Source organism: Manis javanica, chromosome 2 (assembly GCF_040802235.1).
Source record: "Manis javanica isolate MJ-LG chromosome 2, MJ_LKY, whole genome shotgun sequence".
Taxonomy (NCBI): domain Eukaryota; kingdom Metazoa; phylum Chordata; class Mammalia; order Pholidota; family Manidae; genus Manis; species Manis javanica.
This window is the reverse complement of record NC_133157.1, coordinates 64,467,759-65,538,285: the sequence shown is the minus strand read 5'-3', so window position 1 is coordinate 65,538,285 and position 1,070,527 is coordinate 64,467,759. Positions and strand designations below refer to the sequence as shown.

At 40.4% G+C, this 1,070,527-nt stretch overlaps 3 protein-coding genes, 2 long non-coding RNA genes and 1 pseudogene across 15 annotated transcripts; 4 read left to right on the top strand and 2 right to left on the bottom strand.

Moving 5' to 3' along the window:
* The first annotated feature begins 51,501 nt into the window (after window positions 1–51,501).
* DMRT1 (doublesex and mab-3 related transcription factor 1) lies at window positions 51,502–143,905 on the top strand. The gene is made up of 5 exons (XM_017674328.3): window positions 51,502–51,982; window positions 55,369–55,552; window positions 85,582–85,865; window positions 109,049–109,193; window positions 142,710–143,905. Exons 1-5 carry the CDS (start codon window positions 51,635–51,637, stop codon window positions 142,862–142,864), a joined length of 1,116 nt encoding a protein of 371 aa, XP_017529817.2. The 5' UTR covers window positions 51,502–51,634; the 3' UTR covers window positions 142,865–143,905.
* Window positions 143,906–151,085: 7,180 nt separating this feature from the next.
* On the top strand, window positions 151,086–165,355 carry DMRT3 (doublesex and mab-3 related transcription factor 3). The gene is made up of 2 exons (XM_036991353.2): window positions 151,086–151,915; window positions 163,671–165,355. Exons 1-2 carry the CDS (start codon window positions 151,447–151,449, stop codon window positions 164,633–164,635), a joined length of 1,434 nt encoding a protein of 477 aa, XP_036847248.1. The 5' UTR covers window positions 151,086–151,446; the 3' UTR covers window positions 164,636–165,355.
* Window positions 165,356–218,910: 53,555 nt separating this feature from the next.
* Window positions 218,911–921,041, top strand: DMRT2 (doublesex and mab-3 related transcription factor 2). Of its 11 annotated transcripts, none has more exons than XR_012127744.1 (8): window positions 218,911–219,326; window positions 220,126–220,694; window positions 222,290–222,392; window positions 230,786–230,860; window positions 371,257–371,346; window positions 540,625–540,737; window positions 746,437–746,555; window positions 916,403–921,041. XR_012127744.1 is itself a non-coding variant. In XM_073228610.1 (7 exons), the coding sequence occupies exons 2-6, from the start codon at window positions 220,170–220,172 to the stop codon at window positions 540,716–540,718; spliced, it is 888 nt and encodes a 295-aa protein (XP_073084711.1). In that variant the 5' UTR covers window positions 218,911–219,326; window positions 220,126–220,169; the 3' UTR covers window positions 540,719–540,737; window positions 667,554–667,675. The 11 variants fall into 11 exon arrangements, 8 of the variants coding, with proteins under 8 accessions (XP_073084711.1, XP_073084709.1, XP_073084710.1 ...); XR_012127746.1 differs by lacking the exon at window positions 371,257–371,346 and adding an exon at window positions 229,240–229,330; XR_012127745.1 differs by lacking the exon at window positions 916,403–921,041 and adding an exon at window positions 864,892–864,927.
* LOC118967059 (protein yippee-like 1 pseudogene) lies at window positions 303,193–303,966 on the bottom strand (annotated as a pseudogene).
* A 61,274-nt stretch (window positions 921,042–982,315) lies between the features above and the next one.
* Window positions 982,316–1,019,128, bottom strand: LOC140845042 (uncharacterized). The gene is made up of 3 exons (XR_012123667.1): window positions 1,018,526–1,019,128; window positions 1,017,964–1,018,034; window positions 982,316–983,267 (listed from the first exon to the last, which is right to left on the bottom strand). It is a non-coding gene; the product is annotated as an uncharacterized lncRNA (long non-coding RNA).
* A 35,498-nt stretch (window positions 1,019,129–1,054,626) lies between these two features.
* LOC140847695 (uncharacterized) lies at window positions 1,054,627–1,065,180 on the top strand. Its single transcript, XR_012127743.1, has 3 exons — window positions 1,054,627–1,055,024; window positions 1,060,520–1,060,632; window positions 1,064,979–1,065,180. It is a non-coding gene; the product is annotated as an uncharacterized lncRNA (long non-coding RNA).
* The last annotated feature ends 5,347 nt before the right edge of the window (window positions 1,065,181–1,070,527 follow it).

The window sequence follows — 1,070,527 nt, the reverse complement described above, 5'->3', positions numbered from 1 at the left end:
TCGCCATGTCCTCCTCCTCCTGCCGCGGTGATCACAAAAGTTAAGCGTGGAGATGGGACCATCCTGGGACCACGAGCTACTGCGTGGGGCAGGGCTCCCTTGCCGACCTGTGTGATGGTGTATTACGGCAAGAAATTAACCTTATCATGCTAAGTTAGGGAATTTGCAGGTTTTGTTACCACAGCATAACTGAAGTTTGCTTTACTGATAGAGAAACTGGTTCACGTAAGTGGCTGCTCCTGTAACCGAATGGCTTAGTAGGTGATTTGTGGGCAGCAAGGACCCTGGCCTTTGGAACTTGATCACAGGACATGGAAAAGCATATGATGCTTTCCTTAATTCCCCTGAGGATGGCACACTGTGCCGCCCCAGATGCCCCGGCGAGAAGGTTACCTAGTACCTGGCTGCCTCAGGACTTGAAGGACTGAGCCTCGTTGGGAAGGAAAGGCATTTCCTGTGCACCTTGTAAGGCAGATTGTATCTATCTTACAAACCTGTAATTCCCAAACTGGAGGACACATCCAAATCCCCAGGAGAGTTTGTGGCAGCGCAGACTGCTGGCCCCACCCTCAAGTTTCTCATTCTTAAGTCTGGGAAGAGGCCTGGTAACTGTCCTTTCTATCACGTTCCTGGGCGATGCTGCTGCTGGCCAGGTGGGGGCCACACTCTGAGAACCACTCCTCGAGGGGAAGGAATGTTGGAAGTAGCCTTTCATCTCAGCCGCAAGTATTTGCTGGGTGGAAAGGTGTCCTCCGGGTGTGTGTTCTTTCATCTTTGAGGGGTGGTGTTTGCAGTTTCTGTGAGTGAGCCTTGTACTTAACCTGTTCCCAGTGAACTTTTTGCTCCCCATTTCACAAACTGAATTTTACAAGGATGCAATTGCCTAATGGCAAATCTTGCCTTCTACAGCTTGTATAATATATCAAGTGTCTATAAGTCCTGTATTCATCCAGAGCAGAGTTGTAGAATTTGGCCAGATGACTTGACTTGAATCACAGCAGTCTTATAAGAAAAATGACCCACACATCACTCTTAGAAAGAAAGAAATCTCTATTTACGCTAATCCCACTGAGTCTGTCTTTGTGTGGCTCACTCTCTCATGAATGCTCATTTAAAAATCATGGTCTCCTCCTGAAACCCCAGTGAGGCACAGAGGAGAATGTGCTATGTCACTGTCCTCTCAGCTGCCACCTCTGAATTCCATCTCTATGTTCATCTTCTGCCATCGGTCAAGGATGCACAATGGTTTCCATTTGCAGCCAGGACAGTGGTCATTCTGGATGCTCATGCCAAGGTCGGAGAGACAGAGGTGTCTGTGATGGGAGGCCACCAGCGTCCACGGGCCCAGGAACCAACTCCAGGGATCTCCCTGCCTGGAGGCACGTAGTATGGCTCTGGAGCCCTGGGGTCAGGCAGAGTGGAGATGAGAAAGAGGAGGCAGGAGAAAGCAGTGTCTCCCTGGGAAACTGAAAGCAACTTGTTTATATCTTCCCCCACCTATAAATTAATCTCTGAGTGACAAGACTCACTTGCAGAAAGTACACTTGCTGAACTGATTGATGGCAGGCCTTGAATGGCCAGAGAACAGTAATGAAGTTCCTCCCTGTGCTTCATTCAGTCGTTGTTAGGATAGATAACCAAATATATAACCAAACAACTGGAAGCTTGGTGTCTTTCTTACAAACCCTGCTATATGTTCTGGTTTGCATAATATTTAAAAATGTAGAACAGAGCACTTCTATTTGTCTTTATGTGTCAGAGTTCAGTGACTCCAGCTCATGAGGCCAATAATCCTGCTATGGCTAGAGCACAACCGACTTGGATTCATGAACTTGTTTTGCCAGATTCTTGTCTGTGCTTTTTATCCACAATGAAACTGAAACATGTCTGTAGAGCTGGAGACCAGTGAAAGATACTCGGTTTGGGGCAGTGCAGGCAAAGAGGCAACCTGCAGGTATGCATTTCCTTTGAAGGTGCGTGGTGGGCAGTGAGGCGGCCCTGCTGACCTGGGCTGTCTCACCTGCTGCTGCCAGCTGATCTGGGCTGGCTTTGATTAGGTGGCTGGTGTGATTCGGCTCTCTTCCACATGACTCCCATCTTCCAGCTGAATAGCCCAAGCATGTTCTCATGGCCCTAATGAAGACACAAGACAAGCAAGCAGACAAGCCTTCTTCTTGAGGCTTAGGTTCAGAACTGGCACCTCACCATTCCTGTGGCATTCTGTTGACCCAGGTGTCACAAGGCCAGCCTACATTCAAGGAAAATGAACAGATCCTGCCACTTCAGTGAGAAGAACTACAAAGCCACATGTCAGAGTGTTTGGCTAAAGGATTTGGAGCAATAAAGTTTAATAAATCTCATAGTGAAATCCTCCCCAATAATAGTTCTGCCAGGATCTGGGGGTTGCTCAAGAGATGTGCTTCTGTCAGCTTCCTTAAATACCTGTGGGAAAGTGTGGAGAGAAGTAAACTGGTCCTCCCTTGAGGCTAACTAACGTTTGCAGAGCCTCCTCCACTGTGGAGGCCTTCCTGTGTGCTCTCCACCCTGCACTGCCACTACCAGGATTGTCACCATGGGGAACCCCCAGTTACTGGCCACAAAGCATCCAGTGACATGGACTTGAGCAGAGGACAGAATACGCTGGCTTGGAAGTCATGGGGGTGGTCGCCCAAGAGCAGTTGGCAGAGAAGGGCATCGTCACACAAGAGTCTTGGGAGCTGGTTTCAACGTGCTGTTTTTGAGGACGGTCAGGGTGAAACCCTGAGGGAGGAATTGGATTCTCCAGCCTGTTCTCCCTAAGGAGCTGACACCCAGAAGCAGCGGGGGGGTTGATCGCCACAGCCTCCGGCTTCCTCCTGACAGAATCACAGGGCACTGGCATGAGTCATGTAGAGTCCCGCAAGCTCGTAGCTGGCAAGCATTACTTTCACCACAGGCCATGATGACTTCCTGTAGCCAACAGGGCAAAGCTCCCCAGTGATTTCCGAGTTCTTGTCCCTTAAGTTGCTCTGAGGCAGTCTTACCAAGTCAGTCTGGCTCCAGCTCTGGGCAGTTACTAAACAGCACCTCCCTTGCCTTTTGGTGGCTGATCCCAGTCTAACGCATCACATGGAGCTTGGATATTGGTTGTGCCAAGGGCCGGGAGGTGCAGGGGAGGTATGTTGAGGCTGGGGTGGCAAAACGGGCAGAGAGGGGAGCTTTTCCACTTGCTAATGAAATGAAAGGAATTCTTCATTGCTTAAGGACATTCCTAGTCTTCTGGTTTGCTCTGGATATAAGCTTTCTACTGAATCTACTCAAAATACTGAAGCATGTATGCCCGGGTCCCACTGGGAAGGCGGAGCAGCCTGCTCCTCACTTCGGTGGAGCATCACAGGGCCAAAAACATCCTTATGAGAGCAGGTGGAGTTCATCGGAAGAGCAAAGAGAGCAGCTGTGTTCTTATCAAGCTATCAAATACTTGTGAACCAGTGACGATGATTTAGTTAATCAGCCTGAGGCCTGACCCTCCGTTGCTCCCAAAGGAAGGCCGAAATGCCTGATGGCCTGTGGCTTCTCCCTGCAGACAGGCACTGAAACTGTGCTGGAGCTAAGACAGATGACTTCTTGCATCTGCTTCAGGAAGAGAGCCCAGGGCTTGCCGGGGAGTCCTCACAGCAGCTGTCTGCAGAAGCCGTGGAGATTCTCTCTGCGTGGGGTCGAGGAGCACCAGGGTCAGGCTCTGCTGCTGCTTCAGTTCCCCTCCAAAGACCCCCAAAACCAAAAGGCAAGCGGAACCAGCCTCAGCTGCTGAGGTGAGAGGAGGGTGCCTGGCGTAGAGAACCTGCCCAGTGAGGCGGATTCTACGTTTTCCAGCAAGTCTGCACTGGCCTGGTCACACAGCTGAAGGGCAGTTGTGCAAAAAGGGAAGAGATGAGACCCCTTCTTCTCCAAGAGGAAGAGGGTTCAAGTACTGAGCAAAAAATCCAACAACCAGCACCCAACAGACTATTTAAATGGCTCCCCCGGGAGAGCGTGAACCAGGAAAAGTTAATTCAACTAAATCAATCAATCATTCAACTACCTCAACTAAATAAAGTCTGAATGGGCACCTCTGGAGTTAAGGGGTGTGAGAGCTGCATGGGCATCCGGAGGTCCCCACCCGCAGGGAAAGAGCTTCCTCCAGATCCTCTAAGACCATCCCTCGCTTTATTCCTCTCGGCAGCCTGACCCATCAGCTCCCCCTAGTGGCCAGTGGTGGACAAGCCCAAGCATGAGCTGGTGTTTTCCAAACAGGGAGTCAACGCATTACAAAATCAATGTGACGACAAGCATTTTTAAAATAAAAAATCAGAAATTTCAGAGTGTACCACCTATAGTAATGGTATCATGTCATGAAACTGTGTGTGTGGTTTATGTTCTGGGTCACAAGGTAAGATGTGTTTGTTACGTGAATAGAGTAGAAGTTTAAAGGTTGCAGAACCCAGGTCCAGACATGAGGCAACCAGGTCCTCCATAGTTGGAGTCCCTCATGGTAAGAAATACTGGGAGGAATCATCTTCAAGCGCCCATGCCAACGCATTCTGAGTCAGAGACTTGCAGGGACGGGGCAGACAAAAGCAGGAGAAGATAAAGTCTCTCTTCACGGAGGGACAAACTATATAGTTGGCAAACAGCCACATACAAGTAAAGAAAAGCAAGGTAAGCAGCAGGTGCCCGAGAAAGGATGGGACAGGTAGTGCCAAGCGCAGGCAGCAGAACTGTGGGGGCAGAGAAGGGGCTGGGAAGATTTGTCTTGATCTGTGTCACTAAGGTAACAAAGAGCCCGAAAGTACGAGGGGAAAAGGGACGTCCACCTCACAGCAGCCTGGAGCCAGGAAGGATTTCCAGGCCAATGTGTTTGCCGCCTCATTTTTTCCTGGTAATCCTTATTTACAGCCTCATGAATTACAAAAGTTTCGTGACAAGTGCCTTTCTCTATCAAAGTCGGCTCATTTCTTTCTTTTTTTTTTTACTTTTCCTTCTTATTATGTTTGATTTTTTTATTGTGGTAAGATATACCAACTGTGAGGTTAGCCATTTTAACTATTTTTAAGGGTACAATTCAGTGGCATTAAGTACATTCACCATCTTGAATACCATCACCACTTTCTATTTCTAAAACTTCATCACCCAGAATAGACACTCTCAACCATAGAGCAATGACTACCCGTTTCCTGCTCCCTCTCATCTCTGGTAGCCTCCTTTCTGCATTGTCTCTATGAATTTGCCTCTCTAGATATCTTGCCTAAGGGAAATCAGGCAGTGCTAGTTTTTTTGTGTCTGGTTTATTTCTCGTAGCATAGTGTCTTCAAGGTTCACCCGTGTACCGTGTGTCAGAACAGTCCCTTGTGTATATATGTCACCTTTCGCTTTTCCATTCATCTGCTGATGGACACTTGGGTTGTTATCACCACCTTGTTCTAAAATGAAGGGACTGGAGGTCTGAGTGGCTCAGAGTTACCCTGTTACTTAAAGGGAATCAGAGAGACCTTGTCTCCTGCTTCCTAGGCCAAGACTGCCACTCCTCCAAGCTACTGAGTCTAACAGGGACACCCTTTTATTTCACATTCTGCTCTCACATAGTGAAAAATAACAACAAATGCTCATATTGTGCTTTTGCTGCTACCAGGCTTTGAGCATGTTAAGTCATTTTCTCACCACAAATCTGTGAGGTTGTTGTATTCCATTCTTTCCCCATTTTACAGATTAGGAAACAAGCATAGAGAGGTTAAGTAACCTGTCCAACATCACACAGCTATAAAGCAACAAAGCCAGACCAAGAACTCAGCTCCTGAGTCTCTGCACTTAATCACTCCACCACACTCAAAGCAATACATTCTGGTGGGATTATATTTCTGGTGTTAGATACTCAAATTCTAGAGAGGAAAACAAGGTGCTCTTTCTTTGAGATTAACTCAGGAAGACAAGTATATCCCAGGGAAAAGCCTACAAATAGAGTTATAACTGCCTTTTACACAAATATCCATGGCCTTGAACTCCACATGAGTCTCCAGTCTCTTCCCCTGCCCAGAATGATCTAGGAGCTACAGGGCAAATGAAAATCCTTCAGGCCAGAACTGGTTCCCTAAAATATTCTAGACTCTACTCAATTAAAGACATAGAGGCCTAATGTTGGGGATGCCGTTTGCTACTCAGTGCATCGACTCAGGTTTCCGAGTCATCTGAGCCCCACTCCAGCTGACCACAGTCACTATGTTAGGGTTAGGCCACTAATCTGCAGACCCCAGAAGAGTCAACAAGCACCCAACGACTCTGCCCTAGTTATTTAGGCCATGTGACTTGTTGACTAGGAAGACAGAACTTTCTAGAATGAAGCTGCTTTCTCCAGGCAATTGATGAAGAAAACACTCACCCAAAAGAAAGAGAAAATAGGGAGGCCTGCTGGCTCCAGCAAAACAAACAAGGACGCTTGATTTCCAGGCACTGCCAAGAAAATGTATTATTATAGAGGTCTGAATCCAAGGGACGCTGTGTCCTTGCAGCGTGGCTGGCTGAGACCTCTAGGTTGTGGTTTCAGCCCGTGTCTAAGCACTGCAGTTGGTCGGTCAACAAGAACAGAAGTTACTCACCTGCCCCCGCACATGGGGCTGTAGCTTTGATAAGACTGGCTCCCTGGCTTCTGCCACTGCCTTTGGGGGAGCCACAAACTGCTAACATAGCAGGAATGGGTGCAAATGCCCTGCTCTTTTCCATGAGAAGGTTCTTCTGAGCAATCTGCAGCCTGTCTTTGTGGGTGTGAGGAGGAAGGGGACCCGTAGGAATTAGGATCTGCTCTGAGGCAGTGCCAGGGCTTCACTCACTCCTGTGTTCCTCTCAGCATTGGACTCATTCTGCCACTCTCCGCATTGCACTGTCTGTAGAATGTCAAGAACTCCCCTCCTCTGGAACAGCCTCCTCTTCCATCCTCCCATACAAGAGCAGCTGACACCCATTAGTTTCTTCCTGCGGGCCTGATGCTGCGCTAAGCACCTTACATGCATCACGTCATCAAATCGCATTGAGCAAGTGGTCACCACGTCCTCCCATTGCACTTCCCTGACTGCTCTCTCCTCCACTCTTCTACCACCGCTGGGGCCTTAACTCGGGTCACATGACTGGATTGCTGCGAGAGGGTGTGAGTTGGTCTCCCCACTGTGGCCAGCCTTACCCTCTGCAATGTGGTCATGTCTGTCCCTCTTTAAAGCCACTTGACAGCCCCCTCACTGCCTCAGTCGTTCACTGTGGGCATTATGAAGAGATGAGCCTATTTTTGCCTACAGTTGTAGAAACAGGACATGATTTCAAGTCTTGGTACTAACATTCTAAAATACTGTAAGATTAAAATAATATACCACCCAAGTGGACTTCTTTCCTATAAAATGAGATTTTCTCATCCCATAATTAGAAGAAAGATATTCCTCCTTCCAGTGAAAATAAAGAGAACTTAAAGTAGTCTAGTTTCTTTCCAAACTAGGTGGGCATTAAAATACCGTTTAATAATAAATTCTTGCAATGTTTCATCCAAATGACCATACTCTAAAAAGGCCATTTTAAGTGAATGTTTGCCTCTTAAAGAATGTTGATACGTATCACTGCTCTCATTTCTTTCTCTCCACGTTTGCTTTTCATTTTTTAATCCTCCCTCTATTTCTTGCAGTAAATTATGAAACATTTATCATTTGGGTATATATTTAATAGTTGCATGTGTTCTTTTCTTAATGTAAAAGCATGCAGGAAGTGAGAACTATTCCCAGCCCAGGACCAGGGAGAAGAGTGCCCAGGGGCTCTCTGCCACCTTGTGTCGACATCCGGGTACTGCATGAGCCTCTGTTGTAGAAGGATGGCGTCCCCTCCCGTGGCCACCATCACCTCTACAGAGACAAATGGGTGTGATGTTGTAGTAAAGATCAATAGAAATAGCGTAGATAAAGTGGCTGCAAAGCAGAGACAAGTGAATGATTTCTGAACAAATGGAAGAATGAATAGAGTAGCTGATTGAGCAGACTTGGGAAGAAGCCTGATGCCATCAGTCTAACTTTCTTCCCAATGCTTACGTCCCCTCTTCTGAGGAACCCAGTGAGATGAACAACAGGCATGGAGGTTGCTAAGGGGGACCGTCTTTCTGTCACCCTGAGGCTCTTGGAGTCCCACTTCTGAAGTCCTAAAGATAAGAAACTGATTGGCCTAGCTGGGTCCTAGCTCCAGGTCCAGACAACTGGCTGGGGGTCTACTGTGTTAGTTACAAGAGAACAGGAAGACATTGGTCCTTGTGAATGGTATTAACATTCTGGAGGCCGTTTCCTGCACCATGTGAGCACCTGAACTAAGTCACAGTGGCAAGAAGATGTAGGTGGGAAAAAATCATTCTGAAACCCACTCTATACAATGAACTTCTAGAAGGCTGAATGGATGTGGATTAATTTATCTCATCTATTTGCCTCTAAAGAATCAACTGATACAAGTATCCTTTTTATTCCCACTTCAAATATACAAAAATTGAAACCCAGAGAAGTCAGATTTCTTGGTTGATATTACAAAAATAATTTGTTCTAAGCCAGAACCTGTGTTTTCCACATGCTGGTTGAGGTCGTCTTCCAACACAGCATGGTAGCCCCAGGCCAAGGACAGCCTTCAGAGGAAACGCTGCTGGATTTCCTGAGAAGGGCAACCACATGAAGTTTGATGAGCTGGGCAGGAGGCGTCATGCTCTAGACGTGGCCTGGGCAGTGAGTATGTTTCCCATGATCTTTAATCCTTGGTGACCTCCTGACTACTTGAGGTAAGGGTTCAAACACATCAAGCCTAATCTTTCCCTTCTAGTTCCTTGTATCCTAGGCAAATACCAGTAGCTGCATTGGGCTTGGGCCTCGACACTTGTGCTCTTTATCAGCATTCAAGATTCTGAAGGCAGCTGCATACAAGGGGAAAATTGCTGAAAGGCCAGTCTTCAGCAAGAATGTCTGACCACTCTTCCTTGGTACACTCTAACCCTGATGTGTTATTACCACCCAGAATTTTGTTTTTAATCCCTTAAGAACAGTTTATTCACATCCACAAATAATTTCTTTACCAGGAGGGCCAAGCTCACAATGTGGACATTCTTGCTGACTGAAGGTGGAATGTCCTTGGTAAGACTACAAGTCATGGGTTGCCTGGTTTAGAACTCTTCCGTGGCTTCCCACAGCCCAAGAAATGAAGTCCAGTCTCCTGGTCTCGGCATATGCAGCCCACAACAGTCCGGCCCCACCCACCTTTCCAGCCTTATTGGCCCTTCCTATTCACAGACTGTTCTTCTGCCCGAGTTTGCCCTCAGAGCCTCTGTGCACGTGGTCCTTCTCTCTCATTTCAGTATGTCTAAGCCTTACTTATTTCCATTCACATCTTAACCTAAATATTCACCAGTCTATCAACATCCAATTTGAATCTCATCTCAGCCATGAGCCCTCAAGGATGAAGTGACCCCTCTGTCCCAGTACCTTCTCCTCCACCTACAATCTCTTTATCTTTGAGTTATTCCTGCAATACACGTCCCCTTTACTATTAGCCACAGTGAAGTACAGGTTGGATATATTTTCTGAAATATTTCCCTTAAGATATTTATTATAGAAAAGAATAATACATTTGAGTACAATCCACCATGTTCAGGAGACTGTACACTCTTCTTGGCTAATGAGCAGTTATACTGTGAATGTGTTTAGTCAGTGGGAGCTCACACTGCATAGAGACCACCCTGCGGTGCAGTGTATGTTATTTACTGTGCTAAAGCCTCTCTTTTTGCCACTTTCTTTGTGTCCCAGCAACTAGTTTTGGGATAGCTGATGTTTTGATGAGTATAGTAATAGACCTGCTACAAAGAAGAAGAGAATAAGGCTAGATGTTAAAATGCAAATTTGACAGTGACTTGAGGAATCTATATGGGAATAGTTGAGAAAGTAGAGGAAAGGGATCCACAGGCAATTATAAATTAGTAGAATGACTTTGACATTATTAAGGACATTGTGAATTTCTGGGCAGCCCAGAAACAATAGCCAACAGCCAGAGGGACAGTAGGTGCCTGGCAACAGTCATGAGCAGAAGCTTGTCCTGTCTTCAAACGTTCATGGGCAGAGCACTACGAGGTGCATGCGGAGCTTGCATCTCCGCAGGGACGAGGCCGTGTAGACCATTTATGGGCTGATATAAATAGCACTCCTGTGTTCAGGAATACATCCTTCATGCAAAACAGTAGTTCAGTTACAATACTTTCATTTCTATTATTTTGTTTATTTTCCTTCATCAAGTAGTAAGCGACTTAAAACCTGAAAATGTTCTAATTTGCATGCTACTACGAAGGTGGCAGTCAGTGAAGAGCTTTTGAAGCCATTTCTAAAATATCTAAGTTGGGTGCCTTGCTCTGGGTCTGGCAGATGCTTACAGGACAGTTTCCTTTAAAAGCTGATTCTGCTCACCCAGAGTAACTCGCACAGCTTCTTGAGTCACAGCTGTTGTGAGAGTGTAGTTTACCCATTGTTTACTTGTGTGTCTTCACTGTCTGATTGGGCGGAGCTGTGGATCAGTTAGGGTCTCAGTAGGAAAAATCCAAATTGGGAGACTCCAGAGAGACTTAATAAAGGTCAATTTACTAATATAAAGGCCAGCAGTTGGAAAACCACAGGGAATATACAGTACCCAGAGTTAGGAAGGCCTGAAGGGAGGGAGCCTTGTGGAAAGAGCCTCCTTCATTTGAGGGATATGACCAGCCTGAGTCATCCATGCAGGGAGAGAGCCAGGCAGTCAACACCCCACCCTCACTCCCCTCCTGCCTGCCAGTCTCTGCCAGGGCTCCCTACTGGCTGAAACAACCAGAGGGTAGGAGCCCGTGGATGTGGCCTTCTGGAGAGAGCAGCGTTGAGAGGCTGAAGAGTGGCTCTGACTGGGTGAGTGGAAGAGATGCAGCACAGTGTGTGTCCTCATTCTTAAAATCTATGTGCCTCAGGCCTGGAACAACCCTTAGTCACCCAAGATTTACGTTCCTAGTGCCCAGGAAAATCCTTGATACTTGGGGGGAAATTGTAGTTATATTTCAACCATATTACAAGGCTCTAGAGATATAAACATAAATGTTAATAACCATTTGGCTGGAAGGAAAGCATGAAGAATGAGAGAAGAATGTCAGATTAACTGAAGGGTACAAGCCTATAGAACTCCAAACCTGGTCCCTGGGGACTGAGTCAGCTGCCCCAAAGGTGGGGGTTGGTTTGGGTAACTCAGGAAGAATATTCAACGTGCTTTATTTTAAATAACAGTACAATGTAACCCATCTTCAACTCTCCATGGGTATCAAGGTAAAGTGAGTTTTGCCAGGTCCTCGAAGCTAAGCTAGTTAATAGTACTATGCATCAGGTATGCTATACAAACACCATGAAAATTTCAGTGGCTTCTTCCAGGTATTTACTCAAATGAATTAAAAACAGAGTCTCAAAGAGATATTTATGCATTTATGTTTATACCAGTATTATTCACAATTCTCAAAGAAAGAGGTAACCTAAATGTCTATCCATAGATGAAAGGATAAATAAAATGTGGTCTGTACAGATAATAGAATATTATTCAGCCTTTAAAAGGAAGATAATTTGGTCACCTCCAGCATGGATGAACCTGGAGGACATTATGCTAACTGAAGCAAACAGGTCTCCAAAAGACAAATACTGTGTGATTCCACATGAGGTCCCCAGAGCAGTCAGATTCATAGATGCTAACGTAAAATGGTGTTTCTCAGGGTCTTGGGGGAGAGGGTGCTGGGAGTGACTGTTTAATGGGTAAAGAGTTTCAGTTTTATAAGATGAAAAGAATTTTGGAGATGTTTGCACAACAAAGTGAATATACTTAATGCTACTGAACTGTACACTTAACAGTGGGTAAGGTGGTAAGTTGTATACATATTTTACCACAATTTTTAAAAGAATTTTTACATTAAAATCAATTAAGTAGTTTAAACCACAACAGTTTATTTCTCAGTCCCACTACATTTTCCTCAAGGGTTGGCTAGGGTAGGGGCTCTGGTCCATGTTAATATTGTTCTCCCTCTGGACCCAGCTGGCAGAGCACCCACCTCTGGAACACTGCTGGTGTCCGTGGCTAAGGAAAGAGACTACAGGTGAGTTTATTCCACCTGAACGTAATAAGTTCAAGGTGCCCACAGTTACATGAGGTCAGAGACACGGGGGCAAGAAAGCCAAGAACTAATGAAATCTAGAAGCATATCTAGAAAGAACCATAGGTATGGCTACTGGCACAAGAAGCTGACTAGACTCAGACACATAAGAAGTTGACTGTGTTTTTAAAAGAATCACCAGCCTGACCTAAAAGTGTCTGTAACTGTGGGATTTAATGACCCTCAGTCCTCTCAACCACCTTTGGGGAGCAGGCAGGCTGGGAAGCTGTTCATCCCCCGAGGTCCTTTACTAGTGCTCTGCTCAGATCCTATCAAGGAGGGTGATGAAAAAGCAAGCAGAGCCAAGGGAACACAGACAAGGGAACTACCTCCAGGAAGTGGACTCGGAGCTGTTCAAGAAATACACCCTCTCCGCAGGGGTGGAGGGGTGGAGTCTTCTCAGAATGTCTGTCTGCCCTTAGTCAATTTTAGAATTGCCATGGACCAGTGGCTTTCGTGGGACCCCCACTTCTCCATTCCCGATAGAGTGTTCAGTGTGTATGTCCCATCCTTGCTCAGCCATCACATATGGGGTGGAGAGACACATGTTTCCAGTTCACTGGTTTCTAGATCAAGAGGAGCTGTAATCCCAATCCGAATGACTGCACCTCTTTCACTAAAGGAGAGACTATCGTCTGTCATAAGATCCTGAACTTTGAGCTTGATACGGAAACTGGACTTTGTGCTCACGGGGGAATGAGAGAGGGATGAGTACATTATGTGCATAGAAGGAGGGTGAACTACATATGGGTCACTACAGATGGGTGATTCTTGCAGCCTTCAGTGATGTTCACCAAGCATTCCAGATACACAGTAAGGTTGCCCTTTCTGCCCCTCTTGTAGTTGGAAGGGAGTGAGTGACTAGTTCAGTTCTTGTTTTCATTGGTAACACATGTTCACCAAGAAAGTGGTCTGTGAATCGACATTTTAGAAACTACAAACATAGGTTTGAATTAAAGGCACATGCACACAAAGAAGGGAGATGAAATCCCTGGTGTACTAAAGGCCTGCAGAGGATGGGAGAGGATGCTAAGAGTCAGGCCAATGTAGGCACCAAATGCAAAGAGGGCCACTTCAGCCTCCAGGACCGGCAACAGGCTGAGAACTGGCGGGCTGTGGTGCTTTGGTTCATGTATCTGCTCACTCTCGCAGTCTCTTGCCCACAGCTGACTCTCCAGCAACCTGCAGGAGATGGTGTCAACAGTGATCCTGTCAACAGCTAACTGTGTCCTTGGCCGTGACATTAAGGCTAAGACTCTGTAGGATCCATAGCCTGTGTTTGGTGCTGCTAATGCACGGTCTCCAATCCAGCGTGGAGTCCCAGACCTGGCAGCCTGTCCTGGAGGAACGGGCTCATTAGAAGGACCCGCTGGCCAGCATTCAGACATAATAGATTTTGTTGATCCAAACCTGCGACAGAAACATTTTTAGATGATTTTATAGGAATCTGTGATTTTAAAGCTATTCTGGTGGGTGAGAAAGATGTGGGAAGGAGAGGGTTATGATGACTCAGGACAGTGGTGATGGCTCCACGATTACCAAGGATCCGTAAGGGGTAAGACAAGGTAGATTGGCGGGCCGGCGCCTTGATCCAAGGAGGCAGCAGCACTATGCACGGCCGCCCTGGCTCCCCCCTTGGGCAGCCACCCTGGTTCCTGCCCTGGAACTCAGAAAACTCTTTGTAATCAGGAAGCCAAACACCTTCGCAGAGCCCAGAAAGGGGCAGCTGGCTTTCTTCCATGAAATTTACCAGCCTTACTGTAAACACGAGAGGATTCGTGAATAATGGTAAGTGCCTGGCTCTCCATCCCTTAGTTTCTCCAATCACACACACTGTGGTCAAGTCGTCTCCTTCTCCATCTCTGTAGTGTTCTATCCCTGAGTCGTGCATCTCTTGTTCAGCCTCCCCAGCTTACTTTCAGAAGCGGATCTCTTCCAAATAGGATATCACCACTCAGTGGTGCTCAATAGCAAACAAATAATGCATGCCAGACGCTGCAAGGTTCTTGTAAGCAGCCTGGCTGCCCTGGTCGGGGGGTCAGCTCCACAGCCCATGTGGATATCCTCCTGGCCAGGGCACATCCATAAAGTGGGGCAGCAGGTGTGGCTGACACCAGGGCACTTGGTAACACACTGGGTGGTGCTGGCTTTTTGCTGGGCACTCAGTGTGGTCGGGGGAGCCCTCTGCCGCCTGCCGTCTTGGGAAATGCAGCCATTGGTGGTGCTTCTGCTGGAAAACCTTTCTGAGTCAAGAGTGACTGATGCATTTTCTGTTGTCCTCCATCTGTTCTCATGCCTGATCCTCTGATAAGGTATCAGCTACAGACCATTTTTCAAAACTCCAAAGTCTTGTTCTCTTAATCCTATTCATGCTAAAATTTCCAAGAATTTAGCTAAAGACAGGGACTAAGGCCCACCAGACACAGTGTGGTCTCCATAAAGCGACTGCATTAGTTTCCTAGGGCTGCCGTAACAAACTGCCACCAACCGGGCGGCTTAAAAGAAGAGAAGTTTATTCTATCACCATTCTGGAGGCTAGAAGTCCAAAACCAAGGTGTTGGCAGGGCCATGCTCTCTCTGAAAGCTCCAGGAGAGGGTTCCTGCTTGTCTCTCCTAGCTTTGAGTGGTGGCCAGCGATCCTCAGCATTCCTTGGCCAATGGACTCATTGTTCATCTCCGCCTCTGTCTTCCCATGACCATGTTCCCTCTGGCCTGTGTTTTCATGGCGATCTCCTCTCTGCGTGCCTGTGTCCACATTTCTCTCTTCTTGCAAAGACTCTAATCATTGATTTAGGGCCCTTGCCAGTATGACCTCACTTTAACTTGACTGATTGTATCTACAAAGGACCGCTTTCCAAATAAGGTCACATGCTGAGGTTCTGGGTGCACGTGAGTGTTCAGGGAACACTAATCAACCTGGGTCAACCCAGAGACTAGCCACAGGAATGGAAGTCTTTCTGTCTGGGGGCTGGGAGCACGTTGCAGAGTGCTGGTTAGTTCCCTCTGCTGAGCGCACCTTCATGGCAGCCTTTGCCAATATAGCCATCACAGTTGAGCATTTCCTCTGGGTCAGGCCTTGTATCTAAAAGGCAGTAGCTCATTAAAATCTCCAAGAGGCTAACAGCACCATCCTCATTTGACAAAGGTGGACACTGAGGGCCCCAAGAAGTTAAGTGAAGTGCAGACAGACCCCACCAATATATAAGAGCCCCTCTGGGCCAAGTGTCTTTGACTGTGCCCTGTTCAGATCCTGAAGACACTCTGCCGATCTCTGCTTTTATCTGTATCAAATAGACGTCAGAGCATTTAGGTCTGGACAAGGTTTGCTTTTGTCTGTTTATTTTGCTTTCTAAAAAATGTAAAACTAGATACATGGGAAAATATGATGTTAATGCCCAAATTTTTAAAATAATAAGAATATTTGACAATTAACCAAGATAATTTGAACCACCATCTACCAATGAGAAAACACCAGCCTACCTGAAAAACAACACAGATCTCTCCAAATGCATCACGCACAGAGAATTTAAGCCAAGTCCCAGGGTTAGGCACCCTAGTGCTGTGAGCTGGGCTTTTTTCTCAGAAGCAATGAGCATGTCTAGCAGGCACCGGGTCTCCTCCCTGACTGTGATGGCACTGACAGTGTGCACTGTCAGGAACAGCCGAGAGCAACAGAATGAAATCCTCCCTAACTGGGCATGTGAGGGGGGCCTCCCTCCCAGCTGTGCCCTGGAGTCTGCTCCGCCTGTCTCTGCAGAGACTGGACAACCAGGCATTGAACAGGTACCTTGTTCCCTAATACTGCCTCTCCCACCAGCAGGGTAAGCAGGGCTTCCCATTGCACTCCAGCGATGTGGGCGCTGCAGCCACGAGGCCACCCACATCCACTTCTCACTCATTCCACTGGAACCTGGTAGGAAAGCTGTGGAGAGACTATGGTGACAGATGAGCAAGTCACTCTCCTCATGGAACCTACATTCCGGTGGGGTGACAGGCATTGAACACATCAATGTGCTCATTTCAGAGAGTAAGAAGTGCTGAGAATACAGCGACCCAGGGCAACGTGCATGTGGGGCGCCCAGGAAAGCCTGTCCGAGGAGATAGTGTTTTACCTGAGAGCTGAATCCTGCAAGGGAGGCCTTTGTCAGGCTGCAGCAGGCCTGAAGAGCCATGGAAGTGCATTCATCCACCCTGGTCAGCCTCAAACTCAGGGTCCAGCAGATCCCACCAAAAATACAACTTCTGCTATTGGTATTCAGAGCCCGGAGATACCTTACAATCTGTACTCTTGTAGCAAAGTCATTTAATAGGACGAGTGTGAATTAAATAATAGGATTTATTTATGAAGATCTTGCTTTGTTAATCTAAGTGTAAATGAATGTCAACTGCAAATAGATGTCATTTTACTAACTGTTCGGTGTTGGGAAGCAATGCCCTCCATCAAGGTAGGGAAGGACACTTTCTTTAGAACAACTTCTACTTCAACTCACAATTATATAATGGGAGCTAGGAAAGAAATTATTTTCTTTAATTCAATTAAGGCCAGTTTGTCATTCTTTTGTAACCATTACCGTGAGCCAAGACTATATTTGAGTTGAGGTTCTTTGAACCCTGAGAAAAGTCTGGATTCTACACAGTGGCTGGGGTAGAGCTCGCAGAACCAGAGTGTGTCCATCCTTTATTGGGGTGGGGCTGGGTGGCCAGCCTCAACAGCTTGCATTTTCTACCCACCTCTCCTGTAAAAGGCTGGCTAATATGCAGAGTCATCAGGTATCCACAGGCTGGTTGCAGATAAAAAAGTTTGGCTCTTGCAACATCTGCTCTAATTGTGTCTAGCTTACTCCTGTAATAAAACTAGTCTGGAAAGCTAAATTGCATTTCTTGGTGTCCTTTGTAGCAAGCGCACTTACAGGTAATATGGTTCTGGTTCTACCTAGAGGATGACTTACGTGAGTCCCTGCATTGGAAGTGAACAATGTGAGGCAGCAGCCATGTGCAATGGAGTGAGAGCTTCTGGAAACACACCGGCAGACACATCTGGCTCTTCTGGGGCTGCTGCAGCACTTTTGGGCACCCAGGCCCTAGTGTCATAGTCACCAATGAGTGGGGAGAAACAGCCAAGGTGCTTCTGCTAGAAGCATTTATAAGCCAGTGGTTTTCAAACTTCACTATACATCAGAATTACCTGGAAAACTTGTTAAAGCACAGATTGCTGGGCTTCATCCCTGGAATTTCTCATTCATTGGGTCTGGGGCAAGGCCCAAGAATTTGCATTTCTACCAAGTTCACATATAATGCTGCTGCTGCTGGTCTGGGAACATATTTTGTAAATTACTGTTTCGAGGTCTGATCTCTTATTTCTTCTGGCTGCACTATCTGTGGCTGCATTGTTCCCTTGTATACCTTCCAAGCCTGTGTGGCCTTCCTGGAGAGACTGTGAATCAATTAATACCCTTAGGTAAACCCCTTTCTGCTTAAACTAGCCTGGGTAGATTCTGTTGTCTGCAACTAAGAACCTGATCCATATAGGGTCATTGGCGTTATCTACCAATGCTCTAAACATTCCTGTAAATCTCTGTGGAATCCTCCCCTTCTCCTTGGTTGGATGCTCATATAAGTTCTCTATCCCTGACTCTAGTTCTTACAAAAGTCACGTGCCTCATGCTGACACAAGCCCAGTCCCACCAGATGGCCTTCCATTTCACTGTCATATCGAAATAATTCCCCCTTCTTCTGCAACATTCCCAATCTCCTGGCTTTCTCAAAAAATAATCAAAATGGGACTGTTCACTGAAGAGCAGGGCTAGGGTCTATTGCCTCAAAAGCAAAAATGCCTTGAATTTAGCACTAAAACTGAAGTAGCCACACAGAAGGAAAAGTAAAGTTTTATGAAAGTCTTTGTATCTACCAAAGGGGGAAAAAAAGTCAAATGCCAGATGTCTGCTTCATACTCAGTTTTTTAAAGATATAATCCCCTTTTTTCTGGCAAAGTACCTTAATGTGGAATTTAAAATAAAAACAATCTAAAAGAGCCCTCTTTGAAGGGTATGAGAGTGGAAAAGATTGATAAAATGGCATCTCACTAGACACGTTATTTAAAAAGTGGTTAAAAGATATTATTTACCCAATGAACCATAAAGGCTCAAAAAATAAAATAAAACCCAAACACAATAATAGTCCCTCAGGTAAATGCCCTTTCAGACAGTTTTTTAAATGTGTATCATTTATTTGATAAAGCATAGCAGCCTATCCAGAGAGGAGTTCTGGTCTGCTGCATAAATAGGCATTTGGACAGCTTTAAAAATACATGCTCTTTACACCTAAATGCCGAGCAAAAATCTCAACGTGAAGTGGTTATTGTGAGCAAAGAGCAACCGATTTTCAAAACCAAGAGGTGATCTGGCCAAATGGTGTCTTTCAAACTTTTTTTGCCCAATGGCTACATAAAACATCTTATACTTATTTAAAGGACCACTAGTCCCTTCTGGACCTGGTGAAAGTGGCTTCCCAGTAATAGTGAGGTAGTCCTCGCTGAGCTCAGACTACTCTATGTTCTCACCCTTGTCTGCTCACCAGAATCACTTGGGAGCCTGTCCAGGCCCCACCCCAGAAAAGCAAGCAGACAAAATGTTCTAAGAGCACCCCAGGTGATTCTGATGCACAGGTAGAGTTGAGAACCCCCAGATTTCATAAATAATTAGAAACCCAGAGAAGCCAAGTAACTTGTCTAAGATCACACAGCAAACCTGGGAGAGGCCTGGATCCTAGGCTTCACTCTTGCTGCTACTCCACATTCTCTCCTCTCCTTGTAGAGAGTGAACCTTTATGGTTTACTTTTATTATGAGTTTATGCTTTCTTTGATTATATCTACATTTCAGGCATATAAATAGTGTACAGTAGTTACACAATTACATTAGCAGACATTTAGAAAACCAGGGGAAAAACTATTTCCATTTCCCAAATGCCAGTTGGATTAGTACCTTTGTAATAATTGTACTATATTCCTTTAGATCCTGTTTTCTTTTCTCTATATTTTTCCCATTTATAAATGTGAGTTATTTTTGTATATTTTAAAACTTTATACCCCAAGTATTCTACTTTACTATAAAGTCTCTATTGGCTTTATATTAATTTTTTTTTTTCAAATGGATGGATTTTATTTGGACCTGGTTTTACATGCCAAGACCATGTAATCTGCCATCCAACTGTTGAGCTGCCAAGCTGAATACATCAAATCATTGGAGCATGTGAGGTAAATGTTAACAAGGAATCAGAGTATTCCAGTGTATATTTTAAAAATGCTTTTCTGTATTTCCCCCACCTTATCTTGCTTTATATCTGATCTCTTCATTTTCTAAATACATTTGTTTGTTTCTGAAATAAAAAAACCTCAAAGACAACAAACAGGATTAGAATCTAATACAAAGGTACAAACATTACCTTTCTTTCTATAATTATCCCCATTGTTTTTTCCATAATCACAGTAAAACTGATTTGTTTGCATTAAATTTGGCCTGATTATTTACATAAGTGTAGCAAGAATACTGATTGACCATATATAAGCTCTCTTAAGACTGCTTTGCTGAAACTTCTCATAAGGAATCTCAGATTAAACTTTTTTTTTTTTTTTTGAGAGTGGGATCATAAATTTTTTTTTTTAACATTTTTGGTGTATTTCATTTTATCTTTTTTGTACAGAGTTGAAATTTTACTTTAAAGGTAATTAATTGTGATTTTTTTTTTTGAGAGGGCATCTCTCATATTTATTGATCAAATGGTTGTTAACAACAATAAAATTCTGTATAGGGGACTCAATGCACAATCATTAATCCACTCCAAACCTAATTCTCAACAGTCTCCAATCTTCTGAAACATAACAAACAAGTTCTTACATGGTGAACAAATTCTTACATAGTGAATAAGTTCTTACATGGTGAACAGTACAAGGGCAGTCATCACAGAAACTTTCGGTTTTGATCACGCATTATGAACTACAGACAATCAGGTCAAATATGAATATTCGTTTGATTTTTATACTTGATTTATATGTGAATCCCACATTTCTCCCTTATTATTATTATTATTATTATTATTACTTTTATTTTTTATGTTTTTATTTTTATTTTATTTATTTTTTTTTTGAGAGGGAATCTCTCCTATTTATTGATCAAATGGTTGTTAACAACAATAAAATTCAGTATAGGGGGGTCAACGCTCAATGTACAATCATTAATCCATCTCAAGCCTAATTCTCGTCAGTCTCCAATCTTCTGAAGCATAACGAACAAGTTCTTACATGGTGAACGAATTCTTACATAGTGAATAAATTCTTACATGGTGAACAGTACAAGGGCATTCATCACAGAAACTTTCGGTTTTGATCATGCATTATGACCTATAAACAATCAGGTCAAATATGAATATTCATTTGATTTTTGTACTTGATTTATATGTTGATCCCACATTTCTCCTATTATTATTATTATTTTTATTTTTAATAAAATGCTTAAGTGGTAGGTAGATGCAAGATAAAGGTAGAAAACATAGTTTACTGCTGTAAGAGGGCAAATGTAGATGATCAGATGATCAGGTGTGTGCCTATGGACTAAGTATTAATCCAGGCTAGACAAGGGCAGCAAGACATCCACGGATGCAGAAGATTTCTCTCAAAGCAGGGGGGGTGAGGTTCTGAGCCTCACCTCTGTTGATCCCCAAATTCTCACCTGATGGCCCCCCTGCGATTGTGCCTGTCTTAGGTTGTTCCTCCCTTGAGGAATCTTACCCGTCTCTGGCTAACCAGTCATCTTCCGGGGCCATACAGGGAAATGTAAAGTAAGTGAGAGAGAAGCCATATTGTTTGCAAAGGTTAGCTTTTTACTTCTTTGCAGATTTATGCCCTGTGGCTTCTATGCCCAGCACTTGTCTCGAGGTATCTTTACCACCTGGAGGAATTATGATACTCGGTAAATTCGATATGAGGCACGAATTCTATTTAAGGGTTGTAATTAGGAAGGAAGAAGAAAAGCTATAGATGTAGCATATGAAGGAAACATGGGAGGATTGATTATTTCTTTGACATATCTTCTTGTATAGTACCTTAAGTATGTATAGGTTTTAAACTACTAACTAATTTGCACACACATATTAACATAATAGGAATACGGTGACATAAACAAAGCAAATCTATAATTACCATCCATCTCCAGTGAAGGCTTTATATTAATTTTAAAAGTACTAGATATCCCATGAAATTTTCAAAGAATATAAACATGCACAATACAGAAAATGGAAGTCCCTAAACCCTCCTCTTCCCAGTTTCTAAAAGAAACTTTTTTTCTATACATATTCTGAAATGGGATTGTATGATTGATGCAGTTCTGTCATTTTTTTTCTTTTTCTACTTAACAGAATGCTTTGGGCCTCTTTCCATGTTAATACATACTGATTGACCTCATTCATACTATTCTATTGAGTGGATATTATGTAATTCAGTTGAGCCATTTCCTGCTGCAGCATTTTAAAGCCTTTTTTATCAAAAACCACAAACATACAAACAAACATCCGAGTGAATGTCTGGGCTCCCTGGTTCCGCTGCGCTCCGGTCCCAGCTGCCCCTCCAAGGGGCCCCTCCCCGACGTCTGTGTCCTCGTGCACACACTGTACTCTGAAGACAGAGGGCTGGGGAGGGCTCCTGTCATTGACTCCCTGACCCGTGGTAAAAAAAAAAAAAGCAACCCATAAGGAGTGACACTGATAATTGGTCTCATATTCAAGGCAACTCACGGAACAGGGAGGCCAAACCCAGGATGCACCTGATCTAAATGTGCTTTCAGAAATCCCCAAAGCTGCCATCATTCAAGGACTTCAGGTCTCCTCTGCAGACTAACCTTTGTTCCCCGGGTCCCTCCTCCTGCTGCCTGCTCAGGGATAGGAGGCAAAATGTAAATGGAGCCATTCAGCTACAGTAACACAGGTGTTTTTGCTTTCTCTTTTTGTTTTTAAACATCAAGGAAGGAACAGAAGTAGATTCATTGCCAAAAGAGTGACTTTTGTAAAAAGCAATATAGCAATGTTTCATGAGCCTTAGAAATGCTGCTGAAACTTTGATCTGGAGATGCTGCTCCTAGGCAATCTATAGCTCAAGGAAATCAGATTTTTGCAGATTTTAAGAGCCCAGACCCTGGAGTCCAAGCACCAGGGTTTGAATCCTAGAACCATTCTTTCCTGGCATGTGACTGGATAAGACACCTCTCAGAGCCTCTTCCCTCATCTCTAAAATGCAGATCATACTTGCCCTGCCTCAATGGGCTCTTGTGAGGATAGAGTGAATTAAGCCATGTAAGCCATTTAGAAAAAGACCTGGAAAGCTTTGCAAATGTTGGCTGTTACTGTTGGTCATGGCAAAGACTGATAGGGAACTAGTTAAATAAATAATGGAATAATAGGTAGTCATGAAAAATCACATGAGAAATGCTCATAGCATAATGTTCATTGAGAAAGAAAATGAAAAATAACATAACATAAAATATGTTAATTACATAAAATTGACACAAAACATTAGTTATGTCTAGACTGTAAGGTTGTGAGCATTTTTATATTTTTGCATATCTTATGACTGTCTATAATAAGCATTAATAACTTATAATCAGGAATAAATAGTTCTTTAAATGTCGTGTGTGTGTCTGCATACATATATATATATGCACACACACACATTCCCAGATACTTTCATATATCTATATATATATAGATAGATAGATAGATAGATGAAATATAATCTTTTTCCCCCAACATTAGCACCAATGCTACCTCAAATAAAAGGGTTAAGGGTCCTCTGGGTCTCTCTCATGTGTGCGGCTCTTCCCTCACCACGGCTTCCTTCATTTCAGTGTGCTCAATTCTCTCCTCTCTCCCTTACTTGGCTTCCTCCTGGAATAGGATCCTATGAACCTATTCAGGCTCAACTACAAAATGCTGTCAATGCTTAAAGTGTTATGCTTCCCATGAGAATACATGTTTTCCCAGGGACCAAAGACATAGGATGAAATCCCTAAGGGTAGAATTTTTGCAACATCAAGACAATGGAGGAAGTTGTTAAATAAACGAGAAGGAAAACAGTTTCCCCTAAAATCAAACCCTGGTGATTCATTAGGCCAGCTCAGCTCAAAACCAGACGGTTCAAAGTGAAAAATTCTTGTCTCTTGAGAGGTACAGACCTTGATCAAATGAACAGGAATGAATAAAGCAAGTTGCAGGCAGTGTGGAAGAGGGCTGTAGAAAAGGCCAGGTCACCCAGGAGAGAGTTTTGCAATTTTTAATATGATGCAGGTTTTTAATGAGGCTCTATGTTGTCAAGAAGGAATCCCAGGGGATTATGCCAATTCCTCAGTGAGGGCAAGAGAAACGCCAGTGACCTCCAAGAACTAGACGTGCCTGACTTTTTGTCTACTACCACAGGTAGAAGGAAGGAAAAATGAGTGCCCTTCCCCATTTAAGAGGGTGCCTGTGCTGGGAAAAGGAAGTGATTAGAATTACATTGTTTGATCCCAGGTTTTTAACAAAGAAATTGCTTCATAATTTAAAAATTATTCATTCCTGCCTATGCTGTGGCCTCATTCCAAGAAGTAGCAAGTCAGCTGTATCCAATGAAGGATTAACTATAATAAATAAAAGAGTAGCGATTAATTGTGCATCCTGATTTAAGAGGTTGGGCTGCCTCGGTCATGCTTGAATGGTTTATCAAATTTAGCTCTATTATGACTGTCTTGTATTTCAATTGATGTTTGTGCTCATGTCTGAAGGCACGTGTACCGTGAAGCCTCTCAGATATAAAAGAATTTAAATGTACAGACTGTTAAAGGATTCTATCATTCTTACAGCATGAGGTGAAAGTGTTGAAAATGGCAGTTTAATGAGTCATGCAAAGCGGCTCTGTATTCAGAGTCACTGATTCAATTATTTTTCCCCCTTCAAAGGCCATTCTAAGCAGAGTGATATGGTTGTTTTCTAAATGTCATGGTTCTAACTTGTCTTTTTGTAATTCTTGGTGATTTCCTTGCTCGCTGAAAAGCAAAAGTATTCCAGGGGCCAAAACTTGAGGTGGTCAGATAACCAGAATCATTGTTGGAGCCAAACAAGAAAAAATTCAACAACAAAAAACAAAAGGTTAGGAAAGGGCTGTGGGGAATTCCTAAGGGTGCTGAGCACGAGCTCTGGCCCTCCCTAGACTGCAGGAAAATGGGGTGAAAATCCCTTCTCTCCCGCCACCTCTGTGTCCTTGGCCGAAGCCTGTGAAGGTGCCCCCACAGCCCCCACACGCGGACGTGTCCCTGTTTGACCGACAAATCTAATTTTAACAGGGCGCTACTGCTTTCATTTGCTGCCCTCCATGTTTTCATCTTGAGGCCATAATTTTACCTGCCAACTCAGGTAAATAGTCTTTAATAGGGCACAAGTTTTGAAAGGTTATACTGTACTTGATTTTGTGCTGAGATTTTGTACTTTCATGTTGAGTCCTCGTAAGAGAGATTATGTCAGATGAGCCAAGTGTCAGCGTCCCCTAAGGGTCACCTCCTTATGGTACTTTGGGAGGAGAAGGGTGGTTATATCTGCTCCTTCAATCTATGCTTTCCTCCTCCTAGTTGTGAGTGGACTAGAGAAGAGATAACTGTCCCCCTTGCTGGCCACCTCTCATCTCCCTCTGTAATGTCACTGCACACGGTTGAGCAGTGACACGCTGAGGACAGCTAAAGGGAATGACAACTTAGGAGAGAAGGATTTAACACTGAATGGGAATATGACTTTTCCCATAATACAAAGGAATAGCTCTCAAGAGGAAAAAGGAACAAAATTTGAAGTCATTATCCTGTACTGTGTTATGCAGGAATCAAGTTTAAGAACATGAAAAACCCACAGAAATACAAGCTTACCAGGACGCTTACATTCAGGCCTTAGCGTCCTACAGCAGCATTATATGCGGCAGCTCCGTTTGTCTGTAACACACCCTGCTTGGGCAGACAATTGGGGCTTTCCAGAGCCCCACAGGCTTTAATAGTTGGATTTTAGGAAACTTTCATAATTTGTTTTTTGGCAATTTGTGACACTCGGGTCCACAGCCACATACCAGTTTCATATTAATATTAGGTAGCTTGTGGGCTTAAGGAAAATTGTTATACATTTTCCCAAGGCACAGTCGGATTATTTTTGACTTCTTAGTTTATTACATAACCAGCAGGCACAGGTGTCTTATTAGTTTGATGGGCTGCATGCACAGTACCACAAAGCTGGTGGCTTAAACAACAGAAACACGCTGTCTCACAGTGCTGGAGGCTGGAAGTCCCAGACCGAGAGGGGACACACAGAGGCAGGGTCCCTCCTTCTGGGGCTGACGAGGGGTCCTGCCCAGGCTTCTGGAGGTTTGCTGACGATCCTCACTGCTGCTGGCTTGTCACACATCACTCTCTTTTCATCTTCACATGGCATTCTCCCTGTGTACATGTCTGTATCCAAATTTTCCCTTTTGATTAGGATGCCAGTCACTGTGTTAGGGTGCACCCCACTTGTCTGGTGTCACCTCATCCGAACTAATTACACCTCAGTGTCCCCCACTTTGTGAGAAGGCCACATTCAGAGGCACTGGGTGTTAGGAACTCCACACATGAACTCTTGAAGGACACACTTCAACTCATAACAGTTGCTTTATTTTAGGGAAAAATGATTCTGTGGCTCATTGAAATCTGCCATTATGATCGTGGCCTTTGTTCAACAAAATGTGTAAGTTAATTTAAAAATAAAAGGAAAATATTATGTTGGACTTGTTAAAAGGAAAAGAACGTCTAAATCTTAACTAGCTGGGTGACCTTGAGTGAGTCCTTTAATCTCTCTGGATTTTATTTTCTCATCTATAAGAATGAGGAGTTTGGGATAAGCTTTAAAATCTTTTCCAGTGTTGAGATCTAAGCCCAAACAGCACAGAGGAGAATTTATAATTTATATTCACAATAAAATGAAAAATGCAGTTTTACAATGAACTGAGGTCAGATAATAAAGGCATTTCCAAATACTCTAAAACAGGTGTTATGTAGCTGCTAAAGCAAGATGGCTGGCTTCTGCAGGTGTGATGCATACAATTTATTCTGTCCAGGATCCTAAGTATTCAAAAGGTTCTGACCCCCTGATGGATACCTCACTCTCCTGGGCTCTTTGGCACAGCTTCCTGTTGGTTAAGCAGTCCTAGGAGGTGACCATGGTCAGAAATAACAACTAAATTAAAGCTAATAATTAATGCACAGGTCACTTGTGAAGATGGGTCAGCCCTCTCACAGTGAGCAAATACTTATGTATTCTATTGCTAAAAACCACATTCTTTCTTCCAGGTCACAAAGTAAGCTCCCGAATAAAACTGTTTCTAAAACAATCATGTAAAGAGGACCATTAAAATACCAGGATCTGTACCAGCATTATTTTAATCACCTAACAGAACATGGGCAAACTGCTCTTTACTATTGACTTCTATTTTCTATATATAAAAATATATATAAGGTATATATAAATAAATATAACATATAATATATATAAGTCTATATATTTAATTGAAGCATAGTTGATATACAATACTATATTGGTTTCAGATGTACATCATAGTCATTTGACAATTATGTACATTATGAAATGCTCACATGACAGATGTAGTTACCACCCGTCACCATACAAATTACAGTATTATTGACTGTACTCCGTATGCTGTACTTTTCATCCTTGTGACTTATTTATTTTATATATAAATAAGTATATATATGTATATATGTATATATGTATATATATATATATATATATAGAGAGAGAGAGAGAGAGAGAGAGAGACCTCACCTATTTTGTCCATCCTCCACCACTCTCTCCTATGACAACCAACAGTTTGTTCTCCATACTTATAAACCTATTTCTGTTTTTTATTTGTTCATTTGTTTTATTATTTTTAGATTCCACATATATGTGAAATCATATGGTATCTGTCTTTATCTGACTTATTTCACTTAGCAGAATACCTTTGAGGTCCATCCCTGTAATTGCAAATGGCAAGATTTTTTTGTGTGTGATTGAGTAATATTCCATTGTATATATGTGTCACACTTCTTTACCCATTCATCTATGGACACTTAGGTTGCCTCCATATCTTGGCTCTTGCAAATAATGCTGCAATAACCAAAGAGGTGCATATATCTTTTGGAATTAGTGATTTGTTTTCTCCAGGTGATTACTCAGAAGTGGTATTACCAGGTTGTGTGGTATTTTTATTTGTAATATTTTTGAAGAACCTCCATTTCCTTTTCTATAGCAGATGCACCATTTTACATTCCCACCAATAGTACATGAGGGTTCCTTTTCTCCACATCCTCACCAACACTTGCAATTTCTTATCTTTTAGGTACTAGGCATTCTGACTGGGGCAAAGTGATTCTTTCCTTCTATTTTTGAGCAAAGCAATGCTAGATTTCTTTGGTTTCTATGCTGAGTACAGAAGTACAGATTCAAGCTCACTACATCAGGATGTTTTTCATTCTGCCTCTATGAAAGTAGTGTTCCTGATTTTAGCCTTCTATGAATAAAGATAACTGCAGACAGGGAAAAACTGAAAGACTATCTCCCTATGAGTTTTTTGCTTTGCTCTCTCTTCACTATGCTTGGTCTTAAAATGACAGAATTGTCTAACTTTGCTTCACTTTTACTCACTAAAATGTAAACAAGCAAATGCTTCAACTGTGTACTGTCTGCAATGAACTTCCTTAAAAGGAGGGTCTCTCTTAACTAACTCAGCAATAACTAGAACCAATAACTATCAAGCACCTTGTTTAAAATAAGTAGAAATTGCAAGAAGTACATATTGCTACCTGAGGATATTTGTTAAGAGGCCATACCTTTCATAGGGAAAATAGTTAAGTAACTTATTAAAGTTCTACTTGGTGGGATTTCATGTGTTGGTTTTAAATGATGGTTTTATAGTCCATGTAATGACTTTAGGAAAAGTATATTAATAATGTGGGGAAAAATCAAGATAATAAATGTGTTCTTACAAATGTATATATAATGATTAACAGAATAAAATGTATGTACAATGATTAACAGAATATACAGTGATTAACAGATGAACTCTTGCCCAGGCCTGCATGCTCTGGCCCATTGGTGGGCTCTCTGACCACATCTCTCTTCTCTCTCCTAGAACGACCCAGCACCTCTTTGGGTTCCTCACATACACCCAGCTTGTTTTTACCACAGGGCCTTTGCACATGCTCTTCTCTTTACCTGGAATGCTCTTTTCTTTCTTTCTGACAATTCAAGTCATGTCTCAACATTACCTCTTTGTGAGGCTTTCCCTAAGCAACTGATCTAAACAAGAGACTTCATGTCTTCTTAATCACTCTTGGATTTTCTCCTTAGTGCTTGCGAAGGGCTGAAGTTATCCTTATTTTGCTTATTCATTAATTGTTTTTCTTGTTTACTCAGTGACCAGAAGATTTACTTATTGTTTATTACTGGATCCCCAGGTCCCAGAATAGAAGTTAGTCAGATACCTTTGTTCTATTGAATGAATGAAAATTTGCATAAAAGGAAGACAATACATCAAATTGCCAGCACTTTCTACAGAAGTGCTGGAGTTAAGGGTGATTTTTTTCCCTTCTTCTCCTTATTTCATATGTTTTCTGTTATTCTATTTTATAATGAAAAAAGAAATTATTTGCCTTCCAGAATGCCCGCATGAACATAAAAAGGACAGTCCTATTGTATTGTCCTGCCAATGGGTTTCAGCTCTGGGCAAGTTCACTATGGATTCAGTGTGACCAAAGAAAATTGACAGCAGAATGCTCTTTGGGGTGAAAGGGTTATACCCAACTTTATTTCCAGGTGGCAGGTCAGTCACTAGAATCCCATTCACTCAGAGCGAGTCTGCATGCAGCAAGCCTGTCTCTGCCTCTGGGTGCCTCTGTCCGCACAGCCGTCCTCTGGGCCTCTCTGCACAGTCGTCTCACACAGCCATCCTCTGGGCCTCTGTCCTTGGCGCTGCCACCACTCCAGCCTCTGCTCTGCTCTCCTGCAGCCTTGCAGCCCTGCCACCGTGTTGCACACAGAGCACTGGGTGGAGCTCTTTATATAGAGTCAACAGCCATGTATGTATTGCCCACAGGTGTGCAGTGAGCTAGTCAACCAGGGCCAGGTGAGAATCCTGGCCACAGGAACTCTCATTTTATCCACATGTATATACTCCAAACTATGATAAAATCATAATTTTTTTCCTTAGTAAACCAATTCCATGGATCCCAAAGAAAATAAGAACATTGCCTCTGCTTTTAGGAAGTTTAGATCTAATTTAAAGAGAAATGATCACATTAAATCATTCAAGAATATTCTAGTTTTTTTGTCTTGGATTCAAAGTTTCACCTCAACATAATTAACCTTTCTGTAAATACCATGGTCTCATATTTGCATTCAGCTTTCTGCAAAGTGCTTAGTTATTATATCAATTGTAAGTACTTTTTGTCTTGATTTTTTAAAAAATCTAACTCATCAAATAAAGAACATATAAAATTTCTTATCACTCTACTGGTAAAATGGACAGAATATTTGGTAAAATGGAGGTTGATATAAATAGAAATCTCTGGAAACCATGAATTTGGACCAGAAAACCTTGGGGGAGAGGGGATAAGAAAATAACAATAATACATTTGAATTGTTCAATTCATCTTTCAATAAGGATTTTTCTGGTTCTGTAGTTAATTAAGGAAGTTAAAAGGAAAGAAAAAAATTTACCAAATCTCACAAAAGACAATGGATGAAAGGAAGTCCCTCCAAATGAATGGCCTGTATGTGCCACCTACTGGATTCTTGTTGCACTGCTTGGTCATGCCCTGATTTCAAGGGAGGTTGATTTCTTGTCCTATGACTATCTACAAATCCCCTAACCTCTTTTATCTCCAATTGGACTTCCTTCCTTCCTTCCTTCCTTCTTTAAAGGCCTGGGACTGTCAACTGATGTTCACTGGACAGGAGTTCAGGCTCTGTCAGTAAGCAGCACCTTCTGAGAGTCGATTCTTCTACAAGAACTGGCTCAGCGCTCCTCCTCGACACACCTCAGGGGCAGAATTAGCCCTCCTCCTGAGAGGTCACCTCACCTTGTACTGAGAGGGCTGCTGTTTCTGTTTCCCTCCAGCATGTGAGGACCCTGGGGGTGCATTGCTTCTTTCCATGTGACTGTGGACCTAGCATGTGATAAAGATGGTACTAATGGAGGTCAACTCATTAATCTTCACAACCACCCCTGGGGAGATATTCTTACCCTTATTTCATGATGAGGAAAGTAAGGCACAAAAAGATTAAGTAACTTGTCCCAGGCCACCAAGAAAGGAAGTGGCAGGCAGTCTAGCACCATGGTTTGTGCCCTTCGTTGCTGTTTCATCAGCCACTCGGGGAACATTGAGGTGCCCTGTGTGCTTCATTGATGACACTGGCCCTGTGTCCACCTGTCACAGAGGGCCACTGCCCTCCAGGCCCCACTTGGCTCTGTGTCCTGGGATTCTGCCTCTGTGGAGTGCCCTTACCCTCTGGCTTCAATTTGGGTGAGGCCAGTGGGAAGCGTTCATCCAAGCAGAGAGGGCAAGAAAAAGACAGGAAGTACTATTTCTTTCCTTGGTTCTCTCTGTTGGGTTGTCAGAGACTGGCTTTGGGTCTCTATGGAAGCCGCAGCTCCTGCCAGGATGCCTCTCCAAATCTTCAGCAACTCTTATGGGTTTGTGCGACCTTCCATCCTTGACCCTTCAGAGCTATGGTGGCAATGGCTCCTGGCTGATGTCAGCCCCAGGGTGCTACACCATCCCATACTGGTTTCTCTTGACCCTGCTCACACCTCTGGACTTGTGCCTTTATTCACTTCTCCTCTGATCCCCACCTGAGGGGGCCATCAACTTCTTGTCAGTACCCTAAGTAGGCCCCCAAACACCTCCCCATCTGCTGAAATTCCTCCCCAGCTGAATCCACCATTTAGCTTTGCCAGTTAAGGTTTTTTGTTTCCAGGTGCCCTTTGTTGAAAGGCAAATCCCAAACTGGGAATCCCAAACCAGTAGTAATAGCTGTTTGTCAGGTGGCTTCCCCACCCTGACCGAAGAAGGACAAAGTTTTGCAGTGAGCAATAGGAACAGGGGAGTTGGGAAAAGCAAGCAAGGGGGGTGAGAGGGGAAAGGAAGCTGATACGATCCCAAGGAAAACTCTGCCCAGATCCTGCAGACATCTTCAGAGAAGGCTCTCTACTGCAGTGGTTACAGCTGGGCCCCGGCGGGAACGGGCACAGGTAGGAGTCACAGCTCCACTACTTAAAATCTGGGAGCACTTACTTCCAGAGCCTGTTAATGTGTAAAAGGCGAACACTCAATAGAGTATGCTTCCTAAGTTTGTTATGAGGATTAGGTCAATATGCAAGGCAAACTCTACCACAGCATCGACCAAGTGTTCCCTAACCCTGTTCCTCTGAGCAGTTGTGGACTCTGTCAGGGAAGCATTTTGTGTTCCCAATGGTTTGTGAGGTTTACCTAAAGCTATTTACTTCGTGTTCAGAGAGCTATGGGAAGTCCACTGAGGGGAAATAAGTGCTGTCTGGAAAGCAGGACGCTGTGGAGTCAGGAAATGCTGGATTTAATTTTGGTTCTGTCAATTCCGTTACATGACCTCTGGCAAGTTTTACTTAAACTTTCTGTGTCTCAGTTTTCTCATCTACCGAATGCACGTGATTATACCCACCTCACAGAATCATTGTGAGGGTCAAATAATAGAGGAATAGAGATTCCATAAGAGAGAGTCAATTTTATTTTCTTCCTTTTAAACACAGATGATTTTGGTTATATATCTCACTGAGAGAGAGAGAAAGAGAGGGAGAAATAGATTTATTTTAAGGAAGTGGCTCATGCAACTGTGGCAGTTAGTGAAGCAGAAGTCTATAGAGCAGGCCAGCAGACTGGACCCTTCCATAGGATTTCCATGTTTCAGCCTTTAGGCAGAATTCCTTCTTAGAGAAAACTGTGTTTGCCCTTAAGGATCTCAACTGATTGGGTGAGACCCATCTACACTAAGGAGGAGGGTAATCTACTTAAAGTCAGCTGCTTGTAAATATTATTACATCACAAAAATACTTCCACAGCAACATCTAGAGTAGTGTTTGACCAAATAGCCGAGCCAGGTTGATGCATAAAATTAACCCACACAATGACCATTTGAGTTCCATTTAGTATAGTCCTTTAAGAATGCAGCATATTGCAGCTCTGTGATTTCTGTGTGTATGTATGGGTGTTTCCTTTCTGCTTCTCCTTTAGGTCATGTGTTCTCAACAGGAGGAGAGGTAAAAATTGGTTCTTGGGAGACAAAAAAATCCTAGATAATATAATGGTTTGTGGTCTTCCAAAGTCAACCCCTATCTGACAAAACCTTATTCTTTAGTATGTAATTTCTCTCATTAGGAAGAAATTAAATTAAATTACATCTTACGCATTTCATATTGTATAATTTAACTTTAAGCTTAATTAACTGGTTTATATTTGTTAAATTAAAATATTTTCCTCAGGGGGTGATAATAAACAAAAATGAGGAACTCTGCTCTAGGTCCTTTTATGAAACATTTAAAACATTTCTAGCAATGAAAGGAAAGGCACACCACAGTGTTTTTCATTGACTAGGTTGGTCCTTTTTTTGCTGTTCCATCTTTAATTTTATGAATGATGAGAGGAGTTGGTGTTCTTTGATTTAGCCAATCTTTAGAAAAGAAAGTGGCCATTAAGCTGTACTAACTCAATATGAAAAGTAATTTCCATAGAAATTTGTTCTGTTGTCAATAGCTGTGGCGCTCACACCGCATTACTCAATTTCTGACAGTGAAACCTGCACACTCCTCAGCAGCACCTTTGTTCATTCTGCCCAGAAGCAGCTTATTACAGGCCTGATGAAGCAAGCGTATTTATGATGATGACTTACAGTCAAATCTATAACCAGGACCTCTTCCTCCTGCACCTCTGTCCTACTCAAAATGCCATTTATTTTGAGGAACTGCTAAGTTATTTCTGTGGAGCGTCAAATGAGCTGCCAGATTGCTGCCTAAAGTAAAACCACTTGTTTCTGGGAAATTTCAAAGTTTCCTTTTTCAACATGAGCTACTTGACCAGAGCTCCGCCTCCAGCTCCATCCCTCTTTAAAATGGGTGGCCGGGGCAGGTAACTGCACAACTCAGGGCCTTGGTTCCTTCATCCTGAAGTGCGAAGACTGATACCAGCTTGTCCCACTCGAGGAGAACACTCGGTAAACCTAGAGGCGCCACCAAATGTCAGGTCTTATTATAACAAAGCAAAGCTCCAGTGTTTTCTGCAAATAAGTTTGTTACTAAGACCAACTGCACACCCTCTGTTCCCTCCTGGGAACTGACTTTGGTCTGACTACTCAGGCTCGCCTTTCAGGTCTCAGCCTAGAGTACCTCCTCAGAGCAACCTGCCTGGATCCCCCAGCCATGCCAGCCCCTGGTTGTAATCTGTCCCTGCATTCTTTAATGGATGTTCATTCCTAACACTGCTCACAATCTTTACATGCACAGTTATTTCTGTGGTTATTTGTAAAACGTTGTCTCTGCTTCTGAAACAGGGAGTTCCAGAGAGCATGTTCTTCGCCTGCTGTTTTCATAGTTGCAGCCTGGTATCTCGTACTGGGCCCAGCACTTAGCAGGCATTGAACAAATGTTTATTCAGAGTGAATACATATGTCTATCTTCTTTCCCAAAATTTGAAGGGAAAAAAGGGGGTTTGTTTTCTCTTCCTAATTTGCCCCAAAGGACCCTTTTTCCTTAAAAAAAAAAAAAAGAGAGATTAACTTCTGTTTACACATTGCTAAATCTTATCAAATCTTTAGAGAAGTTATCAGTAAAAGATGATACTCAAGAAACTCCCTCCATATAAAAATCTGTAAAAACTGGGACAGGATTGACAGAAGCCCTTCTCTTGAGCTATGGTGACCTTGAATCACAGTGATCTGGATCTGGACAACCCCTTCCCTTTCTCTGGGCCCACTGAGCAACCCACTTAGGATGTGGCTTTCCTGAGCATCTCTCCTCTTGAATCTGGCTGGTCCTCCGTTCATCTTTCCATTAAAATGCTCCTATCTTGTGCTGCCTCCCTCAGGAGAATGAATTTGGCATCAGTTTGAAAATAAGACACAAATCCATTATCATGTGGTAATGTGTTGTCTCTTGGGAATAGCATGGACATTCACACAACCATTATTTATGTCTGAGCACCCTGCCTCTGAATGGCACCATGTTGGGTGCTCAGGAAAAGGCAAAGGCTGATAAATGCCCGGTCAGCTGACTTCCATTTCAAAAAAACAGCAGGATAGATACTTTGAGCAACTTCCTGCAACCAAAGACTTATAAATTTGGATAAAATGTTATAAATACTTTAAATATTCATAGCCAATAAGAAAATAATAGAAATCTCCTAATGTCAACAATGAAGAAGCAGCTAAAAATTGAGGGGAAGAGAGCAGACTCTTAGGGTACCTGGTGTGGGTTACACCTATGCTAGTGACCAAGGGGCTTGGCTTTCTATTAAATTGAAGAATAGTTGACAAACAACATTATATTAGTTTCAGGTGTACAGCAGTGATTCAACATTTATACACATTACAAAATACTCACCATGATAGGTGTAGTTACCAACTGTCACCATATGAAGTTATAATATTATTGACTATATTTCCGATGATGTACTTTTCATCCCTGTGACTTACCTATTTTATAACTGGAAGTTTGTACCTCTTTATCTCCTTTATTCTTTTGTCCATCCCCCCACCGCTTCCCCTGTGGCAACCACCACCAGTCTGTTCTCTTTGTTAGTCTGCTTCTCTATGTTTGTTCATACATTTGTTTTGTTTTTAGAGTCCACCTATGAGTGAAATCCTATGGCATTTGTCTTTGTCTGACTTATTTCACTTAGTAAAATACTGTCTAGGTCCTTCCATGTTGTTCAAAATGGCAAGATTTTGTTCTTTTGTGTGGCTGAGTAATATTTCAGTGTGTGTGTGAGTGTGTGTGTGTGTCTGCCATATCTCCACTACCTATTCATCTACCAATGGATACTTAGATTGCTTCCACAGCTTGGCTATTGCAAATAATGTTATGATAAACATAGGAGTGCATACATCTTTTTGAATTAGTGTCTTTGTTTTCTCAGTTAAGTATCTAGAAGTGGAATTACTGGGTTCTATTGTATTTCTATTTTTAATTTTTTGAGGAACCTTCATACCGTTTTCCCTGATGGTGGCACCATTTTACATTCCCACCAGCTGTGCTGTTTAAGATACTCACTGGGCCCAGAGACAAGGCCTTTGGCTCCCCCTAAACACTGAGGGGGAGTTGACACCCCAACACAAAGCTGGGGCTTTCAAAAGGATGCATCTGAATGAGAAAGTGGACTAGGAAATCACAGCCCTTGGTCAAGACGACAAGGAAGCTCATTGACCTGGGCCTTGGTTTTGGCTGCAGGAGTGGGGTGTGGGAAAGAGAGCTTCCATGAGAATTTGTAACCACAACCAGCCCTCACAGACTTTTGGAGTTAAAGTTTACATTATCTGTGAGGCCTGGGAACTCCCACGCAGAAATATTAATATCAATAAGCAGGGTTAACACCCTTGGAGGTGTATGGCAGGAGCAAAGGTACATTTCTGGAGGAACGTACCCTCGACCCAGGCTGCTGCCTTTTCTATAGATGAATCCCCACAGACCACAATTCCAGAAGCCCAAATTTCCAAACACATGCAAAAATAAAATATGGTTTCACCCATCTTGGAGTTTGCACTAATTTAGAAAGACAAGACACACAACCAATGAAGTGTTATGCTGAGGTCAGTTTCACCAATCCCTTTGCAGAGATCTTGTTTCAACCCAAAACATGTGCCTCTTGGAGGCAGAAATTTCAGGTGCCATAGAGAGCTAATGGAAAATGCTTTTGTATAGGCAAGACCTTTTCTAGGGCCCTGAATATCAGTTAAGACTTGTTGAGTGCCCAGTGAGCTCGCAGCCAGTGGCTCAGAATCAGAGGGCTGGTACCTGCACAGCCAGACAGGCTCTTTGGAATCTGGAACCAGATGTTTAAGTATTGTCCTCTCTGGGGTCACTGAGGATGGGCTCTTGATTCAGATTGCCTGGTTACAATCCTTACTGCACCACTTTGCATATGCCTTCAGTGCCTAAGTTTCTCCATTTTCAAAGCAATGATAGTAACAGTGCTTAGCTCACAGGTTTGCTACAAGGATTAAGTAATATTCATCCATTTAAGGAATTCAGCCAAGTGCCTGGCACTGAGTGTTCAATAAATGTGGGCTATTATTATTCTCATTGTAAACTGATTACCAAATCTAAATGATTTCTAATCAGATAGGAACTCAAGTACTTACCTCAAAAAGCATTCAGAAAGCTAGTTCTAAAATCACTTCAATACCTAGAAATGTGGCCTCCTAGTGTGAGCATCTTATCATCCCTTTTCCAGCTGGATGAACCATCTCTCCCTTTGAGCTCGGTGAAGAATTCTTTGCTGTAACCCCCAAGACACAATCCATAACCGAAAAAAATTGATAAATTGGACTTCACCAACATTAAAAACTTTTCCACTTCCAAAGGCACTATTAAGACAATGAAAAGACAAATCACATACCAGGAGGAAATACTGGCAAGTCGTTTGTTTCATAAAGGACTTGTATCCAGAATAAGAATTCCTAAGACTCAATAAGAAGACAAATAACTCTTTTAAAAAATAAAGCAATTATTTGCATGGATGTTTTGCAAAAGATGGTATAGGAATAATCAATAAGCACATAAGAAGATGCTCAACATCATTCAGGGAAAAGAAAACTAAGACCACAATGAGATACATTTCACACTCACTAGGATTGCTATAATAAAAAATATAGACAATCATAAGTGTTGACAAGGATGTAGATAAACTGGACCCCTTGTACATTGCTGGTGGAAGTGTAAAATAGACTAGCCACTCTGGGAAACAATTTGGCAGTTTCTTAAAAAGTTAAACATAAAATTACCATATAACCTAGCTATTCCACTCCTAGGATCTATCCAAGAGAAGTGAAAACATATGCATTTACAAAGACTTGTATGTGAATGTTTGTAGAAGCATCATTCACGATATTTCAAAAAAAGAAATAATCTAAATGTCTACCAACTGGTAAATAAAGTGCTCCATACATTTGAATATAGTGGTGTTCCACATGGTTCCATACAGTGGAATACTTTAGCATGGATGAATGCCAAACCATCATATTAAGTAAAAGAAGGCAGATTTAAATTTCTATGAACTGTCCAGGAAAGGCAAATATATAGAGACATAAAGTAAATTAATGGCTCCTTGGGCTGATGGTGGGAACGGTGAGTGACTGCCAATGGGTAGGAGAGATTTCTCTGGTGCCATGAGAATATTCTAAAACTGGACTGCAGAGATGGTTGTACAACTTGCATATTTACTAAAAAGCATTCAATTGTACCCTTGAGGCAGGTGGATTTTACAGTTTATAAATTATACCTCAACATGGTTGTTTAAAAAAGCTAGGGTCTGTCCTGTTAGTCTGAGTTTTGCATGAGTTCTTAACAATGGAAAATTTACATGTTTTTTATATTGTTTTAGTTTGCCCTGTAAAATAGAAATGAAAGAACTTCATGTGGAAAAATATATACAAGGAAAACAGAATCAGTGTAGAAGATACTGATAAATATTGATACAATTGAAGAAAAAAATCATTAAAAGTGACAAGGAAAGATATTTGACACTCCATAAAAGGTAAAATCCACTGATAAAATGGAGTTTTCCTGAGTTTTTATGCCCCAAGTACCATGGCTTCAAATTATACAGAGCAAAACCCAAGCAATACAAGAGATGAAATTAACAGATCTATCTTTGACACACTTATCTCAGAAATCAACAGATCAAGCAGACACCAAGTAAGGATGTAGAGTATATGAAAACAAACTGAGCTTGACTGCATATATGTGTGTGTAAATACAATTTTGCATGGACCAGAAATAACACAGTCTTTTTAGATAACTGTGGAACATACCCCAAATTGGTTGTGTAAGTCATACAGAAAAGCTCAATAAATTCTAAAAACCAGAATTTATTTTTAGGCAAACAAAATTACATGCATTTTGCTGTGGCCAGAAAGCCCAAAGAATTCACTTTGAAAACCTGGCTTAAGTCCCCATAGACTTGATTTGCCAGAGGAATTAAGCATTTGTGTATACGATTACATTTACTCCTTCCTCTGCCAAGAAAGCTAAGAATTTAAAATCCCAACATATTCCTTGCTTTCCCTTTATTTTTGTCAGATTTTATTTTGCCTCATTCTGATTTAAAGAAAAGACTTTTTCCTCATATTCTCTGGGCAGTTCTACCCCATTCCTTCTAAGTGTTTGCTTCCCATGATTTTTTAAATTGATTTGTAATTGACATACAACATTATATTAGTTTCAGCTGTATAATATAATGATTTGATATTTGTATATATTGCAAAATGATCACCACAATAAGTCTAGTAAACGTTCATCACCACACATCATTATAATTTTTTTCCTGTGTTCTCCTGCTTTAGAAAAAAACACTCCCCTAAGGTTTATTTCCTTCTTTTCCAACCCATCTACATACCTGGGTGGCAAAGCACCAGCCCTGGCAGGTTGCTTTGAATAGGTGACCATTTCCCTGGCGACCCTCCCTCCTTCCTTGGCCATTTTCTCCAGAAACAGGCCTTCTAGCTGGTTCCTCTAATGCTTTGCTTTGTGGTTCTTGACTGTTTACCATGTGCCAGACCCTGGAGGAAAGCTCTGGAGCAACAGTGGTGAATAAAACACATGGGCTTTGGCAGGGCTTCCAGTGAAGGTAAAAAAAAAAAATGCAGAGAGCCAATTTATAGATAGAAAAGTTGTAGTTGATCAGAGCTGATTTTTGTGGTTTTTTTCATTTCTTCTGGATTTCCTGAATATAACTGTAATCTCTTCCTCTCTCTGGGATTGATATGGTCTTTCTCCCATTTTTCTTCTTCAGGTTTCCTTCATTATCTATTTCCCCTGGTTTCTTACTGGCCTTTTCTTAGTCTGATGAATTATACTCTAACTCCCATGCTTCATCCTTTACCTGCAACCAGCCCAAATTGAAATACTGAAAAAAAAAAAAAAATGGTGAAGGGGATCAAAAGGAACAGACTTCCAGCTATAAAATACATAAATCCAGGAATGTAATGTACACATGGAGACTATAGTTAATAATACTATATTGATAGTGTATTTGATAGTTAGTAAGAGAAGAGACCTTAAAAGTTCTATAACCGTATAGTGAAGGATGTTAACTAGACTTCTTGGGGTGATCATTTCACAATATATACATTTATAGAATCATTATGTTGTGCACCTAAAACTGGTACAACTTTATAGGTCAATTATATCTCAATAAAAAAATTAATGAAATTTTAAAATCTGAAAAAAATCACAGGTTAATGTTAACTTTATTCAGCTTTCAGCTTCTGCTACAGAGAGAAAAAATACGCTAGGAATGTTGTTTGTAAGCCACCTACAGAGCCAGCAGACATTTTTTCCTCACTGGTGGGCATAGGTTTGAATGCCTTACCCAACAAATTAGCTGTCAGCAAGTAGCAAGTATCTCTGCATTCTGTTTTGCAGAAAGCTTGTCACCATCAGCAGTGATTTTAGAGCACATTCTAACAAGAACTTTTCAATCAGTGAACTGGCCCTGGAACTTGAGACAAGGGGATTCCAGCCGGCTGTAGGAAAGCAGACCTTTTGCAGAACAACGTGTTCACTGTCCTAGCACAGTGCCTTCCTGCTCAAGTACACCAGGGACTTGAACCTTTAGGAATGAAACATTGAGATACTGCCTATGCAATTTACGAAAACACCTAAGCTGTTTGAAAAAAGACCATTTTTTTTTTCCTGAGCAAAGAGTTAAATTTAGCAAACACAAATTTATAATTGACGGGAAGGGGCAAGAGGGAGGGAGCCTTCTGGAGTACCCTTAGTGGTCTACAGCTGGATGGCAGTTGTATGCATATATACAAATGTACAAATTCATGGGAGAGAATATTTAGGACTCTTTCAAAACAGAGATGAATGCTGGTGATAATTGGATAGCAATGTGAATGTACTTAATGCCACTGAACTTTACATTTAAAAATGCTTAAAATGGTACACTTTTAATGTGTATTTCACCACAATTTAAAAAATATGCATACTTGAATACAGTCCAGTATCATATATTAAAAGATGCTAATTAACCTTACTGATGATAAAGTTATCCTTCTAAACAAATGGAAAACTACCTCTTTGCCTGCAGAATTTGTCTTGGCTCTGCATTTATTTTCCCGAGTTGTTTCCTTCCCAAGGTCCATAATCTCTACTAGAAAATGGAAAAATATCTGCGAGTGCCTCCTGTCTGGGCTGCCTCATGACCCTGACCCAACCCAGCCCCCACACTCTCCCCTGCCTGTGTGGACTTTTAGGGTTGGGGAAGCTGAACAAAGGCCTAGGGTTCAAGGGGAGGACAGGGTGCAGAGCCCGGCTCAGAGAGGAGGGGAGAGGCCCAAGCAGTATCTCTGCTTTCCTCTATCTGTGGCTTCCCCTCCCTGCTCCTCCCCAAGCCCAGTGCGGGAGGCAGACTGTAGACTTCCAGATGGGAAAGACCCTAGGCCATCAAGTTCCACCTCCTTATTCTTACTGGATTTTACTTTATTTTTTAATGTGGGAAAGAAAGCACAGAGAGGTGAAGGGGCTTTTCCAAGGTCACACAGCCAGTTGGTTGAACCAGGACTAAAGTTTAGGCCTCAGGTCCCATTGCTGTCCTAGACCTGCATCTTGAGTGCAGCCCTTTCTCTCTGCTGCTTATGAGTCCAATCCCTTCTTCCTCTTCCACCTCATCTTCCTGCCAGGGCATTTTTAGTAACAACTTTATTTAGGTATAATTCACATGTCATAAAATTTGCCTGTTTAAAGTGTACAGATCAATGGTTTTTGGTATTGAGTTGTGCAACCACATCAATTTTACATTTACATTTAAAAAATGAACTTTACATTTAAAAATGCTTAAAATGGTACACTTGGTATTGAGTTGTGCAACTACATCAATTTTTGAACATTTTCATCACCCCAGAAAGAAACTCTGCCCATTAGCAGTCACTCTCCATTTCTGCCCAGTTTTCCAGCCAGAGAGAAGCATCCACTTGTCTGTGCATTTCATATAGATGAAATTCCACAATATGTGGTCCTTTGTGATTGGCTTCTTTCACTGAGCATCACATTTTCAAGGTTCATCCGCATTGTAGCGTTCTGTTCCAGGTCATTAAGTTGTTTTTGGCGAGGTAGGTGGAATAAGAGGATAGAAGGAATGAGAAAGAGAATTCTGAGGATCACAGCACAGCAGCACGATAAAATGAAAGCAAGAACTGATTCTCTCCTGTGTTCCAGGCATGCTGTCTATCACCTCAGTTAACCTAATCTTCATAGCCGGGAGCATCACCACCCCCAATTCAGATGTGAAAACTGAGGAATTCAGTAGCTTTTCCAAAGGAATGCAGGTCATAAGAAGCAGAACATACATAAGGATTCAAGTTTTCCCCAAAGCTCATTGCCCTTCAAGCTACCAGGTCACCCCTGGAGCCGTCATAGTTTGAGGGTGGGTGTTTCACAGCCATGGTGGTTGGATGACTTTTGGCCAATCTAAAAAAATGGTGATGGCTGTGCTTTCAAGTCATTTTTCTTTCTAGCCCAGAGTGTCCCTATTCAATACCCACACATTTGTCATTGCAGTGCCGCCTCTAAGAACACAGGAAGAAAAAAGACAAACATGCCCAGTGCAGGGGACAGGATAAAATGTGGTACGTGGATGAGTGTACACAGCCATAAAACTATTGGGATATATATATACCTATTCATACTGATATTCCTATATACATGTGCAAAAACCGTGAGCCCAACAGTGTGTATCTATACTATTCTTTGTATAAAAAAATGTGTGGAGGGAAGTGGAAAATAACACACACACATATTTGCCTGTGTACACACACAATAACTGGAAAAAAATCTCAAAAAATTTCAAACCTGATTGTGCGGAGGGGAACTGGTGACTGGGGACAGAAGTGAGAAGAAACCTCATTCTTCAGCTTTTTTAATCTTTTAACTTCTGAACTATGTGACTATACTACCTATTCAAAATGCGTATCTATTTTAAAATTCACTCATTCATTCAAAAAATATTAATGATCCATTAGAGCATAATAGGTCCTAGTCTATATGCTAGACATACAGCTGTGAATAATACCAAACAAAAAGATGGAAAAGAATCTCACAGACTTGGTCTCTTTTGTTTCTGAGTGTCCAAAAGACCAGCTTAAAGGCCAGCTCCGCTGACATCAGTCATAACTCCTTGATAAACAGGAACCTTCCTCTCCTTTCCTCTCTGATTTTCTAGTCTGCCTCACACTTAACAATTAATTATCTGCCCCTTTGTTTTGTTTGCTGTTGCTTCAAGAGTGCTTAATGTAAATCACCCTAATTAAGTTGCTGTCACTGTTCACACTGTTAACCTTAAACATAAAACTATCAGTTATTTTACCAGGAAAAAATTGGTTTATTTGGGAACAGCAGAGAATTGCAACTCAGGGCAGGCAAGCTACAGCAAAACCATGTGCAACTCCCAAGACCAAAGGAGAAGTACCCTCATTTATAGATGAGAGCGGGGAGTTGCAGAAAAGCCCACTGGAGTGAATTGGGAATTCAAAGTACAGTAGCTTTTCATTGGCTGAGTTGTGACAGTCTCTCATTGGCTGGGCTGTTGCTGGGCAAGAAGAAAATCTTTCTTCCTCCTGCTGGAGTAGTAGAGTATAGGCTTCTGCCAGTTAGGAACGCTAGTTTGTTCTTTTTATTGGGGTCTGCAATGGTCAAGTAGTGGTAGGACATGAGAGCTCTCCGTCAACATCTCTCAACTCCATTTCAAATGAGGTTTCCTTTTATTAATTTTCACAATAAACTTAGCGGTCCAAGACAGTCCTAGGAACTGAGAAGTAGCCCACCTCTCCATTCCTACAACCCACTTGTCCCCCACTGTCACTGTCTGATGGACAAGAGAAGAGTAACCAGACGTTTCTTCATGTGACTGGCAGTATGAGTTTGCATTGACCTCATGTTCTTTTTTTCAGATCAGGCAAGTCACCTGACCTCTGTGTACCTCAGATTCCTCACTGTGACAGGACCTATGTTGAGGGGCATTGTGATAATTAAATGAATTAATATAAAAAGCACGTATAATAGTGTTGGTAATCCAGAAAGCTGTAAGTGAATTTTGATAAGTGTTGCTATTACCTTGAGTCATTTCCCCCACCTGCTTTCCCCTGTCCCTTAGGATCAAACTTAACTTTTATTCATTTCTGGAATGTATCATACTCTTACATGTATTTGTACCCCTATCTTCCTGCTGGGCTCATATCAGTGCTCTTGCCTTCCCTGCCTGCCTGGTAAGCCTAGGCCCTTGGCATAATGCTCCCTTTTTCTTTAGGCTTAATATGCTTCCAGCACAACCCTTTATTTATAGGCCAGTCTTCCCCTGGTAATCATAAGCTCTGTCAAGAGAGGACCTATGTCACAATCTTCCTTTAAACCACCAGCAAGCAGGGGCCCTGTAGGAAGGAGGGAATCTGAGGGGCAAAGACAGACAAACATTTTAGACAAAGCCTGTCATTCACAAGAGACTTTGGGCAAGCCTCCAAATGCAGTATCCCATTTTGATAGATTGTCATTAAAAAAAAAATCATACTGGGAGCCTCAAAAAAATTGGAAGCCTACAGCAGGGATCCATACACTTTTTAGGTGAAGGATCAGGTAGTAAATATTTTAGGCTTTGTGGCCCATTTACATAAAGGAATGGGTGTAGCTGTGTTCCAATAAAACTTAATTTATGGACACCAAAATTTGAATTTCATATAAATTTCATGTATCACAAAAACTCTACTTTCGAATTTTCGTCCAACCATTTAAAAATTTAAAGCCCATTCTTACCTCACAGGCCATTAAAAATACATGGTCAGCTGAATTCAGCCTACAGAACTGTATGTAGCTGGAGGACCTCTGGTCCAAAGGGTTGTTTTTCTGCTTCTAAGAGGATTTGGAGAAATGGTCTTTCTAGGGACCCAAATTAGAGTCTCCATATTTAGTGAGTAAAAATACAGAACACCCAGTTAAATTTGAATTTTAGATAAACAAGAAATAATCTTTTTTTAATACAAGTGTGGCCGATAGAATATTTACATATTTTATCAGGCACCCCTACTTCAAAGAGTATACTAGTGCTAAGTGTAAGAATACCAATCCTACCCTTTCCTATCACCTCTAACACCACCACTCAGTGGGTGCCTGCCAAAAGAGTTATGTGTATTTCCTATTTCCATGTGGCGATCCCTTGCAGAGTCACATGTTATGGGGAGGGGGAAGGGGGAGGTTGGACACAGATACTTCCTGCCAATCACTGTGAAGGGGGAAGATCTTCCGGGCAGGAAATCACACCTGATAGGAGGTAGGAAGAAGCCTCCCTGCCCCACGTGGGACCCTTCCCACCGGTGCTTGTGCAGAAGACGGTGCCTGTTACTTGGGGGTGAACCTGCAGGATGGGGAGGGCACTGTGTAAAGATGGTGCCTGCTTCATGGGGAAACTTGGCTGTGGGCCAGGAGATCCCCAGCCAAGACCCTTCTCCTTGGGGTCACCGGGAAGAGGAATAAGAGATCACACTTTGCAAGCCAGGGTGTGTCGATTCACCATACTCTGTGATTATTTCTTCGATTTTCCCAGCTTTTATTAGTATTAGTAAGTAATAATAAATAAAAAATACTCCAGTCTTGTCTAAGTAAATTTCCTGGAAGCAAAGGAGGGCTTTGTATTCCTCCTGAGCCTCTCAAAGCAGGAGGAATACCTCCCCTAAGGCCGGTGTAGGACAGCAAGGAGTGACGACAGCACTGCAGGGGCGAGCGCGTGGAGGCTGGGCAGGGTCCCCATCACGAGACAGGCCCAGGGCCCCCATTGGGAGATGGAATTCTCATTTGTATCAGTTTACAGTCCTTCATGATTTGGTTCATTAATCCAAATACTGCCATCCTATGAAAGTTTGCTTCTTCCAGGAAGCCTGCTTTCCCCTTCCAATTCTCAAGTGTTTTCTCTTTTAAGTGAAATTCCTTAAAGCTTAAAGGCACTTTTGAACTGGCAATGTCTTCCAATAACTGGAGACATCTCTTGAACTGAACTATCACTGATGTTTTCTATGGTGAAATATTTCACTTGTTTGTCTTGCTTTCTGAGTACTGTCATGCTTTATACAGTGTTCTTGAAGTCATGTTTGCTTATGGGTATTTTCTCTGACAATAACCACATAATCAGCTTCAAACAACACTTATCAATAGCGGGATGGAAATGTATAAATGAAAATACAATTAATTTTTTTGTCCTTTTGTAGTTGCAGGTGGTGTTTAAATATTTGTGTCAATAATTGCAATGATTAAGGTTAGTCTAATTCTTGGCATGAAATACCATAATCATCCTTATGGTTTTCCTTCTTGGCTCATTATTCTTTTGAAATTGGGCAAACTTTGTTTTTATAATGTGTCTCTAAAATTCAGTGTGGTTTTCATTCATTTGTTGGTAAAATGGAAACCTGACAAAGCCTTTTTAAAAAAAAGCTTTGTAAAACACATAACTGATATAAGTACCTATTGAAGGTTTCAATTTTTAAACTCTGAATCAGCTGCAAAACATTCATTTTACTATCCCCAACTCTCTACTTCATGTAATAACCTATGGTTAAAACACAGGCATACTTACACTGTTATTTAAACTTGCAGTATTAGCACAGCTTGTCTGTCTGTCTAGTTTTTATTTGTTCCCAAATTGAGAAATCAGCAAGATAGTGGCTATTGAACCCAATGGGTGATGTATCTGAGCATCTTTGTGGGTATATATTTTAATATCCAATTCATTTGAAACTCGTAAATGAAATTTTATTTCAGAATTTGTTCTCACTGTTTCTTCTGTTCTTTTAAATCTATTACAGCAGAAGGCACAGGAAACTCTTGAAAGAGCCTCAAGGTACCAGAGCATCAATTTTTAAGAAAGTACTTAAATAGATGATAATTTGGGGTGGATTATTAAATGTAAAAGTAATCGTTTTTTGTTTTTAAATGGTCAATTAAAATAGGGCATTTGTAAATTAAAATCTAAAATAGCAATTTGACATTTGTTTGCTATTCACAAATATCAAACAATAAAGGTATATTGTTATCTTTTGCCCCATCAAATTAAACTTGGTAAAATAAATGTTTTTTAACCAGATTTCTTCTTGGAATTTGAAACAGTTGATCCCACAAGAAAAACTTACAATGGTGAGGCATTTCTTCTTCTTTAGGTTAATGGAAAAGGGTCAGTAAATGGCTGATAATTCAAAACAGCAATTAATACTCAAAAGCCATCTACAGTTATTTTTAAAATACACTTTTAAATTTATGTAAACTATGAGTATGGTTTTTGGATCACTTCATTCAATTCATATCATGTTCAGTGGTATTTTTTTCTAAATAAATTAAGCTTTGCCCTGTGTTGTAACTTTTCCATTTTAATGACTTTTATTGGGAAAATCATAAAAGATTTATACTCCTAAACAGAGATAGGCAGCTGAACATGATTTAATCTTTTGTTGATAACTCATGAGGCATTGCTCAAGAAAAATAGTCATTGTACAATCTTACAAAACAGTAATGACCTGGGGGCCAGCAGTAGGCAGAAAGCGTCTCTCCTGAGCAACGCAGACCCTGGCTTCCTTGCTGTGCTTTCTCCTCGGTCCCATCAGCTCTGGCCTGTGCTTTGTGGCTTAACATGTGCCCCACTAGTGTGCCCTTTTGTCTTTCTAAAGCCTGAGAGTGGCTTATATGCTCAGATAGTGTGGAGATGTTCTCTGTGACAGAAGTTTGCTACTCAGAAATTCTGTCCCTTTTTTCCAGGTTTCAGGCTATAATCCAAACAACTGACCTTGTTGGGAACGATTTACTGGGGAGGAACTAACTAGCACACTGCCCAGATACTAAAACCTGCCTCCTAATCCATTCCCCTCATCTTCAGTCTGTGCAAAATTCTTCCTATAGAATTCCAGAACGAGAGTTCACATTTATATGGTGCTTATTTTCTTGCAGGCACCAATCTAAGCCCTTTTACATCAGTCATTGCATCTTTACAATTTTCAGGTTATAGCCAATTTCCAAAGGATGAAAGGGAGCCACAAAGATAGTGAAAGTAGTGCCTAGCAAGTGTTTTTAAAGATGTGATAATAAAGTATAAGTACCATAGAGCTATGGTAACTGGAAAGCAAACCATATTAATACTTTATTGTGAAATGATCCTGGGTTCCAAATTCTAATGGTTAAGAACACTGATAAGCTGGAGGTGATCACAGGGCTGAGGCTGGGTCAGCTGAACCCAAACCCAGATGTCAGTTCTCAGCACATGGCCACAGAGGACAGAAGGGAGGGCACAAGGATGAGCGCTTGCTCTGAAACACAGCCAGTAAGGAGACTATCACCCCCAATCCTATAACCCACGGAGAACGAAATAACCCACTCAAGCAGATAATAAGTACACATCAGTTCCTATTTTAGAAATGGAACCACCCTGGACATCATGGGGTTTTGGGGTGGTATTTTTTTTTGTCTTTTAGTTCAAAATTTTAAAGAACTTCATTGAGGTGTAATTTATATACCAAAAAAATTCTCTTGTTATAAACATACAAATAAATGTAGTGACTTACAAACTTCTATAGCTATTACTACAATCCAGTTTTAGACCATTGCATCACCCCAAAAGTCCCCTTATCCCCATGTGCACTTACTCTCCATTTCCACCCCTAGGCCCTGGCAACTGCTCATGTCTTCTCTATTAATTTGCTTATTCTGGACATTTCATATAAATGGGAACATACAGTCTGTATTATTTTGAATCTGGCTTCTTTTACTTGGCATAATGTTAAGGTTCATCCTTGCTGTATCATGTATCAGAACCCCATCCCTCCATCAGTACTTAATGTATATACATACATTTTATTCATTCATTTGACTGTTGATAGAAATTTGGATTATATCAAATGAATAATGCTGCTACAGATACTCATGCACAAAGCTTTGTGAAGACATATGTTTCCTTTCTCTGGGGTACGTATGTAGGAATGGAATGGTTGGGTCCTACGGTAGTTTTTCAAAACGACTATGCCATTTTATATTCCCACCAGCAATATATGAGGATTCTAGTTTCTGCACATCTTGGACATACTTGTTACTTGCCTATGTTTTTGATGATGGCCACCCTAGTGGGTGTGAAGTGGTATCTCCTTGTTGTTTTGATTTGCATTTCCCTAATGGCCAATGATAGCGAGCTTCTTTCCATGTGCTTTTTGGCCATTTGAGTATTTCCATTGGTGAAATGAGTATTCAAAATTTTGCTCATTTTTCAGTTGAGTTGTCTTTTTATTATGGAATCACAATGTGTGTATTCTAGATACAAGCCCTTTATCAGATATATGGTTTCCAAATATTTTCTCACAGTCTGGTTTGTCTTTTCACTTTCTTTATCGTATCTTTAGAAAAACAAAGGTTTTTAATTTTGACGAAGTTAATTTCTCAATTTTTTATTTCCTGTGCTCTTGGTGTCACATCTAAGAAGTCTTTGCCTAACCCTGCCACAGTTTAGAACTGACTTTCCCGCAACACACACTTACCAGCATGTCTTAGCTACCTTTCTACTTTAGTAAACACAAATCTGCATCATCCTTCAGAGCTTTGGTTTCTGGACAGAGGGGAGAGAAGTAAGGAGACGACAGAACCAGGCTACTCAAAATAGCCTGGGATGACTCCATTCAACCTTAGGTCCTTCCTCCTTCCCTTTTGGACTATCTTGTTCTGGTACCTTCTCTGTAGTATGTGAATAAAAACTTTATTAGGCTGTTAACTTCGCAACATTTTATGTTTTACTACTTTGGTCGCACAGATTCCTAGCCCCAAATTTTCTGTAGGATTAATCCCCTCCATCCCAGATTCTAGCAATGGGATGCTTATAAGAAATAGGTGACCCCCTGTAATTTGGGGTTTGACAGCTGCTGCTTCTGGAGTTCACTTCATTCTCTAAAACTGCTTTAGGAATGACTCAGCTCTAGTTAATGTATGAAAATGTAAATGTGGAAAAAGGGAAACAGTAGATAAAAGCAACTGGCATGCATGCTATAATAGAAGACCTAGGGATATTCCTGAACAAAATAGTCGTTGTCATTTAGCAGGTGCCTGAATGATCTGAATGCATCCTGGCCTCTGTCAGGATCAAAGCTACACTGGCTTAATCAGTAGGATGTGAGATATTGTATAAAGCTAGAAGCTTCTTCAGGAAATCATTTTCAGACAGAAAACCCTAATGGAGAAACTCCTGGCCAATGGAAAGAGTGAGGGAGGCCTCCAAATAGGATTGGGAAAGGGAGATGAGAAGATTTCAGAGCTCAGTGCTGAAAATGTGGATCTGCTGAAAAGAGAGGGTTACTGGATGACCATTTCGATGAGAAGACACAAGTGTAGCTGCCATCCTTTGGAGGCCTCAGCCCCAGCATTGAGTCCCAAAATTTGGAACCTGGGTACTAACGCTGGGGAAAAGGCAGGGGAGTTGGGGAGAAATGTAAAGCAGCCCCCTGGCTGGACATTGGCCATTGCAAGGTTAGGGAAGTGGCTGAGCAGAGAAGCATGTAAATATCTTGCCCAGAGGAGCTCCTCCTTGCAGATAGGTAACCACATTAGGGTGAAAAGTGCAAAGGGAGATCATTGGAAGCCTTTAAGATGCAGACTTAGGTCTTTAAGATTTGTTTTTCACATGGAAAACAATACCAAGCCACTGCAGGTGCCAGCTGCTGTGCTCATGGAATACACTCTAAGACTAAGAAATTCAGAGACCGGCCAGAAGCTACTGCAGAGAGATACGACAAAGGCTGGCCTTAAAGGGACGCATGGGTGTGTAGGAAAAAATGATCCGCAGGCCTTAGGGCTGGATTTGCTGTGTGAGTGCAGGGAGAGAAGACAATATGGTTGGGTGTGAGTGTGTGTGGAGGGGAAGGCTGTAAGATGACTGAGGGATTCTTGTAAGTATAATTATACTATATATTTAATTATATATACTATATATTTATATATAGTACAATATATATTTATATTATATATATACTATATATTTATATTTATATATAGTATATATATATATATAATAATACATATATATTGAAATACACAAATCTGAAGTGTGGAGTGAATTTTGACGTATGCCCTGTCCTTCCCCAACAGAGGTTTTTTAAAGGCTGAGTTTCTCTCGTGTGCAGCTCCAAGTTGAAGCTGCCTGAAAGGAAAGACGCTATAGGCACCTGAAGTGCAAATCAAGGGCTGGGATACATATTTGAAAGTTATCTGTACCTAGCGTGTAGAAATCGAGCAAATAAACACAGGTACAGGACAGTACAGTACAGGTACAAGCACAGTTCTTTCTGGAGAACAGAATAGCCCAATTTTTGGTGCATTTGAGCCCCCCACACTGCGGCTCTTATTTGCTGATACAAGTGCAGAAACTTCTCTTTCCTCAGGCCTTCAACTTTATATTTAATTCTCTTAAGTGAGATACAAGCTATTTTTCCAGCTGGCTTCTGCCAGCGTCTGCCCCAGCAAATTTGCAGAATGCTGTCCCTGGGGGGAAGGGAGCTAGAGAATCTTACAGGGTGGTCCGCATTCCCTTCAAACAGCATGCAACACTATGATGCAGGATACATTCTTTCATCTTCCTCGTGTAACGTGCTCTGGCGGCCCAGCCTCTGCCGGCACCTCGGAGTACAGGGTATCACACTACCTCCGGGCACTGTGTGCCTCTCCCTGTTTGCAGCGGCCCTGCAGGTTTGCAGCAGGTGCAAGCTTGCGTGCAGCAGGAGCGCCTAGGCTGGAGTTGGGGGACGGCGGGCGTGGCCGCCTTCCCTCCACCCAGGCAGTCCCGGGAACGTTCTGAAAAGTATCCAAAAGTTCTGCGCTGCGCGCGCGCGCGCGCCAAAAAAAAGCACAACCCCCACCGCTCAGGGCGGTGCGCCACCCGACCTCGCCGCTCGAGCTGCACCGCCGGCTGTAGAGCACACGACTCCTGCGCCCCCTCGCCAGGAGCCTCGCCCTGGAGTTGGCTGCGTGCTTCCTTTGCAGCCATTTCCACACCGGAGAAGAAGGCGGGAGTCCTTGCGCTTCTTGGGGCACCATGCCCAACGACGACACATTTAGGAAGCCCTCGGTACCGTCGGAGGCCCCGCACGTTCCCGGGGCACAGATGCAGAGCAAGGCCGAGGGCTTCGGCAAAACAGCGGGGATGCTGCTGGGGAGCGCCGGCGGCTCAGGCTCCGAGGGCGGCGTCGGCGTCTCGGGTTCCGGGGCGTCGGGCATGGGCGCCACGAGCAAGAAGTCCCCGCGGCTGCCCAAGTGCGCGCGATGCAGAAACCACGGCTACGCGTCGCCGCTCAAGGGCCACAAGCGCTTTTGCATGTGGCGGGACTGCCAGTGTAAGAAGTGCAACCTGATCGCCGAGAGACAGCGCGTGATGGCCGCGCAGGTGAGCGCGGGCGTGCGGGAACCGGGGTTCAGTCCCGAAGTTTTTGGATAAAGTCCACGCGGGGCCAGGGTTCGGGAGGTTGGGGGGCGGCGGTGCTTGCGGACGGCCGCGGGGCGCTCGGGGGGGGGGGCGCCCGGGGCTCACGGCCACGCGCCGACGCCACTCTCGGAGCGCCTGATTCGGCTCATCCCGCCCGCCGCGCCTGGAGGTGCGGGGTTTGCTCGTTCCGGAGGCTCGGGGATTCTTGATCCTCACTCCCGCAAAGTTGTGGGGTTCGTTCTTTCGGGAGTCCGCAGGATCTCAGATCCCGCCTTCAGAGTGGAGATTTGACGGGTTCGCTGGAGTCCCGGGATCCCTGAACCCATCCTCCTGAAGAGTGCAGAGTTCACTTTGTTGTGGGAGGGTCCCCGTAATCTTCGATCCAGCGCTCCTAAGAGAACTAAGGGGTTCGCCCCTTCGGGGGTTCCCGGGATCTTCCGCGCCCCCAGCAAAAAGTTGCGGGGTTTGCCTTTTTGGGGGTCCTCAGGATTTCTGATCTCGCTCTCTGAGCGGAGAGTTGGGGGGTTAGAGTTCCCCGAGGGCCCCAGACTCCGCCCCTGAGCGAAGAGTTGCGCTTAAATTAGGGAGGGTGCGGGCGCGGACTGCTCCTGAGCGCTGAACCGAGACCCCGCCGGGGGGCGTCTCTTCTGGCTCATCCGGGGATCGTGTCGGGAGGCTTTGCGTTCTGGAAAGGTTTCTAATGGAAGCCGACGTGGCGTGGTCCTCGCCGTGCCCTTGGCGCACTTTTCGTTTTCGTTCCCAGCAGGTCCAGGCCGAGCGTCTCAGCCATTTTGAGCGCATCGGAAATTTTATTAGCATTTTAAACTTTGCTTCACTACCGAAGTTATTCGAGTACAAATTACTCTGAGTATGTTTTAAAGCCTACTTAAGGAATTGAAAAAATAAAAAAACATGCGCAGCGGAGAAAATGCAGGGATTATTTTTGTCGTTCATTTTTTTTAAGCGTTATAAACAGGACAGTAATTTAACATCTTAACGGAAATAGTTAACGTCGTTAGTACACGTAAAGAATTTTGGGAAGACAATAATATACATTTTTTCCAGCTAAAAGTTCTTTCGTCCTCTAAAGACAGGTTATTTAAAATGAAAAGATACCAAATTAATGTTTACTAACGAAGTGCGACTTTTGATGAGGAATGTGTAAATGTCCATTGAAAGTGGTTTAGATGAGGGCGTTGAACATGCACAAATACTTTAAGATTATACTTCTGATATACTGCCCATTTTTAAAAAATGTTTTAAGCTAGATACCTTTTGCCTTCACAGATTTCGAGTACAGTCATGAAAATTGAAAGTAGAGGTTCTTTTCCCCTTAGTTTCTTAATAGATTTTTAGCCTAATCTATAAAGTATGAGAAAAATACAGGGATGTAGCATTAACGTGCATCACAGTGAGCTTACTGAAAAAAGAAACTGGTGGGCATTTAATTGCATTTGTAGGCAGAAAATATTCTGAACTTCGAGTTGTTGGCTTAAATATTTAGTGTGGAGAGTTTGCTTGGGATGGGGGGAGGTTTTCCTTAAAATGTAGTAAAACATTTATCCAAGTGGGACTGTTAACTTTGAATAAGCTTTATTAGTAGGGGAACTGACTTCGAGAAAGGCTGTTTGCTGTGTTAAAAACAAAAGCAACTCAGGATTTCTTTTATAATATGATACTTCAGTATTTTTCACACCAGAAGGCTTGTGCTGTGCTAGGTGAGATAATTTAAGATCCATGTAATGGCCTTTTTGTAGTTTTTCTAAAATAGTTTGAAATTGATCTTAAATGTGACTCTAAAATAATTGCATTTTTCATCAATTTGCCAGTTTAAATAACCTTTCTTAAGATTTAAATAACATAACCTTTCCTGTTTAAATAACATTTCTTAAGACTCCTTGAGAGGTCTTTGTAAAAGTGTCTTCTGTTTATGCAGTATATAATAAATGACATGTGCATTTTGTACATACATGGGATTTGGGTAAATCAGGGTATAAGTATGCATTGACATTTTGTGGGTATTTTTTAAAAACTAGTATTTCTGGTCAAATCCTTAACGTTCTGTTTCTAAACTTCTAAATTTGGTTAAGATTCCTCTTGTTAGGGTAAAATTACTTCCAAATTAATCAGCTTTCTAACTTTGGACTATAGTTTTCCTAAAACAAATTAACTGTAGCTGTGTTTTTGATTTATCATTTTGATTTCAACTTTTGGCTTATATTTGGCCCTCTGAGGTACAGGTACTTAACTTTCTCATTTCACTATCACTGATAGTCCATTTCAACAGACTTTTTTGTAACATGTAGTAAGCAAAAACACTTTTCTTTACACCTCTTTTTTTCTATCTTTAACAATGTGATTTAAAAGAAGATAAATTGAAGAGGGATCATGAGGAGTTTCTTAGGTATATCAGGTCCTTTTAAATCCCCACTTCCATCTCTTTCCCTCCTGCCTGGAATGTCACACCTGTCCCCTCCCTGTCTGTCCACTTCCAGCCTCTCCCTTCTTCAGGGACTTCAGCACCACATACCAGCACCTTTCCCCCATTACTTCTCTGCGTGCTCCCTGCACCCGGACAACAGGGCGCTGCAGGTCTTCCTAAGCAGCCCCTGCCTTTCCTGTCTACCTTGATGCCTCCTTGGATGGTGTTCTGAACCCTCATCTTTGCCTGTCCATGTCATCCTCATCCTGTTCTTCAAGGCCCTATTACCACACCAGCTCCGCTGACTGTCACACTTAGAGCCGTCTCGGCCTCAGTGTCTTCTGTAGGGCTGGCGGGTACCTCTCCTGTGGTGGTCACTGCTTTTTGTCTTAAGTTACAGTTGGGTGTTTGCCTGCCCCCTGTTGCTCCTTTTAAACAGGGGGACATCTTGGGATCTGATCTAATCTCAATGTATCTTGCTGGTCACTGTCCTGGTACAGTGGCTTTTTACAAATTTGTAGAATGAGGGAGTGAGTGAACTCATTCTCCTTCCTTATCAGTATCAATGCTCACTACTTCTACCCTTTATTTATGCAACTCCTATGCTTGGGTGCTTAGAGTTTTTCTGGATCCTCTGGAACCAGCCGGATTTCTTGCTATTCTCCATATTCATTTGTTTAATGCACGTGTTGTGAGCACCCACTGGGAGCCAGACACCCTTACTCTGACCCATTTCTCAGCGTTGGCTGCACATCACAGTTGCCTGGGGAGCTTTTAAAAGAAACCAGAGATTCTCAGAACTAACTCCTGGAGCTCAGGAATCATGAGCTGGAGAGGGCTGGGCTTCAGTGCTTTGGGCAAAGCTACGCAAATGCACCAGTGTTTCTGGAGTGCTGGAGAATGACTAGCTGCCCTGTGCTTCCAGGTGGCCCTGAGAAGGCAGCAGGCCCAGGAGGAGGAGCTGGGAATCAGCCATCCCATCCTGCTGCCCAGCACAGCTGAGCTGCTTGTCAAGAGAGAGAACAATAGCAGCACCCAGTGCCTGATGACTGAGAACAACGGCTCCTCACAGGCCCTACCCGCCAGCGCTCCCACCACAGCAGCTTCAGGTTAGCCAGGGGGTGGGGGGCAAGGGGAGCAGGGGTTCATGTGGTGGCTGGCCCTGACGAAGGAGAAGGGCCAGTGGCCCCAAAAAGCAGATTCTCAGGCCTTGTCCTGATCCATGTGTCCTGTTTAGAGAACAGGGTCCTCATAAAGGATTCTCTCCCTGACGGTCTGTGTTTGGCTGCCTCACAGAGTCAATTGGCCATAAATTCTAGAATTGGAAGTTCAACAACTTCCCTTTCCTGTTGGTTATTAGCCAGGCTCAATCTGGACAGAGTCAGAATCACAGAATGTCAGAGGAGTGAGATTCCAGATTTCATCTCAGTCTGCCCCTCCATTTGGGGTCCTTTCAGTGGGTGCTTATAGATCCTTGTGTCCTGAAACTGGAAGTCCATTTCTCTGGCAAGGACTGCAGTCCGTTTTCCGGAAGTGTTTGAAAAGGGTAAATCCCAGTTGTCAGTGTCAGTGGGCACTGGGAAGTGTGAGGTAAGGCACGTCCCATTGGCTTAAACTCTCTCCCATGGGTGTATACTTATTCGTTTTATTCTCAGAAGGAGGTGTTAATCCTACTGACACATGTGAAAACCGAAGTGTAGGATGTTTAAGCGACTGGCTAACTCTACAGAGCTAAAAAAATATCTGTCGTGGTCCCCCTGCATCCAGTGCTCACTGTGCTGACTCCATCAGGTCTCCAAATGACCTCAAGATTCATGATGGATTAGAAGCTGCACTGTCCAATATGTGAGCCCCTAGCCACCTGTGGCTATTTAAATTTAGCTTAATTACTAGAAAAATTAAAACATTCTTCTAAGAGGATAGGCAAATGGCCAATGAACCCATGAAAAATGCTAGACATCACCAATCGTTAGGGAAATGTAAATGAAAACTTCAGTGAAATACCACTGCCCACCCATTAGGAGAGCTACATTGAACAAACAGAAAATAGCAATATTGGCAAGGATGTGGAGGAATTAAAACTTGGTGTGAACTGTTGAGGGGAATGGAAAATCGTACAGCTGCTATGGAAAGCAGTATAGTGGTTTCTCAGAATTTATAAATAGAATTACCATATGATCCAGCAGTCCCACTTCTGGGTGTATCACCTGAAGAATTAAGCAGTGTCTCAAAGATTTGTACACCCATGTTCATAGCAGCATTACTTATAACAGGTAAAACGTGGAAGCAACCCAGGTGTCCAACAACATAAGAATGGATAAGCAAAATGTGCATACATACACACACACACATGGACACATATGTGTGTGTGTGTATAATGGAATATTATTCAGCCTTAAAAAGGAAGGAAATTCTGACACATGCCAGAACATGGATGAGCTTTGAGGACATTTTGCTAAGTGAAAAAAGTCAGTCACAAAAGACTTATCTGTAATTCCACTTATACACTTAGAGTAGTCAAAATCATGGAGACAGGAGGTTGTAATGGTGGTTGTCTGGGGCCAGGTGATGGGGCATGAGATGTTGTTATTTAATGAGCATGAAGTTTGTTTTACAGGATGAAAAGACCTCTGGACATGGTTGATGGTAATGGTTGTTCATCGTTAGGAATATTTAATACCACTAAACTGTGCACTTAAAAATGGTTAAGATGGTAAATTCTGTGTATACTTTGCTACAAAAGAATTTTAAAAACTCAGTGGGTCCGCTGCATTAGCCTCATACCAAGTGCTCACTAGGCACATACAGCCAAGCCCTACCGCATTAGAGAACGTGCCTTTCCATTTCTCACCGAGTCCCATTTGAGGGTGCTGCTCTTGGATGCAGAAGCTCTAACAAATCCACCAAACACAGATCTGTGAAATCCTGTTGGCAAAAAAATACATGTATTACATATTAAATAAATATGCTGAGATTCACAGCATGTCTTCAGGGTCTGCTAAGGCTCCACAAAACATAGCCTTGCAGTGAAGTACCTCTTTTAAGTAAGCTTTTCACTAGTTCCTTAGTTTGTTGTACTTAACCACTGGGCTAAAGTTGCTTAGCTGCCTGCCATTAACTAGCTGTGCAACTTTGAACAAGTCACTTGAGCTCTCTGGGCCTTTTGTTCCCTCTTGTGATAAATGAGGGAGGAGGGCTTTGAGGGTTTTGAAGATTCTGTGAGTCTTGATGATTTATAAAGAAAGAGAAGGTAAGCAGGCACCAAAGAAAGCAGGTGGGAGGTGGATCCAGCATCTCTAAGTGGCAAGTGGGCGTGTCTGTGTCTGTGACCTGTGAATGTGACTGGGGCTAGAGAGTCTGTAGTTGACAAAGGAAGCAGTACTGTTATATGTTTTTGACTTCATTGCTCATTTTATATGTGTATATATATATACATATAAAAAATATATATATATTTAAAGCAATTTCCAAACTCCTTTTCAAAGGAAGGAAGGAGTAGGTCTATCAGAAATATTACAGTCAATCTAAAGCCTAAAGTTAATTACCAAATAGTACTGGGTGAGGATGGGAATGGGGGTGTGTCAGGACTACAAAAGCACATTCAACAAAGGAGTAAAGAAAAAAACTCATTTGATGTTCACAAACATCTTAGGAGGTGGGAATTATTATTCCCATTTATAGGTATGGAAACCAATGATATGGGAACTGCTTCAGAAGAAAGCTGAGTTGAGTTGGGACTCAGTCCAGGCCTGTCCAGTCCCAAAGTCCATGGATTTTCTATTTCACCTGCCTTTAGAAGAGAGGCTGTGAAAACAGTTGCCATGTTTCCTTGGAAAATGGACAGCTGTGATTAGAGGCCATGTGTCTTGGCTATATGCGCCAAATCTTCAGAAGGGATTTAGGGCTAATGGGCAAATAGGAACAGTGTTAGGGGAAAAGTTCCTGCCATTCTCTATGACACAGAAGGCTGCAGCCACTGGTTAAATGTCAATTAAGGGCATTTTGTAGGACACCACAGGTGAACTGGGTCTAGCCTGCTGTCCGGGATTCCAGCTTAGCAGAAGTTAAGTCAGAGTTTGTATGTGTACCCCAAGGTAAGGGAGATTTAAGAAGGATTTCAGGCTAGGTAGAGTTCAGAATGACAGGTTCTCACAGGGTCTTTCAGAGTGCTATAGGAAAAGATACAAATAAAAGCAATGGGAGAGCAGGATGGAAGGTTCAGGGTCAAGGAGAATGTGATCAGATCTCCTTCTTTGCCTCTGGAGCTGATAGACCCTGGAGTCATTTGGGAGTCTTGAACCACACTCAGGGGGATGTGGAAGCCAGCAGCGTGTTGTGCTCAGGTGGAGGTGAGGAGGTATTGTTGTGGAGGTCTACCTGCCAAAGGAAAGTGGGCTCTCCGCTAGCCAGCTCAGCTCTGGGGCAGGGACTCGGATGTGTCGTCTCACTCACAGGAGTTCTGTCAAAGCTCTTGACTTGGGCTTGATAACTTCTGCCCTGGGCTGGGGTGTGAACAAGAGACAAACAAACGCTAGTAGAATTAAAATATGATTAAAAACATAAATAAATATAGAGAGGAAGAAAGAAAGAGGAGGAACCAGAGAAAGGGGAGGAAGGGAGTGAGGGGGAGAGAGAGAACCAGACAGAGACTGAAGAGTGTCCCTCAAGTTTAATGGCGCACATGGGACTGACTTTGTACGTGGCTCGCTGCTAACAAATATATAGCCTAAATTTCCAGAGATTAGGATTTATTTGAAATGACATCTAACTTAACAAATAAATGGTAAACATTTATGGAGTAAAAAAGCATATTCATTGAAAGGTCATTGTTTTCCAGTCCAAACCTGGAGGTCTCTTCTGTTTGTCATTTTAGGGTTACTCTCTGTATGTACACGCTTATGTGTCTGTTTACCTTTTTAATGTATATGTGCATATAATTTTTATATTTAACATAATGGGAATGTATTGTTCCCACTTGTGTGTAATTAGTTTTTTTTTCTCTTTCATTTAAAACCTCTCGGAATTTTGTAATGGCCTGGTATTCCATTCTATAGATGTGGAAGACTAGGATTTGAAATGATTTATGGAGAGATGAGGGGTGGGTGCTACTGAGGAATGGCAAAACCTACCAGCCTGGCTCATGTGGGGACAAGTGGCTGACTTTTTCTTCCTAATAACTAATATTTAATGTCTACAGGGCAGAAGTCTAGTGAAGTTCAGTAGATTTTTATGTCCTTGAAGTTTCTTGGCTGTCTCCATGGCTCTTGAATGTGCCAGAAGTGCGAGTTAGAAATGTCCCAGAATTATTGCTGAGATTATTGGCTGAATTTTGAGGACACTGTGAAGGAAACTGGGTTTATTAAGCCATTTCATTTATTGGAGAACTGACCCCCTGAATAGGATAAAACCTTAGATGAGAGCCTCTACAATCCTTAGTCAGAGGTTGGTTAAGACTGACCAAAAAACACTGACCAATACTTCGTCAGTGGGCATGAAAGGTTTTTGTTATTTTCTTCTATGATTGTGGTATTACTATGGAAGAAATAGCCTTTTGAAGAAATGCCCTGTTCTTTACTCTTTCTGATACTAGCAGGATCAAATTTTATAATCAAATAATTTCTTCTCAGCCATTTTTGGGGCACCCAGAAAGAGAAAGGTGAGCATTTTTGGTTAAGAATGACAATGAATTCGTAGCAACTTCAGCATTATCGCTAGGGATTTACTTAAATTTTATCATAAAATATATATTGCCTTTTATCAGAAATTAGCAACTAACTTTAAGAAAAAAAAATTTGTGTTTTTGCTCTTTGAAATCTGGGCTCTTCTTTGTTTCCTTTAATGTTCAACTTCATGTGCAACCCAGTAGAACTCTTTTTTTATCCAGTGCTTTTGCTAAGGTCTGCATAATTCTTGGCCTCTCCTTTCAGGGCAGAACTGTCAGATGAAGGGTTGCATTGTAGATAATTTGGTTCTGCATATGTGTCCTTTGTAAGTACGGACCTGAATGTTATCTCCCATGGGGCCCTCCCTTCTGGAGTGCCCTGGACTTTCACACGCATTCACGTGCACACTCCCCCACATCACACCACCTCCTACCGTCTCAGCCATCCTGGCAGCTCAGCTTCCTCTGGCCACTTTCACTCACCTTTCCCCTGATGGAAGGGCCATGCAGGTCTGTGTGTGATAATGGTGAGACCGCCCCGCCCTTCTCTTCTCTAGCAATAATTCTGTTTAAGCATGTGCGCTTGCACGTGTGCGCGCGCGCGCACACGGGGTTGGGGGGGAGAGAAAGAGAGAGAGAGGAGGGAGGGAAGAGAGTGCTCATAGGGGAACACATTGTGTGTTTTCTAAGTGCTTCAGTGCTTTGCTAACATGAAATACGGTGGTTTGAAAATGGAGTTAAGACCCCATTGCAGTTTCCACTGTAAGAAATGTGGCTGATGAAAGATACTGAGTTCTTTAAATTAAAAAAAAAAACTTTATGCTTTAGGGTAGTTAGAGATCACAGCAAAATCTAGAGGAAGGTAAGAGACTTCCCACATCTTTCCCTGGCCCCACATCCATGCATAGCCTCCAGCGTTATCAACATCCCCCACCCGAGTGGTACTTCTTTTCCAGCTGATGAACCTTTACCGACGTGTCGCCATCACCAAAGCCTGTAGTTTGCACTAGGGTTTACTTGGGGTGTTGTACATCCTATGGGCTTGGGTAAATTTATGATGATATGTATTTACTATTACAGTATCACTCAGAGTACTTTCACTGCCCTAAAAATCCTCTGTGGGTATTTAAATTTAAAATAGCATTTCAGTTGTTATCTTTCCAGTTTTCCAGTATTCTACAGAAAGAACCAAATGAACAACCAAAACATTCTACCCAAACTGGTTGGAGAGTTTATTTTTAAAGGATTCTGGCCGCTTAGGTGAGATGAGCTCCCTTTAATTTTAGACAGAGCTCTCAATTTCAGGTAGAATAGAAAATGTAGATAGTGGTCTAAAAAGGCATTCAGATAAAATTTTATTTCAGTGTCAGAAATTTCCAGGATGTCTTAACAAAACAAAACTCCTTAACCTGAAGCAACAGTTGGAGGTTTGAATGAGAGAACACACTTCAGAAGAATGGTACTGATCATTTAGATAGCCTGTTGTTTTAAGTAGTTCTCAATCATGCCTATTTATTTCAAGGTCAGTCTTTGCTTACATGTCAAATATGGTAATGAATTGGCCTGATGAGCTCCTCTGCAGACAGTATTTCCATAAAGCTTTTACAACAACAGTGTACACAGGAAGAAGCTGATTGGTCTGTCTCCCTTTAGCTAGAAAGAGATTGCAGAAAACATCTAGAGCCAAAAAGAGGTAAATACAGAGTTTGAAGTCACAAATTAGTTTTGTAGCCGCATATTTAAAAGACATAAAAACATTTGATTACTTTACATTTATATCTCTGTGGTGAAAATGTAATCTTAAGGGCAGGGATTGCATTTTAATCATTCTGTTCATGTGCATAGCACAGTACATGGCTTTGAAGGGATGGTCAGTAAACCTTTGCTGAATGGATGAATAATGATGGTTAAATTTGAAGTTGTGTTTCAGAACACTTGATTAGTGAACACATACCCACCTGCAGATATCAGAGAGTAAAATCATTGATGTCCAATGTGCGTTTTTGTGTTGTCAGAATTTTTTAATGTATCTGAACATTTTAAATGACTAAAAATTCTGAAGTAATTTAACAGCTTAAGGCACAATTCATATACTATCAAATTCATTTATTTAAAGTGTACAGTTCATTATTATTATTATTTTTTAGTGAGTTCACAGAGTTGTGAGGCCATCACCAGAATCTAATTATGGAACTTTTCATCTTCTAGAAAGAAATTCTGTACCCATTATCTACTGCTGATGCCAGTACTATGTGATCACTAATATATTTTCTGTCTCTATAAATTTTCTTATTCTGGACACTTCATATAACTCTGGTATTTCATATAAATGGAATCATGAGGTACATGACCTTTTGTGTCTTCTTTCACTTAGCCTTATGTTAGCAAGATTTATCCCTTGGTAGCATGTATTAATGCTTTTTTGTGCTTTTACTAAGTAATATTCTATTACATGGATGTCATATTTTTTATTCATCAGATGATGGATATTTAGTGCTTATATTTTTGGCTATTATGAGTAATGCTTCTGTAACATTTTGTACCAGTTTTATATGAATATAGGTTTCATTCTGAAGAGTGGAGTTGCTTGTTGTATCACAGGTAACACTACATTTTTTAACCTTTTGAGAAACTGCCAGAATGTTTCCCAGTGAGGCTGTACTATTTTACATCTCCACAAGCAGTGTATGAGGGTTCCAGAAAATTCAAACTTAAGTTCTTTTAAATTGAAAGGTTATGATACCTTCATCCTGGCGCAAACTGCAAATATAAAACCCAGTGAGAATCTTTTTGATGACCAGACATTTAGATTATGGAAGATTCTCAAAGTTTTCATTTTATTATCACTAGAAATATGTTAATATTCAGTCTTAGGAAATTTTTCCTCTTTAACCTCATTATCACATATAATTGGTAGTGAAAGGAACAGTGTTGAAGGAAGAACACCATAGAAGAGCTGACAAGGGGCTTTCTTTGTTGTATTACTAGCCAGAGGAAGTATTGGTTTGTTTCTGAAGGCTTAAAGCAACTTTTTAGATCCTGGGTGACAAGCATTTTTCAGAATGGAGGAGAGGGAATTCTGTTACCCTAGAAACTTGGCAAGAATAATTTTTATTCTTGGTTTTCTAAAAATGGAAGACCACCATCATTTGTGGAGAGCAAAAGAAAAGAGAGATCCTAAGAGTATGTGAAAATGGACGGCTGTCCTCACATTAGCAATGGGATGAGGGTAGTTCATAGACAAAGAATTTCCTGCCATCAGCTGGTTGTAGCACTGGAGAACTTGTCTAGATGGGAATACTAGGTGTTGTGTGATTGTGCCAAAATACACATAACATAGAATTGACCATTTTAACCATTTTTAACTATACAATTCAGTGGCACTAACTACATTTACCTTGTTGTGCAGCCTACACCACCATCCACTAGAACTTTTATCCTCTTTCTGAACTGAAAGCCTGTACCCATTAAATGATACTTCCCCATTTTCTCCTCCTCTTTAACTAACTTTTGACTAAGGACAGCCTCTTATGCCAGCCCTGCTTTCTTCAAAGCTTCTTGGCCTTTGAAATCACCTTGTAGACCCACATGAAATGAGATGATTCCTTTTATCTCTGTCAGCCTCCTCTCCCTTCTCTCTCTTCTTCTCCAAGTTCCTAAGTCTCTGCTTTATTGCTGGCTTTTTTTGTTTTATATGCTGGTCTAATCTGTGCCTCTGGTGTAAAGAGGACTCTGAAATTTCTCAAAGGACCGAGGTTTGTAGGAAAGAGGGCCCAGGGGAATGTCATCTTAACACCTTAAACAGGATACCATAAATTCTGTACCTCTGCCAGGTGGTCTGGCCTCCAAGCCTAGGAGTGCTCTTTGCTGTGCCCAGGAGGTTGGGAAGGGCTGCCTGTTGCCCCCCTGTGCCTCTACCTGCTCTCACTGGTTCTAGGCTTGTCAGGGTTCCATTTCCCATGGTCACAAATAACTGTGTAAGTGCAGGTCAGCAATTCTGTCTCAGCCTGAAGTTGTCTGTCTTTTCAACTTAGCAAAAAATTCAGTATGACCACCTTTTTGATTCCCCTAAGAAAATTCACATAGATAACTGACCCCTATCACTGAACCAAATTCCTTTTCAAACCCAGTTTACCCCTGTTTTCTTATGTCTGTTGGCCGACTTCGCCATCACTAATGTGGTCTTACTGTACAATATCACTCAACATGCTTTTCAGAAAAAATGTGTAAGAAACTCTTAAAGCAGACTGTAAATAACTGGTTTGTTGTCAAAGGAAATACCAATTCAGTATTATAGTAATAGCAGATTTTCTGACGTTTATTGGCCGTTAGAATTATTAGATACTGCTGCAGCTGTCCAGTGTTAGTTCAACCCACTGTATACTAATATACATGACTCCCAGTATTAATTTCAACACTTAGAAAGTTACTCACTGTTTTTGCACCACCCCTTAACTCTGGTCCTGAGGTTTTGGAGTTTATCTAAAATACAGCATGTGCATTAATTCAGGGAAGCAGGTTGCACTCATCGAATACCAATAAATATTTGCTGAACCAAACTGAATCAGTCTTTGCTGGTGAGTCTGCTATCTGAGCAAGATGCCCTCCCTCCCTTCTTCCTTTTCTTCCTTCTGTTTTTGGATTTCACTTTTCATTCATTCAACAAATAGTCATTGTGTGACTGCATTGGTTCGGACCCCTTCCAGACATGGGATATACAGCAGTGCATAAAACATATGTCTTTCACGGATCTTATATATCCTTTGGGGAAGATGATTGATAAACTAGTATACCACTAAATAAATACAGATTTTTCACAAAATGGTAGATGCTATGAAGAAAGACAAAATGATATGATGGCTGTGTGTAAATGGACAGTGGCTGCTTGATAGAGTAGTTAGGGAAAGAGGACCTCTCTAAGGAGATTAAATTAGAGCTAGTCCCAAGTGATAATGAGCCATTGCAATCAAGATTTGGGGAAAGAGCCTTCCAGGCAGAAGGCATGGCAAGGGGAAACCTCACTTAGAATAGGAAGGAGGCCAGTAATGCCGGAGAGCTGCAAGCAGAGACTGATGTCACTGGGGGCTGTATCTCGCAGAGCCTCGTAGGCCAGGGAAAATGTTGGGATTTTATCATGAGCATGAAGGGAAGTCATTGGAATTCTGAGGCAGTGAGTGGTGTGATCTTATTTACTTTCTAAAAAGATCTGCTGCTACTGTGAGTATAGGAGAGATGAGTGAGTCGCAGGGGAAAGCCAAGGCTTTGCAGGTTCCCAGGCAAGACGTGACTAGTGGTAGTGGAGATGAAAAGTTGGGGGACAGGGGGTCTGCTTGGGGGGTCAGTTTCCATGTGGCTTCGGTAGATACTGTCAATGGCACTCCCTCCAGAGAGTGACTGCCACAGCACTGCCAGCACCAGGTGCTCGTGCTTCACTGGCCTGCAAGGTAAACTGCACGCTTGTGTGGTCATTTAAATAGTGGCCCCCCAGATTGGTCCAGACCCCAATCCCTGGGGCCTGTGAGGATGGCAAAAGGGACTTGGCAAATGTGATGAATTCAAGGATCTTGAAGTGGAGAGAGAATCCTGGGTTTTCCAGGTGCGTCCGTTCTAATGGCAGAAATGCTTAGAATTGGAGAGCTTTTCCTCCCTGCCCCCAGAGATGCCACAACAGAAAAAGATGCAGGAGAGTTTCAAAGCAGGAGAGAGGCTTGACCCACTGCCGCTGGCTTGGGGATGGAGAAGGAATACAGTAAGTAGGCTTCTAGAAGCTTGGAGCAGCCCTCTGCTGACCACCAGCAAGGAAACAGGACTTTAGTCCTCCGGCTTCAAGGACCTGAATTCTGCCAGATGCCTAAATGAACAAGGAAACAGAACCATTCTTAGAATTTCCAGAAAGGCGTGCTGTCCTGAGGACACCTTAATTTTGGCTGGGAGGGACTTGTTTCAGATGTCAGGCCCACAGACAAAAGATAATACATTTGTGTTGTTTTAAGGTGCTACATTTGTGGTAGTTTGGTATACAGTGATGGAAAACAGATATAGTTGATATAGTTTATACTCTGTATTTCCTTTGTAGTAAGGTTGAACATCTTTTCATAGGTTTAAGGGTCATTTGTATTTCTTCCTGTGAACTATCTGTATATGTCCTTTGTCCATTTCTATTGAATTCCCCCACCCCCTTATCTAGGAGTTCCTTATTTATTATGAAGATGGGCCCTTTGTGATATGAGTTATAATACCCTCCTCACCCACCAACTTGGTATTTCAAGCCATGAGACTAACTGGCAATGCACAGCAGAGAAGCTAGGAGCCCAGGGACTGAGCCCCATCACTGTGCTCTTCAGAGGTCAAGCTGAGGAGCAGACACCTATGGCTTTTCTATTTCCCTATCAGCAGACCCTTAGCCAAATGGAAATGGCCATGGAATGGCTAACCGTGATGTGTTCTTCCAACTTCTACTCCTCATTTCAGTTTAACCTCCAGGAGATCTAAAGTTAAGCTAATGGCTGCAATGGCTCAACCATGCCATGTCATTACATCCGGTGTGGTGGTCTAGAAGTTTCATCATTACTGTTCGGTGTATAGTAAACTGGTATGGCCATGCTTGGGGAAAGGGATGTGCTGTCTAGTCGCATACTCTGGTTACTGGAGACTAATCTTATTCTTACCAATGCGACGTGAAATTAGAATGTTATTCATTCCATTCTATTTTATATGTTAGTCATCAACTATTTCAAAGTGATTTTACTGCTTGCTTTGGTTGGTGTGGACACGGGTCGTGCTTCCCTCCGGTGACTTGTTATTACTACATGGCTTCCATGGCAAGGCCAGGTTTCCCCGAGAATGGTGTATGGTAGTAGAAGCTTGAGCAAAGGTCTTGAAGACTGAAGACACCTGGAAAAAGAGTTTTGCTGCTACCTTGGTCACTTTTTTTCTAGGGAGGAAGCTCCACCCAGTCATTGAAAGAGCCCAAGATCTAGAGTCCCAGAGCTGGGCCTGGTTTCTTACCTCCTCTCTGATCTTGAGCAGTTTTTTTTTTGCCTGGCTCCTCATCTGTGAAATGATGAGATAATTATGCCTGCCCAGGTTATCCCACAGAATTATTGTGGTGTTCAACTAAGATATTTATGTAAAAATTACTTGTAAACATCAAGTGCAGAAACATGCCATAGAGCTCACATTTCAGTTACTAATATAAGAAGCAGAGCATTCAGCCTGGATATGACCCGCCCTGTAGACAGAAACTAGTGTTCTGCAAAAATGAAGCTACATGGACTGACATATAAGAATTAATGTTCCCGGGTGAGGGTTATGTAACCCATTTCTGTAGCCTCCACCCCCACCCACACCGAGCAGGGAACCTGAGCACTGCGGCTGAATGCTCTCACACCCTAAGCGTCATGAGACCGCATGCTGGAGATGAGGAAGCTGGCCCCTTCTTTCCTTGACCTCACTTTTCTTTTTCACTTATATCAATGTTACTGATGCTTGTCTCTAGTAGTAGCCATCTCTTCTTTCTAAGGGGAGTGGGGAGTGCCGTATAACCACATAAACACTCAGGCCTCTGAGATGAGGAAGTTGCCCTCAGCAAGGAAGGCAGCTCCACCGGCTCCTGCTGCTACAGAAGGCACGCTTTGTAGGAACCCCGGGCGTGCGCGGGGTGTCAGCAACGACCTGTTGTGGCAGGGCAGACACTGCCACATCACCACTTCCCAGAAGAAAGGTGAGAAGGCTGACCTGGGCTCAGTCAATATCGCTGCTGCTCACTGTGAAGTGGGGTCTACCTAGTGATGAGGACAGTATTTTTTAAGCCTTTAGTTGTAGAAGTTTGCATTTTTAAAAACACTCCCAAACCTCTACTGAACATAGACAGTTTTTGGACAGCAAACAGTGTTTGAACGTAAGCAGCGTCAGATTTTTCATTAGAGGCAAAGCAAAGCATCAGCAGAGCGTCAAGGACACTGTCCTAGGGCATTCCTATCAAATGCAGCGTGGGGCGGGAGGGGCGCACGGCAGGAGTGCAACGGGTGGTTCTGTTAGTGCCTGCGAGCTGCCTCTGCGCCTGTCCTGGGCCGGGACACCCAGCCACCCGCGTGAGGAGGGTGCTGTTCACGTGCCTTATCATCTTCTGCCTCCATTTTTATCTGAGGACGGAATTATGAGTTACAGGCGAAAAGGAGTAAGAAGCACATCAAAGAACTTTCTTATGGCTTTTGAGGAGGGGGCCTTGCTGGCTTGGGGTTGGTTAGCTCTGGGTGGGCTGTTTTCATCATGGAGCACCTGGGTTTGTTTTCCTCTAAAAGATGTAGATAAACTAGACAAAATCCAGGGAAAGGACAACAAAAATGATGTATTGCTCGGAGAGACGGAGAATAACAGTCTATAAATATTTGAAAGGTAATATGAAAGTGGGAGAGAGATTATTTACAGCAACGGAGAGGAGTTTGACAGAGAACAAAGGCTTGTATCTAGGAGCCGGGGAAAATTGGGTAGAACTGGAAAAACAAAGCATAGTAAGGGTGATTAAGCAAAGAAATGTAATTCTCACATTTGTTTACATTGCCTGAAGTCAGACGCAGATATAAGTGATGTTTCCTGAACTGAAGATTCACGCACGATTGTGAATAGCATTTTCCTGATTCTTTTTGTGAGGGGGAACAGGGGCCACTGTTTTATATTTTCCCTTCTGAGTGTAGTTTAATTCTCAACTCTTTGGCATTATGTTTTCAGAGGTGGTAATAATTCCAATGCTACTAACTGGTTGGCTGAGCATCTCCTAATGCCAGGTATTGTCTTAGCTGCTTTGTTATTTATATTCTTCTTTAATCTCTACAGAAACTCTGTAAAATAGGAACTAGCTTTCCCATTTCTGAGAAAATCGAGATTCATTGATGTGCTGAAGATCGCATGTGTATTAACTGGTGGGGTTGAGATTCAAACCCAGAACCGTGGCTCACAGCCCATGCTCATGCCTGATACTGGGTTCCGCCACCCTGGTCACAGTAGTAAGTTCGGACCCACTGTGCAGCCAGTTATAAACCAAGTAAATGTTTGTATCCACGTATGGAGGAAGTAACAGAATTCCTGTCCAGAGCTGCCTTTGTTTTTCTTCTCTCGAGATGTATTTTCTCAGCATTAGTAAGTGCTATGTTATTATTACACTACACTTTTTCTTTGTGTAAGTGCAATCTTACCATAAGCTTTTAGTCATCCTTGTAGTTATATGGTGATCTGTACAATCTCAAATGGGAGAGAAGTTTTATAGGGCAGGTATAAGCCTTGACCCCAGATGCTAGTTTTAACAGGGACTCCTTGGCCATCTTCTGTACTTCCCTTGGCTTTCTGGCTCTGATTTTTTATAGTGTCCAGTGTATTCATGAATAGTAAAAAACAAAGTTACAGAGAATTAGCTACTGAGAATAGAGGTGAAGGCTGGGTTTCTGGCTTTTTAATGTGATTGCAGGAAGGTACCAGACCAGTCATCAACAAGCCTGGGTCTAATCTAGACCCCAGCTACAGCTGTATTCCTGTGGACAAGGCACCTTCCTAAACCACCTGCAGCTCCTCTTTCCAGGGAGCAGAGCAGCTTCTTGCTCAGCTGCCGTCAGTTACTGTGGGTTTCTATCCACCTGAAAGAGTTTATGTACACTGTAGAATGTTTCATAAATTAAAGACGATATCAAAGTTAAAAGGTGGCATCATTTATGAAGCAGCTCTTTTTTTTTTGCTATCATTAATGTACAATTACAAAAACAACATTATGGTTACTAGACTCCCCCTATTATCAAGTCCCCACCACATACTCCATTACAGTCACTGTCCATCAGCGTAGTAAGATGCTATAGAATCACTACTTGTCTCCTCTGTGTTATACTGCCTTCCCTGTGTCCCACCAGCTAAATTATGTCTGCTTATCGTAATGCCCCTTTTTCCCCTTATCTCCCCCACTTCCCACCCATCCTCTCCAGTCCCTTTCCCTTTGGTAACTGTTAGTCCATTCTTGGGTTCTGTGAGTCTGTTGCTGTTTTGTTCCTTCAGTTTTTTCTTTGTTCTTATACTCCACAGATGAGTGAAATCATTTGATACTTGTCTTTCTCTGCCTTGCTTATTTCACAGAGTGTAATACCCTCTAGCACCATCCATGTTGTTGCAAATGGTAGGATTTGTTTTCTTCTTATGGCGGAATAATATTCCATTGTGTATATGTACCACATCTTTATCCATTCATCTACTGATGGACACTGAGGTTGCTTCCATTTCTTGGCTATTGTAAATAGTGCTATGGTAAACATAGGGGTGCACATGTCTTTTTTAAACTGGGCTGCATGCTTAGGGTAAATTCCTAGGAGTGGAATTCCTGGGTCAAATGGTATTTCTATTTTTAGTTTTTTGAGGAACCTCCAAACTGCTTTCCACAATGACTGAACTATTTTAATTTACATTTACATTCCCACCAGCAGTGTAGGAGGGCTCCCCTTTCTCCACATCCTTGCCAACATTTGTCGTTTGTCTTTTGGATGGTGGCCATCCTAACTGGTGTGAGGTGATATCTCATTGTGGTTTTAATTTGCATTTCTCTGATGATTAGCGACGTGGAGCATCTTTTCATGTGCCTGTTGGCCATCTGAATTTCTTGGGAGATGTGTCTGTTCACCTCCTCTGCCTATTTTTTAATTGGATTATTTGCTTTTTGTTTGTTGAGGTGCATGAGCTCTTTATATAATTTGGATGTCAACCCTTTATCAGATACGTCATTTATGTATATATTCTTCCATACTGTAGGATGCCTTTTTGTTCTACTGATGGTCTCCTTTGCTGTACAGAAGCCTTTTAGTTTGATGTAGTCCCACTTGTTCATTTTTGCTTTTTTTTCCCTTGCCTGGGGAGATATGTTCATGCAGAAGTTGCTCATGTTTATGTCCAAGAGATTTTTGCCTATGTTTTTTTCCTAAGAGTTTTATGGTTTCATGACTTATATTCAGGTCTTTGATCCATTTTGAGTTTACTATTGTGTATGGGGTTAGACAATAATCCAGTTTCATTCTCTTGCATGTAGCTGTCCAATTTTGCCAACACGAGTTGTTGAAGAGGCTGTCATTTCCTCGTTGTATATCCATGGTTCCTTTATCGTATATTAATTGACCATATATTCTTGGGTTTCTATCTGGGCTCTCTAGTCTGTTCCATTGGTCTATAGGTCTGTTCTTGTGCCAGTACCAAATTGTCTTGATTACTGTGGCTTTGTAGTAGAGCTTGAAGTTAGGGAGCATAATTCCCTCTGCTTTATTCTTCCTTCTCAGGATTGCTTTGGCTATTTGGGGTCTTCTGTGGTTCCATATGAATTTTAGAGCTATTTGGTCTAGTTCATTGAAGAATGCTGTTGGTATTTTGATAGGGATTGCATTGAATCTGTAGATTGCTTTCAGCAGGATGGCTATTTTGACTACTAATTCTTCCTATCCATGAGCATGGGATGTGTTTCCAGTTATTGGTTGATTCTTTAATTTCTCTCATGAGTGTCTTATAGTTTTCAGAGTATAGGTCTTTCACTTCCTTGGTTAGGTTTATTCCTAGGTATTTTATTATTTTTGATGCAATTGTGAATGGAATTGTTTTCCCGATTTCTCTTTCTGCTAGTTTATCGTTAGTGTATAGGAATGCAACAGATTTCTGTGTATTAATTTTGTATCCTGCAACTTTGCTGAATTCAGATATTAGATCTAGTAGTTTTGGAGTGGATTCCTTAGCATTTTTTATGTACAATATTATGTCATCTGCAAACAGGAAGAGTTAGACTTCTTCCTTGCCAATCTGGATGCCTTTTATTTCTTTGTGTTGTCTGATTGCCGTGGCTAGGACCTCCAGTACTATGTTGAATAACAGTTGGGAGAGTTGCATCCTTGTCTTGTTCCTGATCATAAAGGAAAAGCTTTCAGCTTCTTGCTGTTAAGTATGATGTTGGCTGTGCGTTTGTCATATATGGCCTTTATTATGTTGAGGTACTTGCCCTCTATACCTATTTTGTTGAGTTTTTGTCTTGAATGGATGTTGAATTTTGTCGAATGCTTTTTCAGCATCTATGGAGATGATCATGTGGTTTTTGTCCTTCTTTTTGTTGATGTGGTGGATGATGTTGATGGATTTTCGAATGTTGTACCATCCTTGCATCCCTGGGATGAATCCCACTTGATTATGATGGATGATCTTTTTGATGTATTTTTGAATTTGGTTTGCTAATATTTTGTTGAGTATTTTTGCATCTATGTTCATCAGGGATATTGGTCCATAATTTTCTTTTTTGTGTGGTGTCTTTGTCTGGTTTTGGTATTAAAGTGATGCTGGCCTCATAGAATGAGTTTGGGAGTATTCCCTCCTCTCCTACTTTTTGGAAAACTTTAAGGAGAAAGCGTATTAGGTCCTCACTTAATGTTTGATAAAATTCAGCAGTGAAGCCATCTGGTACAGCTGTTTTGTTCTTAGGTAGTTTTTTGATTACCAGTTCAATTTCTTTGCTAGTAATCGGTCTATTCAGCTTTCTGTTTCTTCCTGGGTCAGCCTTGGAAGGTTGTATTTTTCTAGAAGGTTGTACATTTCTTCTAGGTTACCCAGTTTGTTACCATATAACAGCTCTTACTACTTAAAACCTAGGATAGTTGGTCATGGTTGAGACTTTTGAGAAAGTTGAATTATTCAAAGGGGACAGTGTCAGATTTTTATTGGGGATGAAATGGAGAGCATCAAGGGAGCTCCAGGGACACTTCTAATACCACAGCGGTGGCTCTTCCCTTTGCCCATGGTGGTATGAAGTGGAGACCACACTGCATCTCCCAGCCAGAGGGTGATGGCATAGAAACCCAAAATGTGGCTGAAGGCACTGGCATTTTTCACATATACTTTCCACCTTCTGATCCTCTCTGCTCTGCATAGGAAGTATCTTCCCTCGAGTTGTATGCCTTTTTAAAATAGTGTGTTGATTTCTATCCCCATGCTGTTCTCCTCATAGCGGTCTCTAGTGCTCTCCCTAAAGTCATTCCTAGATTACTTGTACTGTAAACTGTATTGATTTTACCTTGGTCATATTTCTCCCAAGGTCTCCTATCTTGGTTACTTGTAAGGCTGCTCCTCCCCTCTCTTTTTCTCTTTGATCTTTTATAATTGGCTTAAACCTCTTCTGTATTTAATCTGCAGTGACTTTGTTTCTCCTTCCTACTTTTGCTTTTTCAGTCCCTGAGAATTTAATAATCTGTTACTTATTATTTTCTTAGTTCTTCCTAAGGTGTCATATATTCTGTCACACTGTTTAATAGTCTCTTCTCCTTGTCTTCACACCAGTTTTATTTTAACTATTAATGCAATTCTATACTCTATGTTTTGGCTTGCAGTAAATAAAGTCCTGCATATTCTGTAGAGTTGGTGGGCTTCCTAGGTTCCAAAGTTACCTGCGTATACATGTATACATACAGTATTGTCACAACAAAATGACCTTCCTGCCTTGGAGATAAACAGTTGGGCACCCAGTTGGTATTGAATGAATGAATTTGAGTTTTTGAGAGCTTTTTCTCCCCAGCCAACCTTTCTGGGGCAAATGGCCATGAGTGCTCACCAGGTATGAAAGAACAGCTCTCTGCCTCCTGTGTGGTTGACTTTGGTGAGTCCTTCTGTGACAGCAGCTGTAATGATCTTTCCAGAGAGCTCAGCTCTTGCAGCTCTGAGATCCTCTCAGCCACCGCTTTGTAGTCTCTTTGCAGAAGGTCAGTCTTGTTGTACTTTTCTGGTCTGTGTCTAGGCTAGGGGTGAGCATAGAGACCCCCCCAGGTGCGTCTCAAGGCTCTGCCTTTTGTCTTCCTTTCCTGGAATTGGGGGGCAGAGACAACTTCACCTGAGAAGTGTGTGTTTGCAGGAGCGTAGGCTTCTCTGTTATTGGTGTTCAGATACCTCACTTAGCTTTGCCTCACTGTTGATTAAAACAAAATCTTTATTCTCTGACTTGGCAATGTAGTATTGTTCCTATGATGGAACAAACCTTGAGAAGCACAGGTGAGGCCTGTGGGGCAGGGGGGTTGCGTAGCCACAGATGACACCAGGTGCAGCCCCGGAATCACCCACTCATTTGCTGCAGATGGGGCTCCTTTTATGCGGGCCTTGGTTTTAGGGTTTCTGTATACTCCCAGTATGCCGCGGGCTGCAGCCCACTGCAGCGATGTTCCCAGGCTCTGTGTTTGTTTTGAGTACTGCCAAACATTCTTGATACTGAAACGAAATTTCTCTGGAAGGGGATTTCTGAAAGTATGTTAGATTTCCAGTAATCCAAATGGACGAAATCTTTACAACACAGGTTAGTAGCTAAGGAAAATAAAAGAGATGTGATGCAGGTGAAACCATAGTTGTGAGCAGTTGGCCAGTTACATAGCTCCTGTTGGTATGTTCTTAGTTGCTGTGGTAACATTTTAGCTGATAGCCTCAACTTGGTTGTTGGTATAATTTTTATAATTTCTTTCAGGTAAGATTTGACTTTTCACTTAGGTTTTCAATTGGGTTATGGGTATGGATATAGATACAGATAGAGATGCAGCTATAGGTACATCTGTGTGTGTGCATGTATACATGTGTATCTATATATACGTGGGTATGCATACATATGTGTTTCTGCATGCATAGTTACATATCCCAAGCTGTCAGAGCCTCCAGGGCCTTCCAGCTACTGCCTCTGCCATTTTGAAAAGCCAGAAGCTTCTGACTCCAGCCAGAGAAAAAGGAAAGGGCCTTGTCATGGCTGAGGTCTCCTTGGGTGATCTGACCAGCGGAGCTTTTTTCACATGCTTAGGCTCTCACTGCATGGAGCCTGGGAATTCAAGTTCTGGCCCCTCTATTGGGAGGCAGGAATTGTCACAACTGTGGTGTTTTTGCTGTGTCATCCTATCTGTGTGGTTAGTGACATCTGGTGGGACAGCTGTGAGGACATAATGGAAATAATGGAGGAGGTAATAGAGACACATCTCGTAAGGCTGCAGGCCTTGGCTCAGAGTGACTTGGGTACACTCTGAGCACAGCACAGCAGCTGGCAGCGGCTGGCAGAGTGCTGAGCTAAGGAGGACCTAGGGCTGGAGCAGGCTGCTGCAGCGAGGAGTCAGAAAAACCACAAGTTAGGGGCTTTGGGTCAGTGTGACGTGCTCTTGGACCAGATAGTGACTCTCAGCCCCTGCCCTGCCTGACATTTCCCAGTGGAAAGGATGAGGTCCTGACCATCTTGGTCTGTCTTTGGAGCCTGAGAGCTCCCTCCACTTCTGTGTGTAATGTTCCTCCATGCCAGCATTTAAACAGTGAGTAGTTATATTCACCTCCGGGAAATGATGAGTGTTGACTCTCTGTCAGCAGCAGCAGGTGTCTTTTAACTTAGGATGTTGATTGGCCATATCTGTGTGGCTTGCTTTTCCCTTAATGACACAGCCTGGTGGCAAAATGCAAGGTCTCAGACGGGGCCTCAGCTCAGGTCGCATCGCCAATCGCAGACATCCTTAGACTCACCACTTCACCTCCAGGTGTCAATACTAGGCATAAAATTAGTTCCTAGGCCTTCCCTGTTATCAGATGCCATGAAAAGCTGTTAAGTTTAATTCTCTGTGGTTTCCCCTACGTGCTTTTGGTAAAAACGATGGTTGAAAGAATGAACTAGTGTTTATTTTTAGAACTGACTTCTTTTCATTCCAGAGAAGTTTTATTCAAAAGGCAGGAAAGACAGACGGGAAAAAAAGACCACAAATGCAGAGTGCACAGATGGAGCAGATGCTGGGGGACAATCTCAGATTCTAGGGGACAATCTCAGATGCAGTGGCAGGCAGTGGCCACACAAAAATGAAGTGGTTTCTTTTCTAGTGCCAGACTCTCTTTCGGACTTTTTTGTGAACCTTGTAGTAGCGTAGCTGTATCTCTCCCATCCTCACACCTGAGCTGTGCGGCTGGTACATCTGAAGATGGTGATGGTGGAGAAGACACAGAAATGCCAGCGAAGGGCTAAACATTTTGGCACCTCCTTGTGCAGCCAGCAGTCCCTGTCTGTGTTCTTTCCTGCTAACATTGGAAAGTGAGATAAGCGTAAAGTGACACTTTGGGATGCATCAACAAATGCCATTTCTAGAATTAATATTTTAAGGGCACATGGAATCCCTAAATCCTGTTTTAATCACTGACTTGAACATCGTTCCTCTTCCCACTCAAAAAACACTAAATGTGGGGGAGTATATACTGAATTTAAGATGTAAAGTTTCTCCCCTATTTCCACCTTCTCCCAGTAGCAGTCTTAGAAAGCATTATACAACTGAATAGCCAAATCAAAGAAAAGGGAGTATAAAGGGCTTCAGATAATTCCCAGTTGGGGTTGTCAGCCCCTACATAACAGAGAGTTGATTATCCTTTATTTTCCTGTTATTTGAGGAGAGGTTAAACCTTGTGGAGGCAGAAAAGGTACATCTGGAAGAGATCTATTTGAGATGTATGTGCTTGGAAACATTCTAATGTCAGCTTTGGAATATACTATCAAAGTTCTGAATGAAGGTCAGAAAAGCTTCCTTCACAAATTTGGTTAAGAGGGAGCAGTTTGGTCTAACCACCCTAGAGGTCACAGACCAAGCTGGGTGACATGAATATGCATGATAATGGGCAATTACAGATAATGGCCTTCTGGGGGTTGCAGAAAATACACAGTCCCACAGTCTTGCTTGAAATGAGCATTGAATAGAACATTAACTTTATAGCAAGCTAAAAGTGCAGCCCTGGGACAGCAACCGTCCCCCCAAACAAATAAATAAATAAAATCCTGGTCTTAGAGGAAGCACCATAGTAGCTACACTTCTCAAAAGCAGAATTGAATGCACCGGGAGGAGGGACTGGGGAGACGGAATTTAGGGAAGGGAAGGTGTGGTCGGCTCTTCTTCACCTGGCCGTGTCTGTCTCCCTGAGCAGAGATCATTCTGGCTTGTGGCAGACACACAGTGAGGAGGTTGTCTGCTTCCCTGGCGAGGTTTGTGTTTCACGTTTAAAATAGCCCTGTCATGATTGCCTTGTGGGAGAAACAGACTGTTCCCGCATTTCCTGATTATGACTTTAGGGAGTGATATCACCGACTGCACTCAAGGCTACTGTCTGACCTCAGAGAAGGCCAGGAGTGGAGGACTGTGCTCCTTCCCAAATTCAGTGGCTCTCAGGAATCTCTGCCAGGTGCAGCCCAGCCCTCCTGCAGTACCCTAAATACGAGCATTTGGAACAAGGATCACTTTTTCTTCCCCTCAGAATTACTTAGTGGCTCTCTTGCTTGAGGGCAAAGAACACCACCAGTGTGTTGTGATTGTGATAGTAACAGTAGCTAACATTTATTGAGCATTCACCGTGTGTCAGGTCCTTTCTCAGCCCTCTGAGTGTTATCCCACTTTACATATGACACATGGGCATGGAAGGCTTAACGTAACTGGATCCAAGTAGTAGGGCGTTAGATTCTAGATCAGATCAGGCGCTTTGTCGTGGGAACTGATGCTGTCAGCCCGACATGCTGCCTGGCTGTGTAGTGGTAAATGTTGGTTTCACTGGCTTAAGTTCCAGGCCTAATGGTAACGCCACAGGGGCCTAGTTGGGACCTTACTGCAGACTGCTAACAATGCAGCTCAGGGAGCTAGCTCAGAACGAGACGCTGACTCCAGCTGCTCTGAAATCAGTCCCCCTGGAATGAGAAGAGCCTGTGAGACAGAGGTTCTCAAACTTGTTTTTGTGGCAGGATCCCTTTACACTGCTAAAAATCATTAAGGACCTCAAAGAGTTTGCTTCTGTGGATTACATCTATCACTATTTATTGAATTAGGATCTAAAACTGAGAAATTAAAAATATGTTTATTAATTCCTTTAAAACAAATCCACTACTTGCTAACATACGTAAAATATTTTAATGAAAAATAACTGTTTTTCCAAAGTAAAAAAAAATCAGGAGGGTGGTATTGTTTGACATTCTGCAAATCTCTTTTATGTCTGCCGCAGTAGTACATGGGGGGCTTCCCGTATCTAGTTCATCTAGTCTGTTGTTTCGGTTGAACTGCATGAAGAAAATTCAGCTTGCATAGATGAAAAGAAAAGGGAGAGAAGGGTTTGAATAGCCTTTTGAGATCATTGTGACTGTTCTTTGATACTAGAGTAAAACTTGACAAGTGATAATTTCTTAAAGATTACTTGCAGTGTGGTGTTGGAAACCATGTTAATGAGCTTTCTGTACTCTGTTAAATTAAAACTCGCTGCCCTTTAAGTGGATCTTTTACCTGTGCATTGTTTTGTAACACCATGCACTGGTCACTTGAAAAATAATTCATTTGCTGAGTTGGGCACATCTTCTATATGTTGGCATCTTTCATAACAAAATACCAGAAAACCCCACTCATGAATAATATCACCACTGATCTTGTCGGAGAGTCTTTAGGTTTAGAAAGCCATCAAGCGTATGGTGGCAGACATTGAGTTTTCCCAAACTCTTAATTTTTACTTGAAAGCTCACATTTTTGGCAAATACTGTCAGTTCAGTTGTTCTCTTGGAAGTCATGGGCTCGATTGGTTCATTTTCAAGATGCTGTCTGCCAAATACCACATCTCATCATTTTTCAGCACTGTTTGAAGTGTACATCGTATTCTACAAAAGCAAAAAGCCTTGAGTATAGCTCCGAATGCAAACATTCGCCGAAGTGCTTATCTCTTGGAAGCCACTGCTGGGGCAGCCAGCAGGAGAGTTTATGAGTCCCTCCCACCTGGCCACAGTAGTGAAGACTGCCCTCATAGGCAGAGATTTAATCAAGGGTTTGTTTTGTGCTTCATCAAGGACATCAAGCAAGATCGACATGAAAATTCTTGAAATGATTAAGTATTTCACTTTGTAGCAGTGAAGAGTGTGGTGACTGACTATGAGTGCCATTTGCTGGACGGCTGTGATTTGTCCTAAGACACTAGTGGTGAATTGCTTCTGCATCATCAGTGCAAATGTCAACCCAGTGAAAAAGGCAAATAAGCACAGTTATGTAACTGTGCAAGTAGTTTTGACTTTGTGGATCCTTGAAAGGGAATTGGGGTGGGGGTGGGGTGGCACCAGTGACATTTTTGGAGTGCTGCAGTAAGTGTAAAGGTGTAACTCCCAGGTGTTAAAACACCAGCTTCTGATGGGTTTAAAGCAGTTCTCAACTGGCTGTTGCTGGCATCACCCTGGGCTGTGAACAGTTCTGACGCCCGGGTCCCCCTCCATAGGCTCTCCTGTAAATTCCCAGTCTTGAGGAATTTACCCCCCACCCCCCACCGCAGCCAAGAGCTTCTGGTTTAGAGGCCAGTTCTGTTCCTGGGGGACCCAGCCCTTCTCAGCAATTGGTAAGGTTACTGTCCATGATGACTTGAAACAGTTTACAAGACAAAATACCTGACTGAAAAGTAAGGATATCAAATTGAACTAGGTATAATCTTAAGTTGACTGAAAGTCATGTGAAACAGTTATGATTAGTCATTTTGTTTTTTAACTCCTCGCATTTACTTAAGCATCCACTTTTTCACTGCAGGTCACTGTCCTGGAGGAGAAAAGATCAACATCTATGATCTTATTTTAAAAAGAAAGTTACAGAAGCAGAATCTAAATCCCAAACCTCAAGGGGGCTGGCCACATGCAGACTTAAACCCAGACACCTCTATAATCAGCATGCTTCGGACCTGAGCAGAAAGACCCTGAGAAGCTAAGCCCCTGCATCTCAAGTTCTCTGAATACAGTTCAGAGCAGACCTTTCCTGTGGACCCAAGTTTATGTACATCAGTCAGAAATGCTCCTCATTTAAAAGGTGCTCAGTAGGAGAGAGTAAAAAGATTCGAGAAGGGATTCTCCATGCCACTTCTTCCAGAAAGAGCACTGTGGGGAGGAAACAGTCACCCTGCTTCTCTCGCCCCTCCCGACTCCCACTCACCTCCAGCCTGTCTGTCGCAGGGCCTGCTCCATCTGCTGGGAGGTGTTGACAGTCTCAAACTGTCTCTGGCATCTTGCCAGTGATAGGAAATTCTGAGCCGGCCTGGAGAAAACCTCTTTCTTAGCCGCCAGATAGGCTTTCGTGACCATGAGACATTTTCTCACAAAGTCAGAGAAGTGACATTTTCTCCATATCTGCCTCCTGCGGTAGGGCTAACGATTTTCCTGGGAACAGGACTGCTGGTAGGTGGGCAGGTGTGTGAGATGGGCATTGCCACGATGCTGTCAGCTGCTCCAGGTGATTTCACCTTGGAGCAGAGTCCAAACTCCATCATGCTGTGCTGGCGGTGACCTCGTTCTCATCCTGCCGGGGACTCTGGGCTCCACCTGCCCCACTCTGCAGGCCTCTTGGCCATCCCAGAAACTTTTTTTGTGCTGTGTTACTTGGAATGCCTTCCAGCCCTCTCTGCGTTGTGTGTGTGCGTGTGTGCACGCCTTTGCGTGTCTTCTGCTATAAAACCTTTTCTGATCCCTCAAATTCTCCCTTGTTCTCTATGCCAACACAGAGTCAGCTCCTTGAGGGCAGGGGTTGGCTTTTGCTTGATTGTTGGCTTTCCCTCCCCCCAGCACTGTGGGAAGTGCTGCACAGAACAGCTGTGGTTGTTACTGACTAGGCTTTTCAATGGCCTCAGGGTAGCCTGTGTCAGATTTTAGCAGCTGCCTTGGAAGGCCTGTACTGCTTTTCCCCCTTTATATTTTCTCCATCTTCCCCCAATATCTCTCTAATATGGTTTCTTAGACCTGGCCACCAACAGTCTCTCTCTCTTTCTCTCCACTTAAAAAAATTACCCAGGTAGAAAAGGAGAAACGGGCTCACACATATTCAGTGCCGTGTGAACTGGGCCATGTTAGTGAGCCGGCAGTGGCACAGCTTGTACACTGAAGGTTGGACTTGATCCTGTGCTCCTGTCCGCCCAGCTCTGTGTTTCCCGCAGCCGTGGGCAGTTTCTCCTGGGTGTGTGTTTGGGGTTCTCCCCTTACCGATGAGCCCTGCGGCCTCAGGGACTCTGTCCTTTGTCTCCCAAGGTACGAGACAGGTTGCCATGCACACAGTGGGTGCTCAGTAAGTTTATTACATCGAACGTGAATTGTGTCTCCAGCAGGGGAAGGTGACAGTTGTTGTAGTGTCCGTCTCATGATCTCAGTCACCAGTTAGTGTGGTGTGAGCAGCAGGCACACTGCCACCTCGGTGACCAGGCCCTTCTCCGCACCAGCTCTGCTTCATCTCAGAAACCACACCTGTTCCCTTGATCGGGATGCCGAGCCTCTTTGGGGTTAGCTGAGTGTCCGGAGGGCCCCGGTGTCCGCTCACATCCGCTCTTCTCCCCACGTCGCTCTCACCCGGTCCTCTCCCTCACAGAGGAACCGTCCTGAGGCACCACATGGATTTTTCGGTGCTTCCTAAGTCTCAGAGGTGCAAGGGCCGTCTACGGGGACACAGGGTTGCCCTGCGAGGAGAGTGCTAGAAGCAGGGAGCTGACTACACCTCCTTGTTCCAGCGGGATTCCGTCATCCTCCAGATTCCACGACATGTCCTCATCACACCACTTAGTCTTTTTCCTAAGACCTTAATTTCCGTTGAAAAAAAAAAAGAAAGAAGGGGGAAAATGACTTGTACTTTTTCTGTGCCCTCTTTGCACTCAGCACAACTCTTTAGTTGACGGCAAACAATTTTGAGTTCTCAGACTTAGTGGTGACCAGTTTTGCCTGATAGGTTACTCTTAAAATCTAGAAGCTAAGTAGGACAGGCACCAAGCAACGTATGGGATTACAAGGAAAAGTAAAACCTGGCGTAATAAATTAACCATTCATGTAAGTAAGGTCTTGGTGAATCACAAATAGCCTTATTGTTTGTGAATTGTTAATTTTGGGGTCATCTGTGTTCTTTCATGTAAGAAATGAGGGGGATTGGTTTTGTCATTACAAAGGGAGTATGCCCCTGGGTTTGGATGTAAAGGACTCAAACTGCAACAACTCTGGGAATCTTGACACTAGAGAAGAGTGGGGAATAAAAGCCTTCACATACCTTAAAATGAATTACTGGTTAACTACTATTAATATGCCATGGGCCTGGAGACCAGCATATAACACTGCAAGATCAATAAGGGTATTTATCATGTGTGGGTATCGATCTGTCATGAAGGAGTGAATCATATTTCATGCTGCCTAAGTTAGTGCAAAAAAAGTAGCAGAGGGACTGGGAAGCCTTATTGGAGAACTGGCGTGTAAATGGTGAATGTACAGAGCTGCACATACGAGCATTGGAATGACAAGTGATCGAGTCTGCAAGCTCTGTCTCTGTTCGATGAGGCTGTTGGTCATTTCTCCAGATACATGACTTCCCAGTTCCTGCTGCCTTTCCTAGCTATTGAAACCAGTCCTGCTGATCTTTTGTCTTGTTGCGCATATTAGGACAGTAGCAGTTATGAACAGCAAAATTTAATCCAACTTTGTACTTCCATTTGGAGGAAATAAAATATGGGCAAATGGAAGAGTGATGACATTGTTAATTAGCTACAATCAGCTGTAGCAAAACAGATCCTTGCTGTGATCTGACGTAGCATTTTATTGGGCTTTACTATGCAGTTTATTGCGGCCATTCTCTTGTTAACTTGACAATTATTACTCACATCAATTTGTTGCTGGATAAACTGAGGCCTGATAAAAGGTCCTGAGGTTTGATGCCAAAATTCATAAACCTGTGCCCTGATTCTAGAATGCTGGTGTCCTTGGGTTTCTATTATATTCTTTACCTATTGCTATATATTTTTTTCTTTATTAAGAAGCTTGCTTTTGAAGGGCAGACCCTATGGGGTATCCAGTTTTTTTCCACTGTAGGGACAGGAATAGCATCTAAAATGTCTTCCTAAATGTCTGTGTATGAGATTGAATTCAGATGTCCCATTGATGCTTATGACTGGGTGGTAAGAATATGTCATTCATTCCTTCTTTGATTCATATAACTTATCATTGTTGTGAAATTTGTATTCCTTTTGTAATCAGGTAAACAATAAAGACATTACTTTGAGAACAAAAGAATTAGATACTGAAAGTCACATATTATGGCACTCAATTGGTGTTTAAAGATAGGAAAATGACCCATGGGAAAGTTCAGGACGAGAATGACATGTACCTTCTCCAGATGCACTGTGCAGTAATGGAACTGGAATTTCTCATCTCAGTAGAAGAGAAGGAGGCAAGACAGGAAAGAAATATAAGGAAATAGTGGCTTGACAATGCATTGGCACATGGCTGTATATGGTATCCTTTCAGAGAAAAGAGACTAAGTGCTGATTTAAAAATAAGCCTGTAAAAATACATTTTACTTTGTCCTCAAGCAAACCTTCCAGAGTGAGTGTCTGTCATGCCTGCCCCTGTCTATTTTCTCTCCTTCCACACATTGAGCCCATGGACACTTTCTGAGCACTTGCTCTGGGCCATGCATTGATTGTCCTGGGAAACTTCTCTCTGCTAGCTGCTTCTCCCTGCTTGCATATGCTCAACCCTTCTCTATGTTTTAAAAATGAAATAACATCTTGTTACTCCTTGGATCTTCTGGGTTTTTCCTCACATTAATTTTGATGCCAGGCTGCTTGAAAAACCACTATCCTTTGATCCACAAGTATTTACCACCAGGCAGGGAGCTGGGAGGCATAGGCCTCTTGCCGATCCTAGTTCTGTTGGGAGAGAAGGCCCTCCACCATGCTCATCTCTCTTTCCTCACTGCTTCCTTGTTCCTGGATTTCCGGCAGGCGTCTGCTCCTTCCGTCAGGGTAAAACCACAAAGCCCTCACAATCTGCATCCCCTCTGGCCTCTGACGCTGTTCTCTCCACAGGTCTCCATGATTCCAGACTTGGTGGTCTTGTCTTTTCTCCGAACGTGCTCTTCCCTAACAGCTCCGTCCCCCTCTCCCTGGATGCAATGAGCATCTCCCATGAGTGTGTGTGTCAGGTTTCTCACCCACGTTTGCCTTCCCCACTCGTGTGGGCCTCTGGCCTCCTGACTAAGCAGAACTCCTTACCTCCCTCTCCTCTGCCTTGCCCAGGCTCCTGCTATCCCCCAAATGTGTTTCTTTGCCTTCTCCTGCTTCTTAGTTCCTGACATCCCATTGGTTCCCTGTTCTGCCGAGCTTTGTGTCCCATGTGTCCCGGGCACGGGTCGTCCTGTTCTGTTTACAGGCCCATGGTTCTCCCACTGGCTGCCTAATGGGCCTCCTACCTCTGGTCTCTCTTCCCTTCACTTGTCTTAAGAATCGCCATGAGATAGCTCACCCCAGCACACACTTCTGACCCACTGTGCTCCTTGCTCAGAAATCCTCAGTTTGCTCCACTCCCTGAAGGGTTCAGAGAGCTGGACCAAGGCTTTCCCTCTCCAGGCTCCTGCCCATCTGGCACACTGGACTTCTTTTACCCTGTAAGTGCCCAGCTCTCCAGCCTGACTGCCCTGCCCGTCACTCCTAACTATCCTCCTGCTTGATTGCTTCCATTACTTCGTCCTGCCTGCCTTTTTCTCATGACTCTTTATCATTCCTCACCGATTTCCTGCTCCACTTTTAAAGTGCAATTCAGAGGCACTTTTTTCTGTGAAGGTCTCTGTAATCCCTTTCTAGGCTGCAAGCTGTCTTTCCAGCCTTAGAATTTCCATAAAAGTTTATGGGTATTCCTGTGCGACAATCCCTGTTAGTATTTGTAAACCTATCATATCTTTTATCCTAGACTGTAGACTCCCTGCAGGCAGGGCATCCTGACGCCTTGCCGCCATTTCAGGCACCTGGTTCAACTCTTTGAACATCGTTTAATGCTCATTAGGAGTCCATTTGGTTGTTTATTTGCATCAACGCACTTTTAAAGTCTTAGACCCAGGGTTGGCAAACCACAGCCTGTGGGCCATTTTGGCCCACAGCTTGTGTTTGTGAATAAAGCTTTATGGCAACAGGATCACAGGTACAGCCGGTACATTCTGCAACTGAATGGTCCACAAAGCCTAAAATACTGACTAACTGGCCTTTTACATATCTATGTGGTTGTCATGGTTTGGGTGCTGGGATTTTTTCATTAACTTTATTTAAAGTGAAATGAATTTTGTTGTAAAAATGTTGCAAACAGCCAAGTTAACTAGATTTGATCTCTAATTTCTTGACATTAGAATAGGAACTTCTGGTTAGGAATTAGACCCGGTCAGGATTTATGTAATTAAAATGACTCCTGATATGTTTTTGGTATTCTTAATAAAAGCAGACACCAAGAGTCGGTCAATTGTGCCACCAGAGAGTTACACCAACCTCAGGGACCCTCCTTCATCTCCACCACAGGAGAAAGCAGTGTGCTCAAGGGCCTTGCCCTGAAGCTCTGCAGACTTGAAGAGAGAGACCATACACTGCCGAGTTTAGAGGTAACATTTTGTAGACCTCTACGTTAACACAATGTTGTTTTTCTTTTTTTTTCCTTTCCAGAGGGACGTATGGTCATCCAGGATATTCCCGCTGTCACCAGCAGAGGGCACATGGAGAACACGCCTGACCTGGTTTCTGACTCCACCTACTACAGCAGCTTTTACCAGCCGTCTCTGTTCCCGTACTACAACAACCTGTACACCTACCCGCAGTACTCCATGGCCTTGGCTGCTGAAACCTCTTCTGGGGAGGTGGGAAGTTCCCTGGGGGGATCCACTGTGAAGAACAGCCTTCTGAGCCGCCCAGCACCTTATGTGCCCGGTCAGGCTGGAAACCAGTGGCAGGTAAGATGTTACTGGAGTGTGAACTGGATATGTGAAAACCACACACACACACAACTCGGCACATGTGTGTGCACATTATACAATATGTGTAAAAAATCTTTGCTCTACACATAATGTGATTTACCCCAGAAGTTGGCTGCAGTTGGAAAGAAATATGCAAATATTTGTGTTTTCAAATTTTACTCTCCGTATTTTTCAGTGTCATTTTGCATAAACACCCAGTTGGCCAGAGTCAGATTCACAAGTGGCTGACTGTATAACCCCTTCCAGCTTTGCCCCCATTTTCTTTGGACAGCTTAGAAAATGCTGTATGCAGCCTTCTTAGAGGTGAATTTGCACCCTGAGAGAGAGAAGTGCTGTAATCTGTGCGTTTTTGTGGAAGAAAGGTAAGGAAGGAATTAGATCACTTGTGCTGGGCTGGTATTGATGCATTTTTAGCTGGAAATGGAGGTCAGTCGTTCATGCTCTTCAGTACAGATTTTTAATTTGTGTGCAATCAAGAGCTTTTAACGTTTGGGGTAAAACAAAGCATTTTGCATTGTCAGTGCTTATGTAGGGCTTCTGCTTCCTCAGGTTTAATCATTTCCATCATGCTGGTATATTAGCAGCAGATTGAAGGCATTGAGAACATTCACAGGCTGGAATACCATGTTGTGGTAATGTGTACATGTATGCTTAGACTCAACACCTCCAAGCCCCCTTCAGCTGAACGGTGTGATTCTGTGAGAACTTCTCATTTGGATACATTTACTATGCTCAGGCTTTCTCAGCTTGGATTTGATTCCAACACAATGTGATGTATATATATGAGGATTTAGGGCAAATCTTTGACCTTCTTAGGCTGCTTTTAAAAAAAACGTGAGTTGAAATTTTCCTTTGAGCAATTGTATTCAGTTTGGCATTTTTTAGGTGTGAGGAAGTTGTTTATATTTGAGTCAGCCCACTTTTGGATTCTCGACTACCATTAGGGTTCTGACTTCTTTGGAGTGTTAATATGTCAGCAGCAATCCACTGGGCTTACACAGTTTCATAAGTTTTCCATACGTTTTGTTTTTAGAATCATGTTTTTTATAAAGGGAGCTTGAAGCATATTGGTGTTAGAATTGGGAAATAATATGAGCATAAAGGAAATGCAATGATACTTTGGATCTTCAAGCTGGATCCCTACAGGCCTTTCAAAGTGCCAGCTGGATTTGATGATTTGAGGAAAGTTTTAGGTTGATTTCTGTTAGAGACTCTCCTCTGAAAGGAGAAAGAAGCATCTTGTAGTTCTAAAAACCCCAGCTCATCCTGCAGACTCCCAGGCACCAGGGACTACAGTTGGAGTGTCCTGGTTTTCTGGTTACTTCCAGGCTTTAAGCATAGAGTAGGGAAGGTCTTACTGGCTTCAGAGAAAGGAAAATCTTAGGTGTTTTCTGAAAGAAAGGCAGCCCATGATCAGCTTTACAACAGAGTGAGGAATATCCTAAATTAATCAACCCTCCTACTTTGTCAAAATTTTCCACATCAGGTGTGATGCTTGACACACTAATGTACATGAAATCCACCTAGAAAACCTGGGAAGGATATGGCAAGGTCTTGGGTTTCCTTGGAGTCTCCTTACCAAAGTCCACCCTCTTTCGGACACGAATTGTCTTGAGCAGCAGCATTACCTGGTCTTGGAGACCTGTCTCAATTGCTGTGTGCCAGAAGAGATGCCCCTGAGAGCATGTTCGTGCACCAGTGCTAGTAAAGGTGGGGGCAAAAATCTTGCCCAAACTTTGTCAGTCCTGTGGGGAGCATGTTTGCACCATCTTGTTCGACAACCACCACTTACTACGCTGGAGAGAGGTGCCACTGCTTAGCCATCCCTAGAGACTGTGAGGCATCATTTAATGTATGAGTTTGTTTTCCCCTAGGGCTGGGCTTAAGTTTTTCTATTTTTTAGCCACCTTCCATTGGTAATACATTCTCACATAACAAATTATTTTGCAGAAACAGGTCCCTCCCTGCCACTGTAGGTGATGCCCATTCTTCTTCGGCATAACGCTGAAATTGTAGCTACTGTTGATTGCCCACTGATCCTCGCTGCTGCCCCAGGAAGCAGATGGTTTCCTTCTTACAAGGGAGGACACTGAGACTCAGAGGGCCAACTAATCCAGAGTCAGACAGCCACCAAACGGGAGGAGCTGGAGTTGGCATCTGTATCTGTCTGACTCTAAGGGTGCTTCTCAGTGCTGCCTGCTTATCAGGGGGTGCAGAACTGCCATCAGCGAAATACAAATTCTGAAGCCCTCTTCCGTTCTGTAGGGCTTGGAATTCCTACCTACATCTTTTGCTTCTCACTGGGGATCTTCTTGGAACCTCTTCTGATTGTCATTATTTACTTGTGGAGGTTGGAAATACACAGAAACTTCTAGAATATGGTTACTTCAGATGGCTGAGAATGGGGCCTCCAGTGCTTTCCTGAAAAATGCCTTCTTGGCCATTGGTGTTTAAAATATATGCTGAATTCCTTATTATTTGTAAGTTGCATTTGGAATTTGCATACAAATTTCCTGTGAATGTGATAATCAATAAAACATATCTAGGCACACCTGCAGTGTGTATATAATGTAGAAAATGACCCTAACAATTAAGATGAGGGAGCTTGACCCCTCCATCCCTTCTAAGTCTGACATTTTATGAGTCTGTGGATTAATCTTACAACCAAGTATAAATGCAAGCTTAACTTAAAACCTTATAGTCATGCCCACAAAAAATTAGTTTTCTTGGAAATCAACTCTTACATTAAAAATACAAGAGCCAACATAGTTTTAAGCTGTCAATTTACAAATGACAGGTGCCCACTGGTCCAGTGATTATCAGAGCTAAAATGGTTCCTACAGTGTTCTAATTCACCCCCATTCTGCTGCAGAGAAAACTGTGGTCCAGAGCTAAAATGATTTATTTGCTCAGCACCCACATCTAGTTGATGGCAGAGCCTGAAGTTGTAACCAAGCCTGTTTATTTAGGGGAATGATACGATGAGCTTTGGGGAACATGGACTCTCTCACTTAAAGATCCATATTCAATTCTAACTGTGGTTTAACTGTTCATGCAGCTTTGAGCAAAGAACTGAGCCCTCTGAATCTGGTTGTTTGTAAAGTGGGCAGAGTACCACCTTTGTAGGATTGTGGCATGGATGGTTACATAAGGCAGGGTAATATCTGAAATGAGATGATTACTATTAGTAGGACTTTCTGTGTACACCAAGAAGTGTTATGCTGATAGTAACTGCAGTAAATTATTTGATTAGTCGTTATTTTCATTTGACTCTGCTTTAAAAAAAAAATCTATTCAATTTTCAGCTTTTTGTTCTAATGTATTTTAGTTAGCTACCTCAGATCCCCTCTGTAACAAGATAGGCTATACATAATACACAGCTTAGATATGAACCACTAAGGAATGATATGTGAATATGGGCCAGGTATGAATGTATATGGAATAATTTTTATTGTGGTTAGAGAAGAATTTGATCCAATCAGGAAATAGAAACCTGAAAACATAGGGAAAGGTTATAATGTGCAAAATACGTTTACTATGATGTATGTGTTATAAAGAAGTACTGTTTAATTAAATGGTGAGCCCCTACAGATAATACTTGAAACCAGTAAGTGTTGTTATTGATAAGGATTCAGGTGGCCCACTTTTTCACCAAGTCATCAAGACAGAGTGTAGGGCACAGTGGTCTGGCACAGGGCCTCCCCCAGCCTTGCTGTTCCTGCTGTGTAGGAAGGTGCCCTGGCTCTGCTCTTGGGGCCATGCCTTGCCCCATCCTGGTGGAAGCTCCCTGGGGATGGTCGCACTGGGGCCATCCTCTCAGGTGTTGCCGTGCATTTCTGTCGCAGCTGGTGTCCCACAGCTGCACCAGGAGAGTGCTGTGCTAGTCCCTCCTGACGGATCCTCTCTTAGTCTGACCCCAGCTCGACCTGTAGGGCTGGAATCTTAGGCAGCGTCTCCTCTATCTACTTTTTGACTCTTTGTCACTGAGACCCAGCATAAATGTTCACCAGAGCGAGTCATTGTTTTATAAGTCATCCTTCCTCCCTTGCTGCTTTGAGTATCGGTGTCGTTTAAGGGAGCAGCACAAATATTTTTCAACCAAGAGCTTTCTGATTCCTAGGAAAAATTGACTTTAGTGGAGAGCATTATAATTTTTGAAAGCTAGACCTTACTTACCATTGACTTTTTATTGTAGGGTTGAGACTTCCTGTCTCTCTACAAAATGAAGCAAACCACATGTAATTTTTGAGCACACTAAGTGCCAAACCTATATTTAAAAAATAGAGCGGGGCACTGGGTCCACATCCCAGAATCTCAAGGCTCTTTTGTGTTAATGCCCTGCATGCTGAAAGCTGCTTTAATCGCTTTTAGTCTGTCTCCAGCACTGGAGATTTGTGGCCCAATCATAGATTCCTGTCCTGTTGTGAAACAGGAATAACATTTGTGACACTGGAACAAACTCACGATGAATGGCTGGTTCCACTGACCGGCAGCTCAATTTCACTTCTGCATTTAATTGCCTGCGAAAGCTGTTTATTGCCTTGTGCACTCCTCCACGGCAACATTATCTCTTAAATAAACATGTTGTACCAGGTTGACAAGGGAGAGGTGCATATCGAGTGAGCAGAAATAAATACGGGAGGACTCGGAGCCATACCTGGGATCCCCTTCAGGCCCTGTGGGAGGCGCCCTTGTGATTGCGTTTCAGAAGCTTGTGCCATGGATATGTAGACTCACATTCTGGCCACAGCCAGGGTGTGGTTGCAATGGCAACACAGGTGATTGTATTCCTTCTAGTGGCTATTTTAGTCTCAGTCTAAGGTGTCTCATGGTATGGTTGCCCATTTATGATTATGCACCTCCTGGAGTGTATCCATTCATTAAATAACCATGCATGGAAGTCCCACTAAGCGCTAGGGATCTACATTGAACCAGACAAAAGTGCAAAAAGTGGGTCTTGGGGGATGTCTGCTGTTGTCTTGTGGGAAATGAGCACGAGAGTTGGGGATCATCTAAGTAGCCCTGATTTTGAAGCAGATACAGGTAGGAAGGCAACCAGATTCTAGCAAGCAGGCCTCAGGGCACAGAGAAAGGAGCTCCCTCATGAGCATTCCTGGGGTGGCCTGCCAGCACTTTTGACTCTCTGCATAGCCTGCCTGTAAGGAGTTGTTGCTCTCCATCCTCTAACATGCACCCTGACCAGGCCCTTGTTTTCACACCACTTCTCTTTTTATTAGCATGGCTCAGCATCAGGACACCGGGCATGCCGAAAGCATACAGAGATGTGACTACTTAAGCATGTGCTGTGTGCCGCTGCAGCCCCTCCCCATCTGGGGCCTGGAAGGCCCGCAGGAGCGTCCAGCAGTGGGGGCGTGGGGATATGATGATTCATAGTCTTTTAAAAGAAATTCCTAAACTTAAAAAATGCTTTGTCAGGGAGAAAATCTTAGAATGCAAAATCCACTTCAATTTTTAAGATGAAGTAGGAGGCTTCAGAAAACTTTCTCTGTTTGCCTCGGACCGCTGAGTGGCACTGTCAGAACCCAAGATAATGTGCATGTGGCTACCTCAGACCAGGGTGTGGGTAATTCCCAGCTGAGAAACCAGAAGTGACTGGTGGAACACAGCTGGTTAATGGAGAGCCAAGCCCCAAACCCGGGCCTTTTTTCCCTTGGTCAGGTAGGTGCTCTGCCTACAAACCATCTTGTGATCTGCTGAGCTGCCCGCTCCAACCCCATGGCCCACATCACCCACAGATTAAACTGGCTTCCCTCTTTAGACCAAACTGTTACTGGCCACTACTTATTCGTGGCTGGACGTTAACTGGCTTTTTCCTCCAGAAAGAAAAATAGACGAAGTTTGCAAGAAGACAGAAGAGGAGTTTACAAGGACAGATTCTATTTAAAACAGGTGAAGCAATTTCTTTCCTCAGGAAAAGGTAATTAAAATAGATACTGCCTTGGAGTATTAGGACTAACAACTCTAATTTGGTTTCTTAAGGGAGAATTATAGAGACTTAATGCTTGTTGATGGAAAGGTTTCCGAGTTCTGTTGCTGTGATGGGAGGCTTTTATTTTATATCTGACCACTTTTGTGAACTCTATTATTGTAATATTTTTGTAGTTGTTTATTGTGGGCTATCTAGGTTAGACGTAGACAAATGTTGGTGCTGACATTTTTCTCCCCCACAAATACCTCTAGTTCTGGTTTGTGTTCTTACTGTTTTATTCAGTTTAGATTCCAGCTGCGGATGTTGGTGGTGGCTTGTTCCTTATTTTACTGGGAGTGTGTCTGGCAGGATGTTACTGTGCTGGTTTCCAGGGAAATGAAGAAAGTAAGAAGTGACTTTTTCTTAAAGCCACAGTATTCGATTCAAAGGCCTGTTTTTATTGAGACCGTACCCTTTCATTTATTAAAAAAATAATGATCCTCTTAGGTGGCAGAGTTTCTTTTGTAAATGCCCTTACACGGCAACATAAAATGATGGCAACACTCTCCCATTGTCCCCTGCCTCTTTTTTTTTACGTCTTAGTGAGCTGAAGCCCAGAATCTAAAAACCTCTGCCTCAGTCATTGAAGACCCAGCATTTTGTGGGACTCCTTGACATGCACTCCAAGTAGGTCCTGCCATCTGGTATGGTAAGGGTTTAGGGATTGGGCCTGCTAGGTCACAAGGCCAGTCTTGGAGAATTTTCTGTCTAAAGAAACATAGAAGTCACCATAGACCACAAGAAATTAAAGCCAGTGACATAAAGGTGGTTTTGGGCTTCTCCACGTTTGGAGGTCACATTTCCCCTACTATGCATTTTCCTTTACGTGGCCTGTTAAGTCTTTGCCATGTCTTCACTTTTCTCTTCTGAAGCATAATACCTCATTATGTTCTTTTAAGGAGAATTAATAAACCCACATCTCTTGAGCCTCTTGAGCTACTCATATTCCTGCAGGGAGAAAGCTTCTGTTTGCCAGCCGGCACCGTGAGAGCAGTTCTCATTCATCCTGTGAGCCACTCCAGGGCCTTGCAGCCTGAATGAGTGCAGTCCTGGCTTTCTGTTGCTGAACTGTCACCTTACGTGCACTTTGACACAGGAATTACGGTTCTGTCTCATTCTGGATGCTTACAAGTGATGGTCATGACCGCCATCTTCTGAACTGCATCACAGCTTTCCTTCAAGGAATTGCTGTTTTGTTTCACAAATTATGAAACTGATTGTACACCGTTGATTTCTGCAGCAAGGGCAGTTGTTTGTAAGAGTCGTTCCCTGTGATGACTGTTTTCTTGGTGGCCCTGCTTCTGGAACAAAACTGGGAAGTGATGGGCATTTTAGAAGCTGAACCCAGACAGTTGATGTGACAGGGGCTGAGGCTATGTTTTAAGTAGAGCATTGCAGAGTGGAGACATTTTTCAGAGTATTTTGGTAAAAACATGTATGCCAGAAGAAAGTGGAACTTGCTTCTGGAAATCCAGGCCCTGGGGACGGTAGCTCTCACTCCGAAAGAGCACCTAGGGTCAGGGGCTGAGCCCCCAACCTCCAAAGGGACTGGTTCCGCAGCCTGGCTAAAGTGGCCCAGTAGCACCCCAAGAAATCCAGAGAGAGGGTCAACTCAGGTGTTTGGGGACCTTGGGGAGGCTCCAGGAAGTCCTGGGCAGTCCTTCAGGTTCATTTCCATTCCTATGTGAGTTCAGTTTACCTGGACTGAGTTTGGAAAGCCTTGGTGAGGGCCAGTCCTCTGCAGGGATGAGTCCCCCATTCTGTGGCATCAGGAAGACCTGCATTATCCATCTGTTTCAGGACTGTTACACAGCCTGATCTTGGACACACTAGTATCAGGTTAGTAAATAACAGTCATTTGGGGTTCTGTAATCTGCTTGCAAATTCAATAATTAGGTCACAGTTTTTGAAAGCTGTCAGATTTGATTTGTTTGAGCTGGTAGCCAAATGCATATCTATTTATATTTGCCCTCATAATGTCCTTTTCCCCCTAAGCAGATGTATGTGACATAAAATTAGTTGTTCCTCAGAATGTTTAATTGCATGTGGGAGTGATGCTTAGATTTCTCGGGAGTCCATGTTTCTGTGGATTAAGTGTCCCTCAATGATTGAATAAAGACCAAAATCAGGGCAATGTGTAACAGGCTGCTTTGCTCTAATTCTTAAAATTGCAGTAGGAATATTATTGTAGAAAAATAAAAAGAACAGGGTTACAAAAAATCTCTAACATATTACAGAGTATGTGTAAGAAACTCATTTGTGCATTCATCATCACCCATTCATTGAGTGCCAGCTCTGTGCCTAGCACTGTGCTAGGCTATCCTGACCCTCAAATCCTAGTGCACAGTGGAGTGGATGAGGGGAGAATCAAAGGACACATAATTCTCTAATTGCCATTGTGCTCAGTCTGGAGGTTCCCTGGGGAGGACCGAGGAAGGTGGGCCCTATGCAGTGGTGTACCAAGGGGTGGGGTGGGGCAGGGTGAAGTCCAAGTCTCAGTCACTGCTCTTGTTGAGAGTTGCCACTGCATAGTGATAATTAAATGCAGATTGACTTAATGAGTTTTATCATTTCTTTAAAATTCTCTATAGAGCACACCCCTTTATTGCCTGACCCAGGGCAGGTTCCTTCCAGTGCCCCCTTCTTGGTACCAGCGACCCTGTGGACATTGTCCTTGAGATGCACAGCCTCCTGTGGAGTTTGTTGGGAGGGGGGATGTCATAAGACTGAGAAGTAGGAGAAAGGGATTGTCACCTTGTTTTATTGTTCATCACCTTTTTCTTCACCTTCCTCTTAAAAACACTCTTTCTGGCAATTCCCAGTTCTTATCAACCAGTGCTGGGAGAATAAAGGCAGATATCATAATTCCATGTCTTGGAAACCAAAAATGTGAGGGAACAGTCTTCTCTCTCTCTCCCTTTCTCCCCCAGTCCCTCTCTCTGTGTTTGGTAGTAGCAATGTAGGATCTTGAGTTGGATTTTTTTAACTTTAAAAAATTCTTAGAGAATGGATTTTTCTTTCAAATACCAAGCAAAATGTGTATGTACTTAAAATATTGAAAGTATGTAGTGGGAAGATTTTTCTGTCTCCTTTCTTACTAGATCCCAGACATACCACTGAGAGGGCTCAGAGCCCCCTAATAGCAAACCCAAAAGATGGGTCTGTGGGTGTGACAGCCACCATCCCGCTGATGCTCCCACAGCAGGGGGGCGGGGAGGGGCTGGGAAGGGTGCCACACAAAGTTGATGCCGGGCACTTCGCATCCGATACTCTGCCTAGCCCTTCACCACAGCCCTGTCAGGCACTGCTACCCCTTTTGTGGGTGAGGGAACAGAGGCTTGGGGAGATGAACAACTTGCCAGTACAACACGGTTGGTAAGTAGAAGGTGTGGGGGTTGGAGATGGAACTGGGGTTCGCCTGACCGCAGAGGGCACATTCGTTGCCATTAGACCTCTGCCTGCCTTGTAGGGCCACACACATTTCTGGTTTTCCTTGTATGAAGCCTGAAGAGGTGTTGTTGGCCACCCCCCTGTCACTCCATTCTATGTACTTCAGGTAAACAGATTTTTGGTCATTCTCGTGTTATTTGATTACTTAGAGCAGACTCTGTCCACTGTGGTTTTGGAGTGGGAGGGGCCTTTCCATACCACTAACACACCATGAGATGGGTCAGCCCCTCTCCGATCACTAGCCTGCATCGGAAGCTTTAGTACCAGTTAGGGTGAAGTGTGTGACTATGTGCATGTGTGTGTGCTTACACTGAGAAGGGGGTCCAATCTCACCTTGCTCACCAAGCAGTCTATCATGTTCAGTACTTATAAGATACCCTTCACACTGCTGATTTATGCTCAAAGTATCCTAATGTTTCTGACAGCTCATGTGTGACATGAATATAATCCATATTTCTTAGAGCAGCTAATCCAAGTGGCTTATTTCCCAATACTGCTGATGGGGCTATATCTCTTGATGTCACAGCTGTTGAGATTCTGATGGTAACATATTGTTTGTGGGTCACTAGTTTTGTCTAAAACAATAGGTTGGAACAGAGTAGCAAAGGTTAATTAAGTTTGTCCATCAAGATGGGAACAGCGATGGATGCCTCCCGTACTTCTGGTCCTAAAATCAAAGGTCCTGGATATGTGGTTATAGTCATCTTTTCTTCTCATTTTTGAGACGGTGCCCACCCCGACCTGCCAAAGTTTCTTACTTGATCTTGAAGCAGTGAAAATGTGAAGAGTTGTTAAAAAATTAAAGGTAGTGAGTAGTGCTTTATGATAAGCAGATATCTTAATTCAAATGGGAAAAGTGGCTTGCTTTAGTACAGAGATGCTTCTGAGGCCAACTTGCTTTGAATCCTGCGTTCTCTGCCTAGTCCCTTTGTGAGCAGAGCCCAGTCATTTGATTTCTCTGAGCAGTTCTCCAGTGTTAATGTTTATTACATCATGAGGACTCGATGAGATAACAGGACCTGTCTTTAGAGATCTCTCAATAAATGCTCATTTTCATCCTCTGAAATTGGGTGTAGTCAGCATTTTCTCAGGAAAGTTACTGAATGTCACCATTACAAGGCCCCTCTGCCTATTTTAAGAGGTGTCACTATACTTTCAGAGACTTAACAAGTGAGAATGAGTGGAGAGTCCTATGTCTTGATAGTTACTAACCCAGTTTTAAAAATACAAACTCTTTTCTGCCCTTTGCCACCACTATTTTACTGAAGTTCTTCCTCCTGTTGGCTTTGATATAAACGATGCTTGCTTGCATTTCTGCCTAGCTCTCTATAACTTCAGTTTGGAAGTCAGGGTTTGTGTTTTAGATTGATGAACCAGACAATTGAAAGTTTTTGATGTAGGAGCTAGAAAATCCTGCATAAATTTGTGACTTGATGACATGAGGAAGGCACTGGACTAATTCTAGCCAGAGACTGTCTGAAGAAGGACCACTCCTCTCTATCTTGTTGGGGCCCCTAAAATGCATCAAAACCCCTCTAGGTTCTAGGAAAAGAAACTGTCTTTTCAATTCATCTTTCTCTTGCTATGTACCTATTTTTTAAAGTCCTTTCTTCCCTTTACCTGATTTATACACCAATGTCTTCCAAATGTTTTAGACCCAGACCCACAGTAAGAAATGTTTTCTATTGTGATCTAGTATATATTTACACATAATATAAGCAACAATTGAAAACTTTAATGAACAGTTCTTACCCATACTATATACAGTGAATTTTCAGATTTCTGTTCTGTTTTATTCTATTCATATCTATTGTTCTTTAAAAAATATGCTAAGTGCACCTGCCGAAGTATTTTTGGGCCACTAAATGGTCAGGCCCAAAATGCTGCAGCGTTGATGACGCTGCATAGAAGAGTAAAACTTTGTTCTTTTGTGCTGCAGGGGCAGATGGTGAAAACAACTAATTTAATATGAGCCAAAAACATTTAAGTTGGGTTTTTTAACATATGAAAATACACCTTAATTTTTATAAATAAGAACAAACAAAATGGACCGTTAATAAATAAAAGGGTAAACCTGATATCATACAGGGTTTCCAGCCTATAAAGTTGATACGAGAGTAGTGTGAATCCCTAGGCTGTATACTCCCCAGGATTTCTGGGAACTGGGGGAGGGCTTGCTGTATGTCTCATCAGTATTGGTTCTGTATTTCCAAATGACTTGCTCATTTGGCCATGGTGCATCTTATGGCTATTTTTTTTATTAAGGTATGATAGATATACACTCTTATGAAGGTTTCACATGAAAAAACAATGTGGTTACTACATTTACCCATATTATCAAGCCCACCTATACCCCAGTGCAGTCACTGTCCATCAGTACAGCAAGATGCCACAGATCCACTATGTGCCTTCTCTGTGCTACACTGTTCTCCCCGTGATCCCCCACACCATGTGTACTAAACATAATACCCCTCAGTCCCCTTCTCCCTCCCTCCCCACCTGCCTTCCCACAGCCCTCTCCTTTGGTAACCACTAGTTCATTCTTGGAGTCTCTGAGTCTGCTGCTATTTTGTTCCTTCAGTTTTGCTTCATTGTCGTACTCCACAAATGAGGGAAATCATTTGGCATTTATCTTTCTCCACCTGGCTTATTTCACTGAGCATAATGTCCTCCAGCTCCTTCCATGTTGTTGCAAATGGTAGGATTTGTTTCTTTCTTATGGCCAAGTAGTATTCCATTGTGTTTATGTACCACTTCTTCTTTATCCATTCATCTACTGATGGACACTTAGGTTGCTTCCATATCTTGGCTATTGTAAAAAGTGCTGCAATAAACATAGGGGTACATATGTCTTTTTGATCTGAGAAGTTGTATTCTTTGGGTAAATTCCAAGGAGTGGGATTTCGGGGTCAAACGGTATTTCTATTTTTAGTTTTTTGAGGAACCTCCATATTGCTTTCCACAATCATTGAACTAGATTACAGTCCCACCAGCAGTGTAGGAGGGTTCCCCTTTCTCCGCATCCTTGCCAGCATTTGTTGTTCCTAGTCTTTTGGATGTTGGCCATCCTAACTGGTGTGAGGTGATATCTCATTGTGGTTTTAATTTGCATTTCCCTGATGACTAGTGATGTGGAGCATCTTTTCATGTGTCTGTTGGCCATCTGAATTTCTTCTTTGGAGAACTGTCTCTTCATATCCTCTGCCCATTTGTTAATTGGATTATTTGCTTTTTGGGTGTTGAGGCGTGTAAATTCTTTATATATTTTGGATGTTAACCCCTTGTCGAATATGTCATTCCCCCATACTGTAGGATGCCTTTTTTTTCTGTTGATGGTGTCCTTTGCTGTACATAAACTTTTTAGTTTGATGTAGTCCCATGAGTTCATTTTTGATTTTGTTTCCCTTGCTCGAGGAGATGCGTTCAGGAAGAGGTTGCTCATGCTTATATTCAGGAGATTTTTGCCTATGTTGTCTTCAAAGAGTTTTATGGTTTCATGACTTACACTCAGGTCTTTAATCCATCTTTAGTTTACTTTTGTGTATAGGGTTAAACAATAATCCAGTTTCATTCTCTTGTATGTAGCTGTCCAGTTTTGCCAACACCAGCTGTTGAAGAGGCTGTCATTTCCCTATGGTATATCCATGGCTCCTTTATCATATATTAATTGACCATATATGGTTGGGTTTATATCAGGGCTCTGTAGTCTGTTCCATTGGTCTATGGGTCTGTTCTTGTGCCATTACCAAATTGTCTTGATTACTGTTGCTTTGTAGTAGAGCTTGAAGTTGGGGAGCATAATGCCCCAGCCTTATTCTTCCTTCTCAGAATTTGCTTTGGCTATTCAAGGTCTTCTGTGGTTCCATATGAATTTTAGGATGATTTTCTCTAGTTTGTTGAAGAATGCTGTTGGTATTTTGATAGGAATTGCATTGGATCTATAGATTGCTTTAGGCAGGATGGCCATTTTGACAATATTAATTCTTCCTATCCATGAGCATGGGATGAGTTTCCATCTATTGGTATCTTCTTTAATTTCTCTTAAGGGTGTCTTGTAGTTTTCAGGGTATAGGTCTTTCACTTCCTTGGTTAGGTTTATTCCTAGGTATTTTATTATTTTTGATGCAACTGGGAATGAAATTGTTTTCCTGATTTCTCTCTCTGCTAGTTCATTGTTAGTGTATAGGAATGCCACAGATTTCTGTGTATTAGTTTTGTATCCTGCAACTTTGCTGAATTCAGATATTAGATCTAGTAGTTTTGGAGTGGATTCTTTCTGTTTTTTTATGTACAATATTATGTCATCTGCAAACAGGGACAGTTTGACCTTCTTCTTTACCAATCTGGATGCCCTTTATTTCTTTGAGTTGTCTAATTGCTGTGGCAAAGACCTCCAGAACTATGTTGAATAAAAGTGGAGAGAGTGGGCATCCTTGTCTTGTTCGGGACCTTAAAGGAAAGGCTTTTACTTTCTCACTGTTAAGTATGACATTGGCTGTGGGTTTGTCATATATAGCCTTTATTATGTTGAGGTACTTGCCCTGTATACCCATTTTGTTGAGAGTTTTTATCATGAATGGATGTAGAATTTTGTCACATGCTTTTTTGACATCTATGGAGATGATCATGTGGTTTTTGTCCTTCTTTTTGTTGATGTGGTGGATGATATTGATTGATTTTCGAATGTTGTACCATCCTTGCAGCCCTGGAATTAATCCTATTTGATCATGATGGATGACCTTTTTGATATATTTTTGAATTCAGTTTGCTAATATTTTGTTGAGTATTTTTGGATCTATATTCATCAGGGATATTGGTCTGTAATTTTCTTTTTTGTGTGGTGTCTTTGCCTGGTTTTGGTATTAAAAGTGATGCTGGCCTCATAGAATAAGTTTGGAAGTATTCCCTCTTCTACTTTTTGGAAAACTTTAAGGAGGATCAGTATTAGGTTTTCACTAAATGTTTGATAAAATTAAGAGGTGAAGCCATCTGGTCCAGGTGTTTTGTTCTTAGTTAGATTTTGATTACTAATTCAATTTCCTTGCTGGTAATTGGTCTGTTCAGATTTTCTGTTTCTTCCTTGGTCAGCCTTGGAAGGTTGTATTTTTCTAGAAAGTTATCCATTTCTTCTAGGTTATCCAGCTTGTTAGCATATAATTTTTCATAGTATTCTCTAATAATTCTTTGTATTTCTCTGGTGTTTGTAGTGATTTTCCTTTCTCATTTCTGATTCTATTTATGTGTTTAGATGCTATTTTTTTCTTGATAAGTCTGGCTAGGGGTTTATCTATTTTGTTTATTTCCTCGAAGAACCAGCTCCTGCTTTCTTTGATTCTTTCTATTGTTCTATTCTTCTTGATTTTATTTATCTCTGTTCTAATCTTTATTATTTCCCTCCTTCTACTGTCTTTGGGCCTCATTTGTTCTTCTTTTTCTAGTTTCGTTACTTGTGAGTTTAGACTGTTCATATGGGATATTTCTTCTTTCCTGAGATAGGCCTATATGGCAGTATACTTCCCTATTAGCACTGCTTTCGCTGTGTCTCACAGATTTTGCAGTGTTGAAATATTGTTGTCATTTGTCTCCATATATTGCTTGATCTCTGTTTTTATTTGGTCATTGATCCATTGGTTATTTAGTAGCATGTTGTTAAGCCTTCATGTGTTTGTGGGCTTTTTCATTTTCTTTGCATAATTTATTTCTAGTTTCATATCTTTGTGGTGTGAGAAGCTGGTTGGCACAATTTCAATCATTTTAAATTTGCCAAAGCTCTTTTTTGTGGCCTAGTATATGATCTATTTTTGAAAATGTTCCATGTGCACTTGAGAAAAATGTGTATTCTGCTGCTTTTGGATGTAGAGTTCTGTAGATGTATATTAGGTCCATCTGTTCTAAAGTGTTGTTCAGTGCCTCTGTGTCCTTACTTATTTTGTGTCTGGTTGATCTGTCCTTCAGAGTGAGTGGAGTGTTGAAGTCTCCTAGAATGAATGCATTGCATTCTATTTCCCCTTTAAGTTCAGTTAGTATTTGTTTCACATATGTAGGTACTCCTCTGTTGGGAGCATAGATATTTATAATGGTCATATCTTCTTGTTAGGTTGACCCCTTTATTATTATGTAATGTCCTTCTTTGTCTCTTGTGACTTTCTTTGTTTTGAAGTCTATTTTGTCTGATACAAGTACTGCAACTCCTGCTTTTTTCTCTCTATTAGTTGCATTAATTATCTTTTTCCATCCCTTCACTTTTAGTCTGTGTATGTCTTTGAGTTTAAAGTGAGTCTCTTGTAGGCAGCATATAGATGGGTCTTGTTTTTTTATCCATTCAGTGACTCTAAGTCTTTTGATTGATGTATTCAGTTCATTTACATTTCGGGTGATTATCAATAGGTATGTACTTATTGCCATTGCCGACTTTAGATTTGTGGTTACCAAAGGTTCAAGGTTAACTTCCTTACTATCTAAGAGTCTAACTTAACTCACTTAATATGCTATTACAAACACAATCTAAGGGTTCTTTTGTTTTTCTCCTCCTTTTTTTTCTTTCTCCTCCATTCTTTATATATGAGTATCATATTCTGTACTCTTTGTCTATCCCTTGATTGACTTAGGGGATAGTTAATTTAATTTTGCATTTGCTTAGTAATTAGCTGCTCTACTTTACTGTGGTTTTATTACCTCTGGTGACAGCTATTAAACCTTAGGAACACTTCCATCTATAGCAGTCGCTCCAAAATAGACTGTAGTGATGGTTTGTGGGAGGTGAATTCTCTCAGCTTTTGCTTATCTGGAAATTGTTTAATCCCTCCTTCAAATTTCAGTGATAATCCTGCCAGATAAAGTAATCTTGGTTCCAGGCCCTTCTGCTTCATTGCATTAAATATATCATGACACTTCTGGCCTATAAGGTTTCTGCTGAGAAGTCTAATGCTAGCCTGATGGGCTTTCCTTTGCATGTGATCTTATTTCTCTCTCTGACTGCTTTTAACAGTCTGTCCTTATCCTTGATCTTTGCCATTTTAATTACTATATGTCTTGGTGTTGTCTTCCTTGGGTCCCTTGTGTTGGGAGATCTGTGGATCTCCATGGCCTGAGAGACTATCTCCTTCCCTACATTGGGGAAGTTTTCAGCATTTACCTCCTCAAAGACACTTTTTCTATCCCTTTCTATCTCTCTTCTTCTTCTGATACCCCTATAATGTGAATATTGTTCCATTTGGATTGGTCGCACAGTTCTCTCAGTATTCTTTCATTCTTAGAAATCCTTTTTTCTCTCTGTGCCTCAGCTTCTTTGTAATTCTCTTCTCTAGTTTCTATTTCATTTATTGTCTCCACCGTATCCAACCTTCTTTTAATACCCTCCATTGTGCTCTTCAATGATTGGATCTATGACCGGAATTCATTCCTGAGTTCTTGGATATCTTTCTATACCTCCATTAATGATTTTTATTTTGAACTCCCTTTCAGGAAGAGTCATGAGGTCCATGTCATCTTTCTCCTGAGTTATATTAATTTTACTCTGGACCAGGTTCCTTTGGCGTTTCACATTTGTATATGGCGCCCTCTAGTGTCCAGAAGCTCTACTCTGTGGAGCTGCTCAGCCCCTGAAGCAATGTCGGGGGTCACAGGGGAGTTGTATTGGTGCCTGGGAGGAGGAAAGAGCTGTTCCCTGCTTCCCGCTGCTGTGCCTGTCTCCAGTGCCTGAACTAGTGGGCCGTGCACACAGATATAAGCTTTTGTCCCAGAGCAGCTGGATATGGATCCCTGCTTTCCACAAGCAGCCGGAATTCCAGTCTCCCCAGGAACTCTGCCTGTATTAACATTCCAACCCGGTAGTCATGTGAGTCTCATGAAAGCACCATGAAATGTAGGTTTGTGCTCCCAGAGCAGATCTCTGGAGCTAGGCATTCAGCAGTCCCAGGCTTCTAGTGCCTCCCTGCTCCGTTTCTCTTCCTCCTGCTGGTGAGCTGGGGTGTGGGAAGGGCTTGGGTCCTGCCGGGCCACAGCTTTGGTATGTTACCCTGTTCATGAGGCCTGTTCTTTTCTCCAGGTGTATGCAGTCTGGTGCAGTCCTCTTTCCTGTTGCTCTCTCAGAATTAGTTGTATTAATTATATTTTCATATTATATGCAGTTTTAGGAGGAAGCCTCTGTTTCACCTCTCACGCTGTTATTTTTAATCTTATTGCTGTTTTTTAATGTTTTTGAAATGTCCTCTGGTATTAATGCAAACCTGGAACTTAGTTCCTTTCTTGAAATCCTTTTCGGAAAAGTCCACCCACACAGGTTTTATTTTGCTTTTGCTTACATCAGGCTTTTTGAAGCTATGGGAAACATGGGGTTCATGACCTCAAACATCTCACATGTACCATTTATTCTGTGATCAGTCCTCGTGGCTGTATCGCATGAGTAGCCTCTTTCTCCTGTCTTCTCTCTCTTTTCCCTCCAGTCTCCTCTCTGGGGAGGGGAAGCATTCTTTCCATTTCTGGATGGACAGCTCTTAGGTTCTCCAGCCACTAAGTGCTGGGGCTCATCTCAACAATTCCCCCTTGGCTCATTGAAGGAGCACACCCCTCGCCCAGGCTTTGGGGGAGTCTCTTACCAGGGCTGGAGGCCTCACAAAGCCAGTCTCCTTCTGTCTCCTTGTCATTTCCTTCAGGGAGGGGAGTAGAGGACATTCTATACTGTGACCACTTAGGAGAAAGCAGGTGAGCTCAGTGGAGGAAGCTAACGAGTTTAGGAGAGAGAAAACTAACCCCCAGAGGGCCACAGGGACAGGGAATGCTGAACAGTGGCTGTAGGATATTTGCTTTTATCACATGACTTAGCATTTGTCCCTGTAATGTTTTGGTAATCTCTGAAATGGGTGCACAATGGCAATCATTTTTAACCTGTTAAAATATTAGCTCCAGCAGTGAGGTGTGGCATCTCAGAGGATGAATGAGGTGTGTATTTCAGGAGGAGAGTGGGCATTTCAAGGAGAAAGGTAGTTTGGTACAGCTCCTGGCACAGGTAAGGTCTGTGGACCTAGCGGGCTCACCATGTGATTATGTGAGTGTGGAAACAGGCATCCCATTCAGAAGGTTTGAAAAGAAGCTTCTACTAAAACTAAAGAAATCTTTTCATGAGGGCAAAACTCTTAGCATCATCCAGAGGCAGGATTCCTTAGTGTGCAAAGATCCCTGCCTTTTATAAAAAGCTTTCAGTTCATAAGTCCCAAATGTGGCTTTTGCAAGTTAAAAACTGTGAGCCACATGTTGATGCCAAAGGAATGGTCACACTATATGTTTAAACAGCAGAGTTTGTGAGTCAAGAGTTTTATCCGATACAGTCATTCTGCTCATGAAGCACATTTCCTTTGTCCCCACCACTGATGCTCTACAGCTGAGCCGTGCTTAACAAACAGCTCTACACTGATTTGGTCTTGCGAAACTCTTTTGTCATTACCTGCCTGGAGTGTTCTGTTCAGTATAAGAATAGACTCTTCCTTTCTGCAGCATTAACAGACAACCACTGAAGAGTATTTAGAAGAATTTTTGTTGCAGGACGTGGGGTCTAACATTTTTATGTTTTGTTGAGATTTTACTATTACTATAAAAAAGGGTGACAAAGGTATATAAAAAGGACACCTATGGTTCAGATTTATGGCATTGAATGTCATCAACAGTTTAATAAAATAAAATCAAAAGCTCTTAGGTTTTCCTCTGGGGTTGATACTAACACTGAGCACGTCCTCCACTGGCCCACCTGCCATCTGTAGGTCATACTCTGGTTCAGAGACTTGGGGTGGGTAATAAGATTATAAAACATGCCTCTTGCTTGCCAGCTACCACATGCTAATCATAATAGTAGTCATAATTCACTGGGGAATCCTAGGTTTTTAGGGTTTACTCAGCCTGTTTAAAGGAATGAAAAATAAAATATTGAAAAGAAACGAGGCAGCATTAGATAATGGGAAAATATCACATCCTTTTAGCAGAACTGAGCAGTTCCTCTGATTTGAGTACAACTTCTCTCCCTTATAACATTGCTGGTTTAGCTGGAGCTGAGGGGCTGAGCACAAGGGATAGTATTAGACTCATTTAAAGCAGCTTTTCTCAGCTTTGGCACTATTGAAATATTGGGCTGGATACTTCTAAGTTGTACAGGGGCTGCCCTGTGCATGGTAAGGTGTTTAGCAGCGTCCCTGTTCTCTACTCATTAGATGCTGGTAGCACACACACACACACTAGCATGCATGTTCACACACACATAAATACAGCAGTTGTGACAGTCAAAAGTGTCTCCAGATTTTGCAAAATGTTCCCTAGGGCAAATTGTCCCCAGATGAATTCTATTGACTTAAAGTCAAACAACAAATTTCAAAGATGTCCTTATTTACACATTTTGTCTAAGCCACGGGTAGCAGCACTGAAATTATTTTAAGTTAGAAGGGAGCAAGAAGTGAGCTACCATTTTAAATTGCATCCTGCCACATCTTTTCTGGGCTTTCTGGATGGATCACCATTCAGTTTTAACTTCATGTTTCAGATATTTACATACACATGCTCTCTGAAATACTACATAGAACTGTCCCCCTTTCTTAGGTCCAAGTTGTCACATAGATGGTTATTAGTGGATATTCTTCAAGTTGGTTGTAGCTGAAGTGATCAATGGCCTAATAAGTTCACGTTTTAATAACCTCAAACGATGTCTGGCCCTTTGTATCTTTTTCTTCTTTTGCTGGAACTCTTTCAAAGTTCAATAATCTTGGGGATTCATTGGGGGAAATTGAATGTCTGAGTTCAGACAACTCAATTCCTATTTCCAAATAATCTGATGCTTTCTAAAAACAGAAAAAGGCTTAAGGGGAAAAATAAACACATGTTTGAAATCGTGTTTATTTTTTGGTAAGTTTTACTTAACAGAAAAAGTGAAAAGAACTCTACAGTTTATCTTAATCTCTTTTCAAATAATATACAACTTGATAATGGCAGCAGTTGGCTAGTCTGCTAGACTTAACTTTTTGCATTTTTTAGTTCATACTGGGAATGTTGGTATCTCAGACTTCTCAGGAGTGTGGGAAATATGTCAGTAATTCTAGAACACTGGTTTGCTATCTTGGTGTCACATCAGAAGTACCTGGGAAGCTGTGAAGTACCCCAGAGCCCAGGCTATATCCCAACCAGTGAAACCAGATCCTCTAGGGATGGAGCCCATTGTTGGGTCCCCTCCTCCCTTTATTCCAGTAGGAGTGAAGCATTGTGCCTTTCTATAAAGTTTTATTAGAACACAGCCATGCCCACTTTACCATTTGTCTAGAGACCCTATGGCTTGCAAAGCCTAAAGTATTTGCTATTTGGCCATTTGCCAAAAACTTGCTGACACCCGCTCTAAACTAACTGAACATTTTTCAAACATTTTGAAAAAAGGCTTTATACAAGCTTCAGAGTAAAAGAAAAAAATCCAGCATTTTACAGAATCTACAGGCTCAAATCCTGTCAGGTGTTTTGTACATCGGGAAAATAAATATTTTCCTTGAAGAACTGACTCAAAGAAACAGTCAAACTGGAAGGAGATGTGACCAACTCAGCACCCAGAGGGAGGCTCCGTCATTTATGTTATGGCTCTTTGCATAGAGAAGTTGGCATTTGGCTTCTAATTCGGTGTTCATTACTTTGTGTAACTGACTTGAGGGATGTCTGTGGAAGCAGAAATGGCTCTTCTATTTAATGTGTATTTGAGTTTGTTACCATTGCAGCAATTCCAGATGGCAGCAGACCCTGAAAAAATCCTTTAGCTTTGGGGAATCTAATGTATAAAAAGAAGAAAAATGACCAATTTTAAATGCTGTTTGTGTCATTTCCACCCTGCCTCAGTTCAGGAGGAAAGTTTGTGGTTATGAACAATAGGTCAAAGAGTTTTTTAGAGGGTCTTATTTAGTCACAGGCTCCCAAAGGTCCTAAATAAAAGAGAAAGGATCATTTATTCTAATCCTCTGTGAGCAAAGCAAGGTCTTTGAGCTAGAATCAGCATTTCCTGGGGGTGTGTTGACTCCGAGGCCCCACCTCACACTCACTGACTCAGAATCTACTTACAGCATCCCCAGGCCATCTGGGAGAGCCCTGGGATGTGCTGGTCTAACTGACAACGGTTTTGTACAGTAAATTTGACTTTGACTGTCACCTCTCTGTTCAGTGATTGCACAGCCTCAGGGTCTCCCCTGACTTGAGCTCACTCATTAAGGGCAGCCAGTTTTCCCCTTTGGCTACTTCCAAGCATAGCTTGCTTGTACTCTTATGTAGTAAAGATTTATATGGCGGTGGGAAATGACAACTGGGTGATTGAACTAGAAGAGCTACCATTTCATATGCTTCAAAAACAAACTAGAAAAGATGAAGGGAACTTGCCACAGAAAAGTCACTTGAAAGAAAATAATTGAGTATAATGGAGTCCTCTTTGCTTCTCCAGGAAGAAATAATCTACCCATCAGAGCTTAAATTTGTGCTGGGGAACAGTGAGAGGGTCAAAAACGAATCCTTTCAGCAACACAGAAATCAGAGACATGGTCCTTTCCACCAAACAATGCAGTGATATTCAGAGTACACTTAGGTCTGGATTAATTGACAAATTGTCCAAAATTTAGATGGTCATAAACAATCCTGAGGACACCTGGTACCTAATTTTACTCTGCTATGCTCTGTCAAATTACTACTATTTTCTTTATCAAGTAAAATTGTTGATTGACAAACATCCTTAATTAGTCCTTAGTTCTTGAATATAATTGGTTTATCCCAAACATTCCCTAGATGGACTTTTTAAAAATAAAGTTAGTACCATGTAAATTATTTTTTAAATGCAGTGTAAATGATTGAAGTCCAGCTGTTCTTGCTGTGGAGTTGGAAAGGCCAGGAAAGCAGAAGTAGGGGCCCCTCCTGAGCCTTCAGGTCCCATCTCCTTAGCTTTGAACGAGAGGCCGAGAAGAGCTGCTCCTTACATGAAAGCGCCCCCTGCAGTTCCAAAGGCGAGGTCTGATTGCCAGAAAAATGCATGACTTCTGAGCGTCAGCTCGTTCTGCCGCTGGAGGGCCAGCACGTGTCTCCCTTCTGCCTTCCAAGTCTGACCCCATGTCCTGTTAGCAGAACCCACCTCACTCCAGAGCCCTGATAACAGGAGAGTCTGGGAAACAGTGATCCCAGACTGACATCCCTTCTTACAAGGAAAAGCATGTGAGGGGGTGGGAATGGACACCGTGACAATATCCAGCATGGCATCACACTAATGATAGCAGCTTACGCTTACACACATTTTGTATGTTGTTGTTTAAAAAGTATTCTCTTTGTATGGACACTGAGGTAACTGAGGTAAGATGCCAGTTTGGCACCTGAGGGAGCAGGAGGAAATTAAGTGACTTACCTGTGGTTGAACAAGCTAGTCAGGGCTATAGCCGATTGTGTTGCTCTTAAGTAGCACTCTCTCCTCTACTGCCTCTCTTCTGGTACTTGTGAATTGAGCATTATATGGGCAGAGGGGATTTTGGGGGGGGTCCTTACCAAGAAAGAAGAGGTACCTTAAGGATGCACAGTTCTAGTATTTCTAGGGTCAGTACCCTGGAGGGGCACATTTTGATTGAGGATACCCTCAATTTTAATAAGACTATTCCCTTAATTCAAAGAATTGGCAATGATTGTACTAATTGTAAAACACAACTTTGATCTTATATATTCTTTCTTTTTTCTTGAGCAGATGAAAAACTCGGAGAACCGCCATGCAGTGAGTTCCCAGTACAGGATGCATTCTTATTATCCGCCTCCCTCCTACCTGGGCCAGAGCATGCCTCAGATCTTCACTTTTGAGGACGGCCCCACTTACCCGGAAACCAAAGCAAGTGGTAGGTGTCTGGTTATGCAGACAGGCCATGGGGTGCAGTGCTGGTGAGTGTCCTACCGTAGGTCCCCAGCCCTCTGCAGCACCATGCCTCATAGGAGCTGGTGGAAAGTTTGCTGCTGTGTGCCTCTGAATGTAGGTGTCCTTTAAAGTAGTTAGTTAGGGAGTGATTTTGCTTTGCTAGAGTGATCATGCCTCTCTTTTCTACAATGAAAATAAGATGGGAGACTCCCATAAGAAGCTAAAAATGTGTTTTCTGAAAGATCAATATGAAATGCAGGTTAAGTGAAAATTAGTTCAAATCCTGGTATGTTTGGTGAAGCAAATCTCTTATATTAAATACTCCTTTTCCAAAACTTTTCTATTTTAAAATAGAAGGTCTATTCATCTTTTGGGGGAGGAAATAAAATAACTTAATAAAATGCTTTTGAATACAATAGATCTCAGAGTTCACTCAGTAGCGATGCAAATAGCTCTGATATAATGGGTTTAAAATAAAAAATGACTGTTTAATGAACCAAAGCACTTTGAAATACACAATTCTTCAACTTCAGTTTTAACTTCCTCACCAGCATTTACACTATGGTGATAGGCAGGTGTTTATGGCTACTGTGTTTCCAGGCCCTGTTTTTTGGTACTTGTATTTAAGCATCGTCTTGTAATCTTAAGACAGACAGAAGCATACGTAATCAAGGCAGTAAGTGGAAGTCAGGAGGATAGCGAGCGACTTGGAGAAACTACTGGAACTTACCCTGCACTAAATGAAAAGAGAAGTTTGTTTTCTAAATAACTTGACTCACTATTAAGAACTTATTTCTTTATAAAGCAGATGTTTTGAGAATGAAAATCAAAACCATGCTTTGATTTCCATATTCAGAACAGTAAAGTCTTAACAAGCTGGGCAAGTTATGCTTTATTTACCATATACTAAAGTAAAGTAAGGGATCTCATGGAATATAAAGGTCAAAGGATCTGTTCAGTTTGAACTGTAGAGAGACGCAAGTACATGTTATTGACTTTTATAATTAACTACTTTTTGTTAGGGGTGGGCAAATCCAACTCTGTATTATATATTCATACCATATAATGTATGCTCATATGGTCCTTCTTTCATATTGCCTTTGATTTTATATATTCAAATGCCAAAAGACTGTAAGCTCCTCAAGGACAGAAAACACATCTTATACCTTTACCTATTATGTTGACTTTTGTTTGTTATTCGTTGGCTGAGTGAATGAGTGAATGGACAATGAATGAATAAATGAGTCAGGTATTCTTTTTTAAGGGAGCTTGCTCTGTAAGAAACACAAACCTAAAAGGTCAGCCTCCTAACTCATTGTCCCATGGAGCCAGTGCATAATTAAGAATCAAGCAGTTAAAGAAACGTTTGTTCAGATAGAAAACTAGGAATGAAATCTACTTTCAGGAAGAAATTGCCTGAGTTTCTTACTCCAGGAATAATAAAATGTTTTTAGAAGCACTAGATTTCTTCAGACAAAGGTGTAAATTCAGTTCAGGGCAGTAAGACAAAAAGATAAGAGGAAATTTATTAGAGCAGAGAGAAGGAATCTGGAGAGGAGCAGTGGCATTTGAATTTATGGCAGGAAAGGAAAAGACTGAGAAGGGAAGAGGTTACAGTCCAGGAAAGGGAAGACTGGCTGCACCACGGCTCATAGGGAAAGGTTGGGATGATGACTTAACTTTGCTTGGGAAATCAGTGTTTGAAAATGTGAGTAGGCTTCAGGCTTAATGTTTTGGCACTAATAATTAATTAGGAGGGTCAAGCATGACAGAGTTAGCTAGGAACAACTCCAGTGAAATCTCAGCAATATCTACTTTGGGATTGTCATGGAGGAGAATGTGAATGAGTAGATAATCCAAATCTTAGCTAATTTTTTGAAGTCGTGTGACTTTATGACTTCCAAATGTATGGTATCTTGGGCTTCTGCATTGCATGAAAACTTTTACAGAGCAGGTAGGAAGGAAAGAGGGAAGAGAAAGTTGTGTCTGGGGATCAAAGAAGGCACTTGAGGGGTCATCTCTTGGAGCACTGGAGACACAGTTTTATCATCAGCAGTGATGTAAGTGGGGAGCATTTTGGGGGCAAGTTAGGCCCTTCTGCTAAGCAGCTGAGGCTAGTGGCAGGGCCTAGAGGGTGGGGACTTCTAAGTAATGTGGAAAACAGTGTTTTCAGTAGGTTTAATGATTTTTTTCAATTCTTAAGTATAAATTTGTCCATTAAATCCCTTTTTATTCAGTTTCTTCAAAGATAAGCCTACCTTCTCTTTCCCATTTAAAGAAACAAGTCTAAGCTGAAGGTTTTCCTCTGGTTTTGCTGAAGATTGCAACCTGAAAATAGACTGTATTGGGGAAGGAATTACTGGGAACGTTTTCCTTTGGACATGTTGCTACCATTTAATGTTTTTCTTTGTAAAAAGGCTAGGAGCCATTCCCTCCTCTTTCCATATCCTGAAATGTCTTAGGAAGGAGATCAGAGAGATGGTGGGGTCTGGTCATGTAGGGCTTTGCAAGCCACTGCAAGCACTTGGCTTTTATTTCAGATGATATGGGAAGCCATTGGAGGGTTTTGGCAAAGGGTGACAAGTCTGTCTTGTGGCTTTTAAGGATCATTCTGGCTATTGTTTAGGAATAAACTGTACACATACAAGGTGGAAGCAGGGAGACCAGCTAGAAGGCTATTGCAATAATTACAAAAGCTTTAGTGGCTTAGTCGGGCTGAGAGTATGAATGTGACGACAAATGGTTGAATTCTATATATATTTTGAAGATAGAATAAAAAAGACAAGCTGATAGATTTGACAAGGGCCAGCAAGGAAGGAGTGAAGAATGACTCCATCATTTTTGACCTGACCAAATAGAAAATTGAGGTTTCCTTTTAAGGTAAAGGAGCCCATGGGAAAACAGGTCTGTGGGATTAGGGGCTGAATTTTGCACATATTAAGTCTGAGATGTTTATGAGTCATCCAAGTGGATTGTCAAGTAGGAACCAGATATACAAAGTCTGAAGTTGAGAGCAGGTATCCCTGCTGGAAATAAAAACTTGAGAGTTCAGTGCATAGATGTTATTTGAAGTCAGTGTGAGGAGATCCCCTAGAGAAGTGAGTTCAGTGTAACAGAATGAAGGACCAAGGATTGGGCCCTGGGGCCCCCAGTGTTTGGAGGTCTGGTAGACAAGGAGGACCAGCAAAGGAGAGTAATAAGGAGCAGCCTGTGAGGTAGGAGGAAAACAGGGTGAGTGGAAGCCAAGTAGAGAAAGCACTTTAATGAACAGAGCCAGATAATGCTGCGAGGTCAAGTGAGCTGAGTACTGAATTAACCAGTAGCTGTTCCAAGGTAAAAATGATGGCTGACCTTGACAAGTGGCCGCTTTGAAGGGGAGGTGGGACCAAAGCCTGCCCATGTGTTCAGGAGTGCATGGGGGAGAAGACTAAGGCACTGGCTATAGACAGTTCTTGAAGGATTTTTGCTGTCAATGGAGAAGTGAAATGGGGGCAATAATCAGAGGGGGAAGGGGGGTTTAAGGATAGTCCTTTCCTCTTTTTGTAAAGAAGGGTGATAGCATAGGTTTGTATGCTGACGGCAGTGATCCAGTAGAGGGAATATTTACTGCTGCACCGTGTGGGGCACAGGTGTCAGGGCCACTAGCAATGTCTCTGAGTACAAAAGACAGGATGGAGTCCCCAGAGTGGGAGCTGAGGACTGGGGTGGGTCTGGGATGCTTTGTTACTGGCCTAGGAGATAAGTAAAGGAATGAAGAGTAAACAAAAACTTTATAGCAGTTTGAAAGAACAATTTTTTTTTTGCCCCTTGAATCTAATTTAAAAAATTGGGGCTTCTATTTTTTTGTCTTCCAGTTTTCTAGAGATGCATTTTTTTATTGAATTAAAATCCACCTAACATAAAATTAAACCATTAACCATTTTAAAGTGTACAATTCAGTGGCACTTAGTGCCTTCACAGTGTTGGGCAGGCATCACCCCTCTCTCACTGCAAGACACTCCGCTCACCCCAAAAGGAAGCCACATACCCAGTAGCCGTTGCTCCTAGCCTCCCTTCCCCCAGCCCTTGGTAATCGCTAATCTGCTCTGGCTCCCTGGGTTTGCCTGTTCTGGATGTTTCATGTAATGGGACCATTTAATATGTGGTCTTTGTGATAGTGGCTTCTCTCACTTAGCATAATATTTTCAAGGTTCATCTAAGTCGTAGCACCTGTCAGTACTTCATCCCTTTTATGGCCTGAGACTCCACTGCAGGGATGAACCACGTTTGTTTATCTGTTCGTCAGTTGATGGACTCTTGGGTTGTTCCCACCTCTTTTTGGCTATTGTTAGTAGCTTGGCTATGAATACTTTATAAAAGTTTCTGTGTACCTGTTTCCTGGGCATCTGGCTAGGAGGGGAATTGTTGGATCATGGGAATTCAGTGTTTAACTTTCTGAGGAACTGCCAAATTGATTTCCCCCAGTGGCTGTACCATTTTATGAGTTCACCACAGTGTATGAGGTGAATAAAACACATCTGGCTTTCCTTAAAGCAGGGAAAGAAAAGGGTCAGTTTCTCTAGCCAATACTTGTTATTTTCTATTTTTAACTTACGATTGTAGTAATCGTTTTTATTATATTATTACAGCATCAGACCATGGTGGATTGGAAACTGGAAAAAGAATCGTAAACAAAACAAGTCCCTCCCTACAGATAGTTTGAAAAAAGCACTGAGGAGGGTCCGCTTATATACAGGTGTGGCCATTTGATAGTAGCAGATGCAAGTTGTCCAGAAGGTGGTGGTAGGAGCATCTTGGAAACAATGCTTCCTCAGCTAGAGCTCCAGAGGGAGACTTCCATAGCAGTACCTCTGTGTTAATATCCTCATGTGGCATTTCATATCTGTAAACAGGAATCTTTCTCTACATGATGAGTTCTTGAGTATAAGTTCTTGGCTTCTATGTGACCAGACAACACCTGCAAAAAGGTTTCAATTTCAAATGAGAAAGATAAATCTACTTGGATCTTTTTGTCTGTTTCTTTTTCAACCTCAATTTGAAAGTTAGAAATGAGTGCATCTTATTCCTTCTGGTTTTGGCCTCTTCTGGCTTTGGGACTGTGGCAGGCCCTGTGCAAACTCAGCCTCCACATTCAACCTCCACTCTTTCCAGGAGAAAGAAATGCTCATTTGAGGAGCTTTTTATGTATCACAGCTATTCTTGCATTATTCATCTAACGCACATAGAATGGCAACAGCTCTGTGAGACCAGGTATAGAACCTTTACATTTTACCCAAGGTCAGGTGGCCAAGGTCAATGGATGGGCGTCCCTGAGGTGAAGGCCTCATGTGCTTTCTGTGATGTCTGGGCAGCTCGCAGAGGCCTCTGTGTTTGCAAATACAACTTCCTGAATCCATTCAGCGTCAGCAGTTTTGTAGACCAGTGACTCTTGAAGTGCCTGATTTCACTGAGGGCATATGTCCCCCCTCCCCAACAATTGTCATGACTAAATGCAAAATGGTTAAGCTTTTACTCCATGGAATGTTCCACTAATGCTTCACATTTACAGTGGATTCTGGCAAAGGCTGAGCCTTCCAGTTTCTTAGGTGAGAAGAATGAAGTTGTGAGGCCAGTTAGGTGCAACCTCAGCTCTCGTCACTCACCCAAAGCTGCTTTCATGCGAGGTGATGTGACATGCTGCCCTGAGCAGCTGGGTGGGAGTGAAGACTTTCTGTGCTTATCAGCCTCTGGGTGGAGCCAGGGCTCATCAGCTGTGTAGCCTTGGAAGCACAGACACTTCTCAGGACTCTTGGTGTCCTCATCTGTTAAAGGAGATAAGGCAGTAGGTGCCGTCGGACCCACGCAGGTGTTGTGAGGATGAAATCATGTCCTATATGGAAACAAGCTCTGTAAATCACTAAATATAAGAAGAGACAGCAGGATACTAGTCTTAGATTCATCATTCCTTTCTGCAAGGTGTGTCAATGGTTTAGGCAGTTCTTGTCAGGGAGAAAGACGTTCTGGAAATGTAGCTTTGCTCAGACAGGAAGGAGAGTAGGCAAGGAATCTGAGGGCTGTTCCTCTGTGTCGATCCTGCTCTCAAGTATATGGTGATCCTCGTAGGAGAAACATAGACCCTTTCTTTCCCTTGCTTTAAGGAAAGCCAAATGTGTTTTATGCCACATTTATAAAATGTTGAGTTTAAAATTTGGCACTTTAGGAAATGACTTAATCATTTGCTGAATTTCAAAGAAAGGAACACTTGGCTGCAACGTGTTTTCCTTATGTGACCTTTTTATTCTCAGCTTCAGCTTTGAACAGAGAGGTAAGTGGGGCATTCAGTGGCAGTGACCGTGGAGGCCAGTGTGTACAAGGGAATGAATCCCGTCCCAGGAGAGGACGTCTGGCTCAAACTCCCAGCTCTGGGCAGGATTGTAAGATGCTCAATTAATCTCTTAGAGCTTCAGTTCCCTCATCTGGGAAGTTGAAAAAAAAACAAGTTTACTTATTTATATATAGATCACATTATATGTGGATATATTTTATATATATATTATATAGGTTTATTTTTATATATGGATCACATTTAAAGATTATGTAAAAGCAATGCAGATGCTGTGAACTCCTTTATTCTCCCATGAAGACCTGTCCCCATGTCTTACAGATCTTTCTATTTCAGCAAGTGCCTGGCAGCTGGCTGTACAGACGTAAGTAGCTGTGATCATTGAGGAGGGCTTGTTTTTTTGGTCCTGCAGGGACCCTGTTTGAAACTAGCTGTATGTGTATCATGATACTCAAAAGTAGCTAGGCATCGTGGTCTGCTGCGAGAGGACGATGAAGCATAATGATTTTAAGCGTTTGATAAACATTTAGATACAGCAGCTCTGAAGACTCATTTTTAATATACCACATATATGATACATTTGCTAAGTAAAGGAAAGGGAACAACCAGAGAAGATGAGGGTATCAGGACACGTGCCGGTCCCTTTATAACTAAAGAACAGTGTAGGAAGCCGCCTGAAATGCTCTTTGAGGAGAACACGCAGATTTCTGTCTTTAGTTCCTTCTTTCTTCCTCTGTGGAAAGCACTGCCTTTTGACGTGGTCAGTCAGCACCTGTCTAGAAACAGCAGGCCCTTCCCGGGGCCCTCCTTGAGGCAGGGCAGGCCCACTCCCGTGAGGACAGAGTGCATTTGCCATGGCACTTGAGCAGTGAACTGTCAGGGTGTGCTCCCGCACCTGGAGGGCAGGGGCCACACTCACTCCACTTTGCATTCCTCTGGGTACCTGGCGTCCCATTGGTCTCACAGGGCTCCTGGGGTGGTACAGGGTGTCTTGAATGAATAAGAAACTGACCTCAGAATCCTTCCTGTTGGTGCCTCATTGGCCCAGAGTTAGGCATGCTGGTAATGCACTCAGTGAAATAAATCAGACATGGACAAACTTCGGGCACTACCTCCAGGACACCATACATCCTGGATTTATGTAGAACCTTCCCTTTGAAAAACTCGAATTTTAAAGACTTAGTTCTTTACATAGGACTGCTTTTTGTTTAATAAGACAGCCCTCCAAGAGAAGTTGAGAGGATCTTAATCACTGTGCACTTAGGAGAGGTTGCGCGGAGCGGTGGGCAGAAGGCTGTGACATCTCTGAGCTCTCTTGCTGGTGTTTAAGAGGAGCCAGCGAAGAAGTCAGGTTCTAAACCACTTGCTGGGGCGCTCTTCCTGCTTGTGTGTCCTGTGGTTTGCTCTTCCCTTCCCTTCCTTTGCCTTTTCTCACAAACAAAGTTCTGAGCACTTTATGGGGATAACTTACTTAATTCTCATAGTAGTGTTATGATTCCTATTTTTACAGATAAGGACAGTGAGGCATGAAGCCAGTGCCTGTGACTTAGGAGGAGAAGGGGTCCTCATTTCCATGTGGCAGGTGGAGAAACTGAGACACATGGTGATGACTTAACTTGTCTAAGGCTTCACTGGGCAACAGTCTGACGTTCTCATGTTTAAAATATCTTCAAGGAAGTGATGGCTACGATGAGGGGTTGAAAGTGCATTTGGAAATATTCTATCTGCTGGGATTAAAAATATGGATACAATAGTACTTCTTTTGCTGTAATGATAAATTCCAGAACGCATGTGCAACATGCGGAAATACCCCTACCTAGGGGTGTCTTTCTATACCATATTGGTGCCACAGCAAAAAAACAAACAAAAAACAGCCTTCAAAAAACCCACCAGTGTAGCAGGTGTAGTATTTGCACTGCCATTCCCAAAGCTAAGTGTAGACTCTAAAGCACCTTTATGACTTGATTAACATAGTAAGGTCACTTAATTTTGTGGTTATATATGAATTTCCTTTTTATTTAACAGGAGGGAGTAAAGTGTTAATATTTGACAAAGGCAGTCATTGTAAAATTTAATAACTAATGGTTAGCTTTGAAATTGTAAGTGCAAATAGAAATACAACTTTTTTTATAGTTTTTTTTCTTGTGGACATGAGCTGTTACTTTAAATTTGGTGTGAATAAAAGGCCTGCCAATTTTCCCCAGATGATTTTTGAGAAAGATATATTATACTAAGCTAATCAGTCAGTGACTTATTGTGAGGTTGCTTTTACATCGTTAACTTACTCCTTAAAAACTCTTAAGTTGAGTATACAAGGTACCTTTGCAGGGGTTTTCCTGTGGACACAGGACACAGAAAGTGAGCTCTGCAAGTAGCACTGTTGGGAAAGTCTTGAGCGTCCTGATGTGACTAGGGTGAACATAATTGCTAGACAACATCACTTGCCCATGTTTTCAATGCTGATTTTATCTTGATGGGATTCAGGCATGACTTTTAGTCCCCGACCTGCCTGCTCAGTGCAGGGAAACGTCTTTAGTGGGCAAATCACACATCAAGTCTGCCAATTTTATTACTCATTCAGCCACCATTTCTACTTTAAAATCCCGAAGAGTTAGCACCCACTTGGTCATTAACTTAGGCACGACAGTATAGCCACGCTGGTTAGAGAGAGCATCCAGCATCATACCACATGTGATTTCTTCATTTGACTCTGACTTGAATCTGCTGGGCCTCAGTGATGTTCCTCGGGCATGGTGTGGAGCAACTCAGGAGTTTATTTTCCCTTCTCGGCTCCTCAGAGGCATGGCCCAGGCCAAGTACAACTTGAATAACCTTCAGGAAAGCTGTGCTGTCCTTCTGTCGGCCGCTGTCTTTGAAAATTGCCTCCAGAGTTAGTGAGCAGGAACAGTTAAGATTTACAAACAATGATGAAGCTTGTCATGCATCTTTCACCATTCATCATCCAGGTGCCGTGCCTGGGCGGTGAAGTGTTCTTCATAAAAACCAGCTCAGTGTGAAATACACCTCGCTGCAATGTTTACTGCTCTGAAGCTCGTCAGCGGCCCTTTATAGTAAATCCAGATTGCGATGTGACATTACAGTATATCATTGCCCGGCGCGGTGGGGTTTACACTGGGAATGAGTGCAGTGCACACCAGATGAGGTGTCCAAATTGAGTTATGTCAGAATTTGGCTGTTATATGGGGATAGCTTTTGTTTTCCAAACACTGAAAGTTAGCTTTATATGTATTTATATTTATATATAGGCATATACTTCCCATCTTGCACATATACATGGGTATACAATATATGCTGAGGTCAGGTTCCATCTGGGCTTCTGCTGTAAAGAATGGTGACCAGCTTTTATGTTCCTCCTGACTGCTGTTCATTGAAATTGGCATAGATGGAACCTTTTGGGGGAAGTAGAGTAGATGGTTATTTCCTCGTAGAAGTGGGCTTCATTTTGCCATGTGTGAAGTTGTCCTATTACTATCCTTTCATACAAAATCCAGGAACCCACTCTCCTGAGATTAGTGTGGTACACTGGGATGACCCCTTTGATACAGGGCAAAGAGAAAAAACCCTAAGGACTGTTCTACCCACTGTCAAGCACCTTGCCTGTCGGGCTAAGCCATGCACTTGGGGAAGTCTCTGAAGTCAGTTGCTTATTTATTGTTTTTTCAGTGGGTATCAAAATCCTACTGCTGCCTCTGTTATCTTGAAAGATGCTGCTTCCAAGAGAAGATTTATGATGTCTGAGCTTAAATCTGCAAAATAAAAGAGCACACTGAATTTATTGCATGATCAAGTTTATTTACATTCACCCTAAAAGCGCTGATATTAAAAATGAGCTCCATAAAAAGATAATATTCAGAGGTAACAGCAGGCCCTGCAATCCCATGATCATCATCTTAGCACATATATTTTTAAATTCCCTTTTCAGCATAGCAGGGTTGTTAGGAGAACCGTTTTGTGGTCTTTCCACATCTCGTGCTACATTGAATCCAGGGTCTCTGCCCCACTTACACCAACTCTGGGGTAAGGGTTCCTCTCCACTTTAAATGCAGAGGCATACAAAGCCCTCCTGCCATGGCCCTCTGCTCTTTCTCTGGCCATGTTTCCTCTCAGTTGCAATGTCTTCTTACTGGAGACTGATTAACAGTGCCACATTTGAGCTTTCTGAAGCAGCACCAGACACAATTACAAGTGCATGGTGCTGGCCTCTAGGGGTGGGACAGGGGCCAGAGACTTCCATTGGCTCTTGCATCAGGGGAGGGAGAGAATGCCCCAAGTCAGCCCAATGCAGTCACACCATAATAGTTGCAAATCAAACACAGAATGGGCAAAGTTAAATTTCAAATAAATTACAAAAGTTAATAGAAGCATGTCCACAGTATTTTAATGTACCAAAAATTATTTAGTTTCTGAAGTTTAAATTTAATTCAGCATCCTATATTTTTATTTGCTGAATATGGCAACCTTATGTAGGTTTAGTCCAAGTCTTCTCTGAACCACTATTTTAGGGCCCTGGGGTAGAAGGAAAAATGAAAAGTGGACAGAGTAATACTTTCTCTAAGCATATTCAGCAGTTTTAGAGTTTTATTTCATTTATATTTCTCCAAAATAGCCCAAGAGGTGTGCTGATCACTCTTGGAATGGTTTCCTATTTTGGTTAAAGCCATTCATGAGTTTTTCTGTAAAAGGTTTCTGGATTATAATTTATCCTTGCATGTATTAACTGTTGTTTCTTCCTCTGTTTAGGTAATCCATAGCTTCACACCTTTCTTTTTTCATGTTTTATAGGTTAGATCCATTCATGTAACAGTAAATAAAAATTAACTCATGGCTACTCAGAGTTGAAATGGAAATTCACACTTTCCTTGGATTTGGTTTAGCTGTCCCTTGTTGCTTTGCCAGGCGAAACAGCGGCTCTCGAGGCTCCTGGCAAGACCAGTTCCTCTCTGTCTCCTTTTTGAATCCCTCCACCCCCTCAGGATATAAACTGATGGCTTGGTCAATAAACAAGTAATAAATGCACTGAGTGCCAATTACGTGTCTGTGGACCTGGCATTACGCCTAGGAGATGAGCCATGGCAGAGAGCGGGCTGCAGGGATCCTTGAATGTCAGCAGATCTTGGGGACACACAACCTTCCTTTTCCTGTCCACCAAAGAACAGACACCTTGCCTCTGAGCCCCTGAAGGCTGTGGAAGGGGACAGCCATGTGTCCAGCTGCCTTGCTCTTATGCAAGACTTAGTTGAGGTCTTCCCTGTAAACCTAAGAGAGTTTCCTTCTCACGTTAGGATCACAACCAAACTTTGTGAGTAGCTATTCCAAGTAGGTAGCCCTTTCCAGTCTTGCTCCATCTTTGTTACTTCTGTGGCTAGAGAGATGGGGTGGAGCTTGATGTATTTACTTGTTCGTTTGTCTATAACAGTTTTAATGATATAATTCACATACCATAAATTTACCCCTTTAAAGCATACAGTTCAGTGGTTTTTAGTATATTGACAAAGTCCTACTACTATCTAATCTATCACCGCTATCTAATACCAGCATGTTTCCATCAGTCCCAGCCCCATCTGCCCTGACAAATCCCCACATGCAGAGTTACCCCTCATTTCTACCACCCTCCCAGCCCCTGGAAACTACTGTCCTTTTCTGTCTTTATTGATTTGCCTGTTTTGGACATTTCATATAAATAGAATCATACTATATGGCCTTTGTGTCTGCTTTTTTCACTTAGCATGCTGTTTTTGAGGTTCATCCATGTTGTAGCTGTAACAGTGCTTCATCCCTTTTAGCAGCAGTGTTTTCACTAAACCAGAAGTTCTCCAAATGCTGCCATTAAGAGGTTTTCATGGAGGCCTCATTACTAAGCATGATTGATTAAGTCATTGGCCACTGGTGATTAGCTCAACTTCCAGCCTTTCTTCTCTCTCTGGATGTTGGAGGGAAAGGCTGGAATTCCAAGCTCCTACTCAAGGCCAGGTCTTTGTGGCACTCAGCCCCCCTCCAGGAGCTGTCTAGGGACCTACCAAGGGTCACCTCAGCACCAAAGAGGCTTCTGTCACCCTTATCACTCAGGGTAATTCCAAGGGTTTTAGGAGCTCTGTGCTGGGAACCACGGTCAGATATCAAATGTCTTTCTGTGAATCCACAGGTAGGTAGAGCCCCAATCACGGGCTCTATTTTAGAGTAGAGTGAACAGGTGGCACAGCTGGGAGTGCAGCCAGATGGTGGTGTCTCTCCTGACTCCACATATCCCCGGGACACTGTCCAACCTCAGACTGCCACACAAATATTGAAACTATTGTCTTTAGCCTGTTGTGTCAGACCTGCACTGTCTAGCGCAGGAGCTTCTGTACACATGAGGCTGTCTAAATCTTAATCAATTAACATTTAAAATCAGTTTCCTCTGTCACTAGCTACATTTCAAGTGCTCAGTAGCTACCTGTGTCTAGAGGCTACCATATTTGAGCACAAAGAACACGGCCGTCATCACAGTTCTGTTAGACAGTCGTATCTTAGACAAGTGGGAGAAGGCTGTTTGGTTACAGACTCAGCCCAGTGTTTAAACCTGAGACAAAGGAGTGATACAAGTACATGTTCAACAAATACCATTTTTAAAGTCTAACTTTTGTGAGAACCTGAGCCCTTGTTTAAATAACCTATCCAGTTGAGAAGAACTATTGAGGATGGAGTAATTAAAGGCTGGTAAACATTAGCTGATGTTTGGGCCTAACCTGTGGTGCATGCTCTTTTTTTTCATAGCAGGTGGAAGTTAGTGAATAAACCAGAAGTACTTGGTCCAAGAATGATAGTACTTACCCAGGGTGGAAAACTTGTCTTCTGGCCATGGGGCAGTAAATGAGCCATGGGGACTTGCCAAGGATTGCTTACATTAAAATCAAGAATAGAAAAGTAGCATGAATGCCTTATGAGATGTATTATTTGCAAATATTTTTTCCATTGTGTGGTTTGTCTTTTCAGTCTGTGGATTGTATTGTGTCCTCTGATGCACAAATACTTTTCAATGTGATGCAAGTCCAATTTGTCTATTTTTTCTTCTGTTTTCTGTGCTTTTGGTGTCAAATCCAAGAAGCCATTGAGGCCATTGACAAATCCAATGTTATGAAATTTTCCTCATATGTTTTCTAAGAGTTTTATAGTTTTCATTCTAATGTATACATTTTTGATCCACTTTTTATGGGGTTTAAGAAAAGGGTCCAAGTTCATTCTTTTGAATGCGGTTGTCCAGTTTTCCCAGCACCATTTATTGAAGACTGTTCTTTCCCCACTGAATGGTCTTGGAACCAAGAGCAGAAAGTAACAGGGGGTTAAATTTGACACTTACCTGTGGCCTTTATCTGTGATTATTAGAGAACATTAGACATTGAATGAAGATTCCACCAGACAAGCCTATAAAGTTGCCAGTTGATGATTCACTATCCATGGCAAATAGATTTTTCTCCATTATTTCAAAATTTTGTTTGTGTGTGTCTCCCTGGTGCCTCAACTGTATCTTTTTCCTACTCCATACTACTGAGTAATAAAGAAGATCAGGATACCAAGGGAAGGAAAATCCTTCCAAAATCAGGATCACGGTAGAGCAATGGGAATAGTGGCATGTGTAAGAGACTAGTCATTTTTCCATTTTTCTAATTGGAAGTCACTTAAGTTTTTCTAATAGAAAGTAACAAATGTTAATTTTTCAAATACCCAGTTCTTAAGGGTCACCTGAAGCTGCTTATATGTAAGAGATGGTACAACTTCTTTAGGTAAGCTGCAGTGGGAAAGCCCTGAAATCCTTTGGTGTCCCATAGAAATATCCCTAAGGAAAGACTGCTGGAGCTGAGAGCTGATAAGCAAAGCAGGGCAGATGATAATGCCTGGCTGGCTGCAGCCCAACGTTGTCAATCACCCCTTAATGTTTACAGAAGTGAAAAGTCAATGTGTAGTTGTATTAATTTGACACACTCTTGGGTTGAGAGAGTGTAATCGCTGGAGGGGACAGTTAAGTGGCTGTGCTCCTTGTCAGCTGTCTGGGTCTGATTCCTGTGCTAAGCGCTTTTCTGATGAGCAATAGATTGGGTTAAATACCTGCATAATTGCTCGCTACCACATACCGTCTCACAATGCCTTGTACTACATTTCTATCAGCACTTGCCTGAGGCTGTTGGGGCTTATGCTACAAAGAGAGTCCATATGTTCATTTTCATGAATCAATGTCGGTTTTTGAAAAGCAGTTGTTAACGCGCTAAGTGGACTGAAATAAATTACACCCCCTCCCAGACCCATTGGAGTAAATCAGAACTGTTTATATCTAGCCAAGTGGTCCTTTGAGTATAGATAACTTTTTGTTTATTTATCAAACCAAATGTTTGTCTCCAGGAGACGATGGCAAATGATTCGATCATTTTTTAATCCTGTGATTAGCACTTTGCTGCTGTTAAACCAGAGAGGAAATTCTGTGTATCATTAGGTAGAGAAGTCTCCCCATACAGTAAATGAAATTACCCCAAAGTCATTGTCAAGTCTTGAGACAATTTATTGTAATCATACCAACCCTGGGTGTCCACCTTGTCTCAATCCACTACTTACTATGTGCCAGTAATGTGCTGAGCTCTGAAAACAGCACAGTTTCCTGTCCCAGAAGTTTCTTAGCAAAGAAACTGAATTTCTTCCCTTGGATTGTTTGGCTCTGTTTCTTTATGAAGGATGTGTGCTACCTGATACTTATTTACTTTGGTGGTTGAGAGAAAACTGTTGAAATGGCTGCATTCACTCCTTTTGCAAATTCAAGTGACCAGAGGGCTGACCTTTTGGGGCTGGGATGCAGATACCGGAGAGTTTGACTGTGGTGCCTCTATTATGAAAGAAATACCTGTTTCACATTTAATACTTGTTGAAAGAACTAACTCAGATTTTCTTTTTTCTTTTCGGCTGGGTCATGGTCTTCCATCTGCTCCATAGGGCTTACTAGGCCCTGTCAGTATCTCTCAGGAGAGAAACAGAGTGGTTAGTAGGGTCGCACTTCTGTCATTTCTCGTACAACGTCCCCACATAATAAGGACACATATGCATATAAGACATTTTCTTACTTCAGTAGCCCCTCCCCTCTTGCCCCACTCTCTTTTGAGAGAAAACGATTTGATAAATAACGTGGTAAAATAATACTGATTTTATATCTTAATCCTCCTGATTATTTGCATTTTAAAAGGCCACTGGTGTTTATTCTGAGGAAGTGAATCTTTAAGGGTAGAATTTCAGATATTTTGGTCTGTGGGTGGAAGGTATATTTTGAGGGCAGAATCTGTTGTCCCTTCAATTTCAGATCACTCGCTTATAAGTAACTACGTCTTTTGTGTACATGGAGCCAAGTCTGATTCAAGCATCTCAGTTTTTGAAGTGCTTTAAATTTGGCTTTCTTCCAAATACTGCTTTGTGTGCCCCTGTTTAATATCACACACTTCAAATAACAAGCTATGTGTCATAAAATACTACTGTTTTGTAGTATTTCAGAGACATTGCAGTGTATTTTTATTCCAGTTGTCAGTTGTTTACTTTGTTTGTGACTACTTACCAAGTTAACAAGGTAATTTAGTAAGTCTAGTTGCCTAAAGTACACATCGCCGAATGGCTAAACCCAAAGAATTGACCAGATCTCTGTTAAAGACCTGCTGCTGCATTCTAACAACCTGGTGATAATAATGAAATGTACTGCAAATCGTATCAGCAAGTTACATCTTTGGCAAAGTTGCATTTTCAAAAATTAAAAAGGTTTAAAGTGGGTCAAATGAACAATATAACTTGACTCTAGTTAATGTGTTTTTCTTTCATAATAATTTGCAATCAGACGTTTCATACTTTCATCAAGATGAAACTTGCTGTACAAATGTCTTTTGTATTTCATTAATCTGCAAAGTACCTTTTAAGCCAGAGATTTAAAAGAGAGCAGTTAAGAATAGCCTTGGAAATCTGGTTTTTTCAGAATATGTTTGTGAATGTACAGGCTAAAATAACTACTTTTTCTTAAGGGAATAGAACATTGCTGTTTTTATGTCCTGTAATTCCTGGAAAGATTTATTTTTTAATACACATACATAGTGTTTTGCCAGTTGTGATCTTGGTATGCGTGGCCTACTTTTCCCTCATTTTATTGAGCATTTGCCTCAAGAGCTAAACTTTTAATTTATGTAATTTCAGACTTTTTGTTATGATGTCACATGCAGATATGTGTTTCTGAAGAAATACTAGTTTTCTTGGCTTTTTAACATAAGTGGGATCATAGTGAACATGCTATTGCTCAAATCTACTTTTTCAGTCAACCTTTGGTCTTGGAGCTTTTTCATGTTAGTGCACGTATATCTGCTTTATTGTTTTTAACCAGTATATAACAGTTCCATGGTTTGGATGGATCCTAGTTTCTTATTTATTGAATCATGTTGTATAAACAAATGATACAGTCTCCTTGTACAGACATGCTGGTGTTTTTCTGGGGACATACTAAGAAGGGACATTTCAAAGAAAGCCTGCATTTTATTTATTTATTTATTTATTATTTTTTTTGAGAGGGCATCTCTCATATTTATTGATCATATGGTTGTTAACAACAATAAAATTCTGTATAGGGGACTCAATGCACAATCATTAATCAACCCCATGCCTAATTCTCAACAGTCTCCAATCTTCTGAAGCATAACGAACAAGTTTTTACATGGTGAACAAGTTCTTACATAGTGAATAAGTTCTTACATGGTGAACAGTACAAGGGCATTCATCACAGAAACTTTCGGTTTTGATCACACATCATGAACTATAAACAATCAGGTCAATTATGATTATTCGTTTGATTTTTATACTTGATTTATATGTGAATCCCACATTTCTCCCTTATTATTATTATTATTATTATTATTTTAAATAAAATGCTGAAGTGATAGGTAGATACAAGATAAAGGTAGAAAACATAGTTTAGTGCTCTAAGAGGAAAACCTGCATTTTAGATTGCATTAAATACTCCCAGATAACCCTGGTACTGACCTGCACCCAATTACTAGCAGCAGCCTATGAAGTACCTTTTTCCCTGAACCTTTGCTAGTTATTGAACAGGTATACTTTTGTCACTCTGGTGGAGGGAAAAGGAGCCTAGCAGTGGTTTTCTTTTTCAGCAGAGATCCAGAGTACCTCTTGAGTGGTCTGGCAGTAAGGGAGGTACCCACATCCAGCATCTGGGCAGGGCCTGAGTTACCAGGTGATTGGACCATTTCAGCCACCACTGCTCTCTCCTCTCCCTGCAAGAAAAGTACAGGAATGGGTCACAGGTCACAAGCCAAGCCCCTCCTGCCTTGTCCATCTCTGCCTAACAGCCAGCTTGTACTGAATCTCAATCAATCTCCACGTAAAAACACAAGCTCTTGTTCAAGCAGAGGTGCCTGTAAAGATCCTAGGATTTTCATCTCTTGTGGCTGCTTTCTCATTACTAGAGGGTCTAATCTGATAGAAGACTGCCCAAGAGACAGAAAGGAGAAGGCACTTCCACCTGCTTTCTCGCTGACATAGCATTAGGACAGCTGTGTTTTCAGTGTGGCTGAACATGTGCTGTCCCCTTTGAGGACAGGCTGGGGATATGTCCCCTCTGTGCTCCTGGGTGTGCGTCCAGAGTAATGGATGCTCCGCCGAGGACTGGATTCATAGACTGGGCCAGTCGGGATGCCAAAGAACCAACAGTGTTGGGAAATTGGTTGAGAAAAGTTAGCTGAAGATCTGGTTTCCACCAGGTCATCACAACAGGATCAGCATTTGATTCTGAGGCAGAGGCTGTCACATGTCACCTGAAGTCACTTTTTCTACAACAGCACAAAGATGGAGGAATTGGACCTGCTGTTCACCTGCTGAATCTAGTGATTGGAAAGAGCTTAGTCCATATTGACAGAAGACATTCATGTCTCTAGTAGGGAAGAAAAGGTCTTAATTTCTTGCTTCAGAAGTAATCACTTTATGTTAAATTACCCAGCTCCATTTTGTACTCAGTTAATTCTGATTTTGAGCAGGCACCTAAATCATTAGAACTTAAAAGAAATGGAGATTAGAGAAACCCTAATACAGTGAGAAATCATAACACAAAGACTTTTTTTAAAGTATCATTAATGTACAATCTTACATTGGTTCTAAATGTACATCACAGTGGCTCAGTGGTCCCCAAGATCAACTTACATTGTGATTGTGAATTACTGTGCCCCTTTATCACCCTCCCCCAACCCATCCCAACTCCTCCCCCTTGGTAACCACTAGTCACCTCTCAGTGTCTATGAGACTACTATGGTTTTGTTCCTTCTGTTTTGCTTTGTTTTTATATTCCAGAAATCAGTGAAGGCATGTGGTATTTTGTCTTCTTTTGCCTGGCTAATTTCACTGAGCGTAATAACCTCTAGACCCATCCATGTTGTTGCAAATGGCAGGATTTCTTTTCTTTTTAAGGCTCAGTGGAGGCTCTGTTGTGCCTGTGTACCACATCTTTATCCATTCATTTATTGATGGACATTTAGGTTGCTTCCATATCTTGGCTATTGCAAATAGTGTGGCAATACACATAGGGGTGTATATATCTTTTCGAATTAGGGATTTTGTTTTTTTTTGGGTAAATTCTTAGGAGTGGAATCACTGGGTCAAATGGTATTTCTATTTTTAGTTTTTTGAGGAGCCTCCGTACTGCTTTCCACAGCGGCTGCAGCAATTTACATTCCCACCAGCAGTGTAGGAGGGTTCCTATTTCTCAGCATCCTCACCAGCATTTGTTGTTTCTTGTCTTTTGGATAGCGGCCATCCTAACTGGTGTGAGGGGATATATCATTGTGGCTTCAATTTGCATTTCCGTGATGATTAGCACAACACAAAGAATTTTAATTCTGGGGGAGAAGTTAGTCATTGAGCTCAACCCTGTCACTTTATAGATTTAAAAACTGAGGCTCCAAAGTTGACTTGCTCAAGAGACAGGAGAACCTTAAAGACAAACACTGAATGAGCCTAAGAGTTTATTATTGCACTACAAACCATGTCCTGATGCTGTGGCTTTAGACTGGAGCATGAACTGGACTCCGTGTTAGTTTGATTGATTGATAGACTTTTCCCACCAGTGGCCCGGGTCAGGCATGGCCGCATTGCTGCCAGATGTATCAGGAGCCCTTGATATCCCTGACCGTGAGGTGCTGGAGCCCGCAAGGGGTGAATTGGTTCATTTTTCACTCTCCATCCTGACTTCATGGAAGGTCACATGAGGCAGAATTGAGTAATTACTTATCTACTCTGAAAACTCACCTGTATGGATTTGCCCAGAATTCAGCCCTCTGGTGCTTCTTTGTGCTCAAAGAATATGGTGGTGAGCAGGAGGCCTGTGGGGTGCATCCTGCCTTGGTACCTACTGTCCCCGCTCTCCTACCTCTGTTAGATATGTGCTGTGCTGAACAGCCGTCATTATCTTAAGTTGAATGAAGGGAAAAGCAAAGTTTTCACATGAGGAAGGGTCTTCTGTCCCCGTTTCCCCTCCTCTCCTGAGGTATCTGTACCTTGGGAAAAATAAAATCCCTTGCATGCTCTCTTTGACATCTCAGTGTCTGGGAGCTCTCAAATTCCCAGATCCAAATGTTCTGATTCAGACTCTCCTACCAGATGCTCAGGGGTTCTTGGTGGAAATCGGCACACTCTCTGTGGCTCCTGGCAGCTTCCCTTCTGGCCCTGGACAGACTGTCCCTCCCTGTCCTCTGCTGTTTCAGGGCTCAGAAGGCTCTGCAGCAAGAGGCTGCTTTTGAAAAGTATGCAGGGTTCTGCCAAGTGACTCCTTTATTTTCTGAAACACTGAGATTTGATAGGCAGCAAAGATGTACGTTGCCCCCAACCCCTTCATTCTAGTGACTCACATGATGCATCCCTGAAGTCTTCTCTCCTTGGAGAGTAGATTTAGAAGCTTTGGGAATTAGGGTCCCTTGGGCAGCTGCTGCATTCATTTTCAGGAGGCAAACCTGCAACTCAGGTGGTCCCTGGCTTTCAAAGCTGTCTTTTCAGCGAAATTGTGGCTTGCTAGAGAGGAACTCAGACAGCAACTTCGTGAGTTGTGAAGATGAGGAAAGCTTATGACCCAGGGCTCCCTGGATCCTGTCAGCAGTAGGTAGGGACGGAAATCAAACCAGCAAAGTTGTAAAGTACTGTGACTTCATTGTTCAAGTCCCGAGTTCAAGTCCTGTGTACAAATTCTGGCTCTGACATTCAGCATTTGTCTGACCTTGGCTGGTAATCACCTTCTCTGAGCCTCAGTTTTAAAACTCTGTCGAGTGAGTTTATTAATTTGCAGCTCCCCAGAGGTCTTTTATGAAGATGACGAGTAAAAGTACAATGCCTGGAACATGATGGGGGCTCAGTGAGGGAGCGATTATTATTAATAATTATGTTAATAAATAACGTGGGCTGAACCTCATTTCTCAAGCCTGCTAACCTGAGTCAGCACTTACCAGCTCCTGCCTGAGGCCAGTAGTCTAGCCTTCCTAAGACTGCTGTTTCATTCCCCAGTGCCCACCAGCCCGCACTTGTTAAAGAAAGCAGTTCACTCCTACGGCTCAAGGGAAGAGAGCTGCGCTTCACGCAGTGGCCTCTGGTGTCTTTTATCCTGGCTTTCTATCTTTTTACCTTGCCTATTATATCACTGCAAAAATAATACATGATTAAGAAAATTAAATTCTTTGTTCTTTGATAGTTTATTTTGACACAGAAGGTTCTAAATACTTTTTAAATAGATGGAAAATCTTGATTAACATTATAAAATTGTGCCCCCCTTAACTAGCACACACATTTGTTAGCTAATGCTAATATCTGTCTTTTCCTTTTCTCTCAATTGTATCTGGTTTAGTATTACAACTAGCAATATTTCCTAACAAAAATAATTAAAAGTTCATTTTATTCAATGCTCTGACAAATACTTCATTAGCATTCTGGAGCTTCATCAAAGCAGTAGAAAACGTGAGAGTTACAATTAGCAGAAAATAATTGTCCTATAATTTCTGTTCTTCAAATAGCAGTTGTTTTCTAGTTAGCCATAGGACTGCAATTTAATTAAGCTCCTGGAAGCCAAAGTGAAGGGGAAGCTGATTATCTGCTTGAGATTCTCTCACTGGGAGATGTTTTAAAGGCTGGGACTCCGTTCTAGGGTGGGGATGCTTACGGGGCATAGACTAAAACCTTACACAGCAAGAATGTGTCTTTTTTTATAAATTACAAAAACCTGATGGAGTGAGAGTGAAATTTGAGGATTTACCCATTTAATAGCAGTGCATTCTGTATATATACAACATACTGGTATAGACAACACTTTGAAAATTTGTCTTATTCCCAAAGATTACATCTCTTCAGTGTCTAGATGCAACCTCTTTGCAATTAAAATATCAACGGAGAGCATGAAGCCTGTCTTTACCTCTTGGGTGAATTAGTTTAGTTGGATGGTCTTCATCAAATGTTTCAAGTGGTATCCTGGAAGAATAGAACTGTTTCTGGAATGAGTTGAGGGGAGGGAAGGGTTAGGGATAATCTGGTAGGAGGGAGACCAGGGCAGAGGGACCAGAAAACACAGGATACCTAAGAACAGAAAATAAGTGCATAAAGGTAAGGGGGACACAGAGGATCAGGCACATATAGCTGGGCAAAAAGGTCACCTTCCTCCTGATTTTGCTTCAGATTGAAGCTCTTACTGATTATCAGCTCTCTTTTTTGTAGAAAGAGACAAGCAGAGGAAGAAACTAGAGTTGACTGAACACTTGGTATATTTTATTTTTAATTACCACAGCCTTTAACATTGTTTTTCCTTAATGGAAGAGGAATTGAGGTACAGAGCTATTAAATTATTGTCCACAGTTGCAGCGCTGTAAATGGCCCGGCATAAAGTGCGCCTAGATGTCTCTGATGACTGGTGTCCGGCTGTTTTCCTTGTGAGAGCAGACACTCCGTTTTCCTCCCAGCTGTCATCCCTGTATCTCTGGGCACAGAGCAGATGCTCAATAAACATTCCAGGAATTAAGTAACCATTTAGCACCAGACTGCCTTCCTTTATGCTTAAAAAGAGTTGCAGCTAGTCCAGAGGTAGATGAAGAAATAAAGAGGACCGGTAGCCATCATCATGTTCTTGAGAATGAGCTCAGGTCCCTCAAAGGCCTTTTCCAATCTTGGACCTGAAATGAAGTGTGTTCTGAAATTTATGCTTTAAAAATTATGGTGTAATCCAAAGGCTAGGCAGCACAGAAACTTGACAGTTTATGCAATTTAAGTAACATTTCCGATTCCCAGGAAGCTTGCCGATAACTGGGGAAAGCATTTCCTCATGTAAATTGGTCACTTTTGAGATGAGCCAGTCAGTACCTTCTGAAAATGAGCCGATTACTTAAGCTTGAAGGTGCTAAGGTCACCAGTTGTTATTTGATTGCTCTTTGCTCTAAGCTTCGAGGGCAGCTGATAATGCAGTGAGTGCTGGACTTTCATTCTTGTTTTCAAATTAAAGATTTAATTACAGTCATCACTGAAGATGAACCAAGTGTGAAAATACCTGATCTACTTGGAATGTGGAAGCGAGGAGGAGTGTGTGGGTTGGAGTCAGTGCCCAGGCATTTAAATACTTTCAACAGTAGCATTAAGGGTGAAATCAATTATATTGTGACCAAGTGCTAGCCTGTTGGTTAGTCGGCATCATTGAAATTTATATTCTTTCTTGTTTATCATTTTTTTAAAGCTGGAAAGGTTTTTTCCTTGGTAGTTATTCTGATAGACTGCAGACTTAAATCTCCAAGACTTCAAAGGTTTGAAAGATGTACATCTTTGAAATTTGTGGAGACTTGTTATGGACTGGTACATGGCCATTTTGTTTGAGTGTTTGAGGTGTGCTTGTGAAGAATGTGATCTGCTTATTGGGGGGGCCTGAATGCTATGGGTGTCTGTTGAAATAAGCTTATTTATTATGCTGTTCACATCTTCAGGCAGTCAGTCAGTCAATCAAAAATACAACCAATTTATCCAAAACCTATCTGATAGTACCACATTTGCTAATTTTTTAGGGTAGTTTTAATACACTGCTTTAACTTGGGAGGAAAATATGTGTACAGAGTCAATCATTCTAATATTATAGAATATCCAGAATGAAGTTATATCCATCTAAGGACTGAGTTGAAGAATAGATTCATGATGTCTCATTAACTTGCCATCATTGAGAAATGATCTGTTTCATATAAACGAAGTTTTCAAATAACTGATAATTTCTCCTTCAAGTGCCCAAGTTCCCTGCTTCCCTACCTTTGATGACAGGGACAGTGATAAAATGGATTCTTCTCTTGCCTTCCGGATGCTGAACTTCCTTGAAGGTTCGGGTTCATTTTCACATCCGTTCTTGTTCTCCCAGCTCTGTTGGTTCCCCCACTATCGGGTTTTCCTCTCCCCTCCCTTGACATGGGGCTGGTGGCCATCACTTGCCTCTTGTCATTGCAGCGGCCAGTATTGGTTTCCTTCACTTAGCCCAGAGCTGAGCTTGGCTGACCAGTGCTGCAGGCCCTGTCTGGGAACTTCTGGCCCAAAGAGACTGCAGGTGGTTATTCTAGAACCCCTTAAAGAAAGGTTACAGTTAAGCTTGGCTTCAGACAGGATACAATTGGGTAGAAAAAGGAAAACCTTTCCCAGAAGGAAAACTAAAATGCTTGTCCAAACATGTCGTCTTTTCTCCTGAAACAATTAAAAAACCACAAACACCTAGAGAGAGGAAGGTACAGTCACATTCTCTGAATGCCTTATACCACTCACAGAGTAACCTCTTTAGTTAGGGTGGAAGCCCTTTTTAGGGGGGCTAATTGGAAAAATGGTATTTTAAATAAAGTGTTTTAAGATGTACATATGTTAAATTTTTTAGCTATTGGGGTCTTGCACAAAGAGTGGAGAAAATCTCTTGGGAAAACAGGTTTGGTGTTTTTATTTTATTTCTGTTCACGCTTAACATGAACCATGCCAAAATTGTTTATTCTTGCTCTTGTAATCTGAACTGCCTTATCTGTCCATGATGGCTATGGTGTATTTAGGTGGTAAAATGACTTGTCTGACTGTGAGTAGGCATGTATTCTCCTGTCTGGAAATGCCTGGAATTTTCTATCCTGATTGAGTTCATCTGGTATATGTTTTATTTATATGTGACCTGGTGTTTGCTTCCTTCTTCTGTATCAGAGAAAAATATTAATAATTACTAGTCTTGAATTTCTTGTAATGGTAGTTAGAAAGAGAAGGAAAAGTTGGCATAATATGATAGTCTGATAAAATTTTGTATTTGCTTTTTGAAGAAGACTGAGTCTCCTGGTAATAAAGATCAAATAATTTATCTGACATGATCTTCTACCCTACTACTAGCATATCATTTGGAGCACAATATTTATTTTCAAATTATAAGCTGCAAATTTTATAAAAGTTCTATTTGTGAAATGGCCCATGAACATTCTCTTGTATCTATTTAATTGCAAGTCTCAGAATATTTTTAAATGAAAGACTTCCTTAAAATAACATAGCTAAATCAGCATATCTTAAATATTTGGTTAAACCGTATGTTTTATTGAAGACGTAATTCCAAAATGAAAGGCAGGCTGGTGGATTAGTTGGAAACTCAGCTCATTTAGGCCATTCAGGTTAGAAGGCAACATTAACTCTCCTTGTGACCAGCTCCCCTGGCTGTTGACTCTAAAACTTTAATCCTTTATCTTAGTTGTCACTAGATGTCCATCACAGTTGAGATTGCCATAATATATTACTCTTTAAGGTGGAAGCATCTGTGATTCTTTCTAATCAGTGTGAAGAAAACTATCTGCAAGGCTACCTGATAATTTTCTCTTTTTGCAAAATATCTGGATAGGCAGCCCTAGTTTTTAGGATGGGAAAAGCCTCCTGCAGTCTGTGTCGTGGGTATGATTCCTTTTGTGTCAGGAAACAGCCTGGGAAATCCATTCCAGAGATGACTTGTAGAGCATCTTGTTTGCCTGGCCTGCTTTAGTTTAGTTCATGAGATTAAATCACATAGGTATTTAAACTCTGTTTTTACAGGCAGCTGCACGTGTGAACAACCAGCCGTGGCCCTGTTCATGCACTTGAGCAGGGTTTCCAAAGAACATGGTCCTGCATGCTCCTTAAGAGCCAGGCTCTTTGGCCTCGGCCTGGACTGAGACCCTGGTTGTGCCACTTGTCCTACAGTGGGTGTGATGTGGCTTTTCCTTTGCCTTGGTGCCCAGCTTTACAGTCTCTGTGCAGTAAATACAGATGCACTTAATAAATCCCTTGCTCTTAAAATCCCCAAACTGGTGGCTTGTGATGCTCCGTGGCAGTGTGTGGGTTCCCAGTTTGTAGTTGCAGCATGTCTTGTGGAGACAAAATTCCATGGTCTTTCCCACTCATTCAACTATTATTAAACACCTACTATGTGCATTGCTGCACTGTGCTAGACAAGGTGTGGTAGATGTTTTCAGCCCAATTTCATATTCCAGGTGTTTGTCTTTTACCTTGTAGACATTCCTTCTGTTTCTGCCACCAGGTGGTTTTCATTGCTCTCTGCCCCAGCCTAGTACAGCCAAGCCTTCCTCCTGTCGGCCCAGCCTCAGAAAGTGTTATGCCTAACTGACATCCTGTGCATAATGCTGTAAAAAGCACCAGATAATAGGCTTGGATTTCAGTTTGGAATCCATCTTCTCTTTTAGGCTTTTAGTGTGTAAAGAAGGATGAACAAAATAAAAGTCACCTTTCCTTGAACATCACACTTGAAAACTGAGAACATTCAGGGATGTTTGAGCTGTGTTGTTGTTAATTATTTTTTTTCTTTTTTCAACCAATGTTTAATAAAGTCATTACTTTCTTGGTCCTGTCTCAACGAAGTACAGAGACTGACTCATGCTACCCTAGAGAAGTATTCAGGCTCACACTGATGGAGAGGTGAGGCAGTGACTGACAGGTGTATAGGGTCTTGAAGTTTACAAACTATTTTGTCGAATGTCATCTTTTCGATCCTCAAAGCAAGTTTGTGAGATGCATAATTATTATCCTGCTTTTACAATGAAGGAAACTGGGACTCAAAGGTGTTTACTGTAGTGCTAGTGTCTGGTGACAGCGCTCAGGGTCTTCCCACACTGACTCTCCCGTGGTCACTGTAGCTGGGCTCAGGCTAAGCACAGCCTAACAGAAGCTCCGAAGTGAGCAGAGGCAGGACCCCCTAGCCCTCCTGTCCGCATCAATGCATTTACACAGTGGGGAAGCATTCCCTCCCCAGGGATGAGAAGCTGGACCAGGAGCAGCAGCTCCTGCTTTTCTGACTGCTAGCCTGGCAAATGTTTAAGAAAGATGAGGCAGAGCAGGAAAGGTGTAAACGAGGCAGTGGAGAGAAGGATAAAGGCTGGGAAGTGATGATACAAATGGGGCTCAATTCTGACAGCATCCAGTGCTAAGGTGCCATGGTTTCCAGGCCACACACATAGATGACCAAATGGTGAGGCTATGTACACGGTGATGTGGGCTTTCCAATAGTGTCAGGGTTGATGAGCCCCAACACTTTGTGTAGAACCATCCCAAGTGCTCTGCTCTGTCCCGCTTTTTTACAGATGAGGAAACTGAGGCATGGAGAGGGTAAGAGACTTGTCTGAGGTCTTCACATAGTAAGAGATGGTCCTCCTGCAGAACCCACACACCTTACCCTAGCTCTGCTCTGTTGCAGTCTGACTGAGGGCCAGCTTCTGGCACCCCGGCAAGCCTCCTTTAGGCAGGGCTCCAGGTACCCAGTAATTGTAGAGTAGGAACTGAGGAGACTGTTACTTCTTGTGGACATAGAAGCCTGTGCCAAGAACTTTAGAGTTCCCAACTTTTAGGACAGACATAGGCTCAAAAGGAGGAGATTCTTCCTTCTTCCAGTATTGCTGTCTGGAGGGATGGTTTGCTTGATCACTGGACATTAACACTATTTTTTGTATGGTTTATAAAGCATGTCCACAGACATTCTGTTGTTTTATTTTGATTTAACTCAAGCCACCTTCTTACTTGCCCTCAAAAAATGAAAAAGGGCAGAGCTTATATAACAAGGGACCTATTGTCCAAATGGGAAATAGGTTAGATGTGCCACTCTGGCTATTTTATATAGGCCCAAAGTGAAGTAAACGTGTATTCCTGGCTCCAAGTGCTCTCAGAAAGGCACATAGAGGTGTGGCTTGGAGTAAGTAGATCTTGCACTAAATCCTGATTGCATTCTGGGACCTTCAAAAACAAATCTTGTGATTGTCTGACATTGCAACCTAACAGACAACAGAAGTGAGAAAACTAATACGTGCTCGACAATTACCACAGTGACCTGTTGCCAGCCCCATTTCCTAGGTGGGGATACCGAGGCCCGGGATGCTTAAGTCTGCTGCTGGGTGGTATAGGAGATTTCTTCCAAGACTGCTGTGTTTTTTTGAAGAGGGAAGCAGAGCAGAGTTGACCAAGGTGAGGATTTTGGGAATGAGTGTATTTCAGTTAAAACAATGAATTAGATGATCTCTGAATGTTTGGATTATCACCAAATGCCTGCCTCCCTGGATGAGACAGTTCAACTAAACCAATAATAAAGAATTAACCCCTCACGTACACACTTCCTCACTTCAGAAAGGTTTCAGGAGGAAGTAAGTCAGTGAGAAAAAGTCCCCACAACTGCCGGTGACAGCTTGGGAATGAGGGAACAGCCAGGAGTGTCACCACTGCTGATGGGCAAGAAGGTTTTGGGGAGTTGAGATAATTTGAGGTTGCTGAGCCCCTCCCAGGGTAGGGCTGCTGTTACAGACACACCGCTCATTCTCCAGCTTGCTTGGAGACTCCAGCTGGTTTGGGGGACCCCCTCTATGAAATAAGGAAGGTGGGACCCTGATAGTTGCCATGCTGTAGCCAGGAGGGTCTGTCTCAGGGGCTGGGGTTAGGGCTGGAGGAGAAATATCTGGCCCTAGGATGATTCTGCCTGGGTCCCAGGTGGGGGGTGGAACGCTGAAAGGCATCCCTTTTCTCTTTTAACTTTTTGTGTGCTATATTAAACGAAACAAGATTCTCTGCTTTGTGTTGAACTCCAGGTGGGTGAGGGTAGGTTCGATGCATTATCCCTTAGTTTCCTGAACGGTGGGAAAGCCAGTGTGCAGCAATGGCCCGGCCACGCCGTGAGCCCAGGTCCTCTGACTCCCAGGCCAGCACTTTCTCCAACATACTACCAAAGGGCACTTGATAGGCTTCTGTTTATTTTGAGAATTTAAAAGTTATAGTCTTATTTTGTGAGTCATCTATCTATATGATTTTTAGAGAGAAAGAGAAACTGTTACTATTGCACCTATATATACTTTTTGTTATAAGGTCACTTTGTTTTAAAAATGGCAATTCATAGTGTTTACAAAAGTTGTGATAGTTGTATCCAGGAAGAAGCACTGATAATGTACCTGATTCCTTCAACAGAGACTCATGTACCACAGCCTGGCCATTTCTCCCTACAATATGTAAAGTGTAGAGCTGGCCCCTCTCAGATCTGGTGTTAGATTTTAGGACTGACAATTTAGATAAATTTTCAAGGAAAGCATAAGCTTACACAGCTTCTTCTCTTGTCACTACTCTTTAGTTACACTTAGGCAGAAAACACACGTTTAGTTGTTTCAAAGATGATTTTTTTCAAGTAAATATCTAGTAAATGGGAGAGATTAATAAAGGGCTATTTTTTCGCAGCTTGTGGTTTCTAATTACATCAGTTACAGCTTAGCCTTCCTCTTAACTAGAGTGCAGGCATGAACTGGAAAAGAATGAGCTAATCCATGATAGAGCAGGTTGAATAAAGATCTCCATTCATATCTTTACCTTTTATCCCTTGTTCTGAGTGCCAAGAATTAATGCTGTTTGAAAGTATAAACTGAACCTGCCAAGCTTTGGACAGCTAAGATAATCCTAATTATTTTAAATGTTAGTGAGAAGGGCAGCAGTTCCACTCCGGAATAGAGTTCTATTGTGAAACATTAAATGTCTGCTAAGTGGTACTGATTGGACATGATTTTATTTCCAAACACTATGGTTATCATGAAGCGGAAGAATTTGTTAAGAAATTTTCATTAGCTTTCCATCAGGCTCTAAGGCCTGCAGACTCTAGGAAACTGAAGAGGCCAGCAGTTCTGTTTTCTTCCTGTCACCATCTAGGGGAAGAATGCCACTTGCATTTTTATTTTTAAGGGGTCTCTTAGTGGGAGTTTTATAGTATTTGAAATATAAGGAAGACAATTTTTTTCTCAAGCATGAATATCCTGTTTTCTCACATCACTGGATGAGAATTATTCATTCCAGTCCATTGACTTCCAAAAGATCATTCAAGTTAAAAGTCAGGGGTCTTTGCAGTGTCAAAAGATTTAGCAGTTAGAGTGGGTTTGTTTTGTTTAACAGAGAGGTGGGTTTTGGGGGGCAGTACATAATATTTTCCAAAAAGAACTCTGATGGTCAGATGGCATCACTGAATTCATCTTGTGTTTTTTTTTTTCAATATTGGCTAGGAGTGATTATGTGTAAGGTTTTTTGTTTTTAAATAATACTATAAGAAAGGCCTTTAGCTTCTGTAGACAAATAGGTTACTTGAGAGAAAACAGATCCTGGGCTTACTGGTTCAAACAAGGGTCAGCCTCGGAGGTTTACCCACCTCTCATTGTAACCGGAAAACCACGCAGATGAATGGGCAAGTTTTCCTTCATTCTTTTTTTCTTTTTCTTATGTCTCAGTCTCTACTTTGGTCTCCAGAAGTCATTTCTTCCTTTTCTGTAAATGCTGGGAGCCTACCGCTGATGACAGGGTGGCAAGATCCTGAATGCTTCGTGAGCCCCAACCCAGCACAGCTCCCCACTCCTCCTCCTGGCCCAGCACCTGAGCACAGCACTAACATCTTCACTGATGCAAATAGTGGTGTGTTGAGGATCTCTGAGCCAATTATTCTTTCTTTGGGCTTATTCCCCTGAGTGGAATTACCAGGTCAGAGGGTATGAACAGTTTTATGGTTCTTATTACATGTCACTAGATTGCTGTCTAGAAAGATTGAGCCAATTTCGAGAGCTTCCAACAGCATATCTTTCCACACAATCCTGCTGACACAAGACATTAGCATTTTTTACAAACTAATCAAGAGAAACCTTTCAGTCGAAATTAGCCTTGTGCAATGCTTGTCAGAATCAACCTAAAGAGCAAAAAAGATAATTTTTACTTTTGAATTTTTAATTGGTATAAAATGATTTACAATGATCAATTATTACCCCTTCTCTGCAACATTTAATGAAACTGCATTAACATGGAGAAAGGTACCTTGCAGAATGATAGTGAAGATGATTTTGGACATTAGACACTAAGATGATCACTTAAGAAACCTTAGTGCCCTTGGAAGTACTATTATGAAGTGGGTGCTACACAAAATGACTTAAACAGACACTGTCCCTAACTTCAACAACCCATTATTCCAAGACAGTGTAAGCCTTGGACAAAAAAAAAAAATTACATGGGTTTAGGTTTTGAGTGGAGGCACTCTTTAAAAAAAGAGGTGTTTTTCAAAAGAGGCTGAGTTCAATTATTTGCGTCTTCTCTGGAGTGCAGTTACGCATTCAGCATGCTCAGAGCCTCTCTGGTCCATGCTGGGGACACTGCATCTATTTGTAGCCCCGTTATAGGAATGCTCTCTAAGCCCACAAGGCAAGTGTGGGCAAAAGGGAGCCACCCCCAAATTCCTTTCTTTTGCAGAATTCTTGCCTCTCCCTTTCTAGTCCCCACGTGGTTAAATGGGCAGAGGAAGGTGTGTGGTGCTGGAGGGGGGATGCATCTCCTAGGTCAGCTGCTAACTGAAGGCAGAAGGCAGGCCTTCTGAAGGGGTGGGGAGTACACTTATGATTCTTTTATAGTGTCTGGGTTAGTCTGACAAGGGTCAGTTATTTTGCCTCCTTAAACTCACAGAGATTAGGAAGGTTCAGTGGACAGTGACTAATTGTGGTACCCAAGAGTCGGATGTGTGGGAAAGAGAACAAGGCGGACGGTCAGGCTGGCCAGTGCCACATTGCCCTTGGCAGCTTCCACAGGGTCTCCTATTGCAAATGTGGAGAATGATTCTTCTAGTGAACTGAGGATTAAATACCTCATGAAAGTATGTGGTGTACTGGAATTACTCAGTCAGTGTTCACTCCCTTCCTCAGAAGTACAGAGGAACTTCTGTCACTAGTTTGACATGGGGAGAGGGCTGAACAGATTAACTCACGGACTCTAGGGCTGGCTCTTAGCTCTCCAGATCTGTGTAGAATAATAATATGTCAGAGCAAAGTCTACTGCCTTTGGAAAACATTTTCTGTGTAACGTACAACATTCTTGTACATGTAACACAATTATAAATCATTTTGGATTTGCAGGGAATTTTTAATCCATATAACAATTAAAATTTAGTAAGAAACCTTTTATGAACTGCTATAAAATAAAGGCTTCAGATTTTGTAGGTTCCCAGTTTTTTTGGTTGCTACTATGTATAGATTCATGTGCACACCTTTTCGGCATCTGTAAAGTATTATTTAATAGCTCTTTCCTTGAAAAACAAAAAAATAGCTTGCAAACTATTACCCTTGCTCTTTAAGTTACTAAATAAATCACTATCACTATCAAAAATAATTATCAGGAGATTGCCTGAGTTGTTTTTCGAATGTATTCACTTACTAAGTTTTCAGATCATGCCTTTGCTTATTTAATATTGAGGTAGCTCTACAAAACTATCCTTCTGTCTGTCCATCCATATGTCACATTAGAAGAAAGGGGCTTTCTGAAATAATCTGGCCCAGTGGAGTGGTTAAAGGTCTGCTTCTTAAATCCCAGTTCTGTTCTTTTATTTCTGTGTGGTTTCACTCGCTGCAGCAAACCTTTTCCAAACCCATAACAAGCGTAAATAGTGTTCTCTTTTCAGCATGGTAATATACCTTATTAAATTCCAAACATAATAAGTATTGATGGCAAACACATCAGGACCCAGTATAGCTTCTGTGATTTAGTTCTCTACAAATGACTTCAGCACTCAGCTCCCAATGCATTTTGCTAATTACATCATAGATTTCCCTATTGATGAACACAAGCTGAATTAACACAGGAGCACTAATGTACCCTTTCACCATTATTGTTGTACAAGAAGCCGTGGCAGATGCTGGCAGTTAGTTACACAAACATTAGTATTAACGATTGGCCATTTGGAATTGGTGACAAACTACTGCCCAGCAGAATCCTGAGGCTGAAACCAATCAGGAAGTTAATGAGGAGAGAAATTACCACTGCAGCTTCCCCTTAATTACATTCACACTAGTCAGGAAGGGAGTTCTGGGGGTGGATCTGAACTCAGCTAAGGTTAAGAAGGTCAGAGACCCTTTTGCTTAAATTTTGTATCTACTGTGGCTTGTAAGGTTGCAAAAATTGTTCAACACATTACTTTCGCATCCTTCATATTTAATGTCGGTTTTCTAGTGGAGTTTCATGTTCACAAGTTTGCTTTTAAAATCTTATCTGACTTCTATTTTAGTGAAAGTAGTTTACTTTTTACATATTTAAAGTTGTTCCCTGCTCCCCACTTAGTGCTTTTTTAGTTTTTAAAAGTTATATATGCTGACCTCTCCCAAGTATTTGTCCCCCAGTATCCAAGAGAGAGAACAGGAAAGTTGGTAAGCTGTCACTTTCTCTTGCTATATTGAAAAACTTAGGGTTACCTGTCAAATGGTAGAAATACATGGGCGGGGTCTTGTTTGGGGTTGTGGGCTGGATCATTTGACAAGACAAGTTCTAATAACATCCTTAACAAAAAGGGGAGGGGCTCAGTGAAGGGTGGCAATAGTTTCCCCTAAAAAGGTGGGAGCAGAATTTTTTTTAATGGACAGAAAACTGGAACTCTGTTACATAACTTTCCCCTTTTGTTAAATAGAAACTGAATAGATGTGCAGAAATGGTCTTTTTATTCTAAAATAGTGCTGGAGATTTTAATGAGTGCTTGTAAAAGCGCTTGCCTTTATCTTTGTTGGAACCTAATTGAATACTGAAAATAGAGAGACTAGCCAGTTTTAACATACTCTTCTCCCTCTGTCTCTCCCCACTTCCCAGTATTCTCACAGCACAGCAGTCAAGATTCTGGCTTGGTTTCCCTCTCCGGCAGCTCTCCTATTAGTAGCGAGAGCACAAAGGGAGTGCTCGAATGTGAGTCTGCCTCGGAGCCCAGCAGCTTCACGGTCACTCCTGTCATCGAGGAGGACAAGTAAGCAGCGCCCTGTGCCTTTGGCCGTTCACTTGGAATAGCAGGCTTATTCCATTTATACACAGGGTTTGTTGTTAATATTTTTCTCTTGACTATGCTTAAACTGTTGAGAACATGTTTGGTTTATTATACTAAGAGCTTAGCCCAGAGGCCAGAACACCTTTGGAATAGTTTAAGATCCGTGACTAGCACCTGCAAGAATTAAGTACTTTTGCTCACAGGGTTAAATAGTAGAGTCCTTAATTTTTTTATGACACTGGTTTACATGTAGTTTTCAAGAAATACAATAATTCACTCAAGCAAAGCAGTATGTTTGCATCTAAATGGGGTCTTAATTAGATGGTTACTTTCAATTTTAAAATGAAATCTTAGATGCTTTAGATTTCTTTAGTATTTTAATAAAACTGCAAAAATATAAATTTAGCCAAGTACCTGACCAGTGAGAAGAAAAGAGCAAACTTAGTGATTATTTTATAAATCTGCAGGAGGTCGGAGTAAACGAAAATACTGTGTTTGTGTTACTGTTGGAAAAGCCTAGCCCTACTCCATTCCCCAAATCCAAAACATAACTGAAACACAGTAAAAAAAAAAGTTAAAGCTCTTAGGAGTTGCTACCTTTTCTGTAAAGGGTAATTTGAAAATAATACAATTTAAAGTAATTCCAGTAATGCAGAGTTCCTGGGTGTTGTTTCTAGAATAATATAACAGTTTATATCATACACATTTTTCTACTACAAGAAAAAAAAGGATGCGATCTAGACTATTTTGTAACCTTAGGTTGTAATCTGACTTGAAAATAAGTACATCTTTAAAAGTTACTACGGATTTCTGAGTTCATTATTTTGTTAAAAATTGCTTGTGGAAGTACTTCCTTATGTAACAGAAGCCATCCTGAAATGAAACTAGTCTAAAAAAAATTCATTGTTTTGTGTAGTTGCAGCTGTACCTGAAATAAAAATGTTATTGATGATTGAATTTTCTTGTGTGTATATTTGGTGAGCGATATTAAACAGGAAAAAAGAAATTACTTGTATTTTCTTCGCTCTGTGCTTTGAAAACATCTATTTGATTTCACCCCCATATGTTGTAATCAATAACCTGACCATCTTGTTTTTTATTAAATGCACTTACTCTTAATTTCATCCACCAGTGGTTTTAGAGAGAATAATGTGGAGTTACCTATATAGGTTTGACATTATAAATCACTTCTTGGGGCTGAATCGTATAGTGGTATCGATTGATCCTGATATATCACAGAAATTTACTGTCACTTCTGTTTTCAATTAAAGATACAATCAGTCAGATAATGACTTAATTGGATTTTACAGAAGATTGAGTTTTATTGCCCAGTGCTTTACGAGTTTAGTTAAGGAAGATCATTTTATCACACTTGTCAGGCTGCTACTGCAGCCTTGTGCCCTTCCGGGCGGCTGAAGCTGTAGCTATTGTGACGGCGACGTCAGAAGGCTGCGGGGTGCGCAAGGAAGGGACCGGGCCTCGGAGACGCAACCTCCTAGGCGTTAAAGGTGGCATTTGGGGAGATGAAGAGCCCTCGCTCACCCGCACATTCGCTGCCCACTACTCAGGTCCCCTCCATTTCTTTGGATAATCCTGGCTTGTGCGGATCCAGGATTCTTCCAGTTACTGCCGTTCCATTGATGATCCCAACACAGAAATTTTGCCAGTGGTTTTACTGAAACTCGGCATCCCCCACCAAATCTAAGGATGCTCCTTCCAGGCACAGCCCCCTTCAGTGGCCTTGTTATTTCTAGAAAACCAGGCGGGGAGCCCAGATCAACGCGCCACTTTGTCCCGGTGCTGAATGAGCACCGTTCTGGGTCCTTGCTGCGTCCCTAGAGCTGGGCTCCGGCCTCTGAGTCAGTGCGCTTCCCAGTCTCCTGACACCACTGAGTTCGACTCCCGGTCGCCGGCGCCCTGGATACCAGGCCTGTCCGGTGTGCAGCACCCATCCTCCGGAGAGGGTCCTCTGGACTCTGAGAGTCCACCTGCCGCGCCTGATGCTGATTAATTCTGAATGTGGCAGCCACCGCGCGCAGATCCCGCCCCAGAAGGGCCACTCCCAGCGCGACGGCCCGACATCAGAACTACGACGGGCTCAGGCGGAGTCGCGGGAAAGCCTGGCATCTCTGCCGAATAGCTCCATGAAAGATGGACCTGGCGCCTTCCTCCTGCCCCTGGGGGTTGGGCGTGGTCCTATGACTCCCATATTTGCTACTCGGGTATTTATTCTTGACTGCTGGGGAGGAGGGTGCCAGGCAGGCCCAGATCCTGGCCCAGGGGGACTGTCTCATGAACTTACACATTCTGAACGCAAGAGAGCCCAGACAGGCTTGGCTGATGGATTTTAACCATATTTTAATGCACACAACCCAAGGGGCGGTCAGTTTGGCAAAGCTCTGCTGCTTGGGAACTCAGAGACCCCTGATGGCAAGGCCGTTTCCTCTCGCGGGTTGTATCCACGCGATGTGCGGTACACCAGTGCGCACGGCATGTGTATGCATGTGTGGGTGTGGCGGGCGTCCTGCACGGCTCTTACTGACCCTGCTACACGCGCTTCTGCAGCTTCGGCACGGGGAAACCAATGCAGGCTCGCCGGGCCTTCTTCTCCTGGGCGCTGGGCAAGTTGCCACCAAGCAACGCAGGGCAGTGAGCAAAAGAGGCGCGCGCCTGTCCCTTAGGCCGCCTCCTGGGACCAGGGTGGCGATTACCTCCCCAAGGCTGACGCCCTACTAGTGTGCTGCAGACCCCGCGCGGCGGAACTAGGGCCTTGGGGAAAGCTGCCAGCGGGGACTCCTTTCAAAATCCTTGCACGAAACCGCAGTTCGGTGCAGGAGCGTGAGCCAGATCCACCGAGCCTGCACCGCGGTCTCCCATGCACCTCGTGGCATAAATATCGAGCCCTTCTGTACTTCACGTAAACTTCAGTGCTGGTTTCGCACGTACATGTATATGGCCCCGCATCTTGACGTTTTGCATCAAGTGGTATTAAAAGCTCTTTATGGAATGCGCTTCGCCTCTCAAAGAACTCTGGTAGGCAGCCGGGCTAGGGAGAGGGATTTCCCTGGACTCCCCGTGCTTGGCCCTTGTCGCCCGGCCGGTGGGGGTGGCACCTGTCTGCCTGCCCGCGCGCCGCTGGGCAGTTTGCGCGGAAACCTGCGCGGAGCCTTGACCCTCTGTTCTCGCTCCACGCGCACACACTCGGACTAGGCCCGAGCTCGCTGCTGCGCCTGGTGCCCTTGAAGCCCGATCGCCTCCTAAGACTTGATTCTCTCTTTTAAAAGACGCCTCCTCCTCTTCCAATCCCCTCACAGAAAGGCGAACGGTCTTTACATAGCCCCTAGTTCAGTAAGTTCCCCACAGAAAACAACTAGCAAACTTCTCAGCAGTTTAAAGCTGCGGTCTGGACGGCTGGGAGGGGGCGGGGCGTGCAGGGCTGGGGGCGGGGCACCAGGTGGCTGGGCGGAGCCCCGAAGTGCTCCGGAAGTTGCCCGCCCAGGAGGCGCCGAAGCCGGAACTTGGGCCGAGGGTCTTGGCCTAGATTCCAGCGTGAGGGCCGCCCCTCGGGTTCCCTAACCCCGGGCGGTTGCGGCCCGACTCAACGCCTTGGCTTCACAGCGTTACTCTTGCGCCTCCGGTCGGGCTCCCTGCCCCTGGGGTACGAGCAGGGCCGGCCTTTTCCGTTCTCCCCTGGCCCCTTGAACCCAGCTGGGACTTCTTTCCTGGAAGCCCGCACATCTGCCTCCTTTCCCCGCAGCAAGGCTTTGTTACGAGGCCGGAAAGGAAGGCGAAGGCGGGAAGGGCGAGACAGGTCTGGAAAAGTGGTTGGTCTTTGGGAAGAGGAACAGGAGTTCCAGAACAGGAAGGACCGATCACCAGCCTCCTCCCCAATGAAAGCGAACTTTCTGGAGAGAAGAATCATTGTCCTTTGAATGTTGTTCTATTTACTATAAGTGATTTCTTGGCCTGTTTTGTTTTTAATTGTTAAGTCTTAGGGGGAAATTATTTTAAAGTTCGTGCTGCTCTCATTTTACCTCGGGAGATTCGTGGTGTGTGTTTTCCTTTGCGCACGCAGATGGCAGACAGCGTCCGCCGGCCGCCGCCTGCGATCTCTTACTCTCCTCGCAGGACGTGTACGTCTTGTAGGTGTAAGGATGTGATCGCGCCTCTGCCATTCCACGCCCTCCTGCTGCCGGGCGGCTGTGTCCGACTAGGCCCAGGAGCCCCGAGCACCCGCTCCTGCGTGCGGTACTCCAGGGCCCGAGGGACCCCTCCGGGCGGCGGACACACCAGGGCCGCAGCCGCTCCCCGAGTCCGAGGCCAGAGTCGCGAGTCAGCGGCTGCACTGCAGCCTCTAAAGAAAGCAGGCCTGAGCTCCAGGCCTTGGACCAGTGGGGAGCGCGCCTCGGGCGCTCTTTTCTAGTGCCCCCATTGGAAAGCGCAGGGCTGATGTGGAACCCCTCAGGCGGAGCAGTGCGGGAGCAACGCCCCAGTCCTACTCTACAAGATGGGGGCCGGTGCTGCCTTGTGTCTGGGCTGAGTCTAAGGAATGCACGAGTGGGGAAGCACTTGCTCCAGGTCTAAGAGTTCCAGAACAGGAAGGACCGATCAGCAGCACCTGCCTGGTCTCACAGGGCCTGTAGGATTGCAGGCAGTACTACGTCCTCGCTTGCTCTCGAAGGCCTCGGTCCCTGAACCCTCAGGGCACCCACTGCCAACGTGGTTTGGGGATATAACAGTCCTGGGTCTTCTTTCTGCTCAGCGACGTCCCCCGGGTGCGCCAGACGCAGGTTCAGTTCCCCCACAGGCCTTTGCCCTCCGCCTCACACTCCAGAGGGCAGCTTCGGCGATGCGCTCAAGGGTGCGCACGAATCTCTCCCCATTTAGTTGAAGGAGAACAAGGGCATTGTTGTCACCTCAAGAAATAGATTGCTGGGTGTCCCACCTCCTCGACAGATGATTGTTCCCCAATTTGAGACTGGCCACAAAGAGCGATGCCTTAGGGGCACAAACGGGATGAGAATTGAGAAGTTCTTGCCCCGGGAGAAGTGAGCTCATTTTCATGCATTTACAGGGCTTCCTTTATGCCCTGGCCTTCCACGTCACGCTGATTGCCATGAAAACGGCAAAATAGGAACTCTGACCTCCCTCTCCATGCAGATCTAGTAAAGCAGAAAATGTCCTGATGTATTTACATCCGGGTCAGTATAAAACTGTCCTTTTGATTAAGTGTTTTTTTTATAGTGAGGAGCACCGACCACAAGATTTGGAGATAGAACATCCTCAGTTTTTCCGTAAGAGCACCTGCATTTTGAGCTTTTAGATAAACACACACCGTGAGATTGTGTATGCGCCCAAAGAGAGAGAGCATATGCACCTTGTCTTTCATGCTTTCACTGTTAATACCTGTCACAATTCTACCTAGTTAACTGTGGTTTGAAAACGCACAAACACATACACACCACCCCAAAGCAGAGCGCGAGTGGAGCCAGTCTAATGAGGTTACATTTATTTCTAATCCTCTCCCTCCCTTTCCAATTTCTTTGATGATTTTTCCCACAAATGTATAAGCTGTCGGGAGTTAGTAGAAGCAGGCTGCTCCTCCTAAATGTGATTCGGACCATATGCTTTCTACATTCATTCCTGCTCGGGCTTTTCTTCTCCACACTAACTGCTAACACGTTATAGTCACCTTGAAATTTCCTCTGCTATTTTCCAATTAAAAGCTTAATAGCCCTGGAAACGGAGTTCATGTGGTGAAGTTTACCATAGCCCCTTGTTCTGAAAGGCTTTCTGCTGGGATCCCATTATGTGCTTGAATAAACCCTTTCTGCAAACAGAAATGGGACTCGGAGTTGTCAGGTGTTGGGTTACAATAGACTTTGAGGCAGGGGACATTTTACCAACATAAATACAAACCTGTTCCTATAGGGAGATGTTGTCAAATACTGGGATATGGAAAACATTCCCATCAAATATGAGAAAAGGATTATTGCACTATATCAAATGAGTATTTAGATCTCAACACTCCGTCTGCACTGGAGTGAAACAGAGCCTGACCAAATAATGCCAGACTGTTTGAGGGGCAAAGGGACAGGGTGACTAGGTGACTGAGGGAGGAAAGGGGGTTGCCTTGATAGTGTAAATGCCCTCCCCCACCCAACCTGGTGCAGAGCTATGCTGCTTTCCTTTAAAAACAAATTATTTACTCCCAAGTTCATTAACTTCGAGGTTTCTCTGACCATTTGGAGAAAATCAGAAGAAATTTGGCATTGAAAAAAGTCCATAGTCCCCACATTCCTAAGAGACCTGGAGATTTCTGAGCGAAAGTGTCATTTTAGACCCTCTAGGTCTCTCCTCACGTGAAGCGACTCACTGCCAACTTCCCACCTTCCGGCCTCTGGCCCACCGGGATTCGGGTGCCCTGTGCCTCCCATCCTGGGCGCTTGTGCCGTTTCTTCCTGCTGTACTGTGCTAGGGCTTGTTTTCCCAGTGACGGTTGGGAGGAGAGGAGGTTGAAGTGGGGATAGTGAGAGGGAAAGGGGCAAGATCCAGGGGTCCTTGCCTGGCAGCGGCTTGGGAAAAAAGCCTCTCTGGATATGAGAAATCCTTGGGGAGAAGGTTTCCTGCCCACTCACCCCCAGATCAGCATCTGTCGACCCTCAACTTCCCCATGGGTCTGAAACCGGATGGGGTGGGGTGCGGGTGGGGCAGCTAAGGGCTTCAGGGGAAATGCACACAACTGGGCTCCATTTTCTAACCGTCCTCATCTCCTGGAATTGCCCTTCTAGGAGGAGGGTTGGCTGCTAGAATGCCTGGCAGTGCTTTCGTTGAATATACAGCAGGCAAACAGAGGGACAATTTTGTGTTGCCTGTTTGCTTCTAAGTGCAGAAAAATGTGGCCTCCTCCAGGGGTCAAGGACCACCGGGCAGCTGAAGTGTTGGCCTTTGCAGTGGACTCGTCGTCTATGCTCACCTCTCTCATTCGATTTGCCCAGACAGCCAGGAGAGGAGCTCAGTGTCCACTTCCAGGAGCGAGCAGACCAATGGCTGCGGAACTGACATCATCCCTAATTTGCACAGAACCATTGTGCTACCGTCGCTCCTTGCATTTGTAGGGTACTCTGTGTTAGGTCAAAACGGTATTCATATATTATAAAATGGAAATAACAGTTTAAACAAAGTTGTATGCTGTCAGCTTGTGCAAGGGCCCTCTTCCACTTCCACCTTTATCCAAAGACGCTGGGGGCAGGGAGGGCAGGCATCCCTTATCCATTAATTAAATCACTGATCCGTGGGAATTTCACTTGGGTGACGCTGACACCTCTGTTTCATCGTACAGTGCCTGTTGGGCAGAGGGGTGATCATACCCGGTAACTTTGGAGGCGCTAATGTGGCTCCCTCGTCCACTTCTCTGGAAGTTCAGACCCAGCACTTAACGCAAGTCCTCTACAAGAACACTTCCCAGCCTTTCAGGACAGAGACTTGGGAGGAGGGTAAAGAAATAAACTGAGCACCAGAGTGGAAGGATTGTTTTTCCCTTTGAAAGAGCCTGCAAAATGGGTTGTCATTCTTGGGCTGGCAGGTTTTCAAAGGCATTCCTTTTCTTCTACAGCAGCAAAAGAAAATATGTTGCTGAAGGAAATTAAGAAGCCAAAATTTCCGGAACCAATTCCACTGTCTTCCCCCAACTCCACCCGCCAGTGGCCGCGACGCCCAGCTTGCCCCAGCTTAAATCCCTTTCCACCCAGGCCGTGTCCCTAGTGCATCTGCAGTGCTCCGGTAAGCTCTGGTTCTCGTCCAGCCGAGTTTCTGTGACCAGTGTCGGGATGAAAGAGGCCTCGGACTCTGCGCCGCCAAATCAGGCGTGGGATTGCCTCTGGGCACCTCCACCCTCGCTCCCGCTGGTCCTCCCTTCCCCGCCCCGCCTGCACCGCCTTGTCCCGGAGCGCCGCAGTCCCTCCCGCCGCAGGCAGGGAAGCCAGGAGAGCTTGGAGGAGGGGGCCGTGAGCGCCCCCGCGAGAGTGGCCCAGCTGCAGGTGGCAAGGAAGGTGAAGTGCAGGAACTCGAGGGGCACGAGCAGGAAGGAAGGAGGAAGGCGTGGAGAAGGGTGGGGAGAGCGTGGAGACTGGGCCCCGGGGGTGGGGGTAGTGTTGGAAGGGGGAGGAGTGGAGGAGGGCGGCGGAGGAGGTGCTGGGCCCCGCCAGCGCGCGCGGGAGCTGCAGACGAGCTGGCTCAGACTGTAACCAGAGCTCTTGGCGGCTCCTTGCAGCCGCAGCAGCGCCTCGGCGAGGGAAGACTCGTCCGCCAAAGCTGCTGTTGGCTGAGCCGCGATTCGCGTGGGATTGGCGGACCACCAGCAGGAGGCTGAGGCTGCGAGCGCCCCGGGAGAGTGAAGACGGCTGCTGCATCTCCGGCCCTCCCGGAGCCCACGCGGCCGCCGGCGCCCCGGGACCAACGACCGCGCCGCCCAGAGGCCGCCCGTGAGCGGGCCTCCCAGCCCCGCTGTCCATCGCCCCCTGGCCCGCTGCCGCCGCCAACCAGCCAGCTCTTCCGGGTGTCCAGGACATGAACGGCTACGGCTCCCCGTACTTGTACATGGGCGGCCCAGTATCGCAGCCGCCGCGGGCGCCCCTGCAGCGCACGCCGAAGTGCGCGCGCTGCCGCAACCACGGCGTGCTGTCCTGGCTCAAGGGCCACAAGCGCTACTGCCGCTTCAAGGACTGCACCTGCGAGAAATGCATCCTCATCATCGAGCGGCAGCGGGTCATGGCGGCTCAGGTGGCGCTGCGCCGCCAGCAGGCCAACGAGAGCCTCGAAAGTCTCATCCCGGACTCGCTGCGCGCCCTGCCCGGACCCCCGCCGCCGGGGGACGCGACCGCCGCTCCGCAGCCGTCGCCGACCTCGCAGCCGGTTCAGCTGCCGGCGCCGCCGCCGCCACCGCCGCGCCCGGCCGCGGAGTTGGCTGCTGCCGCCGCACTGCGCTGGGCCGCCGAGCCCCAGTCCGGGGCACTGCAGGCGCAGCTTGCCAAGCCAGGTAAGAGCGTCCGCTGTGCGGAAGCCCGGCTCGGCCACTGAGCGAAAAACCTTATGAGCGGCCGCTTCGGCTTTGCCTGGGGAGGCCCGGAGACATGTTTTGGGAAGTTGGCCTGGCCTCCCAAACTCCTGCCAAGCTGACTCTTCAGCCTGGATCCCGTGCAGGTAGAACTTAGGCGCCCACGGGAAAGGCAAGCCTCGGGTGCGTCAAACTGCGGGACTCTGCGTCGGGCTCGCCCAACGCCCTCCCCAGGTAAAAGGGGAACGTGACCATTTCAGCGGGTAAATAAAAAAGTCGAAAAAAGAGGTCGAGACCGGACCTAATTAAAAGCCACGGCGACACACACCACCTTAACGGCCGGGCTTTTCGGGCTGCGGGCTTTCAGAGGGGCTTGCGATTGGTGGTAGGGACTGGTGTGCACAGGGAAGGAGCCAAGGCCACCGGCTAGGCTGGCTCCAAGCTGCGCGTGCTTCTCCGCCTGCGGGACTTGGAGAGAAACCGAAGCCTTTTTAGTAGCGCCCAGTGGCCCTACGCCTCTTCTGATTTGTTGAAAGAAGCCCTATTTGGAAGCAATAGTAAAAAAGGGCCAGAAATGCCCCTAAACTTAAAGTAGGGACTCAGAATCGGGTGCACCCAGAGTCGACTCCTGTGGCAGAACTGCTCAGGTTCGTTAACACCCGCTCCTCAGGCCTCCCTTCCCGGCTGTCTCTGTGGGTTAAAGAAATTCAAACAAAATTTGACCTAAAGCGCTGAAGGCCCCCTCTGGTGAGCCTTCCCCAAATTTCCGGCGGGTCCGGCCCTCAGGCTGCTAAGCCACAGATTTGGAGCAAAGGCTCTCTGATTTCCCTTCCCCTCCTTCTCCCCTCTCCACTTTTGCTGTGCTCCCAAGAGGTTAGGTCTGCCTTGAGCCACAGGTGAGCTGATTGCCCCCACCCCGCTGCTTCCATCCGGTTCCCTTCTCCAGGCCTCGGGAGCCCTCGGGTCCCAGTTGAATCTCTTTCCTCCTGGGGACTCTCTAGCTTGCTGTCCTGCACAGCCCAAATACTCCTTTGACTTTCTTTAGGTTCCTGTATTGGATTGGATGAGCATGTGTTGGTATTTTGCTTTACCTGGGGGAAACGTTCGAAAGAAAAAGCTCATCTCAGCGAGAGGGTTGGGGGACTACTGAAATTGAGAGAGCGAAGGCCCTGGAAGGCCCGTAGCCCAGCTGTAAATGGAACTCGGGCAGAACTTCTGCCTGAATCCCCCTATTAAGGCTCCCGCCCCCAAGACATTACCTCTGGCTCCCGGATCTCTCCAGTAGGCTGGCTCCCAGGGCACAGAACTGCTGTGCAGAACTGGGGACACACAGATTCACTGGTTTAGGGATGAGTTGAAAGTCAGCCTGGCGGCATAGTTCTGCTGTTCTGTTGCTCAGTTATGCTCGCCAGGCCAGAATCTCTGAGAACACCTTACGTAAACAGCAGAACTGGGCGTTTTTGAGGACAGAAGAGAGTTTGCTGGATGGACATGGATTTTGTGGATATTTAATCCAGGGTAGGATACAAGCATTGTCTGTTAGTCTGATCTCTTCATATTTATAGATTTGCCGCTGCGGAATAGGAGGTGGAGAGAAAGAAGATTCTCTTTTTTCTCCTTTAAGTTAGAACAAGTAACTATGAGAGGTTTATCTCAGTTCTACAAGTTGATCTATGCTGATAACTTTGCTTACTTCCCTTTTTCAGCTTCCATGTCTCCATTTCCCCCCCACACCAGAACAGGAATCCGAGTTTATGTCAGTGGTAGCATTATGCAGTGGCTGTCTGCCCAGCAGCACCCCTGTAATACAATACTGAGTTCTGGGGTCCTTGTCCAAGAGGGGATTCTCTCACAGCCTATGTTCTTTAAGCCATTTTTTGGGATGGCCAAAGTTCATGGTTTCTAAGGAGTCACAAAACCAAAAATGACCTCAAGAAGGGTGGGTAATGGAGGGCAGGAAGGAAGGTGGAGTAGTAGCTGCAGCCGTGGGATACATGCTTTGGTGGAAGAAAAAAGGAAGACTGACTTCAACTGGGCAAACCAGACCTGGTGCTCTTGCTTGTACAGGGAACCAAGTATTCAGGGACAGCCTGAGCCTTTCAAATTGAAAGCAAGTAATTGCAAAGGAGAGTAAGATATACCATGAGAAGAGGTTAGAGTGATGGCTTTGGAGACTGAGCCATCGGGGACGAACAGTTCAGGTTCTGGCTGGTCATGCTGCATATCTGGCACATTCATATGTGTAACTTTTGTTTTTCTTTCAGTTGGTTGAACCCAATAATTCCATTCTTAAAAAACAAAAAAGCCAATTACCAATCAGATGGTAGGGGGAGACAGGATAAGAACAGATAATTGTTTTCCATTAGGAAAGCAAGTTTATAAGTGGATCCGTTCTGTACAATGTTTTGTATGACTTGTACAGAGAAAGCCTATTTGGGATTTAAATTAGGGAAAACTTGCCTGGATGCGATTACCAGCTGCTAAATGTATTATACCTTTTTTTGCAATGTATTTGTACATAACATACCATCCCTATGTAAGCTAGAAGCAAAGGGATACTCCTTGGTTAAGTAACTCACCACTTGAGAAGTAGAAAAGTAAGTGAAGCTCCATCGCAATGATAGGTACACATGTACAGTAAGTTCACAAACCATTAGTAATCTCTAAGTAGCTGCTGGCAAATTATGGAGATCTGTTTCTATGTGATCTCTGTGTCAAAACCATGGATGATCCTTTTATAAAGGGCATACCTAGCTGTAGAGCTATATGGGTTTTTTTTGTTTGTTACAATGGTGGTTCACAAACACACAGAGTCGTTTTCTCCTCTCCATAAATACTCTTGAGAAAAGCACATGCCCTAAAGAAGGGTATGTTTGCTGGGCACCACTGAAGAAAAAACACCCTATTCAGGGAGTGACACATTAACACCAAAACTCAGTTTTGTGCTGAAAGAAATCTCTTTCCCAAATTCTGTTTCAGAGACTTTAAAAGAATGGGGGTTATTGTATCTAATAGTATAGTATGTTGAACATCTCTTTCAGTGTGGCTGTGGCTTTAAGGATAAATTTCATATTTTAATGTTATTACTTGCAACTATGGGGTTGATGTACTCTGTACTCTTGTTTCCTTTGGGTGTAAATTCCCTGGGCTCTTGGTTATCATCTATGACTGGCCAAGAACTATAAGATTTAAGCTTATATATATATATATATATATATATATATATATATATATATAATTGACTGACTTCTAAATTCCCTCTTCATCCCCCTCACACACCTTTCCCTCCCCCATGAAGATATCATGGCAAGTGTGAACATCTTTCAGCTCCTAGTGTTATCTGAGTCAGCAGCCTCAACCAGCCAAGCCAGCCTTTCAGGACTGGGCTCCAGAGCCGACAAAAGTTAGGGGTCAGGACCAAGGTGAGAAGCTAAAGTTACAATCCTGTGCTCTGTCTCCCTTCCCCAACCCCCAGCTTTCTGGCCAGGGGAGTGTCTTGGTCTCCTCAGGCTATGAGAGGAAAGCTCTGTGGCTATAGATTCTTACTAGATCTACATCTGCCATTAAAATAAATATGTACACAGTTCTTTAAAATGTTCTTAAAGAAAAAAGAATTTGTAAACATCATATTGTTGCAGAAATAGGAGCTCAAGATCAAACAGGAAAGGAGGAACTCCTTTCCTGTTTATTTCTCCTGAAATGGTACACACAAGAGACCTATAGGGACAGAAGTTAGGAGATTTTGAAAAACTGCCTTTCTTTAATTTTCCCTCCTGGCCCACACCTCCTAGCATCTTTATGCTTGCTGTGGGCTTTTCAGCTCCAGCTTGATTGGGTCCTATCCCATCTGCTTCCTAATTTTTTGTTTTACTTTAATTAAAAAAAATAGATGAACCTGCAAGTATGATTTTTGTTACGGGATCACAGGTCCAAGCCAGAATGGGAAGCCCTCTGTGATTATAGGCTAGAAACAAACGAAAGAGTGGGAAAGATTTCACAGTCTTTCATGAAGTGTAGCTATGAATTTAAAAACGGGGTCTGGTTATTTAAGATGGCTTAATATGGGGCGAGGGGCCTGACTCAGAGTATTTGCACTTTAAAACAAAAAAACCAGTCAAATGAAAAGGAATAAGCGGTTCTGTACTACTTACTGGTCCCTAGGGGATGGGACGCGGGGCACATTCACAGGTCCTGGTCTTTCCCCCGACGCCGGGCGATTCGCGCGCCGGGCTCCTGGTCCCCGCGCGCCGCCGAGCTCTGCAAGTGCAGGGCGGTGCGCGAGGACACTGGGTCCGGGACGAGGATCGAGGGCCCCGGCGACGCCCGGCCGGGAGCTTTTCAATGCCAGGCCAAGGTGCGGGAACCCCACGAAAGGCGCGGGCAGCGGCGGCTCCCTACTGCGGCCCTGGGCCTCTGTCCCCTGCACCCAGGCCCGGGCAGGCTGCGGTTGGGCGGCTGGGCGCCGGCTCTGGGGCCCGGCGCTGCCACCCTCCGCTTGCGGGCAGCTCCTTCATCGCCCACTCTGGGCACCCTGGGAGGGCCCAGTGTCGGGGAGCCAGACGGAGCCGCGCGCGCTACACCGGCCGCCTTCCTGGCTTTTCCCACTCACGCCTGGGTGGCCGCCCGCTCCCTCCTTGCTGCCTCCCAAGCCTCCGTGGGTTGCCAGATTTAGAGGGGGAAAAAAGGGTGCAAATAAGCAAGAACTTGTAAGCCCGACATTGCTTACTGTAAACAATTCGTTATTATCTGAAATTCAAATTTAACTGGGCATCCTGCGATTATACCCAGCAACGCTAGGCCACGTCCTCCCCACCCAGCCCCCATTCCTCTGCAGGGTGCCCATTGGGGTGGGGGTCGCTCCTCTGCATCTCCCTGCTTCTTTCTGTGTGTGGAGCCTCAGCTGCCCTGGGCAGGCGTCGGAGAGGCACGGGTGTCCATCTTATGGATCTGAGGACAGGCTCAGAAGGAACGGGACCGTTTTCCCGGTCTAGGAACCAGAGTTCCACGGCCATCGGGAGAGAACCCCCACCCTCCAGACACACTCCTCGGGATTATAAATCTGGTGGATAGCCCTGCTCTCCACTTACACAACCAACTTTTCTTTTCCCTGATGGATGAACTCCTGGGTTTAAAAGATTACAGTAATCACAGGAGGACAGTGTAAATCGAATCTGATAGCAATAACTTTTGTGGAAGGTCAGGCTCAAGTGAAATGTTACCAAGCAACAGGCATTTTGTTTTGCAAAATACAATCAAAGAGCATTGATGAGAAATTCTTTGCTGCAGCCAGTCAGCACTTTCTGCTAACAGCTTTACAGAGGGAAAGGGAGTAAATCTTCATAAATCAATGTCCCTGGAGGACTTGGAGCCCCTTTCTGGAAATGTTGCACTCCTTTCTGACAGGGAGGAGGATAGAGCCTAGTAGAAATCTATTTGCCTGCCTTTCCTTCGTTTCCTCCCTTCTTGCTTTTCTCCTTTCTTTGGCTTTTTAACCTGTTGCGGCTACTCAGACATTAGCCACTGAGGTTCCTAGCCATCTAGTCTGATGTGGCTCTGATGGCACAGCAGACCTTGAACTGGGATATGCATGGTAGAGGTTGAGGCCTGGGTGCCGGGACAGCTGGTCATCACTGGTCCCTCACCTTGACATTATGTCGTGCTCCTCTCCCAGAGTCTTACATGGCTTTAATCAATCACCCCCTTGTCTGAGCACTGCACCTTACTGTTAGCCAGAGAAACCAAGGAAAAACAAACAAACAAAACCAGGTGGCTTTCCCCCCATTTTATTGTACAATCAAGCATCTAAATAAATAAATAAATAGAAGAGGAAAACCAACTACTGAATAACAGTACTACAGAAAACTTAACATTCAGAACATCGGTTCTTTACTGAATCTCGAATCTCTTTTGATTAGGCAAACATTCTACAAAGCTGAGATCAGTGTTCTGCTTTTTTTCCCATGAGGTTTTTTTTTTTAAAGTTCAGTAGGAATATCTGTTGCACCCACAGTTTTTACATGCGGGTTTTTACAATATTCCCTCTCATGAATACACCATTGCCAAGCTACTGGTCTGAGTTACTTGTGTTTCAATGTAAAATATGACCAACTAAGTAGATAACTTGGAAATTTTGCAAAACACTGGTAAACTGTAAGCTTCTCAGTGGCCAATAGGCACTGCTTTAATCACTATATAATCTTAACACAGTGCCTGGGCACACAGTGAAGGACTTTAGGGTATTTGTTAAGTAGATGGATGAATGAGTAGCCAGCTGCATTTGCAAAGTATCAAGTAAACATGATCCTTTATAGGTAGATTTATAGGTAATGCCTCTCCTGCTTTTTGAAAAATGTTCCCTTCTAAGTTAAGAAAGGGGTCAAAACTAAATTTTTGCAAGATGTACAAAGTCCACAGTTATGAACCACAGTTCCTTAAATCCAGTCCCTTCTACTCCAATATTCTCCAAAATATTGGTTCCAAAGAGTCAGCCTGATTCCTTCAGACATGATGAAGCTAGTGTTCTTAGTGATTTTTAGAAAGAAAAGCATGACTCTTTGTACTTTTCACAATTTTTCCCCCTAACGAAAGAAAAGGAAAGATTTTAGACTGACATTCATTCCCCGCTATACCTTGTTTTTAACCATTTAGTTTTTCTATGATTCCACACTTCTAGTGTGTGATAAAGGTAACAGTAATGTAAAGAGTGTGTTTCCTGTTAGAATTCTGTGTGGATGGTCTTTTTTGGACACCCCATACTGCCTGGGCTCCTTCCCTGCCATTGCTGTAAGATTTGTGTGCCTTGAAAACAACCCATCAGGGAACAGTTGTTTGGAGGTGTGTTCCCCAAACCTCAAGGGAACAGAGGAGGACATGACCATCCATGTTTCAAAATGCATGACAGGATTTCAAAAGAAAGAAAAAGTCCAGTGACATTGCTCTAGGAAATACTCCTCTTTGCTGGTGTTTTTGTTTTCATTCCAGATGTAAGATATTTTGTTAAATAGATATATGATAAAATGGATAAAACCCACCACATCAAAGTCAGAAAGATTTTCCATTTTTATATGTCTTGGGCAGTGTTTTTTTCACATATGTCCCAGGCTTTCTCAAGATATTGAAATGAATATTTAGAAATTTTAAAAATTTAACTGAACTTTCATATGAAAAAATCCTGTAAGTTAAATTCTGCAAATTGTGATTTCAGGTTGGAAATAAATACCTGTGTGTGAGTATTCATTATTTCTCCTTCAATAAAATCTTGTAGCAAAAAGAAAAAAAAAGTTTTGTAGCTATGTTATTGCATACATAGTTTCTGAAATTGGTAGCATCACTATACATAGAAAAAAATCCTTCTTAATTGAATATCTGCTTCTTTTAAAAACCTTTACCATAGTGAGTTTACTTCAGAGGTGGCTGTGAGCGTTTCTACATCATGAAAAATATAACATTGAAGAGTGAACATTTGGTAAGATTTTCAAAGTACCTAGATGTTTAAGCATTAGCAACAGATCGTATCATTTCAATAGGTGGTTTGTAATATCAGATGAAATTGATTTCTTTCTACTTTTTGTCTAGGAGTTTTGGCTTTTTGAATTGATATATAGGGGTAAAAATATTATCCGTTGAAATAGACTCTTACCCTTTATGTTCCAGGAATTAGGGTGTCAGTTTCAAGAAGAAAGAGGGTAAAGTGTTTGGGGAGTTATTTCCCTTTTCATTTTTTCTGTTGGCAGTTTCACATTTCTGTATCTAGAAAGGCCTTTGTGTTTTAAACCAACATGAACAATTTATAAGGTTCATTTAGAAAAAAAAATCTGGAGATGTAAAGAAACACCTATTATTAAATTACACTTTATCACTGGGCTCAAAACTCACCCTCTATAATTACTTGTGAAAGTCTGTATTTATAATAGAATAATTTATAATACATTTAGTTTAGGTACAACAAAACAACCAATACTAGACACCAGAGTGCCACAAAATTGCAGGGACTCTGTATTGTGCCCTTCAAAAATTACTGTTGGGTTATTATTGGCTCGAGGTGGGAGAGTAAGTAGCTCTGCCGAGCTTGCCCAGCTCTGAATCGCCACCAGCTCTGGGTGCTGAATGGGAATCTGCTCAACCTAACACTCCTTAGCAAGACTTGATGTTGCTGCTCAGGTGTGTGAAAGCCACAAGTGTGTGCCAAGTCATTGCTTCTTCCATGTCTTCTGTCTTCCCTTTGCACACAGTATAAACAGTGCTGAGCCCCATTTGTTGGAAGGCCCTGAATTTGTAGATTCGATTCCTGTGACATCCTGTTAGCTTGTCTCACTTTTGGCCACAGCCTGGGTACTGAGTTGGAGAGGCTGATCAGCCCAAAAGCCTGGTGACAGTGTATAGATGAACCACCACTCCTTGAGAAGTAACCGCATGCTGCCCTGGGCATGTCACAGTAGCAAAGGCAAAGGGTAGACAAGAAAATAAGAAAGGGGATTTTGCGGTTGGGGTGCAGCGGGAGTAGGGAGGTGGTCACAATTCGTGAACATGCTAGCACCTGTGGGAGATTCCATGGCAGCCTGTTCTGCAGAACAGGAAAATAGGTACTGGAGTGGAATTTTGTATTGTCACATTTATAATCCTGCCATCCAGTATCCAGTTGATTGGGAGAGTACATCTTTGCCATCTTGAAAAAATATTTTTTTCCTAATGGTAGCTAGTGTCAGGTTAGCTAGAGCATCATTCCCAGGTTCCCTTTGGCTAAACTCCTGCTCTTTGACTCACTTGCTCCTGGAACCTGAGCAGTCTGTGGAAGAGTGAATTTGGTGACAGATCTCAAAATGGTGCCCTTAAATGTTTTCAGTGTTTGCAATTCATCCAGGGTGTGGATTATGTTCACCCATTTCTTAAAAACAAATAATTTTGAGCTTTATAGCTATATTTATATATCCTTTATTTCCTGGAAGAACCAGTTGTTTCTTAAAAATAATCTCCCCATCCCTTATATGGCTATGATTCTGTGTCATATTTCTTTCCCTTTTTTCTTATTGTGGTAAACTATACATAACATAAAACTTAGTGTTTTAACATTCTTAAAGGGTACCATATAGTGGCATAAGGACATTCACAATGTTGTGCAGTGATCGCTATATCCATCACCTCAAACTGAAGCCCTGTACCCATTAAACAGCAAGCCCCATTACCTCTTTCCCCCAGCCCCTGGTGACCACCATTCTACTTTCTGTCTCTATGAATTTGCCTATTCTAGGTATCTTATATAAGTGGAATCAGAATATTTGTCTTTTTATGACTGGCTCATTTCACTTAGCCCATTTTCAAGGTTCATTGGTATTGTAGCATGTATCAGAATTTCATGCCTTTTTGAGGCTGAATAATATTGCCTTGTATGTATATATCACATGTTGCTTATCCAGTCATCTGTCCATGGACACTTGGGTTGCTTCCACCTTTCACTATTGTGAATAATGCTGCTATGAACATTTGTGTACAATGGGTGTCATGTTTGATGCTTAGTAAATTCTGCCTGGCTGTTTGCTTTTCCCCCTGCATCTGGATCTTACCTTCCCAGCTAGATAAGATCCAGAAATTGGGGGCAAGTCTTACACTTCCTGGTATTTTCCATTCCCTTTTTCCTGTCTCCTTTAGTATTCTTGAATATCACAGGGATGCTAAGTACTTGATGCTGACAATAATAGATAATGCAAGCTAAAGTTAAAGAAAGAAAAAACCTTTTTAGAATGGCATAGTATTTAAAACATTATTTTATGTCCATATTTACCTCGGGAGAGTATTTGATTTGTTTTCCCAAGCTCCATTGAACAGGTGCCAAAATCCAATTGCTTGTTCAGTTCAGTGCTGAGTTAACAGACTGTCGCTGGCCACTCTTTTTCAAGTGTTTAATAATAAAGTAACAACAGCCAAGGGGTCACGAGTCAGGAACACTGAGCAGAGTCTAGCTGATTTGAATGTAAATCCAGAGAAGCTTTTTCCTTGTTGTGTTTCTCTTTTTTTGCATTAAGCATAAACACCACGTTAACTCAGGAGATGAACTGCGGGTCTCCAGGCCTGGGAAGTTGCAGGAGAGAATATGTCAAATTTCTCTGACAGAAATAGGTCTTTTGTACATCCCATAGAGTTGATACAGAAAGCAAAGATGGCTTAACACATGCAGGCTACAAGTGATCCTCACATGGAAACCTTATATTTTGTAATGGAAAGGAAGCAATTTCCTTAAAAATGCCTATTTGGGATAAGCATGGATTTCTATCAGATTTATGTTCAAAAATTGCACTGATATGGTTTAAGCATATTTAAAAAAATTTAGAAGTACCTGTTCATGCTTGGCATGTATTTATTGCTTTGTGAAAAACCAAAGTTTTGTTCTTCAATTATATTTAAGATACATTCTGGGTTAGAACAATGTTCATAAGTGGGCCTTTGTTTAAGGCTTTTAAAGTAAACAACAACAAATAGGAGATGTATTTTTAGAAGCTGCTTTGATGAAATTTCACCGGCTGGCTATCTATATAAACTAAGGTGTGCCCACAGAGAAGGCGACAATGAGGTTATTCAGGCAGGGCTGTAGAAAACAGGCAAACCGATTGTTTACAACCGGACAACTGGGTCATTAATAATTTTCATCTTTAGATCAGTTACATTGGCTTTGAGTAGAACCAGTACATGTTTTAAAAAGGATAAAAATTTACTTATGTACAGCTTTCTAATAAAGAATATACCCCTTTATTATAAAGGTTTGTTAGCATTCATTACTGCGGGCAAACCAGCCTTACCCACCCGTTTCTGCCTGTTCCGTGTTGTAATACTAGCCCTGGAGGTAATGTCTTAGGTTGAAATGTTAAGTTTGCAGCTGGTTTAGTTCACAGTAAATATCTGCTTTGTTGGGGAAGCTTTTTTTCCCTTTTAATACAATTTAAGAAAGTATCTTGAAGTCCTGCCCATGTGCTTTACTAATAAAATGGTTCATGAAGGCATCTTGACCTCTCACATCCCACGGCCCTGGAGTTATGGGCGCATCGTGTCATTCGTGGGTCACGTCATTTCAGAGATCCCTCCAGCTTTTTCCTTCTTCCTCCCCTGCAACCTGTCCCACCATCAGGACTCACAGCTGGTTTTGTTGGCCCTCTAGGGTAAGTTACAGGCAAATGAGCCTGCCAATCCCTGGCTTTTCAGAGAGATTTCAACATATAGAGATTTCTTTCTTTCTGGCAATCATATTGACTAGTTACTATACATGGCAACCTGATAAAACATAGTGATGACTAGTTCATAAGATATCCTTCACACAAAATCCGCCTCTGTGTAAATGGATTTAAACATTACATTTCCCTGTGGTCATATGGGTCGTGCACTGGCCCACAGTGTCCCTAGGTTACATCGTCCACCTCATTTGCAGATGAGGAGCCGAAGACAAGCCTGAGCTCATTTTCCTTTCTTCCCTGGGCTCTGTTTATTCCAGCTCCCCAGAGGGTCCCTACGTCATGACAGCCACATCTTCTCTGGTTATGGGTAGCGCACAGACGGTCTGTGGCTGAGGCAACCTGCACCCATCATTCTGAGTGACCACTCTGCTTTCTAGATCCTTATCTTGCTGCGTGTTACAGCCCCTGAGACGCATTTTCCCTTCCCCACAGCCTGGCCCGGCCCCTCGTCCTAAGCACATCAGTTCCTCTTTATGCAAACCAGGAACGGATTAATCCAGCTATTCTCTGCTTTTCAGACCTGACTGAAGAACGGCTTGGGGACGGCAGCGCGGGGGACAACGCGGAGACCTTCAGCGACAAAGACACTGAGCACAGGGGCTCCCCGGATGTAGGGAAAGGCAAGGGATGCTTTGCTCCCGAGAGCCCCGAGGTCGTGTCGGTGGATGAAGGGGGCTATGCTGTCCAGAAAAACGGAGGCCACACTGAGAGCCACCCTGACAGCCCCAAGTACCACGGGGAACAGAACCACCTGCTGATTGAGGGCCCTTCGGGGACGGTTTCTCTGCCCTTCAGCTTGAAAGCCAACAGACCGCCACTGGATGTGTTAAAAAAGATATTCCCCACCCAGAAGCCGACGGTGCTGGAGCTCATCCTGAAGGGCTGCGGGGGGGACCTGGTGAGCGCCGTGGAGGTCCTGCTGTCCAGCCGCTCCTCCCTGTCCAGCGCAGAGCGAACGGCGGCCGAGCCAGAGAGCCTGGTGTTGCCTTCCAACGGGCACATCTTTGAGCACACCCTGAGCTCCTACCCCATCTCCTCTTCCAAGTGGTCTGTGGGCTCGGCCTTCAGAGTCCCAGACACGCTACGGTTCTCCACGGACTCCGGCAACGTGGTCCCCAGCCCCTTGGCTGTGCCCCTGCAGCACCCGTTCCCCCAGCCGCCCCGGTACCCCCTGGTGCTGCGGAACACCTTGGCCAGAAACCAGTCGGGGCCCTTTTTGCCCAACGACGTCACCCTGTGGAACACCATGACGCTCCAGCACCAGTACCAGCTGAGGTCCCAGTATGCCGGCCCCTTCCCCAGTAACTCTCCCAGCGTCTTCCGAAGCTCCCCCGTCCTGCCTACCCGGGCCCCCGAGGACCCCCGGATCTCCATCCCTGATGATGGGTGTCCAGTGGTGTCGAAGCAGTCCATCTACACCGAGGATGACTATGACGAGCGGTCCGACTCCTCGGACTCCAGAATACTTGGCACATCATCTTAAGTGGTTCTGGACGGGTGGCGACCAGGGGACATCTCTGGGCGGCTGAATCCCAAGGCTCCCTTGAGGAGAGGCCACATCCTGTGTATACCCCTTCCTTCTGTTTGACAAAGTGACTGTGCTTGATTCTATCCCTTAGCAATAAAAACATAACTTATTTAATTTCTTGCACTTCACTGGAAAATGCCAAATAGCTCTGCTCTGTGGCTTTAGTGCTGAATGTGTATTGTAAAAGAGAGTCTAATGCTAAGAATAGTCTTGGGAAAGCTGGGTCCACGGAAGATTTATTTGGGGATATAAAGCTGAAAGTCAGCATTGCTCCTAAACTCAACCTGGAATGTTCCATAAAATAGTATACTTGAATGCCGTTTTGTAAAAGAGGATTCCTCAGGATATGTGAAACCTAAAGGAAGTGGTTGGGTTGCCAATGAACAATAAACAGGGGCATTATATTCTTATGCTAAAAATCCTTCTTGCATTTTAAAGAAAGACTGCACCTAAGGATAGAGTGTACAACTCACATGCTTATGTAAGCTTGGACAGTTTCAGAGACAAACTCCATTAAAAATCATTCTTTTCACATGGCTGAATCGAAACATGTGTAACATCAGTGTGAACACAATCACAGCTGTGAATTGCATGAAATGTATTGTGAAATGAACACAAGATTAAGCATTGTCAGGTTATTGTAGCATGCTAAGGACTCTAGAAAAAAAATAAACTAAGGAGATGATCTTGGTTTATGTCATTTCTGCTTGTGGAAAGAGGATCTTTAAATACAGAAACCTGATGTAAAAGCTGCTTCCTAGTTCATGGACCAGGAAACAAGGTATCAGTTAAATGAGGCATTCCTTGAGAAATATGAATGATAAAGTTTTGGGGCTACATTCAAAAAGAATTCATTGCTGAAGAACAGAACGAATTCAATCCCTCCACCCATTTACTTATTTCTTTAAGGGATACTTATTGAGTGCCTACTATGTGTAAGATGATGCTCCTTGTGCATTATTGGCCAAGTTACCTGTCATGAGTCCAAGGTAAGTGGGGATTATGATGGAGAATCCCATTAACAGAGTAAAAATGAAGCAGTCTGCAGGGTGGAAAGTAAGTGAGGTGCTTAGCATGGTGCCTGACAGGGAGAAAGCACTCAGTAAATGACAGTGGTTACTCCTATTCACTAAGGTCATTAGCTTTACTCTCAGGATGTAAAAGTGAAGTCCCCCATTCTCACCTAGAGAATATGCCATTCTGGCTTGAGGGAGGATCACAACAAACATGGAAAACCAGGGCTTTTCCCCTCCTTTAAAAGCATTTTTTGGGGTGCTACATTAGGCAACCTTCTTAGGTATTTTAAAAAGTGAGTTTTCAAATAATAATGCTCAATGGCGTCCACACTAGCCTCTTCTCTTACTGTTGCCATTCTTCAAAGGGCTTGAAAGGAAAAGTGACTGCTTATGTCAGACAATAAACATGTGTAGAAGGGAAAGTAAATAAGCAAATAAAATCCTCTACATGACAAGGATGCAAAGAAAGCTCCCAGTGTGGGAAGTCTTACAGGGTTCCTCAGTCTCAGAGGGAGATGGGAAAATCCTCTTGGCCTGAGATGCTCCCTCAACTGAGAGACAGCAGTTACCATCATATCCTGCCCCTGCCACCCCTACCTTGAATGGGTCCCAGGAGAAAAAGACATTTAAAACAAAAGAGCCATCCCATTTTTATTTCTCTCAGGCACTTTAGGAATGAGAACTCTTTGAGGGGAAAAATTCCTTAAGTTAGTTGGATTAATGTGTGCTTAATTGATATAGTTACATATCTGAGTGTTTAAAAGTGAATATGATTTGTTGTTAGCGTTATATTTAAACATCAGTGTTTATATAAAAGAAGAAAGTGAGGGAATACAGAGGAGAATAATTTGATCCTTGATTCTAAAGACACATGTCCAGAACATTTTATGTGCTAGTCATGAGTTAATGTCTGGGCCTTCCTAGGGCAAATGTATTTTCAAAGGTATCTTGATCTCAAAAGTTTATCTACATTTATTCAACAAGCAGCCATGGTAACAGGTTCCATGTGAGCTGATTGTGCTACAAGGTATGTCTTCAGCTGTTACTTCTTCAGGTTGAATGACCTGGCTTGAGCAAAATGCAGTTTAAGACGCAGTGTTCTTAAGCTTCATTTCACCCAGGGATCATCAAAGCCATTGATTCTTTTTACAATGGCCAGCAAAATGGAATTACCTGGACAATAGCTTATTCACGGGCTAGTGCAGGTACGTTTGACCCTCAATATCGTCTTCTGAAGCAGGAAATGTTTACTCCATTGGTAAGTTAGGGGTCAGAAGGAAGAAATTGGTTGTTAATATTATGTCCTGCTCCTAGTTCAGTTTTGCAGTCTTGACAGCTGAGCCCCCTCTGGTTAAAGTGGTGAGACCTCAGACTATAGCTCAGCTCTTAAAGACCATGGGCTGTAACATGTAAACTTCAAGGGAAATGAACACTCACCTGCTCGTGGGCACTCAGTAACCCATATGTAATTGAACTTCTGGAGGAAAAGAGAAAAAATCAGCCAGTTCCTAGTTAAATCCCATCTGTCATACAGACAAAATATCTGGGTTCCTGGCTATAGACTTGCAGCTGATTCAAACCAGCCTTACAGGAACTTAATTCATCGTAAACCACAGTGCCTCTCTCTCCTTCCTGGGAGGACCTGTCAACCACCAGTCTTAGAGTAAATGCTTTGTTCATCTAAGATGTGAGCAGTTTGTCTCAAAGTACCGTGTAGGCACCCAGATACTTCATTTCACCTTCAGATTCCTGGGCCCCACTTGCTGAGTTTGGAATACCTGGCAGCCTGAGCACCTACATGTTTATCCTCTCCAGGTGATTCTTAAACTTGCCAAGATTTGAGAACCACCTCACTGTGCATCGCATCCTTGGGTTTTCTCCTTAGATCTATGCCAAGAGAGGGAGATTTCTAAATCCCTCCCCTCCTATCTACTTTTCTGCAGCAAGGGGTAGACTTCATGCAAGCAGTCTTTGTACATGCCCTAGATCTGGTCCACATAACTTTAGTGTCCATGTTAATGATCAGATTGAGTACACATTTGGGATCAGAAATGCCTGTGTCTGGAAACTTCTGGTGGTAAAGGAGCAGTTATTAGCATAAATGTGCTATCCTTTCCCCTATGGGGAATGCTGTATATAAGGCTCCTCAGATTTTTCGATGGTGTTGATTTTTCAATGGTGTTGTTCCATGATTCCCAGTTTATTAGTGACACCTGGAAATAGGTTTTGCCCTGGAGCTTTGAGTTTTAAGATCAACAATTTCTCCCTCACCTCCCAGTTTATTGAGATATAATTGATGTGTAACACTGTGTAAATTTAAGATGTCCAGTGTGATGACAGGATTTATGCATGTATTATGGGATGACGACCGCACTAAGGGCAGCACATCCATCATCCCCTCACAGAATCGCCTGGTTTGGGTGTGTGGTGAGAACATGTAAGGTCTGTTCTCCCAGCACTACCAGGCATAGCCCAGAGTATTGTAACCTGTGGTCACCGTGCTGTATATTCGATCCCCAGAACTTACTCATCGTGTAACTGGAAGATCATACCCTTTGACCAAAGTCTCCCTGTCTCCCCAACCTCCCTTCCCTGATAACCAACATTCTACTCTCTGTCTCTATGAGTTCAGCTTCTTTAGATTCCTCTTATAAGTGAGACCATATAGCACTTGTCTTTTTTGTTGCTGGCTTATTTTACTTCGTATGTAACATGACATTTTCTCTATCCATTCACCCAGCGATGGGCATGGGCTGTTTTCATGGCTTGGCTGCTAGGAGTAACTCTGCAGTCAACATGTAGTATAGGTACCTCTTCTAGACAGAGACTTCATTTTCTTAGCATAAGTACCCAAGTGTGGAATTGCTGGATCATATGGTCATTCTGTTTTTAATTATTTGTCTTTTGGTAACAGCCCTTTGAACAGGTGTTGGGTGGTAGCTCATGAACTCTGAGCACTCTTGATGAGGGGAAAAACAAAAGTAGCTTCACAGGTGTTTTGAGAAGCAGGGAGTTTGTGAGCCAGGCACGTGGCTCTGGTGGAAGCTAATAGTGGAGCAGCCTGGAGGGGGACAGGTCCCAGGAAAGAGGGGCAGTGATTCTGGATCACTGGCTCAGGATGTCACAGTTAACTGGCAGGCTTCTAAGAGCCTAAGAACATTTAAAGTTTATAAAAAGAAACAGAACTAGAGCAAAGGGTATGCAGAGTAGCTGTCATATTGTGGGGTTCCCTCTTAGGGGGCTCATCCTCCCTCCCCTGGTTGCCCTATGCCTGGACTGGTGGGAGGCATTGGGATGGGGGGCGTCATGGAAACATTTGTGGAGTGCCTAGAACACAGGCACAAACTGCATTTTGAACTGACATATTTGAAAAATGAACTTGATTTCACTGCCTACTGTTTCAGTGATTCATTTTTTCTATGTGCTTTTACTCAGCAGAAGTGAGTTGAAAATAAGATGGATGTTAAATTTATATGTTAATTTTAATATTGAAGCTATCCTGTATTTGAGGAATAAGATCAATGCTTCAATTTCATTTCTTATGTGGTACTGAACATTGTCATTACTGGAAAAAAAAATCATTTCTGAATGCATCCTCCCTAAATTCCAATCCCAGAGGGCAGAGGAGTCTCAGAAGAGGCAATCTTGCCTTTTGCTGATGGTCTATTCAGTGGCATGCTTCTATTTTCCCACAGTATCATTTACTATTTCAGTGTGAAGGGTAAATAGCAAGGGTGGTGGTTAGTCCTTACATTACAATGGAGTTTATTTACTAACTGGATTTTGAGTTTGCTGGGGGTGCTAACTTGTGCCAAGAGTTTTGTATATCCCACAGGCAAAGTCACTGGACTTAGACAAAAGTAAACTCAGCAGTTGTTTAGAGAAATTATCCCTCCAAAAGACTGGGGTCACTGCTTGGTGGTTTTGGACCATGATCTCACTTATACTATAATTAAGTGAAAGATTCCAAAGGTCTGTGGAAGGTTCTTTGCGTGGAAAGAAGGAATCTGACCCCCAGGCAAACATAGCGGAACCAGATGTGTGACAGCCTCTATGGAGGAGGCGAGCGAGTTTGGGGACTCAGTGCTTTTCCAGGGCCAGGCTATTGTGGTGACACTGCTGGGCTCTGCTTTCATCAGCCGACTTTTGGCTCTGTACACAGGCCCTGCCCTTTCTCATTGGCTTCTGCCTTCAGGGATCACTGGGTGACACTGGCTGCTTGGGTGGCTGTGCATTTAGTGTATTGCACCAAGTGGCTCAGCCAAGAAGGGCAAGTGGGGGCTCAGATCCAGAATGAGTCTTCTTTCCTAATTTGCTGGAACAGATAGGGTGTGGTTTTGCACAAAGGTATAGTAAGGGACCATGGAGAATGGTAAGGAGAAGGAAAAAGAATGAATGACTTGCAAGAGAAGAGCTTGAGCATTAAAAGAGATAGTTTTGAAAGCTATTGATAAATCTTGGCATCCATCTCCCTCAGCCTGTCCCCTTTGAGGAAATAGGAAGTAGTTTCAGTTCACTTAGAGTTTCCAAAAATCTCACCTGCTGGAGTTTAGATAGAAATGCAGCGAGATGGTGGAAAGGGAGGTAGGAGAACTAGCTTTCATTGAACGCCTGCTACTTGCATTTGTTATCTCCATTCTGACCTCAGTACAGCTCTGAGGATTGTCCCTGCTGTAAAACCAGCTCAGGGAGTAACCAGCCAGAAGACTGTCATCTGGGGCTGCCTGAGCAGAACAGCAGTGCATGGGAAACAAAGCTGGTGGATAAATGGTACTGCTGGCCACCAAGAGGTTTGCAGTTTCCCATCTCCAAGAGAGCTCCATGAAACCGCCTGTCTGCATATCCCCAATAAAGTAGTATCTGTGATTCACTACAGCCCCTAAATCTTCAAGAAATATGCTGTCTCATGGGGTTTAGTATTAAAGCTATTTTATTATAAAAAGTTTTGAAAACTGGCAATTGGACATGATGCATACATAACTGCCTATTAAATGGAATATTTGATTTGCCGAAGGCCCTGTATGTATCTGTCAGAGACATGTTCTATGTATCTGTGTTTATCTCCATAGAAGAAATCTTCCTTAATTTGAATGAATCAGTGTCGGATTAACAGGTTTTTCCTTATGGTTATAAAGCACCTGTTACATGTTATTAATTATTTAGAAACATCTATCTCCAATCCAAATGCAAGTTAATTTATTAAAAATGAATGCTTCCCAGAACCCAGCATTTCCCAAAAATGATTTGGAGTTATGTGTGACTCAGGAGCAGTTATAAAGTCCATACACTATGCTAGCCATTGTTCTAAGTGATTACCATCTCTTAACTCATTTCATCTCTCAACAACCACATGCGGTCAGTAGTATTACTGTTGCCTTTGATAGATGAGAAAGCAAGAGGCAGCTTGTCCCAGAGCAACTACCTGGAAGAGGTGCTTGCGGGTTTCACTCAGCAGTTTGAATCCATTCTACGGGCTGAGAGTTCACAGAGGGTTTTTTTTAGAGCTTCTGTGCCTTTCTCTGCCCAGTCTCCTGTTTTTATGCTGGGTTTCAGAGATGCCTTCATCATGAGTGGGAAAAGCGATTGTGGCTGCAGAAATCCTGGGCATGTCAGCACCCAGAACCCTCCCTGTCCTCGTCCATCAGCGAGCCAGTCAAGTACAGCTGGACAATGACCTGCTGCCTACGTTAATGAATGGTCTCCCTGACTCTGCTGCCCCTGGAGGTCAGGGAGGGTGAAGTGGATGAAATCGGCGTTCTCCCTCCGCTCCTTGGTCATGATCAATCCCTTGGCCAAACAAGAAAGGCGTGAGGCTGTTTCAAAGGCGTCTTTGCCATGTTCTCTTTCACTCAAATTCTAGGACCTCTCTTTCAACACATCTGTGACTAGTGACCGAGGCCTTCATAGCCTCTGGCCCAGACCTGCAAGGGAGCATTCCGTTTCCAAATCTTGCCCTGGAGCAGGGAGGCATTTTCCTTGGTCCTAAAAGTCTGGGGTGACTGGCGAACCTGATCAGGTTGATCTAAGGTGTGGGGGCTCTTTCTTGCTCCCCTTCCCCTTTTGACCTGGTTACTTGCCCCTCAGAAGGGATGAAGTGTGACATGGGACAGGTCCCTGACCCCTCCCTCAGGGTCTCTATTTTCATCTCTAAAATGAGAGGGAAGCTAATCCATGTTTCCCAACTGTTTTTTTGGTACCAAGAATTCTGTATTTTCAACTTTCGGCCACTGTGGATCTGATGTTCTGAAAGACCTTGTTCACCCAAGCAAATGACATATACTACTGGTGTCACCACACCTCATTGATCAAGTTCCCTCTAAAAGCAAAAATATTTTGTAAGCTCATGTAACCTTACTGGAAATACATTCAGGTCCCCCACTGCCATCTTTAGAGTCACTAGGGGTTGGGGGCCATATCAGTCAGGTCAGACTAGGCTATGCTGTGGTAACACACAAAATCCAAAATTTCAGTTGCTTAACACATAAAAGTCTAAGCCCACGCAAATGTGCCCTAGGCTCGGCAGCTCAGAAGGCAGCGCCGTAAGCACTTGGTTCCCTTCTCCTCTGTGGCCTCACACTTCTCCTCTGTGGCTTTTGTGGCAGGGGAAGATGTTGCCGATGGGATTCTCATGTACCCTCCTCTGCTCACATTGCATTGGCCTCCAGTCCCATGGCCTCCCTAAAGGGCAAGGGGCTGGGAATTAGTTTTTGTGTGTCTGGGAAGGACCAGAGACGTGATGTAGTGAGCCCTGAAGGGACTACCCCAGGGACACGAGAGGACCACTGAGGCCCTTTCCAGCTCCAAGAACCTCCATCCTGTCATTTGTCAGAGCGCTCATACAGTGTGGTTTGTAGATGTGCTGGCTCACCCTTTTGATGACTATCGCCATCATGCAAAACAGATGCCACAGATATTCTCATCTTCAAGTATTTCCAAGTTGCATCTTTTTCTTCCTTTAACTCTATGTACATTTATTAACAAGAGCCCTGCCAGGTAGATAATATTTTATTTTTAACAGGTACGTGTTTTATAGATTTTTAAAAATAGGCACTATATTTGAACTGACATATTTGTAAAATGCACAGTGTTTCTGTGATTTACTCTTTATCTGTGCATTTACCCAGCAGAAGGCCCAGAGTCACTGAGCAGCTTCCACAAGGTCACACAGCTGGTTGGAGGGGACTGGACTTCCTTCCCCGAGAGCTGCCTCCAGAGCCCAGCCCAGCCCAGCCCAGCCCTGACACACATCACCAGGCTTTGAGGCTCTGCCAGGCCCAGCTAGCTTCCAGAGTCCCCTTCTCGGGATTTCAGAGACCGTCTCATCTGGAGACTTAGCCTGAGTATAAGAGGAAACTGCTATTAGTTTGATCGACTGTGGTGACTTGGCTTTAATTTGATTTAAAATGGATTATATTTTGCATTACAGGGAGCTTGAACTGTGTTTTGTTCTTTTAGCTGCCTGGTGGCCCATGTTCCAGCAGATACATTTTCCAGCTCTCTGTCTCAGTGTAGCCCTGAATCCAGGTAATTACTGTTTCCCTTTAAGCTTGGCTTGAAAGTCAACTGACTCCTTTTTGGTTTTTGTTGTTACAAAATTATTTTTATCTTTAATTTTTGTACAAGTCATACTGTTATAGAGTTTAAAAGTCAAGAGACAATTCCCCCTTCTCCCAGTTACCTGAAGGCAACCAATATTAGTGAATGGTTTGGGCATCCTTCCAGAAATATTTTATGCATACACAAGCATGCTTTTTTCCTGTTCTACACAAATGATTGTACACTATATACATGGTTGCTTTATCTTGCTTTTTTCTCAATATATCTTGGAGATAGTTTAATGCAATTATAGAAATGATTTCCTCATTTAAAAAAAGTACATAGTATTTCATTATGTATGGCTATTCCATCATTTGTTTAGCAGTCCCCTTCTGGTAGGTACTCAACATTTTCAAAGCATCTACTATTACAAGCAATATGGCCGTGAATAACATTAGATAAATTTAGTTTAAGGTGGGAACAAGTGTAAGTTGGAGAAATTCACATAAGAGTAATTTCAGGGCCAAAGGACAATGGCATTGGTAGTTTTATTAGATGCTTCCAGATGGTCCCCCTACAGTTATTGTTGCAGTTTACACTCTCACTAATGAAGTGTGAGAATATGCATTTCTCTACATCTTTAGCAAGTGTGTTTGCAATTGTTCTGATTTTCACAACCTGTAAATCTCATATTTTAATTTGTATCCCCTTATTATGAATGAGGGTGAGCATCTTTCCTACATTGTAGAGCCATCTGCTCAGTGAGCATTTCTTATCATTCTGAAGGAGCACTGGGCTTTGAACGGGTCCCTGACCCAAGCTCAAAGCTGGCACAACACCCTAAGATTTAGGTGAAAGTCTTCCGGAGGAAGTTATTTGTAGTGCATTCCATTGAAAAGGCTTGGAGGCACCGTCATCAATCCTAACCAGGCCGATGGCGCCATCTGTCCTTCTGATCGAGATAAACAGAATGCAATGCAGTTTGGTAAGGGGGACATTTGGGTCCTAGCTTAACTGTGGTGGAGCTCTAGTATCAGCTGTGTGTGTTCCGTCAAAAATGAAAGTGATCTCACTGACTTGCTGATTTTCTTGTGTCCTACCAAACATCATAGAAGTAAGCATGCCTCTTTACTTCTCAATTATTTAAAAAAGCCTTTTAGGAAACTAACATGCATATAGAGAATAGTGAACGCCATAGACACGTCACTAACGTTAGGCCATTATGAAGGTGCTGCTGCACTTGACTCCTCATACATCCCATTTGCACTCTCTGCCTTTCGATTGAGATTTTCAGGCTAAAAATGTTATTTTCCCCTATTCACTCTAGTAAACATCTCTAAAACATGGATGTATTCATAACTAGAATGCAATTATTATGTCTGACAAAGTTAGCAGTAACTTCTTGATATCATCAAATATCGAGTCCTTATAAATATTCCCCAATTGTCTCAAGTCTGTCCCTTAACCACTGGTGTGTTTGATTCAGGGTCTACACGTGCATTTGGTTCTCCTGTTTCCTACGTCTCCTCTATTTCAGAGCTGACCCACTCCCTCTCTGTGAGGAAACTGACTCTGCTGCCGTTCATTCTGCAGAATGCCATCCATTCTGAATTTACATATTTGCTTCCTTGTGGAGTCATTTAATTTGTTCCTGTATCCTCTGTATTTCCTGCAGAGTGGAAACTAGCTCTAGAAACTATGTGATACGTGTTCAGATATTAGGGTGAGAGTTCATAAGACACACTGGGCACCCCTTACTATGTGAATTCGGAAGACACATAGTGGGTCATTTGTCCTACTAAGCAAGATCAGTGGGGTCAAGTGATGTCAGCCAGACCCCTTCACTTTAGATTTCCCCTCAGTCTTTCCCCTTTAACCTTTCACATGATGGTTTCATCTACCCACTCTGTTGCCTGAATCAGTTAATTCATTAGGGGGTGAAAAATGGAGACTTTTCTAGTTCTATTGTTCCTTTCACATTTATAGTCTAGTTTTTTTTTAATATGAAGAAAATCAGAACTATTTGGTCACCCTGGAAAAGCTGATAGTACTCTTAAAATGACCAACCATTCCCTGAGGGTTCTTTGCTTCTTCATTAGTATATTTTCTAGTTAGGAAAAATAAAATGGAACTAGCCTAGGAGAGAGCTTCCTTCTTAGCTTTACTTACTGGTATTGAATGTTCAGCACTGTGTGTATACAATTTCATAATTACTAATTCTTTATAACTGCTGGTCTTATCCTTTCTCCCTGCCTTTTGTCTTTTCTTCAGGGTCTGTCTCCTTGAATAAGCAAAATGTTGAGATATAAACAAGTATGTAGATGGAAATATCATCACTGAATATTCTTTTAGATCTAAAGCCAGATACCTCTTGTTTAGATAGTTTATTGCAGTGACTATCAGTCATATACACTTTAGTGAAAAGTAATATAACCAGCTTGTGGTCCATTCCACAGGTCAGCTTATTGAGGGAATATAAATTTAGTTGAGAGTTGGTGGGGAGAAATAATCCTGGGAAGGAAGCAGTGAACAGAGGAAATTTAGTTACTCTGTACAGGGCAGTGTGTAGGTGGTTGTGAGAAAGCTGACTTGTGGGTTAAAATAGGCAGCTGAGGACAGAAATAAAGTAGTGCTAGGAAGTATGGCTAGTACTTTAGTAAAGTTGTGCTAAAGAAGTAAAAAAGTGCTAGGAAGGAAGGAAAGAGACAAAGATGTTCCAGGAATATTTTATTGCTCAAGAATGGGTTAGGTGCCCCTGTTTTGGGCACATATATTTGCCTTTCTTCTCCTATCACACTGTAGTACCATGTAAGATGGCTTTGTGGCAAGTCACAGGATACCAGATTAAGAAAGACCACTGTGTGGACCTGTGTACTTGTGAATGAGTATTGATTGGGAGGTAATATATAGCACAGTGGTTAAGTTCACAACATTTGGGGACAGATCAAATTGTGTTTAAGTTTTATCTTCATTATTTGGGGAAGCTGCTTTAATCGCGTCTGCCGTCAGCTTCTACACTTGTAAAATGGGGATCATAATAACGCTACAGGGTTGTAATAAAGATTAAGTGAAAAATGCATTTAAAGCACTAAACACATTACCATTTACATAAGCCCTCAATAATTAGTGACTCTGAAAAAGCTTAAAAACAACAAATAGAAGGGTTTTTCATTTTGCAAAAGGATTCTACTATTGTTTGTAGAAAAAAGTGTCCATTTTCACTCATCCAGTGGCACACAACTCCCAGGATCGTTCTGTCAGGTAAATAAGAGTGGCCTGGTCAGCCCCTGACAGCTGGATGCTCCTTACAGATTGCTAGATAGTTCCAAATGTCAACGGCTCCTGGCCTGATGAAAAGCAGCTTCAAATAGCCCTGATTTTTCACCCCTGTCATCTGCATTCCACTTGTCTAAGGATTGTTCCTTGAAGTGGGGATGAAACAAAACGTCACTCTCCACCTTTGCAGACACTTTAAGTTCCTTGAGCCAACGGCGCCATCTTGTGGTGCTCTTATGCTAACACACAGTTTGGCAGTGGTCCCAGGTTTTGCATCCACTCCGATTTTACCAATAGCGTTGTCGAGAATCACTGTTTTTGTGACATCATCTCGTTTTTCACACATAATAGAGAAAATGCAGTCAGGTGACTGGGTTATATCAGCTCTGGAGATGATGGTAATATTGCTTACTGTTCCTCTCTTTCTGGGTGCACCTTACTCCTGTGGCCCCTCACTGTGGGGCACCACAGGCAAATGCTATTTCTATTTGTGTGGCCCCATTTCTGCTTGGGAGAGTGATGTCAAATGCCGGGTACCTGGGTAGAAACAAATTAAGTGTTCCGAACTAATATTTGGGGGGATTATTTTATCTCTTACATATCCTTCTTTGAACCCTAAGAATTTGAGAATTTCCAGTCTCTGTAGTTAGAACTAACTGCCACACAAGTCTGGAGCACTTTGAAAAGTACTGTCTGTATCCATGTATCCTGCTTCAGGAGGGCATCCGCTGCTGCACTGAGAGGATGGCATGAGGCCATTGTGTCAGAATGAGAGTATCCAGGTTAAGATTATCAGCCAAGTAAATTCCAAAACTTTGCTACAAGGTGTAGTCCAAGGGTCATACTCAGCAGCAGCAGTAGCATTAAAAGCTAGTCAGCAGGGCAGACCCTTGAGTGGCACCCTAGACCTTTTGATTCAGAATCTGAATTTTAACTAGATCTCTAGTGCTTGGCATGCATATTAAAATTTGAAAAGCCCTGAGCTATAGCAGTGGTTCTCACCTTTGTTGCACATTAGCAGAACCCAGGGAGTTTTTAAAGATACTGAGAGTCAGGCCTCACCCCAGACTGATATGACTATATAGTTATGGACTTCACCGTAAGGATGGCTCAGGGAAGCTGGACCACAGAGCCTTCCTCCCTGAAGACTTCACACCAGGAGCAAAAAGTGTTAAAAACCAAAACAATGCTCTAGTAGCAAATAAAGAGGGGCAAATTCTTGCTAGAAACTTTAAAATGTGGTGGGCAAGAAAACAAATGGGAGGTTCTGGTGTGGAACAGAGAAGTACCAGGCTGCCTCAACCATCCCACCAGGAGGTGTTTCAAGGAAAGGAGGCTGGTGACAAAATCCTGAGTACTCTCATTTCGTCCATCTATAAGTGGGTGGGTAGATGGGTGCGGGGAGAAACAACCTTAGGGTTAATCTTTTGAGTTATTGGGATCTCAGCAGACTCAAGAAACCCAACACATCTGGCTATTTTCCAGTGATTGATCAGAATAGGTGACTGGCCCCTGAGGCTGTCCTCTCATGGGAATGAGATTCATCTCCTGTACAGTATATGTGTAATAATACCTGATGAAAAAGGAGCCCAGGATCTTCAGCAAGGACCTACATAGCTCTAGCAGAGCTCTCTGTGCCTTTAGGCTGGGAAAAGTGAATCATACTACATTATACTACATTAAACTACATTACGCAACCTTCCAACAGCAGTTTGGGCTATGGATGGCCAAGTCTCAGGTCAAAGTAAAATTCAGATAAAAGAGGTCACAAGTGTTATAAACACAATTGCCTGGGCCAGACAGATGCTGTAAATAGTTCATACTGACTAGGTATGAGACATTACAGGGAGTGGTGTGGTCCATGGTAACTGCCTAGCAAAAGCTTTATCTCAAGCAGTGATTCTTAAGGTGTGGTGGTGTCCAGATCAGCATCATCACCTGAGAACTTGTTAGAAGTGCAAATTTCTTAGAAGAAACTCAGAGAGAGCAGCCTAGGAAAAGCTGTTTTAACAAATCCCCCCACATGGTCCTGATGCTCACTAAAGTTTAAGAGTTGTCAGTGTAAAAAGTCTCTGGCTGATGGCTGCTTCAGAGAATGTAGGTCCAGTATTGATATATCTTTTGATTTTTTTCCAAGAGAATCTGTAATTCTGATTCAAAAGACTTTTGAATGATGGTGACACATTTGCATTTTGTAGAAAATACCGAGGGGACCAAATAAAATACATGTTTGTTTCCCAGGGTGCAAGTTTGTTGGATGTAAAACGTCTGGATGAAATTGTGCATGTTAAGCATGAAAAAGATGAAAAGAAATGACATGGCAAATATACAAAATATTACAGAAAAGAAAAGGAATGAGACAGAGCATGCAAAGATAGATAAATAATCCTTTCTAGATGGAAAGAACACCCAAAGGAAAAGCGAACTCAGAAATGAGATGCCGAATTGGCAAGAAAATGGAGTATCATACTTTGGAGAGAGTGGAGACATACAGGTTTCCCCTGCTATCCAAAAGCAGATGGTTCCTATGAAACGTTTTCATACCCGGAAATGGCATATAGTGAAGAGGATCGCCCATTTTCTGGAAATGTGCCTTATGCCGCCTGGCTTGCAGGAAAGACCTACATTAGTACCTGTGTTCAGTAACTGAAAGTAATCTGAAGAGGATTTTTGCCTTTATGAAAAAGTCTGCTATGGTACAAATCCAGGTCTTGGGTAGGAGAAGTGGCATAACTCCAACTTCTGGAAAGTAGGAGATACTTGGATGCTTGGCTCAAAACCCTGTCAAAAGGTCAACAACACTGGAATTCAATAAACACGCATTTACAAGCCTACCAATCAGTGCCAGCAGCCTCTTCCCTGAAAGTCAGCCAATCAGAGAGGGACTCACTGCAGGAACCGCGCTGAGTGCCAACCGATCAACAACAGGCTCACTAGGTGACATCATCAACGCAGGCCCCTAGGCTCCACCTTCCCCCCAAACCTATGAGATCCATAGCTGTCTCTTCTGGGAGAGACCCTAAAAACACAGTTTTTTAGGTCCCGGTAACTCCAGAGTTGTCTTTTTATTTAAGGTACTGAATGGTGGGCTCATCCTTTGACAAATTCAGGAAAGAGAGAGTAAATGAAGAGATCTGTGGTAATTGAATAATGCAAATCAGAACCAAGAATGAAACAACTGTGAGTTTGTGATTATTGAATAGGATGCAAGTATTATAAGAATAGGATATAAATATTGTAAGACAGAGTAAAACAGAATTAGCAACAAAAACAGAAGGTTGGGAAAAGGAGGTAGAAGAAAGCTGAAGACGTTTAGTTTCCTGAATTTTTTTCCCTGATTGTCATTTAACTATACCTAAAATTCAGTCATGCATTGAAAAGATGATTCAGATATATTAATAACCGTCTCCCATGTTTTCTTAAATTATTTTTACTACAGTATAATTTAAACATGTACTAAGATGCCTAGATATCTTCTTCAAATCCTCGTATTTGCTATACAAATTAAATACAAACAAAACTAGTAAAACCCAGATTAGCAACAATTTAAAAATAGTTTCTGAATATAACAGGTACAGAAAATAGCACAAAATACTGGATAGCAAAATGAATTTTCACAACACGAACACATCCATGCAATCAGCACCTGGAGCAACACTTAAAACATTGCCAGTCCTTCAGTGCACCCTTATTCCTCTTTCCAATCATCAGCCCCCCAATAAAGATAACCCCTAATCGGATTTCTAACACTAGATCCATTTTGCCTTTTTTTAACCTTAAAGAAGTGGAATCATACAATGTGCCTGCTTCAGTGACTGACTTCTTTTACTCAGCGTTATATGTGTGACATTCACCCATATTGTTACATAAGGTTGTAGTTTATTTTCATTTTTGCACAGTATTCTATTGTATGAATTTAGCTTATCCATTCTACCGATAATGGACATTTGAGCTCTTTCTGGGTTTTAGCTATTAGGAATGGTGCTTCTGTGAACTTTCTTACACATGTCTTTTGGGGACCATATGTATATTTATCTGTTGTGTACATTCAGAGTGGGGTTGCTCAGGCAGAGTACACATATGTTCAGTTTAAATAATGCTGCCAAACAGTGATCCAGAGGAGTTGTGGTAGTTTATATTTCAACCAGCAGTGCATGGAAGCTACAGATGTTCTATATCCTTGCCAACAGTTGGTACTGTCAGTCTTTTTAATTTAGGCCATTCTGGGAGGTGTTCAGCAATTATCTTACCCTAATTTTATGTGCATTTCTCTGACAAATAATGATGTTGAACATTCTTCATGTGTTTATTAACCATTTGGATATTCTCTTTTATGTAGTGTCTATTCACAGTTTGCTCTTAAAAATTGGATTACCTTTCTTTTTCTTATCGGTTTGCAGAACTTTTCATATTTTGTGAATTCAGGTCTTACTGGATATATTAATAACAGAAGTTCTTAATTTTAATGAACCCAAGGTATTCTATGTTTTCATCTAAGAGCCTTACTGTTTTACTTTTTATATTGATATTTGCAATCCATCTGGAATTGATTTTTGTGTATGGGATGAGGTAGGAGTCAAGATGCATTTTTTTCCCCCATGTAGATTTCTAGTTGACCCAGCACGGTTTTCTGAAAAAACCATCTTTTCTGCACTACGTTGCAATTCCATCAGAAATCGAATGACTATATGAAGGTTTGCTTTTGGATTATTTTTAGGACCATTGGTCAACCTGCCTATCCCTTTGCCAGTATTTACAGTATTGTTTTAATTACTGTAGTTTTATAATCAGTCTTGATAATATTGTCATAAATCCTTTAGTTCTTGTTCTCTAAGATTTTATTGACTTTTTTTGGTCATTTGTATTTCCATATAAATTTTAGATTTGGACTTTCAACTCTTCAGTGGGGAAAAGTCTTTTGGGGTTTTGACTGGCATTACATTGAATCTATAAGATCAAGTTAGGGGAACAGATATCTTTACAATATTGAGTCTTTCATTTATTTAAGCCTTCTCTAATCACACTGAATAATATTTTGCAGTTTTCTATATAGAGTTTGTATATGTTTTGACAGATTCCCAGACATTTGATTTTTGATGCTGTTGTAAATGGTGCAATTGTAAATATTTCATTTAAAAATATTTTCTTACTCACATATAGATATATATAGAAATACGGTTAGATTGTGTACCATGGCCTTTTATCCAGGTACCTTGCTAAATTCACTTACTAATTCTAATAGTTTAATTAGTCGATTCTTTTGCCTTTTTTTTTTTTTTAACTTCTACAGTCATGTCATTTGATTCTGGCAGAGGTGAGCTAGAGGTAGCTTACTTTATCCAATCTGTATCTGAACTAGCTAGAAGCTTGATTTCTATATTTGTGAGAGCTGGCTTATTCCCACTGTCCTTAATTCTAAAATGGAGGCTCTCAGGGGTCCTAACAAAACCTGGGGTTTTTCACAGAGCTTCTCCTCCTAAACCCCAACTTTATCTCCCCACCTCCAAAACTCTCCAACGCTAAACTCTGCTTAGCTTTCCAGCCTCTGGGTCACCCATTATGTATTGGAAAATGCCGGAGGGCAAAAACGAAGCTGCAGGTCAGGGCTAGCCTTGTCATGCCTCTCTTCCTTCTAGGACCTTGGCTCCAGAAATCTCCACTTCCTTTCTATTTTGGTTTTTAAAATTATAACCATCTTAGTGGTTGTGAGGTGGTATAGCTCATTGTAAATTTGATTTTCATTTATTTAATGGCTATGGATATGGAGCATCTTTTCATGTACTTACCAGCTATTTGTACATCTTCTTTGGAGAAATGTCTCTTGGTCCTTTGTCTATTTGAAAATTGTGTGGTGTTTTTATTATTGGATTGTAAGAATTCTTTATATATTCTGGATGCCAGTCTCTTACCAGATACACAATTTCAAATATCTTCTCCCATTCTGTGGGCTGTTTTTTTACTTTCTTGGTGTTATAGCTTGCAGCACAAAAGCATTTAATTTTGATGAAGTCCAATTTATTTATTTATCTTTTTGTTGCTTGTGCTTTGGGTGTTGTATCCAAGAAGGCTTTGCCTAATGCAAGGCCACAGAAGTTTATGCCTTTGTTTTCTCCTAAGAGTTTCATAGCTTTAACTCTTACTTTTAGCTCTACATTTAGGTCTCTGATCCACTTTGAATTAACTTTTGTGTATGGTATAAGGAAGGGGTCCACCTTCTTTTTTTGCGTGTGTATATCTAAATGTGTATTTGTCCTACATCTTTCTTTTTTAAGTATCATTGATACATAATCTTATGTTGGTTTCAAATATACAACACAGTGGTTCAACAGTTACCCATATTATTAAATTCTCACCCCCTCCAGTGTGGTCATTATTTATCAATGTAGTAAGATGTTACAGAATCATTAACTGTATTCTCCATGCTGTACTACCATCCCCGTGACCAAGTTATATTGTGATTGTGAATTATAGTGCCCCTTTATCCCCCACACCCACCCCAACCCTTTCCCCTTGGTAACCACTAGTCCCTTCTCAGTGTCTATGACTCTATTGCTGTTCTGTTCCTTCTATTTGCTTTTGTTTTTATACTCTACAAATAAGTGAAATCATTTGGTATTTGTCTTTCTCCACCTGGCTTATTTCACTGAGCATTATACCTTCTAGATCCATCCATGTTGCTGGGAATGGGAGGATTTCTTTTCTTTATATGGCTGAATAATATTCCATTGTGTATATGTACCACCTCTTCTTAAACCATCAATCTATTGATAGACATTTAGGTTGCTTCAATATCTTGGCTATTGCAAAAGTACAGTGATAAACAGGGTGCGCATGTCTTTTCAAATAGGGGTTTTGTTTTCTTTGGGTAAATTCCTAGGAGTAGAATTACTGGGTCACATGGTATTTGTATTTTTAGTTTTTTGAGGAACCTCCATATTGCTTTCCACAATGTTTGAACTAATTTACATTCCCACCAGCAGTGTAAGAGGGTTCCCATTTCTCCGCAGCCTCCTTAGCATTTGTTATTTCTTGTCTTCTGGTTATTTGCCATCCTAACTGGTGTGAGGTGATATCTCATTGTGGTTGTAATTTGCATTTCCCTGATGATTAGTGATGTGGATCATCTTTTCATGTGCCTGTTGGCCATTTGGATTTCTTCTTTGGAAAAGTGTCTGTTCAGGACTTCCACCCATTTCTTAATTGGGTTATTTGTTTTTTGGTCATTGAGACATATGAATTCTTAATGTATTTTTGATGTTAACCCCTTACCAGATGAGTCATTTATGATATTCTCCCATATTGTATGGTGTCTTTTTGTTCTGCTGATGGTGTCCTTTGCTGTGCAGAAGCTTTTTAGTTTGACATAGTCCCACTTGTTCATTTTTTATTTTGTTTCCCTTGCCCGAGGACATGTGTCCAGGAAAAATTTGTTCATGCTTATATTCGAGATTTTTGCCTATGTTTTCTTCTAAGAGTTTTATTGTTTCATGGCTTACATTCAGGTCTTTGATGCATTTCAAGTTTACTTTTCTATATGGAGTTAGACAATAATCAGGTTTCATTCTCTTACATGAAGTTGTCCAGTTTTCCCAACACCAGTTGTTGAAGAGGCTGTCTTTTCCCCACTGTATATAAATGGCTCCTTTATTATATATTAATTGACCATATATGTGTGGATTTATATCTGGGCTTTCTATTCTGTTCCACTGATCTGTGGGTCTGTTCTTTTGCCAGTACCAAATTGTTTTAATTACTATGGCTTTATAGTAGCTTGAAGTCAGTGAGCATAATCCCCCCAGTTTTGTTCTTCTTTCTCAGGATTGCTTTGGCTATTTGGGGTCTTTTGTGGTTCCATATGAATTTTAGAACTATTTGTTCTAGTTTGTTGTAGAATGCTATTGGTATTTTGATAGGGATGGCATTGAATCTGTAAATTGCTTTGGACAGGATGGCCATTTTGACAATATTAATTCTTCCTATCCATGCACGTGGGATGTATTTCCATTTATTGGTGGCTTCTTTAATTTCTCTCATAAGTGTCTTGTAGTTTTCAGGGTATAGATCTTTCATCTCCTTAGTAAGGTTTATGTCTAAATATTTTATTCTTTTTGATGCAATTGTGAATGGAGTTGTTCTCCTGATTTCTCTTTCTGTTAGTTCATCATTAGTATATAGGAATGCAACAGATTTCTGTGTATTAATTTTGTAACCTGCAACTTTGCTGAATTCAGTTACTAGTTTTAATATTTTTTTGGTGGAGTCTTTAGGGTTTTCTATTTAAAATATCACGTCATCTGCAAATAGTGACAGTTTAATTTCTTCCTTAGAAATTTGGCTGTCGTTTCTCTCTTTGTGTTGTCTGATTTCTGTGGCTAGGACCTCCAGTACTTTGTTGAATAAAAATGATGAGAGTGAGAATCCTTGTCTTATTCCTGATCTTAGAGGAAAAGCTTTTAGCTTTTTGCTATTACATATGATGTTCACTGTGGGTTTGTCATATATGGCCTTTATTATGTTGAGGTATGTTCCCTCTATACCCATCTAGTTAAGAGTTTTTAGCATGAATGGCTGTTAAACGTTGTCAGATGCTTTTTCAGCATCTATTGAAATGATCATGTGAGTTTTGTTCTTCTTTTTGTTGATGTGATGTATTATATTGATTGACTTATGCATATTGTACCATCCTTATATCTCTGGAATAAATTCTACTTGGTCATGATGGATGATCTTTTTGATATATTTTTGAATTTGGTTTGCTAGTATTTTGTTGAGGATCTTTGTGTCTATATTCATCAGTGATACTGGTCTGTAATTTTCTTTTTTTTGTGGTGTCTGCCTAGTTTTGGTATTGGAGTGATACTGGTCTCATAGAATGAGTTTGGAAGTATTCCCTCCTCTTCTCCTTTTTGGAATACTTTAAGGATGGGAATTATTAGCTCTTCTCTAAATGTTTGATAAAATTCAGCTGTGAAGCCATATGGTTCAGATATTTTGTTTTTAGATAGTTTTTTGATTACCAGTTCAATTTCATTGCTGGTAATTGGTCTGTTCAGATTTTCTCTTTACTTCTGGGTCAGTCTTAGAAGGTTTTATTTTTCTAGAAACTTGTCCATTTCTTCTAGGTTATCCAATTTATTGGCATATAATTTTTCATAGTATTCTCTAATAATTCTTCACATTTCTGTGGCATCCATTGTGATTATCCCTTCTTTGTTTCTGATTTTGTTTATTGTATATGCTCTTTTTTTTTCTTGATAAGTCTGGTTAGGGGTTTATCTATTTTGTTAATTTTCTCAAAGAATCAGCTCCTGGTTTCATTGATTTTTTTCTGTTGTTTTTTCTCTATTATATTTATTTCTGCTTTGATCTTTATTATGTCCTTCCTCCTACTGACTTTGGCTTCATTTGTTCTTCTTTTTCTAGTTTCTTTAATTGTGAGTTCAGATTGTTTATTTGGGGTTGTTTTTGTTTCTTGAGATAGGCCTGTATTGCTATGTACTTTCCTCTTAGAAATGCCTTTGCTGCATCCCACGGGTTTTGGGCTGTTGAGTTGTTGTTTTCATGTATTTCATGTATTTGTGTCCATGTATTGCTTGATTTCTGTTTTAATTTGGTCATTTATCCACTGATTGTTTAGAAGCATGTTGTTAAGCCTTCATGTGTTTGTAGGCTTTTTTGTTTTCTTTGTGTAATTTATTTCTATTTTCATGGCACTGTGGTCTGAGAAGCTACTTGATACAATTTTAATCTTTTGAATTATTGGTGGCATAGTATGTGATCTGTTCTGGAAAATGTTCCATGTGTACTTGAGAAGAATGTGTATCCTGCTGCTTTTGGGTGTAGAGTTCTGTAGATGTATATTAGGTCCATCTGATCTAATGTGTTGTTCAGTGCCTCTGTTTCCTTACTTATTTTCTGATCTTTCTGTTGATGTGAATGGTGTATTAAAGTCTCCTAAAATGTATGAGATGCAGTCTATTTCCCCTTTAATTCTGTTAGTATGTTTTACATATGTAGGTGCTCCTATGTTGTGTGAATAGATATTTATAATGGTTATATCCTCTTGTTGGACTGACCCCTTTATCATTATGTAATGTTCTTCTTTGTTTATTGTTACTTTCTTAGTTTTTAAGTCTATTTTGTCTGATAGAAGTACTGCTACTCCTGCTTTTTTCTCCCTACTATTTGCATGAAATAATCTTTTTTCCTCCCTTCACTTTTAGTCTGTGCATGTCTTTGGGTCTGAAATGAGTCTCTTGTAGGCAGCATATAGATGGGTCTTGTTTTTTTTATCCACTCTGCCACCCTGTGTCTTTTGATCGGTGCATTCAGTCTATTTACATTTAAGGTGATTATTGATAGTTATGTACTCGTTGCCATTTTATTAAATGTTTTGTCCTCTACCTTTTAAATAGTTCCATCATCACGTTCTCCTTAGTGATGCCAGGACCCTCAACCCTACATGACCTCATGCTTGCCCATGGACTGCTGGTTCCTGGGACATTTCCCTTATGATACAAATGTTCTTTATCTTTATCTCCTGAGGACTTGGAGTAAATTAGAGATTATTTCACCCAAGAATTTTGGCCTTGCTATCTTCATGACTTTAGTGCAGAGTAAGAAGTTTGGTGTGGAAAATATGAAATTTCATGGAAAGCTGGGGAGAGGGTATTGGTCAGGCTGCTATATTGTAAAAGAGACCCATCTTACAGGTCTGCCGATTTCCTATGGTGGAAGAAAACATATGGTCTGGCAGTCAGAGATTGCTGTGCTCTAACACCTGTAACATTGTGCTTTTTCCTGAAGCCCTGGTATCCAAGCCTGATCCCCCATTGTGGGTTCTGATGGGGTGCTGACTCTTGCCACTCTGGTCCTTAAAGCAAACTGACTTTTTCTTTCTCAAAAAGAAACATCATGAATACAACCAAATGCCCAGCTTTCCTGGGTGTCTAGTGCCCATCCACCAGGAGCCCTGCTTTTCTAATACTCTTTAGAAGTTTCCACATAACTTTGAGCATGCCACTTCTATTTGTCCTAGAAAGTGGGGCTTTTTAGTCTCTGTCTTTAAGTATAAAGACAAAAATCTGAAATCTTGGATAGAATCCTTGAATCTGGACCATCTTTATAAAGTGTATAGAGGTAGGTATCTGGATGATAACCTGATGAATATGAAGAACTATTTTTGTGCAGTTTCCTTTCTGGCCAGGGTTCAACAATTGTAGCTGTAAATGGCTTCTCCTCTGGAAGATTCACAAATACTGTTCATGTTAGGAAGGACTTCATTCACTTTCCTACTACACTCTCCCCACATTAAAAAAAGTGGAAAGCAGAACTGGCACTAGGAGGGAGTGTTTAGCCACCAGAGGGAACACTTTCTGGGCAAGGGTCTTTGATATTCTGAAGGCTCAGGGCTGCTCAGGCTTGTGAGCTGAGCAGTGGGGTCTATATCCCATGTTGCTGTGTCTCTAAAGAATACAAAAGGAAAAATAATAAGAAACTTAGATAAATCATGTGTAACAAGTTGAAAAATGTAAATGAACTGTAGCTTTCAGTGAATTCTCTATCTAGTACCTTACCTTGTCTTGAACTGCCAGTGAAACTTCATATTAATTCAGTTGTTGATTTGATCAACAGATATTGTGTACCTACTGTGTCTCAAGGCATAGTGCTTGAGACAGCAGGGGACCAAAGAGTTCAGCTGCCATGGAACTTACAGTCCAGTGGGGAAATCTGGAAATAGATATAAATCTGAAATTAAATATAAATATAGATAAAGATAAGCTACAAACTAGTAACTGTTAGGAAGAAAACAAAGGGTCCTATAAAGCATAATAGCAAAGAGCTTGATTAATTGGGGGAAGGCTTTTCTGAGTGTAATGGTTAATTTTTTGTGTCAACTTCATTGGGGCTAAGAGAAACCCAGAGAACTGTTAGAACATCACTCTAGGTGTGTTTGAGGGTGTTTCTGGAAGAGATTAGCATTTGAATTGGTGAACTGAGTAAAGCTGAAAGGCCTTCCCATAGTGGATGGGCACCACCCTGTTCCTTGAGGGCTGAACAGAACAGAAAGACAGAGGATGAATTCACATGTCTGCTTAATCTCAGATATCCATCTTCTCCTGCCCTGGGACAGAGGCGTTGTGGTGCTCGGTTGTTAGGACTCAGGCTTACACAGTAGCCCTCCATTCTCAGGTCCTTGAGCTCAGACTGAATTACACCACTGGCTTTCCTGGGTCTCCCTCTTGCAGGCAGCAGATCATAGTACTTCTTGGCCTTCCTAACTGTGTGAGCCAATGCTTAAATTTCCTTATATATATATTAACACATATCCTATTGGTTCCATTTCTCTGGAGAACTCCAATCAATACACTGAGTATGCCACAGATTTGAAATAAAGAGAGAACTGTGGGAGAAGGAAAATGTTGGGAAGAGGGAATGGCAGGTGCTAAGGGCCTGGGGTTGGAATGAACTTGGTGTGTTTGAGGAATGTTGAAGCCAAAGTGCCTGGTTGAGCATGCGGAGAGCAAGGAGGTAAGCCTAGAAGGTTTCCTGAGGATGTGCTAAATGTGCTTTCTATCCTAAATGCAGTGGGAAACCACTCTAGGGTTTTCAGTAGGGGAATGACAAGATCAGATTTTATATGCACATTTTGAGTGTCTGCATGAGGACAGTAAGCTCTATAAAGCCGAGCCAGGATCTTATGTTTCTATATCTGCTTCACAGAGACAGCACTGTACAGTGCACATTGCAGGGGCCTGGCAGGGTATGTTGTGATGGTGATTCATGTAGGAATTCATTTAACTTTAGGTTCAAAGGTTTGTTTGGTTGCACTAGAAAAAAATAAAATATCTGTGTTCCCTGTAACACAGTAAGGGAAAAGTAGGGTTATTTTAATATACTAAGTGGATAAATGCCTCTATCTTTATATACATACACACACACACACAAATACACACACACAGATGTATGCCTGTATATGTACACATCATACATATATGTGTGTGTGTGTATCTATATATATATATGTATATACACATGTATATAATTTTTTTCAAATAAGAGGCCATTTCTTATCACTGGAAAGACATGCATGATTTAGTACTTTTCTTAACCCCTCTTGATTTCTACTTGAAGTCTATTTCTTTCTTCAATTCATCTAAAAAATTGTCCAGCTAATAAATAGGTTCAAAGGCAGACAAAAGGAGCTTCCCAGGTTATGAGAAAATGCTGGGCTCTCGAAAGACCTCCACAGATACAGAAACATAAATCTCAGAAAGCTCTTTTGAAATGTCATTCACCTTCCTTTCTCATAGGAAATCAGGGCCCAGAGAGAAATTAACTAACGTTACAGTTCATCTGGACCTTGTTACTCAAACCAGGATAAGGATGGTAGGGAGGATGGACCCAGCAGAAGCAAATCCATTTGGAGTTTTATAGTTTTCCATTAAAAAAAAAAAACATCTTGAGTTTTCTAGTAAGACAAATGTATTTATCCAACATTCGGCACCTGGAAAATATTATTCCCTGATGACAGTCCAGAGAGCTATCTATTAGCCCATGTTAGGATGGCAGACTAAGGATGCAGGAATAGAAGTAATCATTTGATACCGAAGCAATGGGGCCTCTAGGCACATAAAGCCTGGATGCTGAGGATGTTTGAATGACACAAGTAAGGCCTTAGCAGGCTGGGGAAGTTTGCTTCTTAATATCACATCTGATTTACTACCACTGGTATTTTAAGAAAATACGGGTTCATTCATATCCACTAATTTTCTTCATTCCCGCCTCTTTCCCTTCCTTCTTTCTTTCTTTCTGTCCATCAGGTATGCTCCTTACTAATGTGTGGGAGAGGCTGAGGTGGATGCAGTGAAGTTTAAACAGGGTCCGCGCCTTCACAGAGTTTTCATTCTGGTGGGAAATAAAAGATACACAATGTGAGCAAGATGGAATCTGAAAAGTACCCCTAAGATGGTAAAAAGTTGTTCCCAGCAAGGGCACCCCCCCTGCCAGGTTGGTGGGAAGGAGGCTGTTAAGGGTGATTAGGTAGTTGTGACTCCAGACTTAGAGGACATAGAGGTTCCAGGAGGTCCTCCTGCTTATTCATTTGCTTTGGGAAGGGACCGATTTGTCCTCATGCCTAGCTTGTGGAGGAAGATTTCTGAGGTCAGGTGATTGTTTTGGATGTTATGAATGACTCCTGGCACTGATTCCCAGCCTGCCTTGATCCCCCTCTGTAGGGATTCACCAGAGAAGCTTTGCATGCTCCTGCCAAAGTGGGCGTCTGCACAGGGAGGAGCTGCCAGGAGCCACCTCTTTTAAAGCCATCCTGGCTGTTTTCTTCATCCTGAGGACCTGATGGGCCCTTCATTTCTCACTGTTTTTTCATGCCCCTTCTAGGATTAACTAGTATGTTGGCCCAGGTGTGTATCTCCCTTATCCAGGACACAGATATACCTTCTTATAACTGCCAGCTGAGGCAAGGGGTGTACAGGGGCTTTCAGGAGTTATTTGAATCCATTCTGACTTCAGAAAAAATTTCTTGTGTACAGAGTTGTCCATTCCCTTTAAAAAAATCTCAGCAGGAAGACCTATGTACCGCTGTTGGGAAGTGCTGTCTCCCATCTAGAGCTTATGTTCCTAGGAGATCTGAGTAATTCTAGGAATTTTAGGTCTCTGGGAGCGAAATGCTATCTGCTCCAACAGGCGGTAAAGCAAAGAGGTTAAGGAAGCAGATTCCTGGAGTCACACTGCCTGCATCCTGCCAGTGAGACATGTACCGCCTGAGGCATCCTCTCTCGCCTCGATTTCCTCACCTGTGAAGATAGTACTGGATTGTACCTCATGTGCTCCTGGGAGGATTAAATACCTGACCTGTCTACAAAGAGCCCTGGCACAAAATTAGTATCATGTAAGTTTTCTCTATTTTTATTTCAACTTGGATATTTAGAAAATTCTATTCTTAGATTAATTCTCATTAGGAACTTCTATTTCTTATTTAGTACAAAGAAATATTGACACATACTCCTATAACTAAAGAAGTGCATAGGTTGAGAATCATTGACTTTCTTATACCCTTTCCTGGTCAGTCTTTCCCCATCCTCGGCCCCATGCAATTGCTGTCCTGCTTTCTGTCACTGTGTATTAGATCTGTCTTTTCCAGAGGGTCATAAAAGTAGATGCATACAGTATGTAGTGTTTTGTGTCTGACTTAGTTTGCTTAGTGAAATGTTTTATAGGTTCAACTCTATTGTTGTACATATCCATTTATTTTTATTGCTGAGTAGTATTCCATGGCAAGGATGTATCTGAGTTATTCATTCACCTATTGAATGACATTTGTTTTACTTCCAGTTTGGGCTATTATGAATAAGGTTACTATGAACATTCATGTAGAAATCTTTACATAGACGCATGTTTTCATTTCTATTGTGTAAATACCCAGAAGTGGAATTGCTGGGTCATATGGCCAGTGTATGTTTTACTTTATAAACAACTTCCAAAGTGTTTTCTAAAGTAGCAGGTCTGTTTTTCATTCTCACCAGCAGTGTATGAGAGTTCCAGTTGCTTCACATCACCAACACTTGGTATTATCAAATAAAAAAAATTTTTTTAAAGCTATTCTAATGGGTGTGTAGTGCTACTTTATTGTGGTTTTAACTTGCTATGTATTTCCCTCTTAGAACTGTGTTTGCTGCATCCCACATATTTTGAACCATTGTGTTTCTGTTTTCATTTGTCTGCATGTATTGTTTGATTTCCTCTTTGGCTATTCAGGGTCTTTGGCTATTCAGTATGGGAGGATATATTTGCAAATGAAATATCTGATAAGGAGCTAATATCCAAAATATATAAAGAACTCATACAACTCAACACCAAAAACCAACTAACCCAGTTAAAAAATGGGCAGAGGCCTGAACAGACATTTTTCTCAGAAGACATACAGATGGCCAACAGGCACATGAAAAGGTGCTTCACATCAGTAAGCATCAGGGAAATGCAAATCAAAACCACAATTAGATGTCACCTCATGCTAGTCTGAATGGCCACTATCCAAAAGACAAGAAATAACAAATGTTGATGAGGATGTGGAGAAAAGGGCACCCTCCTACACTGGGTGGGAATGTAAATTGGTGCAGCTACTATGAATGGTGGGAATGTAAATTGGTGCAGCTACTATGAAAAGCAGTGTTGAGGTTTCTTAAAAAACTGAAAATAGAAATATCATATGACCCAGTAATTTTACTTCTAGGAATTTTCCCAAAGGAAACAAAACCTCTGATTCAAAAAGATATATGCACCCCTATGTTTATTGCTGCTTTATTTACCATAGTCAAGATATGGAAGCAACCAAAGTGCCAATCAACAGATGAATGGATAAAAAAGATGTGCTACATATAGACAATGGACTATTACTCAGCCATAAAAAAGATAGAAATATTGCCATTTTTGACAACATGGATGGACTTAGAGGGTATTATGCTAGCTGAAATAAGTCAGGCAGAGAGAATACTGAGAGAATAAGTGTAATCTAAAAACAAAACAACACAAAACAAACAAAACTCAAATAGACTCATAGACACTGAGAAGTGACTGGTGGTTACCACTGGGGAGGGGTTTGGGTAGAGAGGGAAATAGGTGAAGGAGATAAAGAGGCACAAAATCTCAATCATATATAAATTAGTATGGGGATGAAAGTATAGCATAGAAAATATAGTCAGTAATTCTGTAACATTCCTCTATGTTGACAGATGGTAACTGCACTAGTTGGGGTGAACATCTAATAATGTAGATAACTGTCAAATCTACATTACTGTGTGTTGTATACTTGAAAGCAATATAATATTGTATGTCAACTCTACTATTAAAAAAGTAAAATAAAAAAATATCCTCAGAAAAAAAAAGTGTTAACTTAAACTCAAGTAGTCCCAAATCCCTTAAAGAAACATCAAGTAATTGCTTGCCCCTGTAACCTGGTATTTCTTCCATTCTTGGAGCTAACTGTTTACATTTGGAGTTGAAAAGACACCCTGTGTGAGCATAGAAACAGCATTCCATCTAATGCTGTCAGAAAAAACAGCTCTCAGACCCAGCATCCCCAAATCTGTAAGATGGGACAAACAGATGTTATGTCCGTCACAGGAGGAGGTCTATCACATTTCTGAAAAGTTGTCTTTTTCTTCTGAAGCATCCTGGCTTTTATTAGTGAGTAGTCTGACCAGATGGGCTATCCCTGGCCTCTTTGATTCTCTTCCAGCAAAGATTGAAGTTATCTAAGACCTGCAAGGTGGGTCATGCCCATGGCTATATAGCCTTAGAGGATGGACACTGGAGGCCACTCCAGCCCCACAGGAGTGGGACCCGGGAGGTATTTATAAGACCAGGAAAATAAACCTCTAAGCCAAAAGCAACTGAAGGAGAAAGTGGCGGTTTCGGTAGTCAGGAACCTTCTAATTTCCATCACTCTCTAACAGATAGTAAAATAATAAAAACACTGGCTAATGTTAATCAAGCACTTTCCAGTTGCCAGGCAGTGTGCTAACAGTTCACACAGATGTTCTCATCCAATCTTTGTAAGAACCCAAACAGTTAGACACTTTTATTATCCCCGTTTGAGATAAGGAAATGGAGGCTTAGAGAGATTATATAACCAATAATGGTAGAGCTGGGATATTAACTTATGTCTGACACCAAACCTGTGCCTTGAGATATTTCAGAAACTTTTTCTCCTCCCAGACAAGGAGTTAGTCATTATTGTTAGCTTACACTTTCTTTTTTCTTTCTGGTTGCCTTTTCTTTGCTGATCTGAAAGTTCCCAGAGGAAGGCATAGGGCGCATTGCTTTTTTGACCCTTTCACTTAGGACTAAATTCCTGGTTGGCGGGGGTTGGGGTGGGGGTGCTTACTGACTGATCCATGCATATTGTACTTGAACACAGCTTGCAGAACCAAATCTCTTATCCCCACTCATGTTAAGGATATATTTCCTGGTTTCTTTATGATAGCACGAGAGAAAGCTGACCTATGACATTCTAAAGATACATTCCAGGACCCTCATGAGAGCCCATATGTATCTAATCCTTTCTTCTTCCGTAAAGTGCATTCTTGATTTTGAGAAAAGAGCTACACAGCTGAGCAGAGATGTACACACTGGGTGCTCAGCTAGCCTCACTCACTATAATTAAGGAGCTCACTTCTATACCAGCCATGCAGTGAGTCTGATTCAAGTTTGTGCCCCAGAAAAATCACACATTTCCACATGTCCTGGAAGTTGCTTACAGTTGGAACCGTGAATGTTAACACCGGGAATGCCAGGGTTCACACTACTTAATCCAAGATAGTCCATGATTCTGTGCCAAATAAACTGTCCATATCCAACAAATTAAATTAAAGAAGGCTTTAGGAAAGTTCAAAAGTGAAAGGGGAAGTATCCCAGTCCTGAGCAGAAGCTCAGGAAGGCCTTGGCTGTGTCCCAAGACACCTCTCAGTGGAAGTCAGGGGAGGATATGCTTTTCAGCAGTGAGAATCAGGGAGGAGGCAAGGAGAGAAACCAGAGAAGGAAAGGACGTGTGTGTGTCCGTGCAGGTTCACCCACCAGCTGCCTGGAGGGCGGGAGGTGAGTATGCTTGAGCAGTGGGTGAGGTGGTGTGGGGGTGGGGCCATTGCAGATGACAGGTTAGTCTTAGCTGTGTCCTGATCTGGCTCCTGGCATGACTGAAGGGGTTTTAAATATGAGGAAAACCACTTTGGGAGCCCTGCTCAGTAGCCTGGAATCATGGGAATCTGCTAGGTTTTGGGGTAGCTTAGCTTGAGGCTGTCCATTAATGCCCTAGCCCTGTTAACCTCAATAACAGAACCCAGTACCCTGTTAACAAGTTCCCTTTCCAACCCCGAGCTGTATAGATAGGAGTTTTGTTTTGTTGAGATTAGCTTAGTGGTTTTAAGGTTTTGGGGGAGGATAAAACCGTAATTATTTCCTTTAAAACAATAGGTCAGTATCTAGATTAGTACCTGCTTTCTTTTGCTTTTGAAGAAGAGGAGGGAGAGGTAAGGTGTTTGATTCTGGGAAGGAACAGGGCACCCAGACCCAGTACTGGCAAAACCATGAGGTCATCAAAATGTGTTGCCTGAGCTCTGATTCTGATCAGCACCCCATGTCATCCTCTGGGCAGTCAGTTTCTCCATCATCTCCAAACTGCTTTCAGGAAGGGTCTGTATATCAACCATTTACCCACACTATAAATTTTAGTGATTAGTTTCTTTCTAAGAAGTCAGAGTGGTGTAGTGGTTAATGTACTAGAGCCAGCCTGCCTGAGTCCAGATCCCGCAGTACATGAATACATCTTAGCTATTCGCTACTTGTTACTCTTTTTAGGTTTCCTCCAGCTTTTCCCATGTTTCATAAAGCCACCACAAATGTATTTGTGTATAGATACTCTCATTCCTGTGGGTTAATTTATTCCCAGAAGTGGGATCGCTGGATCAAAAGGCATCCTACTAGTGTGTGAATGTGGCAAGTTACTCGAAATCTCTAAAGTTTCCTCGTGTGTAAAGTGGGTTTGAAAGTGAGAGTACTTTCCTCCCAGGTTTGTTGTGAGAATTAAATGAATTGCTATATGTAAAACACTTAGAGTAACATCTGGCACACAGCAAGTATACTTAATACTTAACTTGTCATTATTATCTCTGCCAGGGGCAGCAATTTGAAGTATCATCTCCAGTTGTGAAATGAAGGGTTATTCCTTATTGACAAAAACATTGTAGGCTTTAGGGAATAGCGGGGAAGTGGTGGGTTTACAGGGATGCATCTCAGCTGATACCGGGAGGCAGGTGTTCAATGCAAGCACCTGGGGCCACCCTCTCTGCCAGGGAGATGGGTGCTGCTCTGAGGCCAGTGACAAGTGGTGCAGCCCAAAGAGCTCTCTTTGCCTGGGCCCACCCACCAGCACAGGGTCTGAAGGCAGCCCAGCTTCTTAGACCACGGCATGCTTCCCTCCCACCACGTTCGGTGTTCCCTGACTCTCCTCCTGGACTGTCCTAGAGCTACCAGAGCTGGAGGGGCAGTGAGAGGCACTTAATAAGGGCTGAGGGGACATGCTGGAGAAAAGGAGCCCCCCTGGGGAGTGAAGCCGTTTCGTCACCTGCTCCTGCCTGTCATCTCCGCTGCCCCAGGACCCAGGCTTCACGTAGATGTTTACAGGACTCTTTGAAGGAAAGTGGTTGCCCAGGCCCTGGGGCTCCAGCACACTTCAGTTCAAGTCCTTAAAGCAGTGGATTCTGAGCTGCTGGGAGCCCTTGGCATAGCTGTCTCCCATGACTTTCCCAAGGCTCACACATCCAGATACTCTTTAATATTACCATCAATATCCTTGATATTTTCAATGGGCATTTTATTAAAACCATTTTACCTTTAATTTTTATGTTTTCAAAGCTTATTGATATATAATTGACCTTTAGCACTGTATAAGTTCAAGGTGTACAACCTGTTGATTTAATACACTCATCTATTGCAAAATGATTACCACCATAGCATTAGCTCACCTCCATCATGTCACATAATTCCTATTTCTTTTCTGTGGGGAGAGCATTGAAGATTTACTCTCTTAGTGACTTTGAAGTATATATAAGATGGTATTATTAACTATAATTATGATGCTGTATATGAGATCACCATAACTTAATGCATCTTCTAACTGGAAATTTGTAACCTTTGACTAACATCTCCACATTTCTCCTACCACCCCACCTGATAACCACTATTCTAGTCTCTGTTTCCAAGAGTTCACCATTTTTAGATTCAGCAGAAAGGTGATGTCATACAGTATTTGCCTTTGTATGTCTGACTTATTACACTTAACGTAATGCCCTCAAGTTTTATCGATGTTGTTGTAAATGGCAGGATTTCCTTTCTCATGGTTGGATAATATTCCTGTGTGTGTGTGTATATGTACATATAATATAAAGAAGATGTGATATATATATATCCATTCTTCTGTGGATGGTCACTTAGGCTGTCTGTATATCTTGGCTACTGTGAATACTGCAGTGAGCATGGGAGTGCAGTTACTACTTCCACATTTCCTTTGAATAAATCCAGTAGTGGAATTGCTGGATCATAAGGTAGCTCTATTTTTAATTTTTGAGGAACCTCCATACTGTTTTCTATAGTGGCTGCACCATTTTACATTCCCACAGTGCACAAGGGTTCCCTTTTCTCCACATCTTCACCAATACTTGCTATCTGTTATCTTTTTAATGATAACCGTCCCCTAATGGTACACTGAGCATTTTATTCCTTGATAATTTGAAAGTGATATACATGTCAATGGTTCACTGAAGGCAGACAAAGCTTGATTTAAAGGGAAATAATCTAAATGTATATTCTGCCTCACATATATAGTATGGATTACCTGTAGAATTTGACAGTAGGAAAGGAGTGATTAGCACATGGAGGGTGATTAATAAATGTCTGTTGAATAAATGGATGGGTGGATGTACTATAGTTTTATTTAATTATTCCCTATTGTTGGGCTTTTAGGTTACTTCCACTTTTTAAAAATGACAATGTTACCTTGAATATATTTGTGTATATAGCCTTTTCTTTGTCTTATTTCCTCTTTTAGAAGTGGGGTTTCAGGGTCAAAGGGTATAAACAATTTTATGGCATTTGTTTTGTGTTTCTATAGTTCCTTGTCCAAGGGTTGTACCAATATTGAGTGCTCCCCATCAGTGTTTGCATGCCAGTTCGATGCTACCCTTATTGGGCATAAATTATTTTTTGCTACTTTATTAGGTGAATAATGGTATCTTGATGTTTTAAATTTCACATTTCTTTGATTCCAGTGAAGTTGTTTTTCTGAATTCAGTTGCTAGTTGTATTTATTATTTCATGCATTTTGTTTATTCCTGTGCTCTATTATCAATTAAATAATAGTTAAGGTATCAACTTCTTATCCTATTTGCTGCAAATGATTTTCCTAGTCTACTTTTCCCTTTTATCCTTCTCTCTTCACCTCCCCTTTTTCCCTATATCATTTCATTGTTCAGGTAGTCAAATCTGTTGTTCTTTTCCTTTGACGTCCTTGTTTATAAGCCATAAGAAGTGAGTGCTAATAACAGAGGGAAGTCAGGCACCTGATACATAAGGTGGGAACATTCCTCCCACTTCGTGTTAATGGCTAGTTTACCTCACCCCATGTTTACCTTAGGAATTTGAGTGATATGATCAGTATAAAGTGTGAGGGGTATGATACAGTTCTGGCACTTTTGGCATTATGGGATTTTAGGAACAAACAGGCAGTAGACTCACTTTCTTCTTTCTCCCTCCACACTACACCACATTTGTGGAGACAATTAAGATGGCAGGGAAGGAGAAAGGCAGCTGGTTGACGGAGTTTGAGGGAGGAAGAGGATTATTAGAGTGAAATGGGTTTGGAGGAGCCAACTACCTTTTAAGTGAGAAATGTGAAAAAGAGGAAGGATGGATTCTGTATTTCTTGGCTCAGGCAAAGCTGGCTTTTAGGGGTGAGTTAGGGGGTCTGTGTACAGTGGGAATGTTTGTGCTGGCACAGGTGTGCAACTGAATTACATGAAAGGGAAGAAAAGTAACCATTAAAAATAAGGTGGAAATGTTGGGGCAGGCCTCCTCTAGGTATATCTGAAGATCAGAATATTGAGGCTCTAGAAAGGTCCATGGAAAATCTGAAGAGCCTGTCTCCCCGGGGCTTCCCATCTGGGTTTTCAATACTCAGCTGTGTTTCTCGTGGTTGCTGAATGCAGGGCAGGGATGGTTGTTACATAATCAAACAGAGCATGTGTGCCAACTCCCCAGCCGCCGGGAACTTCTGTTCCGGAAGTTCACGTGGGAGTTATGGGGGCATAAACATTCTGTTTCTCAGTTAGTGAGTCCTACTTTCTCTTGCATTATTTTATGCATTAAGCTACCATTGCCTTATGGCCTGACCCCAGGATGTGGCTGTGAGACATATTTTAGCAAAAAACAATTACTTGATGTAATAGCATAGTTGACCTAAAAAGTCATTAAGAATTAGGCATTTGTACCTCTCCTCTTCGTTTTGCAGTGAACACAGTGAGCTTAGAGCAATTAATAATTGTAATGAGAGATGAATATAAGGAGTTACACAATTTTGAGCTGTTTTAAGTGTAGTTAAAAATGCAAAATGGGAGGTGTATGAAGAATTAGTGACACAGAATATAAATTATGTTCTTCATTCAAGAATCAGTCATGTCTGTGCCAAGAAGAGTCCCTACCAGCCCCTGTCATGACCAAAATATGTTAATGCTGACCAGGCATACATGTGATCAACTACTGAAAAATGAACATGCTGACTCAAATGCCTGATGGAAGGACAGTTGCCCTTTGGGGATTTCTTGTCTTGGCTGGTGTCCCAAGAAAGCAATGCATTTAAAAATTTTTCCTGTTCAATGTCTGTGCCTTTTAGCCTTCCTGATCTTCATCTTGCAGAACTGGCTCACAGTAGACACTCAGATGGGTTTTATCTGTTGACTGACTGATGGAGGGAGCAGCATTGGACAGTGGATGTTCTCCTTGTTATTCCTTGTTTGAGGGTCACTGAGGTTCCTCTTAGATCCTGAGGAGCCCTTCTAGGATAGTGTGTTCATTCAGGAAGGCCCTTCAGTCTATGTGGCATGGCTTTTTTTTTATAGGCAACAGCTCTGATCTTTTAGAACTGAGACTGGTAATAGTCAATGTTTAGTGGATTCTAGGCACATACTGAAACCCTAAGGGTGGTGACTCTCCACAAGTGTGGGCTCTGGCCCAGCCCCATCATCAGCTGGGAATTTGTTGAAAATGCAAACTCAGGCCCCACTTGTTATTAATGTACATTCCCAGGTCCTAGCCAAGACCTACTAAATTGGAAACTTTGGGGGTGAGGCCCAGCCATCTATGTTCTAGCAAACTGTCTAGGTGATCCTGATGCACACTGACATTTGAGAGTGTACTAGGTAAGTTATTTAATCCACTCAGCATCCCTATGGAGTAGAACCTGTTTAAAAAAGGTTTCTGTTTTGTAGACAAGGAAAGAGGCAAAGGAATACACTCAAGGCTACCCAGCCTCAGAACTGGGATTTGAACCAGATACGCTGACTTAGGGCCCATGATCTTAACTACTACACTGAGGGGTGTGGACCGGAACAGAGTGGAAGGCGGAGGACAACCTTGACAGATAATGAGAAGCAGGGGTGATTTTGTTTAAGTGTGTTTATCCAGCTTGTAAGGGTGTACAGGAGCCTGATCCTGTTGACTTGCAAGAACCAGTTGGGAATATCTCTTTCTAACCCTGCATTTCCTGGTATCAGGTTGGTAGCCTGAATTCAGCCATGGTAGGCATGTTGATGCCACAGTGACTATCAGGTCCATCAAAGCAGCCAGTTATTAAACATTTACCAGCACACCACTGCCCAAATGTATATATGCATTCTGTATTCTTTACCTATTATATACCAATTATACAGACTAATTTAAAGCAAGCACCATTCAGGAATTAGTAATATTTTAGCCACATCTGTATTTTCTCATGTCTACAAAATTGTTTCGACAACATTGAAACTCCAAAACCTTAGAGTGAGAAGGGAGTTTGGAGTTTATCTTCTCAAAGTCCTCTTAGGTTTCCAAAAAAATAAAAGAGGGCTAGCACTAATCACCTGCCTCAGAGCAGCACCCGGAGTTTAGACATCTCTGGGCCCTTTCTGTACCCACTGGGCTGAGGTGGGGGTGCATACAGCTGGTCTGGGTCTGAGAGGCAGCAGCTGGTGGAAAAAGTGATGAGAAGGAGGGCAGAGTGGGAATTCCCTTCTCTGAGGCCTGGCAAGGGTGTGGGAGAGCTGGGGTTGAGGGTTCCCTGCTTCTGGAACAGTGTAATGAATTGAAATGTCAACACAGAGCCTTCTCTGAACTTCTGTCTCAGAGGGATTCATGTAGGAACAACTGAGGATTTGAGATTTCAGGGTTCCCAGGCCAAGGGGGCCAGGGCTTTCTGTAGTTTCCCGCCAGCCTCTCATTCCATCTCTGTCTTGGATGACAGGTTACACCACTCATGGGCCGATGGGGTGTCCTTCTCCCCAGACAGTATCAGGAATGAATTAGCATGTTTCCCTCTTGTAAGTGATCCTCTTTTTGAGTAAACATCCCCTGGGTTTCTGTGATGTGTAACTAATGGAGTGCTAAACTCTCAGGGCTGGTTTAAGACTCAGAGCACACACGTGTTGCCAATCCATCATGCTCCTAATACTAATTAACATAGCAGGGGCACAATAAAGCCACAGATCCTACACACATTACCCGGCTCAGGTTACCCTCCCATAACAATCTTGCTATTGACCCAACGAGGACACGCTTTGGGAAAAGGAGCTCCGGCCTCTTCTCCCTAGAGAGACCTGCCCCACCAAATAAGAAATGCCACTGTGCATCATTGTAAACATGGTGCCCACTGGCCACTTGGTGTTTCAGGGACGGTGCCCGACTTCACAGAGTGGTGGGGTGGGGCTCCCCAGCTGTGCTTGGCCGGGAATATTTCTTTAACACCTGGGCTGCTGTTCTTCCTGGGAACAGTACTGCTGTTCTTAACGCAGGCCCTACACGGTTCTTAGCTCTTCAGTGAGTCTCTCAAGAAGACTTTCTGTCTGACTGAGCTCTGGCTTACACATGGTAAGCCATTCTCCCCTTAACCCAAAGTCAGACAAACAGAAATGTATCTACATATTGATGGGTGTACTGGGTGCACACATTTATCAGAAATTATCGGATGGTACACTTAATATCTGTGCATTTCATTGCATAAAAATTCTCTTTCAATGAAAATGTTAAAAAAATTACCTTTTGCAGCTACCTATCTGAAAAAATCAGGAGTTTCTGTAAGTCTTACCATTAAGATAAAGAAGCAGATGCTGAGGTTAATATGGTAACAGGTATGTGCAACCTTGTATGTCAAATCCCGTGGTTGTTACTCTCTAATAACATTATTATTCTTAATTTAAATGATTACGGATGTAAACTTATAAATGATTAGAAAAATAAGAGGAAGGGCATGTTCAAAGTCCATTCAGAATGGAGGTGCATGGTCTAGTAGTGGTTGGTGTGTAAGATATTAAACATTCCTGCTTTAGAGGTCTCCTAAAGGGGTGATCCAAAGGAAACACGATACAGCATTTGTAGTCTGGTGTTGAAATGCTCAGCAAACAAATCCTGCAAATACAGCACCCAGCTAAGCCTCCCTTTCCTCGGTTTCTATGATTTAGGGACCAACAGGCTGGGCAAGGCTGTGGGAAGTGGAGAAGCCGAGAAGCGCAGGGCCCCTGCTCCTGTGTCAGTTCAGGGGGCTCAGAGTTTAACCATTTCACATTGGGGCCCTCTAGGATCTTTCTTTTCTAGAATGAGTACTTAAACTAAAATATGTTTGAAAATCATTTGAGTAAGTGACCTCTAAGGTCTCTCCCAGTTTTCCATTTATTGTATCTATCATTCTATAGCATAATAAAGGAGATGTTTGCATGGGTACATTTCTCATGTGAGATCTTCTTCATTATCTTCCCAGATGCACAAAGCTTTACATGCTGAAGTATGCCTAGCATATAATGTAGAAAAAAATCATGGCTTTTATGCATAATGTAAGATGTTATAATATTTTTAAAGATGCATATACTTTATTGTTACATGAAATAGAAAATAACTATGCATAACCTAGAATATTATAATATTTTAGAAATTATATATAATAAATAGTTCCATAAATAGGAGAAAGATCAAAAATAGTTTTAGGAGTTGTATTGCACAGAGAGACAAAGATGACCTAAAAATGGTTTGTGTCCCTGCCTGCCTAAATATTTGTAAAGATCAGGTAGATGATAGCTTCTTCACCTATCCTCAGCCTTCTGCAACAAGCGAATATTAAAACAAACCAACATTAAGCCTTGGGAAAAAAGGCAAAAACCAACCAACAATGTGCTGTCAGGCCCAAAACCATCAGAGGAAGAAGCTAAAAGCTCATAATAGAGACTAGCTAGCAGTTAAATATGCGAGCCATTGGATTTAGAATAGCAGTGTCAGCACAGTGACAATTTGGTAATTAGCTAATTATTGATGACCTTAATCCAGTTATAAGAAAACACTAAAATACAGTGTATCATTAACTATGATATTTTTGATAAACCACTGGATAATCAAATTCACCCTTCCTCTTAAATATTAGAATTATTAGGTAAATTCATAAATAATATTAAGAAAATGGACTTTGTTTGGAGCTCTCATAGGATATTCCTATGGTTAAATTGTGAATAGATGGATCTTTACCTGTTAAATATCAATGTTGATGTTTCTTGCAGTTCCATTTATTTATTGGGTCAGGTAGAATGCCTTTCTCTAACATGATACTCTTCCACTTAACTCTCACAGAAAGCGTACTGTTTCATCTGTACACTCCTCGTAGACGTTTCTAATCCATCATTCCACTCTTTCCTGCCCAGCCTCAGAATCCTTTTCATGGCGCAGCGTTCCTGCCAGCCACAAGCCAGCAACCCGAGTTGGTGCTGAAACTGAAATCTATTTGCCATCCTTCCTCTGACCACTGCCGCTTTCTGATTCAAGGACCCAGTTGGCCAGGGGTCCCTCTCTTTGCAGTGACAATATTTCCTATTCACTCACTGCTTATTAGAGTAACTGTCAATAGCTCCTCCTTTTACATATGCAGATTGAAACACTGAGTCTAGAAATTCATCAGATCAACACAATATTTTATGATTCTAAAGTGAATAGGAAAAATGGAAAGAATTTTCAGATAAATATTTGACAAGCAAACCTTTCAATTCTTAAGTCAGAGCTGGACAAATTCGCTGGTTATTGTGGCTTTTACAGACTGTTTGAACCCGTAGGTCAAGGATTCTTAATCTTGGATGAGTGGGCATCAGAGTACCTGGTTCCTGCTTCAGATCTGCTGATTCAATACCTGCTGGCCTAGGTGCTCTTTTTGGGGGTGAGGGAGAGCCAACTTGTGCAGGTGGTCTCCATCTGTTCCAGCAGTTGACAACTCTGCCCTTGGGAATAGGTGCAGTATTCGTCCCTTTGTGTGGTGTTCAGGCTAGTAGAGAGGCCGCAGTAACAGAATGCTGGGGCTGGATGCTGAGAAGTTTCTAAGTACAGGACTTTTACTCTCAGGCCTCCATACAACTTAGTTCCATGACAGAATTGCTAGTAATACTTTAATGGCAGTTAACCTATCTCACTTATATATGTAGTACCACTTGACAATAATCTATATGCAGATTCTCATGTCAGAGATAGTAGAAGGGGACACTCGTATAGATGACATTAGCTATTTTGTACATTAGTCATTTATACTCAAGTATGATGTATGTTTGAGATTACTGACATTTCCATGGATGGTGGTTAAGGGAATGGGCTCTGAGGTTGGATCTACTGCGGTTTGAATTCCAGGCCCACCACTAATTGGTCAGATGTGTGACCTTACACAAGTGCCTTAAACTCTGTAATTCTAAAAAAAATGTTCTTGATGTTTGACTCAGAACATTGTTTTGAGAAGTGGATTAGATAATCTATTCATGCATCTGGCCTAGGTGCATACACTATAAATACTGGAGTTTTTATTTTATGCAAATAGCTTGAGTGCTAGTCTAATCTCAGACACTGGCATTCATGCTGAATGATACAGACTGCTTTCATGTTTTACATTTCTGTTTATTTAAGCTCCTTTTCTCCTTCAGAATGAGAGCTCAGGTCCTCTAGGCTCTGTAGGATCTGTTCCTTCCCCACCTCTCATATACTCACAACCACTGTCTCTCTTACTCACTGTAATACATCTGTGTTTGCCACTTCTTCCTTACTATGTCAAGCACGTTCCTACCTCAGGGCCTTTGCACTTGTCATTTCCTCTGGGAGACTGCTTCCATCAGGTATCACACCTCCTTTAGGTCTCTGCAAATCCCTTATCAGTGAGACAACTCTATTTAAAATAGCACCCTACTGTTAAAAGAACATATGGGATGTGAACAGTTCCCAGGAATGGGTTGTTTTAATTTGTCTGATTTCTCTCAGCCTGTTCAAGTACAGTTGGACAATATCCATCGTATCATAGATAAATTTTCACAAATGCAAAAAAAAAAAAAAAAATAGCACCCTACCCACCAGCCAGCCCTTATCCCTCTGATTCTTTCAAGGTTTTCTTCATGGCACTTATCACCACCTGACATATTATTTGTTATTGTCTGTCTTTCCTCTGTGAGGCTACGGAATTTTGTCTGATTTGTTAACTGCTGTGTCTCCAGGGCTTAGAACTGTGCTCAATACATGGTAAGTATTTAATAATGTCTGTTAACTTAATGAATGAAAGACCTTTATTTGCCAATCACAAAGTAACAACTTAACCATTATTCAACAAATATCTAGTCATCACATATTTTCTTTAAGGGGTTTTTCCAGGTGCTATTGAGAACATGAAGTTTTAAGTATGGTCCTTCCTCTTAAGGAACTTACAGCCCTGGTTTGGAAAAATGACAGACCAAAATGTTAAAAACCAAAAAAATAATATAAAAATAACTAAAAATATGAAGTGGTAGATTATAAAGAGCACAGACATTGAGATAAATTAGAGGTCAAAGGAGGAGCGTTTTCCTTGGATGGGGTGGGGCAGAGAAGTTTCTTCATAAACACAAGATCTGAACATATCTTTAAGAGATGTTAGATTGTGACTGGTGGAGAGCTGATGGTCTTGCAAAAGTGGAGGGATATGGAGAAGCTGTCATAAAGACCTACAGGTATGTTAGAGGGCAGCAGGTAGCCTAGTGTGGGTTCCCTCCTATAGGTAAAAGTGGGAATTGAGGTTGTGGATGGCTTTGCAAGCAGGTCAAGAATTCAGGCTGGTGGCACTGGACTGGGGTACTGAGGAGGGAGTGATAGTGTTAAAGAGTGTATCCCAGTAATCTTGTTAGATGATGCATCTGCTGCAGGAGAACTGAATTTGGGGAGGCTTCTAACAGAAGAGGCTGGGGAGACAGACGGGGCTGAAGGCCTGGGAGACTGAGCCACACACCAGACAGGAAGCTGACCTTGAAAATGAACTTTTGATTACCCTGGTCAGTTAGACAGCTTGGGGATTATCTAGGCCTAATGTCACTTTTGACTTTATATTAATGTTCAGTTTTTTGGCCATATCTTGGCTCACTGGCCCCTTTAGATAAGAAGGGTGAAACTTATTCTTTTAAAACTTTTCTCAACCCCCGTTTTAAAATTGGTTTGCAGAGGGGTGGAGACTTGGTTCTAGGGCTTTTATAAACATTCAGAAAATCAGATGAACATCACTTTTAATGTTTTATAAACATAAATTACACGAAGATGCATGGTTAGTAGGATTAGTTCACATCACTTGCCCATTCCCGGGCCAATCTCCCCAGATGGAGAATCGGGGGCTCCTTCCTATGAGCTGTTCTGGTTGTCTTACTGTAGAGTTCACAGGTGTGTTTTGCTTAGATACTGCTCCATTGGCAGGACTTAAATAACAGTGGAGTTAAACAGACATTTTGTTGGTCTCTGAGGCCCTGTCAGGTCAATGGACTACTGCTTATGCCTGTAAGAATTGTCTGTTCATGTCTGTTTGGAGACATGGCACACTGCCCCTCCACGGACCAGCAGGCTAGAGGCAGAGAAGGCTGAGTCTTGAAATAACTTAGTTTGTTGCTTCAGTTGTACTCTGGTGTTCTTTTGGTAATGGTCTGTGATTGATGTGACTTTAATTTCTCTGACACACTGGAATGATCTAGTCATGACTTGGAATCTTGAAGAGCCATCAAATATGGACTTAAAATTCCTCTAAATTTAATTGACAGTTGCATAAAAAACTCATTGCATACAAAGGAAGGATACTTCTTTAGTGTTTTTCACTATTATGTAGGTTGGGTGATAAGAAATAATTAAATGGAAAAAAAGGCATTCATGGAAATGCCTTTTAAAACCCATTAAAATCTGCTTTCACAGAGGCAATGAATGGTAGAGTACGGTGGGTATTATTTCCCTCTGTTCTGTTTTTTTCTGTAAGCAGCTGCCTGGAATTTCAACATGACTCTGCTAAACCCTAGTAGGACAGACTTGGGTTGAGCTTAATTACCTCTTGGTTGCATGAGATTCAAAACAAAGTTAGGACTGGGATCAAGGTCCCTGAGAATTGTTATCAAATGACACAGTAGCATAAGGCAAGTGACATTACATGAAAAAGACCCTTGCCTGTTGCTCCTGAATAACTCTAGTGCCTGTAATGAATTGTATTCCTGACTTCCTTTGTTAGAGTATTCTAATTATTGGATAATTTAAAATAGCTTATTTTGGCTATTTTCATTAAATAATTTGTGAACAATTAGTACAAAAGAGTATGGCCAGCACAATTGGGATGAATCTCCTCCCCTAAACCAGGCACCACAGACTTAGTATTTTTCATTTCAGTTTAATTAGTTTTATTGTTTTTAGATAAACTAATGTTACAACAGAAGTAAAAGCTAATTGTACTTAAAGCTTTTAAGTTATATTTCTAATTTGTACCAAATATGAGAAACTTGGTTAATAAAACTTGAATTCTTTACAAACATAGAAAAACAAATGTGAGGTTAATCTCACTGTAATGTAAATGTATCAAAATTTATAGATAAAATTCCATATTTAAGAATTAATCTTCCCAGAAAATATTATGTATATACAATGTGGATTTTTAAGTGAATATTCTAAAATCTCCTGATATTTATTTTTTCTGTGTATTATACAGCATAATCAGTTTCATCTATTTCCCCTTGCTTTTTTCTTTTAAGTAGGAATTGTTAAATAAACAACTGGAACTTGAGCTGTAGCAGTAATAAAAACATGATAGTTATTTATCTGAGTTTCCCAAATACACATATCCCTGTAGTAATGTATGCTTATAATTATGGAACTTTAGAAAAATGAAAAGTAATTCTGTCATGTTGTAGAATCTGTAATCTAAAATGATTATAAACCACTCTTGCCTTTACTAAATATTTGGTAACTTCTAAAAGACTCGAGAGCATTTCTTATCATGGGCTACATGCATGGATTCTTCTCTTTCAAATTTTAATTATCAACACAGTCAAACCTAGGTTTAAAAGCCAGTATATATGTTACCTCCCTCAAATGACTAAGAATTGGTTTTCTCAAACTTTCCTTCAAAAAACGTCTCTGGTTGAGCTGAGTTTATGCGTGAAAAATTTCACCCCAGAAGGATAATATTTTTGCAAAGGAGTAAAAACAGGGCTTTGAATGAAAGCGTGTGTATAACTGTAAGGGGAGGGTGGAAAGGTTGTAATTGACAAGTCCCTTCTGTGGTGCAAAAGTCACCATTACCGTAACATTAAGCTACACTCAGTTAGGCAGTTACTCTCCTTCTTGCCTTAAAAAATGTTTGAAATTCAGGAATTGTGATCCTGTAGCCAGAAAGGAAAATTGAAACAGGTTAAGCAAGGGAGTTCATTGATTTTAAAAATGTTTTATCTTCATCAGGACTTAAAAAAAATGTTTTAAGACACCAACAATCCACAGGGACAAATGAAAAAAAAAAAGGGACAACATTAGAATGAAATTCTACATCTGGTTGACATTTCAAGCTGCCACAGTACAAACAAATTTCGGGACAACAACTCTAATAACATTTTTAAAAGATACCGCAGAAAAAAGAATATTTGGCTGAGCAAATCTTACTGCCACATGTAAGGGAACCATCAACATTGTTACATTATAGATTGCCAAATGACACAGAGCATCTGGGAATACTCTGGAGAACGCTATAACTGGGACTTGATTATGTTCTTTCCTATATTGGACTGTGTACTAAGGCCAGATCTAGTTCTTTTGTAAAAGATAAGTGAAGTGTACTGACATTGTACCTTTAAAATGGATAAAAGTTAAGTGTACAGATGTCTGCATTTACCGTGCAAAGAGGGATGAAGAAAAACTGTAGAAAAGAAAACAACAATAACAAAACCCCTGTTCTTTGAGATCCTGGGAGGTTGTGAATGTGCATGTGATGCAGGCAAAGCTGTCTAAGGCTGGGCTCAGAAGTATTTTTACTCCTGGGCAAAGAGTAAAATTCTCTGGTGGGGAGGAATCCATCAGGTTCATAGTTCTAAACCCAGGCCTGAGGTAAACTCTGTGCTAAAGGAACTAATTCCAGGCTCTTACAGTGTAACAGTCCTATACCTTGAGAATGATTAATTACTATGAGTTTTAGAGAAAGTCCCCCAAGTTGCTTAGAAAAGCAGGCTACCTCAAGTCTACCACTAGTTATCTGGACTCTAGAATCCAGAGCCATGATCCACCTCTGCCATCTGTATCCCTGTCCCCAGTCCACTGGCATCAAGCCCATGTTGCATCAACACAGAATATTGAGTGTTTTGTTGGAATGATTTGTCATAAGGTTGTGAATTCTAGAAAGTATCAGATCTAGGCCCAAGAAATTTCCTCCGATTAGTATAATTAAATCTTCCCAACTCAGTCAATGGGGTTGTAACTTTAACTGACAGAAATGTAATGGGCTTTTTGTAGCATTCCTCTGAGCAGGGAGGGGCAGGAAGGATGGCCCATCCATTTAACACTGTTAAATCTGGCTACTGGATATATAGATAATTGGACTACTTTTCTGCATTGTTTAGAATTTCCTTTATTAAAAGTTTAAGTTAAAAAAAAGGAGAAAGAAAAGTGCTCAGTTCCAGGGGGGATCCAGCCTTAGCAGACTGAGATAAGAGAGATGAAGATGAACTGTCTTCCCCACACAATAGCAGTTTCTTTGGAAGAGAAACAAAAATCATTTGGGTCAACCTGTTTATTTAGCGAGGTTTTTATTAGCTTTATGCATCCCACCTGCTTTTCAAAGTGAGAATAATAATTCCTCAGTGTTTTCACAGGGATAAAGAAATCTGTGCAAGGGAGTTAAGGCCCTGGATTTTATATTTGGCCAATTAAGGAATAGGATGCCAGCTTCGTTTGAGAGAAGGGCATTGTGTGAACAATCATTAATAAAGTGGCACCTGTATTTCCCTTGTGGCCGTCTCACAGCCATCATCCTGATTTGCAAGTGAACAAAGTCAAGGGGGACCTACTTAATACTTTATGCTCAAAATGCTTTATAATTTTCAAAGAACTCAAATTTTTTCCCTCATTTTGAATTTAGACATTGAACTTAGGTATTAATGTAGGCAAGGATTAGTATCTATTATCCCCATTTTACAAATGAGCTTCTGAGGCTTAGAGAGTTTAAGTGACTTGTCCAGAACTTCTCAGGGGCTCCAGAAATGATTATGGGTCTTCTATGCTTTCAGAGCCCTGGCTGCTCTTCACAGATTCTTGTAATCTTTGTGTTATATAGATTTGCCTTGGGTCATTTCCTGCCACCAAATTTTAGCCTTCCTCATTGGCTATAAAGTGAAATTCTGGAGAACCGTTCCTTACTGAAAATTATCTCTGCTGCTTAGGGCAGTTTCTGCATGGTGAGATTTGCAAAGTTGAAGCGGGAATGGAGAGTATGGTGTAGCAAAGAACAGAGGACAAGGATATGGTATGGGAGAGGGCCAGTTATGATAAGAAAAGCTGCCTAATTTGTGCTCATGGAGAGTCACTTGGCTTGTTCTGGAAGAAAAACCTTGAGGTTTGGGAGGGTAGGGAATTGGTTTCCGGCGGAAGCAGCTGGGACCTAGGTCCCTCTTCATCCGGGCTGCCCTAACTAACTGCTGATGGGAAGCGTGGTGGAATGAGATGGCTTCAAATTCCGATCTGGGTTCTGTTATCCTAGCCATGCACCCTGGCTAGGACAGGCCTTTGGAATCTGCTTTTTTAACTGTAAAACGAACTGTTGTGAGAAGTCACTAAAGCTCAGTTGGAAGAATCTGGCACAGAATTTCATAAATGATGAGTCCTCAATAATTGCCTTTCCTTCTTTCTGTTTCCTTGCTGATTTCAAGATCATTCCAAGAATCTGTGCAAGAGGGGCCCCTCTCTGTTCTTCGTAGTAGGCTCTTAAAGGCTGGAAAGAGTAGGAATCAGAGTGCCTCAAGAGTAGCAAATGACACCCACAACCTCCCCGTTTTCCGCTGATGACTCTTCAGACTTCCAAGTCTATCACTGTTCCCTACCGACTTTCAACCCCTTTTAGGAAAAGGGGGCAGTGGAGGGAGAGGATCTAATGCATCAGGTGCTGCTCAGTTCGTGAGGCCGGACCTGGGCCACTGGGTGTCAGGCTGAGCCCAGGTCGGCACGCCAGCCCCATAGCGCCCTCGCGCGGCCTCTTCCCGCCGGGAGGACGCACCGGCCACTGGTTGAGGGGAAGCAGGGTCCTCAACCTTCCCTGGGATCTTTGGTGTTTGGCAGTACAATGGGCTGGGGACTACTAGGCATTAGGGGAGGATCAAAGCATTCTTGCGAGGCCTGAAGTGTCCAGGGTCGCAGTTTTGTTAGCCTGGTTTCACCTTGCCAATAAATTTTCTTAGAAAGAAGGGGCAAGGGTGTGGGGCTAAGCGGTCATGGTGTCCAGGAGGAGGAGATGGGAGTTTCTTGCACCTGCGCTCCTGCTCCATTAAATCAGTGTGAAGCAAGTGACATCTCCCCCTTGCTTGCCCCCTTCGAACTGCCCATCTTCTTCTGAACACCCGCCGGATCTCTAGGGTCAGCGTTTTCAAAGAGAGTATTTCCTCCTGCTCTTAAAGTTTATGTAGCACTTTTTATATGGGCTGCTCCGTCAAGCTGGGCTTTCGTCTCTCCCTGCCCCCTCTCTCTTCCCGGCACACCTCAGTGGAGTAACCTTTACACAGCCTCTTGCATGTTCTCATCCCACCTAGAAGCATAAAATATGTATATAAAATATATATGTATATATATACATGGGAAAGGACTCCAGAGGTGATTTGATTCAACTTCAAGTCTTTCCTGTTGCAGAGCAGCCGATCTAAGCCTAAAGGAGTGATGGTGAATCAAGTGGCCAAGAAGCAAGGGTTACCTGAGTTGGTAAAACAAGGAATAGAACAGGGGAACCCCCTAGAGGGTCTTACTAGTTTTTTTTCACTACTTATTTCTTAGAAGGAAAGAATCCCAGAACTCTGTTTTAGGCAGGTCAAGTACTTTGTAGAGGTGTCTGTTTTAGCCAACTGACTGTGCACACAGCCAGTTGGCAAAAACACAGTCACACTTCAGTCACTCGTGTGTATGGATAGTTGCTTGCTATCCATGTGAAAGCAAAGACAGAGCCAAGTACAGTTGGATCCTCTGTTCTTACCCACTCCCACCACATCCCAATCTATCATGATCATGACTGACACTGGAGCATCTGTGTGATGCAAGTCACTCTGTTGAAGTCTTCTCCCAGGATTTGGGTAAAGCTTGAGCATAGGGATGCTTCTGGTAGAAATTGGGAGGAATTCATCCTGCCAGCAAGGACACTTTTCAGAGAGACCTCCCGGGGCTAATAGCAAAGGAAATGTGTTGGACCTCCCCAGAGCCCAAATTCAGACCCCAGAAGGAGCACATCTCACAGGGCAGGGCTAGGGAGGCCTGTTTAAGTGGCCTGGTTATTTTTTGCTTAAAATCAGGCTAGAATAGGTCTAACCTAGAAGCCACGGGATCATGCCACCTTTGGAACTTGTGAGAGCCCTCTTTGCCATATTTTTTTTTTAGTAGGATTTTGACCAGATAGGATCATTTGCAGAACTATGGAGGAGCAGAAATGCCACCAAGATGTCAAAGTCAACACTGTAATTGTCTCTAATCCTTTTGTCCTTCTTGGACTTTTTCTTCATACTTGTGATCTTGTCACTTGAGCCATGAGTCCATCAAACAGGAATTAAAATGTGTGATAGCTTTCAATGTTAGAGAGAACTTGGAGTCACCGAATTGTACTCCTTCACTTTATAGTCAAGGAATCTGAGACCCAGGAATGTGAAAATATTTGCCCGACACCTCCTACACATGAGTGAAATTAAATTTTCACCACACATAGTGCTTGACCCAATGCTTTGCTTACCCCCTCCTCCCTTGATTTCTCTCTAGTTGGTATTTGGGCTGTTGCAAAAATATGGAGAATGATTTGAGTATGGATAAAATCTGCTCCCTAGAAATGTTATACCCCAATATGGGGATGGGCACAGGGTGGAAAGTTCTCAGGGATAGGGGGTTACTGTTTCACTTATTCATGAGGCTCTCTAGGGGCTGCAGGAGGTCCAGAGAAGGAGTCATGTGTGTATGTGTCTGGCGTCCTGATGTGGCAAGGAGCCATAATGTGCTCAGATGGCTGCCTTCCATAGCAAGGACACTGCCTCTGAGGTGGAACCCAGATCCCATTACAACCCTGAGTCTCTGCTTCCCCTCAGGACCATTTGGAATGGGTACTGAGAAATCAAGAAGGTCTGAGCTTTCTTCATCTCCTAGCTGCTGCATGACTCCCAAGTGAATTGAGCCACAGTTTACAGCACGGAGGTGGACGTTGCTGGGGCTGGGGAGGCAGGCTGACAGATCCTTCAGATATGCTAGGGTAACAGGATTGCTTCACAGTCTGGGCATCTCACTCCATATCCCACTGCAAAGGGCACATTTTTTGGTTGTGCTAATTCTATGAAGGCATGGAGCTGGAGGAGGAATTGTGGTCCCCTCTAGAGGTCCTGGCAGCCACTATGGAACAATGTGTCTTCCTAGTAAGTCCCATGAACTTCTCTAAGCCTCAGTTTCCCTTACTATTTGTAAAACGATGGGTGTGGACTAATTGGGACTTTCAGTCTTAAGTGCCTGCCATTTAAACCCTGCTTCCCACCCAGAAGGGATGAAGCCCACATCACATTGCCTTTTGTTCAGCTTTTTTCTGGACAGGCAGAGCAGGGAGAGAGAGACTATTAGCCTCCCGGGGAGGTGCCTGCTTCCCCACCCCAATTGCTTGTGACAGGTCGTATATTTGATTACGAAAAGCAGATTGGGAAATCATATTTCTGCATTCCCATCTGGGATTATTTATTTAGTCGAGTCCACAGCCGGTCAAAGTTGTGAGACCATGCAATGTTAAGAGTAGCTTTCCGCGAGAGGAGGGTTCGAGGTCATGTCTATAGAAATCCGCCACAGCAAAGCATTACTGAGATGTCCATTAGTTTCCGAAAAGTAATTCACCACCCCAGGCGTTTGCGGCAGGTTGATTTAGCGAGGTGACTCAAGATGGTGGCGGAGGGCAAGGTTCCTACCGGCCCCAGATCAGCTCGAAGCGTCGGAAGCTAGAAAGTCGGGTGGGGTCGTGTGGAAACCGGGTGTCAAATTTACCCCTGGATCGGGCTTTCTACTTGCCATTTCCCTGGGTTAAAATAACAACAAAACGAATCTACACTATTACTTTCAAATACCCAAGGTTCAGTAGGGGCGGGTCGCCGTGCCAGGGGTCCTACAGCATCGTAGCCTGTAAGGTTGATTTCACTTTGCAGGTGAGGAAAGTGAGGCGCCAAGGGAGGTTAAGGATCCTCCTCGCTGCCCCTCACCCGCAGCCGCAGAGCGCCAGGTCTAGCGTTTTGAACTCCCAGATGTGAGCTCCGAAACCCAGGCCCTCGGCCTCCACACCGGATTGCCTGCACCGAGTCAGGACCCAGAAAAACTATTCGGTGCACACTCAGCTCTGGCGGCCGGGGTCTCAGTGACCCGGGAGAGGTGCCGGGCCAGGATGGAGAAGCAAGGCCGCAAGCTGGTCTGAGGCGGCTTGGCCACTAGAGCGGGAGGGAGGCAGGCAGCGCTTGCGGCTTGGCGTCGGCGGACCAGTTGGGATTTGCAGCGAGGAACTGGATGTGTGAGTGGGAGCCAATATGGCACAGGCTTCTCTTTTTTTGGGGGGGACGGGGCAGTGCTTTTGAAGAAAAATGAAAGCTACCCTCATCAAGAAAAGAAAAAGAACTCTCCTCCCTTCCTGCTTTTTGTTGGGATTCCCTTGCTTGACTCAATGAAGGGGGTGTTTCCGCCCGGTGGGTTCCAGCTGCACAGGAACGAGGAGGGGTGCGGGTGGGAGAGATTTGGGGGCAAGGAATTGGGAAGCGGGGAGGGAAGGATGTCCTCCGCGCCGGCCAGCTAGGAGAGAAGCAAACCCCGAGGGCCGCTTCCACCAAGCCTAGCGCGCTGAGTCAGCCGCGGGCCCGCTGCTTTGTAATTTACAAGAGGGAGTCCGAATCGCACTCGGTAATTTGTTGTCGGTTTACAAGCCAAAAGGACTTATGTTTCCTCACCCAAAACGTCCTCAGTCACGGCCTGACCCCTTTTAAGAAAGGAACCTGGAGAAAGGAGCTGGATACCCTGCGCCCCGCCTTTCAGACAAGCTTGTGAGGCAGGGGGTGACCTACTCACACTGCCGCCTCTGGAATAAAGGAGCGCTCTTTGAGCTCAGACTCTGTATAGACTATCCTCATTAATACTGAGTCTTCACACTGACCAGGCCTTTTCCCATTTTGCAGCTGAGGCAGCTGAGGCACAGAAAAATAATTGACCAAGGTTATGTAGTCAGTGGAACAACAACCCTGGAGTCAGCCCAGGCCGACTCCCATGCCTCCGAATATTTAATTTACTAATCAGTTTGTGAGGTCTTAGATTCCTTTTTCTTTTCGCAGAAAAATACAGATAACTTCGCATTTAATATTGGAGTTCCTCATACTTCCTGAAGCTCATCCCATAATAAAAACCTCCCTTCTCGCACATCCTCTCCCACATCACCTCCTTTCAGTAATTGGTGAGATCGTGATTCCGCCGGAAGTTGGGGTGGAGACAGGCGTTGGGGAATGGAATGTAATTCAAACTGGATCACGATTACAGCTGCAGGCCCCCAAGTGTCAGGTGGGGTGCAGGTAGGGTAGGAGGGGAGCACGTGGACATGGGCAGGGAAGTCAGGAGGAAGTGGGGTCCTCCTATAGCTTTTTGCTAGGGGTGGGGAGAGAGTGCCTGGGAGGGACTGGTGCAGGGCCCAGTCCCTCTAGGAAGCACGCAGGTACCGCTTTCCCCACATCTGGCCAGACGCTGCGCCCGGGAAGGTTATTCTGGTTCTGATCCACGTTCTGAGGACCTTGCTCTCCTCCTAAGCTCGGAGTCCCAAGAGCCGGCTCCACTATCCTCGGGCACACCCCCATTCCTCCATCTCCTATCTCCAGCTGTGGCTTCGCCGGCGTGGCGTGGTTTACTGTACACAAATCCTACTTATTTCCTCCTTATCTAGCAGTTTTTTTTTAAAACTACTCGAACTAGTTAAAGGGCTGTCTGTCCGGTTTATTTTCTGTTTAGGAAACAGCTGCCCATGCCCCTTTTCACTCCTATTCCCTCCCGGTCCTCCTTCCCCTCAATCTAGTTACCCAAAATGAGCAAACCTACTTTCTTGATTTCGTTTCTTAATATTAAAAATAACCAGTGAAGGCCTAATGATTTCATGCCCTCCCCCATCCCTCCCCCGGGAAAGCAATAAATAAAATAAAAGCTCAGCCTGCCAATTACAACTACCGTCCGTGGAGAGGTTTATAGTTTGCTTGCACATCTCCTGGCTGAAGCACTGAAATGCCTGCCACAGCAGAAATGCAGCTAGTAGGAGGAGACGCAGAAAAAAACAATGAGTTGATAAAAACATACCGTGTCCTGTTACAGGGGGGAATAAAATAAAAATCAGGAACCCATTGTGAGTCTTTCTGACGGGGAGCGAAGGGCTCTACGAAGTTTCTGAGACTCCAGAGCAAAAGCCGATTTACGATCATGCTGCTCACCAGCCCAATGCTCTCCCTGAGACCACTGAGTGACCCAGAGTTCCTCTTTGAACTGTAATTTCGTCACAGGAAAAATGGGGAAAATAACATTTCTGCTGCGGTCAAGAATTCAAATGCTTTAACGTAGGTGAGCAAATGCGTTTCGATGGGGATAAACAAGTATGCAAAAAGTAAAGCTCACTGGTGTTATTAGGTAGTATCAAGCGAGAGGCACCAACTGCGCGGCTTTGTCCCACGTCTGAGGGTACACAGCTCCTAAAGCGCCCCCAAACGCCTCCCCAGACACCCAGAGCAACTGAACAGGCTGCAGGAATAAGCAGCACTGCTTCTCCACTTCCTTCACTGGGCTTCGTAAGCGGCTCTCGGAAGAAGCACTCGCCCGAAGGGAAATCCCGGTGCCTAGTCATCAGGCAAGAACTTCCCAACATCGCCAAAGGTTTAAGAATACTTGCTTGCCCAGCCTATCACGTTAGTTTCACAGATTCATAACCTGCCTTGTTCCCACCGCTCGGAATTTGCTTAACTTCTAACTTTACAATGGGATCCGAGAAAAGAAACGTTAGAATAAGTTCTGTAATTTTTTTTTTGTCCTTCAACAAGTATTTATTGCGGGCCTACTATGTGCTCAGTGCAATGGTACTCAATTTCCATATTCGTCCCCTAAGCTGATCCTGAGAGGCATTGTGTAACTAGAAAAGCGTTTCAGTGATTTTAAATTTAGTTCAATAAATAGAATGTAGCCTTAAATTAGAGGACTAATTCTTTCAACATGTTGGAAATTTAATTTATCAAACATTTATGTAAGGGGCTTTTGAGGGAGACAGCAGAAGGTTTTTTTTAAAAATAAATACATTAATGCACACAAAAAATCATCTTAAAAAGCCTCATTTAAAAACATGCATAGAGTGAATATACTGTACTTAAATCTCTTACTGGCATGTATTTCCGTTTCCCCAAAATCAACTGTAATAGTAATTAACGTAGCAGAAAAATAGAACTGACGCAGCTGACTTGGCGACCTGCCTGCCTCATAAGCCTGCTGAAGGGTTAACGGAGAAACGACTTTTTTCTTCGAGGAAAAGTGGAGCTAGCCGGAAAAATATCTACAGGTCATTAGTTCGATAACCTGGCGTTGTGGTGCAAAGTAACCATTGAATTAGTCTTGCAGGAGAAAGTAGGATACTGCCGTGACCCGATTAGAGAGGCCTCATTTCGGCGCCCAACTTTGGGAGATGATTGAGTCGAAGAATGCTGGTGATGCTGGTAGAGACCAACACTAGCCTTTCAGACCTCTGCCTTGTCTATTACCTATCTTGTGGACAACGCAATTCGTAAGAGTGTGTCTCTGCTTGATTCGTAGTCTCTGAGATCAATGGCGATTTCACCCCAGCAGGCACCGTCACACTTCGGGTTTAGCCTGGGGACATTAGACCCGGCTGCACCGAAGACCGGGAGGGAGGATTCTGGCAGAACGCCGAGGGGAGGAGCGCGGCGATGCGAGGAGGTGGAGAGCGCCGCCGGCGCGCCTCGGCCAATCGGCTTCCACTCCGTCTGACAACTGGCCAATCAGAGGGTGCGGAGCTCGGGGCTCGGTGCTGATAATACTAGAAAAGAGAGCAGAGGCTGACTACTGCAGCGAGGGGCGCTGCGCTGCACGCAGCTGCGTGCGCCCTCCCGCCCCGGGAGTCCGCGGTCGGAGTCAGGCCAGGGGCCCAACCTTCCCGCCCAGCTTGGGTCAGAGAGAGCCGAAAGAAGCCTCAGCGAGGTGAAGAGCCTGAGGCAGTGGAGGACCGGTCAGAAGTTTTCAACTTTGGGCCGTGCAGGGCGAGGCTGCTGAGGACTTGACTCACCTTCACCCCTACCCCTCTCCACTCCCCAACCAGTGAGCTCCGGGCCTCCTGCTGTCAGGCCCCGATTTTGTGGCAGGGTGTGGTGACCCGATTTCTATCTGCAAGCACAGCCAGCAACCCAAGAACCAGGTCCCAAGGCTGGATCACTTTTGCCTTGGCTGCTAGCCCGGGCCTCAGAGTCTTGGTGAGTGCTGTGATGTTCTCGGGGTGTCAGGGAGGGCCAAATCACCTTTCCTTATCGTTTCTATTTTAGTTGGAAGTCTTGCCTTACAGTGCAAATCATGCCCGATATACATTGATCCCGCGCTGCTCAGCCCTGAGTTGTTCAAACACCACTGATGCTGACAGGCATCTGAAGCTCTGTGCCCATTGTTCCTATGGGGTTCGAATGACAGCAGGACAACTTTAGTTTTTTTAGCTCATTACTTGTTGGGGTGGGGAGGTGATCTCTCCAAGCCCAAGAGGGGCCCTTGTGCTTTAGGAGGATGAGAAGCATTTGGGAGATGTAGTGTGATGGCTTGCTGGGTCCAAAAGATCCCTTGTGATAAAAAGGAAAATAATTCTTCCATCGACACTTTTATATTCATCATGGCCATTCTAGTTGGGGAAGCCTGACAAGTGGCCTCGGCCGGCCTAGTCGGTCGCGACGCCTTTGTGTATGTGATGAGTGAGTTACCCATGGACTTGTCCCAAACTCGTGTGTAAAGCCAGGGAGAGCTATGGTTAAAGGTTAGGGGCTCGCAGAACACTTAGAATTAATAGATAAAAACCTTCCTGGATCTAGATAAAAAAAAAATTGGGGACCTCTGGGGGTCCTTAAGATATAAGAAAGTCACGTGTGGCCTGGATGTGAGGTGAGGGACGCGTAGAGAGCCGGGCTCCTCCAGGCGCAGGATGCGGGCAGACCAGGAGCTGCGGGCCCAGCGCCTGGGGACGGTGCCTGAAGGCAGTCCGTGGGTCTGCGTCTTTTCGTGTCTCTCCAGGGCACAGACGCCTGAGCAGAGGCTCGAGAGGAGAGTCGCGCGCCATGGCCGACCGGCAGGCGGACCTGGTGGCCGGGGACTGGGAGATCGACGTGGAGAGCCTAGAGCTGGAGGAGGACGGCCGCGGGGCGCCGCTGCCAACGCTGCCCGGGCACAGCCCGCGGGCGGCGGATGGGGACGGCGAGGACGACGACGACGAGGTTGAGGACGACGAGGACGCGGAGGACGAGGGGGACGGCGAGGAGGCGGGCGCGTCCCCGGGGGTGCCAGGCCGGCCGGAGCAGCAGAGGGGACTGCCGCCGAGGCCGCCTCCCTCCCTGCAGGCCTCGCAGGCCTCGGCTGGGCCACCGGAGCGCGGCGCCAACGCGGGCGGCGGCGCCGAGCCGCGCAAGCTCAGCCGCACGCCCAAGTGCGCGCGCTGCCGCAACCACGGCGTGGTGTCCTGTCTCAAGGGCCACAAGCGCTTCTGCCGATGGCGCGACTGCCAGTGCGCCAACTGCCTGCTGGTGGTGGAGCGGCAGCGCGTCATGGCTGCCCAGGTGGCGCTCCGGAGACAGCAGGCCACGGAGGTGCGTACTCGCCGGGCTGGGGGTAGGGTGGGGCGTCCTGGGCTGCCTGCGGGTCGAGAGTCGGAGACGTGGCTGCTCCCCAAACATCTGCGCTCAGGGCCTCGTGTCACTTAGCACTTGATCGTAAGGATGATGATGACACTTCTCTATGCAGGCCTGCAGGGTCAGGTGGTGGTGAGGAAGCCGTAGGCATTTCTGGAGAACTTGGCAGGAAAGGGTGCATGAAAAAGTGGGCAGAGAGGCCTTGAAATTGGTTAGGCCTGTTATGGGAAAGACATTTTATTTTTATGTTTTATATTTAAAAATTTATTTTGCCAGTTTGCGGGGAGGACAGACAGCGGTTGATGCCGTGCACTGCGGCCATAGCGATGCTCCTTGCGGGACGACTAGCGCTGGTTGGGTAAAAGACCCACGCAGCACGTAGCGCACGCACTGCTTCCGCTGTCACAGGCCATTTAAGATAGGCAAGCTGTGCTACCCATTTTACAGATGAGACCAAAAGTGGCCTGGGAAGTTAGGTGACCGGCAGCCAAAGTCTTGCAACCGGAAGCTTCTGCGCTTTCCCTGCCCCCAGCTTTACCAAAGGGCCGGCGGCTGCCTTTCACCGTGGAGCTCCAGCTGTGAGGAAAGCCAAAGCTTTCTTTACGGGAGAGACTCTTCTTGAACTTTGGACTTAATGTTTCCAAGTAGTCCTGCACCTGGGGAGCTCAGAGCCAGGGAAGCTCCGCAGGCCTCGCTTCCAGACTCGGGTCGTGCGAGGATTTTCGATTTTACTTTTTGGCAAGGACGGGCTAGGGAATGGATCACTATACACACCGAAGGCTGTGACCCTAATGGAAAGCCTCCCAAGGGCCCCAGAGAGGTGCTGGACTCAGGAGGTGGCCTGACCATGAGCTCGGCTTCCTCCCGCTTCCGGCGTGTTTCAGCGTGCGTTCTGCGTTTTTTCGCGTTCTTCACCGCTTGCTGGGCTGAACGCTGGCATAGAAGGACCCAGAAACCCACCGAATACGTGAGGTGGTGACTCGGGAGCGAAGGCGGGGTGGAGGGATGGGGGTGGGGTGTCTCTTTGTCTTGTATCCACGGAGACTTCCGAGGATTTTGTTTGGCTTCATGCGCTCCACTCTCCTAGTGAACAATCAGGAGTTTTTGGCCAGGCACACGAGCTTTTGAGAGAAGCACGCTCAAGTCTCTCCCTCAAATCCCTGCACCTGGCCCTACCCGCCCTACTGCAGGGAGAAACCAGCCCCACATCACTGCCCAAAGGCAGGCACCTTCAGCCCTACTCTGGGCAGCTGTCTTTAGGGGCCGACCTCCTACTGTATCCTCGACAGTGGAGCTCACCTTCCTTGGTGATGTCGCCCTAATTCTGACTGCCCGGCGAGCATGGGGAGGCTCAAAGGAAAGCGGCCCCAAGCTTTGGAGAAAGTTTCTAGCTCGTTGTCGTGGAATTAGGGAGTGCTGATATTAATTCGTTTAGAATCATTTTCACATGGGATGGGAAAATAATTTCATTAGACTGAGTAAAGTTGCTGATGCGCTTGTCCCTCACCTTTTCTTTCAAGGCATTATGGATTGTATGTTTCTTCTGTTTATAGGACAAGAAAGGGCTCTCTGGGAAACAGAATAATTTCGAGCGCAAAGCCGTGTATCAGAGGCAAATCAGGACACCCAGTCTGCTGGCCAAAAGTATTTTAGAAGGTAAAGCAAGACCCAGTTATCCTTTAGTATTTTAAACCAAGTTTTGAGTGATTCTCATCATGCAGGCACATGGCATTTTTATTAACCTGCGAAGGAGCATTCTGAGGGTAAGGTACTTTTTATTAGAAAGTTTTCCTCTAGGAAGAAAATCAGGAGGTAGGAAATTAGTCTTGAATACTTCCTGAGGTTTTTGTCACTGATAATTTTGTTGTCTGCTCAACAGTTAATTAACATGGAGTGCTAATGGGTTAAATGAAGTTTGCCCTAGGGTGATGGATGTACAGAGATACACTGCTAAGCGATCCCCCAGCAGATGTCCTGGAGGGAATAAATTGAAAAAAAAAATTTAGTTGTAGTTGGAGCTAAAGAGAGGAAGTCAAGTGAGGAGTTTAGCAGCTACTCACACCAATAAAAACCTCTAGTCTGGGCGATCCAACCTCTAAGCCCACTCTATTTCTTTTACTACTTTCCTCCCTGGATTATCTACATAATTGTTTTTTTCTCATATAATTGTACCATCTTTGACAGTTGAGAGTGAAGACTGGAGAAGGTTTTGAATCAAACAAGGGAAGTGGAGACTAAATTTGAACAGTGTTTCTCCATGTTTTCACTTTAAAGCCTGGTGATACATTAATTTTTCTTACTGATTTTTCACATCATCTCTGTTTGGATATGAACTTTATTGACTTGGATAAATAATATGTTAACTATCTTTTATTATATATAAAAAAGGAAAGTTTATTGGCTATAATCACTGCTGCTTCATAAGATTCAGGTTGAAAAGCAGATTTTTTTTGGATATTTGAATTCTTTTTTTTGTGTGTGTGTGTAGCTTCTGAATTGAGTTGGTTCTGGACAGGTTTTAAGTTTTTTAGTATCTTACTGTATGCTGTGTGCTTTTGACCTTAAAATGGTTTCATGCATCAAAAATGAATTTGGTTACAAACTGGGTAAACAGATTTATAACCATAGGGACCACACTGATAAATTGAAATTGTGCCAAAGCAACTTGAGAAGTGGGAGGACTAAATGGAATACTAAATTTAAGTAAATAACTTCCTGGCAAAAACTTACCATAGAAATGGAAACGTTAATTTTCAAATTTTATTTTATTTGCAAATGAGTATGATGGGCTTGTCACTATGTAAACACAAACATCACACAATGGATCCTTCAAACAAATTTGATAGTGCTGAGTACTTGGGGATTATGAAATACTCAAAGTATCTTATGATGCTAGGAATTCTATTTACATTATGGTAATCTTTGTTTTTGACTTTGTTCCTATTCATAAAATGTGCGATGACTTAATCTATATTCTAATGACTGCTTGTTTGACTATTCTGGTATCTGGTCAACATAATTAGAACTTGGGAAAATGTTTTAAACCAGTTGTTTTCAATATAGCAGGGGACCTTCCCCCCATGCCCTTTGTTTGTTGGTTTGCACTGGAAGACAGGGGCAGGGGTCTGATGAAAAATTGTTCACTGTGGGGTCTGTTTGACTAGTTAACAGCTCTTTTCAATTTTCTATGCTGCTCTGTTTCCTTAAGTCTTCTCTCTTTTTCTCTTCACTAATCTACTTTAACTTTCTCTTTTTTCGTAGTTCTCCTTGGATTATTCTACAACTGTAACAATGTGTACATAATGAGCCATCTTTAGAAAATAAAAGTGACATCAGCTCTAGGTATAGATATTTTTTGAATAATGGGAAAAGATGACCTGGATAGTAATAAAGCATTGATTGATATAAGATGAGCAGATTTGTCTCTTACCGTATAGAAGAATATTAAAATTTCAGCCAGTAAAGGATGCTGTACAAGTAAACCAACAAATGTATAAAGACAAAAAAAAACACACAGAAAGTTACAATATGAATATCCTTCCTCCCAAAGGGAACTATTTTAAATGGAACCTATAATTTGTTTTATATATAAAATATTTAGTGATGTAGAACTGTAAATGCTTGTTCTGCCAATTTGCAGTGTTTCTGATGCCTTCTGGATTTCTAGATTTTTCTTCCCTAGATGCTAATCTCTTTCATGTGCAATGCTTGCTTATTTTAGGCTACCGCCCTATTCCAGCTGAGACTCATGTGGGAGGGAGCTTACCTCTACCTCCCCCGGTAAGTGACCGGATGAGGAAAAGGCGGGCCTTTGCTGATAAAGAATTGGAGAACATTATGCTGGAGAGAGAATATAAAGAGAGGGAGATGTTGGAAGCTTCCCAAGCTGCTGCCTTGTTCCTGCCCAACCGCATGGTGCATGGACCTGAGTACAGCTCCTACAAAAATGCCTACAGTCCCACCACAGTGGAACCATCCAATAAAGACTTCTGTAACTTTTTGCCCACGTGCCTTGATCTAACCATGCAATATTCAGGGTCTGGGAATATGGAACTAATCTCTTCCAATGTCAGTGTGGCTGCGACTTATAGACAATATCCCTTATCCTCAAGATTTTTAGTTTGGCCCAAGTGTGGCCCCATTAGTGACACTCTTCTTTACCAGCAATACCTGCTAAATGCCACCACCTCAGTTCAAGCTCTGAAACCTGGGGCCAGCTGGGATTCGAAGGGAGTTCGAATTCAGGATGGACTTGGTATGGAACATGACATGGTGCCACCAAAATTGGAAGGCTGTCTGGTGTTGCCTCACAGTCATGAGGTCCAGACCTTGGGAAGTGACCTTCAGGGTCACCAGGCCATCCCAGAGAGGTCCCTGTTCTCCCCACCCCAAGGGAATTTCTCTCCAGTTGTTGACATGGACTCTTCGGCAGCTCAAGGGCACATCTTAACCAAGATCAGCAAAGAAAGCACGAGGCACCCTCTGCCACTTAAACATAATCCATTCCACTCATTATTCCAGCAAACTCTTCTTGACAAATCAGGTCCTGAGTTGAAAACGTCATTTGTCAAGGATGCCTTTGAAGAGGCCCCTAAGAAACACAGAGACTGTTTAGTCAAGGAGAACCAGAAGTACACATTTACAATAGATAGATGTGCAAAAGACCTTTTTGTAGCCAAACAAGTTGGAACAAAACTGTCTGTGAATGAACCGCTGTCATTTTCTGTTGAGTCTATTCTTAAGAGGCCTTCGTCTGCCATCACTCACGTCTCTCAGTGAAAGACTGCTTAAATGGAAGGCTGGATTTTCTTCAGTCTCAGAGAGTTCTTACCTGTTGCTAATTTTTTGTTTTTAAAAGAAAGATGTATAAAGAAATTTCTAATGTAAATGATGATGATTTTAAAAATTATATATATTCATATGCATGTACTTTTTTTGCCACATAAATATATTTAAACTTAAATATGGAAATTGCTTATGTGCATATTGTAAAGTTCCATGTTTTACACAGTATTTCTAAAAGCAATAAAACTGACACTGTCTTCCAAAAGACCTAGTATTTGCTGAAGTAAATAGCTGTGTCTGTCTAGATGAAAAAGCTAGTGTTCATGAAGTGTGTTCTTTTTTTTTTCTATGACTCTGGGTGTTTTCAAGCACTCTTAAAGATCACGGGGATCACAGGAAAACCCTTGGTTTTGTATTTTGGAAGGCAAGTAACTTTAGCTATTCTAGATTGAGGCAAAACTAGCTTTAAGGAGATTATAGAGCAGATCTGCTATTTAATATTATGTGATTGGACAACTTTGAATTAATTTGAAGGGAAATCAAGTTGAACATCTCATTTATATTATGGACATGGGTTCCTGGAATTGACCTCTTTTAGCTCTCTGGATCCCAGTTTCCTTCCCTGATGGGGATGTGTATGTGGGGCCTCAAGCTTCCTTTCTAGATGGAACATTCTATGATTGTTAGGTTGCTAGCAGCCACAGAGCAAGTTCCCTTGTAAGGTGCAGTCAGTTCAATATGATAACGCATGTGTTACGTCACTGTTTCTGAAGGCCTGGTGACAGCAGGCATTTAAAAAGCAGAGTCAGAACTCTCAGCTGGTCCCTGGGTATCAACTTTACATGTAGTCCCACATTTTTACCAGTGTCAAAGGTTTTCCGTGTAGCTCTTTTCTGAGATAAACATTTACTATTCAGAGTGCTTCAGCTGACATTTGCTGAAACTGCTGATGTTTATCACAGCATGAGGGTGGCTTTTGGAGTCTTAAACCTTTCCCCCTGTTTTTGAGTTCGTTATGACCTTGTTTTGCTCAACAAAATGTTAGCTACTGTTCTATATAGCTGATAAAATGAGAATAAGACTTTTATGAGAGTATTCGATTTATCTCTGAAGACCTCATCTCTGGACCCCAAATGAAGTTCTAAGATGTTAGACATTTCAACACAGAAAATCAAGAGCCAAATACCTCGCCTTTAGTTTTGCCATGGAGCGAGTTTTTACTTCCAACTCTGCTCTCATTTGAGTAACAAGAACTAGGTAGGCACATAGAATGTGGAAAGAAATTTGGTAGCAAGAGTTTTTCTTCTCTGGAAAACTTTTAAAATTATTTTAAAGTGAGTTTGCTACTGATGAGCTCTTGTAAACCTCCAGGGGCTCTCTGAATTGTGCTTAAAATTAGTATCAGTTTCAAAAGCAGCAAGCCAAACCTTAGATTGATTTTCAGTTTGTACTTGTAAAATAATACTTGGTTTTGTTGAGTCAAATTTACTTACTTATACTATTGTAAAAGCCAGAGCAAATGGAAGCCTGCCAGAGGACTAGAAAATGAAAGTGGGAAGAGATCCCAACTGTTGAAGATTATCATAAAAATGTTTTCCAGCCCTGAATGTCCTGGTGTCAGAGGCAAAATCTAACTGTAGTTGTTCCTCATATTCCTCCACCCCATCATCTTTGCTTTATATAGTTCTTATATCTTGCTATCAGGAATTAATTTTTTTGTTTTGAGTGTTAAGAATAAATAGGATTGACCCTAACTGCTGCAAGAGTTAATGGGAAAAACACATTAGAATAAACCCACACAAAAAATCCAAAGGAGAAGGCCTTCTTAAATCCAAACATGGTTTTTTCTCTTTCTTACTCTAATATTTTGAATGTTTATGTTTGTCACTTTTTTCCTTTTTGTGGTTAATATTTTGGGACATCCTTTCTGTCCTCTATATCATTTTAATCTTAAGTGAATCCAGGTGGTTGGTTGTGGGTATTAGTAGTTTTTCTCACATTACCAGTAGCCAGAATTTTATGATTCTTGAACATTTATAAGGGTCAATACTTTCCTTGGAAATTGTGTTATTATACTAGGCATTCATTTTGCTGTAATGATGAGCTCTTGGAATTTCAGACCTACCAAGTCTTCCACCAGTCATTCAATGAGAGCTTTGTGCTTGGCTCTTTGTTTCTTTTAATAATTTCACTTCCATAAAAGCTATTATTTGTTTATGTAGAGTCTTCAAAGAACACTATCATTGACATTAATCGCATAGTGATTTCTATGTTCAAGACAGTAGATTTGGCTTTAGTCATTTTTAAGGATGTAAAAGATAGTACAACATGGACCTTGTCCTAAATTCGCAGTACAGTAATGCACCTTTAATGACATATTTTTCTTCCATCTCAACTAACCAAGCATTCTTACTTTTTGCTCAGTTTGCAGTTTTATATAGTTTTCAATAGTGCTTCTCAAACATTAATGGACAATGGATTGACTGGGAATTCTGTTAAAAGCAGATGTTAATCTATAGGCCTGGGATGGGCCTGAGATTCTGCTTTTCCAACAAACTCTCAGGGGTCTGATGCTGCTGGTCTTCAGACCACACTTTGAATAGCAAATGTTTATAACAGTTCTGTTATTTTAATGCACATTTAATACACTTTTTTGTGGATTTTAGATTCTAATGCAATGGAGTTATGAAAAATTTCATATACATGAATAATTTAAGAACATTTCCACAGAATGGGAGCAAAGTCAAAGACTGTACGACACCAAGAGTGAACAATAATGTTAACTGTGGGTTTTGGGTGATGGTGATGTGTTAGTGAAGGTTCAGCAGTTGTAACAAATGCATCACTCTGGTGGGGGATGTTTGTAATGGGGAGGGTACACATGTGTTGGGCTTGGGGGAATATGGGAAATCTCGGTACCTACCCCTCAATTTTGCCATGAACCTAAAACTGTTCTAAGCCAGAAATAGTCAATTTAAAAAATTCCCCCTTTTCTAACCCTTTGGTGGCAGAAATAGGACAAGACCCAGGCATCGTCATAAAGTGGACTAATTGCTTCCCTTCTCTTTTTTTCCTCCAAACTTAGAAGTTCTTTAATTGGTTAAAATACATATTTTTAATTGTGGTAAGATATATATAATACGAAATTTACCATTATAACCATTTTAAACTGTACAATTCAGTGGCATTAAGTACATTCACCTTGTTGTGTAACTATTAGCACCATCTATCCATCTCCAGGACTCTTTTCACCTTGCCTAACTAAAAATCTATACCCATTAAACAATATCCCTTCTCCCCAAATCCCCTGATAGCCATCCATCTACTTTCTGTCTGTATGAATTGGACGACTCCAGGTAATAACACCTCAGATAAGTGGAATCATTGTTATTTGTCTTTTTGTGACTGGCTTATTTCACTTAGAATAATGTCTTCAAGGTTCATTTATGTCATGGCATATGTCAGAATTTCCTTCCTTTTTAAGGTGGAATAATATTCCATTGTACACATATACCACATGTTGTTTATCCATTCATCTGGACATGTGGGTTGTTTCCACTTCTTGGCTATTTTGATTAATGCTGCAGTGAACATGGGTGTGCAAATATCTCTTCAAGCACTTCTCACTCCCTGATTTCACCTTCTTCCCATCTTCAGGAGCTTCGTTTTCTCAGGCATATGTACCCCCCACCCTAACCTGCCTCCCCTCCTCCCACAGCATGTGGACCATCTCCTTTCCTCACCAAGACAACACCACTCTGCCAAGAGAGGCTCCAGTATAAGCTGTGCACCTTTGAATGTGAGATTAAGTGAGTGTGTTGTATCTTCTGCATTTGAAAGCTTAATTCTAATTGTGAAATGAAAGACTTGTATTAACTTGGAATTCCTTCTGCTAAGCCTCAGCAGTGCTAAGGAGCAAAGGAATGGCAAGAGGTCAAGATGAAAAAAGGGGAGGCCACAATTCCCTGTAGAATAAGAAAGACATCACTTAGAATCAAGGCTGGGTCTTTAAACAGGAGTTCTTACTGGCCCAACTAATTTTATTTATTTTTGGATTAACTTTCTTTGTTCCTATTCTAGGTCTAGCTCAGGCTTATTTGCTTGTTAGTTCCAATTTGTAGGGCTGATAGTTCTTGAGATGGCTGGATTCTTCAACATATAAACTTTGGTGTGTGGTATCTGCTTATATTTAGTTTAATGATTAGACCAAGCCTATAACACATTCCACCACCCTTAGTTATTTTGGTTTTAACTTGCTATATAAATACATTAGGGCCTGCTGGATGGAGATACCTGCAAATAGGTTGGCATCTGGTGTGATAGTAAATGTGTCATAATAATTAACATGTACTATATAGTACCTGCTAATTTGCAGAGCACATTCATATTTATTAGCTCTTTTGTTCCTCATATAAATCACATATAAAATTGACAAGTGGCCATATCAAGAATTGACTCTACATCTCCATCTTTGTGTATGCAAAGTTGGGTATATTTTCCCCAATACATAACATGAATTGATACAGCCTAATCTATCTCTAAGATTTTTTATGCAAATGTTAAGTATATCTAAGGCTTATATATAGTATATGTAACACATTATATATGTGTATTAGCTGCATGACTATAGATATCTCAGTGTACAAACATTTGCATATCTGTCCTAACTTCATAAAGTTAACACACACACACACACACACACACACACACACACACACAATCCCATGGTGGTGTGAGAACAGTTGAGATAAAGAAGAAGAAAGAGAACCTACTGGGGAAGCATAACTGACTGACAGCCCCAGCTGTCACACCTTTGGATCCTCTGGCATGTTCACGCCATGGCCACACTTTCCCTGCGCTGCTTCCAGCAAATGAAAGTAGAGCAGGGTTGCGGGAACAGAACCCTTTCTACCCCAGTATGGGACCCCACTAACAGGCATCTTTGGCTGGGGAACTCTCCATCAAAGTGTTTTGTTATGGGTGTTTGAGAAACCTAAAAACTAATATGTCCATTACATTCCCAGAGTTCAATCTAGAGATAAGACAAAGGAGTTGGCATTTGGAGGTTAGAATATACCTGTTACCTTTATTATTGATTATGATTATATTGGAGAATGACATATCCAGTAGCAAGGAGACCATTTGGATTATCTCTAACACTAAACCCCAGAATTAAACAGACTTACCCTCTTAGACCAGACAGCACCAGCCCACCACACCTTTCCTACATGCACAGTGATTATGTGTCTATTCTCTGCATGCAGGTTGGCTCCTGAAAGGAAGGGGAAGGAACAGACAGCCACCCAGGCTCCATTCCCTATCCCAACCTTGCCAGTTAGGTAAGTTACTCTGTCTCCAAACTTTGATTTAACATATATCTTGTTATTATTTTCTTTGTTTTGAATTAAGACCAAAAGCCACAAACCTTTGAATTTGATGTTGCGATTAGAGTTTAAGTTGAAGATCAAGCTAAGGGATGGGCAAATGGAGTAATTGCTTTATATGTACTGATTAGACTGAAGACTGTGCAACATTTTTAGAACAACAAAGACAACCAGGAGAAATGACCTCATTTACCTGAGGTGGACCTAGGACATTAAATATAGTAAGCTGGCTAGCATTTTACTGGTAAGTACATCATTTCCTATTATTGAGTAGCATGGCCCATGGGAATTCTGCCTCTGTTAGCCATAACCAAAATGTTTTAGTGGGGTATGGTCATGCAATGTTATCACAGGAAGGTACGTGAGATATTGTGAAGCTGTCAAACCAAACTATTACCATGTCTTTTCTTTTGACAGGGTTACTAGAAAGGTATCAGGGGAATGTCATAGGCAAGATAGGTCTCAGTTCAGCAAGGTATTTACAAAGTCTTTCATGAAAAGGAATTCTGGATGAAAAGCAGTAAAGTCAGGTGAATTTGTAGCTGTTTGAGCTGCTAATTTCAAAAGGTATCAAGTAATAAATCCACACAGTTCCTAGGAAGGTCTTTAGTCTTATAGCTCATGGGTCTTCTTGTTTTGGATTGTATCCTGGCTAGTGTGTTATCGATCTGTGGATGACGTTAAGTTGGGAGTTCTGACCACTCTTATTGATGGCAGAATTAGGCTTATACTGTGACTGTATATCAAGGGGAAAATCTTAAATTTGGATTTTGAAAACAACTGCCACCCAATTATGAAACTATATGTTGAGAGATTTGACTTGATGTTAGTTTGGATGAAAATGATCTGGGAGTCATAAGGGATCACAAAGCTCAAAAAGGACCACAATTGAGTCATGGCTGTAAGAAATTCTCCAGTACAAGGGGAATGCTAGCTACCATGTTCTCACCCTGACCCTGCCATCAGATCACATCTGAGAATTTATGTCCAGTCCTGGGCATTGCAGTTTTAATGGGGTTGGTGATGGATTTGGTTCCATAGGAGGAATGGAACCAAAGCTGAGGATGGCGAAAGGTCATCAAGTCTTGTATGTTACAGACAGCTAAGGACACTGGGGATGACCTGGAGAGGAGGATTTGTAATTCCATTTAGAAGGAGGAATTAAGGTCCGTTGGGTCTGTGTATGAAATAATGAGAGCTCATAAGTTGTTACAGGGAGTGAGATACAGCTCAGTAAAAGGGGGATCATCTTTCAGTTTGGGTTGTCTCTAAATGGATGGGTCTGCCTTGTAAAGATGTAGTTGGAGGCCTTTGTGTGGAGCACAGGAAGAAACCTTGCATTGGACATGGGTTTGAACTAGCAAGCTGAGATTCTTCATTTATCTTTGCATCCCAGGTCCTAGCACAGAGTTGCATCAAGAAAATTTGCTGAATGAGAATGTTTTTCAACTCCAGCAATTCCTGGTTTTATGGCAAGTTACTTCTGTGGAGGATTAGATGAAATATTTTTTCCCTCCCAACCAAATTCTTTAGAAAATCATACTACCAATTTGTTCTTTTAATTTAAAAGATAGCAGAAGGAAACAACTCAGCTTAATACCTTAAATCAGACACAGCTGTGAATAACAGAATTATGTCTTCACTCTGCATAATCCCAATTTGAGTAATGAAATTCACAAAACGTCTAGATTGGACATATGTCCTAACTTTGATTTTTTTCCATTGTGATGTTTTGCAGCGTGTAAAGTCCTATTATATATAAGCAGTTGGTTCAGTTTTGAATACAATTAATTTCATATATGAATTCATGGGATTAATTAGGTTTAGGATATTATCTATACAATAATAAATAATGAATTCCAAAATAGCCTCTCCTCTGTTTTAGCCTGTGGTCAATTTTGATTGAAAATTATATTTAATATGATTAAAAAAGTAGATTTGAGATTACTGATTTAGGTAAAGCCCAAGTCTGTTCAAGCATCATGAAATAGAACTTCAGTTCTACTTGCTATTGTTTGGAAACACCATAAACCTGGCTCTTTAGACCTAAATAGTGTTTTCATTTAATATGACAAATATTTATTAAGCACCTACTGTGGGCTGGGCAATAGTGAGCTCTGAGAGGTGGAGACAACCAAGATATGGCTTTCAAATATTCATAATCTAGGAACTGGATGTAGATTACACTCCCTGCTTCTCTCTCCATTACACTTTGTATAATGTGGGCCACCCTCCTGTTTTTCAATTCCTTTCTGCTGCTTGGAGATATTCCACGCTTATTTCCTGTCATTTCAGGCACGTGTGACTCAGCTCGCTTTCATTCTCCCTCTCTCTATTTTTCATTGCAATCAGAGATTTTTTTAAATGAAACTTGGAGATATAGGAGTTTCCTGCAAGGAAGTAGTGGGTTTAGCCTCAGTTGCCCCAATTTGCTATGAAACTCAAGCTTGGTGACAGTGGGCATGAAATCAACAAAGGACCGTCATTCTTCAACTGACACACTAATGTAGGGAGGGACCCAATGTGATCCACAAGACAGAAAGCACCTAAATGCTTGCTATTAAAGATGACTGCATAAAATGCTAGCAACATCCCAGTGAAAAACTAACACAAAAGCCCCAGCATGTCTTCTGAGATAAAGCATCTGAAGACTCAGGGCAGGCAGAGAGCAGTTGGGTAAGTGACAGAACTGTGTAATTGTGTGATTTTTCATGGAATTCGGTTCAGTTTAATGAGCATTTACTGAGAACTTTCTGTGTGCCACATATATGCCAGTAATTGGAGCAAGGTGTTATTTAGGTTCTTTAAAGGTAGAAAACAACCCCAGAGGCATACTGAAGTTATTTTAAAAAATAAGAGCCCATTTTAAGGAACGATAAAGAAATAAGGAAGATGGAAAGCTAGCTACCTAGCAGGTATCACAAAGAATGGAACATGGTCTGGGTAATACAAGGTGGCTCAGCCCATGTCTAGCAGCCTTACTTTCTTGTTCCCTTGGCAGCTAGATGGGTGACCCAGGGAGAGTACCAGAAATTGCTAGTTGATTCTTCAATATGCACTCGTCTCTTCCTTAGTAACAGGGCCCTGGTTTTATTTGGACTGCTGACATACCCAGCTAAAAGGCAGCACTTACCAGCCTAGTTTGCATCTAGGTGTGGCCATCAAGATGCACATGGACAGCCATGGTGAGACTTCAGGAAACCTCTTCTAAGGGGACTGAAACAACAGGGAGGATCACCTTTGGAGTTTCTCTCTTTTGCCTTCTTTCTTCCTGGAATCTGAAACTCCAGTAGCAGCATCTTATGACCCTGAGGTTGGCAGCCATGAGGGTGGAGCAGAGAACTAAGGGCATTGGATGCCCATTCTGTTTGAGGATTGGCTGTACCAGCCTTGCACTGCTTTCCTATTTGTTCATGTTCTGTGGGCGGTAATAGTTCTTCGTGCGCATGAGCCCTTGTCATTGGGTCTTGGTTACAAACAGCTGAATGTAATTCCTCTTGATAAAAGAGGGCTTCTCTGTTCTGAGGAAGTGTCTACTGTCTGTACCTGCTTTTCCTCTGGTTACCATCTATTTTTTCTATTCTCCTTCCCACCATGGCTGCTCTTTGCTGTTATCTGTATGTGCATCTTTGGCTTCTTTTGCTATTACCTATTGTCCTCTAATACTGCCTGTCCTTCATTCAGACTTAAGAGTGAGTTCTGATGAGTTCAGTTAATTCCTGCTGTCTGCTTTGACTGAGCATTACAGGTAAGGTACCTGCACTTGGTCTCTGTGGGGAGTTGTGTGGCATAAGCCATGGCAATCCCCCATCTGAACATCTCATTGGATGCCTTGCTATAGTGGGCTGTTGGAATGGAATAAATCCCTCTCCCAAATTACTTTCAGTGATGAATAGGACATGGTCCCTGCATTTGAAGAGCTCAAAGACTACTGCAGGAGAAGCATCCATATGTTTAATATATTTTGTTATGTATTATGCCAGACAATAATAATAGGAAACATTTATTGTGTTCTTTGTTTTTTGTCTGACACTTTGCATGCGTTATTTCATTAATCCACACAAAGTTTTAACTTATGAGTAGGAATAATTGTTATCCTCACTTTACAGATAAGGACACAAACTTAGAGAAGTAAAGTGTACAGTGCCATATATCTGGGAAGTGACTGAGTAGAGAAGAATCTCAGGTCATTGGAATTTCAGTGTTTGTACTCCTATTTAGTGTCTTAACACTACCTCCCAAATGAAAAATGACTCATTTTCATGGCAACATCTTTGTGTAGGAGGCAGCAGAAGGGATTGAGGGCTGGGAGATCTGAGTTCTGACCCAATGCATCCTGTCTCTGCTTTTGTTTCTCTGGATCTCAGGTTTATTTCCATCTATAAAACAAGAGGAGTAGATGAAATAGGCCTTAAAGACTTGGCTGTTGAAAGGCCTAAGTTTAAATGCTGGCTTGGCCACATGCTTGTCACATGGCCGGACTCCATCTGTAGCATTAATCCTTTAGAAAGAGACTCTTTAAAAAATCTACTTCATGTAGAATAGAGCTAAATTGTCTAGGCGGGCATCTGAGGCATGAATCAGAGGATGTCTTTTAAGATGCTTACCCTGATGCTGAAAAGCCTGCAACCGGAAACAGACATGGCTCATAGCAACTAAACCAGCTCTAGTTTACCTTTTATATGGCATTTCCCCTCCTTTCCCCACTCACATAAATGACCAATATTCTTAATATGAACCTGTTCCCTTAGATTACTTCCAGGCGGCAGCATGGTAGACAGGAATGCACATGGCCTTGGAGTCAAGTTAGACCTGGGTTTAAAACTCAGCTCTTCCCTGGCATGTCATCCCACCTCTCTGAACTTCTTTTTTTACTTCCATGTGATGGAGAAATTAACAGCATGGAGAATTGTTAGAAGGATTGAATGAGATAAATGTATGTAAAGTGTTTGATATATAATTAAGTCACTCTCCTCATCTTTGATCTATGGGATTCCCAGAAGGTATTTCCTTCTTACCAAAAACCTCTAACTTCAAACAGCCTACAAGGAGAATTGAGTGGTTTTGATAACTAATTATTATGCTGGAAAAATTTAGCCTTGCAATTCCACAGAGTTGCAGCCTGTGCCATTTAATTTTTTAATATTATAATGAATAAAAAATTATTACAAAAGCAAACCAGGTGTAGGTGAAAATACACTAAAATGAAAAGTAGGCATTTTGTAACCTCTTATAATATACACTTCTTTTCTAGATTTTAAATTATTAAAATAAGAGATGAATGCATATGGTATAGGACTACAAAAGGTACACAGGGAAAAGGAAGTCTCCCTCTTCCTGTATCCCAAACCCCCTCTCCAATGGCTGTTGCCAGCTCCATATGTATCTTTGCAGAGATAGGCTGTGGGCACACATGCAGGGAGGAGGTCCCGTGGGCACAGGTCTGCACCCTACCCTTTTCACTTACTGCCGTGTCTTGGAGCACTTTCTGTGCCAGTTCATACAGAGCTGCCTGAATGTGCACTCAGACTGTTGGACTCTATGTCCTGGATAGGTTCTTAGAGATGACCCAGGACAACACCTCACTGTACAGATGAGGCCTTGTGGTGCACAGACAGGGACAGGGTGTGAAATTGTTCAGGTCACAAATCCCTTGATTTTTATTTCCATGAGCTTTCTGTGTCTCCAAGTTGTGACGAGTGCAGGTGTGGGCACAGACATGTGTGGGCATACTGGCAGTGAGCTAGCTAATATTTACTTACTGCTTATGATGTGCTAAGTTTCATTTAAAAATCATAACAAGAGTTACAGATACAAGTGAAGAGAGTGAGGCTTGAGTAATTAAACAACTTGCCCAAGGTTTCTGATTTTCTCCTACTCTAGAATCCATGCCCTTATGCACTGTGTCTTCCTCTTGGAGGGGCAGGATTGGGAAAGTGGGGACAAAGGATGAGAAGTGGCGTAAAGTGAGTAGATCTTGATTGAATATAGAGTACCTCCAATGAAACAAATGACTGTCGAATCTTGCTGGAAAGGCACATTATGTTGTACTGGAGAGGGGAGTGTGGCTGAGAAGATTCGTCATTAGAACATAAATAGTTGCCTGCAGATGTGATGAGAAGAGTACAGCTTCATGATGCAGCCCAGTCATGTGGGTGTTCTTAGGGAGACACTGCTGACTGACCTCATGTCCAACCTGGCTGGCGTCCCACTTCCTCATTTTAAACCATAGAACATGCCACCCGGTTTCATCTGTTGTTGTAAAACCTTCTCTGTTTTCCCAGGAAGGTGCTCCTTTCCCTGCACTTGGAAGACAGAGTCACTTGGGCTGTCCTCTCTCTGTGGCAGCCCTGCTCAGAGGAAAACGTCCTTGCATTTCTTATCTGTGTTACAGGGTCAGGCTGGTTGTTCTTAATTTACTGTTACTCATATCTTGCCTCTTGGATGGAAAACACAGCCAAACACCTTTACAAACCGGATGGTGATTGGTGGCCTCTCTCCAGGAGGGTGCTTGGGAATGAGCACAAGCACAAAGCTGTTAGGCCATCAGGTACTGCCGTGGCTGGGACAGGTATGCTTTGGAGGCCACTTTATTTTATGAGTTGTGAATTACAGAGATGTATGACTCTCTGGGTATTCTGTAGGCAGAATGAAGAACCTCTATTGAGTCACCTGAGTGCTTCTTCTCATTTCTTGTAATGAGTCCAGAGAAGGGCAGAGGCAGGCCCCCAAGAAGGGGAATATTTGTCCTAGGGCATATCTTGACAAGATTGTAGCATTTGGGGAGCACTGAGAAAATCAAACTCATCCTCACATTTTCCTTTGTTTCCTGGCCACCCCAGCAGAGGTGGGCAAGGCCGTGGGGGGTGGGGAGAGGAAGTAAATATCTGGTAAACAATGATATGCTCTACTGCTGGTGGATAGAGCCAGTCAACATAAGATGTTTAATGTTGAGAATGAAGTTCCTATTTGTTCTACATAACGTGCTTAATTGCCCTACTCCATCTTCATTATTCTCAGGTCTTTAAAAGAAGTAAATATACAGCAGCCTTTGCAAATAGTGCTTGGGCTGGAATGAAAAAGAGAAGACAGTTTTCCATCCTACAGTTACATGGACTTAAAGAGTCAAGAACAGTGATTAACAGCCAAAAATTGGTGGCAAGGCAGGTGGAGTTAGAAAATATAACCCTTTACTCCACATTTAAACCCTCCTGGAATCCTTAGAGTAGAGGTGTTCAGACTTTTAGGTATATGAGTGTTTGTGTTCGTAATGCAGTTTCTAGGATGCTGCTCCCAAGATTCAGATTCAGCAGGTCTGGGGCACAGCCCAGTAACCTACAAGTACCTTTATTTGTACAAGTACCTTTGATGATTCCAATATAGGTACATGCAGACCATACTCTGAGAAATTGAGGGAAATACTGAATAAGGGCTAGGAGTGTAAACCAGTTTATTTGCAAATGAATGCAAATGCTTGAGGACTTGGAGACATTCTGGCATAGAATCTTGGGTTTAAGAAAAATTATATTCCCAATTCCTACTCACATCCTCTCAACTGTATGGGGCAGGGTCCATATGCAGGCTGGCCTACCACTGTATCCGTAGTGCCCAACACACAGCTAGGATGCATGAGTGAGCTCTGCCTTTGGGTAGCATTGTGACCATGGACAAATCACTATACTTTTCTAGGTGACATCTTCCTCATCAAAAAAACTAAAGCCCTAACATCTTATCTACTTACTTGTATTAGAGTTCTCCAGAGAGAAACAGAACCAGTAGGAGAACCTATATACACATATACATATATATACATATATGGTATATATATATATATATATATATGTATATATAGAAATTTATTATGAAGAATAATTAGGCAGTGATTACAGATGCTGAGAAATCACATGATCTGCTGGCTGTGAACTGGAGACCCAGGAAAGCCAGTGGTGTGATTCAGTCTGACTCTGAAGAGCTAATAGTATAAATCTCAGTCTGAGGGCAGGTGAAGACGGGATGTCTCAGCTCACTGGTAGGTAGTAAAAAGGGGCAAATTCTCTCTCTTCCACCTTTTGTTCTAATCACGCCCTCACTGGATTGGATGATGTCCACCCGCATTGGGAAGCACAGTTTGCTTTACTGAGTCTACTATTCAGATGGTAATCTTGTCCAGAAATAATGTTTAATCAGGGCACCCAGGGCCTCGCCAATACGGCAAATAAAATCAACCATTACAAATCCACCTCTTGTCAGCGTGGCATCCATGTGTATCCCCTTAAAACATCTTAATCTCTAGATAAAGACAACAAGGTCATAATTCTGCCTAATTCATGCCTAACTGTCCTGTGTACAACCAAAAACACACTAATCTATTCCTCAGAAGGGGAGGTAAAGTCCTAAAGTGATGTTTATTCTTCTTGATATCCTGTAACTTCAATGCTGTGATGTAAAATTAACAACATTTAGATACTATAAGATCAATACTTCTTATGTTACATGATAAGGGAATAAGAGAGGAAGGAACACAGAGATTATATATACACATATGGTTAGGCACAAATGTATTCATAGCAAAATAAGGAGGAAAGACGCTACTCTGAGCAGGGAGGGCTGCCTTCAGCCTGTCACTGATGGCCAGCCATGTGGCTGGGGCCGCTTTACCACATCCTCTACTGCTCATGATCCCCTCTGCTATGAATGTAGCATTAGGATGCACTGTGCCTCCAGTATTGCAAAGCAGGTCCTGCGGGAGTCAGGGCATAGGAAATCAGGCCAGGGTGCTGGAGGGCATGGTGGACTTGAAGTCATGTGAGCTGTACTTTTTTCTTCCAAGCAGCTTTATTGAGATATAATTCACATACCATACAATTCACCCATTTGAAGTGTATAATTCAATGGCCCCATGCTAAAACGTCATTGCAACAGTCACTACAGTCAATTTTAGAATGCTTTTATCAGCCCCAAAAGAAATGATGGACCCCTTAACTGTCATTCCCAACATTCCCATTCCCTCAGCTCTAGTCAACTATGAAAAAACTTTCTGTCTCTGTAGACTCGCCTATTCTGGACATTTCATGTGAAAGAACTCATGCATATATGTGGTCCTCTGTGTTTGGCTTCTTTCATTTAGCATAGTGTTTCCTAGTTTCATCCACGTTGTAGTATCTATCAGTTCTTTATTCCTTTTCATGAACTAGTAAAATTCCTTTGTATGAATATACAGCATTTAGTTTACCTATTCCTCAGTTGATAGACATCTGGGCTATTTCCACTTTTTGGCTATTATGCTATGAACATTCATAAACTATTTTTTTGTGAACATATGCTTTCATTTCTTTTGGGTATACACAACACCAGTTCTTGAGACTTATTTCCAAGAAGCCTATGTTTTATATATAAGACCCTGTGCTCCTGAGCAGCTACCAGGTTTGAAATAAGAATTGCCTGCAAGAATATCACCTTCTTTCCCAGTGATGCACTATTGCTGCTGTTCCCAATGGCAGCCCCTCAAACATAGATGTGAGAATTATCCTGCACAGTCTTAAGCAGAAATGAACATAGGCTAATCAAAGCAGATCCTGCTCTGCTTAGCTTCTTAGAACAAGCAATTAGGATAAATGATTCAGAGACTTTCCTATTACTAACCTCTTTATTGGAGTGTTAGCCCCTCTCTTGCATCAGAAACCCATGGGCACAGTTAAATTCCACAGAGAAACGAGCTACTAGGTGGTTAGTTAGAATGATCTGTTCCAGATAAGTCTGCTCCACTTGTACACGCACAGCTCTCCCTTGCCTGAGCCCTTCTCTCACCACTCCCCTGCATGACCACAGTCTATGCCCAAACTGCCTGTGCATGGTGTTCCAGTGTTTCTGTTCTCATAGAAGGAAACAAGGTTTCTTTTCTCCGATCTGAGTGAAAAAGGTCTTCTTTGCAAATACATGATTATTTGTTGGGAGTAGTTAACATTTGTAAAAGACTATACTTTGTTGGCCAGCCTTTGAAATGAATAAATAGGAGGGTAGAGAATTAGGGAGAGAGTGAGGAGAACATTTCTGAATCTGTTGAGTGTGTTCTGATGAAAAGCCATGAGGAACTTTTCAAAGCAATGGTACCATTTATTAGGAATAATGTGGACAAAACATGATCTGTTCTACTAGTAATATTACGGCTAATATTCAACATGTAACTTGTCTGCATCCAAACTCTTATTTTTTTTCTTGGGAGAAATACTAGGATATAACTGAGGCCATGCAGAACACTTATACCTCATAAAATGCAGAATGATACTGAAATGAAAATATATAATCATTGAACACAATTATTGGCTACCTGTTTTATATCACAGTTCAGATCAATATATCACAGAAATGTCAGCTAATCCATGCATACATATTGAGTACTCTATAGATGGCAGTAGACTAGATACTATGGAATATAGAGAGAAGTATACACGTGGATACCAGGAGGCATGCATAAGAATATTTACTGCAGCATCATTCACAAAAGCAAACAACTGAGAAAAAAAAATCCACATGCATATAGATAAAAATGGATTAAAATATAGCTCATTCAAATTATGGGATTCTGTGCAGACTTAAAAATTTGAGCTTGACATATGTGTACAAGCATGGAAAGATATCACTGGGGAAAAAAATAATGTACAAGAAAACATACATTATTACATATAGGTTAAAAAAAACACACCACAGAATGCTATGTATTTGCTAGGAAACATGTGGATAGAAGAGCAGAGAAATAGGTCTAAAAGGACACACACTAACCTGGTAAGTCACCTCATCTCAGGGAGAAGCTGAGTGAAGCAATAGGGGAATTTTAACCTTAACTAAGTCACCTCATCTCAGTTAGGGAGAAGCTGAGTGAAGCAATAAGGGAATTTTAATTTTAACTATAACATTTTGTTTTACAAGGCGAAAGCATTAGTGTATTAGTAGTGAAATTTCTATTAGTTTTAGTAGTAAAATGAGCTTTCTTTGAAAAAATACAGATGGCAATTTTGACCTAAATTGAAAGACAAAATTTTAAATAGTAAAATGATACCTATTTCTATGAATCAATAAACTACTATAAAAGTATCTAAAATATTAAATAATAAACACCTTAAATGTCCTTAGCCACTTCGGGGCAATTAAAGAGAAGACAAGAGGCAAAAATTGTGATTTATATCCAAATCAATGGTAGAGACAAAGTGATTACAGAAACTGAGAGAATGGATATAAGATAACAGATTATTCAAAGAGACCATCCTTGATCCCAACAAGTTCCAGGACAAGACTTGGTACACTGTAGATAGTCAATATCAATATATTACTTATTCAATTAAAATCTTGAATATGTAATACATTGGTTCAAACTCCAAAGCATAAAAAAGTGTATGTATACAATGAAAATTTGCCTTCCTACTCATGCCATTTGGCCACCTGCTCCTTCCTGCAGGTTGTAATTAGTGTATTTCTTCCAGAGGAATTTAATAAGTACTCACAGAAGATACATGTAGATATTCTTCTTGCTCCTCTGCAATGCAAATGGTAGCAGATGATTCTCTCTCCTTCATCTTTTTTTTTTCACCTAACAATATATCGTTGAGAACATTGAATATCAGCACCTAACATGTATTATCTTTCTTTTACTTGAAAGTACCAGTTTTTAAAAATGGTCCACTATCGATGCACATACAGACTATTGGCATTATTTTCCAGGATAATCAATACCTTCTTTAACTTGATTGATCCTCAATGGGTGGTGTCCTTATGTTCCACACTGGGAATCTGTATGGCCAGTTTTTGGTCATCAGGTATTTTAGGATTCAAGATGTGGATGGAGTTTCAACAGGAGCTCTTGATTAACTAAAGGAAAGAAATGATGAATCTTTCTGAAATAATAAGGCAGCTTATCAGATGCTACTGAAGTTTACCCAAGCTGTGGGTAAAACTAGAGTGACAGAAAACAGATCTGTGGTTGCCAGGAGCCAGGGTGGAGGGAGTTAATTGATTGCAAAAGGGAACAAAGAACATTTTGGGAGTGATGGGAAAATGTATATCATGATTGTGATCGTGGTTATTAAACTGTATACATTAAATGTATACTTAAAATTCGTGAATTTTATTGTTGTAAATTATACCTCAGTAAAGCTGATTTGAGGAAAAAGGAGGTTTCATACCTTCCCACTGGGTCAAAGCAAAGACACATTTTTCCAGAGTAACAGGTCATTACTGTTGTTTCCTGTACCCCCAAAAAGTGAGAAATCAGCCTCTGAGGTAGTTCTATTCTAGTGAAGGAGCTGTCACTGGACTTTAGAGGGAAAGGACATTTGGCAATATTCCAAAAGTTAGCATTATTTTCTTGAATATGTAGCAATAATGTGTTATCTTATATCCATTCTCTCAGTTTCTGTAATCACTTTGTCTCTACCATTTATTTGGATATAAATCACAATTTTTGCCTCTTATCTTCTCTTTAATTGCCCAGAAGTGGCTAAGGACATTTAAGGTGTTTATTATTTAATATTTTAGATACTTTTATATTAGTTTGTTGATTCATAGAAATAGGTATCATTTTACTATTTGATTCCTCCTAATCAGATACAGTAGCCATTTTAAAATTCAGTTATGACATCTAATTCCTCTTTAAATTGAGATCCTCATAAATCACAACTTTTGCTGCCTTCCCCCACCATTGGAAAAGTGTTCCATTGGAGTTTGAAAATTTAACTTCAGAGCTCTGTTTGCCTTTGGTTCATCTCCTACAGGTAGTGATCAGCTATGGTCTCATGGGCCAGAGAGCCCCCGAGAACATGGGTTAGCACGCTTCTCCATTCAACTAAGGGGACTGATTTTTCATAAACATCTCATTGGGATTCACACAAGTTCTGTAGAATTTTGTGTAAGTTACTCATATTCTATGCTCCTTAGTTCTTGTCTGTAAAGTGAAAATACTTATTTACACCACAGAGATGTCACAGAGATTAAATTAGGCCCTATATTGTGTGCACTCAATAGATATAAGTCAACTTTGAATAGTTACTATTTTCTATGTCTGTAATTTTCCCCAAATGGATTTCCTTGGTAGCTCTATTGAATGTTCTAACCTGCCTTTTCTATTTGTAGACAAGTCTTTCAGCTTGTAACCCATCTTTTTGATCAAGGGAGATAAATAGGCTCCCAGTTCACTTCCAAACATACTACTGACTTTTAAACAGACATGTTGTCTTGGAAAATACTGTTTTAAAACAATCAGAATTCTTTCTGAGAAAATATAGGATGAAATTTTTCCATAATTCATCAATAGAAAATGTTGGATCTTAAGGAGCAGCAGAATAACTCCATTTGTTTCAGAACCCAACATTCTGCTAATAAATTAGTGATTTAAAATGGGCTACAATCAAGGTAAAACCTACTGAGAATGAGAATGCCAGATATTAGATGCCAAATCAGGACAGGATGGAAATGTATCCCTTATCCAGACTTCTAGTATAATATTTAGGTCTTTTATTCATGGGAAGACCCAGATACTACGAATACAAAATAAACTGCACTGAAATGAAGGGCAGGGGTAATGAGGAAGGCATATTCATGATCCGTTCATGCTTGTTCTCAAAATTCAGTCTATATTGAATAATTTTGACTGCATTATCCTGCAGATTTAGGACAAATTACTTTCTACCATAGTATAGATTAGAGGTTCAGGTTAGTAGAAATACCACCACCCTCCATAAGCTGATATGAGACTGGAGGAATATCTGTGCACCAATTCCTGCTTTTGGCTTCTGTATTGGGTAATATGTTAGAATACTTTGGGTTGCAAATGACAGAAGTCTAACCCTTAAATACTAAGTTTAAACGTAAATGGAGAAGTTTTGGAATACAAGTGTTTTTCATACAATTGAAGAAGGATTGATAAATAAAATCCCAGGAAAAGCAGAGAAACATCTGAGCTCCTGGACCAATTGGAGCCAGGACCTTTATTTCTGTGCAGGATTCTCTCTCTGTCATCTGTCGTCTCTTGTTGATGCATTTCTGCATCATTCTCTCCCATTGCAGAGTAGGTCCCTTGCAGGCATCATATTTCATAGCTTTCACCCCTGAGAATACTGAATTCCTGCTCTTGTCTCAGTTAAAATTCCTTGGAAAAGACTGATTGGTCAGGCTTGGCTAAGGTACCATCCTGGATCAACCAACCTTGGCCAGGAAGATTGAGACCCAAGGCATAGGCAAGGCTCCTGGAGACCAGAAAAGAGACTCTTGAGTCAAGTAGACCCTCATTTGGTGCCCATCACAGGGCTCTGGTCTTAGGTCTCTGCTTGTACCCAGGCATCTTGTATTTTCTGCAAAAACTCTGTGTACCTTCTGTGCTGATCTCCAAGTGTAGAAACCTGGAGGAACTCTGGGTGATACACCTGGAGACCACACACAAATCTCTGGCTAGGGAAAAAGATTCTCTTGGCCAAAGGAGAAGGTGTGGGAAAGGTGCAAGGGAATTTCTTGTGTCATACATCCTAAGGAAATGCACATCTCTTAGAGTCAGGGGTGAACATGAGCACTTAGACATTTTCCTTTCCCCATGAAAATACATGTCAAACTACTAGGTGATTCATTTACCTTATCACCTTTGAAAAGACTCACCCCACCCCTCCATCTGAGATGCTTAATAGAGATACTCACTGGGTTTTATATCACAAATAATTTGTTCTTTTGGATGAAAGTGTTTGCTGAGGCAGCAGGTTCCCCTGATTGATTCTTTAGTTGTGCATTACAGTATAACAGGTCTGCTGTTTTAATCCTGGACTGGCAAGGCTATAAAGGGCATTTGATCTCAGGGTCATGGTGGAGCTCTTCGGTCTTGGATAGATTATTTCTGAATAGGTGCCCTTTGCCCTGAATTCCAGCCAGTACTCCAGGGTAAAGATGAGCTGTATATCCAGAGATGAAAAGACAGTTGTTTCCCTGCAAAGCCTGATAACTCAGTTTCATCATCATTCCTGTTTGTTTTACTTTTTCTGGCACGACAACACTGGGGCTGCTCGATGCATTTAACTGAAAATATTTGTGTAGGGCCTTCGGTCTTCTTTTGTGATGAAAAGCATTACCTCAGACAATGAGCTGATAAACTGAGAGGCAAAGTGAAGTGAACGTCCACCCAGCACTGGGCTCAGTGAATCTAACATCTGATTGTACTTAGTGGGGAGGAAACTTAAAAAAAAAGCAACCCAACTTTCATTTCTTGCTTCTTTTATCCTTAAGCTCAGCAATAAACTAGCACTCTTTGGTTAAAAAGTCAAGGGAACAGATGTATAATTCTGGTGCTTCAGCATCTATATTTCAGGTGGGGCACGTAAATTACGAGAACGCCTCTCAGCGCACAGCGGGAGAAGCTCGAGGAGCATGCGGGGCGCGGTTGCCTGTCATCCAGGCATCCTGCCCATCCTGGGAAATAGCTGCTCCTCCCAGGTGGCTGGCTCAGTTGACTGGAGCATGGTGCAAACACATCCTCCTATGGAGGCTGGTGATTTCACAGAAAGGGAATCAGATTGAACTGCACAAAACTGAAACACTGGGGTTTGACAGCTGCTAGGTCACAGGCAGGGCCTGCAAAAGATAGTGCTGATAAGTAGAGACAAACCTCAGAGGCAGTTAAAGAAGGCACGCGCAGTGTAAGATCTCCCGTACTGTTCCCAGAAGGCGTGGGTTGTGTTGCACCTGGTCCCTACTAGTTACATGACAGTGGGGAAGGTTCTTGGCTTTCTACTCTGAAAACTGGGCATATCCATGCTTATTTCAGAGGACTGTTGGGAGGACGAACAAGAAAATAATGAGTATGAGTATTAAGCTCATGCTTCAATGTAGGTGTCTTTTTACAAAAATTAGAACTCATTACACAGAAGAAAGTTAGAAAAATATTGAAGTTTCATTCAAATTTCAAATTCAAAAGCTGGAAAAGACCTTTAAGCCAGGTTCCCATTTTGAGATGGACAGTGAATTTTTGCAGGAGCTGATAGGTAGAATAGGCTGGAAGAGGCACATGTTTCAGTCTTAGCTTTGGGCTTCATCTGCTACATCATACTACTACCAAACTCTAAGCAGTCTGATTAGGGCAGGGCTCCAGGTGTATTCAGCACCTGCCATGGTGCCTTGGCAGTCAGTGAAGATTTGTTCAATTGGCAAAGGAAACATGCTAGACATGTCACCAGAAAAGATCATTTTTTCACTGTGTTCAGCTTCTAGGTCTTTCTGAAGAGTCAATGAGCATAACATTGTGACATGCTAAATGCATGGCACAAGTTACTGATCAGCTTAATATGTGAACTGAGGAAAAAATTGGTATATTTTAAAGGAAAACTGCTAATTGATGTAGAAAGCAGATTTCAAACCCTAAGTCAATGTTCAGCAGTCAGAAAATAGTTTTTTTTAGATGCCTACTTCACACCTTGGATTAAGTTGCATTAAATTAAGTTGAGAATAGAGGTTAAAGAATTATGGTTTCTGAACATCCCACACAGATGATACACTCAAACAAACATACGAACGAGAAATCACACTTCTCTCGATATTCACAAAATGCCTTTAGAAATTAGCAGTGGTCCACCCAGCTTTCCTAAGAATTGGGGTCAGATAAAGACACTTATACCTCTTTTCAAAAATATCTTTTTGTAGGGCCAGGCCAAGATTCTTGGCCTGGTTTTATGCATAGCTGTGCTAGCTTTGCTCCATTAGCAAATGGAATCCATACAGGAACCCTTGACCACCTGCGTTCCACTGCTTCTACCTCTTTCTGCCACATCAGGAAGGATGGCCAGATGAAGGGCACAGGAGGACCCTGAAGGCCTGGCACGTGATGGGAGTGCCATCTGGGTTCCAGAGTTCTCAAAGGGAGGAACTTCTGTAATTCTATCCTGGATGCAGAGCCAGACAGGAACAGATAACTCCTAGGCAGTCTAAAAACTTGGTGCCTTCATAGAGCTTAGTTTGTCCTCTCTTTTCTCAAATAACTTAAATCCAGCTCCAAACATGCTTATCTAATGTATGAAACCTTGCATTCTGGCTGAGTGGGGTATTTGTTCAACTAAATGGTTAACTAAACTTCCTAATGAGGCAGTTAAAACAAGGAAACAATGGTCTTGCAGGACATACATAAATGACATTGTGCACAACTTCACAGGATAGCCTTGTGGCCCTGAGTTTCAATAACTCCTGTTATTATTTGTGTATTTCCTTGAGAGAGGGGCCACACACAATTTATAATGGGATTCCTTCTAACCTTGCAAAGTACTCTCTTAACAGCAGTGCTAGGAAAAATAATTTTTTCCACTTTGCTATAATTCTGGTGATATTTTTAGCACCTCTTAAATATGAGTACTCCAGCAACTCCTGTGTGACCCAACCCTTAATCTGGCTCAGCATGGAATAATATAAAAAAAGAGGAGGGGAGAAATTTGTGGAAATGAGAGATCACTGGAAATATTTAAAGCTCATAAAACAGATGCACTTCCAATGTGCAATACCTAGCCAATGTGTAAATCACCATTTTTCAGAATTCACTCACGATCCAAAAAATTAGGAGTTAAATCTATTTTGGTTCATTTTACTCCTTCTCAAATGAAGGAAATAATAAACTGTAAGCTATAAAGCTTTATGTCCTTTTAAGAAGTTTTTGAATGGATGATGTCATTTCTTTTTAACCAAAGGTACAAACTTCTAAGTTCCTAATATCTTATTGTCATTCATCATTGGTCCTTCTAATACCCTTCTTATTTAAAAAAATTTTTTTCCCTTTAATCCCCAACCTCTGTTTCTAGTTCCCTCTCCCAGAGAAGTTTCCAAACTAATATGTGCGTAATGAATCTTTAAAGATGCATGCATCCTAGTAAATATGCTTGGAATGTGTATGTGTTTTTAACTTTTTTAATCCTGTTTTTAAGATTGTATGGCTATAAATACAGATACCTTAATATATTTAACTCCTGCAAGGTAGCATGCATCCACTGTATTTTTAAAAATATTTAAAAAATTGTGATAAAATACGCATAGCATAAAATTTACCATTTTGGCCGTTTTAAAGTATACAGTTCTTTGGCATTAGTCACATTCACCTTGTGCTATGGTCATCACCACTACCCTCCAGAACCTTCTCCTCTTCCCAAAGTAAAATTCTACAACTATTAAACATCAGTTTCCCACTTCCCCTTCCCTCAGCTTCTGGTGACCACCACTACATCCACTTTGTTTCATTATTACCCTACTGATGTACACTTAGGTTGTCTTCAAGTAATGGTACCACAAACCACTCCCTGGCCACTGACCTCATGTGGATCCCCTGTGAAACTATGCAAGAAATTTCTCTGACTTGTAGAACCAGAGTAGGATTTTGGAGTTGTGGAGGGTTGTTTTCTAGAATGACTGTACAAGTCTATAATTTCCCCTAACGTATACCAGAGTTTCCACGTTGCTACATTCTGCTATCCCTGGAATGGCCTACCTTTTAATTGTTTCTATCCTAATAATCTTATGTTCATTTGAATTTTTTTGTTTACTGAAGAGTCTGAGCATTTCTTAATATTCTTATTAGTTACTAGGGCTTCCCTTTTGAGAATTGCCAATGCAGTACTTAGCTAATTTTTAAAGTTGGGTTTCCCACTTTTTCCTTCATTGATTTTCAGGAATCATTTGCATACAATAGGCATTAAGTTCTTGCTGGTTTTGTATGTTACAAATATTTTCCCCTAAACTCTCATTTAGTTGTTATTTTGTATATGGTGTTCTTTAATTTGATAGAATCAGATTCACCAATTTGATTTTTAAAATCATAGCATTTGTGTTTTTAGGTCTTTTTCTAGAGGTCTTTCTATCACCCCCTAGGTAAAAACCATACTGTTGTACCTTTTCTTAGAAATTTTCTTTATATTTTTTCCATATTTTCCTTATAAGTTTGACCCCTCAGATTTATGTCTTTAATCCATCTAAAGTACACCTTTTTGTAGTTTCACAGAAGTTATAAGGTCCAGCTTTATTTTTTGCCTCATCATAGTGATCCACTTTCTCATCACAATTTATAAACAATCTGTTCTTTTCCCATTGTTTTGTGGTGCAGACTTTATCTTAGATGGCGTTCTCATACATGTGTGGCACTGCTTCTGAGAACTTTCCCTTCCAGCAGTCTATTTGCCTGTTCCTGATTCAGTACTATGTGGTTTTTATGGCTTTGTAATATGCGTCACTGTCTGGTGGGGTGAGTATCCCCTTCTTGCTTATCTATTTCAAAATGGCCTTAGCTATTTGTAGAATTGTACTTTCCCATATGAATTTTAGAATGAATTTATGGGATTCTTAAAAAAAATCCTCTTGGAAATTTGATGAAATTATCTTGAATGGGTAGAATTATTTGGGGAGCACTGAGATTATGCTGTATAAGAACAATTCGTAGTTTTCCATTTATTCAGACTTTCCTTTACATTCTTCAACAGAATATTTTTAGTGGTTATTCTATAAAGGCTATAAGCATTTTTGTTAACTCCTAGATACACTGTCATTTTTGTTAATGGCATCTTGTAAACGGCATCTTATTTTCTAGTACATCATTGCTAGCATATAGGAATATTATTGTTTTTTTTAGTAAATTTATCTTATAATACAACAACCTTGTTAAATTCTTATAAGTTCCAATGGTTTATTGATTCTCTTGAATTTTCTATGGGGACAGTACTATTATCTGGAAACAATAAATTTTACCTTCCTCATCTAATCTTTACTCTTATTATGTATTTTTCTTGCCATGTAGCATATATAACAAGTCAGTTCCTCTTATTAAACAAAGTGATAACAGACATTCTTGGTTTGTGTTCAGTATTAGTGGAAACAAGTAAAATGTTTCTTCCTCATATGTGATGTTTAATGTAGGTTTTGGGATATATAGTCTATTTAAAGTCCAGGAAATTACCTTGGTGTTTTATAATTCTCTGAGATGACTGAACTTTATCAAATGCTTTGTCTGTATGTTCTTAAATAATCAAGGGATTTTTGTCCTCTGTACCACATTGCCTCTCATGCTAAGGAACAAAAGGAAGGGAAGAGAAGGTAGGATCCCTAAGTGTCCACCGTATGTCATGGAGTCCTGATAGGGCAAAGTGAAAATTGGGGATTATGAGAAGATTTCAATGAACAATACCAGGGCCAGGTAATCTGGTTCTCCAGAGTTTCATAGGAAGCAGCTAAAAGGATTGTGAGAGGGGAAAAAGTCCTATTAAAATTGTATAATGAGGGGATTAAAAGAGTAAAAAGTAACCTAAATTTATTGAGTATTTACTGTCAGGCTCTGAGTTGGGTAATTTTAAACTGTTATATTTCTAAGCCTCATAATAACCCTGTGAGATAGACAGCATTTCCCCTGTTTTGGAGATGAAGAAATAAGGGCTTAAAAAGGTTAAATGACTTGCCTGATTTCCTGCAACTAGCAAGTGATGCAGCCAGTGTTCAAACTCAGGTTTCTTTCCAAAGCTCATGTCTTTCCCACATGCTGCATTTTATCCCTTAAAAGATTTGTAATGACAATATGAAAGAGATCTGAGTATGAAACCCAGTCATCACAAACAAAACAGTTCTATCTCAATATGTTATAATTTTGGGAAAAAAGGAAAATGAAGTAGAGCTCCTTTGAGAAATAAGTGATTCCAGGACTGGAACAGAGAAGGTACAAGATGAGCTTGGAACATGTTATGATGCCAGAAAGTAAAAAAGTCCTCATTCTGTCAAAGGATAAGAAATCAGCTTGAAGGGCTCCTGCTGACCAAATCTGGAAAAATGAGGGCTTCAAAAGAAATAAAAAGAGTAATTAATTGTAAGCCATCTAATAAACTAAGGATCCATGGTTCTGTACTGATAATAAATAGAAACATCAAAATAGGAGAGAAAAGAGGATGCTTTGTTAAGGTAAAATGCCAACTGATAAACATGGAGGGAGAGGTATAGTTGGAAAAAAATCAGTATTTTGTAATCATCATAGAAAGATTGGTTTAGGCTTGAATCATCAATGGACGCTAAGTCTAGCATGTAAATTCTGATGTGGAGCAGAGTATTTGCATGGTCTCAAAATGTCTCCACATACATTATTTATTAGGAGAAAGGAGGGAAGTAAATATATAATGAATATATAGTGGAGAACTTGGGCAACACTTTGACCTAGTAATAAAAGTTAATATCAACAATGATGGACTTGTGCTCCTCTAGAAATGATACTTTGAAGATACAACAGTATGTTAGTATTCAGCTGAGTATATGTAACCAGCTCTAATCACAAGGGAACATCAGCCAAACTCAGACTGAGGCATAGTCTATATAATAGCTGACCTCTGTTGAAAGTCTGAGAACCTGTTGCAGATTTAAGGAGACTGAAAGGAGATGACATTACAATTCAATATAAAATCCTGACTGTACCCTGGACTGAAGAAGGAAATGTTATAGATTGCATGTACAACTGACAAAAATGGATTATGGAATGTAGAGGAGATAAAACTCTTATATCTCTATTAAATTCCCTGAATTGGGTACCACTGTAGCACGTGATTTCCTTGTTCTTAAGAAATACATGCTGAAGTACTAAGGGGAGGGCCACTCTCAGATGGTTCAGAAAAGCAATAAATAACAGAATGGATACAGGTAGAATGAGACAGCAAATGTTACAATATGGTAAAAATTAGTGAACCTGAGTAAAGTGAATATGGAAATTGTACAATTTTCACATCTTTTCAGGCAGTATGAAATTATTTCAGAATTGAAGAAACTGGGGAAAATTCTAGTAAGTATGGCCTTTTGTCATAAAATACTGATGAATTCTGGCAGTCAACTTTTGAGCCATGCCCTCTCTGTTTTCCCACAAGAATGGGTTAATAGTGCTCCCGACGGGCATATTTCTTCCTTAGATAGACTCATCAGAAGCAGACACCTACTTGTTGGTTAACTGCCTTCTATTGCTTGGAGTTTAGTGACATTAACATGAGGAAAGGAGGCAGCTGTTGGTGAGCAGAGGGTTTTATCTTTTTCCTCTACTGAGAATGGTGTATACCAAGCCAAACAGTTTCAGCCTTGTCAAGACTATCACATTTTTGTTTCCCACCTTGATATATTTATAACAATAATTTTTAAGAAATCACCCCTCAATGACACCCTGTACCTGAGGGGACTTAAAAAACACTTGGTCTTTCATTTATTCTCCAACTGCGATTTCAAAATTCAATAGGGAGTTCAGAATCACTTTCGGAAGTGGTTTGAATTGTACCAAGGAATTCACCCTGATTGTTTCATCTCTAATATTTTGCTAGCAGAAGTAACAGAAATTTTACAAGTTGAGTTGAATTGCTCTTTTACATCTTAAAATAAATTTTACAAAATGTGGTAATATAAACTAACATAAAATTTACCACCTTAAGGATTTTTAAATGTGCAGCCCAGTGGCATTAAGTACATTCACATTGTTGTGCAATCATCACCGTCCATCTACAGAACTCTTTTTATCTTGAACCACTGAAACTCTGTACCAATTAAACAATAATTCCCCACTTCCCTCTTCCTCCAGACCCTGGCAGCTACCATTCTATTTTCTCTCTATGAATTTGACTACCCTAGGGACTGCATATAAGTGGAATCATATTGTATTTATCCTTTTGTGACTGGCTTCTCTTAGTATAACTGTCCTCAAGGTTCGTCTATGCTGTAACATGTATAAAAATTTCTTTCCTTTACAAGGCTGAACAATATTTTACTGTGTGTATATGTTACATTTTGTTCATCTATTGGTGGATATTTGAGTTGCACCCACCTTTTGGCTATTGTGAATAATACTGGTATGAACATTGGTGTATATATATATGTATCTATTCAAGTCTCTGTAATTCTTTTGGGTATATGCCCAGAAGTGGAATTGCTGGATTATATGCATATCTATTTTTAATATTTTGAGGAACTGCCATCCTGTATTCTATAGCAGCTGCCCCACTTTACATTCCTGTTAGTAGGACACAGGGCTCCAAATTTCTCCTTGTGCTTTGTCACATTTGTTGTTTTGTTTTGTTTTGTTTTGCTCACAGTCATTGTAGCGGGGGCAGGTGATATTTCCATTTGAGTGATTTGAGTTTTATTTCTTTTCAACATGAACTCCCTTGAGAAGGAAAAACAGAAATAGATATCAGTACTCTATAGTGAATTACTTTGTAAGATTTTCTTTTTTTCTCAAAATGACAGCCCCCCTCTGGAATGAGGCAGTTGACAGGTGTGTCTGAAAAGAACATACTTATATGTGGGAAAAAGAGCCTTAGGCTTATAACCAGAAGGCCTGTCTCCAAAACATTACTGTAAGGCCTTTGAAAAGTCAATGTAATCCCCAAAAGCCTCAATTTCTTTATCTGAAAAATGTACATAATACTCTATAGCAATGGTTCTCAAACTTTAGTACACATTTGAATCACGTGGAGGGTGCAGATTGTTGCAAAGTTTCTGATTTGGTGGACCTCAGGTGTTTCCCAAGAACTTGCAAATCTTCAGGTGTGCTGTTGTTGATGGACTAGGGACTGCACTTTGAAGGTCACTGCTCTAAGGACTTGTTTTAGGAGTGACATAATGTAAATAAAACAATTTCCTACAGTCGTTAAGCACCGTGAAGTGCCAGAGATTACTTTAATCATGTGAGGATTGAAAGGTCTCCTAAAATAAGCAGGGGAATCTAATTGAGTGGTACTTTTCAGGACTGCACTACAATCTCTGGGACTTGAATAGACCAAGAAGTGGGCCAATGAGGAGAGAATATCATGAAGAAGTAGAAGGATTTTGGGAATGCAGCTGGGGAGGTATCATCAAAAAGTCATTTTACCTAAGGCATATGTCCAGGACCAGTTATAGCTCCTCTTTGAGATTTTTGTATCAGTAAAGAATTCTATTTGGCTGCCAAGGAAGAGAAAACTCAAAGAATGGGCATAATACCTGCTGAAACAATTAAGTGCTTATCTTTTCCTCATGCACCAAGTAATATAGAGGTAGAAAGTTTTGGTATTGATTCAGTGGCTCCAGGATTTTAGTACTGATGTCTGCAGTTTTCTTGTTCTGTCGTGTGCAGTGTAGCTGCTGCAGGTCCAGCCATTACATCTGCTTTCCACATAGGTGTAAGTGGCAAAAGACAAGGAGAAAAGGCCAATGTTTATGTCAAGAAAGCAGAATTTTTCCAGAAATTCTCAGCAAGTTTCTGTTCATGCCTCAGTGTCCAGATCTGTCCCCTGGCCATTTATAGCTCAAGCGTGGCTGAGAAGTGCTTCAATTGGGTACATTAATACCACAAACTAAGTTAGGATTCTGTTAGTAAGGTGCAAAATGTCTTCCCAGCTTCATAATTTTTTCTGCCCCTGGTGATTTCAGAGTAAGGTGGTCAGGCCAGCACAAGCAAAGCTGTTAGAGTTCTCTTATCCTTTTTATATAACTTAATTTTTTCTGTAGTTGTTGTCATCTAATGATGGCAATATTTTAATGCACATGGCAAATCGAAGCTTGAGAATGTTTCACTCATATTATCTCAGTTTGTCTGAGTTACCTTGGGAGGTCTTTTCAGTCCTATTATGTACAAATGGGAACAGCGGCACCTTTTCCACTTGTCTCTCTTCTGCATCCTACCACTTTATCCCTAAGTGTCTGTAGCTGTCACCACTCTTTGCTTTCTCCCAGGAAATGGCATGCTTTCCAAATTTTCCAGTCAAAATCCTAGTCTTTTCTGTGCTCCATTGCCCCTGGGAACTGATCTAGCCAATTGGGTGGACTGATTCATGGAAAAAACACATTAAGAGGTTAAACCTGAAAGTGAATGTTGGCTGTCACTATATGGAAAAGTTTTCAGTCTGTGCTCTCAACCAGAAGTTCATGATTTTCTTAGCCTCCTAATCCAGTCATCTGAAGTAGAGACACTAATGAAGTCCAGCTCATACGTTCTTGAGAAATTCCTTGGAAATATGCTTTGTGGACATGAAATAGTATACATATGTGGTTCCTCTTTTTCATTTTTTCTTGTGAGCTTGAATGGGGAATAAGTAGAGAAAGAAATGATGTCTTACCAGGTAAATGACAGCCATGAGAAAGGTGCCAGCTCTGGGTGCTGTGGTCCAGGGAGGAAAGTGGCAAAGGAGACAGGGAGACTGATTTGTGGGAGGCACAGAGCGCCTAGAAGGGATATGATGTTCCCTAGAAACTAGGGCTCTGGGGAGAAGTGAGCCACTGCCCCCATTGTCTAGTTTAACCCCATTTGAGTCCAATTAAGAAAACATTTACTGAGTGTCATTGGTGGAATAATCCTTAGCCCCAAGCCCCCAATTTTTTCTCCATTGCTTCATCCCTGGAACGTGTGAATAGTTTATACTTTGCTGATAAAGTTAAATGAATGATCTAAAAATGAGGAAAGTGTTCTGGATTATCCAGGTGGGCCCAATGTAATCAGGTGGGTCCTTATTAGTGAAAGAGTGGGTGGGTGGGGTCTGCGAGTTGTGGGCGGGATGGGGCACGCAAGGAGGGAGGGTGAGGCTTGGAATGCTCTTAGCTTTGAAATTGGAGAAAGGGGCCACAAGCTGAGGAATGCAGGTGGCTTTTGGAAACCAGAAAGGAAAGGATACTGATTCTCTTCTTCAGTCTCTAGAAGCAAAGCAGCCCTGAGGACCCCTTCACATTAGCCCAATGGAACCCATTGTGGATGACCTCCCAAACTGTAAGACAAAAATTTAAATTCAATTTATTTATATTTAAAGTCAATAAGCTTGTGGTAGTTTGCTACAGTAGCAATAAGGAACTGATATTGTTGAGCAAGTACCACATGGTGCTATGGAGAGGGGAATACAAAGATAAATATAGGTGCTAGCCTTTAGATGATTAGCAGCCCAGAGATCTAAGTCAGTGATTGTGATGTGTTTAGAAACACCCCCAGGGGATCCTGTGGAAATGCAGATTATGACTGACTGGGTCTGATTTGACTTTGAGATTCTACATTGCTAAGCACCTCCCAGGTGATACCTGTGCCGTTGGTCTTGCCACCACACTTTGCTTACTAAGGATCCAGGCTGTAACTCTGTTCAGGAGGCTGGACAGTCGAGAACGGGAAGCTTTTTAGTTGTTATGAAGAAAATGGTTCTGGTTTTGAGCACAGAAAATGGTCGGAATGATGATTTGACTTCAAAGATTTGAAACTTACTCATAGAGAGAACTTGGGGCTCCAAACTCTTTTAAAGGGTTGTTGTGATAAACAGCATGACAAATGAGAAAGCATTAGGTAATTTATAAAGCACTATGTAGAAATATTAGTTATTGCTTCAGATGTCAGATGAAAGCAGATTTGGCAAGAAAGTACAAGTATCCTTCTGGACTCATAACTTTCCTTGCTAAACTGAAGTAAAAGAAGAAATATTTGGATGAAAAAATATCTCCAGGTCTATCCTGGTTATTTAAAAAATTTTAAGTCCTCTGTTTTGCTATAATTTTAATACACATGTGGAAAGGAACACTTAAAACAAAAACTTACCGTATAAGATAATAGTCACCTGTAACCTCGTAATTCAGAGATAACCAGTAACTGGAGCTTTGCAGGACCTTAGGTTGACCTGATGTTTTTTGAGAATCTTTGCAGACTTTTGTCTCCTTTAATTATAAGAAGCATGATTGTGTGCTCTTATGTGGTGCAATGTTACTGATTCTTTATAACTCTATTGTGTATAATCATTCCACTCACTCTGGGTAGCACTTTACCATAGTGACAGTACTTACATGGGGAAGTTTTGCCTTCCGGGAAACTCTCACTGTCTGGAGATGCTTCCGGTCAGGACTTGGGGTAGGTCGCTACTGGTACGTAGTGGGGATTGGCCTGGGATGCTGCCAAACATGGTCCAGTGCACAGGGCAGCCCACACTATACTTACCTGGCACGAAATGTCAATAGGGCCAAGTTTGAGTTTTGGCTGTAAAGCTGTGTGTTCCAAATTTTACTGGTCACCAGAATCACCTGGAAGGCTTGATAAACCAAAGGATGCCCCACGCCAAATTTCTGAGTTAGTAGGTCTGCAAGGAGGCTACAAATTTGCATGTCTAACAAGTTCTCAGGTGATGACATGGGTCTGGGAGCTGTGCTTGGAGAACTGCCATAGGGTTTAATAAATATACAACTATAATTGATTTTGTATAAAGTATTAGCTTCATAATCTGTGTCCTCACTCATGTTTAGTTAGGCTTATCATATCTCTGGAATGCTGTATACATCTCTTGGCCACAGGCCAGGTCTCCTCCTTCCTTGGCAAGTCTGAGGATGCTGAGAACAGGCCTCTCATTGCTGTGGACCAGATGGTTTCATATGGCTGTGTGGACATGGCACCATGTAAGACTCCAAAGATATATAAGGGAGTTGCTTGGGGGAGATTGATGGAGAAATGGGTGGGGAGAGACAGAGTAACTGAATGTGGAAAGAAAAGGAACCACCATTTTTCTTGTGCTTAAGTGTCCCCAAAACTCAACACACCTGTGCATAGCTTTGCAAGTCCTTAAACATGAGTCTTTTAGTGTAAATGGTAGATGCCTGACCAAACATGCTATCTTATTGGTGCTGGAGTCAGGTTACTTTTCACTGTCATTACACCAAGAGGCCCTGAAGAGGAGATTTATCACATGTCCCTGGGTTCATAAGCTTTCCTCCAAAGTTCCTTCCTCCCACCCTGTCCCTTGTCCATTCAGCTCACCCACCTCTGATGTATGTCACATTGAGATCTAGGGACAGAAGTGGTGACTGGATTCAACATGAAAAAACTGAAGCAAGGTTAGAATGAAAGGCTAGGGGCTGGAACCCAGCATGGGTTGGATCAGGAAGTGCCTGGGGCCATAGGTTAGAAACCAAGGAATACATTGACTGGTGCTCAAAACGAGGCAGAAGGTGGGGAAACTGGGTTCAAGGTTAGAAAAATGCTGGGAATGAGAGAGCTCACAGTGGAGTGAGGCCTATCTTTAAAGCCTCAAGAGACTTCTGCTGGGCCAATGAATAAAACAGGTGCCAGTTTTTAACGTGTTAAACTGGTTAATCAGGTTGATGGGGCTGACTTGAAGGCAGAAGAACAGCTAACAGCCTCTAGGTGGAGGCTGGGAAAGGGCGCACAGGGCATTTCAAAGAATTGTAGTCTTCTTTTCCACAGGCGGTGAATACCAACATTTATTCTATAATATATTTATATTTATCTATAAACGTAAACATTTTCAATATTTTAATTATAATTTTATAATATTTATGATTTATATTCTACAGTGTTCAATAGCTAACGATTAAAGAAAGCTCAAAGAAGACATTAATTAGCATCTACTATTCCTCAGTAATGCTGAAGGTCATTTGCACCCCCTTTTAGAAATAAGGAAATGGAAGCAAGAGAGAGAGGGTCATTTACCCAAGTAAGGGTAGAGCTGGAATGTGGACACAGTGCCCTCTGTCCAGGCCTGCACTCTTTACACTAAAGTATGAGGCAATTTGGGTCACAGTTTGTTTCCTAGGTTTCCTCCTGGTCATTCTGGGGTTCTCCTTCCATGCAGGGGGTCACCCTGTCTCACAATAATGGGCTCAAAAACTCTTAATACTTGAGCTTGCTAAAATTTAGCCACCTCTATAGGGAAGTTTATTTTTAATTGGTTTTCCTTTAAATATTAAAAAATTCTCAAACTATAAAGACATCAATTCACATCCATCTTAACCTGCAGTGTGGGGGAAGGAGAGTTGATTTGTGCAGCTCTGGAAATTAAATTTGGTAGTATGATAGGTCATTCTGATATTTGTCACGACTCTGCCTGATGGAAATGAGCTGCAGTGCCCGCAGAAAGCCTCCTGATGAATCAGGCATGCATCTGGCCACTGATGAGTCCCCTCTTCACCTCTGTAAGGGAGAGTCACACCAGAGTTTCCTGTAAAACAGTGCTACATCATTCAAAACTGTTCCACCCTCATTCACATGACTTTAGTAGGGTCTGCGTGGTACTGTAAAACTAAGTTTATAGCGCTGATGAGTCCAGGAGAAGGAGAGGTCTGGGTGGCAGCTGCAGCTAGTAACAGAACCAAAGAGAGAGGCAGGAGGTGGACACCACAGTTTAGGGGTCACAGGGGCCTAGGGGTCACAGATCAATACCCACATCAGGGTACCCTGGGGGATCACAATGTCCTAGAAAGTTAAGAACAAAGTGGACAGCCCAGTCTGTCAGTTTTTACAGGACAAACATAAATAGAAAACCAGGGGACTTCCACAGGAACACAGAGTGTATATCTTTTTTTTTAAAAATAGTTTTTCCTTCTGAAGCCCAGAAGTTGGGATGTGATAAATTTCTCAGATCTTGCTTAAAATATGGTATTTTAAATGTGTTCTTTAAAAATACTTTTTCATCTTCCCAGCTTATGTCAGGGCAACTTAGCACCCAACATTTGATTAGAATCCCTTGCCCCATTTTGTAGCCGGCCTGGCCTATCCTCCCTACCACGACTGTTTTGTGGTAAAATAAGGTCTTACTGTTTGCAGCTGGGCGGCCAGACGTCAGGTAGCAGTCCTGTGGCGAGTGCCTTCAAGGCCACTTGCCTCTCAGCAATGCCCACTAGGTGACGCCTGTGAATGGAATAGGCTTTCCAGAGTGTAGGCTTCCTCTGTTCTTCCTTCCCAGGCTCACGTCTTGCCCAGAAGATACTTTACCTTAAGAAATTATTCTGCGCCTAAGGCTCGAGGGGGCAACTGAGGGCCTGTCAGCTCCCTCTCTCTTGACTGGGATAGTGAGATTTCTGCTTATGTGATGTGTGTGTCTATCATGGTCTAATTATAAAAGCAGGAAGAAGATTAAACCCTGCATAACCCGAGAAGCTTTAAGTTTCTGAGTAGGTTCATAACTGCTTTGCAAATGCAAACTAAATTTTTCAAACTAAGGTGACTTCCAATGGTCCTGGGCAGTAAGCCTAATAATATGTGAGTGTTCTGGAAAGAAGATGGGAGGCTGACGTCATTAGAGGCAGGAGCTGGGACATTGTGGGGGGGTGGTGCAGGGGGTGAGTGAACCATGAGTCAGTGTGAACAGAGATTCCCTCTTAGCTGTAGTGAAGTCACCGCCACTTTACCTTGTACAGCTTTTCAAAGAATGTCAGCACATTGTGCTGTTATTAAATAAATTTACCAGGCAGGGATTGGTTACATCTAATGGCAAGTCAGGGACAAATATCCAGGCAGCTGGGTCATTGCTGGAGACACACTGAGGTGATTTATTTAAATTTGCTTGATTGTTTTTCTAGGAGGGAAATGAAATGTTCTCTCTGTACCGCAGGTGTTCAAGTGCTTTTTTTTTTTTTAAATTGCTAAATATTTAAAGTGACATTCAAGTCAAGGTTAAACAGGTTATCTGAGAGCACATTCACAGCCAGTGGTGGCTGAAGGTCCCAGCTGAAGCTCCTTTGGTTCTTCATAAGGGTGAGAGAGGGTGTGTAGGTGTGCACAATAATTATTCCTATTACGCCCCAAACCACTTGAGGTGTGTTTTAGTGATGCTCAAAGTGTCCTCATGTGACATAGCCTTTTTCTAGAGATTTCTGGTTGTTTTTGACCCTCCTCCTACCCCCTTTTTCCCCTAAGCTAATGGTTCTATGCAGCATAAGAGGTTAGTCTGATGATCTGTATTCCACAAGTGAGGACTGTGGTCCAGGGCAGTTAAATGATAAGCTGAAAGTTACTGGGTTTAGTATCCAAACTGGAAACAAGAAGCCCTAGGCTTTAGTTTCCACACTCCACCTCCATTTTTTCACCCCTGCCTTTCCACCTGGACTTCCTCTATCACAGCAACTCTTGGGAGAATTTCCACCAAGTTTGCTGTAGCTGTCTGGTGCCCAGTTATTATTGGGGTACCCTGAAGGTCTGGTGTTGCCCTCCCAGACTGAAATATCCATCTTCAGACTGATAGCAAGGCAAGCAGGCCTTTTCCTCTCTCTCTCTCTCTCTCTCTCTCTCTCTCTCTCTCTCTCTCTCTCTCTCTCCTATAATGACCATGAAATACCTTCCACAGGAACACAGAGTTTGTTCTGTTCTGTTTCTAATTTCAGAACAATAAGTTTCCAATGTACCACCGCCCACCGGAAAAAGAGCAACCGTGACTGGCAAGGGGAGGTCTTTGTCTGGTAGTATTTCAAATCTTGTGCTTTCTGAAATCCCTAACACTTTGGTTATAAATCACTGAAAGGTGAATGTTCTTTCAAATGAATTTTGCATGAAATGTCAGCCAAAGTCTAGGGAACAGCCTCGATATTTACGACTGGTGGTATTTCTTAGGGGAGGTAAAAGAAAGTGAAGCCCATGGAGTTGAGGTTTGTACTGGGAGCAGGTAAAAAAAGGAAAGACAGCAAAATTCTCTCTCACTCAGATATTTTGTTGCTGCCATTTTCATTGTACCTCGTGCACAAAACCAGGGGTTTAGAAGCTTGATCCCTATGGGTGAAATGTGGGCTAGAGGAATGTGGGCAGCTGTGCAAGGGGAAAATAAACCTGAAACGACCATGGGGATGCACTTGTTAATAAGGAGATTGTTTTACCAAGTCCTGTTATTTCTGAAATAGTTCTATCCTAGTCACAGCTCTTGGTCTTTTGCCCTCAAAAGGATACTGCTCATATTTATTTGGGGGAGGAAATGTTGTACAGATAACGTAATATCCACGTGTCCCCCCTAAATTGACAGGAAAACATCTCTGTCATTTGAGGGCCTCCAAGTCTGACACTAACTTACCTTTTCAACATTTCCTCCTACTAGTGTCCTTTGCTAACTGTAGTCACATGGGCCCTGTGGGTATTTCTGTCCTTAGGTCTTTGCTTGAAAACTCTCTACATATGGTATATTCTTTTCCTCTCTCTCTGCCCAAGTGCTGCTTGTCTATTAAAAAAAAAATCTTCCTTGAGGGAACTGTTTTAATTTAGGCTGCTGTAACAAAGTATCACACACTGGGTGGTTCAAACAACAGACATTAATTTCCCAAGGTTCTAGAGACTGGAAAGTCCAAGTTCAAGGTGCTGGCAGATTCTTTTCCTGGCAAGAGCTCTCTTTCTGGCTGGCTAAGGGCAGCTTTTTAGCTGTGTCTTCACAGAGCAGAGAGAGAGTGTGCTCATGCTCTGGATTCCCTTCTTAGAAGAACATTAGTCTATCATGGAGGCTTCACTCTCATGACCTCACCTAAGCCTAATTCCCTCCCAAAGGTTCTGCCTCCAAGTACCATTGGGAGTTAGGGCTCCAGCATCAGAATTATGAGAATTACAACCAACATCTAGTCCATAACACTCACAAAGCATACAATTCACCAGTTTATATAATTTTTTTATCATATGCAGTGTGTAACTATACCATCATTCCATTTAAGTCTAGAACATTTTCATTACTCCCAAAAGAAACCCCGTGCTCATTATCATCAGCAGGTTGTATCTAATGTATCTGTGTATCTTGATACACAATTCCTCTATATATTGGCCTATTTTGGATATTTAATATAAATGGAATCACACAACATAGATGGCCTTCTGTGACTGGCTTCTTTCAATAAGCCTGTTTTTAAAGTACCTCCAAGTTGTAGCTTGCCTTAGCACTTTGTTCCTTTTTATTGCCAACTAATCCATTGTGTGGGTATACCATGTTTTATTTATCCATTCATTAAGTGATGGGCACTTGGGTTGTTTCTATCTTTTGGCTATTTTGAATAGTAGTGCCATAAATATTTGTGTACATGTTTTTGTGTGGACATATGGTTTCATTTTTCTTGGATGTATACCTAGAAGTGAAATTGCTGGGTCATGTAATACTAACTGTTTAATCCTTTGAAGAACTGCTAGACTGTCTTTCAAAATGAACCATATTACTTTCTTACCAACAATGAATGAGAGTTCCAATTTCTGAGCATCCTTGCCAAACACATACTATTGTTGTGTCTTTTTAAGTTTTAGTTATCCTGATGGGTGTGAAATGGTTTTGATTTACATTTCTCTTGAGGACTAACAAATTGACTAATGAAAGTACTTTCTCATTAGATATGTTTTACTTGTATGGTGTGAGGTAAGGGTCTAATTTAATTCTTTTCCATGTTATCCCAGCACTATTCGAAGGATATCCTTTATTGAATTGACTTCCTACCCTTTTCTAAGACCACGGGACCGAAAATGTGAGCACTTATTTCTGCACTCTTATTCTGTGTCCCTTGCATTTCCATGTGAATTTTAGAGTCAGTTGTCAATTTCTGCACAGAAGTCAGGTGGGATTTTGAGACTGTGCCGTCTGTACATCGATTTGGAGAGTATTGCCATCTTAATAATAATAAGACTTCTGATCTATAAACATGATATGTTTTTCCATTTATGTAGGGTCTTCTTAATCTTCAGCAATGTTGACATTTTCACAATATAAGTTTTGCATTATTTTGAAATTAAGTTTTATATTCTTGACATTATAAACAGAATTGTTAATGTTGGGGTTTCTCATTGTACTGTGTAGAAATAAAACTGATTTGTGCATGCTGATACTTTATCCTGAAATCTTGCTGAGCTCATTCATTAGTTTTAATAGCTTTTTAGCAGATTAAATAGGATTTTTCTGTAGACAAGATCATGTCCTCTGTCAATAGAGATAATTTTATTTCTTCTTTTCCATTATGGATACTTTCTATTTCACATTACTGCATAATTGTCCTTGTTAGAATCTCAAGTAGTGTTAGGTAGAAGTTGTGTGACACTTTTGTCTTGTTTTTTTATCTTAACAGTGAAAGACTGAATGCTTTCCCCCTATTAAGTTTATATGTAGGTTTTAAACAGATGCCTCTTACCAAATTGAGGAAGTTTTATATTCCTAATTTGTTGGGTTTTCTTTTTTTATCCTGAAGGCATATATAATTTTGTCAATGTTTTCTCTGCATCTGTTGAGATGATCATACAGTTTTCGTTATTCTATTGATTATGATATACATTAATTGATTTTTGGATGTTAAATAACTTTACATTCACGGAATAAATCCCATTTGATCATTGTGTATAATCCTTCCTATATGTTGCTGGATTCATTTGCTAGTATTTTGTTGAAGATTTTTGCATCTCTATTCATAAGGAATATTGATCTGAAATTTTCTTTTTTATGGTATCTTTGTCTAGAAATGGTTTGGTAGCTGGGAGATATGGGCTTCATAAAATTATTTGATAAATATTCCCTCTCATTTCTTTGGAAGAGTTTGTGAAGGATTGGTATAAAATACCTCTTTAAAAATTTGATACAACTTGTCAATGAAGCCATCTGCACCTGGGCATTTCTTTGTGGGTTGTCTTAAAATTAATAGTTCACTCTCTACTTACTATGCATTACTTGCTGTCTTTGTAGGAATTTGTCCATTTTACCTCAGTTGTCTAACACAGTTCATTTTAGAGTCCGTTGGCAATTTCTGCAAAGAAGTCAGGTGGGATTTTGAGACTGTGCCGTCTGTACATCAATTTAGAGAGTATTGCCATCTTAATAGTAAAACTTATGATCTATGAACATAATGTTTTTCCATTTATGTTCCTTTCCATTTATTTTCCCTTATATCCTTTTCTTTTCTGTTAGTAATGATTTTGCCCCTTTCATTTTTAATTTTAGTAATTTAAGTCTCCATTCTTTTTTTCTTTGTCTAGTTAAAGATACGCAAATATTTTTCTTTTCAAAGAACCAACTTCTAGTGTCATTGATTTTTTTTCTCTATTTAAAAAATTCTCTTTTATTCATTTCTATATTAATCTCTTATTGATTGTGCTGGATTTGGGTTTAGTTTGCTCCACTTTCAGTTTCTTGAGGTAGAAGATTATATTGATGCCATTTTCTTTTTCAATACAGTCTATTACAAATATATATTTCCCTCTAAGCACTGATTTACTAGTGTCCAATACATTATGGTACATATTTTTTTTATTCATCTCAAAATATTTTCTAACTTCCCTTGTGGTTTCTTATTTTGAATTAGTGGTATATTGTTTAATTTCCACATTTGTGAATTTCTTAAACTTCTATTTGTTGTCGATTTCTAATTCCACTGTGGTTGGAGTAGATACTTTGTATGATTTTAATCCTTTAAAACCTATTCAGGATTGTTTCATGGATCCTTATCAAATGTTCCAGGGATGCTTGAGCACAATGTGTATTCTGCAGTTGGGTGTAATGCTGTAGAAGTCTCTAGATGTCTGTTGGCCCAGATACTTTATAATGACTTTAAATGTTCTATTTCCATATTGACCTTGTTATTACTTCTTCTATCTGTTATTGGAAGCAGAGTATTGAAATCTCCAACTCTCAATGTTTAGTTCTCTATTTCTCCACTTCTGTCTTTTCTGCTTCGTGTATTTTTGTGTCTCTGTTGTTAGGTGCACATATACCTATAATTGTTACATCTTTCTAATGGGTTAACTCTTACTTTTATGAAATAAACTTTACCTCTAGTAAAATTTTGTTTTGAAGTCTACTTTGTATGGTATTAGTATATCTACTCTAATCCTCTTACTTGCCTCCTATTTGTATATTTGAAAGAAAAGTTTATCTCCTATAAACATATAGTGGATCTTGATTTTATTTTTTAAAACCACTCTGGTATTCTCTGCCTTTAGATTGTTTAATCCAACTCCATTTAACATTAATAATATGATTAGATTTATGCCTGCTGTTTTACCTTCATTTCCTATAAGTCTCATGCCTTTCTCCTATGTTTATCCTTTCTTTGTATTAAGTGGATTTTTTCTAGTGTTAGTAGTGTAATTCATTAATAATTTTCAATAACAAATTAGTTTTTTGCATTGTTTTCCTATTTCTGAGTTTGTGGCTTACCCTATACATATTAAATTATCTAAATCTGCTTCATAATAATTCTAGTAAAATATGGAAAATTTATTCCCATGTAGTTTCATTCTCTCCTCCCCTTTTTATACTACTGTTGTTATACCTATTATGTCTATATATATTATCTCATGATACACTATTAAAATATTGTATACAATCTCATGTCTTCTAAAAATGCTAAAGGAAGGAAGAGCAAATATATGTTTGAGTTTGTTATACTTCTTGTTTTTCACCATTTCTGATCTTTCTCTGAATTTGAGTTGCTATATTGTGTTATTTCCTTGCTTCAGTACAGCTTTGGTGACTGTCACTTCCTCAAGGTACTACCATCATCAGGGATTCCCAGACTTCTGGATTTCATGGAATAAGATGTCGAATTTATTTTGGTGGTTGACCTAGTGCTGCCAACTTTTACTTCGTAAGTAAGGGCATTAAAAAAATACCCAACCAACTATATTTTATCATCATTTTATTTAAAGGATAGGATGTTTTACCTAACACACTTCAGGCCAAATAGGAAGGCTATAATTCCAGAGACAGAAAAATCCTTCCTGAAGAGAAGACAGCTTAGAAATATTAAACTAGCAATTTTCCAGCAGACTGATAAACTTAGTCACAGATCAGCATTTAGGAACTCTGGGTTTATATAAATAATAGCAATAATGTTATTATCTTCATCATTAACAACAAGGACTAATTTTATCTCATGTATATTATGTGTGAGTCAGGCATTGTACTAAGTACTTTTTAAATGGACTTATTTACTAACATCGTGTGTGAGATGGCTATGATTATCATCATCATTTTAGAGTGGAGAAAACTGAGGCACAAAGAGGTTGGGTAACTCACCCAAGGTTTGAATCCTTGCTTTTGTTTCCCTTGCTTGAATCCCTGCAGGATTCAAATCTTAGAGTTCTGGCTCCAGCATCTGTACTCTAAGCTTCTGTAGTATGCTATAGCAGGTTGACTGAATGTCCCCTACGCAGTGATGGGTTAATAGAAGTAACTGTCCCTCAGTCACTGGTTTTGTTAGGGACAGTGAAAAATGAGGTTCAGTGGTGTGTTCCAAAGAGGGAAACTTGGACCTTGATTGTGTGAGTGATACATAGAGTCAGGCAACAGATGATCCCATTATGTTCACTGAACCAGAAAGCATAGTGGTTATACAGAAATACTAATAGAACACAGCAGGTTTGCTACCCAAAGCCAAAAGTTTGGATATAATTTTTGACATTCACTCACACATATGACCTGTCAGCCACTGAATTTTATTAATTCAAGCTCCTAAATATATTTCATGTTTATCTACTTATCGTTTTCTTTTTCTTTAATTTTTTATTAAGGTATCATTGATATACCCTCCTATGAAGCTTTCACATGAAAAACATTGTGGTTACTACATTCACCCATATTATCAAGTCCCTCCCATACCCCATTGAATTCACAGTCCATCAGTGTAGTAAGATACCACAGTCACTACTGTCTTCTCTGTGCTACACTGACTTCCCCATGACCTTCCCTACACACACCATGTATACCAATAATAATACCCTTCAGTCCCCTTCTCCCACCCTCCCACCTCCCCACCCCTCCCATTTGGTAACTGCTAGTTCCTTCTTGGAGTCTGTGAGTCTGCTGCTATGTTGTTTCTTCAGTTTTGCTTCATTGTTAGGCTCAACAAATGAGGGAAATCATTTGGTACTTGTCTTCTCCACCTGGCTTATTTCACTGAGTGTAATACCCTCTAGCTCCATCCATGTTGTTGCAAATGGTAGGATTTGTTTTCTTCCCATGGCTGAATAGTATTCCATTGTGTATATATACCACCTCTTCTTTATCCATTTATCTACTGATGGAAATTTAGGTTGTTTCTGTATCTTGGCTATTGTAAATAGTGCTGCAGTAAACATAGAGGTGCATACGTCTTTTTGAATCTGAGATCTTGTTTCCTTTGGGTAAATTCCTAGGAGTGGAATTCCTACAAAATGGTATTTGTATTTTTAGTTTTTTGAAGAACCTCCATATTGCTTTCCACAATAGCTGAACAAATTTACATTCCCACCAGCAGTGTAGGAGGGTTCCCCTTTCTCCGCATCCTTGCCAGCATTTGTTGTTCCTAGTCTTTTGGATGTTGGCCATCCTAACTGGTATGAGGTGATATCTCCTTGTGGTTTTAATTTGCATTTCCCTGATGATTAGTGATGTGGAGCATCTTTTCATATGTCTGTTGGCATCTGTATTTCTTCTTTGGAGAAATGTCTGTTCATATCCTCTACCCATTTTTTAATCGGGTTATTTGCTTTTTGGATGTTGAAGCATGTGAGTTTTTATATATTTTGGATGTTAACCCCTTGTCAGATATGTCATTTGTAAATATATCCTCCCATTCTGTAGGATGTCTTTTTGTTCTACCGAGGGTGTCCTTTGCTGTACAGAAGCTTTTCAGTTTGATGGAGTCCCATTTGTTCATTTTTGCTTTTGTTTCCCTTGCTTGAGGAGATGTGTTCAGAGAAAAGTTGCTCATGTTTATATTCAAGAGATTTTTGCCTGTGTTTTCTTCTAAGAATTTAATAGCTTTATGACTTACATTTAGATCTTTCACCCATTTTGATTTACTTTTGTGTATGGAGTTAGACAATAATCCAGTTTCATTTTCTTACATGTAGCAGTCCAGTTTTACCAACACCAACTATTGAAGAGGCTGTCATTTCCCCATTGTACATCCATGGCTCCTTTATTGTTAATTGACCACATATGTGTGGGTTTGTATCTGGGCTCTCTATTCTGTTCCACTGATCCATGGGTCTGTTCTTGTGCCAGTACCAAATTGTGTTGATTACTGTGGCTTTGTAGGAGAGCTTGAAGGTGGGGAGCATAAAACACCATGCTTAATTCTTCGTTCTCAGGATTACTTTGGCTATTCAGAGTCTTTTGTGGTTCCCTATGAATTTTAGAACTATTTGTTCTAGTTCATTGAAGAATACTATTATTGGTATTTTGATAGGGATTGCATGGAATCTGTAGATGGCTTTAGGCAAGATGGCCATTTTGACAATATTAATTCTTCCTATCCATGAGCATGGGGTATATTTCCATTTATTGGTATCTTCTTTCATTTCTTTCATGAGTGTCTTGTAGTTTTCAGGGTATAGGTCTTTCACTTCCTTGGTTAGGTTTATTCCTAGGTATTTTATTCTTTTTGATGCAATTGTGAATGGAATTTTTCTCCCGATTTCTCATTCTGCTAGTTCATCATTAGTATATAAAGGAATGCAACAGATTTCTTTGTATTGATTTTGTATCCTGCAAATTTGCTGAATTCAGTTATTAGTTCTAGTAGTTAGGGTACATAAAAAATTCTAAAGAATCCACCCCAATCATGTCCTCTGCAAACAGTAACGATTTAACTTCTTCCTTACCAGCCTGGATGCCTTGTATTTATTTGTGTTGTCTAATTGCCATGGCTAGGACCTCCACTACTATGTTGCATAAAAGTGGAGAGAGTGGGCATCCTTGGCTTGTTCCTGATCTTAAAGGAAAAGCGTTCAGCTTCTCACTGTTAAGTATAATGTTGGCTGTGGTTTGTCATATATGGCCTTTATTATGTTCAGGTACTTGCCCTCTAATATCCATTTTGTTGAGAGTTTTTATCATGAATGTATGTTGAATTTTGTCAAATGATTTTTCAGCATCTATGGAGATGATCATGTGATTTTTGTCCCTTTAGTTGATGTCATGTATGATGTTAATGGATTTTCAAAAATTGTACCATCCTTGCATCCATGGAAAATCCTACTTGATCATAAATATTTATAATGGTCATATCCTTTTTTGGACTGCCCCCTTTATCATTATGTAATGTCCTTCTTTGTCTCCTGTTACTTTTTTGTTTTGAAGTCTATTTTGTCTGGTACAAATACTGCAACTTCTGCTTTTTTCTCCCTGTTAGTTGCATAAAATATCTTTTTCCATCCCTTCACTTTTAGTCTGTGTATGTCTTTGGGTTTGAAGTGAGTCTCTTGTAGGCAGCGTATAGATGGGTCTGGCTTTTTTATCCATTCAATGGTTATGTCTTTTGATTAGTGCATTCAGACCATTTACTTCTAGAGTGATTATTGATAGGTATCTTTTTGATGTATTTTTGAATTTGATTTGCTGGGATTTTGTTGAGTATTTTTGCATCACTGTTTATCAGGGATATTGGTCTGTAATTTTCTTTCTTTTGTGGTGTCTTTCCCTGGTTTTGGTATTAGGGTGATGCTGGCCTCTTAGAATGAGTTTGAGAGTATTCCTTCTTCTTCTACTCTTTGGAAAACTTTAAGGAGGATGGGTATTAGGTCTTCACTAAGTATTTGATAAAATTCAGCAGTGAAACCATCTGGGACAGTGGTTTTGTTCTTATGTAGTTTTTTGTATACCAATTCAATTTCATTGCTAGAAATTGGTCTATTCAGATTTTCTGTTTCTTCCTGGGTCAGCCTTGGAAGGTTTTATTTTTCTAGAAAGTAGTCCATTTCTTCTAGGTTATCTAGTTTGTTAGCATATAATTTTTCATGGTATTCTCTCATAATTCTTTGTATTTCTGTGGTGTCCATCATGATTTTTCCTTTCTCATTTCTGATTCTGTTTATGTGTGTAGGTTCTCTTTTTTTCTTGATAAGTCTGGCTATGGGTTTATCTATTTTGTTTATTTTCTCAAAGAACCAGCTTCTGCTTTCATTGATTCTTTCTATTGTTTTATTCTTCTTGATTATATTTATTTCTGCTCTAATCTTTATTATGCCCCTCCTCCTACTGACTTTGGGCCTCATTTGTTCTTCTTAATCTATTTTTGTTAATTGTGAGTTTAGACTGTTCATTTGGGATTGTTCTTTTTTCCTGAGATAGGTCTCCTGTATTTCAATATACTTCCCTCTTAGCACGGCCTTCACTGTGGCTCACAGATTTTGCAGTGTTGAGTTATTGTTGTCATTTGTCTCCATATATTGCTTGATCTCTCTTTTTATTTGGTCATTTATCCATTGATTATTTAGGAGCATGCTGTTAGGCCTCCATGTGTTTGTAGGCTTTTTCATTTTCTTTGCATATTTTATTTCTAGTTTCATAGCTTTTGTGGTCTGAGAATCAGATTGGTACAATTTCAATCTTTTTGAATTTACTGAGGCTCTTTTTGTGCCCTAGAATATGATCTATTCTTGAAAATGTTCCATGTACACTTGAGAAGAATGTGTATCCTGCTGCTTTAGATGGAGTGTTCTGTAGATGTCTTTTAGGTCCATCTGTTCTAATGTGTTATTCAGTGCTTCTGTCTCCTTACTTATTTTCTGTCTGGTTGATCTGTCCTTCAGAGTGAATGGTGTGTTAAAGTCTCCTAAAATGAATGCACTGCATTCTTTTTCCCCTCTTTAATTCTGTTAGCATTTGTTTCACATGTGCAGGTACTCCTGTGTTGGGTGGATAGATATTTATAATGGTTATATCCTCATGGTGGACCGCCCCCTTTATCATTATGTAATGTCCTTCTTTGTCTCCTATTACTTTTTTTTGTTTTGAAGTCTATTTTGTCTGGTACAAATACTGAAACTTCTGCTTTTTTTCTTCCTGTTAGTCGCATGAAATATCTTTTTCCATTCGTTCACTTTTAGTCTGTGTATTTCTTTGGGTTTGAAGTGAGTCTTTTGTAGGCAGTGTTTAGATGGTTTTTTTTTTTTATCCTTTCAGTGACTCTATGTCTTTTGATTAGTGCATTCAGACCATTGACATTTAGGGTGATTATCAATAGGTATGTAGTTATTGCCATTGCAGGCTTTAGATTTATGGTTACCAAAGGTTCAAAGGTAAGTTCCTTACTACCTAACAGTCTAATTTAACTCACTTAGTATGCTGTTACAAACACAATCTAAAGGTTCTTTTTTTTTTCTCCTTTTTCTTCCTCCTCCATTCTTTATATGTTAGGTATCATATTCTGTACTCTTTGTCTATCCCTTGACTGACTTTGGGGGTAGTTGATTTTATTTTGCATTTGCTTAGTAATTAATTGTTCTACTTTCTTTACTGTGGTTTTATTACCTCTGGTGACAGCTATTTAGTCTTAGGAACACTGCTCTCTATAGCAGGACCTCCAAAATACACTATAGAGATGGTTTGTGGGAGGTAGATTCTCTCAGCTTTTGCTTATCTGGAAATTGTTTAATCCTTCCTTCAAACTTAAATGATAACCTGGCCAGACAGAGTATTCTTGGTTTGAGGCCCTTCTGCTTCATTGCATTAAACATACCATGCCACTCCCTTCTGGTCTGTAAGGTTTCTGCTGAGAAGTCTGATGATAGCCTGATGGGCTTTCCTTTGTATCTGATCTTCTTTGTCTCTCTGGTTGCTTTTAATAGTCTGTACTTATCCTTGATCCTTGCCATTTTAATTATTATATGTCTTAGTGTTGTCTTCCTTGGCTCCCTTGTGTTGGGAGATCTGTGTACCTCCATGGCCTGAGAGACTATCTCCTTCCCCAGACTGGGGAAGTTTTCAGCAATTACCTCCTCAAAGACACTTCCTATTCCTTTTTCTCTCTTCTTCTTCTGGTACCTGTATAATGTGAATATTGTTCCATTTAAATTGTCACACAGTTCTCTCGATATTCTTTCATTCCTAGAGATCCTTTTTTCTCTTTGTGCCTCAGCTTCTTTGTATTTCTCTTCTCTAGTTTCTATTTCATTTACCTTCTCCTGTACTTCATCTAATTTGCTTTTAAATCCTTCCATTGTATGTTTCATTTCAGATACTGAATTCTTCAACATTTGTGTCTCATTCCTGAATTCCTCCCTGAGTTCTTGAGTATTTTTCCATAGCTCTGTGAGCATGTTTATGATTTGTATTTTGAAATCTCTTTCAGAAAGATTGATGAATTCAGATTCACTTGGCCCTCTTTCTGGTGTTTGTGAGATTTTGGTTTGAACCAGGTTCCTTTGACATTTCGTATTTTTAGGTGTGCCCTTTAGTGCCCAGAAGATCTACACTATGGAGCTGCTCAGCCCGTGGTGTGATGGCAGGGTCGCAGGTGAGCGGTGCTGGTGCCTGTTGGGAGGAGAGAGCTGTTTCCTGCTTCCCAGCTGCAGCACCTTCCTCCACTGCTAGGGCCAGTCAGCTGAGCATGTAGGGAGAAGACTCTGTGCTTTGCACTTATACCTGCTGTAGGTGGGTCCACCCTGTAGCTGACCTGGTGCAAAGGCAGGGGCATCTGGTTTACAAGCTGGTGCTGGTGTGGAGGAAGGTGCAGCCACCTGCATATTGCAGTGGGGGCCTCATAACTACATAGCCAGTCAGGGGGATGGGGCACCTGAAGCTTCTGAAAATGCCCAACCTGCTGGGCTGAGTGTGCCCTAACAATTTTGTCCACCTGTCCTTTTTCCTGAGCATCAAGCTCTGTGCAATCTTTGCATTTTTTAGCAGCCCTCTTGCTGTTAGGCTGTCTCTGAGACTGCCCAGCTTTCTTTTTCCCATCAGTCTTTGCTTCTGGACCCAGGACAGTGCTGGGAACCAGAATGCTCTCATCAAATAAATATTCTTTGAACAACTGTAGACATATTACTTGAGAAGTAGAGGTGTAGCTTCACTGTGGCCAGGAAATTCCATTACAGTGGGCAATAGAGTAGAAAAAGTGCCTGAGTGATGGGCATGTACTGCTTTTTTTTAAAAAAAATTCATATTGCTTCTTCTAAATACTACCCTGATTTTTATGTAAGTTATACTCAAGTGGTTTTCCAAAGCAATATTCATAATATTTCCATTATTTATTAAGAGGCTGTTTTTAGATTCTAATTGAATGTGAAAATTCAAGAAAATTAAAGACTGCTTGAGACAGATTGAAAGGGAATTAGATTTTTCTAGGCCCACCTTTTTTCCATGGTAAGCCCTTGAAATTTTTCTTTTGTCTCTTTTTTAAAAATGTTTTCTTGATTATTTTTCCTCCCTTGTTGATTCATTTCTCTTTTCCTTTCATGTAAAGCACAGTTGTCTCTGATCATGCTTTCAAACTCCCTAGACAAACAGATGAAAATGCAATAGGACTTGTGAGAAGGCTGGATTTACTTGGAGCAAATTGGGACAGTTGTTCAGAGTCCTGGGGTTTTTTCCCTCAATCTTTGGTACTGGGGAATAGACAACCCTCAGGGAGGCAGTAGGGGTTGGGGGCTGCAGGTGGCTATTCCAATTCCTGTTCAAGTGACCTAAAGTGCTTATCTGTGAGAGTGCTGTGACTTTCTGTGGCTGATTTTTTAACAAATGTACAGGAACCCTTATGCCCATGATAAATTCTGTGCTTAACATAATCAAATGACTTCTCATTGTTTTTGGCTGCCCAGCACTAAACTTTCCCACATGCCCCCTGGACTACCCCCAGAACTGCAAGGACCAGACCCTGCTGTTCTCTCTATGGTAGCTCCTCTCAAAAGAGGCCATGAGAAATCATGCCTCCTAGCATGGGAATGCTTACGTCTCTTGGAAAGCTTGCTTTTGGAATGCTTCTCTGAGAACCAAAGAACCATGTTGTGAGAAGCTCTAGCTCCATGAAGAAGTCATGTGTAGTTGTTTTGGTTGACAGCCAGGGTCAGCTGCCAGCCATGTGAGTGAGCCACCTTAGATGTCCATTCAGCCCACACTTCAGGGGACTTCAGCCCTAGCTGTCCCAGGAGAGCAGTGCCCTGCTGAGCCCAGTCAGCTCCCAGGGATGTGAGATAATAAACACTTTCTAAGCCACTAAGCTGGGGTGGTGGTTGTCATTTATAGGCAGCAATTGATAAAAAATGTCTCTTCTTCTGGCTTTAAGGCCTGGGAATATGACTTATCCGTGCACCCAGGCTTGGCCATGTGGGCACTCCACCCAGACTTTAAATTTAGAACAAATGATGTCAAGATGGAAGGACAGTGGAGAGCTCACCATGGAAGACGTGATGGCTGTAGGAGCATCCAGTGTCTGTGGCAACAGCATGTGTTAGCTGGCTATTGCTGGCGGCAACATTCTTCTGTGACAGTTCCCAAAGTGTGATTTTTTGACTCTACTCTGGCTTCCCAGTCTTTCTTGTTCCTGACTATTTTCTGATCCTGACTCTCCAAACTTCCTAGGAGTTCTCTGAGCTATGCTGTAACTTCTCAATCAATTCCTCCTCTGCTCAAATCATCCAGTGTCAGTTTCTGTTGTGTGCCTTAATTGACAGTCATACTATTCTTTGGCATGACTGTAGAATTGAAAGCACAATCTCTTAAAACTTGTGAGCTATTTTCACCTTAAAGGAAGATTTGGTGTTCAGAAGTGGCTCAAACCAATTGAAAGGAGGCATCATGGTGGGATGGTGGAGGGGGGAAACACTGAACCTCATAAGAGTCAGGAGATGCATGTGTATAGCCCTAGGGCTGCAGGATTTCACTGTTGGTATTCAGCATTGTTGCTTCCTCTTTGGGTCTCAGTTTCCTCATCTTTACAGATAAGAGCTAGATAATATTAGATTATTCCTAGTATTCCTTTCAGTTCTGCAATTTTCCAAGATTACCCTGTTGTTCATTTCAAGCAGATGTTCATTCCAAACATGGGTAAGGAGATCGATGTGATCCACTCTGGACCTCACAACCCTCAGCATGACCCTAGGGAACTGAGCAGGGAATATTACAGATGCTAAGTAAAAGTTGTTGAATGAAAAGCTGGTGCTAGTCTCCTGGGCACTGGGGGTCAAGGATAAACCATGATTCCAGAGAAGCATAGACAAATAATTGCAACACAGTGTGATAAACAAATGTATAAAGCTTGAGCGAGAGCTTTGGAAACAGAAAGATGGGGACCACTTCAGTGAACTGCTTGGGAGAGGTGTGTGCAGTGTTGTGTGAGTCCAAAAATGCTGGGGTAGGGGAAAGTTATGGGAAGTCCTCACAGAGGAGGCAAACTTTATGCTGGAGAAGTACATGAAGGGAACTCCAGGTAGAGAGAACAAGAGTGATTAAAGCCCCAAGACCATAGAGATACTTGGAGAACCTTGAATAAGCAATTCACTATGGCTGGAGTACAAGATTCTTCACAGGATCAGGATGGGAAGCAGCGGGATGTGAGGCAGGGGTTGGATCACAGTGGGCCATCTACAACAAGTTAAGGAGGTTAGTTTTGATTCTGTGGGCAAATGGGAGCCATAAAAGTTTTTAATGCTGGATGTTTCTTGGTCAGATCAAAACCCCAGGGCTGATTTTTGGTCAAGATGCTGGCAGCCAAGGGGAGTCCCTTCTCCCCTATAGAATAAAGAGATGCTTTTGGGGATTATGACTGGACAGAGGCTTGTAAAATGACCCAAATCTGCCTCTTCAAGGAGCCAGAGTTCAACTTCTGAAGCCCCAAGGAATTAAGGAACTTCATAGAACCAGACACCCAATTTCTGTTGGTACAGGAACATATTTCACTGGCTCTGTAAAGGTAAGACTATGAAGCACATGAAAAGTATCAAATATTTTAAAGCACATGTGGATTAAGTTGGTGAAAGATGAAATTTCTCTCTTTCATGAGTTAATAAAGTCTTCTTTTAAAAAATTAGAAACTTTACCAACGGTGGTGGTGGGGACGGTTCTAATACTTAAATGTCCATATACGCATGGTCAAAGTGAGAAAAGACTTGTTTTCTTATCTGAATACAGTGACATCTTAAAAGGGTTTCTTTGTTACGTTTTAAGTTGTATGTCAAAAATTTATTCTCTGTATACAGCTTATTTTCTATTTATTCAATGTTACCATTCAGTGATGTTGATATAGAGTGAGAGCACACTTTCAGGTTTTAAACTACAATTGTTGGGTGAGAATCTTGATAATGCCAGACTAATCTCTTTTGATTGGTACTGTATTGATATGGGCTGACAACATAAACCCACGCTGGAAAATTCTAATCCATCACCTGGCGTAGGACACATTTTATTTTGTGCTTTATGGAAAGAGACTCCGTTTGCATCTGTGTTTCAAAGTGAGGTTTCTCTAGGGGCATGAATGTCCCAACTTGCCACCATCTTTTTATAAGGAGTAATCACAACAGGCAAAGTTGAAGTGAAACAGCAACATATTTCTGTACAGGTATCTGCACTTTCATTCAGAACCACATTTACCTCGCTGCCTTTGAAATCTTCCCTTTGTGTTATGTTTCAAAACTTGATCTCCATCACATGGAGAGAGATCTGGGCATAGATGAAATCTGCACAAAATGGCCCTTACCAGAATAATATAATTTTTCCTTTGAAATGGTCCTTGTTTCTTGGAGGAAATGGAAAAAAAAAAGACATCAGAGTCATCCTGTGTGTGCCTGTTAGAATTCTGACCTGCAGAATCCATGAGCATAATAAAATGGTGGTTATTTCATGTCCCTAAGTGTGGGGGATTTGTTAACAGGTAACCAGAGTGGGTATTATTATGATTGGTTCCTGGATGATCTTACATGAGCTTTCTGACATTAAAGTTAAGTTTCATCATGTTTACATGGGGCTAATGATAGTAATATTGATCATCTGTCGACTGTCTTTGACTTGCCAGGCATTGACACACACATGCACACGCACACACACACACACGTACTTAGATACACATTATATGACACACCCATCCACAGGTATGCAGTAGATTTCTAGTTTGTGAGTTAGGTCATGGGTAAGTATAAAGTTACAGCTAACCCTGAATTTACAAGTACTACACACTGGTTACTAGAGGAAATACAGGGCTAGGTTCTAGGACTCTCTGGTTACAATGCTTTCATCAACCCATCATTACATATCCTCATTTTATTTGTCTTTGTTTATAGATGTCTTTTAAAATATGTATTGTTGATTCATTAACACTGAACTCATGCCTGAATGAAGCTTTTCTAACACATGTATTTTCTCTGTGAGGAATGCCTGTTTCTTGGGCATGGGACCACTAGACAGCTCCAAGACACTGGGCATGAGGGCTATGCAAATGGCCACATTGCCTACACAGATGAAAACAACATGGCACTAAATATACCATGAAAAGATACTTGTTTTTAATATGAGAGCTGAAACTAGAAGGCAGAGCATGGTCTTGTTTGACCTCCACTGGGTGCATGTGTTTTGGGTGACTTGCACAGCTCACCTCCGCATGATCCATGAATGGCTGCCGAAGCATCATATTACCTTTGTTGCTACAGCTACATTTTTTTGTGAGTAGGGAGATTTGCAAATATGGGATATACAAATAAGGATCAACTGTACAAACAATCCCATTGAATTCTCGTTATGGCTCTATTGTGCAGGATTATATATTTATGTTTATTGACCATTCCATTATGCTATTCCACCAAAGCTTTTTAACTTTCTGTTCTGTGTGTATCAGAACAATGTTACTTGAAATATAGGTATCTGACTTTATTTTGCATCTTTTAGGGCATGACTTCTCTTCTCTGAGGCGTCCATTTGCCTGAGGGAGGATGGAGAAATCACAGGAGAGATCAGATACAGAGTCAATAAAGCAGCCATCACTTTCATAATATATACTAGCTGCTAGGAACTGTTCTCTGTGCTTTACATACATTCATTCAATCCTCATATCCACCCTAAATGTAGGTGTTATTATATTATGAACCCAGGTAGTCTGGCCAAAGGGTCTCCTGCTTACCCTTATGCTTTAGGGTAACTGTCGATAGTATTTGACATGCAGAGTAAGATTTTATTAGTTCAAAGCAAAACAATATGCTTGAATAAGTACAAAGAAGGCATTCCCCAATATCGCTGCTCACATACTAAGATCTAAGTTTGGTGACTAGATATTTCCTTTGTTATGTAGGAGGTTAACCCTTCACTTTAGTACATGTCATATGCATGAAGGTACAGGATGCAGTGTAGGGGGAGTGCAGTCAGATAGGAAGAAATAAGTCTTTTTTTCCTTGGTGTCTGTGGGAAGGAGAAAGGAGACAGAGGCAGGCAAAAGCAGAAAAGCATTTAGTCAAGTGGGTGATGGCTCTGCACTTCCTCCCCTATTGCTAATCAAGGCCAAAATCCTGAAGAAGGTACATACTAGATACTTTGAAAGGAAAGTGGAAAGAAGAAGAATACAGAGGGTATTAGAGAAAATTGTCCCTGTGGTGGAGTTTGGCAGGAGACCCAAGTCAGGGTCACTGAACACAGCTGTTGACTTGTTCAATGCACAGGTCACCACCCACTTACACTTTGATGGGAATTCTTGTCCCCTTGAGTTGTGCTTTGAGGTGGCCCTGGTCTGAGTTGGCTTTCTGGAGTCTGTTTTGGCTCCTGTGTGTGGCATAGAAATGCCCAGCAACTCCCCTGTGCCTTGTGGAGATACGTGAATGGTGAGTGGGGCGCCACTTGGGCAGCACTCTCAGAATGGGTATTCCAAGCCTATGAAGCTGGAATGGGGGGCTGCACCATAACTCCCTGGAATAGAATTCAAGTGGGAGTCATGCACAGACCTCAGGGGGATGGACTGTGTCAGCAAGATGCGAGGGAGGGCCTGCCGGGCCTGATGGAACCAGATGGAGGGATGCCAAGCTCTCTGGTTGCAAAATTCGTGAGCAGGTGCCTGCAGGGTGAATGGTGACCGAGTCAACACAGGATCCCGTTGCTGCCACGTTTTGAAGGGACAAAGCTGAGGACCTGCAATACTTTGGGTTATAACGATGAATAAACTGTGGGTGTTGCCGTCAGATTTCCTAGCTCATGGGAAAGGCAAATTGGAATAAATAAGTGCTAGTGAAATTTGATAACATGGTATTAGAAGTGTGCCTAGGATGAGGTGGGGCACAGGGGACAGTGTGATCTGCCCAGGGCAGAGCAGTCAGGGAGGACTGCACAGAAGAGGTGATGCCCTCAGGTTCTGAAAGACTGTTGGAAGTTGGGCAGGCTGTCTAGGTAGGAAGGGACTGAATGGAAGGCACAGGGCCCAATATATGCTCAGGCCTGGGGATGAGAGGGAAACTGGGCTCTGAGCTATCCAGACCTGAGTAGGATCCACTCCTTGGACTTGAACACCACACAGACGTGCTTGGCATTAGATGGTCTGCGCTTGTTGTTTTGATATTCTTAGTCATCTTTTATCTGAAGTCATGTTTTGTAAGTGAAGTAGAGGACTCTGTGTGCTAGGGATTCGGTGTGGTGGCTCACCTTGCTCTTGCTTCCCACAGCCTGCCGTCCTGCCTCCCTAGAAAGGGGCTCTTGGCTACCAGCTCCCCGCATCCACCTGACCAGCCCCCTTCTCCCTTCCTCCCCCTGAGCCAATGACCACTGTGGCCCTCTGCTCCAATGGGGGCCTGCATGTGGGTCCATGAGGTGGGCACATGTGCCCAGTTGCATTTGAGAGCTGGGTGTGGTGGTGGCCATCCCTGCCCTGGTCGGGCAGCACCACACTGCATTTTGCAGGTTACTTGGCCTGGGAGAGCCTCTTGCCCTTCCCTGATCCAGATACCTATCCCATCCTGGCCCTGGGCTGCCCATCCACCCTGGGCTGCAGCCTGTGGGCAGGGGAAGTACCCAGCTAGACTTTATCGACCCTGCCTGCAGTGTAGCACTTCAGTCCCACAGTGGCGGAAGGGGAAACTGGCAGCCAGGGGATGCGCGTGCTCCAAGTCACCCTGGAACTTGTGGGGCCTGGAACTCTCCCTGCAAGCATTCCCATTCCTGAGGGATCAGGGCATTAAACAGCAAATAAAAATCATGACAGGTCAAGAAAAAGACCACGGCACAGAAAAGAAAATTCCCTTTATTTCAGAACTTTTAATACATCTTCCCTTCCTGCTTTTGCAAGGGGCCTTCATTTTCAGTTTGCACTGTCTTCTGAAGTTACATAGCCCGCCCTGGGCATGGGGGCGGCAGGGATGGATGGCTGGGATGGAACAGCTCTGCATATAGACGTTCTCCTGGTCCCTACTTGGGTGTTAAGTAGCATTACTTCACAGGAACCCTGTGTCAGTTCTTGCTTTACAAGTGAATAAGGATCAGAAAATGATTCTAGGTCACATGGAAAACTGATAAGAGAGCCCATGTCAGAGGCCCCAGCTCCAGGATTTACCCTGCTGTTATTCCTGGAGGCACCTGCTCATTTGTAAACCTCGGGGGCCAGAGCAATGGAAAACACTAGGCAGAGCACAAGGAAAGGACTGTTGATTTATTGATAGGGACTGTGGTAAATCGCACCCTAGTGGCGTAAGAGAGTTAATACACCTTCCAAAGCAGGTAATTTACTGGCCAGTGCCTGAGAGAAGACAGTATTGGATTGTAAAACGTTAGCCCTGGGGTAGCCGTGGTGGTGGGGACTTTCCGAGATTATATAGCCCAACTTTTAACAGACAGTGAGACTTGAGAGGTGAAATGACTCATCCAAAGTCACAAAGCTACTGCTTCCGTAGCTGGACTTGATTCAGGTTCCCTGACCTCAAGACCAATATTCATCCAGGTCTCTTCCCTCTGAATCCAATAACTAATAAAAGTGACCATAAAACATGTGGCAAAGAATTAGTTTGACATTTGTACAGCACTTCACATTTGTAAATTCAGAGTGGTGGTTTATCTTTTCTTTTCCTTTGCACAAGAAACTTCCATGGCCTAATAGCTATGTAGAACAGTTTCTTGAGGGTGACATTATGAAGCATACAAAACTGGCTTCCATCAACAGTTTCCTAGTCTGGATTGGAACACATGCAGTAAGAAAACCAGCCTGTTCATCTTGAAGTGTGACCTTCTGATTCTTGCAAAAGCAACAGCACATGGATGCAGTGAACTCGGCTGGTGACTTGAAATAGGATGCAAAGGATTCACTGGCATGGGCCAGAGACGAGTTGAGAAAATTGCATCCCTTCCTGGAATAGTAGTGCAAAGAAAAAATGGTCTGGCAAATCATTCCCTCCCAATCTGATGTATTTATTGTAACCTTGGGGTAGTTTTGCTTGCTTTCTAGGGCTGATGTTTTTCTCTATTAGGCCAAAATATGTAGTTGGAACTATACAGCCACAAAATCCCAGCTGAAGAGAGTGGATGGATGATATTGTAGTTCAACACCCATGGATAGGTGATAAAGTGAGATGTAAAGTGAAGTGGATTATTTTTCACAAAGATTGGTCTTCTCCCGGCCAACTATGCCAGTTAATAAGTCCCCAGCTGCTTCTGGGATCTTGAATGAGGTGTACATACATGCTTAGACCTAAGAATGTTCTCTCATTGTTGGAGTCATTTCTCAGATGAGATATGGGAAGAATTACATGTCATGCATGCCCTGATGTGGAGTTTCTGGGTTGGCTAGTTGCATTCTGAGCCTCACTCAATGTTCCTCTGATCCCTTCCTTTTAATGCCTTGTGCTAGCTGTATGCATTACAACCTGCATAGAATCTTAAGTGTATTATAACTTGGAGGAGACTTTGGGGCCCCAGTAATCAAGCTCCTCATTATATAGATGGGGATGCTGGAACCAGGTAAATTTCAAAATTTAGAAATTAAGCCACTATTCCAAGAGACCTACTTTGTTAGTAGGTAGATGTGGGTATAGAACCCGTATTTCTTTCCACTATGCCATGCTACCTGGACACATGCTTGTAACAAACTACAATCATTTCCGGAGAGATTCCTGAAATAGTAAACTTGGCTTTCAGCAATAGGACATCAAATAAAACTTTGGAAGTCTATTTCCAGTGATTTCCCATGGACTCTGGTACCTAATTGCCACAATACTGTTTGTGTGCATGTCATGGGATTGCTGTGGATGTGAAATGGCTAGGTGGTTTGGTGGCTTGACTTATTGGTTTTCCAGTGAACAGAAGGAAGAAATGTCTTCTTAGGGACAGGATCTTGGGTGTTTTGTTTTTAATGTCCCAGTGCCTAGCAAGTGCCTAGTGTAAAGGAGCTACTCAAGTTCATGGATTTCTGGGCTGTGTTAGCAGACACTTTCATCTATTCTGATGCTAAGTAACTAGTTAAATGCTGTCAGTCAGAGGACATGCTATTGATCAGCAAGTGTCAGAGTAAAGAGAACACTAGAGAAAAGATGGCTTTCATACTTCTTGATCGTGGAGAATTCACTTAGCTCTTCCGAAGCCTTATCTATAAAATAAGAGACTGGATCATTAAATTTCCTTCATGTACTAACATTACATGATCCAAAAAAAGCGTAGAATTTTCAATAGTAGGAATTTTGAGTGAGACATTGTACGTACATATGTGGGTGTTTGGCTTGCTCTATCGACATAATATTAGGGGAGGTGATTTTTTTTTAGTTCTGGAAATCAGAAGCACAGGGCTTTAAATGGCTCTTCAATCGTATAGGCTAATCATTTCTTCTTGGCCTATTGAACAACAGTAATAATGCCATCATAAAAATCCAGAGTTTTTCAGTGGCTGGCAGAGAAAACAACCAACAAAAAAATTAATCTTAAAATAAAAATTGAGGATGGTATTATTTAGTTTGAAAGGTACATTATGTCTATTTATTTGGAAACTCCACAACTTATTCCTCTGTCTGCCATAAACCATTGTACAGTGACAACCAAGATACTGGATTGCTCATTGTGCTAAAGCTGAAGATACTATAACTTGCATTCAGAGTGTTGGATTGGGCTCAGGTTCTAGGGATTGATTTATAACTTGAGGTGAAACCATGAAACCACATGGACTGTTGTCTGAGAATAAGTATGACCAATTGCACCTGTATTCCTTAAAACAAATGCTACTAAAATCTCAACTCAGCATACTTTTACTCTCAGTAGTATTCAAAAGCTGTTAATCATACACTGCTCCACGGCAAGAATTCATTTAAGGGAAATTGACAACACTGCTTTATTTCTCCAAAGTCCATGCAGTAGGGGTCCAGGAATCAGAGACTCTTAAGGGTGGAGAAAAGACCATTTAATTCAACTTTCTTATTTTATAGATAAGAAAACTGAGACCCAGGAAGGCCAAAGGACTTGCTTAAGAGAACACAGCTAGTTTGAGACATAGGAGGCGTGTGTTTTAGTCCTGACTCTCAGGCCAGTACTCTTTCCTCTACATCTCTGAACTCCTTAGTGTTACTTAAACTCTAAGATTTGTCTGCCCTTTATTGTTTCCTATGAGCACTTTACACGCTTCAAGTTATTTAATGCTCAGAGTAACTCATTTTACCATCGAGAAAACTGGGCATAGAGTGGTTCCTAACAACATGGTAGGGTCACATGGCTACCAAGCAGTGGGACCAGGATAAGAATTTAGGCAAGTTAATTTGGAGCATAATCTAGGGTATATAGGACACTGAATTAAATTTGAATTTCAGATGAGCAACTCAATTTTTTGGTACAAGTAGTATGTCCTGAATAGTACATGGGATGATTCAAATTTAACTGAACATCCTGTGTTTTCATTTGCTAAATACAGCAATCTTTAGCCCAAACAATTCTAGGGTTTTCTATCCCATGGTTGTTTTGTCTCCTTGGCTTTGGAAAGAACTGTGCTAGGGTGTTTTTTTTTTTGCTGCCATTTCTCTGATCCCATCATTTCTTGAAATTAAAAGCATCCTTTGCCACTAGTTTACATTCTGAATTCTTGAATTTGGTCTAAGTGCATTGGGATCTTGGTGCTGAGAAGAGATGTGACTGGGAGTGAGATGGGACAGAATGCTTGTGGGGACAGGATTTCACAGGTACTGGTCACAGTACTGAGGCAGCTGTGCAAGCATTGCTTTAAGTTGGGTGATTTCTTTCCCTGCATATGATTTCTGTTGGTGTAAGTTATCCACAGGCTTACTTTTCCCTCTTGCGTCCCCCAAAATAACACTACTTAATGGTAAACTCAGCCCATGACCTTTGCTATTCAGAATCAGAAACCAATGCAAATATATCGCAGGAATGCAGGGAAGTCTCACCACTAGGCGTTCTTGGTAGAATTCACCATTTCCCCCACAAGATCATCTCAGTAGACAAGATTGTTAAAATTCAACACTCATTCAGTAATCTAAGACAAGAAGGAAGTTTTTTCAAACTGGGGAAAAAACATACAAGAAACCTATAATCAACAGCTTACTTAATAATAACATATGAAGAACATTCCCATTAAAGTTATAAGGCAAGGATTCAATATTTTTATGGAGGTACCATTCAATGTAATGAATGAGGAAAGAAAGAAGAGATCAAACTGCCTTTACACATCAACTAATTGTACAGTAACAAAACCCTGGACAACCAATTGGAAGTTATTAGAATTAACAAAAAGGATTCAGTAAGGTGTTCAGATATGACTAATGTGCACAAACTTATAGTGTTCTTATAGTTTAACAATAACCAACTAGAAAAATGAGCATAAAAAAGCCCATTAAAAACAGCAAAAAAAAAAAAGAAAAGATAAAGGCCCTCAAATATCTTGGAATAAACTGGAGAAAGAATTGAGGACTTATATGAAGAAAATGTACAATTTTCTAGGACAAAAGCCCTGAATAAAATGAACATATATTTCCACATAAGAATACTATGTAGATGTTCATTTTGTCCAAAGTAAGCTTTAAAATCCCAACAAATATCCCAAGAGGGTTTGTGTAACACTATGAGCTAATTAAAACATCATGACATAGGTTAAAAAAAAAAAAAACTAAACACTTTACAAACCAACAAGAAACATATGCCAATAACTCAGATAATATGTAAATTAAAAGCAACAATGAGGTGCTTGCTTCTGAGAAGAGATCTGATTGGGAGAGTGAGAAGGTTCTAGAGTCATGGGGTCCAGGTTTTTCTTCTTCCACGCTTCTGTATTGTCAGAATTTTTTGTCACAAAAATATTAAAAACAGTGAAATTCAGAATGAAGTCATGTTTCATTTTCACATTCGCAGTTTCAAGGACTGGAGTGGAGAATTAAGGGAAATAGAATGAATAGGGGGCTAGTTTCTTTTAAGTATCCTTTATCCTTGAGCCATGAGAGGTATGAAGAATAAACCTGTGACCATTTGATATAAAATTTGTCTCTTTAGTGACAACTTCTTGCCAGAGCCTGGTAAACAAACTGGGGCTTCATGGATTCTTCTAGAAGCAGAGGGAAGAGGAATCAAAGTTTCACACAAACTCTTGGTGAACCTTGTAAAATATTGGCAGTTCTTTAGGTTGAGGAAGATGTGACTTCCATTTGTCTTTTATATTCTAAATATTTCCCATGATTTAAAGCCTTCATTGCTTCCTTTTGCTGTCAAGGATATGAAGGAAACACATTTCAGTAGCACTTTCCTGAATGTACTTATCTTCAGCTACTGCTATAAATATGTAGTGATCAGATTCTCCCAGTGCCCAATAAATCAAGATCTTTGGCAAGAACTTAGCTTGTGTCCTGTGAAGAAATAGTCTCCTCCCCAAGTTATATTATGAATTTTACAGTAACTTCTTCCCTCGGGACAGAAAGTAACCAAAGGTAAATGTGGGTTTAAAGAATGCTAATTTCATGGCTTGATTTACAACAGGTTGTGGAACATCTGTGTGAACTGGTGCCTGGAGGGTGCAATTACATTTGAGAGTCACTTACTGAACACCAACCTTAGCCACGCACTTTTTGGTGCAAAAGTTCATAGGAAAACATGTCATGGTTGCTGTCCTCAGGAACTCAAAGTCAGGAGAGAATTAAGTCCTATTTGGGTCAAGTCAGAAGAGGGCAATGAATAGACTTAAAAGGAGAAATCTATTTGATGCAGAATACAAGAATTTGATTGTAAAAGTTTGAATATTTCATGGATTTCTCCAATTAAAGTGCTAGAATGACATTGTCCCCTTTTTTTGGTGTTTGTTCTTTTCTTGTGAGATTTTATTGACTTGAACTCAAGGTACTACACAAGGTCTTTGAGTACTTCATTCTAGAAAAGCATACAGAAAATCTCTACCACCATCCTTAGGGTTTACCTAGAAAAGCTCTTAAACTGAACACAAGGAGTCAGTTTAAAAAGAAAGGGCTCCCAGAAACAGTGTGACAAAGGTGCAAGTCTAGACATCTGTAACATATGAGATAAGCACATTTAAGGTAGCTATTCTCAACATGTATCAGAATCACTTGGGGAACTGTTTCTGGTTGCTGAGCCCCATTCCCCCAGGTTCTGTTTGAGTAGGTCTAGGGTGGAGAACTTGCATTTCTAACAAGTTCTTGAGGGATACTCATCTAGTTGGTCTGGGAACAACAATCTAGAACCACAGTCTTAGGCCAACCTGTCTCAAAGGAAAGACTAAATTCTTTTTTAGAAACAATCTTTCAGAAAGCTAGCTGATAGTCTGGTGCTAATTAGAATCAGCTTTAAATTATGTGCTGTGAGGATCATCTGTGGTCAACTCAGTATCTTCCTTTCTCAAGACACAGGCAGGAAGGTTCATGGTTGAATATACAGGTGCAGACAGCCTGGAGTTGCATCTTGGGTGTGAGTCTCACTGTGTGGACTTGTGGAGGCAACTTGGACTCCTCTGTGTCCTAGTTTCCCCACTTGTAATATGTGACCTGCAATAGTACCTGTGTCAAAGGTACTTGTGAGGTTTTGATGAGTTAATGTATGTAAAGCCCCTAGCAAGAAGCCTTTCGCATGATAAATGCTTATCTAATATTAGATGTTCTCACACAGGTGCTGGATTTTGCTGTGCAGGAATGATATAGAGGCTTTCGTGTCTTAAATTTTAGCTGAATGCTTTTACTTGTATATGCAAAGCTTTAGTTACTCCCTCAAATTGACTGGGATCTGACCATGTATTTAAATATGATTGAGAAATTTACTCTTTTAAAACCCTTCCCCCCCCCTAATATACATTTCTGTGGAGCCACAGGACCACTGATGTTCTTGAGGGACCATGTCTGCATACCTCTCCAAAACCGTAAATTCACATTTGGGATGAGGTTTGTATAAGTTCTCTGTTTTTCTGCATCATCTTCCTGTTGAGAATTCTTTACATTATGTGTATCTCCTCAGAACCAAAGGAACTGTTTTTCAATGTTAACTGAAGTTTAAAATTTTCTAACTTTTTGGCCATTTTGTACAAGAATGAAAACATTTTATTCTTGCTTTTAATCACTGTAGGGAGGTTTCTGAACACCCCTAGAAGAAGAATGTTTTAAAATGTAGGTTTTATTATTAGGTATTGTGAGGCTCACAGATAAGGAGGCAATTGAAAAGACAGTTACGGTCCCCAAGAGGAGTGGGGCTGGGTTGGGCACACCATTCCATGCAGGGCTACATTGGGAAGCACCCTGTTTGGCTTGATGCAGGTGCAGTGGAAAACCTTGGGCAATGGTTTTTGCTGTGGTTTCCAAGAGAAAGGGAAGGCAGGGTAAAGAGGCTTAGGATCGGCTAGTTTGATCATTTCAGGGGGCTGTCCCTGGTTCTGATACCTGGCCCTGGAGTGATTAAGGCAGGTGGATAGAGGGTTGGGTGTGAGCTCCATAAGGGAGGTGGTTGGGGTTTGGGCTTCCAATCAGTTAGTTTGCATATGAAAGGTGTGTTCCCTGGTGTGGTGTTTGCTGTGTCTGGGAATTAGGTAACCCTGAAACTGTTGTTCCTTCTCAGTCATCAAGGCCTCAGATGCCAGATCATCAACAATACAGAAAATAAGAATATATAGGTAATACAAAGAGGGAGTGACCAAATAACTCTGAGACAAGGCTGGTTGTGAGTGTCTGTCACTGGCTGGGTAACTCATACCTGCTAACAAGTATCTCAGGACCCACTCATTGGGGTCTCTACTGTTAGAGTCATGCATGCCATGGACATCGGGAATGATTCAAATTCATCTGAACCTGATATTGTGACTTTACTAAGGCCCACAGGAAAGTGGGATATCTGTCTTTCCATCCCTGTAGTCTAAGATTGTTCAATAATATACAGGATGCCTAGCTAAATTTGAATGTCAGACAAATGAGAAATTTTTTAGTGTATGTGATGCCTAGATAAATTTGAATGTCAGATAAATGAAAACTTTTTTAGTGTATGTTTCAAATGCAAAAAAGTTCTTATTTATCTGACATTCAAATTTAAGTGGACATACTGTATATTTATTAACTATATCAGGTAGCCAGACTCTTCCATTCTACCACCTATTCAGAGCTTGAAATATTTGTTGAATATTTCATAGGGAATCCATAAATCCCATTTTGGATTTAATAATTTTGTTCTTTCTGTGCCTCTATTCCATTCATACGTAAAATCAGCCATTAATGCCAATTTGCATATATATTCTTTTTCTGTAAGACTGTGAACAGTTTCTGGTCCTTGTATTCTTTCTTCTTTCATATTTGAGGCTACTCCCCAGATCCTGAATCCAGGTTTAGGTGTTTAAGGAACTGAAAGGTCTACACAGAAGTCTTGGCACCATGTCAAGTTTGTAGCCCAATAATGTTAATTAAGATGATCTCTTATTAACCCACCTAACACCCCAGATCCTCTAACCCAAGGACTAGTATTCTTTTAAAAGTTACCATACTATACATGTTTTAAAATTCAATAGCCATTTCTCCAACTGCAGTTTTTGGAGACCAATTTTTTGAGACCTTAATGGATTTAGCCAAAGTGATATTCTCATGTTGTAGATTAGACTGTGTCTCCTGCATAAAATTCTTCACTGGCTATTCATTCAATGAATTTGGAGTAAAATTCAAGCTCTTTTCCATGTTCTACATGACCTCTTATGAGTCCCTGTTGAACTCTGTAAGCCACTCTTCGAATTTTCACTCTGCTCTATGCACACTGATTTTAACTCTTTAAACATACCAGCTGCTTGCTTCCTGGCCTTTGCACATACCATGCTTCTGTCTACAACTTCTTTCATTGAGATGTCATTCCTTTCACATGGCTAGTTCTTTCTCATCCTTTGCATATGGCTTTAATGGCACTATCTCAGAGAACATGACCTGACCACCATTTCTAAAGTAGGTTTCTTTCCCACTATATGATCTACCTCAATGCCTTATTTATTGTTTTTTGTAACAACAAAGACAATTGAATAATAATTTTATTTGTCTCTTTATTTTTGTTCCCCTTACCTAGTATAAATTTTTTTTATACTAAACAGGGATCGTGTTTGTTTTGTTCACTGCAGTATTTCAGGTCCTGGGACATGGTCCTGCACAGAATTGGCTCCATAAATGTTTTTTGAATGAATGTATTAGGACCTGATTATAACACACCCTACTGAAAACCTGGAGTTTTGTCACTTCAACCAAACTTCAGGGCCTGGGTCCTTTATCTGCTTGCAGAGCCTGCCTGCTTGCTTGCCCACTTACCTAGATCTTTGCAGAGCGAGGCAGTAAGCAGTTCCTCTTCTACATTAACCTCTGCTCACCTATCAGATTCAGAAGTTACTATATTTCATTTACCAGGCTAAGCTTTTTGAACCTTGGTCTGTTCTCATGGCATAGATATTTTCCTATAAGATATTTTTTCTGGGTTACTGGTTAAATTTTGTGCTGAGTTGTACAGTTAACTTTTCATGTCCAGTAAAGTCAAAGAAAGTGACGGATGAGATTCTTTTATTTTCTTGATATATTTGAAATTCACCTTCACATGTTCATGGTTGTAGGAAATAGTCACCCTCCTTTTCCAGCTGGGTAAAATGGTAGAGTTCTAGAGTAGAACTTGAAGTCCCTCATTCTTGGGATGCTAAACTGTATTTTCTCTTAGTGACATTTAAAAAAATAAAATTATTGCAAGTGTCATCTGTGACCCAATGCAAGCCAGTTTGGACAGGAGTGCATGAAGTTAACTGTTAAATAGCAAAGCAAGAAAAATATGTGTTTGTGATTATACTGCTTTGTTTTATTCAAACCTTGCAGGACTTTTTATCATGTCTTCCCAATAAGACCATAAACTTGAGAGTAAGAGCTGGATCATATAATTTGTTTTGTAGAGAATTGCCAGCAATAAACTAGTGTGCATTATCCCCTTGAAAGGTACTTGACTGAGGGGAGACCCCAGTCAATATGAGATGCAGAGCTATGTGTTAGAATGGGTAGATCAAATGAAAAATTGTGTGTGCATGGAAAACATGAATGGTACATTATTAATCTATTGATTCATGACAGTCTTTAATAGGCAGATGAAATAATTTGCACTCCCTTGCGGGGATCAGGAGGAACACAGAAGTGTTTGAAGTCAGTGATGGGGCCAGCTGTTAATACAAAAAATGCAGCAGGACTTAACAGACAAGATCCCTGATGCCTCCCTATACCTGTGTTCTGGCTGATATGCTGCTGTCTCTGAATCTTTGTCCTGGTTGATTGCTTCTTTCTTAGAGCTGCTGCTAGAAAGATGACTGAGGTTCTTGAAAAATTTAATGGGAGTCAGATGGGGAGATTCACTCATGTTGCTAGCACAAGTTCGACTATCTCCTTTGTTTTTCTGAGGTTTTAAGAAAATTGGGAGTTCATATCCACTTAGGCTTTGGCTGATTGGTTAGGTGACCAACTGTCCTGGTTCCCAGGAACGTGCCAATTTTAATGCTTGGAGTTCCATGCCCAGGAGACCTCTCAGTCCTGGGAAGATTGGAAATGTTGCTGAACTTACTGGGTGGAGAATGGGCAGGCCCTTGGGAAAATGGAAAAGTGGGTGAAAGGAACACTGGTACCCCATCCAGTATCTTTTTCTCTAAAACACTCACTTATCTGCCCACGCTTTACCCTGTTTCAGCTCATGACAAAAACAAAATGACATATAACAGTAATAAGAGTGAATTATAACTAAAAAATAAAAATCTGCTGTTTTTCTCACCAATACCGTTCTTCCATGCCTTTGTCATTGACTCTCTTTTGCCCGGAATGTTCTTTCCCCAGCTTCTGTCTGCCTTGTGAACTCTTATTTATCCTTAACATCCACTTGGGAGAAGCTCCTTTCTCTCAGCCTCAGGTGTCCTGTCCTCCCCCAGAGACTTAGTTGCTTCTTTCTTCTTGTACTTCCTTGCTGGGCACAAGTGGTAGGATGTATATGGACACCAAGAATCTAGCCGGTTGGTTTGGCTCTGTTTAAATCTGCACAGTATCAGGGACCTGCTCACTGAGGATTTGAGGGCAGGAAATGCCCTTGGAAGCACCCGCCTTTGTGTCTCTGTCCCCAGGAACATCCAGTATCCCCTCTTTGATAGCAGATAGGTAGAGGGGCAGTAAAAGAGTAACCTCATGATAGTCATTTTGGGGTTACCAAACATAGGGAAAGAGGCCACTAAATAGTAGTTTCATGAGACTTCTATGATAGGTCAGATTTCATGCTGGGCCTGTCTCTTGATTGAAGGTTCCAATAGGAAATTGGTCACCATAGATTCACATGGTAGGAGAGCTCAAGAAAACTATTTAATGCAGCTCTTTGACATGTGGTTTGAGAGCCCCAGAGTCCAGGTACTACTCTGTGAGTCTCCTGTTTCACTGGGTCTTACATATGTTGGAATGCAGAATTGGGTTTCCCCAAATTTAGAAGGCAACTGTGAATGATTTATTGATCTTTGAAGGCAATGGGCTGCTTCGGTGTAATAGGAAACAAAAAGCTGTTAGCAGAGGGGTGTATCTGCCTCCTAAAGCCTTCTACAGATTTCCATTGGAGCACCGACCACGCTCGTTTATAATTTATATTTTATACTCAACCTTTGTATTAAATATCTGCTTCCTTGGTCTCCAGTACGAAAAAGAGTTTCTAACAAATGCTAAGCATTCAGTATGTATTTTTTGGTTTGAATGTACAAATTACTGTAATGACTGAGTACTGCAGTGTTATTATACTATATATTGTGGGGAATGGTCCTAAAGGGAGCTAAAATCCCTTAAATCACTATTGACTCCATGAAGAATTGAAGTGGATACAGTCTCTTAAAAACTCCAGCATGGATATTGTTTTTTTTTAAAATCTGGGTTAGAACAGTTCTTTGGACATAAACAATTAGTTTGCTTACATTTTAGGGATATTTGGGCAGGGCATAGATACTGTATTTTCAAACATGAGGATTATGCTTGGGGTGACTTGTTGATACAAGGTGAGACATGTTAAGTAAGATGAGGCAATAGCAAATTCACATCTCATACTTGTGTTCTTGCTCTAGGACATCTCAATGAAAGAAGTTGTAGACAGAACTGAACTTTAAAAATTGTTTCTCTTTCTCTCTTTTTATCAAGTAAGTTGAAGTAGATTAAGCAAGAATGCACATATGTCTGCTGTACCTTTTCAGGGGTATTAGCATTTCATACTGCTCAAAATCTTGAGCCCAAAGAATTCCCTTTTAAACATGAAATTGGATTGTTTCTTGTAAAGTGTTTTTTTCTTTTTGACTAGAAAATACAGGCATTTGATTCAAAATTTGAAAGGTATAAAAAGGTAGACAATGAAAAGCCTTTCTTACCTCTTTGTCTCAGCCACCTAATTCTCACAAATGTAACCACTGTTCCCTATTTCTTAAAGTTTTCAGAGGTATTTTATGCATATGTAAGCATTTTTGTTTAGTAGATTTTCTCCTCCTATCCTTCATCGCATGCATTCATCCACCATCCATCCATTAAATATTATTGAGGCTCTACAAAATGTGCCAGGCACTGAGCTAAGTGTTAGGATAAAATAAGTAAAGCAAACCTGTCTCTTGCCTTTATAGGCTTTACTATCTACTCAAGGTGATAATAACAAAATCATTAACAATGAATGTAAAATTGCAACTCAGACAAATTCTACATAGCAGAGGTACTAAGTACTGTGAGAGCCTGTTTGGATGCCTTGACTTTGGGATATCATGGATGGTTTCCCTCAGGAAAATGTAGAATAGAGAGCTGAAGGATGAATAGTAGTAACTAGTCAAAGATGGGAAGAAAGAGCATTTACAGCAAAGGCCCAAAGCATAAAGTTGTGGTCAGAGAGAGTATAAAAGGCTGAAAGGGAAACATAATGAAAATAGTAGCAAAAGATGGTGGTGTGAGAGGTGAGTCAGAGGCTTCCTCCTAAAATCACATATAATATGAAAATATAATGAATACAACTAATCCTGAGAGAGCAACAGGAAAGAGGATTGTGCCAGACTGCATACACCTAGAGAACAGAGCAGATCTCACAGAACAGGGTAACGTATCAAAACTGTGTCCTGGCGGGACCTAAGGCCTTCCCCTACCCCAGCTTACAGGTGGGAGTAAGAGATACAGAGCAGGGAGGGAGTGGAGGCCTGGGACTGCTGAGTACCTAACTCCGGAAATCTGCTCTGGGAGCACAAACCTACATTTCGTGGTGTTTTCATGATATTCTGGTGATTATGGGGTTGGAAAGCTAAGACAGGCAGAATTCCTGGAGAGACTGAGATTCCAGACACTTGTGGAAAGCAGGGATCCATATGCGGCTACTCTGGGACAAAAGCTTATACCTGTGTACTTGGCCCACTGGTTCAGGAAGTGGAGACAGGCATAGCAGTGCCCCAGGAATCAATCCCACTCCCCTGTGATCCCTGACATTGCTTCAGGGGCTGAGCAGCTCCAGAGAGTAGAGCTTCTGGACACTAGAGGGCGCCATACACAAATATGAAATGCCACAGGAACCTGGTCCAGAGTAAAATTAATATAACTCCTGAGAAAGATGACATGGACGTCATGACTCTTCCTGAAAGGGAGTTCAAAATAAAAATCATTACCATGCTAATGGAGGTACAGAAAGATATTCAAGAACTCAGAAATGAATTTCGGTCAGAGGTCCAATCATTGAAGAGCACAATGGAGGGTATTAAAAGCAGATTGGATATGGTGGAGGAGATGATAAATGAAATAGAAACTAGAGAAGAGGAATACAAAGAAGCTGAGGCACAGAGAGAAAAAGATCTCTAAGAATGAAAGAATATTGAGAGAACTGTGTGACCAATCCAAATGGAATGATATTTGCATTATAGGGGTACCAGAAGAAGAAGAGAGAGAGAAAGGGATAGAAAGTGTCTTTGAGGAGGTAATTGCTGAAAACCTCACCAATTTGGAGAAGAGGATAGTCCCTCAGGCCATGGAGATCCACAGATCTCCCAACACAAGGGAGCCAAGGAAGACAACACCAAGACATATAGTAATTAAAATGGCAAAGATCAAGGATAAGGACAGACTGTTAAAAGCAGCCAGGGAGAGAAACAAGATCACATACAAAGGAAAGCTCATCAGGCTAACATCAGACTTCTCAGTAGAAACCTTACAGGCCAGAAGGGAGTGGCATGATGTATTTAATGCAATGAAGCAGAAGGTTCTGGAACCAAGATTGCATTATCTTGCAAGATTATCATTTAAATTTGAAGGAGGAATTAAACAATTTCCAGATAAACGAAAGCTGAGAGAATTTACCTCCGACAAACCATCTCTACAGTCTATTATGGAGGGACTGCTATAGATGGAAGTGTTCCTAAGGTTGAATAGCTGTCACCAGAGGTAAAAAAACCACAGTAAAGAAAGAAGAACAGCTAATTACTAAGCAAATGCAAAATTAAATTAACTATCCCCAAAGTCAAGCAAGGGATAGAGAAAGAGTACAGAATATGATAACTAATACATAAATAATGGAGGAGGAAGAAAAAGGAGAAAAAGAAAATAACCCTTAGATTGTGTTTTTAATAGCATATAAAGTGAGTTAAGATAGACTCTTAGATAGTAAGGAAGTTAACCATGAAATTTTGGTAACCATGAATCTAAAGTCTGCAATTACAATAAGTACATACCTATTGATAATCACCCTAAATGTAAATGAAGTGAATGCACCAATGAGAAGACAGAGTCACTGAGTGGATAAAAAAACAAGACCCCTCTATATGCTGCCTACAAGAGACTCACTTTAAACTCAAAGACATACACAGGCTAAAAGTGAAGGGATGGAAAAAGATATCTCATGCAGCTAATAGAGAAAAAAAAGCAGGAGTTGCAGTACTTGTGTCAGACAAAATATATTTCAAAACATAGAAAGTCACAAGGGACAAAGAAGGACATTAAATAATGATAAAAGGGTCAGTCCAACAAGAAGATATAACCATTATAAATATCTATGCTACCAATACAGGAGCATCTACATATGTGAAACAACTACTAACTGTATTAAAAGGGGAAATAGAATGCAATGCATTCATTCTAGGAAACTTCAACACTTCGCTCACTCTAAAGGACAGATCAACCAGACAGAAATAAGTAAGGACACCGAAGCACTGAACAACACATTAGAACAGATGGACCTAACAGACATCTACAGAACTCTACACCCAAAAGCAGCAGAATGCACATTCTTCTCAAGTGCACATGGAAGATTTTCAAGAATAGATCATATACTAGGCCACAAAAAGAGCCTCTGTAATTCAAAAAGATTGAGATTGTACCAACCAGTTTCTCAGACCACAAAGGTATGAAACTAGAAATAAATTACACAAAGAAAATGAAAAATCCCACAAACACATGGAGACTTCACAACATGCTCCTAAATAACCAATGGATCAATGACCAAATAAAAACAGAGATCAAGCAATATATGGAGACAAATGACAATAATAATTCAACACTGTAGAATCTGTGGGACACAGCCAAGGTCGTGCTAAGAGGAAAGTATATTGCAAAACAGGCCTACTTCAGGAAAGAAGAACAATCCCATATAAGCAGTCTAAACTCACAATTAATGAAAGTAGAAAAAGAAAAACAAATGAGGCCCAAAGTCAGTAGAAGGAGGGACATAATAAAGATTGGAGCAGAAACAAATAAAATTGAGAAGAATAAAACAATAGAAAGAATCAATGAAAGCAAGAGCTGGTTCTTTGAGAAAATAAACAAAATAGATAAACCCCTAGCCATACTTATCAAGAAAAAAAAGAGAGTCTACACACATAAACAGAATCAGAAATGAGAAAGGAAAAATCACTACAGACACCACAGTAATACAAAGAATTATGAGAGAGTACTATAAAAATTATATGCTAACAAACTGGATAACCTAGAAGAAATGGACAACTTTCTAGAAAAATACAACCTTCCAAGGCTGACCAAGGAAGAAACAGAAAATCTGAACAGACCAATTTCCAGCAATGAAATTGAACTGGTAATAAAAAAAACTACCTAAGAACAAAATTCCTGGACCAGATGACTTCACCACTAAATTTTATCAAACATTTAGTGAAGATCTCATACCCATCCTCCTTAAAGTTTTCCAAAGAGTAGAAGAAGAGGGAATAGTTCCGAACTCATTCTATGAGGCCAGCATCACTCTAATACCAAAACCAATCAAAGACACCACAAAAAAAGAAAATTACAGACCAATAACCCTGATGAACATAGATGCAAAATACTCAACAAAATATTAGCAAACTGAACTAAAAAATACATCAAAAAGATCATCCATCATGATCAAGTAGGATTTATTCCAGGGATGCAAGGATGGTACAACATGTGAAAATCCATCAACATCATCCACCACATCAACAAAAAGGAGGAAAAAAACCACATGAGCATCTCCATAGATGCTGAAAAAGCATTCAATGAAATTCAACATCCATTCATGATAAAATCTCTCAACAAAATGGATATAGAGGGCAAGTACCTCAACATAGTAAAGGCCATATATGACAAACCCACAGCCAACATCACACTTAACAGCGAGAGGCTGAAAGCTTTTCCTTTAAGATCAGGAACAAGACAAGGATGCCCACTTTTCTCACTTCTATTCAACATAATACTGGAGGTCCTAGCCATGACAATCAGACAACACAAAGAAATAAAAGGCATCCAGATTGGCAAGGAAGAAGTTAAACTATCCCTGTTTGCAGATGCATGATATTGTACACAAAAAACCCTAAAGAATCCACTCTAAAACTACTAGATCTAATATTTGAATTCAGCAAAGTTGCAGGATATAAAATTAATACAAAGAAATCTGTGGTGTTCCTATACACTAACAATGAAATATCAGAGAAAGAAATCAGGAAAACAATTCCATTCACAGTTGCATCAAAAAGAATAAAATACCTAGGAATAAACTTAACCAAAGAAGTGAAAGGCCTATACCCTGAAAACTTCAAGACACTCATGAGAGAAATTAAAGAAGATACCAATAAATGGAACTCCTCCCATGCTCTTGGCTAGGAAGGATTAATATTGTCAAAATGGCCATCCTGCCTAAAGCAATCTATAGATTCAATGCAATTCCTATCAAAATACCAACAGCATTCTTCAACAAACTAGAGAAAATCATTCTAAAATTCATATGGAACCACAAAAGACCTCAAATAGCCAAAGCAATTCTGAGAAGGAAGAATAAAGCTGGGGGCATTACGCTCCCCAACTTCAAGCTCTACTACAAAGCCACAGTAATCAAGACAATTTGGTACTGGCACAAGAACAGACCCATAGACCAATGGAACAGACTAGAGAGTCCTGATATAAACCCAACCATATATGGTCAATTAATATACGATAAAGGAGCCATGGATATACAGTGGGGAAAGGAGAGTCTCTTCAACAGCTGGTGTTGGCAAAACTGGACAGCTACATGCAAGAGAATGAAAATGGACTATTTTTTAACCCCATACACAGAAGTAAACTCAAAATGGATTAAAGACTTTAATGTAAGTCATGAGACCATAAAACTCTTAGAAGACAACATAGGCAAACATCTCCTGAATATAAGCATGAGCAACTTCTTCCTGAACGCATCTCCTTGAGCAAGGGAAACAAAAGCAAAAATGAACTTCTGGGACTACAACAAACTAAAAAGTTTCTGTATGGCAAAGGACAACATCAACAGAACAAAAAGGCATCCTATAGTATGGGAGAATATATTTGTAAATGACATATCTGACAAGGGGTTAACATCCAAAATATATAAAGAACTTACCTCAACACCCAAAAAGCAAATAACCCGATTAACATATGGGCAGAGGATATGAAGAGACAGTTCTCCAAAGAAGAAATTCAGATGGCCAACAGGCATATGAGAAGATGCTCTACATCACTAATCATCAGGGAAATGCAAATTAAAACCACAATGAGTTATCACCTCACACCTCTAAGTATGGCCAGCATCGAAAAGACTAAGAACAAGAAATGCTCTCGAGGATGCGGAGAAAGGGGAACCCTCCTATACTGCTGATGAGAATGTAAGCTAGTTCAACCATAGTGGATAGCAATATGGAGATTCCTCAAAAAACTAAAAATAGAAATACCCAGGAATCCCACTCCTTGGAATTTTCCCAAAGAATACAGTTTCTCAGATTCATAAAGACATATGCACCCCTATGTTTATCACAGCACTTTTTAGAATAGCCAAGATATGGAAGCAACCTAAGTGTCCATAAGTAGATGAATGGATAAAGATGTGGTACACATACACAATGGAATACTATTCGGCCATAAGAAAGAAACAAATCCTACCACTTGCAACAACATGGATGGAGCTGGAGGACATTATGCTCAGTGAAATAAGCCAGGTGGAGAAAGACAAATGCCAAATTATTTCCCTCATTTGTGGAGTATAACAATGAAGCAAAACTGAAGGAACAAAATAACAGCAGATTCAGAGACATCAAGAATGAACTAGTGGTTACCAAAGGGGAGGGGTGTGGGAGGGCGTGTGGGGAGGGAGGGAGAAGGGGATTGAGGGGTATTATGTTTAGTACACATGGTGTGGGGATCATGCGGAGAACAGTGTAGCACAGAGAAGGCAAATAGTGAACCTGTGGCATCTTACTGCACTGATGGACAGTGACTGCATTAGGGTATGGGTGGGGACTTGATAATATGGGCAAATGTAGTAACCACATTGTTTTTCATGTGAAACCTTCATAAGAGTGTATATCAATAATACCTTAATAAAAAATAAAAAAAAAGAATGACATGGATTATTATGAAATGAGTTAATATACCTGAAATTGAATTTCCAAAGGTGAAGAGAGAGTAAATGCAATAGGAGATATATATTTGAAGAGTGAATGGCAGTGAACTCTCCAAATCTGATGAAAGGTATGAAGCCAAAGATGCAAGAGATACTATTAACAGCAAGCAGGGTAAATAAAAAGAAAACCACATTTTGGTGCATTAGAGAAAACTGACGAAAACTGAGGACAAAGAAAAAACCTGAGAGGTGGGCAGAGGAAAAAGCAATATTACTATCAAAGGAGCAGTAACGATGCTGACAGTTGATTTCTCAGCAGAGAATAGAATAATACATTAAAAATACTGACAGAAAACTATTGCCAATTTAGAGTTTTATATTCATTAAAAATGTCTTAAAATTGAAGGACAAATAAAGATAATATATGCAATTAAAATACATGTCAAGTAGGCAGTAAATATAGTTGAAGTGTTCTAAAGTCCTTGCACTGGGGAATTTGTAAAGGATTTTAAGAAGTCAAAGATGCATTGGAATTTCTAAGGAAGTCACTGAAACAATAACAAAAGAATGTATAACAAGATAGTGAAGATGAAAAAGATAATAATATAAACTACTTAATCTAAAAGAAAGCAAGAAAGGGTAGAAACCAGACCACAGAAAAGTGGAAATAATAAAATGCAAATAGACAAAGTTTATTTTAAAGCAAAAGCATTACTGCAGATAAAGAATATTAATAATGACAAAAGATTTATTCACTTGGAAGATGCAACAATCGAAACTTATATGTATCTGATAACTTAGCTTCAAAATATAGAGAGGAAAAATTGACAGAATTAGAAGAGAAATAGTCAAATCTACCAGTATAGTGGGGGATTTTTAAAATACTTTTCTAAGTAACTGATAGAACTAAAAGAAAATTCAATGCAAATATAAAAGATTTGAGCAACACAATAAAAAAACTTGACCTAATAGACAATATACTACATTGTACCCACCAATGGCAAAATCCACATTTTTTTCTAAATTCACATGGAAAATTTATCAGTGTTGAACATATGCTGTGTCATACTATAAATATTCTCAACAAATGTCCAACAATTAAAACTGTATGAACTGGGTTGTTTAGTACAGTGGAAAGAAATCAAGAAGCAAACAATAAGTAGAATCCAATCCCCCCTCCCTGCACCCACACACAAATGTATGAAAGTTAAGCAATTACACTTCTAAACATTTATGGTCAGAGAAGAAATTGCAGTAATTTAGAAAATCCTTTCAGCTGTATAAAAATAAAAATAAAAATATGACGTATTGTGGGATGCAGCTAAAGTTATGTATGAAGGGAAGTTGAGAATCTTAAATGCACATATTGTTAAAGAAAAATGTAAAACTAAATGATCTAAACATGTATGTCAGAAGTTAGGAAAAAGAACAGCAAACTAAACCCAAAGAAGGAAAAATAGTAAAGATTGAAGCAGAAAATAATGAAGAGATTTCCTACTGTACAATAAACATTATTGAAGCAAAGCAGTTTCCTTGAAAATAATAATTGGTACTAAATAAACACATTGACAAAATTGAGGTACAAAAAGGGAGAGATAAAAATTAGACTTCATTATAGAGCCTATAGATATTAAATAACATTATAAAAATAACGTTATGAACAGCTTTATGGAAATATGTTTGAAAATTTAGATGAAAGAGACAAATTACTAGAAATACAAAAGTACCAAATTTAGATGAAATGGAAGAACCACTAGAAAAATGCAACTTACCAAAGCAAGGAGAAAAGCTGAAGAATTCTGTAAGATTTTTAAAAAGTATTAGTAATTAAAAAAACCCTCATTCAAAGAAAATTCCAGGCCTAGATGGCTTCTCTGATGAATTTTACCTGTTGCTTAAGGAACAATACTAATTTTACATGATCTCTTCTAGTGATTACAAAGGAGGATAACTTTCCAACTCAGTTTTTAAAAAATCCAGCATATGAAACATTGATTCACTTAAATTTAAAACCTATCCTGTAATTTTAATCTTCTGAGGATTTAATAAAGTCTGGGATATTTTAAATATTTATTTTCCTTTTAGTTTTAGTTCCTTCAATTTGCAAAAATAACTATTTCTCTTCAAGTATATTCATAGTGGGTTAAGAACTTCTCTACATTGAACCAGCCGTAAAGTAATTTAGTGATGTGTAAGTTACTGTTATCATTAAAGGTACAATTTCCAAACTCAACTGAACAAAGACACAAAAATTTCTTTTTTAATGAATGTATCTTTTTGCCTTTAGGTAGGCAGTTGTTTATAACAAGTAGTTAGTTCACTTGCTTTTTATGTAAAGTACCTCATTGCTTAGACAAGATAACATTATACACATTTCTCCATTAATAGCCTATATAAAACTGAAGTTCTGTTTTTGAGCAAAGTTAAAAGATACCTTTGATGTATAAATTTAGTGATGGCTTCTGGAAGATACTTAAATGAACCCTATAATGTTAGCAATTTATTAGCAAGATGCATATTTAATTCATAATATTTTCCATTTTTATAATATGAAACATAAACTTCTATTGCCTTCACTTGAATAAAAGGTGGTGGTAAACATTTTTTTATATAGAAAAGACTCTGTTCCTATATTCTTTAGAAATTCTCATTTTGGCTATGTACTGAACATGAGTAAATGTGTATAAGTAGAAAGTTGCATAACCAAATTCTACAATGAAAAAATGGGTTAAAAGGAGATGTTACTAGAGAGATGAAGCTCAGTTGGTTCATTCCTTTTCTAAAACATTACTGTTAAATAAGGTCACAGGAACTTCAGAAATAATATCATAAATGAGGGTATACACAAAGAAGGGGATACTTTGTCCAAGAATAACTGGAGAAACTATGAGGAGTCCCATGAGCTTTGCTGTTAGCTCGTGAGGTTAAAGTTCAATAAGTATTGTCAACCAGGATGCTCCTTGGTTTCCATCTTTTTGACAGTCTCTTTCACAAAAATGGTATTCAAAATGGACTGGGGAATTTTCACTCCCAACCATTGTCCTTTGAACATGTGAGCTAGTTAAATCAAATTTTCATTTCTTATATTGCTGACTGCTCTCAAATGCAGGTTCATATGTCCAACCAAGAGTGATTTTATAGTTTTCACAATAGATATTCACTATAGCATATTAACTGGGGAGAGAGACTGTCTTCTGGGCCACAGTCCGTATTCACCCAGAATTAACGAGGTAAGCTTGGCCCACATTCACCCAGAATTAGATGTGGGCTTGATGTTAGCTAACAGGAAAGGACTTGGATATTCATAGAGTATGATTTGCTAAATGAGCTTTGCAGTGGATACATTCAGAGATGATTTGGCAGATAACCTTGGAAAGTTTTGGAGTCGGTCAATTAGTATTATCTCAGCTGGAAGTTTGTTCAGCTCAGGATTGGCACATGAAGAATTCTAACTGCTGTTTTCTATGACAAAAGAGACCTGGGAATATGTAAGCAAAAGCTGTTATTCTAAAGGATGTGAAGCACTTTCTTATAGATGAGAGAGAAGATGTCACAGTGCATGCTCAGCAGTCCATGCCATAGCCAGCTCCCCAGCCCACAGCACCTGTCTGGCCAGGTGCTCACTGCCACCAGCTAGCTCAACAGTCAGTCAGTTTGCTGCATGGCTGTCGGGCAGCTCAAGCTTGGTGATTGTTTGCTCCCTCATGGGGCATCAAGTATTCTCCCTGTAAAACACTTGGACTCATTTTATAAGACTGCTTAATCTTGATAACATGGCCTTATATGGACATTACTGAAAAGTAAATTCATGGGCCATTCTTACCCATGAATGTAGATTAAAGAATCAAAAATAAGTATTACAAAACTGAATTCAGCAATACATTAAAAGGATACTTATCAAGACTAAGTGCTTTTTTTTTAAGCCAGAAAATCCAGGCTGATTAAAAAACCAAACAAAATAACTCTGCATGAAAGGACAAAGGAGGAAGGTCGAAGATTATCTCTATAGATGGAGAAAATACATTTAATACAAATTAACATCCATTTAGATAATATTTCAGCTAACTGGAAATAGATGGAAACCTCCTTAATCTGTGATGCAATACCCACAAATAACCTTCAGCAAACATCCTCATTGTTGAAATGTTGAAAGCTCCTTCTCCTTTTTGAAATCAGAAACAACACAAGTAGTGTATCTACTACCATTTTGTATTCAACATTTGCATTGGAGCACCTAAATAGTCAGTGCAATAAGGCAAAGAAAAAAAGCCTATGAAAGGAATAAAGCTCTTACTATTGATAGAAAATCCAAAATACCATATAAATTTAGATGAATAAGTGAATTTACCAAGCTTGCCATATACAAGTTCAATATAAAATATCAATTGTGTTTTATATGTATCAGCAACAATTAGTTGATGCTTTTGAAAACTTTTTTATCTGGAAATGTATCTAACAAAAATTTGTGAGATTTCTTCTCACAAAACTAAGAACAGGAGGAATTGAAGAAGATATAAATAAACAGGAAGGTATAGCATTTTCCTGGATTGTAAGACTTAATGAAAAGATGCAAGCCTTCCCAGTATGGTAGGTTTTTATGTGTGTGCAGGAACTGGCAAGGAACTGGTTTAAAAAATATATGGAAAGACAAAGGTCTGAGAATAACCAAGACACTCTTCAAGAATGGAGTTAGGTGGGTTAACTCTACTGGACATCAAGTTTTATTGTATAGCTACAATATTAAGGCTGTATGATATTGGTGCAAGGATAGAAATACACAATGAGCACAGAATAGCACATCCAGGAAGTAGTCATTTGATTCACAACAAAGGTGGCACTGAGAGCAAAGCTACTAGAAGTTGACATCAAGAGAATGTGTTTGTAACCTTGTAGTATAATTAATGTAACTTGCCTGACAGGTAAAGTGAGAAGAATAATGGGTTAAGGTTCTCCATTCTCTCTTTACTGTTTTCCATTGGATAGATGGAATTTTTCTTTGTGTCTTTGTTGAAGAGTTATATATTCTATTTTTTGTACTTCTAGGAGTTTTAACAGAAGACTGTTTATTTACCTCCATCAATTCCTTAAACATACTAATATTTATATATTACCCTTAAGAAAAGTGCACTCACATTCACTCCTATACTTTTTTGTCTCCCCCATTATTTCCATCATACTGATATTGTCTAAAATTTTATTTCTAGTTTATTATAGATATACTTTCTCTTTTCTTTGGACAATGATCTATCTTATCAAGAAATTTGATACCCCATTACTTCCTATATTTTTTTGTACTGCTAAGTGTGTTTCGTTATTATTATGTGGGTTTTTGCGTGACAGACCTTTTGAGGCCTAAGTGCCCAAGAATATTAAGTCCTCACATTTTTAATGACAGTTTGGTTGCTGAGAAAAATCTGGTTTTAAATATATCTTCTTCAATACTTTAAAAATATTGTTCCACTGATTTCTTGTACTTAGTATTAGAGTTGGTTCATGTAATTAGAATATGATTCTTGCTCCTTTCTAGGTGATCTTCTCACATCTAACATCTTTTAGAATTTTTGTTTTGTTTTTGATAATATTACAATTCACTTTCAGACAGTGGTATACTTTTCCTTATATCTTCTGTTTGGCATTCTATGGGCCTCTTAAATTTGGGTCTTTTATCTAGCTTTATTTCTAGGAAATTTATATCCATGATTTCTTAAAATATTTTGTCTTTCTTTTTGAGAGTGATAAAATATAAGCACATTTTCCTTCTCCCACATTGTTAAAATGCTCTTTTGCATTTTCTCTCTCTTTATTCTTTCCTCCTGTCTCCTGGCATACAAATTGCATAATTAGTATGTTACAAATTAGTTCTGCAGAAGTACCTGTGAGTTCATATTTCCTTGTAGGGATCTCCTGTCTACTATCATGTCAGATAATGGGTGTTGGGAATGTTAGGGCCAAAGAAGAGGATGAATACCAGGGCACTGAGACCCAGCCCAGAAGAACTACTGTGTGACATCCGTCTTGGCTGTGCTCTCCCAGGTGATAGACCTTGTACCAGTGTTTCACTTTTAGACCGTTGGGGGAAAAGAAATTCTTAGGAAGCAGCCACCCTAGGATATAATTCATAGCCGTGGGAGACTGGAAAGCTGTATTTTTCTTCCCTCTCTCAAGCCACCATACTTACCAAAGGACATTCCTTCAAAAATACATCAATAAAAACCAAATAACTACATCTAAATTTCAAAGAGAGGAACAGGCACCAAACCCCTCAAAATCTTCAAAACCAAACAAAAAAATTCAACACAAATTCCTGGAATCTTCCAAACCAGTTACAACACAAGATTTCTTTTATCATGAGCTGAATGAGTATACGCTTGTATCTGCTGCAGAAATCTTCTAAGAAGGGTACATCCTTGAGTACATAGTTTTTTTGTACATGTTTCCAAGATCTACATCAATGCAGTTTGCATCAAGGGATATGTGTTTAAGTTACAGGGAAACACCTGGCTTTGTCAAGTGGATGGGTTCTGCTAGTTAGAAGAACATGGAGATATTCTAACTGGTGAGTCTAGTACTTCCGAGCCACACTTCCTCCTTTCCTCCATCCCCTTAAGCAAAAACAAAACAACTCCTCCCCAAGCAAAGAAACAAACTCTCTCTAAATTCAAACTTATAGATGCATTATAGGCATTTCAGGACTTTTCACAAAAGTAGTTTTCAACTCCAGTGGGCTTTTTCCACATTTCCAAGATCTTCCAGACAATAAATAAGTGGCTGCCAAATCTTACTATGAAGGTAGGACTCAACTTAATGAAGTCTCAACTTAATAAATAGACTGAAAGTCCACAAACCTCAACCAAACCATACTACAATAGGAGCAACAGTAAAAACAAAGACCAGACACTCCAAGTTGTAAGAATGGTATGTAACCGCTTGTCTGAGACCACCTGCAGAGGTCTCTCCTTCCAGGGTTGAATCAAGAGTCTTGAATGTGTGTTTCTTTGCTACAACTTGGAAAAGCTTTGTGATCAGGTGGGGCCCCTCCTCTTTGTTGTATACTCTACCTGTACAGCTCCAGGTGCTTCCTCTGTGTGATGCTCTATAATGGTGGCTTGGCTTGTGGTTCTACTGGCCCAGCCAGGGATCCCTGGAGACTGACTAGTTCCCAAGGAGACTGTGGCAGCGTGGTAAGAGTCCAGTGTGTTGGGCTAGAGATGTTACTTGACTTCCCCTAGGAGGTGATGCATCAGGCTTAGTGCCTTCCAGAAACTTGATGAAATATGACTTTGTGAAAGCCAGGTAACATCTCTGAGCAGGAGCTGGAGAACTTTTTCTGTAAAGGACTGTATAATATTCTTGACTTTGTGGACTATATGGTCTTGTCCCAATTATTCAACTCTGGCATCAGAGCAAAAGCAGCCATAGATAATGTGTAAATGCATGGATGCAGCTGGTTCCAATAGAACTTTATAAAACAGGTACAGGGGACTGATTGTGACTCATGGACCATAGTTTGCCAGCTTATGTTTTCAAGCCTTAGGGTATCTCATGTGTAAAATAGGAAGGTGGATAATAGTCCTTACTGTGGTAATGGGTTAGACTCTGGTTAGAATATAAAGATGAGTTTTATTTTTAAACAAACCAGATGTGTAAGTAGTTGTATGCAGGAGCTGATTTTCAGTTAGAGCTTAATTGCCTTGGGAGATTCAACAGCCTTTCTGTAGCTTAGGTTAATCCAGTTTTCTGGTTGAAAGTAAAAGTCTTCATATGGTTTTACTGGCTATCCAATAGTCCTAATGGAAAGGTGCTTGCATGAGTTAACTGTCAATGAATAGAAAACTTTCAGATTGATTTTTGTGGATAAAATGAAGGTTCCGTGGCCAGGATTCTCATCTGGCCTTGGTCAGCTAGCTCTCTACATACATGTGGGCAATGCATCGTTATTGACTCTATATAAAGAGCCCTGCCTAATGCTCTGGGCAACACAGTGGCACGGCTGCAAGGCTGCAGGAGAGCAGAGCAGAGGCTGGAGTGATGGCAGTGCTGAGGACAGAGACCCAGAGGACAGCTGTGTGGGCAGAGAGGCCCAGAGGCAAAGACAGGCTTGCTGCATGCAGACTTGCTCTGAGTGAGTGGGATTCTAGTGATTGAACTGCCACCATGGAAGTAAAGTTGGGTATAACCCTTTCATCCCAAGAATGTTCTACTGTAATTTCTTTGGTCACACTGAATCCATAGTGAACTTGCTTGGGTCTGAAACCCATTGGCAAGACATTTTCCCCAGAAGTACATGGGAAGTAGCAATGGAGAGAACTGTCACATGGGAAAAAGGAGAGTTTTTTTTTTTACCATATATACCTGGACTCTGCTAGATTTGCTTTTAGAATAAATGATGATTTTGCACAAAGCTATTTGGCTTGGGAAACAATCCTTCAGTTACTCTAACTCAAAGTGTGTACAGGGGCCTTTTGTAGCTCTTAGGGAGAAGGCTTAGCTAACAGTTAGTTGCTCAGGAAGGCAGAGAGGAGAACATTCTTGGAGGCTTGACCTGGGAGTGATAGGACTTTCTAGGAAAGGAAGTTTGGCATGTGATAGTGCTGTGAATCAAGGTGTGTGGGGTGCATGTGGATGCCTGTGAGCAGCTGTGCTGTCTCCTGGGCTCGAATCCAGGAGGCCCTTGTTGCTCTGAGACCTACTCACAGAAAGGGAACCATCTACTTGTATTGACTGGCCGGTCCGGTGTTGATTTGTCTGATTTAAATCAGGTATCTTCTTTACTTAAATGGCTGATCAGCTTTTCCTTTTAAAGTAGGAAATAATAGTACATGACCAGAGGGTCACAAGTAGCTTGCTCAGCTTTTATATACAACCAGTGACCTAATTTTAGAAGAAGAAATAAGAAAGCTGCCTCTTAGATTCCATGTTTCACATATGCATATTATTAGCATTTAAGTGATTAAAAACTGGTGTCTTTCCTAACAGCCATGATTAACATTTTTATATTCTTAAATACCTGTACTAGAGCAAAGGAAATTGCTCAAACCCCAAAATATAGGCACAGGGTCCCTAGAGATTTGTTTATAGGATGTGAAAACATTTATTTTTCTTTGTGCCTTCAAAAAGTCAAAAGATGTATCTCATTAGTTCCGGGAGTGAGTGTGAAAAAAAATCTGAATATGTTTTTGAATGATGAGGAAATGATTGTGTGTGTGTTTGTGTGTGTGTGTGAGAGAAAGAGAGAGAGAGATGGCTGCAGAATATGTAAAGATAGCCAGACAAAAATAAGGAATCCCTTTTATTATACTGGAATGTATGCCACTTGGAAATGTTCTTTACTATTAACAATAATAAATAAATGGTTCAGAGAATTCTAATTTTCTCTTGTTATCCAAAACAAGCCAACATGAGTAGTAACTCTGTCGGGGACCGGGGGATTGCCTTTGAGGTTTTGGGGCAGTGTGAAGAGCAAAGAGAAGGCAGGGGGAGTTGTCATGGAGGGTGCTCACACAGGCCACTGTATTCTGCCCACAGCTGTACTTCCTATACTGCTACACTGCTAATTCATGGTTACATAAGTGTTTTAAGATGGACATGCGTGTGGCCTTCATGGCCAGGCATCTGGCCTTCAAGGCCCTTATCTAGCTCCTTTCCCATGGGTACAACAGGTTTCTGAAGGCCAGACATATCTGGGGTGAAGCAGCGGGCAGCTGTCCTCATAGAACAGTAGGGGAAGGGGGTGACCTTCCCACACTCTCACGCAGCTCTTCTGAAGTAGGCCTTCGGGCTTTGGGCTAAGGTGGTGGTCACCTCTGCTCTGCTTGGTCACCTCAGCTTCCAGTCTGCTGTTGCTCCACCTTCACCAACCTACAGTATAATGCTCGTCTGCTTGGGGTGTGCTGCGTGTGCATGTGCACACAACTTTATAAAAATATACATTTTTCCATGAGACTCTATAAAGCTATGTTAATTGTAAACAGAAGAGTGCAGCCCATAACATTATTTCCTGATATCTTTTCCAGCAATGAACCTGTGATTTACATTGTCCTTTTTTAAAGAGTGTCACTTTTCTTGGTCGAACCTTACTGAATCCTCTTATCTTCACAGCAAGCTACAAAGATCTTGTTAAAGAGGCTAGAGTTCTAAGGGACTCAGAAACAACCCAAACTGGGGGGAAGGTGCTGGAAGCTGCTATGAATAATGAGAAAAACAAACGGGATATAGCTAACAGTGACAGCAGACAGCTTTGTCTTGTGTAAATTGGGCTTGTCTAGAGCAACAGAAGCTAGGATAAACTAAAAATGAAATTCCATCTCCAGGCTCATGTTTCTTTCAAGAACAATTGAAAACGCTAAAAAGTAACCTAAGCCACTTTCTAATCATGAATGTTCTTTCTGGGTAACATTACCAGTGAGCTAAGTCCTAAGCTGTTCCCTTTTTGATGGTACTGGTAGGCTTCATTTCATCGCATGCCCACCTCCTCATTCCTGAGTGACTGGCTGGAAAAACTATCCACAGTATTTTGCTATTTCTCTAGTAACCCTCTGTGCTCCCTGCTGCTCACATCTCTGCATAGACATCATGCTTGAAAGTTGACAGGCCTTGTGTTTCACTTCACACTCAAGAGGCAGAGCTCTGTGAGGTTTTAAGTGAAAGGGTATATAGTTTGTTTAAACCGTATTCAGGATAAGTTTGAAGGAAAGATAGTCTCTTGACTGCTTAGAATGGCTTGTTTTCCTTAAGATAAGCTCTGAGAGGCACTTTCATTGGTTGACATAGTTCCTAGCAAAACAACAAAAGTAGTTCTGGGGTAAAAAAGCATGGGGGAAGGAGTATGGTCTTTAAAATCAGACAGTATCACATTCTGATCCCTGCAATTCCAAACACCAGCTATTTAATCCCAGGGGAACAACTAATTGCCCCCAAGTATTCATCTCCCCTTCTTATCTTTTTTTTAATTAAAGTATTGATACACAATCTTATGATGGTTTCACATTAACAACACAGTATTTTCAACATATTTCCATATTATCATGTTCTCACCCCCTCTACTGCGGTCACTGTTCATTAGCATAGAAAGATGTTACACAATTATTGTCTTCTCTGTGCTGTACTACCATCCCCGTGAGCTATCTATGTTGTGATTATAAATTATAGTCCCCCTTACCCTTATCCTTCCCCACTCACCCTTCCCAACCCCTCCCCTTTGGTAACCACTAGTCCCTTCTCAGTGTCTGTGAGACTAATGTTATTTCATTCCTTCAGTTTTGCTTTGTTGTTATACTCCACAAATGAGTGAAATCATTTGGTCTTTGTCTTTCTCCACCTGGCTATTTCACTGAGTGTAATACCCTCTAGATCCATCCATGTTGTTGGAAATGGTAAGATTTGTTCTTTTTTAATGGCTGAATAATATTCCATTGTGTATATGTACCACCTCTTCTTTATCCAGTCATCTATTGATGTACACTTAGGTTGCTTCCATATCTTGACTACTGTAAATAGTGAAGCAGTAAACATAGGGGTGCATATATCTTTTCAGATCAGCAATCTTGTTTCCTTCAGGTAAATTTCTAGGAGTGGAATTACTGGGTCAAACAGTATTTCTATTTTTAAGTTTTTGAGGAACCTCCATATTGCTTTCTGCAATGCTTGAAGTAATTTACATTCCCACTAACAGTGTAGGAGGGTTCCCCTTTCTCTGCATCCTTACCAGCATTTATTACTTCTTGTCTTTTGGATATTGACCATCCTAACTGGTGTGAGGTGATACCTCACTGTGGTTTTAATTTGCATTTCCCTGATGATTAGCAATGTGGAGCATCTTTTCATGTGCCTGTTGAATCTGTATTTCTGTGCAGAATTGTTTGTTCAGGTCCTCCACCCATTTTTTAATCAGGTTATTTGTTTTTTTTGGGTGTTGAGGTGTGTGAGTTATTTTATATATTTTGAATGTTAACCTCTTATTGGATAAATCATTTATGAATATATTCTCCCATATTGTAGGATGCTGTTTTGTTCTGCTGATGGTGTCCTTTGCTATACATTTCCCCTTCTTTTAAAATAAAAGAATGGGACACATTGCTCTTTGGGTTGGGACTTTTTCCCCCAAAATTCTTTGAATTTAGCTATGGCAAGTGGCTAAGTTTTCCCCAATGGAATGTGAGTGGAGGTGACATGTAAAATATTAGCATCACCTCTCTAAAGGAATCGTCCATCCCTTTACCACTTACCTATACTACTCATTCTTAGTTGAAACAGTGATGTGGCATGAAGGAGGCAACTCCCACCGGGTGGGTGAGGACCCCAATGTAGAGAATGGGATGCCAACAACCTGGGAGGAGCCTGGGCCCTTGAATGATCATGTGGAGCAGAGCTGCTCACTTATCCTAAATCACCTTCCTGTCTCTGTACTGTTAGCTGACAGAAAATAGAACTATCTTATCTTTGAGTCAGTATTATTTGGTCTAGTCTATTGTCTCATTAATATACTGGCTTTGAGAAAGTTACTTCTCTGCCCCTCAGTTTTCCCATCTGCAAAGTGAGGAAAACATATTATTCATCTTCTTGACAAACTGATTGTGAGGGTTACACAAATAAATGATTATTAGCATGTTTACTGTGTGTTCTATGTTTGCCTAGTACCATTACTATTTATACACACATGTAAGTCCACCAGGAAAGTATAGATTTTCAAAATGAATGAAAGCCTAGAACATATTTTTCTTTCTTGTGTCACAAATGAGGTGGCCAGCCATCCTGGTTTTCCTAGGACTGGCGGGGTTTCTGGGGGGTAGGATTTTCAGTTTTAAAATTGTTTTACAATCAGACAAACCAGATCAAGTTGAGAACTTTAACTGGAAGCCCTGCATGGGGAACTTTGAGTGCCATAACCAAGGCAGTCCTAGGAAAACTGGAAAGAGCCAGTCACTTTATTCACAACATTCCAACTGGGGACATTCTTTGTAATAAATAAATCTCAGTTTGCAATGACATGTATCCAGAGTGTCTCTCTGGATCTGGTAGGAATTTAATCCATTACTGCCAACCCTGCAATTTACATAATTTCTTTTTCTGTGAAATATTCATTATTGCAGATTAGAAATGCTTGTCACATACCTCGCTGTTAACCAGCTCATTGGGACCCTGAAGAAGTAGATATTATATTTTTGTGAGGAAATGTAGGCTATAGCAAAAGGCAAATGGTGACAGTCATCGGATCCCCTTGGGTAACCTGATGACCAAATCTAATTGACTACTAGGTGGCTGTGTTGCTGGTTCCACACATTAGGAAGCTGATTGAAATACTGATTTGCTTTGCTGGGGCAGATTTGGTTCACTTAATATGAACACAGGTTCATCCAGAGGAGGAGCAATCAGAATGCAGCTTACTTACTTACAAGTACTGAGCTCACTGGTCTACTATACTTTGCTTATGCTGTATCTAAAACTGGAGTTTGAATTTACTTACTTTTAAATTGATTTGTGAGTTTTGACTTAGTGAGAACTTAGAGGACAAAATCTAGCTTAATTTTTCTCGCTATGAGTTCCTTCAGGTTTGACCCTGCCCCCAGTATGAAGAGAATTATGATTATATCCTATGTCAGGTCTGAGCTCATTCTTCTGATTATTGTCATTGTGTCAAGCAGTCATCTGAATGCTAAGCATGCATCTTGCATGCTGGAAGGGCGTGCACTGGGGCAGTGTGCTGGGCCAGGACCATGTGTCCTCTGGAGCTGGTATTCAACTTTGATTCTACAACTTTCTGATTTTGTTATAATATCTTGATAGTGGTATGTTCCAAGATTTACTGGCATTATCTCTAGAAGTACCTGGAAGAAATGTTCATCTTACGTGAAATCATGGTAACAATAGCTCCTCTGGCAGCAGAAATGAACACTATGTAATCAACAGCAAGTGCAGATCCATGTCACTGTGGGACTGTGATGATCACTATTGTTGATGTCACTGGATTAGTTGGCTGTAGAGGTGTCCTAATGCCTCAATTTTCCTAAGCTTCTTGCTGGATCAAAAGGAATGGTATTTCTCAAACATTAGAAGACTATGATTCGCCAAGGATATGAATATTGTAGGTAGGTAGAGAGTCCAGTTCTGTCTAGGGAAGGAGTTATGTAGCTTTATAGACCAGATGGCACTTTCATTTGCTTAAGGCTATCGCTCTCTTGTCAACCAGATATTTTGGCTCTTAATGTCAGAAACTCAGCCTGTCAAGTGTTGAATACTTCACATTGTTTCTCTCTGGCACTACAGTGCTATGACTTTAGCTTGTGCAGTATTTATGTGAGGTGAAATACAGGTCCAGAGATGAACTTCTTTGGGTCCACAATCTCAACACTTATTAGCTAGAAAAAGAGAATCTACTTTCTCTTAAACTTGCTTTCTTTTTTTTTTTTGAATTACACAAGATAAATTAATTTTTCCATGGTTCTAGAGTTTGGAATTTGCAAGCCAAGGGGCCAGCAGGGTTGGTTTCTGGAGAGTTCCTCTTCCTGCCTTGCACACAGTTGCCTTCTTGCTGTGTCCTCACATGGCCTTTTTCTGTGCTTGCCTGCACTTCTGGTGTCTCTTCCTCTTCTTGTGAAAACTGCAGTCCTGTTAGGTGGGTACCCATATGTGTGACCTTGTTTACATTTGGGGTGACAGCTTCAATATACAAATTTTGAGTTCAGTCCACAACAACCCTCTTAATACTAACTGAGAAATGTGAAGGATGTACCTTTATAATTATTCTTAGTGCTAAACACTGTACTTCTCTGTGGCATTGGCTTTCTTCATTTTCAGTGGCAAGAAAAAGCTCTTACTTAGTCATGGAATCTTAATATATTAAAATATATATTAAAATTTTATATATAATATGTAGTCTGTAATATATATATATGGCCAGAGACATTTTTCTTGTATTTTGGGGCTTAAGACATTTTTACAAAGTTTATTTACAGGAAATTTGAAATTTCTCTCTGAGATTAATACCTTTCTTCTATCACTCTGATAATTTTATAAAATTATTGAGAAGGAGCTAAAAAAATGACATGGTTCCATATATTGTTTTTCAGAACCTGAAAAGACAAATAGGTATATATATTTTCTTATTTCATTGCAAATGCATCTAAATCTAAGCTAACTAAATTTAAACATCTCACTACCATTGTTTTTTCTTGGGCTTGAGTTTTCTTATCTGGAAAACAAAGATAATACTGCAAAGGTTTGCTGGAGGAATTAAATTGGTCATGCTTATAAGACTTGCTGTGGTATCAGGGACATAGTAAGAACTCAAATGTTTTATACTTTGTTACTAATGTCATGATTAATATCATTATATCATCCAAAAAGTTGTGGGGTTCATAAAAGTTAGCTTAAAAGAATTTGCAATCTAGTGGGTAAGACAGGGTTTAAGCTTGTGGACTTTTCTATAATATATAATGATACCATGTAGGCCAAATTTCTGGTCCTACGTTAACTGTTAATGGACTGAAAAAGTCAGATTTTAGCTTAGTGCATTGCCTGGAGGGCAGAGATTGAGAGAATGGAGACAGAGGTTGAGTACTGAGAAGGCAAATATGGATATTTACAACCAGAGTAAGCATTTGCAAGACAAAGTGTAGGAAACAGTCCATGGAAAAAAATGATAGAAAAAAATGAACATCCAAGTTGGGGAGCAAGGCACTGATTCAATGAAAAACTTAAATTGGGAAGATTTTCTTCCTTTTTGTGCTGCCTTGCTTCTTTCATAGATCTAGAGATCTTCTCTTAGACTTTCCCTGTCTGACTACTGACAACAAGTGTATTGGTGTAATTGGGAAATGTTTCATGCAGGAAATGGGACTGTAACTTGACTTCGATAGGTGGTAAGAATTTAGGGAGGATGAAGAATTATATATCATATGGGAAGAAAGTGAGCACTAACTGAAGGCAGGAAGAACATGTGCCTGGGGCCCAGTGATGAGGTTATTGGGGTTATCGGGGGATTTCTTTGAGGGAGTAGTAAGATAGGTGGGCTGGAGCCATATTGTGGTCAGCTTAAACAATCAAGTCTGGATTTTATCATTTTATCATTTATCATTCCATAGTAGAGCACAGTGTTAATAAATATGAAGATTGACTTTTTTCATGTCTTCTACTAACCCATATACAATTGTTGTTTGGTTTGTTGAGGCAGTAAGTCAGACAGTATGTGCCACAATAATGTCTATCAAAGTGGCCAACCATAAAAACTCCAGCACCACATTCATCTGAAAGGCACTTCTGATAAAGGCAACTGATTTTGCCATTCTCACCACCCTATTGTATTTGAGGACAGCCAGCTTACCTTTCTTCCTCTGATGCTTATTCTTTCTGTGAGTGGTTTAAAAGTTCTTTCTTGAAGCTCCATGAAGAAGTCTCAGCACAAGATGAAGGGTGGATTCTTTCTGAATGTTGTAGTTATAGTACACCTATCTTCCAGTTGACTGCCAGTGAAATTTCAAATATGCAATATAGTTTATTAACTACAGTCATGTAATCATGTAATGCTACACATTACATACCCATAGTTTATTATCTTATAAATGGAAGTTTATAACTTTGACCTCTTTCACCCATTTCATCTACACCCCACCCTCTGCCTTTGGCAACCACCAATCTGTTCCTGTGTCTATGAGCTTTTTTTTTCTAGATTCCACATGCAAGTAAAATCATTTGGTATTTGTCTTTATCTAACTTATTTCATGAAGCCTAATGCCCTCAAGGTCTGTCCATTTTGTTGCAAGTGGCAATATTTCATTCTTTTCATGGTTGAATAATATTCCATTGTGTAAATATGTACACCACATTTTCTTTTCCATTCATCTGTCAGTGGAGAGATTGGTTGCTTCTATGTTTTGGCTATTGTAAATCTGCAATAAACATGGGGCATACATATCTTTTTGGGTTAGTGTTTTTGTTTTCTTCAGATAAATACCCAAAGGTGGAATTGCTGGGTTCTCTAAAGTTCTATTTTTAATTTTTTGAGGAAACTCCATACTGTTTTCCATAGTGACTATACCATTCCCACCAACAGAGCAAGAGGGTTCCCTTTTCTCCATATCCTCACCAACATTTGTTATTTCTTGTCCTTTTGATAATGGCAATTTTGATAGGAATGAGGTGATATCTCATTGTGCTTTTGATTTGTATTTTCCTGGTGATTATTGATGTTGAGTGTCTTTTTGTGTACCTGTTGGCCATCTGTATATCTTCTTCAGAAAAATGCCTGTTTTTTACTTGAATTATTTGTTTTTTGTGTGTGCATGTTGGATTATATGAATTCTTTCTATACTTTGGGTATTAACTTCTTATAAGATATATAATTTTCAAATATTTTCTCCCATTCAGTAGGTTGCCTTTTCATTTTGTTGATGGTTTTCTGTGCAGACGTTTTTTAGTTTGATAGTCCCACTTGCTTATTTTTACTTTTGTTGCCTTTGTTTTTGGTGTCATCCAAAAAATCATTGCCAAGACTGATGTCCTTGATAGAGCAGAGAAAGACGAATACCACTATGAATCCACACCTGTGGTTCTAGAGTCTACTTATAAACAATGTGTTCTATGGAAGAAACTGCGATTAAGAGCTTAAGTTATTCAAGCTTTCCCCAACTAAAAAATGGTAGAAGGACGTAATTCCTTCCTCTAATTTACAGTAATGCCCTTGACAGATAATCTCAAGGATGGGGTGGTGAATGGGCAGAAAGGAAAGGTTATACAGAACAGAGGGTTATGCTAGTTGAAGTTTTGTCCATGCAACTTAGGGACACAAGTCTTGCAATTTGGCTTCTGGGCTTTGTTTTAACAGGACTCCAACACACATAAAGTTTCAAAAAATTATCTTGATTTTTAAAATTCAAAATAAATAGAATTTGAGGTGATGTTGGATGAAGAAATAGTGCATTAGAATTGAGGATCATCTTTGAAAACTTTCCTTGAAGGAGAAAATGGTTTTGCTCTTCCCTGTCCATTCTTTCATTTGTTGCTTTTATTGTGTTCATTGCTTTTGACTCTTAAAAGTTTTTAGACACCAGAAGGGTTAAATAAATCTGGGCACTAGAAAATTCTCTGGATTTGCCTCTTTAATTACTGACCACTGCAAAGGAAATAATATTTCTCTTTGAATAAAGGAAAGTAAACACATTTCTTGTGGAAGAGTCAAGTTTTACAAATATTTTGGAGGGTGGTTTTGCAATAGGTATCAGAGGTATACACTGGGAGATATAGCTCAAGCATATAATCAAGGATATATGCCAATATTAGGCTCTAGGAATGTTCCTTCAGGACATATGTGTGTGTGTGCATGTATGTTATATATATATATTTTATATGTATATGTATCAGATATATATTAGTGAGATGTTGTAAACAACCAAAATGTCCAACAATAGGTGGCTTGTTAATTAAATGATAACTATGTGATGAAACACTATGTGCATAATAATAAATGTGAAGACTTCCTGTATTTACATATATTATTTCATTAAATGTTTATAGTAACTTTGAGAAAATTTTGATATGGAAATATATTCATGATGTTTTTGGAAAAAAGTTACAAAACATAATAGTACAATTTTTAAATAAAAATGTTTGCCTTTATGAAAAAAAACAAAAGGATAAACATAAAATGTTTAGTTTTCTCCAAAAAGTGTGATCATAGATGACTTTTAGTGTGTCGTTCTTTTGTTAATATAGTGGGTAAGAAAATTGTTTCATGTTTCCTTTTACTGTAAAATGTCTGCAAATCTTTGTCTTCTAACTGGAGCATACAGCCCATTTATATTTATTTGAATTACTAATACATTTGAATTTATATTTTGTAGACTTTATTTGGTCTCTTGGTCTGATCTTTTATTTTCTTTCATTGACTTTTTCAAGTTGATATATTCATTTCATTTTTCTTCTTCTAGACTTTCCATTCTTCTAGTGATAACTTGTAAAATTATACATGCATATCTCATCAGAGTCTAAAATTGATCATCATCTTCTTTTCAAACAAGAGAAGGCCTTCAGAAAACATTAACACTATTTACCCTATTTTTAAATTAGGTACTATTATATTTATTTTTATCAGACATTATCCTTCTTATTTGATGTAGTATATATCTTTCTAATTTTACCCATGTATTTATCATATTCTTTGCTCTTCATTCTTCCAGTATCTCTAAATTGGCTATCTGGAATCACTTTTTTCTATCTGAAGTATGTCCTTCAGAATTTCCTTTACTGGTGGGAAACTCTTAGTTTTTGTTTGTTTGTCTGAAAATGTCTTTATTTGACCTTCATTCCTGAAGGATATTTTGCCACATACAGAGTTTGAGGTTAGCAGTTGTTCTAGCACATGTTACTTTTTTCTGGCTTACTTTATAGTTTTCAGTCTAACAACTACCCCCTTGAATGTAATTAGTCTTTTCTTTCTGAGTCCTCTAAGACCCTCTTTTAGACTTAGGTGTTTTGCAGTAACTGTGTCGTTTTCATTTTAAGTATCCTGTTTGGGATTTGTTGGCCTTCAGTGTAAGAATGAACTAAAAGCAAACCTCTCAACCCACTCCCTTTCCTCCCGTTAGAACTGGAAGGAAAATGTTCAGCTGGTTGGGCAGAGGAAGGAAAATAACAGTTCCCTCAAAGTTGTAACTGCAGTAGGCTCCTCTCTGCTATTGTATTTGCAGCTTGAATGTATACAGAATGTGCAGTCTGATAAAACAAAGAATTTAGTTTAAAGTAGTATCAGATTGGTACCAGGCCCTTGACAGAAGCAAATGCAAATGTAAATCTCTTCTGGAGGAAAACACTTTACTTCCATTCAGGAAAGTAAATACCCTACTGTCTTGATTCACTAAACATAGAGAAAAAAAAAGTCATCATAAGTGAGAACAAACAGAAACAACATGTAATAGAGATGGATCCACAAACTTCAGATTCTTGCATTTTTAGGCATAAAATTCTTGCATTTTAGGCATAACAGTGTTTATCATTTTTAAAGAAATAAAAAATGAAACTTGAAACTTGTGGAGGGAATCTTAAACCATAAAAAAATTAATTTTATTTTGATTGAATCTGAAGGATGAATTATTTGAAAAAACTCTGCTAATGTGTTCAGTAGCAAATTTGACCAGTTTCTCTAAAGCATATCTGTGTCTCTTATATCTACGTGGATTCTAATTACATGGGAATGGTGGTAGTGGTGTTTGAACTTTCTTTCTAGAATGTCACTTCAAGAAAACTCTACTAGTTGGATGTTGCTTGGAAAAATGGCACATTATTTCAAACATTTTATCACAGCATTCCAGAAATTTTGAAAGTCATTTACAGGTAAAACTATGTACTTTAAGGGAATAAGAAAATGAATATGCATGGTTTGTGCTTTCCAGAACCCTCAAATAATGGAAAAATCACATATGTACAAAGCTCAGATACACAATAGACTATGTTGCTATATAGGAATCAATGGCATACAACATGGCAGTTTGGAAGGCATAATCTTATTTTAAAATTTATTTTGGTATCATTAATATAAAATCACATGAGCAACATTGTGGTTGCTAGATTCCCCCATTATCAAGTCCCCACCACATACCCCATTACAGTCACTGTCCATCAGCATAGTAAGATGCTGTAGAGTCCCTACTTGTCTTCTCTGTGCTGTACTGCCTTTCCCTTGCTCCCCCCCACCCACGTTATGTGAGCTAATCTGTAAGGAAGGCATATTAATTCTGAAGGCAACACAACTGGTAAAAATGCTTCTCAGAGGAATTTTGTTCAGGGTAAGTGCTATTACTTTTTCAAAAGAATCTTCTTGACAAATAATTGTGTGTAGAAGCTGAGATCCCAAGTGTCCTGAATGAATTGCCTTACTTAGGACAAAGCTAAACATTTGTTGGTTAGGATAGGTAGGGAGAGAGGGAGAAGACAGGAAGAAGAGAGAGAGCTTGACATGGAGCCAGGAAGCAATGCAAGTTTGCATGCTTCTTGATGTAATTTCTCCCTAAGAGCTGCTAAATCTTCAGTAATGCCAAGAAAGATTATTAAATGCTTAAAGTGATTTCCTTAGACTGCATTGTGTGTTCAGGCTCTAGTGAGGCAGAATGGCAATATTTTGATGCAGAGCACAGGCAGCAGAGTGAAATGGGAGGATGTATGTGCCAGGGCTTCCTGGACATCTGGAAAACTTAATGCCAGCTTAGGAACTGGAAACTGGGTGAAGTTTACATCTCTGTGGACAAAGAAACCCCAGGTGACATCTGGGTGATGCTAAGAAGGTGATTATGAGAGAGAGGATTTGAGCTGGGGCCTTGAAATATGGGTTGGACTTCAGTAGGAAGCTGTGGAGAGAGGGGGGAGATATCCAAAGAGGAAGAATGAGCATAAGCAAAAGTACAGAGAAAGGAGGATGCAGGGAGCTCTTAGCATCCATGCCATGCCCAGATCAGGCTCACAAAAAAGCAGAGACTGACTGAACTTGAAATGCATTGGTTAGGACAGAACCTAGACCTTGAGGTCCCCTGCAGTCTTCCTAATGTGTTGCACTTGGAACCTGGGTCTTTGTGGCCTCCTTCCCATTAAGTCTCTCCTGTGGGCTTGATGTCTGCCTCTTGCAAATAACAGTGGCGGTGGACTGGGTTTCAGGAGTGGTGTGCCCACAGTGCCCAGCTGCGAAATGCTGGGTCTACTGGTTGTGATTAAGTTGTCATTTGGCACATTTTTTCTTGGATATGGCTTTCTGGAGCACCTTGGGAGATGTCAAACTCCGTAACTGAGCCCTGGGACCAAAGTATTCACGCATGAGTGAGTGAAAGCAGACCCGCCAGTGGGGCCTGCCCCCTGAAATATACAACCCACATCTCTGAAAGTTCCAAAGACCACTGTCTGTCATCCCCCATAGACTCTCCATTGCTGATGTTTGTCAGCTCATATGCAACCTGAATCTCCTCACACTGGGGAAAAGGTGAAGTAAAAGTGCAGTAACACCCACTGTCAACTGGCAGTGCCCTTGAACGTGATACTCCAGTTCAAAGAACAATGTTTGAAATAGCCTAGAGTTTCTGACAAATATGTAATGAATGACCATCAAGTGCTTTTGATTAAAAAGAGCATGATTCTAAAGCCACACGGAAGGCGACTTACTTTAGTATTTTTTTTAAGGCAAGGAAGTTGCTTGCATCATTAAAGGCTATTTAATGTCCATAGAACTTTGGTTCAGGAAGTTAGAAAATTTGTCCAGTGAATGCTACATCATAATCTATATTTGATTTGCAAACATAGTTGCTCCTTCACCAAGTGGCCACTCAACTGAAGTCAAGTTATCTGATTAAATAAAAATAACTTGATCATTCTGGTTACTGTCAATATTTTGTAAGCCTGTTCCAACTAAGCACCCTTAGAAAATTTCCATGTTTTCATTTTATTGTGTATATACAACTTGGGTAATATTCCTCCAGTTTTGGAAAGATCTGTAACTTGAGAAGATGCCTTGGAGGTCTTTCAAAATAGTTTGCAATTTTTTTTTTGTATAAAAAGTTACAGGCTATCCCAATATGGACCCAGTCTAATGTGATATATTGGTGATGCATAATGTGTTGAGAGGTAAGATATGAAAAAGTTCCTTCATGCTAATTTCCTGTCCATTTGTAATCATTAGGTCTTAAAATTCCCCTTATATCTCTGTCAGGTAGAAAAAAGACTGTGATTACTTAACTTCTGCTCAGATATTTCACACACCTGGGTTTAGGTAACAGTTTAGAGTATGAAGAGAGGATGATCTAAGGAAATAAAACAAGGAAAATGCTTCTGGTTTGCAACAACCAAATTTTATTACATTGGATCATAAACTATCCTCAGCAAAGCATGTTCACAGTTCCCGTCTGAAAAGTAGTTGTGTGTACTTCCTGGGAGCAGGTGGCAATTGTGTAGAATCATAGCACTGTTCTTCCTTTAGGAGATTTATAAGGAGAGGTGGGGCCATGGTTACCAAGCTTTCTGCTCTCCTCCCCAGATCAGTTCCTTTTCAGGGTCCAGCCAGACCCCTGGAAGGGGTTAAGGAGGAGTCCAGGGGGACCACTTGACATCTGCACTTTTGACTTTTTGATCTTGTTGTTTTGGCTTTTCAAGGCTGGGCCCCCATTGAAGTGTGTGTATATGAGAGGGAGAGAGAGATGGGAGCTGGGGAGAGAGGTGGGGAGGGAGGGAGATGTAGGGAGGGAGGAAGCTTTGGTGTGGGAGAGATGAGAACCCCATGGTGACAGATCAAATGAAGGCAAGATAACTTTTTTTTTTTTTACAAAGTTGAGTGGGATTACATGGTATGAAATAATGATAATAGGAAGGAAAACACTGGAGGCCTCATGTGTGAAACCCTCTGTGAACAGGAATATACACCATTCTGGTGTTTTGCTATCATTAACCAACACTTTAACGGAGTTGTCAGTGGAAATGAAATGACATACTTCACTCTGAGCCATGGCCCCTTAAGTTGACTGGGACTCCTGGCAGGAAACTTTTTCTTACTTTTGTTAAAACAAAAATTTTGCCAAGAACTATACAGGAAAGCTTGGGCAGAGCGGGGAGGTACTAAGGCTAATGGCCTGGTAACCAGGTTTACCATTTGCCTTCTGTTTGTCTGTTGGGGCTGCTGTAACAGAAATGCCACAGTCTAGGTGGCTTATAAACAACAGAAATCGATTCCTTACAGTTCTGGAGGGGAAGTCCAAGGTTAAGGTGCTGGCAGATTCATTGTCGGCGAGGCCACACTTTCTGGCTCATAGACAGCTGTATTTTTGCTCTGATCTCTTGGGGGGCTTCATTTATAAGGGTACTAATCCTATTCATGAGGCTCCACCTTCAACACCTTATCACTCCCCAGAGGCACCACCTCCACATACCATCAAGTTGGGGGCTAGGTTTAAATGAGTTCTGGGGAGGATACAAACATTCAGTCTGTGGCACATCCTAAACTCTGGTCTGCCTCTTTCTCAGTGGTGGGTGAGAAGAGAAGTGAGGGAAGGGGAGGGGGGACCGAGAAGGAAAATGGGGAAGACTGAAGCACCATGAAGAGTAGAGCAGAGAGCAGGTGACGGCAGCGGTCATGGCTTCTGTCTTGCCAATGGGTTTCAGTCCCAGGCAAGTTCACTATAGATTCAATGTGATCAAAGAAATGACAGAATGTTCTTGGGTTAAAAGGGTTATGCCCAACTTTATTTCCACGGTGGTAGGTCAGTCACTAAAATCCCATCCACTCAGAGTGAGTCTGCAGGCAGCAAGCCGGTCTCTGCCTCTGGGCCTCTGCTCTGCTCTCCTATAGCCTTGCAGCCCTGCCACTGTGCGCTGTGCCCAGAGCACTGGGTGGAGCTCTTTATATATAGTCAACAGCCATGTATTGCCCACAGGTGTGCAATGAGCTAGTCAGCACAGCCAGGTGAGAATCCTGGCCACAGGAACTCCCATTTTATCCACAGTGGGATTTGAACCCAGGTTTCTCTAAACCTGGAAACAGTTATCCTAAAGGCTATTCCCTGGTCCTAAGGGACTTGGTGGCTAAAGATTCTTATTGTATTCTTCATAGTTCTCCCACCTGAGGCAGTGGCCTGGCCCAATAATGACAATCCCATTTAAACTAGAGATGAAAGGTTTTTGTTTTCTAGTGAATTTTTGTGTGTGGGTTACACGTGGCTGCCTTTAGGTGGAAACCGCCCGGGCTACTTCTTCATGATCCAGCTGCCCTGGACATGTAGCTCCACACTCTGGGTTCTGAGTCCAGACATCTGGAAGGGGGTGTGGGGCCAGGCCCACTGCCCCTTCTCCGCCTTTCATGTCACCTGGAGTCTGCTCAGCAGGGTCTACCGTGAGGGTTTCAGACTAATCTCCCATAGTTTACGAGCCCAAATCCATTTGCAGTGAGGAGGGCCCCGGCTGACCGGAGGCTTAGCCAAATGTCCGTCTGCGTGGCATTCCTGCGGCGAGGCTTGAGCTCCACACGCGTGATGTAAGCGAGAGCCAGGGCAGCCCCTTCTCCCACACGGGGCTCAGAAATCAGTTACAAAGCAAACTGAGAAGACGGCCCTGGGCAGGCAACTGCTCTTTTGCTCCGGGCTGGGCCTGCGCTCTGCAGCCTGCTCCTAGGGCTCTCCTCTGATCCGAAGGTGCGATTGAAAACAGGTGTGTACCCAACGCCTATAAAACTTATACTGGCAATGGGGGAGATCCTTGGAGATTCTTTCAACTGGTAGAAATATGGAGACAATTCCCAACTCTGACTCTGCCTAGATCCGGGCCTCCAGCTCCATCTTCCTTAAAAAAAAAAAATTGAAAAATCTCTTTCAGGGAAACTGTGAGCATATGGTTCCACCATCCTGTTCTGTAGAAAGAAATGTGAAAAAGATTAGAGTGACTCTGCTAAAATGTCAGGCTGGGCATTTTGTGGTTAGAAAGTGGCTTTTGTCCCCTTCTTGTTCCCCCACCCTGTTCAGGGCGACTCAAGTGACCTTGGGTTGTATGGACAAAGTGGTGACTGATTTGGATGCCAGATTTACCCAATTTCTATTTAGCAAATAAATCGAATGTACTGCTGCTCATGTTTGGGATAAATACCTGATTAGAGTCTCTTAAAATATGACTACAGCTGCCCATAAAGGAAAGGAATTTCAGCTGGGCAATGTCTGTCCGGGGCCAGAGGATGGGATTTCTTCTTTATTTGTTGTCAGAAAGTGCCCCCGATCTTTCCTACCTTGTAAGCTCATTAAGCAGATGCTTGAACATGGGGCGGCTGACAACGCAGCTGTATTTCATTTGTAGATAATTGATGCAATAAATGTAATAACCAAACGAGATCTGTTGACTCATGAGCTAATTTGGGTGTAAATGTTACAGCGTTTGTGCAGCTGGAAATGTTTCCATCACACAAATTCGTTTCACATAAATGTGCCTCATTCCTGTCCTAAGACGAACCAAAAAAAAAAAATCCTGTATATCTAAAAATATGTGTTCATAAATTATGGTCATTCTAAAAACTGAAAGACTATTATAAGCAATTCATTACACAAACAGTTGACATTCACTCTTACACCCCAGGGGGCCAAATCGAAGTATTCAGACCTGGTTTCCTGAGGCACTTGCGGTCTGGAAACCTGAAAATCCTTAGTTGGAGGGTGTAGATCCATTGTTTTTGTTATACTTCCTTTTCCTGCAGGCAGAATTTCTTTTTCATGGCCATTTATTTGCAGAGGCTCCTCACCTTTTATCTTTTCTGATTTTTAAGCCAAGGCAGTCTGTGTAGTGGTATATGGGAAGCACAGTTCTGTGACTTTAAAACAGTGGCTTTAGGGATGGACAGGCTTACCAGAAAGCAGCTATTTGTATATGACAGGCGCACCTGCTGAAGAAGCCCTTAAGATGATCACATTGCCTAGAAGAGGGGCTGATAAGCTAACGCCTGCCACCTGTGTTTGTACAGCTTGGGGACTAAGAATGGTTTATACATTTTTTAATGCTTGTGAAGATTCAAAAGAAGAATGTTTTGTGGCACATGAAAATTATGTGACATTCAAATTTCAATGTCCATAAGTAAAGTCTTATTAGAACGTAGCCACACTCACTCATTTGCTGTTTTCTGTGGCTGCTTCATGCTTTACCATCTAGCCCTTTTCAGGAAAAGTTGCTAATCTTTGGCTTAGATTAAAATACAACTAACTCATACAAGGGAGGAAAATCTAGGCTTGATAGCAGCGTATTTTCAACTAAAGTTGCTTTCCTTCCAATGACGTGTGCAAGGAGAGTAGAATAGTCACCGTGGCAAGTGGTAAGTAAGGAGCAGGCATATATGCTTATAAATGCTCACCATGAGGGTGACAGTTACCAGCTGTCACCACACAAAGACAGTACAATATTATTGACTATATTCCCTATGCTGTACTTTGCATCCCTGTGTTTTATTTTGTAATTGGAAGTTTGCCCCTCTTCATTCCTTTCACCTATTTTGTCCACCCCCACCCCCTTCTCTGTGGCAACCACCAACTTGTCCTTGATGTTTTGAGTCTATTTCTTTTTCTTTTTTTCTTTTTTAGATTCCACGTAAAAGTGAAATCATATGACAAAGCTCTGTCTTAAAGGAAGCACTGTCATTAGCATATCTCAGTAATAGCCTAACATTTGTTCCTTAAGCTGACATTTTGGTCAGCTGCACTGTTTGCATGCAAATGCTGTCCCTAAGATGCTTGAACAGTTTGCGTAATTTCTTATCTTATTTTTGTACTAAGACTGTTCAACACATTGTTTTCTCCATAGATACTTTTAAAGGTCAAATTTAGTGAGGTATAATTTCCATACATTATATAGGTTTATAGTTCCATGAGTTTGGACAAAAGTGTGTATTTGTCTAATCATTACTACCATCAAAATACAGACCCTTTAGCCCCCAAAGTTTCCTTGTGCCCCTCTGTGGTCAGTTGCCTTCCTCTTCTCTGGCTCCAGTTTATGACTGACATGCTTTCTGTTGCTATAGTTTTGCCTTTTCCAAAATGTCACAGAAAGAGAATGATGTAGGATGTAACAGATATTTTAAAGTACATTTCAGTTCCCCCAACAGTAATTTAGATGCCCATGACCTTTTAATTGATGGGTTTCTACTGTATGTGAAACAAACCCCATCAAATTAAGACTAAATCTATTTTTCTTGGTTATATGGGTGAGGAATTAAAAGTTTGTTGTATTGTTGTCCATATTGATACATCAAACTTGTGGGCCTAGAATTCCTAAGTAAAAGTAAGATGTTCTAAGAAAGAAAGAAAATCTTGGTGTCACTATACTGAATCTCCCTGGATGGTTGCATAGTCTTAGACTTTGATAGCCCCCAGATGATTTCAAAGGCAGGTTTCTCTGTGAGTGAAAACAGAGAAGGAACTTTGTTTATATAGTCAAAATCTGTCAGTCTAAACCTTTCTCTTCACCTTATATATTATATCCTAAACGGAAAGATCATTTCATTGCATATAGGATGATTCTCAAGGAATGGAGAGTTGGAGGGTCTTGTTAAGCATGTGCATGAACAAGAGGAAGCAGTAAACATGTATGCTTGCCCTAAGCGAAGAATAAGAAAGTGCACATTTCCTGCATTTCTATATTGTACTGATTTTCTCAAAAGTTGAATTTGTTCATTAGAAGTAGTTGTTAATAAGCTCATTGTCTTTGTAGACAAGCACACAATGAAATTCTTATATGCTTACAATGCTGTGTTACTAAGTATAAATAAGCTTTAAAAAATAATATCCAAGATCCATCTCCCCTAATCTAGATTCTCCTTTTCTCTTCCATATTTAGTGTCTGCTAGGGTTACTCACTATTTGCCTTTGGTGACCCTTTTCTAATTGTCTAGGATGAAGAAAATCCAAAGGACCCCCTTAAGTGGAAGCCAGGCATGAACTTAAGTAATGCAATAGATATTTAAGTGCACCAAAGGTCTTGCTAAATCTGGTTTTCTACATCAGGATTTTTATGCTTTTGAATATTTTCCCTCCAGATCCCAGAAGAGTATAAAAAAATAGATTTAGTGCACCTGAAGTATCTTTTTCAATGGTAGATTTTTACCCAAGAGGACTAGAATTTTGTCTTCTTCTACACAAATGGGCTTTGGATTAAAACTCAGCAAGTTCAAAAACTGGTCTAAAGTTTTCATTTTGTTTCAAACTGAACTCATGTTACTTCTGTTGAAAATTGTACTGACAGGCCTATACATATAATTTATGATATTTCCTATCAAGATGTTTAACTGAATTAGAAACATTTGTGAACAAGTCCTTCTGCAGTTGCTTAAAAGGCATTTTTCAGCTGGGGAAGGAAGGAGTGCATGGAGCACAAAAAGAACCTAGAATACCTTTTATTTCAATGACTGTTGATCAAGTAATTGACTGTAAACTGTTTACAACTGTGACCCATGTTGCAACCACAGAGGAGGTGTTTATGGACAGACATTAAGCTCTTCTTTAAGTTCATCATAGTACTATTGAGAGAGCACACTTCCCCAAGCATCTGATTTTTCTCTGAAATATTATATAACATAGATAATGAGGTTTTTAAGACTTAGCATCAAGAAGGAAAAGGAGATGAATGAACAAGCAAAGCTTTCCTATATTTTTTGGAGAACCTAACTTTTTCAACTATCACTCTATTTTCACATTTCAGATCACGGAAAAAGGAAACCTCAATAAAGTCTATTAGGAACATTAAAAAAAAATCAAAAAGGCCACAGCATTTTAGATGAAGGCTATTGAATTGGCTTGTCAGATTGCTTAAAAAAAATTGACTTCAGTGGCATTTATATACAGGATTGATAAAAGGTGCCAACAAAGAGAAATAATAGGCCTGTGAGAATTATATATTTGAAACTACATTTTCAGAGGAGTAACACGAGACAGTGCCAGTTTAAATCAGATGTTTTTCAAAGAAAATGCCCAGAGGGATGTTTTAAAAGTTCATATGAATTGTTCATTAAATAAAAGGACACCTATTTTTAAAGGAGTATGTTTTAGGAAGGTGAAGATGTGGCCTAAAGAACAAAATTCCTGAACAAATGTGGTACAAATGGAAATCACTGCTTCCCATAAGTGCAGCTTCCCAGTTGCTATGCGTGGCTGACCTCATGTTGACTCAACAATGATACCAACTGATGAGGGGTTACTTGAGGGCCCCATACATGTCTGCACTTACTAGATGCAGATGAGATGTAAAAAATACTTTTCTTCCCTCTGGTGAGGCTGAAAGACTTGAACATGGTGAAAATCTAGCTGAGGAATCTGGCATGATCATAAAACCGTTAGGGAGCTTTGGCAAGCTGCACCTATGTTTGTGAGGTGATGGGAGCCGATACTCGGGAGGTGACAGGACAAAATGAACACAACTGAAAACTAGGAGCAGCTTTGGGAAGGAAAAATCTGGCTAGGGCCTGGGTGGGGAGAAAATCCAGATCACACTGTTTCTCAAGCTGGAGGGACCCAGAGAAGTAGAGGAGTCTGGGGAGAAGGTTTTGTTAGGATGCCATGTTTAACTTCAGAGACAGTAACTTTAAGGAGGTTCTGGAACATTCAAAGGAAATGTGAGAGAGAGGAGAATTACACCATTGATGACTCTTGGGTTCATCTCGATAAATGCTGAGTCTGACGCTTAAAATATTAGATGGGATGTTGAATTGAAAGGCAGTCATTGTGACAGTGTTGTGTACTACTTATGAACCCTAGGTCAGAGCAAGTCACTGGAGGAAGAAAGCAGAAGGGGAAACAAATAGTTTCTGAAGAATCTACCAACTCCAGGGCAGGGGGCCATGTGTTTTGGCACACTTTCTTATTTTAGCCTTCATGACACTTCACCTTTGAGCTGGGTAATATGCTGGCTAGAAGCACTCAAGTTTTTATCCCTGCTTCATTGGTGAGAAAACAGAAGATCAGAGAGATTCAGCAATTTATTCACAGGCTGAGATTTAAAGCCAGGTCTTTTTAACTTCTGAGAACCCATGATTTTCTCTGTAATACAAAAATGGCCTGGCCTGCATTTGTTTTCCCATTTCCTTTGTGTTGATGGTCTTCTCCCCATTCATGCTTCCTTTTAATAACTGCTTACTAGGTGTAAGACTTCCAACCTGTATTTATGACATTGCCTGATACTTATATCTAAGTCAGAGAAAATGTGCTACAAGGGCCCAGCTGTATCAAGTCCACAGCTGTCTATACATCTTCAGACACTATATATGTGCTCCTCATTTCTCACTCATGTGACTGAGCAAAACTTTGTTTGGAGTGACTTGTTCAATATTATAGGAAAAACATTTCTTGAGCAGTTACTATGCTCAAGACATCGGGTTAGGTGTGGAAGACCAAAGTGCTTTCTAAGGGGGTTGGGAGTTTCTCCTTGGATTGTGGACATGAGTCACAGACATATTGCAGGAAATGTTACTAAGAGTTGTATTTATCTTCCCTTACCTGATCTACACAGACCATTAGGCTCCCTGCAAGTCTAAAGACAAAGATTGACTTCAAGACATATCTATTGCTGCCTTTTTTCCCCCAAAGGTTAGGCTCATTGGAGAGTGGAGTGCGTGGAGAAGAATTTTATGCTTCAGGCAGGAAACAGTAAGGGACAGAGGACTTCTGTGAGACCTGTGTTATCCCCCCAGAAAATCTGAGGTGGGTAAAGAAGAGAGGGGCTTCTTTCCTGGTGTGTGGCAGTGCAAGATGTCAGAGGATGTAACTATATAGCAGCCTTAAAAAGGTTAACTCTAGGCTCTGTAACTTTTTACCTCCATGAGAATTCCTATAGCTCACATATGACTTGCATACAGAGCTCCCAACCCCAGTGGAATGGACTGAACTTGGACAATGAGGATTTTGGGGGTAACTGTGATTCGTTGTTATTATGCATAGGCTGGGTGGGACCTAGGAGTGTCCTTTTATTTCACATAATGACTGATGTTCATGGAATGAAGCCAAGAATCCGATTCAATTTGGGTTAAAGAAAACAGAAAAAGATATTTTACACATCAAGATTGTAGGTTGAAATTCATGCCTACTACATATGTATGTAGATAAATTTCATTATCAGATTCATGATCCTGGATGGGCTGTGAACGGGGAAATGGAGAGTAAATGCTGAAAGATTTTTGCAGTGGGAGAGATCTTTCTGAAATAGAAGTATCCAAAAAGGCACCCCCTGCAGATTTGAGAATGATATTTATAGCAGAAATTACTTTTTGCTTACCCAACATCCTTTCTCCTATGTTGTCTTAGTCAACTCCAGTGAAAAAATAGTCGTCTTGCAGCTCGGTGACAATGTGGCATCTTCTTGACCAATAAGATGCACTAGGAAGGGCTTCTAGGAAGCATTTTTTCTTTCAGTTTTACTGAGATATAAACACTGGACATATAAGTTTATGGTGTATAGCATACATACTTCACACATGTATATGCTGAGAAATGATTACTACAGTAAGTTTAGTTAATATCCATTACCTCATAGAGTTACAATTTTTCTTCCTTGTGAAAACTTTTAGGGTCTCTTGTCTTACCAATAGATGTACCATTCAGCACTGTTAACTCTCATTGTCTGGTACATCATGTTAACTAGTCATCATGTTGTACATTACATCTGAAAACTTATTTATCTTATAACTGGAGGTTTGTAACTTTTGACCACCTTCACCCAATTATCCCACTACCCACCCTCTGCCTCATAAGCACAGATCTGATATCTTTTTCTGTTTTTTTTTTAGATTTCTCATATGGGTGAAATCATACAACATTTGTTTTTCTCTGACTTATTTCACTTAGAGTAATGCCCTCAAGGTCCATCCATGTTACTGCAGTGGTGGGATTTCTTTTTTTATGGTTGAATAATATTCCTTTGTGTATACATACCACATTTTCTTTATTGATTTGTCAATGGCCACTTAAGTTGTTTCCATGTCTTGGCTACTGTAAATAATACTCCAATGAACATGGGGGAGGGAGTGCAGATATCTCTTTGACAATGATTTTGTTTCCTTTGGATATATTCCTAGAATAACTGGATTGTATCTTTTTTCTTTAAGGAAAGTCTTAGGTAACTAGACTTAGATAGCATGAGAGACTTTTGCCTTTATTTTTCATCTCCATCTTTTTTTTTAGAATACATATATGATGCTCAGAGGTGGGATTAGCCATCTTACAACCAAGAAGATGAAAGCTACATGCTAAACAGAGTGTAGGAGGAGGAGGGAAGGGGGCCATACCCTCGGTGATATGCTTGAGCATCTATACTAGTCCTGGAAGGTGTACCTTTGGACTTCTTGTTGGGCGAGAAAACCCAACACTTCTTGGGTTAAGCCACTGTCACTGGGTTTCTGCTTTTGGTGGCCAAATCATTATTGATAGGGCCTTGAAGGAAAGGATCCAAGAAAGCAGAGAAGAGAGAGGAGGGCCATTCATCTGAGGCAGAGAAATGGGAATGTATGTGGCATATCTGGGGAGCAAGGGTAGAACAGTCTGGTGAGTCATTTGTTTTGGCTGGAAAATGTTTGGTGAAGAGACGGGAAAGACAAGTCAGGCATCAAAATTTAAATAGTAAGGTGCTATACTTATAAAATACTAGGAAGAGGACTAAGAAATATGTTTAGGGTTAATTGGGTTAGATCAAGTTTCAATGATGATGGTCTTATTATGGGGAAAATTATTTAACTACAGTTATTAGAACTTGTCAAGTATAATTGCATAATGAAGATTCCACAGTATGGTCCAACAAATGGCAGATGAATTTGTCGGGTAGGGATAGCAGACATTATGTTACTGGCACACAACACAGATTGTGTGTATGGAATAGAAAGCAAAGTGGAAACTGGTGATGGTTCTGAGTTTTTCTCTTTCTACTGAGTTAAGCTGTATTATTCAGTTGAAATCATTCAAGCAGAGACTTGAGTAATGAACTCAAGGAGCTTCAAGTACCCCCTCCATCTCTCCTGTGGATCTTGGACTTTGTAGGAATCAAATTTACTGGGGGAATTTGTTCACCACAGATTCCTGGTCCTGACCTCAGAGATTCTGGCATAACAGTTCTGGGATGGCAGTCAGGAATCTTCATTTTTTACAAGTACCTCTGGTGATTCTGTTGCAGGTGGTTTTCTGAGTTGTCATTTGAGAAATACTGATCTACAGTCTGTTCTCCTTCCTTGTTTCTTCTTCTATGTGCTAATATTCTGGTGCTTTCTAAAAGGAAAGGAGTTTCTTAAGGTGAGGATCTCATTTAAACTCCTGTGATTTTGTTTGTAGCTGGGAAGTTTCAGCAAAGGACATATGGTTTTTCAGATTATTACATCTCTTAAAATTGCTTGTTTTTGCAAATTCCAAAGGAATACTATTTACCCCTCTACTAATAATTCTCTTTATTAACTACAAAACTTATAAAAATTCAGGAAGAGATAAATAAGAAAATACAAATCATCAGCATTCCTCTACCTAGACAAAACTATTGCTAATGTTCTGGTGTATTTCCTTTTCTTTTTCTCTTCTTTCATAAAAATTGGAAACAGTCTGCTAAGAGATGTGTATGCTGTTTTTGCTGTCCTTCATGTTTTATCTTCAAATTTATTGATGTTTGCACCTTGATTACTAATCTGGAGGTGAAGGTACTCCAATCTCTCCGTGAATATGCCATTCATCATTACCTTATAAAATCTCTCTAGAATATTTGTACACACATCTTTGTTTTATAAGGAAAAGATACATTCGATAAATGAAGAAGGTGTTGTTGGTTTAAAACAAGCAACCTAATGTTCATTTCAAGAACAATTCAAATCATAATTATTTTAGTGTGAATTTAAGTATAAGCAACCCTCTTTGTGTCATTTGCAGTTAAAGCCTTATCTCTTTTTATGGAATAGAAGGATACTCAAAGCACAAGACCACCTCATCTGTGCATATGTGACAATAAATGGTGTTATAGTAAGAATCTAGTTATTCACTTAACCAGGAATCTTTAGTTACAAGCAACAGAAATGGATCCTGGCTTACATAAAATGGGAAACTCACTGGCTATATAGGAGCTGCTCATAGAACTGAAAGAAAAGCAGTACTGAGCTTCTCTGACGGTCGGGCAGCTCAGAAGAGTTAGGTGGTAGGTGCTAAATGGAAGTTCTTTTCCAGGCCTAGGGTGAATTTTCCCAAACTCAGTTTCCTGGCAGAGGGGATGTGTTGTACATCTGAAACCAATATAATATTGCATATCAACTATATTCCAATAAAAATATCATGCTGGTTGCTCTATTGAGAATATATTGAAGAAGAACAAGAGCTGAGTCAGGTCACCAATGAGAAAGCTTCTGCAGTCACCTGGGTGGGAGATGATCTGAGCTTGGGCCAGAGTGATCTCAGTGGAGCTGATGATAAGGGATCAGGGTTTGGATCTCTCTTGAAGAAAGAGCTGTCCAGATTTGATGGTAGTCAGGACATGGAGCGTGAAATAGATGAATGTCAACAATGATTCTCAGGGTGTTTTCTTTTTTTGCCTGTGTGCTTCTTACAGTGTAAAAAACTGCAGGAGAAAACAATTTTGCTGGGACCTGGGGCTTGGGTTGAGCAAGGTAAAAGTGAGACCAGGTGGAAGTATCAAGAGAAGGCAGTTGGACATGGAAATTAACATCTGGGATTCAGTGGTGAGGTCAGTGCTGGAGATACTAATTTGGGAGATATCAGTATATGAATGATATTTGAAACCATGAGGTGGGTTGTGATCAACTTGGGAATAAGTGTAGATGGAAAAAGACAAGGGACCTAAGACAGGGAGGTGGGAGGGGATGAGAGAATTTGAGAAAGGGACTGAGAAGGAGTGATATAATTGATTGAACCAACTTGTGCCTTATGGTCCTGCCTTGGTCTAGGAGTTAGAGCCATCCTACCAGGCTGGTAGTCTCACCAAGACCGCAAGCAATGGTGGAGGTGCTTCCTCAAAGTCATTATCAGAAGAAGGAATGGACCCTGTGTGGGCATAAACAAATACGTGTCTCTATATTCTTCTTTCTAGACTTTGTCAGATACTCATTTACCTCTTTTCACAAAAGCGTGTCATAAAGTCAGTTGCATATTATGTACTAAGGCACACTGATTAGGATTATATAAAGTTGCTAGAACCTTATGCTAATCTCCTGTTTCATTTCTTAATAAAAATATGTGAAATTTCCACTGTCCCTTGAACTCTTGAAACTCTGGATTGGTTTTCAAATTTGATAGTATATTGTAAAGCCTTTAAGGCAAGGATTGTGTCCTATGTGTCTATGTCCCTAACACCAAACATAGAGCTTGGCATAGGTTAGGTGTCCAGTCTGTGCTTTTAGAATGAATCAGTGCATGATTCATTTGGGACAATGGAAACCTTTTATTTCCTTCAAGTTATGGGGTAGTGTAATTATCACAACTCTTGTTTTCAAAAGAGAAACTCAGCTATGACTGTGTTAAGCAAGAAAGAAAATTTATGTGGTTCTCACTATTAAAATGTGGCATTGATTTTAGGCATGGCATTTTTCAAGGACATGCTTCTCACACAGGCTCTCCCCAACCCCCAGCCCATGGTGGTAAGGTGTCTACCAGCAGCTCCAGACATAAGTTTTGCCAGCTTAGCAACCCCTGTTAAAAGGTACGTCTCTTTCCAAATGGTTCCTGAAGTTCTCAGACGTGGACACATGTCTTTCCCTGAATCAGTTACTGTGATTGGTGTGATGGAGTTCTTTCATTGGCTAGGTCTGGTCAGATGTTCACTGTGGGCACCAGGACTGTGGGCTGAGTCCAGCCAAATTGTATCAACAAATAAGATGTGTTCCCCAGGAGAAACTGAGGGGCTAAAGGCATGAGACAAAGGAATGGATATTGAGTAGGTAGAGGCAACAGATGGCTACCACAGGTATGAAGTATATCGTTGGAGCACTTGAGGGAAGTAGTTAAATTCTATGATTCTTCTGTGGTGCCTACAGAAACTGCCACAGCTGGTCATGTTTGGTGTAACCATGGTTTGGAATGAGTTGGCAAGCTGCAAAAAATGGTGCTGGAACTTCATAAACACCAGAACCACTAGGATGATGCTTATGGTCTGTTTACCAGTTCTCTGTACGTCAGGCCTGGGAGAGCAGCTCCGGGCATTGCCTGCCTCTCTACAGGCTCACAACGCTGAGGCCTCCTGGAGCCCTGCCCAGAAGACACCCTGTTAAACACAGAGATGAAGTTATCATGGGCTTGGTGAATTCTCTCCTGGCTGTTTTATAATAAGACCCTCAGCCAAGGAGAGGACTCAAGGTGTGGCGCTGCAGAACAATGAAGCCCCTCGGCATGGGACACCACAGACCTTGGAAAAAACTCTGGAACCCCTTGGGGAAAGTTGCTGTGATTTTGAAGGTGTTTCACTCAGGAAAGGAGCCTGTGATTTGTGAAGCAAGACTAATCTGCTGGTGGGAAGCTGCAGCATGAAATGAGACAAGGTGTGATAACCTGTCAAGTTCCAGAAAGAGATGATTTAGGGGGAGATAGCAGCTTGAAAACGTGAGGATGGGTGTTACTAACTTAATCCATATGATGCCTTCAAAACAAAAAGTATATTAGGGGTGAAAGGCATGAAACAGACATTATTCATTGTCTCCAGGTGATATTTCTCCTGCAAGTTTACAAGCCAGTGTTGGCATGCAGTGTGCAGGCATTTGTACAATAGATTAGAGCACCCAGATCGCCACAGATGAAAAGTTGGAGGGAGAACACCTTTGACTCTTTCCCTTCCTCCTCTAATTTATCTATCTCACTTATTCCAGACAAGAGTTCCTTTGCTTTGTGAAAATTAGAGACATCTGTAGTTATGCGACTTGAGCATAATCAAGTCTCACGCTGCCAGGTGTGAACAGATTGCTCTTTGGGTCAGGAAGGCACTCTTTTCCTCCTCGTCCTCTCCTGGGCTCCGTCCACAGCCATTAGGGGGTGTTTTCCAGGAGTGGACAGGGAGGGGGAGGGGAAGAAGAATCGTATTCGTGCGGGAGAAGCTGATGCCTGCCGGACGAGGATGACACATACAGCGGGCAGTGTGCTTCCACTTCTTCTGTAAGAGTTTCACCGACAATCTTACTAATCTTGGGGTTTGAGGTGATGGTGAGAAGGGGAGCATGGACCTCTGAATGGTTCCATATATATGGGTAATGTTCCAACTGCAACCACTCACTTTTGCTAGGATGTTCACATACTACCCTTGGCTGGGGAAAGTCTTTCCAAATCGAGGGAACAGATTCTCCAAGGGGCCCGGTGCCCCTGGGAAGCTGGAACTGTATGAAGTTTCTAATTAGAAAGAAATGAGTATGAGGTTCTATAGTGACTCTCATGTGGTTTTTGTTTTTTATTTGAAATGTTATTTATTTATAACTAGTAGAGGTTTCTAACTAAGCAACTTTAAACATTTTAAACTGAATTTTTAACTAAAAACTGATACCAAATCAGTCTTTAGAGAATTTTTAAGTATGTTTGAAAGAACTTAGGCATATGAACCTACTTTTTAAAAGAAATAGGTTTTATTTCCTTAGCCGTTCTAGATTCACAACAAAAGTGAGTGGAAGGTACAGAGATGTCCCATTTGCACCCTGTTCACCCCCAACCCCCACCTCTCCCGCTCTCCCTGCTCCCTTGAGAGTGTGATGTTTGTTAAAGCTGGTAATCCTGCACTGACACACCATTATCTCCCAGGGTCCAGCGTTTACATTAGACTTCAGTTTTGGTGGTGCACATTCTATAGGCTTTAACAAATGTGTAGTGACACGTATCCCCCTTCATCGTGTCATACAGAATAGTCTCTCCACCCTAAACATCCTCTGGTTCTGCTTATTTGTCCTTTCCCCCACTAACCTCTGGCAACCACTGATCTGTTTGCTGTCTTTATAGTTTTGCCTTTTCCAGAATGTCATGTAGTTGGAATCATACAGTAGGTAGTCTTTTCAGATTGGCTTCTTTCATTTAGTAATAGGCATTTAAGAATCCTTCATGTCTTTTCATGGCTTGATGGCTCATTTATTTTTTGTGCTGAATAATATTCCATTGTCTGAATGTATCCTCTCATATGATTTTGGGACAGTGGGTTTACTCCTTGGGGACAAGGATGTCACACATAGTGGGGCAGACCTGGGGGACTGCATGGACCCTGAGCAGGTAAGAGCTTTCTTCTGCTTGTTGACACTGAAAGATGATATGCTGGACTGGTTTACCAGGCATGGAAAACCTCTGCTGTCTTGTCACCTCTAATTTTGACTGTAATTCCTTCTGCCACCTATGGGAGCAGAGATACTGAGTGGTAGGAAAAACAAATGAGCATGGAGTTTGGATCCAGGAGAATCTGCCTCTTACGATCTCGGGAAAACCATTTTACCTCTACCTTTGAGCTGTGGTGTCGCCATCTGTTAAAAGGAAACAGGACTCTCAGTTCAAAGGAAACTTGTGAGAATTAAATAGCTCATGTACTACTGTTTCACAAACTTTATAGCACCTTTTCAAATGTTCATTTGTTAGTTGCTTTAAATGAAGTGATTGAGTCCTGAGTATTCTTGTTTGGGGCTTCCTTCTGCCCTGTTTCCCCAGTGATGGGGAACTGCAGGACCATCTCCATACACTAAAGGGCAGTTTTTGCTGAGCATGGTCAGTTTCAGGGGTCAGGCTGGCTCTGTAACTCTTAAAATGCACTTTCCCTCACCCTCATAAAACCCTACCAATCCCCAAAGTCAGTAGACAGAAGTCTCATAGGCTGACCTGAATAGGGATTGCCCCAGATCAATCTGGATTGCCCCAAACTCTATTAAAACTGCCCCAGACTAAAAATTCAGTTACTGACCCACAGTTGAATTCTATTATTAAACTACTATTTTTCTCTAGTTAGGCCACAAACAGCAGAGGTTCAACCATATCATTGATGCTTGTAGATTGCGCCCATTACTCACCCCAGAGGCTGGGAACGTATTAATCCTTCCACTGAAAATGAAATGCAGAAAATCAGTCTCAAGGTGAAGGGAGACCTCTTAGAGTTCATTAATTCTGAACCTCTCTGGCTCTTACGTGAGTGTAGATCTAGATCTTCCATTATGTAGTAAGCTCTGGGTGGTCGGGACCATAGGTTTTCTACTAACTTTGTGTCTCTTACAGATTGTAAACCAAAGGTTGGAATAATTTGACTGAGATATGAAAATGGCACAGGAAAGGGGGAGGACTCTTCCTTAGATATTCAGTGGTACAGAAGAGATGACCATAGGCAGAGCACATGTAGACTTCAAGACCATTGAGCCAGGGTCAAGAAATGGATACCCAAAAATGACTTACAAACGGCCGACCACAAAAAAGAAATGCTAATGATGTGACATGATGTAGGTGTTAGCTAGTGCTATGGTGGTAGTCATTTTGCAATATAGAAGTGTATAAAACCAACACACTGTACATCTTAAACTTATGATAATGTTATATGTAAATTATATCCCAATAAGGCTGGAAAAAAGATGGATACCAACACTGGCTTTGAAGTTTTGCAGTAGGTTTGGAGAAGGAAAGAAATGTATCTAAGAGAGAAAATTAAGGATTAAAGTACCTAGAGGAATGAGTTTCTTTGAACACATTAACATTTGCTTCAAATGCTTGTTTTGGAAGTAGAAGTGGGTATAAATGATGAAGTAAATATTGTGAGAATGAAAACTGGAAACTACTTAAGAAGGCATTTCTAAAATGTATTCATAAAAAGACTGCAAAATGGTATTCATAAAAAGACTAGATTTTTGGGTTTTTAGATTTGTGTTTCAAAGAAAAGAGGTTTTATGGTCAAACAGGTTAATTGAAGTTAATACATTGTTGGTGATGTTAGGGCAATGTACATTGTATATTTCTAAGAATATTTCTTTAGTGTGTATCATTTCTCAAAATTATTTAATCATGCAGCCCAAGTGCTGTGCAGAACACATCAAATCTTTTAGGAAATGCTCTAAGGTAAGCTACACCATTTGTGGATTCCTTAAAAGGATGCTTTTTAGAATATTCTTCAATTATGCTTCATTTTGAGTACTTACTAAGTGCTAATCTCTGCTCTAAGCACATAATGTACATTATTTCATTTTTTCCTCAAAACAACCCAATTTGGTAAGTATACTGCTTATCCTGTTTTAAAGATGAAGAAGTTGAGGTCTAGAGAAGGAAATGCTTAGAAATGACAGAGCTGTTACTTGAACCCAGTCATTCTGATTTAGAGTCCATCTATTAATCACTGTGATCTGTGGCCATGGCAAAAACAAAATAGAACAAAACAAGGCAAAAATCCTTCAACACTTTATTCTGTAGAAGGATCATTTCAGGGATTATAAACTGGTTATTCCATCTTACCTGGTACAGTATTTAAAAATAACTAGAATTTGATAGCTTTGAGCAATGCATAGACTTACCAGTTCTACACTGGAATCTCTGCTCTCTATTATTTCATTCTCCGTCTGATGCAGACAGTCACCTACAGGTGACCCTAGGTATTTGAGTTTTCTATTTTTGTTATAACTCACTGTCACTGTTTCAGAAAAGAAGGGAGTGTGGCCTTTGAATGTTGGAAATAAATGGCTCTCGTGTACTTAAGGACCTCCTCGGTGTCAGAAGATGAAGCAGCAAAGAAGATGGCAGGGCCTCTGGCCATCTCACCGTAGCTTCTACTCAATGCAGGAATCCTTTCAAAAGCATTCTAGATATAGGCACTTAATGTCTGTTCCAATACTTTCATTAACAGGGGAGTTACCTACTTATATGTCCACTTAAGACATATAAAACTGGAATCATTTTCACCCCTCACCTAAAACTTCCATCTAATGGTTTTGCTCTGTAGAGGAACAGAGCAAATCATTGTCTTTTCTAGAAAGTCCCTTCTATTGGACAGTCCTCTGAACATACTAATTCCTTCAGTGGTTTTTCACTTGTAATCCTTTCCACATCTCTTCCTTGATCTTATTCCAACCCCATGGATAGTTAGTAGCTTCACCATGTGGTACACAGAGGTTAAACAGAGGATTCAGTGCTACATGCATCTCTCGGGATGTGCCCTGATCAGTGCAGGCTGTTTGTGGATGATCTGGGCACCATGCTTCTCATGACACAGGCCCAGCTTGCCTTGAATTGGCTTTTTCAGTGGCTGTGTTCTTCACCTGGTTCACTTTAAATTTATGGTCAACCAAAGGCCATGATCTGTGTCACACAAAGCCAAGCCAAGCCTCCAGATTTAGGAAAACCAACTTGACTTCACCATAATTAATTTAGAAATGTGTGTGTTGACTAGGCCGTATACACTAGGTTCTTGGTGAAGTGTATAATATGAAATTTGTGTAATCAGAAGAAAACAGAGTTATTGATATTTTCACTAACAAGTATCTATTGAGAAAGAAAAGATATAGTTCTGGTTTTCAAGAGCTATCCAGGTAGAAGGAAAGGCCAAGATGAAAAAAACAGTTAGTGAAGCAAAAATCTAAAAATAGAAATACCATTTAATCCAGCAACTCCACTTCTAGGAATTTATCTGAAGAAAACAAAATCCCTGATTTGAAAAGATATGTATGTTTATTGCTGCACTATTTGCAATAGCCAAGCAACTTAAGTGTCCATCAATAGAAGAATGGATAAAGAAGAGGTGGTACATATACCCAGTGGAATATTGTTCAGCCATAAAAAGAAAAGAAATCCTGCTATTTGCAGCAACATGGATGGATCTAGAGGGTATTATGCTCAGTGAAATAAGCCAGGCAGAAGAAGACAAATACCATGTGATTTCACTTGTTTGTGGAATAAAAAACAAAGCAAAACAGAAAGAACAAAACAGTAGTAGATTCATAGACACTGAGAGGTGATTAGTGGTTACCATGGGGGGGAGGGGTTAAGGTAGTTGTCAGTGGGGAGAGTGAGAGGGATAAAGGGGCACAATAATTCGCAGTCACAATATAAGTTGGTCACGGGGATGTTAGTGCAGCATGGAGAATATAGTCAATGATTCTGTAACATCCTTCTACTTAGATAGTAACCACACTAGAGGGGGTGAGGATATAATAATACAGGGAACTGTTGAACCACTGTGTTGTACAATTGTACCGACATAAGATTGTATATCAATGATACTTCAATAAAGTATAAAGAACAGTTAGTGAGGAATATAAGGAGGTATGCAAATGGTAAATTGTTCTGAGTAGCCCAGGAATCCTAATCAGAGAAAAGCTGGGGCAATGGTGGTAGCAAAAATAAAAGAAGCTTTTCTGGAGGAAATGGAACACACCCTGCTGCTTGAACAGTGGCTTGGATTGGCCTGGTACAGCTTGGTGAGAGGGTCCCACTGGTGAGGGACTGGTGTGAGTAAAGGCACAGAGGAGAGGAGCAGCAGGCCGGTGTGTGGCTGCTGCAGAAGTTAAAAGCTTGGGGGTTCAGAGTCACGCAGATCTGGATTCAAACCCTGCTTTGCTGCTTACTAGCTGAGTGACCTGGGCAATCAACGTAACCTCTCCGAGCCTCAGGATAGTCATCTGTAAAAGGAGTAATAATCCTCACTTCATAAGGGTGTTGGGAAGATTAAATAAAATGGTACGGTTTCATCCACAAAGAAGCACACAGTGGCATGTAGTACTGCACACGTCGCAGGACTGGTGGTGTTGACATCATCCTCCATCTGCCGCAATGGCTGCTGTCTGCCCATCCGTGGACGTGGCACCCTTCGACAGCGGTGCTTAGAGACTGAGACTATTCTGAGTGTGGGGACCTCACTGATAAACTTTTCGTCACTTCGGAGCTGCTGAGCAGAGATAAAAGTATTTATTCTCTCCCTCCTGAGAGCTTGTTGGGGAGGGCTATCCACTCTCCAGGCGTGCGGCGTGTTTTCCTTAAGCAGCCTCCAGAGCCCCAGCACTGCCTACCTCTGGCTGCCACAAAAGGGCTAGCTTTGCACAGCTGATGTAACCCGGCTACAGTTCTTTCCAAGTCCTAGCCAGCTTTCCCCTCCACCTTTCCCTTCTCTGAGCTCTGACAGCCAAAGACTGCACAAACGCAGAATGACAGTTCGCATCATCCGAAGCCCGAAGCCCTAGGACCTTCCCCGAACACTCTTGGTCCCACAGAGACATAGACTGGAAATCGCCCTCCTGTGCTAGGTCTCAGGAGGCCTTTCACTCCCTTGGCATTAGCTACAAGACCACAAGGGAAATAACAGCACAGCTGTTTCATGTGCCACAATGTCAGCAAATGCTCACGGAAACAAGCCCTGGTTGGTGAGCCGTGTGTGCTAACGTTAGTGAAGGCAGCCAACCAAGCCTGTCTGAATGCAGAGAATTTTGGGAAACATGAATGGGGACTCTTGGCAGCTTTTGGAGAAGCCTGACTCCTTAGTGCTGGGCTTGGGAAGCTGTTTGTACTTAGGGATTTTTTTTCCTTGTGAAATAAGAGGTGTCAAGTCTGATGGTGTACACTCTAGGACTGTTTGAAAGGATTTTTCTCATATGTCAACTTTCATGCCAGCTTTCTGGGAAATGACCCTGTTTGATCCACCTGCTAACCTGGTCCCTGTTTGTGTGTGCAGCTCTTCAACTGAAGGGCACAGTAACTGCATTCTGCTCCTCTGGACCTATGACAGACCAGATAGGTTCTGGGCTTTATGTCGGCACTTCCCAAAACTCCACTGCCTCAATCATCCTGATGTTCTCGCTTGGCCCCCAGTGAGTGCAGTCTTTTGTGTGTTTAGGTTTGATTGTGGGAACAGTATGGAAGGACAGATTTGTATAGGAAAGCATCTTGTAAAATGTATTTCTGAAAACATTTACCAAGGAGAAATGTGCAAACCCAAAACGTGGAAGGAAGCTGGGGGAGGGTGTAGGGGAGGAGACAGTGGGGAGGACCAGCACATATGCTTTTCAGCTGCCCTGGCTGGCCCTGGAGCAGCGCCCCTCCTCTGGGAGGGGAGGCTCTGCAGGTTGCAGTGCAGATTTAAGAGATTTATGCTTTCCACAACAAATGCACATTGGTGACTCTCCACGGCACACTTTTGAAAAGGTGATTATGGGTCTGGCATGAAGGAATATTGTATATGAAATTGCTGAAAGATCTCTGGGTACTAAGTGATAATCACCTTAATGCTTTAGAAAGTGTTCCAATTTGTTTCCCGTTGGCTTCTTAGCAGTTGGGATTTACATGCCACTTAACATCTAGTCCTGGGCATCCCACATTAGCATAGGGCTCCCCTTGAGGAAAAATGCATGGCAGTTTGGGGATATGTCTCAGTAGCTTTAGAAACATGCATAGACTTGGCATATAATTCTGCCTCTTGTTGTATATTTATATTTTATTGAAGTATAGTTGATATACAATCTTTTATTGGTTTCAAGTATATAATATAGTGGTTCAACAGTTACCCATACTATTAACTCCCACCCCCACTAGTGCAGTTATTATCTGTCAACAAAGGAAGATATTATGGCATCATTGTCTATATTCTCCATGCTGTACTGCCATCCCTGTGACCAACTTATATTATTTTTGAGAATTTTTGTGCCCCTCTATTCCCCTTCCCACCACCCACCCACTCTAAACCCTCTCCCATGGTAACCACCAGTCACTTCTCAGTGTCTATGAGTCTACTGCTATTTTGTTCATTTTGTTTTGTTTTTAGATACCACAAATAAGTGAAATCATGGTATTTGTCTTTCTCCTCCTGGCTTATTTCACTGAGCGTAATACACTGTAGGTCCATCCATGTTCACAAATGGCAAGATTTCATTCTTCTTTACGGATGACTAATATTCCATTGTGTATATGAACCACATCTTTATCCATTCATCTATTGAATGGACACTTTGGTTGCTTCTATATCTTGGCTATTGTAAATAATGCTGCAGTGAACATAGGGGTAAAAATATCTTTCTGAATCAGTGATTTTGTTTTCTTCAGGTAAATTCTCAGAAGTAGAATTACTGGGTCATATGGTATTTCTATTTTTAGTTTTCTGAGGAGCCTCTATACTGCTTTCCACAGTGGCTGTACCAATTTATATTCCCACCGACAGTGTAGGAGGGTTCCCATTTCTCCACATCCTCACCAACACTTGCTATTTTTTGTCTTTTGGATAGTGGCCATTGTTTAGATATTGGTTCTACAGCATCATGCATCTTTGCCTCTGAATCTGATTCAGGGAATGAGAAACCTGTTGGAATCTGGCATTTGCCATTATCTACTCAATAGACTGGGCTGAAATTTTTGGAATAAAGGTCCAGATACTGTATTATCTCATTATTACAGTGCAGTAGCCTTTAGAAGACCCTATATATTCCTGCCCTCTATATTTTTCTGTCATAAGGTGGAGCAGGAAGCGCTTTTTAAAATATACTTGTCCTCCAAAGTGACCCTAATTTTGAATAGTCTTTCCACATTCCACACTACTACCCTACCACTAGGGAAAGGAAGTTTGAGCAGAAAGAAATGCCCAAGACCCTGACTACACCTAAGACAAAAAGAAATTCCTCTTACTTAAATTGTTTGCCTTATCATATGTGCCACCCTGAACACAAATCAGTTTACTTTTTCTAAGCAAAGGATCTAATGCTCCTCTTGTGCAAAGGAAAAATGATGCCCCAAATGTCTCAGTTTCTGTGCTGGTGGGCACAGAAGCAATGAGTGTGTACTGTATGTGCATTATTACAGTTTTTCTTTTGTTAAGCTGGCATTGCATGGGTGAGCTGTATTTCTGGAGGCACATATTTGGGTAGTGTTTAATTTTTTAGCTTCAGGAATACACTGAAGATCTGAGAAAAGTTGTATAAGGGGAAACAACATTCTCTTGGGGCTAACCATGTGTTAGGTACTTCAAATCCATGTTCTTTGCAGGGTTAACATTACACTTAGCATTCTGATTCTAAAATCCACCATGGACTACACATCATGAAAAGCAAAGCAGTGTTATCTCTTCAGAGTTAACAGTTTATTTTTCTTAATCTTTTTTTTTAAGAAAGAGGACTCTTTCTCTTGGAGAAAGTAATAAAATGGGTATGATCAGAAATCAAGATATTTAAGTTTTGCTCAATCCAGTTAACCCTGAAAATTATTGGACAGAGGCTTGTGCTTAGAAAGAAACCATTTCATTGAGTCCTGTGATTTTATAGATGACAACAGTGAAATCAGAAGAATTAAGGGACTTGTCAAGGTTACACAGAGAACTTGAGATCAGGTTGTGGAGTTCCAGCTGTTGATCTCCTATGCTGGTCGATGCCATCGGAAAGCAGTTCTCCAGTCAGTTTGCTATCAGCCCACTCTCTTTCCATATCCTCATGCTAGTTCAGCTACTTTCTGATGACAAATAGTTCAGGCACAGATCTTCCCACCAGGATTCAATAGAAAGGACAGGAGGACATGTTCTTTCTGTTTTCTGATGTCTCTACAACCATCGGTTTATAGGCTGGTTTACATCAGGTTCATGTCCATGTTGAACCTTAAGTGAGTGGTGCCCAAATGGAGATTCAGCACACAGGCCCAGGAAAGCATTTGTTGCAGCCCAAATCCTTTGGAATTTCCCAAGAGAGAAGGGATGGGGGCTACAGAAAAGAGACTCACTTACCCCCTGAGGAATTAGCAGGTGTATCAACAAACCTGTGTGATCAGTGACACCAGAATTTGTTGATGGACATGAGCCATTTTTGGACAAAGAGAATCAAACTCCACAAGGGTCTTTGATTCCATTTCTTTTTCTAGGCCTTGGAGTAAATTGCAAGTTAAATTCCATAAATGACAGTGTGATGTTAATGTATAGAAAAGAATGTATAAAACATGTTAATGTATAGAAAAAAGTATAAACTTTTTTTCTGCCCTGAATTGTACTTCCTTTTCTGTCATGAAGGAATGTATATGTTTTATTTCTTACTGGTAGGCTCTCTCAAAAGTTCCATCATCCTCACCTTGTTGGAGGAGTTTTTGGTGGTAAATAATGGCAGTTATGATGTTAAATCTTGCCTTGGCCAAGTGGCCCACAGACCAAGTATCTCTTAGCCACACATACCTACCTCAAGGTAGCACAGTGTTTTCATACTTTATTACTTGGATAAGCTGTGTTGAAAAATAAAAGTATTTTGAATTTATGTAAAATATATTTTTATAGATATTGTTCAGTTCAGTCCTCAACTTTTTATCTAATATTTTAACACTTGAAACTTGCGGAAACTGAAGTTTGGAGAAGTGATAGGATTTTACCAAAGGCTCACAGCTCACTGTTAGAGTAGGGACTCAAATCCAGGAGGAGGCTTCATTTTAAATGGTTTTCCTGCCTTGTCAGAGTTGATATTTGATCCTGTGACAGAGAAATGCTGAGGCTGTAGTTTTAAAAAAATTCAGACCAGACATTGCTGTTAGCTTTCTAGGTTGTTCATAGATTAAAAAAAAAGAAACCTCAGGCATCTATCCATTAGCCAAATCACCTGTGATGACAGTGTTCAGTAGTCACCACATTATTAGGAGGAATAGGATTCTTCTGGTGGCCCCAGTTGTTAGCTGAACTCTTCAACTTATCTCCTTGTTCCACCATTGCATAGGGATCAGGGCAAGGTTTAAATTCCCTGCCATGCTACTTACCAGTTGAGTGACATTAGGCAACTATGAGCCTCAGTTTTGCTAAGAATGAGGCAAATACCTGCTTTAAAATGTCGGTGTGAGACAAAATGAGATAATGCCTATGACACATCCCACACAGCACTTGGCTAAGTAAATATCAGCTCTTGCTATTACTGTTGTTGAAGTTCTAAGGGTGAGACAGTGAAATAAATTGTATGAAAGGCTATCAAATAATTTTAAACACTATTATTTATCCATCTATACCATTGTGTGATTTTGTTAATTTGGGACCTCACCCATGGAACCTAATAGAGTAGCTTATAAAGAAAGGGAAAAGGTGTCAGGCATTATCTAGTAAGTTGTACTAGAGTAGAGAAAGATTACTGCATTAGTTCTTCCTAAGGATCCTAAGGAGGAGGTACGATTGTGTACATTTGATAGGTGAGGAAATTGAGACTTTTAGAGGTAAATTGACTACCCTGTATATATAGGCTAGCAAAGCAGGGATTTGAATGGATATTGATTTGAATTTGATGACAACTGAGGATCTTGCATGAGTACCTCTGCAACACTTAAAAAAAAAAAAAGCCACAAGAATTCCCCTTGAAATTCAGAAGATTTACCATGGTGGGTATCAAAAAGTCTTTAAGTAGATTTATCTGTTAGGTGGAGTGATAGTTCTACTATTATTTAAAGACAAACCTTTTTGCCAACATTAGACATCCTATAAACTGACTTGACAGTGTGAAAGATTTGGAAGTCTTTATGTGCATATGTATCTTTTGCAAGTAAGATGCAAATTATATGCAAATGAATGTGAATTATAGGAGCGTAGTTGCTTAAGCCCTTGATTCTTGGTTATGATGTTTTATGGTGAATGGAACAGAATGCGGGAGAGATGACTGGTGCTCTAGAAATTTATTCCAAATTAAATTTTGGGCTACATTAGTGCCTAATAACTTTGAAATGACTGTTCTGAGGAGTCCTACTTCCTCATTCAGTGGTGTCTGCTCCCCACAGTCCTCATTTTACAGCGGCTTTCCTACTCCTACCCCTAAAGTCTTAGATACATTTTCTCCAGCATTTAGCATTATATCTAAGCCCTGATGAGTCTTGAAAACACTGTAAATGTGAGATTATCTAACTGGGGAGATGGACTTAAAAAGACATTGTGTTCAGCCTCCTGGTATTTTGGTCACATTGTGTGAAATAGCTGTATTTCCTGTTAGAATGACAGGAAAATTTTCTTTGCAAAGGACTGGAGATAGTGAGGACAGGAAAGAGGGGAAGATACAGGTAGGAAGATGAAGAATGAGACCAAGTGAGAGAGAGGTGGAGAAGAGGTGGGAAGAGACAAAGTGTTGGAGAGAAATCTATAATGAGAAGTAGACATGGAGTGATGTGGAGAGAAACAGACAGATGGGGACAATGGAGAATGAGAAAGGGGGATGGAGAGATGGGGATCAGAGAAAAAGAAGGAAAGAAACAGAGAAGGCAGGACCCTAACTCCTCCTGGGCCCAGCAGGGAGCCAGCAAGAAAGAATTTCAAGAAAGAGGGACATATTATCCAGAACTAGAGGTTGAGGGTAATTGCAAGCAGACCCTGCCCACCCCCTTCAAATGAGTGATGGGCTCCTGGCTTGTGACCTGGCTTGGCAATCTCCACCCCCTACCCGGGCTGCCATAAGTAAATACGTAATGTCTACAGTGATGGAAAAGTCATGCCTGCAGATGGTACAGATGGAGCTGCCTCATAAAATGACTCACTGTGAATCCTCACTGAAATCTCTGCTATAAAAATGATAATGGGAAAAGCACCAGAAAGGCTAAACAGGCTTGAAAGAAATTTGTTCCAGCTTGTGTAGCTCCCTTCAAATTTTGAAAGGAGGAGAAAAAAAAGACCCTATTAGTAAAATGCTAGGAAAGTAATGTATCTTCTTCCCTCCTGGCTATAGCCCTTCTCCCACCTCACCTTTCTGACATCAGTATGTAAATGAAAACAGCAAGGGAAAAGAGGAAGAGTCTTGGCAGAAGATGTAAGAATTATTTATTAAGCAGGAGAGCTGATGTTTTGGAGAGGGAGGACTGGGAGGGTCAGGAAAAAAGGCAAGGTATTACGGAGAGCAAAGAGGCAGGCTCTCGGGAGAAGCTGTTTTGCTCGCATCTAGGGTAGATGTTGCCAGAGTGCAGTGGGCCTCCCAGAGACTGAGGTCAGACCCTGGATGAGGGAGGTATCTAGCAGTTAGTCATGAAGATCTCTGTAGCAAGAAGGAATTTTTTAAGCCTAAAGAGGCATAGAATTCTAAGAGTAACTATTATTGACTATTTAAGTCATCCAAGACCATGATGTTTCTACATATGATCCCAAATATAGCTAGGTTTTATGAGTATGGAAATGGTGAGAATTTGACAGTTCTTCAGTGAAAGGACAGTTAATCAGTGACAAGTCTTATGGCTCCCACCTCCTTATTCCCCTCTGCCAGAGCTGGGACTGCAGTGGATTATAAGGAGGAGGTGCTAGCTGGAGCAGAGTTATAGGATGGAGGAGCAGATATGGGGGTAGCCCAGACCCTGAGTAGTGCTTGGAAGCTGGTAGTCAGGGTATAGGTGGGCTTCACTACAAGGGCAAGAGCCCAGAGTGAGGTGTATCCACTGTACTGACAGACAGCGCAAGGTGGGTCAGAACTATGGTGCGCATGAATGGTACATTGAGAAAGTTATAGGTCAGCAATGGTCCAGGTAGAGAGTGAAGTCATGAATATCTTGCCTGTATATTTAGAGTGTGCACCACCCTCAGGATGGTGTCCTGGATAGAGAAGAGTGTAGCACACAGGGTACGGGCATGGCTGGCATGCTGGTGGGGTGCAGTGGCTGGGAGTGCCCTGTCTGCAGGTCAGAGTTGACTTGGGTAGGAGGCAGGGAGTATGGCAGGTGTGGTGGGGTGACAGGAAGGATATGGTGGTAGGTAAGAGTTGGGAACCTTGTAAAAAACATAATCCAGTTTAAATGGTTCAAGGGAATATGATGAAAGGAAGACCTAGACTGGTGGGGACAGGGACTAGAAACACCTGGAAGCAAGGCTGGGGGATGATGTTGCAGTGGCTCAGTGAGATAGAAAGCTGTCGGGGAGGGGCTGCCTGGCCAGGGCTGTGATCACAGAGGACGCTGACCATGGAGGGTGTCTGTCTATTCAAGCTGCTATAACAAAGTACCACAGGTGGAGGGGCTTATAAACAACAAAGGTATTTCTCATAGTTATGGAGGCTGGAGGTCAGAGATCAGGGTGCTAGCGTGGTCCGGGGAGGGCTATCTTCAGAGTTGCGAACTTTTTGTGTCTTCACATGGTGGAAGGACCAGAGAGCTCTCTTCTGAGGGTCAGGAGCATCAACCCCATTCATGGAGGCCGCACTCTCAGGACCAAAGGCCCCACCTCCTAACACCATCACATTGGCCATTAGGATTTCAACATGTGAATTTGGGGGGAACACAAGCTTTCAGACCATGGCAGCCAGCATAGAGAAGAAACACTCTGACTTCTTGTCCTTCCCTCCCATCTCCTCCTGATGCCTCCCACTGGTCAAACCTAATCTGTAAACAACAGGGAAGAAGTCCATAAGGTTGGCCTCCTAGGGTACAGAATAAGGCATAGAAGGGCGGAGAGTGGATGGGCTGGAGGCAAGACAGAGCCTGATAGGCATGTATGCAGACCCAGCCAGGCGGCAGCTATTCAGTGACATGTAATTTGCCTACTTTATCTCTGCTTAGAGGCAGCCAGATCCAGCCCACAGGGAAAGGCCACTCAGAACCACATGGGCTCTCAGGCCCAGGCGACGGTGGGCATGGCTGTAGTACTGAAGAGTGATGGGAGTGCTAACCAGGGAAACTGAGGGGCAAACCCTGCCCTGTGGAGAGCTCCACATGATGACAGATGGTGGGGTTATGTTCAGAAAGAAGCTTGCTGTGCACAATGGCGCATAAAACTAACTTAATTCTGGCTTCCATCAGATGCAAGTGGAGGCGAAGGGCTGATGTCCTTGTCGCTGTCCTGATGGCTCGGGGGTGTGGCTGGTCTGGGAGCTTCCAGGGCCATTGGCTGTTGGAGTTGCTGCAGGGAGTGTGGGTAGAAGGCCTGGGCTGATGGGAGAGGGTGGACTCCTGAGTGCTAGAGGACTCGTTAACACACGCATAACACAGATGTCCTGGAGGAAGGCTGAGAGTGACAAAGAGTCTAGAGAATTGGTTTGCAGGAGCTGAATGAATGGGCCTCGTGGGCAGAACACAGGCCTAGGTGGCATCCACCCCAAGAAGGGCCTTGCAAACAAGATGAGTCTCCCTCATACCAGAGCTCTAGTTTTGTTTTGGTTGTGCTGAGGGCCAGTTTCCACGTCTACAGCCCGGGTCCTGTGGAGGGGAGCAGGAATGGGAATAACTTGCTGAGAACGAGTATGGCAGAGTCAGGAGGAGGTGTTAGTTTGGAGGGACAGAGATCTTGATGGTCAGGTGTTCAGCCCTGCACTTGCCCAGAAGACATCTGTCTCTTAAATACATCTTCCTTTCATGAGGATTACACTTGAAGGAAGGACTTTTCTCCTTCCTGTTAGGTGAAAGGCCTGACCTGAGCCAATTTCTGCATTAACTGATGAAATAATTGACTCTATTATGTGTACGTGGGATAGATTTCTGTTTCATATGTTCATATATAATAGTAAAATGGGTTTTTAAAGATGCATAGAATATGCCTTCAATTAAACCCTATAATCTTTTCCTTGGGCAGTCACAAAGAATATAATAACTGATTGTTTCCTAGTTAAACCATAGGCCACATTCGGGCATTTTTGAATCATGGTTGGGTCTGTCTTGAAAGAATCCCAGGTTGCTCTGTTTTGTCAGGAGGGGGTCCCCTGTGCACTGCTGTCGTCCTTGGACGAGACTGCGCTGTCAGGTCGCCTCTGTGATTTGTCATCATTGTAGGCGTAGTGACATTGTATACTAACTATGTCTCTAGTTTCAGATAGATTCAAAATTGGAAAACTTAGAACTCCCAGACTGAGGGGGGAAAAAAATCCCTACAGGCTTCCCTGAACCTGTGCTGTATGCCTTCACAGGGTCTTAGAGATGTAACTGATGTCAATTCCCGTTCACATGGATGTGGTTGGAGAGAAGAACTCTGCACATCCCTTCTCTGCGTAGAGCGATTTCAAACCGCAGGGTCTGTTACTCTGTGTGCCCATCTTCCAGCCTCACCTCATCCTACTTCTGTTATTTGCATCTTTCAACCATGTACTCCTAGCATTATCTGCCTTCTGCTGATATTTTGTGGCATCTTGAAAATGGTTGACCCAGATGGCTATCATTTTTTAAATAAGGAGATGCTGAAAGGAGGAGAGAGTTATAAATGGGAAATAATAATTTACTAAATATCTCTAGAGAATTATCCAAAATTCATGTATCCATTTCTTGAAATGAGTAAGTTTCACATTAACAGTGTCAGCACTGTTAATGAAAACTCAGGTAAAGGGCCATTATTCTATATTTACTCTAGTTTTTAGATTCACTGTATCCAGAGTTATTATGTCTTGTTTTTGCTTCTAAAACTTGTTTAGTTTGTACTAACTTTTGGATCTTACTCTCTAGCTGATTATATCTGAATGAAATGAAAAGGCTGTATGCTAGCAGCATCTGAGCAGTATGAAATATCTGGATTCACCCTAGAAGGATGGGCCTGATTGGGGCTCCATTTTGTAACCATGTAAAGGATGTCAGTTGCACAAAGACCACATGACTGGACCTTCTGGAATAGTTCCAGTGTTAAATGTTCTGTCTTGCAGTCTCTGTAAGTACAGTGGGAGCTGCTGGATTATGTGTCCCCAGTTTTAATTTGGACAAGAGTTCACACTGGTTTTCTCACCTTCCTGATCCACTGGGCTGAGCTGGCTCTTGAGTCCCGGATGCCCATGACCTGCCCGGCCCGGTCTGCTGCTGGCTTCACACGGACACACCTGTGGTCTTTCTGACCCTCGAGCTCCAGTTTGTTCGCTGGTCTTCTCTGCCATGAGCTTCCAGGGAAGGGTTGTCTTGGTTCTAGCTGGGAAATAATAACTTTAGGGTTATTAAGACTGCTCTCCTAAGAAAGATAAAACCTTTTCTTAATGTTATCTTCTCTGTTTACCTGTGGTATTCAGGACAGTGTGAGTTAAGTACGCTTCTTAGCCCAAGTCTGGAGGAAATCCTCAGAGTACCTTAAAACCTTCCCTATAGGTAGCTGGGTTACAGCATCACATGAGTCCCCTGCCTGTCTTCTCTCCTGCTTCCCGGGGAGAATATGGTTCCCTCTGCTGATTTTTCTCCTCACATGCCTGAAGGACAGTTACCTTGCTTTTATTACAACTTTCTGACATAGAGACTGAGTATAGCCTTCTTTACTTCCACTCATATCTATCTAATTCTAAATGTCTGGGTTGGGCATTATCATGTTAAAAGAGTCTTGCTGGGATATCTCCTTGTAGCCTCTTTTGCCATTGAAACTTTATTTAGTATACCTTTGCAAAATACCTTTGTTTTTCTGCTTATACAACTAATACAGAAATGTAAACAATTTATATCCTTGGATTACTAAAAGTAAAAGTACTAGCTTCATGCACAGTATAAATATTTCAGACCCCTAATTATACGTATTGTGAAATTGTGTTCCAGAAAGTTTTTACCAATATACCTTCTTGCCAATTGAATAAGTTTTCACTGGAATTGAGTTTTATTAGTACTAATAAAATCTTCGCTAATTTGGTAAGAAAAAATTTCTTATTTTTACTACATTTTTAAAATTACCAGTGAGTTTTATAAAAATACATTAATAAGCAAACAAACACATATATATTAGCCTTTGTTCCTCCCCATCCTTGGCAGTAGAGAAATGTAATATTTTAAAAGTTAAAATATATTTATCATTTCCTTGTTTACTTTTGTAGTTCCTTCCTTGAACAGTCTTTTTCCATCCAAAGTTGATCTGTTTATTTTCTGTATATTTAAAATGGTCTCATTTAAAACACAAATTTATTCCTTGACCTGTGTGAGATTTGCTTTAATGTGTGTGGTGTGAGGCAAGGATTTAAATAGCTTTCTTTAAAAGTTGATAACCAATTTTTATCAGTACCTTAGTTGTAAAAAACAGAATCCACTCTGGCTAGCTTAAGCAGACACATTATTCTGAGGGTTTTTGATGGATCACAGAGTAACTTCCAGCAGTAATGCCCAGAGCTGTGGCCCAGGACTGGCCAGGTGAGGAATCTGCCAGCTGCCTTTACTGCCACTTGGGTCTGCAAAATTGAGGCCAGGCCACACTTAGAACTGGTTACCTCACTTACTCTTGAGGGCAAGTATGAGGTGGCTGCGTCTGACTGGGGAAGCAGACTTCACGACTTAAGAAATTATCAAATACAGGGAGAACATGCAAAAGACTGGGTGACCACTAGTGACAGATGGCAAGTGACTAAACCAGATGTCCCAGTGCCTTTCATCACTTCTGAAAGGAAAGGAGCGACACATAGCAGCAATTCACCGGAGAGTTCCGCTTTATTAGGGAAAGGTGCTGGGTTATATAGGAAGGGGCATGAAATGATTGAGGTGTCACTTCTACGGGGCTGGTGGCTGTTGGCTAGGTGCTGGGATTGGGAGGGGGGCGAGAGGTGATTGGGCTTCAGGTGGCGCCGGCGGGAACTGAGGACCCCGAAGAGAAGCTGGAAGTTTGCCATCTTACTGGTGGGGACCCTTCATTCCACCCTTTCTCCTCTATGGGTTTGTGGACGTTGCTTTCTCTCTGGCTGCTTCCTGCTGAACAGGGGCGGAGAAGGGAGTGAGGGCTTGAGGATTGGGAGGAAAGGGTTGATAGGACTCCCCGCAGTAAGGACGAGTAGATGTGGACTTCTTCAGGTTTGGAAATCAATGAAGGTTCCCTGTAACCATAGGTTGGCCAAGAGGATATGGGTGTCAGGAGCCAGGCGTCTGTGGCTATTGTTTCCAGGAACAGTTTCCAGTGGAGAGAGGGGTCCATCTCAGCGTGTGGTGAGGAGGTCACGTGAGGGTGAGGGATCTTCTGTGGCCAGAAGCTGGTAGTTCCTGAGTAAAAGCTGGTTGAAAGCTTGATTAGAGATTTTTCTGACTTGGGATTTGATGAACTTTATTATACAGGGTAAGAAGAGACAGGCGAGAAGAATGATTATTATGGGGCCTGCAATGGGCCAGAGCCAGGTGAGGAGGAGGTTTGTTAGTATTGACGAGAATGGGTTGGAATTGGAAGCAGAGTGGAGACTGGAGGCAAGGTCGGTGAGTTTGGTAATGTCAGTTTCTACAATGCCAGATTTGTTGATGTAATAGCAGCACTCTTCCCAGAGGAAGACGCAGGTGCCGCCCTTCTCGGCTGTAAGCAGATTTAGGGCCCGCCGGTTTTGAAGGGTGACTTTAGCTAGCGAAGTGACCTGTCTTTGGAGAGAGGCTAGAGAATCGGCAGTGGATGTCAGGGCTCCCTCAAGTTTGGCGTTGAGATCTCTAACTGCCTATAGAGAGTGACCCAAGGCTTCTCCCGAAAACCCTGCCCCAATGGCTGAGGTGGTCCAAGAGATAATGACCATGATGGGAAGGAAAGCAGCCCTTTTTGTGCGCGAGGGCAAGGGAGGTTGGAGCTCAAGGAATTCTGCCATGCTGTAAAGTGTTAACTGTGGGATTAGGGTGACGAGAATGCAGGGTGTATCGGAGTTGAGAGGCAGTGAGTTGAAAAGACTGCTATTACACTAAAAGAAGTGTCCTGGTTGCGTAAAAGTCTTAGAGCCGGAGGTAGGGGTGTAGATAGAGAGGCAGTGAAGTGCGCTGGAGGGGGGTGGAGTTGGGCCTACACAGTGGTGGATGGTGAGATTATCTGAGTATTCTGGTTCCCATAGGGGTATGTCTGCCAGGGGGCAGAGGGGTTGTCTTTCTGCATGGAAGGAGTAATTGGAAATATTAAGGGGCATGGCAGCCAGAAGTGGGCGCTGTAGTGATGCGCACAAGAAACAATTGGCGGTGTTAAGGGTGTGGTTGAGAAAGATGGTGGTGTCCTGAATGAGCTGTAAGGAAGAGTAGGAGAAATGGGAAGAGGGGTGGGGATAAGAAGATGAAGAGGCACTATCAAGAGTTTGGATAATGACTTTTTCGGAATGTCTGCTATCTGATGCAACTTGAGAGATCTGGGAATGAGAAGGAACATACTTTCGAGAGATATGAAGGGTACTGTGGGGGGTCGAGGACCCCCCGTAGTAAACTGAGGCTGTGACTCTGGCAGCCCATCGAGAGTCCCAGGGATCTGGGATTGATAAGGAGAATGAGCCATTGGGATATTTCATGAAACGGTTGGAGGAGTAATACTATGGGTACTGGAAGTTACCCATGTAGTGAATGGCGCAAGACCAGTAGGGACATCTCCTGTAGGTGTCTGGCCATCGCCTGCAATAGGCTTGTTTTTGGTCATAGAGGAAGCATAGGTAGGGAGAATAAGGGTAGCTGCTAGTGAACACTTAGGTGGAGGGAGGAAAGTGGAGGTATAAAGGCTCAGAGCAGCTTTTCAGAGGGCAGTCTGGTGTGGCAATGAGGGCAGTAACTTTTGTTTGATGCTGTCTGTAAGTCTGTCTGACTTTGAATCGCCATACAAAGGAGGCTGGGGTGGTGGGGAAGACAATAGGAATGAGGAAAAAAGCAAGAGAGCAGTAAAGGAGGAAAAAGTCATGATTTGGGTATGGATGGCAAAGGGGGTGAATGGGATTTTGGAAGAAAGAGGACAATGAGGTCAGGAGTCTGGAGGGAGGGAGAGTTTATAAACTTTTGTAGGTTAAGAGATCTTTTAGGTGATGTGGGGACAGAATGGTAAGGGGCGCCCTGAATGTCAGTTTATGAGCTGCCTTCTGCAAGAGCTGCCCAGCGGCTAATGCCCGTAGGCAGGGGGCCCATCCCCGAACTGTGGGGTCTAATTGCTTGGAGAGATAACCTACTGGGGCAAAGGATGGGCCATAATATTGGCCTAGGACTCCTAGAGCTTGACTGGACCTCTCATGAATGTATAATGAGAAGGGCTTCGACAAATCAGGAAGATGGAGAGCTGGGGCTTCCACAAGGGCTTGACAGAGCTTAATGGAGGAGTGTCGGGGTGAGGAGGATAATGGTTTTTTAGGGGGGGGGCTCTTGCTGAGGTCGTATAGGGGTTTTGCCAACAGGGAGCAGGGAGAAGTTAGGGATTTACAGTCTAAAATATCTAGCCAGGCTTAGAAAGGAAAGGATTTCTGTCTTGGTTTTGGGAATGGGCAGGTCAGAGAGGAGCCATTTTCGGTCTAAGGTAATGGACTTTCTTTGTTGAGATAGAAGGAATCTGAGGTAAGTGACAGGAGGGGAAGAGATTTGAGCTTTGACGGGGGATACTCGGTAACTTCTGGACGCTAGAAGGTTAAGTAGGGAGGCAGTGTCAAGTTGAGACTGTTCTCACGAGAGACTGCAGAGTAGAAGATTGTCCATGTATTATAATAAGGTGGACTTGGAGTGATCATGATGAAACTGTTTGAGGTCTTGAGCTAGGACCTGTCTAAAAATATGGGGACTATCTCGGAAGCTTTGTGGCAAAACTGTCCAGGTGAGTTGTTCAGAATGTCTTGTGTATGGGTCTGTCCAGGTGAAGATGAAAAAATCTTGGGAGCAGGGGTCTAGAGGGATAGAAAAATGGGTCTTTGAGATCTAGAACTGAGAAGTGGGATGCTGAGGCTGTATGGATTTGGAACTAAGGGATGGATAGGGACAATGGCTATGTTGATGAGGCGAAGGTCTTGGACAAAGCGGCAAGATCCGTTGGTTTTTTTAAAAGCTAATATGGGGGTATTAAATGGGGAGTGAGTGGGTCTGCTTGAATGATGGGTTGGAGGCCTATGAGGGCTGAAGTGGTTAGGGGGTATTGGGCCTGACAGATATACTGAGAGGGATCACATAATTTGATAGAGGCAGGGGGACATAGGGCCACGGAGGGGCTAGTAATGTCCCAAACTTTGGGATTTACAGGGTGTATGAGGGCAGAACCGGAGCTTTCATTGGGTAGAGGGGGGTCATCGGCTATGAGGGCCATCAGAAAGGGAGTACTGGGGGCTGTGGGAGTGGATATAGTTATGGAAACGTGGAGGAGGGAAAGGATGTCTCGTCCTAGTAAAGGGATGGGACACTGGGGCATAACCAGGAAGGAGTGGGAGAAAGGTATGGGATTGTCTTGGATTGTGCATAAAAGGGTGGGTGGGGGGTTTAATGGGAAAATCTGTTTACCTCCTACTCTGACTATAGGAGTAATGGCTGGCGTGGTAGGGCCCCGGTATTCTCACAAGACTGAGAAGGTGGCTCCTGTATCTAGGAGGAAGGAGATGAGGTGACCGTCTACTGTTAAAGTAACCCTGGGCTCCTGTTTGGTGATGGAAATGGTCGGGCGAGAAGCCCCCGGGCCCCATCAATCTTCTGCTGCCAGCCCCACTACGGCGGGCTTAGGATGGGGGTTGTTTGTCCAGCCTCCCCTTCGGGTGGTTGGGCAATCAGACCCCCAGTGGCCCTTTTTGTGGCATCTGGGGCATGGGGTGGTAGGAGATCTGGGGGAGGGGCACGCCCTTGACCAATGTCCCTCTTTTCTGCACTTGAAACAAGCTCTTGGGGGGGCTTGTTTGTAGAGGGGTGCCCAGGTTGTGGTTTTATCAGCTGGGCCAACATCTGGAAATTGGCCTGATCAGCCTTTTGTTTACGGCATTCTTTCTCCTCCTCCCGCTTATGGAAGACTTTAAAGGCCACTGTTAGGATCTCAGTCTGTGGGGTAGCGGGGCCCTGTTCTAACTTTTTGAGTTTAGCTTTAATGTCGGGGTAGCCTTGAGCTAGGAAGTATGTCATAAGGACATGTCTTCCTTCAGGTGTTTCTGGGTCCAGGCTGGTATACTGTAATAGGGCTTGAGTGAGTCTGTCTAAGAACTCGGAGGGGATTTCATCTCTCTTTTGAATTATGTCTTGGAGCTTTTGAAAACTGACTACTTTACAAGCTGCCCTTTTTCAGACCTGCTATTAAGCAGGAGGCAAAAATATCTCGAGAGCGGAGACTCATGGCGGTGTTATAATTTCAGTGTGGGTCTTGTTCGGGGACAGCAGTGGGGCTAGGGGGATAGGTGGGGTCAGTCCTGTGGGTTTCAGTAGCCTGCATTTGGGCGAAGTCCTAAACTCGTCTACGCTCTTCAAGGAGGAGAGTATTGGCCAGGAGCATGAAAATGTCATGATGTGTGAGGCTGTAAGACTGGAGGGTCTATTGAAACTCCCATGTATGTCATGGGATCAGTGGAAAAGGAACTTAGGCATTTCTCTAGTTAGGCTAAATCTCTTAAGGAGAAAGGGACGTGAACGCGCACGATGCCTTCGGATCCTGCTACCTCCCGGAGGGGGGCGATAATTTTGGGAGGCTCTCGGGACTGAGTCTGAGGGGGACTGAAGGGTTCTGGCTCAGTCTGTGGGGGAGTGACGTGGTCTAGCCATGCCTAGTCGAGCAGGTCCTGAAGTGCAGAAGGGGGGGGCAAAGAAAATAAAGAAAGATAGAATCGGACCCACATGTCGCCAGCTAGCAGCCCAGCTGCTTGCCTCTGCTGCTTTAGTTGGGCTTGAACTCATGACTCTGAGGTTAAGAGTCCCATGCTCTACTGAGCTACAGCAGGGCTCCAGTTAATTCCTTATGGAATGCGTTGTTTTCTATTCCTGCCACATCGGCAAGTGGGGGAAGGGCATAGCTAGAAGCAGGGGCGGTGTTTCTACACATCTTCAAGGTCTCCCTATTTTCAGAGTGAGGAGTCTTGGCAAGATATGTTTTTGTGGACAGATAACTTCTAAGGACTGCACCGGTTGTTCTCTAGCTTGTGCTTTCCCATGCTGCGTTCAGACATGGGGGGAGGTGCTTTCCCATTCTCTCTACAAACATGTGAGAAGACAAAGGCGGTCCCTAACAGGGGAGAAACAGGTGATGAGGGCAAAGCCAGAGGAGGCTCCTGGGACCTAGTTAAAGGGGGACTGAAAGGCTCAGGCTTAATCTGCAGGGAATGAAGGTGGAGGAGGTGAGATGGGGGAGGAGATGGTTGGGGAGGAAGGGAGAAGGGCTGTTGTAGGAGAAGACGGGGAAGGGAGTGAACAGGAGGCTTCTGCGGGGGCAGCGGCTTGCAGGCTAGGAGAACTTGGGAGGGGGCGGGGAGAGGAGGAGGCAGAAAGCTTCGATATAGGGAATCTCCTTCCATTTTTTCAGGCGCTGGCAGTAGTTAAAAAGATCGCGAGTGATGTTAGGATCAAGAGTTCCCCCTGCGGGCCATTGCTTGTTATTGTCTAGGGGGGTATGTCGGCCAATCTTGGGAGCAATATTTACGGAGAAGTTTTGGTTTTATATCAGGCATCAGGGAGAGGGTAGCCAGATGCTTAAGCAGGCATTCAAGAGGTGAACTTTCAGGGAGGGATGAGGAGGCTCCCATGGCTAAAGGACAGAGAAGGAGACAAACAGGGGAAGACGAACGGAGATCCTCAGACTGGAAGCAGACCACAAGGAGACAAAGGGCGTCCCCGATGATCCTTGGTGGTCTGCAGAAACTCGTATATGAGTCGGAATTTCTTGGGAAGTGTGGGTCGTCACCCAGACTTCCCTAAGAAGGCAGAGTGCCGGAGTCACGAGGTACCTAGCGCTAGGCATTTTCGGCGGACGGAGCAGAAGGAGGAGGGGGGGAAAAGGGAGCGTTCTCATCGACAAAGGAGTCACCTCGTTTATGGCTGTTGGAGGGGGGTGCCTGAGAGTCAGCCGCAGCCGTGAAGGCCTGAGGCGGGGATTTATGACTGTCGGAGGAGGGGCTTGAGCGTCCGCCGCAGCCGTAAAGGCTTAAGGCGGGGATTTATGGCTGTTTGGGGAGGGGCCTGAGGGTCCGCCGCAGCCGTGAAGGCCTGAGGTGGGGAGAGTTCCCTCCTCATCCCCGAGCGTCAGGGCCTTGCCGGACGATCACGGTCAATGGCACTGCGATAGCTCGGGGAAGAGTGGCCCACTCCAGGGGGAAAACTTACCTAAAGGCCAGAGAGGAGTGGTGAGTGTGATGAGCCAGCGCCGGAAAAAGAGGACGAGGGCAAGCTGCTGCTGGTGTCGGGGGAAGACGGGGCCCAGTTGGGGTGTCCCGTCTCCCGGGTTTCGGCACCAATGAAAGGAAAGGAGCGACACATAGCAGCAATTCACCGGAGAGTTCCGCTTTATTAGGGAAAGGTGCTGGGTTATATAGGAAGGGGCATGAAATGATTGAGGTGTCACTTCTACGGGGCTGTTGGCTGTTGGCTAGGTGCTGGGATTGGGAGGGGGGCGAGAGGTGATTGGGCTTCAGGTGGCGCCGGTGGGAACTGAGGACCCCAAAGAGAAGCCGGAAGTTTGCCATCTTACTGGTGGGGACCCTTCAACTTCATCATATATTAACTTTGCATTAAAAAATGTGTAATTGGTTAGATCAGTGTGTCTGGCATGTATACACTTCTATCTGATTTTTTATATTGTTATGATAATGACATAATTATTTTTTGTTTTCTGTTTTAAATCCTACTGGTTGGTGTACATTACCCTATATTTTCAGCTCTTAGTTCTTCTTACCTACTGTCTTTTTTTCTGAGATGAACTTTAAGATCTCTTTATCAGTTTATAAAAAAAACTTGACATTTTGATTAGAAATTGCATTAAACCTTCACATTAATTTGACAAAAATTGACCTTGTTAGAATAGTCATTCTTTCCATCCAGTTACATGCTATATATTTTAATCTAGTTGACATTTTTTCTCAATAAAGTTTTGTAAGTTTTCTTCATAAGGGTGTTCACATTTCTCACTAAAGTTACTGTGGAGTGAATATTATTGTTAATATAAATAGACCTAGTTTTCCTTTAATTTCCTCTGTTTTTCCTGTGAGGCAGGAAAACTGTTAAGTCTTGCATATGTATTCTGTGTTAGACATTTAAAAATTTATTGTAAGAAAATTTCAATTGTGTTGTGCTTTTGAAAAGTACCTCAATATATACAAAGAACAGGAATTTTGAGAACATGGGAAGTCAAACAACTAAAAGAAAATACATAAAAGATGATTTATATATAATTAATTCAATAAGCTAGGTGTAAAAATATCCTGCAAGGGGAGATGGTTCTAATATTGTAATGATGCTTGCATTCCCTCTGTACAGATAGTCTAAGTAGCATGTAAAGCTAGTGATTTATAGCCTCCAGATATGCTCTGTAAAATCAGCCACATGCCTGCCTTGGTTTCCCTGTCAATCTGAGACAGGGATCATAGATGCAGTCAGAGTAGGGTGAGAGCCTCCGGAGGGGGCAGGGTGAAATATTTGCAGTCAGGGCAATGTAACTACATGCAAGGAAACCCCCCCTGCTAAAACTCTATGTTAAACATTGAGCTCTAGAATCATTCTTCAGTGAAATCAGTTAATGTTCCCCACATAAAGAAGAGTAGCACATGTTTTATTATGCTAATCATTTGTAACCATGTGGAAGATTCACTTTAGCATACTAAAAGGCCCAGGCCTATGTGCCGCCTTTCCTCCTTAGGATCTGACGAGGTGATTTTGCAAACTGAGCAACTAACTTAGCCTGCAGACCCAGCTGTAGACGGCATGGTAAAAGGCAGGAAGAATTCCATCTTGAAGATAAGATTGCATTTTAACACCCAGGAAGTTCAAGAGGCAAGATTTTTTAGCAAGTAGACAATACCTCGGCCCAGCTGCCTTTTGATATGCTTCCAGACCAAGGCGCCGTTGTCCCAGAGAGAAATCAAGGCAGGAAATTCCTTACAGTTAAGTTAATTTTTAATATTCAGGGACCACTTAACAAGTCCCCACCCCTAAGCTTTTTCATGTTCTCGAAAAATCCTCAACTGCCTATAATACCCCCTAGACAACGCACCACTACGGACTCTCTTGTCACCTCCTGGTGTGAGCCGGGAGCTCTGTCCTTTCACTTTATCTCTAAATAAAAGCCTGTACCTTGCTCTCCTACCTTGACTGTTTGTGAAGCTCATTCTTCGGCTCCGCTAACAAGGACCCTGGCATCAAATCTACACTACATACCCAGACACACATGGTGTTTTCTCCCCAAATGCAATTTCTTAAGCTCCATATTCATATTCTGGGTAGTAACACATCAATTCAAGCAGACTGAGGCCTCAAGAAGTCTCTGGAGCCTTACCTCTATCGGTTCACTGGTGGAGCAAGTTCTGCAAATGAAAACAGGCCAGGGCTTGCTCAGTTCAGTCTTCCTGCCCCCAAACTCCTTCCTTTCCACAAAGAAGCCAGGTGTTTTGGAGAACAGTGTCAGTGGGGTTTGTGGAATGTTATACTTAGAAGGCTTTTTAAAAAATTAGTAAATACACTCAAACAAGTGGAAAAAATTTGACCTGCTTCTAAGACTTGAGAGACTCCAAAATATCCTGTCTTTCCAGGCAAGCTAACTGAAGGGTCCCCACCAGTAAGATGGCAAACTTCCGGCTTCTCTTCGGGGTCTTCAGTTCCCGCCGGCGCCACCTGAAGCCCAATCACCTCTCGCCCCCCTCCCAATCCCAGCACCTAGCCAACAGCCACCAGCCCCGTAGAAGTGACACCTCAATCAATTCATGCCCCCTCCTATATAACCCAGCACCTTTCCCTAATAAAGGGAACTCTCCGGTGAATTGCTGCTATGTGTCGCTCCTTTCCTTTCACTAACAACTAAAAAAAAGGAGGCATCAGTTTTATAGAAATTCACAAAAAAGCATGGTGTTTGTAAGCATCATTGGATAGTAGCCTCTAATTCCACAGGCCATACAATACATAGAGAGACAAACAGGTCCTGAATAAGGACAGGATCCTGCTGGACAGATTTTCCTTGGGACTTAAAATTTTTTTTTAAGTATTCATTTTTATTTGTAAACTTAAAGGCCATTCATAGGCAGCCCCATTCCTTGGTTGGTCATTGGCTATCTAGCCATGCTAAATAGTATCTTCTTTGCCTGTTTTGAGTACAAATAAAAGTGAGCAGATTGAACTCAATCCCGTTACATGGCTTGACCTGCTCTGAGATGACCCACAAGAGAAGGTGGGACTTAGGGGTGCTTTTTCTGTAAGACAATTGAAGGTTTTATCTATTTCTCAAGGGTTTTGATCTCTGGGGCTCTCCTGTGATTGTTCATATTCAGTTGGTTCTTGATGAATTTTGCTCTGAGCCTAACAAAAGTGCAGCTCAGATTCTGTTCTTTCTGGTCAGAAATGGGGTAGGGTGATGGGATTTGGAAGGCCCTCCAGTGAAGCGAGCAGATGTGTAAGTCAAACATATTAAAAGGCCAAGGTAGGAGCTTTCTTGATACTTGAAGGATTACAGGATATTTGAGGTTGGAGGAGGTTGCATTTACAGCAGGAAATGCAAGGAATCCTGTCACATCTTGAGGGGACTTTGTAGGGGCTGTAACATTCTCCTGCTGGGCTAGAATATTAGAATTTTTATGCACCCCTTTTATGCTCTCTTCAAAGTCTGCTGGGTCTGACTTTAGTATTGCTCCAAAACAATGCTCCAAAACATTTCTTGCTGGCTAACAAGGACTGGGTGCATAATTGCTGAACTGTTAAAAATCTTGTGGTAATACTGCTTGAGAAAATCTGTGTAATTAACCATTTTTGTTATTTAAAAAATGAGGCAATCTGATCTGGAAAAAGGACACAATCTCTTGAGAGTTTAAAGTTTGTTTTGAATCTGCTAGAGCACTGAATAATGATCTAATAATTAGTTAATTATCCTAGTTATCAACTCACAATGAAGACCTGCTTTTCTGTGAAAGGAAAGCAGTTTCCTTCTGGTTGACAAAGGGCTGTAGGGGTTTTGATATCAAGGAGAAGCGGATCAGGCTTTTGAAATTGTGAACTTGATTTCCTCCTTTTAAAATCTTAAATGATAAGTAAAACAAAAAGGTAGTGTTAGAATAATTATTTTAAATTAATTAGTGGAATAGAAAATGGGATTGACTGGAACACTATGGTTCAATCCAGGTGTCTGCATCTCTTGATAAGCTTTTATGTTTCAGTTGCAAGGCTGAGATACCTCGGCCTACCTGGGGTGGTCTAGGATGGCAGAGTAAAAGCTAGGCTACCCAAGCAAACTGAAATGCAGGTCCTCGGGGCTAAGTCACAGACTGCATGACAGCTTTTTACTCTTCAAATTAATTACTCTTCAAAACCAATTTCAATAGTGAAATTAGATGTATTTTTAGATATTAATTTGTGTTCATTTGTTTCTCCTTTTGCTCCCTGAATATCAAGTCATTCCATTTCCTCAGTGAAGTCAACAGCATTGTTGATGGCAGAAAAGGAAATTGTTAATTCCTCTGGGCTTTTGTTTTCAAGAGTCAAGTCCAGAGGAGGGCTTCAAGCATCCAAAAAGGACCAGGAAAGGAGAGAGTGGTTCTCAGAAGGAAGCAGAGTGACCTGGCAAAGGCAGGGTTCCCAGCTTACTGCAGACTAGACGTATATGCTCCAGGGCTGGATGGAGGAAAGGAGAGAGGACCAGGGATTCTGCCTGCATCCTGCCGAGGGAGCAAGACCCCAGAAGTATGTCTAGGTAGACAAGAACAGAGACGTTCTTACAGAAACTCATGTTATTGGGCCATGGAAACAACAGAGAGAAATGGGGCCTCAGGGAGTCATAGGGACAAGACAGTGGCCATCTCTGGGAAACCGTGGAGACAAATGACTGATAACCAACAAGCTCGCCCCTATCTCTGCTCTAGGAATGTACATACAGCCGCAGGGCAGAAGGGCCACACAGCATCGCTGCCACTGTTGCCTCCAGCCTGATGAGGGCTCACCTCAAAACTGACTTCCAGAAAAGAAATGTCTTTCAGATGTGATTTTTTTTTCTGAGATTAATATCCACTACAGTGGTTTAAACTGATTAGTTATCACCATAGTGAAAATGGTAAAGACTGGATCGCCACATGATTCAGTTCCTGAGTCAAAGTTACCTGGTAGAAGTGACAGTGAGAAAAGGATTCACATACATTGGAAGAGAATGGTGACCTGGCACTTTTAGAAATATAGTTAAAATTAATTCCCCTCATGAAAATTAAATTATACCCTCTATGGACTTTCTTTCTTTAAATAAATATACTTTGTGTGTGTGTGTGTGCATGCGTGTGCATATGCGTGCATGTGTGAGAATACTTAATTTCTACTCTTAGCACATTTCAGTTCTACAATACAGTATTATCCACTTAGTTACCATGTTCTACATTATTAGATCCTCAGACCTGAAAGCATCGCAGTGCCCTGAGATGAGTGGGTGGTTGCTCCCCACCCCAGACCCACAGGGGAAAGCAGAGTTGTTGGCTGTTGACACCCACAGGAGACAGGGAGCAAGGGGGAGGAGGAGGGGTGGGAGGGCGCACTGGGAGGAGGGCCACTTTTCAGAAGCTCTGGCCTTCAGCGGGGGATGTAGTCGACTTCCTGTGATTGCCAGGGGGGAGACGGGGAACTGATTGCACACCTCGACCTCGTTCTCCCCTTTCCTTTCTGATTTCCTGCTAGTGCCATTCTTTGGCCAAACTCAACCAGAAGCTAGAGGGCAGGGAGCCTAACAATGCAATCTGACACTGGCCCACCTCCCTCCTGGGGCACAAAGCAGAGGAGAAATGGCACACAATAACTGTAGGAGAGCGGCAGTGATAATCGCCACCGCAGTCATGCTCTGGATAGTCAGCACTCATTGCTGGATGATTAGATTATAGCCCTTTTTTTTTTTCTTAATCCCTTCTGCTGCAAACAACATAGAATAAGAGTAGCTGGCTTGAAATGAGTTAAAAGTAAAAACAAAAGAACCTTTCTCACTCTCCCCCCCACCCCCCACACAAAAAAGAATAAGGAAGATTCTTTAATTCTGAAAACCTAGTGACTTCAGATATCCAGTTTTGACCAAGTCCTTGGTTTAATTAGTTTATCATGTCAACCACTTTGCTTTTGTTTTTTGCCCAAGTCATCTGGAGCCTTTGTCATAGGATAGGCAGGTTCAGACATGATGACTGTGATTGGTCTCTTTGAAGGAAACCTAGTAGGCTAAGTAGAGAGCATGATTGACTCAGGCAAGGTTTCCCATTCCTAATCCAGTGAGGGTTACAATGCAACAGAAATGGCAATGGTGGTGTGCCACTAAGTTCCACATGAATGGAGAGCTCTGGAGTGTGCAGTATATTGCTGTTGGGTACATTTTAGGAACTTGTATTGACCTATCTGATGCTCAACTTAAAAAAAGAAATCTATGAAATGGGTTTATATATTACTAAATTTAACTGTAAATGCATGCTTAGAAAGCAACTATAACTAAAGGTATTATTTATTGAATAACCTGTATGTCAGCTCAGCTATTATACTAATGCTTATATGTATGACAATTAATATTCACAAGATCAAAATACTAGATCTAATTGTTATCATCATTTTAGTGGATGAGGAAAGCAAGGGTCAGTGAGGTTAAATAATTTACCTGCATTTACTCAACCAGTAAGTGGCAAACTTGGAATTTGAACCTAAGACTCTCTCTCTCCAAAGTGTACACTCTTAAGCACTAAATTTATAGGAAAGAGAAAGTAAGTTTCATCTTTATGCATTCTGATGAATTTTAAGAGAGTGAAGTCACATTTTGTATGCTTATTGGTGTCATGATCCCTTGTGACAAAATATTTTTAAGATATAAGATACAATACACATTTGAATCAGTGATAGCTTTTAGCACTTTTTCTCTTAAGAGACCCAGGATTTCAGTTGTAAAAGGAAGACTGCTCAGCAGTTGTCAAGTCTGGTCGGATGTTCGGAGTTTCTACTTGGTTAGCCTGTAAATGAACTGGGTGTTACTGGAATGTGAAAGAATATGCTTTCCGCTGCTAGCCTTTCTCACTGAGATGTTGTGTCGGAATTGTAATTCATACATTGTTCTGTGAAATATGGACATACCTTCCACTTTCTTGACTTTTTCTGCATTCTGGTTTTCTTGATCATCTGTCTTTTCTACACAAGTCAGGGAGGCCACTAACAAGGGAGAAATTAAATGGTCAGCTAATCAAGTTAAAGCATGATGTGCTGATGAAGATAAAGCAGCTGTATAATTACTGATAGCAGATAAACACTGTTGCATAATTCACAGAATGTGCGAATAATTGAACAATGGATCCTTCATCAGCAAGGGAGGAATTTAAATGACTAAAGCAGCGCATCCATTGGAATCATCACTTCCTCCAACTGTGATTACAGGAGATATGTGAAGTATTTTTAATATGGTGAGAGTTTATTATAGAGAAGGTGACTGAAATGTAAGAAAGAGCTGCTACAAGGCATTGGAATATCTCAAACAGAATTTTTTTCCCTTTCTGACCTCTAGCTCTCTGTCTTAGGTAGGGCCCCCTGGAGGGGGAAGGACCTGAAAGGGGAAGTCTTGTATAAGCTATTAATTGGGGGTGTTAGGAGAGATCAGTAGGCACACTGAGGGAAGCAGGATAGGACAGGGAGAAGCCAAGTACGCTCTGGCTTCAGCTGAAATCTACCTCCAGCCTGATTTCTAGGGGGCTCTGAGGGAGAATTGCACCACAGAGTTGTCCCATCTTGAGGCAGTGAGCCTGGGATTTTTGATCCCATTTCCATCAGTCATTGGCTATAGGCTGTGCCTGGAGTGTAGTATAACCTCCTGGGCATTTCCTGTCAAGATGGCTTCCCTTGGCCAAGGACAGTTACCCAGAGAAGGACCTGCCGCCACCCACAGGTGCTGGTGGATGGATGTGCAGGCTTGCTGAAGGCACCAGCCAGGGGGCCCACAACAACACACTGCACTTCCATGCTTCCGCATTGCTTCCTTCCTAACTTACATATTGCAGACAGGTCAAGATGAGCAAAGTAAAGCTCTGAAACACTTCACTGCTTTACATGAAGTGAGGGTAAGAATTGTGAAGCCTTTCTCAGTTTTATATATATTTTTGGGTGGCACATGTGAAGCCATCTGGTAAAATTTATCTCTTATTGTGGGCTATGGTCAAGAAAGTCTGAAAGTTAACTCCTTCAGGGAGGACAGATTAGAGAGAGTCTGCTTCTAGCTGTGTATACAGTGTATATGGACTGAGCGGTTCAAACTCTAGTCAGGGGAGAACCTATCCTGATCTCAACCTCGAAGCAGATACTTGGAAATGGGAATGACTGATTTCTTTGTTCTTTGCATAGTTGTTGAGAAATTAAGTAGGGCACAATGTATTTCTCCTTACTGCCAATCCTGCCTCGTGAACTTTCTACAAAGCAGATCCTTCAGCATGTGCAAGTGCCTCATCTTTGAAATAGGTGAATTTAGGGAAAACGTTTTTCTCTCACTCTTTAATCCCTTGTATAGAAAATTCTATCAGCTTCTTCCTAGCTCTACCCTAGGGGTGGTGAACTGACTCTTCTGATTAGTAATTCTTGGACAAAATGTGGGTCATGCTTATCTTGGCTTTATCTTCCTCTCTTACAGGAATGCAGCTTTCTGTAGAAGACATAAATCTCTGCCCCCATGCCAGATACTGTGAAGGGACCTCCTTTGTGAGAAGGACCTGCTGCTCAGGTCAGCTTTTTCTTGACTGGAGGCCTAAATTTATGTCTTTTTAATTTCAGGTTTCAGTATTAGTAATCATTTGACGAACAGACTCATTCATGATAAAAGCTTTTAGCAAACTAGGAGTAGAGGGAACTTTCTTAACCTGATCAAGGGCAACTATGAAAAGTCATAGTTAATGGTAAATGTTGAAAATGTTCCCTCTGAGATGAGCAGGACGGGGATGTCTACCATAACCACTTCTACTCAACATTTAATGTTCTAGCCAGGGTAGTGAGGCAGGCAAAAAACACAAAATTTAAGGATTAGTGATTAGAAAGGAGGAATTAAAACTGTCATTATTCAAAATGGACTAATTGCAAAAGAGTGTTTGAATAAGTTATTAGAAGTAATTGGTACACTTAGAAAGGTTGTTGCATATTAAATCAATATACCAAAGTCAATTGAATTACACACACCACCAACAATCACTTAGACAATGTAATTTCAAAGAGTTTTGTATTTTACAATAACTATAGAATTACAAGGTGTATGGGACTCAATGAAAATTAAGTGTAAGACTTTCATCAAAAAAATTATGCTATTAAAAGGTATTAAAGTTCTAACTAAAAGAGGATTTCAAATAGTTGGGAAGAAATATGTTAACCTCTTTAATTATTCATAGATGGATAGTAATTATAATCAACAACCAAACTGGCTTTTTAAAAAGTGTAATTAGTTAACAGACTCAAAACTTTATTTGGATAAGTGACTCTAAATAGAACTGTGGTGATTTCAACAGTGTGGTAATGGTGCAGGAATTGAGTCAAGACTAGTTAAGCAGAACAGGAAGCTCAGGAACAAGGTCAGAGTATGTAGAAATGTGCTTTAAATAAAGTTGACCATGTGGATTCCCTGAGTCAGCAATTTCACTCCTAAGGAAAACCTTTAGAGAACTCTTTGCCCTTGTACACTTTAGAGACATAGGCAAGAATGTTCACAGAAGCCATTTTCTAAAAAGCAAGTGAGCAAACAAAAACTGAAAACATGTCGACAGAATTAACAAAGTCGAGAGTATGCATATAGCAGAATACTATACAGCAGTCAAAAGAAATGGACTAAAGCTATAGTTATCAAGATAGATGTATCTCAGAAACCCACTGTTACCTCTTCAGAAGTCTCAGAAGAATATATTTAGTGTGATTCATTAATATAAAGTTCAAAATCAGGCAGAACTAAGCAATATATTGTTTAGGCATATACCATTAGTAAATCTAAAAATAAAGGAACAATTATATAAAACTAGAGTAGTGGTTTCCTCTATGAGGCGTGAGGTTAGAAGAGGGGTGCAGGGAATGCTATTGGGAAGGAGCTTCCAAAGGATGGGTTATGTTCTGTTTCTTAAGTGAGGCATTGGGTACATGGGTAGTTACTTTATAATTATTCTTCTAACTCTACATATACTATTATGTATTCTTTTGTATGTATAATATTCAAAATAAGCCTAAATAACCACAGATGATAATTAGCAAGATTGGAAACAGTATTGGAAAAATAATAACAACTGGCGACAGATGACATTTGGGGAGCTAAACAGTAGCTTTGGCTGCTTGGGTCTTGAACTACAGCTGGCAGCAGCCTGGCTCAGTGTCGCCATTGAACTCTTTCTACTGGATCTTGCTCTTTTCCTTGATGTAGCTCTTGACAAGAGGAGGAAAAACATGGGTTTGATACTGCAGGAATGTCAGCCACGGAAGGAGTAATAGAAACAACCACATGGGCTTTGTAAAGAACTGATGATGGAAGCCACCAAGGGCTAAACCCATGTTTGCTTTTATGGGAAGAATAGAGCTAGTTTATGCTCTGGTATCTTTAGGAGTCAAATGTATGCTGAGCTGCTGAGTAGTTAAGGCAGTAAGGCTCACCTAATATATAGATCTGCATTGTATCATAAGTCTTCTTTTATTACTAAAAAATACAATGCCTGTTTGCTAATAATTTGAATTTTGAATACTTTCAGTGACTTGAAAGTTTCCTCTGTGATATGTCCCATGATATGAGGCATGGGGGTGGAAGAGGGGTGCATGTGTGCCTTCTTTTTATTGCAGTGTGGTTGACATACAATATTGTATTAGCTTCAGGTATACAACATAATGATTCAACATTTATACACATGTTGTGATCGCCATGATAAATCTAGCAACCATCTGTCACCATAAAAAGCTGTTACAATATTATTAATTGTATTTCCTATGCTGTACATTGCATTCCCATGTATTATTTTGTAACTGGAAGTTTGTATATTTTAATCCTCTTCCCCAATTTTGCCTACTTCCTCTACCCTCAGCAACCACCAGATTGTTCTCTGTATCTGAATCTGCTTTTGTTTGTTCATTGTTTTGTTTATGAGATTCCACATATAGCTGAAATCACATGGTATTTGTCTCTGACTTATTTCACTTAGCATGATGTCTTCTGGGTCCATCCAGGTTGTCACAAATGGCAAGACTTCCAATTTTTATGACTGGATAGTATTCCATTGTGTATATGTACCACATCTTTCTTATTCATTCATCTACTGGTAGACCCTTAGGTTGTATCCATATCTTGGCTATTGTAAATAATGCTGCCGTGAAAAGAGTGGTGCACATTTCTTTTTGAATTTGTAATATTGTTTTCTTTGGGTAAATACTCAGAAGTGGAAATACTGGGTTGTATGGCATCTCTATTTTTAATTTTTGATGAATTCCATACCCTTTTCCATAGTGACTGTACCATTTTACAATGCCCAAAACAGTGCTTGAGGGTTTCCTTTGCTCCATGTCTTGCCAACACTTATTTCTTATCGTTCTGACAAGTGGAAGGTGATATCTCATTGTGGTTTTGATTTGCATTTCCCTGGCAATTAGTGATGTTGACCATCTGTATGTCTCCTTTGGAGAAGTGTCTATTCAGGTTCTCTGCTCATTTTTTATTTGGATTGTTTGTCTTCTTGATACTGAGTTATGTGAGTTCTTTATATACTTTGGGTATTAACCCCTTATTGGTTACACCATTTGAAAATATCTTTTTTTCATTCAGTAGGTTGCCTTTTTGTTTTGTTGATGGTTCCCTTCACTATGCAAAGCTCTTTAGTTTTATGAGGTCCCATTTGTTTATTTTTGGTTTTGTTACCCTTGCCTGGAGACAGACCCCCTCAAAATATTGCTAAGATTGATGTCTAAGAACTTACTGCCTATGTTTTTTCTTGTAGTTTTATGATTTTTGGTCTTAAAATTGAGTCCTCAATCCATTTTGAGCAAATTTTTGTATATGGTGTAAGAATGTAAGATGACTGCAGGCAAGGCATTATATTCCATTTAGCAATTTTACCCACAGTATAGTTAAGTGTTCTTCAATTGTTGACATTTAGTCTATTTTCACTAATTTTCAATTATAAAAATCCTGTCATAAACATCTTCCTGATTGTAGCATTTCTTTAATTGGATTGTTTCTCTAGGATGTTATTGGATCAAAGGCTAATCAGTTTTCCAGCTCCTGATGATTGTTGCCAAATTGCTTTCCAAAAGTATTATATTAATTTATACAGCTACAATTTTCATTCTTTTGCATTCAATTACCCAATTTTCTGATCACTATTTATTACAGAGACGGTCTTTTCCGCATTATATATTCTTGCCTTCATTGTAGATTATATTACTGCATATGCATGCATTTCTTTCTGGATTCTACATTCTGTTCCATTGATCTCTTCTTATGCCAGTATAATACTGTTTTGATTACTGTAGCTTTGTAGTGTAGTTTGAAACCAGAGAGCATGATACCTCTAGCTTTATTTTTATACCTTGATTGTTTTGGCCATTTGGGGTCTTTTTTCCATACAAATTTTAAGATTATTCTAGTCTTGTGAAAAATGCCATTGGTATTTTGATAGGAATTACATTGAATGCCTTCTTGAATGGGAGGGAGAAGTGTAGCATTTCATTTAGAGGTACTGTGAGTAGTTATCATTAGAAATTAGTTTAGTATTTGAATTCTCTGCCCAATATTCTTGTGGGGGATGGAGTTTGTCAGATCTGACTTAGCCCATGGGCCAAATGTCATTGGTCTTCTATGTCATTGTTAAGAAGGTGCTGAGTATAGTATACCCCTGGGCTGGGGTGTGCTATAGAGAAACCCAGCCAGGCTGCTTGGAAAAATACCTGAGCACTTAAATAACCCCCAAGAGGTGATGTCAGCAAGTGGAACTAAATCTTTCTAAGCAGCTGAAAACATGCTGAAGGCCCTCTGGAAAAGATTATGGCCATTGTGCATCTCAGTTGTGTTAAGTCATGGCTATTAACTCACAGGCCAAACTGTCAGGCAGCCAGCCTTTTCCTTAGCTGCTTGTTTTCCAATTTTTCTCAAATACATCTTGAAAACTGTGGTACTGAACAGAGAATAGCACAATATGTTTGCTTGAAGCCAGTGTCTCTGTGTCCTTCCCTTCCTTCATATCTTTTGTGATGTATGGATGGAATGGATACCAGCTGGATGACTGCAGGCAAGGCTGTCCTGACAAATGCTTCCATGCTCACCTTGAAGGATGGTAGGGAGAGTCCCACATCCTGAGAATTACTGGTAGTTTACACATCCTGTCGGACACTGTGTATGGATGGGGAAAGTTCAGAAGCCATGTGTGAACAGTTGGCACATTGGAAATATTTGCTCAGGGAAGAGAACAGATCCAGGGCATTCTTTTCTTTTTCATTAGTTGTATTATAGGCCAGTCAAGAAATAGAAAGTTCATATTTTCTTTTCTGGGACCCAAGCCAGGCTTGTGGGAGAGTCATAGAAAACTGATTATGAAATACTTAGGAACTAGGAAGTGGCACTGTGTCTCTTCTCATTTCCTCATCCCAGAAAAGAAATTCAGGCTATTTAATGCCACTCAGAAGTTTGCAAAATGTCTGTCTGTCTGTCTATCATATAATCTTCTCAAAATCATTGCTAAACTATTTTCTATTTGTTAAGAAAATTAAATGCTGATTAATGATTTGTAGTTTTTGAACACGAAAAGGAAAGAAAAGAAGATGGTAAATCTGGATCTAAGCTTCTTATTCTTATAGTGTCACAGATCTTTTTTGGCTCAAAGTATGTTGATATATTATCATGTGCACCATATCTACTTCTTACTTCTGAATCAGTTATTTTTACATAATTATACAATTTTGATTATTAGATGGGAGAAAAATTTCCCATAAATTTATTACCATAGCAACAACAGCTTTCTTATGAAAGAATATTATGTTATCCTATGTATATACAACTGAATATACATTTTTCAGATAACATTGTATTATAATTTTCAATGTTGTTGTATAGCTTTCATAACCACCACTTAAAAGATAACTAAAAATACATATTCTTTACATGAAACAATGACAAATTAAAAAATTTATTGTCTTACTATATGTGCATTTTTTGCTTTAGTCTTTTTTTAATATCATACAGTTCAGTATTCCTGCTCTTGGCACTTAACTAAGAATTTTTTCTCTTTTGTTACATAATAATCATACTCATAATTTTAATGGTTGCATTATATTCCATTTAGTAATTTTACCCGCAGTATATTTAAGTGTTCTTCAATTGTTGACATTTAGTCTATTTTCACTAATTTTCAATTATAAAAATCCTGTCATAAACATCTTCCTGATTGTAGCATTTCTTTAACTGGATTGTTTCTCTAGGACGTTATTGGATCAAAGGCTAATCAGTTTTCCAGCTCCTGATGATTGTTGCCAAATCGCTTTCCAAAAGTATTATATTAATTTATACAGCTACAAACATTGTACAATAGAGCCAGTTTCACACAATTCTCAATTTTATAGCTGTGGTTTTTTATTTATTAAATTATTAATGAAATTGATTTCTTAATGTGTTTCCTGCTGGTTTTTCTACTTTATGAATCGTCTGTTTACATAGTCCATGCCTTTTTTCTATTTACCCTTTATATGAAATTTGATGTATTACTATGAATATTATTTTTCTTGAGACATCTTACTATTTTTTGTTTGACACACCAAAACTGTCAATTTTGGTAAATAGTCTTTTCCTTTGTGATTTCTATCATTTAGAAAGTTATTTCCATTCTGAGGAAATAGTTAATGTTCAATTCTGTATTCTTCTAGATTTTTAATGACTTAAAGCAACTTCTCAATTAATGGGTGATGTTTGGGGAAATCTTACAATATACAAATATGCAAAAAGAAAAAAATGAATAAAATCAGAAATTCTGCTTTCTGGAGAAAATCATAGGTAACATTTTTGGTATATATCCTCTACTATTTATACTGTAAATATAAAAACTATGTAATTGTACACATTTTACAAAAACAGTATTGCATACAGAGTATATATTGTTATGTAAGCTACATGTTTTTTCTAAATTAAAATGTAACCTATCTTTCCTTATCAGTGACTTACAGACATCCTCAGATTTCACATGGCTACAGAGCATTCATTACATATCTAACTGCTTTAGCACTGGACATTTGGGTTTTCTTCTATCATAAACAAATCTGAGATGAACAGTCTTATACAAACATGCTTCATACTTGTCCAGATCCCAGCAGGGGAGATTCACTGGGGCAAGGCATTTTTAAAAGGATTTTTTGTTTTCCAAAATTGGCATCCCAAAAGTTGTACTAGTTTCAACTTCAGCTAGTTAAGTTTGATGGTATCATTTTCTATATCTATACAGTTCTCTTTAATCTTTATCAGTCAGATAGGTAGAAGACAAGTGAAGATGTCTCATTAATTTGTTTTCTTAGGTGATTAAGGAAGTTGAATATATCTTCATAGAGTTATTGCCCATTTTTATTTCTTCTTTTGCTTGTATCCTTAGCCCATTTCTCATTAAGGTTTTATGTCTTTGTGTAATTTCTTTTATAATTTAAAAATCTGACACAGAATGCCCAGTCTCCTTTCCCTTGCTGGTAGGGTATACTGCCTTGAAATCTGTTCTTAACCTTATAATTAAGGGGGAAGAACAGTATTACCCATGCATAGAGCAACCTTACAATTGCTGCCCTTTGCACGTGTCCTTTTATTCTGAGTGTGGAATTACAATTTCTATTAAATTGTGGTAACTGTTAGTAAATAAGGATAAAACTACACTAAAGTGGGTGCAGGCAGCTGTTTTCCCCTAAAAGTGGCACTCTATTTTTATGTCATTTGTGTGAGGATGCCTTAGGGACCCAGAACTCAGAATTGAGAGAAGGGATACTAACTGGAAAACAGAGCAGGTGACACTAAGATGTCAACTGTAAATTGTGGGTGTGAAAAGGCCCCCACTAGGTGGAGTTGAATAGTGATCAACATGGAGGTTCCCAGGGTCAGTGCCAGCTCAGTGGGGAGGATACATGGAACAACCAGAAGCCCACAGGCATATGCAAATGCCCCTGCCAGTGGGGAGGGGCATTGAGGATCAAATTGGCTACTTGCACTACAGACTGCTAATTGTCTCCCCATATTTTAAATCTAAAAATTTAACAATTTATGGCTTGGAATGTTGCCATCTGTAATAAAGACCTTATTCTGCAATTTCCCCTGCAGCCATTTGCAGCTATCTTCCAATAAAGGGACTGTAGGCAGAAGGGCATGCACCCCTTCTGGGAAATGCCCTTAAAGAAAGTGAGGATGCCCTTTTTTCCTTTTGGCTGTCCTGAGTGTGTATTCAGTGACTGGACACTGCTGAAGCCCTGCTCTGCTCCCCTTTCCTGAGCTGGGTCACCCATCTCCCAGCTGTTGGGAGTGTTGGCAGCTAATGGCTCACAAATGTCCCCTTCTCCAGTGACTTGTCCTCACTCAGTTTTCTTTTGGGAAGTGAAAAGCCAATTTCAGAGCCTATATTTTGGACTGTGAGATGGAAGTTATGTATTGAGGATAGCAGAACAACAAAGTAGAAGGAAGTCCTTTGCATCTTGGGACTGCCTCTGGAATTTCTATGTACGAAGTGCCTTGGAAATACATGGGAGGTTAGGAATAATGATCACAGCCTGTTGGTTCCACTTGCTTTTGTGAGAAGGAAAAAAAAATTCCATGCTTGTGCTAGTGAGTACAGGCTCTATTTTAGCAGAGGATTTTCCTGAGGCCTGTCACCTAAGAGATGATTTAAGTAGGCAGAAATTTACCATCTGACTAAGCATTCATAGTGATTAAGCATGGACTTCTGTGCTCAGAGTTAGAATTCTGGCTTCATTGCTTTCTCTCTCTGATTTTGACATTTCTTCTTTGTAAAATAGGCCTAATATTACCCATATAGTAGGATTGGTATTAAGATTTAATATGTAAAACACATCATACAATGCCTGGTATAGGTGGGTGTAAGTAGAGCCATTCTCTGTAAGTATAAATTCCCTCTCAGCTTTCAGAGAGGATAATAATGAGATATTTGGAAACTTTTCAGAGACCCTTTCCAATCTAATTCTTTGAGCTCATTCTCATTTCCGTTAATGCCATTTCCCACAAGTGGTGCATGGGATTTTCTTACGGCTTTTCCCATAGATGCTTTCTCATGGAAGAAAGGAATCTGAAACATATATCTGTTATCTTCATGGCTTCCTGAACCCTGATTAGCTGCTGGAAGAGCATGTGAAGTAGCGAAGCTTTTCTCTTGCTCTGTGAATTGCTACATGGCCTCCAAATGAAGCCCTCGACTCAAAATGAAAATCTGCACTAAATTTAAGAGCTGTTGAAGATTCTAAGCTTTATTGGGTAAACTGAATCCCAAAGAAGGGGAACCAATACTTAGGATAAGAAGATTAAAGTGTCCAGCGAGGCCCCAGGGACCGGGAGGAGTGCAGTTGAGGGACAGGGATCAGGGCGATGAGGGTCAGCGGCGCGAGAGTCTGGCTCCTGTGTCCATGAAATTTATTGTGGATGTTCTTGAGCCCAATCCTGAATACATAATTTCCATTATACAATAAATTTGTGTGGTACCAGCTCTTCTGACTGGGCTATGACAATACCCAGATCATGATGGGTAGCTCCAAATACACTCATTTAATGTCCTTCACAGTAACTGTTTTTTCAGATGGACAGTAGTTCTGCTAAAATAGGGTTTACTCTGGAACCTCTGTGGCAGAGCCTGCAATTTTCCTGTTGCGGCTTGCCAGAGATTCCATGGAGTATTCTTATTCACTAGAAACACCTTCATTAGCATTGCATCTACTGGGTCACGTAGACTGTGTGTGGGGCAGCTTATACCACAGCCTTGATCTCTTAGGGTTCTGGCCACATTTGAATCTTTAGAATCACCAGATAGAGCCAACACTTTAAGTGCCTGCCTTGAATGGCCTTAATAGTCAGTTCTCTACATGAAAAGTTGTTTACTCTGAATACTCATGACTCTCTGCATGAGGTGTTTTAGCTCCTTAGGAGCTCTTATGCACAGGGAAAACCAGAAGTGCCAGAGAATGAATGCTCTTGGAAGCAGCTCTCAAGCAATGGCAAACGGGTTTACTGTTTGTTTTAGATAATTCCAAGCTATGTTCTACATGGTCTCCCAGAATTTCCCAGTGGGACTGAGCCTCTTGGTGTCAATGATGGCAATCCTGATAACACACCCTTTAATGATGTCTTTCCCTTTCTTGTCCCACTTCTTCCTTAAGATCCCCCTTCAAATAAACCACTTGTACTCACATCCCTACCTCAGAGTCGACTACTGGGGACCTCGACATAAGATACCTGATAAATGGATAAAGCAGTATTCTCATGCGTAGTAAATGCTGCTCCCAGAATCTAGAGACCAAAAACCCTGTGCTCCTTTCTTACAGGTATAATAAACAACCTATAATGACTAGCCCACAGCAACTAGCTCTTAACCTTGGAAGAGATATCCTGCAATATCCCAGAACATTGTATCTCTAAAATACTTCGCTGATGTGGCTGGTCTCCAATACTCCCACCCTCTTGCATATGGCATTTGGGCATTACTAGGCATTTTGCTCACTTGGTAATGACATGTCATTAATCTAGTTGACCCTCATAAAGTTGGGTGAAATGGCAAGAACATCAGGGTCCCTACAGACTGTGTAACATTGGAGAACAAGAGAGTTAATATAGCCCTGGGGCAAGACAATGTGTACTGTTGTCTTCTCACGTGAAGCTATGCTACCTTTGATTCTTCATAGTATTGTGAGTTGAGTAGAATACATTGGCCACTGTGATAGCTGCATACCAAATGCCAGAAGCTGTGTTGATCTTGCTAGTGGAAATTGGACATACTACTAGAGCAGCTGTGACTGGGTCAAGCATGTGCATAAGTTCACGGTAATTCACCATCATCTGCTGCAATTAATCTACTTGTTCAGGTGTCAGATAGTTGAGTTGAACAGTGATGTGATGGAGTTAATCATGCTTGTATCCTTTAAGTTTTTATGGTGGTGAGGTATTGCTTTTCATTTTTTATTGAAATATTATTGATATGCAATCTTATATTGGTTTTAAATGTACAACACAGTGGTTCAACAGTTGCTCATATTATTAAATCCTCACCCCTTCTAGTGCAGTCACTATCTATCAAAATACAAATATGTTACAGAATCATTGACTATTCTTCATGCTGTACTACCATCCCTGTGACTAACTTGTGTATGATATTGATTGATTTACAGATATTGTACCATCCTTGCATCCCTGGAATAAATTCCACTTGTTCATGATGTGTGATCTTTTTGATGTATTTTTGAATTCTGTTTGCTAATATTTTGTTGAGGATTTTTGCATTTATGTTCATCAGGGATATAGGTCTATAATTTTCTGTTTTGCAGTGTCTTTGTCTGTTTTTGGTATTAGAATGATGCTGGCTTCATAGAATGAGTTTGGAAGTATTCCCTCCAATTCCACCTTTTGGAATATTTTAAGAAGGATGGGTATTAGCTCTTTAAATGCTTGGTAGAATTCAGCTGTGAAACCATCTGACTGGATTTTTGTTTTTAAGTAGTTTTTGATTACCAATTCAATTTCCTTGCTAGTAATTGGTCTGTTCAGATTTTCTTTTTTTTTCCCTGGGTTAGTCATGGAATGTTTTTTTTTCCTAGGACATTTCCATTTCTTCTAGGTTGTTTGATTTATTAGCATATAATTTTTCATAGTATTTTCTAATAATTCTTTGCATTTCTGTAGTATCTGTTGTGATTATTCCTTCTTTGTTTCTGATTTTGTTTATGTGTGTGATTTATTTTTTCTTGATAAGTCTTGGAAGGGGTTTATCTAATTTTTTTATTTTCTCAAAGAACCACCTCTTGGTTTCACTGATTTTTTTCTATTGTTTCATTCTTCTCTATTTTATTTATTCCTGCTCTGATCTTTATTATGTCCCTCCTTCTACTAACTTTGAGATTCATTTGTCTTCTTTTACTAGTTTTTTAATTGTGAGTTTAGACTGTTTATTTGGGATTGTTCTTGTTTCTTGAGGTAAACTTGTATTGCTTTGTACTTCCTTCTTAGAACTGCCTTCACAGTGACCCACAGATTTTAAGCTTTTGAATTTTGTCTTCATTTGCCTCCATGTATTGCTTCATTTCTGTTTTAATTTGTTCACTGATCCATTGATTATTTAGAAGCCTGTTATGTAGCCTCCATGTGTTTGTAGGCTTTTTTGTTTTCTTGTGTAATGTATTTCTAGTTTTATACTATTGTGGACTGAGAAGGTGCTTGATACAATTTCAATTTTTAAAAATTTATTGAGGCTTTTTTTGTGGCCTAGTATGTGATCTATTCTGGAGAACAGTCCATGTATACTTTAGAGGAATGTGTATCCTGCTGCTCTTGGGTGGACTGTTCTGTAGATATCTGTTAAGTCCATTTGATCTAATGTATTGTTCAGTGCCTCTGTTTCCTCACTTATTTTCTGTCCTGTTGATCTGTCCTTTGGAGTGAGTGGTGTGTTAAAGTCTCCTAAAGTGAATGTGTTGCAATCTATTTCCCCCTTTAATTCTTTTAGTACTTGTCTTACATATTTAGGTGCTCCTATGTTGGGTGCTTAGGTATTTATAATGGTTATATCCTCCTGTTGGACTGACCCCTTTATCGTTATGTAATGCTCTTCTTTGTCTCTTGTTACTTTGTTTTGAAATCTATTTTGTCTGATACAAGTACTGCTACTCTTGCTTTTTTCTCCCTATTATTTGCATCAACTGTCTTTTTCCATCCCTTTATTTTTAGTCTGTGCATGTCTTTAGATCTGAAATGAGTCTCTTGTAGGCTGCATATAGTTGGGTCTTGTTTCTTTATCCATTCTGCCACTCTATGTCTTTTGATGAAACATCAGTCCATTTTACTGTTTCTCTGTTCCTTTTTTCCTCTCTTATACTCTTGTTATTTGATGGTTTTCTTTAGTGTTGTGATTAGATTTCTCTGTTTTAGTTTTTTGTGTGTTTATTGTAGGCTTTAGTTTTGTGGTTAACAGAGGCTCAATGATGCTTCCTTACTGTACAACAGTCTATATTAAGTTGCTGATTACTCTATTTCAAACACAATCTAAAGGTGCTTTATTTTTTTCTTCTTCCTCCTCTACATTTTATATATTAGATGTCATAATCTGAACTTTTTGTGTATCCCTTGACTGATTTTCTGTAGAGTTGATTTTGATTCTTTTGTTTAAATTTCATACTTGCTTGGTAATTAATTAGTCTGCTACTTTTACTGCAGGTTTATTTTTACTGGTGAAAGCTATTCAGCCTTAGGAACATTTCCATTTACAGCAGAATCTTTATCATATTTTGTAAGGCTGTCTTAGTGTTGGTGAATTACTTCAACTTTTATTTATCTGGAAATTGTTTAACCCCTGCTTCAAATTTAAATGATAATCTTGTCAGGTACAGAATTCTTGGATGAAGGTCCTTCTGTTTTAGTACATTAAATGTTCCATGCTACTCCCTTCTGGCCTGTAAAGTTTCTGCTGAGAAGTCTGCTGAGAGCCTTGTTGGGGTTTCCTTTATAATTAATTATTTTTCTCTCTCTGTCTGCTTTCAGTACTCTCCCCTTATCCTTCATATTTGCCATTTTAATTTTGTCTTGGTTTTGTCTTCCTGTGGTTCCTTTTGTTAGGGGCTCTCTGTGCTTCTATGACCTGAGTGTCTATTTCCTTCCCCAGTTGGGGGAGTTTTCAACAACTATTTCCTCAAAGAGACTTTCTAGCTCTTTGTCTCCCTCTTTTCCTTCCGGTACCCATATCATGCGAATATTGTTTCATTTGGATTGGTCACCCAGCTCTTATCATTCTTTCATTTCTAGAGATTCTTTTCTTTCTTTGTTCCTCAGCTTCACTGTGTTCCTGTCCTCTAATTTCCATCTCATTGTCTCCTCTACTTGCAGACACCTACTCTTCAATCTTTCCATTGTATGTTTCATTTCTGTCATTGTATTCTTCAGTTCTGCATGGCTTTTTCTCAGCTCTTTTATCTCTTTGTTGAAGTCTTCCCTGAGATATTGAATATTTTTCTGTAAATCACTGAGCATGTTTATGACTTTTACTTTGAAATCTTTATCAAGAAGATTGGTGATCTCCATTTCATTTAGCCTTTTTTCTGCTATCTTGTCTTATGGTTTTTTTTGGAACATTTTGTCATTTTGTCTCCTCATTTTGTCAGGGTTTCTGTGTTTTCTCCTTTATATTAGATGGATCTGCTATGCTTCCTGGCCTTTAGAGTAATAGCTTTATGAAGGAGGCATCCTATGGTGCCCAGAGGCTCCAGACTCTTGACTCTCTAGTGTCTGGTTCTACTTTGCAGGTGCCCCATGCAGTGAGTGGGGCCACCTTTCTGTATGTCTTATGTAGTGGTCTGAGTCTGTGCCAGCAGTTTGCTTTAGCTGCCACCTTTGTGCTCAGTGCAGAAGTCTCTGCTGGGATCAGTGTGGGTGGGGCCACCCTCTGCTTGCCCTGCAGCAATAGAGGGCTGCAGAGTTAGTGGGATGGGTGAGCTGATGTGTGGCTATGCCCAGGCCCAAGGTGCAGTACTGGGTCTGGGCACATGTGTGGAGGAAGGAGCTCATAGGGCTGACTCCTGCAGACACCTCCTTGGTTGGGCTGAAATGGATCCAAGGAAGCTGGGAGAGTCTCCCTCTGCTTGCCAGGCAGCAAAGTCTGATGTTGCTGCTGAACTGAATGGGTTGGCTCACCAACATGCATGCAGGAATGTGTGTCAGGGCTGAGTTGCCAGTGAGGTGGTTGGAGCATCTGGGGCTCCTGAGAGTTCCTGACATGTTGGGCCGAGGGAGTGCTGGGGAGGTAAGGTCCACTTGCCCTTTCTCCTGAAGAGAGAGCTCCATCCAACCCTCGCCCCTCTGGCATTCTTTGCATTGCTGGCAAGTCTTTCAAACTGCCACCTCTGCTTTGGGTTACAGGTTTGGCAGAGCATGCTTGTCCTCCACAAGCAGCTGGAGGCTCAGCTCCCCAGAATGTTCCATTTGTCCCTGGTGTCCAGCTCTGCTAGTCACCAGAACCCAGTGTAATCTGGACTTGTGCTCCCATAGCAGATCTCCAGGGCCAGGTGTGTAGCATTCCTGGGCTCCTATCCCCTCCCTGCTGTGCTCCTCTTTCTCCCACCTGTGGGCTGGTCTTGGGGTAGGGCTTGGGTCCCACTCAATCTTGGCTCTGCTACTTTACTCTTTTCTGTGTGGTCTTCTCTTTTTCCCCAGGTGTAGGTTGTCTGTTCTACAGTCTTCAGGTCATTTTCAGGATTAGTTTTATTTGCTGTATTTTCTTATTTTTTGTGTTTTTGAGAGGAGTTTTCTGCCTTGCTTTCTTACTCTGTCATCTTTTTCTCTGCTCCCTCCATTCTTCATTTTATTAGCAGGTTGGGGACAGTAGGTTCAGGCACTTCCAGTTCTGTCATGATGGCTCATACTCCATATTTAAGGAAACAACTGTGAATATTATGATAGCTGCTAATGATTTATACTCCAGTTATATACTCAGGGTTTGGGGAAATAAACCAGTATACTAAGTGGGAGATAAAATTAGGATGTGTAGTTATTTAACACCTGATCTCCAAAGCCCCTACTCTAACTAGAGCACCTCATTGGCATTTGAGTCCTCTGCTACTAGTGTTAGCTCAGACTCTATCTATTTGTCTTCAAAAAGTTTGAATATTCCCTTTCCCAGTACACAGTTACTATGGAAAATAACTGTAGATTCCTTGGGGGAAATATCATAGGAACATTGACTATTATACTTGAAGTTGCATTGCAAGATCATATCTCAGGAGGACCCGCTCTTCCCCCAATCAATAGGCTCTGAGTCAGTAAACTGAACTATTTCTGGGTGAGGGTCTTTAAATTTCCTATTGTGATGGCTGATGTCAGTCCTGTGCATTCTGCACCACTGAAGTGAGTAAGCTATCTCAGTAAGTGCTCATTGGTCAAGTCAGTATGACTTGGGTTTGCTTTCAGTTGCAAATTCTGAACATCAAAGTAATGCTCAAACCTGACAATGAGTATTTTTCCACAAATATAATTGACAAATGTGTAATACATGATGCAAATATGACAACTGTGAATCTTTCTAGAATAATGGAGGCTAAAATTAGTTGAAGAATAAAGTTGGAAACTGGGAGAAACTGGTAAGATCATGATTGGGCCTTAAACACAGCTTTGTCTGGCAGATAAAACAGCAACAAACATATTTTGGGAAGATTTTAATAAAACAAAATGATTAATAGGACTAAATTGAATATTAAACTCTACAAAGAGAAAATGCACTTACTTTTTAAGTGTCTATAGAGCATAGCAAGCCAGTGAGGACCTTTTTTAATGTCAAAAATATTTATATATCCCTTGATTATGAAACTCATAATATGAAAAGTCTGTTACAAGCTCAAGTTATGAGTGGATGTGGTTGTAAAATGACAAACCTGGAGTATGTATCCTGTGATAAAAGAAAATGGTGGATTTGTGTTTTTGGAAGGCTGATTGTGTTGAGTCTGAAAAATGGCAGCACATTTTGTCTTTTTGTCCTCAATCTTCTCATGCCATCTTCAAATTCTATCTGATGAGTGGGAGTAATTAATAGATTTTTTTTCACTGGTAAGCTACAGTATAGTTATAAGTTTGGTCTTTTTCTATGGTTTAATCTTCAAGTTAAAAGCTGGTTCTTTGAGCTGTTGACATTAACAACCCAAATGTGGTACATCTGTGAGCAGAAGGATTAAATCTTGCATGGGTGAACTGGAAACTGGAAAGCAATTAAAAACATGCTGGGCACATAGTAACTTCCCAGTAAAGGCTAGTTACTATTATTCATCAGTGCCATGCCTTCCTGTCTTCTAAAGCCCCTTTCTCAGCATCTGGCTCAAGCATCTTCCTCCATGCTTCTGTGGCTACTCCAGCCCAATCACACTACAGTGTCTGCCACACATTTTATCATTTACCTGTCTTCTATTTGCTTCCGGGTATTGATAATATTCCTTCTGCTATCCCACAAGCACTTAAAGGTACAGTGCCCAGACTTTATAAATCCTATATCTTGGAGCAGGTGGTATAGTACTACAGTTCAGTGTATGGTGCTGTGGAGACTGCTTGGGTTCAAAACCCAGTTCTTTCAGTAACTAATTGTGTGTTCTTTATTATCTTAAAACCATTAACATATTTGTATATACAGCTTTTTAAGTTTTTTTCTTCTTAGCAATGGGATTACTGGATAAGATACTGCTTACAGCTATATGATTTAGCAAGTTCATTCTATCTTTATGTCTCAGTTTCCTCACTTGTATAATGGGGTAATAGATTTTCTCATAGTGTGGCTTGACAATCAGTAGATAAAGCACACAATCTCTGACAAATAGGAAACCGTAAATGTTAATGTTAATTATTGTTTTTGACTGATTGAAATACTTGTGCTATTTCCTTTTCAATGGATGCTCTGCTGGTCAAAAGGTATATAGGAAGTTTGTAAAAGGAGAACAAATGAAATTACTCATTTATGAGAGGCTTTTGTGTTATTCTAGGTTTGCTATTTTCATGCTTTCCTGATTATCTTCATCCATAATTAATTAAGAGTGCTGAATTTGGTATGGTGGCAGCTTTTCATGAGATCTACCAAAAACATGAGCTATGAAAGTTGTTTTGATAATCTGGAGGCGGGTAAAAGGAAAGGAGTGAAAAACTATTAGAAAATCCTAAATCATTCTCTGATGGATAGTAAGACCAACTTTCTTCTTGCCTATATGAACATTTTACTTTTAGAATAGAACTTAGGGAATGTAGAGCTGGGATGGGAAAGCAAGATTCAATTTCTGGGGTCATGCTTGGTGAGAAAAATGTTCCCAGAAATAATATTTGAAGAAGGATTACATTCTGAACCCTGGTCAGTATCTTACCTCCTGGCAAAATAAATTATGGTGCTGGGAAGGTTTAAGGGCCCCCCCCACACCTCCCCAGATGCCAGAGTTTATATCTGATGAGGTTCTATTAGGGCCTTTTTACACATATTTTAAATGGCTGCCAAGAGATTTGCTTTTTTACAACATTTCTCTTAAGCACTAAAGCTCATGGCTTGATGTGCTGCACAAGCTCCAGAAGGCAGGGGATTTGACACCTTGCTAGGCCCACAGATTCAATGGAGGCTGACATCAGCTGACAAAGGAAGGAGAGACACAGTCCCATTGTGGGACACTGAGAAATGATCTTGATTTCCCTTATGTGGGTAAGAGAAAAGCTCTTTGTTCTTACCCTAAAAATGGTAAAGGAATGTGGCCAAACGGTTTTGACTGAGGATTTGAAATAAGCTTTTTATATGTATGTATATGTGTAATTTTACATGTATGTATTAATATGTCATATATATGTGGGTATATGTGTGTTTATTTATATGTATCCTCTGAATGCACTCATACATACAGACACATTCACTCACTTTTATATTTACTCTGTGTTTTTGGCCATGTTAAAAAAGAAAAATGCTGAATTTAGATTAAAAAATTTGGTAGCATTTATTGGTAAATGCTAAATTCTGAATCTGCAGCTACCAAATAAGATGATATACCTGATTAATTTGCCTAATAATTGACTTAACCATCTGAAAGTACTGAGTGTTAAATGTCCAATGTGTAATAAACACTCACTTGGACAGTTGTCAACATTCTTTACAAGAAGCTTGAAGTCAAGTCAGGATGGAAAGACTAGATGACATCGTAGAATGCATGTATAATTTAAATCACTGGAGAAATAGGAAATATTTTTTCAAGTAAATGAGCAGAAGATATGCCTACAGAATGACCAATGACAATAAAAAAAGTCACCAAAACGATATGACTTCACTCAATGGATTTGGTTTTAGTAGAGAAGGCAGATTTATGGTTAGTAATTTGTGTCTTTCAGAATTTAGAGGCAGGAGGCAGATGAAAATATAGCACATTCAGCAAAACCTCTCTATAGCCAACTGTTGGACAGAAACCTAAGTTTCCTGAAAACTCATGGAAAAACCATTTTGAGATGTAACTCCTGGACCCTTATTATGATTGCAGAGAAAATAACTTTTAAAACCTGATATGCTCACTTATGCACAAAGGTATATTTTTACAGTATTGCAAAAGAGGTAAACTAGGAATATTCTTATACTCCAAATGACCTGGTATTATTTTATTTTGCCATAAATTGCATGTATCCCAATGTGATTGAAACTCTACCAGGGTTTGAAGTTATAACTGCAGCTAATGTATTTGAAAAAATAAAAAGCGTTTGTCAGTATGGTTTCTACTTCAAACTGTGCAAGACATACTTATTCTTCAAGATAGAGGGACTTTTTTTTTTTCAAACAAAACCTTAAAAGACTAAGCAGGAAATAACACACACTTATGGAGACATTTTAGCCAAAAAAGAATAATTGAATGCAAGTGAGAAAAGGGATTTATTTTAAATTAAAGAATCTTGACAGGCCAGCTAAAGAACAAAGGGCTGTATTATATATTACCTATTTTCCCAGGGGTTCCTGGCTCTCATAGATTTCAGTGGAAGAGCTACTCACAGGAGGGAGGCCTGGAGTTGAAGAAATATGGATCAAAGCAATCAGTTTAAAGCATCTCAATCTGCCTTCGATAGCCCAGCTGTTGAGAAAGTTCTATAGCTTTCTATAGTCATGCCTGTCATTTCTGAAATGGCAGTGGCTAGACAGTTGAAATCCCTAGAAGCTGAATGACTAGCCTTGATTTAAAGTACTTTGTTAGGTTTCTTCCATACTGACCCTGTGGTGCAGTGTGTTCTAAATGGGTTGAGTAGTGACAATGGACTTTTGGTTGATAGAAATGAGGAAAGCAATATAATATTGTCTGTCTCTTGCCTGAGCAGAATAAAGAAGGTACTTCTTACTTAGGACAAGGTTTGGCTTGGCCTCTCCATGCTCACGAAGTGAACCAGAGATTGGGTGTGATGCTGGGAAGGAATATAAGCTTTGGGACCCATCAGATCTGATCTGGGTTCCAATCCAGCTTTGCCAGTTTACAGCAAGATGATTTTAGACAAGCCACCTACTCTCTTTGGGACTCAATTTTCTCACTTAAAATGGGGCAAATAGTACCTACGTCAGGAATTTGGGGTGGGGATTAAATGATAGAAGGGAACTTGAGAGGGAAAATCAACCAAGTACACCTTGGTAATCATTAAATAAATATGCAAGAGTTTTTCTTAAGAGTTGAGTTTCTATTGCTTCAAAACTGGGCTCACATTCTGGTTCCACCATTTACCTGTGTGATGTGATCAAAGCTCTTTGATCTCTTGGACTTCACTTGGCTCATCTGTAATATGTTTAAAGGTTTTCTAAAAACAGCAAAAGAAATAAAATGGAAAACAAAACATTTAATACAGATTTTGGAACAAAGTAAGCTCTCAAAAAAGTCATATTATTGGACCTGAGTTCTCTGTTAGACTGCTTGGCTATTTTTCTGACCCAGTTAACAAACTTTCCTCTAGAAGCTGAAAATTCTTTCTTTTTCATTGCATTCCCTCTTCAGTCCTGATAAAGAGAATGGCTATTCGAAATGCATTTTAGAGTAGCCCCTTGGTTTAGTGAGCATTTGAAAACAGTGTAAGTGCCTACTATGAAATGGGGTGCAAGATCACAGTGCTTTTTTCTGTAATGCCCAACCCCTTCCCACCAGGCCATTCTGGTTTCATTTCCTATGCAATAACAGAATTGACTGTTCTGAAGTTAACTTGACCAGGTAATATTTTATAATTTTGATGTGCACCTATAGAAAACTATTTACAGAATGGTTTCATGTTCTGTCTATTCCATATTTCCCAGAGTAACCATGTGTTGCTTCATTATACTTAAGAAACAATGAAAATGGCAAAAAAAAAAAAAAAACTAAGAGCAGATCTTCCCTTATTCTCTGCTTCTTCCCCACAAAACACCTCAAAATTATTGTAATAGGTAAGCTGAGGGACTTGTGTAATTCATCAAAAAAAGATAGATATGTAGATCCTCTGCATAGATAGAGGATGGTTCTGAGATGTAATACCTGCACCAACCCCCCGAGTCTGGCTAAACTCTTTTCAGGAAAGTATGTATTTCTGAGAGAGGTGATCATAGCAAAATGACTTGGGAGAATTTTTAATCTTTCCATTTCTCATGGTATCTGCAAATCCCAAAGTCTTTGAGAATGGTTTTGGGCAGAGCAGATAAAACCAATTTCTTGTGTCCTCAATGTGATATTGTGGAATTTATGCTGGACTTGTAGGAAGAGAACTTGAGGTCTAGTAAGTTGTTACTTAATAATCATGAAAGCTTGCATACATCACTGAGTTTCTTAGGGCAGTTTTCTCATCTGTAAATTGAATTTAATAAAGAATAGCTCTCTTCCCAAACACACAGACTGGTTGTAAGATTCCAGTGAGAAAGGCATTTGGTGAATCATGCTAACAATGGCAAGACATTATTAGGTATTAGATGGTATGTTTATTCTGAGCCAGTGTCTGTTTATCACCATTAGATGAGTATTATATATAACTTGTATGCACAGAGAATACGAGCATAATGTATCAATGATTTATAATTTTTAACTATACCTGCCTAGATTTTATGCACTGTTGGGGATCTAGCAGTATTCAGTGGCCTACATAAATGAAAGTTATCTTATTTTTATCACTGGGAAAGTTTCCAGGACATTATCAACACATGCTAAAGTTTCCTACATAGAATGTAATACTGAAACCTCGGCTACTTTACACTGGGGCTCATAACTTCCATATGATTTGCCTCTTACTTATAAAAAAGCCACAGGCCTTGTCAGCCAAATTCCAGAGTGACATCCAGCAGTGGATATTTGGATTCAGTTTGGTTTTGCATTCAGACAGTCACACACACACACAAAAAAAACTACAAAAAGCCTGGACACATGCATCCCCTGCCTTTCCACATTTTTTTCCTTTCTCTAGAGTTCGACTGACATATTCATTTCAAACCACTAACACACACATTCACATGCACACCTTCAGCTGGCTCTCTAAGCTCTTGCTCCCCACATGTTGATCATAGATCAACTTAACTATACAGCACTGCCCTTGGTTGTCATCCCTCCTGAAACCATGTGGAATACTCATTTTCTCTAATCCTGGTCTATAGTATTTCCAAAGTACTTTACAAGCCCAGAGTAATGGCTTCTAATGCTTTGCAGCAGCTGAGCTGGTAGCACACATGATATCTTAAATGTAACAATCAAAGGAGCATGCGGGATCTTGGTATTTCCGCTGCCTTGCAGATGTCCTGCGTCCAGGTTCAAAATCTGTAATGTCCATTTTAGACAAAAGAAGCCTAAAACAAAGTCTCCCTGCTTTGTGTCAACAACTGAGCTAGAGAGAGAGTGTTCCCCAACAGGGAGACTACGTGTATTGTATATCAGTTATCTGACCCCTACAGTAATTTTTTTGGGGTGTGTGTGTCCGTGAGCAGCCTTGCTCAGGATTTATGTAATGGAGGGCATTGTTTTATTAATCCACACCATGTGGAACTCTCCAGGTGCTAAGCTTTGATCTTCCTGCCCTCTGGTGCATTAAGGTTTCTAGTGCTCATTGACAATGATGTTTGTGGTTTAAAGCGCCCTTTCCCTCACCGACGGGGAGACAAAAAGGCTTCAGGGAACTCCACATTGAACCAGACTCTCCACTTCTTTCTTAGGTCTCAGTTTGGTATAAACGCACTCTGATTCTGTTCTGGAGAATTTGATCAGCACCCCAAGGAGTAAAAGAATACCTTTCTGAAACATTTTATGGCACATTGCATTACTCCTGGAAATGCAGGACTTGGCTGAGTGGGAAGGTTGGCCTTTGTCAAAGTTGTATGGGAAGATGGAAAGTAAGCTGCAATTTTCCATTTCTATCTGCTGAGAGCAAAAGGGAAAAAGGGGTGGGAAGGATAAAAAGAGATACAGACATTCGGGATTCCAAGTCTGTCATAACCCTAATACCTTTAAGAACAAAACTATACAAATTTTCTAATAAGCATAATAATTAATGTGACTTGTTAAATTTCAGGAAATACACTAGTATATTGGCAAAAAAATGTAATGAAATATCAGCAGGTTACAGACCAGGATATAGACCCTGGTGTCAGACTGCCTGTTCCAAACCCCATTTATGCTACTTACTAGTGTGAGTTTCCTCACCTGGAAAATGGGGATAATAATAGTATCTACCTCCCAGGTTACTGAGGAGAGGTAATGAACAATTAGAATAGGGCTTGTACGTCCTAAGTGTCCTAAGTGCTGTGTTTGCTTACACCTTACCTGGACCCTTTGGCTGCTAACCTATGATTTGCAACATGAATTCCTTTTTCCTCCTATCTTTACTTCTACTACAAAGTGCTGTGACCTCATTGAACTTTCTGGGCTGGCAGAGATCAAGGCTGGGTTCCTATAAAGTGTGCAAACGGCAACCCTTTATCAGGGAAGAGAATAGATTCCGGCTATGTTTATCTTCATGACCACCATTGCCAGGGTGAGAAATTAGCAAAGAAGCACAGTGATATTTCAGAGCAGTGGACTCCTTATGACTGCAAAGCCATCCTACTTTTCTCTTGCAGGTAAGGGGGATGCCATCATCCTCAAATCTCTTCATCCAAAGGAGAATACAGAAAGGGTGCTCTCAGCTCTGTCCCCACAGATTTGTTTTGCCTCTTCTTAAACTTCATGTAAATGGGATCATGCACCAGATACTCTTCTGTGTCTGGCTTTTTCATTCAGTCAAATCTAAAATTCACGTGTGTTTTTGTGTGTATCAGTTGCCTGTTCTTTTTCATTGCTGTATAGAATTTCCCTGTGTGACTCTATCATTATTTTCCCATTCTACTGTTGATAAGTTGCTTTTAGTTTTTGGATACAAGAAATACAACTTGAGCATTAATCTTTTAAAAAGGCATTTTAGTAGTATCTTTGGTCAACAATTTAATTTTGTAGTGATGTAAGTACTTTTCTTGTTCACAATCAAGTTGAGCTGAATTTAGGCAGCCTTTATGATCTCTAAGCTTTTTTTTTCTTCCTTTTTCTTCTTTTTCTTAGCCTTTACAGTCTAAGTCAGATGGTCTTTTAAAGGGTTTAATTTTCACTTCTTGGGTCAGTGCCAACAGCCTTCATTAATAATGATAGCTAGCTGAAGAGTAATGAATGATGATCAAGTAAAATTCATCACGTTTTGCAAAACCACTGAGTGATTCCATGACTCATTTGGTGTAGCTCAAAAGAAGGGTGGAAAGTGCCAAGACAGCAAAAGATTCTAAACTCATGTACATAGGACAATAAATGTTTCTCTAATGAGGGCTTCTACATCCATATTCATTTTGAGGAGATGAGTGTGAGGGACTTTGAAGCTAGCTCAGTTGCTAGACACATATATTCTAAGATTTCATTTCTTCCTAATATGACATCAGACAGAAGTCAAGAGGTACTTCACCGAGAAGAGAGGAGAGAGGTCATGCCTTACTCTCCTGCATTCTTTATCAGTAGTCAGTGGTAGAGGCACCAGTCTTGGGGTAACACAGTTGGAAATGCATGGTTGGGGGTATGGAGGGTTAAGGTGTGGCAGCCTCATTTTTCCCCTCAGGATGCACAAAAATGGAGAATCAGCCTTGCTATATTTTGTAGAACTTGGCAGTGGCCAAAGAGAGGAAAAGAAGGCTGAGAAGAGTGTACAGTCCTGATGCTTTTTCTTCAGAAAACTGTACACATTAGGAGTGTGTTAATTTAGACCACCTTATTGGGCCCCGGAGGAGAGTTTTCCTGGGCCTTTCAGTGCTAAAACTGGGAAAGTCCTGGGCAAACCAGGGACTTGGGAAAATGAAACAGATGTATCAAATTGCTCAGAATTCCAGATAGTTTGTGCTGTGAAAGACTATCTATCTGATCCAGTAGTTTGCAGGTTTCTTTTGCCAAAGGTCAGCCTCCCTTCTTTGGAATGCAGAATCTTAGGCATAGTTTAAAAAACTCAAACTGATGGAGCAGAGATGCCCTGTCCACAGTAGGATGGATGTGTGGGTGTTCAGGGAAGTGTCCTACTAGACTAACCACCCCACTTTATAGATAAGAGAAACTGAGGCCAGAAGGTATCAGGGACTTGAGGTACTACATCTAGTTTGTGAAAAGCCTAGGAATGAATTTCTACTCTTTTGAGTTGTTTTTGGCCCATTATCACTGTCTTTCCAAGTGTGAGCAGGGCGCCCCTGGGTCAAAATCCCTCCAGATGCTTATTGAAAATAACCACCAGGAGAACTTGTCCCAGTCCTATCATTTTAGAATATATCAGAGAGGGGCCTCTAAATGTGCATTGTAGCAAGGCCCCAGGTAATTCTTATGAACATGTGGCTGCTTCAGTCCTATCCACCCCCCAACTCCAGGATTCTTACCAGAGAGGTGCTGGAGACCACTTTGCTCCAGCAATCTCTATCATGTTATTTGTAATTTGGGCATTTGAGCTCATTCTAGGTTATTAAGTAGGATAATAAAAAGGGCCCCCAAATCTTGGGGAGTCGGCAGTTTATTTAAACCACAGCTCCTTCTGCTCATCCCTGCACCTATCACAGCCAGACCGGAGCTGGATTCTTACCTGCCAAGCCCTCATTTATCAGCTGAGAGCATTATCTTTCCCACATTGACCTGGGCTGGCTATGGGATTCACTCTCTTGCATCATAAAGAGTTTCCTCTGTCATGCGGGACAAATATTCTTTTCCTTTGACAGAGATAGATGAGTCTTCCTGAGAGCCTGTTGAGAACCTCTGCCCTTCTGACCTGGAGGCTTCTATTGCTTGGCTATAGACTCCAGTGGCTCCTGTGATGGCTTCAAGGGCATGAACCAGAGTGGCGTGCCTTATATGACTTCTCTGGTTTTTGCTTTTCACTCCATCTCTTCCCAAAACATCCTCTCCTATTGTATCATATGTTGGCTTTGGCTTTGAGGACGTTGAAGGGAATAGGGAATCCAAATAAGACTGTCTTACCAGTTCTTCATATATTCCTATGAAAATATCCTACTGTTACGATTCTGGGGTGGCTAATGTAAATATTAATAAATAGCAACCGCTGTGTTGAATTCTTCTACATGGTCTTCTTTTGAATTTAAAATCCTTAAATATTGTTTTTACAGTGAAAATTTATGGCTTTATTCTGTATATTGGGTTTGCTTTAGTTTCTTTCTAGGTGACCTGAGCAATGCTGTCTAACCCCAGAGGTCTTCCTCACACCTCCAGCCCCACCCCAGCAAATAAAACCAAACCCAACCAGCTCTGGGCTTTAGGAATGTGAGAAGCTGGCAGAGAATCTCATATCTTTAGAGGAGCAGTGTTTTGCTCCTCATGTGGCAGTCAGTGGATCTCCATGCTAGTTTCTAAGCTGAGTAGGGTCCCATTCTCATCTTTGCCACCCTCGTTCTGTTCTTTACATGCTAGCCCTGGTCTGCTGTTCAGACTGGGCTTCTAGTGGTCGTTTGGATATGGCGTGGCTTTGGGTGGCCTGCTAAAGGCAGGACCTTCTCTGAGGTTCTTGCAAACATTCAGAATCAGCGGTGGCAGATTGGGCCACCAGGATTATTTAGTTGTATACTGCTCAGCTGCATATGGCTCCGTGCAGCTTAGCCGAAGACTTCTGAAATCCCCATGTTTTAGATCCTCCAGTTTTTCTGGTAAATTGGAAGAAAACATCTTTGTGTCCCCTCCCTGGTTAGGAATGTGCAGTCCCAGGTATGGTGCATGTGGCACAAATGCCAGTCCTCATTGCTGCACCTGTGGGAGTGGTAGTTCCTCCAGATGAGGATAGGGAAGGAATGAGTCTCATATTGATGGTTTTAGGTACATTCGGCTGGCACACTGGCCATGCAAGAATCTTACAACACCAGGTGGGCAGGAGTCATGCTGAAAGCAGAGGTCCTGCCCCACCTAAACAGTGAGGGCAGCACACTGCTGCGGTTGGGTGTCCCTGGACTGGCAGGCCTATGTTCCTCCCCTGCCTGTCAGTCAGGATTCTTCCTGGGCTGCTGAGCAAGCCCAACCCCATTTTACTGTCTTTGAATCTTTCTTTAAAGCCAGCACCTCCACCCTTGACTAAACCAACTCATCCTCTGGGAACCTGCCCCTCAATCTGTGTGTGACCTGGCTAGTTAGCTTTTGCTGCTTACTGAACAGACCACCCCAAAGTGCAGCATCATGCAACAGCATGCCTTTGTCTTCCCCTGCACAGGTCTGAGAATCGTCTGGGGTGCTCTGCTCCATGTGTTCCTCCTGGGGCTCAGGCTGAAAGGGCAGCAGCCAATGGGAGTCATGGAAGCACATGGCTGCTGGGGCCCAGGCATGGGCCAGTCAAACCTCTCATCTACCCACGCTCTGTCGCCCAAAGCAAGTCACAGACCAAGTCCAGTATCAGTAGAGCTGGGAAGATGCCCATAGAGTTGGGAGATGGAGTCATTATTTGCTGGGTGATAGTCTAATTTACCATTCCTGGTTTGCTAGACGTACTTCCCCTTTAGTCTCTGTTTAAACAAAGCACAGATCTTGGCATTGATCCCTCTGGGGATTCCAAATTTGTTGATATACAGTTTCTAACAAAAGAATCCACTGACAGGATTTAGACATGTCTCCATATCTCTGGTATTGGGCCTGCCAGAACTATATATATATAACATTACATGAGAGATGTTAGTGTTCTCTGAATTTTCACTTTTAATGAAATTAGTGGCTTGCCTAAGAAACTGTAGCACTGAAATAGCAACTGAAGTCCCAGTCCAATCTTTTATGTTTGAAGTTCAACACCAGGATGACACCCATATTGGTTCCACAGCAGACATAACTAATTGATTGTGGATTCTTTTCTGCTGACAGAGGATGTAGTCTCACCAGTAGTAATAAATTGGGTGTTAGGATGGTTCCCTGATGCTGTCTTAGGAATCTGAGTATATGTGGATGGCAGTGAAAGTGTGATAGTGTGACATTCCAATGTGAATATGTTTATGGGAATTGTCTAGGTAGCACCAAACTCAGGTCCTTGGCACAGGCCTACTTCTTTATGGTTCCCACATCCATGCTCCTAGTGTGGGGAAGATGGGTAGGTAAAGTAGGTCAACTGTGTTTGGCAAGGAAACAACTTTCTGGTGCTCAGGAAACCAAGCTGACAATGAGCAAGACTTGGAAACTGACCTAGGGTTGTAACAGAGTAGAGCCGGGATCCATCTCTTTAAAGCAGCATCTGGGCAATGACTTGTGAGCTACAAATCAGAGGACACTAAAAAAGGTATGCTTCTATGGCAAAGCCCTGAGACTCTGGAAATCAGAAATAATTTTGTTATGGTTGTTAGAAATGGCTACTTCTTGGAGGGCTAGAATTCAAGAGGTGCCACTTCTAGTTACTCAGAAGTTGGTATGCCTTAGATTGAGAGATGCGCTTGAATGAAAAGATTTGGATAAAGGAAATTCAGATATGTAAGTGCAGGAACAGTAATAAAAAAATCTAAGGAAGCTCTCAGTGATAGGAGTGTGCAAACATAGCTCAATGAATACCTTTACTCCATGGAAATCTAGATAAGGTCTTTGGTAGAGAGCTTTGCTGCACATATTTGGAGTATTGCTGTGAGTGTCATAGTATAACTGGAAGGAACACTCTGAAAATAACAGACACTGTCTCTAGCCATCTGGGAAACTGGGCATCCAGAGAGAGGGTCCAGGTTGAAGAGGATGAGATTAGGATATGGAGTGAGGACTTACTTACATATTAATGCAGGTCTCAAAATGTTGACTATGACCTCTCCCCCTAAACTAAAGAAAGCATAAAACATATTTTTCCACCATCAAGGAAAGCCTTGTCTGGGGCACCAGCAGCCATGGCTCTGAGATCCAATGCGGGAGGTCAGGGACTGTTGGGTTTTTACCACTCCTGCATTCCTGGTGCCCAGCTCATTCATTGGCTTGTAGTAGGTACTCAAGTATTTCTGGCTTTGAGTGAAGAAGCCTCTGAAGAAACTGGTGAGCTGTATAAGATGTTTTAAGTTGAGGATGTAGGTGGGGTTAGCCTTCATAAGTAAAATGAAGAACTATGGCCTATGTCCAGGCTTCTGTGGCTTCTCTGGAGTATTGGGAGGATAGAGAATGGTAACCAATATATTTTTCTGAAATTTTAGCACTTAAGAGTAAAGAACCCCATGAATCTCTAGAGATCCAAGGAACTCAGTTTGGAAATCACTGCTAAGGATCTGTGCTCAATAATTAAGCCTTATCCTGCAAAGCAGAAAAAGAACTCTAGATCTAGTGTTATGTGTACCATGCTGGTTGTAAACCATCCAATCTCTGCTACACTTGTATCTGAATTTTATGGAAGTGACAAAAGGCAAAGAAATAATAAGAATAATTTTGATATCAAAGGTTTTGTGACACTAAAGTTTTATAAACAGCATTACTTTAATATTTGCATCAGTTATTTATTGCTACAATAAAGATGCATAACTAGGGGCAGAGCCAATATGGCAGCATGAGTAGAGCAGCAGAAATCTCCTCCCAAAACCACACATATTTATGAAAATATAACAAAGACAACTCTTCCTAGAATAGAGACCACAGGACACAGAACAACATCCAGACCACATCCACACTTGCGAGAAACCAGTGCCTCGCGAAGGGGGTAAGATACAAGCCCCAGCCTGGCAGGAACCGAGCGCCCCTCCCCCCATCTCCCGGCGGGAGGAGAGGAGTCGGAGCGGGGAGGGAGAAGGAGCCCAGGACTGCTAAACACCCAGCCCCAGCCATCTGGACCAGAGTGCAGACACAGTGCATGCGGGGGATCCTGGATACTAGGGAAACAGGGAAGAAAGACTGGTGAGTGGGTCCCTGAGGCCAGCGCCTGGGGACAAAGAAAAGCAAGTATCTTTTTTTAAAAAAAATTATTTATTTAATTTTTTGTTGTTGTTGTTTTGTTTTGGTGAGTGCTTTTTGGAAGTCTTAAAGGGACAGGGCAGGACACTTAGTCCAGAGGCAGGGAATCTGGGGATCTCTGGGCACTCTAATCCCCTGGGCAGCAGGGAGCACAGAGGCCCCTCACAGAGATAAATAGCCTCCCGGTGGCTGCACCTCCAATGTGGCTCCACCATTTTGGAGCAGCAGCCCGAGCCAGGCCACGTCCACAGTGGAGATAAACTCCATAGCTCAGCAGGAATCAGAAGCCCTGTCTGCATGCAGCTGCCCAGCACAAGCCACTAGAGGTCACTGTTCTCCCAGGAGAGGAAGGCCAAAAACCAACAAGAAGGGAAGTTCTTCCAGCCATCACTCGTCTCAGCTCTGCAAACTATTACTATCACCATGAAAAGGCAAAATTACAGGCAAACCAAAATCACAGAGACAACACCAGAGAAGGAGACAGACTTAACCAGTCTTCCTGAAAAAGAATTCAAAATAAAAATCATAAACATGTTGACAGAGATGCAGAGAAATATGCAAGAGCAATGGGATGAAGTCAGGAGGGAGATCACAGATGCCAGGAAGGAGATTACAGAAGTGAAACAAACTCTGGAAGAATTTATAAGCAGTATGGATAAGATGCAAGAGGCCATTCATGGAATAGAAACTAGAGAACAGGAATGCATAGAAGCTGACACAGAGAGAGATAAAAGGATCTCCAGGAATGAAACAATATTAAGAGAACTGCGTGACCAATCCAAAAGGAACAATATCCATATTATAGGGGTACCAGAAGAAGAAGAGAGAGAAAAAGGGATAGAAAGTGTCTTTGAAGAAATAATTGCTGAAAACTTCCCCAAACTGGGGGAGGAAATAATTGAACAGACCACGGAAATACACAAAACTCCCAACAGAAAGGACCCAATGAGGACAACACCAAGACACATAATAATTAAAATGGCAAAGATCAAGGACAAGGAAAGAGTTTTAAAGACAGCTAGAGAAAAAGGTCACCTATAAAGGAAAACCCATCAGGTTATCATCAGACTTCTCGACAGAAACCTTACAGGCCAGAAGAGAATGGCATGATATATTTAATGCAATGAAACAGAAGGGCCTTGAACCAAGGATACTGTATCCAGCACGATTATCATTTAAATATGATGGACGGATTAAGTAATCCCAGATAAGCAAAAGCTGAGGGAATTTGCCTCCCACAAACCACCTCTACAGGGCATCTTACATGGACTTCTCTAGATGGGAGCACTCCCAAAAAGAGCACAGAACAAAACACCCAAGATATGAAGAATGGAAGAGAAGGAATAAGAAGGGAGAGAAGAAAAGAATCTCCAGACAGTGTATATAACAGCTCAATAAGTGAGCTAAGTTAGGCAGTAAGATACTAAAGAGGCTAACCTTGAACCTTAGGTAACCACGAATTTAAAGCCTGCAATGGCAATAAGTACATATCCTCCAATAGTCACCCTAAATGTAAATGGACTTAATGCACCAATCAAAAGACACAGAGTAATAGAATGGATAAAAAAGCAAGACCCATCTATATGCTGCTTACAAGAAACTCACCTCAAACCCAAAGACATGCATAGACTAAAAGTCAAGGGATGGAAAAACATATTTCAGGCAAACAACAGCGAGAAGAAAGCAGGGGTTGCAGTACTAATATCAGACAAAATAGACTTCAAAACAAACAAAGTAACAAAAGATAAAGAAGGACGCTACATAATGATAAAGGGCTCAGTCCAACAAGAGGATATAACCATTCTAAATATATATGCACCCAACACAGGAGCACCAGCATATGTGAAACAAATACTAACAGAACTAAAGGGGGAAATAGACTGCAATGCATTCATTTTAGGAGACTTAAACACGCCACTCACCCCAAAGGATAGATCCACCAGGCAGAAAATAAGTAAGGACACGGAGGCACTGAGCAACACAGTAGAACAGATGGACCTAATAGACATCTATAGAACTCTACATCCAAAAGCAACAGGATATACATTCTTCTCAAATGCACATGGAACATTCTCCAGAATAGACCACATACTAGCCCACAAAAAGAGCCTCAGTAAATTCCAAAACATTGAAATTCTACCAACCAACTTTTCAGACCACAAAGGTATAAAACTAGAAATAAATTCTACAAAGAAAACAAAAAGGCTCACAGACACATGGAGGCTTAACAACATGCTCCCAAATAATCAATGGATCAATGAACAAATTAAAATAGAGATCAAGGAATATATGGAAACAAATGACAACAACAACACAAAGCCCCAACTTCTGTGGGATGCAGCGAAAGCAGTCTTAAGAGGAAAGTATATAGCAATCCAGGCACACTTGAAGAAGGAAGAACAATCCCAAATGAATAGTCTAACATCACACTTATCGAAACTGGAAAAAGAAGAACAAATGGGCCTAAAGTCAGCAGAAGGAGGGACATAATAAAGATCAGAGAAGAAATAAATAAAATAGAGAAGAATAAAACAATAGCAAAAATCAATGAAACCAAGAGCTGGTTCTTTGACAAAATAAACAAAATAGATAAGCCTCTAGTCAAACTTAAGAGAAAAAGAGAATCAACACAAATCAACAGAATCAGAAATGAGAACAGAAAAATCAAGACAGACTTCACAGAAATACAAAGAATTATTTAAGACTACTATGAAAACCTATATGCCAACAAGCTGGAAAACTTAGAAGAAATGGATAACTTCCTAGAAAAATACAACCTTCTAAGACTGACCAATGAAGAAACAAAAAAGTTAAACAAACCAATTACGAGCAAAGAAATTGAAACGGTAATCAAAAAACTACCCAAGAACAAAACCCCAGGGCCGGATGGATTCACCTCGAAATTTTATCAGACACACAGAGAAGACATAATACCCATTCTCCTTAAAGTTTTCCAAAAAATAGAAGAGGGGGGAATACTCCCAAACTCATTCTATGAAGCCAACATCACCCTAATACCAAAACCAGGCAAAGACCCCACCAAAAAAGAAAATTACAGACCAATATCCCTGATGAATGTAGATGCAAAAATACTTAATAAAATATTAGCAAACCGAATTCAAAAGTATATCAAAAGGATCATATACCATGACCAAGTGGGATTCATCCCAGCGATGCAAGGATGGTACAACATTAAAAAAATCCATCATCATCTTCCACCACATCAACAAAAAGAAAGACAAAAACCACATGATCATCTCCATAGATGCTGAAAAAGCATTTGACAAAATTCAACATCCATTCATGATAAAAATTCTCAGCAAAATGGGTGTAGAGGGCAAGTACCTCAACATAATAAAGCCCATATATGATAAACCCACAGCCAACATTATACTGAACAGCGAGAAGCTGAAAGCTTTTCCTCTGAGATCAGGAACAAGACAGGGATGCCCACTCTCCCCACTGTTATTCAACATAGTACTGGAGGTCCTAGCCACGGCAATCAGACAAAACAGAGAAATACAAGGAATCCAGGTTGGTAAAGAAGAAGTTAAACTGTCACTATTTGCAGATGACATGATATTGTACATAAAAAACCCTAAAGACTCCACTCCAAAACTACTAGAACCGATATCGGAATACAGCAAAGTTGCAGGATACAAAATTAACACACAGAAATCTGTGGCTTTCCTATATACTAACAATGAACCAATAGAAAGAGAAATCAGGAAAACGATTCCATTCACAATTGCATCAAAAAGAATAAAATACCTAGGAATAAACCTAACCAAAGAGGTGAAAGACCTATACCCTGAAAACTACAAGTTACTCTTAAGAGAAATTAAAGGGGACACCAACAAATGGAAACTCATCCCATGCTCATGGCTAGGAAGAATTAATATCGTCAAAATGGCCATCCTGCCCAAAGCAATATACAGATTTGATGCAATCCCTATCAAATTACCAGCAACATTCTTCAACAAACTGGAACAAATAATTCAAAAATTCATATGGAAACTCCAAAGACCCCAAATAGCCAGAGCAATCCTGAGAAGGAAGAATAAATTTGGGGGGATCTCACTCCCCAACTTCAAGCTCTACTACAAAGCCATAGTAATCAAGACAATTTGTACTGGCACAAGAACAGAGCCACAGACCAGTGGAACAGATTAGAGACTCCAGACATTCACCTAAACATATATGGTCAATTAATATTTGATAAAGGAGCCATGGACATACAATGGCGAAATGACAGTCTCTTCAACAGATGGTGCTGGCAAAACTGGACAGCTACATGTAGGAGAATGAAACTGGACCATTGTCTAACCCCATACACAAAAGTAAATTCAAAATGGATCAAAGACCTGAATGTAAGTCATGAAACCATAAAATTCTTAGAAACAAACATAGGCAAAAACATAAACATGAGTGACCTCTTCTTGAACATATCTCCCTGGGCATGGAAACAACAGCAAAAATGAGCAAGTGGGACTATATTAAGCTGAAAAGCTTCTGTACAGCAAAAGATACCATCAATAGAACAAAAAGGTACCCTACAGTATGGGAGATTATAGTTGTAAATGACAGATCTGATAAAGGCTTGATGTCCAAAATATATAAAGAGCTCACACACCTCAACAAACAAAAACAAACAATCCAATTAAAAAATGGGCAGAGGAACTGAACAGACAGTTCTCCAAAAAAGAAATACAGATAGCCAACATGAAAAGATGCTCCATATCGCTAATTATCAGAGAAATGCAAATTAAAACCACAGTGAGGTATCACTTCACACCAGTAAGGATGGCTGCCACCCAAAAGACAAACAGCAGCAAATGTTGGCGAGGTTGTGGAGAAAAGGGAACCCTCCTACACTGCTGGTGGGAATGTAAAGTAGTTCAACCATTGTGGAAAGCAGTATGGAGGTTCCTCAAAATGCTCAAAATAGACTTACCATTTGACCCAGGAATACCACTCCTAGGAATTTGCCCTAAGAATGCAGCACTCAAGTTTGAAAAAGACAGATGCACCCCTATGTTTATTGCCGCACTATTTACAATAGCCAGGAATTGGAAGCAACCTAAGTGTCCATCAGTAGATGAATGGATAAAGAAGATGTGGTACATATCCACAATGGAATATTACTCAGCCATAAGCAGAAAACAAATCCTACCATTTGCAACAACATGGATGGAGCTAGAGGGTGTTATGCTTAGTGAAATAAGCCAAGCAGAGAAAGAGAAATACCAAATGATTTCACTCATCTGTGGAGTATAAGAACAAAGGAAAAACTGAAGAAACAAAACAGCAGCAGAATCACAGAACCCAAGAATGGACTAACAGGTACCAAAGGGAAAGGGAGTGGGGAGGATGGGTGGGTAGGGAGGGATAAGCGGGGGGGGAAGAAGAAAGGGGGTATTATGATTAGCATGCATAATGGGTGGGGTGGGAGAAAGGGGAGGGCTGTACAACACAGAGAAGACAAGTAGTGATTCTACAACATTTTGCTATGCTGATGGACAGTGACTGTAAAGGGGTTTGTGGGGTGGACCTGGTATAGGGGAGAGCCTAGTAAACATAATATTCTTCATGTAATTGTAGATTAATGATAACAAAAAAAAAGGAAAGAAAATGGGGATTACTCCCTGATAGGATAAAACTAACTATAAATCAATGATTAAAGCATGCTTTAAATATCCTTAATTTTGATCATTTAAAGGGTATCAGATGATCAGCTATGTAAGTACATTTTTCTGATCATATTCCTTTCTCTTAAAAAAAAAAAAAAGCAGTTCCTGTTGGTGATCTCCGATAAGTTCTTCACAACGATATTAAAGGGCATATCAAAGTGTGGGCAAAGGGTTTGTTTGTGTTTATACAGAGGATCAAAGCCTTATCTGGCTACCCAGAAAATGAATTAATATATTATATGATGAAGAACTTCCAACATCAACGTTCTCTGGAAGAGTCATTCCAGAAGATGAACATCAAAAAACTTCAACAAAGATCCTGGCACTGTGGCAGTTGTAGCTGCATTCATCCCACTAGTTCCTGGACTTGCCATTGGAATGAGAAGGAGATATCTAAGCTGGCTTGTGCATACAGTAAAACAACTAATTTGACTGGATCTATACTGTTGAGACTCAACCAAGAATTAGGAGAAGTGCAAGTTGCAGCACTCCAAAATCTTGTGACTACAGACTATGTACTGTTAAAAGAACATATGGGATATGAACAGTTCCCAGGAATGTGTTGTTTTAATTTGTCTGATTTTTCTCAAACTATTCAAATTCAGTTAGACAATATCCATCATATCATTGATAAGTTTTCACAAATGCCTAGCGTGCCTAACTGGTTTTCTTGGTTTCACTGGAGATGGCTGGTAATTGTAGGTCTGCTTTGGTTATGTAGCTGTAATCCTATTATGTTAATGTGTGTGCGCAATTTAATTAGTAGTTTAAAACCTATACATGCTTATGTTACTCTACAAGAAGATATGTCAAAGAAATAATCAATCTTCCCATGTTTTCTTCTGTCTGCTACTTCTATAGCTTTTCTTCTTCCTTCCTAATTACAACCCTTAAGTAGAATTCGTGCCTTATAACGAAATTACCGAGTATCATAATTCTTCCAAGTCGTAAAGATACCTCAAGACAAATGCTGGGCATAAAAGCCACAGGGCATAAATCTGCAAAGAAGTAAAAAGCTAACCTTTTCAAACAATATTGCTTCTCTCTCACTTACCAACTTTACATTTCCCTGTATGGCCCCAGAAGATGACTGGTTAGCCAGAGACGGGTAAGATTCCTCAAGGGAGGAACAACCTAAGACAGTCACAGTCGTAGGGGGGCCATCAGGTGAGAAATTGGGGATCAACAGAGGTGAGGCTTAGAACCGCCCCCCCTGTTTTGAGAGAAATCTTCTGCATCCGTGGATGTTTTGTTGCCCTTGTCTAGCTTGAATTAATACTTAGTCTATAGGGCACACACCTGATCATCTACATTTGCCCTCTTACAGCACTAAACTATGTTTTCTACCTTTATCTTGCATCTACCTACCACTTCAGCATTTTATTAAAAATAATAATAATAATAATAACAATAATGATAAGGGAGAAATGTGGGATTCACATATAAATCAAGTATAATAATCAAACGAATATTCATATTTGACCTGATTGTTTATAGTCCATAATGTGTGATCAAATCCGAAAGTTTCTGTGATGACTGCCCTTGCACTGTTTACCATGTAAGAACTTATTCACTATGTAAGAATTTGTTCACCATGTAAGAACTTGTTTGTTATGCTTCAGAAGATTGGAGACTTTTGAGAACTAGGCTTGGGGTTGATTAATGATTGTGCATTGAGTCCCCTATACAGAATTTTATTGTTGTTAACAACCATTTGATCAATAAATATGAGAGATGCCTTCTCAAAAAAAAAAGATGCATAACTAACCACCCCAAAACGCAGTGGCTAATTCAATCATAATTGATTCTCATGCTCCTGGTTCTGCAGATTGATGGGTCTGCAGGTCATCTGGGATGGCTCTTCTCTCTGTCTCTCATGCTGGCAGCCAGCCTACCCAAACTAGGTTTTCATGGAGATAACAGAAGCTCAAGTTTCAGACCTAAAATGCAAGCGTGTTTACAGCATGTGTGCACGTCTTACTCTTAGCATCTCATTGACCAAAGCAAGTTGAACATGGTCAAGGCAAGAGTCAAACTAAAGGGAAGTATGCTCTGCCCTTCAGGAGGCTGTGGTAAGGATGTGGAGATATGCTACCACCACAGGGGAGTGCAGAAGGGAGGTCAATAAATCAGTCCACCACACCATCCACATAGCACAGTGTTACACCAGTGCAGAGAGTGACAATCTCCTCTCCCTGGCCCAGGCTACAATACAACTTCTACACATTGAGAAGTCCAGAGAATTCATACCTGCTTTGGAACCTGGAGGATTCCCTGCATTACAGGCAGCACGTGGTGGGGGTTATGGCAGTCACCAGCTAGGTTGATGGTGCTTGGTAAAAGCAACTTGACAGTGTGTTATGGAAACTGTGGCAAGTGCCTACAAACAGTGTAGTATAGCAGAGATTCAGTAGAAGGCACTGGTAGAGATCAGGAGAGAAGGAAAGGGCCAGGTGTTACATGGCTTACAAGACTCGCAAGAACACACGAAACACCACTACCGCCAATTAGAAGTGATGGGTGGCTGGTGGTACTGGTAGATGGAGATGGTTCATTGCTGTTAATGCGGCACAGTATATCCCAGCAGACTGACATGGTCTGGGGAAATTGGGCATAGATTCTCGCAGTTGCAAAGGATCTTAGATCCATGTAATACAACCCCCTACGCCATAATATCCAGATATGTGTCATTCAACACCTGTTTGAACACCTCCAATGGTAGATGCCTTACTCCCCCACAAGGCAGTCTGTCCTGCTTGAGAGACCACGTTGACAATGACTTCCTGTGTGTGCAACCCCTGGGACTAGAAAACATGAAAGAATATCAGTGAGGGCAAGAGTCTAGAATGAGAAGAAATTGGTGAAAACTGCTAATGGAAAGAACTTCTTTCCATTGTGTTGAGAGAGAACAATGAAGGAGAGGCCAACAGAAGACAGGCTTGGAACTGCTTTTCTCTTTTGCTCTTATTTTCTTTGTCAATTTCAGAGTTAATGTGGTTAGGATAGAACAGAACCTGGGAGGTGGAGAAAGCAAGTTGGCAGCTTCCAAGAGACTGTGTTGGTGATGACCTAGGGTGTGAAGAGACCCTGAGGGTTAAAATCTGCAAGAGGTTCTACTGCAAATAGACAAATCTTGACACTTGGCTAAAGTTTGACCCTGGTTTACACATTTCATTTCCCATCTCATGAATTCCCCTCACAGGTAAGGGAGCGTATAAGTAGGAATATGCTCCCACTGAGGAATGCCAACTAAGGAATAGACATGTAATCTCCTACTTCTACTCCACTAACCTTGTCTTTGAAAGCCAGTGAAAACCTGATGATGAGTCCAGGGTGTAAGCTTGAAAGTGGTATATAGAATTACGAGCTGTGCCCTCAGTGGTTAACTTTTGGGGAATTGGGGACCAAAGCAGCTCTCAGGTTGTTTCAACAACATCAGATCACCTGTCAAATCAGTCGGGGTCGGGGTGGGGGGAAAGTAGTCAGGCTGGTTATTTGACTTCTAATGTATAACCAACTAAGTGAGTAAGTACCACCAAAACAAAGTTTAAAGAGTGATATTTTAAACTTTTCAGCAAGCTATGTTGACATGTCACTGCAGCCTTAATGTGCAATTTCAAGCAATTTTTTTATTTTTTATTATTTTATTTTGGTATCATTAATCTACAATTACATGAGCAACATTATGGTTACTAGACTCCCCCCATTATCAAGTCCCCACCACATACCTCATTACAGTCATTGTCCATCAGCATAGTAAGATGCTATAGAATCACTACTTGTCTTCTCTGTGTTGTATAGCCTCCCCTGTGCCCCCCTGCCACACCGCTACATAATGTCTGCTAATCGTAATGCCCCTTTTCCCCCTTTATCCCTCCCTTCCCACCCATCCTCCCCAGTACTTTTGCTTTTGGTAACTGTTACCATATTCTTGGGTTCTGTGATTCTGCTGCTGTTTTGTTCCTTCAGTTTTTCCTTTGTTCTTATACTCCACACATGAGTGAATTGATTTGATACTTGTCATTTTCTGCCTGGCTTATTTCACTGAGCATAATACCTTCTAGCTCCATCCATGTTGTTGCAAATGGTAGGATTTGTCTTCTTTTTATGGCTGAATAATATTCCATTGTGTATATGTACCACCTCTTCTTTATTCATTCATCTACTGTTGGACACTTAGGTTGTTTTCATTTCTTGGCTATTGTAAATAGTGTTGCAATAAACATAGGGGTGCATATGTCTTTTTCAAACTGGGCTCCTGCATTCTTAGGGTAAATTCCTAGGAGTGGAATTCCTAGGTCAAATGGTATTTCTATTTTGAGTTTTTAGAGGAACCTCCATATTGCTTTCCACAGTGGTTGAACTAATTTACATTCCCACCAGCAGTGGAAGAGGGTTCCGCTTTCTCCACATCCTCGCCAACATTTGTTGTTGTTTGTCTTTTGGATGGTGGCCATCCTTACTGATGTGAGGTGATATCTCATTGTGGTTTTAATTTGCATTTCTCTGATAATTAGCAATGTGAAGCATCTATTCATGTGCCTGTTGGCCATCTGAATTTCTTCTTTGGAGAAGTGTTCAGATCCTCTTCTCATCTTTAATTGGATTATTTGCTTTTTGTTTGTTGAGGTGCATGAGCTCTTTATATATTTTGATGTCAACCCTTTATTGGATATGTCATTTATGAATATATTCTCCCATACCATAAGATGCCTTTTTGTTCTCTTGTTGGTGTCCTTTGCTGTACAGAAGCTTTTCAGTTTGATATAGTCCCACTTGTTCATTTTTGATTTTGTTTCCCTTGCCTGAGGAGATATGTTCATGAAGAAGATGCTCATGTTTATGTCTAAGAGATTTTTGCCTTTGTTTTTTTCTAAGAGTTTTATGGTTTCATGACTTACATTCAGGTCTTTGAGCCATTTTGAGTTTACTTTTGTGTATGGGGTTAGACAATGATCCAGTTTCATTCTCTTATATGTAGCTGTCCAGTTTTGCCAACACCAGTTGTTGAAGAGTCTGTCATTTCCCCATTGTATATCCATGGCTCCTTTATTGTATATTAATTGACCATATATGTTTCGGTTAATATCTGAACTCTCTATTCTGTTACGTTGGTCTGTCGGTCTGTTCTTGTGCCAGTACCAAATTGTCTTGATTACTGTGGCTTTGTAGTAGAGCTTGAAGTTGGGAAGCGAGAACCCCCCTGCTTTATTCTTCCTTCTCAGGATTGCTTTGGCTATTCGGGGTCTTTTGTGATTCCATATGAATTTTTGAATTATTTGTTCCAGTTCATTGAAGAATGCTTTCAGTGTTTTGATAGGGATTGCATTGAATCTGTAGATTGCTTTAGGCAGGATGGCCATTTTGACAATATTAATTCTTCCTATTCATGAGCATGGGATGAGTTTCCATTGTTAGTGTCCTCTTTAATTTCTCTTAAGAGTGTCTTGTAGTTTTCAGGGTATAGGTCTTTCATTTCCTTGGTTAGGTTTATTCCTAGGTATTTTACTCTTTTTGATGCAATTGTGAATGAAATTGTTTTCTTGATTTCTCTTTCTGCTAGTTCATCATAAGAGTATAGGAAAGCCATAGATTTCTGTGTATTAATTTTGTATCCTGCAACTTTGCTGAATTCAGATATTTTAGTAGTTTGGAGTGGAGTCTTTAGGGTTTTTTATGTACAATATCATGTTATCTGCAAATAGTGACAGTTTTTTACTTCTTCTTTACCAATCTGGATTTCTTGTATTTCTTTATGTTGTCTAATTGCCGTGGCTAGGACCTCCAGTACTATGTTGAATAACAGTGGGGAGAGTGGGCATCCCTGTCTTATTTCCAATCTTAGGTGAAAAGCTTTCAGCTTCTTGCTGTTAAGTATGATGTTGGCTGTGGGTTTGTCATATACGGCTTTCATTATCTTGAGTTACGTGCCCTCTATACACATTTTGTTGAGAGTTTTTATCATGAATGGATGTTGAATTTTGTTGAATGCTTTTTCAGCACCTATGGAGATGATCAGGTGGTTTTTGTCCCTCTTTGTTGATGTGGTGGATGATGTTGATGGATTTTCGAATGTTGTACCATCCTTGCATCCCTGAGATGAATCCCATTTGATCATGGTGTATGATCCTCTTGATGTATTTTTGAGTTTGATTTGCTAATATTTTGTTGAGTATTTTTGCATCTGTGTTCATTAGGGATATTGGTCTGTAATTTAATTTTTTTGTGATGTCTTTGCCTGGTTTTGGTATTAGACTGATGCTGGCTTAATAGACTGAGTTTGGAAGTATTCCCTCCTCTTCTACTTTTTGGTAATCTTTAAGGAGAATGGTTATTACGTCTTCTCTGTATGTCTGATAAATTCAGCAGTGAATCCATTTGCCCCAGGGGTTTTGTTCTTGGGTAGTTTTTTGATTACCGCTTCAATTTTGTTGCTGGTAATTGGTCTGTTTAGATTTTCTGTTTCCTCCTTGGTCAGTCTTGGAAGGTTATATTTTTTTAGAAAGTTGTCCATTTCTTCTAGGTTATTCAGCTTGTTAGCATATAGGTTTTCATAGTATTCTCTAATAATTCTTTGTATTTCTGTGGTGTCCATCATTATTTTTCATTTCTTATTTCTGATTCTGTTTATGTGTGTAGATTCTCTTTTTCTCTTAAGTCTGGATAGGGGTTCATCTATTTCATTTATTTTCTCAAAGAATCAGCTCTTGGTTTTATTGATTTTTTTCTATTGTTTTATTCTTCTCAATTTTATTTATTTATTTTATGATCTTTATTATGTCCCTCTTTCTACTGACTTTGGGTCTCATTTGTTCTTCTTTTTCCAGTTTCAATAATTGTGAGTTTAGACTATTCATTTGGGATTGTTCTTCTTTCTTTAAATATGCCTGGATTGCTATATACTTTCCTCTTAGAACTGCCTTTGCTGTGTCCCACAGAAGTTGGGGCTTTGTGCTGTTGTCATTTGTTTCCATATATTTCTTGATTTCTGTTTTAATTTGGTCATTGATCCATTGATTATTTGGGAGCATGTTGTTAAGCCTCCATGTGTTTGTGAGCTTTTTTGTTTTCTTTGTGCAATTTATTTCTAGTTTTATACCTTTGTGGTCTGAGAAGTTGGTTGGTAGAATTTCAATCTTTTTGAATTTACTGAGGCTCTTTTTGTGTCCTAAATATGTAGTCTATTCTGGAGAATGTTCCATGTGCACTTGAGAAGAATGTGTATCCTGCTGCTTTTGGGTGTAGAGTTCTGTAGATGTCTGTTAGTTCCATCTGTTCTAGTGTGTTGTTTAGTGCCTCTGTGTCTTTGTCTGGTTGGTCTGTCCTTTGGAGGGAGTGGTGTGTTGAAGTCTCCTAGAACGAGTGCACTGCATTCTATTTCCTCCTTTAATTGTGTTAGTATGTGTTTCACATATGTAGGTGCTTCTATGTTGGGTGCATATATATTTATAATGGTTATATCCTCTTGTTGGACTGAGCCCTTTATTATTATGTAATGTTCTTCTTTGTCTCTTGTGACTTTGTTTTGAAGTCTATTTTGTCTGATAGAAGTACTGCAACACTTGCTTTTTTCTCCCTACTATTTGCATGAAATATCTTTTTCCATCCCTTGACTTTTAGTCTGTGTATGTCTTTGGGTTTGAGGTGTGTCTCTTTTAAGCAGCATAAATGGGTCTTGTTTTTTTTCCATTTATTTTTGCTTGGAGTCTTTTGATTGGTGCATTCAGTCCATTTACATTTAGGGTGATTATTGATAGATATGTACTTATTGCCTTTGCAGGCTTTAGATTCATGGTTACCAAAGGTTCAAGGGTAGCCTCTTTACTATCTAACCATCTAACTTTAACTCTTTTATTATGCTGTATAAACAAAGTCTGGTGATTCTTTATTTCTCTCCCTTCTTATTCTTCCCCCTCCATTGTTTATTTGTTAGGTGTTTTATTCTTTACTCTTTTGTGTTTCCTTTGACTGCTTTTGTGGATAGTTGATTTTATTTTTTGCCTTGAGTTAGTATTTGGTTTGTCTGCTTTCTGTGATGTGATTTTATTTTCTCTATTTTTCCTTAGGAGTACTTCCCTCTAGAGCAGTCCCTTTAAAATACCCTGTAGAGGTGGTTTGTGGAAGGCAAATTCCCTCAACTTTTGCTTATCTGGAAATTGCTTAATCCCTCCTTCAAATTTAAGTAATAGTCGGACTGGATACAGTATTCTTGGTTCACGGCCCTTCTGTTTCATTGCATTAAATATATCATGCCATTTTCTTCTGGCCTGTAAGGTTTCTGTTGAGAAGTCTGATGATAGCCTGATAGGTTTTCCTTTGTAAGTGATCTTTTTTCTCTCTCTGGCTGCCTTTAATACCCTGTCTTTGTATTTGATCTTTACCATTTTAATTATTATATGTCTTGGTGCTGTCCTCCTTGGGTTTCTTGTGTTGGGAGATCTGTGGGCTTCCATGGTCTGAGACTATTTTCTTGCCCAGCTTGGGGGAAGTTTTCAGCAATTATTTATTCAAAGACACTTTCTATCCCTTTTTCTCTCTTTTCTTCTTCTGGTACCCCTATAATGTGAATATTGTTCTGTTTGGATTGGTCACACAGTTCTCTTAATATTCTTTCATTCCTGTAGATCCTTTTATCTCTCTCTGCCTCAGCTTCTCTGTATTCCTGTTCTCTGATTTGTATTCTATTAACAGTCTTTTCACCTCATCCAGTCTGCTCTTAAGTCCTTCTATTGATTGTTTCATTTCTGTTATCTGCCTCTGGACTTCATCCCTTAGCTCTTGCATATTTCTCTGCAGGTCCATCAGCATGGTTATGACATTTATTTTGAATTCTTTTTCAGGAATATTGGTTATATCTATCTCACCAGGTCCTCTCTCTGGGGTTGTCTGAGTCATTTTTGACTGGTCCAGATTCTTCTGCCTTTTCATGGTGATAGACATGATCGCTGGCCAGTGGCACATGTGTCAGCTGGGAGAACATAGTTGCTTCCTGCTTGCTGGTCACCTTACCCTTCTCCACTGCCTGTGCTGGTTACCTGCACACTGGGAGCAGTCTCTTGGTTAATTCCATGAGTTGCCATGGGCAGGGTGGCCCCCGGGATAGCCAGGGCACTGCAAGGGTTCACAGACATGTCAGGTGTGTTCTCCTGTGAGAACTGCACCCCTTCATGCTTTCTGGACCTTACTCCAGCTTCCTTTGTCTGTGCTGGGCAGCTGAGCACCTGTGGCAGCCTCTGGGTTTGTCCTGGTTAGCTGCGCTCTGCGATAAGCCTCTGTGTGATTGCTGTGTGCTGGGCATTTCCCCAGCTGGTTCACAGCTGTGGAGAGTCAGCCAGCTTGCTTGCAGTGCTTGTGGGTGAGGGAATGAATGGCAGGGTGCTTATCACTGTGAGGGGCTTCGGAGCTGTGTTGCCACCCAGGGGGTTAGGGTGCCTGAAATTCCTTAGATTCCCAGCCTGCTGGGCTGAGGGTGCCAGAACAATTTTGTCCAGCTGTTAAACCCTTGTCCCTTTAAGACTTTTTAAAGCACCCACTTTTCTTTTGTCCCAGGTGAGCCAGCTGTGGGGACCCACCCGCAGTCTCCATCTTGGATTTTACTTTTCAGTTTACTAATATCCGGTACACCATGTAATGTGTGTATGTGCTCCCAGTGCAGATTACTAGGGCTGTTTATTTAGTAGTCCTGTGCTTCCACTCCATCCCCACTCTGATTCTTTCCCTCCTGCCAGTGAGCTGGGGTCAGGGTAGTGCTCGGGTCATGGCTTTGTATTTTACCCTTTTCGTGAGATCCTGAGTTCTTGCAGATGTAGATGTAGCCTGGCTGTTGTACTGTATCTTCTGGTCTCTCTTTTAGGAATAGTTGTATTTGTTGTATTTTCAAAAATACATATGGCTTTGGGAGGAGATTTCCACTGTCCTACTCATGCCTCCATCTCGAGCTGTCTCCCAAGCAGACAGTTTTAAAAGCTGTACATTAAAATCACATTTCTTTTGCAAGTCCATGAAACCTTTGAGAAACAAATACATCGGTCATATTGTTCCCTATTGAGAGTCCCAAATATCTTTAGCAAACTTGGAGCTCAAAAAGAAAGCTGAGGCTGAAACTAATTTTAGACTAGTGATGGACTGTCTGTCAGGGGTTATGACTCACATTGTTGTTTGATTTCATGATATAAGCCTTCCCCATAAGACCTAGTTCAAATCCCATCACCATGTTGGTTGATTGAAGCTGGACTTATCAGGTACATCCTGTCCCTCCATGCAGTGATGCAGGCTAGAACCAGACCCCAGTGTGGTCTGACCAGAGTGTAGGAGAGTGAATGTTTAAGGGCTCTGATGGCAACAGGCTGGCTCTCAGGTAGAATACAGCCTTATGAAAGTGACCTATAGTGAAGGTCTTTTTAAAATAAAAACTAATAGCATCTATTCTGATCAGGAACATTTTGATTTGAAATATGCATTCTAAGAAGTAGAGATATTGGGCTTTCTCAAAGCCAGGATTGAGACAGAATGAGTCCTTGTTGATAACGTTAGGACTGATTATTACCATATTAAAACATGTAAGTTTATGGTCAACAATACACCTGGTCAACCTAATATCTAAGGTATCTAGCTACCTTATGGGAAACCTGAGGCTGTTTCTGGGATCCAGTTGGTATATGTCACTTTCTACTTGGTATGAAAAGACTCAAGAAGATTTGAGGATTGGGGTTGCCTGCTGATCTGGGCAATGCCAGGATGCTGTAATGGGCTCTATTGCACAACCTTCCTATGAACCAACTCACTCCTGTAGTCAGGGGAGAGGCAGAGGACCTTTACTGTGTCTCAGTGATTGACTAAGAATATGATTTTATGGGGTACAGAAATTTTTTGAGAGCCATTCCTTGAAAGAACTGAAAAACCCTGGAGCTGGCCCAAGTGATTTAGCAGGGACACTTCCTGCTAAATGGAAGGGCTGCAGAATGAGCGTGGGTATTTCCCTACTGTCATGAATATTCAGAGCTACAGCCTGTCTGGGAGTTACTAGAGAAGAGAGTGGCTGGCATAGCCAATGAGGCAGCAGCATTGCCACTTGGAACAGAACAAGGGAGAACCCAGAAGTCTTCAGCCAGAGTCATCACTGTCAGAGCAAAGAAGGGTGAATGTTTGGGGATGAGTTATAAAATTATTGCAACTAAGAAATCTGGGAGGATGTGATCTGAATTACTTTCTACTGATCTCTGGTTGTCGATTATGGTGGGTCTGTGCAGGTGTGGTTCTCCTGTTTTGGCCCTGGAGTGACTCCCCCTTCATTTGCACTACATCTGCCATGGAAGCCCAAGGTAGAACTTCAAAGGGAAGTTTGTGGTTATTCTGAGAAATTAGGGTAAGACCAGAGCATTAAGGCAATGAGAAGAGGCAGGACAGGCTCATGGGTTGAGCCCTGAATGCTTTTAAGAGCCACCTTCATCTTCTTATATCCTTAAGGGCATGGGAGAATGAGTGCACAGGAGGGAATGGTGGCATATTCTGCACTGGGAATGCTGCATGGATTTTACTGGGTGACAGAAGGCTGCTAGGCTGGGGTGGGCCACAGTAAGGAGCTCTGCCTTGGTTTAGGCTGCAGTATAAGCCATATACCCCAGCAGATTCTGTGGTACTAGGGGAATCTGTAGTAGGCAGTAGAGAAGTCATGTACGAGTTCTGGCCAGCCACAGGTGGAGAGTCACAGCACAAATTCCTAGGGTTACTGAGCAAGGCCATATCATCTGTAGCAGAGAACTAGTCACTATTTAGGAAGCATGTATTGGCAAGCTATGGGGCCTCAAAAGAGACTTGAATGCCTAAATATGGGATATCAAGTGACCATATGGTCAGAACTGTCCATTAAGAGCTTGGCATGTTAGACATGCTAAGACAATGCCTCATAGTAAGAAGGCGGTGCTCTATCTAGGGTTGGCTTGACTAAGTTCAGAGGGAACAAATAGCTGAATGAAGAGATGGCACAGTTGTTGGAATGGTGGAATGACTCCTATAATATCTTATGGCACAGATCCCCCCATGTCACCTTCTGCTGCTGTACCCATGTCCGTCCTCAGCTTATCCCTGTAGTTTCATGGGGTTTCCTCATGACCAGCTGACAGAAGAGGAAACCTCTTGAACTAGCTTCATGGATGGGTTGTTACAGTATGTCAGTGCAAACCCCAAAAAAACAGCTGCTCACGACCACTCCACCTAGGAGCAGACCTGAAAGACAGGGCTGAGGGAAAATCCCCATTCCCCTCATTTGGGCAGAGAATCTGGTCATCCATTTTGTGTGGAGGGAGAAGAGATCCAAAGTAAACATAAGTGCACTTACGGACATTGGTGAATGGCTTAGTGAGTGGTCAGGGGCCTAGGAAGAGCGTGGTTGGAAGACTGGAGACAAGGTGTTGTGTGGAAGAAGCATGTAGATGGGCCTGCGGGAGCAGGAACAAAACGTGAGGAACTTTGTACTGCATAGTGATGCCACCAGAGATACCCTTGCAGAAGTGTCACTAAATAGCCAAGTGCACAGGTTGTCAGCCAGCTCTGTCCTTGGCCAACTCACTGACAAGTAGATTACATTGAACTCTTCCACCCGGAAGAATCATCCTTCACAGAATTAACATGTGTTCTAGGTATGGATTTTCCTTTGTTATGCACAGTGATTGCATTTGTATGGCTATCTGAGGACTCAGAATATCTGAAAAACTGACAGGGGAAACCTGCAAAACATCACCTTGAGTCAAGGGATCCACTGTATGGTAAAGGAACCATGACAGCACTGGATCATGGGATCTGCTGGTCCTGCCTTAGGCCACACTCTCCGGAAATCGCAGGTCTGATACAATGGTGGAGTGACCTCTGGAGGGCCCAAGCTGGAATGGCAGCAGCTGAAATGATATTCTGTGGAGCTGGGGTGATATCCTTCAGGCTGCCATCTACATTTTGACTCGTGTCCATTGGGTTGGATACATGGGTCTGGCAACCTGGAGATGTAAATAAGAATGGCCTTTATCCCCATCATTCCCACAGATCCATTTGGGAATTTATGCTTTCTGTTTCTGCAGTTTTAGGTTCTGTTGAGCTATAGGTTCTGATTCCCAGAGGGCAGTACTTCCACAAAGGTCATAGTAGGAGTCATACCAAATTTAAAGCCATAGCTGGGACTGGTCACTTGGGATTCCTCCTGACAGGAGAAGAAGAGACAAAACAGGAATTAGAAGTAGTTGACCTTGGAGAGCATGAGGAAATGGGCTCTTGTTAAGTCCTGGTGGCAGGGAGGAAAATGTTTTCTATTCAGATGATGGCTGTGGCATCCCTTCTATTTCCTATTCTAATTGTAAACAAGTAATTATAGCAGCCCTGATCTGATAAAACCATGATAAAGGGGCTCAGATTCTTCAGGGACAGTCTAACCAATCCATCAGTCAAATCACCTAGAGCTGAAGAAATTTAGTGGCAGGTGTAAAGCTCTATAATGGCAATAGACGAGGGTGATGAATTGATGAGTATCAGTTCTGGCTCAGGACTAACTGAGCAGCTGAGACTGTACTTTCTCAAACTCATCTTCTTCTTAGAAGTTTCCCTAGAAATGCAGACTAACCAGACTCCTGGAGAAGCTGTGTCAGGAAGGATGAACATAATATAGAAACACAAGGCTCTGAGCAATACAAGCGGCAGGCTGCATGAGTTGCTGGTGGGGCCCTGCCTAGACCCTCTTTCTGGAGCCAGGGCACCTATCTCCAGATGCTTTAACTGTTGGCTGTTTAGGGCTCACAACATCATTCATACCCAGAGAAACTTCTCATGAGATGGGAGATGATGCATCTCCTCCCTCTGGAAGGGGCAGCCCACAACCAAAGACTGCCCGATATGGTAGCACTTGTTGGTGTCCGGCCCAGATTCATTCTGAGTTACTTCTTGCTCCAAGGGCTGCCAATGGCATTAAGCTGAAATTTGACAGCTGAAAGCACATCTTTGCTTAGCTGCTTCCCCTGTCCTACCCTGCTCTCCCAACTCCCTCACAGATTTCTCCTGGCACTCCACAAGAATCCCCCTTTCCCTTCTGCTTTTAGGGACTCCAACCTAAGACAGGTTGACAATAGAAGAGATTTCTGGGGGCAGGCAGTCCTTCCGCATGAGCTCAGACAATACTGTGCAGGCTACCTGAGGCATGTGTATGTGTGTGTGTGTGTGTGTGCTTGCACATGTGCACGCACATACCTAAAACACATAGACTTCAAGGCAGGTGATTCTCTTTTAACACTGACCCTGGGATACAGCCCTGGCCTCACCAAGTAGTTATCTTTCTAAAATTCAAACCCAGTAGGGTGGAGAAATGGATCCCTGCTTCCTCCACCTGGCATCTTCTGGAATAATGTGACGGCTCCCTGTGGACTCCCTGCTCCTTGGGCGCCTCAGGCTACCCTTGTCAGCTTGAGAACAGGGGGCAGTGGGTGGACAACACCTGGTGAATAAATTTACACGCTGAAATAATGGTTTCCATGTTGGTTTTTCATAATTAACTAAACAGGCTGGAGTTAAGTTTCCCATGTAAAAGAACTTGTGAGGAACTCTTGACAAGAGATGAAGGTTGATGAGGGCAGTTAAGGTTTATAAAACCTTTTTCTTTTCCTGCTCGGGTTTTGTGTTTCTTTCTCATTCTCCTCTTTCCCCTCTGTCCTTTATGCCGCTCCCTCTTCCTCTTTGTCTCTATTCTCATAAAATCCTTTTGGGTCCTGTTCGGGTTTTCCAGTATCCCTACAAAGTTCACTTCCCAGCATGTGTGTGTGTGTGATAAGAAAAATAGTAACATTGACAGATTATGTTATTGCATGTGTAATTTGAAAATTACATCTGCAGATGTGTCTCTGATCTTGAAAGAAAAAAAAATTAATGGCTTTGCTACATCTCCAGCAAAAGAGATTTAGCAAATAAACGGCCTGGCAGGTGGTGGGAACTAAGAAAGTATAACACAATGGAGGATGCCACATTCTTACCTGGGAGGGAGCATCTCAGCAGCTTCTCTAGGGCGGAAGGGAGCATGCTGTAAAAACATTCCTTGTTTGTGAGAATTGGCCTTGCACTTCTCAGTTAAGAGTCTGCCATATTTGTTGAGAGAATAAAGGACTTTATTCCGGTGTCTGGGATCAGAGTTTGGTATTTTGAAACTTCACAGTTCACATTGCTGGCTAGAGACATGCTACTTTGTTATATATACACAGTGATGGCCCAGGGAAAACGTGCAATAAAATGGCTAACTTCTGGAGATCTGCTTGTAGGAGATTCTGCCTTTGTGATTCTATGCCTAGTCAGCCCAAAGCACTGGGAGAATCAAGTTTGTTTTATTTTTCTTGACAGAATAACTTTTTTACTTGTAATGATCAATTATATCTTCTCATTAAAGACTTCTCTCAGGACCATAAGCTTTAAACAATTAATATCCACCTTTGCAGGTGCCAGTGGGACCCTCATTTCTCTATTAAAGTCTATCAGGAACTGGGTCTCCTTAACTGAGTTAAGTAACTACCTTTTCATTGTGTAAACTCTCCATGCCTGCTGGGTTTTCCTAGAGGTAGTTTTTATGTGTAATATAACCTGGAGTTCTATAACCTTTGTTCATGTTTTAGGCCCAGTTATTCTGACATGGGAGGCTTCATTCTAGGGTTTTTCTTTCAGACTGGATATAAGCTGCAGACTTCTACAGACTGCCTTTAGGTGTTTTTGGGTAGAAGTTGGACGTGTTTGGTGTACTTGATCATCTGAGGTGTCCCCAGTTCCCATCAAACACTAGTATATTGGGATGTTGTATAAATAAGTAGGTATGGAAGTTCTACTTACTGATAAAACAATTATCAATAATAGTTAACATACTGCTTCAGAATCAAGTTCCTAAAAAGTAATGCAGTTTTTAGACCTTAATCATTATAGACAATGGAATCTCTTTGCCTTCTTCCTCATAACTTTTCTTTATTGTAACAACTTTTATTAGAGAAATTCTCAAACTCAATTTGTAATTCTGATGGATTTAGGAAAATCAATATTCAGAAACAGATCAAAAAGAAAGCCTTCCTCTAGCCTATTACTCAGAAACCAGATTAGCTGCTTCTGATGTGATCTCACCTGCCAGGACCGTCCTCTCCTCCGCTTTCGCTTCCTATTCCCGCTCTGCTCAGCGGTACTTACTCACAGCCACCATCTTTGGTCGGGTGTGCTGGCCTTGGCTTCCACCGTCATTCACTCTGCCTGCCCTTCGAGAGTCAGCCTACTTCCTTGCCTTTACCATAAAGACTTACCAGATCATTCTAGCCCACCTCATTTATTCTCTTTGGACTCCCATTGTATTTGTTGTTCTACATGGTTTAGGTATGGTATGTTCTCTAACAATTTTGCATTGATCTACATTTTTCGAACCATTGTATCTAGTAATAGCAGTGATAATATATTAAGTACCACTAGGTGTTAAGTATATTAAATACAGGTATCACCTCTAAGTTTCATGATAACTCTGTAAAGAATATTATTACCCCATTTTAGAGGTGAGAAGGTAGAGGCTCAGAGTGGTTAATAACTTACCCATGTGGCAAAGCCTAACTTGGCACCCAGGACTGTCTGATTCTATCTTCATGTTCTCAACACTTGTGACAGTCCTGCTTCTCAAGGGCAGACACTGCATTGAATATTTCTCTTTTAGTTTCACATTATTCATTATACAGTTGGGTACAGAAGAGATGACATGTAAATTCTGGAATAGTTCTGTAGTTGGCTTTATGTAACATTTTGTGTTTTCTGGTAATGTTTCAACATGAATGTTTAAAAATGAATCTTTTGTTTAGCATTCATTGAGCATCATGTCCATGCCAAGCCCTGTGCTCAGTGCTGTGGGCTCAGGGATGAGTGAGGTAGAACCCTCACCTTTTAGGTGCATACAAACCAACTGTATATTCTGGTACTTGGTAGACATACTGCTGGTCTACCATATGGAAGGACTGCTCTTAGGTCTTATTCCCAGGCCTGGTTTTGGATTTGTGCACATGCAGCCATTGTCTCCTAACTTCATGATAAACATGAATTTTTGTGATGCCTGGCTAAATTCAACTTGTAGCAAACAGACAAGAAATAGAGAGTTTACGTGGATAGAAGGACCCATAGAAATTTAAACCAACTAAGCAGCCACATATAATGAATCCTTTGCATTTTGAGGTATATCAGTAGTATACATGATGGCAATTTGGGTGAGTTGGCCAGGAAGTCATTTCCAATTTTCTTCAAACAAAATAAAAGCACAAACTACTTTGCAAGGGTAGTATTTTAAGGATTTTAAGTATTTAAGGATTCAATGGAATCTTTACTGGTCTTTCAAAATTCCTTAACTTTTTGAACTTATAGGAAATTTTTTGACTGATGTTTATAAAACCATTGTTGCTCTGCCTCTTTTGAGAATAAAATGCTGAAGATCTATGAAACACATTTTTTTCTCTTTAAAACTCAAGACCTTTGAAATTTCCAGCTACATTCCTCAATATATTCTGTATGGTTTGTGACACCCAAATAGAGAAGTAGAAAGTTACACTCCAGTGCAAAATGCTGAAAATTTATAGTATATGAAATGAACTTTCTACACAATATTCTTTAAAATGGGCATTCTTTTAAGGAAATGCTAAACCTCAGAATATCTAAGCTATACCAGTTAAAACTACATATTTAATTTATGTAAATATTTCTATGAAATGATTACCTTTTAAATATTTAATCTATTATTTCACAGTAGGAAAAAAATTGAATAAGCTCTGGCTTTTTAGGAGAAAATATGTATATGTTCCTCCACACCTTTGAATACATTTTGATAACTTTCTCATAAACTGTTTACTCATTGTTTATATTTTATCATTTTTTATCATTATTTATTTCTAGGTTTATTGAGCTATTACTGATACATATAACCTTGTGTAAGTTTGAGACACACCAAGTGTTGGTCTGATACACTTGTAGATCACAAAATGATCCCACCACAGGTCAGCTGGCACTTTCACCACGTCACATCATGGCCACTTGTTTTCTATGGTGAGAATTCTTGATGTCTACTCTTTTAGCAATTTTCAAGTATGTAATATAGCATTATTAACTATAATCACCATGCTGTACATTAGATCTCTAAGTCTTATTCATCTTATAACTCTAAGTTTGTACCCTTTGATCAACATGTCCCTATTTCTCCTACCCCTCAGCCCTTTGCAACCACCACATATTCCTCTGTTTCTATGAGTCTGGCTTTTCTGGATTCCACATATAAGAGATATCATTCAATATTTGTCTTTCTCTGTCTGACTTAATTGACTTAGCATATGGCCCTCAAATTTCATTCATGTTGTTGCAAATAGGATTTTCTTCCTCCTCATTGCTGAATATATATATATATATATATATATATATATATATATATATATATATATAAGCATATATATCTCACGTGTGTGTGTGTACATAGAAATCTCACATCTTTATCCATCCATCTGTTGATGGACACGTAGGTTGCTTCCATATCTTGGTTACTATAAATAATGCTTCCGTATCTTGGTTATTATGAATAATGAAAAATCATAAGACAAGACCAATGTCAAAAAGCTTTTCCTCTGGGTTTTCTTCTGAAAGTTTTATAATTTCAGTTCTTACATTTGTCTTTAATCCATTTCAAGATAATTATTGTGAGTTATGTACAATAGGTGTCGAATTTCATTCTTCTGCATGTGGTTATCCAGTTTTCCCAGCACCATTTATCGAAGAGACTACCTTCCCCCTTTGAGTGTTCTTAGCTGCTTTGTCAAATATGAATTGACCATATATGTGAGGGCTTGTTTATGGGTTCTCAGTTCTGTGTCACTGGGGAGAATCTATGTATTTTGAGCGTAGCATGGTACCCCTGAAAGTTCTGCACGATATATAGATGTATGTAGTATGTACAAACCATGGACTTAATTAAGAGACAAAGTTGAAGTACTTTATTTTCTGTCATTTGTATATCATCATGCAGGGCATTTTATGTTGTGACTCTGTTCACTTTTTTTAGCTTCTGGCTTGTAACCAACAAGATATCCTTCCAACTTTGTCCTCTTTTGTAACTGAGTTGACAGATTTGTTTCTCTCACTTACCCTAGTCTAAGTCTTTCTATAAGAAAGTTGCAGTCATGCCATGAAAAATGCCTGTACCACAGACACATGCAAAGTATTACCACTCTGCTTTAATCACCAGAGCAGAGTCACTCCATGAATAATTTGAGCCATAAGCATCCTGTTGAAAACAAGGGCTCTGAGTTGTGAGTCATCTGTTCTTCCTATGGCAGGTGTTAGGGTCAAAGAACTCTGGATCTTACTATGGTTTGTAGAAAGGCCAGGTAGCCATGGAAGTCCCAGGCTATTGCAGTCACCACATTCTCATTAGACAAACATTTACTTGAGATGGTTATATACTGGACTAAAGAGTTTGCCTTTCTGCAGACTGGGTTTTAGGTTCTATCTGTAGTATTTCATATGGAAGCAACGGTTGATAGATTCTAGTGTCTCAGAGGTACACCTTTTATCTGAATCACAAAACCACCAGGCATTTTAACTTGCCTGTAAACCTGTCAAGTTCTCTTTTATGGTGAGTCAGGTATGCACCAAGTTTGGAAAGGCCTGTACTGCTGCCACTCAGATCCCACATTCTATTTGGTTGAATCTTGCTGACATTAACATTAACAAATGTCATATTGTATGTAAGTGAGAAAAAAGACTATAGTACAATATTATTGTTTGAGAGAAAGGTAGTATGAATACATGAAATATTGATTAAAAATGATGTAACTGTGGCTGAAAATATCATTCATTAACTCACTTGTGCCTTTGTTCATCATTCATTCAACCCATACTGATTAGTAGCAATCTGGAGGCTTATGGTAAGACAGTTTGCCAGTGGCAATATTGATTGATGTTCTATGTGTAGATACCTCAAAAATCCCTAATGGTGCTTAAAATTTCTCCCTGAAGATATAAAATGGATATGAATATAATGCAGGATAATTTCTTGAAATGACATTTTTTTTCTCCTTCTTATTAACAGACTGAAAAAGAGTAAAAAAGCAATGATTCCACTCTTTTGCAACCACGGGCAATGTTTGTTTTCTGGCCTCCCCTGTCTCCAGAGAATTAATAGCTTCTTTTGATTTCTGTGCCAGCTAGAGAGAGCCCCCAGCAAGAAGCCTGAGGACTTCTAAGGAGGAGGCTGGAATTTCCTGTGACATGGTGAATGAGAAGTGTGGCCAGTTCTCTGAGCTGACCTGGGCCCTCTCCTGTACCGTGCCACAGAAACAGTAGGGCCACTGAAGGGGCCTAAACACTAATTAATGTTTGTCCTCAGGAAGAGGACCTGGGGATACAGAGAGAGGCAACACTGCAAGCAGAACAGCTGTCTCCTTCAAATGGATGGTGTTTTCTTAGACAAGGTACTTCGGGGTGGCCGCCAAGATGCTTGTTCAAGAGTAGAGGACCTTCTCCTCATTTCCCATACTAGAGGTTGTGCCAGGATCCCAAAGATGGAAGAGTCCACAACAGATTTAAGAAGTAGGGTTTTCCACTTATTCTGCTAAGAATGAGCATAGCGAGCTTCAACTGGGCTTTGAGTAGCACTTCTGCAACTTTCCTGTGTGTGTATGTTACGTGTAATCTTGTTAATATGTAGGTTCTGATTTAGTGGGTCTGGGTGGGGCCCCAAATCCTTCAGCTTTAACAAGCTCTCAGGTAATGCAAATGCTTTGGCTTATGTGTCACATTTTATGTAGAAAGGTATAGAAAAATAAATAATCATGACATTTTTTCACATTGGAATATATATATATACACACACACACAGACACACACATAAACATACACTAACATGTGCACGCACACACACATTTTTTTTTCCAATACAGCATACTAACCTTTAATCAACTGTCAGGCTGTGGGCCCTCTGTTTCTGAGCTAAGTTACCGGGAGGTGTGTGCCAAGGATGCAGATCTCTGATTCCACCCTAGGCGTGCTGCATCAGAATCAGGTGGACCCTCTTGGCAATCATTCCGACAGGTTGTGAACCTTTGGCTAGACTAGCAAATTCTCAGTCTGCTTGTACCTTAAACATTTGTGATGAGTTCTTTTAAGAAGCTTGTTTTCTTTCCCAGAGATTCTGATTGAATTGCTCTGGGGTAGAGTCTGGGTATTGGGCATTTTTTTAAAAAAAGCTCCTCTGATGATTATCCTATGCAGTCAGGCTGGAGATCTGCAAGAAGGTCAAAAGCTGCACAGCTGGAGTCAGACTTCACTATGAGGCCTGGCGAGCATACTTCCTAGCAGGGAGACCTTTAACAGTCACTTCATCCTTTAATTTCTCAGTTTCCTTGTCCTTAAAATGGGGAAATTATAATGAGAACCTCACAGATGAGAGAACACATGCTAAAAATTTTGTTACAGTGTTTGGCACACAGTAAATGACAAATGTTTGCCTTTATATTTTCTTTTATAATTGTTTTTGTTGTATATATTCATGTATTTTGTCTTTTGTGAAGGTTTTACAAAGCAAAGCAAAACTTCAACCTGTGTCCAAATTTTCACCAGTCTAGAATTATGAAAATCTGAATTTTGGTTATATATATATATAGTCAATGTTTACAGTTACAATGTTTACAGTTAAAGTAAGGTTAATCACTACTTTATTTCTGTTATGTTTGTCACTTGAAAGTAATTTACACTCACTATTAAAATGTTTAGAAAAGTAAAAGGAAAGTAGAATTCACTCATTATCTTTTCACTTGAGGTTAACTATTATTAATTTTCATATATTCCTTCCAGTATTGTTGAATACTCATAAAAGTAATGTGCATTATAAAAATTTGATATATGTTTATTTTATAAAATTGGAATCAATTTTTATTTGTACCATGTGTTTTTAACAGTAATTTGTCATAAATATTTACCTGTTAAATATTCTTCAAAAATATGGCTTTTAATTTCTACCTAATATTCTGTTATAGGACTATACAATAATTTACTGATCTTTTCCCTATTGTGGGATTATAACTAAGTGATAAATATTTTTGGATATAAATCTTTTACTATATCTCTCATTTAGGATAGATTTCTAGAAATGGTATTATTGATTCAACAGTATGAGTCTTTTATGGTTCTTAATACATGTTGCCAAATAGCTTTCCAAGTTAAATTTCCAATAACAATATATAAGAATACTTTTCCCACTTCTACTAGTATTAAATATTGCTTTAAAAATATATTTCCATCTGATAGGATTCTTAATTTCCCTTTAAAGACAGTTTGTTCCATTTTTCATGTGGTTAGTATACACTGTTATTTCTTATGAATTTTCTGTTCATGTTATATCCCCTTTTTTTCCTATTGACATATTAATGATTTTCTTGATTTGTAAGAATTTTTTCACTTAGTATAGACATTAATCCTTTACCACATTTATAGCTAAGAATTTTTTCTAACTAATCATTTAACATTTATTTACATTTAGATTCTTTTAGGCATACAGAATTTTAAGAAAAATTGTATTCAAACATGCCAATATTACTTTGTGATTCAACTAGTTGTTTCATATTTTGAATGGCTTTCCTTAGCTTCAGATCAATTAAACAGCTTCCTATGTTTTCCTTTGAAAACTTATATGACTCTTCAACTTTTATGAATGTTGTTTTGGCATTTGATATAAGGGAAGACTCAAACGTATTTGAGTTGAGTGGCAGAGAACCAAGCCCTGGAGCTGAAGGCTTGCCCAGGACTCATAGGATGGGATCCCAGAAATGTTCTCCTGTATTATTCAATTATTTTCTACAGAGATAATCTAGAAGGGATGATTCTGTTTTAACCCCAACATGGGATTATTCATGCCTCCCTCCTTGCTCCACCTCATTTGCTAGGAGTTTGAATTGGGAAAGATTAATTTTATTTTTTAGCATTGCTTTATTAATATGTAACCTCACTGTATTATGTTTGAAGAATGTGACTTATATTTTAATTTATTGAGATTCCTACTGTGCCTCATCATGTAACAAAATAATTTCCTCAGTTATTCATTTCACTTTTCACCTAGAGTTAAGAGAATCAAATAGCTCTGCAGAGCTCGTGAAGAGCAGCAGTCACTCTCTGGGCCCGCACACCAATCATCTCTACCTTCCCAGAGGCAGCCCGCCGCTGCCGGCTCTTTCTGGAGATTCTTTAAGTATTTACCCCGCTGTCTCCGCTTGACGTATTTATATCACTGCTTCCCACAATGGAGGATGGGGATTTATCCTGATTTTCCCAGACACATACAGGCACAAACATACTCAGGGTCCTTCAAAGCACAGCCGAGGAGTTCTTGGAGGGGCTGGTGATTTCTGGTGCTGCTGTGTTTTGAGCTGACAGGGCTGTTTAACAGAACCACTATTATTAGTTTAAGTCTTTCTTTTTGGACTGGTCAGACACACCAGATAAGGTTCTTCTAATTTCCTGCTTGGAGTGGACATAACACTTGGTTGTTTGCAGTGTGGGAACTGCTCAAGGAAGATGGGCTGGAGGCATTCAGAATGTGTCGTTAATCGCTTTGTTTTCACCCTGGCTGAGTACCCTCAGCCTTACTGCGTCTGACATCCCCTTGTGCAGGACTTTCTGCTATACTTTCTCTAGAGATCAAACTTCCAGTGTTGTGTATGGGTTGGGGGAAGCTTGTGGGGAGGGATGGGGAATTGCCTGGCCACATGAACTAGTGGAGGGAAATTGGGGTCTCATTACTTCTTAAACGGACTTGCACAAATCCTTCTTTCATCTGACCTTCACCTCCCACTTAAAGGGGTACCTGGTGCTGCCAATTTCTGAGTCTTTTGGGTGTTCTTCAGGGTAAATTGGGTTTTTCATGGGTTTTCCCACTGTCAGCTTGGGATTCAGCTTCCTTGGGTCTGCTAAGTCAATTACCACGTGCCATCTGCTTTACAGCTTCCAAAATTTTGTAGCTGTTGTCTTTTCTCTTGTTCTCTTTATTCTAATGGGTTTATATCTTTATAAAAATCTCTGTCATTTTAGTGTGAAATGTTGGGGGCAGTGTTTGCAAATGTAAGCACTCTGCTTTTTGTATCTAGCACCCCAGTGTTTCTTTATTAAAAATAAAACTGTGTTCATTTTAGAAAATTTAGAAAGTACAAGGTACACAGAATATTTAAAATGACCCATTATCTCACTTTCTAGGCATACCCATGTTAATATCACTTTGATACAGAGTTTTCAAGATACATATATTTTTATTTATTGAATACATTTGTAAAGAAATGGGTAATTGTATGCAACTTTTGGTAACCTCATTCAAGATTACTATAACCTGGTAATAAATATAAACTTAATTCTTCATAACATTCTTAATTGAAAAAAGTAAAAAAGATTATCTAAACAATTTTGTAAGTGTGTTTAAAATGCTGAATACAAATGTTAACAATATTATTGAAAGGAAAGATACCCAAGTTAAAAATAATTACCTTACAACTATATCCTAGCTTTTAGCTAACAAATTATATTAGAAAAGACAGGAAATGGAGGGGAAAAGGACTGTGAAGTATAACTTGTCAATCTCTTGTTTTAGATCATGGAATGTCAAGATATTACACTTTATTCTAGATTTTCATAATTAGAAAAGTGTGGCTTAAAAATGTTTTGTTTTAAGCAAAACAGAAGGAACAAAACAGCAGTAGACTCACAGATACTGAGAAGTGACTAGTAGTTACCATTGGGGGGATGGATTGGAGGGATGGGAGGGAGGGTGAGGGGAATGAAGGGCCACAGACATTCTCAATCATAATACAAGGTGGTCACAGTGATAGTAGCACAGCATGGAGACTATAGCCAATGGTTATGTAACATCTTTCTATGTTGACAGATAGTAACCATACTACTGGGGGTAAGGATTTAATTGTATGTATAACTGATGAACCGCTGTGTTGGAAAAAATTAAAAAATTAAAAATAAATAAATCTATCTCCAATCAAAAAAGTTTTTAAAATTTATTTTGTAAAGACACAAAAATGTGAACAGAAAAGAAGAAATAGCAATGAAGCAAATACAAAGGGAAATCACAAAGACAAAGTAAATGATGAAATAATAATTTCCCAGTCAAAGTTTTCTTCTTTCTTTTCTATAATTCCCTGTCACTCTCTCTCACAAGTCAAGTTGATGAGACCATAATGCTGACCATGGTAAAAGCCAATTTTCTTATTCTAGAAGTATTTTATAAAAGAATGACTCCAGTTAATTGTATTTTTAAATAAATGTAATTTCTCCATGGATATCTGGTAAAAATATGGATGGCTGGCAGCTCAAAAACATTAATAAATCATAGAACAATAGATAAGAATGCACATCTTTTTCATTTTGGGTCAATTGTTTTGTTCTGTATTTAAAAATGGGCATCATTTATTGTGCAGTTATTTGCTAGGCATTTAAAAAATATTTTTCATCTCTATTCTTACAATAATAAGTACAAGGTATGTGTTATCCAATTCATTCTCTAGATAAGGAAGTGAAAGTTCAAAGAGGTTAAGTGACTTGATCAAGTTTACTTAGCTAGTAGGTGGCAGATTATGGACTTGAACCAAGGTTTTCTGATATCAATTTCTGTGCCCCTGTATATAGCGGTGGTACCTTGAGCCTTCATGTTTTTTCCCCAATCAAAATATTCATCTATGCCCCCGTGCAAGTCTCCCTCCAAGTGCTGATATTTAGAAAACTGTTAAATTGTTCCAGTTAAGTATTCCAGTGCTTGAAAAAGTTTGGCAGTGTGTGTGTGTGTGGGTTCTGTGTTGAGCAGTGCCAAGTAAGTTTTTCCAGGGGCCTTCAAAATGCATGTGTGTGTGTTGTGCATCACGGGAGGCAAGTGCCATGTAACCAATTTTACAAACTTGCTTGACCAAGGACCCGTTTGGTTTCTGATATACCTGGAAGTGACTTACCTGGAATAGTCTGGGGAAACACTGATTTGGGACATGATCCAGGGATCATCATACATTGCGCTGTGGGATAAAATGTGCTGAGTGTTGTAACTTCTTTCCCTCTTGTAAAAGCAAGAAATGGAAGGAAGGAAGGAAAGAAGCAAAAGAGAGGGAAAAGAGAGCATCAGTCACAGGCTGCATCCTCTCCTGGTACTCGTTAGGTTCTGCCATTCCAAGAGATTTTCCTCTGGTTTTGAAATTGCACTGGACAAATGATAAGCTTTCATGAATGAGAGAGATTGTTTTATTTAGCTTTACAGCTATGGTGCCTAACACAGAGCCTGTCACAAGAGTTAGTGTTCAGTAGATCAATGAGCAAGTGAATGAATGAGTACCCAGAGCTGCAAAATATATCTCAGCTGCCTTTCTTTTCTCTTCTAGATGATAATTTTATGCTCGATACTCACATCTTATTTTGGGAATTCCTGATCCTTCAGAACATTAAAAATGAGGTGAACAGATGTCTATAGATGAATGTATTTTTAGTATTCAGTTATCTTCTGAATACCTCAAGGATATTTCCTTCGTATAAGTAGTCCCCATCCCATCCTGTTGTACATTTTTGTGCAAGATAATGGGCTGTCTAGATTCATATGCTGAATATTGATTGAGGCTCCACAATGTACACATTTCTCAACAGAAATATGGGGATTGTTTTCATGACCATCATTCAGCTGGTAATCAGCAGGAAAGTGCTGTGTGGTGCTTGGCTAGGAAAGTTAACATATAAAAAATAATGGGCTCGTCATTACACAGGGCACCAAAGGAACGCCTTAGGAAGAGACTGGCAGGATGCAAAAGCAGGTAGGGTGAAGCCTGTGCTCTAGCTCATAACTGTCATGACTTCTTCCTAAAATTCAACAACCTGTGCAGATACTGAATCCAGCATTTTCATTCCACTATGTTTTTTTTGCTTTTCACCTGCCTGTGTTCTAAGCCATGGTTGTTTTATCAAGGATTGAAGCGTAGCTTTCTTTCCCTACTTCCATTTAACATTTTTCAAAGAAAACGGGGGGGGGGCAGTGGTCAAAAAAACACCTAGTAGTCCTTCAGTGCATGCAGTGGTATTTCCTTTCTCTTCATCACACGGTGGGATGATTCTGTACAGTTTGTGTGTGTCATGACACACACACACAAATGCCTTTCAGAATACACCAGAGACAGTGTCTGATTTCCCTACCTGATAATGCCTTCGAGTGGAAAGAGGAGAAAGAGAGTTAATTTTAGGTGCTGAATGCAAACACTTCCCATTGCCTCTGTGGCCTTGGACTCTGAGGTGATGCACAATTAGGCTTCTCATGTTTCCTTCGGTTTCTCAGCTTGGTTTGGAGCTGAGCGCAGGTCGATGTCTCTCTCATCAGCAACAGCAAAACTATCTCTGTCTGCTTCTTTCTGCATGGATGGATTGCTTTCTCCCAAAGTCTTTAGCTGCTGCAGGTGGATGTTCTTTTGGGTTAATGTCTTCATCAGTTTTCACAGGAGAGAGAGGGTAGGGCCCTTGTCTGAGAGCGCACCTATTCTTTAAGACCCAACAAACCACAGACCACATGTGTTTAAGTGTGTTTGGGAATATCTACATAGTTAGTGCTCAGCCAATTGATTTCTTTCAGGATAAAGGCCACATTCTCTTCATTCTGCTCAAGGCCTTCCATCAACTGGCCTCCCTTCCTTATTACCACACTTCCTGTTCGTGTCCAGAGATTGTTTCCCTCTAGCACCACTTGCTGACCCACCTCCCCATGGACAGGCTTTAGATGTCACAGAGATCAGTGCCAGAGCACCGTCTGAGCTCTTCTTTAGGGACAAGTGTGCTGGAAAGACCCAGGGGCTATCAGAGACCTGCTTCTTTCACTTACTGGCTCTAGCCATTTAGCAAGCCTTGAAACTTAAACTTGGTTTTCTAATCTGTAAAATGGGGGTACTAACACTCAGTTTTTCTAACCTGTAAAATGGTGTAGCAATCTATGAATACATGGTTTTGTGAAGGTCAAAATAATAATAATGGCTACAGAAGCACTTTGCATTTGGTTAAGTCTTAGGCTCTCATGGCCATTTTGGGTTTAAAGGAAAGACACTCCTTGCTTAGGTTCTTTTTCCACATCGAGGTGATCTACCCCCTTCCTCTCTGCCTTTGAAGCCCTTCCCACCATCAGGGCCATTCTTGGTTCTGCCTAATTTGTAACACCTTTCCCTGGCGCTCTGAACACATTGGTCTCTCACCTATAGCCTTGTTCACATCACCCATAGCCTTTACTGTCAGAAGAGTATATTTTGTCACTTCAACAAATAAATACAGCTCTGTGTTTGATTTAACTTTACTGTTTGTAATGTTGATCCTACTTCTGATCAGTCTCAGCAGTGTCCTATTGAGAAAATATGTAGATTTAACATCTACAGTGAATGAGGTGTCCTTTAGATCTTTAGTATAACTCTCCCACAAATGCCAAAGGCATGGCATTACACAGCAAGCGGAAATGAATGCCTCCTCATCGCAGCATCATAGCCATTCTGCTCCCCTGTCACACCTCTGTGTGTGCCACAGGCTGGCACCCAGTTCCTGGGCCCTTTTCTTCCACCCTTCTGAGTCTGTGGTTTTTCCTCACTGTGTAGGTCTCTGACATTTGTAATGTAGATGAAGTTGGACTTTCTGGCCTTTTGGAGAGAAGGGAATAATGTTGAATCCTTCACATGCCTAGCACAAACAGTACTAGATGTTCCCTTAATAATGGTATTGAATCCATCCCATAATAACCATGTGGTATTGGGATAAAGAAACTCTGATGGTGTCACAGTCTTGAGTCTCAAGATAGCTAAAGTAAGGCTGTGAATGGCTGTGTTGTCTGAGGCTGGAGAGACAGAAGAAACAAGTCCTCCTTCCACAACCATCCCTGTGTTTTCAACCTGACATCTGACCACGGCCGGGCACCCACTGTGGGCCAGTGATGGATGGTGCTGTAGGAAGTGGGCCCAGCTGCCTTTCCTTGGGGCCCCTTCTCTGTGGCCAAGTGACTAGGGCACACATAGTTGCTTTTCTGGGGAAAGGAACCTACTGAGCACATCTCCCACAATGCCATTACCTGGCCAGACCTTTGGGGTCCCTTACACATGGGTAGAATTCCCAGTTTCATTTCAATTTCACATACGTTGATATGATTTGATACTCAAATACCATGGAAAACAGCACAGAACTCTGCAATCCCTCTTTCATAGATAGGGAAGGAAAAAAGACAAGGTTTCCTCCATCCCTCACTGGCCACAGAATGTCTCTGAAACCCTCTGCAGACCACATCTCTCCCAATCCCTTAGTTTTTTCTAGTGCTTACCTTTTCTTGATTAGTGGAATTGATGCCCTGCTCCATTTGTCCTAGTCCCTTGAGGCTTGTCAGCACAGGTCTGTCTGAACTGTGTATTCTCTGGAGGGCAAATCCTATCAATCTAAGCTCAGGAAAGGGGCTTCCACTGAATATTCTGCATTTATTATGGACAATACTTCTGTCTTGATGGCGCTGACAACTGCATGCCTGCTGGAAGCAGAGTTTGGGGGCACCAGATGGTGACCAAAGGAATGAAGATCATTTGGGAAAAGTCTCTTCTTTGACATGTAACAGTGGAAGGTGCACCTGGACTTTTATGGGGAGGAAATGAAAGGGAAATGATTCCCAGAAAAGATACATCTTTAACCAGCTCCACCCAGTCCATCTGGGTTTAACTCTTAAACCGCTACCTGTGGTTTTGTGAACATCATCTGGCTAAGAGACTCAGGCCTGCCCTTTAATAAGTTAACCAAACCTGTCACTGTTTGAGTTCCAGCTGTATTTTACTGTTTTCACTCTTTGGATCAATGTTTCCAGATTTGAACCAATGAAAATGTATGGTTCCCTAAAGTCCTGGGTCACAGGCTGATGGGCTTTGGGCCTCATTTAACCCACAGATGGGTTTTATTTAGCCCATTCATAGTTTAAAGAATAAAGAAAGAGAGGACTTAGTTCCCAACCTTTACAAACTGGGACATTTCAGGTAAAGCTTTATTTTTGGCATGTTTAGAAAATTAATTTGTCTGGGGCCATTGGTGTTGAATAATTACATGCCAGTGTTTGGTCAGAAGTAACCAGTGGTCTGAGAGCCTGCACGGCTCCTCCCTCAGCTGTGTGGCTTGCCCCCAGGGGCAAGTTTCCCACCCCCCCAACCTAAGACACCCTGCCCCAAAACTCTTCTCTGTGAGCTTGGCATTGGGCAACAGGGAGGCATAATTTGAAGGTGAGGGACTGAGGGGAGAAGGAGAGGAAGGGTTGCCTAGAAAATCTCTTGAGGTTCCATTTAACTTCTGCCATTCCCATAAGTAACTTGATTCAGACCAAAGTGTCCACATACTGGGATTGGAGGCATGCCAGTTTGTCCCATGAGTGATAGGTTAGGACAGTGGTTCCTGAAGCTGACCACGCACTAAATTCTATACGGACCTGTAGAACATGCACGTGCTGGACTCCACCCCAGACAATGGAATCAGAGTCTCTGAGAGCTGGACCTGAATGTCAGGAGTTTTTAAAGCTCCCTTCATGATTCTGATGTGTATCCAGTGTTGAGAACTGCTGGGTTAGGCTTTTGAGGAGGTTTACAGGGGCTCTTTCAGGTCTCTGAACTAAACAACGCTTTTACTATTCTGCTAGGCAGAGGAGAGATGTGTCCTAGATAATGAGCATCGTAAGTATCTGTGCGCATCAACTCATTGTCCTGAGGGGCCACATTCCTCACTACACTCCTCTTCCTTTCCAGAGTGGTTAGCTGCAAAGACGGAGGCCAGATTTCTTCTCCATCATGTCAGGCATCCCATCCAACATTTAATCTCCTGCCACAGTGGAACTGGATCATGTAGTAGCAAATGCCTTTGGTATTCACTATCCTCTGGCCAAGGCACCATCCAAGTGCATGAAACTTTCAAAGTGCCAAAGATTCCTTAATCCATACACTGAATTGCCAGAAGATTACATTACCTCCCTCCCCATCCTTAAATAAAGTCTTAGTACAATAGCATATTATTTTTTAGTTTCAAAACAGATCCCAGCAATACAAACTGGGAAATTTTACAACTATATGTAGGAAATAGGATCAGCAGACAGGGCTTGTCTCTCTGACATTAATTCTAGCTGGTTTTCTTATGCTACTTTTCCCTTCATAGGTCAGAGCCACATGTGTGAGTAATTCTCAGTAAGATGAAAAATTGATACATAGCTAATGGGTACCTCCTGCGAGGGTAGATGGTTTACCTCAAACATCCTTAATCCTGGCTGATCACTCTTGTTTCCTTGGACACTTAAGAAAAATACAGATACTTTCTGCCCTACCTCAGACCTAGTACATTAGAATTTCTGAGAGCATGGGCCTGGGCATCTGCATTAAAAAAATCACCTCTGTTCTTCCTAGTTGGTTTTCTCATATATTTCTGGCAGAAATGTAAATTGACAGACTCGTTTTAGAGGGCAATTTGAATGTCAAAATGTAAAATACACTTTATTTTGAACCAGCAATTGTATTGCATATTTTAGATGTATTTTCACTAGTATCACACATATATGCAACTGTGTGATAGCAAAACACTAGAAGCAATCCAAAGATTTATTAAAATAGAGGTGGTTCAATAACTGAAAATATATCTACATGATAGAATATCAAATAGTTGTTAAAAACACTGTTGGATTTTGTGGGGATAGTCTATGTGTGTTGATATGGAAAAATATGCATGTAGTTGTGTACATCAAGGGCAAAAAGTAAGTTGCAGAATAATTCGATCACTTTGATTCCATGTGTGGGTGTCTATGTATATCTGCCTCTGTATATTACATACAACACATACAAATTCAGACACATAAACACACATGTGCCCATACTCATACCCCTACCTCTACTTAGTTAGCTTCTGGAAGGATATATTGCTAACAACTTGAATATATTTGCTTTGAGCATGTTTCCTAAGCTTCTTGGTACTGGTCTGACATGTTGGGGCCTGCTGATCGAGCTGCCCGAGCGACCTGAATGCCTAGGCTAAGCCCGTGATCCTTGGTGCCTCCCAGGAGACATTCTGTGAATGGCCACTGCGAACTGAAGAGCGAGCCACCATCCTGGTCATGCTAAAGCAGCAGCCAGACTGGGCTGCAGATCGCCGTGAATGATGGTGGTCCCTTGCTGTAGTTTCAAAGGTATTTATATTTACTTCCAGGCAATTTCTTCCTTTTTCTTTCATGGATGAATCAAATTCTGAAATATGTTTTTAGAATCAAAGAGGAGATCTTGTTCTCCTAATGGAAATAATTTAAATGACTTTGACCCTATGAATCTTATTTCATAGGCTGTATTTTATTAAAAGAGCTTTGTTTTACATTTTGTCAGTATTAAAAGGACCTTTATGATGATGATAATTCATTTGAATCACTTGTTTAGTTTCAAGAAAGCAGGGGGTTTGAGAAGATCCTTATTCTTACTGATGGCATGTAGGCTATCAGATGAGAGGGCACAAACATAGTTAATCACTGAAGTGAAAAGCCTTCTGTTTCCCTGATTCTGCTATCCACCTTTTCTTTCCCTTCTTTATTTCCAAATGGTTGTACACCGAGTGTAAAGGGTATGAAAAAGGAAGAGAAAAAACTTTTAAGTACTAGGTATTGTGCTTCATATAAATTGTTTTATAGCTTCCTTGAATAACCTGCAAGGAGATATTATTATTCTCCTTTCAAAAATGAAAAGACATTTTGAGAGGATTTTCTGTTGCCCACAGTCTTGTCCAGTTAGCAAATGCTGGAACTAATATTGGGCCCCCATAGGCCCATGATCTTTTCCTTTGCCTCTACCAAGCAAAACCCAAACTAATACCTTTAGTAATAATATTATTGTGGCCATTAAAACAACCCAGGAGTCACTTTCTCAAGTTGGGAAAATGCTGGGAGCATCCTCTAGTGTTAACATTTGCCTAACTGGATTCTAAAATAATCCTTTTTGTATAGGTCTTTATTACATTATATAAGATGATAGGGTAATATTTTTGCTATTTTCCCCAATGCATTTTGTCCCTTTGACCCTTTTCTAATTCAGCTAAGTGGACTGGAAGTATTGATTGCCTTAGGGAAGGAATATTATGGTAGCAATAATAAAATCTAGATTAGATTTCTAGGGCTGCTGTAATATAGTCCCAAAACTGAATTATTTAAATAACAGAACTTTATTGTCTCACAGTTCTGGAGACTGGAAGTCCAAGATCAAATTGTTGGCAGGATTGGTCCCTTCTGAGGGCTGTGAGAGAGAAGCTGCTCTATTCCTTATGCCTAGCTTCTGGTGATTAGCTGGCATCCTTTGATCTTCCTTGGCTTGTAGATACACATCTTCCCATGGCATTCTTCCTGTGTTTGTGTCTCTGTGTCCAAATTCCCCCTTCTTATGAGAATACCTTCATTTTGGATTAGGATTCAATGTAATATATATAATATATAATATATCCTGGAAAAACCTTATCTTCATTATATCTGCAACACCTCTCTATATAAGTGAGGTCAAATTCTGAGGGACTGGGGATTAAGATTTTAACTTATAAATTTTGTGGGGACATAGTTCAATCCATAGCATAATCATGATGTGTTCAGGGGATTTGAGAACCGAGAAGACCTGGGTCTCATTTTTTCAGTAGATGCCAAGACCTCAAAGTAGAAATGACCGGGTGACTGGTCCACATGGAGAGGCCCCAGCTTATACATGTGAGAGCAGCAGAATGGTCCTGGGTGGCTGAGTGGGCCTGGAAGCGACATGGCCTTCAAGGGCTCATGTCTCCTGAAATCCCATGATGGTGCTGGAGCCGCAAACTGTGTTCATGTACCAAGAAGATCACCCTAAACTCAGAGCATCTTTCGGGGCAGGAATGGGAAAGAATGGAGCTGCCATCTATATTCATGGAAATGTTGGAGAAGGAAAGTGAGCTCAGATTTTGCTGGACTGTGGCGAGGATCCAACCCTTCTCTCTTCCTCCATGAGAGGATCTGTGTCTCCAGTGTGTACATGGGTAAGCCGAGCTCAACTTGCTCCAGGCCAGACTGGAAGGGAAGCCCAGAACTGGTCCTGGCATCAGCTCTAAAAGGGCAGAACCTCCAGAGGGCTGGGGTGGCTGGGGCCAACCTGAGGCTCTGGGTGTGGTATCCTCAGACAGCACCAGAGGAGGGGAAAGTAGGGAACTTTCCAGAGGGGCTGATTTAATGAAACTAAGTCCTCGGCCTAACAGCCAACCGTTCATGGCCCTTTGGGGAAAAACAAATAGGAACTGTTTTCCTCCCTATTGCTGTTTATAGGTTGAAACTATTTCCTAATAAAATGCTCTGAGACACTAGAAACCAGGTAGATTACTGAATTTTTCAAATAAAAACAGGGTTTTCTAAACATTGGCAATGATTTCTTTTGTAAATAGATTTAACCTTGGACCTACTGTCATCTCGCGTTTTTACACAGGAAATTAATTTTCTCCATCCTCTTGGTGTTTGATGGAAGAGGGAAAAGGTTGAAAAAGTCCCTGGGATTTTGAAAAGCTGCCATATAAACTTTAAAATTAAACAGATGTTATGTGAATCACATGTAAATTGGAGCCATGGGACCCGGGTCGTAAGCTGAATGGGATGTTCTGAAGCAGGAGAAGTGGATTTTTTTTTTTTGGCAATTATTGGGGGTCTCACAGATCAAAAATATCAAATGAAGGTGAATCTTTGTCTTTCAGCAAGAGTCAGAGAATATTCCACAACATAAATCCTTTCTAGTAGATTTTAAACTTCCTGAGGGCAGAGGCCATGTCTTTCTCCACTTTGTATTCTCAGCACCTAGCAAGTGCCTCACATACAGCAGACACTGAAACCGTCTGCTGAATTCAGTCCCCTGGGAGCAGGCACATATTCCACAACAGATAACGTAGAAGTGTTGAGATCCCTATAGCTGACCTCAGTTTCATTCTTTACAGTTTTAGTTGAGACTTTCCCAAAAAGCAGGGCCTGAGGTAAGGACTTGGGTGCAGGTAGTATGTTTTGGGGGTGATCCCAAGAAGCAGGACTGAGGAAGAGGTGTGTCAGTGAGGCAGGAAAGAGGAGAAGAAACCTCAAGGGAAAATCATAAAGGCTACAGGCTTGATAGATAGAGTTATCTGCTATAGGCTATGGTGGGGGTTGTTTTTCTGGAATTCCTTCGAAGGGTATACATGCCTTCTAGAATTTTCCATCCTAAGGACAGAGGTTGGGGCATTCATCTGCTCTCTCAAGTCCCCACCATTGACAGAGGGCTTCAAGGAAGAAAGGCAGAGAAAGCCACCTACATACACTTGAAATGGGACACTTCTCCTGAGTTCATTACCGTGAGGGCTGGATTCAGAAGTGGGCCGAGGGCATGAGGTGGGACACCAAGGGCATTTTCTCCACTTACTATAATGACTTCCCTTTCCCTCCTAGGCCTCTCTGATCTATCCCCAGTAGTGGTTGTGGATTTTGGGGGATACCTTTTAAGTAGAAACAGATTCATTATTTAATTCCAAGTGATTAATTTTGCTATTTGGAATGACAGAGTGGGGAACTTAAGAAATTAAAAGCCTGAGACCATGTTCTGCTTCCATAATCCCTGGGTACCTGCTGCACCTGTCACGGGGTAGGATTCCCAGAGGGTCTTTCCATAGCAAGTTGGGTCCACTCACCCTTGTCTCTCTACCCGTCTCAGTGCTTCCTAGAGTGAGCATCGGCCCTGCAATACCAATCTCTTGCCTGCCTGTATCTTTGCTGATTCAAGTTATTCCTCAGTCAATTCACCTGAAACGCTGCCTGTCCTCTTTCTAGTTGTGGGTTAAATTGTGTCCCTTTATGTCAAATTCATGTGATGAAGTCCTAACCCCCAGTACCTCAGAATATGATCTTATTTGTAAACAGCATCATTGCAGATGTGCTTAGTAAAGATGAGTGTATACTGGAATAGGGTGAGTCCTAATCTGGTAAGAATTGTGTCCTTGAAGGGGACATTTGGATTCAGAGATAGACAGTATAGAGATAACAATGTGAAGAAACACAAGGGAAACGATAACCATGTACAGGAGAAAGAGAACCATCTGCCTAGAACTGATCCTTCACTCACTGACCTCAGTAAAACCAACCCTGCTAGCACCTTGATTTCATACTTCTAGCCTCCAAAACTGTGAGATGATACTTCTCTGTGTTAAGGTCACTCAGTTAGTGGGACTTTGTTATGGCAGCCAAATGAATATACTAGCCATTCTCCACTTTCAGGTCAAAGCCTTCCTCTTCCATGAGTTTCAGTGGATTACAAAGAGCCCTGGACTTGGAGGTAGAAACCCTGAGTCTAGTCCTGGCAACTATCATTAATGAATTGTACAAACAAGGGCAAGTGTTTTAACCTCTTTGGGTCTCTTTCTTCATAGTAAAAAATAAGGATAATAACCATCCTACCACACTGCTTCAGAGTGGGGCTGTGAGGAACACAGTGTAAGAAAGGATCTGTGATCTAGAAAGCCATATGCTAATGCACAGAGGAGATGCAAAGAAGGGGAATTTGTTGAATCTTGATCCAGAGCAGGGTGACCTTATTTCCTTTGAGCCTCAGTCCTGTCTTCTGTAAACTGAGATGATTTTTAAGGCCCCTTTCAGCTGTCAAGCTCTAGGATTACATGATATTATTATTAGTCATTTATTGATTCAACAAACATTAATAGTCTGCTCCGTGCAAGGCTCTGCATGAGGCACAGAGGATGCGAGTGTGAGTAACCTCAGTCTTCATCTTCCAAAAGCTCTGTTCCTCCAGAATTTTCCTCCTCAGTAAATCACACAATGACCATCTCCACCCTGTGATGACATATTTTTCTCATTCTTAGAGGGACAAAAGTTTGGAGGAACATGAAGATGGGATAAGGAATGGATGGTTTTGGAAAGAGTCTATTTTCAAAGCCGTGTTGTTTTGTCAACAGTTAAGGCAGTGGTTGGCCAGCAGTGACATTTTATTAAAATTTCATTTTCCCAAATGTCTGGCTCAGCCTAGCTCCCTTTTGTTGGTGTACCTCTGGGTTTACTAACAACATGCAGCTGTTTAAGGTTTGGGGAAAGCATATTGTTTCCTTGAATTATTTCTGATAATTAGTATTTGCATCATGAGTTGTATCATGACCTCTTCTTTAGTTTTCATTTCATTTTTGTTTTATTTTTCATCATGAATATTCCATTTACTGCAGAGACAAGATGCCCTTATATCATCTAGGTATACCTCACTGCGTGTCTGTCTCTGTGTCCACATCACAGTATCTAGATACCGTTCTGAGTCTAGAGACTGGACTTGAAGTATTCCACTTACTTATGAAACAAAAGTATTTTTTAGAGTGTCTATCCCTAGTTCTTTGACAGTAGCTTGGAATAAGGTATTGACAAGTCAAGGAAGCTTATCCCTGTTGGAGGTTCCATTCTGCTGGTAAATAAGCATGAAGAAACAAAGATAAAAGAAGAACAAAGCAGGAGGTATTATGTTGCCTGATTTAAAACTGTATTACAAAACTATAGTAAATCAAACAGTATGATATTGGCATAAAAATAGACACATATATCCATGGATTATAATAGAGGATGCAGAATTAAAACCAAGTATCAATTAATTTATAAAAAGGAGGCAAGAATATACAATGGAGAAAGGACAGTCTCTTCAATAAATGGTGTTTGGAAAACTGAATAGCCAAATGCAGAAGATTGAAACTTGACCATTACCTAAATCATACACAAAAATTAACTCAAAATAGATTAAAGATATGAATGTAAGACCAGAAACCATGAAGCTCCTAGAAGAAAATGTAGGCAGTAAGCTCCTTGACATTGTCTTTGACAATATTTTTGTGTCTGACTTGAAAGGCAATGGCAACAAAAGCAAAAATAAACAAATGGAAATATCAAATAAAAAGTTTATGTATAGTGAAGGAAACCATCAATAAAATAAACAGGCAATTTACTGAATGGCAGAAGATATACACAAATCATACATCTAATAAGGGGTTAATATCCAAAATATACAAAGAACTCATAGGTCAATAACAAAAACCAAACAGTCCAATTAAAAAATGGACAGAGGACCTAAATAGATGTTTTTTCTAAGAAGACATACAGATAACCAACAGGCATGGAAAAGATGCTCCATATCACTAATCATCAGGGAAATACAAATCAAAACCACAAACCACAATGAAATATCACCTCACACCAGTCAGAATGGCCACTATCCAAAATACAAGAAAGAACAAGTGCTGGTGAGGATGAGGAGAAAACGGAACCATCCTGTACTGTTGGTAGGAATGTAAATTGGTGCAGCCACTAAGGAAAAGAGTATGGAGGTTCCTCAGAAAAATAAAAATAGAGCTACCATATGGAATACCATCTATTCCATTTGTGGATATTTATCCAAAGAAAATGAAAATGCTAACTTGAAAAGATACATTCACACCCCCTGTTTATTGTGGCATTATTTGCAAGAGCCAAGATATGGAAACAACTAAGTGTCTATTGATGGATGAACTGATAAAAACAATGTCTCTGTCTCTGTCTCTCTCTCATTCACACACACACACCACAATACTACTCAGCCATATGAATGAAATCTTCCCATTTGCAATAGCACAGATGAACCTTGAGGGTATTGTGCTAAGAGGAATAAGTCAGAAGGAGAAAGACAAACAACATATGATTTCCGTTATATGTGGAATCTAAAAAACTAAACAAACTAACCAACAAAGAATAACTCATACAGAGAGTAGATTGGTGGTTGCCAGAGGGAAGGGGGTTGAGTGGGATGGGAAAAATGAGCAAAAGATCAAGGGGTACAAATTTCTAGTTACAAAGAAGTCATGGGGATGTAATATACAACATCCTGAGTCAATGATAGATTAAAAATTTGAAAGTTGCTAAGAGAGTATATCTTAAAAGTTCTCATCACAAGAAAAAAGTTGTGACTTTGAATGGTGACAGGTGGTGACTAGATTTATTATGGTGATTGTTTCACAATGTATACAAATGTTGGATCACTGTGTAGTACAGGGGAAACTAATACAGTGTTGTATGTCAGTTATACTTCAATGAAAAAAGAAATATATACAAATAAGTATAAAAGGAACCCAGTAAGTTCAGATGATAAGTGCCAAGGCATTGTACTAGAGAATGAAAAGGGTAGACGGGGAACATTGGACGGTGCTGCCAAAGAAGTCCTCTTTGAGAGGTAATGCTCGGAAACATGCGTGGATGAAGAGTGAGAGAAGAGGAGCTTTGGTGGGGAGGGGGAATGTGTTTCACACACAAGAAACAGGAAATACAAAGGCCTCAAGGAGGGGAAGAATTTAGCATGTTGAGAGAATCAGAAGATAATACAGATAGATTGCAAAAGCAACTGGAATACTAGTATTTTTCTTGAGAATATCCCTTTCTCCATTTCTCTGCTTTTTCCCTTTTTTCTGAATGACTTATTTGGACCAGTTCCTCACCCTACTTGTCTATCTCTCTTTCACAGATCTTTCAGTTTGTCTCTAAATCTTGATTCCCTGAGAATTGCATTTATTAAGTCTGAACCCAGCAGGAAATGCTTTTGGGAATAGTTTGATTTAGTTATGTTAATGGGGTTAGGCAGAATGCAGGTACTACGTATCTCAGGCAGGAGTCATTTAATTTCAAGAAAGATGAACCCATTTGAATTAGCACGAGTAAAGGGATAGCTTGGAGGATGTAGGACGTGCTCATGGAACCCAATGTCAGGAAGTCCAGCAGGGCTTCATCGTCCCAGGGACTCCTGTCTTCATTACTTTGTTTCTGGAATGCTGCTTCTCTACCTTTCTACACGTCTGCTCCATTCTGCTGTCTGCAGCATCTTCCTATGCAAGGCTCTGAGTTAGTCCTTTCTCCCTTAACTTTGGATTACAGTTGACTTAACGATGGCATGGCAGCAGGCAGACAACTTGACTTTTTGTGCCCAAATCTGTGCCAGTAACTACAGACTTTAATCTTAACTACACATTCCTTTAGTAATGACTCTGCTTGGCCCAGTGGGGTTCAGGCATCCATCTTTGGTCAGTTCGAATGTAGCTGGTGTAGGGAGTATTCTCTTCATTCAGAGGTGTACCCTTTTGGTGGGGTAACTTCTTTAACAAAGAGGCATAGGTGGGAGTAGAGTCAAGACCATCTTTAGAAAAGGGATTGCAAGCAGAATGTGCTTGGAATAGGAGGATTCACAGAAGAGAATGAAATGTGATCTGGAAAGAAAACCAGTGGGGAGAAGGAAGAGATTAGGTATTGCGGGCGGAAGTTCAGTGGCCATGAAAATGTAGCTTTGTATTTTATCTGATATTTTTTGTAACATGTTCATGTTCTTGCACATGCATACACATACACCATCTCCTTCCACAAATGATATAACACAGCTTACAGAAAAAAATTCAAATTCAAATTCAGAACTAATTCAGGCTAGTTCATTATGCTTTATTGTCTACTTTCTACAAATTGACTATAGCTAAATTTTTACATATAATTCTTCCATAACTGAGAATTACTTATTTAAGACTGCTATGTACACTTTAAATCCCACACTTCAAAATTTTCACAGCATACAAAAAAGCCACTTTTCCCAGCCTACTCTACAGGTAGGTGGGTCCATGGAAGGAGGCTGTGGTCAGTGGTACATGGGCATGCTTCCATCCCTGGCCCCTGGAAATTTCACACCCAATCCATGCTCTGTCTCCTCTTTCCTTGTCTGCCACTTTGATCCTGAGGATCCAGTAGAGGACTCCAAATCCCTAGAAGTTGGTTCAGTTATGGGATGGAAAAATGCTAGATTCTTAAAGGACTCCATGGAGCAGAGACATTCATAGATTCATGTGAGATTATCAAATGTGTGGCAAATGGGTAACGCCATTACATTTTTAATGTTAATTGTTATGGCTGTTCATTTTATCCTTACCAGTACATTGTGAATGTTGATTCTTTGCTAAAGTTTCTGCCTTCTTATTTAATGTGGCAGAGATAGTGGCATATTTTAATCTAAAACTAATAAATCCATAAGATAGAATGATAAGTTTATAATAGAGTGAAAAATAACTGCAAAGAGGATATATAAATTTGACATTGAAGACATTATTTTTAAAGTGAACTATCCAGTAATGTACCTAGATGTTTAATCTTCAGGGATGACATATAACTCATTTAGTGATTTATTTTTTGACTGCAGAAATTCAAGAATGTTTGAATTTCATCAGTCTTAAGTTCATTCCAGAATGCTGCTACAGTGTGCTCTTTTATTTATGAATGCAGTGCAAGGAGAAATTCTCATAAGGAAAAATAAATCATTGTCTGTGCTCAACAATTAGCTTTTGGTCATGGAAATGTAAATAGAAGCACAATTCATTAATGCTTAGATTATTTTCTCCTGCTACACACATAGCTGATGTAGACATATAACACAGATGATACATGCAATTATATCAACACTCACTACTATGCTAACATGCCTCACCTGTTGTTAGTGGTGTATGGTTTGTTTTATTTTGCTGCTTTGGAGTTTCTAACAGTCTGGTACTACTTTTTTTTTTGTCATTAGTTCTGAGTTTACAAGTTATAGAGTTCTCTAACAGTTGTAGAAAAAGCCCTGGACCATAGGCCGGTACTACTATTTAGCCTGTGACCTCAGACATGACTGTACTTCTTTGGATCTTAATTTTCTTAACTATAAGATGAAATTAGTGTTAGAGAATAAACGTTGGAGTCAGATGGACCTAGGTGACTTTGGGAAACTTCTTTAGCCTCTCAGATCCTCAGTTCAGTAATTTATAACAAGGGAATGGCTTCTTCTCCCTCTCAACATCGGGGTGAACATACTTGGCTCACAGAGGGTGTTTAATTATTTGCTTCCCTTTCTCTGTCCTCTGGATATTTGAGAGCTGACCACTTTCTTCTCAAAGGAGCAGCAAATATGGAAATCCACTCTTCCTTTTCTTGTTGGAGGTCAGCTGTTGTAGCCTTTATGAAGCAAAACTGGTCTTCTGTCCTGTTCTCTTGGTGTTCAAAAGAAACAAGCCTAGAAAAGGGATGTATTGGAGACCTTACCTACCACTCAGCACACCCACTGTGAGCATCCATACCAGGAGAGCACCAAGTTCTATGCACAGGCAAGCATGTGTACGGACAGACACAACTTGAACTCAGTGTCTACAAGACCGAGTCAGCCATTACACGTGCCTTGCTGGTCCTCTTGCTCACTCCGGTGTAGCATTACAGGGCAAGAGAAGAGCTGGGAAGGAGAACGGGGTTCTTGTATTTGCTGCACGGCGCTCTGATGGAATCAGAGTAAATTCACCAGGAAGTCATCAAATAAAAATGATAAAGAAATGTCTTTATAATCCGTGGCTTAAAATCTCTTTGTAGGATGCTCGTTTCTCTCAGCAACCTGTAAAAGATCAAAACAGGGCAAAAACTCCACTGTCTCCTTCAGCAGAACTTTTGTTAGTATGACAAAGAAGTGTCCCAAGTGACATGTGAGCAGACCAAGGTGAGAAATGGTTTCCTGTGTCAGTTCTTGGCCTTGTTACTTTCTAGAAAAGGGGAGATTACAGACAGCTCTGTCCTTACTATCATCATATGGACTGAGAACTAGCCTAGGATTAGGAAACCTCATTTCTTGTCCCAGCTTTGGTGCTAACCAGCTTGTAACTTTCAGCTAGCATTTTAATGCATGTGTCTCAAAATTCACTAATTTTCTTGTTACTCTGTATTTTTCCCTTTGTCTGTGCATTATTTGGACTACACAGTCATATAATACATATTTTTGTTTCACTTTTTAAACTTTTCCTCTTCCTCAGCAATAATATTCATGAATTTGCAGACTTGATGATATGTACATGGGTGTGTGCAAAATCTCTAGTGATGAATATTTTTTGGGTTCTTCCATGTAATAATAACACATGGGCAATGATGCTATAGTATTTTCTTGAAATAGATTAATATACAACTACCCAAAAGTTTAATTTTTCCATCTTGAATAGCTTATTTGGTAGGGATTGTAGATGGATGTGCCAATATGTATGCTGGCTCATAGGCTATTTTCTGTTAACCAGAAAAAAATAGAAGTACATCATTGTATTTGCTCTAACAAGCTTGAGAAATGGTGACCTTGCTCTCACCAGTAACACCTGTTAATCTACACCTGGAATTCCGTGTAACACAGATGTAATGTAGATTTAAGATCAGAAGAGCAGAGAAAGGGACAGAAGGAGGGTTAGAAAAGTCACTCAATTCAAAGGCTGGGTTATAGAACTTTCCTCCTTTTATGAAGACAGCACTTGATCCTGTGGCAATGCCTGGAGTGCATCCTTCCATCTTCTGTCTTGCCTTTGGAGCTGTGCTGCACACACAGCTCCTCTAAGCCCCCTTTTGGGTTTTTAAAATATCTAATGTGCTTACATTTATTAATCTTGGAAGATGAAGTACTTGTATGTCTTGGTTTTGAAAGAGTTCCACAAGATTGGAATTCATGAAACACACAGCAAGTTTAATCTAGCCTTCATTTTGAAATCACCTGATATCAATTAGCATGCCTCCATTTTGGGGCTGATTTATGATGCCCTTGTAAGGCCCTGAAAATATGAAAGCAGAGAAGCAGTATTTCAAAATGCAGCATAAAATCAACAATTAAATGTATATTTATAACCTGAAAAGTATGATTTCATCTTGGAGAATTACCAACCCAATAGTAGTAATAAGCATGATTTTCATTGTACCATATTGTACTTATTAAGCACTTTAGGGGACTTGTGAATAAATCAAATTGTGGGATCGGTTTTGGATATCTGAACATATTTTTAAATATTGTAAAAATGTGCAAAAGTATCACAACTGGTTATCATTTGTTCATGTTTTCCAAAAGGGTTTCAACCATAAACTCATTCTTACATCCTCCTACAAGTGGGACTGAGACTGGGATGTCCCGTAAAGTGACATACTTTTCATAGATGCATATTTAATACAGTCATGAGATAAAATTAGACCCTTCAAAAACCTCGTTCAGATACCTCAGGTTCTGTTTATGCTCATGAAAGTCAAGGATAGCTAGGTGGTTTGGAGGACACCATGTTATCAGAGAATTTAGGGTGATGTATATGCCTGCTTTAGATTTAAAAATTTAATTTAAAAATTCAGCATGGGAAGTCAAGGCACTGAATTGAAATGCCTCAAGTTTCTCTGTTTTCCTTACATTGGCTTCCTCAAGTCAAGTCAGTTCAATCCAACCAATATTTGTCAACAGCGTACAGTGTGTCAGATACTGATCAGTGTGAGGGCTACAGAGTCAAGAGGTAGCGGTCTTGGAGAGTGCTCCCTGGTGTGTGGATCACTGTGAGACAACTGAAGTTCCAGGCTGACCCCAGAGCATGGCTTTAGTCAGTGTGGTTACTATTCTGAATTTAGACCAAGAATCACAGATTCCAAATGGACAGGGATACATGGTTGGCCTGGGTCTGTGGAGGTCAGTAACCCCAGGGAGTCATTTTTGTGTTGTCCTGGGCTAAGTGTCAGGTAGCAGCTGGGTTAACCTGGAGAGTTTGACTTAAATAGCCTCAGGTGGATGGTTCACCTAATGAGAAGGGGTTACCACTTCTCTATGGGGAAAGGGATGGTGACAGGGGCATAGTCAATGAGTTTTATGATTAGGACAAATAAAATGGAAAAAAATTTTATTGATGTTCTTATTTACAGGGCTATTAGATCATAGGTTCTATAGCTGAGAACAAAACAAGCCACTTTTATTTCTGATGAATATGTGACAGGGGGAAAGGCTCCCTTGAAGTTTCCCAAAGGAAATGATAAACATGAACGAACCCCAAAGAACTGACAGGAGAGTCCTCAAGTGTACTGCTAAGGAGGAGGAGGATATTGAATGTCAGCCCTTGGATAGATCCTCCTCTAAGCTTCTTGGTACCTTGCCAGTGCTGTGTCCCTAGTTCAATGATGGGGAATGCCACAGTCTCTAATGATCAGAATGGCGTATTAGGAATTGGGGTCTGCTTAGTCCAATCCTGCCCCACCCTACCAATCACCCCAATGTAGTGCTGCTGGGCAGCTGTGTCCGGAGAGGTTTCTCTCTGTGCACTAAATGAAGCACTAGGAGAAACCTCAGCCTGGACTTAGGAGGGTTCTTGACTCTGAAAGAGAACGATTCTTGAGCAGGTCGATGAGTGTAGGTAACAAAGGAATTCATTAAAGCTAGAGTAGCAGGGAATGGCAGCTGCCTTGTAGGCAGAAGAGAGCAAGGAAGAGCAGAGGAAGGGAAGGGAAGTTCAGCGAATTCCTTCTCAGCATAGGTCAGGTCCTCTGCCAACTCCTAAAGCCAGGGTCACCTGGCATCCAGTGTCTTCTTGGATCTTCACAGTGTGGGAACCAAGTTCCTACCACCCCAGGATGTGGGGGAGCTGCAGAGCACTGGATGAAGTGAGATTATATTCTATAAACTTCTCAAAGACAAAGAAAGGAGATTTTCAGGCAGGCTACTAAGGAGAATGATTGTACAGCCACAGTCCTGTCTGGGTCACCCAGACAGTGGGAACTTGCAAGCCCAAATCAGAGATCTCAGTAGCCTCTCTCTACTTATCTGAAGCAGGACAGAGAGAGTGAAGACTTGTACTCATGTCTAGAAAATAGAATGAAATGACAAAGTGACAAGGACACTTACCACTGGAAGAGTGCAGAGACAAAATGCAAAAAGTTGAGCAGTGACAGCGAAATAAGCCAAGCAGAGAAAGAGAAATACCAAATGATTTCACTCATCTGTGGAGTATAAGAACAAAGGAAAAACTGAAGGAACAAACAGTAGCAGAATCACAGAACTCAAGAATGGACTAAAAGGTACCAAAGGGAAAGGGACTGGGGAGGATGGGTGGGTACGGAGGGATAAGGGGAGGGAAGAAGAAGGGGGGTATTAAGATTAGCATGCATGGGGGTGTGGGAGAAAGGGGAGGGCTGTACAACACAGAGAAGACAAGTAATGATTCTATAACACTTTGCTATGCTGATGGACAGTGACTGTAAAGGGGTTTATAGGGGGGACCTGGTATAGGGGAGAGCATAGTAAACATAATATTCATCATGTAAGTGTAGATTAATGATAACAAAAAAAAAATAAGCAGTTCCTGTGTGGTGACCTCCAATGAGTTCTACACAATGGTATAAAGGGCATATAAAAGTGTAGGCAAAGGGTTTGTTTGTGTTTATACAGAGGATCAAAGCCTAATTTGGCGACGTTGAAAATGAACTAAGATACGATATGAAAAAGAACTTCCAACATCAGCACTCTCTGGAAGACTCATGCCAGAAGATGATCATTAAAAGACCCCAACAAAGATCCACGCACTGCTACAGGTGTAGATGCACTCATTCCACCAGTTCCTGGACTTGCCATGGGAATGAAGAAGGAGATATCTAAGCTGGCCTGTGCATAGAGTAAAACAACAAATTTGACTGGATCTATACTGTTGGAACTCAAGCAAGAATTAGGAGAAGTGCAAATTGTAGCGCTCCAAAATCTTACAACTACAGAGTATTTACTGTTAAAAGAACATATGGGAAGTGAACAGTCCCCAGGAATGGGCTGTCTTAATTAGTCTGATTTCTCTCAGACTGTTCAAGTTCAGTTGGACAATATCCACTGTATCATAGATAAGTTTTCACAAATGCCTAAGGTGCCTAACTGGTTTTCTTGGTTTCACTGGAGATGGCTGGTAATTATAGGTATGCTTTGGTTATGTAACTGTACTCCTATTGTGTTAATGTGTGTGCGCAATTTAATTAGTAGTTTAAAACCTATACATGCTGAAGTTACTCTACAAGAAGATATGTCAAAGAAATAATCAATCTTCCCATGTTTTCTTCCGCCTGCTACTTTTATAGCTTTTCTTCTTCCTTCCTAATTACAACCCCTAAATAGAATTTGTGCCTCATATCGAATTTACCATGTATCACAATTCTTCCAAGTGGTAAAGATACCTCAAGACAATGCTGGGCATAGAAGCCACAGGGCATAAATATGCAAAGAAGTAAAAAACTAACCTTTTCAAACAATAAGGCTTCTCTCTCATTTACCAACTTTACATTTCCCTGTATGGCCCCGGAAGATGACTGGTTAGCCAGAGACGGGTAAGATTCCTCAAGGGAGGAACAACCTAAGACAGGCGCAGTTGCAGGGGGGCCATCAGGTGAGAAATTGGGGATCAACAGAGGTGAGGCTTAGAACCTCTCCCCCCGCTGTTCTGAGAGAAATCTGCTGCATCTGTGGATGTTTTATTGCCCTTGTCTAGCTTGGATTAACACATAGTCTACAGGCACACACCTGATCATCTACATCTGCTCTCTTACAACACTAAACTATGTTTTCTACCTTTATCTTGCATCTTCCTACTACTTCAGCATTTTATTAAAAATAATAATAATAAAGAGAGAAATGTGGTATCCACATATAAATCAAGTATAAAAATCAAACGAATATTCATATTTGAACTGACTGTTTATAGTTCATAATGCATGATCAAAACCGAAAGTTTCTGTGATGACTGCCCTTGTACTGTTCACCATGTAACCTATTCACTATGTAAGAATTTGTTCTCCATGTAAGAACTTGTTCGTTATGCTTCCAAAGATTGGAGACTGACGAAAATTAGGCTTGGGGTGGATTAATGATTATACATTGAGCATTGAGTCCCCTATACAGAATTTTATTGTTGTTAACAACCATTTGATCAATAAATAGGAGAGATGCCCTCACACACACACAAAAAAGTACACACTTCCAATGGTAAAATAAATAAGTAAGCAGGATGCAATGTATAGCATAAGGAATATAGTCAAAATATTGTAACAACTTGGTATGGTGATAGCTGGTACCTAGAATTATCATGTATATAAATGTTGAATCACTGTGTTGTACACCTGAAACTAATGTAATACTGTGTGTCAACTACCCTTCAATAAAAAATAAGTATCTAAAAAAAGAAAGTTGAGCAGTGAGAAGGCTTTATTTTAAAAATACACACTAGAAGAAAGGGGAGTGTGGGCAACCTGAGAGAGGAGGCACACTTGAGGGCTTATGATTCTGCCTTTTAAGGCTTTCAATAATGGGGCAAAGGGTGGTGGGGGTGGGTATAGTCTTGACGTGTTGTCTCATGATGTCTGTCTCTGGTGAGAGACATTTTGTCACCATTCACAATCAGTCCTCTAGATAAATGTAAGATAAACTTAACACAAGGATTTATTGATCTTGTTCTAGATAGCAGTTACCCTCAAGCAGTAGAAACATACCATTTAGGATTGTTTGCGCTGCCCTAAATAGGGTCGGCTGTTGGCTGATTACCAAAGAATCTTACCTCCTAACTCCCCCATTTTAAAAATGGAATCTTAGCCTTAAGATGGAGTTGCTCCTGTTCTTACTATACTGTTTATATTTTGGCATTTTTCATCATAGGCAGGAAAAGTTCATCATGATGCTTGTCCCCTGTCCCTGCCTTACTTTATTAGGTCTCAGAGATTGCTTGGGAGCCCTTGGGCTCTTGCCTTCAAAATAGCTGACCCAAGGCCTTTGTAAGCAACAAATACATCACTTAGTATTGAAATTATGAAAGTAGCTTTTATCCCATCTTTACAAAGATTCCAGAAGGTGAAAGGGGACAAAAGAAACTAAGTAAAAGAGATTATTCGAAGTATTTCTATTTACTTTCCAATGGGTTGTGTTCTTAGCTCCAAATTTGCCTAGATACCGAATTCTGGTTCTGACTAAACAGTAGTTTTGGAAATAAATATGAAATCTGATGAATCCTTTTTCACTTTTACCTATTATATTCTCCCTTGGTGACATACACTTGCCAGAGAGGGGCAGACCACAGGCAGGAGCCAAATTTCAATTGCACAGGCTAATCAAGGCAACAATTGCATAGACGGTTTCAGTAAGTAGACACTCCAAGCATAAATTGTATTTGTGAATAATAATAATAATAATAATAGCCACCATTTGTTCAGGACTTTGTAGAGAAATATTATGCTATGTATTTTACATAACATGCTTATTTTATTCAATTTAAGCCTTACAATATTCCTGTGACTTAGCTATTAATGCCTTAGTATACTTGAAAGATAATTGATTGAAGCAAAGATCTAAATCTAGCCATTTTTCACTCCACAGCCCATCCATTTTTATTATTATACTCTATTGCTTACTTTGAGAGGTTATATGTCAAGTTTTTCTGATGTCATTTTCATGTTTTATGAGATGGAAAGTACACTTTTCAGCAAAACCCCTTGATGGACAATTTGGATCCTAGTAGGAAAAACTTTAAGGGAATGTTTTTCACTCTGTGGGTGTTATGGACTCAGTGTTTGCATCTCCCCAAAATTCATATGTGGAAGCCCTGATTCCAGTGTGAAGGTATTCGGAGGTAGATTCCTTGGGAAGTGGGAGATTTAGATGAGGTTATGAGGGTAAGAGTCCATCATAGGGTTAGTGTCTGTATGGAAGAGGACAAGAGCCCTGAGCTCACTTGCTCACATTCTCTACCATGTGAGGGCATAGAAAGAAGGCATCCGCAAACCAGGAAGAGAGCTCTCATGGGGGAACTCTACCAGCTTGGCACCTTGATCTTGGACTTCTCAGCTTTTAGAACTGTGAGAAGTAAGTTGTTTAAGCCACTCAATCTATGGTATGTTGTTATGGCAGCCCAAGCTAAGACAGTGGGTTTTAACTATTGAATAAGTCCTGAAATCAATTATTAGTGGCTTATGACCAGTATTTTTTTAAAAAAGGAAATAAAGGGGAATAGAGTAGAAAATAATAGTAAGGGTAACTATTGCTTCATGAAAATTTTGGTACACACACATAATTTAATATATATATATATACACACATATATATCATATATGTGAGTATGTGAGTGTATGTGTGCTCAAAATACACAGTGTATTCTTTACTATGGATTTCAGTTAGAAAGTTTGAGAATGATTGCCTTAGTATATGGATCAGTTGGGGAAGCAGTAAATTGAGAGACAGCTATCTTACCTGGCCTAAGGAATGAAGAGGGGCTTGGCGGGTATTTGTGGGGGTCAAGCCAGGGAGGCTCAAGGGGGAAGTAAAAGGGAAGGGCATGGAGCTTCCAGCAGCATGGCCAGACTGACCCCTGAGTGGGGAAGAATGAGTGCAGTTTCCCAGGAGGAAGAAACGGTCGAGGGAGTTTCACTAACAGGAATGCTGGTTCTTACATTTAAATTGCTGACTGTGCAGCTCTTCATGGCACCTTGTCTTTAACACCCACCCTCCTGTAACCTCTGCTCCCCAGACCAGCTCCTCCTTGGCTAGAAATCTTCAGTAGAGTCTTCCGGATATACAACCTGGAGCCAGTGGTAAAGTATGGTGTAAAGAAATCAGGGAGGTATTCAAAACCCAGGAGAGAATAAAAGTATTGAGCAGAGGCAGAAACTGGGGACCTGAGTCAGCCAGGGGGACTGGGAGGAATGCTGGGTTTCCTACTGCTCCTAGGAGATAAGGTTTGAAGTCAACTTAATTTACTCCAGAAGGATAATGTGCCTCTAGTAAGCTGGGACTTAGAGACATCCAAGAGGCTGACTTTGGGACCCCATGTGTTTTCTCTCAGTCACTCATGTATCTCTCTTCTCTGTTGCCATAAGAGTATCACAATGGGTATGTCGAAGAGTACTCAGTGAGTGTCACAGAAGAGAAAGTGACAGGGATGGGAGAATGTAAGATCTGAAAGACAGATGTAACGACTCAGGCTCTATCTCAGACACCGAGGCCAAAGTGTGCGTATCTGCATATATATGCCTTTGTACAGGCCAGGTGCTCAGACCATGAGAGGGCTTCCAGTGGTGTGATGTGTGGTTGCTCATGTCTGCAGCACTGTTCTTTTCTAGGCAGATTTTATTTTCACTGGGTGGCACTTTGCAATAGTGAAAGCAATATTGGTCTGGCATTCAGATACATGGATTCCCATGTACTTTTGCCATGTTTCAAATACTGTGAGTGTTTGAGTAATCTAGCACTTTGTCTCTCTTCTTGTAAAAGGCAGAGGCAGTTTCCTTTCCCTCTGGCTTGTAGCAGCTTTCATGTTTGTCCTATAGCAGTGGTGTTGGGTACGAGTCCTTGAAGGGTGCATGCAGACCCTCAGGCAGCTTCTCCATGGACTGGAAACAAGGATTCCTCCTGTTCCCATCCCTTCCAACCACGATTCATGGACCCACTAAGAGCAATCCTACATTTCTGTCTGTTTCATGTGTTCAGACTACCTTTTCAAAAAGAAAAAAAATCTGAGAAAAACTACTTTATTAGACAATCCATGAGTGAGACTGTTCATTTTTCAGTGATTAAGAAGCAGCTGAAATCTGAAAACAATAGGAAAAGAAGTCATAGAAAAGTATTTTCCATGGAAAATTTCAAAACTATAAAAGTATATGAAAAAGACCCAACAGTCCACTTTATGACAGGTGGAGAGTGATATTATTAGTGACAAATATGTTCCAAATATTTGGAGAATGTATTATGGACTATTTTACGTATTCTAAAATGCTTAATGGACAACATCAATGAATTATCTTTCTACAATTAGGAGATGGCTTGAGTAAATGAGTATAGCAAATGGAATAACTTACTCTGTGCTGGGACTGGTCTAGTTTAAGCTGAATGCACAGATTTGGCCCAGGTCTCCTAGAGATGGAAAACTATCTGGCTCACTTCTGATGGGGGTAAATCTTCCCATCATGAAAGCATGAGACTGGCCAGTTCTATTCAAACCCACACTGGCATTGACTAGACTGGAGCTGACTTGATGAGCAGAGGAAAAGATAAAAAACTAAGTCACGAATACCAACAGTAGCTAATGTGTATCTAATACATACAAGTATCAAAACCTGGCCCAGGTGTTTTTCTTATAACCCTGAGCACAACTCTGTAAAATGGTACAGATAAAAAAAAAAACCCCAAGGGTTAGCAAGGTTAAATCATTTTCCCAAAGTCACTATAGTTGGTGAGTTAATACCTGTTAATGGCTCCAGCCTCTCCTTTTCCTTAATGCCCTGTGGCTGCTCATATCATAACAAGACATCTCGAACCTTATTCATTCTAAGAATTGTTGGGGCACATTCTAATACATGATATCTTTAATCTCACTTTATAATTTATTTATTGAATTGAAAATATTCAGAGTATGGATTACATGAAAAGCATTATTATGTATGAAACTTGGAGGATTAAAGATCACTTAAATGTGCTTCTTTATCCATAAGATCTTTTTTTTTAATTAAAATGCAAAACTTTTAGTGCACAGCCTGAATTTTGACATGTGCGTACACTCACTTAACCATCACCCTGATCAAGAAAGACACCAGATTTTCTCACTAATTTTTTTCCCTTTACCTATTTTCATCCCTCCCCCATTCTGCCTCTGCTACAGCAACTTTAAAGTCTAGTAGAACATAGCTTATATGCCATGTCTCTAAACACAATTACAATTCAAGAAAGCAACTGACAAGTGTTCTGTGCAGAAGTGTAAGTGTTATGAGATACAGAGGAGGCAGCCCAGACTTGATCAGTAGAAAAGTCCTACAAAAGAGGTGGCTTTTGGATTGATCTTTGAAGGGAAATTGGAATATGTATATTTGTGGTCAGAAAGGAATTCTGGGAGGAAGAAACCACACAAATAGAGGTATGTGTTAACGGTGGGGAGTAGACAGGAAAAAGCTGTTTTGTTGGAAAATAGGGTATATGAAGAGAGCAATAGAAAGTACATTTGGGAAGATATATTGGATCATGTTAGAACATTGCGCTTGGCTCTTGATTCTAGCCAAGGCATGTGGGCTTTATTCTCTGGGATGAATAGAAAGCCATAAAAAATTCTTGAGTAGTAATATGACGTGACAAAACAGTGCCACAGAAAGATTAACCAGATTATGGTACTTATGATGGATGTGCTGAGACTGGGTGTGGGGTGAGGGTGCAATTCAGGAGGCTTCTGAAATAATCCACATGAGGGACATGGAATACCTTGAGGGGAGGGTGGGAAAGCAGAGGAGAAGAATACTGTCAACATCAATATGGAAATAGAGGCAGAGGACTGGGGAGATGGGCTGGGCCTTTGACTGAATCGAGAATATGGATGAAACAGCAGATTGCAAGGTTAGGAAGATGAGTTCAGTTTGGGGCACGCTGAGTTTACCCTTAGGAGGGACATCAGATCAGATGACTATGAAGCAGTGGGACAAAGAAACAGAAAGCCTGGTGTAAAAGGGTAACACACACTGAGGTAGACAACAATACAACAGTATCCAAATCGGTGTGAAATTGAATGTTCTATCTTGGTGATGCTGGTGGAATTTATGTTTTTCATCCTGATTTTACTGCATCCCTATCGAATGCTCTGAAAGAGCAATGAGGCATTGCCCACTGGCCTTTGGGATATTCCAGATTTGGTGTATTAAGACTCAACTAAGACAGAGAATTTGGCTTTGAATGAATGACTACTAGTATTTTTAAACGTGGCTATATTTGTTGAACATCTGTTTTGTTTTAGAGAAAATATCTTTCCCACTCAGTGTCTGATGTTTTAGTGTCCTTGGAATACAGTTGTCTCTGTCAGGAGAAGGGGGAGGTTTCAGCCTACTGGCATTGAGAATGGCCTAGCAGTCTGGCATCAAGGACACATTCTTGGTCTTCTCCATAGAGATTGCCCTGAGGGTAGAAACATAATTGGTATCTTGTGTTAAGACCTATCTGGGGATAATATATCTTCTATTTGGGTTGTGTGTGTGTGTGGTGGTATAACTTTTATTGCTTCTAATTAAAGCTTAACTTTGCAGCCTAATTTACAAGCATGAAACCCTATGCTACTAAATAGATATTTACTTTCCTGACTCTGTCCTGTCTTTGGCTTTTCTGGACCAGGTTTACTCAAAGTTTTCAGTTTCCACCCTGATTGGGTTTCTGGTGTTGATGGTAATGATGGAGATTGGGTTGATGTTCTCTGCTGAAACCCTGACTGGTCTCCACATCCTGCACATGATCAGATGTGTTTTACATTACATCACCTGGACAATCTGAGATGTAGTTCTTGTTCCTCATCAGTGGCATGCAAAATGCTAAGGACCAGACCCTAGAGCTGGACTGACTTCTCTTAGCTTCAGCAGTGACATTTGAGGTAGTTCTAGGAATCCCTACAGAATCAGAGTTTAGTGATTTCTGGACTTTAAACAGACTAAATTACTTCCTCCCTCATGTCTGTTTTGGTCTCAGACCTTATGATAGGAAACACCCAACAACCTAACAGATGAAAGCAAAGCACTGGTAGGCACCTCTACCATTAAATGCATTCCCTAGGAGAGCCTTTGTGGTCAATCCAAGGCTCTATGATTGATGGGTCAGTTGGCATACTGTAAAACCTTACCTTATTAGCTGGCAGGAAGTGTCATGAAAGTAAGGGACCCCATTTGCAGGAAAAGAAAATCCCAAACCATGTGGGACATCTCTTTGAATATTCTGTAACCAATTATTTACTTTTTATGTGCTGAGAAATTTTAAATGTATTAATTGAGCATCACTGTGAGATACAGCAAATAGAATGAATGTGTCCTTTGCTTGCTTTATGCTGCTTAAAATGTTATTTCTTGAGTTCGTTTGTCTACTAGCAAAAACCATTCATGGCCCCATAGATTTAATACTCAGGTAATTTCTAGGAATACATGATTGAATATCATTCTTGTGGGACTGGGAAGGTTAGAACTGGAGCTGGAGTGTAGATGGACATAAAATGAGGGGGGAGACCTAGGGGAATGGGGGTAGTGAATGAGGGAGCAAGAATAAAGGGAAACTGAGGAGGTGCAGGCCCCCTTGAAGTAAAGCAATCCTGTTTGAGTATGAGGGGCAGTCTATTGGCTAAAAAATACCAGCAAACGTCAAGGGGGAAATACCTGGAAAATGCCTGTGACAAAGTATACATCTTGTTTATATTGTCTGTACTACTTTTATTCCCATTTTTCAGATAGAAAACAGAGGATCAATAGGTCATATAGCTAGAAAAGTGATAGTGCCAGGATTTTTATTTCAGAGGTCACCATTTTTGTCTGCAGAAAAAAAAAAATTAGAACCTATGTTTTTAAAAAGTTCTCTATTTAACTGGTTAGATGTCCAAAGAGTAATGTGTTCTTATCTGTTCCTAGTCTCTTTTGTGTGGCCCTTGATAAATAATGAGGGTTCCCTTGGTTTAGTTATTTAATAACCTTCATGACTGCTGGGAACTCATATACTAGACTATTCTTTTTGCAACTTAAAAAATATGATTTGACATTTTGGGGCTCAAAAATCGTATAAATTTTCATTCTGGGCTCTCCCAGCACCAGTCCAGTGGGTCCGGTCTCAGGTTGCGACTCTATGCAGAGTTGTGTGGCACAACTCCAGGAGGCGCCATTCCCGTCGTCGTCTGTGTAGCCGCCCCCCAGTGCAGATGGTACCCTGGAGTTGTGTGGTGGCAGAGTCCTGATCCCACATGGCCCCGTTCTGTTCACCTACCTTCCTGATGGCAAAGCTGCCACATAGTCCACTCTCTCTTGGGAAGCACAGACTGGCTCACTGAAGTATGAACACATCAATGTCCCTGATTCTGTATGGCTCCTGAGGCATGGATTGTCGAGCTCTTTGTATTTTCATGTGAAGAATTTAGGGATAGGTGAGAGGCCATCCAAAGGTGAGATCAGCTTTGGAGGCACAAGTACATTGCACTTTCCTTAGGGGTTCTATGGAATCTGCCACTGGTGGGCACATATGTCTGCTCCATTTGGTGACCATTTCTTTCCATAGTCTCAAAAATGGAGAATTTTAAGAGGGGGTTGTAATATACTAATATGATATTAGATGCTTCCATTATTGTCTGATGCTTATGAAAAAGGGGGGCAGGAACAGCAATTTTCTGGGGAATGTTTTACAATTTAGTCCTATTGCAAGAAACAGATTCCTATATGGATATTGCAATTCTTCTCCACTTAACTCCCATAGCCATTCTTGTATTACCTGCTGAGGGTAAAGAAGGTGCTCAGGTTTCTGCCTTCTAGAAATTTAAAATCCTCCTGTCTACCAATGGATCATACTTTTTCTTAGGAGTGATTTACTGAAATTCTATTTATTTATACTAATAATATGTATGTTACTTAAAACTGTAGTGGGCCTAAAAGGCTAGACAATAGGACAATATAACTAAATGAATTCTTAACTGTCGAAACTCAAAACTGAATATTTCAAAATACCTGACAACTATAGCATGTATTTTCCTATGAAGTCCCCATCTATTCTTGGTTTTCTTACCCTGTGCTCAGGGTGGGGACTCCTTACATGGCTCTTTTTTCTTCTGGCTCTAGGATTTTGGGACTTTCCTTTTCTTCTTATCAGCCAGGAGCTAGTCTAAAACACAGATTTTTAACTAGTTTCCTCCCTATTCTCTACCCCCATCTCCTCTTCTGTCAGAAGCTCAGTTGTGGGCCTGGCTCAGTGCCGAGTCTGCTCCTGCAGAATTCTCTGGACCAGTTGAAGCAAAGCCTGTGGCTTGCCCCTCCCCTTTAGAGGGATATTCCCATTGAAGCACTGCTTCTGTGGCCTGTGGAGGGAGGCACAGTCATGGTGATGGCAGGACTCATGGTCCCAGCACCCACCTCAGCCCCTGTCAGCATTTTTTCCATCTGGCTGTAGATTGCTGTCCTTGGCAAATTCAGTAACAGATTTTGAAACCTCTGCTGCCTTCCTCTTCTTATCTGGGATGCCATTAACTATCCCCCTCTTGACAGATGATGTATGCTCAAAGATACAAATTAATGTGGACCCAGCATATAAATTGTAGACACAACTGATCTGAAATCTGTGTAACCTGAAAACTCAAAAACGGGAAGTTTTTCTACTCTCTCTTTTTAATAGAAAAGATATTAAACATGAGCTGAGGTTTTTGAGATGATCTTGGTGCTTTCCTGTTTCCACTGTGGGGACAGGTAGGGTTAGAGGCTTTTCTTTAATGAGAAAGAAATTTCTTTAATTAAATAGGGCTAGAGGGTTCAAAACGATGCAGTGAAGTCATGGTTGGGCCTTCTGTTACTTCATGGACTCAACTGGCTCTGTTCTGCTTTCTGTACAAGAGCCCATGTGATACCGTATGGTTCTGTCTTGTGCCCTAGCTTATGTCATTGGGTGTGGGTGCTCACCAAGCTTTAATTCTCTTCTGTGAGGTCTCCAGTTTGCCTTGGCTTCCTATGTGATGGTCTGTTCTTATCTTTGGAATCCCTTTTTCTTCTCCATTCCTCCCTATGCTTTAGGTGTGAATATTTAGAGTCTATTCTTTTGGACCCAGAATCCTGCAAATCTCTCTTAATTAAGTGTGGGGTAAAAATAGGAGTTCCTGTGCTTGGAATGAAAGCATTCTAATTTTTGTCAAGAATCAGTAACATTTCATTCATTTGGCAATTAGGGGATTATTAAGTACCTTATATGTGCTCAAGAACATTCTGTGAACGGTGGGAGTACAGGGCTGGAAATCTCAGTTCAGACTAAATAGAATCTGTCCTGTTTGTCATTGTTTTTCAGGCATATATGTCTTATGTATCAGCTAAGCAGAACCGAGGGAAGAGACTGCCCCCCATAGGCAGCTTGATTCACACAGATAGGACTTTCTTCCCATCTCCTCTAGACTTGCTCAGCCTGATGGTGATTTTGAGGGGCCAGAGAGACTCGGGATCTTTGTCCACGCTAAGTGTAGCAGTGTATTTATTTGGAGAATAAGTGCTAGCTGAAGCCACATGAGAGAACCAGTTTCCTGATGCAGCCTGTTTAGGGTGTCACCTATTTTCTAGGATGGCCCAGTGACAATTTCATGTAATTTTGGGGGAAGAGGATCAGTTCATTAAGTAGGTATGATTTTATTTTATAATATTTTAAAGGCCTTGTACATTTGGATTTTGGGGTGGCCTGGGATGGAAGGGGTTGGTGTCTTTCTTCTGGTAATTGGTGTGCATGAGGAGTCAGCAGCATCAAACCAAAGTAGGCCAGCGCTTGGCTGTGGCTTCCGCTGCCCTGTGCACTCATCCAGAGGCTTCCTACATTGGCTGGAAGCAGGGCGTTGCTGTCTCTTGTGTTTCCAGTCTGCCTTTTCGTGGCCTCTCTCATCATTCTCCCTGTGAAAGAAGGCAAGTCCTGTTTCCTTTTTCTGCCCTCAGGAAGGCCTAGTTCTTATTCTCTCCTCCCGTCCTTACAACAGCCAGCTCCTCAGGCTTAGAAAGAAAAAGGAGACTGTAAAGGAGAGTGACATCTGTTGGAATGTTTGTGTCCATATTTAATGCCCAACCTGGGTTGAACCAAAGGTAATAGCATTTTATTTCCTGTTGAAAATTTCTCTTTCTTCTTTTTTGGGGTGGGGAGAGGATGGTAGGATGGGGCAGGGAAATCCAGTGGGAATGTGTACATTGTGGTTCAGAGCTTAATAAATATGATTCACAGTTTGGAAACAGAGTTTGAATACCTCCCCTCAGGTTTCTAACAGAATTTGTGAAGCATCAAAATAGGTCTTGAAATATCCCAGATAGGACTCACTTGGACTTAGTAACTTAAGGTTACTAGCCTTGATTGGACCAGTGTTAAGTGCCAGATGCTATATATTAGTACTTAGTGTGCATCTCACATAATCTTTACAACAACCCTATGGGGTAGGTACTTTTAGCAAAATCAAGTGAAGAAAATGAAGTTCTGAGCAATCAAATATTGTTAAGATCACACAACTGGTAAGTGACTGAGATGGGATTTCTGCCTTCCTTAAAGCCTGATGGATTCCCCCAGTGAGGATAATAATCTTATTGAAAAACAGACCAAGATATGTTTGAGCATATTGGATGCAAGCATCCAGTTACACACCCCTGAAGCCAGGTAGTGCTTGGCATTGGTGAGTAGAATGGCTCCAACACTGGGGTGGAGGAAACAAGGCTATATGTAAGGAGAATTCAGGATAGAATTAGAACCTGGCAGGGCTTGGGCAGGGCATCTTACAGACTGTCCATTCCTACCTATGGTCCCAGACTTCTTGTGAAAAGGAGAGCAGCTACTCTTAATTTCCCTGAAACTTCAAGGTCCTAGAGAGGGCTGGGGCCTGACAATGTGTATGAAATGCTGAGGCTTAGATGTTTGTAAGGTGTGTGTTTAAATTGATTTGTATGAGATCACTAATACTGGTCGGAATATTATTCCCTTTGGACACTCAGCAAAGCACAGAGAAGGAGACTTCTTGGACAAAATCTACCTCCTAGGAGAGAGAGAGAGAGACGTGGGCAGCCACTAGCAGATGGAGCCAAGATATTTGTTAAGAAACCCAGTTTCACATGCTCACTCATGTCATAAACCCAGAAAACTATATCATGTGTAATATGGATCAGAAAACATGGAGGCAAGGAGTAAAATAACCACAAGACCTGGGCAAAGGGTGAAGGTATTTGGCAAGGTATTTTGAATAAGGTGTCAAAGTTAGGCTTAAAAGACACTTTATGTAGCGTGTTCATGTTTTACAGTTTATAAGAGGGTGTTTAACAGTGAATTAGGTGCTCAGTTCGAGTAAGGGTCTCTGCTCTCTTGCTATTCAGAATGAGGTCTGTGGCAATCAGCATTCACATTGAGCTTGTTGAAGTGCAGAATCTCAGGTCTCATCCCAGACCTGCTAAATCAGAGTGTGCATTTTAGAAAGCTCTGCAGGTGGTTTGTGTGCACAGTGAAGTTTGAGAGCTATGGCACTAAAACATACTAGATCATAGCACAGTGTATCAAGGATTGTGATCATGGTATCAATCCTGGCTGCCCATTTGAATCACCTGAGCAGCCCCCCGACTCAGCTCAATTAAATCAGGTACTTTTGGAGTAGAGCCCAGGTATTAGCATTATATATAACTCTCCCTAAGGTGCAGCTAGATGGTGGGCGAGCAATATGAACATGGGAATCTTGCTTTAATGACGAGTTCTGGAGGAGTTGACCCCTGACATGGTACTAGATAACATGTTCGCTTGTGATTTAGAAGAGTGAGTATAGGACATACTGATTCCATCTGCCACTAACAGGGGATTGCTAGCTGGCATCTTGAAACCCATTAGGAACTAAAATGTTGAGTGACTGTGACAAGAGGGAAGAAGGTAGAGACACGTGTAGAAGACCTGTTAGGTCTCAGTGCCAGCCCCCTAACACATCAGCAGAGCATCCAGAGGTCAAAGTGCACTGCAAGAGAACAATGATGAAACAATTGTGGGGGGGGCATGATTAAAAAGGCAGAGTGAAATATAAGGAGCAAGAAATCATGAGCTAACCTTCCTGTGGTGCTTGGTACGGTTAGGACTTTCTGTAGTATTGTCCAAGTTAGCATGCTGGGACTGAGTGCAATTATGAGGAAGTTTGGGTACTTTCAGAGGGGACTACAATATCAGGCATGAAGTAAAAATGGTTGATTTTATTCAGTATTTTGAAAATAAGGCTAAGGGGAGAACAACATTCTTCAAGTGTAGGAAAAAGTGCTTTTGTCTGAAAGATGGTGATTAGCTGATCTCTTTTAACAGAAGAAGGTTAGACTAGAGAATAGACTTGAGAAAGAACTTTCTGACATAAAATGTGAGAAGACTGTGAAAAGAGTATAAGGAAATGACATCTATAAATGCTCATGTTGTTTTGGGGCCCATGAGACAAAATGCATCTTAATAATACATAACACATCTGGAACGTGAGGGCCCCATCAAAGGGTAAATAAGAGACTCTCGTAACTTGTTTTTTCCATGTAGGAGCAAGACATTGTCCTGGAATTCTGTAAATAGTCACCCATTGACAAAGTTGACATACCTTGAGTTGGCTAAACACCTGAGTCAATTTTTATTTCTGCATACCCAGTGCAGCTCAGTTAACTAGGAGTATAGGAAAACTTATTTTTCCTGGTAGAGTGCATCTGCAAAGTACCTTCAGCAAACATCAGACTTGATGGAAAATGTGTAAGCATTATCTTTAAGACTGTAAACAAGACAAGGGTGCCTCTATTAGTACTTTTATTCAACATTATATTGGAACTCTCAACCAACATGTAAGAAAAGAACAAATAAAACACATAAACATTAGAAAGGAAAAAAACAAAGCTATAATTCACAGATGATATGATTAGTTGGAAAACCTAATGAATCTATAAATACATGATTGGAATTAGAGAATTTGGTGATGTTTTTTTCTGGACATAAAAATCAATTTAGTCAACCCAATCATGTTTCCATACACCAACTACCATTGAAAATTAGTCTTAAAAACTAGCATTTACAATATGATCACAAAAATATTCAGTTACCAGAGTTTCACTTCCAGTAATGGCTAGAATATTCAGACCAACCCTCAGAAGAAAGCTGGACAAAATTGAAAAAAAAAGTGTTTGAAGGCACAGAGAGCTATGTAGGCAGAGAGAACAAACTTTCAGTCCAATATCTGGAATAAGAAGCCGCAGAGAAGGGAGCTTCGCTTTTAGCAGTTGCTTCTCACCTTGAGGCACTATAGATTCTTAAGACAAGGCCCATGGCTGAGAGAGCCAGAGCTGACCAGAGCTTTCAACAGTCCCACAGAGCCAGAGGGATTAAAGGAGTTCAGGCCCATCAAGAAGAGGATGCCCTGATAAACACTCCAAGCTTCCAGTTAGGACCCCCAAAGGGGTACACACGGGAGAAGAGAGAACCAGAACTGGAGAAGTCCTCATGGGACTAAAGACGCAGTCAGCTCAGTCCTGATTGGATTTTAACTGCCTGTAAAATTAGCTGTAAAATTAAATCCTCTCTGGGAGTCTCTGGAGACTATCTGTGACACTGCTTACAGTTGTTCTCTTTCTGGGCTGCCCAGCAAGTTCTTCAGAGTTGGGGATGATTCAGTTTTTCCAAGCTGAAGGCCTCCATGCAAGGTCAAGTTAAGGTTTTCTGTTTCAGTTCTGTGAACATTAAGGTTCTCCCTCCTGCACTGTGGGTTGTGTATCAATTCTCCTGAGTCCAGGGAAGGAGCTTTCTCTTCAGCTGTGGGAGCCCAGGTCAGCTCCAACCCAGAGGTGTGGGAAATTCCCTCTGAAGGAAGAGTTTGGTGTCATACAGTGGCTTTCAGTTCAAAGGTGCCCCTTTAGTCCTCTCCTCTCCCTTAATCTATTGTTTATACAGGCTACTGGGTCATCTTCTAACTGTTTTTGAATAGTTGAGGTGGAGAGTAAGAGGGTGTGTGTGTGTGAATCAGTGGGTGAGGCTGAGTTTGCAAAAAGACTCTGTTCTGCTTATTTGTTTACCCCTACCTATACCCCAATCTTTAATTCTTACAGATCTTTCCCCAAATTGGTAAAATATGTGGAAGTCAACCTTTCTCTGCTTCCTAGTGTGTTGGTGCTAGGATGTACCTTGAGCAATGTATGTCCCTCTCCAAAATCTAGGGAGAAGAGGATGTGGAATTGCAGCCCCCATGGGTGAGAGGTTGAATTAAATCCACAATTACATGGGTGGACATCAACAGCTCTAATTGCCTGCATTTGCTGGTTGGGAATCCTTAGCACTAACCCTTGTTTATTGAATATTTGAGAATTAGCATGAGATCTTTCATTAAGCTGTCTAGTGGCTGCTCATTTTTCTAATTAGGGAGGAGACATTGCCGCCCAGCCTTACACATTTCTGGAGGTGAAAGAAGGTAAACTGCTACAGCTCTGCCCTGTCCCCACCTCACACTCTCATTATGGCCTGACAGCTGGGAAAAATGTAGGAAGCAACTAAGACACTCTGAGTTGTTACAAAGGGAGAGCCTAGCCCCAGCCAACGGACATACAGGCTTTATGGGAGGAGAAGCGCTGCTCCTGGGCAGAGTGCATGTGAGAGTGTAAATGAACGGGGCAACAGTTATATGTGCCTTTGGGGGCTGTCTGAGACTGCGTGGTAGTGCACACTTCTGTGTTCACTGGGGGTTATTTATGTACTTTGACTGTGTATAAAAATGGGAAGGTCCTTAGCCAAGTACTTTAACCCCTGTCTGATTGGAAATGGATTATGAGAGCATCAATTAAAAGGGGTGTGTGTATTTGGCTGTGGTCGGGGAGCAGTAATTCAACAGTGCAGCACAGAGGGAGAGGGATGCGCGTGGAGCTGAGCATGGACCCCCGGAAAGCCATATCCCAGGGGGAGCTCTGGATGCTTCCTCCCTCCCTTGCCCAAGGGACCTCTTTGCCAGGACCTCTGCAGGACAGAGCCTGTGACAGCTAAGTCCCTGGATGCCAGGGGAGGACCCTGTGTCTGCTGGGCCTGCTGCTGTTTTATAGCCTGATGGATCTGGGCTCTCCTTTTCCCTCTGCAGAGGTCTACAATCCCCACCAAATGTTTCACATTACTCAGTGTGAAAAACCTCCTATTCTTTCAGATTTTTTACAAGTTCATACATCCGCGGAAACCCGATATTCCATATTTCATTCTGCTTCGTGGATGTCATTGTGAGGGATGCGGGTTCACATGCAACTGGCCTCTTCTGGCTTTGATCAGCTTGACCGCAACTAATTGTAAATGGAGAACAAATGAAAGAAATATTTACAAATTTCATGGGAATTCAGGCGGGGCCTAAGCCTTCCCTAATGCCTCCATTCACAGTAAATGTTTATTGAATACTTTGACTCTACTGTGCACTTCAATATTTATATAGTATTAGGTTTTAGCTTGTTCTGAAGGGATCCAGAGTTAGCAAAACCCTTCCCCTTCTCCCTGGCATTACCCTTTCTGCAAACTTCCTTTCTTTTGCATCACAAAATCTGCTGCTGGAAAGAAAACCAACTCAGATTCCAAAGCTACAGCTGGAAGCATGGGAGGGAGAAAAAGGGAGAGAGAAGAAAGAGGGTAAAAAAAAAAACCGTAAAATTTAAAACAAATTTTGAGTTGCATAGTTGAGTTGGGAAAAGCCAAATGAAAATGTCCAAGATTTGTTCAAAATAAAGTCATAAATGCCTGGAGCCAAGTTAAGCAGCTGTTGGGTCAGGCAGGCTGAGTCTTGAAAGACAGCACCAACTAAGAGCTGAATATTATGCAATTAATCAGCAGTTGCCTGATTATAAAGGAACATAGCCCTTTTGGAGGCTTTTTCAGGCCTTTCCATTCCTACGTATACTTCTGGAAAGGCATATTATATGTTCCATAGCCCACCTGAGCAGGACTTAATATATATTATATGATGCAAAAATAACCTTTGTGACTTGTCCTTGGAGGTTATGGAGAGGAGGAACTCTGTGGTTTGGAAAAGGTCAGCTGACCTCCCCCCACCCCCCATCTCCCTTTATGATATAAGCTGGAGGCCTCATCCCACCCTGGCTTCTTCCCACTGCTGTCATGAACCACTGGCCTTTCCGTGGCCACTTAGACAGATGATGGTCCAGATGCTAGACGAAGGAGAGGCGGCAACCTCTCTCCAGAAAGCCCTTTGGCTGCCATCTGGGATGGCAAATGCATCTGGGGTCAGTCAGCATCATCCTAATAAATGCTCTAACAACTGGTCATGTAATTATCATTTCATATCTGTGTTAGTTGTACCATCAGCCTGTTCCACTCCAGGAGTCATAAAAGTCAGTCTAGATTCTGTTATCTATGGAGGCTGGTTTAACCTGCCATTCTCTACTTTTCTACCCAGACATGAAAGACATGATTCAAGGATCACACAAAGGTGTGAATGACGCCAAAGAACCCAAACCAACCCAAAAGTCTGGTGAGAAAGGTGCACGAAGGGGAGGGGGTTGCAAGTGTCTTAGGATAGATTGCTTGAAATAGAGCAGCAGAAGGCTGAGAAGTGGGAAACTGGAGAAGGAAATCAACTCCAAAGCTGATAGAACCAGGAATGAGATCCCACAGTAGAGTTTTCAGAGTTTTTGTTTAGTGCACATTTATTTTGTAAAATACTGGGGAGTCATCTAGTGACTTCAACAAACCTATTTGTAGGAGGACAAAAATTGGAAATTGGGGTGATAGATTTTTAAGCCATATCTTTTTTCATTTTGGTTGCGTATCATTGAGGAAATACTGATTTGTAAATATAAGTAGCTTCAAATTTTAAAGCTTTAAACACTTCACTTTGCAATTTCAAGATTCTTTTCAATTAATCTGATTTAGAGCTTTGAAGGGGGACTATTCAACAGCTTTATTTCAAAATTCAGTGATGACCTTTCTTAACATAGTTATAAAAGCCAGATAAGCACCCTAAAATATGTATGGTGAAACTGTATGAACACAAAATCATGATGAAACATGTTAAAAGTTAACTTGCTATTGTATAACTGATTCTTTGTGTATCAGTGAAAGGGAGGCTGACATTTAATTAAGTACAACACACACATTCTATGTTAAGAATATACTGGTTTGTCCAGTTTTTCATGAGTGGACATCAATAGCTCTATATGAAAAAAAAAAAGCAGTGCCTGGTTACACATATTCCCCTGAAAAATTTGTTTACGAAAAGTTCCTTCATTATTTCATATAGTGTAATGTGATATATGTGGTTGGCCATTAAAATGCTTTTGTAAGCATATCAAGCCTTTGTGAACAACATTTACCAGTGATGGGTGTCAGGGTGGGATGGGAAAATTAAGCCTGTATCCATTTCTGTGCGTCTTTCCAGCCACAGACCCAGACTTCCACATCTGGGAAATAGCAGGACAAAGATTAGACAAAGAAAGAAGCTAACCCAACTTTTCTGGATTTCTGCAGGGAGCAGGTCTATCTCTCTGACACTGTTTGGAGAGCAGTACCCCATGAAGACAATCTCAGTATGTTGCCTCCCAGATAAAACCTTTCCTGAGAAGCAGTCTTCTACTTTTTCTAGGCTCCCAACTATGGAATTCTTAGGCTGTCCTCTTAAAGATCTCTCTTTCTCTCTCAAGATTTGAGGAGGACGTGGCACTGTGTTAAGCTGAGTGGAGGCGTGCTGTGTCCTAGCTCTGCCCTGCTGATCTCTTGGTTTCAGTGTGATGTTTTATGTTTCCTCTGAGCAGGACTTAACAACCATCAGGAGGCCAGTAACTGAAGTTGTGCTAAAATTCTGGGAGTCAGTCCCTGAGAATCCCAAATCAGGTTAGACTGGCCAAATGATATCCTCTGCCTCCTCCTTCTTCCAGTTTTCTTCTCTTGTCTCCGGAGCTACCACTTCTCATCCCCAGGAGTCCTCTTTTTTTTTTTTTCCAACTATTCTCTTCTCATCAGAATGTGCACCTTGTAAATGTAAATCGGCAATGATAACAAACTGTTTCTATTTTTTAAAGATTATTTTCAGGAAGCAAAATGGAGACAGAGCTGGGATGGTAGAATTTCTTAGCATTGTAGCAGAGCAGAGAGCCAGCTGAAATGAACTAACTGGCTGCATGCAAACAGATCAAACTTGTATGGGGTCAGTTAGTAGGGGACAGTGGTCTTAGTGAATGTGGCAGAGCTCTGTAGGTTCACAGGACAAGATAGTGTGTGCTTCAGGAATTTGATTTTGGAACCAGACTAGCTAAATCAAATCTTATCTCTGCCACTTATTAGCTATATGATGGGCAGGTTTCTCAACTGCGTCCTACCTCAGATTTCTCATCTTTAAAATGGGGCTAATAAAAGTGCTTACCTCCTGGTGATGTTTTGACAGCTGGATGAATTCATATATATAAAATGTTTAGACAGCCACTAGCACATAATAAATGGAACATCAATATAAGTTTTCATTATTTCAGGAAGCAAGAGATATTTTCTTTATCAGAGCATTCATTAAATTCAGGCTGTCATCTTAGCAACAGAAATGTTTAATGAAGTGCAATTTATTTTTTAAGAGAAATTCTCTGTTTTAAGGGTTTTCTTGGACTAATCTATCAATGTACATTTAATAATCAGTAGTTACTGCTATGTTTTCATGTAAATGTTTTAGTTATTTTTCATGAAGTCAAATGTGTATATTTAATTGTATGTGTATTTTTAGAATGCATATTCCTCTGTAAGACCTGTGAGAGGACAATCTCCCTACAGTGCACTTGCAGCAGAATGCTCAATTAGAAAGATCTTCAAACTGGCCTTAACTGTGTTAATATCCTTGGGGCCAATTTTCTTCAATATGCCCTAAGAAAGAAAATGGCCTTTTCCCTAATTACCTGTTCTAGAAGTGGTGATTATAATTTTGCAATGGTCGGGTACCAGATGAATTGTTCAGAAGCAGAAAGAGTATTTGTTAATCAGTATTAATCAATGGAAGCAGAGGGAGGAGACTGTGGACAGTTGTAAAAAATATTATTTACCTTTCCTATTAAGAACTTGTCTGGACTTCCATGAACAAGGTACAGATAACATTTATTCAACCTGCAATTTGAGCTATGAAAATTGTCCTGTGTCTGAGTGTTCTTAATGCCACCAGCATTTTTTCTAAACCGCAATTGAGAAGAAAAAAGCAAGCTGCTTGCAAATGGTGCCTCTCTGCACAAATGGACGGCATTCCAGGTGGTGTTTTAATGGACTGTGCCTGCATTAAGCTGACCAAAATGGGGGAGACCCAACAACAATAGATCCCTTAATTGTATTGATGCAGAACAAGCAACATTCCTCAGGCCCCTTGGCATGAAACAATCTGCCACAAAATAAGTTGGTACTCTTTACCTGTAGAACTAGGTTGTATCAACTCCAGCACTTTTAGGCTTATCTGATGGCAAATGAAAACTGATACTGGTGGGGAAGGTAGTGACAACTTGGTTACCAGACAACCATTCCTCTCTGTTGGTAAGTCATTCAAACAGTTTTAGTCAAATCTGGAAACATGTTTATGAGTGATGATATACCCATATATCCATGAATATGTTTATATAAGAAAAACAGATATGCACATATATGTTCTTCATATGATACCTACTCTGTACTCATGCTGATATTAGATATATCATGGTTTATGTACATGTACAGGTTTCTATATATATATCTGTTTATGTGCTATAATGTGACCATTTGTGTAAGTGCATGTCCGTGCTGATAGAAGTATATGTGGAGTGAAAGCATTTTCCAAGACATTCTGAAAACAGTGCTTATGTGTCTAAGCCTGGACCTTGTCTGTGACTGCTTCTGGGATAACTTTAGTTTTACCAGACCAGACAACCTCCAATAACTTTAATAACAAAACAGGGCCCTGAACCTGTTCACAGCCCATCCTTTCTCCTGTAGATGTTGTAACAGTCTAGGAACTGCCCCTTCTAAATCTGCAGGAGAATCAGGCATGAGCATGATATCATCAATGTAGTGATAACAGCAGCACCATTTATGGTTTCTTCCATGTGGCCAACTGTTGGGCTACAAGTCCATGACAAATGGTAGGACTGTGAAGGTATCCCTGTGGAAGGACAGTGAATGTCCATTGCCAGTCTTCCCGTGTGAAGGCAAACTGTTCCTGACACTCCTGTGCTATGTCAATAGAGAAGAAAGCATTAGCAAGGTCTGCAACATAATGATACATCCCTAGTTAATGACTGAGAGTGTTCATAAGGGCTGCTATAGAGGGGACAGCAGCATGCAAAGGGGGATTGACTTTATTTAATTCACTGTAATCCATGGTCATATGCTAGGAGACTTCTGCCTTTTCACTTGTCACACCAGGGAATTAAAGTAACTATGAGTGGGCTTTATGATGCCCATCTTCTCCAACTCCTGTAGAGTTTCTTCAATTTCCTGGTGTCCCCCAGGCAATTTATATTGTTTAGTATTTGTCACCTGCCGAGGTACAGGCAGAGCTATGGACAGGTGCTTAACATGTCCCCTCAGTATTGCCTTTACCACACATACCCACAGTCTGAACTTACCTGCAGTGGTCTATAACCACAGGCCTGCAGGATATTCTCCCACCTGCAAAATATATTCTGGGCCGGGAATATGTACACAGTACACTGTGTACATTTTGGGGGTAAATGTCCTATTCCCCAATGGGATTTGGGCTTTCTTCACTTGTCCTCACCATGTTCCCAAGGCTGGAACTGCTGCTCTTGCTTTAATTGGTGTCACAGTTCTAACAAGATCTATTGGGCTGTCCATCAAGCTTTTCTTTCACTATCCCCACCTTTATCAAATCAACCCATAACTGGGTCCTTGAGACCTTCATGGGGCCCTTTGTATCTCTCCTTTCAGTCATAGCCTATACTTCCTTCCATGCTCTTATTGTTTCAACCTTCCCCAGATCTGCTAAAGTAAAAGTAGTCTCACTTATGGGTTGCCCTATGTGAGGGACAAGAATAGTCACTAGGGACCCAAAAGGAGATGGGGGAGCTGTGTGGAGGACCAGATTTCTCATTCCTACAGTGAACAACTCCTCATCAGGGTCCTGGGGATCCATATCAGAGATGGTATTTTTCTTTCTTTTTTTTTTTTTTTGAGAGGGCATCTCTCATATTTATTGATCAAATGGTTGTTAACAACAATAAAATTCTGTATAGGGGACTCAATGCACAATCATTAATCAACCCCAAGCCTAATTCTCAACAGTCTCCAATCTTCTGAAGCATAATGAACAAGTTCTTACATGGTGAACAAATTCTTACATAGTGAATAAGTTCTTACATGGTGAACAGTACAAGGGCAGTCATCACAGAAACTTCCAGTTTTGATCATGCTTTATGAACTATAAACAATCAGGTCAAATATGAATATTTGTTTGATTTTTATACTTGATTTATATGTGAATCCCACATTTCTCCCTTATTATTATTATTATTATAATGATTATTTTTAATGAAATGCTGAAGTGGTAGGTAGATGCAAGATAAAGGTAGAAAACATAGTTTAGTGCTGTAAGAGGGCAAATGTAGATGATCAGGTGTGTGCCTATAGACTAAGTATTAATCCAAGCAGACAAGGACAACAAAACATCCACGAATGCAGAAGATTTCACTCAAAACAGGGGGGCTGAGGTTTTAAGCCTCACCTCTGTTGATCCCCAATTTCTCACCTGATGGCCCCCCTACGACTGTGACTGTCTTAGGTTGTTCCTCCCTTGAGGAATCTTACCCGTTTCTGGCTAACCAGTCATCTTCCGGGGCCATACAAAGAAATGTAAAGTTGATAAGTGAGAGAGAAGCAATATTGTTTGAAAAGGTTAGCTTTTTACTTCTTTGAAGATTTATGCCCTGTGGCTTCTATGCCCAGCATTTGTCTTGAGGTATCTTTACCACTTGGAAGAATTGTGATATATGGTAAATTCGATAGGAGGCACGAATTCTATTTAGGGGTTGTAATTAGGAAGGAAGAAGAAAAGCTATAGAAGTAGCAGGCAGAAGAAAACATGGGAAGATTGATTATTTCTTTGACATATCTTCTTGTAGAGTAACATAAGCATGTATAGGTTTTAAATTACTAATTAAATTGCACACAAACATTAACCTAATAGGAATACAGCTACATAACCAAAGCAGACCTACAATTACCAGCCATTTCCAATGAAACCAAAAAAACCAGTTAGACATGCTAGGCATTTGTGAAAACTTATCAATGATATGATGGATATTGTCTAACTGAATTTGAATAGTTTGAGAAAAATCAGACAAATTAAAACAACACATTCCTGGGAACTGTTCACATCCCATATGTTCTTTTAACAGTAGATAGTGTATAGTCGCAAGATTTTGGAGCGCTGCAACTTGCACTTCTCCTAATTCTTGGTTGAGCTCCGACAGTATAGAAGCAGTCAAATTTGTTGTTTTACTGTATGCACAGGCCAGCTTAGATATCTCCTTCTTCATTCCAATGGCAAGTACAGGAACCGGTGGGATGAATGCAGCTACAACTGCCACAGCGCCAGGATATTTGTTGAAGTTTTTTGATGATTATCTTCTAGAATGACTCTTCCAGAGAATGTTGATGTTGGAAGTTCTTCTTCATATCGTATCTTAATTTGTTTTCTGGGTAGCCAAATTAGGCTTTGATCCTCTGTATAAACACAAACAAACCCTTTGCCCACACTTTGATATGCCCTTTATACCACTGTGAAGAACTTATTGGAGATCACCACACAGGAACTGCTTTTTTTTTTTTAAGAGAAAGGAATATGATCAGAAAAATGTACTTCCATAGCTGATCATCTGACACCCTTTAAATGATCAAAATTAAGGATATTTAAAGCACGCATTAATTGTTGATTTACAGTTAGTTTAATCCTATCAGGGAGTAATCCCCCTTTTCTTTATTTTTTTTATTATCATTAATCTACAATTACATGAAGAATATTGTGTTTACTAGGCTCTCCCCTATACCAGGTCCACCCCACAAACCCCTTTACAGTCACTGTCCATCAGCATAGCAAAATGTTGTAGAATCACTACTTGTCTTCTCTGTGTTGTACAGCCCTCCCCTTTCTCCCCCACCAGTATGCATACTAATCATAATACCCTCTTTCTTCTCCCCCCACCCCCTTATCCCTCCCTATCCACCCATCCTCCCCAGTCCCTTTCCCTTTGGTACCTGTTAGTCCATTCTTGGGTTCTGTGATTCTGCTGCTGTTCTGTTCCTTCAGTTTTTCCTTTGTTCTTATACTCAACAGATGAATGAAGTCATTTGGTATTTCTCTTTCTCCGCTTGGCTTATTTCACTAAGCATAATACCCTCTAGCTACATTCATGTTGTTGCAAATGGTATTTGTTTTCTTCTTATGGCTGAGTAATATTCCATTGTGTATATGTACTACATCTTCTTTATTCATCTACTGATGGACACTTAGGTTGCTTCCAATTCTTGGCTATTGTAAATAGTGCTGCAATAAACATAGGGGTGCATCTGTCTTTTTCAAACATGAGTGCTGCGTTCTTAGGGTAAATTCCTAGGAGTGGAATTCCTAGATCAAATGATATTTGTATTTTTAGTTATTTGAGGAACCTCCATACTGCTTTCCAAATGGTTGAACTAATTTACATTCCCACCAGCCGTGTAGGAGGGTTCCCCTTTCTCCACAACCTCGCCAACATTTGTTGTTTGTCTTTTGGATGGTAGCCATCCTTACTGGTGTGAGGTGATACCTCATTGTGGTTTTAATTTGCATTTCTCTGATAATTAGCAATGTGGAGCATCTTTTCATGTGTCTTTTGGCCATCTGTATTTCTTTTTTGGAGAACTGTTCAGTTCCTCTGCCCATTTTTTAATTGGGTTATTTGTTTTTTGTTTGTTGAGGTGGGTGAGCTCTTTATATATTTTGGACGTCAAGCCTTTATCGGATCTGTCATTTACAAATATATTCTCCCATACTGTAGGGTACCTTTTTGTTCTATTGATGGTATCTTTTGCTGTACAGAAGCTTTTCAGCTTAATATAGTCCCACTTGTTCATTTTTGCTCTTGTTTTCCTTGCCCAGGGAGATATGTTCAAGAAGAGGTCACTTATGTTTATGTCTAAGAGGTCTTTGCCTATGTTTTTTTCTAGGAGTTTTAAGGTTTCATGACTTGCAATCAGGTCTTTGATCCATTTTGAATTTACTTTTGTGTATGGGGTTAAACAATGGTCCAGTTTCATTCTCCTACATGTAGCTGTCCAGTTTTACCAGCACCATCTGTTGAAGAGACTGTCATTTCGCCATTGTATGTCCATGGCTCCTTTATGAAATATTAACTGACCATATATGTTTGGGTTAATGTCTGGAGTCTCTAATCTGTCCCACTGGTCTGTGGCTCTGTTCTTGTGCCAGTACAAATTGTCTTGATTAGTATGGCTTTGTAGTAGAGCTTGAAGTTGGGGAGTGAGATCCCCCTACTTTATTCTTCTTTCTCAGGATTGCTTTGGCTATTTGGGGTCTTTGGAGTTTCCATATGAATTTTTGAACTATTTTTTCCGGTTCATTGAAGAATGTTGCTGGTGATTTGATAGGGATTGCACCAAATCTATATATTGCTTTGGACAGGATGGCCATTTTGACGATATTAATTCTTCCTAGCCACGAGCACAGGATGAGTTTCCATTTGTTAGTGTCCCCTTTAATTTCTATTAAGAGGACTTGTAGTTTTCAGGGAATAGGTCTTTCACTTCTTTGGTTAGGTTTATTCCTAGGTATTTTATTCTTTTTGATGCAATGGTGAATGGAATCGTTTTCTTGATTTCTCTTTCTATTGGTTCATTGTTAGTATATAGGAAAGCCACAGATTTCTGTGTGTTAATTTTGTATCCTGCAACTTTGCTGTATTCCGATATCAGTTCTAGTAGTTTTGGAGTGGAGTCTTTAGGGTTTTTTATGTACAATATCATGTCATCTGCAAATAGTGACAGTTTAACTTCTTCTTTACCAACCTGGATTCCTTGTATTTCTCTGTTTTGTCTGATTGCCGTGGCTAGGACCTCCAGTACTATGTTAAATAACAGTGGGGAGAGTGGGCATCCCTGTCTTGTTCCCAATCTCAGAGGAAAAGCTTTCAGCTTCTCGCTGTTCAGTATAATGTTGGCGGTGGGTTTATCATATATGGCCTTTATTATGTTGAGGTACTTGCCCTCTACACCCATTTTGCTGAGAGTTTTTATCATGAATGGCTGTTGAATTTTGTCAAATGGTTTTTCAGCATCTATGGAGATGACATGTGGTTTTTGTCTTTTTTTTTGTTGATGTGGTGGATGATGTTGATGGATTTTCGAATGTTTACCATCCTTGCATCCCTGGGATGAATCCCACTTGGTCATGTTGTATGATCCTTTTGATATATTTTTGAATTCGTTTTGCTAATATTTTATTGAGTACTTTGCATCTACATTCATCAGGGATATTGGTCTGTAATTTTCCTTTTTGGTGGGGTCTTTGCCTGGTTTCGGTATTAGGGTGATGTTGGCTGCATAGAATGAGTTTGGGAGTATTCCCCCCTCTTTTATTTTTTGGAAAACTTTAAGGAGAATGGGTATTATGTCTTCTCTGTGTGTCTGATAAAATTCCGAGGTAAATCTGTTCAGCCCCAGGGTTTTGTTCTTGGGTAGTTTTTTAATTACTGTTTCAATTTCTTTGTTCATAATTGGTTTGTTTAACTTTTGTGTTTCTTCATTGGTCAGTCTCGGAAGGTTGTATTTTTCTAGGAAGTTGTCCATTTCTTCTAGGTTTTCCAGCTTGTTGGCATGTAGGTTTTCATAGTAGTCTTTAATAATTCTTTGTATTTCTGTGAAGTCTGTCATGATTTTTCTGTTCTCATTTCTGATTCTGTTGATTTGTGTTGATTCTCTTTTTCTCTTAAGTTTGGCTAGAGGCTTATCTATTTAGTTTATTTTCTCAAAGAACCAGCTCTTGGTTTCATTGATTTTTGCTATTGTTTTATTCTTCTCAATTTTGTTTATTTCTTCTCTGATCTTTATTATGTCCCTCCTTCTGCTGACTTTAGGCCTCATATGTTCTTCTTTTTCTAGTTTCAATAATTGTGATGTTAGACTATTAATTTCGGATTGTTCTTCCTTCTTCCAGTGTGCCTGGATCACTATATACTTTCCTCTTAAGATTGCTTTTGCTGCATCCCACAGAAGTTGGGGCTTTGTGTTGTTGTTGCCATTTGTTTCCATATATTCCTTCATCTCTATTTTAATTTGTTCATTTTTCCATTTATTATTTGGGAGCATGTTGTTAAGCCTCCATGTGTTTGTGAGCCTTTTTGTTTTTGTAGAATTTATTTCTAGTTTTATACCTTTGTGGTCTGAAAAATTGGTTGGTAGAATTTCAATATTTTGGAATTTACTGAGGCTCTTTTTGTGGGCTAGTATGTGGTCTATTCTGGAGAATGTTCCATGTGCACTTGAGAAGAATGTATATCCTGTTGCTTTTGGATGTAGAGTTCTATAGATGTCTATTAGGTCCATCTGTTCTACTGTGTTGTTCAATGCCTCTTATTTTGTGTCCTTACTTATTTTCTGCCCGGTGGATCTGTCCTTTGGGGTGAGTGGCATGTTGAAGTCTCCTAAAATGAATGCATTGCAGTCTATTTCCCCCTTTAGTTCTTTTAGTATTTGTTTCACATATGCTGGTGCTCCTGTGTTGGGTGCATATATATTTAGAATGGTTATATCCTCTTGTTGGACTGAGCCCTTTATCATTATGTAGCGTCCTTCTTTATCTTTTGTTACTTTGTTTTGAAGTCTATTTTGTCTGATATTAGTACTGCAACCCCTGCTTTCTTCTCACTGTTGTTTGCCTGAAATATGTTTTTCCATCCCTTGACTTTTAGTCTATGCATGTCTTTGGGTTTGAGGTGAGTTTCTTGTAAGCAGCATATAGATGGGTCTTGCTTTTTTATCCATTCTATTACTCTGTGTCTTTTGATTGGTGCATTAAGTCCATTTACATTTAGGGTGACTGTTGAAAGATATGTACTTATTGCCATTGCAGGCTTTAAATTCGTGGTTACCTAAGGTTCAAGGTTAGCCTCTTTAGTTTCTTACTGCCTAACTTAGCTCACTTATTGAGCTGTTATATACACTGTCTGGAGATTCTTTTCTTCTCTCCCTTCTTATTCCTTCTCTTCCATTCTTCATATGTTGGGTGTTTTGTTCTGTGCTCTTTTTGGGAGTGCTCCCATCTAGAGCAGTCCATGCAAGATGCCCTGTAGAGGTAGTTTGTGGGAGGCAAATTCCCTCAGCTTTTGCTTATCTGGGATTACTTAATCCCTCCATCATATTTAAATGATAATCGTGCTGGATACAGTATCCTTGGTTCAAGGCCCTTCTGTTTCATTGCATTAAATATATCATGCCATTCTCTTCTGGCCTGTAAGGTTTCTGTCGAGAAGTCTGATGATAACCTGATGGGTTTTCCTTTATAGGTGACCTTTTTCTCTAGCTGTCTTTAAAACTCTTTCCTTGTCCTTGATCTTTGCCATTTTAATTATTATGTGTCTTGGTGTTGTCCTCATTGGGTCCTTTCTGTTGGGAGTTTTGTGTATTTCCATGGTCTGTTCGATTATTTCCTTCCCCAGTTTGGGTAAGTTTTCAGCAATTATTTTTTCAAAGACACTTTCTATCCCTTTTTCTTTCTCTTCTTCTTCTGGTACCCCTATAATATGGATATTGTTCCTTTTGGATTGGTCACACAGTTCTCTTAATATTGTTTCATTCCTGGAGATCCTTTTATTTTTCTCTATGTCAGCTTCTATACATTCCTGTTCTCTGGTTTCTATTCCATCAATGGCCTCTTGCATCTCATCCATTCTGCTTATAAATCCTTCCAGAGTTTGTTTCACTTCTGTAATCTCCTTCCTGGCATCTGTGATCTCCCTCTGGTCTTCATCCCTTAGCTCTTACATATTTCTCAGCGTCTCCGTCAGCATGTTTATGATTTTTATTTTGAATTCTATTTCAGGAAGACTGGTTAGGTCTGTCTCCTTCTCTGTTGTTGTCTCTGTGATCTTGGTTTGCCTGTAATTTTGCCTTTTCATGGTGATAGAAATAGTTTGCAGAGCTGGGACAAGTGATGGCTGGAAGATGGCTAGAAGAACTTCCCTTCTTGTTTGTTTGTGGCCTTCCTCTCCTGGGAGAACAGCGACCTCTAGTGGCTTGTGCTGGGCAGCTGCTTGCAGACAGGGCTTCTGATTCCTGCCCGGCTGTTATGGAGTTTATCTCTGCTGTTGCTGTGAGCATGGCCTGACTCGGGCTACTGCTCCAAAATGGTGGAGCTGCTTTGGAGGGGGAACAGCCGGGAGGATATTTATCTCCGTGAGGGGCCTCCATGCTCCCTGCTTCCCAGGGGGTTAGAGAGTGCCCAGAGATCCCCAGATTCCCTGCCTCTGGACTAAGTGTCCCGGGATGCTTCCATCTGGTTTTGGGCTCCCTGTCCCTTTAAGACTTCCGAAAAGCCCTTGCCAAAAAAAAGAAAAAATAAAAATTAAATAAATAATTAAAAAAAAAAGCCACTCACTTTTCTTTGTCCTCGGGTGTCAGCCTCAGAGATTCACTCTCAGGTCTTTCTGCCCTGTTTCCCTAGTATCCAGCACCTCACGCATGCACTGTGTCTGCTCTCTGGTGCGGATAGCTGGGGCTGGGTGTTCAGCAGTCCTGGGCTCCCTCCCTGTCCCGCTCCAACTCCTCCCTTCCCACCAGGAGCTGGGGGAGGGGCGCTCGGTTCCCGCTGGGCTGGGGCTTGTATCTTACCCCCTTTGCGAGGTGCTGGTTTCTCACAGGTGTGGATGTGGTCTGGATGTTGTCCTGTGTCCTCTGATCTCTATTCTAGGAAGAGTTGTCTTTGTTATATTTTGATAAATATATGTGGTTTTTGGAGGAGATTTCCACTGCTCTACTCATGCCACCATCTTGGCTACACCTCCACATAGATGATATTTTTCATGACCACCTCCTGTAACACCTGCTGGAGCTCTGCATATGTTTTCCAGCTAGTGGGTAAGTGTGGTAAATCACCCTGATTAGGCCAAACTGCCCTGAATCCAGAAGCACCTGATTCCCTGAGGTGTGATGGGCACTTTGTAACCTCTGCTGGAGGGAAAGGTGAGTCATTGAGGAAGCCAGTCTACCCATTTCAGAACCTGATATAACATTGTTTTCCAACTCCATACCCCAGAGACACAAAAGCTATGTAGGCAGAGATTCCCATGGCTTCTGCCAAACCTGGATGCTCATGTCCACCAGCCCATCCTGGATATAAGGGCGGAACATGGAGTGCTCCACAACCTGGGGAGGAGGTGGTTCCTCCCCCTTAGGAGCCAGGTGGTGGTTGTGTTTTTACTTTGTTAATTACAATTGGGCAGGCCTTTAATATGGGAGGGGCTGGTGCCTTGGGTGGTGGCCTCAGCAACAGTACTGCCCTTGGCTCCACTTCCCCATCCTCCCTGATGTCTCCTCTACCATCTCTGGGGCTGAAGGCACTGCTCTTTCCTCCCCCTCATCTATGGCCTCCTGCAACACAGATTCTCCTGCTGCCTCATCCCTCATGCTAACCTATCTCCCAGGAGCACAATCTGTCTTCTCCATAACTGTCTCTCTTTCTTAAGGGTATTCCATAGGTCATCACCCAGCAGCTCCAAGCTATGCTTAAGTGTGTCTTTCTCCACCATAACCCTTTCCACTATCTTGAGAAACAAGCATCACACAATCCCAGCTACTACATGGCCATTCAGGTCCTCTAAGCAGTCTTCTATCTCACAGAGGGCTAATTCCACCACTTCCAGTGTCTCCACCCTTCCTCAGTTCTGGGAAAGGGCCCACCCATCTAGGAGGTGTTTTATCATAGACTAGTTTTCACTTGAGGAGCTCTCCATGTGGAGTCCCACAGATGGGGGGTTACCGGGTGAAGCCACACCACCCACTGCTGCCAGAGGGAAGACTGAGCCATCACCCCAACTGCAGCAGCCACTGGGGCCTCCCCACCATCCACCAGAGGGTTTTTGGGTATCTCCCCATCATCTCTAGGGGAAGCCCACCCAAGCATCCACCCACAAAGACAGATTTTGTGGTTCAGAGGTCCTGCTGACAACCAGGTATAACTCAGGGGGGGAAATTATGTTCCCTGCTTGGGGCAAATAACCTATGAGGCCAAAATCAGTCAAAGGGAGAAATAAAGTGGGAGAAACAAATTTATTGCTTACAAACAGTTATATACTTTTGCTCACCTGTATCTCTCATGACCTGGCTACAAAAGGACCCCACCACACCTCTCCCATCTCAGTGTGTGCTCACTCCCCACCCACCTTGTAATCACCTTTTGAGATGGAGATGGACTACTTCTCTCCACCCCTTGGAAACACCTATTGATAAGGAGATGCACTAAGGCCAGGTCAGAGATTCTGGAAATATTGCAATTTTACCCACACCTCCTGAACACCATAGCTTAACCTAGCCTAACTTAAACATGCTCAGAATACTTAGATTAGCCTAAATCATCTAACATGAAGCCAATTCTATAATAAACTGAAAATCTCATGTAATTTATTGAATATTCTACTGAAAGTGAAAAACAGAGATTGTATGGATATGGAATGATTGTCAGTATATTGGTGTTGACCCTTGTGATCATGTGGCTGGCTAGGATCTGTGCATCCCACTGCCCAAAGTCATGAGAGAGTTGCTGTTGCTAGCCCAGCATTCAGTCCATTTACATTTAGGGTGACTATTGAAAGATATGTACTTATTGCCATTGCAGGCTTTAGATTCGTGGTTACCAAAGGTTCAAGGTTAGCTTCTTTAGTATCTTACTGCCTAACTTAGTTCGCTTATTGAGCTGTTATATACACTGTCTGGAGATTCTTTTCTTCTCTCCCTTCTTATTCCTCATCCTCCATTCTTTATATGTTGGTTGTTTTATTCTGTGCTCTTTTGTGTTTCCTTTAACTGCTTTTTGTGGGCAGTTGATTTTATTTTTTACCTTTAGTTAGTATTTGGTTGGTCTGCTTTCTTTGCTGTGATTTTATTTTCTCTGGTGACATCTGTTTAGTCTTAGGAGTGCTCCTGTCTAGAACAGTCCCTCTGAGATACCCTGTAGAGGTGGTTTGTGGGAGGCAAATTCCCTCAACTTTTGCTTGTCTGGGAATTGTTTAATTCCTCCTTCATATTTAAATGATAATCGTGCTGGATACAATATCCTTGGTTCAAGGCCCTTCTGTTTCATTGCATTAAATATATCATGCCATTCTCTTCTGGCCTGTAAGGTTTCTGTTGAGAAGTCTGATGATAGCCTGTTGGGTTTTCCCTTGTAGGTGACCTTTTTTCTCTCTCTGGCTGCCTTTAATGCTCTGTCCTTGTCCTTGATCTTTGTCATTTTAATTATTATGTGTCTCGGTGTTGTCCTCTTTGGGTCTCTTCTGTTGGGAGTTCTGTGTTCTTCCATAGTCTGAGCAACTCCTCCCTCAGTTTGGGGAAGTTCTCAGAATTATTTCTTCAAAGACACTTTCTATTCCTTTTTCTCTCTCTTCTTCTGGTACCCCTATAATGCAGATATTGTTCCTTTTGGATTGGTCACACAGTTCTCTTAATATTGTTTCATTCCTGGAGATCCTTTTATCTCTCTCTGCATCAGCTTCTCTGCATTCCTGTTCTCTAGTTTCTATTCCATCAATGGCCTCTTGCATCTTATTCATTCTGCTTATAAATCCTTCCAGAGATTGTTTCATTTCTGTAATCTCCCTCTGGACGTCGTCCCTTAGCTCTTGCATATTTCTCTGCAGCTCTGTCAACATGGGTTTGACCTTTATTTTGAATTCTTTTTCAGGAGGACTGGTTAGGTCTATCTCCTTCTCAGGGGTTGACTCTGTGATTTTGGTCTGTATCAAATTCTTCTGCCTTTTCATGGTGATAGAGTTAGTTGTGTGGGGCTGGCGCATGTGTCGGCTGGGAGAACGTCCCTTCTTGCTGGTTTGTGGCCTTCCTCTCCTGGGAGAACAGTGACCTCTAGCAGCTTTTGCTGGGCAGCTGCGCACAGACAGGGCCTCTGATTCTTGCCTTGCCGCTGTGGAGTTAAGCTCTGCAATTGCTGTGGGCGTGGCCGGCCTCAGTCTGCTGCTCCAAGATGGTGGAGCCGCGTCGGAGGGGAACCGGGCAGGAGGCTGTTTATCACCATGAGGGGCCTCTGAGCTGTGCTGCTGTCCTGAGGGTTTAGGGCACCTAAAGTTCCATGGGATTCCCAGCTGCTGGCTAAGTGTGCCGGGACGACTTTGTCCAGCTGTGGGGTCCCTGTCTCTTTAAGACTTGCAAAAAGCACTCGCTTTTCTTTTGTTTCAAGGACGCTGGTTGCGGGGACCTGCCCGCAGGTTTTGCTTTTCCGTTTCTCTAGTATCCAGCACCCCGTACACCTTGTGTCTGCGCTCGGGGTGCGGATTTCTAGAGCTGGTTGTTAAGCAGTCCTGGGCTTTCACTCCCTCCCTGTTTTGACTCCTTTCTTCCCACCGGGTTCTGGGGTTGGGGAGCGCTCGGGTCCCACCTGGCCGCAGCTTGTATCTTATCCCCTTTGTGTGATGTTGAGTTCTCACAGATGTAGACGTATCCTGGCTGTTGTACTGTATCCACTGGTATCTCTTTTAGGAATAGTTGTATTTATTGTATTTTCATAAATATATATGTTTTTGGGAAGAGATTTCCACTGAACTACTCATGCTGCCATCTTCCCATGATCCTCTGGATCCATTTTTAAGTTGCTTTTTGTAGATGTTCTGAGGTGTATGTGGCAGTTTTTTTTTCTTTTTTAAATTTGAGTCTTGCATTCTACCAGCACCACTGTTGGAGAAGGACCAACAGTATTGCACTGAATTGTTGTGGTACTCTGTTAAGCAGGGGTAATTGTAGGCCTCACCTCATTTTGCATTTCTCAGAGGTCATCAATCCTCACGGTTGTCCAGTGTCTTGAAATCATTTCATATATTTTTGTCTATTTCTTGTTTATTACAGATGGGAGTGTAATCTGATTTCTGCTACTTCATCTGCAGTTTTGTTTAGTGTATGGGAATAAAGTTCAAAGAACAAACCATAAAACCACTAAGAATCATGTAAAATCATACTTTCTTAGTGACATGTTGCAAAAGTGATGTTGCAAATGATGCATTTTTGGAAACATCTAAAACATTTTGCTCTTTACTCTCAGATCTTAGATGAGATGGAAATGTAGATTGTGTAGAACAATTTATAACTTGTGATTTCATATTCTGGTTTAAAAAAAAATTTGTACCAGAAGTAGAACTGAAAGCATAATGTGGAATTATTTTAGTATTTTACTGAGTTACTATAGATGTCTATTTCTGATTTAAATAAAAAGGAACTGTTGAATTATCTCAAGATTTTCATGATTAGGATTATATTAAATACCTAACAGAAACAGGGATACCTGCTTGTAAGAGCTTTTCAAACTGCCTATATGACAAAGAATACTACACGCCACCCAAAAGCAAAGTGGGAACGTGCTTTTGCTAAGACAGCAGGTGACATCAAGGCTTGGGCTTCTGAGGACGGTATCCCTTTCCATTCATTGCCCCGAGAGCTGCACAGGCTGATGGAAGAGAAGAGAGGAGGTCAGGGTGTGGGCTTCTACCCTCTTGAGCTGATAGTATTTGGGTGCAAGATCATTGATAAAAGTTCCCAGCCAGTAAATTCTGCTCTTCTCACAGGTTTTCTTAGGAATGTTGGTCAAAACCACCAAGCTGCTTGTTCTGTTTCTTTTCATTTTTTTTCTTTTTGGATAGCATGTGCAGTAATTTAATTATAACATTGTTTTTTTGGTCTGGCAAATCTTTTAAGTTTTTACATTATTTCTTTGTTCATGTAACTTCTTTCTCTGCATTCTCATTTTCTCTCTGTTCCTTTCTCTTTCCCAGTCCTCCTCTGGGCCATCCTGGGATTTCTCTCCAGATTTAAGCATGTCTACGTTTTTCACTCCTTGAGAATCGTCACTTCGCCACACATCTTTCCAGCCCTTCTCCTCTTCAGCATGTCTCCTTAGACAGCTTGAGTGGGAGACTTGCACCTGCCATGTCTCCTCGAATGCAGCACCAACCTGTGTCTGTCCTTGGTTTCCCATCACAGCTTCCACTCAACTACCATTTCCTGTGTCCTTTTATCCCGACAGAAAGCAGCCAGATTCTGAACTTTATGGTGGTCCCATGCCTCTTGGGGCAGAGTTAGCTCCTCTCCTCTCCAAGCCTCTTCAGTTTGAATACTTGAGACATTTTTCTCACTTGATTTTTGTCTCACTTCGTTTATCTTACATTTTCTCAACCTTCCCCCTCCTGTGTCCTTTGACCCGATCACCTACTTTTTGGGCTACACACTCAACATCAATTTCCTCCTGGATCTTACCTCCTCTTACTGCATTTCCTGAATCTTCACAGAGAATCTGTAATTTTTATTTTTGTTTTGGCTTCAAAGCTTGGAAATGTGCTGGTAAGTGTTTCATAGTCTGGGTTTCTTTCACCATCTCCCTTTATTCCTTATTATTCTTGCATTTCCTTTATTATATCAAAAAATGTTACCCTCAGCATGGGGAGAGATCATTGACTCAAAGATGATTTTCTCTAGTAAAAACGTTTTTTTTTTTAACATGCATTTTTGTAAACCCCAATCCTTGCTGCTACTCTTGGTGCCCATTCAAGATGTTTTGTATTCATGAGTTTTCACCACTTTGCTGCCAGTCTCCTCTTCCCCAAATCTGCTCTATGCCTGACTTTGACTTCGTTGCCTTGAGGAAGGTTGTGCATGAGCCTGAAGATGAAATGCCTGAAGTGGCTTCCCCTCCTGCCTCCTGTTCCTGGCTTCTGCTCTCAGAGAGCTGAAACCACTGGACTCTGGAGAGGTTAAGGGAGCAGGAGGCTGGATGGAAAGTGCTGATGGAGAGAGATTCCTCCCTGAGCCTAGGGAGGTAACAGAGGCTCGTGGCATGTGGTGTCTTTGCCCACCTGTGACCCACTCTCTCACATGCCAGATGAGGGGGAGGTAAGTGAGCACAGAATTTGAGAGGACTCAAAAAAAAATCCCTTCAGCCATCAAGATAAATAATATTTTGTTGTAATATTTTAAAAGATAAATATCAATGCCAACAAATTCATGGTGAATAAAATATGAACATTTTAAATAAAAGCAGGATGCAGCAGGGGCTGCAACTCCAGAGGACGGTGTGTGGCATGCCCCAGGTGCTGACCCGGGCATCCTAGCAGTCATTCCCAGGCTCCATGGGAGCTGATGTCACAGAGTCCCTTGGTTTCTGGGCATCCGGGGGGTTTGGGGAGAGGGCATCTCAGGGTAGCCGGTTTGGAGAGATGGACAGTAGGACATCTCTAAAAATGCTTTGATATAGAACATCCTCTAGACACTTTTACCCAGCCATGAGCAGGAGCCCTGGTAATGGTAGAAACTGGGACCTTGCATTTGGATTGATTTTTGACTCTAATAGAATGAGACACTTCTTGCCTCGCAACCTTGCTATTGCAAATTCATACCAAAGACACTGCCTCCATCTGTAGCTTTGTCAGCATCTCAAGCGAATAGTAGGAAGTTGAGTTTTCTCTGTGCCCAGTTCTGCCTTGCCTACCTTCCTGACCACAGAAGTCACTCCTACTACTAACCAGCGCTCACCCAGCTTCCACACATGTAAAGATTTGGAAAGTATATAAAAACCAAAAATGTCTTTTCCTTCTTGCTTTATTCACCTCCTTACGATCTAAAGTCTTTTCTCTGGTCTTAGAATCAGCATTACTCTGGCCTCTGCAGGGCAGTTTGATTAGACAGAAGGGTCATGGGCCCGGCATTAGGAGACGTGGGTGCCAGGCTTGGCTGCTCGGAACTAGCTGTGTGCAGGTGGGTGAGTAAGCGCCTTTCACTCTCAGGCCCTCAGTTTCCTCATCTGTGCAAAGAAGGCACTTCAGCATTGTAGTTTCCCTTTCAAAATCTGCTGGCCTTCAGGTGTGTGCTGTGTTGAAATCAGATTCCTCACTCTTGATTTCAAGGTGCCAGCTTACCAAAGGAAAATCTCTGTCAGGGTCTTTGTTCTTCTTGGATTTAAATCTTGCTTTATGTTAAAGCAGAGTAAGAAACCATTAGGACTTTGGACCAGCCATAAACTCAGCCCTTTTAAGCCTTTTAAAGCCCTGTTTAGCTTTAAAATTCTGAGTCACTTTAAGTAGCATGATGATGATAGATTTTGAGTAAGTTCCTGATATCCTTTTTGCCTCAATCACTGGCCTTTAAAGTGCTCTAGGTTTCTTTCTCTGTAATCTGTATATATGCACAGAACTGCTAGCCTTCCTACCTGTTGTTTGGCCCATTAAAGTTTTGTAACTTGGTGTGTGACAAATACTGCTGTTTCATAAAGAGGTTGGGGAGTTTCCCCAATCCATATGATTTTTAACATATTTAAAAACACGAAAGCCTTTTTTTTTTTTAAAGTATAAAATGACCTTTCCAGTCTCTATAGCCTTTTTTTTTTAAAGTATAAAATGACCTTTCCAGTCTCTATAGAAGAGAAGGCTGTGTACTTTCTCTGCTTTGCCAAACTTCACTGCTTTGTAAGTTCTGGTGCCTGGAGACTGTGAGGTGTGGGCTGCAAAGGCTCTTTCACAGATGCTGCTGGGGGTCTCCTTTCCTCCTGGTGTGCTCCCACTTCCAGGTTTTTGTGAGCACTGCCAGGTCGTTGGCCTGGCTCCCCAGCTCCTGGGGCTGCTGAAGCGGCTGTTGCGGAATGCGGGTCCTCCTGTGGAGTTGGGGCCGTGTTGCTTCTGTCCCACAAGGCCTTCCCCAAGGACACCAAGTTCCTCTTAGGCTGCAGTATATCAGCTGTACAGAAACACGCTTTAGGAGACAGTCTTCAGAAGACCCAGATGAGTTCATGCCGTCTGAACAGATCTTCCCAACTTGCTCTTCCAGGCCCACTTCAGTCTGAGGAGGCTGTAAATTCCAAGCACACAGACACACAGGGACAGTCAACAGTTTGGAGGCTCTCTACATGCAAAAAGATCCTGTTATAATGTGTGGACTTCTGTATTGCATGATGTTGAATTCACAGAGATGACAGAGTTTATTAAAGTGGCTAAAGTGAGAATTGTAGCCTGGGATGGTAAAAATACTGGCTCCAGTGTGACAGAATGAATAGAGAAAAATGGCTTTTTAATGCCATCTTCTGTCCTAAGGTGTCACTTTTTCAAGAGTAGCATACAAGACACTTTAAAAAATATTATTCTAGAAATGCAGAAGTGACTGCACTGTGCCACACTGATTGGATAATGTCTGTAGAGAGAAGCTGATAACTCTGCAGCCTCTCATATTGTGCCTGAAGAAGCATAAATTTTTGTGCGATTACCTCTCTAACAACAGTATTTAGTAACCTTATTTAAGACTGAATGTGAGTAATCATCAGTGGAGCTATTAAGCTAGCAACATGAAGATATTAGATAAGCAATTTGAGAGAGAGAGATATTTATTGTAAGAGAAATTAGAAAAAATTATTTTAGGAAAATTATGTGAGTCTCATCAATCATAACTTTTGCAGTTGATAAAAAGTATTCGTGGGAAAACCTCAAATTCTAGATGGAATTAAACATAAAATCCATTTAAAAAAATACAAAACCAGTGTTAAACACTGATATGAAAAACCTACTAAGAAATACAACTCTATTAGGAAAAAGTAGGTAATCTTTAGATAGCGTCCCAAGCCAAAGCAACACAGCCAAAGCAAACTGGGAAACCTTATTCCCAATAATAAAAAATAGCTCCCTGGTGACATGTGAATTATTTCTTGAACTCTCAATTATATCTCATACATTTTAAAATGATCTTACATCCTGCCATTTATTAGACTTTTTAACTAAAAAATCTTACTAAATATAAAATCAAAGATGGTTTTGAAGTCTTCAAATTGAAACTTTCAGTGCTTGGATTCATCTCAGCGAACAGGAACAGAGCAAGTTGGAACAAGACTATACATTTTCTGGATCCTTCTTGTGGTTCGAGTAGATACCTCCTCTTTAATGCTATTCTGCTGCCTTCTCTTTTGAAGTGAAACGCAACATGCTGTCATTCGTGTGGAACAGGCCAAGCAGAGAGAAGCCACAGAGAGAGAAAATTCTCAAAGGCATAGACCTGCTTTGGCCCATTCTGAGATTCCAGAACTGGACCGTAACAGCCCTGTCCTCCCAGCGTGGGTCTTCACACGTGACGCCCGAAATAGCATCTTGAGTATGGAGCTTTGTGAACATTAGCAAAAGAGATACAGTGAAACTTTGAGCAAAGTATCATTCCAGACCAGGCCCATCAGAATCCTCTGGGGGAGGCTGGAGATGCTGGCCTCCACCACCGCCCCGCTGAGTCCGAAACTCTGGGGGTGTGGCCCGAGAGCCTGCCACTCTAACAAGATCCCCGATGACCCCCACTGAACTTTGGAAGTCTCTGCTCTTGTAGTTTCACCTTCTCTGGGTTCAAATCCCGGTGCTCCTCCTTTTATTTGTGTGGCCTAGAAAAGCGCTTCGCTCTGAGTCCCACTTTCCTTCTCCATGGGATAGGGATAATGGCGGTACCTGCAGTGTAGGGCTGTGCTGAGAATCATGTGAGGTGATGCTGTGAAGCCCTTACCACACACTCTCTGGCGCACAGGAAGCACTCTTAAATTTGAGTGTTTTCTTTTTTGTTACGATAAAAAGTTTTATGGAGATCAGAATTCCGCTCTGATTTGAAAGCAGCATTGAATGTTTAAAGGAATGAATACCAACTATATAGTAGATACGGCCACACCTCATGTTATTATGCTTCATGGATACTGCATTTTTACAAATTGAAGGTTTGAGGCAACCCTGCATCAAGCAAGTCTATCAGCACCATTTTTTCCAACAGAATTTGCTCATTTTGTGTCTCAGCATCACACTCTGTAAATTCTCACCAAATTTCATACCTTCTTACTATTATTATGTTTGTTATGGTGACCTGTAATCCATGATCTTTGAGGTTGCTATCATAACTGCTTTGGTGTGCCATGAACTGTCCTGTATAAGCCTGCAAACTTAATTGATAGATGTTGTGTGTGTTCTTACTACCCCATGTGACTGGCCTTTGCCCCATCTTTCTCCCTCTCTCTAAGCCTCCCTATTCCCTAATGTACAACAGTACTGAGGTGATTAATACCCCTACAAAAGACTAGGTGTTCAGGCAGAGTTGCATGTCTCTCTCTTTAAATCAAAGCTGGAAATGATTAAGCTTAGTGAGGAAGGCACATCAAAAGCTGAGATAGGCCCAAAACTAGATCTCATGCACAGAACAATTAGCCAAGTTGTGAATACAAAGGGAAAGTTTTTGAAGAAAATTAAAAGTTTTTGAAGAAAAGAAAAATTATTTTGAAGAAAATACTCCAGTGAATACAGGAATGGTAAGGAAGGGAAATAGCCTTATTACTGAGATGGAGAAAGTTTCAGTGGTCTGGATAGAAGATCAAACCAGCCCCAGTATTCCCTTCAGCCTAAACCTAATCCAGAGCAAGGCCCTAACTCAGTTCAATTCTTTGAAGGCTGAGAGAGGTGAGGAAGCTGCAGAAGAAAAGTTTGAAGCTAGCAGAGGTTGGTTTGTAAGGTTTAAGGAAAGAAGCCATCTCCTTAACATAAAAGTACAGGGTAAGCAGCATGTGCTGATGTAAAAGCCTCAGCAAGTTACTCAGAAGATCAAGCTGAGATACTTCATAAAGGTGGCTACACTCAACAGATTTTCAATGTGTATGAAATAGACTTATATTGGAAGAAGATGTCATCTAGGACTTGCATAGCTAGAGGGGAGTCAATGCCTGGCTTCAGAGCTTCAGGGGACAGGCTGACTCTTTTATTGGGGGCTAATGCAGCTGGTGACTTTAAGTTGAAACCAGTGCTCCTTGGCCATTCCAAAAACCCTAGGGCCCTTAAGAATTTTGCTCTATGCATGGAGCAACCAAGCCTGGATGACAGCACATCTGTTCACCACACAGTTTACTGAATATTTTAAGCCTACTGTTGAGATGTGCCACTCAGAAAAAAGTGATTTCTTTCAAACTATTATCCTCATGGACAGTGCACCTAGAGCTCTGATGCAGATGGACACTGAGATTAATGTTGTTTTCATACCTGCTAACCCAGCATCCATTGGATCAAGGAATCATTCTGACTTTTAGGTCTTACTATTTAAGAAATACATCTTGTAAGGCTATAGCTGCATAGATAGTGTGATTCCTCTGATGGATCTGGCAAAGTCAGTTGGAAACCTACTGAAAAGGATTCCCATACCATAAGAGCATTCATGATTCATAGGAAGAGGTCAAAATATAAACATTATCAGCAGTTTGGAAGATGTTTATTCCAACCCTAATGGATGAGGTTGAGGGGTTCAAGCCTTCAGTGGAGGAAGTAACTGCAGATGTGGTGGAAACAGCAAGAGAACAAGAATTAGAAGTGGAGCCTGAAGATGTGGCTGAACTGCTGCCATCTCATGATAAAATTTGAATAGATGAGGAGTTGCTTCTTATGGATGAGCAAAGAAAGTAGTTTCTTGAGATGGAAACTACTCCTGGTGAAGATGCTGTGCAAATTGTTGAAATGACAATATAAGATTTAGGACATTATATAAAACTAGATAATAAAGTAATGGCAGGCAAGAAAAGTTTTGTGGGCAAAATCCTATCAAATAGCATTACAGATGCTACAGAGAAATTGTTAGCGAAAGGAAAGATCTTTCAATAGCAAATTTCATTGTTGTCTTATTTTAAGACACTGCCCCAGCCACCCCAGCCTTCAGCAGCCACCACCCTGATCAGTCAGCAGCCTCAACATTGAGGCAAGACCCTCCACCAGCAAAAAGATTATGACTAGCTGGAAGCTCAGAGGGTGGGTAGAGTTTTTTAACAATGAAGTATTTTGAAATTAAAATATGTACATTGATTTTTAGATATAATGCTATTAGGCTACAGTACCATGTAAACATAACTTTTATATGCATTGGGGAACCAAGAAGTCCTTGAACTCATTTTATTGCAATGTTGGTTTTGTTGTGGTGATCTGGGAGTGACCCTGCCTTCTCTCTGAGGTTGCCTGTATTAAATTATAGCACCTCTTTATGTGGATAGTTCAAGCAAGGGCTCCTTCCCAAGCTCTGCCTGCATTTTTCTTGTCCCAGATTCTGCTGGTGGTGTTTTGGGTGCTCTGTTTGGCTCTTCTTCCTCAAAGGCAAGGATAGAGCCCTCTTTTATTGGTTTTAAGGCCATTACTCCTGAGTTTCTGTTTTTGAACCAGTTCTAACGGGAGGCTTTAGTGGATGATTTACCACGAGGGCTTTGAAGCTATGCAGCGCACCCTGCAAAATGCTGTCAGTTTTCCTTACTTGTTAACCCTGGTGGCCTTTGAGCACAAGGCCCTGCAGCTGTCTCGCCAGTCACTCTCCTTGCCTAGCCTGCTTCTTCTCTCTGCTCTGATCAACTTTTTCTGTGGACCACAGCCTTTCTGCTATGATTATGAGATCCCCATTTTCTGAGATTTAGTGGGATGAATCACTTTCTTGTAGCCATTTGAGCAGCAAAGGAATTCTGCATTGCAAATAGGGTGACATTTTCTGGTAACACCATCAAATATGAAAATACTCCCTCCTTCCCACAAATAGTTTTCTTAGCTGTTTCACCACTTTATATAGGTTGGACTCTAGGGGTTCTATCAATGGCAGAGAATCACTGATTCCCTGGTCTGGAAAGGTTTTTGAGCCATCATTTACTTGACTCATTTCCAAAAGACATTTTAGGAGAAAACCAAATCTTTCAGGCACAAGAAGCATAATACATGATTTGTTTTTTTTAAGGTAACACTGTCCGTATGATGGAAACTTGAAACTCTCATGGTTCGTGGGGACTTCCTGCAGTCAGCATTTCCCTTTAAAGGCCACAGCGCTCAGCCAGGCATGGAAGGAGGTGCGGAAGAACCCGCCTGCTGGGAGAGTGCACCCTATTGCGGAGCTAGGACTCACGGGTGAAACGGCTTTACAGTAAGGCTGGCTGGGGATGCGAGGAAGTGCTGAAGCACAGAGGATGCAGAGAAGAGGGAGGAGCCTGAGGGCTGACGTGGTTTCTTGGCCGCCACTTTGCTTCCCCTCCACTCCCCTTACCCTCAGGTGATCCACCATGGATAGCACGGGGTGTTGTCAGAGTGTTTGTGAGTGAATTTTCTATATGGAGGAGGTCTAGGAAGTTGGCTCTTGTTGGCTGTCGCATCTTGAAAGGGAGGAAGAAGGTCAGCGCCACGCAGGCGCTTTGCCTGCTGCATCTTGCCCCGGCCTCCAGTAACCCTGCAGGCAAGAGCTGTCATTGTCACTTAGAAGGCAAAGGAATGAGGCAGAGAGGTTTGGTAGCTTTCCCAAGTTGCCATCAATTAGAAAGTGGACTTGGGTTAAAATTCCGGTCTTTCTGGTGCCATGACAAGCCGTGCTCCGGATTATCAATACTGCAGGGCCAGAGTTTTAATGGCTAGTAATTCCTCTCCAGAGAAACCACTGCAAGTTTAGCAGTGGCCTTATATGCCAGGGAACTACTTAAGGGGTGAAGTGTGAAGTGACCCAGGAAAAGTTGCTATCGTCTTCGAACCGTCACCATTTGTAATGCATCTCTTAGGGCTAATGGCTTCCCTTCCTCCCTCCCTTCCTTTATTTTCTGCAAGCTTAGTCAGTTGGGGCTGCTATACCAGATAGCACACACGGGGTGGCGTAAACAACAGGAATTTATTTTCCACAGTCCTGGAGGCTGGGAAGTCCAAAATCCAGGCACCAGTGGATTCAGGGCTCAGTAAGGGGACCCTTGCTGGTTTGCACATGGCTTTTCTCATTGCATTCTCACATGGCAGTGAGAAAAAGATGTCATTTCTCTCCTGTCTTTTTTCATAAGGGCATGAATCCTGTTCATAAGTATTAACTTACAACTATTTTTACATATGTAAAGGCAGATTATGAGGTAGATGTTATGCCCTAATTATCTCCCAAAGGCCACCCCCCCCAACACCATCTCCATGGGGATTTAGGCTTCACATTTTCATCTGGAGTAGACACATTCAGTCCATAGCGCATGTGGTAGCAGCTGTGAGAGTTTATCAGAGATTCTCATTGTACGACTTGCAAAAACAGGGCGCTTTGAGTCTTGCAGTTTAGTTTATGGTAAAAAGGGAGACTTGAGACTCATGGTCTGGACTGGGAAGAAAGGGCAGGGTATTCCTGAAGCTGGGGATTCACTCAGTTCAGGGGATGCAGGTCCTCACGGGGCCACAGAGGGCAGTGTGAGGGCAACAGGTGCCCTTGGGCAGAAAAGCCGGGGACAGTAGGCTCTAAGAGGGTGGGAGGAAGTGCCCCACTTTGACGGATCTGTAGAGGGGAGGGACTCTGAGTCTCATGGCGGGCATGGCGGGCAGCTGGAGTGTATTCAGAACCAGCAGAGAACAGAGGGACACCAGCTCCAAGCCAGGTACTGCATTTGGCACACTTTCTTCTGTGACCTTGAGCTTCCTTAGTTTATGCTGGTCATTCAGGCCCCTCTTCCCCATAGCTGAGGATCCCAGGAACCAGAATAAAGAACCCCAAGCTTCCACAGGGAATACAGAATTGGGGCTGGGAGTGTTGGAAGGTCTGAAGGAGATTCTGTGAGGCGGTAGTACCCAGATGCCTCTGTTCCTTGTGAGATCGGTGCTACTTGGCACAGGGCATCAGCATGGCAGAGGGGAAGGACATGTGTGAGTGTGGGAGTCAGACAAATCGAACCCAAGCTCTTCTGTTTCATTAGTAGTATGCATGTAGGCATTACACAATCCCCACAGCTAACACTTATTGAATGTCTACTATGTTCCAGGCATAGTAGATCAGGTATTGATATCTTGTAAGTATTAACTTAGAACTATTTTTACAAATGTAAAGGCACATAATGAGGTAGATGTTATTATCTTCATTTCACAGATGAGGAAACTTAGGTGCAGATAAGTAACTTTCCAAGGTCACACAGCAAAGATTGGAACCCAGGGAATGTGCCACCAACATCTACGCCCTTAACCACTAAACTCTCCCATTTCTGTCTCTTTATCTGTGAAACAAGGATAAAAATGGCTGCCTCAGTCTGGTGAAGATGAAATTAAATGAGATGCCAACAGATGAAGCACCCATCTTTGCCTGGGGCACAGCAGGTACTCAATGGCCAGCAGCGGCGATTCCCGTCTTTTTCAGGATATGCAGGACCACTCCCTTTTCTGCACAGAGCTGGAGTCTCTTACCTTGCACACATCCAGCTCACCTTTCCCTGGGCTCCCTGCTGCCTTTTGTCTCACACTTGGGACCTCAGCGCTCAGTCCTCACTGCTGCACTGCTCCATAAGCCATTCATTTCCAAGTGTGGACTTATTGTACAGGATGTCATTTCTGGGCAGCTGCCCCCTGTCATGTCTGTAAGGCACCTTCATCTCCTGGGTAATGCTTCTCTCCATCACACAGGGAGCAGGCTACTTCGGAGGGGTGTCTGTATTTGTGTGGCGTCTCGCTACTTTCTCTCTCAGTGCCAGTTCTTTGCCTGACCTTTTCCTGGTGTCCCTTTCTCCCCTGCTTTAACGTCCTACCCGGTCTGCCCTAATTCTGCCACTGCTCTAGTTATGCCCCAGCAGTCCGGGCAGTGTTCGAGGGTCTTGTAGAGCAGGGTCCCCCCAAGTTCCACAGCCAGGGTGTCTCCATCACTGTCGAGGAGAGGGCCCATCCTGGTCAGTTTCTATCAGCAACCGCCACCATTGCCCATGATCTTGTGCCTCTGGCTCCCACATGGGTTCAGTCAAGGGCAGGCACCAGCAGCGCATGGAGAGGGAGCAGTAGCTGTGGCTGCCCAGGGCCGTGACGCTCTCCCCTCCTGGCCCCTGAGGGCTGTTGCCTGCTTGTCTCTGGGCATCTCCTCATCTTTACTTGTTCCCTCCAGCCTGCCCACCCCTCTAAGTGCAGTCCTTCATGAGTGTCTCTTCATGTCAATGGCCTGGCATGATTTCTGTGCCCTTTGGGGACTCTATAGACTTGTCTGGATAGAACAAAAGGGCCACTGGGAGGTGTCTTTTATCATCCTCACCTTTACAAGGATAGTCCTTATTCTACTGAGTAAAGAGATGACATCTGAAAAGGTAATACAGTATCTGCAAGTACTTGGCTGTCTCTTTACTCTTCAAAACGGGCATTATTCTTCCTCAGGGCTTGATGGAGAGCAAGGCTCAGTGAGAAAGCTTAGGAAAGAGCTCTACTTTGGAGGCTAAGTTTTTAATTTTGTATTTAGACAACCATTCTCACCACATGACCTTGGGCAAATCATAAGTGTCTTAATCTTAGTTTTCTTATTGGAAACTATAAGCCACTGATTTTATTGTGTCTCTGGTTGCCTTTAGCTCTAAAAAGATAAATATCAGGCAAAGGGGCCACTATCTGGAACACTGAGAGTTGGCTGAGGATCTTGCCCTTCCTCTCCTGGGGACAGGTGAAGGCTGCCCAATGCATTTCCCCATCTCCCCCTGATTTCATCTTCTCATGTTTCTGCTTCAGCTTTGAGCATTCCAGTGTGTCATCTGATGCCTTTGCTGCACCTGTTCCCAGGTTGATGAGCCCAGTGTGGTCACTGGGTGGTGCACTGACTCCCTCCTTTACTGAGACAGCAGTGTGACAACAACTGGGGTCTTGCTGGGAAAACAGACCTTTTCTAGGGTCTGACTTCAGGGCTTCAATTCATGGTGTCCTTGAAAGACAATAAAGAAAAATGTTCTAGACTAAAAGCAAAAACCACATCTCTCTTGGCTTTCCTTATTCCATTATTGATTTGGAAAAGGAAGGAGAGGAGGATTATAGAGTGATTTCTCTGTGTCAGGCAGAAATTGTGCAAATGAATTGACATATAGGATCTCATCTAATCCTTGTAGTCATCATATTATCCCGGGCATACAGGTGCTGAAACTGAGGCTCAGAGAACTGTGGTACACTGCAGAAGGACACAGGGATGTTAAGTATCTCTGTTGGGGTTGTGCCAAAGGTTTAGGCCTTTTTCAGTGAAGTTGAATCATAAAATCATTTCCAGTCTTCTCAGGCTTCACATAAATATGGGTCCTTATTTCCTCACAAGGCTTTGGGTCTGATTCTGTCAAAGTTTGTTTACTGTCTTCTGTTTAAAATTTAATTTATTTCTGGTCTTTTGCCAACTAGAAGGTCACTCAGGTGTCTGTGAGTTTTACTTCCCTGCTTATTGGCTGTCTTCTGTGCTCCCCACCCCAACCAAATGGTTAAATTAGAGCACAGACAAGGGATGAGAAAAGCAAGATAGTAAGGTTTCCCACCAGCCTAAGGCTGTGACTATACGGAAATGCCTCCTTGTGAAGGGAACCCAGAGGAAAACATCTTTGCCCTATGGGTCATGTCCAAAGCCACTCCGCCAGTAACCCAATACCTTCCACCTCCAGTGGGCAGACCGTGTTAGCTTTTTACTCGAGATAACATCATTCACCTTGACAAAGTCACATCTCTTATTTCCATTTTCTCTCAGCCTTCACATTCTTATCCACACTCATTATATCATTACTAGTTCCTGAATCTGCTCATGGTTAAAGATATTTCTAACTACTTTAGTTTGAATGGTTGAGCCAAACTTTTGTAACCACTTCTTAAGGAAGTTATGGGCCCTTTGTATTAGAAAGAATTTGTATATTTCCAATGCTAAAACTGAACCACCTCTTATTGACCAGGGTGACAACTGTGCCCTGGAAGAATATGACCTCATTTTATAGCAGAGGCCGGAATAACTCAGGTGTGTATACAAAATACCCTGGGGATTATTTACCTTCAAATGGTCTCATCTAAAAATAATTACAGTAAACTCACACTTTCTGTATCTTGTGATGACAAATATTGATATTTCATGCACAGCATGTTTGAAACAGTTGGACTTGACAGGCTTTTCCAGTTCTTGTTGATATTTATTTTTCTTTTCTAAGAGGGTCATAAGAAAGAACACTACCCACCTTCACTCAGCAGAGGGGACTGTGGAAAATCACCAGGCTTATAGCCCATGAATAATTTTCTGTGTGCCTGTTCGTTTGTATCTCTCCCTTCCTACTTTCACCCTAAATCCCCCCAGCCAACCCCCTGCCCGGCTCTGTCAGTTACTAGCTGATGTATCCTCGGGTGAGTTGCTTATCCTCTCTGAACTTAGTTGGCACAGTTCTACGCTGGTTCTCAGTTGGGGCTCAGTTTGGTTGCCTAGGGGACATTCGGCAAGGTTTAGAGGTATTTTCCTTGTCTAGTGGGTAGAGGCTGGGGATGCTGCTAAATGTTGTAGTGCACAGGACAGCCCTCATAACAAAGACTTACCAGTACCAAATGCCAGGGGTGCCAAGGTAGAGAAGATCTGCTCTGGAGATTGTGGTGAGGACAAATGTTAAAGTGCTTTGTAAATGGTTTTCAGCTGTATAAATATAAAGTCCTTCTTCCAGACATGGGAACTAATTCTGACTCCGTAACTAGTTAGTGTCCCACATGGCCTAAGCACCATTTAAACTCTGGGACTCCATTTCTTCATTAGGAAAATGTACTGGGCTTCATGATCTCCAAGATGCTTTCTGGCTCTGAGAATCTATATGGGAAAAGCATTAAATGGCACGTGGTCCAAAGTTGACAAAATTGATAGTTGCTTATTTCAGCATTTTTTAGCCCTCTGGAAGATCACTGACCTAAATCTTTTCTCTCCAGATAAACTTGAGATTTGTAAGAGGGAGGAGACAAACAATTCTCAACTTTGTTCCTTTAACAGGCAGACAAGATTTCTCGGCGGCAGTGTTCCCTTTTGTACTGCGTAGAATTGCGCCAGTGTTGACAGGAGTAACCACCACAGCTGACGCATAGTGCTTACACAGTGCCAGGCCCCACCCTAGTGCTCTACTTATGAGATTTCATTTTGTTATTACAGCATGTCTGGACTGTAGGTATTATTGGTCCAACTTTATACATGAGGAAAATGAGCTCAGAGAGGCTAAGTAACTTGCCTGAAGTCACACAGCTAAAAGTTATCAATTTGCTTAAACATATGAGGCCTGAGTGCATCCCACTTCTATACATTCATATTCAAGGGGGCCATTTAATGAGATTGCAATGGAAGATGAATGAGAGCCAAGAAAGCAGGTGAAAACCCCACCATTTTGTAAAGCTTTGTGTTATGTGGGCAGATGTGTGGCAGCTGGTACAATGGGGAAGAGACTGTTGCAGTAAACATAGCCATCAGCCTGAGCTGTTGAGAGCAGTGAAAGAAGCTCAGGTAAGTGGTCCATCTCTGCCTTCTTTCAAGTGATCAGTAAAATAGCTCCAGTGGATAGGGTTAGGGCAGACCTCCAGTTAGCAGTGATGATATTATTGGTGACAACTGAGAAAACAATGGTAAAAGCAAGTGGTGCTGTTTTTTTTAAGGTTTTCTCAATTGTATCAATTATCCATGATTTTATTACATTCTATTGAATAATAACAATGACTGCTATCTACAGGTTTCTGGATTTTGTCTTTAAACATGGCAGATAAGAATAAAGATTTCAGATCATGATTGATTGGCGACTTGAATACCCAGGGATCAGTTATTCTCCTTTTATGACAGCAAACCTTCTTTGTCAGTGGTTCTCAATTGTGGGTACCCCTGGGGTCCTTTGAAAAATGTTAAAGCCCAGGCTATACCCAGGCCAATTAAATAGATCCCCAGGTGGGATCTGTTCTCCAGAGAAACAGAGCCAATAGGAATTCTAAACACACACGTGCACATATACATATATATAAAATGTTATATATAACAATATATAATACATTAAAGTTAATATATAATTAATATATGTTAAATAGATATAAATTTTTATTATAAGGAATTTGCTGGTGTGATTATGGAGGCTGAGAAGTCCCATGATCTACCAGCTGCAGGCTGCTGTCCCAGGAAAGCCAGGGGTGTAATTCAGTCTGAAGGCAGAAGAAGATGAGATGTCCCAGCTCAATAGTGAGGCAGAAAAAAATGATGCAAATTGTTCCCTCCTCCACTTTTTGTTCCGCTGAGCCCTCGGAGGACTGGATGATGCCCACCCAAGCTGTGGAAAGCAGTCTGCTGAGTCCTCCAGTTAAAATACTAATCGCGTTTGGAAACACCCTCACAGGCACCCTCTGGGCACCCCATGACCAGTCAAGCTGACACATGAGATTAACCATCATAACACCTTACATCTGATTTTACTACTGCTTGTCTCCAGCATTTGCTGCCTTCTGAGCCTCTGTTGTTGCAACAATCCCCATGTTCCAGAGAATCCCCCTACCTAAGCCTCTCAGGGTCTGTAGATCATGCACCTCAGTGGACTCTCTGAGATAAAACATCTGAACCCCTCAAGTGCAGAGTGGTTATGTTGTGAACACAGTTCAGTCCGTAGCAGGTTGGCTGTCCATTCATAAACTTCTGGGTTTCTGGGAAAGCAGAAATTCATTAGGCTTATTCCACACCATGCTTAGATCTTCTAGAAACATAATTCAGATCTTGCCTCTCCTCTGCTCACATCTCTAAACTGGTTTCCCATCTCTCATGGTAAAAGCTAACAGTTTCACATAGTTTGCAAGGCCCTTCCTCATCTGCCCTTATACCTCTTCCTCTGCTTCACTGTGTTGCAGCTCCCCTGGGCTTCCTGTCCTTTGAATGCAGGCACAGTGCTACCTCAGGGCCCTTGCAATGGTTGCTTCCTCTGCTTGGAGAAGTCTTCCTCCAGATACCCACATGCATCTTCCTTCTTCAAGTATTTGCTCAAATATCACCTTTATACCTAGGTTTACCCTGATATCTGTATTTAAAATTACTACCCTCCCTTCTCGCTGGCATTGATTATCCCACTTAACCTGCTTTATTTTCCTTACCAAAATCTAACAAACAAATGTTTACTTATTCATTTTCTTTATTGCAGGTCTACCTCTTTTAAAATGTAAGCTCCATGAGGGCAGGGATTCTTGTCTGTTTGGTTCAATGTCGTTTCCCCAAGGTTTAGACCCTAAGAAGGGTCTAGGCACGTGATAGGTATTCAATAAATTTCTGTTCAATAAAGGAATTTTCTTGCTGAGAAAGAAAGAGGAGGCCCTGGACATATGGTAGACTTGGAATTGCTCAGTTAAATGCTTTTTACTCCCAGTTAAATGCTCTCTGTTCTAAGTTATGCCCCATTTTGGAATAACTCAACTAAAATAAGCCTCAGGTACAGGACCAATCTCACACAAATGTTTATTCTAGGTGTTTCAATACCCCAAATGAACTACATGCTCCCAAACATTTCCCCCTTGGCCTGCCAAATGCCCCAAATAGTTAATCTGGCATATTTATCCAGGTGAAGCTATCTTGCTGAGAATACCAGTAGTAAAAGTAATGACAAATGTTTGTTCAGTGTTCACTTGCCAAATACTAGACTACACACTCATGTGCATTAGTTCATTTCATTTTTCTAATAGCTTTATATGAACAGCAACTATTACTATGTCCACGTTACAGCTGCGGGACTAAGAGTTGGAATGTTGGAGGCAGACTGGGATTTGTTTGGAAGAAAAGTTTCCCAGAAAAGGAACAGCATATTTGAAAGTTTAGAGGTCAGGGAGGGTGCATTGTACTGGAGGAATTAGGAGCTACCCAGAATGGTGGGAGCAGAGAGGGCCTGTGAAAATAACTCAGGTTGAGGATGGAAGATGTATAGTTGTAAATACTTTAGATCTATTGGCTTAGGAATTTCTACACATATACTTTGGCTAATAAATTTCCAGCCTTTAGATTCTGAAGCCTGTGACATTCCTGTGTATCACTCATTCTTCCACCTAAGAAGATGTTTCTCAGGCTGTCTTTACCTATAGTGGTAGTGCTTTTCTGGGCAGCTCTAAAATAAGGGAGAGTAGGCTTTTTAAAATTTAAAACAGTGTATTCATTTATTTTTTATTTTTTGTTTTAGATTCTACATATGGTGAAATCATGTGGTGTTTGTCTTTCTCTGCCTGCTTATTTCACTTAGCATAATACCCTCGAGGTCCATCCAAGGTGTTACAAATGGCAAGATTTCTTTCTTTTTTATGGCTAAGTAATATTCCATTGAAGATATTTACCACATCTTCTTTATCAATATAATATTTTATATCAACTATATTCGATAAAAAGCAAACAAAAAACCCAATGTGTTCGCTCTTCTCATATATTATAATATGTTTTTTTTGCCAATTATCAGAGATTTTTGTTTTATAAACAAAAGTTGCATAAACCATAGTAAGTATTCTGCCCGATTCTGCTCCCAAGTCATAAGGTGGAGCTTGGTGCCATAGCAGTTTACACAGTAACCTATTTGTTAGGATTATTACTTTACCCTAAGATCAAGCAGGAAAGCTAAAAGGGATAGTTTTTACTTGATTGCAAATGTCTAAAACAGTGGATAGAAAAGAGCTGAAGAAAATGCCCACCATTAAGTTGATTAAAAAATATTCTACTTAATGTAAATAGTCTTTTTAGATTTTTGTTTACTTATAGCAAAGGTGCTTTTGCTGTATGAGATGTATAGATAATTAAGTTTACATATATTTTACTGTTATAAGTTGGCAATTTGTTGAAAAACAAGACAAAATATATCACAGAATACAAGAAGTTTACAAAATTGCAACCATATTCATAGTAAGCCGAACATATAGTTTGTCGTTATGCTCCAGAAGATATTATCAGACATTCACAAAATTAACATGATAGCAGAATTGTTAGGTAAACTATCAGGAAGTCAGTTCCCCAGACTCACTTATTCATTCATTTAACAAATACTGAATGCCACCAGTGTGACAGGCACTGATAGAGACATGGTATGTACAATAGTAAGCAAAGCAAAGTTTTGCTCACATGAAGTTTACATTCCAGTGGAAAGAAATAGACAATAGATAAACCAGTAAATATAAATATATGTAAAATGTCCGGTAGTGATAATTTCTAAGAAAATGTCTGAGCCTCAGTGATGTGGGTTGAGGAGCATGTTGCTATGGAAGGTACCTATCTGAAGGCAGAAACCAGATCACCCACCAAATGGCTAACCAGACAGCTGATGGAGTGTGGTGTAGAGTTTGGCACCCACCACAAGTCTGGTGACCTCTGTTCTATTTTCATCTCAAACTCAATGTACATCCCTGGGTACATGGTGTTTTTTAAGCACAATTTATTTAACAAATTAAGTAAAGAGAGGGCTGCACAAGCCTACTTTGAGAACCTCTCTGGATGTACATTTCTGGCTCTGTCTGGAATAGAATGAATGCTTAGCTATAAATGAGCCATGCTCAGAACCCTGTACATTGAGTTGCGAAGTCTGGTGGGAGGAGAGACTGAAATAGGATATGACAGTTAGTAGAGCTGTTCATAAATACAGTGTTCAGTTCTCTTTCTTAAGGCTGAGTAATGGCCTTCAAAAATGCTGGGTCCTAATTCCTGGAACTAGGAAATGTTACCTTATTTGGAAAACGGGTCTTTGCAGATGTGATTAAATAACGGGATTTTGAGATAGGGAGATTATCTTGAATTATCCAGTAGGCCTAAAATGCAATCACCTGTATGCTTATAAGAGATGGGTGGAGAGAGATTTTGGCACACAGAGGAGAAGGCTGTATAAAGACTGAGCAGAGAGAGATTTAGAGGTGTGGACCTTCAAGACTAGAGTGAGGTGGGCACAAACCAAGAAATGCTGGCAGCCTCCAAAGGAAGCATGTCCCTGCTAATGCCTTGATTTCAACCTGGTGATAATGAATTTGGGCTTCTGGCCTCCAGAACATAGAGAATAAACCTTTGTTGTTTTAAGCCACCAAATTTGTGGTAATTTGTTACAGCAGCCTCTGAAGCAAATACAGAAGGATCGCCCTCCAGCCCCCTGACCCCTTGAGGTTAGATGTTGCCATGTGGCTGCTCCAGCTGACGACATGTGAGTGGAGGTGATATGTGTCTTTAAGGGCCAGTATGCTTTGCCATGCTGCCTTTTCTGTTTGGTGATAGGCAGGTTGGAGGTGGTGGATAGATTGTTAGCCTTGGTCTCTGAGTGGCCATGTTGGAAAGAGCATCTGTGTTGACTCATTGAGGACATGAGTGTGATCGAAAACTTAATCTTTGTTGTTTAAAGCTCCTGCAACCTGGGGTTGGCTCTGCTAGCATCTCCTGTCTGGGGGCAAGGAGTCTGGTTCATGCTGTGAAACATTCCTGATAACGCACTTTGTTGTACCCTTTGCTCTGCAGTGGTCCTCTGGATCTCTGGAGTCCCTTTTCCAGCATCCCACGGAGGCCAGGAAAGTCTCAAACCCTGGCCTCTAGGCTGCTGGTGTCCTGTGGGATAATGATGCATATCCAGGGTTTCTGGTCGAGTAAGGGGAGAAATGCTGGGCTCCATAGGGTGAAGCAGTTTCTCTTAGTGTAACACTTCTCAGCAGCTTTCATGTACTAATGTGCAGTGTTTTGCACAGAATGAGGGCATGTGTTGCTGTGGACTGGATATGTGTGTTCCCCCCCAATTCACATGTTGAAACCCTAATCCCCAGTGTGTGATATCAGGAGGTGAGGCCTTTGGGAAGTAATTAGATAATGAGAGTGGGGCTCTCATGATGGGATCAGTGTTCTTATAAGAGGAGTCTCAAGGGAGCTTGCTTTTGTCCCCACCCCCCTCATTTGTGAGGACACAGGAAAGGCCACCGTAAACCAGGAAGAGGGGTCTCACTGGAACTCAGCTGTGCTGGCACCTTGACCCCAGGCATCTAGGCTCCAGAACTGTGAGGAAGAAAGAAATGCTATGTAAGCATCCAGGATGTGATGATGTGATATTTTTGTTATAGCAGCCCAAGCTGACTAACACAGGTCTGCCCTGCTTTAAAGCCCTTTTGGCAGAATGAGGCACATCCCAGTTCCCCACGGCCCCTGGCCCATGACACTTCCCGTGCCTGTCAGCACCACCTTCCCTCACCCAGTTAGCCCTAGAACAATTCCCTGGTCTATATGTAATGGACTAAGTTCTATTGCTAGAGGAGCAATTTAATACTTTAACTGGCAAGGTAAATTTTACTTGACCAACAGGGGAGGTGGGCTTTAGGCACAGTGATGGGGAGAGTCACCTGATTTTTCTCTGCAGTTGTCCACGTGGCCCTGCTCAGAAGCCTGATTTATGAAGGAAAAGGCCAAGGGCTTGAACTTGTGAGACCTCCTCCCAGCTCTTACTTGGTTTTGGATGGATTCTGCCTCTCAATTTTCCCAGAGATTTTTCCATCTCTTCAATGGTTGAGATCCCAGCCCTCAAGTTCTTGGAGCTCACAAGGCACTAAGAAACAGGTCCTGCTTTTTATTAGCTGGAGACCTTGGAAAGACTTAAAGCATCCCTTTAGCATCCAAGACCACATGAATCTTTATGAGAAGAGTAAAGGCTGCCAAAGTGAAGACGGCAACTGGCCTGACTAATATACAAGTAAAAATAAGTAACAATATAAGGTGATGTGATTGGTCCCTGACTTAGCAGAGCCTGGAAGAGATCTCAGTTCTTTTGGCATTGTTGAGGACCTCTGATAAACTTAAAGAATGGGCCTCAGCTCTTCACCTCTCCTAACCCCACTCCCTGTGTCATGTAACTTCAGTGAGTCCTTTCCGTCTGGTGGGTCACTGTGGCTGCCCTCAGCCGTGCGGCTTGCTTTGGATCGGTAGTGGACCAGCTTTCTAGGGGAAAAAATGTCCTAATTTGTAGTGTTTGCTGATTTTTTCATTTCAATCTATCAGTGATATAATAGCTGACTCACAATGTTTTTGAATATTTAACAATTGGCTCTTGCACGCTGGAGCAGCTGGCTCCAGCAAACTGCGGCTCTAGGCCAATAGGATGTTAGCAAATACAGTGCCAACATGTGTGTTATATATATACACGCACACTGTATATACACATATATATACATAAATGTGTGCGCGTGCGCGCGCGCACACACACACACACACACACACACACTATATATTTCCCCATACTCCCACCCCAAATGAATTATTTGTTTTTGAATCCCTGTGTTGATACAGTGCCTAATAGCAGCAACTCATGTATGACAGCGAGCACACACCTATTCCTCCCTTGTGATTCCACCCTGCTCAGGATGGGCATCTGACAAGCAGCAGGGGAGAATGACCTGCCCTGTGCCCCCTCCCCCACTGGTGGTAGAAGCTGTGGCTGGAGCCCCAAAGTTTTTCCTGCCCTAGAAAGTCTTTCAAAAACTCTTCCTTCTGTAGAGACGCTGTGGGTGGGAAGGCACGGGGCTTGCTTTCAGTGTGCTTTTGCATTGGAGGAACTTCCAGAAACCTAAATTTGCCAGAGAGAGGCCTTGGAAGAAAGGAGGGGAGCAATAAGCTGCTTAGGACTTTCTCTTACCAAGATTTTATGATAGGTTTCCTTAGAGAATGGCCTGCAAACATTCCAGCAAAAGCAAAAACCTGAAGAAGGCTGTTTAAATTGGCCTATGCCCCATACCAGTCAATGGGAAACATGGAGCAGATCTTTTTGGTATGTACTGGTCACCAGAGATAAATGTACACAACTAGGCTATGTATTTGGCATGTGTGGGTCTTCACCTGTGACTGTTCAGGGAGGTGGGGAGTTACCACAGACATGGTCGGTGCCTCCCTGTAACCCTCAGACCTCAGGCACGTTTCAGTATGCTCTGTCAAGTTCCTACCCTCAGTCTCTTTATTTTTGTGCCCCGGGGTTTCTCCCCAGAGCACAGCAAGCTTAATCCATCCATGCCCATGTCAGGCCACAGGAGCAGCTCTCAATCAACAACTCTTGGGAATCAGTCTATACATATCCTGCTCACTACCAGTTGCATTGGGATAACTGTGCGGTGTTCATTTTGCATGATTTCTCAGTTTCCCTGAGGGATTACGCTTCAGGAACCCACAGTGCCAGCTGGTTTGATAATGTACCCTTTATCAGTTGTCTTCCCTTCCCTGCACCTCACACTCCTACCCATGTCTGCATCCCCCCCTCCAAATAAATTACGTGTATTTGAATCCCTGTGTCCCTGTTTGCTTCTGGGCAAACTCAAACTAAGACTGTTACAATAAAAGCAAACTGAACTTCTAGCAAGTGGTCAAACATTTAACGAGCAGGCAAAAGACCAGTTTACCCCAGCCCTGTAGTTCTGCCCTTGGTGCTCTGGCGAACACCCAGCATAGAGGACTGACTTCTGTGGCAGATGCGCAAACACCTTGGCAGCCGGACCCAGTAGCCTTGCAGCTGGTGAGGCTACCAAGCATCCATGAAGTGCAGGCATCCAGGGCAACCTGGCTGGAACCTTGGGTGCTGGACTGACAGTGCTGGCCCGATCTTAACCCTTTAGGTACTTCAGGCCTGTGGAGCCTTTTCTATATTGCTAACCAGTCACCTATATTGAAATTCTCTCATTTTAGCAGTAATAATCAAATTATCTCTTTTGGTAGTTAACTGGCTTTTGGATGACAATATATATTAAATAAGTGCTAAGTAACAAGCACTTGAGGTATTAATACTTGATTAGAATCTCTCATATTCTAGTTCACCACTACTGGTGTATGGAGAGTGGATGCAGGACCTTTAAATGCTAACTGCCTGTAGGGTATAAATTAGAATCAACCTGTGTACACACATGGTCTCTCTCTCTCTCTCATATACATGTGTAAACACATGCATATCATGTCACATTTTGTAGTAAACTGCCCCCATGTGGTGTAGCAGTAGGGATGGCCTTGCATGCTCGCACAGCAGAATGAAGGAGAGTGCGCTGGTGTGCAGGGAGCCCTGTGGGGAGGGGGGGCGAGCAAGTAGGAGGAGCCTGTCACAGGGCCTTTGTAAGGCAAGCTACGAATTGGGGTTTGATTCAAGGTGTCATGACCAACCATTTCATCGGGAAGAGATGTGCTGAGCAAAGAGTTGACTTTAGAAGTAGGCCTGGGAGGAATGAAGCAGGGGGACCCCTTAGGAGATGAGAAGTGGTCATGGCTGGGAATTGGGGGCGTACTTGGAAGATGGACAAAAGCGGGAAGACGAACAATACCCTTTGGAAATGGAGAAAACACTTGGTGCATGGCCTGTCGGGGTGATACTGGGAGAAAATAAGAATGGTTCTGAGGGTTTGGGCCTCATAGCTGGGTAGATGGGTCAAGTATGGATGAGAAACAAGTTTTCCTTGGAAAGGGGTGAAAAGCTTTAATTTGTGCATGTCATATTTAAGATGCCTTTTACACATCCATCCATTCATTCTGCAGATATCCCTTAAGTGCCTACCATGTGCCAAGTACCGTTAGTTCTTGGTGATTACAATGTATCAGTGAACAAAAAAGACAAGGGTCCTTGAATTCCTGAGCTACATTGAGTTTCCAGGCGGATAAAGGAGTGTGATGTGATCCAAGTTGGATATATGAATTATGGAGTCGTCCCCAGATGGACAGACTCGGCCCCCTCTCAGGCACTGGGGCTGCACTCCTGGGAATGGCGGTCGTAATGGAGTCTTGCATTCCATGACAGGGCATCATCTGTGTGCAGGCTCACTACTAAACTCATAATTCATCACCTCAGAGTAAAACAAATTCACTCTTGAAAGCCTGGTGTCCTTGTGGATATGGTTTAGCACAGCATCAGGAGTGCCAGCTCTGCATCAGATTATCTGGACTCAAAGACCAACCTCACCCTTACAGCTGAGTGACCTGAGGTAGATTTCTCAGCTCTCTGAACCCTTATTTTCTCATTGAAAAATGGAAGTAATGATGGGACTTCTATTTACAGTGAACTTAAGGATTAAATGAATTAGTACAGCTGACCCTTGGACAATGCAGGTTTGAACTTGCACATGAAGTTTTTCAATATATTTATTGGAAAATATTTTGGAGATTTGTGAAAATTTGAAAAAGCATTTTCCTTTCTCTAGCTTACTTTATTGTCAGAATACAGCATATAATACATATAACATACAAGATATGTGTTAGTTGACTGTTCATGTTATTGGTAAGGCTTCTGGTGAACAGGCTATTAGTAGTTAGGTTTTTGAGGAAGTCAGAAGTTGTACACAGATTTTTCAACTATTCAGGGGGTTGATGCCACTAACCCCCACATTGTTCAAGAGTCAACCATACATATAAAAGCACTTAGAATAATTGTGACACGTAGAAATTGCTCAGTTAACTTTGATTTTCATAATTACGAATGTTGCTGGTGAGATACATTCAAAATGATATAAACCTTTAAATCAAATGGAGGAAACAGAAGGAATCCTATTCTAACTTGGAGACTACTTAAACTTTCTAATAAGGATGCGGATTTCACCCTCAGTCCTTATAGGAGGAGCAGGAGAAGGAATGAAGAGTTGAGAAGTCCTGCTCCCGGGATGGAGGAGAGGGGAGCAGGCCAGGCAAGGGGACAGCAGGCCCCGAGCCTTCCTGGGTGAGCGCTGCTCCTGTGATTGCATTTGTGATCTCCACCCCTCAACCCCCAGCCCAGCCCCTGGGCTCCTACAAACCTGCCACACACAGAATCCATAACCAAATGCATGTGGTTTCATTTGATCTATTTTCATGTCATGTGCAGCATTATCTTGCTTTATTTTGTCCAAATAAATGAAAGAGCATGTCTAGGTGTGCCTTGAAAGGCAGTAGTCTTTCTGCTGCATGACGGTTCTGATAGGCCTTTGTGAGGATACTTCTAAGTGGAGAGGTGGGCCAGGATTTTGTTTTTTAAATAAAACTGATGCAGGGCGTTCTGCTTCTCTGCTTTTTCTTGAGTCATAACTCCCATCATTGCAAGGGAAGGTATGAGTGTTGTGGTGGTAGATCTGCCCTTGAAAATAGGCTTCTGTGTCATCTTAAGAAACCAACCTATATGTTTTTCACTTCAACCTGAGATTATGTGAAGTATACCCAACTTTAAAATGTACAAAATGGCCCAGATGGGCCATTATTATTTAGTCCTTTTATTTTTTATTATGTTGTTGTTTCAGGCTCTTGAAAAATAGTGGCTTAAACAGTGGCTAAATTTAAAAGTATCTCTTGATGACTTTGACTACAAGTTCAGAAAATTAAGTACTCATGTTTATGCCTACAGACTGTTTTTCTTCTCTATGTTATTTTTAAAGACTGATAATAAATATGTGAAGTGTGACATCAAATTATAAGATTACTCTTTCAAGAGACATACTGAGCTCGCACATGAAGATGTTTTATTTTTTGGAAGCCAAATGCCCTTTCAGGAATACTACCATTTCTCAAAATGTTTTGGGATTCCTTTTGTGAGTTGCTTTCCAGCCTAATTTACTAACCTTCAAGCAGCAATTTTGTAGTCCCTTTGGTTGATGTCCCTTCCAGCCCTCTTCCCCAGGGTGTTAGATATGTGACTGAGGCAGAACTGGTTTCCGGGCAAACTCATCTGATTGAGGGTTCCATTGATGCCACATGGAACCAAAGAATCACCCAGCAGAGACCTGCTGGAATTCTTGACCCATGAAAGTGAGAAATACTCTGAAATGGTTGTTGTTATAAACCACTAAACTTTGTTGAAATTTGTTATATAGGAATAGATAACTGAAAAATAATTCCTAAAAATAAACAGTTGCTGGAAGTTCATTGTCTGTTATCTGATTTAAATACTGTGGATCATTAGAATATTATAATTAGCTGGGTTTAAAGAAATATACATTTATTAAAGGTTGGATTGACCTAAGTCAACCCTGGGTATAATTGATCCATGTTTATATATGCTTTTGTAAGTGAGACTTAGAGAAACTTACTTATGTAAAGTGCCTGGCACAAAGTAGGCTGTCGTTGTATCCATCTACATAGGACTTGCCCTATGCCAGGCATTGTCTTTGGTTCTAGGAATATAGCAGTGACTATGGAAGATAAAAACCCTGCCCTTATGGAGTATATACATTCTTGTACATACTGAATGAATCAGCTGTACTAATTCATGCAGTTAATATTATAACAAATGACTACATGATTATTTTAGCTGGTAATAAGTGTTAGAAAAATGAAGCAGGACAAGGGGAGTAGGAAATTTCATCATGGGTGTAGAGGGATGAGTGGAGAGCCTCAGCCATTTTGAATAGGGAGGCCTTCGCTGATAAGCTGACAGTGTAAGCAAAGATCAGAAGAAAGTGTGAGGATCTGGTAAAGAGCATTCCAGGGGGGATAGCTAGTGCAAATGCCCTGAGGCAGGGGTGTGCTCTGCAAGTGCCAGGAACTCAGAGGCCATTGTCGTTGTAGTGAGTGCACTGGTATGTTTGGACAGAGAGGAGGGACTTGGGGTGACTGTAGTGGCTTCTACTTGTGTGACATGGGTACCAGGGGAGACATGAAATACAAGAGTCACCTAATTTGGTGGTGTTTTTTCTTCTTTTTTTTATTTTTCATCTTCTATTATTAAAATTACCTGCCAGCAACTGACAGGGCCAGATTTAGACTCTGGAGCTGTTTAGCTTCCAGCTCCCTGCTCTGGCATTCCCCTGTGCCGCCTACCCTGTCACCTCACGTGTCTGGTTGCGGAGGCTTCTTGCAGTATAAAGGGATCCCAATCTCCAAGTGTTTACAATGGAAGAGAAAGAATCTGAAATACCACCCTCTCCTGCCCCTGAGCTCTGTGGTGTGTGCCACCCTGTGCCATTTCTCAGCCCCACTCCATCCCTTCTGTTCTTCCATTCAGCCTAGTTTACAAGAAGAATGTAGAAATACATGGACTTCTCATAAAGGCAAAAGGTTGGAGGTTTTTTTTTTTCTTTTGCCCTCCTTCCCTTTCTGGGGATTCATAAGACTGTTTGGATGAAGAATATCTTATTTCTCAAAGGCAAAATCCTAATGATATTTGGCCCAAATAACCTTTCCTGCCCTAATGACTCTCCCTGAGCTCATCACATGGGGACACAATTTACATAAGAAGTGGATCTGTAATAAATTTCCCCATAAATCCCTTCCAGCAGCATGCAAACCTTTTTAGTTCCACGGTGTGTGCTCATATAATGATCCTCCACCTGGTTCGGGACCTTTTTATGTGGGAACATTAAACTAATTTCGCTTGGAATGTAGGATGGTTTCTCAAGATGGCACACCTGATTCCAAAGCACAGATCACACGGCGCCTCAGGAAGATGGATGGATCCCTAGAGGCTCTTTAGGCTCTCCGCTGCCCTCAGAACTTCTCTTGGAGCCCAGCTCATCTCTGACAGCCTTCTGCTTCACATTTGGTATCCCTGTGACAGCCACCAAATGATTGGGTCGGGTCAAGAAGTCAGCCGACTTCCTCATATGCTTCTGCCATCACTCCATGCCTGGTGGGGGTTGGAGCCAGCTGAGGTGTGTCGGGTCTGTGAGGGTGTGAGAGTGACTAGAGTTCTGATAGGAGTAAACGATCAGCTGCAAGTCTTCACCAGGTATGGGTTAAGTGGCACATCTCATGAGTGGCTTTTGTCTGGGAGCAGAGAAATCTCTTAGCAGTGTGATGATTGCTCCTCCATTGCTTTTGATCTGCGGATACACCTTCCTTCTGAAAACAAGTGGGTTCCTAGCAGTGCATGGAATAGTGCAACTGGGAGGGCTAATGGGCACATTCTTGGAGGTGCTGTGGCCACAGATGAGGTGTGTGACAGTATTTCATCTGTCAGCTATCAAATGCCACCGCATACAGAGGCCAGCCATGAGCCCAGGAGAAGCGTGGCAGGCAAGGGCTATGTTAATGAGAAGGATCTAAGGAAACATGAAAGTACTGGGCTTGCAACTGGAGAAAAAGCTAAACCGGGACATCGTGGTGTTGCCTAAATGGTAACTCCTGCTGCGTTCACTTTCAGAAACCTCGGCGAATCTTAATCTCCCGCTTATGCTTTGGGGAGAAGCAAAGCCACATTATCCTGCTTGATGTAGCTGGGATGATGGCTGGGTTATGACTGTAGTCAGAAAACCCTGGCATGAAAGAGATTTTAAATGAACAGACGAATGGAGCAATCAAAGGGCCATCCAATCAGATCTAAGCAGATGAGAACTTCATGCAGCCTCACACGCAAACATAGATCAAGTGCTCTGTGGGGTATCAAAGTCGCTCCTCTGCGAAGCCCTTGGAACTCTAACCCTCAAGTGCTGCTTTCAGGACCCAGTTAAGCTCCATTTTCACACATCAGCAAAGAGTGTCCATGGAATGGGTTCCTGATTTTCAGTATTGCTGTCATTTGTCTCTATGTTTCATTTATAAGTATTTCTATGTTTAGGTTTTGACCAAGCATTTTACAATTATTTTTTGGTCATTTCCCAGGCAGTGCCTCTCAACCTTTGGTGACTATTTGGAGATATTGCTAGTTGTCACAACTGCAGGAAGCAGGGTGATACAGGTACCTAAGGGGCAGAGGCCGGGGCTGCTGCTACAGATACTACCATGCACTGAGCAGCCTCCCACCACAAAGACATATTTGGCCCCAGATATCGTGCCAAGGCTGGGAAACCCTCACTTAGAGATTCTCAATTTGTTGAGCAATTTTTGTTTTAGAAAAAAAATAGTCCCAGATCACCACTGTCTTCGACCAGGTCTGCATCGTTTCATAAGTAGACTGTTTCAATAATTACCAATTTTTAATAATAAGACCACTTCACAGTTTTGCTTAAGATCCTCAAATGGCTTTCTGATCTTTACAACATGCAGACTGTGTTCCTTAGCATGGCAAGCAGAGTGACCTCCCCTCCAACCTCCACACCCAAGGCAGCCCGAGGCCGAGCTGGTACTGCCGTTTGCCATCACCCTCGAGAGCTGATGCCCTCCAGTCATGGGGAAGAACAAGGGCTTCGAAATGGGCAGATCTGGGAGTCAAGTCCTGGTTCCTACATTTACTAACTCTGTGGCTTTGGGTAAGCTCTGGAACCTCTCTGAATCTATGTTCTCTTTGGAAAATCAAGATATTTATGGAACTCTACGGGTTGTGTGGGGTAACACTTCAAGTGCCTCATGGATAGCACAGAAAAGCTGGGTACCATTTTCTCTGCTCAGATGCTAGTCTTTTCTAAGTAAAACTAGTGTAGTTATTTCCTGCTGGCCTCTCTGTCTCTTTCCTTAAGATGATCTAGGACAGTGGTGTGTGTACTTCTTTCACACCACTTAAGTTTCCCTTAACTGTGTAAAGACTAGTTAAGGGAAACCTAAATACAGAATTTTACTGATAAAAGTTTTAGTTTTATTTAAAAAGGAAAAAAGATTTACTAAGTTTAAAGGGAAAATGTATGGATTCTTCTGAATTAGAATCATTGCTTTTTATAGTTAAAGAATGGCAATGAGAAAGCTACTGTATATTTGTTTAGCCACTGGCAAGTTAATGACTGGATATGTTTGAGAAGAGTAATGTGAAAGTGGCTTTCTCGGCTTTCATCCTTGATTAGATCACAGACTGTATCGCCACGCTAGGGTGGCTCTGTGTGGCCCCAAGATCCAGGCTACTCACCGCTAATCTGGTCGGTCCCCTGCACTCCTGACTTGGGCATTACCCTTAAATACAAGTGGGATCATGTTTGTGCCACCACAAAACCATTCAGAGCTCCTAAATTCCTCAGTGCTCTGTTCAGCGCCTCTGCCATTCAGGCCCAACCTACTCTCCTAGTTTTCTCCCAGTTTGTTCCTTTACTTGCTTGACCCGGTTACACTGAACCACCCTGCAAACACAGCCTTTATGTTTCATACATGTATGTGTCATAGCTGACTTCCATTGTTCTCTAAGTCTAGAAATTTGCCACACTCCCATCGCTGCCTATATAGACAGCCTATCTTTCATTTCTATGAAGTTTTCCTTTAATTATGCCAACCAGACAGGATCACTGAGTTCTCCATGTTCCCACTGCAATTTTTGTTGTATTTTTTGTTAAAGCATTGGTTTAATTCTCGTAGGAACTCTAAGGAGCTCTTCATTCTTGCATCTGTGGTGATCTGTAACAGATCAGATCAGGGCTGTCTTTTTTTTTTTTTAAAGCCCATGGTAAAGTGTTGGAGTTTAATGTAATAAAAGAGCTCCTTTAACTAAGGACATCATGACTAGAGGGGCTTCTTGTTTTCCTCTTTCAGTTTTACTGAACTGGAATGGATATGCAGCATGGTATGACTTTGAGTATACGTACAGCACAATACCTTGATTACATATATTGTGAAGTGACGGCCACAGTAAGTTTAGTTAACATCCATTGCCTCATAAAGTCAGAAAAAAAGATGTTTTTTTTTTCTTTATGATGAGAACTTTTAGGATTTACTCTTACCAACCTTCCCATAGACCATACAGCAGTGGTAACCATAGTCACCACGTTCAATGTTACATTCCTAATACTTATTTGTCTTAAGATTGAAAGTTTGTACCTTTTGACCACCTTGGTCCAATACCCCTGCTCCCCAACCCTGTCTCTAGTAATCTGATCTCTTTTTCTATGACTTTTTTTTTTAAGATTCCACATATACATGATAATATAGTATTTATCTTTATCTGACTTAGTTCATTAAATGTAATGCCCTAAAGAAGTCCGTGTTGTTGCAATTGGCAGGATTTCCTTTTTTTATGGCTTAATAGTATCTCATTGTGTGTGTGTCTACATATTATATACATACATATATTGTGTATATGAGGTAATATGAGTGTATACATAAACCCCCACATACATAGTATATACTGTGTGAGATCTTTGTGTGTGTGCATAGATATCTATCTAGCTCACATTTTCTTTATCTGTTAATCCATCAGTAGACAAGCCATGCCATGTCTTGGCCATTGTGAATGATGTTGCAGTGAACATGACAATGCTGGTATTCTTCAGAGTTACTGTTTTTATTTTCTTCAGGTAAATACCTAAAAGTGGAATTGCTGGCTCTTATAATAACTTTGTTTTTAGTTTTCTGAGGAGCCTCCATGCTGGTTTCCACAGCGGCTCCACCAGTTTACATTCCCACCCACGGGGTAGAGGGTCCGCTTTTCACCATGTCCTCATCAGCATTTGTTCTTTCATCTTTTTGATGAGGGCCATTCAGGACTGTGTCTTATTCTTGTCTGTTGTCTACCTTTATGTCACAGTGCTCTTCAAATAGTGCACATACAACTATTGCTCCTTAGTCATTTTACCTATGAAAAAGGGGAAAAAACCCCACATATATATTAATATGTTATACCTTATTCAGGATTGGTTGGATCAAATGAACTAATGCACAGTAAGACTTTTTTAAACCTGCCTGGTATTTTTCAAGGAGTGTTTATTGCTGTCATTATTATGCCCTGGTAAAGCATAATTACTCTTGCCGCACAGACTGAAGTCCAGCATGACCCCACCATTTCTCAGGTGTCATACTTACTGAAGGAGGCAAAAGCTCTGGGGATAAGTCACTTCCCCTTCTTTGCCTTGGTTTTGTCTTTTTCCTCATTTCTATGATGAGGTCTTCAGGAAGGAGGCAGCATCTGTATTTTTTTAGTCTAATACCTAGAACATTGGAAGTGTTCAATCAATGTTAATGCCATTATGACAATTGAAAAAGATATATAAATCATTGCTCAGCTTGACAAATAATGACAAAAAGTCGGAGAAACATATTACTTCTCTCCTGCATACATTTCTCTAAGAAGGGAAACATTTGGCAGAAGGTAAGCTGTTGGCTTAGAACAGTTCTGAGTGTAGAACTGGACACTTTTCTTTTGACCCCCTCCCTGCCCCCCATTGTGGTGATGGCATCAGTGCATTTTGAAATTTGTTTCTGAAAAAGGAGAACTTCTGTTTTGACTGTGTCAGTAAGTACCTTATCTCCTAATCCTCTGCTTACAGTTTTATGTATTTGGTGACTGGCAGAATGCTCCACAACCAACATCTGGTGATGGTCATTTCAGTGTCTCTCCTTCACTCTACAATTCATCCATTGCTGGCACCATGGAGCACATCTGTACTATGACATGACTTCTGTCCTTACACTTCTGTAATCTGATGTTGAGTGAGTTAGCATTTTGGGCCATGGGAGAATTCCTGCCATTTGCTGCTATACTGTGGTGGGCAGTAATAACTAGATACAGAATTGACTGTAAACCACATAAATGTATCTGTCTGAACCCAAACAACAACTATGTCCTTCTCAACTTCCCTTTCATTAGATCTCCAAAATGTCTGTGGTCACTAGGAAGCTACCCTTTCAAGAGGGGTATAACAAAGAAATAGCTAGAGTGGAAAAAGGTAGCAGCATTAACAGATTACGGTTAACATGCTGTGTTCCGCAAATTAACCATGTCTTATCACATGGGAGTACCAAAGCAACACCTTTCCTACGGCCTTGGATGGGGCCTATGTAGGTGAGCTGACACTTCATTAGCTTCTGGGTAAATCTGACTCTGCTTAAAACTTTAACTGACCCTAGATATTTCTGCCTTTTGCGGTAGTGACCTAATTAATAACAATGGGGAAACAAACTTCTGTCGTGTTTTCTTTTCAGAGAGACACCTGTGGTATAGTGTCAGGGGAAAATATAATAGACCATAGCAAGTCACAAACAAACCTAGTTTCAAGGGGAGGAGAAACATCGCATTTCTTGATGAGTGGTAAAGAATTCGCGGCCACAGGAGGTAAAAGTTTTGTCTTCATTTGGGTTGTCCCTTGACATCTGGATTACATTAAAGTAGAAATAAGCAGACAGGGAGATAATGACTGACACATAGTAGGTACTGCAAAATTGTTTGTTAACCTAAACTTTATGTGCCAAGTTTTTCAGCCTATGACTTTTAGTGTAGGCGATCTTACCTTGCAGAGTCCCCAAAGTGCTTATACTTTCAAATACTTTCAAATGCTCTGTTCTAGTCTTACACCATTTGAAAAATCAAATCCTATGTTTTGGTTCAGAAAATTGGGTCACTGTACTTATAGATCATTTGTCTGTGGGCTTAACTTGGCCAGTTCTCTGGAATTTGGGCTTTGTGGGATTATTTAGAGCCCTGTCTTTTCTTTTCCAATTTTCTTTGCTGATTAGGCATTTGGGGCAAGAGAGATTGACTCTAGGGCTGAGGTTTCTTCTAGACTGTAGGCTTGAAGGCATTCTTCTGGTCTGAGGCAATCTGTTAAAAATGGTGAGCACTCTTAGAGTGGCACAGGCTTACTTCATGTCACAGTATTTATACTCATAATTAAGAGGAAGGGAAACCAATTTGGCAAAAAAAAAAAAACAGTTTGGAAGTTGGGAGGGGAATAAGGAGCTAGTTTGTCCTTATGAAATACTAGTTTGTGTGCACGAGGAAGCCATGAGAACCATAAAAATGAGGTGGGAATAAAAGCCCTTGATGCAGGCACAGCTTACCTGGGATTGAAACTCAGGGTCTTCCTGGAACCTGATATAACCATTTTCATTGTAATCTAAAGCCGTGTGGATGTATCACAGGTGTATGCCATGTGACCACATGGGGAAAGAGAGGTGAACCAGCCGGGAAGAGATGTGGCAGTTTCATCTTCATAATGCATACATCCTGGGGTGCAAGTGTGCATCTGGTTTCTATTTCAGGACTTTTTATTAGTAGCTTTACTGAAAGTGGGGCAGACAATCCTGTGGGTTAGGAAGACCACATGTTAGTGAAGCGCCGGGAGGGACATGGAGTGGCAGTGATGCTGAGGGACAGCAGGGGGCTGCTAGGAACCAAGAGGATGAAGCTAGGGCATCTTGGAGGAGGCGTCCAGAGTTGAGGTTGGACCACTGAAACAGTTATATGTCACTAGGCACTGCTAAATTCTTCAGAGAGGCCATAGAATTTTGAAGGTATGGACTTCAAAAAATGGTTTTGAGATGATTACATTTTGGAGAGAGCTAAAATGCTTTTCTCATGTGAATCAGATGAAAAATCATTGAACTCAAGAGCTGTAAGGGACTTCAGAGTCATCCAATCCAACTCTTCACTGACAGGTGAGACCCACAAGGCCTGTGTGTCCAGTGAGTTATCAGCCTGCTGAGGTTATAGAGCTTGTGTGAGAGGCAGTGGAGAGACCCATATATCCATCTTCCATGCAGGACGCTCCTCTTCAACCTATGGTATGTGGCTCTGTGGAGTGGCAGCCCCGTGAATATGTAAGACTGCTATGGTCCCAGATTCTTGGGCTACTGCCGTGCCCCAGTGATCACCTATCTTGCATTTGTTCATGGTCTTTGTTGAAGTTCGCATTTGGGAACATGTTCTTATTTTTAAGTGAAGTGATGCCATGGCTCTGGTGGTGCTGGAAGCATTTTTAGGTGATTTGGTATTATGGGATGTGCTGGTTTTCCTCCAGAACGCCTTTGTCTCTACTTTTACAAGTATGTTTTATAAACAAGTGCTTTGTTGAGGACCTATTTTAGGCAAAAGGACCATGATGGGTGCTGTAGGGGTGACATGAAATGAACACAAACCCTGAACTTAAGAAAGAGACTGGTTCGTATGGTTGAAAGTATAACACTACTTTTAAAAAAGTGTCTAAGGTATTTAGCCAAAAGAGAGGAGAAGAATTTGGTTTTACAGCTGAAGCTTTTGATGTCAGTATTGGATGATGAGTAGGATGTGGTGTAGAGAGAATGGAGAAGAGGCATCTAAGTGGAGAAGGCTGTGTGAGCCTCCCTGCGTAGCTCCAGAAGCCAGAGGCTCAGAGAAGAGGACTGGGCCCTGGTCCTTGTTGCCCCCATCAGCAGTTCTCCTAACTCACTAAAAGGAGAATCAGTCTTCAAATTTCCCTTCCCTCTTCTTTTTCCCCATCTATGGCATTTTGATTAGATATCAGCAAAGCAGAAACTAGTAACAAATTAACTAGTTGATTTTTGAACTCATCTACATTTCTAAGAATTCCATCAAAAAAGGAAAAGAGGCAATCAGTGCCTCATAAATATCAAAGTAGGTACTTTTCCCCCTGAACGCCTGCAGTCTCTGAGGCTTTCCCATGTTCTGCTTCACTTTATTCACCCTGAATCTTCCATTGTGTGTGCTGGAGTATCTGGCACACTTGATGACTCAGGACCGCTTCTCTAAGTGGGACACTCCTCCTTCATGTGGCCCCAGTGTGTTCAAAGGGTCCACTTTGCTTGGCCTGCAAGGGCACCCAAGTGAAACCTTCAGGTGACACGTCAAGGAGAGGCAGGTCCGGAGGTGTGCTTTCGGCATTGCGGAGCTGTTGTGAGCATCTGTCAGGCCTGCCTCTTGATGACTTTCTCCAGATGGCTTGAAATGAGATGAAAAGGTTTATTGGATCTGAGGAAGAAAGTGGTCAAGAAGGAGGATGAGGAGGGTGAGGCTCTGGCAGAGCTCAGGTTCCCTCTGATGTCTCAGGACACGTGGTTTCTTTGCCAGCCAAGGTGTATGGTTTGCATTCTCTCTCTCTCTCTCTATGTGTGCGTGTGTGTGATGTATGTATCACATCTCTCTTTCTCTCTCTAGATATATATATCTCACTATCTCTAGCTCTGTCTCCCTCTCTGGGAGCCATCTTTGTGCATTCTCTTTGGAATCTATTGCCTTTTCTTTCTTTGTTCTTGGGTACTTGGAGTCAGGCTGCGAACCATCCTAATGGTATTTCAATGGGGGCAATATTCTTAGACCTGTTTTTGGAGTCCTTTCTGGAAGGTGTTAGAGGGATTGAAATGCTATCGCTATTTTTTGCAAGCCCGCTCCCCTCTTCTTAGAGCTCTACGAAGCTATTTGCCTCTCTTCGGCTGCAGCTCACGTTCTCTCTGGGCTCTGTGGCCTGAGACCTCCTTTGATGATCATTCGAATTGCACTTTTATGGGTCTAACCACTTGATCCCTACCTGAAGTCTCAGCTTTATTCTAGGCTCCGGAAGCAACTCAGTCTTCGACTGGAGCAATTCTAGAAACACTGGTTTAACTCACATTTCTCAAAATAAGGTCTTTTTGCGGCTACCTGAGATCTGATTCTGTGACTTTGTCCATTTATTCAGCAAATTGATTATGCAGTAGTCTCAGGCATTGTCGCAGTGTCTGGGAATATGGTAGGGAAAAAAAGACCAAATGTGCACCCTCAGGTAAGCAAGTAAGATGACAGCCCAGTAAGCAAGAGAACAATGTGAACAGTAGGTTAGATGGTGGTGCATTTCGAGGAGAAAAATGAAAGCATAAGGGGATAAGATGTGTTGGGAGGGGAAAATATTACAGTTCTACATACTGTGGTCAGAGAAGTCCCTACTGATGAGGTAACATTCGAGCAGTTAACACTTGGAGACATAGGAGAAGAACGGTTTAGGCAGAAGGAATGGCAAGTTCCAGGTGCCTGAGTAGAGAGTTAACCTGGAGTGTTTAAGGATCAGCAAGTGGGTCTGTGGCAACTGGAGTGCAAAAAGCAGAGGGAGGGGGGTGCTGGAGATGGGTGGTGGAAGCTGTGGAGACCTGAGGGCAATTGTAAGGACTTTAATTTTTGCTTTGAGGAACATGGGAGGTATTGGAGGGTTTTATTTGGAGATGAGAAGCGATATAATTTATAATTTTAGAGTTTACTTTGACTACTGAGTTCTGAATAAATGGTAGGAGTATAAGACAGGAAGGAATATGGAGGCTCTTGCTAGGAGCAAGTTAATGGTGTCTTGGACAAGAGTGGTAGTGGTGATGTTAGGGAGAAATTACTCGATTCTGGGTATACCTTGAAGGTTGAGACAGTAGTATTTGCTGATGGGTTGGATGTGGTGTGAGGAAGAAAGTTGTCAAGAATTATGCCACAGTTTTTAACCTGAGCAACCAGAACAATCAACTTGCCTTTGCTAAGACATCATAGGAACAATAGGTTCCAGAACGTGGGGGACATATCAGCAATTGGCTTTGATCATTTGGAGATGCCATTGAGACATCCAAGATGCCGAGTAGGGGTCTGGTGTAAAAATATGGAGTTCATGGAAATTGTCAAAGCTGAGGATATAATTTTAAAGCCATGAAAGTGGTTGAAATACCTAGGAAGTGTGTGCAGAGAGAGGAGAGAAGTCTGAGGGCTGAGCCCTGAGCCCTGGGATACTCCAATATTTAGAAGGAATCAACAAAGGCAGTAGCCAGTGAAGGAGAGGAAGAAACAAGAGAAAGTGTTCTCCGAAGCCACGTGAAGGGCTATGATCAAGGGTCTCAACTTGCTCCATCAAGTAGGATGGAGATTCGGAGACTGACCTTTGTGTTTATCAAGGTGGACATTCTTGGTGGCAATGCTGGTACAAAAGCCCAACTGGAGAAAGTTTCAGAGAAAATGGGAAGAGCCATGTTGGTGATGGACAACTCTTTCAAGGGTCTTGCTGAAAATGAGATGAGAACATTTAGGCACTAGTTGGAGAGAGATTTGGAGCTAAGGGGGTTTTATTTGTTACTGCTTTTAAGGTGAGAGATACTAGAGCACATTTGAAGATGATGATGATAATGATCACATAAAGAGGGCAAAGGTGACATGGCTGAAGGGGAGACTCATGGGAGTGCTGTCCTTGAGTAGTAAGCAGGGAAGAGACCCACTGTCCAAGCAGGTGGAGGATGGGTGACTGAGTGCTGTGGAGGGAGCAGAAGATATATATGTGCAGAAGAGGAAATTCTGTAAGAAATTTGCCATTCCTCAAAGGGTTTTGAAAGACTTCTAGAGTGTTGGAAGCCAGGGTTACACCCTCCTGGGTAGGAAATTGGAGGATTTTTCTCCCGAGGAGCAAGTGTAGGAGAAAAGCTACACAGACATTGTCATGAGAGGCGGATCAGGTAAAAGTCCCATCCTCCTAGGGTGAGCTCCATGGTTTACACACCTAGCTCCAGCAAACAGAGCTTTTAGTCTTCACTTTTCAACTTGAACAGATGGTCAGAAAGCAGTGGATAACATTAAATGCTGAGATGGTAAAAAATATGACTAGTAGGAATATGGGAGAAATAGATGATTGTGGGATTCAAAGAGGGAAGGGAAGGCAGTGAATATATGAAATGAGAAAATTGGTACTTCTTAAAGGAGCCATAAGAATGAAATTTTTGAAAGTAAATTCATGAAAGGCAATATTAAAATCTAATAGAAGAGAGGGACAGGCACAGAAGAGGAAGGCAAGGATTGCTCCCAGAAAGTAAAGAAAAAGATGAAGAGATATCCATATGAGAGAATACTTGAGCAAGCTAAGAAATTGGTGCAGAAATTTCAGAATGACCCCAAATAATAGGTTTTCCAGAAAGTAAAATGCAAGGAAGGAAATTTTCAAAGAAATGATACCAGAAAAATTTTCCATTATGGAAAGAACATGGATTTCCATATTGGAAAAGTCCACTTTGTCTTTAAAGCCATGAGCAAACCAGGACACATTCTTGTGACACAGATGAAGAGGAAACCCTAAAACCCAACTCACTCACGAAAGATGAGAAACTGAGATGGCATTCAACAGCACCATTGGAATCAATCCAGAAGGTAATAGAGGAAAGCTTTCACAGTTTGGAGAGAAAACGACTTCCAACATAGGATTATACAACCAGAGATACTCAATTAAGTGTGAGGGTAAAATAAAGACAGGTATCCTCAAATATGTGGGTTTTCAAAGAGTCTTCTTCCAATGTTTCTTAGAAGCTCGTAGAGGAAGAAGTAAGATCCAGGAAATAAGAAATGCAACATGGAAAGCAGCGAGGGGTATTTCCAGGATGACAGAAGGAAAACCCCAGGATTGCCTCTGCTGAGGACTGGGGAGGGACAGTTCAGCTTGGAGCAGCAAGAGGGCAAGAAAATAAATGTAATTAATGAATTTACTTTCTGTATTTGAAATACAGAAAATGGCATTGAGAGGCTTTGAGAGAATGTCAAGATCTAGTTGTGGTACCTAGAACACTACGCATATCCCAGGAAAAGCTAAAGGTTCTATAGGAAAAGAAATGCAGTCAAGTTTAATACTTATCACAGCAGTGAGCAATAATCAGTAGTAACAATAATATGTGTAAGAAATGATGCAAATCTGGACAGTGTGAAATATTAGTGGAGTTATAGGGAATGGTGGTATAAAGGAGCTAAAGTGTTCTCTACCATAGTTAGGAATCAATATATTGTGGTTAAAACTGGGATAGGGAAAGAATAATATAAGCACAATATTATTAATAGTTTCATATCAGAAGGACAGGTAAAAGAGCTGAAAGGGGTTGTTTCTGAGAAAGAGGATGGTGGTGAGGTAGGGAGTGGTGAGTCAGGGGACTGTCCTTTGTTATGTACCTTTGAGTGTTATTGTTTCCAGAAGTTTTATATACTTATCAATGATAAGCAAGCTTCAACTTTGGGAAAATTAAAAACGAATGAGGTGAAATGGAGAGCAGAGGGTTTGTGGTTTCTCTGTCTATGGTGACGTGTGAGGGGGGAGAAAGAAAAAGAAGACACTTCTCAGAAGGCCGCAGTTCAGGTCACCCAGGGCCAGCACATCTGGTTGTAGGAGTTCAGTCTGTCCTTCATTGGGCCGCATGACCCCTCTAGGTCCAGTTATGAGGTGTGTCCCAATTTCTCTGAAGCAGTGTGCACCCATACATCCTTACAGGTCTGCAGGATATTTTTACATGAGTTGCATGGAAGCAAATGTGATTTTTTTTATTCTTTGGAATTCTAACATTTGGCCTGGATTGTAACACATTCAAAAATCCCTCTCAAAACATGCTCTTAGCATTTTCAAAGGTTAAAATCTGGAAGGGAAAAACAGAACTGTTGGTATGGAGGTCAAAGGTAATTTGTTTACAACCTTCACTCTTTTCTGATCTGACCTATTTACTTGGGCATCAATCCCCTGCACACTCTCACCATCTTCAAACAAAAAATGTTCGCCTCCATATCCATGGGCCCATGAGGTAGCCAGATGATTGGATTCTTTGGGGGTAGTGATTCACCCTGCAACTGAGGGAGAGGAAAACTGCTATGACAGAATAGGTATGGAAACCAGAGCCCTATTAAGCTCATAACCTGAATGAATGTTCTTATCTTCCTGTGTCCCTTTTAAATCAACATGCCCAATTTTATGCTTTTTTTTTTTTATTACATGTGATACCATTTGAGGAGAAGAAACTTGATTCTTGTAACAGGTCTGTTCTTTGCTAGGTGGTACACTCAGCTCTTACAAAAAGTTCCCATAATATATTTCTGGACACCTTGTATATATCTGATAAAAGAGTGAAAAGCTGATATTGTTTGTAGACTGAAGTGTCATGCTGCTTTTGGAAAGTGTGTGTAATTGATAGGACAGTGGTTGAGTCTGTTCAGGTATGCCATGTAGCCTGGTGGTTCCTATTCCACCATAAATTGTACTTCAAAGATACGGTAAGTAAAGTGATGTTGTGATCCCCCATGTGGGTACGTAGAAGTGTATGTACATTCATACACACATACGTTTAAGTTCAGAGTAAATTATACACCACATGGCAAGGATAAAGTCATGGTTAAAAAGAAAAGGGCATAACATTGCTAAGGTGAACCAAGGGCAGGAGCTTTAGGAATGCAGCAGTGGAAGCAGATTAGAAGTTGGAAGATCGACACTAAAAGGTGAAAAGTGAAGCCTTTTTGTGGATCTGGAAGAGTTTTTGTTCAACTTTCTTCCACTATAAACAAGGAAATGGCTGTGCAGGAGGAAGGAAGTGACATTTTCTAGGTACATAGTTAGTAGCAGAGTTAAATCTAGACACAACTTGCCTAATCCATGGTCCAGTTTGTTTTGCAATTGATTCTGTTGCTTGAGTAGTTACATAGTAAAAGGATTCAGAGATCATTATGCTGGAATTTAGGACACACACTGGTCAGGCTTTCCTGTGACCACAGCGTGGGCAGTGTTGACGTGGCAAATGGGTGAAAAAGTTAAGTACTGATACCAGCAGAAATGACCTGTTGTTCATTAGAATTCAGCTTGGAAACTAAATAGTTCAGAGATTGTTGAAGATAAAAGGAAGTTCTTTTTAAATACATCAGTAGCAGGAATTTGAGACAAAATGGGTTGATTGCATTTTTTTCTGGTCATTTTTTAGATCTCAGAAATACATTGCTGTATAGATAACTGCTTCCAAGAATTGACAAGAGTGTTGAGACTGGCCGATAACTCAGCATGGAGAAGGGATTGGGGGAAGGCACAGGGCTTAAGGTACAGTGACAGGGTCCAAATATGGAGAGGGGACAGGTACTCCTTGAGTGAAAGGGGCTAGCGTTTCTTTAGTGTGTTGTGTAAGTCAGAGTCCCAGGAGGAAATAGATGGCACACTCAAGTTGGGTAACTGAGAATTTAATAAAGGGACTATTTGGGAAGGTGTAGGCCTTTCCAAGATTCAGGAAGATCTTGAAGGCCAAGATTCAGGGAAGGCAACACTGATATTGGAGCTGGCTGCAGTGGAGCCCACCCCCCTAGGCCAGAAGGGGCAAGTGGATGGGACCTGGAAGAGAATAGCTATAGTTTTAGGAAAAGGTTACTGGCAGGAGACATAAGTGTAAGGATGTAGCCAAATCATGTGATCTGGTAGGAAAGGAAACACAGGACAAAGAAAACAGACCTTCGCTCTTCTCCCACACTCTTATCTCCTACTGGTACCTTCTTTTACCATCCCAGCAAGAAGCTGGAAGGTATTGGAGTTCATTGATAGTCTATATGCATCAGCTTCCAGGACACAGAGCAGGGCAGAGGAAGGCAGAAAGTGGATCTGAAGGGTGAATGCAGATATCTAGGACAGGGGTCTTGTGGGGTTGTGACACATTTTCCACAAATTGCATATTAATTTTTTGTCTAAATAGACCTTTTCAAAAACCATTTTTTTCCCTCAAGACAATAGCTTATGGTAACATTACCAGGTTTTGGAAACAATAGCAAAAGACTAACTCTGTGAGTGCTCCTTAGCATGTTTTTATGATCCCTGCTATTATGTGGGACTGTCCTTTCATTTAACGTACTAAGGTTGCTTTCCCAGGCTTGTTGGAACCTATTTGACCTTATGTGCTTTTAAAAAATCCATCTCACTTGGTTAAATGGAATATGTAGGTCATATGGCAAAGTTTGCTATGAGAACTTAGTCATCTTCCCTTTAGTTCTGACCCACAATAACCACTGTGTTTTCCAGGTGTAAAGGAATGTGAGACTGTTTAGTTTGAAAGTGCATCAATTTCAGTGGAAGCAGGAGAGCTTGTGCTCACAGAGGCAACTTCTGCAATGTGAGGTTACATCTTGCCTTAGTGTTTGTGAGTTCATCAGTATATTTTATCAGTTCACTTTGGGGTATGTAGACCTATTGGTAATTGACATTACAAAACCATTGTAATAAATTAGTGCATATAAGTTACTTTTCATTCTAATTCATTAACTAAGATATACAACTGCCAAATGAACAGGAATGCTTATTTGGACATTTGAATGGGTCTCCTAATAGTGATGATGATGAAGCTGCTGATGTTGATGCTGACGGTGGTCAACAGTTACTGAGTCCTTACTGTGGGTGTAGGAGAGCTGAATATATCAACAACCCAATGGGTGGGTCCCTATTTTACATAGGAGGAAATAGGCTGGAGAAGTTAAGTAACTTGGCTAAAGTCACACGGCTAGTAAGTGATAGAGTCAGGATTCTGTGTTCTAAACATGAGTATTTAATAAATAAAATGAAGACCAGGAAGCATCTTACTGAACAAAATAAATGTTTACCCTTAATTTCCTCTACTGTTAAATAGGGTTAATAATGGAACCAACCTCATAATAGAGCTGTTAAAATCATTAAATGGCTAGTACTGTAAAGTACTTAAAACAAGATCTAACATGTAAGGGAAGTAGGTTAGCATCGTGGCTGAGAGCATAGATTGCTAGGATTCAGATCCCAGCTCTGACATTTACTAGGTATTGTAATTTGAACAAATAATTTAACCTCTCTGGGTCTTGGTTTTCTCATCTGAAAATGGGAATGACAAGAGTAAATAACTTACATGGTTATATGTAGATTAAATAAGTTAATATTTATTAAGCTCTCAGTGCTTGTTGAATAAAGTTAGCTTTTACTGTTATGTGGATCAAGGCACCCATTTCCTGCTATAATGCTTGAACATTGAAAAATTTATATTTCCTCTATCTTTTTAGTTATTTATCAGTTCACTAATACTTCTCCAAATATATTATTTCCTGAGTGACATATTACAGTTCTTCAGATAATAATTTATTTTAAATTCCAGACTCTTTATTTCTTAGATAACATAGTGGATGCTATGATGTTTAGACTGATTCCTTATCGAAACTGAGGCACTCATTTTTTCACTTGCCAGGACTTTTGGCTGCTGAGGACTCATGTCTGACTTCCTGTCTGGGAATTGCCCTTGGCCAAAGGGAGCTGTCTTACTCAAGGTTACAGCCTTCCCTGAAGGAAGGCCGTATCCAGTGGCTGGCCAAATGGGTGTAGGAGGTCCTGGGCTCCATGCCTCATTAGGGACATTGCTGCAGAGCCATTTCAACCCCTGACCTTTACATAAGGTCAGTTGAGGGTGCAGTTGTAAATGTATCATACAGTTCAAATTCTCCCTGCATTCATGCCCACTGATCTTGCTCCTGCACAGGGGCTGTTCCCAAGACAACTCACCAGCAAACTTCCTCTGTGCAAATTATTGTGTTAGAGTCTATCCAGGGAAGCTGACCTATGACTGTAGGTACCAGGAACTGACTTAAGAAGCAGATTCCAGAATGGGATTTTTTAACTGGGTGACCTGTCAATTGGCTGGAAATGAAGCCCCATTCACTGATGGCAGAGGGGCTGCTGATAACTCCTGCTATGTGGTTACAGAGCCATAGTTAAAATGGTCACTGGTGTTGAACTTGAATGAGACAAAGGTGGAAGGGAATGCACTGCTGGGTGCAATATTTCAGGCTTTCGAAAGGTTCATGTAGTAGTTAGAAGGGCTGTGGAATTGGATAGCTCTTGCTAGGGTCTGTTGAGGAACTGAAAAGAGACAATGATAGGCTGTGGGTGATTAATTACAAGTTTAATCCTAGGTGTGAAAGCCAGAAATCCCATGACAGCATATAAAAGATTCTCATCTCCTGCAGTTGGAGAAGAGCCATAATTTAGCTCTCAGTGGTTAGGGTGGCAGAGCACTCGGAGGAGGCTAAAATCTCCACTCTGGCAAGTCTGTCCTGCTGAGCCTAGGACACTGATTGGAAAGAACTGAGATCATGTGATTTGGCATGGTGACAATACACTTGCAAATTCTGTATCCTTAAAATATTTTTCTTTCTCCCTCAACCCTCTGGGCCGGCAGTGGGTCTGCTCCTCCCTCTACAGTCTAGCTCGCATCCCTCTTTGAAATAGATAAGGAAGTATTTGTGTTGGACGACGTGTAGCCGCTCAGGATTACCATCACCACCTTCCTGGCCACCAGACCAACAATTAGGGTCAGATTTAGCATAACCTAGCAGGGGAAGTGCTTTTTTGCTGAGGGAGGAAAGGACCTATATTCCAAGAAGCTGCAGGAATTAGCCACCTTATATGAGAGGAGATGGGAAAATATGGATCTTATGAGTCCTGAATCAAGTGGGAGGCAGGAGCTATACAGCTGGATCAGGCAAGTGTGTTGATGTGGGAGCATTCTGTTATGATACAAGATTTAATGCCTGGGAAGGACCGCAGGCTGTGATGCTGGCATGCTGCTGCAATTGCTCTGAAAGCTTGGAGAAAATGGTGGTCCCCCTGAGTGGAGAATTGCTAGAGCTGTCATGGAAGATGATAAAACCCTCCGAGAAGAGGGCCTGGCAGTCTGCAAACCCCATCAACCAGCTATATTCTGTGTGAGGGTTTAAAGGACACTCCACTAACCACAGTGATAAAGAATGCCCTGGTGAGAGGGGCCACGGCATTGCTGAGAGGCTTGGTAGCTGGCTGTCCTCTGAGGTCAGGGCCGATAGAAGGGTGCTGTGGTAGAACTGGACTCGGATGCAATGGGACTGAGTGGAGCTTGATATTACAGGACAGGTGGGGGCACTTGCTCATCAGAAGCAAGATGGGAGTGGTTCCAGTAATACACAGCAAGGTTGGAATGGCAGCCTGGCAGCCTGACCCTCAGAGAGCTTTGGAGATCATTAATAAAATACAATATTCTTAAGGGCGAGGATCAGGGAGCCAATGAGAGTGTTATTTAACCAAAGGAATCAAGGGTTTAAGATCAGGAGTCTGAGAGAAGCTGCTTTAATAGCAATTCACAATTCCTAACCCTGCATCAGGACCTGAGCCAATCTTCAGTCTTCACTGAAACCCAGTTGGTAAAGGAGAGGCTAAGTATTCAGGAAGAATGAACTTCTAATGCCATAACAACTCCATACATTAACTGTACTCCCAAGTCATTCCCCAAAAGGAACTATGGCCATCTACTTGGGAAACCATGCATTGGGGAATGTATCAAATATTCTGTGGACTCTTGGACACATAGTCCAATTTGATATTGAATTTTAAGGCCCCAAAACATTATCACTGCCCTCCTGTTAAAGTAGAGACATATGGGAGTAAGGTTATAAATGAGGTACTGGCCAGGTTTGGCTCACAGTGGGTCCACTGGGTCTAGGGGCCCACCCAGTGGTTATTTTCTTGGTCCAATTATACAACTGGAAGGACATCTTTGGTAATTGGAGGAAACACCCACCCCGGTCAGTTCTTTGGACTATGTGGTAAAAATTTTCATAATGAGAAAGACCAATTGGAGGCCTCCAAATCTGCTTTATGCCTGGTGTTTAATATAGTAAGTAAAAATAATAGCATGTCCATTAGAACTACAGAGATTAGTGTCACCATGAAAATCCTAAATAATTCAGGAGTGGTAGTGTTCATTATATTTCCAGTTAATTCACTGCACTGGCACTTACAAAAACCAAATGATCCTAGAAAATGGTAGTGGACTTCCACACATTCAACCAAGTAGTGTCCCCAACTACAACTGCTGTTTTAGATGTGGTAATCTTTACTTATTAATATGTCCTCAGGTACATGTATATGCCCATTGATTTGGCAAATAGTGCCTTTTCTATCTCCATAAAGAAGGAAGACCAGATGCAGTTTGCATTTGCATGGAATTGTCAACAATATATATTCTTGGTCTTGCCGCAAAGCTATGTTTACTCTCCCACCTTCAATACGGTCTACCAGTTTACTCTTTTATGATACAGTCCAAAGGGAACTAGACCATTTGGAAATTTTGTGGAACATTACATTGGTCCACAGTATTGATGACATTTGTTATTTGGACGAGATGAAAAAAATATGGAGAATACACTGGAGGCCCTCCTACAACACATGCTATCCAGAGAGTGGGAGCAAAAATTCAGGGTCTTGAAACATCACTGAAATTTTAGGGGTCCCATGGTCTGGTGCATGCTAGGGCATTCACTTCACTAAGGGGAAAAAGATTGTATCTTGTTCCTGGCATCACCTAGTCTCTTAGTCTCCTGATCTGAGAAAGCCCCAAGGGATTGGAGTAAGGCCATGCCAATTGTAGCAGAATATTATACGCCATTTTAAAAATGGATCCTGGTGTACCACTGGGCCCTGGTAGAGATGGAGCACCTGAACATGGAATATCCAGTGACCATAATGAGCTCAGTTCTATTTGTGCCATAAAGTCTATTTGTGCCAGAAATCCATTGTTAAGATGGAAGTGGTACATCCAGGATTGAGCAAGAACATGGTCAGAGAGGGCAAATAAATGCTTAAACATGCTCCTAGACAACCATATCATCTACCACTATCCCAGTTACTCTATTTCAGCTTGTACCTGCAGGGGAGGGTCTCTATGTCCAAATGACAGGAGAGGGACAAGTCTGAACTCGTTCATGGGTTGAGGGTATACTGAAAATGGTTTCCTGCTGCACCATAGCCCTACTCATGGGTGGCCCAGAAAGGTGTAGGGGAATTACTTCCAATGGTCAGAGCTTGGGCAGGTGATCTGGCATCCACATAGTGTGGAAAGAAATGTGTATAAAAGACTGTATATGGATATGGGCAGTGGTGGATGGTTGGCAGTTTGCCAAAACCTTGGAAGAAGAAAGACCAGGATATTAGAGGCAAAGAGATTTGGGAAGTCACAGGCATGTAAATGATCTATGTGAGTGGGCATGAAGTTTGAAGGCCTTTGTATCACTTGGTTATTCCTATTGGGAAGCTACTTTCATGGAAAAGGCACTAAAGAGAATGACTTGAGCAGTTGAGGTCAGCCAGACTGCAACTGACTGCTCCACTTTTGGCACAATAGGCACATAAGCAGAGTTTCCTTGATGACGGAAATGGGAAGCCCAGCGCATGGGCTCCCACTCACAAAGCTGTGTGAGCTAATGTCCCACTTCCCAGCCTGTCCAATCTGAGCTCCTGATGCAGGGCAGTCCTTGCAAACCAACCAGCCACTCTGTACCCCCTTACACTCTAAATGGGAGCAATGATTCATCTTGACTGGAATTGATGTGTGTTCTAGATGTGGGTTTGCCTTTCCTGATGAGGGGGCCATGGCACCCCACTATTTGGTAGTGTACAGAGGGTTATATTCACTGAAACAGGAAGCCACAAAGTATTGCCTCAGACAAGGGACTCATAAATGAGGATGGCACTGAGAACATGACCAAGGATGCACCTGTCCTACTATATACCATATTACTCAGAAGCAGGCAGCTCACAAGGGAAGTGGGACAGCTTTTTGATGGTGTAGCTGGGGTGCCAGTTGTGAGGTGGTAACCTGTGAGGATGGACTACTATACTACAGGTGCATTATACACTCTAAATTCACTTCCATAGGCTGTATCCTTCATAGGTGGCATACTTGCGCCCAGGAACCAAGGGATGGGAATGGAAGTAACCCAGCTTATTATCATTTCAAGTGACCTACTTGGAGGCATTTGTACTTTGTATTTCTGCAACTCTAAGCTCTTTAGTTCAAGAGGTGCCCAGAGACAGAACACTTCATAGGAGACACAGCAAGAATCCTACTACTTTCTAAGGCGTCATTGAAGCTTAGCTAGTTTGGACTCTGATTGTCAACACATCATAAGACAAGAAAATGACTCATCATCCCAGCAGGAGTAATAGACCCTCCCTAATCATTTAGGAGAAGATAGGGCTGCTTTTAAGTAACACTGGGCGGGGAAGAGTGCCTTGGTGCTCAGGTGATCTAATGGGGATGTTTCTTGGGTCTCTCCTGTACAGTTTTGATAGTAAGTGGTCAAGCGCTGCAGTGACAGCCTGAGTGGGGCATTTGGACCAGGGGCTTAGGTGCTTCAGAAATGAGGGTCTGAGTCCACACATGGTAAACCACCAAGACTTACGGAGGTGCTAGCAGAGGATAAAAGGATAACATAGACATGAGTACCAAGTATGTCCTTGTGACCAGCTGCAAAGGCAGTTTTAATTTTCTCAATAACTGTCCTCTTGAAAATGTCCCCAGGAAAAAGCACAAACTAGATAGAATCTCATGGGAGTTGTTTCCAGATGGAATGGACTCGCTGTATGAAGCAAGTGGTGTTGGGTGGCAAGGAGCAATTGCTAGTGGATCTGCAGTGTACCCAAATTCTGCTGCAGGGTGAGGCATTTATTTCTCCAGCTACCACGAGTAGTGACTTCTGACCACTTGCAGCTGAGTACCTTTTGGGGAAATGCCCTCAACTGAATAAAGCTGCTTCACCCAGGTCTACATACACCCTGTCTCTGGGTATAGCCTGTATTCAATGACTGGTCAAAACCTGGGGATTAATGTTGAGCTCCCTTTGTCTTGATTTGGGACACCTTTGATGGGCTGTTCCAGCCCCTTGGCCCCTGTAGAATTGTCTGAGGCTATGGTTTCAGCACTGTGGCTCAGTTTCTCACTTTGCTCAGTCCTGCTCTTGCTGCTCTCTCAGAGAACGTATTCCCCATTAAATCTCTTCATGCAAATCTCCATCCCCAAAGTCTGTTTCCTGAGAAACCCAAACTATGACAGGTACATAATCTCTAAGCCATAAAACCCAAGGGATGCTTGCTGTCCCTTGTTATTGCACACTGAATTTTGTTAACTTCAGGTTTTATAGAGAGGTCTTTCCTGGCATTACGGTTGGCTTTTAAATGAATCCTACATGCATTCCTGCAGTCCTCTGTCCTCTTATTGCATTAATTAGAGATACAAAAATTCTCTGAATTCCCAGCTGCATTAAGAGTGTCCGTCAAGGGAGGCATCATCTTGATATGGATTTGCATTTTTCTATGGGTGTCTTTGGTGGCCACGCCAGCTGTCATTTTCAGCTGCTTTGAGCTGGCTCACATTGTCATTGCCCTCTGGATGATGTTAGAGAAAAATTGGATTCATTATTGTAAGCCTATTGTACTGCCTCGACATTTGCACACAGATTGTTTCATTTAGCTCTTAAAACAGGATTGTGAACTAGATATGATGTCTAATTAACAGATAAGGGAAATTGAAACTCACTGAGTTTGAATATCTTTTCAGTACAGTAGCCAGCAGGTTTTAATGGTCCAGATTCTGACTTCAAGTCTAATATTCCCTTTTCTCTTCTCATCTTCACACAATAGCTATTCAGCATGCATGGACTTGTATCTAGTCCCTGGACCAGGCCCAAGGGACTCGCTACATTAAATAATCATCTGTAATGAAGTGGAATCTTCTGAGAGCCTTTGAACCACTCCACATCCCTATTCTGACATGAATCCCTCCAAGTCATGGGTATTGTTTCCTTTTTTGGCAAGCCCTTAAGTCCTGGTTTGGGAGTTGCATCCTTGTTCTGGCTAAACATTTCTCCCTTGTATGAGGACAGATCAGTGAAGTGCTCATTTCTAAGCAGCCATAAAAATTCAGTGGAGAAGCTCAGAAAACTCTCTTACTCTTATTTTTCTATTTTCTCCTACAGTCAGTGTTACTTGTAAAGTCACCCTGCTTAGTCACATTGTAGATTTGCAGTCTGTGGCTGGGAAAAGGCTTGTTGGTGAAGCCTGATGCTGAAAAGTAATCTTCTTCAGGAAATGAGTACCAAAGAACCATTATTTTGTGTAATAACAAAGAAACAAAAAGGGTCTCAAGGGAGAGAGTAGTTTGGCAACTGAAGGACAACAGTCATTATTGACTGAATGCTCGAATAAAAATACCTTCAAACTTTGAAAAGTGGGTTTCTGTGTTTTAAATATAGATTCTTACTTTTCAAGTGGGACTGTTTCCAAATGACCTCCTGACTTAAAGGAGGAAAGTTAAGAACAATTGAAGGCAGTTGTGTGGTGGGGGGAAATGAAGTGAGACTAAAGCTGTGGAAACTGCAGAATATGTCTTCTGGTGTTTTATATTTATAATAAAGAGTCTTCAGGTATACATACAAGAATGTGCAATAGGAAATGCACTGTATCCAACTAATGTTTGGTGGCAAATAATTGTCAGTGTCATTGGTTTAGTCTAGAAGGTTCAATAGGACTCATAATGAGGCTGGCCTCTTTGGAAGATGATACAGGGCAACAAATATCGGCCCATCTTCTGATGCTGAGAAGTCCATGTGATTGTTCCCTTAAAAAGAATCTATGAATTTTTTAAAGAAACCCACTTTTCCATACAGCATCCCATCTGGCTGGTAGAATTCAACTTGAGAAAGCAGCTGGTGAGACTGATCTCACTAGGTTGGCAGATTCCTTGGCCATTCTTCAAAACACACTTAAAAAAAAGAGAGAGAAAGGGATTTTTGCCATTTTCCCTGGAAGTGTGACTGTTATATGTGGCTTCCAGGAGAAGAGATGATGGAGACATAGCCCCTATTAATTCCACAAGTGAGTTACAACTGGATGCTCCTAAAGGATTCAACAATTCTATACGTTTTGTTGCAACCCAATTTATTTAAAAAGCACTAAAAACTTAACAACCGAAGTCCTTTCCTTCAGTTGTCACATTCATCACATTTTCTCATATGACATCTTAAAAGAGATTCCCCTCAGCCTGATTTCCCCCTTTTTTCTTATTTCTTTCTTTTGGGGAAGTTTCAGGCTTCCATAAATCATTTTTTATGACTAGTTATCTGAACTCAAAATCTCTTTCAAATAAAGAGGTGCCTTTTGAGTGCTTAATTTAAACATCTAAATATCATTAAAATATATATTTACTGATTTTTAAAATTCTACCTGTATTGAGGTGACTACTCTGGCCCAGACACCATTCCAGTCATGTGACAGCCTCAGGTGAGACAAGTGCCAGAAGCATAGTAGGAAGTTGAAAGATTGTTGGACTACACATCAGCTTCTCACCTTCGAGTGACTAGAGCTGCTGCTGGTGGAGATGGGGAAATGAATGCCATTGATCAACCACATTTTGCTAAGTGTTCAGTTAGGATCTTACTTTAGAGATGTATTTAAATGTTTAAATGGAGGTCCCTGAACTAAAGACATTCCTGACTAATTTGAATGAATGCATCTCCTTAAACTCTTATTGAGCCAATTCCCTAAAAATAATTTCCCTGCCTAAAAATGGTGGCTGATTAAAAGTGGTATATGTAAAAAAGTATTAGTTTTGGTTGAAAGCAACAGAAATCAATGCCAGATAACTGGGAGAGAAGAGAGATTTATTAAAAGGAAATCTGAGTTTTCTCAGGAAATCCAAGGATGAGAGTGCAGCTGGGCCTTAGGAGTAAGCTGAAGGAAGGACCGACTGTCAAGATCCTCTCTCCATGTGTCATCTCTGCTCTTCTCCGTGCGTCAACTTCATTTTCTCCCTTTGCAGAACTGGCTTTCCCTGCTTCTCCAGTTCAGGTGGTGGAAACCATGCCACTGAAGAGCCTCCCATTTCATCTGATACAGACCGTCAGACCGAATAGATGGAGAATATCACTCAAGGTAAGAATTCCCAAGTCTCTGACACAGATGAGTCACATGATCACCACAGGCAGTCAACTGAGACTGGTGGTGGGCTCACATTATTAAAAACTGAACTGCCAGTTGCTCAACCATAGGGGTGGTCAAAGGGTGGAGAAGGCAGGTCTTAGAAAGGGTGACTGAGGGTCTTTGGAAGAAACTGCAGTCAACAAAGTAGTTTTTCACAAAAAGTAAAGCTATTTTGTCTACATTTCTTGCACACACATTAAAAAAAATTGTTGCATGAGAAAATATGGCAATATATTGGGGTTGGCAGCTAGACCTACAGGACAAATCCAGTGCATGATCTGTTTTTGTAATGGTCCATGAACAGTATTTAAAAATGACTGGTAAAAAAAGAAGAAAATGCAACAGAAATTGTATGTGACCTATGGAGCCTAAACTATGTATTATATGGCTCTTTACTGAAAAAGGGGTGAGATAAGCTGACCTCTGCTCTATAGTATGGCTAGTGAGCATGCAGATTCTGCCTGTAGTCAGCTCGGTACCAATCCTGGCTCAGCCATTTTAGAGTGAGACGTAAGGCAGTTTACAAAACTTACCTGCACCTCTGTTTCATCATCTGTAAAATGAGAATAATAATAATAATAATAATAATTATGCCTCTTATAAAGTTATTATGCAGAGTAAATGAGTATCTGTAAATCATTTAGAATAGGGCCTAATATATGTTAGTGTTAATAATTGTGTCAAATCATATAATCCCAGACACGTTTATGTACAAATATATATGAATATTTCATATATAATTAAATGTATATTAATACATACAAATGATATATATTAGTATTTTATTTTTGTGAGTATAATTGTCCATGAAGTGTACTTTTGGATACTACTGTTGAAAGGAAGCCTATAAGGTGATGATTTGGGAAGGAAAAGAGTTATTTTCTAAAAAGTAATCTTAGCTTTTATGTGCATATAAATTTTATAAGACTCCTGAAGAGTCTTAAAGCTGCACAGAGCTATCTTTGGATGTGGTCAGACTGAAAACCAATAACTCATACCATGCCAAATGATAGGAATTTGATATTGTCCTAAATTCTGTTCCCTCCTTTAAAAACAAAATTTACATTCTTACATTAAATGGGAACATTTGTATTATAGTAACACTAAGGTTTCAAAGTTAAATTTAAAGCATTTATAAAACTCTATAGATGCTACTTTGAACACTTATAGTTCTTATACAACATAATATACAATATGGATATAAGAGTATACCTTAAAATCTGTAGGAATAGAATGATCTACCCAATATGATTGCATTTTATCCAGAAACCATCCAAATCTCAGTCTCTGCCCGTTCTCCTGTTCTATCTCCTCTCATATTACCTAAGCACCATACCAGACACAAAGGCTTAGAGGGCATATAAAGGGAAAAATATATAGACAAAATCTACATTTATCTGTAACCATATTTTATATCCCATATTTTCTACGAAAATATCATCCTTGTAATACTTTTATCAGAAATAAAATCTAGGGGTGAAAAAGTATATTTCACTAACTTTATGGTACTTCATTTAACACATAGAGTATAAGACCCCATTTGGAAAAGATCTTTCTGAAAAGGGGGTTATCTCATCAATCAAGCATTTCCTATGTATGTATTGTAAATAACAAATGTATGCCACATGTGTGGCTAGAGGAATGCTGAAAAAACTCTATTGGCATGCTGACGAAATACAGCTAAAATAACTTCTAGCAACCCTGTTCATTACACTAAGCAAAAATTGGGCAAGCCAAATTTATCAATACTGATCTCAGATTTCATCAGAAGGGACTTTTGGACAAGACTCTTTTAGTTACACTTTCCATTTGACATTTCTCATTAGACTCAAAGTGTTCACAGTGCATAAGTCTTTTCATGTAATTCAAAACCAAGTTCATCAAACAGCCTTTCCAACAGAAACAGTAGACACATTTGATTCTTAAAGACATATTTTCTATATTTAGAGAGTCTTCATATGTATGTCAACCCAGAACCTTTGCTTCCTCCTCATCCTGTTTTTTGTTTGTAAGGATTTTTGTTTCTTTGTTTTTGCTTTTCATTAATCATGAAGAAAGGTAATGTCTCCTTGTCAGAACAATATTGGAAATATTATGAGACACTGATTCCCAGGAATCACTCTCTCTCCTGGCCACTTAATGAAATAGAATGCTCTAGTTAGGGCTTTGGAGTAAACCTCCTTCTGTCCCCCTGACTCCAGGATTGGTTTGTGCCTCTAAGTGACTCTTATTTTTCCTGAACACTCCATGTCCGTAGGATGAAGAGTAAATCACAAAATAGTTCTTCCCTGTTGAGATGAATGATGAGTGTCAGGTTGTATGTTATACTCATCTTATTCTTTTATTCTTTCCTCACCTCCAGTTGTCTTCCAACAGGCCCCATAGTTCTTGTCCTATAGGCAGGGTAAGAAAAGAAGCAATGTGGGAAACTAAGAAACTTAACTTCCTAAAGAAGCTACCTATTTTAAAACTTATTTTAATGCAAAAGACAGTGTCACTGTTCATACCCATTCTCCCCTCTCTGTAATTAGGCATTATGTACACAGAGCCTTTCCCTTGACTAGTCTAGAGTCAGGCACTGGTCAAAACTAAGCTAACTGTATTCTTGCTCCTGGAAAGCTGAGATGTGGACTGGAATGGTCAGGAGTCCATGACTCCTTGGAGCCAAGTGAAGATTGAGCCATGGCAGTAAAGAGAACTTCTTTGCAGTATGGACACTCAGCATGTCTTGTGTCTGTGTTTCTCAAGGCTTAGCTGTTCAAAGATTCTTTCAGTACCTTCCTTTTGCTCAAACTGATCAGAATTGACTTCTGTTGCTTGAAAGCAAGATAGTTTGGGTGTTTGGGTGAAGGCAAATTATTTGGGTGAATATTGATGAATTGAAAGTGTCTCTATGGCTAAAGGTGTAACATGTTACTGGAATTGGAGCTAGTCCAGCTGTAGAGGTCTACCCATCAAAATATTTTTAAGGTATAATTCACTGAGATTTATGATGACCTTCATGTAAACTAGACTTCAGCTTTGTAGCTCTTGATATTCTTTGATCATTCCAAATCAATAATTCCCCGCCCTCCTATTGGGTTGGCTCTCTGTACTGTAGGGAGGTGAACCTGGGCTCAGAATCGTTCTGTATAAGAAAACAGGGGAGTGAGACAGCAGGATCGAAATTAGGCTAAAGCTCATGCGGCCGTCTGTGAGACCTAGTGTTTTTTGTCAAGGAGTTTATTTTCCACAAGCAGTTACTCATTTTGTACACTTCTGTTGCACTTATTTATCAGATGTGATTGTGTGGAATATTCTTTTGATATTCAACCATGTCCCTGGTGCCACATGATACTTGGTATACAATGGGTATATATGAAGAGTGTTTGTTGAACAAATGAGCATACTTATAAGAAAAATCATCTTACCTCAATTTATATATCACTTGAGGTCCTAAAATTTTTATGAAAAACAGAATTCTTGCTAGTTGAATCAGATTTTAAGTATATTTATCTCATGTGTTATTTCAAAGACTTACATTCTGATGCTTTTTGTGATGGAAATAATCACTTCCAATTTATACTTCTAATAGTTCAGATTGTCATGTCACAGCTTACATCAAGGAACAGGGGTAAATACCTCTCACTGTAAGCAACATAATTTATCTGAATGTGATTCTAGATGCCTAGGCCTCAAGTCTGTACTTATGAAAAATTAAAGCAGGAAATTCAGAATAATGGGGGTTAGCAGAAGTAGAGGAGAGACCTACCCAGCAGGGGAGGGCCTTACAGGGGATTTATTGATCAATTAACAATCGGTATCACAAGTCAGATGCTAAGATCAGAGTTGTTTTTTTTTTTTTAAAGCTGACACAATTTGAACATTTTCTCCCTAGTATATCTTTCCATATCAGCACATAAGATGTATTATAATTTATTTAATCTTTATTTTCTCAATAATATTTTTCTTCTTTTTTTTCTTATTAAGTTATCATTGATATACAATTGTATGAAGGTTTCACATGAGCAACATTGTGGTTACTACATTCACCCATATTATTGAGTCCTCCCAACACCCCATTGCAGTCACTGTCCATCAGCATAGTAAAATAATATAGAGTTGCTATTTGTCTTCTCGTGCTATACTGTCTTCCCCATGACCCCCCCTACATTATGGGTGCTAATCATAATGCCCTTAATCCTCTTCTCCCTCCATCCCCCACACCCTCCCCAACCCCTTTCCCTTTGGTAACCACTAGGCCCTTCTTAGAGTCTGTAAGTCTGCTGCTGCTTTGTTCCTTCAGTATTGTTTTGTTGTTATACTCCACTAATGACTGAAATCATTTGGTACTTCCCTTTCTCTGCCTGGCTTATTTCACTGAGCATAATTCAACTACCTCCATCCATGTTGTTGCAAATGGTAAAATCTGTTTTCTTCTTATGGCTGAATAATATTCCATTGTATGTATGTACTACATCTTCTTTATAAATTCATCTATTGATGGACACTTAGGTTGCTTCCAAATCTTGGCTATTGTAAATAGTGCTGTGATAAACATAGGGGTTCAGATGTCTTTTTGAATCTGGGATTCTGTTTTCTTTGGGTAAATTCCTAGGAGTGAAATTCCTGCGTCAAATAGTATTTCTATTTTCAGTTTTTTGAGGAACCTCCATATTGCTTTCCACAATAGTTGAACTAATTTACTTTCCCACCAGCAGTGTAGGAGAGTTCCCCTTTCTCCACATCCTCACCAGCATTTGTTGTTGCTTGTCTTTTGGATGTTGGCCATCCTAACTGGTGTGAGGTGATATCTCATTGTGGTTTTAATTTGCATTTCCCTGATGATTACAAATGTGAAGCATCTTTGCATGTGCCTATTGGCCATCTGAATTTCTTCTTTGGAGAAGTGTCTGTTCATATCCTCCACCCATTTTTTAATAGGGTTATTTGCTTTTTGGGTGTAGAGGCATGTGAGTTCTTTATATATTTTGGATGTTAATCCCTTGTCAGATATGTCATTTGTAAATATATTCTCCCATACTGTAGGATGCCTTTTTGTTCTGCTGATGGTGTCCTTTGCTGTACAGAAGCTTTTTAGCATAATGTAGTCTCATTTGTTCATTTTTTATTTTGTTTCCCTTGCCCTAGGAGATGTGTTCAGGAAAACCTGCTCATATTTATATTCAAGAGATTTTTGCCTGTGTTTTCTTCTAAGAGTTTTATGGTTTTATGACTTACATTCAGGTTTTTGATCCATTTTGAGTTTACTTTTGTGTATGGTGTTAGACAATAATCCAGTTTCATCTCTTACATGTAGCTGTCCAGTTTTTCCAACACCAGTTGTTGAGGAGGCTGTCATTTCCTCATTGTATATCCATGGCTCCTTTATTTTATATAAACTGACCATATGTGTGTGGATTTATTTCTGCACCCTCTCTGCTATTCCATTGACCTATGGGTCTGTTCTTGTGCCATTACCAAATTGTCTTCATTACTGTGGCTTTGTAGTAGAGGTTGAAAGTGGGGAGCATAATCCCCCTAGCTTTATTCTTCCTTCTCAGGATTGCTTTGGCTATTCGGGGTCTTTTGTGGTTCCATATGAATTTTAGAATTCTTTGTTCTAGTTCACTGAAGAATACTGTTGGTATTTTAATAGAGATTGCATTGAATCTGTAGATTGCTTCAGGTAGGATGACCATTTTGCCAATATTAATTATTCCCATCCATGAGCACAGGATGTATTTTCATTTATTGGTGTCTTCTTTACTTTCTCTCATGAGTATCCTGTAGTTTTCAGAGTGCAGGTCTTTCATCTCCTTGGTTAGGTTTATTCTTAGATATTTTATTCTTTATGATGCAATTGTAAATGGAATTGTTTTCCTGATTTCTCTTTCTGCTAATTAGTAAATAGGAATGCCACAGATTACTGTGTATTACCTTTGTATCCTTCAACTTTGCTGAATTCAGTGTTAGTTCTAGTAGTTTTGGGGTGAATTCTGTAGGGATTTTCTGTACAATATCATGTCAACTTCTTCCTTACCAATCTGAAAGCTTTTTATTTCTGTGTTGTCTGACTGCTTTGGCTAGGACCTCCAGTACTATGGTGAATAAAAATGGGGAGAGTGGGCATCCTTGTCTTTTTCCTGATCTTAGAGGAAAAACTTTCAACTTTTCACTCTTAAGTATGATGTTTGCTGTAGATTCATCATATATGGCCTTTATTATATTGAGGTACTTGCTCTCTATGCCCATTTTGTTGAGAGTTTTATCATGAATGAATGTTGAATTTTGTCAAATGTTTTTCTAGCATCTATTGAGATGATCATTTGATTTTTGTACTTCCTTTGTTTGATGTGTTTGACATTGATGGGTTTTCAAATATTGCACTATCCCTGCATCCCTGGAATAAATCCTACTTGATCATTATGGATGACCTTTTTGATGTATTTTTGAATTTGGTTTGCTAATATTCTGTTGAGTATTTTTGCATCTATGTTCATCACGGATATTGGTCTGTAGTTTTCTTTTTTGTGGTATTTTTTTGACTGGTTTTGTTATTAGAGTGATGCTGGCCTCATAGAATGAGTTTGGAAGCATTCCTTCCTCTTTTACTCTTCAGAAAACTTTAAGGAGGATGGGTATTAGGTCTTCTCTAAATGTTTAATCAAATTCAGTGGTGAAGCCACCTGGTTCAGGGATTTTGTTCTTAGGTGGTTTTTTGATTAACAATTAAATTTCATTGCTGGTAATTGGTCTGTTCAGATTTTCTGTCTCTTCCTGGACCAGCCTTGGAAGGTTGTATTTTTCTAGGAAGTTGTCCATTTCTTCTAGGTTACCTAATTAATTAGCATATTATTTTTCATAGTATTCTCTCATAATTCTTTATATTTCTGTGTTGTCCATAGTGACTTCTCTTTTCTCATTTTTGATTCTGTTTATGTGTGTAAACTCTCTTTTTTTCTTGGTAAGTGTGGCTAGGGGTTATCTATTTTGTTTATTTTCTCAAAGAACCAGCTCCTGTTTTCATTGATTCTTTCTGTTGTTATAGTCTCATTGATTTTATTTATTTCTGCTCTGATCTTTAATATGTCCCTTCTTCTACTGACCTTTGGTCCTCATTTGTTCTTCTTTTCCTAGTTTCATTAATTGTGAGTTTAGACTGTTCATTTGGGATTGTTCTTCTTTGTTGAGGTAGGCCTTTATTGCAATATACTTCCCTCTTAGTGCGGCCTTCGTTGTGTCCAGCAGATTTTGAGGTGTTGAGTTATTGTTTTCATTTGTCTCCATATATTGCTTGATCTCTGTTTTTATTTGATCATTGATCCATTGAGTGTTTAGGAGCAAGTTTTTAAGCCTCCATGTGTCTGTGGGCTTTTTTGTTCTCTTTGCGTAATTTATTTCTAGTTTCATATCTTTGTGGTCTGAGAAGCTGGCTGGTAAAATTTCAATCCTTCTGAATTTACTGAGACTCTTTTTGTGGCCTAGTATGTGATCTATTCTCAAAAATGTTCCATGTGCACTTGAGAAGAATGTTTATCCTGCTGCTTTTGGATGGAGTGTTCTGTAGATGTCTGTTTGGTCCATCTGTTCTAATGTGTTGTTCAGTGCCTCTGTCTCCTTACTTATTTTCTGTCTGGTTGATCTGTCTATTGATGTGAATGGTGTGTTGACATCTCCTAAAATGAATGCATTGCATTTTATTTCCCTCTTTAATTATTTTGGTATTTGTTTCACATATGTAGGTCCTCCTATGTTAAGGGCATAGGTATTTATAATGGTTATATCCTCCTGTTGGACTGACCCCCTTATTGTTCTGTAATGTCCTTCTTTGTCTCTTGTTACTTTCTCTGTGTTGAAGTCTATTTTGCCTGATACCAGTACTGCAACTCCTGATTTTTCTCCCTATTATGGACATGAAATATCTTTTTCCATCCCTTCACTTTTAGTCTGCGTATACTTTTGGGTTTGAAGTGAGTCTCTTATAGGCAGTGTATAAATGGGTCTTGTTTTTTTATCCATTTGGTACAGAGTTCCTTTTATTTTTTATATTATGTGTTTGTAGATGTGCATGATGTATTTCACAACAAAATTTTTAAAATCTTAAAATGAAAAGAATTTAACATTGAATCATGGGAATTTTTGACATAGAAGATCTGCCACAATTATATTGATTAGATTTGACTATGTGTTTTACTAAAATTAGGTTGCTATTTATTTTATTTTATTTCAGAATAAATATGAATATACTAATTGTGAAAACTGGATTCCTCTTTGAGTCCCTCATAAAAATGAGGATACTATTCAAATATATTTTACTTGAAAAACAAACTTGAAGTCATTGCAGACTTCTTAATAATAAAAGGTTAATTGAACTCAGTGACTCATAAGTACCATTGAGATGGCATTTTGAGATGGCATTTTAATTACCAAAATATCCAATGATGTTAAAAATGGGTAGTTCTAGGGAAATAGAAATGTGATTTATTTCTACAGAAACTTCAGAATTTAAAATCTTTTCCTGCCCCCTGTAGGAACAAGAGCTTTAAGAATCCTTTTACATGGAAATCATCCACCCCTTTAAACATTTTCTTTAAAGCTTTTCGACTTCATGCCTGAAACCAATAAATGACCTCTCTCCATGAAAGGATGTGCCCCTCTGAGTGATGGGGCCACTTGGCCTGTTGTGACCTAGAGATTGTTTTAATGACACAGTGAGACTCAGTTTAGAGATAGGCCTTGTAGCTTTTGAAGGATGGTACACAGAAGGTTCACTCATGCCTGGGCACAGTTGGAATAAACTGTCATACTTCTGCACTAAAAACTAACTTAAGATAAAAGAGCTACCTTTGCAGGGATCATTTTTATCATTGGTAAATTTAGTTGTATTAGTTTCCTGAGGATACCAAAACAAAGTGTCACAAACAGGGTGGCTTAAAATGACAGAAATGTATTCTCTCTCTGTTCTGAGGCCAGAACAGATGTTCTAAAAGCAGGTGTTGGCCCCTTTCATTCCTTCTGGGGTCTCTGAGGAGAATTTTTTTCCATGCCTCTCTCCTAGCTTCTGGCTGTTGTCAGCCAGCCTTGGTGTTCCTTAGCCTGCAACTGTAGAATTCCAGTCTCTGTCTCTGGCTTCATGTGACATTCTCTCTGTGTCTTCAGGTTGTTGTGGGACCCCCTGCCTCCATTTTGTGTCTTAATCTTGAATAACTGTGACCCCTACATGAATGACCCCCTGCCTCCATTTTGTGTCTTACATCTTGAATAACTATGTCCCCTACATGACCCCTAGCCAACCGGACTGCCTCCATTTTGTTCTGTGTTCTCCATCTTGAGTAAGAAGTTTCCCGCTCAAGCCACGCCCATTCCCATGGAAACCATGCTCAGCAACCTGTGCAACAAGACCCTGACCCTCCTCAGCCAGTCAGCTAAGGTCACAATAAACCACCCCCCTTGGAAAGCCCCTAATTGTTCCAGAAGTGTAAAAGCAAAAAGGGAATGTTGTTCAGGGTCTCAGACCGAGTCCTGTGTTCTGACAGGCCACTGAGACCCTATTTCAAGCTAGCAATAAAGACCTGTGTTGCTCTTGCACCTCGTGACTGAGCCTGGTGACTGCAGCTCCACACAGGGTCTCAAGGAAATGGGGTACAATAGTTGTCTTCTTTAAAGGACACAATGCATATTAGATTAAGGGCCCACCCTGCTCCAGAAGGACTTCATCTTAATTAATTACATCTGCAATGATTCTATTTCCAAAAAAGATCACATTGTCAGGTCCTGAGGTTTAGGACTCCTACATCTCTTCTGGAGGGGTACAACTCAACAAACACACTCATTATTTGAAATAGTATTTTAAAGAGGGGAGGTGCCTCTGTTTTATCTATTATGGGAGAGGAATTGGGAACACTCCACCCACAAGCAGCAGGATAAACATTCTTTTCAAGTGCAGATGGAACATTTTTGAGAATAGATCACATACTAGGCCACAAAAAGAGCCTCAGTAAATTCAGAAGGATTGAAATTTTACCAACCAGCTTCTCAATGCCCTGGAATATCTGGGGGGTGAGGAATTTTCTTTCTGGCCCAGTTTGGAGGTTTCCCATAGAAAGAGTCAGGTTATTAATGTATTACATGTACCTCCTTCAAGTTAAGTCCATCTCACCAAGGGCTTTCTGGAATCTTGGACATTGGCACTGTGCGTGTATTAGAGAACATCTAGTCCTAAGCTTTTCAAAGCAGAGTCCCTTATCAAGCTTGACCTTATGGGGCACTTAATTGTTAAGCAGTGGAAGGCTGAGCTGCTTTCCTCCATGCATTGGTGGAGAGGATGGGGCCCTTTTCACATCCACCCCATAACCCCAAAACTCTGGAGGCACCTCCACAATCTTTGCATCAGAATAAGCTGAAAAGCTTGTTAGTAATTTAGATTCCTGGGTCCTCCTTCCTCCTTGACCTACTGAATCGGTCTTAGAGCTGGAAGATAGTGACTATGGATAGTGAACATACTCCCCAGGGGATTCTTTTTGCTCACAAAGGTTCAGCAATCTCTTTCCAAAGAATTTCAGGAAGCACAGTGTAAAAACCTCTGATCTAGTCCAACCCCTTGACGATGGAGAGACTGAGTAGCAGATGGGCCTGTTGAAGCCAGGAGGTGGACAAGCACAGATAGTAACAGAGCTTCCCCCACCACCCCATTACTCTGGCCCCCACCTTCTTTACAAGTTTTGTACAAGAGGCAGCTCTTCATTTTGTAGCAGAATAAGGAAGAAAGTCCACCTCTGAACTCTTCCAGAACAATTCTCATACATTACTTATCAATAAAATGTATTTCTTCTTTTATTTTTAGGGTGAAAAATAAATCTGTTACCCGTGTTTTCACCTAATAGAACACTGTATTCCCTGGGGTTTAGGCAACTTGTAAAAACTGATCTCCAAAAGCTAATGGTTTTGATGGGGAAGTGAGGATTTTGGTTCTAAGCCTTTTCTTTTAACTAATGGCTCAACAAGAAGACTAAAATCATTCGGGAGCAAAAGGAATTTCCAGTGATGAAGGAGTGTCTTAATAAGAAATGAGTGGGATAATGCTGTCACCCTGAAGTCTTGGCACTTTCAGCCTTGTAAACCTGCCTGAGTTCCTGAGAGCAGTCATTGTGCCTCATCTGGCACCACGTGCTATGAGAGCTCCCAGATTTCTCATGAACTGAAGTGGCTAGAGTGATGTGTCCGGTCGTGCGAGGTGACATACACCAGGCCTTGGAACTGCCTGTAAGTGGAGGTCCCTCAGCCTTCAGGGTTGAACTTGGGCAGGCAAGGTCAAAGGAGCTCCTTTTGTTTTTTCCCTATCAGATGGTTGTTCAAGCCATGTGAGGCAAGCTGGGAGTGGATTAGAGAGAAAGGGGAACTTATTTCCATTAAGTGAAGGTAACTTGAGTTTGTAGTAAAAGGTAAAATAAGACAGGCTCATCAAACCTCATAATTTTCAACAATTTGAATCCCCCTTCCAACCCTACTGGGTCGAGTGTACACTGTGTCAGCATCAATCAACCAACGAGCTTTCCTGCTGAGTGTGTTCTTCTGGGAAGGTGCGATTGCTAGGTCTTTCTGTGTCCCTTGCTTATTGGGAAGTGACTCAGTGGTTTCACAGAATATGGGCCAATTCTCTTAAGATTCAACATTGTACTAGGTCTTGGAAGCTACAGCATGTCTGTTTCTGAAGAAGCTGTTGCTATCATAGGGAATGGGCATGAGCTGGAGGGGAAAGTTTCCTTTTCATCTTTCTGCTTGATTCAAACAAAGCGGTCTTGTCTGGTAACAGAGCCATCTGGCACCCCTCCAGACATGGATGCTCTGCTTGATCCACTTGTGAAAAAAAGAGCAGAGCTGCTCATGTCTTGGAGTACTCATGTCAACATGGAAAGTATGCTCGCTCTCGGTGGGCAACCTGCTAATGGGAAGCATCTCTGGCTCCATCATTTGTGAGGCCTCTTGTTCAAAATGCAGGAAAATGTTGTCACTAGTAGAACTAAAATATAAAGCTTCTGTCTTTGTTCCATGGTCTGTCTTTTGACATACCATGCTCTTTTTTATTTGCATTTTTTAATGTCATTTTAAGTAATGAAAAATTAAAAATCTAAATTATTAGCATGAGTTTCACCATTTATATTGTGCAATGTCAGTGTTAAATGTAAATTTAAGAGCACTTCGTTCATGCAGAGTCCTTGAAATCATACAATGCAAATTTGGTAGCTTATGCATATATATGTGCTTCTTTTTTTAAATGTTCCCATTGTTTAACTTCTTTATTATGGAAAAATTCAAACTTATCCAAAAGTAGAGTGAAAGTGACAATTCCCTACGTACCCATCAGCCAACTGGAACACCTGCCCTCTTGTGGTTCACCTTGTTCTAACTCTACTTCCACTTGCTCCACCACCCTCCCCTGATTATTACTATTTTTTTTAATGTATTGAATGAACATATAGGCAAATACACAAAAAAGCCCCCAGAAAGAGACTCATAAATACAGAGAATATATGCATTTTATTCTTACTAGAACGGTGGAATTGCCACATGACACTAACTCAGTTGCTTTTATTTCACCTGCATTAAATCAAGCCTTCCCACCTTTGAAGAAGGAAGAGCTGAGAGGAAAGGGAACTGGGCGTTCTGTCTTTTCCTCTCTGTGCCATCACTTTCAGGTCCACCAGAAGGCTTTACTCCTCAGGTAGTGCAAATGCTGTGAGTGGGACAGCACACTATTGCCCATACCTTCTCTGCTCATGTGCATGCTCCATTGTCCCATGGGACTTTACTTGCAAAACACATTTCAGGGAAAAAATGACTAAGAATTTAAAGATATTAACAGTAGAGCATTAAACCAACTGTGGGGCCCTGCTATGCACAGGGACTTGTATCACTATAAAGGTCATACATCCAAGAAATTAGCTCCAAAGGGAAGTTTAAATCAGAGAGTGTTTGGTAAGCATGACATAAAGACCAGATTGTAGGGGACTTTAAGTGACCACTACAGGGAACTGAGATGAGGGTGCAGCCAGGCCTCATCTCAGATGTCACTGTCTCAGAGTAGTTTTTTATGCCCACCCAATATAAAGTGACTCTCCCATCATCATTTTTTAGTACAAATGTGGTTCTCAAACTTTAGTGTGTATTAGATGGCTGGGTCCTATCTCAGGAGTGCCTGATTCAAGAGTCTTGAGTGAGGCCTGGGAGTTTAGTTTGATCTTCTAATGAACTCCCAGATAATGCTGATATTGCTGATTCAGTGACCAAACTTTGAGAAAAACTGCTCTGTTTCATCACTCTGCTCTGTTGTGCTTACAACATATTTATCTGAAATTGTCTTTGTGTTTACTTGTTCATTGTCTGTTTCCAGCACAAGAAAACTTAAGTTCAATAAGCAGAGGTTTACTATGCTACACTCACTACTGTATCCCTAGGGCTCAAAGTATGTGTAACTTATAATAGGTATTCAATAAGTATTTATTAATAAATGAATACATGCTCAGAAAGTTCAGAGGGTGAGAGGTTATTGGATGGTAGGGTTGGGCCACAGAAACACTTGTGCCTATGCCCAGATAGGAGGTATTTCTGGTCCAATTTGCTTCTAAGCAAATAGAATGCAAAGTTGCAAATCTAGGGACAGGGAACAATAATTCTGAAACATGATGTTAGGGAACCAACTGGACAATTTAAATGGTGGGGCTGGGAGGGGCTTCATAATTTCCTTTCAGGCTTGGGTGTTTGTTTGGCCATGGCTAAATCAGAATGACATGCAAGGGTCCCTCTTGTCCAGAGGTAGATTCTAGAGCCTCAGGAACTCTGCATGTGAGGAATTTCTACTGAATTTTGATTGACCAAAAGCAGATATTCAAGCTAGACCATTTATAGCAAACTTCCCAGCCCCACTACCTGTGAGTTTATGAATTGAAGTGAACAGAGTGCTTGCTCTTCCATGACAATCCCTTGGAGGATGACCGTGGCTTTCCCAGATGCCCCTCTGGAGGCTGGCATGCTCTGATTCTGCAACCCCAGGAGAATCAGGAGACTCTCAGGGATGCTATGTCATGATATCCCACACTGAAACATATAATCCTTGAACCACTGCACTGTTTCAGCCATCTATCTCTTAGCGATTGTCCAATATTTTGGTCAGCTTGATGTGATCCTTTTCTCTCTTTACATTCTTCTTTAAGAAACACATTTTCATGTTACCTTAAAATGGCTTTTTAGAGTTATCTCTCAAATAGCTTTGGCAGAAGCAGTTTTGAGGAGGAGAAAAGTTCCTTTGAAACTCCTTGAACCAAAAAATGGCAATTATTTTATGAGAAGTCAGTTAAAGGGGAAGAAGAACCAGGGCTCCACCATCAATACCTTAGAGTATTTCTGTGGCAAGAGTGGGCTTAGCACTTGGCCACAGTCAGAGCAGGTCAAGGTGATGGGTGATCTGGGGAAGCCTTTTAGCCTCTTGGGGAGAAGTCCACACTGGTGGTTCTCAAGCTCTGGTGTGTTAGATTGACCCCTGCCCCAAGCCTTTAGAGATGCTCATCCACTCTCTCTAGTGGAGTGTAGTCAGTTGGGCTTTGTAACAGAGTATGACAGACTGGGCTGCTTACACAACAGAAATGTATTTTCTCACAGCTCGGGAGGCTGGGAGACCAAGATCAAGATGTTACCAGGCTTGGTTTCTTCTGAAGCCTCTACCCTTGGCTTGTAGATGGCCATTGTCTCCTTGCATCCTCTCATCATCTTCTCTCTGGCTAGTCTGTGTCCAATTCCTCTCTTAGAAGGGCATCAACCATATTGGATTAGGGCCCGCTTGACCTAATTTAACCTCAATTATTGTTTTAAAGACCCAGTCTCCAAATATAGTCATATTCTGAGGACCTGGGGATAGGATGTCAACATAGGAGTTGGGAGGGGACACCCTTCAGCCTATAACAAATGGGACCCAGGGAAGCTGTATTTCCACTGGTGTCTTCCAGTAATTTTGCTATGCCAGGCTTAGAGGCAGTGCTTTGTAACCACTGCAAACACCTGCTAGATCTCCAGCCCGGTCCACGGGCACAATCCTCACTCTTCTTCTTTGCAAATGAGAGCTTCTGTGCCAAGCCAACTAATTTCCCATGGGATTGTAATGAATATGCTCCGGAAGGACTCAGTAACCCAATATGTTACTGCCTGCAAATACAATCTGGGTTCATCTGTGGCCGGACTTTCGGATGTTAACCCAGAAACATTTCAATTCCAATGAACTTTGTTCTCAAAAGCAAAGCAAGTTTAGCCCACAGAAAAATGTGGATCTGAAGACAGGTTATGAGTGAAGCTTAGCATGCTGGAAAATGGATCAGATGGAAAAACCTAATTGCCTATAATCTATTTTCTTTGGCCACAGTTTGGCCTGCTCTCCAAGAATCCTCATTAAATCTTAAACCTCAGAATATACCCCTCAGTCCCTTAAGGAGTAGTGTAACACTAACAATCATTTGCCTAAAAAGTCAATCTTCAGTATATATTTCTCCTCAGATAAGCCCTTCCTTTCTGCCAGCTGTCAAAACTGTCTATATGAATACAAATAACTTAACTGTTATGGGAGCCCTTCTCTCTGCATGTGTATTTTTGGGGAGCAGGGAATATGGAGGTGAAGTGGGTTAGGATTAGCCTGCCTTCATTTGTCTGTAAGAATTTAACTTTAAAAACACACTCCACTTACCTTTTCTGGAGTTTATGAAGTAGGAAATCTGCTCATAAGTAGAGATAATATTTTCATTAAAATGTTGTGGGTCAGGAACAGTTTTTGATTTTTCCTCCCATTTCTCAAGGTAGTAAAACTGATACATTTTCTTGACTGACCCTGTTGTATTGACAGCAGCAGGAATGCTATCAGAACTTACAAACATGATTCACTCCTTGTGTGGGAGATTAAGGTTTGGCCATCCTCAGTTCTGATTTTGGACCAAAAGGAGCTATGCCATCCTTCTAAAGGGTTTGGAAATGTGCGGGGGTGTCTTTTCAGTGCTCATAATGTCTGGGGGAATTCCTGGAATTTAATGGTGGGAAGCAGAGAAGTGAGATATCCTATGATGTTCAGAACAGTTTCACACAATGACGATTGATCACCAAAAATGCTTTTAACAGCCCCATGGAGAGCCACTGATAGATATCAAAGGGGAAGCTTTAGTAACAGCAAAGGTGGAATGAAGATAGATGTGACCCCTCCCTTCCGCTCCTCCAGCACTGAAGACAGTGGAAAGGCTGGCTGGCTCATTCCACCTAAATTGTTCAGGAGGCAAGAAGGAACAGAATAAGCAAGCAGATCTTGGTTGCACACCCCAGAAACAGGCTCTGCATGGCCTGCATTTCCCGTGTAATCTGCAAGCTCAAGGCAGTGCCCCTGAGCTTTAATGCTGCTGTTCTAGGAGCAAGGTGAGAAGTGCGGCCACGCAGGTACCCGCCCCAGAGAGAACTGTGGTCCCACAAAGGCGAGTCAGAGTGACAAGGAGTTGGGTATTGGGTGGAGCAGAAGTTCCAGAGCTGCTTAGAAAGGACAGAAGAGTTCACACAGTTTTGTTTACTAAGTGCATGGATGGAAGAGTGGAGACCTATACTTTCTTGTGTTTAGAACTTCACCTTGTATAAATTCATATGAATACTTTCATCATGACCTCCTCAGTTTCTCAGCATTTAATTTCACATACTGTTAGTATTTAACATAGTTTGATTTCACATACTGTTACCTTAACCAAAAACTTAGTGAGAGTAAAAATGTTTTCTTACATTCACTTTGTTTCTGTTATCATACATGCCTATTAAAAGCAACAATTGCCTTTGCAAGCATCCTCTGTTTCTTGATCTTAATAAAACACTCCAAATAAATTTTGAAAAGAATCCTTCCCAAGGGTGACTTAAAGTTGGAAATAAGATAATTTCTCCAGCAATAAAAAGTATGTATTATTTCTACAATTGGAGGTTCAAAAGTAACTTATATTGGTAGTAATAGCCAGCAATATGAGAACAACATGAATAGCTTACTATAGAAATAGTTATTTTGGTTTAAAATGTTGTAATTAAGGAATGTAAGAAACCTAAATTTTATTCCACGATTTTTAGAGGCTCCTGTTTTGTATGTGTAGCTGACTCCAAATGTTATTTTTTCCCTTTGTGAAGAAAGAAGTTATCTTTCTGGATCCAAATCTTTCTTTTGACCTCAAAAAGAAATAACTACATTCAACTGTTGAATTTCACAAACATTTATCATGAATCTAGTGTGTTTCAAGTAGGCTTCCAGATGCATGGGAAATGCCAAGATTTATGTATAAAACATGTCTATTTCACAACGTACTGGGGATAGAGACAAGAGGACTGATAGAGATGGAATCTAAGGCAGGAATATCAGCGCTGCCTGATATAGGGATACAGACATGTGGGGGAGAAACGATGTGCTCGGGGGTGTGCAGTTACCCAGTGGATATATACGGAACAAAAGCTAAGGCACAGTCTCTCCTGAGCACTGGGAATATGGAGACAAACCCACCAAGCAGATAGTGTCCCTGCTGTCTTGGAGCTTATGTGGTAGGGAAGGCATATGTGTCTAGAAGGGACCAATTCTGGCTGGAATGATGAGGGATGATAACTTTGCAAAGGCCATGTTAAAATTTCTTGGGATTGGCAGGTGGGGCCTCAGTGTATAGAAGTATCAAGGGGAAAACATTCCAAACACAGAGAACAGAAGTTCAGAGAAGACTCTTTGGAGAGGGTAATTGGAATTGAAAAGTAATCGCCAGACTCTGAATCTAAGATATAGGATGAGGATGGAAAGAATCATTGAAAATTGTGTCCAAGTTGTGAAAAATTTCCAGTGAGCACATTTTACTTATCATGAATCAAAAATGACAAATGCCTCTTAATAATGGAAGTATTTCCTGTTAAATTTAGTAAGGCAAGCATTTTTTTATCCCTCTTGTTGTGTGCAGTCATATAAACTTGGAGAGTTTTGATCAGGAGGATGCTGTGATCACATTCAAGTTTGAAAAGAATAGCTGTGGCAATAGGACTTTTTAAAAGATACCATTTACAGCCTATCCTGCCCATTTTCCACCTCCAATGGACAGGCCACCATAGACATATCATTCATAGGCAGTTAAGCCATAGGTAATCAACTCAATGGTGTTGAAAAGAGAAATGGCAAGAAAATAGAAATGGGGTTAGTCAAAAACTTGCTTTAGTGAAATCTGTCTATAAGACACAGAATTTTGCTAGTTAGTCATGTGACTGGTGATGGCAGGAAGCCAAGAATTTAACTCTGTGCTGCTAAAATTCAAAGCCTCATGTGAGCCAAAAAATGAGAAACTGGTGATGAGTAGCTGGAAGAGAGAGTTGAGTTATGTGGGTGAACAGAGAGGGGTGGGTACTCTAGAGAGGGGTGGGTACTCTGTGTGAGAAGGTGCAGTGACACCAAGAGCAATCTAGATTCACGGTCATGAGAGTTAGAGGAGAGAGGTAGGAAATCCCTGAAGACAGGTTGTCTGTGTTTTTGGTAACTCAGTGATGAAGTGAAGGGCAGATTCTGAAGAGAGAAGAGTTTAAGAGGATTTGAAATCTCAAGACCATAATTAAAACAGTAATGATTATATCCCTTGTGTTTAGGACACAGGGGAAAGGGCATTTTGTAGAATCAAAAGGTACTGAGTTCTGTCTGACAAAATGGGTGGAGGTAGTGGAATATCTATACAGAGATATGTAGAGAAAAATGACTTTGTGCATCTGTAACTCAGAAGAGAAGTAAGTGAAGGGGGTGTGAGCCACCACTCCTATGTGGCAGGTACCATGCTGAGTGCTTTATATCTGGATCATCATTTAGTTAATATTCTCTGAGTGGGCAGTGCCATTTGTCTGTTCTTAGGTCCCTGACCTTTTCTTGTTCTGTTCTGCTTTGAAGGAGGCTGTGCCTGTGACATTTACAAGACTTCTCTGAAAATGGCTTCTGTCTAGGTTTGGTCAGTGGGATTCATGGTGGAGATTGGAGGGCAGGAGAAAGATATTTCCTTTCTGCTTCCACTAGCATCCATTATCAATAGCTGCTGACTCTTCTGCAGCATCCCCTGGATAGAAAAAGAAAAGGGGGGAAAACATGGTAAATATGCTAGATTTGGGGGCATTTGTGTGTAAGAGAAAAAACTTGGCAGTGATTTTTTTTTTCTCACTCATTTAGAATGCAGGCAGTTCTGGGTTGATAAGATGGCTTTGCAGTCTCGTTTGGGAGCTAGTCCTGTATCTCTCTACTTGGCCACCTCTGGCCCCCAGCTTCTACTCTCAGGGTCTCCTCCTCATCCAAAATGGCTGGTGAAGCTCAGCTATCGCTATCATATCTGTGCTCTAGGCAATAGGAACAAGAAAAATGCAAGAAAGAATTAAGCCTCAGCTTGTGTCTCATTGGCTGGAACATAATCACTGGCCACACGAGGCTGAAAGGGAGACTGAGAAACGGTGCTGTAGCTTGGCCATGATGTGTGCAGCTAAACAAATCTGGGCTCCTTTACTAACGTAGAGGGGAGAATGGTCATGAGACAGCAGATGGACGTCTTGACCTCAGCTTTGAAGTAACTCTTCTCCTTGTTTTAAAGATGAGATGGTGCTAGAAGCTTCAGGAGATCTCGTAGGTGGTTTGAGGCAGTGCTGGTATTTCACCCCAACCCTGTCTGACTCCAAGATTCCTGAGCTTTTCTCTATATGAAGTATAGGTCTGGAGAGAAAATGGAGAGTCCACCACATATGGCTGATGGTTCAAGCTGAGAGACAATGTGATTTCCCAGGAAGAATATAAAAATAAAAAATCAGAGGGTCCAAGGAGAGAAATAAAAAACCTAAGGGTCTGGGGAAGGCCTCGAGTCAAAGGTGGCAGCTGACTAGCCATTTGGAGAAAACAGGATGGCAGGGAAAGGAGGAGAGCCAGGGATTCAAGGCGCAGGGCGATGCAGGGAGAAGCAGGCCAAGGCAGCAGTTCTGCGGTCCGCAGCCGTCACTTTCTCATGACAGAGCCTTGGACAACCAGTTCTTCCATGGCCTGAGCTTCACTGTACTCATTCCCTGTCTACAGGAACCACACTCAGTTCATTGTGGAGACTGCCAGGGCAGTTCGTTTTTTAATATGACACAAATCATACTGCTGTGGGTGTTTCACAGGCACCCCAAGTAAAAGCACTGCTTGCTAAATTCCTGCTCTTTCAATAGTTTTCACTACCTTGAATGCAGCCTAGGAGTATGAGTTGTAGTTTATGGTACATGTCTTAATTCCAGATCACTATTTCTAACTCTATTTTAAAAACAAGAATGGAAATAGCCAAAGGCATGGAGAGGTCAAGGCATTTCCTCCTGTGATACACAGCAGGGCAGAGGAGCTCCACTGGAGCCGAATGTGCCTGTGCCCACAAAAGGTCCCTGACTCAGGGTGACGTCAGCCAGCCATCCCTCCCCCTGTCCTCCTCTCTCCTTGGACATCTCTGCCATTGGGCGTGGCTTGTGGGTCCTTTTCTATGTCTTGGGAGGAAGTGCTGTTTTTGCATTGGTCCTCTCTGTGATGTTGTGCAGTGCTCTGCACATTTATAGCTTGCATAAATACTGACTAATAATAAATAACTACAAGGGAGAAAGAATATTACAGACTGGGGAGAGTGAAAGATGCTGAACTCATTATTCGAGGGCCAGTCTCGGGCCTCTTGGCTATCTCCTTCAAAGAGATTTGTTCGCCAGCTGTGTTGAGAAATATACTTTCCATATGATGAGTCCAGAGAAGCGGCCAGTTTCCCTGCAGAGCTCTTTCAGAGTAGCCCCAGGAGGGCCCACAGAATCGTTAATGGTGTTTCAGAGAGGATAACCCCTCACGCCTCCTTGGCAACTGGATTTGAAGAAAGCCCCAGGGAGAATGGGCTGCAGCAAGATGATGAAATTAGAGGAATGGGTTGGATTCTTTTTATTTCATTTTATTTTCTGATTCCATGTGCAAACAGGGAGGCTTTCCAACCATTTTTATGGGTGCTTCATCAGCTGAGAAAGTCACTTGCATTTCACTTCACAATTATCTTGGCTCAAGGAGGGCATTTCTTGTTTAATCCATAACCCATGCTCAATGTGTCAGTCAGATGCTATCTCCTCTGTCTTAAGAACTGGTTTCTCTGTTGGGTGTTTATGGACCAGTTAAAAGAGACAACCGAATTCTTAAATTTAAGTGAGGTAAAATATTGAGTAAATATTTACAGATCTGGAAGATTGCGGGAACCATAATAATCATAAAAAAGCAGTATACAAACCAGTTAGACTCACATTTTTTTGTAGTTCTGACTGGCTGCAGCCCAGCCCAGAAGAGGAGGTGTTTAGTAAATAGAACTAATGCTTCTTTTATAGCATGATCCATATCTTCATGTTGTACTGAAAATGTTTCCATCATTTGTGACTATATTGGTTTTGATCACTTGAAATGTCACCTTTTTCCATCTTGGGACGGGAATGAGTTTCTTTCTGAGTCTGGAATAAACAGAAGAAGCACTTGCTCCCCACTGTCCCCCTAGCTGTATTTCTGAATAGACCCTCGTGGTAGTTCACCTGTGGGTGAGACACGGAGGGGGAGAGGAAGGGGTGGAAAGGGGACTGGACAGGAGTCAAGAGCAGGGGAGAGAGGTTGATAGAAATGGCTGCTTTAAGAACAGAATCTCATTGAGGGTCTTCTTAAATACAGAAATCTTCCTAGTCTGGCTTCCCTGTGGTAGTTGATAACAGCTGGCTTCATGAGCATACTATTTTGGAGATTTCTTTTTTAGAGACCCAGAACTTCTAGCAACCAGAGATTTGAGGATCAGATTTGGGTAGTTCAGCTTTCACCCTCATGATGGCAAATGATAGGGTGTCAAAGCTGCCAACTACTCCCCCAGGAGAAAAATCTCTGAAGCAGAGTCGTTTGGATCTTTTTCTTAACCATGACCAACTCATGTGTTCAAGGAGACTAAGAAGATTGGAGAAAGATCCCTCTCTGTCCATTTTTTAGGAGGACTGGCCAAAGAAACTGAGTGTTTCACCCAGAAAAGAAAATGATTGTTCTTAGGCCTTGGCTGTTTTTACATTTTTGAAGGAATATTACAGAGAAGAGAAATCCCTCCCTCAGAAAGGCACTTCCTGACCCTTTCACCTCCGAGAGGCCACCCTTGTACACCTGGCCTTGGCTGGTTTCCTTCATTACACTTCTTACAACTCAGAGTCATTCCACTCATTTGTTTGTACCTCCCCCCTCCCCCGCCCAGCCCTCCTGCCCACACATATACCAGGAGAGCAGAGATCATGTTTGTATAATTGGCTTTTGTCTCACTAGTCCTGGGTGTAGCACCAGATACGTAATTAACACTTAGTAAATATGTGTGGAAAGAATGAGTAAACAGGACAGCTCAGGAGACCCAGTGTTCCTGGATGCACTGACTGATCCCATTGTGAGCGGGTGTGTTTCCTGCTCTCTGCTCTGCAGTTAGGAGCTGCTCCCATATTCTATTTTTAGTCCTGTCAGTTGAAGTATAAATTCACACAATAGGTTGCTTGGGGGACCACGTAAGAAAACACTGTGTGGGTTGATGCAAATTTTCATTATAGAAAGAAATGATAAAATAAACTTAGAAGTGTATGTCCTAATATTATTTTCCCTTTTATAGAAGCAATAAAATAAAAGCCCTCTCCCCCCAACTCTGTAACACACACAAAAAGAATGGGCAGTTCAACTTTCCTTTTAGGCATTACTGGTAGACAGCAGCTGACTATAATTCCAGCCTGGAATTAAACAGACTCTGTGCTTGAAATGGCTGGCTCTTGGTGAGATGCTAAGGAGCCGATTATCTGTCACCTTCCTTGGAGTAGCAATGAGGAGCTTCCACTGTGTATTGAGACAAATAAAAGATAATCCTGAATAAAACAATGACCTGCTTCTAGCTGTCTATAGACCTCAAGTATATGATATAAAAAAAGATCTCTTTCAAAGCAGATGCTCAAAAAAACTAGAGCTCTTTTTGAGCCAGAATCCTGTCATCTATCTCAAAGTGGCAATTTTGTGAGATTTCTTATATTGGGCCGTGCCCACCTGTACCTTTGACAGGTGCACTTCCAGTAGTTCAAGAAAGGCTCTGCCTTACCTCATATCTAAGATGAAAGGGGAGCTTCTGGTACATATGCTGCCCCAAGGATGCATGTCACAGAGTTTACCAAGAGGGTGAGTAGAACACGCAAAATAGAAGTTGTGTAGCTTATGAAGGTCTGATCAACCCATCAGTGCTATTTCCGAATGTAGAAGTTGTATCAGTTTCTTCCTGATGGTGTGGGGAAAACAGAATGCAGGTTCTGCAAGAGACAAAGCCATTCAGTGGTGAGCGGAATCAAGTCCAGGGCCTGTGGCAGGAGTTTACACCACTGGTTTATTATTTGGCCACAGGGCCCAAGAATTTGACCGCAGTTTGAATCTAGGACAACATGCCTCAGAGTTTGTCATTGCTTGCTGCATCTCCCCAGCCTCTGTTGGACAGATTCTGGGTCATGGATGAAGGGAAGAACTGAGAAGAATCAAGACTGGCTTGATTTGATTTTCATTAGCACCAAAGGGAGAAGGATTCTAAGAGAGGGAAAAGGAGAAGAGCTGCTGAAATCAATGTGGCCAGAGTTTGGAAGGTTTAGAGGGAAGAAGTAGAGAGTCTCCTGGTGGGAAATAATGAGATAAAGAAGCATACAAAGAGGATTTCAAGAATTTGGTCAAACCTTTTGAATGTATGATCCTTTCGTATTTTCCCAAGATGATGCATTAAAGTACTACCTTGCCTGCAAGTATTTTTGGATTCTGGATGACTGATCTTTGAATGAAAATTTGTGTCCAGACTGGGTCCTATGGCAGCTGGGCATTCGAAGGGTTGCACAGTGATAAGCTTACAGGTGAATGTGGGCAGTATTTCTGTTCTGGACAAGCTCTCGTGTATCAGTGCAGGGAGGAGGCACAAAAATCCCCTTCTTTGGGAAAGGATGCTACTACTCAGAATCAGGATTCAAGACATTGCTGTCACCATAACAGTCTAACACTGGTATTTTCATTTTCTCAGGGTCATTGAGGGACCAGAACCCTCAATGAGGGGGTTGATGCTGTTCAGTTTGGCTTTTGGTATTGCACCAGTTTGAAAGTCACTAGTGCTTTAAAGGAAAAAAAAAATTTAAGGAGAGTTCAACTATCTAATTAGGCAAAGTGACCTTAGAGTCATTATTCTTGCTTAGTGGGCTCAACAAACTCTGTAGATAATATGACATTAAAAGTGGAAACTGAAGATGTCAAATTAGTTACAATATTAGCAGTTATGATTTACAGTCTTTCAACATCTTAATGGTTTTGTGGGGACAATCAGGATTGAGGAGGGTTTTGGTGATGCTATTTGGGGAAGTTTTGCGTTGTTAATACCACTAGGATTTTCTTTGCCTGTGGTTATTTTTCAGGGCTACATGGAGGTTCCATTTTTTCGGCTTTCAGGAGTGGTGCCATGTTTTAATACTTTACTGACATGACACTAGCAGAGGATAAATTTCTCAAAAGACTTCAGTAAATCTTACCTCAGTATCATAATCTGAGTTAAAAAAAAAAGAAATATGTAAATTTGGAACTTCAAATGCCAGGTTCTTAGGCTACCTTGACCATGCCTTGGAATTTACTGCCCGTCCTCCCACACCTCTCTGGTCCCTGGTGAGGTGCATTCACCCTCTTGGGATCTAGTCTGAAATCAAGGCAAGCCCTTTGGGCCTTCCTAGGACTTCCGGTATGGACTCGCTTTTCCTTCTATTCCCTTCCATCACTGATGAATCTGCCAATGTTAACCATCCATCCAAATGAGCACCACTCACCCTTTCATGGCTTTTGCTTCCTCTTGCTGTGTAAGGTTTACGTGCAGCCTCGAATCATCAGACCCCACAGGGTACGTGCTATCTTCACTGGCTGTTCAATAACTAAAATGCACTAAGGATAAATTCATGTCAAATTAGCATCACCAGTAAAAAGGAGAATCATCTTAAATTAATTCAAAGACTTCCATTTCCATCTCATATCTCTGTTTTGTGGTTACTACTCTGTATCAATTATTTATGAAACCAGGATTCACCAGGCACTATGCCTGTAGGAAAGGCTCCTCAACTAAAAATAATGTATCTGTGTCAAAGAATCTAAATCAAGTGCCTTACCACTGCAAGCAAGGGGACAAACTTAGAGCAATGGTACAATCTATTGAGTCTGCCTAATGAAGTGGATTTGTAGAGAGGACCTATCAGTAAGGCCTTACAGGTGTGTTACTTAGCAACACGTCACATCACATATAATACCAGTCATCTCTGGTTTATACAAATTGCTAATGACATAACATCTCTACATCCAGCAAGACTTCGTTCTGACCTTGATAATGTTTTTTAAATGATACAAGGAGAGATTGGAGACACTGCTCTATTAACATTCACTTTTAGCTCATTTAAACATAAGAGCAAGCCTTTGCCAGTGGTCCAGTTTAGGTTACAAATCTAGAAGAATTTCTGCAGTTACATTTTCAGATATACCTTTTTGTATTTTCTCCTGGAGAACGATTAGAATTCTGTTTGAGCTCCCCGATTCATATTTTATGTATCACCTCCCTTTGCTAACTTTCATCTCTTTCTCTCTCTGTGCTGTTCTGTGATTGTATCAATTGTATCTTCTAATTTATTAATTATTTCTTTAATGATGTCCAGTTTTTTATCTCATTTATTGAGGTTTTAGAAAGATAAGATCTAACATTTCTATTTATGTATTTATGATCACATGCTTTGGTTTTGTAAGCTCCTGTTTTTGCTTTTTAGATGACATTTTCCTCGTGAAGATTTTGGAAACCTGTATTGATAAGTCTTCAAATTGTTCTTCTATTTTTATTTTCTTGGCTGTCAGTTTTTTGGTTATTCTTTGCTAAGCATCTTTTCCAGTGTTAGATTTTTTCATGTGTACTTTGTCATTTTTGTCTGAAAATTACCTAAAGTGGGTGTTTTCTTTTAGTTACTCCTGTGCTCGCCGCTGCCATCAGAGGATTTCAAGGAGGTCTCAGCCTGGCCATCAGTGGTCCACAGCTCGAATGCAGGTCTGACACCAGACTGGAGCTCCTACCTTGCAGGAATATCATAGTTCCAGGTTCTCAGGTGGAGCAGGGCAGTATTGAGGGTGTATCTGCTTCCTCCATTCCCTGCAGGCTGCAACCCCTTGAAGGAAATTCCACCTTGTAGCTCAGAGACTGTAGTCCCACCCCAGATCACCACCATGCTTGGGACATATTTGATCTCCATTCTTCATAGATGTGATTTTCCAGTTTGTGACCTGGGCTCATTGCTCTTTTTTGTTTTGTCTCCTTAAAATGGAATTTTAATTATGTCTTCTAATGTGTTGTTATTCTGGGTTGTGTGTATGTTCAAAGTGACAAACTGGGGGGAAAAAAGGGTCTCATTCAGTCATATAGGTAATGATTTTCCCTCCCCATTGATATTTTTAGCCATTAACGGTAATAAGGTAATTGCTTTCCTGGGTGCTTGACCAGAAAACAAACTCAATTTAAGGACAGGGTAAGAAACTTCTAAGAGAGCATATGACTTGTTTGAAGTTGGATATTAAGAGGTATAAAAGTCGGGATTCTATGCATACTCGGTCTTCTGACATCTTTGAATACTGCATATAGTCATTAATAATCCTTCAGGGGGTTATTATAAATTCCATTTCATGTAACAAGTATTCACATGAATCACTGCTGGTTCTTGGATTGGATTCCTACTTTGTGGGTTTGCAAGGGTTCTCCCTATAATTTCTACTACATAGTGATGTATATAACAGCAATAGTGTGCTAAGTGAGTGTGGCTAAATGGGTGCGTAACAGCATGTGTGCTGTACTTGCTTACACATCTGTCACCACCCTGCTTACACTCCCTTATCTGTTATGGCAAATCATCAGTAGCAGCTTGACTCCATTTTAAACCTTGAATTAGGTGAAAAAAATTGATTCCATGCCATTTAAACCTTTCAAGATAACTGTCAATCCAGCTCAGTGCCTGAAATGACTTAAAATTAAATATGTGATGTGTATGAGGGAGAGTGAGGTCCTTCACTCTGAGGGGGACCAGGGAGCCTTTGGAGGATGCATTAAACTGTGATGTGTGAACTTCAGTGTTGAAACCTCCAGGCTGCTTCCCATCACCATCCCTAGTGAGGGGACACTCTTTTCTCCCCTCAGTATACACTCCTGAGCCACAAGGCCACAAGCCAAATCTATATACTTATAAGTGGTTATTGAAAACAAATGCTAGAGATGTGTGGAGCCTCTATTGGCAAAGTCTGAATTTGGAGCATAATCGGGCTCCCGCCTACCTGTGTGTAATCATGAACCGCCACACATTCTCTGGACTTCATGCTTTAAGAACACAAATTAAAGTCCCTCGAATCTCTGTGTTCTTGCTCATACCCTTTCCCGGGACTTAACTGCCACCCTCTGCATCCCCAAACCGGTCCAGCAGACTCACACCTACCTGTCCTTGTGTGCCCTCATGCGAGACTTGCTCCTTGAAGTTTTCCCTGATTTCACCAGGCAGTAGAGGTTCTGCCCCTTGTGTGTACCCTGTTACTGCAGTCGCTTCTGTCTGGGCTCCTTAGCAGGGTAGGGACTATGTTCTCTCATCTTTACTTCTGGACATAAACAGACACTAAAATGCTTGTTGAGAATAACTGTGAACCAGGGCATCTGAAGAAGCATCTGATGTGGTGATATCAGAGCCAGAGGCTAACTTTGGGGTAAGAATTAAGAAGGGAACCCCTAGCTCCCACTTACCTTTGGTCATAGGCATCCCAGGATCTCTGGATTGGGGCCTAAGGTAGCATGGCTCAATGAGCTCAAGGCAGAGATGGAACCAGGTTGTTGGTAGAACAGCAGTGGAAACTGAGTTTGACTTCACTGAACTCTAACTTTCTAGAAAGGAAGAGCCAGTTCACCTTATTTGGTCAAATAGCCTCAGTGAGGTCAGTAAGAGTCTTAAATACTTACCAGATCCTGAAATATTCAAGTTTGTAGGCAGATAACAACTAATAATAAACAAAAGAACTTCTTTTCCTAAGTTGTTGGAGCCTTGATTTAAAAAAAAGCTCCTCCCCCAGCTATTTCCAGCTCCCCTCCTCCTTTCCCCTGCTAGTGTTGACAGTTAACTTGGTTGAGTTACATTAAAAAATGCCATGACAAGTGGGTACCCTTAGCACATGAGTTTCCACCGGTCTATGTCAGAAGAGGGTTATGGGTAGCCAAACTCTGAATTTGGAAGAGGAATGATTGTGCTGCAAATGACCATTTTTGTAGTAATCCTCATGATGGGGGCCAGGATGTGCTGGCTGGCTGCGGTGCCAGGTGGATGTCCCATAGTCTGCTCTGGAAAGGGACTCCGGAAGCCCAGCTGTGCTGACCATCCCCTTGGGTTCCCAGTGCCTCTCTGCACAGATGCTCTGTCAATTTGGCACTGCTAAGGAGAGAGAGCTGAGGTGGCTGAACCTGCGGCACACTGTGAGATTTGCTGGAGGAAACAAAGGAATGTCAGCTTCCTTCCATGATTGTTGGAGATTTTGAGAGGTGCTCTCTGAGTGCGGAAAATAACTGTTTCTTCATTTTGTCTCATTTGCATCCTCGTTTTGCTTTATTTATAATTTAGATATGATATGTATCAAGGAATATTAGTTCTGAGTTATTAAACAAATATCGCTGTAAAATATCACTGTAAATTTGCTATTTATGTTGTACACATTTTTTAAATGTGTGCATTATGTTAGAACAAATAGGTTGAAGCTTGAAGTGTCTCTAGAAATCATGGAGTTATTCACCTTCCTCACTGAGAGAGAAAGTGAGAATTAGAGGTGGTGTAACTTCTGGAATGTCATAGCAGTATCATTCTAAATGTCAGGCGCAAATGTTTCTCAGACGCCAGGGCTCCTTCTAGTGCACCAGGAAACTTGACATGTTTGGGGTCATAGAAAGTCTCAGGTCACAGTCTCAGTGAAGCACAGCTCTTGAAAAATACTTAATTAAATTAGTTTGTCTGCACTATACACAAATGGAAATCAATCTGGACCTAAGTTCTGAGTGGTTGTTCTAGAGTGTAACTTCTTTTTAGTTTCCATTGACAGTCTTTGCAACAAACAAATATCGCTGTAAAATAGCTAGGGACTCTTACTAGTGGAGTAATTGTTTTTTCTTCTCCCACAGGAATAAGAAAAAATGAGATGACTGTAAGCTTGTGAATATTCCATATAGGATTATGGCATAATTTTGTGGCTAATAACGAGGCTGTCTTGTTCTCTGATAGAGTTCCAAGTTCTAAAAATGCAGTTATCAATCTGAAATCTTTTTGTAATGTTTGTCAAATTCATCTATTTTTCTTTTAATTCAGAAAAACCAATTCCCTATGGGTAGAAATCTCTAGGCCTCAGAAGGCAAACATCACTGGGCTTAACTCTCTTTATACTTTGCACAGGGCTATACAGAAGTGGTTCAACTAATATTTGGGCATTCCCCAAACTTCCATCTTTCTTAAGTAAGGGGGGAAAGGTGGAATCTGGATTGGGAGCTCTTCAGTAGTCAGAATCCTTGTTCAGACAGAATAAGGAAGACCTCATCTTTGATATCTAACTATCTGCCCAACACAAAATGTTCTAAAAATCTGAAGATTTCTGATTTAATTGCTGTATCTAAGAGACTGACATACATGCCAATCATCTTGCAAGCTATCAATCTGAAATGCTCTTTGGAAGTCAGGTGAGTTGCTTTATACTCAGCAGGTATAAACTATGGACATTCAGTCACTCAGAGCCCTCAGCAGAAAAGCTTATGCTCCTTATAATTCTACATTTCTTCTTCACATCTCTTTGTAATTCTACATGGATCAGCTGGAATATGGAAGCTGAGAAAATCTCAGGCTACACTGCAGTGCTGTATATCCTGAGAATTCTCTGGGGAAAAATCATACTCTTGCCTATTTCTTTGCTATAGACACTGGCCAAGACAAAGTGTTCCCAGAAACACATGGACTGTGTTGACAAGTGTAGGCTTGCTCTTAAGTATCTGTGATTATCTACACATCCAGAAACTGAATCTGTGTAACTTGTATTACTGGTGCTGAAAACAGTCATTATATTAAGCACCTTCTTTTCCATTGAAATCAAGGATGCCTATCATTGAACTCAGGGAAAATAGTATTTATAAAAGTGAATTCTATGCCTAAAGCCACAGTTGACAGTGAGTTCCTTCCCCACTCCCAAGACGCTTTAAAGAAGAATGGAGGGAATAAATTTCATAGGCACTGGGATTGACCTTTCCAAAGCAGGTAATTTAAAAAATTATTGTAGGTACAATAAAACAAGAAAAGGGGACATTGGAAATTGGTTAGTGATGAGACCATAGGCCTTGCAAGCAAATGGACTGAGGTTCACATGCTGTAGGTAATAAGCTAGGTGACTTGACAGATGAGTTAGCTAACCTCTCTGAATCTCAATTGTCTCATCTGTGAACTGGGATTAATAAAATTCTATCACAGTGTCGTTTGAAGCATTCACTGAGATATACTGCATATAAAGTACCTGGCTCACTGTGGGAACTTACTGAATGCTAATTTCTATCCCTGTTAGCAACTTGGATATTCCTTTTGAATTACATGCTAGTTTTGCCCTACCCATGGCTTTTAGATTTACTAGGTTTTTGTCAGCTCAGTTAGAGGCACCAAGGGAGTAACACTGGACTGGGTCACAGAGATCCAGCTCCTAGAAGCTTGAAGAATCAGCACCTTTTCAGCCTCTCTACAAAGTATAGAGTCATGGGTGTTGCCCGGGTTCCAGTCCTCAAATATGCCAACACCAGCACAATGATTTCTAACACCTGCCTGATATCAGATTATTCCTTGTGTCCAGTATCATCTTCTTGCAACAGCTGGAGATTAACTTTTGATCAACAACTGGTACTTTCCTGGCATTGGACAAAGATTAAGTTAGGTGTGGGACTCAAATGACGGAACATCTCCGGGGAGGACATTAAGGAAAGGGACTTATCTTCACAGAGCACAGAACTTGACATCATGATGCTGCGGTGCTGTGCTTCAGTGGGGACTCGGGCACACATGTGCCCAGCTGCTCTAGGAAGGCTGGCCCTGCCAGAGCAAGAGAAGCCACACACGGTTGGTTTTATTCTGAGATGGAAGCTGAAATGAATCTCTCTTAGTAGAAAAAAACTAAACTGTTAATGTTTATTGATTACCAACTTATTCTTTCTCTTTATTTTAAAGCCTAAATGGGGCTATTTGTCTTTAACATGCTCTTCCTGATCTAAAAGTACAAACACAATGTTGCAAAAGATTTTTCAATTCAAGTGGCCTGTTTAAAGCAGGTTCCATTTATTCAATAATATATATATTTTTAAAAGGCTATATTTTTCTTGAGAATTTTTTAATGTCATACCATAAAAAGGAATGAGCTGCTGATCCTGGGCACAGATGTATTGCTTTATAACCATATTATGTATTCCCTGTGAGAAAGATGCTGTGTTTAAACCACCACCAACAAATACTATTGCTAATGGTCACATATGCAGTGGGAATAGCTTTTCACTGGGGTAGTTTGTCTATCAAAAATTATCTGCTGTGACTTATTCCCAGTCGAATGTAATATCATGGTCTCTAACAGAAAAGCATTTAAAACCTTGTCACATGTTATGCTACTAAGGAATATTTACACCTGTGGGACTGTTCTTGAGAAAACCAGAGTACTCTCGTAACTAAGTTACAAACAGAACATGTTCAGCCAAGAGTTAGAGGAAACATAAAGTAGAGAAGCCTTGTTTTAAGAGTTTATATCTATTAAATGCCAAGTTACCTGGAAAAATTGACTAAAGTCAAAGTGTTGCTTGGTTTCAATCCCTTTAAAACTGAGCTTTCTACTGTGTCTCAACATACACAGAATAGTGTGAAACATGCAAAATACATAAGACAGTATATCCTGTTTTCTAAAAATGTCTTAGTTTTTAATCTTTCATTATACTAACAATTCAAGCTGGAGATATCCTCTTATGTGAGGGTAACACTAAAACAAAGATTAGACTAGTAAGAGAATAAATTAGCAGCAAAATCATCTTCCTTCCTTTCTCTTATTTCAAGGGAAAGACTGGAAAAGGTGCTTGGCTTAAAGCACATGGGAAAAACACCTTTTCAGCTGCAGACTGACCTTTACATTTCAGCAGGGACCTGCTAGGGGCTGAGTTCCTTCCCTGGGCCAATACAGCACATAGGCACCAACAGCCAAGAGGTGGCGTGATCTAGTCAGACAAACTGTCCCAGAGCACAAATATCATCTCTCTGGGCCCATGATTCCCAGGCCTAGAGGTGAGTTGGCATTTGGGTTTTTGCAATCATGAAGGACCACTGCCACCTGTGGACAGCAGCAAGCATCAACACCAATGTGCTGCAGGCCGAGTGCAGAAGTAACAGGGATGAATTATTAGTGTAAACACAGGGCCACCTGCTGACTCTGATGGACTGAAATTTCCCCAACAGCAGGTGTTTTCATGCATATATTTGTGGTCAGGGGTGGGGCTTTTGTGCACAAAGGCATAACTATCCTTCTGACCATATGAACGATGTGAGTATCAAGTGTTAATATAAAGCATTGAGCAGGAATACTAAACTCAAAGGCCTCCAAGGGGCAGGTAGATACTGTAGATGTAAATGAAAATGCGTGATAGGGACAATGAATTGGAGACCATATGACCCACCTAGAGGCATTCAATTTTATTAAAAAAATTTTTTTGGAACTCTACTCCATCAGGTTGCAGGTTAGATTCAGCCTGCAACTATCTAGCCCCATTGGTCAGTGAGTGTATGTGCAAAATCCCAGATGACATTTATGCACCCAGGGACAAATGCCTAAGCATACTTCATTCACTTATTTAGCATAAAATGTTTATTGAATGCTTGCTTTATTCTAGGCATCACTCCACATTGATAGACAAGTTGAGAAAATAGATATTAAACAAATAATTGCCCAAATAGAATTATAGTTGTGATAAATGCAATAAAAGAACTACATAAAATATGTCTTGTTTCATGAAGTTTTGCTTGGTTATAAGTTCTCATCAATTTTATATTCTATTAAGAAAGAGAAAATCCTGCCAATTAAATTATAGCCCTGTGCTTTCTTATTTATAAGGAATTAAAGTCCTATGCTTTTGATACATTTTGTTTCACATTTATTGAACGAGCTCGTTATAGACTCATTTCAACATAGATTTTTTTTATCATATATCCCTTTTGGGCAAACATAAAAAGGAAAATATAAATTAAATGAGGTAGTCCTAAACTTTCTCCCATTGAGAGTTGAACTCCTTTGGATTGCTTTTGGACTTAGACATCAGTGTACATATTTTTCTATACTATGTCTCTCTCTCTGACCATCAAGAGAGTGGGAGAACAGCATTTTTTAAAAGAGTGTTTCACTATTTTCTGGAATTTTCTTCCCAGCATTTGACACTAATCTCAGAGTTGAGGTGCTAGTGCTTTCTTGATCTTACCAAAAGGTGTCAACAGCAGCTTTCCAGACCCCAACTAGCATTTCTATTCTTTCTTCAAATGGCCCTTAAATGGTTTGTTGACAGTAAAGGCAAGGGCTTTGGTTGTGCATCATGTTGCCAAAGTGAATGCCCACATTCACACACATGTGCCAGCATGACAGCCAAGTCAGGGTATCCGCCTGGGCAGACTGAAGAGGTTGGAGGACCCCATTGTTAAGAAGTCACATCTAATTTCAGAAATGCAAAAATATAAAAATAATGCAGAATCAATGAAATATTGTCAATGATCTGAACTGGTCTTCAGGGCCAGTGACATTCTCTTGAAGAAAGTGACATTTAGTCTTAGACCTGAACACTAAGACGTTATGCAGAAGTTGAAGTGAAAAAGTGTCATCCCAGTAGAGGTGGGGCCGGACTACAGGGCCAATCAGCTGGACAGCTTGCCAGGCTTCCAGTCTGCAGGGGTGCCACAGCATTTCCCCATCAGAATTAAAAGTGGCATGTGGCTCTCAGGTTTCTATATGCAGCTTCTTAGCTTCCTGAAGACATGCAAGGAGGTCCCACCCGCACTGATACGGAGGTGCAAAATAAACCAAAATAAACCATCACTGGTTTGTTTGTCTTGAGTACTCTTCATGTGAACTTACATACCTTTCTTGGCACAGCTATACCTAATACTGGCAGCTGTGGTTATCTGACATTCCAAAACCACATCTTGCAAGGTGTAGAACAAGTCTTTATGATCTAAATGTAAAACCCTTTTAACATATCATCCCACCCCCTTGGAATTTGTCTTGTTTAATAATGGACAACAGAAAACCAAGGAGAGAAACAAAAAAAATAGAGAACAAATGAAAACAGTCTAATTATTTCAAACTATCGATTTTGCTTCCCCCAGGCAAAGTAAACTTTTTATCAAATCTCTTTCTGTGGACAATTGCTAGAAAATTGGGTTCACCCCACACTCACTAGACACATACTGAACAAATATTTAAAGACTGTCAACTATCTGTTTGAAGGGACTCCAGACTATTGGTCTTTCAGGGCATGGACATTTTTCTCACTGGCGCTGGCCAGTAAAGAGGTTGGCAGGTTCAAGGACCCGGCGGAAGGGACTGCAGAGGGATATGGAGAAGGATAAAGGGGAGAGCTCAGAAGCAAGGCCCATAGGGAGGATTTCAGTCTTCATCTCAATGGAATTTGGAAGTTTATTAGAGTTCTAAGCAGTGACATGACATGATCGTATTTGCATTTTCACTCTGGCTGCTGCAAAGCAAATGGACTCTTGGGAGTGAGTTACTTTCTCTCTGGGTAGGGGAGAGTTCTTCGTTCACGTAGTAATCTGGATGTCAAACATCAGGGAACCTTCTTTCAGGCGCTTGCTCACCAGGGATATGTGAATTATTAATCATTCACAGCACATTTGGAAATTTTATAGAGCTGAAATGAACAATTAAACTGTAGTAACGATAATAAATCTACAAGCAATCTGTTAAACAGTCTTCAATAGCTTTATTTCTTATTTTTTGTTTTGGGTAGTGACTTTAACAATAAACGAACACAATCAGGATTTCATACCAAAAGAAAGTGTCCTGTGAAATTTACTAGTAAAAAAGTGTGAGCAGAGATTCTGCTCAGTATACCATAGGAATAAACCCCTTGGAAACACACAGTAAGTTGAGTCTTAATACAAAAATAAAAAAGTAATGACACTGAGGCCTTAAACCATTAAGGGGTTGTTTTGATTTAGTGGATGGTAACTTATTCCTTTTGTTGAAGGATGATCGAATTCCTTTCAGGAACACTCAGTGAGAACTGATAGCAAAGCTGGATTTTGCCCCTCCACTAATTCTGTTAAGTACCTTTGTACATATCGTTTGAGCCAGGTACTCTGCTCATTATGTATTTTAATTCTTTCAAAAGCTTTTTAGGAGGTAAAATTCTCATACCCTTTACCTGAGCATTCTAATTAAATGAGAATGATTTTAATAATAATGATGAAAGTTAATACTAACACAGTCTACTTATTATGAGCCAGGGACTAGTTTCATCTTCATAAGAGCCACAGGAGGAGGCACTATTCTGACTGCATTTTTACAGATCAAGAAACTAAAGCACAGAGAGGCTAAGTGCTTGCTTGAGGCCACACAGCTATAAGGAGTGGTAGAGCTGGAATTTGGGCTCAGGGACTCTAGTGTCAGGATCTATGTGCTTAAGCACTATCTGTATCTGTATCACCTCTCTAAAATTAATGCTTTCTGAAAAGTTAGTTTATGACATATGCATATATGTGTATGCAATATTTTTCTTTAAACATTTTCATAAACCCTTTTAACTGGATCACCCCACCCTAGAAATATGGGAGATTTTTGAAACTGAATCCAACTTTATGGCACGAGATGAGTAAAGTTTAAAAGCAAACAGATGTTTGCAAAGCATATAAAACTCAAAATTGCTCTACGCTCGATGTTATTTGAATCACAGGCTTAATTCTTTTCAAATATGATTTTATCTAAATGGTGTCCCTTAAAACTTTGTTTTAACACCCAAACGATCCCCAGCTGTTCTGGTAGATTGGTCCCCCGCTGGGTCTGCATCCCAGCACTTCCCATATTCCACCATAAATATTCATGATGCAGTACTCCTGCTACCCAAAGGGGGGCCAAATTCATTTTTATGAACTCCTCTTGACCAGGATTAGCATCTTTCACCTATTACCCAGTTTGTGAATTATGGTTTCGTTCTGCTGTGGTCTCCATTTTCTTAATTTTTACTGACACCTGAGAAGTCTGAGGAGAATACGAAGTGTGAAAAAAACGTCTAATCCCAGGAAGTTGGCCCAAGGTGTATACAAAAGCAGTTTTTAAAATACAATCTCTTAATTCAAACTTTACACCGCGACCAATGTGAAACCACTGTTTTCTTTCTTTCCCAGATTTCCTAGGCAATTGCAACGCCCCTGTAAGAGGTTTGTAAACTTCCTTTGAGGACCAGGAGTGGGATGATGAAGGAGCGTAGAGGAGGAAGTACTATTTCCAAAGACAACACATGCCTGGGTTACAAAAATGATGAGTTTTTTCTCATATGATTTATGTTTGAACGTGTTTAGATCCCAGAAAGTACTAGGAATAAATCTGCCCTTTTTGAGATTGAGAGGTGGCAGAAGTGTGAATTTTCCCACCTGTGCAGTTCTCTCTCTCTCCCTCTCATTTTTAGTGAGCTTCTTAAATCAGCTCTCCTATTTGCATATGTCATATTTATAACATACCCTGGTGCACCCAGAGATGCTCTTGGCCTCATTCAGACCAAAAAGAGGAAACTATGGCAACTTGCCTCGTCAGAGGGAAGAACACTTGATCTTTGACATTAGACTTGAGTTCTTATGCCTGCTTGGTATAATGTTGGGCACAATATTTAACTTATTGAATTCTCTATTTTTCCATTTATAAAATAGAGGTAATACCAGTACCAAAGGCTTCTTGTGAAGCATGAATAAGATATGTAGATAGAGTACTTAGCACAGACCTCAATAAGGAATGCTGGCTCCCTCCCTTCTTGCTTTGCATGATACCATCTACTTGGTTGCCTGGGGAGGAAACGAGTAATGGGAGACTGATGGTGGCCCTTCGCAGGCTGGGCCACAGAGGTGGTAGACACGCCTCACATTTCATGGCTTTGCCACATAACACTGTGGCAAGAGGTCAGCTTCTGAACATTCTGCAAATGCCATCCACCTCGTCAAAGACTCTGCCATGATATGAGGTCGTGAGGGCAGGCAGACTGAGTTAGTTACACTGCCTGGGCTGAGTAACTACACAGAAGAGTGGGCAAGTGCCTTCCCCAGACCTTGCTACAAATGTTATTCTGCTCACATTGAAACCCACTGGAACAACTAATTAACACCAACCACCCTTTCCAACTCTGCCAACAGTCTACTACATAAAAGGAGATGCTGGAAGAACAATTACTCATCAATAAGGATGGATTATTGAGTTCCTGGAAATGGACCTCATAAGGAGACACCTCCTAACACCCTTACTGCCCAAGTCAGAAGAACTGGCTAGAACAGAGTCAGTGAACCAAACATCTGTAGGCAGACACTGGGGTCATTAAGGAATGAGTTCTGCCATCAGACTGCTGGGGTTTGAATCCTGCCTGCCTTGTGCCTACATCTGTGACAACAGGTGAATCACTCAACATTTCTAAGTCTAGATTTCTAATAGCAAAAGGCTCTGTCTCACATGGCCGTAATAGGGATTAAATGCAATAGTCCAGTTAAACATTCAGCACACTGAATACAGTGTTGGCACAATATACTCAACTGATATTAATTGAAAAATTGTTTTTGAAAGAGCTGGCTAAGAGCAAACCTGAAGTCCAATCACATATACTTAAGCCCAGATACTTCATTGACCATGCTGGCAGGGCTTTGGGTGGAAAAGCAATGAAATTATTGAGTGTCCAACAAATATAAAGTAGGTTTTGTTTTTAATGAAACTGAAGGCTACTTTATATTTGTGCTCATATTTTAAGGAGTGATACTTGGGTTACTGTGTGTGGGGAGGTGAAGAATGTGTGCATTTGGAAGGTGCAAGAGAGCTTTCCAAGGTGTGTTCATGGAAAGATCATTATTTGATATGGAATAGCAGTTACTATAGGCAGAGCCTGGTGTCACTTGCAATTTGATTTCTTAAATATCAGGCAGAGGTCTGCAATTTCAATCTCAGCACCTTCAGATTTGCCCTATTATTTCAAGCCTTGCTTTAGTGTGTAAAGGAGCATTTCTTGAACTTTTCTTGCTTCTAGTTACATCACTTTAATCCCTTTAGGATTGTCTCATAGTCTCCTAGGGCCTTGAGGAATCCAGCCCAGTTTGGGGAGAGGACATTGTTTAGATGCATCCTGGTACCATATTGGGATGGTCGGTTTGCATCAAAGTTAATTTGGCTGGGTGGTCACAATAATAAAATCATTCAAGAAATGAGATTTAATATCCTCGTACTTCTGATGTGACACACCTGGCAAAACAGGGTCAGGAACTGACCCAAGGAGAAACATCATGATCACTTCCCCCCCACAAACTCACCCTCACTGTTTGCCTCAGTACATACACCTATGAAAGAATATTATTTGGAGATGAGGGAGAAATGTTGGCTAAAGAGCCTTGTATGGTGCCATGGTGTCTGTGACCCATCCAACCCCTCAGAGTGTGTTTCAGCCTCTTCTATTAGAGAACGAGGGACCAGAATGGACTGAATTCAAGGGAAACTCTGGGTCCAGGTTGGGCTGTTTTGGCTTCACGCAGAAGTGGAGCATGGCAAGGTGAGAAAGGCCAGGCTCCCAGACTCTGCTTGGAATCTAGCACTACCCCGACTTGTGGGAACTTGGCAGCTCCTTGACTGCTTCAAACACCACTGGTCATGGTGGCACAATTAACATCATATGGGGGGTTCCTTCACTGAGTTTCACTCAAGATGGGTAGGTTCAGAGGGAACAGGAGAGGAAAAACGGGGGACCAATGGTGACTGTAGCTGACAAAATGGTTCACTTTGGGGCTTCTAGAAAATACGGGGAGAAACTTCATGGAAGTCTCAGTTCTTACCTTGTGGACCTAACTGGTAATAAATAGGGGCTCTTAGAATTATTGCAATTTAAGTATTTAAATTCAGTGTAATTTAAATTTTTGTAATAAAATATATTTATTTGTGGGGGAAATGTATTGGTGTAACTACTTACTCAGTATTCTTTTAGACTGAAATAGGAAAGGATTCTGAGGTATGTTTACAAGTTAGCAGTCCACAAGGAATTTCTTAACTGCATCATTCATAAGTAAGTTATTACAGCAAAGTAGTTGAAGCCCCACTTTTACAACTTCCTACATAATGTTATTTATGTGCTTAATTTTATTTTTAAAGGACCTTTCTAATAATGGTCAGCCTCTATAGTAATCTGTAAAGAGTTGATGAGTGATCTAAAATAATATTGTTCCATGCTGAAATGTGCTGGCTACTAAAACACTGACCAATTTAAAGAACTTTCCTGAGCTGTTTTTACTTCTCAAAATGTGTGGCTGCAAGGATAAAATGAGAGATTGTAGGTAAAGTATATAGCATAATAGATTCTAAGTAATTGGTAGAACACTACCTCTCTAAGTTATAAAGGGCTTTACTCAGTGCTTTGATAAAGTCCAGATTTCAGGTGTGGTTTTTCTGTTTTAATTTGGAACCTTACTTTTATAAGATTTGGATAACATAGTCTGTGTATAAAGGAAACTCTAATGCATAAGTTAGAAATGTATCATTTGAATTCAGTGGCCCTGTTTTAGAGGGCCTGTCTGCCCAGAGACCCTTTCTCTGGAAATTGCTCCTGTCTGTAACCTTTCTGTCAGAGGCCTGGGAAGCCAAGTTATTTCCTAGCCCATTCCTCCAGTTACAGAAGATTGGATGAGAAATGGTCTTATGACCCAAGCTGGGTACATCGTACTGCTCTGCTAGGATTCTGAAATCAGGGCACAGAGAGGGATGCAGTGTCTTAGTTTGGTTTTCCCCAAACTCCAGGCAATTGTTGGAGTACAGAAATTTATTTGAGAGGAGATCCCAGGGAACACCTGCAGGGGAGAGGGGTGGGAAAGTAAGATAGGGCCGGGGACTATGCCAATAAAAGGAAACTCATCAAACAAATGACCACTTGGGAAGTAGAGCTTAGTCTAACTAGAGAATTGAGCGTGGAGCACGTGTCTGAGTTACCCCATCCTATGGGACAAGGGAGCCCAGGCAGTCACCCATCAGCGGACCTTGTCTATCGGTGAGGGGCTGCTCCCAGGAGGTGCTAAGTCACGGAGCAGGCCCAGCAGTAATAATGGGGTGAAGAGATACAGGTACCATCATGGAGTATCAGGCCAATGGGTCCAGGAGTCTTCATGGCTAAGGGGACATAAGGAGAACACTTAGTCTGATCACTGAGTCAATCTGCTGTCATTAGACGACTCCTTATATGGAGGGGCTGAAAGTGAAGCTTTGGGCCACGTGTAAGCTGATGAACAAGAAGAGAAAGCTAGTGTTCAGACAGAAGCTAAAGAATGTAGTAGAAGTTATATGGAGACAAAGGAGAGAGGGCATGTGGTTCCTCACGTATGGTGAAGGTGACTTGTTAGTGAAGATACCCAGTTCACTTAAGACTTGGCTGTGTTTCAGTTTCTGTTTCTAGATGATGTGAGAATAACTGGGCCCTGCCTCTGCTCTTTTTACATTTTGCTAACCTGGCTGGCTGCCTTGATGGACAGAATATGGCAAAAGTGCTATTGCACGTCTTCAGATACTAAGTCAAACAAGTTATGACTATTGGTGTTTTTTTCCTAGAAATCCAGCCTTTATGTTGAGAGGAAGCTATGGACCTTCAGGAAGGCCACTTGTAAGCATCCCAGCTGATAAGTCCCAACTAAACTCTTACCTGACAGCCAGCCTCAGTCCCCAGACATGTGAATGACTGAGCCTGGAGATAATTCCAGTACCCAGATTTCAAGTTGCCCACCTTGACCCCATGTGGATCAGAGGTGAACCAACCTCAGTGAGCCCCCCCCCACACAGATTACAGATCTGAGGGCAAAATAATGTTCTTGTTTGAAGTCACTAAGTTTTAGGGTTGCTTGTCACACAGCCCTAGATGACTGGAACACAAGGTGAGATAACTGGATTTATATAGTCATTCAACTTGTTCAGAGTAATAGAAATGCATAGTTAGGTGTAGTCAGCTATTTATTAACAGTTGGTTCATTTTTCTCCTCCCAGCCCATCAGCACTACTAGAATCTTTTGTGAGGGATATTTCATGACTTTCACTGGTCAATAGCAGCAAAGCCAGATCCACTCTTACCTCTAACACAGTATATCTCATTGTCTGTTTTTCTAGCATTTTAGCTTCCAAAAACATGTCCGATCTGCTTGCACAGCAGTTCCTGGGTGAGCATTGTACCCATTTTATAGGTGGGGGAAGATGTGATTCAGATAGGACTCCAAAGCATGAGTAGATTTACAACAGCTTGTCCGCATCAACAAACCAATTGAGACCCTGGTAGTCCTTCAGAGGCACTACACTGCTAATGGTGTTTTCCTGGGTCATTCCCGAGTTCCTCCTATTGTTGAGACTTATTCAACACCTTTTTTGGGCATCCTGGCAGAGCTGAGAATGAGGCTGGAGTTGGCTTCTGGCCCATGTCATGGACCAAGGGCTGGGATGTGGTCTTCATCTTGTTACTGCCATATTCTGGACCTGATAGGACTCCAAAATCATGGAGCTTTTATTTGTAGCTGCTAATTACTGTGCCTAGATGTCATCAGCAACTGTCCTTTCCATGCATTATCTCATTTAATTTTAGCCAAAATTATGGGATATAGATAACACCTGTCATTTGTAGATAAGGAACCAGAGATTCAAGAAGGGTAAATGGCTTGCTCAAGATTGTACAATAAGTGGCAAATGCACTTGAATGCTGTTCTGTCCCACTGATCTGCAGATTCTGATCCTACAGTCTATCTTCTTTTCACTGTGCTACTTTACCTTGGCCTTGAGGCCTTTGAAGGACTTGGGGTTCAAAATTTGCTCTCAATCTCATTTTAACCATGTTCTGTGCTACACAGATTTTGTGAGTTGTGAGTTGGCATTCTTATTAATATAATCCCCGTTGATGTGTTGAGCACTGTGATGGGTATCTTATGATATTTATTTCTAATCCTTACAAAAATGTCTATGAGAGAAGTGTTATAATTTTCATTTTACAGTAAAAAAGAAATGGATGTTCAGGGAGAGAAATTATCTTCTTCATGATGGCATGGCACATAGCTGGGATTTGAACTGAGGGCCCTTTGCCAACTGCAAAACTGGTAAATGCTTGAAGATTGACTAAAATTGGGTAGGGGAAAAAAAAAACAGTATTTGTAGATTGGGCTAGCAATAAGTATCTCAAAAAGCCACACATAATTACACGTGATTGAAGAAGACAGGTGTTAGGTTGTTCTTGCATAAAGAGGAGCTGCCGCTTCAAGTCAATCAAGAGTCTTGACTTTCAGGGTGATGTGTGCAAATAGCAGGCACCTCCTGAAATCTGTTCCAGCTTCCACTCCTCGCTACAGTCATAGATGAGTTTTATTATTTATTCTCATACGCTTTATGTGCCCCACATAAATGGGTTCCCCTATCTCATGGAGAAACAGGTAATAAGTAAGAGTGTTCCTATATTATCTGCAGAGATTGTAGGTGGGGAAAAGCCAAAAGTCACTATAGGATTCATGCTTCCATACAGTCATCAATGAATAATACTAGACATGAGGCACGACTTAGGTAAAAACTAATTTGTGTGCATGTGTCTGTCAGAGAGAGACAATATGAATCTCAGTCCACAAATGCCCAAAGCTTTGGTACAGCAATACTCCATCTCTGTATTTTCTAGAAACCAGCTCAATTTTTATTTTGTGCCCCTTCATTACTGCTGTGAAATACTTTGCTTGCTATCTGGGATATTCCCCACACTGAGTCATGTCAAGATGCCTGAGGATCTTGCTGTTGACCTGGGAGGCTCCTGACATTGGGGTGTTCCCACAGGTCCCTGTGGTGGTACATATCCAGCATGCCACCCACAGGGCACCCTTTGGGTTAGTTTCTGCCATTTCTGTATCCTGTGTGGGATAAAGATGTCATCACAAGCTCAGTTTCTTTCAATTTCTTTTGAGCAGTGTCATCCAACATTAAGGGCTGGAAACCCAAAATAATCTTGTTCTACAGAAGTGGAAGGTTCAGATCTGGGAAGAAGAGGTAGGCAGCTATGTCTCAAGGTCCTGGCCTGTCACCTGTTGTGATCTCCATGGGACAGAAATCTGTCACGTGAAAGCTGTAAGCCTAGCAAGATGTCTGTCCCATCAGGAAAATCTGAGTTACTGCTCTGAAACGGACTTGAGGACTCCCAGAGGCTTCTTTTCCTTCCTGCTTCTTGATTACTTGGTTTAATATTTCACCTGCCATCCACTGAGACATCAGGGACATCCTGCTGGCCCAGGCTGGCATAGTCTGCCCTGCAAGACTCTCAGGATGTGGCTGGAAGAAAAGTTTAATGGGCCATGTTGACGGCCACCTTTCAGAGCTTGGCTGGTCCTCACGGTTCCCAAGTCGCTGCCGTTCCACACAAAAGCAACTGCCAGTCTGTCAGCTGAACACAGGCCTTTCAGTTTAGCCATGGTGAGGTGTGTGTAACTGAGCCCAGAGGACAAACATGCGAAACTATGCACGTCTGCTCCCTCCAAGACACCCAGAACTCACCCTCCCCCTTTCCTCTGTGCCCTGTTTTAATTCTGTAATTTCAAAGTGAAAACAGAACTTCTACTCCACTTTTTTCCTCCCAGTAATCCTCAGTCAGGGATTACCGTCTGTCACCCTTTCTTCCCCAATGTAAACAGCACCCGTCTTCATTTTAAGCATTGGCTTGGGAGACAAACCAGTTCTCATTTCGACTTTCAGGCTGGTCTAGAAAATGTTTTAAGACTTCAGGTTACACACAGCAAGCCACATGCCCAGTGGGTCGAAAGGCTATGCAGGGCTGGCCCCTGTTTCTCAGCTCTGAGCTCATTGATTTGATACAGCTTCTTTTGTTACTGCTGAAATGGGGGCAGGGAAGACTTGGATTAATAAAAGCATGAAATAAAATACACGTGTAAAATGCGGTAAATAACAAGGAAGTGTGTGGGGGTGAGAAGTAGAGGGCCGAAGAAGCTCGTTGTGTAAAAATTGAGGTTTCTGTGGTCTATACTGTGGCTTATCTGGGAAATCATGGCACAGGCACCTCAAGAAATTCACTGAGGACTGCCGACTGATGGATTTCCAAATGAAAGGCCATGCATGAGAAATTAATTTCCAGGTGTGCATGACCACTTAATTTAGATTTTTTTCCCCCTGGCTAATGTTGCCACAAGCACAATTTTTATAATGTAATGAATGTATCGTTTGTGTCCCTCACGACTCTGCATTCTGTTGAGCGTGGAGTAAAATACTCAGCAGGCAAAGGCCCTCTGGCTCTCTTTGAGGATTTTGTCTCTATTGAAAGATCTATCTAAACTAGTTGGAAATTCCAAAGAATTTGACAACACTCCATGGAGTGAATGTATTACATGAAAAATAATTGTGAACTCGAAGTGTCAATCTAGGTGTTCCTATTTTATCTAAGAGTTGCTAGAAAACAAAATAACAAAACAAAATACTTCCATGCTTCATAAAAACAAATACTGCATTCTAGTTGCTGTGACTTATGATTATCATCATCATTATAAAGCAGTTATGATATATCTGAGTTTCATCAGAAATTGTCTGAAGAAATACAGGCCAGCTTCCTGACTTTGGTGCTAATACATGTACGACCTTGTACAAGACCCTTAGCCTATCTTATCTGCTAAATGAGTAAGTTGGTCTAGATAATCTTTATTTCCATTGAAATTGTAAAAATTCTGTGATTCTAAGTCACAGAGACATAGTGAGCATTGATCTGAAGCAGAATGGGCTAGGTAGATGATGCTGTTTATAACCGGACAGCCATGTGTTTATGAGTGGTAAGAAGGCAATCTTAACACTTAAGCCATGACACAGGAGGACAAAGGATTAGATTTTTCTAGTTCTAAAAAAGTCATCTGGGGAATGTTCACTTTAATTACATGCAATTTAGTTATTTTAAGTGGCATCCTCAGACAAGCAAAAGGTGAACTGAAATTCTTTCAGCATATACTAGAACAAAAAACCTTGCCGAGCTGTGTGACAGGCCTTGCCCAAAGCTTTCTTATCAGATGTTCTTAACTGCTTCAGTGGTTTCATCTACTGTCTTCATATTTCTAACTGACAAGAAAGGCTTATTCAGTTTGTCTTTTTCAAATGATCAGAAGGCATCACAGTTATTTGAGATTTACAATGGATTTTGTTCCTTGTTTACCAATGATTTTTCTTCATGGTGTATCTTATGTCATGTCTTATGCTTTCATTTGCTTGTTATTATAAAAATAATGTAAAATTACAGGGAATTTAAGAGCAGTGTCAAGCTCCCATAATTTTTTAGTCTCCAACAATTTGCCTTTTTGCATATTTGTTTCCAATCATGTCTCCGTGAAAAATATGTCTTCACACAGTTTTAATCATTCTGTTTGGGTATAAATCTTTTTAGTCAATGTCAGTAAGTTTCCACTCCCTTGGATGTTCCTTAAGCTGAAGAGTGTTTGTAGAGGTCTGTGTTCATGCCCCAGCTTTTTCCTTCCTTTTCATTTTTCATTTTAGAAGGGGTTAACTTAGCACAAAATAAAAAGAAACGCTAAAGAATAAAACTGAGTAACACTGTAGCCAAGCAACCGAATGGATATAAGCTCACTCCAGAGGCTAAGAGTCAGTGAGGGCAGGAAGCATGCTACCTGGTCATTCTCATAGCAGGAAGAAAGGAGAGGGCCTGCTGCAGGTGGACGCAAGGGGTTTTCTCAGCTTGCTCTGCAGCCATCATCTGCCCTAGGCCTAAATTGTTCATTTGGGTTTTTTTCCCTGGTTAAATATATTACCCAGAGCTCTTTCACTCTGAGTTCTGTGTATGTATTTATAAAATGGATGGACTCCTGTTTGGCCAGTCAATTATTTGCTCAAATGCTGAGGATGACTGCATTGCTACTTGAGCTGCCGCACCACGGCTGTATTTCAGAGTCTGCCAAGGTTCCAGAATTGAAGGCAATAGAGAGTATCAAACACAACCTGTAGCCTACAGTGGGGTCCACAGTGGAAATATTTCCAGTTGAGTCATTCACCACCGTTCAGTCTTCCAGGGGTGGGGCACTCACTACCTATATGTTGGTCTGTTCTAGGGGTAGAACGTCGAATACCTGTGAGAGTTGGCCAGGTAACAGATGAATAAAGCAGGCCTGGAATAAGAAAATCAAATACAGAAATAGATTCAAACTATTTTTACTGTTGTGACCTATGGCATAAGGATGGAACATGAAATAAATATGTAAATACATAAGGATTTTAAATTCAAAATTGAAAAAATACAAATAAAAAAATTGAAACGATGCTTTCAACACAGCATCCTTTGTGTGCATATTAAACCCATATGCCTTCTCTCATTTTTCTGGAAATGTGGCCTTTTCAGTCTGTCTTTTATTCTCCTTCATTTGATATAGATGCAGGTTCAGAGAAATAATTCTCTACCATAAGGGAAAAAAAAATGGGTGATCATGATGCTAAGTGGCAACTGATATTAAACCCCAAAGTCAGGAAGGCGATAGGCCTGTAGTGGGGTCTGCAGTGATCTGGAGAGCTCGGGCGCCCTCCGAAGCAAGCAGCCACTACTCAACTCCAGACAATTGCTGACAGTTGTTGACACGTAGGAATGTGGGCCTTGTGTTACTGATCTTTCTCAGGAAAAGCTAGGATTCTGGATTCTTAGCAAAACCCTCTAACTTTTAAATGGTTTCTATTTTAAAACACGGTTTGGGCCAAATAAAACATATCTGGGGGCTAGATGACATTTATGAGCTGCCATTTTGCCTTCTCTGGCCTATCCCAGGGGTCAACAAACTATGGCCTGCAGGCAAATCCTGGCCACAACCTGTTTTTGCAAATAAAAGCTTACTGGAACACAGCCACGCTCATTTGTTCATGTTCTATCTATGGCTACTTTTGTGCTACAGTAGGAAGTCAGTAGTTTCAACAGAGATTGTATGGCCTGCAAAGACTAAAACATGTACTATGTGGACCTTTATGAAAAAAGCATGTCAATGCTGATCTGGTAAAACTCTTAACTTTTAGAAAACCCTTCCTTATTTAAATTGTGCCATCTATCTTTATTCAACTTTTATCTGTTGCTCTTGTGTCTGTTCCTGATTACCCTTGAGCATTTGTAGAAGACATTCGAGTCCTCTGGGATTATTTAGTCATAAGACCATCATGGATGGGTTGAATGTCTTTCAGGTCCAAATGCCATCACCCTAATTAGACCTGACTTCTTGGATAAGTGGTGTATTTTGGAATCATCCAAGATACCACATGTTTATCCAGAAAATGGAAGGAAATTGTTAGCAAATTGTAGAATCATAAAAGAGCCCCAGAGGTAGTTAATAGGAGCACTAGATGAATTGTCATTGTCCACAGGAATCCAGCCTGAGTGGCTGACTAATAGCATGTCCCTTTACAGCCTAAATTCTCTGTTGTTCTTTGAATAACATCTAAATTTTGTTCCATGACCCAGAGTTCTGCACTATCCAAGCTTCATTCAATTCTTACTCCTTTCCTTCAGGCTCATATTGCTGTGGCCACTTGAGTCATCTTTTAGTTGCTCAGATATTCCAAGCTCTTTCCTATCTTAGGTGTTTAGCATTTGCTATTTTTTTTCTGCCTGACACACTTATCCCTTTCTCTGTACAAGGCAGACCATCTTTTAGATTTTAGTTTAATGTCACTCCTTTTAAGGACATCTTCCCTATCCACCTTTTCTTAGATGGTACATTTACTGCTGGAAATTACCTGCTAACACACCTTTCCATTTATCAAATTCTTCATACTTATTTATAATCATCTTATTTATTGGTCTGTATTCTAGTAGACTGCCAATCTCTATTAGAATGTAAGTACCCTGAGACCAGAACCTTTCCTTATTCAGTGTTTTTCCCAAGGACCTAGAAAATTGTAGGCACTCGAAAATATTTGGGGAAAGAATAAATTGTACATCAGCAGTAGCTTTGCATCATATAAATTCTATTTCTGAGTATTTTGTTTGACAAGTGAACTTGAGAAACCCATCTGTAACATCTTAAAAAAACTACCTTCCTTGAAGAAGAGAATACTTTGAATTAAACTCTTCCTGCTTTGTAATGACTTAATGTCTGTAGGTTTGGTGAGGCATTTTTCAGGTGTTCTCATTGGTGGAGACATGTCATCATATACTGATATGCTGATTATTAACTAAATTAATGTATTTTTTGTAAGACACTTTGCCACACTCAAAACCTGTCTCCAAAAAGCTCCTGCTTTGCAATTCCCTCATAAGAGGAAAATGAGACGGAACGTAAGTAAGTTTCCATTCTATTTTGCTGATGAGGAAACTGAAGTCCAAAGAGATTGCTCAAGATTCCACAACCAGTTAGTCGCTGAGCCCGAGGACAGGTGCGGTTGCTCCAGTCTCAGCTTCTGTGCTGCTAACTACCTGTGTTTCCCCTTTGCTGGGGATTGGTTTATTTTATAGGCTCCAATGGCAGTGAGGACATCTCATGTCTTAATAATATAGTACTTTTTTTCTTTATGAAGTATGCATCATACATGTTCTACTAGATCTATAATAATCCCATGAGAAAAATCTGAACAATTATTACCCAATTTTTTAAATTTAAGAACTGATTAAGTGGGAAGTTGGGCAGCCTTATTGCCACAGCCAAAGTCCACAGGCAGAACGTGGTGGAAATGGAATTGGAGTCCACATCTTACCGTGTCCTGACCCTTTGCTGTGGTACCTGCCCATCCTATCTGTGTTCTTCTTCTGATGTGGGGCTGGAATTTAATGGTGAGGTTAGTGATTTAGAAAAGTACAGGGGCTTAATCCATGCTAAGGTCCTTTATGGTGATTTACTGAAATATTAGGTGTTTCAGATTTGTAACAATGGTGAAAGTTTTATATAGTACTTATTATATGTGGTCATAGTTCTGAGTACTTTACATTTACTAACTCATGTAATCCGTAGAAAGCCTATGACGTAAATGCTAATCTATCCCATTTTATAGTTGGGGAAACTGAAGTACAGACAGATTGAACTATCATGCCCAAAGTAACATAGATGGTGAGCAGTAAAGCTGTGTCTGAAGCCTGGTGGTCTGGCTCCAAGTCTGCCTTCTTACTGTGGTGTCACGTTGCTTCCTTTCTGGCCTCAAGAATCACAGAACTGAGGTAATGGGCATGTTATGAAGTCTGAGCTTCTGCCCTGGAGAATTGACTCAACAGGAAATAGCACAGTTCTAAGGGGCTACCTGTCTCCTCTCCCTCGTTTTGTGTTTGCTGGAGGAGAGGAAACCACTGATGCCTTCTGAGGGAAGTGTGCAGGAAGGTGCTTCACTTCTCCTGCAGCCTGCTAGTGGGTCCTTCTCTATGGAGGAGAGATGTGTTTGGCTGCTTAATTGGTGACCTGTGGCCCTGTTCTATATTGGGCCATGCTAATCACATGTAACCAACTGTGTTGTCCAAGGTGGGATGTTCCATACAATTTAAGGGCAAAGACATCGTTCATAATAATCAGCACGCCATGTGTTATCCATGGCTTATCCACCTCATGACCTGGTGGTGGTGGGTGCTGGTGGGAGGATCTAGGTGTTAGAGAATTTTGCCAAGTATCTTTCCTTCTCATCAGAGCAAATGGTGTGGTGGTATAGAAAGGGGATTAAGTGTAGTGGTACTGAAGTCAGGGAGTGACTTGGTGCTCACAGATGAGGGGAAGGAGACAGCAGCTCCCAAAATAAGGCAGTTTTGTGGATATTACCAGAGACCAGGTTGCAGGGAGAAGATTTCATTCATTGACCAAGTATTTGTCATCTTGTACCACTTGCCAGGCCTTGGGAATTCAGCTTTAAATGAAATACTCTGGGCTTAAAAGTTCTACTGCCAAGAGACAGACAATAAACCAACGGGTAACTTCGGAGAGGGGAAGCTCTAAAGGAAGAGCAAGTTGATGGGTGACCAGTGGGGGCAGGAGAGAGGTACATCAGTCTGCGTGGCCAGGGGGCCGTCCCTGAGGAGCCGGGCTTGTGAGCTTCTCGGGCTGAGGGAACTGCCTCATCACCCGCCTCTCCCTTTTCCTCCCATCACAGCCAAGGTCGGTTTCCCAAATGTCTCTTCTGTCTTGAAGGGTGTGAGCGCTCTTCTCTGTCCTGGTGTGCTTGATCCCACCAGTGAAGAAAGCTCTAGCATTAGCAGATGTCAAATGTTGAAACAACAGCCCCTCTCTCCTGCAAATCTCTTAGTCCAACCAAAAGAAAGAAATGAGGTTAGCTGGACATAGTGTGTTTCCAAGGAGCCCACTACTTCCTTTGCTAAGAGCTTAGAAGCCATCTGTTTATACATCTACTCTTGAATTTATGCAAGGGTTGATGTCATGTGCCTTGAGATAGAGTCTCTAAAATTCACCAGTCCCCATCTTTTGAAAATCTGGACAACATTTGTAAATTTGCAGTTTTCTGGAACCATGCCTGCTTTCTGCAGTTCCTTGAGGATTGCTGACACTGGTTCTGTGACCACATTGGCATGTTCCTTTAATACCCTGGGGTCTGATGTGCAGTGCAGGAAACCTGAGCTCATTCATTGCAGCATTGCCTCTGTCTCCTCTCATCCACCTTTGGCAACAACTCTCTCCTTTTAATCTCATGTTATATATGGTTTTCTAATTAGAAAAGTAATACATGCTGTAGAAAATTGTGAAATATATAAAAATAGGAAAAAAATTCACTCACATTCCCAATACTTAATAACAATTACTGTTAGCATCTTGGGATATGTCTTTCCAGCCTTCCCTTGATCACAGCCCCCATATATATATATGTGTGCATGCACACACACACACATTCATATACAGGCACAGGCAGACACATACATGTTCATATGTTTATATTTAAAATTTTTGGAATATAAAATCTTTGTAGTGTGATTTTTTTCCACTTAGAATATATTGTCAGTATTACTCTTTGCAGTCTGAAAATTGCATTTTTATGACAGAAATGATGGGAGTAAAATGGGACTGAAGAATTCCTTTCCTCTTAGGCATATAGCATTATATCCCCTGCCTCAAGTAGAAGCCATGTGCCAGGTCTGCACTTTCTCACTTTCTGTGCTGAACATGATGAAGGCAGTCCCGTAGAGGCCCCTGGGTGCCTCTTGCCACGGTGATGCCCTTCCTGCAGATATGAAATGCAGAAGGAAGAGCACGTTTTCCTGCCTTTCTAGGGCCATGTAGCAGTCTGAGTTCATTAGAAATCATCTTTTGGTGGCCCAGACCAGATTGTAAGCTCTGGGAGAGCAAGGCTCATGCCTGCGGTTCAGGTTGTATCCTAAAGGTCTAGCAGAATGCCAGGCATAGGGCAGGTGTTCAGTAGGTATTTGTTCACTAGTTTAACAACATGACTTTGTATCTACCCTACCCACCAGGAGGTGTTTTAGAGACTTGGGTATCCCAGTCAATGAAACACACAAGTCCTTGCCTTCATGTATCTTAAATTCTCATTGTGGAAGACAGGCAATAAACATGGTTATGATACATAAATGAATTATTTAGTCTGTTAGAACATGGTAAGTGATATTGAAAAATTATAGCAAGGTAACTGGTGTAAGTTGCAGTTATAAATAGGATAGTTATATAAGGCCTCGTTTGAAAAGGTGACATTTGAGCAAAGGCTGCAAGGAGATGGGGGTTTGCTGTGTGGTAACTGGGGGTGTAATCACAGGCAGTGAACAGCTAGGTCATAGGCCCTGGAGAGGTGGGTACTTGTTGGCAAATTTAAGAAACAGCAAGAAGACCAGTGGACATGAATAACAAGGTATATCCAAACAAGGATCTCCTGCTGGATGTGCAGCATAGGCCAAACAGGGGACCTGGCTTCTGCACAAAGGAAGGAGCTTTATTGACAGGTGGACCAACAAGGACCCAAGAGGCAAAGCTTAAATCTGCCTCCTGGATGATCCAAGGACTAGAGCTGACTTTAAGGGAGGGATGGGGAAGTGTCACTTGCTGATTGGGCAAAGGAGAAAAGGTGCTGAAATTTATTCTGCACATGTGTGAGGGTAATTCATGCTTCTACATGGGACCATGTTCCTTTGCGTGGTGGAGGAGGGTGTTAGTGTGTGCACTGAGGGTATTTTTGGCTGATGATGTCAAAATGTCATCCACTGGGTGGGCAGATCCCTTTGTTGTAGGCTGAGGATGGTGCAAGCGATTTCATACTGCTTGGGCTTGTTTCATTTGGCCTTAGAAGGAGCTGGTGCTGGGTTTTAAATCTCCCTGCTTTTCTTTAAAAGAAACTTAACAAACATGTTCAATCCACCTGTCACAGTGGTTACAGGGAAAATTTTAGAAAATGAAGTCATAGTAGTGATTATCAAAGGATGCAGTTGCCATCAACTAAGATGGGGAATAGTGCATACGGAGGAGGGCTGTAGGGGTGGTAGATCACACGCACATCTGGGGCATGTGAAGTTTGAGATGATTATTAAACATGCAAGTAGATAGGCTGAGTGGACAGTTGGATATATAACTCAGTTTAGAAGAATGAGCTGAGCCAAATATTCAGGAGGTTTCAGTAGATAGGTGGTTTAGGGCCAAGAGACATGGTTTCAAATGACTGTGTATACATAGAGAGGTGGAAGGAGCAGCGTTGGGGTCCTGCTACACTCCAGTGGTAGGGAATCTGGGGGAGGAGATTTTACCAGCAAAAGAAACTGGGAGAGAGTGACCAGTGAGTCTGAAGGAAAACGGGAGAGTGTAGTGTTTGGGAGCCAGGGAAGAAAAGACCAAAGGAAGGCACAGTGCTCTCCTTTTGATTAATTAATTTTTATTCCTCTTCTTTTCCTGCGGACAGTATTTTTCTCACTTCAGCTAGTTCTTAATAATTGTTTTAGTGTGCCTCTACTTCGGATTATTTTTCTTTCTTATATCCTTTGTTAGCATCATGGGCCATTTATAAGAAGGGTATTATTTGCATCAGCAGTTGACTAGCCTGACCAGTAACTCCTAGAGCGTATTCCGTTTTCGCTAACATTCTCTGGTTCACAGAGAAGCGAAACAATAAGGTGAGCATGAAAACCAGTCTGAGGGAGGCACTGGACACAGGGCCTAGAGGTAATTATGGATATTAAAAGAAACCTGAAAGCATTATATCTGATACCATCTTTATCCAAGTCTTCTTGTGTGATATGAACTCATTTATCAGATCAGTCATTCATTCTTAGGAATTAAGGAATGTACATGAGAACAAAACCATCAACCGATAATGTAGGAGATTTTTATTGATGAATAATATCGATTAAAATGATTGAAAATACCGCTTTCATATAACACACTATTATTAACTCCATTCGGTTTAATATGAAATTGCTAGAGCAGTAATTCAAAGGACACATTTGAGCATCTTTATTGTACAGACCGTAATGGTAGATGTGGGGGTAATTCACAAAAACATAAGCCATGATCTGTCTGCTATTGGCAAGACTAAGCAGCTCTAACAGGAAAGCCCTCAAATACTGTGGCAGAAAGAAAACAGATGCTTTTTCCTTTCTCACAAATTATTCTGAGATGAATGGTCCAGGCTGGCAAGGAAGCTGTGCTCATAAAGTCATTCAGGGACCCAGGCCTTTTTCATCATTTTGTTCTGCCATCACTGAGAATACTGGCACCATTCACATGGTCACAGCTTGGCTGCCATCAAGTCCAGGATCCAGCTCATGTGGAGAGAAAGTGGATAGCACAGACCTCACATTTTAATCAGAATTAGAAGTTGCACAATCACCTGAACTCACTATCCATTGGCAAAAACAGTCACACAGATTCATACAGCTGCCAGGAAGGCTAGAAATCCAGCCTCTCTGGGTATCCAGCTATAGGGGAAGTGAACACTAGATTTTGTTGGATAGCTATCCATCTCTGCCACTGTCCCCCAAAGTGCTCTGTGTCTTGTATGACTTTTACAAATAACTATGGTACTCACAAGACTGCAAGTCCCATGAAAGCTGCTGTGGAGAGACAGAAGGGAAACAGAGAACATTCCCAGCTGGAGAGAGAACAGGGCTTCTGGGTGGAGAGGGCAGTTCAGCTGTTAGGACATCAGTAGGTAAGAGTGTGAGGAGGATCAAAGAGAACTTTGGGAGAAATGTATGAAGTTGGGGGGATGACGCTTGGTATGTTTAGAGAAAAAGACATCATCTCATTTGGCTAAGGAGCTAAAGCGACTCCGCCAAATCTTAGAGGCTTTTAGAATACTAAGATATGCTGTTTGGACCTTTGGCACAGCACCAAAAAGTCATGGAACTTCTTTGTATGAAGGATGATGTGATCCGGGGCAAGGATTTTCACACTGTTCTGAACAGTCTGAGGATTCTGGAGATAGACCTGGGAGACTGAGAGGAGGAGGAGAACTCTTGAACTTGCACCCCCCACCTCCCCACCTCAAACCGTAGTGACTCCTTCATCTGCTTGTATATCAGGCATATGCAGGGAGCAAGATTTCATTGAAAAAAAGTCTTCATTGATAAATGAAAGATTTGAAAACTCTTGCTTTAAAACACATGTTCAGAAAAGTTAGATAATATTGGACCAAGCACAACGTAATAGTAATAGGGTGTGTGTGTGTATGTGTGTGTGAGAGAGACAGAGACAGACAGAGAGGGAGAGGAAGGGGGAGAGAGAGAAAAGAAACAAAGAGAGAAGGGTAGGCTCTGGCTTAAATTTAGTTGCTAGAATAAAGGTTTTCAAAGTTGGAAGGTTAAATAACATTGTGCAGGTAAATGACATATTCTTGCAAGCTATCAATTCACAAGTTTTGACCCCAAGACACATAAACATGGTACTTTTCTCAGTAAACTTCAATGGTTATTAAGACCTCATGAAAATACATGCAGCTTTCTGCTTTGGACCATGGCATTCTCTCAAGCATGTGTGTGAACAATAATACAGTTACGGGAACAGGCCACTACTCACCACCGGTGGTCTGATGTCAGGTCTTGTTATGTGCTTTTTTCATGAAAAGGATAATTTGAATAGCTCTCAATTAGGATTTTTTTTAGTTACCTTGACTTGACTGATCCCTTCCTCTGCCCCTCTCTCCCTCTCTTCTTCCCTTGTTTCCTTCCTTCCTTTCTTTTCTTCTCCCCTCTGTCTCTCTCCTCCTTTCCATTTCTCTCTTTTTTCTTTCCTCCCATTACTTGTCTTTATCTATTGTTCTGTAGTTCTCACAGCTTGTTTTTTATAGATTTACATAGTTACAGCTCTGCTTTCTCATTTTAGAGTTTATTAGAGTAGGCCAAGTCACTGTAAGACTAAAAGATCAAAACATCATAATGGCATAATTGCATGGAAGTCTGTTTCTCATTTGCTCAAGTAGCAGTCTTGCTGTGCACTTTGTTGGGGCGGCTCTCCCCACGTGGTCACCCGAGAGCCCAGACTGGAGGCGGTTCTACCATCTTCCCATCTCTCATCCAAGATCCCCCAAGGCAGGAAGAGCGACAGCCTCAGTTTGCCTGCAGAGACTGAAGAGTTTCCTGATGTTTCTGTGCTAAAACCGTAAAATCCTGGAAAATTGGGGTTGTTGGTCATTTTACCTGGAAAGGGAAGGGGGTCAAACAGAAGAGGTTTTTGTGGGTCAAGCTTGACGTCATTTCTGTTCTCTTAGAGAAATCTTACACTCATGACCATACCTAACAGAGATGTTGGGAAGTGTAGCATAGCTATGAGCTCAAACAAAATAAAGGATTTTTGATGCATTGCTAGAGGTCTGTATTACAAGGAGAAACCAAGATTTTGCAGACTCTTTCAGTTTGAAAATGTTTTATTGTAATTGGATGATATGTAGGGATTAGCTTACTTTTCATATTTAAGCCATTGGCTGTCTTTTGTTTTCATTTTTAGTGTGCAGTTGACAAGCAAAGTTAGTGAGGGGAACAGCTCATCAGGAAGATGGAGTGTGAAAGGAAAGGAGCGACACACAGCAGCAATTCACGGGAGAAATCCGCTTTATTAGGGAAAGGTGCTGGGTTATATAGGAAGGGGCATAGGGTGATTGTGGTGTTACTTCTACGGGGCTGGTGGCTGTTGGCTAGGTGCTGGGATTGGGAGGGGGGCGAGAGGTGATTGGCTTCAGGTGGCGCCGGCGGGAACCGAGGACCCCGAAGAGAAGCCAGAAGTTCGCCATCTAACTGGTGGGGGCCCTTCATTCCCCCCTTTCTCCTCTATGGGGTTGTGGACGTTGCTTTCTCTCTGACTGCTTCCTGCTGAACGGGGGTAGAGAAGGGAGTGAGGGCTTGAGGATTGGGAGGAAAGGGTTGATAGGACTCCCCACAGTAAGGATGAGTAGATGTGGACTTCTTCAGGTTGGAAATCAATGAAGGTTCCCTGTAACCATAGGTCGAGGACATGTTGATTCCAATGGTGCCAAGAGGATACGGGTGTCAGGAGCCAGGCGTCTGCGGCCATTGTTTCCAGGAACAGTTTCCAGCGGAGAGAGGGGTCCATCTCAGCGTGTGATGAGGAGGTTACGTGAGGGTGAGGGATCTTCTGTGGCCAGAAGCTGGTAGTTCCAGTAAAAGCTGGTTGAAAGCTTGATTAGAGATTTTTCCGACTTGGGATTTGATGAACTTTATTATACAGGGTAAGAAGAGACAGGCGAGAAGAATGATTATTATGGGGCCTGCAATGGGCCAGACCCAGGTGAGGAGGGGGTTTGTTAGTATTGAAAAGAATGGGTTGGAATTGGAAGCAGAGTGGAGACTGGAGGCAAGGTCAGTGAGTTTGGTGATGCCAGTTTCTACAATGCCGGAATCATTGATGTAATAGCAGCACTCTTCCCAGAGGAAGACGCAGGTGCCGCCCTTTTCAGCTGTAAGCAGATCTAAGGCCTGCCGGTTTTGAAGGGTGACCTTAGCTAGCAAAGTGACCTGTCTTTGGAGAGAGGCCAGGGAATCGGCAGTGGATGTCAGGGCTCCCTCAAGTTTGGCGTTGAGATCTCTAACTGCCCATAGAGAGTGACCCAGGGCTCCTCCCGAAAGCCCTGCCCCAATGGCTGAGGTGGTCAAGGAGATACCGACCATGATGGGAAGGAAAGCAGCCCTTTTTGTGCGTGAGGGCAAGGGAGGTTGGAGCTCAAGAAATTCTGCCATGCTGTAAAGTGTAAGCTGTGGGATTAGGGTGACAAGAATGCAGGGTGTATCGGAGTTGGGAGGCAGTGAGTTGAAAAGACTGCTATTACACCAAAAGAAGTGTCCCGGTTGCGTAAAAGTCTTAGAGCCAGAGCTAGGGGTGTAGATAGAGAGGCAGTGAAGTGCGCTGGAGGGGGGTGGAGTTGAGCCTACACAGTGGTGGATGGTGAGATTATCTGCGTATTCTGGTTCCCATAGGGGTATGTCTGCCAGGGGGTGGAGGGGTTGTCTTTCTGCATGGAAGGAGTAGTTGGAAATATTAAGGGGCACAGCGGCCAGCAGTGGGCGCTGTAGTGATGCGCACAAGAAACAATTGGTGGTGTTGAGGGTGTGCTTGAGAAAGATGGTGGTGTCTTGAATGAGCTGTAACCAAGAGTAGGAGGAATAAGAAGATGAAGAGGTGCCGTCAAGAGTTTGGATAATGACTTTTTTGGAATGTCTGATATCTGATGTACCTTGAGAGATCTGGGAGTGAGAGGGAACATACTCTCGAGAGATATGAAGGGTACCGTGGGGGGTCGAGGACCCCCCGTAGTAAACTGAGGCTGTGACTCTGGCAGCCCATTGAGAGTCCACAGCTCATCTGTGATCTGGGATTGATAAGGAGAATGAGCCGTTGGGATATTTCATGAAACGGTTGGAGGAGTAATACTGTGGGTACTGGAAGTCACCCATGTAGTGAATGGTGCAAGACCAGTAGGGACATCCCCCGTAGGTGTCTTGTCCAAAAATATGGGGACTATCTCGGAAGCCTTGTGGCAAAACTGTCCAAGTAAGTTGTTCAGAATGTCTTGTGCATGGGACCGTCCAGTTGAAGGCGAAAAAATCTTGGGAGGAGGGGTCCAGAGGGATAGAAAAAAATGCGTCCTTGAGATCTAGAACTGAGAAGTGGGATGCCGAGGCAGGGATCTGCGATAAAAGGGTGTATGGATTTGGAACTAAGGGATGGATAGGGACAACGGCCATGTCTTGGACAAGGCGGAAAGATCCATTGGTTTTTTTAACAGCTAATATGGGGGTATTAAATGGGGAGTGAGTGGGTCTGAGGTAATTTTTGTTTAAGAGATCTTGAATGATGGGTTGGAGGCCTATGAGGGCTGAAGTGGTTAGGGGATATTGGGCCTGACAGATATACTGAGAGGGGTCACGTAATTTGATAGAGACAGGGGGACATAGGGCCACGGAGGGGCTTATAATGTCCCAAACTTTGGGATTTACAGGGTGTATGAGGGTGGAACCGGAGCTTTCATTGGGTAGAGGGGGGCCGTCGGCTATGAGGGCCATCAGAAAGGGAGTACTGGGGGCTGTGGGAGTGGATATAGTTATGGAAACATGGAGGAGAGAAAGGATGTCCCGTCCTAGTAAAGGGATGGGACACTGGGGCATAACCAGGAAGGAGTGGGAGAAAGGTATGGGATTGTCTTGGATTGTACATGAAAGTGGGGGGGGGGTTTTAATGGGAAAATCTGTTTACCTCTTACCCCGACTATAGGAGTAATGGCAGGCATGGTAGGGCCCCGGTATTCTCGCAAGACTGAGAAGGTGGCTCCTGTATCTAGGAGGAGGGAGATGGGGTGACCGTCTACTGTTAAAGTAACCCTGGGCTCCTGTTTGGTGATGGAAATGGTCAGGCGAGAAGTCCCCGGGCCCCATCAATTTTCTTCTGCCAGCCCCACTACGGCGGTCTTAGGATGGGGGTTGTTCGTCCAGCCTCCCCTTCGGTTGGTTGGGCAATCAGACCCCCAGTGGCCCATTTTGTGGCATCTGGGGCATGGGGTGGTAGGAGATCTGGGGGAGGGGCACACCCTTGACCAATGTCCCTCTTTTCCGTACTTGAAACAAGCTCCTGGGGGAGGGCTTGTTTGTAGAGGGGCGCCCAGGTTGTGGTTTTATCAGCTGGGCCAACATTTGGAAATTGGCCTGATCAGCCTTTTGTTTACGGCATTCTTTCTCCTCCTCCCAGTTATGGAAGACTTTAAAGGCCACTGTTAGGATCTCAGTCTGTGGGGTAGCAGGGCCCTGTTCTAACTTTTTTAGTTTACCTTTAATGTCGGGGTAGCTTTGAGCTAGGAAGTATGTCATAAGGACATGTCTTCCTTCAGGTGTTTCTGGGTCCAGGCTGGTATACTGTAATAGGGCTTGAGTGAGTCTGTCTAAGAACTCGGAGGGGGTTTCATCTCTCTTTTGAATTATGTCCTAGAGCTTTTGAAAATTGACTACTTTATGAGCTGCCTTTTTCAGACCTGCTATTAAGCAGGAGGCAAAAATATCTCGAGAGCGGAGACCCACAGCAGTGTTATAATCCCAGTGTGGGTCTTGTTCGGGGACAGCAGTGGGGCCGGGGGATAGGTGGGGTCAGTCCTGTGGGTTTCGGAAGCATGCATTTGGGCGAAGTCCCAAACTCATCTACGCTCCTAGGGAGGAGAGTATTGGCCAGGCGCATGAAAATGTCATGATGTGTGAGGCTGTAAGACTGGAGGGCCCATTGAAACTCCCTGATGTATGTTGTGGGATCAGTGGAAAAGGAACCTAGGCATTTCTCTAGTTGGGCTAAATCTCCTAAGGAGAAAGGGACGTGAATGCGCACGATGCCTTTGGATTGTGCTACCTCCCGGAGGGGGGCGATAATTTTGGGAGGCCCTCGGGACCGAGTCTGAGGGGGACTGAGGGGTTCTGGCTCAGTCTGTAGGGGGGAAACAGGTGATAGGGGAAAAGACGCAATAATTTTGGGAGGCCCTCGGGACCGAGTCTGAGGGGGCAAAGATGGAGGAGGCTCCTGGAACTTAGTTAGGGGGGGCTGAAAGGTTCAGACTTGATCTGTGGGAGAGGGGGAGGTGAGGGGGATGGAGGAGGAGGGGGTGAGGTGGGAGAGGAGATGGTGGTGGAGGGAGGAGAGGAGGGGGAAGGGAGAGGACGGGAGGCTTCTGCGGGGGTGGAGGCAGCAGCAGCAGCGGTGGTAGAGGAAGGGGGAGGGGCTGTTGTAGGAGAAGAGGGGGAAGGGAGAGGATAGGGGCTTCTGTGGGGGTGGAGACAGCTGCAGCGGTGGAGGGTGGAGGGGTTGTAGGAGGGGGAGGGGCCGAAGGGGGAAGCCTGTATGGCAGAGGCTCATCAGCTGGGTCAAAGGTAATTGAAGAGGGACTGGGAGTGTGGGGAGGGGAGGGAGATGGCTTGCAGGCTAGGAGAACTTGGGGTGGGGAGCAGGTGGTGCAGAGGCTGGGATTTTGAGCTAGGAGGTGAAAAGCTTTGATATAGGGAATCTCCTTCCATTTTTTCAGGTTAAAAAGATCGCGAGTGATGTTAGGATCAAGAGCTACCCCTGTGGGCCATTGGTTGTTATTGTCTAGGGGGTATGTTGGCCAATCTTGGGAGCAGTATTTACAGAGAAGTTTTGGTTTTATATCAGGTGTCAGGGAGAGGGTAGCCAGATGCTTAAGCAGGCATTCAAGAGGTGAACTTTCAGGGAGGGATGAGGAGGCTCCCATGGCTAAAGGACAGAGAAGGAGACAAACAGGGGAAGATGAGCGGAGATCCTTGGACTGGAGGCAGACTGCAAGGAGACAAAGGGCGTCCCCGATGATCCTTGGTGGTCTGCGGAAACTCGTATATGAGTCGGAATTTCTTAGGAAGTCTGGGTCGTCACCCAGACTTCCCTAAGAAGGCAGAGTGTCAGAGTCACGAGGTACCTAGCGCTAGGAATTTTCAGCAGACAGAATGGATTTTGGCGGACGGAACAGAAGGAAGAGGGGGGAGAAAAGGGAGCGTTCTCATCCGCAAAGGAGTCACCTCGTTTATGGCTGTTGGAGGAGGGGCCTGAGGGTCCGCCGCAGCCATGAAGGCCTGAGGTGGGGGAGAGTTCCCTCCTCATCCCCAAGCGTCAGGGCCTTACCGGACGATCACGGTCAATGGCACTGTGATAGCTCAGGGAAGAGTGGCCCACCCCGGGGGGAAAACTTACCTAAAGGCCAGAGAGGAGTGGTGAGTGTGATGAGCCAGCACCGGAAAAAGAGGACGAGAGCAAGCTGCTGCTGGTGGGGGGGGAAGACGAGGCCCAGTTGGGGTGTCCCGTCTCCCGGGTTTCAGCACCAATGAAAGGAAAGGAGCGACACACAGCAGCAAATCACCGGAGAAATCCGCTTTATTAGGGAAAGGTGCTGGGTCATATAGGAAGGGGCATGGGGTGATTGTGGTGTTACTTCTACGGGGCTGGTGGTTATTGGCTAGGTGCTAGGATTGGGAGGGGGGCGAGAGGTGATTGGGCTTCAGGTGGTGCCGGCGGGAACCGAGGACCCCGAAGAGAAGCCGGAAGTTCGCCATCTTACTGGTGGGGGCCCTTCAGAGTGAGATCACATTTTAAACATTCCTTTTAAAAATGCTGTCTTCCTAAGGTAAGTATCCCTGTCGCTCATGCAGAAATTAACCTGTTCACCAAAGCTACTAAAATGAGATTACACATGAATACATGAAGTTACTGGTCCCTCCCGGAGTCAGTAATATCTGGTAAGCAACGCTGACAAGACACAGAGGAATGAGAGGAGAGGCATCTGAGAAGCTGATAATACTTCTGACGGGGGTCCTCAAATGACCTGTATGCTCAAACTTAAGGAAGATGTTTCCTCTCTCTAATATTAAATGGAAAACATCCTAGAAACAGAGATCATTTTTAGTGTACCTGAACTCTGGCTAGAACATTTCTTCATTTCAAATTATACCCTTCACTTTTACACATTCAGAGTTAGTGTTTGAACTTGAAAGTGTCTCAAAGACATGTAAAAATTCAATTAACAAGGATGGGCTTTAGAAAAATCCCCCTTTAGAGGTAGTCATTTCATTACAAAGGAGCAATATCTGAATTTTGTAAATATAGTGGGTCCTCAGAATGCTAAGGTTCAAAGTATTAAAACCACACAACGAAGGTTCACGTTATGTTAAAAAACTTTACAATGAAAGTGTATTGAGATCTCACAAACATTTCTCGAGAAACTTTCTGTGACCTTAAGATTCCTTTAATTAACTCATCTGCAGATTTTGGATGTCATAGTGCTCAATTTTAGCCCTGTATGGCAACACTTCACTTGGGCAATAATAGCTACTGTAATCTACACTTCCATCAGTAAGAGAAAAGCTGAGATTGAGTGTGAATGGGAACAATCTTTATTGATGTATACTAATGGACTCCTTTCATCCAGAACTTCTACATCATTGGTTCTTAGATCACTTCTAAATTTAGGCCCTGGGATGGAGATGAGCTGCTTGGAATAGGTTTGGACTGATTACTTCCTCCTCTGAAAACTTGGTATCTTTACTATTCTAACACTTCTAGATATTCTGACGCTTAGCTAATTCTAATGTTTGACTTTGCCTGTGAAAACTGAATCGTGAGTTCTCTAACGCCAATGTTTATTTTTCCTTATATAGACCCCAAAATAATATGTACTTGTAGTATCACAGCTATTAAGAGCAGAGGTTTTATGCACCTCTCTTTTAATTTTAGAGAACACTATAGGGATAGAGCATTGGGTAACCAAAATGGAAAAAAAAGAGAGATTTGAAGATTTTCCTAAAATTTTACTTGTCTTGTTGTCAGTCTTAATGGAAAATGACAAGAATAGGATGAGTCTGTCTTTCTTACAGATTCCTCTTGAGCCTCAGCTTAGATGATCCTGTGGAATCATTAATATAATATTAATAGAGTGTTCTAGGAATTGTTTAGGGCTCTATAGGCTTTATCTCATTCAATCCTTATAATAACCCTCTAAATTAGGTACTGCTTGGCCCCATTTCACAGATAAAAGTTTAAGTGCCTTTCCTGTGTTTCCACAGCCAGCAGGTGTAGAGCTGTTTGTCCAGAGGGACTCTGATTTGACAGCTCTTAATTTTCTGACACATTTTATATGGCCTTCAATGGCTTGATCCTGTTATGATAACAATAGAAATAACAATTGCTTAATAATTTACTGTGGTGGCATTTTCAAATCTATTGTCTTAGTTGGAATTCACAGTTACCTTGTGAGCTACAACCTATCCTTTTATCAATGATGAAATGGATCCAGAGAAGTTAAGTGGTTGACTAATAAGCCCACATAGTTTTCAACTGGTGATTGGGACCAGAACTCAGAACTCCGGGTGTACATTCCCCAGTGTACATCCCCACTCTCCCCCCTCCCTCTAAGCTATATTAGCTCAATAAATACTTGTAAAATATATAGTGAAAGCATTAAGTAGGATTAACTCTTACTAAGCTGAGTTGGATTTTCCTGTTGAGGAGCTGGGGCATTCAATTTTTAGAGTATTGTGGTCCTCAGTGTAAACTGGTTATAGAAATTAGGTGACAACTATAGGTCTACTTTTTGTTGTTATGGGAAAGTGTTCCATCTCTCAAATGCTCCAAATCTCATAAGTTCTGCTAGTTTCAAATAAATATTTATTGTATTCACACCAGATATCTTAGTGCAACCATATTTGAGTGGTATTTAATGCCAGAGACACACGTGGGGGCTGAGTCATGAGGAAATATTACTCAGTGTTGCACCAGATGTCATCATTCATCCTCTCACTTGGGGTGATGAGTCATAGATTGGGCTGGAGTTTCAAGTTAAGGCAGAGGATATGTGTGAGACCTCACACAATTCATAAATTCAGTGCCCAGAGATGCCAGAGAATGCAAACAAGAACACTTAACAGGCTTTCTGTAATTGAATTTAGTGGGAATAACACAGAGCATAACCACTGACCCTTGCCACCACCACTCTTCCTTAAAATTATATAGAACTTTACTTGGTTTTGAGGATAGAAAGGGAGAATGATTATATATATGTTTTGGGCATTTGATATGGAAATTTAGAATGGAAATATCAGCCACAACATATTAAATCTTTTTGCTTTTAGAGAAGACACAATTATTTGGATCATTTTTAGGCATAAACTTTGCCAAATATAGAGTAGTTGGGGCTGAGTTTGCATGAATATGTTGGAAAATTCCTTGGATGACATTGCACTACACAACACAACCATACACCTGTTGGAGGGCCCCGGAGCATGAGCCTGCTCAAGCTATAATTGCAGGCCCATGCAAATATAAGGATGTGGCCAGCATTTTATGGTCTGCTTACAATGGGGCCAGGAGATGGGGAGAAGAAGAAATCAAATTTCATGATGGGGCTTAGACAGGCTGGAAAAATCCCATTAACACATGTGAAGAGTTTATTGAATTCAAACAAGTAATTATCCAAGGCATTTTTACAGGCATTGTGAAGAGCTATAGAAGAAATAGGCTGAAGCTATGGGTGATGGGGAGGAGGAATGCATTCTATCCCCAGCACATCACCTGTACAACTCTTTTGGAAGGCCTGGATTGGAAACAGCAAGCCTCTGGTAGACCTGAAATTAGCACAACAAAAGGAAATTGTATTCACTATCATTGTTGAAGACACTGTGCTTAAAGATCCCCTCCAGAGGGTGTGTAATATGGTAACCAAACCTGTCCCATCCAGGCATTTTAAAACAGAGCAACACAAGCTAAAAAATTCAGTAGACAAAGTACAACACCATAGCACCTCACTAGAGCCCAGAAGACATGTATATTGGTCTTACTCTGGTCCCTGAATATAGAGTTAAAGGCCTCTTTAATGGGCTAGCCTGCAAGGATTTTGCCCATGTCATTAGTCCACCCGGCTGTTAGCATTTGCTGTTTTCATACAAACAATCCACATTTTCCATAAACAAGTATACATGGAAGTGAGCTCAGTTGGAGGCAGTCTAGACAGGCTGGTTATTCGGAGGTTTATTGAGCTTTTGTATTTTTAAATCTGTGTTGAGAAAGAAAATCGGCATAGTCCAAAGGAAGTACGGGAAGGAGGTTTGGACTGCTTAAGCAGCATCCAGTGGCTCCTTGATTCTTCCAGAGCCAGTCAGCTCTGGGCCAGCCTCCATACCCCAGAGCAGCAAAATAGCAGCTCTGTGGGAAACTGCCCCATTCTCCATAGAAGGAGTAGAGTGACTATCCTGTCACTCCAGCACGTCCCTTGAAGGGTCTTACTCTCTCTCTGGCAGCTTATTAAAGTCTCCAAGCACATAGAGCATTTTTTCTAAGGGATGCTCTGATAAATCTAAATATTTCTCCCTAGTGCATTATTTAGCCAGTGATGGATTTAGTGTTTCTTATACTAATAAGACGGTTTCCTAGCTCACCTGCCTCCCAACAGGATTTTGCCTACAAATTCTCTTATATGTAATTAAAATTTGCAATTTTCAAATGCACTTTGCACTTTCTCATTTGACTCACAGATGCCTGAGAATTGTTATTTCCAATTTACACGTGTAGAGAATGAGGCCCAGACCTGGAGAATCCCAGGTGTGGTGGGAGATGAAGGGGAATGAGGAATGAAACCTGCTGTGATCCTCTTATCCACTAGGGGGTCATCTTGTACATCTTGCGGAATGCTTTGTTCCAGCTGCAAACGTGGAGGAAATGTTCAGACGCCAGTAGAAATTGACAAATGAGGGTTTAAGGCAGAAAAAGGTGAGATCTAGGTGTATTGGGGGGGGGGGGGCTCCTTGAGTGTTGAGAGAAGAAAAAATAAACAAACCTGGTAAAAGGCTAGAGGTTTTCGGGATATTTTCCTTATCAGGACACGTACTTGGATGGCATGCTCAGAGAGGACAGAAGGAGCCTGGGCTTTGTGGTTCCATCCGTGTGTGGATACAGAGCATGGGGACAACATTGGTAAAAGAAGTGCTGAAGAGGGCACGGGGACCTCCTTGCAAATTAAGGAATGGACACCGAGGATGGCCAGGGGTAGTAACGGCTTGTTAGAAAACCACCAAAGGACAGGATTGAATGGAGTCCTGTCAGATAGAGCCTCCTGGTCAGGATACGATATCCAGGCCCTGGATAGTGGCGTCAGTGTGTTATCCTTGGCTGCATGGCTGGGCCTTGTTACTTTCTCCTTGTTGAGGACTCAGTCCCCGAAGCACATGGCTCACTGCTTGTGGGAAAGGAAGGTGCAGTTCCCTAATGAACCGCCGGCTAACCTGCGCAGGAGGAGTAGGCAACAGGCACTCAGGGCTCTCAGGTCATCTCACTCTGTATTATTTTTAAGAATCTCTTCCATAAGGTGTTAGCTCTCTGAGAGGAAGGATACTTTTGAGTTCTGAAATCCAGATAAATCACATGGTACCCAGGAGGTACTGTTATAATAATCCATACAAAAGGATTTTCTGAAATAGTCCTAACTGCAAGTCTCTGTCCTGTTGTCCTTTGTTTTTTTTTTATCAAATGTTGTTCCAGAATTGCCATGATGGGGGTGATGATCATAAAGTAAATAATTTTGACAGAGTACTTGCCTGTCCAGTAGATATACTGCCAGGGCTAATGTCACAGACCAGCTTTTTCTGGCATCCCTGAACTTAGAGTCTAGAGGTGGGGGCAGGCCTGGAGACAAAGAGTTACAAAAGAGTCTGGTGCGCTCAAGATTATGGCGTGCACCCAATTTCTGAGAAAACAAAGGAGGGCAACCTATGCTGGTTGGAGGGTGGGAAGTCTTTCTAGGGAAAGGAGCATCTGAACTCAGCCCTCCAGTGCCAGTGAATGATGGCCAGGTAGAGGGAGGTAAGAGCTTTAGATAGAGTGAGTGTGCCTTGGGAAAAGTCTGAGATCAGAGTTCAGAGTGTTCTTGGGTCTGTCAAAGTTTTGTTTGATTTTAGAAAAAATTGCTTGTATGTGGGAGGGGGTTTGCAAGGATGAGGGTGGTGCAAAATAAATTTGGGCAGGTGGGCCATGCAAAGGAGACCTGGACAGAGAGGCCAGAGACCAAGAGGCAAACGACAGACCAAGAGAGGACAGAATTTCAAAAAAAAGGAGCTTAGGGGTGTTAAAATGCTCAGAGAGATCAAGGGGCAAAAGAATGTAAGTAGCAGCCATTGGACTGATAAATCCGTCAGGAGCTCCTGGGAGACCAAGTGCCAATTTACCTCTTGTGTCCAGAAATGATACAAAACTGCGTCAGATGATGTATGTCACTTTTCTAACACAAAGGATCCCCCCACCCACCCCCACACACCCCTGGGACACACATTCCACATACATTGATTGTTTATTTGCCCCTCCAACCTGCCAAAAGCCTCCCTACCTCTGGGTCTTTGCTGCTACCCACCCCTGGCCTAAGATGTCCTTTCCCTCTTCTCTTGGATGATCTTCCTGCTCTTTTCTCAAGGCTTGGCTCAATGCCCATTTTGAAAGTCTTCCTTAATCACTCTGCCTTCCCGCCTTCCTTCTCCACTGCCCACCTTCCTGGAACTTACTGCCAACATGCATACTCATTCCCCCATTCAAGACCCCTCTAAAATCATAATCTGAGGACAGGTGGAAGCAAATTACGTTTATTGTAGATATTTCAAAATATCGTGAAATTAGGGAATATAATATTCATGAGCACTTCCTGAAAAATCAACTTTGCAATGACTTCTTGCCCAAAAAAAGATGAACCAAAGTAAAGAACTTTAGAACAGAAAATACCTGATAAATCTAAATCTAAAGTTAATATCAATTTAAATAGGAGCTACAATTTATTAGTTGGAGCAAAGATAGTTGGAGAACAGAATGAAAAAGAGTTAAACCCTGGTGAAATAAGTGTTATCCATGGAGAGAAAAAGGAGGGCGAAAGAACGCAGAAACATGTTAATCTAGTTGTAGTGGGAGAGATGGTAGTTTCTAAGATATTTCCCTGAAGCACAAAAAGAAATTGTGAAAACCATTAAGAAGCAGAGTTTTTACAAAATACTCTTATGTCTCAGCTTTGGACTGTATAGATGGGCACTTTGTAAATGCTTTGGAATGATTAAAACATATATGATTATAAAGGAAACGACAATATAACATAGCTGTAAAATTAAAGAAATTTTGATACAGAAATATATGTGCTTCTTTATTAAAGCATTATAAAACAAATCTAATGATGAGTTTAATAATTACTGTAATTCTGAAGTAGTGACAAGTATTAATGATATTTTGAAGTATTTACAACAAATATGGCATGAAAATATCTGTCACAGGAATGGTTAGTACTCCTACGGTTTGTAGTCTACTGTCATAGCTGAAGGAAAGGCTGAATTTCAGTTAAGGGTTAGCAAAAATGAAGATTCAATTTTTTCTTATTTAAGTCCACAGGCCACCTGAATTGTTTCTCTCCATAGATTTCCTGGAATCCTTAGACATCCGTATTAAGAAACCCTCCTCTAATGCTAATACAACTCAGAATCTCATAATTTTTCCATTATTGAAGAAAAGACCTAAACAAATGAATAGATAGAATTATTTTTTTCTCGCTCTTAAATGGTGGTAAAATGAATCACTTTTTTGGACCGCATTCAATTACCAGTGATCAACTTGTATAAAACAATACTGGTTTTAAGTGTTCTTATCTGGCGTATTTTGATTATGAAAAGAAACAGAGAAGGCTAGAGGAGAAATCTGTCTTCAGATTGAATTGCCTTAGGTAGATGTGAGTATTGGAAATACAAGAAGTAGTAGCTTTGCCTCAATGCAGTGCACTCTTCCTGGCTCCTTGGTGCTTAGGAGCATTGTGTTGGTTGAATAGCAAATTCCCAGAGTTGCACTTAAGGCCTCCATAAATCCTAGGGACATTAAACTATTTCAATGTAGCAGAATTTGAAAATAATGCATCAATTAATAATTTACCTAAATTAAATTCTTGGAACTTTGTCAAGTAGAGAAGTCCCACAAGGTCTGACTAAAGCCTTAGTCTTACTGAAGTTGCAATCAAAGATAAATAGAAAAAAAGGCAAGGTTTGGGGGAATAAGGTGGATTTTTGTCAAAATGACTCCTTTCCAGGATAAGAATCATAGTAGAAATTTAGATTCTTTTATAACTAGGATACTCTGAAGGATTTGGGATAAAGAGTTTGTCCAAGGCACCTAACCTGTTTTCCAGCCACACAATTTTGAAGTTCATTTGAACTTAACTATGCCCTCATACTTCCACAGCCATTCTAGCTTTCTATTATTATCAGCCACTGAGTCCAAATGGCATCATTTTCTCCCTTTTTCCCAGATGGCCTGCATATGCTGTTCACTCTCACACTCCACATTGGGCTTACTCTATCAATCACAGATAGACTGTTTCCTAATAAGGCAGCCTCCTTGGGTGGCCAGTTGGCCTCCAGGTTTCTATGTAGTAATAGAAGATGGGAAATAGTGAAATTATATGATGAACACTAATGGGAAGTTTTTTGGTATAGAAAGCTTTTTTTTAGTAAGTTCAGGAGTCAGATAAGTTCAGGAGTCAGATAATAAATTCACATTTTTAAATAGACCGATCCATTTCAACTTAAGCAGCAGCTTCTGCACAGTTCTTAGACAAAGATTATCATTGTTCGGGAACTTGTTTTTAAGTATTTATCTCCAACAACAAGAATAAAAGATGCTACTAGATACCACGCACTATGTATTGTCATAGGCTTTTATGAAAGCAATAATCAATTACATGTAATCAATAGATATAACACATATAATAGTGCTCTGAAGTTTAGGAGTAGCTGGCTTTTCTGCAATCAAGAGATCAACATAAACCTCCTGAGAGGATCTCTCTCAGGTGTGGAAGACCCTGAATTCAGGAGTAATTCACTAGATTCTTCTTTAGAGATGTGTAAATTACCTGATTGGTGTCTCCTGGTTGCAGAGTACATTCTGTGAGGGTAGATGTGCACTTACTTTTCATGAAGTAGAAACAGAGATTAAACCATGTGATGAGAAAGTAGAACTATCTTGAAAAAGGAAGAAGGGAAAGCAGAAGAAATAGTGAATCTATAGAAGGTGAGATTGGCTAGCATTCCTGGATATGCCTTCATATCCTTGCGCAAGGGATTGTCCAACTTTGCCTTGGGGGCAAGAAATGATATATTTTGAGTTAGCAAACATAGTTGGTTGGAAGCAGTACATATTTTAATTGAGATCCTGCATCAATTTCTAATCTCAAGTCTTCCATGTTACTGTGAAGGTACATCTAAAAAATAGATGAGATTAGAATTTAATCTAATTTAGTTTACTAATCAGATTTACATTGAGTAAACTGATTGCCCTGTATAATAAGGGTGGGCCTCATCCAAACAGCTGAAGGCCTTAAGGAAAAAACTGACTTTCCCTGAGGAAGAGGAAATTCTGCCAGCAGACTAGCTTTAGACTCAAACTGTTGTGCCAACTCTTCCCTGAGTCTTAGCCTTCCAGCCTACCATGCAGATTTTGAGGACTCACCACACAGAAACAATGACAAAGACATACATTCACATATACACACACACTCTATTGCTTCTGCTTCCAATTTTTCTGCGGTGCTCTGACTACTATAAGTCCTTACCAGGGTCTCTCTCAAAAAGAGAGGGATAAAGGATTCCAACTCCAGAGGTTCTCAGAATGTGTGCCCTTGTTGGGCTGTGCAAAAATTGGGAGGTCTAATTGGCCTTATGTATTTGAGGGCTAAAACAGGAAGTGGCCTTGATCCAGGATAAACCAAGTTAGGTAGGACTATTAATTGGTATAGGTCTCAACACAAGCTGAATCTACATTCTGACACCAGTTTTTGCCCAAGAGGTAACTGTGCATGTAAATGGAACTGGGGACATATAATGTGATGCTATCTGGCTATACCACCTACTTATTACCCCTTATTGTTGCTGTCATATATTAACCACTGGGTCATGCCACCCTACCCCCAACCCTGGTTCCCTGAAAATTTTGGCTCCTAGACCTAATTCTATCATCATTTTTCATGACTTCAGCATGTACAACAGATGACCCAGCTAACACCCTGGCCTCATTCCTTTACTTCCTCATTTCCAACAATGTATTATTTTCCACCAAACTGCAGCCAGGTTTCATTTTAGACCTTGTCATCACCAGCAACTGCTCCAATTCTAAAGTCTCTGTTTTGAAATACTGATTTTATGCACTACTTCCTATACTTCCAACTTACTTGCTCTAATATCCTTCTGCCACAGTTGTTTGACCAGGGAGACCTACAGATTCCTTGATCCACTGCTTTCTCATCCTCCATCAACACCTTCCTGTTACGTCTGATCCCATCCTTGCTCAGCTTATCATCACATGGGTACTCGTTGTGCTATCACCATAGCAAATGCCTGCAGCTAGGCAGAGGCAAAATGCATGGACCTCATTGGCCACTTGAACTTGTGGATTCTTAAGGGGCTAAGACCTCAGTACATTCTTGGGACAAATGGTGGTATGGAAGGGACATTTAAAAACCTTGAGGGAACTGGAAACAGATTTCTGGTTTTTAATTTTTTTCAAATTCATCAAGTTAGGGGCTCCTTGTAGATGGTTAGGATGAACCTTGACTTTCTGAATCCTACCAACTCGAGCAATTTTATGTAGACACCAAATCTTTTCCTTGATCTGAATGTGTACAAAAGGAGATATTTATTCATAACATTTAGGCAACTTTGGGGACTTTATGGTTTCTTGAATCATATTCAGTTAAAGAGACCTATCAACACAGTTACATTGTCTTATTGCTGACTGTCCAGGTCCAAAACAGCCTACTCATGTTAATTCCAGGGGGCTGGTAGTTTGAAGGGTCTCTAAATAATCTATTTGTGTAGGCAAATTGAAACCCACATATGACTATTAAAATTAAAAATTTTAAATTAAATAAAATATAAATTTTAGTTTCTCTATCAAAAACTAGCCATATTTCACATGCTTAATAGCCACATATGGGTAATGGCTACTGTATTGAACAGATGAAGACATTTCCATCATCACAGAAATTTCTATAGTGGTCTCTTAGATCAGAGGTGGCAAACTATAGCTCTTGGATAAATCTGCATTTGGGCTTGTTTTTGTACAACCTGTAAGCTAAGAAGGGATTTTATATTTTTAAAGGATTGTGAAAGAAAAAAGGAATAATTGACTAAGACCATATGTAACCACCTATAAAGCCTAAAATATTTTTTTTTACAGCAAAATGGCTGTCAACCTTGTCTTAGATGATAAATCACTTATATATCTATATTTGTATAATGTATTGATATACTGTGGAATGTTATTGCTTCTGATCAAGAATCATTCACAGTGCTGTTGTGTGGAATCAAGTACATGGCTCATGCCTATTGAGTATTGATTCAATTGAGTAGATATTATTGAGAACCATTTAAATGCTGATTATTGGAGATTTTTAGATTAAAAAGACATTCAATAATTCAAAAAAATGTAATTGGTGGAGGTAGAGCTGTAAAGTCCTGGATGAAGTACTAATTAGACAATAATATTACTAATAATTGCATTAAGTACAATAGTGTTTGAGTATAGAGTAATGAATTTTGATGAGGTCTACATGAGGGTGGGAAACAGAGTACAAAGCAGAAGCACGTCTTTGAAGGATGTGCAGGAATTAAATAGGCAGAGAGGCAGAGAAAGACATCCCAAGCTATGGAGATAGCAGGAGAAAGTGTGGAATGGTGAAAACACAAGGTGCGTTTGAAGAAATGTCAAGTAGCAAAATGTGATTTAATCATAAAAGGAGAAATAAGGAATGTATCAGAAATAAGTAAGAGGAACTGGTATTTGAGGACAGATGCTGGTTTTCTATCACTAGGCAGTGAATAGGCAGGTTCTTAGAAGAAAGCACTAGTCTGTCTAAAGTAGAAAGTACTATTTTATTTTACACTTATCAGCTTGATGCCCACACACTTATCAGGTGTGACCAAGGGCTATGAAGATGCTGGAATGGTGGATTCAGGGATATTATACAATGGGAAATTGACCCAGTACCCCTAGTCAGTGGCTTGACTTAGACATTTTCAGTCTCCATGCCGAATTGGACCACTAAGTCTTACTTGTTGGGAGGAGTGGATTGTGAAGATGCTCACAACCCAACATTTTATTGGGCATAAACATAAAAATCTACATTATGCTTGAGATTACAGGAAAAAAACTGAAAGAGTAATGTTCACCTTTGTACAGCTAATGTAGAGTTCATTGTTGAATTCCCAGGCAACTAGGCAGGGTGGGAGAATTGACGTAAGAATCGTGATAGTACACAGTAGCATGGGGCTGCAGCTAAAGAACTTGTACTTCTCCCAGACCCATTTTCTGAAATTTTTTGATTATGAACATTTGATAAAGGGCTTAGCTGAATCCTCTGAAATTCTAGTTTTTGGTTTCTGGGAACAAAGCAGTGGTCTGTAAGCTTCTTAACACCCATGGCTGATACAAAATTTCTGAGAAAGGATTTATATCTTTCTCTTTGCCCCATGAAGACATTTAGTGTTTTAGCATTCACTGCACTTGTTCAACTTTTTCATTTCATTTAGATCTCAAAATTCATTTAATCAAGAGACTATCTTCTTTAACCAATGGCTATATGACTATAAGGACCAAATACAGAATAGATTTTGCCAAGTTTAGAACTTATTCAACATTTAAGGGTATGAAGTTTCAACCTGAACACAAATCTTTCAGTGTCTGAGTTAATTTACATTTGGCAGAGAATAATTTCCAGGTTTCATAAAGGGAAAACAAAACAAAGGAAACCTTCTGTGGAAGCGTTTTTTCAGGCTTCTTGGATACCATACACCTCTTAGGGAAAAATACACTGATGTTTTAAGGAAAAACCCATCTGAAACCCATGGATTAAATTGTCTTCAAAGGAAAGCAAGCTTTGAAAATTAGGAGGGAATAGGACTTTGGAAAAACCTGATGATGTTTCCAAGACCCAAAAGTTTGGAAGAAAATGAAAAAAATCTATAAATACCCTTAAAATAGATGTCTTTTTGTCTAACCAAAATCACTGATTTATCTCCTACTGCTTCTGCTTTGTGGATGAGCAAATTGGGACAGTGGGACCCCAAATCATGCCATGTAGAGATCAAGGATTTATCCATGAGATGTCACTTACTCTTGTCTCAGAGTGTGGGAAGTGGAAGCTGGTATAATGCTTTGCCTTGAAGTCCTAGACATAGTGATATGGCATCATGGTGAACTTTCCCAATATTTTATTCTACAGTGAGGGAAAGAGAAACACACTTGTTATCCATAAAACTTAAATTTGGGGCTTCACACTAACTAGGAATTATATAGTATATTGTTTATGTATCTGTGTAGTGCCATTGCATTATAAATGCATTTAGGGTATGCAAACTCAACTATTAGTGCTGTCCAAAATTTATGAAAACAGAGGGAGACAGAGAACAAAAAATAACAATAATTGTGGGTGATTCTAGTTACTATTCTACCCAATATGGGACATGAATTACTCCAGCCTCAGGTGATCTCTATTCTAACGTAACTTTCTTAGAACATCTTGGTCCACTGAAAATAATTCTGTCGATTAAATATATAGACCTGTGTTTTTGTATAAAATGGTCCTTTAGCACAAGCAACTACTACAGCTACAGCTCAAGCAAAGAAATGGTGATTTATTTTCCAAAGAAAATTGTTATGGGTTCACTAGAAAATTGTACGTTTGCTTGCAGTGTGACCCCATTCTAAGAGTTTTCCAAAGGAAAATGTGATATCATGCAAATTATTTTCTTATGCCCTGATTTTAGAACTTAGTCATTGCATAAAATGAAATTCCACAGTTATCCATGTGAAGCAGCCCAGAAACTGGGTGAAGACAAAGGAAATTCAGAGGAATAGGAAATTACATTCACAGCATAGTACCATTAACTAATATTGGTGTCAATGGAAAACATTGGAGACAAAAAGAAGGTAGAGCTGGCTATAAAATAAACATGTTAAAAGGTTCCAATGAAGCATAACAAAGTGCCCTGCACAATGTTTAGCAAATGGAATATAGAAACACCTAGTCTTTACTTGGGGCATTCAGAAATTCTCTAAATAAAAATGTGTCTGTCAGATCTTACATGACTTTGTAATCAAAGTACCTCTTTCTGGATATAGAAAATAAAACCTCATGTAAGGCTTTGGAGTTATAAACTTGAACTTGAGTTACTTCCACATATTTAGTTGCTTGATATCCCTGAAATGATACTTCAGTCTAACTTTCTGAGTTCTTGTGAGAATTTAACAAGATAATAAGTACATTGAAAACATTTGACACATGGTTGTCACTCAGAATCTTAGTTCCTTCCTCCTTCTCTCTTTATTTTTGTAGTGTTTAGTACAATTCAAAGAAAAAGTTAGAATAACTGTTTCTTGCAAGATGAAGTTCCTAATTGCATTTTTAAACTGCATAACGACCTCACATATTTCTAATTAGCAACTTCAAAAAATAGTTTGAATTTGTAACAGGGCCTAGACATCTGGCAATGTGATTTCAATTTGGCTATTTTACACACATACACACACACACACACACACACACACACACACACACACACACACACAAATACACACATACTAGGATTTATGGATAAAGAATTGTTTTTGTTGGCTTTCTTGAGGAATAATTTATCTATAATAAATCAATTTAAAGTATACAATTCAATGAGTTTTGAAAAATAAAAAGCACGTAACCACAACCTCTATGATGTTAGGAATATTTTTACCCCCTTTACAGTTAGTGGCCTTCTACCAACTCCTGGACTCTGGCAGTCACTAATATTTCCTTTCCTTTCAATATAGTTTTGCTTTTCTAAAGCTTTATACTAATATACTAATGGAATCATTTAATACATAGTCTTTTGTGTTGAGTTTTTTTTCAGCTTAGCATTATGTTTTTGAGGCTCATACATATTGAAAGCATCACTAGTTTGTACTTTTTTATTGATGATTATGTAATCCTATTTTATATCACATCACAATTTGTTTATCCATTTGCAGTTGGTTGGTTATTTGGGCTTATTCCAGTTTTTGGATATTGGGAATAAAACTACTGTGCATATTCATATACAAGTTTTGTGCAAACATAAATTCACATTTACCTTGAGTAAGCTCCCAGACATAAAACTGCAGTGTCCTACAGTAAATGAATGCTTAAATTTATAAGAAACGGTCAAACTGCTTTCCTACATGCTTGTTAGCATGCTTCCAGTTGCTCTTCCTCCCTCACAACAGTTGATATTGTCACTTAATTTTTGTCATTTCTAACAAATGTGTGTGGTATCACATTGTCATTTTTATTTGCATTTCCTTAATGACTAACAATATGAGCGTATTTTCATGATTTATTTGACACCCACATATCTTTGTCCAAATGTTTTGTCCCTTTTTTTTATTGGGTTGTTGGTCTTATAAGAGATTTTTACTAGATTTTGAAATACAATACTTTACTAAAGGATACGTGGTTTGCAAGTAATCTGTCTCTCTGGTTTGCCATTTTATTTTCTTAATAGTATCTATTGAAGAGTAAAGTTTTTAATTTTAATAAAATTCACTAGCTTTTCTTTTGTGTTTCACGCTTTTTGTATCCTGTTAAAGCATATTTGCCTAACCCAAAGTCTCAGTTATTCGTTTTTTCTTCTTCTGTTTTAGCTTTCATTCATTTATGATCCATTTTGAGTTCTTTTATGAGGTAAAAGCCAATATTATTATTTTTTTAATATGGAGGTACAATCATTCCAATGCAATTTATTGAAAAACAATCCCCTTTTAATTGAGTTTTTTGGGCACATTTGTTAACCATTGTTAATAATTGTAGGAATTTGTTTCTGTACTTTATTCCTGTTTCATTGATCTGTATGCCACTATGTCAATATTGAGTTGCCTACTTACTGTAACTTCAGAGTAGGTATTGAACTCAGATTGTGTCAGTCTTTCAACTTTGTCCTTCACTTTCAAAATTAGTTTTTCCATTCTAGATCCCTTGGATTTCTAAAGGAATTTTAGCATGAGTTTGCCAAATTTTACAAAGAAGTCAGTGAGAATTTAGTTTGAAATGCATTTAATGTATAGATCAATTTGGGGAAAACGTAAATTTTAAAAACATAAAAACTTCTAATCACGAGAATGAAATAGCTTTTCATTTGTCTTCTTTAATTTGTCTCAACAATATTCTGCAGTTTTCAGTGAATGCGACTTGTACAGATTTTGTTAAATATATTTCTATTTACTTCATGTTTCATGCAAATGTAAGTGGTATTTTTAAAATTTCAAATTCTGATAATTTATGGCTAATATATAGAAATGGATTTTTATATACTGACCTGGCATACTATATTCTTACTAAATTCACTATTCCTTGAAGCCTTTTGGAAATTCCTTAGGATTTTTTACATAGATGAATGTGTCCTCTGTGAACAGAGGTGGTTTGAATTCCTCCTTTCCAATCTGTATGTATATGTGTATGTATATATTTTCTTGCTTTATTTGGCCATTATTTACAGGAAAATGTTTACTGGACATAGAGCAGACATCCTTGCCTTGTTCCTTATCTAAGAGGGAGTGTGTTCAGTCTTTATGCATGATGTATAATATTAACTGCAGGTTATTTGTAGATACCCTTCATCAGATTGATAAAGTTCCTCTTTACCTTAATTTGCTGGAAATTTTTTTATCATAAATAACTTAAATTTTTTCAAATCCCCATTTTATGAATCTAATGGACTATTTATGCATATTTTATTTTTAAAACTCTTAATGTGGGGAATTACATTAGCTGATTTCCAAATGTTAAGCCCACCTTGAATTGAGAGGTGCAATTTGCTAAATATCTATTAATTTTTTTGCATACATATTGCTGAAGGGTATCGTTCTGTTGTTTTCTTATCATTTCTTTCCTTGGTTTTGGTGTTAAGGCAATGCTGCTTTCATCAGTGAGGTGAGAAATGTTCTCTCCCGTTGTATTTTCTAGGAGATTTTGAAAGGAATCAGCACTATTTTGTATTTAAGTATTTTGAAGAGTTTTTAGAAAGAAGCCACCTGTGCTCAGAGTTTTCTTTCAGGAACTTTAGAAACTATAAATTAAACTACTTGAATAGATAAAAGCCTTTTCAGGTTACCTATATGTTTTGTGTTGAACTTTGGTTAGCTGGTATTTTTCAAGGAATTTGTCAGTTTCAAGTTGTATTTCTTTAAATAAAATTCTTCATAGTATTCCTTAATTAAATTTTTAATGTATGTAGGTTCTGTAGTGATGTTCTTTCACTCATTCCTGATATTTGTATTTTGAATCTTCTTTCTGTTCTTTCTTATCAGCTTGCTAGAGGTTTATCCAATGCGTTGATCTTTACAAACAGGTCTTTGATTCATTTGTGTTAACTGTTTTGTTTCACCAATTTCTGTTTACCTCTTTTCAAAATTTCCTTCTTTCTGTTTATTTTGGGTTCAATTTGTTTCACTTTATCTGCTTCCATTTCAACTTTTTATTCAGTTTTATTGATAAATAATTGATGCATACCACTGTATACTTTTTTTATTAAGGTATCATTGATATACATACTTTTGAAGGTTTCACATGAAAAACATTGCGGTTACTACATTCACCCACATTATCAAGTCCCCTCCATGACCCATTGAAGTCATTAGCCATCAGTGTAGTAAGATGGCACAGCGTCACTACTTGTCATCTCTGTGCTACACTGTCTTACCTGTGACCCCCCCAGCCCCCGCAAACCATGTGTACTAATCATAATACCCCTCAATCCCCTTCTCCCTCCTTTCCCACCCACCATCCCCAACTCCTCTCCTTTGGTAACGACTAGTCCCTTCTTGGACTCTGTCCTGTTTTATTCCTAAAGTTTTGCTTCGCAGTTATACTCCACAAATGAGGGAAATCATTTGGTACTTGTCTTTCTCTGCCTGGCTTATTTCACTGAGCTCAATACCCTCTAGCTCCATCCATGTTGTTGCAAGTGGTAGGATTTATTTTCTTCTTAAGACTGAACAGTATTTCATTGTGTACATGTGCCACCTCTTCTTTATCCATTCATCTACTCATGGACACTTAGGTTGCTTCCATATCTTGACTATTGTAAATAGTGCTGCAATAAGCATAGGGGTGCATATGTCTATTTGAATCTGAGTTCTTTTCTTTGGGTAAATTCCTAGGAGTAGAGTTCCCACATCAAATGGTATTGCTATTTTTAGATAATTGAAGAACCTCCATACTGCTTTCCACAGTGGTTGACCTAAATTACATTCTACCAGTAGTGGTGGAGGGTTCCCCTTTCTTCGCATCCTTGCCAACATTTGTTGTTTCTAGTCTTTTCAATGTTGGCCATCCTAACTGGTGTGAGGTGATATCTCATTGTGGTTTTAATTTGCATTTCCCTGATAATTAGTGATGTGGAGCATCTTTTCATGTGCATGTTGGCCATGTGAATTTCTTCTTTAAGGAAGTGTCTGTTCATATCTTCTGCTTATTTTTAATAGGGTTATTTGCTTTTTGGGTGTTGAGGTGAGTGAGTTCTTTATATATTTTGGATGTTAACCCCTTGTCAGATATGTCATTTATGAATATATTCTCCCATACTATAGGATGCCTTTTTGTTCTACTGATGGTGTCATTTGCTGTTACAGAAGCTTTTTAGCATGATGTTGTCCCATTTGTTCATTTTTCTTTTGTTTCTCTTGCCCAAGGAGATTCGTTCAGGAAAAGTTGCTCATGCTTATATTCAGGAGATTTTTGCTTATGTTTTTTTCTAAGAGTTTTATGGTTTCATGACTTACATTTAACTCTTTCATTAATTTTGAGTTTACTTTTGTGTGTGGAGTTAGACAGTAATCTAGGTTCATTCTCTAACATGTAGCTGTCCAGTTTTACCAACACCAGCTGTTGAAGAGGCTGTTTCCCCATTGTATATCCATGGCTCATTTGTCTTATATTAATTGACCATATATGCTTAGATTTATATCTGGGCTCTCTCTTTTGTTCCACTGGCTTATGGGTCTGTTCTTTTGCCAGTACCAAATTGTCTTGTTTACTGTGGCTTTTAGAAGAGCTTGAAGTCAGAGAGTGTAATCCCCCCACCTTTATTCTTCATTCTCAAGATTGCTTTGGCTATTCGGGGTCTTTTGTGGTTCCATATGAATTTTAGAATGATTTTCTCTAGTTCATTGAAGAATGCTCTTGGTATTTTGATAGGAATTGCATTGAATCTGTAGATTGCTTTAGGCAGGATGGCCATTTTGACAATATTAATTCTTTCTATCCATGAGCTCAGGATGTGTTTCCATTTATTGTTATCTTCTTTAATTTCTCTCATGAGTGTCATAGTTTTCAGAGTATAGGTCTTTCACTTCCTTGGTTAGGTTTATTCCTAGGTATTTTATTCTTTTTGATGCACTTGTGAATGAAATTGTTTTCTGATTTCTCCTTCTGCTAGTTCTTCATTAGTATATAGGAATGTAACATATCTGTGTATTAATTTTGTATCCTGCAACTTTGCTGAATTCAATTATTCTAGTAGTTTTGGAGTGGATTCTTCAGGGTTTGTTATATACAATATCATGTCACCTGCAAACAGTGACAGTTTGACTTCTCCTTGCCAATATGGATGCCTTTTATTTATTTCTGTTGTCTGATTGCCATGGCTAGGATCTCCAGTACTATGTTGAATAAGAGCGGGGAGAGTGGGCATTCTTGTCTTCTTCCCAATCTTAGGGGAAAAGCTTTCAGCTTCTCACTGTTAAGTATAATGTTGGCTATGAGTTTGTCATATATGGCCTTTATTATGTTGAGGTACTTGCCCTCTATACCCATTTTGTTGAGAGTTTTTATCATGAATGGATGTTGAATTTTGTCTAATGCTTTTTCAGCATGTATGGAGATGATTATGTGGTTTTTGTTCCTCTTTTTGTTGATGTGGTGTATGATATTGGTGGATTTTCTAATACTGTACTATCTTTACCCCTGGAATAAATCCTACTTGATCATGATGGATGATCTTTTTGATGTTTTTTGAATTTGGTTTGCTAATATTTTGTTGAGTATTTTTATATCTATGTTCATTATGGATATTGGTCTGTAATTTTTTTGTGGTATCTTTGCCTGGTTTTGGTATTGGAATGATACTGGTCTCACTGAATGAGTTTGGAAGTATTCCCTTCTCTTCTACTTTTTGGAAAACTTTAAGGAGAATGGGTATTAGGTCATCACTAAATGTTTCATAAAACTCAGCAGTGAAGCCATCCAGTCCAGGAGTTTTGTTCTTAGGTAGTTTTTTGATTATCAATTCAATTTTGTTGCTGGTAATTGGTCTGCTCAGATTTTCTGTTTCTTCCTGGGTCAGCCTTGGAAGGTTGTATTTTTCTAGAAAGTTGTCCATTTCTTCTAGGTTATCCAGTTTGTTAAAATATAATTTTTCATAGTATTCTCTAATAATTCTTTGTATTTCTGTGGTGTCTGTAGTGATTTTTCCTTTTACATTTCTGATTCTGTTTATGTTTGTAGACTCACTCTTTTTTCTTGATAAGTCTGGCTAGGGGTTTATCTATTTTGCTTATATTCTTGAAGAACCAGCTCCTGCTTTCATTGATTCTTTCTATTGCATTATTCTTCTTAATTTTATTTATTACTGCTATGATCTTTATTATGTCCCTCTTTCTACTGGCTTTGGTCCTCATTTGTTCTTCTTTTTCTAGTTTCATTAATTGTAAGTTTAGACTGTTCATATGGAATTGTTCTTCTTTCCTGAGGTAAACCTGTACTGAAATATATGTCCCTCTTAGCATGGCCTTCACTGAGTCCCACAGATTTTGCGGTGTTGAATTATTGTTTTCATTTGTCTCCGTCTTTTGCTTGATCTCTGTTTTTATTTGGTCATTGATCCTTCATTATTTAGGAGCATGTTAAACCTCCATGTTTTTTGAGACTTTTTGTTTTCTTTGCATTATTTATTTCTATTTTCATATCTTTGTGGTTTGAGAAGCTGGTTGGTACAATTTCAGTCATTTTAAATTTACTCAGGCTCTTTTGTGGCCCAGTGTATGGTCTATTCCTGAAAATGTTCCATGTGCCCCTGCAAAGAATATATATCCTGCTGCTTTTGAGTGGAGTGTTCTGAGACATCGTTTAGGTCCATATGTTCTAATGTGTTGTTCAGTGCCTCTGTGTTCTTACTTGTTTTCTGTTTGGTTGATCTGTCCTTTGGAGTGAGTGGTGTGTTGAAGGCTCCTAAAATGAATGCATTGTTTTCCATTTCCCCTTTTAATTCTGCTAGTATTTGTTTCACATCTGTAGGTGTTCCTATGTTGGGTGTACAGATATTTATAGTAGTTATATCCTCTTGTTGGATTGACTCCTTTATCATTATGTGTTGTCCTTCTTTGTCTCTTGTGACTTTCTTTGTTTTGAAGTCTATTTTGTCTGACACAAGTACAGCAACTCCTGCTTTTTCTCCCTATTAGTTGCATGAAATATTTTTTTCCATCCCTTCACTTTTAGTCACTCTATGTCTTTGGGTTTGAAGTGAGTTTGCTGTAGGCAGCATATAGATGGGTCTTTTTTTTTTTTTATTCATTCCGTTACTCTGTGTCTTTTGATTGGTACATTCAGACCATTTATATTTAGGGTGATTATTGATAGGTATATACTTATTGCAATTGCAGTTTTTAGATTCATGGTTACCAAAGGTTCAAGGCTAACTTCCTTACTATGTAAAAGTCTAATTTAGCTCAGTATGCTATTATAAACACAATCTAAAGGTTCTTTTATTTTCCTCCTCCATTCTTTATATATTAGGTATCATATTCTGTGCTCTTTGTCTATCCCTTGACTGACTTGGGGGGTGTTTGACTTGATTTTGCATCTGCTTAGTAATTAATTGGTCTATTTTTTCCACTGTTGTCTTATATCCTCTCATGATAGCTATTTAGCTTTAAGAACACTTCCATGTATAGAAGTCTCTCCCAAATACACTGTAGAGGTGATTTGTGGGAGATAAATTCTGTCAGCTTTTTTTAAATCTGGAAATTGTTTAATCCTTCCTTCAAATTTAAATGATAATCTTGCTGGATAGAGTATTCTTGGTTTGAGGCCCTTCTGCTTCATTGCATTAAATATATCATGCCACTCCCTCCTGGCCTGTAAGGTTTCTGTTGAGAAGTCTGCTGATAGCCTCATGGGTTTTCCTTTGTATGTGATCTTTTTTCTCTCTCTGGCTGTTTTTAATACTCTGTCTCTATCTTTGATCTTTGCCATTTTAATTATTATATGTATTGGTGTTGTCTTCTTTGGGTCCCTTGCGTTGGGAGAGCTGTGCACCTCCAAGGCCTGAGAGACTATTTTCTTCCACAGATTGGGGAAGTTTTCAGCAATTATGTCTGTAAAGATACTTTCTATCGCTTTTTCTATCTTTTCTTCTTCTGATACCCCTATAATGTGAATATTGTTCCATTTAGATTGGTCACACAGTTCTCTGAACATTCTTCAATTCCTAGAGATCCTTTTTTCTCTGTGTGCCTCAGCTTCTTTGTATTCCTGTTCTCTAATTTCTATCTCATTTACTGTCTCCTATATTTCATCTAATCTGCTTTTAAATCCTTCCATTGTATGTTTCATTTCAGAAACTATACTTTTTTCAAAGTTTTTATCTCTTTCTTGAAGTGGTCCCTGAGATCTTGAATATTTTTCTGTAGCTCCATGAGCATGTTTATGATTTTTATTTTGAAATCTCTTTCAGGAAGATTGATGAGTTCAGTTTCATTTGGTCCTCTAGTGTTTGTGGGATTTTGATTTGAACCAGGGTCCTTTGATGCTTCATATTTGTAGGTGGAGCCCTCTAGTGTCCAGAAGCTCTACTCTCTGGAGCTGCTCAGCCCTTGGAGCGGTGGTAGAGGTCACAGTCAATCAGTGCTGTGCCCTCCTCCTTGAGATCTTCTGGTTTCCCCCAGTGTAGACAGTCTGCCGCAGTCTTCTTTCCTGTTGCTCTTTCAGGATTTGATGTATTTGCTATATCTTCATATTATATGTGGCTTTGGGGGGAGGTTTCTGTCTCATCTCTCATGCCACCATCTTTAATCATCACTGTGTAAATTTTAATGCATATGGCATGATGGTTTAATTTACATTTATTATGAAATGATTACTACAGTAGGTTCAGTTAATATCCATCTTCTCATACAGATAAAATAAGAAGAAAAGAAAGAAGAAAAAGGTTTCTCCATGTGATGTAAATGCTTAGGGTTTACTCTCTTAACAACTTTCCTATATGTCATAGAGGAGTGTTAGCTATAGTCATCATGTTGTACATTACATCTCTAGTTCTTATTTATCTTATAATGGAATTTTGTACCTTTTGACCAACTTCCTCCAATTTTCCCCTCCCACCATCCTCTGCCTCTTGTAACCACTACTCTGATTCCTTTTCCTGTGAGGTTTTATTAAGATTCCATGTATAAGTGAGATCGTACAGCATTTGTCATTCTCTGTCTCACTTATTTCACTTAGCATAATGCATTCAGGGTTCATCCATGTTGTTGCAAATGATAGTGCTTCCTCCTTTTTTATAGTTGATTAACATTCATATATATATATATATGGTAATATGTACTACAGTGATATACATAAGAAAACTGTTTAGGACTATCAGGATATATATCTCTCACACCATCTTTTTCCATTGATGGACACTTAGATAGTTTCCATGTCCTGACTATTGTAAATAATGCTCTTATCAACATAGTGGTTGTGGCGGAATGGAGGCAGACATCTTTTTGAGTCAGTGTTTTTGTTCCCTTTGGATATATTCCCAGAATGGAATTGCTGGATCTTATAGTGGTTCTTTCTAATTTTTTTAAGGATCCTCCATACTTTTTCCAATAGTGGCTATAGTAATTTATATTCCTGCCAACAGCATACAAATGTTCTCTTTTCTCCATATTTGTACCAATATTCATTATCTCCTATCTTTTTATAGTGGCCATTCTAACAAGCTTGAAGTGATATCTCTTTGTGATTTAATTTGCATTTCCCTAATGGCCAGTGATATTGAATATCTTTTCATGTACCCATTGACCTTTTGTATACGTTCTTTGGAGAAATTTCTATTCAGGTCCTTTGTCCATTTTTTAAAATGGGTTATTTATTTTTTGCTAGTGAGTTGTATGAGTTTGGATAATTTTGGATCAAAATATATTTTGGATATTAACCCTTTATCAAATATATGATTTGCAAATATGTTTTCCCATTCCTTAGGTTTTTTTTTCACTTTGTTGATGGTTTAATTTGCTGTGCAGAAGCTGTTTAGTGTCATATAATCCCACTTGTTTACATTTGATTTTCTTGCTTCTGCCAAAAGCATCATATCCAAAAAATCATTACCAACACCTATGTGAAGGAGCATTGTTCCTTTGTTTTTTTCTAGGAGTTTGACTGTTCCAGATCTTATATTGAAGTTTTTAATCCATTTCAACTTAATTTTGTGAGTAGTATATTATGTGTATCCAGTTTCAGTGAATATTCACTTTTCTCAGCTTATTCACTTGAACTATTTATTGAAGGGACTGTGTTCTCTACATTGACTATCTGTGGCTGTCTTGTCAAATATTAGTTGAACATATGGGTCGTATATACTTAGGTTTATTTCTGGTTTTCATTTCTGTTCCTTTGTTCTATTTGTTTTTATGCCATTACCATACTATTTTGATGATCAAAGATTTATAGTACAGCTTGAAATTAGGAAATGCTTTGCTTCCTGCTTTGTTCTTTTTCATAGGATTTCTTTGGCTATTTGGAGTCTTCTATGGTTCCATATAAATTTTGGGAGTGTTTTCTCTACTTCTATAAAAAATGTCATTGGTTTCTTGATAGGGATTGCACTGAATCTATAAATGGCTTTTGGTAGCAATATTAATTCTTCTAATCCAGGAACACAGGATACCTTTCCAGTAATTTGTGTCTTCTATGATTTTTTTCATCATTATCTTAAAGGTTTTAGAGTAGAGATCTTTCACCTCCTTGGTTAAATTTATTTATAAGTATCTTATTGTTTTTGATGGTATTGCAAATGGGATAGGTTTCTTTATTTCTTTTTCAGAGAATTTGTTGTTAGTGTATAGAAATGCTACTGATTTTTGTATTCTGCAACTTTACTGGATTCATTGATTAAATCAACCATGATTAAATCAACTGGATTCATTGTATCTTTAGGATTTTCTATATATAAAATTATGTTATCTGCAAACAGAGACAATTTTACTACTTGCTTTCCAATTCTGATACCTTCTATTTCTTTTTCTTGCTTGATTTCCCTGGCTAGGACTTCCTATACTATGTTGAATAGTAATAGCAAGAGTGGGAATCCTTGTCTTGTTCCTGATCTTAGAACAAAAGCACTCAACCTTTCACCACTAAGTATGATGCTAGTTGTGGTTTGTCATTGACATTTATTATGTTGAGATATGTTGCTTGCATGCCTAATTTGTTAAGAATTTTAATCGTGAATGGATGTTGAATTTTGTGACTTTTTCTATGCCTATTGAGATGATATGATTATTTTCTTTCATTCTGTTAAAAGGATGTATCATATTGATTGATTTGCATATGTTGAACCATTCTTGCATCCCAGGATAAATCATGCTTGAACATAGTAAATCATCCTTTTAATTTGTTACTGAATTTGGCTTGTTAGTATTTTATTGAGGATTCTTGCACGTATATTTATTAGAGTAATTGTTCTTTATTTTTCTAAAAGCATCTTTTTCTGATTTTGTCATTAGAATAATATGCTGGCCTCATAAAATGTGTTTGGAAATGTTCCTTCCTCTTAATTTTTGGAAGTGTTTGACAAGGATTGGTGTTAATTCTTTAAATATTTGGTACAATTCACCAGTGAAATCATCTCATCCTGGGATTATTTTCCTTGGGCATATTTTGATTCAGTCTTTTTACTTTTAACTGATCTATTCATTTTTTTCTATTTCTTTCTGATTCAGTCATAGTAAATTGTTTATTTCTAAAAATATTTATAATTCTTCCAGGTTTTCTAGTTTGTTGGTATGCAGTTGTTCATATTAGCTTCTTATGAGCCTTTGAATTTTTGTTTTATGAGTTACAATGTCTCCTTTTTCACTTATAATTTTGTTGATATGGGTTCTTTACCTTTTTTCCTTGAATAACCTAACTAAGCATTTGTCAGTTTTGTTTCTTTTCAAAGAAACAAATGTCAGTTTGGCTAATCTTTTCTATTGTTTCTGTCCTTATTTTCATTTATTTCTGTCCTAATAATTATTTCCTTTCTTTTTCTAACTCTAGGCTCAATTCTTTTTCTAGTTCCTTAGGGTATAGTGTTAAGTCATTTATTTGGGATATTTCTTGCTTCTTAATGTAGGTGTTCATTGCTATAAACTTTCCTCCTAGAACTGCTTTTGCTGCACCTATAAGTTGTGGTATGGTGTACTTCCATTTTCACTTGTCTCAAGAAACTTCTTTATTTCCCCAGTAATTTCTTTTTTAAATCACTGGTTGTTCAAGAGAGTGTTGTTTAATTTCCATGGGCTCATGAATTTGCCAGTTTTCCTTTTGTTGTTGATTTCTAATTACATGCCATTGTGATTAGAGAAGATACTTGGTGTCATTTCAAACTTCTTGAATTGGTTAAGATTTGTTTCGTGGCCTAACATATGGTCTAACTTAGAAAATGTTCCATGTGTGCTTAACAAGAATGTGTATTCTGCTGTTGGATAGAATGTTCTGTACATGTCTCTTCAGCCTATTTGATATATAGTGTTTTTTAAATATGTTATTTCCTCCTTGATTATCTGGATGATCTATCCATTGAAAGTAGGGTACTAAAATCCTCAACTATTATTGTATGACTGTTTATTTCTCCTCTCAGCTCTGTTTATATATTTAGGTGCGCCTATGTTGGGTGCATAAATACTTGCAATTATTATATCTTCTTGATGTATTTGGAAGTGTACTTCATCATTATATAATGACCTTTGTCTCTTGTATATGATTTTGAGTTTTAAAGTTTATTTTGTCTGATATAAGTATAGCTATCCCTGTTTGTTTTTTATTTTGGTTACCGTTTATTTTAAATGTCTTTTCCCATACTTTCACTCTCACTCTTTGTGTTTCTTTAAGACTAAAGTGAGTTTCTTGTAGGCAGAATATTGTCAGATCATGTTTTTGTAATCTATTCAGCCACTCTACATCTTTAAGGAGAATTAATCTGCTCACATATGAATTAATTATTGATAGTAAAGACTTGCTTTTGCCTTTTTAAAATTGTTTTCTGGTTGTTTTGTAGATCCACTGTTTCTTCTTTCTTACCCTGCTGTCCTGTTTTGTGTGTGTTCTGATGTCTTTTGGTACTAGTATGCTTTGCCTTTTTTTCTCATGTTCTTTTGTGAGATTGTTATGTGATTTTCCCTTGTGGTTACCATAGGCTTACATAAAAATATTTTAAACTTATATCACCCTATTCTAAACTAACAACTTAACTTCAATAGAATTTTTAAACTTTACACTTTTACTTCTCCCCTTCTCATATTTTAGGCTCTTGCTGTTACAATTTATGTTTTTTATTTTGTATAACTATTAACAGATTACTGTAGTTATGGTTATTTTTACTGTTTTTTAAGCTTTTGCACTAGAGTTGTAAGTGTATTATGCACCACTATTTCCATATTTCAGAATCTAACTATAAGTATATATTTACCATTACCAGTAAAGTTTATGCTCCCTTTTTATGTTTTTATGATGTTAATTAGCATTATTTTACTTCCACTCAAAGAACTCTTTATAGCATTTCTTGTAAGACAGGTCTGGTGGTAATGAACTCAGCTTTTTTGTTTGTTTAGGAAAGTCTTTATCCCTCATTCAACTCTGAAAGACAGCTTTCCTAGGTATAAAATTGTCAAATGACAGTTATTTTCTTACAGTATTTTGAATACATTTCCCATTTCTCCTGACCTGAAAAGTTTCTATTGAGAAATCTGCCTATAATCTTACGGGGGCTCTCTTGTATGTAATTTCTCTCTTTCTTCTTGCTGCTTGTGAAATTCAGCCTTTGTCTTTGAGTTTTGACACTTGAATTATAATGTGTCTCAGTGTAGCCTATTTGAGATCAACCTGTTTGCAGTCCTATGGGCCTCATGGATGTGGATAGCCATTTCTTTCTCCAAGTTTGGGAAGTTTGCAGCCATTATTGCTTTAAATATAATTCTGTCCCTTTCTCTTCTCTTTCTTGAACTCCCATAGTGCAAACATTATTTCTTTTCATTCTTTTAACCAATAATTCCTGTAGACTTTCTTCACTGTTGTTAGTTCTTTATCTTTTTGCCCTTCTGACTATAATATCTAATGTCCTATCCTGCAGGTTGCCAATCCATTCTTCTGCATGGTCAAGTCTACTTTTGAAACTCTCTTTTAAATTATTCAGTTTGGTTATTGTATTTTTCAAATCTAGGATTTACATTTTTTGATGGTTTATATTTCTTGTTCATCTTTTCATTTTGTTCATGCATTGTTTTCCTAAATTCATTTAGTTCTCCATGTTTTCTTGTGCTCACTAAACTTCCTTTAGAGGATTATTTAAAATTCTCTGACAGTTCATTGATCTCAGTTTCTTTAGTCAGTTATTGGAGCTTTATTAGTTTCCTTCAGTGATGTCATATTAAACAGTGTGTGTGTCTGTGTGTGTGTGCGTTCCTTGGTTCCTTACATTGATATCTGCATGTTTGAGTAATAAGCTCCTCTTCCAGACTTTACAGGTTTGCTTTGGCAGAAACCATTCTTTATCAGTCAACTTATATTAGGTTTCTGGGTGTGTCTGCTAGTGATGTTCTTGGGTGGGTGGGACTTGCTATTATGATCTATTTTTAGCTGTGGCAACTGTTCAAACTCTGAGGATGGGGATGTGGGCTGTGTTACTGGCTGAGAACAGGTGTGTAGGACTGCTGTCTTTTCTTCCTACCTAAGTAAGGCTATAGAATGGGCTCCATAGTTGTCTGGATTCTCTGCTCAGGCTCTGTAAATGGGGTAAGCCATGGGCTGTGCTCTCTCTTCAAGGGCCACTGTACATACAGTGGTTGAATGGGCTACACAGCTTCCTATGTGCTCTTGTTAGTTTTCCTCATTGAACAGGCTACAGGTTGTATTCAATGAACAAAGCTATGAATTAGATTCTCTTCCCACAAGCAGCAGGAGAGGCAGCTCTAAACCTGATAAATCTATTTATTGTCTCAACCCCATGTTCTAGTGTCTTGTTCTTGAATAAGCTATTAGTTACTTTTGTGAGGGGAACAAAGTAAGGAATGACCTATTTCACCATCTTGGTGTTATCATTCTCTTTCTGGTTTCTTAATGTGGAAGTGTACGTAATTGACTTAAAATATTTCTTCTTTTCTAATATAGGCATTTGATGCTATAAAATGTCTTATAAACACTTGCTTTAGCCACATTCTATAAATTTTAATAGGTAGTATGTGCATTTTTCATGAAGTACACATATTTTCAGATTTCCTTTTAGTTTCTTCAGTGAGCCATGTGTTATTTAGAATGTCATTTTTCAAATATTTGAGGGTTTTCCATGTACATTGCTATTACTGACTTCTAATTTAGTTCTATTTTGATTATTTGTGTTATTAAGTCCTTTTAAATTTACTAATGCTTTTTTTATGGCCTAGAATAGAGGCAACTGTGATAAATGCTCTGTGTACATTTCAAAATAATATCTGTTACATAGAGTGTTCAATAAATGTCAAGTTGATTTATTGTGTTTTTTAAGTCTATATCCATACTGAATTTCTGTCCAGCTTTTCTATCAATTGTTGGTCAAAGTGTTGACTTCTTCAACTAAAACTTTTGGATTTATCTCTTCTGTTGTATTAGTTATTGGCTTACTGTATTTTAAAATTGTGTTATTAGGTGCATACAATTTTAAGATTGTTCTAAAGTGTTATAAATTATAATACAGTTACAATATTGTTATATAGATTACCTATCATTTTTATTGATAAACTGTGACATCATTATTATGAAGTGATCTTCTCTATCCCTGGTAATATTATTTGATTCAGTTTATCTGTTTTTAATATAGCGACTGGTTCTTTACTTGGATTTGTGGTTACATGGTGTATTTCTTTCCATTCTTTTACTTTTAACATATGTCTGTATTTATATTAAAGTGGGTTTATTGTAGATAGCATAGAATTAGATCTTTCTTTTTTATATCAACCCAGTTGTCTGTGATTTTTGTTGAAATAGAACACTCAAATTTTAAGTCATTATCAATATGATTGTGTTTAAATCTATCATCTTGCCATTGTTTCCTATTTGTATTATCTCTTTTTTGTAGGTTTTCCATTTTTTTTGAATAAGCAATATTTCTATAATTTCACTTTCTCTTTCAATGTTTATTACCTATATATTTTGGTATTGTTTTTCAGTAGTTGCTCTAGAGTTTATAATATTAATTTCATGTCTAACATATTATATCACTTAGTATCAGTATAAGAATCATATAGAAGTACAGTTTTACTCAACTGCCTGTTGGAAATATCACAAATACTATTTTTATCATTGATTTTATTTCTATATATGTTATTAATCTCATTATTATTGATATTATTGCTTTGACTAATAATTTAACTTTTCAAGGAATCAAAAAAATGAGAAAAAAATCTTTTATATTCACCTATTATTTACTTTTTCCTGAACATTTCTTTTTTGAGTGTAGGATCAAATTTTCACCGGGTATCATTTATTTATGCCTCAAAGATTTCCTTTAGTGTGTCTAATAGTGCTGGTCTTCTGGTGGTGATTCATCTCATAAGTTCTGTGAGAAAAAAAGTATGCTTCTTTTGATTTTGAAATATTTTCCACTGGGCATAGAATTCCTGGTTGACAGTTATTTTTAAAGAGGTCATTGCATTTTCTTCTGACTTTCATTGCTTCTAATGTGAACCTCCTTTCAGTCCTGTGTTTGTTTCTCCAGATGCATCACGAATTTTCCCTTTATCATTTGTTTAATGATAGGGAACAAATGCATTAACAGGGAAGAGTACATTTGTTTAAAAAATTTGATTGTGATATACTTTGCTGAGAATGTCTTTGTTTCTTCTTCTTGGGATTTGTTACCTATTTAAGATCTGCATGTTTATGGTTTTCTTCAAATTTGGAAAAACTTATGTCATCAATTTTTTCAAATGTTTTTTTTCTTCCCCACCTTAACTTTCTTCAGAGGCTCCATTTACATGTGTTAGAATTCTGATATTGTCCCATAGGATTATTGTGTATTTAATCTCTGTTTTCATTGTACATAGTTTTATTGCTATGTATTCTGGTTTACCAGCTTTTTCTTCTAGAGTGTCTAATCTAATGATAATTTTTTCTACTCATTTATTGTATTTTTCTTGCATAAAAATTAGTTTCGGACTTTAAAAATATTTTTTATTTCTCTGTTTTAATATCCTTAATCTGCCAATTTTATCATCTATGTCATATCTGGGTCTATTTCTATTGTTCTTTCTTTTAGTGTGGGTCATATTTTCCTGCCTCTTTGAATGATTGGTAATTTTTGATTGGATTGAAAAAATTCTGAATTTCACATCATTAGGTTCTGTGTTTTTTGAATTCTTTTAAATATGGGATTTTTTTTTTTTAGGAATTAGTTATTTAGAATCATTTTGATCCTCTTGAAACATGCTTTTTAACTTTATCAAGATAGGTCCAGAAAAGTCTCTAGCTTTGGATAATTTTTATTTTGCCACCAAAGGAATACCCTGATAAGGAACATGTCTATGTTTGTTGTTAGGAGGTATTTCCTTTCAGGTAGGAATCAGAGCTGGCTTTCTGGTTTGCTGTGGGCTCCGGAGCCTTCTGCCTCCTCTTTTCCTGTGGTAATTCTGTGTGGTACTCTGGCAAAAAAGATATATATACATATATTTTCATAATACATATATATATGTATATTTTCATAATTTGTTCATGGACAAAAACAAGACAAACTCAGATTTAGTGACAATCTATTAAATAATTGTTCTGTACTTTAAAAAAATGCTAAGATCATGAAATACAGAGAAAAACTGAGGAAGCTTTTCAGATTAAAAGAAACTAAAGAAACAAAACAACTAAATGCAATGAATGATGCCAGATAGGATTTGGGGCTGGGGAAAATGATCTACAGCATATTATCAGAACAGTTACAAAATTTGAGTATGATCTGTGTATTAAATAGTAATACAACAATTTGATGATTGTATGTGGTTGGGTAGTGAATATTCTTGTTCTTAGGAAAAATATGCTGAAAAGTATTTAGAGGTGGGGGCATAGTATATAAAAGTTTCAAATGTTTTAAGAGACTGTCCACACACACACATGCACACAAGCATATGTATAGAGTGTAAGAAAGCAGTGATAAAGCAAATCGGACAAATGTAAATAACGGTTGAATCTGGGAAAAAGGTGTACAGAAATTCTTTGAATCATCCTTGTGACTTTTCTGAAAACTTGAAATTATATGAAAAAAGAGTACCAAAAGTGAATTGACTCAAATACACAGGAATCAGTTCTTTTTATTGCTAGTGTACATTGCTTAGCCTCTTAGAAAAGTTGATGGGTTCAATCTAGACATAGAGAAAGTGGAATGATTTATAATTATCTCCCGATAGCTCCCCCTTTCTGAATCAAATTTTAACTGCTAATCAAAATTTAGCTCTCTGATGTCAGGACTGATGGATAGTAGCTTATCTTTGTCAGTCAAGGAGACAGTTTGCTACATGCCTACAAGTCACTCCCCATTACCAATGGCAGGAAACTGACACCAAAGGAGAAGAGGGCATAAGAAATAGCAACCCTTTCTTCCTAGAGTCATTCATCATGAGGTTTAGTAGCAAAATGTTCCCAAAGTCTTAGTGTAGCTTCATGAAACCAGAGCTGACTTCTTGCTAAATTCCAATATTAGTCACAGTTCTATGGTCATGGTGCTCTTTGGGGATTTTTTTTGGGTCTTGTTTCATTTTTTGTTCATTTAATGAAAAATTTCTCATGGTGATAACAATTTATTTTGCGTGGAGACAGTGGATCTTGGGGTCAGGGCAGAAAAAGAAGGAAGGATCGTTTTGTCATCCTCCATTACAGGTGACCATTTATCCTTTACAGAAGGCACTAGAGGAGAAGAAAATCTCTCAGGAAATGGTGGTAGCTGTCAAACTCAGTCAAGCAGGAGCAGTGTGGACAGTGTTACAAGTGAATGGAAACTCTTCAGCAAGGGTGTGTGTGTGTGTGTGTGTGTGTGTGTGTGTGTGTGTGTGTGTGTGTGTGTGTGTGTGTGTGCGTGTGCATGTGTACCATATGAAAGGTAAAACGACCCACCATGAGTTGTCCACAGCTTCATTCGCTTCGTCCTGGTTACAGATAGCCCCATATACCTCCTTGTCTTTGCTTGTTAACAGGGAAGAGTGCATCTAATTTCTGTGTCTTGTCTAGATGATTAATGGGGACCCTGCTGCAGAGATAAACACTGCTTCTTTCCATGCTTCCTTGGCATAAGTAGCACCTTCTCAGTTACCAAGGAGTGTTATCTTACAATCCATAGATGAAGTCGGGGCGACCTGGAGTGAGTGTCCTGGTATAATGGTGGTGTCTAACAGGCAGGAAGCTGAGCTGCAAGAGGGATACTGGAGGGTCATTTGTTTGGTTTCTTTGATCATTTTGAATAGGGCCTGAGTCACAGGTGATTCCATGGAAAGTGTCCTCCCTCATGCATCAGCTTTTCACTCAGGAATCTGCTTAATAGTTCCAGATAAGTTGATAAAGCAATTATTCACAGGACTGGCCCTAAAAGATACTACTTTCTTATGTTATGCTCCCATGCTTCCATTGTCCTTCTGGGGACTCTTGTCTCATTCATCCTTAGAGTCAGTCTTGTTATAAACCACAACCTGACATTTAAGTTAGAGCTCTCAGAAGGTCAGGGTTTACAGGAAAGTGGTCAAGTCCTGACTTAGATGATTTATTATGATTTAAATAGTCTTTTGTCAATCTAACCTTCTATAAATATTATTACCCCCAATTTAGAGATGTGGAATCTGAGGTAGGTACCCAAACAATAAGCAGTTTGTCCCAGGATGAACAGGTATTGTATGGGAGAGGGAGGGTTCAAGCCCAGTTTTGCAGGACTCTCAGAGCTGCCTTTGGTGCCAGGCTGTATGTACGCAAATCTCCCAAACTACCTCTATCCTTTCCACAAAAAGCTACCCCTAATTCTTACCTTTTCTTCATTTAATAAATATATCCTGAGTGCTCTATATACTGGACACTGGGCTGGGTGTTGGGGACACAATGTTAATGAGACTAATATGATGGCTGCTTTCACAAAACTCAGAAGGTGGGGGGGGGGAATCAAACTAAACAACTGCAAACATAAAAATATAACTACAGAATTTGATAAGTTATGAGAGGAAAAATGCATGGTTATACAATAGAAAATACATGTGGAGAGAAGCAGTCTTTCTTGCACTTTGGTTAGAGACGGGTCCTCTGAGCTGGTGACATTGAAACTTGATACCTTAAGGATGGGAAGGAGGAAGCCATACAAAGTAGTGAGCTGTGAGCTGTCCAGGCCAAAGGGACAGCAAGGGCAAATGACCTCAAGTGGGGAGGAGACAGTTTGTTCACGAACTGCAATGAGACTGGTTGGATAAGCACAGAGAAAAGTATGAGCCAGGACTGAAGAGAGGCTGAGCAAGAGCCTGGAGGTCCGGACAGATCTGACTGCGCTCCTAGTGCATGTGGCAGGCACCGGTGATCACGCACTGAAAGCTCTAGTAGGTTCCAGTGGATCCTCAGTGTTGCTCTGAGTTTGTTTGTAGCCTCCGTTGCTGATTTTAAGGATAAATTTACTTACTGTTAGTTAAGTAGAGAGATTCTAGATAACCATCCTTGCTCCTTCCCAAGCTGGTCTATCACCAAGACTATTTATTATATGATCAAACTTATCCACAACTTGTGATTTGGTTTCAGTTCACATTGAGTCTGCCATGATGATGCAAGGGTGAGGAGGATGAGCCAGAGAGCGCTTCACCTTTTAATGTAAGGATCAACTGAGATACTTCATGGAAAGCCCATAGCATAGAGCCTGTACAGAGTCAGTACTCAAAGTAAGTATTCAGTAGAATTATTAATATTACAAAGTATCTAGTCCACCCAAATGCAGTATTATAAATTGTATAATTCACTCACACCCCTTAATTGATATTCAGGTTGCTTTTCATTGGAGGTTGTTGCCTCCAATGCTACCTTGCATTTTGTGCTTACGCAAATTTAATTAATTAAGTTTAAGAAACTTTCTCATATGGATCATGCAGTTTCAGACCTTCACATGTTTTGCATATTTATTGCATGCTCTTTGTTCTTCCTAGAATACCATTTTCTGCACTTTGCCTATTTGGTATTCTTCAAAACTATGACTCCTATTAACTTTGTTGTAAGACTCCTTTTATCTGAGAAAGAGTTACTCTAGCTAATTCTGCTCTTTTTATGAACCTCTCTTACTTCTTTTACCAAATTTTAATTATTTGCATACACAGTTCCTGCCCTGTGATAATGGCTGAGCTCATTGAGACTACTGACCTTGTCTCATTCATCTTTGCATCCCTAGCATTTACTTTGGTGCCAGCACAAAGCAGACTCTCAATAAATGCTCACTGAAATGAATGCCTGGTGGAAGCCCTTGCTCTGCCATTCACTTGGAATTGTGATTGAGGTCTTAAGTGAGTCATTCCCCTTCTCCAGGGTGTCAGCGAATTATGTAACTTATAATACTGCATTTGGGTGGACTAGATACTTTGTAATATTAAAAATTATTGAATACTTACTTTGAGTACTGACTCTGTACAGGCTCTGTGCTATGTGCTTTACATGGAGTATCTCAGTTGATCCTTATGTCAACTTCATGAGGTGGTGTAGACACCATTCTCATTTGACAGTAAATTGAGATTCAGGGAAGAAAAGTGACTTGTATGAAGTCACACAAAGGAGTAGAGATTAGAACAGATTCAAACTGAGTCTGTTGGACTCCAGGGCCCATGCTTTCAAGTGTTCTGCTGAACTGGTTTCAACTTTGGATTCGGGAATAGAAGTGACTCTGATGAGGGCCCTCTCTCCACCCTTTTCTTTCTGACTTAGGCAATGCTCAAGCCACTGTAGGTGGTGACATTTTGTTTGTATGTTTGTTTACTGTGATGGTTGAGAAAGTGGACCCTCTCCAGGCTGAGGTAAGGCTCATAGCTATGAGTCTTCAGCTAGGAGTGGTGGCATGCACCCATCATCCCAGCTGCCTGGGAGGCTGAGGCAGGAGGATTTTGTGAGCCCAGGAGTTCAGGGCTGCAGTGCGCTCTGCCAATCGGGTGTCTGCACTAAGTTTGGCATCAATATGGTGACCTCCCTGGAGTGAGGGACCACCAGGTTGCCTCAGGAGGAGTGAACCAGTTCCTATCAGAAACAGAGCAGGTCAAAACTCCTGGGCTGATCTGAGCCTTTAAGAGATTGTTCTGGTTGAAGTGAGCTTCTAAAATGAGCTCTTGGAGAAGGGTGAAGGTGGATTCTAGTGCCAAGACTGCTCCATCTGCTAAGAGAATCATGAAAGCCTGGCACTGCACAGGGAAGTGTTGCTGGTCTGAGACCGCAGAGAATTGGGGTGCTGGGGATGGAGGGAGTGATAGGAGGTAGCTGGGGTTGAAGAGTGAGAGCAGAGGGCTCACAGTAAAATGGAACTAACTTTAAATCCATAGAGGCACAAAATCTCAATCATAATATAAATTAGTCACAGGGATGAAAGTATAGCATAGAGAATATACACAGTAGTTCTGTAACAACTGTTATGTTGACAGATAATAACTACACTAGTTACGGTGAGAATTCAAAAATGTATGTAACTGTGGAATCACTATGTTGTACACTTGAAGCCAATATAATATTGTATATAAACTACACCTCAATAAAAAATAAAAGTAAATAAATCCAAAGACTTTGAAACAAAAAGAATTCAATACTAAAACATGATTGTGTTAAACGAGTGGAGATTTAACATCATGCCTCTGCAGTGTGGTCCTGGGAATGAACATGGCCCATGTTACAGATTCACAGAAGTGACCGTGACAGCCAGGGCCACAAGACACCCAGGTGGAAGGGATCTGTCACCAGCATGTGGCCAAGCCAGTCAGCCCCTGGCCTGCATCACATGGGCTGGGCTGTCTGGGGATCTGTATATACCAGTCACCTGGGGACGGACAGGTGTCACGGAGCAGGGAGGTGTCACACAGGGGTCACAGATGCATTTTAGTAACATACCAATGGCACAGGGTTCTGTAGTTCAGAGGCTAGGGCTAAGGGGCAGATGAGCTGTGTGGGGGAGAGAGGTAGAACTGAATCTTCTAACTTGTGATCTAGCACGAAAGAACTAACACTGCCATAAATGTTAGACCCCAAGCCAAAGGTTTAGTTAGAAGGGTGGTCTGAATCCTGGACCTTGCCCACTCCCTCCATTTATCCTCTGGTCCTCCCTGGGCAACCAAAGGCCATCCTACAAGCACCTTCTTACTTGATTCTTGAAAGTCTGCTGTTGCTTCTCCTGATTGTCCCAAGAGTCACCGGTTGCCTGCCCCTTCTGCTCGCCAAGCACTTGCACGCTGGCAGTCCTGAGATGGGAGCCGTTACTACTCCCCCCATTTTACACATGAAGAAACTGGAGGTCTGAGAAACTTAATGATTTATGTGAGCTAAAAGATCATTGTAAGAATCCAAAGCATTTAACTCCAAATATTTGGCTTTTATTTTCTTAAATTCTTCTGTTTTTGGTTGTATTTTGGTGGCCAAAATTGACTTTCAGAGTCACTTCCTAAGGAAAGCTATGTCATTCTCTTTTACAGAACTGACCTGCCTTGCTTCCTTCAGAGAGGGTTAGCTCTGTCTCCAAGCCTCAGCAAATTTTGCATAAAATTTGATATATGAGAGCTCTAAGCTCATAGACTGCTATTAATTTCTCTTAAAAAGAACAATTTCATGAGGGTTACCATAAAATTTATTGTCCACATTTGGATACATCTGAAATTAAAATGATCAATAGAAATGATAAAGAATTATATGATTCTGAAATGTTTAACTAGATATATAAAGTTTTATTAACAGTTTCTAAATACAAAATTCCTCCAAAAAGTAAAAGTAACACATATCAGTTATTATGAACCAAAATTTAAAAAAATGTATATTGGTTATATACGTTACTAAAAATAACATGCAAAATAATTATTGGCATTTATTCATATACTTCATAATCAATGCTTTAGTGAAATGTTTCTGATACCTCATCACTAATATTTTCCCTGAAGAATGTACCTCTTAATATGATCATATTATTTTTAAATAGCTTAAAGTCTAATTCAGAGTAGTATTTTATAATTAATAACTTTGAAATTTTTGATATTTTCATTGACTCTATAAACCATAATATTTTTTAATTGAGGAGAATATTTTCTTCACAGGAAAGTTCAAGAAAGTTTTGCTAAATAAAAACATTCCCAATTGTAATTTTTTTGGTACTGAAGTAGAAGTATTTCAAGCCAAATATTTTTTCCAGTACCATCTTATTGCTTCCATTCTATGCATCTGACTTAATAAATAATTTCATTTAAAATGGAATCAACTTAATTATACTTATTAGTCTTTTAATTATTTTGCCAAAACTAGATGTTTGCAAAATGTAGGCTTTGTCTATTTCATTTCATTTGGATTTTGAATACAGCTTATGCAATTAAAATAGGAGCTCCATCAAAGATTTGCCACAAGTCAAAATATTATAAAATTACAAATTTTATACCCATTAAATTTTGTACCCATTGAAATTCTCATTGTTTAATTTGTGCAGCTTCTTCCTAGATTACATATGGATACATCTCAACTTTTTCCAATTTGAAGCAATTTAATAAAAACAAAAATAAGGGTTTATGTGCTTCTTTTATTAAATTCTTTCATTGAAGCTTTTCAAATGATTTTGAACAAAATGCAGGCAAATCACATACAGAAAATTTAATGTTATTGTAAGATACTTCAGTTGATTTAGACAGTAGGTTTCCTAATTGTCAAACATTTCTGAAATCTATTGTTAGAGAGAAAAGAGAAATTTAATTAGATAGCAGGTTGGTATGAAAAACAGGTAGCAAAGAAAATACATGCCTCCATGCTGTAATATTTTATTCAATATAAGCTTCATTATAAAATTTTTGGATTTCCTTTAATTGCCCATAAGTAAAATATTTCTAAATTCTGATATCGCAACTTCTGTTTTTTAACTTTTTATTTTAAAAATAATCACAGACTGACCAGAAGTTGCAAAAATAGTAGAGTCCTGTGTGCCCTTCATTCAACTTGCCCCAAAGTCAACTCTTTATACAGATGTAGTATAATACCAAAACCAGGATATTGATATTGATACATCAGTCCTCATTCAGTTTTCCCTATTTTTAAACTTTCATTCACTTGTGTGTGTGTGTGTGTGTGTGTGTGTGTGTGTGTGTGTGTGTGTGTGTGTGTATGGCTAGTTCTATGCAATTTTATTCCAAGGGTAGATTCTTGTAATCACCAGTACAATTAAGATATAAAATGCTTCCATAACCATGAAAGAAAACCCTTGTGTTTCCTCTTTATATCTGAACCACCCCCATCCTCTCCTCACCCCATAGTCCCTGTCCCCTGGCAACCACTAATCTAATATTTACCTCTATGGTTCTGTCATTTTGAGAATGCTTCCAGTACTTTCCTGTTATGAATGAAACTGCCAAGAATATTTGGGTACAGGTTTTCATGTGGACATAGTTTTTATTTCTCTCAGATAAATGCTCAAGTGTATGATTGCTTGGTCGTATGTTAAGTATATATTTAGTTCTGTGAGAAACTACCACTGTTTTGAGAGTGTCTGTACCACTTTAGATTCCTACTGGTAGCGTGTAAGAAATTGTTTCTTTAAGTTCTCACATTTGGTATTATTATTATATATAATTTAAAAAAATTGTAGCTGTTCTAATGGATATGTACTGATTGTTATAGTTTTAATATGCATTTCATTAGTAGCTAATGATATAAAACATCTTTTCATATGGTTATTTGTCACTCATATCTCTTCTTTGGTGTAGTATCTGTTCATAAAAAAGTTCATAAAGTACCTGTTCATAAAATGGATTCTCTTGACCATTTTTTAATTGAATTGTCTATTTTTTTTATTGTTGAGTTTGACAGTTCTTTATATATTTAGGTATGAGACTTTTGTTGGATATGTGACTTGAAAATATTTTCCACTCATTTTTAGCTCACATTTTGAACTGCTTTACATAGTCTTTCACTGTGCAAAAGTGTTCAGTTTTCATGAAATCCAATTTTTAATATTTTTCTTTCATAGATTGTCCTTTCAGTGTCATGCTCTTAACTCTTAAACTAATATTAGGTCATATATGTTCTCCTGTGTATTCCAGGAGTTTTATAATTCTGCATATTATTTTGAATTGATTTTTGGATATAGTATGATGGATAATGTTTTTTTTTTTTTTTGCCTATGGATATCCAGTTGTTCCAACATCATTTGTTGAAAAGGCTAGCCTTACTCCATTGAGTTATTTTTACATCTTTGTCAAAAATCAATTAGGTGTATTTGTGTTGGTCTGTTCCTGGGTTCCTTGTTGTATTCCACTGATGTTCATGTCTATTACCCTGGCAATACCTTACTGTACTGATTACTATCACTATAAATTAAGTCTTAATATCAAATAGATTGTTTCCTACCATTTCAAACTTCTTTTTCATTTTTCAAAAGGCTATTATACCTCCTTTTCCTTTCCATACAAATTCTGGAATGTTTATTGTATATTTACCAAAAAAATTTCTGAGAATATACTCCATATATGTAAATCCTTTCTTTAGGTATAATGCACATACTGTACAATTGACACATTTAACGTATACAATTTAATGGCTTTTAGTATATTCACAGTTGGCCACAATCACTTTTAAAACATTTTTTATCAACTCATAAAGAAACCCTGCTCCCATTAACCATCAATCCTCAGTCTCCCCATTCCCAGCCCTAGGCAACCACTTATCTTTCTACTGTTGCTATAGATTTGTCTGCTCTGGACAATTCACATAAATGGAAATCATGTGATATATGATTCTTTGTAGGTGACTTTCACATTGAGCACAATGTTTGCAACATTCATACATATAGAGTGTATCAGTACTTTTTTTATTGCCAAATATTTTATTGTATGCATATACCACCTTTTTATTTATCTATTCATCAGTTGATGGACGTTTGAGTTGTCTCTACCTTTTGACTATTATGAGTAATTCTGCTGCAAACATTCATGACAAGTTCTTGTGTGGTCATGTATTTCTATTTTTCTTGGGTATATACCTAGGAATAGATTTGCTAGATCATAGAGTCACTCCTTCTTTAAACATTTGAGGAACTGCCAGTCTATTTCCCACATCAGCTGTACTATTTTACATTCCCACTAGCAACGTATGATGATTCCATTTTCTTCACATCATTAGTAACACTTGTTAGTATCTTTCTTTTTAATTAAAGCAATCTTAGTGGGTTTCAATATGCATTTCCCTGATGGTTAATAATGTTGAGCATCTTTTCCTGGTGGTTATTAGCCATTTATATATCTTTTTGAAGAAATGTCTATTTGGATCCTTTGCCAATTTTAAAATCAGTGTCTTTTTATTTTTTGAGTTTTAATCTTTCTTTGTATATTCCAGATACAAGAACCAGATAAATAATTAACAAAAAATTTTCTCCCATTCTGTGCTGTCTTTTCACTTTCTTGGTAGTGTCCTTTGAAACACAAAAGTTTTTAATTTTGATGTCCAGTGTATCTAGTTTTGATTGTTTTGTTGTTTTTGCTTTTGGTATCATATTTATGAAACTATTGCATAATCCAAGGTCATGAAGAACAAAGTTGTTATCACACTTGTCAATTTAAAAATTTACCGCAAGCTAACAATACCAAAACATTGTGGTAGTAGCATAAATATAGGCATATAGGTCAATGGAATAGAATTCAGAATTCAGAAATAAATCTGTATACTATGACCAATTAATTTTTACTAGAATAGCAAGATCATTCATTGGAGGAAAAGATAATCTTTTCAGCAAATGATGCTGGGGCAACTGGATATCTCCACAAACTTTAAAAAGAAGTCAGGTCCTTACCTCACACCATATAAAAATATCAACTTAGATTAAAAAAATAAATGTAAGAAATATAATCATAAAACTCTTAGAAAAAAGCATAGGAATAAGTCTTCATGACCTTGGATTTAGGAATAAATTTTTAGATATGACACCAAAAGCAAAAACAGCAAAAGATAGGCTATGGACTTCATTAAAATTAGGAACTTTTGTCCATCAAAGAACACCATCAAAAAAGTGAAATGAATTACAGAATAGGAGAAAATACTTGCAAATTTTGTGTCTGATAAGGAACTACTGTTCAAAAAAATGTAAAATCTTACAGCTCAACAATGGAAAACAAATTTAAAAATGGGCAAAAGACCCAAATACACATTTCTCCAAAGAAGATATGCAAATAAATGTCTAATAAGCATATGAAAAGATGTTTCGCATCATTAATCATTAGAAAGATTCAAATAAAAAACACAATGAGATACAGTATCATACTCACTGGGATGTCTACAATTAAAAACAAACAAACTACAAAATAACTAGTGGTGAGGATATGTAAAAGTTTTCAACCCATGTGCATTGCTGGTGGTAAGGTGGAATGGTTAAGCCACTGTGGAAAACTGTTCCTCAGAAAGTTTCTTAAGAAGTTAAACATAAAATTACCCCATGGTTTACCAATTCCACTCCTAGGTATATATATATTCTCCAAATTCAAAACAGGTATTCAAACAAAGTCTTTATGTAAATACTTACGCCAGCACTATTCACAGTAGCCAAAAGATGGACACTACCAAAAAGGTCCTCAGCTGAAGAATAGATAAACAAAATGTGGTATATTCAGGCAAGAAGATCTCACTAGCCATAAGGAATGAAAATGTGATACATGCTACAAGATGGGTGAACATCCAAAACATTGCGCTAAATGAAGAAGCCAGGCACAAAAGGTCAAATATGTGCCATTCCATTTGTACGAAATATCCAGAATAGGTGAATCCTTAGAGACGGAAATCAGAATAGGGGCGACCAAAGCGGTGGAGGGGGAAGGTGGAGTAACTACTTAATGAGTATGGGATTTTCCTTTGGAGTGGTAAAAATGCCTTAGAATTAAATGAAAGCAATGGTCATGCAACATGATGAATCTAGTAAATACCACTGAAGTGTGTACTTTAAAATGATTATTTTCATGTTATGTGAACTTCACCTCAAGAAAAAAAAAATTAAGCATCATGGATAAATGCTGAACCAAACGGCACACGGAATATAGGCATAACCAGGCAAACAGATGGTAACCCGAACTTCTGCATGTTAGGGCTTAAGGAGGTTTTAAAATGAAGTTAAAAGATGTATTAGCTATATACTCGTAAGTAAAATTCTCATTACTCTCTCTTAACTCTAACCTACATCCGGGCTACAGTGCTATTCATTCCTTTATGGCCTCTCCTCCACTCAGATCTTTGCTAGAACTGCTGCCATTTCCTTCTATAGCAGAACTTCCCAAGGTCACATCTAAAGGTTGAGAAGCCAACTGTCATAATGGAATTTCCAAGAGACAACAGCTTCTCTTACCTAAGTTAGTATGTGGTTCCCTTTCGTATTTTTTTATTTTTCTTTTCCCAATCATTCCAAATCAAGAGTACAAACTCACAGGCTGTCACTGGTGAGAAGGGTAAAGTAAATGTAGAGAGAGGACAGATGGAATATAATAGGAAGATTGGGATTTGTAGCAAAATGACATGTTCTGCCTACAGAAAATTCAAGTTTGAGCTTTAAGACACTGTATCAGCTAAACAATATATTTCTGTAAGCCAGAATTCAGCTTATTGTCCGTGAGTTTGCAACTTCTGCAAGTAAATCCACTTTGTTCTAGAAAACTCTATATTCAGTGATCTTACTCAAACAGGTTTGCTGAGGAGTAAACAGAATGGGAAGATTGTTCTTTGTTATGTCCAAAATAATTAGAGATAAAACATTTTTTATAAGTGGAAATAGTTTAATTCATTTGTTCACTTTATTTTATGGAATCCTAAAACCTTAGGTATGGATGGAAACTTTGAATTTCATTTTCCACTTAAGTGCAGGAATCTTCCTCTAATGGAAGGCCCCCAGCTTCATTTAACACATCATTAATTAGGACTTTATAATATAGAAGGCAATCATTTTATTATTGGTTTGCTCAGGTTGTTAGAAAGTGTTTTTCTGAGGGCTGAGCTGTGTTCCATTTCCTTGTTTGTTTCTCCTGTCCATCTTGGTTTCGGCCATTGTGGTGGGTGGAAGCGAGTCTATTCCTGCTTCCACAGGCTTTTGCATCAACTATTTGAAGACCTTCTCCAGCCTCTCCTTGGCTCATCTTTTCCAGGCTTGACTGTTGTACTTCATTCAGTCATTCCTCATTTGGACACGGTCTGCAATTCCTCACCTTTTAGTCCTGTAAAGGCATTCTCCTTTATTATTACCCTTTTGACTTCTGGTGCATTTAGAACCAAACATTGTAGTTGAAAGAACATATAAGAACAAAGCACAGAAGGATAAACTTCCTGTGTTCGGAAGATGAGCTTTTACACATTTTCACCTCCATCATCAGATTTTAAGCTGCGTGAAGGCAAGGTCCATGTCTGTTTTGTTCCTGTCATCCTCACCACCTTGTACATTGTGTGGTATTATAGATTTCTAGTACATGATCATTCAATCATTAATTAGATAGCTTGCCCATGTCACTTTCCCTTCATTGGCCTGCTATGTACAAGGACTGGGAAACAAATTTTGTAAGATATGGTCCTGTTGAGATTTCCAGCATTGTCTCCTTTTTTTCCTTTTTTTTCCTGTCTCTCTTCCTCTCTTCCTTCCCTCCTTCTTTCTTGAATTCCTCCTAATCTTTGGATATCTTTAGGGACTTAAAAATTAGTGAGCTCATGAGAGCATACAAATTTTACTGCCATCTGTTCAGTTTCAGGAAAATACTATCGTCCATCCTTCCCATTATTTTTCTCCCAAAGTAAATTCCAGCATGTATAAAAACAGGAACTGGGAAACCCCTTAATTCCTAGATTGCTGCAGAACTCTTTTTTGAGTATGTGTCTGCTTGTGCAAGCATTGGGTGGGTGTGGTGTATATATGCATTTCATATATGAATAGTATGCAATGCAGAGTAAGACTTGTGTCTGGGAGCCAAGCTTGTCAGCTCTAGATAGAGCCGTGGTTACCAAACACTGATATGCGGCCCCAGCAACAGCAGAATTACCTGGTGCGTTTGTAGATTCTGGGGCCCCATCTCATTCCCGCAGAATCCAATATTTCATGGTTTAAGAATTTGTATTCTTACGAAGCAACTTTAAGCATTCTTCTCTACAGTCTGGAAAGACTAATTGGTGGTTGTCTGTTTTTTTTTCTGTCTAGGATATTAACTAAGGAAAATCAACCCTAGGTAGACATATTTTGATGTAAGAAGTGCTGAAAGTGAGATGTGGTTTGCAAAAATACCATTAGGTGACAGATTTCTACAAACAAAAGGAGGAACAAATCAGGAGTAACTCAGAGGTCTAAGACCACTTAACTGGGGGCAAACGGCCATGTTTATTTAAATGACTGGCACCTGGGAGCATCACAGGACATTGCATGGTAAAATAATTTGCATTAATATGGATGACAAATAGACATTTAAAATCTGAGCAGTTTTAAAAACATATATTCAGGTGCTTCTCTTTTAAAAACATATTCATTAGAAGAAGTGATGAATTTATTAACATGGAAAAATGTCCACAACTTATTAAATGGGAAAGGCATGCTTTAGATTTTGAACTTTTGAAGAAAATGGAAGAAGTGGTTACTCTGTAGGTGTTATTAGTGACCACATTTTAAGGGAGAGAAATGGGCTTGGGATTGAGAGGGTAGCAGGAGTGATTTTCTGGGATGTTTTCAGTGTTCTTTTTATTGACCCTAGTCACACCAGTGTTTGCTTTATGATAATCCATCAAGATATACATTAATGTGGTGTCCACTTTCCTAATTCTATGTTATCTTTTTCAAAAAATATTTACCTTAAAAGCATTTTTATAAAAACTGACTAGATTTTGAAGTTTTCACACCAATTGCCTAATGTTTCAATTGTCTAGAAAATTTATTTATGATTAATGCCCTGGTCTAGCTTATTAATTCCTGGAATTGAAACTTTAGGTGTTTACATTTGTTCATGATTAATCAGATTTGACTTGATTTTAAACACTTGCCATTAGGAATCTCTTGAAAATAATTAGCTGTTTAAAAAAAACAACTACATTCTAGAAATGAATCAGGATTTGTTGGCTTAAAACCAGTCCTTGGGTGTTCGATCTTCATATTTTGTTTCTCATTAAAAATTATTTTTCTCCATTGTATTATTTTATGTTTCTCATTAATTCTAAAGGCAGATACTTTATAGGTTCCCAGCAGTATGGTTTACAAGCAGCTTTATCTGCCCTATTTGATCTGATTTAGTATTTAGAGTATTTCTCTAAGGCAGAAGAGAGGTCAGCACTAATCTTTCTAAACCCAAGCCTTCTTATCTGTGAAGCTAGTAGAATTAACTAACCTATTGTCAGATAGCTAGTGATGGGTAGAATTGGGAGTCAAACTAGATCTTGTAAATGTAAGTGCAATGCTCTATCCATTACATGGATGTTTCTTTTTAAAAATATAGACAAATACATTCTAAATTAATTTCCCTTATGTAAGAGGCTCATGATTTTGTTTTTCAGATTAATGACCCTTGATGGAATGAAAATCTCCCCAGCTCTGGACTATTGGGCCCAGTTGTCATTATTTAGTTCTGCTTTGTAGAGAAATGAACAGTTGCTTAAGTGAAAAAAATTGAATTTTCCATTATAATATACATACAAATGTTCAATGAATTCTTATAAGCTGAACACACAGCCTTGCAAACAGCAACTACATCAAGAAACACCAATATTTACCAGTAGCAAAAGTTCCTTCCCCTCACGTTCCTCTGTAGTTAGTGGTCACAACCCCAGGCTATAGCCACTAGTATGACTTTTAGCAGCATGGATCAGTTTACCTGTTTTTAATTCTGTGTAAACGGAATCATACAGACTACATTTTTCTGTTTCTGCCTTGCCTACCTCAGTGTGACATATGTGAGACTCATCCATACAGTTATTTGTTCTTGCAAAATACTCGTTCTTTTTACCATTTAATAGTCCATTGAATGACTATGTCACAATTTGTCTATTAACTCTTGGTGGGTATTTGGTTACTTTTGGGGTTAGTGACACTGGAACACTAGGATCATTCTAGTCTGTCTTTTGGAGATTAGGTGTACACATTCCTGTTGGGTATATAGCTAGGGATAGAATGGCTGGCTCCTTGCTTATGACTGTGTTCAGACCTAAAAAATATTGATGAAAATGTTTCCAAAATGGTTTCTACTGGCACATGCCCCATTACAGCCATGTTGGGGGAGGGAGGGGAAGATGATGATTAGCTGGCTTGACAAAATTAAATTCTCTCATTGGAGATTTGAACTTATACACTGTGGAAAGTCACTGGTGGGTTGCAGGAATTCTAGAAGCAAACACAGAGAGGCCACCGGCCTGATTCATGGCAGAATGCCAGCCTCCAAAATCAGGTTTCTAGGGCCACTCAGAGCATTTCCCCCAGTCCCTTTCCTGACAACTAGAGCAATGCCTCCTTCCTCATGTTGGCATCCTTTATGGCTATACCTCCCCAACAAAACCTAGCAGTTTAATTTACCTAGATTGGCTGGATTTTAATGCTTTATACTAATAAACCTTGGTGTTAAAACAGTTAAAAACCACTTGTTGGGTATTGGGCTTCTGGAGATTGATAATATATGGTCCCTGCTCACATTTTAGTTTTGGAATATTTTAAAAATAATTAGTTCATGCTACTTACTTCGATAAATTCTTCAACTGAAGTAAGTACAAAGAAAACCAGACAGACTAAGGAGGTGGCCAAGTCTATCAGGGGTGGGCTGACTGCAAAGTTAATGATGCTTGAGAGTCAGGGTCTCTCAATCACATAGAGAGCCCTTCCTAGGCTCTGGAGGGACACCTAGTCTTTGTGTTTCTGTAACATTTGCACAAGTAAGGTTATTCACTTGCAGTTAGTGAATGTCTATTTTGTATTCTTTTATTTTTAAAGAGTCTCCCTTCCTGTAATTATTTATCCTTTGGGTCTGTAACAGCTGGATATGTCCCATTCTTGGGAGTTTAGTAAAGACTTCAGAGAGGAGGAGACCTTGAGCTGAATCTTGATGAATGAAGAGGATTTTCTTAGGTGGACATGGGCAGATGGGCCAAACCAGGCAGCAAGAACAGTGTGTGTGAAGGCATGGATGAATGAAACAAAAGGGATTGAAGACAGACAGCAGTTTGCTACATCTGAGCAGGCAGTGGCATGTTGTAAGTAGTGCATAACTGAATAGGAACCTGAGGGGGTGGGCAAGGACCACATAGGTCATGGAGACCTACATGTAGGCCATGATGAAGATCTTATATTTATCATGTGGGTGGTGCTGAATGGGGAGAGAGAGATGAAAGAGTCCTAAAAGGCTTTTATAGAAGGACTTACAGATGCTCCCAGTTCTAGAAATGCTCAGAAAAATCAGAGGTTTTTGCATATTCTGTATGGGTAACTTTGAGGAAGAAAGGACATGGCAGAGGAAAGAGAAGGAAGCAAAAATCTACATATTTAGATAGAAAGAGAATGCAATGGGTGAGAATAAAACAAACTGAGATGTTATACAGATACACAATTGAAATCATGGAAAGCAGTTTCCAAGAGGCCAAAGAGGAAGACTAGAAGGCAGGTAGAAAATAAGAGGGCAGATATTTGTACCAGCTAGTGTTTATAGTGTGCACGTCTATTCAGAAAAGACTGGACACAGTCTAGCAGAAACAGCAGCTTTCTATAGGTACTTCTGTAAATGAACACACATTAAGTGCTGCTTAGTACAGGTCAGGCCATGAGGCCCAATATGGCAAGAAGGGGCCCACATCCACATGAGCTATGACTCTCCAGCTACTGATACCACTCTCAAATAGTGCGATATAATGCTTAGCCAGTCACTTCTGGGAATTCAGACATGGCTCTGCTTGCCCATAACCCAAAGGCCTTGGTGGCAGTTGTCCAATCCCCCCTGCTCCATAATTCTTATCTGGACACCAGAAACGTTTAAATTGCATTTGGGGCTAAGATTTCAGCAGCAGTAAGTTAAATCCTGGAAATAAGCGTGCAATATTGTACATGTATTTCCATAAAGCTCTTGTGTCAAACAGACATCAGTTTGGCGGTTGCTCCAAAAGTGGCCAGAGGTAGATTTCGCACATCTGGAGGAGCTTCTTTACAGGACTGTTTGCCAGAGCCATGGGCCAGGTGGGTGAACAGACATGGAGCCATGACAGAGGCTCATCACTTAAACCCCCGCATCAGGAAGGGTTCTCACCAGGGGTGCTCTGTGGTCAGCAAGCGGCAGCACGCATTCACCTTTTTTGCTAGTGAAACTCCTTGCAAATGTGCAACAGTCACTCTCTGTTCCCTGTATATCATCTGATACCAGCAAATCTGGGTGAGAGAAACCCAGCAAATAGGGAGGAATTGGAGCATTATTGTCTTTTTCTCCACTCCCACATTCCCAGTCTTACAGCATCAACACTGTGTATTTTCTTTATGTAATTTAGCAATACTGTAAGATTGAGTCAGGAATACAATGTGATTCAGCTGAAGTTTGCATCATCTCAATAATTCAAATATTTCGTGGGCTTCTTTTATGGCTATTATGAAGCCACTAATTATACCCCAGATTCCCTATCCCACTTTTCAGGACAGGGATGCCAACTTACTTCCTTGTGAGCTGGAGACTAATTTTTCTCTCCTAGGCCCCCCTTGGATCCTTCAGTTCAATGCCAGGAGTGGCGCCCAAGACCCATGTTCTGACAAGCTCCCACCAGGACGAGGAAGCCAGGATGAAGCCAAGATCTTGAATGGCATTAAGATTGTTGTGCACGGCCGCTCAAGACAAAACTCTGCAGTCAGATCAAAGGATGGTGGAACAAAAGGGACATAAGTTGCCATCTTGTCAACACAGTTATTCAATAGATGAGGAAACTGAGGACCAGAGAAATTAGGCAGTGTGCCCAGAGTCACAGTCATTTAGTGAGAAACTCAGGACATGTATCCAAGGAATCCCATTCCTACGCTATCCCGTTACTCCACTCCACAGGTGAACCTGCTCTTGAAAAGTGTTGTCTTCAGTTTCAGCAAAGCCCTGCATCCTCCTTATAATACCTCACTGTCCTCCCTTCTGTTAGGTGCTAAATGTCTCTGCCTACTCTCTATCTCTGTTCTGTTCAAACCTGCCACTCAGGACAGACAAATTGCTTTAGGGTAGCTGAGGTATACTCTTCCCAGGCATATTTATATGGAAAGACTCACTTTAATCAAGTTTCTGAGCATGGCACTCATTGCAGAGCCTTGATATCACTGTCATGGGCAGTTGACTCTGAGGCGTATGTGTAAACCAACCTAACAATGAAATCACTTGTAGCTTCACACCCATGTAAACAGAGAATATTTGTGTAGGCACATTTCAATATGAAGCACTTGTATTTCTGGGAAGCACTCTGTCTAGAACTCCCCAGCAAGGATACCCTTCCTGTTCCAAAATGTTGAGGGATTATGACAAGTGAGTTCTGAGATCATCCAGTTCTGAAAATGTGTAGCTCACCGTCTTTCTGAGATGCCCTTGTGTCACAGACACCACCTCACTAATTGAGGGGGAATAACATGTTTTTCTTTACAGGAAGTCCCTGGAAGCAAGCAGCCACTCATAACACTTTGTGGAACATTTTGGAGACAGGAAAACGTCATTCATTTGATCTATCCTACAACTGCTTAATCATTGATTCTGTATCAGGATTCAGTACTTGGTATAATATTCCAAGTCCCAGCTTGGATCAGTCATGAAGTGGGATTGTTAGGCTAATGAAGCCACAGGTTCCTATACCAGATGTGTAGATTTCACACATCTGGAGGAGCTTCTTCACAGGACTGTTTGCTGCAGGTTCTGGAGGAGGCAATATGTACAAGTTATTTAACCTTGGGGACTGTGTATTCAGGGAGTCTGAAAGAACTATCTGGGGATCAGCAAGGTCTAAATGATAGAGAAACAATAGGCCTAGTTGAGATCATTCAGGAAAAATATACAGTGTTTTAGTGTTTGAACTAAATGTGATGACTGAGGATCATCAATTTCTGAACCGGCTTTAGGAACGTTGAGTTCCTGTAGGTATACTCCAGGATGTGTGGCTTATAATCGGTCTACTGTATTCCAGCCATAAAGGCTCAAATGGCTCATAGAATGTGTTACGCTAAGACAAGAATAACCTTAACATTAAAGTTAATAGTAATAATAATAATAATAATGGTTAAGGTAGTTTTAAAAATATTTTATTAGAGCTGTGCCACATTTCCATCCTGTCCCTGTATCCTTGAATAGATTTCCTGGTTTACTTAACTATAGTCAGACTCACATGGGAGGTAACAAGAACATAACTTAAGGGACAAAATAGTAGAGGAATGAGAGAGGAATTGGAGACCAGTGTTTTCTGAAAAGGAGCACTTTGTGGTTCAGAATGAGAATTCAAGTTTACTCCAAGTTCAATGATCCTTTCACCTGATTTCTGCAACCACAGGGCACAGCCTTTTAGTGAAAATGTAAGACACTGTCTGTGTTTGAGTAAGTAGTATGGCACGTCCCCATGTGAAGGGGCTGGGCAGTCTACAGGATTAGGGATGTTTGTAGTTAAATTATGCTCCTGTATGTATATCAATGAGTAAGTAATTTTCCTAGAGCAAATAAATCTATAATATGGGATAACTTCTCATCCCCAGATGATAAGACTCCAGTCTGTTATTGTACACACGACCAACACCAATTATTAATGAATTTTACATGCAACAGGGTAAAGCTCATTGTGTGTGCCTCTTGTAAGGTACCCCTTTTAACAGAGCATTCACCATTACTCACCACTTCCCTCCTTTTACCAAATATTAAGCAGAGCATGGGCCCTGGAACCGGACCAGCAGCATTCTAATTCTGACTCCTCTGCTTATCAGCTATATAGCCTTAACTAGATGGGTCACCTGACCTCTCTGTTCCTTCACCTGTAAAAGGGGAGGGAGGAATAGTACAGTAGAGTCCAGCCTATTATCTGCACCATTTTCATCTTAGAAATAAAGAAACAGATTAGGGAGGTGGTTATTAGAATTGAATATTTATATAAAGAAATCACTTAATATCTGGCACATGGTAAATGCTCAGAATGGAAGTTGTTACTACAACCATGGTCTTCAAAACTTGAGTTTCCCTTCCCATTTTTTTTTGAGGTAGTAGTGGAAAGAGTGGGGGTGATGAGTCAGAGATGTGGTTGACCCCTCACTAGATCATGACCTTGGTTAACTTAACTCCCACCAACCGATTCAGTTTCCTTTTCAATAAGATGTTCACATAATACTTGCCACATAGTAGGTCTTCAATAAGTATTAGTTCTCTTTTCCCCTCCTGTTTGATTCAGGCACCTGATAAGACAGACAATTCACAAAGACTGGTTGGGAAGATACCCTCTTTTCCATATTCTAGAAGAAAGAGTGGATATTAGTGAAGGCTTCTAGTTAGGAAAAAGTATTTCATGAGGATAAAAGACCCAAATCTCTGCTTTGTTCCTGATAGCAAGAAATCTATGGGGGAAGGATTGATGAGCAGTTAACTAAGGGTAACATAGGCAGCCCTGTAATTTTTACTTCTGGGTCCAGAATTTAAGTCTATCACTGCTTTGTTGTCTTTATAGAACACTGTAAGGTACCAGGAGAAAATAAAGATAAACAAGAGATTAGAGACATAGTCCCTTTTTGTAGACTGATAACCCATTTGGAATAATACAATGACACATAAACTCCCAACTACTTGAAGACACCTATAATGGCCAAGACATAAGAGGGGAAAAAGAAGGAAGACACACCTTGTAGAGAAGATCCATGAAATCTAATCAAATGTCAAAAGAGCCTCTACATTGAATCACAGGAAAGAAAGTATAAAAAATACTATGACTTTTTAACTCTAGGAAAAGGAACAGCAAAAATTCAGTTAGAAGACATACTATTTTCCAAAGCAAACAGTAGTTAAACAATTATAATATTTGCCTATTGATATGTTGATGCAAATACATATAAAGCCAAGTAGTATACATTTCATAAAATTCAAATTGCATTTCTAATAAAAATGATGATCAACACAAGCATAACTAACTAATTTATAAAGTTTTTTGATGGGGGGATGACTCAAAATCCAGGAATCCACTTCTTGGTAGAAAATGTTGCAGTAGAGACACAAGTGAGCTTCTGGGACATCAATAAAGGATCCCCAGAAAAGAACTGGAGGCTGAAGCAGTTGCCTTTTTCAATAAGTTAAGAACTTGTTCCACTGAATGTCATTTTGAAGTATCTGCACTGGAAGATATATCTGTGAAGAAATAACACAATTACTAAATCTCAGGAGAACAAGAAGACAATAATTTTTCTCCTAATGACATAAGACCTTTCTGGGTAAAGGTTTATTGTTCTTGATACTCGTTTGGCTTGGCTTTACTTAGCTGCCCACCAAAAGCACAGAAACAATTTTTCCAACATTCTATTCCCTTATTATAAAATGCTAGAACTGTATAGGATCCTTTGGGTACTTTATAAATGTTTACTGGAACCTGAGTGATTGAATTACCCATGAAGTATTCTGCTTATGTTGTAAGAAATTATTCTGATCTAGGTATAACTTAGCTTTGCTAGCATGGTATGGACTCCAGAAACTGGCAGCTGAAAGGATTAGGTGTAAATGAGACCAAGGTAACATCTGGGAATGGTGGCCATCTGGTTCAAAGAAAGTGAGACCCGTTATTGAGCTCTGGAAAGTTGATTGGTCCCAGACCTTCCTTTCTTACCATGCATCTCTGAACTACTGGAATCCTCCGGCAACTTCCACGCAGCGAGCTTGCACACAGCTGCATGGAGTCTTGGAATAAGCTTGACAGCTTTAGACCATTTAGCCAAAAGTACAGTGTACTTAACCCCATATCCCAGGTGCACCACGGCCCATTTGCTGTTGGTTTTCAAGACGAGTTCTGTAATGGAATAATAGTCAGAGAAATACACCAGGGATCCTGCAGGAAAGAATACATTCATCAAAGTCAGGCCATGAGAGGGGAGTGGTTAGAAACTTTAAGAACTATGGACATGGAAAAAATGATCTACCCCTGCCAAGATATCTTTATGACCTTCCTTCCAAAAAAATCACCTTTTTCTTCTCTTTCTTGGAGTCAGAGTTTCTAAACCATATTAGACTGAACACCTCTCTCTTTTTTTATAACAGATATTTATGATACCCCAATTGTATCCCAAATTGGAAATATATTAAATAGCATACCTAGATTCATAAAAGCCAACCTTGCCCTAACTAAATGTAAATGAAAAGAAAAATATTAGAGAAGCAATTAATAAAACAACATGTGTTTGAGCATGTACATTTGGGATCAAGCGAAGTGTCAGACACGATTGTACCTGTATATATAACACCAAGCTTCAAATGCAGGTTGATACTGGTGCTTATTTTAACAATTTAACTATCCCAGTGATATTGTTTTGGTGATGTGACTTTTCTGAAATGATGAGCACCTCTTGGCAAATACTCAACAACATAAAGATGATCTTCCCTTGACTTTCAAGCATTTAGCTGCATTCCTAGAAAACTCAGTGTATATTAAAACAAGCCAAAAACACATTTTGTCTATATTTAAAGTGGAGTCAGGATCCAGGACTGGATAATTCTAAGCAGATGTTTCATCTTTATGGATACCTGGCAAGATCTTTAGAAATTGCGATAGATGTGAAAAAATCCTTCATTGGGAGGGACTGTTCCATACTTTGTATAGGAGTTTGCATCTTTGATCCCATCCAATAATACCAGGAGTGGTCCTCACTCTGCAACCCCACAATCATTGTAACAGCCAAAAGCCCCCTTCCAAATTTCCAAAACAGCCTGGAATAAAGTTGTGTTTGTCCAAGTGCTCAGAAAGTACATGCCGTGATGGGATTAGACCTGGAAGAGCTTTGTTGTGAGGGCAAATTGGGAGGGAGCAGCAGGAACTGGGAGTGTGATCAGTCCCTCATTGCAGGTTGAGCCCTAAAAGGAGAGATGGAAGGAAGGAAATAAAGAGGATCTTGGACAATAGCGCACTCCTATAAATGTTCTGGGAGAGTTAACAAGAAGTCAAAGTTGCCCGTCAGAGGAGTTCCACATGTTCCCAGACTGGGCCTACCTTACTTTCCCTGATGAGCTCACTCACTGGCTGGGAACTGTTCATGGAAAGCATGGTCTTGGCACAAATACAAAGATGGATTAAGTACATCCTCTCAACCCCCAATGGCAGATCTGAGAGGCATGTTTACATAGTACCACACCAGCATTCACCCTCTCTACTTACTTAACTTTACCTTTATTTCAGCTCAAATTCCATCTCTCATCTAAAAATTTCCCTAAATACTTCTTCCAAACACTTGCCCTATTTTACCCATTGATGTTAAATGTAGATAGTTGATACTTGTTCACAGATTTAGCATATGGTTTCCACCATTTGTGTGCAACTCTAGAGATGCATTATGGGTCATAATTTGAGATGTTTGTTTTAAACTTTGAGATGTTTGTTTTAAACTCCAAGAGCTGCAAGGCTGGCTTACATGAAGAATGTGGCTCATGACAGTCTAGTTGATCAGTCATTATTGATACCTTGTGCTTCTTTGTGAACAAACAATTCTAGTAAACTTGTTAAAATTTCCTTTTGAGGGTAGTTTTGTATTAAAAAGAACATGTTATTGGTGGTAGAAATGGAACTGAGAAGCAACTGAAGAGTTATAAGGAAGTGATTATTCTTAGCCAGAAATAGGCTATATTACATATGATTTTAGACATGCAGGGAAAAATCATTTACGTCTGAAGGTGCCACTTAAATATTTTTGACCCTATTTTAAAAGGGAAATTATGTGATATATGAATCTGGGAATGCAAGAATGTCTTAGGACATAATTCTTAGGACTATGGGGAGTCTTTTATTCTGTCCAAGTGGTACTTCTGCATCTTGTCTTGGCTCCCCAGAGACACGTGACCTCCAGAGGACAAGGACTATCTTATTTCTCCATACCTCCTAGCATGGATCCTTTCCCAAACATACATTCCTCTCTAATATCCCAAATTTTCAGGTGTATGTGTTGCATACACAAATAAATGGTTAAACCCCAAAATGAGCTGCAGTAGCTGGGGTTAATATTAGTTTCTGTTCCAAGTTCAGCCTAAATACCAATATGGAAGTCACTCATCTCACCAAAAGTAGGTAGGTTACAATCCATACCCCATGACTATCGTACAAGCCCACTAAAAGGCTGCTATTCTGAAAGTACTCAGAAAGTTTTAAACCATGTAATTGGAATGAGAAGCCATTTCCTGGATGAAAGCTAGTTGTCACAGGCATTTAGAAGATAGCATTGGAGGAGAGCAACTACCTTTAAATACCGCAGGTAGAGCTTCCTATTTAAAGGGAATTTGGAGCTTCAAAAATGCAGATTAGTAATCTGGGGCCTTGATAGGAGTAAGTGACCATTATCTTACAAAGTGCCACGGACCAAAGCAGCATCAGGATGACACAAAAAAGGAGACACAGAGCCAGGATCTAAGAGAGGTCGAGCAGGCCATGATCTGAACTTCACTCCTCAGAGTTAGCTGGAGTTATAGGGACAACGGACAGGTAATACACAATTAGAATTCCATTATGCAGTGTAGGTCATAAGGGATAGTCATGCTGACGTCAATGTATATCATTCTCATTTGATATGGAAAGTTGTATAATTCCTCAATTAAAGCATCCCTCCAGCTACTGCTATGGAAAAGACCCCTGGTCTGACTGTTGTGGACCAGCTGCGGCTGCTCGGTTTGGGCTAACCCAAGCAAGGGACATCCCTTTGGTGAATACTGCTTTAATGTTCATTTCTATCAGGGCTTACTGTTACACTGATTTCAAAGGAAGCAGAAAAACCACATTTTTTCCGAAATGATTGGGTAGGTCAGTACTAAGTGTGCATAAGGTTTTTACTGAGCCGTAAACTTCACAATAGGAGAGGCTATTCCAAGTACATTACAATTCTCACTGCAGTTAATAATCTGTCCAGTAGACTATTCAATTAAATATTTAATGATTATAATAAAAACAGGAAGCGAGAGAAATAACTAAATTATGCTTTGAACACCACCATTCTAAAATTTTCAGGTTTCTAGATTCCAAATATTTTGTCTCTAAGGTCCTCAGAAGCATGTTCTTTTGGTATGAGTCTTCAGTTTTCAATTAATATAATAAAGACATTATTTCACAACTCAAAGTGGGAAAGCCAAACAATGTTGTAAATTTATAAACCACATAATCAGATTAACTCAGGAAAAAAAGCCCTATTATTATTGAGGAAATTAAGGTCTTAAAATATCTCATGTTTCATGATTTTTGGTATTGTTTTCATTGAATTGCATTGTTGTTATGGTTACAGCTTTATTCTTCTCTTTTGGTAAAGAGGATAGAGTGTGATGAGGTATTAGATTCCCCCATGTTTTCTTATAACTTTTTCATTGTAAATTGTGGTAAAAGCATTTTAAAGTCAGTTAGCATCTCAGGATCTAGTTTCCCCACCCAAAGATGTTAGCAACCACAAGTCTGAGGCAGTGTACTCTTCTTGGCCTCTCTGAACGAAGATACTTATTTAAAAGCTATGGAAGGTCCTGTTTCGGGTTATATCTGTCTGTATTTTGTTAGGTCTTTGCAGATTCCCTGTACTGTGATAAATGTGAGTGTCCCCAGGGCAGGGGCCATATCAGAGCCACCTTTACAACCCCGATATAGCACATGGCAGAGCGCGTGGCACAGTCAACCTGAGCTGAACTCAGCCAAATTGAAGAAGGACAACAGAGTCACTGACCTATCAAAATAATGATGGGTCTGGGAATTGAAGTCTTCATGTCTTCAGGAGATCTATCCAAAATGATGATATTTCTGAAACCCAGGCCTCTGGAATTTGGAACAGAGAGTCACTGGCTTGTTTATCACCTTAAAACAACCTATTTACACACTGGATTTGGGGGTGTGGTGGGAAATGTGTGGGATCTATAAGGATAAGTAACTTACTACATTCGATATTAGAAGCACACTGCAGTTTAGGCCATAATTGCAGTTGGCTTGCAACCTTGGGGCTCTCTAAAGAAAGGTAACAATGAAGTTGGTGTAGTGAAAAATGCCAGAACATTAGCATCTGTCAGAAATGGACACAGATTCTAGCACTTAGCTGTGTGACTCTGAAAAACAAATATAACAATTTATCAGTAATTCTGATGTTGCACATAAAACAACTTCAACTCAAATTGGCTTAAATCCAAAGGAAATTAATTGGCTCAAGTGTAAGTCCAGGGGTAGCCTAGATGTGCACATCATATATGCAGATGTAGTTTCCTAAATCTCCATTCTGCCTTCCTCCATATGATGTTTCCTCTTGAGCTGGCTTTCTTCATGGTATGGAAGTGGCTGCAAGAATCCCAAGCTTACTGTCTTAATACTACCAAGTCTCGTGGAAGAAAAGAAACTCCTCTTTTCCAGAAGTCAAGACATATATTTCCTTGAGCCTTACAGCCTTTGACTGGAATACTTTGCAATCCTTGAAGTGCCCGACATGAATGTTGTGTGCTGAACTGTGAACCTGCTCAAATTCATGAAGTCCTAACCACTAGTATCTCAGAATGTGACTGTATTTGGAGACAGGGCCTTTAAACAGGTAATTAAGGTAAAATGAGGTCATATGGATGAGCCTTCTTCCAATATGACTGCTTTCCTTATAAGAAGAGGGGATTAGGACAGATTTGTGAGTGCCCATAGAAGAAAGGCCATCTGAGGACACAGCAAGAAGGCCACCTGTAAGCTGAGGAGAGTCCTTGGAAGAAACCAAACTTGCTGACATCTTGATCTTGGACTTCTAGGTTCTAGAGCTGCAAAGAAATACATTTCTGTTGTTTAAGTCACTCAGTCAGTGGAAATTTGTTATGGCAGCCCTAGCGAACTAATATAAAGGGACAGGTATACTGGTATAAGCCAATCAGAGCCTAGTCCTAGAAATGGGGGTGTGAGGTCAGTCTCTTTCAACTTCATGGTTGAAAATTAAGAAAGAGCTATTTTCCGAAGGAGATTTCAATTTCTGTCTCTAGATGGAGGGGGAATGAATCCTGAGTAGTGAAATTCAGATGTCCTTTATATATATACTTACTACATAGTGTCATAAGGAGGATTAAATAAAACAATATATGTAAAACAAAGCCTGGCTTATGGTAGTTCTTCAATAAATATCCACTGGCCCATCCTTCTCTTCTTGCTTTTCCTTCTATTAAGACTAATTCTATTTTATTTATTTATAATATCACTGCATTGGTTTCATAAGAGACCAGACCTTTCCAATCTCTCAGCACAAGGCTCCTGATTTTCCTCTTTTGCTACATATTGCTTTGGCCTCTCAGGGAAGGAAGTCTTACATTTTAGCAGGGTTTACTTTACTTCATCTTGGTGTGTTGAAAGTTTCTAGACAATGAAGACAGTATTTTTTGAGGTGTATTCAGTCTCCTTCTACCATAGAAATGGATGATCACCCACTGAAAACCAGATGAAATCTACAAGGATAATTTGTTAACTGAGGCAAATGAAATAAGCAAGTGAGATCTTAAGGTTATTGGGAGCCTGTGTAGGCTTATATGACGGTTCTGTAATTAAATAAGCACCAATATGAGAAGGAAAATTGCCCTTCCATTATTACATGAAGCAATGATGTTGGAAAATGGGTTCTGAGGATTCTAGTCTGATTCTGTCACTAGAACCAAATGGTCTTGGTTGAGGTGTCTGCTTTGATTCTTAGTTTCTTCACCTGCTACCTAGCTCTCTCACTGTGTATTTCAGATAGTTTTTGTTTGCATCTCGAATCCACCTTGACTGTCTGTGCCAGAAGACTACCATCTGGTTAGCTGGGCCAGTAGCAGGAGAGCAGAGAGAGGGAGGAGGAGGGCTAGTGTATGTATTCCTCTGCCTCCTTCTCTTCCTCATCAATCGAGGGCACAGCCCCTGTCAGGTAGCCCTTTCTGCAGAGCCCTTCTCTACCTCTGTATTCCTGTGACCATATCCTCCTCTTTGTTTTATAGCTAGCCACGGGAGAACACCCAGTATGACTTGCCCTGGGGCACTGCAGTATTTCTTGGAGATTCTGTATACCTGGCTCACACCCTTAGAAATACTTGATTAATCTGTCCTTAGATTACTCAATTAGAGTGTGTCATCCCTTTCCTGCAGGGACCCTGTTGCTTACAAACAGTGATTGACTATTATTTACATAAAGTATCACAGATTACAAAAGCTCTTCAAGATGATCTTACTACCCCATGGTATTTCAACTTTTAATGTATGTAGTGATTAAATACATGGGTTCTGGAGTTCTTAAAAATGTGATCTTGGGCAAGGTGCATGGACTCTCTGCCTCAAGTACCCTTATCTGTAAAGTGCACATAATAAACAATATGGATCCTACAGTGTATTATTTTCCTTAGGATAAAATGAGATGTGTAATATGCACGTGCACACACACACACACACACACACACACACACACACACACACATATATTAAGGACTCGGTAAAATTCCTGGCTTATATTAAATACTCAACAACTGTCACCTGTCACTGGTACTGCATTTGTCTATTCTGCTGCTTGAATGCTGACACAGGTTGTATTCTCTGAAAGCGGACACTGAGATGGAGTGTCAGGTATAAGATATTTTATTAGGACTCAACACCTGGGAAGGAAATGGGGAGAAAACAGACCTGGACAGAGAAAGAAACTGACCTTTGAGGCAGGCTGATAAAGCTTCGGTCTAGCCAGTGGATGGGAATATTGCCCACTAGGTGCTTTGCATTGAGACAAAATGGCCTGACCTTAATCCCCTGCCTCCCTCAGTCTCATGCCAGGGCATGACTGTAGGTACCTCTCTGGAGCTCAAGCTGGTCCTGAAGGAGCTAATGACTGGGGCCTGTCTGCTCACATCTCCCACAATGAGACAGTGAGTCCATCCTTGAAGGGGAATCTGGGCCATGGCCCTCCATGATTACCGCAGTGACATTTAGATCCACTTCTTACAGGTTTAATGAACAACTTCCTTAGGATTCCAGCAGCCCTCCCTTCCTGAGAGATCAGAAAAGGGAAGTTAGTGGGATGAACTACAGCCCATGCTGCTGCAGATGGCCTCAGAGCCACCCTGGTGCTCATCCCCACACTAGCCAGTATAGGGTGCCATTTCCTCAGTTTTCACCTCTGCCTTCATGGCTTACCCCTTGGTGTGACCGAAGCATCATGCACAAGGGGCCTACGCCCCTGTTCATTAGGCTCTTCACAAGCTAAGGTTGCTGTACTTGCCCATATACAGTCAAATTATGCAAAGGAGTACCAAATAGATTACCCAAGGTCCACTTGTATTCCTCTCTGTCCCCATGGGTAAAAGCTCTGTCTTTTCCTGGTAATCAAGGTCCATTCTCCTGCCAGGATGGTGACCCTTCTTCTTGCCTGCTAATCCCTGTACACAAGTTCAAAGTATCTAGGTGGCAAGTGTAGCTGGTAATGTAATGGTTCTCTCTGCATCTCCTGGCCCTGAAAGTATACCCTACTTAGGGACAGAATCCTAGTCATGTAGAGCCCTGGATGTGGAGATAAATACAAAGTCCCCCTGTGGGTGACAAAGAATGGTGGTAAGTGGGGTCACTACTGCCTCCACCTCTTGGTCCCAAACTTATGGGTTATTCCTACTAGGACTGATACAATTTCTATGCTGTACCCTGGAAGACAGAACCCCATCAGCACAGGTGACTGGGTGGCTAGCTCTTTGGCCCGCCATTTCAATGTTCTCTCAGGCTTGGGGTGCTATGGTGGATGATAGGGCTTGTGATACAAACCCATCCCCAGGGGCAAGGGCTTGCTCCTATTCCTCCTTTGCCATAAAGTGACCGGACCGATATGGTATTTGTGGGATCCCATGCCAGTGGATCAAGCATGCCATACTTGGATAATGGTGTTTACTTAGGCCCTAAAGGTGGAAGGGGCAAACCCAGAAGTGGAATAGGTATCTATTCCAGTGAGAAAGAACCGCTGGCCTTTCTAGTTTGAAAGGACCCAATATATACTACAACTTGCCATCAAGTGGCTAGTTGATGTCCTAAAGGAATGGTGCCATACTGGGAGTTCATTGTTGGCTTCTGTTGCTGGCGCATTGGCTATTTAGTTGCAGCGATAGCTAAGTCAGCCTTGATAAGTGGGGTGCAGGGGCTGCTGGGCCCATGCAGAGCCTCCATCTCTGCCATTTTGGCTGCTTAGTTTACGTCCCATTGTGCCAACACTGTGGTGGCCAATGACAGAGATTGGCTGATGTTAACTGGTAAATAATTTTGTCTGATGGATGTTAACAAAAACACAAAAATATCTTTAACTTCATGACCACTGCCATATGTTCACTCACATGACTGATCCCAAACTCCTTGTCTCTCAACTCCAGGTCCCTGACCAGCAGTTCAGACTGTTCAACAATATCTGAGTCCATATATATTTTCAACTTAGGTCTTTTCTTTCCAACAGAGAATGTAAATGATCAGGCACAAGACCCAGAGCCCCTCGCATCGGACGGGCTTTCTCTCACTGCCATTATATAAGGCTATCCTGGAAGGTAGTACAGCTGCACCACACACAGGGCCGGCTCATCCGTAAGTCATACTCAGGCTTCTTCCTCTTTCTCCAGCTGGTCATAACGGACATCTCACACCAGCCAGATGCGGGCTCAGAGAGGCATACTGGTGCAATAGCGGTGGGCACCGTGGGGACCTGAGCTACCTCCATGTTTATTTTAAATCCAAAATATGTTGCCTCCATGTTATGATGAGTGAGTTGTTGCTGAGTCTGCCCATCTTTAAAATTTGGTGAGTTTGTCAGGACTCAGCCCGTAATGGGTAGCTCTGGATGCACAGCCATTTGGTAGCCCATGCTCAGGCATTCTGTCTCTTCCAAGGTCCAGGGGCATGTCAAGATATTTATGTCTGTGACAGGAAAGGAGTGGGGAAGCAGAATTGGGCACAGAAGAAGCTGAGTTGCAACGCAGGCCTGACAAAGCCTCAGTCAGCCTGGCGAGGAGGGGTGAAAAGTATACATCAGAGTATCTCACATTAGGCTGAAATGACAGGGGCTTTATTCCTCTGCCATGTTCAGCCACCTGGCAGGGGTTGCCTCTGTAAAGGTGTAACCTTGGGCGAGGTGACTCTCTGAAGCTGGGGGCAAACCCTGCAGAACCTGGTGGCTGGAGGCCATTTGCTCACAGCAGCTGGGCAGCAAGTCTGTCCTTGAAGGGGAGCCGGGCAGCACATCTCCATGTCCAGCACAGCACTGCTGTTTAGGAGTTGCCATTCTGGGAAACAGTATCAGGCAAATGTGTGCAAGGCCACTTCTTTGTGAGCAGAGTAATATCAGAGTGAGTCTTAATAAAATCTTCTTTTTATGGGTGGGATTGCCAGCTTGAGGCAGAACAGTGTGGACCACCATTTCTTCCAAGGTATCTTCCCATCAACTCTAGTACCATGAGAAACTCTAGGGAAAAGGGTGCTTAAGTCAAACTGGTTTGGGAAGCATTATATGCTACATCCCTGTCTTGGAGATTCATACTAACAGTGGTAAATTTCAAGCTTTGAGAAGTTCTGCATTGAAGACACATTGTTTTTCTCAGTGTTTCTAGAACCTTTTTGATTATGGAAAAGCCCCTCCCCCAGCCCCACCACACACACACACACACACACACACACACACACACACACACACGCACATGTATCTTTGTTGGTGACATCTATTACCCACTATGGATGTAAAATGTGTTGGGACGTACTCAGGACAATGCTGGACTACAGCGCTCCCAGTGGTGGGCTGCGAGTAATCCGATCACCCCGTGTTACTGTACTGAGAATTGGCTTTATCCATCAAGCCTGATCCTGGAAGTGACAAAAAGGTCCCTAGAGGTTCAGAAAATTTGAAACAGGAAAATGTTTATTGAGAAATTGGCACTGCTCCTTACAGGGAAGAAATGACTTGCTCAGGTAAAGAGTCCCCAGCACAGGAACTGGGGGTACGTTGCAGCAATCAGAGCTGTGGGATGAGTCCTGCTTTCAGTAAGTAGGTGCCGAGGCTGGGGGCCCTTCTGCAGAGAGTGGACTGCGCTGCCCTGCGAGAGGCAGATGGCAGGAGAGTGCAGGCCCATGGGCAGACCTCCACGCCAAACGGATGCCTTGGCCTCTAGCTGTTCCAGCTGTTTCTTTTGGTCTTTTCATATAAACAAAGCTAACATTAGTTTAGAGAAACATTTATATCAAAAAGCACCATGAATGGAATATGTACTTGGAACCATTTACATATTACATCACTTTTGAAAATCATGGATGACACCTGTTTGCACAGTGCTTACTGATTAACTAACTTAAACAAATCATGTGTAGAGAATTAATTCATGGATGGGGAACAACACAGGCTTGTAATATTTTCCCATAAACAGCCTCTTTTACACTCATGGAACTTGGAGTCCATAAACATTACAGTTTATAAACATCTAAATAAAGCAGTTAAAATGCCATTCAAGAGCACTAGGGAAGAAAAGAAAAAAGGAATATTTGGAAAGAATAAATAATGGTCAAAAGGTCATAAAGAAAATCTATGTGGAATTAAACTAAAGTCAAACCAGAAAAAGAAACAATTATTTTTGTCTTTCTACAGCAACATTCTCCCACTTCCCTGCAGGATTCATGCATGTGACTGTGGGCTTAAAAAAAAGTACATTTTGCATTATCCTTGGACAAGATCTGAACTTTTATTGTGTAAAATGATGTCAGTGGGAAAGCAATGAGTTCTTCTTATTTCTTTTTTCTTATCTCTATAGTTGTGTGGACAACAACCAACTGCTTCCTCTTCAGGAAGGTGTGTTTGCTTGTTAACAGTGCTGACATGGAGAAAAATCACATCAGGTGACACAGTCTGTCCCTCCATCATACAACTACTCTAGGTTCTGTATTTCTTGGTGACTGTTGCATCAATAGAGGGCCAAGTGACTGAGTTTGGACAATGGAATATGCTCAGAATCCATGTGTGCCACTTCCAGGCCTACTGCATGAAAACCTCCCACATCATCCTTCGTCCTGTCTTCAGCTATCTGCTGGTGGAGTGCAGAGGGTCTTGCGTAAGATTCTGAGGCTTTAGAGGATGACCGGGGCTACATGGAGAGCAACCCACTGACCAAGTGCATGCACACTGCATTTTGCTTGACTAACAAAGAAACTTGCATTCTGCTTAGCTTTTGACGGTTTGACATTTCTTATAGCAGCCATTGTTTCTTATGTTAACTGATATAACAAGTAAGACCCAGCATGAGTCAACTGTTATTAAAAAGACAGTATCACAATTAAGGGAGGGAATGGGAAGCCAAAAAGCAAAAATTGAAAAACCTTTTAATTTATTTTCTTCTCCCTTTTCTTTAATTAAAAAGGAGGATCTCAGAAATAAAGATTTTACTTATACATTCCTCTTTCCACTGTAACATCCCATCAAATCCTAATTCTCACAATGAGGATATCAAGGCTCAGAGAGGGGCATTAATTTCAGTGTCACTCTATTTAATGTTAGATCTGGGTCTTGAGCCAGAGCCAGCACATATTTTGTCTATGTCAATATGACATGAATCAATAAAGATCCTCTTAAAGGACCCTGTGCATCATCTGCCCCATAATGGGAAATCAGGGGGACTTCATCAGATGGATATACATTTATATGTATGGTTCATTTGTTCTCAAATATTTAACTGCTAATACAATTTTGAAAGCCACAGACTTTCAGCTCCATACTTCTAGGATTCTAAAGAAAAGGGGCACGTAACAGAGATGTGCTAACCTAGCTTAGCACTTGGATTATTTATTGGGTTTTATCCAAAGCATTCTCAAGCTTGATAATTTCACTTCATTTGATAGCCTTCTGTTTCAGTGGTGCTCTTTTGAAATGTCACTCTCCACAGTGCCCTACAAAGGAGAAAATTCTATTATGCAAAATACTTCTACTCCAAATGACATCACCATGTCACTTTGCCTTCCCTGCCTTCTTATAGTCCACCCCGAGCCTTTTGCAAACATAATTCAAAATGAATATTGCCTCTTTCATCAAGACTGGAATTTGAGGCTTTCTTTGAAATCACCTCGGCATATTCTTTCAGCCGAGGGTGCAGAATGACAAAATGAGACCTAAACATGCGGAAATGTTGGGTCCCTGATTGCTCCCTAGCTGACATTTGCCAGCTACCCAAATTGCCAAACACTCAAACTCCCGTTCTCTCCTTCTATCAGACTTGAGCTTACCTTTTCAGGTGTGAAATCACTGAGGAGCAAACATTGGCTTCTTATGGATTTGAGTTTCTGGATCTACTTTGTGCCGAGGTGAGGCCTGCCAGTCTCTGGATTCTCTGAGGTTAAAGGGGTCTTTCATGGGGAGTAGTGGCTCCAGAGACTGTCTTGTGGAGAGTTCCCAGTGTCAGGGTGTCTGTATTTTGGTATCAAGCATAGTGAACTCTCCAGATCTGCTTCGTTATTATCTGAAATTCTTAGCTTAGATCTAGAGGTGGCCTGGGAAGGGGTTCAGCATCATTTTAAGAGCAAGGAGTGGAAACAAACATTTAATATGTTTACCTCCAATTGACATTAAGAGTTATTTCTGGAGCATCTTATTTACAGGGATTCTGAGCCATGGCTCAGCAGAAAAGAACGTACTGGGTTTTAACCATGACCACTAGGGATGCCGCTGAGCCATGGCATTTATGTGCTATTTGCCAACTTTGAGCTAATTAAATCTTGAATGACACAGATATTGAAATCAAACCGCAGGAAGAATTTGTATTGGAGAGATGATTATGATGGCAGATGTAGCAGTGCCTGAATCCTATACTTCTTCTGTAATCCTGGGTAAATTACTTCTGTTCCTTAGTTTTATTTTCTTTGTGTATAATACTGCAGCTAACAATATATTCCTCACATGCTGGTTGGTTAATTAAACAAAATCATGCATATGAAATTATCATAGTGCACAATCCATGGTCTTTTCAAATAAACACTCATTCCTTCCCTCTACAGGCAACAGATAAACTTGAGATGTGACATATGATGGCATCTTTTCTTCTTTTCCCCATAAGATCAATGCACGTCAGTTCAGTTCCAGGGTATTGCCTCCTAACAATTTTACCCTAATTTCTATCCTTAAATGCATGTAACATAGCACCCCACAACAAAGGACTGTCCTGTGGCAAATACTTGTTAATTATCTTGTGCAGACAAGTTATAAATAAAAAAGGTTATTTGTTTTCAAGGAGTTGTGTGATTAACATTGCAGATTATGAAGGTAGAAAGGTATAATGGCTTTTCTAGCAGGGAAAGTTCTGGATAGATTTGCCTGGGAGTGTGCTCCTAATTTATTCCAAGGTAGTTTTCCAGAGATTTTCCACTGAAGATTTCAAATCTTCGATCTAGGAGTCTCGTTACAAGGAGACTCCACATCAACTCAGTTTGGGGGAGTATAATCAGAAATGTGAGGAGCTGGTTTGTCTCTTTCACCCAAATCCTAAATGATTAGGATCTGAAGCTTGAGTAGATAGACCAAAGAGGTAGCTCTGGTTCATGTTCTCTGCAGTTGAAAAAGCAATAGCTACAGTATCAGCTCTCTGTGTACAGGAGTTAAGCCCTTCACAAGTGTCAAAATGTCTGGCAAAAGAGAAATTTGGCTGGATGCCTGTAAGACTACTTCAGAAAGTTCCTTTGGCTCTATTGTTCTTTATATAATGGGAATCAGAGACAGAACCAGGACTCTCTCTCACCATCTTTGCTTTACGTTTCCCTGAATGCTAGCTTCTGCTTCATTCTCTCAAGAGGTGTTGGTGGCAGGTAGGGAGTAATGAGGGAGACCACAGGCCATGTCTTGCTAACCACAGAGAACAGGGTTCTCTTCTTCCATCTTGAGTTTAACAGATCTTGGAGAAGGCATTTGACTGTCAAGACTTGAGTCATTGATCTGTTCTTGAACTGTGCCCAAGACTGGCTCACATTGAATCATATGACTGAGATTATGGTGGGGATACAGGTGAGGTAATGCCTGGATGCTGTGACAGCCAGCCTCTGCTAGAACCACATGGACTGAAGAAACTTTTATTAGATATGGGGGTAGAAATGGGTGGTGCAATTTTGGACAAGCAACAATAAACATATACTTATTAGTGTTATTAGCCTTGTTAGTGGAAGTGGATGTCCTCAATATGGAAGTTCTTTCAGAGTTAGATTGCTCTATAGCAACACTTCATTTACTGTCAATATTATATCATCAAACAAAATTCAGGTACAAACTTTTTATAGAAGTCTACAATTGCCAAGTTCAAACGACTTTAGATTCCCTGGACCTAATCAATCTCAATATCGATCACGTTTTCCCATTTTGCTTCCCTACTACCAACTTTCTCACACATTCTCTCCATGGCTTGAAAATATCTTCTTTGCCTTCTTTTCAGTGGGAATGAAGTACTTGAAAGGGCTATTATAATTCTTCTTACCTTATCTTTATGGAGATCTCATTTAAGTCAATAAGTCAATATGTTTGAAAAGGATTTTAGGGAGGTTTTGTATAGAGGGGAAGACACTGGTAAAGTAGCTCTGTTCTTGAAACTTCCAAAAATGCAGCTATAGCAGAAAGAAAAAAAAAGAACTGGAAAGATAACCAAGCTGTGGTTAGCAAACTCTTTAGATTCTTTTGGAATAGGTTATATGCCTGATTAGGTTTGTGATTGAAGATGCCACTGGAGAAAAGGGGCTCCATTTGATGTCAGGCATGCATTGCTTTTGTTATGCTACATGGTAGATATTTTTCGATGACGGCAAGAGATTTTGCTTCCTGGATTTGCCATGAAAACCCTAGTTTTCAAAAATGTAGCCCTTGGCATGACATCAAAGCACCTGCATTCTCCTTAAATGGGGTGGCTTCTTGGGAGTTCCTACTTAGTAACTCAAAATGGATGAGGTGTGAAACCAAACTGCATTTATCTACATGACAACCACAATCCACTGTATCACTAAAGGGAGCAATTGTGTTCCATTTTGAAAGGACAGGGTGGGCAGAAAATTGAGTCAAGTATCACCATCTCATATGCAACTCCTAATTTTTATCTCTTGAATCATTGTGGGTGGGAAGAAGGCAAGGACAGGAAAAAAAACCCCAAATATCTGAGCATTGACTCTAAGAAGACTTTCACGATACTGTTGAACAAAATAAGAGCCTAAATATTAATTCATCACTGTTAGTACTATGATCATTGATTTGTTTGCTGAAGTGAAAATGCTGGAAGAGGCTTCTCATGTGTGAGTAGATCTGGACAAGTCACTGGAACAGGTCTCCTTTTTAGCACATCTAGGTTTTTATGTTAGAACATTAGCCAGTCATATAAATGGAGCTAGATGGCTGTTGGGATTCTAGCTCTGAAGCCACACACTTGATGTCCACCACTTTTCCAAAGGCTAGTCTTCTCATTTGAACTTTGGTTACCTCTTAAATGAAGATTATAGACAAGCTAACACTTTATTCTATACAACTAATTTATGCATTATTGTGAATGAGCATTTGAACTTCAGGGTTCTGGTGTTTGGTAATTGAATCATTCTGGTTCTGATTCAGGGAACACTGTGAAGATTAGAGATGGGCAGGGGCACAGACTAGTGAGGCCTGAGTTGAGAGCAACTGCTCCTAAAATTTTCTCAGCTTACCTGGATTGATGACTAACTTCCACTTGTTGCCAAAAGGCAGGAATGCATTTCAGCTCACCAACTATTGGGAAAGTGTGGAGGAAAGAGCACTGAGCTCAGAGTTTTAAGACCTCAGTTACCAGCTGTGTGATTTTAGAGAAGTCATTTGATCTCTACAAGCTTCTGTTTCCACAGCTGTAGAACATGGCTAATACCTCTCTCTGGCATTGATGTGAGGATTAAATGAGCCAACACATATAAAGCACTATATAAATGTATTCCTATTATTATCTGAGGTATTTAAAACATCAGAGGTGAGGTGTAAAATCTTGCAATCTACTCATTAGCTCTGTCAGAGAGAAGGAGAAAGGATTAAATCTGGCAGGTACTAAGCTTCCAGTTTGATTTAAGCTCTTCCCTCCCACTCCCTATTTGCAAAGAGTTTTCTTCCATTGTTGAGAGTCACTGGAGCTTGGACCAATTACTTGTGTTGACAAGTCATTAGAGAAAGTCATAAGCACCTGGCTCTGAAGTCTAGGTGCCCAGTGGTAGCTCCAGAGCCTACCAGGTTGGTGCAATGTGGAGGAATATCTGTCCTTCCCTGCCCTGGGCACAGACTGGCCTGGCAGAGGTGGAGCCCCAGACACATTAACTCTGCTTTTAAAAGTGAAGAAGGTTGAGACATTAGTGACGTGAGCTTTTTAATGGGTTTATTGTTTGCTTTTATCAGAGGTATAGTCTTTCTTACATTGTCTACTCACTCAGCGCATGTGACCGTCCTTGAAGTGGTCAGTTGAGATTTGCTTAATGTAAATATGTGTTCCTAGCTATTGTTGATTTTTGTCCACTACAAGGTAATTATAGAAAAAATTTGTAAAATGAATATATGTATCTTTTAAATTATGCAAGGAGGTTGTTTTAAGTTAAAACATTATAATAGCAATACAAAATGGTTGAGAAATGAACTTATACCATGAAATTAAGTCGGAAGACCATTAACTGAAGATGTATGTCTTAATATGTATACATACATACACATATATGTACCTGTACATTATATACATATATATGTACACATATAGACACAGATATATTTACATTGTGGTGTGCTGGTAAATGTTTAATAATTAGCACTCCAAAAAAAAAAGCCCCAGTTTGTAGTGTTTGGGAATTTCCATCATGTAAGTACTCCTACTGTGGCTGATTTCAAGCTACCACAGTGATACCACTGAATGCGGAGTTAGGATGGGATGTGAACAGTCACTTATGAGAGCAGTGGGGGCTGGCTTCAGCACACCACTGGATGGATAGACACCCAGTCTATCTACTGGGTGTATGTACACAACATACATATAAAAATCTATAAATCATACAAAGTGAGTTTGCTATTAAACATTATAGTTTATGGTATTAATAACAGCTTCCCCTTGATAAGGATTACAGAGTTCTTTGGGTACAGTCTGAAGGAATTGTGTTTGGCCCATCCTGTCTGGAGTCTGCATTTTCATCCTCTTGGTTCTTCACTAAATTTCCTCTGTAGGCAGCCTTATAAAGAGTCTTGTATAGATCAATCATGGAAGAATTCAGCTGGGCAAAGTACCATTATTCTAGATTGTCCAAGAGAGTTCCTAGTTTGTAGGTGACTCACCAACAGCTATAGGGGAACCACTGCTGTTGAGGGTAGAACTCTGCAGTGACAGCAAACAGCAGGAGAGAGAGCAGGTACACACACACACACACACACACAGCCGACCTGGTTTCACACACACACACACACACACACACACAGAGGCAGCCAACTTGGTTTGGTGTGGCCTGTGCTTGTTCTCTGGGCAGGCCTACAGCCAGGGGGAGAGGTTCACCATGCACTGTGACTTCAGTGTGCTAGGAAACCTTCCTTTTCTCTCCCTTCCAAAGAATCTTCCTACCAGCCTTGAAGTCTGGAAACCTGCAATTCTTCATTTTATATATTCTTCACAACCATTAGGGATCATTTCATTCCCATGAATAATGTTTTCCTTTTAGAGACCTTAGCCTAATGGGAGAAAAGGGGGCCACAGGATAGGGGGAAAAAAAGCAAAGAAATGAAAGATCAGCAAAAATGCAAACATAAACTTGCCTTCTATGCAGTTTGGCCTAAGATAGCCTACCAGACGACAGCCCTATTTTCCTTTGTTCTGGCCGCTTCCAGCTCACCTCCCCACTTACAGATCTGCCCCTAACTTACTCTCACCTGTACTTTGGTTGAAGCTCACATAGAGACTAGATCCAAAACCCTAAATTGTTTTGAGGGCTTTCATAACAAGTCACCATCCATTTGTTAAAATTCAACATTGTAGATCATCCCTGCTTTTGAAGGGCTCACAGTTTCTTGGGAGAGACACTAAAGAAAAAGAATAATTACTCTGCAACTATGTAATTTGTCCTATGAAAGAGTTACTTTCAAAGGGCTTGATGGAACCAGGGAAAACATTATCCATCAGTTATTAGTGAATCCAGAAAAAGTACTATCCATCAGTTATCAGTAGGTGGCTTGGAATTAGATGGCCTTGTTCAGGTACTGATCTCATGTTTTCTAGTGGTGAAACTTTGGGCAGGTTGCTTAACTTCTCTGACTTTAATAGTAAACTTTCCTTAATAATGTATATTATGTAAGGTGTTTACACTGTAACATAACTTCCGTGAGTCCTGGCTCTTAATTTTGTTCACTGCTGTATCTCTACCAAGTAGAACCACAATAGGTGGTCAATATATATTTGTAAAAAAAAAAAAAAGTCAGGTAAAGTGCTAAGTATCTATAGGTATTTGATAAATAGTAGCTGTTATTAATTAAACCCTCAGAGGAGATGAATAGTAATTCTGTCTATGGAATTAGAGAATACTTATAGAATTGTCATCTTGAATGAGCGGCTAAAGTAATCAGGGGAGGAAGGTCAGCTGGCCTTCTAGGGAGAGGAAATAGCTTGGAGGGCAGTCATGAATGGCCTGACAATTCAAGGAGGGGTGAAACGTTAGCTTGAATGGGGATGTGGTTGCCTAAACTGGCCACAGCCACCCACCAGCTCCACTGGAAATCTGCTTCTTTCTGAGCTAACCACAGGTACAGGTCTCCCTACAATTTCCCTAATAAGAACGGTCATCACTTACATAGTGCTCCCTGAATGCTAAGTGTGTGCCGTACATGAACTTGTTTAATACTTATAACACTCCCTTGAAATAAGTACTATTATAGCCCATTTTAAGATGAGGAAAGTAAAGCAAACGAGGGGTCAGTTAACTCACCAAAGGTCCCTGGGCAGTGACTACAGGAGTCAGGTTCAAAGCCGGACTTTTTGGCTCCAGAATCTTGCTCTTTGTGCTTTTGCCAAGTCACTTCTAAGTCATGACCAGATTGATTTTGTGGTCAACAGTAGTGCTGCTCATCAAAATCTCCAGTCTTACAAGGAGAAGGATGGCCATGTAACTTACTTGAGGCAACCTAATGTGATCAGAAATAATGCCTTTTACTTTCATGCCTTTCATGTCCTCCCCCAGCTGTAAGGAGGATAGTTTAGCTCCAGAATAGTGAAGCCTCTGTCAGCCTAAACTGCTAGGTCTTTGTATAGAAGACAGTTGCCTTGGAAAGATGAGGGGGTCCACAAGAGTGTAAGAGAAAGAATTAAATTTTATTGTAGCAGATGTGGGGATTGTTAGTGTAATACAGCCCAGTCTGCCCTCCCAGATGCAGCTGCCTGTGCCCGGGCCCAGACCCTGGTGCTGATTATATGGGCACCGGGCTCGAGTTCCTGAGCTAACTCTTCCTTCCTAGCCCTTCCCTCTGCCCATTCATCTGGGTGCCCCTTGTTTTTTTGTGGGGGTAATGTGCCTAATATCCCAGTCCATTCCTAGTAGCTCACATAGTGATTTGTGTGTGCCCACTGCACTTTCCCAGAAGCTGAAGTTTTGGCTCAGAATGCCTATCTGTATATTGGCCAATCAGATATCTGCCTGGCTATGTTGCTATGAGATTACCCACCTGATACTGTGATAGACCCAGATAAAGCACTTTTTTCCCAATTTCTTTGTCTCCTGGAAGCTACATTGTGGAATGTTTCTGGATATTGTGATATTTCCTTGGTAAGCCTCTTGCATTTGGCCCTTCACTCCCCTACTGGGTCAGGGCTATGGTCTCATTCTGAGGTTCCCGGCACTGCCTCTTATTTATAGTTATGGATTTTTGATTCTCTTCTCAGTTAAAGCCACTTTACATATGCCCAGAATGTCCATGGTAGCAATTCAGAAACTTCATGGGTGTTGATGGATTTGACTCAACTTCCAGTAACACATTTCAGCATCATTCCTTGGATCTTTTTAATGGTCTTCCTGTTCTGCTATTACCAAACGTGAAAAAAATAAGTTAGAATGAATATTTAATATGTGAAAACTGGGCAAGGAGCAAAAAGGGAAACTTTGTATTAACAAGTGTACAATATTGTTTTAGTTACAGATAATTGTGGCAGACAGAATTCTAAGAAGGACTCCAAGATTCCTGTCCCCTGGGTGTACACACCCTTCTCCTTGGGTGTGAGCAGGAATTGTGAATATGATAGGATATTACTTAAATGATTACACTGGATATCAGAAGCTTTTGTAGATGTAATTAAGTTTCATAATCAGTTGATTTTCAGTTAATCAAAACACAGATTTTCATGGATGAGTCTGATATTATCAAGTAAGTCCTTAAAAGAGACAGGAATGACTGCTATTCTTCTGCTGACCTAAAATTAAGCAAAAGTCATGCTGTAAATTGCCCAGGGAGGGGACTGGTGATTAGGAGCTGACAGTGGTTTCCAGTTGACAGCCAGAAAGAAAATGGGTAAGCCTCTTGCACTGTACAACACTTGAATGAGTTTGGAAAGGGTCTCTCAACTCCAGAAAAAACTATGGCCCCACTAATCCCTTTATTTTGGCTTTGCATAATCCTGAGCAGAGAGCCAGTTAGTATTCTGGGATTCTGACATACACAAACTATGAGATAATGAATGCCTCTTGTTTTAAGCCACTAAACATGTAGTAATTTGTTATGCAGCAATATAAAATAATAGAATAATCAATTGTTCAAATGGGGAGTAAAGTAACTAATAGGATAACAATATACATAGGAGGAAAGAGTTTTAGTAAATGGAAGGTCATCATGAATGACTTTAAATTGGTAAAAAGATAAAGAAAACTTAGATTTTTATGGGGTAAGAAAATAATAGTCCCATTGACCTCCATGCAGAGTAATTCATTATAATTACATATCTTTTTATATTTAAAAATTGTTATATTAATGTTCATATCTTTATTAAGATGCAAATGATATAAAATAAACTAAGCATGTTTAGAGTATATAATCTGACATGCTTTGACCTATGTATGTATCTGAAATCATCAGGACAATAAGATTGTGAATATATCTATCACTCCCAAGAGTTAGGTCTGACTCCTTTGTGATTCCTTTATAATCCTGCACTCCACAATAGGGGGCAACAGGCCAACTGGCAACTTAAATCACGAATATTAAATTATTTTCAGCTCTTTCTTACAGTTTTCTCCTCACAGTACACATGTTAAAACCAGTCTCCTTTATAGATTGGTAATCTCACGTCTGGCTCAGTGTGGAACCAGTAGGGGAGTGGAGGGTAATAGAAAAGGAAAGGGGAGAAAAAGACTCTTATGCCCCAGTTTTCAGAAAAATGATTGTTAATGCAACAATTAGGAGTTTTGGTATGTAGATACAAGTCAGAAAGTAACACAACCTATAGAATGTATTAGTCAGGAAAGAAAACAAAACAGGTGTTCTTTTTACCTTTTTCCAAGTCCAGTGGTTAATTAACCCATCCATCCTTTAACTCCCCAGCCTTACTCATACACATCTGTTAGCTTTTCTGTGTTTTACCTCCAGATCATTTCTGACTCTACCTACCACATAGAAAATTAGTAATGGAGAAGGACAACAGTGACTTCTTTTTCTCTTGGACATCTGTTAGATCATTCACTTAGGAAATACTTGTTTTCAGAACTAGCAGGACATGTTTTACTTCAGGAATACGAAAGAAACCTTAATTTTTTTTTCCAATGAGATATATAAAATAGGCCGTGTCTTTCATTTTTTAGACTTCCTGAAACTCAGAGGTTCAAAAAGTGAAAAAAATTAAGAATAATTATCTCTTATGGTTCATATTTGACCTATATGAAGGTTGAGGTTTTTAGAAATACCATTAAGTAATTTTATGCATCTTAATGTAAGTTCTTCAACATAAAGGTATGAAGTTTTGCAATTGGGTCCCAGTTAACCTTTAAAAACTTAGCTCATTCCAATATAAATTCCTTATCACTTCAGGTGAGGTGATGTTTTCAAGACTGTTACTGATGTTTCCTGCTTTATACCATTTCACCATTCTTCAGAGCACTTCACTCAGAGCACATTCTCTCTTCTGATGCTTTTAGTATCCCTGTGATGCAGACAGGGCAAGTGGCTTTAATTCCCACTTAAAGAAATACAGGAAAACTAAAGATCAAAGAGATTAACTTGCCAAAGGCTGCTCAGTGGTATTGCTCAGATTAAAACCCAGATCTTCTAGGTTGTTCTCACCCAGGCCTATCTGTGCTCATTTCTCAATAAGTGTGATTTTAATAAACTGTACCACAGAATGGGTAAGAGGTGATATGTATTTTATTGCCTTACAGTACATTCTTCATGAAGGAATTCCTTACAAACCATTTCTCCATCTCAGAGAAATCAAACCAGCAGTTACTTAAGAATTAGAGTTCTGCTAAAACACTCTTTAAGAAAGACAGTCCTGAAACAGTTAAGGGTCAAAATTAAATACCCTGATTTTAGTTCCCTCTTGTGCAGGAAAAGACAAAAGCATAGCAGTTGTGCAAGTTCCTGCAGGCAAAGTAAAGGATGGAAAAGGTCCTCCCCATCTGTGTTTATTATGACAAATGCTGTTTAATCTTTCACCTTCAGTTCCAATTGCCAGATTTTTTTTGTTAAAAAATAAGAAAAAAATGATGACAACATGAAAATAGGAGGTAAGGCCCTTTAGAGTCCTTATTGTCTACAGAAAAATTCTAAGCAAATCTCTGCTCTGGGCTCCACCTGTCAGCTCCTAACTGAAGGAGAAAGGCAGAAAATGGGCCCTGTAATTTCCATGTGAATAGGGAAAACTGTTCCCCACATCCACTGCTCAGGGTAGCACAAATGAAAATGTTAGAAGACAGAGTTACCAGCGGGAATAACAAACCCAACCAAACAAAAGGCAAACAGGAATATTTGTTTTCTTGTTCAGACAATGCCAAGAGTGGAAAAATAAAACATTTTAATGCCAAGAAAGAAACATCTACCACGGAGCAGTGGGTGACGTGCCTCTAAGGCCGCCTAGCTGATGCTTCAGGCCCTCATGGGCTCTGGGTGCTCCATCTCTTGATAGGATGATCATGAAGGGTGGAAAAAGTGGTGGAAGTGAAGATGCTATGTACCAGTGGGTGTGTGGGTAGGGCAGAAGCTGGCATCTCTTGGGCTATCAATTTAGCCACCCAGAATGGTATCGGAGCCATCCTTCCATCTGCCTTGGAACTGTCTGGGGATGAAGTGGCTTATTTGGGGAAACTTGTTGTTTTAGTCTTAGTTACATTTTCCCCTCACCTTCCAATCTCCTTTCTCCCCTCCAGTCTTGAGACATATTTCCATGTGGCTCCCGTTTGCTCAGTTCATCCTCATTCCATGACGTTTAATTCTCTTGCACTAACCACCTCTAGGAAACAAATGTCTGCAGAAAACCTGGAACTGCTAAGAAATGTCTTCTCCCTCCTTGCCCAGGCCTGTGCTAAGCAGTGACCCATCACAGCCCAGTTCCAGCCCAGCTTCCCATGAGTCTCCTCTCCATTTGCTCCAGAGGGAGCAAGTCACATGGGTGACAGAGTAGCTTGAGGCAACTGGAGCCTGGCTGCCCTGAGACTTCTTGCTCCCTGGGGGAAGGGACCTGCTTGCTTACTGCTTGCTTCAAAAGGTGCCAAGCCTTGAGCCCTTGGGGCACATGATCGATGCATGTGTAGGTGTCATCTGTGGCCATTGTGTCACTGCTTTGGGATGGAGTATTCTAGGACAGGACTTTGGGAACGGGGAACCAGCACACCATGGCCCTGCTGTTCTCTGTGCTGTGAGTTACAAACTGTTGCTTGGTTCCATTGAGTCTTGTCTCAGTTTGGCAGCTATGGAGCTTTGGCAAATGAGCTTGCTTGCTGGCTTAGTACGTGGGGGTGGGGTTCTTCCTTGCCAGAGTGTTTCATAATCTGTACTTCCTTTTAGTGTGGAATACGCACCTGTTTAATGACCCCATTAAATGAGTCCTCAGGACTGGCCAAATCAATCTGGGCTCTTTTCCCTTAGAAACCTGGTTGTGATCCACTTCGCTCATACTGTTTCCTTTACTTGAAGTTTTCTTTCCCCATCTTACACCTTGCCCAAATCCTCCCCTGCCATTAAGGGCCCTCTCTAATGCCACCACATCTGAGCCTGATGTGATTAGCCTCTTCTTCCTTTGACCTTCCATAGGATATTATACGCATATCTCACATGACATTGGTATAGGATTCTATTTAAGTATTTTCAATTTTCTTCCAAAACAATAGGTATTTGTTGAATACTTAATATATATAAGGAACTGAGCTATAGCAAGAAATGCTGGAAATGCAAAGAAAAATAAAATATGGTCCCTATGTGCATTAATTCAGTCTATTAACCCGACAGTCCTGTATAAAGAAGTTCTGTTACAAGGATATGACTAATATGCTGTTGTAGCTCAGCAGGGGCTACAACTTTTTTCCCTGAATGGAAGGTATGGGAAAGCTTTAGAAATGAAGTACCTTTTTTCCTGTGTTTGTCATTTATGTCTATTATACCCATGGGCACAGGGCTTTTCTGCCTTACTAGTTCATTAAAAAAGTGTGTTTTCCCATTTTTGAATCCCTCAAAATACACTAAAGCATTCATTTAGTTCATTAACTTAAATATTTATTTTGTTAGTATTACATTTACCTAGTATATTTACTGCATACCACTAGGTACAAGGTAATAAACTTGGGACCATGGAATATGTGCCTTTCCTATAAAGGTACCCATATTTAGGGAAATTCAGCCTCATCGTAACTGATGTTTGTAGGGCTGTTCCCAGATAATCCAGTGGTCCTATGGTGATATGTTCCAATTTTTATTTAAGATATTCAGGTGCAAATAAAAGAATGATATATTTCTTTAAATAATACAATATTTCAAATGGATCATACTCTTTTTTTTACATAGTTTCTGTACATAGCATCCTTCTATTGATTCTTAAATGCTCAGCTCAAATGGCATCTCCTCTCAAAGTCTTTGTTGATCTGTACCTTTAGGCAAAATAGTTTTACTGCTCCCTCTTCTCCACTCCAGTATTATTATCATTATTCTATTGTAGGTTTAAAAAAAATGTTTTGGTTTCCCCTTTAACAGTGAGCTCCTTGAAGGCAAGTATTTTATCAGTGGTGTTTATTTTACTAGGGCCTACAGAGTTTTTGGCACTTAGAAGGTACTAAATAAATATTTAATGCATGATCCCAGCTACAGCATTTCCTTATCAAGATTTCCGATGTCTAATCAAGCAACGGTAGTCAAACACACTTTTGTTTGTGTTTGAAACAAAGTGATTTTGAATGCTGTAGTGACTAATAAATAAATTTAGTCTAAGGACTTGTATTTAGAACATATGAATAACGCTTACAAGTCAAGATGAAGTAGAATGACATTTCAAGAAAAAATAGACAAAGATTTAAGCAGACATTTCACAAAAGATCTATAACTGACCAATATGTTATGAAAAGATGGTTGATTTCACTCATCATCAGGGAAATACAAATCAAACCCCAATGAGATACCATTTCATGTTTTTGAGATTGGCTCCAGTGAAAGGACGGGCAGTACCAAATATTCGTAAGAATGTGGATCAACCTGTCAGAACATAGTTAGTGGGAGTGTGAAAGGTTATAGCTACTTTTGAAGCCAGTTTGACTCTTTTGTTCTAACATTAAACGTGCCGTCCACCTATGCTATGACCCAGTAATTCCAGTCTTAGGGATTTACCCAAGAGAAATGAAACCCTATGTCCTCACAAAGATTTGCACACAGAAGTTGACAGTAGCTTTAAACCAGAAATAATCTGAGTGGCTATCAGCAGCTGAATGAATAAACAGAATGGGGTACATCACACAGTGGAATTCTACTCAGCATTTAAAAGGAATGCACTACAGCATAGAGAATATAGTCAATAATATTGTAATATCTTCCTATGTGGACAGATAGTAACTATACTTATTGGGTTAAGCACTTAATAATGCAGATAACTGTCGAACCACTGTGTTGCATACTTGAAACCAATATAATATTGTATATCAACTACAACTAAAAATACGTTTTTAAAAATAAAAGGCATGAACTACAGAAACATACATCAACATGGATAAAACTCAAGATTATTTTGCTGAGTGAAGACTAAAAATAATTCCATTTACATAGAATCCTAGAAAATACAAACTCATCTATAGAGACAGAATGAAGATCAATGATTGCCTAGGAATGGGGTGGCCAAGTTAGTGATGGATTGAAAAAGTGCACAAGGAAATTTTAGGAGTCATAGAATTTTTTGGTGTCTTGACTATGGTGGTAGTTACATTGGCATATACATGAAACTAGCCAAAGTGTCTATTTTATATGTTTATTATATGCAACTTTATTATATGCAAATTATATGCAAAATTATATCTCAATAAATTATAAATTTAGAAAGCAATAAAATACTTTGAAAAAATATAAATACTGTTTTTCATAAAACTATGCTAGAAATAAAGTTAAATGTCAAAACACAATCAGAAAAATACCATGAGAGATGCCCAGCTCACTGTCACTACGTCTGCCCACCCTAAGCACAATCCATGCCCAAAGGAGGGGTCACCTACTCCGCATGAATAGCACTTGGAACGCCCTGAGAGTGACTTCAAGGTACAGACTATGGGACTAATGCTGGAAGCACGGGACGATTGAGGGGACTGTTATTTACAGTGCAGATATTGCATTGGAATAAAGCCAGTGTGAGAAATCTTGATGGCATGTTTTTCACTGGACCAAATTCCTTAATAATGCTGGTGGTACAAGATTAGGCAAATACTAGGAGCATCCTTCCTGGCTGGCAGTATTACACCAGGCCTCTACATTTAGCAATGATGCTTTGGGTTGTGAAGCCATGTAAGAGTGAGGAGTGGTACAGCAGGATTCTGTCCACCAGGAGCATACGGTCAATGGGGAAAATTTGACATAAATGCCACCAAAACAGACATGGATTGTAAATCATGTACAAGAATCAAGAGAAGTTTCATACACAGAGTGAAAACAAGAGAACAGTCTTTTGCCTTCATGGGCAGGTTGGACAAACACTTCAAAGTTCAGAATTTGGCATTGGATGTGAGATGGTGAGGAAGGTTTGCACACTTTAATTTTTTAATATAAATAAAGTATAGCTATGATTGTGGTTATAGACACACTCAGTTCTCCTCTGCAGTTGTTCACAGAAAATAATTCACATTCTATAGTGAAGAAATATCTAGGGTAAAGACATTTTTATAAAGAATAAGGAGAAAATGACTGAAGCTGGGACTAAGGGTATTTTGATAAATGGTGTTTGCAAAGCATGTTTTAGGTGATTTTACAGAAGCATATGACTTTAAGGCTCTGTGTGTGTGTGTGTGTGTGAGAGAGAGAGAGAGACAGAGACAGAGAGACAGAGACAGATGGTCAGAGAGTGAGCAAGAGAGACGCTGAGCTGGCAAGCTCAAGTGTTTGTGTGTATTTAGTGACTTCGTCGTGTCTTTGGAACAATTGCTATTCATCTTCCTCTATCTTTCTGTGTATTCTTCTTTGATTCGGAATTTCTCTTAAATTTGCCATGAAAATGGATCTGTGATAACACAGAAATCCATGAGCTAAGTGGAAAGGTAAGCTAACTTACCCACTGACATCTGCCGTACGTGCAGAAGAGATCTGTTGGGCTCAGCTTGCAGCTGGACCACTGACAGTATCCGTCACCAAGCAGGCATCAACAATACAGGAATTTTAAAAGCCTGTCTGTCTTGCCGTACCATCCGAATTCCTTAAGTGCCATGAGAAGAAAAATTCTGACAGGAATAATTGTGGTTTTTTTTTTTTCTTTACTTTAGTCAACCTGGTAATGCTGTGGCTTCACTGAAGTAAGAAAGGAAAGAGAGGCAGTGAAATCTGTGTCTTTTTCATATGTTTGGAGAACTCTAACACTACTAAACTGAGCTGTATTCAGCATGAAAATTGACTAGGGTAGTGGGTAGAGGCAGGGAACAAAGAAGAGTACACATTTCATAAAATGCCTTGCACTTGGTACCCCTCACTGGTCCTGAGCGATAGGGTAGCACCCTCCTCGAGACAAAATAGAGACATGCTATTTGGGAAAGTAATGTGATCTGTGCTCTTAGAAAACAGAAATAAAAGGATGGTGATTTCATCTTTTCCATCTCAGTGCTTTTCTTCTTCCAAAATCGGTTCTCATATATATTTGTTTTTCTATGTATTTCGGTGTTTTCATCTCTGCAAATTTATTCTCCTCTTGGGTGGGAAGAACCTGGGCTCTGAGGTTAGACCATAAGTTCAAGTCCCAGGTTCACCACTACCACATGTGTGAGTTTGGAAAACTACTACCATATGTGTGAGCCTGGGCAAGTTATATCGCTTCTCTGGGCCTCCATTTCCTCATCTATGAAATGAGAAGGAATAATAATCACTGCAAAAGACTTTTGAGAGAATTTATTAAGACAGGCCGTAAGCATAGATTTACTGCAAGACTTGGGACCCTGGAGGCACTCCATAAGCATGAGCCCTGGCGTTGTTATTTCCCAGCCTCAGCTGCCTGCCCCTCCCCTGCTTCTGGCACTAGATGGACATCCTGAGGATAGCAGTCCTGAGCACAAGGCTTGCTCAAGCACAGACTCAGGTAAAGCAGCATCCTGCCAATGTTCCTGGGTCTGGTACTCGAATGCACATTGTGAGCATAGCGGTCTGACAACCATCAAACACTTCCCAACCACCTTGGCATTTTCTTCCAAGGATGTGCCACTGCTTGGGGTGGGGGTAAAGGTGGCATTGAGGACAAGGAAGAGGAGAAAAAGGAGGAGAAGGCAAGTTCCTACCCTTTCCTGCAGTGGCAGCCTTAAGCAAAGTATTCAGAAAACAAGAAGCCAGGGTAGCATGTCTGTGAATTGGTATTATTAGCAATACAGTCTGAGCACAAAATGTAAAGTCAGCAAACTTAAGTATGAGAAGGGGAGAATAACAGTACTAACACTTGTGTGACACTTGGAGCCCTCTCATGTAACTCACTTCACTTGGTCCTTAAAATAAACCTCTGAGGTAGGCAGTGTGGCAAGATAATTTATGGATGTTCATTTCAACAAATGGTTTTATTGATCCATTCACTCATTTCTTCATTCATCCAATGAAAATGCATTAAGTCTCCTACTATGTGCTAGGAATTTGGGCTAGCATAAAGGATAATAATGAGATAAACAGGATCGAAGTCTAGTTGGGGGAGACGATAAACTGGTAAATAAATACACAAGATAGTTTGGGATTCTGGCAGGAAAAAAAAAAGTGTTGCTTGAAAGACTTGAAAATAAGATTGCCTGAGAAGACTTCTCTGAGGAAAAGACATTTTTGCTGAGTTCCAAAGTGTAAGTAGGAGCCAGGCTGTGCATTAAGCTAGCAAAGAGATGCTTGAGACAAGAGACCAGCAAGTGAAAAGTCCCTGGGGCAGGAAGGAGCCAGAGCCGCCTCAGGAGCAGATGCTGCTGCTGTGGCTTCAGAAAAGTGAGAGGGAGGGGAGGCTCTGAGGTTAGACCATTAGTTCAGGAAAGTTCCCCTCCAGGTTTCCAAACAAGCATCTAGGTCCTTGGTACCTCCTTGCCTGCAGAAATCTTGTAAAGATGCTGTAAAATGAAGGCTTTCCTGGTCTTAATGAAAGTTGCAGCTTGCTACAGAGCTGACAAGGTTGGATGGCTGGATGGGTGAGGGACAGGGAAAGAAACACATCTTTCCTTGGTTGTTCCCCACTGGAAATCATCATAACGTGCCATATGGAAGCCAAATGCAGGCCATAGGAAGTCAGCTTCTTCCAAGCTTCTGGGTGATGACGTGGAGAGCTCACCTGGACCTGGGAGGCCCCCTGGCACTGAGCTAACAGGCCCTCAGTGGTACTAGTATGAACCACTGACACTGGGCCTGCTGGCACTGAGGGAGACTCTAGGAGCTTGGCCCACCCCAGAGGGTTTTTTAGGGGCAGGGGGGAAATAATGACTGAAACTGCCACTGTGGCAGGACAGGGTATAGAGGCTGAAATAAGGGATTTGCTAGTTTTTCTCTGTGAGTGCTCCTTGGCAGTCTGCCCTTGTCTTCCTTGCTCTGTACCCTGGAAGGCCCCCTGCTATGGTCTCTGCCACCCATTTCCTCTTGTCCTCAGACCGCTGCTTGTAGTCCTTCCATGGGAGACACCTGTAGATACAGAAGGACAGGGGAGTGGACCTCAGATAGTTACTGTCTTAGTCCCCTTCCTCTCAGCCACTGTGCAGGCAGGCCTGTGCTCCTGGGGCCACTCCTTTAGGGCTCACTGACCCTGGTAATGTTTTCCTGCCCCTGTCCATGTAGGCTTGGGAGAGGTCGTAGCTTCTTGCGCTTGTGAAAACTGCTTTGCGCTCTCTTGTTCATTTCCTTAATGCTCACACTCTCTAAATAGTCCTCTCATTAAACCCCTTTCAGATAAATCCCTTATGGTGAGCCATCTGGTTTTAGCTGGGACACCAAGACTTGAGGTGATTATAAGGAGAGCGAGTATTATTTTTTATAAGCTCAAGTTTGTAGACTAAGATTCCTGCCTTTCCCCTCATTTCACAGATGGAGAAAGGTTTAGTAAGTTAGATCTAAGTCTCACAGCAGCTAGTGGTAGATAAGCCAGGGCTTAAATTCAGTAATTCTGTTCTATGGCTCTTTTCTATATAGCAAACATATTAGAGCTACACAAGACATAAACCTCCTTATCCCACAATAAATGGAAAATACTGACTAGACAACAAGGCATCTTCTACTAATCATTCCAAGACCTCTGACTTCTCCAAGGTCTGGTTCACCATTCCAAGACTGTATGCCCTACAGCTCCAAGCCTGGAAAGAAGAGACAAGTTTGGCTTCCAAAGAGAAAATGTATTTGTTCCCCCAGGAGGAGCTTCTACCCCTCAGACACTTCCAAATGCCACAATGTCAGAGAGCTCCCTGGTTTTCAACATGAGGTGGGCTCAAGCCTCATGGTCGCTCTTAGGAGAAATGTGCACTGGTGCTATGGACAGCACTCAGTGTGGCTTTGCCAATCCAAGTTCTTTCTTCAGTGCCCATCAGTTAAGTGCCACAGGCAAGCCCACTGTTTCCTGTACTAGTTGGCTTATTAAAGAAAAGCTATGTGCACAGACAAATAGTTTTGGCTTTGCTTTTCCTTGCAGACAGAATAGTGCCAGCAATCCTAACCTGGATCCTCATTGGTCTGGGAGTTATGTGCACAGAGTGTCTTCAAAGGTGAAGTAACTGGGTTTTACACTTTGTCTGGAAGCCGTGCTACTCACTGAATCTCAATGCCTAATGTCTGACCCTGTCACTCATGCTTCTGAAGGCCATGCCCTTGGTAGTCATTTAAGCTTATGGATGTTAGCCTCCCCCAACACCAAAGAGAAAATATTTCCTCCATTAGCAAATGGTCATCTTTATTGTGCTGATACCCACTAGCGCTTTTCCCCTACTCTTCTTTGGGCCTACCTGCAGAGGCCTAAGATTATCTTTCATTTTCTTTTAAGGTTTTTATTCAAGTGTAACATAAAGGCAGAAAAGTATAAAACAACAAATGTACAGCCCAAATGTCACAGTAGGAGTACACTCATCTAAGTTCTAGCAAAAGTAAAACATAATTTGCACCCTAACATCTGCCTTTGTATGTCTCCTAGTCATTAAATCCTTCACCAAAGATAACCATTCTCCTGGCATGTATCACCACTGATAGATTTTGCCTGTTTTTGGATATTGTATAAACAGAATCATATAATATGACTTTTGTGTCTGGTTTATTTTGCTCAATATTATATTTGTGAGTTTAATCCACATTTTTTTAATGTAGAAAATTTATTCTCATTACTGTATAGTATCCCATTGTATGATTTTTATCAAAATAAAGCCTGCTGATGGACATTGGGGTTGTTTCTGTCTTTTTACTCTTATGACTAATGCTCTAATGGACATTTTGGCAGGTTTTGATGCACATGCAGGCATATTTCTATTGGCTATGGACATAGGAATGGCATGGCTAGGTCAAAGGGTATGCGTATGTTCAGCTTTCATAGATACTACTAATTTTCAAAAGAATTTATTTAACCCCCTTGAATTGTCTATGAGAATTACAGTTTCTCAACATCTTCGCTAACATTCAGTTTTGTTAATCTTTTTAGTTTTAACCATTCATGTGTGTATTTAATTTGTAGTTTTCCAATGAATATTTTTTCCTGTTTATTGCCATTTGAGTATCCTCCTTGGTAAGAGCCTATTCAATACTTTACACACACCTTTTTAAAAAATTATGTTGTCTACATTTTTATTACTTATTTGTAAACATTTCTTATTTTTTCCTGAATGAATATTGTATTCATAACAGATATAGTAAATATGTCCCTGAATTGGGGGCTTGCCTCTTCACTTTCTAAATGATGTGTTTTATGACCTTACTCCATTGTTTTAATTATCTCTACTTTCATATGCCTTTTCATCGTTTTAGACCTTCTAGCACTTTTACTGTTTTGAACATATCAGACGGAATGGACCTAATCATATTTGTAAAGTCCCTCAAAAATAAGTACAAACAGAAAAATCATTCCATGGTAGACCTAGGATAAAGGTCAGGAGTAAAAAGATCCTACAATAGTGCCAACACCAGCCAATAGTGGGCACAGAGTTGATGCCCTTCTGTTTTGACACTGTTGGGGAAATGATACGGAGTATTTGTGTTAAAAGACTCTTTCTAATTTTGTTTAGATGCTGTAGTTGAATTTTTTAAATACAGTCCCTGTCTCTAGAATTTCATACTAAAAGATTTACAGATGAAATTGTATGTACTGGGGACTTGCCACGAAACAATTCAGCATACAACAGTATTGGACACAGTTGATAATTGTTGAAGTTAATGGGCACAAGAGTGTTTTTATACTCTTCTCTATACTTCTCTAAATGAAAAGTTAAAAAGAGAAAAGCAGGAAAAGTGGAATGCAGGTATGCAGTCTAGACAACTCTTCAAGGAGCCTTGCCATGAAGGGGAGGGGAATATAAGAGCTATCTGGAGAGAACTGCAGGATCCAGAAAGAGATCAGTTTGTTTCTTTTTAGTACATTATCTTGCATGTTAAAGCATGTTTGTGAGGTATTTGGGAAAAATCCAGTAGAGGGAAAAAATTGGATATGGTAGAGAAAAAGAAGAAAATTAGAAGATGTCATGAAAGGAGGAAGGATATTCCAGGAGAAGGAATAGCATGGGCAAAGCCTTTAGGATAGAACTGAGCTTCAGTGTTCGAATTGATGTTAGCCCTTCTTGATCCTAAGAGCTGTTGGAAGACTAGAAGGCCTTCAGGGAAGTGAATGAGAGGAGGTTGAGGAGCAGGGCCAGACCCTGTAGGGGCTGATATACCATTGAAAGAAGTGTGGGTTTTATTCTATTGACAATGGGAAGCCATTAGACAATTTTAAATAGGGGAGAGATGTAATTGAAATTAAGCTGTAAAATGATCTGGCATGCTCTGCAGAAACAGACTTGGGAGTAGGCAGGTGAGTTTGGGTGTGCTGTGAAGCATGAGGTCACTATGGTGGCAGGAAGAGCAACTTGGAAACCATTTCAGTATTCCAAATGATAGACAACTATGGCTTAGACTGAGAGCTTGAAAGTGGGGTATTATGGGTTAAATGGTGTCTCCTCTAAAAAGATATGTCAGGGTCCTAAACCACAAAGTATGGCTTTGTTTGGAAATAGGGCCATTGCAGATATAATTAAGATGAAATCATACTGGAAAAGACTGGGCTCCTAATTCAATATGAATGGTGTTCTTATAAGAAGACAGCTGTGTGAAGACAGAAGCACACAGGAAGAAAGTCAGGTAAAGAGGAAAGATTGGAGCATTGCTTCTATAAGATAAAGAATGTCAAAGATTACAGACAACCCACCAGAAGCAAGAAAGTGGCAAATAAGGATTCCTCTCCAAGTTTTAGAGGGAGCATGGCTTTGTTGACCCCTTATTTTGAACATCTAGCCTAGAGAACTGTGAGATAGCACACGTTTCTTGTTTTAAGGCACCTAGTTTATGGTGTGTGTTATGGTAGCCTTAGGAAACTAATTTATAAGTGGTGAAAACTGGCCATATATTTTGAAGAAAACTATATATAGGTAATATATTGTTAAGATACATTATTAATTATATGTTACTGATTATTATAATTATTAATTTTATTACTATTATACTATGTTACAAATATATTATTACATGCATTGATTAATCTACTTATTGAGAAAATTATAAACATTTACCAAAGAATGTGGAAAAAGAACTGAACAAATGTTCCTATATGAAAAGGCAACATATCATAAAACATCAGTGGTTCCCTCTTTAATCTATGCATTTCCAAAATCTAACACAATTTTCCATGAATTTAAAAAAATAATTTAAGAATTTATATGAAAAAATAGAATTCCAAGAATAATCATGGCAACTTCAATAAGGAATAACCAAAGTGAGACTTAATCATATAATAGAAGATATAAAGAGCATTTATAAAGCTGTAGTAATTAGATTGACATGGTATTGATATCGTGTCAGAAAAAATAGACAAATTGAACAGATAAAATCCAAGAAATGAGCCACATAAATAAGGTAATTTGCTTTATTATAGTAATATAATGAAAAGTTACATAAACCAGTAAGAGTTGACTATTCAATACATGATACTAGGAAAATATGAAAACTATCAATATGTGTGAATCTTACCTGAGCATAACAAAAAAATTAATTTCTAAAGGTGAAAAACATAACAGTACAAACATTTAAGAGAAAATACAGAAGAATGTATTTGTTGCTTAATAACAGAGAAGGATTTTTTAATTTTATTTTGGTATCATTAATCTACAATTACATGAGGAATATTATGTTTACTAGACACCCCCATCACCAAGCTCCCCGCACATACCCCACCACAGTCACTGTCCATCAGTGTAGCAAGATGCTGTAGAATCACTACTTGTCTTCTCTGTGTTGTACAGCCCTCCCTGTGCCCCCCACACCTTATACATGCTAATCATAATGCCCCCTTTGTTTTTTTCCCCCCATTATCCCTCCCTTCCCAACCATCCTTCCCAGTCCCCTTCCCTTTGGTACCTGTTAGTCCATTCTTGGGTTCTGTGAGTCTGCTGCTGTTTTGTTCCTTTAGTTTTTTTCTTTGTTCTCATACTCCACAGATTAGTGAAATCATTTGGTACTTGTCTTTCTCTGCCTGGCTTCTTTCACTGAGCATAATACCCTCTAGCTTCATCCAGGTTGTTGCAAATGGTAGAATTTGTTTTCTCCTTTTGGCTGAATAATATTCCATTGTGTATATGTACCACATCTTCTTTATCCATTCATCTACTGATGGACACTTAGGTTGCTTCCATTTCTTGGCTATTATAAATAGTGCTGTGATAATCATAGAGGTGCATATGTCTTTTTCAAACTGGGCTGCTGCATTCTTAGGGTAAATTCCTAGGAGTGGAATTCCTGGGTCAAATGGTATTTCTATTTTGAGTTTTTTGAGGAACCTCCATACTGCTTTCCACAATGGTTGAACTAATTTACATTCCCACCAGTGGTGTAGGAGGGTTCCCCTTTCTCCACAACCTCACCAACATTTGTTGTTGTTTGTCTTTTGGATGGTGGCGATCCTTACTGGTGTGAGGTGATATCTCATTGTGGTTTTAATTTGCATTTCTCTGATCACTAGCGATGTGGAGCATCTTTTCATGTGTCTGTTGGCCATCTGGATTTCTTCTTTGGAGAACTGTCTGTTCAGCTCCTCTGACCATTCTTTAATTGGATTATTTGCTTTCTCTTTGTTGAGGTGAGTGAGCTCTTTATATATTTTGGATGTCAGCCCTTTATCAGATCTGTCATTTATGAATATATTCTCCCATACTGTAGGACGCCTTTTAGTTCTATTGATGGTGTCCTTTGCTGTACAGAAGCTTTTCAGCTTGATATAGTCCCACTTGTTCATTTTTGCTTTTGTTTCCCTTCCCGGGGAGATATGTTCATGAAGAAGTCACTCATGTTCATGTCCATGAGATTTTTGCCTATGTTTTTTCCTAAGAGTTTTATGGTTTCATGACTTACATTCAGGTCTTTGATCCATTTTGAATTTACTTTTGTGTATGGGGTTAGACAATCATCCAGTTTCATTCTCTTACATACAGCAGTCCAGTTTTGCCAACACCAGCTGTTGAAGAGACTGTCATTTCCCCATTGTATGTCCATGGCTCCTTTATTGTGTATTAATTAACCATATATGTTTGGGTTAATATCTGGACTCTCTATTCTATTCCGCTGGTCTGTGGCTCTGTTCTTGTGCCAGTACCAAAATGTCTTAATTACTGTGGCTTTGTAGTAGAGCTTGAAGTTGGGAAGTGAGACCCCCCTGCTTTACTCTTCCTTCTCAGGATTGCTCTGACTATTCGGGGTCTTTTGTGTTTCCATATGAATTTTAAAATTATTTGTTCCTGTTCCTTGAAGAATGCTGTTGATATTTTGATAGGGATTGCATTGAATCTGTAGATTACTTTAGGCAGGATAACCATTTTGACAATATTAAATCTTCCTAGCCAAGAGCATGGGATGAGTTTCCATTTGTTAGTGTCCTTTTTAATTTCTCTTAAGAGTGTCTTGTAGTGTTTAGGGTATAGGTCTTTCACTTCCTTGGTTAGGTTTATTCCTAGGTATTTTATTCTTTTTGATGCAATTGTGACTGGAATTGTTTTCCTGTTTTCTCTTTCTGCCAGTTCATCATTAGTGTATAGGAAAGCAACAGATTTCTGTGTATTAACTTTGTATCCTACAGCTTTGCTGAATTCAGATATTTGTTCTAGTAGTTTTCGAATGGATTCTTTTTTTTTTTTATGTACAATATCATGTCATCTGCAAATAGTGACAGTTTGACTTCTTCTTTACCAATCTGGATGCCTTGTATTTCTTGTTTTGTCTGATTGCTGTGGCTAGGACCTCCAGTACTATGTTGCATAAAAGTGGAGAGAGTGGGCATCCCTGTCTTGTTCCCGATCTCAGAGGAAAAGCTTTCAGCTTCTCGCTGTTCAGTATGATGTTGGCTGTGGGTTTATCATATATGGCCTTTATTATATTGAGGTACTTGCTCTCTATACCCATTTTGTTGAGAGTTTTTATCATGAATAGATGTTGAATTTTGTCGAATGCTTTTTCAGCATCTATGGAGATGATCATGTTGTTTTTGTCCTTCTTTCTGTTGATGTGGTGGATGATGTTGATGGATTTTCGTATGTTGTACCATCCTTGCATCCCTGAGATGAATCCCACTTGATCATGGTGTATGATCCTTTTGATGTATTTTTGAATTCAGTTTGCTAATATTTTGTTGAGTATTTTTGCATCTATGTACATCAGGGATATTAGTCAATAGTTTTCTTTTTTGGTGGGGTCTTTGCCTGGTTTTGGTATTAGAGTGATGCTGGCTTCATAGAATGAGTTTGGAAGTATTCCCTCCTCTTCTATTTTTTGGAAAACTTTAAGGAGAATCGGTATTATGTCTTCTCTATATGTCTGATAAAATTCAGCAGTGAATCCATCTAGCCTGGGGTTTTTTTTCTTCGGTAGTTTTTTGATTACTGATTCAATTTCATTGCTGGTAATTGGTCGGTTTAGGTTTTCTATTTCTTCCTTGGTCAGTCTTAGAAAGTTGTATTTTTCTAGAAAGGTGTCCATTTCTTCTAGGTTTCCCAACTTGTTAGCATGTAGATTATCATAGTATTCTCTAATAATTCTTTGTATTTCTGTGGGGTCTGTCGTGATTTTTCCATTCTCATTTCTGATTCTGTTGATGTGTGTAGATTCTCTTTTTCTCTTAATAAGTCTGGCTAGGGGTTTATCTATTTTGTTTATTTTCAGAGAAGGATTTTTAATTAAAATAGTGAAAGCAAAATTCAATATCAAAGTTTAATGTTTATGGCTATATTAACATGAAAGTTTTCCATAACAAAACTCCTAATATATCATATCTTACAGAAAGAAGATACTAGAAGGCTATACAAATATGGGTAACATTTTATTATCCAGATTATAAATAAAGTACAATAATTGATTAGAAAACTAAAAGCAATGCAGGAGGGGAAAAAAGGGGGAAACAGACATACACAGGAAATTCATAGATGAATTTGGCCCATAGCACATATAAAATATATTCAATGTCACCAGTATTTAGGAAAACTCAAATTACTATATTAAGATTTCATTTTACCCAAATAAAAATACCTAAAATTACCAAATGTTGGTTGAAAAAAAGTAAAGAGGAAAAGGAATTCTAAAACATATCTGCTTATGAGTTTAGAGTGTAAACTGTCACAATCACTGATGAAAAGGAATTGGTAATAATCTAGTAACATTCAAAATATGCATTCTCTAACAATTCAGAGATTGTATTTATTGGTTGCCATAAAGCAGTCCTTGCACAAGGAGATATGTACCTGAATGATCATTATTTCTGATGGCCAATAGTTGAAATGAATCTAAGAATCCACCAATTGGCCACTTAGTATAAGATGTTGAGTGAGTGATATTAGACAACAGTTAATATGTACTTGAATTGATTTTTACATCTCAATAAAGATGGAGCTCAAATAATGAGCAAAAAAGTTTTGGAACATGAGCCAACAAATATGAGGTCATTTATATAAATTTAAAACACTCCAAACAATCCAGTACATTTATTTATCTACAGTTCTCTCCAGGAAAGAAGGAAAGGCCTAAAGAATAAGCATCTCAATTTAGAGGTTAATACGTACACTATAACAGAGCAGATCCTGTTTTCCCAACAGAAGCAATATTGTCTTGAAGGGGGCAAAAATTGGTACTTGGTGAGTGAAAAACGCTCTTAGATATTACAGTGGATTATGGCCTCCAAAGCTCAACCCAACCCAACAAAATATGATTCCTCAGTATGTAATTTATCTCATTAGGAAAAAAATTTATTTAAATGTAAATTATTTTAATTAATGACATTCAATTATTTACAGCAATAAAATTTAAATTAAAACTTCTTTGCTCCTTAGGGGAGCAATAATGATAAAGAGATTGAAAAATACTGGCATAGATGAATTAGAGGAGAAGTGCTTAATCTCCTCCAAGGGGGTGATGGAGAATTTAGTACTAATTACCTCTTCAGACAGCAATTCAACTATCTTATTTTAGTTGTTCTACAAAAGGGGCAGGTTTTCAGTATTATAATATTATTCTGAGACTGACCCTACTCACTATTACTTGTTAAATTTAGTTTAGTTCGTGTCTATAGACACAATTAAGACTGCAGAGAAGCTTTTAGGAACTACATTTGACCCATTGGATAAGCTCTCCCACCCATCCCTACCTTTACATAAGTTTTCCCACACCATTCTCAAATCCTCACCATACATACTCTACCCCTCCTGTCCTCTCATTAAACCCCTCCACCCTGCCATACACGCTATACATGCACCCATTCAACAAAGGTGCATTGAATGGAGGTCAAACATAACAGCAATGACAGGGCTTCTTTGTGAATGGGCTCAGGGGAAAAGTGTCTCCGGCATGCCAAAGGATTTCACTGAGCTCTTGATGGATGGGAAGGACAATGGAGGGAGGGACTTGCAAGGGATTTATGGGGCCAGGATTAAGAGAGCATGTGGGAATGCGATCCCTAAACTGGCTTGAGGTCAAGGAAACATGTGGGACACTTCAGTGAGACACTAACTGATGCTTCTGCACAGGTGCGGCTGAGTGCAGCTAACACCTTCTATCAGATCCTCTTCACATTGTCCTGCATGTCTGTGGATAAATAGTGAGGAGGTAATGCAGACAGAGAGGCCAGGCAAGGCAGGGGAAAACCGTTTCTACATTCCTTGCTCTCTAGGCTTAGAAATGGAGCTTGACTTCATGCCCCAAATTTGCCACCTGTTTCTACCCACCCTGTTAGCCACCAACTCTCCCAATCAGTCCCTGGCATCTAGCACTTAAGCCTTCCTGCCACTTTCCTCTGGTCTCTTGGGACTGCAAAATATTAGACTGCTTTCTCATACATTAGGGTCTGAGTCAAGTTATAAAGATGGGGCTGACGAGAGCTCAGTCTGTCCTTGAGATTATTTCTCTCAAGGGGAACCCATCTAATATAAAATGCTATAGCAGTGGAGGTTGGGGGATGAGAGAGAAAACATTTATTAAGGTCTTGTTAGGCGCCTGATACTTTAATATGCAGTATTGCTGAGATTCTCAAAGCCACCCTCTAGAGGAAGTTTATTTTTCTGGTTTTACAAGAGAAAAAGACAAGTAGCAAAAAGATTAAGAGAATTTCTAGCTCAAGATTTTAATAATTGTCAGAAATAGATTGAAAAAATCTTTCTGGAATTCTAGAACCTTATTTCTAATCCACACGATTTTACAAACTGAGTTTCAAATCATATCAGTTGGTTACAACTAGCATTTTGTCTTAGTGAACTGGAGAGCTAAGCAAAACAGAAAACATCAGGGTGTACCCTATGTGTTCAGAGTGTTTTATCATGAAATGTTAATGTTTGTGTACTGTGATACATAAGAATATACTCACTGAGGAACACAAGCAAGAGTTCAAATTTTCTTTGCTGTTCCCTGCTGTATTCCATCCACCTTTTCATCATCCCCTTTCCTAATTATAAGCCAAGGGCCTCTAAACTGGGCCATAAAAATAAGCATGGTTACTTCTGCTCATCTGAACAATCACACAGACCTCAAGGGAACCAGGAAATTAGTTAAATCAAATATGCATGGTAAGATAAAGGAGACTCGTGACTTCCTTTTATGTTTTCCTTGAGATTTGTATGAAATCAAGGGCCTGCTAATTTCCGGTTATTTTTCACCATTATTGACACAGAATAGAGAAAGAGAGTAAGCGAAGGGAAGTGAGTAGCCTAAAAATTGCTTCAGGGACAATTGCCTATTCATAGGCTGCATGAAGTTTTAATGTTTGAAGATTATTTGCAAGATTATTTGTAGCAAGATCGGGTTACATTTTGCCTTCAGGGAAAAATGTATAGAAAAACATGTATAAAAGAAAATAGTATAACATACAAGTAGTGTTTCTAAGACTTTGTCCTTCTTATTACTTACAGTCAAGTTCCGTGATTATTCTTCATTACAAAGCAGACCATTGAACTATCACAATACTAAAACTCCAGGCAAATCAAGTCATTTGGCCAACCATCTGTCATAAACGGTAACTTCATCCACTCATATGCCATATGTGGATTGAGCATCACTACAGTGTATTGTTGAGAGATATAAGCTCTTCCCTTCTTCACTTGTTTAAGAAGTATCATTGCACTGACTATTCTATGCAAGGCACTGTGCTAGAGGCTAGAGACTAGACGCTGTGAGGGACACGGAAACTTAACAGAATAAGGTGGAAGAAAATTCAAGTAAACAATCTAGTGAACATAAAAGATGATCGAATGCTAGATAAGGGAGTTTTTTAAAAAAAATCTGTTAAAATAAATGCCAATCAAGTACATCAAGCTAAAGAAAATAATAATTGCCAACAATGTATTTAGGTTGTCTAAATATATTTTTAAATTCTTTGAACAATTTTAGAATTTCTAAAAGGTTGCAAGGTAGTACAGAAAGCTCCCATATGCACTTCTCCCAGCATCTTCTAATGTTAACATGTTTTATGATATTTGTCAAAACCAACAAATTGACTCTGGTATTAGCTGTGTACTAAATTACATATTCAGGTTTGAGAAGTTTTTCTGTTGCCCTTATTCTGTCTGGATCTTCTCGAGGACACTGCATCATTGTTTGGATGTGCTTAATTCTGATATTGTTCCTGAAAGTTATGATTACTTTTCCAAGTCTGACTATTTTGTAGTGGGCAAAGGGAATAATATAACAGGTGCCACCTGCTAGGATTCTTTGCTAGATCACAGAAATCTTGATCATAACGGAAGTTGTATCATTCTACAAGTCAACTAAAGAAGTTGATTTTGAACCTGAATGATAAAAAGCATAAATGCTTCACTTTTTACCTTTAACATGGGAAGTGGTTTTAGACCTGTCCATAATTATTTATAGAAAATCGCTAAACTTACATATGTACAATTGAAATGGACCTGAAAACCAATCTAGTTCAAACCTCTCATATACAACTATAGGAACTGTGACCTCAAGAAACATAAATGACTTACCCAGAGTCAATTGGTGAGTTAGTAACCAATTTTGAATCTACTTCTGACTCTTTTCCTCTCTTCAGAGAGGCACACAAATTGTTCCTCAAGTCCTCTAAGAAACGAAATGGCAGTTCTTTTGGGAGAACAGAATGATGGAGAAAAGAGGGAGAGAGTTAAAGAATTGAGCTATCCTCTTTCCTTTTTCTCCCCAAACTTAATACTATTTTTATCAAGTATGTTCTCCGTTGTGAAGAAGCTTTGCCATCTCTACATGTGTGGCCTTTGGAGAATATTTACCCCCTTGGGTGGATAATTACCTGTTCTCAGCTTTCTACCACATCATTTCAAAGAAGTGGGACTTCTTGAGTCTCTGGAATTCCTCAACCACTACTTCATCTCTCACTTTCTTTGGTGGGGGGGTTGGTTGGGCTCTCTTTTCCTCCTTTTCTGTGCTCTTTCTTGCTTCTTAAGTTTTGCTTTACCTGTGTTGAGTTTTAGTTAATATTTCCTTACATTACTAAGAAAACTAAACTGTGGCCAGGTACTTTGGAAAGAATGTCTGTGGAAATCATAAAATGCTTCCTGTTAATACACTATGATTAATTTTTCTGTAGGAATTTTGAGTCTATTAGGCTTGTTTTTATAGTAGTTACTGAAAAAGACTATCTGTCAGGTATACCATATATTTATTGTAGATGCCGTTAACAAATTAAAGTCAACATATCACTTTTCAGTTTTAAAGTGGTAGGTATCAAATGAATAACCAGAAACAAAACTTGTCAGTTGTGTCTGGAGAGCTATTGTTCAACACACACTAAATAAAACAAAGTGCCTCACTTTCAAATAGATGAGAGTTCAGTTTTTCAAAACCCATCACCTCGCCTTGCCTCACATAGAAACAAAATAAATAAGACTCTGCTTTCTCATAGTATGTAGAGCTTTTAAATAAATAATGGTTTGGTGTCCAACTAGAAATGTAAGGAATCATAATGAATTTTGGGGAGGACTAGTTATGTCTAGATTCATAAGTGTAAAGAACATTTACTTTGGAGTCAGACAGAACTGGGTTTAAATACAGGCTATTCAATTTATTATCTGTATTACCTTGGGTAAGTTCTTTATTCCTTTTGGAGATTTGGTTTCTTCATCTGCCAACACATCACCTGCCAAGGAAGATGGCAAAAATTGGTAATACTGAATATTTGCCTTCTTAGCATTTTGCTATACTCCATAAACCAGAATGCTTTTAAAATCATGTCTCCCTATGGTATCAAATGGATAAAAGTCCTGCATTGCATACTTGATTCTAGTTACAACTCAAGAGTCTTCTTGATCTAGCTAATTCTTCTGTATCATGTATGTCCAACAACGTTGTAAACATTTTGAAGTTTTGAGCCATAATATATGCTGCTTATGCTTTGGCTTTTCATTCAGCATCTGGTAATGTACCCCTACACAGTGAAGGATTAATGCAACAAAGAAATAAACTGAATCAAATTGGTGGAATAGTTTTATAGTGACTAAAAGGAACTTTCAATAAAAAAATCCTCTATGGACTACAGAAGATGAGGTTAACTATCTGTAGGAGACAAGATATATAGCTCCCCAAAGATGTCTACATCCTAATCCACAGAACCTGTGAATGTTACTTTAAAAGGCAAAAGGGATTGTGTAGGTATGATAAAATTATGTCATCTTAAATTATCTGGGTATGTTCAGTCTAATTACTTGTGTCCATGTAGGACTTCTAACCTACAAAACTGTAAGATTAATAAACTTGTGTTGTTTTAAGTCACAAAGCTTGTGATCATTTGGTAAAACAGCAACAGAAAAATAATACACTATTTCCTTTGAAAGCTCTTACATTTAAGGAAAGGAGAAAAGAAAGAAATAAAAGAAGACACAAGGGACCAGAAATGTTGATGAATTATATTTTTTCAGTTCTTGGAGACTCAGCATGGAGCTCAGTGTCCTAAAATGATAAGAAAAATGAGTCAGAAACCTGCTAACAGCAGAACCCAAGCTGAAGTCAGTATCCTAGTCGTGAAGTCAGAGTTGTGGTTCCATTTGATGAGCCCTACTTCCGGGCGAAGTTTGGAGGCTGAAAGCCCTGACTGAACTCAGGCCTGGGGAAAGAAGGGAGGCAGATTGTCAAGGGCCTAGGGCAGATGGCTTGGCTCAATCCTGGTACCATTATTTACTAGCTCTGTTAATTTGGGCAACCCCCAAAAGTGCTCCAAGCTTCAGTTTCCTCACTAATCAAATAATAATATTAAGAGTACTTCAGTAGTAGGGATGTCATGAAACTAATGCATACCAATCCTCAATATAATTCTGTGTGCACAGTAAACTTTAAATAACCACTAGGCATTCTTACTTATTATCCTTCTGGAAAAGAATTGTGCTTCTTGAGCTCTAGGAAACTGAAACAGGGTAGCCACAGTGATTAATTTATTTGATCAGTCAAAAGATTTCAATGTGTATCAAATACCATATCAGGCCCTTGGAGATAAAGCAATGAATAAAATAGACATAGTCCTGCCCTCACAGAGCTTATAGTCTCTGAAACAAAAGTAATTTAAAAAATGATGGGTTTATTTAATGTTTTCAGTCAGAAACAAAATGAGTGATGATAATATAAACTGATTTACTACAAATACATGTAATCTATATCATACATGTTATTCATAATATATATTCATTATAATGATAATCATATGTAAATGTTGAGTATTCCTATTATATTATTAAGGGAGTCACAATAGAATGTCATTGAATAATGTCAGAAAGACAATACTGGAATTATGATATCAGTGAACTGTTTGGGGAGGTGCTCTGTTTTATCACTACCATTTCTGCAGGCCCAAGTTCATTATTAGAAATAAAGTAGTGCCGAAATCTCAACAGTTGCTTAAGATACAATTAGACACATTCAGAAAGAATTAGGTCACCCAAGTAAGCAAATGGGTGAAACAGGTATATGAAGAAGGACAATGATTTGAACTTTTTATAGTATATGAAGAGTTTCTCCTAAGAGAAACAGAAGAGGAGAGACACACAGAGGATAAGGAAATGTGAAGACAGGCAGTGATTGGAGTGATGAATCTACAAACTAATGATCGCAAAGGGATACTGGCAGTCACCAGAAGCTAGCATACAGGAATGGAAGGGTTCTCGCTCACATCCTCCAGAAAGACCCAACCCTGCCAAGATCTTGCTTTTGGGCTTCTTCCCTCCAGAACTGTGAAAGAATGAATTTCTCTTGCTTAAAGCCTTCAAGTTTATGGTGATTTGTTAGAACAGCCCTGAGAAACTAAAACAATTGAAGAATCATTAGTTGGTTATGAGTTGTGCATGATTCAAATATTTTCTCCTTGAAAAAATAAACTCATTTGCCTTAAAATTTCTTGTTGAATGTTAGCTAAGGGTCATTCTCAGTATCTAGAAGGGTTTTTAAATTACAAATTTAAATTCCTTAACAGTTGTAGGACAATTAAAATTGTATATCTCATTATTTTGGGTAAGTTGTGGTAGTTTGTGATTTTTCAGGAAGTCGTCCAGTTTATCAAATTTGTGTGCAGAGTTAGAGAGTTGTTGCATGTGTATGTGTCTGTTGTAGGTTTATTCGTAGTATTATCTTACTTTTTGATGTCTACAGAGTATGTAGTAATATCCTCTTAATCAGTACAGATATTAAAATTTGTGTCAGATCCTTTTTTCATTGTCAGTCTTGGTAGAATGCCAGTTTCGTTTGCTTTTTCAAAGAACCAATTTTGTCCCATTGATTTTCTTTACTTTTCTGTTTCCAATCCCATGATTTCTGCTCTTAGCTTTCCATTTGGTCCTTTTTGCTTCCTTTGGATTTATTTTGCTGTTCTTCTAGGTTCTCGAGGTGAGAGCTTAGATTATTGGTTTGTAATGCATAGTGTAATTTATTTCCCTCTAAGCATTGCTTATGCTGTGTTCCCCAAATTTCAATATGTTGTAGTTTTATTTTCATTCAGTTACATGTGTTTTTAATATTTTTTTGAGACTCATGGATTATTTAGAAGTGTATAATTTTTGTGACTCATGGATTATTTAGAAGTGTATAATTTCTAAATGGAGATTTTCCTGATACCTTTTGTTACTTTCAAGTAGATTCCATTGTAGTCAGAAAACTTTTTGGTATGACTTCAATTATTTTAAATTTGTTAAGATTTGTTTTAACCCAGGATATGGTCTGTCTTAGAATATGTGGGAGCACTTGAAAAGGTGTATTATGCAGTTATTATGTAGAGTGTTTTTTAAATGTCAATTAGATACTTTTAGTTAATGGTGTTGTTGAGTTCTACATTTTTGCTGATGTTCTGTCTGTTGTTCAATCCTCGAATTTTGAGGATTGACACTTGTTTAATTAAGTGTCAGAGGTGTTGATGCTTCTGACAATAATTGTACCTTTGTTTATTTCTCCTTTAAATTCTATCAGCTTTTGCTTCACATATTTTTCAGCCATGTTGTTTGGTACACATTTAGAATTGTTATGTGTTCTTGGTAGAGTAACTCTTTTATCCATATATAATATTTTTGTCTCTGGTAATTTCCTTTTCTTTGATATTAATATAGTCACTTTCTCTTTCCTTTAATTAATATTTGCATGATATATCTTTTTCCGTGCTTTTAATTTCAACCTGAACTTTTCCCAACCTAAATGATAAAAGATAATCAATACATGTTACTACTAAGATGACAGAAACTTTGACAAAGACTTTTATCAAAGCAGCCATGCTAAAAATGTTTCAACGAGCAGTTAGAAACAAGCTTTCAAGAAATGAAAAAATAGAAAGTACTGGCAAAAAAAATAGGAGATACTAATGAGAAAGACATGGAAATTTTAGAACTGAAAATTATAGTAATAGAAATAAAAAGATCAATAAACAGGGTCAGTGGCAGACTAGAAAGGATCGAAGAAAGAATGACCTGAAAAACAGGACAATAGAAGTTATGCAATAAGAAAAGCAGGGAGAAATAAAGCTGAGAAAAGACGAACAGAGCCTTAGGATCCTGTGCAACTGTAGCAAATGATCTCAGATCCATATTATCAGTCTTGAAAGGAAAAGAGAAAGATGGTAAAGCTGAAAAATAATTTAAGAAATAATGGCTGAAAATTTTCCAAATTTGGCCAGAGACATAAACCAACAGATTCAAGAAGTGAACATATAACAGAATCCAGAGAAATCCAAGACACATTATAATTAAACTTCTGAAAACAAAAGATTAAAAATAATTTTAAAGTAGCCAGAGAAAAACAACTCCTTATCCATAGGAGAAAAACATGCATGTAACAATGGCTTTCTCATGAGATACCATGGAGGCCAATAAGAAGTGGCAGCAGTATTTTTCAGATGCATGAAAGAAAGCAGTGTTAACCCCGAACAATCTAATGTGAAAATATCCTTTAGGAATGAATGAGAGGAAAATCAAGACATTTTCAAATGAAAGAAAGCAAAAATAATTTGTCCTATGCAGACCTGCTCTAAAATAATGGTTAAAAGAAGAGGCTGAGACTTTGGGAAAAAAAAAAAAACATTTAAAGACAAATGTTACTGTCACCTGAAGCAAAGAATAAAAATTGGGGAAAACAAAAGAGTAACCAAAAATCTTGGGAAGAAAGGCTGAGGAATAAAATGCTTTGGGGAATAGGAATTTTGAAAAGTTCTCACCAATTTCTGGGAACCTAGAAGGCCACACACCTGCCCAAGTCAGGGTATATGTTCAGAAAAGACTTGAGAAGGCTCTAAGTTCTTACCTCTGGCTAAACTTTAGGCTCTGCACAAGCAGGGTGTTAAGGCTAAAGCACAGTTGTAAACTACTTGTCTGAGTACTGAAGGTATGTCCCAAAGCACATACACAGACCATCTGCAAAACCTATGATTATGTGCATGTGCATGTATGTGTGCACATGTATGTCTGTGCATTCCTTACATTTGAAGAAAACTCTTGGATCATTAGCTGATAAGCAAGTTAATGGAACAGAGGCTTCAGTGACCACATGTAACAAAGAATGCAAATTTTACATAATTATTTCAAAAGGGCCATTAAACTAATTAACAACAGCTACACAAAGCAGTAACAATAAGCCCTCGGGAAAGAGGAACATCTGCTTTCCAGAGTTGCTATGTTATATAATATTCAAATTTTCCTACTTTCAACAAAAAAATCACAATGCATGCATACTTCTATCCCAGAGGAGGCCCAAAAATTTGACTTACTAAGCAAAGACTTTCAATTTACTATTTTAAATATGCTTAAGCAGCTAAAAGAAACCATGAGAACAATGTCTCACCAAACAGAAAGTATCAATAAAAAAAATTATGAAAAAGAACTGAACAAATCCCAGAGTTGAGAAGTACAGTAGCTGAAATAGAAATTTCATTAGATGTATTCAGCAACAGATAGAGTACACAGAAGAAAGAATCAGTGAACTTGAAAACAGGATAATTAAAATTAAAGTTATGCAGTCTGAGCAGCAGAAAGAAAAAAATAATGAAATAAAACAAACAATGCCTAAAAGACCTGTAGGACACCAACAACCATACTAACTATACATAAAGGAAATCCCTGAAGGAGAAGTAAGAGAGAAAAGGGCAAAGAACATATTTTCTAAACAATGTCTTAAAATTTCCCAAATTTGATAAAACACACAATAAGCTCAATAAACTCCAGGTAGACTCTCATGCAAAGAAAGCATGACAAACCATGTTGTAATCAAACAGTCTAAATCCAAAGAAAGAATATCTTAAAAGGATCAAGAGATAAATAATTTACATATGAGAGATCCTCAAGAAGATTAACAGCCGATTTCTTATCAGAACCCATGGGTGACGGTAGGCAGACATGCAGAAAATGCTAAAAGAAAGTCCCTATCAAACAAGAATTTGATACCTGGCAAAATTATGATTTAAAATTGAAGTAGAAATTAAAACATTCCCAGTTAATCAAAAACTGAGTTCATCACTAGCAGACCTCTCCTACAAGAAATGCTAAAGAAAGAAATTCAGGCTGTTATAAAATGACAGTAGTCAATAACTCAAATCCAAACAAAGAAATAAGAATATTAGTAAGGTAACTACATGGGTTAAGATAAAGGTCAACATTTAACACTTTTTTGGTTTGTAAATCTTTGACAGATCTTTAGAGATAAATAGAATTATCATAATAAGAAATGAAAATGGGGACATTACTATCATTTCAGAAATAAAAGTAGTTTAAGAAAATACTATCAAAATTATGCTAATAAATCTAGGTAACCTAGATATATAAATTATCAAAACTGACTCAAGAAGAAACAAAATCTGGATATAATGAGTAAAAAGATTGAATTCACAGTAAAAAAATTTCCCACAAAGTAGAAGCCAGGTTAAATTAACTCCATTGGTAAATTCTACCAAATGTTTTAACAACTTAAGCAACTTTCTTTCTAAAACTTTTCCAAAATATAAGAGAAGGGAACACTTACTGACTCATTTTATCAGATCAACATTAACCTGATACCAAAGCCATAAAAATAGTCATAAGAAAACTACAGACCAGTATCCATAAGGAACATAGATGCAAAAATTCTCAACAGAACACTAGCAAATGAAATCCAGTAGCATATATTAAAAAGATTATACACCATGACCCAGTAGAATTTAGTCAGGATTTTAAGTATGGTTTAAAATATGAAAATCAATGTAATACATCATATTGACAGAATGAAGAAAAAAACTCCTGTAATTATTTCAATCAATGCAGAAAAGGTATTTGCCAAAATCCAGTACCTTTTCATGAGAAAAATACTCAACAAACTAGGAAAAGAAGGGAACTTCCTCAGCCTGATAAAGGGTATCTACGAAAACACATAGTTAGCATCATACTTAATAGTGAAAGATCGAAAGCTTTCTTCCTAATATCAGGGATAAGATATGGATGTCCACTTTTACCCCTCTATTCAGCATGATAGTGCACATTTTCACTAGGGCAGTTAGACAAGGAAAATAAATAAAAGATACTCTGATTGGAAAGGAAGAAATAAAATTATCCCTAATCACAGATGATATGATTTTATACATTGAAAACCTTAAATGCAAAAATAGTATTAGAGAATAAACAAGTTAAGCAAAGTTGCAACATATAAGAGTAATACAGAAAATCATTTTTATTTCTATACACTAGCAATGAGCAATTCAAAATGAAATTAAGAAAGCAAATCAATTTATAATATCACCAAAAAGAATAAAATGCTTAGGAAAAGATTTAACCAAGGAGATACAAGACTTACACAGTGGAAAATACAAATAAAAAGAAGACCTAAATGAATGGAGAAATATCTGTGCTATGGATTCAATTAATATCAGTATTTATTATTAATTAATATTTACTTATCAAATATTGATTTAATATTTATCAATAATTAATAGCAATGTTCTTGAGATGGCAGTACTCCCTAAGGCAATCTACAGATTCAATACAATCCCTATCAAAATCTCAACAGCTGTTTTTGCAGAAATGGAAAGACTAATTCTAAAAGTCAAATAGAATTGTAAGGGGCCCAAACAGTCAAAATAATGCAGAAAAAGAATAAAGTTGGAAAACTCATATTTACTGATTAAAAACTTACTCTAAAGCTACTGTAATCAAAACAAGTGTAGCACTGACATGAAAGCAGTTTTTAGATCAATGGATAAAATTGAACATCCAGAAATAAACCAATACATCTAGAATAAATTGACTTTGAACATGGGTGCCAAGCTCATGCAATGAAAAAGAGCACTTTTAAAAAAATGATTGTGGAACAACTTGATATTCACATGCAAAAAGGTAAACTAATATCCCTACCTCACATCATATTCAAAAATCAACTCAAAGTGGATTAAGAATCTAAATGTAAAAACTAAAACTATTAAACTCTTAGAGAGAAACATGTGGTAAAATCATTGGATCAGGTAGTGGTATCTTAAAGATGACACCAAAAGCATAAGCAGCAAAAGAAAAAATAGATAAATTGGACTGTATTGAAATTAAAATCTTTTGTGCATAAAATGGCATTATCAAGAAAATTAAAAGAAACCCTACAGAATAGGAAAAATTATTCATAAATCATATATCAGAGAAGACTCTAGGATCCAAAATATATAAATAACTTTTAAAATTCAGTAATAAAAGACAAATATTCCCATTTAAAAACAGATGAAGGATTTGTGTAGACATTTTCCCAAAGAAGATATACAAATGGCCAACAAGCACATAAAAAGATGTTCAACATCACTGGCCAGCAGGTAAACAAAAATCGATAGCTTTATGAAGTACCACTTCACACTTATTAGGGTGGCTATAATAAAAATGATAAGTACTAAAAAGCATTAGAAAGAATGTGAACAAGTTGGAGGCTCATACATTGCTGTTGAGAATATAAAATGGTACAGCTAATGAGGATAACAATTTGGCAGTTCCTCATAAATGTAAACATACAGTTATGGTATGACCCAGTAATTCTATTCCTAGGTATATACCTAAGAGAACTGAACATAATATGCTCATAAAAAGCTTTTATTTGAATGTTCATAGCAGTATTACTCATAACAGCCAAAACAATGGGAACAAATCAAATATCCATCAACTGATGAATCCAGAAATAAAATGTGGCTTACCTATGTAATAGACTATTACTCAGCCATAAAAAGAACAATGTACTGATACATGCCATCACATAGATAAACCTTGAAAACATCATACTAACTAAGCCAGTCACAAAAAAACAAACATTGTATGATTCCATTTATATGAAATACTCAGCATAGGCAAATCCATAGACAGAAAGATTGATAGTTGCCAGGGGATAGGTATAGGAGAGGAGAGGGGATGACTGATTATTGAGTTGGGGTATCTTTTTTGGGGTGATGAAAGTTGTTTTATAATCAGATTGTGGTGATGGGTGCACAACATTGTGAATGAACTAAAAGCACTGCACTGTATACTTTAAAATGGTTAAAGTGGTGAATTTTAATTTATATAAAATTTATGTGAATTTTCTATCAATTAAAAAAAAGTTACTCTAAAGAAGCCAGTTACAGTAGACCATATATTGTATGATTCCATTTATATGAAATGTGCATAGGTTGCCGGTGGCTGGGGAAGAGCATCTGTTAATGGATTACAGTATCTTTTTTGGGGGGAGGCGGTTTGTGAAAGTGCTTTAAATTTACATTGCTGTGATAGTTATATAACTTTATGAAAATGTATGGTATGTTAATTATATCTCAAAACTATAGTTAATATATATTTACATCTATATTTATATATATTTATATCTAATTTCTATATAATCTAGAAAAGATATAGATATTTATATATAAATATATAAATATCATATATAAAAGTATAGATATAAATATATAAATCATACATATTTTTACATATTCACACACACACACACACACACACACACACACACACACACACACACACACAATGAATCCACTTCTTTCCAAAGGGATTTCATTTTCTTTAGATGCAGGAAAGTAAATTAACTGTAATGTTGCCCAAATGTCAGGTTTTCCTCCATTTATGATTTTTTTTCATGGGAGGCCTAGGAAAATCATGACACAGGAGATAATTGAGTAAAATAAGAGCCTAACATTTCCTGTCTGTCCCTGCCCTGAGTTTGCCATCTTTGAGCCACACAGCTATGAACACAGCACGGCACCCCCGCTTGCTTTACCCACGCTCATCACTGAACAATTTTTTTTTTTTTTTACAGAAATAGCTATTTTATTTTCCTATGAAATCTTAATTTTGTGGCATCAATCAGAAAGATTTGTTACGGTTGACAGTTCTACTGAATAGACAAATCTGTTGAATAGACTCAACACTAAGTTACCAAACTAGGTAGAAACTGAGCAGTTCTAGTTCTAAAATATCTGAGAGTGGGTAGAAGATAAGAGCATAACCCTGTAAGTTGTACAATTAAAGAAAACATTATTTTAACAAAGTGAAGCAATATAATTTGTTACTATAATTGATTTATGTAAGAAATGTATTTCGTGATGGTTTCAGCAGATCATTTTAAAAACAAGTCTACATTAGTTTTCAAAAATAAAGTTTACGTAATTGGTTTAATAATCAGAATGTATTCAGTATTGTAGTACTCATTTTATCATGCACTATTTTTCAACAGTTTCTTTGTGTATTTAAATTAAATAGTGTTTCTACAGACTTAGTTATCGGGCGTTCTTATGAATAGTAATTCAGAAATCATGTTGTGGTGCAGTGATTCTCAAGAGAGAAAAGTATTGCCACTGCAAAAAAGTATATCAAAATCTTGTACGGAATGATGGATCAAAGGGGCTGGCTTTAGGGTTCAAGAAAGATAATTTGGTGATTCAAAAAATAATATAAAAATAATTTTTTATCTGGGAAAGCAAAAGTAAATCTATTTTTTACAATACAAATTATAGAAAGGCAAAAATCAACAAGATACATAGCTGGTGATGCCCTTTCTTCAGTATTAGGGATTTTTTTTATTTTTTATTTTTTATTTTTATTTTGGTATCATTAATCTACAATTACAGAAAGAACATTATGTTTACTAGGTTCCCCCCTTCACCAAGTCCCCCCCACATACCCCTTCACAGTCACTGTCCATTAGCTTAGTAAGATGCTGTAAAATCACTACTTGTCTTCTCTGTGTTGCACAGCCCTCCCCATGTCCCCCACACACTATACATGCTAATCATAATGCTCTCTTTCTTTTTCCCCACCCTTATCCCTCCCTTCCCACCCATCGTCCCCAGTCCCTTTCCCTTTGGTAACTATTAGTCCATTCTTGGGTTCTGTGATTCTGCTGCTGTTTTGTTCCTTCAGTTTTCCTTTGTTCTTATACTCCACATATGAGTGAAATCATTTGGTACTTGTCCTTCTCCGCTTGGCTTATTTCACTGAGCATAATACCCTCTAGCTCCATCCATGTTGTTGCGAATGGTAGGATCTGTTTTTTTCTTATGGCTGAGTAGTATTCCATTTTGTATATGTACCACATCTTGTTTATCCATTCATCTACTGATGGACATTTAGGTTGCTTCCATATCTTGGCTAGTGTAAACAGTGCAGTGATAAACATAGGGGTGCATCTGTCTTTTTCAAACTGGAGTGCTGCATTCTTAGGGTAAATTCCTAGAAGTGGAATTCCTGGGTCAAATGGTATTTCTATTTTGAGCATTCTGAGGAACCTCCATACTGCTTTCCACAATGGTTGAACTAGTTTACATTCCCACCAGCAGTGAGTGTAGGAGGGTTCCCCTTTCTCCACAACCTCGCCAACATTTGTTGTTGTTTGTCTTTTCAATGATGGCGATCCTTACTGGTGTGAGGTGATATCTCATTGTGGTTTTAATTTGCATTTCTCTGATGATTAGCGATGTGGAGCATCTTTTCATGTGTCTGTTGGCCATCTGGATTTCTTCTTTAGAGAACTGTCTATTCAGCTCCTCTGCCCACTTTTTAATTGGATTATTTGCTTTTCATTTGTTGAGGCATGTGAGCTCTTTATATATTTTGGATGTCAATCCTTTATCGGATCTGTCATTTATGAATATGTTCTCCCATACTGTAGGATACCTTTTTGTTCTATTGATGGTGTCCTTTGCTGTACAGAAGCTTTTCAGCTTGATATAGTCCCACTTGTTCATTTTTGCCTTTGTTTCCCTTGCCCAGGGAGATATGTTCATGAAGAAGTCACTCATGTTTATGTCCATGAGATTTTTGCCTATGTTTTTTTCTAAGAGTTTTATGGTTTCATGACTTATATTCAGTTCTTTGATCCATTTGGAGTTTACTTTTGTGTATGGGGTTAGACTGATCCAGTTTCATTCTCTTACATGTAGCTGTCCAGTTTTGCCAGCACCATCTGTTGAAGAGATTGTCATTTCCTCATTGTATGTCCATGGCTCCTTTATCAATTAATTGGCCATATATGTTTGGGTTAATGTCTGGAGTCTCTATTCTGTTCCACTGGTCTGTGGCTCTGTTCTTGTGCCAGTACCAAATTGTCTTGATTACTATGGCTTTGTAGTAGAGCTTGAAGTTGGGGAGCAAGATTCCCCCCACTTTACTCTTCCTTTTCAGGATTGCGTTGGCTATTCAGGGTCTTGGATGGTTCTATATGAATTTTTGAACTATTTGTTTCAGTTCATGGAAGAATGCTGTTGGTAATTTGATAGGGATTGCATCGAATTGCATCGAATCTGCATATTGCTTTGGGCAGGATGGCCTTTTTGATGACATTAATTCTTCCTAGCCATGAGCATGGGATGAATTTCCATTTGTTAGTGACCTCTTTAATTTCTCTTAAGAGTGTCTTGTAGTTTTCAGGGTATAGGTCTTTCACTTCCTTGGTTAGGTTTATTCCTGGGTATTTTATTCTTTTTGATGCTGTTGTGAATGGAATTGTCTTCCTGTTCTCTCTTTCTATTAGTTCATTGTTAGTGTATAGGAAAGCTACAGATTTCTGTGTGTTAATTTTGTATCCTGCAACTTTGCTGAATTCCAATGTCAGTTCTGGTAGTTTTGCAGTGGAGTCTTTAGGGTTTTTTATGTACAATATCATGTCATCTGCAAATAGTGACAGTTTTTGACTTCTTCTTTACTAATCTGGATTCCTTGCATTTCTTTATTTTGTCTGATTGCCATGGCTAGGACCTCTAGTACCACGTTGAATAACAGTGGGGAGAGTGGGCATCCCTGTCTTGTTCCCAATCTCAGAGGAAAAGCTTTCAGCCTCTCACTGTTCAGTATGATGTTAGCTGTGGCTTTATCATATATGGCTTATATTATGTTAAGGTACTTGCCCTCTATGCCCATTTTGTTGAGACTTTTTATCATGAATGGGTGTTGAATTTTGTCGAATGCTTTTTCAGCATCTATGAAGATGATCATGTGGTTTTTGTCCTTCTTTTTGTTGATGTGGTGGATGATGTTGATGGATTTTCGTATGTTGTACCATCCTTGCATCTCTGGGATGAATCCCACTTGGTCATGGTGTATGATCCTCTTGATGTATTTTTGAATTCAGTTTACAATATTTTATTGAGTATTTTTACATCTACGTTCATCAGGGATATTTTTGTCTGTAGTTTTCTTTTTTGGTGGCATCTTTGCCTGGTTTTGGTATTAGGGTGATGCTGGCTTCATAGAATGAGTTTAGGAGTATCCTTCCTCTTCTATTTTCTGGAAAACTTTAAGGAGAGTGGGTATTATGTCTTCTCTGTATGTTTGATAAAATTCCAAGGTAAATCCATCTGGCCTGGGGGTTTTGTTCTTGGGTAGTTTTTTGATTACCACTTCAATTTCGTTGCTGGTAATTGGTCTGTTTAGGTTTTGTATTTCTTCCTTGGTCAGTCTTAGAAGGTTGTATTTTTCTAAGAAGTTGTCCATTTCTCCTAGGTTTTCCAGCTTGTTAGCATATAGGTTTTCATAGTAGTTTCTAATAATTCTTTGTATTTCTGTGGGGTCTGTCATGATTTTTCCTTTCTCATTTCTAATTCTGTTGATGTGTGTTGACTCTCTTTTTCTCTTAATAAGTCTGACTAGAGGCTTATCTATTTTGTTTATTTTCTTGAAGAACCAGCTCTTGGTTTCCTTTATTTTTTCTATTGTTTTATTCTTCTCAATTTTATTTATTTCTTCTCTGATCTTTATTATGTCCCTTCATCTGCTGACTTTAGGCCTCATTTGTTCTTCTTTTTCCAATTTTGATAATTGTGACATTAGACTATTCATTTGGGATTGTTTTCCTTCTTTAAATATGCCTGGATTGCTATATACTTTCCTCTTAAGACTGCTTTTGCTGCATCCCACAGAAGTTAGGGCTTTGTGTTGTTGTTGTCATTTGTTTCCATATATTGCTTGATCTCCATTTTAATTTGGTCATTGATCCATTAATTATTTAGAAGCATGTTGTTAAGCCTCCTTGTGTTTGTAAGCCTTTTTGCTTTCTTTGTACAATTTATTTCTAGTTTTATGCCTTTGTGGTCTGAAAAGTTGGTTGGCAGGATTTCAATCTTTTGGAATTTACTGAGGTTCTTTTTGTGGCCTAGTATATCATCACTGAACATTTTTAATGGGCTTTTGCTGAATAATAAGCAATACGCTAAGTGTTGATGTGTGCTGCTACTCCTGGAGTGGAGGTGTGGAGGGACATTTTCCTAGCTATAGTTGATGAAATGTTATGTACTTTGACCAGGATCACACTTACCTAATAGGGATGGGCACAAAGGTCCTTGGAGCAACTGAACAGAGTTGGACACAAATTGGGAGGAGGTGACTGTCAATCTGTGTCTTGAGGACTGTGCTAGGTCAGGCCCTTCCCTGTTCCACTGGGAAGGCTTCCTAATAGGCCCTTGTCTCTACAGTCTCTTTCTTCTAGTAACCCTCCACATCACTTCTGGGGAGTAAACACTACTTCCCATGGTTTACAAGCAGCCCTGGACTGTTCCTGGCTAAAGGACAAAGGAAAAGACCTTTGCTAGGGCTGCTCTGGCTGCCATAACACAATACCATAGATTGGATGGCTTCAGCATCAGACACATGCTTTTTCGCAGTTCTGGAGGTTGGGAGTCTGAGATCAAGGGGCCAGCATGGCCGGTTTCTGGTTAGAGCAAGCTTCCCGGCTTGTAGACAACTACCTTCTCACTGTGTGTTCATCTGGCCTTTCCCCAGTGTGTGCACTTGGCAGGGAGTGAGTGCAAACTCTCTGATATCTCCTATAAGGGCACAAATCCAGTAAAGAAGACCGTCTTCCTCCTTACAATACATTTAAGCTTAATTACTTCCTTAGAGAACACATCTCCAAAAACATCAATACTAGGGGTTAGGTTTCAAAGTTTGAATTTAGGGGTGTGTGAACATTCACTCCATACCAGCATATAAGCTTCAAGCTTTCAGGACACGATCTGTTGAGCCTCCTACCAGACCTCTCAGACAACCCAAGTCTAGGCACAGCAAACTAGCTGGGGTTTTCTAAATGGCTCATGTACTTAATGCCCCTGAACCTTTGCATATGCTGTTCCTTTTATTTGGAGTGTTCTTGCCCTTTCTCCACCTGGTAAACTCCTGTTCACACTTCAGGTGAACTTGAATATCACCTCTCTAGTCTTTTCTGACTCTTCCTTCAAGTTCCCAAGGCACTTCATGTATTAGTCACTTAAACATGTGACCTGGGCAAGTTACTTATTCTATAGGAATCCCAGTTTCCTCTCTGTAAAGTGGGGAATAAAAATAACAATACGATGTTGCCTATTTCCTTGTGTGGTTGCCGGGATCAAGCAGGTTATAACACATGGCTTAGCTAGAGACCATGAGAATGATGCTGTGATTAACTGATATTACTCATTGCCATAGCTCCCTTGAGGCAGGGGCTCCCTGATGCAAGGACTTGCCTAATTCATCTTTGTATCCCTAGGACACAGCGCCCAGCTATGTGTTGAGTAAACACTGATTGACCCATCGACCTGGAAGGATCCTTCCAGACCATCCTCCCACTTTCTCATTCCACATATGGGGTCACTGAGGCCCTTGCCTGAGGACTCACAACTAACTGATGATGGGGCCAGGCTCTTGACACCAGAAACACTCTCTGTTCTTCCCATGCTGCCTTGCATACTCACAAATTCAGAGACTCATTTTTTTCTTCCCAGGCAAAATTCTGTGAAGCCTATTGCAATGATTAAGTGAGAGTAAGAAAGAATTATTCTTTCTCTGGGCAAATACGCAAGATGTTAAACCCTGCCCAGGGCAGATTTTCTCTAGGATGCTGCTGCTGGGGCAGCTGTGGCAATAGCAGGGGCTGCCTGGAACTACCAGGCAGCCCCTGCCAGGCGCCAAGCTCACCCCAGACCACCTCCCCTCTATGGCCCCATAAATCGCTGCAGAGGGTATGCCAGACTGGGCCGATGTGTGGGTTTTTTGTGTAGCTGACAGTCATTCAACTGAGTTATTACCAAGAGAACGTGAACATATGCATTTCACACATATGTACTGAGTCCTCTGGAATTTGTTCAGACTCATCAGAATCTGAGACTGAGACAAAGTTCATGACCCAACGATAAGAATCTGGGGAGTTTCTGGAATACCTGATTCTCTTTACATTTTAATCTCCCCTCTATTTTTTAAACAAGAGATTTTTTGTTGTTTTATTGTTTGATATTGAATGGACACGTCTGATGCATTTAATAGAAAGACTCATATAGTACAAAGAACCCTGGTTTGTTGAAGAAGTCTCTTGGATTTTAGCTCCTACTTTCTAACAGGCTGTATAGCCTCAGGCACATAGCTTAACCTTTCTGATGAACAATTTTCTCATTTGAATAATAGAAATCTATGGTTTCTAAGATCCTTTCCAGTGTTAACATTTTAGGTGTCTAAATAACCCATCAGACATTTAAACAACCCCTCAAGAAGTGTCTGCCCCTTCTGTGTGATACTCACATACTCTTGTGACTGACATTTGCACCATTTCTTCTTTTGATACAGAAGGGAGAGAAAGGAAAATACAGGATTAGCAATTTCTCTACAACAGGAGATTTCTCAATATAGAAGAGAAAAACAGATTGAGATTTAGTTCTGCCAATAACATTCTATGTGGCTATAAATTATATAAGAAATAGATCATGTTTTTAGCACAGTGTATGTTTGTATTTATTAAGTTTAAGTATATATTAAATATATATTTGGCACTGTGAACATCTGACATATAATAGGTACTTATTAAACACTCGTTGGTCATCTTCCTTCTCTTGCTGTTTCCGGCCCTCAGCTGGTAGCTGCTGGTCTATGCTGCACTTCTATTGACTAAATTAAAGTCAGTTTCCCAAGAAAATATCTAATTCAGAGAAGGATACTATAAAATAAATTGGAATTTCGTATCTCAAGGGCAGCTTTTCTCTTGCACGTCCCTGGTGACCTATCCATTGGGCCAGCTTCCCTTACTTGCAGACGGCTGAAATCAGACCTCAGTTTCCCTGGCAATTGTGCATTTTGTAAATCAAGGGAGTCTCACTTCTGACTTTAGTGGTTATTTCAAGTTGGTCACTTCAAAAAGGCCAAATGAATGGATGGTGCTTTGCATGAAAAATATCCCAGGATTATCTAGAAATGCCAGGTCAATTCAGAGCATATAACTCCCAGAAGGTGAGTACAGGGGAGAAACTAGCAGCTCACCAAAGTTCATATGGGACCTCATTGCTACAGCATAGGTTAGGCATTGAAATGAGAATTGCATCTTCTGCCCTCTCCTCCTCTTGTTTATTTTCCTCATTTTGGATGGACTCTCTGTGTCCAGCAGCCAGTACTGCCTGGACTTCTGCTTCCAGGAAGCTTTCTGAAGGAGTTCTTATTGTAGACAAACACCATGCTCCTTATTGCCTCAGCCACATGGTTCTTTAGTCTCTGGGTGACACTGTATTACCTTCTGGACTGCTTGGCAATACTTTGCTCAGTAATGGGCTTACAGCACCAAGATGCCACAACTGTCACCTGGCATTTAAATAATCCAATCTCATCCACACAATCACAGGAATCTGGGGAGAAGAAAGGGAAAAAAAGACTGTTCTCAAATTCATACAAATACTCCTCTGGCAGGAGATAACCTATTCCACAAATTATTTATTTACCTGGCAAATGTGAAGGGCTGAGCAACGCATTGACAGATTTCTGCACCTGGCAGTTTTATTTCAGTTCTTACACAATGTCCTGCCTCTACATATAGATATGGCTATTTCTCCAAGAAGTTATTTTATCCTTAATTGTTACAAGCTTTCCAGTCAGTTTCCCAAGGAAATATTTAATTGAAAGAAGGATAATATAAAATAGATTGGAATTTCCTATCCCAAGGGCAGCTGGGAAATGTACATTGCTTGCCAAAATGTTTTCCAGGAGAAATGTTTAAACTGAAATTGAAAGTGAGTGTAAAAATTATGCTTCCTCTTTCCTCTTCCCCCAATCCTTGTTCCTACAAATTTCTGGGAAGAAAGAAAGATGATTTAAAAATAGGCTAAATGCATGTCTGTTTAGTCATATTCTGACATAAATAACAATGTTGTAATCCCTTCAGAAGCCAATTATTGGCTTATTTTTATTTATGACCACAGAATTTTTATAATTACAGTAGGTTTACTTAAAACATCCTGTTACATGTGCTTATTAAATGCTGTGTGTAAGAGAAAATTTGTATATTCATATTTGATTCATATGATGATCTAGAAGCACTTAGTGAGAAAACCCTGCAAAAACCCAGTTTTCTCTATCAATGAAGAAGGATCTGCTGCTTCTTTCCAGGGCAGAATCTGAGGCCAGAAAATGGTGTATGAAAGCCCTCTGAAATTTCACATCTGCCCCAGCTCTAAGACAGCCACTCATACCCACCTCACTCCTCCCAAAACATATGTCTTGGCATCTTAGGAATACTGCAGAACATCAGGACAAATTTGATCAAACACTGAATCTTAATAAATCATTTTAATTTGAATATGTGTGTGTGTATACACACACACACACACACACACACACAGTTCTATGTTTCCCCAGAAGCATACCGTAGACACATATTTGGGGTAAATATTCTGTTTAGTTGCCGAGCTCGGGAAGCACTGGTAGGAAGTGGTACAGTGAATTAGTGAGTAGTGTAGAGTTGAGGTGACAGGAGTTCAGGATTGCCAGGGTAGGACTCAGTAAAGGAGCAGAGAAGGCAGGATGGTTATCCAGAGGCATTAAATCTCAGCACTTCAGCCTGCCCTGTCTCTACTCTGCATGGTTCTCGTAAGCAGAACTACAGGTGCTCACAGTGTGATGCTGCCCATAGGTCCCAGCATGGTGAGTGACAAATGGCCAAATCTAAACCCCAAGAATACCAGCTACACATGGCATCTAGCACTGGCAGAAGGAGGTTGAAATGGGAATGAGGAGTAGCCTTGAGTTGTAAGGTCTGACAATGAGGAGTATTTTCTTTTGTGGATATTGTTTCCCTTCTCTCGCTTTCCTATTCTCTCCCATCCCTTAATGACTAGCACTATCCCCTGCTAATAATAGGTACTCAGTATTTTTTTCTATAGCTCCTCTCATTTCTCAACACCTAGCTTTCTAACTTTCAAATGCAGCCTGCAACATGTGGCTCTGGCCTCCCTGTGTCTCCCCATATTTTACAGAATCTGATCTAACTCATCATTTCATTAATTAGGCTAATGTGGTTCCAAGAGGTGATCTGCCTTAGCCAAGGTGACGAGTCAACTGTCATGTTGTCCAATCTTCTTTCAATTCCAGCTTGTCACTTCTGGTTCTTATTTACTGCAGCAAGTGTTCTGCCTTCTAAATCTTTATAAGGTCCAATCAGTCATGCTTGTCTGGTCCTAAGCATTCACTTCTGCCTTCACTCCAAGGTTGACTTGTATCCAGTTCCATCCCCCAACCTGTGCTCCCTGTCCCACTTTAGGCCAACATTGTCACCTCCATTCTCAACATTGGCTGGAATACAGATTTAGCTTAAATATACATGGTATGTCCAGTACTGGTGAGAAGGTTTCTGTTTCCTCAAGTACTAAGCAATGAAACAGCCTTTCTTTCTCAGGGAAATAATGTATCTGCTAATTTTTGCCTCATCTGTTAAATCAGACAAAGGTAATATAAAATTCTGCTGTATATCTCCAAATGCCCTATTGATGTAAAACTTAGAGCCTATGATTTTTCTTCCACTATAGTAAATACTTTATAGTCACCTTTCAATCTATGGCAAAAGGAGTGGACAACTTCAATAAGAGGCTAAATCCCAAATTCACAATTGATGAATTTCTCCAGCCCCTTCGGCTGGTTGGTTGGCAGCTGAATCAGCGGCACCTAAACAAGCAAACAAAACACACACAAACACGAAACACAAAATGATCTATTTCTTTGGGAATGAGAGATTGTTTTTTCTGTTGTCATAGCCATCCCCAGTAAAGGCTGAGATGAGAGCTCCTAATAATGAATCAGAAAAACAAGGGAGTTCTGAAAAGTTAAGTGGAGTGTTTGAGATGCCCTTGTAGGTTCTTAGCTCTTATTAGAAGACCCTGGACTATGTAGGCAGAGGTTCTTTCTAGTTCTACGACTAATTAGTCATGTAAACATGGACACAGGAATTGTTTGTTTCCTCACCAAGTAGGAACTAATTCTGCCCCACTCTTTTAAAAAAGGGTTTAGAGAGAAAAAAAAAATACAACATAGGGGAAAATGCTATTTTATAATCACAGAATGATTGTGACTGACTCTTAAGAAGGGTAGTAGGTTTTAAGATCATGCTTAATTTCCACCATACAACACTTGTGAAGGTGCTCTTCCAGGGTCCTGCAAGGATTTAGAATCTTACTTTTCTATAAGGTATGGAAGATCTGATTTGTCTTAGCCACTAACCCTACCCTGGAATTCTCAACCTGTTGTTCTCAGCCAAGATTAATGGAAATGTCAGGACCTGGTTTTGACAGGAATAAGATATGGACCTTACTTCTTAGTAGCCAGATGCTTAAGATTATTTTATAGCTATCAAACCTACCAAGGTCCTAAACATCTCCTGAAAGAGAAATGCCTTTTTCCTGTTACAAGATATATTTTGTACCTTGGTGATGCCACAACTACCCCTAAGCATTGTGATAAGACTAAGGTGCTTTCTTTGCCCTTATGAAACTGGGAGGGTATTTTGTTAACTTACACAGCATAGTAAGAACTCAAGCCTTAGGCCCATATTCAGACATGCAGTTTTCATTTTCATAGTTAAGTTTACTTCAGTCAGGCAGTATATATTATTGCATAAAGTCCTACCATGAGCCTTACACTCTTTAAGATTCTGGGGAGACTAGGATGGGCTGTTGTAGGTATGTTCCTGACAAAGAGGCAGCACTACTTTTGCCTTGCTGTCTGAAGACACGTGCTGAATTTGGGAAAATGATCAGCTGTGGTCACCTTAGCTGGGGACTTAGTTTACTTTCTGTTCCTGGGTGATGGCTTTGTCTATCCCTTGGTGAGGCCCAGAGAGAGATGAGCATTACTTCCTAGAATGTTAGAGGCAGTTCCCCAGTAATACTCAGGGGTTTCTTCAGCTTTATTGTACATGGACTCCTTTGGCAGTCTGATGAAACCAAAAAACACTTCTCCAAATAATATTTTTAAATTTAGAAGATAAAATACACTTGAGTTACAAAGGAAAACAATTATGTTGAAATAGACTTTGATGTCAGAAGACTTTAGGTTAAGAACCCCTATGGATGAAGAATCCTTTTTGATAAAGAGCAGTATGTAAACAACAACATAAAAGAGACTCAAAATGTTTATATTGAATTTGATAGTGTTTTCCTTTTGATAGGTTTACAGAATTTTACTAGAAATATTTGAACTATAATAGTATTTCCTTAGTACGGACGCACAAATCTACCCCAAAAGCTGTTACAGTGAAGGGCCTCATCTCTTGGCTTCCTCCCTTCTCTGCTACTTCTACTGGTGGAATGGACCAAGGCCATCCTAAATCTTGAGGACCTGACCATTGATTAGGGTCCCAGGGGCTGAAGGTGGAGTTGCTGTTGTAAAAGGAGGGAATGAGAAATGCCAGAGATTGATTATAAGACTGAATCAAAACTAGAAAGGCTAGAGGGATTGAACAGAAAGGCAGCACCAGAAGTAGACCCAAGGAGGCAAGCGTGGATCTAGAGCAAGGACGGCTGAAAAATGCAGCAGAGGCCAAGAGAGCATTAGGGGTTCATTGCTAATTTGCTGGCTGTGTCATGGTATGGTTCTGATATGACTTTAAGTGCCTAAGCCAAGGGAAAATTAAACAAAGCTTTTAGGTAATAGTAACTGTATTTGACATTACAGTACAGAAAACAGGTATTTTACGTTTTCAGCATATTGATAAAGATTTCCATTTTTGCAAAGAAACTCTAGACATGAACATGAAAACCAAACCTAGAAAGGGCCCATAATTTTAGTCAATCAGTTAGGATAGTGGATTTATTTATAGTTTCCTCCTCATGACTTAAAAAATATTTTTTTAAGGAGGCAGATAAATCATCCTTCTCCATATAGCTACTTAAGAGTAGCATTAATTCTGTGCTCTGACCTCCAAAATTCCCTGATTACCCAGTCTGTCCTGACCAACAGAGCCACTTAGTGGCCATTCAAGGAAACTCTCCAATCTGGAGGTTGTTTGTTTGTTTGTTTGTTTTACCATATTGCTTCTCAAACTTCTGCTTGCAGGATCAGATTGCTGCACCCCACTCACTAGGTCTAGGGTTGGGCCCAGTAATGTTCATTTCTAACAAGCTCCCAATGGTATAGGAAAGCAGAGCTGCCAGTCTGAGAACCTCAGTTTGAGAACCCCTGTTTTACCATAAGGTTCTTTCTTTAAAGGAGGATATACACAGAATAAACTATGATTTTCAACCGTTTCACTGATGATCAGTTAATTTCACACTTCATGTCAGTCTATTTTTCATATGAACACACACTTTCTTATGTAACTGCATGTTTATAACATGTCTTGTTCAACTTTCACTTAAATATCATAGAAAAAATCTTATTCTGCTTTTCTTTGCTTCACATTTCCTTTTTTCAGTTATAATTAGATTTAAAAGTAAAAAGAGTGACACAACATGGTCTGATAAACATTACTAGTTAGCACATCTGATTAAGTAAATAACACAAGTTTTGAAGTTTGCTAAACGGCACTATATTTGGAAGCCTTAGAAAGTGTCCAATTATTTATATCTCCACTAAAGTTTCCACATCTTTCTCTAATTTAAAAAGAATGTGCTTTCATCAAAAAGTAATATTTAGAATAGAAAAAGTTATATTTTTGTTATTACATTTATTTTGTTTGAAACACAGAATAGTATAAGTACATTAAGGTTAAGAGATATTGAGGAGCCATAAGCATAGTTTTTAATCTTATTTCCCTGTGGAATAGGTTCTGACTTCCATAAAACATCTGTTTATAAGTGGATCTTTGGAAAGTACTCACTTATAAATTTCAGGCCAACTAATGCTTACATGAGCCTTTGACAATTTGGTTTTGTGTACAGAAATCACAGAGTTTGTTCTCCTTATAATAAAAATACAAGTGGCAGAGAAGCAAATTTTCAGTTACAAGCAAATGTGTTGTGAATTTGGGTTACCCCATAAACCTCAGAGTAGTCACAGTGATATTCATAAAGACCTTATCTTTTTTATTTTACCTCAGGAGCATTTTGAAAACAAAATCAACCAATCAGCTTTTCCTCCCAGTTAATTTCATCTTAAGAAAAAAACAAAACAGAAAACCCCCACTTCATAAGACACCATGCACGCGCAGTCGCCTGGAAGCCAGCGTGACCCCTAGCAGGTGTGCCTCCCCGCTGCTAACGGGAGGAGCGTGAGCATCCCGCCAGTGACAGCTCTGCGCAGAGATGAAAGATGCAGGGATGACCCCCTGACTCCACCTTTGCCAGTGTCCCCACCACCAGAGTGACTTTATAGGCCAAGTGAAAAAACAATGGGGACTAATTTGTAAACAAAGGCTTTCTTTGAAGTTAGGCAGACAAGTGGATTCAAAGCAGTTGTAAGTGTAAAACTGTGCATGCTCTTTTTCTGGAAACAGCCAGGGCTTTTGATACAGCAGAGCCACAAATGTGGAGCATTTATTTAGTAGGACCTTTGTGACCAGCAGTCTTAGATGTCTGGCCCTCAGGGAAATAAGGAAAACCACTTGTCAAACTAAGGTGCCGATGCTTCTCCTGTCTGTTTCAAGGTTTCTTCTTGAGGAAAGACAGAGCCAGCTTCTGCTCTGTATTCATCCCTGAGATCCAGCTTCCCCAGCCCACAGCCTGATGAGATATTGTTTTATGTAATATGAATAGTCAAGAAGATAAAGGAATTGCAGGCACCCTTTATCCCAATGACGCCACATTTTGAAGGAAACACCAGAGTCAGTGCTCCTTTGCCTGCCAAATATCACTTCTCTCGGCCTTAGAATAAAGGGCTACAAAGACGATGGGTTGTTTATCTCGGTTGGGAGAGAAACTCTTCAGAGATAAGACTGTGTGACTGACTGAGACTCAAAAATAGAGCTCTGGGCTGCCCCAGATTGTCCTGGGCAGAGTGTTCTTTCCCAGAGCTCCTGTCAGGTACCTCAAGCCTTGTCTCCCAGGGGCTGATGCTACACGGAGTGCCACAGAGGGTGCAGGTCATGGTGTAATTAATACAGCTCAAATTCCAAATTATCGAGCATTATGCCTACTTGAAATTCAAAGCTAAACCTGTCAGTGGCAAAGATTGCATCATCTTATCAGAAAAACTCTTGTTATCTATTAGATCGGTACACTTGTATACTTAATTCCTGCCAGGACCCAGTCTGAATCACCTTCAAATCAACTGCTTATGATAATCAAGCAATCCAAAATGACCTCCAAAAACTGGAGAAGCATGGGGAGCTGGGAAGCATGATAAATGCTCCTGCCAAGAGCAAGGGGTTTCCCAGCTGGGGTCCCCTTTGCCTTCTCCCTTCTTTGCCCTCAGGGCAGGATTTCTACCATCTCTGGGTATTTTTGGTCACTGAGCTCTTTGTCTGCCAGCCACCTCCAATATCTCTGCACTGCTGAGGAGCCGGAGCACCCAGGCAGGATACCAGCGCATCTCTCTGTCCGGCAGGCAGCACTTCTGTATTTATCCTGGTAGGAATAATGTCAGCATATGCAAAAAGCAGTGCTGCCTTCAGGTCTCTAGCACCCAAGAACAGAAATAAGTCCAACCAGCCTAATATACTTTCCAGTGTCTGTCGCAGAAGTTGGAAAAGAGCTCCCTAAATTACTTTTGTTTAAGCATTTGTATGGCCCCAGTGGGAAATATATCTATCAAATTTAGTGTATGCATTTTACTTTGTGGCACTTTGAGATTCAACCATATCATCCGTAATGAAAACAGAGTAACCTTTAAAAAAAAAAAAACAAGAAAACCCTCTCTACCAGAGACATGGCCTGAACCAGTGCCAAAGATTTCAAGCTGGTGAACCAGCAAAGGAGTCAGATAAATCAGAATGAGTGTAACTGATCTGATCTATTTTAGCTCCGATTAACCTCTGTACTATGTCTTCAATGGCTAGAAATCCTGGGTTGCAAGAATAAAAATGTTTAATAGAGCAGAACCTCAGGAAAAAAGTTTTTTTAAAAAAAGAGAGAAATTGTATAAAGAAAAGTGAGATGTGTGACCATAGCTATATATGAGTAGACTATGGTGAGGACTGAGAGCAGGGGAGGGAAAGATTCTTTACCATGCCAATCTAAAAGGCAGATTTATTTCACTCATGTATAATAATTCCAGATCCCAGTGACAATTTACATTAGTTGGCAACAGCTGCTTATAGGTCGGGTAACAATAGCATTGAAAACCTCATAATGAACAACTGCGATTTCATATTGGTGTTAATTGCATTTCATGCTCTTCACAAACCTCAAGCAGGCTGTGTGAAAAATAAAGAACCAGGTTCTGATTTTCTGACCTTTTTCCCCCTGAGGAGAAAGCCCTCTCCAAATCTTCAGAAGGGAGGTGGAGGGTGGGAAGATGGCCACAATTCATGGACCAAGTGGGTCTTTCTGTGCCAAGGTCTATAGATATTTTCTAAGAATGACGGACACTCATTCAAACTGAAAGAAGTAACAGGGGTTGTGTAGAGGAGCCCATTCCTGGAGGCTGACCAGGACTGGGGCAGATTTTACACTGGGTCAGCAAAGGAATGAACATATGGGGTCCCCTCCTTTGTGTCAGTTGTGATCTTAGGTTTAATCCAAACAAGCTACCTAAGTATTATGGTTATTGGAACAGGCTAGACCTGAATCCAGGCCTGTAGACTATGAGTGAGTAATTGTCCTGGACTAATGCTTCTCACACTCCCCTCAAACCCAGTTTTACTGAGATCTAATTGACATAGAAATTGTGTAAGTTTAAGGTGTGTAACGTGATGATTTATTAAACATGTATTTTGACATGATCACCACAATAAGTTTGGATAACATCCATTCCCTCACATAGTTACCATTTTTCTCTTGTGGTGAGAGCTTTGCCACGTTTTCAAAGGCATATGAATTTACCGAGCATCTTGACAAAACGTGGGTGCTGACTCAGCAGGCATAGGGCAGGGTCCAAGATTCTTCATTTCAAGTGAACACCCAGGTAATGCTGAATGGCCTGGCTCCTCACACATATCCCCAGGGCTGCCTTACCCATCACGGGCATTTCAACAGTGAGGGGACTTCACAGCTCTGAACTCTGTTGAAATTTGAACTCCCTGGGCCAAGAGGTAAGTTACATCAGAAGGCACCGAGTGATGTTGAATGCATCCACTCAGAGACAAGTTGGCCTAATTTGTGGCTCCTTTATCTCATAGTTTACTTGGATTTCTCCAAAGAATCTGTTGGGCTTCACTCACACACTGTGTTCATTTTTACTGTAGACATTTTCACATTTGCCTGTGGTCACCCTGGAGAGGGCTTAAGGGGTCTTTGGATATGCATTAAATAACTCTGTGACCCTTTGTCAGCTTTGATGTTAAAAAATATTACTGGGAAATAGAAATTCCAAACACCCACACACCACACTTTCCCATTTGAAGACCCATTATCATTTAAATATTTATTAAGAAGGCAAAGAGTATATAGCCCCTGGCTAAGAACTGTAGTCCTTACCACATGAGATTTAGCATAGAATAGTCTCACTTAACACAACTCCTCAGGTTCTGTGATAAAATCAAAATGCTTCACAAGAAATATAAGCTGATACATAATCTTAATACATGTATTTCATTTTTAATTTTATTGCTACATCCATATGAAATTTTGTTATGAAAGATATGTATTATCAGAAAATGCTTCCATAACATGCTCTTATGGTAGTTTTTCCTCAATCCATATAAGTTATACTGTGTTGGAGGTCCCTACCTATAGGACATCAAAGTGCTGCTCTCCAACAGGCTGGTGAAAATTCATGTCTTAGCAGGGAGATTCAAGCCAGGTAAATGGACTTGACAGTTTTTCATAGATAGTAATAGCTGGACTTGTGGGATTGAACAGATAATCCAGTAGATCTGGGGAGTGTCTCCTTCAGTCTAAAATTTCCTTCTCTAACCCAGCTGAGATGCCCCTTCTTTATTTATAAAGTTCCTACCCCTACGTAGAACATTGGCAGGATTGTTAAAATTGAAAGGGATCTTAGAGTTATTAATGTAAGTAGGATGACCATATGATCTATCTTCTACACCGTGACATTTTTTAAAATGAAATGGGGTAGAGCTAGCAATTATGCTAGAACAACAGATGTAAACTAGAATTCTCCTAGGGAAACCAGAATGTGTGGGCATCCTAAATGTAACCCCACCTTCTAATGAGGATAAAAATCCACCCAGCCACATCCCAAACAATTGGTCATCTGACCTCTTTGCTGGAATTCCTCCAGAGAAAGGGTGTTCATTCTTACACAGGAGAGCTTATTTCACTGTTAGATTAGTGTAGTTACTAGAATGTTCTTTCTACTGTTGGCATGGTATTTGTATAACATACCCTCAACTTCCTGCTTCCTTCTGGGGCAACCCAGAACAAGTAGGCTCCCTTTTTTGAACAGTTCCCTTTGAACTATTCAAAGAATTGAGTGGTTTTCTCTGTTAGGCTGAGTTCCTATCATGTCCCTCCCACTGGCATTTCCCTGGTTTTTCTGCTAATGAGTCAATGACTTGTGCACCGATGGACTAGTCCCTGTGCCATCAATCTAAGTCTCAGGAAATGTCTTAGGAGTATTGAAGGATATGAGTCCAGCCTCTCCAGAGCTTGAATTTCCTCTAAGACACACTTTCCAGGCTATTTGTCTACTCTTTCTGTAAACATCTCCGATGAATAGGGAACTTAATGCTTTTAGAGGTAGACTATTCTGTCTTTGCTCAAATAATAATTGAATAAAGGATGTTTGCCAGAACTTTCCAAAGTCTATTTCATGGTATACTCTATGGAGAGCTTTTTCATAGGCCAAAGTTAATTCTAACAATTTGAGAGTCAGTAACAATTCTAAGTAAATCCAGTGGTTTCTGGGGAACATATATATCATTGAGAATGAATCACCACCACATTTAGTTCACTCAGTAAATATTCATTGCTCATGCATTGTTTTCTAGAGATTGATCAGACATGGTACAAGTTCCCTAGGAACTTGCAATGTGCGGGGGAGAAAGGATAGGATTATATTACTTACCACATAGTATTTTATTTTTGTTCACTTGTAAAAGTCATGTGGGAATACAGAGCAGAGACCATACCGAAAGCAGCAAGGCAGGAAGACTTCAAAGACAGTGGCAGCTGAGTGGATAAACAGTATTTCTGTACACAAGAAGATGGAGAAAGCTGCCAAACAGAGTGTACAATATGTACAAGGAGATGACTCCAGAGTCTCCGATTACATAACTCACTGGTTCTCAGAATTCATTCCTCTCATTGACCCTCAGATTAAATGACTTGGCCATTTTTATATTCAAAAGTTAGATATTCAGAATCATTAACTAATTCATCAGAGTGGGTGAATTTGACTTGAAAACTTAAATTCTTCAATGAGAGAATTATTGGAAGTCTTAGTATAAGAGATGTGGATTATTGGACGTCTTAGTAGAAGGGGTGTGGATCATGTGATCTTAAGGATCCTTTCTAGCTCCAAAATTCTGATGGTGCCATGGGTGCAGCATTGAGAAGTTTCCTGGAGGGGGAGTCCGGGCCCTTTCCCATGTCTAGCTCTCATTATTGATTAACCTTCATGACTGAGGAAAGTCTTTCTTTTCCCTGAGGATTTCCTCCCTTGTAAAATTACAAGCTGTATGTAATAACTTTTAAGGCTCTTTTGGACCTAGCATTTTATGTTATCTTCTTTCTTTCCTTGAGTGAACTCTATGTCCTTAATTTCCTTTCTTTTCTTGTGTCTTGTCCTGTGGGCATGTCTAGTCTTGGGAACTGGCTTTTCCTGAGCTTGGGTGTGACAAGTAGCTAATTCTATTGACTGGAGGAAGCTGAGGATAAAGAGAGATGGGCTGAGTAACGTAGGACTGCTATACGTCAGTGCGGTAATTGGAGTAGGAAGCATCAAGCATATCAAAGCTACATTGTAAAACTTAGCCTTTCATCACATTTTTAGCATCTCCAGCCCTGGAAGAATAATTCCTAGGTTTTCAGAAATAACTCATAACTTCCTTCTTCCAGTATGTTACTAGGCATCATAGTAATGATTTAGTTATGAAATATTTTAAACATACTGTATAGAGGACAATATACAGTATACAGACACCAGTGAATCTACCAACCAAGTTTAATGGTTATCAACATATATATCTATATATTTGTTTCAAATCTTATTTCTTAAGAAATACAGTATTACAAATGTAATTAAAGCCCCAGAAACCCCCTATCCTCTCCCTTTCCAGGGGTAAACATTGTCCTGAAGTTGACATATATCAGTCCAGTACATATTTTTCTAACTCTTTGACACCTGTGCATATTCTTTATATATATATATGTATGTATATATATGTGTGTGTATGTGTATATATATATATATATGTATATATGTGTGTATATATGTATATTTATATATATATATATTTCATGCACTTAAAAATTTTACAACTCATGCTTTTCTCTCTGAATTCATTTGTCACTTTTTTTTCAGCTGAAAGTTTTTTTTGATATTTGTCCGTGTTGATACTTGTAAATCTATTTCATTCAGCATCACTTTGGTATAGCATTCTGCTGTATGAGTAACCTCCTCTTTTAATTATTCACTCCCCTATTGAGGGATATTTTTATAAAAATATTCTGGGAGGAAAAATCCAGGATTGATTTATGGATCCTTTCTAGGTGTTTCCATTATATCCTAAGTATGGTACTTTTGTAGTATTTAGTATTTGTCATACTGTCTTTTCATCATTGATTTCTTTCTGATTAGACTAAAGATACTTGAAAGCAGATACAGTTTCAATTCATTCATGCAGTCATTCATTCAGCAAGCATTTAAAATTACCAGGTACACAAATGATTTCACTCATATGTGGAGTATAAGAACAAAGGAAAATTGAAGGAACAAAACAGCAGCAGAATCACAGAACCCAAGAATGGACTAATAGTTATCAAAGGGAAAGGGACTGGGGAGGATGGGTGGGAAGGGAGGGGCAAGAGCGGGGAAAAAGAAAGGGGGCATTACGATTAGCATGTATAGTGTAGGGGGGGCACGGGGAGGGCTGTGCAACACAGAGAAGACAAGTAGTGATTTCACAGCATCTTACTACACTGATGGACAGTGACTGTGAAGGGGTATGTGAGGGGGACTTGGTGAAGGGGGGAGCCTAGTAAACATAATTTTCTTCATGTAATTGTAGATTAATGATACCAAAAAATAAATAAATAAAATAAAATAAAATAAAATAAAAATAAAATTACCAGGTACATTCCAGGGAGTTTTCTGTATGTATTTTGAGAAGAAAAATGTGAACAGTTCCAAAAGAAAGAGAGAGAAAACCTAGAGCTGAAGTCATGAACTGGACTGGAGATGCACAAACCTGTCTTATTTTGTTTATATTTAAGCCAACATTAAAAATTTGAGAAATCACATATAAATCTGAGGTTCTGGCTTCTCTTGAAAAACTGAAGAACTGCAACACAGTCTGTACTTTTCTTTGCTGAAAACTGGCTGAAGCCAGGTAGTGGCCATGCTCTTAGATGGGACATGTTTCTCTAGTTGGCCAGTCTCTCTCATTTACAGCATTTGTTTGGGCCTTGTAAATCTTTGAGTTTGTCATACTTAACCTAGAGGAATATGGGGGAGCTAGGTCCTATCTACAGGATTGATGGGGTTATCTGACAGACAGCATATATGCAGGCACAGAGCACAAAGAGGTGATAGAACAGTCTAACCAAAAAGGGATAGCATTCAAGAATGCTAATGATCTCTACTGTACAAATAAATGGGGTTGTGTTTGATCTCCCAAACAGTTGTATTTCAGTTCATTTCTCCCTGTATTTCGCTCAGTTTTTGCTTTTCATAAAGGATTTTATACACTGTATATTGATGTTGACTGTAATTTCATTATATATTCTGACAATTCAAAATGGCCTCATTTATGCCATGTGATATTTTTCCTTCAAATTCTACCTTTTACAATATTAATAATACCCATTGTTCTTTCTTTTTACTTTTTATAACTTTTTAGTGTCATTTTGTATTATCTGTCTCCCATATGTGATACATTTTTGGTTTTGGAATATTGATCATCTGATTAAAAAATAACCATTTCATATTTACTATCTTGTCTTTTAATAAGGAAATTTAAGCAAATGATGGTTAATTTATTTCATACCTTGTCTTGTTTTGCATTTTCTGATTTTGGTGCCCTCATTATTTTTTGTGTGTTTTTGTTGATTTGCTTTGCTCTTGCTATACAATTATGTTCTACCGTATTCAGTGTAAATTTTTAGAGTGGTGATCAGGATACAAAATAGTCTGATTCTCAATGTACTATTGATTGACTTTACACTTATAAAATAAGTAATTAAATGTGCTTTCTTTATGAGAGAAAAGACAATATTTGGTCTGTCCATGCCCGAGGGGCAATTTAGATTGCCATAATGGCCCCTGCCCTTCCTGTTCCTCAGCTATCTATCAGTTTAATCAGAGGACAAGGATACCTTTTATTATGTCATTATGACATTACATAATCAATTATATAATATTGTATGTTAAGTATATTAAGACAGTACTAGTCTTCTTTTAAAAGAAAGTTTATTGGCCCTTGACTCTGTTTGATTTTCCTGAACACTCTAAACCTTTTAACTACAATTTCTTCATTCCTCCGGTCACCCTGGAGATATATAAACAGGAAGGCCAATGGGAGGAAGGAAAGTTTGCAGAGCTCAGAAGGTTATTTCTGGGTAATATTTAGGTTGGTACATGGCTTTCTGGTTTCTATATCCTTTGCAACTTAGAGTAAGTTCAAACAGGGATCTGTGGTTAGAGCAAGGGGCTGTTTAAAAACTAATTTTAATGTTGTTTTAAAGAGTTAATAACAGAAGGAAGACCCACCAAACATGAAATGCCAAATGAACAGGGTGAGAAAATCATAGATAATAGTTTTAAGGTTTAGAGACTCAGTGTTTTACATTTGCTCACCTGTCAATTTTAAGAGATCTGTTAACTGGGGTCCTTTCTTTTTTGATTTCACAGGAGACAGGATAGTTGGTGGCCGGTGCTTTGGTATTATGTAGACTTGGCTGTGGACTTTGACTTCGTCCTTTGTCAGTTGTTCAGTTTTAGGTGTGCCACATTATCTGAGCCCTCTATTCTTATATCTGTGACTGGGAGTATGAACACCCTATTCACAGAAATAATGCGGTAGCAAACATAATGCACTAGGGCTGTGCCTAGTATATCTTAAATCCCCAATTAAAAAAATATTATGCAGAGATTTTTAGATTTGGTGTCTGAGCAATTCCCAAATTGATCAAATTAGCAGTCCCCAAATTTGCTCTATTTGGTGCGCCATAGGTTAGAAAAATGTCTGAATACCAATCCACACGATAGGCATTGAGAAGAGAAAATAATGACAAACTGATTGCTTTTTTGGCATATTAACAAAGATGTTGCAAAGTCGCACACTCAGACCTTCTCTAATTTGCTAACTCATAAATTCTCAGGTCTGCTTCCTTATTTACCTGTGTCTTTCTGGCTTTGGATGCCCTCTTATGCAATGTGTGTAGTTCATTGTTTTTTGCTCTCTTTTCCACTTGTAGACTCACTGATAATGTTTCCTTTTCCTTCACCCTCACATTCTCCCTTGTACTGACCCACGTGTCTCTCCTGAGCATTGCTTTTGATGGTGGATCACTATTTATACTAGTCTCTTCTGCAGCTTATTATTTAGCTGTGTTCCCTCTTGGTCATGTCTCATAGAGGTGCATCCTGAACTCTCTTATCCATTGTTCCCAGACATTCTTGCCTCCTCTCATGGCTTCAGTGACCATGTCATCGGCTCCTAGTTCTGCATCTCCAGCAAAAGTCTTGAGCCTTTTCCAGTTGTTTATATCCCTTCTGATATGTGGTCTCCTCATGCTGGGAGAATGATAGTTTTAAAGTTTGATGTTTCTCACGTTACTTTTCCCATCTTTGAAATCCTGTACTGTCTTCTCATAAACTTTAGGATAAACCCCCAAATCCTAACCATGGCAAATAAAGCCTATTATCACCTGACCACCATCATCCTCTCCTGCCTCACCTCTCATCACTCTCTCATGTCCTCTTGAGGATCCATTCCTGCCAATGGATACACACTTTCCTGAAGACTCCATACTTTCCCTTGTCACCTTAAAACATGTCCTTCTCTTTGTCTGCAATACCTCCCCTTGTCTTTATCATAAGATCTGTTTATCATCTATAATCTGCACTTATTCTTTAAGATCCAGGTCAGCTGTCACCTATCCCAAAAATCTCCCCATAAACGTTTGTGTTTATTAGTCAGAAGTTAGTTCCCACTAATGGACTATGAACAGAAATGACTTTGTTATTTATGGGGCAAACCTGTTACAGCCATGTGCTGCCTCCGTCCCTCTCTTTCTCTACCACAGAAACTTGCAGACATGTTCCTATTGGTATAGCTACAAAAAGGCTGCCCAACACAAATCAGCCTTCACATGAGAGGAAAACAAATTATGCTCAGTTCCTTAGTTAGGTTTCAGGGCTGATTTGTTATCATAGCAAAGCCAAGCTATCCCGACTAGTACCACTACCACCCAAACTGAATGGAAGACACTTCATTTTTTGCTCCTCAGCATGTCTCTGCTGGAATTGCTGACTTCTCTATCTTCTCTTCCAGCTTATGAGTTCTTTAAGGGAAGAAATTGCCTTTTATCTCTATGGCCTCCATTCTAACACAGTGCTAGGCCATATTAGGAACTCAAGAAATACTTGCTGAATTGAATTTCATCTTATCTGTCTTAATCATAGGCAGAGGAACAATTATAATATCCATCTTTCACAAGGATTCAGAAGTGTAAGGTGACGCTGCCTAAGTTTGCTCAACCAATTTAAGATGTCAAATATGCTTCTGCTCAGCTCCTGTGGTTTGTGAGGCTACCCAAGACAAAGCTTGGATTAGTTAAAGCTCTTCTTCTTCTTCTCTCACTTTTCTCAGTTAGGGTCCCACAGAAAACATCTTTGGGAGGGAATTGGAAGTGATATTTTTAATGAAAGAATGCTTTAGAGAGGTGAAGGGTGCAACAGGGCAAGGGTGGAAACAGTATTTCTGGAACCTACTTGAGAGCTGCAGTTACAGAAGAGGGTCTCTAACAGAAGCTGTAGTCAGAGGAGGATGCTGTGACTGGCATAAGTGCAACAAATCTGGAAGGAGTGTGAGTTGTAAATACCCCAGCCTTTCTCTGTATCCATGTGATCGATCTTCTGCTGGTGTTTCCACACTGGCCAAACCCAATGGAAGCCCAGTTGATACAGTCTCTAGATGTTAGCCTCTCAGGGAAGATGGGGCAAATCATTTGGGGAGTAGAAGGAAGAATAACCAACATATACCCCAAATCATCATCTGACACTCATCTGGGACTTTGTGAAGGTTTCCTTACCACGTGGCTTCTAGTGACAGGTAGGAGGCACAATGAATACCTAGTCGACTCTGACACTAACCTCTAAATCACCCTTCAAGACCTAGCTCATGCATGATATCCTGCAGGAAACCTTCCATGAACCCTCAGGATGGAACAAGTGCCCTTCTTTATGTTCACTTAGCTTCCTATGCCTACCTCTTTCACAGCACTTACCAAATTATGCTGAAATAATATCTATTTATGTGTCTGTCTCCCTCACTAGACTCTAAAATCCTTGAGAGTAGAAACTGCCTCTTGAACCTTTAGCTCTTGTCATGGTCTGGCGTCTAGGATTGCTCACTTTGACCTATGGATTTTTACACAAAAACATATGTTATACCAAGTTCTAAATCCTCAAATTGAAAACTCTCTCTTGCAGGTGACACCCAGAAAACTGAAAAACAGTGGTTTGTAACACATGATATAAAATTGACATGGCAGATACAAAACTGAATTTCTGGTCCATTGAGGGGAAATAGTAAAATTATCAATTGCTTTTTACTTATCATATTAACCAGACATCTTAACTTGAACACTGAAGAGCAGTGCGGGGCAGGCATTGTGTTTGACACATGAGCATTTACAGCCTAAAACCAACCCGCTGATACAGATAGGTACACTGAGGTTAAAGGGACAGCTTTGACATTTGTTTCAAGTTGGCTTAGTTACTATGTCTCTTTCTGTTGGAAGACAGTGTGGGATAGTACAAAGACCATGGGCATAAGGGCTGGACTAATTTGAAACTAAATTATTGGGCACTGCTTATGAATTTGGACTAATTTCTTAACCTTCCTGAGCTTAAAAGCCCTTGTATGTAATCTTTACATTTGGGGTTGTTGTGGAGCTTAACTTGGAAAACTTTTGACAGTACAAGAAACTTTTGTTCAGGCCCTTGCCATGAATTTGTTCCCTTTGCTTTACATTGTGGTGTCATGCTCAGGGACTAGAGATGAGAGATGACAGACTGTATTCCATCCTATATACACTCCAGTGGAAATTCAACTATAGGCTTGCCAGTCTAGGTAGATATGAATGTATACCAAAGGGAATGAATAGAAGCTTTTGGTCATGACTGATCCAAGGAAATACCTGAATTGCTTGAACAACAATAACTAGATCAGGTCTAAATGTCCTGTGTATTGATGTATAAACACAAGCTGAGTCTTTGAATATGTAATTGTGTCAGGTGGGAGCAACTGTATTCACACCCAAACTCCCTTTGCTCTTTATTGCATTATAGCCCATTGGTGCCCTTCTTGAGGCTGCCCCAGACTCATTTCCAACATTTCCTTTACAACCCAACGTGCACCACAACCACACAACTCTCAGTGAATCAAGCTGATGTGAAAGGGAAGTACAAAGCCTTCCAAATAAAATGAGGAATGTGAAGCAAGTCTGTCTCCATTCTCTGCTGTCACTTCTTGCTGTGTGTCAGAACACAGTCCCATAGTAGACAATGCCATCTTGTGGTTCTTGTGAAAATCATTCTTTGGAAAATTCAAGAAAGGTCATTGTTTCAAATCACCACTAGTGTGCCTTCCACATCATATTTTTATAGATTAAGCTGCCATCTCCTAAAACTTTACCTAACAAAAAAAATAGGAGCCAGGTTATTGATAAAGCAGCAGGTCACTTTTTATATGAAAAAAAAAATTCCACTACCCTGCCTTTAAAGAATCTTAGTACAATTATGCATTGGACAGAAAGGTAGAGGCAGGCTGGCTCCATGGTGATTTGCTTTTCCTTGGGAAGCAGTCACCCATAACTCTTTAAAATAGCATAGCCTAGAATACTGAGTCCCATGCCACACTGTCATCCTACGCATCAGCACTTTGAGTATTGAATCCTGTGCAGAAAGCCTCCAGCCACACTTGTCTGAAAATGTTTCCTCTGGGTTACAGTCTGCACATAAAGGTTGCAGCAGAAGTCATTTTTTGGGCTACTTTTTGGTGTTATGTGAGTGTTGTGGGTTCAGTTAATTTCCTTGGAACATAAAAATAGGAGGGTTTGGTTTGTTACTTTTGCAACCTCAGGAAAGGCAAACCAAGAACTCATTTTGGATGCCAAAGTGATTAATCCACAGTGCCCTCTGAGCTGAAATAATGACTTGGGCACTGGAATAGTTAATGCAGCAATATTCTGTCTCTCTTCCACCCACAAGTGACCAGAAACATCATTTAAAAAGACACCCTGCATTAATACACAGAATACTCTTATGTATAATAAGCATAATAATTAATATTTTTTATTGTTTATAGTCCAGTTGCAGTGGAATTTACTAAAAACAAATAAAAATGTGATTTTAATTAGTATTTAAATTTTAATTTGTCATATACTTGTATTAAATATTTTGGTAATATCCATGGGAATAAACTGCAAGGCAGTTTTCCCTTTAAAGACCTCAAATATATCTCATAACATGTATTCACTCAGTCAATAGATATTTTTGAGGGCATACTTAGTCACAGACATTCTATGAGGAGTTGGTACCCAGAAAGGACTAAAGTATATAGATTCTGCTCTCAAGGAATTTACAGTGTAATAGGAAGAACAGACCAGGACATAAGTAATTACAAATGCATGTTATTAGTTCTGTAATGAGTGAGGTTAGGGGTTGTATGGGCAAATATTGGAACAATACAGAAATCCAATCTTAGGTTTCTGGATGAAAGTGACAAAAAATGAGAAAAAGTTCAGGTGAAGTGGGTGAGAAATAATATTGCACCCCAAGGAAAGAACACGTGCTTCCCTAGATATTTGCAACAATGGCAATAGGTAAAGTAACCATCTGAACCTGGTAGAATGACCTCAGTAGAGTTTCTGTTGGTTTCTCCTCATATTTCTACCTTCAAACCCATTTTAGAGAGAGCAGCTTGTGACCATTTAAAAAATTTAAACTACAAGACAACTAAGAAAACCATACGAAGAGATACACTCGAAGATACTACTGAGAAATGAATTTCAAATTCTAAAAATTGTTCAAGTTACCCACAGGAAGACAATAAAATAGAAACATAGGAATAAGAAACAGAGTAAACAAACAAAAAGTTACAAAATAGTAGAATTAAGTTCTAAAACATGAATAGTTATGTTAAGTGTAAATGATCTAAATACATTAATAAAAGGCAGAGATTGGCAAACTAAATAAACTCTTAGATTTAACACCAATAGCACAACATGTAAAAAAAACAGAACAGATATTTTTAAACTCATCAAATTAAACATTTTTGTTCTACCAAAGACCCACTTAAGGAAGTAAAAAGACAAGATATGGAGTGGAAAAAAATATTTATAAATCATATATCTCACAAAGATTTTGTATCTAGGATATATAAAGAACTCTTCAAAACTCAGTAGTTAAAAATATGAAAACAATATAATTAGAAAATGGACAAAAGTACGTGAACAGACATTTCACAGAAAAGGGTACAGATGGCCAACAAGCACATAGCAACATATTCAACAACATTAGCTATTAGGGAAATGTGAAGTAAAACCACAGTGAGATATCACTACAGTGTATAAAAATAACTAAAAAATATAGTGAAAACACCAAATTCCTGCAAGGATTTGGAGAAACTATATCATTCATATGTTGCTGGTGGAAATGTAGAATGGTACAACCACTCTACCAAAGAGTTTACCAGTTTCTTTTAAACTTAATGTAATTACTCCATGAAACAGCAATTGTAGTCTTGGGCATTTATCCCATGAAAATGAACACTCAGATTTACACAAAAATCTGCACATGAATATTTGTAGCAGTTTTATTTGTAATAGCCAAGAACTGAAAGCAACTCAGATATCCTTCAATGGGTAAATGGCTCAACAAGCTGTGGTATATCCATACTATGTAATGCTACTCAGCAATAAAAAGGGTTGAGTTATCATGCATGAAACAACCTGAATGAACTTACAGAGATTGATAACGAGTTAAACAAGCCATTCCTCAAAGATTATATGCATTATTATTCCACTTGTAAAGAACTATTTAAATTACAGAATTATAGAAATAGAGAACATTATGATTGCCATGGGAGAGAAATGGGGAAGGTAATAAGAGGAAGATGGGTGTGGTTATAAAAGGGCAACCACAAAGCACCCTACAGTGATTGGTCCTGTATCTTGATAATGTTGGTGATACATGAGCCTACATATGTGATAAAACTGCATAGAACTCAAGGCACATACTGGGAGAAAATATTTGCAAAATTCTTAAAATTCAACAATAAGAAAAATGAATAATCTGATTTTAAAATGGACAAAAATAGGTCTATATCTATTAAAGAAATTGAAACAATAATAATCTTCCAAAACAGAAAGCACAAACTCAGATGGGTTTGCTAGTCAATTCTACCAAACATTTAAGGAAGAAATGATACCAATTTATACAATGTATTTCAGAGGATAGGAGCAGAAGGGATATTTCTTACTCATTCTATGAAGCATCATTACCCTAATAATTAAAATGAGACAAAGACATTACAAGAAAACTATAGAGCAATATCTCTTGGAATGTAGATTTAAAAAATCACAAGTTGAATCCAAAAACAAAGTATCAAAAGAATTACAAACCACAAGCATGTGGGATTTATCCCAGGTATGCAAAGCTGCCTCAAGATTTGAAAATCAATCAATGTGATATATCACATCAACAAGCTAAAAAAGAAAAATCATATAATCGTATCTATAGATGCTGAAAAAACATTTGACAAATCAAACACCCATTCATGATAAAATTTGCAGTAAACTAGGAATAGCAGTATTTTCAACTTGATAAAGAATATTTACATAAAACCTGCAGCTAACATCTTACTTCATGGTGAGACACAGAAAGCTTTCCCACTAAAATCAGGAATTAGGGATAGATGTCCCCTCTCATTACTCCTTTTCAACATCATGCTAGAAGTCTTTGCAAATGTAGTAAAACAAGAAAGGAAATAAAATGTTACAGAAACTCTTTGTTCACAGATGACACGACTGTCTGTAAAAAAAATCTGAAAAAATCAACAAACTCTGCTGGAACTAATAAGTGATACAGTATGGATATAGGGTACAAGGTTAATTAGTATACAATAGTCAATTGCTTTCCTATACACCTGAAAAAAACAAGTAAAATTTGAAATTAAAAATATTATTTGTAATAGCACCTGAAAAATGAAACACTTGGGTATAAACCCAACAAAATATGTCCAAGATTCAAATGAAGGAAACTACAAAACTCAGATGAAAGAAATCAACTAAATAAATGGAGAAATGTCCCATGTTCATGGATACAAAGACAAAATATTATCAAGATGTCAGTGTTTCCCAACTTGATCTATGAGTTCAATGCAATTCCCATCAAAATTCCAGGAAGTTGTTTTGTGGACTTTGGCAAACCTATTCTAAGGTTTCTATGGAGAGGAAAAGACCAAGAATAACCAACACAGTATTAAAGGAGAAGAACAGATTTGGAGGTCTGACAATACCCAATTTAAGACTTACTATAAAGCTCAAGTAATCAAGGCAATGTAGTACTGGTTAAAAAAAAAAAGACAAACATACCAGTGAAATAGAATACAGGGTCCAGTTATGGACACACATAAATATAGTCAAATGATCTTTAACAAAAGAGCAAACCAATGCAATAGAGCAAAGGTAGCTTTCAACAATTCATGCTGGAACAACTGGACATCCACATGCCAAAAAAAGTGATTTTAGATACAGACCTTACACTCTTCACAAAAATTGACTCAAAATGGAACACCAACCTAAAGGTAAAATCAAAACCATAAAACTACTAGAAGATAACATAGGAGAAATCCTAAATGACCTTAGCATGATGATGCCTTTATAGATATAATACCAAAGACACAATCCATGAAATAGATAATTGATGAACTGGACTTGATTGAAATTTTAAAATTCTGTTTTGCAGAAGACAACATCAAGAAAATGAGAAGACAGGCTACCAACTGGGAGACACATCTGATAAAGGGCTATTACCCAAAACGTACAAAGATCTCTTGAAACTCAACATTAAGAAAACAAACAACCTGATTAAAAGAGAGGGCAAAGACCTTAATAGACTCCTCCTAAGAAGATATACAGCCGGCAAAGAAGCATATGAAAAGGTGCTGTACATCATATGTTATCAGGGAAAAGCAAATTAAAACAATGAGCAAATTAAAACAATTATCTCATTGTTTTGTGACCTGCACAACAAATAGGTCATTACACACCTATTAGAATGGCTAAAATCCAAAACACCAACACCTAATGCTAGTGGAACAACAGGAACTCTAATTCATTGCTAGTGAGAATGCAGCATGGTATAGCCACTTTGGAAGATAAGTTCTTACAAAACTAAACTTTTATGATCCAGCAATAACATTCCTTGATATTGACCCAAAGGAGGTGAAATCTATGTCCACTCAAAAACCTGCACACAAATGTTTATAACAGCTTTACTTACAATTGTCAAAACTTGGAAGCAACCAAGATGTCCTTTAGTAGAAGAATGAAAAAAATAACTGTTATACCTAGGTAATGGAGTATTTTCAGTGCTAAAAAGAAATTAGCTATCCAGCCATGAAAAGACGTGGAAGAAACTTAAATGCACAGTACTAAATGAAAGAAGCCAATCTAAAAAGGCTACAGACTATACTATATGATTCCAATGTTATGATTGGAAAAGGCAGAACTATAGGGACAGTAAAAAGATCAATGGCTGCCTGAGGTTGTGGGGTAGAGAGATGAATAGGTAGGGCACAAAGGACTTTTAGGACAATGAAACTATTCTACATGATATTGCAATGGTGGAGATATTATGACCTCTAGAATATAAAACACCAAGAATGAACCCTAATAGACCTTATGGACTTTAGATGGTAATCATGTGTCCACAAAGGTTCATAGATAGTAACAAAATACACTTGTATGCAAGATGTTCGTAGTGGAGGAGGCTGTGCATGGGTAGGGGCAGGAGACAGATGAGAACTTTCTATACTTTGTGCTCAATGTTTCTGTTTCGCTAAAACTGTTCTAAAAATTAAAGTCTATTAAAAATGATATAGAGCTAAATACACTCATACAAATACATATACAACTTGGAAAATATGAATAAGACTAGTGAATTGTATCAATATCAATATCCTGGTGATGATATTATACTGGGTAAAAAAGGCACATGGGATTTGTCTGGTTTATTACTTACAACTGCCTGGGAATCTACAATTATCTCAAAAATTTTTTAAAGTTTAATTAAAAAATGTAAACTAATCAAGACTCCATTCTGCTTAAAAGCATTCAACTTCCATTCCCTTAGAATAAAAGCAAAGCTTCTTTCTATATTGTATATGGTCTTGTAAGATCTGTCCTTTGTCAGCTTTCTGTGTATCTCTCTCTCTTTGAATCAGTACAACCACAATAGTTTCCTTTCTATTCCTGTTTCCCTCTTTGAGGCTTTACACTTGTTCCTTCTCTCCGGATCCTTCTCCACTTGCATGGCTGCCTCAGACATTGAACATCAGTACACATGTCACTATTTTGGAGGGTGTGTCCCAGACGATTCTATTTAAAAGGACCAGCCCAGGCCTTCTCTATCACATTTCCTTGTTCCTTATTTATGCTGGTCACAATTGGAAACTCTCTCTAATTTTATTTGCCCTTTATCCCTTTATGAACCCTCTTTGGCAACATGCACACTTCATGAGTGTAGGATGTTTGTGTCTTGTTTAATACTGTGCCCCAATGCCCAGCTCAGTACCTGATTCCTAGGAGGTACTTAGTAAATATCTGCTGAGTGAATGAAATCTTTAAAATGTATGTATGTCTCTAAGAAGATTCTCATTAAAATAAGGGGGAAATTGATGGAAGAACTATAGCTTAGGCTCTTCATAAAGCAACTGTTTAAATTGCAATTTCGGTGAGAACTAATAATTTTAAAGGCAGGAAATTGGTTAGTGGGAACCAAATCAATTTCCTAGTTTATCTGAACATACGTGGACGTGAGTCTGGAAAGTAACTGCAGGTCTCTGACTGAGACACAGACTCTGCGTCTGAGAGTGAAGTCAGTGGACCATCAGGGCAGAGGAGACCCTGTGTGATCTCCCAAGAAGAAGGTCTAAGGTTAAGAAGACTTACAAAGCGTATATTTCTGGTGCAGGGTGTCAGGGTGTTTCAATCTACTTCATTATTACATCTATTATTTGTCTGCTGTTGGGCTGATAGCTCCCCCTTTCCACCAGGTTTGGTGCCTGGGATCTATGAAAGCTTGGTGAAGCATGAAAGAAAAGAAATGCCCAACTTTTTGACGAAATGTGTTCACTCCCCACAGAAGCACTTTGGCCAGATGCCAGCCATCTTGGAAGAACTGTTCAGAAGCAAAGCTCAGAAGAGCCAGGCAGGCGCTGGTCACCCTCCCCTCTCTCTGCACAATCCTGTGGTATGTGCTGCTGCAGACAGCCCCTAGGTTTGCAGGGAGGGCTCTTCCAGGCCCTGCTATCTCAGTCACCGTGGGCTGCCATCATAGATGACACAGACTGGGTGGTTTAAACAACAGAAATTTGTTTCTCACAGTTCTGCAGGCTGGGAAAATCAGGGATTGAATGATCCCTGGTTTGGTCCATGGTGAATGATCTCTTCTTGTTAGGTCCTCATTTAGTAGATATAGAGAATGGAATCAAGCTCTCTGTGTCTCCTTCTAAAAAGGCAGTCATCTCACTCATGAGGGCTCTACTCCATGACCAAATCACCTCCCATCCCAAAGGGCCATCTCCAGATACCATCACACTGGGTATTAGGGTTCAACATACGAATTTGAATATTCAGTCCCTAGAGCCTGCCAGTCCCACCTTCTCTCTTCTGACCCCAAAGTAAGTTTACAAAGTGTAATTCCTCAACCCCCTGCTCTCAGCTGGGTCCTGGGAGTGTGAGAGAAATAGATGGGCATGAAGCTTCAGTTAGGAACCCCAAACTATCCCAGTGATGGGACAATTGACCTTCACAGAGCCTGGGGTGCAGGAAAGATTCTCTACTAGTGGATAGAAGTCCAGCACCCCAACCCTCCATTCTTGAACAACAGGGTTTAAAAGTTTTCTTTGTTGGCTTCTTTCTAAGATTAGGTTTAGAAATGGTTTTTCAAAAAGTTATACTGCTCTAAAAAGAAAGCTTGAAAACTGCTCTACCACACTCCTGATTTTCTCCTTTCCTTCCTGGTTTAATGACTACACTATCTCAGTTTTCTTTTCTCCACACCCCTCATAATCCAGATTTCCAAACACTGGAGTGAAAGTCCTAGGCCCTCTTTTCTCCTACTCCCTCTGTTGCTGTTTCCCATTCAGTTCCTTGACTTTAAACACCTTCTATATGTTGACTACCCCCAAACATATATCTCCAGCCCTGACACTGCCTCTGGACCCCAAACTTCTCTATCTAGTAGCCTGCGAAGTTTTTCCACTTGACTATGTACTGGACATCTCAAGTCTAATGTGCCCAGTACTGACCTTTTGCTTCAGCCATACTGCCAGAACCTGTATTCTTCACTTTTCCCATCTCATACCCCACATTCCATCTCTCAGCAAGCCCTCAATCTGCTGTCTCTCCAAAACCTACTCCAGCATTTCTCACCACCTGCACAGCTTGCAACCTTGTCTCTGTGATTTCCTGCCATAGCATCCTAACTATGTTCTTTATTTCTCCTGCTGACTATAGGCTCCTCAGAGTTGCCAGAGAAATCACTTTAGAATTGAAATCAGATCATAGCATTTCCTTGCACAAAATCCTCGAGTGACTTTTCATCACATAGTGAAGAAAAACCAAAGCCCTTACCATGACCACAAGGCTACACAGTGTGGCCCTGGACCTTTGCCCACGATTCCTCCTCCTGTAGCCAACTGTTGCAGCTGCCCTGGCCTCCCTGCTGTCCTCATTCACACCAAGCATGCTCCTCCTCAGGTCTTTGTACCAGCCTCCTCTTCAACCTGGATCTCACTTTCCCCCAGTACCCACACCCCCTTTCCCTCACTTCCTTAGCCCTCTGCTCTGGTGTCACCAGCTCAGAAAGGCCATTCCTGATTCCCCATCTAAACAGAGAACCCCATCACCACCACTCTGTCCTTTTTCCACTGCTATGATTTTATTCTTAACACTATCACAATCAGACATTATATTCTGTAAGTTCTTGTTTTTTATAATCTGTCTAACCCACTACAATGCAAGCTCCACAGATCAAGGATTTTCTCTTATTCCCCCAAACAGCACCTGGTGTATAATAAGTGCTTAATAAATAGTTGATGAATATAAGGACTCTCTCATTTTTCAGATAAGAAAAACTGAGGCCCAGAAGATTAAAGCACTAAGAGATGGAAAACTATGGTTTAATACAGATTGCTAAGATAAATTAAGTAAAAATTCAGGATTTCCCTCTCTTGCCTGTTTATTTGAGAAATCTAGTGTTTCTGGAGGAAAAAAGGTACATAACTTTATAGAGATTATTTTCCTTGGTTCTCTACTAACACAAAAAATGTTCAGTTGAGATAACAATGCAAAGCAAAATAGTTTGGAATCTAGGAATATAAATGGAGGCAGAATCTGTGCAGCACTACATCAATAATAGCAGTCCCTGGTTCAAAAGAGACTTGGCTTTACTTTAAGCTGCAGTGGTCTGAGAGGAGCCTTCTTGGGCAGGGAGCAGGATAGCGGCCACATCCATTTGTTCCCTGTGAGGGGAAAGGATTTGGATGCCCAAACAGGAGCCTCCAGCCCAACTGTTTTGGGGTTGAAATAGAAGGCTGAGGGCTGGATGTTCAGAACAAAGAGTAGACATGTGTGATATATATCCCATTCTATCTCTAGTATTATATCAATGGCTCCTTTAACCTCATGATAAAGCAATTTATGAAAAACATGTATATATACATATATACACTGACAGATAAGATAGATACTTTGTTCTCCTTTGTAGGACAATTATTCTATAAAGCACATAGGGTTTCTGTACTAATTTCTTGAATTAACTTTTTTTTAACTCTTTCTTCCAATCTATACCCCCATCCTGTGGATATTCTTCCATAAAGCAAATAGTGGAAATGCCCACTGACAGGTCAACTTGTTATCTCTGTCAGTCCTCAGTAAGACTGTGGACTTGGATGTATTGACTTCTTTGGCTTGATGGGCTATTTTTTAACATCCACCCCTCCCCATCTTCGCACACACACATATAGACCCTTCACATTACACACTCACTCACTCCAGCTAATTTCCATTTGCACCAATTTTCTTGGACAAGTCTTGCTTACACTTGTCATTTCCAGCGCTAAGACAAGTGGTGGTCTTCCTGTGACACACTGTGACACTGTGGTGGGAGTCCAAATAAAACTAATCCTGAATCTTGAAACAGTACCCTATCTAACATCTTAAGTAAAGCTCTGGAAAAGAAAACAATTTTCTTCCAACAATTTCGGTATTAGCAAAGCCTACTTACTCCCAGAGAAAGAGAAATGCTGAGAAACAGTATACCATTGAACTTGACAAGAGCTGACTTTTAAAACTGTGTTCTGCAATAGAGACAGCAGCACAAAGGGATAAATCAACAGAGGTCATCAGACTCTCTGCCTTGCCATCTGTTTCATGCTGCATTCTTTTTTTCTTTCAGAGTTTAACTCAATAGCCATCTCCTGTAAGGAATCTGTCCCCATCATCACCAGCCCACTTAGAAACACAGCAGTCTTCTCGAACCCTGGCAGTGAAGTGCAGCAATACTACATTATACAGGTATGTGATCTTCAGTTTCTTAATGATGAAGGGGGCTTTCCTGTTTTATCTTCCCATCAGTAATATGCTCTGATGGAGGGCTCATGTTAATGTTGAAAAATTAAATACATATACATGGGTGTATGTCTGTAAATATACAAAATTTAGCATTCTCTAGGATCTCATATAGGATATCGTATAGACAGAGTAGCAGTTCTTGACCATGGCTGCCCATTGAGATCATGGGAAGAAATTTAAGGAAGTACCAGTGCCTAGACCCCACCTCCAAGGATTGGGACTTAATTGGTTGAGGGTAGAGCTCAGGTAAAGAGATAATTATTTTTAAAGTTCCCAGGTACTTCCTAATTGCCACCAGGGTTGAAACCACTTACTTGGTTAGGGCAGGTTTGAAAGCCTACTTTATCAACTACAAATTACTTCCACATCTTTGCAAAAACAGGCCGAACAATTCATACTTGCCTGGATTATCATTACCTGGATGGAATCACATCTTCACCATTTTGAACCCTTGTCATTTTAGGCAACTGCCTAACCTCTGTAAGACTTAGATTTCTCTTTTGTAAAATGGGGACTTTAATAAGTTTCAACACATAGGTTTGTTGTGAGGATTAAGTGGGATAATGTGTGCAAAAATACTCAGTCTGTGTTTGCAATATGTGAATGTAATAAATGTCAGCCACCTGGTGCACTGCCTATCACAGGATCTGCCCCACAGTAGACACTAAATGATGTCAATCCTTTCCTGTCTTTCCTGGCAATCTTTTGCCATCTCTATCCTGACCCCTACCCTCATGAAACAGGCCTTTGGTATTAAAAAAATCCCCCTATGGGAGACCTAATGAGTAAATGAGATTTTTAAAAATTAAGGTATCATCGATATACAATCTTATAAAGGTTTCACAAGAGTAATATAGTGGTTTCAACATTCACCCATATTATCAAGTCCCCCCCACACCCCATTGCAATCACTGTCCATGAGCATAGTAAGATGCTATAGAGTCACTACTTGTCTTCTCCGTGCTGTACTGCCTTCCCTGTGACCTACCTGTATTGTGAATGCTAATTACAGTGCTCTTTAATACCCTTCTCCCTCCCTCCCCACTCACTCTCCCCAGTACCTTCCCTTTGGTAACTGCTAGTCCCTTCTTGTAATCTGTATGTCTGTTGCTGTTTTGTTCCTTCAGTTTTACCTTGTTGTTATACTCCCCTAATGAGTGAAATCATTTGGTACTAGTCTTTCTCCATCTGGCTTATTTCACACACTGAGTGTAATACCCTCTAGCTCCATCCATGTTGTTGCAAATGGTAGGACATGTTTTCTTCTTATAGCTGAATAATATTCCATTGTGTATATGTACCACATCTTCTTTATCCATTCATCTACTGATGGACATTTAGGTTACTTCCATATCTTGAGTATTGTAAATAGTGCTGTGATAAACAAAGGAGTGCATGTGTCTTTTTGAATCAGGGATCATGTTTTCTTTGGGTAAATTCCTAGGAATGGAATTCCTGGGTCAAATGGTATTTCTATTTTTAGTTTTTTGAGGAACCTCTGTATTGCTTTCCACAAAGGTTGAACTAATTTACATTCCCACCTTTTTCCTCATCCTTGCCAGCATTTGTTGTAGTTTCCCTTTTTCCTCATCCTTGCCAGCATTTGTTGTTCCTTGTCTTTTCGATGCTGGCCATCCTAACTGGTGTGAGGTGATATCTCATTGTGGTTTTAATTTCATTTCCCTGATAATTAGCAATGTGGAACATCTTTTCTCATATGCCTGTTGGCCTCTGAATTTCTTCTTTGGAGAGGTGTCTGTTTATACCCTCCCTTCATTTTTTTTTTGATTGGGTTATTTGCTTTTTGGGTGTTGAGGCATGTGAGTTCTTTATATATTTTGGATATTAACCCCTTGTCAGATATGTCACTTAGGAATATATACCCACTTTGTTGAGAGTTTTTGTCATGAATGAATGTTGAGTTTTTTCAAATGCTTTTTCAGCTTCTGTTGAGGGGATCATTTGATTTTTGTCCATCTTTTTGTTGATGTGGCATATGATGTTGATGGATTTTTTAATATTGTACCATCCTTGCATCCCTGGAATAAATCCCACTTCATCATGATGGACCATCTTTTTTTATGTATATTTGAATTTGGATTGCTAATATTTTGTTGAGGATTTTTCCATCAGTGTTTGTGAGGAATATTGGTCTGGAATTTTCTTTTTTTGTGCTGTCTACCTGGTTTCAGTATTAGAGTGATGCTGGTCTCACAAATGAGTTTGGAAGTATTCCCTCTTCTACTTTTCAGAAAACTTAAGGAGGATGGGTGTAGCTTTTTGATTACCAGTTCAATTTCTTTGCTGGTAATTGGTGTGTTCAGATTTTCTATTTCTTCCTGTGTCATTCTTGGAAGGTTGTATTTTTCTAGAAAGTTGTCCATTTCTTCTAGGTTATCCAATTGGTTGATATGTAATTTTTCATAGTATTCTCTTGTAATTCTTTGCATTTCTGTGGTGTCCATAGTGACTTTTTCTTTCTCATTTCTGATTCTGTTTATGTGTGCAGACTCTCTTCTTTTCTTGATAAGTCTGGCTAGGGATTTATCTATTTTGTTTATTTTCTGAAAGAACCAGCTCCTGATTTCATTGATGCTTTCTATTGTTTTATTCTTTATTTCATTTATTTCTCCTCTGATCTTTATTATATCCCTTCTTCGACTGACTTTGGGCTTCATTTGTTCTTCTTTTTCTAGTTTCGTTAATTGTGAGTTTAGACTCTCCATATGGGATTGTTCTTTTTTCCTGATGAAAGCCTGTATTGCAATATACTTCCCTCTTAGCATGGCCTTCACTGTGTCCCACAGCTTTCAGGGTGTTGAATTGTCATTTTCATTTGTCTCCCTACATTGCTTGATCTCTGTTTTTTTTTGGTCATTGATCCATTGATTATTTAGGAGCATGTTATTAAGCTCCCACATGTTTCTGGGCTTTTTCATTTTCTTTGCATAATTTATTTCTAGTTTCATACTTTTATGGTCTGAGAAGCTGGTTGGTGCAATTTCATTCCTTCTGAATTTACTGAGGCTCTTTCTGTGGCCTAGTATGTGATCTATTCTAGAAAATGTTCCATGAGCACTTGAGAAGAATGTTACCTTGCTGCTTTTAGGAGGGAGTGTTCTGTAGATGTCTGTTAGGTTCATCTGTTCTAATGTGTTGTTCAGTGTCTCTGTCTTCTTATTTATTTTCTGTCTGGTTGATCTGTCTTTTGGAGTGAGTGATGTGTTGAAGTCTCCTAAAATGAATGCATTGCATTTTATTTCCCCCTTTAATTTTGTTAATATTTGTTTCACATATTTAGGTGCTCCTATGTTGACTATATAGATATTTGTAAAGGTTATTTCCTCTTATTGGACTGACCCTTTATTATTATGTAATATCCTTCTTTGTCCCTTGTTACTTTTTTGTTTTGAAATGTATTTTGTACGATACAAGTAGTGAAACTCCTGCTTTTTTCTCCCTATTATTTACAGGAAGTATCTTTTTCCATCCTTTCACTTTTCGTCTGTGTATGTCTTTGGGTTTGAAGTGAGTCTCTTGTAGGCAGCATATAGATGGGTCTTGTTTTTTTATCCATTCAGTGACTCTGTGTCTTTTGATTTGTGCACTCAGTCCATTTACATTAAGATATATACTTATTGCCATTGCAGGCAGATTCATGGTTCCCAAAGATTCAAGAGCAGCTTCCTTACTAACAGTCTAACTTAACTCACTTATTATGTTATTTCAAACACAATATAAAGGTTCTTTTTTTTCTCCCTTCTTCTTCTTCTTCTTCCTCCAGTCTTTATATATTAGGTGTCATATTCTGTACTCTTTGTGTATCCCTTGACTGACTTTGTTGGTAGTTGGTTTAATTTTGCCTTTGCTTAGTTATCAATTGGTCTACTTCCTTTACTGTGGTTTTATTTTCTCTGGTGACTGCTACTTGGACTTCAGAGCACTTCCATCTATAGCAGTCCCTTTAAAATACACTGTAGAGAAGGTTTGTTTGAGGTAAAATCTCTCAACTTTTGCTTATCTGGAAATTGTTTAATCCCTCCTTCAAATTTAAATGATAATCTTTCTGGGTAGAATATTCTTGGTTTGAGGCCCATCTGTTTCATTGCATTCAATGTATCATGCCACTCCCTTCTGGCCTGTAAGTTTTCTGCTGAGAAGTCTGCTGATAGCCTGGTGCATTTTCCTTTGTATGTGATCATTCTTCTCTCTGGCTGCTTTTAATACTTCTCCTTGTCCTTGATCTTTGCCATTTTAATTATTTCATGTATTGGTGTTATCTTCCTAGGGTCCCTTGTGTTGGGAGATCTCTGCACTTCCATGACCTAAGGAATATTTCCTTCCTCAGATTGGGGAAGTTTTCAGCAATTATTTCCTCAAAGAGACTTTCTATCCCTTTTTTCTCTCTTCTTCTTCTGATACCCCTATAATGTAAATATTGTTCTGTTTGGATTGGTCACATAGTTCTCTTATTATTCTTTAATTCCTAGAGATCCTTTTTTCTCTCTGTGCCTCAGCTTCTTTGTATTCCTGTTCTCTAACTTCTATTTCATTTACTATCTTCTCTATTTCATCTAATCTGTTTTTAAATCCCACTATTTTGTATGTTTCATTTCAGATACTATATTTTCCAAAGTTTCTATCTCTCTTGAAATGATCTCTGAGATTTTGAATATTTTTCTGTAGCTCCATGAGCACGTTTATGTTTTTTATTTTGAAGTCTTTACCAAGAAGATTGGTGATTTCAGTTTCACTTAACCTTCTTTCTGACATCTTCTCCTGTATTTTTGTTTGTACAAAATTTTTTTGCCATTTCATTTTTTTAGTGATTCCTATGGCATTGCTTTGTGTAAGTGGCACCCTCTAGTGCCCAGAAGCTCTACTTTTTGGAGCTGATGAGCACCTGCAGCAATGGTGGGTGTCGCAAGTGAGTGGAACCCATGCCTTCCAGGAGGAAAGATCTCTTTTGTTCCCGGCTATAGTGCCTGCCTCCACTGCTAGGTCCAGTGGGCCAAGTATGAAGAGAGGAGCCTCTGTGCTATTATCCTGTAGCTGCCATAGGCAGGACTACACTCTGGCTGGGCTGGTGCCATGGCAGGGGCAGCAGGTGAGTGGTACCAGTGCCTTCCGGGAGGTAGGAGTGGTAGGCTGCATTGCTAGCCAGGTCGATGGAGCATCTGAAGCTCCTGAGGGTTCCCAACCTGCTGTACTGAGTGTGCTGAGACAATTTTTCTAGTTTCCCTTTCTCCTTGGCAGGAAGCTCTGTGTAATCCTTGCCCCTTTAGCACCTCTCTCACTATTGGGAAGTCTTTCAAAGTGTCAACCTTTCTTTTGTCCCAGGGGGCCAGTTTACATACCTGTTCCCTACAAGCATTTAGAATCTCAGTCTCTCCAAGTATTCCACTGTCTTTACTTTCCAACCCCACTAATCTCCAAAGTACCATGTAATGTGGGTTTGTGCTCCTGAAGCAGATCTCCAGGGGTGGGTGTTCAGCTGTCCTGGGCTTCTACTCTTGTCCCACTCCATTTCTTTTCTTTCTGCCTGTGAGCTGGGGTGCAGGGAGGTCTTGGATCCTGCTGGATCTTGGCTTTACTTCTTTACCCTTTTCTGTGAGATCTGCTCTTTCCCCCAGATCTAGGCAGTCTGTTCAGTAGTATTAGGGTCGCTCTTTCAGTGTTAGTTGTATTTGCTGTATTTTCATGTTATATGTGGTTTTGAGGGTAGGTTTCGGCCTCACTTCTCATCTTTTTTGCATCTTCTAAATGCAATTTTGAATTCCATCTCTTATTTAATTATGGTGAAATAAAGAGCACATGATGTGTGTGCTTGTGTGATAAGGAATATAGTTAAAGATATAGTTTAAAAATGACTCTGCTTTTAACTTCTGAAGAGAAGGCTTGAAGGGCAGAATCTGTAACCTTGGGGTTTAAGCATCTGGCAAAGCTATGCAGCTCAGAGGAATTAAAAAATTCCATGGGACCTTGTGAAAATTTTGCTCCCAGCATCATCAATACCTCCTGGGATCTTGCTAGAAAAGCATAATCTCAGCCTCCAACCCAGACCTACCAAAGAGATTCTGCATCTTAACAAGATGCCAGGTGATTCATTTACGGGTTCAAATGTAAGACATACTCTTGTAAGGTGATATAATGATGACTGACAGTTAATAGTACCCATGAAACTAGAATACAGTAGGTCTGATATCATTTCTTCACTACCAAGCCTCTGTCTTCAGCCCAGTCTGCCAAATCAGTCACCAGGACCACACAGCAACATTGTCAGGTCAGCTCTGAGTCTAAAGCAGCTCTAAACACAGGCCATGCATCCAGCACCATTAGTGTGAACACCAGAACCCTTGTCATATTCACAAGTTCATGTTCATGTGCCTTGATTTCCACCACCTTTTGCTCCTGCCTGCATTTTTAGTCTGATCTCAGCCTCCTTGTCTTCTGACTCATTGCCTCAGGCCCTGTAAGAATCCTTGTACTTCCCTCCAGGATCTGACAAATGGTGATGCTCTTTGATTTCTGATCCTTGGCTTCCCCTTTCTGTCCCTTCTCTTGTTTTCTTTCTCTTCTCACGCTGGAAAACAACACTACCCAGTGTTGCCCAGGAGTCGAGGGCTTCTGGAACCACACTGACCACTGTGACAGGAAACTAGACCAAGGAGGCAGATTCCACTGAGTCTTTGACACTGCCTGGACCTTTTCAAGAGCCATCTGACTTTTATTTTGGCTCTTCAATGGTGCCTGGCTCTCTGGAGCAACTTTTCTTGGCAGAGGTATGGAGTGGGAGAGGGGCAGTGACCCATTACAATGCATCCAGCTTGGCAAGAAGAACACTGCTAACACCACTCCCCATTTTCTCCTTAGAAGCTTCCATTTGGAGTGGCCTGCAAGTTCTGGCCTTTCTCCCCATCTATATTTTCATCTCACCCAAACTGGTTAACCAAAGACTCTCTGTTTTGCAAACCACAATTATGTTGAGAATGAAACTCAATAAAAGCTGCATCTGACATGTAAATCAATAGATCACTCACTCAGCAACTGCTAACAGCAACCCACCAAGCTGCCCTTACATGTTTTCCTACGGATATGGCATTTTGGTTTATTTTAGTTCATATTGCTTGGCATCTTGAATTATATATTTGTTATCCCAGTCATTTCATGAATAAAACTGACTTATCTGATAATTAAATTTCCCTCACAATGCAATTTCACCTCTCATTTTCACTTTACTACAAGATGTCTGTGGTTTATTAAGCTAGTGTCAGCTCTCACCTACCCAAGTACCTTCAAGACAGTCAGCAAAAGGTGTCAACATTTCTAAGGTGTGCCCAGATGATGTGTAGTTACCATAATTTCACATTGAGAGACATGTATCTTGTTATTTATGCATACAGGGACTTATTTTAGAGGCTACTAAATTTGGAAAGTGCTGAATGCAAAAATATAACTTTTAATTGGCCAAGTTCTTTTAATATATAATTTTTAATTGAATTTAAATATACTCTTATTAGTATTAATTTGGTTTTTAAGTAATATTTTATATTTCACAAAATCAGGAAAATTTTACTAGGATATAGACTAGCCTGTGAGACTAGGAAATTTAGGAAAAGATGGTCTATGACCCCAAACATCTAGAAGTTCAACTAATGTGCTGCATTGCCTTGACCTGGTCTGGTTGATGACTTAACTAGTCCCATTCTGTTCAGTCCTTCCTCCACTGTACTAACATTCATACATCACCAACTGGATGGATCATTCTTCGTCTAGCCCCTAATATGGTATTTTCCAAACTGCCAGTTTCAATCCTTTAGTGAGTCATGAAAACAATTTAGTGAGTTTTTCACAGTATTTTAAAAAATTGAATAGAATACCACAGAGTGCCTCATACGCAGAAAGGATAAGTATTGTTTTGTGAAAATTTTATTTCAGTGATATGGATGTGTATATAATTACATGGTAATGTAGATTTTATTGCTTATTATAGGTTGTTGTAAAAAACAGTTTAAAATGCACAAATGGACCCAATATTGGTTCCCTCCTGAAATTATTCTGTGACTGGAGATTGAGGATTTTCATTTCCTGAGAAGCTAGAGTCTTTAGGTTGCTACTAAGCTAATGGCCACCACCGGGACCAAGCACTGGCTCTAGATCCCATAGTTATGCAATAGTACTGAGAAAAATCTAACTATCAAAATTTGCAGGTCCGAAGGTGTAGATATTCATGTGTGTGTGTGTGTGTGTGTGTGTGTGAGAGAGAGAGAGAGAGAGAGAGAGAGAGAGAGAGAGAGAGAGAGAGGGAGAGAGAGAGAGGGGGGAGAGAGAGAGGGAGGGAGGGAGAGAGAGAGGGAGGGAGAGAGAGAGAGAGAGAACAACAACCAGCATCATCAGCACTGTTGGGAACTTACTAGAAACACAGCTTCTCAAGTCCCACCCCAAACTTACTAAGTGAAAATTCTGGGAGTGGAGCTCAGCCACCTGTGTTTTAACAGCTTTCCAGGTGATGCAAATGTATGCTAATGTTTAAGAACTACTGGCCTATAACTGTGCAACACAAGTTTGAGTCTGGACTTTGTTTCTACTTGTTAATGCAGGACCTCGTCCATCTGAAAATTCCACCCCAAGTATTTCTGCAGGTCCTCAGGGGGTACCACCCACAGAATGATGAATAAGTCTATTCAGTTATCATGTGACATCCAGCTATGCTCTTCCTCTATAGTATGAGTTTATAAAGTCATGCAGGACCTTATAAACTAATACGTCAAGGTTTTGTTTAGAAAACGTTGCAGTCCATCCTACTCATTGAATGATTTTTAGTAGGTTTTATATACTTATAATTCTTTGTGTGATTTTAAATCTATTTGTATGCACTTTCAGAATTTGAACACTAGTTTACTTGATATTTCTGTAAATCTTGTGGGAATTGAATGAGACAACTTATATTAAGTGACTTGCATGTGTATGGCACAAAGTAAGCATTTAGTCTCCCTCTGGTAAGATGAAGGCGCTTGGCTGTTAGTTTAAGAAGACAAAAATCGTACTCCAACATGAGTGCTCCAGTTTCCACAATATCAACCCTAGTATTTGGGGAACTAGACACATACTTACATGGGATTTCAATCTGCAGGGGCTAAACTGGATTCTTCTGAGGTTATTCCCAGTGTTTAAGTGACAGAATTCTTTGAGGACTCCAAGGGAGGCAGAGAGCACTAAGCCTTCAGGTTAGAGAATTCTTCCATCATACCACACACATGCAACACCCCACCACATAGACTCCTTCTTGGGCCACATCCTCCCCACATCCCTCCATACCACACCTACCTGCACCGTGCCATAACCCCACCCTCTCCCATACCAACCTCCCAGTCACACACGCACACGCACACACACACACACACACACACACACACATACACACACACAGCACACAAACATGAATGTTTTGCCTCTATGAATCGTTTTGCCTCTGCCTCTGAGCGTGCTTCTACTCTCCACTGCTTGCAAGATAAAGAAGCCACATTCTTTCCTTGACTCCCAGCCTTTGGGATTAGAAAAATGTCAAGTGTGGTTAAAAAGAGACAGAGAAAGACTACTACTACGACAAAAACACTAAAAGTTGTTAGAAAACTGCTTGAAAAGGGCTTCAAGTCCAGGTAGTATTACAATAGAGAGTTTTCAAGCCTTCAAAGAATAAATATTTCTCTATATTGATTATTCCCAAATACAGGAAAAGAGAAAACTATTCAAATGACTTTACAATGTCAACACACCCTGCAAACCAAAGCCAAACAAATGGCAACAACAAAAAAACAATGTACCTGTTCTATACTTAAAGGTGCAAAACTTCAAAATTAAATGCTAGCAAATAGAATCCATCAGTATATTAAAAGAATAAATATATGACAATGTGATGCCTCAATTGAAGAATATAAAAACAGTTTAACATAAACAAATCTAACAACACAATCTACTATATTAGTAAGGTAAAAGAAAAAAATAATATGACCATCTTGATAGATGTGGAAAAGTATTTTGAAAAAAGGGAACAGTCATTCTTAACTACAAAACAAAACACATCAACAATGACAACAATGCTTCAGGAAACTCCTATATTGTATAAAATTACACATCTGAAATAACAGCAAGCACATTACATGATAATGGACACAGAAAAGTCAGAAAACTGTCAAGAACAGATGCTATGACGTTCATTATTAAGCACTGTACTTTATGGATTTTTAAAACACTACTCTGTACATATCCCTAGATAATATATTGCTTCATTTTCCTATCTTTTAATGTAATATAATTAGGATTACTATATGTATTCTTTTGTGCCTTGCTTTTCTCAGTTAATGTTATACTTTAGAGACTCTACTATGTTGGTGAGTATAATTTTATAATGCATTCATTTATCTTTTTTAGTATCCCATTGTATTAATATACTAATTTTTCTATGCTTTTGTAAATAGCCATATACTTTGTTTCCATTTTTTTTGCAAATACATATAATGGTACAGTGAATATTCATTTGTACATCTCTTGGTTCAGTTGTGCAAGAAATTTTTTAGGTATTTACCTAGGAATAGAATTTCAGAGTCATCTAGCAAGCATACATTCAACTTTATAAAATAATGCTAAGTTGTTTTCCAATGTCTTGTGCTAGATCATAATTATACCTTAAAAGTGAATGAAAGCTCTGTTGCTAAAGTCCTCATCACACTTGTTAATATACGTTAAAGTTAAAAATATTCACTAATCTATTGTATACGGAATGCCATCCTATTATGTTTTTAATTTGTGTTTTCCTTATATTGATGTAGTTGAGCATCTTTTCAGGTATTATGCTCATATCTCTTACCAGTTTTCTATAGGGCCAGTTTTTATTCATTTGTAGACATTCTCCATTTATTTTGACACAAGTTCTTTGTCAGTGTGTTGCAAGTATCTTCTACCAGTGTGGCTTGTTTTTTTCACAGATGGTGTCTTTAAATATCTAATTACCTTCTTAAGCTCCCTTATTAATTAAAAAAATGTTTGTAGATACTTTCATGTTTCTATGTAAACAACTGAATCGCCTATAAATAGTTTAGAGTTGTATTTGTTTTCAATCTTTATAACTTCTCTTTCTTTATCAGGCTAGGATGTTAAGTACAATTGTAAATAGAAATGTTGATGGTGAAAATTCTCATCTTGTTCCTGGTTTTAAATGTAACATTTATTACTTAACACCATTGAATATGATGTCTAGTACAGGTTTTATAGATATCCTTAAGGCCTTATTAGGTTAAGGATATTGGCTTCTTTTCCTGATTGTGAAATTTTATCAATGTTCCTTCTATATCTTTTGAGATAATCATGTGGTTTCTCCCTTTAATCTGTTAATTTGACAAATTACCCCATTAGATTTTCTAAATTTGCACCAACCTTGCTTTTGTAGAATAAATCTAAATGAGTATTATATCTGGGAATCTAGTTTTCTTATATTTATTTAGTGTTTTATCATATATATGTGTGTGAGTGGAGTTGGCCATCTTATCTTCTTTTTAGTTTTCTCAAATTTGAGTACTGAGTTTTTTATTACCTGCCCTAAATGAATTGGAAAGTATTTATATTTTTCTTTTTTGTGAAAGAGTTTGAATAATATTTTAACGATCTACTTTTTGAATGCAGGTGGAATTTGCGTATAAAATCACCCAAGTCTTTTTACTTTGTGGAGGATTTTTAACTACTAAGTCACTTACTTTAATCTTTATAGAATGATACAGTTTTTCTCATTTTTGTCAGTTTTGGCAATTTGTATTTTTAAAATGTTTGTACATTTCACCTAAGTTTTCTAATTCATTGTCATTAAATTTTTCATAAAAGATTCTTAAACAACTGCTACATTAGGCTTATAAGGCTTTATTATTCCTAATCTTGTTTATTTTTACCTTTTCTTTATTTGTATTGATCAGTTTTGCCAAAGGGTTTTCTTATATCATTAATCTTTTCCAAGAATCAACTCTTGGCTTTTGCTGATTTTTTTTCTCTAAATATTATTATATCTTTATTTTTCATTTTGTCATTTTTTCTTTTACATTTATTATTTTATTCTTTGGAGGAAAGAAATTATTTGGATTATTTTAGGTTTGCTTTTCGCCCCTAACTTTTCAAGTTAATGATCCCTGCTTTAAACTTTCTTCTTTTTAATGTAAGCATTTAAGACTATAAAATTTCCTCTAAATAACATTAGCTGCAGATCATAAGCTTTGAAAAATTACAATTTCAATTATAATTTTTGTTTTCTATTGTTGTCTTTTTTAAACGTTGGATTATTTTGTGTGTGGTTTTTATATTTGCTTGTTTGTTTTGGTAGTGCCTGTTAAGCTTCAATTTATTTTGAATATAAGATAGGGTCCTATATTTTTTACAATAATTATTTAGTGTGGTTGTCCATTTCCAAATGTATGTTTTTTATCTTAACTTTTTGTTCATATATATTAAAAAAAACATAGTTTTGTACCTTTATTAGATGCATACAAAATTCATATGTTTATCTCCATGCAGTTAACTATAACTCTAATAGCACTTTTTCTTGAAGGCTGTTATATATTGTTAAACTAGCTAGCCCTGTTCTCCTTTCAATGAAATATATTCAGTGTCTCATCTCCATTCTTTTATAGTCAGCCTTAACGAGTCTTCATGTTTTTAGTTATGGCTCTTTTAAAGAGCTTCGAACTTGGTGTCATTGAGCTTTGATGGCATTTCATTTTTTTTAAATCTATCTAATTATCTTTGTCTTTGAACTGCTAAGGCAAATACATTTACACTGACTCTGATTGCCAAAGTACATAAATTTATTTATTTTTAAGTTTTTGTGGTTGAATACATATAACAAATTTCACCTTCTTAATGAATTTTTTTATTTTGATATTTTGATATCATTAATGTACAATTACTTGAATGACATATGGTTAGTAGACTCCCCCCATTATCAAGTCCCCCTCACACACCCCATTATGGTCACTGTCCATCAGCATAGTAAGATGCTATAGAATCACTACTTGTCTTCTCTGTATATACTGCCTTTCCCATGCCCCCCCCCCACATTATGTGTGCTAATAGTAATGCCCCATTTTCCTCCTTATCCCTCCCTTCCCACCCACCCACCCACCCTCCCCAGTCCCTTTCACTTTGGTAACTGTTAGTACATAGTCCTTCTTGGGTTCTGTGAGTCTGCTGCTATTTTGTTCCTTCAGTTTTTACTTTGTTGTTATACTCCACAGATGAGTGAAATCATTTGGTACTTGTCTTTCTCTGCCTGGCTTATTTCACTGAGGATAATACCCTCTAGCTCCATCCAGGTTGTTGCAAATGGTAGAATTTGTTTTCTTATGGCTGAGTAATATTCCACTGTGTATATGTACCACCTCTTCTCTATCCATTCATCTACTGATGGACACTTAGGTTGCCTCCATTTCTTGGCTATTGTAAATAGTGCCATGATAACATAGGAGTGCACATGTCTTTTTCAAACTGGGCTGCTGCATTCTTAGGATAAATTCCTAGGAGTGGAATTCCTGGGTCAAATGATACTTCTATTTTTAGTTTTTAGAGGCACCTCCATAATGCTTTCCACAATGATTGAACTAGCTTACATTCCCACCAGCAGTGTAGGAGGGTTCCCCTTTCTCCACATCCTCACCAACATTTGTTGTTGTTTGTCTTTTGGATGTTGGCTATCCTAACTGGTGTGAAGTGATATCTGATTGCGGTTTTAATTTGCATTTCTCTGATGATTAGCGATGTGGAACATCTTTTCATGTGCCTGTTGGCCATCTGAATTTCTTCTTTGGTGAAGTGTCTGTTCAGCTCCTCTGCCCATTTTTTAATTGGCTTATTGGCTTTTTGTTTGTTGAGGTGCGTGAGCTCTTTATATAACTTGGATGTCAACCCCTTATGAGATGTCACTTATGAATATATTCTCCCATACTGTAGGATGTCTTTTTATTCTACTGATGGTATCCTTCGCTGTACAGAAGCTTTTTAGTTTGATATTGTCCAACTTGTTCATTTTTGCTTTAGTTTCCCTTGCCTGGGGAGATATGTTCAAGAAGAAGTCGCTCATGTTTATGTCCATGAGATTTTTGCCTATGTTTTTCCTAAGAGTTTTATGGTTTCATGACTTACATTCAGGTCTTTGATCAATTTTGAGTTTACTTTTGTGTATAGTGTTAGACAATAATCCAGTTTCATTCTCTTATATGTAGCTGTCCAGTTTTGTCAACACCAGCTGTTGAAGAGGCTTTTATTTTCCCATTGTATATCCATGGCTCCTTTATCATATATTAATTGATCGTATATGCTTGAGTTTATATCTGAACTCTCTATTCTGTTCCACTGGTCTATGGCTCTGTTCTTGTGCCAGTACCAAATTGTCTTGATTACTGTGACTTTGTAGTAGAGCTCGAAGTCAGGGAGCATAATTTCCCCTGCTTTATTCTTCCTATTCAGGATTGCTTTGGCTATACAGGGTCTTTTGTCATTCCATATGAATTTTAGAACTATTTGCTCTAGTTCATTGAAGAATGCTGTAGGTATATTGATAGGGATTGCATTGAATCTATAGATTGCTTTAGGCAAGATGGCCATTTTCACAATACTAATTCTTCCTAGACAAGAGCATGGGATGAATTTCCATTTGTTAGTGTCCGCTTTAATTTCTCTTAAGAGTGTCTTGTAGTTTTCAGGGTATAGGTCTTTCACTTACTTGGTTAGGTTTATTCCTAGGTATTTTATTCTTTGTGATGCAATGGTGAATGGAATTGTTTTCCTAATTTCTCTCTCTGCTAGTTCATTACTAGTGTATATGAATGCCACAGATTTCTGTGTATTAATTTTGTTTCCTGTAACTTTGCTGAATTCTGATATTAGATCTAGTATTTTTGGAGTGGATTCTTTAGGGTTTTTTATGTACAATATCATGCATCTGCAAACAGGGACAGTTTAGCTTCTTCCTTGCCAATCTGGATGCTTTTCATTTCTTTGTGTTGTCTGATTGCCGTAGCTAGGACCTCAAGTACTATGTTGAATAACAGTGGGGAGAGTGGGCATCCTTGTCTTGTTCCCAATCTTAAAGGAAAAGCTTTCAGCCTCTCACTGTTAAGTATGATGTTGGCTGTGGGTTTGTCATATATGGCCTTTATTATGTTGAGGTACTTGCCCTCTGTGCCCATTTTGTTGAGAGTTTTTATCATGAGTGGATGTTGAATTTTGTCGAATGCTTTTTCAGCATCTATGGAGATGATCATGTGGTTTTTGTCCTCTTTTTTATTTATGTGGTGGATGATGTTGATGGATTTTCAAATGTTGTACCATCCTTGCATCCCTGGGATGAATTCCACTTGGTCATGGTGTATGATCTTTTTGATGTATTTTTGAATTCGGTTTGCTAATATTTTGTTGAGTATTTTTGCATCTATGTTCATCAGGAATATATTGGTCTGTAGTTTTCTTTTTTTGTGGTGTCTTTGCCTGGTTTGGTATTAGAGTGATGTTGGCCTCATAGAATGAGTTTGGAAGTATTCACTCTTCTTCTACTCTTTGGGAAACCTTAGGGAGATGGATATTAGGTCTTCACTAAATATTTGATAAAATTCAGTCCAGGGACTTTGTTCTTAGGTAGTTTTTTTGATTACCAATTCAATTTTGTTGCTGGTAATTGGTCTGTTCAGATTTTCTGTTTCTTTCTGGGTCAGCCTTGGAAGGTTGTATTTTTCTAGAAAGTTGTCCATTTCTTCTAGGTTATCAAAATTTGTTACCATATAATTTTTCGTAGTATTCTCTCATAATTTTTTGTATGTATGTGTTGTCCATAGTGATTTTTCCTTTCTCATTTCTGATTCTGTTAATGTTTGTAGGCTCTCTTTTTTTCTTGACAAGTGTGGCTAGGGATTTATCTATTTTGTTTATTTTCTCAAAGAACCAGCTCCTGCTTTCATTGATTCTTTCTATTATTTTATTCTTCTCAATTTTATTTATTTCTGCTTTAATCTTTATTATGTCCCTGCTTGTACTGACTTTGGGCCTCATTTGTTCTTTCTTTTCTAGTTTCATTAATTGTGACTTTAGACTGTTCATTTGGGATTGTTCTTCTTTCCTAAGGTAGTCCTGTATTGCAATATATTTCCCTCTTAGCCTTTGCTGCATCCCACTGATTTTGTGTTGTTGAATCACTGTTGTCATTTGTCTCCATATATTGCTTGGTCTCTGTTTGTTTTTTTTTTTGTCATTGATTAATTGATTATTTAGGAGCATGTTATTAAAGCCCCCATGTGTTTCTGGGCTTTTTCATTTTCTTTGTGAAATTTATTTCTAGTTTCATACTTTTGTGATCTGAGAAACTGGTTGGTACAATTTCAATCTTTTTGAATTTACTGGGGATCTTTTTTTGGCCTAGTATATGATCTATTCTTGAAAGTGTTCCATGTGCACTTGAGAGGAATGTGTATCCTGTTGCTTTTGGATGGAGTGTTTTGTAGATGTCTGTTAGGTCCACCTGTTCTAATATATTGTTCAATGCCTCTGTCTCTTTACTTATTTTCTGTCTGGTTGATCTGTCCTGTGGAGTGAGTGGTGCGTTGAAGTCTCCTAAAATGAATGCATTGCATTCTATTTCCCCCTTTAATTCTGTTAGTATTTGTTTTACATATGTAGGTGAGCCTGTGTTGGGTGCATAGATATTTATAACAGTTATATCCTCTTGTTGGATATTTATCCTTTATCATCATTGGATAATCCTTTATCATTACATAATATCCTTCTTTATCTCTTGTTACTTTCTTTGTTTTTAAGTTTATTTTCTCTGATACAAGTACTGCAACTCCTGCTTTTTTCTCCCTATTAGTTGCATGAAATATGTTTTTCCATCCCTTTACTTTCAGTCTGTGTATGTTTTTGGGTTTGGAGTCTCTTGTAGGCAGCATATAGAGAGATCTTGTTTTTTAATCCATTCAGTGACTCTATGTTTTTTGATTGATGCAGTCAGACCATTTACATTTAGGGTGATTATCGATAGGTATGTACATATTGCCATTGCAGGCTTTAGATTTGTGGTTACCAAAGGTTCAAGGGTAATTCCCTTGCTGTATAACAGTCTAATTTAACTCACTTTGTGTGCTACTAAAAACACAACGTAAAGATTCTTTTACTTTTCCTCCTTTTTCTTCCTCCTCCATTCCTTGTATGTTATGAATCATATTCTATATTCTTTTTCTATCCCTTGGGTGACATCTATTTAGCCTTAGGAATACTTCCATCTATAGCAGTCCCTCCAAAATGCACTGTAGAGGTGGTTTGTGGGAGGTAAATTCTCTCAACTTTTTCTTATCTGAAAATTGTTTAATCCCTCCTTCAAATTTAAATGATAAGCTTGCCAGGTATAGTATTCTTGGTTCAAGACCCTTCTGCTTCATTGCATTAAATATATCTTGCCACTCCCTTCTGGCCTGTAAGATTTCTATTGAGAAGTCTGATGATAGCCTGATGGGTTTTCTTTTGTATGTGATTTTTTTTTCTCTGTCTAGCTGCTTTTAAAAGTCTGTCTTTACCCTTGATCTTTGCCTTTAAATTATTATATGTCTTGATGTTGTCTTTCTTGGGTCCCTTGTGTTGTGAGATCTGTGCACCTCCATGACCTAAAAGACTATCTCCTTTCACAGACTGGGGCAGTTTTCAGCAATTACCTCCTCAATGACACTTTCTATCCCTTTTTCTCTCTCTTCTTTTTCTGGTACCCCTATAATACGAATTTTGTTCCATTTGGATTCATCACACAGTTCTCTCAATATTCTTCCATTTTTAGAGATTCTTTTTCTCTTTGTGCCTCAGCTTCTTTGTATTCTTCTTCTCTAATTTTTATTCCATTTACCTTCTCTTCTACTACATCTAATCTGCTTTTAAATCCCTGCATTGTATGTTTCATTTCAGATGTGGAATTTCTTCATGATTGAATCTCTGACTTAAATTCATTCCTGAGTCCTTGAATATTTTTTTTTACCTCCATAAGCATGTTTATGATTTTCATTTTGAACTCTCTTTCAGGCAGAGTAGTGAGTTCAGTTTCATTTGACCCTTTTTCTGGGGTTTATGAGATTTTGGTCTGAACCATGTTCTTTTGACATTTCATATTTCTGTGTGGTTCCCACTAGTGCCCAGTACCTCCAGTCTCTGGAGCTTCTTAGCCCCTAGAGTGAGGCTGGGGGTCATAGGGGAGCAGAGCTGGTGCCTGGGGGGAGGAAAGATCTGTTTCCTGATTCCCGTCTGTGGGGTCTGTCTCCAGTGTCAGAGCCAGTGGGCCAAGCACACAGGTGTAAGTCTCTAGCTGTTGTAGGCGGGGCCTCCCTCTGGCTGACCTGATGCCAGCACAGTGACTGCAGGTTTGTGAACCAGTGTTGGCAGGCTAGGAGGAATGCACAACAGGTTGTGTATCACAGTGAGGGGCCTCGGAGCTGAGTAGGCAGCCAGAGGGATGGGGTGCCTGAAGCTCCTCAAAGTTCCCAACAAGCTGGGCAGAGCGTACCCAGACAACCTTGTCCAGCTCTCCTCTCCCCTGTACAAGCTCTGTGCAAACCCTGCTCCTTCAGCAGCCCTCTTGCTGCTAGGAAGCTTCTCAAACTGCCTGCCTTTCCCTTGTCCCAAAGTGGCTGGGTGTGGATCCCCTCCTCCACAGAATCTGTCTCTCAAGCACTCCACCTGTCTGAGTTCCCTAACGTCCAGAGCACCACACAGTGTAGGTTTCTGTTCCCGAAGCCAACCACCAGGGCTAGGAGTTCAGCAGTCCCAGGCCTCCACCCCATCCCCTGCTCCATTTCTCTTCCTCCTGCCAGTGAGCTTGGGTAGGGGAAGGGCTTGGGTCCCACCTGATTAAGGCTTTCATACGTTACCCTGTTTCATGAGGTCTGCTCTGTTCATGATGTCTGCATGCAGTCTGGTTCAGCCTCCTTTGTGGTTGTTGTTTTAGGGTTAGTTGTATCAATTAACTACATTTTCATACTATCTGTGGTTTTGGAAGGAATTCTCCATCTCACCTCTCACAGCATCATCTTGAATCCCCTTCTTAATGAATTTTTAAGTGTACACTTCAGTAGTGTTAAGTACACTAACATTGTTGTGCAATCATCTCCAGAATTCTTTTTGTCTTAAAACTAAACTCCATACCCATTAAACAACTCATTCTTCACTCCCCCAGCCACTGGCAACCATCATTCTAGTTTCTGTTCCCATGAATTTGACTATTGTTGCCTCATTTGGTTAGAATTTTAAGACTTAACAATATTCTATTGTATGTCTATACCATGTTTTGTTTGTCCACTCATCTACTGATGGACACATTAGTTGCTTCCAACTTTTGGCTATTGTGAATAAAGCTGTTATGAACATGCATGTGAAGATACCTCTTCAAGAGCCTGCTTTCAGTCCTATGGGATATATGCCCTGAAGTGGGATTGTTAGAACATATGATAATTTTATTTTTAACTTTTTGAGAAACCATACAAATTTTTGTAGTGGCTGCACCATTTTTCATTCCCACCAATAGTGCACAAGGGTTTCAATTTCTTCATATCCTCACCAACAACTGTTATTTCTGTCTTGTTTGATTTGGTTTTTACATAGTGACCATCCTAATGGGTGTAATGAGATACCACATCATGGTTTTGATTTTCATTTCCCTAGTGATTAATGATTTTGTTGAGCATTTTTTCATGTGCTTATTGTCTATTTTCTTATCTTCTTTGATAAAAATATCTATTGATATTCTTCATCCACTTTTTAATCAGGCTCTTTGGGTTTGGGTATTTCTGGCATTGAGTTCTTTATTCTGGATATTACTCTTTTATCAGAAGTATGATTTACAAATATTTTCTTCCATTCTGCCTTTTCATTCTGTTGATTGTTTTGAGGCACAAAAATTTTAAACTTTGATATATTCCAGTTTATTTTTCTTTTGTTCCTTGTGCTTTTAAGGTCATGTACAGGAAATCATTGCCCAATCCAATGTTTTGAAACTTTACTCTTATGTTTTATTCTGAGTTTTATAATTTTAGCTCTTAATATTTAGGTCTTTGAATCATTTTGAGTTATTGTTTGCCTGTGTGTAAGGTAAGGCACTAACTTCATTCTTTCCCATATGGATATCCAGTTTTCACAGCATCCTTTGTTGAAAAGACTGTCTTTTTCCATTGAATGGTCTTGGCATCCTTGTTGAAAGTCATTTGGCCAAATATGCAAGGGTTTTTCTAGGCTGTCTATTCTATGTGACAAATCTTGGTCTATATGTCTGTCATTATGCCAGTGCCACACTGTTTTGATTATTGTAGCTTTGTAATAGGCTTCTAAGTCAGGAAATGTGAGACCTCTAATTTTGTTCTTATTCAAAGTATTTTGGCTCTTTAGGATCCTTTAAGATTTCATATGAATTTTAAGATGGATTTTTTTCTATCTTTGAAAAACACCATTGGAATTTTGGAAGGAATTGTATTGAATTTATGGATCACTTTGGTAGTATTGACATCTTAACAATATTGAATCATCCAATGCATATACATATGATGTATTTCCATTTATCTGTACCTTCTTTAATTTGTTTCAACAATGTCTTGTAGTTTTCAGGGTACAAGTTTCCCACCTCCAAGGTTAAGTTTATTTCTAAGTATTTTTTTGGCCTTGTTATAAATATGGTTATTTTTGAATTTCTTTTTAATATTATTCATTGCTAGTGTATAGAAATGTAACCAACTTTTATGTGTTGATTTTGTATCCTGAAAATGTTGAATTCATTTATTATTTCTAACAGTTTTTTCTTCTGTTGAATCTTTAGGATTTTTGTCATCTTTGAACAAAGATACTTTTCCTTTTGTCTTTACAATTTGGATGTATTTTATTCTTTTTATTAATTAATTGCTTGAGCTAAGACTTCTGGTACTATGTTGAATAGAAGGGATGAAAATCAGCATCCTTGTCCTGTTCCAGATCTTAGAGGAAAATTTTCAATCTTTCATCATTGAGTACATTAGCTGTGGGTTTTTGTTATATGGCCTTTATTATATTGAGGTTGTTTCCTTCTATTTCTAGTATAAGTATTTTTATCATGAAAGGGTATAAGATCATGTCAAATGTTTTTCTACATCAGTTGGGATGATCATTTGTTCTGTTCCTTATTTTTCTGTTAATGTAGTAACAGAAAAATAATCATGACTGATTTTCATATGTTGAACTATCCTTTCATTCATTCCAAAAATAATCCCACTGGGTCACAGAGTGCAATCCTTTTAATGTACTGTTGAATTCTGAGTGCTAATATTTTGTTAAGGATATTTGTATCAATATTCATCAGACATATTGATCTGTAGTTTTCTTTTCTTGCATGTCTTCACTGGCTCTGGTGTCCATGTAATACTGGCCTTGTAGAATGAATTTGGAAGTGTTGCTCCTCTTCAGTTGTTTTGGAAGAGTTTGGAAAGTACTGGTGTTAATTCTTCTTTAAATGTTTAGTAGAATTTACCAGTGAAGTCACCTGGTATTGGTGCCTCCTTTTTTAGGAGGTTTATTATTTCTGATTCAATCTCCTTACTACCTATAGATCTGTTTGGATTTTCTATTTCTTCATAATTTCAGTGTTGCTGGGTTATGTGCTTCTAGGAATATATCCATCTTATCTATCTAATTTGTTGGCATACAGTTGTTCATAGTATTCTTTTATAATATTTTTTAGTTCTGTAAAATCAGTTGTTATTTCTCCTCTTTCATTTCTGAGTTATTTGAATCCTCTCTCTTTTTTTCTTAGTCAATCTAGCTAAAGTCAATTTTGTTGATCTTTTTAATGAACAACTCTTGCTTTGTTGATTTCCTCTAATGCTTTTGTATTTGTTTTGTTTATCTCTCTTTTGTTGCTGTACTCTTTATTATTTTCTTCCTTCTGGTAGCTTAGAGTTTATTTTTCCTTCTTTTTCTAATTCCTTAAAGTGTAAAGTTAAATTATTGATGTGAGATCTTTCTTCTTTTAATGTAAACATCCACATCTATAAATTTCTCTTTTAGTTGAGTTTTCACTGCATTATATAAATTTTCAAATGTGTCTTCATTTTCACTTGTCTAAGGATATTTTCTAATTCTGTGTGATTTGTTATTGTTTTATTCAGCCAATCTTTTTAAAAATTCTCTCATATACTTACTATAATTTTTGCTTCCAATTCTTCTGGATTTCAGATTCCAATTCTTAAAATTTCTTCTGGAATCATTTTCCTTATCTTGAAGTTCATGCTTTACAAATTCTTTAGTGAATGTAACTACAAACCCTCTCTATTTAGTTGCTCTGAAAATATATTTATTTCATCTCATTTCTAAAAACATGGTTTCACCAGATGGAGAAGTCCAGGGCACAGCATTTTAAAGATGCTATGCAGCTGTCTTTTTCTTCCAGTGTTGCTATGGTAGACTTAATAATGGTGCACCAAAGATGTCCACATTCGAATCCCTGGAACCTGTGTATATTGTATTTTCATTGTAAATGTAGTTTACAAATGTGATTAAATTAAGGATGTTGAGATAGGAGCATTATCCTCAGTTATGTTGAGGATAATGAGCCCAGTATAATAACATGAGAGATAGACAGGAGGATCAAAGTCAATAGGATATGGGGCAATAAAAGAGATTGTGCTGATGTATCCACAAAGCTGGCAGCCTCTAGAAGGTAGAAAGGGTCAAGGAACAGATTCTCTCCTGGAGTTTCTAGAGGACTCTCCTGGCATCTTTATTTTAGCCCCATATTACTCATTTTAGAATTCTGACCTCCAGAACTATAAGAAAATGAAGGTGTGGGATTTTTTAGCCAACAAATTTGTGGTGATTTTTTATACTAGCAATAGGAAATGAAAGCAGTTGCTTTTGAGAAATCTGCTGCCCATCTAATTATGGTTCTATCATTGATAATTTGTCTTTACTCCCTGGCTGTTCAACTTTTTGAAGTTTTCTTCTTTAGTATTCTGCAAGTTGATCTTGATGTTTAATTGTGGATATCTTTTGATTTATACTGTTTGCATTTCCTAACTGGTGTCTTTTGTCATTGCTGGAAATTCTCACTTATTGTTCCTTTAATTATCTCTCCTCCATTTTCTCCTCCTGGGACTCCATTTATGTTTGCAGATCCTTTTCAATCCATCTTCTATGTCTCTTAACTTCTTTTTCATATTTCATTTATGTATTTCCATATGCTAGATCCTCTGTAATTCCTCACATCTATTTTCAATATTCCACTTCAGCTGTGTCCAATCCTCTGCTTATTCCCTGACTTTTTAATGCAAATTGCTGTATTTCACACTTCTAAAATTTTAATTTTGTCCTCTTCAAATACATATGGTCAGTTTAATAGTCTCATAGTTTTTCATCATACTTTCAACATGCTTATTTATTTCAGTAAACACATAACACATACTGATTTTATATTCTGTGTTTGGCCATTCCATTATCTGGACTTTATATAGAGCTAATAAAGTGATTTGTCGTTACTCCTAACTTGCTCATGGTTTTTGTTCTTTTCTGTGTTTAGTGAGTTTGTGAGCTCCTGTGCCCTGAATCTTTTATCTATGCGTATTCTTTTAAGTATGTGTATAGAATGTTCTTCCAGAAAGAATTTGCCTCGGATCCTGCTAGGATTTAGTAACCTGGAGAATTAGTAACCTGGAAAGACTTTGAATTAATTTTAGCTTTGTGTCATACAGTACAAATTTAAGCCCTAAATCTCTGTGTTTTGTAGGTTTGTGTTTAGGGATTTTAATGTGAGACATTTTTTCTTCTTAACTCCTCCCTCTGCTTTATTCAAGGTCCAGCCAGAGACACATAACCACTATCTCTTGCTACATGGTAGCTTTTTTTCTTGGTCATCTACTAAGCATGTCACACTTCCAATAACATACATGTGAGGGGATTCCAGTCAGACCTTCCACACTGCTCAGGTCCAGGGCTTGCTGCTGTCCTGTCCATTAAAACCCAGACTTAAGTCACCAGGGACTGGCAGATACCTTCAGGGTCAAACAGATTATAGTACATGCTTATCAGTTACTGGGTTTTTATTTCTTGTCATTTCTAGCCTATAAGCTTCCTTTATTTATCTGATAGCTCATATATACATTAAGAAATATGTCCTCAATATTTCAGGCAGTATCTTTAGGTATGAGGTCTAAAAAACTGGTATTGCATATTTCTGTAAAACTCCTCAAATTAGTTAGCTATCTCCATGTAACAAATTATCCTAGGACTTAATGTCTTTAAGCAACACCTCTTATCTCATAGGTCCTATGAGTCAGTAATCTTAATCTGTATGTAGCTTCTCTCTTACAAGGCTGCAGTCAAGATGTTGGCTGGAGTTTCAGTCATTTCAAAGCTTAACTGGGGAAGGATCAGCTACTAGGCTCACCCTTTTGAGTGTTGGTTGGTTGCAAAATACTCACCTCCTGGCTTACTCAAATGGCTGTTGGCAACAGTCACATCCTTGCTAGCTATTGGTTAGAGACATTAGTTCCTTGCCATTTGGGTCCTTCCACAGGACTACTCACAACACAGCAAGTTGCCTCTCCCAGAGTGAGGGCTCTGAAGAGGAAAGATTGGGAAAATAAGGGACAACAAAAGAAAGTGAGCAATATGAAAGCTAGAGTCTTTTTGTAACCTCATCTTAAAAGTGTCATCCCATGACTTTTGTCATCTTCTGCTCGTTAGAAGCAAATCACTATCTCCAGCCCATTTTGAAAGGGAAAGTTGTTACACAAATATGTAAATACCAGGAAGCAAGGGTCATTTGGTACCATTTTAAAAGCTGCCCACTTCACTTCTGTAAAACACTAAAAAAAAAAAAAAAAATCAAAGTTGAAAAAAGGATTAAGAACATATTAACAGAATTTTTTTTCAAAGAATAAATTTGTATGGCTGATAAATGTATAAAAATTATATAATTGCTTTACTAATTATAGGAATATTATTTAAAACAGCAATTAGTTAACAGTTTTTACCTATCAAGCTGACAAAGTTCTTTTTAGTATCAACAAGTATAGATAATACTATGTAGAAATTAGCACCCTTGTGCAATGCCAGTACAAATCAACTTTGTAGTTTAATTTGGGAATATGTCAATATACTTTAAAAAATCCTTAAATATCTCTCTATAAAATCTAAATTAAAAATCATTGCCCAACAATTTTAAAAGGAGAGACTTGTCCTAAGGAAAAATTATAAGAGCATGAAAATATTTATGTGAAATATGCTCATCTTTATGGTAAACCCATTGGAAATAAATATCTAAAAGGAGTCATTGTTAAATTAATTACCCTACATGCTCATAAGAGAAAACTATGCCTTTGCTAAAAATAATATTACAAATCTGCAGCGTTATATGCCAAGATATACCGAACAAATTGTTAGTAAGAAAAATAATGCATATTATGTGATTCATTTCTCTTACATATAATGTTCAAATATAATTACACATCAAGAAAAAATTAGCAAGCTATAGTTAATACTAGCAAGGTCATCTCTGGATAATGGAATTACAGTTGACATTTATTATCTTCTTGTTTATCTGTATTGCTTAAATGCTCAATACAATGCAGCACAATGACTAATACAATAAACATTTATTACCATAATTTTAAACAAAAGAGAATGTTTTTATAGAATAAAACAAGTATAATCCAAACAGCCTCCTATAACTTCCCAATTATTTAATGATTTCTGTTTTTGTTAAATATTTACAAATATACATTTGTCACTGAAATGAAAATAAATGTGTAATGCCAATATTTACTTTGTATCAAGGAATACTGCCATTAAAAAATTTCCACTCTTGACCCACAGATTTTTATGCAATCAATTTAATTTTCACTTTGGAGTCCCATTACTGAACTAATAATTTAAAAATTCCAACTTCTTATAATACAGTTTACACTGCACAAAGCAGTTTTTATATTACCAGTTCATTGAGTCATCAAAATCCTTGTATAATGGGTATACCAATCATTAGCCATTTTACAGATGAGGAAGTTGAGACCTGAAGAGACCAAATAATTTGCTAAGGACATGATTACTAACAAAGGGAAGAGCTGAATTCAAGAATCCTGCACCATTGGCTGCAGGCACTGGATGTCTTTTCAGCTTGCAACACTGTATGCACCTACTCCATGCTCTGACACTCTGCTGAGTACAGGGAGCTTAGGGTTCCACAAAACATTGCTCTATCCTTAAGGAGTTTACCTTAGACCTGCAGGTACCCTTCTGTCCTAACAGGTAGTTTTGTAAATAGATGTCTGGCACAGACCGTTCTTCATAATATACTCACCAAGATGTTCCTATGCCTCCCTCCTTGACCAAGCCTGTGTGCTGTTTACATAGTGATTTCAGTAGTTGCACTGACATCTTGCCAGAATCTTGGGTGACTGGGTTCTCTAAGTTGAAGAATTTCCCTCAGTTTTGAACACTGTGCAAAGTTAAAACCTCTTCCTTTGCACCAATAATGAAAGTGGAGGATCTATGGTGCCTAACAGGTTACTATAGCATCATAGATGAAAATGCAATAACGATCCTCACAGGAAAATGGAAATCAGGCCCTCAGGGCACAGTTCCTTGACTGTAATAAGGAGTCAGGAAATGGTAGTTGAAAACCTCTGCAGGGCAATATTAGAAATTTGAATTAGAACCATTGAATTTAGTTATTGCTTTAATTTCTATTTGATTTCTATTTTTAATATCTATGCCATTTTATTGGTGTTAGTATGAAGTTCTGTTTTCGTACATTGTGCAATAATTGTTATCTACTTGTATTTTTAAAATACCCTAGCACTGCTTTAAGAAAAGAAAATGTCATGTGTCATTAACAAGCAAACTTATAAGAAAAGAAAACAACTTTGGGGCAGAATTGTAATCATGCAACCCATTTTAAGAGTTTGATATGATGTGATTTTATTAACTTCAGTTAATGCATTTAGTTAGCATATTCATTTATACTCTGAACCTTCCCATTTTGAGATAACAATAATAATAATAATAATAATAATAAATATACTCATAGCTCTGTGTTTATATTACCTGCCATTCAAATGGAGAAATCAGTCAATTGTTAGGGCAGCTCTGGCATAAGGAAAAAGGAAGTGGAAATGGTGCAGATGACTTAGTGGGAATAACAAGGATTCCTGTGCTAATTGTGTGGTTTTTGGGTAAGTCACTCAGGCTCCCTGAACCCATTTTCTACCTGAAAAATATGGCTAATAATGGTTATAGAGTTGTAAGATCAAATAGGATAATTCATATAATGATACCAGCTCATGTGCATTGAAAATCTACTAGGTCTGGTGCTGTACTAAGTCCTTTAGATGAATTATTTTATTTGATTGTCACAACATTGCCTTTCAATAGGTGCTATGATTATTATCATTATCCCCAAGTCACAGATGAGGAGACCAAGGCACAAAGTGGGCTGAATAACTTGCTCAGAGTTGCAGAGCTAGTACCAAAGGTGAGATTCAAACTCAGGCAGTTTGGTTGTGATGCTCACACCCTTAGCCACTGGTCCACTGGGATGTATTGCCTTTCAAAAAAATCTGTGACCAAATTATAGCTTATAATGGTGCACAGTGAAACAGTGTTCTTATTATAGGTAATGTCTGTAAAATGTGATTATTAAAAACCACCTTGAAGAACTGTAGTAAAGATAAATGAGACTTGACTATAAAATCACATGGCACAGACCAGTTTCTCAATATATGCACATTCTTTGGATTCAGTTTTTCTTAGCACAGAGTAAAAGAGAAGAGATAGCCTGGGTGAAAAGAAGAGGCCAGGATGTGTCATAGGGTGGCAGTAGGGGACATGGGGCCACTGTGGGTTCCAGAGAAGGACACATGAAGACTTCTGTTGAATGCCTCTTGCTACTCCATGCTAGGGCTTCAGCAACTGGAAGCTGAAATTCTAGCTATTCAGCAAAGTATCTTCTGGGGCATGAAATTGCCACTGCAGGAAGGATTCTATAGTAGAAAAAGTTTTACATTATCAATGTAGGCAAGAGAACATGCTTCAATATATGTCAATGCTAAGAGGAAAGAGCCCATAGAGAGAAGATTGTTTGACACAGAAAGAAGGAACTAATTGAGCATTATGGTTAAAATAGAGTTAGGCTGGCTTAGATTCTCTCTCCAGCTCTGCCACTCACAGTGGGTCATCACATTTACAGTCTCTAAGCTGCTATTTATTTATCTGTAAATGGGTATAATAAGTGTTTCTACTGCATTGGACTGTTGAGAAGATTAAAGGGAATGTTGTATCTAAAGCTCTCAGCACTGTGGCTAATTGAAAACTCCATAAATATTAGCTTGTATTCTGATTGTTAGTATAGTTGATGGAATAAAGACTCTGCAGTAAAAACAGAACATTGTCTATGAGTAATAGCACATAGCAGGTGCCTACTACCCAGTTATTATTAGCAACATCATTGTTACTAGATTGTAATTATCATTAACTAGTTGTGGTATTTGGATCCCCCATTCAGCTCTGTGACCTTAGAAGTCATTTCACCACTTTCAGACTTGTTTTTTCCATCCCTAAGGTGGAAGAGTTGGACTGAATTAGTAATTCCTGAACACGGACAAGTAGATGTATGGTAGGTTGTAACCAAGTTTTCTCTGGATCATGTTGGAGCTGTCTCTATAAAGCTGCTAATCTTTACCCTGAGATTAAGTCCTCCCAATCTTTTATTGTTAATTCATTTATTTCATGAACTGATGATACTAGACAATAGACTTTAAAAATTGGTATTTCACAAAATTCAATGTTGACAACCCTTTAAGTGTCCACATTCCTTCTTTTCAAAAATATATTGAAGTACACTTGTTTGTCAAATATAGAATTCTGGAGAGTATCACTGCCTAACATAGACTACCTTGCTAATGTGAAGACAGAAATTGGTAGTGGAAACAGATTCAGCCCTGTGGAGTCAGGCCAGTGGTGAGGCCCTCAGATAGAAACAAAAAGTTCTGGAAAGAGGTCCAGAAGCATTTTTTTCTTTCTTTTAACAAATGTTTATGAATCACTAATGATAGCCCAGCCACCAAGCAAGACACTGGATATGAAATGGTCAGGGTAGTGAGTGGAACGGTGTCCCCACCCCAAGAAGATGTCCAGGTTCTTATGCCTGGGACTAAGAGAGGATGTCAGTACGAGGAGTGGGGGACTGCTCTAAGAAATACCTAAAAGTGTGGAAGTGGCTTTGAAACTAGGGCATGGGCAGGGACTGCATAAATTTGGAGGTAATGTAGAATAAACCTACATTGCAATGAATGTACCATCAAGGTGATTCTTCCGAGTGCACAGAGGAAAAGGGGAGCAATAGAGAAAGCCTCAGTCTTCATGGGGAATATCTAAGTAATCCTAAATAGAATGTTGGTAGAAATAAGGATGGTAAAAGTCATTATGATGAGGCCTCAGACAGAAATGAAGAACATGTTTCTAAAAACTGGAGGAAAGGCCATCCTTGTTATAAAGTGGCCAAGAGTTTGGCTGAGCTGTGTCCATGTCCTGGTGTTTTGGGGAAGGTAGAACTTGTGAGCAATGAGATCGGTATTTGACTGAAAAAACTTGTAAGAAAATGTTGAAGGAGTGCTCTGGCTTCTCTCAAATGTTTATAGTAAAATACAAGAGGAGACAAATGATTTAAAGGTGAAACCTAATAAAAAGGGAAGTGGAAGTTGAAAATTTTGAAAATTCTGAGTCTATTGACATTGAAAGAAATAAGACAATGTATTCAGGGAAAAATAAAGGTGTGGCCAAATGACTTTTTCAGATTAGTCAATAGTCTGAACAGAAGCCAGAACCTATTGTCCTGGACAATAGAAGAATCACCCCAGAAAGCATTTGGGAGATCTTGGGGTTACCCTCCCCACCACAGGCCCACAGTGCAAGGGCCTGCTGAGCAGAACAATTTCAAAGCTGCCTCACATTGCTGGCTTGGCTCCTCGCATTGCGCACTTGGTGGCTACCCCATGTTCCAATCCTGTGGGCGCAGAGCAGTGCTGGCCTGGTGGCCCTCCGTCTGGAGGGCACAGGTGATATCTCTTGTCAGCAACTTCACGCTGCCTTCTGTGTGGGGCAGAGTTCAGAAGCTGTGGAGGTGGGGCTACTGCAGGGAGCACCTACTGGGACAGTGCCTTGTAGAGCCATGGGACAGGGCTGTCAAGGGACCCTGGACCAGTAGAGCCACGGGCCCTGAGGGGACTCAAACCCATGAGAGGTACAGGGTGGGCTTCACCTGCAAAGCCCTGGGTTGAGCCTCCCAAAGCCATGGCAGGCAAACCTGTGCCCCAGTGAAGGCCTTAAGGTTTTGGACTTCTAGAGACCTGTGCCTGCAGGAGATCCTTTCTTCTTTCCTATGCCTCCCTTTTAGAATGGGCGTATTTATCAACCCCTGTCCCACCATTGTACTTAGCAAACACACAACTTGTTTGATTTCACAGATTCACAGCTGGAGAGAACTTTGCCTTGGATGAATTGTGCCGTGAGTCTCACCATGTCTCATTTAGATGATTTATAGATGAAACTTTGGACTTAGATTTCCAGCCTATGCTGGAGCATGTTACAACTTTGAGGGCTATTGGGATGGAATGAATACATTCATCATGTGAAAGGGACATGAATATCTGGAGGGAGGAGTGGAATGCTGTGGTCTGAATGTGTGTCCTCCCAAATTCTTATGTTGAAATCCTAACCACCAAAGATGATAGTATTAAAAGGTGGGACCTTTGGGAGGTGCGTAGGTCATGAGGTTATGGATGTCATGAATGAAACTAGTGTTCTTATAAATGAAAGCCCAAAGCACTCCCTTGCCCCTTCCATTGTGTGAGGACACAGCAAGAAAACTGGCTATCAAGCAGCTACAAGAAATTTAAGTAGTCAGTAACTTGGACATAGTACCTTGCCTTCACGGAGCTAAGGGCGGGGTGGAGGCGAGGAACAATGAAACAAGTAGTACAGTAAAGAGAGACAACAGTGAGGAGTGATAGGATAGAAGAGCAGGCGCTCTGGGACTCCTGACAGGCCAAGAACAACCTATTTTAGATGAAGAACTAGGGAAGCTTTTCCACTGCAGACTGAGCAGGAGCAGAGAGTACCTGCATCTTTCTGCTCTTGCCTCTGTGTATTTGAAGCCCCTGAGGGGCATGCTCTATATTCCTGACTCCCTACTTCTCCAGCTGTAGGCTGTAGGCATGTGGGTTAGAGCTGCCTGGCCGCTGACTCTGCCGATTGAGATGGACGGAGCAGAGGACTGCAAATGATACTAAACATTGGACATGCTGCCGGGTACGTGCAAGTGAGCCCCTGCAGATCCCAGCAACCGCCGCTGCCTCTCAGAGGGCACATCTGCATCCTTAAAGTTCCAACACACATGCCAATTTTGCAGAGGTTAATTAGGACATCCCTTGCCATATATGAGCCAGATAGAAATTGACAGACTAAAAGTTAGTCTCAGCTTAAATTTCAAGGAGTTTGCAATGAAAAAGCAACTGGTATAAAGATAAATTCCATTAACTTTGATAGGGGTGCATAAGTAAGAGCGAAATAGGGACTTCTTCCTGAAATTTTTCCATTTCCCAGAAGACTTTTCTCCCTTGAAAGCATTCTTGAGGATGTGTGCAATCATTGACAAACCAGACAGAAGCTGGTGGAGGGTGAATTCGTGTAAATACCAAATCAGACTTTTTTTAGGGATGTCATTTATTCAAAAGTGTTTAAGAATTACTTTAAAGCCATTAGTGTCTGGAATTCTCTAAAGGTAGAGACACATTTTAAAAACATGCTTTTCCTATCAGACTTTAATAATGTTAAAGGCAGATCCTTTTTTCAACAAGAAAGAAACAAAAAATATTGCTTTTGATCTGACAAACCATAACATTTGCCTGTATGCTTTTCATCAGGATCTCAAACACAGCATCTTGAGGTATTCAGCTGTTAAGAGTTATTCTGATTAGAAATTTCAAGAAAGAATGTGTGGTGTTGACTTGAGTACTATAGGTTCTGTATGTGGGGGCAAGTCAAGCCTTGCATAGCAGTTATTGTTTGACTTGAGATTATTGCAGATTTTGGCATGTTTCTTTAATGTTCCCTTTGTCATACTTGGAATCCGAGGCAAAGAATAATCGTTTCTTCTTTTTTACTTCCACCCATTCTCAAACTATGTACCGAGCATCTGTGTATTACAGTGTATCCTGTAAAACACTGTGAATGACCTAAAACAAGGAAAAATATTAAGTGTTCAGTGTCAAAGCTTTTAAGGAAATCATGAAAATCTGCCAGTCTTTAAGAGCAAGCTTCTTTCACAAAAGACTGATATAAAATGAGAAAGACAATCATGTTAACTGCATTTGCATTGTATTTCCAGTAATTTTCCCAGATTCCTATCATCTCCAGGTGCTTTCCTTACCCCGTATTTCAGAGAAAGTCAGTGGTGGTTCTGGACTAACATCTCGCCCTGTCAAGACATATGGGGAACCATTTTTACCAGCTTTACAATCTTGGCTCTTTGCATGCTCTCTCTGAGAAATTACAATCTGATGGCAATTGATTCTAACTGGGGATGGGAAAATGGGTTTGGAAGGAAGAGCACCCTTACTGGAATGATACTTTTGCCGATTGTGGGAACTGGTCTGATTTGAAGTTGCAGCCGTTTGCCTGAAATGATGTAGCATCTACTCTTTTTCCTCTCTCTCAATCTCTTTCTCCTTGTGAGAAGAATGGAAAGAAAAACGGTTCTCAGAGAGGTCTCTGCTATCAGTTTTAGAGTTAAAGTTTCCCGTTCTTGGTATGGGAAAGGGAGAAAGCCAGAGTGGATAGGAAACAAACAAGAGAAAAGGTGAGAAAGAGAAACATTGCGCACTGTGTGTTCTCAGCCTCTGTCCCAATGACATATTTGCTCGTTCATTTGAACATGTACCTGGAATTAATATTAGTTCCTGCAGACAAAGGGAATGATCTCTGGATGGTTTCAGGCATTTATTTCACCTTCCCCGCTGTTTGACTTGTAGAATAAATAGAAAATAACTTTCAGACCAAGCATCGTGTTGGAGGTGACAATTTTGTGATGTCTGTAAATCTGAACTTTCTACCAACCTCTCTGGGCAAAATACTACTCTTGTCAGCCAGTAACCTTGAGAAGATAATTAAAGGACACTTCTGTTTCTCGGCTGGTATACTGAAGCATTTGAAAATATGTATGTAACATGCCATATGATCATGGAAAGACCGATCATGATTATTTTGATACAAGTTTGATATACCCATCTGAGAGAAACTAGCTGATTAATCCATGAGAAACTACCTCTTAGAACAGAGTCTGGCATTTAGTATTCCGGAATATTAGCTATCATTATCATTACCTAGGTTTTCTCTTCTTGTCAGAAATGCTCTTTGGCTTTAGAAACTGCATGCTTATAGAGATGAAAAGAAACTAGAAAAGCAAGCTGAATTTAAAAGGCACATTTTTTGTCTTCCTCACACTTGAAGCTGAAGTTTGTGTGTCCTCTAATCTCATTTCTAATCCATATGCAGGAACTGAATGTTGATGCAGAGGTATGGCCAGAAGGTGAAGGATACAGGATCTGGAGTCAGTCTCCTGTTAGAACTCTGCCCTGGTCTTTGTGATTGGGGTCATTACTTTAGGTGTGATCCTGAGAAGAACATTGGTGTAATGACAATCATCACCCTTGTTGCTGGAGGAAAGATACTATGAAAAGAAATGTGCGAAGGAGGTGTGGTTTTTAAATGTATGCATCTTAATCTGTTAGGACATAAGCATGTTGTCTTTTGAAGGATAAGACAAAAATCGCTGAATCGTCTAGGAAAGTAGCTTTGACTGATGGGGCCTGGCTCTTTCTAAAATCTTTAAGTCCTTTTATCCATTGGTTAAAGTCCTTGCAGTCCTTTCCTTGGGATAAGCTTCTTACCTTCACACCTCCTCTTCTCTTTCTTCTTGAGGAGAAGGCTGTGAGAATGTAAATGCACCTGATGGGATTCCTCCCCTGCTGGGTGCTGGGGAATCGGCCCACATTCTGGTTTAGGAGAAGAGCTTTCTTTTGGGCGTGTACAAAGAGAAGCAGAGGATGAAGGAGGAGCCGCTGAAGCTGCCTGGAGCTGTCCAGGAAGGCTTCAGGGTAGTGGTTCTACTTGTGCTGGACCACAAAGATGGAGTGAAATGTTTCCCAGCAGGGAATGTGTCTGTAGGGAGAGGATATTGCTACCTAAAGGCATAAAGGGTGTCATGTGAAACTGAGACCCACATGTACCTCTTTCCTTGCAAGATTTCTAGGCAAAAAACATTTGTTTAGATGAAATGTATCATAATTATATTAGAATTATTCAGAAGCGAAGTTAAAATGTTTAGAAACTTTACTCCAACACTAACAATAAAATTAATTGCTTACTCTATATGAGACCCTGTCCTATATACTTCAATTTTTTAATTCACTTAAACCTCATACAATCTTGAGGATACTACTGTTATTATATCCATTTGACAGCTGAAAAAACGGAAGTGCAGGAATGTTAAGATACTTATCAAAGATGACACATCTATATTATATGTGGAAAAATGGGGATTTGATCCAGGACAATCTAGGTCCAGATTCTAGGATGGCATCCACTGCACTCTACTGCCTCTACAGCAACAGTCTGTAGGCTGAAATATCACGATGTTATTTCCAATGCTTTAAAATATTATTTACATTACAAACTAGTCTAGGTGATTTTCTAACAATGGGCTTTCATAGTTTTGCATTCATTGCCAAAGCATGTAAAATGTGAGTTCAGGGAATATGCTAAGAATTCAAAAATCACATTCAGATTCCTAGAATTCCTAGAATTCCATAGGAGTAGCAGAAGTGACTTTCGTTCAATTTTACAAATGTTTGGTATCTCACCCACCCATAACGGGAAGGTCACTGAACTCTCATACTGACCTCAGTTAGCCATTTAATCAATCAGTCAATCAATAGCCCTCATCACAAAAGGCAATGTGGATGGATTTATGTTAATAATTGACATTACGAAAAGTCAGAGGGTAGTTGGGTCTGCATGTTTTCCTTCCACGTGAGAATGTGTGCAGGGAATATGCTCCATTCCTCTTGGTGATCACTTTCCATCTCTCTTCTCCATGTATAGCTGAAGAATCTGATTTGGCAGTTTTGACATTCAAGTTGCCACATTAAAATTCTGAAGTGACTTCCTAGCTCTACTTCATGCTGGCTCAAACCCAGGGGCAAGGGAGCAGGGGAGGCCCTCTGAGCAATCTTCTGGCCATTCCTCTGCTAGTGCCTGGGACTCTGCACCGTGAAATAAGCTGCATCTGTGAGTTCTCTGGCAAGTCACTTCCCCTTTCTCATCCCCTCTCTTCCCTCTCACACATTCTACCTCAAATGCTATGCTCTGCCTTTGGATTGAAGAATGGCCTTGATTACAAGTGCGTGCTCAGGCAGGCCCAGCCTCCCAGATGAACGCCTGCCGCGGCCTTCGCGGCCTCTTGGGCAGCACTCTGAGCTGTGCTGGGGACACTCAGAATCTGCTGCAGCTCTCGTCTCTTGATTAGGCCCCAGATCCAAGGCTTCCAGGTAGAGCCACACTTGTCAGCTGTCAGTCAGCAGGCAGCCTGTCCCTCCCAGGTGCTGCCCCTGCCACAGGGAGGTGACCAGACTGTAAAAATGAAATAGACTTCAGTGGGATGCCAGAAATTCATTTTCTCCCTTAGATGCTTTCATCTCACTCATTTCACTGTGTTTACAGGCCCACAGGTTTCCTGAGGGCAGCCATGATTTAGATTTACAGTTCCCCAGGCAGTCTGATTCCGAGGAAAAGTTATAACACCTGTAATGTATTACTGTCTCCTAGAGGAGCAAAAAATGTCAGGAGCTGCAGAGGTTGGCTACCCCAATAACTGTAGGCTGCTGTCTCTGCATTGCAGCACTGAAAAATGCAGGCTGGGCTGGACCAGTCTTAGCCTCTCTCATTATCTGCTGGCACATAAGCACGCAACACACTCAGGGTCCTAGAGACTTGGTGGCGGTGCTGGTGATGGTGGAGGGCATGCTGGTAACTTCACTGTGTCGTTACAAGAGACTCTGTGTAGCAGAAGTCCAGTCAGCCACTCCCCAGACAGTGGACAGGACAGAGAGAGTTCAGATATGAGGCCCAGAAACTAGACTGAATTTGGTGGGCAGGGAAACAAGACAATCTTGCTGGGATCAGGGGAAGGGTTGCCACTAGCAAAACATTTTGCACATTATCAGAAACAGAAGCTCCCTATAGGCTTGTCTCTCCTGGGAGTGATGAGCCCCTGCCCTGCAGGGTGTGACTCTGGTCATCCTCAGGTAGGAGTGAAGCTCTCTTGAGGGTTCTGGATGCCACCCCTGAGCTCAGTACCCACTTAGGGTGCAAAACCACATCAAAATAACTTTCTGAAGTGGAAGAAGGTGGTGGGCTTTTGAAAGGTTGAGCCAGATTTATTCTTCAGCTTGCCTCTAGCACAGGCTCTGGAATGTGAAGATCCAAGGGCTTCATCACCCTTCCTCCCAAAGCCCTGTCCTTGTTCCTGAAGATCCCATCTGAGTTCAGGTCACTCTTCCTGACGTGTCTGCATGGCTCCCGCTTCCTTAAGCGTGGAAGTCACACTGAGGCCCTTGTTTGCTTCTGCATGCCCCCCTTCTCAGTCTGCTCTGCTGTCTAGTTGTGGGAGGAGCCCTCACTCTCCCTGGAAGCCTATGTATGAGGATCATGTGACTAAATGTGTCCTTGAATCACCAAACAGAAATGCACACTTATGATGACATAGTTAAATGTGGCTCATTAAAAATAAACATTTGTGTACTGTTGGGAGACTGCGTCCCCTAGAACCCAGTGGCAAACTCAAAACCCGAGAGAACATGATGTTCTAACATCAGTGTTCATCTTGTCCCTCCCCTGATGCCAGTGTTTAGGGGATGCCTACAGTTATAACTTTAGTACATAATTTTTAATTTGGTTCTAATTTATAGGCAGACGTGACCTGGGATACTAAAGGGAAAAAAATCAAGTTTCCTTTAAGTCTTAACATTTAGTCATCAATTTTTAAAATGTGGAACTATTTGGAAGGATTGACCAAAAGCTTGGGATCTCAAAGGGAAATTTTATCTTAAGCCAAAAATTAAATGTCTATGTGAACAACAGATAGCATCTTGCACCCTAATGGGCTCAGCAAATCCTGTTTCCTTTGCCTTCTAGAAACACATTCCCAAGCTTCCCTAGAGTTAAGCACAGCCATGTCATTGTCTTCTGACCAACTTCCAGGTCTGATCCCATCTGATCTTGTACGTACTCTCTTTCGTCTCCGTCTGGTTGGACACAGAGGCCCTGAAGCATGTGGAGTCACACGGCACAAGGAGCCAGGTCCCTGAACGGCAGCATGAGCAGAGACCTCATTGTGCCCTCCACCCCCACCCTAATGTCAGCACATACTCACGTTCCATCCTGTGTCAGACTCTGACATGGGTAAGAAATAAACTCTTATGGTGTCAAGCCACTGAGATTTAGGGGTTTATGTTTTATATGCAATGAAATCTTTTGTTTGGTTAAAATACAGGAACTTCTTTTGATAAATGTCAGCATACCTTCTTCCATCCCCCATGCTTTGTTGCTAATGGGCTCCTTCTTCTAGCACTAATGCTTCACTTCTGTTGAGAAAGTTCACTTTGCCAAAAAAGACAGGCAAGAGCCCCAATTTTAATAAATACTGCCCAAAGGACATGCCCGGTTTGCAAATACTAACACAAAGAGAGTGTTCAAGAGAAGAACATAAAATTCTATTAGACTTTTGCTTTCATTCAATCTTGTTTAGAGCATTAATCATCTTGAGGAGAGCATCTCTTTTCTTATGTACTATAAATAAATAAAATGGTTTGAGAGATATTACAATGTTCTTAAGGCAAAATTATAGGTAAGAATAATAATAGCTTACAGTTATAGTAGGCTTAATATGGACCAAACATTGTGCTAAGCACTTTACATGAATTATTTTCTTAAAAGGTAAAGAAATTGAGGCCTAGGAGGTCATGTAATTTACTTAAGTTTACATAGCTAGGAAGTGGCAGATCCAGGAATCCAATAATCCAGGACAGGCTGACTCCAAAGTCCATGCTCTTAAATACCATACTTTTGCTAATGAAAGATCAACAAATGTCAAGTCATCGTTGAGATAAATGGTGCATTCTAACCATCGATAGTGAAAAAACCTATTCCATATTGCTAGACCAAAAAATCCACTTTAACTTCCTTTCTGTAACAAAGGCCTTGGAAATGGCAGATGCACAAAGGCCAGTCCGCACAGGACTTCTGGCGAGCAGGCTGTCTAAATCAGTTCTGAATCCTCTCTGTTGGTTTTCCTTCCCATGGACATATTGCTTCGGATTTATGTGATTTTTCTGCACCATGTCTACCATGGCCAGATCCCACCTTATCTGACCCTTTTCTCCAGTGAGTACTGAGGCCTGTATCCTGTGACCCAGGGCAAAAAGATATTCAGAAGGTGATGCTGGCCAAGTCTCCCAGAGATTCAGCTTTGGTTTTCATTCCTCCATAAGATGTTACTGCCATGATAGCTCTCTAGCATGGCTTGGGATTACTACAGCAGATTTTCTTGTTCCTATATTAAGAATATGTTCTCCGAAACAGCTGGTGTGTTACCAATGCAACTGAGTGCCTTAAGTGGGATGATTTGAGTCCCACTCCTTAGCACACAGGCTGTTGAGGCTTGAGAGTTGGTAATGACATGGCAGGAAAAGTGTGATGGTGACCAGGTTGGGGTGAGCACGGGAGAGCTAATCCCCCTGCATCTGCTGGCTTTGGGAACCTGACTTGGACCTAACCATGACCTTGGAGGACTATTGTGGAAATGGTTAGCTTATATTTGTAAATCAATTCTCAGATCTTTGCAGTAAGATGTCCCAATATTATGGGACATATTAGCAGTGGAGGCTTCACAATCTCTTTTTAAAATAGTCAAAACTAACATTAATGGAGTGATACATTGTTTGCAATTCAATTTTACATGCATTGTTCTAACTGATCTTTCAGGAAAATTAAGTGGGAGGGACAAATGTTACTGTTATCATCCCCACCATGAAGATGGAAAAACTGAGATTCAGGGAGGTTTTGTGGCTTAACAGCTTATCTACATTAAAGGAGATACTGCATCCATTACCTCTCTGATCTCCCTCCTTGAATCTCTGCTTTCAGCTTCTAGGACAGTGTATCTCTGGTTCTTCATTTACCATAATGATCTTTCTCTCTCAGTTTCATTTTTTGGATATTTTTTTCTGTCTTCCTTGAAGAACTAGCATTCTAGATCTTCATTTTCCCTTTCCCTTCCCTTCCTTTTTCAATAAACTATCACAAGGAAAACTCATCTACCCCCATTGGTAGGAAAGCAAAAATTGGTTTGCTCAACATTCACTTCAACCTCTTCCTAGTTTATCTCCCTATACAACAAATATGGGAAGCTAAAAATTACATTTCCCAGACTCCTTTGCAGCTAGGTTTCAGGTTACAGAATAAGTTCTAAGAGTTAAAAAATATGTAAGATATTTTAATGTCTTTATTAAGAGAATTCACATACCATACAATTTACTTATTTAAAGCATATAAATTCAATGGCTTTTAGTACATTCATAGAGTTTTGCAGCCATCACCACAATCAAGAAAAGGTATACTTTTTGAAAGGCAAATGTGAGACCTAAACCATCTATTTGCTGCTTTTCATTGTAACTGCTGGCAAGCGCACCATCGAAGCACTGGGCTTCTCTGCAGTGGTTGTATAGTGTCCAGTCAGTGACTTCCCACATGTCAGGAGGCAGTTATAGTGGCTGCCTGATTACTCAGTGAGTTTCCTAATAGTGATAGTGATTGTAGCTTTCCTCCTAGCACAGTATTTCTGCAGCCTCTTTTCTGAGCATTATTCCTGGAAGTCCAATTTAGAGCCTGCTCCTCTAGTCTTTCCAATGATTTCATGAACACCTAATTTTTTGTATTAATTATTTGTTGAAAAAGTAGTGACCACGATTAGTTTATTACAAATGGAACAATTTGAGCTCAATCTTTAATTTCCAACTTCTCACTAATCTTCTCTATCTTGAGAGGTACTCCATAGCCAGCATGCCCAGAACTGAATATCCTCATTCATGAGCCCACTCTTCATCCTGACCTCTTACCCCAGTGAATGGCTCTACTCAACAGCCCAGTTACCATATCAATAATCGTGGAGTCATCCTTACCTACTTTTCCTCCCAACTTCCCTCTGCAACCCTACAATCAGTTAATCAGTCACCATATCCTTGATCTCAAGGTTTTCTATCATCTCTGCTTAGACCTTCTTTCTCTGTTGCTCAGATTACTACAAAGAGTAACAGTCCTTACTCCACTGGATCCCCTCCCACCCTCAGATTAAACTCCATGGAGGTTAGCCCACATGTATGACAGTACCATTCTCATGACTCCATGTTCTTTCTTAAAATCCTTCAGTAGCTCCCCTTGCCTAAAGAGTAAAATGTTATATTTCAGTTCCTTAACATGGTGTTCAAGAATTTTCATGACTTGGCCTCTGTCTAGCTCTCTACATTCATATTCTGCTGGATTAATTTTTTGATATTTTATACTTCAGTCATATTAAACTATACACCACACTCTTATTTTTGTGTATGCAGTTTATAAATCTTAATTCTACTGTTGAATTTTTATTTATCATTAGGGTGTCATCTCTTTGACTATGAAGACTTTACTGACCAGCTTACCACAACTCTATATAGTCAATCACTCCTGCCTCTCTTCCACTCAGTGTATTCTATAATTGCCCTGTGCTTATCCCACTTGTCTGATACTTTGTCTGACTACCTGAACCCCAAGCACCTAGCACAGAGCCTGACACACAGCATAAACCCAAAATACACTGAAAAGACTTAACTGAGGTGGAACCCACTCCCAGATCCAGTTGTCTTTCCACTAAATGTTTAAGAAAAAAGATGGCTAAATCACATATTGATATCAGCAAGGGCTCCAGCCTACCTAGGATTTGAGATATTGTGGTATAATCAGGAAAGCATGGTCTCCCAAAACTCTGTTTCTAGATATATGCCCCAAATTTTTAAATCAGGGATTTGAACAGATATATTGCACCAGTGTTCATAGTAGCATCATTCACAATAGCCAAAAGGTAGAAACAACCCAAATGCCCATTGACAGATGAATAGATAAAATAAAGATGCAGTGTTTATATATAATGAAATGTTATTCAGCCTTAAAAAAGAAGGAAATTCTAACACATACTGTAACATAGATGAATGAAGACATTGTGCTAAGTGAAAGAAATCAGACACAAAATGACAAATATTGTATGATTCCACTTCTATAACGTACATAGAGGAGTCAAATCCATAGCGACATAAAGTAGAATAGTGGTTACCAGAGTTTTAGTGGAAAGGGGTGGGAAGTTACTATTTTGGACATATAGTTTCAGTTTGGGATGATAAAAGTGTTTTGCAGATGAAGAATGGTGATGGTTGCACAATGATGTAAACATACTTAAAATGTCACTGAATATACACTTTAAATGGGTGAAATGATAAATTTTATGTTATGTGTATTTTATCACAGTAAAAAAGGGAAGCACTGGGTTCAGGATACATGGGTTCTCTTCCAAGGTCTTCTACCACACAGCTACATAAAATTAAACTTCATACTCTACTTTCCTGAGACTCAGTTTCCTCATCCATATAATGAAATGTCTGAAGTAAAGGTTGACAGCCTCTTCTAGCTATAAAATTATTTTGCCACCTACTGGAAGATCCAGTTCAATTTGGTTGAGGGTCCATGTCAATGACCATGCCTCAGAAGATTTACTACATCACAACCCTGAAGGTTTTCTCCTGCAGGCTTATAGAGAGCAGCTAAGCTTCAGTAGAATGGTTCTAGCAATTGTTGACTGGAATGTGATACTTCCTTTGAGTCCATGGCATATCACAAATCAACAAAATGTATCCAGGATTCAGTTAGCCATTCATTCATCCATTAATTCATTTCCCATTTGTTAAATAATTGCCATGTGTCAAAGACTCTGCTAAAAGTTAGGAAGATAGATATCAATAAGACATGTATGGTTCAGAGCATTCACAGTATAGTCGGAGACACTGGTATGTTAACAAATACTAAAAAGGATTTTACACTTAAAAAAGCAAAACAGCGATATGTACAAAGAACTGTGGGGTTTGTAAAGAATCTTATTGCCTTTGAGGAGTAAAATGTCACAGAGAAGGTTAATTTGAGCTAGTCTTAAATGAGGAGTTCATGAAGCAGGAGCTGAGTAAAAGAATTTCTGGTTTTCTTCTTTCTTGATCTACCCTATGTTCTTTTTGCCCCAAAATGGCAGCTCGGGTGTGACAAGAATTCAGTAACTATTGTCATTTTCATAGCAGGATGGCTTCTTTAAGTTGCATTTTTTCTTAAGTCTGTTATCTTTGATACATTCTCATTGATATATTCTTTCTTAATATCCTTTAGAGGTACCCTTAGGCAAAGATAAAATACTTTCTCTTCTCTTAATAGCTTTGCCAATGTTTGCTGTTCCAATGTCAACAGTCATTATATGGCATGGCTTTCAGTGTGGGTTAGACCTCTTTTATTCTTGCAATAATCAGAAAACAATTGGATAGTTAGTATGCTTTTTGGAATCCCATTGCAAAAGAATGAAGTTCTGCCTGTCATGGAAGAAAACAGACACGAAAGGTGGAAAAAAATGTTCCTGAAAAGGAAGTGCTGACAGGTTCATAATACTTCCTCCCAGTCACAAAACAGACAAGGGTCATCAACTTGGAAGACATGCCAAGGTTGGCCAGCAGGTCCCAGCTTGCCTGAGTTAAAGGGAACTAATTAATTAAAGAGTGTCAAACGTGTTGTCAGAGTGAAGATGGCAGGAAATAAAATAGTTTAACTAGTAAAGAAAGGTTAAGATCATATTGAATTCACAAAATCTTCAGGAAAAGAGAAGTTCCAGCATATATTGATTCTATCATGGTTAGAAGATAAAGTTGCTGTTTCAAATTCTGACCACAACAGAGGCAAAATCCATCCTAAAAAGAAATAAAAATTAACATTCATTGAACACCTACTATGTACCAAAATGGAAAGAAGACTTTGGGGCAAATAAATTGACATTTCCATTTGCATTGTATTCCACATAGAGTTGTGGAGTGTTTCAGCCCAGGCACCGTTTCGTATATGTATGCTGTTTAATTATTATGAAAGCTCATTGCAGGAAGTATTACTTTTACAGATGAAGAAGCAGGGAGCAGACCTGGGTCTTAACTCCAGTACCATAATATGTAGCTGTATTACCTCTGAAAGTTTCTCAACCTCATTGGACCTGAAAGTCCTTTCTTCCTATTATCCCATGCAGATGCCAGGTAGCAGCCATTGCAGTATGAATAACACCCATGTGCACAATGAAGCAAGTAGTCCAAATCCCTTGCTGGCTTACTTAAGTAAAATGCAGACATGGATAGGGTTTGCTTCAACCTCTTTTTCCCCCTCGTAAGAGTTTTTCTCCTCAAGACATGAGCCTTCTCAAACTCTCTTCTCCCTCCTTTCAAAACCCTGCTCTAATGTCCCACCTTCATATCAGAGCATAAAATTCCCAAGAACCTTTCTGGTGTCTTCTCTTTCAGGAACATCTGTATTTTAACAAGGAATTAAGCATTGAACTAAGATCCCTGAGACATCATTCACATCTGCCTGAAAACCTTAGAATCTTACTGGGGAGAGTTCTCTTGCCAGACTTTTCTCTTTTTTTTTTTATTAAGGTATCATTTATATACAATCTTATGAAGGTTTCTCATGAGCAACATTGTGGTTATTACATTCACTCATATTATCGAGTCCCCCTAAACCCCATTGCAGTCACTGTCCATCAGCAGAGTAAGATGCTATAGAGTCACTACTTGTCTTCTTTGTGCTATGATGCCTTTCCTGTGGCCAACCGACATTATGTGTGCTAATCATAATGCCCTTTAATCCCCTTCTCTCTCCCTCCCCAACCATCCTTCCCAAAGCCTTCCCTTTGGTAACTGCTAGTCCCTTCTTGGAGTCTGTGAGTCTGATGCTGTTTTGTCCCTTCAGTTTTGCTTCATTTTTATACTCTACAAATGAGTCAGATCATTTGGTACTTGTCTTTCTCTGCCTGGCCTGGTGCAATGGCAGGGGTAGCAAGTTTATGAGCCAGTGCCTAGAGGGAGGAAGGAGCAGCAGGCTGCGAATCACAGTGGGGGGCCTTGATGCGTGTCGCCAGCCAGGGATGGATAGCCTGAAGCTCTTGAAAGTTCCCAACCTGCTGGGATGAGTGTGCTGGGACGATTTTGTCTACCTGTTCTATCTCCTTAGCAGCAAACTCTGAGTAATCCTTGCCCCTTTAGCACCTCTCTCATTATTGGGAAGCCTTTCAAAGTGCCCACCTTTCTTTTATCCTGGAATAACCAGTTGTGGGTACCTGTTCTCCACAAGTGGCTTGAATCTCAGTCTCTCCCAGTATTCCACCTGTCTTTGCTTTCCAAACCCTCTAATCTCCAGAGCACCATGTAATGTGGGTTTGTGCTCCTAGAGTATATCTCCAGGGGTGGGTGCTCAGCAGTCTTGGGCTTCTACTCCCTCCATTTCTCTTCCTACTGCCTGTTAGCTAGGGTGGAGGGAGGCCTTGGGTTCCCCCGTATTGTGGCTTTGCTACTTTACCCTTTTCCATGAGGTCTTTCTTCTCTTTTCCCCAGATGTAGGTAATCTGTCACATTTTCTTTCTGGTTGTTCTTTCAGGATTAGTTGTCTTTGCTGTATTTTCATGGTATATGTGGTTTTGGGAGGAGATTTCCGCCTCACTTCTCATGCCACCATCTTTTCTCCCACCTTCTTTAAGAAGCCCACTATTGGCACAGTGTCTCCACTTGTGGTTTCTGTGGGAGTATGGGCTCTTAGCGATGGATCCTCATTAGGGCAGGATGCTGTAGTCTGTTGCATCCATAGCCTTGTTTCGATTCATCAGAATATTTTATTATTCAGAACCTTTACATTTTGATGCTGTCTTTGGGCTTAAACATAAGGCTAAAAGTACTGCTCATGATGGGAAAAAGGTGCTTCCATGCCCACCCAAGTAAGACCACTATCCCAATCCATCGTCACATTTGTGTATATGGTTTGTTGAGATTCTCAACAGGAAGGAGAGAAACAATTATTAGGCTAGGCTTTCCTAATCAAGTCACACCTGGTCATTTCTTATACATGACCCACTGCCAACTAATCATATAATTTCAGGGAAATAAAATAGTGTCTCTTGAAAGAGTGTTAGACATCTCTGATTTTAGCAAAAACAAGAAGATAGAAGACAGATATTTAGGCCTCAGGAAATTGATAGAGTATAATACAGAAGTTGGTAGCTCATGGTATCTCCTCATGCCCTAAATCATACTAGCAAGAAGTCAACTACTCCCTTTCCCTTGATGCTATTCTTAATTAGATTTAAATAATAATTTCTCTCTTAACCCAGGGGTACCACTCACACTTATTTCAGTTATCTTTACAGAAATGATATGTGCCTTACTTTAAGTTCCTATTTGCTCTATTCTTCTTTAGGAACTTGGAAATAAAGATTTTCATTTTGTTTCAGACCACTCTTTTGAAAGTTTAGAAAGAGCTGGAGAGGGACACAGGTAATACCATTGAGCACTAATTATATACTTGGCCTTTTATATAATTGATTGTACTAAATCTCCCATAAAAATACTCTGATGTAGATCTTATTGGCATTTTACAGGTAGGTATACTAAGACCCATAGATTGTACTGAACTTGCCCAAGGTCCTACAGTTATACAGGACTAGTGACATGAGCCACTCCACTATATCATCTCCCCGCACTGTTGCCCCCTGACTCTTGCTGTCCAAGTTCCTAGACTCTATTTGTTATCTACATAACATTAGGTAACTGGATGGCTCTTAAGTTCCACCGAAGTCATCTTGGATGGCTGATTTATTGCTTTTAACTCTGGAAACTAGTACAGATTCTGTCCTCAAGCTACAGTGCAGCTGATGCTGGAAGGAAACACTGAAGAAGCTGTAAATCAGCATAAAATCACAGTAATGGGTTGGACTTAATGGTCATCTTGTTCTCTTCCCACTTTGGGATAAGGGACCCTGAAGCCCAGAGAGAGACTTTGATATTTACAGGGTCTCACAAAGGAATTGCCTTAGGAAAGGGGTCTGAGCTTAAGCTCTTTGCAACTGAGGCATGACAGGTGAAAGTTGTCTGCTGATAGCCTTCCTTGTAGCTAAGGTAAAAATTCTTTCCTTAAAGAGGTAACTTTGGTGGCACAACACAGTATCTATTATTGTCCACCCCTTGTGCTGCTTGGATTCACTTCTTTCTGCTCACTTCTTAAGCTCAGCTTAGAATCTAGGTCTTTTAAGCCGCTAGCAAATCCCTGTGACCACACATAATGTTTCTCCACCCGCATAGCTCCATAATCTCCTACCTCTGAGCCTCAGAGATGTCTGAATATTGCCTCTAGGGGTATGCTGAGAAAGAATGATTCCACACACTGCAGTGTTTCAAGAAATCAAGTTGTTCATTTAAGGATCCTAGATATTCACAGGCCAATCAACCCCAATGACAGGTTATATCCAGTGCTGAGATCAGAGTTAGTAGTGCAATTCCTAGCATATGACACCTTGCTTATTTTGATTTATTTGTTGTCTAAAAGGTGATTGAGAAGTTGGGTGCTACTTCTAAATCACAAGGTTTTTCATTGCAAGTGACAACCTTTGCATTTTATTAGCATAGTCTACTTTTTAATAAGCCTTTACAGGGCCAATATATCATAACAACATCATTAAAACATTCCTCTCTACTAGTTATAAATTGCATTGATGGTGTTGTGACTACATCTCCCAGAGCACCTTTAACAGAATGAGTCTTAAGATCCAAGCATGTCACTGTCACAGCAGAAAAATGACATTGGAGCCCAGCCCAGCTTCCCTCCTCAGGGAAAAGGCATATGGTGGCATAAGAAAAGGCGATTGTAAAGGATGCCTCTGGTGGATCTTTCACTAATGAGCTAACTGTTAGACTTTAGAAAAGCCATTTAACCACTCTGGGCCTCTTCTTTATCAATAAAATAAAGCCTTCCTTGTCTAACTCACAGGTTTACTGTGAAGAGCAAATAAAGTAATGGATATGAAAGCATTTTGAAGAGCAGGTTGGGTTCTCCAGAAAGCAGGCTCGAGACACATTTTAGCATGCAGGGTGTTTATTGGGAACTGCTCTTCAGATGACACCTCTGAAAGAGAGGAGAAGGAAGCAGCATTAGACGGTGGAGGTGGCGGGGGGAATGCAATAGTTCTTCAGGCCCAGTAACTAGCTCATCAACCCCCACACGAAGACTCAGGACTGACATGGTCTGTCAGCATGGTCTCATCTTGTCCTGAAATGCCAGACTTTTATAGCTGGCATCAGTTTGTCATTGGATGTCAATTGCCTTAGGAAGGGGTCTGAGCTTAAGCTCTTTGCAACTGAGGTATGACAAGTGAAAGTTGCCTGCTGATAGCCTTCCTTGTAGCTAAGGTAAAAATTCTTTCCTTAAAGAGGTAACTTTGGTGGCACAACACAGTGTGTCTACTACTGTCCCCCCTTGTGCTGCTTGGATTCACTTCTTTCTGTGTGTTCAGGGATCAACTTTTCCAGAATTCCAGTGCACAAATTTTTTATTGAGGGGAATTTGAAATAGAGAGGAAAGTGGGACAAAATCTGCTGCAATAGCTAATATCAGGACCATAATAGACACTTCCCCTCAGCCTCCTCTACTGACCCATTTCTGATTCCTTTTGACTCTGCTGGTACCTCTGCTTGTCTTGGTCGCTGCTCTGGTATGGTGATGATACAGACCCTCAAGCTTGATGGATTTGAACACCTGGTCCTAGTGCCCTTCTGAGGCCAGGCTTTATTTACTTGTCATTTTACATTCATCATTGGGTGGTGGAGTACCCAAGAGGCACTCAAATAGTAATCTCCATAGTCTTGGCTGCCCCCTTTGTGTGAAAGTCACCTTCTGATGAAGGTTGGTTACCTCATCCAAGATGGCATCTTCTCTTCTCTCCCCGGGGTCCTTAGACACAAGAATCTGAGAATTAACAGATAGCAGCCTTTTTAATGTATTTACAATTCAGTGTACTCTGCCTATGGTCCTTGGCTGAAATCCTCCTTCCTTGGGTGACCAGGATCACTAAACCCACAGAACCAAATGATATGGAAAACATAAATTTCCTAAGTGGGTCATTAGGATCAAAGGTAACCGGATTCTCCTGCTTCCACCCCTCGATTATAGGCCCATGTGTTCTATTAGAGACAGAGCCCCATGTACAGATCTTTAATTCAAGGTTTCTACTGTGTCCTAGAGGTGGTACACCATTACTGTGATAAAGGATTGATTCTGAGCTGGTAGTTCAGTCATGCCTTCTGCAGGCCATCCCAACACACTCTCAGACCAGCAGAATCTACTTGGTTATGTATGTTGAATAATCAGTGGATCTTATGGTCTACACTTTCTTACTGCCTTTGCTTTATAGGATCCCATGGACTGATTCTAAGTAGGATTCTAAGCTAAGTAGGACTTTATGGTGGTAGATCAAACAGTCTATAAGCCCGTGCATAGTGCTTCTTCCTGAGTTTCTATGGACAAGAAAGGCAGACTCATGCCTGAGAACTGTACCTATTTTTGTCAGAATGAATACCTGCCATTTTCTAGATCAAAGAGGTGTCGTATAGTCAGGTTTCCCCCGAGTGACCAATTGGTTTCCTCAAGGAGTGGCACCATACTGAGGACTTAGTGTTGGTCTGTCTTTATGGTAGATTGGATGTTCAGTGGCAACAGTTCCTAAGTCACCTTTAGTAAGTGGGAGTCTATGCTTTTAGAACACAATCTCCATCTCTGTGATGAAGGCCACTTGGTACAACTGTCCATTATGCTAAAACCAGGTGGCTAATAACACAGGCTGGCTGACATTCCCTGGCCCAGTCATTTTGTCTAATTGGTGTTTACTCTCAACTCCACGGAAACTCTCTGGTTGCTATTAACATGGAATGCAAAGATTTTTCACACAGTAGCTCTACTCCCGTGCACATGTGTATGCTACTACCACCCTCACAAGCTATCTTGTCCCCAATCTTATAATCTTTCTCCTTCCAAGTCCATGACCAGCCACCCAAGTTATTTACCACTGTCTGTCAATCTGTACCCATTCTTATCTCAAGACACTTGTCTTTCCACGTGCTTCCTCTCCTTCCTCCACTATTCTTTTCATATTTGCTTCATCTCACCCATGTCTTCTGCTGGCCTTGGTCGCTTATATGGTATGGTGACCCAGACACCTGAGCATAAGGGGTCTGAACATCTGGTCTTGGAGCCCTACTCAGGCCAGAGAAGTGTAGATGCTCAGGTACACTTCCAAAAACTCTGTCCATCAAGAGTATATTCTGTCGTAACTGTTTCTCAAGGTCAGCCTTGAGTGAGAATGTAGTATGCTCATACATTTTCGATCTGATACACAGAATGAGCCAACCCATTCATCTGTATGCACAACTCCTTTTCTCCTCAGTCAGTTGGTCATAAGGAACCTCTCATACCTACCCACACAACTGTGGGTGTGACCTGAGTGAGGAATGCCAGTTGAGTTCCACACAGCTGGCATGCTACTCCCCTTAGGCCCTGCTTATAATTTATTCCATATGTACCACTTCCATCCTACAATGTACTGTTGCTGGGCCTGCCTGACTTGGTGAATCTGACAGAACCCAGATCATGAAAGGTCATTCTAGATGCATGGTAATTTGATGTCCCCTGGTAAAATGCTCTATATGTATCAGAGATTAATAGCAGGCCAAACCTTGTTTTCAGAAGGTATATGATTCTTCAAGGCAAGTGGCATGGCCCTACTCCAGAAGCTTGGGCATCTGTATTGTTATTCTCCCACTGGGGCTTGACATAAATTCCAACATACAATACCTTTTCCCATAACTGGTATCTCTAATAACAATAATTTTCAGGATATTTGCACTACATCCTGAACCTACCATGCAAGGCCCTTTTTGACTCTGGGCTCTCTAAATACCAGCAGCCTTCTTTATATGGGCTGAAGCCACATTTATATAGAATATTCTGCTTTCAAAACATGAAGAGGTCTAATAGGCAATGTGCTTCATTCTTTGTGGTGGGAGAAGAATGATGAAATAATTTGGCTTTTACTTTGGATGTGATATCCCAGCATGCCCCTAACCACCAGACCTCTCAAAATTGTACAAATGTGGCAGGCCCCTTGATCTTTATAAGATACATCTAAATGGTGAAGTAAAGGTGTCTTACCAAAGCTTCCTTGGTGCTAGCTACTTCTTGTTCATCTAGAACAAGAAATAGAATGTTATCAAAATAGTGGATTAATGGAGTATTCTGTAGGATATCCAGATGATCAAGATCTTTTCAAACTATCTTATGACAGACGATTGAAAAAGTTAAATTAACATAGCCCTGAGACAAACTATAAATGCATGTAGATGTTTATTCCAAATGAATTCAAACTGTTAAGTGGTCTCTAATAGGAAAAGAAAAGAATGCATGTGTGAAATCAATGGCTGTGTACTGTGTGCCTGGGGCCATATTAATCTACACTAGTAAAGTTAGTGCATCTGGATCAGCAGCTGCAATTGGAGATACTATGTATATGTGTTTGCAGAAGTCACCTGCCATCGCCATCCTCTAGGTCATATCTGGTTTGTTCAGGGACCAGACATGTCAATTAAATGAGGACCCGATGGGTATCAACATTGTTGCATCCTTTAGATCACATTTCTGCCATCCTCTGATTGCACAAATTTAAAGGATTTATTATCTTCTCCAGGAGAGAGAAGGGCACAATTTTAGAGATTGCTATTTGGCCTTTGCACTAATCTAGCCCTTGGTCCACTAGCCAAAAGACCCACTGTAGGAGTTGTGCTGACTATAAGCTATGTCTATCCCAATTACATACTTGGAAAGTGGTGACAAGACTTAAACAGTGAGTTTGAGGACCTGATGCACCCACTGTGAGCTGCATCTGGGCCAGGACTCCATTTATTAACTGTCTCCTCTAAAGGACCATGTCGGTACTTCAGGGCTCCAGCTACTCTGACTGTATATCAAATGGTTCTGAAATGTTTGGATAGATGACTCCAGACCAAGATGGAATCATAGGAGGCTCCTGAATTTCCCTTCTTCCATGGAAACACCAAATGCACAGTTGCACTTGGAACAGTTTTTTCTGAGAGAAATCCAGAAACTAGCTGAGTGACTCCTACACATCAGGCAACTGAGAAAACACCCATTTGATTGAAATGGGCAGGGATGGCTCTCCTCATAAACCCTATCCCTTGACACAGTGGCATACAGTCAGGAGGGAACCTCAACACGCAGCTTCTCCATGAGGAATGAAGGGTTTGAACCACACATCTAGGGCCAAAATTTTAAGGCCCCCTTGTTTACCATCCTGACCTTGCTGCTGGTTACAATAATCACAACCACGTGTTCCAACTATAAGCACTGCCACCTGGCGTCCATTGTTCTGGAGTCTTATCCTCTTTGCTATCATGGAGCCTCCTTCTGTAATGACTATACTTACAAACAGCTCTGATCTGTACACAAGGGCACCACTGAACATTACCCTGTTACTGGAGCTCTCTCACAAGATCATACCTTATGACCTTGGCAATTGGTTATCCTTCTGGCTTTCCTGTGGAGCATTATCATCTGGTGGGTTTTCTGGCTTCACATAGTATATTCACTTCTAGCACACCCACTTCTCTAATCCTTTTATTCCCTTCCTTTATCAACTGCTACAAGCATTCTGACGTTTGAGCCTCACTTGGTATGGGTCATCACTCTTCCCAGGGTTCTAGCCGTCATTCTTATAGCCAGTTCCCATTATTTCCTGGGGTCTGTAACAGAGTATATTAAATCCTTATTCTGAGGAGTACTCTCAAGTTGCCAAACTCTCCCTTATCCAATGTAATGTTCTTGCTTTCTTGATCAAATAGCTCTTTTAGCTCATGCATTACCTGGTGGCTAGGTTTTACAGCTCCTTTGGGGTATAGTTCCCTATATCCCTTATCAGCCCTAACACGTCCCTAGCTAGGTTTTGCCATGATTTAACTCCATGATCCAAAAGAGAAGGTGGAGGCAGATCCTGGGAGACAGACATGTTGTCCTGCAGGAGAGAGGCCTCCTGTGGTCTTCAGGATGCAGTATTAGCGGCTACGACTGGGGAGTAGTGGACCGCTTTGGCAGATTCAGGGAGCTCAGGGAGGCCTAAGGATGAAGGATTTTCAGGGACAACAACCAGATGTTTCCATCTCCTATGTCAGGGTTTTAAAATAGCCTTGACTCAGAAAGAATTTAACCTTCTTTGATGGTATAGATGGAATATTTGTCACCTCAAAATTCATACATTGAAACCTAATCCTCAATGTGATGATATTTGGAGGTGGCGTCTTTGGGAATTGACTAGGTCATAAGGATGAAGCCCTTGTGAGATTAATAAATGGGATTAGTGCCCTTATTCAAGGATGCTCCAGAGAGCTCATGTGCTCCCCTTCTGCCACGTGTGGACACAGTGAGAAGATGGCTGTGTATGAACCTGGAAGGGAACTTCACCAAACATAGACATTGCCAGTGCCTTTGTCTTGGACTTCCCAAGGCTGCAGAATGTGAGAAATAAATGGTTGCTGTTTGTAAGTCACCCAGTCCATGGTACTTTGTTAAAGCTGCCCAGATAGTTGGCTAGTCTTAGGATGAAGCTCTGACTCTGGTCCTAAGCATCTCTGCTTAAGCTCCACTGAAGGAGATGTGAATGTCTTCATGTGCCACCAAGGTAGCCCTCTCATTCTTACATTTGGCTTTTAATTGTCTATTAATTGATCTTTCATTATCTTTTTCTAGAGTGTTATTCAAGCTTAGCATTAATCATTAGACTCTTGCATTTTTGTAATTACTTTCTCCCCATAGTTTTCCAAAGCAATACTGTAACAGTTAGTGCATGCTCAGTGACAACTAGGCAATGAGCACATGATCTGTCTCCAAAACCCCATCTTGCCAGCCTCTTTCTCCAATTAATCCTGGTGAAGGTGGATTCCTCAGGAAGCAGCTCTGAGACAAAGTTTAATGTACAAGGTATTTATTAGAGTTGCTCTTAGACTCACACCTCTGAAAGAGAGGGGAAGGGAACAGAACGTGATAAGGTAGACAGACAAGTCAAGTTCCAAGCAGTGTGTCCAAAGCCACTGGAGTCTGGAGCTGAACTGCTTTATTAGAGCTGTATAGAATTTAATGGAAAAGGCTGGGCTGTTACAGCCACAGCAAACAGTTATTGGATGTGGGTTACTGCCCCTAGCAAAGGGCATGATTTGGGGTGAGGAAGCTTTGCTGCTGAAACTATCCCTGAAGGGGCTGATGGCTGGAAGCTTTCTGTTGACACCTCTTTCCAAAGCTAGGGCAACAAATCCTTTAGTGAGAGGGGATCTGGGCAGCACACCCTAGCCTTTAGCACAGAAAATATTACTGCCCTGGCTTCCCCCACTGGCCTCATTGAACTAGGCTCATTGCTAACATGTTCCCCCTGCCACATTAAGCTTTTGTCACCTTGATTTCTCATCTATTAAATGGGAGTGACAATCCCTCCCTTGCCTTTACCCACAGTTGTTAAAGAGCTCAAAAGGAAAAATTGATATGAAAAGGCTTATATGTAAACTCTAAACCCTTTTACAAGTGCTAGGAATTATTATTATTATTATTATCAACTTTCAAGATTATTAAACCTCAAGAAGTGTTTGGTAAAAGCAAACAAAAACAGTCTCTATGTCTCCTGTTAATCTTCTATTACAAAACTGCCTAATTTCTGAGATGGTTAGCTAAAATTTTTGGCCCATTGTTGATTATGCTTTTCATATTGTGCTGCTCAAAGGTACCAGGTCTTTTAAAAGCTATTGTGAATACCAGAAAACTATGTTTATATTTTACCATGGATGCCAAACCCTCAGTAACAAAGATCTGATATTTGGTGGTGGAGACAAAGGAGCAAATGCAGAGTGAAGCTGTTTCTATTTGCCAAACGCTATGTAAGGTGCTTTTCATGTTGCCTTTTCCACATCCACCATGTGAAGTGTGGTAGTAGGGTCATCTGAACTCCAGGTCAAGTAGCAGGCTCTTTTGTTTTCATTTTAGAAATCCCTGCTGCCTCCTTTAAGAAACAAGAAGATCCACAAATCCTGTCACGCCATCCCTGACGTACAGGCTCGGTAGTCAGTTTTTGCTTCATTTCTTGGAAAAATGTAGTTACGTCTGCAAAGCATAAATCTGTGAAAACACAAAATTAATATATCATATCCATCTTCAAAGTACCCACATTTGGGAATTGGGAAACTACGGCAAGTATTTTTCCTGCAACTAATCAGAGACTAAGCCAGACACTGAAGCCCCAGAATGCACCTGTGTTCAGCAGTCCTGTCTAGGGAGTAACCTGGCATGATCTACTGCACTGGCTCTTTCAAAGAGAAGCCTCAGAAGGGAGGAGAAGAATGTCTGAGGGTTTGTCTGGGGAAAAATAAAAGAAATAATTGTTCTAAAAAAAGGAGAAACTGGTATTTCACTGGCAGCCCAAGTTGCACAGGAGCACTTTAAACTTCTGTGGCTGGTATCCTTCATCTGAAAATCACCAACTTGTTTAAAAACCCCTCTTCTGGGGATTTGGCTGCCTGCAATCCCACAACCTGAAACAAAGTGCATCTGGATACCCATATGTCCTCAGCGAGGTCCCTGGGGGACTCTGATGTGCTGTGGCCTGATTTCCTCTTGCCCACATGTGTGTATGGGTAGCAGAGGGCAAAGAAACTCATTTCAACACAACTAATCAGTGATCAAGAAGAAGGGGCCAGGTGGAGGTGAGGTTTTTGCCATTGTGATTTCAGTGAGCCCCAGGGTGTATGGTAAAGAAGGGAATTTTGCCCCATACAAGTCACTTAACCACTGCTGTGTTCTTTCCCCTATTCTGGCTTTCATAATATAGATAAAAAATGATTCTGTCTGAAAACAGTGCAAGTAGCATGGTGCAGAGAGCTTTGAGGTTTGGTTGTGTCTGTGGGTAATGAGTCTAAAACCATCCTTCCAAAATGAGTTTGGTTTAATGTTTTTCTGTCTGCACCTATAGTATTTAATTTCTCTCTTAACTGTAAAACTGTAGTCTTCCTATGGTAAAGCATTTTGGCATGGTGCAAGGATGAATGGCATTGTGGAAAATAAAGCTGAGTTATACTGTAATAATATTAAAGCAGCTCAGAGAGAGGATTAGTAGCACCTGGCATGGCACGTAGCAGTCGGGACTGGAAGTCAGGGACCTGAGCTGCACCTCTTCATCCAACAACCATACCAATGTGCAGCATTAGCCAAGTCATTGGTCCCCTTTGAGCCCCCATTTCTTCATTTGCAAGATGAACAGATTGCAGGTGGTCTGCAAGATGGCTTTCTGTCTTGGCAGATTCTGAGGAGCATCACTTTGCAGAAATCTTTTGTTCACCTGCAAACATTTGCTTAAATAATGATGATGCCTAATTTCTAGCCTGATGCCTAGGTGAACAGTAGGAATACTTTCAGCTGCAGGTAATGAAAAACCAACTAACAGTGATGTAAGCCATGATGAAATACATTGTGATGAAACTTGGAGTGAGGTGCTTTGGGGAATGTAAAGTTTGTTTTCTGAATCAACATTTTCATCAGGAATCAAAGCACTTTCTTCATATTTGTACCCTTGGTTTAGGTAGTATCTACCTGGTGGACTGGTCCCTGTATTATTGTGAAATGCCCTTCTCTTACTTTATTTTCACCTTAAGTCTATATCTACTTCTACCCCTAGTCTTGCCTTATAGAATGATTGTACTGATATTAGTATAGTACATGGCCTTTTTTTTTTTTGCTAGAGTTTGCAGGGTATTTTTATTTTGGATCTTTTTGTGTATTTATATTTAAGGCACGTAACTGGGTTTTGCAGCACATAACTGGATTTTACTGTTTCATCCAGGTGGCAGCATTAATCTTTTACATGAGCATTTAGTTAATTTAAATGTAATGTAATGACTGATATATTTAAAATTTTATCTACCATCTTTTATTTATTTTTTGATCCATCTGTTTTATGTTCCTATTCCTCTTTCCTTGGTTTATTTTAGAATAGTCATATTTTTAATATTAAATCCCCCCCCTTCTAACTGGTTAGTTATACATTCTTTTCTGTTCTTTTAGTGGTTACACTAGAGATTACAACATTGATCATTGGCCAGTTATAGTTTCTAACCAGTAATTACCTTATCTGCCTTTTATATTATTTAACATTTACAATTTACCCCTTTGCCTTTTATGTTATCATTGTCATGTATTTTAATTCTACATGTATTTTAAACCCAATGAGACATCACTCTATTTTACACAGTGTTTATTTACAATCACCCACATTTTTCTGTTGCTCTTTATTCCTTCCTATAATTCCTATTTCCTTTTGGGATCCTTTTTCTTCTCCCTACAGAATCCATTTTACTGTTTTCAGAACAGATTTGCTGGTGGTAAAGTTTATGTTTGTCTTAAAGTGTCCTTGTTTCACTCTGAGTTGTGAAGAATAGAATTCTAGGTCGTCAGTACTTTCAGCATTTTAAAAACGTCGTCATCCCGCTATTTCCTGGCTTTCATCGTTTCAGTTGAGACCTAATCTTTCAGTTTTATTGTTGCTTGATCGAAGATAATGCATCTTGCTTCCTGTCTGCTTTTCTGACATTTCTCTTTATTTTCCTCCTTTGTTTCTGAAGTGTGGTTTAGGTATATACAGGTGTTGACCTGTCTTTCAGGTCACTAATCTGGTCTCCTGCTAGACTCTGCTATGTCTTATCTGATGTTTAGCCCATATAATGAATTGTTAATTTCAGATTTTGCATACTTAGGTTATGAGATTTCCATTTGTTTCCTTTTTAATAGACTCTATTCTCTGGTGAAATTGCAAGACTTTTATCTATCTTTGCATCTTTTCACTTTTTATATTGAATGTATCAGCCATAATTATATTAAAGCTCTTTTCAGCTAACTACAATGTCTGAATTATCTGTGGCTCTGTTTTTAGTGTGTGGGTATGCATGCACGCATGTGTGTTTTCCTCCTAGTTTTCAGTCATGTGGTTCTGTCTTTTGTCAAGCCAGGTAATCTCAGATTCAATGTCAAATACTGTGTATTCAAAAAATATAAGTTCCAGGACATTTCATCATCCTCTGGAAGGGATTTACTCCTCCCACTGCTGGGCAAATAGAGTGGTAAACTGATCACCTGCCTTGATCTAATCAGGGACAGGGCTGAATCAAGGTAGGTATCCCTAGAAAGGTCTAGTTTATTTCTTGCTCCCCCTGGCCTTTTAAGTTTTTCAACTAAGAACACAGTGTGTTCATTAAGACCTTTCCATTTGGTTTCTGCTTAGGTTTCCTGACTTCCTCTTCAGAAGCCCTAGAATGTCCTTAAGGGAAAGCTAGCTGCACACTGAAGTACCTCTCTACAAGCTTCAGCCGCAAGCACTCTGGTTTCTCTGTTCACTAACAGCAGTTGGTTTAGATCCCAGAATCTAAATCTCTTGCCCTAGCCCCAAATCGCTAAATGCTGCCAGAGTGAAAGTGGCATAGAATCCAGCTTACCTCTCTGAGGTCCTCCCCTCTCAGAGTTTCAGCCCATATACATTTCTCACAGCCTCAGCAGCAACCAGTGCCTTCAGTCAAATGGCTGGTGTATTTTCTCTGTCATTTTCAGCTGTTGTCAGTAGGAATATTGGCCTGAAATCAGCTCTTCCAACCATGCAAAGTGGAAGCCCTTCCAGGCACTTAACATACTTCTGCTCTTTTAGTCTCAGAAAGGACTTTCCACCCTTGTGCTTTCTGTCTCCTGGTTGCAGCCAGATAATACTACTTACACTAGTATCCTAGCACGCAAGGATGAAATGGATAGAAAAGACTCCTTTTACTTTAAGAAATATCATATTCAGAAGCTCCTAAGCATGCTTTTCTGTATATCTCAAATACAAAACTAGGTCATAGATTCACTTCTGGTTATAAAGGAGTCTAAAAAGTATCTTGCAAAGGGAAATGAAATAGCCATTATTGGTTTATACCAATTAAGATTTATTTTCTGGGATTGGGCAGTTTACCACCCCATTCCAAATCATGTTCTATTATCAGGGAAGAAAGGTGGTATGGAATAGCATTTGAATTAAAATTACTTCCTATTTTACTGTGGATAAAAGAGATGGGAATATAGACAAAGGAATATAGTAGGTAGTCAATGCCCTGCTCCTTGAAGGAATAAGTAATGAATTGATGGCAAGATATTCATTTTGGACTTTTTGGACATTCTGGACTTTTGCAAAGAGCAAAAGAATTATGAAGTTGGTTCTTCTGTCTCCCTAAAGTTACATGTCTACCTAGGCCCCACATGATACAGTACGAGCAGAGGTTGTGTCCAATCATCTTGTACTTAATGTGTTGTCATACAGAAGGCATTCAGCTGCCATTTGTTGATCTGAATTTTAAAGGTTGGGGAGGATTTGGATCACTCTAGAAAGGAATGTAACAGTTAAAGTAATAGCATTAATGTGTGTGAGTATGGTAGGACTGAGCAGTTATGAGTGGAGGGTATGTGGGGATGGACAGTGTGCAACAGCCCAGCTCTCATACAAAGTCCACATTGGCAATAAATGAAGAACTGTCTTCCGGGACTGGGTTTCTAAGAGCTTTTATACAACTAGGGTATGGAATTACACGTATTTCACTGCACAGAAAAGGGAGCCAAGAATTAAGAAAGGAGCCAGCTCAAGGTCATGATATCTAAGAATCTATTTCATAGTCCAGACAGCAACCCCAACTCTCCAACCCTCCATTACAATGAAATCCTTCCAACAAATTTTAGGAAGTTTTGAAAGACATTCTTTGACCTAGTCACTAGATGGGCTACACACAGCTGAGCTCCACTTAATTGCATAATGAATGAATCAACTACTTTAAATCACTTCGTAAAATCCCATCGACTATCACATTTCCTTCCTTGGTACCAATACCTGTTAAATGCAATCTCATAGAGAAATAATTCACTTCATTGTATTAAGAAATGCCCAACTGTAGTCCTTTAAGTGTTGCAGTTCTCAATTATCTTACCCAAATCCACTGTGAAGTGATAATTAGGGGCTAAAAGCTAAACTGATTGCTGCAGAATTTTCTCCTGACAGCCATTTAATAGCTAATCAGGTGTTAAATCCCCAAATTATGCATTTCTCAGCAGCACACAGATCACAATAAATTTTAAAAGTTTGAAGTTACCAACTTGTCTTTCACAACTTTGCCCCAACACACCTAAAGTAAAGGAATTACCAATGCAGAAGATAAGAAATCCTTGACAGTGTATTTTGTTTTTCCATGTATAATGTTTGTTTTGATTAATGATAATTTTTAAATCCAAATTCTCACCATTGCAACTTATCATAAGACCTGCCTTTGCCCAGTGAAAAATACCAGGTCTTACTAGTATCAACAGGTTAGCATTTCCTGGTTTGCATATATGTGAAGCCTACATCCAAATCAGTAGAAGTCATGGAGCTAGTAAGTGTGTTAATGATATGTAGGACCATCATATATGATTTGAAGCAGCCTGAGTTTGCACAGCTGTATGACCCACGCTCTTGCAACAGGGGTGCAAATTGTCTGCTATCCTAATGCTGCGCTGTTACATCTCTGGCCAGAGCTCTGCATTTCACTCTGACAAGACCACTCATGCCACATTCAATCCACAGTCACATCCTAACATCTATCAGAGAAAGGGAAAGAGCATCCATAGCCACATAGTGATTAATGGACCAACACACACACCTTTATAGATGGATCCTAAGGTACTGTAGCCTTCTATCCCTACACCAATAAAATGGATGGGGGGGTCAATTAATAGGAAAGTAGTTTATTTAGATCAATCAGAGAATTTATAAAATAAATTTTCATTGTTTTAAGCAATTCTACAATAAATATAAGTAATATATAAAGGCTACCTTTGATGATTCTTTACATATTGCATTAAAGCCAGCAGAGTGAAAGTAACATATGACATATTTTACTTAGTTTTCAGCCAAGGGAGATTTTGATCCCAGGAGAACATTTGGCAATATTACATTTTGGTTGTCAAACTCTAGGGAAGATGCTACTGGCATCTAGTGACTAGAGGCCAGGGATTCCACTAAACATCCTACAGGGCACAGGACAGCCCATCACCAACAAAGAAATATTTGTCCTGTAATGCCAGTAGTGCCAATGTTGAGAAACCCTGCCCTAGGTTCTAGATCCTCTTAGTTTTGACATCCTCCTACATGTGGATTCTCCAAGGCTGTGTGGACAGGTATGGTGGAACACAGGGGCAATGTGCTGTACCTCTTATTTTCAGGTTCCATTCTGCTCCCCATCTTTTAAAAGAATATATAATTCTATCTAGCTCCATCATCTTTTGGTCCTATATTTTTCTGTGCTTTATTTATTTACCAAATGCCTCATCACTGTTTGGTACATTGCTAGTTTAATTATATATTTACATACACATTTAACAATTAATGTTCAAGGAGCCTATTATTCACTATGTATGGTCCCTGACTTTATGAATCTTAGACATTAGTGGTCAATGACAGGAAAGATGTGATAAAGATAAAAGTTAAGAAAACAGATGTTTGGAGAAAGATCGCAGCATGAGAGGAGGACAGATGCTTTCTCTTAAAATTAAAACCACATATAATATGAAAATATAATTAATACATCTAATCCTGAAAGAACAGCAGGAAAGAAGGATCCTCCAGATGGCATACGCCTGGAGAAAAGAACAGAACTCATAGAACAGGGTAACGTACCAAAGCCATGATCCAGCAAAACCCAAGCCCTTCCCGAACCCCAGCTCACTGATGGGAAGGAGAGAAACGAAGTGGGGAGGGAGTGGAGGCCTGGGACTGCTGAACACCTAGCTCTAGAGATCTGCTCTGGGAGCACAAACCTACATTGTATGGTGCTCTGTTGATTACAGGGGTTGGAAAGCTAAGACAGGAAGAATACCTGGAGAGACTGAACTTCCAACTGCTTGTGGAAAACAGGGATCCATAACTGGCTGCTCTGGGACAAAAGAAAGGCAGGCAGTCTAAAAGACATCCTAAGAGCAAGAGGGCTGCTAAAGAGGCAAGGATTCCACAGAGCTTACTGCTCAGGAGAAATGACAAGTAGACAAAATTATCCAGGTGCACTCTGCCCAGCCAGTTGGGAGCTTTCACGATCTTCAGGCACTCCAGCCCCCTAGCTGGCTACACAGCTCCAAGACCTCCCACAGTGATACACAGTCTGCTGCACCTTCCAACTAGCCTACACCTGGCTTGCAAATGAGCAAACCCTGCCTTGGCATCAGGCCAGCCAGAGGGAAGCCCCGCCTACAGCAACTACAAACGCAAAGCATAGAGGCTTATATCTGTGTGCTTGTCCACTGGTTCTGGCAGTAGAGACAGGCATAGCAGCCAGGAAGCAGGAAACAGCTCTTTCCTCCCCCCAGGCACCAACACCACTCCCCTGTGACTCCCGACATTGCTCCAGGGGCTGAGCAGCTTCAGAGAGTAGAGCCTCTGGGCACTAGAGGGCAGCAAATAAAAATATGAAACATTAAAGGAACCTGGTACAAAGCAACATCCTACACATACCAGAAAAAGAGTTAAATGAAACCAAACTCATCAATCTTCCTGAAAGAAATATCTAAATAAAAATCATAAACATTCTCATGGAGGTACAGAAAAATATTCAAGAACTCATTCCAGGTGGAGATCCAGTCATTAAGAAAAATATTCAGGAACGAATTCCAGGTGGGGATCCAGTCATTAAGAAACACAATGGAAAGTTTTAAAAGCAGATTAGATATGATGGAAGAGACGGTAAATGGAATAGAAATTAGAGAAGAGGAATACAAAGAAGCAGAGGCACAGAGAGAAAAATAGATCTCTAAGAATTAAAGAATATTGAGAGAACTGTGTGATCAATCCAAGCAGAACAATATTCACCTTATAGGGGTACCAGAAGAAGAGGAGAGAGAAAAAGGGATAGAAAGTGTCTTTGAGGAGGTAATTCCTGCAAAATTCCCCAGTCTGGGGAAGGAGATAATCTCCCAGGCCATGGAGGTGCACAGATCTTCCAACATAAGGGGCCCAAGGAAGACAACACCAAGACATATAGTAATTAAAATCGCAAAGATCAAGGATAAGGACAGGCTATTAAAAGCAGCCAGAGAAAGAAATAAGATCACATACAATGGAAAACCCATCAGGCTATCATCAGACTTCTCAGCATAAACCTTACAGGCCAGAAGAGACTGGCATGATATATTAAATGCAATGAAATGAAAGATCTCTAAGAATGAAAGAATATTGAGAACCAAGAATACTTTATCTGGCAAGACTATTATTTAAATATGAAGGAGGGATTAAATAATTCTCAGATAAGAAAAAGCTGAGAGAGTTTACTTCCCACAAACTGTCTCTCCAGTGTATTTTGGAGGGACTTCTATAGATGGCAGTGTTCCTAAGGTTTAATAGTGTCACCAGAGGTAATAAAACCACAGTAAAAAAAAGTAGAACAGTTAATTACTAAGCAAATGCACAATTAAATCAACTACCCCCAAAGTCAATCAAGGGATAGACAAAGAGTACAGAATATGATACCTAATATGTAAAGAATAGAGGAGGAAGAAAAAGGAGCAGAAAAAAGAACCTTTAGATTGTGTTTGTAATAGCCTACTAAGTGAGTTAAATCAGACTGTTAGATAATAAGGGAATTACCCTTGAACCTTTGGTAACCAAGAATCTAAAGCCTGCAATGGCAATAAGTACATACCTATTGATAATCACCCTAAATGTAAATGATCTGAATGCACTGATAAAAAGACATAGACTCACTGAATGGGTACAAAACAAGACCCAACTATATGCTGCTTACAAGAGACTCACTTCAAACCCAAAGACATACAGAGACTAAAAGTGAAGGGATGGAAAAAGATATTTCATGCAACTAATAGGGAGCAAAAGCAGGAGTTGCAGTACCTGTATCAGACAAAATAGACTTCAAAACAAAGAAAGTCACAAGAGACAAAGAAGGGCATTACATGATGATAAAGGGGTCAATCCAACAAGAAGATATAACCATTATAAATATCTATGCATCCAACACAGGTGCATCTACAAACGTGAAACAAATACAAACAGAATTAAAAGGGGAAATAGAATGCAATGCATTCATTCTAGGAGACTTCAACACTCCACTCACTCTGAAGGACAGATCAACCAGACAGAAGATAAGTAAGGAGACAGAGGCACTGAACAGCACATTAGAACAGATGGACCTCACAGACATCTACAGAACTCTACACCCAAAAGCAGCAGGGTACACATACTTCTCAAGTGCACATGGAACATTTTCAAGAATAGATCACATAATAGGCCACAAAAAGAGCCTCACAAATTTCAAAAAGATTGAAGTTGTACCAACCAGCTTCTCAGACCACTAAGAAATGAAACTAGAATAAATTATGCAAAGAAAATGAAAAATCCCACAAACACATGGAGGTTTCACAACATGCTCCTAAGTAACCAATGGATCAATGACCAAATAAAAACAGAGATCAAGCAATTTATGGCAACAAATGACAACAATAATTCAGCACTGCAAACTCTGTGGGACACAGTGAAGGCCATGCAAAGGGGAAGTATATTGCAATACAGGTGTACCTCAGGAAAGAAGAACAATCCCATATGAACAGTCTATACTCACAATTAATGAAACTAGAAAAAAGAAGAGCAAATGAGGCCCAAAGTCAGTAGAAGGAGGGACATAATAAAGATGAGAGCAGAAATAAATAAAATCGAGAAGAATAAAACAATGGAAAGAATCAATAAAAGCAAGAGCTGGTTCTTAAGAAAATGAACAAAATAGATAAATCCCTAGAAAGACTTATCCAGGAAAAGAGAGTCTACCCCCATAAACAGAATCAGAAATGAGAAAAGAGAAATTACTACAGACACCACAGAAATACAAAGAATTATTAGAGAATACTATGAAAAATTATATGCCGACAAATTGGATAACCTAGAGGAAATGGACAACTTTCTAGAAAAATACAACCTTCCAAGGCTGACCCAGAAAGAAACAAAAAATCTGAACAGACCAACTACCAGCAAAGAAATTGAACTGGTAATCAAAAAATTACCTTAGAACAAAACCTCTGGACCATATGGCTTCACTGCTGAATTTTATCAAACATTTAGTGAAGACCTGATACCCATTGTCCTTAAAGTTTTCCAAAAAGTAGAAGAGGAATGAATACTCCCAAACTCATTATACGAGGCCAACATCACTCTAATACCAAACCCAGGCAAAGACACCACAAAAAAAGAAAATTACAGACCAATATCCCTGATGAACATAGATGCAAAAATGCTCAACAAAATATTAGCAAACCGAATTCAAAAATACATTAAAAAGATCATCCATCATGATCAGGTAAGGTTTATTCAAGGGATACAAGGATCACACAACATTGAAAAATACATCAACATCATCCACCACATCAACAAAAAGAACAAAAGCTCATGATCATCTCTATAGACGCTGAAAAAGTATTTGACAAAATTCAACATCCATTCATGATAAAATCCTCAACAAAAAGGGGACAGAGGGCAAGTACCTCAACATAATAAAGGCCATATATGACAACTACACAGCCAACATTATACTTAACAGTGAGAAGTTGAAAACTTTTCCTTTAAGATCAGGAACAAGACAAGGATGCCCACTCTCCCCACTTCTATTCAACATAGTACTGGAGGTCATAGCCAAGGCAAACAGACAACACAAAGCAATAAACGGCATCCAGATTGGCAAGGAAGAAGTTAAGCTGCCCCTGTTTGCAGATGACATGATATTGTACATAAAATACCCTTAAGAATCCACTTCAAAACTACTAGATCTAATATATGAATTCAGAAAAGTTGCAGGATACGAAATTAATACACAGAAACCTGTTGCATTCCTATACACTAACAATGAACTAGCAGAGAGAGAAATCAGGAAAACAATCCCATTCACAATTGCATCAAAAAGAATAAAATACCTAGGAATAAGCCTAACCAAGGAAGTGAAAGACCTATACTCTGAAAACTACAAGACATTCATGAGAGAAATTACAGAAGATACCAATAAACGGAAACACACCCAGTGCTCATGGATAGGAAGAATTAATATTGTCAAAATGTCCATCCTGCCTAAAGCAATCTACAGATTCAATGCAATTCCTATCAAAATATCAACAGCATTCTTCAATGAATTAGAGAAAATCATTCTAAAATTCATAAGGAACCAGAAGAGACCCCAAATAGTTAAAGCAATTGTGAAAAGGAAGAATAAAGTTGGGGGGATTATGCTCCCCAACTTCAAGCTCTACTCCAAAGTCACAGTAATCAAGACAATATGAACAGACCCATAGACCAATGGAACAGACTAGAGAGCCTGATATAAATCCAACCATATATGGTCAATCAATATATGATAAAGGAGCCATGGACATACATTGGGGAAATGACAGCCTCTTCAACAGCCGGTGTTGGCAAAACTGGACAGCTACATGCAAGAGAATGAAAATGGACTATTTTTTAACCCCATACATAGAAGTAAACTCGAAATGGATCAAAGGCCTGAATGTAAGTCATGAAACCATAAAACTCTTAGAAGACAACATAGGCAAACATCTCCTGAATATAAGCATGTGCAATTAGTTCCTGAACACATCTCCTCAAGCAGAGGAAACAAAGGCAAAAATGAACATATGGGACTATATCAAACTAAAAAGTTTCTGTATGGCAAAGGACACCATAAACAGAACAAAAAGGCATCCTACAGTATGGGAGAATATATTTGTAAGTGACATATCCAACAATGGATGAATATCCAAAATATATAAAGAACTCACATGCCTCAACACACAAAAAGCAAATAACCCAATTAAAAAATGGGCAGAGGATATGAAGAGACAATTCTCCAAAGAAGAAATTCAGATGGCCAACAGACACATGAAAAGATGCTCCACATCAGTAATTATCAGGGAAATGCAAATTAAAACCACAACGAGATATTACCTCACACCAGTAAAGATGGCCAGCATTGAAAAAGTCTAAGAACAACAAATGCTGGTGAGGATATGGAGAAAGGGGAACCCTCCTACACTGCTGGTGGGAATGGAAGCTAGTTCAACCATTGTGGAAAGCAATATGGAGGTTCCTCAAAAAACTAAAAATAGAAACACCATTTGACCTGGGAGTCTCACTCCTAGGAATTTACTCAAAGAATACAAATTGTCAGAGTCAAAAAGACATATGCACTGCTCTGTTTATTGCAGCACTATTTACAATAGCCAAGATATTGAAGCAACCTAAGTGTCCATCAGTAGATGAATGGGTAAAGAAGAGGTGGTACATAAACACAATGGAATACTATTCAGCCATAAAAAAGAAATGAATCCTACCATTTGTAACAACATGGATGGAGCTGCAGGATATTATGCTCAATGAAATAAGCCAGGCAGAGAAAGACATGTGCCAAATTATTTCCCTCATTTGTGGAGTATAACAATGAAGAAAAACTGAAGGAACAAATAGCAGTAGACTCACAGACTCCAAGAAGGGACTAGTGGTTACCAAAGGGGAGGGGTGTGGGAAGGCGGATGTGGAGGGAGGGAGATGGGGATTCAGGGGTATTATGTTTAGTACACATTGTGTGAGGGGTCATGGGGGAAACAGTATAGCACAGAGAAGCAAACAGTGAATCTGTGGCATCTTACTACACTGATGGACAGTGACTGCACTGGGGTATGGGTGGGGACTTAATAATATTGGTTAATATAGTATAGTAACCACATGTTTTTTTCATGTGAAACCTTCATAAGAGTATATATTAATAATAACTTAATAAAAATTAATAAATAAATAAAAGAAAAAAAAGGATAAACAAATCAGATGCAACACCTAGGATCCTGCTCATTCTGAAAGTACTAATTAACAAGCACCAGAGGAGTTTCAGGTAGTATAAACCAGCTGACTAACATGGGACCACAGAAAGTTTGCTGACAGAAGTTTCACTGAATTCACAGCCAACTTCTACCTCCTACCTTGCTTGGAAAAATGTCAAGGACTCGTCTGAAGTCCTACAGTTTGAAAATCAGCTGGAAGTAAAGTTCGTCTAAAGAATTTAAGGGAGTGCATTCAGTCAGGGAAAATTCCAGATGGACAACCTACAGACTGTTCTTATGTACATATGATGAATTTGATGAGTCCTGTGATTTCAATAAAGGATTTTCTCTTGGTTGTCAGGAAAAAAAAAAAATTTTGTTTTGGCTATTCAGAACCTCTTGAAATTCCACACATATTTTTTTTTTGAGAGGGCATCTCTCATATTTATTGATCAAATGGTTGTTAACAACAATAAAATTCAGTATAGGGGGGTCAACACTCAATGTACAATCATTAATCCATCTCAAGCCTAATTCTCATCAGTCTCCAATCTTCTGAAGCATAACGAACAAGTCCTTACATGGTGAACGAATTCTTACACAGTGAATAAATTCTTACATGGTGAACAGTACAAGGGCATTCATCACAGAAACTTTCGGTTTTGATCATGCATTATGACCTATAAACAATCAGGTCAAATATGAATATTCGTTTGATTTTTGTACTTGATTTATATGTTGATCCCACATTTCTCCTATTATTATTATTATTTTTATTTTTAATAAAATGCTGAAGTGGTAGGTAGATGCAAGATAAAGGTAGAAAACATAGTTTAGTGCTGTAAGAAGGCAAATGTAGATGATCAGATGATCAGGTGTGTGCCTATGGACTAAGTATTAATCCAGGCTAGACAAGGGCAGCAAGACATCCATGGATGCAGAAGATTTCTCTCAAAGCAGGGGGGGTGAGGTTCTGAGCCTCACCTCTGTTGATCCCCAAATTCTCACCTGATGGCCCCCCTGCGACTGTGCATGTCTTAGGTTGTTCCTCCCTTGAGGAATATTACCCGTCTCTGGCTAACCAGTCATCTTCCGGGGTCATACAGGGAAATGTAAAGTTGGTAAGTGAGAGAGAAGCCATATTGTTTGCAAAGGTTAGCTTTTTACTTCTTTGCAGATTTATGCCCTGTGGCTTCTATGCCCAGCACTTGTCTCAAGGTATCTTTACCACCTGGAGGAATTATGATACTCAGTAAATTTGATATGAGGCACGAATTCTATTTAAGGGTTATAATTAGGAAGGAAGAAGAAAGCTATAGATGTAGCATATGAAGGAAACATGGGAGGATTGATTATTTCTTTGACTTATCTTCTTGTATAGTACCTTAAGTATGTATAGGTTTTAAACTACTAATTTGCACACACATATTAACATAATAGGAATACGGTGACATAAACAAAGCAAATCTATAATTACCATCCATCTCCAGTGAAGCCAAGAAAACCATTTAGGCACCCTAGGCATTTGTGAAAATTTGTCTATGATATGATGGATATTGTTCAACTGTACTTGAACAGTCTGAGAGAAATCAGACAAATTAAAGCAGCCCATTTCTGGGATCTGTTCACATCCCATATGTTCTTTTAACCATAGATAGTCTATAGTCATAAGATTTTGGAGTGCTACACCTTGCACCCCTCCCAACTCCTGGTTGAGTTCCAACAGTACAGATCCGGTCAAATTCGTTGTCTCACTGTATGCACATGCCAGCCTAGACATCTCCCTCCTCATTCCTATGGCAAGTCCAGGAGATGGTGGGCTGGATGCAGCCACAACCGCAGCATTGTCCGGATCCCTGTGGAGGCTTTTTGATGATCATCCCCCGGCACAAGTCCTCCAGAGAGTGCTGATGCTGGAAGCTCCTCCTCATATCGTATCTTAGTTCATTTTCTGGGTATCCAAGCTAGGCCTTGATCTTCTGCATAGAAACAAAGAGACCCTTTGCCCACACTTTGACATGCCCTCTATACCATTGTGCAGAACTCATTGGAGGTCAGCACACAGTAACTGCTTCTTTTTTTTTAATTAAGAGAAAGGAATATTATCAGAAAAGACTACCTCCATAGCTGATCATCTGACACCCTTTAAGTGATCAACATTAAGGATATTTAAAGCATGCGTTGATCTTTGATTTACCAATAGTTTCATCCTGTTAAGGAGTAATCCCCCTTTTCTTTCTTTCTTTCTTTTTTTTTAATTTTTAATATACACTTACATGAAGAATACTATGTTTACTATGCTCTCCCCTATATCAGGTCCCCCCTAAGAACCACATTACGGTTACTGTCCATCAGCTTAGCAAAATGTTGTAGAGTCACTACTTGTCCTCTCTGTGTTGTGCAGCCCACCCTCCCCTTTCTCCCTCCCCCCCATGCATGCTAATCTTAATACCCCCCTTCTTCTTCCCCCCTGTTATCCCTCCCTGCCCCCCCATCCTCCCCAGTTCCTTTCCCTTTGGTACCTGTTAGTCCATTTTTGGGTTCTGTAATTCCACTGCTGTTTTGTTCCTTCAGTTTTTCCTTTGTTCCTATACTCCTCAGATGAGTGAAATCATTTGGTATTTCTCTTTCTCCGCTTGGCTTATTTCACTGAGCATAATACTCTCCAGCTCCATCCATGTTGCTGCAAATGGTTGGATTTTTCCACTTCTTATGGCTGAGTAGTATTCCATTGTGTATATGTACCACATCTTCTTTATCCATTCATCTACCGATGGACATTTAGGTTGCTTCCAATTCTTGGCTATTGTAAATAGTGCTGCGATAAACATAGGGGTGCATCTGTCTTTCTCAAACTTGATTGCTGCGTTCTTAGGGTAAATTCCTAGGAGTGGAATTCCTGGGTCAAATGGTAGGTCTGTTTTGAGCATTTTGATGAACCTCCATACTGCTTTCCACAATGGTTGAACTAATTTACATTCCCACCAGCAGTGTAGGAGGGTTCCCCTTTCTCCACAGCCTCGCCAACATTTGTTGTTGTTTGTCTTTTGGATGGCAGCTATCCTTACTGGTGTGAGGTGATACCTCATTGTAGTTTTAATTTGCATTTCTCTGATAATTAGCGATGTGGAGCATCTTTTCATGTGTCTCTTGGCCATCTGTATTTCTTTTTTGGAGAACTGTCTGTTCAGTTCCTCTGCCCATTTTTTAATTGGGTTATTTGTTTTTTGTTTGTTGAGGCATGTGAGCTCTTTATATATTCTGGACGTCAAGCCTTTATCGGATCTGTCATTTTCAAATATATTCTCCCATACTGTAGGGTTCCTTTTTGTTCTATTGATGGTGTCTTTCGCTGTACAGAAGCTTTTCAGCTTAATGTAGTCCCACTTGCTCATTTTTGCTGTTGTTTTCCTTGCCCGGGGAGATATGTTCAAGAAGAGTTCACTCATGTTTATGTCTAAGAGGTTTTTGCCTATGTTTTTTTCCAAGAGTTTAATGGTTTCATGACTTACATTCAGGTCTTTGATCCATTTTGAGTTTACCTTTGTATATGGGGTTAGACAATGGTCCAGTTTCATTCTCCTACATGTAGCTGTCCAGTTTTGCCAGCACCATCTGTTGAAGAGACTGTCATTTTGCCATTGTATGTCCATGGCTCCTTTATCAAATATTAATTGACCATATATGTTTGGGTTAATTTCTGGGGTCTCTAATCTGTTCCACTGGTCTGTGGCTCTGTTCTTGTGCCAGTACCAAATTGTCTTGATTACTATGGCTTTGTAGTAGAGCTTGAAGTTGGGGAGTGAGATCCCCCCTACTTTATTCTTCTTTTTCAGGATTGCTTTGGCTATTCGGGGTCTTTGGTGTTTCCATATGAATTTTTGAATTATTTGTTCCAATTCATTCAAGAATGTTGCTGGTAATTTGAGAGGGATTGCATCAAATCTGTATATTGCTTTGGGCAGGATGGCCATTTTGATGATATTAATTCTTCCTAGCCATGAGCATGGGATGAGTTTCCATTTATTAGTGTCCCCTTTAATTTCTCTTAAGAGTGACTTGTAGTTTTCAGAGTATAAGTCTTTCACTTCTTTGGTTAGGTTTATTCCTAGGTATTTTATTCTTTTTGATGCAATGGTGAATGGAATTGTTTTCCTGATTTCTCTTTCTATTGATTCGTTGTTAGTGTATAGGAAAGCTACAGATTTCTGTGTGTTAATTTTGTATCCTGCAACTTTGCTGTATTCCGATATCAGTTCTAGTAGTTTTGGAGTGGAGTCTTTAGGGTTTTTTATGTACAGTATCATATCATCTGCAAATAGTGACAGTTTAACTTCTTCTTTACCAATCTGGATTCCTTGTATTTCTTTGTTTTGTCTGATTGCCATGGCTAGGACCTCCAGTACTATGTTAAATAACAGTGGGGAGAGTGGGCATCCCTGTCTGGTTCCCGATCTCAGAGGAAATGCTTTCAGCTTCTCGCTGTTCAGTATAATGCTGGCTGTGGGTTTATCATATATGGCCTTTATTATGTTGAGGTACTTGCCCTCTATTCCCATTTTGCTGAGAGTTTTTATCATGAATGGATGTTGAATTTTGTCAAATGCTTTTTCAGCATCTATGGAGATGATCATGTGGTTTTTGTCTTTCTTTTTGTTGATGTGGTGGATGATGTTGATGGATTTTCGAATGTTGTACCATACTTGCATCCCTGGAATGAACCCCACTTGGTCATGGTGTATGATCCTTTTGATATACTGTTGAATTCTGTTTGCTAATATTTTATTGAGTATTTTTGCATCTACATTCATCAGGGATATTGGTCTGTAATTTTCTTTTTTGGTGGGGTCTTTGCCTGGTTTTGGTATTAGGGTGATGTTGGCCTCATAGAATGAGTTTGGGAGTATTCCCTCTTCTTCTATTTTGTGGAACACTTTAAGGAGAATGGGTATTATGTCTTCTCTGTGTGTCTGATAAAATTCCGAGGTAAATCCGTCCGGCCCTGGGGTTTTGTTCTTGGGTAGTTTTTTTATTACTGTTTCAATTTCTTTGCTTGTAATTGGTTTGTTTAACTTTTGTGTTTCTTCCTTGGTCAGTCTTGGGAGGTTGTATTTTTCTAGGAAGTTGTCCATTTCTTCTAGGTTTTCCAGCTTGTTGGCCTATAGGTTTTCATAGTAGTCTTTAATAATTCTTTGTATTTCTGTGGAGTCTGTCGTGATTTTTCCATTCTCATTTCTGATTATGTTGATTTGTGTTGACTCTCTTTTTCTCTTAATAAGTTGGGCTAGAGGCTTATCTATTTTGTTTATTTTCTCAAAGAACCAGCTCTTGGTTTTGTTGATTTTTGCTATTGTTTTATTCTTCTCAATTTTGTTTATTTCTTCTCTGATCTTTATTATGTCCCTCCTTCTGCTGACTTTAGGCCTCATTTGTTCTTCTTTTTCCAGTTTTGATAATTGTGATGTTAGACTATTCATTTGGGATTGTTCTTCCTTCTTCAAGTGTGCCTGGATTGCTATATACTTTCCTCTTAAGACTGCTTTCGCTGCATCCCACAGAAGTTGGGGCTTAGTGTTGTTGTTGTCATTTGTTTCTATATATTCCTTGATCTCTATTTTGATTTGTTCATTGATCCATTGATTATTTCGTAGCATGTTGTTAAGCCTCCATGTGTTTGTGAGCCTCTTTGTTTTCTTTGTAGAATTTATTTCTACTTTCATACCTTTGTGGTCTGAAAAATTGGTTGGTAGAATTTCAATATTTTGGAATTTACTGAGGCTCTTTTTGTGAGCTAGAGTGTGGTCTATTCTGGAGAATGTTCCATGTGCACTTGAGAAGAATGTATATCCTGTTGCTTTTGGATGTAGAGTTCTATAGATGTCTATTAGGTCCATCTGTTCTAGTGTGTTTTTCAGTGCCTGTGTGTCTTTACTTATTTTCTGCCCGGTGGATCTATCCTTTGGGGTGAGTGGTGTGTTGAAGTCTCCTACAATAAATGCATTGCAGTCTATTTCCCTCTTTAGTTCTGTTAGTATTTGCTTCACATATGCTGGTGCTCCTGTATTGGGTGCATATATATTTAGAATGGTTATATCCTCTTGTTGGACTGAGCCCTTTATCATTATGTAGTATCCTTCTTTATCTCTTGTTACTTTCTTTGTTTTGAAGTCTATTTTGTCTGATATTAGTACTGCAACCCCTGCTTTCTTCTCACTGTTGTTTGCCTGAAATATGTTTTTCCATCCCTTGACTTTTAGTCTGGGCTTATCTTTGGGTTTAAGGTGAGTTTCTTGTAAGCAGCATATAGATGGGTTTTGCTTTTTTATCCATTCTATTACTCTATGTCTTTTGATTGGTGCATTAAGTCCATTTACATTTAGGGTGACTATTGAGAGATATGTACTTATTGCCATTGCAGGCTTTAGATTCGTGGTTACCAAAGGTTCAAGGTTAGCTTCTTTAGTATCTTACTGCCTAACTTAGCTCGCTTATTGAGCTGTTATATACACTGTCTGGAGATTCTTTTCTTCTCTCCCTTCTTATTCCTCCTCCTCCGTTCTTCATATGTTGTGTGTTTTGTTCTGTGCTCTTTTTAGGGGTGCTCCCATCTAGAGCAGTCCCTGTAGGATGCCCTGTAGAGGTGGTTTGTGAGAAGCAAATTCCCTCAGCTTTTGCTTGTCTGGGAATTGTTTAATCCTGCCATCATATTTAAATGATAGTCGTGCTGGATACAGTATCCTTGGTTCAAGGCCCTTCTGTTTCATTGCATTAAGTATATCATGCCATTCTCTTCTGGCCTGTAGGGTTTCTGTCGAGAAGTCTGATGTTAGCCTGATGGGTTTTCCTTTATAGGTGACCTTTTTCTCTCTAGCTGCCTTTAAAACTCTTTCCTTGTCCTTGATCCTTGCCATTTTAATTACTATGTGTCTTGGTGTTGTCCTCCTTGGATCCTTTCTGTTGGGAGTTCTGTGTAATTCCATGGTCTGTTCGATTATTTCCTCCCCCAGTTTGGGGAAGTTTTCAGCACTTATTTCTTCAAAGAGACTTTCTATCCCTTTTCCTCTTTCTTCTTCTTCTGGTATCCCTATAATACAAATATTATTCCTTTTGTATTGGTCACATATCTCTCTTAGTGTTGTTTCATTCCTGGAGATCCTTTTATCTCTCTCTATGTCACCTTCTATACGTTCCTGTTCTCTGGCTTCTCTTCCTTCAATGGCCTCTTGCATCTTATCCATTCTGCTTATAAATCCTTCCAGGGATTGTTTCACTTCTGTGATCTCTTTCCTGACATCTGTGATCTCCTTCCGGACTTCATCCCACTGCTCTTGCATTTTTCTCTGCATCTCATCCCACTGCTCTTGCATTTTTCTCTGCATCTCATCCCATTGCTCTTGCATTTTTCTCTGCATCTCTGTCAGCATGTTCATGATTTTTATTTTGAATTCTTTTTCAGGAGGACTAGTTAGGTCTGTCTCCCTCTCAGGTGTTGTCTCTGTGATCTTTGTCTGCCTGTAGTTTTGCCTTTTCATGGTGATAGAGATAGTTTGCAGAGCTGGTACAAGTGACCTCTGGAAGAGCTTCCCTTCTTGTTGGTTTGTGGGCTTTTCCTGGGAGAATAGCGACCTCTTGTGGCTTGTGCTGGGCAGCTGTGCGCAGACAGGGCTACTGCTTCCTGCCCAGTTGCTTTGGGGTTTATCTCCACTGTTGCTGTGGGCTTGGCCTGGCTGGGGCTGTTCCTCCAAAATGGTGGAGCCCCGTTGGAGGGGGAGCGGCCGGGGGGCTATTTATCTTCGTAAGGGGCCTCTGTGCTCCCTGCTGCCCAGGAGGTTAGAGTGCCCAGAGATCCCCAGATTCCCTGCCTCTGGTCTAAGTGACCTGTCCTGCCCCTTTAAGACTTCCAAAAAGCACTCTCCAAACCAAAACAACAACAGCAACAATGAGAGAGGGAACAGAAAGAAAAAAAAAGGAAAATACACGCGATTTTTTTTTTTTTTTGTCCTCAGGTGCCGGTCCCAGGCACCCGCTCACTGGTCCTGCTGCCCTGTCTCCCTAGCACCAGGGTCCCTGTCCTTTTAAGGCTTCCAAAAAGCACCCACCCACCGGTCCCGCAGGGAAGGAACGCTCGATATTCTTTGTCCTCAGGCGCTGGTCCCAGGCACCCGCTCACCAGTCCCGCCGCCCTTCCTCCCTAGCACCGGGGTCCCTGTCCCTTTAAGGCTTCCAAAAAGCACTCGCCAAAAAGAGAGAAAAAAAGGGGAAAAACGCGCGATTTCCTCCGTCCTCAGGTGCCGGTCTCAGGCACCCGCCCACAGGTCCCACAGGGAAAAACGCGTGATATTCTTTGTCCTCAGGCGCTGGTCCCAGGCACCCGCTCACCAGTCCCGCCACCCTGCCTCCCTAGCACCGGGGTCCCTGTCCCTTTAAGGCTTCTAAAAAGCACTCGCAAAAAAGAGAAAAAAAAAGGGGAAAAACGCGCGATTTCCTCTGTCCTCAAGTGCCGGTCTCAGGCACCCGCCCCCCGGTCCCGCAGGGAAAAACATGGGATATTCTTTGTCCTCAGGCGCCGGTCCCAGGCACTCGCTCACCAGTCCCGCCACCCTGCCTCCCTAGCACCGGGGTCCCTGTCCCTTTAAGGCTTCCAAAAAGCGCTCGCCAAAAAGAGAAAAAAAAGGGGAAAAACGCGCGATTTCCTCCGTCCTCAGGCGCCGGTCTCAGGCACCCGCTAGCCGGTCCCGCAGGGAGAAACGCGGGATATTCTTTGTCCTCAGGTGCCAGTCCCAGGCACCTGCTCACCGGTCCTGCCACCCTGCCTCCCTAGCAACGGGGACCCGTCCCTTTAAGGCTTCCAAAAAGTACTCGCCAAAAAAAAACCGCTCCGGTTTCTTTCCACCCGCTGGGAGCTGGGGGTAGGGGCGCTCGGGTCCCACTAGGCCGGGGCTTGTATCTTACCCCCTTTGCAAGGCGCTGGGTTCTTGCAGGTGTGGATGTGGTCTGGATGTTGTCCTGTGTCCTGTGGTCTCTATTTTAGGAAGATTTTTCTTTGTTATATTTTCATAGCTCTATGTGTTTTTGGGAGGAGATTTCCACTGCTCTACTCACGCCGCCATCCTGGCTCCGCCCCCCTCCACACATATTTTAAGATGGATTTTTCTATTTCTAAAAAACTACTAGGATTTTGACAGGGATTGCTTTAAACCTGTAGACCACTTTGGGTAATACTGGCATCTCAACAATATTAAGTCTTCCAATCTATGAAAATGAGATGTCTTTCCATTTGTGTTTTCTTCAGTTTGTTTTCAGCATACTTTGTAGTTTTCAGTGTACATGTATTTCACCACTGTAGTTAAGTTTATTCAAAAAACTCTACTCCTTTACTTTCTACTTCCTGTACCTTTATATTATTTTTATCACAAATTATATTTTTATATATGTAATATATTTATATGTAATGTGTCTAGTAATATAGATTTAACAATTTTTGTGCTTTGTCTTTTAAGTTCTATCAAAGTATAAAGTTTAAGTAAGATGGCCAGGCTCTCCAGTGATGTTGATATGAAGGTGACCTCCAGCAGACAATTTTTAAAACTGGATAACATTATAAATAAAGTCATTACCTGAAGTCACTGGAAAATGACCAATGGTAGGCAGAGACTAGGGAAAAATATAATTTTGATAGCTGGCTAGATCTGTGGGTGAGAACTGTGATTATGTGGCTTTGCTGGCCAAAGGATTCCCTAAACTCTCATCCTCATTCTGGAAACAGAAAATTGCAGTCTTGTCAGTTCAAGGTGGCAGATTACAGAGTTCAGATCATCAGAGAAGCTGGAAATTTAAGGCAGCAATTTTGGAGTGAGGGAGGATCAGAAAAGGCTGATATCCAATGTCGGAGGATAAACTCTCTCCCAGGCTCTGGGTGACTGCTAGACTAAGTATGCACACAGCAGATCCCAAGGAGCTTGACATAAAAGTAGTCAGAAGCTAGAGGACAGTCTACACTTGAAATACACTACTACTCCTGATAAGATGTGCTAATTTCCTGTCTTAGACTGATTGCATTCTCTACCTAAATACAGTTCAATTGGCAAAAAGTGGAAGTCTTACTGCTTTTAAATGTTAGAGAGAGGAACTTGCAGTTGAAGGAGCAACTGGAAATTTATGGGGAAACAGAGCAAAAAAGCCACAGAGAGGATGAGCTCCACAATCTTGGTATAAATTTACTCAAATTCTTGACTGACTCCTAAAATATGCAGGCACAGGGGAGACCCCAGGAAGTCAAGTTTAAAAAGCAGCAACTGGAAACTGAAAATGAACGTGGTACAACCTGAGGTCATATTTTGAAGTTTTAAGTCGAGACAAGGCACCTTGTATGTTATAACAAAAAAGCAATAATATTCATCAGAACAATAACAGAATAAAGAGTCGCTACAGCATAATGTCTACTTTTTAAACAAAAATCACTGGGGGTGCAAAGAAACATAAGTGATCCATATCAGAGAGAAATGTAATCAGTAAAAAGGATATCAAGGCACCCAGGCACTGTATTTAGTAGAAAGGACTGCTGAGTAGTAGATACAGTCAGCAGATACAAATATGTCAAAGGAGAAAAGGAATGTATTTTCAACAGATTTGAAGAAAATATGTCATTAATGAATGAAAAGATAGGAAATCTCGAGAGAGAAGTGGAAACTATAAAAAAGAACAAAGCAGAAATTTTAGAACTGAAAGTACAACTGTAATGAAAAAAATCACTATGGTGAGTGCAATTATCTCTATAGCAGATTTGTGATAGAAAAGAAAGTATCAATGATTTTGAAGTTAGAGTAATAAAATTATTCAATTTGAAGAACAAGATTTTTAAAAAATAAAGAGAAATGAACAAAGCTTTAGAGACACATGGGAAAGTAAAAAGCTGTCCAACATGCATGTAATTAAAATCCTAGGTAGAATGGTGTGAAAGAAAAGGGCAGAAAAATATTTTAAGAAACATGTCTGAAAATACAAAGCCTGCACACAAATGTTTATAGCTTTTTATTCCTAATCACTAATAACGGGCAGCAACCAGGATATCCTTAAATAGGCAAATGGATAAACAAACTATAGTACATCTATACAATGGAATAATATTCAGCAATTTTAAAAATGCACTAACAATCCACAAAAAGATGTGGAGGAGCCTTAAATACACTCTTCTAAGTAAAGAAGCCAGTCTGGAAAGGCTATACGTATTATTTCCAACTATAGGACATTCTGGAAAAGACAAAACTATAGAGAGAATAAGATCAGGGGTTGTAAGAGAAGAGCAGATGGAGAGAGGAAAATGGAAGATATTTAGGGCAGTGAAACTATTCTGTTTGATACAGTAATGGTCTATACATGATATTTTGCATGTTTCAAAACTCACAGAACTTTATAGCACAATGAATGAACCTTAACATAATTATATTTAACATAACTTAACAATGGTATTTCAGTATTGGTTCATTAATCAAAACAAACGGGTCACATGAATGCAAGATATTAAAATAGGGGAAACTGTGTGAAGGAGAGAGGATTATATGAAATTCTGTATTATCTGCTCAGTTTTTCTGTAAATCTAAAACTGTTCTAAAAAGTGAAGTCGGTTTCCCAGGTTTGATGAAGAGTACAATAGATTATTTAATAATGCAAAATATTCCTCAGTTGCCAAGTACAGTTGTTGTGGATATTGCTGATGTGTGAATATTTGTGAAACTATGAATTGGAAACTAGAACATGGGTATCAGTAATTCCTGGGAAATGAATCTTCTTTACTCAAGAATCTGGGGAGAAGGATTTGACAAGTTAATTTGTCCTTTTCTTACACACTTTTGCCACTCAAATCATGTCACACTATGAAGAGATGTCTGTGCATCATTAATGCTACAACCCATCAAAAGTCAGGCTTTTTAATTTTAGGACATAGAGAAAGATATGTGAGGGAGAAGTGTTTGCATAGAGCCTGAGGAGTGTGAGCCACAAGTGCCAATGATTAGAATAATAGTTGGTGTTGTTTGAGTCCTGAGCTGCCCATCATCAGTGACTGAGGTGTCTGTGTGCTTTATAATATGTTGCTTTGTGTCTTGGTGACATGTGGAGCCCTCAAAACTATGAGATTCCTTCTGCTACGGTTTAAAGGAAAAACCATGAATTAGTAGTATAAGCATGATAGTTAGAAATAACATGCTTATACTACTATTTGATTTTAATATTGAGTTTGTGTACTACTTTGATTAGGAGAGAAATTAGAGAAGAGAAGAAAATTATTGGGACTTATGACTTTATGACATTATGCTTTGGCTTTGCCTTCTATAGGTTGGACAGTCACAGTTCTAAAATGACTACTTTTAAATAAGTCATTGTCAAATTTATATTCTTTGATATGATTCTCCCTGTTTATTCCCCCAAGAAAGTCTCAGTTCAAAAAGTAATTCCTAACAGGACTCTCAAATATACTCTCATCTGGTATAAACATGTTTTTTTAAATCAAGGTACTATTGATACACACTTTTATGAAGGTTTCACATGAAAAAACAATGTGTTTACCAAATTTACCCATATCATCTAGTCCTCCCCCCCACCCCCATACCCTATTGCAGTCACTGTCCATCAGGGTAGTAAGATGCCAGATTCACTTTTTGCCTTTTCTGTACTACACTGTTTTCTCCGTGATCCCCCACACCATGTGTACTAAACATAATACCCCTCAATACCCTTCTCCCTCCCTACCCACCCGCCATTCCAAACCCATCCCCTTTGGTAACCACTAGTCCCTTCTTGGAGTCTGTAAATCTGCTGCTATTTTGTTCCTTCAGTTTTTCTTCCTTGTTATACTCCACAAATGAGGGAAATCATTTGGCACATGTCTTTCTCTGCCTGGCTTATTTCATTGAGCATAATATCCTGCAGCTCCATCCATGTTGTTACAAATGGTAGGATTCATTTCTTTTTTATGGCTGAATAGTATTCCATTGTGTTTATGTACCACCTCTTCTTTACCCATTCATCTACTGATGGACACTTAGGTTGCTTCAATATCTTGGCTATTGTAAATAGTGCTGCAATAAACAGAGCAGTACATATGTCTTTTTGACTCTGACAATTTGTATTCTTTGAGTAAATTCCTAGGAGTGAGATTCCCAGGTCAAATGGTATTTCTATTTTTAGTTTTTTGAGGAACCTCCATTCTGCTTTCCACAATGGTTGAACTAGCTTACATTCCCACCAGCAGTGTAGGAGGGTTCCCCTTTCTCCACATCCTCACCAGCATTTGTTGTTCTTAGACTTTTCAATGCTGGCCATCCTAATGGTGTGAGGTGATATCTTGTTGCGATTTGAATTTGCATTTCCCTGATAATTACTGATGTGGAGCATCTTTACATGTGCCTGATGGCCATCTGAATTTCTTCTTTGGGGAATTGTCTGTTTATATCCTCTGCCCATTTTATAATTGGGTTATTTGCTTTTTGTGTGTTGAGGCATGTGAGTTCTTTATATATTTTGGATGTTCATCCATTGTTGGATATGTCACTTACAAATATATTCTCCCATACTGTAGGATGCCTTTTTGTTCTGTTAATGGTGTCCTTTGCCATACAGAAACTTTTTAGTTTGGTATAGTCCCGTATGTTCATTTTTGCTTTTTTTTCCCTTGCTTGAGGAGATGCGTTCAGGAAGGAGTTGCTCATGTTCATATATAGGAGATTTTTGCCTATGTTGTCTTCTAAGAGTTTTATGGCTTCATGACTTACATTCAGGTCTTTGATCCATTTCGAGTTTACTTCTATGTATGGGGTTAAAAAATAGTCCATTTTCATTCTCTTGCACGTAGTTGTCCAGTTTTGCCAACACCAGTTGTTGAAGAGGCAGTCATTTCCCCATTGTATGTCCATAGATCCTTTATTATATATTAATTGACCATAAATGGTTGGGTTTATATCTAGGCTCTATAGTCTATTCTATCGGTCTATTGTTCTGTTCTTATGCCAGTACCAAATTGCCTTGATTACTGTGACTTTGTAGCAGAGCTTGAAGTTGGGGAGCATAATTCCCCCTGCTTTATTCTTCCTTATCAGGATTGCTTTGGCTATTCTGGGTTTTTGTGGTTCCAAATGAATTTTAGAATGATTTGCTCCAGTTCATTGAAGAATGCTCTTGGAATTTTGATAGGAATTGCATTGAATCTGTAGATTGTTTTAGGCAGGATGGACATTTTAACAATATTAATTATTCCTATCCATGAGCACTGGATGTGTTTCCATTTTTTGGTATCTTCTTTAATTTCTCTCATGAGTGTCCTGTACTTTTCAGAGTATAGGTCTTTCACTTCCTTGGTTAGGTTTATTCCTAGGTACTTTATTCTTTTTGATGCAATTGTGAATGGGATTGTTTTCCTGATTTCTCTCTCTGCTAGTTCATGGTTAGTGTATAGGAATGCAACAGATTTCTGTGTATTAATTTTATATCCTGCAACTTTGCTGAATTCAGATATTAGATATAGTAGTTTTGGAGTGGATTCTTTAGGGTATTTTATGTACAATACCATGTTATCTGAAAACAGGGACAGTTTAACCTTTTCTTTACCAGTCTGGATGCCTTTTATTTCTTTGTGTTGTCTGATTGCTCCAGAACTATGTTGTATACAAGTGGAGAGAGTCGGCATCCTTGTCTTGATCCTGATCTCAAAGATAAGGCTTTCATCTTCTCACTGTTAAGTATGATGTTCGCTGTGGGTTTGTAATATGGCCTTTATTAGGTTGAGATACTTTCCTTTTATACCCATTTTGTTGAGAGTTTTTATCATGAATGCATGTTGGATTTTGTTGAATGCTTTCTCAGCATCTATGGAGATGATCATTTGATTTCTGTCCATCTTTTTATTCATGTGTTGGAAGTTGTTGATGGATTTTCTAATACTGTACCATCTTTGCACCCCTGGAATAAATCCTACTTGATCATGTTGCATGATCTTTTTGATATATTCTTTAATTCAGTTTGCAAATATTTTGTTGAGTATGTTTGCATCTATGTTCATTAGTGATATTGGTCTGTAATTTTCTTTTTTGTGGTGTCTTTGTGTGGTTTTGGTATTAGAGTGATGCTGGCCTCATAGAATGAGTTTCGAAGTATTCCCTCTTCTACTTTTTGGGAAACTTTAAGGACAATGGGTATCAGGTCTTCACTAAATGATTGAAAAAATTCAGCGGTGACACCATCTGGTCCAGTAGTTTTGTTCTTAGGTAGTTTTTGATTACCAATTCAGTTTCGTTGCTGGTAATTGGTCTGTTCAGACTTTCTGTTTCTGTCTGGGTCAGCTTTGGAAGGTTTTATTTTTCTAGAAAGTTCTCCATTTCTTCTAGGTTGTCCATATAAATTTTCATAGTATTCTCTAATAACTCTTTATATTTCTCATAGTGCTTTTTCCTTTCTCACTTCTGATTCTGTTTATGTTTGTAGATTCTCTTTTTTTCTTGATAAGTCTGATTGGGGGTTATCTATTTTATTTTCTTGAAGAACCAGCTCTTGCTTTCATTGATTCTTTCTATTGTTTTATTGTTCTCAATTTTATTTATTTCTGCTCTCACCTTTATTATGTCCCTCCTTCTACTGACTTTGGACCTCATTTGCTCTTGTTTTTTCTAGTTTCATTAATTGTGAGTATAGACTGCTCATATGGGATTGTTCTTCTTTTCTGAGGTACACCTGTATTGCAATATACTTCCCCTTTGCACGGCCTTCACTGTGTCCCACAGAGTTTGCAGTGCTGAATTATTGTTGTCATTTGTTGCCATAAATTGCTTGATCTCTGTTTTTATTTGGTCATTGATCCATTGGTTACTTAGGAGCATGTTGTGAGGCCTCCATGTGTTTGTGGGATTTTTCATTTTCTTTGCATAATTTATTTCTAGTTTCATTTCTTAGTGGTCTGAGAAGCTGGTTGGTACAACTTCAATCTTTTTGAAATTTGTGAGGCTCTTTTTGTGGCCTATTATGTGATCTATTCTTGAAAATGTTCCATGTGCACTTGAGAAGTATGTGTACCCTGCTGCTTTTGGGTGTAGAGTTCTGTAGATGCCTGTGAGGTCCATCTGTTCTAATGTGTTGTTCAGTGCCTCTGTGTCCTTACTTATTTTCTGTCCAGTTGATCTGTCCTTCAGAGTGAGTGGAGTGTTGAAGTCTCCTAGAATGAATGCATTGCATTCTATTTCCCCTTTAAATTCTGTTTGTATTTGTTTCACATATGTAGGTGTTCCTGTGTTGGGTGCATAGATATTTATAATGGTTATATCTTCTTGTTGGATTGACCCCTTTATCATTATGTAATGTCCTTCTTTGTCTCTTGCGACTTTCTTTGTTTTGAAGTCTATTTTGTCTGATACAGGTACTGCAACTCCTGCTTTTGCTCCCTATTAGTTGCATGAAATATCTTTTTCCATCCCTTCACTTTTAGTCTCTGTATGTCTTTGGGTTTGAAGTGAGTCTCTTGTAAGCAGCATATAGTTGGGTCTTGTTTTGTACCCATTCAGTGAGTCTATGTCTTTTTATCAGTGCATTCAGATCATTTACATTTAGGGTGATTATCAATAGGTATGTACTTATTGCCATTGCAGGCTTTAGATTCTTGGTTACCAAAGGTTCAAGGGTAATTCCCTTATTATCTAACAGTCTGATTTAACTCACTTAGTAGGCTATTACAAACACAATCTAAAGGTTCTTTTTTCTGCTCCTTTTTCTTCCTCCTCTATTCTTTACATATTAGGTATCATATTCTGTACTCTTTGTCTATCCCTTGATTGACTTTAGGGGTAGTTGATTTAATTGTGCATTTGCTTAGTAATTAACTGTTCTACTTTCTTTACTGTGGTGTTATTACCTCTGGTGACAGCTATTAAACCTCAGGAACACTGCCATCTATAGAAGTCCCTCCAAAATACACTGTAGAGACAGTTTGTGGGAAGTAAACTCTCTCAGCTTTTTCTTATCTGGGAATTGTTTAATCCCTCCTTCAAATTTAAATGATAATCTTGCCAGATCAATATTCTTGGTTCATGGCCCTTCTGCTTCATTGCATTAAATACATCATGCCTGTCTCTTCTGACCTGTATTGTTTCTGCTTAGAAGTCTAATGACAGCCTGATAGGTTTTCCTTTGTATGTGATCTTATTTCTATCTCTGGCTACTTTTAATAGTCTGTCCTTATCTTTGATCTTTGCCATTTTAATTACTATATATCTTGGTGTTGTCTTTTTTGGGTGCCCTGTGTTGGGACATCTGTGCACCTCCATCCATGGCCTGAGAGACTACCTCCTTCCCCCAACTGGAGAAGTTTGCAGCAATTACCTCCTCAACGACACTTTCTATTCCTTTTCTCTCTCTTCTTCTTCTGGTACTGCTATAATGCAAATATTGGTCCATTTGGATTGGTCACACAGTTCTCTCAATATTCTTTCATTCTTAGAGACCCTTTTTTCCTCTATGTGCCTCAGCTTCTTTGTATTCCTCTTCTCTAGTTTCTATTTCATTTATTGTCTCCTCCACCATATCTAATCTGTTTTAAATACTCTCCACTGTGCTCTTAAACACTTGAATCTCTGACTAGAATTCATTCCTCATTTCTTGAATATTTTTCTGTACCTCATGAGCATGTCAATGATTTTTATTCTGAAATCCCTTTCAGGAAGATTCATAGGTCGATTTCATTTGAGTCTTTTTCAGGAGTTGTATTCATAATTTTACTTTGAACCAGGTTTCTTTGGTGTTTCATATTTGTATATAGTACCCTCTAGTGCCCAGAATCTCTTCTCTCTGGAGCTGCTCAGCCCCAGAAGCAATTTCATGGGTCACAGGGGAGCAGTATTGGTGCCTGGGGTGAAGAAAGTACTGTTTCCTGGCTTCTATGCCTGTCTTCACTGACAGAATCAGTGGGCTGAGCACATAGGTATAAGCCTCTATGCTTTGCATGTGTAGTTGCTGTAGATAGTGCTTCCTGCTGACTGTCCTATGCCAGGGTAGGGTTTGCTGGTTTGTGAGCCAGCTGGGACTGGCTGGGAGAAAGGTGCAGTAGGCTGTATATCATGGAGAGGTTCCTTCAAGCTGTGTGGCCAGCCAGGGAGCTGGAGCACCTGAAGATCGTGAAAGTTCTCAACCTGCTGGGCATAGTGCACCCGGAAAATTTTGTCTACCTGTCCTTTCTGCTGAGCAGTAAGCTTTGTGTAATCCTTGCCCCTTTAGCATCCCTCTTGCTCTTAGGAAGTCTCTCAGACTGCTTGCCTTTCTTTTGTCCCAGAGCAGCCAGATATGGATCCCTGCTTTCCACAAGCAGCTGAAATCTCAGTCTCTCCACATATTCTGCCTGTCTTAGCTTTCCAACCCCCTAATCACTAGAGTACCATGAAAATATCATGAAATATAGGTTTGTGCTCCCAGAGCAGATCTCTGGAGTTAGCTGTTCAGCAGTCCCAGGCCTCCACTCCCTCCCGCCCTGTTTGTCTTCCTCCTGCCAGTGTGCTGGGGTGGGGGAAGAGCTTGGGTCTAGCTGGGCCATGGCTTTGGTACATTACCCTGTTCCATGAGGTTTGTTCTTTTCTCCAGGTGTATGCAGTTTGGCGCAGCACTCTTTCCTGTTGCTCTTTCAGGATTAGTTATATAAATTATATTTTTGTATTATATGCGGTTTTAGGAGGAAGCCTCTGTCTCACCTCTCCTGCCACCATCTTTAATCCTCCTCAGCCAAAACAATCTTGAAAAAAGAAGAACAAATTTGGCAGACTCACATTTCCAGATTTTTAAACTTATTACAAAGTTACTGGAATGAGTGTTTTGCAGTACAAAACAGTGTTGCAGTATTGCATAAATACAGATATATAGAGTAATGGACTAGCATAAGAATCCCAGGGGAAAAAACACCCAAACTTTTATATATGGGCAAATGATTTTTGACAAGGGTGCCAAGACCATTTAGTAAGGGAAAGAACAGTCTTTTCAATAAGTAGTGCAGTGATAACTGGATATCCACATGCAAAGAATAAAGTTTGTCCCTTACCTTACAGCACATGTAAAAATTAACTCAAAATGGATCAAAGACCTAAACATAAGCATTAAAACTATAAAATAGTTGGAAGAAAATGTAGGGTAAAAGCTCCATTAACATGAGATTTGGCAACAATTTCTTGGCTATGACACCAAAAGCAAGATAAGAAAAGGAAGAAAATAAATGGATAAACTGGGCTACATCAAAATTGAAAACTTATGCAACAAAGAACACAATCAGTAGAGAGAAAAGGCAATCCATGGAATGGGGAATAGGAGAAAATATTTGTAAATCCTACATCTGGTTACCATCCAGAATATATAAAGGACTTTCACAACTCAATAACTTCAACAACAGCAAAACCACCAAAAACCTGATTAAAAATGGGAAAATAGCTTGAATAGACTTTTTTTTCCCAAAGGATACCTACAAATAACCGGCAAGCATATGAAAGAGTCTGGAGCATCACAAATCACTGGGGGTAATGTAAACCAAAACCACAGTGAGGTATTGATACTCATTAGAATGGCTGTCAGAAAAACAGAAAATAAGTATTGGGAAGGCTGTGGAGAAACTGAAATTCATGTGCATTGTTATTAGGAATGTAAAATAGTACCGCCATTATGGAAAACTGTATGGTGGTTCCTCAGAAAAATTAAAAATAGAATTACAATGAGTCGTTAATTATACTTCTGTGTATATATCCCAAGGAATTGAAAGCAGGATCTTGAAGAGATGTTTGTACACCCATATTTATAGCAGAATTATTCCAAACAGAGAAAAGTGGAAGCAACCAAATGTCTATCGACTGATAAATGTTTTTAAAAATGTGGCGTATATATACATTGGAATATTATTCAGCCTTAAAAAGGAAGAAAATTCTGATACATGCCACAGATGATTGAAGTTGAGGATCTTACACTAAGAGAAAAAGCCAAATACAAAAAAGACAAATTCTATATTGTTTCACTTATATGAGGTATCTAGAGTAGTCAGATTTATAGAAGAAAAAATAGCTTGGTGGTTTCCAGAGTCTGAGGGGTGTGGTGGCAAATGAGGAATTGTTCAGTATGCATGATGTTTCAGTTTTGCAACATAAAACTTCTCTGGAGCTTGACTGTACAACAATGGGAATATATTGAACTACACACTTAAAAATAGTTATGGTAAATTTATTCTGTGTGTATTTTACTATAATTTTTTAAAAAGAATATGTTCTGTTAACATATTCAGACATATTTCATTTGTTTGATGAAGAAATAAAAGCCTATGTATATATGCTTTTTTTTCTTTTGTTCACTGCAGTGTTTGGTAGAACACCTTCTTTAATAGCTTTCTCAGAAGAAGTGGTTGAGACATAATTTTTTGAGACTTAATATATCTGAAAATGGCTTTTTTCAGTCTTCATACTTGAGCAATCATTTAGCTGATTATGGAATTCTTGGTTGGAAGCCGTAATTGTGGAAATGTTACTTTTTTCCTTTCTTTTTTAAGTGAGGTGGTTAAAAAGTCCACTGCCATTCTGATTCCTCTTTCCTCTTCTGGGATTAAAATGTATATATATATATATTTCTGAAAGCTTTGAAGATTTCTCCCTTGTTCTTAGTTATGCCAGTTCCAAGTATTGAAATCTCAAGTCATCTACTTGGTATGTGTCCATGGTGCTTCTCCCTCAGTGGGCCCTTTGATTCCGGAATGTCATGTTCCTCAATTCTAGGAAAATGTATTAAATTGTTCTTTAATAAATTTCTTAATTTCTCATATTTCCCTTTCTGGAAATCTTACCATTCACATGTCACACTAATCCTCTTGTTTTCTTATATATTTTCTCTCTTATTCACTATCTCTCTGACTTTTTCTCTCTAGTTTCTGAGAGATTTCCTCAGAAATTTTAATTCCAATTTTTATCATATTTTAATTCCAACTTCCAAAATTTGCTTCTTCAGATTTGTGTTGTTTCTCTTTTGGGACCTTCATGTTCTTCTTTCAACAATCTGAGAGTAATAATTATACTTTTTGTACTTTTTGTTGGTCCCTTATATTATCTGTTTCCTTCAAGTTCCTTCTGTTATGTTTGTATCATTTTGTTTCCCATCTTTTATGTCAGATGCTGTCCTCAAATACCCAGTAAGCCTTGTCTGGCTATTCACATTTAAGGCCCTAACTCACTAACTACAGGACTGAAAACTATGTCTCCATATGTAGGCACAGAGATTAGTGAACTTAACTTTGAGGTCATCTAGCAGGAACCTAGCTCTTCCCTTTGGCGAACACCTCAGAATCTCTTGCTTTAGTCTATTTCTCTATAAAGGTAATTTTCATTCTGCTGTCTTAAAGCACTACTGCCAGAGCTCTCAGGAACCAAGTAATGGAGAATCTAGAAGGGAAAAAAGGTTTAATATTCCTTTTTTTGACCTCTGGCTTACTGCTACATTTTGCTATGCCAGTCGTAAGCAAGTTAACAATCCCTCTGGTTCCAGCCCCTCCAAAGCTTTAACCTGGGGTCTTCTTCCAGTGTTGGGGTTGGGGCAGTTCCCTGGTTGTATGGGGGGCTGAGGAAGAGGATCTTGGGACAAAACTGTTTCTAATATAGATTTTTTAACTCTTTAAAACAGGCATTTTATTCATAGTATATATATAAACAAACAAGGCCACAGAAAGAGAATTTGATCAATGCCATACAGCTAATAAAATATAAAACTAGAGTGAATATAGTAGTTTCTCCCTCATTGAACCTGCAACTGCGCTGAGTAAAACACAAACAGAGCATATAAGTTAGATACTATTAACCTCTCATTTCATAGAAAAAGCAACTAAGGTGAAGAGAGGCTACATTATTTATTTCAATCCTCTTGTTTTCAAGCCACCCACATCCCCACCCTCTTAGCTCCCTGGTGTTTTCAGCCCTTCAGTCTTTCTGGATTCTGCAGTGCACTTGCTGGCTTCTGGTTCTCCATGACTGCAGATGTAGCTCCAACAATCTTTGGTCTTCTAATTCAGGAACTCAAAACCAACTGCTTTTTCGGTTCCACAAATTTTATGCTGATGCCTCTTAACCCATTCTCCTTGCTATTTCCAACATATTTTATGGGCATTTAAATAAACGGTAGAATTAACAGCATGTGGTCATCTGTCTTAAGTTGAAGAATCTCATTCTTACATCACTTCATTTTGGCCCATGCTCAAGGATAGAATTGTCTCTACTGAGTAGTGTTTTTGTTTTCTCTTTATTGGTCTTCTCATATTTTGAGCACCTGTTACATACCAGACATTCTATAAGGCTGAATGGGACCTGAAGGTACATTGTAAGAAATAGTTCATTCTTGTGAAACCTATTCCTTCCATTGCTATGGGAAAACACTCACTCTATAAGCCTCTATACAAGTTATTTTGCCTTCAAATTCCCAGAAAATCTTTGCTTTCTTAAAGAGTAAATACATTTCTGTCTTCTGCGCAACTCACCATGTCTCAGTTTGTACCAAGGCTTCCAGGAAGCTCAAAATCAATCTAAGCTTTGACTACACATTTGTAAATTATAGGCTTCTCATTTCACCTCCTGTTCTTGAATGTCTGTTCTTGTATCTTCATTTATCTTGATTTTTCTGTTCAGACATTTTCTATAAGTTTTTGTTTGAGGATGATTCATATCTTTGTTCAGTGAGATGGTATATGCACTCCTATCTTCATACATGAAAAAAAGTTAATAATGATTAATTTAAGCACTTCTTAGTGAAGCACTTACATATACTTAAGTTTGAGTGACTTGTTCAAAGAAAATGACAGGCTTTTCTTCTTCTCTTAAAAATACTTTGTATCATTCCCAGACACATAGTAGGTCCTTTAAAGTATTCCCTAAGTGAATGAATGAATTAAATAATTTCTTACAGATTTTCTAATTAATATAAACTGTGTTACTGAATAATAAAAGGATTCCTTTTATTGGCAACGTCAACTAACATTTACTGAGTGCCTTTAAGTTTAATATCATCTTAAATTACAAGCACCCATTTCCATTGCCTGAAAAGAGAATAAACCTGATGATATATCAATGGCCCTGCCAACTGTAAGATTTGATGATTTCTGTGGTTTTATAGCACTACTAGTTGTTAGGTTTTATATTTTAGAGCAAATCCCTAAGCCCACAACAAGTCAGTAAATTTACCTTTACCCAGATCAGTGCCTTGAGCTTCTCCAGACTGGATTTTTTGTTGTCCTCCTATGTTTCAGAATTATAAAAAACAAAAACAAAATCATTCTTGATTGAATGATGGGTGCTCTTAAAAGGGCTGGCTGTGTTTGTGGATATTAGAATATGTAGACGTTCTCTAAGAATCATACTCATCAACCTTTACCAAGTTCTCCAGTGCAAAGGCCTCACCCTCCCTAAAAGGGACAAAAAACTTCTTGAGGGATGGAGTGGTATGAGATCAAGAAAGTTTTCATACTTAATAAAACCTATAAAATGTTTGGTCTTGAAGAATGTTTGTAAACAGATCTCTGATAGATTCTATTGTTATTGGTATTGTTATTATTGTTGTAAAACTTCACTGCCCTCCTGGTGGGTCGAGTCAATATTAGCTAGTCCATGGCACTGCCAAAGTATTTACACAATGCAATGATTTATAATTGAGTTGGGTGGCTTACTTTTCTCTATGAGGAAAAGATAGAAGAAACAAAATTGACCAAGTAAATGTTAATATTCAGAAGATGATTTAGAGTGCAGAGCTCAGAATGGTTTTCCCATTACACTGAAGGATTACAGAGATGTGCAGAAACACTGTTGGTTATTATTACTAATACACATGTGCCAGGATATATATAGGCAGGTAGAAGGATTGAAAGGCAACAGCATTAGCTCTGGATTCCAGGGAGTTTATAAGCTTAAATCACAGATACTTGACATCAGGCAAATGGAGTTTCAGAGACTGAACAATAATTTGGAACCAAAGATATTTGAGAATGCCAGTTATTAAGATAAATTATTTTCTTACGATCACCATGGCAAAGCAACTTCTAAAAATGTAGCTATCCCAGTGCTTGTCTTTCCATATTTTGAACTGTCTCTTCCTTTTTTATTTGAAATAAGCATTTTGACCAACGTGTTTTTACGTTTCACCCAACCCTGTGAGAGGATGGGGGAAATTTGTAATGGAGGTTCTTGGAGAAAAGAAGTATCTGAAATCTTTTAAAAGACATGTTCAGCTTTGAACAGGATCATTGTATTTATTCAAAAATTAGGGCCCCTTGTACTTTTTTTCTTAGTGGGAAAAGGCACCCTGACCCTATGTCAACTTTCTTTACTCTTAGGTGAGGAAAGAAGATATTTGATTGATTATGCACTTAATGTGGAAATTTGGGAATGCATCAGTGAAGGGAAGGCAGTAATGATGGTGGCAGTCTTGCTGATGATGTGACAGGAGAATCACAACACACACACACACACACACACACACACACACACACACACACACACACACAGTGCTTAGATCTTGGTCAAGTACAGGATTGTGAGAACTGGAGGAGGATACGGCTACTCTACACGGTTGGCACGTTGAGTCCTGTCGTTTAGTGTTTTCATGTCCTATCACTCCAAAAAGACTATAAGCCCTTTAACATCAGGGACCAGACATTTGCTTCTGTGTTTCCCCCAGTGAAAGGAACACATGGTCTTTCACTCTAGGGTGAAATATCCTTATATAATGAGAAAATCTTTGGCTTAAAGCAAAGGGGATCTGGAGTAAGCTACTTCACCATTTGTAATTCATAAGGTTATACTAAAGAAATAAATATAGGTAGAAGAAATAAGCATGTATTAGGACCAAAAATCCAGGTTCCTATTATATTATATTTATAAGATCTGTTTTGGGTTATCTATTTTTTTATTTACAAAACTTGTTTGGTCAATAAGATCTCAAGTTATCCTATCTAGTTTCATCAATCTTTTTCCCCCACTCTTTTTTCTGGGTTTCATTATTTCTCTTTTTTATTCACTAAATACCTCATCATTGCTTAGGTGCATTTTTAATCTAAGTACATATTTATATATGCATTAACAAATAATGTTCAAGTGCCTACTCTGTTCTATGTATATAGTCCCTGACTTTATGCATCTAAATTAGACATTATTGGTAAATAACAAGAAAGATATGATAAAGATTAAAAAAATTAGAAAACACACACACACACACACACACACACACACACACACACACACACACACATATATATATATATTTGAGGGTCCTGGTGGAAAGTATTTTAGACTAAGTCTTCCTTAGAGAATACATGAGGGAGAATCAATCACATCAAATAATAAATATTGGAAAATTACATTCAAAAGGAGTCATTTTAGAGTTGCAGTTATTTGATTTACAGAGGGGAAGACTAACATATAATGTCATAAAAGCCCCAGTCATTTTCTTTATCAAAGTGTACTTGGTTTAAAAAAGAATAATAATAATTGAAAAACAGCAGTTCTCTGCCTTACCTCCCTACATCTTGATACCTGATCACCAAGAGAATCCACTTTTGTTAATTTCTCCTGTTTTTTCTGATACTTAGTAGCATATCATGTTCAAATCTAGATTAGAAACTGTTTAGGTTATCTATTTTGTTTATTCACAAAACTTATGCTGTCAACCAGATTGCAAACTCGTGGGGCACAAGGATCTCAGGCAGTGACTTTTCTCCTCTGGTGCCTATACTGCCACATCAGGACAAAGAAGATAGCTATCGTTTGTTGTTTAATCCTGTTTGGCAACCTTCCCTGGGGTTTATCAGAATCCGTTTCCTCTCTAAGCAGCTGGGGCTATTTAGTTTTAGAAGGCAAGATGATGGAGTGGAAAATGCAAAATGATTAAGAATTGAAAGAAAACCTTGGCTTGAGTCCTGTGTGGTCTTCAGAAGTCACTACTGCATCTCGTGGCTTCTGTTCCCATATGTAAACAAGGTTATCAGCTTTGCTTCTCTTCACAGGACTATGGTAAAGGGAATCAAACAAGATTTACACATGCACTCATAAAAGCTCCATAAATTAAGCATTTTCCATTCTTATACATTCCAATAGTATGTCTTGTCATGATGGAAATGTTGTATGTCTGTGCCACCCAATATGGTAGCCACTAGCTACATGTGGATATTGAGCACTTGAAATATGGCTAGTGAAACTGAGGAACTTTAATTGTATATGATTTTTTTCCCCTTCTTTTAAATTTCACTATCATTAATGTACAACTACATGAACAACATTATGGTTACTAGACTCCCCCTATTATCAAGTCCCCACCACATACCCCTTTACAGTCACTGTCCATCAGCATAGTAAGAGGCTATAGAGACACTACTTGTCTTCTCTGTGTTATACTGCCTTCCTGTGCCCCACCCCACATTATGTGTGCTAATCATAATGTCCCCTATTCCCCTTCTCCCTCCCTTCCCACTCACCCTCCCCAGTTCCTTTCCCTTTGGTAACTGTTAGCCCATTCTTGGGTTCTGTGAGTCTGCTGCTGTTTTGTTCCTTCAGTTTTTGCTTTGTTCTTATACTCAACATATGAGTGAAATCATTTGATACTTGTCTTTCTCTGCCTGGCTTATTTCACTGAGCATAATACCCTCTAGATCCATCCATGTTGTTGCAAATGGTAGGATTTGTTTTCTTCTTATGGCTGAATAATATTCCATTGTGTATATGTACCACATCTTCTTTATCCATTCATCTACTGATGGACACTTAGGTTGGTTCCATTACTTGGCTATTGTAAATAGTGCTGCACTGAACATAGGGCTGCATATGTCTTTTTCAAACTGGGCTGCTGCATTCTTAGGGTAAATTTCTAGGAGTGGAATTCCTGGGTCAAATGGTATTTCTATTTTGAGTTTTTTGAGGAACCTCCATACTGCTTTCCACAATGGCTGAACTATTTTACATTCCCACCAGCAGTGTAGGAGGGTTCCCATTTTCCACATCCTCGCCAACATCTGTTGTTTGTCTTTTGGATGGTGGCCATCCTAACTGGTGTGAGGTGATATCTCATTGTGGTTTTAATTTGCATTTCCCTGATGATTAGGGATGTGGAGCATCTTTTCATCTGCCTGTTGGCCATCTGAATTTTTCTTTGGAGAAGTGTCTGTTCAGCTCCTCTGCCCATTTTTTAATTGGCTTATTTGCCTTTTGTTTGTTGAGGTGCACAAGCTCTTTATATAATTTGGATGTCCATCCCTTATCAGATATGTCATTTATGAATATATTCTCCCATACTGTAGGATGTCTTTTTGTTCTACTGATGGTATCCTTTGCTGTACAGAAGCTTTTTAGTTTGATATTGTCCCACTTGTTCATTTTTGCTTTTGTTTCCCTTGCCGGGGGAGATAATGCTCATGTTTATGTCCAAGAGATTTTTGCCTATGTTTTTTTCTTAGAGTTTTATGGTTTTATGGCTTACATTCAGGTCTTTGATCCATTTTGAGTTTACTTTGTATATGAGGTTAGACAATAACCCAGTTTCATTCTCTTACCTGTAACTGTCCAGTTTTGCCAACACCAGCTGTTGAAGAGGCTAATTGTATATGATTTAATTAATTTATATTTCAATAGTTGATTTGAATAGTGCAAATCTAGTGTACTCCTCCTGGTTTTACAGATTCATTAATTGAGACCCGAAAAGCTAGCATTGCTATGTTAAGCTCACATTACTGGTTTCTGGAAGAAGTGAAAACATAATTCATATAAATGATTTTTGTTAATGTAGTAAGCATATAATTATTGTTGAATGATTCCCTTTATGTTAAATTATATTTCAGTATAATCAAGGGAGATTCACCAGTGACAGGGTGGGGAAATAAAAGTGATAGCAAGTTTCTTTGTACTGAAATTAAATGTTTGTACTTAGATTGAAACATATATACTATAAATATGGGGTGGGTAAAATTTTAAGAACATACAGATTGCATTAATTTAGATGAGAACTTTTTATCTTTTATACATGAAGCTAAGTGAAAGATAGAAGAGTTCTTAGACTCCATTAAAATCCTCCATCTGTAAATGAGGGCATTTTGACCCCAAAAAGAATTAAGACTAGCTAACCTCTATATTCCTGCCATTGAACTCTGAGTTCAATGCCACTTTCACAGATTTAATTTCTTTTTCATGATAACAGTTGTTGTGTCATTTTATTATAAAAGCAAATGTTTCCATTCTAGAAAATTTGGAAAACAATTTTGCAAAAGATAAAGATAAAAATCACCTGTGTTCCCTCCACCTCCAGATAAACATTTGGTGGGGTTTTTCCTATTACATAAAACATAGTTCATTTAAATCAAGTTGAGATTATTCTGTTTGATACTTTGATTTTTTTTTCACTTCCTGAGAACTCATGAACATTTTCTCAGGGACAGACCTAGTTTTAAATTCTAGTTCTGATTTAATGATCAAAGCCACATCGAACAGGTCATAACTTCTTTATGCCTTGGTTCCCAACAGTGTGCCAATAGCGGTAACAGCACATACTTCATAGTGTTCTTGTAAGGATTAAATGAAAACTCATGTTTCTGGCTGTTCATTTTCTTTTCTGTCTATTGTTATGTTTGAGCCAAAATGATTTGCCTGCCCTGAGCATCATTTCTCAGGTACTCAGGAAAGTAGGCCCGGAGTAATATTAACTGGAAACTTCACCTTGACTAAAACCAAAATCTGAGCCCAGATAGGGGCTTTCAGAGGTACTAAATAAGCTACAGATGAAGGAAGAGGAGAGCGTAGAAAACGAGGAGACAAGCAGACCAACACTAAAAAAGGCACAGAGATCAGCTTTTAGTCTTTTTTTCTGTAGTCCCACCTCCCCGCACACCATCAGGCAACTCTGAATCTTCAGGTTCTGGAATGAGTTAGGAGTCCCAACTCTATCACTTATTATCTGGGAACCATGGGTAAGGCTCAACTTCTGCCATTATGTTTCATCATCTGAAAAAGGAGGGTTTTATACTAGATGATCTTAGACATATTTTGAATTCTCATGCCTAATGTCCTGTGACTCTGGCTGCCTTACTTATACCTGCCTAGGACATCTTGCGACTATGCTGGGTCCCTTTTCTCTGTCTTCAATTCAAGATTCTTCCTGGAATCTGTCTAGAGACATTCAAAATGAGGAGCAGGGTGGCAAGGAGGGTGGATAAGCTGCCTCATGCTGACCATCTCCATGGAATACACAAAATACATCAAATGCACAAAAAGCTTATGTCAGGTCTGCAAGAAAAAAATAAAAGCCAACCTGTGTCTCTTGATTGCTTTGCCATCTGCCTCCTTCCTGAAAATCCTCTGATGCCAGTGTAATTATTAGTGTCCCCATTTTGGAGATAAGGAAACTTAGCCACTTTACCAAGGTGGTACAAGAAATAACTGACATTCTTCTGCTTTGAATGTAGATAGTCAACTCCGGAATCCATACTCTTAATAAAAAGAATACAACAACTCCTCAATAAATATACAGTACAAAAGAAGTCACTTGGGAAAAAATAGCCTAAATCCTAAAATGGACATGATGGTTGGTAGTTTGGGGAGAAATATAGCCTTTCACTAATGTGTGCTTTTGTGCCCCACTGCACAGTCATCTTTGCATAAACGGTGAGCAGTCACAGGACCTTGGCACAGCACAAATGGCAATACATGATGAATGGATGAATGATTAACTGAATGAATAAATGACATGGAAGAGAAAGACAACTTGCCTCTCCTAACTTGATCAGAAGCAGAAAATCTGAGATGCTATTCTGCATGTTCAATGGGAGGAGAGAGCTTCCTTTCTATTCAGTCTGTATGGAAATGCAAACAGGTGTTAGAAAGCTCGTGTTACATTTCCACAAAATCCATTTAAATAAACATGTGTCAGCTTGCTATAGCTTGTTGAACTTGGAATGTAACATGACAACAGTCAAGAAAACCTAAAGGGAAATTTTCTGGGAACTCAACAAAAAGCAATTTGGATGGGGGACCTACATATCAGCAACTTCTCTTGTGAAGGGGTGCTTTGCTGATCATAATCCAGATTTTAAGGTAGACATTATGCAAGACATCACAGGGATTGGGGGCCCTCGACTGTCCAGAAAACAACTGAGTGGTCACATTCATCTACCAAAAGATCCTCTAGTAAATCCCTGCTTTATTTAAATTTCTATTTCTTAGAAGTCACTTTTTAAGTAATGAAGAGTATGACTCCTCCATTTGAAAAGAATATGGGGAGAGTCAGATTACTGTAAGAATTATTCTCCTTTAAAGTCTATTACTGTAAAGATGGAATTCTAAGATAGTTGAACATGTCCCCTGCTCTTAGGAAAGCAAATCTGAATTAAAAAGATGGACCTGAATCCATGAGGAGGGACTCCGCTCTCACACAGCACTTATGATCCACCTTGTGTTGACTGGTAGTTAGGCTGGCCTCCCAGGGAGATACAGTGAGAGCCTGAGAGGGGGCATTTCTTCTGCTGAAATTCTTCTGTCTCTTGGGACAGTTTTTCACACAGCAAGAGTTCCAAAAAGGTTAGTTTAGTTTAAATTAGTTTAACACATAAAATAAGAAGTTCTGTCAAGCTATTTATGAATTGTCCTCATGAACATGAAAAGGGAGAGGCTACAACTTAATCTCATGTGACTCCAGAGTAGCCCTCTGATTAGCTCAAAAGATTGGACACCAAATATGGGCCAAGGGACAGAGAAAGAAAGACTAATAAAATATTGAATATGACTGGTCTAATTTCAACAACGTATTTTGCCGTCTTGCCCATCTTATAGAGGAAGCTCTAAGCTATGAATGCGTTCTGACATTAAGGAGAAAGTTAAAGTACATAAGTTACTTTGTATGGGGAAGCCATGTTATTTAGCAAGAATAACTGACCTGATATCCATGACTGTGGGTACATGATAGCAAAGTGAGTAGTTGATTTGTAGATTCAAACAACTACTTTCCCTGTTCCTGCCACTGTCCGTATAGGCAGCCTCTTGGTGTTACATAGAAAAGGCAAACATTAATTTGTCTCAAACAAGTTCTGGATAATTCCTTGACCTTAATACATGCTTAGCCACTCTTTCTGTGGTTTGTGATCCTGGCTGTCCCTTAGGACACTTTTTAAATGAGATGGACCTCAAGCCACTCAACACATAAGCATGCTACCACATGCTACCACAGAACTTGGTCTTTCTGCTCTGTTTCTCTGGACCGTGCCTGCTTAGTAAACTTCCTTGAATCCTGATTCACGTTATCCCATAGCTATGATAAAAGGAGGGGTGGGAAGAAAGATGCCAGAGGGCCTGGTACATATGGCACTAAAAAGATGAGTCAGGCGTGCTGAAAAAGAGAGACCTTCCAGGACGTCTCCACTGACTGTCCGGATTCTTAGGTACTACAGTGCCAGACCCATTCTTATCTACAGGCAGGAGGATTCTCCCACAGAAGTAGATGAGACTGTGTCTTGGCTATATGACTCCCTCAATTTTTATAACCAAATTCTGTACTTAACTACATTATTTGCTCATCTGTCCTTAGCTATTTATCTCCAGTCTCAAAGGAAAATCTCTTATTTCCAAAACGAATTCCTTCAAGTAATGATCTCCACCCTTCCAGCCTCTTTAAGGACTGTCTCATCAATGGTCTCCACTCTTGATAGGAACTTAAAGGATTTTAAGAATTAGGACCTGCAGAGAATGAGACTAAGGAAAATACACAAAGATGAAATGTAACTCGTTTCAGGACAAATAATCTAGTATTTTTTTCAGGTTAATGGGGTTTTTTCTTTGCTGCATAGAAAATCTGGATTTCTCCTGCCCAATGCTATTTCCTTGAATATCAAGGATTGGTAATTCAATGATTTTGGAGACTACTGGAGATGTTACAGCAAGAATGTTCCATAAATTTCAATGATAAATAATCATCACTAAAGAAAGAGGAACATGCAATCTGAAAAATCCTAACATAAGGCTCACAACTGTGTTAACAGTTTTCTGTGGTTTCCACTTCCATGTAGGGTCTATAGGCAGGGTGATGCGGGGGACAGAGGATTGAGGAGAGAAATCTTTATCCTCTACTTGACTACAAAGTGACTTTTTAATAATGTACAGCCAGCTGACCACATAACTTCCTTAGTTTAAATGTCCTCAACTCTAATGAAAGAAGAAACTCGGTCGTCTGGCAGACAAACACCCTCGACAACTTGGCATTGCCTTCTGGATTCTCTAAACTCATGTGTCACACATACCCTATGCTCCGACCATAGGTGTTTCCTATTGTGTGCCGTATTCATGCCTCGTCTCTTTATTCATGTGTACCTCCTGCCCTTACATCCTTTCTATATTTGGTTAATGCCTAGACATCCCTTCAAGCTCACCCCCCTTGATATCCTGTGCATAGCCACCTCCACCCTCTATCTCCCAGAGCACCTGGCTTCAATCCCTCAGTCCCACTTGCTATGCTGTAGAGTTTGCTCTATCGGGAAGTCTGGGGGTTACAGTGGAATCAGACAGGCCGGGTTCTTGCCCTGATTCTGCCACCTGCTAGTATGTAACCCTGGGCTACTTACATAACCTCCTAAAGCTTCATTTCCTCATTTTATTATCTGAAAATAATGGAAATGATAATGCATACATATCTCATCAGGTTGTTATGAGGATTAATTGAAATAATGCATGTAAAGCATTAAAAACACTACTTAGAACATTTAAGATTTCATTAAATGTTACTTGATATTAATCACAGCATTTATGGGGGCCTTATGTGGTACGAACCTCAATAAAGAAGCAAAGATGTAGCCTAGTAAACATAATGTCCTTCATGGAATTGTAGATTAATGATACCAAAAAAAAAAAAAAGAAGCAAAGATGTATACATTTTCCCCCTCAAACTCTCAAAGCAGTCATAGCACTGAATTTAATTCCATTAAAAAAAAACCATTTGAGGAGGGTTTGGAGTGCTCCTAAATCAAAGAAAAACAGGCACAATGATTCCACAGCACCGAGTGGCTGCTTCCTGGCTAATGTCCTCACCTCCTTCCTACTCCACGTTAGACCTGTCGTTCCAGCTATGAACAGATGAAGGGCAATCATGCCACAGGCAAGAGGTAACCCCCTTCCAGACCTAGAACTTTCTCCTTTTAGAGGAGAAAATGGCAAATAAATAAATAAAATCTGTATAAATTTAAATAATTGGAAGGCAGCTTGACTGAAAAAGACACTTTTCTTTTTCACCACAAATGTCACCATCTGGACTTTTCCTTTTTTAATTTCTTTGGGACCTGACAAGTCACTGGGCTGATATAATCACACCCAGTCAAAAATGACAGACACATCTCTGCAAGTTAGCATGGGCAGAGTTCCAGGGTGGCCGGTGAGGCCCCAGAAACCAGTGGGAGGGTGCTTTCAACAGCCACCCCTAGCCCCACCCCCTGCTTCCCCCAGAACACAAGCACGAGTGAGGTGTGATCAGCTTAAATACACACACACACACACATGCAGACACACATGCATTTGTGGATATGTGCACAATTACCAGATAGAATTCAATTAACTCAGTAGTTAACTCATTTTCCAGTAAAAAACTTAAGGTCAGGAAAGGCCAGTCAGCAGACTGTGCTGCTATTAATAAACTACATGTGGCCACCCTCTCTCTGTATTTGCCTTTGTTTCTCCCACACAGTCCTTCACTGAGCAAGACAGGAAAAAATCAAAGGGAACAAGCAAAGTGAATCCAGTTTTCTACACTGGTCAGCTCAGAAGGTTCACATGGCCACAGGTCCAGGGCCAGGCTCACAGCTGTCACGTATAAACATTCCTAACCACTAAACCACCTTATTTAATATTTTTGTTGTTCTGCTTGTCATTGTCTGGAAATTTCAATACTCCCCCTGTACATCTTGTGAACTATATATTTTCAAAATAGGAAAATTTACTATTTTGTAAATTGTCTTCTGTGACAATTTACAAAGCTCCAGGCTTTAGGAATATTTGCCTATTGACTATGTTATTTGCATGGGACTCAATGTGTGTATATACACACACATACATACACATATATATGAATACATATATTCATTTGCCAAACTGTTAGCAATGTTCTATGTACATACACTGTGCTAAGATTACAAGGGCAAAGTCTACTAGAACAGTGCTTTTCTAACTTGGATGTGTTTATGTTTCACCTTAGGAGATTGTCTAAATGCAGATTCTCATTCAGTAGTCTGCATTTTCATGTCACTGGTCCACGGGCTGCATTATAAGTAGCAAAGAATCAAGAGTTAGACATAGTTTTATATTAGAAATCTGTGAGTCCTTTCTGGGCACTTCCCTCAGCTTCACACCCCACACCCAGTCATTAACCAGAGAGATCGCTCCCTAAATGCCTCCCAAACTCACCTTCCGTCACTGTCACAAGCCTGGCCCATCTCCATCCAACCGCTTGTCCCCTAGACTGCAGTAGTGACCTCCCAATGACTTTCCCTTGCCACTCTTGCTCCTCACCTGTACTTAACACTGTAACCAGAGCGATACATTTAACATGCAAATGAGATCTTGGGCCTTTCTTGCTTACAACCCTTAGACAGCTTCCTGCTATTCTTAAAATGACATCCAGAATTCTTACTATGGTTTAGAAAGCCCAGGATAATCCAGGTCTTTTCTGTCCCTGTAGCATCCTGTACCACCAGGCTCCCCGTCCACTACCATACTTCATCCCTTCTGGCATTCTTTTGGCTTCCTGAGTATATAAACATCTTCCTAACTCAGGGACTTCACACCTGACATGAATATGCCCTGCTTGAAACTTTCTCATTGTTGCTGTTCACCTTCCCCTTTCCAACCCTCTACCTCAACTGACCTTTCAGATCTTAGCTGAAATTTAAGGTATCCAGCTAGGTTTTCATTCCCTATTAGATGCTACCAAAGCACTCTGTATTTTGCATTCAGGACACTTATTAATGAATCTTTTACATAATTGTTTGCTTAATGTAAGCTCTGCTAGAGCAGGGGCCAGGTCTGCCCCACCGATTAATGAACCATCAGAACGTGGTTCAGTTAATCACATACAGAAGGCCTTGGTTAATGTTGCCAGTGAATGAATGAAAAAAGAAACAGCCAGTAACAAGGACTGTTTCAGTGTTGTGTAAAGCTACATAGAGATCCAATAGTCACTGAGAGTTCCCTGAGGTTGCAGAAGGGTGGAATTGGTGCTGAGATGTTGTGACTCACAGTGGACAAGGGCTTAGGGTAAGAAGAAGTACTTGGGTAGGGTATTGAAGACAGTGTAAGTGTTCACTAAGCAGACATGAGAGAGAGAGCATTCCAGACAGCAGGAGCAGAGGTGGAGTGATCAAGCATGGAGGGTCTTTTGTGCCATGGAAAATACTTTGGTCTTTATTCTATAGGTGAGGAGGGGAGAGAGAAATGAGAGGTTTAAATCTGGAGATGATACAGTTAATTTTGTCACAATTGAATTATTGATACAGAGACATTTTTGTGAAAACATTATAAAAGATGAGGAGGATAAAGAATTGAGACAGACAGGATGGAGAGGAAATTCTCATTACCTCAGGCAAGACATGAAGCAAGAACAAATATCATTATAGGAAACAATATCTTTACCAACCTTCCTTGTAACTGGGGCCTTAGCCTGTGAGATGGACTCAACCCATCAACTAGCCCCACCGTAGACTCTGAACTGAGAACTACTGACCCAAAGAAGTAAGAGCAATTGTGAATCAGTTCTTCAATTCAATAGTATATTTTGAATGTTTACTGTAGACAAGGCACTTTTCAAGGTACTAGATATATAGCAGAACACAAGGCAGACCAAAAGCCCTGCCCCTATAAAGCTTACACTCTACAGGAGGAAGAAAATGAACAAGTAAATGAGGTATGTCAATGCAGACAACAGATACGAAAAAAATAAATAAAAGCAAGAAAAATGGTTAGATATGCTGGAGGAGCAAAGGTATAGCAATAAGCAAAGGTACAGTTTTAAATAACATGATTTTTGAAGTCCTCACTGAAAGTTGATACTTAGCAAAGACCTAAGGGAGGTTGGGAACAAGCCATGTGGCTATCTGGAGAAAGGGCATTTCAAGCAGAGGAAGAGTCAGGTGGTGGTTACAGCAGCAGCATCCAGGGATACCTGCAGCTTTAGTGCCTCTAGCCATGTCCTTGTCCAGTGGCAGCAAGCCACAGGTGTGGTACAGGTGTTGTAGAGGTGTGGTGCAGGTGCCATGCAGGTGTGGTACAGGTGTGCAGGTAGGTACAGATGTGGTACAGGTGTGGTGCAAGTGTGGTACAGGTGTGCAGTACAGGTGTGGTGCAGGTGCAGTGCAGGTGCGGTGCAGGGTGTTGTGTCAGCTTCAGCAGTGATGGTTTTACCCCACGGTTCTGTGATGTGATGTTGGCTCTGGTTCTGACTACTGCCTGGCCTCCTTTTTTCCTGCATGTTTTATGAACTTGGTTCTCCACTTTACCTAGCAATTCCCTAAACACTCTGAAATCCTTTCACTAAATCCTTATTACTATGTCAGCCAGGAGTGATTCACTAGGAACTCTACCTGATGCACATAGTGATTTCCTAGCCTTCAGGAAACTGAGGTCTCTGAAGTTAAGAGGAAACCTCTGTCCTACTTCCCTTACCTCTCTTTCTTGCTCCAGGTGGCATGAGAGATTTTTAGCTTCAATGCCATGCTGCCAGCTGCCATGCCTAGAAGAAATGGAATTGCATGCACATTTCTAAGAACTAGTGGATAGAATCACAGACTTGAGATAAAAATGGAAGAACAAAGAGCTTCCTTTGGAAAGAATGCTTTTGTGTCAGAAAAAGGAAGGACAAACAAGACCCAGTTAAGACCTGGGTAAAGTGTCATAGCACCTGAGCTGAGATAATGGACCAAGAATCAAACTACCATGCAAAAAAGGGGGAAATTCCAGGGGTGAGGTATCTGTCCATTAAGAATGTATATTTCTCAGTTCTTAATTACATTGTTTCTTATATTTTAATACCACTGAAATAGGTATACATCTTAACACCAATTATACATATATTGTAGTGTTGCTCCCTCCCACCTCTGAAAATCTTTTATTAAATTATGGTATACCCTACAATAGATGGCACTGGAAGATCAACAAAATAGGAATAGATGGCACCTTAGATCAAGGAGGCTGCATGTGACTTATATTCCTGTCCTAGTTAGCACACATACAGCTTAGCTCTAGAAGTTAGTGAAGGCATATGGGAGATGCCAGTAATGAATGTTTAACAACCTCATTTCTGAATATTTAGACTCCATAAGTACACAGGGGTGGCTTAGTTTCTGTATCTCACAGATGGTTGAAGGCCAATAACAAGACAGTGTAGGGGACCAGGCCACAGAAATAGCTGCTTACTGAAAGTAGCCTAGAAATCACTTCTGGGGTAAAGAGGGCATCTAGTCCACAAGCATAAAGAGAAACTCACTGGAGGAGAAAAATCATGACATGAAGCTTATGAGAAGCAAAACTGCCACTCTGATCTGCTCCAAGTAAAGCACAGAATTTAAAAAGTTACACCACCAACTCCTCACCCCAGTAGGTCACTAAACCCACAGTGGCACTGAGTTTATCCTAGGAAGCAGAGACATAGGCCTCGCCCTGCCAAGAGTTCAGCCTGAGCTAAACTTCCTCTTTTTACATCTGGTATCTCTAATCCAAGACTGCCAACATCTGCCGGGCTTGTTTGTTCTCTTCATGATGGTCAGACTCTGAAAATCCAGCAACTACAAATGGAAATACAAACCCACCATCTGGGATCATGGACCAGCCATGATACCTTCAATTTCTCATCTGTAAAGTGTAATCATTAGTTGTTCTTCCAGACCTAAAGTGCTATGATTTTTACTACAGGTATTGTTGGGATCTTAACTAAACCGGAAGGAATGAAAAGGCTTCTCACTGACACTGAAGTGTGCCCAATGCCTTCTGTCTGTTTCCAGGCTATTGTCAGCTTTCTCCATGTCAGCCACCAGTAGGGATTCCTGGCGTCTATTTACCTGCCTGTATTTGCCACGTAGTAGGCAACTCCGAAGCCTCAGAGGCACACAACACCCAGCATTTCTTCAGCTTATATGTGGGGTCAGTGAATGTTGCTGATTCTGCCTGGACCTAGCTGGGGCAGCTCAACTTAAGTGGTTCTGCCTCGCATGTGTCTCTTCCTCCTCTGGGACCAGAAGGCTCAGCTGGGCATGTTCTTCTCGTAGCATTTGGAGAGCACTAGAGAGCACATCCAAGTGTACAAGTACTTTTCCAGCCTTCAGTCACATCCCACTCCCCAACATTCAATTGGCCAAAGCAAGACATAGGGGCAACCCCAAAGTCAAGGTCAGAGAAACACCCTTCATCCATAGAGGTGGGAAGTCAGAAGTACTCACTGCCTCATTCCTAAGCAATGATTAGTCCTGATGTGTGATCACTAGGGAATCACAGATTCTGATTCTTTGTCTGTGCTGATATCTGCTGTCTGTTTCCTACCTATCATCCATTTTCTCCATCTAAGAAGCCAAAATGAGAGTGGGATTAATAGTACCTATCTACTGCCTGTATTGGTCTGATGCATAACAAATAATCACAAAGTCTTAGAGGCTCACAATAATCAGCACTCAAGCTTATGTGTTTGGGATAGACATTGGGGCCAGACCAACTTAACTATAAACATTGGTTGGCTTCAATTTTCTCATCAAAGAAAGGGAACTGATGGCATCTATCCTGCAGCATTAGTGTGAAGATATACTGGGATATACTACATAAAGCTACCTAATACAGAGCCTGGCACACAGAACATTGATAGGCTTTCCTCTTTATTTCCCAAGAAATTTGATCAGCAGCAGTTGCATCTTCAGCCAACCATAAATCCCTGCATCAGACTTTTCAAGACAAAAGAAATAATGCAACAACTGACTCACGATGCTTCTTGGAGCCTTTATCTGAGTAAAAAATATATATGTGACACCCATATAATGAATCTTTGATTTACGTATGTGGGTTGGAAAGGTAGGAGTGCACTGGGGGAAATGGAACATAGCTAATAAGTTCCCGTCTGTGATTTGACCTGCTCTCCGCCTGACTAGCTGCATATTCATGTCAATTTCCTCCCAGTTACCTAGGGCAAGAAATGAAGAGGAAAGATCTTTAATCATTTTTTTTATTCTAATTGAGACATTTTCTTTGCAAGTGGAGAGAGAACAGGTGCCTAACGAGCCCACATGATGATTCACAAGGTAGTAGATATCGCCACAGATATAATTAAACTGGAAGATCAATGAAAATTTCCTTTTTGGACTACTGCCAGGTCTACACAGACTGCGTTCCAGTGATCTGTATTTCTGCACAACGCTATTCCGAAGTGTGTACTCATACAGGTGTGCCTCACAATATCGAATCATGATAAATTAAACAGCCACAGACTCACACATCAAGGATGACTTGTTTAGAAAAATACTGCTATTTCTATGTACAGTTAATGATTCTGGACTGCAAACATCATCTGTCAGAAAGGCAGACAATTGCTGCATCTTATCTAGTCTCACTTTTCCTTTTCCGTTATTATGTTTTTCATTTTTGGTTTATAAAAACAATCACATAAATAAGCATTGGCCCCGAGGATCAAGACCTGAAAGAAACGGAGGAAGGGGGAGAAATGAGCGAGGTAGGGAGGAGGAAGGGAGTCAAAGAGGCAAAGAAGCACTGCAAATATGTGGCCTTTCCTTTGGAGCTCCAGAAAATTGCACTGCATTTATGCCAGGATGTCTATCCTCTCTGGCTCTTAGCATCCTCCTGCTCTCTCAGCCTGTAAACAAGCCCACGCCATGCTCATCTTGAGAGTCCAACCAGGATTTTTCTGATGAAAGGAACAAAGAATGAATTTAGGGGAAAGGATTGGTATTTGAGATTGGCACTAATGCAAATACTGTAGTCCTGCTAGAATTTTCAGCCTTGTATTTTTAAAAAATTCCCTGCAGAAATGAAAAAGAAACAAACCAACCTGATAGTTCTTTTCAGTTGTTTTGTAACAAGATTACAACTGAAAGAGAATCACTCCTTGAGTTAAATCCTGGCTCAGTCAGCCCAGGCTGCTATAACGAAATGCTATAGATGGGTATTTAAGCAATAGAAATTTATTTCTCACAATCTGGATGCTGAGAATTCTGGGATTAAGGTCCTAGAAGATTCGCTGTCTATTGCTGTCTCTCTTCCTGGCTGGCAGACGGCCACCTTCTTACTGTGTCCTCATGTGACAGAGGCAATTTTGGTGTCTCTCCCTCCTCTTATAAGGACAGTAATCCCATCATGGTGGCTCTGCCCTCCTGACTCATGAACTCATCTAAACCTTATTACCCCCCAAAGCACCCCCTTGAAATGTCATCACATGGGAGGTTAGAGCGTTTTGAAGGGATACAAACATGTGGTTCGCAACAGATGCAAAACACATTTGTGGTCAGTACTACAAAATAGGTGAGTCTGATGCCTAAAATGCATAGGAAGTTCAGTGGAGTCTCCTATCATTGCTGTCTTTCACTTACTGTTTTTACATAAGTGCCTTTTTAAGACTCAGTATTACCATGCCCAGCAACAAATAGTTATTAATCAATGGCCACATGCTTTACACTTTCAGACATTATGATCAAAAAGAAGTATTATTCTAACCCCATCTTTGGTGAATGTGTGATCTTTTGTAGTAGTTAATGAACAATTTAACAAATGATTTGGAAAAGACATCTTAATTGATTTGTCAATTTTGGATAATTGATTTTTAAAGCTTATAGGAAGATCAATGCTTTGCACATATTTCAGTTAAGAGACAACAATGGAAACTATAGTCAAAATATTAGCCACTCATATTTTGCAAAAGAAAGAATGTAGGAGAGTTATAAAATAATATATTTTTTTATACTAGAAAGATCCTTAAAGATAACTCTAGATCAAAATATCTGTTTTCAACAGGACAGACTAATTGCTGTAGAAATTTCAAATTCTCGTTGGCTTAACAGAATAGGAATTTGTTCACATTTGCACAAAATCTGATCTGGAAGCTCCTGGTTGGCAAATCTCCTTCATGTAGTGAACTTAAGTATTTGGGCTTCTCCCAGTGTGAGTCTCTGAACCATCTCAGAGACCTCTGCACTCCTCTGGGGAAGGTGCAGGATCACACGTGGGGCACTTTACGGCCAGGGCTGGAAGTGACCCATGTTGCGTAGCCAGAACTTAGTCACATGGTGTCCTCTAGATGCCAGGGGGACTGTAGTCTTCTGCATATGTGCAGGAGGGACCCAGAGCATTGTCTCTGCTACATCCTCCATTTTCCAAATGAGGAAAGTGAGGCTCAGTGAGCTGATCTGATTTGTTCAGCATGAATCAGTGGCAAAGGCAGAGCTAGAACTCATGTCTCCTCACCCCTTCTTCTTTCCTTTATTTCCTGTTGTCTCCTAGGCTCTTTGAAGAAGTACAGGAAGACTTATTGTTTCTGGAGAACAATCCATAGTTACATGGAAGGACCCTCTCTTTAGAATACAATCAACCCTTTGTACACTTATCAGAGGATATGCCTAGACAGAATTTAAAAACTGATTGATTTAGTTCATTAAGAATCTTTTCAAATGGTTTCTTAAATGGTTCTTTAACTTCTGCAAAATATCACATATTCAACAAGGATGGGGGCAGCATGACACTTCTCTTTGATCCTTCATAGTATCTAATAGTATAAGGTATGTAGCCATTGCTTAATAAATATTTGTTGCTGGGCATGGTAATACTGAGTCTTAAAAAGGCACTTGTGTAAAAACAGTAAGAGAAAGACCAATACTTTACTGATAAAAGGGTAAGCAATGATTCCATGTAGTCACCAAATACCTATGAGGACCTAATACATGTCAGGCAGAATTCTGAGAACTCAGGGTGTGGTGGAGAAGGGAACAGTGTTTGCTGGAATCTCAGCTAATACTGTAGTGAACTCTAGGTTCTCTAAGGGCTGATTCTGTGTAACACATAGGCACGTTTACTAATCCTGTTTTACCTCCTTTTTGTTATATGCAGAAAAGGGATTGCAGCATTAATCTAATACCTCTCTGGGCCATTAGGCAAATGGCCATAGAGCAAATCGAAATAGAAAATAATAGGAAACAAAAGACCCAGTGATAAACTTTTAAAGGAGGCAGGTTAATGAGATGTGCATGTAGAAGGCAACCCGCCTGGCTTCAACAGCCATTACTGGTCCTTCCTTCAGAAGGGCTTTCCTTTGCCTTGCTGCTTCTGGAAATGAGGTGACCATGACTGAAAATGCAAGGTAGCAACAAAGAAAGAGTTTAAGACAGTCTTATTCATATGAGATGAGTTCATCAAAATTTAAGTCATTACAATAAGCTACTAGCAGAATTTATGGTGATGAGATCATTATAAAGGATTCCAAAAAATGCAGTTAAACTGGCCCTTCTGATCTCATTTCTCCAGTCTCCTCACCTCTCAACTTGAGATAGACATCTACACCTTTAGGCACAAGTATTTGTTTTTCTTTGCAATGAAACATTTTTTATTTATTTGTCTGTGAGAAGTCTCAAGAACCTCCAACTTTGTCATTCAAAGAATGAAGAACACTCAAATGGCTACTTCATCAATAAATAAGTCCCAGGCTACAAAGAAGTGATTAACCTAACTCCTATTGTTTATTTCTTTTGAAGAATCGTTGTGTCATACACTTATCACTGAGACTCTTAACCAGTTCCCTTAAGAAGCACCAGTCTTCCATGATACCTCCGCTTGTCCTTGGCTGTAGCTCTTATGTTTTCAGTGTGTGTTTTATTTCCATCTAGACAGCAAAATCCTTAAGACAAGGGATTGTATCTTACTCAGGTCTGCATCTCTCATGCCTTCCCCAGAGACTGACTCATAGTACATGCTCAGTAAACATTTGAGATTGAATGATTGTGGTTTTCCAGTTTCAGAATGAGAGCATTGTCTTGGCATGTGTACACTTCCATGTCCAACACCATTTTGAAGAAGTGAGAGTCATGTTCCTGACCAGGAGTCAGCAAATTTTTCCTGTAAAGGACCATATAGTGATTATTTTAGGGTTCATGGACCATGTAGTCTTTGTGGAAACTGCTGCTATAGCACAAAAGCAGCCACAAGCAATACATAAATAAATGGGGGTAGCTATATTCCAAGAAAACCTTCAGTATGGACACGAAATTTGAATTCTGTGTAACTTTCACATATCAAGCAATATTTTTCTGTTGACTTTTTCAACCATTTGAAAATATAAATACTATCCTTGGCTCACAGGGCAGACAAAGTCAGAGGCAGGCCATTTTTTGGGGACTCCTGAACTAGATCATGGGGCTGTTGGTGCTAGTTTTGGTGGTGGGACTATTTTTTTTTATTGACGTATAGTTGATATACAATATTATATTGGTTTCAAGTATACAACACAGTGTTTCAACAGTTACACACATTATTAAACCCTCACCCCAACTGGTTCAGTTACTATCTGTCAACATACAAAGGTGTTACAGAACCATTAACAATATTATCTATGTGGTACTTCCATCCCCACGACCAATATAGGATGACTGAGATTTTTGGTGGTAGGGTTCACTAATGAGATGAAGCTGCTTTCTGAAACCTTCAAGCCTTTCCTTAGCTGATTCACAAGTGCTTTAGTTGGTTTAGTTCCTAAGAGGGGAATGACTGTTTTATCTGACTGCTATCTTCAAGGACACTTGAATGAATTAAGGTTATGGAATTCTTAGGCAAAATACACTACCTTAGGACTAGAGAGTTATGATTAAAATATTAAAATGGAAGAATAAAATATAATTCAGGATTTATGGCAAATCATCTCAGATACTTCTGGGAATCAATAACCCATATCATCATTCTCATTTATCCCTGTGACATTCATTCATTTCACAAAATAAGAATTCCTGGTAATATGAAATATATGCCAAACCATGTGCATAGGTGAACCTGAATATGCACCACAAATTGAGGTGCTATTGTGAGACAGTCAAACAAAACAAATACATCTGCTTGTATACTTTAAAAAAATCATGTTTAGATTTTTAATATATTGTTGCTATTACCATAAAATACACTACTTTGATGATAATTTTGCTATACAAAAATATACATGCAAAAATACAGTCAGTAGTTCAATGTTGGGAAATGCAAGCAATAATATTTTAAAAATTCATTAGAACATAGCATCTTTAAAGAATTTGGCCCCTAGTTTTCCAACCAACATCTGTTGGTTGAATACAAGAGGGAACCAGCCACTGTCTTTTAGCTGCTACCATTTCAGAGAGAATGATTGTGTAAAAGAGTTGATTTACAAGTAAAATTCATGCCAGTTTTTGTGCAGACCTGCTCCCTTCAACCAAATACTAGTGGCTAAAAGCCTAGACTTTGAATTCATACAGTTGTGGGTTCAAATGCTGGCTTTATCACCTCTTAGCTATGTGTGACCTCAAGCAAGTTACTTAACCTCTCTGAGCCTGTTTCTTTACCTAACAGTGGAAACACTAATAATGACTGTGGGTAAAGTGGGATACTACATGTAAAATACATACTGTAGTTCCTGCACATTGATAGAAAACATTCACTAAATAGCAGGTAGTACTAATAAATTTGTCATTAGAGAAAATAGAGTCCTTTGTGCAGTGAGTTAGCAAACTTTGTGGAGGGGTAATTTCAAATATAAGGCAGTGTTGGTTGAAATTCTGAGAGTCACTTTCCCTTGCCCAGGTTTGGGAGGTGGTAATGATGTGCATGTCTCTGTGTTGGTTCTAATTAAACAGCAGAGCCATCATGCTTTGGTTTTCTGGTTGGCTGTTTTCTGGATGCCCTGGAGCTCTGGAGATGTTACCTGTAATTTGTACTACATTTGCCAACTTCCCCTTACCTAATACTTTGGAATTCCATCTTAATTGTATTTTTCTCACTCTTATTCCCCTCTAATTTCCCTTCTGCTTATTTTATGTGTTCATTATAATTTATCAAAATTTTATTCAAAGCCTCTGAATTCAAATTATTTTAATCAATATGCTGCTTATCTACCTAATTCAATGTGCTGAGTAAATCAGTGAATGGATGGTTTCAAATCCTTGTCCATAAATGATATTAAGGTACACAAACCCAGGATACCTAAAGGTCATGTCAGGGAGATCTGAGGGCTCACTTATTGCCTAGTATGTGATAGAAAAGGTACAGATTAGGAATCACAGTACCTGGATTTGGGGGTCCTCTCAGCTAGCACAGCCTGTAGGTATCTCAGCAAGTCATTTGATCCTTCTAAATTCAGTGTAATTGTCAATAAAATGGGAATGATTAGGATACTTACCTCATGTAGTTTAGTATAAATAACATAGTTGATACAATAATCACTTTGTAAATGATAAATAACCATGCATACCTCTATAGGGTTGTTATTATTATTATTATTATTATTATTATTATTATTCTCCCAATGCTTGCATGTGATCACAAGGATACCATTTAGGGAACAAATAATTTGCAGTGGTAAAAGTCAATCTCACCTTTGACAATTACTGGATGTGTAACATTGGACAAATCATTTAAATACTAGTTTACATATCTGTAGAATACATCTGATCCTCATTAATGTCCCTCCAAGCATAAAAGGTTAGGATTTTTACAAGTATAAGGAATAAGGCATGGATAGGTGGGCCGGCTAGTCTTACAAAGCAGAAGTAGTGAATATGTGATCCTTCTGTCACTGAGGCAACTGTAAGCATGGAAGCCTAAACGCAGCCCAGGGAAAGGGACTCCGAAGGACAGCCATTGGTAGCAGCACACATAGCGCCCACAGAGTTCCAAAACTGGCAAGACTTAGAACTATATCCAGAGCAACCAAAGGACACAAACAGTGTTGACCATCACCTTGTCTAAAGTGAGGAGGACTGGCCCAGATATCTTAATCATAAAAAGGGAGAAATGAGGAGAAGGTTCATAAATTACAGCCTCCTGAATGAGCTTCATGACTCTTGTCTCCTTTCTTTCTAGTCCATCATCCATATTACCACCAGAGGGATCCTAAACTCAAATATGGTCCTCCCCATCCAGATTAAAAACCTCTGATTTCTTCCATGAAGATTCTTAATGTCACTAATCACCAGGAAATATAAATCAAAATCACAATGAGATATCACCTCACATCGGTTAGGATGGCTATTATTTAAAAAAAAAAAAAGGTGGCAAATGTTGAGAAGAATGTGAAGAAATTGGAATCTTTATACATTGTTGGAAGATATACAAAGTGGTGTAGCCACTATGGAAAATGATATAGAGCTTCCCATTTTCTACAGAGTGAAATCTTAACTCCCTTGCTTGTAGGGTACTGCACTATATATAGGGTCTACTCTAGCTCCTCAGACTCATGTGCATTGGGGTTTTCGTCCCTAAGAACAAACCTCTTGGGACTTAATCATCTTTGTTTTCTTAATACCTCAGTGCCTTTGCACATGCTGTTTCTCTACTAGGAATATCCTTATATGATTCTCTACTTGGAGAATTCTTTTCCTTTTGGACCTAGCTCAAATATTACCTTCATTACCATGTATTATGGCATGTACCATGAAGTTTTTCTCAAATAAAGGGTTTACATGTATGCTTTTCTGCTAGCATATGAACTTCTGAAGATGAACCCATGTTTTATTGGACTACTAGGTACTTCATTAATTATTAAATTAATATTCTGTAGAGTTTACTAATAGTTAACTGAAATAATCCAAAGGATGGAGGCATCTGGAAATAGCAGAAAAAGAACAGAGTTTATAAGCAACAAAAACCAAAGAGACAAAGTTGGATTCAATAAAATCATAAACAAGGTGGATAAGACAGATAGGGACATTTTTTCCCAATTAAATGATTTATTCAATAAATAATTAATAAATATCTCTTATGCACCAGGTGCTAAGAATACAAGACCAGACAAGGATGACTTAGCATGTTCCATCAACTAAAATGCTAGTTTTGCTGTAGTGTGGTGGGCAAGGGGGAACATGGCACAGTAAGAGGTGGAATATCAGGGTATAAATCGCCCAAGGCCTTGCAAGTGAGATGAGAACTTCACTTTTATTGTAAGTACAATGGGAAGGCTTTGCTTTAAAGCAAAGCAGAGGAAGGAAACAATTCAATTGGCGTTTTGAGGAATCACTCTGGCCCCTCTATGGAGAATTGGCAGCATGTAAGTGGGGACAACAGAAATGCCACTGGCCTAGTGACCAGAATCACCTGGAGGGCTGTTAAATCACACATTTGCTGGCCCCATCCCTGGAGTTTCTGATTTCATAGGTCTGATGGTGCTGGGGGTGGAGGTTGGGTAGAGAATTTGCATTTCGAAGAAGTTCACTACCATCTGGCAACACACTCTGAGAACCACTGACCTCTGCAGAGGTGGTAAAGGAGTTGGAACAAAATGGAATGTTTTGGAATATAGTCTGAAGATAAGATTTAAAAGACACCCTGATTTACCAATACTAGAAAAGATCAGGACAAGGAGTATCCCTATGAAACTTAAATGAGATAAACCACTAGGAAATTCTAGGAAAAGGGGTATTGATCATATGAAACGAATGGTATTTGTAAAAAAAGCAAACAAAAGGAACACCCTTCACACAGCAGGCAATAAACACACGGACATCATTACCCAGCCCTCTCCACACTAACAAGTAAAAGCAAATAGTTTCCAGAATTTTCAGTAATTGTGTGTTATATGACCAAAAGCAGTGCCAAAAAGTTCTGGGTCCCGTGAATGGTAAAGATTGCCTAAGAGAAGGTAACTCTGCTTTTTGATTGTCAGACCTTTGCAATATCAAGTGAAAAAGGGGAGCAGGGTGAACAGGCATGTAATGCCTTTCACAGTTCTCAGAAAAAAACAGCCACTTACCCGCCCTGGTTAGCTCTTCTGCTCTTGTCCCCCAAGATGTGTGTTTATCCCTTCTGGGGTTCAGTTCTTGCCTTAGCTCCTCCTTCATCATACATGAGCTTCAGAAGTCCAGTTTCAAACGAACAAAGCTCTACCTCCCCAGTGCCTCGGGGACTCTGCCTAGTTTCTGTCCGTCTCCACCCCCATCGTGGAATCTCCAATTTCAGCCCTATTAGCTACTCTATTTCTGCCTCTTTGCCTAGCTCTGTTATGGGCTGAATTGTATCACTCAAATGTTCATATATCAAAGTCATAACTGCCCTTCCTCCTGCTGTAACTCAAAATGTGACTTTACTTGAAAATACAGTCATTGCAGATGTAATTAGTTAAATTAAGACAAGATCACTAGGGTGGGCCCTAATTTAGTATGACTGTTACCCTTATGAAAAGGGGAAATTAAAACACAGAAACATGCACACAGGGAGCACTTCACGTAAAGGTGAAGGGTGGCATGTCTGTCTGTCACACAGATTACCAGCAAACAACCAGCCCCAGGGGAGAGCCCTGGGACAGATTCTCCCCCACAGCCCTCAGAAGCCACCTGCCCTGCCAGCACCGTGATTTCAGCCTGTAGCCTCCAGAACTGTGAGACACTATATTCCTGTTAGTAAAGCCACTCCATGTTTGGTACTTTGTTACGGTGGCCCTAGTAAATAAATAGGAATCCCTTGCAATGTTGTATCATTGGTACTGTCCACTTACCCTTTGTCTCTCAGATCTGTCTCTCTTCTGTGTTCTGTAGCCAGTGGGCCAACACTGACCCTTCTGTAATGCAGACCAGACCTGCTGTGACCCCAGTGAGGACACAGTGTCCTAGATCCACTCCCTTCTGGATATAGGATTCTTATGCTCTCCCTCATTGGGCAGCCACTTCCGAAAGAGTTTGTTCCAAATTTTTTTATTGAACTATAATTGATGTAAAATATTATGGTGGTTTCTGGTGTAAAATATAGTGGCTTCACATTTATATGCATTAGGAACTGATCACCACAGTAAGCCTGTTATCTGTCACCATGCAAAATTGATACAGTGTTATTGACTATATTCTCTATGTACTTCACATTCCCATAACCTATTGGACCTCTTAATCCCCTTCACTCCTTTCACCCAACTCCATCCCCTTTGGTAACCAAAAATTTGTCCCTATAGTTATGAATCTGTTTCTGTTTTGTTTGTTTATTTGTTTTGTCTTTTAGATTCCACATTAAAGTTACATCATATGCATAATACCCTCCAGTCCATCCATGTTGTCACAGATGGCAACTTTTCATTCTTTGTTACAGCTGAATACTATTTCATTGTGGGTATTATGTGTGTGTGTGTGTGTGTGTGTATATATACATTCCATCTTCTTTATAGGTATATATGTGTTTGTGTGTGTGTATATACACTACATCTTCTTTACTCACTTATTTATTTATGGATATTTAGGTTGCTTTCATATGTTGGCTACTATAAAAATGCTGCAGTGAACATAGGGATGCATATATCTTCATATTAGTGTTTTCATTTTTTGTGTGTAAATACACAGAAGTGGAATTGGTGGGCCACATGATATTTCTATTTTTAATTTTTTTAGGAATCATCTCATCATTTTCCATAGTGGTTGTACCAATTTATATATTCCCATCAGTATTTCATGACAGCTCCCTTTTCTTCACATCTTTACCAACACTTGTTATTTCTTATCTTTTTGATACTAGACATTTTGTCAGGTCTGAGGTGATACCTCATTGTGATTTTGATTTTCATTTCTCTGCTGATTAGTGATGTTGAGCATCCTTTCATTTGTCTGTAGGCCATCTGTATGTCTTCTTTGGAAAAATATGCATTCAGGTCCTCTACCTATGTTTTAATTTGTTTTTGTTGCTGTTGTTGAGTTGTATGAGTTCTTTGTATATTTTGTATATTACCCCTCATTGGACATTATATTTGCAAATATGTTCTTCCATTCAGTAAGTTGCCTTTTTTTAATGATTTCCTTTGCTGTGAAAACCTTTATACTTTGATGGGGTCCCAATTGTTTTTGCTTTTGCTGCCCATGCACGGAGCAGAGAGATACAAAAGTATGTTGCTAAGGCTGATGTCCAAGAGTTTACTGCCTGTTTTCTTTTAGGAATTTTCTGGTTTCAGGTTTTACATTTTAGGTCTTTAATCCATTTTGAATTTATTTTTGTACATGGTGTAAGAAAGTGGTCCGGTTTTACTCTTTTGCATGAAGCTGTCTGGTTTTTCCAGTATCATTTATTGCAGAGATTATCTCTTCCCCCTTGTATATTCTTGCCTACTTTATTGTAGATTAATATACATGTGGATTTACTTCTGGGTTCTCTGTTCTGTTCCATTGATCTATGTGTCTTTTTTTGTGCCAGTACTACACTGTTTTGGTGACTACAGCTTTGTAGCATATTTTAAAATCTGGGAGTGTAATAACCCAGCTTTGGTTTTCTCAAGATTGCTTTGGTTAACTAAGGTGTTTTTGTGGTTACATACAAATTTTAGGATTATTTGCTCTAGTTCTCTGAAAAATGTTATTGGTATTTTGCTGGGATTGATTTGAACCTTAAATTGCTTAGGGTACTATAGGACATTTTAACAATAGTAATTACTATTTAACAATAGTAATTTATTTTTCCAATCCATAAGCATGGTATATTGCTGTGACTAGGACTTCACATACTATGTCGAATAAACATGGTGAGAGTGGGCAACCTTGCATGTTTCCGATCTTGGAGGAAATGCTTTCAGCTATTCACTATTAAATATGATGCCAGCTATGGGTTTGTCATACATGGCCTTTATTATTTTGGGATATATTCCCTCTGTATCCACTTTGTTGAGAGTTTTTAATCATGAATGTATGTTGCATTCATTGAGATGATCACATTATTTTTAATTCTTCCTTTTGCTAATGTGGTGTATTACATTGATTTTGCAGGTATTGAACCACCCTTGCATCCCTGGAATACATTGTATTTGGTCATTATGGATGATCCTTGTAAGGTATTTTTTATGTTGATTGTCCAATATCTTTAGGAGTCTTGCATCTATGTTCATCAAGAATATTGGTCTATAAATTTCTTGTTTTTATAGTGTCTTCATCTGGTTTTGAAATCATAGTAAATTTGGTCTCATAGAATGAAGTGGGAAGCAGTTTCCTCTTTTAGTTTTTGAAATAATTTCAGAAGGATAGGTATTAACTCTTTAAATGTTTGGTCGGATTCACCTGTGAAGCCATCCTATACTGGACTTTTATTTGTTGTAGTTTCTTTTTTATTTCTGATCAATTTCATTATTAGTAATTGGTTGTTCAGATTTTCTATTTCTTCCTTATTCAGTCCTGATTCAAAGATTCGATGTTCCTAGGAATTTTTTCATTTCTTCCAGGTTATTCAGTTTGGTGTATAATTGCTCATAGTAGCCTCTTATAGTCTTTTGTATTTCTGTGATGTCAGTTGTAATATCTTGTTCATTTCTGATTTTATTTGAGTCCTCTTTTTTTCTTAATGAGTCTAGCTGGAAGTTTATTAATCTTGTTAATCTTTTCAAAGACCCAGCTCTTAATTTCACTGATCTTTTCTACTGTTCTTAGTTTGTATTTCATTTATTTCTGCTCTGATCTTTCTTATTTCTTTCCTTCTACCTGCTTTGGTCTTTGCTTGTTCTTTTCCTAGTTCCTCTGGCTGTAAAGTTAGATTGTTTATTTGAGATTTTCCTTGTTTCTTGAGATAGGCCTATATTGCTATAAAGTTCCTTCTTAGAACTGCTTTTGCTGCAGCTCATAGATTTTGGAACATGTGTTTCCATTTTCATTAGTCTCAAGGTATTATTTTATTTCCTCTTTAATGTCTCCATTGACACATTAGTTGTTTAGTGGCATGTTGTTTAGCTTCCACATGTTTGTGTTTTTCCAGTTTGTTTCTTGTAATTGATTTCTAGCTTAATATTGTTGTGGCCAGAAAAGATGCTTAATATGATTTCATTTTTCTTAAATTTATTGAGACTTATTTTGTGTCCTAACATGATCTATCATGGAAAATGTTCCATGTGCACTTGAAAAGAATGTGTATTCTGCTATTTGGGGATGAAATATTCTGTATAAGTCTCCTAAAGTCCATCTGATCTAGTGTGACATTTGGTGCCACTATGTCATTATCAATTTTCTGTCTGGATGATCTATCCATTGACATAAGTGGGGTGTTAAAGTCACCTATTATTATTTATAACTGTCGATTTCTCCATTTATGTATGTTAATGTTTGCTTTATATATTTAGGTGCTCCTCTCTTTGGTGCATAGATGTTTACAATTGCTATATCCTCTTGCTGGATTGATCCCTTTATCATTATGTACTGCCCTCCTTCATCACCCATTACAGTCTTTGTTGGAAAGTCTATTTTGTTTGATTATAAGTATTGCAACCTCAGCTTTCTTTTAATTTTTATTTGCATCAAATATCTTTTTCTATCCCTACACTTTCAATCTGTATGTGTCTGTAGGTCTGAAGTGAGTCTCTTGTAGGCAGTCACTATATGTCTTTTGATTGAGACATTTAGCCCATTCACATTTTAAAGTAATTTTTGATAGTTATGTACTTGTAGCCATTTTTTAAAATTATTTGGGTGTTTTTGTAGTTCTTTTCTGTTCCTTCATTCTTCTCTGTTTCTCTTCCCTTAAGATTTTATGACTTTCTTTAGTAGTCTTTTCTTAGGTTCATTTCTCTTTATTTTTTATCAATCTATTACAGGTTTTTGGTTCTTGGTTACCATGAGGTTAATATATAATACCCTATGTATATAACAGTCAATTTTAGATTGATAGCTGCTTAAATTTAAACATATTCTAAAAGCACTAAATATTTACTTCCATGATTAAGGTATTTGACATATTTTACATCTTTTATTTTGTGTACCACTTACCTAATTATTATAGATATAGTTGATTTTACTACCTTTGTCTTTTAACCTTCATACTAGCTTTGTGAGTGGTTGATTCACTACTTTTACTGTTTGCTTTTACTAGCAAGATTTTTTTCTTTAATAATTTTCTTCTAGTTATGGCCTTTTATTTTCTACTTAAGGAAGTCCCACTAACATATCTTGTAAGGCTTATTAGTAGTGATTAAACTCCTTTAAATTTTGTGTGTCTGTGAAACTATATTTCTTCCACAATTCTGAATGATAACTTTGCTGGGTAGAGTATTCTTGGTTGTAGGTTTGTTTTTTTGTTTGTTTGTTTGTTTGTTTTTTCCTTTCAGCAGTTTGAATGTTTCATGCTACTCCCTTCTAACCTGCAGAGTTTCTGCTAAAGAATCAGCTGATAGACTTACGGGTCTTTTGTATGTAATTAATTGTATCTTGTTGCTTTTAAGATTCTCTTTTTATCTTTAATTTTTGCCATTAAAATTATGACATGTTTTGGTGTGGATCTTTTTGGGTTCATCATGTTTGGAACTCTATTTGTTTCCAACACCTTGATGTATGTTTTCTTCCCAGGTTAGGGAAGATTTTAGCTATTATTACTTCAAATAAATTTTCTGCCCCTCTCTACTCCTTCTGGGACCTCTGCAACACAAGTATCAGTCTATTTGATGTTGCCCTAAATGTCCTTTAAACTATCCTAACTTAAATTTTCTTTTCCTTTTTACTGTTCAGCTTGATGATGTCCACTACCCTGTCTTCCAGATCACTGTTCTGTTCTTCTGCATCCTCTAATCTGCTGTTGATTACATCTAGTGTAGTTTACATTTCAATTATTGTATTCTTCAGCTCAGATTTGTTCTCTTTTATATTTTCTGTGCCTGTGTTGAAGTTCTCACTGCATTCATCCATTCTTATGCCAAATTCAGTGAGCATTTTTATGACCCTTACTTTGAGCTCTTCATCAAGAAGATTGATTATCTCCATTTTGTTTAGTTCTTCTGAGGTTTTGTCTTATTCTTTCATTTGGAATAGATTCCTTTTTCTCTTTATTTTTCCTGAGTTTGTGTGTTTTTCTGTATTAGTTTGATCAGCTATATTTCCCGCTCTTGAAAGAGTGGCCTTATGGAGAAGGTGTCTTGTGAGGCTTGGAAGTGTTATCCTCCTGGTCACCAGAATGAGACACTTGATGGGTATATCCTATGTGGGCTGCATGCACCCTCCTGTTGTGACTGGGCTACACTGGTGGGAAGGGCTGGACCCTGCCCAGCTAGTTGAGAGGCACAGCTGCATCTGCTATGGGCATACTGGTGGGCAGAATTGTTCCCCCTGCCCAGGCAGGTGCTGCATTGGAGTAGCTCTGGTTCTGGGTAAGACTGCCTGCCAGGGGTAGAAGCTGCTTTGAAGTGGTGCCTACTGGTGCGTGGCATTGGGCAGAACATATTTGAAAAGGAATATCAGGATTGGAGTGAGTAGTGCTAGCAAGGTAGACAGGGAGTGTCAAAACTGGCATCTCAGCATTGGGCCAGCTAGGCAGAAGGACAGTGAGAAAAATGGTGCCTACCTGCACTTTTTTTCATGGGAAGAGTTCCTACAGATCCATGCCTCTCAAGCACATGCCCTAAAATCAGCCAACAAATCTTCATGAATGGACCAGGTACTTTCCAACTGCTGCCTCTGTGCTGGATCTTAGAGCAAGCAGGTTTGTGTACAGGCCATTTAAGAGCAAAGTGTTGGTTTCCTATAGCCTTCTGGATCTCCAGAGTTAAGCCCTCTGGTTTTCAAAGCCAGATGTTATGAGATCTCATCTATCCCATGCAGGTCCCCAAGGTGGGAGGTACCCAATGCAAGACTTGAACCTGATGCTCCTCAGAGAGGACCTTCATGCCTGTTATATCAACTCCTCCTTGTGGGTCACTCTGCCAGGGGAGTGGGTTCCAACCAGATTGTGTCTATGCCTCTCCTACCCTTCTTGATGTACTTTTTTTTTTATCTCTTTAGTTGTAGAAGTGCTGGTCTGCTAGTCTTCAGGTTGTTCTCAGAGAGTTTACCTGTATGTATTTGTAGCCTTGGTATGTTTATAGAAATAGGTGAGTTCAGGATCCTCCTACTCCATCATCTGAATTGGTTCCATGTTTTGTTATTCATTTTTCTGTCCTGTCAATGATTACAGTACATAAAACATAGCTGATGTGTTGAATGAATAATAAAATTCATGAGCAAGTCATTCTTTATCTACTTTTTCCCTTTGGTAGATGGAAAAACTCAAGGGCTTTTGACCTTCATGCCAGTGTTTTTTGTCAATATAGGGAGTGCTTTGTTTGGAAAGCATCTGTTTTTGGAGATAGCATTACTAAGTAAATGTGTATTCTTAATGAAGGTGATAAGTGCATACCAAGCTGACATCAACACTAAAGATATGGAGGATTGCTTTGGTGTGCAAATGGAAATGGTTTGGTGCTGGGGGATAATGTATACATGAGAATTAGGACTGCATTATTAAACTGAGGGGATGAGACTTGTCATTAGTTCCCACTGCTTCTTAGAGTTATTGTTAATAGTTATTTGAGTGAGGAGATGGGAACATGTGGAGAACAGGATGTGAAGAAACAAATGTGTAGATAACGTCTGTTCACTGAGATATGTGGTATTTGGAATTGATCATCCTGCAGTTTTCACTGGGAAGCTAGTGATTTTGAACTGATCTGTTTTCCCAGACTCAACCAGAGATGCAAGCAGCTGACAACCCTGCAGAGTCTGCCTGGTGTCTGCACCAGACTTTGATTCCCAATGAAAAGCAAAGTTCATGAGCCACATTTTCGTGTCATATTCCAAAGAAGGATAAGTTTTGTTTATCCAGGGAAGGGTTGTTTATGGGAAGGATGGCAGTAAGATTATCATTCAAACCAAAATATTTTTGTGAGATAAAGAGGTACTGTAAATATGTAAGCAGGGAAAACAGGCATAATTTGGGTTAATCATGGAAAAATGAGAATGCACCATCATACTACTGAAGGCCCACCCCAAATCCAGTAGAAATTCAACTAAACTCCACCCTGACTTGTTTCAGTGAGCATATCTAAGTAGTTCATCACTAACCATTAACTTCTCCCAGGAACTGCTTTCACCTTTCTAGAACTTCATACACAAGAATATTTCTTAGTGAAAATCCAATATAATATATGGCCTATGTTGTTTTATGAAATGCCCTAAATTTTCAAAATTACTTTTAATTTCCTTAAATTAAAAAAAAATTAATTTCAAAGTTTATGTTAATATCTTCCAGCAATCCACTGTTGGAAAATAATTGGAAAAAAAAAGGTAGAAAGAGAGAGGGTAATAGGCAGACAATTAGGAAAATTTTTAAATTAATTAATGGGTATCCAAAATGCAACTATGAAAGAATGGAATATCCCTGGGAAGTGCATGAAATTCGTGTAAGTAGTAAAGTATTTGCATTTGGAACAAAACACCTTGAATTGAATCCCAATATGTAGTCTTTCGTAGACATGTGACAGTGGAAAATCATTTGACATCTCTGAACCACAATTTTTCCATTGTGAATGGGTCTAATATGTACAGGATTTTTTGAAAGTTGAGTAAAATAATGCCTATAAAATACAGACTGCAGGACTTGACACATAAGTGCTCGATTAATAGTAGTTGTTGTTATTAAATCATACATACTTTAATTTTAGTACCAACTTTTTAGACCAGATGTGATTATTTTGAAAGAATATTCCTATATAATAGTTCTAGTGCATTTCTGAGCATTAATCTTGCCCCCCATGCCAAAGCATATCCATCTATTTTGTGATACACTAAGTCACTGTAAGAAAAAAATCAAAAACAGAAATTCTTGCAAAGTTAAAAGATAAACCAAAAATATTTATCACAATATATGCCTTGTAAGCATACCATACATAAAGGAAACAAAATCCTGAGCTGTTGGTTTCTATGTCCTAACTTCTTCTTCATGAGTCTTTACCGTGAAGGTCCCTAGTGCTTAGTGATTTTATGGAAACTTGTACACGATTTCCCATGAATGATTAAGTAAAAGCACCACTGCTGGACAAAAGGTGATGTGTAAAGACATAGAAAGTAATTTTTTCATAGTTTTTATTTATCTGTCCAAAGGGGATTCTTTCTCAACTGAGTGTCTAATCAGGAAAAGTTTCTTCTCATTACCAGGGGTGAAACATCACACTATAACTCTTCATAAACTATAAATGGAAAATCCAGTTTTTTAGTGGATCTAAGAGGTACTACAGCATTTGACAAGGGGCAGCTTGCCTAAGGATAGTAAAACCCTGAGAGGAGAGTGGAAAGGTCCATATGGGTGGAGAGGATAAGCACTGTTATCCTCAGATGGGGGAAAGAAGCTTTGGCAGAACCAAAGAAGAGAGCAGTGAGAAGGAGGGAGAAGATGACAAAGAGAAGTGGCCCGTGTGAGGGATGTGACCACAGCTGTCCTGGAGAATGGAGGGGGCAAATGGAGAGGACCACTCTGGGTATCTCCAGCAGTGCATAGATATTACAAGGCCACCAATATCCTTGCAGAGAAACCAACATGCCATTAGAGACAAAAGGGAGCTGACAGCAACTTAGAAAATCTGAATTGGTAGCTTCATATTGCAATAATGATTTACATAACATACATAAAATGGTTTACATAAACCATAGTTTATGTAACATAGTTATGTAAATGTAGCATTGTTCCACAAAACTCAAAAAGTTTTGTTTTCATAAATCGAACAAAATCAGGCTCTTAGACTCATCCATCTTATTAATAAAATGCCCAATATCAGTCACTTTCCAGGAGTGCTTCTCCACACCCCCAGGGTTACACTGGAGTGTTAAGGCCCATACTGTCCATGTAATTAGGACAAGCTGGAGGTCCTTAGTCCTGTGGCAGCTGCTTCTCATGTTCCTTGTCTGTAACCTGTGCGTTCTGTTTGTGGATGGTGGCCAGCTTCTCCCTTAGGAGAGGTTGTCCTCGTGGAACAACCTCTGAGCCCAGGAGGAAAGCCGCCACCAACAAGAAATACTTGCTTTGGACCTTTACATGGGAAGTTGTAAATTTCTATTGTGCTTGAACTGTCACATAGTCTTAAATTTGTTTTGTTGTTGTTACAATCATGTAGTTTACCCTACCTACACAATCTTTCTCACACTACTCCATGGTTCCAGTTCTGATCTCTGTGGGATGTATATACAGGAGAAAAAGTGGGGAACCTGGTAATTCATCTATATTCCATAAATATACTAAGAAAATGTGAAAAATAATTCCAGATCTACTCCCAGAGACATAACACACAGATGGTGATTGTAACAAAGTATATAGATTCAGAATTAAGTGTTCAGAGTAGAGAAACAGCTTCAGAGGCCACAGATCCACAGAACCCTTCCAGGATTAGCAAGTGGAGTGGACAGCTAGCCCTTTGCACATCTCCCTAGAAATCCATGTACAAAGATATAATTGATATTCATGGTGTGCTTTGGGCATTTGAAGAAGTGAAGACTAACAACTTTCTGCAATAAAATAAGGGCTCTGAGAGAAAGAGGTGACCTATCCCAGGAGAGATATTATGTGATAAACTACAGGCTACATTTCATCAGTAGAGCCTGGAAGAAGAATCCAGAATGGACCAAGGCAGAGATTATTCCACAAAACACATCAGAAAATCTGCTTTTATCACCTTCTGAATAAAAAGAAACTGGAACTTTTATCAGAACCCCACTTTATATTTAGGGTGTTTATATAGATTTATACCTAAATTAATTATAGTAAAAGATGTATATAGTCCTTATTCCATAGTTTGGTGCCAATTACTTGCAATAAATACTTCCATCATTTCCATAAAGTCTGAAGTTCATCAAACCAGCCAGGTGTTATTACCTATGGATTTCTGGATTTCTTGACCATTGTTGTGAAGATCTTAGTGCCCCAAGAGGCCAAAACTAAGCATATTCTTCTGATAAAATGTTATATCGACTAAATCTATTTCTATCTGGGCATCTTCTGCTATTTAATTATTCATTCAGATGTGAAATTTTAATATTTCTGAATTTGGACAAATAAGATTTAAAAAATAATAGACTCAATGTGAGTCACACCAAGAATTTGGCCCCAAATACCCATTACTATTGATACTCAAGGTACATTTAAAATTTTTAATTATTTCCCTATAGCAGCAATTAAGTTATTTTTATTTGAAAAAGGCTGTGAATGATAGAACTGGGTGTAAAGAGGAAATACATTCATTTTCATCATTATGTTATTCATCACTGTATCACTAGAAATGAGTTTCTAGTGAGGCACATTGTACGAACACAATAATTATTTGTTGAATAAGGGATGAAAAGAAAGAATGAATGGAGTAAAAAGAAATATACAGACTAGAAAGGAGTTTGGGTCTTAATGGTAGCAATCATATTATATTGTATCATAGCAGAACAAGATAATGTCAAATGTCTCCAGGGGCTAAATTCTGGGACATAACAGCATGTCATTTACACAGACCTCATATAACCTGTGCCAAGCCTTGGCTGGCTGGAGCCTTCACTGCATTTTTTTATATTGTTGTTTTTTTAATTAAACAGCTAGGTTAGTTACTGGGTTAATAATATTAATGACATTCCAAGTCTTGATTTTGCTCTATTTTTAATCAGAAGTGGAGACATGTCTTTTTAATAGTTTTAATGATTCTAATTTTAGGAATGTTTATGAAATCAAATAGTCTGCATTTTAAGTGGAGCTACAGGTATCAAAATTGGGTGACTTTTCTGTTTTAGAAATACACTAGTTTTTAGTAGAGCATGAACTGTGTGTAAGATTAATATATCCTTGCACAATTTCCATTCATTTATCACCACAAAAATTAGATTGGATATCTTATTCTATTAACCTCTTAGAAGCAGATTCCGCTTTTTAGCTTTCAGTGGAATTTAAAGTATTGTTAACTCACAAATCAACAGTCTGATTATAAACCTACTGGAAGCCAATCACTGGAATGCATTAAGTAACTAGAAAAGTACATGATGTTTCTAGCCTAAAGTCGCACAATTTAGGCAATAATTGGTGCCCAGTGAGGAAAAGTATCTGTCAAATCAATAAACTTGCTCTTGTACATTGATAGCAGAGCTTGGCTGTTAAAAGCCATTGATTACCTCAAGAACAGCTATTAAAAGAAAAAGGTCAATAAGTTGATGGGGATGTTTTACTCTAATAAAAGGTAGCCCTGCTCAAGTAAATAATTGTTGTTTCTAAGCAATAAGTCAATGTCTGGAAGAGCACATCAGTCATTTCCAAAAGCAGATCTCCTTAGCCATGTTGACCCATTTAGCCCATGCATGTTTCTTCTAATTCTATTTTGCTTTGCTTGGTAGCTAAAGACAGAATGGAGGAGAAAATATTTTGACATCTTATTTCAATATTGTGCTGATTTTGGGGTATTGGCAATATTGGTATCAATACCCAATCTCTTCTGTGTTGCCTGCTGTTTTGGACCCCTTCACTCGGCCTTCCCCTGCTTAGTCCCTGTAAGTAAAAGCTCTTACTCCACAGTCCAGCTTCTCAGTGAGAAGCTTGTACCAACTGCCATTACTCCGTATTTAGGTTATACAAACACAGACCAAAGAAATGGCTGCTAGGTGGTTTCATAGACTTTACGGACCCACTGTGATCTGGAGCTTGATTAGGCTTCCATCTGCCTGGGTGTCCAATCTAACAGGGTGTTGTGATGATTCTTTGGATTTCTGAGTATCATTGTCAGTTTGGACTCTGTGTCCAACCAACCTCGGAAAGTTTACATATTCCCTTTTCCCTAGTTCACAGTTATTTAAGTGAATGGCCATCTGTCCTCTTGGAGAGGGACTGGGGGGATGGTTGCCAGTTAGTGAAGCATCCTCCCTCCAGGGTAGCCAGTCCCCTTCAGTTAGGGGGTTCCCAGAGAGAAAGCTGACTCGGGTTTGGATACTGGACAGTGGATCGTGGTTTTTGATTGGAGGAATTTCTCTCAGCCTCTAGATCATCCATCCATAATTTTTTTGTAGCTACAAACTGGCCCAGCTCCAGCAGTCTTCTCAGACCAACTGTTGTGGATTGGGTTTCCTAGGAAGCAGATTCTAAAGTGCAGTTTGGAATGTTTATTTAGGAATCCAGTGGGGATCAACATCTGTGAAAGGAATGGAAGCAGATCAGGAATGGAATGAGGGAGAAGGTGAGGGGCCCCAGAGGCTCTCAGAGGATCCCACAGAAGCACACAGGGGATTCTAGAGCCAGAACTGGAGTCTTTCAGATGCACTGAGATAGCCAGGCCTTCATTACTCCCTGCAAGTCACTGGACGTGGGCTGGTCCTGGAGGGGAGCATGATCTTTGAGTGAGGCCCCTGAAGGCAGACAGCCAAAAGGCCGTCTGCTCACAGTGAGCAGCAACACGTCCTTGATGAGAGAGATCTGGGCTGCACACCCCGTGTCTGCCACAGTAAACATATAATTTATCATCCAAATCAAGACCTTTTTGTGAATGAATGGGGCACTACTAATAATGATATTGAAATGACAGGCATAAACCAGGACTGTCTATCCCAGGCATCCTGCACATGTGGTGACTCATAGCATGACAATCTCTGGTGACATCTCCAAACTGACACTTGACATCACCACAGCACACAGTCACGTCCTGGTGTGCAAAAGCATTAATTTCTTCATAGTACTTTAAACTGTTACTTATCATCTGTAGAAAGGGATCAGTTCTTTGAAGGATATTAGCAAGGATGCAATATGAAGCCTGCCCCATGAATTCGCTAGCAGTAAGAAACACTTCAGTAAAAATTTTCTGAAGGAGAAACTATATGTTTTTGTGTAAAGCCCTTAAAGATAGGTGAGTGCCATTAAATCAAATAATCCCAGGCTTATCTCTCTAAATCCTGACCTTAACAATGTAGAACATTTTTGTACCTCAAAATGAATGCCCTTCACTTTATACCATCAATCATTAAGAGGCATTTGGTACATGATGGCTAAAAGAATCTCGCTCAGAAGAGAAATATGAGAGAGACTGAAGGATTGAGAGTGCTCCACTGGAGGCATCATATCTCCTTTCTTTCCCATTCATTCTCCTGGCACATGAGCTTGGCTCCTAATTATTTGTGGCTCCCCTACCCCTGCTTAATAAAATCTACATTGCCCAAACAATTGGTGCTAATCTGCAAGAACAAGCCCTCCTTCCAAGAACCATCCCCAATCAACTACTCAGGGTACTACCTGAATTTCCCCAGATCTCTCTTGCTAAAGTTCTATAAAAGATCCCCCCTACTTCCCAAAATTAAAAGGTCCTCTTCCAACCAGTATTTGACAACACAGGCTTATACTGCTGATGCTCTGGCTGATTTTCTTCTACTAGAGGAGAGAGATCAGAGAGAATTAAGAAGTCAGGTATCAGGAGAAAGTTAGTGCTTCTATGATTAACAGGTGAACTGGATTTAAAGGACAAACTGAAGGTTTAAGACAATAAATATGGTAGCCTTGACTACGAATTTTTCTTCACCTTCTGAGCACCATCAAAGAAATCATCTCTAAGTTGTAGGGAATGCAGTCTTTGTGGATTAGAGTACAGTGATTTCATTTCTGTAGCCTCTGGTATTCACAAATCATAATTCATTTGATAATCAGAGAAGATCTTAAAATAGGTGAGAATAGATATTAGTAATATCACCATTTGAAAAATGACTATATTGAGGCTTCATAATATTATATGAATCTTTCTGAGTTGGCCCACAGTTAGCAAAGTATTAAAACAAACATTTTCTACTAGAAATTGATCTTTCCCTGAAATGAGAATCATAGGGGGAAAGCAATAAAGCCATCTAGATTCTGGGAAGGGACCATAGTATTTTTGTCATTGCTTTATCTTAGCACTAACAGAGTGCTTGGTACTTATTGGGTGCCCAATAAATACGTGCTGAATGAAAAGACAAAAGAACTGAGAGTTCTAATGAGCTTAATGACATGAACTCCTGTACCTGGTAGTGATGGTGAGAGAAGTAGAACTGAACAAGAGAAAGTCAACAGAATTCTTAAGGAAACTGGGTAGAGAGCTTGCTGAGCTAGCAAGAACCTGGAATCTAGTGACAGGATAAACTCATGCAGAATCAAGGAATTTCTAGGTAAGGCTAATTTACAATGTACAACTGGACTCTGCATTTATTACTTTTGATTATCTAGGTTTTGTAGGACTCAGGACAATTAGATGATAACTTTAGGTGGACAGATGTTGGAGGAAAAGCATCACATCATAAAGCAGCCCAAGGTCTTTGTCTTCTCCCTATCACATGTGGGACCCAGTTGGACTTTGGACCAAGTGACAAAAGCCTAGTGTCAATGCAAATTGATGAAAATTGAGAGGAAGATAGGTCATTACTAAGATGAATGTTGCAAATATTTTAAACCACTGCTTTTTATACTCAGGACTTTAATTCAGGTGGTATTTATTTTCGTGTATGGTATAAGAAGGATATAGTTTAATTTTTTCTCATATGGATAGCCAGCTGTACCGGCACCATTTATCAAATGGACATTCTTTCCCCATTGGTCTCAATTGCCACTAATGTAATTGATTAAGAGTTCGTCTATAAGTGGATCTGTTTATGTTCTTTCTATTCTATTTCTTATTTATTTTATAAAATGTATTATAAAATGCAAATTCTGCCCAAGAATTCATATATGTTATAGAGAATAATATGGCAAACATCATACAGCTTTATTCCTATAGCTGTGTATCACTCTGTAATCCTAACTGACTCTATAAGATGTTTTTACCTCTCCACAATTTTTGAATCAAGCATGGTACAGTTAGAAAATATTTTAGACCAGCTCCTTATTATTCTGTTAGTAAGGGAATGGATAAACTGTGTTATAATCATACATTGAAACATATATAGCTGCTAAAATGAATGATCTCTCCAGGTATCATCATAGATGCTTATAAAAACAAGGTAGAGTCCAAAAGGTGAGGGGCAATGGATATGTAAAGTATGATTTGATTTATGTTTCCTTCATATAGTACTTTATAGAACATTTTGTGAACAATATTTAATGTTGACTTTTATACACATGTATAATAAGGGTATATTTATATGTATTAGAAGGGTAGAGATAAGTTTCAAAATACTAGAAACTTCTGGGGAGAGAAGGGGTAGAGAGGCAGTAGGATTTGAAGGAATTTTTTAAACATTGTATCAGTTACTTGATTTAACAAACCACCTCAAAACTTAGTGGCTTGCAAACAGCAACAATTTATTATTGCTTATGATTATGTGAATTAGCAGTTTGGGCTGGAACTGGTTAAGCACTTCTCCTGGTCTTAACCGGGCTCTCTCATGCATTTGCTGTCAGCTTGCAGGTCAGCTGGGGACTGGCTGTCACCAGAATGATGGGCATGACTGGGTCACGTGTCTCTCATCACCCAGCAGGGCAGTCCAGTTCAATTCCCATAGTAGCTAACAGGTTTCCTCTTAAGACTAGGCTCAGAACTAGTACACATTGACCAAATCAAGTCACAAAGTCATGTTCTATTGGCTAAGTCAAGTCACAAGGCTGGCCCCAGTTCAAGGAACAGAGAAAAAGACTTTGCTCTTGATGAGAGGAAATGCAAAGTCACATTGGAGGGATAATGCCTACAAGGAGGAGTAGAAAATTGTATCCCTATGTATTTTTTGTAAAACAGCCACATCTATAGCTTTATTTTTTAGTTAAATGAAAAAAATTGTCAACATTTTTAAATTCCAAGAGGTGGATATATGGATACCTGTTATTTCTGTGCTTTTCTGCATGTTTGAAATAGTTTGTAATTGATCATGTAATAACATTCTAAACACGATTATATGGTCATCTTTCCAGACCAGAAGTATTTCCTGAACTCTCAAATCAAGGCCTCAACCCCTAGTTACACACCTAAGATTCTCATCAACTGGGTTCTTCAACATGGTATGGATAAAATTTGCAGCATGTTGGGGACCTGGCTGAATTTCCATTTAAATAGCAACATTCAGCCTTCTGATTTGCTCCTGTTGTTCTAATTACTTACCTGGAGAAACTGTCTCCTCATTTCCTACCTCATCATGCTACAAGCCTCTGCAGCACCTGGTTAGACCCTGGCTAAGGAAACATCTGTAGAGTGCATGATAATGATAGCAGAAATGATTGCACGGCTCTCTGTGAAGATTTGTGCCTATGTCCGCAGATGTGCCTGTTGCTACAAAGGGAAAGAAACAAAATCTGGAATAGATATGAAAGCTACTGCCATCACTTCTCCATTATCTATGGAAAGGTTTTATTCACAACCAAATTTTAATCCTGGAGTAGAATCTTCAAATGCATTACATTTTCTAGCTTTCCTTTCCTGCTGTTAGGTTATGTGTAAGGGGAACACAGGCTAATTCGAATAGCAGCCTAAGGAAACATAATTAAGGATGCAAGCATATACATTTCAAATGCCAACACACATTATGTTGGGTAATCTTCAATTTTGCATTATCTTTTAGTTTCTATGGGTAATTGAGAGTTTTCTATTTCCACTATTAACTCCCTCATCTATATACAGCTAAACTCTTTAAATTTTTAACTCCACTAAAAATGGGACCTGCTGTACCCAAAGAATACCAAGAGTTAGGCTTTTTCCCTGCCACCTTTCCAGACCTCAGGGTCTCACCATTCAGCTGCTTGTGACGATCTGTCCCAGAAAATTGGAAAACCGTTCACTTTAATTGGTTCTAAAATGGGGGATTCAGTGCCTGCGCTGAGTTTGAGGATGAAACTAACATTTTACAAAGCCCAGCCCAGCAGCAGCTGCCCTTTGGGATTTGGGAGGTAGAGTAGCAAGTCACTCTGGAATGTAGGGCTTTATTACAAGGAAGTGCTAACTCTTCTGGTTCTGCTGATAAATGGAATAAAGGGGGAATCTGGCTCTTCCATGAGTGCTTTAACCTTGTGCATGCTCAATATCCTTATGAAATGCAATATCTTATGATCCTTTAAATAACAAATGACCTTATTCCCTTTTATGGGGTCATTAAGGCCTCTAACGGCCCAGGTATAAATCCCAGCTACTACGGCACATCTTAATTTACTATTCACATGTGAATCTCTTTTTGGTTCTCAATTACTGTACGACAGCAACCAGCTCATCAAATTATCCCCATCGGAATGGGTCTGTTAAAGACACTGCAGTTTACATCTTAGGGCCCTAATTAAAGTCACAATACTTGATAAACCTTGAACAACTAGTAATTGGAAACTAACAATTAGTACCAGCCACTTTAGTTGAGATCAGCTCTGCTGCTGGCTACATGACTAAGCAAAAGGAAATTAGTACATCAGAGATGGCCTCCATGCAAATACGGGTGAACATCCGCTCCTGGGCTCCAGCCAAAGTAATGAAAAGCACTTGTCATTAAAATATTCTTAGCTGAAAGTCTTTATATAGTTATATGTGCCATGGAATAGATCAGTCTGATCTCCCTGTGGCTTTTCAGTCTTTATCACACTCAGTACTGTTTTCATCATCTCGTCTCTGGGTAGCTGTGGAGATGGTGCTGTACAACCACCTCTTTGAACCTTGCTTCTTCTCAAAAGCCTACAGCTTGCTTTCTTTCTTAACAAAGCACAGGTCACATTGTCCAACTGTATTCTGCACATACTCCCCCCTCCATTGTGTCCCTTATTGTCTACATCTTCAGAATAGCTGAGGCTCAAGGCATGGCAGGAAGCACACATATTGATTTGTTGATTCTAAGAGAAGCTTGGAGGATTCCAAGCAGTGTGCCATGTCCCACAATTAGCTGTCATACTGTTCTGAGAACCTGCATTTTAGAGAGTAACAGGGAAGAGTATATTCCAATCCCCTATCCTAGAGAGTTGCTGATAGGCCTTTGCTAACTGAAAATGGACTAATAGTGGTACATCGCAATGGGCAGCAGGAGAGGAAATCTTCTTAGAATGACCTTCTGTTTTATTGGTCAGCATTGTGTCCCCATTCTCTTATTCCCATTCCATTGAAGAGCTAATGAAATGCGCTTTTGCTCAAAGGAGCTTCTGCAGACTTGATGAAGCATCCCAAATGCCTTCTTCCCTAATCCGCTTACCTCGTGATTTTCCAGGAGTTCTTGGCAATAGGAGAAGTGTGATGTTTCAGCACTCTTCCCTGAAAACGTTGTTTTAGTTACCGTGGCAGATACAAGTTGGGATGTTTTCTAATCTCTATCATCCTCTTTGACACCCTTTGCCAGCAGCCTGCATGGTCATTGCAAGTGTTCCAAGAAAGCCCATCACACCCCTGAATGATAGATAGGTTGAACCTGGCACTCTGCTAGCACTCTGTGTTTTTTCATAAAGTGGATGAGTATGTCTTACTGAGTTTTGTAGTCTTATCACAAAATAAATACATGTTCTCAGCACTTTCACTGCTCTACAAATTTGACCTAATAAGCTTTCATAAAAGCAATTGTCAGAAGGCATGATTGGTACACACTAACAGGAACACAACATAACTGGTTTTGTGCAGTTCATTCATATTGTTAATCTAATCAGTGCTCCCATGAACTACTTAAAATTAGCTCCAAGCTCAGATTCAAAATTATTCTATGATTTTCTGTCAAGCACAATTGGAAGCTGTAAATAGTATCAGCCAATGTACAGTAGTTCAAGGAAGCCAGTGATTTTTCTGTAGGCACTTTAATTGGCCAGGAACAACCCTTATCAAAACCACCAAGTGGGTATATAGAACCCCCTCTCCTCTCTATTTCAGTTCTTTGCCCTTCCCCTGGCCTCTCCCTTTTCTAGAACCTACCCTATGAAATTAACAAAGGGAAGACTCTCGATTGGTTGAAAACCAATTCATTTTAAGAAGATCCATGATAACCATAAATGTTACCTGACACCCTCTAGGGTTTTCTCGAAGACCCAGAAGCCATGAAGAGAGAAAAGAATGAAACTGTAATCACGCAGATTGTATAACAGTTGGAGGGAGACAGCTTATAGATACCTTGCAAACAGAAGAAAAATCAACAAGGGAAAGACCCACAGAAAACAGAGGGATAAGTAGGAACGTATCCTTAATCAGTAAAGAATTCTGTGTCATATCACATAGAACTTATTGAGGACTGTGCCAATCAGCTCATGGAATCTTGAGCTTTTGGTTTGTAGAACTTAAGGAATCGTCGTCCAAGATTTTTTCTAACATACGAACCCTTCTTAGATGGTCATTTAGCCTCTGCTTGAATGCTTATGAGCACAAGGGACCCACCAATTCAAGTTGTGAGATACATATTGTTGAAGAGCTCTAACTGCTTGTGTCAAATCAAAATCCACTTCTGAGCACAATTTTCCCATTGGCCTTGGGTCTTCTCTCTAGAAGCACTCAGAAAACTTTCTATTTCTCTCCACTCAGGGACAGCTTATTTATCATTTCAGCCCAATTCCTGACCTCTTATTCCTTTTGTAAGAGTTTTGGTTCTTATTTTAGAAAATAAAGAGAAAAATATCATCGATAAACCATGACTAGATATAGTATGTTAATATTTTTAGTACATATCTTCCATTTTTTGTATTTTTATACACACCATTTATAGAATAATTAAGATTATAGTGTGCATATTGCTTAAAACCATCTATGTTCAACTAAGTTATCAAAATCATGTTTTTGTGTCATAAAAGTCTTCTACAACATTATTTTTAATGGCTGAATCATATCTTTTTTGTATTGTTAGACCGGATTTTATTTGCTCCATTCTTAGATGTCTTCTGATAGAAAAACACCACAATTTATATTTATTTATATGTATGAATATCTATTGGCTATTTATTCTATGCTAGTAATTGTGCTAGGTGCTGGGTAACAGAGGTTAAGAGGTTAAAACAATTCCTAAATGATGCTGTAGCTTAGTTTATAGTCATCTTATTGCCTTAGGAAGTAGGTCGTTTTACCTCCCTAGAAATAAACAGCTGAAACAGGGCAAATGCACCTTATTGGATCATTATTTGGCCATGAATTAGCCGTCCAGAAATATATCTTCTGTGTTTGATTCTGTTTCCTAACACTCTCACAAGCACTGCATTTTTATCATTTTGTTAAATCTTCTAAATTTGATAGTTTGTCCATTACACCACATTATTATTTTAACTGGAATTTCTTTAATTTCTAGTAATTAGTATTAAAACAAACCACATTCAGCATATTAAAATATTTATCATAAAGTACTTTTACTACGGTAAATAAAATGGGTTTCTTTCATAAGCTAACAGAATTTAAATCATAGATAGAAAATGCCGATGACCTCATTTCATCTTTTCCTTGAATTAAGTCAAATAGTTTGCTTGCTTCTTCAAGTGACTGCTTTATTTTTCAGCAAGTGTTGCAAGGTGTTCAAAAACTGAGTGCTTTCTTTTACACCTGGTTTCTTCCACTAAAAAGCCTTTGACCCCATGAAAACAGGTTTTAATAGGGTTAATTTAGTTATTCAGCTTGTCACAGGGACTTAATTCCCAATTATTCTGTGATAGTATGTGTTTGTATCAACCTACACACTATTTTAATGAAGCTGTGTTTAATAGCATGTGGAAAAGTAGCTGTGTTTGGTTTTCTTTGACAGAGTATCATATGATCTGTTCAGCAGCCACCATCATGAAACAGAGAAGAGTGGGCTGGCTTCAGAGCATGGGAACAGAGCTCCAGATGGGAGGCCAGGGCTCAGTTATACTGGAAGGTTCTTTCTGGGGGTGCTGCTGTGGCCTTTCCCACATATGCTGCTCATGCTGCAGCGGGGGCCCAGAGAAATAGCTAGACACTGTTTTGTTGTGCCACCCTAGTGTGTGTGGCCCTCCAGCAAGTCAGCTAAGCTGGCCTGGAGGCCCTCAGACATGACAGATGCCCCAGTCTGTGAGCAGGACCCAGAGTAAAGAAGATGGAGGCACCCAGTGTGGGAGTAGTTGTGCTTGTCTCTAAGAAATTAGGTCATCCCACCTTGTGGAGATGTCTTCCTCAGCTCCCCTGGACTGCCTACCTGCACCTTTCTCCCACATCTCTCTCTTCTTCTCTTACATGGTTGGGAAGCTTCATGCAGGTAAGCTAAGGAATGACATATTTGTTCCATCTTGGATGCCACTTTTCCATGAAGTTCCTTCTAGTGCTCTCTAATGAATGTTGCAGACTCCTCCTCTGAAGCCCCAAGGTAATAATAATAGCAAACTTGTCCTCAGTGTTTATTACGCTAGGCACTCTTCCTCTCACTCATTCGGTCCTCACAACAGCTCTGTGAACAGCGTGTTAGTGTCTCCATTTTGTGAATGAACAAACGAAAGAACAGAGAGGTGAAGTGATGTCCAATTTACACAGCTGATAATTAAAGAAAGCCAGAATTCCACCCCTAGAATTCATTATGCTATAGTTTCTAGCCTCTCCTTTGGCAGATATGTTCAAATACCAACTATCTACCCTGGACAGGAAATTTCAGTTCCCTCATTTCATGATAGGGGAACCAGGTTCGGATTTGCCCCAAATCACACTGCCAGTGAGAAGCAAAAGAGGAGATAAAACCAGGAGTCCTGGCTGCTCCTCCATCATGTTCTCAAAATGTGCATCAAGTGTCCTGGTTCTGATCATGCTTCCCCTAACCCTGGCTCTGGGTTGTAAGCATCTACAGCATGGTGGGATGTATTACTGCATGGTGTTGTTCACCTTCCCTATCTGTACTGCCACCATTTTAATATTTAGTCTAATTTTTACCGGCTTTGTTCTCATCGTAAGAAATGACATCACTGAAGCCATGTCTTTGCAATGCCAATTTTGTTTTTCTGGCACATATGAAAATAAATACCTGTTATTTTTCTAGGTTTGCTTATATGCTCACTAAAATTTAGGGCCCACCATCAGAACAAGTAGCACCACAATCAGAAGACACCGTGTTAGTGGAAAAAGCAAAAAAAGCACAGATTTAGACTTGGGGTCAAGGGCTGGCTCTGCCACTACCTTTTAGTCTGATCACCACAGCTCTGCTCACTCTTGTCAAAGGGTCCAAAATACCCTTGCCCTGTTTATTTTCCTGGCCGACATGAGGACCATTGGAGAACAGAGGTGGTTCTCTTATGAACCTGAGACCACCACCACCACCATCGTGCACCTCTGTGTTTCCTGTAACACCAGTCTGAGCACCTGTGGGTGGCAGATCTTCAGGAGTGCTCACTGAATGAATACAAGTGTTTTCTAAGTCCAAATATGCACTGGAAGTTCAGAGAGGTAAAAAGGTTAAATGCCCCTCGCTGCCCTTTAGAAAAGTGTTCCCCTCGTATACTGCATCACAACTTGATTTTGACTGTGAAAGTGCTCTTATGCCTTCACTGTTTCCCATAAGATTTCTTGAGTTGGTAACTTTACTGAAGAATTGAGAAATTTATGGAATGATATAAAATCCCAAGCCCCACAGCTTCTATCAATTCCCTGGTTTTCATTTTCATTCATATTTTCTCTCTCTCTATCTTTCTGGCAGTGGTCTTCTCATCTAACTTTACCCTTAATAATCTCAAACAGTTCTAATTTCAATGTTCTGACTGTAACTAGAGTACTAACTATAAGAACAGCAGCAGGCCTCCTCCTGCCACATTCATCCTTTGTTCCTACAACAATCCTGTAAGACAAAGAAGGCAGGTATGAGGGATGTCCCCATTTTACAGTTGGGGAAAAAGAGGCTATAAGATATCCCAAGTCAATTCTCTTATTCTCACAGGAAGTCAACACTTGAACCTTAGTCTCCTTAGTCTGAGCTCAGTGTTTTTTCTACCTCAACAAGTTCTCAAGTCATTTCCTCTATGAAGCCAGGATATTTATAGTAACTAGAGCAAATGAGATCACCTAAGAGAAGAGTTTAGCTGTGTAATAAAAAGGAGGGGCTCCAAAATGGAGCCCTGAGGAATGCTGGCATTTAGAAATCAGCTCTTAGAAGAGAAGCCTGCAATGGGATGCTGAGAAACAGTGGTCTGAAAAGTAGGAGGAAAACCGGAGACAGTGTTGTCATAGGAACCAAAAAAGAGAACACAGCAAAATAAGAAGTGTGGTCAACTGGGTTCAATTATTATAGAAGATGCATTGGGAGGAGGTCAGAGCAGAATCCACTGGACATAGCAAAATGGAAGGCCTTGATGATCGGCAAAGAACAGGTTCATCGGAGTGATTGGGTCAGAAGCCATCTAGAGATGGCTCACGTCGGGGAGACGAGCAGCTGGGGGGACAGGCTAGTTCAAAGAAAGGGCGTGTTAGAGATCAGATCTACCAGGACAAGTCTGAGTGCTGGGGATACTAATGTAATTGAGAAGAAGATGGAATATACAGAAGGAGAAGTTAATTAAGGTTTTTAATTTATTTTCAGTAATTTTTTACTCATCCCTTCTCTCACTGTCTCTTTCTCTCTCTTCTGTCTGTCTCTCTCTGTCTTGCTATCTCTTGCTGTAATCTATCTCCCTAACACACACACACACATGCACACACATGCCCCTCATGTTCCCAGTGCTTTAGTACTTGTAGCATATGCAAGACTGCAAACTACAAAAGCCAGCCTACCTACCCCCACTTCCAAACGTAACCTTTCTTTCACAGCTTAGCCTTGGAAGGTGTTTCATATATAAAGTATAATGTTACTTTTCCCTTTGAACATTTTTGCCCCCTCAAATCATGAAGTCCTTCAGGCTTTACTCAGATCAAATTTATACCAAAATATGAATGATAATTTCATTTATGCCACTTTTCAAAGGATATAAGTATTTTTAAACAGATAAAATGGAAATGGTAATCGACCTGTATATTAGTTTTCTATTGCTTCTTAACAAATTTTCAGAAATTTAGCAGCTTACAATAACACCTGTTTATTATCTCACAGTTTCTGTAGGTCATAGTCCAGGATGGCTCAGGTGGATTCTCTGCTTGGGGTGTCATAGGTGTTGGCTAGCTGGGCTCTCAGCTGGAGGCTCTGAGAAGGGAGATGCTCCAAATCATTCAGGCTGTTGAGAGAATTCAGCCCTTGAAGCTGTGAAACTGAGGTCTCAGTTTCCTTCCTGGCTGTCCCCAGGGACTGTTGTCAGCTCCTAGAGGCCACAAGCATTGCTTGGTACCTGGCCCCCTCTACCAACAAAGCCAGGGACATCATGTCGAATCTCAGGCTTTGAACCCCTGAAATTTTTTCCATTTCCAACTCTCAGCCAGAGAAAACACTGCGTAAGTCAGGCCCACCCCCATAATCTCCATATTATAAGGTAACTGACTGAGGGCTCTAATTCCATCCACAAAATCCCTTCACAACAGTATCTAGACCAGTGTTTGATAGAGCAGGGGACAGGAATCTTGGGGCCATCTATCTCACCCTGCCACTGAAGAATTTTCTGAATTCTTCAGGAAACCTCTCTGCCATACCCATAGCCTCTGTAACAGTCACTGCTCTGCCCACCACTCCCCAGGCAGCTAGTGTTATACCACGGGTTGCTGGGGCCATCACCCTCCCACAGTTTATTGCAGTAAGGGTGGCCTCTGACCCAGGGCGTGGACTCAGCCCCTTATAACTCCCCATTCCTGGTCCTGGTCCCTCAAGAAACCCATTTGTATTCCCTGCCCTTGAGTTTGATGAACTAAGTAAGTTACCCTTTTGTTGAAGCCACTTTGAGCAGACACTGGTGTCTTGCAACCAAAAGAGAGGTAATTAAGAGACTAGGGCACTTGCTGTGACACCCTCACTCCAACCATTCATTTCAAGCATATTTAGCATCTTCTGTGTCCAAAAAATAGCACCATCCTCAGCAAGCACTAAGACAGAAGAAAAAGAAACAATGCCTCTGTTTCTTAGAGAAGGCTGACACCCTTAAGTTGCAGGGAATCATTGTGTTTTGGAGAATGTGGTAGATTGTCCTTCCTGTATCCCTGCCTTTAGGCTCTGTTATTTCTGCCGAGTCAGAGAGGCCACATTTGGCTGACATTTGGCTCAACCATGTGATTTGCCTCTGCTAGTGGGATGTTTGCAGACTTGACATAAGCAGAAGCTTGAAAAAGCAGCAGCACATTTTTGCTTCCTCTCTTAGAACCCTGCAACCACCATGAGAGTAAACCCAGACAGCCTGTTCAAGGATACAAGGCCATATGGGACAGAGCAGAGCCCATCTAGCCCTCCCATCCTCAACCTGCAAGCCCCAGTCCACCCAACAGGTCAATCCAACAAAATGCATGAACGAGCCCTGCCCAGATCTGCAGAATCATGCACCCCATCCATAGATTTGTGGAAAATAGGAGGTAGCTGCTGTTTTCAGGGACTGAGTATTGGGGGTATTTTGTTATGCAGTGATAAGTAAATGATACAGAGAGAACCCAAAGGTAACTTTACAACTGCAGACCAGGTATTTTTTGACATATTAAAATTATTGCAGAGAGGGGAAAATAAGTTCCCTGAGATTTATGGCCTCATTCATTTAAGAGACTTCAAGGGTAGGGAGGCCTTGACTGCATCAAGTACAGCCCAGATCTCCCTCTGTTCAGATTTTAACAGATCTGCCAGCTTTGACTGGAATCAGCATCAGGTCTTTTAATTAAGTAATAGAAAGGTAATTAAGACAGAAACATGATTAAGTGGGTTATTCTTATGCACCCACAGAGGAAGAAAAGCAGAGAATGCCATCTGCAAACATCTGCAGTAAAAGAAGGCTTGGGACAAAAAAATAGTTTCTGCTTCTGCCTCCACCCCCTCTTTCAGAAAACACCCATCTTATAGGGCAGTAAATCAGTAGTGAGTTACTAACTATAATACATGCTGTCCATCTTGTGAGATATTAAACCAAGGTCCATTTTGCTCAAATTCTGCAGCTGTCATCAAGTGTCCAATAAACATCCTGTTCTCTAAGGGCATGTCAGGGAAGAGCAGGGCACAGACTTGCTCGAGCCTGCCTGCTAGTCCCAGAGAGCCCCCCAGGCAAGGCTGCCCCTGTGGCCTGCCCTCAAGGCTGAGTCAGCAGAGACCCTTATCTGCAAATCCCACCCAACCTATGGCCACCAGCAATCACACACAGCTCTGAGGAGTGTAAAAGTAAGGGATTGTCTGCGACACACTGAAATCCCTTTATCTCCAAGGTGATCTAGGAAATTTCTGGAATGGACCTCACCTACTCTGTAGGTGAATAGGTGGGTGGGCAGGGGCCACAGGTCAGGAGACCTGCATTCAAATCTTCCTTTTGTTATTCATTTAACATGTGTCCTTGAATGAAATCCCTAACTTCCCTACAGATGTCCTGTATTATCTTCCAGAAAGTAGGGATTGCATGGCTGTTTGCCAACCTCACAGTTGAATTTGATGTATTTTACCTGGAATATGTTTGGAAAAAAGGGCTTAAAATGGTAAGAAATACTCTACAGCCATCATTCTTAAGTCATGTAATGTAAAAGCATGGGCAATGAAGTCAGAGTACCTGGATTCAAGTCTCTGACTCTTACTGGCTGCTTGACCTTGACCAGGTTACTTAACACAACTTTCCTCATCTGTAAAATGGGGTAAATAATATTTAACTCATAAATCTTGAGGATTAACTAGGTTGTGTGTAAAGCCATCAGAAAAAATACTTGGAACATAGTGGCACGCAATTACTGTTTGTGCATTATTATTATTTTCTTGTTATTTTAAGTATTACTAGGTTCCACTTGGTATCTATGGCATTTCTGTCCATGTTTTGTTGAAGAGATTACTAGCAGGAAAATAGGCAAATATTTGCATTCATCTTCCAGGTCCCCAGCTTCTGAATCCTACAGCCTAGAAAACTATTTAACTTATCTGTGTTTCCTTATCTGCCCAGTGGAATAGAAGATTAACTGACATAATCCATGTGAAGGGGCTGGAACATAGCACTTATTCAATATTAGTTATCTTCCTTTTTTTTTTAACTGTGGTAAAAAGATGTATGACATTAAAGTTACCATCTTAACCATTTTCAAGTGTATAGTCCAATAACATTATGTTCTCATTGCTGTGACACAAAATGTGATCTTTTTCATCTAGTTTATCTGAAACTCTTTGCCATTGAACAACACCCCTCTCTCCCATCCCCCAGGCTTCTGCCTGCCACCATTCTACTTTCTGTCTCTATGAATCTGACTGTTATCAATGCCTCATGTAAGTAGAATCATAGACTATGTCTTCCTGTGACTGGCTTATTTCACTTAGTGTAATTCCTAAGGTTCATCCCTGTTGTAGCAACTGACAGGAGTGCCTTCCTCTTCCAAGGCTGAATAATACTCCACTGTGTGCATACACCACAGTTTGTTTATCCATTCGTCCATCAATGGATGTTTAGGTTGCCTCCCCCTTTTGGCTATTGTGCACAGCACTACAGCACTATGTGAATGTACGTGTGTAGTTGCCTCCCTTTTATCTCCTGTGCCTGATATAAATGATCAAATTATAGGCACAAATACTTCCTTTTCATTCTTGTCTTTTCTTAAGTTTATTTAATATAGACTTAAAGGTGAAATTAACAGAGTCAAAAAATAAAAGGTAAAATAAAAAAAGTCATTTGCATTTATATGTTTAGCATCTCAAGGTCACACTACTGCAGCTCCTACTGTGCACTCGGTAGTAAGGGAAGGAAAAAAAATCAGACTTTTTTAAAAGAAGATACAATCTACACTCCACTCTATGTAGTTACCAGAGATGACTAACTGTTAACCACACAGCCCAGCTCTGACTTTCTGTTTATTACCTGTTTTTACTAACCCTTAAAACTCCTAACCTTTTGACAGTGTCTAGCACATAGTAAGCACTTACCAAATACTGTTACTAACCCCGGGTGAATGAAGTTTTCATAAGGAAGTAAATCATTCTAGTAGCAAACTATTAAATCTCAGGGTGGAAAAGAGAAATGTTTTATAATGGAAAATTAGGAGGGGAAAAGAATTCCTTTTTCAAGCAAAAAGATTAGAGTCTGGAAGGGCTAGTTCAGCATTGCTTTCCTATATCAAAGATGATAAAATGGTTTTTGAAAATCTTTCTTGAGTTAAGCACTTTTCCATCAGAGAGCTAAATGTTCATGAAGGATATTTTTTGAGTTCATATGACTTACACAGCCAGTACATATTCTATAAGCTACCAAGTTTTAATATTTAAAAGTACAAACTTCTTCATTTTTCTACTGTGGCTTCTTGTCTCAAAGATTCTACATTAATAAACAATTTATTACATATGTTTCCATATTAGAAATGTTTCTATCTGGTTGAGATTATAGCCTAGAAACAAGAAATCCTTTGGAAAACTCAATGCTACAAATAGCAGTAGTTCAGTTAGTTGGTATGCATTCTGAGGCATATTGTCTTATCAATGTATCTTGGGCATATCAAGGGTAAAAGGTAGAAAAGACCAGCAAAAAACAGTTGCAGAAGGGAATCTCTCACCATTCTCCCTGCTTCATTCCCTGTCTGGTTCTTAAACACAAGGGCTGGGGCCATGGGGAATGGACACAAGGTGGGAGCAACTTTCCCTGGGCACTGAGCCTCCCCTAAGGTTGACATTTTAAAAATCACAACTGAACTTGAATTACAGTACATTGGTATAGGATAAATACAAACATAGTCCAGATCCACATCTCATCATAGATCTAGATGTTGTATTGGATAAAGTGCTAGATTACCTCTAACACCCTTTCAGCTCACTGTAATGTAAATCTGCAATTAAGTAATTTGCCCAAGGTTACCACAGCTACTGGGACATACCAAGTCTCAAGTTCAAGTTCAAGTTTTCTGATCCCAAATGCAAGATTTTTAGATTTATCATCAGTGGATAAATGGATGGATGGACAGACACATACTTAGCTGCATATGTACATACATCTGTACTATTGTGATCTTATGAAAAAGAAAAAGGAGCCAGATAACAGATCACATTTCACCAAATAATACTATCCTACTTTTTAAGAAGTCTGATTCCGCTTCCCGAATTACTTCTCTTTTTAAAAACAAGTGCAGATTGATTATCTAGCTCCCCAAACTGACAAGCTTAAACAGTAAGTGCACTCCCAAAAGTCATCTGCAGGCTGCCCATTCTTGTCCCTTTTGTGTCCAGGTCACCAGTAGTTGGTGTGTAACAAGGTGTCCAGCACTCAACCTGACGACATCATCCTGTGCCTCCGTGAAGGGAGACAACCAACCAGCCAGACCCCAGAAAGGCATTTGCTAACTGCCCACTAGCAATTGTCGAGTGATAACACATGCAGTTCTCCACATGTTTATGCAGAGTCTCAGATTTATCTGACAGTTTTACACCCTCAGGCATGATACACAGTAATTAAAATTAAAAATGTTTTGACAGCCTAAACAAATGGCTATATAAATTAGAAAGCTGTAAAAAGCCATGGTAGCCAAAAATAAAGATATATAGATAAATCATAAAATTATAAACAAGGAGAATGTTTTAATACAGGCATGTTTATACCCAGACACTTAGAAATACAGGCTAACTTTTGCCTGAAGGAAAATGGGGTGAAATGGGTTTGTGGAAACTAGCAAAGCCATTCTTTTCTGCTTAGCAATTCTTTTCTCCACTCTTCTCTAGGAACTAAAGTAAGGAAGAAATTTGTTGAGGCTTTCCGACTTCCTTTAAATCTATAATCAGCTGTACAATCTCCAAATTTTAGAAAGCACCTAAGTCAGTTGCCTAGAATCTCTGCTATTAACCTTCCCAAATGTATAAAATGATGTGGGATATATAAAACTTGGCTTGATTTCACACTTCTCAAATGTATAACATAAAACGTGTTTGTAATATGAGCTAAATATATGATCTTCATGTGAACATAATTCCTTTCAACTAGTTGCACACAAATGTCAAAGTATCATCTTTCACTTAAATATATTAGGTTGATGTCAGAAGAAACCATCATACATATCATCTGGCCTAAAAAATTTTCCCTTTTTCTCAAATAAGCCTGCTTACCACTGCTCTAATGCACTGATGTACCAGTGCGTTTCAAAAGAGGGAACAAAATAATTGGAAGTAATCAATAGGATTTTCTGTACCCAGGAGCGCTGGATTGCCAGCAACCAGCCGTGTCATGGGGATAGTCTTTATGATAAATTTTCAAAGCAGTCCTTTATTTGGCAGAGTTCCTAAAGATCCAGTGCTGGATCATTATCATGTCTCATGTATCCATGGATTAAGAAATGAGAACTGCAGAAACACCAAAGCTTTTTGTCATAATCGTCCTAGACCCTTCCTGCTTTGACCTGACCGCCTGCTTTCCATCCTTTGTCCTCTTGCCTCCGTTTCTTATTCTTGATTCCTTCACTGCTTCTCTTCACTTGACATTGCTATTTGGTCTTCCAGTTCCCTGCTCCACTGCACTCCCTACCCTCAAACAAAGGCCCTGGTTCAGATCTGTGATCACCTTTTGGGAAGGTACAACCTGATCTGCTTCTTGGATTAAACCCCCATTCCACACTGATTCCGGAGAGTCCTGCACCATCTCCAGAAGGAGAACAGAGAATTTGACCCCTCTTTTGAAATATAAGTATATAATCATAAAATAAGCATATTTGCAATAACCCATGATCGGAAGTCTTTACATTTTAGAGTTTTCCAGATGTTTCTCATGAACACACATTTGGGAATTATGGGAGTTTTATTGTTTTGCTTCGCTTTAGCAGCAAAACTTTTTATCCAGTGCAATCAACAATAACAACAAAAACCACTCAATATATTAAAAATCAGTTCCTGCTACAACAAGGACATTATAAGATAAAAGCAATTATTTCCTGATAAATCAGAACCTGGGACAAGAGTAGCAAAATTGAATGCCTGCTAGTATTTAAGAGAATGGAATAGATCAAGTCTAAGGTAACAGAGCCATGAATACTCACCTGGCTTTTGGTGAAAGCCTTCTATTCCTCTCCAAATGGGTTTCTTCATTGAGCACCTGAGCATCCTCATACCATGGCAGCTGGCTTCCTCCAGGGTGAGTGATCTAAGACAGAGGCAAGGCAGAAGCCATAATGTCTTTTATGACCCAGTGCAGGTCAAATGTCATCACCCCTGCCTAATCCTGTTGGCCAAACTGACCAGCCCTCGTGTAATGTGAGAGTGGACTGTGCAAACGTGTAGGACCATGAGGAGGGGATCACTGGGTCATCCTGAAGACTGGCTACTACAGCTTTAGAAATATCAAAATGGGCCAAATTTTGGCTATTCAAATTTGATTCTGCAATTTCTGCCATAGTCTGGTTCCCTTTCTTCTAGCTCCTTAACTATATCGTTTATTCCTCTTTTCTATGCTCCTTCATCACTAACTTAACTCTCAAGAAAACACCTGCTTTCCTTTTCCATATTCCCTTCAGGCTGGATTCCTCCACTAGTTCCGGTACTTCTGGTCCTTCAGTCTTGATGAAGTGAACTGCCTATGTGTTTAATTTGTGGCTCCAGCTGGCAATGTGCAGTACCACATGTCAGGGGTCTGGGAGGCAGTGAGTAGAAATTAGTATTAGGAGTCTACATAACTGTGACTCAGATTCCAAGACTGTTCAGCAGACTCTGCGGGTATTCGGGGATTTAGAGATAAATCCAGTAGAGTAGAGAAATCACAAGTTAGGGATCTGGGTGGTTACACAGAGAGTTGGGGAATCAGCCAGGAAGTATAGCGATGGATAGGACATCATCAAAAGGATCTCGGAAACGTCTGGCGAATGTGTTTACAGAGTGGCAAAGAGACAAGAATGGAGACATCAGCAAGAACTGAGGCCCAGCGTAATACTAAAGAATATGTCTCAATAGTGTAGTGATAGCTTTCTCTAGAAATTGGCATCAGCATATGAGAGTCACTGGATCCAAGTGTGAAAGGGATAAGAGAGCAGCTACCTGAGGGAAAGGCCCCTGTGACTACAGTTGAGTTTATATGATGGTTGACAGCTGGAGGTAATTTTGACTCAGTTCTCTCATTTGTAAAACAAAAATAATAGTAATATTAAATATTACTATTTAATATAATTCAATTAAATATAAACATAAAAATAAACAAATAAATATATTCAGAAATACAAAGGCTCGCAGGTTTGATTGTGAAAATTAGTTTGTTCAACATATGCAAGGTACTTAGAGCAGTCCCTGGTACATATTAAGCACTGTGTGAGTGTTAGCTGTCATTATACAGTAATCAGGGCCCCATTTCCTAATTCCAGGGGAGAACTTTTACAGATCTGGCTAGCTTAGATCAAATGTCTATTCAAGATAATCGATGAGAAAACACTGGGACAGTACTGAGCAGGAATAAAGCTGAGGTCAGGCAGAACACTAGATAATACCAACAATAAAGTGACAAAATAAGAAAAATTGTACACTTATTCAAATTTAAATGTATTTGATGGGAAAAAAAAACTCTTAAATGGATCTCAAATCTCTCTAGTTTCTTAAAGTCTTCTCAATATGGTATATGGTATTGCAACTATTCTGACCCAAATCTTCATTTCTAGAGATGTTAGCAGTCCTCCTAATATTCCAATACCATAGCCTCCCAATAACTTCTAGTCTAACATGTGAGTTCTAAGAATCTTACAAGAAAATATCCTACTTTCAGATATTCTCCTTCATGCCCCACTGTATAACATTATGAAACTGCCCCCATTTCTCCTTGATGATCAAGCCAAGACTGATCTTTCCGTCCTACACCATGATGTTTCTTTGCCTGAAGTGTTAGGCATTATGGCTCATGGCAGAAGAGGCCCGTGTTGCAGCCTCACCATCCCATTCACTGCAGTCATCATTGTGCCTCCAGGGGAAGCACTCCTCCTGTCCCCAACAGAAATGAATATCTTTAAGCCAAAGACTCCAAAGTTGAAACAAAAAAAAGTTTGGGAGTAGATTACTAAGGGATAATAGAGAAAGAAACTAACTTTACCCCTTCATTCCCAAAACTGTATATGCTAGCTTTAGGAAAAACAGCCCCATTATTGGTTTCTGGCTCAGAAAATATATGGAGCCATATGGCTTTTTCCCCAAGCCGTGACTGCTAGCACCATAACTTCATCTTCCCTAGGCTGTTCCACTAGTCTATCAGGCCATTACTCTGAGCTTCTAAGATAAGACCAGTGAATGTGTGGTTATGCATCTGTTCTCTTGTTGTAAAGTGAGATTCTTTGCCACACTCAAGCACTGTTGAGTGTGATGCTTGATGTGAATACCTAGATGTTGTTTCTGGGTAGAATCATTGCAGATTGTAGGGAGGGCAAGCGAATAATATATAGAATAAATGCCAATTCTAGTAAGTAAAAATTTCTGACTTTATGATACAGTGTTCCAATCTGATTGGATTCCAAGGGGTTGGTCAGTCTTCCCAAGGAATGAGGCTGTGTTGAGTATTCAGTGTTCTCTCTACTGTTGGTATGCTGGGCACTCAACAGTGACTGTTATTCATGTTGTTAAATCCATATCTAATTTTAACTCACATCGTATATGCAAAGGCCACTTGTTCAGAAACCCATGAGAAAAGCTGAGATCCAACAAACAGACCATCTTGTTCACATGGTTAAGAAGACACTCCATTACAGAGAAACCTTTTTATGACCATTCATAAGGGCACAAATATCCTCATGCCCTGTGCCCATTCTGAGGGAGTTGCAGCCATGTACTTCTGCCTCAGTCTTCCTTGTCATTTGCTTCTCAGATCTACTTCTTTTGACCATCTGGCCAAGACATTAGCTATTGCCCATAAATTGAAATAAATTTTACCTCTGCATACATAGCCACCCAGGGAAAGGTAACAACTAAATGCATTGCTAAAAGTCGTTCTGAGAGTATTCCCTTCTTGTCTTTCAAAGTCATTTCAGAGTATTCCCACAAAGCTGCAGTGGTCCCGTTTGGAGCTATGACTACATTCCAAGTGGAACCATCTTTAAAATCGGCCTAAATCCATTCTTTCTTATAATTGGTGGCATGGACTTCTCCATGGGATTGAGGAAGAGTGGCTCTGTGTCAATAGTGGTTACTGTGAGAGTCAGGCCCTCATGAATTTACTTGGTCTTTAACAACCTGCAAAAGTCAACTCTGATACATAGCACTTCCACTTGGGGATGAAGCACTGCTGTACATGACCCAACTGATGTCTTGGGGGAGCACACAACCTCGTTTGTGAGATAGAACTTACGAGCATGGTGACCTGGTGTTCTCTGGTTGGTCCTCCAGTTTCCAGTAGGGCCCAGTAAGTGTGTTTTCAAAATGAGAATATTTCTCTGAAAAACGAGGCATGCCTTTCTATTCAAATTCTAGAGTTATCCTTTTTTAGAAGAGTTATTCTCTTATTAGGATTGCCTAAGGTACCATATCAAAACCATGTGAATTATAGGTGATTAGATCACAGTTGTAGCAGGTGAGTCATATGGCTGAAATGAGAAATCTTGCTCTGAGCTGCAGTCACAACTGGCCCCACTGCTAACCTAGCTAAATACTCAGTAAATGGGTGGAATAACACATTCACAAGTTGTGTGTCTGGCTTCCACAATACATGTTGTCTGTCTGGCTTCCACAATGTAAACATCTTCACCAGTAAATATGACACTAAGCAGATAAAAGATAAACCAACTCTTCCTCTTTAAATCGGATGCCTCAGCATTTCCCAAGTCACTGACTTCTAGACATCTCACAGGGGCAGCAGGCCCCTGAATTTCCATAGGGCTATTTCCTACCCTTTAACGTGTATATACTCCACAAATTTACCTTGAGTATATTCTATTTCCAGGTCCAATCAGCTTTGTTATCAATATGGTGAACCAGTATGATACCCTATGAAATGGTGACATGATCAAAGTCTCTTAAGAAGAGGTCATTTTTTTCCAAACTCTTAATGTGCTCCAAATCACCTGGGAATTTTGTTTAAATGCAGATTTTGACCCAGCAGGTCTGAAGTGGAACCTGGATTTCTGCATTCCTAACAATGTCCTTGGAAATGGTAGTAGCACTTTGAGTAAAAAGAAACAAAATTTTGTGGGAAAGCCAGAAAGATGGAGTATAGCTGAGGAAAGTCAGTGATGGTATCATGCTGTCTCTTCCAAATGAGAGCAAACTGTTTCTGGTGATCCTGTCATTGGGTATAGAGAAGAAAGATGTCAAATTAGTATGTGCACTTCAGTTCACAAGATTTATGCTGGGTGGACCCCTAATAAAGAGACCACAGCTGGAACAGTTAGAGCAGTTCAGGTCACCATCCGATTAAGTTTGTGATAATACACTTTCATTCTGCAAGAGCAGTCTATATTCTGCACAAATTAAATAAGGAGATCAAAGAGAATTAATAGAAATCAGAACCTTGCATCCTTCCAATCTTTGAAGGTGGAACTAATCTCTGCATTTCCCCCATGAAAGCTTTAATATTTTTAATTTACTATTTTGATTAAAAATATATTCCAGGTGAGTCCAGTTGGCCCTTCCTACTATCTTAGTCCTCACTGCATGAATGAAGAGTAACCAGAGTACACAATGTGTGTACTGTGCCATTTTCCAAGTATTTCTGTCCTTCTGTGCATCCAAGAGCTAGAGAAATAACTACAGAGTGAATTGTAGACCCACTGGCTTTATTGCAAATGGACTCAAGCTTAAACTTCATTTATCAACTGAACTTCTTGAGCCCCTATTCTGACTGGAACATCAGGTCCACAAAGGTTAGTGTTTGCATTAGTTTTTAAGTGGTATACTGTAGTCTCTGAAAAAGTCTGGGTATTTCTATTAATGCAATGCACCATCAATCTGATAAATAACCACTTTGGGGAAATGGTTTGAGAAAGATACATAGATTATGCTTGTGGCTATCTTGTAGGGTCCTTCTTCAAGTAGTGCATGCTTACCCTTTATTCACATTCATACAATTCTGTTGTCTATATGGTTTGGGAATCAAATGAAGAATTGTGACTTTCTCTTCTGGTGTCTGAAGTCAGATCTCCATTCACCAGGACTAGAAGGTGTTGATCCCTCATTTATGTGGAATAAGTACCTCTTTATAAGGCTGTTTATCTATTTCAGTCAAAAGGACATCACAACCTCTGCCAAAGATTTCTACAAGCTAAATCAAGCCATTCGGAATTTAGTTACAGACCTGATACTGATTACGATAAGAACATCAGTCTTACCATAGGTACTTATGCCCTGCCACTTAGTCATCTCCCACTCCTGGATGTTAATCATTTTCTGATGAAATAAAGGAATCTTTTTTAATAGCTGCATCTGTCACCATCATTCCTGGCTTGCAGAGGAAAACCACCACAAATCCTTTCAAGGATGCTAGGGCTACCAGTCATTTCTTACTACTTCAGAGAAAAGTGTGCCTTCTTAGTCCTCTGAGACTATGGTGGGAATGAGGCTGTATGCAGGAATTGATATGATAAATCAACTTTACCATTCTCATCCTCACAAGTCTTTGAATTCCTTTCTCTACCAAGAAAGTTCTAGCAATTCAAACATCACAGAATGTAGGCAAGTCATTTAAGTAACCAAGTAAATTATTAAGTACTGGCCTATTGAGATAACACATTGAATGTAAAATCTGTACTAAGTGCACCCATACTGATACATTTTAATTTCTTCCCTTGTTTTATACTTAAAATCTATTTTGCAATGAATCCTTCAGGTTCTGCCAATATAAATAGGCAAAAATCTTTCAGTGGATAAGCTACCTCTTCCAGTGTCAGGCTTTAAAACCATCTTCTGGAATCTGTAGGGATTTGTCTCCAATTATGAATCTAGAAAGAATAAATAGTAATGGAGGTAAGTCTTAAGAAGAATTGATATACACCTTGAAAGTCATCTGTTTCCAGGGAGGTCCCTCAGAGGCCTTTGGGTAAGGGAAGACTACCATTATTAGTGACGAGTGGGTAGCGAGGCCAACAATCCCAAATGCCTTCACGGCAGAGAGGAGGTCCATGCAATCAGCACTGATCTTGTGGCCGCAGACAGACAGACAGTTTGCAAACTGATATGCAGAGTTCACTTGTGCTGTGACTAAAATGCATATACTTTGAAAAAAGAATTGAATACTTAAATGCTCTAAATCCATTCAGTACTAGGCATTGTTAACTTCTGTCATTGTATTCTCTATAACATTTTAATAATCTAAAAAGTATATAACCTAAAGCAAAGAGAAAACTCTAATTATTTAGGAAGATTAATTTTGCTTGTAGATTTATTTTGTTTGTAGCTTCCTTCTATTATGTCTACAATTTGTAAATGTTACATAATATTTCTGAGAAATAACTAAAAATATTATAATAACTTCTTTCCCACCCCCCTGACAGTCCAGACCCTGACTCAATGGCCTTCATCTCAAAACTAGTAGAAAAATGTGATCTTTTCCTAGATTTACAAAGAAGAGCTCAAACTTGATATGCTTTGATGATTAGTGAAGAAATACTTTATTTTTAATATTCCAATAATATATCTTAACTACTATATTAAGAAATGCTAAAACATATAATCGTATTTGAATGTATGGAAACACATGTGGTCATACTATGGACCAGGATTCTTTCTAGGGAGGTGCAAAAAGTCATCCTTTAAGCTACTATTTAAACTATCTTAAGATTATCTTCAAAACAGAACAACATTAAAATGCATAATCCTCACCTGCATAATACTGCTCTGGAAATCACTATCTCCATTTAAGAACTGCTTCTATTTAGTAAAGATTAAAATATGTGCCAGTGTTTAATTCTAGGCACCATCAAATGTGCATGCATGTCCCAAATAAGGAGACAACTTCACTGAAGCCAGTTTTTCAGCCTATATAAAGTTTATACTGGAATGCTAATTCACTTGACATTAATGCATGTTTATTTATAAGCAACCAAAAATGATTGAAAATAAAAAGTGTCAAGTAATAAATTATGTGAAATAGACATATTGAAAAAGTGAAATGATATAAAATCACAGACAAAAAATAATCACAGCTTTTTTTCTAAATGGATGCCTGATTGCTTTTATATTCCCCCTGAAGGTTTTCCTTCAGCCTCAAAGGGTAAATTACACAAAAAGGACAAGTTTTCATTAATCTGTAGGCTGACATTTTTATAGTTAAAAGAGAAAAATGTTTAAAGAATACTAAGAGTTGGTCAGAGTGGCAAAAACAGGAGACTTGAGAGGGAAGTTGGTGTGCCATTCTTAATTTGTGTAGGCAGAGATCTGGAAATTGGATACTAAAAATGATTTTGCTAGTGAAAAGTTGCCTATAAAAATTATCAGCCCTTCAAGATGACTTTAGTGTTTCTTAAAATCATGTACATTGAGTTGATTAATTAGATCCTTGATTTAGTAATAATAACCCCTATGCCTAAACTTTAACCTGGGGTTCGAATATTTGGGAAAGGGCATTAGCCTGCGTGCAGACCTAGTTAGCTCTTCATAGACAACAAATACATTTAAATGGCTAGAGGAATCGATGCCTAAATCATGAAGAGCATGAAAATGCATATATAATAGCTGATCAGGTATCTCGAATACAGCTCATGACCATTAGTCCTAGCTATCTAAAAAATACAAGCAATCGGAAAAGACCATGCACATACTCAAACCATCTCCCTTACCATCTCCCTGTCTGCATCTGTATTACATGCCACGTGTGAGCGAGGGTGAATTGTGCACATAACCTACCTGAAACCTGCCCCTCCAGTGGGAGCTCTGGCTCCCACTTCTCACTCAAGGACATTGCTCCAGCAATTGCTCCTTCTCTCCGGCATCTTTACTTCACCCTCTCTATTGAGATCGTTTGCATGACTGTAAAATATTCTGTAATAACCCTCCCTTCTTCCCTCAAGCTTCTGCCATTTCTCTACCTCCCTTTAATGCAAAACTTCTCAGGATAGTTTACTTAACTCATTGTTTTACTTCCTCATGTCCTATTTTCTCTTAAGCTCCCTCCCACCAAGTCTTTATCTCCATCAATTCCAGACAAGGACTCTTATCAAAACAACCCAAGGCCTTTTGCTGTGAAATCCAATGGGAAGTTGTTGGGCCTCATCTATACAGCAGGTTACTCCCTCCTACAAGAGGCCCTGTCTTTACTTGCCTGCCAAAGCACCATTCTTACTGGTTGCTCTCTTGTCTGACTGGCCACACCTCTGAGTCTCCTTCTGTACCTAGACTCTGTCCTCTGGCTGGTAACATTTTATTGTCATGATTGCTAAATACTCCCAAAACTCTATCTGAGGTTTCTCCTAAGAACTCCAGACTGGTATATCCACTTCCCCACTTGGATATCCCATTGATATTTCAAACTCAGCAGGTCCAAAATGGAACTCCCCCACTTCTGTCCTGAAACCTGGGCCCCCCGCTGCACTCCCATCTCAACATGTACAGCTCTGTCCTTCCCAATTCATGGCCAGAAGCTTTGGAATCATCCTTGATTCCTTTCTTTCTCTCACACCCCCATCACCATGACATCATCAAATCTTGTTAATTATACCTTCAGAATATTTCAGAGTCCAATCACTTCTCACCTACTCACCACTGCTGACCTTATCCAAGTTACCATCATTTCCAGGACTACTGCAAACGCTTTCCAGTGGGTCTCCTTTGTCCCACCATTTCTCCTCTCCTTGGTTCTCCACACAACAGTGTGATCCTTAAAAATATTAAGTCAGATTGCAGCAGTCATTTGCATGGAACTCTTCAATAGCTACTATTTTAGAAGCAGACCTCAAGATTATTGGGAAACCTGAACCATCTCCTTTAGGCTAGGAAGGAGGATTTAACTGCCCCGCTTATATCAAGACCTCTACCGAAAATAGTGAGGAACAGCTTTTTTCCACTTAAGTCATTAAAGAGACACACAGACACATTCTTAGTCAAATGATGCATTAAAGAAGTGTTCTGAGAAGAGAGCATCAAGGGAACAGGGAGTGCAGGGCATGGGAGTGGAGGAAGCTGAGCAGAGTGTGATTTCGGGCGGGGTCACACCCTCAGCCTGATCCCTCAGAGGACATTGTTTTACCTGAGTTTGTCCCCTACAAAGCAAGGAAGCTGGAACTTCTTATGCCCCACCTGTCAGTTATTTGCTCTAGGCCATTCTTCGTGCTGCTCCTCAAGCAAGCTAAGCTACTTCCCCTTTCACCTCCCTTCTCCCTGAGATGTCTGTACCCAGATAGCTCCATGGTCTGCTCCCTCACTGCGTGTCGGTCTTTGCTCTAATATTCCCTATCACAGAGGCCTCCCCTGGCCACCCTGTCTCCCCTTCTGGCTCTCCTTATGACCATTAACATCTCCTGATATGAATAGAGATCCCATGGGCATCCCCTACTGCAGGCAGCGTTCTGTTTTATTCACTATAAAACCTCAGAGCTTAGCACAATGCCTGGCACATGGCAAGCCCTCAAACATTTGTTGAACATATGAGGGAAAATGAAGGCATTGCACAGCATCACAGGAAGATTATTGGGAAACCTGAACCATCTCCTTTAGGCTAGGAAGGAGGATTTAACTGCCCCGCTTATATCAAGACCTCTACCGAAAATAGTGAGGAACAGCTTTTTTCCACTTAAGTCATTAAAGAGACACACAGAGCATCTGACCTGCAGGTCAATGAATACTTCCCCTTGGCTCTTTGCAGTTGTGGCGGTGGGGGTGGGAAGAAACCTCTTTCAATGTTACCATTCACACAGTTCTTTTGGTGATAGTATGAAACAAAAAACAATCAAAACTCATATGGACAAGGTGTCCTGGACACCAAGAATGAGGAGCTCCCAGGACTGACATTTGTACCCAGATTAAACCTCCAAGATTCTGAAGCCAGTTGGTAGAGACTGAGATAAGACAATAGTGAAGTTGTTGTTCCCAATAAACTAAAGACTCTTTCCCACTCCCAGCAGCTAAGACTCTTCCCAGAATCATTTCCCTTCAACAGCTCCAGATAGTAAAGAAAAGCTCATCGGAGACAGTGAAATTATATTTTTTTAACATTTAGAAAGTACAGTTTGGAGTTGAAATAATGCTAAAACAAACTAATAAACTTTTGCCTTGAATAATTTACATTAGTAAGGCATCTTTGAAAGTCAAAGGGAGGATTCAGGGAGCACATGTCCACAAAATAGGGAGTTCCCTCCCACAGGAATTCAGACACCTCAAGCCACATGTTCATCTCTGTACCCAAATCCAAATCGATGCAGCAAGAAGGCCACTCATGTAGCCTTTGGGGGGCATTTCATTATGCTTTCATTTGTTTTCTACACTGAAATACTGAATGTGTTTTCCTACATAAGTGACCCCTATAAATGAGCTCTTTTCTTCCTCATATTAAGTTCCTTACAATGACATGCTGAAATTAAAGGAGAAATGGCATAATAAAGAAAATTGCAATACCAGAGCAAAAGCATGATGTCACCATTCTTCTGGTGTTTGGGTCATACAACTGCAATACCAGTATTTCGTTTAAAAGGGTGAGGTGGTGACCATCTGTGGCACTCTGCGCTTGGGGTCCCTCTGAACAGAGCCCTCGGTATCTGTCTGACATCCATCTATGCTTCGAGCTTGAGTCTCTCTAGACTCAAGTGGTAAAGGTCCTGGTTAAGAGAAAGTATAGGAGGCCCAAAGACAATGGGTATGTCTTGTGAGGGAGAGAGGAGGGGACCGAGGAGCCAGTCCAGCCCTGGGATAAAATGCACGTTCGTTTCCTAGGATTGCTGTAACAAAGGACCACATGTGGATGGCTTAAATGACAGAGATGTACTGTCTTACAGTTCTGCAGGCTAAATTCCTAAATTCAAGGTGTTGGCAGGGTGGGGTCCTCCTGAGGATGCAAGGGAGAACCTTTCCTATAATCCTCCTAGCTTCTGGTGGTTTGCTGGAAATTGTTGGCATTCACTGGCCTGTGGCAGCAAAACCCCGATCTTCACATGGGTCACTGTCTCTGTGTCCAAAATTCCCATTTTCATAAGGAAACCATTCTATTGAATTCTAACCCAACCTAATGACATCATCTTGCTTGACTATCTGTGAGGACCTTATTTCCAAAGGCGGTCACGTTCTTAAGTACTGGGCGTTAGGACTTCCACATCTTTTGGATGGACGTGACTTAATGTAGTGCAAAGGAGGGCATCAACCTCCATGGGAAGGCATGGAAATTAGACATGAGAGACGTCCTTATGCTGTTTCCTTCTTCCTTCACCCCTTTATGGCATCTTTGTCCAGGTATATATATAGTTACGGGGCTCTGCAATGAGACTGAAGTCCTGACACTGGAAGAAATGCAAATGATTCCTGAACATATTGTGCTCAACCTCATGGGAAGCCCAAGTGATGGGGATTGAAACAGTAAGATACACTGAAAGAAATATATAGGAGAGGACCATGGCCTGACTCCTTTATACAGCATTATACAAGATATACATCTTTCCTAGTTGTCCCAATTTCAAAGGGTTAGATTACCCTGCTGTGTATTTCTTTTCCCAGTTGAAAGCTTACAAGAATAATTTATCATTATTGTAAAATTTTAATGTCATATATCACTATGGACAGATATCAAGATTTAAATAGTTCATAGTCAAATTTTTTTACAGTAGAAAAGAATAAAATACACTCACAAAATTGTCCATACATAAAAATCACCTGGAATTCTAAAACCCTGTGACTCAAGCAATCCTAATTGGGATTACATGCCTGATTGAAAATAACCAGACAAAAACCCATCCCAGTGATTTCCAGGGACATCGTACATGGAGCCAGAGTAGGTAAATTTTTAGAATTAAGCCCTTTGAAAAGAGGTTTGGTTTAAAAGTCAAAATAGCTTAAATAATGCTTTCTGAAAGGAATCATCTGACGCACCTCCCTTACACCAGCTAGGAGGGAAGTCTATAAATACCCAGCAGGCTAACCCCCTAGTCTGACCAGTGAAGCTTTTAGGGTGAATGCAGGCAGTGTGGGCTTGTGTTCAGTTCCTGGCCTTTAGAGAGAAACAAATCTCAACCCTGATCTCAGTCCCTCTCTCTAGGAGCTCGGAGCTGTGACCAGGTCCCCTCCCTTCTATGAGCCCCAGTGTGCACATCTCTAAAACATACTGATGGATGCACAGCTTCTACAGTCCTGATGAGGATAAAACAGGATGACAAATGCACAGCTGTAAAAGCACTGGGACCTTGCCCAGCATACTGTGAGCTCTGAGTAAACAGTATCAGTATAAAAAGCTGGAGAGAGTGGCTCCTTCAGCTTCTTCAACTCCACACAAGAAAAACTGTGTGATGTATTAACTCCTACATTGACACGTCCTTGTACACTGCCTTTTGTGCCACTAATAAAAGGACGTGCCTTTTCTCAAATGCCAAAAGTCTCACAAAGGAAATAACGGAAAATTATACTCACATCACCTCAGCACCCTTCCCCCCAAAAGAGGACAGCTTTTCATTTACAACCACTGGACATCTTAATCCAGGAAGAATCCTTACCACATTATAGACTGATGTCTGAACAAAGCCTATTACAAATCAATACCACAGTGCATCTTCCCTAGTTGTCCCAATTTCAAAGGGTTAGATTACCCTGCTGTGTATTTCTTTTCCCAGTTCAAAGCTTACAAGAAGCTGACAAGAGAAACTGGCCCATCTAGTTCAACTGACTTTAGTGAGAAACAGCACATTCACTGGGTAAATATAAAAATGCAGCTCAGACCTCCCAAGGCCAAGGATTTCCATGCCAGTTGACATGTCAGAAAATATATACCAAAATAAATACAGACTTTTAGAAAATGTACCGGTCTTCACAATGCCCATAGGGAGTGGTGGTATCCAAAATTAAGGTGGTGCAAAGGGCAGAAATTTTAAATGAATATTAGGAAGCAGACATGAATGTTTTATGCTGTATGCATTTAAAGCCAGTGTGCTGTCTTTCTTTTATGTCTTACATATGCTCTGATTCTTTGATTTGCTTTCAAATATATAACAATGTTCCAACATCTATCAGTTCATTTATTTTTGACAGAAGGCTTTCAAGAAGTCAGAACCCTGTATTTGACTAATTTGGTTTGCATTGTAACATACCACTTTTCTGCACCTCAAAGGTGGCTTAATTTATTGTCTCCATATTATAAATATGCATTTCGAAGTGGCATTGGACTGGCTGAATTACTGGAAAGCTTGGTTTCCCAAAGGTTCACAGAATAGATCAATCAATACTAGTATGTTCTGGGCAGGTGGGTAATATAAAGACAGTAAGATGCAATCCTTGCCCTTGACAAACCAACAATTTAAGTGGGACAGAAGGTGCAGAGACTACAAAGACCAAAGGTAGTGTGTGGTCAGTATTCCTTATGTACGATAGTGGGCATGCATCCTGTGCGTTCACAGCAGAGGGAGGTGCTCCGGCTGTGCGCTGTGAGCACTGAGGGAGCAAGCGGGTGAAGGATGCACCAGTGCAGAGTGGAGGGGGAGGGAATGTCCTGGGCAAAGCCATGGAGGTGGGTATGAGCTAGATATGGGGAAAAGGGGAAACAAGTCGCCTGCTTTGGCTGCTTGGCAGACACCAGTGATGTTCTGTCCTGATGTCCTTGGTGCCCTGTTCCCACACCTGTAGGGGACAGTTTCTTACCCACAGCTTCCCACTGCACCTTCCCTTTCTGTCTGCGTCTCTGCTTGTGAGAAGGGAAGGCAGCAAGCAGGCAGCAGGTTCACTCTAAAAATATAACTGTGGGGTGGGAGCTTACCACCCCCAGAGTAAATCTCACCCCCATCCTCCCCTGTGGTGATTCTGAAGTGGGAGTCTCTCACTTTCCCAGGAAATTGCAGTGGGATTGAGCCCCAGGTGCCATGGCTGTAACCCACTCACTGACTCAGCCTTTGACTTCTAGGCCTCCTCTCCCTGTTCTCTGTGCTTCATGGGCTACCTGTACCCCAGCCCTTGCCTGAGGGTCTGCTTCTGGGGCATTGATATAAAGTCAGGTGATCTGGTCCCAGCAGTTGTGTCTGGGAGGAGCTTCTGCTATAGCTCCTTATCATCAGCACTTCAGCCATGACCAACTCCTTATAGTCCCTAAGTGTGCACAGTCTTTCGTATCAGAGGCCCTTTGCTCCTGCTCTGCCCACTGAGACAAATGGCCCCTATGCCCACCTCCAGTCTGCCTGCAGAAGTCCTTCCTATTCATCCCTTGAGATTCAGTGCAGGTATGACCTCCTCTGAAAACCCTCCTCTGCGCCCCTTTGCCAGGCCTTTGCAGAGATGGGCATGTCTCTGTCATGGCATTGATCTCATGACTTGGAAACAGGTGGTCTCCCTGTTTGCCTATGACTTAACTATGAACTCCTTAAGGGCACATTCTTTGAATCCCTAGGATCTAACCATGAGTCTAGTAAATAAGCAAATACTAGAAACATGATTTTTTGGAAATAACAGTGTCCTGCAGTAACACCCCATATGATTTCCTAGTGGGAAACTATGCATCTGAACTTTATTTTCAGAGACCTTTGTCTGACCTTATTCTCAACCTAAACTTCTCAGGCTTGGGAAGTACAGAATTTGGTTAACTTCCAAACATAAGGGAAATCTAATCCACTGAAGCCCAGCTTCATACCTTTGTTCCCTCACTCCACTAGGGCAGAAATGCAAAAAAAAAAAAAAAAGCCTAGTAACACATTTTCCCTCTCATTGTGGCAGTAGATCTTCTGGGAACTATATTTTCCTTTTTACAACAAAATTTGTCATTATAGCCTTGTTTTCAAAGTGTCCAGCTGCTTTCGTCCATATTTTAATGCTATTCACTTTTTTCTCTTCTCATCAAGTTTAATTCTTGCAGATTTTTTTCTCATCTTTCCTATCTCCAGAGTCAGAGCTTTTGTTTGTCACAAGTTACTGAATTTGCTTCCCACTAACTGCCTAAGTCAACTAAAAGCTCCATTAAAGAACAAAGCCCCCAGCAATAGCTCCAAAATCCATCCTAGCACTTTCAGCAGAATCCACATAGATCTGCTCCCTTGTCTTTGCTGACCTGTCCTGGTTTGTGCCTTAATTTTGGAATCTGTCTTTTGCTTTTCCTCTGCCTGTTCCCTTTGTTCTCTCTGCCCTTGTAGATAGGAGCCCCAGCATTCTACCCAGTCTCTCTTCTGTTCTGGCTCCACAGCAGCTGCACCCATTCAGCACCTTCCCTACCCACTACCCATGTCCACCAGATGACTCCCTTCTTTGTCTCTGGCCCTGAGCTTTCTGACAAAGTTTGAGTTCTGCCATGCAAGCTTCCTGTTTTGTGTCTGTACTTTGTGCTCTATGAATGACTCGAACTCATTTCAAGAATTAAACTCATCTTCTTTCTTTTCCAGTTTCTATTTTCTCCAAGTTTCTAGATCAAACCACCTTATTCTTCTATAACTCTTCCCTCCACTTCTTCCATAATCAGATCCAAAGTCATAAAGAATTTACCTCCAAAAGATCTACTTGTGCACAAACTGTATTCTTACTATCACTAGCATCTTTAAAGGCCCTCCTTGCCGTTATTTGGGTCTAGCACAGTAGCTTCCTGATTGGTCTTTCCACTTGAATCTGTCCTTCAATCCACTCTATCAGTACCACTCACTGAATTCGTCAGTACCACCTTTCAGCACTACGTATCGGGGGAACCCTTGATGGAGGCCTAGAAACCTTAACACTAACCGAGTAATAATCATTTTACCTCCCAGGACCTCACTGCTCCATCTTTAAAATGTAAAAAAATAGACTGATTTCTACACCTCTGTCCAGCACCACAGTTTTTTAAAATACCTTTATTGTAATATAATTTACACCCATCAGAAAGTTTATCTGCCTTAAAGTGTACAATTCAATATTTTTAAGTACATTCACAGAATTGTGCTACCATCATCATCTAATTTTACAATATTTTTATCATCTCTTTAGCAGTCATTCTCCATTTCCCCATTCCCACCTACCAGCCCTAGGGAACTACTTATCCAACTTTCTGTCTCTATAGATTTACTTGTCTGTCTCTATAGATTTCACATAAATGAAGTCAAACAATATGTGGCCTTTTCTGTCTGGATCTTTTCACTTAACATAATGCCCCAAGGTTTAGCCACATGGTAGCATGTATCAATACTGCATTTTTATGACTGAATTAGAACCTGCTTATGGATATACTACATTGTGTTTATCCATTCATCAATTGATAGATATTTGTATGTCTATTATAAATAATGCTGCTTTGACAGCTCTAAAGTGTTAGATATTATTCTCAATATCATACCAAGAGAAATAGAGGAATATTCCCTTTTTCAGTATTCTTTGCAGATAAGCTCTTAAACCATCTTTATGTGGGGATGAGCATGCTCAAAGGAGAAGTCTACTGACAAAAGTCTAAGGAGATTTCTCACCCATCAAGAGAAAAAGAAACTTGAAGAAGTTTCTATTGCTGATTTCAACTGTATAGCCATGTCTATTAAAAGCCACTTGTAAATAGCTAACTTCAGCTCTGGCATGCCACAGATTAGGCATATTTGTTTTCCAAGGGAAGATTATAAATAGAGGGGGGAGGGGGGAAAGAAACAGAATGTATTTTGCAAATGAGCCCAGATGGAAAACTAACAGATGGCCTTGCACTGTATTTTGTGTGTTCAGCCCTACATTTAAATTAAAAATTTTCATAATTATGATTAACGTCTGTAGCAACACTGGTTTTCCTGTGGTGGTATCATATATCATGTATTGGAGGTATTGAATAGAAATTTTCATGAAAAGGTTTCAGACTTTATACAAATTTTGGTACTTGCCTGCCCTACACTTAAGAAGGAAATAAAACAAAACCTCAGTCAGCAACGATGGAGAGTGCTGAGAAAACTTCAGAACAAGTGGACTTTCTATAATAAGTCTGTCTGCTGCCATCTGGCTTTTCCACCCATGTTAAAACGCAAAGCAAGTCATTGCATACAGAGGGGGAAATAAAGGACCTTTATTTGTGTGGCTTTTTTTTTTTTTAGATTCTGGTGTGAAGAGTTTTTTCTTCGATCATCCAAATTTTCTGATTTCCATCAATATAAGCACTACCTGTATTTCCCAGTGGCCGATGCCTCATCTTGCCTGCCTTCCAGCCCCCTTGCCTTCCTCCTTTCCCCCTTTCCCTGAGTGATGCTGGGTCTCATTATTTTTTTCCCACTCTTCTTAGAAGTGGGCAGCATTGAGGAGAATCCATGAAATGTCTGTTCAGCTAGAATCATGACTTTGGAGCCTGCCTAATGAGACTGTGAAGCCTGATTCATTCTTTGGTTTTTTACTGAAGTATCACTGATATACAATCTCATATTGGTTTCAGATATACAGCACAGTTCAACAGTTACCCATATTATTGAATCCTCACCCCATCTAGTGCACTTATGGTCTGTCAACATAGAAAGCTGTTCCAGAGTCACCGATTATACTCCATAGGCCCTTCTGCCAGGTGGGTGGATTCTGTGCAGTGCAGTTGACGTCCATTCACCAACTCAGATTCTGAGTGTAAAATGGGGTGGTCTCACTACTCTTCAAAATGCATTTGATCTCTTCTGCTGCTTTGTGCTTTGCCCTGCTGCTCTGCTCTGGGTGGTAGCCAAGCGGCCTCCTTTTCAGTGGTTCCTTAGTCTTGCCTCCTGCTCCTTTAACAGTCTCCCCATTGTCTGGGATTTTCACCTCCATCACTATAACACAACTGTGCCCATTTTTGAAATGCCATTATGTCTCAAGGTTGGCATTTTATCTCTAGCAGGGTTCTTTCTCCCCAGATATAATATTTCTCTCCAAATATAAGAGATATCCCCCACAATTCTGCCACTTGGCTCTAACACAACACCTCCTCCAGGTGCCACCTCTCTCGGCCAGGCTTCGCTTCAGTGGAAAGACCTTGACTTGGCAACAGATTGAATGCACCGTGCTGGGAACCCCACCGACCCCAGTGAGTCTGCACTGAGATGGGGGATTTTACTTTACTGATATCCCAAAGCTGCCGCATTTTAGGGAAGACATCAAAGACTATTGACAAATGTTCTTTTTTCACAGGGCGATGAGACCCAAGGTTTACTGTGGAAACAACAGTTTATTCATATTAACAACATCCATTGAGTCTGGGAAGTGGAACTGAAGAAACTTTATTTTAGATGACTTTAGCTTTTCAAGAAGTTGTGCATAGTGGGGGTGGGGCAGGGGAGAAAACTAAGTTCTCATATTCTAGCACTTACATTGTTGCTTTCTGGCTTTGTATTCAAAACATTACTCTCTAAGTTTACTAGAAAGAAAAGGAGGTATGGTGGAGGGAAGCACGTGGACAAAATGAACAAGTGCTTTAGGATATTTAACTTATAATTTGGAAAAGCTAAGTTAAGAGTTTTTACAAAAATCTCATTTTAGGTTCTCAGATCTGAGAGAGAATCTGAAAAGGATAAACGAGAGAGATAAAACAACAGCAGCCCATTTTATAAGTCAACGCAGCAGCTATGTTCTATGAATACTTTAAATTATCATATATGCCCATACGTTGGAGAACGAACATATTTGATGCCAAAAAAGAAGTCTTGGAAGAGCTGCTGAGCATTTAGCAATATCACTAATTATTTGTGTAACGTTCGGCAAACAGTCAAAACCAGAATTTTTTTTTTCTGGTAAACATATTTTTACACATTTGTCTTCCCTGCAAAAATAACCACTTGATATGCATATATTTTCACTTGCACATGTTTGCATTGCTGAGGCATAAACCAATTCTCCCTTAAAAGGTTCGTTCCAAAGTTATTAGCTAATTCATAAGCCCAGCAAACCTGGGGGCCCACAAGCATATGCTTTGCACTGAAACACCAGTTTAGTAATCAGATGAGGACCAATCTAATACAAGCTTTCAAGGCAGGTGAGTTTGACTGTAAATCATGGTTCTGTACATAGGTTTGTATTTTCTATTCTTAATTACATCAGTGAAAAATCTCCATTTGTTTATGGTTGCCTAATATATCCAGTGGGCTATTTGCATTCCCAGAGGCACCTTTCCATGGTGTGCACTTCTCTGAGAAAAAAAAATTAACTAATTCTGCCATTGATTTGAATATTAAGTGCATAAAGAGGTAGAAGTAAATACTCTTCCATTCAGCAAATACTTACGGAGCACCTGTGCGAAGTGTTGATAGAGATACACAGGTAATCCATTTCACCTCAGCTCATTAAAGCTCAATGTCCTCATCTATAAAATGGGAGTAATAGAAAAAAAAAGAAGCATTTGTTTGAAGTTCTATATGAGTAAGTAGAGTAGTGGTAGAAAATTGTAATCCAGTACTTTTCTTTTTCTTTGCCAGCACCACTGAATTACAGATAAATTGTGTGACAGGAACACAAACAGAAGGCAAATGCTTTTATATTCAAGTTACCTATTTGTTTTCACTTCTGTCAAGCCTATGTTATCTAAGAAAGGATTTATGATATCAATGGCAGTCAGAAGTGTGTGTGGCGTACAAGCAATATGAACATGGGGTGTGCCTTTTACTTGGGAGATGTTATGCGTACGTCCTGTGATAACAAAGACAGCACGGGACGGATAGCTCTAATCAAGTTTAAGAAAATTAAAGCAAAGATCTTCAGATTGTTTCTAGGTGACTCAGTGGACTTCCTCAGGTAGATAAGAAAGCAAGGAATACCGGCCGATGATTCATCTGGAATTGAAAAAGCTACATCTGACTGTAGCCTCCTGAGAATCCTGTCTATAAAATGGAAATCTGTGTGTCTTACCTACCACACAGTGTCTTTATGAAGGTACAAACCCACAATATATGTGAAAATGCTTTGGAAATGCCAAACTGCCAGGTCTTTTTATTTCCTCTTAATCTGAGTTTAGGGGATAAGAAACAAGGTGCTGAAGGACCTCAATATACTTCCTCCCTTCAAGGAACAGCAATAAATAAGTAAGCCAAGAGGCATCTTGGGCTCCACCTAATTTAGACATTTACACCCTCATGACCCAGGATGTTGCCTCCCCACGGCCATCTGAGCACTGGGGATTATGTGCAGTGGCAAGATCGGAGCTGGGGGCAGCCTGTCAGTGACAGAATGAGGAAGTAGAAGTAAGGCTTCTGAGTCACCTTCAGAAAAATCACCTTCTCAGTGCAAACCTCCAGTTCTCATCCACATCATGGAGAGGCCGGGTCAGCTGCTCTCTGCGACTTCTGACTCTGATACTCCCTAAGTCAGAGAGCAAGTGAGCTCTCCTCTGTGTGCCTGGTGGAGAGTGATGACATCAGTGGTATGGTAGGGACCCTCCCTTCAGTGTCATGAGGAGTGAGTGTCAGAAGGTTCTGCTAACACAAGGCAGTCAGGACCTCTGCTTCACCACCTGAGGGTGGCCTTATGCAGTAACTGCCAAGGCCAGAGAGGCTTGTTCTGAAAAGCCAGAACTTCGACAGGCTCGGCTGATTGGCTAAGAAGCTGCCATTCTTAGTCCCTCATCAGTGTCCCTAGTTTCTTTCACATGAACTACAAAGGCGTGATTTCCCCAGGTAACCCCAGCCACTGCAGTGGCAGAGAATCATATTTGCAATGGCCTTTCAAGAATGTTTCAAATTAGAAATGACCACAATTTATGGCAGAAGCCACAGGCAATCAAACTTCTGCATTTAAGAACCTCACTTGAGAAAAGCCAGGAAATGCTTCCTTGTGCTCCTTCTCCCATGCTTTCTCTCATCTGTCCATATCCTTCTCACTCTTATTTACCATTCATTAGCAATTTAAGTAATTGCTTCATTAATGTTCTTTCTAGAGCCATTTGCTGTTTAAATAGTGGTCATTTAGCAATTGCTGACTGGCTGGAAAGCTGGGTTGTTTTTGGAAAATGCCCTCTAAAGAGGCTTTCTCTGGCCAGGGTATAGTCATGACTAAAAATGTAAGTTCTAAATCAAGCTGAAGAGGAAGATGTGGATTTAAAAAAAACCTGCTCTTTTTAAGAACCAAGAGGTTAAGTAATTTACCCATGATCTCAATAAGTGACAGGGTTGAAATTTCAAACAGCCTCACTGCTACCAAAGCCTGTGTTTTTCCAGGACCCCCCACCATTGCTAGGGGTAAAAATTATTCAGAAGTTTCCTTCTGCCTGCAGGGTCCCGACAGGCACTGCAACCTCCTGGGTTTTAGTTCTGGGAAAGCTCTCAAGACTGAATCAGTGTAGCAGTAACTGAAACATAGGTCCTGACCTGCTGGCCTCAGCATCTTTATGTGCCTGCATTCTGTAGTCATTCCATTATGTGGCCCTGACTTAACATTTTTATACATTTTACATTTAGGATAAGTTGATTTCCTAGGAAATCATGATACAGAGGCTTCACCACAATATCGTGAGTTTGGTGCACTTAAAGCTTGGGGGCTGTTGCAGTGACTGTGTACGTTTCTTTTTTATTGTCTAAGAGACTTACTTCCTGGACAGTCTTGGCAATAGCAAGCAGAAGCCTCTCCAGAGCACAGGACCTGGAGATGCTTGGTAATAATAGCCCTGTGAGTAAGGAGGTGCAGGGAAATTTGGGTTTCTCAAGATTTGAATGGCCTGGTGTCCACTGGTAGCTAACATTCACTAGAACAGGTTCTATGTGACAGGACTTGTAATGCATCTCAGGCATTTTGGAAGCTTCCCTGTGCCATTGTATTTGCCAGAGGTTGCTCTATGTAGAGAGTATAAATCCCAAGTAACTAACACAGGCATGTGGCAACTATCTCAATTCTTTACATTTTAAGAACAAACTGACCTATTCCATTCTCATGTGCTGGGTCTGTGAGAAACTTTAGCCTCATGCCCAGATGGGGAGCCAAAGCCTTGCAGAAGAGAAGTGGAATGTCCTGGTTTATTGTGTCCTTGGTTTGCTCTGCTTATGGTTTTGAGCCATGCACCCCAGACACATGTGGCCCCTTCAGATTGACAGGTTTCTGTGGCTTCCTGGCCATGTTTGCACTAGGCTGAGAGACTTAAATCTGAAAATTCGTGTTCCAATCCTGGAAATTTTGTTCAAATAGTGTCTTTAATGATACCCTTTCCTCTGTGTTTTCTATATTCTCTTCTGAAACTGTAACTTATTAGACCTCCTAATCTGGTCCTCTGATATTTTTATTACTTTATCTACTAATTTTTTATCCTAACATCTTTTCAGGCTTTTAGCTGAGTTTTTCATTTCTGCTATAATTTTGTATTACTTGTTAGAAATGAGATTTGTTCTCTGAGCATTTATTTTTTATAGCATTCTGTTCTCTTTTTGTGGTTGTAATATTTTCTATTTCTGAGGTTTTTAAGGTTATTAAGTTTTCTTCTCATTTCAGAGTCTGTTTATTCCGTATTGTCTTTTGCTACTTGTTTTGTTGGCTTATGTTAGAGGCTTTCCTCTGAATTTTCGTGATCTCTGATTGTCTCCCTATATGATAGTGAGAAACTGAAAGTCACTGGGATTGCAGAAATTTAGTGTGGATTTGTGGATTGAGTTCCAAAGGTAACCTAACTGGGCTGCTGTATTGAGGAATGATTAATGTCACATCATTTCTCTTGGATCCTTTTTAGACCCTCCAGAGAGAACACTTTGAGTATCCTGCCTGAAGATAAAAGTCCTGGTGCAAGAATTCTGGAATTCCTGGTAAAGGAAGATGGCTGGGTATCTCGACATCTTGTATGTACATGTTCATTCAGTTTTCTGTTTTCATATGGAACAAGTATTATTGAGGATGAGGGGAATCAAACCTTCATACATTGCTTATGGGAATTTAATTGCCAAAACTTTTGGGTTTTCCCTTGGTGGTATGGCTTAATAATTCTGATACCACTATACATGTATACTGAAATTGAAAAATTTAGTAAATGTATGGCAGCCAAGTTTCTCCCTGTTAGAGTGGTAACCCACAATAAGGAAGTGAGGAGGTTAGATCCATGTGATAATGGGTTAGAAGTGGAGACACTGGTGTGCACTAATGTTTAGCTTAATATAGTTACAGATGGTTACATATGATAATATTTATAGAAGAGTATACACAGGTTAGTAAATGCACATATAGTCCTTGATCTGTGAGTTGAGAGACCCTAGAAGCAAAAATTCCCTAATAGTAGCAAGTAAATCTAGCACCCAAATCTTGGTGTGTAATACCTTCAATAAAAGGAACTAAGGCTCTTTGGAGAAATGGTTGATTCGTGGCCTAAAGTAGGAAACATGGAATGAGACTGAAAACCTTATAGTGACAGAAAGTGAGGAAGTTCTTAAAAAAAATAAACAAAATAAAAACCAAAAACCTACATTGATGATATTTTGCCAAAGGGACACAAGACAACTCAGTCCAACTGGCCAAAATGGAAAAATTACATTTTTTATGCACAAATCTCAGTGTAAAACTCAATGCATTTTGACATGTCCTTATACTCATTTGACCATCACCCAGATGAAGATATCAAACATTCTCACTGTTTTCCCCCTTTCACCTATTTCACCTATCTCCCCATCCCCCATCCTTATGGCAACCAGCAGTCTGTTCTCTGTGCCTATGAGTCTATTTCTGGTTAGTTTGTTCATTTGTTTTGTTTTTTAGATTCCACATACAAGTGAAATGACCTGGCATTTCTCTTTCTCTGTCTGATTTATTTCACTTACACTAATAACCTCTAGGTCAATTCATCTTTTGCAAATGCCAAGATTTCATTATTTTTTATGGATGAGTAATATTCCACTATATATATGTACCACTATGCTTCTATCCCTTCATCTATCAGTGGACATTTAGGTTGTTTCCATATTTTTGATATTATAAATAATACTTCAATAAACATAGTAGTATATATAATAAACATATCTTTTCAAATTAGTGATTTTGTTTTCTTTGAGTTAAATTCCCAGTGGCAGAATTGATGGGTCATATACGGTAGTTTGGTTCCTATGGAATTGCTGGGTCATATTCTATCTTTAGCTTTTTGAGAAAACTCCATACTTCTTTGCACAGTGGCTGTACCAATTGACAATCTCACCAGCAGTGTATGAGGGTTCCCTTTTCTCCACTTGTTCATTCTTGTCTTTAGGATAGTGGCCATACTGACTGGTGTGAGGTGACGTCTCACTGTGGTTTTGATTTGCATTTCCCTGATGATTAATGACGTTGAGCATCTTTTCATGTGTCTGTTGGCCGTCTGTATGTCTTTTTTGGAAAAATGTCTATTCAGATCCTCTGCCCATTTTTTAATTGAATTATTTGTTTGGTGTTGAGTTGTATAAATTCTTTATATATTTTGGATATCAACCCCTTATTGGATATATGATTTGCAAATATATTCTCCCATACAGTAGATTGCCTTTTCATTTTGTTGTAGTTTCCTTTGTTGTGATGAAGCTTTTAGTTTCATGTATTCCCATTTGTTTATTTTTGCCTTTGTTTCTCTCACATGGGAAGAAACATCTAGAAAAAAATTACTAATGCCAGTGTTCAAGAGTGTATTGCCTATCTCTTCTAGGAGTTTTATGGTTTCAGGTCTTATATTTAGTTCTTTAATCAATTTTGAGTTTATTTTTGTGTGTGATGTAAGACAGTGGTCCATTTTAATTCTTTTGCCTCTACCTGCCCAGTTTTCCCAGCAGCATTTATTAAATAATCTGTCTTCCCCCCATTGCATATTATTGCTTCCTTTGTCATATATTAATTGACCATATAGGCATGGGTTTATTTCTGCATTCTTTATTCTGTCCCATTGGTCTATGTATCTGTTCTTGTGCTAATACCATACCATTTTGATTACTGTCATTTTTTAGTATAGTTTGAAGTCAGGGCCATGATACCCCCCAGTTTTGTTCTTCTTTCTCAAGATTGATATAGCTATTCAGGGTCTTTTGTGGTTCCATACAAGTTTTAGGATTGCACTGAATCCATAGATTGTTTTGGGCAGTCAAAACTGGAATAATTTGAGCAACAAAATAAATAAATTAGTATTGGACTATAATCCAAAGTATAAAATAATTATCCCTTTGTACAAATAGATATAAATAAATTCTGGAATAAATACATAAATGAGGCAGCAGAGAGAACTCTCCCATGCAGAAGAATTTCAAAGTAATTTATGTAGATACTCCATCCTCAAAAAGGGGGAACCATAACTCCACACTCCTCAAGAATAGATGGTACATTATGATTTCCTTCTGAAGAGTGCAGTATGGAAAGAGGGGAGAAAGTATAACTTTACAGAGGAGAAACCTGTTATATACTATCTTAGCTAAGTGATTAAGGTCAATGTCAACAGTGATAAATCAGGTTGATTATATATATCCTTGTTATATTGTGATGAAAATGTCATTTTAATTCTGGTTATATTCCCAAAAACCTAAAACTTCAATCTAGTCAGGAGACAGACGTCATACAAATTCTAGTACAGGGGCATCCTACAAAATACTTGAGCAGTACTCATCAAAACTGTCAGGTTCATCAAAATAAAGAAATTATGAGAAACTGTCACACCAAAAAGGAGCCTAAGGTGACATGACAATTAAATGTGATGTGTTGCACTGGATGGGATTCTGGACTAGAAAACAACATCAGCTTAATAGTAAGGCAATCTGGATAAACTATGAACTTTAGCTAACAACAACATTTCAGTATTGGTTCATTAATTATAATAAATATACCTTACTAATGTGATAATCATAGAGGAAACCACATGAAGAGTTCCATATGGGAGCTCTTGGTTTATCTTCCCAAACTTTCTGTAAATCCATAACAGTCTAAAAAAAAGTCTCTTTGGCTTAAATGTAAATATGGAAATAAGTATCAATCATGCCCCTCTAAATATTTCAGAAAATAGTTTGTCTTCTGCATCTCCAAAGTAATTTGCTCACGCACTTTAACTTTCAATTGCCTGACAATGCAGTCATCCTCTTCCTTACTCTTTTAATGACAGATTAGAATGTAATTATCTATTACCTTTACTACATTGTCAAAGCCAATAGCAGAAAACTTAACAAAGCTATCTCAGGAAACCAACCCCAGTGCAGCTATGCTTCCTCCTATTAAAAATGAAAACTCTATACTACAGTGAAAGGAGAAGCTAAGTACTTTTTCTAGATATCAGCTCCATATTATAGCAATATAAATACCTGTATTCTTTGTAAAATTATTAAGAATTAAACCAAAAATAACTTTAAATCCATTTTTAAATTGACCTTAGAATCTTAGCACTATATTCTTTATTTCTATAATGAATCCTTTCAAGTGAGGAAATTCAATAGGAGAAAATATCTGATTATAGCTCACTAGGGGCAAGTAATCGTAAGTAATTCTCCAATTAAAATTATATCAATAATAGTTCTATTAACTAATTTATAATGTTTACTAACTGCAAATCACGTAAAAAGTGTATACATTTCTAATAAGCATCTATTAGACATAACTTAATTTTTCCCTTCCCTCATATCTCAAGTAGGTACTTATTTTTTAAATATCTTGTAAATCTGGAGCTCAGAAGAGAGACCAAGCTAGAGGCAAATGTAGTGGTCTTCTCCCTACAGGTGGCAGTTACAGCAAGGAGAGTAGATGATCTCTTTCACTACAAGTCCCCAGAAAAGAAGAGAGGAAGGAATGGTAAGGGACAGGAAGGGACCAAAAGTAATGCTGCAGAGTAAATTGTCCACAAACCCAGTAGCAAACAATATTTATTTTCATAGTCATGGACCTTCAGGTTGACTGATGGTTGACACATACAGAGTGTTCTGAGGCCCAGGCTGAGGAACAGAAGCTACCCAGAAGAACCTGTTCTCAAGGCAATTAAATATTAGCAGGCAAGCCTAACTCGGCAAACACGTTTAAACTTCTGTTTGTGTTAAATCCATTAATCATCACAGTGACTAAAGCATGGCTAAGCTCAAAATCGAGGGGTATAGAAACATAGTCAGTCTCTAATGAGAGTCCCTACAAAGTTGCATTATACCAGATGAAGATATGGGGAGAAGTGAAGAACTGCAAAAGGGAAGATGAAGGACCAATGACAGAGTATCAAGAATGTCTATATTTAAGGAGTAGGTAAACTAAGACAATTCAGTAAGGGAAACTAAAAGTTAACTAGCGTAAGTCGGGGCAAATTCATACCAAGAGCTATGTTCTAGATTATTATGTCACAATATTTGGGCATCTGTCAAGTTGTCTACAACCAATCTGAAAAATTTCAGAGAAAAATAAATCAAGAGAACAATTTTATTCACATAATTTTTCACAAATTTGAAATAGTCAATTATAGTTTTTCCATAACATCCTAGTGTGCTTTGAAATGTCATTGCTTTCTTAACAGGTGATATTCACCTTGGCTAGAGTAATTTTTCCCTGTCAATTATTTTCTTTCTTAAATGAGATTTATTAAAATATTTATATAAAATAAAATTCACTAATTTTAAATATGAAGTTAGATTAGTTTTGACAATGTAGAGTCATATAACACCATTGCTACTACCAAGTTATAAAACATTTGTACCACTCCTAATAGTTCCATTGTACTCCTTTGCCATCAATTCTCTCCCTACTTCCCAGGCTCTGAGAACTATTGATTGACTATCACTATGGCTTCATCTTTTCTAGAACTTCATATAAATGGAGTCATATAGTCTTTTGGGCCTTAATTAATTAACAACTAGTAATAATAATAAATTAACAGCATAAATATTTTGTGAGTCATCCATAGCCACATGTATCAGTTATTTGTTCTCTTTGCTTGCTGAGTAGTACTCCATTATATAGATGTACTTCTATTTACCAGTTTATGGATTTTAAGACTGTCTTCATTCTGAGAGTATTATTAATAAAGCTCCTAGTAACCTGGCTCTGAAGTCCATGCTCTTAACCACTAAGGTGAAACCACCTCAATAAGGTTTCCATGTACACTATGTACACATCTTTGTATGAACACATATTTTTATTGCTCTTTGGTAAATATCTGGAAGTGTTTTATTATTGAGCTGTGTGGGCGTATGCTTTATTAGAAATTGCCCACCTGTTTTCCAAAGTGATTTTTTATTTTCCATTTCCACCAGGAATGAAAATTCCAGTTGTTCCATATTCCTAACACATGTCATTGTGTGTCCATTTAATTTTAGCCATAATAGCAGGTGTGTAGAGCATTCTTATTATGGTTTTTATTTGTATTTCCCTAAGGACTAATGAAGTTCAACACCATTTCATGTGCTTATTTGCCATTTAAATATCTTTATTTGAAGTGTCTTTTCAAATATAGTGCTCACTTTTTAATTGGTTGTTTCCCTTGTTGTTTTTGAGCAGTAAGTATCCTTTATATAGTTTGGATGCAAGTTATTATCAGACATATGTTTTGCACGTATTTTTCTCCCAGTTTGTGGCTTGCCTTTTAATTTTCTTAATAGTATCTCTCAAATAATAAAAGGTTTTCTTTTTTGATGAAGTCGAACTTAGCAATGTTTTTATTTTTTACTTTTTTGTGAATTTTATTCCCCACTTAAGAAATTTTTGTTCAACTTAATGTCTCAAAGATTTCCTTATATGCTTTCATATAGAAGTTTTACAGTTTTATCTGTTACATATAGATCAATTATCTATTTGAAGTTAATGTTTGTATATGTTGTGAGACAAGGTTTGAGACTGACTTTTTAAAAATATGGGCATCCAACTCTTGTGGATTTGTTGAAAATACTGGCCTTTTCTCTTGGCATCTTTGTCAAGAAAGCAATTGACCTTATATGGGTGAGTCCATTTCCAGATTCTTTATTCTGTTACATTGTTCTAAATGCCTATCTTTGTGCCAATACCACAAAGCCTTGATTACTATGGCTGTGTAAGTTTTATAATCAACTAGTGTAAGTCCTCCAACCTGATTCTTTTTCTAATTTATTTTGTCTATTCTAGATCCTTTATATTTTAAATTTTACAATCAGCTTGTCAAATACTAAAAAAACCCTACTGTGATTTTGACTGGAATTTCATTGAATATATAGATCATTTTAGGGAGAATTAAAATCTTTATAATATTGGTCTTTCAATTAATGAACATAGTATATCTCTCTAGGTCTCCTTTAAATTCTCTAAGCAATATTTCATAATGTTCAATGTACAGGTATTGCATAGATTTTGTTATATTGATTCCTATTGTACTTGTTAATATTATTATAAATGTGTTAATTTCCATTTCCAATCATTCACTTTTAGTATATAGAAATACAATTGATTTTCTATATTGGTCTTATATTCTGGGTGAAATATATCTGTTGCAAAATTTAGTTATTAGTTCTGGTAGCTTTATTATAAAACTCCCCAAATTTTCTGGACAGGCATCAATGTTGTCTTTTTAAAGAAATTCAATTTCTTTACTGAATATAGGACTATTTAAGTTATCTGTCTTCTTAGGTATACTTTGATAGTTTTAGTCTTTCAGAGAACTTTTTCATTCATTTATGTGTCTTAACTTACTGCTAAAGTCCATAATTTTCACTCTTCAAACTTTTATATCAATGGTTTTTGTAATGATTTCTCTTCTTTCATTGATGATATAAATAATATGCATCTCTTTTTTTTAATGTGACTACACATTTTTCATGTTGTTGATATTTTTAACAACCATTGGTGGAAATATGTGTACTATTTGTCTTTTTTAATATATCAAATTGCAAATTTGTTTTACTATTATGTTACATTACATCTTATTTCACAAAATGGCCCAGTGACTTAAATAGTTATTCATATAGTCTTAAAAGTATTGTTGGAAATTTTAATGTAAATCCTACTGAGGAAAAAAGTAAACGGTTAAGTAGTTAACAGTCTGTGCAAAGATGGAGGATGAATTTGCATGTGCTATAAGTAAATCTATAATTATCATGATTTTGAAAAGTAGCTAAAAATGAAGTGCAAATAGTAAATATGTAATGATTTTTATCTGAAAATTGGTTTTCAGTGAACTGTAGATTAATTTTCTCCTAGCCTTTAATTCACTCTTTTAAATTTTTTTCCAGTAGTGGTATGGAACCATAAGAATTTAAGCAGAGCACAGTGATCATGCTAATAAACCAATTGAGTTTTTCCTGTGCAAATGAAAATGTATGCCTTTCCAGTTAGAAGTGATGAATTTTGTTGCTAATAGGAGAGATTAAATTAAATATGTACAACGTTGCACCAAGTAAAAAACAGGTATAATTCAAGTTATTGCAAAGAAAACATAGAATAAATCATGAAGTTAATGATGAAAAGTGTTACAAAGGGAAACAAAGTATATTAGTTATGTATTTCAATGTAATAAATTAACATAAAACTTGGAAGCCAAAAACATTATAATTTCTATGGGTCAGGAGTAGGAGGGGCTGATCTGGATGGTTCTGGCTCAGGGTCTCTAAAGAAGTTATAGTCAGGTTGTCTAGGGGTATAGTAATCAGAAGGTTTCACGAGGAGGGGAGGATCTGCTTCCAAGATGGCTCATTCACACTACTGTTGGTAGGAAATCTCACTTCTTTTATGCTTGTTGGAAGAACTGTTCGTTGATGTGTGGACCTCTCCATGGGGCTGTTTGAGTGTTCTCACAAAATGACACCTAGATTCCCTAAGAGCAAGTGATCTGAGAGAGTGAGGAAGAAGCCACAGTGCCTTTTATGACCTAGTCTAAGAAGCCTCACACTATTTCTGCTGCATTCTAATTTATTAGAAGTGCTACTAAATCCATTTTACACCCAGGGGGAGGGGGATTAGCATTGACCATTTGAAGGAAGGAGTGTCAAAACATCTGTGGACATGTTTTAAACCATGACACAAAGAAAACTATTGGAAAAATCCATCTATATCATTTGGGGATTTCAGTATCATACTATACAAAAGACCAATTAATATACGGCTGTTCACTGACATTTTGCTTTGAAGTTTGACCAAACTCCATTTGCATACAAGCAATACATACATAAGAAATAAGTGCTATATAACTTCTCATTTGTCCTTTAATGAAAATCCCTGCCACAGAATATTCTTGATTGTTTGGTGAATGATCAACTTTATATACTGTGATGTAGATTGTCCTGGAATATGTACTAAATTTACACCAAGTATGTGCTTAGAAAGGAAGGACATCATCAAACAAAGGAAATAGGTTGCCTTGATCACAGAATGTTTTATTTGCAGAATACAGGTGATGGTAAACCATATTACTTATAATATGCTTTGTGAGAGAAATAGTGACATTTTAAATACAACCAACTTACAGCTATTGATTGTCTTTTTAGCTTTTTTAGCAAAGAAAATGGCAACCATATAAAATGCTGCTTTTCTATACACAAGAACACTTATGGTCAGGGAAGTGGTGCTTCTATAAATTTTTATTAAATGATGAATGACACTAAAATATTTTGATGAAGTTAGTATTTCTGGCTGCAGTTGTTTTTTTAAATGGCTTTCTTAAATGATGTAATCCAGAAGAAAAGTTAAGACTTCAAGTTCAAGAGTAATATTTCCTGGGTTCAGAACCCACCTGGACTACTCACAAGCTATGTGATATTAGACAAGTCAATTAATCCCCTCTATGACTCAATTTCATTACCAGTAAATAAAGTCTATAACAGCATCTACCTCAAAAATTGTCCTAAGGATTACATGGGGTAATCTATATAAAATGTTTATGCTGCCTGGCATATAGTTATCATGCAATAAATATTGAATATTTTAACAATTACTATTATATCCTGCACATACTATTATATCCTGACACAAGATGAATTTCAATAAACCTATAACATTTCTGAGGAAGTTTCACTTGTGGAAACAGTTCAGTTACCATGATTTTGACACTTGCCCAACACTTAATGGTTTCCTTTAATGGTCTATAAAAGAAATCTATAATCTATTACTGAATATATTCCCATATATATGTATGTATGTATATTTATATACATATGTGTGTGTGCACATATACATATATATATATGTGTGTATACATACACACACACACACACACACACACACACACACACACAAACCCATATACACAAACATCCTATGAAGAAATACTTGGTTGAGCTAAATGCACCCAAACTGTAGACTAGGAATCCTTCAATTCCTCCCTACCAGTACAAATCATTCAGTTTTCCAGGTTTATAGTAGGCGTGCCACTCATCAAGTCACAGTAAAAAGGAATGCTGTAAATTAGTCTTTAATGATAAATCTGTCCCTAATTTCTGGTCTCTGCTCCAGTCTAATGTTCATAGATAAGTGTGAAAACCATAAATTACAAACTAGAGTTTTCAACTTTAGCAGTAATAGAGAATAAGGAAAAAAAGGTGACTGAATGGTAAATTGACCTCTGGATTGAGCTATTTGTAGTTAGCTGGCTATAGATATTTTTATGAAATATTTCAACAGTATTTTCCTTTTTTCAGTTATGAAGTAACTATTGTTTTATTTTAAAAAAAATAACCTTTGAGTTCAATAATGATAAATATTTGTTAAAATTCTTCTAAAACTGGTGCTCACTTCAATCATGGAAATACCCTAAAATGGGCATTGGGCTGTGCAAGCTGAGAGTTTGAGTAATTTTGATGCAGTCAGAGGGATACTAGAGATACAACGTCCACACAAGAGCCATAAGACAAAATAGACAATACAAGTGATAGAAATTTGGAGGTGGGAGAGAATACTTTAAGAGGAGGTCAGTCACAGATTTACAGGATATAGGATCTGGGTTAAGACCTTTGGCGGAGAGGAGAGTACTTTTAGATATATAAGTGGGAGGACAGCTTTTCAGAAAAACAATGTACACAGTTGCATGACACCAGGAAGCCTGAGGGCATGTTCAAGGGACAGTGTCTGGAATAGTTTGAGTAGAATAGAAGGGTGAAGGTTAGAGGAGATTTTTATTAGACCCACCCTGTGAGGGCCATCAAATGTTTGGCACCAACTTAGCCCAACTCTCATGATAGTGCAGGCACTTATAAACTAACTGTATTTAGAAAGAATATGAAAAAGTTAAAAGAGTAGGAGAGAGAAAGTAATCATAAAAAGCATGAAGAAGGAGCTGTCTTATTTCTTTCCCTTATTTCTATACTTTAATGTTCCATATCACCAGGACACACATTTCTGCCCTCCTGAAAAAGAATCCATGAAGGATGTCTTTCTCTGTCAAAAAGAGAAAGCCTTTCTTTGTATAATAAAATGGTATGAGAATCATTAGTTAAATTGTCATGGTGGTGTTTTTGCTATGAAATGGCGTATTTACTGGCCTTTACTCTTGGTATTTATGACTGTGATGAGGCAGACAACAAAAGTGAAAATATACCTCCATGACTTTGAGTCAAATCCAAAAGTCATTTCAGCAGTTTGAGTTAACGGAATGCAGACTATTCAAGAAATGTAGACAAAGGCTTTATTTAGCCATCATCTGTATTAAAAGTTTTATCTGTTATTTAATTTTATGGATATAGAGAATACCTATTCCTATATGAAAAACAATTTCTCAAACAGTTGCTGTCTCTTCTTCCTTTGTTTTCCATTGCCAACTTACCTGGCTTTATTTCTCTGTAAAGAAAAAGATGATCTTACTATTTTAATCCTCCAGGGAAATTCATTCTTTCATTTTTGATGGGTTAACAACCATTAAAAGCAGTGATTAACAGCCTTACCCACTCCCCATCCCCCAGAACACAGAAGTTGGACAATGTTGTAAATGCTTATATTCTTCTTCCTTCTCCTGTATCCAGAAGAAAAATATTATTGAGAAAAATGTAGACTAAGATGAAGATCATTACTCCCCAAGTGGTGTGCCACTCTGGGTAGAGGGACGTGACCTGCCAGAGTAGCCACGTGGTGACAAATGCGAGGAACTGGGGGGCTCAGGCGTTGAGCTGGGGCAGTGTGGTAGGGCAGGGAAGCAGGGCTTTCGGGCTAGGTGCTCAAGGGTACCTCCCAGATATCAGGGTTCTGGATAATAGGAGAGGGCAGGGGTCTTCCTAAGAGCTGCTGTGCCTTCCGTATTGTGATTGCTTACTCTGTGGGCACGTTTGCTCCCCTCTCTCCTGGCACCCCCTGCAAATTATAATGATGGAGTTCCTCCTCAGATAAACCCATAGAGCAGAATGAACAAGGAATCATTGTCAGGCAACATATTTTAATAAATTTCTCAAATATGGAAAGCAAATGGAAAAAAATGACCATAACTAAAAGAAACAGGGAAAGCTTCTACCTAAGAGTCTTAAAAAGGGGGACAACATAAGAGGAAATTTCTCTTCTCAGGGGAATCTCCATGGGGGACTGCAGACCTGGGAGTGGCAGATGTGGCAGAGCTGGAGAAAGTAGGAGAGGGGTTGAAAATGATGGGCCCATATAGGGGTCTAAATACAAAACATGCCTTCACCCTTCCCAGAGAGAGAGCCAGCAGCTGACTAAGCATTTGGCCCTAAACAAACACAACAGCAAAACCCTAAATGTCTCCTCTCTGAAGAAACTGAACAGACTGCAGAACACCCAGTGAAAAATTAGGAAAGGTAGTGTAGTTGCTGTAATTTCAAATAATGACTTCTTTTTGGCTTCTGGGACCCTCCCAATCCCTGACAAAATTAATGGCTGACTCCTTGTTCTTAACACTAATGCAATGTCATTAGTCTACAATCCCTACTTCTATATCCATACAGCTTGTGGTCAGTGTTCCTTCAAAACTAAAGACTCCCAAATATTTCATCAAAACTTTCAGCATGAATGAAAAGACCAAATTAAACAAAAATAAAAACTAACTGAAAGGAAACAGAGATAATGTAGGGAACAAAAAGAACTTTTAAAAAACAAAAAAACCCTCTGTATTCCAAGGAGAAATTTGAGAAAATATTACATTCATAAACCAAGAACAGGAAGTATGAAAAAGGAACAAACAGAGAACAAGAAACAGCTTTCTGAAATTTAAGAAATGTAATTACCAAAAGAATCAAAGAAGACAGTGGAAGATAAAGACAAGATATTCTCCCAGAACATATTATAAAGAAAGAAAGAGGAAGAGAATTAAAGAGATGCAGAATCTAATTAAAAGAATTTCTAAAAATGAGCACTAATAAAATGAAGGAGAGCACATTACATATATAGAAATAGTAAGATAAAAATTGTCATACGTAAAGAGAGACACACATAAGTCTTCCATATGAAATGTTCTCTCTTCCTAGATAAATTATCTCTCTCTCTTTCACTTACTCCTTCTCTCTAAATAGGTAATTTAAACCCTAACTTCTCTTAAAAGTAGATTCATAAAATGTCTAAAGTAGAAAAAAACAGAATTAAAACCAGTAAGGTTTTCTCTTGTGAAAGATGCTTAGGGAAGGGGGGAGTTGGGTTTTGTTTTTGTTCTGTTTTCTGTTATAAGCCATCTATGTTACTTCTTTTTTTAAAAATTAGGCATATGTTTTATTTTGATTTTTAAAAATATAACTGATATTTGAGAATTGCACACTATGTGTCTGTAAGACAAATACTTGATTAAAATTGTAAAGTGGATGAAGAAACATTTCTGAACCCCAGTCCCCTGTTCTCCAAACCTTTACCCAAACAGAACCCCAGTCACTTGTTTTCCTTCATTACCTCTCCATTCAGGTTTCCTGGATTTCCCTATCTATAATCTGATCTCAAGGCAAGGTTCGAAGTTTAATCACCAAACGTTAGTCTTTGAACTGTGATCTAAGCCTCCAACTCAAGTTATCCGTTATGGGCAGAACAAGTTCTCTTTGCTGGAGTCCTTAACATCACATTCGTCAGCCCTGACTAATACATTAATGTATGTTAAGATCAGCTCTGACTAGATATATAGTTCAGAAGAGAAAAACAGGCAGAGAAATGGCAATTAACATTAGTGATCACCTTTTTGGTGATAGACCTTATTCTGCTGATCCATTGTTATGCTCAGGAGGTCCAGGAATTTCCTCAAATTGAACTCTAATTAATTAATTCATTTTTTATTTTACATGGATTCACCCCTTCCCTAGGAAAAAGTCCATAGATTTTATGAAAATCTCAAAGGACTCCCTGACTTGAAAAAAACAAACAAGCACTCTTGATACATGTCCCCATTTAATCATCTCTACAACCTTTGAGGCAATGGAAGAAGAGAAATAATATTTTTTGAGCATGTATTATGCTTACACATTTATCATTTAATTTTCCAACACCCGCATGAGGTCAATGTTATTATCCCCATTTTAATGAGGCCAAAGGAGCAAGGGATCCAGTTAATATTCAGACTTACATCTGTCTATTTGGAATACCTAAGATCCTTCTAGTGTATCATGATGCCTCCTTGATTTGGTTTTTAGATAATTTTTTTTTTCCACTGGAGGATAAAAAGCAGTGAGCTTTGTCAGTCCTATGTTTTGCTATAACAATCTGCATAGAGAGAAAGGTGACTCTCATCCTGTTCCCATTGCACCCTGGGATTAAAGTTCAGTGATGTGAGAACTCAGAAATCTCTGGCATGAACAAGCAGCCCAGAGACCTGCAGACTCAACAGTTCATGAGCTCCAGGCACCACTTGCTTTCTGTGTATAATATCATAAAAGTTCACCCTCTATAAAACTAGAGAAAGAAACAAGGAAGGAGAAACTGACACATTGAAGACACATGTCATTTATTTTAAAAAACTAGAACATCAAGACTCAAGACTTCTATCTACATCATTAAACACAATTAAAATGGAGTGCCAAATGGTCAGAAATTGCAATGACGCCCACTTAGCAAGCACAGCATCAACTGCCCCAAATACATTTCTGGGCATCTGCTTTGTATTCAAGGTAGCTAGTCCCTCAATTACACTATCTTAGCTAGTTTTTCTTACCACTCCTGTTGTTTGGAAAACACTGAAAGTAATTAGTTTGATGACCTGGAAAATCACTCTTAAAATCCCCACAAGATTTAGTACAAAGAGTACAAGAAAGCCCTTTTAACTGATAAATTCCTAATTTACAACTATTAACCCTGCGCTCCTCCTTATTTTGGCAAAGTAAATAAATTTGTAATCATAGTAGGAATTTTTTTTAAACATATATCAATTTCTGAGTGTAATTTTAATTCATAGGTTCTCAAGCTTTTAGACAATTTGGATGAGAACATGGAAATTCAACTGTCCATTGGCTGGTATGTCAATGTACATGACATGTAAAACTTAGGATATTGATGACTTTAAAAACTGTCCTGTCTAGCCTATCATGTCAGCGATGCATCTTTTCTACAATTTCATTATAGATGGTGATTCTTGCTTTGGGGAGCTCTTCTCCTTATAATAAATTACTTATAAGAGAGATTTTAGATTGAGAATAAAGGCTATGTTTATGCTGGGAAGGCATGGCTAAGTATGTCTTGCAGTCACTGATTGAACAGCCGAACAGAAATCTACTCACATGAGGGTCTTGTGGGAAAAACTCATCTAAAGTGAAGAAAATAGAGATACATAACTGAGTTGCACACCAACTCCTTTCAGGTTCCCAGACCTGATTCTGATGCATGTGTGGCGAGCAGGGGGTGGTCAGTGCACAGGCGGGGAGTCTTCCCATTCATGACACCAAACAATTCTCACACACCAGCAGGGTGTCCGAGAACTCAATTCAATTCTGATGCTCTCTGCCCAGAGACAGCGCAAGACTCCCCAGGCTGAGGGCTCTGTCTACCGGACTGCCCTCCACCCCTGATTCCAGATGACCATTGCAATCCCCAGGATGTTACTTGTGCTTCTGACCAACTGGCTGTAGATTGAGGTCCCCATGACCTCCCAGTTAGGTTTGACAAATTCACCAGAGCAGCTCATAGAATTCAGGAAAACACTACGGTCACCAGCATAATAAAGGATAGAAGTAACAGCCAGATGAAGAGATACACAGGGCAAGGTCCCAAATAAAGGAGCTTCTGTCCTCGTGGAGCTTGGGCCCTGGTGCGGTGGCCTTTGGAAGCGTTCTGATTCCCCAAGGATGGAAGCTCTCTTCGACAGAGGTGCAGGATACAAAAAAATGATACACGCTTCTCTAGGTTCTTGTGAGGCAGAAAAGGTTGGGTGGGTCCAAAAGTCTCATTATCATGACAAGACACCCATTTTACCTTTAAGACTCTGTGGCATTTTCAGGAACTGTGGAGGAAGACCAAATATACCTGAGAAATATGTTTTTGGCCATCTGAATGACGAGTATGTATTTCTTATAACTCATATCGCAGTAACTTTGTTCTAAGATTAGTGAAGTAAACACCCCTGTGGTGCCTGCCCATCCCATGTCCCCTTCTCCTTGAAATGATCTGCTTAGAAAGCACTGCTCATGCTACTTCTTAGAAATTCTACTTCCATATGTGTTGATAAGACCATGTGCCACATAATATATGGCCACTACTGATTGGCCTGGGGGTGAACACCTGACCCCAAATAGGCGAATTGGATGATCTCTTCTGGGAAATTTTAAGTAGCACCCAGGGACTCTGGGTAATCTTTGTTGAATACTCAGAAAGTTAATGTCAACTGGGGCAGTCCTTCGCCACCCTGTACACAGAGAAGCAATGAAAGCTGGTCTCAGAGATGCATTAAGCAAACTAAAAGAAAGGTCTGTGGCTCCAGAGGGATTCTGCCCCCGACTCCTGACACGGTTGCCATTCCTGGTGGTAATCCCTATAAGGCTTATCTCTCTTCTTAAAGTACCCCTGTGTCTGTAAAGCAAGTTTCTAGTTTTTCTCCTTAACTCACTTGAGTTCGTTTTGGTTATCTGCTTAATTCCTGGGGAGAAGGACTTGTAAGCTGAAGGAGAGAGGAAGGGAGGGAAGGATGTCTACAAAATAGACATGTGTCACAGAGAGTGACATAAATTAACCATGAACCTTCTATAATTGGTGTTATTGCCAAATCACATTTAGTCTTAAGCGGACCTAGCAGTCTGAGCAGTAAGAGAAATCATACTCATCAGAAACCAGGAAGTAGCTGAAGAAAACTTTATATAACTGTGAGAGAGACTTCTCGGTGGGTTGTGCTTTGGCTGATGAGACTACATACAGTCGTACCTTTGGTGATATTATCAGTAGTCATCCAGAGACAGAAAATGTTGTGGAAGCTTAGAGAAAAGTAGTTAGTTCCCAAATACACATGCAATACCCCCTGGAGACTTCCAGAAACATTTGAGGGAAGGAGGGATTGAGTCCCTACATCAGGTTTGGAGGTATCCATGGAAATACTATTTTGTTAGAGTTACTTGGACCCATTTTTAACCTTCAGGCTGGAATAGCCTGGGGTAACGGGGTGTACCTACATAAGCTCAATTGCTGGGAAGTACTTGCTGGCCTCCAACTTACATTCTTTTGTTTATTCTGTATAACTCCAGATAGCCCTTCAAATATTTGCAGATAATTGTGAAGCCTTCCGTAAATCTTAAATTTTATAATCCATACCTACCTTTTATCTCAGTAACTTCACCACTCTCTTATCTCTCCTAGGTCCCATACATCAGACATATCCTGCACATTAGAATCACTTAGGCCTCCTGCTAACAACACAAATACATATTCCTAGTCCCATCTTCAGAGATTCTGATTTAGGTCTAGGACAGAAACCATAAATCTCTATTTTTAAACAGATGATTCTTATGTCACTGGTCAAGTCCCAGCATTGCTATTGACAGTTTCACCTTATTGGTCTCTCTACTTTGAAAATATGCAGTTAGTCAATTATGTGATGTTGCAAAAAGAAAACTGCACTGCATATATGGACACACCTGCAGGAGCTCAACAAAACTGCTTATCATTTCTTCATATAGATTCCATCAATGCAGCCTTGAACTGCATTAGCTTTTTTATCACCTCCTTTGATTCATGATGCTTTTGTAATCATTATGACTGTGTAATAAGTTAAAATTCATATGTTATTTCTACATGAACAACTTCTGGTCGATTCATTTTGTACTTGTGCAGTTTATGTTTTTAACCTAAAAGGAATGTTACACAGCGTTGAAATTATACATTTCCTTTTGAAATTTTATCTTGATTTGAATCAGAAGTTCAAGCAATATATATGCCATCCTTCCCAGTTCTATGTTTCATGCAAATTATAGAAGCATGCTTTCTAAGACTTCATATGAATTGTTGATAGGACCTTTGTATAGGTTAGCACCAAAAGCATAGAATTCTGGAACTTTATCAGAGAAAGGCTTACACAAAGGTATGGTATTAGTTTCTGATTGCTGCTGTAACAAATTACCACTAAGTTAGTAGCTTAATGCAAAGCAAATTTACTATCTTATAATTCTGAAGGTCAGAAGTCCAAAACGGGTCACACTAAGTGTTGGCAGTGCTGCATTTTTTTCTATAGCATCTAGGAAAGAACCCATTTTCTTGCCTTTTTTCAGCTTTTGGAGGTCAACTGCATTCCTTAGCTTGCAGCCTTGGCACTCCTTAGCTTCCTGTTTCAAAGCCAGCAGTGTTTGGTCAAGTCACAATGCCATTTCTCTGGTTCTGACTCTTTTGCCTCCTTCTTATACATATGAGAACTTTGTGATTACATCAGATCCTAGGTAAGTCCCAACAATCTCCTTGAAGGTCATTGGATCAGCAAACTTAATTCTATCTGAAATTAAGATACTGGATAGTGGGATACTCACCATGGTCATCAATTATAACAGTCCCCTGAAAGATTCAGATGGCAAAGCCCATTCCTAATGACTTGTCTGAAACTCACTCAACCCTGTGTGCTATAAAAGGCAGCTGTTATTAGAACCATTTTAGAGATGAAGAATCTAAAGCTCAGAGCGTATGAAAGCTCCCTTGGGGTGAATGTTACTAAGAAATGGAGTTGGAACCAGAGACTGGGTGTTTGATTCCTGACCCAGTGATCTTCTCATCATTTAACCAGTTCTGATTCCACCTAATGCCTTATCATCTAACATTGTCCTGTGTTTTGATCACAACATCTTGAAAGACATTGTCAGATACACATTTCTCTGTGTCGCCACTCTAATTAACAGGCTAAGTAACTTAACAGAGAAGGAAATAAAGTTTAATTTTTCAACATGTCCCTAGGGAACTCATGCTACATCCTTGTGACAGCTGCTTTTCTTTTCCTTTTATTTGTTGATTCTTTTGAAGAATGTGACAGTGACTAAAGAGCCAGTCTCAGATGTCATTAGAACTTGATGACCACCTTACTAACCTGCAGATTCGGCAATGCACTTTTTATGCATGTGGATGATATTCTTTTCAGAATTCCTCAAACCTGCCAAAAACTGAATCTTTCTTATCATTGTCTGATGGAACCAAGACATAGCTGTTTCAGGAGGCTTAAAATCTTCAAGATTTCAATCCACTGTGTATCTCTGGAAATGCTGTCCTTCCTTCCATTTTTTCCTGTGTCACTTGTTTTTCACTTGCCAACTTGTTGATGCCCATTCTAATTCCCTTCTGCCTCTTAAAAAAAACTTCCCTTTCTTGGCTTCCTTCCTGTATTATTCTTCCAACCTACCCCAGAAACATTCAGCCTATTCAATGAGCTCCTCTGTGGAGACACATACTTAAAGTACTTTGCTTTTCTCATCAAGCAGAGACCAGATTGCATTCACAGTGAGTGCAATTGTGTGCTTAGGAGCCCCAGATAGGAAGGCAAACAGCTGCAGCAGCAGCAGCAACGTTATTGCTCTTGCCTGTTGAGCACACAGGGATGGGGGGTTGTATCACTGCATTTTGTGGCATTTTCCACCCTTGGCCACCCCTTTCCAATTTCCTTCATTTCTATCATGAGTATGGTTGACCTTCTCCCTTTTAGAATCTGCATTTTATCTCTCTCTTTCTTGTCTCCCTTCACCCTCTGTGGCACCTCCATGTGAGCATCTCCCAAGGTCCATCCCTCTTTCCTTTATATTCTGTCCCTCTCCAAGGTCTTGTCTCTTCTTGTGATGTCTCCTTGATCTGGTCCTGAACATCGGACTCCCTGAAACGTTTCTGCTCTTGATGGACTTAACATACCTAAGATGGACAACTTCACCAGTCCTAGATGATTTGTTTTCCTAAATTCAGTCTCTTACAATTTTATCAGAGCCCTTTATTTAACATCTTTGTCTCCCCTGCCTTCTTCCTACATAATTACATAATAATTTCCCCCCAAATATTATAGCTATTACTTCCTCCTCTACCTCTGTAGTGACTGCTTTATTTGATCATTTCACCTGCCATCATCCTAGCTAAAAACTTATTATATGCTGCATGATTGCAATAATCTAACTCAGTGATTCTCAACCCTGGTTGCACATTAGAATCACCTGGGGGAGCTTTTAAAAATTTCTTATGGCTGGCGCCAACCTCAGAGATTCTGATTAAATTGGACATGGGTGAGTCCTGACATTGGCATTTAAAAACAATTCCCGGAATGATTCTAATATGCAGCTAGGATTGACATCCACTAGCTAATCTTCACTTTTTCCCCATCTTTAAGCCATATTTCACATTAGATAATGATACTAAAGGGCTCTTTCTTCATATATACCCACTCAAAAGTTTCAGTTCATTAACAGCTATGTGATAATTTTCAAACTCATCAGCTTAACTTCTACTGCCCTGTTATCTAACTCCGATCCACTCTACTAGCATGAATCCATGATCCACTAATACTTCATCTCCTGAATCTACCTTACAATTTCCTGTTTTTGTGCTTTGTTGACAGTCTTTCCCTGCACCCACTTCTGCCTTCTGAGAATGTGTTCAGCATTTCTATATTTCCAGCGCAAAAATCTTTCTCTATTTTTGCCACCTGATCACATCCTTTCCTAGAATTCAAATCATTTCCAATTTATACCAGACCACAGGCACTTTTCCCTCTAGCCTAGTAGTCAAAAGATTAGGCTTTTTTTTTATTCATTTTGTTACCATTAATCTAAAATTACATGAAGAACATTATGTTTACTAGACTCCTCCCTTCACCAAGTCCCCCCCCACAAACCCCATTAGAGTCACTGTCTATCAGCATAGTAAGATGCTGTAGAATCACTACTTGTCTTCTCTGTTTGCACAGCCCTCCCTATGCCCCCCACATTATACATGCTAATCATAAGGCCCCCTTTCTTTTTCCCCACCTTTTTCCCACCCTTCCCACCCATCCTCTCCAGTCCCTTTGCTTTGGTAACTGTTAGTCCATTCTTGGGTTCTGTGATTCTGCTACTGTTTTGTTCCTTCAGTTTTTCTTTGTTCTTATACTCCACATATGAGTAAAATCATTTGGTCCTTGTCTTTCTCCACCTGGCTTATTTCACTGAGCATAATACCCTCTAGCTCCATCCATGTTCTTGCAAATGGAAGGATTTGTTTTCTTCTTCTGGCTGAATAATATTCCATCGTGTATATGTACCACATCTTCTTTATCCATTCATCTACTGATGGACCCTTACGTTGCTTCCATTTCTTGGCTATTGTAAATAGTGCTACGATAAACATAGGGGTGCATCTGTCTTTTTCAAACTGGGATGCTGCATTCTTAGGGTAAATTCCTAGAAGTGGAATTCCTGGGTCAAATGGTATTTCTCTTTTGAGTTTTTTTTTTTTAATTTTATTTTGGTATCATTAATCTACAATTACATGAAAGACATTATGTTCACTAGGCTCCCCCACTCACCAAGTCCCCCCCACATACCCATTCACAGACACTGTCCATCAACATAGTAAGATGCTGTAAAATCACTACTTGTCTTTTCTGACATTATGTTCACTAGGCTCCCCCACTCACCAAGTCCCCCCCACATACCCATTCACAGACACTGTCCATCAACATAGTAAGATGCTGTAAAATCACTACTTGTCTTTTCTGTGGTGCACAGCCCTACCCATGCCCCCCCCACACTATACATGTTAATTGTAATGCCCCCTTTCTTTTTCCCCACCTTTATCCCTCCCTTCCCACCTGTCCTCCCCAGTCTCTTTCTCTTTGGTAATTGTTAGTCCATTCTTGGGTTCTGTGCTTCTGCTGCTGTTTTGTTCCTTCAGTTTTCTTTTGTTTATATACTCCACATATGAATGAAATCATTTGGTACTTGTCTTTCTGCACCTGGCTTATTTCATTGAGTATAATACCCTCTAGCTCCATCCATGTTGTTGCAAATGGTAGGATCTGTTTTTTTCTTATAGCTGAGTAATATTCCATTGTGTATATGTACCACATCTTCTTTATCCATTCATCTACTGATGGACATTTAGGTTGCTTCCATATCTTGGCTATGGTAAATAGTGCAACAATAAACATAGGGGTGCATCTGTCTTTTTCAAACTGGAGTGCTGCATTCTTAGGGTAAATTCCTAGAAGTGGAATTCCTGGGTCAAATGGTATTTCTATTTTGAGCATTTTGAGGAACCTCCATACTGCTTTCCACAATGGTTGAACTAATTTACATTCCCACCAGCAGTGTAGGAGGGTTCCCCTTTCTCTTCAACCTTGCCAACATTTATTGTTGTTTCTCTTTTGGATGGTGGCGATCCTTACTGGCGTGAGGTGATATCTCATTGTGGTTTTAATTTGCATTTCTTGATGATTAGCGATGTGGAGCATCTTTTCAAGTGTCTGTTGGCCATCTGAATTTCTTCTCTGGAGAACTGTCTGTTCAGCTCCTCTGCCCATTTTTTAATTAGATTACCTGCTTTTTGTTTGTTGAGGTGCGTGAGCTCTTTATATATTTTGGATGTCAACCCTTTATCGGATCTCTCATTTATGAATATATTCTCCCATACTGTAAGATACCTTTTTGTTCTATTGATAGTGTCCTTTGCTGTACAGAAGGTTTTCAGCTTCATATAGTCCCACTTGTTCATTTTTGCTTCTGTTTCCCTTGCCCGGGGAAAGAAGTTGCTCATGTTTATGTGCAAGAGATTTTTGCCTATGTTTTTTCTAAGAGTTTTATGGTTTCATGACTTACATTCAGGTCTTTGATCCATTTTGAATTTACTTTTGTGTATGGGGTTAGACAGTGATCCAGTTTCATTCTCTTACATGTAGCTGTCCAGTTTTGCCAGCACCATCTGTTGAAGAGACTGTCATTTCGCCATTGTATGTCCATGGCTCCTTTATCAAATCTTAATTGACCGTATATGTTTGGGTTAATGTCTGGAGTCTCTATTCTGTTCCACTGGTCTGTGGCTCTGTTCTTGTGCCAGTACAAAACTGTCTTGATTACTGTGGCTTTGTAGTAGAGCTTGAAGTTGGGGAGCGAGATCACCCCAAATTTATTCTTCCTTCTCAGGATTCCTTTGGCTATTCAGGGTCTTTGGTGTTTCCATATGAATTTTTGAACTATTTGTTCCAGTTCATTGAAGAATGTTGTTGGTAATTTGATAGGGATTGCATCAAATCTGTATATCGTTTTGGGCTGGATGGCCATATTGACGATATTAATTCTTCCTAACCAAGAGCATGGGATGAGTTTCCATTTGTTAGTGTCCTCTTTAATTTCTCTTAAGAGTGTCTTACAGCTTTCAGGGTATAGGTCTTTCACTTCCTTGGTTAGGTTTATTTCTCAGTATTTAATTCTTTTTGATGAAATTGTGAATGGAATTGTTTTCTTGATTTCTCTTTCTATTAGTTCATTGTTAGTGTATAGGAAAGCCACAAATTTCTGTGTGTTAATTTTGTATCTTGCAACTTTGCTGTATTCCGATATCTGTTCTAGTAGTTTTGGAGTGGAGTCTTTAGGGTTTTTTATGTACAATATCATGTCATCTGCAAATGGTGACAGATTAACTTCTTCTTTACCAATCTGGATTCCTTGTATTTCTTTGTTTTCTCTAATTGCCATGGTTCGGACCTCCAGTACTATGTGGAATAAAAGTGGAGAGAGTGGGCATCTCTGTCTTGTTCCCGATCTCACTGGAAAAGCTTTCAGCTTCTCACTGTTCAGTATGATGTTGGCTGTGGGTTTATCATATATGGCCTTTATTATGTTGAGGTACTTGCTCTCTATACCCATTTCGTTGAGAGTTTTTATCATGAATGGGTGTTGAATTTTGTCGAATGCTTTTTCAGCATCTATGGAGATGATCATGTGGTTTTTGTCCTTCTCTTTGTTGATGTGGTGGATGATGTTGATGGATTTTCGAATGTTGTACCATCCTTGCATTGCTGGGATGAAGCCCACTTGGTCATGGTGTATGATCCTCTTGATGTATTTTTGAATTCGGTTTGCTAATATTTTGTTGAGTATTTTTGCATCTACGTTCATCAGGGATATTTTTGTCTGTAGTTTTCTTTTTTGGTGGGGTCTTTGCCTGGTTTTGGTATTAAGGTGATGTTGGCTTCATAGAATGAGTTTGGGAGTATTCCCTCCTCCTCTATTTTTTGGAAAACTTCAAGGAGAATGGGTATTATATCTTCTCTGTATGTCTGATAAAATTCTGAGGTAAATCCATCTGGCCCAGGGGTTTTGTTCTTGGGTAGTTTTTTGATTACCACTTCAATTTCTTTGCTGGTAAATGGTTTGTTTAGATTTAGTGTTTCTTCCTTGGTCAGTCTTGGAAGGTTGTATTTTTCTAGGAAGTTGTCCATTTCTTCTAGGTTTTCCAGCTTGTTAGCATATAGATTTTCATAGTGGTCTCTAATAATTCTTTGTATTTCTGGGGGGTCTGTTGTTATGTTTCCTTTCTCGTTTCTGATTCTGTTGATGTGTGTTGATTCTCTTTTTTCTTAATAAGTCTGGCTAGAGGCTTATCTATTTTGCTTATTTTCTCAAAGAACCAGCTCTTGGTTTCATTGATTTTTTTCTATTGTTTTATTCTCAATTTTATTTATTTCTTCTCTGATCTTTATTATGTCCCTCCTTCTGCTGACTTTAGGCCTCATTTGTTCTTCTTTTTCCAATTTCAATAATTGTGACGTTAGACTATTCATTTGGGTTTGTTCTTCCTTCCTTAAATATGCATGGATTGCTGTATACTTTCCTCTTATGACTGCTTTTGCTGTGTCCCATAGAAGTTGGGGTTTTGTATTGTTGTTGTTTTCATTTGTTTCCATATATTGCTTGATCTCTATTTTAATTTGGTCATTGATCCATTGATTATTTAGGAGCATGTTGTTAAGCCTTCATGTGTTTGTGGGCCTTTTTGCTTTCTTTGTATAATTTAGTTCTAGTTTTCTACCTTTGTGGTCTGAAAAGTTGGTTGGTAAAATTTCAATCTTTTGGAATTTACTGAGGCTCTTTTTGTGGCCTAGTATGTGATCTATTCTGGAGAATGTTCCATGTGCACTTGAGAAGAATGTGTATCCTGTTGCTTTTGGATGTAAAGTTCTATAGATGTCTATTAGGTCCATCTGTTCTAGTGTGTTGTTCAGTGCCTCTGTGTCCTTACTTATTTTCTGTCTGGTGGATCTGTCCTTTGAAGTGAGTGGTGTGTTGAAGTCTCCTAAAATGAATGCATTGCATTCTATTTCCTCCTTTAGTTATGTTAGTATTTGTTTCACATATGCTGGTGCTCCTGTGTTGGGGGCATATATATTTATAATGGTTATATCCTCTTGTTGGACTGAGCCCTTTATCATTATGTAATGTCCTTCTTTGTCTCTTGTTACTTCCTTTGTTTTGAAGTCTATTTTGTCTGATACTAGTACTGCAACACCTACCTTTTTCTCTCTGTTGTTTGCATGGAATATCTTTTTCCATCCCTTAACTTTTAGTCTGTGCATGCCTTTGGGTTTGAGGTGAGTCTCTTGTAAACAGCATATAGATGGGTCTTGCTTTTTTATCCATTCTATTCTCTGTGTCTTTTGATTAGTGCATTCAGTCCATTTACATTTAGGGTGATTATTTAAAGATATGTACTTATTGCCATTGCAGGCTTTAGATTCGTGGTTATCAAAGCTTCAAAGTTAGCTTCTTTAGTATCTTACTGTCTAACTTAACTTGCTTATTGAGCCATTAAAGACACTGTCTGGTGATTCTTTATTTCTCTCCTTTCTTATTCCTTCTCCTCCATTCTTTATTTGTTGGGTGTTTTATTCTGTGTTCTTTTGTGTTTCCTTTAACTGCTTTTGTGGGTAGTTGATTTTATTTTTTGCCTCTAGTTAGTATTTGGTTGGTCTGCTTTCTTTCCTGTGGTTTTATTACCTCTTGTGACAGCTATTCAACCTTAGGAACACTTCCATCTATAGCAGTCCCTCTAAAATAGACTGTGGAGATGGTTTGTGGGAGGTAAATTCTCTCAGCTTTTGCTTATCTGGAAATTGTTTAATCCCTCCTTCAAATTTAAATGATAATCCTGCCAGATAAAGTAATCTTGGTTCCAGGCCCTTCTGCTTCATGGCATTAAATACATCATGCCACTCCTTTCTGGCCTGTAAGGTTTCTTCTGAGAGGTCTGATGTTAGCCTGATGGGCTTTCCTTTGTATGTGATCTTATTTCTGTCTCTGGCTGCTTTTAACAGTCTGTCCTTATCCTTGATCTTTCCCATTTTAATTACTATGTATCTTGGTGTTGTCTTCCTTGGGTCCCCTCATCCCCTCATGTTGGGAGATCTGTGGATCTCCATGACCTGAGAGACTATCTCCTTCCCCAGCTTGGGGAAGTTTTCAGCAACTACCTCCTTAAAGACACTTTCTATCCCTTTCTCTCTCTCTCTTCTTCTTCTGGTATCCCTATAATGTGAATATTGTTCCATTTGAATTGATCACACAGTTCTCTCAATATTCTTTCATTCTTAGAGATCCTTTTTTCTCTCTGTGCCTCAGCTTCTTTGTATTCCTCTTCTCTAGTTTCTATTTCATTTATCATCTCCTCCACCATATCCAACCTGCTTTTAATACCCTCCATCGTGCTCTTCAATGATTGGATCTCTGACCTGAATTCATTCCTGAGTTCTTGGATGTCTTTCCATACCTCCATTAGCATGTTGATGACTTTTATTTTGAACTCCCTTTCTGGAAGAGTCACGAGATCCATATCATTTAAATCTTTCTTGGGAGTTGTATTAATAATTTTACTCTGGACCAGGTTTCTTTGGTGTTTCATATTTGTATATGGTGCCCTCTAGTGTTCAGAAGCTCTATTCTGGAGCTGCTCAGCCCCTGAAGCAATGTCAGGAGTCGCAGGGGAGCGGTACTGGTGCCTGGGGGTAGGAAAGAGCTGTTCCCTACCTCCTGGCTGCTGTGCCTGTCTTCACTGCCTGAACCAGTAGGCCAAGCACACAGATAAAGGCTTTTGTCCCAGAGCAACCGGATGTGGATCCCTGCTTTCCACAAGTGGCTGGAATCCCAGTCTCCCCAGGAACTCTGCCTGTCCCACCTTTCCAACCCCATAATCAGAAGAGTATGATGAAAGCACCATGAAATGAAGGTTTGTGCTCCCAGCGCAGATCTCCGGAGCTAGGTATTCAGCAGTCCCAAGCCTTCCACTCCCTCCCTGCTCAGTTTGTCTTCCTCCCGCTGATGAGCTGGGTGGGGGAGGGGGGAGGGTCCCACGGAGCCACAGCTCTGGTATGTTACCCCGTTTGGTGAGGTCTGCTCTTTTCTCCAGGTGTGTGCAATCTGGCACCATCCTCTTTCCTGTTGCTCTCTCAGGATTAGTTGCATCAACTATATTTTCTAATTATATCCAGTTTTAGGAGGAAGCCTCTGTCTCTCCTCTCACGCCGCCATCTTTAATCCTCTCTCACACCGAAAGATCAGGCTTTTGCAATAGACAAAACAGGTTCAAATCCTAGCTTCTCTGCTTCCTGCTGTAGGATGCTGCAATCTCCCACGGTCTGGTTTGTGCATCTGTTAAATGAGGGCACTATGTCTTCAAGTTGTCTGAGGATTAGGTTAAGTAAAATAAAATATGGAATATATCTTGCACATGAGAAGTGCTAAGTAAATGTTAGTTATATATTATTATTATTATAATCATTGTGTACATGTGCTATCACCAAAAATAGGTTATAAGACATTGGAGAAAAGACTGAGTTTTGAAGCCCCATATACTCACAGAACCTGCTGTTGTTTCTTGAACATAGTAAGTGTTCAAATGCTCATTTAATGAGTAACTTGACAAATAATTCTAAATAACATGATAATTATAGCTATATCAAATGTAATTTAAGTGACCATGACCTCCGGTCTGGCTGTAATGCCCTTTGGTGGTGGATGGACTGTTTTATAAAATTCTGATTAAAAGCTTATCCTTTTATAACGTAGCTTTAGAAACACCTTGAAGCATTTAAAAGTGTTTACAATTGACTAGGTATAGTTCTAATGTCATTCTTTCGGAGTCCTTGACTGTCCTGAGATACTTAATGTTTATGGTCCATTGTCCCACAAATGGGCATTCATAGAATTCTGATAAATATGGACCAGCAACAGGAGGTGAGATTAATTCTTTTGAGGCCAATATCCTGATATTTACTTACTCCTTTTCCAGGATGACTATGGCAAGGGGTACATTTCTTGTTTGGATGCATCTGTGATCACTCTCTTTGCAAACATATGTCCTCTGGGACTACATAAAGAATACTCGGTGTTTGACTTTGGCTGCTCCAGAAATCAGCATACAAACTTCTTACCTTGTAAGGTTTTTAAGTCATAGACACTTAGTTTAAGATATTTCTCTTTTCCAGTCTATTCTCTTAGGATTTTCTCTTCTTTGCTTAGGCCATTTTCTTCTAACCCCTATCAGAAGAACTAATTCTGAAAGCTAATCCAGAACAAATTTACATTTGAAGAAAATTAACATTATACAATTACAGGAAAATTCTGTTCAAATTCCAAGAATAATCTATCCTAAACTCATGCACACACTATTGTAGGCTGAATTGCGTAACCCACAAATGTCTATGTTTAATCCCTAACCCTCCCACTGGAACAGTATTTAGAGATGGGGCCTTTAAGGAAATGATTAATGTTAAATGAGGTCTTAAGGGTGGGAGGCCCCGATTCTGGAGGACTAGTGTCCTTATAAAAAGAGAAACAGACCTCAGGGATTTCTCTCAACCACACAGAGAAAAGACCATGTGAGAATACCATGAATGGACTGTTCCCAGAAACCAGAAAGAGAGACCTCACCAGAATCCAGCCTTGATGGCACCTTGATCTTGGTCTTTCCAGATTACAAAACTGTGAGCATAAGTCTCTGCATTTTAAACCACCCAGTGTGTGTAACTTTGTTATGGAAGCCCTAGTAGACTAATACACACACTCACACTTATTTACAGTACAACAAATGTAAAAATCTCTAATCCTTATTTTCTGTGAGGAAAAATTCTGTCTTTCTTCTCCCCTCCCCCCATTCCTAGTCAGCCACTACTAGTGGCCCTGTCCTGGCCTCCTTGACTCTCTCCCTGTGACTCTACAATTTTACCATCAGCCACCGTAAACTTGAACAATCCCATATGTAAGGTTTTCCTATTAAACCTAGAGTACAAACAGGACATGGTCATCTATAACCCTGGGAAAAGCTTTTCTGAATCAACACATTTTTTCACAAGACTCATTGTTAGCCCTATAAACACTGACTCCTTATCATCTTTTGAGGGATTTCTGAATTTTAAAATCTCTCCAATGTGCTATCTACATCCATGTCATCTTAAATATTAGATGAAACTTATTCCCATCTCTTGTTTGCTCAGGATCATTATTGTGAAGTGCTAATAATGAAGCTATGGATACATTCAGGGGTAGATGTTGGAATTTTAGTAATTTTAATAAATCCTTACATAGCACTTATTATATATCACTGACTGCTTTAATCCATTTATGATACTAACACATTTAATCCTCAAAACTACAGGTCTTAAGTAGATGTTGTTATAGTCATCATTGTGCCTGCAAAGAGAGTGAAGCACAGAAGGTGCTTAGCAGTAGTGAGGGGAGAAGCTGGGCATTGAAATAAGGCTCTGATGGCTCTAGGGTCCACGTTAACTCTAACTAGTTTTCCTGCCCGTGCTGAAGACTGAGATGTGAAACCCAACAGGGGCCAAACACCAGCCATGGCCCTAGAGTCTACTTTGTTGACAAATTCTTTGATGTCAACTAATGTTCAGGTAGATAACTAAATGTTCATTTAGTAAATGCCACACAACGTTTATGCATGTGCAGCCGCTTCTGGGCAGTGTGATGAGTTGGTTTTCTGCAAAAGACATGAGCGACTCAAAAGCTGGAGCACCCCTCTCCACAGTGGGGTTCACAGTCTCTGGGATTTCATTGTCATCTGAATTTTCATGTGGATTCTTCAACAGTTCAAATCATTATCTATAACTGCAGCATCCCTAATATGCTGAGTCACCTTGATAAGTGTGCTGCAAAGGAAACAGCCCAGAACTTTAAAGAAGTTACATTGCCTAGTACTCAGATCTTGGTTTCTAATAATATTGTCTCATAAAAGGGACCAGGATTCTTTGAGGAAATGACTGAGTCTAAGACTGAAACAGTAAATATACAGGATAAAGCATCTTGTAGAGCAAGAAAGTGTAAGAAAATGCTAAAACAAACAAGCCAAACCATAGAATGATGGGGAGAAATGTCAAAGCAACACAGGAGCCCAGTCCAAGAGCTCCCCATGGCCAGAGCTGGAGTAATTTGAGCAGCAAAGTAAAGTAGTATTAAATTATAACCCAAAGTATAAAATAAATATCCATGAGTCCATACTGATATAATAAATGATTGAAAAAGTAAATAGGGGCGAAGACACAATTTCCTGTACAGAAGGATTCCAAACAAATCATGTAGGTAGTTCATTCTAGAGGAGACAGAGCATAATTCCCTACTCCTTAGGACTGGTGGCCTGTGCACAGTGATTTCCCTCCAGAGTACAGTATCAAAAAAATAATTTCACAGTGGAGAAACTGGACAAACAGTACCTCAACCAGGTGATCAAGGTCAATATCAGCAGTGACAAGTCATAATGATAGTGTGTGCCGTGGATACGGTGAAATGAAACTGGACTCTGTGGTCTTCCTGCCAAAAAACATTTCTCCTTTCCCCCATTCCAATCCTGAGAAAAACAAATTCCAATTAAGGGACATTCTGCAAAATACCTAGCCAGTACTCCAAGCTGTCAAGGTCATCAAAAAGAAAGGAACGTCTGAGAAATGGGCACAGCCATGAGGAGACTACGGAGGCATGATGACCACATATAACCAGGTAGCACTGATGGCATTCTGAAACAGGAAAAACACACATAAAAACTAAGAAAATCAGAGCAAAATAGGGACTTTAAGTAGCAATGATGTATCAATATTGGCTCAATGACAAATGTACCTTTCTAATGTAAGATGTTCACAATGGAAGAGACTAGATGTGAGCTATATGGGAATTCTTCAGACTATCTTCATAGTAGTTCTGTAGGTCTAGAACTATTCTAAAAATGTTTAATTTTTTTAAAAATGAGGTAATTTTGCAGGACATCTACTGCCCAGGCCAAGCTGTCTAGAGTTGCAGTCATTTGACCACTCATACTCCAGCTAGCAGCTCCTGGGGGTCACATGTCACCAGCTGATTTCCACTCCTCTTCTTTATGTTTCCCCCAGCATGCCGTGACTTAGATGCACTCAGCCTCAAGGTTCCTGGAACTCTTGACTCATACTTTGTTCTTTTCCAGTTATAATGTCCTCAACATTAATGATGTGATTAGAAACTTAGGCCAAATGAAATTCCTATTTCCCATAAATATCTCCCCACATCCTTCTTTATTTGTGACTCTGCTTTCACAACATCTTAATTTCCACTCAAACAAGATTCATTTCAAACTGTTGATTAAAATTCTATCTAGCTCTCTACTACCTTTCTTTAGTTTGAAATGCCAGGACCAACCTTTTAAAAATCAGATAAGAATACTTGACCTTTGTAAAAAAGCTCTGGGTTTTGGAAAGGAGTGTCTGTATAACTTTGTTTTCCTCTGAGAACCTCTCATGTAATGGAGAACATTCTAATTCAGTACTAAGAGTTGCTGCCCCACAGTTTTCCATGACAAAGAATACACACATGCACACACACACACACTCACACACACACACACACACACACACACACACACACACACACACACAGCTTCTGGCCATTATCTTTTCTCAGTTGTACTGCCATTCAGGGAAAATTACTCTATCTTAATCCTGCTCAATGCAGTGGCATGATAAACAGAAGGGTCTTCACAGTTGTAATTATGAAAAAATGCTTATGGTTATGATTAACTTTTCAAGTAAAAAAGTAGTATAGATTTAAGATCCTCCTTCTGTACTTCAATATTACACCCATCACAGTAGAGGGGAGGCAAGTATTCGTAAGCAGGCTTACTATTGGCAAGTCATACACATCCTGATAATTCTAAGCAATTTTATAAAATTCTTGCCTTCAGCTTTGAGTCATATCTTCTAATTAATGGAGATACCACAGTGCAACAGGATCTGCTCCCAGCCACCTACTCAAAAAGCACTTCTGCACCCTGGCCATTTGGAGCTTTCCCACTTGGCCGCCTCTCTGATGATCACCGTAGAAAAGACTCACACCTTTAGAAAGCTCTCTCTTCTTGTCTGGCCAGATCCCCATGAGTTACTCGGACTTTTGTATTCCTCCCCTGTCCCTTTAACCAGCATGGATCGTCAGTCACATCCTTGTGCTCTCATTCAAAGGGTGCGTGTGCGTGTGTGATGGAGGCAGGGTGGGTGGCAAATTGGCTCTGTGTACAACACAGTTCACGTGCCCCAGCTGGGCCTCCTCTGGATTATTCTTACGGAGTGAGACTTGCCTAGCCTGGAGGTGCATTACCAAATGCTGCCTTTTGTTGCTCCCCCTATGCTGAGTGCTGTCGCCCAGGAGGGGATCCTTCTGCCACATGGAAATGAAGCTTACTCTTCCTTGTACTAACATAGTTTTTGAGAAGGTGAGAAGGAAGTGGCAGGGCCCCAGCGATCCTGCTTCATCTCTAACATGCCCATTGGAGCAGGTCTTGCCTAGGAACATCATCCATCCTGTATGTCACACAGAGAAGAGTTTAAGGATTCATGTTCCAGGTCCCTATACTGAGATGCAAATATCTTTCCTTCTATACAGAACAGAACTGATCTTTGCATTGAAGGGCTCTGGCATTGAGATGGAAATACCCCATTCTTCCCTCTGTGCCGCCCAATTTTTATCTTCTGTTCCACACCAGCTCTTTTCTTTCCTACCCACAGACAGCCTGTGTCCCGGACACTGTCCTTGTGGCTGACTGTAATTTCTGTGCTGCATCTACCCGACTAGCCAGTAGCGTTGCTGTCCATCTCTCTTGCAGAAGTTCTTCTCTCAGTTTCGTTGTCTGATCACGATTTTTTGCATTTCCTGGATGTCACAGATGTCACCTTCCACTCAGTACTCTCTACCTCTTCATGGCTAACTGAGCCAGCGCAGTGCAGTTGGGTCTCTGTCTTCTGACTTTGTTTGTTTTCTGCTGGGTGTTGAAGGGTTGATTTTATTTGCTATCCAAAACATTTTCCTTCAACATGCTTCTGTGGCCAAAACAATTCCAAAAGCTTACAGTTATAGTATCATCTCCCTTTCCAGGTGTGCCTTTCGGTCTGAAAATTCAAAAATGCCTACTTTTCGAGTTCAGATATGGAAGGTAGATCTTATAACACTGCCTGAGACAGGAGCCATTAAGTTCTTGTTGGCCATTGACATTATATCCTAGATGCGCATACCACACAGCTTAGGCAAATAGCAGGGAAATAAGACAAAGGACTGAATTAGGAGGACACTGGTAGTTCTCAGCACTTAACAATATACTAGTTAAATCAACAAAATAAATAGAGTGTAGGAAGTATTTTAGAGTCACATGAAATTGACCCAAAATTATGTCTCTATCAGAATGGTCTCCATGGTACAAAATAGTCATGAAGCTCCTTTGCTATGTAGTGACCACAGAACAACTCCAAAGATAATATCCCAGGTACTGTGGGTCTAATAACAAACCATGTTTCAGTACCGTTGGCTGGTGATCACACACCTTGAGAGCTAGTGAGATTGTAAAAATAGGCGAAGGTGAGATTTTTAGATTCATCATGTGTTTATTTAGCTATCCGTCTTTGTATCTTACAGCTTTCCTTTTTCTTGCCTTCATGAACCTGAGAAATGTTCCCTGAGGGCCCTTCAGATTTTAAGATGTTGTGATTCTAAGAAACATGTCATCAGGCTGCTTCCAAGTTATAAAGATCATTAGTTACTCACCAGCTAGGAGAATGATCTGATCTGAGTTTATCCTCTACTCTCTGCCCTGATCAGCCCTCAACAGACATTCCAGAGCTTAGCGGGTCAGGAGGAAGGAAGAAGAAATAAACCAGACATCTACCACGAGTGAACTCGGGCTCAACCATGACATTTGCAGGGCCTGGAGAGAGAAGAGAAATAAAACCCCACAGCCCAATTCCACTTTTCTTCCTACTGCCCCTGCCTTGTTCTGCCCAGCACTGTGAACAGCCTATCGTGTGTGTGTGTGTGTGTGTGTATGTACATCCTGAACTGCCCTTCCAAGTTCTTCTCCTGTCACCCCCTCTGCCCACCCCTCTCCTTGGTCTCTCCTCATGCCTGGATTTGTGCATGCCAGTAGCAATGTTTACCCTAAGGAAGAGAGATCTGGTGGAGAAGACCTAGCAAGAGGCCTCCAGGTGCTCGAACAATCTGGGCAGGGAACTCTAAGGTCCCAGGTACCAGGAATCGGGCCTAAAAGGAGAGGCTAGGGCTCCAGTGGGCATTTCCTCTTCAGTCCTAGGCTCTTTGCCCCAGGGTGAGCTGTCTAGCTAAGGGAGGGCTGGAGAAGGGGTTTCCAAAACACAGGACCCAGGGCAGGGACCCTTCTTGCCCAGGTCATAGGTTTAGTTGGCTAGACTCCTGCTTATAATACAAAAGCAGAAATTTAACTGTTCAGACATTATCCTGGTCATGTCATATATTAAACAATGTAACAAAGGTGGCAAACATTGATAATCTAAAACACCCTAATATCAGATAATGTAGAATTTTCACCCTAAAGCTAAAGAGTGGTAGGATTAAATAGCCAACATGAATGATTATCACTTAACCATCATGGATTTGTATGGAATATATTTAGATGACTATATATTGTTACATTTGATTATAGTTTGTGTGAGCATAGAATCATCTTATTTAAAATTACATCGCATGGACAAACAATAAAAATCTTGCATCAGAACATAGGGCAACAGGCCAAGCCTCCATAGTGTGTCCCTCAGCTTAAATTTTTTGCGGCCTCCAACTCTATTTCTGGGAAAGAACAGGCTAGATTCTCTCTAAATTCCTTTCTATTGCTATGATTCTCAGATTCAGATTCAACTAACATTCAATTTGTACTCTCTGTTTGTGCCATGCCAGGTCATTTCAAGTATCTTCTGTCACTTTAGCCTTTTCTGGGAAAATTGTTAGCCCCACTTAGTAAGGGGAGCGGGCAGGGTAGTGTGAGGTGTGAGGACTCGGAGAAGTAAAAGGACTTAGTATAGATCAGCTATGAATACACAGAGGTGTTTCTTGAACACAGATCCTTTACCTCTAGGTCCAGAGGTCTTAGAGCTACAGCACGGTGGCATCCTGAGGTCACGCTTGATAGCACAGCCTAGGTCAAGCTCTTTGAGAAAAAGGCTTTGCTCACAGATGTATCACTAGTGCCTAGAACAGGGCCTGAAACATTGTCAGCACTCAACATTACTAGTTGAATGAACAAATTAAGCAAAGAAATGCTGGTACGTACCCACTAATAAAACATAAGTAATGAAATATTTTGACCTAAATTCTTTCTTCCTAAATTTACCCCTATTTTCTAAAACATTCTGAGCAACAATCAACACAAATCCTGGCTTGTAAATTGAGTTCCTCTCTTTCCTTGAGGATCTGTCTTCTCAGTTAATACTTTTTAAAGGACATTCTCTCCCAGTGTTCTCCCATCCATATCTATTTGATGCTGCTTTTACTAATTTTTTTCTGACTTAACAGTATCAGGCATTAACACATCTATCTGGTAGAGAAAACGCTGGTAGTCTAAAATGCATAGCTTCTCTGCTACGCCATAGATCCAAATTTTATCAGAACCGTCAGCTGCTCTGCTATTTGTTTTATACATACTTGAATTTCTTTCATAGGCTCATAGTTTTCAAAGAATCCTTCATGGTAATCTAGGCCAGTTCTTTTTTCCAAATTGGTACATATGCTAATATGGTATGTGACATGACTTTTAGGTAGTATACAACTAAAAAATATTTTTCCTAATAATTATATTTTCTAAAATTTATATGTATTTCAAATATGTTTTCTAATTTACAGTTTTTCAAATAATTATATTTACCTTTAATGAACAATACATACAAATATATTATATATCTATACTTATATATCTAGCACACCAAGCCTGAAATGTTATTAATATTATTGTTTATGTCAAAGCTATAGTGGACAGTGCTTGTTTAAGTTTAAAAGCTTAATGGATTTAAAGAAATAATAAAAAAATTAAAGAAATGTTAATAAGTTAATAATAATACAGATGGTTCTTAGATAAGGCAGAGGTCATGAAGAGAATGATTGAAGTTTGGAAAACACTTTGCTAATCCCACCACATCATTTTATGAATAAGGTGCAGGGAGGTGAAATGACTTGCCCAAGGTCCCAGGGTTAATTAGTGAAAAAATGAAGACTAGACTCAAGTTCCAGGTAATTTGTTCACATCAGTAATGCCCTACTTTTAGATTCTGAGCATTATTAACCTGCTCTTACGTGATTCATATTATGAATACATTTTTATCCACCACTGACAAATGCCTAAGAATCTAACTCTCATAATTGAAGTTTCAAAGACAGAAAAGCCCTCTGGTTCCCCCAGCGGAGAAAGCACTCTCAGGTATAATTACAATTTGTGTTTGTAATATGCCTTTCATTAGAGGACCTGGGTGAGCTCTAGAAAATTGATCTGATGACTGGCATTATCCTTGTTTTGTACATGGGGAAACAATGACCCAAACAGGTTGAGGGAATTGTCCAGGGTCAGCCAGAATATCCATCACTGAGGAAGAGACAGAATGAAACCTCTGATCCCCACCTCGCTTCTCTGGGCTTTGCCCTTCCCTCTCAGCCCCTCATTATTTGCCTGATTTTGAATTACAGAAATCTCCCTTAAGTGGGATTCTAGTCTAAGGCTCCACTTTGAACCTGTCTAAAGTACAGGGGTAGGTTCCAATGTTGGAGCTTCCCGTTTTAATAGCCTTACGTGTTTTTATTCACTGAGTGTATAGTTGGGCTTAAATCTGTCACTGTCTCTTTGGTTGTTTTAAAAGTGTTTTTGTGCTACTGGAGTTCTTTGTCCTGCCTGTTCCTACACAGATGGGAAACTCGCTGCATGACCGAGTCAGATAGGACACTTGCTGGGATGTTTACACTCTACCTGCTCAGAATTTCTAACTCAACCACTGGACTAGCTTACTGGCCAAAGAAACCAATAAATAAATTCATTGTTCGAATCATTTTTTTCCTACTTTCTTACAGTGGGTCATACAGAATGTGCGGCCTTTGGTTGACCACAGGAGGTCGATTCCTATTGATCTGATGTCCTTCACATGCCCTCTAGTGGTTGAAGGCTCACATGGGCTCCACTTTCCCACATGAAAAACGCCCAGGGCTCTGAATATGTAAAAGAGCTACCCTTTGAAAACTGCCTCTAAGGATCCCCTGTGCATACTAAGCAGAGCAGCCTTCTCTTTTACCCTTTTGACCAGCTGAGCCATCCCCTCAGCAGTGAATGCAGGCCACAGTATTCACTGCTGTTTGTAGCCTTCGGAATAACTACTTTTGGGCACCCACCCTGTGCCTCACACTATTACAAGTCCATTGTAGACACAATCTCTGCATTTGTTTCCAAGGGTTACATAACTAGGTACCACAAACTGAGTAGCCTAAACACAACAGAAATGTATCCTCTTACAGTTATGGAAGATAGAAATCCAAAATCAAGGTGCTGGCAGGGCCATGCTTTCTCTGAAAGCTCTAGGGAAGGATTCTTCCTTGCCCCTTCCAGTTTCTGGTGGCCCCAGGTATTCCTTGGCTGGAGGCAGCGAGACACCGGCCTGAGGCCGTCTTCCCACAGCTGGCTTCCCTTTCTGTCTTTGTCTTCATGTGGTGTCCTCTGTGTGTGTGTGCGTCTGGGTCCACATGTCCCTCTTTTCATAAGGGCACCACTGGTATTGGGTTAAGGCCCACCCCAATGACTATCTTAACTTGATTACAGGTACAGAGGCCCGATTTCCATACAAGGCCACATTCACAGGTACTGGGGGTAGGGCTTCAGCACAGCTCATAACAATCCTTGAGACTAGGAACTTTTGTCTCCATTTCAGATGAAAAAAGTCAAGGTATGGGAAGGTCAGCTCTGTGGCCCAAGGCAAACCTGCTGACAGATGGTAATGTGGCTCCATCAAATCCCAAAGCCAGCCCTGCTCCCCTGCCCTTTGCAGCAAGGAAAAGAACTTCACTAACAGACACCGGGGGCCCCATTATTAGGCTGCTGTTCTGACATCTCATGAAAAGGAAATCACAAGGAGTAGAAGGAACGTTCATGTGATACAGAAGTACAGACAAAATGTAAAGTGCTGGCATTCTTTGAGTCCTTACCAAGACCCAGACACTGTTCTCAGCCTTTCACATGTGTTAAGCCCTTCAGCCTCCACAGAGACACTGACAGAGACGTTTTCATAGCCATTCTACAAATGAGTAAACTGAGGCAGTGTGCTTCTATTAACTGCCCCAAGTCACATTGATGGGGTATCAGAGTCAGGATTCAGTCCCGGGTAGCCTGATACCAGTGTCTGGCTGTCTTTCATGGTGCCTGGATTCTCTGTTCCAGCCCTCCAGAAATAATTGTTTCAGATGGATAATTTTTGTCTCCTGTTCGAAAAGGGAACTTGACTATAACCTTGTGGAAAACAGAGCTGATGCCCTATACAACTACATACCCTTCTCAGCTTTGGGTGCCAGGCTGATCATATCCACAGCTTTTGGAAGAAACAGCTCTGGGTTGTAACCTGGGGCATCTCAGCAGTGCTGTTGAAATGGACTCAGCGGGATGCTGGGGCCTCAGCTGAGTGTCCTGGCCAAAGTGCAGGACCACGAAAAAGAGAAGTGCCCCTTTAAGACGCAGTCAGACTCGACACATCTGAACAAATCTGCCCCCAGGACGTGCTTTCACCCCAGTGAAATCTTCTCAAGAGATGTCTAGCTTCTCTGCCCCAAGCTGTGTATCTTGAGGGTAGGGATCAGCCCTTATTTAGTACCAGCGCTTGCACAGAGCCGCGAATCCTAGATCTATCATCACAACGCACTCATACGAGGGGTCTGGCATTGGAAAGAAGTGCCAAAAGAGGTGAGATGTGGCAGATTTATCCCTTGCATCTTCTCTGTGAAATTCTAAATAACCGAAGAAGAAATTCTGCCAGTTCCATTTTGGAGGACTTAGAAACCACGCTGTTCAAGCCTTCCACTGGGCCACCTTGGGCCTTGGAAAACAGCCAGCTTTTCTCTCTAGGCTAGAGTGTGTATGCGACTTAAACCCTGGGTGCCCGTGGAAGAAAAGAATGCCCGGCTCAGTGCTATATGTGCATGTGTAAATTACAGCAGATGATGCACTTAGCAATTATGTTCTTTGCATACATAAGCAGGAACAACAGCTCCCAAACTGCCAATATCCTTCTCAATTCTCACAGAATGACTGTGTGTCACACGGTCACACAGCAGGGGGCCTGGAAATGAGATGAAGGAATGGCACAGTATGAAGTTTCAATTTTGGAGAAGCACCCCTCCTGCGGTAGCGAACAAGCAAACAAGAAAAGCCTCAGAAGGCAGGATGGCCTGGCTGCACGCCCCAACCCTCCTGAGCTTGGAGATGGAACACGGAGGAGACTGGGGAAGGCAGAAGAGGGCCAGTGGCTTAGGAGCTCTGGTGTCTGCTGCAGCTGTGTGAATACCTGGAAGAGCCAAGGAATGTTCCTAACTAGCTGGGAACTGGGCGGGAGGCTTTAATAAAACAGTCAAAGCTATGTTGCAAATTACAAAGGCCTGGCTAGGACAGGCAGGTTGCATAAAGGAGGAAGTGGGTCTGACAGGGACTCCTGTGAGATTCAGAGTATATGTGCCCCACATAGAGGGTGGCTCTACTCCATCTCAAGCAATTGGTGCTAAGCAGGAAGAACAAACTCCTCTAATTCTTTGGGAAAAGTTGAAAATACCTGTTTGGGGGAAGGCATGTTTGTGTGTGTATGTGTGTGTGTCCTGTCTCAACTCAGTTTATAACTGTTGGTAATGAATTTCAATTATTTTTAATACAGTGTCAGTTTGGATCTGGATCGGTCATCTATGCTGAGTAACAAACAACCCCCAAACTAGTGGCTTACAACAACCATTTTATTGTGCTCATGATTTGTGGCTCTGGAATTTGAGAAGGGCTTTGTGAACAATTCATCTCTGCTCCCCGTGCCATCAGCTGAGGCAGCTGGTGTTGATGGGATCACTTACGGAATGATGGATGCTTCCCCACATCTTAACACCTCTACGTCTATGCTCCTTGGTTCTTTCTCTCTCTTTGCGCAGTGTCTCATCCTCCAGCACCTCTCCATGTGCTTGGACTTCTCACAGCATGGTGGTCGCAAGACATGGTACATTTACACGGTAACCAGCTTCCAACAGGCAGAAAATGGAAGCGTCCAGGCTAGTTAAGACCCATGCTTGGACCTTCACAGCATCATTTTCATCCTTTTCTGTTTGTGAAAGCAGCCCACCTAGTCTCATGGAGGCGGTGGCAGGGACATGAACTCCATCCATCTCTTGATGGAGCAAGGCCAAGGTCACACCACACGAGAGCCTGTGGGGTAGGAGATGTGGTTAGGAGATGCATCTTTGGTGTGCCTCAAGGTCATACCAACCACATGGGAGGTGAATATGGGCTGAAGCCCACCAGTTTGCAGTCTCTCAGATAAAAGGTACTTTCTGGGGCAATGTAAGAGTATGTATTCTGGAGCCAGTCTGCCTGGATCCAAATCCTAGTCCTGCCACTTACCGTCTGAGGCATCTTGGGGAATTTGCGTAGCTTCCCTGGGTTTTAGTTTCTTCTTCTGGGAGAACAATAGTACTGTACCTATCTCATGGAGATTTTGTTAGATTTAAAGAGTTAATAATTATGAACTAATTAGAACAGAGACTCATAGAATAATTGTTCTCTCTCTCTTTGTAACTTGGTTACCTCTGTGAAGTTAGTGTAGAAGTTTGGTAGGGCTGCCATAACAAAGTGCCACAGACTAGATCCCTCAAACAAGACAAGCATATCACTGTACAGCTCTGGAGGCTAGAAGTCTAGGATCAAGGCGTCAGCAGGGTTTCTTCCTTCTGAGGGCTGTGAGGGAGAGATCTCTTCCAGGCCTATCTCCTTGGCTTATAGATGCCTGTCTTCTCCCTATATCGCTTCACACTGTCTTCCCTCTAGGTGTGTCTATCTTTGTGTCCAAATTTCCCCTTTTTATAAGGACATCAGTCATATTGAATTAGGGCCCACCCTAATTGATTCATTGTAACTTGATTACCTCTATAAAGAGTCTGTATAAGGTCACACATTCTTAGGTACTAGGGGCCAGGACCTCAACATGTCTTTTTATTAAGGGACAATATTCAACCCATAACAGATAAGATTGTTGTGTTCATTCATGTAACAGATATTTCTGGCATGGCTATTAGATATACACAGCACAATCCTATGCACTGAAGAGATGCTAAGGTATGGTTTCTTATATATTTTATGTATATCTTTTGTTCTCATGGAGCTTGGAGAGACAATGCATAAAGAACATTTACTAGTATTGCAAAGGCATAAATAATCAAATACCATGTGAATGATACAGTAAGTGTGCTGGGGAAATTTTGAGAGAGAGAGATCCTGTATCTAAGCCCCCAATGAGATCTCTCACACCTGCACTAGACTTGAGCAGAATGTGTATGCCTGCTCTTCCTGACACACCTGGCTGCTTTACCCTTTCGCTCTAATGTGAGTATTGCTTGGCTTGGCTTCCCCAGAACTTGGGCTGAGCTCTGGAATACCTTCCAGAGCCTTCTTACAGTCTGCAGTTACTGGGCCGCAGTCTGACCCAGACACTGCCTCTTGGACCACAGATAAATCTTTATGCCTAATCACACATCCCCAGATGTGAACCTCAACCCTGTTCTGCAAGTCCCAGCCACGTGTGTCTTAGCAATGGGAATGCTCAGGCAACACTGTGCAGACGAGATGGAATTCTATGCAGGTCCAAAAGACTGTAGGAGATTTCCTCAGGAACAGGATAGCTAGGAGTTTGAGGGGCCAGTGAGCACTCAGAAGCATTATGGGACGCATTCAGTGAACGTGAGCAGGTGTGTTTGGCTGATTGACAAGAAGGCGTTGGAAGCCAAGGAAGGGATAAGTTTTGAGGCTCTGCCTGAATCCTAGGAGTGAAATCTAGTCTTACTCTTTTTTGATATCATCCCTGCTCTACCTGCTCCCCACCTACACCCCAGTGATGCCTTATGTAGAGACATACTTAGCGTATGAGCGGGTCCTTAGTAACAAGAACCATCACTAAAGACTCAGAGGCTTAAGCCGAGTGAAGACATTTGAGAATAATCACCCTATGCCTGACTGGTAATACCTGTCATGTGCCTCTGGGTGACCAGGAAGGGACTTCCAGAAACATAGGAAGAGAGCCTCTGGGTCTTGTGTTAGGCATTGCAATGTCTGTGTATCACAGTGTCAAGATTAGACTCCCTCACCTCCTTCACAAATGGAAGACCAGAATGAATGGGAGTAGGATGCAAGTGAGCTGTGCACCTGAGTGTGCTGCTTTTTCTCTAGTGCCATGGCTTCTCATTCACACAGGTATCTAGTGTCACTCGGTAGGGACATCTTGCCCCTATTGACTCTGAATGCAAAACAAGAACAACATGGCAGAGTGGTTCTGAGCCCAAACCGGACTGCCAGATTCCGGGTCCACTTCTTGCCAATGTAAGTTACTTAACCTTCTATGCCTCTGTTTCCATGTCTTCAAAATGGACATACTGATTACATCTACCTGGTGAATTAGTGGATGGAAATCCCTAAGAATGGTATAGAAGCACCTCTGAAGCACATTGTAAATATTAGCTCTCATTAATGCTGGTTGCAGGAATGTGCAAGCCACATACGACTTAGGGCAAGTCTGGAAAGCCTGATCTGAGACATGCAGGAAACAAGGACTGAGAATACACGACAATCAGCTACTCTTTTAATTTCCTCAGAGGAATCCACTCAGGGATGCCACCACAATGGAATGGTATCTGCCCTGATCACTAATAAAGAACATAACCTAGTATTAGTAAGGGGAACACCCAAGATAAGGACCCCAACTTGAAGAACTTTAAGGTTCTTGGGGTAAATCAGTGAGCAGTGTGTTGCTCCAGTTATCAAGTCTACTTTTCTACTTCTCTCTGCCTCTGATCCTACTCTGACCTCTTCCAAAAAAAATTAATTCATCCAGGCAGATAGCTAACAGGCTCAAGAACTTTGAACACTTGGGCATTACCTTCTTCTTATTGCCTCTTCATCCTGAGTTAGAAATAACACAGAATTATAGAGGTAAGACATTTTCGTGTATCTGTGTATATTCTGCTTATGCATATAGAAGTGTATTGGCACACATTGTGTTGGCTGTGTTTCTTAACACCTCCATTATTGGCCCAGACTGTATCTCTTGCCCTCCCAAAAGGTACCTAAAAATTTTAAAAAAATTAAAAAAACTATAACCAACTCTGCAAAGAGCTTAACATAGTCTAGAATTACTGCTAACCTAGATCTTAAATCAAGCCCTGTAAAGAAGATGTTGAGATAATGTATGCCATGTTTGAAACAAAACAAATAACTAGAAACTCACCAATAAAACTGTATTCTTCAAATTCTGAGATTGGCGGGGAAGGGTCCTTTAGAACTGTTATCTGGAGGAGCAGAGGAAATCAGGGCTAAGCAGGACAGCCCAGTGGGCTAGTACTACAGGGTTTGAGGAAAAGGGCATAGTTTTAATTTCTATTCCATATGTTTGGGCCTCAGCCTCCCATTTGTTTTCAACGCCACTATGGACCTGACAAAAAGAGGTTGGCTTAAGTTGCCTGTGAAAATGAATTTGTAGGTCTCAACCCAGCTCTTGTGGCTGAGTGTAGCACTGCATGCATAATTGGATGCAATTTGGCCTGACTGACCGTGAGAAGCAAACTGCAGGATCTCACAGGTCAAGGCAGAAAGGACCTTGGAACATGGACCCCAGAGCATTCAGGGTAGTGGCCTGCACTCCACTGAGTTCTCCCCACACACAAAATGGAGCAAGAGCCCAATAAGCCTGTCTGAGAGGCCTGGGGTTGTCCATGGAGAATGAAGAGAAAAGTACACTCCAGCAGATCACAGTGAGGTCTTACAGCTTGACCAGACTTGAGCAGGGGGAGAATCCCCAAGGCGGAAAAGAAAGCCCAGGGAGAGATGGACCTTTCTCCACTGTCTTTTCTCAGGCAAGAAATCAGAATGTTCTACCAGCCCCAAAGATGCTTTCACCACCAGCCCGTCCTTGTTCTGATTGGAGCCATCTGTCCAGCTCCATCCATATTCTCTCTATCCCTGTCATTCACCTCCAAAACCTAATGACTTTAAGGGTAGATTGAATTTATTGGCAGACATCCATGACTCTGAGCTTTCCTAAGTCATTATCATTTGGCAGATACTGCATATCCAATTAGCAGACGGAATGTCCCCTCAATTTGGTCATGTGTCACCTTTGTCCACCATGACCTTGTACTCTGGGAGGTCACCATAGCACTGGCTCAAAAATAAACATTGAGTGGTCTGAGCCACTCTTCTTATTGCCATTATTTTGGGCAAGAATTGCTTGGGGGAGGACCTGGGACTCAATCCCAAGCAGTAGGATGTGAGAGGAAGTCTCATAATAACTGCAAAGGGGGTTGGTTCACAGATGCATGGAAGGAGCATCTCTAGTTCTTCTGCTGATGTTGTCATGTACCTGGTTGGTGAGATGGGACTAGCCCCGCCTCCTTTGGGACTAGGATGCCAGTAGAATAGAGTATATACACATGAGGGAGACCTGAAGATACCTCAAGCCACATTTCCAAAGAACCTTGTGAAAACCAGCTCTACAACTCTGTGGGTGAGAGTGTGAAGGAAAAGGGGTATTTTAGAAGCACTATTTCTTTAGACAGAGTTGTTGCTGTGCTTCCAGAGGAAGCAGGGAGGGGTATCAACTGCCTCGCCTCATGCCTAGGAAGGCTGAGCTTCCTCCTCAGTCCTTGCTTTTGGGAGAAGCCATGGAGTCAAGTCTGCCTCCTGCTTCTAGAGGGAATGAGAAGAACTAATAGTCAGGAGATAGCTGGCACTCTGAGACTGGCCTGCACAAGTTTGTCAGGGTGAAAGATGCAGGATTCCCAAATACTAGCCATGGGCCATACAGAGAGAGTCATCACTGCATCCTCACAGGGCCACATTTAGAGGCAGAGGGGAACCCTGACAGCAACAACCTGAACGTAAACCTTAGTCTCCTGGGGGCTTACAGGATTCATGAATGACCATCTGTAAAGGAGATGCAGCCATCCGAGTCAACTGCAGGAGCACGGCCCCACTGACAGCAAAGTCCTTTGAGCCCACAGAAGTGTCAGAGACAAGTCAGTTTCAAATAGCATTAAGAAATTAATAAAAGTAATAGATACATAATCACACAAATAAACAGAAGACCTTTCCTGTGCCCATACAACTCCTCTGTAACCTACTCCCCTGGTGAGTAAGTAGGGAGGGTGGTACACACACCTCTCTGCCAGCAGTGTACGAAGAGAGGCGGTGTGGGAGCCACCCACCCCAGGAGCAGGCAAACAGGGGGTGCAGAGTCTTTGGAGAATTTTACAGAAACAGCATTGACTAAAAGTCAATGTGCTTTTCCTTATCACCATGCACTGACAATTCTCAATGATGCCCATCACAAAATAACCTTCCCACTGGGCAGACCACTTCTACCACATCCCCATTGCCCTTACTCACAGGACTCAGGTTATATGAGGTGATAAATTTCCCTCATTGTTTAAGCCACTGGGACTTGTTTTCCCTATTACTTGAGGTAAAAGACACTGAACTAGACATGGGACAAAGTAAATTGATTGGCATCAAGAAGTTTAGAATTTAATTCAGCCAGGTACGGACAGAAATGTTTTCTAGAGTAAATCCTCACTTTCCAACCATTTATTGTAAAGGCAGAAAAAAAACATGTGAACCTATTAACCCTACAAAATAGAAGCTTGTTGGAGAAAGGCAAGAAAAGTTCCTTCCTGTTTATTAGCACATTGTAGTTGTTTTACCTGGATGTCTCAGTGCAGGAACTAAATAAATAAAATTTCCATCTCAGTCTGGACATGAGGCTTCATTAAGTAAGTTCACAAACAGGCAAATGCAGGGAACACCTTGTCCTTTTTACCACACAACTGCTTTTTGCTTGCTTCACCTTGTCCCTTTCCCAACCCCTCAAACCAATCCTGTTCACTATCAAGTAAGTTGACACTCATTCAACAAAATCCTATGGAGAACCTAGTAGATTCCTGGCACTGTGCTAAGCACTGGGTCAGAAATCTAGATAAAAAATTTGCCAAAAGCTCCTGCAGAGGAGGAAATGGAGCTTCTAAATGGGTAAGCGGGATTCAAAGCCAGTTCAGTCCATCTTGAAAGTTTGTGGTCTTTCTACTTGGCTACTCAGTTTCTTAAAAGCATAGAGATATAGACTTAGTTCCTCCTTCATTGAGCTCATAGCCAAAAATGTGTACAGTATGGAAAAAAATGGAGAAAAGAGAGACATTTATAAGTGATAGATATTGCTCAGACCTGCTAGAAGATAAAGAAACCCAATAGCACAAGAAGGTAAGTTTAAATAATAAGAGGAAAACATATTTTGTGCCTGGGCAATGCTTCTGGACTTCAGCTCTTATGGACTACTTCATTATTAGAGATTAATTTTAGCAAAATAATAATATAGGTATCACCGATTCCCATATAGCTTCCATTTCAAAAGGTCATTTACAGTAAGCCCTGCAGGGAGCTCCCTGAAGATTTTTTTCTTTCCTGTGAAATTTTCAATTTGATAGGAATAAATTCTCATGAAAGAATTTGTAGGCAATAGAAAAAACAAACTGCTTTCAAGGAGGGGCCTTTCCTTCTTGAAAGCAGTGTCTCCCTATTTGTGCTCCAGGTATCCTGAAGGCTTTATGTCCTAGGAAAGTGGAGGTGTTAGAGAATATAGTGAACTATGTGGGTATTTTTCTGAAGAGTGAATGAGTGAAATAGGAATGGTGTAATTGTTTACTTTTATTTTATACCTATGCTTGGGTTGATTGCCAGAATGTAACTCGCCCAGGATTCTTAGCTGTCCTCCATTTCTTGCCTGAGAGCATTTGTACTAAAAGAAAAACATGGCTGGAATATTTGAAGTTCTTCCTGTTTCACTGACTAGCATATGTATATAAATAAAGATTTTGGAGGAAGATAGAAGAAGCCATTTTCTATTATCTAAGCTATTCTCTTGTTATGCTTTTTCTGCATTTCCATCATATATATGTTCAAGGGTTGTCTGTGCTTAGAACAGTCTTTACCCATTCTATTCAAAAGACAGATTCATTGCTCTTCACAGAATCAAAGAGTCTCAGACTTTAGAGAGATCATAGAAAATTTCCCCAAATTCCAAATACATACTTAGATATCTTCTACAAATACCCCTAATCCTTGAAAACTATCAGTGACTAAAGTAAACTTTTCCAAGGGAAGGCAGAATTACTCTAATAATAAGAACAAGCAAAATGTTTCCTTTTTTGTTTGCTTTTGTATATTAGCAGTTGGATCTGCTCTTCCCTCTTTTCCATGACAGGCCTTCAGATACTTAATGATAAATATCATGTCTTCTTCTAAGTCTTCTCTTCCGCCAGGGAAAGTTGTCTTCTTTCCCTTGGAAAGTCATTTTCTCCCTTGCCATGGTTCTGTTCTGGCCCATAAGATAGGAATTTTCACCCACCAGAAGTAGGGAAAAGGACTGTGACAGTTGTTCTCTGCCCCCTCCATCTTCTTCCCAAGTTCTGAGGAGCACCTGATCTAAATGGGAGAGATTGATACCAGTCTTGAATATGTGAGGCTGAGCTGATCAGCCAACTTTTTTGCGAACCTGTAAGAGATGTATGTTCACCTCCTGCTTCCATGTGTTAAGAAGACCTGGGTCAGAGCCCAATACTGTCTTCTAGAAGGCATGGCTGGAGCACCGTCTCTGTCCTTGCTCTCTGTGTTCCCTAGGTACAAAGTGGTCCACAGATGCTCCTTGACATGGGCAGGATCAGAGTCTGTTCTCTTAGTTCAACCATTGCAAGCTTAGCTCCTAACATCCAGGTGGTGCAGGTCCAAATCATATCCATGAATGTAATTTTGCCAACAGAAAAGATGATGGTTGTGCTCCTCTGTATTTCTCAGTTGCTTCCAAACTTGAGCACAAAAAGGATGCAGTTGTCACCTAGAGGAAAAGTCCCCAACATATTGGTATATGTGGCATATGTCATGGTTTCTAGTCTTTTGAACATTCCACAGTTTGTCAAAATCCTATCAAAGTGTGATTCCTAGAAATGAACAAAATAGTCATGCATGGACTGACCACATAGAAAGTTCTCTGTGTTCCAGGCATTAGCACCTGTGTTACAGAGCCTCAGTATGTTATACAGATGTCACATTGTACTTGACTTGAGTCTCCCACAGGCAACCGGGGAAACTGCTCCTCTGGGAACCCAGTGGGTCACCACCAACTTCCTCTCTACCCTCATTTTCAAATAGGCCCTTTCAACCATGAAAGTGAGGGGGCACCTAGGCTTTAGGCTCCCCACCATGGAGATGGCACAGGAGAGCCACGGATGAGATCATCCGCAAAGGAATGGGCAGCCCGTGACAGCTGCCACCTCCATTTCTCAGAGGCTAGGCCTGGTGTTCTTTCTGATTCCAGATGGCTGGATGAAGGAGTTTCATTTCGTTTCCAAAGCGCAGGGAATTGGAGCTTTGAGGATGTTTCCTACCCTGGGTCATCAGTCTTACCATTCAGTCTTCTGGGCTCACTGCACCAAGGGCAGCCATCCATACTCAGGAAGCTGGTCTTTTCAGTTACTCGCTTGATTAAAATACATCTTGGGGACTCCCCTATCTCCAAGGGATTCCTTTAATAAGACCAAAAGAAAAGAAAGTGTGGGGTCCAAAGAAAGGAAGGGCTCCCTTTGACAAAGGAAAATGGTGATTTCTAAAACCCCCAAGCTCTGGATGGAGAGCCCTCAAGTGCAGAGGGAACTTGCATCTGATTTCCCTGCTTGTGGGGAATCTTTCACCTTAGCCTCCCTGCTACCCCCACAGGTCCACAGGTCCACAGGTGCCTTCTTTCCCAAGTCGTCCTAGTTTGGCTTCCCCCAGAGTAGAAGCTGGGGGAAAGGACTTGGGTGTGGCTTATGTATTTGGGAGATGATCACAGAGAGCATATGTGAGGGACTGGGAGGTGAGATATGGGAGCCAGAGAATCCAAGAAATGGTGTGTTCATGAGTGAGTTACTGCTGAGAGCGCCTTGGGCTCAGTCCTACTGTGCACCCTCTAGAAAACTGAGCAACACCTCTGAGCCCACCCACCAGAGTCAGAGTAGGGTGTTCCCCCACTGACTCCCCTACCCCATTGGTCCAGGGCCACCCCTGGAAGAATGAAATCCCCTGGCCATCCCAGTTGTATCTAGTTGGGCAGAGCAAGCTCCCTGGATGAAGAGAGGCCCAGCAGAGAGGAAGGGAGAAGCAGGAAGCCGGAACGGTAAGCTATCAGCATGCCAGGCATTGTCTGCTCCAGTAGCAGGTGCACCCGGGTGTGTCTAGTGGATAGAAATGGAGCATCCCTGGTGTCTGCTATAAAATTCTAGGAGCTTTTCTTGCTTTCCATTAGTCCAAGTGAAAGTGCTCCTTTTTTAAAGACTAATCCTTCCAAAGATTAAGATATAGCAAGAAAAAATTAAAACAGGTAATACAAAGAAACATACCAGACTAGGTCTCAAAATACAGGTTGCTGATCCCCAGTAACTGCACATTGTTTTCAAGGATGGCACGTTTTCACAGAGCCTTTCCAAATGGTTTCTCAGTGCCAGTGTCTGTCCCCATGGTGAACACATCCTCCCTCCTGCCACACAGGAATGGCCTACAGACTCTCATCACCTTTACTGTCAAAGTCAAAAGGGCCATTGCAGCCTCCTTCCTTGGCCGGTATTCTCGTCTGAGAATACTCTGTGCAAACTTTTCCTGCAGCAGTTTGGAATAGTGTAGTCATTAGCACCTCCAGAGATCGATGCCCTCAGATTGAATCCTGGCTCTTGGTATCTTGTACAACCTTAGGCAAGTTGCTTGATTGCTTTGAGCCTCAGTTTCTCCATTTGTGAAACAGATAATAAGAAAGTCTAATCCATAGGATTGTGAGGTTGTAATGAGTTAATATAGAGAAAACGACTGGCACATAAAAGCACTATATAAACGGTGGGTGTTATTTTTTTACTAGGGTTTATACACAGGGAATTCTCTCCTTTCAACTTAATACCATCACAAAGGGATCTTCCACTTGTGAATCTCTCTGTAATGCCACAACTACTCAGTAGGTACAATCTGCCATGAGAACCAGCACATCATATAGGGTCTTCCCAATGACAAGAGCAGTACCAAGGCTGAAGTGAGTGACTAGGATCCCATCTCCTTGTGTAACAGGATGAATTTAGCCAAGTCTAGCAGAATCTCTTCTAGCTTTTTCTAACATCCTTACATTGGAAAGTGAATCCTTGCCAATCCAGGGCTATAGTTACCACAGGCAGTTTCTGTCTTTGAACAGGACTGTCTCCTCTGTGACTCCAGGTGGCCCAAACTAAAGCCTTTCCTTGGCCTTTCTGAGAGACTTCTACGAGATCATTATTACACACTTTTCTTGTTAGACCACATCTTTTTTCAGTCTGCCTGTTTTATAGAAGTTTCTGTGCATCTACATTAGAAAAAAAGTATAGTCAACTTTGTCAGTTTGGCTTCTTTCTGCCCCCAAAGTCTCAAAGGAAGTTTCTGAATGGCTGATAATCATCACCTGTCTTTGTATCTCTTCCTAAGATGACTGAATATTGAACTTATCTACAGCCAAGAAGCCATCCTACATCTTCCTTTCTCTCTAGACTTTTATTTCTAGAAAATGATTGCAAAGGCATAATTTGCAAGGAATTGCTTCAGGTTCCCAGTGAGAACCAAAGCTTGGGTCATTCTGTGCATATGCCACCAACAGGGTGGATGCTGCAAGTATGAACAGGACACCTCAAATATGCACTGACCTAAGTCTAGCATCCTCCATCCTACCTCCTCTTAATTACAAAGCACAAATCATTCTACAGCCTCTGGCACAGAACAACTTGACCTCTACCACCCCCTGGTGGATCATTACAGTATGCTGGACAAGTCACTCCTGAAATCACCACATGGGCCCTTAAGACTCGTTAAATGGGGGTGGGGTGGGAAGGAAAAAAAAACCTCATTAAATCCAGGTCCACCTCTTATGAGCCTTGCATTTTCTAATTCAATGTTCTGATTATTTAGAGCTGAAAAATAATTTATCCCCAAATGGTGCTCTTGTTTTGCCCATGTATTCCAAGTTGTTCCCCTATTATTTAAATGTGGCATTCTTTATTGTAATTGCCCCGTTACTTGTCTATCTTCCTAATAGACTGTAAACAGCAGAAACCCAATAGTGCTAAGTGATTTTCTTGAGGACACATAATCAGGAGAGAATCCCAATATAGAAATCAGGCTTCCCTATTCATGGTCCGTTGTGCTGTTCATTAGCAGCGATGTATTGTGTTCTGAAATCGCTCTTCCTCAGAAGGAGCACTGAGATAGCAGCACACTAGGGCTCAGAAGATGGAGATTCTGCTCTCAGTTCAGTCATCTTGCCAAGCCCCTAGTATTTCTCATCTGAAAAATGATGTCAGTTTCTTGAGATGATTGCTAAGGTCCTGACCAACTCTAAATGTCTAGGATTCTCCTTGAAAGAATTGCCATGCACTAACAGTTCCAAGAGAGAGCATTCATCCATTCGTTCAACAAATATGTTTTCATTTAACAAACATTTTTCAGCATCTACTATGGGCCAGACCAGATGCCAGTTATACAGGTGAACAAAAAAATACAAAGACCCTCCCACTGACAACATATGCCTTGGTCATGGTGGTGTTACTGGGCAATATCTCTCACTGAGGATCTTGGATAAAGAGAATGATAAGCCTGTCATTAGCTTACTATTCTTTGAAGAATTCTCTCATAATTGTGTGTGTATCAGGGGTCAGTGGGAGAGAGAATGCTGGTGAAAATCACCACACTCCAAAGTGCCATGGCTCAAATTCCTGAAATAAACAAAAAGCAATTAACAAGACAGATGGGGTATGTCCAGCACAGGTGTCCTTTTCCTGCTAATATGCAGTTTCCAAATCAAGCCATTGTTGCTCCCTCCTGCCAAGATGCCAACAGGAGTGCCCAATTAGTGCCAATTTGTTTCTTGTAACACAGACACCTGTCACCAAAGAGGTTGACAAAAATAACCAACTCAGTCACTGCAGATCCAAACAGCCCAGACTAATCACCTAGAGGAAAACAGAAAGCCTTCAAATCCCACTGCAAATACTCCCTGGGACCCAGTCCCTCTGCCCATGGACAAATTTATGGTGTATTTCTGACTGAGGGCAAGACATACCTGGCAATTGATATTTTTTTTCTTTAAATGCAAGTTATCAGCCTTTCCTTCCAGTCAGCTGCAGGCTTCCCCCTGGCAGTTCAAGACTCACAGCAATAATGGATTATCTTTTTTTTAAATAGCAAACCACCTTCCACTGAGATGTAATAAAAGTTGTGGGAGAATGAGAAGAGATTTCACCAAGAAGTCCTTTAACTCTCTTCAGGAAACACCTCTGGTTCAAGAATTTTAAAAAAAATAACCTTTAAAAACTAACCAGGTTTCTGCTGTGTGGTTGAGCCAGCTACGAGAGTTGTGCCGGTTACATCTGAATTAGCCCTGCTTGACAATAGCTTTCAAACTCTGTTCTGCTTCGTGCCAGCAGTCCTGCTCCCTGGGTGCACAATCACATGGGGCAGACACCTTGGAAGGAGCTCTTGGACCCAGATTAAGAATAAAGAATATACAATAAGCAAATGAGCAGGCAAGACATTTTTCCAAAATCACCCAGGCAGGAAAATCAGCACGTCCTGCTCTTCAATAAAGGGCCCATCTAGCCCACTGCTTTATGGGAAGCAGAAATGTCTGGAATCTCAATCTGCTGCAGGAGGGGTTTCTTTGCTTTCTCGCAATGCTGTGAGCTGAATGGCAGATTTCATCACCTCCTTTGTAAGGCACCTCTCATTATGAGAAACCAAACACAGAGCCTGGATCCTAAATGGAGTATTAATAATGAAAATGGATTATGTGCATCCTGTTTGCTAAGCAATAATGTGACGGCAGGGATTGAGTCCAGATTTTTTGCCTCACTGCCTGAGTAGCAGAACATGAATAGATAGACAGGTATTTGCATGCAGTGCCTCTGACCTGGAGAAAATGTCGGGAGCTTGAGAGACCACAGGGAGAGCTGTGGACCCATATTCTTTTGAAATATGGCTGGGTTTTGTAATCTTTTCTAGAAAAAGGCAAAGAAAGAGAGAAAGAGTTTGGATTTGCTTTCATTGTTTAAAGATATCCTTCCTCAGTCAAGGTGAGACCATTTTACTTTGCCCACCTTAAGTTTTTCATTAACTTCAAGTGACTCTGGCTCCTGCCTTCTCAAGGGGATGAAATTAGTTTTATAGAGTTGATGGTGACTGGTGCCTTCCCTGGATGCTTCATAAAATCTAGATCTGATCTGCTTAACCTAGGCACTTTTTAATGAGAGTAGACATTTCTCTGATGCTTGGATCTAAATTCTCTTCTCCTTCTCTTTCCCGTGCTGTGCTCCCCTGAAATGCCAACTGACTTCCTCTTTCTGATATCCATGCACTATTTGCAGCCATACATCCAGGCTAAAATGAGTCCTGTGCTTTGGGATCCCTGAGAGCAAACCACTGCCAACAACAGGGTCACCTCCACTCTCCTCCTCTCCGCTCGACCTGCTTTCTCCTGTCCTTGCATGTTAAGATGCCAGACTGAGAGATAGCAGTGAAATTTCATACGGACAAACCTCATTCTTCTCACAGGACCAGACAGAGTAGTCTTAGAAGACAGAGGAGGGTAACAGGGACAGCACATCCCTGTGGCAGGGTCACTCAACCCTGAATAACAGTTTCACAATAAATTTAAATCGGCCTGGGGAGTCAATAAACATCTGTGGTCCATCCACATTCCCGTAGAATGCTACTCAGCAATAAAAAGGGACAGATTACTAATATACACAACACCATGAATGAATCTCTAAATCACTATTCCGCATCAGGGAAATCAGGCATAAAAGGTTATACATGCTGTATGGTTCCATACTGGAAAAGGTAAAAGTAGAGGGATCAAATCCAGATCAGAAGTTTCCAGGAGTTGGATTGAAGAGCAGTTGACTGAAAAGGTTAACCAACAGTTCCCGTTTACTTAAGACTGTCCCAACATTAGCCCAGAGAGTGTCTATCCCTGGAAACCTCTCAGTCCCAGGCAAATTGGGACAGCTGGTCACCCTGGAACTTGATAATGGGACATAAAGGAAATTTTTAGGGAGAATGAAACTCTGTTTTTCAAAAATCCCATAACTATGCACTTAACAGGTAAATTTTACCTCTGTCTTCAGAGCCTGAAGCATATGTCTTCAGAGCCTGGCTTGCATATGGCTGCTTTCTCTATGTAAATTATACCTTACAAAAGACTGGAAAGTATTGCCTCCTCTCTCACCTGTCCCTCCATTAGATACCGTTGCCTCCCCAGCACCTAGAACTGAGTGTGACATGGCTTATTTGCTGAAAAAAGGCAATATGTTCTTTTTTTCTCAGACACTAACTCATATCCCCACTGATGGATTATTTAAACAGCCCAGTAGTCTTTACACAGGGCATGTTCTTCATATAATGGTTTAGGATTAAGATTTTCTCCCATTTCTTTGAGGTTGCGAGCTGATAGCCATGGTCCCGAGATGAGACATTAATCAGTCCTTTCTAAATACGTTGAGTATAACAAACTCCTGGAGTACGTGTTTAAAAAAAAAAAAGTGAGTTTTTGGCACTCTCCAGACCTACTAAATCAAAATTTCCAGGGGAAGGGCCTGGGGATCTGCATATTTAACACATGTCACTGATGCTCTCATCAGTCTCAGACAGCACACAGACAGAAAGCCTGGTTTCAGGAAACCTAAGCACCGGCCCTTGGGTCTGGTCATGTCCTAACTCACGTGTTTCCAACGTGATCCTTCAACTGGAACATTTCCCTTGATGAATCATTCATTCATTGATTCAGTCTGGAAAATATTTGTTGAGGCTGGTCTGCGCTAGCACCACAGCACTGAAAGCAAGACAAACAAGATGAGTTCAACCGCTGATGGGCATTGGGAAGGAATGCATCCAGGTGGCATGATGGTGCCTGGGCCATGTACTGCTTAAACACAGCAGTCAGGGAGGAGGTGGTCTTTGCTGATTTCTGGTTCTAACCTCTGGCAGGTCTCTTCTGGGGAGCATAGTTGGAAAGCCACAGACATATGTTCCAGTCCCAGTATTGCCATAAACAGCTGCCACAAACTAGACTCAGTGTCCTCATCTGTGAAATGAGGGGGTAGATCTCGACATTGATCTCTAAGGCCCCTTGTAGGCTTGATATTCTGTGTTTCTGGAGTTTACTATTGTAATCAAATAAACTAATCTGATACATATTTAATGATATACATAATTGTTATTGTGCTGCATGATAATTAGCTATCAATGGTAAGCAGTTCACATAAATGACTGTAATTAGTATTTCTTATACACAGCCAACCCAAGGTTTTGCTTTTCTTCTCTTCTCACTTAGTTCTGGAATTAGCATCAGGGTCCTCTTTTCTTCTGGACTATGTAACATGGAATAATAAGCCCACCCTTTTCTCTCACACATCCACATAGTGACATTGACTCTTAAAAATACCATGCTATCATAGAATGCCAGCATATTACCTCCTGAGCTAACACCGATCCTGAGCGTGCTGTGTTCCTGCGCTCCCACCACCACCACGGGGGCCTTTCAGGTAATGCTTGCTCTGGGCTCCTTTGTCTGCTGTCGTGGGTATTAAAAGGACCAGAAGAAACTGCAAAAAGTTTAGTCCTTGCAATTTTCTAGAAGGGATGGGAAAACCAACAGGGGAGACAATACCAAAGAAGGACCCAGTATCTCTGGCTTCTGAGACTCTGGAAGCAAAAGACAGTGAATGTTCATTAAACTATTTGGGCTGCCACAAAAAATACCGCAGACTATAAGTACTTAAACAACAGAAGTTTACTTCCTCACAGCCCTGGAGGCTGGAATTCCAAGGTCAGGGTGTCAACAGGCCTGGTGTCTTCTCTGCCTGGCTTGCCAAATATGGCTGCTTTCTCTCCAGGCCCTCACATGGTCTCTCCTCTGTGCATGCATGTCCCTCTCTTTCTGTGTCCCAATTTCTTCTCCTCATGGAGACCAGTTGGACTGATTAGGGCCTCTTCTAGAGACCTCATTTTAACTTTGATCAACTCTTTGAAGACATTATCTCTAAATACTGTTACATTGGGAGGTAGTTTGAGTTAGCATATCAGCTTATGAATATTAAGGGGAATACAATTCAGCCACAACAAAAGGGAAACTGTGAGGAAGAGGTACTCTACAAATGTACAAAAACCAGGAAAGCAGTCCTTCCTCCAGGTCTAACAATTTCCAGAACTTTCTTTCCAAGACTCTTCAATCACAAAGGCCATGCCCTCAGCTAATGACTGAAGCCTAATACACCATGAACAAAATATCCCTTTTCACAGCAAGAATAAAAGTTCTTAAGAGATGTAAACATCTAGGAAAGCAAGCCCTCTGGGTGGGAAAGGCTTCCTGGCAACTTGTCAAAGTCCTTCCCTGTTTTGATAAGGTTTGGATGGGTAGCTGGGGGTGAAGCTGGGCAACTTTGCAGTTTGCAGCACAGTCCTTGATCTAAGCTGGCCAGCTCAAGGCCAGGCAGATGGGATCGTGGTCTGAAAGCACACAGAGGTATGCTCCCTTCTGTACTGTCTGAGCTTCGCCGGGGCTCCTGGGCCTCCCCAGAGGCAAACTGTAATCCTAATTGTGAGAGCTGAAAACAAAAGTCCAGGCTGAGAGGTGCTGGCTCACACAGCACTTAAAAGAAAGCAGCAATGAAGAAACGCCCCAAACCTCCCAAGACAGTTTTCAAAGGGTCAAGAGTAGCAACCTATACTCCCAACAGGCCAAGTGGATTTCTGCCCAGCATGTCTCACAACACAATAGGCATGAGAACACTTCATCATGAATAAAAATAAAAATAGAAGTGAAGAAAAGCAGATCCGGAAACGGAATTGGAGAAGTATAAATATGTGATGCTGGAAAAGGATTTTACTTGAGTTTTGTGTTTTAAAACTACAGGGGTTTTTTCTCTTCTTTTTTTAAAACCTGGAGACTTAGGTTTCCATCTTCCCGCTTTATCGCTGTGTCAGTGAGCTAGTCATGGAAACCTCCTGGGTACGGTTTCTGCATCCTTAGCTCAATGAGATCAGAAACCACTATCTCTGAGATTCCACTCAGATATTTTCTTCTACAAATATATGTTGACAAAATAAGAACTGATCCAAATAATTAGCAGGGCACAACTTAGTTACCGTTGTGTTTTTTAGGTTAGATATCTCAGCCAAGGTGTAGGTACTAAAGTCTCATGTTCTGTTTCTCTTCAAACCCATGATTACTCATGTATCAAATGGGGAGAATACCTGTCTCACTGGGTTTCCTGAGGACCAAACTAAGTAAAGGCTGTAAATGAAACCATGGCTGCAACACAGCAGACACTGAGTAAAGTTTAGTTCTTTTCTTATCAACTCTGGTAACCCCTGTGATACCTGGCTGGGTTGATGTGCAGTAGACATTTGACAGGTTGTAAAAGTAGCATTGGGGGCACCAGTCTGGCAAGAACATAATGCAAATACAGACCAAAGGGACTAAGATGTGTTAAATAAAGTGATGATGAAGTTGTCTATCCTCTGCCTCTCTGTGACACAATGCCCAGTACCTAAGGACATATATTCAGGATTTCCATGAACTTAGATTTCTGGCTGTTATATTTCAATGTATTTTTGTATGACCTGGTGACCCACAATGGAACAGGAGGGCCTGGAAAGGGCCAGGACCTAGCAAAGATAGTCCAGGTGATTATCAGTAATCCTGGAAGTCCAGCTGTGGTCTCAGGGGCAGTTCAAGAGGATGAGCAGTGATGGCAGCACAGTTGTTATCAACTCCTCAAAGGCTTTGCCAGCCATCATTCTATCATCACAGCTCTTTAAAATGGCATTGGTAGCCTACTTTTCTGAAAAAGGCATTGTTGCTATAAAAGGTTAAGAATCTTGTCCAAGATCACAGAGCTAGTCAATGATGGGTCCTGGACTTGAGTGTAAGACTGCTTTTCTCCAAAGCACTGTAGTGATGCATAATCCAGGCAGTCTTTAGAGCTAGAAACTGCTGACAGATTACTAAGGTGGGATCTCAGACCCAAAAAGCAAGGTAGAGTACCCAAATTCAAAACAGAGCATAGGAAGAATCTAGGAACAAGGCAGAAACTTGTTTGTGAGAATTTGAAGGTCTGAGGCAACCAAGAGGTCAGAATGACTCAGTGCACCAACATATTGGGCAGAAACTCCTTGTATTCTAACAGGATAGCTCCTAGAACCTAGCATGAAGCTCAACCTACAAAAGGGTGGGAGAAGTTTAAGGTAAAGGGGCCCCTAGTAGGAAGAGAGAAATGGTCCAGAAGAATCCAGTTCTGGTTCATTGGAAGTTTTGATAATCAAACCAGATGTGTCTTTAAAAGGATTTGAGACATAAGCTTTAGTACCATTCACTGTCATCAGTTTTATTCATAAGACCCAGAAAGTTTGTGCAATCCCAAGAAATTAGGGCTGTGTCTCATTCTTTTTTTAAAGAGGTCTTTCTGAAGAGCCTCACACAACCCCGTGCTTTCTGCTATAATACATAACTTAAAATGAGCCTTCCAAATCCCTATCTCAGCATAGTATCCTACGGAAAATGAAAACTGACACTCAACTAAGCATTGAAAAGTAACTTGAATGTGTACTGAAATCTCTCAGGGGCACTTTATGACACAGAAAGTTCCTGCTGGTCCTCTTCCCTGTCTTTCTGCCCAGCGTCCCTGTCATCACCATTGCCACTTACCCCTCCCAAATATTCCTTCTCCCTCTCTCCCCAGCTATGTAAAAAGTCCCCATCCATGGCAGAAGGCAGGAGGAAAACTGCTACAAATAATGTGTACCATTTTATATTTTGCATCATAGACTGTCCAGGTGAATTGTGAGCAGAGAGCCAACCATCGCTAGCACACTATTGGCTATTGTTTGTCACCTGGCTTTACTCCCCACGCCATCCTGCTTTTAAAGTGTCTCCCTCATTGCCCCAAAACAGATACACCTTATCCATTCTATCAACTGAACATCTGGTAAACATCTTGATTTTGCACAGTGCATAGTGAAGTGAGAAATATATAAGACACAAGCCCATAAATGGAGATGGTAGGACACATGCCCAAATTACTGTAACAAAATAAAGTATTAAGTCATTGGTCCATAAGATGTGGATGAAGAGCCAAGATATTCTGAAGGATCAGCCATAACAAGGCACACAGTGTACCTCACCACTTACTTCTACTCCCATCTCACAGCACAGATACAGTCCTCTCATTCTTTTGCTATTGATATGATCCAAACATGTTTCTCCAGTGATGTCATCTTATAGGAAAATGAAATTAGCTCAAAATGGACATAAGCCCAGATGTGAAGGAAAATAATACACTGAAAGAGAAAAGTAAGAGTATTAGTAAAATAAAGAACAATCTGATAGCCTTGTGAGAATAATCAAAAGACCGTAAGAATTATCTGTTATTAGTAGATCTCACTGATCTAGTGTCTACAGTGACTATCACCAAGATAATTTATAAAAAAGCAATCTGATTATGTCTCATCACTTTCAAGATTCCCCTTGTCCACTGATATGTCCTAATGCCTTAATATGACTCACAAGTTCATTTTTGAGTAGACTGCCTCCTAACTCTCTAGCCACATACCATACCACTCATCAATGCCTGCATATTCTCTGCTTCAATCCTACTTACCTATGTGCGGCAATGGGCATCCTGAGCTTACCCTATGCAGTCCTTATCACATTGCCCTGTCATTGCCTCTTCCCAAGTCATTCACCACCCAGACAATAAGACATGGGCTTATTTGGTGACTTCGTTCAGACATGGGCTGGGTCTACCGAATTCACCCTTGTATCCTTCAGAACTCATCTCAGTATCTAGCAAATAGGAAATATTTAGTGAAAATTGCTTGAATGGTGGGATGGAGATGTTCATGCAGGTTTACTGTGGAGAAACTGAAGTAGGATCTTGTAGAGAGAGAAGCTCAACTATAATGTGGATCCCATAAGCAATGCTGAAGCTGAGACAACCCTTCAATTGCCCCTCTAGAGGCAAAGGACCAGGTCTTTGTACCCCCAGATCGACTAGTTATCAAATGCTAGCTGCCTCCAAGGAGGAGGTATCACTTTCAGTGATTCATCTCCCTTGGGACCAAGGCAATTCCTGGAAAAGGACTCAGCTATGAGTCCTCAGCATCTCATCTCCCAATAGCTGAAGAATGAATGCCTTGGTCTCAAAAGGGAATTTGAACAGTGTACTAAATTGTCTAGTACATTTCCCTTTAGCCTACAGCACAAGGCATGCATGTCTCAATTCACTAAATTCTAAAAATGCTCCTCTGCCTTGAAATCCATCTAATAACAACTTCTACTGCTGACTCCACCGGAACTGCCATCCTCCTATTCACTAATCCATTCAGTGAATATTTGTAGAGCACCTACTGTGTGCTGGGTGTTATGCTAAGTATGGGGAATTTAGCAGTACATAGAACAGACAAAAGGGTCCTGTCTTCTTTGAGTTTTCATTCTAGAAAAGAAACAGAGAAGTAAAAAATGGAGCAGAGGATGATAAAGGTCATGAAAATAGTAAAGGAGAGATGAAAAACAGTGAGTGCCAGAACTGGGGGGAGGGTAGGTGGTGGTGTAATAGTAAATAGAGTTGTCAGCCAAGCCTCATGAGGAATGGGCTATTTGAGCAAAGCCATTTAAATATTCAGGCCAGGGCTTTCCAGCAGAGAGAATAGCATGTGCCAAGGCCCTGGGATGGGACAAACCTGGGTGTTAGAAAATAACCAGAAGCCAACATACCTAGGAAGGAGGGGGAGAGGGAGAGCTAGGAGAAACTGAGGCCAGAGACAAACAGGAAGTGAGGGGCAGGCCCTTGGAATGACTCTGTCCTGTACTCTCAGTGAAGCCATGGAAAGTTCGAGGAGAAGACCAACAAGATCTGACTTAGGTTTTAAGGGATCACTCTGACTGCTGTTGGAAATAGGCATGTGGGGCAAGGGAAGATGCAGGAAGCCCAGTTAAGAGACTATTAGTATATTCCAGGCACCAAATGATGGGTACATGGGCCAAGACAATAGGAATAGAGATGTACAATGTGGTAGATTCCAGAAATATTTTTTAGGAGGAGCTGACAAGACTTGCTGGTGGATGGTATACAGGTCACTGGAGGAAGAGAGGAGTCCAGGATTTCAGTGTGAACAACAGGAAGGATAGGGTTGCCGTTTGCTGAGATGAAGACAAGAATCTCAGAGAGGGGAGCAGCTTTTGGAGAAGATGGTCAGGAGTTCAGTTTGGGCCATGTTAAGTAGGGGATGCCTCCTGGACATCCAGGTGGAAATGTTGAGTATGTGTGAAGTGCAGGGGAGAAGCCCAGACTAGAGATAAAAATGATGAGAGCCATCAGCACATAGATGACATTTAAAGCCCCTGAACGAAGTCACCAAAAGACTATAGAGAGGAGAGGAGAGGACAGTTTTGAAGACTGAGCCCTGAGGCATTACACATACTGCCTCTCAGTGCTCCACACAGCCTCCCACACCATTCTCATTCTGTGCCATGAGAACTCGCAGTGGACAGAAATGCACCCTTCACTGCTCACAACATGGCCCAAAGAGTTTGGCTGGAGAATGAAACACACACTGTGTTGGAATGTGGTCTTTGATACTCACTGTGGAAATTGTTAGTTCTAGTTCTTGAGTTCCCTGTATTCTTGTTACATACCATACCTTGGTCATAGCCTTATGATGAGAGGTGTGTACTTCTTTATTCCTTTGGACTTGGCCACGTGGCTTGCTTTTTCCACTGGGTTTTAGTGGTTGAGATGGAAGCAGAGGCTTGACATATACTTGTGTGGCTAGCTTTGCTTGCTTATACTTTGGCCATTAGCATGAGAAGAAATATTTGCATAGCCTTCAGATCCAGCTTGGGGTTCAGAATGGGACACATGGACTAAGGCCACTACAAGCCCCTCACAGACAAGTAAGAGAAAGGCTTATTGTGTGTCTCTGTGATTTTGTACCTGCTGGTTATGCAGAAATAGCCAGCCACCTGCAATACTGACAGATCAGCATGTAAGCTTTGCAGCCATAGTTTCTTCATGCACCCAAAGAGGACTGAATATGCCCCATCTCTCTGAATTACACTGAGGATTAAGTAAAATAATATTTGTAAAACTCCTGACATCATGCCTGACACAATATGGATGCATGCATGGTAAAAGTTAATCAATATCTTCAAATTCCTCCTCTCCAGAGTTGATGGTTAACAAGAATTTTCCATACTAGCATAGGTTTTGACAGTAATAAGATTTTTGTCAGGAAAAGGGTCACCCCTCCCAAAGAGAAGGTGTGGACACCCAAGCTGATCTGGCAATTGGCTTCATCATTTAGAATTTTAACACAAGCTACAGCAATGTAATTTCTTAGGTTCCCTGATAAACAACTAGAGCCAGAAAAGCCCGCAAAACTAGTTCCATTGTTTCTTCAGGGGACCCACTATCTTTAGAAATATAAGCCTATTTCAGCGGTGCACTTAGGATACCCTGTGTCCCTTGAGAAATAACTGGCTTTTGTTTATGATGAGCCAGAACGCGTGCACACGTTCACGCCCTATGCCGCACACACTGCCCTTCATCAGCCCAGGCTTTTGTTCATCAGAATAATAGCAAAGGGTGGCATAAAGCCATTCTCTGAGAAATAATTCATTACAAACAAAATCAACCAAATGCTGGTGCTTCTGCCTGTGATGACCTTCAATGGGCTTGCCCCCGAAGACTCGCCTGCAGCAGTCGGTGGTGTAGCAAAAATGCTCATTGCCTCACCAGCCTGCCAATAGTTTTGGCTAATCCTTTTTATACGTTTACTTTCTGAAGCTGAGCTTTAATTCTTGCAATCAGAATGCAAACATTTCAACAACTCAAGTAGCTTCATTTGGAGCCATGGTGATGGGCTGGATAACGCCTCCCAAAATACCCCCACCTTTTCGGGTAAAACTAGGAACTTTGTATAGATTTGGGGGAGCTAGTCCATGGAATCACCTGTAGGAAAAAAAAAAGCTTGCTGAAGGTATGAATTCCAGTCTGCATAATCAGGATGTGTTATGAATATCCATTTCTTTATTTTTCAAAATCTACACGGTGTGGCAAGAAATTTAGTCTACTCATTATTGGAATTCACTCCAAGATTGGGCTAAGCTCTTAAAGTCTTACATAAGGACAAGTCTCTTCCTGGTATGGGTCCATGCTAGGTAACGCCACGATGCCCATTATCCCAGCCTACACTTCCTTGAAACCTTTTGTCTCAGCTGCCACACAGACATGATGTCTCAGCATCTGCCAAGAGTTAGCACTTTGGTGCTTGGGGACAGCCTTCCAAAGGACATCATATGGCTACCTCTTCAGAGACCTTCTAGCCCACTCTGAGGTCAGCCACAAAGAGTGCCTGAGTCCTGGGCTCCTCCCACCTTCTGACTCCTGACTCATCCTCTGTTGCTTGTGACTCAGTGTGACCTCTGACCTCACTCTAGTATCTCAGCACTGCTCGCCATATCTTTGTCCAGTTATCTTCCATGACTGCCTCTTTCCTCTAGCTGTCCTAAGAGTGCTAAACACCTCTCCAAACCATTTTCACTTTTGAAAATAAGTAACTGGAAAGGAAAAGTCCTCCAAGTATCTTCTACCTTTGGTGGAAGGTCCTATGTGCAGGTCTGGGTTGGGTGTGGGAGAAGAGGAAGATAAAACAGCATCTCAGGGTATTGCCCTGCCTTAGATTGGTTATTATTTTACTTCTAGAGCACTTGATCCTTTAAAGGAAGCACAGAGTGGGTGGTTAAGTTGTGAACATAAGGGAATGGAAAAGAAGAACTGGCTACAGGACCTGCCTCCTAAGTCCAACATGAGGGTTTGTCTCAGCCTGGGTTTTCCAGAAAGAGCCTCAGGCAGAGGCTTGTGCAGAGAATTTACTAGGCAGTGCACTCCCAGGAAGCTAGAGCAAGGGACCAGGGAGTAGAGCAGGGAAGTGTGCAAGTGGTTGGAACCCAGAGTACTGGTCACCTCAGTGACACCTGGAACCCCAAACAGATGAAGCCAAAAGAGAGTACCTGACGAAGTGCTGAAGAGGTATGTTATATAGTAGCACATGAGGGCACACTAAAAGGAACTGTGATTTTTAACAAACATACTAAGATAGCTTCATTAAATATCCATACACTTTATATAAATTATATATACAACATATATATAAATAATATACCTCAGTATATTAGATAATATATGAAAATTAATACAAACATGACATATGTAATGTGTAAATAATATATTTATTATAAATTGTATGTATATATATTATATTCTAAATATAAATCAGCTATCTTTATCAAAGTTGCTATTCATTGGTTGGTTGAAACATTCATTCATTCATTCATAAGCATTTGTTGAGTTCTCAATGTACCTGTGAACAAAACAGGAAAAGTCTCTGTTTAAGGATGTATCATTTGGAAAGAATATTTGTGACACTTTTAAAATTGACTTAAAGGTCAGCATGGAATTCTTTTAATATCTTTGATCATCTGAAATCCTTCTTTTTATGGGTCCATGTAGCTTTTTGGAATTACCAGGAGCAAAAACATTCAGATCCAGAAATACTGGGACGTCATCCTGGATAGTAAAGTTGTTATTAAAAATAGAGATGTCAACTAAAAACATGAGGCTAGGTTCCTTGTAGTACCTGGGAGTAGGTTCTTCTAGAAAATGCTTAAAAGTTATTAAATGGAGTATAAGTATTTTAAAAAGAGTTGAAGTATTTTCTGAGACTCCCCTCTTTCTACTGTGAGAAACATTTGAGAGAGACAGCAAGGGACATGCTAAGCTGCTTCTTTGTAATGTTCTCTCTTCTCCTATGATGTATCAGGAAGCTATGACAATCCTAAAAATACTGACATTTTTATCACTTAAGAACGATGATTGAAATAAAGCAATTTCTTCTCCTTGCTCAGAAAGTGTATAAGCAACTGTATAGTCTCTTCCTAAAATGGAGAATTGCTTGAACTGGATATTCCAGATGACAGTTTACTATCTTGGCCAAAAGAAATTTTTAACAGAGATAATCCATTATGAAACTCCCCCCCCACACACAAATATTCTAAAATTTGAAATGAAATATAATACCAACCTAAAAAATTATATCCAGTATATTTTATGCTCATTAATAATTCCCTTAGTCTTTTCCACAAAAAATCAATTTCCACTTCAAACAATATATTCAAAGATCTTTACAATTATATACCCCCACTCTACAAATTGGGAAACTGAGGCCCAGAGAAAAGATGACTCCCAGCTAAAGTCACTCTGTTAGTTAATGACTATGGGTAATGGTTTAACTCCTGGTCCAGAGGTTTTTCTTACATGAAATTCCTCATAGGGAGGACATGAAAGACAGCTTAAATATATTTTACCTGTTTCTCCCTTGTTCCTATAAGGCCAGCTCTATTTTGTACAGCAGTTCAGCTCTGTCTCAAAGTTTGCATATCCCCAGTGTTTCATTGATCAGCTAAATAAAAAGCCATCCAGTTTACCAAGTTTCTTAGATATTAACTTAGTGATCATAAATTTCTATTTAGGCATAGCATTTGGGGTCTCAGCTCCAGGTCCTCTGCCACCATCATCCCAACAAATTCCAAAAATAGAGCATTTATGAGAAATATTATACCAAATACGGTTTCCTCCATTTTATTACCTATTTGGATATATTAATATTTTATACTAAAAATAGAATATGTTCTTCTGAATCTTTGTTCACCCACTTATTCAACAAATATTAAGACCATGCTTCATTAGGCTTTGCCCTAATCAAAATAGAACTATCTCTTCAAGTTACAAAGTACAGTTTTGCAGCACTGTTTCAAATGGCTGCATGATATGCTAGTACATGATATTCCATTATGTAATTCTACCAAAGTGCATTTAACAAGTGCCCTACTCTCAAAGAGTAACAATCCTGATAGTCTACCACTCTAGATCTTCATGAAGATGGTATCTCTGAGCATGCTTGTCTGCTAGGTCACAATGCTATAACCCCTGTTGTCTTATATCCTATAACTTAATTTGACCAAATATTGAAGAAGGATATGGAGCAGCAAGGAGCTCTCGCCCTTCTCTAAGTGAGGAAGCAGAAGCATTCCTTGTTTCTTCAGTGGTCATTCAACCAGAATTCATCAAGCCCCTCTTTCAGGTCAGGCAATAGAGAGGTGAATAAGGCACAAATAGTTCCCTAGGGAGTGCCATAATCAGAGAGGACTGCCATTTCCTGAAGTCAGATAATTATTATCCAGCTGAACCAGACCAAAAACAGCTAACTTTACCAATTCCTTTCTCAGAACATAACTCTAATCTATGTATCTTACTCAAGTCCTAGGATTTGTATTATTTATCCACTGCTGTGTCACAAACTACCCTAAAACATCTTAAAACATTAAACATTTATTATTTCACAGTTTCCATGGGTTAGGTGCATAGGAACAGCTTAGTTGGTAGTTCAAGCCTCAGAGTCTCTACAGCTGGGGCTGCATCATCTGAAGGGTGGATGGGGACCGCCAAACCCACTCCAAGAGGGCTTACCCACAGGACCACTGGCAGGAAATCCATTTCCTTTCTGATTGTTGGCAGATCTCTATTTCTTGCCAAGTGGACTTCTCCACACAGCCGCTTGAGTGTCCTCCTGTCATAGCAGCTGGCTTCCCCCTGAGTGGGTAATCCAAGAGGGAACAACATGGAATCCACAGTGTCTTTCATGATCCAGCCTTAGAACTACCATCACCTCTACTGTATGTGATTGGCCACACAGACCAACCCTGATTCTGTACAGAAGGGGACAACACAGGGTGTAAATACCAGGAGGCAGGAATCTTTAGGAACCTTCTTGGAGGATGGCTTAGAGGCATTAGTGATTTAAAAATTCCCTGCAGCCTAAAAACTCAGAATGCTAAGAATAGTATTTCATTTTAGTAGCAATTATGAGGATCATATAATAGGTATACTGTCTATAAATTCATGAAAGATAATAGAGTAATCTACAAAGAAGGAAGATTATTTGGGATTATTTTCCTATTCCTCTAATTTGACTTACATTTCAGGGTACCCGATGGGTCAAAGCTTTAAAAAATGAAATTATATCAACCAATTCTCTAAATAGGGCAAGAGACAGACTATCACCTTAAGAAAAACTTACTTTATTACAGGAAAAGGTTGCTGCCTTATTTCATAAATGTAAGGCAGATGGGTGCCCAGAAGCCTGGAGAAAATGTGAAATAGGACCTCTTTTGTGTGTGTGTGTCCGCAAAGACTGCCTATCCCCATATCTCTTGGTATCCAGAGCTCAAGGTGAGTGATATCCATCTGCTTAGCAATTCCAGGGGAAATCCTCTGGGAAAAAGACATTAAAACATAACCCTTGTCCCAAAAAGTGGAGAAAACTTAGTCTAGGCAGACCAAGTAGTTCTGAAAAGACCCAAAGGACAAAGGACAATGAGGTTCCAGAATGACAGTGACTGTGAGGGGAGCACTCGTACGAGGTTGGAGGGTCAACGGTGAGGGGACTGAGTCTCCATGCCTGTGAGCTGGCAGTGCTGGACATCACCTGTCCTTTGCCCTCCAGCGGATAAGCTCTTACTTTGGGAAAATGCATGAGAGAAAATCAGCAGGATATTGAGAACTCTGAGTAGTCCTTTGAGTGAGTGTAACCTTGGGGAGTGAAAGTGTCTCCTGTGGAGAACCACTGCTGGGGGCAAACCACATGGTGCCTAAGAAATGAGGCAGAAGCCGGACATCAGAGATGACAATAGGCTAACTTGCAATGGAGCCGAGGCTCTGCATCCAGTCCTGCCTGACGCCCAGGACCAGTCGTGAATGAGAGTCCAACCTGTTTGAGTTGGTTTGCTTTCTTGTGTTTCTTTAGGGAACTCAGGTCTACAGAATGGAATTAATCATGACCCTTGGTTCTTGACAATGGTTAATCCAAGCATAATCCTCTTTGAATTATTTCAACAATACAATGAATACTTATAATCCTTCACCTCAAACAGGAATTATAACCTAATGTCAGTAGTATGGGTTATATTACCCTCCTATAATTTATATGTTGCAGTCCTCACCCCAGTACCTCAGAACATGACCTTATTCATAGATAGGGTCATTCAGATATAATTAATTAAGTGAAGATGAAGTTATTAGGGTGGACTCTAACCTAACATGACTGATGTCCTTATAAAAAAGGGGAAATCTGGACCCAGAGGTAGACACACATAGAGGGAAGATGATATGAAGAGACAGAGAGAAGAGAGCCATCAATAAGCCGAGGGCAGATGCTAGAACAGATTCTTTCTCACAGCCCTCAGGGGAAACAACTTGCTGACACCTTGATCTTGGACTTCTGGCCTCCTACGGGAGGCAATAAATTTCTGCTGTTTAAACCACCTAGTTTGTGGCACTATGTTTGGGCAGCCCTGGCACACTAATACAATCCATGACGTATTTACTGACATGCTGCTCCACATTCCATCTTCCTGCCTTTCCTTTAAATCATCATGTTCTGAACTTTCCATTGATCACAGTGTATAATTGTCTTTCTTTATTACGATTATTAGTAGTAGTATTTCTTTTTTATTAATGTTATTTATTTACTTTATGGAAACTTAGTGGGAAACCATAGAAGATACTATGATTAAGACAACCTGAGATCCCTTCCCTTCTCCCTTAATTTGCCTCTACAGTAAAACTAAACTCTGTAAAATCCTATGGTACAATGACACACCCAGAGTAAAACAATGACACCCCTACAGTAAAACACATCCACAACTTGGGATATGTTCTGCATGGCCAAAGTCCGTTTCTTCTTCAGAAGTAAGGAAGTAACTAGGAAATGACTTAGATTCTCTCACTTCAGTGATTATGGCAAATATTTCACTGTTGTCACAACAGTACAGATAGGTTAAAAATTATTATTTTTGTTAACCTCAAAGGAATGCAATCCTTCATTTTATGCAATTACATTTTGAACCTCACTAATCATATTTTGGCTGAGTTTTACTGCACTCACTTTCCCAGCACCCTATGAGCCTAGGATTACTCATGTGACACAGTTCTGACCAATCAGTACCTAAGCATAAATCTGCACAGGAGGTTGGGCAAAAGCTTTGTTCTTCTAAAAACTGGGCATGCACAGCAGCTGCCACCAGCTCCCTCTCCTTCATCCCCCTGCTTTTATTGCTGCCTTAAAAGAGGATTTCCTGCTGTAGTGGCCAGCTCATCACCAAAGGCAAAAAGATAAGAAAACTACAGAGGCAGCAGGCCTGACACAACTGAGCTGCTGAACTAAAGCCCACAGCTGCCTACCCCTAGAATTCAAATTATGCAAGAAAAAGTACACATTTATATATTTAATCACTCTTAGAGTTTCTGTTACTTGCAGCCAAAATTATTACTGATTAATATAAGATAACCTGGATTTCCTGCTGAAGCAGGTATAAAAGTATCTGAGAACTGCATTTTGGAACTCTAACTTGCAGAGGAGAAAAAATATGAATATTTGCATCACTAAATATAAAGTCAAATATCTCAGCTATTTAGAGGTGGGTAAGCTGAGGTTTAATGAAGGAAAGAGATTTGCTTGTGGTTCTGTATCTGGCAGGGACTAGCCTTGGGTAAAGGACTCTAGTATGTGCGCACATCTTTTAGATCAAAACTGAGGCTAAAAATGGTAAATACAGACTTCTCCCAATTCCCAGCTCTATAACTTTGTCTTATTCCCAACTTGGTTTTCAATTCACTAGATTTAGTTTTTATCTCTATTTGCCTCCCACTTAGCCAAAAGCATCTCTCACAACCACAAGTTATATATCACTTTCATTACTTTTCCTTGTCATGAAGCAGTACTAACATTCCTGGACAAGAACCCTGGGAAACAGCTGTTTCAGTTAAGTGCTTCTCAGGTATTTGAAGAAAACTAACTGTTGGTGATGGGTAGATGCTACATATGAGATGTGACTCCCTGTTCTACCCTTTTTTTTTCTTCTTCTGTTACAAATGCCCTTCACCCCACAAGCAAATTCACATTAACCTAGAAAGTATATTCTTGGAAAATAATCTGCTGAGAAAGATTACCAAGAAATGGTATTTGGTAAAAAAAAAAAAAAAAAATGATCTCATCACTAACAGGATACATCTAGAGCTCTTGGCTTATGTTAGTAGGAAGAAAAAAGCATCATGCCTCTCTATCTGCATAGACCATAGCTATATGGTTTTTTCTAATTAAGTTCCCATTGAGTGGCCTCTACAAAGCTGCATTCTGTTGTTTCTTAACTCAGTACCCAAAGTGCTGGAAAGAACTTTTTTACTAAATTGCCACAGCAAAAGTGATGGAAATCATAAATAGCTTTGCTAATGCTAACATTAAAGTGTGGATTACTGCTTTGGGATATTGTTCTTAATGAAAGAATGGTTTGCTGAACTGCAGCCATATCACAGAAAACAAATTTCTATGCATGGACACTGTTGTCAGTACCTAGGCATTGCAACTAGAGTTGGAAATAAGCTATACCTCAAAAATTTTTCAATTATGATATTATGTCAGAGACAGAGTCCAAAAAGTACACTAATGGATTATAGCTAACAGATGCAATGGCACCTTAGAAAGGGAATGGTTCCAAGACTAAACTAATAGGGGTATAAAGACATTAACAAATCCTGAGAAATGATGTCAATTGGGAATGGAGATGGTCTGAAATGCAAGCATGGACTAAAAGAGGAATAAGGACAAGTGTGAATTGCCTAACCAGATTTGACCAGGGGAGAGGAGTCTTACCCAGTGGGCCTCCAATATTAGGATCCCACTGGCACATTTCTGCACTGAGAAGACCTGAAGCTAATTTACCCAATGCCATACATTTTAAAATCACCTACCTTCCCTTTTTCTGATTTCATCCTCAACAGCCTACTTACTTTTTTTAGTTTCAAGTATACAACATAGTGATTTGATAGTTATCTACATTATTAAATGCTCATTCCAACAAGGGTACTTACTATCTGTCAACACAGAAAGATGTTACAGTGTTATTGACTATATTCTCTAGGCTATACTTTGATCCCCATGACTAATTTTTATATGATTGATATTTTGTGCCTTTTTATTTCCTTCACCTGTATCACCCACCCATCCCAGTTCCTCCCCTATGGTAACCACCAGTCACATATAAGTGAAATCATGTGGTATTTGTCTTCCTCTGCCTGGCTGATTTCACTTAGAACAATACCCTCTAGATCCATCTGTGTTTTTGCAAATGGCAAGATTTCTTTCTTTTAATAGCTAATATTGCATTGTATATAGGTACCACATCATCTTTACCCATTCATCTACTGATGGATACTTTGGTTGTTACCATATTTTAACAGCCAACTTCTTGATTATATGACTGCCAATGGAGATCTTCAAATGGGGAGAAAATGTGCTAAAATAAATTTTATAGTCAATAACAGGAATATTTCCAAATGTAAGGTAATAAATAAGATTCTCATTTTCTATATAAGTATCTGCTAGGTTGGTTAAGGCAAGTCTGCCCTTCAAGATGCACCCACTTTCAGTGGATGAAAAACCAGTTTTATAGACCTGTAAGACTAAAGACCCATAAACTCAGCACATCACCAGAGAAGGCATCTTCACATGGCTGTTCCCAACCCTTATCATCTGCCTTTTACATCTATCTTCCACAGATACTGAATAGGGTGGACCAAGTTCATAGAGATGGGTCCTGGAGCTCTTAATATTTCCTGCTCAAGTCTTGCAGGATGCTAACATTGCTGTCTTTACTACAGGCATGCTCTCATGTCAGAATGCCATATTTGCAAATGCTATGTTTAGACTGGAGCTTAAATGAACATCTATTTTATCCTCTTGTCTTCAGTTAAACAATCTTCTTGTTTTTGTCAAATACCCACAGAAAAGGATGTCTGTCAATGACTTCTGAAAGTAGATGCCACTGTTGCATTTCAACTGGAATATGCCAAATCAGAAAACTTTTGTGATAATATAAAAAACAGCAGCTTGAGATTCTTTTGCTGAAGTCACCTATTCCACCACTGATTGTCAAAAACAGAGAACATTTGAAAATAGCTCATTTATTGCTCCACACACTGAGGGATAGGAAAGAACAATGAAAGAGACAAGATGGCCTAGAGATAAGATTGTGCTCTAGGAATTACAATATCTGAGTTTGAGTTTTGGCTCAGCGACTCCAGAAGGGCATAACTCCCATCCTCTCTTTTCACCTTACTCCCCTCCTTTGTCAAAGCATAGCACTAAACTCTATTAGACCTACAGTTCCTTCCAGAGCTAATATTCTAAGATGCCAGGAGAAAAGAGAGGGATACTCTGCCTAGAGAGAGCCCTTGGCTTTGGCCCTTTGGCCCTCAAACTTCACCCACCTCCACCCAGAAGGCTTGCACATGAGTCCTGAGGTAGTTGAGCATCAGACTGGATTAGGCCTCCCTACTTACCATCCCAGCCATTCCTTCAGGCCAAAGTAAGCTTTGTACTTCCATTGCAAAGTTTGTGGGTAGAGAAGATGAGGACTAGTTTGTCATTTGGAAACTGCAAATCTTGTCACCCATACTTGCCTTCAGCTGAGGAAGCCTCACCTGTAGTTGAAGATGTCTGTCGGGTTGTCATACTCAGATGTTGCTCTTCATGTTGGTCACCACAGATGATGCAGTGACATCCATTGACTACATGATCACTAAGCACACATCTACTAATGCTGATGGCACCTGTGTAAGAACCTGAAGCAACAGCAGAGATGCTGGGAAAGGGAAAGAAAACTGAGACATATGGTGAACACGGGAGGTTGGGTTGGACCAAAAAGCCTGGATCTTCAAGCAGAGATGCCTCACTGACAGAATCTATGGAGTTAAGTACCTACTCCCTGAGTTGCCCCTGAAGGGTTCACCTGCAAAGTTAATAGCAAGATTTTCTGGAGTGATCTTGTTACAAGAAACATACCAACCCCAAACAGCAGATATGACATCTAGGAAGCTTTGTCAGTGGGGCAATACCTACCATTTACTGATGTATCTTGCTCTACACAGGCAATGAAAAATTAAGCCAAGTCCAGGAATCAGCTCATCTTTAAACAGAGCCATGCATTAGGAATTCATTTGCTTCTCAGCACTTAGAAAATAAAAGAAGACATTGAAAGGGAGGCCTTGCATGAGACATGCATAACCCTGAGGTAAAAAGAACTTGACTGAGATAAATGCTGCCCTGAATTTGTAGAACAACATCGCATGTATAGATACACAAACATATGTGCATATATACATAAAGGAAAACACATGCTTAAAGAAAAAGCAATTTTCCCAGCATGGAAAGAAATAATTTCTCAGCATGAAAGGAAACACCACTATGGTGAGAGTCCCTTGAAGAAACAAAGCTGTTACACTTTTATCTTGTAAGGATCAGATAATAAGTACAACCACATAAAATATTTTAGGTCAAAAAATGATTAAGATGATTGGAGTTAGGAGTTTTCTAGGGTAATGTATACAAGCATTCAATGGGCCATCTGGTCAGTGGATGCCTCTGGCCCATGCTGACTGTACCTAAGCTGATGGGAAGTCCTTTTATAGAATTTGCTGCTGTTTCATGTTGTATCTATTAAGGACCTGTGATGGCAAGACCATTATATGATGGAATGGGGCATAATGGTGACCTACAGATTGAAGGGGGGTGGCTTTCATTTTGGAAGGGATGGTTACTACCCACCAGATTCAAAGTGGATGTGGCAGATGGAAGAAAAGGGAATAGGTTCCCTACCTGCAGGGTTCAGTGAACGGACAAAGCTGCTTTGCTAATGAGCTGAATGACTCTAGATAACTTGGCAGACCTCTATTAGAATAATCTCTAAGAGGGCATGAAAAGAATAAGAGAGTGCAGATTTTCATTCTGGGGGGAAATTTGATGTCTAATGGACCTGAAAAAATGGTAAATGATTGAGTTGTGGACATCAGTATCACATATATGCATCTCTTTTAAGCAAAATACCCCATTAAACCTTATCAGTGCCTCCTATACAGGCATTTTTGGGGGATCCTTCCATCACCCTGAACTTCAGGAAAGAAAATTCCACTCAAGATACCTTGCTTTTTTTTAATATGGCCATATCAGTATATAGATTTGCTCTTTTTAAAGTTCATACTTGGGCTTTGCCTAGCTCTACATGGTATGAATCAGTATGATGCTTATTTAAATGTTTTTCTAATTTGATAAGTGACCAGTCTGGAACCTAGCACTCTTAGAGGTCTATCACAAATACTGTTGCATTAACTTTACTCTTCTTGCTTGCCCATGGCTAGAACTCAGTATTTTGAATGGCTGTCTCTAAGTGTGATCACTAGGTAAGAAAAAGAGAGAGGAATGTAAAGGTACTTTCTGAAGTCCCATCTAGAAGGGGTGCTCAGTATTTTGCAGCTGGAGGCACTGCAAATTATCTAATCCAACTCCTTCCTTCTATAGATGAAGGTGAAGCTCAGTTATGAAATACATAAACAGGAATGTTATCAAGATACCCTCCTTCCCTGACGTAATATTCTTTAAAAAGGAAACTGTTTTATTAAAGCAATGCTTGAATATTAAAATGGTATAAAAGGGTTGTTAATAAAAATAAACACCCATTCTATCCCTACCCAACCCAATTCTGCTACCAGATCACTTCTCTAAATATTTAATCTAAATAACATACTAATAACTGGATTCTTTGATTCCTTGATTTTAGAAAGTATGCATTGGCTTCTCAATAAGAAGGTAAAGATTTAGCTCACTTCAACTACCCTTTCTCTACTTCAAAACTGTACAGCATTTTTACTATTATTACTTCCAGTAGTGCTTTGTAGCATTAAATTATATACTAGAACCTTAAGCCATAACTTATGTCTTATTTCATCAAAGTTCTACAGTTTTTCTTAACTCTCTACATCTAAGATAAGGATGTCCCTGCCCAAATCTCTGTCCTTCAAACCCCAATTCCTGTCCTTGGTTCTTTACATTTGCATCATGGTCTATAACCATAGTTACATATAGGTCTTTCACGTTTTTAATAGATTGATTTTTAGAGCTGAATTGAACAAACAATGTTGTTTATTGTTTGCTCACATAGAGCCAAGTATGTTCTAGGATTACATTTCCTATCTATGCGAATCTAAGGAGATGACCACTGTATCACACAAAGAAGGATAATACTAGAATCTAGGTCAAATGAAATCTCTTACACTGCATCAGAATCTCAAAATCATGTTACACTTTAGTTTTCTTTGTATTTTGACAATGACTTTCCTATTAGACTTTTGTTTTTCCTGGAGTTAGTAATCATATTCTCTTTTTCAGAGAGAAAATACATGCTTTCTTTATCATATTCCAAAGACATTTCTTTCTAGTGCTTAAAAATCATTCCTTTCCTCTCCTTGAAGATATTCTTAGAGCTTGTTACCTTCCCATATAAAACAGAGCAATTGCTTTCAAGGCCTATTGAAATGTCTTTCACCCTATGATTTCATTTCTTTGGACCCTGTATCCTTCAGTGTCCAGGCCAAAATAGAAACCACTCTAGATAATTAAAGCAGGAACGGATGAATTAGCTCAAAAGGTAATTCACCACTAAAGTGTTGAAAGGACTGGAGGAGCAAAAGAAAGAAGGTGATGTTGCTCAGGAACAGTAACAGGAATAAACCACTACTACCCTTGCAAGAACTCCTGATCCCACACTCCTCTCTACCGCCAAGGAGAAGTCCACAAACCTCCAGTCCCTTCATGCTCTAGGAACACATACTCCATGGATATGGTCGGAAGTCCTTCTAATGCGGCTGGCTCAGTTGCGTTAAAACCATTGAAACCACAGCCACATTTAGAAGGTTCTTCTTCCTTCCTACCTTGTAATTTCACTGGATGAAACAAACCAGAACCAGCTAGCAATGGAGCCTCAAGAAGATAGTTTTCAGGCTCCCAGTGCCAGAAGTGCAAAGAAGAGCACAGATCAGTGTGGAGTTGAGTGTCAACTGACAATATCTGGAACACACTTTTGGATTAGTTCCACCATTTTTTATGGCTTGCGTTTTCCACTTTTTTTTGTTGTTGTTTAAAATTTTTTAATTACTCAACTAATTCTTCAGAAAACATGGCTGAAAGGGAAACACCCTGAGTCTTTACGTGTTGGGAAATGTTTGTTTGTACTTTGTCCTCACATTTAACTGATAGTTTGGTTAAGGACAGAATTCTAGATTCAAAATTGTTTTCACTTAAAATTGGAAGGCATTATTCTGTTTTCTTCTAGAATCCTGTATGTCTCTTGAGAAGTCTGTTACAAGTCTCTTTCTCATTCAGAGTTTTTAAATGTTTTTCTCTCTGAAACAACAATCCCTTAAAACTGATTCTTCCTCCAACTATATCCTAAGTGTGTTCAGTTCTCTCACGTTTGAGAGATATGCCATCATCCTGGAAGAGACCCACTAAATCTCTCAACTGGAGTATTGCAATAGCCTCCTATTTCCACTCTTGGTCCCACCTCCCAAGAATGTATTATCCACAGAGCAGCCAGAGTTATCTTTTAAAATTACAAGTCAGTTAATGCCATCCTTCTAATCAGAACAATTCAGTGTCTTCCTGCATCACTTAGCCTTTGTTGCATAAGACATCACCCCAAAACTCAGTGACTTGAAGCAAATATTTGGATTTCTCTTGCAGTTTTGTGTGTTGGTGGGAAACACTTGTGGCCTGGTAGAGTTTATTGGAACCTGGATGGTTTGAAGATGGTCTCACTCAGTTGGTAGACTAGCTGGTCTGGAGAGACAGGGGTGGCACCCAAGCTGAAGTAGCTCATCATTGCTTCACATGGCATTGCATCTTCCAGTAGGCTAGTTTCCCTCCTTCACATGGTAGTCTCAGGGTTCCCAAGGCATCTAAAGAGAGCTAGTCCCAATGTGAAAGTGCTCTTCATATGTCTGCCAGCTTCACACTTACTAATGACCCACCACCTAAAGCTAACAAATCACCTGACCAAAGTTTCACTGGTTAAAGAAATACACATAATTATGGTCCACGTAGACCCAAGTAATCTTAGGGAAGTCAAATGCAGTAAAATATCATTCTATCAATGGATGGATACTTCCTTGACTAGAGATGTTTCCAGAAAATTCTCTCTTCATTACTTCAGTAATCCTTTTCTGCATGCCTGCTATGTACCAAGGGCTGAAGATATACATAGCACTAAAACATGGTCTCTGGTTTTAAGAGGCCACTGGAGTAAGGCAGCCACACACAAACTGCAGTTAAGATGACTGGAGAAACCCACCTGAATTGAAAAAGACAAATGTGCAAACTGAAAGAGCTAACCATGTCACATTTTCTGAGCACTGCCAAGACCACACTTAGACAAACTATGGCAAAATTGTGAATTACAAATATAAAAGTCAAAATCCCTTTAAGTATATTAACTTAAATTAAGTAAATTAAAAATAATTAGTAAGTAAATTTAAAAATCCCTTTAAGTAAACTGAGAATTATCAAAGGAGAAGGGTATCACACTGACCTCAAATTTTCTTGAAACATTATATGCAATAATTTGTGGGAGCATGAAAAGGTTATGACCTAAGAATTTTTTCCCAAATTGTGTCTGTCTTTAAAGAGAAAAGGCCCTTAGATTTACAAGGGCCTATTTAAAAAAAAAAAAACTTACTTGAATATGCTCTCTATTTAATGGAGAAATAAAGTCATATTAATAATTTTAGAATGGAGAATTTAACTTATAAAAAGGCTTGAAGGTCATTCCCTCCTATAAACTCAAGAATATTTAGCCTATAAACTCAAAAATCCATTTGTGTCATATTCATTTATTGTCATGTGGATAGTACAAACTGGGGCAAGGGTGTGGCCCTATATTTAGTTGCTCTTTCTTGCTGTTTCTGCTCTTTTCCCAAGAAGAAGAAATATTTTCATTAGCCATATTCTTCTTTCCACCTTTAGAGGGCACATCTTGGCATGTTTGATATATGCTTAAAACAACTGATGCAGCCCTTCCAAAATGGCTGAACTATTTACATAATTTAGACATTGCTAGAATGAGTAATTAACACTCTTTTCCTGTTACACTAAAATAGAATTACATTCATTCATTCATGTATCACTTTATGCAACAGATAGTTATTAAGTGCCTTTATTTGCCAGCCACTGTTACACACTGAGGATGAAGTGGTGAGAATAACAGAATTCCTTGCTTCATAAAATTTATGAATATGACTAGAAGAAAAATATCTTAAAGTTCATTTTTATTGCTAATAATCTTAATCAACTATGGAGTTTGAATGACCTGAGCAATTAGAAATTTCAGTTGGGAAATAGCTTCTGTCACCAAAACTCTCTTTATAATATTTCTGCCTAAGACCTATGAAGTTTTTATGCAAAAATAAAGGCATAGGGAAAAAATGGCAGTGAGAAAACACCCTAAAATATTAAAAGTGGTTAACTCTGGGGAGTGAAAAAATAGAGGGTTGCTGTTCTCCCTTTTACTTTCTGAATTCACCAAATGATCTATAATCAGCACATATTACCTTTATAATGGTCTAACAGTGGTAACTCTAGCACCTGGTACAGGAAAGAAAAAATCAGTGGCTTGTCACACCAGAAGTTATTTTTTGCTTGTATTACACTCCACTGAGGTAGCTCCTGATGGGGGACATTTCCTTCCTGTATGATTTTGTGGCTCTCCCATTGTCAACAAGTGACTCTTAAGTTTTTCCAGGGAGGTGTGCCCATTCTTGCATTCCAGAAAGACAAAAGGGTGTCCCCCTGGGGTGATTCGATGGGTCATGCCTGGAAGTCACATGTATCTCTTTTTCCCACATCCCCATTGACCAGATCTTAGTCATTTGGCCATACTTAGTTGCAAGGGAAGCTGGGAAATATAGTCTAGTTGTGTGTCCAGTGTGAAGGAAAACAAGTGCTAGTGAACAAACCTTGGACAACTCATAGAACACATTTGTCCTTCTATAGAGACAACTTTGAGAGATAATTCAAAAGTTCCATCCAACCACTGCACCTGTCTCAAAGCCCTACATCTCCAGAATATGCACAGCCCATGCCATCTGTTCAGATATGGTTCCTTGTGGTCCAGCAGCCTTTGAATTGAAAAGACAAATCTCTTCCCCTACATCTCATCCCAACATCAATTCAGTGATGAGACAGGGAGACGATAATAGCAATAAATATTCCTATGCAGACAGTGGAGGCATGGGGACTCACACAGGACTCTGATGTCTGGCAATGTAATCCCGCTGGGCTGGCATTCTGAGGTCGCCCTGGCAGGGGGGCTGGTTCTTAGACCCTGATGCTGCTCTTTGGGAGCAATTCTTTCACCCATTGTTCCTCACCTCTGGTTTTGCATTCTGAGAAATTTCTAATTGTCCTTTTCAGAGTGACTATTAAGGAGAAAACCTTTCCTGGGGCTACACAGTTTTCACAGCACACTTCAAGCTGCTTCAGTTTTGGAGGCCTGAAAGCTGTTTTAAGCCCCAAGTAGTTAGAGGGACCTTCAGTCCAGGTTTGTGGTTTTCTTGGCAATCACCACGCCCTAAAAGACATCGTCAGCTTCTGATATATTTGCTTTCACTTAGTAGTTTCATGTCCCGGTAACCACACCCAGAGTTCTTTCTGAAACATTCTAATTTATTTCTTCACTTCATCTCTCAGTGATAACTTACTTGAAGCTATCTAGAATTATGACAGGGTGGGAAGGCCATGCACTCTACTGATGTGTGCCACTGGAACTTTGTTGCAAAATCCTTTGCCATGCTTATCTCTGACTATTTGGGGCCTATAAGCAAACAATTCTTCTAACTTTTGGTGCTTCAAATTTCTGGACTGTCTAATCCCTTTTATCCTTGCAAACTGGTTGATTCCATCCTGAGGTTATCTCCCTTTCTGTTATTGAAATTAAACAATTATAACATAAAATTTACTATCTTACCCATTTTTAAATGTACCATTCAGTGCCATTAAGCACATTCGCACTGTCATGCAACCATCATCACTGTCCATCCACAGAACTCTTCTCAGCTTCCCCAGTTGGAACTTTTGTACCCATTAGACAGGAGCATCATTGGGAACTCTTCCTCGTCCCAGCCCTCGGCAACATATATGTGGAATCAGACGGCAGTTTTTCTTTTGTATTTGACTTATTTCACTTAGCATAATGTCTTCCATGATGTAGCATGTGTCAGAATCACCTTCTTTCTTAAGGCTGAATAATATTTCAGTGTATGTGTATGCCACATTTTGTTTATGCATTTATCCATGGTTATCTCTGTTTTGCAATAATTTGCTAAAAATATAAGACAAAAACTAACATACTCCATTACTCTCATTCTTATAATTACTTCCCCTCAAGGTACAGTCTCAGTGACGTGTATTCAGTCTTCCAGGTCGCCACACAAAATACCAAGTGTTTTGTGTTCTTGTCAATGTACAATTTATCTCTTTTTTCAGCATCCAATATCAGTTTCCTTACCAACTCTCTCTGACCACTATATCATATTTTAAATGTTACGGTTAACTCAGCATTCCACTTAATGATCTTACTCTATATTGTAAGACAGTTCTTGGAGTTGTAATAGGTAAATCCTAAAATATCAGTAGCTGTCTAAGTTTGGGAAAGCAGAAGCTGTTGAGGACCTGCGTGCTGGTAGCTCATTTGGAAAGTGATCCCAGAAGGCCGGAATGAAGGAGTAAATAGTAAGACAGGGAAAAGGGAAAACACAATGTAATGTGTGTTATTGAGGCCACTTCTGTGGGCTCAGTTCTGGATGAAGCATGAGGAGGGTGGGTGGAGGGGAGCCTTTGAGATGAGATATTCAGAGAAGGCATCTCTACGGAGTAGCATTTGAACAGAGACCCGAGGAGGGCCACATTTGAGAAGTGAAGGTACTGAGGGAGCAGGTGTGAGACTCTAGGAGAAAAGCATTTCAGCAAAGAAACAGTAGTTACACAACCCTGAGGCAAGAGCATACAGGACATGTAATTGCGAATGGCAGGATTTTCTTCTTTTCTAAGACTGAATACACACACACATATGTATTTAATATTTTTTATGCTTTTTATATTATTACATATTTTATGTATTTCATATATATCCATTCATCTGTTGATGGACACTTAGGTTATTTCCTTAACTCAGCTACTGTAAATAATGCTGCAGTGAACATGGAGGTGCAGGTATCTCTTTGAGGTAGTGATTTTGTTTCCTTTGGATAAATACTCAGAAGTGGGATTGCTGGATCATACAGTTGCTCTAATTTTAGTTTTTTGAGGAGCCTTCATACTGATCGCCATGATTGCTGTGCCAATTTACATTCCCACCAACAGTATGATAGGCCTCTCTTTTGTCCACATCATTACCCACACCTATTATCTCTTGACTTTTTGATGCTATCCATCTTAATAGGTGTGAGGTAATATCTCATTGTGGTTTTGATTTGCATTTTCCTGATGATTAGTGATGTTGAGCATCTTTTCATATACCAGTTAGTTTTATTCACAGAGACACCATTTCTCCTCTCCCCTTGTCTAATTACAGTATGGAGGAGGCTTTTTCACCAGGTAGAGGAATTCTTTGATAGCCAGCAGGGAGCCATAGGGAGTGTGGATGAAAAGGAGCCCCCCAAATCACAATAGATCTACTTGTTTGAGCCTAAAATTAAGCCAAATTCAGTCTCTTTAGGGTGAATGAATTAGTAAGGAGGTGTCAGAATGGACTGCCCATTATCCACATCTCTTGGGAATACATTAGCATTAATTAATACATACATGAATATGTTTTACATTAATTTGTGTTGTTGAAATATGTGTGGCCGACCATCTGCCTAGGGGCATGCAGGAACCGTTCCCAGAATTCTCTCAGTAGCCATAAATTAGAGTGCACCCCTATCTTCTCTGTCCATGTTTGGACAAGAGATGTTTCAGCTATTCAAACGATTAGGTAAAGACTTGTCTCTGGGGAAGAAGCCTAAGACAGGACAATGATAGTGACAGCAGCTGTTCTATTTAAATCAGATGTGAATGATATCTGCTAAATGTTTGGTGGATACTCTGTGGTGGGGCTTTCCGTCCAGGACCTTATTTAATGAAGCTGGAAGGAAGAAGAAGCTATAGTGTATTGACTGGTCATGCAGTCTCAGACACTTGACATTTCTGAGTCAGTTAGACCAGTTCTGCAGAGGGGAAAAGTGAGGCCCAGAGAGCTTAGCATGTCCAAAGCCATAGAACCAGGACCAGCCTTATTCCAGAAACTGCTCTTAGAGAATGAGCATCAGCTCTTACAGGAAGAGACCCTGTGGTGGGAAAGCCCAAGTCCTCACATGTCCTTCCCTAAGTGAGAGGAGAGAGAGAGAGGCAGAAACGGGCAGAGGCTCAGGAGAAGAAAGAGCAGAGGGGCAGAAGGAGCTATAGGAAAAGCTTGGGAAGACAGAAAACAAAGAACAGAGAGGGAAAGGAAATAAGCTTTGGAAAGGGAATAGGGCAAAGAAGTTCCCAGAAAATAGGGGAGAAATTGACTGCTTTTCAAGAAAGAAAGAATACAAATTAGCAATATTCCTTAAGAGTCCTATTGCCAAACAATGGAAAATTGAATTATTATTATCATTTAACTATCAAAAAAGGGAATGACTATAGAAGGGAAAAAGGAGGAACTGGTGTTTAAATGTCTGCTGTCAGAGCTTCTGCTAGCCCATGGGTTTGGGGAAAACTAGAAAAAGCCATCCTCTCTTGCTGGAAGCAATTCAGCCAGCACAGAACTTTGTCAATCGACTGTACCTTCACTCCCCACTCATTCCCTCATCTGGGGAAAAACCTGCAGAAAAGTTCAGAATGATTCTACATGCTCTGTGCTAGGACCTTGACATAAGTTATCACACTACTGTAATGCAACAATGATTCCCTTATTGTGGATTAGGAATCTGGGGCCCAGAGGGACTAAATCTCACACCACACACATGCAGGTACACAGACATACAGACACACACACACACACACACATATACCCCAATATCCCGAAGTCACACAAAGAGTGAACCCACTAAAATAGTGTTAATTGCAAGTAATTTGAAAACCCAGTAGGCACTAGGTAATTTATTAGCTGTCAACTAAAAAGCTCTGAGACAGTGTGAGCTTCAAGTTAGGACTGATCAGGAGATGGAAGGATTTTCCTGTAGTTCTCTACATGTGTCCTCCTCCGTGTGCCACCTTCAGCATCACACCTCAGCAGGTGCAAAAGGCATAGCTGTACACCGCATTCCTTAGCGCGTAACTTCCAGTCCTTCTTATAGTGTAAGAAGAAACTTTATTTTCTAGGAGTTCCTAGCAAATGTCTCCTCCATTCTCATTGGTCCACACTGGAGCACATGTTTATTCTTAAATCAATCATTGTAGTCAAGAGATAAGATTGTGCTGGTAAAATAAGCCTGATCTGCATACCCAGTCTCTAGAACCTGGTAGAGAGCATCAGTTTCTCCCAAAGATATAACTGCTAAGGAATTAGATACCAGAATGAAAACCAAAGTACTTACCAAAAGAAAGAACGGGTACTTGGGAGGGCACCCATATGTTCACCATAGCAAATATGGGTAGATTTTATGTTATTGAATTACTCTCACCCTTTCCTTATCTCCATGGGTGGAGTATAGTTGCTGATCTCCACTGAATCTGAGCTTAAGCATGTGGCTTATGTTCCCCCATCCTTGATTTTGGACTTGGTCATATGACTTTTTTGGCCTATGGCATGTTAGCAGATAGGACATGGTTGAATCAATAAGCATGGTTGTAATCTATCCTGTTGCATTTCTGCCATCACCATACAAATGCACAGGTGGGCCACTGGTCCAAATGGGGACCTAATCCGTAGCTTGGAGGCAGGCCCAGTAAGGAGGCCCAGCTTGGGTCAGCCAATCCCCAGCTGACCTGAGCCTGTGAGCGAGAATGAGTAATTGTTGCGTTAAACTGCTGAATCTGAGTGCTTTAGTATGCAGCATTATTGAGGCACTAGTTAGCTGAGAGAGCAGCTAAGTCAAATCTGGTGTAGGCTCTTCTCTTCCATGACAGCACAGAGCACTGCTCTGTCCCTGTTTTCTCTTCTTCTTGGCTGCAATCTAGCCTGGGTCTCAGCTGAAAATGAAGGCTGTGGCTTTATTCTCCATTTTCAATCTCACAAAAACATCTGATATAGTCAGCAGCTGCTTTTGAAGGTCCTTCTAGAGGACTAGCTAACTACCACACCATGTTAGCTGGTCAGCTTCAGAAGGCAGAGCCACACAGCCATCACTTCCAAACCCTGCCAAGCGAAACCGTACAATATTGAAATGGCTGCACCTCAGACTGTCATGTGATTTCTGTATCATAGGAATTTTAGAAACAGATGGTGAGCACAGACGACAGTGATGGCTGTACTGTGTGTATGGGGCAAAGGGGAATGAGTGAGCAAGCGGGTGAGAATCAAGCAAATTCTGGAGGAGCACTGGAAGGAAAACGAATTGCTGAGAGCTTGTCTTCTGTCTGAAACTGCAGCCACAGGCTGCAAGAAGTTGGGGGGATAAATACCGACAGGCAGTTGCTGGGAGGAAGAGAGGAGGCATAAAGATATGTTTTGCTTCCAAAGCGAGGAGGATTGTATGTTTAAACACTTTTTAAAAAAATTGCACCAGAAAAATCACAAAAATTAATCAATTCACCTGGGCTTGACCTTTATTTAGGCAGGTGGATTTGTTGCTTGGGGAAATATGTAGTGTCGAAGACTTGGAGATAGAGCAAAGTAGAAGAACCAGAATCAGATAAATAACCCTGTACACCCAGGCTCACCATGCCACCAGTGCCTGCTCCCCAGAAACCCCTTGGCATTTTAAAGGTGGCAGGGTGGGGGGGATAATTTCTGTGGACGTCTCAGATGGCTGATTTCCTAATTCCATCATGAAATGTATTTCCCCTGGAGCTGGCACTTATCCCTGAATTCTGGCACAGCTCCTGAGATGTTGCATCTGCACCACTAAACTGAGGTTACTTGTAGTTCATTAATATGCAAGTGGGGCCATGAAATCATTCCTGTTTCTGACAGGAGTTCTTACATGCCTTTCTGGAATGCTTCGTTTCTGAAGTGGTCTGGCACCGAGACATTCCTTGTCTTCTTTTAAGCAGCTCCATCTTGTCACTACATAAAGAGTTAAAAAAAAAATGCTTTCTGAAAATCTCAAGGAGGATTCAGTGCATCCTTCTTTCTCTTTTCTTTCCTTTCTCTCTCTTTTTCTTTTTTTTTTTTTTTTGTCATTCCCCCACCCCCTTCCATGAACACATCAAAGTAAGAAGTGACATGCAGTGCCCTGGAGCTCTTAGCAACATGCTTTTAGGTTTGGAAAATTTCATTTTCTACCTTAGGATGATTATATGAGGAAAGATGAAATGCTCGCTTTGAGGTTTATTTAAGAAAAAGATGTAATAAATGTTGTGGCTTCCCACTGAATGGGACAAATCCATTCTGGTCATGTGGGAGACATTAAAAATTACATATGTGTGTGCATGTCCACAGCCCATGTGACTCTGGTGGCATCTATGGCTCTAGATGCTGAGGAAGGAGACCTCGGGTGGCTTCTTTTGCAAAATGCTGAATAAAGTTTTTCATTTTATCCAGCTATGAATGCATTTGATTCCAAATGAAAATAAGTTCCCACCCTGTTTGAGCTGCAGTCTCCTTTAAACCAGTCCCCTGCCCCCATCGACACACACACACACACACACACACACACACACACACACACACACACACAAAGGACCCTAACATTCACACAGATTAACATAGCTTACAGAACCCCCTTAGCTGAAACCCCCAAGTGTGTCAGCCTGTTGAAGAATTAATTCAATGTCCCTTTTCCAGAAAGTTCATTTTTCCAAACACTGGGGCAGGGCAGAGGACATTTGTGTTTTGTTCTAGCTATCATGACTTTTTTGTTGGCATGTTTTTGCTTTTGCTTCGGAAATTTCTCTATTAGCTGGGAGCTGCATGGGAAATGATAAACCCATCTTACCCAGGAAACAGAGCCAATAAGGTCAGGAAACTTCTCTGTGGTTTCACACCCATTGCTCCATCAGAGGACAGGGTGCTAGAAAGAAATGGAGTGTTCACTGAGTAAACCATTTCCCTGCACACAGAAGCATGCAATGCCGGGCTCCATTCAAAGCTCTCCCACCACGTATGCCGCTCTTTGTTCAGCCCACAGCTGGGCCACACACACAGATTGGTCGTGAGGTGCAGGATTTACTCAGGCTTCACCCATCCTCTCTGGAAGGCCTCTCTCCATATAGACTCGATCATCAACCACCCTCAGGGCCAGTTCTTCAGCCTCTCTTGATAGTCATTTGGGTTTGGAGCAGAACTATGGAATTTTTGCTCTGGTGGCAGAAAGAGGAGCGATCCTGATCCTTTTTCATAAATAATCTAAACCCGAGCTAGTCAATGATGAGTAATCTCTATTTACTTTCCCTCTTAAGGAAATAAGAAATCGCTTTGATTGAATGCTTACTATGTGCTCTCAGATGGATTCTTGCCCTTATTCGGATCAGCTCTGTATTTAAAGGGAGATGACAATGTGTAAATATTTTTAAATATTTAATTTAAAAATTTTTTCTCAGTTAAGCCCCACACTCCCTCTGAGACAGGCACTGTTATGATTCCCACTTTGCAAAGGAGGAATATGCAATTCCTCCTTTGAGTCTGTACAGTTCCCCCAAGGGCACGTGCACATAGAGGGAGCTGAGATTCATATCCTGATCATGACTCCAGAGCCCATGCTGTCAACCACCATGCTATACTGCCTCCTGCCAGTGGGAGGTTCATGGGGTCCCATAGCCTTCTGTCCCCATCTCAAGCACAGGTACTGCAATTGCTGTTTGTAGATTCACTCCCTCCATAGGTTGTGAGCCCCTGGAGTTTTCTTAAGCATTTGTTCTCCAGTTTCTGATGCCTCAGAAGTGCTCAATAAATGTTCGTGAAGTGATTTAAAAAATAGACTGATAGGCCCAGAATGTCAGCACATTTAAGAAAGATGAGTGGAGAATAAGATTCAGGGGAAAAAAGAAATTAAGCCTCTGGTCTGGAAACAAGAGATCGAAAGAGGCCTGGAGTTATACTCAACTTAAATGAAGGAAAGGAGAAGGATTTATTACTGATGTGGCCCTTTCTTGATGCATTCTGCCAGCACTGTTGGGAAAGTGGGTGGGTGGGGAAAGTATGTGCACCCAGTTGGAATGACGACTGACCTTCCTGGGTAAGTAGAAAGGGCTGTGGAATGGGAATCAAGAGACTGGGTTATAGTATTGTGTTTGCTTCTCACTGGGCGTCTAGTTTGGGGCAAGTTATTACCTTACTAAGGCTTCAGGTTCTTAGTCCAGATAGTGAGAAAACTGGATGAAAGGGTCCCTCCAGCACTGCAGAATATCAGGGGCATAGAGTTGTATTACAAAGTGGTTATAAGCATTTCACAAGTATTATAATATGAGTAACTGCTATTATTATCCATAATTAAAATAATGTATCATTGAATGCTTTCTATGAATCAGTATTATATTCATATATTTATTTCTGCCCATTATTATAAAGGCAGAGATTGTGGTTCAAAAAAATTGTATAACATGCTCCAGCTCACATAGCTAGTTAATTTAAGTAGCTGAGCTGCGATTTGAATTCAGGTCCATCTCTCTCTGAAGCCCCACAAAGGCACATCAGGGACTACATTCCTCCTAAGCAAATGTCCCTCAGGGGAACCTGCCATCATTTTGACCCAAAAAACCCTAGAGACTGCCCAACTCCCATGTGCAGCCCTGGCCTGCCCAGTGATGACAGTCCCCAAGAGGAGCTCCTCGGAGGCCCCTTAGGGCCATTACGAGACACCCAGCAATGCTCCAGCTGCCGCTGCTGTCCACAGAGCCTGCTGGTGTTCTAGACCAGTAGCAGACTGAGGCAGGAGGACAGAATGTTCCCTAGGAACCAGCGCTTTCTGCTCCCTCCCTCACTAACCTCAAAACCAAATGCGCTCCTTCATTCAGGAGAAGCATCCTGTCGCTCCACTGTCCCTAGGGCTATCACTTGCCCCTTCACTCACTTGCTTTTTGGCAAACTGTTCTTCTGTCTGGATGCCATCAAATCTTTTTTCTTCAGGATCTCTACCTACTCCCTTCCAAATTTAAAATTTGCTTTCTTTATTATATCAAAGGCATCAATAGGCATTTGACATAAAGCATAGGAGCTTTTAAATGAATCACCCCTTGCCTTTGATCATTATATTCTAAATGTCTTTAAATAAACTCTTTAAAGACTACTAATAACTATAGTCCTTTAAAAATGGTTAAATCTTCTGTATGTATGTATGTATGCACATGTATGTGTATATACATGAATCTATAAGTGCCACATGTATACATGTATATGCACTTGCATGGTAAAATAAACACCATCTATATGTCGATGTCTAACTTAATCACACAAGCAGAAAGTTTATCTTGTTTTTTGAGACCTAGAGCCTGGGCCAGTCCTTGCTTGTTTGCTCTCAGATGAATCCCCCACTTTGTTCTGCTCCTCTGTGTTTTGCGAGGAGATAAGAACTTGTAAATATTCTTAAATATTTATTTTTTTAAATATTAAAAAATATCCATTTGTTCCACACTGTTATGTCTGTTGGGCCCTAGAACAAAAGTTAGGGCCTAGTCTTGAAATATGAGGTTTAAAGGCACTTAACCACATTTTCTAAAGTATCCACAGCCAGCTCTGTTAAATTTACCTTTGGAGTAAAGATTACTTGAGCTTCTTGCCACTAGGCAAGTTTGAAAAGGATAAGTAGTTTTTAGAACAGAACAAAAAGGGTAAGTAGTTTTTAGAACAGAACAGAGTCCGTATTACAGAGGGTTCAATCAGGCAAAGAGAACCCACACCAGGTCATTCAATAAAGGGGATTTAATATGGAGAACTGTTTACAAAGGCATTTAAAGAGCCAATGAAGCAAACAGTGAGACAACTGGAAATTAATAACTATAAGAAGCCATTCTCACCCTGGGGCTGGATGGACAAAGAGCTGAAGCCATAGTGGAAGCTGCTTACAGGCAGCGAGTTCCAACAGAGAGGATGGGCTGGAGGTTGCTGAAGCTGTGGAGGGGACACAGCCATGCCCAGAGATGCTTCCAGAAGCAGAGGAAAAAAGGTGCAGGGCTTCTCCCCTCCTCATATCATCCAATCTCCTGCCAGAGCCTAATACTAAGCAAACCTAAACAAAACCAAGGAAGCCTGAGAAACATATTTTGCAAGCATATTCAGCACTCTGAAATACAGAGCAGTGCTGGCAAATCTGGGGATCATAGCCAAGAGGAAATAGAAAATGGTGCTGGTTTCATCATTCAAAAATTAAGACCTTAATAATTGAGATACATATCTAGATGTAGATACTGGCGTATATATGGCATAAGCATACAATCTATCTACATGCAGGTCATGATGAAATAACAGTGGAAGTAATGTGTTCTGGGTCTAAGCAGAAACTGTAAGAGCCATCCCATGGCTCCACCATGTTTTCTCTCCCCCTGCCACAAGATCCTGATATTCCAGATTAGAGAAGGGGAGATGATATAGTTTAGTAACTAAGCTGGGACACTGTATTTATTAAACGTTTTTCAAATTCACAATTGAACCCTATTGCTTGAAAAGTAGAATGTGCCTCACCTGTAAAGATGTCTGGAGTTTGAAGAAAAACATTTTGCATATTATTTAAAAATATAACTAATATGCTGTTTAAAAATAAGTTTATCTATGTTTCCCAAATTTTCAGATGCCAGATAGATATAAACAAATAGAAGGCGAGCCCCAACAATGTGTTAAATGCAAGTGATTAAGGCCTCAAAACACAGGATCCCCAAGTTCACACAATTAGTACTAGCTTTGAGATAAGTAAACACTAATGCTACTTGGGAATTTTCTAGAAGCCATCTTAAGAAAAAAAATTGAACAATTCTGGTAATGTCACTCCCTTGCATATAAACCTTCCCTGGCTCCCTCTGTATCCAAGCTTCCCAGAAGATAAAGAACAGACTTCTTGGCCTGACATAAAATCTAATCCCAATTTATCTGTCCAGCTCTATTTGTGCCCAACACACCATACATTCCAGAAGTTTCACCTATCAGTGTTATGAAGTTGTTGCCAAGTTTTGTGTACCTGTCACATGCCAGTTCTACACCTAGAGTTTCCTATCCACCTTGTCTCCTCCATCCTTGTTTTGGCAAAAGCCAGCTCATTTTTCAAGTCCTGACTGGAAAGACTCCTTCTCCGTGAAACCTTCCCTAATGGGAGCTCCCCCGGCTGCCCACTGCAGCCTTTGCCACCCTCCATTAGAAGTACTCTGCTCACCCATCTCCTCCACATGACCAGATACCCCAGGACTACATCTTCTTCATCTTTACATGCCAAGCATCTGTTACAAAGTCCAGTATATTCTAGGTCCTCTTTAAATATCTCCTGAATAAATGAATAAGTGAATGAATGAAGAGTTTCTCTATTTACCTTCACATGCTGCTAAGAAATCACAGGATTCCCAGACTCTATTGAGATTTCCTGACTACACAGAGTTCAATTCCAGATACTTACCTATGTTAGTTACAAATATAATACTTTACTATACATAGTTGAGTGTGGTCTGTCACATGTAGAGTACTTAAGAGCCATTCAATTTTAGTGCTAGAATCAGAGATCAGATAACCCCCTTCAGACAAAGAGGTGAGTTGGACAGAAAGAGGCTAAGTTAGTCCATGGAGTTAGGAGTGCCACAACTAAGCTAGTGTTCCTTTAATTCTACTATATTTGACTATGCTTGGGAGGAAGACTGCTTATATGAATATTCACAGAAAAGGAAATATAAAGAGAAAATAAAACAGATGGAAAATGATCATACTTGATAGTAATCAAATAAATCCAAATAACGATTCACTTGTATCATTTTACACCTGCTAAATTAAAAAAAAAAGATCCAGTCCAAGGTTGCTGTGAAATTAGATCCTTATGTACTTCTAAAGGCCTTATAAACTGGTACACACCTTTTTGGAAAGTAATAAGAAAAGACAGAGAATCATTTAAAAAAAAGAGAGAGAGAGAGAGAGAATCATAATGTTCTCACTGTTTCAACTCCATATCTAAAGTACTAGTAATTAATTCTATGAACTATTTCAGCACTGCTAAAAACCTGTTTGTAAGACAGCATTTCTGGCAGCACTGCCAATTGGGAACAACCTCAGTATACAACAAGGTGGGATGGCATATTAAAGCAATGGGCAATTTTGCTGCCATCAAACATTGTAATTATGTAGCCTTAACATATAAACATGGAAAATATATAATACAAATTGGGTATAGTGGAAATCAAAACAGTGTGTGCATTCTGATAGCAACTCAATAAAAATGTTTTTACACAAAGGTATTGGACGGCAATTTTCACAAGAGTTGTGATAGGGTAGGAGTATGCTTTTTCTGTTTCTATCAACATTTTTTAAAAGTTGCTAGGACATATTTTCTCTAATAAGGAGCAGGTGGAAAGTAAATACACTCACCAATGGGAATTGCAAAGGTACAAAGAAACTCCAGTAAGCAGGTGAACCATGTCTGTTTGTGCCCCAAGCATCCCTTTCCCTGCCGTGGTGGGAATGGAAAGGGGAGTCAAGAAGTGTATCCTCTGCAGGAAATCTATGTAATTTGCAGGAAATAGAGGATGAAGGGAAACTTACTAAAGGAATCTCACTCAATTTTGCTAACAAGCACAAATATGATTTGATCGATGCTGCCTTAATACTAAGCAAGAGCTCTGCTTTCCTTGGATCTCTGCTGTCTACTCATCAGGTCAGCTGTTCATTAAGACACCACTAAGGGCCAAGCACTTTGGAAACCTTACATATGTGTTTCATTGAATCCTCATAACAATTCAGAAACGTTCTACTCTAGTACTTTTTATATTTCACAAGGGCAGATTCTGGGACGCAAGGTCTGGTTGCAAAACCTCTTTCTGTTGAGTCAGACCATAGGCCTGGCTGATACGCTGACAGGTAAGTGTTATTACCCAAAGCAGCTGGAAAGAGGCTCAAACCACTTGTCTGCCTGCTACAGGCCCAGCACTCTAGTAGACACTTTATATGCTATCTTGTTAAATTATAACATGAGAGGGGTATATGGTATAACCCCCATTTCAACACCAAAGCTCAAATAGCAAGGTCATAGGTAACTGAGGTGTTTCTGGGTTGAGCCAAAAGCATTGAGAGGCCCCAGGACTTGCCTGCATTTGGACTTCCCTGCAGTTATTCTCAAAGGAGGAGGGACTGGCATTTGGGCCAGAGCATGTCCTTGTGAAGGAGTATCTGACAGACTGTAAGACATTCCTTATTCCTGGCCCAGGTCACTAAAGGCTAGGAGCATCACTACTCAGTACTGTGACAACCAAAAATGCTCCCACACTTCCAAACACTCTTTGGGGTAGGAGGGTCCACCTCCACTTGAGAAACATTAAGCAATTCATATTCAATCTACCAATAAATATTTATCAAGTGTGCCTTCTCCAAGCCAGGTTACTCTGCTGGCACAAGAATTCTTTAGTCGGAAAGAATGACACTTAAAGTGTTGCCATAAAATGTGACACATGCACCAACAGGCCAGTGTGCTGTGAGCACACACAGCAAAATGCATCTGCCCACCTAGAGCATCCAAGCCAACCTTAGTGACCTGTGGCTGGGAAGGGACTCCAAGCAGAGCTCCGGCTTTGCTGTTCAAAGACCGCCATTCACAGGCTCCACCTGAATCTTAACTATTACTTCACTTCAGGCTCCTTGCTTATTCCCACTAAGAAATAATTTCTTCATATGAAAAGTGAAACCGATTAGGAGAAAACACTGTGGCATGCTATGCACTTTGAGTGGTATAGCAGAAATTCGAGTTAGAGCCTAATTTATGTTCTCAGCTGGGAATCAGGCATGCCTGGAAATGTCCAGTGACTTGGGGGATAAGGCAGCCTACTGGCATCTATTTTTTTTTGGTTGTTGTTGTTATAATTAATCTACAATTACATGAAGAACATTATGTTTACTAGGCTCCCCCATTCACCAAGTCCCCCACACATACCCCATTACAGTCACTGTCCATCAGCATAGTAAGATGCTGTAGAATCACTACTTGTCTTCTCTGTGTTGCACAGCCCTCCCTTTGCCACCCCCCCATATTATGCATGCTAACCATAATGCCCCCTTTCTTTTTCCCCACCCTTATCTCTCCCTTCTGACCCATCCTCCCCAGTCCCTTTCCTTTTGGTAACTGTTAGTCCATTCTTGGGTTCTGTGATTCTGCTGCTGTTTTGTTCCTTCAGTTTTTCTTTGTTCTTATACTCCACATATGAGTGAAATCATTTGGTACTTGGCTTTCACTGCCTGGCTTATTTCACTGAGCATAATACACTCCAGCTCCATCCATGTTGTTGCAAATGGTAGGATTTGTTTTCTTCTTATGGCTGAATAATATTCCATCGTGTATATGTACCACATCTTCTTTATCCATTCATCTACTGATGGACATTTAGGTTGCTTTCATTTCTTGGCTATTGTATATGGTGCTGCGATAAACATAGGGGTGCATCTGTCTTTTTCAAACTGGGATGCTGCATTCTTAGGGTAAATTCCTAGGAGTGGAATTCCTGGGTCAAATGGTAAGTCTATTTTGAGCTTTTTGAGGAACCTCCATACTGCTTTCCACAATGGTTGAGCTAATTTATATTCCCATCAGCAGTGTAGGAGGGTTCCCCTTTCTCCACAACCTCACCAACATTTGCTGTTGTTTGTCTTTTGGATGGTAGCCATCCTTACTGGTGTGAAGTGGTATCTCCTTGTGGATTTAATTTGCATTTCTCTGATGACCAGTGATGTGGAGCATCTTCTCATGTGTCTGTTGGCCATCTGAATTTCTTCTTTAGAGAACTGTCTGTTCAGCTCCTCTGTCCATTTTTTAATTGGATTATTTGCTTTTTTTTGTTGAGGTGCATGAGCTCTTTACATATTTTGGATGTCAACCCTTCATCGGACGTGTCATTTATGAATATATTCTCCCATACTATAGGGTACCTTTTTGTTCTATTGATGGTGTCCTTTGGTGTACAGAAGCTTTTCAGCTTGATATAGTCCCACTTGTTCATTTTTGCCTTTGTTTCCCTTGCCCGGGGAGATATGTTCATGAAGAAGTTGCTTATGTTTATGTCCAGGAGAATTTTGCCTATGTTTTTTTCTAGGAGTTTTATGGTTTCATGACTTACATCCATATCTTTGATCCATTTTGAATTTACTTTCGTGTATGGGGTTAGATATTGATCCAGTTTCATTCTCTTACATGTAGCTGTCCAGTTTTGCCAGCACAATCTGTTGAAGAGACTGTCATTTTCCCATTGTATGTCCATGGCTCCTTTATCATATATTAGTTGACCATATATGTTTGGGTTAATGTCTGGAGTCTCTATTCTGTTCCACTGGTCTGTGGCTCTGTTCTTGTGCCAGTACCAAATTGTCTTGATTAATGGCTTTGTAGTAGAGCTTGAAGTTGGGGAGTGAGATCCCCCCACTTTATTCTTCCTTCTCAGGATTGCTTTGGCTATTCGGGGTCTTTGGTGTTTCCATATGAATTTTTGAACTATTTGTTCCAGTTCATTGAAGAATGTTGTTGGTAATTTGATAGGGATTGCAACAAATCTGTATATTGCTTTGGGCAGGATGACCATTTTGACGATATTAATTCTTCCTAGCCAAGAGCATGGGATGAGTTTCTATTTGTTAGTGTCCTCTTTAATTTCTCTTAAGAGTATCTTATTGTTTTCAGGGTATAAGCCTTTCACTTCCTTGGTTATGTTTATTCCTAGGTATTTTATTCTTTTTGATGCACTTGTGAATGGAACTGTTTTCCTGATTTCTCTTTCTATTAGTTCATTGTTAGTGTATAGGAAAGCCACAGATTTCTGTGGGTTAATTTTGTATCCTGCAACTTTGCTGTATTCCAATATCAGTTCTAGTAGTTTTGGAGTGGAGTTTTTAGGGTTTATTATGTACAATTTCATGTCATCTGCAAATAGTGACAATTTAACTTCTTCTTTACCAATCTGGATTCCTTGTATTTCTTTGTTTTGCCTAATTACCATGGCTAGGACCTCCAGTACTATGTTGAATAACAGTGAGAAGTGTGGGTATCCCTGTCTTGTTCCCGATCTCAGAGGAAAAGCTTTCAGCTTCTCACTGTTCAGTATGATGTTGGCTGTGGGTATATCATATATGGCCTTTATTATGTTGAGGTACTTGCCCTCTATACCCATTTTGGTGAGAGTTTTTATCATGAATGGATGTTGAATTTTGTCGAATGCTTTTTTCAGCATCTATGGAGATGATCATGTGGTTTTTGTCCCTCTTTTTGTTGATGTGGTGGATGATGTTGATGGATTTTCAAATGTTGTACCATCCTTGCATCCCTGGGATGAAGCCCACTTGGTCATGGTGTATGATCCTTTTGATGTATTTTTGAAATTTGGTTTGCTAATATTTTGTTGAGTATTTTTGCATCTATGTTCATCAGGGATATTGGTCTGTAATTTTCTTTTTTGGTGGGGTCTTTGCCTGGTTTTGGTATTAGGGTGATGTTGGCTTCATAGAATGAGTTAGGGAGTATTCCCTCCTCTTCTATTTTTTGGAAAACTTTAAGGAAAGTGAAGGAAAATGGATATTATGTCTTCTCTGTATGTCTGATAAAATCCCAAGGTAAATCCATTTGGCATGGGGGTTTTGTTCCTGGGTAGTTTTTTGATTTACCACTTCAATTTCTTTGCTGGTAATTGGTTTGTTTAGATTTTGTGTTTCTTCCTTGGTCAGTCTTGGAAGGTTGTATTTTTCTAAGAAGTTGTCTATTTCTTCTAGGTTTTCCTGTTTATTATCATATAGGTTTTCATAGTATTCTCTAATAATTCTTTGTATTTCTATGGGGATGCTCATGATTTTTCCTTTCTCATTTCTGATTCTGTTGATGTGTGTTGATTCTCTTTTTCTCTTAATAAGTCTGGCTAGAGGCTTATCTATTTTGCTTATTTTCTCAAAGAACCAGCTCTTGTTTTCACTGATTTTTTTCTATTGTTTTATTCTTCTGAATTTTATTTTGTTTCTTCTCTGATTTTTATTATGTCCCTCCTTCTGCTGACTTTAGGCCTCATTTGTTCTTCTTTTTCCAATTTTGATAATTGTGACATTAGACTATTCATTTGGGATTGTTCTTCCTTCTTTAAATATGCCTCAGTCACTATTTATTTTCCTCTTAAGACTGCTTTTGCTACATCCCACAGAAGTTGGGGCTTTGTGTTGTTGTTGTCATTTGTTTCCATATATTGTTTGATCTCTATTTTAATTTGGTCATTGATCCATTGATTATTTAGGAGCATGTTGTTAAGCCTTCATGTGTTTGTGGGCCTTTTTGCTTTCTTTGTACAATTTAGTTCTAGTTTTATTCCTTTGTGGTCTGAAAAGTTGGTTGGTAGAATTTCAATCTTTTTGAATTTACTGAGGCTCTTTTTGTGGCCTAGTATGTGGTCTATTCTGGAGAATGTTCCACGTGCACTTGAGAAGATTATGTATCCTGTTGCTTTTGGATGTAAAGTTCTATAGATGTCTATTGGGTCCATCTGTTCTTGTGTGTTGTTCAGTGCCTCTGTGTCCTTATTTTCCTCTTAAGACTGCTTTTGCTACATCCCACAGAAGTTGGGGCTTTGTGTTGTTGTTGTCATTTGTTTCCATATATTGTTTGATCTCTATTTTAATTTGGTCATTGATCCATTGATTATTTAGGAGCATGTTGTTAAGCCTTCATGTGTACTTATTTTCTGTCTGGTGGATCTGTCCTTTGGAGTGAGTGGTGTGTTGAAGTCTCCCAGAATGAATGCATTGCATTCTATTTCCCCCTTTAGTTCTGTTAGTATTTGTTTCACATATGCTGGTGCTCCTGCTTGGGTGCACATATATTCACAATGGTTATATCCTCTTGTTGGACTGAGCCCTTTATCATTATGTAATGTCCTTCTTTATCTCTTCTTACTTTTTTTGTTTTGAAGTCTATTTTGTCTGATACTAGTACTGCAACACCTGCTTTTTTTTCCCTGTCGTTTGCATGGAATATCTTTTTCCATCCCCTGACTTTTAGTCTGTGCATGTCTTTGGGTTTGAGATGGGTCTCTTGTAAGCAGCATATAGATGGGTCTTGCTTTTTTATCCATTCTATTACTCTGTGTCTTTTGATTGGTGCATTCAGTCCCTTTACATTTAGGGTGATTATTGAAAGATATATACTTTATGCCATTGCAGGCTTTAGATTTGTGGTTACCAAAGGTTCAAGGTTAGCTTCTTTAGTATCTTATTGCCTAATTTAACTCACTTATTGAGCTGTTACAGACACTGTCTGGTGATTCTTTATTTCTATCCCTTCTTATTCTTCCTCCTCCATTCTTTATATGTTGGGTGTTTTATTCTGTGTTCTTTTGTGTTTCCTTTAACTGCTTTTGTGGGTAGTTGATTTTATTTTTTGCCTCTAGTTAGTATTTGGTTGGTCTGCTTTTGTTGCTGTGATTTTATTTTCTCTGGTGACATCTGTTTAGTCTTAGGAGTGCTCCCATCTAGAGCAGTCCCTCTAAAATACCCTGTAGGGGTGGTTTGTTTGTGGGAGGGAGGCAAATTTCCTCAACTTTTGCTTGTTGGAAATTGTTTAATCCCTCCTTTGTATTTAAATGATAATCATGCTGGATACAGTGTTCTTGGTTCAAGGCCCTTCTGTTTCATTGCATTAAATATATCATGCCATTCTCTTCTGGCCTGTAAGGTTTCTGTTGAGAATTCTGATGATAGCCTGATGGGTTTTCCTTTGTAGGTGACCTTTTTGCTCTCTCTAGCTGCCTTTAATAGTCTGTTCTTGTCCTTGACTTTGCCATTTTAATTTTTATGTGTCTTGGTGTTGTCCTCCTTGGGTCCCTTCTGCTGGGAGTTCTGTGTACTTCTGTGGTCTGAAAGATTATTTCCTCCCCCAGTTTGGGGAAGTTTTCAGGATTTATTTCTTCAAATACACTTTCTATCCCTTTTTCTCTCTCTTCTTCTTCTGGTACCCCTATAATGGGGATATTGTTCCTTTTGAATTGGTCACACAGTTCTCTTAACATTGTTTCATTCCTGGAGATCCTTCTATTTCTCTCTGCATCAGCTTCTATGCATTCCTGTTCTCTGGTTTCTATTCCATCAATGGTCTCTTGCATCTTATCCATTCTGCTTATAAATCCTTCCAGAGATTGTTTCATTTCTGTAATCTCCTTCCAGACATCATCCCTTAGCTCTTGCATATTTCTCTGCAGCTCCATCAGCATGGTTATGACCTTTATTTTGAATTCTTTTTCAGGGAGATTGGTTAGGTATATCTCCCCAGATTCCTTCTCAGGGGAGGATGTCTGGGTTAGTCTGGTCTGTATCAAATTCTTCTGCCTTTTCATGTCAATAGAGGTAGTTGTGCAGAGCTGGCACATGTGTCGGCTGGGAGAACGTCCCTTCTTGCTGGTTTGTGGCCTTCCTCTCCTGTGCCACTTGTGCTGGGCAGCTGTATGCAGACAGGGTTTCTAATTCTTGCCTGGCCACTGTGAAAGAAGCTCTGTCCTGCTGCTGTGGGCGTGGCCAGCCTCAGGCTGCTGCTCCACTCTTGTGGAGCCGTGTCAGAGGGGAAATGAGTGGGAGACTGTTTATCACTGTGAAGGGCCTCCGAGCTGTGCTGCCACCCAGGGGGTTAGGGCGCCCAGACTTCCCTGGGAAGTTGCTGGGCTAAGTGTCCCAGGATGTTTCCATTCATCTGTGGGGTCCCTGTCCCTTTAAGTCTTTCAAATAGCACTTGCCTTTCTTTGTCCCAGGAGTGTCAGCTGCAGGGACCCACTCACAGATCTTACTGTCCCGTTTCCCTAGTATCCAGCACCCCACACACTATGTGTCTGTGCTCTGGTGTGGATGGCTAGGGCTGGGTGTTCAGCAGTCCTGGGCTCCCTCTCCCTCCCTGCTCCAACTCCTCTCCTCCCACCCAGAGCTGGGGTGAGGGGCACTCGGGTCCTGCTGGGCCGTGGCTTGTATCTTACCTCCTTCATGTGGCGCTGGGTTCTTGCAGGTGTAGATGCAGCCTGGTTGTCATCCTGTATCTTCTGGTCTCTCTTTTAAGGATAGTTGTTTCTGTTGTATTTTCAAAAGTATATATGGTTTTGGGAGGAGATTGCTGCTGCTCTACACATGCTGCCATCTTGGCCCTGCCCCTGGCATCTATTTTTAAAAAGTTGGTTTCCCTAGATTCCCATCTGTGCAAGGTTGTTGGCAAAAGTTGAGGAGACTATTGTCACAAAGGGCCCTGTGAGACACAGGGCTCAAGCAGTACTACTAGGGGCCTCAGGTAACACAGTAAGGCCCCGATCTGGGGCAGTAGGGGGCCAGGAAACCCTCTCTTCTTCTCTGCCCCAGATGAGCAGTCTTGGATCTCTGAGGACTGCTGAGTCCCCAGGTGTGCCGGGTCCTTAGTGCAGTTGCCAGGTCCCTCATTGGCAGCAGTGACAGTTAGGAGATGTGCACCTTTGAACGGCTTCACAGGCAGGAAACATCAACCAAAAAGGACTAAAGCAGAAGGTAAAAAGTCAACTGACAGGTAAACACAGGTGAGATAACCCCCATATACTCTGGAAATACTCACTGAGATTTGACACCAGGAAAGAGTATTAGCTAATGAGATGTGATTTATTGCTGTTAATGTGGCCTCATTTGTACCCACAGGATAGGAAACATGGGTTACTGTTATTTAGTACAGTAATAACATACGTCTCCCTGGTAGTAGAAGAGACAATGGCTGTCCAAAGGCCAGCTCACAGCATGCATCGCCTGCCTCCCTAAGCCCAAAATAACCATGACAGGAAGGCACTGAGATGGAAGCCTGCTGCCATGGAAACCTAGGTTTGGGATTGCCCTTTCTCTCAGTGGACAGGGTACAGGAGAGCATGGTTTTTCTCATTCTTAAAAACCACCTCATTCTTAGTAAAAGCAAAATGACCATGGGGTGTTTATTGAAAGTGGTGGTGCCTAGAAGTGAGTACTTGACTATTTGAATCATAGTTTCATGAACCCAGTGACTCCAGACAGCTCATGATGTGAATGGGTGGTATGGAAGGAAAAGGGCCCTTCCTAGGTGTTGTAGGAACTGATACACGGTAAATTAGTTTTCAAGCTAACTAGGTGACTGAAAAACTTCCCTTTATCCTACCAGGAACTTGCTTTTCCTACTGTATTAGTTTGTATTTTCCTAAAATGGCAACTACAATGTCCCCCATCCCACCTGCTCTGCTTACAGCGTGACTCTGACATTCTTACCCTGGACTCGTGGGGTCTGTGGCCCTTCCCCTTGCATCTGGGGAACCTCTGTGACTGTCTTAAACATAGAGAGCATCAGAGAAGGGGAAGCTCTGTGACTTCTAGGTCGCCGGCATCAAAATGCCCCACACGTCTGCCCAGCTCTCATGGAAGAGCAGCTTCTAGGACCCAGCGCCTGTGCTCTGAGAAGGCCCGGTGGCCTGTGGAGAGAAACCAGAGCACACAGCTTCCCGGTGAGCTTCCCGACAATGGCCTGCTCTGATGAGCCAGCCCTGGGAGTGAGGCATCCTGGAAGTGGAGCCTCTAGACTTTGTTACAATCATTTTTCACATTGCTAATATGCTGTTGTACCTCTATCCCAGCTGCTCATAAGGTCTACCTTTGGTCTGCCCCAGTTTGTTTTATTATTAAAATGGGACTATTTGCCTTCTGAATACTACTGATTTATGCTTTAGAATTTGTCTCATCACGAAAGATTCAATTTGGTGAATTTATTCTGGCCCTTCCTATGGGAAGATGGCAAAAAATGCCCACTTTCTGAACAACTTTCTAAAATCATCAAAGACTTAGAGTTGGGCTTTCCTCTAAAAGTGCCATAGCCTAGGACTAGAGAATGATCCCTTATGTTGGCCTGATGTGTCATATCGGGGGAGATAGACAGAAAGGGAGTGGAAGTTTTTATTTATCATCCAAGCCCCCTTATCTTTCCACTTCATTTAATGCGATCCTCAGACAGATATATTCTTGTCTCGCACTCACTTAAAACAAAGACTCCTCTCAATGATTTCCCCAATTCTAAGTTTGTGAAGAAGGGAGGAAAAAAAAGTAAGGTCTGCTGTTAGACTAATTCCACTTATTCTCACCTCATGCAAAGCCACGTTATTCTTCCTGCTGCATTTCCACCAGCCATTTTCTTCTGCAACCTCTAGGTTTCCTGCAGAGAGAGGACAATGGGCAAGTTAAGTGAGAGAGATGATTTACAAGGCTTTTTTCCTTTTGCTCTAATTTACAGGAAAATCGGCCTTTCTTGGGAGACAAGCTAAAGCCCCACATCAGTAAGGGATTCAATGTGATGAGAGGGGGAAAAAATGAATAAACAGAATATATTTTATATATTAGCAATGGCAAATACATTTGATGGTAATAGTTCACTTGTGCCTTTGCTATTAGAAAAATGCGTTTTGAAAAAACTGAAAGAATATTTGCCTTTATTTCAGACAGTTACTTCTTTGCCATTCTTTTGCAACTGCTAATTTATGCCTGTTTCAGCTAGGATTGTATTCTGCATAAAATAGAAAACCAAAGTAAAAGGGGTCTAACCACCAAGTTCTATTGTTTCATGTGAAAGACACCCAGAAATGAGCTAGCTGACCACGGCTTATTGGACAGCACTACAAAGACAGTGGGACTCAGGACATCTCCTACCTTTCTGCTTTACCATTCTTAGCACATAGATTCCATCATCAAGCTGACTGCTGGTGCTGCAGCATCTCATCTGGGACCCTGGCAATCAGAAGATAAAAAGAGGAGACCCAGCCAAGTCACCTCCCTTTAACAGGTGTCCCTGGAAATTCCGTACAACAGTTTTCTTCTATCTCAATGGCTAAAATGTCATCACATGATCACCTCTAGCTGCAAAGCAAGTTGGGAAAATATTAGCACCACAGTATACAGTGGTCCCTCCCTTCTCCAATTTCATCCAATGCTTATTGTCTACACTACATGATCCAAGACCCAACTATAGCTTTCTTCTATTCTGGTTCCAAGAGCTAGCAGAGTTCTTTACTAGAAGTGTGTGTTCCTTGGAACAATTAGCACATCATTTTTGCTGTACTCTTCACAGTTCCCTGAAAGGAGTTAAAACACATTGCCACACCCCAAATTGTAGAAGTTCTATTTCTTACTAAAGGAGAAGAAGGATTTTGGATAGGTATCTAGCAATATGATACAACATCATTAATGTTTGATAATTCATTCATTATATATTATATATTTAATGCAATTGAACAAATATTTCTAGAATGTCTCCACTCTTCCAGCTCCAAATCAAGAACTATGAGGAGTGTGGTAAAAATATGTCACACAATAATCAATTACTCTCAAGGAACCTATAATTTTACTAAAGAACTCTACTTGCTTATGATGTACAGAACTATAGACAAGAGCTATAATCAGGTCTTATATAGTGCAGACAATAAGCACTGGAGGAGACTGGGGAAGGGAGGGAATCTAAGAGTTGTGAGGTTAGTGATTTTCTGAATAAGACAGAAGCTACAATGGAAATTGAGAACTATGATGGACATGTGTGATGGTTAATTTTATGTCAACCTGACTGGTACCCAGATATCTGGGGAAACATTATTCTGGGTATGTCTATGAGAGCATTTTCACTGCTTCAACATTTGCAGTGTAGAGTGAGTAAAGCAGATTGCCCGCCCCAGTGTAGTGGGCCTCATCCAATCCTTTGAAGACTGAACAGAGCAAAAATGCTGAGTACAAGTGAATTCTCTCTGCCTGTGTTCACGGTAGGACATTGATCCTCTCCTGCCTTTTGACTGAGACACGGACTGGAACTTACACCATTGGCTCTCCTAGTTCTCGTGTCCCTGCACCTGAGCTACAACTATACCATCAGCTCTCCTGAGTCTGCAAGTTGCTGGATGTAATTCTTGGAACTTCTCAGCCTCCATAATTGCATTCTCAGCAGAATCCTGACTAATACAACAAGTATACAACAAAACTCCTAGCCCACTGAGCATTTTCGAAGCCCCAGGCACAGGGGCAGGCATGGGAATACAGAGGTGAAAGATACATCCCTGTTTCTGCAGTAACTTATAGACTGCTACTGGGACAGAGGAGAGAAGAGAGCTCATGGTGACACATGGGACCCAGCTGTGGCAGAAGCATGCACAGAGTGCTGAGGGGCTTTGCAGGGACCCTCAGCTCAGCAGAAGGGAAAGAAGGCCTCCAGAGGACCCAGAATGGCCGTCTCAGAAGATTATCCAAAGAAGGGTGGCAGCCGCGTGGGCATGGGCAGGGTAGACTTGAAGGAAGGTATTTTTGATTTTTTGGACAGACTTGCATGTTTTTAAAGGCTGGGAATAAAGTGTCAATCGAAAAAGAAATATTCAAAGTCCTGGAGAGAGAGAAGATAATCATTTTAAAGAGAAGGCAGGAGAAGGGATTCTGAGCTCATAGGAAGAACTTAGCCCACAGTCAGAATGAGAAGGTTGACAAGGCACTTGGACACAGGGCTCAGAGGCCCCTCTGGGGTTTTAGCAGTCTAAATTCCCAGCATGAAAAAAGAGGCAGAGAATCTGGAGAGAAAAAAGATGCCTAGGGAGTAAAGACTATGGATGTATCATTAGAGTCCCTGTGCCACATTTCAGGGGCCCGATCAGGACCCGCAGAAACCCTCCCAGCAGAGGCCCCACAGTGCCTCCTTTTCCTCTCTGCTCTTTCCTATAATGTCTCTCCGTCCACTCTCTGCGCAGTGTCTGACTGCCTCCTCTCCCCTCTCTTGCACATAATTCACTTGCCTTACAGTCTCACTATGGGTTTCCTTTTATCATCTAGTTGTGCAAGTGTTTGTCAACCATCTGTCACCACCGGCCTGAGTGGGACAATCTGCTTGGGCTGAGCCTAGCCACCTGGGGTCTCAGGCTCCCCCACTGCAATTCCACAGCTTTCAGTGCCTTTGAAAATGACAAAGCAGATGCAGAAGCTCCTACTTGCCCTTGAACCCATCCCACGCAGCTTCTCTGCATCACGCACCTGCCTGTGGGGCCAGAAAGAACAGGGAGGGTAAAAAGGGTCACAGAGGGACTAAAAATAATCAGATGAAACACAGTTTCAGGTTGCGGTAGTTTGATTTGTATGATTTGTAATAAATGCAGTCAGAGCACTATTTATTTTCAACTCTCCAGTAAGATTATTAACTTTTTCTTCCAAAGATAAACTTGATTACATTACTTATTTATACTATGTACATTGCATTAGAGGTAAAAAATGCATCAGGGTAAAAAAAAAGATCATATAGTTTTTTTTAATTAGTGTTTTCCTATCTACTGCTAATAACAGCTTAGATTATTAAAAAGGAAGAATCTTAAATATGCAACTCACCTTCAGGTCTTGGTGCTTGTTTACTTTAACACTTTTTGCTGAACTTGACAGACAATCTAGAAATACCATCTCTGCTCACTTTCAATTCCTCATTTTTATACCAGAGCTGTACTTTTGTATTGGAATCTATGACATATCAGGAAAGGCAGCACGATATAGGTGAAAAAATGGGAGCTTTGGAGCTGCACATATTTAAGTTTAAAAGACAAGCCTGCTTTTTACTAGTTAGGAGTTGGGGGTGCATAATTAAAAAGCAACTCAAATTTCAGTTTTTTTAATTTGTAAATATGGTAACACATTTACTGAATACTCATTATGAACCAGGCACTATGCTAAGCACTTTATTTTTACTATATTATCTATTTCTGTATATATTATTTTAAAATGTATATATTATACATTTTTACTATATACTATCATGTTTAATCTTAGTGACAATTCAGTGAAGCAAGTGGTATTAGTATTTTCTCAATTTTACGATGAACCAGGTGAAACTTGAATTAGGTAAATTGCCCAAGGATATTCAACAAATAAGCTAGGAATCAAACTATGCATCTGACTCTGAAGGCTACCCTCTTAACCACTGTCCAGCACTGCCTGGTACATAGACCATCTCCAGCCCTAGTAATAGCACCTGACGTGGTAGGTGTCATCTCTAAACTAAGTTGAAGAAATCAAAATTAGAAAAAATCTCAGATCCCAGGAAGACAAGTCCATTAAGTCTCATAATCCTTCAGCTTTTTCCTTGTCCTGCCCCCCTTTCCTTTCTTGATGGAGGGTTTTAAGCTTTGGCCCCACTAGCTCTCTGGAGGATGCAGGCCTCTGTTGGTGAGCTGGTAGGACGGACATGATGCTCAACTGCATTTACACCTTCCTTGTCCCAGAAGGATTTAAAGTGAACTTACACCTTCCTTGTCCCAGAAGGATTTAAAGTGAACTTATCAATTAATGCAGCATGTTTCCCTATTCCATTACCTTTCACAAAGTGCTAACATATATTTATATCATCTCATTCAAACCTCCCAGTTCTGTATTTGCTAATAGAAGAGCTGTATTGTTGCCACTGAACTTGCTGTGAAGTGCTTTGACTTCAGGTGAGCTCACAATCAGCTTATCACGGCAGTGCTGTGATTTGGGTCATAATTAAAAGATTTTGCTGCAGAAAATGACTGTGCTGTTTGTACATTCCTTTCATGTCCTTGAGGAAGAATGTCATCAATCACTTGTTCACCTTTCATATAATTTTTTTTTTAAAGCAGCACGTGAAATAGGAAATATCCAAAGCTATAAAAGCTGGACCTAACTTCAAATCCTGGCTCTGGCAATAAGGAATTTTGTGAACTTAGGCACGTTACTTAACACTGGTGAACCTTAGTTTTCTCTACTGTACAGTGGGCCATAACACCAGCCTTGTAGGGTTCCTATGGATTAAATTTAATACACACAGCCTCTGATGTTTCATGGGCACTTACTGAACGCTGTACATCATTAGTATGCCCTCTATCCCTCCCTTCTGCATTTTTATTTCCTTCAATATCATACCCCTGTGTGAAGTGGTGTGATTCTGCCAGGCTTTAAACTACTTGATAAGAAGTTATGAGAATTAATGAGATCAGTGAGCTCATCTTCTTTTCAATCATGGGATGCTTAGAGGACTCCCCATCAATGAAACATTTTCCATTTTTCCATGAAAATTTCTTCTCCCTATGACCTATCCTGGCACTTTGCTCCCATCCTTATTCGAACCATAATTTACATAAATTTCATGTTATAGTCTGTGGTTTATTGACTCTCTTCAGCAGATTTGAACCTCCTCAAGGAAGGTCCAACTTAGTTTCTCCCATAGACAATATCAACACATATGGGGTCCCTAAAATGTTTACTGATTCTGATAGAAAATGCAGTAAGTTGCTCCTATGGACTTGGAAGGTTAAAAAACAATCATCCTACTTCACTCTCCAGTTCTGCTCTGCAGTGGCACAGCGTTCTGCTGCAGCATTTTCACCATGCAACTTGAAGAAAGAGAAAATGGTCCCCATGCTTCTGATCACATCAGGGCGCACCCTGAGGAAATTGCCTGGTTTTCCCTACTTACCCGCTCTCTAGGGATGCCAGAGGAAGCATGCTTTCTAATTCCTTCCTTCCCACCCTAAACACTACCTTCAGTACAACCAGGGAAAAATGTAAGCTCACCAGATTATTTTTTACTACACCTAATTACAGGTTTTATAAGATTCATGCATGGCCTTTGACAGGAACATAAGGACAAGCAATTGTCACCACAAACTATAGTAAAGATATGGTACAACCAGACTGTGTTCTTGAAGGACCTTTGAAGAGACCACGACAATGTGATGGTGCAGGGGTGCTTGTTCTGGAATGGAAGAGAATGACTGCAGTTTTCACTTTTGGTGACACTGGGGAATTTGTTTCAACAAGGAGTAGGGGTGGAGAACAGGGTCCCAGTGACTGACAGATCAGGTTCTTGAAAGTCCGTAAGACAAGAAGAAGTGCAAAAGTAACTTCCTGGTTTTCACGGAGCATCACCATGTTACTCTAGTTTCATCTCAGCAAAGGGCACACTCAGAAACCAGCAAGGGTGTTATTTAATCCCATGGTGGTAAAAGTGGCAATGAGATGGCTCTGCTGAGGAGGACTCCATAGCAGAAGCTCCGACATACTGATGGCCAATTGTGCCTCTGAAATCTGGGACAAGATAAGTCCCAAGAGTTTGAGGTTGACTCTCAAACAGAGGGACAATATGTAACAGGAATGTTGGAGATATTCTCTGAAGCAAGATGGTATGTCTGTTGATCTACTCCTCCCAGGTTTGAATCCACAACTCCATGTCCCTCCTGAGCAGAGCTGAATGACAGTGGGTGAGGGCAAAGGTCAGATTGGCTCTGCACCACTCCTTCCTAGGTGGGGAGGCCACCAAGTGCCAGTACAGCTTTTGATGTTAGGGGTGAGATGAACCAACACTTTTTGGATAGGTAACTCTTGATGTGAAATAATAAACACATTTTCTTGGGAGCAGCTGGTCTGAAGCAGTGTCCCTAAGTAACTACAAGCTCAGAGAACAGAGTGGCTATGTATATGAAGCTGGCTGGCACTCATCATTTTTTTAATTACTGTATTTTCTCATCTCCTCCACTTCCATAGACCAAGTATAAAGTGTACAGGGAAGCAACTACCTATATGTGCTTTTATGTGCTATTATACAGTACTGATTAATCCTCCCTTCTCCATGACACTGAGGCAGTAGCATTCTAATGCCATCTTTATTATTGTTCGGCAGATCCCATACTATACATGCAGAAATAGTGTAAATCATGGAACTAGTGTTTGAGGTCCATAAAATGCAAGGTTATGAATATTTCATTACTATACATTTTATTTCCCTGTCTATTCTGCATCTCCAAAAATGTTGTTTGTATATTTATTGGCTGACTGTTCACCAGGAATACTTAATTCTTAATGGAAGGTATGGATTGGCCACCCCCCCAAGCCTTATGACCTGAGCTACATTTAAAAGTGATGATAGATGTTTTCGGTTTTGTTTCCTTATCCTTTTTACGCCCTTTTTCAATACACAAATATTTGACTGCCAGGTGACCTTTCTACAGGAGTTTCACTTTCTCTGTCATAATTGCCTTGATTTGCAAGCCAACAACTGACTCCTGCAAACATTTCTCCTGTGAACTACGACCATGTATTTACATTTTCCTCAACGCCCCATTGGCCCCACCCTTGGCTGAAGTAAGCAGTAAGACTTAGGCTGCCGATCTTGGCAGTGAAAGACACATTGTCCAAGAGCAATTAGCTTCACTCTCTGTGCCAGTACAAATGATTTGTATGAATCAGCTGGCCCTGCAAAAGATGCAGCCATTATCACCTGCTTCTGAATTTTCTTTTAAATGCAAAATTCTTATTAGGAAGTGGCCAGGGGGATTCCATCTTAGGAGTATCAGAGCCTGACTGGCCTGCATTGAGGTGCTAACTTCTCTCCCACTCTAAGGCATTGCAAATATTAATACAACTCTTTGGTAGGGGCCTCAAAATACATAAAATGTCATAATTATATCTGCAATTCAGCAATGAAACAATTTTCCCCCTTTCTTCACTGTCATCAACATAATAGCAGCCTATGGGATTTGTATTTTCCGGCTGTGAGCCCTTTTATGGGCTGCAGAAAAAAAAAATACAAGCAGGTTAGTTTCACAGCTCGAGAAGGCCTCATGACAGAAATACTGCTTTTAATGTTATTGCCTCTTTCTAGCCTGTAACCCACTGTCTGGGTGGAGAGGCTTCTGCGCTCATGCAGCATCACTTACGTTTTTCTGATAAACCTGTATGTTCCGTTCCTCGCTTCTCACACCCATCTGAATGGGAAAATAATTAACCAGCTTTGAGGATGGTGCTGTGTTACGTACAGGGAGGGGCTGAGTCAGAGGAGAATGAAGTCAGAAGGAGGCCCATCTGCAGGGTTTCTCTTGGAGACATAAAAGAACATAAGAAAGATGCATTCGGAGTGAATCCTCACATCCGTTTATTTTGCTAGCCAAGACAAATATCACAGCTCATATCTAACATTTGAAAAGCAGGGCCAAATAAAATGATGGATTAATAAGTCCAAGGACAGAATAATAGAAGGAAAATATATTATGGAGAGTGATGCTTGTGTCAATCTGAAAGGGGCAGAAAAAAAACGCTGAATTGGAAATGGGGGGAAGAAAAGTGTACCATAACAACCTTAAATAAAATCCCCCCTGCAGTTGTGCTAAATATTAATTAATGTTACCCAAGACCCCTGTGGTCCTATTACTTCAGAAGCAGGTATCTTCAGACCATTTGAGTTTCCTTTTGTTATAACCTACGCTGTGGGCATCATGAATTGAGCACCAGGCTACATGTCCCCTCTATAATTATTGGTAACAATATTCCATGCACATTTATATCCCCCATCATCATCTATGATGAGGCTAACCCAGGGCTTTCTGCATGAGCTGTTATAACACCTTAAAGCAGCAGGACAAATACTATCAAGCATGGATTTACTGAAGGAAAAACTGAATGTAACTGAGTTCATTTCTAGCAAATAGGCTAAGGATGGCAGTTGTTAAAATCAGCCATACAGACAGACACCTGTAACACTCCAGGCAACTCACTCAAGTGACCATTTCTCAGAACAGCATCATGTCAGTCACAGGAAGCCATCCTGAATACAGTTCTACAAACATAAGATAAAATTCCTTAGTCAGGAGGCAGCTCTTTAATGAGAGAGGAGGTAATCTGAATCTGTTCATCCCAGCCACAGACACTTACATGGTAATGTTCTGCTGGCCATTCTGTGACTCAAATTCGTAAATGGTAACAGTTGGATTAGAGCCTATCTATAGTAAAGAAAACCCTCTAGGAGCAAATAAGAATTTAAAATCTGCATGCTACCCTGAGACACCCCCTCCCACCCCCACCGAGATTTGGAATGAATCCTCACATCTGTTTATTTTGCTAGTTTCTCTACTGTATTTGAAAAAGAAGTGAACAGACCGATAGTTTCACAAGCAACAAATCCTTATTTAAATAGAATTGTTCAAGATGTCCTATGAAAGGAATTAATGAAGGGAAAGTCTGGAATTTACTAAAAAGGACTAATTTGTAGAATAGAAAACTACCATGCATGTTAGACCCCTCTTGAACTCTAAAATTATAATGAGATCATAGTTGTGCAATATTTAAGGAAAAACAACGCGGCATATGAAAACTCAAATTTACAAACCAGATCAATTAATGGGTGATTATTCACACTATAAAAGGATTTATCGCTTTACAAATGGATTCCCTGCAGGGTTCCATTTTAATAACTGAGCTCTCAGTGTTACGAGTCACTGCCAATTAAAAGTCAATCAGAAGTGAAGATAAAGTGCCTCTGAAATTAAAATGTATGTCAATGGGAAATCATGGGTGGAGTTACAAAAGTTCATATTACATACAACTTTCTAAGGGCATAGAATTTTTTTCACAACCATTTGTTGAGCACTTTCTACAAACTCAGATGGTTTTGAAGAGTCACCTCTAAGGGATCTCAAAAAATGGAATAAATGACCCCTGTGTTTGGGACTCCTATGATGTGGTTGCAGCGGTGTGGCACTTGGTGTACCATTCACACTGGGGACAGGGGCAATAAGTTCTTGTCAGTGCACATGGTTAGTTCCCATACACTCAATGTCAAGGAGTTTCCCTTGCCACCGTATTAACCACAAAATGCCTTTACATGTTCCCAATTTCTTTTGTATCACCCACCCCAACACACTACTACTGAAAACCTTTGTAATACTCTGAAAGTCTGTTAAATCTTCAAATGTTAGTGCTAGAGGACATCTTAGAGGCTATGGACTTCCTACTGGGTGAAAAGGAAATTGAGGCAAAAAGAAAGGAAGTGGCATGTCTCCCAGCACCCACTCCATGGATCTTTCTATGAAGTAAATCCCTTTGGAGAAAGTGAGGGTAAGTCTACTCTTTGAACACAACTTTTTTCTACCTCATATTCTCCCAACATTTTCCATGTTTTCCTCCTTTATCCCCTTTTCCCTTATTTTCTGGAAATGAGTATTCTTACTCTATGTCAGTTTCAGATTGCTTTGGTTGCCTGGAATCTCTCTCTCCAAGGACTTTATTTCTTCTAATAGTAGGATTTTAGAACACAAAAAATGATCAGTTAAAATCTAGCCCAATAATTTCAATCGACCAAGTTCTTTAACCAACTAAGAAAAGTCCTCTGCTGGGGACTTAAGGAAGCTACAAGGTTTGGAGCCACTGTGCAGGGTTTAATAAGGTATAAACAACAAGATGAATAAAAGAAATTCTGCTTTTATTGTACTTGGTTCTGTGAAGGTTCAGCTGATAAGATTGCCCAAAACCTCAGTTGACCTAATCAGTACATTTTCAGTATTTTCTTCGGCAGCTTTCAACAGCCCAAGAATGTGAGAAGGAAAGCTGTCTTGGAAGTCATTCATCGCTTATGAACGGTTAAATGTAAAGAGATATGATGGCAAACATATCTCTGAAATGACTGGCCACAAGGTCTGTGCCGGAGAGGCAAACTGGCACACCAGGTGGTGTGGATCCCCAAAACTGGAAGGTTTCTAGGAGCCAGAAGGTATTTGACATGCTGACTGTGATGTGAGAGAATGGAAGAACAGGAAGCAGAGTTTCCAAGGAAGTGAGAGTCTCAGATCTCAAACTTGCAACTAGTTTGTGTGGTTGTGTTGGCTCCGGCATGGCCAGCTGGTGTTGAGGCTGAGTGGGAATGAAGTTATTAAGAGAAATGTGAAAGCCCCTAAAAATGGTAAGGAAAGAGAGAATGAGACAGGTGCTAAAGTCATTTTGTAAAGTAAATGGAAGTGAATTTGAAAAGAATGACTCAAATTTCCATTAAAATGCCTCTGGGACAAAGGATTACAAGAAGATATGCAACAATTCTCAACTGCCTTCTATCATTATAATGCATTTGGGACACCTAAAATAAGGCTTCATTTACTTATTGAATTTATATTGATGGCATTGTTATTCAATCGATATGTAGGTGTTTTGGATATAGTGTGCACAGTATAAACAATGTGAATATCAACCCTGTGTCAGACACTGTACGAAGCACTGGTTTGCAATTGGGAATAAATAGGTTACCTGCCAATAAGGTGCTGACAGTCCAGTGAAGGAGGAACCTGCTTCAATCTCAGCAGACTCTAATAACTACTAACTTGGTGTATGCTCACAGAAGGAAAGCCTAATTGTGCCTATCAGATCAGGGAAAGCTTCCTGGATGAGGCAACATTTTAACTGGGATATGAAAAACAATATGAATTAAAGAAGTCGAAGGTGAGAGGTGAGAGGTGAGAGGTGTTGGCAAAGGGAACATCAGGAGCAAAGGCTCAGACAATGGAGCAGCAACCAAAGGAACTGGAGGCATGGGGGGTGATGGGAAGTTGGACTGGGAGGGAAGGAGTGGCGGGCACTAAATGGGCAAGAACCTCTTGAATCACTCCAAAGGAGTTGGCATTTTATCCTGAGAACATAGGAAGCAATTAAGAGATTTTTACACTGGAGGAATGACATGATCAGACCTTCATTTTAGAAAGCTCACTCATTGCCATTTAGAGAGTACATTAGTCTGAAGAGGGCAGGCATGGAATAAAGCCCAGCTGTACCAAGTTATTATACCAGTGAGAGAGGGAAGAATGGATGCTAGCACCCAAGATGTCTGATTTATGCAGCTGGAAAGGGCGTGGCACAAATCGCAGACATTTGAGCCATCAGTTTGGCTGAGAAAGTGAGACGATGATGGACCTGCTTTAGGCATGCTGAGTGTGAAGTGCCAAGGGGATATGCAAGTGAGTGTGGTCAGTGGAGGATGGGAAGTTAGATCTGGTGAGGGACCTGGGCCAGAGACGGGGACATAGGCATCTTGATGTAACTGAAGCCCTGGGATGGGGGTATATCCACCAGAGACAATGAGAAGAGAGGTGTAACGACCGTGGTAGTAATTCAGGTAAAACATGATGCTGGTCTCGCAATCCAAAAGATCATAACAGTGGGGGAGAAAGGTTATGGGTGGCTTTTTGGATGTTATAAAGGTGGTTCCAAACTCTCCGTTTGTGATACCCCAGGATGTCTTTAATTACAATAAATGTTCGGTTGATCAAAGTGCTTTAGGAAGTAATCTAATTGTTGTATTTTCTATTTAGGGTATAATGAAGCCAGTTCAGGTATCCCAAAACAGAAGACACTGGTAGTGACTAGCAGGATTTGCTGCTATCCTGGAACATATAGTCGTTTAGGGCCTGAGGCTAAAGTCTTGTAGTATAACCAAGTCTTGAAGCTACAATCTGTGAACAGATGGATAATTTTAGCAAAGACAAGTATTTGCTGCTCTCCAATATATCTCTGTCTGATTCAGTAATTAGCTCTTCCTCATTGTCCTCTATTTGGCTAAAAATCTGGTTCTTTCAGTCTTCTCAATGTCCCTAGGGGGGGAGCCTATACATTCTGGAAAACCAGGGTATACCCTCTCCGTTTCTGAGCCAAGCAAGAGCAAAATTTCTCTCTTCCCTGAGTCCACCCAATACCTCTTTAGCAAGTCTCCTATTTCCAAATTATTTCTTAGTCTGGAGAAGTGGTAGTTTCCCATTCTCATGTCGTCTCTAACTGGACTGCCCTTGGTTGATGATGTTCCCTCTAGGACTTCCTGGCCCTACTTGAACTAACTCACCTCAGCCTTCTGCACCCAGACCCTATAAAACCAGCTTTCTTTATTCCCCAGCCCTGCCTCCACTCTCAGCTACTGCCTCACTCAAAGCACCCATAGAAGCCTTTAAATTTAAAAGTCAAGCAGTTTAAACCTTTACCTCTTCTTCTATAGTAATTAGATTAGGAGAGTTCTCCATTTTCTCATCCATAAAATGGATGTTTATAACAGTACCTAGCTGATGGTTACTGCTCAGTAAATCTTAGCTAGCATTCTTATCATTCCTGAGGTTGAAGGCCCAGCTCCCACCCATTCTGGCTGTGTACAGACAGGTAGGGCTCTTACTATCTGAGTCTTGGTGTTCGCATTCGAAAACTGGAGCTTGTATTGCCTGCCCATCTCCTAGAGTTAATAGACTCCAGTGGGAGACAATAAACGAAGTACCTTGCTTGATACAGAAGTGTATGGAAATGTTACTTTCTTTGAAGTTTTCTTTGAAGGTAGTACCTTACTTAGGTATTATCTCAGAAAACCAACAATAATTTCAGGGCATGTTAGCTGGGTCCTTCGAAGATGTAAGAAATAGAAAATTTAACTTAACACTTTTGTCACTAGTTATCAAAGCTGCCTTTGACAACTTGAAGGACTGGCAAAGATTCCCCTCTAACTTTTATTTCAGGTTAAACTCTTGAAATCTACACACTGGAACCATGAATGCTTAGCTCCCAGTACAATGTCTTCTCTGAATCTAATAATATGAGGCTGTTGTAGTTAAGGATCAATCTAAGAAATGACCATGGGAAGCATGTTCTGCCTCATTTATAATGTTCCCATCAAAAACATTTGTCCATTCTTCTGTTCAGCATTTGTAAAGATCTACACAACAAATAACAGCAAAAACTTAATGCCAGGACAAAATTCAGGCCTCTTTATGCACAACTACAATTCTACCTGTGATACAGTGAACCCTATGTAATACATTCCCTCAGTCTTTCTTAATTACCTTGGTTCACTGAAAGGATTGCACATGGTCTGGAACTGGTCAGCTGACATGGATTTAGGCCAACTGGGAACAAGCTGTTCATTTTCTCCTCTTACAGAACGTCTACTTCTTTGCTTGGCACATCACTCTTGTTTCCTGCTTGGTCATGATTTCTCCTTATAACTTACCTGCCCAGATGCTACGTCATGACCTTGTTTCAGCTTCAACTCTCATCACTAACTGGGAAAATTCTTTCTTTCCTGCAGCTCCAGTTCCCAAGGCAAGGGATGTGATGGCCTCAGCTGAACCCTTGCACATCCAGGCAGAGGCTTTCATGCCAGACCCATCATGTCTGCAAAGTGGAGTTGGGCCACTGGGGAATAGGAGAAAATTCCTAATCCCATCAGGATAGGGCTGTGCTGCTGACACAGTGTATGCTGTCCAGGTAACTTCCCTTCCTGAGGTTTGCTCTTTCGCATGTCTTTGTACTTCTCTTTCATTTGTTTGCTTATCTTTTTATGGTGCACAGGAAGATGATAATGTCAATCTCTAAGCCTTTTTCAGGATAAAGATTTTTTTTTAATGAATTAATATATTGACTTAGAAACTGTTTTGAACAAAAACTAAATCAAAATTACAGTGTGTTTCTCCTTCTAAAAAATCTAAACCTAAATAACTTTAGGTTTTAATTGAGATTGTGTTATAACAAAAGTTCATTACAACCTAACCACAAATGATGGAGTGCCTGTGTTTATCCGTGTTGACGTCTGCACCAGACATTGTCTGTGCCCTTCTGGTTTCCCAAGTGGGATCCTGCAAGTCCGTGGCCCCGTATATATGGTGGTTACTAGAGTCAGCTTATGCCAGCATTCAAGAGTGGATTGTTAAGCTTTTAGGGATTTTGGTAATTTGGTTTATTAAACACAGCTGTTATTAAAGCTATATTAAATCAATTCATAATTAAATAACTCACATTAAAAACAAAGGTTTTTAGTTTAAATTCAAATTGTCAAAGCCCATCACTTTCTTATTAGTTTACTACATTGTACTCTTATCTCTGTTTCAGGGTTACCGACGTCTCTCATGTTTGTATGGTTTGCGCACATGTATATTGGTGTACTCCTGCGCATCTCTTCCCAAGTCCTTGTTCAGTGATATCAGGTATCCAGATGATGGGAGTATTTACACCATGGAAATAGACACGTGGTACAAATCAGCCTTTCTCCACCATAACCCTCCCCTACAGGAGAGCCAGTTGTGAAATATTTACCTACATCATTGAGTGTCTGTTTTACAAATTAAAAGTAAAACTTCTAAATTTGCCCAAATTTGCAACAATTTTGAGGTTAGATAAAAAAATACTTTAAAAAAGGGAACCGTTGCTTTAACCCTGAGTTTCCTATCAATTCACTAAACTTATTCACAATAACACAAGTTTTGAAGCCCTTACATATCACCTCTTCTATTTAACAGTCCTCTAATGAAAGTCTCAGAATGCTTTGTTCTTGGAGGGAGTAGTTAAAGGCCTGCAAAGCCTATACACAGGCCCATACACACACGCTTATACAAAATGCCCAGCTGAGAATAGTGATACAAATGTATCTATCACCTGGAGATAGAGTTTAAGCTTCTTGAAACAATTATAACTTACATTTAAATTCAAATGTTCTACTTACTGCCTCATCCATTAAACATATGCTGGAATACAAATGAAGAAGCATAGTAACTTTTTACTCCACATTTTTGACTCATGATGGCCTCATTAACCACCAAACAAATTAATCCTAATTATAACCTTTTGAAACATACTGCATTAATAGGATGTGGAAGAGGATTACTGATTGACTCTCTTGATAATGTATCTTGTTACTTAAGAAATTGCTGAAGTGGTTGAATGTTTCAAATTCTTTTATAAAACAACTGGACCAAGTGATGCCAAATATAAAATCTATATGTATATATATTATGTTATGTTATATTATGTATTATATTATATTAATTGTATTATATTAATTGTATTATATTAATTATATTATATTATATTATATTAATTATATTATATTATATTATATTAATTATATTATATTATATTATATTATATTATATTATATTATATTATATTATATTATATTATATTATATTATATTACATTATATTATATTATATTATATTATATATTGGTCATAAATATATATATGACCTAATCACACTTGGAAAATATATGTATGGACTACGGAAGGAGGGAGTTTTGTGAATCTGGCAAACAGGCAGGGTGGGCCTGCCATAAGTCAATTTGTATGATGAGCTAGGGAGCTTCCCAGGCAGATCTCATTCAAATGGAGAAGAGAACCAAGCCCAACCTTGGTCAGGAAAAGAGCCAGGAAGAGGTGATTATGAACACATCAGAGCATCTGTCACTTGGATTAGCTCCTGGCCTTGTCCCCCACCCTACGTCTGAGTCTTGAGGCAAACTGGGGTCATATAAGTAAAAATGATAGAGCTGCTCAGGAGATCCATTCTAAGACTGGAGCACTCGCACTGTTGCTTTGGGAGAACAAAAGGTTATCTAGCATAACAGAAGGCTACAGAGAAGCAAAGCTTGCCCCCTGTTTTGCACTGGGCTTCTGAGCAGCTATGGCATGTCCTGGGTCCTTGGGCACTGATGATGGCCGAGCAATGGGGGCGGTAGCCCGCCACGGTGGCAGCTGGCCTGCCCGATGCCTCAGTCCCCCAGGAAGGCGACTGGGATGGGCAGATACATCAATATCTCGTGGAAGAGGTAGACATGGTCCACACACCAAGCACAGGACATGGAAGTCATATCAGAAGAACAAAAGCAAAGATGATGCATGGTAACTAACGACTTATTTCTGAGTTCATCTGATGTACTACCTAAGAAGAGAGTGGGAGGAAGGGGAAGAACTTACAGAGGCCCAGAGTTTGCATTATTGGGTGGTAACAAGAGCTTACAAAAAGGAGTTTTACATCTTCCTGTCCTGCTAGGAGATTCCTAGTGCAGATACTCCTAGCACAAAGCCAGGAGCACATTCTTAGCCCAGCTGCCAAGCTGCTAGTTAGGGGAAGCCATGGAGGTGCACCCTGAAGCTCGTGGCTTGTCCCAGCTTACTTCCCGAAGTTACTTCCCTAAGAAAGAGGAAAGCCACTTGACTAACTTCAGTGGAGTCTGGAGACATGTGAAAATATTCACCATTCTAGTTGTGGTGCTACAGGAATGTCCACTCTCTGGGTTGAGGTACCCACATGAGGTTGCCTTCCATTGAAGAATCTGGGGGACACCTTAGATGCTTGAAGCAGGAGCCATCAGGGCTCCTTGAATGGCAAGCTCTAGTAAAAGACATGGGGGTGGTCTGTCTTCTCTCTGTGAGTTGGTGAGCCTGCTAGGAGGACAGAGACAATGGAAAATCTAGGCTGACTCCCAGAGGATGTAATTAGGATGGAGAAATGAACCACTCCTCCCAACACCTTTCCAGGCAGCACAAGCAGTGTCTGCAAATTACAAAAAAGGCAGCTTCTCTGGGTGGCCAATGACAAGGAAGCACACCTTTCTCAGGCTGACGGACTCCTTGCTGGGACATAGTTCAGCAAGCAGCAAGCAAGCCTCCAGTCTCATGGTGTATTTGTACACTGCACAAAATGCACAGTGCCACGAGGCAGACAACCCGATGTAATGTGCTTTGAGAATGGGAGTTCACTGAATGCACCCCATGTTAAGAAAAAGAGTAAACCTGGAAGAATGTGCTCTTGAGGGTATGAGACAGAGGCCTCGTTTGAACTGAAACATAAAGAATGTGCAGCTACAGCAATAGCCTAGGGAGTTAGCATTTCCATCTGGCCAGACAGTATATGCATAGCATTGCCTTGCAGCCCCAAACAACTGCCAGTCGTAAAGGACACAAAAAACCCGGAAAAGAACATTTTAGAACCAGAAAGTGTTATATCCTTGCCTGAAACAAATCATTGCAGGCCTAGAAGAGATCCTGGCGCTGACAGAGGTCATCTCCTCACAGGAGAGGCCAAGAAATCTACTGGCATCCTGGCTGCCATAGGTGCTCCAAGGACCTAAATAAAGTGCAGCCTTATTTAGGCTGGGTATTTAGGCTGATATTGCTGGGTGTTCCTCTGCAACAGTAGCCCTGACAGGTGAGCCCAGAAGGAGATGGAGGCTTTGACAGAGATGACATAGATAGATGAGGAGTAGCAATTGAAAGGAAGTTAGGTCCACTACTGGGGATCAGCTGTGTCTGGGCATATGGAGAAACTGGGAAGAAAGGGCTTACCAAAACTCGTATTTGCATGATTCCAAAGACAGAGACACATTTAGGGCAACAGAGAGCTGGACTCCAAGCATCCTAGTGCTACAGGAGCAGGATCATTCTAGGAGCAGAGTGGTGATCCCCATTACATTTTGTCTCCTGGCTAGAACCCCATGTGCTCACGCTTGAGTCCAAAGGCAGGCAGTGGAGGGAAGGGATGTTGGTGGCACTGTCAGTAGGACCTGCAAGGACTGTCACTAAGCTTTAAGACAGTGGTCACAAGCAGCCACACTTTTGAGCCCCTAAATAGGGCAGTGTCACGAAAGGGGGTATTCTCCCCTACTTTGTGGAGACCCTCACAGTCTGGGTGCCCTGGGGGCTTGTGGAGGTGTAGGTCTTCGGTGCCTTCCGGAGGTGCTGGCACTGCCCCAAGGCAGTGCAAGGAGTCACACCAGTGGGGGTGGCTCCATGCCTGGGACTCAGTGGGGCCAGCAGATGGAGCAGCACCCATGGAAGCAGCCACAACTGCAGGAGAAGGATGGTCATAGAGCCACTGGGAAGGGCTGGGCCTGTTTGTGAGCATGTATGACCTACCCCTCGGGACGTCCAGAGATGACTGGATGGAAAAGCAGGGACTTCGTAGAGACCTGGAATCTGGCCTTTACAAGAGAGGGCAAGTGCCAGCAAAGCCAAAGTGATTATAGAGTCTTACTTCTGAGGAGACACATGCCTTCTGACAGCTGGGAAACAGGTCAGCTCTAAGGTTATACCCATATAATCCCCAACTGGAAATGGTTTACAATATGCTAAAAGTGCTTACCTTTCTGAACTCAAACTCTAAAATGTAAAACTCTGCAGTCTGCTTAAACACAAGTGCGTGGTCTCTGGCCCATGATGCTCAGGTCTCCCTCCTTGCCGGCCTGTGCGTCCCCTGAGCATATCAAGCTTCCTTCTCTCTGAGGGTCTTTGCCTTTGCTGTGCCCTCTATCTGGAATATTCTCTCGTAAAGGTTTGCAAAGGTGGCTGCTTATCATTCAGATTTCAGGGAGGTTTTCTCTGACTGGACAATATTTTTGGCCCCTCTCTCCACCCACAGTCACTCTTGCACATTATGTAGTTTTGTTTTTAATGATACTTATCATTAACTGAAACTACCTTGTTTGATTTTTTTTTTTAGTTACTTGTCTGTTACCTATCTCCAACAAAATTGAAGTACCAAAAAAACAGGGCATTTGTCTATCTTATTCCCAGCTATATTCCTTAACAAATTACTGCCTGGCACATAGTAAGCACTCCTTAAGAACTTGTTGAGTCAATTATTTGTAAGCATTCCTTGCCAACTTCTCCACAATTGGGGTAAATATTCACTACAGGTCAACATTAAAAAAGAAGTGTCTCTAGACCCTTTATCTTATTCATTTTCCAGGTAAATGAGAACCAGGAAAACTTTGGCCTCAGACTTAGCATGTAATCTTGATTTGTTTATATGTGTTGACAGATCATTTTCAAATTCATGTCTCTAACATCTATGTACACTAACACTTTGCACATATCAATACTTCCACATTCATTTGTCTAGGACATCACACGTCTCCAGCATTCTGAACTTGCCCCTTCTAACCCAGTGCTGTTACAACAACACATTACTAATGAGAATTTGTGACCTCTCAGCAATATAGATGGTAACATTTCACTCCATTAACTACACTACAGCCACCTGTGTACTTTATGGAAATTCCAATTCTCAAAAGTGTGCCTGCTTTAAAAATATCTGTAACTGAAGATTCTGTTTGAGATGGGATTCAAGTCTCTTTCTTGTATTTTAGTGACTTTGCATGCCCACTGGGATTGTGTTTTCCATTCCCTTTTAGGTGGCTAGTTTGACACCAAATGAGCTTCTAAGACACACTGCTGAATCATCTTCACTGGAAAGTTTTTAAGAATAGACTAGGTGACTGCCTATGTTAGATGTGGCAGCTCTTAGAAGCAAGAGATAGAAACAAATTTACCCCTTGAGATCTCTCCAGCATGGTGGTTTTTCTACCTTTGGATGATAATTAGTCCTCCCAAACTGTCAAGTGTTGCTCTTAACAAATGAAATTACTTTGAGGAGGAAAAAACTATATCAATCAACATTTAGGGGTTTTATATATACATATATATATATATTCATTAGGAATATAGCAGAGTGACTATTTAATTGTGAAAGGCTGTTTAAGACCAAAAAAGAGCTGTGACTTTTGGAAATATTTCCTGATGTGTTTGGCACTTTTAAAATACTTGTTGTTTTTCCTTTTTTATGTAAATCGTTCTTAGTAACTAGCATAGGGTATTTATGAAATTCATTTACTGCCATTTTGCTGTATTGTCCAACAGATTGTTTCTAGTACCTTCTGATGTGTGGCAGCTGTGTTTTAACAATTCCAAGTGTACCATATGAAAGTAATCAAAGACATTAACGCACTAGTGTCTGCAGCACTGAAGGTATTTCCTGGTTATGGTACTGCTGGGCCATGCGAAGTCGTACATAAATTACCTTTTTTTTTTAACATGCTGAAGTGTTCTCTAAATACATGTAGAATCACCACATGTTTGTGTTTGTGGATCCCTGTCTTCATGGACACAACCACTATCTACAAAGGGCAAGCATACTAAAATCTGCATTCAAGTGCCATTTTTACAGAGCATAGAAGATAAAACACATTAATCTGTGCAAAGTGATCTCTCAGATTCCCAAAGGAGGAAATAGTTAAAGTTTAGTGTTTTCTCTGATATAGTGTACCCTGGGTAGAGTAGTAATGGCTAACTACATAACATCCTAATGTAAGCAGTTATTGGGAAATGTTTCACATACAGTATTTTATTATAGTAAGATTGCACTGTACTTAAGGTAAATATCCCTGGATCCCCTCCAAAGCCAAAAGAATGTAGTTAAGTTACAGAATCTGCTCATACAGCAATGGGAGGATTCTTTGTTTATCATAAAAGGTGGGGAGAGGTAGAGTAACCTGAAGACAGTATATTTTCTAAGTGCTGTTTGTCACTAAAATATGATGGGCAATCCTGAAAAAAGGATATAATAATGTGTGCAATATATTACATCACTAATTATCAGTAAGGCTTCAAATGTGGCACATGCTGTCATAAGTCATCTTTTAAGATTTAAGTCTAGCTTTTCACATACCCAATTTCACAACACTTTTGCAACCTTTATAAAAAATGTAAACTCTTTCATTATTTGACTATGTATTATAGTATTTCAGCGGGCATCAATGTTATAGACAAACATCAATTTAGAGAGAACATGTAATACTCCATTTTAGTGTATGAACTTCACTTTCCTCTTTTCTTGCTAGATGAAATATTCTTTTGGAAGATGCCTTGCATAAGGGCTCCTAGGACTCTGTGGAAGTAGCCAAGAGCCTGCCTTTATTTGACATTCCATTTCTCCCCAGTGACCACTTCTGACAGAGCCTCAGCATGTCTGGCCCATGTGGAACTTTCACTCTTAATTAAAATAGTGACACCAAAAGCTTTTAATGATTCCCCAAATGGTATTATAAGGTACAGGGTAAATATTAGAGCTGGGGCCCCTCTTTGGGGAATAACTAAAATTTGGAAGTAACATTTTCCACACTGCTTCATCCACTGCCTTCCTCTGGCCTCCCACAGGACTTCACTAGGCGCTGGGCCACATCTAACCTTAACTCCTTACTGAAGGAATCCCTTTAGAATACCAAACACCAGAATGGTACATTTTTCCAATCAGGAAAAAAAAAAGTATTTAAACTTTCAGCTCTGTTTCTCCAGTTCCTGGCTTTCTTCTGGACTTGATTGTCTTACTTCTTTACCCAGATGAACAGAGAGGAACCATGAAAGAGTGGCCCCCTCCCCCATAGCACCTTGAAATGTCCACACATTATCAATCCTCAGTGGTGTCTGCGTTTATTGAGCACTTACCACTGACAATGGCAATACTAAAGATTTCTTTTTAATCTAGACCTAATCCCTGCCTTTATAGTTGTGCATGAATATGGTCTAATAAATTGAGGGAACGATGGATAGACAAATAGGTGTTGCTTTGTAAAGGAAGTGTTAAGGATTGTCCTACAATACAGAATCCTTCACATCTACCTCTCAGTTCTGAGCCTTAACTTTGCATGTTTTTCTCGAACAAAGAAAATTAGAAACAGTTCCTGAACAGTTGCCATTTGGATCAGCTACTTTAATGTACTCCACAAATTCTTTTGAGGATAACCTAGAAGATGCAAGGTACTGTGCTCTACAGGAGCGAGGCACAGAATGAAGAAAGCAAGCACCGTGTGTCCTCTGAGAGTTCACGTCAGTGGGAGGGCAGGAGGTGGGAAGGAAGGGACTTTCATCTGGCTTAAGGCCCTGAGGGGGGGCACATACAGGGTGAGAACGTGGAGCATGCTTGAAAATGAAGAAGTTGATTGCTTTGGCTGAAGATTAATCTGCATGGCAAAATAACAGGAGTAGAGACAGCAGAGGAGCTGGGAACAGCAGTGAGACAGAAAGGGAAGCCTTGCTACAGATTATGGTACTGTGAATACTATGCTGGATATTGCCTCTGGAGCAGCAGAGGGCCAGGAGAGACTTTGGAGGGAGACTGGCCAATATGAGTACATCTCTCTCTTTCCTACTTACTGCTGGGGAGGTCTTCAGTTTAAAAACTCAAATTATTCAGGAGAACTTTAATGGTGTCACCAACGCCATCCAACAGAAAAAAAATGGTGGTTTTAAAATGAACAAAATCACGACAGAGAGGGCAGAAATTATACTGAGAAGCTCTATGCTCCACTTCAAGAAGCTATCTGTGTAGTCATGGTTAGTCTTAGCACAATCACAGAGCAGAAGAGGTGTGTCCTGGTGCGACCCCACCCGCCCCGCCGGCAGCCGTCCTCTAGCCACTGCCTCTCCATGCCCATGTCACCTGCAAGAATGGAACTGACTCTCCACCTCAACCAGCCATTAGTTGACTTAACTAGTGCTTTGAAGGAGTAAAGGGCAGGATATTATATAAACTTCATGTTAGAATAAGTGAGTTTGATTCATGTGGGGCGGATTTAAATTTTGTTATCCTTCCCCTCCCACCACCCCATGCAAACTCCACCATTGTTTATCCACCAAAGCTCTTTTAATTCCATGGTTGGACTTTAAATCACATATAGCCAAGAGAAAGGAAAACCTTGAACTAAATTAATATTAAGATGTAAATGACCAATAGTGTAACATAGTGTATCTGTCAGGTTCCCAGCAGGAAATAGATGGCATGCTGCAATTAGGATCATTCCAGAATTTAGTGCAGAGACTATTTACAGAGTTGTGCGGAAGGCACAGTGTTAGTACAGAACCCTGACCTAATAAAGCACAGCTGTTAGCCATCTTGGGCCCAAGGGGAGGGGAGGGAGCAGTTACTAGAACCCAAAATAGAGTAATGAAGACAGGACTGTCACGAGAGGAGCTTGGACCCTTAGGCAAAGGACACAACTGGCCCAAGGTGACTCTGCAGAGAGAAAACCAGGGGATTAAATACTTAGATCTCACTTTTAACTCTCCCTTCAGTTCTTCTCCAGGGAGAGAACTCAGAGGTGGAGGGCAAGGGAATCCTTTGGTGAAGTTCCTGTAAGTCAGTGTCCCTGTGCAGAGCCAGGTAGAACTGAGTGGAGAGTGGATTTCAATGGGTAAGTGGCATCTGGAGCACTGAGAGGGAGGGATGAAGAGAAGGGAAAGCAGCGTGCTGCTGGTGGGGGTGGGAGAAACTGAAGGAGGGACCAAAACTTACTATTCCAGAATTGGCCTTGTTCTTGAACACAGACACATGCGTATGTGTGCACATGCATGCACACCCCACACATCTTTCAAAACTTTCAGAAAACACAGTGTTGGGACTTCGTTGTTTCTTCTAAAATTGAAAAGGGATGTTTTAGGCATTCCTCATTCCACAAGAAGGCCACCCTTTTTCCTGTGATGAAAACAAGCTCATTGAAATCCAGACCCTAGTAAGATCTTAAAGCATGGCCATAATTCATTGACAGGTGCACAGATACTCTGTCTTATGAGCTGCTTGGAAGCTCACATGGACAGCAGATAAGGTAGAGCATTTCTCCCCTCCTCCCATAGGTCTATCTTTCAGAGCATACAGGGTCAGCTTCAGACGGAAACCGAGGGGTTCCTGGAGTCTCTCCAACCTTCCTCCTCTCTCTTCTACCCCTCTGTCCTTCCCCCAGCCAGGGCTCCACTGCTCTAGACGGATGCTTTGGAGATGTCTCTCTTGTTCCTGGTTCTATCCCTGGAGTGTGTTTTGAAATGTCCTGTACCTTTTTAATTATCCCCAAGAGTAAATAAGATACTTATGTCTGAAGCATCTACAAGAGGAAACTTTCTCTTGCAAACAGTGATAACTTGGGGGCCTTTATCATGCTAAAAGAACCTCTTTCCACCTGCACACATCTCACTGCCACCACCTGGACTCCTGCCTCTGCCTCTTTCCCAAAAGCAGCAAAAGGGTCATGAGGAGTCTAAAGCCTCGTTTTGCCGTACTAACTTTAGGGAATTCTTTTCCCTGATTGGATGATGGGTTTCTCCATTAGTCTGAGTGGTTTCATAAAAAATGTTCACTTTTCTTGTTTATAACTAAATTGTCTTAATACTTCTAAACTTCTATTTGGTTATCTATAGCTGCATAAAACTATGCCAAAATGTGATAGCTTGAAACAGCAGTGTATTCATTTTCCCACATGTATGGGTTGTCTGGGTTCTTCCTGCTTCAGATTTCTCACGTGGTCCTCTGAAGGCTCTGCCGGGCTAGCCAGCCAAGACGGTGATCTCACATGGCAAAATGGCAAGGCACGGGTGCTGGCTGTTGGCTGGGTGAAGAGCTGGAGTCCTGATTGGAACACCTGCCTCTGGCCTCACGCTGTGGCTCCCATTTCTAACAGCACGGCAGCTCGGTTCTGAGAGGGAGTGTCTCAGGGAGAGCCTTCCAGGAGCCCCAGGCAGAGGCTGCAGACCTCTTAGGACCTCGTGTGAGAAGTGTCAGCATGGCACTTCCCACTCCAACCTGCCCCTAAGACCACCCGGACTCAGGGGGAAGGAATTAGCCTCCACCACCTGGTGGAGGTGAGAAGCAGCACACTCCCACCAAGGAATTGACAGGAGACACGTTTGGAGACCAATGCAAAATTTCATCTCTTCTTTTGTGTTTTGCTAATGAAATTGTAATCATGCATTTATGCTATCATTATTCAACAATCTGCTTAATGTAGTGGAAAGAGCACTGGATTCAGGATGAGAAGGCCAAGCCTACAGTCCCAACCGGGGACCCAGCCCAGCCAAAGTGGCAGCTGGGCTCTAAGGGCCCTGTGCCTTCACGTCTGGCACCGGGACACTGGGCATTTCTATGCCTTATAATCTGACACTGGACAGGTGCAGAGTTAAGAACTAATCTAATCTGCAGGTGTTCATCTCCATTTTAATATGTCCCATACCCTGACAGACCAGGGAAGGGGAACGAAGCTGGCAAATTTACCTCAAGAATTCTGGGAGAATGGAATAGAGCCAAAAAGATGGCCCGTGTCAGCCACAGGAGTAGAACGTAAGTAGGTCTCTTTGAAGGCAGAGTAGTTCCCCTCTCCTTTCCAAAGGGCATTGTCTGGAGCATACGAACAGATCAACTTCCAATAATCCCCGCGCAGTCAGGTCCAACCTCTGTGATCTTGGATCAGTCACTTTGTAAATCTCTTATCTGTGAGATTACATGGGGAGAATAGGTGTTTCAGAAGCTAGAAGGTCAAGATAAATAAGGTACATGAAAACATAAACAATAAAGCCCTAGTTTCAGGTAAAATATTTTCCAGAGAGTTGTGTAAATGAGGGCAAACTTTCTCTATAAAGGGTCAGATCATTAATATTTTCAGCTTACTGGACAGCATGGTCTCTGTCATAGGGGCTCAACTCCACTGTTGTAGTGAGCATGAAACTGGCCTTGACAAAAAATGGTAACAAATGTATGTGGCCAGATTTGGCCCTCATGCCATATAGTTTGCCAAGCTATGGTCTAATTCATGATATCACCCTGGAAAAGAATGGGGAGAAAAATCAGGACTAGTAAATTTTTAATATGTTTTATTTATACTTAACATGATTTAGACACTGGGCATGGTACATTACAAATGTATAAAGAAGTGGAAAAACCATTTGATACTAACAGTTGACACCAAGATTTCTTCCTAGAAAGACAATAGTAAGGAAAATTATTCTCACAAAAAGAAGTGAGATTGTGGGACCTTGGCGTGAGGAGATCTGATGACTGAGAGAAAAGGAGTAGTATTCCATTTATTCCAGACAGGAATTGAAACAACAATGGAAGCCTGCATGATTCTCAATGTGGCCCGACCCTGTGAACCTCCAAATCCTCAGTAGGGTCATTTAACTCATGTTTAGAGTGAGTGTTATTTTGTGTGTTTGTTTTATAGAAATCAGTGAAGAGATTTGGGCCTCACGTCTGATTGATTTGGAGCAGACCCTCGGTGTATCATACCAGGATCTTGGAGTATAGAGGCAAAGAAAATTGCCTAAGTGTAAGTTCTAGAAACACCTAGAAATCACAGAGAGGTCTTTGGGCTGTCACAAGCCATGGAGATGGGGGTACAAAAGCATTTAGCCAGATGTCCAGAGGGCAGGGGCCCCAGATGGAGTCTCTGGCAAAGACATGGAATATATCATGATGTAAATAACAATGATTATAGCAGTCTTATAAAACATGCCAAATACTTTCTATTAAAATGGTAATTAAAGTTTTTTAAAGGTCACTAACTACCCCCACCCCATTGATTATAATTTTACATGATATTTAATGGAGATTTATCCAAATTTTACCTTTCTGGGACACAACTGTTTCCTTAAGTGATCAGTTCTTTTTTATAATATGGTTTCTGATACATCAGTTCCCTGCAATCACATTTCCAAATGGGCCAGTGCCAATTTTGTTTTAAAAAAAGTTAGAAATTAGCAATTAGTACTAAGCATTTGAAGAAAGAGCATTCATCATAATAAATGACTCCAGATAACCCTTCTGTAGAATGGTGACATGTAAATGTGTGTGTTCACTTCTCTGAGGATAAATGGTATTAAGAGTGCTATAGCTAGCTATGTGTTCACATTTTCTGGCATATACTTAGCACATATATTTAATCCTTGGCTATAGGATTGGAAGAAGCCACTATTAATGATGGCTGAAGAAAATGTCTTTATTTTATAGAGAAGACACTGTGGTAGAGAAGAAAGACACCTCATGAGGAAATGAGGGATCTGAATTTGAGTTTGAATTCTGCTACTTCTTACCTCTGTATCCAAAGTTCTTACCAGATTTCAAAGAGCTTCAATGTCATCATCTACAACAACATCTGGTAATCATACCTATCATTTGTACATTATCTGGTTGTTGTGAGAATTAAATGAGAAAAGGTAGGCAGAAAACATTTATAAATTGATACAGAAATATAAGTTCATTTAAACTGATGATTGAGATGATACTGTAACTAATTATTAGATATTTTATATATATATTTTGAGATTTTACTTAGTAGGATTCAAGCATGAATCTACTTAGAATGTGTGTATTATCAGTATTTCACTAGTGTACATTAAGCGTGATATTGTCTTTGCCCCAGTCTGTGATTTGATACAGAATGGAATGAAAGTAAATAGCAAGTTGTGTGTTGTGTGGTTGATACTGTTAGTTGCCTGCCTAAGAGCCATCCATCCCACTTCCCTTCCCGGTTAACAAAGCCCAAGTTTTATCTGTATAGAGATCAATGTCTTTAGCCCCCATTTCAAGGAAAAATACTGAGTTTTCAAAGCCAGTCACAGTAATCCCATTCCCTTCACCAGTGATTGATTAAGGGATGGACATGTAGCTCAATTAGGACTGTTGAATGCATGATAACAAACACTTTCTCAAACTTACTATATGCCAGGCACTTTTCCAGGTACTTTATATATATTAATGCTAGCCTTAACAACACTGTAAAGTAGGCTGTATGACTGAGTTTTGCAACTGAGGAAATTGAGAACCAGAGAAACTAAACTACTTGCCTAAGGAAGTATGTAAATAGAACTAAAATACGAACCCAGACAGTATAGGTCATTGTCCATGCTCATTGCCACTATGTGGTACTAAGGTGGAAGTCTCCTAAAGGCTTTTGGGAAAGGTCTCCTCACTAACAAAAAAGAGTCAAATAAGATACAGCCTGTTTCCTTCTTCTGGACTTCTGATAATTGCTTGTGATGTCTGGAATAATGGCAGCCATCTTGTGACAATGAGGGGAGCTAAGCTGATATGCTGAGTATAGATGAGTGAAAAATGGAAACATCCTGGTCTTTACAGTCTCTGAAACTTGCCTACTTCAGCACTTCTTATTAGATGAAATAATGTATTTTCATCTTTGTTTAAACAAGTTTGAATTGGAGTTATTTATTACTTGCAACTATGCATATCCCAGCTGAATTAATACAGACATGCTATTAGGTATGGTATATCCAACCAAATGATTGGCTTCCTTCTGGCTTCCTGATAGCACTTTACTATCACTAAAATATATCAAGGATACTGAAAGGGGATGACAACTTTGGGAAAGCAGGATAAACAAAAAGATTCAAGATACCTTCCAATTCTAGGTTGCTGATTTTAGTGAAATTCTGGCTTTCCCTATCAGTAGAATCATTAAGATGGAAAGTGTTAAAAATACAATTGAACAGCTTTCTGGAGAAAAATGTAAATACTTGAAAGAGAAAGAAAGAAATAGTAAATCAGCAATAATCTAGCAGATCCTAGGATTTAGTCAAGGAACTGAAACCAAAAATAATTTGGAAATTCAGAATTATCCAAACTTGATCTAGGGACTTGCTTTCTCAGTTTCCTCTTTTAAAATAAAGCAAACAAAATTCCCTATGTCAGCTATGTACATACCTCCCTTTTCCCCTTATTTCTGATTTCTAGGAAATCACAAGGCCTCCTTCCTAATGTCTATAAAAATTGTTATTGCATAGTTTCTATTTCCCAAATGAACTGGGACCCCTCAAGCAAAGGTCACTAAAAACTTAACTTGCAAATCCTAGGCATGTTTTCAGTCCTTAACCCATCCAGTCTCTTCACAGCATTTGGCCTCAGTTTTCACCTCTTGCTCCATCTTACATCATCTCTCTCTGAATAACCTCATCATCCCCACTTACAAGTTCTGCTTCACCAGCCCAAAGCTTGCTCCTAAACTCCAGACTCCTAGTTACAACCATCTTCTAGACAGCTTCTTTATACCCTGGGAAAAGGAGAAGTCCTCTTGGCTCCTCCGTCTCGCTGTTCCTCTATATTGCTTATGTTCTCTTGTCAATTCAAACCCCAAATCGTGTCCTTCATTTGTTTTTGATCCATTTCCATGGTCCACCTCCAGGTCTTCATCTCTCATCTGGGCTCCCAAACAGCACAGTGTCAAATTCCATGCAGGCCACCAGCATGATCAGTCTGAAGCACAGCTCTGATGGTTCTTTTTCACTTTTCCACTTGGGATGATTCCTTATTGGTTTGGATGGTTATTGCCTTCAAAATAACACCATTTTTCTTAAGGTACTGCTCTAACTGGCCCCATCCCACCTGCCAGCCTCCACTCCAGCTCTTATTTCCATGTACTCTATGGTTTACCCATATGAAATTGCCTGCTTTTCCATCTCTGTGCTGTGCACTCATGCTATTTCTTTGAGTGAATTTTTCCCATCTACCATTTTTTTTTTGACCTGGCAAACTTATATCTCAAAGCACATCTCAGATTGTGCCTTTTCCCTTTATCTTGCCCATCACCATGCAGACTTTTAGCTCCCCATGTTTCTATAAACATACCTTCATCCAAGCATGCATGGGAAAAGCAAGAGCTGCCTGGATAATGCAATCTCTCTCTCTCTCTCTCTCTCTCTCTCTCTCTCACACACACACACACACACACACACACACACACACACACATCCCATAGAAGTGCTCAAGGTCTGAGGACCTAACTGCAGCTGAATGAAAGTGTCCCTTTCTGGACATGTTTTGATTTGAGACCTGGCACTGGAACTCTCTGCACCCCATCAGAAGGGTGGAGGGAAATGATTATCCTATAAAGGAGCAAATTCAACCCAGCCTCAGACTGCTATAAAAGACAGAATCATTACACAAAACTCCAGAATTATTGATTTTTGTCAAAATTGAACACAAATATCAAATTAATTTTAAGTAGAAAAGAGAAATAAACATAATTAAAATATTGATCTAGATGTAAAACTGGAGAAGACAAAATAGAAAATGAAGGTATTCACATTACATATTATAATTAAGCAGTTTTTGAAGTTCTGGCCAATGCAGTAAGGTAAGAAAAATAAATGAAGCACAAATGAGAGAATGATTATCATGATCTTGGGTTGATATTATATTATTTAGGTGAAAAAAGAATCATTTGAAACTAATAAAGTTTAGTTAGCTTATTATATGTGAAATGAATGTGCATATTGCATATACAAACTTCAGGAGTTTTTTCTCAGCATCAGCAATAACTGAGTAGAATATATTGACGAAATGAACTGTAGTAATTACAGCACTTTGGGGTAGACGTAAAAGAAGAGACAGTTCCTAACAACAGGGTATTTCTCCTAAAATCAAAAGCAATACTAGGCACATAAAAGTAAGAGTCACCAAAAAATCACTAATTAGAGTAATCCAAAAATATATATAATACCTAAGAAAAAAATCTGCCCAAAAAAGAAACTGTTTGCAGAAGACTGCAAATTTTTACTGAAAAGCAAATTGACGGTATATGATGAGTGGAGAAACAGCCACAGGAAGACTAAACATTAGAGAAATGTCAATCCCCCATCAGATAATCCTTAAACTTAATGAAATTCACTCAATCGCAATATATGTTTTTCTTGAAACTTAATGATATAATCAAAACAAAACAATAAAGAAACAAAACCTTTTGAGAAATAGTGTAATGAGAGGAGATACCAAAATGTGTTACAAATCTATAAAAATTAAAATAGAGCAATGATAGCATTTTCTAACCCTGATTATTTTCCTTGCCTTTTTTACCTACCATAATCCTGACCTACTCAAAGGTCAAGATTTTCTACGAGACTTTCTTGGACCACCCCATGTAGAAGTCACTTCTTTTTGGTCATTGAGCCCATACTCTTAGTCATGTAACAAAATGTGTACATGCCTTTTCTCCCACAAAGACTAAGTTTTGTATTTATCATCTTGTTTTAAAAGTTTTTTTCAATATCATCAGTGGTGGAGAACAATGTGAGATTTATTAACATAATGATGCCAAAGCTTCAAAGTTAGATCTGGGAACCACCAGTGACAGCAGTGGGAGCTAAGAAATGCAGAATTGCAGGCCCTGCCCCAAATATATCATTCAGAAGCTGTGCTTATATATGATCCTCAGGTGATATGTGTGTACATTAAGTTTTGAGAAGCACTGCCCTAAAGAATTTCATGAAATGAAAATATGTCATAACTCTCCTGAAGCAATCAGACTTAGTTGGATATCTTCTTATGCTATATACTAATAGAATTACTCAAATCTTATGTTTCCTTGATAGACAGAAAATGTGGGTTCAGGGCATGAGATAAATCTGATGATAAAGGCAGACTGAGGGGGCATGTACATGGGGGTGCAAGAGTTTGTAATTTGAAAATTATGTAATATCTGGTTACTTTTCCTACAAGGCTTTCTAATTTCTCTTTCTGACTCTGCTCTCCTTATTAAGATATTGTTCTTTACCTGCCTAATCTACATTTTAACCTAATGTACCCTAATCTCTCCTCCAGCTCATTATCTTCTTAACCAAAACAATTCTCTCTCATCAGGTCCCTTGTTCCTATAACTTAAGCCAAGTCCCAGATCATCCACCAGAATGTATTTCCATGGCAGCACAGAGTGTGACTGTCTGGCTCACTTGCTGTCCCTCCAGAGAACAAAGTAGCATCAAGCACATAGTAGGCATTCAACAACTGAACGGTGAAGAAACGAATCTAAGCAAAACAATTTGAACAACCTTTATTATTGCAGGTCCTTCCATCTGGTGTAATATCTGAATTGATTTACAGTCCGTCACCACATCTTGGAAATAGTGCTCATTTTACCCTATAAGTTCCTTAAAGTCTATTTTCATCATATCACCACCATCACCATCACCTCATGCCTGGACTATCATAGTAAAATCAGAAATCTCTCTCTCTGTCTCCTCTGATGCTCTAGTCTATCTCCAAGTAGCTTGTTATAGTATACTGTTAACCAAAGATTTAAATCTAAACACTTTCCCCCAGCACTGCCAAACCCAAGCTTCCTTTCTGGTCTTATTTCACAACTTCTCAAAGGGAGCCCTTCCTTTGAAACCAAGATGACTGAATCATGCTTCCTTACTATGCATTCCTTGCTAAGATCTATTTCCCCAAAAGGAAATATCTTTCCCTGTCATATTAACCTATTAGAACCTACCCTTTCCTCAAGACTAGGCTCAATGCATTTTCTCAGTGAAGTATGGTACCTGACCACTCTGATCTGACAAGATTCACTTATTCATTTCCAAGACTCTCTAGTGATCTCTCCTCTGAAGTCTTACTACAGTTATTATCTACAATGCCTATCAGTTACAATGTATGTTCCTTTGAACATACATCCTTCTGCCATGTGTTATGCATATGGGTAAATGAAAAAGTCAGTCTAGGGTAGCCTGAGATTAAAGCCTCTTTCTACCATGTAGTAATGGTGTAGCATTAGGCAATGATCTTTCCCTCTCTGGGTTCCAGGGTCTTTATCTGTAAAAGATACCTTACAAGATTGAGGTAATTAAAATAAATCACATATCTCAAAAACCTCTTAGCAGGGTGTGGGGAACATAAAGAGTACTCAACAATATTGGTATCTCTTCCCCAGGGCCCCTTCCTTACAGTTGGCACTACTTTACATTCTTAGGTATTTCAGTACATCAAAGTATTTATTTATTCATTGATGAATTGATAAAGGTCAGTGTTAGGTATCAATACAAACTTTTCACTAAAAGATTTTAAGAGAAAAATGTCTTACTCCTTTTAGACTAAGTAGACGTTCTTCTCTAAAAAGAAATATATTGGGGGAGTATATGAAAGAGAGAGAGAGAGAGACAAAAAGATAATGAGATTAGAGTCCTATCTTAGACCACTCACTCTGTCTTTGATTTCATAAGGGAATCTGGTTTTGCCATCAAACCTATCCTGAGAAATGGAATATGGTGTTAAGAAACCTCACTGCATAGCCTTGGACAAGTAGCTTTACCTCTCTAAGCCTGTCCCCCCATGTAAGAGTGAGATTAGGCCAGATGAGCCCCAGTGTCCCTTGGAAAGCCATGAAGGCATAGTGGCTTTGCTGTAGAGTACAAGGTTGCATTACCTCCTTTATCACTCATCTGTGCAGCAGCCCTAAGAAATATCATTCATCTAAGCAGCAAATCATTACAAGATTTATGTCAGATTATAGAAAATCAGTTCTACCAATTGTAAAATATTAGGTTGTCATTCAATTATTATTAAAGCCAAAAATTTTCATACTTGTTCTGAAAAAGTATCATGCCTTGTTTTTTGTCTTTTTTGTTTTGATTGAAGTATCATTGATATACAATCTTATATTGGTTTCAAGTGTACAACACAGTGGCTCAATAGTTACCCATATTATTAAATCTTCACACCCACTAGTGCAGTTACAATCTCTTAACATGGAAAGATGTTACAGAATCACTGGCTATATTCTCCATGCTGTACTACTATCCCTGCAGCCAACTTAAATTATGATTGAAATTTTTGTGCCCCTTTTTCCCCCTCACACTCCCCATCCAGCCACCCTATCCCCTCCCCCATGGTAACCACCAGTCATTTCTCAGTGTCTATGAGTCTAATGCTGTTTTGTTCATTCTGTCTTGCTTTATTTTTAGTTTCCACAAATAAGTGAAATCATATGGTATTTGTCTTTCTCTGCCCAACTTATTTCACTAAGCATAATACCCTCTAGTTCCATCCATGTTGCTGCAAATGTGACACCTTGCATTTTAACAAATGATAATAATGCTCACTCTTACTTTACTTTGGAAAAAGGAAGATTATTATGCACAGGTTGGGCAACTTAACCCAAATTCATTTATTAATTTTTATTAATTGGCCAAAATAAAGACAGTCCATGGGTCTCCCAATTTCTACTTCATAATTTTACTGAACAGTACACATGCCCTTCAAGTCTGAATTAGAATTACATTTTAATATGGCAACTGTCAAGTATGGCAAAGTTTGAGTAGGATGCTATCCTTGTTTATTCAGTAATACAAAAAACATTTGCTTTTGGGTCTCATGCATGCCCTGACTTGACAGGTGATGTTGTGTTTAAAACTCATATACTCACACATTTCCAGCAAACCAACATCCATGCTCTAGGTGACACAAGACATGAGGCCTGTCTACACTTGCCTTTGACATAGATTTGTTGTTATGTGGGGGAAGAGAGTCACAAATTGATATTTACTTCCCACCAACCTGATTTCAGCATTCTCTTGAAGAGTCTGTGGAAAGGCAGCTCAAAGCCCCCCTGTGGCTGCGGTTATGGTGACTCAGTCAGTGGCCCATGAGGTAAGCACCACACACAGTTCCCAGCCTCCTCACTAGGGGACTGCTGAGCACGGAGCCTGGCATGTGTGGGCCTTCAGAGAGTCAGGAGCACTGGACTTAGAAGCTGGGTATCCCATTCACCCCCAAACCTTAGTCATGGTCTTTTCAGCAGCGGCTGGATCTTGCTTTCCCATCTCATCTATCTCCATAGAAGAAGAGTTCGGGTATGACTTCCTCCAGGAGCTCATGGGAAATATGTTCTGCTTACTCAGGACTTCCTGGGCCAGGATTCCCCTGCAGCAGACCCCACAGTGGCCCCCTTATTGTTGTACAAGGTGACAGTGTCCAGGTGACACAGGAACACAGTGGAGTTGGGGGGGCTGCCTGTGTCCTGGTGCTGTGAGGCCACGTAAGATGCCCTGATGAAGAACATGTGGTCTGCCCTGGGAGAGCTGTACCTCCGAAACTGAGGCTGTCAGCAGGCTGCTTGTTGTAGGTTAGACAGTGCTCAGGTGTCAGTGGTTGAGCAGTGAGCGAGCCTGTGACAATAGCAAACCTCTGAATAGCACAGGAGGCCACTCACTGTTGAGCAATCACACTGCCAGGATATCCGCTGCATTTTCCAAGGCAAAAATGGTCCCAAACTGCTATCAGAAGCATCTTCGAGGATCCCTCATCTCTGCAGAGGTATGAACTTTCCTTTTATAGGGAGGCTCTCCCATTGAAAAGTCAGGCCTGGCTCCACCTACGTGGGTTCTGCAGCAAAGAATTTGAGGAGACTTTCCTCCCTCGTCCGCAGAGCACAGGGGCTCTGGGCAGTGTGAAGGTTCTCTGTCAAGTTCATTCAGGAATCAAGGACCACCCCATAGGAACCCTTCTGGGAAAGGTGGGAAGGCTTTGATTTGTCCTTACTAACCTTATTTGTACAATTCTCCCAGCAGCAGAAATGCAAAACTCTCCCCGAGATAGGGGACCCAGCAAATCCATCTGACTTGAACCATGTGCCCTCAGCTCCAGGGACAGAACTGTTTGGTTAGAGTCTAGAAGCACCCCCAACACTCATGAGACCCTCACCTGTAGGTGTAAGTGTATCTCAGAACCAACCAGGGTATGTTTTGAATAGATAAAAATAACTGTCTCTGTCCCCAGAGATTCCTGGATCTGAATGCAGGAAGGAGAGGTGCCGTCTTGCTTTGATTTCCCTCTGCAGTCAAAGATCAGATCATCATTTTGCCTGGGGGAACAATGACTTGGCAGACTTCTCTCTCCTTTCCTACCCTGTCTGGGCACAGGGGCCAGTGATGAAAAGGTATTGGGAGACTTCAGCGCCATCACAGATGCTGGCCACCACTGGCCAGCCTTCTCTCTCCCTCACCACCCCTCCTGCTGCCTGAGTTAATGTGCAGGATCTGCAGGACACAAAGCTGTGTGTGACCCTTCCTTGGACCAGACACCATCATCTGGCCACTCATGCTGACAGGTGGGGAAATCTGGCTGGGCCCAGCATATGGGTCTGTCTCAGCATATGGGTCAGTCACTTGAAGTGACTGACAGCTCTGGAACTTCACAGTTTCTGTGATGCTCCCACCCCAATACCACACACACTGTCACATGCTGATGCAAAGGCCTTGGTGAGCAGTCTTAGCTTGGTTAGAATTCATGGCTTTCATAAGAGGAATATTTTCAAATTGGATTTAAACTCCACAGTTCCCAGGAGAGCAGAGCTGGATGGATCACTTTATCCTGGAAGGAACTGAGGCAGAAAATTTAGTGATTCCCACCCCTCTGCCCCCAAAAGGAATCATAGGCCCCCAAGGGCTGGAGCCTTTGGCCCTGACTTTCAACCCAGTGGTTTTCCAGCTTTCCAGTGGATGCCACTTGTTCAGTTCTACTTCATCTTCAAAATTGGGCCCCTCAGAACCTTTCCTGGAACTGGACTTCTGAGCATAAATGGTTTAATGCAAACTTTTGGGAAGGGAGAGTCACAAAGCCTCTTAGTGGTTTTGATCAAGTTTGCCAATATTTACACCATAAGATAATCTGCATAAACTTCATAAATGATGTAAATTCCTACAAAGTGAGTTAACCGTGAGCTTCACGGTCCTTTGAAATATCCATGTTATGCAATCACCCTGGCAAAGTTAACAACACCGTCAAGTACCCAAGGTAACCACTGATTGCAGTCACTGCTATTGTCCATTTTAAGTGTGACTATTTTTAAAATACTGTATGCCTCATTAAGCTGTGCTCTGAAAATGAGAAATTTGCTTTAACTGCATTGTTTTGAATTGCTGAGAGAAGAATCTATCAAACACAAGGTGCCCTGCTGCTGAACTCAGCCAAAAAGCTGTTAATAACTCCAGCAGATGTTCCAGCTTTTGGGGCCAATAGACTCCCTCTCTCCCTGCCCGCCCCTTTCCAGAGTCCTGTGCCAAAATGACTAAACTCCAGTTATTGTGGTTGCTGCCTCAGCCGCCGCTGCTGGGACCAGGGCTCCTGGTGCTGCTGAGGAATGATTCTTTAAACAACCAGTGGCGACAGTACCTCAGCCCTTTAAGGTCAGAACATTATTGCTTTTACCATCGAAAGTTTAAATCTTCAGGGGAGAAATGAAGGTAAGGACACAGAATCAGTATTTCATTTGGTTATCTTCATTGCCAGTCATTTTGTTTTGCTTATTATGGCTTCTCCCAACACTGAAAGTCCACTTCTCAGACCAGTCAGAGTGTCGGCCCTGCAAGGTCAAAGGCCATTCATACACGAGTGCCCCTGTGGGTCAAGGAGAGAGGATGTTGCACTTGCAGCTTTACCAAGGGGGTCTCTGTGTCATCTGCAGTTCTGTGCGGTTGCCTGCCTGATAGCAAAAGGCTCAGAATGCCCTGACCTTAGCAGTTCTGCAATATTAGAAGTGTGTATTGTAAATATAGCTGCATCCCCATGAGACAGGTGAATATGAGGGCATACGGGGCCACTGCTCTCCTGGATGGGGGTGTGCCAACATCTCTGGACTGGGATGAGCCTGACATCTTAACCTGAAATCAGCTCTGTGTTCCCGTGCTTTCCAGATGAAAAGAAATTAGGAAAAAAGAAGAGAGTGGGGAAATCTACCCCCTTTCCCTACACTCCCACCCTTGCCTCCTACACACTTATTTTGAGGAAAGTGCTTTAAGGTACCCCAGTGACAGCAGGGTGACCAAGAAAACACAGGTGCACCACATTTATGGAATATCCCATTGGCTAGAAACACATCTGTACTGCACATCTATACATATTATCATGCAGAGAATTGCCATTTCAAAGGGGGAAAGAATCGAAAGGCAGAAATTAAGTTCATAAATATTTTGTTTCCTTATTTGATGCAACACAAAAAGGCAGACTATCCAAGACTCTGTGGACCTCTACTGTCAGCTTCAACATTTGCCAGCCACAGTAATTCAAGCCCAAAATCTCTGCTTTATGCCACACAGGCTATAAAACGTAAGTCCCTTTTCCCCATGCCACTGCCACTATACCATTCATACACACTGCGTATTTCCCGTTCTTAGGAAAAGCTCAGGAAAGGGATGCAAGTCTTTTTTTTTTTAACTGGTTAAAGTAATAGATTCCATTCTGACTTGGTCCACATCCTTTTCAGTACCCATGCAGCGCTCATTAAGGCTGATGGAATTTACACATATGCATTGAAGGGAAGATATGTTGCCCACACCTGAGTATTCTTCACCCTCCTATCAGGGCAAGCACAGCGCTGTACACTTGGGGGAGTTCGATGGCATCTGTTATCTTCTAATTCTGAAACATAAGTAATTCGGATTAAAAATTATCCCATTTGTTCTGAAATATGGTGCTCCCACTAGCAAATGGGATGGGCATTTCTGCTTAGGTTACTATGATTCTAAGAAGCCAATACCAAATGATAACTCTTAAGTAAACTAAACAACCACATTGTAATAATACAATAGGCTAAAAAAACACAAAATCTCCCTACTGAATCAGTAGAGAATATATTCTCTCATTATTAAAAAATTCCATATTAAATTACCCATATGCATCTCCAGAGGAGTGAAAACACCAGATGAGGAAAAGAGAATTGAAAATACTCATTGTTAAGTTGAGATTCCAGACCTGCCAGCAGTGAATACTGGCCATGGGCATTAATAAACTATGTGGAGGTGTCTGAGGCTCATGTAAATCCAGACCATATACTTCATTAGTTCTTGAAATTTACCTGGAATCTTCTACTGCAAGTGATGATTTCCAAGCTATTTTGTTCTTGATTATTTCCAGTCCAAGTAAAATGGACAGTAAAGAAAAGATGCTTCTGTACTATTTCCATGATGGATGTTCACAACCAAAATAACTTCACCAGCTCATGTATTTCACAGTTTTAAGTTAAAACAGACCTAGTATAATATGCTTGTACATCTGGCTCAGGTGCTTCATTTGCCATATGTTTGTGAAATAATCCAAGGAGATGTTACAATTGTACATTCCCCTTGGGACCTGAGTAAAATGTGCCCACAAAGAGTTACCTAATTATTCATTCCTGCCAACAACATCCTTGCCTAATAATAAGGGGTGCGTAAAATGAGACAATAGTGCTTTCAGTCTTGAGAGATGTCAGTGCCACTTACTGTTTCAGAAACCTAAAGTCTTTTGCATTCTTTTAAGTAAGAAAAAGATCCTTGGCCTTTAGAGCAAATAGAATACTCAGCAGGTGGTATATCTGGTATTCTTGCAGGGGCAAATTCTGCAGTGCTGATCAAAGCCAGCACTCCCTGGAACTCTGTGGATGGAGCCACACAGCCACAGTGGGAATTAGTGTCCCGAAAGCTGAAGTGGCTGCTCCAGGAAGCACTACACATTTATGGAGAACTTTATAATTGGCAAATTGCCTCCATATATGTTATCACATTTAATTCTTCTAACAACCTTGTAAAGCAGATAGAAAAGGCATACCTTATTTAGCCTTGCCAGTTGAGGTCCTGATTCTTTATAGCGCTAATTAGCCAGAAGTGTGAGCATCGTTTTAAAAATGTTAACTTTTTTTCATCTTGACCAAGGAGCAGCGGTTGCCAGAGTGCACAGGGCTCATTTTCAGCCCCTGACAATTTGCACTGTTATCCTGTTTTCCTGCTACATGCATCCTACTGTCTCATGCCTCTCTTTCTAATCTTTTTTATGATTCTCTTTTGATTTGAAATGAATAAATTTGATTTTCCCTCAAGGGTTGAAAAAAAATAGGAGGGGAAATTAGTATAATGATTACAATACAGCTGACCATGACAATACAAATTTTAATGAGACTCTAGGCAAGATCAAAGGTCAAACAAAATCATGCTCTTGGCCTAGCTTTATCCACGTTAAATCATTTGAAAGAATGTAGCAAAGATGGGGATATCAGCCAATAAATCTCTAACAGTGTGTTAATTGTATATTGGCTGAAAGTACAAACAATAGGAGAGTTGAGTCTCCAACAGCATTAGGCTAAAAGACCTAAATAGCCAGATTAGATTAGAGTTTCTTTTTCCCAGCATGTAAACCTCAGAGTCAAACCAGGCACAGAGGGTAAGAGATGAAATAAGAGGATCGCCTCAGGTTACCTCCCCTTTTATGGGTGTTCCCCATTTATGGGCATCAACTCCTGACCATTGGCCTCCACAGTGCTGGTTTAAGACAACATGGAAACACAATCAGCCCTTACTTCTACTTTTCTAGCAGATCTTACTAGTTTTGGATTGTTCAGTAGATAATATTTTCTGTATATAAATTACCCATGTGGAAGAGAGAGGGTTATTATGAGTAAGTTATTGAATATTAGTCTCCTGTTGAGGTAGGAGAAATTTTTTAAAAGTTCTTAGAACAACAAGTATGACAAATCACACTGAAAACCAAAACTCCACAGTCTTCCCTATCTGAACACACTGAGACCAGGTGGAGACAGCTGCAGTAGTTTAACGGGGCCTGTGTGTCCTTGGCCTCCTGAGATGTGACAGATCTCAAATGATTGTCTGGAAAATCTATGGGAGTTGAGGAGTCTCTTGCCAGAAATACTGCACCCTGTCTCCTTGAAGGAGAGTGTCGAGGCAGAGTATATGCACTGACTTCACCCAATCCCTTCCCCAACACCTACATCAGCTAATTCCTTACAGTTGGACTCCATAGTCAAGGACATTAGGCACAATCATAACCATGATCTAGGATTCTAAAAATGTATACACATATGCCCTATAATGTTTTGGAAAACACATTCTTATTATAGCATAAATTGTAGTCAAGATATAGCCCAGTCTGTCTCAGAAGTTATATGTATAGTCAAGAGGGCATTATGATTTTAATTTTGGCAAGGCATGCTTTCAGATTCTCCAGGAAAAATTTTTCCCATTCATTGCCTTTATATATATATATATATTTGAATATATATATATACATTTCCTTCACTCACTAAATGTTTATTGAGTGCCAAGCAGTACTCTGCAGGCTATGGATGCAAAGTTGAGATAGCAAGGTCCTACTCTCGAGGCATTTAAACAAATGGAGAAGCAGACTTGCAAACAAGCACATACAATGAGATTTACTAAATTGGGTGATCCACAAAGTTGAGTGGCAGATTAGGATAACACATTTAAATCTGTCCTGGAAAATTTCCCAAAGGAAGAAGAAATATGAATAGGTATTTTCCAGGGAGACAAAGGATTTTAAATTGTACTCTGTGTGTCATGAGATGCTGATGATCAATTGTAAGCAAGGGAGTAACATATTAAAATTTTGTATTTGAACTCTGAGGCTCCTAGGAAAGGGGCATTTAGCAATGGGAATTCCTGAAGGCTGGGCACCTTTCAAGGATTGTATTACAGTAGTTAAGGGAATTGATGGACCTAATCAATTAGAGTGGTGGCTCCATTAGGTATGAGAGATATATAAGGAGAAAAGTAAACAGGATATGTTGTTTGGAATGTGAGAAAGAAATCAAAGGCTCCCAGACTACCGGCTTGAGATACTAGGGGAAGAACCAGTTTAGAACTCAATAATATAAAAAATGTAGGGGAGAAGGCAGGTTTTGTGGAGTAATGGGGGATGGTCATAAAAGCAGAGATGAGTATGTTCAATTCTGACATGCTAAGTTTTCAGTATCTGTAGGACATCCAGGTGGAACTGTTTAGAAAACAGTTGGCCATATGGGATCAGAGCTCAGGATAGAGATTTAGATGTAAAACATTGGTAGGGACAAGATCCCCCCAAAAGTGAACAGAGTGGAAAAAGAAAGCCCCAATACTGAAGGAGAGGGCAGAGAAATAGAAACCAATCAAGGTACCAGAATAAGCATAGCCATGCAGAAGTGAACCAGGAGAGTGAGAAGGATCATGGAAGGCAAAGCCGGACCCCCACGAATGGAAGAATAGTCATCAGGACAAATTATGTAAGATGGAAACTAAAAATGCTTATTCCACTGGATGAGGGTGGTCTCAGTGCAGTGATTTGCAGAGAGTGAGGCTAGAATGGCTTAAAGAGTGAGAGGGTGATGTGGAACCATAGAGGGTGAATCTAGGTTCCCCTTCATAAAAGGAGGGCCATCAAAGAAAGAAACAAGAAGGTGCCAAAACAACTGGCTATCACATGCATTTTGTTTGTTTGCTTGTTTGTTTTTTAAATGAAAGGCTTAAAAAATGACCTTTTTAAACATATTTTTGCTGAAGGGACCAACCAATGGAGCACTGAAGGTAAGAAAAGGGCATTCTTGATAAAGCAAATTTCCTAAGGAGGCAAGATTAAATAACACCCATAGCACCAGTGGATGGCATTGCCTTTGATTGGAAAACCATCTTTTGCTAGAGATGAGGACAAAGAAAGAATGGATGTAGATGTAGATGGGCTTATGGGCAAAGGGCAGGAAAATGAAGCCACTCCTGATAGCTGCTAGTCTCTAACTCAGAAACAAGGTCATCCCAAAGAGAGAAGATTGAAAGCTTTGAATAGTGACAAAGGTTTGGATAGCAGCTGGGGGAAATGGGAGAAGCATGCGTAATAGGACTGAAGGCACAACTAGATTAGTTTCACTCCAGATTTATGGTCTCCCCATTCTATATGGTTGTGATTTTTCTTTTTCTTCCAGCAGAGCAGTGCTCAAGGAATGTTTACAGCTAAGGAGGCTCCATGGAGGATTGGTTGAAGGACATGCAGTCTATCCATCTCTCCAGATAGTTCAGATTATATTTCAAGAACAAGGTAAAACATCCAATCAAAATACTTGAATCATATTGTTTTGGCCCCTTTTGCTTTAAGTCACTTTCACAGAATTGTATTTTGGCATTGGGCCTCAGCTTGTACTGAGGGTCCCAACCAGAAATAGCCATAGACCTGCCAGCATTGTTAATATTATGGAGGGTGTTAAGAAAGGCACTAGCTTTTGAACCATTTATGTTCCACTCATGAGGGTGCGAAGAACCGTTTCCCTTAGACCCAAAGGCTAGGAAGCAATTGCTTTTTCATTAGTAACAATAACGTGTTTACCTGGAGTAAAGCTATGGATGGTCAAGAGCATGCCCTGGAAACCAGAATTCTTGAATACAGATCCAGCATCCATCCACTACTAGCTGGTTGACCTTGAGCCTTTTAACTTCTCTGTGCTTCATTTTCTCATCGTAAAATAACCTAAATAATCATACCTATTTTGTAAGGCTGAAGTGTGCATTCAGTGAGACAGCCAATGTAAAGGGGTTTAGCACAATTGTCTGGCAAATCCTAACTTCTTAGGGGATATTAACCATTATTGCTGTTACTATGTTATCTTAAACACCTGCTCTTTCTTGGTGTCAGTTTTGTGTTTTGCCTTCATCCTCACTGTATCATGCATTTACATGTATCAATTTACTTCTAATCTCCACTAAATCATATTTTTTCCTTTTGTTCTCTACCCACACATCACTTATTTGCTGTCTGATATCCTCCTAGCATGGTTTGGAATGATGCAAAATACAAGAAAGTAAACTAAAGAAGGTCTTACAGCAATCAATAACTATAAAGACTGTTCTGTCTACTTCTGTTTCAGCTTTAAGTCTCAAAGATGGTGAAAAAAACATAGAACTTTCTTATCCCACAGTAGTTTGTAGAAATGCAGGTTGCCAGGAAGTCCATTTCCCCTGATAATTTACTTTCCTTATAAATCATTCTTGATTGGCCCCTGTAGAGACTTAGCCTTAACTCAATATTTGCTCAAATACTTCTCATTTTTAATAAAATGTATAATTTTAAGTACAGAGAGGAACAGATTATTGTAGTTTGAGGAACAGCTACAGTTCTGTGGCAGGATGAGGGCTGGAACTGATAGGCAAAGGACTTGGGTTTGGCACCCAGCTCTGCCACATACTAGCTCTTTGTCACTGGAACACGCTGGCCTCAGTTCTTTTATTGGCTAAGTAGGGCCAACGATTTCACAGAGAAGTTGTCAGAAATAAAGACGGTGCTCAGCAAAAATTAGTTAAATCTGCATTTAGTGCAAGAGGGATCATTTAAGTTGTCCCTCAAACTTGTACTTCAAAAACTGGGCCAAATAATTCAATCTCTCTTAAGTACGTTGAAAGGCAACCTGAACACACTTACCTTTTCCAATTGAACTACTTGAAACACATATCCTAGCCATTTAGGAATATTTCGTCAAAGGCCAACACATAAAGCTTTAATTCCCTTCTAAGAACATCTGAGAAATTTTATCTTGGTAACAGAATTATTGACTAGGCCTGTAGGAGAAACATGAAAAATGCCTGAGCTCATATTCTCTGCTTTCAACTGAATAAATAGTCAAAAGCCCTGATACACAAGTAAGTCTGCTTTATCGCCTGGTGGGTAATAGCTTCCTAGTTTTGTTTTGTTTTTCTTACTGTTTTTGTTACCATTTTTGCTTCTGCACAGACCAGTAAGTAAGTAGGTGCAGATGAAAGGCAGGTTTTGTTTTATTTCAACTCAAGGTATGTACATGTGTGGAATGGTTTATCCCATGTGTTGATATCAAAAGAGTAGCAAAAGGGTTTGGGTCAATTCTCCAGTGAAATAGGAGGACTTACTTCTCTGACCTCCCTCCCCCTTTCAGACCCAGAGTTAAACCCTAGGGTGTGTGTTGGCTGGCCACTCCCACGCCCACATCCCTGAGAAATTGGAGCTGGATAGCACAAAAAGAGCCCAACTACAATGGTTGGTCTTCAAAGGGGCTCATTTATTATATTGCTCAGTGCCCCACTGACTTGCTCCAAGCTCATAACTGCCACTGATTTCAAAGAGAGCTCTGAACTTGCCCGCGCTTCACAAGGCATGGTACAGGATGAGAAATAGGCTGAGTGGCTTGAAGCCATGTTCAGACATTTTTTAATGTTCCTAAATGTCTTTGGCACCATCACTTTCACATAGAAACCCACTTACCTCCTGCTGCAAAGTGTGAAATAAAGCCATTTTCAAGCCTGGGTAGGGGATGGTCTAGAAAGGGGGCTGAATCTTAAAACTGCAATGAAGACTGAAAATAGGATTCACAGGCTGGAGCTCAGCTCTCACTAAAGCACTTCTAAGGTCAGGTCACCATGACACACTCGGCTCTGCTAGATACTATTAGTGCGACCTTTAAAGGGTTAAGACAGTAAAATGTGATGATTTTGTAGCTGCAAACTGAAGGCCCCTTGCTCTAAGGCATCCCAAAAGAGGTGGTCTGTGGGACAGGATGGAAACACTGTTTCAACTGGAGCTTGGTTGGGCTCAGCTGGTACTGCCCTGGGGAAACTCAAGTTAGGAGTTGGCATTTTCTACTACACTTCTCTGCCTCAGAAGATGCTGTGAGTACCCTCTTGGTCCAGGAGGTCTGTGGGAGATAGATTAGGAACCACCAAAGACTTTTTCCTTGACTTCCTGCAGAAAGATGAGCCATCTATCCAATTCTGTTTCTATGGCTCCGTGGTCACCAAGACAAGGAGAAAGAGGCCCCTTAGGGACTCAGAAGTGACTATATATGTTCTAGGAAGCCCAATGGAGGGCCCTATGAGCACCATGCCTTTGGAAAGATGCAGAAAAAAAGCTTCCCTGTTCATGTTCACTGTCCAATAAACATTGATTAAGTCATGGGCAGTGTGTTATACTGGGCATCATCTTTAGTAGGAAACAAAGTTATTTATTTGGGAAATAAAGGGAGTTAAATAATAAGACAGATGGGGTTTCCAGAAACCCAGAGGCGCCCTCTACAAGTTTGAAACCACATAGTCTCTTCTCAGAAATTCTTCAAGAAAATATTTCTAAGCGTTTATCTACTACAAATCCTCACTATTTATTCCTTCGACCAATGAGGAATGCTGAGCGTCTGCTACACGCTGATGCAATTCCACTGACTGGGATTCAGCAGTGGCCAAAACAGACCGAAGTCTCTGCCCTTGAGGGGCTGGTGTCAAGTGGTGAAGACATATGATAACAGAATAAATAAGAAAACTCTCCAGTGTCTCTGGTGGTGATAAGTGGTATGGAGAAAATGAGCACAAGTTGGGGACCAGGGAATGACAGAGTCGGGTGGGGATGCGCCTTGAGATGGAATGGCCGTGTGAGGTGGTGTGGTCATTTGAGCACAACATTTTTAGGGAGACTTGCCTTTCAATGCCTGCCTTTCTTTCCTGTTAGCTCAAATATTAGTAGAAATAACTGAATCACTTACTAATTTTTTTAAATTAATCTTCTCAAAATTTAAAAGGTAAAGCTAGCTTGCCAAAGATGATAAGGAAAAGCAGCCCTGCTCTCAAGTCCTGGTACCAGATTGGGCTGTGCTGTGGTACAACCATGAAGCAGACACCATGGAGACAGTCATTGTAGCTGGCATCCTCTTCTGCATAGCGCAAGTGCTCAATAAATGCTGTCACGTAAACATGAGATCCACCATCTTAGAGGAGATCTGAAAGTAATGTTTTTTCACAGAAAGTATTTCTCCATGTTTTTGTCTCACTTCCAGGGGCCTTTGAGTAGATGCAGCCATATAGACAGATGAGGCACCACGTAGTTTCTAGAAATTTATCAAGCCGTAATTCACATAGCATTCCTAAATTTCTTCCTCATCAATGTAAACACCTTTGACTAATATGTCTTCACTTACTGCTATCTTTAAATATTCAGTGCAAAATGCCAACAAGCTGCCTCCCTTATTCCTATCACATCTCCTTATCTCTAAGAGGAGACAGCCAGTGGAACCCCTAAAACACAATGCATTTCTATGCTTTGTCGCTTCCATCCCCCTTCTCTGTATTCCTCCTTTTCTTCCTTCAGTATATATGTTGTGCCAGACATGTTGCATTCCCTTTTGCACACTAAAAAATTAATTCTTAATAAAGGTACTATTAGAAGCAGTGAAAAGAGCACTGTAGCATGGAAAGATGTGAAAGTCAGTAGTGTTATTTATTAGAGAAAATTTCTCAGTAGGAAATATGAATATTGCTGCTACTAATGGCCCTAACTTCTACCTGTTTTACCACAAGTTTACATGTTCTTTTACATGTATAATATCTCATACAGTCCTCTTGATTTTTTCTTTTCAAAATGTGGCCCATGATCAGCAGCATCAGCATCTCCTAGAAGCTTCTAGAAATCCAGAATCCCAGGTTCTACCCCAAACTACTGAACTAAACTTGGCATTTTAACGAGATCCTCAGGTACTTTGTACACTCATTGAAACTTGAGAAGCTCTACTCGAAATAGTCCTCTGAGGAAATCAGACCTTCCCTTGCCTATTTTACAGATTTAGAAAAAAATAAATAAATAAAAAACTGGATTTCCAAGATGTTCAACTAGCTCTTGGATAACAAGGCTTGGAGTCAAAGACCAATACGCTTTTCCACTACACTATGCTCACCCCCACCTTTGGATGTTCTTGGAAGAAACTGTTGCATACCTCTTTTGGGGTCTGACATCATCCAGTCCACTATTTCAAAAGGAACATCTGCACAGTAACAACAGCCTGGTATTGTGCCCTGGTGGTAAGTAGGCAAATTTAATCTCCCACTTGATTATATATTCCTTACGTAGGCTGCTCTTGCTACCTCTTGTCTGAAAGGTCAAAGATTTATTACCTGCAAGAGGTTTCATGTGTAGAAATTTCTCTGGTTTTCTCCAATTTCTTACCAAAGAAGAACATGTTCATGAGTTAACAATTTTGAGGTTTTGAGGGAAAATTTTCCTTCCTAGCAGGCTCTTAAGTGTTGTATCTGATCATCTTGGCAGGAAAGCAAAAGCAACTAACACATAGCACACACACCTTTGTGCACCAAGCTTAGTGTTCTTCTGTGTATCTCATGATTCCCAGAGAGACCTATGGGGCCTGTGGGCTTTGCTTTGTTTCCTAGGTGTGGATGCTGAGACAGTGGTGGCACCCATGGCTATGCTGGGACTCGAGTCAGATTTTGTCCTACCATGCTGGCTTCCTCCTCAGAGGAAGTCTTGCCTGAATTAGCATGAAGGGTGATGCAAAAGCGAAGGGAAGGAAGTAGCATTACCTTCTGACTTCTGTCACCATTGATCATCTGGCAGGTATTTCTGAAAGAGAAAAGTGGTCACCAAACTCTTCCTGGTTGTTAGGGTGTGTAGTTAAGTAACTGGAGTGAAATCAAAACAGGGAGGAGTCAACTAGAGGGATACAAGGTAAATACATAGAACCTCCTAAAAGGGACTCAAAAAGTAGTGTTGCTAGGTAATATACTCTGGAATGTCTATATCAACACTATACAAATAAGCAAAAATCCATACATAGAATCTAAGCAAGGCCCCTAAATGGGCTACTTTTAAGTTCTTCATGCTTAACAGAGAAGCAAAGAAATATCACCTTACCCTTTAAGAAGGAGGATGAATAGATTTCGCAAGCTGGTGGAGCGAGAAACATATCTCCCAGGCTCTCTAATCTGCAACTTCTCAAAACTACAGCTTTCTCCACTCAGTCTCTACCCAGACACATTGGATGGAATGTCCTCCTGGTTACTCTCTGAAATCTGCAGACAGTCTGTGTGAAAGTCTACTAGTCTTAAGGAATTAAATATAATATAACTTCTCAGATTTTAATATATGCTACAACTGTTTTGCTGGCTTGGCATTTAAGGATGCAAACTTTCCAATCTCTTCTAGAAACACGACACTATAAAAGGAACTCCCGTAATTAGGAATAAAACTGTGCAGTCCTCATTAACCAGAAAAGTACTTTCTAAACCCAAGGAGTCTCTACTTTTATTCCAAGAAAAGTCAGCCAAACAGTGCTGCAAGAACCCAGTAAAGATTTTGGGTCAACTTGCGCTTGCTGGCATTGATGGGGATTGATGGGAAATTATTTTAAAAAGGCAAAGAACAACAAATACTTCCAGCAGAAGAGATCTAAGCAGGGAAAAGCCTGAAGAATCAGCATATGTACACCTCAATCTTATTTAACATTTCATTATTATTTAAGCCTTGATTGCCCAAGTTCATTCAGTTAGTGCCCTGTGATAGAGCCTGCCTTTATTAGCCATCGATGTTAAGGTAACTGGTGGGAAGGCTACTTACTGCTTTCCCGGTTACAAGATTCCAGCGTGTGACCAGACAAATGCTTTCTGCACTGAGGCTGGGAGTGATAAGTCCCTGATGACTCAAAATAGCTAAGGAGTGTATATAAAACCAGGCACAAGCTAGTCTCAAAGATGATTGCAGGCTTTACTTTAGTTCTTTAATCCCCACATCCATTTCTGTCCTGCCAGACTGTCTACACTGGGGCCTCACTATGGCATTAGTCCCAGTAAGAGCCAAATGTATTGTAAGCCTGTGCTTTTTTTTACCTGTCTAAGGGGATTTGGTCACTTACATCACTGTGAGGCAGTCTCACACATAAGAGGAAGACAAAAGCATTCTGAAGGAATGTGATTTATTTATGTTTTCTACATAGATGTCATGATGTGCCTGCTTCCTGGAAAAGCTACATGGATAGTTTGCAGATAGCAGAATTATCTAGCTCTTATTCTCTTTTAGCTGAAGTTCTTATCACCCATGTTTCAAAACCTAATTAAGCTATGGTTCATTTATAACAAAAGGGTACTGGACAGTATCTGGGCTCCTGTCTCTGCTTTATCACTAACCAGCTCTGTGACTCTAGGCAAATTAGCTCTCTTTGGGGACTCTGTGGCTTTATCTTATAATAATAATAGCTATAGTTATTAAATACTTCCTCCAAATTAAGGTTATACCAAACACTTTAACTAGATTATCTCATTTAAACCTCACAAAAACCCCATGCGTCGTTTCTGTTACTACCTCCATTTTGCAGATGAGGAAACAGGTATGGAAGGGCTCAGCTTGTCCAAACTGACCACAGTGACAAAAGAGCTGGGTTTTGATCAAGTTTCCTAAGCCTGTGCTCTAAACCCCTGGGCTACGTGTTCCTCTAATTGCCCCACTACCCTAGCCCAGGGGGTTGTTTTCTTGCTCTAGAAATTCCCAGTTGTACTTGGAGATGATCTGGCTTGACTCAGGTAGCACATCTCAGCTGCTGTGTCATTTATTTTTTAAATGTTTTTGACTTTTTCAATCTTGTTTCCCTGACTGAGCAAAATGTCTGAATGAGTCCATGGAAAAACCACTTCCCTTAGATTTCGAGGGAGGTGTTCTGCCCTTTATAGATTCCCCTCTGCATGAAGGAGAGTATAATGCCTGGTTTACAGGTTGCTCTGAAGCACCAAGCAAAATGACCTAAGGCGAAAAGCACTGTAGGAAGAGAATTTGTTTACTAGTATTTAAAAACATCAGCTCTTTCAGGGAAGACTTACTTACACTATGCATTCTCCATAGCATGGAACACTATACCCTCAAAGTTGTAAGATGCTAAAGTGGATGTGTTGATCATTACTTTGACTGTGGTTTTCAATTACAACAAGAAGTCTTAAATGTATTCTTATTTACCTTTGCACCATCAATTGATGTAGCAGGAAGAACAGTTTCATTGGTGATGGTGAAGCAGAGATAACTAACATTTATTGAGTGCCTAAATTCATCCTAGGCGTTATCTCACCGAATTCCCACCATCTCTCTCTGAGGGAGAGGTGAGAAAACTGAGATACAGAGATGTTAGTCAGCTTCCATTGGACGCATAGCTTTTCTCAAGAGCTAGGATTGAAACAGAGGTTTATCTGTCTCCAGAGACCAGGGTTTTCACCATGTCATACTGAAGATGAATTTTCTTTAAAAATTTGAGTTTAAAAGTCTGTATAGAGTTCATATATCATTACATTAAAATATCTAACTTAATAGTCAACATTTTCATAACAGATATTATAGTGATAGACCATCATAGCATAAAGCTAAAAATCATAAGGATCATCCCAATCACACATTGGAAAAGATCTTAAAATCAGCAAGTTCAACAGCCAATCTATTGGTTTTCCAGCTTCAGCCCCAACATCTCCTATGATGTGGGACTCACTGTCTCCAGTGACAGCTTCATCTTTGAACACTCTGAAAGTATTATCCCTAGGCAATCCCTGAGGAATCTCAAACTTAAGATGCTCAAAACTTAATTCATAAAGTAGTTTCATAATTTTGTTTACACTTAACTGGGGAGCTGGGCTTACCAGAGCAGAGTGAGCCCTAATGAAGGAAACATTATCCCGTCAAAAATTAACTATAGACTATATTTTAAACATCTACTCACTTTTTCATTACTAAGACCAAAGAAAAAGGTTAGTAAAAATTGTCATACCCTATTTCCTTGGGATGTTTCAAGATCATCTTGTCAGAGCTTAGTGTTCCATTTGCATTAGAAGACAATTGTATCAGTCAGCGTTCCCAGCAAGAACTTGAGGCATTTTAACGAAGGGACATTTACAGAGGCATAGGCAGACGTCAGGAAAACCAACTGAGTATGGTGAAGCATCCCCAGGTTAGCAATACAGGAGAACCATTAGCAGCTGTGGCCCTGAGAGGGTGGGCAGAAGGAGCGAGTCCCAGAACCTGGGAAAGTCACCATAGAAGACTCTCCCACCCCAAGAAGAACTGTGACCTGAGGTGGAGGCATGCAGCCAATTAGAAGTGCATCAGGAAATGGGGAACCCTGACCTCACACCCCCACACTCCCAGAGTTTCTGCTGATGGCTCAGCATTCCTGCCAAAGACAACTGAAAGACAGAAGACAAGGGAGCTTACAAATGCAGCCCAGGAACAAATAGCCTCTTGCAGGACACACTACGGGTGAGTAGGCAGCGGGCATGGGGAAGCAAATGGAGAGTTGCAGCACTATAATATTCCATGCAATCCTATACGTGGTCTGAACTTTACTTTTCCTTCTTACTTCTCTCTTGCCACTTACCTCCACCATCTCCTCCCGTTTCCACCTACTTAATCAGCAACAGGAAGGACAACTAATTTCAAAGTAGCCTTAGGTCATGGGAGATAATGATAATCCTGTAGTTCTACTAGATTTTGCCATGAAAGAGGTTAGCATTTATCTCTTATTGTGCAAACTAATTCAAAAAGAAATTGTGTGACCTTCCTTCCATATTTTTATGTCATAATTAAAAGACCAAACCCACTAAGAAATATATAGAAACACACACACACACACTCAGAGGCTATTTAGCATTCACACATCAAATAAACTTTTTTTCTTTTTCTCTGATTTGTTTCTGAGATTTTATCTAATTGTTCTTCATTAAAGCCTTAACTAAACTGTAAACACTGGTGATGTAAGTCCAAAACTCTGAATTACTAGTCTAATTGCTTTCCCCATCCCCAGTATGTTCAAAGCCTTGCCTCTGGGGAATTATGTCTTAACTAAAGTTTCTGAACAAGGGTTCTCAGAACAAGATTTTTCCAATGGGATCTTCTTATGGCCTTGAAGATAAGAGGTCTGATGAACAGAATTCATTTCAGACAAGCCAGGTCCATGGGGGGAAAAAAGGAAGTTTTCCAGTTTGTTGTGAATACCTTGAGATGGAGTTGACCTAATAGGAATGGTAAGTTCAAGGAGATTTTCACCATATTACTTGGGTGTTGATGCGATAGTCTCTTTATAGGTGTTTTGAGCCTGAGATAGTTTTATCCAGATTCATATAAATCACATATGAGTCTATCATGCATGAATATCATCAATCAAGACCAAACC

Coding starts and splice junctions, on each gene's coding strand:
- DMRT1 (XM_017674328.3), top strand. CDS start 51,635: ATGCCCAACGACGACACATTTAGGAAGCCCTCGGTACCGTCGGAGGCC. Junction 51,983..55,368: donor AGCGCGTGATGGCCGCGCAG/GTGAGCGCGGGC, acceptor CTGTGCTTCCAG/GTGGCCCTGAGAAGGCAGCA. Junction 109,194..142,709: donor CCCGGAAACCAAAGCAAGTG/GTAGGTGTCTGG, acceptor CCCACTTCCCAG/TATTCTCACAGCACAGCAGT.
- DMRT3 (XM_036991353.2), top strand. CDS start 151,447: ATGAACGGCTACGGCTCCCCGTACTTGTACATGGGCGGCCCAGTATCG. Junction 151,916..163,670: donor GGCGCAGCTTGCCAAGCCAG/GTAAGAGCGTCC, acceptor TCTGCTTTTCAG/ACCTGACTGAAGAACGGCTT.
- DMRT2 (XM_017674327.3), top strand. CDS start 220,170: ATGGCCGACCGGCAGGCGGACCTGGTGGCCGGGGACTGGGAGATCGAC. Junction 220,695..222,289: donor GGAGACAGCAGGCCACGGAG/GTGCGTACTCGC, acceptor TTCTGTTTATAG/GACAAGAAAGGGCTCTCTGG. Junction 222,393..224,457: donor GGCCAAAAGTATTTTAGAAG/GTAAAGCAAGAC, acceptor TGCTTATTTTAG/GCTACCGCCCTATTCCAGCT.